The sequence below is a fragment of the Pimephales promelas genome, chromosome 22, assembly GCF_988280905.1.
Source record: "Pimephales promelas chromosome 22, fPimPro1.hap1.1, whole genome shotgun sequence".
Taxonomy (NCBI): domain Eukaryota; kingdom Metazoa; phylum Chordata; class Actinopteri; order Cypriniformes; family Leuciscidae; genus Pimephales; species Pimephales promelas.
This window is the reverse complement of record NC_142790.1, coordinates 12600007-13617506: the sequence shown is the minus strand read 5'-3', so window position 1 is coordinate 13617506 and position 1017500 is coordinate 12600007. Positions and strand designations below refer to the sequence as shown.

Genomic DNA, 1017500 nt, shown 5'->3' with positions numbered 1-1017500 from the left:
GACAACCAAATAAACTTTTTTCTTTGAATAACATGCAACCAGAAACGTATTAGGTAAATAAATTGTATCCAATTTGATTGCGTGGTGATTGTACATAGTAGCTGCTGTAAACAAGCAGGGTCTTAAAATGCTCTGCCACAATGATGCCGAAATACCACCGTGCAAACCAGTGTGCTAACCACCACTTGGCTGTTGTTTTCGCCTCAGAAAACAACAGCCAAGTCCTAAACCAACATTTAAGCCGTTCTTTCAGACCCTTTCCTTTCCGTTCCTATGTTTGTCCGCTTGCCATTCATTCCTAAATAAGCTGTTGTACAAAAGATGGGGCGATATTACGGTGCACAAAAGCACACCATGACCCCTCGTTAGCTAAATGAAAAGACCGGCTTCTGGCTTTTAACTTTTGTATTATGTTGCTGGTCAAACTGACCCATTTTGATTGACCCAGTCTGAAATACAATATAAATTTTTTTTTTTTTTGTCTTGACATATAGTGACTTTCTTATTTAGTGTCAAGAACATGCATGCAACGTGAGAATAACACTGATGTGTTAAGTGTTACTGTAAAGTGTACAGTTTCTATTATGATTTTGATGTTTGCGGGTCAATTTTTGCGGTGCCTGTACGGACCCAATATATATATATATATATATATATATATATATATATATATATATATATAGATTTTTATTTTTTAACTACCCTGTGATAGCAAAAATTAGCTTTTCCACACTTTTTAGTCCTGAAAAATACTTTTTTTTAGACCCACAATTTTTCAGTAATGATACAAATAATAGTATCAGTCAAGTGACTTTTTTTTAAAAAAAATGATATTTTTTTTTTTATAAATCATAAGTTCTGATATTTATTTTTTGAAATATGTGAAAAGTATTTCTATCAAAAAGTTTACTGTTTGTAAGAGATTTTTTGTTGTTTTTCATAGTGTGATTTTTGGGAAATTGTATTGAATGCAATGTGGGTCAATTTGACTGGCTCCATAAAAGTTGTAACAAGAAATCAAACATAATAAAAGGGTTAAAAAAGATAAAGATTCCAGTCAAAGCTGAGGTGAAATGCCTGCAGAACTGACATATAAAGGGGTTATAGGGCCTCATTCTGATCAATGCCTTTTAAGAGTCCTATAATGGCTCCATGAGGGAGTTTCACAGCAGTGTGGGTATGAAGCAAAGCCAGCAGTTAAAAATACTCAGAGACGTTATGAGATGGTGCATGTTTTGCTTTTCGTGAGAATGTTATGCATCTAAAGGAGTCTGGGAAAAAGTCATTGTGGTGTCAGTGACCCCAATGAGTAAGTGGCAACTTCAGACATGCAAACGCCACTTGACAGACTTCTCACCGCACAATACCCATCAAGTAAAATATTAAGGTGAGCGTTAAATCACCGTAATAAACTTACAACAATTACTTGCCATATTTGCCATAAAAGTAGTCAAAATTAGTCATAACAAAAAGAAAGAGGCATTCAGTTTCAGGCAGATTGCTATAACTGTTAAATTGCAGAGGATAAAACACCATAATCGGCATATAAACCATTTCTTAGACATCACTGCATTCACAGAGAAGTTAGATTAGAGGGTTTGCATACTTGAAATGCAAAATGTTGAAAATCCCCCCCCCACACACACACACAAAAAAATCTTACATCAGAAATTCCTGCTCATCTTCAGCCTGGAAGTGATATGTGCGGTTATCTGAAACATATGACAAGTAAAATATGAGCTGTTTGCATGAAGTGGCTTCCACTGATTAAACACCAGAAGATAGTATTAGAGCCATAATTCACAATAATGGTACAATTACACTGGTACAATTAAAAGTGAGTTTGGCGATTTTCTTTCAAGATTCGGTATGGTAAAGTAAACAAACACATTATCGTAAGCTGCCAAATCACTCGTGGTTTCCCACAAGAATCTCTTCTTGACTCACGGGAAATGAGGTCGAAGCACTTTCTGTCCTCACCGCTGGGCTTGACCTGACATGTGAGCAGGTTGAGTTTGACAGGCTGCCTGTTTGACTGAAACAAAAAGTGACAAAAGGAGAAATGCATGTTTCACTACTTCATATTCCTGCTATAACGTCCAAACAGCATCAAAAAGGTTTAACTCACAAGCTACTTCGGGTCTACAGCCTAAAGAAGTTTTACAAGCAAGTGTTTGTCAGTCTGTCTGGGGTACATTCAGTATAGAAAGTGTTTCTGCACACCATCAGCACTATTTTTTTATTATTTTTTGTATTTTATGTGCTAGATTAGGAAATCTCATGTTTCGCAGCATCTCGTACCACATATACTAAGTGCATAGATTAAAAAAAAAAAGTACTTGGACATAACTTTTAAAGGGATTCTCCACTTTTTTTGAAAATAGGCTCATTTTACTTCTCCCCCAGAGTTAAACAGTTGGGTTTTACCATTTTCGAATCCATTCAGCCGATTTTCTGATATTTAGAAGAATATCAGTAACCAGACCGTTTCTGGTCTCATTGACTTCCATAGTACTAGTTAAGTCAATGAGACCAGAAACTGTCTGGTTACTGATATTCTTCTAAATATCAGAAAATCGGCTGAATGGATTCGAAAATGGTAAAAACCCAACTGTTTAACTCTGGGGGAGTTGTAAAATGAGCCTATTTCTAAAAAAAATGAAGTATCCCTTTAAGGTTTGTCATTATGGGAAACCTAATACAGGCTCAATCGCACAGAGTTGTGCATACTGGCTATTGACTGATCAAAAGTGTTGAAAAAAAAAACGCAACGCATATATGTTACACAGGGGTGTAAAGTAACGAATTACAAATACTCACGTTACTGTAATTAAGTAGTTTTTTTCAGAAATTTTACTTTTTTGAGTAAGTTTAAAATTGTGTAATTTTACTTTTACTTGAGTACATTTTAAGTGATGTATCGGTACTTTTTCTCCGCTATTTTCCTTCTGTTTGTGGCCGTTACTCGTTACACGCTTGTTTTAATTTTATTTTTATCCATCAACGTGATTGGATCGAGTAATAGGTCTCGTGACTGTCATCAATTCAAATTAAGCATAGAAAACTTACCGCCTACTGCTGTTACTCGTGACTGCTGTGGATGTGCATTCATCACGCATCGATTCAATCCAGATATCAGCGTCTGCCTCTAATATGCTAAGGTATATTTCACATTTCTGCTTAATGTGATATTTATATAGGCTGGCCTGTCTACATGGCCTAACGTTTGGTCTGAGGTTGGGGGAATTGCGAGACCGGTTCATAATGCGGTGAATTCCCGCTCCCATTACTTCACAATCACAGGATTGACGCGCGTCACGATCTGTGCACGTCACGTCTCGCGCTCGCCATGCCGCCAGATTCAGAATCAGTGCACCATGTCATTAACTTGAACTGCATTACTTAATAAGAAATTAGCACAGCTCGATAATAAACAGCGTTTTTTATTGATCCATTATATTCATTTGGCAAGTGCACTTGCGCAAAAACATTTTTCATGCTGAACTTTTTTTGTGTGTGGATGCTGCTGATAAAACAGTTTCGCCGAGACTTCAGAGACAAAGTGTATTTGTTTCTTTTGTAAAAGTTTCCTGGATATAACTTCCCTATTTAATGCACAGTTTTCCTTACAAATTATATTATCAGCATTACAATGCGAGTAAATGTAGCCGTGTAAAATGTAAGGGATGATGCCACCCTTCTAGAACAATGCATTTACGTTTAAATTGTAACATATTTAATAGCATGGAATAAAAGTGTGTAATTAGCGTTAGCTCACTATCTTAGCCTTTTTCAGTGCATTAGTTGAGGTAATATGATAATATTAGTGATTCTCATTTATCAAAACACTAACATTGGTACCATTATGGAGAGAAATTGGGTATTTTTTTTATTTTATTTAACCCATCTCTTGGTGTGTGATGCTGAACTATCATATGAGTTTCTAAAGGTTTTTGAATTATTTGCACAGTTATGAATATTGATATTTTATGTGCAACAATAACATGCTCAGGCCCAGTGGCTTTTCGCCTAATTTTAAATGCTTTTTCCCCCAAATAATATGATTTAAATGGTGATGAGTGTACTGATTTGATGCATTTTAAAAAGATGGATAATAGATATTCTTCAATCTTTCTTACAAAGAACAAAATATAATGTGAATTCCAGGATGTGCATTTTTTTTTTTAATTTATAAATTGTAGTGCACAGTGTTTATTATAAGGGGTAGAATCTGCACCTCAGTACTCACTACTCACTACTCTTGAGTACTTTTAAATAAGCTACTTTTTTACTCTTACTCAAGTAGTTTTTTGGACAAGTACTTTTTACTCTACTCACACTACATTTTTTGGAATGTAATGGTACTTTTATTTGAGTATGTTTTTTTTCAGTACTCTTTCCACCACTGGTGTTACATGACAATGGCCGAGTCCAGTACAGACAGACTGTAATGCACATGTCTTGATTTGATTATGAAATGTGAGACACAGGGCATCGCATCATGAGTGAATAAAAATCATGTGAGAAAAGAAAATTGATGACATACAGTACGACGCGAAGTTTGAGAGCATGACCTTAGACTGAGAATGCTGCTTGTTCAGTGAAATTGTGGTCATATTTACAGTTACTCTGGAAAATTTTGAAGGCAAAAATGCACTCATTTCAATAGGAATCCCTGCAAAAGGGAGTTTCATGTAAAGGCGAAAAAGTTCCCCCCACAGTTTTGGTAACGCAAATTTGCTTCTTGGTTCGAAAGTGACTTCTGTGTGACCTGTGCTTCATGTATTACTACACTACTGACAATGCACTTTTATTGTCTGAGAAATGTAGGGAAGCGCGGGGCACACAGGTTGTGTTTACGATATTTTTATCTTGCTGCCAGAAGACGGTCTCCCGCGAATTTGCAGAAAGTTTTGATAATATTTCGTGAAGATACTGGACAAAGAGTGTTTTGACACCATGAAAGTAAATTGTTTCATCATAGGGTTTTTTTTTCGGTTTCTGAGTTGGGTGTATACGTTTCCAAATCTAACTTTATATTGCCTTAATCACTGTCTTCTTGGCTCAAACAATCACCATTTTGAAACATGTCAGCAATTCCTAGCAATTGTTAGCTAGGCTTAAAATATGTAATACACAGCAGGGTTAGTTGTAACACAGTGTTACAAACAAGCCGCCAAGTGTACAATGATAATCAAATGAAAACAGGGAGCCACACAACTTTTCAGGTTTGAGTATACATTTATACATTTAACTTTGTTGGACTTTCACAAACAATGTTGGAATTTAAAATGTTTAAAATGTAGTTTACTATGCATTGATCACTTGTTTACTTATTAAAAATATGGCCTGTTTTTAATTTTAATGCAATAAACCCTTAAAATTATTATTTTCAGCTCATTTGTATTATTATTAATAATAATAATTGTACATGCAGCTGCCACACACAAATCTAATTTAATTGCAATTACAATATTTTATGATTTTATTTATTATTATTTATTGCAAAACTATGCAGCCCTTTTCTATATCTCTATCCATGATATTGATCCATAACAAAAGGATGATTGGATGAGGGATGGATGTATGGATATCTACCTATACAGATGCACAAACAATATCAAACTAGGCTTGCCGCGATAGACGGTGTTGACGGTGTTACCGGTTTTAAGCCCCATCACCGGTGACATCACTTTCCCACCGTGACACCGCGATGTCTTGACTTTTTTTTTTAAAGTATTCGTTTTTGCTAAAATATTTATTTGAATTAATTAAAAATAATAATTTTCAATTATTTAGTTCTGAAGAGAGCATTATAATTAAAAATGAATTGCGCAACGCGTGCCGTCACGTCACAGATCAGCAAGCATCAGGATTCCATTTAGCACGTGTGGAGACGAGAACGAGTCAAATTACAGAAAAGCAAGATAATGGCGGAAGATTTGGTGTCAAAACGCAATACAAAAGCGCCTGTTTGGCAATATTTTGGCCAATATATGAAGAGCTCTTTTCCAAAACGCTATAAATCTATTTCAATAGTTTTCAGGAAAACTACATTTTTTACCTAGACCCACACATTTTGTGAATATTCAAATTATCCTGTTTAAATGTTTTATTGGTTCAGTCTGAACATTTTGAACAATAATTATTAAATCAAACAACAATATTGTTAATGATAATTTAAAAGTTAATTTTATTTTTTTCCAAAACGCTATAAATCGAAATAAACCTCAAACAAATAGTACCAATTTCAACATATGCATGAAAAAAACAAATTATTAATACCAATTTCAACATATGCATGAAAAAAACGAATTATTAAAAATGATCAATATATGATAACGATATTCAAAAAAGGGATGGGCACCCCTCCAGCACATGCACACACACACACAGGCTACATAACATGTGAGCAAAGCGGAGCAGCATGACGCTTAAATATAAGTTAACAAAAAAACAAAATAAACATTTCACATTTGTTTTTAATAATATTACATTACTTATTTTTATTATTTCATCTATGTTGAGTAGGCTATGAAAAGGGAACCGCATGAGATGAGTAAGATAGGATCAAAATTCAAAAGCTGCCCAATATCGGAAAATATTTGGAGTGCGTCAGACATGATTTTGACCACTTATTAAGTTTTGTTTTGTAGAAAGCTTGTAAATTTCGTTTCATATAAATTGTATCTTCATTTTAATAAATGTTTCATCGACAAATTGACTGGATTAATACATTAGAAGTAAATATCAGACAATATGATCAGGACACAGAGGCGCGCAGGTGAACCGGAGCGCGTCTCATATTATGAACCGAAACACCGCGGTGCTTGCCTCACACAGGCCTGAGAACTAAGCTACAGAAAGCTTTAAATATCTACTTTTAAACAAAACAATTAAAAACTAAAATAAATTGGCAACTCTCTGCGTATGTAGGCTAATTCGAAGTATGCGTTTCTCTATGCGCGTTCACTGCGAAGATGGCGAGTAAGCATCATCAACTTTATCTTTGTTGCTGACACTGACAGAAAACACTAGTTTATTAATAAACAATTCAAATGTTTCATGCATAATCATTACTTTTGCCGGTTCTTTGTGGCAAGCTTTATGCATACGTTGAGATGCGGAATATGCAATTAAAAACGCTCATATGGTTTCTCTCCCATTTAATTAAATCAATATATGTGATTACTGATAATAAAAATGGCTTAAATGATCTACTACTAGTCGACTAGAAAACTAGGACTCATTTTGAGGAATGAATGAACATAATAAACCTCTGTTCAGAGTGCCGCCGTGCTGGATTGTGTAGAGCGCTCATTGAATTTGAGGATTTATCGTGTTTAGGCTAAAAACAGGGCTGGCGCTTATCGTGGTTTGGAAAGAAACTGTATCTTGCAGTACATTTTAAACAAGGAAATATAGCGATTCGGCATGAAACGTTGATAGAGCAGTGAAAGGGTTCTGTCCGCAGCAGAATGACACGACAAACTCATTTTTTTTAAAAATGTCGTTTAACGCGTTTTGGAAAAGAGCTCTTCATATATTAATGTTAATAAATGCCAATTTATAGTGTTTTACTTTTTTTAGAGTGCTGTCATTTATGTATGCTAGGCTTTTTAAGTTTTTATTTTATATTCGTCTCTTTTTATTTGGTTTTATCGTATTTAAACTTTGTTTAATTTATTTAGGCCTATTTTGTTTTCTTATTCGTTAATAAACGTTTTATTTTTTTTTGGGCCCACAGTTTGCCGATTTTCACTTTTTTCAGCCTATGCATGGGGTTATTTTTATTCGTTCGTTATGCTAATAAAAGTTCTGTCTATATTTTATTCGTTTATTATTCTAATAAAAGTGCTGTCTAAATAAAAGTTTATTGTCAGCGAGTTGTTTTTTTTTTTTTTTTTTTTTTTTTTTTCATTCCAGCAATTGACGCTGAATTGCAATTGACGCTTATTTCGAAAGTGAAAGTATGTCATTTATGTAGGCTAAGGTCCGTTTTGAAGTTTTTATTTTATATTCGTCTCTTTTTAATTGGTTTTATCTCATTTAAACTTTGTGTAATTTATTTAGGCCTATTTTATTTTCTTATTCGTTAATAAACGTTTTATGGTTCTTATTTGTTTGGGCCCACATTTTGCCGATTTTCACTTTTTTCAGCCTATGCATGGGGTTATTTTTATTCGTTCGTTATGCTAATAAAAGTCTATAAATAAAAGTTTTATTATCAGCGAGTTGGTTTTTTTTGTCCCTTCAAGCAATTGACGCTTATTTCGAAAGTGAAAGTATAACGCGCACGCATTTAAAAGCTATTTAACCCCCCCGCCCTGCCCTCCACGGTGACACCGGGATTACCGGTGTTGTCACACGTCGATTAACCGGTGGGAAATTTTCCTCACCGCGGCAACCCTATATCAAACTATACAAATAAAATAGTACTGAAATATGTGTGTTACACACAAGTGTTACAACTAACCCCTCTGTTTGTTACAATTAACCCCGCATATGGGGTAAGTTGAGACATTTGCACGTCTGTCACTTTCAGTGCAACTGTACGAAAATGGTAGGTCCTAGAAAAAAAACTTTAAGTGTTCATTTGTAGCAGAGATGTGTACGTAAAAAAATTCATCTAACCTAATTATTTTTTAATTAATTGAGCCAAAAGCAAAATGTGTTAGGTTGTGCAAAATTTTGATAATGCAACTGCTGCTGTGTCCAAGACAGTAAAAGGCTTAGCACACCACATTTAACATAAAGTGAATGAAAATGGTAACACATTTGATAAAGTGGTCAAAACTCCTTTTCCCAGTGGGCTGTTAAAGATATCTGGGTTGTTATGGAAACATTCAACAAAAGTTCAGAAATCTGATGAAGTCTTTCCACTATAAATGTTTGACCTCTGTTTAATAGGCTGATTATAGGATGACATGGTTTATAGTGAACAGAGTAAATCACATGTGTCTGAGTTACTCACAGTGGCATGAGAGATGGTGAGAATCCCTCCTTTAACTGAGCACTTCCTCCTCTGCCACACCTTCCTCAACCTACAACACAATTATAATTCTTAACACTACTTATAGCAGACAGCAGGAGCTCATATCGACCAAAAAGCTCTTATAATTGAGGGTGTGTGTGTGTGTACCCATCACTCTTCTTCATTAGATAGCCTTTCTTCTCACAGCCAAACTCTTTGTTTCCCTGCAGCTGGTGCATACTGTAGCCACCCTGCTTGCTCTGAGAGTCCTGCTCGAGTACAAACACACACACACACGTGCTTTAAATAGCTATATGTAGACACCAATCCAAACGGATTCTGTATAAACTGCATTTTTGTAAAAGATGTGAACAGATCTTAAATGTTTTTCACCAGATTTGCAACCTTTTAAAAACATCAGCTTTATCAACCACGCACACAATGATCTCCGTCACAAACACACATCATGCTGTACATGCTGAACACTTACTCTTCTAGACTTCAATCCACACAGGAAGCGGTTGAGAGAGAAACAGGAGAGGGTGTGAAAAGCATGTGTCGGTACTATTGAAACGTAAATACACTAAAGTAATGCTAACTAACAAATCAGCTGCTCCTATGACATGTAAACCGTAATTACATGCACATTTGCTATCATGACAATGTGTTAACAACAAGCTAACTACCTATTAATAGTCATTTATTTACTGAAACATGATCAGAGTCAGCACCACTTCTCCGAGCAACCAGTGGGGCACAACACTGGTTACCAGCAAGCCCCATTTCATACTGGCTACCAGCATGGTACAGCACTGGGTACTCCCTCTCACACTCTACCCTGTACAGGTCGAGCATTAGGGAGGGTTATATATTCGACTCACAGATTCAATCCATCATATAGTTTCATGCCACCGAACATAGATTATTCTAAATATGAAGTATATATACTCTGGAAAACCATATGTAAATGTAATCATCACTATTGAAACTGTTTAATCCCAAACAAGTCACTTGGTTGGCTTTCACAAACTAGTTTGAGCGATTAATTGAGAATTTGCATTGGTCCTAAGATAGAGCCCTGAGGCACACCACACAACACCATACACCTACCTCCTTTTGTTCCAGCTGTAGAGAGGATTTAATGAGATCCCTTAGTGCAGTGAGCTGTTTTTTCTCTTCATCTTGTGTTTGTTTTATCTAAATCACACAAAAGAAAAAAAAGAACTTGTTACACACGTACCCACACGCCATTATGGTTGCAGGAAAAACAATGATATTGTAAAGTACTGAATTATTTTACTTCATAATCCAGTTTTATTATTCTCATGCCGAGAATCAATTTTTATTATATTATTATTATATTTTTAATTATAAAGTCCAGCAAGATAAAAATATTAGTCAATGCACAATTATTTTTATTTAAGCAACAATCTTAGGAATATATATATGTGTGCAAATATTAATTGTGATTAATCGCATCAAAAAATAAAAGTTTATATTTACATAGTGTGTATGTGTGTGTGTGTGTGTGTGTGTGTGCTGTGTATAATTATTTTGTGTGTGTATATATATATATATATACACATACACACACACATATGCATACATGTATATATTTAAGAAATATTTGCACGTAAATACTGTATATATAGAAAAACATAATCTATATTATATATAAATATTTTTTATATGAATAACACATTTTATTAAAATATATACATGCATGTGTGTGTATTTATATATACAAAATAATTATACACAGCACACAGAAATTTATAATATAAGCACAAACTTTTATTTTGGATGCGATTAATTGTTTGCACAGCTCTAAATATATATATATATATATATATATATATATATAATTGTGCACAACACAATAAGAGAAACAAGCGAGTATACGATTGCAATATAGTTTTATATTACTACACATTTAAAACAAATATCACAATGTGACCCAGATATTGTATTGCCAGATTCCATCCATAACAAACCAAGCTAAATGTTTTTTACCCAATCAAATAGATTTAGGATAAAGTAATGTGAGGTACATACGTTGTAAAGATCAGCTGCTAATTTCTCAATATACTGCTTCAGCTTATCTGCTGTCTTCAAGCCATCTTGGAAAAAGCTGATAAAAAAAACAACAACACCACAATTAATACATTTTTTTTTATATTGCAACCAGCAATCATTAAAGACAATATTCTGGCAATACAGTCATGGTCAAAATCAATGGCACCCCTGGTAAATATGACGAAAACTGGCTGTAAAAAATAATTCTGCATTGTTTATCCTTTTGATCTTCCATTCAAAAATTGGCAAAATTCTAACCTTTCATTGAAGTAAAATCACACTATGAAATAAATGTTTTTCTCCAAAACACTCGGGCCATAATTATTGCCACTCTGTTACTAAAAACTTTTTGCAACCTCCTTTTGCCAAGATAACAGATCTGAGTCTCCCCCTATAATGCCTGATGAGTTTGGAGAACACCTGACCAGAGATCAGAGACCATTCCTCCATACAGACTCTCTCCAGATCCTGCAGATTCCCAGATCCATGTTGGTGCTTCATCTCTTTAGTTCACTCCACTCATCAGGTCAGGGTCTGGGACGGTCATGGCAGAAGCTTCATTTTGTGCTCCGTAACTAATTTTTGTGTTGATTTTGATTTTTGTTTTGGATCGTTGTCCTGATGGAAGATCCAACCACGGCCCATTATAAGATTTCTAGCAGAAGGCGTCAGGTTTTTATTTTTTATCTCTTTGTATTTGATAGAATCCATAATACCATGTATCTGAACAAGATGTCCAGGACCTCCAGCAAATAAATAGGCCCACAACATATAAGATCCAGCATTATATTTAACCGTAGGCATGAGGTACTCTTCATCCCTGTTTGCACCAAACACATCTGCTGGGTTTGCTGCCAAAAAGCCCCTTTTTTAGTTTCATCTGACCACAGAACCCTGTGCCGTTTGAAGATCCAGTCGTGTCTGACACCTGAATATGCTGGAGTTTGTTTTTGGAGGAGCGAGGAGCATTTTTTTTTTTTTTTTTAGGTTTTCTGACCCCAAGACTCAACTAATCTCTGCAATTCTCCATCTGTGATCCTTGAAGAGTCTTTAGACACTCAAACTTTCATCCTCACCGTCCATTAAGGCAAAATAGACACACGTCCTCTTCCTGGCAGAATCATAACATCTTTAGTTGATTATAACTTCTTAATTATTGCCCTGATGGTCAAAATGGGGATTTTCAATTCTTTAGCTATTTTCTTACATCCACTTTCTATTTTGTGAAGCTCAACAATCTTTTGATGCACATCAGAACCATGTTCTTTGGTTTTATTCATTGTGATGGATGATTCAGGGAATTTGACCTTTGTGCTTCCTCATATTTAAACTCCTTGAAACAAGAAGTCATGGCTGGACAATTTCATGTTCCTAATCCAAAAAATTAAATATTAATGGGAATGTACTTCAGAGATATTTTTCTCATAAAAAATTCTAGGGGTGCCAACAATTATGGCCAGAGTGTTTTGGAGAAAAACATTTATTTCATAGTGTGATTTAACCCCACTTTCAATTCTTTTGCTTCAATGAAAGGTTAGAATTTTGCCAATTTTTTGAATGGAAGATCAAAAGGATAAACAATGCAGAATTATTTTTTTACAGCCTGTTTTCATCATATTTACCAGGGGTGCCATTAATTTTGACCATGACTGTATAGTGAGGGGAAATTATAAACAATTCCACAGTCTATACAACACAGAAACTTGCAAACGTCAAGGAGAGATGGAGTTAATTAGTGAAACTAACTTTGAAACATCCAAAGCTTTGAAATAAGCAAAAACATGCCGTTTTTGAGTAACTGTGGTGGAAATGTCCAATTTTAAATATTGGCAGGGGACTAATATAGTGCCAACACAAACAAATTGCCAAGAGTGTGAGTCAAATTGGATGAGTCATTGGTTCAGACACTGCGGCCACACGTTCTGCTATAAAGACCCATCTGATATTTATGTATGAGATTTAAGCATGATTCTGCATTTAAGGGACCTTGGGTTATTTTATCAAAGTAATAAAGAAGTGTAGAGAACTAAGCAAAGTATGGATAATGCCTTCACTATAACTTCATTAAAACATTTAAATTGCGATTAAGTTAACGTCCACTTTAGACATTCTACTAACTAAAAGTAACTTTGCAACTACTAACCCTTATACCTAACCCAACACTAACCTAACAGTCTACTAATACTCTAATGAGAGTTTGTTGACATGTAGTTGCAAAGTTACTTATAGTTAGTAGAATGCCTTTAGTGGACCATAAAAATAAAGTGTAACAAAAAAAAAAAGTTTTTGTTTGACACATGTCGGTTACTTTTAAAAGAAAATAGAACCTTTTTTTTAAAGTTAATTGTCTATTAAAAGGTCATTTCCCTTAATTTACTGCTAAACGGGTGCTCCACTAGAGACGTTATTGCTTTTGATAAAGCATAAAACACATTGAAACTGTTAAAACAGCATTAAAATTTACAGGAATAAAAATATTTACTTAATCGCAAACATTAACATCGTCTTAATAATGACCCATGAAAGTCTTGAAGTTCAAGGGAAAGGTTTCTCACAGGTTTCTGCTGATGCATCTATAGGTCAAATACAACAATAGCTCAGAATAACCTTAACCTTTAGAGTGAGAGGGGGAAAAAAAAAGGTGCAACATTTTCAGTTCTTTCTTTCAGATCATAACTTTTTTCCAGACCTTCAGGTCAGTGATACTTGCAAGGCTACATGGATCAATAACACTTTCGGTTAACAATTTCCTCACATGTCCCGTACACATTTATTGTGACAGTTCTACAAACTAAATGTATGATGGATGGACTTAAAGGGATAGTTCACTTTGAAATTAATTTTTGGTATGTTTTAGCTCACTTCAAGGGCATCCAAGATGTAGGTGTCTTTGTTTCCACAGTATTTTCAATTTTGATATTTTTAGGTCAAACCGTTCTTGTCTGTCAGTCATGCAATGGAGGTCTATCGGGTCCACCTCAAAGAGCATGCAGAGAGAAGTCCAAATTAAACATGATTTAATGACTCGTAAATGTAAGTACACACTGATGGCCTAAGACACGAAACGAGCGGTTTGTGTGAGAAAACGAACAGTATTTATATCGTTTTTACCTCTTGTAACCACAGTCACGTCCAAGTGATCTGAGGGCGAGGCGCTTCTCTCTGTGCAAGCGCGCCGGAAAGCACCGGAAGTAATCTCTCGCGCGTGTATGTCACTCATTTTTTACACAGAGATTTCGGAAATGTTACTGTGAAGATCTAAACATATTTAGATATAACGGAAATTGCAATGGAAGACGATTTCGATATATCAACAGACAACGTTGATTTTTTTTTCGCAACCACGCAAGAGATCACTTCCGGCGCTTTCCGGCTCTTGCGCAGACCGAAGCGCCCCTGCCTTTAGATCACTTGGACGTGACTGTGATTACAAGAGGTAAAAACTATATAAATACTGTTTGTTTTCTCCCACAAACCGCTCGTTTCGTGTCTTAGGCCATCAATGTGTACTTACATTTACGAGTCATTAAATCATGTTTAATTTGGACTTCTCTGTGCATGTTCTTTGAGGTGGACCCCCTAAACCTGCATTATATGACTGACAGACAAGAACGGTTTGACCTAAAAATACCAAAATTGAAAATACTGTGGAAACAAAGACACCTACATCTTGGATGCCCTTGAGGTAAACTAAAACATATCAAAAATTAATTTCAAAGTGAACTATCCCTTTAAGGGATTTTTTGGACTACTTATTTACAGGGGTTGGACAATGAAACTGAAACACTGGCCAATGTTGGAGGTTTCACATCTATATGCCTGGCGGCCAATCTTCAGAGTGAAGCACGGGTGGATCAGTGATGGTTTGAGCTCCAATATCATGACAATCCTGATTGTATTTGATGGACACGACACTGCCGAGGACTACCAAACCCTTCTGGAGGATCATGAGCACCTGATGCTCAAACCGTGCATCAGCATGATCATGCACCAACACACATAGCAAGACTTGTGACAGAAGGGTTTGATGAAGATGAAAGTGACGTTGAACATGCACAGTCACCAGATCAAAATATTATTGAGGTGTTTTGGAGGAGCGAGTCCACCAGCATCATATAGTGACCTGGACACTGTTCTGGAAGAGGAACGGCTCATAATCCCTCTGGTCACCGTGAAGGACTTCTATCTGTCATTCCCAAGATGAATTGGTGTTGTATTTGGATGCAAAATCAGTTTCATTGTCCAACCCCTGTAGTATACTGATATCGCAAATATCTGTCAAGGAAAAACACATCTGCACACAAAAAATGTCACTTACTTGCATTGCGCGTAGTAATACTTGATCAAGTTCTGAAGAAGGTCAACCCCTTTTTTGGTCTTTATTTCATTCACTTTGATAAGGTACTGCAGAAACAGACAGAATTTGATAACACAGTTCAGTATCCCAAAAGTAGAACCAACAGATATTCAAGGATTTTGAACGCTTAAGTGATTTGAAATATTATTTGAAATACATGACAAATCTACAAGCGTCATTCTGAGGGCACATATTGAGATGTAAATATTTGATTGAACGATTATGGATAACCGGTCTTATTTCCTTACAGTATTTCAGTAGCAACTAAAAAGGGACAAAATTCTTATCTTACAAATCTGAAACGAACACAGTGACAAACCAATCCCACAAAACAAATGAATTAAACATCCTCGTAATCCGGTTTATCCCAGAAGGGTAAATTCCAGAACATTTTGCAAAGTCATGCCAGCTAACAATTTTTTGGCTATGCTCAGAAACGTAATCCATCCTGTTTGGTATCATGGGATGAAATGCCACACATTCTGCTCATTTTAGAGCGAGTGATTTTATTTGTGCACAACCTCTGAGTCACAGTCATTCCATACACAATGTGAGTCATACAACAGTACAAACAGTTTCCTAATTAAATCAGAGTGTGTGCTTCTCTTTGTTATATATAACGCACGTAGTAGGGATCTGTATGTGTTTGCTAAAGTTGTCATGAGTTTGCTATTTCCTTTGATGCTTCCTGTATCTGAATGAGTCATCTCGCTGCATTTTGAATTATTTATTGCTTTCATACTTGGATTTTCATTTGTAACCACCAAGAAAGGACAACAAGAAACAACCAAAAACAGAAGACTTCAAAATTATGAAAAAGTCAGGACAATCATAAATTATGTCATTGATTTTCAGTACTATGCAAATGCCTCTTTTACATTAGTGCTTAATTTATAAGTAGTAGAGATTGTATTATGTGATTTGGTCCAGGAGCATTTTGAAAAGCAACCCAACAAACCCTTGATGCACAATTAAATGAATTCAAGATGCAATTCTAAATGACAAACCCAATTCATTAACATGTTAAATAACCCACAGCTATCCTCCCTAATGAAATTATGAATCCATAAAACAAGCTATCGCAGTCTGAGTCATCTGCTCAAATGCTGAGGGAATCATTAAACTGATAGATAAACAGGCCATTTTCACTAAAATGGCAGCATTACAAACTCCTGATTTATATTAGGAAAACCAAACACAACAGCTAGTGATGTGACAACTAATACAGCAACTGGTAACAGTCAAAGATCCCTGACTGTAACCGTCCCACAGGTGGGACGCTTGCCATTATATTTTTAAAACAATAATATCTAAGAAAAAATCTTAAGTAATATTGACAAACTATATATCATTTGAAAGCTTACAATCTCTAGTTTCCATATTTGGTTACTGATTCGCAAAATGAATTACAGAGGAGCCATAATTTATCAATTTGCAACAAGAATATTTTCATACTCCTAAGGCATGTTCAGACCTTTATTTTGAAATAGTGATGAACATGAAAAATCATGGAAAAAAAGGTAGAAACCTCTGTTTGTTTTCATGCCAAGAGTTCAAAAGATTGCATCCATTCAATTACTGTATGTTAGAAAAAAAGGTCTGAAAATGTTTTAAATATAAAGAAAAAATAATAAATTCACCATTTGTGATGTGGCAATGAGCTATAACGCACATACGTGTTATTTGTATGTGTTTCTTAAAGGTTGAATTCATATCAAAAACTGTCAAACTTCCCATACTGCTTCTGAATAGGATCTCTACTTCATAAATTGTATGAAAATTGTGGAAATGATGGACCAGATCACTCAAAACACATTAATGGAGTCTGGTTGTGACCTAGTAAAAAAGTTTTGTACTGCGCCGAAACAAAATCTTTCTGAAAGCTCATTTTTGAGATATCAACCTAAATGTGGCTAGATTTTTGGCTTTGATTTTTCTGCAGTTTTAGAGTTGCCCAGGTTTTGAAAATATGTATTTTATATAAAATATGAATAATATTTTTTTTCATTGTACATTTCCATAAACTCAAAGTTCTATAACTTTTTTTTCTGTTTCATTTTCTTAATTTATTTCACTTCTACAAAAATCTGCCAAATGTCTTCTTTAAAACGAGACCAATCTTGCGTCTACATTCCAAAAGCATTCTTGAAATACAACCATTTAAGTTCGAAAATTTGCATTTCCGTGTTTATTCAAAAAAAGGGGGGGGGGGGGACATCTGATTGGCTGCATCCATGGTTTTATGAATGCTAATATTATTAAAGGGATAGTTCACTTTGAAATTAATTTTTGGTATGTTTTAGCTTACCTCAAGGGCATCCAAGATGTAGGTGTCTTTGTTTCTGCAGTAGTTTCAATTTTGATATTTTTAGGTCAATAAAGTCATTAAATCCTGTTTAATATTAAAACATCCCGTTTAATTCTCTGTGCATGGTGGTGACCATAGACCTGCATTATATGACTGACAGACAAGAACAGTTTGACCTAAAAATATAAAAATTTAAAATACTGTGGAAACAAAGACACCTACATCTTGGATGCCCTTGAGGTAAACTAAAACATATCAAAAATTAATTTCAAAGTGAACTATCCCTTTAACAGAACCTGTGGTCTCATGCTAATGAAAATTGCTGTATAGTCAGATCTGTACATTATCAGTAAAAAGTGTTTGGGGTTGTGGGAGCACTAGTGGAAAATATGATATGGCATGTATAGCATGTTTCTGCTAAAAAAAAAGGACAAGTTGAGTGCACTACAGACCTCACACATCTGTAGTTGGAAGAGCCTCCGTTCTTTCTCCATCTCCTCTGCGATCTCAGCACCAGTGATCTCTGTTCGGATCATCCCGTGCTGCTTGGCGTGCTCACGTTTTTCCTTCTCGATTTTTGTACTGAAAGATCGAAATAAATGTGTATATTTAGCACAAATTCATCTGAGTTGGCTGGCAATTAGAGTGCTGTGTTTATTTCACATTAATCTCACACCTGCGGGGGAGAAAATGATCTCGCTCATGCTTTTTGATGATGCAGTTAAATTACTGATAATTGCAACAGCCCACAGACAAAGTAATCGGTCTGAATGGACAAATGTGACACACTAGCTCGGTGGTTTTCAATCCTGATCCTGGGTGCGTCTCAATCAGTTCCCCAGTTTAATGATCAGGGAGGCGGCCATTTTAAGTGCTGTCTCAATCGCAAAATCATTCCAGTGTACTGAACATTAACGGAAGTTCGAAACATAAATCACATGAGCCAACTCTCTACACAATGACACACGATAGATGTTCTTTAAAATACACACCATTATTTAATTATATTTCAGCTTACATCACTAGTTCAATATTTCCCTCTCAAATCACTGGTACAATATTTCCCTCTCAAATGTACTTGAGTAAAGTCATGAGTACTCCCCAAAATTGATACTCGAGTAAAGTACAGATCCCTCAAAATTGTACTTAAGTACTTTATTCAAGTAAATTTACTCTGTTACTGTCCGGCTCTGGTCATCCTACAGATGATGTGTCCTACCTAGAACACTAGACACAGCTAGTGTTTCAGATAAATACACAGTGGTGGGTCCCCAGGATTGAAAAAAATTATTAGCTAACATTCATTGAGCAAACTTACAACTTTGTTTCGTAGTCCTTCCAAGCCTTGTCAAATGGTTTTTTCAGGTCCTGAAAAAAAGGGAAAAAACACCCACACACACACACACACACACACACAAAAAAAACAAAAAAAAACTAATGAGCCAAATGCAGTAGCTAGAGTGCGTCATTTTCATAACAAAGTGTTTTCCAGCACTGAGGTAAACAGCACATTAGGACCACAACAGCCTCATTACGTAATTGTTTTGATAAATATCTAAAGCACTAACAGTAGATATGACTATTTCAATTACTTGTGGTAACTGACAGATCCATTAGTGGGTTCTGATTGGCTACTGGTGCAGTAGACAGATGTCTGATCTTCTGATAGACAAGGCATCAAAAATAGCTACACTTAAAGGAGAACTCCGGCGCAAAATGAACCTTTGGTCTAATAAAACATCGGTACCAAGTCAATCGTTCTCTGAGATTTGTTTTCATGATAATCGAATGTAAAGAGTTTTATCTCTAAAAACTGTTTAGCGTATAATGCTAGTAATGGGGGCATTTACCAAATAAAAAGAAATCACTAGTTTATACCACTAACAAGGCTCAAAATAGCCCCACACTAACACAGTAACATAATGAGGGCCAAAATGAAGCATTGAGAACATTGTAAGAGTACAGACCGTTTAATAAGAAGATATTTTATAAAGACTGTTCAGTTCGTGTATACAGACAGGAGCCATCTTTGAAAATAGTCTCGATAAGTCGATCCCCGAACGCCGTTCATACAGTTCAGAAGTTCGCTGAACTTCATACAGTTCAGCTCACTCAGCACGACATTCGTGATTTGACTTGTCGTGACTGTTTTCCAAGATGGCTCCTGTCTGTATACACGAAGTGGACTGACTTTATAAAATATCTTATTAAACGGTCTGTACTCTTACAAAGTTCTCAATGCTTCGGTTTGCATGTATGGACCCTCATTATGTTACTGCGCTAGTGTGGGGCTATTTTGAGCCTTGTTATGGGTATAAACTAGCTATTTCTTTTTACGTATTAAATGCCCCCATTACTAGCGTTATACGCTAAACAGTTTTTAGAGATAAAACTCTTTACATTCGATTATCATGAAAACAAATATCATCGATATTTTATTAGAACAAATGTTCACCCAAACATGAAATTTAAGTCAATGAAGAAAATTTTTAAATATTCCATGTGACAACAAGTATAGTAATTGGTTACAAGTATAAGTTTATCAAGCGACGAGAATACTTTTTATGCGAAAAAACAAACCAAAATAACGACTTTATTTGACCATTCCTTTTCTTTCTTGTAGGCCTGAGACAAAAGTTCAAGAGATTTCCATGACGCGTGCACGAGAATTGCGATCTCCTTCAACTACTTCAGTTCAGTTCTCGCGCACGCGTCGTGGAAATCTCTTGAACTCTCGTCTCAGGCCTCCAAGGAAGAAAAGAAATAGTCGAATAAAGTCGTTATTTTGGTTTGTTTTTTCGCACAAAAAGTATTCTCATCGCTTGACACTTTAAAACCTTTAAGTTCACTACATAAGAACTGCAGTGGGCTAGTCTACTTTTGATGTAATACAACTATTTACTAGAACAGAGCTCAGGTGCTTTTACAGGTCTACAACATCTTTTAAAGGGTTAGTTCACCCAAAAATGAAAATTCTGTCAGTATTTACTCACCCTCATGTTGTTCCGAACCTCTATGCGTTTATTTGTTCTGCTGAACACAAAGGAAGATATTTGGAAGAATGTTTTAATCAAACAGATCTCATTCCCCATGGCAGTCAATGGGGAATGAGATCTGTTTGATTAAAACATTCTTCCAAATATCTTCCTTTGTGTTCAGCAGAACAAATAAACACATAGTGGTTTGGAACAACATGAGGGTGAGTAAATATTGACAGAATTTTCATTTTTGGGTGAACTAACCCTTTAAGATGTTATTTATGTTTCTGGGTTGGTATCCAAGTGCAATTGGCGGACGAGAAGAGTTGTTATGCATCTCCATTTCTATTTAGACTCTGCAGGTCTGACGTTCTATGAGACATGGTCTGAAATAAATATTTCTCACCCCCTTCACGCCTTTCAGGTCGCCTTTCAACAGAGAGTCCAGAGTGAAGATCACATTATGACTCAGATTCTGGAGCTGCAGGAACAGACGGTGAAACAGAGCAGAGACTGCGTTAATTCGATACATGACACTTAGCACAGCATAAGCACAGCACAGAAGAAATAAGAGAAAACAGATCAAATACAGCCATCCACACAAAGAGCCTGTTGAGAGAGAGATGAAACCGTATCAGGATGAGCAGAACAGCATTGTCATCCGATACTCCGGGACAGATCTTTTAAATTAATCAACATTAATGTTTCAGACCCAAGAGGCCCGATAGTTTGGATTCAAGTAACAAGATGAGACACACTGACGTACTACACTGTCTTATAAGAGCTTAAGATAATGATAATAATGATAGATTAAGGACCAAGAAAGAAAGACGATCGAAAGCAGATAACTGATATATTGTGCATCCCTAAGAAATAGGCCTGATATTGATTTATGACAATTGTTTATATTATGGCTGACAACCTTAATGACAATCCCTATTATAAATATACATCATTTTGTCTGTTTTTCAACAAATACCATTCAACAGAGAGTAAAACATTACAATATAAAGCAGGGATCTTCAAATAGCAGACCGCAGTTCCGGACCCTGGTTTGGTTCCAACCGAGACATCATGACAGTGCACTATTTGAACTTTTCTACGGTTTAAAGTGTGAAGCGTGTCAAAACAATGAGGCTGTTCACACCACAAGGCCAAACGCTTTAAGACGTTTTATCGTTTTATGGTATATTTGATGGATATTTTTATCTAGAACCAAACCTGCTTCGTTCTAGGCCTTTCTTTTCTGATGTACGCCTTGCTTCTCTCTCCGGCTAAAGAGCCAGAAACACGGTAAAGAGAAAAATAAAAATAACAGCCTTTTCCCTTCATATAAAGGCTAATATACTGTAACTCCATCCATTAAAAAAAAAAAAAAAAAAAAAAAAAAGTTTTTTGACTAGATTTTTTTTTTCATCTACATAAAGCATTATTAATAATCAGCACATTAAGAGCCTTTCATAATAAACAATGTAATAATAGGTATAAATAAATCAAATTATTAGTGTATAGTGTCTTTTATGGCCTTCCTTGTCACATGGCCTTCAGTGCCCTTCATTGGTATAATAATAATAACAGCCTGATAAAACATCTGGTCTTACTCTTCAATATTCATATCCAATTGAGCTAAACTGATTAATTTTATTAATTATTATTATTTTTTATTACTACTTAGATGCCACTGCTTTGGCTCTTCGGGCGGGATTTTGATTGTTTATTTTTTTATTTTTTTTTCCTTTCACAAAGTACATCTGCTGCCCAGATTTTATCATTTAAAAATATATTACATTAAATATTAAACTTATATTTTACATGTATAAGATTCAAAAAAAAAAAAAAAACTGCCTTGACCTTGTTTCTGAAGGAAATATAGAGACCAGACTTCTTGGAACTTAATCAAATACCCCTGATATATAGAGTATAAAAGATGGATAACTGTTTAGTGCTTTTGTTCGAAATGGAAAATGTTGTTTTGTTTATTATTGGCAAAATTAGATGTCAAATATAAAAAAGCTGAAACTGCTTCTGTATATTGCGTATATGAGAAGTTATGGACACTTTTTGACATATTGCCATATGCTTGGATGACAATTTAGTATTTTATTTATATTAAATGAAACTATATTAAATCATTTATATTAAATGATAATGCTAGTGGCAAATGAACACCCATTTAAAAGAGACACTGCCCCACAGAAAGGCTGGTTAACAAACCAACATAGAGCAGTCTTCATTGAAGTTCTTCATCATTTCATACAAACGTGAAGCTTTCATAAATAAGGTTTGTTGTGATCGGGAGATAAACCACAACATAGTACTTCTATTCACTTCCTCACTATTCTTCATTCTCTAAATGGATGCCCTTGTTTCAGAGTGATAAATACCTCAGCTTAGTGCCAAAACAGTCTAAAAGCACCGCAGCCAGACAACAAAGTGTCTCTTTTGAGAGAGAGAGATGAGATAGCAGAACACCAAAAGAATTCATTCTGCAGTTTAACTCTGTTTCATATAGATAAGTTATTGAAAGCTGAACTATTTTAAGTTTGAATGTGTATTTCAAGCCTCAGTTGCAGGAAAAAACCAATTAGCCACACAGCACAATGCCAATAGTTCCATGGTTTAGCAGACGCAGTGTGAATGCTGATAACCAGATGTGTGTGTATTGGTCCATCAGCGTTCCTGTGAGGCTATGGTCCTCGGGAGGGTGTTGTGGAAATGGAGAGGATATACTGATGACACAGGAACCAAAGGAAATGAATCAGGGAAATGTTAATGCTGTTGTCAGGAGAGGATGACAGCGAGACCGAAAATACACACACAGGAAACCGTACGTTAGTACACTGGACTGGTGGAAAATCATGTACACATTCCATACAAAAGTTAACCAAATTACTAAGATACCACACTGTGGTAGCGTGGTATAAGATGCCTCTTTTATTTTTCAAATACAGGACATTTTGCAGTATTTTGTCTTAATGTATTATGATTTCATTGGTTGTTAAATGGTCATGATGATAATGAGAAAGCAAGGGGGCGATATAGGGAGTGGGGGGAAAATTCGTACAGCACTGTATCGCAATATTTTGTGTGGGGAGATTGTATAGATACATAGATGCCAAGTATCTATCGTTTCAGGGCCTGCATTTTGACTTTGAATTTTACAAAAATCTCTATGCTTATAATGGGGGAAATAATTAAAATTTAAAATCTTTCTTTCAGACTGTAATTTCAAGGCACACTATGTAATTTTTAGCCACTAGAAGTCATTTACTCAAACAATGCCTTGATTTATCATAATCATGGAAGTTGTTGTCTTCACCACTGGAGGAGAATACGACAAGACTCGGGCAGAAATCATATTCATGGGTGACTGGCAATGTATTAAATATTTACAATATAAATTTAAGATTTAACGTTATGAAAGCCGCTGGAGCGGAACGAGGCAGCTGGAGCGATTGCTAATGAGAGATGTAAGTGTGCTTTGAGCACTTGTCAGATGGTTAAGCCTAGTTCACACTACATGATATTAAGCCCGATTTGCAAATCGTTGAGCTCGCCGACAGGTCAGGGTGTTATTGCGTGCAAATCTGAGTGTGTTTGGTGTCAGTCAGAAGATCATGTTTTTATTTTATCAGGCAGTGATGGAGAGTGTCATCAGGTATGGGATGACGGCGTGGTTTGGCAGTCTCTCCACACAGTCCAAATCAAAGTTGCAGCGCCTGGTAGAGACTGCTATGAAGGTGATGGGGAGAACGCTCTCCCTTCAGTCCATCTATGAACAGTCTGTACTCAGGCCGGCGCGGAGAGTACTGTCGGACCCATCCCACATCTTTCATACGGAGTAGAGCCAGACCGATATATCGGCAGGCATATATTATCGGCCGATATTGGGCATTTTACAAACTATCGGTATCGGCAGTTGTAATGGCCGATAAATGAATATTTCAAAAATAAAATAAAAACGGACGAAACACGCTTGAACCATGTCATGAGTGTTGGAGTTGTAAAGTTTGTGCACTAGAGGGCACTCTACACTGTCCCTGTTGGCAACACTCATTGAGTTGGTCACGAGACATGCATTGCTTGAATAACAATTAAAAGAACATCCCCATCAGTTCTCTTAACTCAAATAAACATGACAAAATTTGTGACTATGATGTCCAGTTTTGCTGCTGTTAAATGAGCCGAGAGTGAAGCGGAATTAGCTAGTAATAGTTACGTTATGTTGCTACAGTGTAGTTGACTGACTGTCCTTGTAACTTTTGACAATGTGACTGAAGTTACGCATCATCTCACCTGGGCCTGTTATATTGAAAATGTATTACAATTTGCAGTATGACGTTATCCATTGTTAAATTATGGCTCATCATAGACTAGCTAACCACAAAGCTAGATAATGCCACTGTCATCAATCTGTTTTGTTGTGACAATAAAAGAAACGTTTCTTTTTAAAATGCATTATCATATTATTTTAGTTAAAACTCATGAATGACTAGAAATAACTAATGTTAGGGAAATCTGTTAATGTTTTGTTGCGCGTTTCTGAAAAAAAAAAATAGGCCGATATATATCGAAATATCGGATTTTAAAACGAACAAATATTTGTATCGGTATCGGCCTTCAAAATCCTTTACCGGTCGGGCTCTAATACGGATTATGAGCTCTTGCCTTCTGGCAGAAGGTTTAGAATTCCAAAAACCAAATTGAACCGTTTCAAATAGAGCCAGACCGATATATCGGCAGGTCGATATTATCGGCCGATATTAGGCATTTTACAAACTATCGGTATCGGCAGTTATAACGGCCGATAAATGAATATTTCAAAAATAAAATAAAAATGAATCAAACACGCTTCAACCATGTCATGTTGGAGTTGTATAAGTTTGTCCACCAGGGGGCACTCTATACCATCCCTGGCCTGTTGGCAACACTCGTTTATAACGCGCAACACATTCTAGCTAAGCACAAAGCTAGCTAATGACACCATCATCAATGGAATTTAATGAGCTTTGTTAATTAATTACTGAGCTTTGGTTCCTCCTCTGTTCTGTTGCGACAATAAAAGAAACAAGTTTCTTTTTAAAATGCATTATCATATTATTTTTATTAAAACTCATACATAACTGCAAATAACTAATGTTAGGAAAATCTGTTAATGTTTTGTTGTGCGTTCCTGAAAAAAATAAAATAAAAAATGTCGGCCGATATATCGGATTTTAAAACCAACAAATATTTGTATCGTATCGGCCTTCAGAATCCTTTATCGGTCGGGCTCTAGTTTCAAATACTCTTTCATACCCAACTCCATCAAAATTTTAAATCAAAATTTTTAGATCTGTACGGGGAGGAATGAGAAGTGTGCAATAACTTGGTATTCTGCTTGTTGTTTTAGTATTGTATGATATTTTAAATTATTTATTCATTTTTATTTTATTTTCTATAAGATGCGTCATGAGTTGTGTATGTAGCTTACATGTACGTCTTTAGCTGGTATTTGTTTTGCTATGTGTATTTATTGTTTCTAATGGCAGCTACTACTTTGCACCACGCACTTTGAGTCCATGACAAATTTCCCCAAGGGGACAATAAAGTTTATTTTATTCTATTCTATCCTTTTCTATTCTTCTATTAGTAAGCCTGAGCGCGCTGGGGCGGGCACGTAACTTACATTCGCAGCCTGGCTGAATATGAGTATTCATGTGCGGAGGTTCGGTGACAGTAAAGCCTAGTTCACACTACGTGATTTTAAGCCCGATTTAAGCCCGATTTGCAAATCGTTGAGTCGCCGACAAGTCAGGGTGTTATCGCGTGCAAATCGCGGGCGATTAGCGGACGATTAACGCTCGCCAATCCGTTAGTGCGAAAGAGCCAACATTGCATCAAAGACACCTCGCAGACACCTCGCAGACAGGTCACCGAGCTCAGAAAAATATTTAGCATGCTAGATATTTCGAGCAGTCGCGCGACTCAATCTCAGTGATGTCATGAGTACAGCCAATCATAGCAACGCATGGGTTGAGGACACCAGGTAAATCTTACTTTTTCTTTTTTGCATTTTTTTTCTCAGAGCAGATCGTCGAGCAAACAGTGTGCAGCACTAGTTTCTGTCTGACGTCCATATTCGCGTGTTGTGTTCTTCTCTGCAGTTTCGCGTCATTTCTGGTTCGTTTTATTGCGTGGTTTTTCGTTACAAAACATGGTTTCTAGACCAGATAGAATCGTGTTGTTGTCAACTCGTTATTTGTTTGATTATTTTCAGGATTTAGACCGTACTATAGTACTGAAACAGCTCTCATTGAGTCACAAATGATATGCTCTTATCATCCGATCGTGGTTGTATCTCTATGTAGTGCGTTGTCAACTCGTGTAGTGAGTCACCTCCTGTTGTGGATCAATCACGTTGTGTTGTGTGGTGTGAACAGCTAAACAACTTGAACACTCATGATTTCACTGAGAGCAAGTCATGTAGTGTGAACTGCACAGTTCAGCCTGACATTTTAAAATCATGTAGTGTGAACTAGGCTTAACAGCTGGCTGTTTTGAATGAGACGACCTGGTTACTGTGAATGGGGAGCGCTTTATGAACATTCAGTGACGCGCGAGCAGCGCCGGGGACAGTGTCTTACGGGAACGTGACTTACACACATAACCTGACTTATACGAGGTTGAACTGGCCGTGTGACAGAGCGGGCATAAGATGGACACGAGCGCGAGTTCGCGGGCGAATTTAGTAACATATTGATCCATATACTGTATAAGGCTCTCTGGATTATAAGGCGCACTGCGGTTTTTTGAGAAAATTAAAGGCTTTTAAGTGCGGCTTTTAAGTGCGGCTTATAGCGCGGAAAATACGGTAATAATGCAGCCGGACGAAATGAAAAGCCGGACGGACGGTGCAGGACAGTGAAAATGAAAATTGATGTTAAGACGAAAAACCATGAATTTCCTCTTTTTCCCAGCAGCTGTGCAGTGCTGGAACACTGAGCCTCCGCTCACACAGATACGACTTCCCTTCCGCAGAGCTCGCCAGCATTCACACAGTGATTTAGGAATGTGTGTGTTTGTGTGCGTGTGAGGGGTGAAAAGGAGACGCGCTGTAGCTACTGCAACTCCTACACTCGAAATTTATGGCTCTATCTCCACATTTCTGCCAGGAGGAGAGATCAGGATAGATTACAAAAGCCCCTCTTACTCACACACATTCACTAGACACACGATTTTCACACATCTCTGAACACATCCGCCTGACACCAACGCAGAAAACTCTAAAGCCTATCTAGAAGGACACACACTTTAAGCTCTTTAACACTTTCCCAGAGGCTGATTCACTCTAAGGGATCTAGTGTGCTGTAAAGCCTTAAATCCGTCCCTACATTGGGCTTCAACATAAACCAAAACAATCTTTTTTTTAATTTCTATGATCTAGTACCATAGAAAAAAAACCTGCTTTTAAGTGCATTGAGTCTTGGATGTCCTTTCATTGTGGTTTAAAGATCTGTTGTTCACGTAGAAGACTCACCAGGTTCTTGAGGAGTGTGGAAAGCTCTTTAGTCAGAGTAGAGAACTTAACAAAGGCTGTGCCCAAATCTGGATTTTCCCGACTGATGAAGTTACTGCCAAACTTATCCAACGCTTGGGCGTACATCTCCTCATTTTGAATGTGATCTGACAAAAAAACACAAATGAACACAAACAATCATGTGGTATTGTTTATGAATGTCATGCATCTGAAGAGTACACATCCTCGCCCAGATGTTGTCGGGTTCCTTAAAGACAGCTTGAAATCATTTCATTCCTACAGTAGGAATAATTCCCTGGTGTTAATGGATATCATTTATGAGTGGAATGTTTGGTTTCATTAAACTGCAATAACTTTCTGCACCTCGGAATCAACTTATCTGCTTATGTAACCAAGAACAGGTTTCTTGGGCATGCTGTGAAATTTGCCTTTTCTATTTTCAGAAGTATTTCCAGATTAATCAGACAAATAAATCGCATTGTGCTATAACAATCTAAATTAATACATTGTATTATACTGTTCAAAAGTTTGGATCAGTAAGATTTTTATTTTAAAAGCCTTTATGTATAATATATTATAAAGGTATTCATAATGACCTTAAAGATATCCATGTCATTCTTTCTTCAATTGAAAAGAAATTACTGTTATTAATACATTTTTGATGAAAACATTCCAGTATTTTTCTCCATATAATGCACTTTACTGGTAACCAAACTGTTCAAGGTCCAAAAGACAGTTTCAGTACAAACTGCAAACTGTTCAAAGGGCTTTAAACGATTCCAGACGAGGAATAAGGGTCTTATCAAGCGAAACGATCGCTCATTTAATAAATAAATAACAAAGTTTTATAAGCTCAAATGCTCGCCTTGCTCTGTTCTGTGACGCACGTTCGTGACTCTCCTGTTCGAACTCGTTCATCAAAATGAACAAATCTTGGTTCATTCAATGAATGAATTGACACGGAAAAAGATTCATTGATTTTGATGAACAAGTTCGAACATGAGAGTCACGAACACGCATCACAGAACAGAGCAAGGCGAGCATTTGAGCTTATAAAACTTAAAACTTTATTATTTTTTTTTTTTTAAATGAGCGATCGCTTCGCTTGAAAATACTTTTATTCAGCGTCTGGTGTCGTTTAAAGCCCTTTGAACAGTTTGCAGTCTGTACTAAGAGTGTCTTTTGGACCTTGAACCGTTTGGTTCCCAGTAAAGTGCATTATATGGAGAAAAATTAAGGGTGCTCCGATTGATCGGTCGCCGATCACAATCGGCTGACAATTGATTGGGATGTGTGATCGGTGGTCTCTATAAAGGCCGATCCAGAAAAGCTGATCAGATGACGCAAAACTCGCGAGATAATTTTTTATGCCCTGGTAAAAATGACTTCAGCAGTCTGGCAATTCTACAAGGTGTGTGAAAAAGTAATTCACTAGCAATCCATCTGCATGTGGATTGCTGATCCAAGTGCGCTGAACTGTGCAGAATCTCATATGGTCCGTTGTTTACGGAAGAAACACAAACACGAACCATTTTCTTCTCTTCAATATGTACATGTAGCCTACTGTTCGCCCTCACCTTATCACCTTATTCACATCTCTCCAGTGCACTTGGATCGGCGTTCGTAAATCGACTGGTAGAGACTATTTTTCAAAGATGGCTTCTCCCTGTATTCGCGAAGTTGACTGTGTGTATAAAATATCTTCTTATTAAACTGTATGGACACTGACAAAGTTCTCATTGCTTCGGTTTGAATGTAGGGACCCTTATTATGCTAGTGTGTTAGTGTGGGGCTATTTTGAGCCTTGTTAGTGGTAATAACAAGGGATTTTTATTTGTCATTACTCTATGCCCTATATACTAGCATTATAGGCTAAACTGTTTTTAGAGATAAAACTATTTACATTCGGCAATCATGAAAACAAATCTCAGATAACGGTTGACTAGGTAACAATGTGTAATTAGACCAAAGGTCTATTTTGCGCCGGAGTTCTACTTTAATCTGTTTAAAATAATTCAGCAATGGTTCTTGCAAACATATTTTTTTTAACAAAATATTGACGCTTAAGAAGTAAGCATCTTTCTCTATCTCTCTGTTCATCTCTAAATGCCCACAAAATCTAAACACTAAACATCCCAGAAAAAAGCATAGTTATAAAAATATACAGACATGGAATTTGTTAGTTTTGTATTTTTTGTTGCTGTGCACTTTACTACCTGTGGTCCTTTTTTGTTGCAGTTTTTAGTTTAACGTGGTCTAAAGCTAAATTCAAAGACTCAGACGCTCTGTCTTTTATTTATTTTATTTTATTTTATATTCTACAGGAAAGTTGTATGTCAAGTCCTAAGCTGCTCCCAATAACCAAGCACAAGCTGCAAAGATAATATGCTGGACATGTTGCTTGCAAATAAATACACAGGTGTAAATTCATGATACATTGTCTTCTCTTAAATGTAATACTTAATGTACATTGTTGTTAAATATATTTTAATAATAATACTACATGACAAATAGAAGGCTTCAAATAGACCCTGTAATCGGTGATCGGCCCCAAAAATCCTGATCGGAGCACCCCCAAGAAAAATGCTGGAATGTTTTCATCAAAAACCTTAATTTCTTTTCAACTGAAGAAAGAAAGACATGGACATCTTGGATGACATGGGGGTGAGTAAATTATCAGCAAACGTTTTTTTTTTTTTTTTTTTTTAAGTGAACTACTCCTTTAATAATGCATTAAATCTTTTCATAAATTGTAACCAAAGTTAAAATGCATTTTAATATTTCCAGATTCCTTGTTACATCTGACATTGGAATAATGTCATGTGTATACTTTATAAAGGTGTGTTTAATAAATCGGCAAGTGAATTATAACTGGTATTACAAATTATTCATGAGACCATCAATGCATTATAAGCAAAAAAGGCATTAAAATACATTTGAAAAAAGTGTTTATGTTTTTGAAAACAGCCTCGTTCACCAAGGCCTTTATTTGATCAAATACACTAATACAGAACAATATAAAAACAGTAATATTGTGAAATATTATTAAAATATTAATTATATTTTAAAATGTTATTTATCCCTGTGATGGCAAAGCAGAATTTTCAGCATCATTACTCCACTCTTCAGTGTCACATGATCCTTCAGAAATTATTCTAATATACTGATTTGGTGCTCAATAAAAATATTTTATTATTATCAATGTTGAAAACAATTGTGCTGCTTAATATTTTTGTGGAAACCATGATAAATGGTTATATGATATGATTCTTTGACCTTAACAGAAGCATTTATTTGAAACAGAGTCAATTTTTGTGTGTGTGTGTGTGTGTGTGTGTGTGTGTGTGTGTGTGTGTGTGTGTGTGTGTGTGTGTGAGAGAGAGAGACAGAGAGAGAGAAATATCCATACACAGTACACCTGATATATATTTTTATGTAATATGTATACGTGTATATATACACACCTGAACGCGGCAAGTATCAGTACATTATGTGTGTGTGAGAGAAGTATGTGGGTGTATGTGGGGGTGGATAAAATTAGCTGGCATGTTGTCCGCCAGGAACATGTTGATCATGCTAACTGTGATCCAGCCATTTGTTTTAACAGTCTTACAAGCAGATTTATCTACAATGCCTGTAAAATATAAGTCACTATGATTTCATTTGATTCATATGATTTTTTATTTGTATAAAATCATTGCCAAAATCACAATTTGTGTGTGTGCGTCGTTGTGTACATACCTTGGCCGGAGTTATAAATGGCTTTGACTGACTTCTTAACCTTCAGCAATGAGCATCTGTCCTGATCCAAAGCCTATGGACAAAAAGAAAAGAGATAGGATCACTGAAGCTGTGCATTTGTGATGTGACCTAACAGGAATGTTACATTAGAAACTATAAATAAAATGTAATAAATAATCCACTTAGAAAACCTTAACAAACTCTGTTTGTGCTGTAATAAGAAGACTGCCCAGAAAGGTGGCATACTGACCCCATATCATTGCTTTCAACCACTTAACTGTGGAACAATAAATCAAGCAAACAAAAGTATTGATTTATTCAGGGCAATTTTTCCTTGCAGATGTAAAAAAACAGTTCGAGGCACAAGATGCTTTATACACGAGTGTGTGAAACACATAGTACTAGATTCATGTATATTTCATGCTATGCTGTTTTCACTATTTTTTCCCTCAAAAGAAAATGAACAAGTAAACCAGAAATTATTCAAAATCACTAACTAATCAAGTTAGTGTTTCTATCGTCATCACCGGCGGCCATCTTGTCACAGGCAAGCTGATGTAAGATGAGTGATCAGCACGAACACAAACACTCTAATCTCGTTGAAATCTTGACGGATTTACAAATGGTTTGGTTTCTTACCAACGTTATTAACGTGGCAAAAATTCTGGATGATTATTTATTTATACACTTATTATTCATAAGTATGCAGTGTCATAACTACATCTCTGACGTTTATAACAAACCAAACCGTTTGAAAATCGGTAGAAAATTGAGCAAGTTCTGGTTAAAGTACATGCACTATTAAAACACAATGTTACGAGTCAGCAAGCTGCCTGTGACAAGATGGCCGCCAGGTGCAGACGTCGACCTCCATTGGCCAGCAGCGTGGATGAGATGTGTAGCCTTTATTGAGGATATGTATGATATTGCCTGCTATTGCTTCTGGATTCCTGATTCGATTGGATTCAGACTCACAAACTCTGAATTCGATTCAATTCGGATATGAATTGTTCAGATAGGTCATACTTCAATTATAATGTTTATTTTGCTTGCATATGAACAAATAATTCCCTCAGCCAATGCTTTAAATTATACAGGGAGCTTTCTAACTTGGTAAGAATCTAAAAATATGGAATTGAAAATCAGATTAGGAAGGGCAGGATATTTTCAGGTATAAGTCACTGACTGCTTTATGAATCTTGGACAAAATAATTTATTTAAATATCAATACAGTGTTTTTAAAGAATCAGTAGCCTGACTTCGTCAAACTCATATTCTTGTCGGAATATGAGTCTGAAACTGCTCCGTAGGGCTTTGATTATGAGGCGTGTCTTAACCGAACCAGGAGAAAAAAAAAAACTCTGCACTCAATTGGATAGTCTGTAAACCTACAACCAATCAGAGCAACGCAGTAAGTCAACTACTTTGCATACAGTTGTCAACTACAGAACTTACTTATTTTAGAAGTTAAATAACGAGTGTTGCTTCTTTTACTTGGTCCTCCATGAGTGCGACCAAAGGAGAAACCACAACGACCACAGGCTTTTCATTACGTCCCATCTTCTTAGCGACTGTCAGAGCCAGCTGATAAGTTACACTTTTCCAGAATCATGTAGGAAGGACGGCAAAAATATCTTTCCGATCAACAAATGCCTTGATAGCAGTTTTCTGTTTGTCTATTAAAATGAATGCGCTGTCGATTTATTTTACAACAGACGCAACAGCGGAATCTATACATCTCAACTCTCCAGCTGCAGTCATCTCTGAAGGAAACCAGTTAAGGCAATCTTTGATAACGTAATGATTACGTCCTTGCAGATCATCTGTCCATCATCGTATAAAGCCAGCCCTGGCAATTTGATTCGCCCGAACGTTTTTTTTTTTTGCCTGATAACAATTACTCCTTAATGGATCGAGTCCAGACCGAACTTCCCGACCAAAAAATGTTGTGGGCGGAGTTCGGGCTGGCATCCAGGCTAGAGAATCAGTACAGAATTGGCAAACATATTATTGCGATATTTTAGCGTGTCAATATTTTTAGGGCTGTCAACTTTAGTCGTTTAGTCGACTAATCGGTCGATGCCGTCTTGGTCGACTGATATTCTTATTGGTCGACCAGTTGCATTTTTTTTTACCAATAGAAAGAATTTTTCAATGATTTACTCCTTGATATTTATTACTTTATAAGCAGTTCCCTTTTAACGGCTATATCATGCTGACTCAATAGATTGTGTTTTCTTATTACGTTTTCGTTTTTATTTGTACACTTGACGCATTTGAAAATAGCCTAAATAATGCAACAAAACGAAAAAAAACCTATACGCGGTCCTACAGCCTATTATTAGGATTGTTTTTAGGCTAATTGGGTTTTTTTGTGTGTTGTTTTAAAACGCCTTGATCGTCAGGGCGAAGGTTAACCTAAAGCTTTGAAAGTAAAAAAGAATATAAAGCCTGTATAAACGAGAGCTTTTGTTGGGATTTTTCATTATGTGGCAGATAGCAGTTATATTTTTTGCAGCGTGTGGTGTGATCAGGTGCGCGATTGTGACTGTTACTATAGACCTAGGACAGAGCTCTTCACTTTTTGCAGTTAAAAAAAAAATCACTTAATTTTCAAAGAATTGTATTATTATTATAGTTTTATTTATTCGTGATGCTTTTTCGTTGTTGTTTTATAAATGCTCAATGACAATTGTTTAAAAAATGTTTATTCAAAACATCACTTTTTTTTATTATTTTTTTTTTTTAGTCGACTAATCGTTGCGCAGGACAAGACTTTGGTCGACTAAGGATTTCTTTGGTTGACTACAGCCCTAAATATTTTCTTACACCCCTAATTGCCGTTTCGCTTCCAACACGCGCTTTATGCAAGCAGACACAGTCAGCAGACTGGGCAATCTGACCAATCAGAGCAGAGTAATCTCTCAAAAAGGAGGAGTTTAGAGGATTCAAACCGTTCCAGACAATGCTGCAGTGTATATTATGAAAAAAAAGTTATTTTTTTAACCTTCCTAGATGCATGTAAGTCGATGAAATCATTCCATCAATGAAAGTAACCTAATATTGTTCATTTAAAAATTCGATGTTCAACAATATAATTTTCCAAACTATACTGGAGGGCTACTCTTCTAATTGTATAATGGTATTATATATAGTCCTGCTACTTCTGAAAAATTCTTTAGTGACATTTCAATGTATGGTTTCTAGAGATAAAACAAACAATGCCAAAAAGGCAGATGACATTTCTTGACCACAGAATGTTTAGTTGACCACAAAGTTTAAACTGTAAAAAGGTCAAATTCACTGATGTCAAAGTTCACTGGTGAAAGCTGCCATGTTTCCTACTAACACTCTTATCCCGTTAACACAGAGCAGGCATTTCCTTCCCAAACTCGAAATAAGTGCACAAACCCAACCCAAACCTGTCAACATACTGTCTCACACAACCACTAACCCGACCTGCAGTTCTGCCCGTAATTTTACATATCTCTTGCAGAATGAGCAAGATGTTAATAATTCTAACAAAATAAGAGGGATCATGATAACTAACTGCATGTTATTTTTATTTAATACTGTCCTAAATAAGCTTTCGATAGACGTTTCCATATAGTCCATAATTGTGCACAAATTAACCAGTTCAAAAGTTTACTCCCTAGAATCTCAATACTGTGCTTTATTACCTGGATGATTAACTATTGTTTTCATGTCTTGTGATAGTTGTTCAGTCCCTTGTTTGTCCTAATCTGATAAGGTAAACAATATATATATATATATATTTAAGGGCATGTAAACTTTGATATTTTTCAATAAAAGATATTGTCTTTATAGTTTATAGTATAGTATTGTTTTTTAATATTGTTTTTATTTGTATTTTATTTTTATTACGTTTTTTTTTTTTTTTTTTTTTTTTTTTACATTATTACATTGTTTTCCTCTTTGTAATTATTTTCATTTTACTCTATATTTGTAAAGTTTAATACTGGTTTAATATCAGAATTCCTAATTCAAATTGAAATCATAAAATTAAAGTCTAAAATTCTCATTTTTTCTGCATACAAATGGGTTTAAATTGGGATAAAATCTACAAAGGACTTTCCCCCCAGTACAGACATTCCTAAATAAAGACCATGGTAGGGCCCTTTGAAATCATAATTGTGTGATATTTCTTACAAAATGTTTTAATAAATTGATTTAAGTACATTCTACAGTACAATAGTAATATATTAGTCAATTTCTTCACGTTAAACTGAACTTTGGTGGGTTGTAGTGAAGTTTTTTGGTTTCTATGTGAATTTGACAATCATTTTAATCAAATTAAATGCTGAAATGATTGTGAAGTGACTCTTAGAACAGCTCTAAAAAAAAAAATCATACAGTGAAACGGCAGATGCAAAAAACTCCACAAGCGTCACGTCATGTGTGCTTTAGTATGAGTAGATAAAACTGCAACGCTCATTCACACAGAGACATGCAGACTTCAGATTTTCAATATTTCAATATATAAATATTTTTTATACTGGACCTAAATATGGAGACGAGTCCACATTGTACTGGATTCTCTCCATGTATTCCAAATCGTGGAAATCCCAGGTCTCTTCTCTGGAAGTCCACCAAGTTTGCTTCAAAGCCTGTCCCACTCCACCCAGAGAAAATGTCCCTATACATATTTAACATCTCATTCAACAATGGAAGCAAACCTCCCCTGACAGAAAAAATGTAGGAATGTGACAAAGAAAGCAAACAATGTATTTAGCATCCAAGATATACGACACTGAATTATCGTTTATTTTGCCACTACTTTGGCAAACGAACATCCATTTCAAAAGAACACAAGAAAAACATCCAAGTTACTGCCAAATCCTCTGAGCTGCGTGCGTTATGGGCGTATTCGACACAGATTTTATGAAGAATCACTCGCATTCCAGCCTCAGAGTTTCAGGCCTGATGCATCTATGTAAGCTCAAAATATAGGAGGAAAAAAACTAAACAGGCATGATCTTTGTGCCACGGGTACAAAAGAGCTATAATTTTCCATGCATAATGGAAATATTTGATCTTTCAGTAACACCACTTTGTGTCTAATGCAACACACAATGAGCATTCATCCATGCATCACTCTTTAAATAGTTAAACTCTTTTTCATCTATTGCTTTTACTGTCATAGACCAGAGAAGTACACATCTCATCACGGCTCTTAGGATAGCATGAATGTATTGACCAATCAGACAACAAATCCATTCTTTCCATTTTATAATAGTATTTTTGGATGCATTAGGAAAAGATAAGACAAGAGTGAGAACTTGTATCCAAGGAGATGGGTATGCTGGTACTAAAAGACCACTGACCACATCCACTCTAAAAACAGAGGTGAAATTATAGTGTGTGAACTTTGATGGTTTCAGATGGATACGAGGTGACCGGCAGATTTTTCACTGGTTAAACTGGTTTGTATTTTTTTAGATATCTCTAAATTTGACTCCAATTTATCCCTGAAGAATCATGCATAGAAACAACTGGAGAAATTGCACTTGCAACTAGAGTTGTCAAAATAAAATTACAAAATTCCCTTTGCTACTGAAATTTCGTGATAATTGATAAAAATTTTAACCCTCTGGGGACTACGGCCTTTTTGGTCTGTTTTCTCTATTTTTACATTTGGGCTTACAAACAGAGATGTATAAAGTACTAGAAACCCGGACTTGAGTAAAAGTACAAGTGCTCTGTCAAAAAAGTGACTTGAGTAGAAGCTGAAGTGCTCTTTAAGCACCACACTTAAGTAGAAGTACTAAAGTATTCAACATTTTTTGTACTTAAGTATTGCAAGTAGTTTATTTTAAAATTCAAGTATTAAATTCATCAAAAATATCTACTGAAGTAAAAGTAGAAGTATGAGAAAAAAACAATACTCTAGTAGAGTACAGATTCAGCATTTTAGTACTTAAGTACAGTACTTAAGTAGTTCTACTTCATTACTATACATCTCTGCTTATTAACTACATGTAATGGAGATGGAACACTATGTGTTTGGTATCTATGGATTCAGAAGACCCTAAGCTAACATAAGCAGGCATGTAATGTATTTATAAAGGAAGTATGAGTGAAAAATGTACAATATACTAGAGAATTTCAAAAACGGAAATTCGATTTTTGTCATTTATTTCTGAAAATCACACATCACACAACAACAGTTAACAGTTTTCGAACTAAAAATATATTTGTCAAAGCTTTTGCTTGAGAGACATTTGTAATTGTTAAATAAAATGTAAAGAACAATAAAAAAATAAAAAAAATCGAACTTTATTTACAAATATTCCCAGGCGAATTTTCTAAGCAATGCTTTCTCCTCGTCACTCTCCAGTAATTGTTCCAGAGCCTGTTCCACTGTAAATTGTTTACTACTTGCCATTATAAAAGTGCTAAAAAATAAATAATGCTATAATTGTGTGTGTATATATATATATATATATATATATATATATATATATATATGTATATATATATTCTTCTGTCTCTCTCTCTCATTTAAATCTCAGCACGCTCTCACTCCATAAAAGGCTACAGAGACCTCCGATTTGCTAGAATACGTTGTGGTAACCATCCCCTGATTGGGTAAGAAAAATATTTCTCCATCGGCAATTTTTCCATTGGTTGTTGCTCGTGAATCTGCCAAACAACATCGATTTCATTGGCCTTTGACGGTGTATACACAAGCCAGGAAAGTTATCACCGTTTTCAGCAGAATCTGAGGAGGACGGCAAAAAAAGACCACACCTCTCTATCATGAATGGTTTTTAAGATAAGTACACATTTGTAAAAGTATGTCATTTTAGGCGGTACCGCCCAATCCGTCCCCAGAGGGTTAATACTACAGCAAAAAAAATGTATGCACTATTTAACAATACTCCTTTTAGTTGGCCATAGGTACTATTTGCATGTTGGCAATGATGGCATGACAAAGAGAAGAATTGAAAATATTAAAAATCTGCAACACCACAAAAACAGACTTGGCTTCCATGACTGAAACTCCATTTTGTGAGATTATCTCACAAAATGGTCTATACCTTTTGGAGTTTCAGTCATGGATGATAGTAGAACTTTCCTGTAAACAACACTGGTCTAGAAGCACTTCCTGTTTCTGTTTTTTAACACTATATAGACGTTGGGATAAAGTACAACCAACAGAACATATACAACTGAATCAAAAAGTTAAACAGACATCTTTAAGATATTTTCTTTACATTTGAAATAAAGAAACCATTTACCAAACTGAAACAGGAAGTGTTTCTGGACAAGTGTTGTTTATGTCTTGCAAAATGGTCTATATTTCAGATGAGTGGAACAGCCATTGAAGGAACGAGTTTGATTAAACACCAAATCACACACAAAGCTTCATTCTACATGATCTATTACTTTAGACGCATGCGAAATACAAAAGAAATGGATAAACGAATATTGTACAGCAGAAGTACATAAATGCAAATAAAAAGTTACCAATAAATGTATATACATTCCTTTCACAGTGAATATTACTGTAAATAATAATCAAAAATAAAATAAAAATCTCACTGCTTCCCGAGAAACAAGCATGACTAGCAACCTGCAACTTCAGAACTTCAGAATAATGCCATTATAAACCGTTTCTCAAAACCTGCGGTTTCGGCTACATTGTTAAACCACTAAATGTAGAGTGCAAAAATATAACTGTAGGCTACTCTTCTGACCAAGTGACCTACATTTTCTTAAAATGTTTTGATTATGTATTCCTACACATACACATACAAATTAACATAATAGGATGTAACCATTGAGAAATAAACCAAATTATCTGGCACATTGGTGATATGAAAGATTCATGGTGTGAAACACATAAGATCAATTGGTTTCATTGCTTAGAAAGCTACAACAGCAAGCGGGATAAGTCTCTAGGGGCCACATGAATGATCCTCCATGGGAGCTTGCTATAATAGACTGTGCATTGCTTGCTTAAAGAGGAGGTTGGCGCTTCTGGACTCTGTGGTGAAGCCTCAAGGCAAGTGACAACAGTCACCACTAGCGTCTCCACCCAGATGCTAAATCCAGCACAAGGCTGACACAGAACGACCTCAGGCTGAACCTCCTCCTCCTTCATACCGAGAGCCATGCTAATGCTAGCGGACACTGTTTACGCCCCAAGCATTAGCAAACCTGCAGACGATTTAACAGCATCGCCGAACCAAACATAATGCTAACAAGCTATCTAACAACACTGAAAAGACTGAGAGGGAACAAATCAATACTATTAACATCATTTACTTTCCATGTCACTGACAGGCTTTCTGTGTTTTCACTGTTCTTAGCCTTCTGTTAAAAATGTAGCTTTTTAATGAAACATAGGCTGACTACATTAAGTTTTGATGAAACAAGAATGCATGAAGCTAGAATAAAATTTGATTTATTTACTTATATCAAAGGAATGAGTCTCTGCTTTAAAAAATGAATATTGCATGTTCAGATATTCATACAACAAAATGTATGGTTGGCCATGACATTTTTGGGAAAATTATCAAAAATGCTGGCAACTAAAAAACACTACTGGGGAAAGAGTTATTATTAATCAATACCTTACTGTTTTAATGTTCAGTATAAACACTCACCTAAAGAATTATTAGGAACACTTGTTCAATTTCTCATTAATGCTATTGTCATCACAAATACCAATCACATGGCAGGTGCTTCAATGCATTTAGGGGTGGGTCAAGACAATCTCCTGAACTCCAAACTAAAAGTCAGAATGGGAAAGAAAAGTGATTTAAGCAATTTGGAGTGTGGCATGGTTGTTGGTGCCAAACGAGCCAGTCTGGGTATTTCACAATTTTCACTCACAACCATTTCTAGGGTTTACAAAGAATGGTGTGAAATGGGAAAAACATCCAGTATGCGGCAGTACTGTGGGCGAAAATGCCTTGTTGATGCTAGAGGTCAGAGGAGAATGGGCCGACTGATTCAAGCTGATAGAAGAGCAACTTTGACTGAAATACCACTCAAAAAAAAGCAAAGCATTTGTGAAGCCACAACACAACCTTGAGGCGGATGGGCTACAACAGCAGAAGACCCCACCGGGTCCCACTCATCTCCACTACAAATAGGAAAAAGAGGCTACAATTTGCAAGAGCTCACCAAAATTGGACAGTTGAAGACTGGAAAAATGTTTCCTGGTCTGATGAGTCTCCATTTCTATTGAGACATGCAGATGGTAGAGTCAGAATTTGGCGTAAACCGAATGAGAACATGGATCCATCATGCCTTGTTACCACTGTGCAGACTGGTGGTGGTGGTGTAATGGTGCGGGGGATGTTTTCTTGGCACTCTTTAGGCCCCTTAGTGCCAATTGGGCATCATTTAAATGGCACGGCCAACCTGAGCATTGTTTCTGACCATGTCCATCCCTTTATGGCCACCATGTCCCCATCCTCTGATGGCTACTTCCAGCAGGATAATGTACCATGTCACAAAGCTCGAATCATTTCAAATTGGTTTCTTGAACATGACAATGAGTTCACTGTACTAAAATGGCCCCACAGTCACCAGATCTCAACCCAATAGAGCCTCTGTGGGATGTGGTGGAACGGGAGCTTCGTGCCCTGGATGTGCATCCCACAAATCTCCAACAACTGCAAGATGCTATCCTATCAATATGGGCCAAGATTTTTAAAGAATGCTTTCAGCACCTTGTTGAATCAATGCCACGTAGAATTAAGGCAGTCATGAAGGTGACAGTATTAGTGTGGTGTTCATAATAATCCTTTAGGTAAGTGTACTTATATTCTCATATGCAGAGTTCATAGTCCAGTTGAGTTGTATTATTATTGTTATTATTATTATTAAAAAGTCCCTGCAGCAGGTAATATGCCTTGTTTCCCATTTAAATCGTTGGCTAAGTGATATCATTTTAGTTAAACTCCTCATCAACCTTACTGTGAAACACCATGTTAAGTTCAGTAGCAGTAATTTGTTCAGTAAAATGTAAAACTAAACTGGCAACAAGGAACAGTAGATGAGCGGCACTCAGCAGGTGTCAAAATGAAATGTCAGTCTTCTTGATTTCCCTGCTGTATTCATCAAGTGTTTACACGTTCCTCTTTTGAATTGGGGATGATGAAGATGCTTTAGACTTCACACTCTCAGCTCTCCATTAGCCTCTTTAAAAAAAGAGCACACTTTGATTTTTACTGACTTTCTGAAATATATGCAAAGTGGTTCTTACCACTGTAAAACTTTCTTCACCAATGCTACAAGATGAAAGCAACACCTCAAATGAGTCTGCTTGGATATAATCAAATAAACAAATGTTTGCTTGTTTCTAGCAGGCAATGGCTTTAAAGGAATAGTTCACTTCAAAATGAAAATTTCAACGAGTTGTTTCAAACCTGTATGAATTTCTTTCTTCTGATGAACACAAAAAAAGATATTTTCAATAATGTTGGTAACCAAACAGTGAATGAGTGGATTTTTTTTTCCGACTATGGAAGTCAACGAGGTCCACCAACTGTCTAGTTACCGAAATTATTCAAAATATCTTTCTTTGTGTTCAGCAGAAGAAAGAAATTATTACAGGTTTGAAACAACTTGAGGGTTAGTAAATGATGACAGATTGTCATTTTGAAGCGAACTATTCCTTTAATTCATCCAGTCGCAAGTTGCATCTGGCTGGCGCAGTCCAGGATGGGTCACGGACGACGCTCAGGCTGATCCTCAAGGCCAAACATTCTGACCTTCTTTTCCTCGCTAAGAATGCCTGAATCTGGATTATGTTCCTCATGGATAGAGTTCCCATCTGCAGATCTGTCTGGCTCATGTGGTGGCAGTTATAATCAGATGCGCACAGACAAACACAGCTGTTCGGCTAACACCACTGCAGGATGTATGTCACACAAGTATTTTAACGGAGAGGATGGATTATGCCGCCCCACACGCCAACCCCGGTGTCTCAGCCTTAGCAACAGCCGTATGCCATCTCTGCACAAAATAACAACTTACATGTTGACATGTAGATGATTATACAAAGACATTCATTTTGGGGTGAAATTATGCCTTTAAGGACAAATAAGTATTCGCATATGAGTGGTACAAAGCATTCGTAAACACGTCAAATCCCAACTGAGCATTACATGCATTAAGCAGAAAGAGATAAACATGTCTGACTTTTAATGTTGGTCTATCTCTCTTTCCTTTAAACCGCTGGCAAGGCATCAAAAGCTTACATGACCTAGCATGACATCTGGCATTTTCCGCAGATGATAACTTGGGATGGTGGATCTAATTTGAGTGCTGACAGAATGACAGAAAATGGGTACTGAGGAAGAGGAGACCTTTAGGAGGAGCAATATGTGGTGTAGCTATTTCTGAACTGGCTGTTGAATCACCATCTGACTTGAATTTGTGCTGATGTCTTATTAACAGCTGGACTCAAGGTATCATCATCTCCATCCAACACCGCTGCAAAACCGAAAGAAAAAAAACACTACGTTTCTCTTTATAAACAGTGTATTTTCCGCAACATGACGATAAACTCAAAAAGTATGAATTCATTAAAGGGACACAAGAGTTAAACAGTTGGGTTTTACCATTTTCGAATCCATTCAGCCGATTTTCGGATATTTAGAAGAATATCAGTAACTTCCTGGTCACATTGACTTCCATAGTACATATTTTTTTCCTACTATGGAAGTCAATGGGACCAGAAACTGTCTGGTTACTGATATTCTTCTAAATATTCGAAAATCGGCTGAATGGATTCGAAAATAGCAAAACTCAACTGTTTAACTCTGGGGGTGTTGTAAAATGAGCCTATTTCCCAAAAAAAGTGGAGTATCCCTTTAAACTACCTTTGGACATTAAATATTAGGGGTGCACGATTCAGAAAATGTCACGATTCGATTCGATACCGATTTTTTGTCTCGAGATTCGATTCAAAATCGATTCAAAAACGATTCTCGATTCAAAAAACGATTCGCAGGTCTATATAAATGTAGTTTACTTTTTCCTATGTGATTGATTGCAGTAGCCTAGATGATTATTTAAAAGAAAAGTTTGATATTACTTTATACAGTATGTCTTCATACAAAAATAAAAACTTTTGCAACTAAAAAGTGTGAAGTGCCAAGCTTTGGACAGCTTTTAAATACATTTAATTCAAGTTTAAAATAAAACTTAAATAAAAAGCTTTTACATTTAGCTTTAAAGTGCTGTAGTCAGATCAAACAATCAATTATGCTAAATGTGGTTTAAGGAGTAGGTCTACTTCAGCTACCAGGTTGACTGTTGAAATGTGAACTCGACTGGGCACATTGAACTTCCTAAAAATATATACTAATTTCATAGAACCCTTGCGAAAATATTTTAAATAGATTTAAAAAAGCCACCGCTACTGGTAACATCTATGGTTAGATTGATTTGTTTAGATCCAGTGAAGTCGTTCATAGGCGCGTAATTCGCGGGTATCTCCAGTTAACTAGCAGAACATTCATTTAGTTCGCTATTAAATAAGAGACCTGTTGTTTTTGAAATCAAGCTGAGCGCTTGTGTCCGCTGCGATCAGTGTCATGGATACAGTGTTCTCTGTGGCTCGCGCAGTCTTCTCTCTGACGCGCGCTTCAATCTATCGCCGTTGTGGAGACTCCGGTGAAATCTCAAAATAAAATGCACACAAACGTGATGAACATATTCGGTTTTGATGAGAGAGAGAAAAAACTATACGAGTGCGGTTTAGAACCCGTCACCTCTGACACGCTTGGCAAAAGATAACAGAACTCAAACATAAGATCTGCGGATCGATGCATTTATTTACGGGTTGAGCAGAGTGGCTGCACAGTTTGACCAGCGGGTGGCAAGAACTTGCAATAACTATTTATCAGACCGGCCCTCGCAGCCTCGAAACCATAGAAACACTACCGGACCACCGGTAAAAGTCCCAACTCACCCGATTGCCACTCCGCCCCTGTACGCCATTAAAAATATAACCTATATATATTAATCGATTTTTGGAATTCTATGAATCGATTCTGAATCGGTAAAGATTGAATCGCGATTCAAATGTGAATCGATTTTTTTGCACACCCCTATTAAATATCTCAGTATGGTTTCAGATGGTCAAATGGTCATCTAGTTATCCAACAGTTGACTATTAGGGGTGGTAGTGGCGCAGTGGATAAGACACGTGCCTTTGTTGTAAGAGACCAGGGTTCGAATCCACTGCGAGACACCAGTGTGTCCCTGAGCAAAACACTTAACCCCTAGTTGCTGGGCGTGCGACCACTGACATATATAGCAATTGTAAGTCACTTTGGATTAGAGCGTCAGCTAAATGAATAAATGTAAATGTATTAAAGGGGCACTTGGCAACTCTAGTTATTTCTTTGCTGATTTCCACTTTTGTTGTTGCATGTGTTCTCATCAGTGCCCCCTACAGTTTTACAGTGTATATTTCACAACACTGTCATAAAGAAACTCACTTGCGGCGCCTTCCTCCCGCTTTCTACCGCTGCTCATATCCTTCTGTTATTATCGGAGCCGGCCAACTCTATCGCGTGGAGCTGTGTCTACTGAGTGGGTAATACATCATACACAGTATCATAGAATAATGTCGAATTGCGATAAAGCAGTTTGTGTTTCTCGCCTGTTCTCGCTTCTCACGAGACTTCTATTTCCAACTTACCGGGATGTTAGTCCTCATGTTGCAAGGTTGGTTTTCCGCCTGGGAACGCTAGGGGGAGCGGGGAAAGTCACCATTCACTCCAGAACAGGTTATTGAACAATTAAAATGATTTCTAAACAGTTTATTAAGTTGAAATAATTGCCAAGTGCCCCTTTAAATTACCTAGTTTAGTGAGATTCTTATTTTCTTATCTTTAAAAGGTACACTTATGTAACGTTTGGCCCCCTGGTGGACAAAAAAAATAAATAAATAAAGCTGCATGCACTTTGTGGAAGAACATTGTTTTAGTTGTGCTTCGGCTCTTGTGTGACTGTGTGGATGAATATGGTTATCCTACTGCTCATAAAACATTCACTACTAGGCTTAAGGCCGTGTGTCCACCAAAGCGTTTTTAGCCAGCTGAAAACGCTAGACGCTCTGCTGAAGACACCGTGTTGTGGGCGCTTGAGAGCGTTTTGGCAGCGCAGCGTTTTTTCCGTTGAGACGTTTCGTTGCTATGATGCAGAATATCCGCAGCAGTTTGAATGTTGTGACAGGTGGTCGGTGTGGTATTAGTCCCGCCCCTCCTCCACTGTGATTGGACGGCTGAGTAAAAAGTGACAGTGATGAGCGGTGCGTTTTATCCAAAGTTGAACATTTTTCAACTCCCAGCGACCAGTAAAAACGCTGGGCGCTTCAGCGTGAAAAAAACGTTCAGCGCCTCGGTACGCTCATGGCGTTTAAAAAACGCGGCGCTCCCATTGAAAACAATTGAAAACATACGCCAGGCGCGTGGAAAAACGGCCTAAGAGATATAAACATTTTAGATGGAAAGGATCTTAAGCTGATAGCTTAAGATGTTACTATGGCTATACCCATAATGAAATGACCCTTTGCAATAGATAATGCATTACAACTTAGAGAGCAACATATGGCAACAACTTAGTTAAATAATATCCCATAATCACCTATTGAGTAATAAAAATGGTATCTCTGAGTCGCATTAACAACTTTTCAAATCCTTTAGTTCTCTTCATCACCGAAAAGCCAAGCAAATGTTACTTTTTGTTTTATTACAAGCTCTGTAAAGCTCATCATCGACCTTTCTCGTGTTGAAAACTATGCAATAACCTATGCAACTCCCACACCATACAATACACCTTCGTCAAAGTAGACGAAGCAACTTATCTTTACTCACATATGAACAGACACACACGGGCGAGCGACGGATGTATGCTATACATTTCCTGTGAAAACCATTGTCAGGTCTAAAACACAAGCTCTTATAATAGCTTTACCATAGCGAATTAGGGTAAGACAAAAACACATTTTGGAAGGATTGATGATGTATTGCACTGCTACTTTAAAGGGGATGAATTCATGATGATAAAAACAAAAAAACAGGGTTTAGACAACTGACCAAATTAACCAGACACTTTAAGATTTAGATAACCAACAGAATCCATTTTAAAAATTTGTAGTGAGAAGACAACTTCTATGATTGATATCATCAATTTGGCCATATTTGTTGTGACATACTGTAATTAGCGAATCCCTTTGGATTTATCAATGTTCTGGGTTTCTTTTGAGCTTCCAAATTACAAAATGTGCATTTACGTCCTTGTTTTTGCTGTGTGTTCACATCACTAGGGAATTCCTGCAATAGTGCCAAAATTAAAACAGGAAATGAGAAAACTCTATATCATCAGTTCTCTCTTGGCATGCGGGGATGACGAAGACTACATGCACTAAAATAAAGCACTTTGATGAACGCAGTACACTCTCAAGTCATCAATAATTCAGCCCTTCACATCTGTCCCTGTGGTCAGAACTGAAGTCATGTTAGGTAAGAGGCTGGAAATAGCACGCTACCGCCTCGTCACCAAAGCGAGTGCGTGCCTCAAAAACAAATCCTGAGGTACGCACTAGAAGTGGAGGGAAAGAGAGAGAAAATGATAGGGAAGAAATGGCTGTTCTTAAAATAATTCACTTCATTGACAGCGCGTCAGGAACATGTAAACCGTACCCACTTTATTCTAGCCAAGCTGAAAAATAATGAGCACTTACAAGACACTAAAATAGCAGCGCATTAAACATTCAGACTGGGGATTTGCCAGGAAACAAACACAATCAAACATTGAACAACATTAAGGAGACATGCCCAAATGAAACATGCATGTCTTTGTCAGTTCAGTATTGCAGATTTCAAAATAGCTCAGAATGCAGAACGTTTAATCAAAAACATTTGAAGTAAGAAATCTCATGAAGATTCAACACTGGCTGACTTTATGCAACTCCATGGAATAAGGCCACATTTTTTTTTTTCCAAGTGTAAAGAAAGTACTTAAGGTGACATGTCAATCTTTTTAGAAATATTAATAAAACCAGACCTACCAGAATACTTAAAGGGTTAAAAGTAGAAATAAATACTGTATGCGTAGGCGTTTAGGTTTGATGTTTACTTTTCTATATCAGATAAATGAGAAGAGCCTTGTCTAAATGCATTTACATAACCAAATGAGATAACAACTGCCAAATGTAACACCATGTCTGCATTGACATGCTTTCTAGGTTACCTATAGCTAAAGGACTTTCTCGTATTTTACTACCAAAATAGTCTATGTCCACTTCCTATGAGAAACTAAGATCAACTAAGAAACACTATCACCTTTTATTTGGGTTCATGCATTCTCTCTCTGCACCAAGTGGGTTAAATGGCATCTGCAAACCCTTTTATGTTCATGATGTGACATGTATTTGTGGGTGAACGTGGATATTTAAAAAGTGGGCATTGCAAATAATACCATGATACCATTTTCTTGATTAATTCATTTTTTGAGGGCTATTTTTAGTTTTTATACAGTTAGAAAACAGTTCTGCACCAAATGGATTGCACATACTAAGACCAAAAATCTTTATTTAAAAAGTTGATATATACTACCATTCAAAAGTCTGGAGTATTTAACTAAATGAATTAATGGATTTACCAAGGATGCATTAAATTGATCAAGCGTAACAGTTTAACATTTCTACTCATCAAAAATAAATAAATAAATAAAATTTATATATATATATATATATATATATATATATATATATATATATTTATTAGGGCTGGGCAACGATTAATCGAGATTAATCGCATCCAAAATAAAAGTTTGTGTTTTCATAATATATGTGTGTGTGTGTGCTGTCTATAATTATTTTGTATATAAAAATTTATACACGTGCATGTATATATTTAAGAAAAATGTGTTATTAATATATAAAATATTAACATTTATATTTAATATAAATTATGTATAAACATATATACAGTACATTCATGCAAATATTTCTTAAATATATACATGCATGTGTGTGTATTTATATAAACAAATAATTATACACACACTACACATATATATTATGTAAACACAAAACTTTTATTTTGGATGCGATTAATCGCGATTAATCGTTGCCCAGCCCTAATATATATATATATATATATATATATATATATATATATATATATTAGGGGTGGCACGGTTCACAAAACCCACGGTTCGGTTTGTATCACGGTTTTAGGGTCACGGTTTTCGGTTCTGTACGGTTCTTGTTATTTTTTCCTTTAATCTTTAACACTCCAGAAATGTACTTCAGCATGTGATATATAGCTTAATTATCCACACTTTAGGATACAGCATTAAAAAAATATATATTATATTCATGCAATCATGCACAAACTGAATTTCACTCTTTGACTTTAAGCACATTTTTGGACTATCTCAGAGGAAAGCTAGGTGAGATTTAGACACAGCAAGAGAGAAAGAAATTGACATGCTTTTTGTTTATTTGGCAAAAAAAAAAGGAGAATGTGTATCACTATCTCTACAAGAACTTGTGCATTTTTATCACATAAATCTTATTTACACAAAGAAATTAACTTTCATGTATCAACTGCTAACTTTTGTAGCTCTTACCAAAATTCTATATTTTAAAAGAAAAAGAGAGGAACTCTTAAAACACTGTCTTTTAAATGTCAATATACATGAAACCTCATTGCCTATAGATAATTTAGCTATAGCAATAGCAAAGGCCATAAACATAAAGTGAAATTTAAGTTCAACCTCAACACAAAAACAGTACTATCAACAATGCTTCTATTCCCAAAATGTGAGGGTACTTTTTCCACTTAAAATTAAAGTGCAGGGTTTGGAAACGTATGACTGAAGCTCTTATCTATACATAAAGTGCCACTGTAGTTAAATTAAAATATCATAACATGAAATCCAAAATGTTCCCACACACCGGACTTATACCATAGACTTATACGACGCTGGCGCATCCTCCAACTCCCTCATCTCTCCCACTTTCCATTTCTCCGCGTGCCGTGACCTGCAGCGCTCCATACTCCACTTTTACTGGCTTGTTTATTAACTTGAACCGGCGTTGCACAGAGCGATCGGTAATGACATCAAATACCGCGAAAGTGATGAATGCATACGGAGCCGACTCGCGCTAGACTGATGTTATTCACCGATCGCTCTGTGCAGTCGAACAAGCTTATGTCGCGCGAAAAGAAAACACACGTCACATACGGGCTTGAGGTTACATTGGGCATGCGTCGAACCGTGAGACGCACACACGCTCCGAACCGAGACAAGCGAACCGAACGGTTCGGGTGTTTTTTCATGTACCGTGCCACCCCTAATATATATATATATATATATATATATATATAATCATTGTAATATGACGACAAACAAAAGGAATGTTTTTTGAGCACCAAATCGACATATTACAATGATTTCTGAAGGATCATGTGACACTGAAAACTAGAGTAATGGTAAATGAATAATAAAATAATAAATTAAATTTGGAATAATAATTATTTTGAAGTGTAATATGATTTTACAGCCTTAGTGAACATGAGACTTTTTTTAATAAACATTTATAGTTACAATCTTACTGACCCCAAACTTTTGAACCACCATGTAGGTCATTTTTGATGTCATGTAGGGCTTGAACAAAAAACTAAGTTAAAAAAAAAATAATAATAATAATAATAAAAAACCCTTCACTTAAACTTAACTTAACTTGAATCCATGAGGAAAAGTAAAGAACAGAAAATGGTTTCCTATCAGACAACAATGCCCCACTGTGTTTTAATACAGGGAGTGGGCTTCTTTCTTTCATCAGTCACACACATGATAGAGGCTGTTGGCTTTCATGACAATGCGGCTCTGGCATGGCTAGAGGATTCAGTCCCGTTCTGGAATGCTATGACGAGCATGTGGTGTGGGATGACACAGACTTGAGGGAGTTGTTGAGTTGCGCGGTTGCCTGGGCGATAGAGAAGACCATCTGTAAGGCGGCTGACACAGACATACTGCGTCACTCCCAAACCACGGGCACACACACACACACACACTTCAGCTCTAAACATTAGGGAAGTTTGGTGTTAGCAAGATCCTTCAGACAGTATTACTAGTGCATAATGGTGTCACATTCAATGAATATTACATGAATAATACAACAAACAAAAATAAAATGTTTTTTTTTTCTTTTTTACGCATGTGAGGAGATTTTTGCTATCTATCCATTGCTTGTTATCTAACTATCCCTTTTTAAAGTCAATGCAAAAAAAAAAAAACCTGCCACACACTGCACCTTATTTTGTCGAATGTTAGTCTTTTACCATAATTTAGTTTTCATGACCATTTACATCCCTCTTTCTGACCGCAGGTTGTTTTTGTTACTATACCTTAAGTATAAATTACCTCTTATGATTGGATGATTTCCGTGCAAAACAAACAAGAAGCTCATGAGTTGTCTTGGTGTGGCAATTCCTTTTGAATTAAATTAAGGTAGCACACAGAACGCAGAATAGCAATTGAAAGACCTTTGCATTTTGTTGGTTTGTTTGTATCGAAAATTGTCCCACCAGTTAATTGTCATGTGGGTGGTGATGGCATAGAGTAGGGATGGGCGATATATATCGTTACCGCGATAGAAAACGTACAGTTTAGAGTGCACGTTCGCAACGGGGAAAGCATGAAGTTACTTGATAACAACATTTCATAGGCTATATCAATATCATTATGAGAAATAACCTTAAATAATGTATAGTTATCTGAATATTTCCTTCTCTTATATATAGTTACTTTTTAAACATGAAAATCTCATTCAGCATGAATGAACATCCTTCTTGTTAAAACGAATGTATAATCCTATTTCTGAGGCAAAATTACTAAATATGCAGCACGAGTTATATATTTGTTTAACTCCAAACAATTGCCTACTGAACCAGTTGATAAAATCTTCCTTTGATTCGATCCGTGATTACAACTTCACTCTCAAATTAATCGATCACATTTTGTTGATGTAAAAGACGCGCGCGTGCACATGCATTGAGAGGGAGCGCGCGGTGTTCGACGCACTGTTATAAGGTGTGTATAATTTAAACTACGTAGTCAACACTAACAGTAGCTGCGGTTTGGTTTTCATTTTGCTGCTCTCCTTCTTGTCACTTCTGAACTGACGGGTTGCCAGATAAAACAAAAAGAGCAAAACAAGCCCGTTAAAACAACAGTGTGTGCAGTCTCCGGTTGTGCAGGAATACCCTTCTCTGTTAAAAACGCAGTATAATAAGCACATGTGGTAAAAAATATTATAATTATATATATATTATAATTATATTATAAACTGATTGATGAAGTAAAGCAATGCATGAGATTGAAAAATTATTTAAAGTTGAAATGCACCTATGAGTTGTATTTAATATCAATCTGTTGTGGGAAGTATATCAAAAAATGAATGAGTGTTTTTTGTTTACTATATTTTGATAATATTAAAATAGGGTGGATGGATGGGCGGGTGGGTGGGTGGATGGATGGGCGGGTGGGTGGGTGGATGGATGGATGGATGGATGGATGGATGGATGGATGGATGGGTGGGTGGGTGGATGGGTGGATGGATGGGTGGATGGAAGGGTGGATGGATGGATGGATGGATGGATGGATGGATGGGTGGGTGGGTGGATGGGTGGGTGGATGGATGGATGGAATTGGGTGGATTTCAAGTCAAACCACAAAATTGATATGAAGGACAAGAGGATTCAGTGGAAAACCAAAATACATACTGCCCAAATGACAAAAATAATCAAACCAAAATAATCAAAATTGATACAGACTTTCAGCATAAGGAAGAAACATATTTTCTGATGTTTAGGCCATAATAAATCAGCAGTCCTCTGCAATAATCACAAAGAATTTCTAATTTACTTCCACTGTACAGATGTTTCAGATTGCGAAAGCTGAAAATAACAAGCATCGCTAATATTGCTCATACTTACGCCCGTTTCACACATACTCCGTTTACAGTGCGTATGCGGTGAGTGTTGCGGTGCGTATCCGGTACAGGAGCCAAACGCGCTAAAGTGCTTTCACATATGCTGCGTTTGCAGTGCGTGAGCTGTACCACAAACACTCGCTATTTTTATTTCAAAATCAGAAGTTATGAAACAGCAATAGGGTGACCAGTGACCAACAGTCCTGTTATCAGTCCTGTGTTCACGTCCTGTCCTGCCGTTTTTTATAAAGTGATGTCCTGGTTTTCAAAAATAAATAAATAAATAAACGCTTTACAGCAAAATATAGGAGATGAGCAAACAAGGAGGATGAGGAAGAAAAACAGGATAAAGAGGAAGAAAACTAGCTTGTTTTTGTACGTTTGTGAGAGGTATTTTTGTTCAATTTGAAGGTATTTCTTTTAGTTAATTAATATTTATATATTTATTTTTCTAATACAGAAGGGACATTATTTTTTATTCATTATTTCATTCATTATTTTTTAAACCTGTCATTATAAAACATATTGAGTATCCTCTGAGAAGCCTAGGCTATCTGAATTTGGGTCTTAATATAACAATTTTCTATCCACAGAGGGGGCATAGCCTATTTTAATTGTATTGAAATTAATAAGGCATCTTTGAGTAAACTTCGAGTATCATTTGTTTTCTAGGCCATGTGTCCTGGTTTTTGGTAATCAAAATATGTTCTCCATATGCAGCAACTTTTATTAAAAAAAAAAAAATGTTTTGCCAGCTTTGCGATTCTCTTTACAAACTTGAATGGACGCATGCTCGTTTAAACACAATTTAAACAACAAATGCATACAATTCATTCCTTATATATTAAGAAGTAATGTCTTAAAGTAAAAATATGAAACAATTAAATACATTTATGGAGAGGTTACTACATTTTATTGAATTAAATGCATTTATGGTGAAACTACTACATTTCGAGGTCAATCGGAGTTCGTTTTGACCACGAACCGTGCGCTGTCACTTTATTTCTGCGTTTGCAGCACAGCAGAAATAGACTCGGTACGGAAACGATCTCTGCACTGCTGTATACGCACTGCAACTGGAACGGACCGACGGACTGCATCCGCGTGCAGTGTGAAAGCTCTAACCTGTTAACATGGGTACGGAAAAAAATACGGACCGCATACGCACTGCAAACGGAGTATGTGTGAAACGGGCGTTAGGGTATATAGACCATTTTGCAAGACATAAACAACACTGGTCCAGAAGCACTTCCTGTTTCAGTTTTTTAACACTACATAAAAGCTGGGATAAAATACAACCAACAGAACATACAAAACTGAATCGAAAAGTTAAACATCTTTAAGATGGTATCTTTACATGTGAAATAAAGAAAACAGTTACAAACTGAAACAGGGAGTGTTTCTGGACCAGTGTTGTTTACATCTTGCAAAATGGTCTATAGGGTATTTGCTTAAATAATTGTGTATCGTTTAATTTGTACAACAGACATGAATGATACCTCAAAAACTGTATTTTGAGATAGTCTTTTGATATAAGCTAGAAACGCTCCAGCAACTGCTCTGACAACCATTTAAAACACAGTAGCACTGCACAAATAGTTCAGCACAAGTAATCATCACTCACATTTTCTTCTGAAAGCATAAAATCTAGTTGGCTGCAGCGTCTATGCCAAAATAAATAGATGAAATCATTTGTCAGAGGTCAAATAAAAGTAATGAAGCTCAAACAAATACACCATGCACATTAAACCACATCAGTTGCTCTCGTCTCAGGGTGTGTGAAATCCCCTCTCTCCATCACACACACAGGGGTCTGTTTCTCTCCAGCATGTAGTATTGGCAGAGGCCATGGACAGACCAGAGCACAGCAGTGAAATCTGGACAGCCGCCATGAACCACTCATCACCGGCGGACCGCCTGCCACCCCGACGGCCCTTCAGACCTGTGCATCTGTAGGGGGGTGTGCGAGGAATCCACAGGTTTTTCTTGGTGCACAGCCTTCCTGCTGATGCTTTCAGAAGGCTACGGTTCACATGAACATTTGTAGCTTTCACATGCTGGGACATTGTGGCTATTTTTCACCCTCATTACATTGTGAGTTCTGGCCTGGACGTCACACAGGCTTTTACAAGATTGTGGGATGAGCGAGTGCCTACATGGACAACATTTCCGTGACCCGTTGAGTTCTGTGGTTTTATAATGTGAACTCGGAGGTCAAAACCAATGATTCACTGCTGGGGGATTTCATTCAGTCTGTTTACTCGTGGCCACAATTTGAGCACAAGGCAAAGGTCAAAGGGTATGAAAGCAAGACAAGAACGTAAGACAAGAAAATGATTGTGCGTATAAAGGCCTGGATTTTAATTTCCATGTGATTAATTTGATCATTTAGATTACATGCATGAATCTACAGTACAAATATATGAATAATGTTACTGTTTTTGTAGCCTACTTGGAATGAGGCAAAAGAGTTGACTAGTTTTTGATGACAAAAACTATAACAAAAATATACTGACCTTCTTGTGAACGAATAAGAATGAGACGAATGGATGGTTAGTGGATGGCTGCTTGACTTTGCATTTAGATAACGTACTGATCTACCTGCCAGATTAAAGGGTTAGTTCACCCAAAAATGAAAATTAAGTCATTAATTACTCACCCCCATGCTGTACCAACCCCGTAAGACCTTCGTTCGTCTTCGGAACTCAAATGAAGATATTTTTGATTAAATTTGAGAGCCGAATCACTACCACATAGACTGCTTAAGGGACTGGCTCTTGACGGCCCAGAAAGTCAATGAAGAAAATGTTTAAATATCCCATGTGACTACAGTGGCTCAGCTATAAGTTTATCAAGCGACGAGAATACTTTTTGTGCGAAAAAACAAACAAAAATAACGACTTTATTCGACTATTCCTTTTCTTCCTTGTTGGCCTGAAATGAGACTTCCTTAGATTTTGTGCGCATGCACAACAAGACTTCCTTAGATTTTCACGAAGCATGCGCGAGAACTGAACTGAAGTAGTTGAAGGAGATCGCAATTCTCGCGCATGCGTCGTGGAAATCTAAGTCTCGTTTCAGGCCAACAAGGAAGAAAAGGAATAGTCGAATAAAGTCGTTATTTTTGTTTGTTTTTTCGCACAAAAAGTATTCTCGTCGCTTGATAAACTTATAGCTGAGCCACTGTAGTCACATGGGATATTTAAACATTTTCTTCATTGACTTTCTGGGCCGTCAAGAGCCAGTCCCTTAGGCAGTCTATGTGGTAGTGATTCGGCTCTCAAATTTAATCAAAAATATCTTCATTTGTGTTCCGAAGACGAACGAAGGTCTTACGGGGTTGGTACAGCATGGGGGTGAGTAATTAATGACTTAATTTTCATTTTTGGGTGAACTAACCCTTTAATAGCATACACTTGCTGTTGATGTACGTCTCATAAAACATTTTTTAAATGTCCACATCTTTGAGAAAGAGAAAAACAGACACATGGACACAACACATCTGATGTCAAGGAAAACGAGACCATTGTAAACGGTGAAGAGCGACAATCTCCAGGAAACAAAGAAATGTTCTATTATTACTAGATTATAATAATAGAAAAGACTAGATTATTGTAATGCGACAGCGGAATCTGTACATCTCAATTCTCCAGCTGCAGTCATCTCTGAAGGAAACCAGTTAAGCGCTCTTTGATAACGTGATGATTACGTCCCTGCAGATCATCTGTCCATCATCGTACAAAGCCAGCCCTGGCAATTTGATTGGCCCGAACATTTTTTTGCTTGATCATAATTACTCCTCAATGGATCGAGTCCAGACCGAACTTCCCGACCAAAAAAATGTTGTTCGGGCTGGCATCCAGGCTAGATATTTATACATTTAGAAGAATAAAACAATTGCGTTGACTAAAGACAAACTTAAATGGTGTTTAGTTCAAAAGATTGACTAAAAATAAATAAAATTTGCTGTCAAAATGAACTGATTATGATGTTATATAACCTTTTTACAGCACGTTCATGAACACTGGTCTATGCTGTCTGTCTAAAAACATTCTGCAAACTGGAAAGTGGAAAATTACAATGTAAAGTTACACTTTAATAATCCCTGTAATGCTGATTTGACAACATTTATAAGGTTACATATAACATTAACACAAAGTAGCAAAATCCTGAACACAGGACTAGTGGGAGAAGGGTAAAAGAAAAGACAATGACACTGGGACATTAAAATCACAGATTACATGCTAAAATAATAGCATGATTTTAATCAAAACATCATAATTTTAATCAAAACAAGGGCTAAAGTCGCAGTATTATTGTCCAATGCCCCATAATGAACTTAAAAACCACACACACACACACACACACACACACACACACATATATATATATATATATAATTCAGGAAGTGTATTGTGCAGTATGTACTGCGTGTAGAGAGAGAAACTCAAAGAGGGGAAACACACTCAAAGTGGGTGTGCCAAGTCAGACTCTATTTACACTCATGACATCATGTCCTGCCAGGAAAAGAGGCAGGTTTGCCAGCGGATTATTTAAAGCGTGTTTTATCGCATCATCTTGTGTAGTCTCTCTCTTTTGTTGGGAAAACTACAATAGCAGGCAGCAGACTGATCGGAGATACAGACGGTTATAAAAAGGCTGTGTTGAGCCGTAACAATATAACAACAATTTGTGATTAAATGAAATAGAGAGGTTTAACAAGCCATGTAATTGTGATCCGATCAGATCTCGTCATGGCTCATTTACCGATAAAAAGTCAATGTAAAAAAAAGGCTTACCTGATGTCACCTAATACCTGACAGTGCATAAAGGCTAGCAATAGAAAGCTAGCTTTGAAATCATAAGATCCCACCTTCGCTTCAGAGGTCAGATGTGGAAAGCAGATTTTAATTTTTGAGTGAACTATCCCTTAAACCATTTTAACCGATCTCCTAATATGACATTACAAGCTCATCAGGAGACCTTTATTACATTATATTTTATGATAGTTTGTAATTGCTTCGCTCTTCTGGGAAATGGACACTTTAAAGTGAATTAGATAAATGATCCATCTTTCATTAGAGTGCAGGACTGGGTGTCCTGTAACTATTAATCTGTCATTTGAATTCACAGGCTCTTCCAAGCTCATGGAAATACATTTTTGTGTAATACTGCCAATTTATAAGTTCTATGATGTTATCTACTCTAGGATCATATTACCAAGTCATCATATAGTACAGTACGGTAGAGACCTGGCTGAAGTAGTGGAGGTGCTAATGGTTCCCATGTGGGCCTGTTCCAGCCCTCAGGTTACACCATTAAAAATTCACTCTGTACCTCTGCATAATTTACCCTGTCAACACACAAGAGAATGACTCTGCTGAAAAAGAGACAGCTGTCCCTATAAGAGAGAGATTGCAACTGCATTTAAGAATACTGTCAGGAGGAAAAGCCATTGTAAAAGTGCTGGAGTAAAGTTCTAACCCGAGTTAGCAAGAGAGTGAGAGAGAGAAATAGTAGAAATACTCCCACATAAATTACATTTTCTACATCTGTGTTTCTCAACTCTGCATTTAACTGAACAGATTCGGACTCGGAGTTATTGCAATGGTTATATGATCTCAGATCTCAGCTTCAGCTCGGATAGTGAGGAGCTCCTGGTCTCAATCCTGGGTTGTGTTTGCGTTAGGGCTGGGCGATATGGCCAAAAAAAATTATCACGATAATTTTTTTTATATCAGTCGATATCGATAATTATCACGATATATGTCAAATATTTATTTTTTTCAAGTTTAAAGGCAGATTTTTGCAACAAAGTTGTATAAACCAGAGTGTTAATTGTGTTTTTAAACTACTCTTTAAATTTATGTTCACTAACAAAAACAGTAACATCGTTTTTTTTCCCCTTTTTTTTTCTTATGTAACAACCACATTTTTATTTGGTAAAAAGTAATATTCTGACTGTTTGAGTTGCATTCAAATTAACCATTGGTCATTCAGTATCATGCATTTAGATCATGATAACCACAGATAAAACCAGGTAACGTTATAGCCTATAACTTAGCTCCTCACTAACATGGCATAACTTTGTTTTCTGTATTATTTGAATGAAAAACAATAGCCTGACAGCTAAATACATTATTAAATACTGTACTTATATTCCATTAGTCATAATACATTGTCAACATTAATAATATTATACAATTCAATATGTATATCCCACATTTCATGGTGCAGTTAATATTACTAACCTTACAGTAAATCCATGGTAGGCTAAATGGATTCAGTATCAATTCAGATTCTGACTGTATCGTTGCACGCAGTGTTTCTCCTTTTTGTCAGCGGTGTTTAATCTGCCTTTAAACTGGTTTAAACTTGACATTTGTGTTCTTCGCTGAACTCAAGTGCTTCTCACTGGATCTCGTGAGCAAAACGATCAGAGGCGCGTCTGTGTGAGCTCGCGCTCCGCTCAATGCACTGCCGTTTGGACTTTGAGCCAAGCGGATAAATGCTCCGTGTGGCGCGCGCGGTTTAAATGAGTTTCGTTCCGCTTTTTTGACGCATAAATATTATCGAACATTTATCGACCTCTTGATATCGTTTTATCGAGGAAAATTATATCGCGATAATTATCGTTATCGTTTTATCGCCCAGCCCTAGTTTGCGTTCACACTAACAAAGTCTCATCCCAAGAAGTCATATAACTGACGTCTTGGGACGTCTTTTGACCATACGTCAACGCTTTACCTTTAACGTCGGCTAGGTGACGGGGTAGGTTTAGGGGTAGGTTTAGGTCTGGGGTAGGGTAAGGATCCGATAACGTCATCTAACCGACGTTTAAGGGTACCCTAAAAAGGAGGATGCTTTCTGGCAATTTCCCGGCTATTTCCCGGGATCAACGCGCTGTGTGAAAGGGGCTCATGTCTCACCTGTGTTTTTTGGTTGTTGACAATGTATTATAAAAGGTACAAGATTTTAGTAGGTATATCAGTTAATAAAATGTGTTTTTTTTTTTTTTTTACTGTAACATTAAATCCGTAAACCCTAACCTTAGAACAGAACTTTGATCATGACTAATGATTAGAGGACCATCATTTTAATAGTGCTGTAGCGGCGCGTCGATGACGTCGATGATTCGACGTCAAAATTGCGTCGACGTCATATTTTTGCATCGACGCTTCTTTATTTATTTCTTTTTTGCATGTTCCCGGGGGTACAGCTTGCCACACACACGTGGGAGACCGAAACATTGCAGAATAGAGGACGAAGACAACTAGAAGTGAATGTGCTATCCATTAAATGAATCACACACAGCTAAACAAACCCTTAAGAAAAAAAATTGCAATTTAGACGCGCAAACTGGGTGCCGGTGTGGTGAGACGTACAAGCTCGGGCAGATTCGGCTTGAAGTCGTTCCCGGACGCGGCGCCGGGCGCGTTGTTACAAAAAAAGGCATACACACAGCCAGCCACAGTCTTCCTGGTCTTGCGCACCCAACGGGTCATTTTTGCCGTGCGCACATTCGCGCTCGTGCGGACGTGTCGAGTATAAACCAGGCTTTAACTCCGTCTCAGCACGCGCTCTGATCAGTAGGTGAACTCCGCCTCCGACTCCGTTTCCCTCCTCAGCTGATATTAATATGTAAACATTCTCTATGATAAAAAAATGTTTGTAAAAAATATTTTAATAACACGGTTTTGGCGGTTGTAGAGTTATGATGGTGTTCAAATACATAACATTAGACTAACGTTAGCCAGCTTATAGTATCTTGATTCAGTATGCTAGTATTTATTTGAGATATTGTTTTTTTATTAATTGAGCAGCAGAAAAAAATATTCTTTATATTAGTCGTCCAATTAGTCATTAGATTAGTCGACTAATCGATAAAATAATCGCCCAACTAATCGTTTAGTTAATAATCGTTTACCCCAGCCCTACATTTTAAAAAGTTAAACGAAAATTCTTTATTAACTGTCAAAAAAGTTGATGCACAAACCTCACACTGCCTTTTTTAACTTATAAAGATGCCTACGGGCAAACACAAACCTCAGTGACGAGTTCATCATGTAAATGCCTTCTAAATCTCAACATTATTCATCGCTTTTATAGGTTCAAGTCCACAATACTGGATGAAAGCTGGAATTCCGCCTGGTCTTTACAGGGTCAGAGGCTATAAATTAGAGCCACAATGAACTAACATCTGCTCGGTTTAAACAGAGCTAACATTACACTACACAAAGCTACAATGGCCCCAAAACAGTTCGTTTCATTTCACGTTGTGTCGAGAATGAATTCTTGAAAATGAGCTCAATCCCGGAGGACTGGCTTATTGTTCGAGACAGAACCTTTTCTTACAGACAGCAAAAAGAGCATGTCATGTGATCTCTTGGCCTTCCACACTCCAATTCTGGGGCAGCTACAGTCACCAACGCCCCGTGCACATGGCGGCCCCCTGAATCTAACAGATGGTTTTCGTTTAGGCTGTGGCCTGCCGAGCTAGGAGGCAACCAGCCAGAGAGGTGATTCATCAAGTGGACTTTTCCTCATTACGATAAAAAACGCAGCCTGTTGCATGGGTAAACAAAACCGATGCTGAGAGAGGGCAACAACATACTGTAGAGGAAAATTAGGCATTTAATCCAGAATGTCAATGTTTTATGCACACACACAGACAGGGCAACTGTGTTGATGTGAAGATGTGATCCATTACACGAGAGCATGACGACACTGTAAAAGCAGAGCACATCTTGTAAGAGAGAACTTGGTGTCGGCACTAAGAGAAAATGAAACGGGGCACTTGGGACATGATAATTGGGCATAAATGACCTGAATGACAGTTTTGCCAGAATGTAATACAACCCATATGGTTTTAAGCGAAAGTATGAGGAATGTTGAAGCCTACAGCATTAAAATGAACCACGGTGAAAACGTTTGCCTAAACTGTAACAATAGAGCCAGTTGTGCTGTAGTGCAATACAAGATCGTCTCTTAAGTCCACACTTTGGGAAAGTAATGCTAAACTGTAGAGTAGATTTTGACTGAGAATTTGAGAAGTAGGGCAGGACGATATTAGAAAAAACTGACACTGTGATTTTAATTTAAAAAAAAATAATTATATATATATATATATATATATATTAGGGGTGGCACGGTTCACGAAACCGACGGTTCGGTTTGTATCACGGTTTTAGGGTCACGGTTTTCGGTTCTGGACGGTTCTTGTTATTTTTTCTTTTAATCTTTAACACTCCAGAAATGTACTTCAGCATGTGATATATAGCTTAGATTTTGACACAGCAAGAGAGAAGACATTGACATGCTTTTCGTTAATTTGGCAAAAAAATTAGAATGTGTATCACTATGTCTACAAGAACTTGTGCATTTTTATCACACAAATCTTATTTACACAAAGAAATTAACTTGCATTTATCAACTGCCAACTTTTGTTGCTCTTACAAAAATTATATCTTTTAAAAGAAAAAAAGAGGAACTCTTAAAACACTGTCTTTTATGAATAATTCAATATACATGAAACCTCATTGCCTATAATTAGCTATAGCAATAGCAAAGGCCATAAACATAAAGTGAAACATAAGTTCAACCACAACACAAAAGACAGTATCAACAATGCTTCTATTCCCAGAGAGTGAGGGTACTTTTCTTCACTTGAAATTAAAGTGCAGGATTTGGAAACATTTGACTGAAGCTCTTATCTAAACATAAAGTGCCACTTTAGCGTTATATTAAAATATCATAACATGTTCCCACACACCGGACTTATACCATGGCATAGACTCATACGACGCTGGCGCATCCTCCAACTCCCTCATCTCTCCCACTTTCCATTTCTCCGCGTGCCGTGACCTGCAGCGCTCCATACTCCACTTTTACTGGCTTGTTTACTAACTTGAACCGGCGCTGCACAGAGCGATCGGTAATGACATCAAATACCGCGAAAGTGATGAATGCATACGGAGCCGTCGCTCTCGCGCTAGTTTGATGTTATTCACCGGTCGCTCTGTGCAGCGCCGGTGTTCTGACATTCCATCCTACCCGTCAGATTGTCCTACCAAGGCTTACTGCGCATGCGCACATCAATAATACGTCATTTTTTGTCACGCTGAACAACACGCCCATAATATTTTACTACTTGCGCGAGATCTTCTTCATCTGAGGTAAGTTTTTCACTATTTTTGTCAATTATTACTATACAAAGATATATAGCAGTAATGAGAACTGTTTACTCTCACATTCATACAAAGCAAATTCATATTAGCATTTTTTTCATGAAAACATTAACGTAAAATCATTCTACTCGTTTATTTCATACTGGTAGGACAATCTGATGAGGCATTTTGCACTGTAAAATCATACTACTCGTTTATTTCATACTGGTAGCACAATCTGATGAGGTAACGTTACTTTGCACTGTAAAATCACCGTAACATGGCCTAATAAGAAAATTCGGCAAAGTTACACAGAAATATTTTATGTAACTTAGTCACAGACGCGAAGCAGAAACGCTCAGTAGGATTTTACGACGAGGTAGGATGAACCGATAGATATGGCTATAATTTTGCGCTACGGTAGGAAAATCTGACAAGGTAGGACAGATCGACAGAACACCGGTCCGAGTCGAACAAGCTTATGTCGCGCGAAAAGAAAACACACGTCGCATACGGGCACGAGACTACATTGCGCATGCGCCGTCGAACCGTGAGACGCACACACGCTCCGAACCGAGACAAGCGAACCGAACGGTTCGGGTGTTTTTTCATGTACCGTGCCACCCCTAATATATATATATATATTATATTGCGATATGAAAAATATTTTCAAATATTATATTGCGACATTTCACCAGATGATTTGAATAGCTCTATTTGTAAAGAATTAATCATTATAGAATGATTGGAGTGGTTTTGTAGGGTAGCGCATCTGCATAGAAAATAAGAAACTAACTACAAGCATAGATAAATCCAATAAAACAAAGATACGAATGAAATAATCAGTGCATTATGGTTTTCAGGTAAATTTAACTGTATTCAGGTACAGATATTGAATAATCAAATAGCACTGCAAAGTCTCGAATAAATGAGAATCTGCAGATATTAGCTGTGGTATAAGGCTTACATTATGCATGGATCCAATTTAATGATACACATTAGTTTTCTTTCTCAATTCATAACAACACAACCAACTGTGCTAACGAGGCAGGAATTTTGACTTAATTTGCGTCAAAAAACAGAGAGCAAGTTCCAGTCTTCTTGTGCTTGATGTTTAAAATCCGTGAACAAGTCCTGAAAACTGAAACCAAAGCATTTCGATCGGCTTCACTTTTCTCAGTAATTTGATTATTTCTTCTTATTTTATTACTGACAGTCTGTAACATTTAAAATGTGTTATCATTAGGCTAGTATTTTTTGGTGTCATAACTTTATTAAGGCTGCACGGATCAAAAACAACTAAAACAATTTTATTAAAACAACAATTTTTAAAAACAACTAAAACTACTAGTCCTATTTTATTTTATTTATTTATTACTTTTTTTGTGGTGGAGCCAGTGAAAATTTGAACATCTGGCCCAACCAGGGGTGCGTTTCCCGAAAGCATCGTTAGCCAACTATGGTCGCAAGTTCCGTCGTTATCAGCATAGTTCAACGAGTCGGTGTTTCCCGAAACCATCGTTCCAACGAACATTCGCAAACAGCATCGCAAAGTTGTGTGGTTTGAACGACAGCTCTTGACCTGTGGTTAGAGGCATCGTTTCTATATCGCATTTCATTTGGACGTAATAAATCCTTGTATTGAGCAAAATAATCAAGCTGACATTCAGTACAACCGGTGCCTTTTATTTAGAATACATACAAATGGAATTTACGTCTTTTAGTTTGTCAAAAGATTTTAAGTAACGTGTTTGAAGAGTGCGCATGTGCGAACGTGCTCTACTATGTGAGAACGAGCCAAATATTGAGTCTGGTAATAAAGCAAAACAACTGAGAACAATTAGAAATAGTCCTCAGATGACATGTCTGTAATTTACATAAAACAAATCTACCGTTAATTGGATCTCAAACAGTTTCATTAAAAGTAGTTATTATTCCACCACGTGCGAAACCAACGTGGTTGAACGATACTTTGCGACAGTGGGTTTCGGGAAACAGTCATGACTAGCTAGTTGATTTTTCCAACGATGCATCATACTATGGTAGTGATGCAGCAAACTACGTCGTTGTACGGGAAACGCACCCCAGGCCAGTAGCAAAAAATCCTTAGCGTTAAGCCCTGTACATACTTGCGTAAGTATGTTCCAGGTCTTAGGCACTTAAAATACTTTAAACTATAAACTAAACATGAAGAATCGCGATGTTAGTATATCAACTAAATATCATGGTACTGCATACCAGCTAATAAGTTCATTGTGTCCAAGGGCTTTACAAATGCTCTACTAGCTACCAATACTCTTCTGCAAAACCTACATTTCGCATTAGTAACAGATGTGTTGTGCTGATGTCTGCCAGTACCGAGTGTGCAGCAGATGTCAGTGGGATAACCATTAGTTTGGACCGAAATTAACCCACGTGAATATTTTTCCACTCGCACTGACCAAAGAAACCAAGCCATGTTTACATTTCAGGAAACAGAGACAAAACATCCCAGTGAGTGAGAAAGTAAAGACAGAGCAGCGTGAACTTCAGTAACACACAATGAGACACTCTCACTGAGGAGTCTAATGTTCAATTGTCTCGCAGTGGAGACAGGAAATGCAGCTTGTACAACTCTCGAATCCAACTGTTGCCTTTTGCTGTAACCTTTTGACACATGATGAGAAGGGACAAAGATGGCGTGAGTCCGAGAGGCCTCCCCGTAGTGCATGAATGCCTGTGTTGATTAGTGTCCAGCCACTTTTATGTGACCTGACCGAGTGTGTGTTTATATCCCATAAAGAGAGGCCGTGAGTCATTCAACTAAATCTGTCTGCTCTGACTGAAACCATTACAACACTATGTATAACTTTACACCAAGATGCGGTTAGGCTAGTGCGTCGCAGGACATGCAGGCTCAATCTGGATGAGGAAAAGATTATCGCCAGATATCGCCTATATACTCCTCCACACTCCCACTCTCTCCTCTTCCTCTCAAATTCCACATTCTGTTTGCCACATTCACACTGCAGCTAAACCAGATGTCACTCCTATTTTGAATGCTATAGACTAGGGGTTTTCAATTGCTTCTGTGCCAGGGACCACCATTCTGACTTACAAGTAAAGGCCAATTTATACTTCTGCGTCGAGGGTACGCCGTAATGTGCGGCGTTGGCTACGCACGTAGGCGACGCCGTTATGAGCATTTATACTTCTGCGTTCAGGTCTTGTTGCTCTGCAGTACTGCTCCGAAACGCTAGTTGGCGGCGGAGAGTTTTAATGTTCCACTGTGTTTAGATTCCTCGCGGCTAGTGTACTACAAGCAATAGCGATTGAAAGAGAGTGGATCATGTTGGAGTTGGAGCTTATTGAGGTGGAAAAACAGTTCACTTTAGTGAAATTACTAAAAATGAAAGGCAGAAATGAGAGAAAACGTCGGAGGAGATGGTACGTGTGGAAATCATAGACAGTGATGGAAATGCGTGAGAAGATACGTGCGGAAATGCGTAGGAGGAAATGCGATGCTACCAAGCCGACCAATCACCGATCTTGCGGTCCGCGTCGTCGCGACGTGTAGTTACATTTTTGAGGAGGTGCACGTCAGGCGACGGCGAAGGGTACGCGCAATGGGACGCGTCTGTGCGTATGCTACGCCGTACCTACTGCGCGCACCCTACGCAGAAGTATAAATTGGCCTTAATCGGCGGCCCACTATTGTGTGTGTGTGTGTGTGTGTGTGTGTGTGGTTGGGGCTTCTTACATTTTAGTGGGATTTCTGGACTTCCACACAGTCTGTCTATTCGTGCTGATATAGTGGTACATAGCGACAACCTCATATCATTCTCTGCTTGCAGCCTTGCCCTGTACTTGTTCTTTAGATATGCCAGTTTGGAAAAAAACACTCTCACAGAGGTATGTAGTTGGAAAGGGTAAAAGACACCTCACTGCTTTTACTGTAAGCTCTGGAAATACTGTCTGGCAACTTATCCAGAACTTCACAAGGGGTTGTGTCTCATACATATGCCTCCTGGTAGAGTCTGTGGACAACTCTACGGGCTGATCCTCTTCTACAGTGGCTAAGCTTGACCCTGCTGCTGCATCACCACTGAATGGGAGCAGGATCCATTTGCTGTCACAGCGCCACTCATCAGAATCATTGAAGTACTTTCGAATTGAAGCACAAGCTTCCTCAAATGCTCACACGCAATGTCTTTAAATGTCAGTGCTGTCAGAATATTCCTCAACTGAAGGGAACATAGCCAAGTTACCACTCTCCACTCTTTCTATCCATCTTGACATTTTTTTAACAAATGCCTCTAGTTTTTCATAGAGCTGCAGGATGTTTAAAGGGTTAGTTCACCCAAAAATGAAAATTCTGTCACCCTCATGTTGTTCCAACCCCGTAAGACCTCCGTTCATCTTCGGAACACAAATTAAGATATTTAAGATATTAAGATCGCTCCTGCATACAGTCCATAGGCTTCTTGAGGGACTGGCTCTTGCTGTCCTCGAAAAGTCATTCACGAGTTCACACTCACTAATGATCAGAGAATAAAAATAGTTATGCGTATTTGGCGTGCTGTCCGGGGGGAGGGCTCCGAGCTCGGAAATTGGGCCCGAACCCAGAGTACTCCCCCCGTATCTCTGTTTAGGAAGATAATTAGGCAAGTGTGAGGAGATGGGGTGGTGGAGGGATGCTGAGAACAGTCGAGGAATAAGGGTGAGTCAACTGTGTGTTTTTATAGGCTTTACTTGTGCTGATTGAGTGAACCAGTTGATTACTGATTGCTGACAGCTGGCTGACTTGATTGTTTGATCATTAGAACGTGATCCTCCCGAAACTTGTTAATAAAACATCGATTAAAGACATCGTTAAAATAGTCCAAGTGACTACAGGGGCTCAATCTTAAGTTTATCAAACGACGAGAACACTTTTGTGCGCAAAAAAACAACAAAAATAACTACTTTATTTAAACTATTCGTTTATTTCTCCCTCTGCGCGAGTCAGGTTACTAGTTTAATAGCGTAAGCTTCTGTTATTGTACGTCACACGCATCACACACACATGACCAGCGTCGGCCAATAGTGAGCCTACGTGTGACGTAGCTCTACGCAATCACACTACGTTAACTGACTTACAGGCTCATGGAGAAGGAAGTGAATAGTTTAAATAAAGTCGTTATTTTTGTTGTTTTTTTGCGCACAAAAGTGTTCTCGTCGTTTGATAAACTTAAGATTGAGCCCCTGTAGTCACTTGAACTATTTTAACGATGTCTTTAATGACTTTTCGATGCCAGCAAGAGCCAGTCCCTCAAGAAGCCTATGGACTGTATGCAGGAGTGATCTTAATATCTTAAGTATCTTAATTTGTGTTCCGAAGATGAACGAAGGTCTTACGGGGTTGGAACAACATGAGGGTGAGTAAATACTGACAGAATTTTCATTTTTGGGTGAACTAACCCTTTAAATCTCTCCCTTGCATTGAATTTTCGACTTGTTAAGCTCTGCAAAAACATTGGTGAGATATAGAGCCCGACCGATAAAGGGTTTTGAAGGCCGATACGATAAAAAAAAATATTTTTGGGTTTTAAAATCCGATATATTATATATCGGCAAATATATATATATATATATATATTTTTTTATTATTAAATATTGTTGGATTTCACACAGGTGTAAAAGAAAAGCTAACTTTTCTGCACAAGATATGTTTGATACTTTTTCTCTATGTCTAAATGTTCACTCCTTGCAAGTATAACTTACATTTTACAATGTAGGGACTGTAACTAGAGATATGCAAGTTATAAATACAGTAATCATTACTTTATTTAGGCAGAAAAAGTTCATTGTGGTTTCCAAGCTCATTAATGTTAACGTTAGCAGTCTTACACTGATAATAGTGGTATTATCAGCTTTGTGGTTAGCTAATCTACGATGAGCCATAATTTAGCAATAGATAACATCATACTGCAAATTGTAAAACATACATTTTCAATACAACAGGCCAAGGAGAGATGATTGAAGCGTGTTTCATCCATTTTTATTTTATTTTTTAAGTATTCATTTATCGGCCATAATAACTGCCGATACCAATATTTTGGAAAATGCCTAATATCGGCCGGCCGATATATCGGTCTGGCTCTAGTGAGATACGCAAGAAGCCTTGACATAGGGATGCAAACAGGCATGTATTTAAGGCTTTTCTATTTATCAGGTTTACGGTTAGTGATGCGCTGAAATAAAAATTCTCGGCCGAAACCAAAAATGTCTTCTTTTCAAAACTTATCCTAATTAGTATAAGTTAGGGCTATCAGTTAAATGCGTTAACGCAAACCCATTTAAACTGCGTTTTTTTGGGGGTTTTTTTTTATCATGCATTAACTCTTTCCCCGCCAGCGTTTTAAAAAAAAGTTGCCAGCCACCGCCAGGGTTTTTGACGATTTTCGCTAAATTTGAATGCCCCGCTGAATATTTTCTTCCATGAATATATGAAGATGATATATATAAAAATAAAGATCTGAGCCTCTGCTTTTAGGCAAAAAAAAAACGTTTTTATTTTATCTTCATTTGTTCTTTTTTTATTGCCTCTTGAACAGAGGTAGGTTTTGTCAAAAACACAACATTTTGGACAAAAAACTGAGAAAAGGGTATTTTTATCAAACAAGTGCATTTAAAAGCAGAATACATTCAGATGTTGTTTCCTTCATATATAAAACTTTCCAAAATAAATTAAAAACATAAAATAAATGTAAAATATATCAAATTTCCCAGGATGTAAGGGAAATGTAACTTTTGCAATAAAACTTCTGCCTCTGCCTCTCTGTGTTCTACCTGTAAATAATGAATAATTGGAATTACAATAAACAGGCCTAGACACACACACACACACACACACACACACACACACACACACACACACACACAAATACATATTACAATGTGGTAAATGTGCACAAAGAGAGAAATAATTTGACAATTACACCTTCATATTTAGACAGTCACACATAAATGCCTGCACACACACATAAATATTATAGTGTTATAATATTATACGATCTATCTGCGGCACGTCCATGGCTAGTTTCTGTGACAACATGTGCATCTCTCTCACTGACTACTTCGTCCCGATCAGATTCAGAATTATCAAATAAAGAGTGATCGGACTCCGAGTCCATTAACCTCCAGTACTTCAGCCATATACCTCTGCATTGTCTGTCTGATACATTCTCACTACTCCACTGTTTGAGACGATTGCAATCTGTTTCTCTGATCAAAGAGTTGCGAACTCATTCAGGACATGCGCGCGGGTCTTCCTTACCGTATACCACCTAAAACACGGATACCCGGACAATTCCGTGTTTGGCGCAGATGCGTTTTTTCATTAAACCCGGAAAATTCCGTGTTTGGCGGGGAAAGAGTTAACAACCTTTTTGGATTAATTTTGCATTAACAACCTTTTTTTTTATTTCCAAAGGATTAACAACCTTTTTGGAAGTACGTAGTGTAGGAACCGTCGTGACGTTTCCTACGCTACGTCCTACCTCGTATGCCGACTTCCATCACCCGTGAATGTGCGTCGATCGTTGCCCGAAGTCAGATATTTTCATTTATAAAGTTTTAAATATGTATATTTTTACGACAATACCGCACGGATTACCCTCAGAAGGCCTTCGTTTATCCCACTGGAGCCGGATTGGACTTTTGTGAAGGATGTATGCACATTTTGGGACTTGAAGGAGCTGGACCCCATTTCTACACATTATATCCACTGAAGGGTCTAAGACATTTTCTAAAATAACTGAAAATGTGTTCGTCTGAAACAAGATTGACATATGCATCTCGAATGGCTTGAGGGTGAGTAATGTGTTAAATATCATTTTTGGTCGAACTATCCCTTTAAGAACAAAAGTTGCTCAGCTTTTAGACAGGAAAGACGGTTCCTCTTCTCATTAAGAAGCTGCACTGAATAGTTTCTAACTGTCTGTGCTGGTGCTTGGGGCAGATAAATAAATACCTGCATGCAATCCGTGCACACAATGGAAAGCGGCCTTTGTTTGCGCGCCAATACAGTACGTCTCTATTGTTGTGCAGCTGCCCTTGGTCCAACAACGCAACGAATCGCGATGTTTTCCTGTAAAATTTTGTCACCAATATACTGTTACACGATGTGTGTTATCTTTCTCAGATAATTAGGTTCCAAAACTGACTGTGTTTAACTGGATACTCACCAAGACAGGCATTTTGACATAATTTAGTGTGTATTTGACAGTTTAACCACAGTAAGCCACTCATTTTGGTACTTTTGTGCGCTGCACTTATACAGATCAGTAGTGCACACGTTTTCTGTGAGAGCCAAACCTGCGGGACTTAGTCAAATTATGAGCAACACAAGCACTATTGAACGGACCGAATGAGACAAGTGAGTGAGAGGAGGCGGGTGTGTGTCACTTCACCGTTGAAGCGAAGAAAGAATGCGCAGCTGACGTTATTGCCTGTGCCGTTGGCAACTAAATGGACAAGCTTGGAATCAGAAAGACGTGAGATTGACCAGTCGGTTACCGGTGAGGGCCAGTCACGCCGATTTCAATCTCGCCAATTTCGTACCTGGTCGGTCGACAATTATCCCTCACCATCGGCTGTTTTTAAATCACTTGGCAAGTGTCTGTCCAACGACAGTGCATTGCAGATATTTGCTTTCATCAGCCAACACACATAGGTGCATTCCTAATGTGCATTAATAACATTCTGTTAACTCAGTTGTGTCCACCAATATCTATCAGTCCTTCTGAATCCTGCATTTGTTTTTCTGTTTTTGCTGTTTCCTCTCTCTTGCCTGCAGTCGGTTGGCTCTGGCTAAGGCTTTGGGTTTGATGGCACTGAATAGATCATTGCTGTGAGGACTGTGTGTTGCGTAATAGAGCAAAGCATCAGACCAAGCTGGAAGCTTTCAGCACACATCCCCCCTCCTTGCGTCTGTAACATCAGCACACTTCATGGACACACACCACCACATAAACACAATGCCAGGGATGCGATAGGCAACACAGCAGATTCCAAATGTACCACAGCACTTGACACACAATTGCCTCAATTAATGATAAGATGACAATGTATGCAAGGTAAACAATGTTTAATGTTCACACAATGTCATTGATTAGACTGATACAGATTCAAATCGTAAGCCACGAGGGATAATTGAGAAAAAAACTTTGAATATTAATCTATTCAATAACATGACAAACTCTAATTTGCAGCTCGGATCCATCTGGAATTTCATCATCTCCAATTTCAACATTAAGGGCTTGGGATACACACTGATCCGATGAATATACCGGTAGGCATTGCCTTTTAAATGAAAGATAAGACTGATGTGTCTGAATCCTATCAAAAAAATTCTTATCCATTGGAATCTAATCATGTTCCTAATTTAATCCTTTTGCTTTTGACACCACAGGTATGATTTTAAAGAAAGCATGCATTTTGAGACTGCAGGGTTTATCTTGGGTCAAAAATGGTGTTCAGTAGTGGCGGACAAACACGGCCATCCAATACAAAAAACCCAACACATCAACTGCGAAACCAGTACTGACAATAAATCCTAAATAAATGCAAAGAAACAATTTGTAATATTAACTTAAAAAATAATAACTGTCAGGACAGATCCTAAACCAAAGTGCTTATAACTATTTTAAATTTCAAAATCTGTAAATGTATAGTGTCACGGAGGTCAGCTAGTAGTTGCTTTGCAAGTAAACCTCACTCCTCTGATCTCAATAGGTGCTCTAGCGACAGACGGAGACCCGGGTTCGAGGCCCGCTTGGAGCGGGTCGAGTAGAACCCAGGTGGAGAGGTTGCATTGGTGCCGTGACCCGGATTAGAGTGAGGTTTAGGGGGGTGGGTGTAACAGAGTCCTGCTAGTAGTTGCTGTGCAAGTAAACCTCACTCCTCTGACTCAATAGGTGCTCTAGCGACAGACGGAGACCCGGGTTTGAGGCCCACTTGGAGCGGGTCGCGTAGAACCCGGGTGGAGAGGTTACATTGGTACCATGACCCGGATTAGAGTGAGGTTTAGGGGGGTGAGTGTAACGGAGTCCAGCTACTAGTTGCTGTGCAAGTAAACCTCACTCCTCTGATCTCAATAGGTGCTCTAGCGACAGACGGAGACCCGGGTTCGAGGCCCGCTTGGAGCGAGTCGAGTAGAACCCGGGTGGAGAGGTTACATTAGTGCCGTGACCCGGATTACAGTGAGGTTTAGGGGGGTGAGTGTAACGGAGTCCTGCTAGTAGTTGCTGTGCAAGTAAACCTCACTCCTCTGATCTCAATAGGTGCTCTAGTGACAGACGGAGACCTGGGTTCGAGGCCCGCTTGGAGCGGGTCGCGTAGAACCCAGGTGGAGAGGTTACATTAGTGCCGTGACCCGGATTAAAGTGAGGTTTAGGGGGGTGAGTGTAACGGAGTCCTGCTAGTAGTTGCTGTGCAAGTAAACCTCACTCCTCTGATCTCAATAGGTGCTCTAGCGACAGACGGAGACCTGGGTTCGAGGCCCGCTTGGAGCGAGTCGAGTAGAACCCGGGTGGAGAGGTTACATTGGTGCCGTGACCCAGATTAGAGTGAGGTTTAGGGGGGTGAGTGTAACGGAGTCCTGCTAGTAGTTGCTGTGCAAGTAAACCTCACTCCTCTGATCTCAATAGGTGCTCTAGCGACAGACGGAGACCCGGGTTCGAGGCCCACTTGGAGCGGGTCGCGTAGAACCCGGGTGGAGAGGTTACATTGGTGCCGTGACCCGGATTACAGTAAGGTTTAGGGGGCTGAGTGTAACAGAGTCCAGCTAGTAGTTGCTGTGCAAGGTAACCTCACTCCTCTGATCTCATTCTCAACAGGTGCTCCAGCGACAGACGGAGACCCGGGTTCGAGGTCCGCTTGGAGCAGGTCGAGTAGGACCCGGGTTGGAGAGGTTACATATGTAAAAAGTGAAAGTCACTAAGTGCCTGATTTGAAAATGTATTAATAAAATGAACAACAAATTAACATTACAATTACAATACAGAAAAAAGTGCCTAGTCTGTTATTTTACATTTACACTCCAAGACTTAAAGCATGCACAGATCATTTGACAGACATTAGCATGAGATTGTTTTGTTTCCTACCATTGGTTCAATTGGTTTCAATCGCGCATTCAAATATGTAATTGTCAATCCAGAACTTTGCCATGAAAAATATATAGTATACACAAAACGCGACTAAAGATCACTGCCATTAAAATCATTTAAAATCGTTCAAGTACGTCACACATCTTTTACCAGCACTTCAAAACTCAAATATTATTATATATAAATGTTATTTTTAACGTGATGACCAAAACATTACTTTTTCATCATTTAAAGATTACCCACATTTATAAAACTAAGTTTCAAGATGTAGGACAACTCGCACTTATTTAAAATAATAATAATAATAATAATAATAATAATAAATACATTTAAAATTTTTATAATTTTAAGATCTGGCATTTCTTTCTTTTTGCTGTATTTAAAACGTACCGAACCGTGACACCACTGTGTCGTATCGAACCAGACCATGAATTTTGTGAACCGTTACACCCCTCATAATCAATGAATGAAGTGATCTATGCAATGAATCTTTCATTGATGATGTGTTACAAGCTACTTTTTTGATTATAATAAGTAAAGATTGAAACCTACGCTAGACAAAGTCTGCTTTTTTGAGAGTTGTTGAGCGGATTCGGACTAACTTAAGCACATTTGATTGTGTTTACATGTTCAACAGATATGTCTGTGATTGGCTTCTCAAAGCTCAATGCAGCAAAAACACAATGTAAATTGAAACCTTTGACGCTCTTCACCTTTCACACAAACACACGAGGGAGCGTTTTAAAGCAGCCGGCTATCAGCAGGTACTGGTACAGCAGAACCGCAGGTTCAAATAAATCAAATAAACCTGGTGGGACAAAGATTCATTTTGTCAGCAGTAAAAATATTTTCAGTGGAGAAAAAAAAACCCTGTAGTGGCTTTATGTTGTTGAAGATGGTCATCTCTACTTACTTTAAAGGGGAAGTGGTAATTAAAGTAGTATTTCATCACTATGTTCAAGAACAGCTTCCTGTCTTTCGCATATGCAGAAGTGGTACAATTGCATGCTGCTAAAAGTTATAAAGATGCCATGATGGTTCTAGTGTGAAATTTGTTGAAACATTATCCACCCTCTTAAAACCCACATATATGGTCAATATTTTAGATGGTTTGCATGGCCCAAATCTTGTCTAGAATAAACAGGCAGAATGCCTTTTGCGATCAGAGCAGGTGTTCGAAAAAAAATCTGACTCAATAGGCTATTTTAAGCAAACCTATGCCAAACAAACACATAACTAAGAAAGAATGCACCCAAGTAAACTTTTCCTGCTTTTAAATTACAGAACGTCACAAAATGAGATCTTATGAGTAAGAGATGTCTTCTGAAAAGGGAGTAGCTCATGAATCTCAACAAAACCTCAAGCATTTTAAAGTGATTCATGCACAAAAACATGCTCTCAGGAGCCTTTTACCATAAATTAAACTTAACCATTCTATACCTCAGTTGCTTGTTATGGATCGCAAAAACATCCATATCCATCCAATGTATGACTCTCAAAGCTGGCATAGACTTTAAACTGTTGTACTCCCAATGAATCATCGGTGGAATCAGAAGCCAGACCAGCTGGCTGAACAAAACTGCATCCCACACTGCAGACTGTTGCTCTGCCTCTCAGATTTCATATGCACTGAAAATATGCAACATATTAATGAACTATGATGTCCCAATGTAAAGCAATGCATGCATGTACAAATGCAAAACACCATTGCAACCAGATTAAAACAAAACAAGATTAACTGGCACCATGCTCCAATATAAAGAGATGCAAAGTACTAAAGTAAAAAGATGCAGTAATGGCAATGCAATAATATGCAAATGCCCTTAAAGTACCAAAGACAAAATGTACGCAATATGTACAATGTAAACAGATGCAATGTGCTAATGCAAAGCGCTACAATACATTGATGCAAACTCAAAGAAACACAGTAAACACATGAAATGGACCAATTCAAAATAGAAAAAGTTATTAAATGCAATGAACATGTAAACAAATGCAAATAAAGACAGATCCGATTTAGTAATGCACCAAACACGCAGCTGACAAATGCAAGATGCAATGAACAGATGTAAAAGACAAATGTAAACAGTAGTGCACTAATAATAACTAATTGTATGTACTTATGCACTCCGAGCAAAAAAAAAAAATGTATTAACGCAATGTATTAGGCTAGTAAATAAATGCAAAGCACAAACAGATGCACACACAAAATACTGCGATGTATTTATAAACGTAAAGAGGTCCTAATATAAACAGACACTGTACCAGTGTAAACAAATGCAATCCACTAAGCACGAGAAAAGCAGTTTCGTACCTCCTCCAACACGCCGACTGTATTCCTGCAGCTCTGCAAGCGGGTGGTGAAGCTGGATGTAGTGGGAGAGTTGTAATCCTCTGTTGTTTCCGACAGAAACTCCGACACTGATATTTGATCTGGCATCCTAGAGCGTGGGTTTGTCCAGAGAATAGATAGAAATGGGTGTTCAGACCACCGAAAGCATTAAAAGGAGAAAAACAAACGAACTTCCGAGGCCGTAGAGATGTTGAGCTAACGGTGCGCGAGAGATGTCTAACTGCAGCAGCACGCACGCACAGAACAAACTAACGTTACTAGCACGCGCTATGCGATTCTCTCTCCGAAAAACACAACGACCTGTATATATTTGGGTTCAGTCGCTCCCCCAGGGACTGGGATAGCACGCTGTCTCACCCCTTACCCCTCGAACATGAAGCTCGGAGTTGATCGGAGTTGTTTAGTTGCGATTCCAACAGCACGCGCCGTGAAATGATGCCCACATAACGTTCCCCCGCGTGATGTTTACGACAAACACTGCTGTTTTAAACAAGCGTCGGATTATGTTGCAGTGCATAGGTGTCAGTGAATGCATTCATACTCCGCTGTTGCCTGATCGCTCTCTGCACTCAGATCGTGTGAAACGCGCAACGCGGAGTGTGTGTGACATCCGCGCGCGCACACACACTCACACTCGCGCGCTCTGCTCTACATTCGCCCACCCACCCCTCTGCGCATGCTTCGACTCTCGCTACCCACACAGCCAGGCTCCGTGGGCAGGAGTCCAGTGGTTGGCATCATGTAGGTTATAAATGTTATTAAAGTGCACATAGCTAGACTTTTGTGGGGAAAACTCTTGATCAAATGTCACTAGAAGTTAAACGGATGCTTCACCCAAACAATGAAAAAAACAAACAAAAAAAAAAAACCTGTATGAGTTTCTTTCTTCTGCTGAACAGAAGAATGTTGGTACGCTGTAAAAAACATATTTTCATGATTTGTAATCACAACATTTTTTTCTTTTGTCAAATCAACTTAGATCATTGATTTAGTTCAGATAACATAATATTTCGAGTTTCTGATGATTAAATTTATCTCCTTCATTGTATTAACTCAATTTTTCCATTCCAATGAACTTAAAATTTTAAGGCAACCAGGTTACTTTTTTTTTTTTTAAGTTAAACCAACAATATTTTTTAGGGTGCCCAAACAGTTGACGGTAGCAATTTACTTTCTAGCAGGAAAAAAAAAAAAACTATGGAAGTCAGTTGTAAACTGCTTGGTTTCCAACATTCTTCAAAGTATCTTATTTTGTGTTCAGCAGAAGAAAGACATTTATGCAGGTTTGGGACAACTTAAGGGTGAATAAAAGATGACAGAATATTTATATTGGGGTCAACTATCCCTTTTTAGACATTTTTATGCCGCATTTTGTATTGTCAAAGTAACATTCTTAAAAAGAATCTAAATAGCATTTGCTTCTAAAGTGGCAAGTTGGTTTTCTAGTCAAGTCTGTAGAAATTGGTTTTAATTAGATATAAATACACTAAAAAAGTGAATGGAATCCTGGTTCAGATATTTACTCTAAAAGGTAGCTAATTTTAGTCATAGTCATTCAAGAGTCAGGCATAGCTCATTTTCTGCATATTAAATACAACCTGTAACACTATTGCAGAAATTAGAATAAATTAAGTTTTCCAGTTTTATTTTTCAAAATTTCCCCCATTTATAACAGAAAATGACTTTGATTTAGGCCTACAGTATCTTACCGTACGATATGACTGAAACATTACTGTAGAATCTTTGTGGAAATGGAATAAATGTGTTTATAGTATTAGTTTTGTTATAAATCATTAATTTGAGCTTTATTTTTTGTATGTTTACATATGTATTGTGAATGTGAATGAAGTGTGACTTCTACAGGTCAAATGGTGAAATGCATGTAAAGTTAACTATCCCTTTTTTAGACATTTTTATACCGCATTTTATATTTTATATCGTTAAAAGTAACATTCTTAAAAAGAATCTAAATAGCTAAAACATTTGCTTCGAAACTGGCAAATTGGTTTTCTAGAGTCAAGTCTGTAGAAATTGGTTTTAATTAGATGTAAATACACTAAAAAAAATGAATGGAATCCTTTAGATATCCACACTAAAAGTTAGCCTATAAACACTGTGACACTATTACAGAAACTAGAATAAATTAAGTTTTCCAGTTTTATTTTTCAAATTTTCACCCATTTACTTTGTTTTATGACAGAAAATGACTTTGATTTAGGCCTACAGTATCTTACCGTACGATATGATTGTAACAGTACTGTAGAATCTTTTGGAAATGGAATAAATGTGTAAGTAGTATTAGTTTTGTTATAAATCATTAATTTGAGCTTTAGTTTATGTATGTTTACATATTTATCCAGTATTGTGAATGTAACAAGTGTGACTTACAGGTCAAATGGTGAAATGCATGTAAAGTTTACTTGATGAATTGTAATTTTGACACATTACTGTAAAAAAACGGACAGTTATCACACATTTTATCAATATATTTAGTGTTAAGTCATTTGACCACTAATATATCTAAAAGCAGAACTCCTTACCGGTTCCATATTGGTTCCTTCGAGGAAAAACTGAGACGAGAGGATGATGATCTCATGACTTCAGCTTGTAGCTTTAATGGGGGAAAAACACAGATCATAATGGATGAGCTCTTTCTTTACAGACCTATCTTTACTTACATTCCTAACCTTATAGGCCTAAAACAAATAAATCCAACTTGACTCACAAGAAAGTTATATTTTTCATAATTTGCTCTGCTCTAGATTTTTGAACTTAAACTTAATTTATGAAAACCTTTTGCATGTAAAGTAGCCTACATGTAAAGTACAATAATACATGTAACCTTAACAGAAATATGCTACTCACCAAGATTAATCCCTGAGTTCTGCTGCCATGCTCTCTTCAGTGAGTTTAGTGGGTGTTGGGATATTATCCTCGGAGAGGAAGGGAGAAGCGACCATGTGTGCTGAAAAATAGCATGTTACAATGGCTACAGGATCCAGAACCTAATGACTCAGGAACTACGGAAATCCAGGAGACCTGGGACAGGATATGTGAGATCTGTGTAAACATGTGCCTTCTCAAGTGAAGTACCCTCACGCTCACGCAGAGTGATATACCACACATGTGTTGGATGGGGCACAGGGTCATGCTTGACTCTTTGTAGAATAACAATATTAGATTCAGTATTTGTTCAGCATTTCAGTTCAGATTGTGCACTTAAAACTGAACTGACACATTTCTACCATAGAGTTTTTTTAAATATACTTTACTTATGCGCAGTTGGCCTTCATGAAGATCATGAAGATAAATCCCATTGTGATTCAATACACATCACATACCTATTATATTATTTTCTCCAATGAAGTCACACTACACTGGTATTTTTCCATTCTGTATCATGTGTCATTTTCCTGTTTTTTTTTTTTTTTTTTTTTTTTTTTTTTAGAGGGTTACAAATTTGTGACCAGTCAGAAAGAATTATTTATAAAGCCAAGATGATAACACATCTAAAGAGGAACTGCTGAGGCTGAGGGGTTCCTGGAACCTGTAATTTTCCGACAGTTTTATTGGGAAGGACCATAGTTAAAAGTAAATGTTTTGTCTGTGCTGACTCAGACGGGATAGGGGACGGGGTGGGGAACTGGGGGTCGAGAGGAGGTTGTCTCTGGGTATTTTCTCTGAGCTTGGCAGTTATGTAGGCTAACTATTCATCAAATAAGTAAATATTTGGTCATTAAAATATTGATTTGAGTCTAAATTATTAGATTTTTTTTTTCATTTTACCTCTCTATAGCAGTTGGCAGTTTAAAAAAAATGTAAGATTAAAATTGTCTTTGTTTTTAAATGTCTCGAGTGAACACAATTGGGAGAGAGAGAGAGAGAGAGAGAGAGAGAGAGAGAGAGAGAGAGAGAGAGAGAGAGAGAGAGAACACAAAGGTTTTGCAAGCGAAATCAGTTTCTCTGCGATACGCAAACGTTTTGCAAGCTAAGTCAAAAGCACCAAAATATAATTTTTCCATCCATCTTATAATTTTCCATGACCAGCCCCCATTTGCCAATTGAGAGATTTGTGTTGATATCTAGATATCAAAATATTCTTCCCAGCAAACACAGAACGTTCCCGAATGGTTCACGAGCCAAACAAGAACGTTATAGGAACGTTCCATGTAGGTTATTTCAGCCCGATCTCATGAAAGCTCGTATCTATAGCACGAATGTCATTTCTCGTGGCATTTATAAGCCAAAAACAGTTGTTTGCTTGTATAAGACCACGTACGCGTTTGACCAGCAGGCCTACGCGTTTTTCGCGTGCATATGATACGCATTACGCAGTTTTTGGCGTACTATAGCCTACGCACGAACTCCCCACCCCTCCCCCCTAAACCTACACCAGGGTTTTTTAGTTCATCTTTCTATCCACTTATTTATGATATCCACAATAATTACAATACACTGCTATTCCATCAAACACTGCTGAGATTAATCAATACACTGCAGAGAGAGACAGTTATGTGTAGAGTGTATGCATTGATTTCAATACAGTGGAGTGGAAAATGTTTCCGTAATTTTAGAGGTCCTAATCCTAATGGACTATAGATTTGTCTTGCTGTTCTACAGGGGTCTAGTTTACAAATGATCTTTGTTTACAGCATATGGCATACGGTCACAATACACACAAAGTCTGAAGTGAAGTCGCAGACTTCAGTAGTTTGTCCTCTTCGTTTTTACGGACATATTATTTCACGTTTTGTATTTATTTTAACATTTTGATAATTAATATCGCCACCTTGTGGTTGTAAGTGGTATAGATAAAAAAAACACACATTTAAATTTCTGTGATGTAAGATGATGGAAATAGGTCCTTTTGAAAATAATAAAAGAAAATTCAACCTGTAAAACAGTTTAAAAGCTGTTTAAACAATCATAACATTTTTTTTTTTATTTAATTCCATATTGTATTCCATATTGACTTCTCATTCATGAATGCACAAAAGTTTTAACGGTTTGAATGTTACCATGTCTTATCTCCTAATTACTTAATTCACCACATTTTTATTAATTACATTTTTTTTTATTCTTCGAAATGTAACATTTTTCAAGAAATGTAGCAAAAACAGTCTGATGCAAGAAAAGATATATTATCAATATGTATGAGAAATTTTGTTTACACTTTACAATAAGGTTCATTAGTTAACATTAATTAATGTATATAACTAACCATGAGCAACCCATTGAAACAGTATTTTTAATCTTTGTTAAGGCTAGTTAATAAAATATTCAGCTGTTCATTATTTGTTCATGTTAGTTCACAGTGCATTAAATGTTAACAAATACAACTTTTGATTTTCATGTTTTGTTTATGAAATTATGAGTTATATGTATTATGAAATTAACATTAACAAAGATTAACAAAAAAATGCTGTAGAAGTACAGTTCATTATTAGCTAAAGACAAGTTAACTAAAGTGTTAGGCTATGAAGAAATTGTATATGAATATATCATTAGATGAAATTTATAAGAAAATATAAAATGAGAATTACCATAATGAAAGTAATTAAATTATTTTAGAACTTACAACTCATGAATGCTCAAAACAGTCAAATTTATTGAAACCTACATATTATTTTCTAAAAAAATATATTATTTTTACTTAAAAAAAGAAAAAATGGTTAAACTATTTTGAATCTCCTTTTTACACTGCAATGGATTATTAATAGGTGGCAGCAAAGTGAAATGTGGACTTTTGTTCTACAATCACATTACGACATTAATTTTGTTTTTTTTTAAACAAAAAAAAATAAATGTGTATTTTTTTTTTTAATTATAAATGTGTGTATTTTTTTTTTTTTTAAATTCAGAATTACAGTGCGTGTATGCATGATTATAAACAAAATGCAGCCAAAATGAAAGTGAAAGTGTATGAAAGAGGGTCAATGTACATAAGTAATCTATAATCTAACTAATATAAAATCTAAGTAATCAAATCTAACTAATATACAAAAAAAAAAAAAAAAAAAGCAGCAGCAGTAAACTTCCATGTGTAAAGCCCAAGTTTAATTTCGGGTCAAAATTGACACGAACGCAAAAAGTGTAACAATTTAAATTGTTTATTTAACAGTTTAAATTGTTAAATCTGAAAAAATAAAATAAAAATCAGAAAAAATAAATGTGTATTTTGACAATGCTAAATTCAAAGGAATAATTTAGTTAAATCTGTTGAGGTCAAAAGTGAACCATGAAGTATTTGATGGCATGTTAGCATTATATACTCATTAATGATAAAAAAATGTCACATAAACATCTGGGAAGGATTTTTTTTTTTTTATGGCTGTCAGAAAGGTCAACATATCTAAAAAAAAAAGGAATGCATTCATAAAAATCATTAAGTCAATCAAGTTCCATAAGAATTCATAAATTCCAAAATAAACACAGTGATGAAATTCATTCAAAGTGCTTATAACAAAACAGTTAAGCAGCAACAGTTTCAGGAGGAAACCATTTGTAAAAGACATTTAATCGACAGAATGTAATAGAAAAAAAAGAACTTAGAAAGATTTTTTTAAGAAAGCATCATAGCAATCCTAAAACATCACAGCAATCCTAAATCAATCAGTAACTTCAGCGTGATGAAAATATTTCATAAATAATAAAATCAGCAATAATGATATTATTAGAAAATGATATCATTATAAAACATCCATAAATATACATTGGATAAGGATTGGGGACGTACTATATCTAAAACACCTAAACAGCTATGATGTGAAATAAAATAAAAACCGTGATTGGTTTTTGACCATTAAGAAATCAATAACTGTCACCAACGTAACTAACCCATGCTATAATGACTAGAGTCCAATCTCTGATATTAGTGCATTCATTGAGGCACTTTACAAGCAATTAAGTGCAAATAATTTATGAGTGTGGAGTGTTTCTGATCTACTAGACATCATTACTGTACCTCAATTTTCTCTGCGTCACATATAATAATTTATAAGAACATGGTCACCCATAAGTCAGTGTGTAACTATAGTAGTGATATACTTTTAATCAGTATTGTACTACTGGTTTACTCACACAAATTTGTCTTTTGATGATTTTGTGCTGCGTCTTATCCGTTATATATTCAGGTTGAGAAGAATAAGCTAAAAAGGGACAATTGCTTACTATAAACCCTATAACCTGAAGCTGCTTGGACTGTTGGACTGATATGTGGGTATTTGACTAATAATTTAGACACTATTAAGTGCAGTGGAACTGAGGTAATGAATTCAGCAGTACTGGAACTGTTCACACAGCATTAGTCACTAAATCCTTCAACCAAACCTGCAGAGATAGAAAAAGAAAGACATTACATCATTCAAATGCTATACTGTATCATGCAAAAAAAAGATAATGACACTAACAGTTTTCGAGATTGTAACAAACAACAGCATGACTTTGTCTATGACATGATGTAAGAGAAAATTAATTCAAGCTTTAAAGCAACACCAAGTGACTTTTCCTCTGCGTTCGCCCTACAGGTTGGAAACAGAATTGTCCATTATCGCTGTCGTAAATAATTTAGCTTACCGCATCCTACTGTTGCACACACGCACATGCTCTCTGTTTATCCAGCACCGGCTTTGGAATCATGATGACAATTCAAAAGCTACCCCGGCTGCTAAGTATCTATACATGTAGTTGTAGCAGGGAAGGAAATTAACTTTTTTGTGGCTGATTTCAAAATCTACCAGCCACTCAATGTTTTTACCAGCCACTTTCTTGTTTTTAACCTACAATGTGTAACTGCATGTGAAAAATATTACTACAAGATCTACAATACTTAACCAGTTTATTTAATCTCAAGTCTCAATGAAATACTGACATTTTCTCTTTCTCTCTTATACACACACAAACCATGAACTGATATACATTTCGTTAAATTAGTAGGGCAGATTAAACAAAAAACTGAACCGATGCTAAACCGCACTCTATGCAGTTCCTCCAGGATTTCACGATTTTTTTGTGTGATTTTTGCGATCAAAATGACTGATTTTGTGGTGGTAATTTCCAGAAATTTGTGAAAAAATGTGCGATTTATATATAACATTTACCATAACAGTATTCAGTCCTTCCAGAAAAACGAGAAGAGTTTTTTTGTGATTGTTACGCGCAAAAATGTATTGATTACGCGGCCCGTTTTCTTTAAAAATGCGATGGAATATGCAGGATATTTATGCAATTTTATGCAATGAAACTGCAGGAATTTCCAAAAATTGTGGTTTGATGAAAAAGAGAAAAAAAAGTGATTCCCCCAACATCCTGTTCTCACTAGGCTAATGTAAGAGTCATTTCTTATTACTTCCTTTGATAAGCAAGCATACTACATCAAAGAAAGTGCTGGGAATATTTAATTTCTCATCTTGTTTTATTTCAGACTGTAACGAGTGTAAATAAGGTGTGGCCCCTTTAAGAGATGCGCGCTCCCTGTTGAACTCTCTGCAGTGTTATATATGCGCCTCGAACACCCCATGTGTGCGGGTAATTTCTCTTTGATGCTACTTCTTTTATCTTATGTTGTTTATTAAGCAACGATGTGACGGTAGAACGTGTGACAGACAGTTATACGAGTTCGATTTGTCTGTCTGGCGTCGCGTAATTGCGTCACTTCATAACGTTCCCATGGAAACAGAGGGAAATGGCTGCTCTTGTGTGACGCAAACGCAACATTTTCAACTTTCTGCTAATATACATGTCTTTTTTTGCAATGAAAATGCGAGGATTATGAAATTATGCAAACCCCGCATATTTTGCACGGAAATTGGCAATTTATGCGGCGAAAGTGCACGCGTATTTGAAAAAATGCGGCCATATGCGGACTTTGACTGATTTTGCATTGAATTCAACGATCGCATAATCGCGTTTTTCTGGACGGACTGTCTATGCTGGAGGTTGCTCTCTCTGCGAGAGAACCGTAAAACGTCAAATAATAGCCAAGTCCCAAATAGTCGCCTGTCTCTTTTACACGCCTGGTGTGGCGACAGGTTTGGGTAAATAAAGGCCTGTCTCAAATACAAGGCGGTGAAGTTCGCCGATTTGGGAAAATAAAAGCCCGGGCTATTATTTGAAGTTTTACGATATGCCTGTTCGGTTTTGTTTACATCATGCGCTCGCGGCTAGCTCCCACCTCTCGCGCTCAAGCCTCGACGGAAGAAGCGCACGAGTAGATGTTCGCGCAGCTAGCTCTTTATGACACAAGAGAGCTACCCGCCCTAAAAATACACCATGCGCTTGCGGCTAGCCCCCCCCTTTGGATGGCAAACCGCCTCATCGAGCCTCGACGGAAGAAGCGCACTGGTGTTGAAGCTATGCCTCCTCTAAAAGTGTCTGCCGTCCGGGTGAAACAGTTTGTTATTTTTATTTACCCACCACGACCACGGTGGCCGGTAGGTGAAGTGAGTTTACTCGCCACACCGAAAAATCACCGGTATTTGGCTGGTGGCGGGTGCTAATTTCCATCCCTGAGTTGTAGTCTACTGTCGAGTATGCGCCACCTATCAGCAATTGTAATGCTTGCCGTAAAGCAAGTCAGATTTGTAGTTTTCTTAGGACTCATTTGGACTACAGAAACGCGACTTAATCTGGCAATCTTACATATCGTGGATATATCAGATACAGGACCACAAAGCGATGGCATAAGTATATTTCACCATGTCACGACTTGAAGAACTATTATTGCGCAAGTCTCTGAGTTTTTGCAGAACTATGCCCCCTCTGGCGACAAGTGAAACTGTAACCAGAGGTATACAAGCTTGCACAAGGTGTTCATAACCAAAGGAGCATCAGCCGCACACATCTTTTGATACAGTCATAATGTCTTCAGAGGTCATAAAGTTATACATCTGCAAATCATTTTAAAAATATGAAAGGAAAGGCATTTGAGTAAATTACACACTTATGTGTGTGTGAGGGGAAAACGGGGATAGTAGAAAAATTCAGTTTGTTTCTATTTATCTCCATGTTAAACTGTTTTACTTGCTTACTGTATCCACTTATGATTGTATTATTATGGAAACATGTTAATGAACAATATAAGTTATTACTTTGTGTAGGATCCCGTTTGAGCCCTAGAGCAGACCGGAGATCTCTCCATTTGTTGAAAGCTTCCCGATGTTGATTCGTCTTATTCCGACGCCTGGCACGAGACAGAAGTTTTATTTTCTTTGTCTTACGTGGAGTTTGCGCTGGGGTTTGGAACAAACTACAAGCCGGTCTCTTTGAATCCATCTTCTACTTTTGTCGAAAGTTGACTAAAGTTTTGTCGCTCGAGTTGTCTTCGCTGATACGGAGAACGGCGGCGAATACACAAACCTGCCAGATATAGCCAGGTGATCGCGAACGCGCATGACGTCACGCCCAGTCTCAAATTCCGTCCCGAATCCCTCTTATTTATTTTACTGTACAGGATTATAGAGGCGATCGCAGTGATCAGCGAAGGGGTAATTCAGCCCATCCGGCAATTGTTTAAAGTCCCCGTGAAATCAAAATTGAACCTATTTACTTTGTTAGCGCATATTACTAGTCTTGTGGTGAACAATTAATCCGTGCAAGTGAATATACATTAAAAAAAAATGTTTTACCTTTGTAATCTTTAATCAAAATCTGAAAAGTTACTTTCGGTCTGGAACGGTTTCTTTTTCTGATGACGTAGGTTTCACAGTTTGGGTGGGGAAACGCGTAACCACTCCCCTCAAACCGTTAGTTTGCTATGAGCGAGAGATGGAGAGGAGGAGCGCTAGAGTAAAACCCTGCCCTCTGTTCAATATTCCGTTTCACTTGGAAATACGTCACAGCACTGGAGAAAAATCGTTTGCAACTTCCGGTTCACGGGGACTTAAGCATGTATCGGTTAGAAAAATTGGTATTTTTAACATGAAATGTTGCGCAATGCACCTTTAAGGTAAAAAATCTCACTTAGTGTTGCTTTAATTAGAACAAAGGTTCAGGAGACGTAAATAATCTATGCAATAAGAAGAAAAAAATCCTTCAATGCTGTTTTGTATTTTATATTCTATGACAGACATGCACTCACTCTGATCCACGTCCATGGCCCGCAGCGAGTTGCAGGAGCCGTTCTGTTTGGGTCTAGCGCCAAGCTCCCTGTTCTCTTTCACCGAATTGGTGTTCAGACTCGGAGTTTGACTTTGTGTTTTAGTTTCATCTGCCTTCATGATGAAGTAACCACCTTCTTCAGCTACAATCTTCTCAACCTTCTCCATCAGCTGAGGCAGCTGCAGGTGCTCGCCAAAAATATAGTTATTGATGACGTGGTACCTCTTCTTGCACTTGTCCACCACCCACTGAAGGTCACGACCTTCTCTTCGTATATGCCTTTCTATGGACTTGTCCTTCAAAATCTCTGCCCAGGTGAACACCACCAAGGTTTGCTTCCACACGTCTTCTCCGAACAGCGCCAAATTCTCCTCTATACGAGCCCGGTCCGTTTCGGTGAACATGCCCACCGGTATGACCAGCAGGAATGCGTGGGGTCCAGGTGCGCACATACTTACACTTCGGAGCATCTCCTGCTGATAGTCTGCCGGTGTGGTCTGGGCTGAAAACCAGCCGGGAGTGTCTATTATTGTTACTTTGCGCCGATCCACCTCGGTTTCGCGTTTCACTGAGAATTCGGCAGCACGCTCCAGACGAAACTCTTCACGCCCCAGGATGGTGTTGCCGGTGAGGCTTTTCCCCGGCCACCTCCAGCCCAGCAGGATCAGACGGAGCTCGGGGAGACGGTTAGCCTCACGGGCGGCTGCCGCCAACCGCTTCTCTTCCTCAGGGTCGAGTTGGTTATCAGCTGTTAGGGAACCAATATATTATTATTATGAGGGTCAAAAATGGCACCCTGGAAAATTAGAGGTTGGTAAGACTATTTTAAGACAATAAAAATGTTCAGCTTTTAAAAGTGTTTTAATGCATATTGATAACTTTTTTTCTTTGTTACAAATGTATTTCTTTTATATGGAAGCTTGTTTCGGCCATAGAATGAAAAAAAGGTAATTACGACTTTTTAATCTCATAATTCTGACTTTTTTTCTTTCTTGCATTTGTGAGTTTACATCTCAGTTATTCTCAGAATTGCGAGACATAAACTCCCAATTGCAAGTTATAGTCAGAATTATGAGATATAAACTAGAATTTCGGTCTTTATAACTCACAATTCTGAGAAAGTCATAATTGAGAGATGTAAACTCGCAAATGCATGAAAAAAAGTTGTGAGATAAAGTTCCAATTATCTTTTAAAACGTTTTATTCTGTGGTGGAAACAAGCTTCCATGAATGACTGCCAATACATTCTTCAGAATTTCAGAAAAAAAGTCATACAGGTTATCAAAGGCATGAAGATGAAACAAGAATTTTACCTTTATGAAGTTTTTTTTTAAAGTTAGATGAACTATCAATTAAAAAGGTATTTACTAAAACTTTGATTGCAAGAAATGTCATAATTGGGAGATAAAGTCAAAATTACCTTTTAATTTTTTATTCATAATTTTATGAGATTGTGGTACTCACCAAGGCTACATTTACTTAAAAAATACAGTAAAGACAATTAGGCTATATTGTGAAATATTATTGCAATTTAAAATACCTGTTTTCACTTTTATATACAGTATATATATACATTTATAATATATATTTACTCCTGTGATGACAAAGCTGAATTTGTCAGCAGCAATTCCTCCAGTCTTCAGTGTGACATGATCCTTCAAAAATTATTCTAGTAGAATGATGATTTGGTGCTCAATAATCATTTATTTTCATTATAAAAGTTACTTTCAGGATTCTTTAATGAAATAATAATAAATAAAACACTTGTTTTTAACTTACTGACCCCAAACTTCTGAACAACAATGTAGGTTAATATTTTAATATCGCTTAATATTTTAATCATTATGTAGCCTATAATATATTGGAAGACTTTTGGATATAATATAATGTAAACTGGGAAAACACAAAACATACGTCAAACAAGCATTGCCCAGTATGGATTTTCCCAGTGATGTTTATCTGAAAAGTGATATTATGACATCTTGTTTCTCCTTCAGACTTGAGCAAGGAGGAAATAATGACCAAGACCAATATTAATCTAAACAGCCAAACAACATTCATATTAAAGCAAAACACTTAAGTTATTCTAATAAAATTCGCTATTTGGAGATTGCATTTAACTTTTATACAGTCTTACACCGAAAGAACTAAAAGGTGTGTCTAGTCTACATAAGTCACTGTAAATGACTCTTTAAAGCATATATTTCGTTGATAAAGAAACTTCTTTCACATGTAACTACTTTTCACGTGTTTTTCGCCATGTGAGAGGATCTGTTGTGACTTTAGTCCACCTGTGAACGTCATATACCTGTCTAAATGGGCAGCGGAAACAGTGAGACGTGTCACATTCACCCGAAACACACACCGGTCACAGTAGTGCGCACAAAGCCAAATTAAGTATGAATCTTGCGTTATAAGCATTGTTCAACAGTATATTTTAAAACAACTTACCAGTTGAATTTGGTCCATTTGAGCTCATGACGATGCCGGGTTTGTAAACTTTAGTCGTGTCGTAATCCGGGAGAAAAGCGCGATTTCCTGCTTGCTTCTTGAAGGGCGCGGGAGGGAGATGTCTACATACATTCGTGAACAAGTCATTGATTCGGATCTTTTCAATGAATCGGTTGAACCATAGTTCACGGTTTTTGGTCAAGATGTTGCGAACAAAATATGTTAAATAGGCTTATCGCTTGAATGTGTAACTGTTATCAACACAGATATTTTCAACACAGAGGTGGACATGGCAGTATTTCTTTCAATTTGTTTAAAATAAATTATTTTAGGTTTTTTTTAGCGTAATCATGGCCGAACTGAACTAGCACATGCGGCATTAATTTAAATATTACAGTAAATATTATTTACTGTAGCATTTAAGCGACCACGTAATCGCGTAATTAAAAGTTTATTCAAAAGAACCGATTCAGAACAAGCCTGGCGCAAGGGTTCAGAACATAGAAATGTACACGTAGCACACATATGACAGTACCAGACACGTCGGTGCGCCCGCCATCTTGGAACGGTCTACGTGTCCTCAATCACAAGAATCATGCCACATTACTCAGCTTCTGGTTACCGCCGATTATTAATTCCCAAAGCAATTGATTATCTTTCATAGGTGAGAAGGTGTTGGATTGTTTTTTATATGTATTGACTTATTAAGGATTTTACAGCTTATGATTTTACGTTTACAGTAACTTTTAAACGTCGTGTTACTGTTAACTGACGACTCCATCTCATTGTATTGTGTCAGTTTTGTAAAACCATCGGCCTGAACTATCCATTAATCGGCTTTGACCGTTCCAATATGGCGGATGGCTTAGATATGCCTATGTAAACAGCCGCTGAGGCATCTATAGTTTAACAAGCTCTGTTATTTTTCAAAACCAACATACTACTATGGTTAAAATAATTACTAGAAACACTTTCGTATTTTCCGCAAGATATTTTAATCAAAACCAAGACTTTATAATATTGAATAAAACATTATAAAATCACTCTTAATGTATTTGACATGCAATACATTTGATATTTGAAGGTTTTTTTTCATACAAACCCCAGTATTTAACATTTATATTTCAATATCATTTTAATCATTTAATCATAAATTGCTACTATTTACACCAAGTTGCCAGCAAAGTAATCCTTCATCTTAAAGATCAACACATAAAAAAACATTTTTTTTTTAATACAATATACCAATTTTAAGATTGATTTATTTACTTTTTTTCTTTCTTTCAAAAAGCTCTTGCAATTCTTTGCAGGATGTAGATCTAAAAATGAAAGTGAATGTAAAGTAGAAAGGAGAATGAGCATTTGTGTGTGCACTGCTGCTTATGAAGCCCAGGCAGCCAACCTCTTCATATCATGATCATCCTCCGCTCTCTTCTTGGAGGCTGAAAGAATGAAATTATAGGCATTTCAATAAAACACAGACTGTAGGGCCTGACTGTAAATACTAAATGTGTTGGTGTCATTGCATACTTACTTGCATGGCGGCTTGGTCTTGTGCTAGGCAGTTTGGTTGGTACACTTGGTAATCTGGCCATATTCTTCATACTTTCTTCAAGTTCTTCCTGTTCCAACTCTGCCAGCTCAGCCAACAATTCATCCTGTAAAAACATAAAAATGAGTACAATTGATTAAAACAATGAATCAAGTTCTGCGTTTTTACATAAATTATCTTGAAAATTCTGAAATACGTACTGATCATATTTGAGTTTACTTTTTTTTTAATGAATTTCTCTGATAAAAATGAATTGAATGAATGAATGAAGTGCCTTAAATAGATTTAACGATAAACATTAACACACACAGGGTAGAGGAGAATGACAGTCAACTACCTTGAATATTAATTAAGCGTTTTGGGCATAAACATATAAATTAGAATAGTGATTCAAACATTTCATTCAAATAAATAAATGTCCATACTGATCTTATTCATCGCGTATATTTAACAACTTCTGCTTTGTAAGATCAGCTTGGGTTGGAATAAAACTTAATGTTCCATTGAGTTCTATTGAGAAAATCTTTACACAGTAATCATCAGATTATCTCTTCTCCTGTCTCTGAAAATGTCCAGATTTTTAAATCATCTTGAGGACACTCATTTTAAGTGCAGTTTAGTCAACTAGGTGACTACAGCACATTGAAAAATACATAACGGGAAATAAATGAGTTGTACTATTTCAAAATGGAAGTCACAAAGCTCAGTACAAGTAGTCCATTAATTCCTCTTTTTTATTTGTAATTAGTGATGGGGAATTTCCAAAAGAGTCAATTCTCTCAAAGACTCCAAATAGCCCTACTGTTAAAATCAGCTCATGGTTTCTCAATAGCAGAGATATATGAACTAAATTAATAAAATTAACAAAAATGGACTATCACTTCACTTACTTAAAGGGATAGTTCATTTTGAAATTAATTTTTGATATGTTTTAGCTTACCTCAAGGGCATCCAAGATGTAGGTGTCTTTGTTTACACAGTATTTTAATTTTTGATATTTTTAGGTCAAACCGTTCTTGAGGGTGTGGGCGCTTTCTGGCCGTGGTTACAAGAGGTAAAAACGATATAAATACTGTTCGTTTTCTCACACAAACCGCTCATTTCGTGTCTTAGGCCATCAATGTGTACTTACATTTACGAGTCATTAAATCATGTTTAATTTGGACTTGTCTGTGCATGCTCTTTGACGTGGACCCCATAGACCTCCATTATATGATTGATAGACAAGAACGGTTTGACCTAAAAATATCAAAACTGTAAATACTGTAGAAACAAAAACACCTACATCTTGGATGCCCTTGAGGTAAGCTAAAACATATCAAAAAATAATTTCAAAGTGAACTATCCCTTTAAGCTGAACTATGGCGCTATTTTCTTTTAGATCTGCTGTACAGTCAGAACAAACTTTGTTGCATTATTTTCCTGCTATCTCTGTAAAGCTGCTTTTAAATAATCTGTATTGTAAAAAAGTGCAATATAAATTAAGGTGACTTGACAAACTACATGTAGCTTACTTTAGAAAAAAACAGTCAGAGTACATTTAGATTGTAATTATACATATCTCTATGCCATCTTTGTAGTTTAATTAATGTTATATTAATGCAATAAATATTATTTTGGCTTTCCATGACTAATCTAATTTGTGTTCATATCATTTAACTAATCATAAATCATTAAAAACTCACTTCAAGAATAAACATCAATACATGTATATTATTGTATGCATTTCTGTATGTATTGTATTCATTTTTAGTATCTTGAACTCTCTTACTAGGGATTAATTGCATCCAAAATAAAAGTTTGTGTTTACATAATATGTGTGTGTAGTGTGTATAATTAATTTGTACATATAAATACACAAACATGAATGTATACATTTAAGAAATATTTGCATTTACATCCTTTATATATATTTATACATAATAAATATTATATATACAAATAAGTATTTGATATATTAATAACAAATTTTTCTTAAATATATACATGCATGTGTGTTTATTTATATTTATTTTGGATGTGATTAATTGCGATTAATCGTTGCCCATCCCTATCTCTTACCCAAGCAGCTTTTTGCACCTAAAGGTACATTTAAATGACAATGATGTACTAAAAACGGAAAGGTTTTCCTTCGCGTTTTTCTTGTACAGGCAACAACATCGTCAAAATGATCGGATGACAAAACGGCTAAAAAATAAATAAATAAAATTCTGTATTCTGCATGCCAGGTCAGTAGTTGACGATGATACTTTAGAAATAAACAACTAAACGCCTATAGACGTAAAGTAATACGCATGATGTCACCGTTTTTCACAAATTCGTTTTTGTTGTTCACACTGAGACGATAGCGGTATTGTTTTCAAAAACTTGTACTTTGTAACCCGTTTTCAAAAGCTTGCATTTTCAGGCCCCAAAATGCAGGGTTCATGCAAATGAACAGGTTTCAACCTATTTTTAGTTGGAAATGGTGTTGTGTAAACAGCCCTTAAAGGGATAGTTCACCCAAAAATGAAAATACTGCCAGTATTTACTCACGCTCATGTTGTTCCAACCCCGTAAGACCTTCGTTCATCTTCGGAACACAAAATAAGATATTTTTCATGAAATCTGAGAGCTGGATCACTCCTCCATACTACTCCATAGGCTTTTTGAGGGATTGAAACATAGTTGCCGGCCTCGAAAAGTTACTAAAGACATCGTTAAAATAGTATTCTCATTGCTTGATGAAGTTAAGATTGAGCCACTGTAGTCACTTGGCCTATTTTAACAAAGTCTTTAATAACTTTTCGAGGCCGGCAAGTTTCAATCCCTCAAGAAGCCTATGGACTAGTATGCAGGAGTGATCCAGCTCCCAGATTTCATCAAATATATCTTAATTTGTGTTCCGAAGATGAACGAAGGTCTTACGGGGTTGGAACAACATGAGGGTGAGTAAATACTGACAGAATTTTCATTTTTGGGTGAACTAACCCTTTAAATGGGTCATCGGAAGCAAAATTTACTTTTATATGGTGTTTGCATATAAATGTGTCTTTGCACCATACAATGAAAAAAAAAATGTAATCCGCAACAAGTGTAAACGCTCAATAATCAGGCTGTTTGGATTTATGATGTCGTAATGCTCATGCTCCGCCCACGACCACTGACAGCCTGTCCCGTATTAGCATATTTCTGACACCCCCCATGGAAGAGAGGATAAGATTCATATCCTCTAAATCATCAAAAATATGATTTAGTGTATAAAAAACGACTACAATCGTGTATTTCTGACCCTGTTTTGATGTGAAGTAAATTGATTCGAGGAGTCAATTCTGTCGACTTGTATGGTTAGAGTTGAGAGTTGGAGTTTAACATCCCTATTTGTAATACATACCTCATCAAACTGATCACCAAAAGGTTTTGAGATGGCATCACTGATCTCCTGAGCTACTTCCTGTTGTTCTGTAATGTCCTGCATGAGGGAGTCAATGTTATCCAGATCTCTGAAAGTGAGAGAAACAGAATGATTGATTATTTGATGACATTTGCTAACAACTGTTCAATCCACTGGTCTCAATTATAGATGTATGCAACAGTCATTTATCGGCATTATACAAAATATTTTACTACAGATATCTGTAGTTTTGTAGTATTGATCAATCAAAATCATGTATTCCTGAGAACCATGTAATAAGCAATGATATGTTTTTTTTTTTTTTTTGTGAATAACTGAGTGTAAAATACAGCAATAGGCGCATTCAGGTTGTCGTAATTACCATAATTATGAAATATCAGAGCTCATAATTACAAATTTTCAGATTACTCCTACTTGTACCATGTGATTGCTGCACCACTGCAGATTAATTTAGGTATTGACAGTGTTGCCATAGAAATGCATAATTCCCAGTCCGAGGAAATGGACAGCTCTGAATAGAACGTCACATGTTGCCATCTCGATATTACGGTAATTACGACATGGCGTGAATGCAGCGCATGATGAAACGTACATGTTCTGGTGAACTCCTTTGATGGCTTTAGCTGCGTAACCCATGTTCTTCAGAACCTCTGTGTTTGTGGTGGCATTCTCAAGGGCCTCTCGCTGGAACTCAATAGTGGACAGGGTCCCGTCGATCTGAGTCAGCTGTTGCTCGAAACGTTTCTTCCTCTTCAGAGCCTGAAGTGCAGCTGAAGAAAACATTTTTTCAGTGTGGTCATAATCATCAGATATTTCACTGAAGAAGTACACTTCATTCAAATGATATTTTCCCTCATTTTTAGAGATTCATTCTGTTAATCATACATTAATGTGCATCCTACAACATGTAACGCATGTTAATAATGTGATCAACTGCATTTTATGTAGCATACTAGCACTTATGTGTTAGTATACTAGCATACTAGCACTTAAACAGAGGAATACAATGTGCCTCTGTTTAAGCTGTATACCTGCGTGAAGAAAAATTGGAAGACATATTAGTTTAACCTGTTCTTTTTCGAGAGAAAAGCAAACAAAAGAAACTGGCAACAACTGGGTAATGACATTGATAGGCTACACATCATTTCGAGTTAATGGTATCTCTCAATTGGATTAAATCAACAACAAAAGGAAACTAAAGAAACTGAATTTCTTGAGAACAACAAAAATGTGGTTTTTTTTTTTAATTATTTTTTTTTTTTTTAGAAAGAATGGATAATTTACACAAGAATGGATAATTTAGTTTACCTAAAACATGTGAGAAGAAAGTAAAATTATTGTTTGACTTCACATGACCAGGCACTCTTTAGACATTTTTTTTTAATCTTTAAAATTAATGCTCAAAGTATTTGAGTAAATGTAATTAGTTACTGTACTTAAGTATCTTGCTGGCTACTTTTACTGAATATCAAAGATATTCACAACTTTTACTCTCAACTTGACTACATGTTTCTATACTACAGTATATTTGTATTACTCGTTACATTTTGCAGTTTATTTCTGCTATAAAGTAGCGATATCATCATCTATAGGGCATTGAAGGTGCTATAACTTATGCGCAAAGCTTACTTACCAAAACTTGTCAAGGCTACTTTACATAAATGCGAGTGCATAAGCAGGTAGTTGCTAAATCACAGGCATTTCATATAATTTTATTTACACGTTATGTAGAAGCTTTTTGAAGGATATTGGTATACTATGCCCATTTTGAGCACTTAAGCTCATCTTTGAGCGTATTCAGAACAAGTAAAATACTTAAGAACTGTTATTAAAATCTTAAGCTAGTCCTAGATTCAAATGCATGTTTGAGCTGTTTTAACTGAAAGCAACTTGCACTGATATCTTAAAATGTCAGTGGGAATGTTTTGTCTTAAATGGATAGTTCACTTTTTGATATGTTTTAGCTTACCTCAAGGGCATCCAAGATGTAGGTGTCTTTGTTTCCACAGTATTTTCAATTTTGATATTTTTAGGTCAAACCGTTCTTGTCTGTCAGTCATATAATGGAGGTCTATGGGGTCCACCTCAAAGAGCATGCACAGAGAAGTCCAAATTAAACATGATTTAATGACTCGTAAATGTAAATACACATTGATGGCCTAAGACACGAAACGAGCGGTTTGTGTGAGAAAACAAACAGTATTTATATAGTTTTTACCTCTTGTAATCACAGTCACGTCCAAGTACTCTGAGGGCGCTTCTGTCTGTGCAAGCGCGCCGGCAAGCCCCGTAAGTAATCTCTCGCACGTGTACGTCCCTCATTGTTTACACAGAGATTTTGGAAGTTTTACCTATCACTGTGAAGATCTAAACATATTTAGATATACAGGAAATCGCAATGGAAGACGATTACGATATATCAACAGACAACTTTGAATTTTTTTCACAACCAAATTTAGATCACTTTCAGCACTTTATGGCGCTTGCGCAGACTGAAGCGTTACCCTCAGATAACTTGGACGTCGCTGTGGTTACAAGAGGTAAAAACGATATAAATACTGTTTGTTTTCTCACACAAACGTTTCGAGTCTTAGGCCATCAATGTGTACTTACATTTACGAGTCATTAAATCATGTTTAATTTGGACTTCTCTGTGCATGCTCTTTGAGGTGGACCCCATAGACCTCCATTATATGACTGACAGACAAGACGGTTTGACCTAAAAACATCAAAATTGTAAATACTGTGGAAACAAAGACACCTACATCTTCGATGCCCTTGAGGTAAACTAAAACATACCAAAAATTAATTTCAAAGTGAACTATCCCTTTAAGATGCACACTCACAGTAATGTTATAAAAGCTACTTAAGTGTCCTAATTTAACTATCAGTACGCTATCAGTACCCAGTACTCCTAATTTAACCTCTATCAGTACTTTTACTCAAGTATAGTTACTTTTCAGGTACTCTTTACACCTGGCTCCACCTGTGATGCCTGGGTGTAAACTACATGCTGTAGTAATGCACAACTGTAAATGAGACGTGTCCAAATGCCTGTTTTAGGAGGAACAGCTGGGCGTCACTCCACATAAACAAAAGCCATGTTTCTCCGACATGTTTCAGTGGGGTGTTGTTACACTTCAAAAGACAAATTATGTAACTGACAGTTTTCTCATAATCATTTAGTTTAATACAAAACAGCAAAACAAAAGGTCTTGGAGAATTTTTATTATTATTTGAAGTGCTGTACTGTGACCTCTTTTTAAAATAAACTATGAATATACATCATAAAAATATGAATAACATGTTTAAAACTTTCATATCTAAATGAAATGTGGAATAAACCATTAATTGTGTACTTAAGTGAAATTAAAAAAAAAAAAAAACCTTCACATTTCTGGTGTCAGCAGTTGTTATTGTGTCATTTCCGCCACACACAAACGTTTGTTGTGTGGCCTACTGGTTTATGCAGACAACAAGATATTGACTGAGATAAATATGATCAAAGGAAAATATATTACTTATATAATAATTGTATTAAGCAATGTAATTTTATCAAGGCTACGCAAAATATTAACCCAGCACGACAAACGAGGCGGCTTTTTTATTCCAAATGTCATTTCCATCGCTGTCATAAACTTTCAAGGGTACTAAAATATACAAATGACATAATAATAAGACTATAATGTAAAGACCACAAAAGTCCCATTCTACATACCTCTTTTGTTTTTTGTTCCATTCTTTTTGGCAATGGTGAGCTCCTGCTCGATTCTGCTCTCCAGGTATTGCTGTTTTTTCGTTAACATGGCCTCGGTCTCTCTCAGTTTGTTGATGGCCTCCTGTGGTGATGCACCCGACCGGGACCGGTGCTTAGATCTAGAACTGGATCCAGAACTAGAACTGGGTCTGGAGCTGGACGAGCTTGATGAGCTCACTTTAAAAATCTTTGAAATTTTACTCATTTTTTTCCCCCGAAGGTATGCTATTGCTTGTAATTCTCTAGTTAAAGATCCAACGTGCTTGAAATTACAATTCTTAGAAGGATCGCGAGAGATCCTGCTTTTCTGCTTTTCAGATTCAATTCAAAACACCAACCTAACTCTTCCTGAAATTCAACACCTGAGCGCAGGTAATTGCTCAACAATAGTCTCTGAAGACACGCCCATTGAATAGAATTAGCAGACAGAATGAAGTCACACAATGGGCGGGGCAAAAGGTAGCGCGATTATTAGGCTTGTTTGAGATGAGCAAATTCTGCGCAGAATCGATCACCGGTGATCAGCGCGAGATGCATGCCGGTTAGAAATGTGTCCGAGAACGGTCCGCCTGGCTCTGATGTCATGCCGACGTATGTCAAAAAACTCTCGCGAGCGCAAGGCGGAAGGGTCGGATTCTGCAGTCGCGCGCAGTTGCTCTCCACCGACTGCGCTGATCAAAAGCATGATGGGAAACGACTTGCTGACGACACAGCTTAATGCTCATTGGTTTAAACAACAGTGATGAAGGTAAATTCCATATTCATTAAGCTAAATTCTCCAAATCAAGGCCATGTTTTATTTATTTATTGTTTTCAAATTGAAACTGATCTATATTGTGAATCTCTTAAACGGGTTAAAAATAAGAAAGCTATAGTCAGTAACTCAAATATACTAGGCCTACTCTAAAATGTTCAAGTGAAAAATAGCTCTCATTTTATAGATGATGAAGTTTGTAAGTCTGTCTATTTAAGCTAAGCTTATTTTGATTGATTGATTTATTTTATTATTAATTTTATTCTGATGTTTATGTATTTGTCGCTGTATAATAGGCCTATTTGTTTCACGAATTGTGGTGCTTGTAGGTAGGCTATGTTTGTAACTTGCATTCTAATAAAAAAGTAAAATAAATAAAAATAAAAGAACACCAGATGAATTGTTCTCTTTTAAAATGTTTGATTTTAAAACTGATATCATGTTTTATGTGTATACATAGGCTATGGGTGAATAAACTATCTGACAGTGCCATATGGGTTATATTTCATTTTTGTTAAAACAATAGGCTATATAAAAACACGTCTGTATTAAAGAAAAAAAAAAGATTGATAAACCATAGGCTATTTGGAATGTAATTAAATAACAAGTAGTTTGGTTTTTATTTACATTTTATTTATTTTTATATAAAAGCAACAGAACTCACATCCAGTTTATTAGCAACACGTGCACGAGCGTGAATCCCGTTAATCCCGCGATATCCGCCTTTGATCTCACAGGTGTCTGATTCACTGCGAGAACCCTAGATCTGTCCGGCTTGATTGCGCTTTTTTCACTCCTCCCCTCACTGCAGCCGCCTACTCTCGACTACATTGCAGGCGAGGCGAGGCGCATCTCAAACAAGCCTATTGCCTTTCACTGCTTTAGGTAGGAAATAATAATTTTGAGTGGGCTGTTTCCTCAATGGACACTGGTGTAATCCAGTCGAATGACACAGTAGACTTTTCTAGTCAAAATAAACCGGATGTAGTCAGTTTTCTGATATTCTTTAAGTTTATTCCATTATTTAATATTCTGGTGGTATCTAGATTAATCAAATAAAACCTGACCTTTATCATTGCCATTTAATTAACATTTAATGAAATCAACAGTTTCAAGTTGTCACATTTATTTAGACAACAAATCATTTCTATAAAAATGGAACATTTAACTTCATATTTATAATATGAACATATTAATAATTTTCATTAACTTCCATTGTAATGGACAGGAACATTAAAGTATTTCAGAAATGTTATTTTATATAATAAAAGTCCCTTCAAGTCTTCCTCAAAATATTCCTTAAATGTTTTACAGTTTATATTTCATATTAAAATAGCAAAAGATTTGAAGGTTACCTTGATCTCAGTGGTTTTCTCACAGCATACTGCCTTGTTCATTAATATTATTATTATTTCCTTGTATTGCCTTATGGGCTCTATGCACGACGGTATTTCCGGTGAAGGTGTAAGGATGCTCGATAACTTCCGCCGATCATAGAGTCCAATGCAATAGCGAGAATTTATATTGAATTTTATACTCCATGGTTATAATAAAGAAACGTTGGTCACAAAAACAGATAAAACAGACACCCCTCGTTGTGTTTATGCTTCTTTTTAAAATTATATTAAATAAACATAACTGTATATAAAATTACATCTAAACGTATGTACGTTTCGTTTCAAAGACGGGAGGACAGTAAATATTGAAGACTCTGCCATAATCCCGTTTTCTCCGGTTTTCCTCCGCTTTAATCTACACAACCGGAAATAGACGAGCATCCCTGCGTCAAATGCGGAACTTATGCGTGCATATACTAGTTAAAGACACAGCAGTGAGACCAAACAAGATGTATGAAACATAGATTTGTATAGGTCATAGTCTTGCTAAAGCTCTCGATTTACCGGTCAATCTACGTTCCTACTCTCACATATACGGTCATGAGCTTTGGGTCATAACCGAAAGGACAAGATCCCGGATACAGGCGGCCGAAATGAGCTTTCTCCGCAGGGTGGCTGGGCGATCCCTAGGGTGAGAAGCTCGGTCACTCGGGAGGAGCTCAGAGTCGAGCCGCTGCTCCTCCACATCGAGAGGGGTCAGCTGAGGTGGCTCGGGCATCTGTTCCGGATACCTCCTGGACGCCTCCCCGGGGACTTCAAGAGATGATCTTCATAAAATATGATGAACTAAAAATCTGACCAGGAGTGCATTTGTTAACTGTGTACAATGGATGAACACAAAAACCATGATACGGTAACGGGCGCGGAGATACAATAAATGAATTTTGAAAAATACTGGTTCATGCTGTATAGCTGAAGATTGTGGTTTTTCAACAGAAGATTGATTCTGAAAGAGACTCAAAGCAGATTTTATGATGAGAGAATCCATCCAGGAGCTTCAGGAGCTGACACAGGCTGTGGACTCTCATTGAGTGGAACAACAGCTAACAGACAGAAGAGCAGTTTTAGACTCAGTGTGAGCAGCAATATGAGGTGATTTGTTATGTGTCCTTACAGCACTGGCCTCAGTGGAGGAAAGTGAGTGGATATTTACTGAGCCGATCCGCTCACAGCTGATCAGAGATCAGGAAGAGGCTGCGGTGAGTCAAGCTGAAGGACGCTTGAAGCAACAGGAGCAGGAGATTGATGATCTGAGGAGGAAAGACACTGGGCTGGAGCAGATTTCACAGACACACACACACAATAACTAATTTTAGGAAGCTTCTTTGGTGCATGTCTCACTAGATATGCTTTTCTATTGAAGTATATATCCAAAAAAAAACTAAATCTCTAAATATATGTTCATAAATATTTATTTCTATAAATTATGCCATAAATATACAGCCTAATATACAGCAGGTGTATAGGCTATACAGCTTGACAGCAGGTGTCATAATGAAAGCTTCCTTTTTGGATAAATGAAATGGAACCTATTTTATTGATTTAAAATGGATGTGTGAAGCGCTCCTACTGGAGTAAAAACTTTTTAAAAGGCTGAATAACTTGTAATTTTATGACTTTGGCAACGAAAGCCCACGCATAGCCCACTGCATACCCCTAAACCTAACCCTTCTCATAATTATCCCTAAAATCAGAGGGAATTGATAGGTCAATAACATGTAGAAGCACCTAACTCTGGTTGTAAGCCTAAACTTGACATAAAATAAACTTGCCCCTCAAACTTGACTGGTTGATGGGAATGTTGTTCCAGGATTAACAAAGATGTTGTTGATGCAGGAACATGTTGCACTTGGTGAAATCAGTCATGTCATAGAAGGAAGGAGTCATAGAAGTTGAGAGAAGCACTGGCATTGAGTGAGCAGCGCCCTCTACTGTTTGTCTTTTAACAAGATGAGAGATTTGTTCAGGTAAATTTGGCATATTTGGCAATTGACACTATATAGTAGAATAAAAGTATATGTGTAAGTTCACAGCACAGACCTTGGCTAATTATTAGTAGGCTAGTTTTATTAGTAATTTTTAGTGTGAAGATGAAAAAGTCAATAGACCAAAAATATCTGATAGTGAAAGACAATGGCCAAACATAAAAATCAGATCAGTCTTCATAAAGATGTGAAAATAAATAATGAAAATAGTAAAAACAGAAAACTTTATAAAGAATTTGCAAATAAATAAATAATTTAACATCATGATTGAGTGGCAGATGATGACAATTTCCTTCATGCAGCACCACATATAAAACACATACTGTACATACATACACACATACATATTCTATTTGCTTTAAAAGCTTTCAGTGCTTTGAGCTAGATGTGGAAAACATTTTTTTTTTCTTTTCTTGATATGTTTTATATTGATAATTGTGGTTTATTTAAAACCTAGGGTATTTCCCATGAACCTGTCTATTGTAAAGAAAGATCTAAAGATTTAAGGAAATTAGAAATTGCTAAAAAACAAAACAAATAAACAGATTTTTACATGAATGACTCAAAGGCAGCACAAATTAGACGCCTGAAATGGACACGTTGCTAACATTTTCCTAACTGTCACCCGCCGCTCAATAGGCCTGATTCAAAATCTCCATAACAGAGGCGATATGAGATCAAAACATACTTACTTCTTCGCTTGTCTCTGCACTCAGATTTCAGTTTTTCTTCTGTAGCAGCTGTCTGAAAAACAACTAATATTAATATGAAGAAAAATAAAAGAGTTATATATGCACGGCAATAAGGTTGAACTACTATAAACACCAATCAACACACACTACCATTATTGGTCAGCTCAAGTCAAAGTAACTTTGTTCATAAAATGTGTATTTTTCCCCCCAAACTTTTCAAAGAAAGATCATTTACATAATGAAGTCAAATTTTTCAGGAAATCAGAAATAAAGACACAGCTTTATTTTACAAATAAAAATAATGTTAATGTTGTACATGTTATAATGGCTAATTATGTTGTTGTTTTTTTTGCAGACGCATTGGACAATGTTTTGTATTTGTTTTAAGACAAACAAATGTCTCCACGTAGATTTTAAAAAGATTTATTAAGATTAAAAATCTAAACAGTGAACTTCTTTATTTATGCAAACAGCAACTTAAACTTACCAGTAACTTCTGAGGCAGCATCTTCATCTCTTCAGTCTGCTTCGACTTCGACTTGAAAAGCCTCTCCATCTCCTCTGAATCTCCATCTCCTCTCCATCTCCATCTTCTCTGCATCTCCATCTCCTCTGCATCTCCATCTCCTCTGAATCTCCATCTCCTCTCCATCTACATCTTCTCTGCATCTCCATCTCCTCTGAATCTCCATCTCCATCTTCCCTGAATCTCCATTTTAAGAGATTTGAGAAGATACTTAACCTGCCGATGGTCATCTCCTCTGAATCTCCATCTCCTCTGCATTTCCATCTCCTCTCCATCTCCATCTTCTCTGCATCTCCATCTCCTCTGCATCTCCATCTCCTCTGAATCTCCATCTCCTCTCCATCTCCATCTTCTCTGCATCTTCATCTCCTCTGAATCTCCATCTCCATCTTCCCTGAATCTCCATTTTAAGAGATTTGAGAAGATACTTAACCTGCCGATGGTCATCTCCTCTAAATCTCCATCTCCTCTGCATTTCCATCATCTCCTCTGAATCTCCATCTCCTCTGCATTTCCATCTCCTCTGCCTCTCCATCTCCTCTGCATCTCCATCTCCTCTGAATCTCCTCTGCATCTCCATCTCCTCTGAATCTCCATCTCCTCTCCATCTCCATCTTCTCTGCATCTCCATCTCCTCTGAATCTCCATCTCCTCTGCATCTTCATCTCCTCTGAATCTCCATCTCCATCTTCCCTGAATCTCCATTTTAAGAGATTTGAGAAGATACTTAACCTGCCGATGGTCATCTCCTCTGAATCTCCATCTCCTCTGCATTTCCATCTCCTCTGCCTCTCCATCTCCTCTCCATCTCCATCTTAAGAGATTTGACAAGATACTTAGCCTGCCGATGGTCATATCCTCTGAATCTCCATCTCCTCTGCATCTTCATCTCCTCTGAATCTCCATCTTCCCTGAATATCCATCTTAAGAGATTTGACAAGATACTTAGCCTGCCGATGGTCATCTCCTCTGAATCTCCATTTCCTCTGAATCTCCATCTCCTCTGCATCTGCATCTCCTCTGCATCTCCTTTCCATCTCCATCTCTTCTGCATCTACATCTTCTCTGCATCTCCATCTTCTCTGCATGTCCATCTCCTCTGCATCTCCATCTCTTCAGCATCTCCATCTTCTCTGCATCTCCATCTCTTCTGCATCTCCATCTCCTTTCCATCTCCATCTCCTCTGCATCTCAATCTCCTTTCCATCTCCATCTCCTTTCCATCTCCATCTCCTCTGCATCTCCATCTTCTCTGCATCTCCATCTTCTCTGCATCTCCATCTCCTCTGCATCTCCATCTCTTCAGCATCTCCATCTTCTCTGCATCTCCATCTCCTTTCCATCTCCATCTCCTCTGCATCTCAATCTCCTTTCCATCTCCATCTCCTTTCCATCTTCATCTCCTCTGCATCTACATCTTCTCTGCATCTCCATCTTCTCTGCATCTCCATCTCCTCTGCATCTCCATCTCTTCTGCATCTCAATCTTCTTTCCATCTCCATCTCCTCTGCATCTCCATCTCCTCTGCATCTCCATATCTTCTGCATCTCCATCTCTTCTGCATCTCCATCTCCTTTCCATCTCCATCTCCATCTTCTCTGCATCTCCATCTCTTCTGCATCTCCATCTTCTCTGCATCTCCATCTCCTCTGCATCTCCATCTCTTCTGCATCTCCATCTCCTCTCCATCTCCATCTCCATCTTCTCTGCATCTCCATCTCTTCTGCATCTCCATCTCCTCTGCATCTCCATCTCCTCTGCATCTCCATCTCTTCTGCATCTCCATCTCCTTTCCATCTCCATCTCCATCTCCATCTCTTCTGCATCTCCATCTCTTCTGCATCTCCATCTCTTCTGCATCTCCATCTCCTCTGCATCTCAATCTCCTTTCCATCTCCATCTCCTCTGCATCTCCATCTCCTTTCCATCTCCATCTCCTCTGCATCTCCATCTCCTTTCCATCTCCATCTCCTCTGCATCTCCATCTCCTCTGCATCTCCATCTCCTCTGCATCTCCATCTCCTTTCCATCTCCATCTCCTCTGCATCTCCATCTCTTCTGCATCTCCATCTCCTTTCCATCTCCATCTCCTCTGCATCTCCATCTCCAGCTACTAGACTGAGATCTTCTGCCAGAAACATCAGGTCAATCTGCTCTTGTCCAGAATCAGGTGGTTTGTCTTCGTCTGGCATCTCAGCTGAGACCTGTCCTCTATGGGTGACCCTACCAGTAGTTGTGAAGTACCAGAGGCGTAGCTCTCAGCATCACTGATGCACACAAGCCCTCACAGCACGTCAAGCTGCAAACCGAGTGAGGGACCCTAACCTACCCTAACCAACAACAACAACTGCTTAAAACCAACCGCAAATCAACCAACCGCTCTAAACTTTCTGACAACGACATCAAAGCATGAACAACTACTCAGAAAAGTCCAGCAACCGTAAAACAACACGCTGACAACCGCACAAAAATCCTTCAAACAATGCCAACACACAGGAAACCGCCCAAAACAACCCGACGCCTACCGAGCAAAGCACCTAGAACAACCCGTGAACCGCATCACGCACCGCATCAACGCATTGACAATGAGCAAAAACATCCGAACAACCGCACAACACAACAAAACACCTCAAGAAAATAAAACTTACTCATAAAACTGTAAACTGTACAAAATAAAACTTACTCATAAAACTCTAAACTTACTCTATAGTAACTATTTACATTCAGTGGTCCCGCTGTGTGATACTCCAGGCTCCATGTGACACTGTGATGACTCAGTGTCTGGGCCTCTTTCTTCGGGGTTCCTCAGGCAGGGGCTCTTCGCTGATGTCCACGTGGAACCGAGGAGCGAGGCGTCTGCCGGGTGTGGAGAAGCTCTCTGTGATCAGGACACGTCCGTCAGTCTGCTCCATCTCCTCCTCTGAAGGGCAGTTGAGTGTCTCCCACAGTCGCTGCTCAAGGCTGTAGGGACGCCGCCGACCACTGGATGTCTTCAGCATGGCCTCCACCACAGAGCGGTAGATGTCCTGGTAGGCTTCTATGCTGTGGCCGTGGATGGTGACTGGATCATCCTCCTGACAGGCGTCCACTGAAGACACTGAGACGGCCGGACAGATGTCGGGAAGGACAGCGACGGCCGGACAGATGTCGGGAAGGACAGCGACGGCCGGACAGATGTCGGGAAGGAGAGCGACGGCCGGACAGATGTCGGGAAGGAGAGCGACGGCTGGACAGATGTCGGGAAGGCCAGCGACGGATCTTCTTGACCAATGCAGCTCCATGATAGTGGATCAAGTACAACTTACAAAGACTGGACAAATCACTAAGACTTACCAATTTCGTAAGTTGTGAAGAGCTTGATCGAGTTGTGAAGAGTTTAATTGAGTTGTGAGAGCTTGCAGCAAGTGTGTTCAGGCTTCAAGGCTTCAGAAAGAGTTGTGATGATTTCAAAAATAAACACAAGCTACTGGACTGACAGAGTGCTGAGGATGATTTAAATGTAAACAACAGTTGATATCAGCAGAAGTCAGCTAGAACTCTATGTTACATGTGTTGTATAATTCTCCAATTATCATTTTCATCTTCATTTATTCCTCTATGTATATATATATACACATATTTGTTAAGGCCAGCATCACTGTTAGGAACTGGGTTCATGAATGAATCTCTGTTGAAATTCATCTTTAAAGTGAACACACCATTCATCCATCGACTCAATTCTTTTGTTCACTAAAGTGTCTTATTTTTGAAGAGCTCAACTGCTTTGGTGGCTTTTCCTTCCTCCACAGAATAGAGCACAAGCCAGTTTTATTGGAGTGCGGCCTGTGAAGAAGCATTTGGTTGGTTGTGAATCTATTAAATAACTCTGGAATCTGATTAAATCCAGTTGGAGAATGAATATTCAGATGCACATACATATAGTTTTTTACATTCTTATTTGTTTTAGTTTTCATCCTTTTCTTGTTATTTTTCTAGCTCTGTAAATGTCCAATAGCTGACCAAATAAAATAATATAAGTTAATACAAGTTAATATAATAATTCATAATATCGAGGGCTGCAACTAACGATAATTCATTAATCTGTTGATTATTCCTTCACATAATCTGATAAAAACACAGATTTTATTCTATATTTTTTTATAGATTTTTTTATTCCACATCTAGCTCAAAGCACAAAAAGTTTTTAAAGTAAATAGAATATGTATGCGTGTATGTATGTAAAGAATGTGTTTTTTATGTGTATGTATTAGTTTAATGCAAATTCTTTATAAAGTTTTCTATTTTTAATATTTTCATTACCTTATGAAGACTGATCTGCATTTGACATTGTCCTTCACAAACAGATATTTTGGATCGATTGACCTTTTCATCTTCACACTAATAATTACTAATAATTAAATTTCCTGCTTGTCTTTTAATCCACCAGCTGTTGTGTAAGCCAAGGTCTGTGCTGTGAACTTACACACATACTTTTATTCTACTATATAGTGTCAATTGCCAAATATGAGAATTTACCTGATCAAATCTCTCATCTTGTTAAAAGACAAACAGTAGAGGGCGCTGCTCACTCAATGCCAGGTCTTCTCTCAACTTCTGTGACTCCTTCCTTCTATGACATGACTGATTTCACCAAGTGCAACATGTTCCTGCATCAACAACATCTTTGTTAATCCTGGAACAACATTCCCATCAACCAGTCAAGTTTGAGGGACAAGTTTAGGCTTACAACCAGAGTTAGGTGCTTCTACATGTTATTCACCTATCAATTCCCTCTGGTTTTAGGGATAATTATGGGAAGGGTTAGGTTTAGGGGTATGCATTGGGCTAGGACTACATTTTCAGACAGAAATGATGAAAAATCCAGTTTGAGCAGGCGCAATTCAAAAGTGCTGATACGAGTCATATGACATCTGAAATTATGTGAGCAATACACTTTACTTAACATAAAGCTCCTGCACAGTTAGAAAAATAGCAATATTATATAGAAAAATGTAAGGAGATTTTTAACCAATGCAGTGTATGCTGACCCTTTTAATGCATGCTATTGCTAATAAAGTTGACCTGTATCAAAAATCAGAAGAAGAAAAACATTATGATCCTTCATGTGAGAACACCACTCAAATGTAAAAAATTAATGAAATGTCAACAATGCGCGAGTACATCATAAAGCCACTTTCCATACCGTGTTTTGTTTTACCTTACACTAAACCACAATGGTGAGCCTATAATAGTTATAGGCTGGGCCCGATAGAGCACGATTTTTTCTTTTCTACTTTAAAAATTTTTGGATTCGACAAAAGTTTTTGTTCAGTGATCAAAATGTTTTATATTGATATTTACAGTTATGTCTCCTTAAACCCAGGACTAACACCTAGAATAAATATAACTTGCGGAATAAGGCAAGGGTGTCCAATTAGTCCCAAGTTGTTTATTTTATGTACACAACTAGCATATCTGATATTAAATCATCAAAATTTTCAGGGAATATTTTTTTTTTTTTGATAACAAATTTCGCCTCAGTCAGTTTGCAGATGACACCGTCTTCTATAGTGTCCTCATAAAGCAGGCTTTTGTCAAACACACACCGATTCTTCAGTCAAGTCAAACATCAAGAACATCCTATGATGATGATGTCGTCATAAATCAGGTGTAAGTCACACACTAACTCTGACACATATGAACATTACCTTGGGTAACATTAAGCTTTAAAATGATCCAACAAATTAAAAATAGTTAATGTAAAGTTTCCATACCGTGCATCACTTGGCCATTCAGGATCACATCCACAGGGATAGTCTTCATCCTGCAGGTCGGGTTCATTTGGTTGACCAAGGGAACCGTCATCTCAGGCTGATCGACACTAAACAAATGACAGTTCAACCTTCTGTGATTCCTGTTACACATTAAAAAACAATATCAGTGCTGAAAATCTAGTACCATCAAATATCATATTCTTTGTGATCACCAATTATCTATTAGTTTAATAGCCAATTGACATGTCCACTGCCACATTCTGAATTATGTAATTTAGGCCCTGTAATGCACTCGTGTGCTTATACTCAGTGTGTAATGTGTGTGTCCACACAAAGAAACACAGACAACAGAGCAAACATAGAGCACAATGTAAATATCACAGAAAGATGTCTATGAAGGAAATTTATATAATTATCAGAATATTAATGAAATTAAATAGTCATGCTATTTTTTTTTCACACACATCGCTGGGAAGTTTGTAATTTAATCAGTTATGGCAAAGGCAAAAGAAGTAAAACGAGGAGCATATTACTAATGTTAACTGGGAAGAGAGAGAGAATTGAATCGAGTAATCTTCCATGTGTTACTGTGCTTGAACAGACAAATTCACACAAAATTATGTCAAAATGAAACAGTCGGTTATGTCTTAAATGAACGTAAACAGTTCAAAATAAAACACGTGTATGTTGGTGATGCTCATATGTAAATTGCGTAAGCTTTCATCAATTTCATCAATTACATCGAAAAAGTTCTACCCTCACCACAAAGAAATCAGGACTGAAGTGGTTAAAGGGGTGATGAGCTTTTGACATCTAAGAGGTCATCATATTATAAGAATATCCTGTAAGTTTCAGAACTGAAAACGTCCTTGTTAGTCCAATAAAGCTTTTATTGACACCAGGCTCAGCAATTGACTCATTTTTAAAAAAAGTGGGAAACTATGACGTCAAAGAGGATAAAACACTGTCCACCCCCACAGAAGAAGATCAACGCCTACTTCAACACGACCGGTTTAGCCCCGCCCACAGATTCGCGCATTACACGCACAGCTAAATAACATAGGCCTGGCTACCTCAAAATGACAAACCGGATCGAGCTACCGAGCATTTCAAAATATTGTGCAGCGCCTGGTTGTGGAAGAAGACAGTCGCTGCATAAGCTTCCTCTGGATTCCAATAGGACTGCATGGATAAACTTTATTTTTAATGACGTTCCAGCTGATGAGGGTAAGACATTGTCCGTCTGTTCGCTTCATTTCACTAAGGATTGATTTGTAAACAAGACTGGATTTGCAGACCGATTAAGCGTAAAGAACGGTGCTGTGCCGTCTATATTGGATCTAACAGGAATTGTGCAACACACGGACTCTGGGTCAAACATGTATGGTCGAATCATTCCGGTTGCCATTTTACAACATTGGACGTTTTCAAAACGATTTCCCCCAAGTGCATCGATGGGTGAGTTGAAACTCATTATAATATGCAAAACTGTTATCCACTCACAGCAGTGGGCGTTTACTTCCAAGTCTTCAGTGCGAGACGCCCGTAAAAACCGATCGTTTCTGAGCTGGGCTTAAAACTAGGGTAGAAAATAACCTATTACTTATTCATTTTGATGTTTTCATCATCATAAATTGACCTCAGCTCAGACAACAAAAAAATAAAATGTAAAAAGCCAGTTCATGACCCCTTTAAAAGTGGCAAAAGATGGATTAAAACAGCAGGTGTAAACAGGAATGTGTGTCCCTCATCCACTTGTGATCGAATCTGGGCTATAAGTACAAACTTACATAGGCATCAAACACAAGTACATACCATCGAGTTTTCCATTGTAATGAAACTCGTCATTATGAGATGCTCTTTGCCTTCCCTCTCATTCTTCTTCTTTTCTTAGTCTCCTCCATATTCAAGCAGGAAATCTCCCAACTGAACACTCCTCTCCCTACACAACAACAGAGAAGAAACACCATCACTGTAAATAACATATCATGTACATGACACAGCTTTATTAAACACATTAATTTCACTTAAACTTAACTCTATCAAACCATTTGCCTCACCTTTAAAATCATTGATGAATTTGTCTTTGTTCTGAAGTGAAAACTACGCCTCATTCAGTGGCTTGGGCTCTCTCACTGTAACCAGTGTCTGCTGTCATAAAAGACCCTCATTAATACTCAATATTGCATTTCATTTGACATATTCAGCAGGTTAAACATTAAGACTGACAGTTCTATTGGTACAGAGATTATACGTAATTACATGCAGGAGGAATAAGAGCACATCTTGACTAATCTCTTTAAAGCCAGCAGAACTGCAGTAACGTTAGCATCTCTGGATACTGTAACGTTACTTGGGAAACCCCTCCCCTTCACAGACTGTAGTCATGACATCTCCTTATTCTGATCATGGCTAGCTTATTTGATGTTAGAATTACAATTATATTGCAAACTAAAACTAGTTAAATTGTCAAACATCTCATATTCCCTTCTGACAGTCTGTAAACAGAATGGCGATCACTGCGAGGCCGTTAGCATCGTTAGCATCAGGCGCTAGCGGCTTCATGACAGTAAACCGAGCACGAGCAGCAAAGAGCTTACAAGACACGTACAAACAAGACAAACTGACCTACAAGCGATTAAACAGCAGTAAATCATACCTTTCCAGTAATAACGTTAGTGACTTTAAACAGGTCCAAATCACAGGTGTCTTCGAAGCTGCAGTTTCCACCCGGTCCAAACAGGAAATAGACGCTAAACTCTGATTATGGATTATAATAAACGAGACTGTAAAATAATAATACCATTATGTATGTAAATAGCCATAATATGATATAGTCTAAGCAGTTAACAGTGTGGTTAGGGTCGCGTTTCTTCATTAAACTGATTTATAACAGCTTTCAAACTATTTTCATTATATGATATTTAAAGATTACTTTTCATTGCAGGGTCACTCTGCATTTATATATTTTTTTTGACAATTGATAAATTATAAACAATAATGTTTAAATAGTTAATAAACTGCATTAACCACTTGTATGAGGCAATCATCAGTGGTCTGACAAAATCCGAAATTATGAGGACTTCCAGCGGTCACAGCCACTCACAAGCTGCGATTTCATACACAAGTGTGAATATTCATGAGGATGTGCAGTACCCCAGGCACTGTCTCGAAACACACGTTTTACCTATGCGTTTTACACAAAATCATGTAAATGTGAACTATGGGTACTTGTGGAAAAATTTGGATTTGAGCTCCCTCTATGTATAGAAGCACTTCTACACTGTTAGAATTATGAGGACACCGGTCATGTCCCCATAATTCAAAATGTGTTGTGTGTATTCATATGAAATGTCCTCGTAAATCACAAACACACATTGAGTCCATTAACGTTAGATTCAACATACCCAAATCTTCACAGTCCTATACATTGTCCTGGGTAGAAATTTCAACTACGTTAAGCAGTTTTGATATGCTGTTCAATGTTGATGATCACGTTATTTTACATGCTTACAAATGCCATCGCTTGTTTCTGTTTCTTCTTCACTTGTGTTTTGATCAGGAGATTCAGTACTCTTTCAGAAGATGCGTAATAACGCCCCCTACCGTATAACAGTGAAAACACGGAAAGCCGGACATGTCAGTGATTGCAGGGAATATGATAACTCAATTTAAAACCAACAAAATATCAATGTCAGCTGTTTTAAGATATGGTCCTGAAATTAAATTTTAGTCACTCGACATTAGAAGAACCTGTAGGCTATCAAAGAGCAACGTCTCACAGTGGCCTGCTGGGTATAACTAGCACTAGCAGTCTTTGAGATGCTGCAACGCCAGCTTTTCCAGCATCCCTTCAGCACCTCATTTATTCCTTTATTCTAATACAATTAGATTAAAATTACCTCATTCTTTCCAATCCCGTAGTCTGAGGGGTTAATTAGGTCAGATCTTGAGCCGATGTTGTCATGATGTTGGGACCGACCCCCTTCAAGCAAGCCAAATTTCTTTACCATCATTTATCAGGACTGGATGGGCAGGTTTAACTCGTGAAGCTTAGATTTGTTTTTAACACAGTAGTTTACATGCACACTGTGCTGTATTCATAAGTGAATATTCAGTGAATAAACGTACCCTGTGTGTGTGGCGTGGGTGGAATAGTGGAGTTGTAGCGTTGGTGCTGACAGCCAGGCGCTGAGGAATTTCTCATGGTAATGATCCTCAGTGTAGAGAGGGCCTTTAATTGGGTGAATATGTCATAAGGCCTCACAGTTAATCATAGCAAATAGAGGATGGCTGAGAGGAAGTTTGGGTCGTTTGGGAAATGGTGAAGAATGTAGGCTGTTATATAGTTGGGCTTTAGCAATGCGTGCCATATGTAATTGGTGACTGAGTTTTGTAGATAACTGGATGTTTCTCATTTATGTGATGGAAGCAAGAGCTTTTTGAAGCCTTTAATGCCTCTTAGATGATAAAGAGTGCCATTTTATTTACACTAGCAGCATAGACGTAACACTGTAAGCCTGTATGGTCAATAATGACTAGGGATGCACCGATATGAACATTTTGGCCGATACCGATAACCGATAACCGATAATTCTTTACGTTTGAAAGCCGATAACCGATATATCGGCCGATAAATCTAAATCCAATTTTTATATAATTTTTAAAAGCCTGATTGCAAATCAGTAATCATTGTAATGTTCTCATTATAATTTCATGTAGCCGATATGACAGCACATTTTGCACTTAACTATATTTTCCTTTTTGATTCCAATCATATTTCAAGCAATTAAAATCAATCATGTTGAACAGTGCGCATCTTAAGTGTCTCAGGTGTCAAGTTGAAGGAAATAATTTATTATTTATCAGCTTTAATATATCAGCCAAATTTTATTATCGGGCCGATAACGATAACATAAAAATGAGCAAATATACCGATATGGTGGCCGATATATCGTGCACCCCTAATAATGACTCATTTAGATGAGATTTTATTTGAAAGAATTATGAATAAAATCAAGAAGGCATAATTGACATGCAATTGCGTCTTACATTTAACTACAAAAATAATAATAATAAAAAAATACTTTTGCTCATGAGTATTAATAAGGCCTAATATAACCTTCACCCAAATAACCAATTTTTTAAGACAATCACCTGAGCCATAAATGTCATGTGACTAATTAATCTGAATATGATTCTGATTGGCTGATGGAACCACTAGAAAACAGTCGCAAATCCTTTAGAAGCAATTGAGTGTCAAAATATTACAGTTTTCTCCAGAACAAAGTGTCTCACTGGTAATATTCTGTATCTGCTTTAATGACATTTAAAATACTGTTTAGTCAGAATACATGGCTACTTTTTCCATGCAGTACACTCTTAGAAGAAAGGGTTCTATATATGTAGCATAGGGTTCTTTACTCAACTCCAAATGACATTTTATGCTGAAAAAGGTTCTATAATGACAAGAAAGAACCCGTTTGGCACAAAGGTTCTTTATAGGCTATTATTCATTCATATATTACATTATTCTGCAATATTTTGTAGTTGTAATTAAATTATTGTTTATTAAACTTAATATCACATTTTAATCATGCTGATTTTTGGAGAAGAAAATCTGAAATGGCACTCTTCGTGGTATATTGATTAACTACATAAAATTATATAAATATATACATTTTCTAACCACCATATCTTGAATTTTGATATAGAAAATTTTAGGGGTTCCAAATACGTAACGCTTTAGAAATTTTCTTCTGAGAGTGAAAGATAGATATCTAGCAGTAGGAGCTAACTGCTGAAACAAACCAGCTAAATCCTGAAATGTTAGGTATGAATAACGAATTTACTGACAGACAATTGGTAATTGAACAGTTGGCTCTGCAAGTTAAATCTTTAAAGTTAAAAAGTTATAATCTTGGCTCATGAATTTTGGTGGAAGTTTACCAAGGTACGTCAGCATGACCTAATTCATATTCATGACCTTAGCCTAGTAGGATTTGTCACATCGCCTGCGGAACACCTTGATGAGTCACGAATTGTCCTAATACAAATGCGTGGCCTGCTGTATGCTGCCTAGGGGAATGAAAAGCTTGTGTGGGTGTCTTGTGCTGGATTTATCTTCTGAGCACAGCCAGAGCTAGCAGGGATTTAGCTATACCCCTGAGCTCTTTGGGCATTAGACCACCCACTGTGACTGTCAAAAAAGACATTCAAAAGCTGTTCTAGATAATTTATGATGATAAGACATCCAAACATTTAAATAGTTTGAATGTGCAATGCTTTTATTTTATAAAAAAACGAATATGTGACTAATTTTTACAACCACCAGCAATAATACATCTCTGGATAATAGACAGAAGCTTAATGCAATTCTTTATTAATGAAATGCTCACGAATTAGCTCCGAAGACTGCAGGGTTTTTGTGTTTCTACATTGGAAACTGGAGGCCACACATGTCAGTGGATGATGCAGTCAACACGTGGCTGCATTATGTCCTGAAACATCTAGATAAAACAGTTCGGTTCGGCTTTCAATATCCTAGCACTCCTCCGGACTAAATTAACCCAGCTCTCTTTCCTAGCTCATACTTGCTGTTACCTGTCAGTCAGGAAGCTGGTGATCCATGACAGGTAGGCAACAGCTAGTAAGAATTGGGAAAAATCCCGTCTAAGACCTGCACAATCAGCACTGGTGCCACCTAGGAAAAAGCTGTCACTGGGGCGGTACCTTTTCAAAAGGTACACTTTTGTACCTAAAGGGTGCATACTGGTACATTAAAGGAGAACTCCGGCGCAAAATGAACCTTTGGTCTAATAAAACATTGGTACCTTGTCAACTGTTCTCTGAGATTTGTTTTCATGATAATCGAATGTAAAGAGTTTTATCTGTAAAGTGTATAACGCTAGTAATGGGGGCATTTAATAAGTAAAAAGAAATCGCTACTTTATACCAATAATAAGGCTCAAAATAGCCCCACACTAACACAGTAACATAATGAGGGTCCCTACAAAGTTCTCAATGATTCGTTTTGCATGTAGGGACCCTCATTATGTTACTGTGTTAGTGTGGGGCTATTTTGAGCCTTATTATTGATATAAAGTAGCGATTTCTTTTTACTTATTAAATGCCCCCATTACTGGCGTTATACGCTAAACAGTTTTTACAGATAAAACTCTTTACATTCAATTATCATGAAAACAAATCTCAGAGAACGATTGACCAGGTACTAATTTTATTAGACCAAAGGTTCATTTTGCGCCGGAGTTCTCCTTTAAAGCTACAAATTAGACCCTCCTAAAATTGTACATATTAGGTACACGTACCACTTTTGTACCTTTTTTTTTCCTGAGAGTGTAACCGAACTCATGAATGCGTCTCTATTGCATGCATTGTATTTATTGTGCAATTTATACACAAAAATGTGTTTTTTTTTTGTTGGTTTATCGGTGTATAGGGTACATGCGTATTACACACCAGTGCATGCGTACCATATGTACACGAAAACTGTGTAGCCTATATGCACGTAAAAAAAAAAAAAATTCCTGTGTGAATTGCACAATAAATACAATGCTAGCTACAGAGACTAATTGAGATCAGGCTGGCTCCTCCCACTGCTCACGAAGGAGGACTGCATAGATGACTGACTGCATCATTATATAAAACAAACAATTAAACAAATAAATAACCAAGCAGCTCAAGCTAAATTTGAAAGTATAGAACATGATTTTAAAAAAACGCACACTACATTTGATATTTATGAGTTGAAACAAGTGAGATATCACCTTTGTTAAAAACACTAATAATAACAGTGTCTACTGTGGATTTGACATCCTCTGTCATCTCTTATATTCTTATTTAATTCTATAATACCATGTGGAATATAATATCTAATTTAACCCTGAAAATAAAATTAGAATTCAAATCTAAAACATGAATGACTTTGTAAAATCTAAATAAATGTACTTTGTACAAATTGAAGATTCATTCAGATTTAATTTGATGCTCTTTGGAACACTCTGAAGTCATGCTGGAGAACATGATCATCAGGTTTAGTTGATGAAGATATTTGGAGATTTCGAAATACTAACCTAATTCATCTACTTCCCTACTGGTTTTGGGAATGAGGAAGTGAGTCATAACACAGGCCAGAATCAAACCTGTGTCTCCCACTCATCCTCTCTGGAGCATGTGTGCGAAACGCGAAGTCACGGTTATGACATCACTAACATTTTAATTGAATATACTAAAAATAACAGGCTCCTCATATTTTATGACACATATGAAACATTTACGAAATATGAAATGACCTCTGCATGTAAACAGATGTGATACAGTGAATCTGAAACTACATTCTTCTCCATTTCTGCCAGTGAAGAGAGAAGCCAGTCTCACTATATTGATTGGCCGTTCGTTCCACTGACAGAGTGCTCTTGAAAAGAGAAATCAATGCTAAAGTGATTTGTTTATACTCTTTTAGTATGCTTTTACCTTACATTACAGCTCATCAGGACTCACAATCCAAAGAGTTTACAGCGACCTTAGGTCATTAAACCTTTAGTATCGAAGGATGGATGAAGCTTGGGCTATAGTGTTTGTTGGAAGGAGAGGAAAAATGTTACAGTAGCCAAATAGACTTCAGTTTGGTCACCCCATTATCTTCCCCCGTTAATATGTAATTATGCACTTACACAGTTTTTGTAGTATTTTTTAGTGGTGTTTTAACTGAAGAAAATGCTTTAAAGGCCCACTGAAGTGGAATGCGCAGAGTTGTTTGATGTGTTGGCGTAATTTCCCCTGAAACAGGAAGCTAAGGTGGGACATATTGAATGGCTCCTCCTCCTTTATAGCCAATAACGTTTAGTTTACCTCGCAGACTGCAAGTAATACTTGACAGCACCATGGAAGCAAATCCGAGCGCTGATGATACGTTGGATTCTATAGTAAAGGTGTAAATAAATACTAGCCATTTCTTTCTTAACCAACGTTGGTTGTATTGGAAAATGTAAATAAAACTTGAGCGTTTGAGCAACCGAACACACATCTCCAACCTATATTGTTCATATACGTTTCAACGGTCACTTTGGCTTGGTGGCATTTACAGCAGAGGGACGGGACGGGCCTTTTTAACAAACACTCATACAGTTTTGAGGGGGGAGGAAAGGCTAATGTATTAATTTTGATTAGAGATCATAAGAGTACATGATATTTTTATTTTTATTTTTTTAAATGAAGTGCACATATAAATCATTTATAATAAACACTACATTACATGTAAAAAGAAGATTTATCAAATTTGATTTCATGCCGACTTTAAGCATTGAGTGTTTCTTTTGTGCGTAAGTGGGCCTGGGAGAATTGTGCTATAAAGCTTAAGGCCCCGATATTGAAAAACGAATTGGTGTGTAAATTTCAGAACAAAATCAGGCAAAAGCAAAAGTTCAGTTGGAGTTTGTTTTGGCAGTTTGAAATAGCTTGCAAAAGCAAACTTCCTGGTTGAACAGAAATCAAGTATTTGCACCACATGCAAAAGGCAGTTGGCTGGACTGATCTTCAGCAGCTTGGCTATTGACAGAAATATGAGGAAGAACCCGATATCATCTTATCCACTTTCCCCATACTGAGCACCAATTGATCCCTGTCAGAAAGACTACAGCATCTCCATAAAAGCTTTTCCGGAGCTGAGCCAAACGTGCATATGAATATCCTAAAGTGGTTACAATGTAGAAGGCTTTAAAAGGCTTTCTTTAAGTTTAAAGTAAACAAACCTTGCAGAGAACTAAGACTGCCAGGATACAAATTTACTTTGAGAATAGGCCATGACCACTTAACTGGAGCCTTTGTGGGGAGATCAGTCATTATTGATGAAAGCAAAAATGCTGACAAGGCAAAACCAACCAAGATATTTTTGCAAATGCAACAAATTTGAACCACTGTAGGCTATGATGCAATTATCATGGCTCTGTACGGAACTGTTTTAAAGGTTTCATCAATGGCCCTGTTTACACCTGGAATTAATATGAGTTTTGGTCAACCCCTTGGCCCATGTAACTCTGTTTTAAGGGCCAAGGGGTACACTCGAAAACAAGGGATAGGGCCAAGGGGTGAATTGGGAATGAGCCCAAGTATCTCATCACACACCTCTTTAACGTTAATTTTGGTGATCTCCAACTGGTGAAGTCGAACATCATTAGTGAATAATAATCTTAGAGAATTTACAATTAGCAGAAACTGTCTGGTTACTGATATTCTTCTAAATATCAGAAAATCGACTGAATGGATTTGAAAACAGTAAAACTCAACTGTTTAACTCTGGGGGAGTGGTAAAATGAGCCCAAAAAAAGTGGAGTATCCCTTTAACATAATGACGACAGAAAGACGACGGATCACTGCTACTTGAAAACAAAAAATGGCTGCTGCTGCTGCTGGTGAACTGTGCCGGGAGGTTGATGTGTTGGAAGCGGCAATGCTTTCCCTGAAGGATGTCAGAGCGAAGACACTTTTTCCTATTAAATGTAGCTACTAGCTCTACCTGTGCGAAAACATGGACTTTTCATTTCCCCTTCAACAAATACATGCTAACTTACATGGTGTTGACGAGACGGGCAGATGATGGCAGCCAGACATCGTGAACATTGTTTCTACGTGCAGTTTGTTAACATATAAAATAAGACGTCGTCTTTTTATCTGGTGCTAATAAACTTCACTAAGTTAGCATTAGCTAGTTCATGCTTACAGCTGTTCGCGGTCAAAACACTGTGGTGTAAACAGTTTGATGTCGGCATATTCACAGCCCAGAGCTTGTTAAACTAAAGCCAACCAACCCCATGACGTCACATGTTAGAATACTGCACAATGGCGGCGTAAGATATAACGTTTTTCTTTTTTTTCTTTTATATGTTTACATCTGTCATGTTTTCTTATATAATTGTTGATTATAGTGGAAATCCATCTTGTAAATCATGTAAACTTGATTGACTGCTTCATTTCCCCTTTAAAATTGCTATCATAGTGCTGCATTTGATACTATTGACCACAACATTCTTTTAAATAGTCTAAAAAATTATGTTGCCATTAGTGGAATTGTATTAGCATGGTTTAAATCATACTTATCTGACCATTGTAGCAGTAAATGAGGAGATGTCTTATTGATCACAAGTTCACTAGAAAATATACAGTTATGAAATCTTGATTCAACATTATAAGGTCAAAAAATAAATAAAGAGAGAAAGATTGTTCACAATAATGGCAACTTTAAATGTGTGAGTGAATCCTCAAAATGATTGCTCAGGGTGTGAACAAAAATGTATTGAAATTCCGACAATTTAAAAAAAACATAACCAGTGAAAAATGTGTTATCATTTTTCAACATTCAGCCAACACAAAACTACTTTTTGTAGAAATATTTATTGCAGAGGAGGTATTTTTATGTACATGCTATCACAATATTACACAATATAAATCTACCAAATATCTCCATATGTGTATGCTATAAGCTTGTCATAGAGCATTTAATATAACAAGCACATAATACAGTGGGTAGGGTACAGTTTCACTCACTATACAACTTGTAACAGTCCAAAAAAGATCAAAGATTCTTTTTAAAGTTCTATCAAGGGCAGTGAAACATCAGTCTTACTAATTTCTCATTATCATGCAGAAGCAACGAGAGTTAGAGCTAAGACAATACCGCGTTAAGTAGTAGGAGTGTTCCCCCTACACATGACGCGCGGGGCCCAAGTAAACGAGCTAAATAACCAAAACCAATTCATAAATAGATAAATATTCACTTTTGTAAACTCCAAAAACTGAACTAAACATTGCACTAAGACAATGTAATAGGCAAGGTTACCATTAACATTAACAGGTCATGAGCTGAGTGCTTACATCATACTACATAGAAATAAACCTGCTGATGAGTAAAACTTGTAAACTAGAGGGATGCACTACGATACAACAACCATTCCCAGAAACATTCTCTATGTAACAAAGTTGGTCAATTTTACACATCCATCTAGGCATACATTAAGAACGGACTCTGGAGAGTGTATTATTCTTACCAGAGCATGAGATGACTCGACAGTTTAGGAGCAGTCTATAGGTTGCTGAAAGATCCCTTTAGTGTACCTAGAAATCCATGAGCACATATCCAGAAATTCTAAATTATAAGCAGATTATATCAATTTTGGAAGGTGGTGATACTCTCTTGATTGCTGCTTTGTAGTCGATAAAATACTACCTGGGTCATTCTTACTCCGCTGTACAGTTTGTATAAAATATTAAACTCACAATGTTTAAAGATGGAAATCATATTAGATGAATTTTACTTTGAATTAATTTAGTTTTAATTCATTTTTGGAAATAACACATTAACCATGAAAGTATTATGCAAGTATTAAACACATTTCTCCTTACAAAGAACCTTTTTTGACACAAAAGGCTCTTAAAGAATTGAGTCAAACCCTAGGGATGCACCGATATGAACATTTTGGCCGATACCCATAACCGATAATTCTTTATGTTTGAAAGCCGATAACCGATATATCGGCCGATAAATCTAAATCCAATTTTTATATGATTTTTGAAAGCCTGATTGCAAATCAGTAATCATTGTAATGTTCTCATTATAATTTCATGTAACCGATATGACAGCACATTTTGCACTTAACTATATTTTCCTTTTTGATTCCAATCATATTTCAAGCAATTAAGATCAATCATGTTGAACAGTGCACATCTTAAGTGTCTCAGGTGTCAAGTGTTGAAGGAAATAATTCATTATTTATCAGTTTTAATATATCAGCCAAATTTTATTATCGGGCCGATAACGATAACATAAAAATGAGCAGATATCGGCCGATACCGATATGGTGGCCGATATATCGTGCACCCCACAAGAAACCCATTTGACCTTAAATTCTTTAATGATAATTAATCATGTCAAGCTTGACAGGAGCATATTTCTGAAAGTCTGGTTAAAGACTTAAAAGTAGTGCAGAACAGGAATGACCCACTGTGTTAATATAACTTGGGAAGATACCCAGAGATCATTGGTAAATTTACCCCACTTAGAGAGATGGGAGTGTGACATCATTTGATTCTTTCACAGAATGTTAAGAATGATATATTTAGGTACATTTTCTTTTTTTTTCTTTTTACCTCTTTGGTTCATGTAACATATATACATGGTATGACCTTTTCTTCTGTATTCTTGCTAACTCATAGTGTGCACATACAAAACACAAGAACCTGTCAATACATTAAAAAAACATTTAGTTACTGCAGGATTGGGTCAAAACCATTTGCAATTGCAATATGTCAACATTTATATGAATATTTCATTACTGGGCATCTTACTGTACAGCAGTTCATGCCTCATGTGTTGTGACACCATTACCTTGACATCATTACTGATTACCAAAGACCATGTGTGAAGGCATACAAGATATGGTAACATTCCAACAATAATTTAGATAGATTGTTGAATTCACATCAGTTGTCTCTGGGGATGTTTCAAAACTTTCTTCTAAGAAATCTATGCAATTTCAAATAAATAAATAAGTAACAATATAGTAAAAGCTAAATCTTTATTTGTAAACTGATGTAATCACCCCCAAAAAATGTTAAAGATACCAGACACATGATAAAGAAATTGATGCTTAATTGGGTCAGAATTTTATATGAGTTTGCTAAGTGTTCTAATTGTAATTTTGACAAAAGGAAAGACATTATAGAGGCAGAAACCATACTGATTGTGCCCTACGCTGAGAGAAATTATTTCTATGGTCCCATGAACTCAGTAGTGGACTTTTCCCCAAGCATACCCCATTCAAAAAAGCATTTACAATTTTGCAACATTGCTAATATAGAAAAAACTTAACTTCATTTCTTTTCAAAAATAAGATGCTGATTTTCATCAAGTGTTTCAATAAACATGTATGGGCTATGACAAAGGTTTCACATCTCCCAATACAAAGTAAGACTGGACTATTTAAATAGGCACATTCAGGATAATATATCAGCAAATTTGGAAGCATTGGAAATGTTTATGTTTTATTATTTTTTTACTAGCTTTCTTTCTAGTCAAGAAATCTTAAAAAAAAAAAAAATGTTGCAAATGTGCACATATGATCTCACTGCGGAACGGCATAAAACATCAAGGCCAAAAAGACAAAAAAAGGGAAAATGTGAATGGAGTTATATCCAGTTTACATCTGTCTTTCTTCTTTACTAAAGTGCTACAGGCTAATTTCTAGCAGCCATATTCGGCTCACTGTACAAATGTAGTGGTACTCTATTATGCTGTTGAGGTTTGAGTTCTTAGATTTATTGGATTTCACCGCTATCTTTGGCAAAAATGTTTTACTCAAACCAAACGAGAATGTATGAATCAAATCAAAACAAGGAAATGGATCAGAGTTACTCCATGACACTTCATGCATGGTCCACACCCACAGGAAGTTGTACAATCTTTTATGGAAGCCACAGTCAAGGAGGGGCTACAGATGCAGCTGTTATGAGGGTTCAAATGTATACATGTGGTGAGTATAGGCATCTTGTTTACATTGCACATAAAGAGTTGCATAATTGTAAACTACCGTTTCTATTTAAAGGTTCAACCAATACTTTAGAATCTGGAATGCCTGGTGAGTTGTTGCATTTTTGTATTTTTGTATTTTTATTCCAAAAAAAAAAAAAAAAACACAAAGGGAAAACAAAGGGTTGAAGAGAAAGGCAGCTTGTGCGACTTGTTGATTTTCTTCTCCAAATCACCAAAAAAGTTTATATTCTATGGTGTATTTATGAAAGAAAAAGCACATATAATGGGAACTAACTAATGGTTAATTCAGGTAAAGTGTCATGCTTTTTTTGTTGATGCTTGGTCGTCAAATTCCCAAGGACAGACATCTGCCATTTTAACACTACTAGTAACTCTGCCTTTGGAATTTGAACTTATCTGTTTGCTAGTAGATGAACTGGTGCTCCTGTTGACTTCTTTACCAGTTGCGGCATCTTCAAAATCCCAAGGGCATACGTCTGCTTGCTTGCCTTTTGCTAATGCAACATTTGGGCTTTTTTGTTTTTCCATTGAGACAATTTCCTGACTTCTCTCAACATCCCATGGACAAACCTCACCCTGTGTGGACTGGCTGACAGGTCTTTCTTTTGTCTTGCCAGAGGTGAACCTGTATTTTGTGTTTGATTTCTTTTTATCATCATCTGGATCCTTTGTGTTCTCTCTTTCCTTCTCTAATATTCTGACAGGGGAAGCTCCCTTCTTTATAGCAGGGGTCTCCTTTGTTTTAGAAACCTGAGGGGAACAAGGGGTCTTTTCAGAGATTGGACCCGAGGCAGTCTCATAGTCCCACGGACACACTTCTGCACTAGGGGGCGGCTGCAGTGAGCGGCCTGTGGATTTAGTAGGCTCGGGGAGAACACTCTTTACTTTGCCCTCTGTAGGTGTATTGCCCTTGACTTCAGTAGGCGAGGAGCTTATTTTGCCTTTGATTTCAGCTGATGTGGTGCCCTTTTTTGGTCTGCTCTTATCAGGGGAGCAAGCTGAATCCTTTGGCTTGCTTGACACTTCCTCAAAGTCCCATGGACAGACGTCAGCTTTTAGAACTTTGGGGACCTCACCGGAAGCCTGGGGTTGGGGTATGGCAGGCTTACCAGTGGAGTTAGGTTTCGACACCATTGCCGTACTGTGGTCCATATTTCCTTCCTCCCATGGACATATGTCTGTTCTATCTGCAAGTTTCTGGTTTGGATGCCTGGCCATAGAGGGTGACTGCTCTGTGCCTTTTTGCTTTTGCGACTTTGTCGCTTTGTTGCTACTTCCATGGACTGTGGTGGTCTGCTCAGGGGCAATGGACACGTGTTTATGGACCTTGTTTTCGGAGGGAGTCGGCAAGTCCTCCAGTTCCCAAGGGCACACCTCTGAAAGATCGTACAGATCTTTCCCCTTGCCTGCTTCTGAGCAAATAGAGGGCTGGCTTCCGCTCATTTGTGGCTTCATTATACCGGTTTTGGCAGCTGTCTGCTTGTACTCCACTGATTGGCTGACAATCATCTTTGGATAACCCTCCTTTTCTTCAGCTTCAGCTGAGGTCTTGACATCCTTGTTGTGTTGATTAGCTTTCTTCGTTGAGTCTTCCACTGCTTGCGCCTTTCCCGTTAGACCAAGTGTTTTCTCTTTGGCACTGGCGATAACGCTTAGAGATTTCTGCAGCATGGATGTTCTAGGGTGAATAGGTTTCTTATCAGCTGTCAGGTTGTGAGCGCTAGCTGACTTGCACACCAAGGGAACTGACTCTGTTGACTCACTGGCTGCATCAATCTTCTCAGAGGACTTTTTGGCAAGCTTCTTTCCCATTAGGGTTTCAAGGAGGGAGCCTTCTGTGGTCGCGACTTCCATCTTGTCTGTCATTGAACTGCTGGAATCCTCACTGTGGTCTCGAACATGGTCATAACTGCTGTGGGACTTTTTAAGGGAGAACACTTTGCTCTTCAAGGATTCGTCTTTGGCAGGCTTAACAGACTGTGAGGGGTCAAAAGGGTTCTTTCTCAGGACACAGATGCTGTTGCGGGTACTCCCATGTTCACCCAGTTCCTTGTCCTCACGGCTACACTGACGACCCATTGACTCTGGAATCTCAGTTATGCGGCGCATGAGAGAGCGGCCTAGGCCCTTTTTGGAGCTGCGCTTCTTCTGCAGGTGAGGATTGTTGGCCAGCATCTTTTTCCTCTTATATATCTCCAGCTGGGAGTAGAGTTTCTTCAGCTCTTCCTGTAGATTTAAAGACAAAACGGCCATTCATTCACAAAAGAGGTCTACATGTGGAAATTTTAAAAATAAAATGATTCTAGTTACACTGAAGCAGACGCTCTATTGCACAGAAAACATGCAGAAGTCATTTTTTGCAACTACAGACAGTGCCTCGAAGACGTTAGACCAAACCAACATGCGGTTTTACACTAATTAAAGACAGGACAGTCTGGGACAGTGTCAAATATGAAAATTTTGTGTTTTATTGTTAGGTCTGAAACAGCCTCTGAAGAACTTCAAAGCATTTATAACAGCCATGTCAAAGTCAATCAACAATATTATACCAAGTGCGGAGCTTTATCCTATTAGCAAAGTTTCCTTCCTATGAACTAAATTTGGGTCTTCTGTGAGAGACTTCTTCAGCTCTAACAAACAAACAAAAACCTCTGCTCACGTTGGTACGTTTTTCCCAAAGACTGTCGCAAGACCTTACGCCACAGCCATTAATAGAACTTAGCTGGCCCATTTCCTCTGGTGTCTGCAATAAAAAACTGCCATGGCTCAGTATCTTCATCGGATATAGGACAAGGGGTCAAAAGTTATTTGCAGATTATGAAATTTTAGTTAATTACTAAGGCAGGAGATAGTGTCGAGAGGAAAAAGAAGCAGGAAAGAAAACAGGGCACCTACCCGAATATCCTCTGGATCCAGACTGTGCTCACTCCAGGCAGACGTGATGCTGCTATTCAGGTATGACCCAGACCGCCCCATGTCCAATTCATCTTCATAGGCCTCTGTAGCAATGTCATCCCTTAGATGTGTACCCGCAAACAAGAACTGTGGAAAAGGCATGGCTATTTAAGAAATTCTGTAAAATTGGATTTTAGCCAACAAATAATCAAAAATTATGGCTCATTGGTGGGTTTACCTTTGGCACAAGCAGTAACCCCAAAGTGACAGTCACTGTCAAGTGTGTATGAGCAAAGAATAGCATTAGCATCCAATCTGGGTGCAGCTCAGGGGCTAGAGTGAACCTGTGGGAGGATTTACAGAAAAAAATTATAATCACCTTGGCAAAAGGCAGAACAAAATAAAACCATTACAATTTCTTAACAATACAAATTTGGGTACTTCCCAAAACAATTCAATTCGGCTCGTGGCTGAAACTGTGAAAAATCTGCGTAAGATGAGATATTCCTATGTTTCCAGGGCCCTGTGTTACCCAGATTTAAATGGCATATAATGAGCACAAGACAAAGAGTCCTATGTTACCAAGGTTGGGGTTAAGGTAACTAAATAAGAGAGTGAATATGCAGAATCAGAATGTATCTTTCTCTTCGCTTTTGAGTGGTAAGTGTGCATCATAGAAGTGACTCTGGTCACATTCAGAAATGCTTATTCAGACCAACTTCTAATAAATAAACATACCAACCATACTAACAAAATAAATAAACATACTGATGCGATTGTAATTGAATCATGACACTTCAAAATATGGTATCGCCATAGCCATCGTGAGTGATAGGAAAAATGTTAAAAAACGTTGTCCAGCTTTGAAGCAGCATCTATTGCAACAAGTTTTCCTCACTCTTCTCCCTCACAGACATTGGAAGAATTTTTTTTTTAATCAGAATGCAGACTGCACTCACAACAAGCAAATCGGTGAGGACACTCGTTTAAACATCATACACACCAGGACATTTTACTGAACATCACATTTTTGACATTAGCCTATTGATACTGCTTGCAGTCGTATCCCAAGGGACCGGTCTACGGGCCATAAATTAAGCCTTAAAATCAAAGGGTTTTTGAGCTGTTTATACTGTCATATGGAATAAAAGAGCCTGCACAGGGACAGGAAGCAGAAATGAAGAAAAAAACAACAACAACAACAACAAAACAGAATACCTTACACAACACCGAAGGTGGACTTGTGCTAAGGAGTTGAGAGTGCAAATTCTTTTTGATGCACACTGCAAGTGTCACAATATGATGTCACACACTGCGAGTATGTTTTAAAATCAACAATTCCACAAATAAAAAGCACCTAATAGCCCACTAAGAGATTATTACAAATACATTACTAAATGCTAAAAAATAGTAAATCTAAATAAACAACAATTTGGGTTGCATTTATAATGCTGTGAAAAGTGTCAACAGTTAACTCTGACTGCTGGTTAGCATGTAGCTAAGCTAGCATGTTGGTACTTTATACTCTAGGATTCTCTTAGTTGACAACTTGAAATATTTCAGCGAGATGCATCTGTATCGTACCAACACTGTTTCTACTTTTTTTACTAAATAAAACGTATCAGTTACCTAACCTCGGTTTTCTCTAGAAGAGAGAACGAGTATTACGTAAGTTTAGCTTTCGCTATTCGAAAGATTCATCTTTTCGAGATATTGAAGCCAAAAAATGTCCTTAATGGGAACTGCAGCAGCCTACCACTGAGCCCGATGTGACATCACGTCCAATGAAGGGCGCTTGCGCCTTCACAGCGTCATAGCCTGCCAGTATGGGCGTGGCTTAGCATATATAAGCAGGGCTCGAAGGCTTTTTCTCTGGTTTTCATCGACTGAAGCGAAAATTGCTCATGACAAGTCACACAATACAAGTTACACAATACTCGTTCCCTCTTCTAGAGAGAACCAAGGTTCCATTAGGTAACCGATACGTTCTAATACGAGAGGTTCTCTCGTATTGCGTAAGTTTAGCTTATGCTACGGGAATCCAGCACTTGGCGGCGCTGGTATATAGACGAATCCGACGAGCGTTCTGTGTAGGCTGCCATCTTGTGGCGACGCCATTACTGAGCTGTTACACCAGCATAGACATATGCACCGGTATGTAAACAAACCTCAGTGATAACGCACCCTCGATGACAGCTACAGCCAGGCAGACTTGTTGGGTTGATGATGTTAGACAGTGGCCTCCAGTCACAGATGAAGGTACAAACGATCTTACAGACTATTTATGAAAATAGCTTGGCAAGCTAGCTAGGCTAACGTTTGCTAACGAGGAAACTATAAAAAGATCTGTCCATTTGGCAACAATAAATAAATAAATAAATGAAATCAAATAAACAAATTCATGTTTTTCATTTGTGTCCATTATTTATCTCATTTTCACATTGCAACGGGCAAGGGTAAGGTAGCATTACAGCTAGAAAGTATACATAATATCGACCAATTAGTGTTTTTAAACCATGGAAAGAGGTCAATATAACAGCAGGAAAACAATTATGTCACATAACGTTACATTTAGCTCAGGAAAGCCATTTAATGACCATAGCATGTTAATTGAATAGAAAAAATAGCAAGAGAGGGAATTTTGCTGATCTCTATATCACATATTTATTATATATTTTTTTTACTTATGTCATTAAATAATTGTTATTATACGCGAATGTCTGCGTCTTGTACTCGCCCAGGAAACCTGTGTAAACCGTACGGCACCAGCCAGGGGCAGTCGACCCGGGGTATTCACAATGTTTTCTCTTCAAAATTGAAACTTTACTGCCACCATTGAAACAATTAACGGAAACTGTTTACTCACTCGACATTATACAAGGGGTAACGTTGTAACGTTAGTGAGAGTCGTAAATCGCGGGCTGTTAATTCCAGTGGACACAAGTTGCAACTAAAAAAATAGGAGGCAATGGCACAACACTACCCAGCAACAGCTCAGTAATGGCGCCCGCTTACTTCCGGTAGTTTCGCCGGATTCGTCTATAGCACATACCTATTAGTGCAGCTCAACCAGAAGAGCTAGGACACGTGAGAGTAGCCTGTGCACGATCATATTTGAACAGAACGTACATCTCACTTAAACTGCCCGAAGTTTTGCCTGCAGAGCGGGAACTTCTAGGTTATAAAACCTGACAAAGGTGGATGGGGAGGCCCAGCCCGCCGCCACACATATGTCGTGAATAGAAATTCCGCTGGACCAGAATAGAAATTCCACTGGACCATGCCCACGATGAGGCCATGCCAGTGAACTGAGCCCAGGGGCATTGCAGACCTTTTGACGTGTAAGCAACAGCTATAGTGTCCACAATCCATCTGGACAGGTTTTGTTTTGAGGCAGCAAGACCCCTGGTGCGCCCACCAAATGAAACGAAATGCTGGTCCGGACACCTGAAAGGGGCTGAGCATGCAGTGTAAACCCTCAGCACCCTGACTGGGCAGAGGAGATTAACATTGCTCTCGCTATTGGATGATGTCAGTGCCGACAGAGAAACGATAAAGGAGTGCCAATCACTTTAGGGACATAGCCATGTCTAGGTTTGAGGATGATTTTCGAGTCATTTGGCCCGAACTCAAGACAAGCAACGCTGACGAACAACGCGTGTAAGTCTCCCACATGTTTAACTGATGACAGAGCTGTCAGAAAAACGGTTTTGAGTGACAAGTTATTTAACTCCATGGAATCTAGTGGTTCAAAGGGAAAAGCTTTCAGGGCCTCGAGGACCAACGAAAGATCCCACATAGGAACCGACAGGGGCGCGGAAGGTTCATCCTTCTGGCTCCTCTAAGGGAGCGGATGACAAGCTCGTTTCTCTAGCGCGAAAGCCCTGGTAGTTAGTGCGAGCATATAAGAGAGCGTCATCACAATTTTAGTGTGTCAGCGTTTGTTTGCAGGTGAGCGTGTTATTTAACAGGCTACTTGCTGCAATATTGACATTTACAGCCGCTCGAACTAGGAGGAGCTGAGAAATGTTTGAGAAATGGAGGTTGGTCCGGCTGCATAAAATGATCTGTTGCGAGAGCCGGGATTGCACACGGGTCTCTGGCTTTGTGTTTCGCCACTGAGCCACAGTGCGTCACAGTTATGTCATATAACAGGCTCATTGCTGCAGTATTGACATTACCAGCCACTCGAACTAAGAGGAGCTGAGAAATGTTTGAGAAAATGGGGGTTAGTCCGGCCTCGGCGAGACTAACACACTACTCCTCATTTCGCGGTGACGCATGTGCAGGGGCGGGGTAGCTTTCTTGTAATGTAAAGAAAGCTAGCCGCGGTTAGAACAGCTGTCAGCGGCGCGACCCCATTCAGAAATGACAGCAGTGTGGCTCGTGAGTGGTCAGCTGTGCGTCTGCCAGGGGAGGCGGAAAAGGCGAGAGCGAAGCTTGAGGGAGGGAGTCCGTCGAGAGCGTTGCGGTGGCCACAGGCTCCGGAGGCCTTTGAGAACGGCGCTTTGTTTGCACGGTCCTGCAGGGCGGATACGTGGCCCGATAGCGTAGCTCACACGGATGGCTGAAGGTAGCGAAGACGGCCGGCTTCTTCAGGTGCTGTCCTAAGCTGGCTTGTCGCTTTCTTGGCGGCGGCGGCTTAATTCTAGATCCAGCGATGCGTAGAGCTTCGCTGAAGAGATGAAAATCAGAGAAACATCCTCCGAGCCCTGCTTATATATGCTAAGCCACGCCCATACTGGCGGGCTATGATGCTGTGAAGGCGCGAGCACCCCCTTCATTGGACGTGATGTCACATCGGGTTCAGTGGAAGGCTGCTGGGAGACTATGAGCATGCTAGACAGCCTGCTCTAGGTCTGCTAGCTCCTGCACTGCATTGACAATCAATACAAAATTAAGGATAATTTTTTGGCTTCAATATCTCGAAAAGATGAATCTTTCCGGTAGCGTAAGCTAAACTTCCGCAATACGAGAGAACCTCTCGTAAGAGAAAGAGAATATTTCCTTCAGCTTTGTCTGCCATCTTTAGTGAAAACAATTGAAATTTGAAACTGCAATGACCACTATGGCTCAACAACGTCAGAGCTTGTCCACATATAGCAGATTTATATTTAGATTTATGCTGTGTTTTTCTCTGCATAGCTATTTTTTCCCCCAGGTTTATCTGTGCTGGGAGACTGTCTTCACCTGGGACTATGTTTGCAGCTCTGTTGACTTCAGGTCTTTTAACTTGGTTGGAAATTGATGGTCCCTCTGAGATGACTGATACTGAATATGGACATGTCTGTACATGTGAAGAAAATAAAAGTTTTCCTCTTACATCACCTTCTGAGATTGCTGAGGTGAAGTGTGTGTATGCTAAAAACTGTGTGTGTATGCTGAAAGCACTGGCTGCCACAATACACTAATTAACGTTTATGATGAAAGGACATGGGTGCTGTTACACAAGAATGCAGATACTTAACTAACACTATCCCATGGCTCTGTACTACGATTAATTACTGTAGAAAAAGTGGAGAAAGCATCAAGCAACGCAACACTTCTACAAATCACATGACCTGCCTTTGAAGTCAACCGCCTTTATCTTGTGTAAAAGTTCAAGCTAAGTCCCTGCCTGAATGAGTGCCTCATTACCACTGGAGTTATTCATTCACTCCACAGTCCTAAACTGATTTTTTAGAAGGCAGTGGCGGTCCGTCGGACAAGAGAGATTTTCCTTAAGATGAATTCAAAATGATTGATTCTAGAGAAGAATAACAGCATTTAAACTATAATATCATACTATTATAGTAAACTGAACAATCAGAGTGGATATTCATTTGCACTTTATTTCAATGGTCCATTTTAGACATTCTACTAACTGTAAGTATTTTTGCAAGTATTTTTGTCATCTAACTCTTATTAGAGAGTACCATTTCAAGTACCGTTCAGGATCGATCAATCCTGCTTAGCTTCAGTGGGAATTCAGGCAAGAGCTGCTCACAGAGATTAACTTAAACAGTGGATCTCATTCATAAAACATTCGTAAATATACGAGCAAATATGAGAGTGATTTGCGCGTAAAGAGACCTTCCCAAAAACTCTTCTGATGATTCACAAATATTTCGTAAACGTCAGATGTGATAGTGAAATGTGTCTGTGTTAATGAATTCCAACCAGTCGTAAACGGGATGCGCGTGCACGTTCATTCTCAATTACCATAAATCCCGCCCATTATATCCGACTGACATCTCTATATATTCATATAATAACGTGAATGCGAATGAAAACGAAAGATTTCTCGGATGCAGAAATTGAAGTTTTATTATCAGAAGTTCATTCAAAACGCCACATTTTATTTTCATAGTGGCCTATCAGGTCCTAAAAAAAAGGAAGCTTGGCAGCATAGATGTATTTAATGGAGTTTCATCTGTTAATCGAACAGTCTCAGAAGTTAGAAGAAAATGGTTTGACATTAAGCTTGACAGCAAAAAACGAATTGATTCACTTCGGAAAAATCGTCTTCAAACTGGAGAAGGACCACCATCGATCATTAGATCTGCTATTACTGGCTCTCATAATAAAAGTAAAAAGAAAAACCGTATGTAACTGTATTAAATATTTTTTTCAAAATGCTGCTTTAAAATGTACTCGATTAAGGTGAATTAAAATGCAGCCTTATTAATAAGCAAAACGTTCGGATGTTAAGCGCACCATTCACGCGTGGCTGGGAGCAGGTGTTATTTCTTGCGTACCAACTAACATTTGGAAAATACGAACATTTGAATGAATCCGAAAATTTACGCCAGAACCACTTTACACACGATTTACACAAAAATTCGTTCTGCTCGTGTTTCATGAATGAGACCCAATGTGTTGAGATCACAAGCATCCCATGCAAGGGACGATCTATCAAAACACAACATATGATATGCAGCAGAGTTTTTTTTCAGCTGGGAGTCCATATACCAACACCATCTGGCTTTTAGTCTAGTGTATTCAAGTGAAGGCAAGTGCGAGAGATATTGACTTAAAGGGGACCTATTGTGCAAAATTTACTTTTATATCATTTTTGACCATAATTATATGCCCACACTGTGTGTACACAATCACCCCAATATGGTAAAAATCCATCCAGTCCATTTATTATTTTCCACATAAATCTGAAACAGTGCCTCAAAATAAGCCGTTAAGGAATGTGCTCCCAATGTGATGCCACGACTGGCGACAAAACCTTCCCTATTAGATTAGCTTCTCCACTTAAGTAAGCTGTACACTGTCCGTCATGTTTATCCTACGCTATCTCACGACCAATTCGTACAAATTCGTACGAGTGATTAAAAAGTGGCTAATTCGTACTAATTCGTACGACCTCACTCGTACGAATTTGTACGATTTGTCCAAACCCACGTGATGGGTAGGTTTAGGGGCGGGGTCAGGGGTAGGTCATTCGTACGAATTAATACGGATTCGTAAAATATGTACGATTTAGCAAAAACGTACTAATTCGTACGAGTGAGAACCACCTCGTAAAATTCGTACGAATTCTCGTGAGATCGGGTTGGTTTATCTCCTCCCCAGAGCAATTAACAGCAGCATTCAAGTAAGAAATGTATTCTTAGTAAAGCTACTAAAAATTGTATAATAGTTACTTTATATTACGCTGCTGTTAATTTAATACACAGATCTAATATATATATATATGCACAATAACCAACCAACGTTTATGTGTGAACTCAGTGTGTTTTTGACACAACTTTCTGTGTATATAACAGTTTAAGCTCAATAAGATGGGAAAGAGAACTTAGGGCCAATCCCAATTCTACCCCTTACCCCTTCACTTTCCCCTTCCCCTCCGTTTTGCGCGTCCACGTGAAGGGGTAGGGCTGTCCCAATTCTCTTTTGGTTGGAGGGGGAGGGCTAGGGTGAAGGGCCAGATAGCCCTTCAAACGAAGATTTTTCGGGAGCACACTTCAAACGAAGGGGTATGAGAAGTGTCACTGCTAACCCAGGCTGGCTGCCCAAGCGACAAAGGAGACCCATAAATTTAAGTATTTGTGGCTTTAATAAGTATTATAACGACAAATAATGATTTGCTTTATGTTACATTCAATATTGTGTTCATATTTACGGTCAGTTTCTTCACAGAAACGTTTGTAAAAAAAAAAAAAAAAAAATCGCTAAAATTACTGTAGTTTGCTAACGATAGTCCCGCAACATATTTTCGTCGTCTCCGTTGTTTCCTGCGAACTTCACAAGATGCAAGAAAATAGCTGTAACCCACGCGACTGAGATAACAGCAGCTGTCGACGGGATCTTGGAAGTTGTGATAAACATCGGCGCATCTCCTGTGACGTAGGCGCTAGCGACGACTTATAATGACGTTTAACGGAGGCGTAGTGGTGTCCCATTTCTTAGGGGAATATTTTCACCCCTACGCATTGCCACTCTGTTTCAAGGGTCAAGGGGAAGGCAAAGGGGTAGGGCTAGGGGAAGGGGAAGGGGTAAGGGGTAGAATTGGGATTGGCCCTTAGTTTAAAAGTGTACTCACAGTAGGCGATCTGAACCGTATTATTTTAAGGGCGCGTCTGAATCCACTTTTGCTTGTTCAACGACAGGAAAAATGGTTGGCATACTTAGCGCATGGTCTAAAAGGATGGTCCCTATTCTCTCAATAAGTAATCGATGTGTTTTGGGCGTAACGTATCAGCTCAGGGTCGAGGTTAAAACGCATAAGCAGACCATCTACGGGACAAGCCGGATTCCACCATATCTTTATGTACACAATATTAATATTTTACATTGTTATCCAGTTATTTTTATTATTTGGCTAGTTTGTGTGCTGCTGGGCATGTGTGTAATAAGCAGAGTGTACGCACATTGTGGACCCGCTTATAGGCACACATTACTATCGCACTCTTTAAAAATAAAAATAAATAGTGCCATTGACTTTAGACCAAGTTTTTGTTGGTCAATGGCACAGTATATTTCAGTTGCCTCAAAATAGCAATTTTCCAACATTGTTGGCTTGTTTTTTTTTCTAACAGCATTTTTTTTTTGCACAAATGGGTGCAAATGTATTTGCTATTTAAATAACGTGGCGCAGGACATGCATAGAGCTAAATGATAAATGCATAGAGCTAAAACTGGCAAAAAAAAAACACTTGCGTCGGGCTTGATAGTGCTCGTAGTGTGAGCACACCCGGTAACACTTTAGAATACGGTTCCGTCGTTAATGAATAACTACACAAGAACTAATGAGTAACACAATATTAACAATCTAGTAACTATTATTAACTAACAAGAAACTCTGATTAACGAACTAGTAAGTAATAGCGCACAGACGAAAGTGGTAGTTCACTATTAAGTAATCAATAACTACTATTTTTTAATACTTCCCAGAGAACTACTGAAAAAGTTTATTAATAATCTATTAACTACTATTAACTAAAAGAAACTCTTATTAACGAATTAGTAAGTAATAGCTCACAGATGAAAGTGTTACTAGATACTTCTGTGGCAATTACTAATTATTTGGATCTGTATTATGAAGTGAAGATCATTGGAACTAACTAGTAATTACTCAAGTGTTACTACATGATCTAGTCATGATTTGTGCAAATGTTTGAGGTTTTTGGTGAACTTTAGTAACTTTTAGAAAATGTCTTTAGTAACACTTGAGTCATTACTAGTTAGTTCCAATGATCTTCACTTTATAATACGGATCCAAATAATTAGTAAGTAATAGCTCATAGATGAAAGTGTTACTAGATACTTCTGTGGGAATTACTAATTATTTGGATCCGTATTATAAAGTGAAGATCATTGGAACTAACTAGTAATTACTCAAGTGTTACTACATGATCTAGTCATGATTTGTGCAAATGTTTGAGATTTTTTGGTGAACTTTAGTAACTTTTAGAAAATGTCTTTAGTAACACTTGAGTAATTACTAGTTAGTTCCAATGATCTTCACTTTATAATACGAATCCAAATAATTAGTAATTCCCACAGAAGTATCTAGTAACACTTTCATCTGTGAGCTATTACTTACTAATTCGTTAATAAGAGTTTCTTTTAGTTAATAGTAGTTACTAGATTATTAATAAACTTTTTCAGTAGTTCTCTGGGAAGTATTAAAAAAATAGTAGTTATTGATTACTTAATAGTGAACTACCACTTTCGTCTGTGCGCTATTACTTACTAGTTTGTTAATCAGAGTTTCTTGTTAGTTAATAATAGTTACTAGATTGTTAATATTGTGTTACTCATTAGTTCTTGTGTAGTTATTCATTAACGAAGGAACCGTATTCTAAAGTGTTACCGTACACCCTAATACTCACAGGACGAGCCGTCTGACAGACAGCTTTCTGTGTGCGTGCTTCGGATGTGTGTGCTCAGAAAACCACATATCAGAAGTTAAAATGGTTTGACTTCAAATGATGATGAAGAACTGCAATGTTCCATGAGTGTGATCGCATTAGTTTGAGGATAGACCACAAGCTGTAAAGGCACATCACTACCCTGGATAGGGGGCAGGGAGCAGCAGTTCATTTGCATTTAAAAATACACGCACAAAACATGCTTTCACTCAAAAATGGGCATTTACAACGTGGTACGATAAATTATCTGCGGGCTATTTTGAGCTAAAACTTCGCTGACACATTCTGGGGACACCTGAGAGACTTATATTACATCTTGTAAAAAGGAGCACACTAGGTCCCTTTTAATCATGATAAGACATTTATGAGGAGGGAAAGGAGGAAGTCACTCACCTTAAAATGTGGAATATGAAAGAGAGGATGAGCTCATTGTGCACTGCGATGGCCATGTAGCGAGGCTCATGAAACGCTGAGGGGACGGTCCTCACAGCAAAACAAAGATACACACCCCACAGAAGGAACAGGAATTCAGCTGTTTGTGAGAGATAGTAAGGAGTTAAAACCCAAATGACTAGTACCTAGGACATACCAGTCACCAGATCAACCAGAGAATGATGTGGATGTCAATACCTTTCTGTTACAAACCAATATAGCGCTAAATTGAAAATACCAGAAAGATAGAGAAAAAGACATTCAATGAATGCAATAAAAGATTTCTAGATTGCTTGTATTCCCTGGAGACTGCTTGACAGACAATTACAAATGAAGCTGTGGAAGGTAGTCCAAAGATTTTAAAGTTCCCCATCCCCTATTGGCATACCCTAAACAATGTCATTCAGTCAGCTGGCCTGACATCAATAAACATGTGTTCCCCCAGTGAAAATCTGTCATCATCAATGTGATGTTTACTGATCCAGGTGTTAGATCGGGCACATTCTAATTTGCCATGCTTGAGAAAAATACATCAGGATAAACATTTGTGTTGAATTCGATTTGTCACAGCCTGGCTGATGCTTCCTGTGAGCTCCGCTATATGTCTGCAATTAGTGCCAAGCCAGACTTGATTAATCACTTCCTTGGCTTGTATTTCAAACATAATGGCCTGCAATGGTCTACCACGATTGCAATGTCCGGATTAGCATGCTACCAGATTACTCTTACAATTTAGGCAATGCCACTTAGATGCACTTCATTTGTCAGGACCCAGTATCTAAGAGGAACAGATTCTAGTTTTGTCTTCACTTACTGAAAACTCAAGCACAAAATACTTATAATCAAGTCATTCGATTATAATAAGTCATTTTTGTTTCATCAAAGATGATCACAGATGTTACAGATTACAAGCTATTTAAAGGTTGAAAGGTTCTTTAAAAAAGAACTACACTTGAGCACACTTTTATAAAGAGTCTGGAATGGAAGTTTTGAGTGCTTTTTGACCCACTTTAGAACATATTAAATGTAATATTGAATAACAAAATATAGTTAAAATAATTCACATGTTTTTTTTTTTAATTAGTCAAATAAGCATCCTTCTATAAAGCATGACAAAAGTACACTTAAAACTACACTGTGTGATTTTTACCCCCATCTATCGGTGAAAAGGTGATCATCCAGTGAATATTAGTTTCTGTTCCTCTCAATTCCGATTTCGTTTTAACTCCTTCGGTGGCCAATGTAGTCCAAGATTAACATGGCTTCCAGTTCGACCTCGTCCATGAGTGTTAACTCAAACGTAAACGCGAAATTAACGGGTATGTCCCTCTTTGGCTAATGTACTTTCAAGATGGAGGGGCAAATGGCGACCGACATTAGAACCCCTTACCCGTATGTATTTTCAATGGCATATTATTAGGGCTGCAACAACTAATCGATAAAATCGATTATAATCGATTATGAAAATCGTTGTCAACGAATGTCATTATCGATTAGTTGGTCTGATTACGTCACGGGGATTGTTTACATGGAACATGCGCTTCTTACATGCGCTTCATGAGGCGCACATGCAGTCTCTCTCCCTCGCCGCTCTTGTATCGCGCGCGCTACACCGACTGTTTGAACGGAGCACATTATCTTCTGTCTCGCGCGCGCAACACGGACGGTTTGGAGCACATTATCTTCTGTCTCGCATGCACGCTCTTGATTCCGTGAGTTTGAACTAATTTGCGGGCATCAGGAAACCGCTATCAATATGCAGCATACACGAAAATCATTCACCTTTCGGTAAATTCGCCGTTTTAAAACCAAAATAGGTGACCTGCGTTAATCGTGTATACTTTATGAAGCCATACTATAGTATAATGTGACAAGAGATAGAAATGTATATTTAAGTCATTAAATTCAAGTTAACCTAAGCTTTTCCCTCCACTGCGGCTGTCAGTCATTCTCTATTCGGTGTTCAAACAGCGCGTCGCGTTACAACAGTTAACATGATGAAACTCTTTCCAAGATGATTCAATGTTGTTATTATTATAATTGATCCGTAGATAAAGGTCTATGATGGTTTTTCTATCTTGCTAGACTTTTATTGCTGTAACTTAATCACTTTCTACTGAGTGTCTGTTAGATCACAACACTATAGTAGAGTCGGCGCAGTATAATTGTTCTTCACGTGCACAGTAGCCTAACTGAAATTTAAAACTGTTAAAAGAAAAGGCTTAATAAACTATTGCATATAGATACTGTATAATACACAGTCAGTATGTCTTTCTCTTTCCTTGGTGCTTTTAACTTTAATGCGGCGGACACTGAAGAGCTGCGCGCCGCCCTGTGACTCCGTGTTGCTTCAAGCGCATCATTCAGCGCTCGCGATGCGCATAAGCACTTTGTGCAATTCTTTCATGATCATGTCATAATACTTTTGCGCAATGAAAGCTTATTAATAGCCTTTCTTGTTCTGTCCTATCTATTATATTTTGCTTCCTCACTAAACAGCTGTGCTTTACATTTAAAACAGTTGTGCATATGATTTTAAAGATGTTTTTCATGAATGTATAACAATACAAAGAGCAATGTGTACATTTTACCAGAGTTAGTGCTACACTTATTTTCTCTTATTTGTTCCCCACTAAGGAATGTTTTTTTCACTAAATGTTCAGATTTTATAAAATTATTGTGCACTTGTGATATTTCTAGGCTAAGTTTTGCTGAGTTATCCACTAATCTAGTTTACAATAGCATTTTTGTCATAGGTTATGGTCATACATTTTTTTTATTTGTTGTTTTTCTTTATAATGAAGTTGTCTGTATTAAGTAGATTGTTTAACACACAAAAGAGTGTGGTTTTTAGGGTTTTATTTTGTTATATTAATCAAAAAAAGGAATATAATTTTTTTATCCGATTAATCGATTAATCGAAAAAATAATCGTCCGATTAATCGATTATCAAAATAATCGTTAGTTGCAGCCCTACATATTATACACTCACGAGAATTTATTACTTGAAGGAAGTAAATGTACATTAATGAGCACATATGTTTTTGAAAGAACTAAGTGTTTTTAGCTAAAAATAAACTAAAAGAGTTACACAGTGTAGCTTTAAGTGCCCTTTTATTTGATATTTTATTATATATTTTGAATGTTTGAAGTAAACTATAAGTGCACATTTCTACGGAGCCCCTAAAGGGACCTTTGCAAAAATAAAAATATAAAGACTTTCACGTGTGCATGAGAAACTTTTGCGTGCGTACAGCATTTATAGTGTTTCTTGTTATTTTTTTACTTTCTAATAAATTCTACTGAACATTCTAGTAAACATTTGCTTTTTGTGTTCCATGCAAAAAATTAGAGCAGCTCGAGTTTGAATGATGCCATAAGTTGAATTTTTCCTTTAAATAGTGCCTTGAAGATATTCTCTCTACTTTCTTTCTTTAAACAAGTATCCATTTTTGGGAACATTTCATCCAGACTCTTTGATTCTGTTTGATAATATATTCAAGCTGGTGCTCATTAAAATGCCAAATAGTCATAAAGGAAGCTCTTAGGTAACAGTTTCACTCACCCACAGCAATCATGTAGTCCCAGCGGTCCAGCAGACACATGCTGAACTGCAGCCTATCAGTGGTGAAGCCCACAGTGATGAGAGCGAGATGTCGGTTTGGATTCTGACAAACAGCGGCGGTCCAGGCTATTGCGAACCATAACACAATCAGCAGGATTATACACAGTAGACGTAACACCCTCCAGCTGGTCATGTAGGGGATCCGTTGGGCTGTACGTGACAGGAACACCTTGAGAACCCTGGAAAACAATAAAAACAACCATTGTATCCAAGGCCATTGTAACAGTATATGAAACGGGGTCAATCGCCAGTTGGCTGGTAAGATTTTGTAAAATTCCAACAATGTTGTGAAAACAAACACAAACGTGAGTGCCGCTGCATCTCAGACAGTGCGCAAATACTGAATTGAGCTCTTTTTCACGTCTTCTTGCACTTAAACGGTCAAACTCACAAAGTTTCAAAAATGCCCATCTTAACGAGTATATGAGTAAACATAGTCGGTTATGTCTTGAGTGAACATTAACAGTAGAGAAAGATGTGTACTGGTATCAGTGTATTGGATCCGTGAAGTAGGTCTTAAAGTCCCTGTGAAATCAAAATTGAACCTATTTACTTTGTTAGCGCATATTACTAGTCTTGTGGTGAACAATTAATCAGTGCAAGTGAATATATATTAAAAAAATGTTTTACCTTAGTAATCTTTAATCAAAATCTGAAAAGTTACTTCCGGTCTGGAACGGTTTCTTTTTCTGATGACGTAGGTTTCACAGTTTGGGTGGGGAAACGCTTAACCACTCCCCTCAAACCGTTAGTTTGCTATGAGCGAGAGATGGAGAGGAGGAGCGCTAGAGTAAAACCCTGCCCTCTGTTCAATATTCCGTTTCACTTGGAAATACGTCACAGCACTGGAGAAAAATCGTTGGCAACTTCCGGTTCACGCGGACTTTAAAGTGACAGCAGCCTAATATGTCTGCTATATTAATCAACAACAAAGAACCAAGAAAAAAATCATTCACTGCTTTTGACTGAATAACTTTTGTACCTTTAATAAGGATTAATCTACCTGAAAACTACTGTTCCTTGTCTTTAATATACTGTATATATATATATATATATATATATATATATATATATACACAGTATATTAAAGACTTAACCTAACTATATATATATATTTAAATGTATAGTTAGGTTAGTAGTTTGAGTTGTGGTATCAACATTTAGAATAGAGAATTGTGAATTTTCACTGGTATCTAAATTTTTGGTGTCATAACTGCCTGTTTTTGCAAAAAAACTGTTTCATGGCTGGTAAAAAAAATATTTATGGCTGGTAAATTTTCTTTACCATTGGCAGGTGAGGCAAAAAGTGAATATTACGCCCTGATTGTGTCATTATCACCCCAATATTGGAACTGATGTGGACCTAAAATAGCACCTTGTAGAAGTGTACAATTGTTGACATTTATTAAAGTCTGCATTTGTAAAGCATTTTACTTCCATAATATGGTGTAATTTCGAGTGAACATGATATTCAAAATGATTGATTGAATAGGAAATGTGGCCGTCCGAGAGGAAAGTTATTATTATTTTATTATTATTATTATTTAAAAAAAAAACGTTTGTTAAAGTTTTAAAATAACTGATAAAATCATGAATGTGTATTACGAAAGCTAAGGTAAATTTGAATTTTACTAGGCATATTAATAATTATTTTTCTGGAAAAATTTTACAAGAAGCTTAATAAGTTGATATTAGTTAATGTATTAACTAACAATGAACAATACATTTGTTAGAATATTTATTATCTTTGTTAATGTTAGTTAATAAAAATCAGCTGTTCATTGTACTGTATGTTCATGTCAGTTCACTGTGCATTAACTAATGTTAACAAATACAACATGCACTGACCTAAAGGATTATTAGGAACACCATAATACTGTGTTTGACCCCCTTTCCCCTTCAGGACTGCCTTAATTCTACGTGGCATTGATTCAACAAGGTGCTGAAAGCATTCTTTAGAAATGTTGACCCATATTGATAGGATAGCATCTTGCAGTTGATGGAGATTTGTGGGATGCACATCCAGGGCACGAAGCTCCCATTCCACCACATCCCAAAGATGCTCTATTGGGTTGAGATCTGGTGACTGTGGGGGCCATTTTAGTACAGTGAACTCATTGTCATGTTCAAGAAACCAATTTGAAATGATTCGAGCTTTGGGACATGGTGCATTATCCTGCAGGAAGTAGCCATCAGAGGATGAGTACATGGTGGCCATAAAGGGATGGACATGGTAAGAAACAATGCCCAGGTAGGCCGTGGCATTTAAACGATGCCCAATTGGCACTAAGGGGCCTAAAGTGTGCCAAGAAAACATCCCCCACACCATTACACCACCACCACCAGCCTGCACAGTGGTAACAAGGCATGATGGATCCATGTTCTCATTCTGTTTACACCAAATTCTGACTCTACCATCTGAATGTCTCAACAGAAATCGAGACTCATCAGACTGATGTCTGATGTCTTAAATACGAATGCCATTATGTCATTTCCAGCGCTGTCAAGCCCACATTATCTTCTGTAAATGTTCCTAAAGATCCTCCACTTATCCTCCTTCCTCCATTGTTCATTTTCAGCTTTTGTTGTCCAAACCAATTAAATGCAACACACAGTGGTTATATTGTCCTATGCACCTCCTGTTAAAAAAAAAACATTTAGCTGTGTAGTTTCACGATGTAGTGAATCTTTTTTTTTTTTTTTTTTTTTTTTTTAAAGTACTTTACCCCTGACTTTACTAGCCGTGGAACAAGCAGCTCTGGCACTTTACAGGACGTTTACTTTAATGGAAAATTAGGGATAATACAAACATTAACTGTGCTTAAAAGGGTATCACAATTAAATCAGGAGAGGCTAATGCTGCAAGGTCATACAGGAAACGAAGTCCATGTAAGAGTAAGAAAAAGTGCATTATAGAGCCACTCTAGATATACTGACCTTCTTTATAGCATCTTAAGTCTTTATGGAATAATAGTCTGTATTGAATCTGAACTTGTTATGAAATAATAGTGATGACAAAGCTAAAGTATAATGTTTATTTAATGAGTATTTTCAAAAGAACAAGCAATACATGCTTCTAGATATATCATGTACCCTTGTGAAAAAGTACACTTTAGCACACTTTTAAAACAGAAATAATTTTATCACAGAAATAAAACTTTAAAGTGCCTCATAATGCTTTTTCGAATACTACCTTTCATGCAGAAAATACACAAATAAAGTTGTTGTTTAAAAGAAAGAGAAAAATTTGGTGTTGTCGTCATGGTGAGAAGATGCCGTTTCCTGAGTTGCAAATCCACTTTTGGATGAGGACACGAATTGATATAAAATCGACACCATAGTTACAATCAGGATCACTGCGTGTCCATGTGGAGACACTTAAATGCATTTTAATAATTACAATTAAATAAAAATATACAATAGTTAAAATTATATTAAGTGCAGTTAGCTGATTTTTAGCTGTTTGACCCCTGAAATAGGACTTTATACTGTACTGACAAGCGTTTATGATTGGCTAAAATATGTATTATTGTGAAGTAATTCAGGACACTATATGTAAAAAGAATAACAAACTACATTTACAATTGTAATCAAGAAATTTGTGATTTATCTGCAAGTATAGTTTTTCTAAATTATACTTTTAAGAATTGAAGTACATTAGAAATACACATCCAGTACAACTGAGGGCACTTCTTTTTCACAAGTTCTGGAGGGTCAGAATATTTAAATTAAATAACAGTGTGCATCAAAAAATAAACTGCTCTATTTGGAAAATTGTCGGGAGTCTAGTTTAAATATATATTTTATGAAAAAATTAGGGCTGTGAAACGATTAATCGCGATTAATCACATCCAAAATTAAAGTTTGTTTACATAATATATGTGTGTGTAGTGTGTACAATTATTTTGTATATATAAATACACACATATGCATGTATATATTTAAGAAAAATGTGTTATTAATATATCAAATATTTATATTTTTGTATAATATTATTTTTTTTTTACAAATGTATATATATAAAGTATATACGTATGCAAATATTTCTTAAATATATACATGCATGTGTGTGTATTTATATATACAAAATAATTATACACACTACACACACATATATTATGTAAACACAAACCTTTATTTTGGATGCGATTAATCGCGATTAATCATTTCACAGCCCTAGAAAAAATATATTGTTTTAATAATATTGACAAATTATATAATTATTCCAAACAGAAATTCATGTTGAATATGTCAAAAATGTTAAGTTGCTTTAATCAATATTATTATTTTTGGATTAGCACTAATTGCAGCCCATGAGGAACAGATGAATTCTTGTTAACTGTTCAGACTCTCTACAGCCTAGCCTTTGACTCTTTCGCCCGCTATCCAATCTGCTACCAAAAACCTGTCCAGCCTTGGTGTTTTTTTCAGTGTTGATTCTGAAATGGCAAAGATCTCAGCAGGATCCACCTCATCTGCCATATTAGGAAAGTACAAGTTGTGACATTTAATAACATTGTGGGGTGGTGAGTCATCCAGAATGTGTGTTTGTCTGAGCAGCATATCTATTTCTCAGAGGCACCAATCTCAAAACTCTCAGAGATTACAATGTGTCATTCTCCGCTCACAGAATGTAAGTCGTTCTCAATATCTCATTCTAGCCATTCCTAGGATGAAGATTTGTATCAATCAAGATAATTATTACTAAGACTGTGACCAAAATAATAACAACACAAGTACCTGAAGAGTTTGAGGGTGACCGTTCCATAGACCGTGGCAAACCCGAGCAGACGAACCCATCGCAGCAGGATACAGCGGAAAACACTCGGCTGGAAGTACAGAATCACCACCTGGAAAACAATATGCAAGCACTCAAATGGAATATGCATTCATTTTAATAACTAGGTGTCTATTTATTCAGACAAGGAAATGTTTGCTACAAGATCCCCGTGGTTTTGTCCTTGACTGATGGTTACAGGATAAAAAAAGTTAAATAAATTAGATAAAAAAATAGCTAAAAGCACAAAATGGAACTTGGAAATGGAAAAAAAAAACGAAAACATAAATGTCGATCACACTTTAGGGTTCAATTCTCACTATTAACTAACTATTAACTACAACTTTTCCCTCAATAAACTCCTAATTACGGCTTATCAATGGTTTATTAGTTGTTAAGTTTAGGTATTGGGCAGGAACTAGGGATGTGTATGTGGGACATGTTACCAACACTAAAACATACCATGAAACTGTTATATAATGTCTATCTAACTTGATAAAAACATTTATATTCTGCCTTTCAGCTGATAAAAATGATTTGTTCTTTAGTCCCTTCCATAAAAAAATCTTTTTTCCCCAAAAAAGTCATTTAAATTCAGCATCACTGAGCCCAAAGGCAGCACGAATCATGTATACAAAAATTTTAGAAACAGTTCTGACCAAGTCCAACAAAAATCCAACAAAAAAACAATGAACAAATAAAATATAAAACAACATGAAATTAGATAGACAGTCTTATATATTAAGAATATATTAAAAACCAAAACCAAAAACGTTCAAATTTTTAGAAAGGATGTGAATTAAAACAACCTCTGCAGGTTAAACAACAGATAAATTCTTTGTTTTCCGACAGGGAACATATATGAAACGAATCACTGGTCCACATTTTGATTGACAGCCATCACAACCAACGAGTGACCGTGTTTACTTATGACGAAGTGCTGCAAACTACGCAGCAAAACTAATAAGTAGAATGCTTTCTTAAAAAGGCAAAATAACGCATGCATGTTTTCTTAATATGATATTAAAAACTAATAGACTGATGAAAATGTGGGACATTTCCTCAATATGCGACGTGCGGGACAAGAGGTGAAGTGCTGAGCGGGATGGGTGGTCACCCTAGTACCATGAGTGTTCGCTCTTGGGTTTGAGCACGCGCAAGACCATGAGCGCTCTTGTGAAAATTTGGTTGCATTCTGAAACATCACCGATAGAGGCCACTAAAAAATACATATAGCACCTTTAAGATTCGGATTATACACAAGTGCACACTCAACACCATTAAGTGCACTTTTTCACAAGGGGGAGATTTTCAGATATTTTTTTTGTGCCTTGAAAAATTACTTTCTTAAAATTATATAAGAATAATCGCAATCACGCATTACAGAGACCGGTTCAATATGTTGGGATAGAATAAAGTATTTTAAATATTCAAATTAATTACATGTATGTGTGCTGATTAAATAATTGCTGTTGTTAACAAATATCACTATTTGCTGAAAAAAAATCCCCAAATTAAGAAAATAAAAATAAATTGTGGCATGATGAAACACTGTTGTGACTGTTGTGTCACATCACGCTATGTTTTCAGCATCTCGCGTCATGAGTGCCACATTGTTAAGACGCTGATGTCTTGAGACCACTGCATTGTGTTCAATTCTGTTTTATAGCGGTATTTTTTCAATTCAATTATTTTATTAATTTCTTTTTACACTGATTACACTAAAATTACATGCGGAATATACACACCCTGATTTTAACACTGAAAAACACACACAACATATTTACTGTCTAATTTGTGCAAGGAACCATTCTGTCAACAGGGTTTTTTAATGGGGACACATGAAAGTGCATAAATCAGAAACTCGCTATTCATTTCTCTGCTCATCACCTACATCAAGCCTCCAACCTACAAAAAAAAAAATACAAATAATCTCTTTGATGTGACTGTGATGTGCACTTTCATTGATCTATACATCCATCATCCTTATCTGCCACCGTTCTCTAAACAAACCCGTCAAGGAATCTAACAGAGAATTCCAACACATCACAGCGCTTCCGATGCATCCACAGAGAGAAAGAGAGAGAGACACTAAAGGTGAACTGTAATTGAAGCAGAATTTCACAGCTGTGCCGCCAGAAACCCCCCTCTGTCCCCCGCGCGCTGGCCTCCGCTCAATCTCTCTATGTGCAAACAGCCATGCGACGACGCTCTGTTAACAACAGTCTGCTCACTTCTCAGGAAGCTCTATTATTAAATTGATTATGGAAAAATGATTCAGAGCAGATGAATTGCTCCAGCACAGACTCTTCTGTCATAATTAAGTTTAGAAAAACGAATGACAGAGTCTAAGATACATCCGTAGGGGGCTCACGCAGACCCTCACAGTTCCCTCACACACACGCTCTTCTTAAAGGATGGCATGAGCAAATAGTGAAGTTACACATCATCATAAATGTATTTCTGCTATTTAAATTCAACATGAGATGCAGTTCGGCATTTGCAACTCATTGTAAGAAAAATGGCGGGACTTAATTTTATCCTGTGAAAAGTTGTTTCATTTTGATGAAAGATCATCTAAAAGCCCTAAACATACAATAAACGCAACATTAAAAAAATAGAAATAATGATATTTTTGTGATTTGTAAAGACACGTGGATGCAGGTTTACAGAGATAAATTTGAAAATGTCAGGTGTATATAAGCTTATTTTGTAACAGAAAACACATGATAAAAACTCATCTTGTGTTTTTAGTCTGGCTTTGAGTGGTTTGTCATTTTGAATCCTTCAGTTACATTCATTCATTTGCCCTTACGTTGACAAGTGTTTTTTTTTTTTAAATAGACAATATAATATATAAAACCACAAGAATACCTTTTATCAGACTTAAAAGAAAATATATGGCATTATGTTTCAAAGCATTGTGTCATTGTGTCTGCATGTCTTTTACTTGCATTTACACACGTCACCAGCAGATGTCACCTGTGTTTTGAGCGCTTTGACACAGTGAATCATGTTGTAAAGTAAATGGTTGAAGTGATTCATAGTTGGTTTCCTGTGTCAAAAAGCTTTGTTTCTTCCATCACAATAGCTCCTACTCAATTGTGAGAACTACGGCTTCTTTTTCTTTAACTTAACGGGATGGTTTACCCAAATATGAAAATATTCTGTGTATACGACTTTCTTCTTTCAGCCAAACACTCCATCGGAGTCCATCGGAGTTATATTACAAAATATCCTGGCTCTTCCAAGCTTGATAATGGAAGTGAATAGCAACTGAGATTTTGAGGCCCAAAAAGCACATTCATCCATCATAAAGATTGTACATGACAGAATCCAACAAAGTCTGTTACTATAATACCGGTAATGATGTACTGGTGCTCGTTGTTTGTGTGTATGCTATGTATTTTTTTTCCCCTCTGGGCTTGCCGTAGATAGAAATGGTTCAATTACTGCACAAAACATACCGTAAATAATCATGCAAACATACTTTTATCTTGCTCTGTCATTTTCTCGGCACCAATGGATACGTTCTTTTTTGTGACATGGCTTAAAGGGATACTGTTAAATGTATTGCACCCTTATACATTGTATTACGGTACCCAACTACCCGTATTGTTCTATTTGAAGATATACGGTTATGTACGTGATGACGTTACGTTCTTTTTTTACGTCTCATGCTTCTGAATTGAGAAAAACATGTGAACTGATCGTTGATGTTCAAGTGATGCTTGCTAATAAAATCCTGCAAGAGGATAAACAGCACTTAACGTTTCGTTTGTTTTCCCTGAACAAGAGTGAGGGTGAATGCGCACTCGGATGCTCAACAGGTTATGGGCCCAGGAACGGAAACAAATGAGCGTGAGTAAAGACAGACGCGACGTATTACGCGTTCTATGAAGCTAAAGAAGCAGCTAAATAAAGTGTCCTAGGAAGAAAAATCGGAGGGAAAATGGCAAACAGAGCGGTAGGAATCCTAGCAAATCAATCTTTGTTTGATGGATCCGAAGATAAATATGATCTTTGGGAAACGAGATTCTTAAGTTGTTTACACACTCTAAAGTTAAAAGAGACCATTTTGCATGAGCCCACTGGTGCTGACGCGGAACAGCTAGCCGAAGACAGACGGAAGAATGCTGATTGTTATGCTGAACTTGTAAGACTGATAGATGATAAAAGCCTATCACTGATAAGACATGAAGCTGCTGACGATGGCAGGAAAGCCCTTAAAATACTGAAAGAGCATTATTCGGGGAAAAGCAAGCCACGGATAATAAATATGTACACATCGTTAACTCAACTGCACATGGCGGACAACGAGAGTGTTACTGACTACTTGATAAGAGCAGAAAACATCATCACAGCACTGAGAGATGCAGGAGAAGCCATGAGTGATGGATTAACCATAGCAATGATTCTCCGTGGATTACCAGATATTTTCAAACCGCTAGCCGTCCACATAACACAGAATGAGGACGACGTTACGTTCACAGATTTTAAGAGAAGACTGCGAATCTACGAAGAGGCGGAGAAAATGAAAGGAATTGAATCCACAGATAATGTGATGAAGACACAGACAAGACAAGGAAAAGCTCCACTCAGGTACCACACAAAAGAAAGAAAAGAGGAAGACACTAATGTGACGTGTTACAAATGTGGAATAAAGGGACACAGAGCGAGAAAGTGTTACAAGAGAGTGTGGTGCAGTCATTGTAAAAATAGTACACACGCGGAGTTCCTGTGCAAGAAAAAGGGTAACCAAGATGGCGTCAGAAAGGTGACAGACGAATATGTTAATGACCAAGATCATCTCTTCAAAGCTGAACACTCAGAATATGAAAAACCACAGAACAAAGTGAAGATGAAAGGCATCATGGTAGACGCAGGAGCGACGTCACACATTGTGAGCGACATCACAAAATTCAGAAGTTTTGATAGCTCATTTCAACCAGAGACTCATTCAGTAGAATTAGCCGACGGTACGAAGTGCAGTGGAATGGCGCAACAAAGAGGAACTGCAGTGATTTATCTCATAGATGATGCTGGAAAGCAGCACACTGCACAGCTACGGGACGCACTATACATGCCTTCATACCCACATGACATTTTCTCGGTAGCTAGAGCAACAAATGGAAGAGCAACAGTCATTTTCAAAAAGGGAGACAGCCACTTGATTACCAAAGACGGAAGCAGGTTTGATATACATGAAAGTGGAAACTTGTACTATTTACCAACACTAGAAGAGGGCGTTGACCAGTGCAAAGTGTGTCATGATTTACAAACCTGGCATGAAATTTTGGGACATTGTAATCATGAAGATGTACTAAAGCTACAAGGTGTAGTAAGAGGCATGGAGATAAAAGGAAACAAAATGAGACCGGAACAGTTATGTGAAGTGTGTACAAAAGGAAAATTCACGCAGACCAGAAACCGGGAGCCAGACAGAAAAGCAAAGAAACCTCTGGAACTGATTCACACGGATCTGGCCGGCCCCATGCCAACACCGAGCAAAGAAGGACACAGATATGTACAGTCGTTTACAGATGACTATTCAGGTACAATGTTCGTGTACTTCCTGAAAACTAAAGGTGACACAATACAAGCTACTGAGAAGTTTTTAGCTGACATTGCACCTTTTGGAGAAACCAAGTGTATCCGTTCAGATAACGGCACTGAATTCATGAGTCGAGATTTCCAATCGCTGTTGACAAGGAGTAAGATCAGACATGAAACATCTGCACCTTATTCGCCGCATCAGAATGGCACAGCGGAGAGAGGATGGAGAACACTTTTTGATATGAGCAGATGCTTACTGATAGAGAGCGAATTGCCAGATGAGTTGTGGAACTACGCAATGCAAACATCAGCCTATGTGAGAAATAGGTGTTACAGCAGACGTACAAAGAAAACACCATATGAGTTATTCACAGGGAAAAAGCCAGATGTTTCGAAAATGCAGAAATTTGGATCAATATGTTTTGCTTACAAACAAGAGAAGAGCAAACTGGACTCAAGATGCGAACAAGGTGTTTTTATAGGCTACGACAAGAACAGCCCCGCCTATCTTGTATACTACCCTAACACCGCAAAAGTTCAAAAACACAGATTGGTGAAGTTCACGACACAGACAACCAGTGAAAGAGAAAAACGAACATCTGAAACACACACAAGGTATGAAAACTTGGTTTCAAATACCTTCAGCAGTGAAATCAGTGCCGCCGATAATGTGGAGGATGAACCAGATCATGGTGGTCAAAGTGATGTTTCAGAGACTTTACCTGAACAGGATGCTCCCAATCAGTCAGGTAGAGCAACAGAATCCGAGACCAGAAAGAATCCCCCAAGAACCAAGAAGAAGCCAGCTTACCTTCAAGATTTTGAAACGGAGGATGCTGAAGACAAATTGCAAACATGCATAGATTTTTGCTACAGGGCAGTATGTGATATACCTCAAACCTACCAGGATGCCGTAACATCAACAAAATCCAAGCAATGGAAGGATGCTATGGACAAAGAAATGCGATCATTGAAAGAGAACAAGACCTTCACACTCACCAAACTACCACCAGGAAAACAACCAGTCGGAGGAAGATGGGTCTACGCACTTAAGAGAGACATTGACGGATCTGAAAAGTACAAGGCAAGATTTGTGGCGAAAGGATACAGTCAGAAACAAGGGACTGACTATGATGAGACATTCTCCCCAACAGCTGACATGACAAGTGTGAGAATAGTTTTGCAGAAAGCAGCACAAGAAAACCTAATCCTGCACCAAATGGATGTCGAGACAGCTTACTTGCATGCCCCTATAGATCATGAAATCTATATGGAACAACCTGAGGGTTATGAGCAAAAATCTGAAAAAGATGGAAAATTAGTATGCATGCTAAAGAAATCTCTCTATGGGCTCAAGCAATCTGGTAGGAACTGGAACGCTTTGTTGCATATATGTTTGACTGAGAACGGTTTCACACAGAACCCAGCTGACAATTGCGTGTACACTAAAGAAAAGACAGATGAGAAAGTAATCCTGATAGTATGGGTGGATGATTTAATCCTAGCTGCTAACAGTGAAAGTGTTCTGGAAAGTGTAAAAGAAATGCTCACAAAAAGGTTCAAAATGAAAGACATGGGAAGGTTGAGACACTTCCTGGGAATAGATTTTGAACAAGCAGAGGGTCTAGTTAAAATGTCACAGGAAAGATATGTGAGAAGAATACTAGATCGTTTCAACATGCAGAACTGTAAACCAAGGGAAACCCCATGTGAACCAAGACTTGATTTTACAGAAAATGCAGAAAAAATGAAAGAGCCAAAGATGTTCAGGGAGGCAGTAGGAAGTTTGATATACTTGTCCACCTGTACTAGACCAGACCTGAGTTTTGTTGTCAGTAAATTGTCTCAGTATTTTGCTGAACCATCAGAACAGCACTGGAACACAGTTAAACATGTGTTCAGGTACCTTAAAGGTACAGCAGAACAGCAACTATGCTTCAGGAGAAATGACACAGAGAGTCTAGGTCTGAGAGTGTATAGTGACGCTGACTGGGCATCTGACACAAAAGACAGACGTAGTACTTCAGGGTACTGTGTTAATCTGAGTGAAGAAAGCTCTTTGATCTCATGGAAAACCAGAAAACAACCGACAGTAGCGTTATCTACTTGCGAAGCAGAGTACATGTCTTTAGCATCAGCCATGCAGGAATGTATCTACCTAGAACAGTTGCTTAAGGGTATGGACACATACAAATATGCACAAACAAAGGTGTTCGAAGACAACCAAGGTACCATTGCACTAGCCAGAAACCCAGTCTGTAGGCAAAGGTGCAAGCACATTGATATCAAATACCATTTCATAAGAGAAATTGTAAATGATGGCAAGGTTATCTTGGAATATTGTCCTACAGAGACAATGGTTGCTGACGTAATGACAAAGCCAGCCACCAAGCAGAAGTTAAAGAGGTTTAGTCGGGATATGTTTGGAGTTTAAAAGTGTAAAAATGTTTGTATACATTCAATTAATGTAAAGGAGAAAATTTTATTTGGTGTTTAATTTGATGTTATAAAAATACAATGGGCTAAGAGTGAGTGGGGGTGTTAAATGTATTGCACCCTTATACATTGTATTACGGTACCCAACTACCCGTATTGTTCTATTTGAAGATATACGGTTATGTACGTGATGACGTTACGTTCTTTTTTTACGTCTCATGCTTCTGAATTGAGAAAAACATGTGAACTGATCGTTGATGTTCAAGTGATGCTTGCTAATAAAATCCTGCAAGAGGATAAACAGCACTTAACGTTTCGTTTGTTTTCCCTGAACAAGAGTGAGGGTGAATGCGCACTCGGATGCTCAACAGATACTCCACTTTTTTTTGGAAATATGCTCATTTTACAACTCCTCCAGAGTTAAACTGTTGAGTTATACCTTTTTTGAATCCATTCAGGTGATCTCCGGTTCTGGCGGTACCACTTTTAGCATAGCTTAGCATACATCAGGGAAGTTGACATGACCATTAGCATTTCTCCCAAAAAAATGACCAAAGTGTTTTGATATTTTTCCTATTTAAAACTTGACTCTTTTATAGTTACATCATGCACTAAGACAGACGGAAAATGTAAAGTTGCGATTTTCTAGGCTGATATGACTAGGAACTATACTCTCATTCACAGAGGTGAGACCAATTGTTTTGCAAGTCACAAGTAAGTCTCGAGTCTTTGCATTCAATTCCCAAATCAAGTCCAGAGTCAAGACAGACAAGTCCAAGTCAAGTTGCAAGTCCTCGAGTTTAAGCTTCAAGTCTTAAACAAGTCATTAGTGCTTTTTGCACAAATTACTGTCTCAGTGTTAATTACTATATGAAATGTATACTAATTTATATCAGGAAGGCTTTTAAAATATGATATGATATAATAATTTATAGTATTATCATATTTATTCAAACTTAGTGGATGTTGATTGGTTGGTTGTCTGATTGGTTGAATGTGAAGAGTTAGCCTGGATGCCAGCCCGAACTCCGCCCACAACATTTTTTGGTCGGGAAGTTCGGTCTGGACTCGATCCATTGAGGAGTAATTATGATCAGGCAAAAAATGAACGGGCCAATCAAATTGCCAGGGCGGGCTTTATACGATGATGGACAGATGATCTGCAGGAACGTAATCATCACGTTATCAAAGAGCGCTTGTCAAAGATGACTGCAGCTGGAGAATTGAGATGTATAGATTCCGCTGTCACGTCTTTTGTAAAATAAATCGACAGCACATTCAATTTAATAGAAAAATAGAGAACTGCAATCAAGGCATTTGTCGATCGGAAAGATATTTTTGGCGTCCTTCCTACATGATTCGGGAAAAGTGTAACTTATCAGCTGGCTCTGACGGTCGTTAAGAAGATGGGACGTAATGAAAAGCCTGTGGTCGTTGTGGTTTCTCCTTTAATCGCACTCATGGAGAAGTAAGTAAAAGAAGCAACACTCGTTATTTAACTTCTAAAATAAATAAAGTAGGCTACGTTCTGTATTTGAAAACTGCGCTATGCAAAGGAGTTGACTTACTGCGTTGGTCTGATTGGTTGTAGGTCTACCGACTATCCAATTGAGTGCAGAGCCTTTTTTTCCCCCTGGTTCGGTTACGACACGCTTCATAATCAAAGCCTAATAGAGCGGTTTCAGACTCATATTCTCTCTTGAATATGAGTATGACGAAGTCAGGCTAGGGAAGAGTGGCAATGCATAAAAAAATAAATAAATAAAAGTAACTGTTCATTGGGAAAATTAATCGTAATTTGCTACACATTAAGTTTTAAATATTGAGTCTCTGGTTAAATTATTTTGTTAACACGATAGTAATTGTACTAGAACTTTCCTATTTCCATGGCAACGTATCAAGCATCACGCGACACTTTTTGGGGCTACGTGCCTGTCATTTACAAAACGTAACGTAAATCCATCCATTTCTCCCGAAAGACATGAAAGTGAGTGGCTGGTGTACAGGGAGAAGACTTTATAGTTACCTATAGGCTAAAATGTGCGTTTGTTGTGGGGAAAAAATACATTTGAAAGGTTTATTATTTCCGCTTACTTAGACCAGTGTTTCCCAACCCTGTTCCTGGCGGCACACCAACACTGCGTGTTTTCTTTGTCTCCCTAATCAAGCACACCTGACTCAACCCATCAGCTCATAATCAGGTGGGTTAATGAGCTGATGGGTTGAATCGGGTGTGTTTGATTAGGGAGACAAAGAAAACACGCAGTGTTGGTGTGCCGCCAGGAACAGGGTTGGGAAACGCTGACTTAGACATCAGTGTTTTTTTTTTTTCTCAAATTATAAATGGTTCGCTAGTACTTGTGTATTTAAATGCCAGAAAAAGAAAAGAAAACATTATTTTTTTGAAAACTGTCTGAACGTGTGATAATAAATGACAACTGACACGCGCTCCTGAACGCACTCTATCACATGCTCTCTGGCTCAGTGCCAAACGTGCGAAAGCAGCGCTAATCGGCGCTGTGATCATGTGTCAATGATACAGTGCTATACTACAGTCAGTGATTATTACAACTCTGATCTGTGGTTTTAGAAGGTAGATCAAGTCTTTCCAAGTCACAGGACACAAGTCCGAGTCAAGTCGCGAGTCATTGTTGTCAAAGTCTAAGTCGAGTCGCAAGTCATCTTTGAATGTCAAGTCGAGTCGCAAGTCATCAAATTTGGGACTCGAATCCAAGTCAAGTCCGAGTCATGCGACTCGAGTCCACAACCCTGCTCATTCCCGCGTAATCAAGAAACTTCACTGCCATACCATGAGTGCAGCAGGCGTAATATTATGACGCAGCGCCTGAAAATAGTGCCCAGCTTCCAACGTGACCAGGACTAAGTTTGTATAGTCATCGCGCCTGCTGCACTCATGGTACGGCAGTGAAGTAATGATTATTACGCAGGAATGAGAGTATAGTTCCCTGCATATCAGCCTAGAAAATCACAACTTCACATTTTCCGTCTGTCTTAGTGCACAATGTAACTACAGAAGAGTCAAGTTTTAAATAGGAAAAATATCTAAACTCTTTGGTAATTTTTTTGGGAGAAATGCTAATGGTCTTGTGCACTTCACTGATGTATGCTAAGCTATGCTAAAAGTGGTACCGCCAGAACCGGAGATCGGCTGAATGGATTCAAAAAAGGTAAAACTCAACAGTTTAATTTTGGGGAGTTGTAAAATGAGGGTATTTCCGAAAAAAGTGGAGGTAACATTACCGTGTGTCCGCAACTATGTGCAGTTGCGCACAAATTGTCTATGCAAGTGTGACGTGTCTAGATTATGCGCATGAGACGCTGGCAGACACAGCAGCATTTGTAGGGAGGTATATTGATCATGAAATCAGAATTTTCTTGTCTTTAATTATTCATTCATTCATAGTAATTCATTAATGTATGTCACAAATAAAATTACTCGATTGGGGGGCCCCCTGGTGGCCAAGGGGCCCCAAGCAGCCGCTTAGTTCGCTTATGCCTCGGGCCGGCCCTGGGTCCCATGGAAGTGTTAATGTTATGAGAGTATTAAAATACGGGTTATTTTACAGAAAAATACTAAAACGGGAAGACAGCGGGAAAAGAGCTCAAATACGTGAGAAACCTGGAAAAAAACGGGAGGGTTAACAGCTAACATTACTAACTAATGTTACAGTTTTGAAACATATGGTTAAAAGTACATGTGTGAATGGTTACTAAACTAGCAGCTAAGTGGAGCGCATCTTAAAGTCACCTTTGTCCGGATTACTGTGCTCCCTGTCCCACAAAACGTTAAAAGTGCCGATTTTGTCCACATACCGGTCCCTGGTTTCCTCATTTAACATATCCTGGTAAATTCCACATCCTTTTAAGGATTGTACAACTTTTTTTCTTTTCTTCCTCCCATCTCAACACATTCTCATCCCAAGACGTCATCTAACTGACACTTTTGACCATACGTCAACATCCGATGTTTTAGGGTACCCTTTAACGATCCTATGGTGTCATCTAACTTACGCTTTTTTAGCGTCAGTTAGATGACGTGGGTAGGTTTAGGTCTGGGGTAGGGTTAGGGTTAGACAGGGTCATCTAACTGACGTTAAAGGGTACCCTAAACTGTCGGATGTTGACGTATGGTCAAAAGCGTCAGTTAGATGACGTCTTGGGATGGGAACGGGCTGCCCAACTCTGCTGCTTCTCCTTGTTTGACTTGCTGTATGTTCACATTCGCGAAGCATGGCGGCCACGCCATGTATTGACATCATGACGCCCAAGCCCTATCACTATACAAGCGCAAGCCATCTTTTGTGTAAAAAAAAAAAACCTATTGTCAGAATTTATTGAAGACGAGCAGTGAAAAATTAGAGCTGAAAAGACGTGGATACTAGGATTATTTTTGCATATGCATTTGTAGGAGTTTCCCTTTCAATCGCTAAATGAATGGGAGGAGAGTATTTCAATGAATCATGCAAGGTGATTTGCTAAGGTGTCTTTGCTAGTCAATTAACTGGTATTTGCACCATTATTTAACGTCCCCCAAAAAGCATATCTTAAACCAGAGGCTACTTTGCTCTGTTCTCAGTAGATTGTGTTGCATTCGTTTTTAATGAAAATGATACGGCTGTGTCAGTGTTCTATAATTTACGCGTCGTCAGTTGACCACGCACAGACATTTTCACTCCCAACGCCATTTTATTCGGAATTGCATTCTCAAATCTAAATCTAGCCCATAGTTTGCTGATGATGCTTTCAGGAAACAGTTTATGGACCCCATTGACTTCCATAGTATTTTTTTTTTCCTACTATGGAAGCCAATGGTTTTGGTTACTGATATTTTTCAAAAATATCTTCCATATTGTGTTCAGCAGAAGAAATAAATTCATACAGGTTTGAAACAACTTGAGGGTAAGTAAATGTTGACATAATTAATTTTTTAAGTGAACCTTTCCTTTAAGACAAGGCCAAACATATGGCCAAAAGGGGTGTTTCATTAAGGCACGGTAGCAAAAAGGGTCAGAGAGAGGGTAAAAAGGGATGTGAAAAGCTAAACTCAGATAATTGTAATGACCCCTTTAAATGCACTTTTACTGTCCAGGGGGGCAGGAATGTGTTGTTTCAAAGATGTAGTGCCTGTGTGTGTGTAAGTTGTGCTTGTCAGGGGAGCATCCAGTCGGCCAGCTCTTAATTAGAACTGGGAGTACCACACGCCTCCAGCAGAACTCTCAACAGTTTTAACCAGTCGCTGACAAACCATGCAAAACTAACACTCTACACCTTCTCATAAATATCCCATGCAGAGTAAACAGCACTACTTTCAAGGATTACTTCATTGTCAGCACAATATTCATCTCAACTAAATTGACATCACTGTTGAACGATATGAAACCTGTACTCTGTCAGGAGTAGTGTACTACAGGAGTGACTAGAACTGCAACGTATCAAAGGCCTTTAATGTGTCAGGACACAATTCATTACATAACACGAGTGCACTGCATCTCAGCGTTATTGCAAAAGCATTAACTGTCATCATCTATTCAGTTTCCTTTTTCAGGTCAAGTAATGTAAAGTAACAGTTTGAAGAGAAACTTGCTGAGCAAGTGAAAGTGAGTTAAACTGTCAATGGGTAACCAGAATAACATAGCCGATAGTGACGCAGAAATTTAAAGGTAACTATGTTAATAATAATAATAATAATAATTCGTTACATTTATATAGCGCTTTTCTGGACACTCAAAGCGCTTCACATAGAGGGGGGGATCTCCTCAACCACCACCAATGTGCAGCATCCACCTGGATGATGCGACGGCAGCCATATTGCGCCAGAACGCTCACCACACACCAGCTTACTGGTGGAGAGGAGACAGTGATGAAGCCAATTGGTGTATATGGGGATGATTAGGAGGCCATGATGGACAGAGGCCACTGGGCAAATTTGGCCAGGATGCCGGGGTTACACCCCTACTCTTTCGAAAGACATCCTGGGATTTTTTATGACCACAGAGAGTCAGGACCTCGGTTTAACGTCTCATCCGAAGGACGGTGCTCTTTGACAGCATAGTGTCTCCATCACTACACTGGGGTGTTAGGACCCACACAGACCACAGGGTGAGCACCCCCCGTATGTTGCCCCCCCTCACCAATGAAGTCATAATCTGCCATACCAATGAAAGGAAGCACGTTAAATCTGTTAAAATGTGTTATTTACAAATCATGCACTATGTTACAGTTTTTTTCGATTGCTAAACGACAATGAGCACAACTGGAGCTAAATGTGCAAAACTCTAACCACAGTCTGCATTACCAACAGTCACCTGAGCACAACTCTTAACACACGGCTCAAAACAGGCTCAGTGTGCACAACACTATGCACAACCCTCACTGAGATAACACACACTGTCACTCAGAACACACTGAGAGGAAAAACAGTAGCATCAAACACCAATGCAGAAAATCCAAACTTTTCATCTTTACAGTTTCAAAAATGTCACACTTGATACAAAGTAATATTTTCTTCAAAGAAAACAGTGACATTCTTTCATTTGATATATTTACATTTTTAGAACATAACAATTGAAAATTAGCAGTTTGCTTCAATAGTCTGTAGTAATTTACAGAATTACAGTAATGAGAAAAAAAGGTAGAAACTAAAAGTACATACTGTGATACTGTAACCCTCCCTCCCCAGACAGCAAACTGACATTGAATCAACGTGGAAACGACGTCTCTCATGACATCGAAACAACGTTGATTTTGCTCATTGAATTACAGTAACGTTGAACCAACGTCAGACGCGGCATTCTTCAAAGCTAAATGAAAATCGAAAATTGGTTTGCTTTCGTAACGTTGAAACAATGTTGATTTCAAGTTGATTTTCCGTTAGTTTTGAAAGAATGACACGTCTGACGTTGGTTCAACATTACTGTAATTCAATGAGCAAAACAATGTCAGATCAACGTTGTTTCGATGTCATGTTTCCACGTTGATTCAATGTCAGTTTGCTATCTGGGTCTCTCAAGCATTAGGCCACAAGTTTTCAGCCTTTCAGCTGAAATAGTTTGAACATCAGCAGTGTGTGAAAGGCACAAGGCTGAAATTTATTCTGTTTTGAATGAGTGGTTCACAGTTTTGACAGCAGTGTGTTAGCATTTGAACAAAGTGCTGTAAATCCACAGTGTTGTGCAGGTTGTGGTTAAAGTCATGGGATAAGTGTGTAGAGTTTTGAAAACTGTGTTCAAGCACTGAAAAACGATCTAGAGTTTGGTCAACATGAACTGCTGCTGTGCAGACTGGAGTTAGAGTTTTGCACATGTAGCTCCAGTTGTGCTCCACTGTGGTTTAGCAATCGAAAAAAACTGTAAAAGTGTTTTGGGGTTAAAACATATTGTAAAATAATATCTTTATCTTCCCCTGTAAATTAATCATAATTTGTGTGAAAAGGAGTTTTACTGCCTTTAGTGTTTATTTAAAGGGATAGTTCACCCAAAAAGGAAAGTTCTGTCATCATTTACTCACCAAGTTGTTCTTTCTTGCTGAACACATAAGAATATATTTTGAATGACTTCCATAGTATTTTTTTTTCAATGCTAATGGGTCCCGTCAACTATTTGATTTCTGACATTCTTCAAAATATCTTCTTTTGTGTTCAGCAGAAGACAGAAACTCACACACGTTACAAACAACTTGAGGGTGAGTAAATGATGACAGAATTTTCATTTTTGGGTGAAGTATCCCTTTAAGTTGGAAACTACAGTTGTATATAGGTTCGTTTTTGTATTGATCCATCATCCAAGTGTTGTTTGCCAACTTTTTCATGATGCTCCATATTCAGAAGTTCCACTTATTTGATGGACTGCTCACAGCATACTATATAATGGCATACTATATTGTGAATTTGGATATGTGAAGCAGTTATTTGCCATTTAAACCAGTTTTGTGTAAAAATGCCTTAGTATTTTGCATCATCCAGATTGAAATTACTTCTCATTTATTTGTCACATTGGAAATTGAAGGTTAAACAAAACACAGTGCACTGTGGGATACATTAGTGAATTTAGCTCTGGTATATTAAACAGCACATTTGCAAAAATTGCAAATATTATCCATACACAGGCAACAGTACACTCAGTATCAAGTAAAATAAGTACAGTGATACGCCATTCTGAACATATCCATCATCCCTTGCATGCCACTCACTCCTAAGATGAACCATCTGCATAATGGACTCACATTGATGACCAGTTGAAAGCTGATCCACACGTACAACAGCCAAAGATCAATGAGAATGAATGTAACCTGACCTGTGTGTGCGTGTGTTGGCACCAGAGCCCCATCCAAAACATGAAAGACAAAGAAGAACAAACATCTGAGGCTGCGTAATTATCAGTGTGTTGCAGATGTGCTGTGACCCCCCCTTACGGGACCATTCGTGCTAATCCGATTAGCAGAGGCATTAATGGTCGTCCCATAGTAGAGGAAAAAAAAAGGCACGTGGTTGTTTTGGCTCACTAGCTCTGAGTCAGACGAGGGACGTGGCGAACTCTGGAGGGGGGGAAGCTAAGAGAAGGCATTGGAAGTCAACGTTGCCCAGATTGGTGATGCGAGACTGCATTTTGCAGGATGCAGGAAAGTCTCACCGCACTCGGAGCGTAACAAAACACACATGCTACAAGTGGCTGACTCCTTAGAGGGCTCGAGAACACAAACAAAACGCAGTTGCCGTGGCGTGAGACGACAGAAAGCCAGACGGTAACCAGGTTGAGAAAAAAAAAACACTGAAGCAAATCCTGAGTAATTATTTTAGTGCGCCTATATCGATAAATATTCATATTTTTCAGCCTCTTCGCAATATTCAATCTTGCCTTAAATATGCTTACTCTGAAATGGCTTAAAATTGTGATTTTTTTTTTCAATCAAAGGATTTGATCCAAATAGTTATTGCCAAGTTGACTTAACTATTCCACCAGCATTTTTGATGATGTTCACAAAAGTTTCATGGCCCCCAGAATATTTTGTTGTATGAATATCTGAACTTGCAATATTTCAGACCTCATATTTTAAACCAAAAAAAAAAAAAAAAAATATTCTAGCTTCATGCATTCTTTTTTTATCAACATTTGAATGTGGGTAAGTTTCATAAAATAGCAACATTTTGAGCAGAAAATTATTGGATATTCTGGGGGCCATGAAACTTTTGTGAACATCATCAAAAATGCTGGTGGAATAGTTATCGCACAATAACAGGATAATTTTATTTAGCAAAATATCTCACCATCACTGATGCGTCCCGGTTGCATTCAGTCACCATATGTTTGGTCTAAAACGCAACTGCTCTCCTGTTTTGCCACAGGACAGCAAATGTAAGTACATTATCTGTCATCTTTGCAGTACTTTACTATGAAGAATAGCACATATTACGTAACATGAAAGTAACATATTTTAGCAATAGTGTAAAAATTAGGGTTGGGTATTGAGACAAATTTCACAATTCGATTCGATTTCGATTCACAAGCTTGCAATTCGATTCGATTTCGATTACGATTCGATTCGTTTCAATATCGATTATTTTGGATATCAGTTACAAAAAATGGCAATTTTTCTCAAGGGAATCAAATTTCGTAACTAATGCTGTAAAGTATGGGAGTCTAGTTGTAGCCTACTAGGCTTCATTAGTCTAATATGAAGGTAATAATGAACTGTTTTGTAGCTATACAAACACTTAAATTACACTTTTATTTTTATAATAAGAAGATTATATGAAATATAAACATTTAAATGGTGGCTGTCATAAAAAACTTGCCATATTTATTCAAATATGCATTAAATATTGAAGAACACTAACGAGTGTGGACTAACAAGTTTATGTGGGTTTTCTGAGGTAAATATGACGATGACATTGGTTACAAGCTGTTTAACTGACGTCTTTCCACGGTTGAAACGCTGATTGAGCGAATCAATGTGACATGATACGGATTTTGATAAGTTGTACTCTATCTTTTAACACACTTTCAGATGCTCATTCATGTTTATTTGGCGCTGTGACTGGTATTATTAACCCGGAAGTGAGATCAGCGCGGCTGCTTCTCCTGAGCTGCGCTAGAGCGATCTCACGCCACAGCGCCAAAACGGCAAAACGCTATTTATGTTTTTGAATTTCTAAAGAAAATGGACGTAATTTGAAAATTGAGACTTTGTTTCATATCAATAGTAACAAGGGACAAAGATTATTGCGATTTGTTGGATGCACGCAGCCGCGATACAATGATCCATTCATTCAAATGAAACAGGATGACTAATCGATTTCTGAGATTTAAGAATCGATATCGGTTTGTAAAAATGAGAATCGATTAATATCGAGAAATCGATATTTATTACCCAGCCCTAGTAAAAATGAATAACACATAACAGGCACAATACCGATAAACATGAATATCTATTGGTACTACATGGATCACATGACTAAACTTACGCCATCGTTCTGAAATACCTCCGGTTTCACTGTCCACACTACAACGCGAAAACGGCGGTTTCAAATTTATCCACTTTGGAGAGCGTTTTCCAAACGATACGTTTTTGTTGACTTAAAATGCCGTCTCAGTGTGGACGGAAGGCCAAAACGGAGAGAAAAATATACGTTTTCAAATGAAAACGCATTAGTGTGGACATGGCCTCAGTTATCTTTCAGAAAATGCATTATAGCGCCCCCTACCATTATAACAGTGAAAACATGGAAAGCTGTGAAATTATGAAAATTTCCGTCAATGGCACGGAAAGAGAGGATTAAAAATATTCCAGGCACACAAAGAAGAATTGCATATTTTACATCACCATCAAAATTATAACATTGTTATTATTATTATTATTAAATATTGAATATAATTATACTAGACCTCCAATACTAATCACCCAGCACCTATTGTAATACCTTACAAACTAGCATTTTACAAAAACATCATTTAAAAAACAACAACAATTTTGACTTGAAGGGGTTTAGCTGAATGTCAGGGCAGCCCGGAACAAAAAAAGGGGAGAGTGAGACAGCTCTGACATTTCCACAGTTTGCCTGCAGCACTTACGTCCGCTCTAAATATTAGTGATGAGAGGAACTTAATCACGACACCTTGCCTCTTCCCAGAAAAACAGAATCTTTTCGAGAGAGACAGAGGCACAGAGGAGCAGCTGACGCATGTCTTGTCTTTGGGGAGTTGGCAGAGCTTTAATTCATCACAGAAACATGCTGTCAGGTCACACCTGCTGCACAGCACACACATGCACCGTCAGCATTCACCAACTCATTCCATGTTACTGCACATTCATGAATCAATACATCTAAACAGGTTCAACAAAAAACTACATTACTTGACAGCGTCCTTGTTACACAGCGCATGTAGTTACTGTTGTAATAACAATAAAAGCCCTATTTGCCCTATAGTAAGTACATGTCATTAATTCAATGTTAAATACAGTGTAACCAAACTACGCTTATAGTTTCTTGCATCACAGTGAGTAAAATTTTATTTTAGTGTCCTTTATAAACATCTTACATGTACTTATATATTAGTAAGAGTAAATTATGCATAATTACAAGCAATTATCCTTAAATCAAAGTCTAACCATCATTATAAGTACATATTGTTAAGTAAAATTACTCCTTATATATTTGTATAATAACACTGTAACGGTCACTTTAAAATAAAGGGTTAAGGCCCTTTGAGTCCGAAATTTTCGCACGTTAAAACATAAATACGACAGTGTCAGTCATGCTTGCACACTGTCTCCGAAACTTACTTCCATCTTAAAAAAACAATTTAATCGGGTTAGATTTTCTGCATTTTTTCGCATTCGAAGCAAGCAGTTTGAATGGTGTTTGAATTATGTTTTGACAATTTAGAGCCACTGAATCACAAATACGAAATAACGCATACGTGTGCAAGGGCCTTTACTCTTTTTTAAGGTGTCTTTGTTACACTGTAATTATAAATTTAAATACTTAAAGGTCCTATATGTAACTTTCCTTATAAAATTAATCCTTTTTTTATTGCCTGTGCTGTGTTTGAAGGGGTTGTAATGACACATTGCAATGATCCACTTTTCGGGTTTTGCTATTACCTCTGAAGGCCAAAATTCATATTTATATGCGAGGTCTCCGGGTCGGATTTCCAGCGAAATCCTTCGGATGTGACGTGCATGCGCGCTCCCGAGCCTCTCTAACCTACAGTCTATGCGACCCATAGACAGTAAAAGAAATGGACACAGTAACCCCATTGATTTCAACATGCGACCAACGGCACTTCAGCTGACGACACGGAGTCTGATAACTCCCCAAAACGTCCTGCCTCCAGCACAACACAGACTCCAACACAAACTCCACAAAAATTTAAAAAACAAAAAAGTTTTATCTGCTAAAGCTCGTCAGGCAAAACGTGAATCTGATCGACTCCGGACGCAAACGCGGATCAACATCGGCAACATATTAGTACAACATTAGTCTTGTAAACTTTGGTTCCGACCACATTAGTTTGCAAGCAAAATAGAGGAGGTTGATCAATTTAATTTGATAAGAGGCCGCGCAACACTATTTATTGGCAAGATGTTCGTGCTAGAACACTTTTTTCAGCGGGAATGCAAATTATAATAGCACTTAACAAAAATTATAATAGCACTTAATGAACACAAAAGCCACACCACACAAATGGCTTTTAATTTGTTAATTTCATTAGCAAACATGTCACTATAATTGTTAAGTTATTTCCATCGATCAATTTTCTGCAAAAATAACGATCGACATGCTTGTTTGCTTTGCGGCCCCTTTAAATACAGTTTTAAAAAAAAACCACGCATTCAATCTATGTCAGAGCATCAGAGCATCCACTAATCTTTCCACAGCGTCCCTGGCAGGGCGGCGAGAGAGAATTTTGCCACTCTTGCTGGCGGCAGTGTGAACGTACGGTTACCAGTGGGTATTGCTATTGCACCTTCTATATGTAAATTCCCTCTGTTATGAATGGCTGATCAAAAGCTTAGGTGTGGCCAAAATCAGCCCGTTCTCATCCCAAGACGTCATCTAACTGACACTTTTGACCATACGTCAACATTCGACGCTTTAGGGTACCCTTTAACGTCACTTAGATGACGCTATCTAACCCTAACCCTACCCCAGACCTAAACCTACCTACGTCATCTAACTGACGCTAAAGGTACAGCGTCAGTTGGATGACACCCTAGGATCGTCATCAAACCGACGTTAAAGGTAAAGCGTCAGTTGGATGACGCCCCAGGATCGTCATCTAACTGACGTTAAAAGGTACCCTAAAACGTCGGATGTTGACGTATGGTCAAAAGCGTCAGTTAGATGACGTATTGGGATGAGAATGTGTTGCCAAAATCATCTCACAATGTAAGCAATTTTATGTCACAATAATTAAATTAAACCACAATTATGACGCGAAATAGAAAATTGCTTCAATTTGTATATTGGAATATGTTATAAGTAGGGTTGGGTATCGTTCGAATTTGAATGATTCTGATTCCGATTCCGATTCCTTGTTTCGATTCCGGTTCCTAACGATTCTCGATTCCGATTCTTTTAAGAGGCAGGGTCAAAAAAGTTTAGATAACCTTGCTAACCAATGGTATTTCTGAAGGAAATAATCCTTTCTGAAGGAAATACTCCTTCTGTCACTAATACTCCTTTTGTCACAAATTTAGCATTTTGCCGAGATTTCGTTATTTTTAGAAAAGTGAAGCCACACTTTGGACCACCGACGTAAGCTCATGTTCGACTCGCGCGGTTATGCCAACACTTCCGGAAAACGCTTCTTCTTTGGTGTTGTTCAGCGGTTTCTTCTTCCGCTCGGCGGACTGTGAATATCGAAACTAGGAATCGAAATTTTTTTTTTTTTTTGACCCACCTCCACCCCCCCTCTTCGGAGGACAACTTTATCTATATACATATATACATACATACACACACACCTACACATATATATATATATATACAGGGCAGATACAGAAGCTTTTTTTTTCGAAATCGAAATTTTACTAGAATCGAAATTTTAACTTTTGAACGATTCCGGGAAAAATTAAAAGTTAGTCTCGGTTCCAATCGATACTCGATTCTCGATACCCAACCCTAGTTATAAGCATATGACGGTATATGTTATAAGCAAGACATAACTATTATATGACATCATTGCAATCACTTTAGAATGTCCCTTAAAAACATGCACGCACGCACACACACACACACAAACACACGCACACATGAGGGTTACATCAGCAAGCCAGAGCAAATGCCAGTTCTCTTGTTTTAAAACTCTCCATTAATAATCAATGCTAAGTGCTGGGAATCATGGTGAATGTCCTGCTTGTTCAGGAAGATGAGTGTGGGTCATATGAGTGAAAGATTGCATTGTACTTTACACAAAATTTCTATGGAGGCTTATAGCAACACCTTGATTAGGCAATAAGGCCATCTTATTAATATAGTCACAGCATGGCATTTCTTCTCACAATATAGCATGGTCCCAAGAGCCTTATTTTTTATCATATGTGGTTACAATACATATAAAACATAAAAAAGTAAAGACTATGCTTTCATTACAATAAGTCTTTTTCACCCCATGAAATGAAAAAAATAAAATAAAAATAAAAATAATAATTTTACAGACAACTAATGAGTGTGATAATGAGTTATGATCAGTTTGCTTAACAACATTTTTAATGAAATACCTCTAGAGATTTTTAAGATATTTTTTTTACCAACTTAAGTAGAAAAGTATTATAACATTTGATAATTACGTCTACTGTCTTTCTAATTTGGTTAATGTATTTTGGTGAAATGTACTGAAGTGATTTCCACTGAAAATGTATTCACACAGTACAGTTCAAATTACCTTTGCACGTGATTTAGTTTGTTAATCAACGCATCAAAAAAGTGTACTTTAAAAATGCTTTCTAGTGATTTAAAATGTACTTTAACAGAAGAGGTGAACATTTTCGGTCATATTCATGAAGGTGAATAAATGAAGAGCTTCTATGCTTGACAATAGTACAACTACTACTAATAACAGTATTACTACTAAATAGCCCTTTTACAGTTTCTGCAGTATTCAAAAAATGTGTATAACGGCACTGTGCTGAGCACAAAAACACTTTATTAGGATCCAATTCTCACTTTTAATTAACTATTAACTATACATTTTGAATTAATAGTTAGTAGTGGTCATATTCATGAAGGTGAATAAATGAAGAGAGAATTTCCGGTTGAGCTATATACCTTTAAAAACAGGAAAATAAAGACCTATTTCCCCGGTGAAACTGTGTGAGGTTCTGTCATGCTGTCTGGCTCATCTGTGTCTATGGCACTACCCTCTGGAGTGTAAACCTGAGAACAGAGTGTTCCTCATCCCTCACGCAACATCCACACAAAACCACACACTGCTCTTCAAAGCTCGCATGGGCATTCACTCACACACACTTCATTACACCCCTTCAGGGGCTCCATCCACTCACAAGCCAACACCAAAAAAAAAAAAAAGCATTTATTATTTACCTTTACATAATAGTCCTGGTAGATTTATCCTAATGCCTCCCGCTTGCATTTCTTTTCCTTTTTTTTGTTGTTGTTGCTAGTTTCATCCCCCTGCAGCTCCCTTTTTCTTTGTCATTTTCAAAGAAGGTGCCCCATTACGTAACGCGTCGTTTTCTCTGTGCATCTTCGAGTCTTTGTGTTAGACGAGGAGAAAGAAGCAGAGTAGGAGTGGACCTGCCAAAGAGTGTTTGAACACATGCTTTGCCCCATACAAGCCCAACCTTGGTGTGCCAAGGCAGAGATTGATAACACTGCAGTCAATCACGTCGGCCGAGCAATTCACACAGCCGACACCATCAGACTCATGTGGCGGAATTCAGAGAAACCCTATTAGTGCTGTCAGTCAAAACTCAAACAAACAGCCGCGTGATTGGCAGAGGAACACAGGAAACACAGAGAGTGGCAGACAGGAAGTGTAGCCTACATCATGCAGGCAGCAGTAAAGAGATAGTCTATGCTTGACAATAGTACAACTACTACTAATAACAGTATTACTACTAAATAGCCCTTTTACAGTTTCTGCAGTATTCAAAAAATGTGTATAACGGCACTGTGCTGAGCACAAAAACACTTTATTAGGATCCAATTCTCACTTTTAATTAACTATTAACTATACATTTTGAATTAATAGTTAGTAGTGGTAAGTTTAGGTATTGGGGAAGGTTGATACATTATGGTCATGCAGAATAAGGCATTAATCTGTGCTTTATAAGTAAGCAATAAGGTACGAAAGTACCTTAACGGCCGAAGGGCGTTGCTAGGCACGGCGCAAAGCGGAGTATGTATAAAAAAAACTTTCATGAAGTAAAATCACTAAAATCCTTCCTTCCGCTAGAAAAAAATAGTCTCTGACCGTGAACAGCAACAATGTGTAATATGCATGAAAGCTCAAATAAAAACAACATAGGAACTGCAGTGTTGCACAGTGATGAATAGAATTGTTGGGTGAAGCGGTCATAGCTGTGTTTTATCATGAATAAAACACAGCTATTGACCAATCAGAATCAAGGATTGGAACTAACCGTTTTATAAGTACTATAAAGAGTCAATATCCAAGCAATATGCATGCTAATAAGCAAGTAGCAATATATATATTATATAAGGGCTGTCAAATGATTAATCGCGATTAATCGCATCCAAAATAAAAGTTTGTGTTTACATAATTTATTTTGTATATATATATATATATATATATATATATATATATTACACACACACATGTATGTATATTTAGGAAAAAAACATTTTTTTTTACAGTATATACATGAAAATATTTCTTAAACATATACAAGCATGTATATATATATATATATATACACACACACAAAATAATTATACACAGTGCACCCACATATATTATGTAAACACAAACTTTTATTTTGGATGCGATTAATCATTTGACAGCTCTAATATACAGTATATATATATATATATATATATATTAGGGGTGGCACGGTTCACAAAACCCACGGTTCGGTTTGTATCACGGTTTTAGGGTCACGGTTTTCGGTTCTGTACGGTTCTTGTTATTTTTTCTTTTAATCTTTAACACTCCAGAAATGTACTTCAGCATGTGATATATAGCTTAATTATCCACACTTTAGGATACAGTATTAAAAAAATATATATTATATTCATGCAATCATGCACAAACTGAATTTGACTCTTTGACTTTAAGCACATTTTTGGACATTCTCAGAGGAAAGCTAGGTGAGATTTAGATACAGCAAGAGAGAAGAAATTGACATGCTTTTTGTTTATTTGGCAAAAAAAGGAGAATGTGTATCACTATCTCCACAAGAACTTGTGCATTTTTATCACATAAATCTTATTTACACAAAGAAATTAACTTTCATGTATCAACTGCTAACTTTTGTAGCTCTTACCAAAATTCTATCTTTTAAAAGAAAAAGAGAGGAACTCTTAAAACACTGTCTTTTAAATGTCAATATACATGAAACCTCATTGCCTATAGATAATTTAGATATAGCAATAGCAAAGGCCATAAACATAAAGTGAAATTTAAGTTCAACCTCAACACAAAAACAGTACTATCAACAATGCTTCTAGTCCCAAAATGTGAGGGTACTTTTTTCCACTTAAAATTAAAGTGCAGGGTTTGGAAACGTATGACTGAAGCTCTTATCTATACATAAAGTGCCACTGTAGTTAAATTAAAATATCATAACATGAAATCCAAAATGTTCCCACACACTGGACTTATACCATAGACTTATACGACGCTGGCGCATCCTCCAACTCCCTCATCTCTCCCACTTGCCATTTCTCCGCGTGCCGTGACCTGCAGCGCTCCATACTCCACTTTTACTGGCTTGTTTATTAACTTGAACCGGCGCTGCACAGAGCGATCGGTAATGACATCAAATACCGCGAAAGTGATGAATGCATACGGAGCCGACTCGCGCTAGACTGATGTTATTCACCGATCGCTCTGTGCAGCGCCGGTCCACGGCGAACAAGCTTATGTCGCGCGAAAAGAAAACACACGTCACATACGGGCACATTGCGCATGCGTCGAACCGTGAGACGCACACACGCTCCGAACCGAGACAAGCGAACCGAACGGTTCGGGTGTTTTTTCATGTACCGTGCCACCCCTAATATATATATATATATATATATATATACAGTATATATATATATATATATATATATATATATATATACCTGTATATACACAGTATATTAATATACACACACTGTATGTTATAATAAATTTGATTCTAAAAACCAAGGAAATTTATTTCACAAAAATTGTTGATACACAAGTACCATCCCATTTAACATATACACATAAATTATCAGAATATTACTAATATTGATTAATTTACAGTATGAGGTGAGGCTATTAAATAGCAATCCCAAACTAGTTTTTGTTAATTCAATAAATATAGCAAGTTGGTATGCCACCACAGTCATTTAAAATATCCAAAATAACACAAATTTAAAATAATAAGTGGTATTTTACCATGATTTATATGTACTATACTATACTAGACTATTCTAATATGAACTGTTAATGAAACATATGGACACTCCTGATTAATAACCTCATCCCAGTGTGAAAATCCTTCACAGCTAACACATACCAGTTATGTAATTTACAGGTACTTTTTGGTAATTTCACGACTTGACAACATTACTACGATGTTGCATGCTCCTAATTTATTTAGCTCTTTATGTATAGTGAAGTGCAACTGAAGAGTAAGCGTTACGAGGCGAGCAGAGTTCAAGATCGGACAGGACAGGAAAGTGTTATTTTGTAACAAGTTAATAATATAACTGGCATCGATAGAGACTGGAACGGTTAGGCAAAGAGAACGGTTTGGCCCGACTACAGTTCTGTACTGAGTTCTAACAGTTTCATGATTGAAAGCTGGGTAGTGTTATGCTGAGATAGCATGACTCAATCTTTCAAGCTCTCGCCTCATCAAGGCAGCACTTTCACAATGTGCTTTAATAAAGAACTTCCGTTTCCGTGGAGCGGTGTGGCTCCAACAGCTGGGCTGTGAAAGCCGGAGCAGATGAGATGACGTCCGTAGCCCTCTATGCAGCTGAATGCTGTTATTTATTACAGTCATGCATGATCATTAGCTGGCGTGTTCCTCATCTCCACCCTCACACCAATCTCCAGGCACTTGATTACAAAGGCTACGGATCACGGATAGCTCAAACTGACGTTAAATGATTCCATGCAAATGTTGAGACATGATTCAGAAGCTCCACCATCTCTCATTTGCAATTTAGCAACTGAGATTTTTCTTTTGCAATTTTTCAACAGATTAATGTCATAATCACTGTATAATTTGAATTGTTAGATACAGAGTCTCCAACCATTTGATTCTATTTAAATTGTTTAATCCTAGCTACATTTTAAGCAAAGGTTGTTTTCATGTTATAAAAACAAAATGTCTCAAAAAAGGTCATTTGTACCTCCAATGGTTAAAAAGAAAAGTCATGGGATGAGTGATAAGTTTGGTTAAGTCCCTAAACCACACAGTGTACAATATGGGTGCTTAAATGAACTAAAAACTGTATTTTATTATCAGTAGACACGCATTAAGATTTTTTTTACGATTTGTTTGTTTCTCCAAAGCTTGAATGATAAAGCTGACTTAGACAGAGATCGATTGGGCAAACAGCTCAAGGTCAGTACATCTGACCATTTGCTTATTGATCCTGGATTAGTTTTCTTGGAAACCAACATATATTCCAAGAAATGGCCTTATGTTCTTGATGGCATGGTGAGAAGTGTGAGTATTAAGGCAGAATTAATAATGCAAAAGGTTCTTGTCCTTGAGACAAGCAGAAGAAACATCATAAACATTCTAGCCAATCCATTAAATCAATCATTAGGTATATTCTGGTGCACTGTAGATGCCTTCAAAGGTCTTATATTGAGTGATCTAATGCCTATTTCCAAGCAGTGACCTTATGCTGTCCATCCTTGACTCCTGGGAAGCTTCCATGCTCTCATATACCAGAAGGACAAATGCAGGATTAGAAGGAGTGAGCACCTTTCCCCAAACACCATAAATAATTGAGCGCTAGCAGAGGTCATTTCTGGAGCAGGTCTAATTAAGGACGGAGGTGGAGCGTAGAGTCTGTGTGGTTTCTGGTCCATGAAGGATAGAACATCACCTCACCGGGTGCTTTTTATGTGTTAGTCAAGACATGCTTGTGCAATAGCTTGCTGTAGGTTTGACCACAAGTGCACAGTGAGAAAAGTTCGGCCTACACAATTGGCTATATTTGCATGTCTTTGGTGGTTTGTATATCTAATGATAAATACAAAATTCTGTCATTGAAAACTCGGACTGCTTGCAATCATATTGTTCTCAATACAGCACCGATAATGGATTCCTGCTGAATCAGCTTGCTGCTCAACTTTTAAACACTTGGCCAGTGTCTACATAGCAGTCCCCAGCTCCACCTGTATAGATCTGCTATGGGTAATTCATGTATGCTTTTGTACAGCAGCAGCAGCAGATCTTACTTACTGCTGTGCTGTATTGACAGTAGCAATACGTGCTGTGTATTGACAGTAGCAACCTGAAGGGTCGTCTCCGCCCTGGTCGCCTTCCCAGCCATCTCCGCTCTGGCCGCCCGAAGTATCGTTTCTGCCCTGGTCGCCTACACACTGTCTCCGCCCTGGCCCCCCGAAGGGTCGTCTCTGTATGTACTTTTGTCATATCCTGTCCCCTTCACTGTTGGAGAGGTGGAGAAGGATGTTATCACATCCATCATGCAGACTGAGCCCACGTTGCTGATCCCGTCCAGCCCAGAACCAGAACTTCACGTCAGCCCTGTCGAGCCTGAGCTGCTTCACGTCAGTCTAGCCGAGCCTGAGCTGCTTCACGTCAGTCTAGCCGAGCCTGAGATTCTCCACGTCACGCCAACCATCAAGCCAGTCATCGGATCGGTCTATGACCATCCAGGATTAATTTCCAGTGTCGCAGATTTCCCACTGATGTCAGTGCGGAGGGTCAAGAAGACAGTTGTTCCAGGGCCCCATCAGCTAGAGCCTGTCCAGCCAGAGCCTATCCAGCCTCGTCACGTCTCGGAGCTTCCAGGGCCTCGTCACATCTCATTAGAGCCTCCAGAGCCTTGTCACATCACGTCAGCCACGCCGATCCTGTGCTTCACGTCACCTCTGCCGACCCAAGAGACCGTTCACGTTACTTCTGCCGACGCAGAGACCGTTTATGTCAACTCTGCCGAACCAGTGTCTCCGGAGAAGATGGCCGAGCCAGTGACTCCGGACAAGATGGCCGAGCCAGTGTCTCCAGACAAGATGGCCGAGCCAGTGTCTCTTCCTGAGTCGGTGTTTATATCTGTTCCTGTTGCCGTGCTGGTGTCTGTTCCTGAGCCGATGTCTGTTGCTGTTCCCGAGCCAGTTCCTGAGCCGGTGTCTGTTCCTGTTCCAGAGCCAGTTCCTGAGCCGGTGTCTGTTCCTGTTCCAGAGCCAGTTCCTGAGCCGGTGTCTGTTCCTGTTCCAGAGCCAGTTTCTGAGCCAATGTCTGTTCCTGTTCCAGAGCCAGTTCCTGAGCCGGTGTCTGTTCCTGTTCCAGAGCCAGTTCCTGAGCCGGTGTCTGTTCCTGTTCCAGAGCCAGTTCCTGAGCCGGTGTCTGTTCCTGTTCCAGAGCCAGTTCCTGAGCCGGTGTCTGTTCCTGTTCCAGAGCCAGTTCCTGAGCCGGTGTCTGTTCCTGTTCCAGAGCCAGTTCCTGAGCCGGTGTCTGTTCCTGTTCCAGAGCCAGTTCCTGAGCCGGTGTCTGTTCCTGTTCCAGAGCCAGTTCCTGAGCCAGTGTCTGTTCCTGTTCCAGAGCCAGTTCCTGAGCCGGTGTCTGTTCCTGTTCCAGAGCCAGTTCCTGAGCCGGTGTCTGTTCCTGTTCCAGAGCCAGTTCCTGAGCCAGTGTCTGTTCCTGTTCCAGAGCCAGTTCCTGAGCCGGTGTCTGTTCCTGTTCCAGAGCCAGTTCTTGAGCCAGTGTCTGTTCCTGTTCCAGAGCCAGTTCCTGAGCCGGTGTCTGTTCCTGTTCCAGAGCCAGTTCTTGAGCCAGTGTCTGTTCCTGTTCCAGAGCCAGTTCCTGAGCCGGTGTCTGTTCCTGTTCCAGAGCCAGTTCCTGAGCCAGTGTCTGTTCCTGTTCCAGAGCCAGTTCCTGAGCCGGTGTCTGTTCCTGTTCCAGAGCCAGTTCCTGAGCCGGTGTCTGTTCCTGTTCCAGAGCCAGTTCCTGAGCCAATGTCTGTTCCTGTTCCAGAGTCAGTTCCTGAGCCGGTGTCTGTTCCTGTTCCAGAGCCAGTTCCTGAGCTGGTGACTGTTCTTGTTCCAGAGCCAGTTCCTGAGCCGGTGTCTGTTCCTGTTCCAGAGCCAGTTCCTAAGCCGGTGTCTGTTCCTGTTCCAGAGCCAGTTCCTAAGCCGGTGTCTGTTCCTGCTCCTGAGCTGCCCGAGGGGTGTTCAACGCTGTGGCCGCCCAAGGGGTCTCCACTGCCCTGGCCGCCAGAGGGGTTTTGACCGCAGTGGTCCCACAAACTATTTGGTCTGCCCTGGCAACCTGAAGCGTCATCTCTGCCCTGGTTGCCTTCACAGCCATCTCCGCTCTGGCCGCCCGAAGTGTCGTCTCTGCCCTGGTCGCCTACACACCGTCTCCGCCCGAAGGGTTGTCTCCATGTGTACTTTTGTCATTTCCTGTCTTGTGCTAAGTCTTGTAGTCCTATGTAATTTTTCATGTTGATTAGTCTTCCCAGGTGTGTCTTGTTTCCTTATTTCCTAGTTAAGCTTGTTTGCCCCTGTGTATTTATAGCCCTTGTGTTTCACTTGTTACTTTGTTGTACATGTATGGTTGCTTCTAGTTCTGTCCTTCTCATGGTTTTATCTTTTTGTCCTTGGAGTTCTTTAATATTTGTTCTTTGTGTTATTTCATTAAAAACCCTGCTGATAGATCCTCACCTTCACCTGGTTTCTCCAGCAACGTTACAGTTACGAGACATAAGAGAGCCAATGCCATTTCACTATCAAAACTGACGTAACGCCTTTTTTGGGCAGCAACTTTTGAATGTGTGCATAGGATGTACAGCAGATGGAGATGGGAATCTCTTTTGAGCCTGTTCTTCACACAAATCAATCACTTGGACTTGGAACACTTTGAATATTTGTTATTTTTGAATAAATTAATCCTGTAGTCATATCTACCTGTTACATACTTTGTTTTATATTATCTATATACAAATGGGTTTAGGTTTAGGGGTGGGGTTCAAAAGTGTCTCAATAGTGTAAATAAAAAGTATTATGGTAGCTAATTAAATTGAGAATCACAACCCTACATTTCATAATATGGCAAATTATAATCCAATTTATAATTTATAATTCATCATGATGATAACATTCCCATGTCCAACGCATCTGTCTATGACGCCACATGTTTCTCATTGACACCTACCACTAAAGGTACCCCCCACCTTTAGCGTCTTAATTTTGACACGGAAGGCACTTGACAGTGCTTCAGTTTTTTACACCTTGGGAGTGAGAATGGGTTGGAAACATAGACAGTAAAAGAAATGGACACAGCAACCCCTTTGATTTAAATGGAGAAGACTGAAGCCTGATTATTGAACTTCCTGTCTGAGCGACTGCGCAGGCTCAAACTGAGTGTGATGACAGTCTGACATTTGAAAATCTTCCAGTAGCTGTGCCAAGACAATCTGAATCACCTAATTGCTCAAAAACATTGTTGAAATATTTTGTCCCGTTGCTATTTATGGGCTTCTACCTTGCCTTTGTGCCTTCATGTCCCGTGAAGGGTTATGATGCAATTTTTAGCCTATTTTTACAAAAACGGCTTCTACAGTGCCGTAATGTAAGATACAAAGTAATGGAGCATTTTATACATTGTTGTGTTTGTTTATAAATAAATAATCGACAAATTAAGTCTCTGGATGCCTCAGATGTAGTTATTCGGTGTCAAAGTGACGCCAAAATAAATGGGAGTCAATGGGATGCTAACAGCAGGTGTAGTTCTGCTACAATGGCGGCTCCCGCGAGGCTTCAACTTCCGGCTGATGGATTACCTCCTTGGTTGGAAATAATTGGTAATGCTAGCGGATAGCTTTCTCCAGGTAATATAGCTCATTGGTTGGAGTGATGAACATTGAGAAGGTACTGTAAAAAGGAAAGTTGTTTCAGAGGTAGAGCAATTTATTGATTAATTTTTATCTTTCAAAATAAGATCAGGAGTCTTGTATTATGAAAATAAATGTTGTTTTAAATGAGGAAAGTAAATGTGAAAGTAAATAGTGAATTCTTGGAAAAGTTTACAAAGAGGGTAACTACTTTAGCAAGATACGATTGAAAGTAAGATACGCAAGAAAAGATTGTCTGTGGTTCAAGTAGAAAGCAATTTTACAGCCATAACAACAGCTTTTCTGAGAGGTGAGAGGTGCTGGTCTTTTTTTAGTCCTACATAACATTAACCTGATTGGTGATAATGTGAACAGGCATCTTTGGGGTGATTTCGTCATCTATTTTCATTCTTTCACAACTGGTCTTTTCTCTCCTCTCATCCCATTTGGCTTGTAATCTGTAAGAATGTCTATGTCTGTGTGGACATGTCTGGTTTAGGTGTGGGGGGAGTTGGTTTCTCTTCCCTACATGTGGGGGCAAGAACGGGTGGTAATAGCTTGTGCTGTGCCCCTCGAGTCTTGTGGCGTGTGAATTACATTTAGTTTGGCCTCCATGGAGTCAAGAACTCTCTCTCAATCAAAACCGTGCACTGTTCCCTTCCCCGTCATCACCAAATCCACTGAGATATTTCTGATAACATTAGGTTAATAGGTATGTGACCTGTGCTTTGTGCAGGAAAGAGAAAAAAAGAGATGAGAAATACACCAAGAGACATGTCTGTGTCAGACTTTTGAGCATCAGCATTAAGTTCAGTTTACACTACATCTTATTTTGGCAAAAAACACATGTTAGCCAGGAAGTGCCTGCCTGAAAGATCTGATACAAAGACGGGCTTTACATATATAAATATGGAGCATGTTACTATGATTAGGAGAAAGTGCAACACACAATATGAAAGAATAAGCCCCTGCATTCTAAATAAGGGCCAATCACTGATTGGCAAAGTCATTGCACCACTGCAGCTGCCATTAGAAATGCCGGTTTCAGTAGAAACAGTCCATGTTCTAAGACACGTGCTTAGAATTTTTTTTGAAAAAATTCATTTTTTTGTCATTATTTGAGTTGACAGATTTCATTGGTAATTTAAAATATGAAATTTAGTAATAAGCTTGGTGAATAGCTTTGGATAATTTAATGTTTACCCATTCGAAGAGATGGGAGTTGTACTTGCATGAATGAAATAGCTGCCTGAGAGGCATTTCAATGATGGCCGTCAAGAGAAATGACTTCCCTTCAAGGGACTTTGCCTGATATAACACAACAACATGAGCAGTCTTCTGGCGAAGACTCTGAGGCACTGCCCCCTTCGGGTGTGGTGGCGTCAGTGGATCCTGACCCGGAAATGGCTGCTATGCTCGAACGGGCGGCCGCGAATGTCGGGCTTGCGTGGAACCCTCCACCGGGTCCCGAACCTTTGCGGCTGGATGATTGGGTTCGCGGAGCGGGTCGTGCAGCTGCCCCACGGTCTGCTCCAGTCCCTTTCTTCCCCGAAGTGCATGAGGAGTTGAGGAAGTCTTGGTCGGCGCCTCTGGCGCTCAGACGGAGGTAACCTCGCTCCTCCTTCCTCACCACCCTGGATAGCGGGACGGCCAATGGGTACGAGGGAATCCCCCCAGTGGAGCGGTCTGTCGCGATGCATCTGTGTCCTGCGCCTGTAGGTTTTCCTCTGGGCTGACCAGGGATGCCTACAGTTCGTGTGGGGACGCCACCTCCGCCCTGCACGCCATGGCGCTTTTGCAAGTACACCAGGCGAAGGCGCTTCATGACGTGCAGGCGGGGGGTCCCGACCCTGCTCTGCTGCAGGAGCTGCGTGTGACGATGGACTTTGCTCTCCGAGCGACGAAAGTCACCGCACGTTTTCTGGATCGGGCGATGTCCACGTTGGTGGTCCAGGAGCGCTACCTAAGCCCACGGGCTCTCTCTGCCGTCTGCCCCCAGTGGAAGCAGGTCCCTGGCGAACTTCACGCCCAGACCCCGCTTCCAGTGGCTACATTGCCACTGGAGCCGGGTCAGTGCCTTCTACCTCGCTGCCCCTCCGCGGGTACGCCGGTGGTTCGGGTGGGCTCGTTGGGTCGGTACCTGGAAGCCTGGCTAGCGCTTCCGGGTCTGTCCCGATGGCTCATCCGCACCATTCGGTTCGGCTATGCAATTCAGTTTGCACGCCTCCCTCCCAGGTTCAGGGGCGTTCACTTCACCCTTGTGCGGTCAGTGGACGCCCCTATCCTGCGGAAAGAGATCGATGTCCTGCTGGCGAAGGATGCGATCAAGCCGGTCCCTCCTGCCGAGATGAGGTCCGGGTTTCACAGCCCCTACTTCATTTTACCCAAGAAAGGCGGTGGGTTACGGGCAATCCTGGACCTGCGAGTTTTGAATCGGGCCCTGCACAAACTCCCGTTCAAGATGCTCACGCAGAAGCGCATTTCCGAGTGCTTCCGTCCCCATGATTGGTTTTCAGCGATCGACCTGAAGGACGCGTACTTTCACGTATCGATTCTTCCTCGACACAGACCGTTCCTACAGTTTGCGTTCGAGGGTCGAGCGTATCAGTACAAGGTCCTACCCTTTGGGCTGGGCCCTGTCGGCCCGCATCTTCACGAAAGTCGCGGAGGCGGCCATTGTTCCCATTATCTTGACGATTGGCTCATTCTGGCTCACTCGCGAGAGGTGTTGTGCGATCACAGGGACATGGTGCTACAGCACCTCAGCCGGTTGGGACTTCAGGTCAACTGGGACAAGTGCAAACTTTGCCCCGTGCAGAGGATCTCTTATCTCGGTATCGAGTTGGACCCGGTCGCCAAGATGGCGCGCCTCACGGAGGAACGCGTCCAGTCAGTGCTCACCTGCCTCAGGTCCTTTCGAGGCAGGACAGCGGTTCCACTGAAACTATTTTAGAGGCTCCTGGGGCATATGGCAGCCGCAGCCGCAGTAACACTGCTCGGCTTGTTACATATGAGACCGCTCCAGCACTGGCTTCACGATTGAGTCCCGAGGTGGGCGTGGCAGAGTGGCACGTTCAGGGTCAAAGTAACCCCGCACTGTCGCAAAACCTTCTCCCCATGGTCGGATCCTGCGTTTCTTCGGGCCGGAGTGCCCTTAGTCCAGGTTTCCAGGCATGCTGTGGTTTTCACGGATGCCTCTGCCATGGGGTGGGGGGCCACGTACAAAGGGCATGCAGTCTCGGGTCTGTGGACAGGGCCCCAACTGCATTGGCATATCAACTGCCTGGAGTTGCAAGCAGTATGCTTGGCTTTGTGCCGCCTCAGGCGGTTTCTCAAAGACAAGCACGTACTGGTCCGTACGGACAGCACTGCGAATGTTGCGTATATCAACCGCCAAAGTGGTCTACGCTCTCCAAAGTCCTCCGTTTGAGCCTTTGCTGACAGTAGAGCTGAATATCCTGTCCATTAAGACAGTGCTCCTGTTGGCATTGGCCTCTTTCAAGAGGGTTGGGGATCTGCAGGCTTTCTCAGTCGACGAATCGTGGCAGACCCAGCCCTAGCTTTTCTCTGTCCAGTACGCGCCCTGCAGGTTTACATTGACAGAACGCAAAGCTTCAGGACCTCAGACCAGCTCTTTGTCTGTTACGGAGGCCAGCAGAAGGGGAAGGCTGTCTCCAAGCAGAGGTTAGCCCACTGGTTAGTGGATGCTATCACCCGAGCGTATGAAGCTACGGGTGAGCCTTGTCCTCCCAGGTTGTGTGCTCACTCCACGAGAGGTGTTGCCGCCTCCTGGGCTTTGGCTCAAGGCGCCTCGCTGACAGACATCTGTAGAGCTGCAGGCTGGGCGACACCGAAAACGTTCGCTAGATTCTATAGCCTATGTGTGGAACCTGTTTCTTCCCGAGTACTCACTACGGCAAGTGGTGCGAGGGAATAGGTTGTCGGCTTGCTACGCCACTCCGTGCCTCAGCCGGATAGGTGCGTCTTCTGCTCCGTTGGCGCCCTACGTCGGTTAGCCTCGGGAGTTCCTCCATGACCCCTCCGGTGCCTGACGTGGCGGACCGCCAGGCGCCAGGTCTACTACCTCTAAGGGAGTTGTTGTGTAGACTGGGTCCAGTGGTCTCTTCTGTGACCCATTATGCCACGTGCAGTCAAGCCGTGTCTTCCCCTTGACAGACTCGTTCTGTTGTCCCTGTTGTGTACGCTCCCATTTTCCCTTGGATTGGGACTACCTCAGGGACTGCCATATGTTTCACTATCCCCCTGGGCTAGTACATATGTGTATTCCAGGCCTTCATCAGACGGCTGGCTTCCGCAGCGTTCCCTTCCCCTTCTTCAGGTTGGGCACGCTTTCCCAGTGTTATCCAATGTCCACTGATTGGGTCTTGAGGAACAGCAGTGTGACTTCCTGGCTAGCTACCATTATTTCTGAAACTGCGTGGGTAGCGTCGCTGGGTGCTGGAAGGGGCCAGCACCATGGCGTTTTATAAGGGATCCCAATTCGTCAGGGAACTACCCAACCACACGTTGGAGTTCCCAGGACGAAAGGGAACGTCTCGGTTACGTATGTAACCCTCGTTCCCTGAGTACAGGAAACGGAGACGTGTCGTCCCTTCGCCATGTTATTGAACCTTCGCGGAGGGCTGGACTCTGTTCGGCTCCTCAGCGAGAAGCGTCTATACAATGTTTGCTTCCGTTTTTATATCCACGCTTGTAGGCGGCTCGCGGAATGCAAAGATTGCATGCCAATGGTTATTGGCTCGTCTATCAGAGGTAATCAGGCTCCCTAGCGTGATCCCAATTCGTCAGGGAACTCCCCGACGACACGTCTCCGTTCCCTGTACTCAGGGAATGAGGGTTACATTCGTAACCGAGACGTTTTGCATATTATAATGGGTTTCCACTCACTCGTCGGTGCACATGGGGGAAATTGTTTTGAAAACGTCCAATGTTGTAAAAAGGCAACCGGAATGATTCGCCCTCAACATGTTCGACCCAGAGTCCGTGTGTTACACCATTCCTGTTGGATCCAAAATAGAAGGCACAGCACCATTCTTTAATGTTCTTTAATGTCTGCAAATCTAGTCTTGTTTACAAAACAATCCTCATTGAAATGAAGCGAACAGACGGACAATGTTTTACCCCCATCAGCTGGAACGTCATTAAAAATAAAGTTTAACCATGCATCCCTATTGGAATCCAGAGGAAGCTTGTGCAGCGACTGTCATCTTCCACAACCAAGCACAGCACAATATTTTGTATTGCTCTGTAGCTCGATACGGTTTGTCATCATGAGGCAGGCCTATATTATTTAGCTATGCGTGTAATGCGCGAATCAGTGGGCGGGGCTAAACCAGCCGTGCTGAAGTAGGCGTTGATCTTCTTCTGCGGGGGTGGTGTTTTATCCTCTTTGACGTCATAGTTCCCCACTTTGAAAAACAATTTGTTTGCTGAACCTGGTGTCAATAAAAGCTTTTATTGGACTAACAAGGATACAGGATATTCTTATTATACGATGACCTCTTAGATGTCAAAAGCTCAAGGAAAATTAGATTTCTCAGTTCATCGCCCCTTTAATGGCAATACGTGAAAAGCCATTATGGTCCTCTGTAACATAAGGCGGAAGATTGGTTCAAGATTTTGATGCCAGGTACACAGACTGGAGAACGGCGGGCATTCTCTGATCCACTTAATCCATGGAAAGGCAGTGACTTGGACCGACTCAAAGCATAAGGCCACACTCCACCCTGTGCCAGTCAAAACGCACAAGAACACAGCAGTGTTTTTCATTAGCCACCCGATGGGCCGGGTACCAGGGTCAGGATGGCAGCAGACCATTTGGGCATAGAGGTGAAAGAAGAGGACAACTGGAGAGGGCAGAGGGAAAAAAGGTGGAACAGAAAGCAGGCCTAAGATGAAGATTGTATATGGAACTCAGGCTTACACAGATGGAGGGTGGAAATGCTCAGCATGGAGAGAAGGTGTGTAAGACGTATGAAGGAATCACTTCCCTTGAGTTAAATAAGAGAGATGCTTGAATTTTAGAGAGATCTGTAGTTGGTCCCCCCAGGATTTCACGACGAGGAGTATTAAACTAGTTCCAGCCTCACAGAAAAAAGGGGGTGATTACCTATGAATTTGTGCGATGTGAATAAGGGGTTGTAAATTTAAAAATGCATTACTTTACTCATTATTAGTATACTTTACTCTGTATACTTTATACTTTACTTTTATACTGTATACATTACTCATCAAAAGTAATCTGATTACCTAACTCGCGTTACTTGTAATACGTTAACCCCAACACTAAAAAATGACATGCGTCAGATATATAGTAGAAAGAGAATCTGTGTATGCCTCATAAATTCACTGACACAGGTGCCCTCTGACTTCTGTGTGGACAGGGATGAACAAGCAACCAGGAAAGCATGTGTGTGTGTGTGTGCATGTAATTCAGTTTCTTCTTTCTCTCGCTCCACATCCCCCGCCTTACTCTAGACACCGCCAAGTGAAGTTATTGCATGTGACACGCTCAGCAGTAGGAGAGGGTTGCGAGCTGAAAAAATTGCATTACTCAACAAAGCAGAATGCCAGGAGAACAAGATGAGATACATCTCTGCTTCTTGATAACACTGGAATTATTTAAAGTACGAGGGGGAGAAGGAGTGGATAATATTTTCCAGTCTATATTTAGATTGGGAGCAATTGCAGCAGAGCAGACAGGCGGAGCTTCTATCTGCTTCAGATGAGCTACACGGTGGGCCGTGAGCAGGCAGATCTATCCGTCTCTGAGCTTCAGATTAAACCACAAACTGAATCAGAGGGAAAACGGCAATTCTAAAAGAACAGACACATTCTCATAGGCTGCATGTACACTGCAAGACCTAATGCATAGATACAATATTTTGATACCTAGCTGATTTTAAATCCTGTCTGATTATATTAACTTTGAACTAGGGCTGTCAATCAATTTAAATATTAAATCACTATATTAATACAGTTGCTTTTTAAGAGCAGACAACATCATATTATTTGAAATTATTGGGATCACCAGTTTGAGTGGATGATTCTAAAGGCAGAATATATGTGCATATCCACAAAAAGACACTGAACCGAGGTTGTAAAGAGAGCATACCAACCTTGATTTGGTGGATAAAAAAACGGAACATTAACTACTTCACTGTTATTAGTTTTGGTAAACTTAAACCATATAAAACATTTGCGTTACTTGAAATAAAATATAAGTTAGCTGATATAGGGCTGTGCAGTTCAACTCGACATCCACCCCATGGCCGAGTACTATCGGTGGCTTACAAAAGGAATTAAATATTACATCACAAACATGGAAATATTCAGATTCGTGTAGGATGAGAAAGGTACATGAGGCCATAAATTCAAACCATTTGTCAGCATAATGTTTATCGATCTGGTCAATCGATTTTCACAGAATTTAACAATATTCCAGGAGTTTTTCCACTGGACTTTTGCATCCTTAGGACAATGGGGACGGAGCCTATGGTAGTGAAGCTCTGAGCACAGATGGCGAGCAGATGGAACTAGGAACTGGTAACTAACCAAGTGGAGCCGTATGTCTGATGGTCCAAGGTGAAGCCAAAGGAGGGAGGAGCCAAAGAGTCAGGGTGATCCAATCGACTTGTAGGACTGGATGACGGAAGGTCAAAGTTGAATCCACACCACAGAGGGGAGGTCGAGCAGGAGTCAAGGAGTTGACAGGAAACAGCGGAGATAGGGCTAAGGGACTGGCTGATTTTGAAAGAGGACACAGGAGAGGGAAGCTGGATGGGAACTCTGGAGACTTCGAGCTGGATGAAACCAGTGGGAACACAGGAGATACTGAGGTGGGCTGAACCAGTGGGGAGGCTGGGAATTCTGAGCTGGGCAGAACCAAAGGGGACAGGAGTCCAGCAACTGCTCACCCACAACGGTGGTAGGGTGAAAGGGTCCTATCTATCAACCAAGAAGTCCACGTGTACTCACATGGCAGACGATGTTGCCGGCTCACACACCTGGTCAGACATCTTTGCAAAGCTCAGGCTCTGGGGGCGATGGGTTGCTCCAACCTATTCTCCAGCGTGGGCTCATGTATCACTGCAGGCTCTAGCGTTCATTCCATGCAGTTTGGTGATGGCTGGCTTGCTGGGCTTTGGGTTACAGGTTGTGATGAGCAACACTGCTAAATCCATATTTAAATATACTCAGTGTGAGGGTAACGTATTCTGTACATCCACTGGATGTAATGATGCACAAAAAGTTGAGGAATCAAACGATTATTTGAGGAATCAAATCAAATTATTATCTTCAATAATAATTCCAACCGAAACACGTTGGAGAACTTAAGGAAAAAAACAACAACCATGCTACAATAATAGATACAGGACAAGAAAAGTAAGGAAAACTCAGGATTTAAATGCAAGGGGAGTAATGAGGATACTAATTAAACAACAAGTGAACAAAATCAGTAACTATGGGAACAAATTAGTAAAGCAATTACAGAGAGCATATCCTTAGTAGCATTTTCGGGCGTTTTTGTTCCTTTTCACACCACACTGATTGCTCTGGTCTGAATCAGTTGATGAGTTGATGAAACGAACCAAAATGTAGTCACGTGACAACATCCACATCACTAGTTGGCCAGATGTGTCTTGAACGTATTCCCATAACTGCACTTCGATCGGTCAGAATTAACGTGCGGGAAAATTCCACAGATCTATGAAAACCCCTTCCCCTGTGCTGTTTGCTAAACAAAGTGAAGATTTTGCTGTTCTTCGAGTTTTTGAAAGTTGGGTCCTAATATTGTCATGAGACCAAATTTCTATGAGGATCCGCACCTCCTCACAACTCCAAGTTTGACCGTGTAAACTCTCAACAAACGTTAGTCCTCATCCCATAATTCACAGTGCAGCGGACTACGGCAGCTGGTGTAGTCCAAAAATGCGCAGTTCTTTGTCAATTGGGTCTGTCCGAGCTCGGATCACGTTCTCACCACAAACGAACCACTCCAGAGTTTGTTTGAAAGCGAAACCAGACCAACTTTTCGAGGAGGTCTCGGTACACTTGTTTGGCACACTTTTGGTACACACTCGAGTGCGAATGCTGCATTCAGGCCAGCCCAAACGAACCACACCAAGGGGGACAACGAACTCTAGTGTGATTCAACCTAACTAAATGTGGCAAGTGTGAAAGCACCCTAAGTGACCAGATAATAGATACCAATTAGATTCAGATTCACATTTGCAAGTAGCCCAAATCAAGAAAATCTAATCCTATGCCTTATTTGACCACAACAAATTCTAAACCAAAGCCAGATGTCTGTGAAAACAAAGTTAACAAAAAAAAAATGTCCTCGAGCAAATCTCACAAGTCAATTTCACACCAAAATCAAAGGAACAAAATAAGAAATTCCATTTTGCATAAAGAAAATTAAGATTATGCAAAATAACACACAGACATTTGATATAGGCCTTGATACTCACGGTGAAGGTTTTTTTTTCCGCTTTCGATTGTTAAAAAGCAAGCAGATTTACAGTATTAAACATTAAAAATGTGTCAGTGTCTCTTTAATTAGAATTACAACTTCAGTTTCTACTATAAAGTGACTCTCCATTGTATTCACTTGAGGATGTCTGACCTCGATGGACAGAACAGAAGAAATGAACCGGAAAATATTTCCTCCTCAAAGAAGGCGGAGTCTCAGAGCCACACTTACCTATTACATCATCACCATGGACTAATGGTAGGTCGACGGTGCTTACCAGCCAGGGGGAAACTTTATGGAAGGAGCTTTGCCAAGCTGGTTCGAACTCCCGAAACGAACACAAACTTTTGTTCGAAATGAAGTCACACTAGTTTGGGGATACGGGCGTTATGGTCACATAAAGAGTGTTTAAATGGCTAAAATGGTCCTCCACCATCATTCCAGAATTATCTCAAAGATTATTACTTTCCAGGACCTTGCATGTGCTAAGCCTCTAAATCAGTTCATTTTAATTGCATTTACCCTTCCATGTTAAGACATGCCCACAGCTTCCAGTGAATGCCACTAAACTGCAATTACTGTGAGCCAAACAGCTCTGCTGAATAAAGCCAACTAAATCAATACTTAATCGATACATGGGCAGCAGATTGTCCAACAGTGAAATACCTCGGCTAGTATATCTATTTGATCCTAAATTGCTTCAGTGCATCCTGCACCATGTGAACATCTATTTAGTATTGTAATATCATATATTAAAAAAAAAAAAAAAAAAAATGACTTTTGCTGTATTTTAGAAAGTTCCCGGACCAAAACAAGCTAAGCTCTAACAAAATCTGTGGCTTCAGTGTATGCAATATTGATGTGCTTCCTGTGGATTGATTTTTCTCCATGCATCAAACCTTTTTTCATATTCTTAAAAAATAGATTATACATAAATCACCAGATTTAACAGCATTCAGAAGTCCATAGAGCTGAACTCTAATTGATCCCGCTACATTTCTTTAATGCTTAAATTAGTGCCATTAAAAAGGCATTCTCCTCCTAATTGCTACATTACATTGCAGTACAAGTCTAAGAATATTAGTCACCAAAGCGCCATTAATTTTAACACTCCTAAAGTAATACATAGTAAAAATGACTGCAGTCATTAAAGCTTACCGGAAAGTACAGGAGGAGTGCTCCAAACATGATGGCCTCTAGCAGGATGAGTCCTGACGCTCTGATACTCTGAAACACATCAAAAAGAACATCACATTGGAAAACTTCTCTCCTTAAACTATTCTTTTGCAAGAAATGGGTCAGTGGAAACCTTCCATTTGTGACTACTTTATAACTTATCTCTTTGCGCACAAATGCATTCTCCTTGGACTATTTTAATGTGTTCACAGGGGTTGATTCATCTTTGTTCTCTTCAGACTAATGCCTTGCCCTGGAATAAACGTGCTCTGTTTCACAAAGACGTTCACAACTTGATTTTTTTTGTTGTTGAAATTTTCCAAAGAATATTATATAGGTGTTTGCTATGAAAAAGTGCTTGCTTAAATACTTTTAGTAGCCACAGTCATGCACAGTGTTCTGGGTGGTTGCTCAAAACATTCCACCCCCAAGTTTAATTTATATTTTGGTAAATAAAACAAAATAAATTGTTACTCATGATACTGTAAAGTAGTATCATATTTCAATGGAAAGATATTTTTACCATTAGTTATGTGAAGATAAACTTAAATTCATGGCATTTCAACACTACTTCTTCTCAGATATTTGAAAGCTATTATTCGCCTTTTAAGTCTGACGTTGTGCGATACCATATCCGAGTTCAAATGCTCCATCAGATCCCAAAAGCAAAACTCATACGCTCATAAATGCACATCCTGATTTTGCAGAGTTAGACGCACATTCATGGTTCAACATATTTTGACAACATTCCTGTTCCAAAATTTAATGCCAACCATATTCCTACCCCTAAACCTACCCATAAGTTACACCTAAAATCAGTGGGAAATGATAGGTGAATAACACTGATGTAGAAGGACCTACAGTAACCTGGATTGTAAGCCTAAACTTGACATAAACTTTAAACGTATTCCTCAGAGTCAGATCTGATTGGTTGATTGGAATTTTGTTCCAGAATTAAGGAACATGTTGTTCTTGTACTTCATGAAATCAGGTTCTGCCTCATAAAAAGAGGTTGTAAAAGTATTCTCACTTGAAACAGAGTCGAGGCTCCCAGAAACAGCATACTTAACAAGCGGATTGGATCATTGAGGGTAAATATTATTTTTACGACCAAGCTTACGACCTAGTAGCTACTTTCTACCTTAAGAACAAATGGTGCAACCCGATAAAGTAAAGAGTTAGAATAAAACTAGCTAGAAGGTACTACATGTGGAGGAATTTATATTATCCAATAAAGCTAAAAAAAAAAAAAAGAAGAATTCTCTAAAAGTGCGGCATGTCTATTTAGTTTGTCCGGCTGGCTCAAGCATGTCTCCTTTCAAGCTGAGAAAATGAGAATTCCATTAAGAGGCAACAGGTGAGCTGTCAACTCCTTTCTGAAATCAAACGGCCAATAGAAAGCACTTGACAGTGCAGGCTGAAACAGAACAAAATTTCTAATCCTAACTCTGTCGCTTTCATTTAGACTTCTCCAGCATTTATGGATCGCTTTCAGGCAGCGCCCAGACGGAGCATGCTTCCAGAGTAAATTAAAATGCTGGCACTATCAAAACTGAGTGCCCTACATATCGACAGCCTAAACGGCGCCTCACTGCAGGGATTAATGAACCTTCCTCGCAGTCAGTGTGAATCCAGTCCACTATTACTCAGACCATAGACTGCACGTCTCCTCAACCTGAGACAGTAGCATGTGCGGTGTGGCTACTGAAAAACTCTGCGTATATGCCAATGGTGTGTGTAATAAGTAGCCGACTGCCGAATCTGTGCACTAATCTACAGACTCCTCCTGAGAGGGAAAAATAATAATCATTTTAATGAATCTAATTAACAGGGAGACAATCCAAAGACTGGGCTTGCAATTAAAGGAAGGTCAGTGTTAAAGTACAGGTTGGACTGAACCATGTTGGCATATGCCATAAGTGACAGAAATCATTAAAGGAACAGTTCAGTGAAAAATTCAAATTGTCATTAATTATTTACTCATGTCGTTCCAAACTAGTCATACTTTCATTCATATTCAAAACAAATGAAGATATTTTTGATGCAACCTGAGCGATTTCTGTTCCCCCCATTGAGTCGACCAAAGCTTTTTCAACCTTTAAAGTTCATAAAGACATTGTAAAAGTGATCTTTTGAAGAGACACAGTCACTTAATACAGTGTGATACATATTCACATATAAACATTGATCATCACATAAAAATGGTAAACTTTGCTTGCTTGACATGCGAGAACGAATGAGGTTTATTCTTGTGCGTCAAGCTAGTATGTTTAAACATCCGTTTACCATATTTAATGAGCTCTGTATGTGTGAAAATTAAAGCCAACAGTAAAAATATCTTCATCCGTGTTTCGAGGATGAATGAAATACTTAGGGCCTGTTCACATATCGCGTCTTTTGTCGTTATTTCAAATGTAGGTGCACGGTCATAATAGAAGCGACGCGGTACGTCGCACTCGTTTTTTCCAAACGCCGTGCCGCATCGAGATAAAAACATCTCAACTTTTAAAAATGCCGCAAGCGGACCTTAAGCGCACAGTAGGTCACGTGACAAGAACCAACCGGAGCGCAACCACCCTAGCGCTTTGGAAAAAAGAAAATGCGGCACGCCCAGCGTTTTCTACGCGTTTTAGACGCTATATGTGAATCCAGCCTTATGGGTTCGGAACGACATGAGGGTGAGTAAATGATGACAGAATTTCCAGGTTTGTCAATTACCCAAGTTAGTTTGCAACAAATAACACGTCTTTCTCCTTCCTCTGTAATTCCTTTGTAAATTTAGTCTCTCTCTTTCCTTTCTAATGGTGTAATCCATTAATTTAATCAACTGGAAACTCCATTCTCTCTGTCCTTTATCAACATTATTTGTCTCAACTTGTCTATGCACTAAATATCTCTTTAATTAACCATAATACAGGCTTAAAATACACCGTTTCTTATCCCCTAGACATGCTGTCTTGAATTTTTAAGTATAATCAAACTGCAAAGTGAGAACCTGCCGTGATTGCGCTTTTGTTGTCAAACTGAATTTAATTACTGATAGAGAACAGTTTACATTCTGAAAACTCAGATGGAAGCAAAGATGTAGTTGTAACATGATGATGAAAGCGATGCGCAATTTTGATTATACTTGCGTTTTTTGACTTTTTTTGTAATAATGTATCTACTTTCTAATTTAACAAGGAATAAAATATGACCTAACAGGTAAGATACTGTACGCTCAGAGTACAAGTGACTAATTGTAATGTAACTCAGCATGAAAACACCCCGGTGTCAATAAGAACAGGATGTGCTTCATGGAAACAGTTGCCATCTTAATTAGCTCCCTCCGGCAGCACATGCTTACCTTGTTCCTGCGGAAATGGTAGAGCAGCACCATACTGATGAAATCCACCAGCATGCACAAGCCCTGGAAGGAAAGCACCGCCATACGCAGGGCGCCATCACCCCGGGCCACGCAGGGCGTGTTGTCCTTGCAGAAATCACAGCCTTCCTGGCAGGGCAGACAGTGGCTGGAACTTTCTGGAACATCCCTGTAATGTGGTAAACTCTCCATGCCCTTCACACCAGCTTTCCCTAAAATAAATAATTGAATGATGTTACATGATGTTCGTTCACTCTAAAAAATATTGGGTTCTCAAGACTAAATCCTGGATTGAGCCTTTTGGCTCTCACTTGTTATTTTTTCAGGGTTTGGGTAGTTTTTGTGTAACCCAGAGCCTGGGTCAGATGTAACAACCCAGTGTTTGGGTAGTTTTTGTGAGATCCTGGGTCAGATAGAACCACCCAGGGGTTGAGTTATTGATCGCAGGCTTTTTATGGAGTCGGTCACAGCATATACTGGCCTAAAGGATTATTAGGAACACCATACTAATACTGTGTTTGACCCCCTTTCCCCTTCAGAACTGCTTTAATTCTACGTGGCATTGATTCAACAAGGTGCTGAAAGCATTCTTTAGAAATGTTGGCCCATATTGATAGGATAGCATGTTGCAGTTGATGGAGATTTGTGGGATGCACATCCAGGTCACAAAGCTCCCGTTCCACCACATCCCAAAGATGCTCTATTGGGTTGAGATCTGGTGACTGTGGGGGCCATTTTAGTACAGTGAACTCATTGTTATGTTCAAGAAACCAATTTGAAATGATTCAAGCTTTGGGACATGGTGCATTATCCTGCTGGAAGTAGCCATCAGAGGATGGATACATGGTGGCCATAAAGGGATGGACATGGTCAGAAACAATGCTCAGGTAGGCCGTGGAATTTAAACAATGTCCAATTGGCACTAAGGGGCCTAAAGTGTGCCAAGAAAACATCCCCCACACCATTACACCACCACCACCAGCCTGCACAGTGGTAACAAGGCATGATGGATCCATGTTCTCATTCTGTTTACGCCAAATTCTGACTCTACCATCTGAATGTCTTGACAGAAATCGAGACTCATCAGACCAGACAGTCTTCAACCGTCCAATTTTGGTGAACTCTTGCAAATTGTAGCCTCTGTTTCATATTTGTAGTGGACATGAGTGGTACCCGGTGGGGTCTTCTGCTGTTGTAGCCCATCCGCCTCAAGGTTGTGTGTGTTGTGGCTTCACAAATGCTTTGCTGCATACCTCGGTTGTAACAAGTGGTTATTTCAGTCAAAGTTGCTCTTCTATCAGCTTGAATCAGTCGGCCCATTCTCCTCTGACCTCTAGCATCAACAAGGCATTTTCGCCCACAGGACTGCCGCATACTGGATGTTTTTCCCTTTTCACACCATTCTTTGTAAATCCTAGACATGGTTGTGCGTGAAAATCCAAGTAACTGAGCAGATTGTGAAATACTCAGACCGGCCAGTATGACACCAACAACCAAGCCACGCTCTTTCCCATTCTGACATTCAGTTTGGAGTTCAGGAGGTTGCCTTGACAAGGACCACACCCCTAAATGCATTGAAGCAACTGCCATGTGATTGGTTGATTAGATAATTGGATTAATGAGAAATTGAACAGTCAGGTGTTCCTAATAATCATTTAGGTGAGTGTATTTCAGCTAGGAGTGAAACACAGGGTGGTGGTCTGAAGTTAGAAGTTCCCCCACTGAACATGATACAAGTTCCGGCACGAGATCCAGCACCGTTACGGTGGAAATGGGACAGAGACTGGTCGATTACACTTGAATTGCTTCTAAATGTTTAATTTTCACTTCCAATATTTATTAAACAAGCTTAAATGTATGCAATAAGTATTCAAAATAATATAAAATATGCTATACTGTAAAAAAATGATAAAAAAATAAATAAAGGAATGATCATGCAAACCAGTGGTTGTGTTTAGTTTTTTTAATTAGAGGATCTGTAAATATTACTTCATGTATGAAGTTAAAAAAAAGTGCTATAGTAAAAATGAATCAACCAAATATGCTGGGTTAAATAAGAATCCCAATTTGCTAGGTAAAATCAACCCAACATGTCTTCTGGCCAATATTTACCCATCGCTTGGGTTGAAAACAACCTAAATTGGATTTAATTGTTTAATTAACTCTGCACTTATTTTCAATCTCTGTATCTTACAATTTTTGCATTTGCATATGATCACACCAATAAAAAAAGCATGAACAATCATGAAAAGTAGCAGCACAGACATGACATTTAAAGCGATCCAGCCCAACCTATCCTCCAGTCATTGGTGGTCTCATCAGTAGGCAATTCACACTGTTTCATGCGCTAGCCAGGGTGGATGGGTGTGTACACACCATCTGGGCCTTCACTTTGATGCGCCAGTTGTTTCTGCCTTAGTTACACATATCACATCTTTTCATCATTCATCAATAGTTTGCATTTTTCTTAAAATCTAACCATAACCCACGGTATCACAAGAAACAATAGAATCAAAATATAAAAATTATAACAAATGCCACTTTAGCTGATTTATGGCTGTGATTACCCACATTGCAAGCTAAACAACAATAATAATACATTAAGTTGACACCAAACAATGGGATTTTGAAGTTGAAGTGAGTAATGTTGCTCCTGGAGGGTCAAGGTCCTATTGATCAACAACATACCAGTATTGAAATTTCAAGTAATCCTGAACACTTGGGAGCTGGTGTGTTTAATTAGGGTTGTAGTTTAACTCTTAAAGACAGTGGCCCTCCAGGAGAAGGACTGGACACCACTGCAATTAGTTTAATGTGAAGAGACAACTTTAAATGGGACATCAAACATCATTCTTTGGTGTGGTTAAAAAAAGATTGTGCTAAAAAAACAGGACAATTTTGCACTCTAAAACACAGTATTCTGAAATACTGCAGATTAAACACGTTTTACGGATGTGCATGACATCATCGTTTTCACTAATTCATGTTTTTTTTTTTTCTTGCACAGAGACCATTTTTTTCAAAAACCAGGATTATAAAGGCCAGACATGAGACATTAACATTACTTAATCAGAAAACTACTCAGCAGATAAAAGAGAAATAGACAGAACACAGCCGACTTCTCCCAGGAACACACTTATCGGAGATCATTGAAGGATAGCCAGTGCTATGACAGATGCAGGACCTGTGGTGATGTCTGTCTGCCTCTCTACCTCTTTGCATAGTTGGGAAGGATTATACAATCTGTTCTTCAAACAGATGCAACTTTATAACTTTTACCAAAACCTCAAATTATAGCACAACTTTTCAGTGTTTTAGGCCAATTTGATTGGCCAATTATACATTGTTGTGTTCAGTGAGATGTAAAAGAGTGCCATGTGCTGGGGCCCCTTCTGAGGGCCTGATACTGCTGAATATGTTTCGCTTTCTGCCAGTCTCCTTTACACATGAGTGTGTTTGTGAGTTTTGGAGTGCTCACTTTGGGAGAACTCTAGACTGACAGAGGTTTTTGTTCAGAGAGCTAATTAATTAAACATAAGGGGTGTGGTCATGGTGCTCCAATAAGATGAGAGGGAAAGCAGGTATGCTAAGTGCTCAAAAAATCCTTTGTGTGCATGTCTGAGAGGGTGAATACAATATTTATGCAAGACATTGCATCTGCACAGTGGGTCCACACTGAAAACGTGGGATTTGAAATCTAATTTAAACATGAAAACGAAAACGGAATGTTTTGAATCATTTTAGTCATTAAACATGAAATACTAAACACACATACTTTTTAGATATTCATACTTTTTAAAAATATTAAAAACATGTATTAAATTACAAAAATGTAAAATAGAAGCAGTTTTATAAGTAGAAATCTACACCCCACTGTGTATTTGACTAAATAGGCCTATGTGTAAACTATAAGCATATGAACAGTAACACATTTCTAATTCTGTCCATGAGTATATTATATTATACAAAACATCTACAACGTGAAATGTAATGAAGATTTTCAGAAATCCCATTTATTGACTCATAACATTTTATCATAGTACTTACTTTTTTTCAAGCCATTGACTTCAACTCTGCTTGGATGATAAAAGCCGTTTTTGCAGTGACATTTATACTTGTCCAGCACAAATCCATGACCCGGGATGGGCAAACACTGGAAAATAAAGAGAAAATGGAAATATCAAAACTACTGTACACAAGGTAATACAACTGGAAAAAATAGCATTGTAAAATTCCACATACTTATGCATGGATGTTTGTGCAAGAATAAATATTAAAAAAAATTTTGTAGAACCATCTCTGAAAAGATTTCCTGAGTTGTCTAAATTGTTCTGGATGAAAAAAGCTTGTGATTTTGCTTTATAAGTCTTTTGTTTTGGTGGTTTTTCAAAGTATAAGAATACTTAAGTATACATAAGTATAAGACAAGTATAATAAAAAAAATCTGGGGAATAAAAATATATTTTCAAAGCAATGTATAAAAGGTTGCGTGATTTTAAACCTTAAACACATGGTCAAAACAATGGATCTGTCCAGCCCGTTCTTATCCCAAGACGTCATATAACTGACGCTTTTGACCATGCGTCAACATCCGACAATTAGCGTACCCTTTAACGTCAGTTAGATGACGCTATCTAATCCTAACTTTACCCCAGACCTAAACCTACCCGCGTCATCTAACTGACGCTAAAGGTAAAGCGTCAGTTGGATGACGCCCTAGGATCGTCATCAAACTGACGTTAAAGGGTACCCTAAAACGTTGGATTTTGACGTATGGTCAAAAGCGTCAGTTAGATGACACCCTAGGATCATTAAAGAGTACCCTAAAACGCTGGATGTTGACGTATGGTCAAAAGCGTCAGTTAGATGACGTCTTGGGAAGAGAATGTGTTGATCTGTGTGTCTGTCTGCAGTAATGCAAGAAATGCTAATATTTTCCATTTACAATAAAACTACCTAAGTTTGTACAATTATTATAGAATATATATGTCAGTTTACAGTGGCTTCATAAATTAAATAAAAACATTAAAAAAAACACCTGATGTGCATTAATTGTTCATCATTTGCAAAAGAAAAAAAATTCAGTGACCTTTATAGTCAGTAGAATGTCAAATGTTTGAAGACCATCAAAATAAAGTGTTTGCAGATATTAAGCAGACATTCTACTAATACTCTAATGATTGGTAGTTGACATTTACAGTAGTTGCAAAGTTACTTACAGTTAGTAAAATGTCTAAAGCGGACAATTACTGGGCGTATGGTTCTGTTTCAAAACCTAATTATCTGTCAAGAATCAAGATGGACAGCATTTTAAAGCTCTCCTGCACCATTAGCTTAGCATCATGCTAACATCAAGAACTTGTAAACGCTAGTGAATATTCTTGTTGCCTGTCTGACCCTATCGTTTGCCTGGACTGTTACTTGTTTGCTGCCTGCCCTGATCCTTTGCCCGGTTATGACGTTGATTATTGTGCTGCCTTTGACACTGTTGTTTATACTGTTGATAAGACCCAAACCTGCATATACTGTGAACTTGCTGTTCAATAAACCGCAAATGGATCCCACTCAAAAGTCCTTGTCACAATACTATTGGAATCAAATGTCTCTTGTTCAGTTTGTGTGCTGCACAGAGTTGCACAGTATGTAGAGCATTCTAAATTTGTATGTTTTATTTATTTATTTATTTATTATTATTGTTGTAATTTTTTCAGTTATGATGGTGTATGGAAGCTACTTCTGAAAGCAGTACACAGCAACGCAGATAGGATCTTGAAATGAGAACAAAATGAGAACTGTATTGCTTAATAATAGGATCTTCACAGTTTCTTCTTTGTCAATAAAGACAAAAGACTAACTTTCTACTAATAGCAAAGAGCCACTAGGGAGGCTGGGCTGCCGACTCTAGAGCTGCAAGCTTTGTTTCTGCTTTCAGCAGGTTCAATATTGAGCAATGCAAGTTTGATCTATAATATCCTGCGTCCTCTGATATATAATATTCAAACAAGGACAGTTTTGGCACAGATCACCCTGCATGATGTGTCAAGATATAGTATCTGAATTAAAGACAGGCTCATTTGCTGAATTCAAAAAGAAAATTAATTTAGTATCTCCTCAGTATTTCAGGCCTGATGCCCGGTACACATTGTATGAATTTGAAAGAAGACTAATTGTGGCGATTTCTGTGTTCGTGGCTTCTAAACGGTGGTTCTACGTCGTTTCAGTGAGAGAGGTTCAAAGACGGCCATTCCCAGATAGCAAACTGACATTGAATCAACGTGGAAATATGACATCGAAACAACGTTGATCTGACATTGTTTTGCTCATCGAATTAACGTTGAACCAACGTCAGACGTCATATTCTTTCAAAACTAACGGAAAATCAACTTGAAATCAACGCGTTGTTTCAACGTTATGAAAGCAAACCAATTTTCGATTTTCATTTAGCTTTGAAGAATGCCGCGTCTGACGTTGGTTCAACGTTAATTCGATGAGCAAAATCAACGTTGTTTCAATGTCATGAGAGACGTCGTTTCCACGTTGATTCAATGTCAGTTTGCTGTCTGGGTTGTCACTGTCATGAGACCAAACATAGCCTGCGATAACTTTCTGACTGTCAGAAATTTAGCATGATCTTCTCACGTGTTTGCTGCTACAACCTACGTCTACTGACTAGCAAATAAAAAAACGCGACATTAATTGGTGTATTGATCAAAGCGACATGACGCTAGGCTACTACGTACCTTAAAGGGATAGTTCACTTTGAAATTAATTTTTGATATGTTTTAGCTTACCTCAAGGGCATCCAAGATGTAGGTGTCTTTGTTTCCACAGTATTTTCAATTTTGACATTTTTTGTTTAAAACGTTCTTGTCTGTCAGTCATATAATGCAGGTTTAGGGGGTCCACCTCAAAGAGCATGCACAGAGAAGTCCAAATTAAACATGATTTAATGACTCGTGAATGTAAGTACACATTGATGGCCTAAGATCTGATTCAGATCAGTTCGACGGCTGTTAACAAGAGGTAAAAACTATATAAATACTGTTCGTTTTCTCACACAAACCGCTCGTTTCGTGTCTTAGGCCATCAGTGTGTACTTGCATACCCGAGTCATTAAATCATGTTTAATTTTGACTTTTCTGTGCATGCTCTTTGAGGTGGACCCCCTAAACCTGCATTATAGGACTGACAGACAACAACGGTTTGACCGAAAAATATCAAAATTGAAAATACTGTGGAAACAAAGACACCTACATCTTGGATGCCCTTGAGGTAAGCTAAAACATATCAAAAATTAAATTCAAACTGAACTATCCCTTTAAATTCCATCTGCAAAGTTGGCCTCTTTTCCCTAGCCATGACTGCGTCCATTTTCTTCTCTTTCCCTTACTCCTGTTTTTCCAGTGCACATAAAATTGCCAAAGTCCGATTCATCTTGCTCTATTTGTTTACCACTAGTGCATGCTGATGATGTTTTATTCTTCTATACAAACTTGCGTTGTAGCCTACGATTTAATAGGTGTCATCATCGTACGGTCTACATGCATGTCGTACAGTGTGATTTGTAATGATTTTATAGGATTGCCGGAATCGCAGTCTGTTGCAGGATGAGTGTTTCATGACTGCAGTCCAGGGCCTAAAGCAGACATGTTGACCCCTGCTCAATACCGATCCACTCCAGCACACACTTGACAAGCTATGGAGGGCCAAAGCCTTCATATTTGAGCAGAGCAGCATCGACATCAGCCTTAATGAAGCACAGAACGGTAGAACATTTACAAAAATCCATCTTTAGAGAGAAGAGGGCTCCATTTATGTATTTCATGCTTCTATAGGATCAGGGTTTGAAGACAGATAGCCACTGGAGCAAGGTCAGAGTGCATTATGGGCTCATGGCCTAACTATATACATTTTAAGTCATTTGCATTGTTTTAAAGAGGCTACATTGGCAGCAACACTTAAATTTGTGTTGGTTGGCACACTCTAGCATAAAAGAGTGCTTTAATGACCCAAGTACACTGAGTACACAGTAAACAGAAGGAGGTAATCTGTTTATGTTGAAGCACAGAGAGAGTTATTTGGCCCAAAGTCTCATTCTATTTTTGGCTTTCTGTGAACCTGGAATCTCTTATTAAAGCTTGATCATAAAAAAAAAAAACTATGAAGTATACTTACTCTATGTTAATTAAATTATTCCTGTGATGAAAAAAATATGTTCAGCACCATTAACCCAATCTTCAATGTCACATGATTCTTCAGAAACCATTCTAATACCCTGATTTGGTGCTAAAGGAAAATTTCTTCTTATTATTGATAATGTAAAATTAACAGCCATTATATGATATAGAAATCTTGGTGACACTTTAGATTATGGTCCAATGGGCTCTATGCACGGGTGAATTTCCAGGGAAGGTCTAAGTATGCTGGATTACTTCCGCCGATCATAGAGTCCAATGCAATACCGAGAATTTACATTGGATTTTATACTCTATGGCTATACTAAAGAAACGTTAGTTACAAAAACAGAGAAAACAGACACCCCTCGTTGTGTTTATGCTTCTTTTTTAAATTATATTACATAAACATATATACATATATATATATATATATATATATATATATATATATATATATATATAAAATATTACATCTAAACGTATTAAAGTTTCGTTTTAAAGAAGACTCTGCCATAATCCCGTTTTCCTCGGTTTTTCTTCGCTTTAAATCTCCCCAACCGTAAACTGAAGAGCATCCTTGCGTCAAATGCGGAACTTATGCATGCATATTGCCCATTCCCACTATTAACTAACTATTAACTAATACATTTACTTCAATCAATAAACTCCTAATTGCTGCTTATTAATAGTTAGTAAGGTAGTTGTTAAGTTTAGGTATTGGGGGTGTAGGGATGTAGAATATGGTCATGCAAAATAAGGCACTGCACTGATATGTGCTTTATAAGTATTAATAAAAAGCCAATATCCTAGTAATATGCATGCAAATAAATAACTATGTCATTGTGAGAATTGGACCCTAAACTGAAGTGTTACCGAAATGTCTTTACTGTCAATTAAAAGTGTAACTTCACAGTTTATCAACTGATTTTTTATTGTTAATTTCAGAACTGTTACCATGACAAAAAAACAAACAAATATTCTGATTTTTTTTTTTTCCTTCAGAAAAGTTTTTCAGATTTCCCATAACGCCAATCACTCCATATTAAGCTATGATTCTTCGCAGCCTAGCCACTGCCTATAACGTCACTCTTTGAATTCTTGCACCCAGGGACAATACAAATCAATACCATTATGGTGAAAAGTTTACTAATTAGTATTTCCTAATAATGCCTGTATGATTTCGGCAATCCTATAAGATCCTTACAAATCACACTGTATGACTGAATGATGTATCCAATAAACTTGGCTATGACATTTATGTAGACTGTATGATGATGGCACATACTGAATCATAGGCTACAACGCAAGTTAATTTAGAATAATAAATGTCATCAGCATGCGCTAGTGGAAAACAAATAGAGCTAGATGAATTGCACCTTGGCAATTGTGTTTTTTATGTGTGCTGAAAAAAAAGAGGAGTAAGCGAAAGAGGAGAATACGGACAGGGTCATGGCTAGGGAAAAGAGGCCAACTTGTCATACCAATTTTGAAAATGGAGCTTGAGGTAAGTTGTTTTAAGTTTAAGTGTCATATTGCGATATGCTGCCTATTTCATGTTGCATTTCATGAGAAAAATATCACAAGCTATCTTTGGTCAAAAGACCATAAAAACAGCCGTCTTTGAACCTCTCTCACTGTATGACGTAGGACCACCGTTTAGTGGCCACGACCACAGAAATCGCCATGATTTGTCATGTTGGGAACGGGGAAGTCCAAAATCATACAATGTGTAAAAAGCAAGGTTGTATACGAATCTGGTCAAGTGTATCCAAGTGTAGCAAAGTATCCATAATGCCTTAAATTGATACTTAGGTAAAACTTTTTTACACGTTAATGCATGCATAAACATTTAAGCACATATTCATGGTTACAGGTTTTACTAAATTAGGCTATATTACACAATAAGCTGAAGTGGTAAATACCACAAAACAATATAAAAGCAGTTGTAAATATTTATGAGGACACACTGATAAAAATGATTTTGTGGTGAAGTAAATACTACAGAAAAAAAACAATTTAATTTACTTGAAAAAGGTTAGTTCAGGCAAGAATTTAAATAAGTAAATTCTATAGTAGAACTAAATTGTGTAGAAATGAAAGCATAAATATCAACATTATAAAATTAAGTAAAATTACTCAACTTTTCTGATACTATTGTTCCCATCATGCACTGGGCCATGAATAATTAATGAGGTTGATTTTTCACTGTTTTCCAGCTGTATTTACACTATTTTATCATTACTTGCTCACTGACAAAGACATTTGGAGTTCATTTTCTACTTAAAATACTATCAAATGTTACCGTCATTGTGTGTTGTCTACCAAGTATTGAGGTCTGCATTCACACATGCTATATCAAAAGTGAAGACATGATGAGAAACACTGCAAGTAATGATTACTTAAACAGTGTGATCTAATTCAATGTTATATTGTATGAACGAAATGTTGTATTAAGAAAAATTCAATTAAATAGAATAGATATTACTTAATCTTCAATTAGCCAAATAAAAATTACTTTCACTTAACTTAGTTAAGTATAGGTTACTTAATTATATGTGTGAAATTTTCTTTAAAAAAATATCAGTGCAAAAACTTGCCTTGAAAAAATGAAGTAAATTTTACTTATTGTTTTTTTACAGTGCACAATACTGATAATAAGGTGTTTTTATAAGGCATTATCTTCATGATGCATTAAATATACAGGTTTCAATAAACTCAAACCAAATATCACATATTGGGAGACTCAAAATAAAACAAAATTATTAACCACTAATCTGAATATGTTTTTTTTTTTATTACTCCGCTCTATCAATTTTAGTTTACATTCATTCTCCATTTAGCCATCACATTGTGAACTGACACTTCCATCCTTAGCCAAGCTGAGATCAAGCGTATGTTGACTTACATTAAAGAGATAGCAACACTCCCAATATTATTCATTGTGTACTCCGGGCACTGACCCCTTGAGCTTTCAGTCAATTCCAGCAATAAAAGCTTCAGGAATCACACAACTGATAACAGCTTCTGCCTGAAATGAGAGAAACAGACTCTGGCCCATGCTGAGAGGAAGGGACAGGGTCTTCTGATAGAGCACATGCTGACGGCGGGTATTGAGCAGGTGAAAGCTTCAGCTGGGAACACTCTATCCTAATTAAAGCCAGACAGACACATCGTCGACACAGACACTGGCAGATCTACGCCGCTGGGAGTACACAGGATGATTTCAGTGGCTCTACACACCTTCACGCTATTCACTTTTAATCAGAGAGAGAAAGTTAGAAAGACTAGGGATGTAGGGATTGGCTTAGATAAAGGAACTCTGTCTCCACTGATATCCATACACAAAACTGAAGAAAGCATCCATCTTTTCCATCCAAAAACAGGTTTGGAACCTGTGTGCAATAATGACAACATATTCAGTGTTTATGATTATAAATGGATGGTGGCTATGATGGTATTGGTAATTACTTGTCCCACCTCTAACCCAACCCGTTAAACACTATATTCCCACTATTAAATGCCCATTGGCAGCTGATATATGATGGGAAAAGATAAAAAAAATGAGTTTGGAAAAAGGCAGGATCATGATGATCATGAGGATGAAACATCAGTGGAGGTGGTGTATTGGTTGAGGTGTTTGCTGGGACTTGCGGTATTCAAAATGGACCTCCTGGCATAACAGTGCGATGCCCGCTATTAAAAACCTCTAGCTCTGAGTGTGAGCGGTGTCATGGGCCAATTATCCTGTCACACAGACACACACTCACTGACTGACAGCTGCCACAACTGTGCCTTTGACATTCACAAAAAGACTGAGAGACAATGAGAGAGACAGGGAGAGCATGAGAGAAACAGGTGGACGCCTGGGGTCACTGAGATTTATGGCTTGACAAATTAGATCAATTCCACCACTGCACGCTGTGAGTCACTGTGGTAGAGATACGTTGTTAATCTGTTAGTTGCGGCACTGCCGATGTCATAGCAAACATTTTGTTTTTGCTGTTTCGGATGACACAAAAGAGCATCAGCCTATTTGTATCAGCAGCCTGTGTTCTGGAAGTCTATTTTCCATTCATGAATGACATTTCAGAACATTATTCCAAACTAACCTGCTGTGAGATTAATTAAATTATATCACTTGATATGGAACATGTTTTTAGAAATCAGAACAAATCCCAAAGATAAAAGAAGTTAGCTATACTTTGTGCAAAGACCAAGTGTAAATGCTTTCCGAAACGCTTTAGAGATGGATTTAAATCCGATCACTCAAACCACTTAAAGTCCCTGTAAAGGCAATTCTACAAAAAAATAAAATAAAATAAACGCATTATAAATGTTACAAATGTATTGCTAGAACATATTACAAAGACCGCGAACTGTGAAGTACTGAATAGTGGAGTTAGACCGTTAAACAGTTTTTCACCATTGCTATTTTCCGGATTTTTTGGGGCGGGGCCAAAACAGGGCTCGATGACGCACTGGAGCCACTGAGCTCCTGGACACGCCCCTACTTGATGACGTACTGAGGCCCCCACCCCCCCCCAACAATAGAACACATTTGCATCAGTTCGGCGCTTAATCGCGAGTTACCGTCAGTACTATTAGTTACTACAGCCTACAGTTTCCTAGCTAGCTATGCCTTCGACATGGAAATGCATAGGCTACTACCTAGATGTGATCATGTACAAAACAGATCGGTGTCTTTATTTAAATTTCCTAAAAACGATCACATCAAGAAGAGGTGGATTCATTTTGTGGAGAGCCAACCTTGATGGAGAGCTGAGGATCACCGCCTCTGTAGTGATCATTTTACACGGGGTAGTTTTATAAACTTTCGCCTAAGACAACTGGGATTCACTGATAATCCGCTGTTAAGGCGGGCATACACTGTGCGATGTCTGTGCAATTTCAGCAAGGTACCTACTCACACTGAACGAGTAAATCGCATGCGATGCAAAGCCAAAGTTCAGGATTTATGTGCTCACACTGTACGGTCCGATCGTCGAGCTGCGACTTCACTGCTCACACTATACGTGTAATATCTGCGACAACCCCCTGGATTGCGCCTATTTACGTGTATGTATCCAGAGATATTGTCAAAACAAGCATCTGCTATCAGTATCAAGATGATTTAGTATTTTCAATTTATGCATTTAATTATTATTATTATAATATTATCATTATTAGGGGAGGCCTATAGGCTAATTTTACTATTAAATTGATCCGATATTATAATTAATTTGCCACGCAATATTTTCACAGCACCAACGTGCTGTGAGGATAATAAAATATTAATCTTACTCCTCATTAAAAATTGTCTAAAACATTTAGGTCGATTACAATGAATTATATACATATAAAATAACTATTAACAGTCTATAATATGTCCGAACATTGCCATTATTAATCATCAATGAAAATTAAAAACAGGTTTATTTCAAAAACATTGTTTGACAAAATAATAAAAGAGGTGTTGCATATCAGGTGGCTTGAAGACGGTGGGTAATATTATCCATTTTGCAACACGAACTGGAGGTAAGCAACAGTAATTTGTAGCTCGTTTTTATTTTAATTTTATTTTTGCTGCAGATGAAATGGTTAACCTTCTGTTTTCACGCAGGTGCAGTGAGGGAAAAAACACCGAGTTTAGGGCAATCGGTTCGTAGCTTTGCTTCAACTGTGCGATATAGTCACGAGGAGCGACCAAAATTTCTGACATGCCAGAAATTCATCCGACCATCCGATTGTCGATCGTGAGAGGTTAATCGCCTCTCGTTTCTCCCTGTCCACTGCACGAACACTGCACGACAAACGACGCACGACAAAGCTGAAAATCGGTCCGACACGAAAATGAGTCGCACGAGTCAGAATTCGGCTCAAAATCGGAAGAAAATCGCACAGTGTATGCCCGCCTTTACTGGTGATTGGTAAATGGGGCCGAACCAACTATCTCCCGCCTCAGCCTTCATCCTCCCGTCCCGAAAGCAGTTTCACCTAATATCACCGTCGTCGGCAGCTTTCCCGTGAGTGGGCGTGGTTTCAGCGCAGCCACTGGACACGCCCCCAGCGTTTGAGAGCAGCTCATTTTTTGCTTATTTTATGTACTTGCCGGCTTGTTTTATCATTCAAATTTGGCTGGGTGGCTAATAACACTTTTTTCTGTGGTGTGACAAACTCAGAACGCATACTTAATTTTGACTTTACAGGGACTTTAAAGAAAATAAAAAAAACATGTCATAGCATGTTATAAGCTATATGACAAGTTATAGCCAGATATGACTATAACTTAGTTACTATAATTTAGTGAGTCTAAAATATCTTAGTGCTGTTTGGAGCCAGATCAGCCACACTTACACTTACCGCAATACATTTACAAAGCAAAATTCATAAATTCGCAGAAGGTTCACATTTACAAAATCCTATTTGTAAATTCAAAACACAATTCATAAATACACAAGTAAAAGCATAAATATTTCCTCAAATGCACACACAAATGCATATCTTACCTAAATACATTTTAAATGTTTACATCACCCATTTATGATGTTACATGTTTTATGGATTGTTGAATCTGCATTCACAAATCGTCACATGTGCGTGGACCGCTTTGAATTTGTGAGACCATCCTGACAGTTTAGGATTCATAAATATCTTTTTTAAAAGAATATTTTTTTTAGCCAACTGCAGTGAGCTTTTAATCCACCAATCAAAATGCTCCTTACTGAACAGGCTCAAGAAGCTCAACGTTGCGCGTACTGTGCATTGTTTCAAGATCATTTGAATAGCTACTCTTTTTTTTAAGCACCTGATTACAATTTCTACAAAATCACATTATGATTTATATCGTTTGCACAAAAAACAGTGACCCAGTTATCCTGCTGTCTTATAGGTCTAAACCAAAGTTGCACATACCTATTCAGATCAAACTGTAATGATATTAAATTAAATTTAGTAGATGTTTGATTTAATAACAACAAATATGTAATGTGTTCTGTTGTTGTTGTTAGTAGTAGTAATATCACATTCGCAGTAACTTTTGATCAAGCATTTAAACAGCTACCATCATCGAACACACACAGCGGAGAGATTTGAGCACGGAGGAATCAACGAGTAAAGTCGTTTTTTTTATCTGATGGCATTTTCTTAACGAAGTGTACAGTTTGCAGTGTTGCAAAGTTGTCTCTCCATGGCCACGCCAGCTTTCTTAAAATTCATTAATATTATTATGACTGGTGTTTGTTGGAAAACTTTAGTAATCACAGGACGAATGGGCGATAAACAATCAATAAAACAACGATTTTGATGATAAATTGTCAAATAATTTTAAAAACGGTTTGTAGTCAGTGGGTTCTAAATTACCTTTGTGACCATTTGATGCCACAGATTATCATGAAGAATTATTTTATGCAGTAACACTTGAGTCATTACCAAACCCAATTACAAAAACCTCAAAAACGTACAATGACTTCAGTCAATATTAGGGAATTATCATGCTGTTCACTTTAGAATACTGTTTCAAATAATTAGTATTTGGTAATAATTGAGGCAATAGTGGTTTGCTACCATGATCTTTACTCTAGAATCAATTACACTTATGCATTACTCACATTAATTAATTACTGGACTTCCACATTCAACTGAGCGCTATTACATAATTCTTTAACCAGAGTATATTATCTGTTAGTAGTAACTAGAATATCAATATTGCTTTACTGATTTGTTCCTGTGCAGTTATTCATTAATGACAGAACAATTTTCTAAAGTGTTACCGCATGCGATTGACACTCCCGTAAATTACTGGACTATGTGTGTACAGAACGGGATTAAACAATAAAAGGTGAACTGACAAGGTATGCGTGACCAAAGTGTTTTGTGAATCAGATGGTCCAGGTAATTAAACATTTTATAAATATAAGGTATTTAAATTCATTTGATAATTTTTTCCTTTTATTTGGAATTTCAATGATGAAAGCGAAAAGAACAATCAATATAAATGAATAAATCTGACATTATATATCACAAAATGACTAATAAAAGTGAATATAATATTATAAAAATGGATAGTCTCACAGGAAAAGCCACATTAGCTATATAATTACTATGAGTTTTAGTGTGACTGCACTTCAGTTAAAGTCAAAAATAAGTTATTTATTTTTGGTATGTTGAGTATAAGCTCTGAAAGGAACTGAAAAGAATATTGTTCCTGAACTGAACCGAACATGACGTCTAGAGTGAAAATGAACTAAGTTTCATTATCTATGCCTCCATTTATTATCCCCATTGCAGGTTGCTTTAATTAGCTTTACATTGTTTGTTTGAACATTTTTATGCTCTCTCACAGGCATAATTTGGAGAACATGGCAGCATAAGCAAACAGCTCTACCTCAAATTGGCCAGGGAGTAGAGAAACAATAACGCTGTGGTGTAGTTCTATTTTTGTGACGGTCTAAAACAGCAGGAGGGCCTTTGAAAGTGCTGCTAAACATAGAACAGCAGCACACAGCCCATCACTCCTGCGTCTGCGCGCGGGCCGACAGAATCCAAGAACAGAGTAAAGCAGACACGTGCACTGGGACTGGGACGGAGCGGTTGGCCAGCCTGTGGGGTCAAACGAGAGACGATGTGCCCTGAGATCTGGCCTCAGACCAGCTATTAAGCTGTGCTGGAGCTAATGTGTGTCCTCGGGTGGGTTCTACACCAGCTGAGGGAGAGAATAAAAAAACTAAAACAAATCCATCTGCTCCATATGCTGATGTCTAGCAGTTTCCAGGTTGATATTATAAACAAAAGGTGCATCGCAGCAGGAAATAGACCTCCGGGTGTCTTTCTATAGCTTCCCCAGTCGGAGCAGTATGCAGTATGTGCTCATCAAGTCTCTGCGGTGTAGAGGTGTGTATTATTTTCAATATTTTCTCCTATTCATAGATGCCACCTACGTCACTCAAAATAGAACGCCACCATATTTGCGACCGATCTTGCCCGGTATGGCCGCCCAAACTGCCTCTTTGAATGAGAGAGAGATATCTGGAGGAAATTTCAATTTTAGGCTCTGATCCTTATTTGTTTCACCCAGTTTTCTTTTTTCCATTATTATCTGCCCCAGACTTGCCCAATTTGAACTTCCATGATATTTAAAGGTTCTCTAAGCGATGTGGGGTCAAAACATTTTTTGTCACATACATCAAACGTCTCCTCAGTATCGGCTAGCTGCCTGTCCCCTAAACACACTGTAAAAAAAACGCGGTCTCTGTAGACACCACAGGCTTCAAAAACGGCAACAAAAACAATCATGTCTTACCCGGACCACGAAACCTAACAAACAGTGTTCCAGCCAATCACTGGCAAGAAGTATTTGAGGGTGGGTCTGGGGGGTTAGTGCGCGTGCACATGAAGGGTGTGTGTGTGTGTGTGTGTGTGTGTGTGTGTGCAGGGGCGAAAATTTCATCAAAATGTTGGGGGGGGACAATAAACATAACAATTCTCAAGAGCAAATTTTGAAGGGGACCCCAATAATACGGGCAAAAAAATACAGAGGAAAGCCTTACTACTATTATTAGTGTAGCATGGAGACCATTTCATTATACTTCTTAAAATTTCTTTCTGGTTTAAGCCAGCGGCAAATCTTTTTACATACTCTCCTCACGCAGCGCAGCGATTTCATTTCATTTATTGACTAATTCTTTAACTATATTAAATGATATAAACCAACTAAATCACAGTGAAAGCGTTAGAATCTAAATGCACAGCGCACCCGGACTTTCTCATCAGTGTATGGCCAGCAATATTGTAATGTTTAATGACATGAAGATAGTGTCTGTTATTATTGTACTGTACAATTAAATACAATCGTTAAAATAATTTAAATTGTATATAAAACGTAATGTAAATGGCGCTCTGTGGCGCAGCAGGGTTTTGAACACGGTCCTGAGCCGTTGCTGGGCGCCGCGGACAGACGCCGAACGGCGCCGCCGGTGTGTGTACACTCATAGAGAATAATGTGTTCGAATTTTAAAGACGTGGCGCTGCGCGACGCGCCGCTACGCTTCTCGTCCGGTGTGCGACCTACTTTACTGGAGTTCCACAACTATTCAAACACTATGTTTTTCTCTCCCGCCACCGGAATGTGTGTGTCTGAGGTAAAAGGGACGGAGGCGGTGGACCAACGCACTGTGAGGCAAGGGAGGGGGGTCTCAAAATGTTTAGAACGCTTTTTTTGTAATTGCCCCGTTTGCATTTGTGTTATTTTATTTCTTAATTATTTTAAGAATATATCATTACATTATTTACAATACACATATTTTAATGTTTTTTTTTTTGGGGGGGGGGGCAACCCTCAGATAGGGGGGGTCCTGACCCCCCCGACCCCCCCGCGATTTCCGCCTATGTGTGTGTGTGAAGGAGAGAGAAGCATTAGAGGGAAGTTTGAAAAATGGCCGAAACACGACGAAAGAGACGTCGCTCTGAGGAGTCGGATAAAGAATGTGCAAAGTTCCGAATTTACATCGGTAGCAAAGCTTTTGAACGATGGCGAGAACTCCGGCGGCAGAAGGGCTTCCAGTCTGACATTCAGGTTCCTCTGTTTTTGCTGGACAGGTGGGTAACGTTAAATTGTTTTTTTCTTCTAAATTGACGCTTATGTTCGCCAAACCCACACAAGAATTAGCTAGAAATGCACGTTCACAATTATTTCAGGAAGGACGGAAGGGAGGGGGAGGAGATGAGATGCGGAGGAGGGAGGGTCTAGCTAGCCTCCGATTTGTTTGAGAATATTCCGAACGTCAACACCCAGGATCGCTCAGAGAACCTTTAAGTTATATATCTCTTGTGCATAACCCCTCCCCATACAGTGGGGATCGCTGGAAGAGTACCGATCGCTTTCAAGAGTACCGATGCATCTCAATATGCTGCGGCTGGAGTAAAAGACGTAAAAGTGCGGCACCTGGCCACCAAGGATTTATATTTAATCATGGGGAATGTAATAGGTATTTTTTTTTTATTAAAATGTAGGATTTTGGTGGTTGTTTGCTCTGACTAGGTAGTGTTGTTAGCTTGTTAAGTGGCTAACAGCTGGTAGCTTGCCAGTATTTGTCCATTCAGACACGAAACAGAGCTCTAATACATTACTCGCACACTATGGCTGCATGATTCGGCTCGGGTATGTGCGCAACAGAAAGATGAGACATGATACAATGAGACATGCAGCTCTTCTCTTCGAATGACAGCTAACTACTTCTTTCTTCTATCCTTTTCTTTTGGTAAAATGCCAGTTCGGGGTTCCTCTTTCAGCCAACTGCACAAGATATTGCAGGCATTACTGAGACCGTTGGTCGTAAAAAGGTGGCAGCGCAAAGCAACAGTGACGTCATGTGACCCAAACGAATAGCTTAATATGCAGAGACAGCTCTATGTAAGTCATTTGTTGGTTGATTCCCATGATAAGTGTAAACACTTTATCCTTGTGGTCCTTTCACAATATCTTGATCAGCCCAGGTCTCCTAAAACAGGTTTACATACATCAAAGGTACGTAAAAAAAAACCTCTTTAATGTTATCATAATATACATTGTACATCACCTCAGTTCTCAAAGAGAACTAAAAACCCTTCTTTCTTCGAGCCTGCTCTGCTCTGATTGGTCAAATGGCCCAGTCTGATGTAATTGGTCTACCGCTTACAGAGCGTGTCGGAAACTCTGGAGGTAGAAATCTAAAGCTCTCTACATTTGCTCTAAAAATTCCTCTAAATCAGCATTAACAAGTGTATGTCAATCAACAAACCAATGTGCAACTATATTTCTAATTGACTGAAGTGCACATCTGGGAACTAGCCTGGTTAAAACCAGACCATTCTCAGTTTGTAACTGAGTTATGGTCTGGCAAAGCTTCATAGACAAATCATTTCCAGAGGGGCGTCACCAACGGACGTAGCTCGGATGTCTCTGGGCGCAAATGGATAGACCTAAAACCAATCAGAGCGCTGAAGGAGATGACGTATGCAGAGCGACATTTGTCTAGTTGAATAAACAGCCCGTTCTCATCCTTTAGCATCACATAAAACGCTATATGACAAAAGGGCGCTATACTACGCACATGGCACCCTTTATCGTTAATATAACACGCAAACCCAAGACGTCATAAATCCTTTAGCGTGAATATGACAAGCAGACCCTACCCCACACCTAAACTTAGCCCTAACAGTGCGTGTTATATTACGATAACGGGTGCCATGTGCGTAGTATAGTGCCGTTTTGTCATATAGCGTTCTATATGACGCTAAAGGATGCGAATGCGTTGGAATAAACGAGCAGACAACCTGATTAGCTACTTGGGTAACACTTTATTTCGATAGTCCACTTTAGACATTCTACTAACTGTAAGTACATTTTCAACTACATATCAACTAACTGTCATTAGAGTATTAGTAGACTGTCAGCTTAATATCTGCTAACACTTTATTTTGTTGGTCCCCCAACAGACATTAAAATGACTATACTGTAAGTAACTTGGCGACTACAAGTAAACTTATTCTCCTAACCCAAAGCCTAACACCTAACCATAACCTAACAGTCTACTAGAATTTAATAATACTTTAATGAGAGTTAGTTGACATGTAGTTGAAAAGTTATTTATAATTAGTATAATGTCTAAAAGCAGAGGTGGGGGACTCGAGTCACATGACTTGACTCGAGTCTGACTCGAGTCACAATTTTCAAGACTTGTGACTTGCTTGATTAAAGTACAAAAATGACTTGACTTGACTTTGACTTGAGAACAAGTTACTTGAGACTTGACTTGACTTGAAGTGGAAGACTCGACAATGACTTGAACATATAATAAACAAACAGCAATACAGTTAATTAAAATATATATTATGACGTCAGCATCAATATATCGGCATCTGTGCCTTTACGCTGCTCAATTCAAACCGCGCCAAACGGAAGTTCCGGGAGTCTCACGCATATTGATAGCGTCTCCCTGATGCCCGCAAATGAGTTAAAATCTCCCGGAATCTAGAGCGAGATACTGCGCGTATAACATACATAGCGTGCGGCGTGTGCACGGCAGAGATATGGGAAGCCAAACAAACCAAAAGTGGGACGAGACAGCGGGGCTTTACAGAGCTCGTGCCGCGCAGACATGTCATCTGCACGGTTCAATGATCCGAGCCGCGCAGCCGATTCGTCAGCGCAGCGCGGACGTGTTTCCTAGCGACACTCAATAGTCAGCGCTGTACTGACCAATTTAAAGCAACGCAAACCATATGCTACATACTACATGCAAATAAATGTACAATAAAGAAACCCCTCCTTCCTTACAAAGAATTGTTCTCTACTGAAGTTTAGGAGTTAATTATGGAGAATTCCATAATTAAAACAATCATTTGTTAATATTTATGTAAATTTAATATATAATATACATAATATTATTTAATATGTAATATTTATTAAATATAAAATATGTTAATATAACATATTACCATTTTTATTTTATATTTATTTTAAACATATTTTAAATATGTTAATATAACATATATTAACCCCCCCCCCCCCCCTAACATTACATTCATTGAGATATACCTCCCTGAAATGAATTCTTGTAGGTTGGGATGTCTGTATATGCAGCATAGATATATACACGGCTGTGCAGCTGCAAATGCGTTTTACATATAGGTTTCAGTAAATCGAGGAAAAGGAGTTTCCGAAGACATTTGTTGGCTATAATAAGAAAAACTACTGAATTAAAAAAAAAATGCGTTTTATATTCTCATACATTTCATACATTTTATATTTTACATTTATATAAGATATAAGATATCATACATTTCATACATTTTAGACCGTTTCAATTAAATTGAATTAGACAGATTGGATTATACATCTTAGAATCGATACATCTTAGACTCTGAACGTTTTGTGTAAACAACACAATTTTATTTTATTTTCAGATATTAATGTAGCACAGATATGCATATGATTAATATAGCAAATGTAAGATACATAATATATGTATAAAAGTTCATCTTTTCTGTGCAAAAATAAATATGTATCGAAAAAATGTACCTCTATTTATTTTAGTAGTGTGACTTGACTTTACTTGAAACTTATCAGGACTTGACTTGACTTGCTTAGGGTGAACCCTTGACTTGACTTGACTTGCTTGATTTATCTGAACTGCGACTTGAGACTTGACTCGAGACTTGATGGTTAAGACTTGAGACTTGCTTGGACTTGACCATGTGTGACTTGTCCCCACCTCTGTCTAAAAGTGACTATCGAAATAAAGTGTAACCGCTACTTGCTCTACGTTTATTTAAAATTAACAGCAAAACAACTATAAGTGAATGTACTTTCCATTATATAAATCATACACAGTAAACAAAACCTTAACAAAAAAACTTTGCAATTTAGACACGCAAACTGCGTGCCTGTATGGTGAGACCTTACTGTCTATGGGTGAGACGTACATGCTCGGTCAGATTCGGCTTAAAGTCGATCATCTTCGGACACGGCGCCGCTACAAAAAAGCCGTGCACACAGCCAAGGGGAATTGGGTCAGTCTTGCTCACCGAAATTATCATTTTTGCCGCGCACCTTCGCGCTCGTGCGGACGTGTCGAGTTAACACAGTCTCATCCCAAAAAGTCATATAACTGACGTCTTGGGACGTCTTTTGACCATACGTCAATATCCGCCTTTTTAGGGCCCCCTTAAATGTCGGTAGATGGCGATCCCGGGCCGTCATACAACTGACGCTTTACCTTTAACGTCAGTTAGGTGACGGGGTAGGTTTAGGGTTAGGTTTAGGTCTGGGGTAGAGTTAGGATCCCATAACCTCATCTACCAACGTTTAAGGGGGCCCTAAAAAGGCGAATATTGACGTATGGTCAAAAGATGTCCCAAAACGTCAGTTATATGACGTCTTGGGATGAGACCGGGTTGGTCGAGTATAAACAAGGCTTTAGTCCGTGTCAGCGCGCGCTCTGATCGGTAAAAGTGCACAGACTTCTCCCTAATCATCTTCAGTCTCTGAAGCACCACTAACTCGGCCTCCGTTTCCCTCGTAAGCTGCTATTAGTATTTAAACATTCTCTATGATAAAAAATGTTTGTGAAAAAATACTTCAATAACATGGTTTTGGCGGTTCTATTGACGGTGTTCAACTATAACCGTCATACCCCTTTGTAAATGTACAAAATCTGCTTCACCGTCGCTGTGCTGTCGTCATCATGTAATCCCGCCCCAACGTTTCTGATTGGTGCCACGATTTCGACGGACTGGAAATGGGCTAGAATGAGCTCTTTGCCAGACTAACTTTTAGAGCAAATCTAAATTTGCCGGAAGTTGGGTTTTCCCAGGCATCGTTATCTGTATCAATAACTGCGCATATATTAGCCGAGTACTAACGTGATTGACTGACATAACATTAAAGTTTGTAAAACAAATCTTGCTCCATCCTTTATCATTATTCAAAGTGCTAAGAACGACAGACAATCTGCATTGATTGACACAGTATTAGGTAATAGGGTTCTATCACTTCAGTCTAGTTTATTTCTTGGTTTTGTGACAGAGCCCTGACGCTTCTGTATTGTCTTGTTTTTGTGTGAGTGCGCGGTTTTGAGCGTGCTCAAGCTGTGCGCCCTCTTGTCGGCGTTCCTTGTTTCGTGTTTGGCACTCATGTCTATCTTGGTTTTGCATTGACCTTGCAGAGATTTGAGAAGCAATCGTCAAAGGTTAAACTGCTGTTGTATTGCTGTGGTGATTTTAACCACTGACTGCAAATGTGTTACTCTGTTATGTATGAATGTTACAGAGGTGAGACTGGAATTACTGATGACACGGTTTGGCAATTCAGAATCGATTATTTTTTGGGGGGAGACATGACTAGGGATGAGCGAGTACAGCATTATCTGTATCTGTATCTGTATCTGTTAACCATATGAATTATCTGTATCTGTATCTGTACTCGGACTGGGCGGGGCCTAAACCCGGAAGTGGGTCGGGTAGTCTTGAAATGGGCGGGGCTTTAACCGGTATGTTATTTTAAGCATGCAATTGATATGGGTTGATCTGAAATTGCTATATTTTTTGCTGATAAGAAATAAAACTATTTACATGACAGCATCAGCATTGAGCTTCAGATCAATAGTTTTGATCATGATAACAAACGAACTACAAAACAAGTTTTGCAACAATGAATACAACACAAGTGGCTGCAATTATAAAGTAAAATGTAATGAACAAGAGTTTTCATCTCAACTACGGCTGGGTGATATGGGCCAAAAGTCATATCCCGATATATTTAGGCTGAATTTCGATGTACAAAATATATCCCGATATTTTTTCTGCAAACTGAGAGCAAATGTTCAGTCAAAGCCAAATATGACATGTCACAAGTAGTTTTATTGAAACTTGAACATTTGCCAAACCAAATGAATAAATAATAAACAGGTTTCTTCACCTTAGGGCTGCATGATTATGACAAAAATCTTCATTGCAGATTATTCCCTTGGAATTGTAATTGTGATTTATTAATTGGTTTATTTATTTTGTTAATACAACGTTGGTATGAGCCATTACAGTCATTTAAAAAAATATAAAAAATAACACAAAGAAAAATAGGGGCATTAAGGGGTTAATATAGAAACGACAGTTACTATGGTGAATAGTGAATACACAATACTAACAAGAACTGTTTATGAAACATGGAAACTGCTCTGGTGAATAGAATGAAAATCATAACTGCATTGCTTTTATTTCGTGTAATTTACAACGTAACGGTGTTGCATGCTCGTATAGCCTAGTTTCTTTTGCACTTTATATACAGCGGCGATCCAGCGCGCGCCACCGCATTTGCGCGTGCAATTGAGTGTGCGTTACGACTAACGTTACAGTATAACGGGTGACAGGACAGAAAGTCCGTTTTGCTGAGGTGAAAGACTTTATTTCATAACATAACATGCTTTAATCAAGCACGCAAAGTGGAAAAGGAGTGGCTGGGGCGCGGGGAGCAGTGCAGAGAGCTCTGGATCAGCACTCAGCAGCTTGCTTGGAGCATGGATCACAGCGCAAACCTGAATAGCCTATATCGATATGCAATATGGTTTAATTACATATCACATTTAAAAATATATATATTCTTTATATTGATATATCGCTCAGCCTTAATCTCAACCTAATTGTTTTTTTTTTTTTTTTATCCGAGCACAGATATTGACTCGAATTACTCGTATAATATTCGTACTCGACAAAAGTGCTTTATCCGTACCGGATACTCGTTTCAGCCGAGTATCCGGCTCAACTCTAGACATGACTATTTATCGTGCACTTTGATATTTAAAACTTTGCAGACCTTTCTTACATTCACAAACAGTTATATTACACTCTACATGAAAGCTAATATATGAAAACATAATAGGGGCACTGTTTTTTTTATCCCCATAGCAGATTGCTTTAATTAACTGTACACTGTTACAGAATTGAGGACTCTCTGTGCACTTAATATTATATTAGTACACTATGTCAAAGTTCTGTGTTCAGAATTTCTTGTGTTTCCGTTCAATTTAGTTCCCTGTTTTACCCCTTGTTAGTTTCCATAGTTTGAGATTAGTTTCATCAATGTCTTGTTTAGTTCTCGAACTCCTAGTTATTTGTAGTTCATTGTGTGTAGTTTTCATCTAAAGTTCAGTGTGGTTAGTGATATTCTTCCCTTGTATTTAGTCCCTGTGTTTATTAAAGTTCTTCTCTTGGATTTTCTGCACAATCTGCATGACTAACTGCAAGTTCACGTTTAATGCAATTAAGTGCACTTCTTTTTAACAAATGTTCACATGACTTGCCTTTTTATTGCTCGGTTTTTGTGCTCTGTCACCTTTAAGATTTGTGCCCTGTGTTATAAATGTCTAAAATCATAGCATCTAAAAAAAAAAAGATGTAAAGCAGACATTGATGTGTTGTTGCAGAGGCGGTAAAATGCAAATATCTATCATAGCGTGAAATCACAATGTGGAGGAAGTGGAAAATGAGTCGTTTCAGCAGCTTGGTTTCAACAAATGCTCTTTTTTGTAGTACAATTACCTCTTATATAAAATATATAAGAAAATTTGATTAATGTCAAGACCTCTTTAAGAAAAAGTTAAGGAGTCAAAATAATTGTCTGTGATAATCGACTGCATGCGATAACCAAGGGTATTCCTTAAAGACCAACTCTTGTGTTTTGTCTTAATTAAAATTCTGCCTCAATGTCACCTGATGACGTGCTTAAAAAAGAAAGTATATTTCCAGCCACATGTATTTAAGTTGTCAAATCATTTCCCAGTTAAATTATAGTCAGATTCATTCTCTATGCACCCAATTAAAGCAAGCACTGCTACACAGACACGTCTGGAGGCTACACTTTAACAAAGACACATCCTCTGCCCATCTGACAAACATCATTAGGCAGAAATAGCCCGTCTTCTTTAATTGCAGCATCAGGCCGCAGCTGATGACCCTGTATTTGGGTTTTGAGGGGGTGAGTATTTCACTGACAAACGCAATTAATTGTTCAGGATTATTATCAGGTCAGAGCATAATGTCAGAGAGATTTCATTAAATCAATACCGAAATGAGGCAGGCCTAATATACTAAGTGTGTAGCCCAGAAATTGTCCAGAATGTATTGTAACAACCAATCAAGTACATTATTTTGGGGGGCAATTTTATTTATGCAAAATAAAGGAATATCTATATCCAACAAATAATTATTGGAACGCAGCATATGCGTTCCCATCATTAATGATAATACTTAACAGCATAATTATGGACCCTTAAAATAAAATGCTACCCAAATGAAATTAACACGAACAAAGATAATAAATGCTTTAGAAGTATTGTTCGTTCATGTAGTTAATTAACTTTAACAAATGGAACCTTGTTTAGTAAAGTGTTACTTTACTAAAGTGTTCCCATACTTAAGCATCATTTATCAGGATAGGATATGTCAGAAATGTAACAAAACCCATCTTGAGTGTGTTCAAAATATCCAAAGACCTTGTCTAGGGTTCACTTGATGTGTCTCATGATTACACTGGGCCATATGGGAACTCCCGGATGGATTATGGCGTGATGTTTGCAGTGCTGGAAGCCTCCCGTGGGGATGGAGGAGATCAGGCTATTTTTACAATCAGACCTGCAGCTGACACTCACGCTAACAGCAGATCTCACATCACATACAGTACACATTTCACATGAAAGCCAATATGTCAATGCCTGATTCTTCAGTACACTTGTTAATACGGTTGTAGGATGATATAAAATCTCAGAATTTTAAAGCTTGTGATCTTAATATTTATGCATGATTTGAACACAGCCATAGTCTTCCAGGTGACTGCCACCTTGTTAAAGGTGAAGGAGAGAATCTTCGGGGGAATGATTGGAAAATCCTGCTATGCTCATCTTGCATGGTCTGACCTTCTGTCACACTCAGGCTTGGAGGCAATGACCAGGGGCCGTATTCACGAAGAATTTTATCTTACCACTAGGAGTACTCCTAAATCGCACTAAAATATTTTAGCTAGGATTTTTTTCTTAAAAGTTATTCACAACGCCTTTCAGACCTACTCTTAGTAAGGAAAAAACGACAACTCTATTATCATGCACGAGCTTCCTCGCAATGATCACGGTGATTGGTTGTTAGATGACAGGGCCATCATGCGGAACATAACACAGCAACAAATCATGGAATTACGACATCTAAATATGTCTGTGTCCTACACAAAATAATAATAAGAAAAAAAAGTATCGTCATCGAAATGCATAGGCTATATAATGACATGTTTGTGCAGGCCCCAGTGAAGTGTAATTCTACAAAGGCAGAGAGAGAAATGTCATGAATGAAATTATTCAAGGTATTCTGCAGTGTTCACTTATCGCGTCTTTTGCACGCTCAAGTTCGTTATTTTAAATGTAGGCACGCGATATGCGCACCCGTTTTTTATAAGCGCATCCGTATGGAGCGCACCGTAGGTCACGTGACAAGAACCAACTGGAGCGCAACCGCCCTAGCGCTTTGGAAAAAGAAAAACACGGCGACTTGTGTTTTTAGGGGCTATATGTGAATGGTGCCTGATACCCTAATGAAAACCACCACTTGGCTAATAATGAAAAAACGACACTTGCATTAACCCTTGCTTGGTTAATTGACATTCTTTTAGCCTAACTAGACTACTTAAAGCAAGTAAATGTTGCTCCCATAGAAGTAATGTAAAAGTTGAATGACGGTGGATTATGAACTCGCCAAAATGGAAAAGAACGCCCAACTGGACGCAGGATCAGTTACTGCTGCTGACCCAGTTGGTGCTAGAAAAAAAAAGAAAAAAATCATAATAAAAGTGAAATTCGGCACTGGGATTTTAAGCAAAACTAAGCGTGAGACATGGAGGATTTGTGGTAATACTTTACAATACGGGTGCATTGATATGCATTAATTCATACTCAACTAATGCAAAGATAATCATGAGTTAATGTAGAACTCATGAAGAACTAAACCATTAATTAATGATTACTGCATCAGCAACTAATAAAGAGTCTATATGAGTAATAGATTAAGTAATACAAGAATTGCTATTCATTCAATGTCTCATTGTGTATTAATTATTTAATAACATATTTTATTAACTAATAGTGTAAATTAATGTGTTAATTACCACAATTAGTCAAAGCTATGCACTTTAACTTCCAGTTGTCTGCTTTAATTAATCATTAGCTAATGATTTGCAAAGGTATCATTATGTTATGACTTTACTTGTTGGGGCACATCATTATTAACTAGTCATTTAGTAATTTGCACGTGAATTTGCACTAACAATGAAGTAATTAATTACCTATTAATGCATATTAGTGTACCTGTCATATTATCTGGAAGTTGAAATACAAGGCTTTGGCTCATTCTGGTAATTAACGTATTAACACTATTAGTTAAAAAATGAATTAATTCACAATTACATATTTAATTAATAACAATTAATGTATGAACTAATATATTAACCTTACAGACTCTTAATTAGTTCCTAATGTGGTAATTATTAATGAATAGCTTAAATAATAATTAGTTACACATTAATTCATTAGTATCTGTGCATTAATTAAACAAACCAGATTTGTTTGCAGATCAATGCAGCATTCCCGCTTGTGTCGCAGACCCCGGATGAATGCGAGCGGCGGTGTGCGCTACAATCCTACTTTTAGGGCTAAAATGCATCATGAATTACTCTTAGGGTGTATTCACACCAGGAAAGTCCGATAGTTCACTTGCTTTGGTCCGGACCAAATAAATTATTATTTTTTTTTTTTGGTACGGTTCGCTTTCACACTGCTCTTTTTGCAAGTGAACCAAAATTTGTAAACCAAACCACACGTGTGCTAAGGTCGTCCATTCATTGGACAAGGATTCTCAAGGGAAATCAGGAAGTGCAAAAAAGGCTCAGCATGGAGATATTTCCATATATTTCATACTGCAATATTTGTTCTTTTACTAATTTTGTGTTAATTCTGTACAAACGCAATATGAAGAAACTAATGAGTATCATATGATACAATATCATCTATACGAAGTTGTAATTCGGATTTTGAGAAGACGACGAGTGTAACGTTTGAGTGGCTCTATAAACGCGGGGAAATACGACAACTCTCGTCTCTCGTGCATCTTTTCATTCGACCACCTTTTGTTTTGTTTTTTTATCTCTGGGCAACATCTCAACTTTGCGTTGCAAGTGGCACTGCACAGAAGACGGAGAAGGTATAAAGTTTTCATTCATAGAGAAGGGCTATGTTCACTCATTAAAATAATGAGATTCTTATTGTGTACTAACAAGTGCTGTCAATGTTAACACTTGCGATGAAGTTTGTCCAGTTTAACGTAAATTAACGCATCATCATCCTTGTACTGTAACTATCCTTACATTAATAATAATAATAATAATTCATTACATTTATATAGAATTTTTCTCGGCACTCGCTTTAAGGGGGAAACTCGTCAACCACCACCAAAAGGTGGTGAACTGCAAATGCTTTATGAACTGCAAATGATATTTTTTTTGCATCTTTGCGCGATTAGACATTCACACACGACGCGCAGAAAGACGTGCAGAAAGACGCGCAATATTCTCTTTCGACGCAGTGCTTTCTTGCAATTGGGTCGGTTCATGTTCACACCATAAACGAACCGTACCAGAGTTCGTTTGGAACCGTACCGAGACCACCTCTTCAGCTGGGTCTCGGTTCGGTTGTTTGGTCCGCACCCGAGTTCGATTGCTGTATTCACACCTGCCCAAAAGGTCCACACCAAGGGGGCAAACGAACTAGTGTTCGATTCAATCGAACCAAACAAGGCAGGTGTGAATACACCCTTAGTGAAAAAAATTAGGACTCCCATTATTTTTAGGAGTTGCTCCTAAATTCGCCAGTTAGGAGCTACTTTTAGCCTTAAAATTCTTTGTGAATACGGCCCCAGATCTCAGGTAAAACTCAAACAGGTAGGTTTATTTCCAGATATGGAGGTAACACAATGTTGGGACGATGGGTGACTGGAAGACCACTTGGATGACAGGATGATTGGAGATTGAGGTAACAGCTAGGTAGATAGCAAGGTAGTCAGCAACATAAAACAGTAGAGTAGCCTACAGCATTAGACAAGTTTAGACAATGACTGACTGGGGGAGTGTGTTCTCTATATAGTTCTGGTGGTGAGGGCTGTGGGGTGTGTGGTTAGGTGCCAGGGAAGAGGATGGGAAATGCAATCCATGACAGATTTATAATACCAAAAAGTTTCATGAGCACCAAATCAGCATATTAAATGAAGGTGATAAATAAATTGCAAAAAGTGGGTATATCGACAATCTGCTCCATTGGGTCATGAACCATTACTTTTCAGAAAATGGGGATAGTTTGATCAAACATGATGCAGGCCTTCTGAAGCGAAGCGATGCATTCGTGTAAGAAAAATATCCATATTTAAAACTTTATTGACTAAAATATCTAGGTTCCGGTAGACGCCAAAAGAGTAACACTTGACGATGTATGACGTAGGATGTAGGAGTAGCGTAAGCTTTGACGCCTTTCGCGGTTCAAACAAATAGGGCTGGGCAACAAACTGAAGCTCCTCCGACATTTCTCTTAAAAAATTGTACGAATTCTACTTCATGACTGGTGTTTTGTTTTGCTCCATCCTCAGTGCTTCCGCATTCATCAATGCGCCATACGTCAGGTCAAGGGGTAGTCTTTCGCCTTAAATCGATGCGCACTGCCGTCTGTCGTAAGCTATTTATTTTAGTCGATTAAATTTTAATTATGGATAAATTTCTTAAACAAATGCATCACTTCACTTCAAAAGGCCTTTATTAACCCCCCAGAGCAAGTGGATTGCTTTTTATCATGGATGGATGCACTTTGATGGACTAAAAATACAGCCGATCACTGCCATTATAAGGCTTGGATGAGCTAGGACATTTTTAATACAACTCTGATTCTATTCGTCTGAAAGAAGAATGTCATATACATCTAGGATGGCTTGAGTGTGTGAGTAAATCATGGGCTAATTTTAATTTTTTGGATGAATTATTCCTTTAAATTCATCCCCACTCTGTCTTGTTGTATCTCTGGAAGCTTTTGTATTTATATATTTAGCTTACTAACACTGCTAAAGCAGAGCTCTCCTCTTGCACGTGATGTTACCTCATGCTGTGAGGTGACATCGTTTCCCATCCTAGAGGGTTCAAGAGGATGTCACTAGAGGATTCTTCTTACATCTCTCCTCTCCGAACCTCTCTCCCTTGATCGTGTGTTAACTCACTGAGCTGGTTGTGCAATAAAACCCCAGTTTACCTTGACAGCCTCGAAACAAATTCACAATACAAGAATCAATAAGAAACGACATTAGTTTTGCATTACTGTATTTGATTGTCTATTATAAATGAGGCCATACTACATGATAGTTTCAATGAATATTGGATCTAATGTATGTCAATATATAGCCTAAAGGTAAAAAAAAAATCAATGTTATTAATAATTAATAATAGTATTTTTGTTTAGCATTTAGCTGAAGTTCAGCTAAACCCAATAAGTGGATCATTAAAATGTGTGATTACAACCCCTTCACACACAGGCAATACAAAAAAGGATTCATTTTAGAAGAAAAGTTACATATAGCACCTTTTATTGCTATTAACGTGCAATTAAGTGGTTGGATTACATTTCATTTCAACAGTCCACTTTAGAAATTCTACTAAGTAATTTTCTAGCTTCATATCAACTAACTCTTAAAGTATGAGTAGAATTGACATACTTTCAAAGTTAATTATAGTTAGCAGAATGTCTACAGTAGACTCAAACTAATGCGTTACCTAATTTTTATATTTCGTCACTTTTCCTAATCTTTCCTAATCTTACCCTTATAAGAAATTATTTCTAATGATTTCCTAATGGGTATTAATACAATTTCAACTTCTATTATTTTTATTACACATCTTCCATGGATCTTAGAGTCTCTTCCCAGGAAATTAGAGGGAGAAAATTTAATTTTCACAAATCTTGCTTTTGGGTTTTAAAAATTACCATTATTATTTTTACACATCGACCATCCCATTGATTCGAGCAAAAAACTACAGAATATAATTTATATTATGGAATTAATATTGGTAAAATTAATACAAATAATTAAACCTTTTAAGCTGAATATATTTAAAATCTAAAAGTGTAAAAAAAAGGGTCTCATGCACTATTTATTGATCATAGGAATAATCTGTATCCCACTTCCCAATCTTTGAGGGCAGAAAAACTGTCTATTCTTGTGGGTGGTCAAGTAGATAGCAGCAATCAGATTTAAACAGCATTAGTCAATTACATGCTGTTCTGTTGACACCTATTTTAATACGGCCGGGGCAGCTGCTGCCGGTGCTGTCGAGCAGATGAAGTCTCTCTCTCCTCTATGAAGATGAATGGCCTGAGCACTCGCCGAGGACACTGTCGTTCACCATTACAGCCAGTCAGCCACACAGCCAGTGAAATGAGGAAGAGAGGGGGAAATGAAGCTCGCTAAGTGGGGCTCAGTCAAACAAACTGAAGCCCTGAGCAAACAAACATGTTTATCCTCAGCCATTTTCTAGCGGCTCATTACATCCGAGTCTCTAGCAGATCTGAGGATGGGACGGGAACATCACAGCATGCTGACATGCCGTGAGGTAACGGCAATCGCACACAGCAGATGATACAACTGCTTAAAGTTGAAGTGTGTAATTTTACACCACTAGGAGCACAAACCACTTGTGTTAGGAGGTAGAAAGTACCAGGACAGAGTTGACAAAGCAGGGGACTGCCAAGGTGGAGCTGACAGAGCAGGGGATCACCAAGGCGGAGCCGGCAGAGCAGGGGACCACTAAGGTGGAGCCGACAGAGCAGGGTCCACCAAGGCGGAGCCAACAGAGCAGGGTCCATCAAGGCAGAGCACAACAGAGCAGGATCCACCAAGGCAGAGTCGATGGAGCAGGGGACCACCAAGGTGGAGTTGACAGAGCAGGGGATCACCAAGGAGGAGCTGACAAAGCAGGGGATCACCAAGGAGAAGCTGACGAAGCAGGGGATCACCAAGGCGGAGCCGACAGAGCATGGGACCACTAAGGTGGAGCCGACAGAGCAGGGTCCACCAAGGCAGAGTCGATGGAGCAGGGGACCACCAAGGTGTAGCTGACAGAGCAGGGGACCACCAAGGCGGAGCCGACAGAGCAGGGTCCATCAAGGCAGAGCATGACAGAGCAAGATCCACCAAGGCGGAATCGATGGAGCAGGGGACCACCAAGGCGGAGCCGTTGGAGCAGGGGACCTCCAAGGTAGAGCTGACTGAGCAGGGGACAATCAAGGTGGAGCCGATGGAGCAGGGTACTACAAAGGCAGAGCAAAAGACCACCAAGGCAGGGTCGGAGGAGCTGTAGACCATGGCAAGGCCAAGTCATAGAGCCTAGAATGTTCAGGTCTGACCTCTGTCATTTTAACACAGCATATACGGGCCACAAAGAGTTCTCCATAGCCATAACAGTGAGCTCAAAGAGTCCAGAGACGGCCTCTATGGTGTGACAGGGAGCACAAAACGACCAAAGATCGCCTCCTTGCCCATGACCGGGAACATACAGAGATGACAAGAAAAGACTGAAAAGACAAGGAAAGTCTGGCTTGACTGCCATGACATGAAGAGTCTCTGGTGTGATAGTGGAAGTGGGTTCTTTCTCTATATGTCAATGGCATGTGAGTGGCGATCTAAGTCCTTCATGGTGAAGGAGGATCCACTAAAACAAGAGCTAGATCCATGTACTGTGCCAGATTCCAGCTGGAATCTCCCCCTTGCATCAGTCGGCTCAGCTGATGTCGTAGTCCAATTCACTTCGAAAACAGTCCATTATAACAGTTACCTCCTCCCAAGATATATATAATTTTAGTTGGTATAGGGTCTAACATACAACATTGTCGATTTAGATGATTTAACAAGTTCGCAAAATTCTTCTTCTCCTATAGCAACAAATAAATAAACATTTTCGCCCACAGGACTGCCGCATACTGGATGTTTTTCCCTTTTCACACCATTCTTTGTAAACCCCAGAATTGGTCGTGCGTGAAAATCCCAGTAACTGAGCAGATGGTGCATGACGGTCCGGTCTGAGTATTTCACAAACAACCATCCCACACTCAAAATTGCTTAAATCACCTTTCTTTCCCATTCTAACATTCAGTTTGGAGTTCAGGAGATTGTCTTGACCAGGACCACACCCCAGGACCACACCCCAAGAAACTTAGCAATTCACAAAATTAACGGAATGTATTAGCCGACATAAAATATTGGATGACTAGTGAATGACTTTCTACTACTAAATTCTGGAAAAAAAAAGAGATTCTAATTATTGGACATAAAACTTATATTACCTACAATACTGTCTAACACATGACGGCTGCTCTGTTGAGTCTTTGTTGTCAGTTAGGAACCTTGGTGTGTTCTTTGATACCAATCTGTTATTTAAAAACCACATGTCTAGTATCTGTAAAACTGCATTTTTCCATCTTAAAAATACATCTAAATTACGCCATATGCTCTCATTGACAAATGCGGAACAATTAGTTAATGCGTTCATAAGCTCAAGGCTAGATTATTGTAAATCTCTATTAGTTGGTTGCCCTACAAGCTAAATAAACAAACTACAGCTAGTTCAAAACACTGCAGCTTGAGTTCTTACCAGAACCAGGAAGTATGACCATATTAGCGTGGTTCTATCAACAATGCAATGACTGCCTATTAAACATTGTATAAATTTCAAAATATTACTGATTTCTGACAAAGCACTAAATGGTTTAGCTCTGCAGTACTTGAGCGAGCCCTTAACGCATTATAGTCCTTCACGTCTATTGCGATCTTAAAGTTCCGGCCAGTTGATAGCGCCTAGAATATCGACTTCTGGCTGTAGATCCTATTCGCACCAAAACTTTGGAACAGTCTTCCAAACATTGGGTCTCATTTATGACACACGAGCAGAACGAATTTGTGTGTAAATCGTGTGTAAAGTGGTTCTGGCATAAATTTTCGGATTCATTAAAATGTTTGTATTTTCCAAATATATATATATGAAGAGTTCAGATGCAAAAGCCTCTAAATGCCATTTGAAATTTTCTTTTTTAATGATGATTTTTATCAAATTTGTATATTTAAGTTCAGTAATTTCACTTAAATAACAATTAATAGGTAATTATCATTGCCATTTAAGTGAAATCACTGAACTTAAATATACAAGCTTGATAAAAATTATCATTCTAGAAGAAAATTTCAAATGGCACTTAGAGGCTTTTGCATCTGAATTCTTCATATATATATATATATATATATATATATATATACACACACACACACACACACACACACACTTTTAAATACTTTTGAATTGCAGTGTATACACTACAATTCAAAAGTATTTAAAAGTGTGTATAAATATATATACAGTATATATGTATATATATATATATATATATATATAAGCACATCTCACATTGAGTCAAAATATATATTATATATTTTGACTCAAAGTGAGATGTGCTTCAGATAAGCTGAAGAAACTCAGGATTTGCTATGTGGAAGTTATCTGGCAGCACATGCTACAAGCAGTGTGGGAGTGCGTCCCACGGATGGGTAAAAGTGGATTGTGTGCCAGCCGAGTGATCAGTCACACTCAAAACTCATGCTCTCAGTGTGAGCAGTGTGTGCCTGTGTCGGGCTGAACAGGGACTGACGCTTGCTGGTGTTTCCACTGATTGTCACCATAAGCTTTAGCACATGCTCTTACAAATAAACTGAAATACAGTACGTCTGATTTCTATTGCTTTTTATCATCCATATTGACATCACATTCTGTAGGATTTTGATTGTGACTGTAAGATTTTCTTTTTTTTAAGCCATTCAAGTCAACAAAGAAACTACTTTCTACAAGAACAAGAATCAGAACCTAGACCTGAATAAAATCTAAAACAAAATACAAAAAAAATTAAAAATAATAATAATGAATTGACTAGAATAAATTCGCCTAATAATTTGATTGATCTGGAGCTGTTTTGCAAGGAAGAGTGGGAAAAAAGAAAAATCAAGATGTTAAAGCACATACAGCAAACATCTCCTCACTATCCACCAGCTACCTGTCCCCTGAACACACTGTTAAAAAACGCAGTCTCTGTAGACACCCCAGGCTCCACAAACGACAACAAAAACAAACTGGGCCAACCCACACCACGAAACATAACAGTGTTCCAGCAAATAACAGTTAAGAAGGATTTGGGAGTTGAGTTTAGTGCGCAGATGAGGAGGAGGGAGGGTCTACCTAGCCTCCATTTTGTTTGACAGTACCTCAAACTATTTGTTAAAGTCGACATGAAAACGGAAGTTGCAATAGTCTTTTCTTCCTTGTTGTGATCTACATCCGAGTAAAATGGCTTCTAAAATTGGAGAAAAGGTAGGGCGGGACTACATTTTGTCCATCGGGAATTGATTGGACCATTGGATGGTTGTGTTTGCTACTGTGATCTCATGTAAGTGACAGTTCGCTCCGTCCTCATGCAAGAGTTTTTTTTTAGATTTTATCATTTATTTTGAAAGATTATGAGGGCACATGAATTTAAAAAAGAAAGAAAAAGATGTGCACGGATAAATCATTTATAAGAAATATTGCAATTTTCCATTAAAAAAAACGTGCACAAAAAAAAAAAAAATTCGCTGTATGGACTTAAATATAACATATGCTTAAAGGATTAGTTCACTTTTGAAAAAAACTTTTGCTGATAATTTACTCACCCCCATGTCATCCAAGATGTCCATGTCTTTCTTTCCTCAGTCGAAAAGAAATTTAGGTTTTTGATGAAAACATTCCAGGATTTTTCTCCATATAATGGACTTCAATGGGAACCGGATGGTTCAAGGTCCAAAATACAGTTAATAACTGTTTCAGATGCAGCTTCAAATGTCTTTAAACGATATCAGACGATGAATAAGGGTCTTATCATGCGAAACGATCGGTTATTTCAAAACTTATTCCAAAAATGTAACTTTTCTAAGGACAAATGCTAGCCTTGCTCTATTCTGTAAGGCTCGTTTGCAACGTCACGTATTACGTAATTACGTTCAAAAGGTCACGGGCGACGTAGCCGAAAGTACAGACTCAGTGTTTACAAGTTGAACGCATAGGTTGAACGTGCAAACTAGCTCAAACACCGTTTACAAAAAAAGGAATTAAAAGGAAAAACAACGATGTCGGACGATTTTGATTCTGTACTTCCGGCTACGTCGCCCGTGACCTTTTGAACGTAATTACGTATTACGTGACGTTACAAACGCGCCTCAGAGAATATAGCAAGGCTAGCATTTGTCCAAAGAAAAGTTACATTTTTGGAATAAGTTTTGAAATAACCGATCGTTTCGCATGATAAGACCCTTATTCATCGTCTGGTGTCGTTTAAAGACATTTGAAGCTGCATCTGAAGCTGTTATTAACACTATATTTTGGACCTTGAACCATCCGGTTCCCATTGAAGTTCATTATATGGAGAAAAATCCTGGAATGTTTTCATCAAAAACCTAAATTTCTTTTCGACTGAGGAAAGAAAGACATGGACATCTTGGATGACATGGGGGTGAGTAAATTATCAGCAAAAGTTTTTTCAAAAGTGAACTAATCCTTTAAAAGTCTATTTTTGGATCATTATTGCAGTGATTGGCAACAGTTCTTCTAACCCTATTGGAAATAACCTCAAAACATTTATTTACATCAAGAGTTGCATCAATTTTATGTCAAGATCTTATATCGATAATGCAAGAGTCCAGAACTCAGTAAAGTCTCCTCCACCACATCCCAAAGACTTTCATGAATTTAAAGTCTGGAGTCAGAGGTGCCAATTAATGTGTAAAAATTATTCTTCATGCTCCCTCCCATCCATTCTTTCACAATTTGAGCCTGATGAATCTTGACATTTTCATCCTGGAATTTGGCCATGATGCGTCTTCCTACTTGGTTGTTTAAGAAATGAAAAGCTACAAACTCCATCAATTAGGGTTAGAAGAACTTTTGCCAAAAATATAATATTCTAGAAACATAATAGTCACTGCAAGAATGATACAACTATAAACTCTTACATATTTGCCTATTTAAATATAAGCAGTGACAGGTAATGCAGTGTATAATCTACAGTAATACATCACTTATCTGAGGCTTTTTGGTAACTATTAGCATATTCAATTTGTAAATGCCACATTTTTTTTTTTTTTTTTTTTTTTACTATTAATTTTTGGACTGCGACCACATAGAATAGCTCACGATCTGACTAATTCATTTACACAAGAGGAAACTGCTCCAATCAGTCACCAAAAAAAATTTGCACAGCTATTGAATGGTATTGCTGGCCTGGTGCCACACATCGTGATAGAATTGATTGTCATATATTGAGTGTTGCAGCAGTAGTTTTGCCATGACCAAATCAATGTGATTAATGAGTCTTTCCGGTTCTGACTCTGTGTCCATTGCAAGCATTCCCTCATGGGTGCTTTATAAATGGAGCTGTATACGCTATGCAACAGTCAGTAATTCTGTCATATCAGCATCCTATTCATTTACACAGTCTATAAATAGAAACATTATGACAACAAATTGAAAGAGGGGATCAGTTTATCATGAATGAACCAGAAACTGGCATGATACTTTATGAACACTGCGGCAGGCGGACCATGCCAAGGCAACTTGTGAAATAATGACTATGGACACAAGTGGAAAAGGAACAGAGTGAAATCAGAAAGGAGAACAATTAAAAGTGCTTGCTTGGTAATCATTACACTATCATCAATAGTTCTCACAGTGATTTGAACAATAACCTGAAACAAAAATATTAATCTTCAATGTGTAACTCATTCTCTTTGTTTGTGCTCCAGACTTGAATTTCAGTTTTCACTAGCAGAAAAAAAAAAAAAAAATGGCAGGTTAGCAGAAATAGTAATGAGGCTTTATTATGCCCTTTTTCAGAGTCTTGATTTTGTTTTTGGGGTCTACTAGAATATGTTTTCATGCATGAATGGTCAAAAAACATCTTTTTCTCAGATATTTTACATTGTTGCAGCATCTCTCTTCCCTGTCAGTAAAGGTCTGTTTACCGGTAGTTCCATTCTCTATGAAACCCCTCCTTCTGAAAAGCGCAATGTGCTCTGATTGGTCAGCTGGACCAGTGTATTGTGATTGGTCAACCGCTTTTAAACCGCTTGAAATGTCATGCCTCTTACCATAACCATGAGTTTCAATGCTCTACTAACTCAATTTAACCAGGCCTAACCACCTTTATTTTACGTATGCCTTGGGTGGGAATTATTAAAATGAAGGATATTGTGACCTGTGCATTCCTGGAAGAAAACTCAAGACTTCAAATGGACCCTTTTCACATTTCTGGGGTTCTCGGAAGTGGAAGTCGTCATAGACATCTACATTAATCTGGAAAAAAATTCATTTTAAAACGCTCTCTGGTCACACTAGCGTTTTCCAAATGTTTCTTGTCCAAAATAAAAAAAAGTTGGAAAACACAAAATTCACTCATGTGTAAACTCTCATAATGACTCACTGAGATCATACAGACGGACCATGACATTTTAAAGTTATCATACAATTCTTCATGCCAGGATAATTTCATTTAGCAAAATATCTCACCATTCACTACTAAACCATCCACCAAAAGGGTCCATCAAGGCTTTTCAGGGAGTTCAGAAACAGTGTTTACTGATATAGAGAATAACTCCCTTTGAAGGGAATTAGGTTGATTTGTGAAGAGTGAATTGTCTCTTTGCAGACCTTTTTCATTCTCAAACAGCAACCTTACACAATTTTGAAAGTTGAAAATGTAAAAAAGCTCAATAGACCTTATTCAGAGCAGCGCCATGACCGGTATGAAAGTGAGGCTGTGAGGGATAGACTTACCGTGTTTCCAATGGCATCCGCTATAAAAAGTGGCTAGATTACTTACAATTTTCCAAAGCTTACATTGTCTGGATATTTTTGTCAACTGACATTTCTTGGAAAGATATTTTTTAGTGTTTCATGAGCAGAACAATCCGAAAACACATTAAATAACAGTACAGCCCATTGAAGAGATGCAAGTCTATCCCTCACAGCCTCGCTTTCATTCTAATTAAAAATCAAAGATGGCGCTGCCGTGAATAAGGCACATAGGTCCTCTTTAAATTTCTATACTATTGCATTTAATTAATGAAAAATAAAGCTCTAAAAAGTTAAACCCCATCATTTTAATTGCACGTAAAATGAAACATGGTCTCTTAGACCTTGTCCACTCTAATATGTTTTCATTTTAAAACGCATCTTTTCCTCTCCGTTTTGGCCTTTCGTCCACATTGAGATGGTGTTTTAGTCAACAAAGACGGAGCTGTTTGAAAACGTTGTTTAGATGTTTCAATGTGGATGAGCAACTTTTGGAAAATACTTGAAAATGAAACTCATATTGTTCTGAATGGGGACAAGTGCAATGCTCAATATGGCAGAATAAGGGCCGCCTTCTAAATTAGAGCCAATCGCCGATTGGTAAACTCATCGTGTCACTGTAGCTGCCGTCAGACGCGTGCTTCCACTGCATATGCGCATTAGCTTGATCCAACCAGAAAAATTTTGGGTAACACTTTATTTTACGACCCGCAAACAACTGTGTAAGTACACCGAAATTACAGTGTACGTTTCTGTAATTATAGTGTACTTCCGTGTAAGTATAAGGGAACAATATGTTAAGTTTGGGGTAATAAAGGGGTAACAAGCAGATACCTGCAAATAACTTCGTAAGTAGGCTACACTGAAATTACGGTGTATATTTCTGTAATTATGGTGTACTTCAGTGTTGGTATAAGGGAACAATATGTTAAGTTTGGGGTAAGGGGGTAACAAGCAGATGTACAAGCAAATTATTTAATTAGTTAAAAAATAACAGGTACCTATACTGTTAATATATTCCAGGCAAAGTTTGTACATCTGTTTTTTATAAAATGTATCACATTTCTGGCAAAACATGTTCAGGATAATTTTGACATCTGTGGGTTGAAAATTAAACATATATAAATATATAAATGTATTGGCTTTTCTTACTAGATGACTAGAAAAGTCAAAATAATTTGTTTCTGGTATGATTTTAATTTAGACCGTAACATGTGGTAATTAGTACTTACCTTATCCCATTGAATTGCAATGACACTTAAATGTCAGGGCAAATATACTGTGTAATTAAAACGTTTTTTTTTGTTTTTTGTTTTTTGTTGTTGTTTTGTTTTCTTGATAACAGTACCTTTCTCTCTAATTACAGTGCAAAAAGTGTTGTTTCGTTTTGCTACATAGTAAGTAGCATTTGTTACCCCCTTGTTCTGCGTAGTTACAGGGCAAGTGTAACTCCTGCGGGCTGTAAATTAAAGTGGTGCTTGTTACCCCTTTATTACCCCAAACTTAAAATATTGTTCCCTTATACTTAGACGGAAGTACACTATAATTACAGAAACGTACACCGTAATTTCGGTGTACTTACACAGTTGTTCGCGGGTCGTAAAATAAAGTGTTACCAAATTTTGTTTTCTGACATGATTCAAGCGTTTAGAAAACAACATTTATGAGACAATTGTCAGATTTTATTGGGGATTTCAACTATGAAATTGAATCGAAAGCTTGGCGAACAGTTTCTGAGAATTTGATGTTTTCCCATTCAAAAAGAAAGGAGCTGCACTTGCATGCCCAAAAGGCGTTTCAAAGATGGCCACTGAGTGAAATTACTTGTCTTAAAGGGACTTTGGTAAAGCCCACAGCAACCACCACCACAAACGCCTCATGTTATTGTGGAGAAAAATATAGCACGGACAAGCACCAATCACATTTTTCGTTTATTTTGACAGTTCCTTTCAAAAAGCACCCATATTCCTGCCTCACAAGATTTTCTTCCCACTCGTCCTTTATAAATTTGCAAACTTAATCTGTGCTTCTATTTTTAGAGCAGAATTGTCTAAGGGAGAGTAGTTTACTCATAAAAGTCTATACTGTGAGGTTAGTAAAGAATATCAGGCCTGCAGAGACACAAGGTTATAAACGATGGCTCTCTTTAATGGCACTTCCTCTGAGCTTCTCTATGCCTCGTTTCCTCATTAGTACTGCAGCCTATCGAAACCATACATCCCTGTCATACAGCGAGCACACAAAAAAAAGAGCTCAATGGATATTTCATTTCACACTTTTTTTCTTTAACACAACCTAGAGAGAGACATAAATGGAAGGAAAAGTAATTACTCCACTGGTGGATGTATTTCTAAATATCAAACTTCATAGGGGGTTCAAACGCACAATCTCATCTGTTAAGTCAGTGCCTTAAAGTTACAATAACAGCAGCGTATGATCAATGCAAAACCAGCAGGTGTGTGACTCACCAGGAAAAGATCAATTCAAAGTGCCGCTGAAAATAGCATGGCTATTTAACCAATCTCCAAATAGAAAACCTGTCTTTCAGTCATGTATGTCTGTGTGTGTTTGGCACTTTCTGCTTTTCTACAGACTATTAATACCCTGATGGATATTTTTCTGTCTTGTCTAATTTTGGCCTTATTGTATGAATAACTGTACGGATATTCCGTTTACTCTTGTCTGGTTGGGTGTACAACACAGGAAAAAAACAAAAATGCCACAAGATTTTTACATTTTTTGAAGATTTCTGCTTCTCCTTTTTCTTGACATGAGAAATCTAACTTGGCTTGATCTTTTGACATAGAAGACGTTTTTGTAAAAAAAAAAAAAAATACGTCCTCCACAATTTAAAAAAATTTATTTAATGTACATTTATTTATTCAAGCACCAAAAACAGTTTGGGTATTGACGTCACACAGGCAAATGCATTTGCATATTCCTAAAATTGATTGAAACTGAACTCCTGGTCATCATAGTCTATACTGGTCACTCTACTGGCTCACGCTGTGTTTTTTTTATAATACAACCATAGTTTTGCATTGCTACATAATTAGGATGTTCCCTCTCATTTTGGTCAAGTTCGACGTAGTCGAATGTACCGTACTGGGGTGCGTTTCCCATACAATGACGTAGTTTGCTGCTTCACTACCATAGTCCGATGCATCGTTGGAGAAATCAACTAGCTAGTCGCGACTGTTTCCTGAAACCCATTGTCGCAAAGTATTGTTCATCAACCACGTTGGTTTCGCATGTGGTAGAATAATAATTACTTTTACTGTTTGAGATCCAATTAACGCTAGATTTTTTTTCTATAAATTACAAACATGTAATCTGAGGAATATCAGATATCGTACTCAATATCTGGCTCGTTCTTACATAGTAGAGCACGTTCGCACATGCGCACTCTTCAAACATGTTACTTTAAATCTTTTGGCAAACTAAAAGACGTAAATTACATTTGTATTTATTCTAAATAAAAGGCACCAGTTGTACTGAATGTCAACTTGCTTATTTTGCTCAATACAAGGATTTATTACTTCCAAATGTGTTGCAATATAGAAACGATGCCTCTGACCACAGGTCGAGAGCTGTCGTTCAAACCATACAAATTTGCGAAACTGTTTGCGAATGTTCGATGGAACGATGGTTTCGGGAAACAGCGACTCGTTGAACTATGCTGACAATGACGGAACTTGCGACCATAGTTGGCTAACGATGCTTTCGGGAAACGCCCCTCAGATTGGGATCACGCTTAGGGAGCCTGTCATATTTGAGTATTGATAAACTGAGCCATTGCACATTGGTGTCAGAGATTTGCATCTTGCGCTCCGCCCCGCAGCACGGGTATAAACACGGAAGCGGATGCACGCACCATTTGTCTTTCGCTTCGTAGCAGATCGGTCTTCATGTCGATGTGTCTGAAGAGTGTTGATTCGTTCAACGAGCGAGTGTGTTGGTGCTTCTTCTGGAAGGTTCTCCTGGTGCTGGCGGTTCTACAGCGCGAGTGCAACAGTGATCGCAAGCTTTTGAGCTGCCAACCACTGTTTTAACATAATTCTCTTTGTGTTGTTTGTTTGACGGCTGGTTAGAGGGCAAAGAAGTGAGTGCTTCACTGGTACAGGCTGCACCAACCCTTGTCAGTGTTGCCACGGTCATGCCTAAAGAAAGAGCAACATGTATACATCTTCGTATACGTCTTTTTCAAGACACCATTTGACTCGTGGTTTTCTGGATGTGCTTGTTCCCTGTCCCCAGTTGACGGTCCCAATAGATGCATCACGTGTTTGGGCATACAGCACGCTGAAGCAGCTTTTGTGGACGGTTCATGTTCTCATTGCAGGAACATGACACCAACTCGGGGTTAAGATCAAGACATCTTCATCCATGAAGGTGGATTCCCCATTGCCGTGCACTGCTCTAGCGCCCCATCTGGCCCACCCCAGAAGAGAGCTACTGTGCCGTGTGGGATGGGTGAACTGAGGATCACAGTGAGGGCATCCCCACCCGGTAACCGGTCCCTTTTCCCCTTACTGTCACACCGCAGCCAGTGGAGCTCCCTACTGAACGTGCTGGTGCCTCTGTAGTGGACCAACCAGTTGTGTCGTTCAGGGCTCCTCCTGAGGACAGGATGTCTTTCGCCGCATCGGAAGGGGAGCTGGACTCTGGAGATGACGACTTGGCCATGCTACCTCCTTCTGGGGGAGTAGCATTGCCCGAGCCGGATCTAGAAATGTCAGCTATGCTGAAACGGGCCGCCGAGACGGTCAGGCTTGCGTGGAACGCTCCACCATGTCTCGAACCGTCTCGGTTAGATGTTTGGTTTCTCGGGGCTGGCCGTGCTGGTCCTTAGCATGCCACCCCAGTACCATTCTTTCCTGAAGTGCATGAGGAGGTTACAAGGTCGTGGACGACAAGTTTTTCTTTAGAAACCAACTTAGTACCTCCTCCCCTCACAACAATTGACGGAGGAAAGGTGAAGGGTAATGAAGCTGTCCCTCCAGTCTGTCTAGATATAGCTGTGAATGGTGGCCCCTTCCTCTTGGAAGGGTGATGCACATCTCCCCCTAAGGCCTGTAAGTTCTCGTCTATTCTCACGGGCATGGCTTACAAAGCCTCAGGGCAAGCTGTTTCCTCCAGTGTATCATGGAGTTGCTGCAGATCCATTAGGCCAAACACTCATGGACCGCACCTCATGGCTCCTCATGACTCATGGCTCCGCTCCACCATGTCTCGAACCGTCTCGGTTGGATGTTTGGTTTCTTGGGGCTGGCCGTGCTGGTCCTTAGCACGCCACCCCAGTACCATTCCTTCCTGAAGTGCATGAGGAGGTTACAAGGTCATGGACGACAAATTTTTCTTTCTGCAGGCTCCTCATGACTCATCGCTCCGCACCTCAACCGACCTTGGTCTCTGGGGCAAGAAGGTTGCGGCTCACGTGATTGTTCTGGCGATGTACACTCTAGTGTTCCAGTAGTGCCATCTCTGGCTCAACCTGGCCGATATGAGGGAGACCGACAAGTCTTGGTTCCTGGACTCCCCAATTTCCCAGACTGGGCTCTTCGACGACGTGGTCTGTGGTGCCTCTGGTCCTCCTGGCCCGGTTCGTGGAAGCCTGGAAAGTGCTTGCCAACCGGTCCAGCTGGCTCCTACGCACCATCAGACTCGACTAAAAAATTCAGTTCGGCTGATGTCAGCCTAAGTCAAGCGGTGTTCGTCACACTTCGGTGTTGAGCGAACGTTCCCCTGTCATACGTGTGGCGATTGTAGTCCTACTGGCGAGGATGCGATAGAGCCGGTCCTTCCAGACGATATTAAGACTGGATTCTACAGCCCGTACTTTATTATACCCTAAAAAGGCGGTGGGTTACGGCCAAATGTTGGACCTGCGGGTCTTAAAATCAGGCCCTTTACAAGTGTCCGTTCAAGATGCTAATGCAGAAACGCATTTTCGAATGCATCCGTCCCCAAGATTGGTTTGCACCTTCACACAGTAGTGTATGATGCTATCAACACCAAGGTCATGGGTTTGATTTCCAGGAAATGGAAGAATTACAGAAATACATATACCTTGAGTGCAATGTAAGATGCTTCGGATAAAAGCGTCTGACAAATGCACAAATGTAACATGTAAACATTGAGTTCCGAGTGTTTTTTGGGGCCACCATCAAGTCTTTTTATGGGATGTTTTCCACCCATCATCAACCAAACAAACAAACTCTATCTGATTTCTTAAATAGCCTACGAAGAGTAATAGCCTAGATATCCTTAATTAGCTGCATGATTTAATTTATGTTATTATTATGTGAGTAGCACAAAAAACTACACATCAAAGCTTAATACTCAAGGTTAGAGTTTGTTCCGTTCACTAAGGCTATAAATTAGCAATAAAAATAGCGATGCTTGTCTTACGTAAGCTAGTATGATGTTTTAGCATGCAAAACCAGACCTTGAACCACAATGGCTAAATGCAGTATCGGATTACACATTCCGGAAGTCTTTGCTAATGATATTCTTGGTCTGCTGAAGTAGGAAATCTCTGGTTTGGCGTAAACAGGATCAGTGGCATGTGGGCTGTAGTTTCAGCGTCAGACATCTGAGATAATGAGAACGTATTACAGCTTTTTGCATACGTTGGGCTCTCTGGTACAAAGCAGCTATATCTCATTACAACAAAACTCCTGATTGAAATGCAGTTTTGAGCTCTATTTATAGTCCGCATCACTGTCACCAGACCTGTGCTACGAGGGGAAGATGCAAGCTATTACGACGACAGAGGTCACAATTCAATTGCATAAAGTGAAGATGCTGTGTCGCTATGTGTGGTACGCTCAACTGTTTCTCGCACACGCACACTGTGCAGTGTCCATCAGGAGGCCGAGCACACAAAGAGCTTTCTCAATTATTCAGTGCACCCAGTGCAATCTATTACATCACATCCATTATGAAGGAGCCAGACCTTAAAAATCTATTCTCTTTATAACTGCAATCCTCCAAGCATCAGGTTAACAGGATTAAGACACCTCAAAATCATTCACTGTTGATCCAGAAGGTCAAAGATATATATAAAAAATGTTTTTTGTTATTCAAAATAACAGCAGGATGAACACCATGAATCAACGGCTGAAACCAGAGTTTAAGATGGCATGCTGAATGATTGTGATTTTTTTGACTGCTGTAAGAGGTCCTGGAGAGTTCAAATTGTTTATGTTATGCAGTGAACCAGAGATATTAAAGGAATAGTTTATCCAAAAATGAATATTCTAACATCATGTATGCATCTTATGATGCAACTAACACCAAACACAAAGCAACAAAGTCTGCAAATAATGCCTAACAAGTCTGAAAGTTTTAGGACAGGGATGTCCAAACCTACTCCTAGAAGGCCACTGTCCTGCAAAGTTTAGCTCCAACTTGCCTCAACACACCTGCCTGGAAGTTTCTATTATACATAAAACAATCTTGATTAGCTGGTTCGGGTGTGTTTAATTGGGTTGGAGAAAATCGCTGCAGGACAGTGGCGCTGTAGGAAGCAGGATTGGATCATCCTTGTTTTAGGAGAGTATTAACAGCGACATGAGAGAATTAATGGCTTTTAGGATTAATTGCATTGACACCATTATTATTTTTCACTCTTATTAGCTGTTTAAAAGCTATCTTATATCATATACGAAGATTTGGAAGTTGTGTGGACTACTTGTACCAACAGCCCTATTTTTGAATAATATAATATAATATAATAATAGCGACTTATTTTAAAGTACTTTTATAGTGTGTGTTTTTTCTTAAAAAATAAAACAAAAAGGTATTATAGTTTAAATTTATATTAAATGTACCAATTTTTGATCCACTTAAATAGGGCTTAAATACATCTTCATATGTCATTTCATAATTACTTCTATTGTTTTTAAAGAAATGTACTGCTTTCTATGGATGTAATTTATATTTATATATATATATACATATATATATACATATATATATATATATATATATATATATATATATATAATTATTATATCATATAATGACAATTGTGCATACCAATATCAAATGAATGTCAAATGACACACTACAGTTAAAATTATTACTTTTACAGTACACATGCTTTATGTTAGTAAACGCATCAAAAAGTTGCTTCTTTAAAAAGTAAAGTACTTTAAAGTAAAACCATTTTAGAAAGTGCACTTTTTGTTAAAATAAAGTCATGAAAGTGTACTCTCTTTAAACTTAAGTGGTATTTCATGGCATTAAAATTATATTGTCAATATTATACTTTTAAGATTAGAAGCACACAGCAAGTGCACATTTAATACAATCAAGAGGACTTTCTTTCACAAGGGCTGTGACATCAACTCTTCCTTTAACATTATATACTTATCGTTTCAAGCCACTAAGTGTGGACTGATCACCTGGAATGTTTCAAATAAGCTAAATCTTTTGAATTGTGTCACTGAAGCAAGAGCTTGAAGATGGACTCACCTCCATTGTGGTGAGGTTGCACCTGTGTGTTCCAGCAAACCATCCATCTGCAGAGCACTGATCAATATCCACATCCTGCAAGCTGATGTCCACACGCACAACACCCCTATATGATATTACAGAGCACAAAAGAGAAAGACAAATTAATCTATTGTTAGCCGTAAAAAAAAAAAAAAACCCTGAGATTTTCTTTCAACATTTAAGTAAAATGTTAGCGCTTTAATTGTAGACTTTTTCTGCACACATGTAGAATTAATTCTACAAGAACTCTTCAGCTTTGAGCATAGACTACTAATCTGAAAAGTCATTAATTGACATTTGACAAGCCTTTTAGAACAAAGACATGAAGCCACAGTTCATGATTTGAATATAGTTAACAGCCAATCCAGATTTGTGTCTACATGGGCCAAATACAACTTTGCTGTTTCTGTATTGACTTTTTTACATAGTAAACAATGAATCATCAATAAGCTTGTCAATACACTATTCATCACTGTAGTCTTCCTGGGAAAACTTTTGTACTCTCATCAGCACTCATAAAGTAAGAAAAGGACTTCAAAATCTCCAGCCACATACAATGAATAACAGGCTCTGTAATAACAGATACCCATTAGAGGAGAATGATCTTGGTATTCTAATCCTGAACAAACAACCACTAAAGTACAATAAAAAGAGTTAATATTCCTTTGGGCTGATGTGGAAGGCTTTTTAAGGCGCGTTGGCATACATCCCAAGCAATGGACTTATTCAGTACAGCCTGATAAAAGAGGCTTTAATGTTTATGGCTTCATCGTTTGGCTGAATGGAGCTTTGAGATGAGAACTCAAAGAATGAAGTTGACTGACGTTGAATAATCATTTTTGATGGCATCTCTGTTCAGCATGTTTATTTTTATTTCTCTTCACAGCTGTCTGCACCAGCTTCCTCACATCTGCTGTCAACTTGCTGGAACATTTAGAACAGGATTGAGAGAAACCTCATTACAAAGCACAGATGCCCATGCAATCTAAAGGACTCCTCACACCGACATAAATTCGGTTCGATTTCCAGATGCGTTTTGTCTGTTCAGGTGGGCTGAATACAAATTCAGCTCACTTCGCGACAGTAGGTGCCACCTAAATACAGGGGTATACAGTGTAATTTCTTTTATATTGTTATCTGGCTCAATCAGACAATGATGGGCAGAGTTAGCGTAAATAGCCTCTGCCAACAAGGCAGGCTATTTGTATTGCACATGGTGTAATGCTACCTTCACATGCAATCAGAATTATCCTAAATATGAGTTTCAAAGCCACTGGGATGCTCTGGAATAATTTTGATACCCAATTTCCCGAGATGGGCAGGCCACAAACCTTAAACATGCCGGAGGTGAGAATGATTGCGGTTGTGACTGGTATTCTTTATCCGATTTTTCCACAACAGCTACATCGCCTTATCTTGTCATTAAAGTTGTACCTTCACAGAAAAAAAAAAAAAAAAAACGTTCACAGCCCCTTTGACAACTGGACCCTGAAGTCACTGTTCTGGATCGGGGCTAATTACCATTACCTATTAGACCTCCCAGACCCCTCTGGATTGAATTGGATGGAAGCTATCATCCAGTGTCTGAAGAGTGTCTACCCACGGCCCAGAATGCTGCCAGACCCAGCCCCCTCTTCACCACCATTGACCCCAGAGAAAACGCTGAGGTCTCGTTGTGCGTATTGCACCATAACCTCATCTCTTGTCCTCCCTCCATCACTCCCTCATCTCTGCAACTATGACACGAGGTCGCGCCTACTCTTATCTGGACTTAATGTGCATTCCAGGCAACCTGTAACCTCTGTTTTTCCAACCTTATAACATTTTGAAAGTGCACTGGAACGGCAGTCAAACCCGTGATTTCCCACCCGTGAACTCGTACTAGATCGATGTACTCCCAGTTACAAGCTCTGACATCACGTAGCCCGCAAAACCATACAAAACAACAATGGCAGCCCCCACGGATGCAGTGTTTCTGCAGGCGGTACACGTTTCTGCAATGGACACGTTTTCAGTCCATTGAGTGCAAGGAAAAATTAATACCAAATACATTTCCAAATATACAAATAAAGTAACAGCTTATCTTGTCTTATGTGCCATTTTTTCCTCCTAATTTTCTCTAATAAGCACCTTTGGCGACAGAAATTATTACAAATGCGCTAAGCCCCGCAAGGTCCGCCATGCTGGTTTGTTTACATCTAAGTTAGCCACCACAATTCCTTGCGCTCAGGTAGTTTGGCGTGACTGGCCTGGAATGCTACAAAGTCGTGAGTCGTGGTTTGAAGTCATGATTGACGTGCTTAAAAACCTGCCTGGAACGCAGACTTATTCATCTTTAGTTTAACTTTAATGGACTTTAAGTTAGTTTTAATTCATCACATGCGTTCCTTTGTTTGATTTCAGTAACCATGGACCCGAATCATCATCACATCATTGACGAATCATCGACTCATCATTCATTTCAATACCATGACCATCAAGTATTGAAGTTCTTCCCTGTGAACCTTCAGATGTCGGTTGACGTTTGCGTGTTGTGTTTCATGCATGCTCTGTTATCCGTTCCTGATTTTATCGTATTATTGTATTATCAAAATCACTTCGTTATTGGATCGATTGTACCATCCTCACCTTGTGACGGGTGTCCTTCGTGATTCCTGTTCTTTCCGACAACAAAGCAAACAAAGTATGCAATGATCTTTGCAATGAGTTTGATACAATTAAAATAGTTACAAATTTGGATTCTGGATCATTATACCATGACAAGGAAGCTTCACATTATTGAAAAAAAAAATCAATAATGTAACTTTTAACTAACATCTCATCGTCTCATCCCAAGACGTCAACTAACTGACGCTTTTGACCATACGTCAACATCCGACGTTTAACGTCAGTTAGATGACGATCCTGCGGCGTCATCCAACTGACGCTTTACCTTTAACGCCAGTTAGATGACGTGGGTAGGTTTAGGTCTGGGGTAGGGTTAGGATTACATCATCTAACTGATGTTAAAGGGTGCCCTAAAACGGCAGATGTTGACGTATGGTCAAAAGCGCCAGTTAGATGACGTCTTGGGATGAGACTGCGCTGTTTTAACACATTCAGTTGACTATAATTAACGTTGCACCTACAGGTCTACTAACTCTCACTAAAGTGTTTGTAGAGTATTAGTAGACTGGTAGGGTTAGGGATAGAATACGTTGATATAGTTGCAAAGTTACTTATAGTCAGTATAATATCTGTTGGAGGAGCATCTCAATAAGGTGTCCGCAGATATTAAGCAGACAGTTTACTAATACTTTAATGAGAGTTAGTTGACATCTAGTTGCAAAGTTACTTATAGTCAGTATAATATCTGTTGGAGGAGCATCTCAATAAGGTGTCCGCAGATATTAAGCAGACAGTCTACTAATACTTTAATGAGAGTTAGTTGACATCTAGTTGCAAATTAGTTACTTATAGTCAGTATAATATCTGTTGGAGGTTCATCTCAATAAGGTGTCAGCAGATATTAAGCAGACAGTCTACTAATACTTTAATGAGAGTTAGTTGACATCTAGTTGCAAAGTTACTTATAGTTAACAGAATGTTCAAAAAGGGACCATCAAAATAAGGTGTTACCAAAAAAAAAAAAAATACTGGTTGAAAATATATTAATTTAAGATAACAAATTGCAGTATGTATATAACAAATCTTACTTTTCTAATTGATGATCTCTAGACAAGGTTGTCAGTATTTGGAACTGGGCCAAGGGGGAGGTATCACATTTGTTAATCAGGAAAAGACGACGTGTCATTATTATACTTGCATTAATTTTAGTTTAAAAAACAATGTCTTTCAGGAGGAAGAGAGTAACGGTAGTCCTGAATCTACAGTAAAGCGCATTATCACATATGCTTGTGTTTTGGTTCTGATGGCTGAAGTGGCCGCGGAGTGCATTACCGCCCTCGCTCCCTATTATGATGTCATCACCCAGTTACCTTAAAAAAGCATGCTACTTTTAAAGAAACCTCATTAAATATTATTTTAATGCATTTTAAGACAGAATTGTTTAAATGTATTGAGCACTTTAATTTAAATATTAATTGGTTGTGGTGGTTAACCTGCAATTTACATTTTAAGGAAGTAGGCCAAAGTCAATATACTGTATAGTATCCGATTCCTCTAGACTTAATTTTTCTTTTCTACTCCAGGTAAAAAATCATTATGAGATATACTGTTGTGAACGCATGGTCCTGGAGGCATGCAAATATTTATCAGAAAACACTGAGGAGATGGACTGCCTGAGGTAACAGGGATCTGTCTGATTCTTTCTTCCAGTGTATCGGTTCCCTGTATTTTTCTCTATTTTCAGACAAGGTGCAGTCATGGAACAGACTCTGCTCATCTTAATTGAAGCCTTGGCCAAGCAAGTGTGCTAATTTTAGCGGCCGTGTTCAAATGCCACATCCTTCATCCAAGGTCAAATAGAATCTATGGGCTGTGTATTGCCATTAATAACTCGTAAGACAGAAAGTGAATTGGCAACAGTGCCATCATTTTGTCTTGATGATGAAAAGCCTGATGATAACTGTGATTAGTGTAAATTGACTGTAATTATTGTGGCAGACTTTGTGAGATTAGCTTGTATTTTAGTCTTCCCTGAGATTGAAATGAGATGTGGAGAAGCTGACAAAAGCTGTTGAAAATGTCTTGCATCTTAATCAATGATGTTTAACCAATACATCTTTGTCTGTTGTATTATTGTAGTCTATATGCATTATACTGTATATACATGATTGTCAAAATCTTCTCTAACCTCTCAGAGTACATTAGCTTGCTGGACTAATACATTATAGAGTAAGTATGCATAGGAGTGTGTTAAGATGACTTTTTTGTCTTGCTTTCTGTGAAATAAGTACAAAATAGGACTTGAAAAACAAATGCATTTGTATCTTTTTAAACAAATTTGTATATGGTTGTAAATGATTTAATATACTTTATTTATTATGTTAATTATATTTATTTGCTTTTTTGGCAATTTTGGATATGTCTAAATAGTTTGAAACCATGATTTGTGATTATTTTCTAGCAATAAGCATCACGTTAACTTCAAGTAAATAAAAACAATATTTACACATATTCGTGAATTGGTTGGTTGCAAGTAACAATGTTGCAAATGAAACCAAAATTAAACTTTTCTTCAGCATGATTAGCAAGTTTAGGACCATAATTTGATTAATAGGCATTGATACATTTATACTTGCCATAAAACAAACAAAATAAGTTGTATCTTTGATCTGGATACCTCTGGTGTCAGGGTTAAATACGATATTTACAATGATACAATTAAAATTTGTGTTTTGTGCCTTTATTTACATAATGGGACACCAATTTGAACCAACATTTGTGGAAAGTGCCTTTCATTAGCAAAGTTTCGGTCTCATGATGTATATATATGGTATATGCCTGTGAAGGTCATTAGACCGAAACGTTGCTAATAAATATATATTTTTTGATAGAATGCGGGACCAACAAGTTAGTTACACAACTATTTTTTCCGCAAAATCAATTATTAAAAAAACACTTATTCTTTTCATCAAGCAACATCATCGTTGTTGGTAGTAGGGGTAGGCAATATGCCAGCTGACAAGATTGACCGATTAGATTAGACTATGGTCTCTATTGCGGTTACGTATAAGCTTGTTTCCGCCATGGAATAAAACAATTTAAAAGATAATTGCAACTATAAAAAGTTATAAAGACCAATTCTGAGGAAAATAGACTGATTTTATAACTCACAATTGCAAATAACGCAATACTGACTTTGCAACTCGAAATTGCAACTCGCAATCGGAAGTTTATATCACACAATTTTGACTTTATAACTCACAATTGCAAGTTTAAATCACACAATTACAACTTTATAACTCGTAATTGCAAGTTTATGCAATTCTGCAATTCATAACTTGCAATTGCGAGAAAAAAGTCAGAATTGTGAGGTAAACAATCTTCCATAGTTACACTCTTTGCAACTATCCCCGCCTTTGCAACTATCCTCGTAAACACAGTCGTTTATGTCTTAAGTGAAACAGTTGAGAATGAAAATGAATGTGAATCAAAATATTGGATCTGTGCATTCGGTCTTAAAGTGACAGCAGCCTAAAACCTGTTGTCGTCTTTGTCATTTATGTTAATCAAACAACAAATGAGAGAAAATCTCTCACTTCTCTTAACTGGATCACTTTTGTAACTTTAATAAGAGTTGTATATTCGTAAAAAAAAAACAAAAAAACAACAACGTATATTTCATTTACACTGTGAAGACTATACAGTGTTTTTTTTATATACATTTGATTATGTTATACAATTTGTGAAAAATGTCTAGTTCTTGAGGTTTTTCAGGTAGGTCTATTTAAAGGACAACTCCGGCGCAAAATGAACCTTTGGTCTAATTACACATTGTTACCTATTCAACCGTTATCTGAGATTTGTTTTCATGATTGTCGAATGTAAAAAGTTTTATCTCTAAAAACAGTTTAGCCTATAATGCTAGTATAACGCTAGTATATAGGGCATAGAGTAATGACAAATAAAAATCGTTTGTTTACCACTAACAAGGCTCAAAATAGCCCCACACTAACACGATAGCATAATAAGGGTCCCTATATTCAAACTGAAGCATTGAGAACTTTGTCAGTGTCCAAACAGCTTAATAAGAAGATATTTTATACACACAGTCAACTTATAACTTATAATACAGGAAGAAGCCATCTTTGAAAAATAGTCTCTACCAGTCGATCTACGAACGCCGATCCAAGTGCACTGAACTGTGCAGAATCTCATATGGTCCGTTGTTTCCAGAAGAAACACAAAAACCAAACCATTTTCTTCTCTTCAATATGTACACGTAGCCTACTGTTCGCGCTCACCTTATCACCTTATTCACATCTCACCAGCGCACTTGGATCGGTGTTCGTAGATCGACTGGTAGAGACTATTTTTCAAAGATTTTGCGCCGGAGTTGTCCTTTAAGTTGTGTTCTTTGTTCTAGTTGTTTTCCTACATGCTTCTAATTACTTTCTTTGCTCTTATTTTATGATTTTTTTTGTTTGTTTTAGTCAAACTACTATTCGTTTTTTGTAATACTGAAAATGGTGACAAGAATTTTAACGGTATCAAACAATTTGATAGCATAAAAACTTTATTTTAAGCAACAGTAACTATATTGTTATTTATATTGTTTGTCTTCAAATACAGTTTCTCATATCGTGATAAAAGCTTTTGGCCATATGGCCCACCCCGAGTGGCAAATGTTAGTCAAAAGATCTGTGCAATCAATGTAATTGCATTGAGTGATTAGCATTGTGATGCCTGTCATAGGATGCAGTGCTGTTAATCAGAGCTCTTTTCTGAGGAATATTTTGGGCAAAGAACTGCAAAATGACACTGTTGCATTCCATTAAAAAAGTCCAAATGTTCCATTGATCGATACTTTGAAAATGCAAAATGTGTCACCAGCCACTTTTTAACTTAAATCTCAAAAAGCCGGCCAGCCCTTGTGAAAAAAAGTACAAAGTCTTTAGCATTCTTTTAAAAAGAGTACTAATTATGGAAATTGTATACTTCAATGATTTTATTGATCTGACTAAAGCTTTTATTGATCTACTAAAGCTGTTGTACGAGAACTGAGAGCTGTATGATGACATCTTTTTTTTTTCTTTTTTATAGATAAAATGAACTAAGTTAAAAATTGATGATCTTTACACTGGAACTGAATGAATACTGAACTGACTTCAGCTGAACAACAGCCAAAATGCACCATTTTCATGTTTATCAATATCAAGCTGCTTTGAAACGATCTGTATATTGTAAAAGCACTACGTAAATAAAAGTGACTTATGGACTTGTGGAATGCGTAGCAGATGTGGGCCGGATCTAGGTCGACACTATGCTGCTGTCTGGGATATGCTATAACAAATTTCCTCAATTTTCCAAATAAGAACCTGAGTGTTATTTTATCTTTAAGGAAGTTGTCAGCATTATATATTATGAAATAGCGCGGATGAAATACTGAAGCGAATCACATAAATTAGCTTGTAACGGAACAAAGGCTGAAGAAACAGTGTTTGTTGATGGGGATGGGTAATGGCGATGGGGTAAGGGGCGGTGCAGACTGAAATGTGAGGGCACAAAGAGATGCCGTCACTGCGCTCGCTGACATTAAAGATCGCTGGGCTGTCTGCTTTGATAACTGCCGACAGTACTCGATGGAGTGACCCCGGTGTCACAGAGGAGACCACATCATCCAACGGAGGCCTTGAGTCACATTAGCAAAAATTCGTCCTGTCAACCTAATGCCTTTCCCTCACATTTCCCTCATTTTGTTTCCTTAAAATAGAAGCACAACATGACATTGAGATCATACTAAAACATAATGCTCCAGTGCACTTGATTTATTAAGAGGATGCTTTTAAGGCCGTCTGCCATTCAATAGACGCGTGCCTTGAAGCTAGCTGAGGTTCTGTCGCCGCCTGAACAAATACTAAAAATTACTCTACGCTTCATCCATCCATATTTCATGAAGTCCAAGGCAGTATGACAGTTTGCTCTTTAGAGAGGATGCATAGCAGTCTTCTGTTTCATTGTGCAGGTTTTGTTGGCTAATTGAATTTTATCTAACTGTCTTCCTTTCTTTTTGGACTACATTAGCATAACAGCGCTCGTGGCGAGATCGAGCTTCGCACTGGATGAAAAGAGGTGACATCTGTCTCCATGAGTATTCTTTTTAATGAGCCCCCCCCCCCCCCTTTTTTTTTTATACCAAACTGAAATTGAATTCAAATAGAGCAGAAGAGCAAGAAACCATGTTCACTCTAATTTCAGCTAACAAAGGAACTGGATGGATTTCTCCCAAAGGGCTGAATTTGAGGTCAGGAAGGACATCACTATTGATAGTAGCCATTTCCAATGCATTCACGTCCGCTATGTTCTGAATGGAATAGAATACTAGAATACAGCTGAATGAACACTGCACAGCATACTGCATATCTCAGAATGTGACTTGAGTGATGAAGATTTTGAAAGCCCCCCCTGTGGTGAAAATCAAGCTTTTAATGTTGTTTGTGTGTGGTGTTTTTAATATGCTTTAAGACAAACCATGTGCAAATTCATAAGTCAACACCATTGCCGAGTATTTTCTCCTTCAAACTTTCCTGTAGCACAAAGAGTAGAACGGTCGTGGGTTCGATTCCCAGGGAAAGCAAGAACTGATAAGAATGTAAATGTACCTTGAAATGCAATAAGTGCTTTGGATAAAAGTGTCTGCCAAATGAGTACATTTAAAACTGCGGTGAACCAAAAACACGGTTTGAAATCGCTGGCGTTTCTGACGACACAAACTACCTTGTAACCAATCAGGTCAACTACTAAGATGAAGGCGGGCCTAATTTGCATATTCATGACACTGCAATTACTAAATGAGGCAAGGGTGTAGAGTTAGCTATTTTAAGATATGAAGACATTTTTTTCTAAGGAAAAAAACTTTGAAATTATGTCATTTATTTTGGTGATCAAAGGTGAGTTTTAAGGGATAAAATGATCGACTACAGGGAGACTTTAATGTTTTTGAAAGAATTGTCTTATGCTCACCAAACTTGCATCTATTAGATGGAAAATGCCGTAAAACAGTAATATTTTAAATAGTAAAATATTAGTATTTAAAATAAGTAAATACTAAGTAAATACTAGAAGTAATAACAGAAATAATAGAAGTAATAAAACAGAAATAACTCTCAGAAAAAAACTTTTGTACCTAAAGGGTGCATATTGGTACCAATATGCACCCTTTAGGTACAAAAGTGTACCTTTTGAAAAGGTACCTCCACAGTGACAGCTTTTGTACCTTTTTTTTCTGAGCAATTTAAAACAACTGTTTTCAATTTTAATATATTTTAAAATGTAATTTATTCCTGTGATGCAAGTGATCATCACTACTCCATTCTTCAGTGTCATATATATATATATATATATATATATATATATATATGAAGTAATATTTTTATTCAGCAAGGACACATTAAAGGTGGCATATGTAATAATTGAGGTAACAATATACGAAAAATGAGCTACACGCATCAAAAGAATGAGAAGAAATAAGTGCAAAGATGTCATTAAAAAACTGACAAGTTATAGTGCTGCCGAGATATTAACCTGAATTAGCATGCTAAATTACTAGCCCCGGCCCGGCAGGTATCGTAATACCAGTTCCGGCCATGGGAGGCGGTATGCGGACGGGCAACGTTAGCACCAGCCAAACTGCAATAGACGAGTGAGTCGCGCTCGCGCCGGCCGGCTTGTGTGTACTTGAACCTGATGTCAGTCGTGTGGAAATACAGCCAATTACTACATTTCAGTTCAGGGAAGAGTTCAAAAAATGATTGGTCGACATTATGCATGAGGAATACATTTTGGTAAGTTGTAGCATACTGTATCTTTCACCAGTGTTCGTGTTCTTTTTCAAGCTAGTAGAGACGATCGGTTCACGTGCGCTAGGGATCTGTAGTGTAACATGTACAAGCGCCAAAACGGTATTTATTCTTTGAATTGCGTAATATAATTGACAGAATCTGAGAGCTTAACTAACCTGCTTGCTAAGTGTCAATTGCGTGTGTCTCACGGTGAATTCACGGCGCTAGCTTGATCAACATCAGCGAATGCTGTCTGTCAAATTAATTCACTAACAATAAAAGTGTAATATGAACAAAACGAATACCATAAACTTCAAATAATTGCCCAAGCTTTTATTTTCCCATACCGTCGAAATGCACCAGCTTGTTTTTGAGATCTATGAGGCGGTCTTCATCATTTAGTGTTGAGATTCATAGTGTTTAGTTTAGTTCACTCTAGTGTTTAGTTCATTGAGTCTCTGATCTCTAAAAATCTCCAAATGTTCCACGTGAAACTGCGGTCTTCCAACCTTTTACTATCATGTCAAATGATTTGAATAACATGCGCGATGGTAGGAGCACAAGTCATTTTTTGGAGGTATACTGCCCCCATCTGTTATGGAATATGGAGTAGGATTTGATTTATGATGTTATATGGCACCTTTAAACTGATTCAAGTGACAGTGAAGACATTTATAATGTCACAAAAGATTTATGTTTCAAATAAATGCTGTTCTTTTGGTACTTTCTATATCATAGAATCCTAAAAAAAAGAAATGCGTTAATGAGAAATAAATTACATTTTAAAATAAATTTAACTAGAAAACATAAAATTTGTCAATATTGCCTTATTTTACTGTATTTTCAATTAAATAAATGCAGCCTTGGTAAACATAAGTAAACATAATACTTCTTTCAAAAACATTTAACATGTTAACTATTTCAAACGTTTGACCCCTGGTGTATATATTATATTTAATAAGATAATGTTAAATTTCTAATATTATAAAATTAAACAAAATGCTAATTATATATTAACTTTTTGATCAAGTAATGAGTAATAGATGTTACTTAAAATAGATGTTACATGGGATAATAATACATAATAATTTGTATACCATTCAAACTTTATTATTCCCTAACCCTAAACCCCCACAAGCCCAAGGATTTTGGATATTACAATCTTTGTGGGTAATGTAACATTACATTACCCACAAAGATTGTAATATCCAAAATCCTTGGGCTTGTGGGGGTTTAGGGTTTAGGGCATATTCAGGCATTCCTATAGGGAATGCCTGAATATGTCAATATATATTCTCAACTGCAAAATGTCATTCTAATGCCAATTGAAATGCCTCAGTGTTTTTGAGTCCTCTGTAATGACAAGTATGAACATGGTGTTACAGAATAGGCACTGGCTCTTTAAGACTACCATGTCAGTAGTAATTGGCCTATTCCAACGTCAGCCTCCCTTGGGCTCTTGGCAGGGGCTTGTAGGGCAGAGGACCTACAGCCCATGTGGGTTATAATAGGACATTGTGGATCTGTGTATCCCCAGAGACCCCAGGCAGACCGGACTACCTTAATAGAGTTCACTTTTCTCTCCAGCCAACCCTTACTCACACCTGACAAAGGAGAAACGACCTAGAAGGAGAGTTACTTAAATACTAAAATACAATGAAAGCACACTAAATAGCCACATGTATGGAAACACTGGTCTAATGAACAAGTTTGACTTTTCCAATTATTCTGTGGAGACATATCTTTATGTTATGCCATACACTGAGATTTTGGAGAATTGACAGTTTCGGAACAGTAGCTACACAAATCAAAATCAAATAGGACATTTTAGGGTAAAATCATTAAATAAATGCCCAGCTACATAAAACGGCAGCATCTGAGAGAGAATAGCATAGCCTTTAAAATACTGACAATCACTGTTGCTCATTATGAGTTAAGTGAAAAAACATTTTTTTTTTCATCCTCTAGAATCTAGAATGATCTGCCACTGCTTTCCATTGTGTAATGAACCCTTCACATTTGATAATCAGACCCAGACCCTTTAGCTAACCTTGCTTTGTCATATAATGTTACTTTTTTAAAAGATGGATCATTTTTGTATGTGGCGCTACATGATTCCATCTTGGTAGACAAAGGTTTTTTTAAATATTGACATCTAAATACTTTCCCCTAAGAAATTGATAATAATAATGCCAAACTACTTTTGTTATTTCATTCTTTAAATTGAGATTTTTTTTATTCAAAATAATATCAGGACAGTTTTGTTTTTACTTTATGCATCCAAAACATATCGAAATAAAATATATTTCAGAACTTACAAATATGAAGATGTGTATTCAAATCACTATGTGTACGAATTTTTTATGCATTTTTAATACATTGATAAAGTGAGAGAAAAAGGAAATGATTATCACGTTGATTCTTGCGCTAAGCAACCACCCAAAACCCTGACATGCTAAAAACAAACATTCAGACCTCTGTAGCAACAACATAGCAACACCCTGGCAACTAGCCACAACACTTTGGCATTGTGGCGGTGAGCACATCTTTCATATTTTATCAACAAACTATTTACCATTCATCACATGTGTGATCTACATGTCCATTACCTCAAGCTACACCAGATAATGGAAGTTGTCAAAGTGAAGAAAGACTCAACTAGATGCAATTAACTTTTCATCTGATGGCCTGCATGTCTCACTTCATAAATATCAAGAAGTCTGCCATGATAAAAAGTCTAAGTCAAAAATTCCGACACACGACATTAATCTAAAAATGTCTCAAATGTATGAGAGGTGCCTCTAGTTGCTGTAGTACATCTTTCATTATTTATTCATTATCGTATTGACTGAAAGGCATCCTGAGAGAGAGGGCTTGAGACAATGCACCGGAGAACACCCCTTCGCCTCTCCATTGCCCCTTTTTAAATATGTTTAGGGGAAAAAAAGTGGGCCTAAAGATAACAGGATGGATCTACCTTAATGTTATGGCCAGCAAGTGTTTCGGAATTCATTACCCTGGGGTTACGAGTCATCATAAGACAAAGCCCTGGCCAAATATCGACCTGCGCAGAGAGGTTACAAATTACAGCATAACTACTGAACAAACCCAGAGAGACACTGGCTTCCGCTGGCTTTCCTCATTTAGACGATAGACTGAAGAATTTGAAGATGGCAGATGTAACTGCTAACATCATTTTGCTACAAATTGAGCTTGGTTCCTGTACTGATACATGCCGCAGTCCAACTATGAAGTAAAATGCATTGAAATCCTAAATGATCAGCCTGAAAAAAAGTCCATGTGGGATTAATTAGCAAACCGGAAAACAGCCCTGTTCCTGTGCTCTGAGCTCTGGTGTTACCGGTGCCCCTTAACACATCTTTGAACAGAGTCGAGGATCCTTGTACACAACATCTCCACCAAGTTAGCCTGATCAATCCAAACATCTCCAATGACCGTGGTTGCACATTGAGAAGTGAGCTGATTGTTCAGGGGCCAAGGGGTTTCTTGCTATGCAACCAGGGTTATTTTTAGAAGCACTCTCTACACCTGATGGCTTAGGCTACCATTCTAACCACCAACATCTTTGACATAAAATACTAAAATGTGAACAATAAAAAGAGTTAGTTACAGCAACTGGTAAAGTTATAATTTTGTAATAGTGGACATATGACACATCTCTGATAGATGTCAGAATATGCACACTGAATCATGTTTTCTGTGAACGAGTTTTTAAACAATAGTATTGTGAACCATGCTATAGGTACAAATACACTTTGAAATGATTCTAATAATGGTTTGAATGGATAGTTCACCCAAAAATTACGTTATTAATTACAGTACTCACCCTCATGTCGCTTCAAACCCGCACGACATTTGAGCTTTTTGTCCCTCCATTGACATTCTACGCAACTAGAAGCTATACTTGAGCTTCGAAACGTTTGTAAAACTAATCCATATTAATTGCGTGGTTAAGTCCAAATTTTCTGAAGAGACTATCGCTTTATATGATGAACAGATTGAATTTAGGCTTTTATGAACATTGATCATTGAAAATAAACAGGCCCGAAAATAAACCTCTTGCGGAAGCTGAAATGTGCTGAGAATAAACATCATGTCACGCGAACATGCTCGAGCTTGTTTACCTCAACTGATGTGTGAGTTGATCAATGTTTATACGTGAATAAAAACCTAAATCTGTTCATCATATAAAGTGATTGAAAATTTGGACCATACTGCTCATTTCATATGGATTAGTTCTGATCTCTTTATGAACGTTTTGTAACATCAAATGTCAGCCGCTTAGATGTCTATGAAGGGACAGAAAGCTATCAGATTTCATTAAAACGATTATCATTAGTGATCCAAAGATGAACGAAAGTCTTCAGAACAACATGAGGGTGAGTAATTAATGACAGAACTTTCATTTTTGGGTGAACTATTCTTTCCAAAAACAAGAAAAAAAGACTAATGCTATATTTATATTAACAGATTATGTGTGGAAACGGCACTGCATCGTGTAATACTTATAAACACAAGTACATCCATTGTTAAATGTTAACAAAGTTACCTGAAGTCTGGATTCCGGTTGGGTTTGAGGCCATAGAAGCCAGCAGACAGTGTCAAGAGCCATGTGGGAATGAAATTCCCATTCTCACACTCTAAATACGGAGCTGACCAGTGAATCTGAGTTTTGTCGGTAATATAACTTTCTCCATTGCGCACAGACGCGTCAAAAGAGGCAAAATCTTGACTCAGCACACGTTTTTGGAGATGGGTCTTCTTTTTATTTTTATGCTCATGGTACCACTCTGTATCTGTCGTTCTGTTTTTCAACATATGGTGGGCAGTGCTGGATAAATCCTGGAGAATGATCTCTCCACCTGCCCGTGTGGCCTGAAGGTAAACAGGTGGCCCGTCTGGAGGGAACTCGGCGCTCAAGGTGATCACTGCTCGATGGATCTTGAGGTCTCCCTCAAGGATACTCCTGACCAGAGCGTGGTACCACTCCATATCGCGTCTGGGGCTCTGATCTCTGGACCTGTTCGTTTGCAGGATCATGTTGAGGAAGTTTGTGGCGTGAAGGACCGTCTCCAGGACGCTGCGCATGGAGTGATTCGCGTCTCCGCGCGTCCTTCCCCGCAACACCCCCAGCTCATATCTCCTGGAGCAGTTGGCGTGCTTTAAGGTGGAGGAATCCCCCGTGTGCAGAAACGCAGTCACCACTCGGGGTACCTGCTCCTCAATCTTCTGCGCTAAACCCGAATGGGGCTTCCGGAGGTCCGCTTGCCCGTTGCTGTGCGTATTATAAATTAGCAGCTTTCCTTTTAGGTCCCAATCCTGTTCCGCATGTCTATAATTTGATCCTATAACAAATCCGACTTGCAAGAGTAACGATATCCAGATTATGGCCATATCCCTCAATCCCGCTCTTTTACCTCACCAGCTTCAGTTCACCAATTCTGATGCGAGAAATCACAGCTGGAATGGATCAAATCAGCACAGCATTTTCACCTGTGGATTTCCACGCATTTCTACCACTTGATTGCCGGCCTGAAGACATTTATTGTATTGGTAATCCCTTTTCCCTAAGGTGCATTGCTGTTGTTTGTGTAAGTGATGTTGTTTTGGTCTTGTATCTTCTTGAATGAGCGCAGCAGATGTGTAGGATCTCCGATGCTCACCTCCCAATATGATGCTGGACCACAACAGACGTGATCGAATGAGAGAAAAAAATCCTTTTTTTCGGAGGTAGGGAGTCAGTACTTCACACTTGGATGACAAACACACTCCGCCCTCTTTCCTTTACTCCAGTCTTAAAGCATGAGAACGGCAGAACCCATTTGCCACAACATCTAGTGATGCCCGATTCGCGAAGGGATCGTTTATTGAACCTGTTCGGATGTCGGATGTGTCGGGTTGCGAAGCGGCTGCATTGAATTACACTGTTCTAAAGAACCGATTCGGGGAAATGAGTCGGACTTCCCAACACTACTAACGTCCCGTCTTCTTCATCACCTTATAGGGTTTGGGAAAGTGCCCTTGATTGGTGTATGGCCATTTCTGCTGTCAGTCATTTGACGGAGGGCGTGTTTGTAAAACTAAAGGAGCTATCCAGTGCTGAAAGGGGAAAAAAAAGCAGGCACCCATTGTAAAACCACGATAAATCATATTAAGGTTTCAGGTTTCGGCAGAAATAGATGCTCGATGGGCAGGATCACATTTATAAAGGCTCTTCTATAAATGTCAACTCAAAGCGGTTTGAAAGACGCATTGCAATGAGACAAGCGTTGCTAGGTTATTTAATTATGAGCTCGTATTGGGAGGAAACAATAAAAACGGAACGTCGTGGTTGTTCATCACAATAAACAGAACGCGTTCTTGTTTTCCGTCTGCGCTGTTTTTTAATTGTTTGTCAATGACATGCGTCTGACGTCTTTCGCCGTTGTCTGTTAGCCTATTTCTATGCTTGTCTCGTTAAGACGCCCTCAACTGTTCAAAACGTGCTTTAAACCTCTGCGTTCGGTTTCATTCAGTTGCGTTACGCGTCTTTGGTAGCGTCGCGTCTCGTTGTAGCGTCTCACGCGAAGAGAGTCGCTTTTATTTATGCCGGGTCTTGAGATACTTGCGTGATTTCACATCACGTTGCGTTCCGTCTGCGCTTTATAATTTGGTCTTTGTATACATGCGTCAGACGGACCTTTGCGTCGCGTCTTGTTTTTACTTACAGCGCTGCGGTTTAAGACGCTGTATCAAGTTTTAAAGTTTCAAAACGCGTATGCGCTACGTTGCGTAAAAGCAAGAATGCGTCCTGTGTTGTTTTATATTCAAGCCAATGCTGTAATACCCCTCAAGCATTTATTCTTGAATTAAACATCTACAAGCTGAACAAAGCTGTTTGCTTCTAGGAGACATCCAGTGCGCAGCACTGCTTGTCGCTCACTGGGGGGAATACTGCAGTGAAGCGAACAGCACAGGATGAATGCGTGCGATTGCGTGAGGATGTGGATCATGGTGCAATATGAGTCATCATCGCCGCACGAGCGCTTAATCCAGATCTGTAAACAATGAGATGTTTAGAGCGGAATCTAAACTCGTGCGTCAGGGGCGCAAATGACTCAAGCGTCTAAAGGAACTGAAATGTCACACATATATAGCTATATAAAAACAATCGGTGATGCCATCACTGATTGCAGAGGTAGGCTACATGGGTCGAGCTTACCAAAGCTCCTAGAAATTCATGACTGAATCATATGAGCATAAATGGACATGTGCACATTAAACAAGATGACGATAATTTGGCGATGTTATAATATAGCCTGATCATACAGTACACTTATGTTATGAATTAGGAGACAGGGGATTGTGGTCATGTGGGAACTTGTCACAAGGGATATAGTAATTACACGTTTTTAGGTCGAAAGTCTTACAACATGCTTTATTTCTTTGGCAGTGTCATTAGATTATGGTTCTGAACACCTACATCACATTATTATAATTCGAAACAAAATGTGCAATATCATCTTACACTAAAAGAAACTGTAAAACTTCTAAGCTGTTGGGTAAATAAAGATTATATGCACTTGTTGTTTGAACATAAATGAACTATGTGGAAAGGTTCTCCTTATTTTTATTTCAAACTATTTGTTTGGTGTCTGTATTTTTGTATTAGCTGTTTGGTAATCAAATGTTTTGTATTTCATCATTTTAAATTCAGACTAAAAGCCAAACATCCCATAATATCCAATAAAACATATTTAAAATTCAGAGAGTACTTTTTAGATTATATTTCATATGACAACTTACTTCTTATGTGTGGAAGCATGTCTGTGTGTGTGTGTGTGTGTGTGTGTGTGTGTGTGTGTATATATATATGTCTATATTGTTTCCTGGCAATAATAGTGGGAATATTAATTGGATTTTTCTATATAAAAGCAAACAACCTTTAGTAACCTTTAAAAGTAAACCTACACCATGAAATATTCATTAAAGTAAAATGTGTGTTTGCATATTGGCTTGCAAATGCCTTTCAAATTTCTTGTATTGTTACAGATGTAGACTGTAGATTAAACAAGATGACGATAATCTGGCGATGTTATAATATAGCCTGATCATATAGTACACTTATGTTATGAATTAGGAGACAGGGGATTGTGGTCATGTGGGAACTTGTCACAAGGGATATAGTAATTACACGTTTTTAGGTCGAAAGTCTTACAACATGCGTTATTTCTTTGGCATTATTATAATTCGAAACAAAATGTGCAATATCATCTTACACTAAAAGAATATGTTCATATTCTGTTCAAAGAATAATCATTTGTTATTAACACTATGTTAATAACAAATGATTTTCAGGGGCTGTTTTGTGACCTGCTCAATAGTGGTGCTGTTGTTCAAAACTCGAGTGTCTGAGTCTCCCTTTCCCTTTGTTTCTTTGTCTTTTTTCAGGAGTTTATGGAATGTTATTCATATGCAGGCAGGAGGCAGGGAGAAGACAGGTGAGACCAGGGGTGACTGGAGAGTGTAGCCACTGGAGGGTTGTGTCAGACCCAGAACCTGATTACATATATTTGGCAGCCATGCTGGTAATGGACATATCCATTTGTGTAACATCTGCTTAATAAACAGTTTATATAATTGATTAAATGTGTACATTTTTAAACACATTTTTGAACTAAATATCCCATTTACTCACATCCCTCACAGCCCCATCAGTAAGGATCCAGTACCCCTTCAAGATACACCTTCAGGAGAGGCTGAGAGAACGGCCATCTCTAGGTCCAAAGGCAGACACAAAAGCTCAATGGCACCAGGTTTTAAATAAAACAGAAGAAAGTTTATTTTAAAAAATTGTGGGACATAAATACACAGAGGCTTCTCACAAGGGGAAAAGGCCAAAATTAAAAGACAACCTCCATTACCCGACTCCCAATCAAAACACTTGCGAAAACGGGTTCAAAAACAAAAATCATCCACCTCCCTAAAAATGATACCACAATTAAATGGTCAAGTTAACAAGTCAACTTAATGTCTCACATACACAAGAGTTTGCTGAAGCACACACAGCTTTTCAATTTTTACCTGACACTATAGGCAAAGCAACATACACAACAAGATAAACAACAATCACTAGGACCAGAAGATGATCAATGTGGAAAGCCTCAGTCTTTCTCCTCTGCCTAGAGTTCTCTGGGGCTGATTCCGAAATTACCCCCCATTCCCTCAAATAGGGTATTTGAGGGGACAGCCATTTGTAGTGGTGTCCGATACCATTGTGGACATTATTGAGTGCACTCATTCTATCCCGTATTGCACCACAATAATGGCAGTCCACATTCACTCGCTTGTTTTCATTCACTCCTTCAAGTGAACTTTATTAGTGGACTAACATAGAGAACAGTGATTGAGGGGTGTCCAAACTCAGTCCTGGAGGGCCACTGTCCTGCAGAGTTTAGATCCAACTTGCCTCAACACACCTGCTTGTAAGGTTTTAGCATGCCTAATGACCTTCAACAGCTAATCAAGACCTTGATTGGTTGTTTCAGGTGTGTTTAGTTGGGGTTGGACCGAAACTCTGCAGGACAGTGGCCCTCCCGAACTGAGTTTGGACACCCCTTATAGGATTCAGGCTATGTTTACACGGAAACGATTCTGAAGAGAAAACGCAAAAGTGGCGTTGCGTCATCACTTTTTATTCTGCGTTTAGACGAGCGTTTTGTGTGGGAAATCCGCGTGCAAATGGTGACGCAAAAGTGTGTGAAATTCAATGTCGTATGCATACTAGGAGTGCATACTACAACAACACCAAGTCCACACGCCTGTGTACAACCTTCACTGTCGAGCAGACTTTGGCGTTTTTACCGTTTACACGGGAACGCGGCGGAGGAGCGTTTTTAAGATTTTCACTCTGGAGGGTGGTTTCACTTTTTTGCGTTTTCAAGCCTCAAAAACGCTGTCGCCGTGTAAACGAAAGGCACATCCGATAAAATATTTTTACGTTTTCACCCGCGAGTGTTCTCGTGTAAACAGGGCCTCAGCCTGGGTTTCTTTGTACTCCACCTAACGACCTGGGACTGGAATCAGGTGGAACTCATGATCTCGTCAAGTGCACCGTAGGAGGAGCAACAGTTACAAACTCATTCCAAAGGGAGTTATTCTCAATATCAATGCTCCCTGTTTCTGAAGTCCCTCAAACGCCTTGATTGTAGTCTTGAGGTTTCTTCTGGGAACAAATATCTCAAAATGTTCTTCATTTAAATAATTCCTGCCCAAGGCATACGCAAAATAAGGGACGAGGCCTGGTTGAGTTAGCGTTAGAAGTTTGTTGAAACTTGTGGCTATAGGGGTGTGACATTTCTGAAACACTCTCAAAGGAATTGGCCATTAACAACACACTGATCCAACGAACCAATCAGAGCAGACTGCGCTTTTCTATCCTATTCTTTTCTATTCATTTTCTATCCTAGTTTTGAGCCTAGCTCAAAATCCTCGGTTTTTGTGGGCGTCTCCCATTGAAGACTTGGAAGTAAACGCCCACTGTTGTGTGTGGATAACAGTTTTGCATATTGTAATGAGTTTCAACTTACTTGTCAGTGCATGTGGGGGAAATTGTTTTGAAAACTTCCAATGTTGAAAAATTGTAACTGGAATGATTCGCCCATACATGTTCGACCCAGAGTCCGATCCCGAATCACAGGGCAATGAACCAACAACACCTCAAATACAACGGATACTTCAGCCTGTGACAGCGTGGTAAGCTATTGTTAATTGTTTATGCTACTTCTAATGTATCTTATTGCTCGGTAGCTCGATCCGGTTTGTCATCACGTGGTAGGCCTATGTTATTTAGCTATGCATGTTATAACATTCCCAGCTTCTTTGCACTTGTCAAGCTATATTTCAAAAGGGGGTAACTGTGTGCAATGCTCAATTGGGCTCAGATGAAAATATCTAAAATAAACTCTTCCACAAACAAGCGCAGTGTTTCTTTCTTCATAGTTAAAGCTTTACTCATTCATTATCCCACATACCTGAAATGTCACAAAACATACACCTGTATACAGAGATCAATTGAGTAGTTTCAGTCATGCACACAAGTATATGCATATGGGTGAATCGAAATGTCTAACACAGTCCTCTGATGTTCACAATGTCCAATAGCTCAGAAGATGAAAGAAAGAAAGATCTGTAGTTTCAACATAGGTGCAAAGGTGGGTTGTGACAACATAGGAGGTTATCCAATGCTTACTTGTTTGGTGAGTTAGTCTACTAATCAAACGAATCAGAAAAGTACTTCAGTAGTATAAGCATAGTGTTTGGTCAGGACCGCTTAGCAGTATCCAAGCAATTGCTACATCCCAAACCAATCCTCTACAAGAAAAACATCAACACATCAATTACACTAAATAGATTCACCATCAGTTCACCCAAACAATCAAACTTATGTTTGAGCAGGAAACAAACAGTTTCTCAAACAGGATTGGAAAATAGTTAATAAAAAAACATGAGGCAGCATCAAACAGACTTTAATCTCACTTACTCTACTGCTTTCTGTTTTATCCCATTTAATTTGCCCTCTTTCATCCCTCTAGTGGCTAGGAAGAAAATAGCACCCACAATTGTAATGAAAGAAACCATGTAACAGGCGGTGACTGTTACATATCCGTCCCCTCATGTTAGCACTGTTCCTATATTGCCAAAATAAGGTTTCAAATCTTGTACATGGAAAGAATCTACCTGCTCTCGCTGTTTAATAAATGATATTGAGTAGTTAACAGGGCCAAGACATTTAACCACTTTAGCAGAACCTTTCCATTTGGCAGCCAGTTTAGCCATAAAACCGTCATCAGCACGTGACAGAGGATGTGTACGAACCCACACTAAGTCTCCCATTTGAAAGTGAGTTTGTCTCCTCCGAAGATTATAGTACTTGCGTTGTTTACTCTGGGCCCTCTCAACATTCCTTTGTAAATGATACAGTCCGAATCATTTCTTCTGACTTCTCGAGGATAGGGTAGGCCAGATTGTTTGGGTCAAGGGGTCTCAGAATAGCTCTCACCAGAGGTCCCTAAGTACTAAGTAAGCCCCATCTGGTGAAAATTTCTTCCACCAGAATACATGAAATATGCGGAGCTTTAGCCACTCTTAATGGAAACAATTTCACCCATTTTGAGCAGCAGTCCCCTACTACGAGGAGATGTTCGTTCTGCTTCTGACTTCTTGGGAACGGCCCCATGAGGTCAAAACCCAGCATATGCCCAGGTTCCACTACCGGGGTCGACTGCATATGGCCAGCCAATTTTGAAACCGTCGGTTTGTACTTTTGACATACCTGGCATTCCTTGCAATGCTTCCATACATCAGGCCGTATCGTTGGCCAGTAGCATACATCCACTAGTCTCAACAACGTCTTGAGTCTGCTGAGATGTCCACTTAATGGATTGTCATGAGTATATTTCAGAAATTCAGCTCTTAAAGAAGTAGGAATGACTGATTGATTGCTTGATTGAAAACTTTATTGAACAACAATCAACATGAAGTGTTCAAAAGGATAAAAACACAAGAAAGCCCAAGGGCTTGTTTCCATTGTGGTCCTTCAGACCAGTTGAAGTTTTTCTCCATCTGGTCCTTGAGATAGACTTCGGAAAAGAAAACCATTCTTCGTAACATAAGCTGCTTTCTGACCAAGTAGTTATAGGAACTGTCCACTTCCAAACAGTTGTAAGAACTACTCTCCCCCAAACTCGGTTTTACTGCTTGCGTTCGCACTGGCCAAGTGGCTATAGGAACTGGTAGGACGCAAGCACGGCGACGGTCTTACAACAAACCAGCATGGAGGAGGATATTGCAATGTTCCTAGTTCCTGTTCGCCTTGCCGGGACCTTAATAACAGAGAACGAACGGCTGCGTTTAAAGATTATGCTTGAGTTCTGTACAGAGAAACACAGAAGACGAAGGCTCCAGCGTAATATGATATTAAGTAATATGATGGACGAAGATAAAAGAGCAGAGCGCAGGAGGCAAACAAAACGACGGGTAAGTTAGGTATTATTAGCAATCAGCTGGTTGAATGCGTTATGTTTATCTTAATCTTCGTTGTAATGTTTTTCAAAAACACACAGCGTATGGCAGACAGCGTGCTACAAGTTCCGTGTTGACAGTAGGCATGACTTTTAAGTTGTTGAACCAATCAACGTAGACCTAGGGAAAGGGAACAAAAAAAAAGTCCTCGCTCTAGACTAGGTACTGAAAGAGTTATAGGAACTACGGTCTGAGGAACTAAAAAAATCCCCAATTAGGCCGGTCGGAACACGAGAAAAAAAGGGTTATAGGAACGTTAGGTTCTAGGAACTGCAAAAGTCCCTCCAGTCGGAAAGCGGCTATAGTGTATATGATTAGGGTCCGTAACAGCGGTTGATTGTACTTCAGCCATAAGATCTTGAATTTCTGCTTCCTCTTGTTGGGCTTTGGCAATATCGGACCATTCAATGGGAAAAGTTGTGAAGGCATTTGAAGAATCCTTAGGTTTTGACGGAGTGAGTAGATGGAGTAATGAGGATTCAGTGAAACTACGGGAAAGGGTGTCTGCAACAATATTACATTGTCCTTTTCTGTACTTGACAGTGAAATCAAACTTTTGCAGACGAATGCCCCAGCGTATCAATCGAGATGAAGGTTTTGGATGGTTGAAGACCCATGTAAAAGCCGCATGATCTGTGATCACTTCAAATGGTCGTCCCTCTAGGTAAGGTCTCCATTTTTCCACTGCCCATACCACAGCACAACATTCCTTGTCCGAAACGGAGTATGACTTCTCAGCTCCTCTTAAAAGACGTGAAGCACAGGCCACTACATGTTCCACTCCCTCAATGTCCTGGGTCAGGACAGCTCTGACTCCAAATCGCTCGCATCGGTCTGAACTTTGAATGGTTTACTCAAGTCAGGGGCAATGTGGATTGGTGCGCTAATCAACTCACCCTTAATCAACTCAAAGGAATTGTGACATTCTTCTGTCCACATCCAAGTAGCTCCTTTCTTTTTAAATGCATGCAATGCTGCAACCTTCTCTGAGAAATTTGGAACAAATCTGTGGTACCAACCTGCCATACCCAGAAATCATTGCACTTCCTTCAGAGACTTTGGTACAGGAAAATGGTTAATAGCATTGACCTTGTCTTGATCAGTTTTTATTCCTTTAACGGAAATCACGTCCAAAAAATTTCAATGACTTCTGCATCAGGTTGCATTTTTGAAGATTTTAAAAGTTAAACCTGCCTTGTGCAAGCACTGGAACACTTCTCTCAACTGGATAAGATGCTCTTGCTCAGATTGCGGGTACACTACAATATCGTCAATGTACACAAAACAGTTTTTTTCCTTTCTGCTCCTTCAATACAAACTCCGTAAGGCGTTGGAATGAGGCTGCCGAGTTTTTAAGGTCAAAAGGTAATTGTAAAAATTCATATAGTCCTGATTGTGTCACAAACGCAGTTTATGAATGCTGTCAAGGTCCATCTCCACTTGCCAATATCCACTTTTAAGATCGAGGGTACTGAAACATGCCGCTCTGTGCATTGACTCAAGGATGCCATGGATCTGAGGCATAGGATACCCATCTAGATATGTCTTGGCGTTGAGCCCTCTGAAATCAATACAAAATCTTTGGCCACCATCTTTCTTTGGGACTAATACTACAGGAGCAGCCCAAGGAGAAAATGAAGTACGGATGATCTTCTTATCCACCATCGACTTTATGTCCTGATCAATGAAGGCTTGTTATTCTTGTGACAAACAGTAAGCTCTCTTACGAACAGGTACCTTGTTGGTAGTGATGATACGATGTTTAACTACCTTGGCATGTCCCATTTCACTTGTGCAGACAGTCGGCCATTCTTGGAGTATATTATGAAGTTGTGACTGGTATAGGGAATTTGTATCAGCGTTGGTGACCAGCTGTTGAATAGTGCCTGGTTTCTGTAATTTCGTCTCGAATAGGTAATGCACTTAACAGTGACAGCAATGCTTCGTTAGCAGGAGGAGTCAAGAATGAAAATGTTTCTTCTTGATAATCACTGGTAGCAAAGTATACAGAGCATTACCAATATCCAAGTTAATTCTAGTGACTACCAGGAAATCCAAACCTAGCACCATGGGTATTGTTAGATCCTCATCTTTCATTACAAACAGTTCAACTTCATACCTTCATACCTCCACACTCCCATTGCAGGCAATACTTGACCATTGGCTTGACTGAAAGTTTGCCCACGGCTTGATTTTAGCTGTTCTTGATGTCCCAGCTGTCTCCAACATGACTCCTGTATCAGAGTTAGGGAGCTTCCAGTATCCACCAGAGCTTGCAAGTATCTTCCTCTGACCAAGAGGGGTAACGTCAGAGTCTTTAAGTGAGATTCTCTTTTCAAAGGTTGCAGAATGCGGGATGAAGAAGGGTTTGATTTGGGAAGAGAATCTCGTTCAAATGGGGACTTTCTCTTCTGGGTCTCGGCATTAACCTGGCTCCAATATGGTTTCCCTTCCTCAAAATCTCTCTCAATTTGTGTACCAGTTCGCACCAACTCACTCACTTCCATCACAGTTCCTCTCAATAAACTGGCAAGTCTGGGGTTACAATTTCTCAAAATGCCCTGAACAATCTCTCTTTCCATCATCTCTTTCTTCCATCTTAGACAAAGGACTCGGTAGTGATAAGAAAAATCACAAATGGATTCTACTGAACCTTGTTTCCTTTCTAAAAGATGTTTTGTGGCCTCTGCTTCATAATCATCTCTAAGGAAATCATGCAAAAATTCTTGCTTAAATTGTTCCCATGTAATCACATGTCTTTTCTCCGCCAACCACCAGTCCTTAGCCGTACCCTTTAGTACTGAAGTAAGGGAGGCTAGAATTTCGGAATCACTGAGAGGTCTAATAGCAAAATACTCCTCACATCGTTCTACGAAAGAGAAAGGATCATCAGAATCAAATTGTGGAAATTCAGGTTTTACAGGCGGACGATAGAATACATCATTAAAATTGTCTGGTAGGGTGGAAATTTGGAGAGGTCTTCCATGGTAATCTGATCTAGTCAATGGATGACCAACTGGAGTAGACATTACATGAGCATAACTTTTAAGTTTGACCTCAATTTGAGCATCTCTTCTCTTCAGACAATCGACATTCCCAAATCTTGAAAGCTTAACTCCATGCTCTGCTTAACTCTCCCACATTCCCTTTCAATTTTGTTATTGATTTTTTCCTCCAAGTACTTACACTGGTTGCTAAACTTAGCTTGTGATCAACATAGACTTAACTTTTGCAGGCAAGTTTTTACCTCACTCTCTAGAACTCACTTTCTCAGACTAACTCGCTCTGTCAGTCCATGATTAAACTGGTCTGTGAGATATAAAACAGGAAGTGCATCATCTGGAGGAGGAGGAGGAAGATGAATGTCAGTTTTATCACTGCATTCATTATCATTGTCTGAATCCAGATACAGTTCACTAAAATTGTTTATAAGATCTCTTAGGGGAGGTGGGTCTCTTCTATTCAGAAATGAACCAGCTGTGAAATCAACAGGGGGTTCGTACTCATCCTCTGCACCATGAGATGCTATAGACATTTCTATTACCCAATGCAAGCCTCAAACCATGAACCTTTCACATTAATATGCAACACAATGTCCCCGTACGGGCCACCAATCTATAACATTCCCAGCTTCTTTGCACTGGTCAAGCTACATTTCAAAAGGGGGCAACTGTGTGCAATGCTCAATTGGGCTCAGATGAAAATATCTAAAACAAACTCTACCACAAACAAGCGCAGTGTTTCTTTCTTCATATAGTCAAAGCTTTACTCATTCATTATCCCACATACCCGAAATGTCACAGAACATACACCTGTATACAGAGATCAATTGAGTAGTTTCAGTCATGCACAAGTATATGCATATGGGTGAATCGAAATGTCTAACACAGTCCTCTGATGTTCACAATGTCCAATAGCTCAGAAGATGAAAAATGTCAGGGTTACCTTTAGTTTGAACATAGGTGCAAAGGTGGGTTGTAACGACAAAGGAGGTTGTCCAATGCTTAGTTGTTTAGTGAGTTGTTAGTCTCATCAAACGAATCAGAAAAGTACTTCAGTAGTATAAGCATAGTGTTTGGTCAGCACCACTTAGCAGTATCCACAGTTGATGAGCAATTGGTACATCCCAAACCAATCCTCTACAAGAAAAACATCAACACATCAATTACACTAATAGATTCACCGTCAGTTCACCCAAACATTTCACACAAACAATCAAACTTACGTTTTAGCAGGAAACAAACAGTTTCTCAAACAGGATTGGAAAATAGTTAGTAAACAACCATGACTTCAATCTCACTTACTCTACTGCTTCCTGTTTTATCCCATATAATGTGCCCTCTTTCATCCCTCTAGTGGCTAGGAAGAAAATAGCACCCACAATTGTAATGAAAGAAACCCTGTGACAGGCAGTGACTGTTACAGTGGAAAGTGCGAATCGGTGGGTGGGGCTAATGGCCGTGTTGAAGTAGGCGTTGATCTTCGTTTGCTGATCCTGGTGTCAAATGCTTTTATTGGACTAACACGGAATTTTTCAGTTCCGAAACTTACAGGATATTCTTATAATATGATGACTTCTTAGATGTCAAAAGCTCAAGGAAAATTTGATTTCTCAGTTCATCACCCCTTTAATAACCTGTCCAAATACCCACATTTGTGGTCTTTGCACTTCACCACTTGTCTACTTACATGATGTATTTATTTGGCCCAAGTGTTCAAATGGCAGAATGGCAGATATACTTTTGTTTACCTGATGGGATACACTTATAGTTTGCAAGTACACACAAAATGCAAGTATTTACAGAGCTTTTATTATTTTCAATACTTTGCATTTTAAAATAAACTTCTAAATGTCTGTTCAGTAGTCGCTAAGTGACATAAGACACAGTTTTAATTGTGATGTTTCTAATTAAGTGATAAAAAGGACTTGCAAATGTTGTACAAAATACACATTCCCTACTCATCTTTGCACCAATAAAATGTGCAAAACTTTATGTTGTATTACCAAATTGGCGAGCGCAACTTGCTTTTAAAGGGAATGGGAGATGAGACTTCAGATTGATTGGTTTATTGCATGTTACGTCCAAAACACACCCATTACTCATTAAGAGAATAGGGAGGGGCAACCCTTTTAGACAATGCGCCATGCGTGCAGACCATTTTTCCCGTTGTTAAAGGGATACTTCAGGATTTAGCATTAAGCTTTGTATTAGTAGAAAACCTGTAGTACCCCTGAGATGAGAGATTTATGTATTTTTTCTCTGGAAAAAATCCTCAGATTACGTAAACATAGTCATTTTGCGTCATCTGAGGATTTTTTGGCCAGAGGCTAAAGACTACAGTCAGTGGTAGGGGCTGTCCCGCATGTTCTCAACCCAGAGGGTGTAATCACACTCACACAATGTACACATGAAGAGTTCAGATGCAAAAGCCTCTAAATGCCATTTGAAATTTTCTTCTTTAATGATGATTTTTATCAAACTTGTATATTTAAGTTCAGTAATTTCACTTAAATGGCAATGATAATTACCTATTAATTGTTATTTAAGTGAAATTACTGAACTTAAATATACAAGTTTGATAAAAATCATCATTAAAGAAGAAAATTTCAAATGGCATTTAGAGGCTTTTGCATCTGAACTCTTCACATAGCGTCAGCCATCTTTTTTGAAAGCTAAGCTATCAGGCTCTTGTTCTGTGGAGAAAGCTGAGTAGTAGGGGTTACCATCCTCTTTTTCCCAGACCATCGATGTCCAGGATTCAGCTTTTGTTTTCTGTTGTCGCCATTCATTGTTTACATGTACCACCTTTTGTTTCAATCTTACTGAATTCATTCCGATTGGTGAATTTGAATGTAGTGTTTACATGAATGCTAAACAAGTGATTGGTTGATGTGCGTTTTAAAGTTGCTAAGAAAATTCCCACTCCTCCGTGAGAGATACGAGACCGGTGCGTATCACAGCTGTCGCTCATCGGTAATCACGCCACCGGCCTCGCGTCGTTCTCCCGTGGCCCTCACTCGTCCTGCTCGCCATAGTATATGTAATGAATATAGAACGCAAAAGCTGAATCCCGGACATTTTGGGCAATCTTGAAACACATTTTTGGGCAGACTCATCACGGAGACTTGTTTGCAGCGAAGCAAGTGCATTCTGAGAGTTGTTGTCTTTCGTCCATTTAAGCCAAAAATACATTTTCTGGCTTTTCTCAGTCTAAAGCTCCAAATTCAAAAATAATTTCACATTTCTTCTACATAAATGACCCATTTTAAATACACATTCATCTTTCCAGAGGTGAAGTATCCCTTTAAACTAGCCCTGCGCTTAAGACCATGTGCTTAGATCTTTAAAATAGGGCCCTTGGACTTTTCTGTCAGTAAAAGTCAAGGACACTGAAGTGCAATTTTAAGTATATATCTGAGAAGTACATAAAGAATATTTCTTACAGCTACACAAAAATAGGCTGAAATTATGCTTTCTTATTTTTAGTTTAAAAGTTGCTGTTGGCAAGGAAAAGAGAGAGTGCCCAGCGGACATAGCTAAAAGGCAGATGCAGTAGCTGCCTTTTTATAGTCACACCTTCTAAAGCAATCACTCGCTCTATTGATAAAGAGTTAACATTGGTTATCACACTCTATAAACTTCCAACAGTTACATTATCTTTATTGTGTGTGATGCTAAAGTACATTCAACTTTCATTCACACCAATGGCCTGGGTTATACAATTATTTTCTCCAAATTCTATAATTTAAAATAAATTCCTTGTGGAAATTGAACAAGAAAAATAATCCAGATTCATACTCTATAAAATCTGAGAATAATCTATGCACTGAACAATCTAAACACTGCCGGTTAAATTCACAAAACATGCATGGTTTTGTAACATGACCTGATTCACATTCACCTTTTTCGTTTAAAACTGAATATTTTTAGCACCACTCTCAGGACATTTCACATTGAAACACATTGAAACTGTAGGATGACAATACAAATGGGTTTTATACTTCATGTTGCTTTTATTTACGTAAAATACACATAATATATACACAGTATTTATTTATATATATATATATATATATATATATATATATATATATATATATATACACAATGGGGCTGTTGAATGCTTGATTCTGATTGGTTGACAAACGTTCTAAGGTATGCAATTATTTTCAGAGAAACTCACAGCTAAAGTAGTTCCAGGCAGGTCTTGACCACATTACAGTTCCATATCAATTTTAAAGGTCTTTACAGCCTACATAACTAAAACCTACAATGACACTGACCGATAGTCAACAATAGGATACCAAACGACAAATTTTGCTGCAAAATTACGTTTTATTATGTATTGTGCATTTATTGGTTAATTACAGAACAACACGTATCACGTTTTCAGCGCTGCTCTGACGATTTTATCGTTTGATGCAATTTCATTTTGAATAATCGTGCAGAAATTAATACACTTCACACTGTAACAAAAGAAAATAGATTTCTCTGCTAAATGAGCCTGATAAGAACATGTAACCTGTGTATTACAGAGAAATTAAAGAATTCAGACGTTTTTTTATGTAATAGAAAAACTCACTTGCTATGGACAGTCCGGATCACTGCACCAAACTGAACGCATCTTATTTGGAATACAATATATTTGGGTTCTTTGTGTTTTCACAGTTTGTCTACACCCATGGAAATTGTCTTTAGTAAAAGCATAGTTTTCATATGCCATGCTTTTGTTTTCAAGCATAATGACTTTTGGAATAACTTCAGGCATAGTCATTTTCTTCTTAGCGTTACTTGAATTGCATGACAGTAGGGTCAGAAACACCGGGATGAAGATGATGCTGTGAGCCAAACCAAAAAGCATAACGAGGAACATGATCTTAAAGAAGACCCTGAAGATGTGGTTCTTGGATGCAGCTAAAACACACACACCTATTATTGTTGAGGCTGCTCCTTGGAGAACTGGGTAGCCCAGAGAAAACAATGCATCAATCACCCTCTCATTGGCAGTTGATTTTTTGCTAGAAACAAACGCATATGAAATATGTGCAGAGAAGTCAACAGAGAAGCCAATACACACCATCAAGATGATCATGGAAATGGAATCTAGGTTGACACCCCATAATGCCATGAAACCAGTGACGCCAGTGATGACCGAGCCAATCGAGAACGTGACCCACAGGGAACAGAACGGGTTTGGGATTAATAACAAGGAAACAACCAACATGACAGATGTGGTGAAACCAACATTCTGAATGGTGCTGGAAACTATCACAGAGTATTGATCCAAGTAGATGAACAATGGGTGGAACACCAGTAGTTTAGTTGCATTACAATTTTGAGCTTTGTCTCTGAGTTCATGAAACATCATTATCTCCATACTGGAGTTAGAGATATCCAAAGTCTGGACAAAAAATCTCGAAGCATTGATTTTGCCTTCTGTGACATTGATGAAGCATAAACTCTGGATAGAGCATTAAAAAAGAGGATAAATTCCCCATGAAGGCGTTTTCGTTGTCTAGATTTAGGCTTTTGTTTTCAGCATATTGTAAGTAAACGTCTAACCAGGAGACGGACAGATTTCGGTTAACAAATTTCAAGTTGTGGAGTTTCTCCATGCAGTGGTTTAGTGCGAATCTGCTGTTTTTATTCCAGTATGGAAACTCTTCGGCCACTACCACCATGACATTTGGACCGTACCTGGAGAAGAATTTCCTGTCATCATCATAATAATTTACAACATATGAATCATCGGCTGCAAGGTCCTTCATATCAATGCCCTGCTGCAAACGAAGACATCCATAAATACCTCCAGACAAATAACCTGCATACAAAAACATCACACAGACTTTAATCCAAGGCTTAGTTATGAATGGACCATAATAGGACTTAAAGAAGTGTGTTATGGGCTGCTGTTTCTCAGCACCGGTCTCTTGGTCATAGTCTCCTCCTACACAGCAGAGGCGATACGCCGAAGACTTTCCTTTAGGGGTCTGTGTTGGGACTTTGCAGCAGGTCAGCCAGTGTCTGTTACTCTGCTCTCTCCTGCCGTTTAGGGCTAGAAAACCTCCAAAGAAGAAGATGTTATAGATGTAACAGAAAATAATGGATGTGCTGGTGTACAAGCAGAAGGACTGAACTGAGCGAAATTCACTCATGAGTCCTATGTAGAAGCCGAGTACGTCAGTCAATGAAGTGATAGTTATAGACATGGCTGCTTCTTTGAAGGTTTCTGCCATTCTTTTCTCCACTGGATCCTTCACTTTCGTCTGTTGCCAGTTAGAAATCATGATGAACGTGTCATTAACACCAATGCCTATGAGAAAAGCTCAGTCTTTATAAACTAACTCTTAACCTAGGAGTGAAAAATATCTAATATAAAATCAACACATTTATTTAAACAGTCCAAACAGTTGATGAGCCCCATTCACTTCCATAGTGTAAAAAGGTGTTAAATACCCGTAAAGTTTGTTGTTCTCCTTGTATGTTAAAGTCTTTTATTTTTTATTGTCATTTACGGATTAGTTTTAAAGACAGGAAAAAAGATGTACTGGAGTCATCAACAGGTGGCACTATGTTTGTTGCGTACGATACGATGCGCATGTGCTCTTGACTCAGATTTTTGGTGAGACGCGCATTCTCTGGAAATTGTAGAGGATTTGAGGTCATCCATGGGTAAATGCAATGCTTTGTGGATGCATACAGTGGGGCCAAAAAGTATTTAGTCAGCCACTGATTGTGCAAGTTCTCCTACTTAGAATCATGAGAGAGGTCTGTAATTTTCATCATAGGTACACTTCAACTATGAAAAATCCAGGAAATCACATTGTAGGATTTTTAAAGAATTTATTTGTAAATTATGGTGGAAAAAAAGTATTTGGTCAATATCAAAAGTTCAACTCAATACTTTGTAACATATCATTTGTTGGCGATGACAGAGGTCAAACGTTTCCTGGTCTTCAGCAGGTTTGCACACACTGTAACTGATATTTTGGCCCATTCCTCCATGCAGATCTCCTCTAAAGCAGTGATGTTTCGGGGCAACACAGACTTTCAACTCCCTCCACAAATTTTCTATGGGGTTGAGGTCTGGAGACTGGCTAGGCCACTCCAGGACCTTGAAATGCTTTTTACGGAGCCACTCCTTTGTTGCCCGGGCAGTGTGTTTGGGATCATTGTCATGCTGGAAGATCCAGCCACGTTTCATCTTCAAGGCTCTCACTGATGGAAGGAGGTTTTGGCTTAAAATCTCACAATACATGGCCCTGTTCATTCTTCCCTCAAACGGATCAGTTTTCCTGTCTCCTTTGCAGAAAAACAGCCCCAAAGCATGATGTTTCCTCCCCCATGCTTCACAGTATGGTGTTCTTGGGATACAACTCTACATTCTTCTTCCTTCAAACACAACGAGTAGAGTTTTTTACAGCCCATTCTCACCCCCAAGGTGTCACTTAACTGACGCCTTGGGAAGCATTTGGACATGCTTCAATATCTGACGCTTTAGGCGCCCTTTAGCGTCAGTTAGATGACGCCCTAGGATCGCGTGTACCCTACCCCCACCCCACACCTAAACCTAACCGCGTCCTCTAACTGACGCTTTCCTTTAGCCTCAGTTAGATGACGCCGTAGGATCGCGTCATGTAAGTGACGCTAAAGGGCGCCTAAAACGTCAAATATTGAAGCATGGTCAAAGGTGACGCCTTGGGGTGAGAATGCGTTGTTTTTTACCAAAAAGTTCTATATTTGTTTCATCTGACCACATGATATTCTCCCAATCCTCTCCTGGATCATCCATATGCTCGCTGGCAAACTTAAAGGACAACTCCGGCGCAAAATGAACCTTTGGTCTAATTAGTACTCAAATGAACCCTTGGTCTAACTAGTACTAGTACTCAGATAGGCGTTCGTAGATCGACTGGTAGAGACTATTTTTCAAAGATGGCTTCTTCCTGTATTTGCAAAGTTGACTGTGTGTATAAAATATCTTCTTATTAAACTGTATGGACACTGACAAAGTTCTCAATGCTTCGGTTTGTATGTAGGGACCCTTATTATGCTATCATGTTAGTGTGGGGCTATTTTGAGCCTTGTTAGTGGTAATAACAAGCGATTTTTATTTGTCATTTCTCTATGCCCTATATACTAGCGTTATAGTAGCATTAAAGGCTAAACTGTTTTTAGAGATAAATCTTTTTACATTCGACAATCATGAAAACAAATCTCAGATAACGGTTGAATAGGTAACAATGTGTAATTAGACCAAAGGTTCATTTTGCGCCAGAGTTGTCCTTTAAGCAGGGGGACACACCTGGCACTGGAGGATTTGAGTCCCTCTCGGTGTAGTGTGTTACTCATGGTAGCCTTTGTTACTTTGGTCCCAGCTCTCTCCAGGTCATTCATCAGGTCCCTCGATGTAGTTCTGGGATTTTTGCTCACCGTTCTCATTATCATTTTGACCCCACGGGATGAGATCTTGCGTGGAGCCCCAGATCGAGGGAGATTATCAGTGGTCTTGTATGTCCTCCATTTTCTTACAATTGCTCCCATAGTTGATTTTTTCACACCAAGCTGCTTGCCTATTGTATATTCACTCTTCCCAGCCTGGTGCAGGTCTACAGTTTTCTTCCTGGTGTCCTTCGACAGCTCTTTGGTCTTGGCCATGGTTGAGTTTGGAGTGTGACTGTTTGAGGCTGTGGACAGTCTTTTATACCAACGCATTCTCACCCCAAGGCGTCACCTTTGACCATGCTTCAATATTTGACGTTTTAGGCGCCCTTTAGCGTCAGTTAGATGACGCGGTTAGGTTTAAGTCTGGGGTGGGGGTAGGGTTACACGCGATCCTAGGGCTTCATCTAACTGACACTAAAGGGCAACTAAAGCGTCAGATATTGAAGCATGGTCAAAATGCGTTCAAACAGGTGTCAATAATACAGGTAACGAGTGGAGGACAGAAGAGCTTCTTAAAGAAGAAGTTACAGGTCTGCGAGAGCCAGAAATCTTGCTGGTTTGTGGGTGACCAAATACTTATTTTCCACCATAATTTACAAATAAATTCTTTAAAAATCCTACAATGTGATTTCCTGGATTTTTTTTCTCATTTTGTCTCTCATAGTTGAAGTGTACCTATGATGAAAATTACAGACCTCTCTCATGATTCTAAGTAGGAAAACTGCACAATCAGTGGCTGACTAAATACTTTTTGGCCCCACTGTATTTTGTTGTTTGTGTCTGCTCTTTTCTGTTTCTTTTGTGAATATTTAAAACTGGACTGTTTTTTTTTAATTAATTAAATTGATAAACCACATTTGAAAATACGTCGTTTTTATTCTACATCATTAAATGAATAAACTTAAAGTAGAAAGAACCCCCTAATGTGGTCCTGGTGTTAAATCCAAATCTCCGGTCACTATAGTATGAAAAATAAATAAATAAATGGAAGTCAATTGGACCCATCAACTGTTTGGTTACAAACATTTTGATACCATGACAAACATCATCCAGGTTTGTAACAATTCAAGGGTGAGTAAATTATGACAGAATTTTAATTTTGGGGGTAACTATCCCTTTAAAATGATGAGTTGGACTACTTTTAGATTGGAAAAGAGCAGCATGAACATTCTGTTAAACATTTCATTTTGTGTTAATCAAACACACAACAAAGATATACATTTGTTTGTTTCTTTTGCAGTTCATACACTTAATCTAATTAAATGGAAGAAGTTTTATGCATGGACACACACTTACCCAGAATCAGGAAAGGGGAATTAGCCACTGTTATTACGAACGGCACTTTAAAATAGAGCATCAGACCAAAGCTGGAGACCACAGCCAGACCCACAGACAGAACCCCAATGCAAGAGACCCAGAACTTGTTCCTCACATTATCGAGACTGAAATAAATTCAAACCACTTGTAATTAGCAGTCAATTAAATAACTGGAAATATAATTAAAAAATGCAGTAAATGGTAAATACAAACCAGTGTATGATAACAAATAACATTTTGCATTCTCAAGCAGCATAACAAACCGATTTTGTACAGCTAAAATAACTAGCTAAAGTGGGTGAGACCGAAAGACTCCTTACAAGTTATACTAGCCAAGTATAAGATCCTCTTACGCTAAGGATAAAATAGACAGACAATTATTTAAATTCTCTAAATTATATATACAATGAGGATCCAGAGTCATGAGCCTACTAGTGAAACATTTTCTTTTTTGTATAAAAATATACACCATCATTCAAATGTTTGGTGTCAGTTATTAAGTTCATGCTAACCAACGCTGTACTTATCATACTGTTTGGGTGATGTCCCCTGGGTAGCCACTAGAGGTCTTTTTCCCCCCACAGGTGTCAGTCACTATAGGACTACAATCCCCACCACCCTTGTTGGACTCATTATTTATTATCACACTCCACTGTTCCCACTCACCTTGTTAATGTCTATTTATACCCTGTCTGTTTAATCACTTTCTCTGGAATCCTTGTATTTTGTCATGTGCTTCCCAGAGTCTGACTTGGTTTGGTTAAGTGATTATTTCTTGTTTTTGGACTGCTTTCATAGACTTTGATCTTTTGCTGTTCCTGGATTTATGATTTACTGATTCCCCATTAATCTGCATTTGGACTATCACCCTTTTGTGTGCGTGCCGCCCGTAACAGTTCTACAAGCTGTAAAGTTGCTAAATTTGTGTCATGATTTGTAATCACGACATTTTTTCTTTTGTCAAATCAACTTCAATAATTGATATAGTTCACATAACATAATATTTTGAGTTTCTGATGATTAAATCAATCTCCTTCATTGAATTAACTCCTTTTTTCCATTTCAATGAACTTAAAGTTTTAAGACAGCCATGTTACTTAATTTAAGTTAAACCAACAATATGTTTAAAGTCTATTGTATTTTAATTACATTTAAAATAGATTTCTGCAACGATTAATGTAAACCTTTTTACTTCGATCAATTGAATACATCCTTGCTGAAGAAAATGATTAATTCTTTAAAAACAACTTTCTACTTTTATTAAGAATGTATAGACCTGTGAACATACAAATTAAAATTTTATGATCAGATAAGGATGGACGGACTTTTTTTTTTTTTCCATATATTCTATAGATCTATAAATAGTACTATATGCTTATTCCCCATGTGTGGCATGGTAAACTTTACATTATGAGGGAAAAATGTCCAAAGATTTTGGATATTGCCATCCTTGTGGGGACATGTTTTGTCCCCATGAGGAAAACTGCTCATAAATCACACATGATATTTTTTGAAAATGTAAAAATGAAGAATGTTAATGGTAAATGTTAGGGGGGCATAATTACACTTTGTAGAGTATAAAAATCATTATATCTGTGGAATGTCACCATAAAACATGAAAAAGTGTCTGTGTGATATCTGTTTCTTACCGCATACAAGATAACACTGAGAAGGAGATTGCAAGTGAGTAAGTTATTGAAAACAGAGGAATGCCATCTTTTGTGTGCTTCTCTATCTCCTCTTGTCTGGACTTTGAGGTAAAACGAGACTCCTGCAGCAGATTGAGAAAGTTATCTTGCATACAGTTTGCATAAAGCACTGTAGGTTTATTCTGTTACTGTCCATCTGATTACAGCACCTACAGTACAGACGGCATGAATCAACACCTTTACATGGTCACGTACCTTGGGTCCTCTGCTGGGCGTTTCTTTGAACACAGCATTTTGGAACTGTTGAAGCCATTGAGAGGCTCCAGGCTTATCCTGCAAGAAGTAGAAAAGTCTGATGGCATGTGCCTTCTGGATCACACCATCCCTCTCTTCAACACCTCCTACTGTAGAGCCAAGAAAAACATTTTCCCCTTCCCACTTATGTATTGGAAAGGATAAATTGATGCATTTATGTTCGATAATGTCCAATATGGGATTTGAGACACATTTCCCATTTACTCTTGCACAAATATGTTTGAAGCTTATTTGAGTTTCATTGACATTGACAGAGAGATTATGTACTACTTTGTCAAGATCACTGATTTCCTCAAACAGCTCATCCGTTAGAATGTTTTCTTCCTCAACGGAATATATTAACACTGCGTAGTTCCCTTCAGCATAGAGTCTTTGACTTGAAAACAACGAATCGTTATTTGGAAACATTTCTTTCACAAAATATCTGGCTTGCTTTGAAGGTCCGTTGATAGGCGTGAATTGATTCTCGACGTCATTGTCCTTGTAGTCTTTGAGAAAAAGCAGTCCTCCTCCCAGAGCAGTGGACACTATCAGAGGAAAGACAAAGAACCAAACCGGATGAGAACCAACCAGGTGGCCGAGTTTCTCAAAAGCCTTAGAAATAGGCTTCTCAATGCAGTCTGTACGATAATATGCCATAGTCTTATATTAGACTGAAATATAACATCTGATCTTATTGTTTTTATTAGTCCACCTGTTTGTTTAAGCCCACCCAGTTTCTTTAAGGAAGAGGATAATTCCAGGCAGCAGGCATTGTTGTTGTTGTTGTTGTCAAGTTTCCACGTGCCAATTGCTTTGGCCCGGGTCTAGTCAAAGTCCAGGACCGTTTTTAGTCCCAGTCAGTCCCTGTGTGCGCATGTGCCTCACAAAGCGCATGTAAGGAATCAATGTTAGTGGGGTCAGTGGGGGACAGTTTTATCTCTACTACTCCCAAACTGAATTAATCAGAAATTACTTTGCAAGTTCCTTGCTTAGGGCAAGTTCCTGAATATCACTTCCTAACAGCAAGTACTTTGCAAGTTACTTGCTGTTAGGAAATGATATTCAGCTTGCTACATTTTTAATGATTACAGTTAAAACAGTTTGGAAAGGAGTAAAAGGAGAAGTTCACTTTAAAAAAAACAAAAAAAACTTTTGCTTATAATTTACTCACCCCCATGTAATCCAAGATATCCATGTCTTTTTTTCTTCAGTCGAAAAGAAATTAAGGTTTTTGATGAAAACGTTCCAGGATTTTTCTCCATATAATGCACTTTACTGGTAACCAAACGGTTCATGGTCCAAAAGACAGTTTTAAGACAGTAAGACAGGGCTTTAAACAATTCCATGCGATGAATAAGGGTCTTATCAAGCGAAATGATCACTCATTGGAAAAAAAAAACAAAGTTTAAGTTTTATAAGCTCAAATGGTTGCCTTGCTCTGTCCTGTGATGCGCGTTCTTGACTCTTCTGTTCGAACTCATTTATCAAAATGAACTAATCTTTTTTTCGCGTCATTTGGTTCATTCAACGACCCAAAATGGATGAATTGATTCGAATCATCATCATTAATTTGATGGCGGATCCAGAAAACTTCAAACGACAATCACCAGTGACAACAGATTCACCCGTTGTAAAATGAAAAAGACTTTGGACTGAGAGTTTGGAAAAAGAGACTGCAACCGGATCCACTCAAAAACAAGGATAAATATCGGAAGGGCATTAAATGTAGTGTTGCAATGCTGATGTTGTTAACATTAACAATTTTACAACAAAGTATAATTTGATAATTGATAATTCCGTGAATGACTGCAACAGATTTGTTGCAGTCATTGCTGCAACAAACATCACTGCTGAATGATTCCGAACAGAGATGGCTGTCAAGTGGATGAAGGACGAACCCAATAACAGAGAGAAAGTAACTCAAAACAGGGATTTATTAATGACAAAAACAGAAAATAAAACCCACGAGGGGGCAAAACTGGACTGGGGGAGAGTATACTAAGGCCTTGTTTACACTGCATGGTTCAAGTGACCCAAATTTTCTCAGATCGGATTCAGGCCTCACTCAAATGTGGTAATAAATCGGATATGAATCTGATGCGTGCATTTGCTTGTGCCATGTAAGCAGACAAATCGGATATTCCCCAGTAAATGCGAGTTGTACGTCATTAAAAAAGTGCACGATGGAAAACAAAGGATACACACAGTGGATCAATGTTGAGATTTCATGTCTTTTGAGTGTGTGGGGTGAAGAGTTCAGGCAAAAAGGCAGGGCTGTTACAGAAATAAATCTGTATTTGAAGACATTTCACGAGATATGGGGAGGCATGGTTTTAAGCGCTCGTGGCTATAGTGCCAACAAGGGCTCTCCTCTTTTTTTCTCTGTCATACAAGACCAATGTTTTGATGACTTTTGAAAATATCGTGGAAAGAAAAACACTGTAATTTTATACGCATCTACATCCATTGCATTTCGTCTACATTTGGTAGTTTCAGCAGTGTATAGTGTAAATGCAAAAATCGGATGCGGGTCACTTTTAAAAGATTTTAAAAGCAGTCTAAAATTCCCGGCCACTATAGTATGATTTCACTTTTAAAAGTGGCTCGTTAAAAAAATCGGATATAGTCAGAAAATCGGATTTGGGCATCAAGACCTGCAGTGTAAATGCAGCCTTAGACTAAGAAACGATGACAAAATAAGACTCTGACTTGACAGTAAACAAACTCACAAGTCCCATAAAACAGTTTCAGACAAAATACTCAAAGGGATAAACTTGCAATGTTAGACAATGTATCGACACAAAACAGAAGACATGAGGGGATTAAATAGGGAGCAAACAAATCAGGAACACAGGTGAAAATGATGGTCTAATAATTACAACAAGGGGGCTGGGTTAGGTGACAAGACAACACAAGCACACAGCCCAAACAAATGGCCATGTGCTTACACATAAAACATGGGTCTGCCATGATCCTGCCACAAGACTAGGAAAAATCAAGGAGATGATGGCAGAATCATGACAGATGGCGACAATGAGGAAAAGCTGCAGACTGCAGCTTTAATATTTTGCATGGTCCTGCAAAAGAAACAATATATGAAGGAATCAGAATGCGTGAAAAAGTTGCAGAATGGAGCCGCAAACAGAATGCTAATTGCATATTACTATGATATCAAGAAGTGTTCAATTTGTGTCAAATCTTTTAGGTGGTTCCCCTTGATTGCATAATATTTTAAATATAGAAATCATTAAAGTGGGGGTTTACTGCTTTTTTTCTTTGCATGATTCTGTTTATGGGGTGCAATATAACATGTATTCGTGTTTTTTTCTTTTTTAAAAAGTCTTATTTTTCATAAACTTCACCTTTATTGTAAGTCTATGAAACCACTCCCTCACAAACACGTAGTGGGCTCAGATTGGTTAGTTTGGGCGGGTGTGTTGTGATTGGCTAAACTGTCGCTCACGTTGTCCAGAAGGTTAACGCCCATCACCTTTACGGGCAAAACATGCCTGCGCTCCAGTCCAGATGTGAATAATGGTGTCGAACTGCAGTATCAGTTTGAGGCAAAATCAGACCGAGAAAGCGGCGATGAAGAGAGGCAACCAGAAACTAACCACACACGGCTCTTACTAAACGTTTCTGAACGATAATTTGCTACTTTTTTTTAACTTCATACACGTTTGTTTAACACAATAGCATCTGACTGGCAACAATAGCAACTGACTGGCTACTACTGTTAAACACAAACAGCGTTGACATTAGTTTACGTTCTTGATCAAATCGAAAATAACATCATAAAGCATATATACATGAAAAATACGTTTAAAACATTAGTACTTATACAAAATTCAGGTCCATAATGTTTGTATGCGTTTGTCGTAGACACAAAATAGCGTAACTAACCTAGTGGCTATAAAGCCAGCGCTGGCATTTGATAAAACTAAAACACAAGGCTACGTCTGGAATTATACATGCAAATACATTTAAAATGATAAAGTCTTAGCCTACTTACAGGTTGTGGCCCAACAACGGCTGCCTCTGGTTTTAAAGTTGGAACTGCTTCATGTTTTAGTAACAGTTTCTTGTTGAATCCGGTGTTGAATTCGTGGAGATTCTGGAAGCTGTCTTCTGTAAAATGCACAGCACAGAGAGCTAAATTACGATCATCATTTTCAGGAACATAATCTAACATAAATTGTATCCATTGTTGACGAAGTACAGCGTCCGTGGGAAGCTCGAACACAGAAGACTGACAGCTGGATGAACATAACACACTCGACGAGCCGCAGAAATGTGGCCATGCCCTTTTTTTGTGCATTTTCCAGAGGGAGGGTTGATGCAAATGTGTGGGTTAGTGACGTTTAAAACCCAGCTGTAGTCCCAATCGAGTTGTTTTTGTTGGCAATAAACTTCCCCAGATAACAAACTGACATTGAATCAACGTGGAAATATGACATCGAAACAACATTGATCTGACATTGTTTTGCTCATCGAATTAACGTTGAACCAACGTCAGACGCGTCATTCTTTCAAAACTAACGGAAAATCAACTTGAAATCAACGCGTTGTTTCAACGTTATGAAAGCAAACCAATTTTCGATTTTCATTTAGCTTTGAAGAATGCCGCGTCTGACGTTGGTTCAACGTTAATTCGATGAGCAAAATCAACATTGTTTCAATGTCATGAGAGACGTCGTTTCCACGTTGATTCAATGTCAGTTTGCTGTCTGGGTCCTGATTTTTAAAAGATGATATCTCTGCTTTCACTAAACTTTCAGCGCTGCAACTTTGCAGATACTGTTCATGCAGCAACAGCAACATTACACACTATTTAAAATCAAAAAAGTGAAATCGCAATCAACCCCCCCCCTTTACATTATGTTTTTACATATTAAACCAAACACACCCACGCTCCCTTTATAGTGCGGCTGACTTTGATTACATCTACATTAATCAGAGATACATTTGAAAGCGGTATTTTCGTTTAAAAATCTCTGTCCACACTAGCATTTTCTTTTTTGTACTTGTTTTTTGTAACTTTTGGAAAATGCCTGAAAACGCTAAATTCACCTTACTGCGCAATGTGCGCATACGTAAAAAGTGTGTAAAGTAACATATTTAACAGTGAGCAGATGACAGGAACAATACAGGTATAAACATATATTGGTATAATGTAGGTCACATGACTACAATGCTTTTAAATAGCCTATTCGAAAACGGCGTTTTCAAATTTATCCAAAAAGCAAAAAGCTTTATTTATTTCAAAAAGCTTTGTTTTCATTAATAAAAAACGATGTCTCAGTGTGGACGGTAGGCCAAAACGGAGTGAAAAAGGAGCGTTTTCAAATGAAAATGAATTAGTGTGGACATGGCCTGAGCTTACTCACGCAAAAACTGTTATTATCAATGAATCTAAATACACACTGTATAACATCAAATCAAATATGCAATTTATAAATATTCCCTCTGTTACTCTCATAGAACAGGCCTACTCTCTTCTTCTAACCCATTCCAAAATTTTTTTATCCCTGCATGGTTGAGTGCTGCTGTGACGGCTAGTGGAAAGAGCCGTTCCAGCTTTTAACCGGGCCGTAGTTTTGAGCCTTCCAGGCCCCTGTCACTCAGCTGTCAGTCCAGGCTTATATAGGCCCTCAGAGAAAAGTCTCATATCATATTTCACACACAACCTGCTCAGGGTCAGGGATTTCTCAGATGCAATGTGAGAAATTGACTCTTTATCAAGGAGAACGAAAAAAAAAAAGGAGTTAAAAACAGCACACAATATAGCCTTAAAACCATTCCAGGCAGTACATCTTTGATGCTATTTTGAGGGGTATTTAATTCTCAGTGCAATCGTTTAGTAATAGACACGATGGAGAGATGTTTCATCAATTGCTATATAAAGACTCTCTGTCGTTCATTCATTTTTGTAAGTGAATGCTGGAACTACCATGCCATATATATATTGAAATGTTTGGAATGGCATAAAGATTTTCATTTTTGTATGATTTTTCATTTTTGTATGAACTATTTTGTGTGTGATTGGTTTACAAAATAAAATGTAAAAAAAAGGTTGGTAACACTTTATAATAACTGCACGCTATTAATCATTAGTTAAGCATGAGTAAACCGTTAATTCATCATTTATAAAACATAATATGCAGTTTATAAATATAGCTATACATGCTTTTTCTTGATTTATAAGCATATCTATAATGCGTTTAATGATTGTATTTTCATACTTTGTTAATGATCAATTAATAATTTATAAATGAAGTATAGCATTATTTACAAACCAGTTGTTTAAGAGTTGTCAGTCATTCATAAGATCACTTAGAAAGTGTAAGTAAATGTAGTAAATACAGGTAGTTATAAAGCATTTAGTAGTGGTCAGATAACTATTTTTGTGACCTAATCTAAAGTGAGGACTATTCATGCTTTGTAAAGCATTTATAAAGGTGATTTAAAGACTCTTCAATCTTCTAAACAGTAAAATGTAACAAACACAACGCAGTGATACAGAACATGGAAATATTTAACAGCCTTTAAAAATGCTTTACAAGGCATGACTAGTCCTCACTTTAGATGAGCTCTCGAACATAGTTAACTGACCATTACTAAATGCTTTATAACTACCCAAATTAACCCTTAATTACAGCATTAATACATGTTAATAAAGCATTTATTAACACATTAAGTAACCATCACTATATGTCTGAATAATAAGATGTATGAATGTACATTTAAATAGTTTATTAATCATTAACTTACTCGCTCTAAGTAATCGTATGAACCACTGAAAACTCTTAAATAACTGGTTCATAAAAAATGCAATTCTTCATTTAGAAATGATAAATTGATCATTAATAAAGGATGAAAATACATTTATTAAACAAATTATAGATATGCTTTTAAATCAAGAAGAAAGCATTTATAGCTGTATTTATGAACTGCTTATTAATGTCTATTAATGCTTTATGAATGATGAATTAATGGTTTACTCATGCTTAACTAATGATTATTAGCGTGTAGTTATTATAAAATGTTACCAAAAGGTTTAAAGGGGTGATGAACTGAGAAATCAAATTTTCCTTGAGCTTTTGACATCCAAGAGGTCATCATATTATAAGAATATCCTGTAAGTTTCAGAACTGAAAAAGTCCTTGTTAGTCCAATAAAAGCTTTTATTTACACCAGCCTCTGAAAACGTCTCGTTTTTAAAAGTGGGAAACTATGACGTCGAAGGGGTTAAAACACCACCCCCGTAGAAGAAGATCAACACCTACTTCAACACGGCCGGTTTAGCCCCGCCCACCGATTCGCGCATTACACGCATAGCTAAGTAGCCTAACATACATGCCTACCTCGTGATGACAAACCGGATCGATATAATGAGCAATACAGAATATTGTGTGCAGTGCCTGGTTGTGGAAGAAGGCAGTCGCTGCATAAGCTTCCTCTGGATTCCAATAGGACTGCATGGATAAACTTTATTTTTAATGACGTTCCAGCTGATGAGGCTAAAACATCGTCGTCTGTTCGCTTCATTTCACTGAGGATTGATTTGTAAACAAGACTGGATTTGCAGACCGATTAAGAGTAAATTGTGCAACACACGCGGACTCTTGGTTGAACATGTATGGGCGAATCCGGTTGCCATTTGACAACATTGGACGTTTTCCCCCACGAGCACCGACGGGTGAGTTAAACTCATTATAATATGCAAAACTGTTCTCCACTCACAGCAGTGGGCGTTTATTTCCAAGTCTTCAGTGCGACACGCCCATAAAAACCGACCGTTTTTCAGGAAGGCTCACAACTTGGGTACAAAATAGCCTATTGCTTATTCATTTTGATGTTTTTGAATGCAAAAACCAAGCGAACGTCTTAAGTTGACCTCAGACAACAATATAGGCTAATAAAATTTTAAAAGCCAGTTCATGACCCCTTTAAGAGAAACTTTATAGGCCCGGATAACAATGAAAATATTTCCAGTCATGTCCAGCCTAGGTTCTGCAGTTTGAACTTTAATCCCACAGGTCCACATTAAAGAGCTGGAGACAGACTGGCACCTGCAATTATCCCTGTTCATCCAGCCATGGACCTATTTCCCTATTACACAGGGAAACACACACACACACACACACATCTGCCACTAAAGGCTGATTATTATGACTAGCAGACCTTTACAAACAAACACACAAACAGATTTTCATTCCCATGCAACCCTCATATACAAGAACAGCCTCTTAAACAATGTCATGCATCGTTTAATTATTCATACCAACATATCGCTAAAGTTCCCTGCATTTTACTTACAATGCTAAAACTTCAGTGCCCTTAAAAACCCTGTCAGGACACATTGTCAGAAAATGACTGGTTAAAGAATTGCTGAATAACTACTGCTATATTTGTATAAGATTAACAAGAGGGCACCAAGACTTCCTCTTGTTTAAAAACAAAACAAAAACAAAAACATGAATCTGGCGTTATTTTAACAGCTAATATTGCTGTAATAAGCAGTCCTGAGATCTATGAAAGCCCCTTTCCTGTAGGCACACAACTGCTGAGTTAGCAACCGGGTTCATATCTCTTTCCAGTCCCTGCTGGGCCGAAGGAGCTGGTTCATTCATTATAACATTCATTCAGTAAAGGTAGATGCATTACATTTATTAAAAATAATGCTATTGGACATCTACTTCCTTCTTCTAAGTTACAGCATGAACACGAGCTTCACGCACTCAAGTGCTTTGTTGTCAGAAAGAATAGGAATCACAGAGGAGTTTATATACTTATGTGTTGTGTATTTCTTGGGAAAATCTTATTAAAGCCAATTTGCATTAAAAATACTTAATTTTGAATAAAATGTAGCGTTCCATTCTTTGACTACCAAACTTTGACCACGCTATAATACTTTGTAGAATTTCTGTCAAATACATGCTATTTTTACTGTGTATATATATATACATATAAAATGTAAATACGAAAAAAAAAAATGAATAAAGAATACCAATCACAGCAGCAATCATTCTCCCCTCTTCCATGTTTAAAGTTCTTGGCCTTTGACAATTAGCACACAGTTAGGATTGGCGGTGTGGTTCTGTTTTGCCTAGCATGGATAAGAGAAGAGAGAGCAGCAATAAGCCTTAAGGAAAACAGAACAGAACCAACATGAATGTATTGCAGATATCATTAATTCAAGATTTTAAAGTATAACTTAAATTAAAGAATCAAATTGCCAAATCCTCACTGGACGAGAGGTTGAGTTGGGGATGGAGGAGGGTTATTCGCTCCTGAGAAACGCAATAGCTGCTAATAATACTGAAGGAGCTGATATATGTATACAGTGATAGGCGTCACATCTCTATAGGTAGCTATCTATCAGTTCTTATCTTACCTATTCACATTTTTATGTAAACAGCATTGCCTACACTAACAAATGTATCTATTCCTGCCGATGCTGCAGCACTTGATGATACCAGATGAAAGGGGCCCAATATATACCTTTATATCATGTTCCAATGAAATAAAGAAAATCACAGGTTTGGATTTGGAATAAAATAGGGGTGAATAAATTATGCAAATATTCACGTTTTGCATAGTTATACTATAAAGGCTTGTTTCAACAACATAATTAGTTTTTACTTCCCTTTACTGGCTCAAGCAGGTCCAGGAGTCCCATCAGATTCAAGCAAATGCATGCCCTTCATGCTTCAAGTATCAGGCCTTGTACAAATCTATAAACATTTACTGGAGATGGAAAATCATAATATTTAAGCATGGCCTTGCTTTTATTAATTCTTGTTAACAGCACGAGTCACTTACACAGTTCAAGAAGACGAACTTGCATTCAAAATCCATACAGAGCAAAATTAAATTAGCACTGCTTTCTGCACGCATATGATCTGCTATTTATTAAAAATTTGATATGTTAATGAAACAGTTTGTATTTTGAAAGAACAACCTACTGTACCATGAGCTCAAAAGTGGCTATGGGATTTGTTATTATGATCAGTGTGCTTCATAATCCATGCCCACGCTTGCGCAAACAGATTTACAAACTGTGCTCATGATTTGTGGCTGTCACTCATTTATAATATGATATAATATAATATAATATAATATAATATAATATAATATAATATAATATAATATAATATAAATGGTTGTCATAGAAATGCATGATCTATACTGTATTGATGTTTTCCAATAGAAAAAAAATGTACTGGGGTAAAATGTATTTTGTATTGAAAGTACACCAACTCCTGTGAATAAAAGGATGTATGGCAAAACTGTAAGAAAGGATTGAGAAAGCTTTGGATTGAAAAATCAAACGTATGGTGAACAAATCTGAGAGCACGAATTGGAAATTCATGGGTAACGTTTATTAATCCGTGGGTGTGATCTGATAAAGTGATAGTTCACCCAAAAATGAAAATTAAGTCATTACTCACCCCCATGCTGTACCAACCCCGTAAGACCTTCGTTCGTCTTCGGAACACAAATGAAGATATTTTTGGATTAAATTTGTGAGGTGGATCAGTGCTACATAGGCTGCCTGAGGGATTGAAACTTGACGGCCCAGAAAGTCAATGAAAAAAATGTTTAAATATTCCATGTGACAACAGTGGCTCAAGTATAAGTTTATCAAGCGACGAGAATACTTTTTGTGTGAAAAAAAAAATTATAGCTGCAAGTAGCGATGGGCGGGCCCTCGCACCTGTAGCACGTCCATATTCTGGAGCTCAGCCGGTGCGGCTGTGAATTTGCTACGCATCCAAATCACCCAAAATCGACGTAAAATTCAAAATGGACGACTTCCTGTTGGGTTTAGGGCATTGCTCCAAGAGGCTTTTTTGTACGTCTGGACATGATCCATGTGCCCCAGAAATTCCGTACATGTAGGTAAAACGTGTGGTGGGGGCTGCTTCGTTAAAGGTCACTTCCTGTTGCCAGCAGGTGGCGCTATGACTGTGGGTGAATGTCGGCATGTAGATTTGTTCAGGGCGGGACTGTGTGAATGTGTAAAATTTCGTGCAGATCTGGGCATTTACAGCCAAGCTACTACAACTTCCTGTTTCATGGCAAATCATCGATGCCACGGACACGCCCATTGACGAAAACGCGCAGATAGCACAGCTTTACATCGTCAATGCCTTTAGAAGGCGCAGCAGCAATTTGAAGCCGATCCGACTAAATCCCTAGGAGGACTTCGTTAAAGTACGGAGTGTGTAAATCGTCCCAAATCGTTCGCCAAATTCAAAATGGCGGACTTCCTGTTGAGTTTAGGGTATGGGTTCTTGAGGCTTTTTTGTGCGTCTTGATATGATACACGTCCCCACCAAATTTTGTGCATGTAGGTTGAACGTGGACGAGGGGCTAATTTTTTCCAATTTTTTAGGTGGCGCTAGCGAGCCATTTTGTCACGCCCATCCGTGAAACCCACAAAATACGAAATTTTTCATCAGTCCTGACATGTGTGCCAAATTTGGTGAGTTTTTGAGCATGTTGCGGCCGCGAAAATGGCGCTTACTTTGCAGAAAAAAGAAAAGAAAGAATAATCCTAACAGTTTCAATAGGGTCCTCGCACTGTTAGTGCTCGGGCCCTAATAACAACTTTATTCGACTATTCCTCTTCTTCCTTCTGGGCCTGAGACGAGAGTTCAAGAGATTTCCACTACACATGCGTGAGAACTGCATTCTACTTCGACTACTTCAGTTCAGTTCTCGCGCATGCGTTGTGGAAATCTCTAATAATAATCTGATGCTGTTGAGGCTAAATCTAAAGTCTAACATGCACGTCTTAATTCTGTTCAGGTGGGGAAGAGAAGGTTATGCTTTTGCTGAGGATCAGAGGCACATGTAGCTAATGCTGTCAACTGTCTGGCTGCAACATGCAGGAAGTGAAAAAAGATTGGACATTATGCTATTCGTTGCCAAGCCCAAAATCCCAAATTTTGGTGGTTGGATGTTTGTCAGTGAACGTTTCTACATGACTACTCAGTCCATACGTGAACAAAAGGGACACCACTTAGGGTCTGCACTGCATTTGAGGATTGAAAACAATCAAGTCCTGCCTCCTAATGCCATTCTTGTGCTTGTTGTGCAAGTCTTTCAAACCGCATAAAGCTGGACAAAACAGTCAAAAGGAAGAAATTAGAAGAAAGACGATGTGCGTTGACCTCAGAGAGCCAAATAAAGCAGTGGTCATGGACTCTTTTCCATTGCCACACATGGTTGAACTACTCTCTGCTCTAAGGTTCTACTGATTTTTCTACCATCGACCTGATTAATGGTTACTACTAAATGCCACTGCGGGACAGGGCAGTTGTGAAATCACAGCCTTAATTACTCACTGTTCAGTTTTGTTGTGCTTCTTACGGATTGGCTTCAGCACCAGCGGCATTTCAGAAGAGGATGACCATCATCCTGGCTGGCTTGTCAAGTGTTGAAAATTACCTGGTCGACATTTTCATCTATGGACACAACATGTCTATGCATGACAAAGCACTTACAGCGGTCTTACAACGACTTCAGGCAAGGCTGTTCTTAGGTTATATTATTTCATCTGAGGTTCTTCTTTCTGATGAATCACATGTAAAAGCCATTCATAATGTCCCTGCTGATTATCAGTCACATTTGCCCTTACCTGTTGATGATGTTGATGAAGAGTTTGTTGCTTTTCTATCTGCCGATGTTGATGCTGCATGTGCTTCTTGTCCTGCTCTAACCAAACTTCATACACAGATTTCTAATGGTGTTATGGAGGTAAGAGAACCAGACAGCAGGTGCGGAGAAATACTATAACTTTAATTGAGAGAGCTTGCCAGAGACTTCGATAACCAACAGAAAAGATTCTCAATGGGATACTAAGAGAGACTAGCAGTAGAATAATGTTCAAAATAAAGTCTCGGCTTGTAGATAACAAAAACAGCTGTCAGCCCAGAAGAAACGAGATGTATAGATGAAAGCTCCCTATGACGGGGAAGTGGAGCGGGCTGGCGTTTCCCAAGGGAGAGTTGAGGCAAGCGGCAATGCTCCGGCACAGTTTAGATCTCTTTACATTAGTCAGCTCCCGACACGACAGGACTGCGACATGACAGGAGACATAAGGATTAGATGGCTCTTAGTACACACGAGAAAATGCAACACTCAGCCAAAGACAGGTTGAGAGAAAGGGGAAGAAATAGAAACACTAATCAGGAGAAAAGGATTCAGGTGAAGAGGGCAGAGAGCCATGACTAGTAAACGAGAGACAGCTGAGGGGGGAAACGAGGATAACGAGGAGGTGTGTGCAAAAGTGAGGAGTGAGGAAATTCGTTCCTCACAGCGGAGATGATTTGGAAGTTTAAGCTAGACTGCGACAGGACAGATAATCTTAGACACACGAAAAGGCCCAATAAAACGAGGGGCAAGCTTGCAAGAGACTGATTGAATAGGTAGATTAGCAGTCAATACTGTAGATTAGCAGTCAATAGTACTTTCTGCCCTCAGACATACCTGGGGCGTTTGACGCGACAACGATTTTTTGACGCAAACGATCGGGATCGACAAAGAGCGGCTCTAACTCTCATCCAGGAGCGCTTGCAGCATTGAACGAACTTCTGAACAGAAGGAATGAGATCGCAAGAGATCGTAAAATCCGGCCGACAGTCTGATTGGCCCGTTCGGGTTGACCATTTGTCTGAGGGTGGAAGCCATTTGTCTAAAGGTTACCTAACACGACATCAGAGGGGAGTCCGTGGAGCTTGAAAACATGCTCGATGATGATCTTGGCAGTCTCTTTGGCAGAGGGGAGCTTAGGAAGAGGGACAAAATGAGCAGCCTTAGAAAAACGGTCTATTATGGTCAAAATAATGGTGTTGTCTGATGACGTGGGGAGACCAGTAATAAAATCAAGCACGAAATGAGACCAGGGTCATGAAGGAATAGGTAAAGGTCTCAAGAGTCCGGCCGGAGAAGTGTTGCTGGTCTTAGTCTGGGCGCACATTTAGAACAAGAGGCCCAAACCAACGTGTATCTCGTTCACAAGTGGGCCACGAAAAACACTGGTGAACGGATGCTAAGGTGCCCCTAACGCTGGGATGGGCAGCGAGTTTCGATGAGTGAGCTCACTGAAGAACAGCTTGATGTGCAGAAGCAGGTGCAAAAAGTAGATTACTTGGACACGACCACAGGGGAACAGCTCAAGAAAAAGCACATCTAACAAGTTTCTCAATACCCCAGACAACTGCGCCAAAAACTCACCTCAGGGACAATTGGGGTGTGAGGATTAACAGCTTCCGAGGGACCAAAGAGGTGAGACAGCGCATCAGGCTTTAAATTCTTAGTTCCCAGACGAAAAGAAATCGTAAAGTCAAAACAAGTAAAAAATAAAGCCCAACACACCTGATAAGCATTTAACCTTTTAGCCGACCGGATATATTCGATAAACAGAACGGAAGCACCCTCTAACCACTGATGCCATTCCTCTAGGGCAAGACAAAGAGCGAGTAGTTCGCGGTTTCCCACATCATAAATGCGCCCAGAGGGAGACAACTTGTGTGAGAAAAACGCGCAGGGATGGGATGGACCTAGGAAAGGACACCCGCCAAGGACACCCAATTCAGACACGTCAACCTCAACGATAAATTGTCTGGTGATGTCAGGGAATAACAGGGTGGGAGCTGAAGTGAACAAGGACTTTAGACGATCAAAAGCGCTCTGGGCGGGCACTGACCATAGAAATTGGGTCTTGGAAGATGTTAACTCAGTCAAGGGAGCGACTATCTGACTGAAGTTACAAATAAAGCGGCGGTGAAAATTAGCAAAACCGAGAAAGCTCTGAAGAGCGGTACGAGAATCTGGAACAGGCCAATCTGTGACTGCCCTCACTTTGTTAGGATCCATACTAACCCCGTCTGGCGAAATTACCCAAAAAAGGAAAGTAATTGAGCGTGGAACTTGCACTTCTCTGGCTTAACGAATAACTTATTCTCGAGAAGAAGCTGAAGAACGTGGTGGACATGCTGGAAGTGCACCAGGGGAGAGGGAGAAAAAATAAGAATGTTGTCAAGGTAAACGAACACAAAAACATTAAGCATGTCTTGAAGAACATCATTGACCAATGCCTGAAAGATTGCTGGGGCGTTGACCAACCCGAACTGAAGAGCGCGATATTCAAAGTGCCCAAGGGGCGTATTAAACAGAATAATGTTCAAAATAAAGTATCAACTTGTAGATAACAAAAACAGCTCTCAGCCCAGAAGAAACTAGATGTATGAAAGCTCTGTATGACGGGGAAGTGGAGCGGGCTGGCGTTTCCCGAGGGAGAGTTGAGGCAAGTGGCGATTCTCCCGCACAGTTTTACATTCAACTGTGCAATCTGTTACAATCTCTTTACATTTGTCAGCTCTCGACACGACAGGACTAAGACATGACAGGAGACATAAGGATTAGATGCTCTTAGTACACATCAGCCAAAGACAGGTTGAGAAAGAGGGGAAGAAATATGAACGCTAATCAGGAGAAAAGGATTCAGGTGAAGAGGGCAGAGAGCCATGACTAGTAAACGAGAGACAGCTGAAGGGGAAAACGAGGATAACAAGGAGGTGTGTGTAAAAGTGAGGAAATACCGAAATGTGTGAACGAGAGTGAGAGAAAGAAACAGGATCATGACAAATGGTTGGCCTTTTTCACCCAAGGGACTGAAAGGTGTGTTTTTTCTTTATTACAAGCTGTTAAGGACAACTTTGTGTTCTGAGGCTCGCGGCTGATTACACCTGCTCCTCTTCAACCTATGGTCTCCATATTGCAAAAATGACATCAAAGAGAGGGGAGAACCAAACAACCCCTTCGTGATCTCTGTTCCATCCAGGGATGGATCCTCAGGTTCGTGATACTGTCCGGTTTTTCCATGTGTGTCAGCTCAAAGACAAATCTGTCACATCCTGCTCCTCTCCAGCCAGTGGCGCTGCATGATGGACCATGGCAGAAAGTGGCTGTGGAAATAGTCAGGTCATTTGACACTGCTGCATCCAACTGCAGGGTTGCTATTGCATTAACTGACTATTATAGCACATAGCCTGAGGTCGCCTTTACTGCCACTACAGATTCTGTGGTTTTGTTTCAGACAGTCACCATGGAAATCCATTGAGTATAGTTACGGATAGAGGTGTTCAGTTTATGTCTGCTGCTTTCACTGCTTTTCTGTAAGGTAGGAATATTCGTCACCATCGTTCCTTTCTCTACTACCCGGCAGCTTTTGGTGCTGTAGAGAGGTTCAACCGTGTGCTCAATTTCTACATCTGCTCCTGTGCACACGTTAACTGACATGGCTGTTTGCCGAAGGGTTATGTAGCTGCAACACAACATGAAAAAGTACACAGATGCTCGTGGGGTGCTCACACTCCTTGTTTCAGGATAGAGTGAGGGGTACGGAATGTTCCTAAGAGACAAAAATTTAACTAATCCTCTCACGCTTCCCATCTCTCTGCATTTCCAATAACTGAGAACACTGCTCACTTACAGTAGATCTGATGTGCTGCTCTGGATCTTATGTATGGATGTGTCTGCATTGTCCATTCAACTCTAAAAGGGGGGAAATGTAGTGTTCATAAGTGAATTAGCTGTGTTAGACTCAAATCAGAACTGTTGAAGTGCTGAGTAACAGCCCATTCTCATCCCATGGCGTCATCTAACTGGCACCTTGGGGAGCATTTTGACCATGCTTCAATATCTGACGTGTCTAACCCTTACCCTAGCCCAGACCTAAACCTACCCGCGTCATCTAACTGACGCTTTACCTTTAGCGTCAGTTAGATGACGCCCAATGATCGCGTCATGTAACTGGGTGCCTAAAGCGTCAGATATTGAAGAATGGTCAAAATTGTCAGTTAGATGATGCCTTGGGATGGGAATGCGTTGCGAGTAAACAAGATGGATAAAGTTTGCTACTCCTGTATTGAGTGCTTCACTCCTGACAGATACCACACAGATGGACAGGATATGACACACATAGTTCTTATTAAATTGTTGTCTATTTTACCCCATCACCAATACAAATGATTTAGCCTAGAATTAAAGAATGCAGTTAAGACAGGTTAATGTATTCAACTTAACAATACACAATAGTTGTTAACAGAATTGGGAGCTTGTTCTGTTCTTGTGTTTATAAAAAGAGGGATGAGCCACAAAACTGTGGGATTGTGAAAGCGTGAAAAACCGAAGGTACGGTGTACAAATCTGAGAGTACAGACTGGAAATTCGTGGGCACGGTTTATTTATCCGTGGGTGTGACTGTGATCTGTTAAGCCGAGAGAACAATTTAAGAATCTGTGAGTATGGTTTATAAACTGAGGGAACAAATTGCAAAACTGTGGCAACGGATTTGCTGGTCTTGTTTTAGTTTCTCCTAAAGGTGACTACCCAGGCTCCGTATGATCGTTTTTCTAATGAAAGATTTTTTACAGCCCTTCCTGTAGGCCATTCTGCTCTGAAACAGAACCAATTCCTTCTTTTCAAGCACTTATGATCGCACAATGCCCTCTTCTGTTCAGAGGAAGAACACGATTTGGTTACGTTATTTTCATGGTCACCTTTAGACATTCTGTTAATTATAGGTTGCACCTACTGTACATGTCAACTAACTGTCATTAGAGTATTAGTAGACTAGACGGTTAAGGGTATGCTTAGGGTTGGTAGAATAAGTTGCAAAGAATATCTGTTGGGGAAAAATCAAAATAAAGTGTTAGTAGGTTGAGCCATCAAGTTAATAGACAAAGTTATCATAGTCTACCAAATGAATGGGGACCTTCAAAATAAAGTGTTACCCAACATTTAGCACTTTGTTAAAATGTTTAATTAAAAATTAAGCAAGCATTTACTCTACCAGTCAAGAGTTTTGTTCTCTTGTTAAAAACTCTTCATCTTCACTCACTTTAGCTGATGAAACCCTAATTCATGTATAAATCACATCACGCCAGGACTATTGCAATATTTCTTGGTCTTCCCAAGTACGTATTGCAAGATTACAGTATGTTCAAAACTGCAGCGAGAAACGCTTCCTTTCACAGTCCAGTTACCCATGTAAATACCATGTACTTATTTTAGTAACTACAATTACTGGGTAATAACTAGTACTAACCCTGAACCTACCCCTGTTCCACGTACTTACCTTATATTAGCCAGTACTTTCTAGGTAATTACACTGTAAGTATTGTACTGTAAAAGGAAGCGTTACCTTCTCACCTCTACTAGGCGTTCTGCTCAAATTTCGCCTCTGCTTCACAAACTTCACTAGCTACCTGTAGCATCACGTATCCACTTTAAGGTATTGCTTCTAACGTTCAAAGCATTAAATGGTCTTGCTCCACAATATTTGACTGACCTACTCCACCCTTACCATCCTACACGGTGTCTCAGATCAACTGAACTTGGTTTACTGTCCATCCCTCGTTTCCGGGTGTCTACTGTAGGTGGAAGGTCTTTCAGTACTAATGCTCCTCAACTAATGTGCTACCTCTTACACTACGTAAAACCTCATCTGTGGCTACATTCAAGACCCAGTTAAAAACATAAAACAAATAAATAAATAAATAATAATAAAAAAAGAGTTTGGACACACTTGTCTGAACTTATGTTTCTCATGATCTTGATGATATTATGATTGCATCAATCTTTTGGCTTATGCGGAGATGCTTGAATTTAGTTTAGTAGAATATTGTACATATACTAATGAACTTCTTTACAAACCTAAAACAATAAAGTGAAATTGGAACAAATATATTTAGGGAAATAATAATAACACCAACAGTAATGAAGACTAGGACTGTGTCCAAACTGAGTGACAGCGAGACCTAAAGTCTACATTACATTAACTACCAATGACAATGAGAAGACGCTGACAAAGATAATTTATTTCCAGTGTTTTTGTTTTCTTTGCAGTTGGGAGTCACACATATGAATATTCAGAGGTAAGATGAAATCTGCAAACATAAGTATGAGGTCATGCATACTCTTCCGAGGAATCACATGCTGGCTACACTGGTCAGCTCGGACAAAATATGTGACTTTTTAACAAAGGTAACATACACAAAGAAATATAGACATTTAAGTTATTGCCTCAATAATAGACCAGGGTAAAGACATATCCAGTGGCAAAGCACGGAATGACTTTAGACTATGACGGATGAAGCAGTGGAAGCGCAGGGTCTGCTTTTGCATTGTTTTGTATAAAAATTTATTTTTCTTCTTATTTTTTTTTCTGATAAAATTCAGTCATTCATTCACAATACACATTCCATATTAACAAACAACAAAATTAAGAAATGGCACCTTTCCTGTCACCAGAACCAGTTGAGAGGCACTTTTTTTGTAAAAAACAAAACTAAAAACAATTCCTTGTAATTTCACCACTTATTTGCTGTCAGTTTGTAGTTTGCATTTAAAATGGTTAAACATGACAACACAAGTAAGCCTGGTACTGCTACGGATGTTCAGTCTCTGGCGCTTTCGGTTTAGCACTTACTTTAATCCTGTAGAAATATAAAAATATTTCATTCTTCTTCCACATTTATGTCTGGCTGTTATGATGCACTGTAAAAGGGGTTTCCACAGCACACAGCACAGAAAACAGCCCATATCAGGGCTAACCTTCAGAATAAAAAAACAAAAAACAAAATACTTCAAGTACAGACATTATTTACATTATTTCACTATTGAAAACTGCAAGAAGCAATTTACGTGTTAGTCAATATAACGGCAAGCATATTACATTCTTCATACGAGTAACATCAGGAGTTTTCTTTTTTTGTCTTAATCTTGGACAAGATGCCTTTTCTTTTCCTTTGATATCAGTATCCTTCAGTAACAGTTTCGCAAATGCATGTCTGTCCAAAAATTGTGCTGTCGCAGCAGCAAAGGCTGTTGGTAAACATTGGTATTGTACAGCCTCTGAATATCAGGCCACTTCACCATCATGCATATATTACTAGCTTTCAAGAAAAGATCTCCAGTACTGATCCAAAAAAAAAAAAGAAGTTGAGTCAGTTAACTCAAAATTGTTAAAATTACTCCAGTTACTTTTTTATAAGCCTATACATATAGATATATACAATTTATATTTCTAATATATATTCATATTTATAGATACTTTGTTTTTTTTTTAAAAAAGGATTGGGGGGGGGGGGGGGGGGGGTTGGTGGGCGCTGAAAAACAAAGGTGGAGTAACCTTAGCTCTAAGTACATTCATTCATTTTTAAGGCCTGATCACACCTAAGCGCATGTTTGGCATGAAAATGTATTGAAAATCTTGTGTTTTGCCTTTTTTATACCAATACATAAAAATGGCAATGGTTAAATGCAAATGTAATCTGACAGTAGGGGGTGCTTATAGAAAAGCAGAAATACGCCAGTGACCCAGGTACAAAAAAAGCTGCGCAACTATCAGAATCTGACACCCGCTTGTCACGAGGAAAAAAATTCAAACAGTATTTACATGATTTTAAACAGCCATATTTGTATTTGCTATGATGCTTACCAAACAGGGACAAGAAACCTGCTTTTGGATTCTTCCTCTGCTATTTACAGCAGTTCAGCAAAATAGTCTTTGTAAGCACCAATCTAAAAGCCGCGGCTCTAGAAATGTGACCAAAAGCGCAAATCTTAATGGTTGGCCAGTTTTCTTTGAGGTGCAGTTGAAAAGAGATTAGAACCGCATGTAAGACTTCTGTCACACTGACAGCATGCAAATGTTCACATCGGTCTGAACAGATGCAATAACAGTTTGTGTCAGTCTGAACAGAATCTGTTTATGCAAATGAAAATGTTTATCGCGCCCAATTTCCACACCAAACATTCATCTTGGTTTGAACAGGCCTTTACACACACATTATGACGCACTTACACGCATGCAGATGATTCTTTTCTTTTAAAGGTATTGGTAGAATCGGGAGCGCACCACTTGGGCTCCGGACAATTTCTGTGGATGAGCATCAGCTCCAGAATTCAGGCTGTTTTTGGATTTGCCCTTTGAAGTGCCTCCGTTTACTTGTTCAGAGCTGGATTGGGGACATGGAGAGGCAGAAGGAGTCAGTTGCTCAGCACTTTGCACACCTGCATGGGTATCTCCCGCTTCTGTTGTACGTATCCCAACTTGACCTTCCAGCTCTCGACTGGTTCGACGATGCTCACAAGCGATCCAGTCCCGGATAGACAAGTCCTGTGAGTCGCACTTGGGTTTAAGGCGCTCCACAGCGGACAATTCGGCACCTTGGTCAACCCCACCCTGTTCCCTCCAGTCATGAATGACATCTAGTTCAGCAAAATCCCGCTGGCCACCCAACGTATGGCGCCGCCGGATGCTCTTCTTCTTACTACGCGTCTCTGTAGAGCGGGCTTTCTGCGTGCCAACACCGAACATATCATCAGCGGAGGCGCGTAGACGGAACTTGAGTCTCTCTGTGATTTTAAGATGCCATGCTGGCTCAACTCTGTCCGACTCAGTTCGCAATGGGGCACTCAGGCTGCTGGTGGAACGGCCTCTCTTCATCACTTCCAGAACTCGAGACAGTCTGTTTGATTCATTCTTGCTGACCCCGCCACCAGCTCCTGCCTCCACAGATGAATCGCTGTCCGTCTTTTGGCGCAGGGATCGCCTCCTAGACAGAGAGTCACATTCTATCAGTTTATGGGAGGGCAGCAAGCGGCAAGCTAGTTTGGGCGTGTTGTTTCCACTATCTTCCGTGGTTGGTATGTCTAGTCTGGCGATGCCAGGGGTAAACATTGGGAAGTCACTCTCGCTGTCCGTTTCCATTGGTCGTCCCTCACTGATGAGCTCACTGCGCTCGTCATCCGCCTCGTCTCCTCCCCGGCTTTCAGTCACAGACTGCACCTCTGGGCTCAGTGTGATGGATTCTATTCCCGTCAGGAAGGTGGTTGAGGAAGTGGTTGAGTAGTCTGAGGTAATAGAGCTCACCTCTGCAGTCACTGAAGCCCCCCCATAAACTAGCAATTGCTCAGGGGCCGGGGGTGTCGTTGTGCCCCATTTCCGAGGTCTGGTTCTGGGACCGGAGGGTCCAGAGCTCATGGTGCCCAAGTCTGAGGTGGTCTCATCTAACTGCGAAGAACGATCCGAGAGGGATGATTTGGGAGGACCAGAGGTGCGGCGGATGACACCGGGTGAACATGAGAGCTTGGGCAAGGGGGAGAGAGTTGAAGAGGGTTTGTCTTTCATAAAGAAAGAGTTCCTCTGCTCCTTCTTGTTCTTTGGGGTGGACTCTGCATTTATGCCGTTGTCTCCTATAAGTGATTTTCCGCATGGGCTGGAGCTGCCTCCATCCTCCTCCTGGCTTTGGTGATTCTGCTTTTGAGTTGGGTTATCCTTCTTGGTGAAGACAATATCAAGGTCGTCATCAGAGCTGCTGGGTTGCAGCTTCTCCTTGTGCTTCTTTCGTTTGCGGTTGGCCGCAGCAAAGATGGAGGAGACTCGTGGCTGAAGGAACTCGCGGCTGCAGTGGTCCTTCCCTGATCCCCAGGAGCCCTGGACACAAAGAGAAAGAAAGAGTGACAGATTCAGTCACAAGGAAAACAAAACAACCTTGTAATCCAATGAGCCATAAAGCACTGAGGCCTAGCGAGAAAACATTGAATAAAAAGCCCAACCGCTGCCCTTGCAGGTGGCTAAACCCAGAGTACTCCACCTGCTTCTCTGATAGCAGGACAAATCAGAGGTTGAAGGACTGAACATAGAAAGAAACATTAGAGACAGTTACAGAACTCCAAATGAGGCTTCTTTTTCAGAAAAGCCACATAGCATAAGCAGCACCCGCAACACCAACAGCAATGACATATGGAAAAAGCTGCATGGGTTGCATTTGAAAATAAAGCTGGAGCCAGATGACAGAAAAGGGAATGGGAATCAGAATCCATTTAACGGTTCTTCTAGTACTTCTGAGGAAGCATCAAATATATGATTCTAACTAAACTGTACAATATACTGTGTTTTTTGTTTTTAATATTATATTAGTTTTTTGTTTAGTAAAACTAATAATTTTGGACCAGATTTTTTTTTTTTTTTTTAGCTTTTTAAAGGGTTAGTTCACCCAAAAATTTAAATTATTTTAGTATTTAGTCACCCTCATGTTGTTCCAACCCTGTAAGACCTTCGTTCATCTTCGGAACACGAATTAAGATATTTTTGATGAAATCTGAGAGCTGGATCACTCCTCCATACTAGTCCATAGGCTTCTTGAGGGATTGAAACTTGCTGGCCTTGAAAAGTTATTAAAGACATCGTTAAAATAGTCCAAGTGACTACAGTGTCTCAATCTTAACTTAATCAAGTGACGAGAACACATTTTGTGCATAAAAACAAACATAAATAACATCTTTATTTCAACTATTAATTTTCTTCTCTTTGGGCCTCTTGTCAGTTAAACGTCACAAGTAGGCTCACTATTGGCCGACGCTGGTCATGTGTGTGATGCGTGTGACGTACAGATCGCCCAGAGAGAAGGAAATGAATAGTGTAAATAAAGTCGTTTTTTTTTTTGCGCACAAAAAGTGTTCTTGTCGTTTGATAAAGTTAAAATTGACCCACTGTAGTCACTTGGACTATTTTTAGGATGTCTTTAATAACTTTTTGAGGCCGGCAAGTTTCAATCCCTCAAGAAGCCTATGGACTAGTATGGAGGAATGAGACAGCTCTCAGATTTAATCAAAAATATCTTAATTTCAATAATTTGTGTTCCAAAGATGAATGAAGGTCTTACGGGGTTGGAACAACATGAGGGTGAGTAAATACTGACAGAATTTTCATTTTTGGGTGAACTATCCATTTAAATGTAGTTTATTACAAGTCTATGTCCAATGTTTATCTTCATATTAAAAAATACATACAAAATATTGTCAAATGGACAACTTAAAGGACAAGTTTGGTATTTTACACTTAGTAAGTGATTGTTGTGTGAGCATATCAGTGAACACCCCTGACCACTCGGTGAGTTTCAGAAACCGAAAATACTCGGGCCAGCAGGATGTGTCCAAATTTCAATAAACCATTCCATTTCATCAGAAACAATCTTAAAACAGGTCTTTAAGTGTAAAATACCAAACTTTTCCTTTAAAATAGCAAAAATACTTGTTTGACAAAGTGATGACTTCATTCAGTAAATGACAGTGAATATGCTGTTTTAGATTAGTTTGAGAGACTGATTCATTAAATAGAATGTTATGCGTCAGACATTCAATAACTGTAAACTTAGCTGAACGTCATGAAGATAATTCAGTTGTTACTTCGGTTAATACTTTTCTAAAAAATGGTTCTTGATTCCCACCCCTAGGCAGAAATGCATAATGCACATTCTAGCAATAATTAATTTCCCCGTTACACTGAATGCAGTGCATGTTCAAAGCATGACATGATGGCCTCTGATCCATCTGTCCAATGTCTTTAAGATGGCAACTGGCTCTCGGGTGCTACAGTGGGAGTCGTGGAGCGTGTCACCCTGGTGCAAGAACAACACTCACCCATTATACCAGATTTATCAGAAAAGTAGCCACAGTCCAAGAATCAAACTCACCTTAGACTTAGCGGAGTCACTGGTTGGTGAATCTGTAGAGTAAAAATAAATATAACACATGGTTAGTGGCTTGTCCATGTCCTCATACTGATCTCAAACATACTGATATACAGAGATGAGTAGAGAAACATATGCATTAAGAAAGGTTGTGCATGACGAGGAGAGCTTGGCAAACAAGGAAAGAAAGGTATGGTGAGCAGGCGTGCATGCAGACAAACAAACAAACAAATGAGCGATGTTTTGTTGAAACGCTCAGATTTATATTCACCAGTAAGGAGCAATCTTTCACGAGTAGGACCATCCAGCAAACACAAACAATATAGTAACATGAATCTGGCACGAAATGATTTTTTTTTGGTTGCAAAAGAGATGAACTTGATGAACATCTTTATGAAGGAATAAGTGCAACTAATAGGATGCATGGAAAGTGACACAACACCACCGAGTACAGATTAAATGATAACGGTCTTGCAGAAAGTGTCAGTGACGGATGTTTATTATATGATCTATATGAACATTGATTCTGACATACTGAGATATACAGTTATACAGAGATATAGATTTAATATCTCAATGATCAGAAGAAACCGGACAAAATGTTAATTCTATCAGTCAGTATTTACTCACCCTCATGTTGTTCCAACCCCGTAAGACCTTCGTTCATCTTCGGAACACAAATTAAGATATTTAAGATATTAAGATCGCTCCTGCATACAGTCCATAGGCTTCTTGAGGGACTGGCTCTTGCTGTCCTCGAAAAGTCATTAAAGACATCGTTAAAATAGTCCAAGTGACTACAGGGGCTCAATCTTAAGTTTATCAAACGACGAGAACACTTTTGTGCGCAAAAAAACAACAAAAATAACGACTTTATTTCAACTATTCGTTTATTTCTCCCTCTGCGCGAGTCAGGTTATTAGTTTAATAGCGTAAGCTTCTGTTATTGTACGTCACACGCATCACACACACATGACCAGCGTCGGCCAATAGTGAGCCTACGTGTGACGTAGCTCTACGCAATCACACTACGTTAACTGACTTACAGGCTCATGGAGAAGGAAGTGAATAGTTGAAATAAAGTCGTTATTTTTGTTGTTTTTTTGCGCACAAAAGTGTTCTCGTTGTTTGATAAACTTAAGATTGAGCCCCTGTAGTCACTTGGACTATTTTAACGATGTCTTTAATGACTTTTCGGGGACAGCAAGAGCCAGTCCCTCAAGAAGCCTATGGACTGTATGCAGGAGCGATCTTAATATCTTAAATATCTTAATTTGTGTTCCGAAGATGAACGAAGGTCTTACGGGGTTGGAACAACATGAGGGTGAGTAAATACTGACAGAATTTTCATTTTTGGGTGAACTAACCCTTTAAGTAGAAGACAACTATAATTCAAACAAGTAATCAATAGAAGTTAAACAATCAATTATCACAGAAAATAATTTTGACTCATCTCTAAGTAAAAACGCATTACCAGTAACCCTATAAACATTAAAATACACACGTAAATGTATACTTAATATAGACCTGAATTAAACTTCTTCTGCTATATACATAAAATACTGTATATGTATATTAAACCTACTGTACATCTTGGTCATGTTAACAGGTATAATGACACATAACCAAGTTTTTTTTCTGTATATAACAGTAATCAAACCGATAAAGGCTCATTTAGACTTGAATAACAAATAATAGCTGCAACAAATATACAAGTTTCACATACTTTTAAACCATTCTCTCTTAGACTTCCATTCTAAGTGCATTAGAGTACAATTTTACAGACAAGTCAAACTTATTTTCTGCATGTCTCAGATGCTGTCCACACAGCTTAACTTACTTTGAGCCGGGAATATTTCTTTAAGTGGATAATTTTGCATTTCACCGATTAAATCTACAACCCTTTACACTCAAGTACTATGTGCATGATGCAGAAATGATTAAAAACGCTCATCTACATTAATTGAGGCGATAGACAAGGGGGGATGGATGTGTAAATGCTGGTTCTGGTTTAATGTGTGCTGTCGTGACCGCAATGAAGACGAGACACTCACGGCATGAACCAAGGTAAGAAGTGACAGGGGTCAGAGAGGGGCTAGCTATGCAGAAAAGATGACACTATGGGAAGACAGAATGCCAGCAAGGAAAAGTTAAAACAATTGATTCGCTTTCCCATTTCATTTTCCATGGCAAAGACTAGACATTTTTGGAGGCTTATTTCTTCTGTGTCCAGCCGAGCCCCCCTGAACACCCCTTGGTGGTGACAAATGGTATGACCGAGTGATATTCAGAGCCGAGTAGCATTACCATGCTGTCTCTCCGTTTGGCCAGCGTTCAGAGAGAGAGAGAGAGAGATAGAGAGATAGAGAGGGGCGAGAGACGGCGAAGAGCCTTTGAGACAGCAGCACTGCTCTACGCCAGGTAAACTCACAGACCACTCACGCCCCACAGAACCCAACACTTCTGATGCGCTTCCCCTTTGCACTTTTTTGCTCAGTCGCCCACTTCATAAAATGCGAGGGTGTCGGCAGACTAGGCAGCTACACTGCGGGCAACAGTCCTCCCTCTTCCTACAGTTCCAGCTTCCCATCACGGACCCTACCGAGTCCATCAGTGACATCACGGTGTGATAGACTCCGCCCACTTGGCCTGTGTCAAGATCAGTATGTGTGAATGCTGGGAAAGCCTTTAGGACACGCGACAGAGTGGCACTAGGGACAGAGGGATCAGAGATTGACAAGCGTGCTCTGCGGTTTGGCCTTAGCTGTTAGTTTGTTCTCTCTTGGAGAAAGAACATGACGTGTTAATGCAGAAGTCAGCAGAGTTACAGAGATGGCCCAGTGGAGTTTGGAAATGTAGAAAAAGAGACATACACACTAAATGGTTGAATTTCACGGAAATGGGCGTATTTCTCACAAAATTAAAAAGGGGGGAAAAAATTGGTATTTTGCATATAGTAGCCTATTCAGAGACAATTGGCTTTATGCATGGCTGCACTACTTCCTGAGCTTCAGCCAGCTCCTTGTTTCCTGTCTGCCATTATTGGCCAAACTTGATTAATTCAGGTGTGTCTGATTATTGTTGCCATGACTACTGAGGTCAGGCACACCTGAATTAATCAATTTGGCCAATAATGGCAGACAGGAAACAAGAAGCTGGCTGAAGTTCAGGAAGTAGTGCAGCTATAAAGCCAATTAAGGTTGTTTTACATTTTCTTAACATTTTCTTCCAAAATTCCCATTAACAGTAATGCTTCTGAATATTCTTAAATGCCAGGGATGCAAAACAATCTCAAATGTTATTTTTAAGTGAAACATGACAGTTTTTGACATGTTTTGTGAGATTCACAAAACAAACGGAAATAAGTCAGAAAGTTTCCAAAATTGACAAATTAAATCAGGTAAAGGATGGAGAGTAAACAAATCATAACCAAATAATTCAAGCTCGCACCAAGCAAGCTAATGTAGGCAAAACATTTATAAAATGTTGCCTAACAAACTCACACAGGCATTGTAATTAAGCCATAGCACAGCTTTTGTTAAAAACATAAGAGAAGCTGCTTCTGTTCTCAGAAAAGCATAGCAGTTTTTATCAAGAAAGTTTAAATGTATTATTGTAACCGTTTTGTTATAGTTATACTGTGCAGCAGGGTGTAAAAGCTGAACCCGTGGCAGAGAGGGTCCAAACAAGGGCACATGTTACCTGACACTTCCCCGGGAGTGGTGCCGGTTCGGCCGATGTTGGTCAGCAGGTGGTCGATGTTAGGCACAGGCTGAGACTCCACAGCACTCTCCTCCTGGACTGTAGTCTGAGCAGACACACAGAAAGAACAATTCACTAAAGAGTTGCAATAACATAGACAAAGTAATGAAAGCACAAGTAGAAACTAGTTTTTAACATTTTTGGAAGAAAATGTGAGTGTTTCGTTCACCCATGATCTAGGGAGTTTTGATCTAGGTGATTTTTAGTGTATAAGATCTTGGTGGATGCTAGGTGCTACTTGCTCAAAACAGCACATTCAGAGATACACTCCAAATATAAGAGATACACTCCAAACATAATTTCCACTGAAGCTAAGGCAGGACATATTGAACGGCTCCTCCCCCTTTTCAAATAGCCAACGTTTAGTTTAGACAGAGTGTAAACAAATCGTACTTGACAGCACCATGGAAGCGAATCTGAGCTCTGATGATACGCTGGATTCAATAGTAAAGGTGTGAATAAATTCTAGCCATTTGATTCTTAACCAATTGGAAAACGAAATAAAACTCAAGCGTTTGAGCAACCGGACACATATCTCCAGCACATATTGCTCTGTGACCTGTCAAAGGTTGCTTTGGCCAAGTGGTATTTATAGCATGGGGGTGGGATGCTTTAGATTCTAGAGAGCATTTGATTGGACAGAAGATGTGGTGAAAAGCTGAGGTTCCCAGTTAAATTTTAGCGGAAGTGAATAAATTTGATAGAAAATAAGTAAATAAATGTGATACATTTTAGCGGAAGTACTTCTGCGTCGAACTCCTGCTGTAGCCACGTCGTAGGCTGTGTGTAGCGCGCGTACCCCGACATGCACCTCTCCAAAAATGTAACAACGCGTCAATTCTACGCAGACCGCAAACGCTGTGATTGGTCTACTAGAACCCCTCTCTCGGGTTTCACATTCTCCCTCTGCATGTGTAAATGCATGTCAACGTGGACCACGATGCAGAAGTATAAATGAAAACCAATGAGTAGCCTACAGCGTAGAGGCTTCGGCGTAGGTCTGACACACAAGTATAAATAAGCCTTTAGTTTTGAATGCTTATATTTTTTTCATTGTTTTAGAAAACACAAGCTTATTCAAAACCTTAAGGCTAACATATTCATACTAAAAGGTAAAGAACGTACATTTAGATTTTTAAGGGGGCCTTTAAGAGTTACTTTGGTTTAGCGGTTTGCTCAAATCCATTTTCCACTGCGAGGGCTAACAACGTGTTGGGTGAGGCCAATAGCCTCGGACCTTGAGCCGCAAGGCCAAAACCAAGCTATGTTTCCACTGTAAGACCAGTAGCCTTACTGGGCTACCCTAAAACCAAATACACAATTATAAGCATAATATGCTTTGTCCAAGTTCTTCAAGCAGTCTCAGGTATTTTCTATTATCAAATGTGTATTTATATTATGGCAATGGATAAGTAGCTTTTAGGACCGCAAATATATTTTTGCCCCATACTGTGATCAGAATCCCCTTCGGATCATAATCCGAAGGTATTTCACATTCTTGCTGGTGTCTGAAAAGTGAGTTTTGAGCTGAAAATTGTTTTAAATGCCTTTAATGTTGAGGTTAGCTGCTATCCTGATATGAAAACATTCGAAATGATCATTGGTGTTGACTCTTAAACTCTGCCTCTGTTCATGACCACTCCTCAAGTCCCTATTGGCTCACTTTGGTATTCGGTGGGCCAAAAATCTCAGACCGTTGTCCCCAATGAAGCACCGCCGAGGCCCGATCAAGCCCTGGAAGTGACAGTGGAAATGCGACTTGCCCAAGCACGCACTAGCATATTCGTTTTTGGCCCGACAGTGAAAAAACAGCTCATGATTCCTACCTTAGCAAACACATCTAAAAAAGGATTACGAAAAAACAAACTAATAAAACAAATAGTGGAATAAAGAAAGCATCTGTACTAATACACACCGTAGGCTCCTTATCACCCTCCTCAGTGAAGAACCAGTCGTACTGCAAGAGAAAACACCAGACTTCATTCAGAAATGTTTCACCATGACATCTAAAAGTTACTTTCTTTTCACATGAGAAGAATGAAGAACTCACATGCTGAATGAGCGTTTCTACAATCTTGTATTGGTCTGGCATGTGTGTCACCATGTGAGTCATATTGTCTTCAGATGTTCTCACAAGTGTTGGGCCGAAGACAATGGCCAGATTACGTGGCTCCATCTGACACAATGATAAATGAGCAAAATGAGACATTTCCTTATACTGTATATGAAAAACAAAGAGAGTGTTCATGTGGATTCTTGTTCCGTATCTGTCATGGTCTTAATGTGTATGATGTACAGTAACTCTAAAAATGACTTTCCTTGTTGGTTGTCGTAACCAAGCCCTTTTAATTTTCAGCAATCAACTTTTGAATATCTTTTACCTTTACCTTACCTTTAAAAAAAGAGCTTGAAATTAAATATCTCCATCACTGAAAATCTGTAAGAAAGCTTGAAATGTCTCGAGGGCCCTGCATTATGTGTTCTTTTCCATTCTGTATTTGAACGGAAGAACGCATTCTGTGAATATCCCAAAATTGTTTTACCTTGTTTTTTTCGGAATTATCAGCCACAGTTTTGAGATGTGCCGAGAGGAACTTCAGTGTTTCATAATGATGATCAGGCAACTCGTGCAGCTGAAGAATGAGAGGTTTATTCAGAGAGATTATTACCACTGAAAACAAATTTTGTTATTGAGGCAAACTGCTGCTTACCAGTCTCTTGAGCACTTTGAGTCTCTCTACAGGATCCTCTATTCTGTTGGCATCAATAAAGTCTGCATACCTATCTATAGAGACCAGATCATGAAGGAACATTATTTCAGCCATGTCAGGTGTTGAAGTCGCATGCCTATTTCACTTACAACCACTAGATGGCAAACTATACAATTAATGTTGAGCAAGAGAAAATATATATCAATACAAAATGAGTCATAAAGATCCTCAAGCAAGGGAATTCCCACAAAGACTTACCGTTAGTGAAGAGGGGTTCAGGAAGTTTCCTGAAGAAGGATTTGAGTAAACTGCTGATCACATTCAAGTCCTTCCATTTCTGTCCAAGTATAGAGAATGTATTAAAAAAAAGAAGAATAGGAGGAAGAAGGACGTCCAGCAAAAAGCTGAGAAAATGTACACTTACATCGTCCTGAATATCAATGTCCCCCATGCCCTTGTGATTGAGCTCTTCTTGCATGATGGAGATGGCAGAATTATTTCCTGGCACTCTGTAAATGCCTGTGTATTCCAGTCCTCGCTCTTCCACCAGGTTACAGCACACTTCAACTATCAGAGGAACAAACTAAAACACACAAAGTTCAGTCAAATACCTGCAAGCCAATATAAACCCCCGAGACAGCACGCCATATGAGAGTGTGCTGCTTACATAGACAAATATGACTCCAAAATCAGCAGTATGAAAAACATATCAGTTTCCAAATGCAATTATGTTCATCCCACACACTTAAGTAAACAATTACTCTTTAAACATTATTAAACGCCTACAGCTAAAAACATCACAACGGTAGAGAGCTCACTCCCCTTTGTGGAAAAAAAGTATTTCATTGTACTGAATGTGCACTTGAAGTGTATTTCAAACTTTATATATATATATATATATACATATATGAAGAGTTCAGATGCAAAAGCCTCTAAATGGCATTTGAAATTTTCTTCTAGAATGATAATTTTTATCAAGCTTGTTTATTTAAGTTCAGTGATTTCACTTAAATGGCAATGATAATTACCTATTAATTGTTATTTAAGTGAAATTACTGAACTTAAATATACAAGTTTGATAAAAATCATCATTAAAGAAGAAAATTTCAAATGGCATTTAGAGGCTTTTGCATCTGAACTCTTCATATATATATATATATATATATATATATATATATTAGGGCTGTGCAAAAGTTAATTGCGATTAATCGCATCCAAAATAAAAGTCTGTTTTACATAATATATTTGAGTGTGCTGTATATAATTATTTTGTATATATAAATACCTATGCATGCATGTATATATTTAAGAATTATTTGCGCTTAAATTCTGTATATATATAAAAATACATAATCTATATTATATAAATATAAATATTTTATATAGGAATAACACATTTTCTTAAACATATACATGCATGTGTGTGTATTTATATATACAAAATAATTATATACAGCACACACAAATATACTATGTAAACACAGACTTTTATTTTGGATGCGATTAATCGCAATTAACTTTTGCACAGCCCTAATATATATATATATATATATATATATATATATATATATATATATATAACTGTACTTGCAGATATTATATTAATGAAATTAAAGCTCACTTAAGTGTACTTTAAGAGAATACACTTGTTAAATGGCAAACAGTTAAGTACATTTTCAAAAATTGCACTCTCTAATAATGTCAAATTTAACGTTTTACTCGGAAGTGTATTTTAAATCATTATTCATTTGTCACAATTAAAAAAAAAAAGTATTTGATGTGTTGACCAAAATACTAAAGCACATGTAAAGTGCTTGATTTTAACAGTAGCGTTTTTCTATATTGCATTTCAAGGTAATTTTAAAAGTAGTAAATTGCTCATTGTAATGTCAAAAAAAAAAAAAAAAAAATGTAATTAAAGTATATTTTAGTTTACCATAAATGCTTATCAGTACATTTGGCAGTACTTTAACGATATTTCAGTGGCAATATATTTCTAAAATTGCATATAAAGTTGTACTTAAGTGAGTCAAAAATGCTGTCTAAAATTCAGCTAATGGCATTTAATATAAATTTAAACTATAATCTAAATTTACTTGCAATTAACATGCATTTAAGGAAAGTTTTCAAAACATTATATTCAGTTCATATTTAAGTATATTCATTTAAAGTATATTATTATAGTATGCTAAAGAGTACTTCTTTTTCACAAAGGACAGTTTTAGTCATTGCCATCAACAATGATTTAAAAAAAAAATTGTGGTCTTACTCTGTTGTTCTGAGCAGGAGGACAGTCATCTAGTCTTACTCCAAACGTGACTCCTGGAGACGGTTTCCTCTCAAATGGCTTTCTCATCAGTCCAGGGATGCCCTTCCTCCATGTGCCCTTATCCTTGGGTGGGCTGGTTTCATCTATTTACAGACAACCATAATAATGATATGTTAAAGAAACATAAGTACTTCAAACCTAGGAAGCCGTCTACCCAGCTCTCTCTATACACCTTCTAAGGCCGCATCCTACCCGAAAAGGAAACTCATAACGGACTGATTTGCAATGCTCTACAAAGACAGCAACGCTGTGCGCACAACACAAATAGCAGCAATCAACACCACTAATCAAGACCTTAAAGGGAGGGTAGGCAATTGTGGAGAGCATAGCAATCCCGTATGAAAACCAAATATATTTCCCTATATATGAATGATCAATATATTAAATGGTTCAACGGTATGTTTGAAAAAATATCATATATTACAATATATTGAATAATACATAAGGGATTGCAGCTTTATATTTATATTGCTACTTCACAAATATGTGACAATATACTGTATTTACTATGTAATTTTATATTCAGTAATACACTTCATAATACATGGATGCATATGTGATGCATGTGTAATATATTTTAGATATACTATTTACTCATGCACCATGAACACACATTTATAGAGAAATATATAATGTAATATATTTTTTTTAATTATTTACATTATAATGTTTCATATTTTCAAGCTAGTTAACAAAAGCACAATCACACCTCACTCTCTAGAACATTCTCATTCACGGTAGTCCTCAGATGTAAGTCGCTTTGGATAAAAGCGTCTGCTAAATGACTAAATGTAAATGTTTAGCCAAGAGACTATCACTGCGCAGAGGAGGAGAGCATAGCCATTACTTTTAAAATATAGTAATTGATCATTATAGTCTTAATGCTGCTCGATCAATCGTCAACCGAACCACAGGGTCTACTCTAGAGCATAATCATAACCCCAAAAACTAAGACATACCAGAAAACCTTTAAAATTCCAAAATAATAGAACATTAAAAACCAACAGATCTCCCCTATATTAATATTGAGCAAAACACATGAAATAAAAATGTACTCTCCTTTAACAGTTGGGAACTAGAAATCTGTTGTAACTCATTCTGTGAATGTGTGTGTGTCTGTATATATGTGCGAAGATAAATTAACATTTATATGGGAACATGTATGTGCAATATGTACACAATAAAGGATACCGCTTTGTGAATATTACATGTAATGCTTTTTTTGTCTTCATTTATACAAATTTTATATGTATAATATATAGCCATACATTGTCAATATTGCAGTATATTGAAAAATACACTACAGTAGCTTCCCATATATGGAAATGTATTATGTGCTAATGCATATCACATTATATTTTTCAGTATATTCCCATATATTTTTGTTCCATAAGGGAGAGCGAGCTAGCTTTGAAAGCATGAGATACCACACTTCCTTCAGAGTGTCTCCAAAGCCACACGTCCTTCAAAACACATGAACACACAGCAGAGTCTGCAAAGCGTCACGAGGCGAGAGACGCTCTTAAACTACTTCATGTTTCAAACCACATAACATTACAATAATAATTTACATAAGCAACTTAAACAGCTCTTGCTTGTACCACTTGACTGCTGCAGATTATTTTCAGTATTGATAGTGTTGACATAGAAACTCATAAATTTGAATAGCTCCAGGTACATCACGGGTTGCCATCTCGTATAGTTACGACATGGCACGAACGCAGCACAAGCTTGTTGCTTTGGTTCAGGAGGAACTATAAAAGGCGGCTGCTGTTTGTGGAGCTTGGTGACTGTCGGTCTACAACTCTACAAAGACTTACAGAACACACTGATGACGTACAGTATAATGTCTGCACCAGCAGGGTGGAGATATGGAAATACATATGTTGACAAGCAGATACGCATCATTGAATTTAGTCGGATTGGATGACCCTTTAAAGTTGCAGCAAGCAATTTCTAAGAAAATGTTGATATTTGAAAATCAAGCCAAACAAACACACCCCTCCCTTCATTGGAAGAGTGGATGTCTCTTTATCAAATCTGAAGCGAAGCAAAAAAATAAAATAAAGTGAATATGATGAACAAACTACAAATGAACATACAGTACACAAGAGTATATACAAGCAAGAGATAATTGTTAGTCGTCACTCGTCAGCAGCACACTAGCTCCAGACAAACAACTGTCCTGTTACTATAGCTAACATCACAACAACAGCATATCTTGGTTCTGTGAAACATGGTCTGTCCAGCACTGGAAAGATTTCTAATATTAACGCAGGTCCTAAATCAGAACTCTTCTTTTTCCCGTGATTTCACTCTGACTGTTTCTCTTTTGTAATGTCTCTCAGCTATCACTCTTTCTACAGTGTTTCTTTAAATCTCTCTTCCCCTATCATGAGTGTATATGCTCCCTACTGCTGATTGACTACAAGTGTGTTGTGGTGCTCGGTCCGATCCACTTTCAACAAAGTTTCTCAGAAATCGCTAACTACACCTTTAACACACATAAGTACTGGACAACATTTTTATTGATACTTAAAAGTAGGGGTGTGCGATATGACTCCACGATCTGCTTTTGAAGAAATATCGTAGTATCGTGTTACAGTGCATTCTATCAGTTCAGTTCTGGCGCCTACGTCTCTCAACTGTACAACGCGACGTAGCCTACACATGATCACACGTTAATGAATAGGTACGAGACACTGCAATTCACTAAAGTTCATTATTTGCATAAGCCTTGCCGGTTAATCAGTTAATTCACGCGCTGATGCGCTGTTCTAACGTGCACTTTCCTGACCGCATAACCCCCGACGCTCACAGGCACTAGAAGCCTGTCAAACAGCGCCTGAATACTGGACTAAGTTATCTTTCGAGTCTTATTATGCTAATACTGTTAAATACACACAATGTTTACATAAACAGGCTATGTCTAAAGTGAAAGCAAACATTTGAGAGAATATCTGGTGTAATATGCGTCTATATTAAACGCGTCGCGTGCTGGTCTAAAAGCGACAGGAATAAATAGTACTGCCGCTTGTCCTTAAAGGGACAGTTCACACACACAAAAAAAAAAAAATTAAAAAAAAAAAAAAAATCCATCATTATTTACTCACTCTAATGTTGTTCCAAACCTGTATTAATTTCTTTCTTGTGCTGAACACAAAAGACAATTTTTTTTTAATGTGGGTAACCAAACAGTTGCTGGTCCCCATTAACTTCCAGGAGAGAACCTATAAAAAACTATAGGGGGACCAGCAACTGTTCGGTTACCCACATTATTCAAAATAACTTTTATTTTCAACAGAAGAAAGAAACTTATTTGGGTTAAAAACATCTTGAGAGAGTAAATTAAGACAATTTTCATTTTTGAGGGAACTATCCCTTTAGTGTTAATAAAAAAAAAAATAAAAAAAAAACACAAGGAGAAAATCACTCACTGACTGAGAACTTTAATATAGCTTTAATAAGAATCGATTTATTCAGTGAAGTCTATGTAGTGTTTTAATTTCATATTTGTTCATTTAATTACTTCAATGCTACTGCTAAATACACCTACTGCATCTGAAAAAATAAAGCACTATTTATTTAATATGAATATTAATTTGTGTAATGTTTATCTTCTCTTATTTATTTATTTTTTTCATTACAGCCACTTGCAAAATATTAAAACCAACTTGAAAAAGAATCGTGATAAAAAATCGTGATCGTGATTTTCCTAAAAAAATCGTGTTTATGATATTTTTTCCATATCGCCCACCCCTACTTAAAAGTACTGAATACAATACAAAGAATCCCGAGTTAATGCTCTTGATGCTGTTACCTTTGTGCATGGCTTTTCTGTCGTGGTCCTTGTTTGGCGAGTGAGGACTTGTGGCTTTATTCTCGCCCTTACCACCCAGTAATGTCTGCCTGATGGACTGACGGGAGGCCTTGGGCGAGGGTTCTGTCTTACTGCTGGGAGGACTGCAACACACATAATCCGAATCAAGATCTAGATAAGGAAGAAGTCTTCCAAAAATTTGATGGAAATTCTTCCTGCTTACCTCATCAGAGTGTTGTACTCCTTTATTTTCCGGTTGATGAGGTCTGTGCTAGTAACAGTCGCATTCTACAAAAGGAAAAAGGAAACAGAGAGAAGGGAGACAAAAGTGAGTGGATGAAATGTAAGAGTGGAATCCCCAAACACACCAGAGGGCTTTTGGATATCCCTGTGCTATTAGAAGACGACACCATATTGTGGAGATGCCATTTTTCCTCAAGAGTTACTATTTCTTACAAAAAAAAGCCCTAGGTTATGTTCAGCTATTGTAAAAAGTACCTTTAAATAGGGCCTTTTTCCATGATTCATAAGAAAGTTCAAAACACCCACCATATCAATATCAGTACTAGACTTGAAAAGATTTACCCTGTACCACTCACGTCACTAAACGAAAATGCGAAAATAAAAAAAAAGTTTCCCGTCAGCCTTTGTTACCCTTTGGATTTAGATTAAGCTATATTGTTTTTATAGTGTTGTCTAGCCCACTTCGGCACAAAGGCAAGCATCTTACAACTTCCAAGCATCCAAGTCAGTCTTACAGGGATAGTTCACTTTGAAATTGTTTTTTGATATGTTTTAGCTTACCTCAAGGGCATCCAAGATGTAGGTGTCTTTGTTTCCGCAGTAGTTTCAATTTTGATATTTTTACCCCATATTGTAACCACAGCCACAAAGCGCCCCGCCCTCAGATCACGTGGACGTGGCCGTGGTTACAAGAGGTAAAAACGATATAAATACTGTTCGTTTTCTCACACAAACCGCTCGTTTCGTGTCTTAGGCCATCAACGTGTACTTACATTTACGAGTCATTAAATCATGTTTAATTTGGACTTCTCTGTGCATGCTCTTTGAGGTGGTGACCATAGACCTTCATTATATGACTGACAGACCAGAACGGTTTGACCTAAAAATATCAAAATTTAAACCACTGAAACAAAACAAAACAAAGACACCTACATCTTGGATACCCTAGAGATAAGCTAAAACATAACAAAAATTTATTAAAGTGAACTATCCCTTAACATAATTGGGATAGTAAAGATGTAAGTGAGTCAGACACTGTATGAATTCTGAAGTTACCAATTGAATGCCTGGTATTGCTCCTTTATAAATATGAATCGAAATTGTATTTGTATTTGAAGGAAAAAGTGCTGATCATTCACCTCTTCATCCAAGTTGCTGTTCTCTTGAATGACTCGGATCCAGGACAGCATTTCCTCTCGATCCTCCGCCTGGAACAGGTATTCACAGTCTGACGTCGTCAGCCGGAGGACGTTCTTCCGCTTTGTGTCACTGTACGAGATGTCAATGAGACAGGCTTTGATGCTGATCGCCAGAGGCTCGTCTTCGATCGGGGAGTTGGCGTTGGTTTGTCCGTCCCTCTTGTCTTTGTACAGGTAGAGGCAGTGGCCACGGAGCACAGCGTAGATCTGCTTCCATGACCGTATGCCGCTGCCAACGCGCTGTAGGAAAGATAACAGAATTATGAAAATATGATTGGATTAACTGAGCCAAGTTAAAATAGCAAATATACACAAGCTGTTTGTCAACTATAAACAGCCTACATTTTAATTCAAGTTATGAATGGGTTTATTTGATAGTTCAAAGTTCAAATGACAATCACCAGTGACAACAAGAGATTCACCCGATGTAAAATGCAAAAGACTTCGGACTTTGAGGTGGCTATAGAAAAAAAGAGACTACAAAAGGGCCCATTTGAAAACAAGAATAATATCGGAAAGGCATTAAATGTAGTCACGCATTGTTGATGTTGTTAACATGAACAATTCGAGAACAAAGTATAATTTGCACGGTTTGACATGTCAAAGCGATCAAATGATTTAATCAGTGCGATTTACAGCCGCACATTCTCCTCAAACCTTGGATCCATCCGTGCTGTGCCATGCCGAGGCGCAACCCACGTAAAGTTGAAAATTCCACGAATAACTGCAATTGCAAATTTTAAACAGAGATGGCGTCAAAAATGACGGTTTCGGGTTTCAGTCTAGTGCATCCTGAATTGTTTTTTTTTTAATCCAGAATTTTAATTTTGGTGCATCCCTAATTGTGCTTATAATTAATAATATAATTTTATCATATACCTGATGCTGCTGTATTTTACACCCTTAATTGTGGTAAAGTCGCTATACAACAGTCTTATTGTTGGCTTATTGTTTAAATGTACCACATATTGTACATGTTTTAACCTTTATACCTGTCTGAGTGGTATAAAATACGATCTCATAAGACAAGATCTCTCGCACTACAGTACTTTGGCCAACATTAAATGTTTCTGAAAGCCTGCCAGCCATTCACATTCAAACTCGTTTCAACACGTTTACAATATGTTTGACAAGGACTTCTACAGCATCACAGACCAGCATGATCTGCCGACACTTTCATTCAGTACAGGGAACAAGAGAAAACATGATTGGTGTTTAATGGTGTCTTACCTTGCCCTTATCTGAGTTCAGCTGCCGGAAATGAAGCGGACCCTCCTTGGTTGCATCAGTGAAGACATCTGAAGTAGAGTCTCTCCTAGAGCCAGAGTCCTCAGAGGACCTGTCAACAGCCTGAAATACACCAAATGCGCAATTCACATTCTTTGACAGCTGCCACTGAAATGAGGACCACTGAGCTCAATCGTCTAATTGAAATGGACATCAGATTATTAGATGACAAGCAATTTTTTTTTTTACATTTTAAATAAAAATAATTACATATGTTGATTAATTAATCAATATCCAATGTGGATGGTTCTACAGTCATTCTGTGCTAACAGGTGGGACTATCAAAAACATAAATGTGACACTTTAAACTTACACTTCTCTCATAAAAAAACCAATTAAATTGTCAGATTTTAAGCCCTATCATGCACCCGGAACAATGCAAGTGTTTTTTCTAGTTGCAGCCCGACACAGTTTTCATTTTCATTTTCATGTTCACATTTTCACGTCCTGCGCCACATTGTTTATTCGCCCATCTATTCGCCCATGGGCGTGCTGGTATTCAGGTGCATTGTTGGAGATCAGGTGCCAACTTGACATAACTTTATCTAAGGTGTAAACTAATCATAATGCAGTTAGTGTGAGTCTTAGTCATATATTATCTCTCTATTACAGCAGTCTCACCTTTCTAAGGCCCTTGAATCCATGGGTGTGTTTAATAGACCGCCTGTACAAACACAATAAACACAGAGGTCATATAATGCAAGAAACTATAAATGGAAGAAGGTTGATTTTTCATCATTGTGGTCACTGTACTAATTTGGTTTTAAGTAGTGACTGTAAACTTACCCTCTTCCTTCTTCTCTGTAATTATCCAAGCCCTCATCGAAGGATCTGGAGCGCTCTGTTTTAGCTCCAGAATCAGATTCCAGAATTGTGAGACGTAAAGAATCTAGTTTGGAGATATAGGTGAATTCATAGTTAAAAAAGAGACACAATTCTGATGTCACTGAGATATTGTATGTGTTGGCAGAGATGGTCCTCACCCTGGTCATGGGAAAGCTGTCGACGTATTACGGGAGAAGGGGAAGTTGGACTGGGTGGGATGGTGGTGATGATAGGCATGCTGGAAATCACGGCAGATGCAGGAATGTGTGTTGTGTCATGGTCATTACTGGAGCTTGACGGCTCATCTGATGACAACAGACATGAGACACTCATAAGATCTTTTATCTTTGTAGTGCATTGCATGGAGTAATGAAGTCCAATAGACACAACAGAATCAGACAGTCAAGAGGAAAGTCGCTTACTCATACAGCAAGCAATCATTAAATGATAAGACTCCCACACCTTTTTATACACAGACAGACGATATAAAAACAATAGAGCAGACGGGTTGCATCACTGGGGGGAAAAAAAAGTAAATTTTTAACCACATGACTTTAATTCCCTGTAGTTTTAGGTCCTAGCAACTAGCTCTCTCTGCAGTCTCTGTGTAATACACTAATACAATTTATGATGGAACAATTAGGTGTGTTTATTTGGTTCTGAAAAAAAAAAAAAAGCGATAAGTTTACAGTCTACCAAACCCAACACAGTCAACCAAATTAAACAAACTCAACCATAGTCACAGTGTTTTAAATAATACACAAAACCAATCGCAAAACAAACCCACACCAAAGTGTATCAAATTAACTTTAAAAAAAGTCTACTAGGGCTGCCCCTGACTACATTTTTTTCTGACTACATTAGTCAACTAATTGCATGTTTAGCCTATATTAATTTAATCACCTAAATATTACTGGGTGCAGAAGCCCACACAAGCACATGCATAAAGCTTTCCGCAAAGGACTGGCAAAAGTAATGGTTATAAATGTGGAGGAAAAAGTATCAAGGAGACATTTTAATTGTTTATTAATACTAGTGTTTTCTGTGTCAGTGTCGGCTGCAAAGATGAAGTTGACGATGCTGACTCGACATCACAGTACAGTCAACATGCCTAAATAGAGACAAAATGACCTTTCATATCACATGGATTACATAATTATGGATAACATAATCAGAGTACTTGTTTTCGAATTGTTTCTTTTAAAACTCAACATGTGTAGCTTTCTATATATATATATATATATATATATATATACTGTATATATATGTATTTCTTATGTCTGTGAGGCAAGTAGCCATGTATGCTGACTTTCGGTTAATTGTTGTGACACGCTCCAGTTCACAGAGACGGTTTGGAATTATGTATTACTCTTATCTGTATGAAAAAAAAAATTAAGTTTAAAAAATGCAAGTGATCAAGTCAGTGCTTCAATGTCATGTGAGTAAAGCACGCTTATACTTCACACTGTATAAAAAAGTTGCCGTCTTAAATTTTTAAGTACAATCAACTTTGTTTAAGTCATTTCAACTTATATTACTTTAAACTGACTTGAATTGCTTAACTTTTGAAGAGTTAAAGAAATGTAAAAACATATGCTGTCATAACACATGGATATGCACCTAATAATAGCACACATTTATCTAGGTTAACAGTTAGAGTTAAGTTACTTTCATGTTCCAAATGATAAATCACATTTGAGGTAGATGGATGATAGAGGAACATTTGGATCTCCTGACCAAAACACACTGTAAAACACATTATACCAAATCAAACAGAAAAAACCCATTGTTTTGAAAGTGATTAGATTTCAGGAACTAATCAAAAAATAGAAATATTTGAGCTAGTTTCCACTGGTATGTTCCATTACATTGTCATATCACTTTACTGCCCTCTTGTTTGTTTGAGTTTTGATGAGCTATAGGGGGAGTAGGAAAGTGTCAGGGAATGGCAGTGGAAGTGGCTGCCCTGGGTGGAATGTGTCAGTATGTCACATTATCTGTGTCCCTGTGGACTATGATGTCATGTCCTATCACTGTACTGGTGTACATTACAATTTGGAGTTGCTCCCAGGGACTGACCCATGCACTTCACAAACACACTGAACTAGTTGCGTACATATCAAAGCCCATGACACATTCTATAATTAAACGTGCAGGCTGGTGGAGTATGGAACTGTATCTTGAGAAGCACAACCATTTGTGATGACCAATCAACAAATTCTACTGTCTTCATGTTGGACATACCTGAGGAATCTGTAGCCCCTTTTCCACCAAAGCATTTTTACCCCTTTTCCACCCAAAAAAGAACTGGTTCGGAACTGGTGCTGGTTCAAAGTTGGTTCGGTGTTGGTTCAACTTGCGAACCGCTTCAGAACCTGTTTGTTTTTCCACTGACTAGAGCGCCCAGTGAACGACGTCATTACGTCACTGTGCACGTCGCTAGAAACGCTCGCAAGTACATTATTTTGGGATTATCTCTAACTCGTGTACCAAGAAAACTTTAAAAACAATTGAAATATGTAAGTCTTTTAATCTTTTCGTTTGGTAATCTTTTCCGATAAGTTATGTACCCCTGTCTTGTGTCTTTTTTATTTCCATTTATTTGTTCTATATCGAGACAGTTTTCTTCTTTGCCTTATGTTTAAAATAAAAAAAAAATTAATAAATAAAACCGCTTTCGTGTTTTTGCAGTTTCTCCTGGCTTTGCGATGGTCAGAAAATATGTTTAGAACACATCTAAACCCGCCCCATCCCCCGACGTAAACATGACGTGCCAAAAGAACGGTTCTAGTCCAGCAAAGAGTTGGTGCCGCTTTGGAACCAGTTTTCCCGGCCGCGAACCGGTTCTTTGGCTGTCGAAACAAAGAACTGGTTCACGCGCAGGCACCGGCTCCGAACTGGCTCTCAAAATGCTTTGGTGAAAAAGGGGCTTTTGAGAACCGGTTCGGAGCCGGTTGGGGCGGGTTAAGATGCGTTCTAAACATCTTTTCTGACCATCGCAAAGCCAGGAGAAACATTGGCAGAAACACAATGGAGTCTGCCTTTGTAATTGTTATGCTTGAAGTTAGCGCAAGCGTTTTTTATTTAAACATAAGCAAAGAAGAAAACAGTCACGATATAAAACAAATAAATGTAAAGAAAAAAAAGACACAAGACAGGGGTACATAACTTATCAGAAATGATTACATATCAAACGAAAAGATTAAAAGACTTACATATTTCAATTGTTTTTACAGCCTTCTTGGTACATGAGTTAGAGATAATCCCATAGTAATATTGTACTTGCAAGCGTTTCTAGCGACGTAATGACGTCGTTCCCTGGGAGCTCTAGTCAGTGGAAAAACAAACAGGTTCTGAACGGGTTCGCAAGTTGAACTAACTCCGAACCAACTTTGAACCAGCACCAGTTCCAAAGCAGTTCTTTTTGGGTGGAAAAGGGGGTGTCTGTAATGCCTAGAAATTGGCCAATATAGTGAGGATGACCAATGACTTGAAATACACCTCCTCTCTCTCTCTCTCTCTCTCTCTCTCTCTGAATTTAAGGTGGTTCTTAAAGATTGGGAATCAGTTGATGATGCAAACTTAAACTTATTGAAAGTTATGGGGATTTGGCTTTTTTTGGTATTGAGAAAATTTTTTTATATCATATATGTGTGAAGTCTGTACATCTTGGGCAATTGAAACAAAGACTGGACACTAAATGGAGGACTGTGCTTTCTATTCCTGATGAGGTATATCCATATTGGAGATTATTGTACAAACCTCCAAGAGATGTGGAGACCTTCAGTGGAGGGTATTGCATTGTATTATTGCCTCAAATTCTTTTGTTTCAAAGCTTAATGAGACTGTTTTACCGATATGTCCTTTTTGCAATGCAATTGACACTGTTTTTCATATGTTTTGTGAGTGTCTTAGACTTTGTTCATTGTTTGAATTGTTGGGTGAAATCATTGTAAAATTGGGTTTTTCGTTTACCAATAGTCTATTTATATTGGGTTGCCGATACAGGAAGTCTTGGCAACAACAGTGTACACTTGCCAATTTTTTAATAGGACAAGCTAAACTAGCAATTTTTAAGACGCATCAGTGCAAAAATGCTGGAGAGGATGTAAGCATGGTGTCTCTTTTTAAGTCTTTGGTGAAGTCAAGAGTGATCATTGAATATACCTATTATCGTAACACCAATAATATCTCTTATTTTGAATGGAGATGGGGGGTTGGAGCAGTTCTGGTGACTATAAGTGAATCAGGGAATTTGGTTTTTAATTGGTGATTTTTGTTTTGTTTTTTATTTATTGGATATTTTTTGTTTTGTTTAGTTTATTCTTGTAAATTAAAGAGTGTTTAAAAGTCTCTCTCTCTCTCTCTCTCTCTCTCTCTCTCACACACACACACACACACACACACACACACACACACACACACACACACACACACACACACACACACACACACACACAGTACCAGACCTCTAACTACTCATCACTCCTCTCTGCCAACTTTGTTTACATTGAGTTGAGCTGTTCATCCTGCTGTTATTACGGTTAACATCATAAAACCTCACTGTTGTACACCACTTGATCTAAAGCTCTCTATGCAAAGCCTGGCCCATTGAGAACGAAGAAACAGTGTGGCCTTTTGTAGGATTTATCTGAGCAATAAAAAAGCAAATTCATCAAGACCTGCTCTAGTGTGGCAGCACAGTGGACTAGACAATGACAGCCTTGTGTAAAAAGTAGGGAGATTAAGTTCAGATGTTTAGTTAGATGTTAAGCTCTGAATAATATAAAACAGTGAATGTTGAGACAAAGTCTTTTCCCTGAGTCCCATCAGCTGCTTAATATTATAAACAGAGATACAGCAGGGACACATGTTCTGAGAGAATCACTTTGCTAAACACACTACTAACACAACATTTTACTTATACGAAAATTAAGCATGCAAACAGCCAAAATAGATGCAACTGGCATATGCAAACCCCCTTGACTATATAAACGTATACATTTTTATATGAATTTGAAAGATGCTGGAACTACAGGACTAAAAGTATTTGAAGTAAAGTAACAAAAAATGTATTAAAATCATGTTAACCTTTTCAAAAATCAGACAGACAGAACAGTTGCTATAGCAACAGAATGTGTGGTTATATTGTATAGTTGAAAAAGCCTCTCACCAATGAAGGGAATGGAGTCCAGTGAGTCATCAAGGTTGCTTGAAAAGGAGGTTTTACACTGGTCTCCTAGTTTCCTCATGTGCATTTTGCGTGGGGTATTGTTAGGCAGCCAGCATGTGTTGGAGACTGCAGGTGGTTCAGCCACTCCCTCTGTCTCATTCACCGCCAGAATGTAGGAAGTGTGGCGGATGGGTTGAGATCCAGACTTCTCCCTCCGAACAACTACTACAGTAGCGTTTGGACCCTCGATGCCTTCCACCACCTTCTCATTGGGAGTTTGTGGTTCTATGTACCCAGGCTGCTGAGGAACCGTTCCATTACTGTTCAGTAACTGGTCAGGCTTGGATCCACCTTGCTTTGTTCTATTGGGTTTAGTGACGGCAGAACAAGAAGAAGAGCGATGTCCACGGGCTACCTCTCTGACAGGCTCCTGAAGGCTGTCAGCCCGCCCCCTTGGCTGTAACTGCTTTGCATTGTGGGGCATGTGGTAGGCAGTGAGCTGTGTTCTTTGGTCTTTGATGGGGCCTGTGTTGGAACTACCAGTGATGTGGCCTTGTATTGAGGCCAGGGCAGAAGCTATATATGAAGCAGCAGCAGTGGAAGGGTCTGAGACATTTTTCACAGGTAGTGAGGGTCTGTTTATGGAAGGTGCAGATGTGTTACCCAGGCTTTCAGCTCTGGAGGAAAGCAATGAATCTGTACCTCTGCTAAAGTGAGGGGTGATAGGCAACCCTGGGTAACTGCCACCTCGTCTGTCTGGGCTAAATACACCCTGTGTTCTGTGAGGCACCATGCGTAAGGAAGAAGACTGCCGGCATGCTCTTGCCTCATCCCCTCTGTGCATGAGTAACCAATCCTCTGTCTCAGTTCTGCAGCAAGCCTGCCTGTCCAACATGGATGTCGCATTTTCATTCTGTCTGCCCAGATAGTCACAAGAATATGCTCGCGGTTTCAGCACACCTGTGGGGGCCGACGGGAGGGCATCCTGGGAAGCACTGCGGGGCCAATTCCGTGCAAGAGCAGTCTGTTCTGAACCACCAAGCATCTCATGAGAAGAACTACGCAAAGGCTGCACAGTAGATACCTGGTAACTCCGATCATGTGAGGCGCTCCTCCGCCTCAACTGTGATCCAGAAAAGCCTCGTGACGGCGTAGCTGTTGTTGACGCGCTCTTCGGCTTGCTGTATTCGCCTGTACTGGATGGGGATGCAGCTCGTAGACTGTCCAGGCGTTCCTGAATAGTCCGGGAGCCATACATGTAGAGTCGTTTGTTGTCAATGTACTCTTTGTAGGTGGTGTAGTTCCTCCAGTCAATATTCTGATGGGGAGAGCAGGGGGAAGGGGTGGCTGGTGGAGGAGATGGTGTGTAAGGGGTGGGAGAGGTGGCCGATGGGAAGGCTTCTGCTGTTGTGGTCAAGGTATGTCTGTGGGAAGATACAGGCTTCCTGTCTATGCAAGTCTGTGCTGTTTTGTCAGAGAACCCAGTGGGCTCCGCAGTTCTGTTGGGTTTGTGCGGTGATTGTGCTGCTGCCCCAGTTGGAGATGAAGTGACTGGAGCTCTGGACCTGTTAAAGCTTGGGTCTGTTGAAACCGCATTCTGATTCTCCTCCATCCTGTGGCAGGGACCAGCCCAGGCCACATGGGAAGATTGATCTGTAGTTTCAGGTGACGCTACCATTGTCCTAACGTTCTCATTAAATACACGCACAACAGTTTGGGTCTTGGGGACCTGAGAGGTTTGAGATGGGATAAGGGGAGATACAGGTATATCAAAGCGGCAGCCTATGTCAGGCTTGTGGCATCGATTTGCTCCTTGTCTGGTTCCACATGATGCCTCGGCAGAGCATGATGGCTCTGACACCTGTGCCATGGCCAAGGCATTGGTTTCTATCCGTGGGTAACATATTGGGGGCGGTTCGGGGATGTTCTGGGCATTTCCACTGTATGCCTCATTTCCTTTGAGGTACGCATCTTGAGAATAGGCCTGAAAAGAATGGAAATTTTATTCAATATAAAGAATGAGTAACATTACATGCACTAATCAAATACTGAAATGCAAAATAGATTAATTGCAAACAGAGTTAATGTATCAAACGTAAAAAAAAAAATGTTACTACTTTACTATTTATCTAGTAAATACAGAGGGGAGGTTGACCCCATGTCTTTCTCTAAAGTTCAAATGCATCCCAGGAAAAGAGAGAGAGGGGGAAAGGTCATGTAGCCAGGCTCAAAAGCCTTAACCTCAAGGAGGGATTAGGTATCAGAGGCTTACCTACCTTTAGCTGAGGAGAGAGAGCAGTGCGTAGACAAGAGGAAAAAGCGAGAGGAGGGCAGCCTTTCACCGAGCACTCAACAGACACTAGTAGCTGCTCTGTTATCATCTTACAAAGTCAACAGCCAACTAAAATCCTTAAGGTCAAAATACTACATAACATTCTGCTCAGGATATTACTCAATTTACAATGCGTCTTCTTATCGCAGGTCAATATATATAGCCGTCTCAGTGTGCATATGACAGAGCTCAGGCATTAATGAGAGTAAAGACGTGATAGCTGGACTTTTGACTCTACACCTGAAGTGTCGAGTTACACAGACATGTCCCTCCCTCTCTCTCTTCCTCTGTCTGCTCCGCCTCTTCTATGGAAATAAAGATGACTCAGAAGCCAACAAATTTTAGGGTGCAACCTCATGGCAGTGGAATAAATTAGGAGAAAAACGTGTTTTGTGATTGAACAAGCATATACTGTACCCAAGCTTGCAGTTCTTAAGATAGGTAAAGACTGGATTTTAACAGACATTACAACCAGAAAAGGGCAAAATTACATAACAGAAGAGAGGTAGCAAGTGACAGGTTTAGCTCCTTCTTACCAGAGCTGTGATATCCCTGGAGAACTGCAGCCGGAAGGTAAGATTGACAGCGGGAAAAACAAAGGAAGAAAGAACAGGAAAAAGAGCAATTGTGAGGGAAGATGACAAGAGGTCTACAGGTACACCAGAAGCAATCAGCCCCTATTCCAGACAGTGCTACTGTCATTCTAGTGCAGGATAAAGCATGCTATAAATACACAGTGCAGCAGAAAGAGAGAGAGAGAGAGAGAGAGAGAGAGGGAGAGAGAGGGAGAGAGAGAGAGAGAGAGAGAGAGAGAGAGACTACTGGAGGCCTGCCAGTCCAACACCAGAGATGAATCAGACAGAGGAGGACACACTTGAGATCAGAGGGGGACAACTGCTGCTCTTTCCAGAAGTGTTACTGCGGCTTTAAACCAAATAAAACTTTTACAAAAACTCACACTCAGGCTGCATTCCCTAGTGAGCATTTCTTAAAAGAACCACTTTTTAATAATCGTAAGAACTTTTTTTCTACAATAAATAACTTTTTGTAATGGAAAGGTACCATGGATGTCAAAGGTTCTTTATGGAACCATCAATGCCCAAAAAGTAGCTTTATTTTAAGAGTGCTGTGACTGTCCGCACAATTCTGTTCTTTTCAAATGGCAGCTTCATTAATAAGGTAGTCCACAAGTGGTCAGCCAAGACTCATTGCTTTCTATACCGGGAAGTTATTTTGTCTCTCAAATGTGACTTCTACGACCACTTTCACATTGGGTTTCAAGGGGATGTCTGTCACTATATCAATAAAAACATGTATAAAACTGCTAGAAATTATATTCTAATGATTTTCTCAAACAAAAAAGTGAAGTTAGTATCCAATATTTTTGACAAAGTACACATTATCTGGCAACATGGATTTAAATGTAGCTAAAGTAGCGCAATGGAAGAAAAAATGAATTGCATCTACAAATAAGGCAAGCAAATGGATGGACATACATTTAAATCTATGCCTGCTACGAGTTTGTCCTTTACGAGTTTGTCCTTTTTGTGAGCTTGTCCTGTGTTAGTTTCACAGTCAAAATAGGCACTTTGCAAGGTGCTGCTTTGGATCTGATCAGCTGACTACTTTGCATACAGTACTTGCCGTTCCCTGAAGTCCATTAGATATCTTCTGCCAACGATTCCCAAGCACACACGGTAATATGATCCTTTTTTTTCTACCTCTACTCGACCTAAACCCATTCTTTGTGTTTTAAAGCTACACTGTGTGATTTTTACCCCCATCTAGCAGTAAAACGGTATATGACCATCCAGTGAATATTAGTTTCTGTTCCTCTCAATTCTGATTTCGTTTTAACTCCTACGGTGGCCAATGTAGTCCAAGATTAGCATGGCTTCCAGTTCGACCTCGTCCATGAGTGTTAACTCAAACATAAACGCGAAAGGTGAAGCTTGAATTAATGGGTGTCCCTCTTTGGCTAATGTATTTTCAAGATGGAGGGGCATTAGAACCCCGACATTAGAACCCCTTAACCGTATGTATTTTCAATGGCATATTATACACTCACGAGAATACTTTATTACTTGAACGAAGTAAATATACATTAATGAGCACATATATTTTTGAAAGAACTAACTGTTTTTAGCTAAGAATAAACTAAAAGAGTTACACAGTGTAGCTTTAAGCTTGTCATCAGCATAATTTAAGGCAATTTTAGACTACAGCTTTTACCATAAATGTATGTGGTAGAAAGCATGCCAAGGCTCAAACTGTGATTGTAAATCAGGGTCATTCCACCAAATATTGATCTCTGAACTCTTCCCAAGTTAAAGCATTAGTATTGTGTTGTTTGATAAAGGGAATAATTGACAATGGGCTTTTATTAGAAAATAATGCACACCCAGGGTGGTAATACGGCCATATTTTTCAATAACTCAATGGCCAACAGTCAATTATTCTGTTTATATACTATGGTTACCACACCTCAAAACATTGTTCCGATTATGTATTTTAAGACATTTGTCAGTTTTTTTCTCCTTAAAACGCTTTTGTGTGTAGGCCTAATTTCTTACACATCTAATCCCATGTAGCTTCTAAATTGATTTGGGTTATGGTTATTTGGTCCCACTTTATATTAAGTGGCTTTAAGGACTATGTACTTACATTGAACAATAAGTACAATGTATTATTGTGTTCCTGTTGTATTGTAAAACACTTTTGCTGCTATTGAGATGTAATACGGGTAAGGTTAGGGACAGGTGTGGTGGTATGGGTCGGTTTAAGGGTAGGTTAAGGTGTGAGGGGAGGGTCAACTGTGTAATTACTAATGTAATTACATAAAGTAATTATGGCTGTAATTACATGCTGGAATTTTAAAATATAAGTACAATGTAAAAACATGTAAGTACACAATAAGTCCATTGTAACAAACTATTAATTTCAATGTAAGTACATAGTACTAAAAGCCACTTAATATAAAGTGGGACCGGTTATTTTTCTGTTGTACTCTGTAAGGACATTTGAAAAAACTAAAATCATTTGGCAAAGTGATGTGGAACTATAATGTGAAGATAATGTGTGGAACTTAGAACGTTCGTCAACCAATCAGATTCAAGCATCCGCACCGTTGTATAAAAAATTAATATAAATGTGTTTTCTTTGAGGTATTCAATGTATTTTGAGGCTTTTGATGACCAAAGAAGACTGAAAAGTTTATGAGGGTTGATAAAATATAAGCAATATTCCTAATCTTGGATTACGATTAGAGCCAGACCGATATATCGGCAGGCCGATATTATCGGCCGATATTAGGCATTTTCCGAATTATCGGTATCGGCAGTTATAATGGCCGATAAATGAATATTTTGTATCATATTTTGATAATGAATATTTTAACAAAATTTGTGACTATCATGTCCAGTTTTGCTGCTGTTAAATAAGCCGAGAATGAAGCGGAATTAGCTAGTAATAGTTACATAATGTTGTTACAGTGTAGTCATTTTAACTTTTGACAATGTGACTGAAGTATTTCTTTAATAGCACGTGACAGTTATAGCGATGAGACGCATCATCTCTCCTTGGCCTGTTATATTGAAAATGTATGTTTTACAATTTGTTGCGTGTTTCTGAAATAATAATTAAGAAAAAATATCGGCCGATATATCGGATTTTAAAAACCAATACATATTTGTATCGGACTTCAAAATCCTTTACCGGTCGGGCTCGAATTATGATTGTTTTTGTTGTTTTTTTATGAAAAAAAGGCATTAAATTACTAATCTAAAAGTAACAATCATAAATATGTTTAATCTAATAAAAGAATGTGTGATATGATATCCTTCTCTACTGGAATCAATTGTGAGTTAATATATTCTCACGAGTAGCGTTATTGGTATGTGGTACAGATTTGTTGAGTGTATGCAGGGTTTCAAATCAGTCACTTATGAGGAACATAGCTGCCTTAGAGGGAAGATCCCTATGCAGACAGTAGAACACTGTAGATTTTGGAAGAGAACTTGTTGCTAGAACTGCTTCCTGTTAGCTGAAATAACAAGCATGACTGTCATTCCTAAGTCTTAAACTCTAGTTTGGATGGACTCATTACTGTCAAATCAAAAAGTGCCCGAGGGCTCCACAGTGGAAGATAAGTTTATGTGGCTGGCATGTAACAGCCTGAGATTTGGAGTTTCATCTGGAATGTGCACAGATATGAGGTTGGCATTACGTCCCTTGTTCTGAGGAAAACCTCATTATAGCTGAATTCAAAATAAGCACACACACACAGGCGCCATCACGCTTCTCTGCTCCGCTGGATCACTGAACTCTGCCTGGAAAAGCATCTTCACCTACGCAAACTGGTGCCATCTGTCTCCACTGCTCTGCTTACCTTCCAATTTCCTTTAAGCAAATTCCTTTTGTTTAAGTAATTTCATCATTTTTTTTCACCCAAAAAACTTCAAAAGCCACATCTTTTGACCACAACACAATGTTAAACTTAAAAGGACATTACTGGCCACAAATTAAAAATAATAATAATTCTCTCAAATAAGAATTCAGACAAGTTTAACCGATCATGGTTAACTACCCAATACAAAGGCAAATAAAGCCTGAGGATTAATCTGTTTGCGGAAGAAATTATGATTTTTTTTGAATGTGTGACAAGTAAACCCATGAGAAATTAAACCTACCAGCTGTAAAATGTCTTCATCTTTTGGCATTACACAGAGCTCCAGAGATGTGTCACTGCAAAGAAACATTTTGAAAAAATAAACTGAAAATAATATTTCAGACGAATTCATGAATACAGTCATGAGTACAGTGTTTTTTTATGATATTCAAGAACAAGGAAGAACTGCTGTGTTTTTACCAAATAAAATTACGCAATAAAGAGCATATTCATTAAACTTCCTCAAGGATTAAGAGATTTATTTGGAAGACTTAGCAGGAACAGATAATCAACCCACAAAATGAGCAAAAAGGGTGCATATGGATACAGAGCAGCACGTATTCCTGGATTAAGTATCTTATAAAATTTTATTTACGTTAAAATCAAAACCTACAACTAGTTACTAAGTCAAGATCCTTACCTATGAGGCTAACATAGACTCACTTTATTCCAGACACTTGACCTTTTCTCGCAAATTCTATAAATAAAAACTTTCAGGTTATGGTATATATATATATATATATATGTATATATCATATATATCCATGTAATCTTTGCCTCCTTCTCTTTCGATTCCGACCATATGTTTCAAGAGCCAGTCGTTTCAAAGAAATCAATGCGAGTTTCTAATGTACACCATTGACTATTCAGAAAATGACGAGGGGAAGGTTTTCCGGTACGAGAAAAAAAGGATGAGGGAAGGATACCTCCATAGAAAACGGCTCTTAAAACACGATCACCCACCAGAAAATGACGAAAAAAACATTCTTAAGGTCTTCTAAAATAATTATGAGCTACAATTTGCAAATATTTGTACTTTAAGGGTTTAAAAAAAATTAAATAATAAAAATTCTTAAATATAATGTTAGAATTTAATGCTCAAATGAGCAATTGTCAATTAAAAGAGTGTATAGATGCTTATACAACATAGTTATAAAGATTAATATGATTACTTTACCAACTTATAGTTGTTAAAATGTATGTGTTTTATATTAGAAATGACTCCTCCTTAACTGTCTGAAACACAGCGAGTGGAAATTTTCACCGTGAGTCCTCGTGGTAATCCGGACACTGCGTCTCCTGGCAGTTTTTTCAAGATTTCTCTAAAATGACTAGTCCAAAATGTGTCAATCAAACTTTGAAACGTGTGGAAGGCACGTCCCCAGAGACAGACGAGCCAATCAGGTTTATCTTTCAGCGGGTTGATATCTTACAAGACGTTTTACTGTGCAAAGTGTCCGGAAATACAGTGAGTCTACATTACACCACCCCTCAGGGGCTGGAACAAGCAGAGCAAGTTGCAACATTACCTGTTCTGGATAAGGGCGATTACTTGGGAATACGTCTTCCCAATGATGCTTTCTCCGTTGACTTTTACAATGCGATCCCCTGTGGGAAGGAGAAACAGGAAGAGAACCAGAAGTAATAGTTCAGTTATTTTAAAAATACGTTTTTTTTTTGTTGTTTTTTTTTTTGTTGTTTTTTGTTTGTTTTGAAATCACAGATTTGGACAGGAATTCAGAACCCTGGAGTAAGTATGTTTGTTCAGATATGTTGACCGTTGTGTGCTGAAGATGAGATTCACAGGAAACCAACCAGAGTGAGCCAGCAGCGAGATATTGTGGATAATTGTGGGAACATGTGTTCTGGACCCTCCCAAAAGTCTGTCCACTGAGACCAACATAGTAATAACTTCTCAATGTTTATTTGGGTCCAGACTGATCACACTTACATAACACTTCAGCTGCTTATGAATAAGTCCTGCCAATGCATTTTGGATGCTGGCTGATGGTATATGACCTCTTGTCTGGTTGACCTCCAACTGTTTAGTAGTGATGCCTTCATGCATCAGTTAACCACAGATTTGTGTCTAAAGGGGGCTGACAAGCAGAATGTGTGGTCTATCTGTGCTATTTTTATATTTGCTGGTATATACAGTATGTGTCAGATGGATGTATTTCGTGAGCTTAGAATTATAAGGTTCTATCTCCGTTTAGGGTAGTTCTGAGATATTGAGCATCAAAGTTTTTACATCCCAGCTGGCAATACTGTTATGTATAGGGTTGGGTATCGTTTGAATTTGAACGATTCTGATTCCGATTCCGATTCCTTGTTTCGATTCCGGTTTCTAACGATTCTCGATTCCGATTCTTTTAGGAGGCAGGGTCAAAAAAGTTTAGCTAACCTTGCTAACCAACGGTCTTTCTGAAGGAAATACTCCTTCTGTAAAAATACTCCTTTTGTCACAAATTTTGCATTTTGCCGAGATTTCGTTATTTTTAGAAAAGCGAAGCCACACTTTGGGATCGCCGACGTAAGGTACTCATGTTCGACTCGCGTGGTTATGCCAACACTTCCGGTAGACGCTTCTTCGTTGGTGTTGTTCAGCAGTTTCTTCTTCCGCTCGGCGGACTGTGAATATCGAAACTAGGAATCGAAATTTTAACTTTTGAACGATTCCGGGAAAAACGAAAAGCTAGTCTCGGTTCCAATCGATACTCGATTCTCGATACCCAACCCTAGTTATGTAGTATATTTTTTTTTACAAAAATAACACCACACAGGCATTAATAAACACCTAATGGATCAGATTATGTCAAAAACTCAATTTCGACCAAAAGTGGAGATAGAACCTTTTAATTCTAAGCTCACGATTTGGATTTTAGAAACGTGCCCTATTATGCTATTTTAAAGGTTCCTAATTTTGTTTTCGAGGTCTCCTACAACAGTTTTACATGCATCTAAGGTAAAAAAAAAAAAGTAATACATAATATAAATTGCAGAATCGACTCTTTTCTCATAGTGTCTGAAACGGTTTGATAAAGGATGCCGTCTCTCTAAACCCCTCCTTTCTGAGAGCCTACTCTGCTCAGATTGGTCAGATGACCTAGTCTGTTGTAAATGATCGGAAACGAAAAGCCCACTACCATATCTGTATTTCAGCTCCAGAGGCTTCCTCAGCACTGGATACACAGTGATAGTAACAACGTCCGTTTTACCGAATCAATTCAAGCTTGAGTCCTCATTCTTTGGAAGTGAATACAAAGCGGATTTGTTTTCGTAGTGAAGAAAACGGTATCTTCTCCACATGTCAACAACAAAAACCAAACTCAGACCTCAGTAAAGACTACAGTGTTTGAGGCCGGGTCAAAGTAGACATTGTTCGTAAGAAGCTAATGAAGACCATAGGCTGGCATTATGCATATTTGTTACAAACCTTTGCAGGTTCAAGCAGGATATAAGCTGGAATTACTGATGACTCGTTTCAGCGGGTTCAGAATTGGTACTTTCTTTTGGGAGACATTTATCTCTAAAAACCTTTTACATTTACACACAGCTATATTATAAACTACATGAAAGGTAATATCAGAAAAAGCATAATAGGGGGACTTTAAGACGGTAAGGTGTCAAAATACACCAGTACTGATTATAACTGTGATATTTAAAACAAATAAACATTGATATCAGCTTAATACTACACATACATTCATATCACAAATAATCCAGCAACTATCTGGTTGACATTCCAATTTAGTTAGTGGCAGCTGCGCACATTAACGCTGGTTGGTCACAATATTTAGCTCGGCTTCTGTAACCGAGCTTCGGCTCCTCCCTATAGTTGTATTTTGAGAATGTGATTCATTGGCCAAAAAAAAAAAATCTGACTGATATCATCATTTAGATTTTTTCCCCAGAATTTCTATAGATATTGTGATAAAAACTTTATTGTGAATTCTTTTGGCCAAGATAATCATCTAGTGAAAATCTGATGTTACGCTACGCCTACAACAATCAAATGTGAGCATTAAAACATGTCTCGAGACTTGTGCAAGAACCAGTACCTGTGCAGAGTCCAGCTCCATGTGCGGGGCCGTCCTCTTTCACCTGCTTGACAAAGATGGTGTCCATTGGCTCCAGTCTGTTCCGCTGTCTCCCTGATGGCACGAGACAAAAAGCAACAGTCACTTGAGAATCATCAAAACAAAAAAGTAAGCAGGGAAGGTTCACAAAAAGGTGGAATATCTAATAAAACCTTGTCAAGCCTTGGTCATGTCCTCTCTTTTTCTCGTGCATTTTCCAAATGAAATCGGTAATATCGCACAGATTTATAATGCACAACGAGACAGCATGTTAATCTACTGTGCTCTAGTCATGCTCACTGAATCCTCTGTGGCAATCTCTCATAATCTGATCTGAGTAAAGCATAAGATAATATAAGATATGCGCATGCCTACGTGTGAGAGTGTGTGTATGCACATATTTGACGGGGCTAGATCATGCCGAGAGCCGCATGCCTGTAGGGATATGTGTGCTGTCTGAAGCACTAAATGATGACTGAACGCCTACATTATGACACACTGCACTGATTAGTATGCAATATCTAATATAGACGCTATACACCATATTGTGAGTCGTAAACATTTACCAGCTAACTCGTCTGTTACTTTTGGACATTTTGTCCAAAAAAGAATCTTACTCCATTCTACATAGAAACGGGATAACAAAGCCTTTGAAAAAGGGCATCTTCTCTGGGACAACTGCGACAAACTAACGTATAGAATTATTAGCTTGCTTAGACCAACAATGAATCTGAATGTTTTCATCATTTTCTATGATGGAGGAAAATCTGTATAATTCTTTGGAATGTATTTTTTTTAAATAAATTTACAGTATAAAATAATCAACGCATTCTCATCCTTTAGCGTCATATAGATGGCGCTATGACAAAACGGCACTATACTACGCATATGGCACCCGTTATCGTTAATAACACGCGGTGTGATGGGTAAGTTTAGGTGTGGGGTAGGGTAGGGTAGTCTAATATTACGCTAAAGGATTTATGATGCCTTGGATTTGCATGTTATATTAACAATAAAGGGTGCCATGTGCGTAGTATAGCGCCGTTTTGTCATATAGCGTTCTATGTGACGCTAAAGGATGAGAACGGGCTGAAAATAATACACTTCTATTAAAAATATTAATTTATTTTACGTCTGTAAAATTACAATACTAAGATTTAAGGCTGTCTTCATTTATTTTGACAGAACTCATTCTTTTAAATTGATGGAAAAACACAGGAAGCCCTTAAAGTCAAAATAAATCAAAATCAAAATCAATACTAAGGTATTTATTATTAAATTATTTATCTATTCACATCATTGTTTTAAAAAAATGTTTTTTAATTCATGTGTCCACATAAACTTTAATCAAAATAACTTGCAATGACATCGCTTCTCTTTTCCAATGACTTGTTTGCCGGTCCAAGGGCGTGACAACCCGACGACCAATAGCAAACACTGAGTATTTATTATGTTAAATCACAGCTTTTAGGCTTTGATACATTCACAATATCTGATTTATTTCCATTAATCGTGCAGCCCTAGTGGAATATGTTTACCACAGCTTACTAACCAAATGAACACCAAGCAAACACCCAAGGGGCAAGAGATGTGTAGCTTTGCAAATGTCTGCTGTTCAAACTCTGCAGAGAGGCAGATTATGTGCTGACCTACATGTAGTTTGGGATCAGAAAGATTCAATCCACACCAACATAGTACAAAGTGCTCTGCAGAAATGATGAAATGATGTTTGCACTGATGCATCTTACTTGTGCTTGCACTAACATATAGCCACACAAAAACTCAGTGTTTAATGTTGTTACACTGATGTGTGGTGTCAGGCTCCCTCTACAAGCACATGAGGTATTGCAGAAGATTTTCACCATGTACTGAATTATGTAACACCTTACTGGCCACATATAATACTGAGCATGCTCTGGCTCTGACATACTGAACATCTGAGTGTGTATGTACATATATTCGTTTCTGACTATAACTTATTTTTTCTAGTTTTTCAATTCTACAAAATGAATGTTTAAGTGTCAAATCAATAGTATTTATATACTGTAGCAATTTATAAAATACAGTCTAATCTAAATGAAATAAATGCTACTGCTGCAATAGTTTCAGTCTCAGCTTCAAATATGTCACTATGCCACTAATGAGAAAGCCAAAAGAAACAGTGGCAGGAAACCAAAATGAACTTACAGATAATACAACATTAATTAAAGTGTACTTAAAGAGTACACTTTTATGACTATAGATATACGTTTAAAGGGTGCAATTTGTAATGTCAGTTTTAGTTTTATTTAAAGTACATTTTAAATCATTATGTTTTAAATTCCCACTGTCAATAATCGCATCCCATAAAACTCACCTCTGATCACCAAAATTACACATTTAAATGTTGTTGTTTTTTTCCCATTCATGCTTTAAAATAGCTTGAATGTAACTCTACACTCATGCCTCATTTAGTGTATGTGGTTCTATGAACATGCAAATTAGCCCCGCCTCCACTCACTCACACCAGCTTAGAGATCCACTCGTTGATGATCACACATTGACCTGATTGGTTACAAGGTAGTTCGTGATGTCAGAAACACCAGCGATTTCAAACCATGTTTGTCTTTGGTTCACCGCAAATATTCAGCAATGGTGTCGACTCATGAATTTGCACATGGTTTGTCTTAAAGCATATTAAAAACACCACAGACATATAAACTAATTTATAAGCTTGATTTTCTTTAATAATTTAATTTAATAATCTTTTGTCATCTTTAAAGAAGTACAATTATTTTGATATACTGACTAACAAACTAAAGCACAAGCATACACTTTAACCATATTCAATAGAACAATAGCATTTATTTTTAAATGACATATTTAGAAGTGAAGAAGTATAAAGTCTTACTTAAGTGAAGTTTATAAACTTTTTGGAAATATGCTGAGTGTACTTCTGAGTGTATCACTACTGTTTATAGGGGTGATGAACCGAGAAATCAATTTTTTCTTGAGCTTTTGGCATCTAAGAGGTCATCATATTATAAGAACATCCTGTAAGTTTCAGAACTGAAAACGTCATTGTTAGTCCAATAAAAGCTTTTATTGACACCAGGCTCAGCAAACGACTCGTTTTTCAAAGTGGGGAACTATGACGACAAAGAGGATAAAACACCACCCCCGCAGAAGAAGATCTAACGACCGGTTTAGCCCCGCCCACCAATTCGCACATTACACGCATAGCTAAATAACAAAGATGCCTGGCGAATCATTCCGGTTGCCATTTTACAACATTGGACGTTTTCAAAACAATTTCCCCCACGTACACCAAAGAGGTGAGTTGAAAAACTCATTATAATATGCAAAACTGTTCTCCACTCACAGCATTGGGAGTTTACTTACAAGTCTTCAGTGCGAGATGCCCATAAAAACCGAACATTTTTCAGCTAGGCTCAAAACTAGCGTACAAAATAGCCTATTACTTATTCATTTTTAAGTTTTTGAATGCAAAAACCAAGCAAACGTCATAAGTTGACCTCAGACAACAATATAACAAGATTTAAAAAGCCAGTTCATGACCCCTTTAATTTGGAAAAGCTCAAAGGTCAGAAAGCAGGATTCCCTCAGCCAAAGAGCTTATCTAAGAAGTCAGGTAGAGAAGTTGTGGTATGAACAAAATCTTTTCTCAATAAATTGCCACAAGGATGAAAACATCATGTGGGCCAAAAAAAGCCTTTTTAACTGAGTAGCCCTGGATACTGAACATTAATCCATATCCTGTAGAGGGCAGTCATTCATAGAGTATGTGCAATTGAAGGCTCTAGTAATGGGACACCACCAATGGCTCAGTACCAGACCAGGAGGTTAATATTTTATTCCATTACATATGAATTGTGATCCAATCTGATTACTATTGGCATCTCTTGAGAGGCTTTGTTTAATATGATATGGCTCATCCTCATCTATCGAATCAGGCTGCCAAGACTAGACTTTTATTGGCTGTGCTTTACTGAGAGGTGAATGCTCCAAAGGATATCCCACTGATACAGTTACACTATTACAGCCATCGACTAACGGGCAGTGAACGTTAATCACGATATCTGTGTAATGGTCATTTCAAAGGTACTTAAACCTGCAACGCATTTTCATCTTTCTGGAGCTTGACAACCACTTCCTCATTCACTTTTGTTGCACGGTAAAGTGCAGCATGAACATTCTACTTCGTATTTCATGGTACAGTGAATAAATTATGATTTTCTGAATTAATTTTAAAGTGTCTTTACAGAGTCAAACGGCTGCAACTCCAGTCCGATGCGAATGTGTCCACATGTGCGATGATGTTTCACACTATAGCCTCTGTGCCAAATTCTCTGCCGTCCCTCGGGTGACACATTCAAACATGCTAGAGGGCAGAGGAGGGCATGCTGAAAACCGTCTTTGTGTGGACAGGTTTGTGTTGCCCCCTCAGCGTCTGGAATCTCTTTTGTTAGTCTGTGTGAGTGTGTATGAGCTCAATAAGGAATAAGGAACAATTCTCCCACAACAAACACACTGCTTTTACTGGCCATTTGCTTCTCCCTAGATTATAGTATAAAACTAAAAGCCCCAAAGTGCAGTTCACACCCCAGTGTTCTCGTCTACAGAGCTCTTTCTTCTTTCAGCGTGAGGTGTACAGTAAATGACTGATGCTTTAACTTGAACCACACTCACCCTCAAAACCCAGCCAGTTTCAACACACAATATGAATTATTGTGAGAAATCGAAGTCTGATCTGCTGTAAGCTTTCGGAACTCAAACCGCAACCTGTGTTGAACGAGTGTCAGGGAGTTTTCAGGGTACACGGTGCTCTAGGGTTTGTGTGGAGAAAATGAGTTCAACCCAAAACCAGGCTCTGTGGGAACTGCCGTATACCCAATGTATACCCAACTCTGCTCTACTGTAAATAGACCCTGATATGATCACAGTGAAGTTCTTCATTCTTAGCTCGGGGTTAAAAAAAATAAATAAATCACCAACAGCAACAAAACACCTTTGCTTTAGCCTGAAATAGTTCCACATGACATCACATGCATTCGTTGTTTGGAATAATTCGGTTTTTACATGTTTTTGAAAGAAGTGTCTTCTGTTCACTAAGGCTGCATTTATTAAATACAGTACAAACAGCAATACTGTGTGATTATTACAATTAAAAATAACTGTTATTACTATTATCCATGTTGAAAACTGTTCTTGCTGCTTGATATTATTGTGGAAAACATAAAACATTTTTTCAGGATTCTTTGATAAACAGTACGTTCAAAAGAATAGCATTTATTTAAAAATCTTTTGTACAGTAGTATTCTAAATGTATTTTTGTCACTTTGAAAGAATTTAATAATCCTTGGTGAAATTAAGTATTAATTTAGTTTCTTTTACCGTAGTTAGTTACCTCCAAAACTTTTAAAAGGCAGTGAATCATGGTTTCCACAAAATATTAAGCAGCGCAACAGTTTTCAACATCAAAACTAATAAGGATTGTTTCCTGAGCAACACATCGGCATATTGCTTGCAATAATTTCTGAAGGATCACGTGACACTGAAGACTGGAGTAAAAACTCAGGAAAACATTACATTTCAAATATTTAAATAGGAAACAGTTTATTTTAAATTGTATATAAATAAATGTGTATGTACAATTACAATTAACTAGTTGCTTATTATCATATTCTACATCCCTTAATCCACCCAATAGCTAAACTTAACAACTAACTTACAAACTATTAATAAACAGTAATTAGGAATTTATTGTGGAAAAATTTGTAGTTAAAGTTACAATAGGCAGGACTTTTGCAGTAAAATATCCAAAAACCACTAGGCCAATGTTATACATTTTGTTTAGTTGATTGCTTACAATATCTCAAATGTTTCCAACTATTTGAAAACCATGAGAAAATTGCGATTTTTAACCAAGGAAACGGGGCGTTTGAGCAGGGGCGAGGAGTCGCCAGTCAATGACGTCATATCCGCGCTACCATAGATATCTATATAAAGGCTAGATGTCTCACAGCGGAGTATTTATCGTGATGACCGGCGGCCATCTCGTCACAGACAGGCTTTCTGGCGGGCTCTGTGGTATCTGATGTAAGAAATACTCTTATCTCGTTGAAATCTTGACGGATTTACAAACGGTTTGGTTTCTTACAAACGTTATTATTAACGTGGCAATAATTCTGGATGATTATTTATTTATACACCTATTATTCATAAGTATGAAGTATCATAACCACATCTCTGCCGTTTATAACAAACCAGACCGTTTGAAAATCGGTAGAAAATTGAGCAAGTTACGGTGATTTAAAAAGTACATGCACCATTAAAACAATGTTACCAGTGAGCGAGCTGCCTGTGACAAGATGGCCGCCAGGTGCTGACGTCGATCTCCATTGGCCAGCAGCATGGACGAGATATCTAGCCTTTATATAGATATCTATGCGCGTTACCCCCGGTTTCTGCCAGGTTTGACGTCGTACTGCAATAGTAACCATGGCGGCAGATGTGGACAACTAGGTCGGTTATTCCCGTTATGCGTGCTCAACAGCGTGAGCATCCCTAGCAGGGTGTTGTTCAAACATTATGGACCATGGCAAGCAGACTTTGAGACAAAAAGAGGACTAAAACGTAGATTAACATCTTTGGAGATGCAGAGAGCTCCACATCCGCGAATAACTTTGACTTGACAGAAATGCAAGTGCTGCATTTTACTTGAGCAAATCAAAGTATATAAAACTAATCAATGTTATAGTTCAACATGATGAAAAGTTAGAATATGATCTGTAGTTTATTCTCTAATGTTAATCTAGCTTAGTCTCATACAGCCAACAAACAACCTAATAACATTTAACACACACACAAATGCCGTTTAGTGTGATAGTGAAACTGTTAGTACAAGTAAAGCAGCGCTGCATTACCTTAAGTTTAATTCCTCTAATAAACTGACCTGTGTAAGAAAATTCAGCGTGTAGTTCGCTAAAATTAAGTGTCCTTATCCTTTTATACCCGTGGGACTCGCGTTGTGTGTGGCGCTGGTATACGTCTAACAATCGCGCCCTGCTTCATACTACATGTTAAAAACATCAATGTATTCACTCATCCATAAAAGATCCATCAGCTTGACGACAAGATCCAATGCGGAATATACATCATTAATATACGTCTTTGTTATGGTAAGAGTTTAGCGACCCCTGGTGGCGAAAAAAAAAAAAAAACTTCCATATTGTACCTTTAATAGTGATAATTGGACCCTAATCTAAAGTGCACAGAAACTTCCCTCAAAAAAATTAAAAATGTAATTATTCCAAACGTTGAACGGTAGTGACCGGGGTCTTTAGCCTGAGACATTCAGTGAAATAACTTTTGCATACAAAAAATCAAGTTAAATCTTTATAATATCACCATCTCCAATTTGATTGGCTGATTGCACCGATTTGATACAATGAGCTGTGCCAAACTCTGCTCCATATTCTTTTCTCGAGTATTTTCCACTCTCTCTCTTTGACCTAATCTTTCCTCTTTCTTTTTTTTTTCCGTCTCTGTGTGTGTTATTTTGGCTAAAGTCTCTCGTGCGCAGCTGGCCCTCCTGTTGTTTTGTGTTGGATAATGTTGTTTGGCAGCGGTTGGGAGGACGCCCATTCCCTTGATTCCCCTCAACATTACACAGCAGGGCCAAATTCCTGCACAACACAGCACTGACTCTCTCTTTCTATCTCTCACTCTCAGACAGAGGAGGGAGGGAGAGAGGGAATGAATAAGGAATTGGACTTGGTATGCTGCACAAGTGTAAAATAAAGTCATGAATGCCCATCTTTCATCTGACTGACAGAAACTATTGTGAACAGAAAACTAAACTACTTTGCAAACCGTGATAGTATTATAACAACTCAGATGATCCATGAACTTATATGAAAACTATTTGAAATGTAATTCCCTAATATACACATATGTGTTTCATTCAGTCTATTCTAAATGGCTGGTAATTTTATTTGAAATCCAGTATAAAAACCAAACACATCCAATATATTTAACACAAAACATCTGGGTAATACATCAATCCATTACAGAGATCACTAGTGACCAGTCATGTCTGGCATTAGCTTTACAGTTTTTCCAACGGTGATACCAATATCTAGAGAGCATGGGAATAGACAAATATATAAGCCAAGTTTGGATATTTTGAGATTATCTGCATTTATTTCCACATTAAATAAAGCAGTTTAATAGGTTTCTGAGGCTTAATGTGTTTCAATAGTTTTTGCTATGATATTGAAACTAGTACAGAGAATGGTGAAACGTTACTGGCATACCAACTACTAAAATGTTGGTATGATAACACTAGAACACAATATCTAGCAATAAAAATGGTTCTTTTAAACAAGAGTCAAAAGATTTCAAATCATTTTGAAAAAAAAAAAAAAAAAACATCTTTTATCTAATATTCAGTCCCTCCAGAAAAACGCGATTATGCGATCGCTGAATTCAATGCAAAATCAGCCAAAGTCCGCATATTTATGCGGGGGCCGCATTTTTTCAAATACACCGCACTTTCGCCGCATAAATTGCCGATTTCCGTGCAAAATATGCGGGGTTTGCATAATTTCATAATCCTCGCATTTTCGTTGCAAAAAAGTCACATTTATCTTTGCAGAAAGTTGAAAAATGTTGCGTTTGCTTCACACAAGAGCAGCCATTTCCCCCTGTTTCCATGGGAACGTTATGAAGTGACACAATTACGCGACGCCAGACAGACTCACGGAGGCGATTGACATCTCACAAATCGAACTCGTATAACTGTCTGTCACACGTTCTACTGTCACATCGTTACTTAATAAACAACATAAGATAAAAGAAGTAGCATCAAACAGAAATTACCCGCACACATGGGTTGTTCGAGGCGCACATATAACACTGCAGAGAGTTCAACAGGGAGCGCGCAGCCCTTAAAGGGGCCACACCTTATTTACACTCGTTACAGTCTGAAATAAAACAAGATGAGAAATTAAATATTCCCAGCACTTTCTATGATGTAGTATGCTTGCTTATCAAAGGAAGTAATAAGAAATGACTCTTACATTAGCCTAGTGAGAACAGGATGTTGGGGGAATCACTTTTTTTCTCTTTTTCATCAAACCGCAATTTTTGCAAGTTCCCTCAATTTTTGCAAATTCCTGCAATTTCATCGCATAAAATTGCATAAATATAAATATATATTCCATCGCATTTTTTAAGAAAACGGGCCATGTAATCAATCAATTTTTGCCCGCAACAATCACAAAAAAACTCCGCGTTTTTCTGGAAGGACTGAATACTATTATGGTAAATGTTATATATAAATCGCAAATTTTTTCACCAATTTTTGGAAATTACCACCACAAAATCAGTCATTTTGATCGCAAAAATCACAAAAAAAAAAATCGTGAAATCCTGGAGGGACTGAATATTAAATGTTTTAAGTGGATAGTTCATCCAAAAATGAAAATGGCATCATCATTTACTATTGGTCACTCTTAATGTCCGTCTGTGGAATTTGCAAATATTTAACCAATGAAAGTGTTAAAATAGCTTGTGGCTTAACCCCGTAACCACATTGGATCCTCAAACTGTCGGTGAAGACTCATAATTCCACCGTCGTCTTTCGTGAATGAAGTACCACACATTTTGAACCATCACTGCTTGTTTGCAAAGCAACAATTACAATTCGATTCAGGGGTTATGATGTGAAAAAAATAATTACACACACATACATATATATTAGGGCTGTCAAATGATTATTCGTGATTAATCACATCCAAAATAAAAGTATTTGTTTACATTAAATGTGGGTGCACTGTGAATAATTATTTTATTTATATATAAATACACACACGTGCTTGTTTAATAAATATTTCATGTATATACTGTATATAGATTTATATATAATTTATATTATATATAAATAATATTTTTTTCATAAATATACATGGATGTGTGTGTATTTATATATATATATACAAAATAATTATGTAATGTAAACACAAACTTTTCTTTTGGATGTGATTAATCGTGATTAATCATTTGACAGCCCAAATATACTGTATATATATATATATATATATATATATATATATATATATATATATATTGGGGTTTTTTGGGGTGGGTGTATACTTACATATACATATGTATGTCTCATACATCTATTATTTAAACACAAACTTTTGTTAGATCCAAATTAATCACGATTATGGGATACAGTATTCCACATACTTTGTACTGCTGTATAATCCTGCATACTGCACACAATATACATAATACACATTGCAAAAAAAAAAAAAAAAAAAGTACAAGTATGGTATTACAACACTACACTGGACCTGTACATCTGTAATCATCAGGTGCAGAAATATAGCGGAGGTTGGGGACAGCTGCCAAACTTTTGTAAAACAGGAGAGCCAAAAGCACATTGTTTTTGGGAACCCAGAGCTCTCTTATTTACGAGCGTTCTCCATATCTTCTGCAGTCAGGCAGCACAAGTGTAATAAAGCAGCGGAGACACTAGAGTTGGTGTCTGGAGTGCATCCAAACCGAGTCTGGCCCCTGCGCGCAAGGTGGGGATTTACTGGTCCTCCAAGAATCATGCAAAATTCTATTTGCTTGTGCTTCTGCTCCAATCCCTGTCCTCATGAACAACACCCAAAACATTGGCAAGAAAACAAAATGAAATGAAAAATATCTGGCATGTATTTTTATAGAAAAGAAAAAACCAATATTTGAACAGATGTTGACTTTTTTTTTATTTTTACTGCATATTTTTCAACTGTAGCAAAGTCTTAAAGCACAACACAATGGGGATCATTTCCTACGAATGATCTGTGACGGCTGATATGTTTATTTGCATTGTTTTAAAGTGCCGCTTTTTCTTAAATGTTTCTTATTTTGTTTTGAAGGTCTCATATAATAGGTTTACATGGTTTAATTTTCTCATAATATATATTGCATCTTTTCTCACAGTGTAAGACTAACATGACACCTTCATAATCATGACATGACATATGTTATGAATATGAAAGAAGTTTTATGCATGTATGCAACAACTGTCATTAAGTGTCATTCGCTCAGTTATGACATTTTAATGCGAATATGACATTGTTTGAGATGTTTCTGTTGTGACACCTCGACATAAACCAATACATCATAACCTGTCAGTGTCTTTGTCATGACAACATGACATTACTAAGACAGCACAACCTGTCATAAATATGACATAGCAGATTAATTATCAAACTTAACAAACCACCTAGCTTTATGGGTTAACATTACATTACACAGTCAGGTGGTCGGTTTTGACATTGGCTGTCATGAGGCCAATATAACATTTTTACGACAAATTCAATTAGTTCCACTGTATTTGAGGTCATGACACAGTTATAATGGCCTCATGACAGTCAATGTCAAAGCCAACCACATGACAGTTTAACTTCATTTTATGTCAAGCTGTCATGACAAAGACACTGACAGGTTATCATGTTATGGTTTATGTCAAGATGTCATAACAAAGACATCTTAAACAATGTCTTATTTGCATTTTAAAATGTTATAATTGAGCGAATGACATTTAATGAAAGTTGTCATAAACATGCATAAACCTTACTTCATATTCATAACATATGTCATGTCATGGTTATGAAGGTGTCATGTTAGTCTTATGCACACCCCTTCAAGTAAAGTGTACCCCGTTTCCTTATGGAACTTGGAAATTGGTTTAACATCGGATTCTTAACTTTCATAATCATCTTTTGGGTCTGAAGAGTTTTCAGAGTGCATAATTTGTGGTTGGTTAGGACTAGGGCTGTCGCGGTTATGGAATTTCCCTTGCGGTAATGTTGAGTGGCTCAATAGCGCGATATGCGGTATTACCGCCATTTATTTAAATAATTATATGTTTTTGTTGCTATATAAATAATGTTTACGATGTGGAAAAAAACGAGGACATTTTCAGTAACCAATGTAACCGAAACTAAACAGCGTCTACAGTATGCGCATTGAAAGACTTTCACTCAGCGCGCATATTGTTATGACAACGGACTTTGAGCGAGTCATTGAACCGTTCATTCAACGAACACGTTTAAAAAAGCTGATTCAACAAGATGTTATTTATTTTTAACTTTGAGATTCAACTTTTCAAGGCTCAGCTGAGCAGCAATGCGTCGCATAGGCAACGCTGAAGCTGATGCTTCACTTATTAGAGACCCATTGATTCAATGCGTGACTCACTGATTTTATTTCGGCTTCCTTGTGTTGTGGGATGCTGACCAGAGCTGCTGCTGACGCGGATTTATGGGAAAATACCCGTGAAGAGAACGTTAAAATGATGATGCGACAAATTTTTCGCTTCCCTTTGACACGACAAGCTTTTCACGACTTTAAAGACAGACGCAGGTAATTGCACGCGCAGCGCGTGACGCGCTCTGCCGATCTCTTTCATTCACTGTCTGTGTGAAGCCTGTAGGCTACACATCACCATGATAAACAGTCTTGTTATCGTTATGAACTTGTTTAACATTCAATACACATGCATTAAGTTCAAAACAAGAAGGGTAACGTTATAGCCTTATAAAAAAAAAAAAAAAAAAAAAAACGTGAATATCGCGGTTGCTGCGGTTACGTGCTATCCTCTGCGGTTGACTTGTCAGAAGCGCGGTACTACAATATTGCGGTTACCGCGACAGCCCTAGTTAGGACAAAATATTTGATTTGAATTCTGATTAACATTTTTATTTATAAAGAGTTCTGATGCAAAAGTCTCGAAGCACCATCTGAAATTTTCTTCAAGAATGATCATTTTTGTTAAGCTTGTATATTTAAGTTTAGTTATTTCACTTAAATGACAATGAAAATTACATATTAATTGTCATTTAAGTGAAATAAATGAACTTTAATACACAAGCTTAATAAAAATGATCATTCAAGAAAAAAAATTAAAATAACACCTTTGCATCTGAACTCTTCATATTACTTTATAATTATGAATTACATTTTAAATTAAACAAAATTAGCGTTTTATGTCACATCTGGAGATAGTTTTTCAATAAACCTGTTTACAACCAGCTTTGTGTGGGTGGTTATAGTGTCCTGTTAACTGAAATTTCTGAATTTGTTGCATTCTATAATGAAACGCAGTGTTTGCACGGAAAAAACAAAACAAAACAAAAATGACAAAACAGTTTAGTAAAAATGGTGCAATATGTGAATTCTCCCTCAGCTCAACACCTTACACATATCGTTTAAGGATGAGAGGAATGATGGAAAGTGAGTAAAATATATTCTGGGCTGTACAGCTTTAAAGCAAAAGTCAACAAACAAACACAAACATTGTGTCATTCTTTCAAACATATTTTAAAGGCTGTAAGAGAGCTGATCTCATAAAGCTGTTTATACACAGCTAAAACTGGACGATATCCAACCATTCCACCCAGATTGTCTGCACGTGGAGTGCAGATCCCCATCCACACACATGCCTGTGGCTTCTTCTGCATACATACATTACACAAATAAACATCCTAATTACTGTGAGGAAACATCTAGTCCTATGTAATGATAAGAAGCAAAAGAGGAAGAAAACATCCTAGTTTGTCTTGTTAGGTGACATGATGTAGAAACCCACATTTCTCTGAGGTATTTCTGTGGTTGTTTGTTCATATGTCAGCAGACTAAGATAATAAAAAATAAAAAAAATAAAAAACTCCCACAGGCAGATGAGCCCGAATGCTTGATTCAAAACTTGATTTCACTCATTGCATTCTGAAAAGTGTTAGCCAGGATGTAAGTTACAATCTGACATTTAAAGTAATAGATCACCAAACAATTAATACTGTCATCATTTTCTAACTCTCAGTTCAATCTAAACCAGAGATAAAACAAAACATTTGCCTTCTTTCTTCTGTAGACCACACAAAATGAGTTAACATATAAACATAAATTAAATAAATAAATAAAGATTTAACAGTTTTGTTCCTATTAGGGCTGCACAATTAATCAAATTTGTAATCGCGATTACAATTATGGATGCCACAATTAGGTAATCGTTCAAAGCCACAATTATAAAAATTCCACTTACATTATTCTGTGTGCTTAAAATGTGTTTTTTTACAGCTTATCTTAAGGGTTTTTTCCCCATTGTTTTAATTGTAGTTAGTGTAACATTATAATTATAATAGCATTAAAGCAACACTATCTAACATTGTTTACTTAAAATAATGTTTCCAAAATCTTATCAGTGGTTCATCAAGTCGTAACAGGGTGAAAGGCACTTCTGCCGTCGCCTGACGGGGTCTGTATCACTTTTACTGCCACTATGTAACTTCGGGGTTCGGGTAGGAACCCGACCACAAAAAGAACTACAAAATTCGACTGCTTTACATCAAGCACTATAATAGTCATTATTTCGTTTTTCTTTGTTTCTGATGTCGCAATACATCATCCTTTCATGAAATCATGTAACATACTCTACCTTGTCTGTGGACATCGTTCATTCTAAAGCCGGTGCTGGATAAACAGCAAGCGTGCATGCGACGGTAGGCTAAATTATTTACGACAGCGGCAATGGACAATTTCGTTTCCAACCAGTAGGGCGACCAAAGAGGAAAAGTTACTTGGTGTTACTTTAAACCATAGAAAGGAATTGAAAGTTTTTATTTTGATAACAATTTGCATGCAGTCACTTCGAACAATGGCATAAAGCTGTTCAAAACACCATTCAATGTACAGTAAATTGTGATAATCGTAATTAAATAATCGCAACTATAATTTCAAGGCAATAATCGACAATTATGATTTTTGTCATAATCGTGCAGCCCTAGTTCCTATAGTGTGTGGAGTGCCACGATGTGACCAAGACAGCACGCCACACACTAACAGATTCCATTCACAAGCAACCAGAGTCCTGACTAGTGACGTAACTTGCAAATTCTTAATCACTGTCCATCATTTTGCGACAAATTGTTGATAGAGAAAATGTTCGCACAATATTTTAAACCATAAAGGCAAGCCAGTAGATATCACACAAGCATTGTGTAAACTTTGTTCAAGGGTTATGGTGATGAAGAAGTCTCAAACCCTACTTACTAAAGAAAGTAAAAACTTTAGAGTAAACAAACATGGCGGAGGACAGACAAGAAGAAATAGCAATAATTGGACTGACCGCTTTATAGAGAAAATGCGGGAAAACAGAAAAGTCGTGTTATGGTAGCCTAGAAATCTAGACGCACCCTAGTGGCAGCAAAAATTATTTTGCAGCCAGTGTGGTCTAGCAACTCTTCATAGACATTTTAGCTGGAAAAACCAAACTCTGGTCAAGCCAATCACATCGTGTATAGAGTTGGCGGGCGGGCTTAACATAATGACGACAGAGTTGCGACGGTTCACTGCTACTTGAAAACAAAGAATAGCTGCTGCTGCTGGCGAACAGCGGTCTTCGATTCGGCTTTGACCGCTACTCTGGATAATTTGAACTTAAGCTTTTCTTTGAAAATAGAACAAAGAACGGCACTTTAGTCATTTTTTTTTTTTTTTTAAGATGTGTTCTGAGTTTTGCCGACTGGATACGGTACAAGTTTAATATCAACTTGCTCCGCTGGTGGGATATCGCATAGGACTCAGTCGTTAGCTTCTTCATTGCTCTGATTGGTTGTAGCGCTATCCAATTGCGTGCACAGAGAGTTTAAAAGACAACCGTTTATCACGCCCCTCGGATTGAGCCTACATCATCTTGCTGTAGGTCTGGCATGCCAGGCTAGCGTTATGGTTCTGTCTTGCTTGCTTTCTGATTGGGAACCGTTTAGTTCAATGTGAGGATATACACGTAGAGCACATGCGAGAGTGTCCTCGGGTTTGTTCCCTCCACACAACAGGAGTTCTGATTGTAAATATTCAACACGTGAAGATCAGTGCAGCCCAGACGTTCTTCAGAGCAGATTCAATCACTCTTAACACAACTCACACCACAGGAAAATCTAACAAGATAATCAGGTATGGGCCCAACATTTTTTAAATGGTGACCACGATTGGGCCCAAAACTTTTAAAATGACGGCCGCGAGACGACAAGCAGCTGTACGGGTCCAGTGGACAATGGAGATGGAGGAATGGCTGGTGGAAATGTGGAAACAACACGACTGCCTTTATAATCTCTCATCATATAATGTCTACACCAAGTTGCCGTGACACAATATCCATTTTGTTTACATCTGTTTCCCTGTGAGATCCCTTGAGGTACTAAATCTGGCATGATTATCTTAAGATTATGTTGTAGTGTGTCATGGTTTTCAAATTTTGCAGTGTGTGTAGGTTTGAGATTTAACTCTCCTTGTGTGCGTGATGTAACCAGATTTCACCATCCATTAAGATTTAAAAACTCTTGTAGTCTGAGCCCAGCTTTAAGATACAAATCACTATAATAAAGAAAGGCATTGAAGTTTATAGAAACCAGAATATAATAGAGACTCGTTTGGGTTCTTTTGACATGGGCCAGAAATCATCTAAAAACAAGCTAGCAATGTTATAGCTAGCTCACTCTGAAGTATGAAGAGTATTATTGCCCTTTAGCAGAGTAATACAAGCTGCCAAATTAAGGCGTGTGTTACACATGCGGGTAGCATTTCCTTAACACTACAATAAATCTGTGTGTGTGTGTGTCTGTGTGAGTGAAAGTCTCAAGTTTCAACCCCCCGTCCCCTTACAGAACTCTCTGGAATGCACCATTTAGGAATGGTTACGAGAAATTTCTGCTGCTAAATTTCCTGCAGGAAAAGCTCTTTACAAAATATTTAACTGAAAGGCAGATCAATTCACTCCAGCTGTTCTGGGGAACATCCCTACACTTCCGTCAGCTGTAAGTGGACATCAACATATCTTTAGCTCTGCCTGTAAATGGGCTGTAATTGGTGCCTTAACTACTAAAGACAATTTAGCATGTAGGAATTACTTGAATTGTGAATTAGTTTCCTATTTGGGCATACAGAACTTGACTGTAATCAAATCCCAAATGCCTATTTTCTTCTATATACCTACATAATAAAAATGTTAAGGGCACAAATGATGATCATTGAAACATTTAGTTGCCATCCTTTTATACAGAAAAATCTTGAAGGTTAAAAGAGTCCTAAAGCTGGAATGCCATATTGTCCAATCAGCTACTATTATAACTGTTAATATATCTCTATTACAGTCAAGTTCTTTGAGACCATGCAGGACTACATACTGACCTCATACTAAAGGGTTTCTATGTCAGGGAGACATGTTGAAGTGAGTGTGTGTGCAGTAACAATTACAAATACGTGCGGCAGATGAAAGCCAGAGTGTTTTCCTGTTGTCATAATGGGTGCGTATCAGACGTGATTTGGATATGAATGAGGGGAAATCTGACAAACACTGCAGAGATGTGAGAGAGATTGTGCTTGCTTTGACCAAAGCAAGTCAAAGACATGGATAAACTACTAAAAAAAAAAAGACATATTCTCACAATCTACAAAAAAAAACCATGGACATTAACATCTTGTTTTCCTGACATGTATATGAACCTGATTTCAATACTGTAGAAATACATAAAGCAAAGCCTGTGAACCCTTTATCTGATACAATATTACAAATAAAATCTAGGTAGATCCAAATCCAGTTGATCACTTAGATCGATGTTATACTTCATCATATCGCCCAGCCCTACAACTTAGTAAAGTACTAAGGCTTTATAGACATACAATTATGACTTTCTGCTTGGAAAGAGCAATACAAATAAATTCAACATGACTTGACGCTTGGGCATATTTAATTGATGAGTTGTCAATACAATCTATAACCTAGGGTATAATTTTACCCCAAAAATCAATATATCTGACACAAAATAGTAACTGCCGATCCACGTTCACGTTCTGGGAATTGGTATTTGGGAATGGGCATTTGGTAGTCTGTAAAAAAAGACAGCTCAGATTTCTTGTTGAATCTATTTGTACAGTCATTCACACAGCTCTATACCATTTTAGATGCGTTTTGTGTGTTTTTCACAGTATTCAAGCTGAACACCAACTCCCGCCTCCTGTGACATCATGTGCATCTATACTGGATCCCTACTCTTGTAAACCTCACGGCTACTGATAATTATTTTGCTGCTTTTCTGCTGAAAAAAAAAAAAAAAACTATGTATGATTTCTAACTCCACAAACCTTCATGGCACTCTTCTTAAGTAACCAAACACCAGCCCACAGCTGATAAACCGCCAAAGAGCATGCTGCACTGCCAGCTGGGAGTTTTCCTGCCCCGGGAGCGTGCATTAAAGATTCCCAGCAATTCACATGGTGCAAGGTCAGACAAAGGCCACTTAAGATAACACCTCACTCTCATGACAGACACATACAGAACTGAAGATCTGAGAATTACGAGTGAACCCACGGTATACGCAATGTACGATTTTGAGCTGTCCCAGACGAAAGATGACCAACTGTAGTATTCTGTGGTCGTGGCTCCTATACGGTGGTCCTACGTAGTACAGTGAGAGAGGTTCAAAGACAGCTGATGCGACCAAAGATAGGCTGCGATAAAAAGTTTCAAAAATGTAACATGATCTTCTCACAGTGTGTTTGCTGCTACGAGTCGACCTACGTCTACTGACTAGCCAATAAAAATGCAACATGAAATGGCATATCGATCAACGTGACATGATGCTATTAAACTACTTACTTCAAGCTCCATTTGTAAAATTGGCCTCTTTCACTCCATATTCTCCTCTTTCGCTTTCTCCTTTTCTTCAGTGCGCATAAAAACCCCAATTGCCAAAGTGCCATTCATCTTACTCTTAGGGATGTCCCGATACCACTTTTTCACTTCCGATACCGATACCGATGCCGCACCTTTGGCTTTTGCCGATACCGATATTAGTCCGATATTTTTTTTTTCGGGGTCCGACGTGCCGTATACGGCCCACAGGGTGGTTTATAGGTTTAACTTTGTGAAAGACAAAACAAAACAAACACAAAAGTAAACATAATACATATCTTTGGAAAGCTGAGAAACTCGTGATTCGAACGACGTAAACCATTTTAAGATACAATCAACACAGCGGGCACAATCTGTCTCTTTGTCAGACCACCAACAGCCAAAACAAACCAACACAAACTGGAAGAAACTCACCAATTAGCCATCTGTTAGTCCACATTCCAACAAAAATGGTTTGGTTTCACTGTAAAGCGTCCATACAATCCAATTTGAAGAAGTTTTTAGTCCAAAACAATTGTATATATGAATAAACATCCATGGAATGTAAATAGTAGCATTTCGCGTTAGCCGACAGCGCTATCACAACTTCGACGCACATGCTACGTTCACACCGGACGCGAATAGGGCGTCAGGCGCGAATGATTTCAATGTTAAGTCAATGCAAGAAAAATTCCTGCGGCGCGAATGAGGCGTGGAGCGCGGCGCGGAAGACGCGAATACGCCTCATTCGCGCGTCAAGTTGGCGCGAATTGAGCGTTGTGCATTCACGCGTTTGACGCGAATTCGCGTCTGCCGCCCGAGTTGAAAAATCTGAACTTTGGCGTGAATTCGCGCCGCGTTAACCAATCAGGAGCCTAGCTGCTTGCTCACGTGGTGAAGTGTCTGGATGCTTCAATAAATTATTTTGTTAATATGACTAAATGCATGGTGGGATTATGCACAACAAAGCAAATGTTTCATCACTTAAAACATTATTTCTATATGGAGACATGTTCATTTTGTATTGAATGTTATTCATTCCATATCTAGAAATAGTATTATGTTGTAAAGACAGACATCCCAAGTCTCCCGGAAGTTCCGGGAGTCTCCCGCATATTGATAGCGTCTCCCTGATGCCCGCAAATTAGTTCAAATCTCCCGGAATCTAGAGCGAGACATACTGCGCGCATAACATACATAGCGCGCTATATCAACATATGTGCATACATTCGTGTCTGGACGTGAGAGAGAGAAAAAAATCACAGGACAGGTTAATAACTTTTGAAGGCTGGCTCTATTTATTATCAAAACAAAAATAAATGACAGCTAGATTAGATGGATGAGGGGCCGGGCGAGGGTGATCCTCGCTCAGATGCGGGACAACAGGTCATCAAACTGGGCGCGTGACAGGCGGAAGTACCGCTGACAGCGGCCGTCATCCAGCGCAGCTCCTGGAGCGAGCAAATGGTGAAACTCGCCAAACGGTTCGGCTCCGAAGGGTCCGGTGGACACAAATATACGGCGACGATGATCCCCACGCCGCTGTTCTGCTATCCAGAGTAAATACAGAGCGGTAACTCTCTTGATGAATGCTCGGTCGACATAAAAACAATGACCGCCAACGGATTTTGATTCTGACGCGCGTCACGCGCGTAAATTTCGCTTCAAACTTTACGCGCGCCAGTTTCGCTCTCTCTTTGAGTGACAGTTTATCTATCCAGTTGCAATAGAGAATGAAATGACGCTATTTTCTGATAGCCAATGAATTTCTGAAAAGACTGAAATGCAGCTTTTGTGGAATCATCCGATTACATTAAGGCCGTTACATAGTCAACGCATCGGTACGCATACGCGTCCGCAAGGCTATGCATCGCTACGCTTTGGCCGCCATTATGCGTCGATGCGTAGCCAAATGTGTCGTCCTAGTTTTTGATACGCGACGCACTGATGCGCGCAATACTATGCGTATCGGTGGGGGCGACATTGCAAGAATTGTACATTAATTCAAATATATCATGTTAACAGAAGTAGAAGGTTTGAATACAATGGCGGGCGAGGAAGAAAAATTATACAAGCTTATACGCGTTCATCCGCATTTATACGACAGTTCATCACAATTAGTACACTCAAATAAAATTGCGTTGGAAAATGCCTGGAGAGAGGTTGCAATCGCGATGGGAAAGACGGGTGAAAATGGACTGGAAAAGTGCCCGTGACAAATTTACCAGCCTGGTTATATGAATTAATGGTTTATGGATATGAATTAATGAATTAAAATACCAAATTAGTTAAAATGTGTAATGGTTTTTACAAAGTTAAATAATACCAAATTATAAAAAAAATGTGTAATGGTTTTCACATAATACCAAATAAGTTAAAATGTGTAAAGTGTTAAATAATAATAAAAAACTCAAGCTTCAAATCAAACTTTTATCAATTTATTTGTCAGTGCCACCCAATCGTAGCACACTGTACTGGTGGGGAAACACGCCAGCATCTGATAAAAAGTAATCAGCCAGCTGCTCCCTGACAAGTGCCGCTCCCCGGGAGGGTCTGCTGCTGCCGACCGAAAACCGTGGTCCGTCGACCATGTTCTGGTCCCCCACAACGTGCTGCCTCCACTCTCCAGGCTGGACCTCTCCGGTGTCAGACTTCGCATCCACAAAGCCGGCGGGCATGTATCTGGCACGTTCAGTGGATGCCAGAAAGTTGTGGAGAGCCACGCACGCCTTCACGAGCTTCACCGCTTTTTCAGGTTTGCAGTGAAAAATCTACTACCCCCTGTTGCGTGACCGGTGTATTGCATTTTACGCATCGCCCGTGACGCTTGCGTCTGCTTTTACACTATGAAAGGGAGCGCGTCGCTCGCGTCACTCGCGTTGCTTGCTCGCGTAGCTCGCGTTGACTATGTAACGGCCCTAAGAATCCGTGCGCAAAAGCGAGAGTGATTCTCTGCGCGCGTGCGCTTAAACACAACAATCATCACGTGACAGGCTGCGCCGCTGCGCTTAAACACAACAATCATCACGTGACAACCTGCGCCGCTAAACTGGATATCGCTCATATTTTTTTCTCCCCTCCGATCTCCGATCTAGCGTTCTGGGCCGGTATCGGCGCGATACCGATGCCGTGGATCGGATCGGGACATCCCTACTTACTCTATTTATTTACCACTAGTGCATGCTGATGTTTTATTCTTCAATACTAACTTGCGTTGTAGCCTAATTCAGTATGTCATCATCATACAGTCTACATAAATTTTGTTCCCACCCAAGTTTATTAGATACAGTACATGTTGTACAGTGTGATTTATAATGATCTTATAAGATTGCAGAAACTGCACAGTCTGTAGCATGCATTAGAGAAAAGCCTTAAAAAAACAAATGCAGTGAATGTGGATCACAGACCAGTTAAACTCACCTCTGCTGCTATTGTCTTCATCCTGAAAGAGAGAGAAGATGAAAGAGGGTTAATACTCAGATATTTCAAGAACGTTCATGAAATCAAGAGCTGTGTGGGATCAAAGTTTTGTTGCCATATTTTTGCCAGACATAGGGATTAATGTGAATCACATGTTTGCTAACAGTAATCTGTAACTGTGCGTTCACACCGGACGCGAATAGCGTGTCAAATTCGCGTCTACCGCGTCTAGTTTGACGCTTGACAACTTTGTGTTAATTTGCGCGTCAAGAGTGAAACTGACGCGAAAGTTTGAGGCGAAATTTACGTGCGTCATAATCAAAACCCGTTGGCGGCCATTTTTTTGTTATTTGCCTGTATTTGCTCTGGAGAGCTAAAACAGCGGCGTGGGGATCATTGTTGCCGAATTTTGCCGCTTTTCCACTGCATAGTACGGTATGGTTCGGCGCAGTACGCTTCGACTCGGAGCGGAACAGTTCGGTTCCCTTTGCGTTTCCACTGCAGTAGTACCCCTTCAAAGTGTGTGGGACTGATCGTTATTTGCGCGCACCTCTACTGCCATGACATCATCTTAAAAGCGCCACATTTTCAAACCCACAACACAGGAACAATGGAGACTATCGAGGGGATGGTGTTCCTGATTCTCGGTATGTGGTTGTTTTTAACTGCTAGACGGAAAAATGTGTTTAAAATGAGGCTGATGGCAGCAAAACAAAAATACTGCTAAAAAAGTGTCTCGTGTCGCAAATCCAGTGACGCTAGTAGTGACGCTGGTAGTGACGATTCTGTCTGACCAATCAGTGATCTGCAGTGTTTCACGTCACATTTTAGTACCGGTACGGTACGCTTGGAACCTCAACAGACCAGGTACCATTTAAAGCGACCTGAAGCGAACCGTACTGTACCGTACCATGCAGTGGAAAAGCACCACAAGTGAGCCGTACCGAACCGAACCGTACCGTACTATGCAGTGGAAAAGCGCCTTTTGTGTCCACTGGACCCGAACCAGAGACGAACCGTTTGGCGAGTTTCACCATTTGCTCGCTCCAGGAGCTGCGCCTGGATGACTGCAAGTCCGCGCCCAGTTTGATGACCTGTTGTCCCCCATCAGAGCGAGGATCACCCTCGCCCTCATCCATCTAATTTGTCATTTATTTTTGTTTTGATGATAAATAGAGCCAGCCTCCAAAAGTTATTAACCTGTCCTGTGATTTTTTTCTCTCTCTCACATCCAGACAATGCACATGTATGTTGGTTGTCTTTATATATCATATAATATTTCATATAATCTAGATATGGAATAAATAACATTCAATACAAAATGAACATGTCTTGTACATTGAAATAAAGTTTTAAGTGACTTCACCACATGAGCAAGCAGCAGGCTCCTGATTGGTTAACGTGGCGCGGATTGATGCCAAAGTTCAGATTTTTCAATTTTCGCGTCAAACGCACGAGTGCACAAATAGCACTAACTAAATCATTCGCGCGTTAACGAGCTTAATGCGCCAGATACTCAATTCGCTTCATTCGTGTGCAGTGTTTTTTTTGTTCAATCTCAATAAATCATATGCACCGTCTCAGAACGAGCTGTTCTGAGATTCAGCTCTTTGTGACGTAGAAAGTGAGCAAGGGGTTTGATTGACAGTGTGGTTGTGTGGCATAGACCCCACCCTCGGTGATCTGTGTACACACCATCCTTCATTGTTTCAACGACAGCCGGTAATGTCTCTTGGAAACATAAATGTTCTGTCGTGGCTTAATCCTTTTGTTGTGGCTTAAAAGTTAATCCTCAAGTGTGGATCGTCGTCTACTGTTTGCGATCCACCATCACCTCCAGTAACAGTAAGTATATTTTATGATTTTTGAGCAAATAGTATTTTCAGTCGATGTCTATGGAAGCCAATTCAACAACAAAAGAGTCTAAAGTTGTTGTCGTCGTAGGATGTCTGTGTAGGCTATATAATTTAAACCTTGTTTGTATAGTGTGTAACCACACACTATACAAACACTATACCCTTTTTCTTCAAGATATTGTATTAAAAACTGCATAACTTATATGTTCTTGTTCTGTAAGTTAGCCATCTCCTCACATTTGCCACAGAAGCACCTGTATGACAAGCTAAACATGACGCTACAGGTCCCTCGCATAAATGTAATTTCGCTTGTGCGTAGCAAACTTTATCACAGTATGTGTATGTAGTTTAAAAAAATTGCACCAGCATTAGTGTTTGTGTGTGTCTGTGTGTGTGTGTTCCACATCCATAATTGCAAATGGGACGTGATTACAACTCAATAAGTACATAAATGCATCAAATAACCATACCGAGACGTACAGGTCCATTCTCATTTGTGTTTAGTCTGCCGGAGTTTCTTCGTCATCTGGGTCTGATCAGAGACTATTTATATATTCCGATTCAAACATACGCTGAATGGCATTCAAAACAGCAGTTTCTCTCACTCTCTCCGTACCGACTGCCATAGGTATCAAGTTACGCCCTCATCCAAAGGCAGGGCGGGGATATGCAGCTCATTTGCATTTAAGGTGGTATACACACGAAACAGCTCATTTTTAATCAGGGCCCAAAATGACATTTTCAAATGGTTATAATAAATTAACTATGGACACCCGAGACCAATATTACATCTTGTAGAAAGATACATAATTAGGTGCCATTTAATCTTTAAAAGCCCTAAAAAAACCCACAAAGCAGCACTAAGGTGTTGTGAGTCCTGTAGATGCCCCCCTCTTCCCCCCGCCTAAGATGCAAACGTCATAAATGATCCTATTAATGTATGCAGACGAGCACTAAAAGTAAGCATATACTGTAATCTTAAGCACACACTGTACTGGAGAGGGAGAAAAGAGACTCTGAAGCTGATTTACGCTTAGGAAACAAACTGACAAAACCGATCGACCCAATGATCTGGGTAACTTTACGCGTGTGTTTTCTGTGAACTGACCTTGAGAGAAGACTGCACGGCTGACTCCGGCGGGTACACGATGAAGTGACGGAGTGTAAAACCAAAGCCATGAGAGGTGCGGCGTAGGTGCAATGTTTTAGGCCCTGGCCATGAGAAGGGCTCCTCTTCAGCAGCCGGAGACAAAGCTGATGCCTCGCTGCGCTCACAACCATCCTTCTGTTTGGCCTGAGAAAGAGAACAAAATACTAATACTTAGTCATTCACATACTTTTATTCAATGGCAACACATGTTTTAATGAAACAATCCACATAGATGACATTATGGTAATGTTTTTGGCACCTATATCTCTACACTCAATTATTGCAGCTACCAGATCAGATATTTAACCATTCAATAACAAAAATATGATGATATATACATTTTAGCCAGTAGGATAAGAGTCACAAAAAACACCCTAAGGAGAACAAACCTTTGAGTAATATGACTTTTGAGTTTCAAAGCCTATAGTGGCCTTTGTGACAATGTCCCCATGTGACAACACTCATTCTGTTTTCCTCATTTATAAATGGTTCTGTCATTTATTTTGCCACATGTGCAGCATAATAAAGTTGACAATGCAAGCAAGTTTTAAAAGAGTTTGACCCAAAACTGACATGGCACTCTTTACTCATTACACAAAGCACTCTCTGTCCCAGTGCAGCAGCAAACACGTTTGCCTTTTTAACCTGGCACATCAGCACTCACACACAGACTCTTGGTGTTCCAACTGATTTTAATAGGCACTGAACTGTATTATGATCACGATATGCAGATAAACTAGTACTTATGAGCAGACCATGAGACCCAGGACACAATCTACCATTGAAGAAGTTCATCAAAGTTCATTGAAGCTGAAGCGGAACTACCGTCAACACAGAACTGCACAAATAATATGTTCTGAAAAACATTTAAATGCATTTATTTTGGCCTAATATCTGTATGCATTATCAAAGTCCCTTTAAAAGAAGTCATTTCACTTGGCGGCCATCTTTGAAATGCATCTCAGGCATGAAAGTGCATCTCTTTGAATGGGGAAACATCAAATTCTCCAACACTGTTCGCCAAGCTTATGATTAAATTTCATATTTGAAATCACCAATGAAATCTTATGACAAATGTCTCAAATTATGTTTCTAAACAGTCGAATCATGACAGAAAACAACATTTTCAGCTGGATCAAGCTAATGTGCACGTGCAGTGGAAGCGTCTGACTGTTTCTATAGGAACCGGAGCTTCTAACGGCGGCTGCAGTGACGCAATGATTTTACCAATCGCCGATTGGCTCTTATTTAGAAGGCGGGACTTCAAAATCATGAGGCCGTGTGTCCACCAAAGCGTTTTTAGCCAGCTGAAAAAGCTAGACGCTCTGCTGAAGATGCCGTGCTTTGGGCGTTTTGGCAGCGCAGCGTTTTTTACATTGAGACGTTTCGTTGCTATGATACGAAATATCAGCAGCAGTTTGAATGTTGACAGTTGGTCGGTGTGGTACTAGTCCCGCCCCTCCTCCACTGTGATTGGATGTCTGGGTAAAAAGTGACAGTGATGAGCCCTGCGTTTTATCCAAATTTGAACATTTTTCAACTCCCAACGACCAGTAAAAACGGCGGGTGCTCGGTGCTTCAGCATATAAAAAAAACGCTCAGCGCCTCGTTACGCTCATGGCGTTTAAAAAACGCGGCGCTCCCATTGAAAACAATTGAAAACATACGCTAGGCGCGTGGAAAAACGCTTTGGTGGACACACGGCTTAAGAGTGACCCATCTTTTGTTATTTTGTAGTCTTTGGCATTATGTATGTCATGCTAATTATATTACTGCATCATTAGCTTAGCAACATGCTGTGTTTTACATTAGGCATGTTGTTAGATGATTAAATTTTGCCTTTGAAAGCAGCTGTCTATTCAGGGCAGGTTCACACAGAACACATTTTTGCTGTTAAAAACATGAAGTACACAAACGTGATTGGGCTAGTTTTGGTCGTGATTGGGTGGGTTTTAAATATCAATCGGGCTATTCAAAAGCAATTGGTCTGGTTTTGTTACGCAACCCCAGACACATGTCAGTGCAATGGGAAAAAAATCCTGCAAGCTGAAGATACATTTTTTAAAAGCTTAACTTCTTTTAACTAGAGCACCGTGTGTTTAGAATGTCATGTGATACGCAAGATGCTGCAAAAGATACAAGCTCGATGGTTGATGATATACGTCACACATTTACTATGAAAATCGGAAAAGTAGTACAGTGGAATGGGAAAATGTGTGAACGTGTGATCTGTGTGATATTAGACAGCAAGGCAGCTCACTAGCTTTTGGAACAGAGTTTTTCGGTTTCCAAACAGTCATTCATTCGCTATCTGAAAACAATGGGTTTCTCTTAAGGGCAGGAGGTATTGCAACAGAGTATCCTGTGAGTGTTTATAAAGCATCGCTGACATGAATTTTACACATCTCAAATATCGAATGAAGGTCACACAGAAAATGCTGTGACTCAACCGAGACATTTCTTTCCATGTGACCAATGACCAACACATATGTACATGCACATCACGACAACACTAATGTCCTTCTGGCAGGGGGAGGTGGTAACTCACATTAGCATTTGGGCCGGTGACGTCAGTATCCTCGAAGGAAAAGTTTGACATTTAGGCTACATTATAAAGTAATGGCAGTAGAATCTCATTCCTCCACAGGGTGTGTGACTGTGGTAGGCTCTGACAACACCACATTGACTCCGGGTCACTCTGACTGCCAAACAGACCAGACTGTGGTCTAGCACTGCAGGAGATGGATGTATTATAAGGGAATGGATGTATTTTAGCTTGTGGTTGGGCTCAGGTACAGACAGCTGTGGATGTCTCTAGAGTCTGGGCTGGGCTTTTACACAACTGAGCCTGAACATGACTTCACCAGAGGGAATTAAATTACGTACATTTAGTGTTGGACAAAGTCCACTGCAAACTCTTACAAAGACATGAGGGAAGTTCGGAAAGGCATTCTAGCATACTACTAGTCCCATACCATTTCTGTGTAGTATGCAGGATGCATCCTGTGAATAGGATGGCACATTTTTTTTGATGATTTTTAAAGTCCCCGTGTGGAGAAAATGTTGTTTATGTGGTGTTTCATAATGTTCATAAGTCAACACCATTGCTGAGTATTTATAAAACTGCAGTTAATCAGCATGTTTCTGTTTCTGACGTCACAAACTACCTTTTACATCAATGTGTCGGCGGGATTTAGCATATCCTTAACAGCAGACTAGCAGAGGAGTCTCAAGAGATGCCAGGTTATTTAGCAATATAGACCTTATGCACCAGAGCAACGTGGGCACCGTCATCTTTAGAATATTGTCTTTTTGAACTTCAGTTTTTGCGGTCGCTCTGTATATTTCTATGGCATCGCTGTCGAGGAGTAATTAGCTGGTGAAGTGGATTTACTTATTGTAGAGTTAACAAAAGTTATCATGAGCATTGTAATGTTTATCATAAGCATTGTAAAGCAGATGTCTTAAAGCTACAATACCTAAGATTTAGATGCCGCTAGAGGGTGCTACATTCAAAACAACAACAACGGCTTTGCTTGATGACGACGTGGAGGAACGCGGAATGATGGGAACTGTTGTTTTCAACTCCACCGTGGATAAATCAGTCAGACAGGAATCGAAAATTAGTTGTCATGGATGAGGTAAAGTTTGATTTCTATAAATGTTGTGTTTAATGACATGCTTGTTTTTCATTAAACTGAAATAACCGCAAGAGAAGTCAGGTTTAAAAGTAAATTAGTTATCACAGATGTTACTGTACGAGTCACTGGACGAAGCTATGGTGGAGAGGGTTTGAAGGGGCAGGTCTCTTGCAAGGAGTTGACGTGGCCGGTCCTCCTTTTTGGTAACTTTATAAAAATAAAAAATCAATTTAATGTACATTTGACACATCTTTTCATGTCGTGTACACATTATTATCTATAAGTGTACACATACCGGCGGCGCCATTCGGCGTCTGTTCGCGGCGCCCAATAACGCCTCAGGACCGTGTTCAAAATCCATTTACGTAGTTTTGTATAAAATTTTAATTATTTTTGTCTCAAATCGTTGCAAATGGATCCTGACTTCGCCCTATGCTGCAATATGCATTTAGTTTTGCATTCATTTACAGAAATCAGCTGCTTGAATGACAATTGCTGATGTTATTAGATTTTTCAGGTGAGATTCTCAATTCATTCAGTTAACGGATGCTCTGAGGTAAAATTTTCAGAATGCAGACTCAGCAACGATTGTATTTAATTGTACAGTACAATCATAACATAGAACAGACATTATCTTCATTTCCTGTCATTAAACATTACAATATTGCTGGACATACACTGATGAGAGAGTGCGGGTCCGGTGTTCGATACTGTGGAGTTGTCCTAAACGTGGCGCGGCGCTTCTCGTCTGGTGTGCGACCCCCTTTACAGCCAACAGTTCACATTACGAGAATAAATGAAAAGAATAATTGTGCTCCATTCCATAACAAATGCGTGAAACAAGCTGACGTTTGTTGCTTGATAGACGCTAACGCACAACTACAACTACCGCATTTGTCCAGGACTACACATAGTACGAGCGTAAACCGAGGTAACGTGGATATGACGCGATTGACTCGCGACTCCCAGCTCACCCCTGCTCACATGCCCCGTTTCCTTGGTTAAAATCTCAATTTTCTCGCGATTTAAACATTGTTTGAAACATTTGGAATATTGTAAGTTGTCATCTTAACTAAATATATAACACTGGCCTTGTGATTTTGGGATATTTTAATGTAAAAAATCTTAGGTATTCCACCTTTAACAAATGTCGAATTTTTTTTACGAGCAGTTCATTCATACCTGTGCAAGATCGCTGTGAAAATACAGACCGGAAGTCAAAAGACAAAGAGCGCAGGGCTGAAAAGGGGCGGGGCTACATAAGGTCTATAGCGGCTGTATGATGTATATTATGAATGTATGATTAATGTATGATGATGTATGATGCCTTTCTCCACTGACGTTATGACTTGTTCTGATGATTGTTAGAAGGCAGCTGTCTGAGTCTGAGATGCAAACGGGAACATGGTTTGTGTAACAACACATTATTAGCTGTTTGATAACAGCCTAGTCAAGCAAAAGGCTAATCATATTAATTACCGTTATGTGTCCGACGCAGTAAACAGCAATATCTTTGTGCATCGGGCGTTTACTAGAGTAAGCTGGCCGAGTGAGCTGGCGTGAGTGGAGCCGGGGATTATTAGCATATTCATGAATCCGCATACTAAATGAAGTGTTGCATTCAAGCTACAGTATATTAAGGCATGAATACGATTCATAGGGGGAAAAAAAGTTTAAATGTGTCATTTTGGTGATCGAATAAGAGTTTTAAGGGATTCAATTATTTTTTACTACAGGGGGACTTTAACATTTCCTTCTTTAAAACTATTTGGTCGCACTGCCAAACAGTGAGAAGGATATCTGAATTAAAAATACAAAATGACAACATTATAGGCTGTGATAGCTAAGTAAAATGAACACTAGACACAACTTTCTATATTAAAAACACAACATAGTGAGCTCCCGCAACAATATTATTGCTGGATAATACTGTTTCACATGCAGTTTTATAAAATAGTAGCATACAGTATACTGCACAGTATGCATGCAGTACACTAGCATTCTATTTACTATTACAAGGAGCTAAGGCGATTTCTCTGAGGAGGCAAGGGAGACTCCTCAAAAACTGTATAAGAAAACAAATATTACAAAATATGACATTAAAACGTGTATAAATTACTAGTTTTCCTGAAGTGACAAAGTCCAACAGTGGCCCCAGTTGTTGAAGTTACAATGCAATAGAGCGACTCTCTTGCCTCCTCTGAGGTCATTGAGTTCACAATATAAATCCCACCTCTCATTTTGTGTAAATAAATAAAGGTGTTATGGGAAGGCTACTTAAAATGTAAGTAAACAACTCACCCACTAGATATTACCGCTTTAGGTCATACAACATGAAATGATTTGAAAACGTTATCTATGATGGTTTTTTAAGTGAGCAATCAGTTTGGTGAAATTAAAGGTAGTCTCTACTGTATGTCTGTGACCATCATGACATGCAATGTTTACTGAGCTTTGACTTATTGAACATTGGATAGCAAATAAAATATAGGTGAATTCAGCTTGATTGGTCCACTTTTTGCCATTGAGATGACTGGGGAAAAGTCTCCCAATCAACCTGAATTCACCTCTACAGTTATTATTGTAAAATGTAAAAATGATGAGAAATGAGAAACTCAATTTCAGAACTTTCTGGCATCATTCCATATGATCATAATGCTGTGTGAAGGATTCTCTTTCCCGTCTTTACTCTGCTTCATATGCTAATGGTACCTTGACTCATACACGTGGTTTTCCAACAACGCCCACTATAACAGCACAACTTTCCTCTGCCTTTCATTTTTCATTTCCCTACCATTAGCCAGTCAGAGTCTTTGTGGTGGGCACACAACCCTGTTTCCAATGCTAAATTTAACCTGTTAAATTATACAGCTGGAAAAAGCTCTCATCTGAATTGGCGGAAAAGGCCAGGAGACGTGAATGGCTGCCCTGTGTGAGAGTCCTTCACACCAGAAACAGCATCATACAAACCATCCAGTCCATCAAACAGCATGAATAATACACACAATCCCATTGGTCCTTAGTCAAATACAAGAACGAGTTACATAACAACCACATTTCATTATCAAGGCAAGTACATTTGTTTGTTTTTTAAAGGCACCAGTTACTTTAAACTTTAAAGAGTGGTGTGTGTCTAATGGTTTTCAGAAATTTGATTTGAAATCACATTCATATGTTCTATTGCCAAACAAGTTGACAAACTGCTAATTCCGCCAATATATGTATCAGCCCATCTAATCTACTGCTATTTTTTTGCTTATCTAGAAAACAATAAAATTAAATTGACATTCATAAGATATCCAAACAAGGTCTCAAAATCATATTTGACAATTATACCTAAATCTAATCTCACTATGAACCCAAACTTTTCTCATCTAATTCTTCAAACACTAAATGATTTAAGGAACTATCCACATTCATTTTATAGCTTTATTCCTCTACTGTCAACGACTGTCTCAACTGTGTCCATTTTCACTTCTCTAATGACATGTAAGGAGAAACATCTGAGACGAAGCTAATAGTTAAATAAAAAAAAAATGAAATCCATTTTATGGAAGTTCTCAGCTGTAATAGAGCAACCTCTAAGCAATAACATTTTCTTGCCAAATGCTGTCATGACGAAATACACAAATATTCATGTGCGTCCCGTAGTTATGGCAAGCGTGAGTCACTCTTGAGCCACAGTGGAGTCTTAAACGTCTAACAAAAACGTCTCTCTTTCTCGAACACATACTTTTCCAAAGATAAATACAGAAACAACTCAATCACAACCCTGTTCTCTAGATGAAACCATCATCCACTGGGTTTGGGTTTAAAAACGTGAGCTAGTACCCAATCAAAAGTCCGTTCAATCCCAAGTTTCCTCTTTAGGGACCGTTGCTTGCATAGGAACAATAACTGAAACGTGAAACCAGGGCACGTACACACACAGTTGTCTTGCTGTGAAAAATATGTTACATGTTCGCTCAATGTAGGAGACCTAACCAACCATCCTGGATGTGAATGACGCACAAAGCATTCTTGAGAGCCATCTCCTCCATCTGCCCCCCTCAGCCCCGAGTAACTCAATACACCACTGGGAGCCTCTGTCTATGTGAAAGCCCTTCATCCCTTAAATGCAGGACCCGACTGTCACTATGAACCCATCTTCTTCTTTTTAGTTCTGCTGCTCTTAAACTACTGTACAGCAGATCCAGAGATCCTTACCAAAGCCCGCATGCAGTTCCTCGGAGTCGTCTTCTTTAATCTGCGCCAAGAGACATCTTTTTGGGCCTCCCGGAGTCCCAGTTCCACGTCCCCCCAGTATGCCCTGGCCAGGAGCTGGAACCAAAGGCAGGAAGTGTCCGATAAACAGCCGTCTACCCCTGTCAGACAATCCCAGGCACAGGTACACCCTGCCACATCCATCTGATCTGAGCCGTCCTTCCCGGGCAGAACGCAGCCGGTACACGCCCCATTCCTCTGAGTGAGCATGGCAAACCCTGCTGGTCCTTGCTATTGCTGCTTTCCTCTGCTGATCTTCAGATGATGTGATTCTTTCTCGCTCTTTGCGATCCCTCCCTCCCTCCCTCTCTCTCTCTCTCTCTCTCTCTCTCAGAGTGGGAAGGCAGAGTGCACATACAGTACATGAGGTTTCTTCTATTGAGACACGGAGCATGTCGGGGAGAGAGGGAACCAGGGAAAGAGACCGTCAGAGTGCAACCCAGCATGCACTGGACGAGATAGCTTTCTCTTCTCACTTAACATGTCCCTTATTTGTTTGTTCTCCATTGCTCATTGCAAAGCTACTCTACTGCCCATCCCAAACCCAAATCTCTTGAAGTAAAAGTTTCATGCACCATGTAATCACAATGCAAAGACCATTTACTAGTGATGTTTGCTAAGGCTAGCAATACATTACTTTATCAAAATGATTGTTAGTCATCTAAAGGGCCTTAAAGGAATAGTTCACCCAAACAGGAAATTAAAGCCATCATTTACTCCCCCCATTGTTGTTGGTATGCCAGGGATAGGCAACATCGGTACTGGATTAGCACCAACCCCAATCAAACACACCTTAATAAGCTAATCAATGTCTTCAGGATCACTAAAGCTACTTGCAGGTGAGTTTTTTTTTTTTTTTTTCAGAGATGGAGCTAAACTCTGCAGGAAAATGGCACTCCAGTTCCACTCATCCATACTCGTCCATATAAAGGCAGTGAATCGTTACCAGCATCAGGCTTTTTAAATAAGATGCTACATCATCACATACCCCATGGAACTTGCGAGTACCATTCTGAAAATGACAAATGGGACACCCTACGATCTCATGGACTTAACAGACACGCACACACGCCAGCCACCATTGTAAGTCCACAAGATCGTAAGTGAATATGAAGTGTGCCATTTGAGATAGGGCCATAGAAGTCAATGTTGTGACCTTTCTACAAAATCCCTTTTATGGACAGTTATCCAGCTTTCGCAACATGCAGATAGAAATGTTTTGACTCTATAAACGACACAATTGAGAATATATTCTTCAAGCTACCACAGCAATTTTTATAAGAATTTACAATATAATCGGCAAATACTTTATATAAATGAATATATATTTTTGCATAATTCCATAACAAGATCACAAAAGGTGGTTATTTTAAACACTCAACTTATGTAGTGGCTTTGGAAGAAAAATATGACATTAATGGCACAAATTGTTGCATTTCCTTTTGATGCTATGCAAAGATAACATGCTGTTGCCAGGAGCGATACATCCACCTGATTATATAATCCAAGCTGGAATGGCTCTTCTTTGGAATAGCATTTGATACAAATGCAAAGAGTGTGAAGTTAGAGGTTTAATCAAAGAAATAATAAGGCCTTTTTATTCACACTGTTTCAATTGTCTTAAGCTTAATAAATTGCATGCCGCCATCATAAGTACAGCAGATATCTCGAATATCATTTGGATGTCAAACCTGTGAGGGTCACTGGTCCCAAACCCTGAGTACCCCCAACTGTACACCTTTTGAATGTCTCTCATATCTGAAACCCATTTTGTGCAAACGCCCATTTGTTTTGGGGTCTCTACCAATGAGCTGATGAGTTGAATCAGGTGTGTATGTTTAAGGCAACAAAGGCTGCATACGAAATAGTCACTATTTAAAAAGTGAAGTCCAAAACAATGGACCTGCCTACCTATAATGCACTGTGAGGGTCGCAAAAAATGAACTTCCGCTTAATGCCAGAAGATGGCGCCCACAGCAGAATCATGCAGGTGCAAGTTATACAGTAGGTACTCAATGACCAGGGTTTGGAACCACTGAGATAGAAAGTAATAAGTGGTTACGAAACACTAAATTAAAGAGCACTTATTATGGTAGTGCAAAAAATGTTGAACAGTACCTTTCCTTTAGTGTGTTATAGCTGCATGTACATGCAAATTATGTAAAAAACTAAAAGTTGGGTAGGTCTAAGTCAAGGGTAGGCAAGTTGGGTCCTAGAGAGCCGCTGTCCGGCAGAATTTAGTTCCAACCCTAATCAAACACACCCGAACAATCTAATCAATGTCTTCAGGATTACTAAGGCTATAGACCATTTTGCAAGATGTAAACAAAACTGGTCCAGAAGCACTTCCTGTTTCAGTTTTTAACACTACATAAAAGCTGGGATAAAATACAACCAACAGAACATATAAAACTGAATCAAAAAGTTAAACATCTTTAAGATTTTTTCTTTACATGTGAAATAAATAAAACAGTTACAAACTGAAACAGAAAGTGTTTCTGGACCAGTGTTGTTTACATCTTGCAAAATGGTCTATCGGCAGGTGAGATCTCTTTCAGTGTTGGAGCCAAACTCTGCAGGACAGCAGCTCTCTAGGACCCAACTTGCCTACCCCTGGCCTAAGTGGTATCTCTATGTCAATGAGAGCGCTTCCCTTCTGCTTCTGCAGCAAGGGGAAAAAACATTGAATGGACTTTCAATACCAACGCCATAGTTATCATTGATATAACACTGTTTACAGCTGCTCATGAAGCCTCAGGAGCTTAAACCCAATCATAGTTTGGAATGACATAGGGGTGAGTAAATAATAACCACATTTCACTTTTGGGAGAACTATCCCTTTAAATCAGAGCCTGCTTTTCTACAAACCACAGGATCATGTCTAAAAGAGTAGAGCATCTCTCTATTCATCACCTCCTTTAGTGTTATGAAATATGAGCACACAGTAGCATGAGAACGACTCATGTGACCTCCAGCACACAGACCTGCAGTAGACGCTCACACAGCTGCTTTATTTTAAGACCTGCTCTAAACAGTGACCGGTCCTGACGAGATAAAACTCCAACAAGTGCACTGATAGACCTAAAGCATCTTAGCATCCCAACATAAAAACCAAAATCACAAACAAAACATCTATATAAAGCTGCACTTCCTCTGAGAATCAATAATTCACTCCTTAAATCTCATGCACAAACACGTCTTGCCATATCCCACAAGCATGTCCTGGGCTATTTTTTACACAGAGATGTACACAGAGAGCTTTCAGAAATGTGAAAACAGGAAACCAATGAAGGCATGCTCATCTTCATTCCTCTACACTGGCATGGCATCTCATTACCACACACATTCCTTTAGACGCACACAAGCGCTCACCCACACTATTGCGTTCGGAAAACACATCACAAAAATAACCCGCCATCTGAGGCATCCTTGTTGATGAGGATCATGGGGAGACTGAACTCAAAGGGGACACTGTGTGATCCCTGCTGAATATACCAGCCAAAAAAAGAAGGCTACGGTATTGGCTGGTGTTCGTTCCCAATGGGTTTCGCTCCAAAAAAAAAAAAAAAAAACAGTTCAAGTATATGCGTTTAAAAAGAAAGCGGCCAAAGTTCAAAATGCATGTGGGTGACTTTAAGAATAGGCTAAGAACACTTTTGGACGAGTAAAAGTTCCTGTCATTTATGACACATCATAAGAAATCCTCAAATAAAAACATATTCCAGCTGGCTGAAGTCATACAGTGTATTTTAATGGAGGTTATTTGATTTAAGTAAGGAGGGAGCAACACCCTGCTGCCATGGAAACAAACACGCCATCACACCGTGTTAGACTTCATGTGATGTAATAAGACTTATAAAACGGTTAGTTCCAATCCTTGATTCTGATTATTCACGATAAAACACGGCTATGACCGCTTCACCCAACAGTTCTATTTGTCACTGCGCAACACTGCAGTTCCAATGGTGTTTTTATTTGAGCTTTCATGCATATTACACATTGAAACGTTGTTGCTGGTCACAGTCAGGGACTATTTTTTTTTTCTAGCGGAAGGAAGGCTTTTAGTGGTTTTACTTTATTTAAGTTGCACTAATAATTTTTGTTTTGTTTTTTTTACTTTAAAGGTGCCCTAGAATTTGAAATTGAATTTATTTTGGCATAGTTAAATAACAAGAGTTCAGTACATGGACATGACAGAGTCTCAAACACCATTGTTTTCTCCTTCTTACTTAAAAAAAAAAATAGGCGAATCTCCACATAACACCGACTGTGACGCAACAATCGGTATCATTAATATGTAGGACTCCAAACATTTGCATATGCCAGCCTATGTTCAATGACAGGCGGAAGTGCGCAGGCGCAGGAACAGTTGCTCAGTGTTTGGATGTACACATGAACACATAAGTATTTTTTAGTTCCTTCTTCCGAGCCTCTGAAGAAGCAATGGGTTAATTTTATTTTCTCTAGAAATTTCCAAACATTTCACCGACGACTGTTTCCTCAACTTGAGCCAAGAGCTGGCCTCAGATCGAGCTAACAACACTTTCTGATACTGTTGTTCAAGTTCAGACAGGTAATCTTTCTCTCAAAATCGTTCAATACTGTTTCAGTAAGTCAAGCCAGTGACTAAAAATCATCTTCACATCGTTTCTTTTTGTAGGATGAAAAAAAAAATTTATTTAAATTGTGAATAAATTATATACAGAAAGCGATCAAAGAACAATCTTTCCACACAGCGCGAGCTTATCTGGACACTTGCCAAACTCGTTATGATTCAATGACGCATGTTACACTGCACAACGAAGCTCTTACTGTACATGATCATTTCTGCATTGGTGAAAGCATTAGAAACAGCGTTGCAATGATAAGATCTTAATCCTCGCCATCAAAATACTGTCCTCTGCTTGCTCAATGCTCATCACAGCAATATTTTATTTGATGGGAATAGATCTAAATACTTCGAAAACTTCTCACGATTCGTTACTCTCGATAGCTGTGATAGTAAAAACGTGTAATAGCTGTAGTAAAATTATTCGAGCGAGTTCCACGTGTAATACAGCTATTTCATATGCAAGCATGTCAGCCAATCACATCAGAGGGCGATTACACTGAATCCCATAGCAGACACACCCCTTCAAACGGAGCGTTCAAAGCAGAGGCTAAAATCAGGCTAGGAAAAATGCCTTTTATTTCTAAATTAAGACTATTTTTGATCTAAAAAAACATACTAACATTATAAGGGCAACCCAGGAAACATTATAAAATAATTACAAAAATAAAATAAATAAAAATTCTAGGGCACCTTGAATATTTTTATTGTGTGTGGTAACCGTTTCATAAAAGCAATAAGGTACTCGAGGCAAGTGCTGTATCGTGAATAGAACTTGACCTGCCATTTCTGCAAATGAAGCTAAATATAGTTTAAGTTTTAGCGCCATGTCACGTCGATCAATACACCATTTCATGTTGCATTTTTAATTGCTAGTCAGCACAAAGCAGCAAACACACAGTGAGAAGACATGATCGCAAGCTATCTAAGATTGCAAGACCGGGACAATGGCTGTTTTTGAACCTCTCTCACTGGACCACCGTTTAGGAGCCACCACCACAGAAATCACCATGATTGGTCATCTTTCATCTGGGACAGCCCAAAATTAAAGGGATAGTTCACCCAAAAATGAAAATTATGTCATCATTTTACACACCCTCATGCCAACCCTTTTGTTCATATTCAAAACACAAATGAATACCACATACAATATGGTAGGCCTAATCAGAAGGCCACCAAAGCTAACCAAACCTGGCCAGGAGGTGAATGATATCTAGTGTATTTCAACAATTAAAAGGATAAAAGCATGTTTGCTCACTATTTCAAAGGTTCACAAGCATGCACTTCAAACACACCACAATGCACTGAGAATCTTTTGAAATCCAGAGGGTTAAAGCCTTGTGGCATCACAGGTGTGTCACTTCAATAGACCTGTTGACCTTTCAGCGTATTGACTGACATGTCGTTCCAAAGCCCTTTGCCTTTTTTCTTCCATATGGAGAAGAAGATGTTATTAGCAGGTTCAAGCTGCTCTTTTACATACAATCAAAGCACACAGTGACCAACACCAAAAATCACCATAAACGTTTCCCATACAACTTGGGCACTATGTTCCAGAAAAAAAAAGTGTTCTCTGTTACACTAAAACTAGTGGTTTACACTTTATTTCGATAGAAATTGATCGCCTGGTATGGATTTGAGCTTTAAACAACTACATTCTAGCTTGAAAAACTCTTAAAACTACATTTCGTGACACAATAACACTAGTATTACATTTCAACTGTATATAATTGAAAAAAATTACGCTTTTAGTAGTATTACATTTCAACTGTATTAAAAACAATTGCGCTTCTTATGTTCTCATTCCCCTTGTAACACCCGCAAGTCACGATTCTCCGTCAACCAATCAACGTTCTGCTCCACCCTTTACGTACCGTACCACTATGCTAGGTACCCCAACGGAGGTACTGTACCATACCGTACCACTCAATGGAAACGAGCCATTATAGTTAGTAGAAATGTCTGTTGAGGGATCAACAGAACAAAAAGTTAACAGATATTCTACTAATACTCTAATGGTAGCTATTTGGCATGTAGTTGCAAAGTTAGCCAAACTTTAGTTAGGAGAATATCTAAAGTGGACTATCGAAATTAAGTGTTACCAACTTGATGTCTTCTGTAATAGATGCTAGTAGCACAAACCCGAGCCAATTTGAAAGTAGAGGTTACGGCAGAGCAGCTGACAGCTCTGAACTAGATCATCCTCAGACAGCAGTGTTTCATTAAAACTCTTCCACTAGCAGGTGAGCGTTCTAACCACAAAATCACAGCCTGTAAAATTAACAGCAGCTTAAACATCCCTCTGAGCTATTGTCTGCCCGCTACCTTTATAAACCAGTAGCAGACTTTCTCGACTATGTCCTGAAAACATATAAAAGACAGTAATGTAACATTACAAAATGAACTAGAGCCATATCCATGAACTTTTGGCAGCCGTAGGAATGGCTTTTCTGATCAGCTGAACGTAGCAGTGGGCACAAACTAAAAAAAGTACCATCATTAATGTACCACAGTACCGTTTTTAGAAAACAGGGTTTCTTTTGGTTTCACATTTTTATGTCTGACTGTGGTCTCTTAACACCCTCAAGTCACAGCTGAGGACAGCTTTGCCAGGGAATTGTGGGTAAATGCATTAGCAGACTCCAGGCCAAGCAGAACATGCTGTAACCATGGCCAGGCAGGAGCATTGTTTGGGTTTTACCCCTTTATTGCTAGGCAAACTAAAAACCAAATTAAGTGCTAAAGAGGGCGTCCTAAGGGGGAAAAGTGAGCCAGTTTGTGGATTTGGACGTTCTGTGAGTTGTGGACCAAGAGCCAAACATAAACACGGGCGTTTACTTTACCTCAATTGACAACAAGTGAAAAAATAGTCACAGTAAGTAGGGATGCATAATCAAAGGGTGCGAAGTAATTAAATAAATATATGTCCTGCGCATGTTTCAGAGTGAAGCGGGGCAATGTGTTCTTACAAATAAACAGCTCAATATCTGCCAGTGTTTGCAGTGTCAGAGTGGAGTTTCGGTCACTTTACTGTGCATAATTTGGCAATGCAACATCTGCAAACAATCCCATACTTGTAATAAGCGCTTATGAAAAGAAAGTGCTCCCTGCAATTTTTCGTCACAATAAAAAGTTTGATGTAAAATATATTTTTTTAATTGAAATTATTTTTACTATTATAATATTTTTTTTTTTATCAAATACTCAATTTTAGAGTGAAATATAACAGTAATATTTCTTATTTTCATTTGATTTAGTATTTAGGTAACTTTCTATTTAATAATAATAGCAATGATTATTATTATTATTAGTAGTAGTAGTAGTAGTTGTAATATTATTATTAGTAGTAATAGTAGTCTCGTTGTTATTATTAAATTATAATTTTCCGATGCAATATTTGCAACAAGATAGTTTGTGACTCTCCTGTTCGAACTCATTCATGAAAATGAATGAATCTTTTCCCGAATTCTTTCATTTCGTTCATTGAATGAACCAAATGGCACGAAAAAAGATTCGTTCATTTTGATGAAAGAGTGTGAACAGGAGAGTCACGAACGTGCATCACAGAACACAGCAAGGCGAGCATTTGAGCTTATAAAACTTAAACTTTTTTATTTATTTTTTTAAATAAGCGATTTCGCTTGATAAGACACGTATTCATTGTCTGGAATCGTTTAAAGCCCTTTGAGCAGTTTGCAGTTTGCACTAAAACTGTTTTGGACCTTTACTTTGGACCAGTAAAGTGCATTATATGGACAAAATCCTGGAATGTTTTCATCAAAAACCTTAATTTCTTTTTTTTGACTAAAGAAAGAAAGACATGGACATCTTTGATGACACGGGGGAGAGTAAGTTATCAGCAAAAGTTTTTTTTTTTTTTTAAGTGAACTAATCCTTTAAGTATGGAAGCTTGTTTCTGCCATTGAATGAAAACTATAAAAGGTAATTGCGACTTTTTTTCTCACAATTGTGAGTTTACTTGTTGCAATTCTGACATTATTTCTCAGAATTGCGAGATGGAAAGTCAGAATTGTGAGATATAAAGTCAGAATTGCGTGATATTAAGTCGCAATTGCGAGATATAAAGTCAGAATTGCGTGATATAAAGTCGCAAGTGCGAGATATAAAGTCAGAATTGCGTGATATAAAGTCAGAATTGCGAGATATGAAGTCAGAATTGCAAGTTATAAAGTCAGAATTACAAGATATAAAGTCAGAATTGCGAGATATGAAGTCAGAATTGCGAGTTATAAAGTCAGAATTGCGAGATATGAAGTCAGAATTGCGAGTTATAATGTCAGAATTGCGAGATATAAAGTCGCAATTGCGTGTTATAAAGTCAGAAATGCATGATATAAAGTCAGAATTGTGAGATTTAAACTATTCGGGGGGGGGGGAAAGTTAGTCTATTTTTCCCCTTAGAATTGGCCTAATAAGTCGCAATTGCGAGTTTATATCTCACAATTCTGAGAAAAGATGTCAGAATTTCGACATATAAACTTGCAATCATGTGTTATAAAGTCAGAATTGCGAGATGTAAACTCGCAATTGTGAAAAAAAAAGTCACACTTCTGTCTTTTTTTCTCAGAATTGCGACTTTATATCACGCAATTCTGACTTTATATCTCGCAATTCTGACTTTATAACACACAATTCTGACTTTATAACTCGCAATTGCGACTTTATATGATGCAATTCTGAGAAATAAAGTCAGAATTGTGAGATATAAACTCGCAATTGTGAGAAAAAAAAGTCAGAATTGTGAGAAAAAAAGTCAGAATTGTGAGATAAAAAGTCACAATTATTTATTATATTTTTTTATTCAGTGGCGGAAACAAGCTTCCATATTTATAAGGAATTCCATATTCATATTTATTTAAGAGACTTAAGAAAGTTGCTCTGTCGACTGCAAGAAAAACTGGAGTGCGTAATAAATGAACTGAAACTCGTAAAGGCTACTCGCCTCACAGACATGAGAAATAGGCATTTAAAACGCTTAAAATGTCTTTTTTTAAAAGAACCAATTCAAATACGCTCTAATTTTTTATAATCCAAAGAAAGGTGCATTTTTTTCATTATACTGCAGAGATGACGAGTCAGCAACATTAACTTTTCAGCCAACACTATTTCAGAAAAAACTAGTTTATTAAACCATTAAAATGTCTCTTTGCTATTTTTTCCCCGACACATTCGTAACCATGTGGCAAAATTTTCCAGTGTTTTGCGTCTGCTTGAGTGCAAGGCACATATACTAACTTGTAAAGCATATTCATATTTCTTGCAAAATTAAATATTACTCTGATATTTAATTAAATGTTTTAATTTAAAATATGAAGCTTTAGTCATACAAGTAAATCTTTACAAACGCTTGAGGTTTACTTATTCAAATCCTGGTGCCTAAGATTTATTGGCCGATTATTAAGGTGGATTTGTGTGACAGAAGGAACAAGACAAAAGGGATGGAGTGGATCGGCAGCGAGAGATTAGAGCCACAAGAAGACCACAAAGGAGCCTGAGGAACCCTAGGCATTCATACCAGAGCGAGGCAGAGGAAAGATTAAGCTCTATTCAAGAGGCCCAAGACTCATAGAGAGGGCAAATTTAATCCGGGCAGACTGCATCTGGACTCACTGAGGTATGTCTTACAGTAACAAAAGCTTCCTTAATGGAGGCTACGGGAAGAAAAATCACACGAGACCCTTCATATAACCCCCTTACCATATGGAGTTCAGTATTATACCAGCTTCACCCAAAAATCCTTGCCTCCTGAACTGGTGTCACTGGCACACTCCAGTATGCTACAAAGGAAGTGAGATAGCACAAACAGACGAGCCATTATGTGTAATAGTGACTCGTATTACTTATTTCCGAGGTAGGCAGTTGTGGGAAAGTCATTCCCAAGGGTAGAAGTATATTGTGACATTTCTGCTCATGAGAAAAGCCATTCTAAACTGTTTGTGTGGCTGAAATATGGCAAATAACAGGCAGTAAGTGTTACGTTAGCCTAACACTGAGCTTGACTGAACTGAGAAGGTTTAGTCACACTGGTTTTCCCCATCCATACGGGGAAAAGAAACATTCTGGTCTACTGACCAAACATCAACATAATCTGTTGAGGAGTCAATGAGAAAAAAAAAAAAAATTCCTTGCACTGGAAACCACGTAATAAAACAAAACACTATGATACGTTTTTTTAAAATCAAATGTGAGTCACATTTCAACCGCATTTTAGAGAAGTTTTGGTGTGTGTGTGTGTGGCCTGGTAAACCCTAGTCTCAGCCTCAGTTGTCACACCCATGGACTGTTGGCTGAACATCTTATACATATGACACACTTTTCTGGAAACACTTCAGCAGTTTCATCTGATTGGATGAATTCTACAGGATGTCCGGGTGACGTGTGTGTCTTGTTCTTTATTGGTTGCGTGACACTAAAACCCCTTGTGGGAGAAGAAAGCCATTGTGTTCAGGATGAGCATCAACTAAACGCTTGATTTTCAAAAGTATGAAGTTCGCGGCTCCATTGTTGCATTAAACTTGCACAACGTTCTTGAATGAACAATTTATTAGATGCACGCCAGTAGAGCTGTCAACTTTAGTCGTTTAGTCGACTCATCAGTCGATGCAGTCTTGGTCGACTGACATTCTTATTGGTCGACCAGTTGCAATTGACCCTTCGCTAAGCCACGCCCGAAAACCGCCAATGGCCAATCATGTCTTAGCAACCGTAACTATGCGCGGGAGGTCTGGCAAGCTTTCGAACGAGGGAAACATGCTGAAGCAGTGTGCGTATGGATTGTGCAAATCTGATACCGATATACTAAAAGTTTGGACGGGGGAGAGGAATTGTTTTCCTTCCAGAAAATCTAAAAAGCCAAGGGGAGAAATGATTGGCGTGATCTAGCATCTATGTGCGAGACCTATTCACAACTACTGGTAAATGTGCACATGCTTAACAAAAACACTTATAGACCTTTTTCACAAAAACCGGAAATACGTAATCGTTGTGGAGTTCCCGTCAACTGTTAACACATCAGAAAAACCTACCCTGGGAGGAGAAAATTGATCAGAGAGTCTTCAAAACTTCGAAAAAATGTAAACTTGTCATGGTCCAGTTGTTGATGACTTTGTAAAATGCTGTGGTGATGCTTGTCTGCAGCTGATGTATCTAAGACCAAAGATATGACTATTGATTTCAGAACTGAAGCTCATTCTTCCCAATATACGTTCATTAAAGGTAAGAAGGTGGAATGTGTGGAAAGTTATTAATATTTAGGGAGTATTATTTACAATAAACTGCATTTTGATGTGAATACCAGAAAGAAGTCTGTCAGTTTTATTCAACAGTTATTCTCTAGGAGTAATGAATTTTTTGCACTGCTCTTGCTATAGAACGATCAAAGATGAAGAACAATTTATACAAATATTAATTTATCCCTTGTACACTCAGATTGTTAAATACTCAGAATGGTATATATTAATATTTTAAATTTATATGTAGCCCACTGTTGTGTGTTCTTATTTATCTTGTTTTATATTGTGGTGTATATTTGTATGTGCTTATTCCGCTGGATACAATTATCTTAATAAAGTTGAGCATGAACTAACGTTACTTCAAAATACACAAATCATAAAACATAAAAAATAAACATAAACAATGACGGCTTAGTGAATGGTGACATGAGAGAAGTACAGAAGATCACAGGATCAATAACATCCCGCCAGATTGCCTGAATCCATTTCCGTCGAACTTCATCGACAGGGAACTGACGAGGGAAGGAATGAAAACGACAGGTATGGCTGCTTTTGGGAATAACAAAAAAGATCTGTACGCAACAACTCTCACTAGTTGCCTGCGGCGCTATCTGTTATGAATGGAGCGAAAGAAGATTACCACGACAATTGCGTATTTCCGGTCCCAAATACGGAAGTTTTGAGAAAGGTCTATTTCTTGGAAATATTGACGGTTCTTTGGTCATAATGATAATGTAAAATAAGACGATTAAAGAGACTAGACAAAGGCTCACTGACATACTTTAAAATATATTTCAGCATTTTATTAATCGACGTCCTACTAACGTTACCCCTTACTAAGTAACTTTACCCAATCCGATCGCGGCTCTCCCGGTATTAGTGTTATTCCACAAGATTTATTGATAAGCTGTTTGATTTATAATTATTAATATTATTTTCACATACCCTGCTGTGTATGAATAGCTGTTCCTCAATGTGTGTGTTTCCCATTTGAACGGTCAGCGTATGAGGCGCTGCTGCTAGCGCTGGGACTATAACGTTAGGCTTTAACTTCAATTTTTAAGAAATTATTCTCTAATCGGTTGCATATAATGTCATGAATATATCCCTTGAATGCATACTGTAGTCCCTTTTGTCTTGCTCTCTCAGATATTTCACTTGTTCACCGAAAATTACTAATTATCTCATTGGGAATGTCTGACACCGGTGCATCCACACTATAATCGATGGGCCAGCCGCGAAAGCTTGACAGGCGTAGCAACAGTAACTAGGGAGGGCGGGGCTTAGCGAAGGGTCAATTTATTTATGTTTTTTTTTTTTTACCAATAGAAAGATTTCAATGATTTACTCCTTGATAATTATTCCTTTATAAGCAGTTATTTATTACTGTATTCTAAATATAATTAGGCTTTGTTTTATCCTCAACTTTAAATGCTTTAATTTAGGCTATTTTTGTAACTGCGCCACAGTTTAGCGCACCACACAAAAACACTCGGGAACCGCACCTGTGGCTGGCTACGCTGCTGCTTTACGCTCAGTAAGGGATGCGGTATTCAGTCAGTTAGAACGCTGCTTGTTTTGGCTTTAGTTGACAAAATGTCCAAGAAATCGAAATCTTTTGTCCGGCTGCATTTTAAAACAAAGACGACAAGATTGTGGAGGGAGGCGATCGCGTTGCTCCATTATGAGCCCGCACACTGCACGCCTATATTTGAAATCGAACTTGAGCGCGCAAAAGACGTGAGCAGCCCTTTTAATAGCTATATCATGCTGACTCAATAGATTGTGTTTTCTTAATATGTTTTCATTTTTATTTGTACACTTGACACATTTGAAAATAGCCTAAATAATGCAACAAAACATAAATAAACCTATATGCCTTCTAAAATACAGCCAATTATAATTCGGATTGTTTTTAGGCTATTTGTTTTTTTTGTGTGTGTGTGTGTGTTTGTTTAAAACGCCTTGATCGGCTGGACAAAAGTTAACCCATAGCTTTGTAAGTAAAGAAGAATATAAAGCCTGTATAAACGAGAGCAGTTTATAATAATAATTAATAGCAGACTTGGCAGTTATTTTTTTGTAGCGTGTGGTGTGATCAGGTGCGCGACTGCATAGACCTAGGACAGTGCTCCTCACTTTTTGCAGTTAAAAAAAATCACTTAATTTTCAAAGAATTGTATTATTATTATTATAATAGTTTTATTTATTTGTGATGTTTTTTCGTTGTTGTTTTATAAATGGTCTATGACAATTGTTTAACAAATGTTCAATCAAAACATAACGTTTTTTTTAGTCGACTAATCGTTGCGCAGGACAAGACTTTGGTCGACTAAATTTGGTTGACTACAGCCCTACACGCCAGTCTGTTATAGTAAGGACACCAACATTATATTGCCAGCCACGCCCCTAAACCTGACGGGAAACAAAAACCAGCCAGTCTGAAGGTCTGGCTACACTCTACTAGGTAAACCCTACATTATGGGGACAAAATGTGCCCACAAAGATGGCAATATCCGAAATCCCTGTCCTTGTGGGGACATTTTTTTGGTCCGCATGAGGAAAATAGTTTATAAAGGCATATTAAGTAAAATGAAAATGAAAAATGCAAGTTTTCTGTGATGGGTAGGTTTAGTGATATAATACAGTTTGTATAAAAACATTATGTCTATGGAAAGTCCCCATAAAACATGAAAACACAGCATGTGGATGTGCGCTTGTGTGTGTGTTTAACATCACTAGACACCACAAAAAAAAGCTAAGCTACACACTGCAGTTTCATAACTCATTAACTCTATACATGTGTTTGCATGAGAATAGTGTGAAATCACTCACAATAAAAGGCCACTAAAGAGAGTACACTTTCATGACTGTTTCTTAACACACTTAAGTACACTTTGATTTAATTACAAACTGTGGGACAAGTAGACATTATCCAATATATGGTAATACGATACGTCAGGATAATGAAAATGCAAGGTATAGTTATCATGGGCGCTTCGAAATACCATTCGAAATACCAAATTCCATATTCCGATTTATTTCAAGTTTAGAATCCACTTTAAGAATAATAGTTAAGTAGCATTACATCATATAAGGACTATTATTTTACACCTGGACCAAGAGATATAGAGAAGATTCCTAGATCCCTATTAAACATCAACAAAGGGGCCAAGGCCCGATGGTGCGGGTGCAGGGTCTGAGGTGTGGTAGCTGTTACTCAGTGAAGGGCCCTGCCATTGTCCCCACGGGTCCCCAGACACTTACAGACAAATGCTGCTGTCAATCACACACCCTTTCATGCGTTTAACAGCAGCTGCTCCCATGCAGAAAAGAAGGCAAAATATGTTTGTGACAAAGAAAGAGTGTGGCGATAATCTGAATATTTGCATTCAGACAGATTCTGCCTGAGGGATTGAACCCAATCAGACAAACAAAACCAATGAAAAATTAAAGGGCAGTGAATGGAATACCAAAAAAAAAAAGAAAATTAAAAACATATATGGTGCATATAGACCATTTCACAAGATGTAAACAACACTGGTCCAGAAGCACTTCCTGTTTCAGTTTTTTAACACTACATAAAAGTTGGGATAAAATACAACCAACAGAACATTTAAAACTGAATCAAAAAGTTAAACAAACATCTTTAAGATGTTTTCTTTACATGTGAAATAAAGAAAACAGTTACAAACTGAAACAGGAAGTGCTTCTGGACCAGTGTTGTTTACATCTTGTGAAATGGTCTATACATAACATTCCTTCTGAACCATATTTTACAATAAATTCGATTTTATGCAATGGTTTATAATTAACAATTTTATTTAGAATGAAATATTTTTCATTACATCTAAGTAAAGCTTTTAAGTAAAATTTTTACTTTAAAATACATTTCAAATCATTGTTTTAAATAATCTTTAAAGTACACTTATTTTGACGTGCATGCCGTTTTAACCCTGTACGGCTTTAATTTTTCAATGGGAATAAAATTATATATTTTTTAATCATTTTCAGAAATCTTCTACCATAGTATTGTTCATGAGCACAACTATATGCATTTATGGGTGATATAGAATTGAAATAATGCAGTAATTTCGTTTTGAATTCCTACTCCAGAGACACAGCATTCAGAAACAGACTTATCATTCATAAACCCCCCTGATTCATGCACAAACAGGCAGAGACAAACACTTGGAAATATAAGGAACATGTGAAGGTATGTGTGGTGTGTCTAATGATTCAAGCGTTCCAGTGGGCTGAAAGAGGTCTCAGATTAATGTACAGCAGCACTGGAAAAAAAACCTCACACAAACAGGGCCGTACAGCAGCAGGGCCAGAGCACATATCTCTGAGCATTTACTCAAAAATAAATAGTCTGACATCACTTAATTGTTACATTTAAATGTACTCACCCTAAAGTTCTGCCAAACTTGTATGAATCTCTTTCTTCAATTCAATAGAAATAGATATTTTGCTGAATGTTCAAGCTGCTCTCTTCAATACAATGAAACTGAACAGGGAATGGGCTTGTCAACCTCCAAAAGTTACCAAAAGGCACCAGTAGTGGTCTATGTGAATTGCGCTGTATTCCAAATTTTCTCTTAAAAGTCTTTGAGTGAGGAAAAAGTCAAAAATTTAAAGGGATAGTTTACCCCAAACTGAAAGCTGTCGTAATTTACCCCCTCTCATGCCGTTTCAAACCTGTATGACTTACTTTCTTCTGTGGAAAATAAAAAATATATATTTTGAGAACAGTGCTATTATTGACATCTAAATGTAAAACTATTAAAAATCATTTTCATTAATTGATATAAAGCTGAAATAATAAAAAATAAAATAAAATCATAAAAAAATGACAGAAGCACAAAACAAAATTACTTAAAGTGTTAGTTCACCCAAAAATGAAAATTAAGGGACTGGCTCTTGACGGCCTATAAAGTCATTAAAGAAAAGGTTTAAATATTCCATGTGCCTACAGCGGCTCAATTATAAGTTTATCAAGCGACGAGAATACTTTTTGTGCGAAAAAAACATAAATAACGACTTAATTCGACTATTCCATTACTTCCTTATGGGCGCATGCGCGAGAACTGAGACGGGGACGTTCTCATTCGTCTTTTTCTTGTTACCGGCTGCTCACCGCTTAGGAGTTTTACCGCCACCTACCGTATAAAATGATGATCCATATATAAAGGCGCTCCTGATTATAAGGAACACTGTCGTTTTTTGAGAAGATTAAAGGCTTTTAAGTGCACCTTATAGTGCGGAAAATACGCAAATTGAAAAGCGTATGTACAGCGCGCATCTTCCTCTGCTTGTAAACAGAAAGTTTTGCGCTTCCAGCTATATCAGCACATCATCTTATACGGTAGGGGGGCGGTAAAACTCCTAAGCGGTGAGCAGCCGGTAACAAGAAGTAGACGAATGAGAACGTCCTCGTCTCAGTTCTCGCGCATGCGCCCATAAGGAAGTAATGGAATAGTGGAATAAAATCGTTATTTATGTTTTTTTCGCACAAAAAGTAGTCTCGTCGCTTGATAAACTTATAACCGCTATATTATATATTATAGCCGCTGTAGGCCCATCGAATATTTAAACCTTTTCTTTAATGACTTTTTGGGCCGTCAAGAGCCAGTCTCTTAGGCAGTCTATGTAGGACTGATCCAGCTCTCAGATTCAATCAAAAATATCTTTATTTGTGTTCCAAAGATGAACGAAGGTCTTACGGGGTTGGTACAGCATGGGGGTGAGTAATTAATGACTTAATTTTCATTTTTGGGTGAACTAACCCTTTAAACAATGATTAAAATGAAAACGAATAAGAATAAAAAAGTTCAAAATATTGATAAATACTATAATAGTATAATACTAAAATAAGACTAAAAATGTTTAAGGCATTTATGAAACAGAATTTAAAGAATTCAGCAAAAAAAAAAAAAAAAAAAAAACTATTTCTTACTAGTGTTTGGATGAAAAAAAAAATATGGGTTTGGAACAACATGAGGATACAGAAAGAAATGGATCACTTAAAAATGAAAATTCTTTAATTTAAATGGCCGCACTACGCATAGCCTTACAGATGTAAACATTGAGAGACAGTCACAGCAATTGCTTTTAAAAGTTAAATTCAGTTAAATGACACTTGATTTTCCAAATGCATTTCCAAGGTCAGTTGTAAGACAGTGATGTAACCATCTTACTCAAGGGACACTAACTAGAGAGCTATTGAACAACATTGCACAGACCCTCCACAGCTTTTTAGGAAACAGAAATCCACCATAAACTTGCCTGAAACTGCCATTAGAAATTGACTTGCCATTGGACTTTCTGAACTTTATTAGTAGAATTGAAACATAACATATGAATGGAGCGTTCTCAGATAATATCACGCACACACAACCGTAGCTGAGTCCTGTCACTCTTGTTATCAACTGCGTCTCCGATGTCTATTGCTATGAGTGGTGAAATATTCACAACCTGGATCCCAAATTCATTAGTCCCTTAAAAGACATGCTTAAATCTAAAAATACCCCGCCTACACATGAAAGATTCAGATCGATATGACTCCCGAGAGCATCTAATATGAGCGTGAGCTCGGGTCTTTCTCGCCATTGGTTGGTCTCTCGGTTGACATCAACATTTGGATGGAAAGAGTTTCCAGCATGATGACTTCATATCGAAAGAGCAGAGTGGCTGGGGTTATACTGGAGAAAACAAGACTTTGGCCAGTTCAGTTGTTTTTACGAGCAGTTGCTGTGGGGCTTTGGTGGAGTTTGCAGGACGATAGTCCTGACTGTTGGAAACAGGATCTTCTAAAGATTTCTGGAGCCGTTAGTATGACAGCAGCGGCCCACACCCTTAAAGCTGAACACAGAGCCATAAATTAGAGGGGGATTTTTAAACAAGAAAGAAAAAGAAAATCAACAGAGATGGGGGGAGGGACATGATCACATAAATTGAGTGATTTTCAACTATCCACAGCATCTGCAAGTGAATCGCATGCGCAGAAAAACTGGTGTTGTCCTCATTAATAGGCTCAGGGCCCCGGCACATGGAAGAACACTGCGTCTCCGCCGATTCACTCAACTCACGATACGATACGATTCCGGTTTCACGATACGATTTTCTCACGATTTTTTTTAACATTTTTAAGATTTAAGACAAATTATAAATGAAAAAGTGTCTATTTCATTATTTCTCAAGTTTAATTTTAAAATATATTTGTCAAATAATAAAACTACATTGAAAAAAATATTCTCTTCAAGGTTGTTTCTCTATTAACCTCCTCACCTCCTTCCTGTCTGGTCAAGAGGCTGGACACTGGTACCTTCGCACACTAAGTAAAAGACTGTAAAATTAGTAGGCCTATCACATTGACAGGCGTTTTACATTGTAATAAAGGAAAGATTTTAATTTTGTCATAATTTGTATCATTAAACTAGAAAGAGTTAAAAAAACAGAACACATTAAGCTAAATATGCCATAACCATGAACAAATTATTTAAAAAATAAATAAATCCATGTACACATTTAGAGAAAGAGATAAAATAAATACAACACATTGTTGCCATGGAAACACTGACGCACCTTGTGATCTCCGTAGCTCTCACACTTGTCGTATTAATGACTTTTACATGAAAACGGAAGGTGATGTGATTATTATCAGTCTACGAAGAGTCAAAATGCCGCCACAGCTCCGATTTGAATGAGTCGACATATACACTTGCCATCGCCATGTGTTTGACAGCGTGTGCACAAAGTCTATGGCGCGAGCGGAGCAAACCAAGCGTTTTCAGTTCATTACTATGAGTGCTCACACAAGCTCAAGTTCCTTAGGAATGAAGTGAAAACACTCGCTAGGTTCGCGCCAGTATGTGCTCGCTGCTATTGTGCCTGTAAAGCGAGGTTCACAGCTTCACAGTAGGCTATTCAGTAAACACCCCTGCTGTTTAAAACGTGTATCGCGATTCGTTCAACATTTCAACCGACTTAATAATAAATTAATAATAATAATAATAATTTGTTACATTTATATAGCGCTTTTCTGGACACTCAAAGCGCTTCACATAGAGGGGGGGATCTCCTCAACCACCACCAATGTGCAGCATCCACCTGGATGATGGGACGGCAGCCATATTGCGCCAGAACGCTCACCACACACCAGCTTTCTGGTGGAGAGGAGACAGTGATGAAGCCAATTGGTGTATATGGGGATGATTAGGAGGCCATGATGGACAGAGGCCACTGGGCAAATTTGGCCAGGATGCCGGGGTTACACCCCTACTCTTACGAAAGACATCCTGGGATTTTTTATGACCACAGAGAGTCAGGACCTCGGTTTAACGTCTCATCCGAAGGACGGTGCTCTTTGACAGCATAGTGTCCCCATCACTATACTGGGGCGTTAGGACCCACACAGACCACAGGGTGAGCACCCCCTGCTGGCCTCACTAACACCTCTTCCAGCAGCGACCTGGCTTTCTCAGAAGGTCTCCCATCCAGGTACTAACCAGGCTCAGCCCTGCTTAGCTTCAGTGGGCAACCAGTCTTGGGCTACAGGGTGATATGGCTGCTGGCAAAGAATGGTCACAGATTTTTATCGATGTTCAACCGGTTGCGAGTGAATCGTTACATCCCTAATTAAACTATATGGTATCCTGGGGGAAAAGCCATGTGATATCTGTGAGAAACAAAAATTTTAATTATTTACTAGCAATAATGTTTTTAATTCCAGTGGTACTGGTGAGATTTCCGCAGGAGATTCGAGCATGTGTTTGCGTCATTACGTCACATCTGTACACAGAAGGAGTCTCAGCTAGAAGGCTACATTGTGTGTGAGGATGTTGGAGATGTTTCTAGCCTTTTCTCACAGCACTTGATATAATTAAACTTATTAATTTGATTGGTGGATCCAGAAAGTTTCAAATGACTAGAGATTCACCTAAAATGGAAAAGACTTTGGACTGAGAGTTTGGAAAAAAGAGACTGCAACCGGATCCATGCGAAAACAAGGATAAATATCCGAAGGGCTTTAAATGTAGTGACGCAATGCTGATGTTGTTAACATTAACAATTTGAGAACAAAGTATAATTTGCACGGTTTTGTCGTGATATGATAAACGATCGTTAGATTTAATCAGCGCAATTTTTTCGGTTATTTGGTCAAAACAAAAGAGGATGTTTAATACTTGTTCAGATTACATTTTAGGGTGAAAAATTCTTGTGTTGGTCATACTTCCAAAAAGAATAATCTGCGATTCTGAATGCCAGTATCCACACCAGTGCAACAACTGACAGCCACACATTCTCCTCAAAACATTTGCTGTGCCATGCCGAAGTACAACTCACGTAAAGTTGATAATTCCGTGAATGGCTGCAATTGCAGATTTCGAACAGAGATGGTGACAAAGAGGAAAAACTGCGGACTGCAGCTTTAAATGAATAAAAATGACAAACATTGTCACATTTATCATCAGGCACATGTCCAACACCTGTGCTCTCCACTTGCCTCCTTGTTGGTTCTGAAGATACGAGAGTTCCTGTGATCTTAGAGACCACAAAAGGGTGATATCACCATCTAAAATATATCAGGGTTCTCTAAGGACAGTGGAGGGGGCTCTAGGGGAAATCCTATCTCTGAACAAGCCCATCTGTCCTAACACTGGCCTTACGAGCTGTATGTCCAACTGTCTCCTCTGAGGCATTCCTCCAGAATTGAGTAGAGATCCCAAGCAGGATTTGCTTTGATTTATTGTCTGCTGTGTTGTAGTGCTGTAATCAGTCGTTTTGCATAATGTCTGTTCTCAGCTGAATCCCTTGTGGAAAGCCAGAGGCTAGATTTTACCACGAATATAGGGTTAAGGTCAGGTCAGGAGACTCGGGAAGAAAAAGAGGTGAGAAGACGCAAGGCTGGAAAAATGGACCTTAATGTGGAGTAGTTTCGAAGTTTCACAAAACAGAGAGATAAAGACTTAAAACTATTACTAGGATGTTAGATAAATTAAACTTATGATGATAAACCTTGATAACACCTTGATGGTTGAAAAAAAATAATACTGACAGTGAATTAAAAACAAAAACTCTCAGAATTCATTCAAATAGGCAATGAATAGGTTCCAGATTTACTAACAGCTTGCGCCAGCGCAAACCCTCTTTTGGCATAAAAAAACCTACTCTCAGGATTTACTAAAGACACGCAGTGAAAGATTAATGCCGAAAAGGCGTGGACACAGTTAATTTTGCGGCTGATCTTATGCATTTGTAGGAGTTTTCCTTTCAGGTGCAAAATTTATGGGAAAAGAGTATTTAAATGAATCATGCAAGGTGATTTACTAAGGTTTGCACTCAATGTACTGGTGTTTGTGCCATTATTTAGCGCCCAAAAAAGCACATAAAAAAGCACCATATGCTATAGATTGCGTTGGTCATTATGGAAATGATCGGACTGTGTCTGTGTTCTTTAAATTGCGGAGTCGTCTGTAGATCACACACAGAACTTTCCATTCCCATCGGCACTGTTTTGGAATTGCACTATCACGCTAATTTGCCCTGTTTAGTAAATCTGCTCCTAGATGGCCAATAGGGGTATAGACAGTGAACCTCATGTGATCAGCCACATGACACAGCTGGATACATTTTAAGTTGTAATGTTTAAAAATAGTTCAACCAACTCTACGTTCTATCTAGCAATTTTGAACAGGAACACATCTTTAAAGGCAAACACACATTAAATAGACGTTTGGGCATCTTGCGTGAGCTATCGAGGAGGTAGAACACACAAAAGCATGCAAGTTCAGTGGTGGTCAGTAGTGCTCCTGAAGGGCCACCATCCAGCAGAGTTTAACCCCAACCCCAATAAAACACAACTGAACCAGCTAATCAAGGTTTCCAGGATAACAAGAAACTTCCAGGCCGATATATATTGGGGCAACTTGGAGCTAAACTTCGCATGATGCTGATAAAGGACTTCAGGAGCTGGAATGGACATTCCGGAGTAAGTTCTTGGTGAAATCCACCACTGTGACAGCACTGTGTTAATATTCGAAAGGGGAATACCAAGGAACAAGGAATCTGGACATAGTTTACTTTTCCACTTTGGCTTTTCAATATGTTTCACATTGCTCAAAAAGGTCTGCAGACGTATGTAGCGTTTGTCAAAACACAGGGTCTCTCTGTGGTGCTGTTCCTGATTTGTTTTTAAGTTATGCAATCAGGACCAGAGCCATATGAAGCTTAGAACAGGCCATTAAACCCTCCACACCTCCATCCCAGCAGCACAACAGCTTTAGAAAACCCTTCACCATGAGCTCTGCTGCTGGGATAGACTCACACAACACCATACGTTACAGATTATAGTTATAGATTATTGAATGATTTCACATAACATTATGTAGTTTTAAGCACAGAGTTACCAAGCATCATTCAAATGACTGCATGTTAGCATGTGTCTTCTTGACTGAAGCAAAGATTTAGAAATGTGTTTTCTGGATTTAATGTAACATATGTTCAGTTCCTTTATTTCCCTTTTGAAACAGTAATGGTGTTGTGTAATAAAACAAGAGGCATTTAAAATAGCAGAGAATGTCTGGGGGAGTGAGAGAATGACAGCGCATGTTGAAAGAGGAGGCCACACGCTGGCTGAAAACATTACTCACCTGGGTACAAATAAACAAGGAATTTCTCTAATTTTCTGTCTGCTTGTGGAAAAGCACTGCTTCCACATAACTTAATTTTCTTAGCTTTGGCATTTAATCAATATTTCATTCATCTACTGCTGTCAAATATATAATCTAACCTGCACTTTGCCTGACACTTAGCAGTCTGGAGATAACCAAGACTTGATGAATCGATCAATCGGTCAATCCCCAGTAGGGACCAGAATCAACAAAGCTTACTTTAGGATCTCAACCTCTCACACAGGCTGATCTTGTTAAATCCAGTTCTTTGGGCACCACAGGAGTATCATCAATCTCCTTCAGTTGTGTAGTAGAGAAAAGACAGTGATGTTTGGCACATGCATTTAGCCGGAAAACAACGAGGCGGTTTGCATTGTATTAGAAACAGAATTTTTGAATGTCTACACATGAAAGACCAATTTATTGGTTTCGACGACTTTGTGAGCCAACATTTGGCCATTTGACAAAGCATTGACAACTTTTCCCATTTGCATATTTTTAATAAAACACTGTTTAATATGTTTATTTAGCTGTTTTGAATTATGGGGACAGTTGACTAAAGCTATTAGAGACATCATCGACTTCTTTCAGGGTAGACTAACTAAGGCGAGGACAACTCTTGGTTCAGGAGCAGTCCCAGATTGATGGCCAGATGGCCCCACCAGCTAAGACCACCATCAGCCAAGGTGGGGGGTTTGTTAAGCTTGAGTGACTGATTAAGAATCCGCCTTTAATCTGGACACAGGCAAGAGTGAATCAGTGTGGGCACTGGACAAAGCCCATGCTTCCATCATGGACACAGATCAGTTGGTCTTTATTTTTATCAATATTAAGATAGTTATGAAGAGGTTTGAAAAATAGGGCTAGTGGAACAAGGTAAAACTATCATGAAATAAGAAAAAAATAATGTATTAGTGACTATGATATTGCAGGTGCATTTAGATACATAATTGTCCTGTTTAAAGGTATTTAAAAATATGTTAGAGGTCAGAGTTTTATGGATTAGATCATTGTAAAACGTTTAAGATTTTCTCGGCCCAAATGCTGCCCTATGCCCTGTGATCATTGTCTGAGCCAACACTTTGGTGACATGCCAGATAGGCTGTCAGATAGTTGTCCTGGGGAGTCCATACCAGAAAAGGCTTGGCAAAAGGACTAATCAAGGGTGAACAGGGGGCACTCATGATCACCCTTCTAAATTTTTTTAATCCATGTCCACATTAAGTACATCATTTGAGACAGGGCCAAAGATGAAACGAGCCACTGTGGACAAACTGTCTAATAGGAACAGATGGACACAGGTCAAGGACCATGGTGATGCACTGTCCTGATGTATGAAGTCTGTCTGTAGGAACAGAGAGTTTGCCTCATTGGCAGTGAGTACAGATCATGCTGTACATTTTTGTCTGAACAACAAGCGAAGGTGGAGAAACTGAATAAAGACAGGACACACTAAAATACAGCTCCCTAAAATCTCATCTCCAGCCTCCCCCTGAGCTTGGCAGCAAGCATGTGCCTTAAAGTTTGAGGCTTTAAAAAAATTAATCAATCCTTTAAGCCTTTTAAAAGGAACTGGAATTTATCCGAAGGTTCCATGATGAAATCCTGATAGACAGAGTATGTTGCTCTGTGTAACATAAGCCCTCAGAAGAGGCCAAACACAAAGACTCAAATGGTTCAACTACAGTAACCAGGTAACCTGCAAAACACTGCCCAAGCTTACATTGTGAAAAACAACTCCAGAGTTCTGTATGAGCAATTCAGGAAATTACATAATAAAGAAAAACCTACAATGACAATCTACAAAAGGGCAGTAGCAGATTTATTTTCTTGAGAAGGCTCAGATCCATCAATGTATAAATACTTTGCTTGTTCTTTCAGTCTGTTCAGTCTATACTTTAGTGTGCTGGTGTGCTTGGAGATGCCAACCGGCTAAATAAACTCATTAGGAATGTAGGTTCTGTCATTTGAGTGGATCCTCCGGAGTTTGTTTCTGAGAGAAGAATGATGTCCAAACTGCTGAACATCATGGACAACATGTCAAACCCACTCCCTGACATGATTGTTGGATTGAGGAGCCTGTTCAGTAGAAGGCATGTCTTGCTTTGGTGCTAAAGGCAGTCAGCCATGCCTATTGCCATGAAACAGTACAATTCTTCCATTCCATGCAGTGGCATTATGGACTTGAACTTGAATGTGAACTTTGGTCTCTTTAAGGGCCTCTTTAAACAGACCAAAAGTCTTGACTCTTGACCGAACATGACTCAGCAAGTTTCCAGTGGCAAGTCATTTTTCAAACACTTTGTGGGGGTAGCAAATTTCAGACCAAAGACATTTCAATGTGTGCGTAACATACAGTAACAAAAATAGAGGCCTCGTTTCTTATTGTGGGTGGCTTGTTGCAATCACATATCCAATGATAGTATGACTAAAAAAAAAATCTTTTTTCTGACTTTTGGAGTATCTCGAGGTCTGACTGGTTAGCTTTCGGTCAGCATGTGGTCCAGACTAGAGAACTAGGGGTGTCACGATTCTCCAAATCCTCGATTCGATAACATTTTCGATTCTAAGATTTGTTCGATTCGATCCGATTCTCAATTTTTAGCAGTCAGCCAATCAGGATACTCTCTGTCTTACATGCACTTCATGCGGCACAAACTCAAGGTCTCTCGCTCTCTCCCACCAGGCAATATGGTTTGGAGCTCAGTTTTTTCTCTCTCGGCATGCACGCTCGCTCTTGCTCACTCTAGATTCCAGGAGATTTTGGGGCCGTTTACACCTGGCCATTTCATGCGTTTTCTGTGATCGGATAGCTATCCAATCGCGAAAAGACCAGGTGTAAATGCCCCCCGAAACGCATTCAAGACGGATTTGAATCCGATCGCTCAAACCACATTGGGAGGTGGTCTGGGCCGCATTCGCAGACGAAACTGCACAAGTGTATGCTTCTGGTTGTTGAAACCACATATGTAAATTTTACTACTCCCAAAATTGATATATGTCATGTTATTTTAGTCAGATATGACGACGCTACTATGACGCACATCACCTTAGATGAGCAGCTAAGCGTCTATCAAGTCAACGCGCCGCAATCTATCGCAAATCAAAGTGAACATAAGTCGCAGACGCTTAACACTACCATCTTCATTAAAAGTATTAAGTAAAGAAACGAAATGATCTTACCAGGGCTGTAGTTGCGCTCTCTCTTATTGCTGTCTTTCTTGATTTTGAAATTAGCCGTTGATCAATGAAATTCGGCTCATATCTGTTGATTTCGGTGACGTGCTTTTTAGCGCGTGAATTGAAGATCGGATTTATATTCGTTTTGCAAAAACACATTTATTAAGTGACCAGGTGTAAATGGAATCGTTTTGATAAATGAGATAGCTATCCGATCTGAGAAAAGGCATGAAATGGCCAGGTGTAAACACTCCCTTTAACTCATTAGCATGCATCAGGGAGCCGCTATCAATATGCAGGAGACTCCCGGAACTTCCGCGAGACTTGGGATGTCTGCAAGCTGTGGCTTTTTTGAAGTGCAAATGTTGTCAACATAACTCACTGGAAATCCAAAAAAACTTACACACCTGTGACTTCAATGAAAGAGGAGCATCAACGATTCCATTTTTTAATTCAAAGTTCGAGATTGTGAATTCATTTCGATCGAGAACTAAAGTGAAACTATGGCTTCGGAAGTGCACAGTGTCAGTGATACCTGAGACCAATGATATAAATATCCCCAAGATTACAGTACCTACCGAGTACTGAAATGAAATTGAAAAAAAATGTATTGATCACGCCATGCAGGACAGTGTAGGAGTAGTTTGCTAGAGGCAGATCTCTTGCAGAGGGACCTGTCCACTCTGTTGCTAATATGACATTAAGACCATGGGACGTTACACTTTGACATGTATGTATTTGACATATTGTTATGTTGTTTGCAGTAATGGGAGAACATGCTATATGACAGTGATTAGCATTTAGGCACCGATTATCATAACAATGAAATTTCATCATCATCACCTCAATGACCTAAAGAGTTCTCAAAACTGAACTGAGAAAACAGACCGGTCTAAGACAAACTCTCCCTTTCTTGACAGTCCTCAGGCCTGATCTCAGCGGAGGGTGAAGTCATAAGGAGAAGAGGGTCGGGCCTAGAGAAATATGTTCGCTATTAGAGTTTAGGGTCCCACCCCCCCTTCCTCCGCTGTCCCACCCAAACCTAAAGCAGCTGGGCCGCCTCGTGACCAACATGATTAAAAGCAGTTGGGGCCCTTGGTGAGATATGCACAGTGGAATGTAGTGACTGGATATGTGTGTGTGTGTACTGTGAGCTTAAAGTGATCCGTCAGGAAAACCAGAGGACGTACATTCCCACACCTGCATCACACCTGATGCATGTCATTACCTCCATTCTGTAATACCCCATAAACAGCCGAATGAAAAGCTAAACATATTGTTTTTCTACCTGGAGAGTTATGTTAATCTTTTAAGGGTGCTCAAAAGTCATGAGACCACCAGGTTGATTTTAGGAAACACTCTTCACACAGCTCCGACCACATCAGAGTAACAGGAAATGAGGAACAATAATGCTGTTTGGATGAGATAATACAAATGGTGCCTTTACACACACACACAGACCAAACCACTTGACTTTTACCTACTCCCTGATGACCCCATACAGCCAATAACCGCTTTTAAAACCACTAATTCAGGAAAGAATTCAGGGAGGAATATACCGTGGTATACATGTGAGGGGGAGCCATCCAGCCTTTACAGGGGAGTCACCAAGACACACCGCATTAGTAATATTTGCCAAGGCAAATATCACAATTACTATTGCTTATGGTTGGGTATTTGAAAACCCTATAACCCTACAGCCCAGATATACGTATAATTCAGTTCTTGCTATGGTACGTGTACACTGTGCATTACATAAATCTCATCCACAGCATAGTACGCAAGTACTGTACGCTAGGAAATGCTAATTTATTTGTCCACAAGTTGGTAACACAGGCTCAATGTCAAGAAACTGATGAGGATGGAACAACAACAAACTACTCAGGATGGCAACCAAAATAGATGTGTGCGTTGATGAGTGCTTGTGCAAGATACTCATAACTCTAATTTAAATGAGTAAGACGTAACTTAAAACAGTGCAGATACTCAACAACAATGATTAAACTAGTATACGTTGAGCACCTATGTTTGCGAACGCTATCAAACAGAGTATTCTTTGAAAGGCTATTCGTTCAGCTGTATGCATGAAGTTTACTTTAGGGCTGCAACAACTAATCGATAAAATCGATTATAATCGATTATGAAAATCGTTGTCAACGAATGTCATTATCGATTAGTTGGTCTGATTACGTCACGGGGATTGTTTACATGCTACATGCGCTTCTTACGTGCGCTTCATGAGGCACACACGCAGTCTCTCTCCCTCGCCGGTCTGTGCGCAACACGGACGGTTTGGAGCACATTATCTTCTGTCTCGCATGCGCATTCTTGATTCCGTGAGTTTGAACTAATTTGCGGGCATCAGGAAACCGCTATCAATATGCAGCATACACGAAAATCATTCACCTTTCGGCAAATTCGCCGTTTTGAAACCAAAATAGGTGACCTGCGTTAATCGTGTATACTTTATGAAGCCATAGTGTAGTATAATGTGAGATAGAAATGTATATTTAAGTCATTACATTCAAGTTAACGTAAGCTTTTCCCTCCACTGCGGCTGTCAGTCATTCTCTATTCGGTGTTCAAACAGCGCGTCGCGTTACAACAGTTAACATGATGAAACTCTTTCCAAGATGATTCAATGTTATTATTATAATTGATCCGTAGATAAAGGTCTATGGTTTCGTAATATAATGACTATCTTGCTAGACTTTTATTGCTGTAAATTTAATCACTTTCTACTGAGTGTCTGTTAGATCACAACACTAGAGTAGAGTCGGCACACTATAATTGTTCTTCACGTGCACAGTAGCCTAACTGAAATTTAAAACTGTTAAAAGAAAAGGCTGAATAAACTATTGCAAAGATACTGTATAATACACAGTCAATATTGCTTCCTTACTAAACAGCTGTGCATCTGATTTTTACGATGTTTTTCATGAATGTTGTATAACAACAATACAAAGAGCAATGTGTAACGTTTTACCAGAGATAGTGCTACACTTATTGTCTCTTATTTTTTCCCCACTAAGGAATGTTTTTTTCACTAAATGTTCAGATTTTATAAAATTTTTGTGCACTTGTGATTTTTCTAGGCTAAGTTTTTCTGAGTTATCCACTAATCTAGTTTACAATAGCATTTTTGTCATAGGTTATAGTCATATATATTTTTTTTATTTGTTGTTTTTCTATATAATGAAGTTGTCTGTATTAAGAAGATTGTTTAACACACAAAAGAGTGTGGTTTTTAGGGTTTTAGGGTTTTATTTAGTTATAATAAACAAAAAAATGAAATAAATTTTTTATCCGATTAATCGATTAATCGAAAAAATAATCGTCCGATTAATCGATTATCAAAATAATCGTTAGTTGCAGCCCTAGTTTACTTCATAGGTTTTTGAGTGCTGAGAGATTTTTCTTCAGAGAACATACAAATCTGGATCTCATAACAATAATCAATAGACAACTATGGATCTCATAACATTAATACATTCCAATATTAATCTACTAAGCACTTTTGGGAAAGATGTGGTTATTGTGAGGTCAAATTAAATCTTAGAGCTTGACATGGCTGTGACGCAGTGGTTCACAAATGTGCTTCAGAAATTGAAACATTTGGCTCAAGTGGGTGATGCAGGTTCAATCCTGAATTCCCCTCTCCAGACAAATAAGTTCATGATGCTCTCTACTAAGTTTGTCAAGTAGAAAGAGGCATAAGGCCAAGAATAAAACAACGTCATTTCTACGTCATTGCACATGCGCAGGCCTTTCCAGGTGTTTTATGTCCTCTCGATCGGATTAGAATTAGCTTTAAACCACCCCTTATAATCTTTGGCCAATTTAATCAAAATGTAAGGTTACATGTGACTTTGTTATTACGATTGTTCTACTACTCCAATTAACTTTGGATTATTAGGGTCCATGTAAACGCAGCTAATGTCTTCTGAAAATAAACAATGTAGGGAAAAATACTACTATAAACCACCATTGAATTTAAATAGGAATTACATGAATTCAACACAGATAATGCATTCTGGGAAAAAAAGGTGCTTTTCCAGCCAGCTCCAAAAGTTAATCTATCCATAATTCTCTCTGCATGTGTAAGGGCATGTGTCAGACTTCAGACTTCAATGTTTTTATAATCAAAACCTTAAAACATATTTTGTCTTACATTTCTAGGCTAGTTAAAAATTACAAATATATTAATTTCTTTGAATTTAAAATTTGAATGGCAGTTTTGCATCCTGTTTGCTACCTCAACTGACATCATAAAAAAAAAGAAATTAAACAAGAATAGATAAAGTGCAAAACGGCCAGTTAAGAGTGCAAGATCAGCAGGTTTGGAACCAATGAACATAGAAGTAGTGATTTACTACAGAACAGGCAGGGTGAGACACACTGCAGGCCCAAGGTAGCCAAATAACACAACAGGACGTGCCGCATGACAGCTGACCTGCCAGCCCACTGTCATAATACTCCCAGCACAGCAGCGACCGTTATGAGGGACATGCTCAGACGTGACCGTACTGGCATTAGTGCAGACGCCATTGTGTCAGTTGGCTTATTCTGTGTAAATAGATGCCACTGCATTGTTTGCCCTCCTGTGCAGTCAAGCCAGTACACACACACACTACGGCGGACGTTTGGCAGCGGCCTCAGAAACTCTGACTGTAGCTCCATTCTGAGCTCTGCGGGTCTCTCGGCCGATGACCACACCCCAGTCCAGCTGGACCCAATAAAGATGCTATTATACACTCCTACATTTGATCTGTCTATCTTTATATGGTTATCTCTCTCTCTGATAATACTTTCTTCCTCTATATCAACTTTCATTTCTCTCTCTCTCTATTACAGTACATTGCTGTTCCTTGTCTCTCTCTGTGTGTGTGTGTGTTGTTAGGGAGGGTCAAACGGCTCACAGACAGGAAATACTCCAGCTCTGAGAACTCATCTCTGGCATGCATGTGCTCTCTCAAATGAAAGCAGCGTAGATCACTCACTAACATATGGATGAGGTCTGCTAACTGCGCTCGAACCAAAAGCACGCTATCAATAGGATCAATACAAGATCACCAAGCAATTGACACATTTTCAATGAGCCATAAAGATAGTGTTTTTGAAACAAAACCAGCTTCATATTTTGCATAGAGAGCACTTTGATGTGTTCAACAAACTTCAGCACACATGTTAAATGAACAGCAGCTTTATTGCTGAGAGATTCACTGGGAGCATAACAGACACCCAAGCAAAAGCATGCAATCTATAAAACATAAGTAGTCTTGCTCAGAGAAAGTACCATGGTATTACCATAAACCTATTGAGCTATTCCGTGTCAAATCAACCGAATTTTGGAAAATTCTCTGGCCCCGATGAATGATGAAAGCCAAAATATTAAATGTCATGGATGAACATTTATTGTGTAATCCACTATTTTGCAGAGGGGGGTCAAAGTGAAAATAGAAAATTTTCACATAAGTCTGGGCGGTATGACGACATCGTTACCTTGGTATAAAATGTTGTGTACCGCGGTATGTAATAACACTACAGTATTGACACTTCAGAGTGTTGACATGCATGAACGAGAATGCAAAAAGGGGTACCTGCGGGAATTTGGGACATGCTCGATGTTAAAAAGTGAAAAACAACTCAATGAATTTTTGAACTTGGTGCCCTCTTGACTGAGAAAATAACCGAAGGGCGCATTTGTATGTAAGACAACAACTCCCACAATGCACCACATTGCACAGCTCCGCAAGCCACACCCACTAATCCGGAACTGTGCACACATCAGAGAAATCACTCGTCCGTCTACAAGGCTCAAGTTAGCTGTCACCAGAGTTTGAATTTAATTTCACTCAAAATTTCTAGTTAGTTGGCTGTGGCGGGCAGGACGATCGAGGGCGAGGGACGTAAGAGGACGGCGCGAGGCCGGTGGCGTAAGTGATAATGAAAGACACCTGTGCGGCATTGTATTTGTCCTATTGTTTGAAATTTGCTTCTTTTTTTCTTATTTTTCTATTTTTCTTAAAAGGTTAGTTCACCCAAAAATGAAAATTCTGTCAGTATTTACTCACCCTCATGTTGTTCCAACCTCCGTAAGACCTTCGTTCATCTTCGGAACACAAATTAAGATATTTAAGATATTAAGATCACTCCTGCATACTAGTCCATAGGCTTCTTGAGGGAATAACTTGCTGTCCTCGAAAAGTCATTAAAGACATCGTTAAAATAGTCCAAGTGACTACAGGGGCTCAATCTTAAGTTTATCAAACGATGAGAAAAAAACAACAAAAATAACGACTTTATTTCAACTATTCGTTTATTTCTCCCTCTGCGCGAGTCAGGTTACTAGTTTAATAGCGTAAGCTTCTGTTATTGTACGTCACACGCATCACACACACATGACCAGCGTCGGCCAATAGTGAGCCTACGTGTGACGTAGCTTTACGCAATCACACTACGTTAACTGACTACAGGCCCATAGAGAAGGAAGTGAATAGTTGAAATAAAGTCGTTATTTTTGTTTGTTTTTGCGCACAAAATGTATTCTCGTCGTTTGATAAAGTTAAAATTGAGCCACTGTAGTCACTTGGACTATTTTAATGATGTCTTTGATGACTTTTCGATGCCAGCAAGAGTCATTCCCTCAAGAAGCCTATGGACTAGTATGGAGGAGCGATCTTAATATATTAAATATCTTAATTTGTGTTCTGAAGATGAACGAAGGTCTTACGGGGTTGGAACAACATGAGGGTGAGTAAATACTGACAGAATTTTCATTTTTGGGTGAACTAACCCTTTAACATAAACAAGGTAAAATAACATAAAATAATTATACCGTGATATAGGCTAAACTAACACTGGACTTTGCATTGTTGCAGCACACACGATTATACACATTATCTGGTTAATAGTGATTCTTCGCCTCATACGCCCTTTCCTTGTTTGTTATATGTCGCTTTGTCCTGTTTTTGTGCTATTGTTGATCTCACTTAATCCGTCTATTATGCATATTATCCAACAATTACAATAAGTGGGACTGGATTTTGCATCGCCTGCAGCACAAACAAGTATACTCTCTTTTCCTGGTTACTAGTGATTCTCCGCCTCATAAAACTTCTTTTTTTTCTTGGTTGATATCTGCCGCCGTGCCCTGTTTACAAAATATGCAGTAATGCTTTACTTGAAGAGGTATGCATAAGACTAACATGACACCTTCATAATCATGACATGGCATTTCATATCAACTTTTATTAAGTGTCATTCGCTCAGTTATGACATTTTTAATGCAAATATGACATTGTTTGAGATGTCTTTATGACACCTTGACATAAACCAATACATAACCTGTCAGTGTCTTCCAGTACTTTCACTGTGGACTAATGGCCTAAAGTAATTTTGTTGCATCACTGCAATGACCAAATAAATTAATTATTATTATTATATATCATAAAAATAGCATCCCTGTATAACGGTACTGCTACAATAATTTTTTGCAAGTGTTCTGCCGTGTGGTTTCCCTCCACTGCAGGTCGAGTGGGTGGAGTTACAGCGATGTATCACTGCTGCTCTGATTCTCTGGTCTTCATGCAGCATTCTACACTACTATGCACTGTTGCCATGGTAACCGTCTCCTCTTTGACCTGTGGTTGTGATGTTTACATTAAGAGAGAGTGATCTAATATATTTAAATGAATGTGTGTGTTTCGTAAGTGGATGGGGGCGGGGTTTGAGGAACACAGTCATGAAACAATCCCTCCCACCCTAACCCTGTCCCTCTGATGCCTCATCTAGCTTCGCCTCCTCCTGCCTGCATTGCACCAAAAGACCTGTGTCGTTTCACAGGAGACGTCTCACATACTCTCTCTCTTGTTTCACATTCAGAGCGTGTTAAACCCTGGATAACAGCACACAGCAGAGGAACACACACTCATGAGAGACAGAATACAAGTGCATTTCCACCATTAACGCCACTCGAAAAGAGAGACAGATCGAATGGCTAATGCGTTTGATCTGCCTAGTGTGTTTTTGATAAAGGCATACCAGTGTCACAATTGGACATGTACCATGATATTCTTTGTAAATCCCAATAAATATTTAATAAATATGAGCATATATCTGTACAACTACATTCGTTCTGTCTGCACATGTTCTTGTTAGTCCTAATGAGTTAAATCTTCCTCCACCTGTGCCATTCATCTTGTGTATTTACACCCTTTTCTGTTCTATACTTTGTCGGTTATAGTTGAATGTTATGCTTGTCTGCATGTTTGTCACCAGTAAACTCTTTGTGAACTATCTAGTCTTCAGTATCTTCTTTCATCAGCATTCTGTGACAATATCAGTAGTTCATAACTGTTTTAAGTATGCTGTGTCGCAATAGAGGATTTTATAACACAGCCCTAGTGACATAAAAAACTGGTACCATCACGGTACCATCACAGTGCGTTTTTGTGTTTATAGAAGGTATTTTTGGAGGCAGAGGTTTCATGTTATTATAGTACCGGCAAAAATATGGAGAGAATATTTGTGCTGCATTAGCACATTGATTTTCACAGCATATGATAATGTACTGTGCTGTGTAGTGTCAATGTGAGTACAAGCATCAGAACCAATTAACTGCACAGACACATCCATACAGAAAACATGAATCAGATGTCGCCTACAGTCACACTATATTACACAGTAGGAGCGCCAACTGCTGCATGCCCGAATGGAAAGTACTGTTGCTCAAACAATTCTTTTTATTTTGATCAAATCAGTTTTATTTCCACTAAAATGCAAGATCAGTAGGGTCAAAAACAAAACTAAATTGCTGAGTATTCTATTCTATTGGAAAAAAATGTGTACATAAATGCATACAGGTTTGGAAAGACAAATTTGTTGATTACTTACAAATAATAAATACCACATGCACAGTTCAATGCCCACTTGAAGTTGCCCACTTCAAAGTTTAGAAGTGCATACATTTACAGAATCCAATTAGGGCATTAGCCATTCTATTATTAAACAGAACAGTTGAACTACATCACTATCAAAATAAAAGTCCCACTTACGACACTTTTCAGCCAAAAAGAAAAACATTTTTTACTATTGCCGATAATTAAAAAATGCCAAATATCATCGGTCAACCGTAAACGTTTACATTTACATTTATTCATTTAGCTGACGCATTTATCCAAAGCGACTTACAATTGCTATACATGTTAGAGGTCGCACGCCTCTGGAGAAACTAGGGGTTAAGTGTCTTGCTCAGGGACACATTGGTGTCTCACAGTGGATTTGAACCCGGGTCTCTCACACCAAAGGCAAGTGTCTTATCCACTGCGCCATCACCACCCAAATTTAAACTCATTTGTATAATGTTAAACAAACTGCTCAACTTTGTTGCATTGCAAACAGACAATAGCTATGTTTGCATCCACCTATTTTATGCATATTTTAGGATATCGCATAAAAAACTGTTGGATGGATACGCCAAGGTGTGTATAAATTCTAGAAATGTGCAAAAAAAAAACGTATCGGATACAATTTTATCAGATAAGAAAACATGCGCATAAACTACACAATTTAACCCAATAAATTCCTCAATGCGCATCAAAACAAATCATGTGACGGCATAACTGAACTAACCAGCAGACTGATCTTTTTGCACAGCATCTGAAATGCTTTTTTAGTTGTTTTTTGAAATCTCAGAGCCAAAGTCTGTCATCAAAGTGGTTTGGAATAATTACCTTCCAGAACTTTCTTACATGACTACATTCCCAAAAAGCAGGTATCTTCCTCCAAAAGTCTTACATTTCATGCGAAGTCTACATTTCGTCTGCCCCCTCTGACACGCAAGTCATTTATTATATGAATATTTGTGGCTTCTCCTACTTTTCTTAGTGATATTTAGCACCAGTTTATCAGGAAGTGACGATTTTGTTCTATCGACTCAATGGACTGAAATGCTGATTTATTCGCAAATGTTTTATGCAATATTCCCATTTTGCGTACAATTTAAATTCGAAACAAATGATCTAGCATGTCACCTTAGATCCACAACTCTCAATGAAATGGAATGACATCAAATGACTTTGTTGCTTCCTTAGTAGTACAATACAGATAAGTCAGTCGATCTAAGCATGTTAATTCAAATAACCATTAAACCAATTATTTCTCTGTACATTACAGGTTGAGCAGTTTCTTTATGCATATTAAAGGATTAGTTCACTTTTGAAAAAACTTTTGCTGATGATTTACTCACCCCCATGTCATCCAAGATGTCCATGTCTTTCTTTCCTCAGTCGAAAAGAAATTTAGGTTTTTGATGAAAACATTCCAGGATTTTTCTCCATATAATGGACTTCAATGGGAACCGGATGGTTCAAGTATCAAAAGACGGTTAATAACTGTTTCAGATGCAGCTTCAAATGTCTTTAAACGACACCAGACGATGAATAAGGGTCTTATCATGCAAAACGATCGGTTATTTCAAAACTTATTCCAAAAATGTAACTTTTCTAAGGACAAATGCTAGCCTTGCTATATTCTCTGAGGCGCGTTTGTAACGTCACGTAATACGTAATTACGTTCAAAAGGTCACGGGCGACGTAGCCGGAAGTACAGAATCAAAATCGTCCGACATCGTTGTTTTTCCTTTTAATTCCTTTTTTTGTAAACGGTGTTTGAGCTAGTTTGCATGTTCAACCTATGCGTTCAACTTGTAAACACTGACTCTGTACTTTCGGCTACGTCGCCCGTGACCTTTTGAACGTAATTACGTAATACGTGACGTTGCAAACGCGCCTCACAGAATATAGCAAGGCTAGCATTTGTCCTTATAAAAGTTACATTTTTGGAATAAGCATTGAAATAACCGATCGTTTCGCATGATAAGACCCTTATTCATCGTCTGGTGTCGTTTAAAGACATTTGAAGCTGCATCTGAAACTGTTATTAACACTCTCTTTTGGACCTGAACCATCCGGTTCCCATTGAAGTCCATTATATGGAGAAAAATCCTGGAATGTTTTCATCAAAAACCTAAATTTCTTTTCGACTGAGGAAAGAAAGACATGGACATCTTGGATGACATGGGGGTGAGTAGATTATCAGCAAAAGTTTTTTCAAAAGTGAACTAATCCTTTAAGCACACACAGACACAGATAGTCGTAAATCTCGTACCCTCATGCAGGAAGTGACACAAAAAGCAGCGGGTCCGACAGGCATAAAATGAGTCTGATATAAAGTGACCTCTGTACAGTGTCAAATACTGGCAACCAAACCAATGTGTTTAAGCCAAAAGCTGCCCTTTTCCACTGCAGCTGATCTGGAGGTTTTATGATTCCCTTTCTCATATCAATGGAGATCATTGTGTGGTCCTGATCTGAATTCCTTTTTGTAAACGAGAGCACAGGGCACGTTACAGCAGCAGAGACACTTCTCTCACTCTTCCCAGGCATCAGGGTGAACTAAATGGATTGTGAATTCTCTCCTGGGAGTGGGTGGAGTGAAATTATGTCAGAAAATGTTGGTTATCCATGCACAATCTGCCTTTGATATCGTAATCCCTCTCATGTTTCTTCCTCACACAGATTTCTATCAGTTTTCTTTGAGTGGACACTGCTAGCGGGTTTTTCCGGTTTTCCCATCACAGATCATGTGATGGGGCCTTGTAAGAATTAGTCTCAAAAAGCCATTCACAGTAATTTTGCTGTTTTTTTTTATTTATTTTTTTATTTTTTTATGTGGCATGGCATTAACATTAGCCGCTTTCCGACCGAGTAGTTACAGGAACTTATTATAACTTAGTTATAGGAACTGTCCACTTCTTAACAGTTCTAAGAACTACTCTCCCCCAAACTCGGTTTTGCTGCTTGCGTCCGCACTAGCCAAGTGGCAATAGAAACTGGTAGGCAACTGCTATTGCAATGTTCCTGGTTCCTGTTCTGCCTTGCTGGGACCTTAATAACGGAGAACGAACGGCAGCGTTTAAAGATTATGCTTGAGTTCTGTACAGAGAAACACAGAAGACGAAGGCTCCAACGTAATATGATATTAAGTAATATGATGGAAGAAGATAAAAGAGCAGAGCGCAGGAGGCAAACAAAACGACGGGTAAGTTTAGCTATTATTAGCAATTAGCTGGTATGTTTGCGTTATGTTTGTCTTAATCCTCGTTGTAATGTTTTGCAAAAACACACCGCGTATGGCAGACAGCGCGCTACAAGTTACGTGTTGACAGTGGGCATGGCTTATAAGTTCAACCAATCAACGTAGACCTAGGGAAAGGGAACTAAATAAGTCCTCGCTCTAGACTAGGTACTGAAAGAGTTATAGAGCATTTCACAAGATGTAAACAACACTGGTCCAGAAGCACTTCCTGTTTCAGTTTTTTAACACTACATAAAAGCTGGGATAAAATACAACCAACAGAACATTTAAAACTGAATCAAAAAGTTAAACAAACATCTTTAAGATGTTTTCTTTACATGTGAAATAAAGAAAACAGTTACAAACTGAAACAGGAAGTGCTTCTGGACCAGTGTTGTTTACATCTTGTGAAATGGTCTATAGGAACTACGGTCTGAGGAACTAAAAAAAAATCCCCAATTTAGTCTGGTCAGAACACGAGAAAAAAAGGGTTATAGGAAACGTTAGGTTCTAGGAACTGCAAAAGTCCCTCCGGTCTGAAAGCGGCTATAGGCTAAAGCTAATGCAATAAATTTGCAAACAAAAAATATGCAGGAGGTGTCAGAATATGTATTCTCAGAAAGATTCAGTACTATGAACCTTCAAATCAAACTTTACAGAATCCAATGATTAACTTTCTTTGGAGGCACTGATGGTAGGGGGTGATATACCGATTGTATCTGTCTGATATTGCACTCATAAAACACTCCAATCCCAAAATCAATACTGGTCATGATTAATTGTTAAAAGATCGCAATCTCGATTCAAACACCCACGCTATTTCAAGGATTCACCTATTTGATTTGACATTGTCTATTAAACCCCAAATATGCCACAGAGAATATGATTATCATGTATAGCAAACAGCTTCACAAACCGTCTTTTCAACCACACAGTATTGTTATTTATGTTACAAATACAAAATTATCAAGTACTGGGATAACATTTTATGGTAACACTTTACAATAAGGTTCATTAGTTAACATTAGTTAATGTATTATTAACTAACATGAACTAATAATGAGTAATACATTTGTTACTGTATTTGTTCATCTTTGTTAAAGGAGAACTCCGGCGAACAATGAACCTTTGGTCTAATAAAACATCGGTACATAGTCAACCATTCTCTGAGATTTGTTTTCATGATAACCGAATGTAAAGAGTTTTATCGCTAAAAACTGTTTAGCGTATAACGCTAGTAATGGGGGCATTGACTAAGTAAAAAGAAACCGCTAGTTTATACCACTAACAAGGCTCACAAATAGCCCCACACTAACGCAGTAACATAATGAGGGTCCATACATGCAAAACGAAGCATTGAGAACTTTGTAAGTGTACAGACCGTTTAATAAGAAGTTACTTTATGAAGACAATTCACTTCGTGTACATACAGACAGGAGCCATCTTAAAAAAATAGTCTCGATAAGTCTATCCCCGAACGCCACTCATACAGTTCAGAAGTTTGCTGAACTTCATACAGTTCAGATCAATCAGCACGACGTTCGTGGTTTGACTTATCGAGACTATTTTTTAAGATGGCTCCTGTCTGTATACGCGAAGTGAACTGTCTAGCGATTTCTCTTTACTTAGTCAATGCCCCCATTGCTAGCATTATACGCTAAACAGTTTTTAGAGATAAAACTCTTTACATTCGATTATCATGAAAACAAATCTCAGAGAACAGTTGACTATGTACCGATGTTTTATTAGACCAAAGGTTTATTGTTCACCGGAGTTCTCCTTTAACGTTACACTGTAAAAATAATCCTGTGAAAGAACAGTAAACTACTGGCAGCTGTGGTTGCCAGCATCATACCATAAAAATACGGTAAAAATAGTTGATCCCAGTACTATGTGAATCAGTCTGTGAACGGGCCTGAAGCATGAGTGATCTCAAAAGGACAGAAGGTGAAGCCCATAGGCAGTATCATTAGAACAGACATACAGCCCCAGTGAAAGTAAACCAGCTCAGTCTGGAGTCTTTCTCTAATGCTTTAATTCCCTTCAGATCTTGTTCACAACCCTTCACATGCTCTATACGTTACTTCGGGGTGTATTGTCAGGGCGGGTGTGATGCGAGCGTGAGCTGGGGCCACAGTTACACAAAGAGTGGGGCCCCTCACCCTCAGCGGAGCAGGTGGGCCAATTAGAGTCCCCTGGGCTTCCACAGATGCTCCCAAAGACCAATATAATTGGGATCTTCACTGCTGGGCTGCTATGAATTATTAATACGTTTATGAGGGATGTTATCGGTCGTCATAATGATGAGACTAGCTGACATGCTCATTTAACCACAATGAACTGAGTTAAGACAAAAAAAACAACACAACGGGACACTCTTCTAACAGATTTTACCCCTTCTGGAAGGTTAAGGATTTGCCCAGCGTGGGCCGGTCATTTTTTCCAACCGATGACCAGGTGCTGGAGTGTGAATGCTGAATATCATACGGCAGCCTTAGCACAAAGACTGTGTTCATGGCTCCAAACAGAAGCCCATCAGTCCTACATGCATGCAAACAGTTTCAGCGGAGCTAAAATTAAATTAGTTCAAGGGGCGAAGCAAAGCACTGCTGAGTTAGAGACGGCACAGCACGACCCGCAACTCAGATCACAGAGAAAGACAGAGCTGGACAATGATTACAGTCTCTCACTTGTCTGTCTCTGAACTGTGTGCCAAATGAGCTTTGAAAAGAAGCCAGAGATATATGCACACACACAAACTCATACAAGAAAGCTGCACCAATTGTGTGCTAGGGTTGGGTTTTGCAGTTTACCAGCATCAAAGAAGGAAAGGAACCAAAATATAAAACAACACCAACCATAATGTTTCAAATTTTAGTACTAAATGAAATGTGATGCTATTTAGGGATGTGAAAAGTGTTGTCATTGATTATAGTTACTAAGATAATAGGCTAAGTGTTACAGAAGTAGTCTTGTATTTCATCTTTCAGAAGACACAGACACAACAGAAGAAAATGGAACACTTTACATTAAGAAGCACTGACTATTCTCTTTAGATTATTTAGTTGGCATTGATAACAATAAATAATTGTAATTTATTGAAAGCCTCAATATTTCAGATTTTGTTTTTATTTAACTCTTTCCCCGCCAAACACGGAATTTTCCGGGTTTAATGAAAAAACGCATCCCAGCCAAACACGGAATTTTCCGGGTATCCGTGTTTTAGGTGGTATACGGTAAGGAAGACCCGCGCGCATGTTCTGAATGAGTGCGCAACTCTTTGATCAGAGAAACAGATTGCAATCGTCTCAAACAGTGGAGTAGTGAGAATGTATCAGACAGACAATGCAGAGGTATATGGCTGAAGTACTGGAGGTTAATGGACTCAGAGTCCGATCACTCTTTATTTGATAATTCTGAATCTGATCGGGACGAAGTAGTCAGTGAGAGAGATGCACATGTTGTCACAGAAAGTTCTAGCCATGGACGTGCCGCAGATAGATCGTATAATATTATGACACTATAATATTTATGTGTGTGTGCAGGCATTTATGTGTGACTGTCTAAATATGAAGGTGTAATTGTCAAATTATTTCTCTCTTTGTGCACATTTACCACATTGTAATATGTATTTGTGTGTGTGTGTGTGTGTCTAGGCCTGTTTATTGTAATTCCAATTATTCATTATTCACAGGTAGAACACAGAGAGGCAGAGGCAGAAGTTTTATTGCAAAAGTTACATTTCCCTTACATCCTGGGAAATTTGATATATTTTACATTTATTTATGTTTTTAATTTATTTTGGAAAGTTTTAGATATGAATGAAACAACATCTGAATGTATTCTGCTTTTAAATGCACTTGTTTGATAAAAATACCCTTTTCTCAGTTTTTTGTCCAAAATGTTGTGTTTTTGACAAAACCTACCTCTGTTCAAGAGGCAATAAAAAAAGAACAAATGAAGATAAAATAAAAACGTTTTTTTTTTTTGCCTAAAAGCAGAGGCTCAGATCTTTATTTTTATATACATCATCTTCATATATTCATGGAAGAAAATATTCAGCGGGGCATTAAAATTTAGCGAAAATCGTCAAAAACCCTGGCGGCGTTTTTTTAAAACGCTGGCGGGGAAAGAGTTAAAAGGTTTCATCATTTCACATTATATATAAACATTCACCTGAATGGAAAATACAGACATAAATAATAAAATAAAATCGACAAACCACTAGAGATCGGTCTAGAGCCAGACCGATATATCGGCCGGCCGATATTAGGCATTTTCCAAAATATCGGTATCGGTAGTTATAATGGCCGATAAATGAATATTTCAAAAATTAAAAACGGACAAAACACGCTTCAATCATCTCTCCTTGGCCTGTTATATTGAAAATGTATGTTTTACAATTTGCAGTATGAAGTTATCTATTGCTAAATTATGGCTCATCATAGACTAGCTAACCACAAAGCTAGCTAATGCCACTATTATCAGTGTAAGACTGCTAACGTTAACATTAATGAGCTTGGAAACCACAATTAACTTTTTCTGCCTATAAAGTAATGATTACTATATCTATAACTGGCATATCTCTAGTTACCATCCCTGCATTGTAAAATGTAAGTTAGACTTGCGAGGAGTGAACATTTAGACCTAGAGAAGAAGTATCAAACGTATCATGTGCATTTACACGTGTGTGAAATCCAGCGACGCCAAGTGTGCGTTGCAGACTATCGGTCTGTATGGATTTAGATTAACATCGCTAAATAGTAGGTTTTAGAAGGCAGGCAGCAACTGATGATTGAAAATGGTTTGATGTAGCTTGATGGAAAGAATTTAAAAAGCAAGCTGATATTGTAATTATAAGGTAGCTTATAAGGCAATGTAGGGACTAATTATTATTTTATTTATCAGAACTTTAATATATTTTGATGTTCCTCTGTTCTGTTGTGACAATAAAAGAAACAAGTTTCTTTTTAAAATGCTTTATCATATATTATTTTAGCTAAAACTCATAACTAACTACAAATAACTATTTTAGGGAAATCTGTTAATGTTTTGTTGCACGTTTCTGAAAAAAATAAATAAATAAAAAACATCGGCCGATATATCGGAATATCGGATCTTAAAACCCAAAAATATTTGTATCGGTATCGGCCTTCAAAATCCTTTATCGGTCGGGCTCTAGATCAGTCACGAGTGCTCTGTGAAATCAGACATCCCCATACAACCAGTTCTGCATTCCCACCCAGCAGGAATACACCAAGTTATTCTTGGTATCAGACAAGCATTTCCATGAGATAAGACAGAAAGGGCTGCCAGGGTCAAAAGGAACTATGAATATCTGCAGAACAATGTGACTCTTTGACTGGAAATACTGTGCATTTTAAAAAGACATGCACACTAAATTGCATTTCATGCATGGAGAAAGGCTGCACAGACCTGACTGTTAAAAACACAGTATAAGTCACATATCCGACTCCATTTGCGACTGATCATGCAGTCCAGAACACTTAGATGAGCCATGGCATTATTCCTGATACAGACGGCAACCCCGGGTCCACCTGTGCTTTTATCGTTTGACTCTCCAGTCGGTCCCTTGGAGCCTGCTCCTGGCACAAAGGTGATAGGGGGTGTGAGGAAGTGAGAGCGTTGCGTCTGAGCCCATCTGTGTGCCCAGCAGGCACTCCATCAGCTAAACGCATCCTTTCCACAGCTCATTAGTGCTGGATTAATAATGTATTCGGACACCAAAACACAAGAAATCCACCCAGACGTCCGCAAGTTCTACCACAATGATCCAAAGAGAGGTCTCCAAATAAGAAAAAGGTGATGATACCAACAAGGAGGCTCAGTATTTAAGAGTAATCGGTCTCTCCCTCTTGTTCGCTCTACCACTCAATCACTCCATCTGTTCGTCTTCTTGCAGTGCTGAGTCAGGTAGCACTGCCGTAGCACTGCAGCAGCACGCTTAACCCCTGGATGGAGGAGACAAGACTGCAAAAGACAAAACACTTCCCGAGGAACTCTAAATCCCATACTGCTTTAAAGAAACACTGTGATGCTCTCACGCATTGCAGAAACAGAAGAATGAGGTTGAAACAAAACTGGGCATTTGCATGTCATAGAACGTGTCACGAGACTATGGCAAGTGTGTGATTATTGAATATCAGTGTTTCAGAACTGAATTGGCTGAACTGTGTCCAACATGCACTACTTGGGGCAATTTTATTATTGACTTGGAAATGTTTGGGAAAGCAAGCATCGCTGTAAATAGTGCTCATACTTATGGTTAGGGTTTCGAATAAACACTGTTTTTATACAGACAAAAAAAAATTGTGAAAAAAATCCCAGAACACAAAAAAAGTATATTTAGAATGAGGGTGCCAATTCATATTCTTTATATAGTATAGTTTTATAGTGTTGTCACGATACCAAAATTATTGTTTCGAATCGATACCGATACCATGTCAAGAATCGCGATTTCGGTACTTTTTCGATACTTTTCCTGAAAAGGAAAGTATTTCTTACAGGGCGTTTCACATGCACCTCCTTTGCGTAGGTCTGTGTTCTTTATAAATAAATCACTGACAAACATGCTCATGCTCTGATTATAATCATATAGCCTATAGATCATTTTAGCTGATTATTTGTATGCTTTATTTTAGCAGCTTGCAAATTATTTATGCTAAATTATTTAGGTGAAAGTTGTAGGCCTAGAGCTAATACAAAAATAAATAAAACATGTCCAGTTAAATAGCAGATAATTAATTTATTTCGCTATTAAATAAGAGATCTAGCGCTAAAATTTGTTGTTGTTTTTTTTTTTTAATCAAGCGGAGCGCTTTTTTTCGCTGCTATGAGTTGCATGGTCTTTTGCGGCTCGAGCATCGTCTTCATTTGGACGCGCGCTTTATTCTATCACCGTTGCAGAGATTGTGTTGCTAAGAACTTGCAAAGTATAACTATCAGACGGGTCCTCTCGGCCTCGAAACACTACCGGCCCACCGGGAAAAGTCCTGAATCTCCGGATTGCCACTAGGGTGCCACTTAGGTATCGTGAGGTTTTTAATTTCCGAGTATCGCAATACTTTTTGAAGTATCGGTGCATCGTGCAACACTAGTGGGGGGGAATTGGGGACATTAACTTGGGCCAGTAAACAACAACCTAGCCACCCAAAACACAATTGAAATCACCAAGCAACTCCTTAACAAATACTTCAAGTATTCTAACTGTGCACTAAGAACCTCTCAGGAGTCAGGACACCCTAGCACAGGGGTGTCTCATCCTGCTCCTGGATGACCAACGTCCATCTAGAGTTTGACACCAAATTTCCCCAACTTACTTGCTTATTGTAAGAGGACCTTGATAAGCTATTTCAGGTGTGTTTAATTGTGTTTGAAGCTAAACTCTGCAGAACCTTTCACATGTACCTAAGCATTGTAGTGGTATAATTCTAGTTCCTTTATCTCTAATGAATCTTAAGTATGTTGCTTCTTAGAAACATATAGAAGCAAATTGCTATGATCAAGGGGAATCTACACATCTGACAGATGTTATGTTAGATGTTATGATACTGTAAACACTATATCTGTGTTATCCAAAGTAGCAAAATGGGGCCAAGGTGAATCTGGCTGGATGTTGCAGATCTTGGCTCAGAAATGCACCAACCACAAAAGGAATCCAACTGTCAGCAGATTGGTTCCACGCATGCAATTTTAATAACATCCAAATGCCAACTGTCAATCAGATGGAAGGAGTTGGCAGCCAGAACCACATCAGAGTCTGAAGCAAAATGAAAGCGGGAGTGCTGAATAGAAGCTGTTTAGAAGGATGGGTTCAGTGGACATGCACTACCATGGAGAGGCTTTTGAGAGAGGCTTTGGGATACTAGGTCAAGCCTGAGCGAGGTAAACCGGAGCAATGCACCAGAGACCGACAACTGTGTTAGGTTATTCTTGGCTCGGCATAACATTTATGCTGGATTGCAATAAAAGGCTGCAGCAACATGAAATTCAAAGCGTAGATGGGGAAGATTACATGAAGATGTGGAGCGGATTGATGAAGCCACACATGAAGGATCTCTTGGCAGGTCAGGGCTACATACACACTCATGTTGTGTGGGTCAGTTGGGTCAAACTCCCAATGTGCAGGCTTGGAATACCAGGGCCTCATATGTAGTGCTGTATAAACACATGCTGGAGAAACACATCATTCTTGTACACTAAAAAAAACTACATCCATTGGGTACAGTGTTTCCTCTGGGCACTGCGAGAACTAACAAAAACATTGAAACATACCCCAAAGTGTTGCAACCTTCTTGGACGTGATATAACAGGCAAAGGAACAACCAAGTAAAGAAACTAAACACAGTTAACCCTGGTCTTGCTGTATTACAAACCATGGACTGATCCCTAAAAATACAAATAAATCAACCCTCACAGTTCTGAACTGTGAATCTCCCCCTTTAACAGTGAATAGATTAGTCTAGGGTTCACAACCTCATATTCGGACTTCTTTCTACCAGCCCAGGGGCCAATCAGATCAAATCAATACCGGTAGTGAAGCTCTGAATGCACACATCAAAAGAACAAATCAATGATTGCCTGAAACATGAAACAACATACATGACGTTGTGTGGGTAGTCAATTCAGGCGTTGGCTGATTTGACACAAACTCATCACATGACTCTTGAGTTCAGACTGAAAATGATTCAAGCGATGAGATACAGCTATTAATGTGTCCTGAGAAGACATAACCACTAACAGCTTACAAACACTACACCACACCATCCTACACTGGCTGAACTTAAAGGGATACTCCACTTTTTTGGGAAATGGGCTCATTTTACCACTCCCCCAGAGTTAAACAGTTGAATTTTACCGTTTTCAAATCCATTCAGCCGATTTTCTGATATTTAGAAGAATATCAGTAACCAGACAGTTTCTGGTCTCATTGACTTCCATAGTAGAAAAAAATATATATATACTATGGAAGTCAATGAGACCAGAAACTATCTAGTTACTGATATTGTTCTAAATATCAAAAAATCGGTTGAATGCATTCGAAAACGGTAAAACCCAACTGTTTGACTCTAGGGGAGTGGTAAAATGAGCCTATTTCCAAAAAAAGTGGAGTACACAGTACACAATGTGGACCATATTTTGTGAAATTCTGCTTATTTTCAGTAGGTGATTGTGACTTGTTTCTAGATCAGCATCTTTTGTTGGTTGTGGTACTGGAACAACATTTCCCCAATCACTCATTGGTCCAGCCCAGAATCTTAAATAAACAAAAAAGTTGTTTCTAAGTAGACTGTTGCACCCGATTCACAGAGTCTGTCAGAGTCTCTGGTGTCAAGTATGCACCAGACAGTCCATGAATAACATTCTTAGACTAAGACTACCCACAACCCTAACCTATAGACATATACACTAGACCTCACCTTGGGGTTCTATGCATGCGTCAAAACCGCCGCCATCTTGGAACAGGGGTCTTGTCATAGGAAGTAGCTAGGTAACGCTGCTATCTCTGCCTTTACTTCGAATTCATTGATGGTGCCAGACTTTTGTGCAGCGTATGATGTTCACGGATGAAATCTGAACTAGGAAGATTGTTTTTAAAAAAAAAAAAAAAAAAAAATATTTCTGGAATCAATGATAAATACATGTCTGACCGTTGGAACAAACCAAAAAAAAACAAGAAAAATCGCATTCATGATGATTTATGGTGATTTTATTTAGACCTGTGTCTACTACATTGACGCTGATGCATTAAATTGGAGGGGCTCGCTTGTTTCAAGATGGCGGCTCTATTGACGCATTCGTTCCAATGAACTGCCGTAGCCAAGGTGAGGTCTAGTGTATATGTCTATGCTAACCCTAAAGCATTAATAACCCCTAAAATCAGTTCAAGCCTGACCCTTGCCCTAAAACAAAAAACCTTTCCCAATTATATCGAATTGGTTGATTAGGATTTTGCTCTACAAACATGCTGGACAAATCAAAGTCAAAATTCAGAAACAAGAGATACAAAGGGTAAAATATTTAATCCATCAGTAGTTCATTCATTCATTATGCATAATTGCTATGAGTTAACACTAACAGGAAAGAGTGAAATTTCCTGCTTCAATCTAAAAGTGTCCATGCAGATGTAAATAACCAACCACACAAAAAGTAATTAATATGTGTGATTAAAATATTTGTGAAACATGCACAGGCAAACTATTCTAATGTATGGTGACGCCTGTGGTCAGGACATGAATACTAAAGCTATGCGGAGAATTCAGATGCTATCAAGATTAAATTCAGCTAACCAAATAAAATCTCATGAAAGTGAAAGTGACCAAGGAATATGGCATCCATTCGCTAACAGGAAGTCTCATTGTTACAGACTGCATTCCATAGATTTTGTGTGGAAAACAATATTGCTAACAAGAGTCTCTTCATTCATATAGAGTGTTGGTTAAGTTAATCAAGGAAGGAAGAAGAAAGAATTACAGCATACTTGCTGACATGGCCCTTTTAATCTACTCTGTATTTTTTTTTTTTACAAATATTTACCATGGAAACCAAGTTTCAAATATTTTTTGAAAATGTAATGTAAGCAGTTGTTACTTTAAGAGGTTACTGTATTTCTACATAAAGTGATTAAAAATTAAAATGACTAAAAATAACTCTAGTTGGTGTTGATTCATATTAAATTATTATTTATTTATACATTTATTTATATTTAAACAAAAAAAAATGTTTTAAATTACAGTATACCATAATTACTAAAGGTTTAGTTCCACTTTTTTATTTAGAGATATATTACCAATAAACTGTACTAAACAGTTTGGTCTATTTTGGTAGAGAATATGATTACCATGCTGAGCTAGTTAAGAGAGAACAATACTGTAAGAATCGCAGTGTGTGTGTGACATCCACTCATGAGCAGTCTCCACTATCCATGCGTTTCACTGCACAGACCAGGTGGCAACAACTTAACACAGATGTGCTCTGGGCATGTGTAATATGCACCAATACTGACTCACTAAACACAACTCCCACTGAGTCCTACTCAATCTACCCATCCAATAAGTGGTAATAAGAGAGAGAGGCATCAGACTTCAGAGTCATTTATACAATAGATTATTGGTTTACTTTCTAAATACAGGCTTACAAAACAAACTACCATCTGATGGCTGCTCATGACAAAATGGAGTTATACTTCAGGAAAGCACAAACTATAGGCTTCCTAAAGTAAACTACAGTGACGGGGATTTCAGATAAAATGAGCATTAAGAATAATTTTCATTTTCCGATCATGGACAAAATGATCACATAATTTGCAGCACCTTTACTTACTCAAGCAGTCCAAAGGCTTGACTGAATGATGATAACTGGGAATCGGATAAGCGGCTGCCATGTATCATCGGGGGAGAAGCCCTTAAATAAGACATTCCTGATGTTTCCCAAAGGAAGACTAGAGCTCTGAGAGGTTTATTGACAGAAATATCCATCTCTAGAGTGGATTCAGGTCAAGAACTGGAACACTGGGTTGAAGGAAATCTATTGGATTAGAGATCAAAGCATCTACTAAATCTTACTATTTCAGATATTAGTGTGCACTAAAGCCCTGCTGAATGAAAAAGACCAGACCAGCAAGACATTTTCAGGCTGGTTTACGCTGAAGACGTGAAGCTAGGTGACTAATAAATTCTGGTAGAAATGCTAGCATACAAACCACAATGGCAGAAAAAAAAAAAATAGGGAACTGCCCTGTGCATATTGCGCTCAGCAGTGATTTTGTGGGCGTTTACGGTAGGGATGCACCGATATGAAAATTTTGGCCGATACCGATAACCAATAATTCTTTAAATTTGAAAGCCGATAACGGATATATCGGCCGATAAACTTAAATCCGAATCTTTATCTAATTTTGAGAGCCTGATTACAAAAACAAAAGTCTCATAATTAAATCCATGTCCATGTTATAGTGTTGTATAGCCGATATGACAGATTTGCGCTGCACATGTTGTACCGAACCGTATTTTCATTTTTTGAAGAGATTTCAATCATATTTCAAGAAATTCAAAAAGATAAACAGTGCTCAACAAGTGTCTCAGCTGAAGGGAATAATACATTATTTATCGGCTTTAATATATCGGCCACATTTTCTTACCAGGCCGATAATGATAACATTAAAAATGAACATACATCGGCCGATACAGATATGCTGGCCGATATATCGTGCATCCCTAGTTTACGGCATTACTTGATTTGCATAATTCCTAAAAACCCGGTGCTAAAACAATGCAAAATGCAAATCAAGTAGTGACAGAGTCTATTTTTAGTGAATCCGCCCCTAAATGTCACACAGTTTTGTGCAGAGCAACGAACAGAGCGTTTCCCAAATATGTTAGAGGGCAAGCCAAAGGCGAGCACACAGAAACACATTCACATGAAAGGGAGAGACTGTATAGACTGAAAACAAGGGTGAATATGCACACACACACACACACATTGACAGCCAGTGTTAAAGAGGCATTTAACACACTCTCTCTCTCTCTCTCTCTCTCTCTTTCTGAACAGATAACAGAAATCAATGCATATGGAAACAAAATGTGCGGGTGGAGGGCTGAAGTGCCAACTGAAAGCTCTGATATGAGACAGAACAGAACAGAAACATCCCCATCAACACTGGATTATGGTTTGGTCCATTGGATTCAATGAGACAACAGTCAGATGTAAAAGATGAGTTTGTGAAGGGCGTCTCCACAACATCTACAATAGGGCTCAATTGCTTAATGATTTGAGCAAACAATTCACAAAAAATCAGGGTTTTGTTAAAGTCAAGTCTATACTCTGATGTATTTCTGAATGAAACAGGATTTTCCCCTCTATACCCACATTTTGTTCAGCAGTAATTGACTGAATCATGAAAAGTGAGTTGTAAATATCAGAATCATGGTTTAGAGTATAAGTAACATAAGAAAATAATAAAAAAAACATTTATAATGTTAAAAAAAGACACATTTTTTTCAGTAGTAATTGACTGAATCATGAAAAGTGAGTTGTAAATATCAGAATCATGGTTTAGAGTATAAGTAACATCAGAAAAGAAAGAAAAAAACACATTTATATAATGTTAAAAAAGATTTCTATTTCAAATAAGCTGCTCTCCTTTGAGATGATGAAAGAATCCTGGGGGGAAAACAGAACTGTTTTCAACATTGATAATAATAAGAAATGTTTCTCAAGCACCAAATCAGCATATTATAATGCTAAGTAATACTGAAAAATCAGCTTTGTCATCACAGAAAAAAAAAATTGTATTAAAAAAATTTAAATATTTAAAATAAAAATAAAAAATAATGCTTTGTTTTGCATTAAACATCTTACAGATCCCAAACTTTTAAATGGTTATGTGGAAGTACATTTGAATTTCTTGCTGACTTCAAGATCAGATTTACTTTGCAACATGCTTTACAAGAGAGAATTCAGAACCTCATCAGGGGAACACCAGAGTATGTGTATGAGAGATAGAGAGTGGAGGTGTAAAAGCGAGGAGCAGCTGGGCTTTAATTACCCTCCATGGTACTGGAGTCCTCACAGGGGGCAGGGCGACCGAGGGAGGGAGACACAAAGAGAGAGAGGCAGACAGGGAGAGACGCCCTCATTAGACTTGGAGAACTAGACGGGACAGAATAACGGGCCCACCTGAGACCATCAGGATGGGGGGGGGGGACTGTCTATTATGTCAGCAGAGACTGGAGCAGGTATAGAGTCAAGCACCTGTCCATGTTCTACAAAAAGGCACTGATATGCATGTACCCTAATTGCACTTACTCTTTATGTGTGTCTTGGGGGTGATGGTATTGAGATTGAGAACACTGGTTTAACTCATGATGATAAATGGCAAGTGGAGGATTTCAGTGTGTTAATGAATTAAACAAGCTTCATCGCAGACAGGAATACAACTGGACCCAACAATTAACCATGAGGGACACCGAATGTGTGGATAATGGATCACATCACTCTTTCATGAATATAAACAAAGCAATTACACACCGTAGTATTTAGTTTTGCCAGTGGCACTATATATGACGAGACAGATCTGCTACTGCATTTAATTTTCTTTACTCAGCAAAGGAAAAATGGTGGCAAAAACTATAGCCATGATAATATGTTTTTTCAATGTTCTCTGAACGTTTTGAAACAATTAGTAACATTTAAAAATGTTAAATTGTAAATCTTCAAACCGTTTCAAGTAAAAATGTTCCACGATGTATAATGTCTTTGTGCTAACTTTTTGAGAACATTACTAAATTCCAGATAGCTTTGTACGAATGTTTCATTAATGTTACTGGAAGAATGTTTGTTCATAACTTAAAGGGGTCATGAACTGGCTTTTTAAATTTTATTTTATCTTTGTCTGAAGTCAGTTTAAGACGTTCGCTTGGTTTTTGCATTCAAAATCATCAAAATGAATAACAGTAATAGGCTATTTTCTACCCTAGTTTTGAGCCTAGCTGAAAAACGCTCGTTTTTTATGGGCGTCTCACACTAAAGACTTGGAAGTAAACATCCACTGCTGTAAGTGGATTAGTTTTGCATATTATAATGATTTTCAACTCACCCGTCGGTTCACTTGGGGAAAATTGTTTTAAAAAAGGTCCAATGTTGTAAAATGACAACCGGAATTATTCGCCCATACATGTTCGACCCAAAGTCTGTGTGTTGCACCATTCCTGTCGGATCCAATATAGACGGCACAGCAGCGTTCTTTACTCTTAATCGGTCTGCAAATCCAGTCTTGTTTACAAATCAATCCTCAGTGAAATCAAGCGAACAGACAGACAATGTTTTACCCTCATCAGCTGGAACATCATTAAAAATAAAGTTTATCCATGCATCCCTATTGGAATCCAGAGGAAGCTCATGCAGCGACTGCCTTCTTCCACAACCAGGCACTGCACAATATTTTCTATTGCTCGGTAGCTCGATCCGGTTTGTCATCACAAGGTAGGCCTATGTTATTTAGCTATGCGTGTAATGCGCGAATCGGTGGGCGGAGCTAAACCAGCCATGTTGAAGTAGGATTGATTTTATCCTGCAGGGGTGGTGTTTTATCCTCTTTGACGTCATAGTTCCCCACTTTGAAAAACGAGTCGTTTGTTGAGCCTGGTGTCAATAAAAGCTTTTATTGGACTAACAAGGACGTTTTCAATTCGGAAACTTACAGGATATTCTTATAATATGATGACCTCTTAGATGCCAAAAGCTCAAGGAAAATTTGATTTCTCAGTTCATCACCCCTTTAAACAAAAACCTTTCTACAACATTAGGTGGATGGCTACCTAGTGCCTACCTAGACCAAATGTTAAAGGCAGCAATGTTGTGTTGCCATTGCCAACATGAAGCTGAAAAAGTATGAGACTTCTAATTGAGTTTTTTTTTTCTTTCTTTCTTTTTTTTTTTTTTACAAAAGACAGCACTGCAATGCGGCAATCCCAGAATCCACTGCAATGTAAAGAAATGTTGATTATGCAAACAAAATAGCTCAATGTACTTATTTCACTTATACACCAAGTTTATTTATTTATTATTTTAGAGTATGGCGACGTTAGCTTAGCATCATGCTAATGTCAATCTGTAATTGTGAAGTCAAGACTCCAATGTGATTCACAATATCTGCATGTTGAAAGGAGTCGCTGCTATGTAGAGGTGTTAAACTCAGTCACTTGTGAGTTTCCAGAATGTTTAGGATGCTGCCATAGATACAAGGTAGCTTTAAACAGCAAGGCAGATCAGTAGGTTTTGAAACAGAGCTACGGTCTGTATATCACAGAAATATAACAATTTATAATAACATATTATTTGTATTGAAGTAAATCACACTGTTTAAAATGTAATCCCCAACTATATTGGGCTAGTGGTAGTGCAATGATGCTTACTGAAGCCCAGATGCTGTTAGTTTAATGCACTTCTTTATGAGTCTGCAGGGGACATTTCACACACCTGCTGAGAACTTCAGTTACTGTTTAACTTTATAACTAGGTAGCAGTGAGGATCGAGCACTGGACTGAGACAACCACTTCCCAAAAAAACTTTGCCACACCATCGTAATTAGTTATTAAGAGGAAAGTGCTCGTGAACAAAGTACAACCTAATGTCAGTTGTATGTTTTTCTCTCTCTTTTTTTGCATTTAAAAACACAAGACGCATGGGAGAAGGATTAAAAATATTCAAAGAATATATTTTTAAAAGGGTCGTATGATGCTAATGTGTTCTGCGTTAATGGCCTCTTAAAGGGATGGTTCGCCCAAAAATGAAAATTCTTGATAAAAGCGAAAAATTCAATCTGTTCATCATATAAAGTTAACAAATCTTTTTAGAAAATGTAAACTAAACCGCTCAAATCATATAGATTACTTTAACGATCTCTTTAGGAACTTTTTGAAGCGCCAAGCGGTAGCTGTGTAGCTGAATATAGATAGAAAGCTCTCAGATTTCAACAAAAAAGATCTTCATTTGTGTTAAGAAGATGAATGAAAGTCTTACGTGTTTGGAATGACATGACTGAGGCTGAGTAATTAATTTTTTTTTTTTTTGGTGTACTATCCCTTTAAGAGTTTCAATATGATTAAAAAAATAAGCCTATGGTAAACACTTTAAACTTCAGACAAAATTAATGATGCGTTTTCATCAAAAAGCTGAATGCAAACAAAATATAACATGCAAAAAAGCACTGTTATTTTAAAGAAATGCGTTCCTTCAAAAAGCCATTTATCCCTCAAAATAGTGCACTGTTTCTTTAAAAACATGTACTACACGTAACTTGCACTGATCCTTCAAAGTAATGTTCTGTTCCTCACAAGTAAACAATTTATTTCAACAACTAGCAGCTTAAGAAACAAACACACACAGATTATAAATAACCGAATCCCCTTTGACACATACTGAGTGATCTGTCGACATGTTTGAAAACTACTGAGCCCACCGACCTTCTAGACCCTGAGCCTACTCTGTAAGGCGATTATATACACACGCACACACTGGTTTTTGCCATTACTTGGTTAATCCAAGCATGCATTTGGCAGAACTGTGTTATATTCTTCTGACATGCGGTGTTACATCATCACTGAGAGCCTGACTGCATGTCAGAGGACACGCACAATCCTACATCGCTCTAGTATTCTGAAGAGTGATATTATGCATTTGCAGCCATACAACATTACTGAGATTAGATAAGTAAGGGCCGTGCTTGCCAAATAAAACAAATAGGCTACTTCATTTAATGATCGCAGCCTCAAAATAAACAGTCAGCGGCGGTTTCCAGGAAAATAATGTTATGAGTTACGTGTTATGAGGCCACAACAAATATGTGTCTGACTAAGGCACTTGTCCCATCTTGAGCTGCAGAAGGTGTAGGCCTTACTGTCACTTTTATCGTGTTCTCACTCTCTTAAAACAATGAAATTAGGACTATTTACCTCGCAAACTGATGATGCTGCAGGATTTTTCTTGTCATCATGGTGCGTTGACGCAGCCCAACACGTTGCCATTATTTCATTTCAGAGCACAAAGGCAGAGGTCCTCTGGAGCCCAACATTGAGATGAGAGAAATCAAAGTGCTATAATCCCAATGATCTAATCCACACCGTCCGATCTCTTCATTCCCGCCCAATGTGAAGTCCTGCGGCCAAAGAGAGGTTACATGAGAGGACACAATGCAGGACAAATACAGAATGATGACTAAGATGATTGTCTCCTGTCAAATAGATGGTCTATCCAGGTCAACAGCCACCAACAGACCTTCCTAAAGCCCACATATGCTGTATCAATATAGTAAACAGAGTAGAGCACAACAGACAGACTTGAATGTGTTCTCATTCTCTTAGCTGGCACTTTTTCCAATGGTTTTTACCAATAGATATAACAGGATTAAATATGATGAAATATGAAAACATACAGTATAGTATAGAGCAGGGTAGATATAACGTTAAAACTTGTTTGCTTAGTAAAAATACGAGATAATCTGATATTGCCAGAATATATTGTTGAGAAGATAAAGCAGAATTATGTTTAATTAAAAAAAAAATCAACATTAAAAAATGTTGGTTTAACTTTATAATAAGTTATCTGGTTGCCTTAATTTTATTTAAATACAATAAAAAATCGAGTTAATACAATAAAGGAGATTGGTTTAATAAATAGAAAATCAAAAAATATGGTTATCTGAAACACATTAATCATCAGTTGTTTTCACAAAAGGTAAAAAGTTGTGATAAATAATGATCATTTTTTAATCAGTTTTACAGTGTAACGTTACAGTTTACCAGCGAAAGCTTGTCATCTGACACACTGCCCTAACTACCATCTCATTTCGAGTCTAGTCCTCTGCACACCATGTGTTTCTATGGAGAGATCTGTGGTAGCTATTTGAGACTAATTTAGTAGAGTGGGTCCTGTTCCCGATTTAACACCATGCTGTCATGATATGAAAATCGACTGTTTGAAAACATGCAGGATGTTTGATAACAGTCGTGTGTACTATCAATCCGTAGATTAATGTGGATTGTAAACAATCATAAAACCATCATCTCGATCTGAATGTCCTCCGTTCATCCAATCATCATCTTCACTTTCCTTTGTGTTTCCAAATTTCTTACATGACAACAGTACACAACAATAGTAGCCTAAGAGAGAGGGGTCAGTAACACCTACCTGTTCCAGTTATTAGATGACCATGAATCAAAATGCATCGTTTCTCTGCCAAACACGCGAATAATATCCAAATATCCGATGCGTTGAAAACGATTTTCAATCTATCGACAAAAGATTATTTACAGCACTCCAGAGCCAAATAAGCAGCTTCATAATGAAAGAAAAACGCACAGAAATCACCGAATCTAGCTGATACGGACGCGAAGAATGACTAGCGTTTAAAACGCAGCGCACGTATCAACGATTTGAACGCGAACATTTTGATCTCGCTTTCTTCCAGTTGGCGGCGCGACAGTTACTAGTGATGTCCGATTCGCGAACGAGTCGTTTTTGAATCGGTTCCTTTTATTAATCCTTTTGAATCTTGGAAGTTGTAGAGACTTTACCATGGTAACTACAGTATGCGCCAGAATACCAGTCTACAACAAAACGGTAAATTAGCAACAACATATTAAATAAATTAAAAATAACAGAGATGATTTTGAGGTTTGATGATTTTTCAACAGTTGCCTAACAATGAATGTAATGTAAATAAATATGATTTCCATAGTCCCTAGCTAAATTTGCCAGGGGGTGACATGAATAACATAGCACTTGACACAACCTTTATCGCCCAATCCATAGTGTCACTCAATAGTATGCTATGTCTATTATGCATAATTTAAATATTTTTTTAGTTCAAAAAGAAACCGTAAAATATCTCACGGAGACCTCTTCTAGCAATACTTCTAAGTTTTGATTCAAATGATTTGGTGAATCTGTTCCCTTGAGTATGCCCATTGACACGAATCGTTTGAACGAACCGATTCGCTTAAAGACTCGGACTTCCCAAAGCCAAATACATTTGCTACTTTGACTGGCGTTCAGTTACTCCAACGCCCCGCCCCCTCTGACTGCTCGCCGGCCTGTTGCCCAATAACATGCGATATTCAAATATGCTTGTCGACTTCAACCAACCGGATTTGTTCTTACATAAGAGGTACATGCGTATGTATTTTTCTCTGCTCAATTGCTTACAGTCACTATTAATGCGGATTTTGAGTGCTTGTTTAATTCACTAGTGGCTCAGAAACCTGTTTTTAAAGCCTGATTTGCAATTGTGTTATGTCCTACTGCCAGCAGTAAATATTTGAGAGATATTATCAATATCATGCTGTAAACAAGTTATTCTCTTGAAAATTGTTTTTGGAGTCAATTGACATTTCCAGAAAGTCACATTATCTTTTTTTTTCTGTTGGATTTACTTAAAAAAGGATCAGATTCTCTTCCAAGAGTTAAGTCCAAACACCAGTTCTCAGCATTTTATATAATCATGATTAAACAAATCCAGTTCTTCAGAGCAACGAAGGCCGTTTCACTGGCAAGAATGTTTTCTACGCCTGAAAACCTGACATTGTAATAGTTATATTTACCAGGGATTGATTTATATGCATTTTTAGTGATATAACTAAAAATATTTACTCACTCCATTCCTAAATAATTTGTACACATTTGGGATAACCACCTGGCCATGTAGAATATCTGTAAATTGAAAAAGAAAGAAAAAAGTCAGCTTTCAGTACTATTATAGCCTGACAACATTTCTAACATTCCAACAGCATCTTTCTTGGTTTAAAGAGCATTTCCTTTCTCAAACTCCATTATCGTGACACAGAGTATGGATGCAGTGTGGAGCTTTAGGACAAAGGCAATGGAGGGCAGTGTTTTGTTTGCTTCTTTCCACCACAATGCATCAGGAACAATAGGACAACTCTTGTGACCCATTCTGAAATAAAAGGCTGCTGAATCTCAAAGAGCAGCTTTTCTCCTATTGTTCCGAGGCCTGCTGCACCATTGACCAAAACAATGTAAGGTTTACTAGCATTTGGTTAGATATCCTAGTTGATGAAACAACATCAGCAACCTTACTTTTACTACTAATATTGATCAAGTGAATAATTGAAGTTTTCGCCTATTTATTTCCGCACTTTGGTACTTGACCGGCTAGTTACATTATGGCTCACTAATAACAGAATTGACTCTTATTTTTTAAAGCCAGATGTTTCCACAGGTTTACTGAGTAAAATGTATTGATTAAGGGAACATTGACATGACGACGATGTACTAAAAATAGAAGTTTTTCCTTTGCATTAATGAAATGTTTCATGTACAGATTACAATGTTGCCAAAATGATCCTTGTTCATACCAACCCGGTCTCATCCCAAGACGTCATATAACTGACGTTTTGGGACGTCTTTTGACCATACGTCAATATTCGCCTTTTTAGGCCCCCCTTAAACGTCGGTAGATGAGGTTATGGGATCCTAACTGTACCCCATACCTAAACCTAACCCGTCACCTAACCGACGTTAAAGGTAAAGCGTCAGTTGTATGACGGCCCGGGATCGCCATCTACCGACGTTTAAGGGGGCCCTAAAAAGGCGGATATTGACGTATGGTCAAAATACGCCCCAAGACATCAGTTATATGACTTTTTGGGATGAGACTGTGCTATTCATACAAATGCAAGAAAATTGCTAAACACTCTGTATTATGCTGCCAGGCCATAGTTGGCGATGTCACTTACTTTGTAAAGAAACACTATGCACATATACACTCACCTAAAGGATTATTAGGAACACCATACGAATACTGTGTTTGACTCCCTTTCACCTTCAGAACTGCCTTAATTCTACGTGGCATTGATTCAACAAGGTGCTGATAGCAATGTTCAATGTTGGCCCATATTGATAGGATAGCATCTTGGAGTTGATGGAGATTTGTGGGATGCACATCCAGGGCACGAAGCTCCCATTCCACCACATCCCAAAGATGCTCTATTGGGTTGAGATCTGGTGACTGTGGGGGCCATTTTAGTACAGTGAACTCATGTTCATGTTCAAGAAACCAATTTGAAATGATTCAAGCTTTGTGACATGATGCATTATCCTGCTGGAAGTAGCCATCAGAGGATGGGTACATGGTGGCCATAAAGGGATGGACATGGTCATAAACAATGCTCAGGTAGGCCGTGGCATTTAAACGATGCCCAATTGGCACTAAGGGGCCTAAAGTATGCCAAGAAAACATCCCCCACACCATTACACCACCACCGCCAGCCTGCACAGAGGTAACAAGGCATGATGGATCCATGTTCTCATTCTGTTTACGCCAAATTCTGACTCTACCATCTGAATGTCTCAACAGAAATCGAAACTCATCAGACCAGGCAACATTTTTCCAGTCTTCAACTGTCCAATTTTGGTGAGCTCTTGCAAATTGTAGCCTCTTTTTCCTATTTGTAGTGGAGATGAGTGATACCCGGTGGGGTCTTCTGCTGTTGTAGCCCATCCGCCTCAAGGTTGTGCATTGTGTGGCTTCACAAATGCTTTGCTGCATACCTCGGTTGTAACGAGTGGTTATTTCAGTCAAAGTTGCTCTTCTATCAGCTTGAATCAGTCGGCCCATTCTCCTCTGACCTCCAGCATCAACAAGGCATTTTCGCCCACAGGACTGCCGCATACTGGATGTTTTTCCCTTTTCACACCATTCTTTGTAAACCCAAGAAATGGTTGTGCATGAAAACTCCAGTAACTGCAGATTGTGAAATACTCAGACCGGCCCGTCTGGCACCAACAACCATACCATGCTCAAAATTGCTTAAATCACCTTTCTTTCCCATTCTAACATTCAGTTTGGAGTTCAGGAGATTGTCTTGACCAGGACCACACCCCTAAATGCATTGAAGCAACTGCCATGTGATTGGTTGATTTAGATAATTGCATTAATGAGAAATTGAACAGGTGTTCCTAATAATCACGCATGTCACAGCTTTCACAAATTATTGTTTTTGCAGTTTACACAGAGACATTTTCCACAGAGACATTTTCCACTTTGTAACACGGTTTCAAATGTTTGCGTTTTTAGGCCCCCCAAAACGCCGTTATCTTGCAAACGAATGGGCAAATGCATTTTTAGTTGAAAACGGTGTCGTGGAAATGGCCCCAATGTGTGCGCTGCAGTTTTGTCGTCTGCTGCTTCATATGCTCAAGCTATTTAAAACAGGATGGATTCTGATTGGCTGTCAATGTTTTTATCATTCATCAGCTGGAAAAAAATCGGTATTGTTATAGCTGGTGTGTGGACCCTGCTATTATTTTATATATAGAACAATTTTTATTGTAATCGTTATATATATTGTCCATTATCAACATCACATTATATTTACAAGTCATTTTGGTCAACCATTACAAATCCAAACCATTAGCACACTGTTGAGAAATGCAACAGTACTCTGTCCCATGCCATACAGCAGGTGAAGGTGCAGTTTTTCATTATTGTGTATTTTTTACCATGTTCCTCTGTTGATGTTGTACCTCAGAGACCCAGCATGAGAAACTCACCCGTCTTTTTCTGTCATTCAGCGGATCTTGTTTTAGACTGATGGGAGAGAGGCTGCCAGGTTCCCACAGAGGTGTGGAGCGTTTATCGGCTAGGTAAGTTAACCGTTCCTAAATGCTGATGCTTGATAAGAGCGAGAGAGTCACAGTCAAGCCAACAAAGAGTTACTTTGTCAATTCTGTCACATAGAACCAAAATGCCTCTTTATTCAGGGGGACAAGAGGTGGTTTTCCCTCCTGTAATCTGTAGCTATACATCAGATACTCTATCTGGAACTAAGAGAGCTCTGTTCGTTCTTCTCTTACAAGGGGGCATTTAGCCCATAACACCTATACTGAGGCCTGTATGGATGTATTGTATAGAATAGCAACATGATACATTAAACATTGTGTGCTTAAGATTTGACTTAGTCAAATCTTTTTTTTTATCTGCACTAACCTGGACGTTAAATCCTTTTTTTTAAAAAAATCTACAATCCTATCCCATTGTACTGTTTCTGTGTGTGTGTGTGTACCCATCTAGCACTTTTCCATTTCGCATGTGCTTCCATGTTCTATTGACTTTCAGATGTCATCAGGAATCGTGTTTAATCCCAATCCAAGCGTGACTAAGCCTCAAAAATGTCAAATCAATGCTATTTTCAGAAAAAAATAGAATTTTTATCTATCTGTCTGTCCGTCCATCCCATCCATCCATTCACCCATCCATCTGTCTGTGTCTATTGGCCGGTCACTCCTTTCCCTTCAGCCTGACCCATGATTATTGCGCACTCTCTGTCGAGTTGACTTTTGTTAGTCTGTTGTGCAAATACCGACTCTAGTTGTATTTAATAGTGTCTTTCATTGACGTGAACTTACATTTGGAAGTAAACAACATACATTGCTTTCATCAGACCATTTAATGGGATCTTCAATCACAAATAAGTATCACAAACTTTTGTAAGACAAATAACAATGCACTATCTTCATGCTTTGTTATGAACCACTGACTGATTTAATGAAATAAAGTGTTTTGTGTCTCCAGTGCAGTGTTGCATTCTCCAGTCATGAGGTGCAGTAACTGATGGCAGATGGCGGCTGTTGGCATTTGTACCCGGCTGGCGCCCAGACTGAGTCATGGAAAGCTTGGTGTGAGGCACAAACAGCTCTCAATCGACACTTTAAACCAACCATGTAGGACAATATCACAACCAGACTCAGAAATCACACAAAAGGTACTTTTTTTTATAGTGGATACTAGTGCAAATAGTTTCAGATTTAGTGTAATGTGTAACCAGCCTTTTTTTTTTTTTTTGCTACATATTACATGAATTAATGAGCCAGACTTTTCAAGCAGATTGCCTGTAATACAGCAGATCCAAAACAGATGAGCAGATTTTTTTTCTTTTTTTGGGATTCTCAGAGAACATCAGCTTTGAGTTCTGTATTAGCAGTAAATTTTCAGTGCATTCATTGCTTGTCTGAGATGTGAGATAACCACAGCAGGTTGTAAAGAAAATCAAACCCTCATGTTGGTTTTATCTGGTTGTAGACTGACATAGACTGCAAAGAGGTCAAACCCCAGGCCAGACGCTGGGAAAATAACATGATCCAACATTCAATATAAATTTGTAATAAATCATTTTGATTCAGGGCTGTTCAGATGTTCTTCATTTTGCCTCTTCATAGTGTTCAAATACATGTTAATTTTCCCTTCTGGAAGCCAATAAAAAAGTTCTTTCCTCTTTTCTTTTCTTTTCTATCCATCCACCCATCCATCCATCCATGTCTTCTGTAGAAAACATAGCATTGTGCTAATTCATGTTAGAAACATGTTAGTAACGTTCTAAAAAATGCTGACAAAGTGTTAAATTATGTTATAAACATGCTAGCAATGTGGCAAAACATGTTAGCAACATTCAAACATTAGGCTAATTTATGTTAGAAACATGTTAGTAACGTTCTAAAAATGCTGACAAAGTGTTAAATCATGTTATAAACATGCTAGCAATGTGGCAAAACATGCTAACAGCATTCAAACATAGCATTGGGCTAATTCGTGTTAGAAACATGTTAGTAACATTCTAAAAAATGCTGACAAAGTGTTAAATCATGTTATAAACATGCTAGCAATGTGGCAAAACATGTTAGCAACATTCAAACATAGCATTAGGCTAATTTATGTTAGAAACATGTTAGTAACGTTTTAAAAATGCTGACAAAGTGTTAAATCATGTTATAAACATGCTAGCAATGTGGCAAAACATGCTAACAGCATTCAAACATAGCATTGGGCTAATTCGTGTTAGAAACATGTTAGTAACATTCTAAAAAATGCTGACAAAGTGTTAAATCATGTTGTAAACATGCTAGCAATGTGGAAAAACATGCTAGCAGCATTCAAACATAACATTGTGCTAATCCATGTTAGAAACATGTTAGTAACGTTCTAAAAATGCTGACAAAGTGTTAAATCATGTTATAAACATGCTAGCAATGTGGCAAAACATGCTAGCAGCATTCAAACATGGGCTTATTTGTGTTAGAAACATGTTAGTAACATTCTAAAAAATGCTGACAAAGTGTTAAATCATGTTGTAAACATGCTAGCAATGTGGAAAAACATGCTAGCAGCATTCAAACATAGCATTGTGCTAATTCATGTTAGAAACATGTTAGTAACGTTCTAAAAATGCTGACAAAAGTGTTAAAACGTTATAAACATGCTAGCAACATTCAAACATAGCATTGTGCTAATTCATGTTAGAAACATGTTAGTAACGTTCTAAAAAATGTTGACAAAGTGTTAAATCATGTTATAAACATGCTAGCAATGTGCCAAAACATGCTAGCAACATTCACCATAGCATTGTGCTAATTCATGTAAGAAACATGTTAGTAACGTTCAAAAAAATGCTGACAAAGTGTTAAATCATGTTATAAACATGCTAGCAATGTGCCAAAACATGCTAGCAACATTCTTCGCTTTGTCTGAAATCGAATACTTCCCTGCTATATTGTGTGCGAAAAACAGTATGCCAAAAGTGTATCATGTCCGAATATATAAAAACAGTAGGTAAAGTACTCGGACCTACTACTTCCACCGAGATTCTAAAGAGTCCATTCGATGAATGGACGTGAAGCGACGCAACTGACTCTGGTAGGTCACATGAGAGTAACATGTCAGATGAGAGTAACATGTCACATGAGAGTAACATGTCGTCCACAATTCATTCATACTACCCATATTCATACTACATAGAATGTACTTTTTCAATGGTTGCAAAGTAAATTAAAATTCAGATGTAGTACTAACTCTGACCGTATATGCGATTTCAGACACAGCACATATCTCTGTAATGTCTCAAACACAAGAAATATGTCCTATATAGTAAACATCAGGACTCTTCTTGTCACGGATTGGCCACCACTATCACCCAGCGATCACAATCACCAGAGTATTAACTACAGACACCTGCACCTCATCATCACTCTGCTACATAAGCACACATCACGCACCTCTCATTGTCCGGGCTCGTTCATACGAAGGGGACTCATAGACCCCGTTTACACCTGGTATTAAAATGCGATCTGTATCCAGATAAGTTATCCGGATAATAAGTACTGATTCCATTTACACCTGGCCACATAAATGTGTTTTTGCAAAACGGATATAAATCCGATCTTCACCTCCGGCGTTATATGCAGATTTATTGGATTGCACGCCACCAAAAGCAACAGATCTGAGCGGCATTTTATTGATCATCAGCTAATTTCCAAATCAGAGACATCAATAAGAGAGAGTGGCAACAGGCCTGGTAAGATAATTTCGTTTCTTTACTTGAAGATGTGTTAACTGCGTCTGTGACTTACTTTCACTTTTATTTGCGATGTTTGCACGTTGAATAGACGCTCAGCTGCTCATCTGCGGTGATGCGTGTCGCATCTGACTAGGCTATAACATGACATATAGCCTATATAACACGCTCTCACTCGTTTATTTTTTAGCATTTTTGGGAGGAGTAAAATATGCATATGTGGTTTCAACAACCAGATTGCGTTTACACCTAGTAAAGATCCGGACACAATGCGAGCCAGACTACCTCCAGATGTGGTCAGGCAGATCCGATCACGATCCGATCACAACGCGTTTACACCTTGCATTAACATGCGTTTTTTATTATCCGGATAACTTATCTGGATACAGATCGCATTTTAATACCAGGTGTAAACGGGGTCATAGTGCTTCCACTCAAGTCCACTCAATAAACAATCCATAAATATCCCTGATATCTACTCTTCTTTCCAAGACGTCTTCTGCCCCAAGAGAGCTTCCCAGCTACCACCTCATCGGCCATGAGACTGCGCCATTGACCTGATTCCAAATACTCCTTTGCCCAGAGGTAAGATCTACCTGTTGTCACTGCCAGAGACCAAGGCCATGGAGGAGTATATACAGGAAGCTCTCAGTCAAGGGTATATTCGGCATTCTACATCTCCCGCAGCATCCAGCTCCTTTTCCTTAGCCAAGAAGGATGGAGGGCTGCGGCCATACATTGATTATCGGACACTAAACCAGGGTACTGTCAAGTTCAAATATCCCCTTCCTCTTGTTCCTGCTGCCCTCGAACAACTTCGCTCTGCTACCATCTTTACAAAGTTGGACCTCTGCAGTGCTTACAACCTGGTGAGAATACGAGAAGGGGATGAATGGAAGACCGCGTTCGTGACACCTACAGGTCACTATGAATATCTTGTGATCCCCTATGATCTGGTCAACGCTCCTTCCGTGTTCAAGAACTTCATACATGAGGTCCTCCGGGAGTTTCTGGATCAGTTCGTGGTTGTCTATATTGATGACATTCTCATCTATTCCCGGAGTGAGGCCGAACATCGTCACCATGTTGCAGAGGTCCTCCACACCCTCAGAGCTCATCACCTTTTCCTGAAGCCAGAGAAGTGTTCCTTTCATCTTCCTTCTGTACAGTTCTTGGATTACCTCATTGACCGTCAGGGGGTTCGTATGGATGAGAAAAAGGTTACTGCCGTAACTACCTAGGCAGAACCCACAACAATTAAGGAACTCCAGAGATTTCTTGGATTCGCCAACTTCTACAGACGCTCGTTCATCCGAAGCGGACTCATAGTGCTTCTTTCACGAGTTTCACTGATCAACTTATCCTGTTTCCTTACCAGATTTCGGAGCCGATTCAAGTCTGTCCTGATCATCTCATCTGTGGTGTTTGAGCCGTAAGCCATACAGTCAAGTCAAGTGATCTCTGAACCAATTCAAGTCTGTCCTGATCGTCTCATCTGTGGTGTTTGAGCCGTAAGCCATTCATTCCAGTCAAGTGGTGCACGCCGAACTATTTCTACCAACGGAGTGCATCTCTTCTGGAAATCCCTCACTGCCGTTTCTTCTAAGGAACCATCCATTTATCATTCACGGACTGCCTTCAAGTATTATCCATTTCTGATCTCTGCTGTTTAATAAAAGAATTAATCTCTACAACTTACCTTGTTGTCCGTCTGCTTCCGTAACACTTCTAGAGGCAAGACAAAAAGTCAAGACAATCAATGTATTTTCAAGGCATTTTATTTAAGTATTATCATCTGTAACATTTGAATTTTCACAATGCAAAATTAAAATTGCTATTCATTTTATATAGCTATAACCTACTGTCCAATTTTGGGATTGGATAAAGCTCCTGCCTCCCTACAACCCGAAAACATAGAATGTCCTCAGTGGCATGGATGGTCTCACAAACAAATGTCTTCTAAAGAGAACAAAATGGGCAGCTGGGCTCTTAAACTGATACAGCATACAAAATGGAACAGAGTAAGTCTGTTTTACACATCATATCACGTTAGCATTGCGATGTGACTTTACTCAATTAATGCAAAACACATTATATAATATTTCAAACATAATTCAGCATGTCAGTGACAGATATCAGATCTCTGATTTGAGAACACAGTAATCTTGTGTCACAATGAGTTTTTCATCCGTTATGGTAATATAAATGTCCATTCCTCTTGAAGGGAGTTTTGTCACACTTTATATTTCTGTTTCCCTGTCTCACTGATGACGCAGATGTGCTGTGAAGGGGAAGACATTGCTTACGTGAGTCAAAAAAAAAAACACACAAAAAAACAGAAAATAGTAATAATGTGTAAACTGCTTTCTGCAGTGTGACAGATAGATGTTTTCCATCACATTTATAGCTTCAGAAGGGGCTTGAACACATGATGCGTGAGGCTGATTAGAGTTTTCTAGGAAAGATGAATGCTGTGCTGCATGCCAGATTTCATTTGGATGTTCACCAAGTCCTGTTCAACACTCAGTGATGACATTCATGCTGCAGGTTCAGAGATTCATCTCTTATGTAACGCTGCATGATGAGCTTTAAGCTGGGGAGGCCTTTTTATGCAGCTTTAAAGAGTTAGCTCACTCAGAACCGAAAATCCTGTCATTAATTACTCACCCTCATGTCGTTCCAAACCAGTAAGACTTTTGTTCATTTTCAGAACACAAATGATGATATTTTTTATTAAATCTGAGAACTTTCAATCCCTCTATAGAGACCAACACAACTACCACTTTGATGCTTCAAAACGTTCATAAAGAGATCATAAAAGTAATCTATATGAATTGAGCGGTTTAGGCAACATTTTCTGAAGAGACTTGTTCACTTTATATGATGAATAGATTTATTTTTGGCTTTTATTTACTCAAATGAATGAAAGAATTTTTATTTTTGGGTGAACCACATCCCTTTTACAACATCAAGAGGCTGTTCAAGCAGAACACATTTTTCCATTTTATGATCGATTTAAATTATGAACAGATTTAATTGCTTTTGTTCACTTATGATCAGCAAACATGAACAGAAGCTCAATCGAACCTGCTTGACACGCGAGAACAAGCCTCTTGTGGAAGCTCAAATGTGCTGCGTAACACGAGAATGATCCTCACTGGTTCTTGTGGAAGCTCAAACATGCCCTGTAACATGAGAATGATCCTCATTGGTTCTTTTGGAAGCTCAAACATGCTTCGTAACACGAGAATGATCCTCATTGGTTCTTGTGGAAGCTCAAACATGCCCCATAACACGAGAATGAACCTCATTGGTTCTTGTGGAAGCTCAAAGTTGCTGCGTAACATGAGAATGATCCTCAATGGTTCTTGTGGAAGCTCAAACATGCTGGGTAACATGAGAATGAACCTCATTGGTTCTTGTGGAAGCTCAAACGTGCTCTGTAACACGAGAATGAACCTCATTGGTTCTTGTGGAAGCTCAAACATGCCCCATAACACGAGAATGAACCTCATTGGTTCTTGTGGAAGCTCAAATTTGCTCCGTAACATGAGAATGAACCTCATTGGTTCTTGTGGAAGCTCAAACGTGCTCCGTAACACGAGAATGATCCTCATTGGTTCTTGTGGGAGCTCAAAGTTGCTCCGTAACATGAGAATGAACCTCAAAGTTGCTCCGTAACATGAGAATGAACCTCATTGGTTCTTGTGGAAGCTCAAACATGCCCCGTAACACAAGAATGATCCTCATTGGTTCCTGTGGAAGCTCAAACGTGCTCCGTAACACGAGAATGATCCTCTTTGGTTCTTGTGGAAGCTCAAATGTGCTCCGTAACACGAGAATGATCCTCATTGGTTCTTGTGGAAGCTCAAACGTGCTCTGTAACACGAGAATGATCCTCATTGGTTCTTGTGGAAGCTCAAACGGGCTCCGTAACACGAGAATGATCCTCATTGGTTCTTGTGGAAGCTCAAACGTGCTCCGTGACACGAGAATGATCCTTATTGGTTCTTGTGGAAGCTCAAACGTACTCTGTAACACGAGAATGAACCTCATTGGTTCTTGTGGAAGCTCAAATTTGCTGCGTAACACGAGAATGATCCTTATTGGTTCTTGTGGAAGCTCAAACGGGCTCCGTAACACGAGAATGATCCTCATTGGTTCTTGTGGAAGCTCAAACGTGCTCCGTAACACGAGAATGATCCTCATTGGTTCTTGTGGAAGCTCAAATGTGCTCTGTAACACGAGAATGAACCTCATTGGTTCTTGTGGAAGCTCAAATTTGCTGCGTAACACGAGAATGATCTTTATTGGTTCTTGTGGAAGCTCAAACGGGCTCCGTAACACGAGAATGAACCTCATTGGTTCTTGTGGAAGCTCAAACGTGCTCTGTAACATGATAATGAACCTCATTGGTTCTTGTGGAAGCTCAAATTTGCTGCGTAACACGAGAATGATCCTTATTGGTTCTTGTGGAAGCTCAAACGGGCTCCGTAACACGAGAATGATCCTCATTGGTTCTTGTGGAAGCTCAAACGTGCTCTTTAACACGAGAATGAACCTCATTGGTTCTTGTGGAAGCTCAAACGGGTTCCGTAACACAAGAATGAACCTCATTGGTTCTTGTGGAAGCTCAAATTTGCTGCGTATAGACACACCAAAACAACTACCACTTTGATGCTTCAAAAACTTCATAAAGAGATCATAAAAGTAATCTATATGAATTGAGCGGTTTATCAAGATACTTGTTCACTTTATATCCTTTCATTCAAAGATGGATGAAAGTCTTACAGGATTGGAACGGTAGGAGATGACATGAAACTAATGACAGAATTTTCCTGTTGCTCTAAAGATAAGTTGATTGTATAAAAAAAATTGTTTGCACCACCATAAGGCGCCTAATATTCATACATTTTAGTACTTTGGTTTCAAAGTCAAAGTCAGTTCGATTCATCTTCAAAAGGTCATGAAATTTAACAAAAATGGTCGTAATCTTACATTGAGGTCCCTGAAGTACTCATTGTAGTCCAGAGCGTAACCCACCACAAATAGATTGGGAATGACAAATCCAACATCTGTAGAGAAAAAAACAAGTAATCGGTGTTCACGAATTACAGCCGTGTTCAGATAATCATATTGTGATTAATTAAGGCCCATTTCCGCAGGGCAGAAGTATGTTTGAGCATCCTTGAGCACCCACAGTCAGGGAGCTCTGCCGCCCCGTGAGGAACCCTCTTAACCAGCAACCTGAGGGAAGAGACACAGGAACACATTAACACCCTTAAACTCCATTAGATAAAAACTATTAAAATGTCAGGTCTGCCCCTCTTCTTCAGCTTGATTTGATCTCAGGCCACGCATCCTCTAAGTTTCCATCATGGTGTTTTAAAATGAGGCACATTTATGTAGTTTTACACACGTGTACACACTGGTCACAGATACAGACACAAAGATGTACCTTTAATTCACCTTTGGCTAAGCCACGCCCTAGAATGTAGATTGACCAATCACAGCGAACTCCCACAGAGGTCCGACACTTTTTCACAGCGCTCCATTGACTTTCAACACAGGCGTCTCATATTTTTGATCTCGGCAGGCTATTACCGTTGTAGTTTTATCCAAAATATGGTTAAACGTTGTGCCTCGGGCATTTGTAATACAGATACGCGTTTCCCAGAGAGGTTGGAGGGGGGTGTCCGTTTTTTCCCTTCCCAAAACCGAAGTAAAATCCTAACAAGTGTCGTCTTTGGATTAAGCTGTGTGGACGTCCTCAGTCAGCTAAACCCCGCAAAGATCATCAAGCACATCTTTTTTTTACTTCTAAACTTACTGTGAGTGTGAAGTTATACTAGTTAGACCATTTTATAATGTTTTAGTTTATGATTTCGGTTCTCATACCGGTTGTTGATACGTTAGCACATGCTGCTAATAAATACAACGTTATACTCGTGTAGTCCGTTTGCTTTGTAATAACGATTATAGAAGTGAATAGAGACCTACCCAGCTTTGCATGAATAGTGTTGCTCCCTGATATTGTTAGTCCCAGCCTTCGTCTCGATTAGTAGGAAGTGCGGTGGACTGTGACCGGGAACGTTATACTTTTGCCTCTATTTTGGATGCCTTGTTGTTTCTTGCATTTCACCTGTATGTCTTGAAAATGTTTGATATCATTTCAGCAGGATGAGCTGTTACAGCATAAGCCATGCAGAGCACAGATGAAGTTTGACGGATGTAGCAACAGTAACTAAAGGGGGCGGGCTTAGCCAAAGGTGAATTTCCCAAAGCTGAATGCTCACTAAAATCCTCACACAGCCATCATGTTTTCAGCTCATTTCAAGTTTGATTTTGGCGTGACATAAAGTGGTGATATTTAAGTGGCTGATTTATCCCCTACAGTTGGGAAACAGTATTGTTTTCTACTATGTCGTAAAATCTGTCATGGTTACACCAGGGAATACACGCGTGCATTTGTTGACAAACGATACCCCCGAAACTTCTCACATCTTGGGCAGACTCCAGTGTTATGTGTGAGATGTCTTCATCCCAGGTACATTGGCATATATTTCAGCATGTCTTATGAATATAGTTTCATGGGCTTTATTTTTTTTTTAAACGCCAAAAGATCGCGTAGCTCACATTTACAAGCCAGCATCTTTATAGTAACGTTAGCCTATTGGCTTTTGTTTTACATAATGGATATGCTAATTCAATTCAATGTTTATGTGGTAGATAATAGCCATATCGTCAATATTATAATATCAAGCAACAAATTTGAAAAAGTTACGTTTTTGTGGAGTAGTATTGCGAATTAATGTTTTTTAAATTGTATTAGTATAAAAAAAATCACCTGTTCGCTCATTTGGGCGTACCCTATGGATGAGTGGCGCCAGCGAGCTAACTCTGGACCAATATTCATTTGATCCTCATACAGCCTTTTATTTTGCCACTCTCCCATTTTCTCTTTCTACTGTCCTCCGACAAAACCTTTGGCTTCTTGGTTTTACTTGCTGCCTCAGCCATGACAACATACAGAGGTAAAAAAAAAAAAACGCTCGTTGGGCTCTTGCGTCGGAATTTGAGGAAGTGGGGGAAGTGATGCCGTAAATTAGCTGAATTTTGTAGTTCTTTTTGTGCTCAGGTTCCTACCCGCTCACCGAAGTTACAGTGTGCCAGTAAAAGCGATACAGACACTGTCAGGCTATGGCAGACCTGTCATTCAACCTATTGTAAGTCGATGTACCATCTCAAGGATTTGGGAAAAATATTATAAAGGTTGAAAAACTTACATAGTGCTGCTTTAACGCCATCCTTGTCTGTATTCAGGCCAATTCCAGAATCAAAAGGCGGGGTTTTTCACACAAACCAATCATAACTGATCATATCCAATCATCGCATGATGGAAGCATTGCCTCCTCTCACATGACTTTCCCCCATTCCTTCTCAATTACCTCCCACTAAACTCAGCGCACACTTTAGGGGGTCTGTTAAAAGTCAAAGGGCTCAAGGGCACTTTATTCCCAAATGTTTTCAATATTCCAATTTTGTGCATATGTTAAATTCACAACTTTAGATAGAAACATAGCTATTGCCTTAATGTAGTTCCCCTTCTCACCCTGCAACTTTAACCATTTTGGACTGGAAAGTCTCCACGTGCTGTAGAAGGGCTGTCATTGTCTTTCCTGTGTCCACTATTGCCTGTAGGGAAATGAATACTGTTGTGCTTTCTCGTGTTAAGCTGGATACAGTGTCCGTGGAGGCGTGAAGAGAAGCACACAACAAAGAGAGTCCGTTCAGGAACTTTACTGAACTTATTCAGACACAACTTTACATCAACTGTGTTTGTATGCTCTTGCCCAGCGCCGATGGGTTATATTCGACCATCTGCACCGGAGCCTGCGAGCATACTGACGCTAAACGTAAACAAGCAGTGAATTAATCCCTACGTAATGACGCAACAACATCTGATTGGCTAATAAGAACACATTACGTATACATGTAAAATAACTGTAACAAACTATGTATTTATTTAACTAACACTATAACACCACTCCCCTTTTTTTTTAGCTCTGCAGAGTCCCTTCTGCATCTCTTGAGGGGAACAATTAACTTTTTGTTGTCTTCTATTTCCTTTGTTAGTCCATATAACGACTTGGGGCTCGAACAAGTCGCCCCCGTTTTGTCTTCATCCCCTCTTTTCCACAGGGATTAGGGTCACAGTTAGAATCCGTTACAAGAAGGGTCCGAGGCTCTTCCGGCACAGTGCTGGCAGAGGATGAAGGGTTTGGTGCTTCTGCCCCTGTGGCAACAGGTACCTGAGCACTTCTTGGAATCAGTGAGCCTTCCTCGATGCAGGTGTATTTGTGTCGCAGACGCTGCATCCAGGCAGGTATGTGGTCACTTAGATAGGGTTGTAAGCGATCATGATGCAGTACTTTCTCACTTCGTCTGTCCCTGACTCGGTAGAGCACTGGTCCAAGGCGTGCTGTGACGACCAAAGGCCCTTGCCATGGGGGTTGGAGTTTTGGACTGTAGCCCTTTCTCCTGCTACTGACCCTCACTGACACAAGATCACCTACTTGATAGGACTTCTCTCTGGCTCGTAAGTCATAGACCTTTTTCTGGCGAGTCTGAGCGGTGCGCAAGTTCTGACGCGCTACCTGATGAGCCTGCTGCAGATTAGCTTGCAGTTCTTGGACAAACTCAGGTGTACTTTTAGCTCCCCTGGTAACCTCAGCCGTCCTTAGCCAGATGTCATGTGGCTGGAAAACATCTCGCCCCAGCATCAGCTGATTTGGTGTGAAACCCGTTGCTGAATGTACAGTGCTCCTGTATGCTGCAGTGAGTAAGGGAAGATGTTCATCCCAATTCCGTTGACTTTGGTCCACATAACACCGTATCATCTGCAAGAGCGTTCTATTGAATCTTTCCACTTGCCCGTTCGAGGCCGGATGATAAGGTGTGGTCCGGGTCTTGGTTACTTGTAACAGGCGACAAACCTCCATGAACAGCGAACTCTCAAAGTTCCGTCCTTGGTCAGTGTGAATCTCAAGGGGAGCCCCAAAACGTGAGATGAAATCAAACACCAATCTCTTTGCTGTTGTCTCAGCTCCTTGTTCGGGGACAGGAAATGCCTCTACCCAGCGAGTAAACTGATCAATTATAACGAGGATGTACCTGTTGCCTGACTTGGATTCTGGAAATGGTCCTAGGATATCAAGGTGGAGTCGGTCCATAGGTGCTCCAGCCTGGTAGCTCTGGAGCTTGGCCCTCCCCATGGGACTTGTTGTCTTACAGGAACTACACTGTAGGCACTTCTTGACGAAAAGGCGTACATCGTTCCCCATATTGTACCATTGGTAACACCTGCGGAGCCGCATAAGCGTCTTTTCCTCCCCTGAATGACCTGCTTGAGCTGGATTGTGACAGGATTGGAGAACCTCATTTTTCAGGGAAACAGGAACAAGTAAACGCAGAGATGACATACCTCCATTTAAATCATCCCACCGGTAATAGAGGACCCCATCTCGCATCTCTACTTGAGACCAACACAGCCAGTATTTGCGAACTGCTGGGCTATGCATCATGACCTCTTCCTTAGCAGGCAAATAGCCATCAGACATCCATTTATGGAGAACTGAAAGGTCTGGGTCAGCTAACTGTTCTTCCCTGAGACTTTGCGAACTCATCGGTTGCAGCCAGTTTGAGGAAGGACCTGGGTTGTCATCACCTACTTCATCTACATCACTGGGAGTGTTAGCGCAACTATCCTCATTCTGACGGTCAAGGGAGTGTGTGCGTCTCACCGCCAAGGGAATGACATCATCGACATCTTCCTCGAATCTGGCCCATTGATGGTGGAGCTTCCGGCAGAAGCGACAGCCCTTGCATGGCAAGCTATCTAGCTCTCTTCCTGCTTGATAACAGTCACAAGGTTCTTCATTCAGAGTCATTCGAGACAGAGCATCAGCGTTGGAATGATATGTACCTGGCCTATGCTCGATGATGAAATTGTACTGACTGAGTTCTTCAAGCCACCTAGCCAGTTGGCCCTCTGGTCTCTTAAACCTGTATAGCCACGTTAGACTGCTGTGATCCGTCCTGAGTAAGAAGTTAGACCCCAGCAAATAATGGCGGAACTGTCTTGTGAACCTGACAACTGCTAGAAGTTCCTTACGTGTGACACAGTACCTCTGGTGAGCTGGTGTGAGTAGACAGCTGGCAAATGAGATAACTTTCTCTTCCCCCCACTGCAACTGTGAGAGAACTGCTCCAATGCTCTGGTTGGACGCATCAGTGTCCAGGACAAACTGTCCAGATGTAATTGGGAACACCAAAATGGGTGCAGTTGTGAGGCTCCTTTTAAGATGTTCAAAGGCCTTTTTCTGCTCCTCTTCCCAGAAGAAGGAACTCCCTTTCTTGAGCAGCATCGTCAAGGGTGTGGTGATTTCAGCAAACTTGGCAACAAACCTCCTGTAATAGTTGCACAAACCGAGGAAAGACTGGAGTTCCTGGACACTGGTTGGGGTCTTCCAGTTCCTAACGTCATCAATGAGGGCTGGATTGGTCTTAATTCCTTCGCCACTCACAACGTGACCAAGAAACAGGACCTCATCTCTTAGCAGGTGGCATTTCGAGGGTTTCAGCTTTAGTCCATATTCCTGCAACCTCTGAAAAACCTCTGCAAGCCGCTCCATACACTGTTCCACATCTTCACCGAAAATGATTATGTCATCAAGGTAGATCAGTAAGGTGTCCCACTGCAACCCTCGTAGAACCAACTCCATGGCCCTCTGGAATGTGCTGGGTGCGTTACACAACCCAAATGGCATTCTGGTGTACTCATATAGCCCATACCTCGTCACAAAAGCAGTCTTGGATCTGTCTTTTCTATTCATTTCAATCTGCCAATATCCTGACTGAAGGTCAAGTGTTGAGAATGTCTTTGCACCACCCAGCACATCCAGGCATTCCTCTATTTTTGGTAGGGGATATGCGTCCTTTATGGTAAGATCATTAAGCTGGCGATAATCTACGCACCAGCGGACCCCCCCATCCTTTTTTCTTACAAGGACAATAGGGGAAGCCCATTCTGAGCTTGAGGGGACAACGATACCTGAATCCAGCATTTTCTTGAGATGTGTTTCCTCCTCATTCCAAAACCCTAAAGGGGTACGTCGTACTGGTTGTCGAACAGGCTTAGACACTCCTGTGTCTATGCTGTGCTGCAAAGCAGAGAACTTCCCAAGGTCATCATCAGTTGCCGCAAAGACTGTTTGATATTCACTCAGCAGAGCTACTAACATCACTTGTTGCTGCTCAGTAAGGGTTTCACTCGCGCTAGTGAACAACTGTCTGAGGTGCTCAGGAAGGTCTAGAGCGTTTGGTGAAGACACCCTTCTTATGTGATGCTCACCAGGAGGCTCATTGGCAGGATATTGTGTCGTTGAGTTCCTGTCTTTTGCATACAATGTAGCATCACCTGGAACCATGTGCGCTATCTCTCCCTCCTCCTGAGCGTCTGGATATGCTTCGATAAGCACACCCAAACAGACTCCCCGTAATAAGGGCCTACTGGAAGCTGTGACATTGCATAGCCTGACTGGGATCCTCCGTTCCATGTTAATCATGATGCTGCCTGACGACACTCCATCAGCCAGGGTAACGGGCTCTAGAACAGCCGGGAGTTCTGGGTTTGGGTCGTCTACCACACCCCACACTAAACATTCACACTCCGGCGGCACAGTGACATCTCTCTCCAACATCACTCTCGAAATGGCATAGTCTGGGCCCTTGCCTTCGGATATATAGGCTGGCATGAGTTCAGAGCCCATAAAGACTTTACCAGAGGCATGTATGGTGAAATCAGCAGCTTTTAAGAAATCTAAACCCAAGAGCAAGGCATCGCGAATTGGTGCAATGCAAACTGTCCACTCCAACACCTTTGAGCCAATTCTGAATTCCACTGCCACTCCACCTGTTGCTGACATCTCCCTTCCAGTTTCTGCATTTCGGAGACACACATTTTTCAGTCCTGAAGGCGATTTGGCAGGTAATTTGCTGTACGTCTCTTCAGACATTATCGTAGCCTCAGCACCCGTGTCTATAACAGCATTAACTGGTATGCCATCGACAGTCAGTGAAATCATTAAACTGGGCCCTCGACTCTCAGCTCTGCTCACATGTACAATAGACGGACTCTGCTCTGCATGTTCAGAGTGACTTTGATTTGAGGGCTCCATTTTGGCAACATTATTTGTAGGGGGACTTGCAGATGGACTGGGGGACCGTGAGCAGTTTCGTTTGAAATGTCCCTCCTCCCCACACTGAAAGCATGGCCCGCTAGAAGTTCTGGTGGGGCTGGTATTTTGATGTCTGTATCTGCTTGACTTGAAAGGGGTCTGAGCTGCACGTCCTCTTTCTGACTGAACTGCCTTACTGGAATTTATTTGTTGAGTGGGTCTTACGGTAGAAGGAAGAACAACAGAAGAGGAAGGAGGCAGGCGGGCTATGGCTAATTGCAGCTTATCAACTTTATCAATGAGTGTTTGTAACTGGTGCTGTGTAACATAACCAGGCTGTGACTGCACTCTACGTGACTGTAAGGCAGGTGCCTCCTCATCAGAGTCCATGTCTTGATCAGCCCAGGATACTCGACGTGTCCTCCCCTTCAGATCAAAGTCTCGTCCGAGTGTGGCTTTGAAATTGTGTTCATAAGATGATACTAGCCGTTGTGCCTCATCCAGCGATACAGGGTCACGGTTCATAACCTCGTATGCCACTTTCTGGTTGCGCAGCCCTTTGAGAAAAGCATCAGCAGCAATTTGTTCCCTGAGCTCAGTGTCAACTCCAGGATAAGCTAAAATGACCAGCCTGTGAACCTCCTCTGCGAACTCTGAAACAGTTTCTTTAGACTGGCGCAGTTCTCCAAGTCTCCTCCGTGCTGTGGTGGGAGGTTCTTTCTGGCCAAATCGGAAAGCCAGCTGTTCTTTCAAAAGAAAGTAATCTTCACGTATGTGTTCGGGTAATGAGCACAGATATCTGACAGCAGCTCCCCGTAGACATTCATGGAGCTTATCCACTCTCTCTACTGCACTCCATCTGTAAATGACAGCTCTGCGCTCAAAAGGAATAATGAAGGAGTCCCAGTCATCCTTACCATCGTAAGTGTCAAGTTTAGCTTTAGGTCCATCTGAAGCTCTACCACGAGGGGTTGGGTGGTGATGGGTGGGCGCTGCAGCATTTAAAGGTGTGTGCGTGTTTTGACCCAAGTTGAAAGAGCCATTATAATGGCTGGGTACCTGTGCACGGCTTCTAGGTCTTACATCAGGGCCAGGTGTGGAGGAAGTTGGACTAATTGGGCTACGTACGTGTCTATCAATGACTGCGAGCTCTGCAGCAAAAAGCTGTTCCGCATCTGAAGGCCCTGTAGCATCTCCATCTGTCATAAGGGTTCTATCAGGGGCAGCTGCAAATGAGGAAGAGTCATCATGTTGGTGGGGACCACGTGTTACCTTACTGGCATGGGGCCGCTGCGTAAGGGCAGACAAACTAGCCTCTGTTGCTTCCAATCTTTGTAGCAAAGGTGAAATGGCATGTTGAAGTTGCTTATTTTGTTGTGACAGCACAGCCTGTAGCCATTGTGGGGGGTCTGGAACAGCTGATGCTCCAAGGTGGACCTCTGGCTCACCCTCATCCATGTTGTAGTACAATTTAGCTTTAAATGTTTTTTTTTTTTTTCTCTTTTTTTTTCTTCTCACTGATGATAAAGTTCTGTTGTTTTCAAGGCTCAGCTTTATGCAGAAGCTTATATTCCATTAATGTCTTTTCTTTTTATTGTTTTAGTATAGTTTTAATACTGAATACTGAAATTATGTGGTTTGTGAACTTCAATATAGATTTGCAGGGCTGTTTATGTCGAATCTGTGAATGTTTAGAAGTTTCTGTGAAAATTGGCAGGCAGCCAACAGCAGCGCTAGATTTGGCAGACTGCCAGCTCCACGCTTCTCCGATGGGGGAAGGGAAACTCCGTGCAGCACGTGAAATGGTGGTCAACGCGACGACCAAACGTGGTCAAACAGTCTTTAATACTACTCCACAACAGCGTTTGGCATTGATTATAATGTCCATCAATTTACAAAGGATGCCCCAGCAGTTCACAACACTCACAGTTCACTGATGACGGTCAATCACGCTCAGCTTCTGACACCACTTGTTGTGCTTTCTCGTGTTAAGCTGGATACAGTGTCCGTGGAGGCGTGAAGAGAAGCACACAACAAAGAGAGTCCGTTCAGGAACTTTACTGAACTTATTCAGACACAACTTTACATCAACTGTGTTTGTATGCTCTTGCCCAGCGCCGATGGGTTATATTCGACCATCTGCACCGGAGCCTGCGAGCATACTGACGCTAAACGTAAACAAGCAGTGAATTAATCCCTACGTAATGACGCAACAACATCTGATTGGCTAATAAGAACACATTACGTATACATGTAAAATAACTGTAACAAACTATGTATTTATTTAACTAACACTATAACAATACATATAAGATTACACTGTAATGGAGATATAGTGCTACATGCCTTGCTGTCTCATTCGTATTTTGTCTTCCTGTGGAGTTTTGCAGGTGCAGATTCCATGTGGATTTGCTCATAAGTGTTTGACTTTGATCTGAAATTCTCTACATAGAGCTTTTTGTCAAGCAAAAAATATCATTCTTCATTTACAGCACACAAGAAAAACTTGCAATTGATTTCAAAAGAGTTTGATTTTAGTATGTAACTAAGCTAACAATGCAATACACAAATCGTTTGGTGAAATGTTTTTGAAATACACTTCTTATGCTCACCAAGGCTACATTTATTAGATGAAAAATACAGGAAAACAGAAATATTATGAAATATGTACTGTCTTCTATTTTAATGTATTTTAAAATGTAATTTATTTCTGTGATGCAAAGCTGAATTTTCAGCACCATTAATCCAGTCTTCAGTGTCACATGATCCTTCGGAAATCATTCTAATATGTTGATTTGCTGCTCAAGAAAGATTTCTGTTTATTATCAATGTTGAAAACAGTTCAAATCTGCTTAATAATCTTAATCTTTACTATCACCATTGTTCGATTGAATGCATCCTAGTATTCATTTCTTTAAAAAGCTTTTTGAAGGGTATTGTGTAGCACATGTATGATTAAAAAAAAAGACAAAAAAAGTTAAACTATACACTCTCAGAGAAAAAGGTACAAAAGCTGTCACTGGGGTGGTACCTTTTCAAAAGGTACACTTTTGTACCTAAAGGGTGCATATTGGTACCTTCATGGTCATTATGGTACCAATATGCACTCTTACAAAAGCTTGAAAAGGTACCGCCCCAGTGACAGCTTTTGTACCTTTTTTTCTGAGAGTGTAGAATACTTTAATTTTCATTAACTAAAATTCTTTTTTAAGTATTTAGCTTTACATTGTCCTCCATCTAGGACTGCATTGCATGCTGCTTTAGAATTTGGGAGCAGAGTTTTGCTGCTTGCTGTTTAGCACAGCCTTCACCCCTAGAGAACAGCTATGATGCCTGAAATTGTGTCTAGCACAAGACTTTTAATGAGAGTTAAGTAACATAAAAAAAACATCCCCAAAGTTATGGAAATAATGATCAACAGCACTGTTATTCAATGCAGCAGCACATGGAGTGATCAACATGGGTGATTTCCTTGGAAAACGTGTGGTGTGAAATCTGATCTGAAAGGAAAATACCTTTCTACTACATTGTTTTCCGGACAAATCCCAGACTACCCTGCACAAATGTCCATAACAAACTTTGTTTGCTTCTCTCTTGCGTTTTATTTCAGTTATATATTTATGTGTGTCTGCATAATTTGCTAAACCCACAGTGAAAAGCACAATCTTACCTCCACAATCAAGACATTCTGTGTGGCATATGAGAGGAAAAAGAGAGAGAGAATTTAGAAAATCCAAAAGATTTAAAACAACATCCAAAAACATCAGAAACAACAAGAGAGGATCTGGATGTTATCACTATAGAAAATACACACTGTGAGTGTTTGGTAGAATATTTTAAGTAGATCTGATCCCAAGCAAAGCCACATAATATGGCAATGGCATTCTATTCTTTTATTATATTATACTTTAATATAAAACATTGACCGTTTAATTTAGTCCTATTTTGGGCCATTTATTAATTTTTAAGTTATCTTTTTTCCAATCATAAGAACTTCATGGATTGTGTAATTTCTTAGATGAACCGAACGCCTCTTCACAAAGCCTGCCTTTATTTGAACAAATAATGCAATATTGTGAAATAATATTCCAAATTCAAACATCTGTTTTCTATTTGAATATATTTTAAAATGTAATTTATTCCTGGGATTCAAAGCTGAATTTTCAGCATATTGTCACATGATCCTTCAGAAATCATTCTGATATGCTGATTTGCTGCTCAAGAAATATTTCTTATTCTCAATGTTGAAAACATTTGTGCTGCTTGATATTTTTGCGGAAACCATGCAATTTGTTTCAGGATTATTTGATGAACAGACCCTTTAAAATAACAGCATTCATTTAATATAGGAATCTTACTGAACCCAAACTTGTAATTGATAGTGTAAATGCATTCTAGACAAGATAATGACAGATGACAGATTACTGGTTATGAATATAATCAATAACAGTCATTTGCTCACTATGCCTGAAATCTCTATCTCGGACACATCTGTAATAATAAAGCAACTCTGGATAGTGTACAATGCCTAGAAGGGAGTGAATACAATTCTTGTGGATTTGTCATAAGAAGTGACCCATTTGCCTTGAGAACAGCCTCAGTCCTGCTTTGGAAGGCTGGATAATATTGCACCATTCATTAAAGGAGTAGTTCACAAAAAAAAAAAAAATTGCTGATAATTTACTCACCCCCATGTCATCCAAGATGTCCATGTCTTTCTTTCTTCAGTCGAAAAGAAATTAAGGTTTTTGATGAAAACATTCCCGGATTTTTCTCCACATAATGGACTTCACTGGGAACCAAATGGTTCAAGCTCCAAATGAGAGTTTCAGTGCAGCTTCAAAGGGCTTTAAACGACACCAGACGATGAATAAGGGTCTTATCTAGCGAAACGATCGGTCATTTTAAAAATAAATAAAAAAGTTTAAGTTTTATAAGAACAAATGCTTGACTTGCTCTGTTCTGTGATGAGCGTTCGTGACTCTCCTGTTCCATCAAAATGAACAAATCTTTTTTCGAGTCATGACTCGAAGGGTCCTAGATAGGACCATTTTTCATCATCTGGTGTCATTTAAAGCCCTTTGAACAGTTTGCACTGAAACTCTCATTTGGACCTTGAACCGTTTGGTTCCCAATGAAGTCCATTATATGGAGAAAATCCTGGAATGCTTTAATCAAAAACCTTAATATTTTTTCAACTGAAGAAAGAAAGACATGGACATCTTGGATGGCATGGGGGTGAGTAAACTATCAGCAAAAGTTTTTTGTTTTTGTTTTTTTTAAGTGAACTACTCCTTTAAGGATACAGTTTGCAATGCATGATAGAGTTGGGAATCTATTTGTAGTTCTGTGCACCAGAATGTCTCAATAATGGATCATGTGGAGGACTGATGAGGCCAAGAAAGGCACTTGATGCTTGTAAAAAAATGTTTTTGAGTTTTTTAAGAGTTTGACTAGTTTTATGTTGTCATGATTGTGCTAGAAATATATGTTCTGCACAGGATGTGTTCTGCTCTCATTTTTGTGGTCAAATTATGATTACCACAGGATCTATGATTACCTCAGGATCTATCACTGAATAGATCCTGTCAAGTCTCATGTCAAATAATACCTAAAAATACAATTGAAAAAAAATATTACAAAAGGATCTATATCTTGACTCCATTTCTTGAATTTTAGAAGCCATTACTCCAGTCTTCAGTGTCACATGATCCTTCAGAAAACTGCTTCATATTTTTTGCAACAATAATCCTTTTCAATAATCTTTAAACAAGTCTTGGTAGTTCAGAAATGTCTGAGTCGTATAAGGTCTCAGAACTCTGGATATAACTATGAGGTTTGTTGTTGAAAACCTCTGACATATGAATACCAGCCCTAGAATCTGTATGTAATTTCTTACTAAACTTGCTAAACCTATGCTAATAAAGCCCATGTTCACGCATTTTGACTAATAAGCAAACATGTGCAATACCTTTCCTTTCAGCATGGAGAGGTCATCTGGTCCAATAATGTGCAGATCTTCAGTGGACTGGTCATTCTGAAAAAGACACAGAGACAGATGTTAAAAGCCCCCTTCTGTGGCCCTGTCAGCACATATGATCTTACAGTCTCCATAGACATGTCAGACAGAAGCTGCTTTTGTCTGCTGAGACAATTGGGTTGCGTCCTCTTCTCAGGGTCAAGTTGAACCTTTGTGAAGGGGTGAAGTGGCTCTTCTGTGCTTGAGAAGAACGTTCTGGCTTGGTCATGTTCAGACAGGAAGCGGGACCACGATGGACTGGAGGCTCCTTAGGGGCCCATGAGTTACAGCAAAACACAGACTGTGAAGACCCACCCAACCATGACAGAACAACTTGACCTTTACTGTATCCTTAGATTGGATCAATAACTGATAAACATAAACTGGGATAAAATACCAGTATAGTACTAAAACACATTTGATTAATGTAGTAGTACATTTGGATTTCTCTATCATGGTAGAAAAAATGTCATTGTGTGGACATTTTTGCCAGGCCAATCAAATAATGAGTCAAGAAGTTGACGTTAAAATGTCTGACACACACACTCTCTCTCTAACCCTACCCCTAAACATACCAATTATACAAAACTTTATGCATTTTTATAAAAACTTTAATTATTTTTATACCATATTTACAAATGAGGACGTCCCTAAAGGAAGCTTTTTGGAGATTTTGGTCTCTTCTGGGTACAAATTTGTCCCCAAAAAATATAGCTAAGTAGGCAAACAAACAAACACACACACACAGAAATCAAGAATTGGTCCTAATCTCTATGGTATAGGTCTACAGTTTGGCAATTGTAGTAATATCGTACATTGTTGTACATCATCCAGGTATTGAGGCAGCTACATTCATCCAATGTCATACTGTGCACAATATAAGGCTACTTCCTTAAAGGACTCCAGACATTAGACAAATATCAGTCTACGTTTTATTTTTAATATTAGGGAAAAGACTCACATTCATGCGTGACAAAAAAATAGGAGGCAAAATATATTTTTTGTAATTCTGTTAATTACACTGCGCAAATCGGATGAGGAAGGGTTGGCTCTCCAGTCTCCATAGAACTTAAAATATTCATTTTATTTTAGTTTTCGTGTTCGCATTTATGAGGAAAAAACAATTGTATAGACGCGACCGCTCTGAACTGGCACTAAAAGACTACTTTAAAACTTTCACATAGTCTGTTGCCTTTAAGAAGTAAAAGCAGACAATACACTGTAATACAACTGTAATACAAGCCTCACTGAACATGTAACGAGTAAAATATTACTGAAAATTGATTAGTAATGCCTTAAACTACTGCGTTACAGCAAAAAGTAATATGTTACTGTAATGTGTTAGTTTTGTAATGCGTTACTCCCAACACTGATAAAGTATTGAATACAATAGAAATAGTAGAGTAGCATGGAAATATGCTATTCTGAGCACATATCTTTCTGAATAACATGTGCACAGCATTAGAGCGCCCTCTGCTGACTACAGCTGATGACGGCCACTTTAACTCGGTTACAAAGCATTTACATAAATGATTGGCAGAGATAGAAGGTTACACTAAATGCCAACAGCATTGTAAGTAATAGTTAGATGCTATTTGCACTAAGTGTAAAAAGTGTTAGATGCTATTTATACTTATAGTGCAAATAGTGACAAATACTAACAAATATTTTGCACGTCAGTGTATTGTAGTACACCGTAAAACAGCCTAATAACAGTTGATATGCCTAATAACAGTTTATATGCTTATATTGATTAAAATCATAAATAAATGTTGCCTTAGGACCATACTTGTTTCTGTCCCTATATGGCTCTCCTCTAATCTCCTCTAAACCTGCTAATCAGTAAAGGTGTACTGTAAGGTTCAGGAAAGGATGGCTGTATATGATAATACTTTGAAAGGCTATGTACACATTCTTTGGACTTAAAGGGTTAGTTCACCCAAAAATGAAAATTCTGTCAGTTACTCACCCTCATGTTGTTCCAACTCCGTAAGACCTTCGTTCATCTTCGGAACACAAATTAAGATATTTTTTTATTAAATCTGAGAGCTGGATCACTCCTGCACACTAGTCCATAGGCTTCTTTAGGGATTGAAACATACTGGTCTCGAAAAGTTATTAAAGACTTTGTTAAAATAGTCCAAGTGACTTCAGTGGCTTAATCTTAAGTTTATCAAACAACGAGAAAACTTTTTGTGCACAAAAAACAACAAAAATAACGACTTTATTTCAACGATTCATTTACTTCTCTCTCTGCCTCGAGTCAGGTTATTAGTTTAATAACGTAAGCTTCTGTTATTGTACGTCACACGCATCCAGGCTTGGGAGGGTAACTTTAAAATGTATTCTGATACAGTTACAAATGACTTCATAAAAAACATACTCCAACATAATCCAAGTACCAGAATATGAAAGTAATGTAACCGATTATTTTTGGATTACTTAAAGGACAGATATTATATAAAAAAACAAACAAAAAAAACTTTTACTTATTAAAAATTTCACATCCCTGAAATATATATTTTTTTTTATAGAGACATCTAGTGGCTACAGTATGATTTTACAGATTTTTTTTGTACTATGTAGGCTACACGGAAATAATAAAAACACAACATTTAAACATCTTACACAATCTACATATTAGTTTAATTTAAAATAGGAAATAAACTGTTGATTAATGTGATTTAATTAACTTTTTGAGGACGGCAAGTTTCAATTCCTCAAGAAGAGCCTATATGGACTAGTATGCAGGAGTGATCCAGCTCTCAGATTTCATCAACAATATCTTAATTTGTGTTCCGAAGATGAACGAATTCCAAAGTGCCGTTGTCGCAGAGTCTCGTTCCCTTCTCAGGGAACTAGGGTTACAGTTAACCTGAAATGTTTTTTTTTTTTTTTTTTTTACCTGCTTCAACCAGTCAATGGTGGGTGGAGATAGTTTAAATAGCCTTTGCTAACAAGATGGGCTATTTGCTACTAATTTTGTTGTGTAGGCCTATTCATTTTTTTTTCCAGTTTGGTAAGTTTGGTCATTTCTGGGTGTAAACATTAAATGGATGTGGATATAAGGGGTGTATAAACTATGGTTTTTATCAGTAAAAAAAGTGTAGATCAGGTAAGATGTGCTATAAAAGGTATGCACTGAGAAACATGATAGAGCACTCTGCTATAGTTTTAGCTATTATGCATATTATGCTTCTCCTCACCAGATAGCTCTTAAAACGGATGAACTCTACTCTGGTGGTCAGTCTTCTGTTGGCGCTGCGACTCTGAGCTTTGATTGACTCCACCAGGTCAGAACAGAACTTGTATCCTCCCTTCAGAACACAGAGAACCATCATGTCATGATCCCCGATGTCTTCAAGGATGTCTCTGGCCAGACACTCGATCCTACAAATCACATTAGATCACAATGTTAGGAACTGTGTATGTGAAGGCCATGTGATTTCATAAATTAAATTTAATGGTCACATGAACCAAAGTTGTAGATCAACCCAAATTACTTTGGAATGTGATTGTGAAGCAGAAAGCACAAGGCTAAACAAAATGTGTTTTACATGTTCATACTAATTTACTCTCTTACTTTATATCAGGAAAACACAGATATTTAAAAGCACTTAGCAATAGTGTTTTTGGTTTTCAATACAAAATACCAAAATAATTAGTAGATAGAAGTAGTTTTAAATTACAATATCTCGTTAAAATCCAACTTGTTTCTCAAACATTTTGCCTAAGTTTTCAGCTCCTCAGATTTTTCTCCTGAGAAAAAGATCATAGTGATTTCCGTTTTACACAACTATAGTTTCAGAAACTTTCTCCACAAAGTCTCAAACTGAGCTCAAATTTGCCTAGATCTATTGTTTGCCAAGTCAGATATCTCAATATGAACTCAAATTTATTATAAAATTTGACCAAATGACCAATCTGATCTGAAGTTGTGTAGTTTATCACTCAATTCACATTGAACATCAATTTTCACATTTTATGATATGAGTCCAGCAGTGTGTTTACCTGTTCATAATGACTCCATGAGGGATGTACACACACTCCAGATCACCCTGGTAATGCTTAGGATAATTAAACAGCTCCAAACTGTAACCTGACCACCCGTCTTTAATCTATATCAACAGTCAATTAATAGTATAAAGCAGAATAGTACGGTTTACTGTAAATAGAAATGAAAACATGAAAAAAGAAGAAAATAAATACTGCAGGGATGCAAAATAAACAAGTTGTCTTATCATTTCAGTTGCAATTGTAATAAATAAAATTCAGCATGTCAGGAATATTTACCACAACGCCTGGTTCTTTTCTCTGGACATCTGCCATGTTCGTGGTGTGCAAAAGTGCATTAAACTGAAGCTTCCTGAGAGAGGACGAGATGTTTGGGCGCACCCACTTTACGTCACTAAACACAGTGGGATATGCGTTGTACATGTTTTCATGATCAAATATGGCAATACTTTCTTTTTTTAAGACATGCATAGTTTAGTTAAAAAAATATCTCTAATGGCTTTTATGAATGGAGATGTGTTATTTCACATGAGTCATATTAGATGGTTTAACTCGTCATGTTGAACATAACAGGAGAACTATAGCCTACATCAGCACAAAAGAGCCTACTTTCTCCTCAGACGGTCACAGATAATCTTTACAAACAACTGTCAGCGAGTGTAATGTTTGTAATGAAAATAACTTACCATAACATTGTAACAAAACAACATCTAAATACCAGACGAGAAGGAGTGGTATTTTCTCTAATATCAGAAAATAACACTCCTATAGCCTCCTGTAAATACAACATTAATATAGCTCGATTATATGAATTGAACATTTTTAGACACAACGTTGTCAATTTTGATTTTTTGCTCTATTTTGCCAACAAAAAATAGTTCCAAACAGCAGAATTGTTGCGTTTCCCAGCAACACACAGCGGGGTTTTGTTCTTCAATGATTCACCGTTTTTGAGCGAATCAGGTGAGTCAATGATTCAATTGCCCATTCATAATTTCAATGAACACTTGATTCTTTTTTTTTTTTTTTTTTTTCACTTGATTCTTTCATGAACTTGAAGTTATTTCCGCCACCTAGTGGCACATTTAGTTTCATAATAGTCTATTTTCTTTCCCCCCAGCATTTCATATTTATATTCAAAATGATATTTTAAGGATTCATTTTGTAAAATTATTTAGGTAATTTTAATTGCTGTGTAAATGAATTTTGATAAATGGTAAGATGTATTGGTATAACAATACAATACTATAGCGTTAAATAGTGTAATTAAACAAATGATGATCAACAATATGTTCGGTAACTTTACTTTTTATAAATAAGTATAAGAGGGGTGCCCTTTTTCCGCTTCAGCAACTCCAAAATGTATGTGCACGGCCCTGATGTACAGTATCTTAAGAAAGTAAACAGAGATCTTTTTCGTTTCGCGTCAACTTTAAAGGGATGAAATTGCTCAGAGACCATTCAGGTTATCTAAAATGATCTTTATTGCACTCAGATCTATTGCTGTAAAACTTTACAGAAGCCTTTCAAACTAATATTGAAGGACCAGAAGAGGAGGAGCAGAGTTTCAAATGTTTCAAAACTAGCTAACATCCCGCTCAGTTATTAGCAATGTAGATGGTTTTGTGTCGTTCCACCAGGTCAATATCTCTCTCCAGCTGCTTCATCTCCTGCTCCAGATGCTCCTTCCTGTGTTTTTTGGGAGCTGTGTCTGTGACAACAGAGAGGCCCTGATACTGATGATGAAGGTCATCCCAGTTCTTCTTCAGAGCCTGCCAAAAGTCATCAATTCATCAGACATATCTTGTAATATAAAAACCATTGTATAATTATTAAATACTACCGTACAGCAATCAAGTAAAATGTTTTAAAGAAATTGACACTTTCATTCAGCAAGAACACATTGATCAAAAATGACAGCAAAACATTTAGAATGTTACAAAAAAAAAAAAAAAAGGTAAAACTTTCCCTTCACCCATAAATTATGTCTTGTAATGCATATGGTCACATGAATAATTGTGACCGGAGTTATACTTTTCTATTCATTGTTACACCTTTAAAAAGTACAATGCATTAAAAAAAATGTAACAAGGAATGTGCAAATATGTAATGTATTTTAACTTTGGTTAAAATTATTTCAGAAAATATATGAAAAAAAAAAAATATATATATAATGCATTATAATGTACATTATGAATACCCTTATAATGCATTATCTGTAAAGGCTTTAAGTAAATTGTAACCAAAAATAAGTTTTCAAAATAAATGCTGTTCTTTTGAACATTCTATTTTGATAAAAAGTATCACAGTTTCCACAAAATTATTAAGCAGCACATTCAACATTGAAAAAAAAGAAGAAATTGAGCACCAAATCAGCATATTAGAATGATTTCTGAAGGGTCATGTGTCAATAAAGACCGGAGTAATAATGTTGACAATTAATTAAATAAATAATATTTTAAAATATGTTAAACTATAAAGTCAATCAAAATGTTTTGTCTGTATTTTAGATCAAATAATTGCAACCTTGGTGAGGATAAGAGACTTCTATCAAAAACGTTTTAAATATCTTACTGACCCCAAACCTTTGAACGGTAGTGTACTGTACATGCTGTCTCTATAATCTCACATTAAGCGAGAGACTAACATGGAATATTTGTAATTTAAAGTATTCATTACACTTCAGGACCATTTAAAGGGATCCTTCACCTCCGGAAAGATGAATGTGTATTCAAAATGGGTCATTTATCTAGAAATAATGTGTTGTTTTTGAATTTGGAGCTTCCTAGACTGAGAAAAGCCAGAAAATGTGTTTTTTTTTTTTTTTTTTTTTTTGTGGATAAAAGACAAAAACTCCCAGAATGCACTTGTTTCACTGCCCTAGAAGGCCACGCCTACTGGTAACAGACCGCAGTGGTTAAACAACAAGTCTAGGCTACTAGTGAGTCTCCATGATGAGTCTGCCCGGGATTTCGAGATAGCCCAAAATGTCCGAGATTCGGCTTTTGCGTTCTACAGTCGCATTCATCTTGTTTACTGTGGCGAGCAGGACGATTGAGGGCCGTGGAAGAACGACGCGAGGCCGGTGGCGTGATTACCGATGAGCAAAACCTGTGTGACGCACCGGTCTCGTATCTCTCACGGAGGAGCGCAAATTTTCTTAGCAATGTTAAAACGCACATCACATACTCCAATCAGAATGAATTCAGTTAGATTGAAACAAAAGGTGTGCATGCAAACAATAAATGGCGCCTGCAGAAAGCAAAAGCTGAATCCCGGACATTTTGTACAATCTCAATGTGAAAATCTGTCCGGGAAAAAGAGGATGGTGACCCCTACGAATCAGCTTTCTCCACAGAACAAGAGCCTGCTAGCTTTGCTTCCAAAAAAGATGGCTGACACTATGTGTACATTCTGTAGTCCCGTTTCCACCGCAGGAACTTTCCCCAGGAACTAGGAACTTTGGGGTGGTACTCGGTGTGTTTACACCGCAGGAACCACGGTCTAAATGAAGTTCTGGGTAAAAATCAAAATTTTTTTTACAAAAAGTATTTTTGTTTTGCTGCCATCAGCCTCATTTTAAACACATTTTTCCGTCTAGCAGTTAAAAACAACCACTACCGAGAATCAAGAACACCATCCCCTCGATAGTCTCTCCATTGTTCCTGTGTTGTGGGTTTGAAAATGTGGCGCTTTTAAGATGATGTCATGGCAGTAGAGGCGCGCGCAAATAACGATCAGTCCCACACACTTTGAAGGGGTACTACTGCAGTGGAAACGCAAAGCGAACCGAACTGTTCCGCGCCGAGTCGAAGCGTACTGGGCCGAACCATACCGTACTATGCAGTGGAAAAGCGCCTATAGTTCCTGGTAATTGTGGTGGAAACGCGGCTTGTGAGTGAGATCCCACCCTCGATGGGTGGGTTGAGAACATGCGGGACAGCGCCTACTACTGACTGTAGTCTTTAGCCTCTGGCCAAAAAATCCTCAGATGACGTAAAATGACAATTTTTGTGTCAACGGAGGATTTTTTTCCTGACAAAAAATACATAAATCTCAGGGGGATATGAGGGTGGAAAGCATGGTAATTCGAAAATACTAAAGGTTTTCTACTAATACGAAGCTTAATTCTAAATCCTGAAGTATCCCTTTACTGTAAGTAATCTGCAGAAGATTAAACATGATGAAAAATCTTAAAAAGACATGGTGACCAGTCATAAAAATGTATATATTTTCCCTTATAAAATCATTTACATTCGAGCTTAAAATCTTAAAATGCAAGTCATGTTTATTTTGTTTACTTTGAATCAGATGTTTTAATCAAACACAACTTACAAACTGAGGGACAACTACAGTACAAACACAAGCAATTGCTTATCAGATGGAAGACGTACATCATTTTATCAATAATCCTGTGAAATTTCTATTTTAAAATCATTATTTTGAAATTTGTCATGCCTGCCCAGGGAGGTGGACATTTGTTGCTATAACCTGGCCCAAGAAATATTCTCTAGTTTAACAAGTTTAATGTTTATTTGAGCATTGTCCCTGTTTCAAATAAAACAATTTCCATTCCATCCCATTAGGAGATTTACTGCTAGTTCAGAAGCACAAAGACTTCCACCAGAACACAGGCTATAAACAATTAGAGATTGTTTCATTCAGAGTACATTTGTATTTGTTTACCTGTAGGATATTTTGTCGTTCTTCACCAGAGAGCTGTTTCATGGCTCCTTCTCTCATACGCTCCTTGACATAGTTGTCATATTCCTCTTGTGCTTTCCTGACTTCCTGTCTGCGCTGAAGGAGGTACTCTGGAGTTTGGCCATAGTCCTGAGAACAACAATAACATGTTGAACATGTTATTTTGCAGTATGGGGTGCTGGGTAGAATACTTAAAAATTGTAGTAGATTACTGATTTTGAATTATGATCAGAAAAAAAAGAGAAAAAGAGCGAGATATTGATATAAAAATACAAAAAGAAAGAAAGTAGAATGCATTCTTAGTTATCAACAACATGAAGTGCATTAAAGGGATAGTTCACCCCAAAATGAAAATTCTGTCAGTAATTACTCCAACCCTGTAAGACTTTCGTTCATCTTCGGAACACAAATTAAGATATTTTTGATTAAATCTGAGAGCTCCTCCATTGACTTCTATGGTATTGAAACTTGCTGGCCCACAAAAATGAGTAAAAACAACGTTTAAAATAGTCCAAGTGACTACAGTGGCTTCTTGTGCATAAAAAAACTAAACAAAACTTTATTCAACTATTAATTTTCTTCTCTGTGGGCCTCTGAGTGAGTTCACGTAGTGTAACAGCGCAGCGCTTCTGGGTTGTACATCACACGCATCACACACATGACCAGCATAGGCCAATAGTGAGCCTTCGTTCTGACGTTCAACCCAGAAGCGCTCCACATATTACGGCAGGGTTTGTGATGGAACTCAAGGGGGTCTGTGAGTTTAATGAAGAGCTAATAAATCATTAAAATGAAAATAAATCATTTTTATAATAAAAAATGTGTTTAAAAGACAACAGGCTTCCAAAGACATCGTACAATTAGATATGCAAAGTTGCAATGTTGAGAAAACACTAAAAAGTGAAATGATTTCTGTAAATCCTGTCATGAAATCCAGTACTTTGTGGCCTCTCAATGTCCATGTAATTATATCCACCTAGTGGCTGGTCTGTGTGTGCATTTTCACACAACTAGAAGACTTTCTGAATGTATGTAGGCCTAGGTGATATGCTTTTATAGAAAGGATTAGTGAGCATCAATATATAATGAATGATTTACTACCATTGTGTGAACAGTATGTAATCAATAAAAAGTTACATGTAGTCTGATTGCGAGTATTTTAAAAGTCATTTTGCTATCTGATATAATCCATATTGAATGTAATCAGTTGCTACCCATCACCGACAGTGTGTATACTGTGCACAGTACAACTGAAACATGAAACTCACTTTCACATCAATCTCCTCACCTTCTTCTTTATGAATTTCGGGATGAGACCAGAGTTCTCCAGCGGCTGTTTGTCCCCCTTCTTGGTGTCAGCATACACTGGCTGCACTTTCTTTGGGAGTGCCATGATGTTCTCAATGGCGTTGACTTTAATAAAGTTCTTGTTGGAGTGGAGACCCATGAGCGGCTTCTCTGTTCTTGCAGGTACTGGTGGTTTACCACGTTGCTCATCATCTTCATATTTAAATGGTTTCTCTGAAATAAATCAATCCAAGCAAATAAATCAATCCAAGTAAATAAATCATCCAAGCAAAGCTTTAGTGGTCCACGCATAAAACTGGCATTATGATTGCAATTAAAAGATATCTATCTGTATTTAAAAAGGTCAATATAATATAACGGATGCTCAAAATGTCTTAAACAGAAGGACATGAAGGACATGTACTCTCAGGGAGTTTAGGTTCCTTGGAGTGTTTCTGTAGATACTTTGTTGCCAACGGTACGTCCACTTTTGCTGGTCCCATTGTTTTATTGGGGGATTTGTTCACCTCTTTCTCCAGCTTCACCTGCTCTCTGAACTTTGACATGTACCTGGAAATTATAATGATATTAATGAATGAAGTTTTCCTATTAATTTTTTCCACACTAGGCCAATCCTACATACTGGAAAAAATTATATGGTCAATCATCACCTTTTTTTATAATTTAAACAAGATTCAACCTTTAAAAAAAATCAGTTTAATGTAATTTAAGTTTAAGTATAATTTAAGCATAAATGTAATTTATGTTTTTTATGCTTTTTTTTTTTTTTGGTTGTTCTTTTTTTGTTTGTTTTGTTTCTTAACAGTGTATTGACAACCGGTCTTAACAGGATTCACATTACATAATGTTAACTTAACTTACACATTAAAAGAATTAAAGCAAGAACAACAATTAACTTTACAAATATTTTACCATTTAAATAGAACAGTAAGCTTTCCATTATGAGACCTGGTGAGAATTGTACTTAATTGTAACAATGTGAGAAAATGGTGTTGTAAATAAAATTATTTTTGAAATAAGAAAAGATAATTAGAAAAAAAGATAGAACACTTAGCTATAATATTAGCTGGTATTAATTTGATCTTAAAGCTGAAACTGTAACGTTACCTGGGCGCTTTCATGGCTTTTTCTTCCTCTCGGGGAATAAGGTTATAGATGCTCTCTGCAGGATAGATGACGTTGCTCATGATGTCTGAGAGACAAAAATGAGAGGAAAAAGAAGGTCCCGCTTCACACTGTTTTATGAGCATAAAATGGCTGGTGTTATTTAACAAACGTCTCTATGACAACTGCCAAACACCATTAAACAGATTCCCCTTGTTTTACTTTCTCCCGCATTAAATTCACAATAGATTCTTATAGTTTCAGTTGTTTAAACGTCCAAGTTTAACAAACCTTACAAAAAACGTGTAAAAGATTTGTTTTAGTAATAATGATTTGAAAATGACGGTACTATTGAGAGCGTGTGGCAAATGCTATGTACGGCTCAGAACGTAAACGGAAATTGTCCTTTTACTTTTGCCGTACTGACGTGTTTGTTTACATGGCCCACGCAATGCGCGCACGTGAAAGTGAGATTACATGCTGTTAGCAGGCTGTTAGTCAGATAAACGTTGTGCTTTAGGTAAACCTTAATTTTTGTACTCTACATATTTCCAAATATTTGTGTAAATCTATATTATGCGTAATCATGTACTCCTATCAGAAAACATTAACTGCGCACCTAATATTCTGCGGATAGACAGGCTTATATAGACATTGTAATAGCCTAGTAATAAGTACAGTTTGTAATTATGTTTCTCTGTATTTTAAGGTACATGTCATATTTTAAAATATATTCCAGATAATTGCCACACATAGTCTAGTCTTCATTAAAGTCATGTAATCGCTTGAAACTTGAAAAACTAAATTCTTTTTTTCTCCCAAGAACTCGTTTCATGTTCATGTCCAGCCAAATAATGAAAACATAAAAAAAATAATAAAAAAACAATAACATTTTTCTTTGATTACTAAAAGCTAAATGTTATGTGAACTTTTATGTGAGATTTAAATTGCACTCCACATCAGTGCTTGAAGTTGGCAGGAAATGAAAATTCCTGCAATCTATTTTCTAAATGCCTGTTTCTCTTATTGCGAACTCTTTATCCATGCATATGCTGTTTTTTTGACCTCGTAATCTTTTAATACAAATATAATTTGATTATACAGTGAAACGCTAGACTCTCTGGTGATGTAGCTACTGCACGCCAGACTTCTCCAATAATTTAGTCTAATTAAACCACCCCTGCAAGCCCACATTTCGAAATTCAGTGAGTCGAACCAAGTCCCTGCCCTACTTTTATTCCTTTTTAATAATTTGTTACACTAAGATATCAAAATGTAGAAAAAGATCTGTCAATATTTCCATTTCATTGTAACTTTTAAGGTCCTGTTCTAAACTGCACACTTTATGTACATCTGCGGTGTTCCACAAGACTGCAGGGTGTCTCATTTGTCATTTTAGGTTTCAGAAGGGTGCTCAAAAGCCAGTGCCAAGTCCGCACTGAGGCGAGCTACAAAGCAGACTTCCACCCGACAAACAAAGCAGTGTTGTCGTGAAATTGTGGAAATGGAAAAAGACAGTGAAGGCTTAGTGTTAGGCTATGTGTTTATTAACACAAATCATTAAATAGATTAAACCAATACAATATCACTCTTGTAAAATTATGTTTGAGCTGTTTTAACTAAAAGCAACTTGCACTGACATATATTAAAATATGTTAGTGCCATTGTTTTGTCTCAAGACGCACACCAGTCATGTTTTTTCTAGGACACATTTATTAAAGCTACTCAAATGCTCTAATTGAACTGAGGCCTAATCCTGGTCTAGTCGAAGCTCTGTCTGTGAAACCAGGCCTAAACATTAGACTTTGTATTTTAGCAAATGCTCTACAATCTTACTATCATATCTACTGACATGATTTTAATGCCATAACATATTTCTGCTTCCTAGATTATATGATCTTTTTTTCCAAGATGATCCCTGCAAGTTTCGGCCAGCTGTTGGCTAAAGTGAGCAAGCAGAGGACTCACCTGCTATTTGCTCCTTCATACTTCGCTACAGCACGGCTATCACATCAAAACTCTAAACCGCATGAAAGAAACATTCTCCTGATGGGTCCTCCCGGTGCAGGGAAGACCTGCGTAGGGCGTATTGTGGGCCACAGGCTAGGTATGCCTGTCATTGATATAGATGACGATGTTCTCGAAAGGATGTGGGGAATGAGTGTGGCAGACAAGCTCTCTGAAATCGGTGGTGATGATTTTATTGAAGAAGAAGGTAAAGCAGTGTGTAGATTTGAAGCCACAGGAAGTGTCATCTCTCTGACCGGCTCCAATCCCCTGCATTCGGACGCCATGCGGCACCTGAAGCGCACTGGACTGGCCGTGTACCTGGATGTGGACACAGAAGATATCATGCAGAGACTCTCTCGAATGAAGGTGAACAGGATTGTGGGTCAGGATGCTGGGGTTTCTATGAGAGAGATATTACATTACAGGAAGCAGTTTTATGAGAAATGGCTAGATGCGAGAGTCCTTTGTGGGACAGGAGACTCCGTAGAGGACGTGGCTGATAAAGTCCTGAGGACTCTGCTCAGATATGAGGATTCAGAATCAGAGATGTTTGTTTCAACGAGGAGCCAAATGGCAAGTGACCCCAAGTTCTTCAGTGATGTCGTCATAGAGGGTATTGCACCAGATGGAGGGCTTTATGTACCAAAAAGAGGTTTCCCCAAATTAGAACCTTCCGAATGGTTGCGAATATCCAGCATGCCATATGCCACAAGAGCTGTGGCCATACTGGAAAACTGTATCCATCCTTTGGACGTGTCCCCTGTAGAATTGAGCCAAATGGTGTGTCGCGCTTACGGCCAGAACTTCGCCGATCAGTCGGTTGCGCCTCTAAAGCACCTCACTGGTCATCAGTATCTTCTAGAACTCTTTCACGGCCCAACTGCCTCTTTTAAAGACCTGGCACTGCAGTTGATGCCTCAGCTGTTTGCCCACTGCCTGCCACAGATGTGCAACTACCTGATTCTAGTGGCCACATCTGGAGATACCGGAAGCGCGGTGCTGAACGGCTTCAGAAATCTTAAAGACATTGACCGGGAGAGGATCGGCGTGCTTGTGTTTTTCCCTGAGAACGGAGTGAGTGAAATTCAGAAGGTACAGATGACAGGATTTCAAGAGGGCAATGCCAAGTCCATCAGCGTCCTGTCCGATTTTGACTTCTGCCAGAGGAGCATTAAACAAATGTTTGGGGACTCAAGCTTGATCGGACATTTAGCCGTGGAATATGCCACGGTTCTCAGCACCGCTAACTCGATAAACTGGGCCCGACTGCTTCCTCAGGTGGTCTATCACTGCTCGGCGTACTTGGACCTGCTTAGAAATGGCACGCTGACTTTTGGAGACCCCATTGACGTGTGCATCCCTACCGGAAACTTTGGCAATGCCATGTCAGCCCTGTATGCCAAACAAATGGGAATCCCCATACGGAAGGTGATCTGCGCATCCAATCATAACCGCATCATATCCGACTTCATCGCTAGCGGCGAGTTTGATCTCCGAAACCGGAAACTGCAGGTTTCAAACTCTCCTGCTATTGATATCCTGAAGTCTTCCAACCTTGAGAGGTTCATCCATCACGCTTCCGGTGGAGATGGAAGTCTTGTCAGAGATCTGTTTTTGAATCTAGAAAGAGATGACATCTTTAAAGTGTCCGAGACTTTACGGCAGAAGATAAATCTGGAAGTTCAAGCTGGTTGGTGCTCTGAAGAAGACTGTTTGAGGGCCATACGGGAGGTGCACGCGACAACAGGCTTCATAATGGACACTCACACGGCGGTTGGGAAAGTAGTCGCCGATCGTATACATGACAAAACCTGCCCGCTTGTCATATGCTCCACTGCACACCACGGGAAGTTTGCTCCGGCTGTCTTAAAGGCCCTTCAGTGTCAAGATATCCCACCGGATCCTGTTGAGCAGTTGGATAAACTCTGCGGCATTGGAGGCCGAGAGCAGATGCATGATGCTCTGCTGAAGTGCATGGGAAACAGAGGATATAATCCACATAAAGTATGTCAGGCTGACTATAACAAGCTCACAGATGAAGTTGAAACTATGATACAAGACTCATTTCTGAGAGTCCAGTGAGACCTGCAATACCTGGATGTGTCCACTTGATGGCAAAGTCTGTCAAGAAACGCCAAACTTTGTAGTGCCATCCAATCTGAACACAAGGTGACTAATGTATAATCAAATGCTTAGATATTGTCCAAATGTTTTTCATGTAAGTCCGTAATCTAGTCTTAATTGTACTTTATAACCTCTCAGATGTTTTATTCATTTAGTGTTGATAACTTTATTAAAAAAGCCTGGTTGATAGTTGCTAAATTTCTAGCAACAGCCTACCATAATGAAATATTACTTTGTGGAATTTTATTAATAAAAATAATTTATTGATCATTGTTTTTTTTTTGTTTTTTTAAAATCTGATTGCTGTTGTTGCGATGTCTAGCAAATAAATAAACTGACAAGGCAAAGTTTTTCCCTCTTGAAGAGATTGTTAATCATCATTCACTCAAGCTCATGTTATATATATATATATATATATATATATATATGGAAATGGAATATTTGCCCAATCTTGTCCGATATAAGATAATCGCTCAACTGTCAGTGGTCATCACTGTCCAATTCTCCTTTTCATGATGGATCATACATTTTTCAATAAGAGCCAGATCTGGACTGGATCTGGACTGGAGGCAGGCACATCCCATCTATGGTGTCTAGAAACCACTCAGTTTTAGTATGTGGAGAATGAGGCCTGGCATTGTCTAGATTCCCAGGAAAGATGTCGTCTTGATGACAGTTTATGTCCCTGTAAAATCCCAATATATGCCTCCATGTCAGTGATACCTTCCGACAAATGCAAGTCACTCATACAGCTTGCACTGATGCCCCCGCAATACCAGAATAGATGTTTGATTTTGCACCTGTCGCTGATGAAATCTGGTTGGTCCCTTTCGTCTTTGGGACAGAGAACTCAATGTCTGTTTTTCCCCAAAACAATCTGAAACATTGCACACATTTCCACTGTCTTTTTTTAGACCATCTGAGATTTCTCTGGATTCCATAAATCTTGGTGATAGGGATGGTGATGGCGCAGTGGATAAGACACATGCCTTTGGTGTGAGAGACCTGGGTTTGAATCCACTGTGAGACACCAATGTGTCCCTGAGCAAGACACAGAGGGCGTGCGACCTCTGACATTTTATAGCAATTGTAAGTCGCTTTGGATAAAAGCGTCATGCTAAAATAATAAATGTCAATGTAATATCTCTGCACAATATTATATGGCAGATGGTGAAAAAACATAAATTCTTTACAATCTTGCATTGAGAAATGTGCTTTTTGAATTGTTTGACAATTCTCTCATGATATTTGGCAGAGCCATGACTCATCTTTGCTGGCAAAGACCGAGAAGCTCCGTTTTCACCCAAATATGATACCAATTCACATAGTCACTGTGGACTGTTTCAAAAGAGCGAATAAGCTGACAGATCCAGTGACAAAGGTGTGTTGAATCGATCACAGGCAAACATATAGATCGGCTGAGTGTTTTATTTAAACCGTTTATGACATTTCTCAGATAAAAAACAAACCAAAACACCTTCCAAGACATTTATTTACATAAACTTAGTGTTCGCCGTCTTAAGGTCACGCGTGTAAATGCACTCGTTCACTTAATTCACAAGAAAGCAGGACATCAACATTGAAGGCTTTCAGTTTATTTTGGTTACTTACATATTCATCCTCTTTTCTCCAAGTGAGGAAAACAAATCATAATAAAAGTGATGATAAAATAGTTTGTATTCTGAGAGGTGCCACAATATGACTGTTCTTGCTGAGTCGGAAACAGCAATCCCATCAAACTCTTGGTCCCATTTGAATTTTTTTTTCAACCGTGACCTCCGCCGCTGTGCTCGACACAGGAGAACAAAACACCTTCAAATGCTTTATGTACAAGAAACACTCAGATATTCAGAGACTTAAATGATATTTGAGTAACATTTATACATCAAGCAGACAAGACCGAGATCTCACTCACAAAACTACCGGAAATGAAATGCGAGTTTGAACATTCAAGCCGTCAAAAATACTATGCAGATATTTGACCGTTTTTAAAAAATACCTTTCGAGTTTCAAATAGTTTTTCGACATGCACCGTGAATGCATCAAGATTAAACATGAACACTTCATCCACACAAAACTCAATTCATCCTCAAGAGCTTTAATAGGAAAAAGTCACAACCAATAACTGTTCATATACAGTACTGTGCAAAACATACGTGAATGGAATAATATAAATGCCAACTGGAGTGAGTTGGCCACTGCTGTAATGTGAAACATTTGCACAATACTGTATTTAAAGGGATACTCCACTTTTTTTGGAAATAGGCTCATTTTAAAACTCCCCCAGAGTTAAACAGTTGAGTTTTACCGTTTTCGAATGTATTCAGACGATTTTCTGATATTTAGAAGAATATCAGTAACCAGACAGTTTCTGGTTTCATTGACTTCCATAGTAGGAATAGAATATACTATGGAAGTCAATAAGGCCAGAAACTGTCTGGTTACTGACATTCTTCTAAATATCAGAAAAACGGCTGAATGGATTCGAAAATGGTTACACTCAACTGTTTAACTCTGGGGGAGTTGTAAAATGAGCCTATTTCCAAAAAAAAAAAAAGTGGAGTATCCCTTTAATGAGTTGAAGGGACAGATATTATCATCATTTACTCAACCCTTATTGCAAACCTGTATGACACGTCTATGAAACACTGAAGGCTTGATTCCATTCAACTCATTGAAAGAATAGCATGAGTGTTCTGCTAAACATGTCTTGTTCTACTGAAGAAAGTCAGTCACACAGGTTCACTGTCAGAAAAAAAGGTACGAAAGCCGTCACTGGGGTGGTACCTTTTCAAAAAGGTACACTTTCGTACCAAAAGGGTGCATATTCTACCATGAAGGTACCAATGTGCACCCTTTAGGTACAAAAGTGTACCATGAAGGTACCAATGTGCACCCTTTAGGTACAAAAGTGTACCTTTTCAAAAGGTACCGCCCCAGTGACAGCTTTCATACCTTTTTTTTCTGACAGTGTTTGGATGAACACGAGGGTCGAGTCAATGTCAGAATTTTCATTATCCCTTTCACACAAAAGTGTTTCCTATCCTACTTAATATACTTTTTATGTACAGATTTGTTTTGGCCATGAATCAGCAAATGTTCTACAAAGTGTCTGTAAACCCTCAGAGGGGCTTTAGTTTAATACTGAGGTAATGTTGAAATCATACATTTTAATTTCATGCTCCATTACTCGATTCTTAAAGTGGATGGAAAACCGTTGCGTATTGTTGACGGTAAAACAACATCAGCTCAAACATGCGCAAGTAAAAATAACAGCGCTCTCGTGATGCTATTACAGTCAATAACAGATTTGCGTGATGGCCACGTAATGCGAGCGGATTTAAGTTAATCAAACGTAAGCCTTGAATGACTGGTGATATTCACAAGGAGGCTCTTCGAACCTCCGTAATAAGGCACAGTGACTAAATCAACATAGAGTGCTTTCTCCAGCACTGACAGACCATCACTTCAAGAAAACACACGCTGAGAAGTGGGATCAACAGTCTTGTACAACTGTCAAGGTCTGTGAGGATAATGAGAATCGTTTTCGCTCCCCTTCTGCTTGATGAAGTTTCTGCGATGAATAAACACCATCTAAAATACACACTCGAGGCTACAAGATTTCCAAGACTCGGACACGCTTGAAAACACTGAAAACTAGTTTTATCGATATCCAAGTGAATGTTTTTCATGTGCGACTTTACATTGCAACACCAGACATGAGCACAACTGGACATGAGAAGACCTTTTGAACCACAAATGACACATTCTCCTGACAACAACACCCCTTTTGCCTAAAACACAAAATATCGATTTGAATCAAACACCGAATGACCCCCCCTGCGAGTCCCACAGCTCTCTGGGATTCAAAGGCCAAACATGCTTGGCGGTCAGTTCATATCGCAGCATCTCATCTGTCAACCTGATGGACAGACCAGAGACTCCTAACACGTTCAGAAGCTCATAACTGGCCTGCTGGGGAGAGCGAGACGATGTGGCGCCAGCCAGATGCCACGGTCGAGGGTTGATGATAGACGGTGAGGAGCACCTGAAGGGGAGCGGAGGCAGGAACACGAGGCAGGGCGGTCTCGGAGTCAGCATGCTACACTGGGAGGGGACTGAAAACTGGTGGCTTCAAATCTATGGGTTGCATATTATGTGGCAAAAGGAGCTGGCTTTGTGCTTGGACGTTGTGGAACAGGTGGACTAACCCTCCTCTTCGCTTTCCTCCTCCAGCGCCTCCTCGAACACTTGATCCGGGAGCCGGAAGCACTCCTCGAAGAAGTTGACCAGCGACTGGCTGAGGTGCTGCCGCGTTCCCTCGTTGTGAATGAAGTGTCCTTCGTCTGGGTAGATCTAAAAAAAGGACACAACGACAAGGGTTTGAGCTCAATATCACAAAAACTCTGAATACGAATAATAATAAAAAAAGGTCTTGGAAATGTTTTTCGACCTTGTCTTTATGTTTTATTCTATGCTATTTTTTAATCCTGTAAAGCCAGACAAATGGCATGCTACTGGTTGGTGCAGTTGGTGATATATTCAGTATATGTTAAAAAAGTACATTGAAATCCTGATAGCTTAAAGCCTAAAAATCAATTAGATTTATTAAAGGTATAGCAGACTACTTAAAGTAGTAAAAAAAAAAAGAACTTTTGCTGATAATTTACTCTGAAATTAAGAAATTAAGGTTTTTGATGGAAACATTCCAGGATTTTTCTCCATATAATGGACTTCAATGGGAACCAAACGGTTCAAGGTCCAAAAGACAGTTTCAGTGCAAACTGTTCAAGGGGCTTTAAACGATTCAAGATGATGAATACGGTTCTTATCAAGCGAAACGATCGCTCATTTAAAAAAAAATAACAAAGCTTAAGTTTTATAAGCTCAAATGGTCGCCTTGCTCTGTTCTGTGATGTGCGTTCGTGACTCTCCTGTTCGAACTCATTTATCAAAATGAATGAATCTTTTTCCCAGTCAATTGACACAAAAAAAGATTTGTTCATTTTGAGGAACGAGTTCGAACAGGAGAGTCACGAACGCACATCACAGAACAGAGCAAGGTGACCATTTGAGCTAATAAAAACTTTATAATATAAATAAACTTTGTTATTATTTTTTTTTTAAATGAGTCATCGTTCCGCTTGATAAGACGCTTATTTATCGTCTGGAATCGTTTAAAGCCCTTTAAACAGTTTGCAGTTTGCACTGAAACTGTCTTTTGGACCATGAACCGTTTGGTTCCCATTGAGGTCCATTATATGGAGAAAAATCCTGGAATGTTTTCATCAAAAACCTTCATTTCTTTTCGACTGAAAAAAGAAACCCATGGATACCTTGGATGATGGGGTTGAGTAAATTATCAGCAAAAGTTTTTTTTTTTTAAAGTGAACTACTCCTTTAATAAAAAGCATAAAAAATATTAGTTGTTACTCTTTATCTCCCAATAATAATCTTAGATATAGATATAATGCAGTGCAATGATTTAGAGATGCACAAATAAACAAGTAAAGATTTGTGGTACAAAATGCATACTGAACCGTGGGTTTCAACCAAGTGTGAAAACAACTGAGCAACATCCAAAAACGTCCACTGCGATGATCATACAACCTTTATTATGATTGTGTGTGTGGTGGCCCGACCCTACATAATAGATCATAAATTGAGAAGAACAGCTTGACACAGTGACGATCACACATGTTCTGATGAATATCTTCCCTAATTAATTCCACAGTCATTCACCAGCCAGCAATTAATAGCAAATCTATTAGGGAGCAGAAAGCAAAAAGGAAATCTCCTAGTGTGGGAATATAATGGGATTATTCAGCATGTTAGCGCGTGGCTCATGAGAGTGGCCTGTATAATCTGTTTAAATGAGCTGCATGCATTGAGTGCGTCTAATCCTTCTGCTGGCAGCAGTGCTGGATGATCACAGGGCTCAGTATCCAGTCACCACAGAACTAACAGGCACCTTTGGTGAACATCGTCACAGATGAGGGTGTGCAGCTGGCTTCCAGAAACGAAAACCTCATTCATTTACCAGAAAAACTGATTTTTAAAAATCGTGTATACCTTTTTTAATGGCAGTCCTGTCATCGGCTCTGAGGTTGCGTGTTTTCAAATTCATTGTAGAAAAAAAAAAGTTTAATTGACTAATTTCCTGTGAAAAACTACAATACCCATAATCTTGAATAGAAATCCACCAATTACAGAAGTCGCTGAGCCACACACTCCCTAAAGCACTGTGAGTGATATGATTGACTGACTGACAATTTGCAAATATATTTATTTTTTACATACTTCAATATTTTTGTTGTATGACTTCATTTACAGTGTTTTATCGGATGGCAACTTTGTCTTTTCATATGCGTTTTTTTTTTTCTTTTTCTCTTTAAGAGCTGGTTGGTTTGGTTAATTTAGAATATTTCAAGAAGCATATTGGTAACTCTTTATAATATGGTCTCATGTGTTAACATTAGTTAATGCATTAGCTAGAGCTGCTTTAGTAATTGTTAAAAGATCCCGATCTCTATACAAACACCCACACAATCCCATTCCTAAACGACAACAATTATTAAACCTAAGGAAAGAGTCAGAGAAAGCAGATATCAAGTATGTGAAACTGTCTTTTCAGCCGCACCCAGTATGGGATGGTATCATAATTTCTGTGTTACAAATATTAATATTTTTACAGAACTGGGCAACATTTTTATAGTTCGGACATAAATAGTGATGTCTAAGGAAGTGATAAAAATACAGTAAATCACATTTAGAAGCTAACGTGGTGCTTCAAATAACAAATTACATCGTTACACCAGTAGGTGGCGACAAGTGACTGTTGTCATTCATTCAGGAGATATGAAAAAAAAACCAAAAACATCCAGATTCATCCAGTTATGAAAAAGTATTGTGAGTCATTGAATCATTCATTCCAATCATTAAAAAAAAAAAAAAAAAAAATCGGATTAATTAAACACTTTAAATAGACTGCAACAATAGCTGGGTTTCAGTCACGTGATTATGATGACGCGCGGAATTCGAGCATTTTCCCATTCGGCTCCTCCCGACCGCAGATATAGGTTTGAAAGTGAGTTTTTCGACCAATTTCTTGTATTTTACCCCCTTATGAACAACAACTTTTGGTACACGATAAAACTCCTTGTGGTTTGATTGATTCAAGTAACCATAAATGACTCAAAACACAGGTATTTTGAGTTTAGTGCTTTCTAAATACAGCAAATCACTTATTGCCGTCCATTTGTATTTCGCGCCATGGCAACGCAGTGGTGTGACGTCATAAGAAAACAAGCAATTAACATTTTGTCAGAACCTCTACTCTAGTAAATTACATTATTTTGTTTAGTTGTCTGTTCAGAATCGTAGAAGAATCATGATGAAACAAAAGAATTGTGATTCTCAATTTATTCAGAACAGTGCAGCTCTAGCATTAGCTGATGCTAGCTGACAATGGGTAATATATCTTTAAATAATTTATTAATCTTCCTTAAATCCAATTGTTTATTATTATTTTTCCATGTTAGTTCAAAGTCCATTAACACGTGTTAACAAATATAACTTTGGATTTTAAAAATGTTTAGTAAATGTTGAAATTATCATTAGATGAATAAATGCTGTAGAAGTATATTAACTAATATGTTAACTATTCTTTGCAAATGAAACCCTTTAACATGTTTAAGGTGCGGAAAATGAATGAATATAGTAGATCTTCTAGGGCTAATCACTAACAAAATAATTATTCTGGACATTGATTATTCATAGCAATGCATGTTTTGCGGAAATAGTTTTTGGAGATTAAAACATTTTGGGAATTTTTACTTGCCCTCGCATACGGTCTAGTTGCAAAAGTCGAAATATTTCAACACACCCAAAGCTGAAATTGTATTGTGTACATGTATAACCTCAGCCAGTGAAAATGTGTCTTCAGCCCCTGTTGTGAACTTTATATCCCAAAAGTAAATCTGCACAATGACTCTTACCTGAAGAGTGTAATTTGCTCTCTCGCTGATTAGCCTGGAGATGAATTTGGCTGTGTGTTGAAAATGAACTTTTTCTAAAAGGTAAATGAAATCTGTGTCAGTTGACAGTATCCCATCCTTTACAAAGACATAGGAGAAGTGTAAAAGAAAATGCACCATCTGCTGTTGGGTGTATGATTAAAAACTTTTTATCGATGAACTGGGACGCTCTGTATGCAAGGTTGGCCATCTGTGGAAACATTAAAGAGCACACTATAAGTGTTGTCAGTAATGGTGAATACAAAATCCAGCTTATAATTCAAGGAAATGTACCTCGTATGCTCTCCGATCTGGCTTGGGAGGCCCGAGATATCTCTCTGAGAAAGCTGAAGCTGAAAGCAGGAAATAAGAACAGTATCAGTCAGCAGTGACATTTGTCTCTGGCAGAGTTCATTTCCGAGCGTTTCCTTTGATAAAAATCACTGCACAGCCATTTCACAATACACGCCGATGCGGCTGGTGAGTTATGAGCCGATTTCTGTGCTGTTGCCGCTGTGAGATGTGAGGTATTGTTTATGATGAACACACACATGCTCCATTTTTCATCCCCCTGTTCCTCTAGAGTTCTTTGAGAGCTTCAGTCCTCCTACAGGCCCTGCTCTCAGAATACAGATGACACGCGCAGACAGGGAGCTGCAGGAATGGATGATGAATTGGACACTCCTCCTTTGGAGACGTTCCAACAGGGTGCGTTTATGCGCATGCACTTTTTGTTTTATTGTTGGTGATATCTTACATCACATCTCAATGTTTTTTGCAGCATCTTGGATCATTTAAATAGTGTTCTTCCACAGTGCATCAATGTCAGTTTTACAACAGCAGAACAATCAGAAGAAGCATTTTAATGATATTGCCCATTTCTGATATCACACCTACATCTATTTTGGGGCCAAATTTACTAAAACAGGACAAATTAGCATGACTAGCATAGTTCTGCACGTGATCTACCAACGCAATCTAGCAATTAGCATCTGTTAACATATGACATAATAGTCAGAAAACGCTTTTAATGGAAGAGTTTATTAAAGGGATAGTTCACTTTGAAATTAATTTTTGGTATGTTTTAGCTTACCTCAAGGGCATCCAATATGTAGGTGTCTTTGTTTCCGCAGTAGTTTCAATTTTGATATTTTTAAGTCAAACTGTTCTTGTCTATCAGTCATATAATGAAGGTCTATGGTCACCACCTCAAAGAGCATGCACAGATAAGTCCAAATTAAACATGATTTAATGACTCGTAAATGTAAGTACACATTGATGGCCTAAGACACGAAACGAGCGGTTTGTGTGACAAAACGAACAGTTACCACAGCCACAAAGCACCCACGCCCTCAGATCACTTGGACGTGGCTGTGGTTACAAGAGGTAAAAACGATATAAATACTGTTCGTTTTCTCACTCAAACCGCTCGTTTCGTGTCTTAGGCCATCAGTGTGTACTTACATTTACAAGTCATAAAATCATGTTTATTTGGACTTTCTCTGTGCATGCTCTTTGAGGTGGTGACCATAGACCTGCATTATATGACTGACAGACAAGAACGGTTTGACCAAAACATATCAAAATTGAATCTACTGCGGAAACAAAGACACCTACATCTTGGATGCCCTTGAGGTAAACTAAAACATACCAAAAATGTATTTTAAAGTGAACTATCCCTTTAAACCTCTGGATAAAATCCATCAGACTTTTAAAAGCATCATGCTTTTTTGGGGTCCCAGACAACAGATCCCAGATCTGGCCCAAAACTGGTACATGAGGAATCCATATGCGCCTATCATTATGAGGAAATTCCATAGGCATAATGGTTTTTAAATAGTAACCCCACTACTAAACCTATATCACAGAAAACTTTCTACATTTTTTACATTTGTTTAGTATGCTTTTTAAGCCATTTTGATTACAAGGACTCATAAATGTCCTCATAAACCATGTTTACGCAGTGATACCGGTGTGAAAAAGCACACACAAACAAACACACACAACCCCTACCATATAGCGCAAAGTCTGTGATGGGCGAGAGCACTGCAGCACACTTGAGCATGGAGTCCTCAGAGCTGAGCAGAAGGCTGGTGATGTAACCCCCATACACCTGAAACACAAGACACTCAACTCAAGAGCTCTGAGATCGCACTCTCATTACGAGTTACTGAAGTTTCTGATAATGTCTGTGCTCATTAAAGTGAGGCAGAAATTCAGCCTTTGAACATGCATTATATAATCCAGCGAAAAAAATCAATCTTTCGAGGAAAGAAATAGGCATTGGAAAAAACGAAGATGTAGCCAAAAATGGTAGATGGTCTCATTTAAGTTCTTCTTACTGCATGAAACCAATTTGTTCTGCTCTTCTTCAGGACTGAAGTTAGCGAGAGGAAGAGTTTATGTGACATGCTGAAAGAAATACAGGCTCTGTAGACTCTCTCGTCATCACAACTGCTGTTGGATGAGTCACACTTTTAAGTGAACCCTCAATGGTCGCAGACAATGTTCCAAAACCTAGTGAGCTGCCTATTTAGATATTTTAAGTCGTCAATCAAGGCAGCAAAATGCTATTCAATCGTGAAAAGACCAAGTGTGAATGCCCACTGAAATGCTTTAAATCCAATCACTTGAGACACATTCCAAATGAAACTGGACAAGTGTACAGTAAATGCATTTAGTTGTTGAAGCATATGTACATTTTACAAAATGATCAAAAATAATCATGTGAGAGCATGTTATACTGGCTCACAGTAGCTGGATATGACAGCGCTACTGCAAAACACATTGCCACGGATATGGCCCACCACATCTGTGGCATTTCAGCCCGGTCTCATCCCAAGGCGTCATATACTGACGCTTTTGACATTTCGTCTACATCCAACGCACATGGCACCCTTTAGCGTCAATATGAGACGCAGATATATATGGGCCAGAAGGACCCTAACCCTACCCCAGACCTAAACCTACCATAACCGAACAAAGCTCTGTGCGTGTTATATTTTGACGCTAAAGGGTGCCATGTGCGTTGGATTTAGACAAAATTTCAAAAGTGTCACTATATGACGCCCTAGGATGAGAATGCATTAGGCATTTATGTGGCCAAGAGTAAATGAAACAGTTTTAACAAATCAGACAGCAATCTGTAATCAGTAAAAGTATGTTGTGACAAGTGTACAGTAAATAGGCCCATTCAATTCCCTTTCAGTTAGAATGCTGCCTTAAAGGTCCCCTATTATACCCCTTTTCACAAGATGTAAAATAAGTCTCTGATGTCCCCAGAATGTGTATGTGAAGTTTCAGCTCAAAATACCCAAAAGATCATTTTTTTACAGCATGTTTAAATTGTCATTTTTGGGGCTCAGAGAAACAAGCGGTATAAAGTGTGTGCCCTTTAAATGCAAATAAGCTGCTGCTGCCTGCACAGGGGGCGGAGCTTCAAGTCTCTCAGGACAATTTCATCTCACGAAATGATGATAATATCAGAAACTCTCAGTAAAGGTGTTCATTTCGAGTCGGACAATAATGCCTACAGAGTCAGAGTGCTGTATAGAGATGGAACAGGTATAGTTTAGTAGTTTAATTACTGTTATTATAACGTATTTGTCAACTGCTTGTATGTATATATAATTTATTAATAGCCTACAAGTCTGAATGATGATCAAACATATACTGATGAGTTTAATAAAGTTTATTGTACATCACACAAAAGATGAAGCATCAGTTTTACTTCAGAAAATCACCTTAAAGGGATAGTTCACTTTGAAATTAATTTTTGATATGTTTTAGCTTACCTCAAGGGCATCCAAGATGTAGGTGTCTTTGTTTCCACAGTATTTTCAACATTTTTTACATTTTTCAGTCAAACCGTTGTTGTCTATCAGTCATACACTGGAGCCTAAGGGGGTCCAACAAAAAGCATGCACAGAGAAGTCTAAATTAAACATGATTTAATGACTCGTAAATGTAAGTACACATTGATGGCCTAAGACACGAAACGAGCGGTTTTTGTGAGAAAACGAACAGTATTTATATTGTTTTTACCTCTTGTAATCATAGCCATGACAAAATGATCTGACGGCACGGGCGCTTCGGTCTGCGCATGCGCTGGAAGTGATCGCTTGCACGCCTACGTCACTCTTTGTTTCTACAGAGATTTCGGAAGTTTTACCTTTCACTAAAAATATTTAGATATACGGGAAACCGCAATGGAATACGATTTCGGTATATCTAAATATGTTTAGTAAAAGGTAAAACATCTCTGTGTAAATATTGAGTGACGTCACACGCAAGCGATCACTTCCGGCGTAATATTGAACTGATTCAGTTCGGTTCAGTTGGACATTGCAAAACTGATTCAGATCACTTGGACGTCACTGTGATTACACGAGGTAAAAACGATATAAATACTGTTCGTTTTCTCACACAAACCGCTTGTTTCGTGTCTTAGGCCATCAATGTGTACTTACATTTACGAGTCATTAAATCATGTTTAATTTTGACTTCTCTGTGCATGCTTTTTGTTGGACCCCCTTAGGCTCCAGTGTATGACTGATAGACAACAACGGTTTGACTAAAAAAATGTAAAAAATGTTAAAAAAACTGTGGAAACAAAGACACCTACATCTTGGATGCCCTTGAGGTAAGCTAAAACATATCAAGAATTAATTTCAAAGTGAACTATCCCTTTAAGAGCAGAGTAAACACAGTAAATTATAAGACGTGCACAAGTTGAGGGAGCATTCCTGTGGGCGGATGTTAGTCAAAAAACGGTTCTACTGACGTCATTAAAAAAGGAAGTAGAGGGATGTAGTCCAAACGGACCGTTCGATGAAGGCTACTTCTGTTAAATATCTCGCTTGGCATTGAACTTTGAGCTTTATAATTTTACAGATATTATTTACACTATAACAACAACATTGCACACTAGCTAAACTTTGAAACATGGGATTACGAAGAACGGGACCTTTAAGAGACAGCGAAGAACAGATAAGATGTTTGTACAGATCTTAAAAATGTACTTTCTGTATGCATGTGCGTGTGAGAGAGGCTGGACAGATAATAACAGTAAAATGCAGTATGTATTTACCTGCCCAAAAGCTCCAATTCTAGTCTTGTCAATATATGGCTCCTGCATCATAACACTGCCAGAGACAAAAGACAAAATGTTTAACGGTCTGCCACTGTAGCAGTGGCGGTTCTACTTTGAATTACACCCAGGGCGAGACCCCCTTCGTGCCCGGTTCGCCCGTGCCTAGAACCGCTACTGCACTGTAGGACCTTCTCACATACTGAATAGTCAGTGTCAATCATTTCACTGAGTTTTTGGGCCCTATTTTAACGATCTGAAACGCAAGTGTCAAAGCGCAAGTAACTTTGTGGGCGGGTCCGGCGGGATAAATGACTCTTGCGCCTGGCGCAAATCTAAAAGGGGTTGGTCGTAAGTAGCTTCATTATTCATAGGTGTAGTTTGGGCATAACGTGAAATAAACCAATCCGAGCGCCATCCAACATACCCTTTAAGAACAGGAGCGCATGTTGCATGACGGATTGTTATTATAATGGCGGGTTTACCAGGCGCGCGCCAGGAGCGTTCACAGCCGATGAGACTGACGTTCTTGTTAGGGCAGTGAAAGACAGAGAAGTGACGTTGTATGGGGATGGGAGAAACCCTCGTACATCAGCGTCGGTTAAACATTATATACGTATGTTTCTTGCCACTATTGGGCAAACAGGTCTGATCCTTTAGTAGCCTACAATTAGCCTTAAAAAATGGGTAATTTGGTTATTTCATCTTCGTGTAAACCACAATGATTTCCCTCATGTGTTAATATTTTTCCTTGTTATAATGTATGATTTGCAAAAAATAAAAACTGCTGCATCTGTGTTGATGAGAGAATCAGTGTATGCACGTTGTGCACCCGCTACATTATGGCCAAGCATGCGCGCTTAAAATAGCATTATGAACAACGCGCAACGCGCCACTGACTTTAGACCAGTTTTTTTCTGGTCAGTGGCGCAATTGTTTTCTGGAAGTGTAAATTACCACCAGGTAATGTTTGCGCTGAAACACGCCTCCTTTTTACGCCGATCCGCCCAGGGAGCGCAAGTTCATTTCCTAGTTTACCGACGTGCGTCTTTTGAGGGAAAAATCTCACTTTGCGTGCGTGCAAAGTAGGAATGACACATACGTTTATGTATAAAGTAATTTGCGCCGGGTGCAAGATGGAGCCCTTTAAGTCAGGCCATGGTATAAATGGAGCCCGTTCTCATCCCAAAGCGCCATATCGGACGCTTTTGCAAAAGCGTAAATATCCAACGCACATGGCACCCTTTAACGTGAAATGAGACGCAGATATATTTGGGCAGATGGCGCCCCCTAGTGGTCTAACCCTTACCCCACACCATACCTAAACTTAACCATTAACCGAAGCGTCTCATTAGGCGTTAAAGGGTGCCATGTGCGTTGGATATTTACGCTTTTGCAAAAGCGTCCTATATGGCGCTTTGGGATGAGAACGCGTTGATAAATGACGTGTAAATGACTGAAGATCTGCCACGCGGTTAAGGAGATGCAGTACATTCGCGCAGCTGTGTGTTGGCACTGATGGATGTTCACTGTGTGTAGGGCACAGATGGCTGCACAACTACCTGAGGACATCCAGCTGGTCTTTCTCCTCGAACATTCCCAGCCTGCGTTGCACCTTATGGAGCAAGTTAGTCCCCTGGAAGCCACTTCCACGACCGTCAAAGCGGACCGCAACCACCCCAAAACTGCTGACCAGCACTGACGCCCAGTCAATGTGGAACTGCTCTGAGACTGACTGACTGCCTGGAGTCCCATCTCTGAGAGAGACAGAAAAAAAGACAAAGCATTTAGGTTCGCATTTAATTTGTGCTTGGTCAAACTGGCTGTTTCAATTAAATAAGCTGCCTATCAAGGAAACATGTATAGCTACGGCATGTTCTGGAATGTTCCAAGTGAAAAAAATGCAAACTGGAAGAAAAAAAAATGTGACTAAAGTAAACTTACTTTCATGAGTTATTTACTTGCTTTGATTATAATTTTAACTGTTTATTTTATATTATTATACTGAGAGAGATAGAAAAAAAGACAAAGCATTTAGGTTAGCATTTAATTTGTGCTTGGTTTCAATTTAGTAAGCTGCCTATCTAGGAAACATGTATGGCAATGATAGCTTCTGTATGTTATGGAATGTTCCAAGTGAAAAAAATGCAAACTGGAAGAAAAAAAAATGCAACTGAACTGTTTATTTTATAATATTATATACAATTTTATTTTATTTTATAAAACATAATCCTGACAAATGTGCAATTACAACTATATTTAAATACATAACATACAAGTTTCAGTAGAAATGACTGTAGAGCATATTTTATGTGAGATTATAAAGAGTTTACCATAAATGCTTGTCAGTACATTCGACATACTAGGGGTGTAACTATATATTGTGTTACAATATATCACAATACAAATCGTGACAATGTGTATTGTGTATAGTTCATCCAAACTAAAATAAAAAAAAAAAATACTGTGTGAGTAAAAAATTCAAGTTTTCAGAGTTTTAGTGTCAATACTTCATTACACTCCTATATATATTATTGAATATGTTTGCAAGATGTAAACAACACTGGTCCAGAAACACTTCCTGTTTCAGTTTGTAACTGTTTTCTTTATTTCACATGTAAAGAAAAAATCTTAAAGATGTTTAACTTTTTGATTCAGTTTTACATGTTCTGTTGGTTGTATTTTATCCCAGCTTTTATGTAGTGTTAAAAAACTGAAACAGGAAGTGCTTCTGGACCAGTTTTGTTTACATCTTGCAAAATGGTCTAAATGTCTTATTTTACCAGTAAAAAGTGGCCAACATTATTTGAAATATATGTGGTCAGTTACAGAGAGCAAAATCTGCATTTTCAGCTTCAGAATCATGAACATTTTTTAATATTAAATGGTGTCACCATTGTCCTGTGCATTGGGTCAGGCTTATTCATTTACACCCACAATGTAAAACCAGATTTAGCATTTGAATCAACAGTACATTTTTCATTAACCTTTTACCATGTCTTGGAATATCGCAATAATATTGTGAGTTCAGTATCGCGACATTTATCGAATCGTGACATGAGGGTATCGTTCCTCCACCCCTATGGCATACACTGTAATACATTTTCAATGACAATAGATGTAATTATGAAATTACATAAAAAGATACTTAAATCCTATTTAAGTGTGTTAAAAAAGCACGCTTGTTAATCAAGCGTAGCATCAGTCCTGGCAGGTCACGTTAGTCAAGCTTGCATCACCTGATCCACGTCTACCAATAGGAATACGACGCCTATCACTGCATACATATATCAGCTCCTTCAGTATTATCAGCAGCTCGTCAATCCAAACTGTATGCTAATGGGCTTTATGCACAGCTGCACTACTTCCTGGACTTCAGCCAGCTCCTTGTTTCCTGTCTGCCATTATTGGGCAAAATTGATTAATTCAGGTGTGTTTGATTATTGTTGCCGTGACTACTGAGGTCAAGCACACCTGAATTAATCAATATGTCCAATAATGGCAGACAGGAAACAGGGAGCTGGCTGAAATTCAGGAAGTAGTGAAGCTGTGCATAAAGCCAATCGTATTTGACGATAGTGGCCTTGACAGAACTAAAGATCAGCTAATTACATTTAATATATATTTAAACTATCACACATTTTCATTCGATTGCATTTAATATGAAAACATTACATTACTTCTATAATAATCAGTTTTTCACAAAGGTAGTTAGGCAGCTCACTGGGTTTTAAGACACAGTCACTAAGTATATTGACTACAGTCCTAACACACCATCTACGGTTCCTGCACTGGCGTCTCTTTAGAGAGCACAGGTGATTGTGTACCGCGGTATGCATGATGTGTGCGGCGGGTGGGTTAATTGAAGGCCGGCTTCAGGTGAACTCATTTGTGGTGTAATTACAGTGGCTGACAGTGTACGGCTGAAAAGACAAGATTAATAGCACAGACTCAAGTCCATTTCAGAGTTGCACTCTTCCTCTTGATGAGACCTGAAGCGCAGTGCAGGAGAGGAACTGCTGTTTGTGTGTTAATAGGATGACCTGCACCACACACTTTAAAGGCCTCATATCATGGGAAACAGGATTTGCTCTGTGATATAATAGACCCTACTGTACTACAGGCAAATTATAAAGTTCAGGATTTAAAGCTTCTTTCCCGAACCTTTTATTTAAACTTAATTGCTAAATGAAAGAGTGTAGAAATTGTCTCAATAATGAGCGCTTTAACATTTGACTGCTTCATTTACATATTAATGACACCTATTTGGTATTCAGCAACTTGGCATGACGTTGTTATTCCTTTGATGCAAGTGGTTGAGAATTATTGATTGTATTGGCCTATTAAGATGCAGATAAATATAATTTTATAAAATATTTACTAAAATCGGTAAAATACATAGCATAACTGTTATGTTCTAATGCTGTTTTGGTTTCGTTTTCATTCTTTTCGTAAGTTTCCGTGGTTATTCATAAGTTCCTCACCTGTTTTTAGTTCTGTTGATTACTCTTATTTCCTCTGTTCATTGTTCGTTCTCGTTTGCGTTTAGGGGGTAGTGTTTTTCTGTGATAGTATTGTTAAATGAAGTGTTTCTGTTAGATTTTTCTCATCGTTGTGCACTTTATACAGCCACCCGTTATGACATAATTTAAAATATATTTGTTAAATTTTTTGTTCTCCACATTTTTTTTTTACATTTTAATTTTGTTTTTATTTTTTATAATTATTTTATAAATTTTTTTATTTAATTTATTCATATTTATTAAAACATTTACAAGGCTGTTGGAATAATTTGGAGCTGATATTTGGTGAACTCATCATTTATCTTAACCAACCCGTTCGTATTTTTATTTCATTCTTTTAATAAAAAGGAAATAAAAAGGAGCAAAAAGAAGATAAACTTATAATATCTGCCCCTTATCAACATAAATCAAATACAATTCCAGAGATATAATTGAAAATCATAATTGAAAATAAGCAAATATTGGCATTTACAGTATATTGGTCACTATTTTTTAGTCAATAGTAAAAGAGGTAATTTACATACAGAAATGTGAAGAAACAGTGGAAAACTGGGTAAATTAGTAACTAAATTAGGTTTTATGTGCAATAAACCTTGACTAACATTATAAGTGGGACTCAGGTTGGAAAATAGCATGCAAGTGAAGGGTTGATAATGAGTTTTTGTAATGAGGGATTTAACCATGGAAGTTCGGGAGAGTTCAGAGAAACTGTTAGGACACTGACACATTTTACATATCAAATGTGCGTTGGTTATGTAGAAAGACATAGGGCCTATAAAGAAAAGAAAATGTTTCATGAAATTGCCATTTACTCACATGAGGAGCAGAAGTGGGTAGTGTGAGGTTTCTATGAAGCCTGCAGGTTTCAGGATCTGCATGCTGAGTCCTGTGTATGACAATGAGAGACATCCATCTGCATCTATATTATATTATTATCCCTCTTAAATCATTTTGGAGCAGTTAAAAACCAGCAGTTTTGGTTAACATACTGTAATCCTCTATGTTTATCTCTGTGTATTCCACTCTCGGCATCTGCAGCGAGTTCAGCGTTCTATTCAAGCGCAGATTCAATTCGATGTCACGCACCTCTGCAGGGAGAAACAAAAAAAACAATAATTTTATGATTAAAAAACAGCTCCCCCCAGCTCCAAACCTCCTAAACCGGTATGGTTTTCTTTATTTAGCCAAATATTCATGCTTCTTACACTCCACAATCTTGCCCTCTATCATAAATCCTAAAACATATTCAAACTTTGCATCAACAACCAACATTTTGCATTGCGCATATGACCCAGGTCTACAGTATATATGAGAGCAAATTAGATTTATAAGGTATGGCATGGGAACAATTTTCTGTAAATAATGACTTTGAATTGTGGTCTGTTACTCTTAAGGAATATTCCAGGCTCCAGTATTATGTTGATTATCTCAAATACATTTAGGCTTCTTTCCTTTTCTTTAAAAAATCTAAAATGTTGCATGCTTGGAGGCACTTTCAATTGAAAGTAAATGGGGCCAATTTGAAAACAATTTGTAAAATACTCACTGTTAAAATAGAATTGCAACCGACTGTAATCAATGCAAGTGTTTAAAGGGATAGTTCACTTTGAAATACATTTTTGATATGTTTTAGCTTACCTCAAGGGCATCCAAGATGTAGGTGTCTTTGTTTCCACAGTATTTTCAATTTTTACATTTTTCCGTCCACCTCAAAGAGCATGCACAGAGAAGTCAAAATTAAATATGATTTTATGATCATATTTAGATATACAGGAAATCACAGACGATTTCGATATATCTAAATATGTTTAGTGAAAGGACGCGGTTCAATTCGGTTCAGTTGGACATCTGATTCAGATCAGTTCGACATAGCTGTTAACAAGAGGTAAAAACTTTATAAATACTGTTCGTTTTCTCACACAAACCGCTCGTTTCGTGTCTTAGGCCATCAGTGTGTACTTACATTCACAAGTCATTAAAATCATATTTAATTTTGACTTCTCTGTGCATGCTCTTTGAGGTAGACCCCCTAAACCTGCATTATATGACTGACAGACAACAACGGTTTGACCGAAAAATATCAAAAATGAAAATACTGTGAAAACAAAGACACCTACATCTTGGATGCCCTTGAGGTAAGCTAAAACATATCAAAAATTAATTTTAAAGTGAACTCCCTTTAACCCTAATTTCAGTGTAAAACATTTTCTGTGCACACACTGTATAGCCAATTACAACATTGTTACCAATACAGCAGCTGAAAATCCTAAAATGTAAAAATGTAAAATGCAAATAATAGCTCAAATAATAAAACAACACAACGTTTAACACATACTATTTACATTTATTTACATTTACAAATCCTCCAAAAATGTGTCATTGACTTCCATTGTAAGAGGCTAAATTCTTCAAAAGCACTTACTAACTTGTACTGAAAATGTTTATTTCTGAAATATAAATATTTCTTTAAAGAAAATAATGAAAATAATATTTCTTTAAAGTTAAAATATGCCTATACTGAAGTCAACTTTTATGGTGTTTTGTTTATGTCTTAATAAGAAAAAGCAGCGTGAACATTCTGCTAAACACCTCTTTACAGATGAAGAGTTCAGATGCAAAAGCCTCTAAATGCCATTTGAAATTTTCTTCTTTAATGATGATTTTTTATCAAACTTGTATATTTAAGTTCAGTAATTTCACTTAAATGGCAATGACAATTACCTATTAATTGTTATTTAAGTGAAATAACTGAACATAAATATACAAGTTTGATAAAAATCATCATTAAAGAAGAAAATTTCGAATGGCATTTAGATGCTTTTGCATCTGAACTCTTTGTGTTGAATGCATTATATTATAATCGCATTACTGAATAAATGTAATTTTAGGGAGAATTATTCCTTTAAGAGCTTTTAAACAAATCAAGGAAAAATCTATTGTTTATCTCAAACTAAGTATCTGCAAACACAAAACCTCCTCAAACATGCCGAAACGAGCAGCTAATTGCTCCGGGACAGAAAGGAGAAACAGTTGCAGGATAAACAGTTGTAGATGTTCAGAGGTTGTGAGAGGCCGAGAGCAGCTGGCTTTTCTGATAGAGAGGGACTAAAATGAGCAGATATCATGTGTGCGGCTGTAAACACAGAGACCTTCCATTCTGCGCAGCAGCGATAGAGCCCTGGAAGTGCACGAAACAATTAAGAGCACATTGTGGTGGAGGGTTTCATTTTAAGACTGGCTTATCAGCGCCTGCTCAGACTTAAGCCCAGGAAAGCACACTTGCTCCCACTGCACCAGTGCCATTGGCATAGCTGCACATTTAAAAAAAAAAACCCCACACACACACACACAGACAAAGAAAAGCCCCAGCAATGATTTGTACGTAAACATGGAGAAAGATCCGTATGAGTTGTGTGTAAGTCATCTGACTTTGACCTTGGTGTCATATATCATTTATTGAAATAATCCAGCAGTGAAGGGGATGGAGGAAAAAAAAAAATCAAAATGACAGAGCAAGAACTTTAGATGAACTTGCAAACAAACAGTGTTCATAAACATTCTACACACACACAGATGTGAGCGCTGTGAAATGACTTCTGTGATGGACCGTCACACTGAATCACGCGCTTGTTGTGATATCTGTGGGCTTACAGGATATAATATACATAACACAATTACCAGCCTCTTACACAGAGAGGTCATAGTTTATGGAAGTAATGGTGTGTCTGGCAATAATCCAATCATCTGTGAGTGCTCTCTGTGTGCCAGCGCAAGCGTGTGTATGGAGACTCAATCACATCGTGGCATATGGTAGGCCTGGGAGGAGCTCTGCTCGTCAATTGACATGCTGTGGGAATATAGTGCAATGAGTGTGTGTGTGTGTGAGAGAGAGAATGTGTGGCTGTGTAAAGGTTGGTAATGAGAGCATTTTCCTGAACTTCTCACTTCTTTTGAGTGCTTAAAGGTGAAGTACGTGAGATTTTTTTTTTTTTTTTTTTTAAATGTTTAAGTACATTCTCTTGACCCATTTTATTGTTCATGGACTACCATTAGGATGACATTTATTGATTTATCTTCCGCAAAAGTGCAAACACTGAGCCCCTGCAGGCACCATCAAAACATTGAAAGCGGTCTACTCAGATTTGTCAAGAGTCTCCCACAAAGGGATTTTAGCCATGACAACTCTCGGAGTGAATACATTACATTTCAGCCAGCATTTATAGCATAGGGCATGAAGTATATATAGGCTTGATGTTAGAAATTTTTCATGCTTGTTCAAATTACTTGAGCTTAAGCAACACAATTTTCCAAACTTAATTTGATTGTGTTCAATCTGCTTAAATATATGTAAAATTTAAGTTTACTTAATCTGTTTGTGTTGGATTACATGAATGATTTGCATTTACTGAAACTGGATGGTGTGCTAGGTATGAGCAAAACGTTCGGATGTCAAGCGCACCATTTACGCGTGGCTGGGAGCAGGTGTAGATTTCTTGCGTACCAACTAACATATGGAAAATACAAACATTTTAATGAATCCGAATTTTTTTTTTAAAATTTACTTCAGAACCACTTTACACACGATTTACACACAAATTCGTTCTGCTTGTGTTTCATGAATGAGACCCAATGTGTTGACGACATTCAATCAAATCAAATCAATTCAAGTCAAATGGCAGGTGCATGTCCCTACAGATCAGATCACACACACACATCAGACCACACACACACACACTGCTGGATACTCACTCTGTCTGTCGTAGGTGCTGTAAACTGCCACATACGGAACTCCAGGACCTGACACCACACAAACACAATCAATAAATAATGATACAAGACAATCATTGCTTTTTATCATTCTAACAAATGCTTTTTTGAAAGTTTTTAAATCAGTAATTCTCCAATAGGGGGCTATAACCATTGTGTTATTGTGGTATTTATTTTTATGTATTTTTGTTGCATGTTGTTTTGTGTTTTTGACATTTTATTTTGGTTTTTAAAAACACAAGTTTAAGTTTTTTTTATGTTGCTTATTTAGTTTTCGTTATTTCAGTATTTTAAATAAATGTTGCCTTGACAACTAAAGCTAATTTTTTTTAAATATCTATTTAATTTTATTTTATTTCAAGCACTTACAAAGTTTTTCAATGTCTTTAGTTAATGATAATAACCCTGTTTGTGTCTCACAGAATAATTCTTTCATATCTGAATACAGTAGGCCTATACTTGTATCACAACTGTTGACTTTGATGACCAATTTGAAATTATTATCAGTGGGGTTTATTTGAATAAACCCAAACCTATAAAGTATTAAACTTCAGCACGTAACACATTCAGCAGTGCAATTTTACTGTGTATATACACACTAATATAGTGTAATTTAATTAATATGCATTTTTATATTGGTGTAATCGAAATCGTTTTGTTCAGTTTGGATACAAGCTAATTACATTCCACATAAAAATAGACACCAGATTTTAAATTTGAAAAAAAAAAAAAAATAAAAAAAAAAATACATACCAACTTTTATAAAAGATGATGCATTTTATAAAAAATAAATCACAATAAACTTTAAGGTCTTTTTAAACGAGAATGTTCCCATATGTCTTTATAGTAAAATAATAATAATAACAAATTAAATATTAACTACATTTTGTTTAATGTATCTTTAATTTTATAGTAAAATTACTATTACTTTCATACTATAGTTAACTTAGCCTTTTTTGTGATGAAATAAGTTAACATTAACATTTGGCTAGTGTCTATATATATATATATATATATATATATATATATATATTAATCATTATATATGGTTTTTATAATAAATAAACATTCTAATATGAGTGAGTGTATATTCTTATTTTTGGGAAAATATGGAAATAATGGGAAGTCACACAATAATGGCAGGTCACGTTAGTCAACTCGCATCAGCTGATCCACATCTACCAATAGGAATACGACGCCAATCACTACATATATCAGCTCCTTCAGTATTATCAGCAGCTATTGCGTTTCTCAGGAGCGAATAACCCTCCCCCATCCCCAACTCAACCTCTCGTCCAGTCAGTATTTGGCAATTTGATTCTCCTTGAATCAGAATAAATTCTCGAATTAAGTTATACTTTAAAATCTTGAATTAATGATATCTGCAATACATTCATGTTGGTTCTGTTCTGTTTTCCCTAAGGGTTATTGCTGCCATCTCTGCCAGTTCTCAACCAGAACAGAACCACACCGCCAATCCAAACCGTATGCTAATTGTCAATCGTATTTGACGATAGTGGTCCTGACAGAAATATATATCAATGTATGATCTAACTTTCGATTTCTACTTGTCTACCTACTAAATCTAGACATTCTACTAACTCACACTCTAACCTAACAGTCAACTAATACTCTATGAGACATATAGTTGCAAAGTTACTTATAGTTAGCAGAGTGTCTAAAGCTGACCATCGAAATAAAAGTGTAACCAAAAACCTAAACAATTTTTAAAAGTAATAGTCAATGGTGCATGATTATGTACTGTACATGTTCAGCTGTACATGTTAGCAAACACTCAACAACAGTTAATTCATTATTTTGTTTTAAAAGACTGCTGTGTAACTAAACTGAAAAAGGTGCATAAAATCTTCTGTTAACGAGCATCTGCGAAGAAGCTTTTATGAGTGCCACAACAACACTGATCATAAACACGTCATTGCTCAAGGAGTTCGCTCATGACAGTTCAATATATGACCATAGCAGCATTCAGACCTTCCAGACTGCCTACCGAACAATTCAGCTGTTATACAAACAAGCCTTGCAAATAATCAATGCACTTTGCAGCATGGAACCTTCACAGCTGAACAATAACACTGTGCTCTCTGACAATGAGTCCACTCTCACCGTCTCCATCCCTTTCTTTATTTCCTATTCTGAAGCACTGAATGATGACACACTGAACACGGATGCATAAAGCTTATCAGAAGATGATAGAACATCCAGCCAAATCGACATTCAACTCACAAGTGTTTAATGAAAATGTGTCTGGGTTGTGGTGAGGTCAAAGAGGATTTTAAAGTATATATATATATATATATATATATATATATATATAAAACAAAAAAAACGTAAACCCTATTTTCTACAATACTAATTACGGTAACACTATTTTGATAGTCCACTTTAGACATTTTAAGACCTATGAGTAACTTTGCAACTACATGTCAAATAACTCTCATTAGAGTATTAATAGTCTGCTTACAGTTTTTCTCGATTGTTTACACACATTTTCTGAAAGAATGCCTCATATTCTCAGAACTCTACACACAAATCTAAAAACACTCACACAATTGGCAAAACCCCTCAATTCTCCTGCAAAATGAAACTTTACATTCGAAACAATGTTATTTCTTCTCAAAATGTTATTTTGTTTTCAAATGACACACACAAACCATCATATGAATAGACATTTATAAGAACCAGTTGAACACTGATGTGCTCAATGTAAAACACTATGATCAATGGAAAACACTTCTTCTCCATTCATCATAATGACTTAGGCCTTTTTTGTTCAGTGTTACACTTACTACAGACATTACATACATAAGTGTGTTGTAAAATATTCGAGAATATAGTTTTTTATACCCAGAACACACAAATACACGGTAACAAATATATTTTATTTTTCCCACAAAATCAATGGGAGATAGATCCCACATTTTGTACAAGTACAACCCCACCAACACAAAGTTGCACATAGAGTGGTCTACATGCAAAACAATAGAATTTTTTATGCTGTTACAGTAAAAAAAGAAATAAAAAAATATCTATGCTGCATCCTCTCTTTGATTTTGGTATTTTATGCTAAAGCTTTATGCTGTAAAACTGTGTCAAATGTGTTTGCCCATGTGACGAGTCAGTGTGAATATTTGAATGGCAGTGTGTTCCTCATGAAAACAAGAGATTTTCTGCATGAAAATTGTGCCAAATGCAGAGAATTGTGTGTAGTGTTTTAAAAAAACGTGCATTTTAGAACTGCAATTTGAGTGTAAAGCAGGAATTGTGCTTGTAGTTCAGCAGAATTGGTTCAGGGAGTTGGTGAATGAGTTACGTGTTGTGGTCATTGTGTCTCAAGTACCAGAAAATGTGTGTAAACAATCGAGAAAAACTGTAATATCCGTTAACTCTTTATTTTGATTCTCCTCCAACTAACTATAAGTAACTCAATTTATTCTACAAACGCGAACACTAACACCTAACCGTAACCTAAGAGTCTACAACTGTCTACTAATAATCTGATGAGAGTTAGTTGATGTGTAGTTGTAAAGTGCAAAGTTACTTATAGAAGAATGTTTAAAGTGGACTATCGAAATACATGACATACTGAGATCAAAAGAGATGTCTACCTTTACAGTTGAGCAGAAAGTAGTCCATGCTGGGACTGAAGGAGCCACTGACATACCCACAGATGTCAGTGAAATCACAGGACAGACAGCGGCGGTTGAAGGAGCCCACTGTGTCTGCGCTGGAACAACCACAGACACATTAACACTGTCAGCGAGAACAAGCCTGCGACAGCATCAACCAAGACTTGCATATATGTGCCATATGTACCTGTAGAGATGTCTTCTTTTAGGGTCATCCTCAGTACTGAGGAAATATCTATTCAGACAAAAAATATATGATATCAAAGCATAGTACATATTAGACTTTGTATAATCTATACATTGAAGCTATATGCTTGTAAAACAAGAGTACACTTTATACAATACAATTGCAAAATGTATGTAATGTTTTTGGGCACGCATTTGCATGTATAATTATAAAATAAACTGTATTATAGTTTAAATGTGTGTTAAATGCAATTAGCTGAACTTTATAGTGCTTTTTGACTCACTGAAGTAGGATTTAAGTACTTTTTTGTATGCTTCATAATTACCTTTATAGTTTGCTTTATATTCATAATTACTTCTATTGTCTTTAAAGTGTGCTACCAAATGTACTGACAAGTATATATTGTATACTAAATGTCATTTCTATTGAATGTTGAGGCCATAAAGGAACATGGTGATGGAAAAACAATATGAGATGGAGAGAAAAAAAAAATATATGTCAATGCTTTTGTGTTCTCTCTCAATTGTTTTAAGTTCCCTCAAGAAACTTTCCGCTCCCAAAACGTTTTCCTCTTTTGGTGAGCAAGCTTGTACGATTCGAAACAAAAGCTAAGCTGCACTTCTCTTGTTTATTGCCCATTTAAGATTAATCGATTGTTGTATTCCTCGCTTTGGATAAAGCATCTGCTAAATGAATTAGTGCTGTCGAGTGATTAATCGCGATTAATCACATCTAACGTAAAAGTCTGTGTCTCCATTATATATGTGTGTATATTCTAAAATGTATATATATACTGTATATTGTATATTCTCTGTGTGTATATACTGTACACACACACACACTTATACATATATATATATAAATAAATATATACTGTGCATATGTACATATACATACGTAATTAACACATTGATGTATATAAATGTAATAATCTATATACACACGCATATATTGTGTAAACTCAAACCTTTGTTTTACATTGCGATTAATCGCAATTAATCGAGTTGACGGCACTAAAATGAATAAATGTAAATGCAAACGCAAAGTTTATTGGGGGAACGTAAATGTTTTGTGAGCAAACACACGTTTTGAAATATAACTTTCCTCCCATGTCATATTTTGTTTCCACCACTATGTCCCTTTCGGGGTTCCATGTATTTAAATAAATTTGTAATTCGACATCTGTAACAATAAAATTGCACTTTAGTACAACTTTACTTTAGTAGATCGCTACAGTTAACACTTTAGTTAAATTTATAATGAAATACTTTACATGTGTTTTACAATGTTAATCAACCCAGCAAAGTAAGTATACGTCTTAAAAGCATGACAAAAGCATGATAAAAAACACATTTTTCGTGTGTAACGATTTCCATACATCCCATAATAATTACTACTTAGCCTAAATATGTTGATTCTTACTGACTAATAAATCTACTGACTAATAAATCATTGATGTTAAGTGTGTGGTGTTGGATTCGCTCACATTAATTGGCTGTCCTCATCATATGCCAGAACCCGCGTGACGTCCCAGTCTCCTGATGTGATCGACTGTAGAGAATCTGTGCTGCTGTTGGGCTTCATGAACAAAAACAAATTAAACAGACATCAGTCATACTGAATGGAACTCGAGATGGCGAATAATACAATGTTATTAATGTGTTGTCATTAAAAGAGACGTAGAACATGTCTAAAGGAATTAAGTAATTAATCAATTAAATGCTGTCAACAGTAAAAACGTGATTAGTTTAAAGATATCACAAAACCCACTGCCAATGCACTTTTTCACTGAATATTGTATAAAAAGGAATCTCTGTATATTATTTGTATATTCATTATTGTGTCCCAGTGTGACAGGGAGGGTATCCGACGTAAAACCTGTGCCAAATCATGTGTGTGTGAAGCGAACCCTGAAAATGCATGGAGATAGATAACGCTAAGAAAGATATGAAATGTCTGTATATTCAGCTCTTGTGGACTGTAAACACACAGAAGTTTGCAAAAGCCCAAAAGGTCAAAGAAAACTCTAAATGAAAACATGTTTCTATACGCTATAGGAAGCTGTGCAGCAAAATCAAGGTCAGTGAAAGATTCATTCTGCCTCATGTTTACATGTTGGGTCCAGCCTGAGGACTTGGAGGACTTGATGCGGACAAAGGAGAAAACTCTCTAGTGTTCCAGATGCAGCTTTGAAAACACTGTCCACACCTCGCTCTTCCTCCTCATTCACCTAACTCCCTCTCAGACTGTTTCCATCCATCGTTGCTATAAAAAAAAAACACTCTAAAATGGCTTATATTTTGTACAGTTGTTTTGATCATATCATTAGAAACAAGTGCGAACCATTCTGAGCCTGTGTTGTAGTTTGACTTTTGCCACATGTGTTTACCATTTTGTAACTGAAGTGCATCAAAGTGCAAAATGTGTTTTAGTGAGTGAGAATGTGTTTAGTGTTTTTGCAAAAATGAGCATGAGATTTGCAAATGGTGTCTAACTGCCTGAACTTGTTTAATGTTTTTCAGACAGGGTGATTTATTCAACAAATAGGTTTTGGGCCTTTGACAATTTCGTACAGAGAATGGGATTTAGTTTCAGAGCCTAAAATGTCCTCCTTATTATAAACAAAGCATTTAATAAAGCTCCCAAAAACAGTTCGTTTGGATACTTTGAGATGTCACACATGATGTCATATTTGTACCTCCAGAGCAAGACATTGAAAAATAGTTTTACATCATCACACCATAGGCCCCGCCCGCTGGTGTTCAGTCGCTTCGCATCAAAAGCAAATAGTCATTATAATTAAAGAGATAGTTCACTTTGAAATTAATTTTTGATATGTTTTAGCTTACCTCAAGGGCATCCAAGATGTAGGTGTCTTTGTTTCCACAGTATTTTCAATTTGGACATTTTTCAGTCAAACCGTTGTTGTCTATCAGTCATACACTGGAGGATAAGGGGGTCCACCAAAAAGCATGCACAGACAAGTCAAAGTTAAACATGATTTAATGACTCGTAAATTTAAGTACACATTGATGGCCTAAGACACGAAACGAGCGGTTTGAGTGAGAAAACGAACAGTATTTATATCGTTTTTACCTCGTGTAATCACAGTGACGTCCAAGTGATCTGAATCAGTTGTGCAATGTCCAACTGAACCGAACTGAATCAGTTCAATGTTACGCCGGAAGTGATCGCTTGCGTGTGACGTCACTCAATATTTACACAGAGATTTCTGAAGTTTTACCTTTTACTAAACATATTTAGATATACCGAAATCGTCGTCCATTGCGGTTTCCCGTATATCTAAATATGTTTAGTGAAAGGTAAAACTTCCGAAATCTCTGACGTCTCTGGCAAGCGATCACTTCCAGTGCATGCGCAGACCGAAGCGCCCGTGCCGTCAGATCATTTTGTCATGGTTATGATTACAAGAGGTAAAACGATATAAATACTGTTCGTTTTCTCACACAAACCGCTCGTTTCGTGTCTTAGGCCATCAATGTGTACTTACATGTACGAGTCATTAAATCATGTTTAATTTTGACTTCTCTGTGCATCCTCTTTGAGGTGAACCGATCGAGGACCCTCTTCACCTCCAGTGTATGACTGATAGACAACAACGGTTTGACCAAAAAATGTCAAAATTGAAAATGCTGTGGAAACAAAGACACCTACATCTAGGATGCCCTTGAGGTAAGTTAAAACATATCAAAAATTAATTTCAAAGTGAACTATCTCTTTAATGACACTGTCTACACTGGATACAGTATACAGATGAAAAAAGTTTGAAAAGCCCTGCTTTAACCAGTGCAGTCTCATCCCAAGACATCATACAACTGACGCACATGACCATACGTCAACATCCTCCGTTTTAGGGTACCCTTTAACGTCGTTAGATGACGCTATCTAATCCTAACCCTACCCCAGACCTAAACCTACCTACGCCCCAGGATCGTCATCAAACTGACGTTAAAGGGTACCCTAAAACGTTGGATGTTGACGTATGGTCAAAAGCGTCAGTTAGATGACGTCTTGGGATGAGACTGTGTTACTTTAACACACTTTGCTGAAGTTTGTACCTGTGAGATGGACATGGAGATGTGGAAGAACTTCCCTCGTCCTCCCTGTGGGATTGCTCTGGTGAAGAACAGCCTCAGACCGTCTTTAGAGAACAGCGGCTCTTCATTCTGTTTGGGAAATGATCATTACAGTCACACCAGCACCATTATTACTGTCATTAGGTGATGTTTTCCACCCATGGTAGTGTTTCGTCATTTGGTTTGCTCTGCAGAGTTTCATAATTACTGAATTATAAGACCCACTGGAGCAATAGAGAATGCGTCCGCAGCACAGAGCGGTCGTATATCTCCAAACAACACCAAAAATGTTAAAACCATAACGACATATATTAGAATGTGAATTATTATGTTGATGCAGTGCATATGTAATAGTGCGTCTGAGCCCTCAGGCCTATTTCTGCAGGAGCCACACAATCCTTTATTCGTGTTATTGCAAAACATTTCATGCGACCACTTTCTCCCTCTGGTGAAAAAACAGACATGAAAAACTAATCAGGAAAAACAATATCAGCTCAAGCACGGTACTGTGGGGAATATGATAAGACAAACAACATCAAACGTTCCTGACTATTCAAAGCTGTTATCATTGACAAACACTGACGTGGCACATCCCATCATTTCTTCCCCTTGTCTATCTAGGCAGAGGAAGTTAATTCTCACCTGTCTGTGCAGCCACCCCTCACTTTCATCCTCATGTTTCTGAAGAAAAAGCAAACAAAAAACTTGCAGTAAAATATTACAAGTGTGCAGAATCGAGTTTCTGACTCATTTAGCCAAATTCAACTAAATGACTCATCTTTTCATTTTTAATTAAGTATTAACTAGCAATCAACAATACAGTGACATGGTTAACTTCTGCGTTTAAAGGGCTGTTCATGTGAATTCATGTCATTGGTTTAAAAAGAAAAGAAATAATCAACCTATGCTGTGAAACAGACACTTAAATGGAAAATATTTAAAGGGTTAGTTCACCCAAAAATGAAAATTAAGTCATTAATTACTCACCCCCATGCTGTTCCAACCCCGTAAGACCTTCGTTCATCTTCGGAACACAAATAAAGATATTTTTGATTGAATATGAGAGCTGGATCAGCTGGAAGCGCAAAACTTTCTGTTTATAAGCAGAGGAAGATGCGCGCTGTACATACGCTTTTCAATTAGCGTATTTTCCGCATACAAGGTGCACTTAAAAGCCTTTAATCTTCTCAAAAAACGACAGTGTTCCTTATAATCCGGAGCGCCTTATTTATGGATCATCATCTTATACGGTAGGTGGCGGTAATACTCCTAAGCGGTGAGCAGCCGGTAACAAAAAGTAGTCGAAGGAGAAGAAGGTCCTCGTCTCAGTTCTTGCGCATGCGCCCATAAGGAAGTAATAGAATAGTCGAATTAAGTCGTTATTTATGTTTTTTTCGCGTAAAAAGTAGTCTCGTCGCTTGATAAACTTATAATTGAGCCGCTGTAGGCACATGGAATATTTAAACCTTTTCTTTAATGACTTTATGGGCCGTCAAGAGCCAGTCCCTTAGGCAGTCTATCTAGGACTGATCCAGCTCTCAGATTCAATCAAAAATATCTTTATTTGTTTTCCGAAGATGAACGAAGGTCTTACGGGGTTGGTACAGCATGGGGGTGAGTAATTAATGACTTAATTTTTAACTTAACTTCATTTTTGGGTGAACTAACCCTTTAAAATAAATACAGGCATACCTTGGTGCAGACACCCGTTGTGGCCACACAGAGGGTCAGGATGGAGATATTCTGGGCTCGGTTCAACCAGTTTACTGCCAGTTTCGTACTTGTGGCCCACTTCACCATAGTCACATAGTATTCCCTGTAATATATACAAGAAATAAGCAGCAATGTCTTCTGGCAGAAAGACTGAATCCAATCCGTAGACCATGACCAAATCTTTCAAAGGTTTTCATTCCCATCGTTCACAGCTATACAAAATTCTCAGCCCTTTATTGGATATTTGGGCTAATAGAGTGCCGAAGTTATGACGTCACTTTGTAGGACAACTCGGATGTTAGCTGCGCATGGGTTCCCATTTTCCGCATAGACTTTTGGAAAATCGAAATCTGTGTTCAACAAAGAGTTGTGATTCTTACACGTTTTGTCTATCAAGATAATCTTTACAAGTCAATCCAAAATTTATACATTTTGAAGCCTATATAAAGTTTTTAAAAACACAATCAGATAATAAAGTTTAAAAAACCACAAACAGGTTATAACAACGATCCTAGGGTGTCATCCAAATGACGCTTTACCTTTAGATGACGCGGGTAGGTTTAGGTCTGGGGTAGGGTTAGGATTAGATAGCATCATCTAACTGACGTTAAAGGGTACCCTAAGACGTCGGATGTTGACGTATGGTCAAAAGCGTCAGTTACATGACGTCTTGTGAAGAGGACGGCTATACAACTTCGGCACTCTATTTGATGATACTTTCAGCTAGGGATGCATAATATATCAGTATAACATTGGTTACAGGCTTTTTTTATTTTCTCTATTTTCTAAATTTCATATAAACAAATTTTTAATACAATAAATTCATAATATTTATTTACATATTAATCTTTAGCAAAACTCAAAATGAATATCCATTTTTTTAATAATGTTTAATAAAATGTTTCGTATCTATAAATGTATAAATTCACTTTTAGCAGAATTTTAATGTCATCCATTTATCGGTTCTTGGCCATAACCAAAAATTATAACACTTTAGTTTAGGGTCCTATTCTCACTATTAAGTAGTTGCTTATTAGCATACATATTCCTAGGATACTTGCTATTTTTTAGTACTTATAAAGCACATAGTAATACCTTTTTCTGCATGACCATATTCTACATCTCGTAATCTTACCAAATACCTAAATGTATACCTTACTAACTATTGATAAGCAGTAATTAGAAATGTATTAATGCAAAAGTCGTAGTTAATAGTGAGAATTGGACCTTAATCTTAAGTGTGACCCAAAATATCACCCTAAGGGCACATGGAGATGGAAAAATAATACTAACAATTTTATTTCAATGCTTTTGCATTCGCTTGGAAAACTTTTGAGCTCTCTCACAAAAGTGTTACTTTCCCTAGAGAAAATTTGGAAAATCTTTTCTCCAATTTTCCTCCAACCTCATATTATTCCCATCACAAAAGTTTTGGTCCTGAAAGCAAAGTTTTGAGAGAGAACGCAAAGATTCTCACGCAAAGCATTCAAATCTCATCCCCCCCCCCCCCCCCCAACAACATCCATTGTAAATTTCCCTACAATGAAGATTTGGAAAGTAAATGAATGCATCAGCCCACCCTATTCTTTGGTCCTCTGGTCTTCTCATCTCAATAGTGTGCAGTGGGCCATTGAGATTCACCACATACAGAGAAATGACGGGGTTTTCCTCCCCTGCCTGGAAGAAAAACATTCAAGTATAGCACATGTGAATCTTCACCACTACCCCTTATGTTTACAGTAATGCAAAAAGTCTTTACCTTAGGGTAATGGTACTGTCTCGCCGTAGGGTAGACAGAGCCGGTGAACATGGGGATCTCCATTTTTGGCACCAGCGTGTCATTGATGGTTGCGTACGCGAGCCTGGCCCCATCCGGAGACCACCAGTGTGCGATGTGAGACTTAAAGATCTCCGCTGCACAAGAAAGATTCAGGAGTTTCTCTCAGTCATATTTCACTGTGGTTCAATCACTCGAATAATTGCAAGAATAGTAAAGAGTAATCATCCATGACACAGCATCTCTCAGGTCTTATTCCAGCTACACCTACACACACACACACACACACACACACACACACAGAGATTTCCCATCTTCATTCGGATATGGTTGATGCACCTGACGCGGTTAAGAGCATTTCTCCGTGACCACCTGTTTCTATATGAATCTTTGCACAGACACAGCGAGGAAGGTTCTGGCCCATAAATCACAGGGCGGACTGTAATCTCAGTGGGGCCGGTGTGTGTGTGTGTGTGTGAGAGAGAGAGAATCGGCCTTCTCCATCAAGTGCCCCTTCTCTTCTACAATATCAGGGAAAAAAGCAATTTCTGGACTTCACCAAAAGCAGCGGAAATAGGGTCTGACCCCTCTTTCTGTGCTCCAATAGGCAGGAAGCGTCATGTTCAGCACAGTTGTGCTCACTTAATCACCTACAGAGAGAGTGAGTGAACAAATCTGTTCAGAGAGCTTATGTTGGCATCTGATGATTTTTACAGTTTTTTTAGTTAGCTTATGGTTTTAAATTTTAGATCCATTTTTTTTGTTTTGAATGAATTAATTAGTATATTAATATAATTTACTCTACTGATAAAGAAAGACTGGCCTGAACGTTTTTCGTTTTTCGAACGTTATTATTATTTTTTTACAGTTCAAATGCAAAAGCCTCTAAGTGCCATTTGAAATTTTCTTCTAAAATGATCATTTTTATCAAGCTCATATATTTAAGTTCAGTAATTTCACTTAAATGACAATGAAGATTACCTATGAATTGCCATTTAAGTGAAATTACTGAACTTAAATACACAAGCTTGATAAAAATTATCATTCTAGAAGAAAATTTCAAATGGCACTTAGAGGCTTTTGCAACTGAACTCTTCGTATACACTCTAAAAAATGCTGGGTTATTTTAACCCAATTTAGGGTCAAATATGGACAAACTCAAACATTGGGTAAAAAATGCAATTCAAAAATGTAACCCAAAGGCTGGGTTTGTCCATATTTGACCCAAAATTGGGTTAAAACAACCCAGCATTTTTTAGAGTGTACTTTTATTAATCAAGGATACATTAAATGTGACAAATGGTTACACAAGGTTTATATTTCAAATAAATGCAGTTATTTTGAACTTTCTAGTCAAAGAAAACTATAGTTTCCACGCAAAATATTAAGCACAACTGTTTTCAACATTGATAATAATCAGAAATGTTTTTTTGAGGAGCAAATCAGCATATTAGAATGATTTCTGAAGGAGCATGTGACACTGAAGACTAGGGTTGGGTATCGAGAATCGAGTATCGATTGGAACCGAGACTAACTTTTCGTTTTTCCCGGAATCGTTCAAAAGTTAAAATTTCGATTCCTAGTTTCGATATTCACAGTCCGCCAAGCGGAAGAGGAAACCGCTGAACAACACCAACGTAGAAGCGTCTACCGGAAGTGTTGGCATAACCACGCGAGTCGAACATTAGTAGCTTACGTCAGCGGTCCAAAGTGTGGCTTCACTTTTCTAAAAATAACGAAATCTCGACAAAATGCAAAATTTGTGACAAAAGGAGTATTTGTGACAGGAGTATTTCCTTCAGAAAGGATTATTTCCCTCAGAAAGACCGTTGGTTAGCAAGGTTAGCTAAACTTTTTTGACCCTGCCTCTTAAAAGAATCGGAATCGAGAATCGTTAGGAACCGGAATCGAAACAAGGAATCGGAATCAGAATCAGAATCGTTCAAATTCAAACGATACCCAACCCTACTGAAGAGTGGAAATTCAGCTTTGCATGACAGAAATAAACGGCATTCTAAATTCTATTAAAACAGAAAACAGTTATTTTGAATTTTAATATTTTACAGTATTGCTGTTTTTACTGTATTTTTGATCAAATAAACGCAGCCTTTGCGAGACTTCTTTCAAAAACATTCATATAAAATAAATTACACTCTAAAAATTGCTGCGTTATTTTAACCCAACTTTGGGTCAAATATGGACAAATTGGATTAAATTTTTTTAATTTAAATTTTTAACCCAACCTTTGGGTTTGTTCATATTTTACCTAAAGTTGGGTTAAAACAACCCAGCATTTTTAGAGTGTAAGATCATATTTATTAATATATTAATGTTATTTATTTAAAACAACGTAAAATAATGTATATTAATAATATTGGCACGTAAGTTTTGTGGTCCCTCCATTGTGTTTTTGGTCCTAGTTTTCCTCAGTCTGTTTGTTCAGTCATTACATTCAACTGTGTCCTATTAATTATCTCATCAGCTTCCTTAATTGTTCTAATCATTATTCTCCCTGTTTTTTTCAGTTGCTGTCCATTCTCGTCAATGTTAAAGTGTGTATGTCTGCTTCCCTGAGTTCTCCTGTTCGGATTAAAGGCTCTTTTATTTGAATCTTCGTCTTCATGCAGTTCTTTCCAGCAGCACCCATGACAAATACAATAATTTGAACAAGGTTTTCTAGGTTTTGAGTTTGAGTTCTGATTTTGATTTCTGAAGTGAATCTGATTTTTTACAAATGTATACAGTGTAACGATTTAAAAGTCTTACATTTTAAGTTGTTCAAAAATAACTCTTTGTACTTGACATTTTATATACTTGATATATATAGGCCTAAGTTGTGGATTTTGCAAACTGTATTCGTTTGTATCAGACATTTGGGAAATATGATTTGTTTTAATATTATATACTAAGTTTGTGAGTTTACTCTCATCTGCTCATTTCATCTGTGTGCTTTAATGTTGGCTTGTTCAAAAACCTTAAATGTCGCCTTTTCAGTCAGTTAAAATGGATGCTTCCATTTGGTTGGCCTTATTCACCCTTTACTGCCAATGATATCCCATAATCCTGTGTGTTTCAAGTCTTCTTGGTCCGTATACAACAGCTTTGAAAATTGAAGCTTGGACAATTTGATTTACATTTTTGGGTGAACTAGCGCTTGAAATGCCAATGAGGACAAGTTTTTAATAACACATTTGAATGCCAAGAGACCGTGGACCTTTCTAGAGGAAGTGCCTGTGAGTATCATGGGAAGTTTACAATGAATCTGATCATTAAAGAGATGCTGACCCATGGATGAACCAAAGCAAGACATCTCTGTACAAAACAGCAAAAAACAGCTCTCATTAGACATAAGGTGTCAGAAACCCTGCATCTTTCTCTCATTCTAGTTTTCTGTGTGTATGTCTGTGCCCTTTATTCTGCCAAACACACACACACTCTCAGTAGTGAGCCAGGAAGCTTGTTGGGCTGTTGATTGCTCACACAGGGAGGTTTAATAGCAGAGCTGAATGACAGATGAAACACGAGTGTGTGTTTTGAGAGCTGGATGACAGTAAAGTCGCGTCCAGCAGCACACATACAGTCCTCTTACACTTGTCATTTAATCAGAGGAAACAGCTGTAGGTGAATGAGCTGAAGCTTTACTGTTCAGGCTGAGCCTTTCCATCATCTTTTTTTTCATTCCAAAAACCAACAAAACATTTGACGTGCCCTTGTGTACAGGCTATTCCAAATAGGGCCAAAAACTCAGCAGCATTACACATATAATTCATGGAAAGGCAATCCCACAATGCATCGTGAAACATTCTCATGACAATTTTTACTTCATTTCTCGTAATTCAGACTTTTATTGCAACACACATTTCTAAGTTTATCAGTGTTGGGAGTAACGCATTACAAAAGTAATACATTACAGTAACATATTACTTTTTGCTGTAACGCAGTAGTGTAAGGCATTACTAATCAATTTTCAGTAATATTTTACTCGTTACATGTTCAGTGAGGCTTGTATTACAGTTGTATTACAGTGTATTGTCTGCTTTTACTTCTTAAAGGCAACAGACTATGTGAAAGTTTTAAAGTAGTCTTTTAGTGCCAGTTCAGAGCGGTCGCGTCTATACAATTGTTTTTTCCTCATAAATGCGAACACGAAAACTAAAATAAAATGAATATTTTAAGTTCTATGGAGACTGGAGAGCCAACCCTTCCTCATCCGATTTGCGCAGTGTAATTAACAGAATTACAAAAAATATATTTTGCCTCCTATTTTTTTTGTCACGCATTAATTTGTGTCTTTTCCCTAATATTAAAAACAAAACATAGACTGATATTTGTCTAATGTCTGGAGTCCTTTAAGGAAATAGCCTATATACGTTTCAATACATGTATTTTCTGAGAATTTTTATTTCAAGTTTTGACTGCAAATGTCATGTCCCTAATGCTGGACTTCCCCAATTTTAAATAATTTATCCTCAACTAGTTTTGTGGTGTAGGTCTACGTATTTTATAATGTTAACTTCAAATAATACTAATTTTAAGATAAGGCAGCATTGGATCTGGACGGTAAGGAGAATAACGCTGGGAGTTGGAAGAGGTGTGTCGCGATTCTGTAGGTTCGTGGATCTGAGTCGTGTGGCAAATCGCGATTTCGGTTTCATATTGCATATCGTTACAGCCCAAAAGTTAAGTACTACTTAGTTATTTTGGTGAAAGTAACTCAAAAGTAATACATGAGTAATGTAATGCATTACAATTCAGAGACAATCTTAATATTGTAAGGTAATGAATTACTTTTAAATAACAGTAACAAGTAATACCTAATGTATTACAGTTTGGAAGTAACTTGCACAACACTGAAGTTTATAGACTATTTTCCTCAAAATTCTGATTTTTTTTTATCTTGCAATTCAGACCTCAGATAAGATAAGAACCTAAAACATGCACTGTAAAAAAATATTGATGGTTTAACTTAAAAAAGTAAGTAACCTGGTTGCCTTAAAATTTTAAGTTAATTGAACTGGAAAAAGTGAGTTAATACAATGAAGAAGATTAATTTAACCATCAGAAACTCAAAATGATATGCTATCTGAACTAAATAAATTATTTAAGTTGATTTGACAAAAGAAAAAAATGTTGTGATTACTACACTGTAAAAAATATTGTTGGTTTAACTTAAAAAAGTAAGTAATTTGGGTTGCCTTAAAATTTTAAGTTGATTGAACTGAAAAAAGTGAGTTAATACAATGAAGTAGATTAATTTAACCATCAGAAACTCAAAATAATAAGTTATCTCAACTAAACAGATTATTATAAAGTTGATTGGACAAAAGAAAATATGTTGTGATAACAAATCTTGAAAATATTTTTTACAATGTGGTTTAAGGCAAAAACTACTGTATGTTTGATGATGAATTCAATGGATGATATGGATAATGGTATTAATTAAACAAAACAAAACAAAACAAAACAAAAAACGATTTGTCCGAAAAAGCTCGAGAATCTTCAAGTGTTATGAATTCCCACTCGGAAAAGCAAGGAAGCAAATCTGGCAATGGGTTAAACCCTATGGCAACGGAATATAAACCTGGACAAGGGAAATCAGTTCAACAAAGTGTTTGTTTATTACCACCCGTCCAAATAGTTGATGTGCGACCTAAGACAAGTCGGAGATTCGGAATTAACATTGCTACAAGTCAACAGTATTCTGTTAATAAAACAATGACTGACAATAGCTGCACAGGGAACATCACAGCATCCAACTTCTCAATTAAAGGACAAGCGTCTGTATATTATGATGCCACTGGTCAGAATACATCTGATGGTATTCTTAACATCATAACCAAAATAAAATCACAACTGGCTTGCTTCAACATAAGCATTCAATGTCATTGCCACCAAGAAATATTCCCATATTTGATGGAGATTCACTTCAATACAGAACATTTATAAAAGCTTTTGAACAAGGTGTGGAAGAAAAGGCCAGATTGACCAGATTGTTTGTACTATTTAGAGCAATATACAGCCAAGAGATCTGGTACGTACAGTAGTTGTTAACACATGGCTCCTGAGCGTGGTTACACAGAAGCTAAGAATGTTTTATAGTAACACTTTGGCAATGAACATAAAATTGCTACTGCTTATATTGAAAAGGCTCTCGCCTGGAACCCTGTGAAGTCTGAGGATGTGAAATCACTGCAAGCTTATGCGTTGTTCTTGTGTGGCTGTTGCAATATAATGGGGGAGCTCCAGCACATGCAAGAAATGGATATGCCTGTAAACATCTGAAGTGTTATTTCCAAATTGCCATTCAAGCTGAGGGATCAGTGGAGAGTAACAGCTTACGACACAATGGAAACAGGTAAACGTCAAGCTTGTTTTGTTGATCTGGTCACATTCATAGAACGTCATGTCCAAATTCTTTCTAACCCTTTGTTTGGTGATATTCGTCATTTAGTGTCCCTGGAATGAAGACATTGACAAAATTTAAGTCACAGCCCAAGGAAAGAATGAAGGGAAATACCTTTGCTATTACAGCAGAAAATACATAGTACATAGACTCATTTTCAGGATCTAGGAGTCCAAAATTAGACTCAGGGAAGGCTGACAAGGATGATTGCCTATGTTGTTCTAATAATCACTCATTGGAGGAGTGTGATCTCTTCAATTCAATGAAGCACAAGGAAAAGATAGATTTTCTTATGAAAAAGAGAGTTTGCATTGCATGCTTGTGTACTGGACACATGAGCAAGGATTGTAAAGGACGCCTGAATTTCAAAGTTTGTCATCAAACTCACCCGACAATGCTTCATATCAAAAGCCAGCAGCTGTGAAATCATCGTCATGTGACAAGTTAGTTTATTCCAAAACATGTGGGCATACAGTGGTCGGTAATGACCGATGTGCTTTGTGCTCCCAGTACAAGTTAAATCCATCAAATGAAACAATGCATTCACCCCCAAGGCGTCACCTAACTGACATTTTGACCATGCTTCAATATCTGAGGCGCCCTTTAGCGTCAGTTAGATGACGCCCTAGGATCGCGTGTAACCCTACCCCAGACCTAAACCTACCCGCGTCATCTAACTGATGCTTTTCCTTTAGCGTCAGTTAGATGACGCTGTAGGATCGCGTCATGTAACTGATGCTAAAGGGCGCCTAAAGAGTCAAATATTGAAGCATGGTCAAAGGTGACGCCTTGGGGTGAGAATGCGTTGAAATAGGCCTATGTCAGATAAACAGGTCACATTTCAGTCCAGACAGTTCCAGGTCCTTTCGAATCCATTCAGCCGATTTCTGATATTTTGAAGAATATCAGTAACCAGACAGTTTCTGGTCCCATTGAGTTCCATGGGAAAAAAATATATACTATGGAAGTCAATGGGACCAGAAACTCTCTGGTTACTGATTTTCTTCTAAATATCAGAAAATCCAATGGGCCTACAATGGTGTGTGGAAACAAAGTGTCTCGTTTTGACACTGTCTACAAGGAGCAGAGGAAGCCATCATTTGTTATTGCCAGCAAAATAAATTTTGTGAGGAAATTTCTGCTCTTTCATCTGGGAAAGTGTCAATGAATCGGCAAAGTCATATTTATCGGTTGGATCCATTTTTGGACCATGAAGAGTTGGAGGAAGAGTTGAGTAAAGCAGCTATACTTGAAGAGGTCAAGCATCCACTTATACTTGTATACTTAAAGATCAGCATACTTCTATGCGCATTCTGAAACATGTGCATGAAGTTCTGGGTCATGGTGGGCGAAGCCATACGTTATCCATAGTTAGGAGGAAATTTTGGATTACTAACTCCCACTCAGCTGTCCAAAAGATCATTTCTGGGTGTGGGTTTTGTAGACGCCATAATAGAGCAGTTGATAAAAAAAAAAGAGGCAGATCTTCCACAGAATACTTCCCGATCTACCACCATTTACCAAACACCGAAATAGATTCCTTCGGACAATGCAAGTAAAGAAAGGAAGAGTAATTTGTAAAAGATACAGAGCAGTGTTCACCTGTATGGCAAGTAGGGCAATTTATAAGTTCACTGCAAACAGATGGATGTATTAATGCATTATGCCGTTTCATTAGCAGAAGAGGACAAGTGGTATATTTAAGATCAGATAATGGTATTTACTAGCCTGGCATGCCAGACCTACATCAAGATGTTAGGTCTGGAAACTCTTCATTGACACGGCTCAATCCGAGGGGCGGGATAAACGGTTGTCTTTCAAATTCTCTCTGCACGCAATTGGATAGCGCTAAAGCCAATCAGAGCAACGAAGAAGGTGACGTACTCAGCGGAGCAAGTTGACATATATTAAACTTTTACCGCATCCAGTCCAGCTGTCAACATTGAACATTGAAAATAAGAGAGATTTCCCAGAATCCATCCCCAAAATAAGGGATTTTTTTTGTTTTTTTACACGACCCACAAACTTTAAAAATAAAACACTAATCATTAAAAGTCAAAAGAGTTTATAACTATGTGTGAGAGAGAAAGAGACAGTATGTGTGTGTTTTTGTGTGTATGAGAGAGAAAGAGACAGTGTGTCATTAAAAAAAACAATATCATAGAGAATGTTTAAATACTAATATCAGCTTACGAGGGAAACGGAGGCGGAGTAGTGGTGCTTCGGGGTGCTGGGGATGATTCGGGAGAGGTCCGTGCACCTATACCGATCAGAGCGCCGCTGACACAGAGTAAAGCCTTTATACTCGACGACACAGCACGAGTGGGCAAAAATGACAAGTTGATCGTTTCGCCACAGCTTTTTTGTAACAGCGTGTGCGGCGCCGGCCGCAACCGAGGATGAACGACTTCAAACCGAATATGTCCGAGCTTGCTCTGACCGGCTCAAGTCTGTCGTCATTAAGTTTAGCCCGCCCGCCGACTCTATACACGATGTGATTGGCCCTACCAGAGTTGAGTTTTTCCAGCTCAAACGCCTATGGAGAGTTGCTAGACCACACTTTGCTGCAAAATAATTTTTGCTGAAGCTAGGGTGCGTCTAGATTTCTAGGCTAGGTATTTACTTTATTGGAGCACAAAGTGAATTAAAGGAGGCTCTTGCTACGTTAAATCATGATAAAATTCAAGGAATATTGTCACAGGTTGGAATTCATTGGAGCTTTAATCCACCAGTAGGTTCGCACCATGGTGGTATATGGGAAAGAATGATACGTTTTGTAAAAAGTGTTTTCAGTTGTGTTCTACATTAACAAAATTTAGATGTTTTTCTGTGAAGTAGAATCCATTTTGAATGATCGACCAATTATCAAACTATCAGACGATACTAATGATCTGGAGTCTCTCATGCCTCTTAAAAGGGGAACCAGCTTTACCACTTGGTGTGTTTGAACCTCATGACCAATATGTGAGAAGACGATGAAGACAGGTGCAATAGCTTTCAGATTTGTTCAGGAAAAGATGGCTACAGGAGTACATGCCTTTGCTTCAAGAGAGACAAAAGTGAAATCAGTCCGTTTGTTTGAGACATTGTGGTGATTATGGACTAATCAGCTCCTTGAGGTTCCTGGGTTCTTGGCAAGGTCATAGTGGTGTGTTCTGTGAGAGTGCAGACTAAAACCAGTATAATTGAAAGACCAATAAAAAAAACTTTGTCTATTACATAAAGTGTAAATAACACTGTTTTGTAAAGGTGTCTGGTCATGTTTTTGGCTCCTTCTTTTTCATTGTATTTAATTGTTAGGTTTGTTTACCGTTAACAGTTAGGGGTCGGTATGTAGGAGCCAAAATGTGTTTATAAAGATGATGTCTTAATTTCATTTTGACCATTGAGTGGCGATGTGAACATTATAGAGATATCAGTGTAAATAGGTGGCCTTCCTTATGCTGTAGGGAAGAGTTTTGACCCGGTCCCGCAACAGCGAAACGGTAAAGTACGGTAAATTCTCTTTAACAAGTAAATGATGTATTGTGGAGCCAATAAAGCCGTCGATGTATGAATGAGTGTGTGAATGGGTGAATGTGAGGCAAATGTAAAGTGCTTTGGTGGCCATTAGGTCTATGAAAGCGCTATATAAATGCAGTCCATTTACCATTTTACCATTTTTACCAATAAACTGCGTATGGATGAAACTTATGGATAAAAGAAACAATGTAACACCAAAGCAGGAAAATGAGTCAACCTAATTACTCCAGGACCAAACAACTCAGTAGCTTGTAAGTATTAGATTTAGCTCCTACATTTACCTTTTATTTAATTATTTGTATTCTGTGGCAGAAACTGGTTTCCAAGAAAAAAGTAATTGGTTATGGTTATTTGGTTATATAAATGTGTTATTATAACTTTATACATCTATGAATTGTAAGTATCGAGCCATTATCATGCTAACATCAGGTGTGTGTGTGAACAAAATAAGTTTGATGAGCTGCTACCCATGAAATGCATTTATAATCAGTCTCTTATGATGTCCAGGTTTGTTAAGAACGATGCTTTATGTCTATCACATCACAAGTTTTGCCATAAATTTCACTATAAAAAAGGTAATCAGTGCATTCAATGCATCCTTTGTCGAGCTGAAAAACAACTACATGATGTAATTTGTTCAAAGAGAAAACTGTTGAACGATTTTTTCATTAATCACAGCCTTTTCTCTTTGAGTGTGACTAGTCCTCAGGAAGACGTGTAGACAATAAGGAAGCAGCTGACTAGGTTTTAAAGCTGCTGCCTGTTTACCATAGACATGGTTCTCACATTTTCTAGCCTAAATATCCACAGGCAATCTACATAGAGATCATGTGTTAGAACATGTCCTCTTCAGAGTCATCTTCAGTCATCTCCTGCTTCACATTGATCATACTGCATCAATGAGAGATCAATCCAAAATGCTCACTGTTCACATTACTCATGTCTTTCTATGTCTGTATGCAGCACATTTCTAAGTTTCTCATTTAAATTCAAATAAGGCCTAACAAACGTGACTTTAGCATTGTTCATCACCTTCACTGGATTCATCAGGATAATAACAGGCTCCTAACAAACCATTAGCAACTTAATTAGCTGGAGTTCATTGAGAAGATAATTCAATGAGGATGAAGGTCTGTAGAGGTCTGATCAGCTCCACTAGCACATGCTAACACAATCACTCAACTAAAGCCATTTGTCATTAAGAACACCAGGCTACTGCATGTTATTGATGCAGTGGTGTTCTTCCACTACATAACAACTTGCAACCTGCCAAACATGGATGCATAATCGAAACTAGTGGGCAGGTGGTCTAACAACTAAATGGATAGTTTTTGTCATTAGATATTGTCATTAATTACTCATTTTCATCTTCAGAACACAAATCAATATCTTTTTGATGAAGACAGCTACACAACAGACACTTTGACGCTTCAAACAGCTCAAAAAGAGATAAAACTAATCCATATTAATTGAGCATTTTAGTTCGCTGATCAAGGTTTATATGTGATAAAAAGCTTAAATTCAATCTGTTCATTAAATAAAGTGATCGAGTCTCTTCAGTCCTTGAATTTGGACTAAACCATAGTTTTACAATATCTCTGAACGTTTTGAAGAGTCAAAATGTTGGTTGCTTAGCTGTCAAAAAGATCTTGTTCTGAAGATGAATGAAAGTCGACACAAGGATTAGTAATCCATGACCGAATTTTCATTTTTGGATGAACTAACCCTTTAATTTGCCAATCTCTGTATAAGTAAGCATTTTATGGTTATATGGCAGTTATGTTTGGTTTTGGGTCATGCCCACTTGACACCAGTCACATGTGTTTCTAAGGGGACCTATTTCTGTACCCCAAACCAGTCATTTATATAGTTGAATTAGTTGTTATTTTTAAATGTTCAGATTTTATTTTCATTTTTATTATGTGTCATTTTAATAGTTTTTTAATTTGAATGTTTCTATTTTATTTTGCAATTTATTTTATTTTTAAGTTGAGTAATTTTAGTACTTAATTTTGTTTTAAAAAATTTGGCCATCTAATATTTTTATTTTATTTAAGCCTTCTTTCAATTTCAAACATTTTTTGTATAGTTTTATTGTAATTTAACAATAAAAACAGTTGAGAATGGTAACTCAGCATGGAACTGAAGTTTGTGATCTTTATTCAACTAATGTAGGGTGTATATTGTTCATGGGAAATTGATTTGGTTTGCTATTGGTCGATCTCATGTGAGTGACAAATTGTCCCGCCCTCGTGCCAGTAAACATATCAAATAAGAGAAGAGATGTTGGGGAAGTTATTTTGATGCAGTATATTTGGGCATAACAAAATATGTAACGGATAAATTAATAAATACTGCAATATTCCATAATTGAATGGATTGAATTACTCATCCATTGTTTGAGAAAAAGATGTCTGTCAACAAAACAGAAAAAAAAAGTAAAAAAAAAATGGATTTTTATTTTTTGTAGAGCACCAGCTATTACATGTCAAAAACACAAAGTACTCCTGCTGTTACTGTCGACAGGAGTACTTACACAGTCAGTGTGAAACAGGTGATTAGTCAACTATCCCGACCCATCCCGAGAGCCAGACTCATCCTCAGTTTTATCTCAAGAGCATCATTAACACTTCTGTGAGGAACACTGATAGAGCATAAGAGAGGTGATACATCAGAGGATATTGTCAGAGTGCTAATCATTTCTGTGGAATGCTAAAATATCTGTGATTATGCTTTCTTGCGATATAGTGGTAAAACACATTGGCCTCATTAGCAGCTAATCTAAAGGACTTTTACACTTTTAGACGGCGCAATACTACTATCTTCACTACATTTTTCAGTAGCATGTTTTCAAATTAGTGCATTAGTTACAAGCTAATTTTATTGAGGGGCAAAAGCTACTTCACATGTTTTAAAATCAAAATGAATACCTTTTTTCATGTATGTTGGGACATTCATTTTGTGATTTTGTGTGTGTGTCTGTATGACATTTTATCTTTTTTGTATCAAATTTAATAAATCTGTCTGTTAATTGTATCTAATGACTAAAAATTAGGTTGTTTTATAGTCTTATTACTGTACTTACATACCAAAGTCCAAAAGTAATGTCGGTATGATTTTTTTTTAAGTTTTTGAAAAAAAAGTATATTATGCATTTTTAAATATATCCATTTTGGAAACAGTTATGCTGGTCAATATTTTTGTGGAAACCAATATAATTTTTTTTTTCAGGACTTATTGATGAGTAGAAGTTAATTTTTATTTGAAAGAGAAATCAGTTGTAACATTATAAATGTCTTTATTGTCTCTTTTGGTGTGTCATTGCTAAATAAAAGTGTTAATTTCCTTTTAGAAAAAATAAAATAAAATATACCCTAAACATTTGAACAGTAGTCCATATTAAAGAAGATAAGTCCCCTTATATAGATTTAATGTAACCTAGGTAGTTACTTCTTGAACTGTAGGAAACTGTTTGTAAACTGGTTAACAAAAGCATTGCATATAAGGAACATGAACATTTCCAGCAGAACAAACAGGACAGGAAAATGTTATAAGAAAAGGGTTGTATATGAAACACTGAAACATGGAAACAGAAATTACAGTTTCCTTCCTCTTTCAAACAATATAAGTCAGTTGTGTAGCTCACTTCAACAGGGGGCAGTACAGAGCCTTAGTAAGAGATTGCAGTCTAAAACACTGTAATGACACTTCAGGATATGACTGCACATAAACTGCACAAACGCTCTAATCAGATTAATGATCTGGGGATGGTGGGGAACATGGCTAACTGATTAAACTAGTTATCAGAAAAACAAGAAGCAGCATATGATAGTGTGTCCTCAAAACCAGCCCCTGAGATTCCTGAATAATAAATAAGTCATTTGACAAAAGAGAGATGATCTTATGTACATTAAACCTGAATAAAAATCACTTTATGTTAAGCATCACAGACTGTTCAAGCAAACCACACAACGTCATATGAGGACAGCCAAAGGGAACACTGTCCACGGCTGAGAGCAAAACCATAGAAAGTTTGGCTTTCTTAACCCTAGAATGCATGAAGCAAAACAACCTACACGGATACATAAAATGGGTCAAAATGACCCGTATTGTTCAAACTGTTGAAATTCGAAATCATGGCAGAAGTAGTAGGTCATCCAATTCAGATATACTACACATTTCACATATTGTTTTTCACCTTCTGTATTCAGACACAGGGTTGGTGTATGAGGCAAATTCTTGTCTCAGAGCAAAGACACTATATATATATATATATATATATATATATATATATATACATAGAGAGAGAGAGAGAGAGAGAGAGAGAGAGAGAGAGAGAGAGAGAAAGAGAGAGAGAGAGAGAGAGAGAAAGAGAGAGAGAGAGAAAGTGTAGAGTCAAAATTCCATAGAAAAATGCCCTTTACGCATTCTAGGGTTGACACATGTCCACTGCTTTAGAGTGAGCAGCATTTTCAAGCTGAATGGCAGGCTTGTATGAGGGATTGTGGGATTGTTAGTAGTGCAGAGCAATTGGTGAGGGCATCTAAATGTCGGAAACTGCTGAATTGTATGAAAAAGAAAGGCAAAAAGTGCTGGAGTGAAGCATACCCTAGTGAGGTGTAGGGAGGTTTGTCATAAGCATTTCAAAATCTGTCAGCACTCGGCAGTGCAGGAGGTTCTGCCAGATTTAGTGCTGAAAAATCATATCAGTATAGGGAAAGTGGCCCTATTAAGCCCACAAAAAATCCTACATATGATAAATATCAGAAACCTTCTTCAATAAGGTAAATATTAAATGAAAGTTGAACCATAGAAACGCTCATGTTTTGTCATAAACAAACTAAATTAAGTTTATGGAAAGGTTCATTGTGTGCTTAGTGGGCTTATTAGGGAAAACATGTTGACATTGAAGCAGTTCCTTCAAAACCCACTAGAGAAAGAAATATAACTACTGGATTATAAATACAAACAGATGATTACGTTTGTTTTCATTGTATGTGGATGGCAACAGTTTTTATACATTTTCAATGTCATGCACTAGCAGCAGATACATATGAAATCAATCCTTTCAAATACAGAACCCTGTGTTTTATGTTTCAGCACTTTAATGTTGATATTTTCTTGTCTTGCTGTGCCTGTGTTCTCCTCCTGTGGTTTGTTTAGTGATAGTCTTATTATTGGGAGATTGGGTCCCTGGCTCTACCATTGGAGAAAGCATAACAGCTAACGTGGATCACATGTGCCTTGATAACCACATTAAAGCCTAGATCTGTGGATTGAGCTGTGCAACAGTCAATCCCTGTTTGTGGATGCCATAGAAATGAATGAGAAGTGCCGTAAACTGAATCATACCTGCCGCGCAATTGTCCATGTCTCTTATCGAATTTTTAAGAACAAACAAGTTGAAGATTAGCGAACAGTCGATTCATTAAATGATAAACCGTTTTCACACAAAAAGAGTTTATTCAGCATAGTGAAGACTCTCCTCCATTGACATCCATTAAAAAATAGGCCTCTGGTCTCTTTCCCTGTATACCACGTGCAGAAATGTAACAAGCAAAGCATTTTCATTAAATGGTTATAATCATAATGATCATTATCATAATGTACTTTAAATATCAATAATGTCAGGAAGATATCAGCTCTGCTGTTGTTCATTAATACCAGTAATGATGTTGTATAGGGATGTGAACGGTTAATCAATTATCGATTAATGAATTAATCGATAATTTGCATCCTTAATGTTGTACAATGAGGACATTGTAATGTTTTTGGATAATTGCCATCTGCCCCTGGTTTGGATTATCTCAGTTTGAAATACTTTTAAAAATCTAAATTTAAACGGATCAACGGATTTAAAAAAACAGATCTTATATAACAGTAAAGCTTTTGGGTCTCACTTTATATTAAGTATGAAACAAATTGTTAGGTACAATGTACAATGTTATTCAATATGTGGAAGGACATCATTTCCTGTGAAACAGAAAGACAGGGTGGGACATATCTAGCAGCTCCTCTACTTTTGTAAAATAGCGAATAGTGTAAAGTATTTTTTGTGATAAAAGGCCAGAGCAGTTGAGCTCGTTAAGTCACATTTGACAGCCACAGTCTAATCAGTTCCCCTTTTAGATTTAATATGAAACCGTTACTAAAGCAAAACAGCGAGCATAATCATGCTGAGGATGTGTAGTTTCTAAAGTAAGCAATTTATGTTGGTGCGTGGCATCGGTGTTATCTCTTCTACTCATCAGTGCTGTTTCTAATGCCGAGTCTGTTTCATCCTGATCTCCTCCATATTGCTCAGTTTAAAAGACAACATTCTGAACAAAATTGAAATGGATCTGAGACGTTTTCTAGTATATGTGATAAGCGGATATTATCAGCTCTGTGCTATAGTGTCTCTGGACTGGTTGCATGACACTGATAATAATGATAATAATAATACATTTTATTTATATTGCGCTTTTCTTGTACTCAAAGTGCTACCAGTACAGTACAAATGTAAATACATTCATAAAAAAAAAAAAAAAACAAAAAAAAAAAACAAGCAATATAATAAAATATGCATCTATTGTCACCAATTAAGACACAAACACCTTCTTTAAAAAGATGGGTTTTTAACTGTTTCTTAAAACTCGTTAATGTTGTAGCATTCCTAACAGTTAAAGGAAGTGCATTCCACAACCTGGGGGGCTGCCACATAGAAAGCTCTTTCACCCATCATTTTCAGTCTGCTAGAAGGCTGTTTAAGTAGAAAAGAGTTGGCGGAGCAGAGAGATCAAGAGGGCATATTTTAAATCACACACACACACACACACACACACACACACACACATTAAGATAATGATTCTGCGTTCACAACAAAAATAACGACTTTATTTCAACTATTCACACTATTTTAACGATGTCTTTAATGACTTTTCGAGGACAGCAAGAGCCAGTCCCTCAAGAAGCCTATGGACTGTATGCAGGAGCGATCTTAATATCTTAAATATCTTAATTTGTGTTCCGAAGATGAACGAAGGTCTTAGGGGTTGGAACAACATGAGGGTGAGTAAATACTGACAGAATTTTCATTTTTGGGTGAACTAACCCTTTAAGAGCTAATGCACGGATTCTGCGTTCATTATATTGGCATGCGTTTTATACTTATTAAAGACAAAATCGACTATGTTTAAAGTATACTCATGAAGACCGACATTGACACAGTTTTGCGTGTTAAAGCAATATAATCTGTGAAAAATAACTTTTTTATGAAACTGATTTTTTATGAATGTGCTCATAGTCATCCCAGAGAGCGCGTGAGCACTGATAGTTTAAAATTGCTTGAATGTTAAACTGGTAAGACGTTTAACGTTTTAACATAAAAAAAAAAAACGTGCAAATGGTAAACTTCATTCATGATGCACTGCTGGCCCGATGGTGCAAGTGAATATTCCGTCATGTCCCGACTCCTGAACGCGAGTGTGTATTATGGCGGCAGCTATTAACGCTTGCCTTCCACAACACATTCTGAGAGAAGAGAAGACGCGGCACCGCTGCACACTCACGCTGTTTGTGAAATTGCGTCCGGCAGATAGTTATTAAAAGAATGATTTGATTTTATAATCTGTGTGGATTACGATAGCGGGAATATCCCGCATTATAAATGGGAGACCTGTGGGAATGATTAGAATTTTGAACACCGAAATTCGAGCCCTGGTCTTATGCATGACATTATCAAGAGTCAAGACAGTAATTTTGGGTTATTATTTGTTGATCTAAAAGCAAAAATTGTCACAACACCCAGGATTTTTAAGTAGTAGCTAGTAAGATAGTAACTATAGTAACAGCATCAGAAGACGCACTCCGTTGTAATGACACTTGGTCGGTTAATTTACGTAGGCGTTTTCTAAGTTAACGTTACCCTAATAAGCTAGTAATAAATGAACACACATACAAAAATGTTGGACTCGGTCGAGACCAAAAGCCATATTTGGCAAGACCAGTGGCCGAGGCCGAGACAAGTCCGAGTCCGAATACCAGCGAGTCCGAGACATGTCCGAGAACATAGAAAAACGGTCACAAGACCGGACTCGAGTACTACAGCCCTGCTATGAGATTCTTGCAGGGTTCACTTCATGATCTTCTCTGCCACAGCTAGAACTATACATGCAGTTCACTGATTATTCAGAGGTAATTAAAACTCCACATTGCTTATGCAGACTGATTGAGGTAATTAATATCCTCTCGGCAAAGTGATGAACTACTCAAAGAAAGCATACTTTGTAACAACAATGCAACAATCTACATTCTTGATCTCCAAATTACAGAGAGGAGATTGTGTAGGGGTGAGGTTGATTAGAACACTTTCCTCATAATAACTTTCAGCTACTTTCAAATCACATTAAGCAGATGAACACTGTGGATCGTTCAACTTTTTAATGCAAATCCATACAGCTGGAGGAATTAAACTGCTCTTGCAATGATGGATATTGGTTGTTTTAGTCTTTTTGGGTTGGCATGAGTAATCTGAATTAACATACATTAACCTTTCCTAAGCACATCAGGGAACTCTGTATCCAGAAGGGTCCACAAGACATAAACTCCATCGCCAATGAATGCACAGCCACCTGTTCTCCTCCACACACAGAACAGACTCCAGATTTGTATTCAACAGCCTCAGACTGCACCAAAGCTTGACGATTCATTGAGGATCTGCGGATGAACTGAACTGCACACAAACAATGACTGACCATAAACCCATGGACAAGAAGTCAAGGACCAGTGTTGGGAGTAACGCATTACAAAAGTAATACATTACAGTAACATATTACTTTTTGCTGTAACGAAGTAGTGTAAGGCATTACTAATCAATTTTCAGTAATACTTTACTCGTTACATGTTCAGTGAGGCTTGTATTACAGTTGTATTACAGTGAATTGTCTGCTTTTACTTCTTAAAGGCAACAGACTATGTGAAAGTTTTAAAGCAGTCTTTTAGTGCCAGTTCAGAGCGGTCGCGTCTGTAACATTGTTTTTTCCTCATAAATGCGAACACGAAAACTAAAATAAAATAAATATTTTAAGTTCTATGGAGACTGGAGAGCCAACCCTTCCTCATCCGATTTGCGCAGTGTAATTAACAGAATTACAAAAAATCGATTTTGCCTCCTATTTTTTTGTCACGCATGAATGTGTGTCTTTTCCCTAATATTAAAAATAAAACATAGACTGATATTTGTCTAATGTCTGGAGTCCTTTTTAGGAAATAGCCTATATACGTTTCAATACATGTATTTTCTGAGAATGTTTATTTCAAGTTTTGACTGCAAATGTCATCATGTCCATAATGCTGGACTTCCCCAATTTTAAATAATTTATCCTCAACTAGTTTTGTGGTGTAGGTCTACGTATTTTATAATGTTAACTTCAAATAATACTAATAGCCTAATTTAAAGATAAGGCAGCATTGGATCTGGACGGTAAGGAGAATAACACTGGAGTTAGAAGAGGTGTGTCGTGATTCTGTAGGTTCGTTGATCTGAGTCGTGTGGCGAATCGCGATTTCGGTTTCATATTGCATATCGTTACAGCCCAAAAGTTAAGTTCTACTTAGTTATTTTGGTGAAAGTAACTCAAAAGTAATACATGAGTAATGTAACGCATTACAATTCTGAGACAGTAATATTGTAAGGTAATGAATTACTTTTAAATAACAGTAACAAGTAATACCTAATGTATTACAGTTTGGAAGTAACTTGCACAACACTGTCAAGGACTAATCGACTGTATTTATGCATCATGTTTTGTACTGTATTACACAATGCATTGTTGGCTAGAACGAAGCAATACACACAGTAAAAATGAATATGCTTTATCTAATCAGTAAAATTGTGGCAACAGATTACAAGCAAAACAAATTAGAATTGAGTAATAATTAATCCAATTATTCCTTAAAAGTTAACCATTTAAAATGAGTAACGTTGACACCAAAAAAATTAAACAAAAATATCTGAATAACAGACAGACGTCAAAGATTAATTAAGAACTCTTTATTTTAAGTTGCCAACATTGAACACACCTGATGTTAACACGCAGAATCACTGAAGGAGAAAACCTTCATTTTAAAACAAACCTAAAACAAACACTGATCACCACAATGGTGACTGAAATGTACGGGGAGTGTACGTTTTACTCATTTTAAATGGTTAACTTTTAGTTCACCTAAAAATGAAAATTATGTCATTAATGACTCACCCTTATGTCGTTCCAAGCCAGTAAGACCTCCGTTCATTCTCTTCCGGTTCTGTTGTCATTGCTCGTTCACGATTCCAATGACGCTGCTGACGTCTTAACTTGTGCACCCGAGCTTCGTTTACAGTCTGATGGAGACGCGCGCTGTATTCAAACTTTTCTACATTGTTTGTATTTTGGTATTGCAATATTTTTTAAAAATGGTTCGTAAGTGTGCATCTCACGGATGTCCTAATCGTCCTAATCGGGCCGAAAGATAACCCATCAGCGGCGTCAAAATTGGAATCGTAAACGAGCAATGACAACAGAACCGGAAGAGAATACAATGCTGAATAAAAAGTCGTTGTTTTTGCTATGTTTGGACCAAAAAGTATTTTCGATCTTCGAAAAGGTCTTACGGGCTTGGAACGACATGAGGGTGAGTCATTAATGACATCATTTTCATTTTTGGGTGAACTAACCCTTTAAACACTGTAGTTGTATCTGAAGCATGGAACATTTTAAGTTGTCGACATGCAATGCACTTTACATGCTTCCAAAAATGTAACTTTTCTAAGGACAAATGCAAGCCTTGCTCTATTCTCTGAGGCGCGTTTGTAACGTCACATTTTACGTAATTACGTTCAAAAGGTCACGGGCGACGTAGCCGGAGGTACAGAATCAAAATCGTCCGACATCGTTGTTTTTCCTTTTAATTCCTTTTTTGTAAACGGTGTTTGAGTTAGTTTGCACGTTCAACCTATGCGTTCAACTTGTAAACACGGACTCTGTACTTTCGGCTACGTCGCCCGTGACCTTTTGAACGTAATTACGTAATACGTGACGTTGCAAACGCGCCTCACAGAATATAGCAAGGCTAGCATTTGTCCTTAGAAAAGTTACATTTTTGGAATAAGTTTTGAAATAACCGATCGTTTCGCATGATAAGACCCTTATTCATCGTCTGATATCGTTTAAAGACATTTGAACCTGCATCTGAAACAGTTATAAACCGTCTTTTGATACTTGAACCATCCGGTTCCCATTGAAGTCCATTATATGGAGAAAAATCCTGGAATGTTTTCATCAAAAACCTAAATTTCTTTTCGACTGAGGAAAGAAAGACATGGACATCTTGGATGACATGGGGGTGAGTAGATTATCAGCAAAAGTTTTTTCAAAAGTGAACTAATCCTTTAAAAGATCTAAAAAGGTTGATAAAAGCGACATTTCAGCATCTATCCAATCGTACTAAAAAGTATGTTTTCTATCTTTGCAAAAAACGTAAAATACCTACGTATTAACAATGAGACCAGGCTGGAAGAACGGTTCGTAAAGGGACACCGGCCAGGAACCCGCAGCAGAACTCTGTCTGTGGAAAATATAGGTACCTGTAGGCTGTTTAGGGTTGCCAAGCTACTTGGCAAATTAATATAGAATTCAAATGACATTACAGGTGTTTGATTATTGAGTTTTTAAAAATGGCTTCAAATATGAATCATCCAATCAGGAAGATGCATGTGCTGCAAAATCAATATCTAAAAACTAAAGAATGCAAATACTGTAGATGAATGAGAAGGATAAATAATTCATACTGTGAATCGAAGCAGAGCGAATGAGATCAGGAGCAACAGAAATAGGCCAGGATAAGTCTCTGCACTCTTTAAAACATTCAACCCCTTCAATAAATAAAAAGTGTCAATTTTGAGACCTTCAGCACCTCATAAACTCATGGCAAGGGTCAGTTGCTGCAATATGAGCTCAGATTAAAGTTTAAATGGGAGACTCACATCTCACAGGGTGAAAATCCACAACCACAGAGTCCTGTCCAAGATAGCGGTGCATTCAGGGAGATTATTGGCTATTGATTCTTTGACAATGCGTAGAAAACCATCTTTCACCATTGAAGGGTGAGAGAGGACCAGTCCTGCGACGTTGTTTTATTATGTTTTACAGAGCAGTCGGCAGAAAGGCCACTGCTGCTCGTCTCTTTTTGTTGTTTCTATTTATTTTGTGAGCAAAGTTTGTTGACCATTTGCTGGTTCTCGCCTCCTTTTTCCCTGATCTTGAATTTGGGTACAATACCCAATATTCTCTACATGCAAAGAGGCTATGTTCACCTTAGTTGTCAAGTTTTTTCTATGGGTTTGGTCAGGCCAGTACTTGTCCTGACAAAGCCTTATCTAAAATCACGTTTAGCTTTGCAAGGCATAAAAAACATATGTACATGTTTTATCTTTCATACCTTCATAGAGCCAGTCGCTCAGGCCGTTGAAAATCACACCCTCTTTCCCAGTAGAAACAAGACGGATGGATCTGTTCTCCACAGTGGCCCGGTAGTAGATGTTATTCTCAAATATAAAAATCTGGAGAAATGGATAGAAACACAAACACATTGCAATCAAAATTTGATGGATAGGCTAGGAGGGCTTGGTGATGAAATTTACAGTGTGCATGGAGAACTTTAAAGGGGTTATAGTTTTTATTATTACACCCCTCCAGAGACAATCTTTTTTTATTTTGCTGTGCCTTTAAGAAATGCCCGCTTTGCAGGCGAAACAGTACTTTTTTTCACACATGCTGCAGGGTTGCTCTTGTGTTAAATATAGTTGTTAACGGCAAATTCAGTGCCATATATTATTATTATTATTACTTTTAAGTGGGCCACTCAATCTGTTGAGTTCAGACTAAAATAATCAGGAATGCTGTTAAAAATCTTGTTCTAACATCAGGATTATTCGCAAGGATCCACAGGGCAACAGCTTTGGTCAACCATTGCAAATTGAAATGTGAGCACTTCTGCTTTTTGTGACTAATCATACTTATCTTGCTTTATCTTGACTTTGCAGGCCAAGTGTCTGATAACCAAACAGACATTTTTATGTACGTAACAAAGTTTTTGAGTCGTTTTTGCATTTAAGTCTAAACTCTTTTTTGGACAGGGGAGGTTTTCAGTTCTGAAAGTTAATGATTTCATAGTACAGTTTGACTGAGAAAGCTCATGCAAGCCCTGTCCCAAATGGCGCACTTCATATGCACTTTCGGTTTTGTGGACTTACAATGGCTGCCACGTCCACTTGTCCGTTAAGTCTCAGACTCAGATGAAAGCCATTTAAGGTGCCATTTATGACAGGGCCCAGATTAAAAGGTCTTTCCATGTAACTTTCAGGCTTTTACACAAAGTGAAATTTTTCTTTGGGATTAAGGCTCAATCCCAATGGGCTCTATGCACGGCGGTATTTCCGGTGAAGGTGTAAGGATGCTCGATAACTTCCGCCGATCGTAGAGTCCAATGCAATACAGAGAATTTATATTGAATTTTATACTCCATGGTTTTACTAAAGAAACGTTAGTCACAAAAACAGATAAAACAGACACCCCTCGTTGTGTTTATGCTTCTTTTTAAAATTATATTAAATAAACATAACTATATATAAAATTACATCTAAACGTATGTACGTTTCGTTTCAATGACGGGAGGACAGTAAATTTTGAAGACTCTGCCATAGTCCCGTTTTCCTCGGTTTTCCTCCGCTTTAATCTCCACAACCGGAAATTGACGAGTATCCTTGCGTCAAATGCAGAACTTATGCGTGCATATAGCCCATTCACCCCTTGGCCCTACCCCTTGTTTTAGAGTGTACCCCTTGGCCCTCAAATCAGAGTTACAAGGGCCAAGGGGTTGAAATATTTCCCTACGAAAAGGGTACAACCCTTTATGAACCCGATACGCCATCAGTCGTTGGCGATGGCTCTGCCGTTACAGTTATTTTACAAGATTTCTCCATGACAACGACTGACAATCAGCACAGCTGCTCTTAACTTTGAGGAAACATGATGATTATAACATTCCTTCCTCGAAATGTATGTCTTTTCTGATTCGGAAAATTTACTATGCCATTTCTTAATTTAAACGACTATTTATTATAAGAGTAAATAAAGTGCTTGGTGGAATCATCTGGCACTAAATTTAAATGTTTAACCGTTTGCGAAGCCATCTCGCCGGTGATTTGCGATGCATTCCGTGAATTTTCTCTTAGCCCTCCGTTTGGAGTGTGCCTCTGAAAAATCTCCGTTTCGAGGGCTACGTAGCCCTACCCCTTCACCCTACCACTCGATCTCAACAAGAATCGAGACACCCTACCCCTACACGTGAATGCGCAAAACGTAGGGGTAGAGCCAAGGGGTGAATTGGGATTGAGCCTTAGTGTCAGTATCCAAGCTAAGATCATTTCTTGAGCATTCAGAAGTCACCTGATGGCTTAATTTAAACAACCTCCACAGAACCATCTTTAAAATAACCTCTGCTCTCAGGAAACAAAAAGAAACATATTCCATGATTAAGATAAGAGGGTCCTGAGGGAAGATGGCAGGACATTTTGACTTTTAAAAGGAAAACCTTCCATGAGAGAACACTCCTTAAGCAGATCAAATCCAAGAGCCTTCACACGTTTAAAATTTTGGACCAGCAGCAAGAATGAGTATAATGACAACATTTGAAAATGATTTACTGTATTTTAACCAAATTAAATTTAAAGAAAAATCTGATATAGCAATAATTTCATTTACTTATTTTTTGGCATACAACTTTTTGTTGTATATCTCTTCACACTAAACTATTCAAAAAGAAATAGTTTTCCCCGAAAAGGTCAGGTCAATTTGTCTCTCAGACATACTTTGCCTGAACCCAACATGTCAGTGTTTGGCTTGCACAACCTCTGTAGAAATTAAAGTGCAAATTGCCCAATGTTTTTTCAGCTAACCCGACAGTTCTCTGAGAAATCCATATCCCCAGATAGGAATGTCTGTGACTGCAGTATTGCATTTTTTCCCCAGCGCTTCTCATTTACTTTGACCTTCATCGAACACTGTAATTAAAGCTAATTTTCTTGTTGTGCTTCCAAGTGCAACTTCATTACATATTTAGATCTTTCCACTAATGTTATGGCCAAAATATCAGTTAGTGGTTCCATTACTGTAGTCAATTCATAAATTTATTCATTTAATGATAAAAATATATAAAATGAATTAAGTTTAGTTTATTTCAATGGGTGTACATCACATGTAGAGGTATTTTGGGGTTGAAACTACTAATACATATACAGAAAGATTTGAAAGGCTGTTCAAAAACACTCTAATAACCCGAATGAAGTCATTTATTTAGGGGTTTTGTGTGAAAACTGACCTCTAATGCCAATTAACAATAACCATACACATGCAGACTTTTAACGCCCTCAAGGTTCAAACGCCTTGCACCTAGTTAAATCTATTTTACACAGATAAAATGGATAGAGTAAAAATTTGGCACCCAGACCAGGTCAATACTCTTGAATTTATTACAATGTCAACATTATGTGTGGGTGCTTGTAAACCCACTGTTGGCTGTAGAAATGGATCTAGGTCCCATCAGATTTTTACGTGATGTGAATCCATTTTTTGTTTCTATCATACTGTTGCAAGCTGACCCAACTCAAATCAATGGAAACAGTCCAATTTGATCATGAACAGCTTGATGCTGTTTTTATGTGATGTTTTACAGGGAGTTCATGTACTGCACTGAGTGTTAGGGGTGTTGATAACATATCAGACTATTGACAGTGAACTAGCTCAGGAGAAGCATTGATTTGTAATCCCCTCTTAAACACACCACAGCCACTTCAGGCTGCACTGGATGACACACACTGATTTATTCGGGCATGTTCGAGCAGTAAACAAAGCAAACTCAGAGTATCTCTGTAAGACAATGTACTGTAAGATTTTTTCAATGAAAATGTAAACAATTTAAAACCAACATAAAAAGGTGTTTTCTGAGTTTCATGCATGCTTAATTGTATTTAATATCTTTGTAGTGTATTTCAACTTCTTTTTCCTTAACTTTCTTCTCTCGCAAAATTTCACTTTCATCTAGTATATTTATTACAAGTGATAGCAAATATTTTTGAGGGGTATGAAGCACCTGATAAACATGCTCACTTGTGATTCATTGGCTTGGGTTTGGTCTAATAATCAGACATGAATAATAATAATAATAAAAAAATCTAAAATTTCTCCACACCTCCCTCTGTGATCATATATAATCACGTCCTGCAGCGGTCTGATTAAGTGACAAGACTCATTAAACTCAGTGATTTACTGTCGCACAGCAGTTCTAAGTAAACATCAAATGTAAGTTATATATAATATCAGCTGCTGACTTTTTTATATGCTATTGTCTGAATAATGAGGAGCTGTATAAATGTTTTTTATAAATAATTATTTACAGAGAAAGAGTTTTAGATTATATTTTCCATGTTGTTTCTAGCATGAATTTATGGAGACGTAACACAAATAGATGATGAAGTCCTAATTTTAATATTGATCCTACTGTTTTGGTATAATTATTTTAAATATATAGTAATTAGAAATTAGGATGCTGATATATATTTTAAGAGTTTGGACTGTTTTCAAAACGAGTACATTTCCTGTGATGAAAGTATCTGATTAAATAAAAGTAGGGCAGTCTGAGAGCCGCGAGAACGGCTGAGAGCCGTGAGGCTGGTGATGCGATTGCTAATGAGCACTACAATGCCTTGTGTCCATCACGGAGGAGCTACAGGAGGATAAAAAAGGAGTGACGACAGTGAAGGATGAGATAGGACCAGGCCTGAACTATTTACAATGTGATCATGGATGGAGTTGCACGATAAACTACGTCATTGCGACAACACATCTCATCACGATACGCACTTTACGGCATTAGTCCTGCATTTTGTTCACACAGAAAGCTTTACTGGACTGATCCCAGCAATGTTACTAAGTCCCTATTCCAGGATCGGTCCCGTGATCAATCCCAGGACGCGTTCACACAGAAGGCACTCTAGCAATTGTATGGCAATTATCTGGAACCAACGCTCTGTGTGAAAGGGTCTTCAGAAAAAAGTACAAAAGCCAGGGCCTTTTAAAAGGTACACTTTGTGCCTAAATAGTGCATATTAGTACTTCAAAGGTACATATTGTACCAAAAGTGGGTAGTGTCCGAGTGATAGCTTTTTTTTTTTCTGACAGTGTATAATACATAGACGTGTAATAGTGTATAGACGGCTTGAATTCATTTTTAATGTTGGTTTCAAAACACTATAAATTGGAGCTGTATGGTAGTGTGAAAGTCTCAAGGTAACTTTAAAAATAATACAAGAGACACAGTGTGAATATTATAAAAGCAAGCAATCTCTATAAACATCTGTGATGCAAACACATCTCCATTTCATCCATTAAATGTTTCTCCATCGAATGGAAAGAAATGGCTTTCTGATATTGACAATAAAACCAGAGCAAACAATAATGAAAAGCGATCTTGAAAGATTATTCTGCCAAGCCAATGAAAATGTGAATTCCATGAATATATAATGACCTGGCTTAATTTCCATTCAAGGTGTTTTGAAATGACAGCTCATCTGTCCTGAAAAAAAAAAAGTTGAGATTCTCAAAACAAGTCTTCACTTACAGAGAAGAGACGGAGTCTTAACATACAGAACGGTTTTGTGTTTGAGGCGAGTGTTTTATGATCCACATGTTTAAATATGCATGTTGAGATGCATTGCATAATGCCACGTTTGGCGTGCACACATCTAGGACACAGCGCTGAAAGACAGAATGTCCTAATTATTTTGTATCACACACACTCATAAAGTCGCTGAGATCTGTCGAGCTGGTGAGCTCTCCTACATGTGGAATCATAAATTCAGTCAAGAGTCTTTTGTGTGTCTGAGTGTGCCATAAACCGATTATTTCCATGAACAGAGAGAGGAAGAGGTAGAGTCTTATGATTGACTTTTGCTGTTGGATTTTGCCCCCTTTTCGGGAATCTTATGTGATAGAAGTGGCCGCAGATTGGGGTTGTCACCCAGGGATTCTAGGATTTCATTCTCTGGGGAGCCTAGCCCTCAGTGAGAATGTGTAGCAAGAGACCATTGCCTCTTTAAACGACATCACCACATTAATATAGTAAGTCAATACCGGCACTTTGTACCAAATCAAATTGTACCAAATCAACACAAACATTTAATAAATTATATAATTATCAGTCTTTCAGGAGAGCAGAACAGTTCAAATCGGTACGTATTTACTTATGTTCACTATACCTTCACTTTAAACTGTTTTTATTTTAAACATTTTGTGTGTTTTTCTCTAAAAGATGCAAAAAGAGAACTCAGTTCAGTAAATGCAAGAGGCGGCTTTCTGTGTGTGCGCTTCAGGTGTGAGAGACGATCTATCACATGAAGTGCATGTGAGTTCCTCATTGAGTTCTCATTCACATCGTCTCGCGCTTGAATGGCTTGAAATTACTTGAGTGTTAAACTAGCAAGACTTAAAAATACGTGAAAATGGTGATTGTAGTTTTAGGGAGGGGGGATCATTTCAATAATTGATATTAAAACCAGTGACATTTCACAGTACTTAATATCAAATTCAATGCCACAACAATCTTCTAAGCACCTAAAGTTTGGCAAAATAACAAATATCTAAAATTATGTAATTAATTAAGTTTCATGTTCTTGGGAATTTAAGAATTAGTAGATTTGATTCAAAAACAGTCAAAAACAATTTAAAAACAGATTGAATGTCATTTTTTGGTCAAAATTGGGTTTTCAATAAATTATTATTCTTGTTTATCATCTCTGAATTATCTTGGGGAAATTCACTAGTTTAGTGCAGAAAAAAAAAGATTTATACTGCCCATTTCAATATTAATCTTTATTGAAAATGGATCATATACTGTATGTAGTCAAAATGTAAAATAATTTTTGAATTTGGTGCCCTCTTGACCGAGAAAAGAAAATAACCGAGGGGCGCATTTTCATGCAAGACAACAACTCCCACAATGCACCACATTGCACAGCTCCGCAAGCCACACCCACTAATCCAGAACAGCGCACACATCAGATAAATCACTCTTCCGTCCACAAGGCTAACGTTAGCTGTCACGAGAGTTTGAAATTCATTTCACACAAAATTTCTAGTTAGTTGGCTGCAGGCGAGCAGGACAATCGAGGGCGAGGGACGTAAGAGGACGACGCGAGGCCGGTGGCGTGAGTGATAATGAAAGATAATGTCACATTATAAAGTGATAATGTCACTCACGGAGGAGCAAAAGCATAAAATGAGGAGCGACGTCATACTAGAATTATATATGTAATCCATACATTCTATCATACTTCCTATCTCCACAGCGCTTGTTAGCTTAGCTTCCAAACAAGATGGCTGATATATTGATTCAGTATCTGCAATACCCACTGTATCTGATTCAGTACCCACTGATCTGTAATAGGCCTGTAGGGTGAGTGGGTCCCACACCCTTGAATAATAATGAGCTAATGTTTGTAGTCTGTACACATTTTAATGAAATATGACTTCCTGCTTATTATGACGCAAAATTATGATTTTTATGTCATAATAAGCAGGCAGTAAAACACTTAAATCCTTATTTCTCCCATCTAAGGGGAAAAGAAGGGAATAAACCATGACCATTTAGAAATATGACTGGGTTTCTAAAGATACAAAGCTTAATGCAAATGGGTGATGTGTCTCTTTAAGAACATGCTCAGCGGAGCAGAGGGGTAAAAAACAACAAAATCACCCATTTAGCTCTCCTTCTCATAACACTACAAAGACAGTTTCGCCAATCAAAATAAACCACATAGCAGAATAAAGGTCCCGCCAGTCCTGTGTAAACTTCAACGGCATGCAAGTTTTTTTTATTTTTTTTGTATTCAGCGTTATTGTGTGGTGTGATGCGGAGCACAAGAGAACAAAAAAGTCTGAAGCTGCTCGCTTAAAAGATCTTGCTCGCCTCTCAATCGTTCAATTCGTCCAGCTTGACAAGACTACAGATGTCACAGATTTGGCCAATTTATTGGTTTATGTCAGATACTGTATGAAAATGATGGTTCAGCTCAGTAGGACTTTATGTTCTGTCAGTCACTTGAGACCAGAACAGCAGAGCACATATTCTAGGCAGGGGCGCAACTATCCAGTTTCAGTTGCTGCATACCCCTCTGCATTTCAGAGGGGTATGCAGCAACAATTTTAGCGCCCCCCCCCCAAAAAAAAAAATAAATAAAAAAAATGGAAAAATAAATGTAATGTAAGTGTGCTGTGTAATAAGTGAGTAGGAAGAAATGAGAGCTAACAGAAAAAATAAGTGGAAAATTGTCGTTTATTAACACAATTAAACTATAGCTACTCCACCTTGCTGAACCCCCCTAAGAAAACTATAAGCTCCATTGGAACAGCAATACCAGTGTTTCTCACAGGATTTTAGGTAAAACTGTGGTAGGTGGACCTCTGTTTCTCTAGGGGGGTTCGGGGGCATGGTCCCCCGTAAGAATTTTTTTTGTTCTGTAATGTTAAATTCAGCAGTCTGGTGCACTTTGAGAGTTCAAAATTAAAAGCTCCAACCCATATTCAGGGTGCAAATTAAACAAAGAAAAAATTGAACCTCTTTTAGTTAGTGTCTGTCTACATTACACTACTACATAATAATAGTTATAATATTAATCCCATGATAGTAATAGCCATAAAGGCTATTGTAAAACAAATGCACAGAAAAATAAAGGAAACTTTCATAATTAGTTTTGCACTAATTTATGTACTTGAAAGATATAAGCGCATAATGACATGTTTCATGGGCCAGTGTGTCAGAAAAAAAAAACTAAAGCTGACTTTTTTTTGACCAATGCATTACACCAGCACAGCGCCGCAAATTAAGTAAAAAACAAACAACAAACAAATGGGCCGCCGATGTATGAGTTTTGTGGGCCGTTAAGACAAATAAATTAAAAAAGGATGAAATGTATTGTCTGAAAAGCACGTCGGCCCAGCGGGAATCTCCCGGTAGTCCCGATGGCCACCGAGATATAGATAGCCTACATGCCTGGATGTCACACTTTAAATCCAACCTGTTGGCTTTCAGCAATGCATGCAGTTATTTAGCTGCTGTCGCATCAATTGACATGCCATCTCCTTTTCTCTCTTTCTTTTTCTATTTTTAGCCCCACAGCATTTTGTTTTATCCATCTTTTTCGACGACAACTCACTACTCGTACCTACTCGCTCAGCGCTCACGGCGCCCCCGTCCGCTCGCGATATTACCCGCCCCCCTTCTCCATGAGGGCGCCTACTCTAGCCTGGCTGTTAGTCCTCTAAAATTTTATATAACATTGAAGGAATGCAGAAATGATTTAGAAACGCACAACGGCAGCTACATATAGAAATACAATATAGCCTATAAATAATTTATTTTTTTATTTTTTTTTTACCATCGCTTTGGCGCCCCCCATTGCGCTGCGCCCCTATGCGCCGCATATAGCGCATACCCACTTTTTGCGCCACTGATTCTAGGTACTGGACGAGTTTTTATCCAAGAGAATGGACTGGACTGGAAAAAGTGTGTGGAAGTGTGCACAGATGGCCCGAGGGCTATGACAGGTCGTCACAGTGGAGTTGCAGCTCGCATCCGAGAGGTAGCACCTGAGATGCGCTGGACTCTCTGCAGCATCCATTGTGATGTGCTGGATTAATTCCTTCATTAAGGCCAGACCGATGAATTCTCACTTATTTAAGGTGCGTTCCATTCGACAGGGTCCCTACGCAGTGTTCACTGCTCCCTACTCCCTGAACACGGTATATCAGTTGAAGTGGACTTCACTGACTTCCTGTGAAGTGATGTACCAATGTTCCCTTATTCCCTATGCCGTTTGCAGTGCCCTTCGAACTGAAAATGTTCGTTCCCTTTGAATTGGAATCTCACTTAAGATGGCGAAATACCCTGTGAAGTCCACTTCGCAGTCCACTTACGGTCGAATGGAACGCACCTTTAGTGTGCTCTGCGAGGAAATGGGCAGTGAACATGTCCAACTCTTACTTCATACTGAAGTAAGGTGGCTTTCAAGAGGAAAGGTGCTTTCAAGGCTTTTCGAATTGCACAAAGAGGTCCAGATGTTCTTACAGATTTTTGAGGAGACTGTATGGCTAAGTCAGCTAAAACTTGTCTAACATTTTTTAACCTTTAAACAAACTGAATTTGGGACTACAGGGAATCTCTATCAATGTATTTGACGTGTAGTACAAAATCAATGCTCTGCTTAAAAAGTTGGAGCTAATTGAAATCAAATTCAAGACAGGGGATGTTTCAGCTTTCCTTGCTTTGGAGAGTTTTCTTTCTGACAATGACCTGACGCATGATGGCGGAGTCAGGGAGAACATCACTGCACACCTTGTGTCGCTCAGACAACAGTTTCTTAATTATTTCCCTGTGATGCCTGAAGCTGAAGCTAGGAGCTGGATGAGAAACCCTTTCAGCATCAACACCTCTCAAATGACTTTAGAGGACTTAACTATTGGTGAGCAGGAGAGTTTAATAGAGTTGTCTTGTGACGAAACATTGAAGGCAGCTTTCAGAAAGAAAACATTGTTGGACTTTTGGATAAAGCAGCACAGTGAATACCCTGTGCTTTCCGACAAGGGTATGCGTTTTCTCCTTCCTTTTGTGACCACATATCTTTGCGAGAAAGGCTTCTCTTCACTTGTTGTAATAAAAACGAAGTATAGAAGCAGAGTGGATTGTGAGTCAAACGTGAGACTGAAGCTGACCTCCATTGACCCAGACATCTCAGGATTGTGTTCACAGAGACATTTACACCCATCACATTAAAGGGATATTCCACATGTTATTCCCTTAAAGAAGTAGTTCACTTAAAAAAACAAAACAACTTTTGCTGATAATTTACTCACCCCCATGTCATCCAAGATGTCCATGCCTTTCTTTGTTCAATCGAAAATAAATGAAGGTTTTTGATGAAACCATTCCAGGATTTTCTCCATATAATGGACTTCACTGGGAACCAAACCATTCAAGGTCCAAATGAGAGTTTCAGTGCAGCTTTAAATGACACCAGACAATGAATAAGGGGCTGAATAAGGGTCGGTTACAGTTTAAGATGGGTTTTCGCCTGGAAGTCTCTATAGAAATCTGGCACCCTATTGTACGAAGTTAAACTGAGAGAGTGTGTGTTCACAAACACAAGAATGAACGAGTTCATCAGGCAGTACTACAATACGTTCAGTTCACGTTCGCCCCAAAATATGAACGAGTTCATGAACGAGTTCATTCATTGAACACATTCAGGCACAACACTGGTGGCAACAGTAGCGTGCTGAATTGTCAAGTAATGCCTGGGTCTCGAGGATATAGAGCAACCAACCTTTTTTTTGGTTTTTTTTTTTTTGAGCAAGCATTGATTATGCGTGACACGGTCTCAATTTGTGGGACACATGAATTGGGCTTCAAAAGCTGTGGTCACCAGCCCAGAGACATAAGAGCTACAGGGGAGGACCTTCCGAAAAACAGCCGCCTGCTTGGCTGCTTCCTGTAACCTCTCGAAGACTGAATTTACAGTGTCGCCGAAGAGGCCAGAAGGTGACAGAGGCACATCCATAAGAAAACGATTGTCCTTTTCTTTTATATTACTCAGATAGAGCCACAGGTGCCTCTCAGTGGCCACGAGTGCTGCCATAGAGCGACCAATGGATTTAGCCATCTCCTTGGAGGCCCTAAGAGATAAATCTGTGGCTTGACGTAGAAGCCAGCACGTCTCTGTTTTGGGCAGGCTTTATAGTTTCCTGGTTCATGATGTCACCTGCCTCTGACATTACGTCACACCATTAGACTGATTTTACATATGCTTCAATACGTCATTACATGAAGCGTTCCCTAAGCGTCAATCGACGCAGTGCGAGTTCCCTTGAAAGGGAATCAGCTTTTCAATCAGGAATGAATTCAATTTTAATATACATATTTAATATACATTTTAACTTGTTACCAACACATGGATGCCGACGCACCATGTTGATGCGAATCGTTCTTTGTTTAAATAGTTCAGATTAGATTTAATATTATTACCTTGACAAACTAATCATCATTAAAAAGATATAAGACTCAAGTTTCTGTGTTTGACCACTTTTTTCCTTCTGATTAAACTTATAGTAACAGTTATATATTAATTTGTGTCAGGAGTTATGTAATGAAAAAGTCAATTCCTTTGATATGAATTATGAGTGTCAGCCGCTCCCATTCAAAAAAAAAAAATGTCTTGTGCAGTCATCATGAAAGCGCTTGACCAAAAACGTCCCTCAGGGATTTTTGCTAAACAATTTGCACATTTGGATAAATATTGATAGATTCTCATAGATTTACGTCAGATTTCTATAGAGGAATAATATTTATTGAATTTGTTTTCAATGCATACAGGCAGCCTGAGGGTGCCCTATGCACATTCAGGGCTCTATTTTAACGTTCTGAAACGCAAGTGTCAAAGCGCAAAGCGCAAGTAACTTTGTGGGCGGGTCCCGGCGCTGTTGCTATTTTCCCAGCGGGATAAATGACTCTTGCACCTGGGGCAAATCTAAAAGGGGTTGGTCTGAAGTAGCTTCATTATTCATAGGTGTGGTTTGGGCGTAACGTGAAATAAACCAATCAGAGCGCCATCCAACATACCCTTTAAGAACAGGTGTGCATGTTGCATGACGGATTGTTATTATAACGGCGGGTATAACGAGCGTTCACAGCCGATGAGACCGACGTTCTTGTCAGGGCAGTTAAAAGACACAGAAGTGACGTTGTATGGGGATGGGAGAAACCCTCGCACATCAGCGTCGGTTAAACATTCAGGGCCCTATTTTGACGATCTGAAACGCAAGTGTCAAATTGCAAAGCACAAGTAACTTTGTGGGCGGATCCCGGTGCTGTTGCTAGGTTCATTATTCATAGGTGTGGTTTGGGCGTAATGGAAATAAACCAATGAGAGCGTCATATCACATTCCCTTTAAGAGCGTGAAGAAGGAGGTGCACTTGTTCCATGGCGCGAAATGAGTCGGAAGTTGCAACGTTCCATTATATAATATGGGCTGATTATGTGGAAAAACAATGAAATAACAAAACAAAAAAACAAAAATTAAACAGACATTCAAAGGTTTCGTAGTCCATATAATTGAGTAAAGGTATTTAAATGACGATTAAAGCTTTACTAAATTCGCTGAAATAAACATTGCTCTTCTCAACTCCCCTCGTCACCACAGAGCATTTCCCGGGTATCCCCTGAATGTATCTTTACAACCATTCAAGGTATGACTTTGACTAAGATATCATTTGAAAGCATTTGAAGTGATGAGACAAATGCATGGATGACAGTTTCAGCATATTTGAGAGTGATAAAGCTGGGGAATTCGACACTGGTGAAAGAACACACAGTTTGTGATAAAATTAATCTGAGCCTGAAAAGAGAGAGAGGAGTCAGAAATAATACCTACATTTTTAACAGTACTTGATGGTTTTATGTGAATACCAACATTCTCACAGGTGAAATCAGTAGAAATATTGCTAGTGAGTGACGGAGTTCCTGTTAAAAATGATCTTTTGTCCATGTTGAGTTTCAGAAAATTTCAATTAAGCCCATCTTTTATTTCATGCACACAGGCAGAGATTTTGTTGGTTTTGGCAGATAGAGCAGGTGTACAGATACAGAGTAAAAGTGATAATTTAAAGCCATGATGGTGTAGGATTCCAGAGGAAATATGTCAATTATAAATAATACTGGCCCGAGAACAGAACCCTGGGGGACATCTTGTTTGAGGGGGACAGTAGGTATACTAGAAAATCCTGTACTGAAATGTAGAATTGTCGTTCTGAGACATTGGAAGAAAACCAAGTAAGAGCAGCACCAGAAATACCCACATCCAAGAGGTGTGAATATGCAATTCATGAGAGAAGGTTTCGAAGGTAGAGCTGAGGTAGAGTAACAGAAGTATAGAAAGAGAACTAGAGTCACCTGAAAGTTGTAGTTCATTCACTACTTTTGTAAATAAAAGACTTCTACTTTTATTTAATCCTGCTTCAGCCAAACAGCGACAAGTGTAAATTATTCAATGTATTATTCTCCCTTGATTCTGGAAATCAATTATTCTTTGACGATGGAAAATGCGACAATCGGAGTGAAGAAGAGACTGTTTAATTCATACCTTTATAGTTCGACCTTTATTTAAACAGGTCACGTGTTGTGTTTGTCAAGTCAGTAACAGTCAGTGTGAAACAGCAGTTTATGAATACCCAGGATTAACTGTTAACCCCGGGTATAGTATGATCAGTGTGAAACATGAATAAATATAACCCAGGATTATATTTAGAATGACCCAGGTGAACTATTTCAATAAGAAAACCCATATTATTAATATTTGTAGTGTAATGCAATAAAACAATGGCTTGAAGCATTCAAGTTTATCTTACTGAAGTAGTTTGTTCTTCAAAGAAATTATTCAGATAAACAGTTATTAAGAAATGCACTTAGAGCAGTGAGAGATTTTCTCTTTTGGGTCAATATTGTTGTTTGATTAATATTCTCATCATAATAGACAGCAGCAGGTCTATTATGCTGCATTTACACAGTGCACAAGATCTGGTATTTTGACATAAATATGTGGGGGGGGGGGTTACCGCATGTTTACACTCATACCGCATACCACATGTTTACACTCACTGAAGACAAACCAAGTGTGTTTACACCAGTGCCTTTTGCCAAGATGAGAAGAAGTAGATCTGAATGTTTACAAGTGCATTACCATGATGCGTAGCCATTATTCTCAGAGCACACATGCAAATTTGCAAGTGAGCGCTTGACTGAAGCTGTCTGTCAGTCACATTTCAAATTGAGTTGGCACTTAAAGGTGGAATACCTAAGATTTAGATGCCGCTAGAGGGCGCTACATTCAAAACAACACCACCGGCTTTGCTTGATGAAGACGTGGAGAAACGCGGAATTATGGGAACTGTTGTTTTCAACTCCACCGTGGATAAATCAGTCAGACGGGAATCGAAAATTAGTTGTCATGGATGAGGTAAAGTTCGATTTCTATAAATGTTGCGTTTAATGACATGCTTGTTTTTCATTAAACTGAAACAACCGCAAGAAAAGTCAGGTTTAAAAGTAAATTAGTTTTCACAGATGTTACTGGACGAGTCACTGGACGAAGTGACTTATTTTTGTCTCAAATCGTTGCTAATGGATCCTGACTTTGCCCTATGCTGCAATATGCATTTAGTTTTGCATTCATTTACAGAAATCAGCTGCTTGAATAACAATAGCTGATGTTATTAGATTTTTCAGGTGAGATTCTCAATTCATTCAGTGAACGGATGCTCTGAGGTAAAGTTTTCAGAATGCAAACTCAGCAACGATTGTATTTAATTGTACAGTACAATCATAACATAGAACAGACATTATCTTCATTTCATGTCATTAAACATAACTAAATTTTTTGGCCATACACTGATGAGAAAGTGCGCGTCCGGTGTGCGATAACGTTACTGTGGAGTTGTCCTAAACGTGGCGCGGCGCTTCTCGTCTGGTGTGCGACCCCCTTTACAGCCAACAGTTCACATTCTGAGAATAAATGAAAAGAATATATGTGCTCCATTCCATAACAAATGCGGGAAACAAGCTGACGTTTGTTGCTTGATAGACGCTAACGCACAACTACAACTTCCGCATTTGTCCAGGACTACACGTAGTACGAGCGGAAACCGAGGTAACGTGGATATGACGCGATTGACTGGCGACTCCCAGCTCACCCCTGCTCACACGCCGTTTCCTTGGTTAAAATCTCAATTTTCTCACGATTTAAACATTGTTTGAAACATTTGGAATATTGTAAGTTGTCATCTTAACTAAATATATAACACTGGCCTTGTGATTTTGGGATATTTTAATGCAAAAATCTTAGGTATTCCACCTTTAAACTACTGATACCAAAGACTTTAGATAAACAAAGACGGTATTACTATTAATGGGTGAAATAAGCCATTAATATCAACATTCAAATAAAAGAGCTAATCGCTAATTGACCTATGGCTAAGCCACCTCCCCTCCACTCAATCGGACAAACAGTCAACATTCGGCTCTATGGCAGCTTTCACAGTAGGAGACATTCCACAGGAGGAAATAGATGATTTTTGGAGACAGAAATATTATATATCATCTCAAAATCACTGAAAGGGACAAAAACTATGCATTGGAGGGTTATGTTAATAATTTTATTGTTGAGAAGGCCTATGAAAAGCTTCAGCTCCAGGCAAAAAAGTACAGGTCGCAGTGTAAGCGTGATAAACCGCATATCGTTGCCATCACCATCTCAGACAACAAGATAAAGAAGCACAACATTGCTAACATTTGTTATCTCGGTTATTTACAGATACGTTAATGAAGCTACAGTAAGTGGCATGATCTAGAAGCTAATGTTGACGTTTTCTAAAGTGTGGCTAACGTTAGCCTAGCGTTACGTTAGAGATGTTAAAGATAACGTTCAAATACGTGGTTAACTTAGAACAGATGTCGACATCCTTGTTTAATTTATCCATGTTTAGGTGGTGTTGTGGTCTTCCGCATTAACTTAATCCAGAGCAGACACTTATCTCAGGTGAGATGTGCTTGGGAAAGGGTAAAAATACACACCGTCGCCCAGCCTCGCGGCATACCTTTGTCGGAGTTGCATGTACACCATGCACACCTTTTAATCATTTTAACATTAAAATGACAAGAAAAAAAAAAACATATAAAAAGAATGAAAACTGACTAACTGCAATGCATTTCAATCAACGTGGAAGCAGAGAATGTCTTTGGCTCATCGCATTTGGGGGCGTGGCTTAGCCATAGGTCAATCTGTGAAGTCATTGCGTCACTGCCGCTGCCATTAGAAGCTTTGGTTGGTATAGAAATAGTCAATGTTCTGAGACACACACTTAGGACACACTTTTTGACAGTTGATGGCAGATTTCATTGGAATTTCAAATATTTACAACACTATTAACAGTAATCAACTATTTCAGTTAGCGACTCGGCAGTCCATATATTATCACATATATTTAGTCCAGTGCAGTGGTTATTTTTAGGTTGAAATAATTAGGTGATTTTTCTAACACAACAACAAATTAACGTTATAGCAGTTAAAATAAGTTGCTAATTAACCAGGCTTTTTTTGCCCATATAACTTGAGACAGGGAAGTTCAAGGATTTAATTAATTATATTACTCTCTACATTAAGTGTGACAGGTAAGAAAAAAAGTGATGAGTTCATAACATTCTAATAACGTTAGACCGTTTCCCAGGAGGTACACATAACGTTACATACCAAATTGAGTTATCAATGGAATAAATTAATTCAGCAAATAAATGTAATAAGATCATTTTCACTTTGTGGCATATCTATATAAATCATTATTATGGTTTATATGGCTAGGACCAGGGATGTAGTGGAGGCTAAACGCACGTAAACAGCGTTTACGCACCTCCCAATATTCGGAAATAGCGTTTACCCACCTCCAAAGTGCGTTTATCCACCTCTCAATTGCTTTTATCCACCTCTAAATATCCTGTAGTTCCTAAGACATTTTAAATTAAGCTTATGTCTTTTCAGTTTCATATTAGGTCAGGTTGTTAAACCTAAGACAAACTCTTTCATATTGAGCTGCATTAGTGTCAGTGTTGTTGACTATTACTGACGGTAAAGTTGCACTGTTGACGCTTGCGCAGAAATCTACACAAATGAGCACAGCACACACACACACACACACACTCAGCTAACAACATACTGCCTAAAAAATGTGGAGTTTTTATATTTTTAATATATGTTAAGCAACCTCAATTACGTTTCCTGGACACCATCACGATTGAAAATGTGACATTGATTTCCTACAACAGTTCAATAAACAGTTCAAATTAAATCACTTACATTTTAGATGCAATATTGGCTGTTTTTGTTCTGTTTCACCAGCGAAAATAGTTCCAAACAAAAATCACAGCAGAACCACGGCGCATGTCACAGAAACACTCAACCTGTTTTCATTACTGAATTATTCAGCATCTTGAACGAATCGATTGAGTCAAAGATTCAATGACCCAAACATCTGTCTCGTTCTTGAATGAATCAGTCGTTTGAACGAATCGTTTGAATGAATTAATCAATGACTATGGACCATACAAAACTTTGGTTTTGGAAAATAAAATTGACCCATTGTTTCCTTCAGAGGCTCGGATGAAGGAACTAAAAATACTTTTGTGTTCATTTGTACATTCGAACACTGATCAACTGCCATGCTTCGCTCGTTTGCAAGCCATGATATCTCTTGAGGAAAAACTCAAAATCAAATTTCATTGGCGAGCCAAATTCTCTGGGCGAGCAAAGCAGAGAAAGGGGAAGTTACCTTTCCTTCGTATGACGTCATACAGGGAAGATTCAAGATCAGCCCGTCTGAGCTTTCATTTTCTCAAAGACAGAAAAAGATAGCCAAAGCTCGGTTTACACCAACTGAAATTTCTAGCCACTGGGGGACCATATACAGGCTAGGGGGACTCATATTAATGTTAAAAAAAAAACTAAGAAAGTGAAAATTTCATGGGACCTCAAAGTTAGCAGGTGCATTTGCCACTATTGGACCATTTACCTGTCAAGGTCTTTGGGAAAACGTCAAAAGACAAGATTTGTACAGTTTTTGCAGTTTATTGCCGAACACTGTGTTCTTTTATTCCACTTGGACTTCATTGTCAATCTATTTGCTTCTGTGTAACTGTTACGGGGCATATTAACTGTTGGAACTGCCCATCTCCCCCCAAAATGGCGGCCGCGCTACCGAAGCGCCACCTAGTGGCTGTTACCAAAAAAGCATCAGAGTTTTGCCTCTTGTTCTTCTATACTCTTTGGCTGCAAAGACAACATTTCTCATTTTCTTTTTACTGTCATATTTACTGTATATTATATTTTATTTAAGCTTTATTTCAATTAACAAAAACACTTTTAATGCTTTTATGTCTAGTTAGGGATAATAACCCTGCTTTTTAACCGTAAATTTAAGGTCAGTCAGTAAAACCTTAAAATTTGCCATGGTAAAGTTTTGGCAACTACAGCTTTTTACAGTAAATGAGATTACAGTGTGGGAAATGTCATGTTTACCAGCTGCTGGCCTCGCGGTCCCCATCCTGCATACTGCAGGTGAGCGTTTCGCACTTCTGGAGGGTTCAGGATCCACGTTTCCCTGTGAAAGAGAAGCAAAGACATTACTAGATGGTGGTGGGATAACAAGTGGGCTAGTTGACCATCCTGACCCAGACAAACTGACAGCCAATCAGTCAAACATTCAGAGAACAGAGAACACTTCCTCTATGTGGTGCAGTGGAGCGTGTGCCAACAGATATTGATTTCATCGCAGTGTACAACACAGCCCAACACAACAGCGCAGCGAATAAAGCACCACAAGGGAATTCCAGTGGCAGGAAATCTAACAGTGATAGTATATCCCAGTGCGCTGTTAAATCCGGCTGGAGCAGCGGCCCAGCGCTGTGTCAGCATCTGTTCCATCCGACAGAGCTCATAAATATAGATGCTTTATTCTGAGGCTTGTTATAAAGGCACTGTGCAACGCAGGCCCAAAAATTACAGGTGACACGAGCTGTATGTCTCTGTGCTAATCACAGGAGAGATGTGTTGGAATGACCACATGGTAGCAGTATGGAAAGATTCAGTCCTCTGAGTGGCTTTGACATATGAATTGAGCAGCAGAAAGCTGCATCGATGTTTTCCTCGGTTGTAAAATGACAAATGGATTCTGTAAACTAATGCGACTGTTATATGAGCTCAGCAACTTACGGAGTTTCCAGGCTGCAAATGATGTAGTCCGCAGTGAAGGAGTGCTCGTAAACCTGAGAGTTTGAACAACACAAAGACAAACAGAGAGAAATGAAATTGTTGGAGAACAGCACTTATTTGCACTAAAAGTGCCAAAAAAGTTCTGTAGCAATAACATGTGAGAGGCTATGCATTAAAGTGATTTACCACAGTTAAAGGGAACGTAAAGAAGGAAGATTTTCTTTTCCATAGTAATATAAAACGCCCCTCGAATGCCTGAACAGCTATGGTGAATGGGTAATGCTTCCTTTTACAGTGCAGTACTTACAGGGTACTTACAGTGTACTTACCTAGAAAGTACTGGCTAATATAAGGTAAGTACATGGAACAGGGGTAGGTTTAGGGGTAGGTTCAGGGTTAGCACTAGTTATTAGTTACTAAAATAAGTAGTATTTACATGGGTAACTGGACTGTAAAAGGAAGCGTTACCGGTGAATGTAAATGTAGGAAATTAGGAAACTAGCAAGAAATTACTGAGGTATGTTGCCTTTGAGCAACGTACTTAACCCCATTTTGCTCTCTGGGTGCCACAGCATAATGCCTGCCCACTGCTCTGAGTGTGTCATGCTTTGCAGTGTGTGTGTGTTCATTACTCACTACTCCTGATGTGTGTGCACTTGGCCTTCACATGTTACTTTCAATTATTAGAATTACATTACACAAGTAGAATTTCAGTATTAAATATGAATACTGTTTTCCTGAGCAAAACTCCCTGGCGCAAATCACTGGATCTATCAATTCATTAAAAAAAAAAAAAAAAAACCCTTAAAAATACAATAAAGATTGAATGACTTAAACATTTCGATTGAATACAATACAGAATATACTGCTATTTCTATTATATATATACAAAGTATATATATATATATATATATATATATATATAAACTGTTTATACTATTCAAATTTAAACTGTTGATAATTCATGATATCTGTTAAAATTATATATATATATATATATATATATATATATATATATACACATATATATATATATACATACACGTAAATTTAAACATTTCTATTGAATACAATACAGAATATATTGCTATTTCTAATATATATATACGTATATATATATATATATATATATATATTTAAACTGTTAATGCTATTTAAATTTAAACTGTTGATAATTCATGATATCTGTTAAAATTATATATATATATATATATATATATATATATATATAAAGTAGGGCTGTGCAAAAATTAATTGCGATTAATCGCATCCAAAATAAAAGTCTGTGTTTACATAATAAATTTGTGTGTGCTGTATATAATTATTTTGTATATATAAATACACATACATGCATGTATATATTTAAGAAAATGTGTTATTCATATATAAAATATTTATATTTACATAATATAGATTATGTATTTATTTATATATACAGAATTTAAGCGCAAATAATTCTTAAATATATACATCATGCATGCATAGGTATTTATATATACAAAATAATTATATACAGCACACACAAATATATTATGTAAACACAGACTTTTATTTTGGATGCGATTAATCGCAATTAATTTTTGCACAGCCCTAATATAAAGTATATATACAGTATACATATATATATATATATATATATATATATATATATATATTAAAATGTGATTTTTACTTTTTACATTATATTATAAAATAAAATAATTCCATTGAGCATGCTTTAATTAAAAAAATTGTCAAAAATCATACAAATATTCTTCCAAACCATATACAAACCAAAAAATGCAAAGGCTAGAGATTTCAATGAATTTTAAAGCTTTAAAAAATTGTATTGTGGTTTGGAGCAGAATTATGGACGCATGGTTCCGTCGACATTTGATAAAATCTTTGACGACTAAATAACTCTTCCACAAAAACATTATCCTCTCTGTAAGCTGCAGCATCTTGGTGCAGTAATATACAGTAATTCGACTGATGTGTGGTCACAATCAGATTTCAGAGGCAGAACTATCTAATTTAATAAAACGCTAATCCACCCTTGTTAAAGAAGGCAGGAACGCTGTTGTTTCCCTCTGAGGACAGTGTCAACATCTGTCTGTGAGGCAGAGGGCTGACCGCAGCATATGCTCACCGCTGACATGAGCTTGACACGTGTGCTGTAGCAGAGCTGTTAATACTGTCAAAGATTAACATTCAACACCTGTACTCGCCATCAGCCTCTGTCTTACAGATGCTGAGAGATGGAGAGCTGCTTTGTGAAGGGCACTCAGCACCATGACAGAGTTTGAGAATGAGGGGCGTTATGAATGTGTGTGTGTGTGCGTCTGCGTAGGCAATGACAGCTGGGGGACGAGGTTGTCATCCATCAAGGTGATGTTGAGACGGGCACTGAATAACAAAATAGAGGCAGCGCTCACGCTCTTTCCTTTGGCTCACTCTTTCTTGTCATGTGTGTGTGTGAAGTGCTCTGGTGTCACTGTCCCAGTGCTAGAACACCTTCTCCTCCGTCTCCTCAGCTCTGTAACAACAGCTGCCCTGATCAAGCTAACTCATCACCTGCTGCTCAGACCTTCAGTGTTTGTGCTTTCAACATTTGTTTTCTCACTAAAACTTTAGGTGCAAAACCAAGTCTACATAAAAGAAGTGGGGGGTGTGTTTCCTGTACAACGACGTTACTCGATGCTTCACTACCATTGTATGAGAACGCATTCTCATCCTAGGGCGTCATATAGTGACACTTTTGAAATTTCGTCTAAATCCAACGCACATGGCACACTTTAGCGTCAATATAACACGCACAGAGCTTTGTTTGGTTATGGGAAGGTTTAGGTCCGGGGTAGGGTTAGGGTTAGACCACTAGGAGGCGCATTTTGGCCCATATCTGCGTCTCATATTGACGCTAAAGGGTGCCATGTTCGTTGTATGTAGACGGAATGTCAAAGGCGTCAGTATATGACGCCTTGGGATGAGAACGGGCTGCGTATGATGCATCGTTGAAGAAATCAACTAGATAGTCACGACTGTTTCCCGAAACCATAGTGTTGCTAAGTGGTCGTTCAACCACGTTGGTTTATGACGTCACGCACGTCGTGGAGTAATATCTTATTTTATTGAAACTGTTTGAGATTCGATTAATGCTAGATGTTTTGATAAAAATCACAGACATCTGAGGAATATTTCAAATTTTTCTCAGTTATTTTGCTTTATTTCCAGATTCAATCATAGACTCTTTCTAGTAGAGTCATGCAATATAGAAACTATGCTTAATACTAAATACTAAAATACTAAAATATATTTTATATTTATTTAAAATATTTTTTTAAAAAGTACAGTTTTAAAGAGACAAAACTATAAAAGACAGTGATAACACAATCTGGGTAAAAAAATAATCAGAAAATATCTTATAGATAAAAAAGTGCAATAAAGTTAATATTAATGAAAAAGAATATTAGTTATTATTCAAATTATTAAAAAAAGACTTTTTATTTTTAAATATTAAAATTAGATGTTCAAATTTAAAGATACAAAACGATGAAGGAAATTTTACCAAATTTATGAAAGTGAACCACAATAAAAAAAAAATATTAATAATAAAACAAATACAATATTTTATTTTAAAAAATACAAATAAAATGCACAGTTAGTTTTAAATTTGAAAATGACCAAATTTATGAAAGTGAACTGCTATTGATACAACATTATCTGTGAACATAGTATAATCCATTCCTGAGTACAATATTTCCTGTCGACTATGACTTTTCCATCTAATCGGTTAAAGGTGGGCTAATTTATGCTCAATACAATTGTAAGCTGTTGAAATCATTTAGAAACTGAACAACATATACATTTCCATTATAGTTTCACTTAATTTCTAAACCTGAAAATGATAGTTCACTAAAAATCCATTATTTTTAGGATTTCTGTAACTTTGGGGATTCTTTTTGGGGCATATCCTTTAGAATTGTTACATAGCAAGCAACACCTGCGGCTAATTCCCACACTCTCAGAAAAAAAAAGATACAAAAGCCGTCACTGGGGCTGTACCTTTTCAAAAGGAAAAACTTTTGTCCATTTTAGGTACCAATATGTATATTTTAGGTGCTAATATGGACATTTAGGTGCTAATATGTACATTTTAAGTACTATTATGTACATTTTAGGTGCTAATATGGACAATTACGAGCTAATATGTACATTTTAGGAGCTAATATGTACATTTTAGGTGCTAATATGGACATTTTAGGTGCTCATATGGACATTTTAGGTGCTATTATGTACATTTTAGGTGCTAATATGGACATTTTAGGTGCTATTATGTACATTTTAGGAGCTAATATGGACATTTTAGGTGCTGTTATGTACATTTCAGGTGCTAGTATGTACATTTTAGGTGCTAATATGGACATTTTAGGTGCTAATATGTATATTTCAAGTGCTAATATGTATATTTCAAGTGCTAATATGTACATTTTAGGTGCTAATATGGACATTTAGGTGCTATTATGTATACATTTTAGGTGCTATTATGTACATTTTAGGTACCAATATGCACCCTTTAGGTACTTTTGAAAAGGTACAGCCCCAGTGACAGCTTTTGTACCTTTTTCTCTGAGAGTGCACAATCACCCTGTGGTTTAGAGACACACTGTATATGAAAAAAAGAGGTTGATGGTGGAATAGAAGTTGAGTTCAGCTTCAGATCGAGTGTGGAAACAGACCCTGTCCTTCTTTTCCTCGGCTGGCAGTGGGTGTGTCTGTGTGTGTGTGTGTGCGCGCTCGGTTTCTATCACTCCAGCCAATCACTCCAGTGGAGTGTGGCAGCCCTTTCGCATCATGCAATGATTACTTTCCTCTCAACACACACATACAACACCCAAATAAACACAGGCCTCACCGGCTGCACATTGTAGGCCAGCAGAACCAGTCTCATATCCGGGGAAACCTCATATTTGCTGGCTTTGTACATTTCCTGGAAAGTGAACAGAGAAAAGGTGTATGAGACTTTTAGCAAGCATAGTTTCATTACCATATTCCTTAAATGTCTGGGATAGATTGAAATGCACAGACAGAGAGAGCGTGGCATTAATCAGAGCTGCAACTCTTTGATTCTGAACAAACATCATGTTCTTTGTTGCCTCCGCTGCTTTGCATCCTGCCAGACCCACTTTAACGATCTGAGGCTGTTAATGAGCTGCACAGAACATTGCTCTAATGATGGATGCTTTCAGCTCTATTACAAACAATATAAGTGTCAGCACAATGATCTGCTGTATGACATGGTGGAGTGATTTATACTGCAGAGCAGGGTTGTAAAGGTATGAGATTTCCACGGTATGATAACCGTCTCAGAAAATATCACATTAAACAATCAGTCATTATTATAATCAGTTAAAATGACCGTTAATTGAATAAAATGGTCCATTTTTTTTGTTGAACAAATGCTTTATTATACACACTTGAAAACATTGGTTTGTTTTGTTCATTCAAATTTTCATAATCAAGAACTTGATTTTAATAATTTAATAATTGATTATGGATTACATTTTAAACTTTTTCTCCATTAATAATTTCTAAAACTTTTTAAGAATAATGGAGTCCTATGAAATCTACTTATTTCAGAAAATTTAGATTTTTCTTTTTATGATTTAATACAAATATATTATCAATTGAATGCATACAACTAACTATATAACTGTTTTAAAATGCAATCAAATATAAATTTAACAACTTTTATCCTTTTATTTTTTTGGCAAAGTGCTGCATAACTAAATTATATATATATATATATATATATATATATATTCTTTAAATAATGTTTAAATAAATTTGTCACGGGTAGTTTTTTTTCTGAACAAAGTACACGACAACAAAAATCCAGGAAACTAAGTCTTTAAATTAAGTCTTTAATTTAAAAGTTCTGAGGAAAACAAATTTCAGGACTAGACAAAGCTAAGACGGCAAGAGCGCTGACTGAGAGTATAAATACTAGAACAAATAAGGGAACTTAAGCTAATTAATTGGACCAGTGTAATGAATCAAACGGATCCAGACAAGGAAAACTAAGTCCAATGACAGAGCACACAGCTAAACAGGACAGTACCAAAAACACAATGAAACAAAGTAAAAACACAGCATTCAAGTTACATTCAAATAATGCCACACGCAATAATGTGCATATTATGTCATCACATTAAATATTGGATTTAAATTGGCTAATATTTAGAGTTCTGAAGTGCTGGAAAAAGTGTCATGCACTTGAAAGTCCTTGAAAAGTTTGCATGAACCCTAAAATGACTAATGTATAAACATTCAATTATTTCTGCCACAGTACCATGGTTACAGTTAGCGTTACAACATTAAATCCATGACGGATGGAAGAGATTTGTGGACTGACAAGCTTTCTATAATGTTTCTCCTAGTTTCCACATCAGCGCTGTTTGATCTGATATCTATGGTTTGTAACAGAGAATTCTGTGCTAAATGTGAACGCTTCTCACTATATCTTGCAGGGACTTTTATTAATACTGAGCAAAATTCAGTTAGCAAAATGCAGTGGTGGAATGTAACGAAGTACAAATACTTTGTTACTTTACTTAAATACATTTTTCAAGTATGTTTATGTGGTGAGGGGGGCGTGGTTGGCACGCTGTCTGCACGGAGAGATGAGTCAAGGGGCTGTGCGGTGAGTAAGTGGATCAAGGACAATTGATAACACCTGTGTCTGATTCCAGTGATTGGTGTGGGGAGATGGTTAAAGCCAGCACAGTGGGAGAAGAACGGGGAGAGAGAAAGGACTGGGACTTGTGCAGCGACCAAGAGGAAAGAGTGCTGGAGAAAGCAAGGAGAGCTGAATCAGCGTGGAAAGAGTTTGATTGAAGTTGTGCTGTGCTGTAGAGAAACTACGGTGAACGCGCTTTGTGCGCGCCTTTTGTTTTGTTTGATTCTGAGTTAATAAAGTCTGTACAAGTCCCAGTATCGCCGACCCTGTCTCCTTCTTCCTGTACATCTACTAAGAACTGTATTAGACTGGTGCCGAAACCCGGGAAGAAGGAGTCTGCCGCCGCCATGCAGAGCTCGTCAGGATCGCCATTTGCGGAAATCATTCAGTCACTCGCGGCTCTTCAGCGCGACCAACATCAAGCCCTGCTGAGCATGAAGGAAGAACAGGATCAGCGCTTCCAGGCGCTGCTCCAAGGCCAGCAGGAAGACCGCGAGTTGTTCCGGAGCTGCCTCGGCCGGGAGATTCCGGCCACTCCCCCACCAGCATCAGCCTCGGCCACACCATTGACCCTCGGGAAGATGGGTCCACAGGACGACCCGGAGGCGTTCCTGGACCTTTTCGAGAGGTCGGCCGAGGCCCGGGAGTGGCCCAAAGAAGACTGGCCGTTGCGTCTCATCCCGCTGTTGTCCGGTGAGTCGCAGATCGCCGCCCACCAACTGCCAGTCTCGAATCTCCTGGTCTACGACGACCTAAAGCGCGCCATCATTCAGCGGGTCGGCCGAACCGCCGAACAGCACCGACAACGCTTTAGGTCCCTGACCTTAGAAGAGGCCGGCCGGCCCTTCGTGATGGCGCAACAGCTCCGGGACTCCTGCCGCAAATGGCTGATGGCCGAGGGTAGCGACGTCGAGAAGATAATCGATCAAGTGGTGCTGGAGCAGTTCGTGGGGAAGCTTCCAAAGAGAACTGCCCAATGGGTCCAGTGCCACCGCCCGACGTCGCTGGACCAGGCCATCCAACTGGCGGAGGATCACATGGTGGCGTGCTCGGGGGTCGGCGAATCCCTCCCATCGGTCTCTCTCTCTCCCTCTCTCTCTCTCTCTTCTAAACCTCTCCCCGCTCCCAGGTCTCGAGGGGGCCTGGTGCCCCGCCCAGCGCCGCGGTGGAAGTCTGGCTGGCCGACGGATAGCGGTTCCGCGGGGAGAACGGGTCCGCGAGGGCCGACCGCGGGGGACACCTCCACCCTGGTTCCGGGGACAGCCCTCTCCCCACGTCAATCCCTTGGCCCCCTTCCCTCCGCTGGGGCAGCGGTAAAGCCTGGGCCGGCTTGTTGGCGCTGTGGGGACCCGGACCACTTTATTGACCGGTGTCCAGTGATGGAGGTGGGGACCCTGGTCCGGATCCCCGACGCGCCAACGGCCGCCCCCGATCAAGCTGGCCTGTACCAGATACCCGTGAGTATAAAGGGGGGTACTTATCAGGCTTTGGTGGATTCGGGTTGTAACCAGACCTCTATTCATCAAAGCCTGATTCGATCCGGGGCATTGGATAAAAGCCGCGTGGTTAGGGTTCGGTGTGTGCACGGGGTGGTGGAGAGTTATCCCTTAATGTCCGTCGCGGTTCTATTTCGGGGACAAAAACATAGTGTGGAGGTGGCAGTTAACCCGCGCCTCCAGCATCCGCTGATTTTGGGAACTGATTGGCCAGGTTTTGCGAAACTATTGGGGATTTTATGTGCGGATGCCTCTTGGGAAACGAAGCAGCGGGGGAAGACAGCGGTGGTGCAGGTGGGGGATGCTGTACCGGGACCTCTGGGTGCTGCTGCAGGGGAAGAGAGAGCTTTAGAGAGAAATCTACTCTATGAGCGCGATGATTTTCCCCTGGAGCAGTCCCAGGATGAAACGCTCAAACATGCGTTTGGTTCGGTCCGTTCCATCGACGGACAGCTACTACACCCGGACCAACCGCTCTCGTACCCCTATTTTTGCGTGATTAAAGATCGGTTGTATCGGGTGACCCAAGACGCCCAGACAAAGGAAGATACAACCCAGTTGTTAGTACCAAGGAGCCGCCGGGAAATGCTTTTCCAGGCGGCTCATTGTAATCCGATGGCCGGACATTTAGGGCAACGGGCGACACTAAACCGTCTCATGGCCCGATTCTTCTGGCCGGGCATTCACGAGAATGTGCGCAGGTGGTGCGCGTCTTGTCGTGAATGCCAGTTGGTGAATCCACCGGCCAGTCCAAAAGCACCCTTGTGCCCCCTTCCACTGATGCAGGTCCCCTTCGAACGAATTGGTATGGACCTCGTCGGGCCATTAGAACGGTCAGCACGCGGGCATCGTTTTGCGTTAGTCTTGGTGGATTACGCAACACGATATCCGGAGGCAGTTCCGCTCCGCAACATCTCGGCTAAGAGTGTGGCAAGCGCGCTGTTCTCATTAATCTCCCGGGTGGGGATCCCTAAGGAGATCCTCACCGATCAAGGCACGGCGTTTATGTCACGGACGGTTCGCGAACTGTATGAATTACTGGGCATTAAATCGATTCGTACCAGCGTCTATCACCCACAAACGGATGGTCTGGTCGAACGTTTTAATCGCACGTTAAAAACCATGATTCGTAAGTTCGTTCACGAAGACGCCAAAAATTGGGACAAGTGGCTGGAACCCCTATTGTTTGCTGTACGCGAGGTCCCCCAAGCCTCCACGGGGTTTTCCCCCTTCGAGCTTCTCTTCGGTCGTCAGCCTCGTGGGGTGTTAGACGTGCTGAGGGAGACTTGGGAGGACGGACCGTCTGCTAGTAAGAACGAAATTCAGTATGTCCTGGACCTGAGAACAAAACTCCACACCCTGGGGCGGCTATCATTGGAGAATTTGTTACAGGCTCAGAACAGACAGAAACAGCAGTACAATAGGGGGGCTAGACTCCGACAATTTTCACCGGGAGATAAAGTGCTTGTATTACTCCCCACGTCCAGCTCGAAATTACTTGCAAAGTGGCAAGGGCCCTTTGAGGTCACACGGCGAGTCGGGGATCTCAACTATGAGGTAATTCGAACAGACAGGGGCGGGGGACGTCAGACGTACCACCTCAACCTACTAAAAAAGTGGGTTGAGGCGGAGGCAGTGATGCTGGCGACGGTGGTGAGTGGGGAGGAGGACCTCGGGCCAGAGGCGAGGGTTAAATCTCAGTCCTTCTCTCTGGCTCCATCTGGTGACCATCTCTCGCCCTCACAGCTCACTGATATTAAAAGGGTACAAGCGGAGTTTTCTGACGTGTTCTCGCCCCTGCCTGGTCGAACGAATCTCATTCAGCACCACGTTGAGACAGATCCGGGGGTCGTTGTGCGTTGCCGTCCGTATCGATTACCTGAACACAAGAAGAAAACGGTTCAGGCCGAATTAGAAACCATGCTGGACATGGGGGTAATAGAAGAGTCCAACAGTGACTGGGCCAGCCCGATAGTTTTAGTTCCAAAACCTGACGGCTCGGTTCGATTCTGTGTGGACTATAGAAAGGTGAACGCGGTGTCCAAATTCGATGCTTATCCAATGCCGAGGATTGACGAATTGCTTGATCGGCTTGGCTCTGCTCGCTTTTATTCGACGCTGGACTTAACAAAGGGGTATTGGCAGATCCCCTTATCTCCAATGTCCAAAGAAAAGACAGCTTTTACCACGCCGTTCGGGTTACACCAATTCGTCACGCTTCCGTTCGGGTTGTTCGGGGCACCGGCGACTTTTCAGCGTTTGATGGACAGAATCCTCCGGCCGCATGCTGCGTATGCCGCGGCGTATCTGGATGACATTATCATCTATAGCAATGATTGGCAGCGGCATATGCAGTATTTGCGTGCTGTCCTGAAAACGCTGAGAAGGGCCGGGCTCACGGCGAACCCGAAGAAGTGTGCAATTGGGCGGGTAGAAGTAAGGTATCTGGGCTTCCACTTGGGTCACGGGCAGGTGCGTCCCCAAATTGATAAGACAGCAGCGGTTGCAACCTGTCCGAGTCCTAAGACCAAAAAGGAGGTTAGACAGTTCCTGGGGCTAGCGGGATACTATAGACGATTTGTGCCTAATTATTCGGACCTCGCTAGCCCGCTGACTGATCTAACTAAAAAGGGCGCTCCAGATACGGTCCAGTGGACGGAGCAGTGCCAGCAGGCTTTTACCCGGATAAAGGCTGCTCTGTGCGGGGGACCGCTTTTACATGCTCCTGACTTTTCTCTCCCTTTTATCCTGCAGACAGATGCGTCGGACAAGGGCTTGGGCGCGGTCCTGTCCCAGGAGGTGGAGGGGGAGGAACGGCCGGTGCTGTACATCAGTCGGAAGCTCTCTAAGAGAGAGACGATGTACAGCACCATTGAGAAGGAGTGTTTGGCCATCCGCTGGGCTGTCCTCACCCTCCGCTACTACCTCCTGGGACGGGAGTTCACCCTGTGTTCGGACCACGCTCCCTTGCAGTGGCTCCACCGCATGAAAGATACCAACGCGCGGATCACCCGTTGGTATCTGGCGTTACAACCTTTTAAGTTTCAGGTGGTCCACAGGCCGGGGGCGCAGATGGCTGTGGCCGACTTCCTCTCCAGGAGGGGGGGGGGGGGCTGCAGGCCGGACGGTTCCCCGGCCTGAGTCGGGCGGTGGGGGTATGTGGTGAGGGGGGCGTGGTTGGCACGCTGTCTGCACGGAGAGATGAGTCAAGGGGCTGTGCGGTGAGTAAGTGGATCAAGGACAATTGATAACACCTGTGTCTGATTCCAGTGATTGGTGTGGGGAGATGGTTAAAGCCAGCACAGTGGGAGAAGAACGGGGAGAGAGAAAGGACTGGGACTTGTGCAGCGACCAAGAGGAAAGAGTGCTGGAGAAAGCAAGGAGAGCTGAATCAGCGTGGAAAGAGTTTGATTGAAGTTGTGCTGTGCTGTAGAGAAACTACGGTGAACGCGCTTTGTGCGCGCCTTTTGTTTTGTTTGATTCTGAGTTAATAAAGTCTGTACAAGTCCCAGTATCGCCGACCCTGTCTCCTTCTTCCTGTACATCTACTAAGAACTGTATTACAGTTTACTTTACTTAAGTAGAATAAATGCATACTTTTTACTTTTACTTCGTTATATTTTGCAGCAATTATTGTACTTTCTACTCCACGACATTTCTACAACTTCTGTTACATTTTCATTACATTTTCTGATCAGTTTTCCGCTGCCAAAACGTAATCTGACGTTTGGTTGCCATTGATTGGTTGCCATATCAACCCGGTCACACTAAATGCGTCTCGCACGCAGTGCGTTTATTGTGCAATTTATACGCGAAAATTTGTTTTTTTTCGTGCATAGGAAACGCACCTTGTGTAATATACGTTTGGTTAGGATTATGGCAAACCAAGAGGTTCAGAATTAAACCATAAAGTAATCGTGTTTATTGCCAAACATAGTTAATAACATATAGTAAGGATAAGCATGATGTGTATATTGCCTATGCTTGTTTCAGAAATGGTGACAACAATTTTTTTTCCATAATTATTGAACATCATTATAGGAGTATTAGGTTGAATGAGTTAGAATTAAATGTTTTATTAATCATTAGAAAATAGACATTAAGAGACTAAATTGTTATGCAAGTACTTTTAATTTTAATACTTAACGTACAGTTAAAATCGGGTACTTTTTTACTTTTTACTTAAGTATGGTTGTTATTGTGTTACTTCTACTTTTACTAAAGTAAAAATGTATCTGGTTATTTGTACTTTTACTTAAGTACTGAGATTCAGAACTTCCTCCACCACTGGCAAAATGTGACCATTTGGATTCCCGATATAATAAACTAATATATATGTAATTATACTTTTTTTTAATTTATGCAAGGCAATCACATTATGACATTATTAAGTGTGACATAATACTTTTTTGGGTAACACTTTAGAATATGGTTCCTTTGTTAATGAACAACAGTGAGTAACACAATATTAACAATCTATTAACTATTATTTACAAACACGAAACTCTGATTATGAATTAGTAAGTAATAGCGCACAGATGAAAGTGTTACTAGATACTTCTGTGGGAATTACTAATTATTTGGATTCATATTATAAAGTGAAGATCATTGGAACTAACTAGCAATGACTCAAGTGTTAATGATCTAGTCATGATTTGTGCAACCAAACAAGTCATTTCAAGCGTTTGAGCTTTTTTGCGTGAACTTTAGTATACTTTTAGAAAATTTCTTTAGTAACACTTGAGTCATTACTAGTTAGTTCCAATGGTCTTCACTTCATAATACAGATCCAAATAATTAGTAATTCCCACAGAAGTATCTAGTAACACTTTCATCTGTGAGCTATTACTTACTAATTCGTTAATAAGAGTTTCTTTTAATTAATGGTAGTTACTAGATTGTTAATACACCTTTTCAGTAGTTCTCTGGGAAGCATTCAAAACATAGTAGTTATTGATTAGTTAATAGTGAAGTACCACTTTCATCTGTGGCCTATTACTTACTAGTTTGTTAATCGGAGTTTCTTGTTAGTTAATAATAGTTACTAGATTGTTAATATTGTGTTACTCATTAGTTCTAGTGTAGTTATTCATTAACGTGTTACCCTTTTTTGGAGTCACCTTAATGAATCATGCACAGTAACATTTATAAAGCAGTTAAACACAGTTTTGATTTGAATGTCATTAAAGGTTTTCACAATTTTTGAAGAAAGAGGTGGAGAATTAGATGGAGGACAAGGAGGTTAGATACTTACAAACTTCCTGTTTGTCACCAGTATTGTGCTTTCATTGGTCTCCATGTTAAAGCGGACCACATCACCTTCACGGGTACGATACAGAAGCTCATTACCTAAAGGGAGAGAATATGAGTTAGTTATTTCAAAAAAAAAATAGTTAGTTGTGAAATTGTGTGAGCCCTGACAGTTCTAATCAGGTTGCTTTAGATCGTCTCTCACTTGAGCTCTGTCAATAATCTAGTCATAAACGTGTCCCTCAATGCTCTCTGGCTGTACCAGGGGGGGCTGATAGTTGAAAAGGAATGATACAACTTTTCATTTTTGGCTTTCCACATGTGACGATGACTTTGGCAAGGACATCAGCAAAAAGCTCTTTGAGAGGTCTGGAATGTCGCACACAGCCCTCAGTGAGAAGAACGCAAAGTGAACAAACAGCCCCATTCCCAGTTTTAATTGCGGATTAGGGGAATGGTACGCAAAGGCTTTTTTTTTTTTTATCTTGCTTGCATAACTAATCGGTGATAAGAGATGACACAATTACCATCACAATCACGTTATAGCTAAAGTGGAAGGCGTTCTAATGGGTCAGATTGCTACTTGCTTAATACTTTAATATATTAGGTAAATATTGTAGTATGGACATAAAACATGAGTTGTTTTGATGAATAATAATAGCCTAAAGAATGTCTTTTTTTTTCTGTTAATGGTTATTGTATTCCTCTGAATGTTAAATTTGCTCAATTTATGGTGATTGTTGGAAGAAAGGTGCCCTTCGCTTTGGTATTTCCATGCCTGAAATTGAATGGCTAGCTGATAAGATGCCAGAACAATAATTTGTCTGCTTGACAAATTCCATCCTTTCTCACTTTTCCTCTGACCTGATGTCGGGCCGTACATTTCAGACCAGAACCTCATCAAGCGTCCTCTTCCCCTCTGCTCTCATTCATCTCTCACACTCTATCCATCACACATTCAGACAGGTGTGCTCTAAACACACTTCTCCACACATCAATCATTCTTCGGAACTCCTCTAAGATCATCCCAGTCTTTTAACTCGCGCAATGCAGCGCCAAGCTCACAAGTGTTTTTTGCTAGTTTCAGCCTGACACGATTGACCTTTCGCCGGCCAATCCCCCAAAACGGCCATTGTCCAATCACACATCATAGCAATTACTCATTACTATGTGAGCAGGTCCGTCAAACATTAAAGGGATACTCCACTTTTGTTTTGGAAATAGGCTCATTTTACAACTCCCCCACAGTTAGACTGTTGAGTTTTACCGTTTTTGAACCCATTCAGCCGATTCTGGTGGTACCACTTTTAGCATAGCTTAAAGGGTTAGTTCACCCAAAAATGAAAATTCTGTCAGTATTTACTCACCCTCATGTTGTTCCAACCCCGTAAGACCTTCGTTCATCTTCGGAACACAAATTAAGATATTTAAGATATTAAGATCGCTCCTGCATACAGTCCATAGGCTTCTTGAGGGACTGGCTCTTGCTGTCCTCGAAAAGTCATTAAAGACATCGTTAAAATAGTCCAAGTGACTACAGGGGCTCAATCTTAAGTTTATCAAACGACGACAACACTTTTGTGCGCAAAAAAACAACAAAAATAACGACTTTATTTCAACTATTCGTTTATTTCTCCCTCTGCGCGAGTCAGGTTACTAGTTTAATAGCGTAAGCTTCTGTTATTGTACGTCACACGCATCACACACACGTGACCAGCGTCGGCCAATAGTGAGCATACAAGTGACGTAGCTCTACGCAATCACACTACGTTAACTGACTTACAGGCTCATGGAGAAGGAAGTGAATAGTTGAAATAAAGTCGTTATTTTTGTTGTTTTTTTGCGCACAAAAGTGTTCTCGTCGTTTGATAAACTTAAGATTGAGCCCCTGTAGTCACTTGGACTATTTTAACGATGTCTTTAATGACTTTTCGGGGACAGCAAGAGCCAGTCCCTCAAGAAGCCTATGGACTGTATGCAGGAGCGATCTTAATATCTTAAATATCTTAATTTGTGTTCCGAAGATGAACGAAGGTCTTACGGGGTTGAAACAACATGAGGGTGAGTAAATACTGACAGAATTTTCATTTTTGGGTGAACTAACCCTTTAACATATATCATTGAAGTGCACAAGACCATTAGCATTTCTCCCAAAAAAATTACCAAAGTGTTTCGATATTTTTCCTATTTAAAACTTGACTCTTCTGTAGTTACATCGTGCACTAAGACAGACGGAAAATGTAAAGTTGTGTGTTTTTCTAGGCTGATATGCAGGGAACTATACTCTCATTCCTGCATAATAGTCAAGACACTTCACTGCCGTACCATGAGTGCAGCAGGCGCGATGACTACACAAACTTAGTCCTGGTCACGTTGGAAGCTGGGCACTATTTTCAGGCGCTGCGTCATAACATTACGCCTGCTGCACTCCTGGTACGACAGTAAAGTTTCTTGATTACGCAGGAATGAGAGTATAGTTCCTAGTCATATCAGCCTAGAAAATCGCAACTTTACAGTTTCCGTCTGTCTTAGTGCACGATGTAACTACAGAAGGGTCAAGTTTTAAATAGGAAAAATATCGAAACACTTTGGTCATTTTTTGGGGGAGAAATGCTAATGGTCATGTCAACTTCCCTGATGTATGCTAAGCTATGCTAAAAGTGGTACCGCCAGAACCGGAGACTCAACAGTTTAACTCTGGGGGAGTTGTAAAATTAGCCTATTTTTTAAAAAAAAGTGGAATATCCCTTTTAACTCCAAGCAAAATGGTGAAGGGGTGCGCCCACAGCGTTTGTAAATCGGATTGTCTGGAGCAGTTGTGTTTTTTTTCCGTTTCCAAAGCCGAAAACACAACATGAGCGGTAGGGGTGGGAATCTCTAGGCACCTCACAATTCAATTCGATTACGATTCAGAAGGCTGCGATTCGATGCTAAATCGATTATCTGAATCTTTTTTGTATGTGTGTGTGTGTGTGTGACTATAAATACTTTGCTTTAAAAGTAAAAAGCAATGACCCATAAAGAATTAACATACAATATATGAAGAGTTCAGATGCAAAAGCCTCTAAATGCCATTTGAAATTTTCTTCTTTAATGATGATTTTTATCAAGCTTGTATATTTAAGTTCAGTGATTTCACTTAAATGGCAATGATAATTACCTATTAATTGTTATTTAAGTGAAATTACTGAACTTAAATATACAAGTTTGATAAAAATCATCATTAAAGAAGAAAATTTCAAATGGCATTTAGAGGCTTTTGCATCTGAACTCTTCATATGTTATTAACATTGCAAAGAACCAACAGGAAATGTGTGCCTGCACTAGCAGCATACTTGTAGTAAATTAATAATATAACAACGTCCGGAACAGCCGAGTGTTTTTCCTCCTCTGGGTGGAAACGCGTCACATGGCTTCTCATATTTGTCATGTTTCCGAAATATTTTAGTTTTATTCTACAAAGCTTACAACTAGTGCTCTTGACTGCCCAGCTCCTTTCCCCCTTCAACTGCAGAAGACAAAATATTTCTACACAAGGGTGTTTGGATATCACGCGCCATCACGTCTCTGTTACCGAGATGGTCCGGCCACTGCACTTCCGCTTCAGAGTTCCGTCTTTTGCGTTCCTTCAATATTACGTTATTATAAATATGTCAAAAACATTTTTTTTTTGAAAATCGATTTTTGACATTTGTGATTCGATTCAGATTCGTCCACGTCCGCATCGTGATGCATCTAAGAATAATTTTTCCCCCACCCCTAATGAGCGGTGCCTACAATGGATAAAACAGTGTGGACGGCCCCACTCCCAGTTAAATGTGTCGAACATGGTTAACTCGCATGCAGCGTGCGTGAGACTGAGACGCTAAGATTAGTCAAAGAAACATGGAGAAAGCAGATCAAGAGGATCCCCAAAGGAATTAGGCCTACGTTTTCTGAAGGGTTGTTGTTAACATGATATTCTCAGGGGAAAATGAGCAGCAGTCAACTAGCAGTGCAGCACCTGTACACCACAGTTTAGAGGAGTGCACGTTTACAAAGGGGAAAGCATGAAGCTTACTTGAGAACATCAGTTCATAGATCAATATCGTAACGAATAGAAATAAACTTAAAAAATGTATGGTTATCTGCATCTTTCCGTCTCTTATGTATACTGTAGTTACTTTTTAAAAATGAACTCAACAGAAATTTGAGAAAAGGTGATATAACAGAGGTATTTTATTTATTCTCATTGGTAAATTTGTTCATTTGTTAAAAGGAAGGGATAACATATTGTATTTCAACATTCGGCTACGTCACTAGCATGGTAAGCTACTCCGTTACCTACCCATACTAGCAGACAGTGTTGGGAGTAACGCATTACAAAAGTAATACATTACAGTAACATATTACTTTTTGCTGTAACGCAGTAGTGTAAGGCATTACTAATCAATTTTCAGTAATATTTTACTCGTTACATGTTCAGTGAGGCTTGTATTACAGTTGTATTACAGTGTATTGTCTGCTTTTACTTCTTAAAGGCAACAGACTATGAAAGTTTTAAAGCAGTCTTTTAGTGCCAGTTCAGAGCGGTCGCGTCTGTAACATTGTTTTTTTCCCTCATAAATGCGAACACGAAAACTAAAATAAAATGAATATTTTAAGGTTCTATGGAGACTGGAGAGCCAACCCTTCCTCATCCGATTTGCGCAGTGTAATTAACAGAATTACAAAAAAAATATTTTACCTCCTATTTTTTTGTCACGCATGAATGTGTGTCTTTTCCCTAATATTAAAAATAAAACATAGATATTTGTCTAATGTCTGGAGTCCTTTAAGGAAGTAGCCTATATACGTTTCAATACATGTATTTTCTGAGAATTTTTATTTCAAGTTTTGACTGCAAATGTCATGTCCATGCAGGACTTCCCCAATTTTAAATAATTTATCCTCAACTAGTTTTGTGTAGGTCTACGTATTTTATAATGTTAACTTCAAATAATAGTAATAGCCTAATTTTAGATAAGGCAGCATTGGATATGGACGGTAAGGAAAATAACGCTGGAGTTGGAAGAGCTGTGTCGCGATTCTGTAGGTTCGTGGATCTGAGTCGTGTGGCGAATCGCGATTTCGGTTTCATATTGCTTATCGTTACAGCCCAAAAGTTAAGTTCTACTTAGTTTTTTTGATGAAAGTAACTCAAAAGTAATACATGAGTAATGTAACGCATTACAATTCTGGGACAGTAATATTGTAAGGTAATGAATTACTTTTAAATAACAGTAACAAGTAATACCTAATGTATTACAGTTTGGAAGTAACTTGCACAACACTGCTAGCAGAGCAGCTCTGGGAGGGGGTGGGAGGGGGGGGGGGGCACACCATATGTGTGTTCATATGTATATATAATGTCTGCATCACATGTTTTATTTAGCCAAGTTACAAGTTCAACGCATTACGTTACTCGAATCCTTGATATTCGGCTGAGGGGAAAAGATCCCTGATGTATAGTTCACTGTACAGGATGGGATCGGAATCCTATTCTTCCTTCCCAATGTCCTCTCACACATAGAGTAAACTGCCAGTACGCTGTTAACCTAAACAGACTGAGAAAAGTATAAGTTAGCCTAGCCCATTCGCCAAATAGAAAATGCATTGGCGCCAATGGGCGTGCTCATCTGAAAACAATGTGTGTTCTGGCACATTGTAGGTGTGTTGCTATTTTGAGAGAACAGAAATAGACAGCACAAATATATACTGTATATATATATATATATACTGTATATATATATATATATATATATATATATATATATATATGAAGAGTTCAGATGCAAAAGCCTCTAAATGCCATTTGAAATTTTCTTCTTTAATGATGATTTTTATCAAACTTTTATATTTAAGTTCAGTAATTTCACTTAAATAACAATTAATAGGTAATTATCATTGCCATTTAAGTGAAATCACTGAACTTAAATATACAAGCTTGATAAAAATCATCATTAAAGAAGAAAATTTCAAATGGCATTTAGAGGCTTTTGCATCTGAACTCTTCATATATACATACATACATATATTAGGGCTGTCAGTTTAACGCGTTATTAACGGCGTTAACGCAAACCCATTTTAAAGGCGTTACATTTTTTTATCGCGCGATTAACGGTCTTTTTGTCCTAGCAAACTTTGTAGTTTTTTCACATGCTTTTGCAACAGGACGCGGCATGCGTCCTGATCCATTTCGGCATCTCACGCTCGTCATCCACTCAAAGCCGGCTCACAAGCCGAAACGTACGTTTGCGGCGTGCCTGTTGTTTTGTTTACGGTCTAGATCCGCTTGCGCTTTGGTCGAAGAAGCAACAAAACGTCCAGCGCAGCGCGAGGACATTTTGTGCCGCACACACTTGTTTCGGGTTGCGAGCCGGCCTAATAGTAACGTTACGTTTTGAGTGGATGACGAGCGTGAGACGCCGAAATGGATGCCCCAAGATTCTGAATGGAAAGTTTACTTTTAAAAAGTTGCCAAATTGTCCCATTGACAAGACCAAGTGATCTGTGTGTTTTGTCGTTGTGAACTGAGCTATCATCATCGCAGCACGTCCAGTCTGAAACATCACTTGATGATGGCCAAGCAAACACACACACACACACAGATGATGCGAATTCTCCACCCCCTCGTCAATATCAGGACCTCGTCAGTATTTCTTTCACCCTTTTATTGATAGACAGTGTTACATTGTGTGAGAGATTATTTATATATGTTAGTGTGAAATTGAACACTATTCCAATGTTATTTTCAATAATAATAATAATAATAATAATAATAAAACATTTGCACTAAACAAGCCGATCCACTTTTACATGTTGATAAGAGAATTAAAATGAGAAAAAAAATAATGTAACAAAAATAAATCAAAAAACATTTAGAATAGATAAAAATGTGCGATTAATCGCGAGTTAACTATGACATTAATGCGATTAATCGCGATTAAATATTTTAATCGTTTGACAGCACTAATATATATATATATATATATATATATAGTTTATTTAAAGAGTGCGTTAGTAATGTGGGGGTGAAACATTAGTAAACGTTAGTAAATAGGCAGGTCCACAATGTGCGTACGTACACAGCTGTACACAGACATGACAAACATTTCAAATAAAATGATTACAATGTAAAAAGATTATTATTATGTACAATAAAGATATGGAATGTCATGTAAATAACGACTGAAGCGATTTTGACATTCATCTCAAGTTTTCCACTTTTAAATAATATAACTTGCATTTCAATACAGAAACCTTGGTGGATATTTCACCATCCCAGATCTAAAGGCGGGGAATACACCGCATACATTTTAAATTTTGAACTGACTTTAAAAGACTAGGCATATAAGCTTGCTGACTTCATAATCACGATCACACAGCTATTCAAGTCGTTCCAACCACAACAAACTCATACAGAAACAGGCACATCGCAGCTAGAAGACATAACAGATGAAAACAAACACATATGCACAAGAACTGACTGCAGTACTGTAGTTGTTGTCGAGAGTCTTGAGAACAAAAATAGCCAAGCGGCAAGTGCATGTAGATGCGCAACGAGATATCCGTTATAAAACTGGTTCAAATTATCTCAAGTTTGATATCCTTAGACTGAGCCTCCCCGAACTCTCTCCAGATCAGTTGAATCGCCTGGGGTTGAGTCGTCAAGAGCACGGCTTGTGACAGCTCGTCGGCCACACGGTTCAGCACACCGGGGACATACATTTTTAAAGGAATAGTGTAGCCTATTCTATCCTTATTGTAGATTATTATAGTATTTGCATTGAATCGTGATGGTATTCTTGCATTTGTTTGCACACTGAATTGTTACAGGTCACAACTATTCATATCACTGCAACAGTTGACTTCTTTACATAGAGCAAAGACTAAAGTCACCTAAACCTTCAAAAATATTATTTTGCTGCCTCGCAAACTCTTGTATTTCCTTTGGGAAATGCAAATCTAGCTCAAATTGATATTTCCCTTGATTCCGTCTGTCATCTTGGATGAAAGTTTTCGCATTTTGTCTTATACATAAAAGGCTACAACAAGCAACACTGCCCTAATTTTTTTTGGGAAAAATAAATAAATTATAAGGCTGCACTATTTTGGTGTCTGCGGTTTGGAACAGCCATCACATAAACTTGTTTCCTAGGTGGGAGGTTTACTATTCCATGTGTCATTTCATATGCTCTCTGTTTCCTCAGGTCTGTTTTTGCAATGAAGAACTTTCTCTTCACCAACTTTCCCTTTTCCTGTCAGTAAAAATCGTGATCTCTGAATCCCCTGGCCTCTGCAAACCCAGTGCCTCTCCAGGTTCTCTATTTTTGATGGAGGTGAACAATAGGAACTGGCACAAAGCACTTCCTGCAGTGGAGCCTGGGGTCACTCACTCAAACACAGCACTCACCTTCACTCAGCTTCTTTGTTCTTCAGGGCATAATTCACTAACTCACTCACCTTGGCTTTCTTTTGTTTTTCGTTGCCCTTCTTGTCCTCTCTTACACACCCCTAAGCATGATTCCTTTTATCTCTCTTTACCCTGCTCTTTCTTTATCAGTCCTTTCTGTCTCAATTTGTTCCAGGACAAGGTTTTGTCTCTGATCTGAGCTTTCCCACACCTGACAGCAGGACTTTATATCTGTCTGTCTGCCTGATACATGACATACACTATACTGTATGTTTAATTGTTATAATTACTCATTTCATTTCAAGAGATCCATATGCATTGGTAGCAGTATGCTGCTGTATGCCAATCCATATACATCAGTATGTAACATATGCCAATATTGCTACTGATTTTTTTATGGATTTTTTTTTTTTCAATTTCTGTGGATGAAATTAGTAATTATAACAATTAACCATACAGTATGATTGAGAACCATCTTTTTTTATTATTATTTAAAGGGGTGGTTGATTGTGATTATGATTACTTTTCTAACTTTAGTTAGTGTGTTGCTGTTTGAGCATCGGTGATACTGGCCTTCTGTCATAGTAAAGAGAGGCCATTAAGCAAAATATTTAAAATATAGCTTCTTTATGTTGTTTCTACATTTAAATGTGAAATTATACAGTATAACATATACTTATAATTAACATGTTAATGTTAGGTGTGAACAATCGCGATAATTACAGAAAATGTGTGATTAATTAGTTCCTTTTTAATTGATTACCAACACTAATTTAAATTCATGAGAGTTTATTTTTTTTAATTAATTAATTAAAAAAAAATCTTTTTAAGTTTAATTTAAAATGACATTAAATAACATTTCAGATTACCATAAAAGCTTGTCAGGCCATTCAGCAGTACACTTTAATTCTTATTTCAAAGACAATATGAAATTGCAAAAAACATTACGATCCGGTTTGACTTTTATGTTGAAATGTATTCTCTGTTTCTATGCTACCTTCCTGTGTTTCACGCATTCTCATCCCAAGGCATCATCTAACAGAAAATTTTGACCATGCTTCAACATCCGACGCTTTAAGCACCCTTTAGCGTCAGTTACATGACGTGATCCTAGGGCGTCATCTAACTGACGCTTTCAGTTAGATGACGCAAGTAGGTTTAGGTCTGGGGTGTAAGGGCCGTTACATAGTCAACGCGAGCTACGCGAGAAAGCAACGCGAGTGACGCGCTTCCTTTCATAGTGTTAAAGCAGACGCAAGCGTCACGGGCGATGCGTAAAATGCAATACACCGGGCACGCAACAGAGGGTAGTAGATTTTTCACTGCAAACCTGAAAAAGCGGTGAAGCTCGATCGTGAAGGCGTGTGTGGCTCTCCACAACTTTCTGGCATCCACTGAACGTGCCAGATACATGCCCGCCACCTTTGTGGATGCGACGCCTGACACCGGAGAGGTCCAGCCTGGAGAGTGGAGTGGAGGCAGCACGTTGTTGGGGACCAGAACATGGTCGACGGACCACGGTTTTCGGTCGGCAGCAGCAGACCCTCCCGGAGAGCGGCACTTGTAAGGGAGCAGCTGGCTGATTACTTTTTATCAGATGCTGGCGTGTTTCCCCACCAATACAGTGTGCTACGATTGGGTGGCAATGACAAATAAATTGATAAAAGTTGGATTTGAAGCATGAGTTTTTTATTATTATTTAACACTTTACACATTTTAACTTATTTGGTATTATGTGAAAACCATTACACATTTTTTATTATTTGGTATTATTTAAATTATGTAAAAACCATTACACATTTTAACTAATTTGGTATTTTAATTCATTAATTCATATCCATAAATCATTAATTCATATAACCAGGCTGGTAAATTTGTCACGGGCACTTTTCCAGTCCGTTTTCACCTGATTCTGTCTTTCCCATCGCGATTGCAACCTCTCTCCAGGCATTTTCCAACGCAATTTTATTTGAGTGTACTAATTGTGATGAACTGTCGTATAAATGCGGATGATATTAAATGCTGGTATAAGCTCGTATAATTATTCCTCCTCGCACGCCATTGTATTCAAACCTTCTTCTTCTGTTAACATGATATATTTGAATTAATGTACAATTCTTACAATGTCGCCCCCACCGATAACGCATAGTATTGCGTGCATCAGTGCGTCGCGTATCAAAAACTAGGACGACACATTTGGCTACGCACCGACGCATAATGGCGGCCAAAGCGTAGCGATGCATAGCCATGCGGACGCGTATGCGTACCGATGCGTTGACTATGTAACGGCCCTAAGGGTTAGGCGCGATCTGCGTCATCTACCTGACGCTAAAGTGTCGGATATTGAAGCATGGTCGTACGTGAGTAGGCTATCTTCAATTTTATTTAGCGAATCGTAGTAGCCTACTCGTTTGATTTTTTTTTTTTAATCAAACTACTTTAGCTCATTTATACAACATATGAATAGTCCATTTAATATTTGTAAAGATAGTTTGAGATTTGAGCCGTTAATGTATGTTTTTTCGCCCTCTTCCCCCCGAAAATATTTTGATAGCTAACGTTAGCCTTTGGCCTTGGACTTTTTGTAGATATGCTGCAGTTATTTTCACTGCCCATTCTGTGCAGTTTTAATTGCATTTATAAAATTTTTCGAACAGCAGAAGGCGCTGTCTCGAAAAACGAGGGGTCTGAGAATGCGGGACTCTGGGTGGGGGACTGTAGATGCAGGCTCCAAGTCTCTAGCTTCATAATATTGGGTGTGTTTGGCTTTAGTTTATCCTTTTTCTTGAATTAGTTACTATGGTAACTGTCATTAGACACACCTGCAATCAATTATCTTTCATTTCCTCATGTTAGTCGTTGACAACAAATTTGCACTGGAAAAAATCATGTATCTCACATTTTCTCACGTCTTTTTTATGACTCGAATTGACAACTGGCTACTTGATTTACTTGTTAATTTTGGTTTTGTGCATTTGTGTGGATTTCATGAAAATTGGTCGAATCACTATCTCATTTATTCAAAAGTAAATTGATTGTAGAACACATCTTGCACTTCCGATAGATAACTGGAAGTGTTTACAAAACTCAAAATAGATCTGTATTCAGCTGCAGGGTGAAAGGTCTTTCAGAATCCATGCTCCGAAACGTCACGACACAAAGACACTAGAGTGAGATTACTACAGAGATGGTGAAGCATGTTCACCTGTTGATTTCCTCCTCTTACTCTATACATGCTCATCACAACACACAAACTTCTCTGAATCACAGCTAATTATTTTCCCCACTCTCTCGTAACTTCAGCTTAGCATGCTTTATTCTCAGAGAGCAGTTGTGTTAAAGGCTGCTGATTCTGTAAATAATGGAGGTATATGAGTGATTATAACCTGTTAATAACCTGAACAAAATAAGGACATGTGTACCCTATTCAGATTTTCAAAATAACGCACCTGAGATTAAAAAAAAAAAAGAACTACGCTCCATTTTAGATGTGAACACATCTCACACTTTCCATTTGCTGTGTTTTAAATCCACTTTAAACTTTAGGTGCCCTCTGGCTAAGGACAGCTATTAAAAGCAATGCAATTTTAAATTATTCAAAATGCTTTCAGAATAAAGGCGATCGGTGATCCTGGTGTCACATCGAACTGGAATTAATGTAAATCAAATCACTGAACCTGAAAGTATTGCATTTTCACGGCTTTTCTGACATGGTGAAACATTGGTAGTATTAAACAATGTAACTAACGTGCTATTTGCATCTGGTATTTAGTACAATTATATTATTTTGGTCTCTGTGTAATAACAAACAATAATAATAACAATACATTTTTTCGGTAACACTTTATTTTACAGTGTCATTGCTACATATGTTACATGTAGTTACTATAGTACTAACTATAAATTATGCATAATTACATGTAACTAAACCTAAACCCTAATCCTAACCCTTAAGTAAGTACATGTAGTTACTTAACATTACTCAGTACTTAAATGTATAATTACAGTGTAATGCTACGTTTACACCGGACGCGAATCGCGCGTCAAATTCGCGCCTGACGCGTCTAGTTTGACGCTTGACCACTTTGTGTTAATTCGCGTGTAAAGAGCGAAACTGGCGCGCGTAAAAACAAAAGTTTGAAGCGAAATTTATGCGCGTCAGAATCGAAATCCGTTGGCGGCCATTGTTTTTATGTCGACCGAGCATTCATCAAGAGAGTTACCGCTCTGTATTTACTCTGGAGAGCAGAACAGCGGCGTGGGGATCATCGTCGCTGTATATTTGTGTCCACCGGACCCTTCGGGGTCGAACCGTTTGGCGAGTTTCACCATTTGCTAGCTCCAGGAGCTGCGCTGGATGACGGCCACTGTCAGCGGTACTTCCGCCTGTCCCGCATCCAGTTTGATGACATGTTGTACCGCATCGGAGCGAGGATCCTCGCCCTCATCCCCCTAATCTAGCCTTCAAAAGTTATTAACCTGTCCTGTGATTTTTTTCTCTCTCTCATGTCCAGACACGAATTTATGCACATATGTTGATTGTCTTTACAACATAATACTATTTCGTATAATATAGCTATGGAATGAATAACATTCAATAGAAAATGAACATGTCTCGTATATAGAAATAATGTTTTAAGTGATAAAACATTTGCTTTGTTGTGCATAATCCCACCATGCATTTAGTCATATTAACAAAATAATTTACTGAAGCATCCAGACACTTCACCACGTGAGCAAGCAGCTAGGCTCCTGATTGGTTAACGCGGCGCGAATTCACGCCAAAGTTCAGATTTTTCAACTTGGGCGGCAGACGCGAATTCGCATCAAATGCGTGAATGCACAAATGGCACTAACTGAATCATTCGCGCGTAACGCGCCAGATGCTCAATTCGCGCGAACTTGACGCGCGAATGAGGCGTATTCGCATCTTCCGCGGCGTGCTCCACGCCTCATTCGCACCGCAGGAATTTTTCACGCGCGTAAAGCGTCTTTGCATTGACTTAACATTGAAATCATTCGCGCCTGACGCGCTATTTGCATCCGGTATGAACGTAGCATATAACAATGACACCTTAAAATAAAGTGTAACCCATTTTTCTGTTATGTTTTTTGTTTAAAGTGTTCTTGTTACAGTGTAGTTATACATTTAAGTACTGGGTAATAATAATTAATTACAGGTAATTACTATATGGTTAGGATTAGGGTTAGTTGCATGTAATACAGTAAGCATAATTTACAGTATGCATGTTACAGTATGCATTACATGTAACAAAGGCACTGTAAAATAAAGTGTTACCAAGTTTCCTTTGTTAAATATGAGTATCTTATATTCATTCGGTTCACGTGACGTCACTGTAGCTTTGAGCCACCATCTTTGCGACCGACGGTCTCATTAATGCCTGCAATATGTTGTGGAGTTGCTGCAACAACAGCCAAAAGAGGAACCCTGAACTGGTATTTTATTCTATACCAAAGGAAAGAGAGAAGACAAAATCATTTATTTAAAAGACTTGAAGTCTCATGTTGCTGGTTTGTGGTTAGTTATATTTTTATTATAGCCTAGCTACTCTCAGTGGCCAATATACAAACAGATATCGACAGATAACGTTTTTTTCTTCATTTTATTTGTTGGATCTGTTTAAATGCACTTTATCATGGTAAGTTATTAGATTTGGTGTTCTTTTGAACATAACTGTCTGTCTGCCTGTTAATATACCTACCTAAATCTAATAAATATTTTTTTCTGAAGTTCATATTGTCTTCGTCACATGTGCTTTAGATGTTGTTTTGTGTAAGTAATGTTAGCTCTGCAGGCGATCTCAGCCTTGAAATGCATACAGGACTAACGTTAGTTCTTCCAAAAATGATAATTCTGCCGTCATTTAACTACTTACCTTCATGTGTAAATCCTTAAGTTTACTTGAAGAAGTAAAGAAGTTAAGTTTACTGGAAGACAAAGGCACATTTTTGAATATGTAGCCTAATGGGAGACTCATCTTGTCGATGTAATGAAAGTGAATGAGTAACATTAGCCTACTGGGAGCTGTCACGCAAAAAATAATAATAATAAAATACAAACAACACAATAAAAGTGATCTAATGACGCGTCCGTTATATTAATATCGTTATTTATTAATATGATAGCTTTATGTGATGAAAAAACTGCAATTTAAGTCGTTATATTATAATCACTGAAGAGCTTTACCTCATTATAGCTTTTAATCGCAGCCAAATCATTCAAAAAGATTTGACTCGAAAGACTCGTTTCGATAGTTGTGATTATTAAACCTTCTCTGTAACTTAACATCTGTTCTTTCGGACAGATATGGCAGTCTTTTATGATATTTGACTGATGTATCTGACTGTGCTGATGCAGGTGTCTCAGCTGTTCGGATTAGAAAGATTCATTCATGCCAGCCGAACTGCTGCAGAAGATTCATTCATGACATCGCCTCGACTCTCATTAATACGTGTGATAGCTTTATGACTTATGTATTTCTATATCATGAAAGGCCAATTGGGCCAAGCCTGGGGGAGATAATAATGGACTAAAGAAAACTGGGGGTAACAAATAAGGATCGGAGCCTAAAATTGAAATTTTCTCCAGATATCTGTCTCTCTCTCTCATTCAAATAGGCAGTTTGGGCGGCCGTACCGGGCGAGTCGGTCGCAAATATGGCGGCGTTCTATTTGTAGTGACGTAGGTGGCATCTATGAATACCTGATGTATGAAATCAAATTAAATATATAGATATAAAAATTTGAATATTTCATTGCCTTTAAAGGGGCTTTTGCACCGGGTAGTTCTATGGACTTAGTTCTAGCCACCGGGGTGGTTCCCCGAGAACTAATAGTTCCCTTAGGAACATTTTCCTGGTCGCATTCACACAGCCAGTAGGAACTCTGAAGTGAAGTAAGCCACAATTGTTGTTGTGAACTGAGAACGCCCAGTCAGAGCCTGAGAACACAGTGCTCGCATTCTCCGTGTTCACTTGTTTACGATCTCTCTAACAGTCCTGTCTAAAACGTTATTAAATGTTATAGACCCCTTTTCAGTTAGTAAACATGGTGACATTTTTTTTGGGGGGGGCGGAGCTTAGGTGGAGGCAGAACGATCCTTCTGGCCGCTTCCCTAACGTTAGTTTGGAAGTTGTCAACTTGTTTTTTAACAATGACTGGAGAAAATTTGATTTCATCTCATTCTGTAAAGTCACTCGGTGTCCAAGACCGTGATTGTTATTTGCAAAAGTTATTTGATTGTTATTTGCATTTTATCGGACGGAACCAGAATGGCTGACCCATAAAATTCAATTCAAATTTATTTTTGTATAGCGCTTTTCACAATACATATTGTTTCAAAGCAGCTTTACAGAAAGTGTACATGGAAAAATATATTTAGTTAATCATGTAAAAAGCTCACTCAATGCATGGACGATCTGACAAGATTAACGTTAACGCTACCTCCGGTTGAGTGGCCTTACTTCTACACCGATATGATGAATGGTCATTTACAAGACTTGTGTGGTAAGATCCTCAGTTCTGCCTAGCCAGCGCAGAGAAGACGACAATGTAAAGAGTGACATTACGGTGCAATTTTAATGATGTGAATATTTTCTAGAAATAAAAATTGGCATAATGTAACTGTGACGTTGGCTCAAAAGGGGTCTATACAAAAGGCGCGTTTCCACCACCAGCGCAGTCTCATCCCAAAGCGTCATATAACTGACGTCTTGGGACGTCTTTTGACCATACATCAACATCCACCTTTTTAGGGTACCCTTAAACGTCGGTTAGATGACGTTATCGGATCCTAACCCTACCCCAGACCTAAACCTACCCCGTCACCTAACCGAAGTTAAAGGTAAAGCGTCACTTGTTTGACGGCCCGGGATAGTCATGTAACCGACGTTTAAGGGTACCCGAAAAAGGCGGATGTTGACGTATGGTCAAAAGACGTCCCAAGACTTCAGTTATATGACTTCTTGGGATGAGACTGTGTTACCACCACAGAAACTTTCCCCAGGATCTAGGACTTCGGGGTGGTAATCTGTGTGTTTCCACCACAGGAACCAGGGTCTAAAGGAAACTCCTGGTAAAAAAATCTCCCTTAGAAAATCCCAGTTTGTGAGGTAGTACTTTTTCTTGGATACTCAACATGCTGATTGGCTGAATTCATGTAGAATTTTGATTGGTTGACTATATGCAGCATTTTATTCCATCCACCATTTTTAAAAAGAGTTGTCTGCTATTCGAATCAACAATGGAGTTAAAAAAATACGACCGATGGAACGACAATGAGGTTCAGGCTTTATTACGCTTAAATTCAGAAGATGAAATTCAGCGAGAACTCTAAAGTAGCGCACAGTCCTACGTCACTGGACTAATTTGCCTAATCTTCACAGTACTTTAGACCTCGATGAAAAAGCAGACAGTGACAGTTCTGGGAGAAAAAAAAAAGTTCCTGAAAAAATTTTTTCTGGGTAATTTCGGTGGAAACGCGGCTAGAGAAAGACAATAAATGAAAATGCATTAGCATATGCCATGTGGTTGATGTCCAGTGTTGTTAGCTGATCAGAAATACATAATCATGTTTGGCTTGGTCTCCTCAAAGTTGCATTAGATTCTCTCCTTAGCATAAAGGTTAAGAGGCCAATCTATCAAGTTTTCCATGTTCATTGAGTTAGTTTCTGGAGTAAATATTTAGGCTATAATCTGTGTGTTTACACAGCTTTTTAAAAAGATGGTGGGTGTTGGTGTTTCGTGTGCGTACACTAACGTCACTGGTAGTTCCTATAGTGCTGGTTTAAACCCTACTTTGAAGTAGGAATTAAATTAGTTCATCCAAAAATCGTTCCTACTTCCTGTGGTTCAAACACGCCAAAATCCGGGTACTTCCGTCAATACATCTTGAAACTATAAGAAGGTTCCTCCAATCCCCTTATGATGTAATTGCATCTTGTGAAACAAATCCAACAAATCAAGACAGTGAGAGAGAACAAAATCCAAAGCTCAGTGTGCTGTGTCAAATTGATTGATCTGTGGTTTTTATTTGATCTGGTCTTTTTGTGAGATAATGTGATTGCTAATTGACACATACTGTACCATGTTTACTGTTATTTACTTGTCCATTTTATTAATAAGGCTTTTATTAATTTAATTTATCTGTCACATTCTAAATGCAGCAGTCAGTTTATTAAAAAAAAGAGAAATATCAACAATGAGAAAGCAACGCAACAGTGTGCTTATGCACAGCCAACAGCAGACAATGAGCAAACTGAACTACTACTTTCTATCAGGCTTTTTGAATGGCAACCACATTTACTTACAGATGTGTGTCTCCAAACCCCGTTCAAACAACAACAAGAGTAGTGTCTCGAAAAACTGTCTGTATGAAAGTGCAACAGGAGTCAAGCCCGTATTCTAATTCCAGTAAAAATATAGACAGTGACCAAAGTAATGTCAAAGATAGTGACGTCCATACAACTGAAAAGTCATATTACTTTTGAGTCCAATCGAGCCGCGAGTTCATCCATGAAATCTTCTTTAAGCTTTTATATTTGGGTGGATAGCAGAGCGTTTTTATTGCAAGTAGAACACAAAACTGACAGGGACAACTCTCAGTTACTGGATCTAAAACCTTCAAAAACAATCTCCGTCACTCTAAGTCAGCCTTTCTCAAAGTGGGTGCCGCGACACACTGGGGTGCCCCCTAGCTGTGTCAGGGGTGCCGCCAAAAAATTACGTAGGCTAAAAAAAATGTGGAAAAAAAAACCCCGGAAAAAAAGACAGCTGACATTACATATATAAATATATTTGAATTTACATTCTTCTTTTTAAACATATGAACATATTAATAAAATTGTAAATTCATTTTAGATAAACATATAAAATTAATCATAAAAAAATCCGTCTCACAAGACCGAAGCAAGACACACACAACTTGACGCAAGTGACGCAATCCATAGCAACGCGTTATAGCAACACCTCAGACTGACAGAAACGTAAAAATAAACGTGAATTTAGGCCACTTTAGTTACAGCATTATGGATCGTTTTTTGAAAAGAAAATCCCCACAAGAGCCGGGGATTTTTATTTTATTTTATCTGCATCCTGCACTTCATTTGAGTTCTCCTGGTCTGGATTTGTTATTGGGTTCTTGTATTGGGCGGTCCACCTCTTACGGTTTTATGGCATTTGTGTCTCTGATTAATTATTTTGTGAATTACTTTGCAAACCTGTGTTTTTAAAGGTGCTATAAAGTTTTTATTATTATTGTTATTTACAGTTCATATTATGCTCTGTTCATTACTGTTCTGTCTAACTAAACAAGACATTTGCATTTAAATTTGGGTTATGCAGTGTTTTTAAATTATATTTTACACTGGGCTGCCTTGAGATTTTATGCACTTTTGAAAGGTGCCCTGACTGAAAAAAGTTTGAGAAAGGCTGCTCTAAGTTACCGAAACCACACATGAAAACCCGCCACACACGGGGTAGGCATTCTTGCACAGATAATTAGTTGTCCAGTCCGGTTCCGTTCACACAGCACGGGATTTCCGAGATTGTGGTTGTGAGTCCTGAAAATGTATACAGTATAAATTTGTTATAGAATGCTGTTGTCACTCTTGAACTGAACTGTATGTGTAAACATAACCGTATTATGGACTTAAATACAGGACTGACAACCATTTTCTTCTGCTGAGTGAATGAATGTGGCCTATCCACAAGTTTCCCACGCCCCATGAGGCCTTGCGTCAAAAGTGGGCGCGACTTCCGGTTCGAAGTAAACAAAGCGCGACTTGACATGCTTGACACTCGTTCATTCAACAGTTGACAGTCATTCAAGTTATAGCGATCCAAACTAGCTAACGATGTGGGAACACAACCTCAACGAAATTAAAAAGGGTGAAATAACAGTACCTTTACCCTCCGCAATAGTTGATTGGGAGTATTATAATAACATTAATAATCAATACTCATCAAGGCATGGTGACAGACAGTTGTGTGAGCTGACAAACAATTAAAATAAAAAATACACACTTAGTCATTGTGCTTTGGAGTTTATTCAAAATTATAAATGAATGTGCTGCTTGAAGACATTAACTGGCACATTTGGTATTCTGTCAACTCAGGCTTTGATCCTGAATGTAGGTGTAACATCAGTAGTGAACAGCCAAACACATGCTGATAGAGTTTATAGAATATTAAGAATTTAAACAAATATACACAGGAAGATTCGCCGTCTTTTGGGATGTGATGGAAACTACAGTCGATCAGAGACGGGCTCTGGCAGGATCACTCTGATTTCGTTTTCAGCTTATGTTCAAAACAATCACGTTTAAGCTACTGAATTAGTTTAGTCCGGTTATACATACAACCGCGAACAGCACATGTTGTCCCTGAGCTTCGTAACGACATCTCTCATAAAGATTTGCGTCTTTAAATAGTATAATAATTCTCCAAAAAACAGCTAGCCTGTCCGCTAACTAACACACAAAATACCATTGGAATGCTACTTCCGCCGCCATAACGGAAGTTTCATCCACTTTATTTTTTACAGGAGCGCCCCTCGGAAACTTGTGGATATACTGAGTGAACTCAATGAACAAAACAAGGATCAGGTGTGTGCAATCTACTTAAAAAGTAGAGGTTGACATACTATGCTCGTCCAATCATAGCTTCGGTCTGAATGCAATGATACAATGTCCTTCCTGTCTAGTGTTCTTCTTACACATCACATGCATTTACTATAGTAATAACTATAAATTATGCGTAATTATATGCAACTAACCCTAAACCGAGCCCTAATCCCTTACTCTATACTTTGCAGTTAGTACTTAAAAGTAAAATTACATAGTAAAAACAACAATAAAGTGCATCCAAATATTATATAAAAACATATGTTACTCCTAATTCAGTATTTTTAGCATTATACAGTATAAAATGTCAGTTGATGCATGACTCATAGATACTTCAAAGTCTAATCCTCACTGGAAAACAAGCTTTAAACATTTTGGGTCCGGTCCAGATGTCGTGCTTCACTGGTTTGGTTCATCATTACAAAAGCATCATGAGCACAATTTGCATATAGGGAAAATTATGGATAGCGGGCTTTTAATTACTGAAGTTGGATGCAGATATATTGAGCGTTGTGACATTTAATTATTTATTAATTTAGTATTGATGCCTGAGGTTTAAATCGTGTACACTTTTTCTTTGGAATAACATGTACTGATTAATCGAAGAAAATAAGACGAGAAAATATTGAAATAAAGTGAAATAACCACTCATGATTGATTTGACTGAAATGAACCAAATCTGACTACAACATCTGACCTCACTAAGGCATTACCCCACGCATACCTGAATCAGTGTAAATCACATCTTCAGCCTCTTGAGATGCACCATTGTCACTTCACATATCCTGATCTCAGCCGCGTATCCTTAGGGAATGCCTGCCACATTCCCCTTCCTTCTCAAAAGCAGACAAACTGTAATATAACAGAACCACCAATGCCTCCTGCCTGCCTTGAATGGCTGTTTTCTCTATGATTTATAGTTATCAGCAATGCTGATCAAGGTCGACCGTACAGCTCATTTTTCACCACCTGCTGTCGGAACCCAGAGAGCGAGCCAGCTAACCACAGGGAAGCGTGCCCCGAGCAGCCACATTAAAGAACATGATGCTTTATTATACAGCCATGGCTGTCCATCATAAAGCTGAAAACACACATACAGTACACACAATGGTCAGATATACAAGATCATCCACACAGATGCTTGCAAACCCAACAAGAAAGCCAGTGTTTGAGTGAATGGGGTAATCATGTCAAACTAAAGTTTATTATGCATTCAAAACTGAAAATGTAAGTGTTATCACTCACTAGCAGTGTTGGGCAAGTTACTTTTAAAAAGTGATTAGTTACAGTTACTAGTTACTTCTTCCAAAAAGTAACTAAATTAGTAACTCAGTTACAAATTTTAAAAAGTAATTAGTTACTTAAGAAAGTAACTATTGCGTTACTTTCAAGTAAAATTACATTTTAAATGCTCAAATGTGACCCCACCTCTACCCCATATTTAACGGAACTTAAAACACATGTGCATGTTCAATTATTTATGAAAAATTTGAATTTTATAATGAAATTGACACTTACAATACATTAACAGAAACATGAAACATTGTACACACATCTAAAAAAAATGTTGCTGTGGGACAAAGTGAGACTAGCCTCCAATCAAATGCCATGTATGTAGATATTATGTTTATATAGTGGATCAATGCAAATAACAGAATAGATGTTTTGGAACTTTTGATATTCATTGCCCCTCAACAGGCCACAACTGGGCAGAATTAGATTAAGTTTGTTAAGCTGTTGAGTTATATGTTCTCATTAACTATATTATTTTATGTTTCTTACTGTTATTTTGTTTTTACTTTATGCTATTTACTGTTACTAAAAATGTGCAAGAGTTCATTGTGTGCATGTGTGAACAAATGGGGACTTATTTTGACTCAACTTGTGTTCCTTCCTTGAGATGAATGTCATGCTGCTGCTCCCTCGCTCACTGATGTTATGGCAGCGCATTGAGGCGAAAACTAACAAATAAATAACACTGAGAAATTGTATCTGGATTGTTCTTTAGAGGATGGATGATCGCAACATATTGTGCATTGACATGACAGACGGAAATGAAAACTTAACATAAGCAATACCATTTAGAGAAGGCTACTTTTGGATTATTTGGGCTCGTCGGCAAACCTGTCTCTCGTTGACTGACTGGCTTGTGTTATTCCTTGTGTCCGTTATTCCTGTCCGACTATGCGTTATGATGGGTCGTTCGCAATTCATGAGCGTTAGCCGATAGTGAAGATGGGTCGTTCGCGGAGGAGCGTAGGTGATGATGGATCGATTCGTTCGCGAATGAGCTTTTGATGGGTCGTTCGCGATTTGCGAATGAGCCGACTCTTTTATTTGAACGTCGGGAGCTGGCTCGCATATCTGAAGAGCCGACTCTATTTTTACAAATTTAGCCTGTAGAAATTAAATAATTATATAATAAAAAGTGAAATATTATTAATAGTCAAAGTCATTTAAAGAGCCGTTTGTTAGCCAAAAGAGCCGGCTCTTTTCAGAGCTGAGTCAAAAGAGCCGAATGCTCATCACTACTATGCGTGCTTTAGAACACCCGCCCAACTCTACCTCTGATTGGCTTACAGTGACTGTTTACTCTACCTCAGCCAATCGTCAGCATTTATGCGCTTGTCTCGTGCTCAATGGAAGAACAGTAAAAAAGTGTGCCTCTCGCTCAGAGATCTAGTTGGTCTGATGAAAAAAAAAACAGCTTCATCATTTGTTATAGTAACGGGACGCATTTTTGGCAGTAACGGTAACGGCGTTGTTAAGATGAGAAGAGTAATTAATTAGATTACTCGTTACTGAAAAAAGTAATGCCGTTAGTAACGGCGTTATTTTATAACGCCGTTATTCCCATCACTGCTCACTAGTAGGGTAATTGTGTAAAGTTACCTGTCATTTTGCTCCTATGTTGTCATCTACTGGTTATAGTGGTAATCTCATTATGGAAAAATTCACTTTTACATGGTGTTTGAACATAAATGTGTGTTGGCAGTGTGAGCAAAACCACCCTAGAATGATAAAATCCACCCAGTGTTTTTTTTATCTCAATAAATCATATGAACTGTCTCAGAACGAGCTGTTCTAAGATTCAGCGCTTTGTGACCTAGAATTGAGCAAGGGGTTTGATTGACAGTGTGGTTGTGGCATAGACCCCGGTAATGTCTCATTGGAAACATAAGTGTTCTGTTGTGGGATGGGATGTAACAATGACATACATAGTAGTTTTCACTTATTTCCGACATCAGAGCCACCGAAAACACAGTGGATGTTTTGTATTTTGGAAGTTTAAGTGGCGCCTTTCCTTCGTAAATAAGTTTATGTCTTGCTTCTGGCTTGCTGTTATTACCTCAGTGGCGAATTCAAATGTTTTCTTTACCGGATCTCTTAGCGCGGTGTGGTAACAGTGTTGCCTGATCGTGATCGGCTCGCGCTGCACAGATGTTGCTGGTCCGAACTGATAAACGATCCGTGAAGCACATAATGAGTAGCGCAGTTTCGTTCTGCTTTCATTACGCTTGCCATTTGATGTTGCGCAACGTTGTGTTGGCCGCGTCAGCGCGAATTTTGCCGGCAGGAAAAATGGTCCAAGCAATCGTTCGGTTTGTATGCGTACCGAACCGGAAGCCTCGAACCGAAACGGTTCAATACGAATACATGTACCGTTACACCCCTAGTTCAAAACATTATAAAAAAAATAGGGTCTGGGGTCCAATCCCAAATGTGCAACATAGACGAATGACCCTGCTTACGCAGACCTTGGCAATTGAGTATAAAAGAGTATCAGCATTTAAACATGAAAACACAGTTTAAATTGCTGGTATTTTTCAGATATCATCATAGTGATTATGTGAGCAATAATACATCTCTGATCTATCTTACTCATTTGGAGTAATAATAATAATACATTTATTTGATCTAGCACCTTAAAAGGTTACTTTCTCAAGGTGAGAGTACAGTGAGTCGATTCATTCATTTACCATAATTATTATTTTTGGAACAGATAAGGGGTTGAAAAGACAGCCTAACTAATGCTTAACTGTGGTATTTTTGTAATCCGGCCTAAAATTATAATTTAACAGGAGCTAATATAAAATATTATATTATTTTAACACCAGTTATTACATATATTGTGAATACATCTATTGATGAGAGTATCTTCCCCAGTGTCTTCAAAACAGCAGTTATAACTCCAATTTATAGATCTGGAAGCAAAAATGAAATGAGCAACTACAGGTCAGTTAGTATATTGCCTAGCATCTAAAATTCTTGAGAAAGCCACCAGAGAGCAGCTAACCGATCACGTAGACTGTAATAATTTGTTACACTCGATGCAGTTCGGTTTTAGATGAAATCATTCCACCTACGCAGCCTGCTGCTATCTAATGGAAAACATAAAGGCCAACTTGGACAGTGGGGGCACGTGGGTGCCGTGTTTCTGGACTAGCAAAAAGACTTTGACACGGTAAACCACCGTCTCATCCTGTCTAAGCTCTCTAAGTATAATCTGTCCATGGAGACATTGCATTGGATACAATCATATCTCACAAATTGGATGCAATGTGTGAAGATAAAAAACAAAACAAAAAAAAAAACGTATTGTCCTCTCTGAAGTCTGGTAGAACTGCAGTCCCGCAAGGATCAATTCTGGGACCCTTGTTGTTCAGTATTTACATTAATGATATTCCGGCTGTGTGCAAGGGCATAGATATCGTCGTGTACATGGGAGGGATATGGAGCAAGTAGCCATTAAATTGTCCTCAGCCATGGACAAAATAAGTAATTGGCTTAAATCTTCCTGTTTAACATTGGATATTGAAAAAAAAAACCTGTTGGAATGTATTTCGCTAAGTCCAATAAAGTTAAAGGTATGCCTAACATCTATTTTAATGGACAAAAAATTAACATTGTGACAAAAAAAAAAATATTTAGGTGTCAATTTGGACCAAACTTTAAGTTTTAAAAAACATATTAGAAGAATGTCCAACTGTTAAATATACTATGTAGGAACTGCCAGGCGACTAGGCGACCAAACACTTCTTTGACGCTCAAGTCGGCGGCGGTGTGAATGTACAGTAACTCCAGGTCCCTGATATGACCGATCAAAGCTACGAGCTTTACAAAATTAAAGATACCTTAAAGGGTATTTGTTTATAGAGCAGGAAAACTAATTGTGCTACTGAATTAATTTTCATAAACTCTATAAATTAATTGAGCTAATTCATTTTACCTGTTTTGAAAAATGTGGTCCGTGTAATTAAAGGAGAACTCCGGCGAACAATGAACCTTTGGTCTAATAAAACATTGGTACATAGTCAACCGTTCTCTGAGATTTGTTTTCAGGATAATCGAATGTAAAGAGTTTTATCTCTAAAAACTGTTTAGCGTAACAGCTTAGGCATTGACTAAGTAAAAAGAAATTGCTAGTTTATACCACTAACAAGGCTCAAAATAGCCCCACACTAACACAGTAACATAATGAGGCTCCATACATGCAAAACGAAGCATTGAGAACTTTGTAAGTGTACAGACCGTTTAATAAGAAGATACTTTATGAAGACAGTTCTCGATAAGTCAAACCACGAATGTCGTGCTGAGTGATCTGAACTGTATGAAGTTCAGCGAACTTCTGAACTGTATGAACGGCATTCGGGGATCGACTTATCGAGACTATTTTTTAAGATGGCTCCTGTCTGTATACGCGAAGTGAACTGTCTTCATAAAGTATCTTCTTATTAAACGGTCTGTACACTTACAAAGTTCTCAATGCTTTGTTTTGAATGTATGGACCCTCATTATGTTATTGCGTTAGTGTGGGGCTATTTTGAGCCTTGTTAGTGGTATAAAATAGCGATTTCTTTTTACTTAGTCAATGCCCCCATTACTAGCATTATACGCTAAACAGTTTTTAGAGATAAAACTCTTTACATTCGATTATCATGAAAACAAATCTCAGAGAACGGTTGACTATGTACCGATGTTTTATTAGACCAAAGGTTCATTGTTCGCCGGAGTTCTCCTTTAATTCCCATCAACGTGTGGTTAATTGCAGGGATACACATGCATGCATGCTGGTAAAATGACATATCATCCCTTATCGGGAGATTTATTAACATGTAAGACTGGTCTGATCCAACCCTGTATGAATAATTATTAATTATCAATTATTAATTATGATATGCAAATTCCCCATGAATCAGACCTGCCCATGAGTTGTTACAACTATCTTCATCTTTAGACACATTAGGAATAGTTTGACAACTGAAGCATCTTTCATGTATTTTAATGCCATGATCTCTTCACACATCACCTACTGTTTGTCCTGTTTGTCTCAGGCCAACGAGACCACACTTAAACCGCTCAGGGGTGCGTTTCCCGAAAGCATCATTATAGCCAACTAATTCTGACTTTTTATCTCGCAATTCTGACTTTATATCTCGCAATTCTGACTTTATATCTCACAATTCTGACTTCATAACTCGCAATTGTGACTTTACAACTCGCAATTGCGACTTCATATCTCGCAATTCTGACTTTATATCTCGCAATTTTGACTTTATATCTCACAATTCTGACTTCATAACTCGCAATTGTGACTTTACAACTCGCAATTGCGACTTTATATCATGCAATTCTGACTTATCTCGCAATTCTAAAAAATAAAGTCAGAATTGCAAGATATAAACTCGCAATTGTGAGAAAAAAGTCAGAATTGTGAGATAAAAAGTCACAATTATTTATTTTATTTTTATATTCAGTGGCGCAAACAAGCTTCCATAGATTTAAACCTCTCAATGTAGGTTAAACAAACACACTGTGACAAACACACACACACACATACATTCTCACACCCAGTCTTCAAATTACTCAGCCGTGATTCACAGGATATATAAACCTCAAGGATATTTGATCAGGGCTTCTTTCTTAACCTCTGTACACCGACCTGATACAATTAACAACCCCCATAATTCTCATGCAGCCAATACAATGTGAAACTCCATGTTTTACAAGTCAATCACTCTGCTGTACAAATATTAGGCGGGTGCCTGCTGAATTGATCTTTTATAGCAGTCCAGCTTGTCCTTTGAAGCAGGGTAATTGTTGCATGGAAATGCAACAATAAAGACACGTTTATTGATGTATGCATCAACTGCATGACTGAAACAGAAGGTGTGAGGCTAATCTAATTAAGAGCTGATTGAGAGCCGGGGTCACCTCCCACACACACACACAGAGAACGAGATTTATCATGAAAATGCATGCTGACAGTTGCATCACACACTTCATATAAATATTACCCTACGTCTATCACCACATCATCTATTATCTGCTTTGTCTGTTTCTCTTACACCCATTACACTTTAGTTCAAGTTGAGCATTTGCATGATTTTTTCGCAGATGTAGGTTGTAATTATAACTTTATGTTGTGTATACTTTGTCTGATTAATTTGATATGTGCATAGGATGTTTTTGGGTGAGGAAATATATACACGCACACATATTAAGTAAATTCGCCCATTTTTGATTTCATATTGAATTAGACTTATTTATAATCATTTGTTTCTTAGAAATATTGGGGATTATTTTCAACAAGCCTATTGCATTGGATTCCAGGATAGCATTCTACATGAAAAATATGTGCAATCCCACCTGATGCATAAAAATACTGTCAAGCTAGACAGCTCACTAGATTTTGATAGCTTATATGCTTCCTCTTATAAATAAATATTTTTTGGTTGGGTTTAGTCATGTTGATAAATACGCCTGGATTCGATCATTTAAAAAAATATATATATATATTTAACCAACACCATCATTTGAATTCTGTACATATCCCACAACACAGGGCAGTAGCTTGCTTGCTGCTAACTTCAGCAAATCATACGGAAGAAGTCGATGATTCCCATCAAGGTTAAAGGACATTTACTCCACAAATCATACTCTTGTTTGCTCAGAAGCGTTCAGCGAATCTCTACACGCTCGGCATACGGCAGGCTCCGCGCGGCTGCTTAGACTAAGGACACAGGGGTGGGCCATTAAAATGGAACCAGATGGTTTAGGCCACAGCAGGCATTAGCTCAGTTTAATTTCTCGTTGCGAGTGTTGAGGTGTCGATTATATATCTGTTTGATTTAGACCCCTAGCTAGAGAGGCAGATCAATGGGCTCCACTAATTATGCAATTATATAGCTGCTTTAGTACAATCATAATAGGGGCAGGCAGACAGAATCAAAATGAGAGAGTCTATTACAGCCAAAGCGGGACAGAGGACAAAACAGAGATGATGAACGCTGAATGACAGTCACTTAGTGCAAGATGATTCATGATGGCAAAGATCCAGGTCTTTACCCAAAAATGAAAATGCAGTCATCATCTACTCTCTATCGTGTCATTCCACACCCATAAGACTTTCCGTTAATCTTCGAAACACAAATTAATCATTATTCACGCATCATTTTGCCCGAATATTGAAAGTATATGTAATTTCAGCCCATTCTCATCCCAAGGGGTCATATACTGATGCTTTTGACAACGCGTATACATCCAATGCACATGGCACCCTTTAGCATCAATATGAGACACAGATATATATGGGTCAGAAGGCGCCTCCTAGAGGTCTAACCCTAACCTGGACCAAACCCTAACCATAACTTAAAGGGATAGTTCACTTTGAAATTAATTTTTGATATGTTTTAGCTTACCTCAAGGTTTTTGTTTCCACAGTATTTTCAATTTTGACATTTTTCAGTCAAACCGTTGTTGTCTATCAGTCATACACTGGAGGCTAAGGGGGTCCACCAAAAAGCATGCACAGACAAGTCAAAATTAAACATGATTTAATGACTCGTAAATGTAAGTACACATTGATGGCCTAAGACACGAAACGAGCAGTTTTTGTGAGAAAACGAACAGTATTTATATCGTTTTTACCTCGTGTAATCACAGTGACGTCCAAGTGATCTGAATCAGTTTTGCAATGTCCAAATGAACCAAACTGAATCAGTTCAATGTTACGCCGGAAGTGATCGCTTACGTGTGACGTCACTCAATATTTACACGGAGATTTCGGAAGTTTTACCTTTTACTAAACATATTTAGATATACCGAAATTGTCTTCCATTGCGGTTTCCCGTATATCTAAATATGTTTAGTGAAAGGTAAAACTTCCGAAATCTCTGTATAAACAAAGAGTGACGTAGGCGTGCAAGCGATCACTTCCGGCGCATGCGCAGACCGAAGCGCCCGTGCCGTCAGATCATTTTGTCATGGCTATGATTACAAGAGGTAAAAACGATATAAATACGGTTCGTTTTCTCACAAAAACCGCTCGTTTCGTGTCTTAGGCCATCAATGTGTACTTACATTTACGAGTCATTAAATCATGTTTAATTTAGACTTCTCTGTGCATGCTTTTTGTTGGACCCCCTTAGGCTCCAGTGTATGACTGATAGACAACAACGGTTTGACTGAAAAAATGTCAGAATTGAAAATACTGTGGAAACAAAGACACCTACATCTTGGATGCCCTTGAGGTAAGCTAAAACATATCAAAAATTAATTTCAAAGTGAACTATCCCTTTAAGTGCGTTATATTGACGCTAAAAGGGTGTCATGTGCGTTGGATGTATATGCGTTGTCAAAAGCGTCACTATATGACGCCCTAGGATGAGAATGCGTTGGTAATTGCTTCAAAAACAAATCCATATGAATTGTGCAGTCTTTTATTAGAGAAACGATAACTTTATATGTTGACATTTATTTTATGCTTTTATTGACATATAAACATTGGGGTGGGGGAAAAATCGATTCTTAGATGCATTGCGATGCTGACGTGGACAAAAACTGTCAAAAATTGATTTTCTAAAAAAACATATTTTCTAATAATGTAATGTTGACGGAATGTAAAAGCCTCCAGAACTCTGAAGAGCGGAAGTGGAGCGTCCGGACACTACAGTCTGTGGAGATGCATGGTGGCGTGAAATCCGAACGGCTCTCTCTTTGTTAAAAGCTAACGTATGGAAAATTGCCATCATTTCATTGTGGCCATTTTGTATTTTTTGTATAAGCTGTTTTTGATTGTGGTATACAGCAACAATTTCAAGTCATAAGTCTTAGATTTTTTATTATTTATTTTATCAATTATTCAGAATATGTGTAAGTCCACAAGCATTATTTTGGTATAAGAGCTGCTGATACGCAATTCTATATTTTTGTATGAAAGCTGTTTTTATTCTTGTGATTCTATTTTTTTTTTAGTCTGAAGGATTATATTGCTTACTTGCATATAACAGGAGGATATTGGATTCCAAAAAAAAAAACATGATGTAAAAATATTACAAACATTTTAATTTGCATAATAAACATTAACAAAAGTCAATGGGTTTGGAGCGGCATGACGGTGAATAAGCGATGACAATTTTCATTTTTGGGTAAACTAACCATTCCAGAGAGAACTCAAGGGTTTGTATTTTCTGGATTGGATGTGATCCTGTTTCTTCATGTTAACTTTTAAGCCAATAAAGAAATTAGAGTGTTACATTGAGCTTTACTACTAGAGTGGTTCTGAAAGCACTGGATTTCTGTGATGGAAGCAAGTGGTCGATGGACGGAGAAGCCCGAGGGAGAGAAAGGCTTTGCCTTTGTAAATAAATTACCTGTATCATGGATTCATTTATAGATTAATTCAGTATGAGCTGCATCAGCTGTGACATTCTGACTATGATTCATGAGTTGTAGAAACTGCTTTGGGGGGAAAAAAAATATTAAGGGAAAACAAATTCTGGACCAACTCTGAATTAAAAAATTCAATTTCTGTCCTGTCCTTGAAAATCAAGTTATAGCTAATGTTCTAGACAGGAACTAAGGACCCCATTTTCTGCGAATCAGCCCAACTAAGTGCTTCTGACACTTTAACGAAGATCAAATAATCAGCCAATGATGGCCAAAGCAGTGCTCTTTGCTTTCTTTAATTGGCTGTGGCAGGGCAGGTCTTTACATAAATTCATGAATTCACTGAAGGTGAGTCATGGGAAGTGTGTAATCATGTTAAAATGGTGACAAACCATGGTTGGAGTCCACATTTCCTACTCTTGAAAAATGTTAATCCAAGGGCAACAAAATATTCAAAATGGACAAATACAGTATATATTGCAATATATTTGAAAACACATTTATATAAATATCAATTTCAATAAGTTTTAGTTACTCAGTCTTCATATACTATTGTTTATTGTTAAAACATATATCTTAAAAAAATGCATTTACCCTTCAAAATTTTTTAAATTTGAAAAATATATTGCATTAACCCATGCTGTTTACAACATAAATGTAGCATATTTTGAATATATTATACATAGGAATGCTGTTCATGTTAATACAATACGCTTACTTTAAATGGTGAGGAACGTGTTAAGCCTCTTTCACTTGATCATCTGTCTGAGACTCTTCTAGAATGGGGCCGCAGGTGTTTTTTGAACTTGAAGTGTTGTTTTGAAGTGTTTATCCACTCCAAACAGTCTGCATTCAATGACTAAACCCCTGTGTGTAGATCTCACACTGTTTGCAGCGTGAATCCAGAGAAATTAGCTGTTTTAACTAGTGTAACGACCTGTGCAATTGTGTCATAACTGGCCTTTAAAAATAAAGACTCTATGGGAATTTAACATAGGGGTGTTCTGACTTTTGCCCCCTGTATTTTAAGGAAGAACATTTATTTATTTACGATACATTATTCATTCACAAAGAAAATTGGTGTCCTTAAAGGTTGGATTCCTGTCATATTGCTTTCCATTGGCTGTGGAGGTGAACTCCCATGACTCCACGCTCATTCACGGGGTCATCAAGCTACGCCTTTGTTATTTTATTTTATTTTTTTTACCTACATACTGTGCATTCAATGAGTGAAAACAAGAAAGAACAATATTTGAAATTTTAAAGCTCATTATTGAAACAAACAAAGAGGCAGAGGTTCCTCATTACCTTTCAACTCATTTCCTTCCGACAGATCTGTTTACCTTTGCTGGACTGACATGAACAATAATGAGCAAAAATGATGCTGTGAAAAATGGGCAGAGCATCAATCAATACGAGAGCAGAGACATTGTGCCATAATTTCCAGCTAAATTACTCTACCCGCTTGCTAGGCAGTGAACTGCGCTTTGTTATGTTATGAATCAAAGCCAGATGAGATGAATGACCGTGAGCGTGGAGTTAATGTTCCTGTGTGAGAGTGATGAGGGTGATGCTGATGCCTCCATATAGCTGCAATGCAGGAACATGAACAAAATTGTAATGAAAGAAATGATCAACAGTCTGGTTTAAAAATGCCACAGCATCTACATAACTGAGATACATAGCTTTTGTTGACTTAACAGTACAGATAAAACTGCTGTTTTGATCATCTTGCATCGCTGTTTTGATCATCTTGACTATGTAGCAGCCAAAGTAATGCTTAAAGAAATTGACAATTGTGTCATCATTTACCCTCATGTCTTTTCGGAGGGGGACATGTGGCAAAATTGTTTATTGATTGGATGGAGGCAGATCAAGTTAAAAATAAGTGATTATGTAAAAAAAAAAAAAAAAGTATATATTTCTTACTTTTTTGACTTACGTATACATTTATGGATTAATTGCTCACAAGCTCAGTAGCATGCAAGGTGTATCTTAAAGGATTAGTTCACTTTAAAAAAACAAAAACAAACTTTTGCTGATAATTTACTCACCCCCATGTCATCCAAGATGTCCATGTCTTTCTTTCTTCAGTCGAAAAGAAATTATTGTTTTTGATGAAAACATTACAGGATTTTTCTCCATATACGTAATAGTCTTTAATAGACCCCAACCGTTTCAAGGTCCAAATGACAGTTAAAAATTAAAAGTAAATAACAAAGTTTAAGTTTTATAAGTACAAATGGTCGCCTTGCTCTGTTCTGTGGTGCGCGTTCGTGACTCTCCTGTTCGAACTCGTTTATAAAAATTAACGAATCTTTTGTTGAGTCATTTCGCTCATTGAATGAACCAAATGACTCGAAAAAAGATTCGTTCATTTTGTTCATTCGTTCTTTCACCAGATAAGACCCTTGTTCATCCTCTAGTGTCGTTTAAAGCCCTTTAAAGCTGCACTGAAACGGTCATTTGGACCTTGAAATGGTTGGGGTCCATTGAAGTCCATTATATGGAGAAAAATCCTGTAATGTTTTCATCAAAAACTTTCATTTCTTTTCGACTGAAGAAAGAAAGACATGGACAACTTGGATGGCAATGGGGTGAGTAAATTATCAGCAAAAGTTTTTTTTTTTTTAAGTGAACTTAAAAATCCTTCAAATAGCAAAAACATTTGACAGTTATACTTGCTCCCAAGAGCCTCCCTTCCTTTCTATGACACATGAAACAAATACTTATACAATACAGGATAAAGCCGAAAGAGCCATTCTGTACTGCGATGTCCATGCAACATGCAAAGAAAATGAAATCATTCAAACTATAATCTCACATAGCCATATCTATAGTCCATAGTCTCACATAGCCTACTTTATAATCAAACGTGTAATTTCAATTACCTCATCTGTTGACATGTCAAACATATCCACATCGCTATGATCAGATGCTTTCTTAACTGCTGGGGTTTTCTCACAACCGTTATCTATGTTGTGGGTTTGTTTTGTTAAGGTTTCAACAAATATTCATCTAAACATCCCTCTCAGCAGTGTGGAAATGAAAACGAACTTTGCTGTGAGTATATTGGGGCCTTGAATCACGTTCAGTCTTTTTTACATTACATTACAAAACAATACGTAGCAGGTTGCAGTTCACTTAGCGGCCAATAAGTGAATATGCTAATAACACGGTTTTGTGAATTTCCCATAAAGACCCTTTAATAATAAATTAATATAAAAAAAAACATAAACAAACAACTTCAGCAATCGCATGCCATTTGTGTGTGCAATATGGATTTGAATGAACGGTTTGTGGCTAAGATTACAGCTTTCTGAGATTTGAGCATGGAGATGCTCGCTTCCATATCTGCACAGCCCAAAGCAGCTGATTAGAGGAGACAGCTTAATAAAGCTCAAACCAAATCAGACTGCTTGATTAATCTACGCGCTGATAAACGTCTTCCTCTTTTTGCATTAAACCATCCATTTGTATGAGGAATAGACATCACAATCCAGACACATATCCACAAAGATTTAATCACCCTCATTCTGACTTCATTCAGAATTGTAGAATTGCCCCAAAAACTATTTAAAAACCTTCAGACCCACTTAAAAAAGGCTGATTGGTTATTTCATTAGATATACAATATCAAAGCAGGTCATCTGAGCTTAAATGCTGCTGAATTTTTTCACATAATTTTACTTTTCTAAGCCATTTTTGTAATAGAAGTGGTTATATGCATGTAATGCATTTAAAATAAAATTAAAGTTGAGTCCGGTGGAAAGGTGACCAATGATGAAGGACATATTTGGCGTAGGTGTAATGTAAGCTTATGCTGATGTCTAAGCTGATGAGCCTAATGGGTCAGAGGTCACCCTTCCATCGAACTCAACATTCTCGTGAACGTGTGTATGGCTGCTGCCGGAAACTAGTGATTATAGTTTTAAATATAGATATTATTCTTACAAAAACCCATCATTTTGCGTCAGATGGTATTTATTTACTTACTGGAGTTATATGGATTACTTTTATAATGGATGAATGTGTTTTTTTGGAGCTTCAAAAACTCTATTTAATGCCATTAGAAAGCTGGGAGGAGCCAGGATAGTATTTAATATAACTCAGATTGCGTTCAGGTGAAAATAAGAAAGTCATATTAACCATGGATAGCTTGAGGGGGAATAAATTACAGGGCTCTACAGTCTACCACATCAGTCGCATTTGCGACTGAAAATTACTTTAGGAGCACCGGTGTGACTGACTTGATCAGGCCCAGTTCTATGGGGGTGCACCTTCATTGAAACTAATAAGAACATATTGGCAAAAACAGATTTTGCAAACGCGCTAATGCGTATTTGTGTTTTGCACTCTGGAGAGCGTGATAAGAGAATGTGTTTTTGCAGTGTTGAGCAATTTAGCCATCACAGACATATCTGTTGATTTCTTGAGACACAATGGTCAATCAGAAGTGTTTTAAGATCCACTCAGCGCTAAAACGCTGGAGTTTGTTCAGTGCTGAGTTATGCAAGCTCAAAGTACAGACACAACGTAAATAAGAGATTTATTATTCAGTCTAGACAACGTCCTTGATTATAAGGGAAGTTTGTGAGATTTTGACCCTCAGGTTTACATCAGGCACAATACCAATGTTAAAGTCAACTTTAAATAGAAACAGGTAATCACCTTAATTGGGTCCACACACAAAAACATGAGACAAATGAATCAATGATCCGATGACCCATTCATTAACAGTCGCTTCCTTTTTTCCTGAATGAATCACCCATTTGAACGAATCGATTGAATTCAGTCACGAAAACAGTTGCTCCGTACTGGCGGTTTTAGTTTATTTTTTTCATTTCATATTTCTATATTCAAAACCTTCAGTTTAAAACAATAATCTCATAACATTATTATCATGAATTTAAATGCATTCACTTCTGAGCCATTAAACAGTCTGTAAATATAACTATAATGCAAATACTGTATGAAGCCGAAAGAGCAAATATGAATTTTGTTGATAATGATTTCATTTGATTGGTAACTTATTCTTCCTGATTGTGTATTAATATTTTAACTCAATTTATAAATGTATGAATTTGACATAAAATATGTCACATTTAATAAGGTTAGAAAAAAATACCCCAACAAGTCATTTTAAGGAGTCAAATATTGCTTTGTAATGGGAAGAATGATTTCAGTCATTGATCAGAAAGTACTCAACTCAACTTTTGACTGTGCTATTTTTTTAATACAGGAGCACAGATGCCACCCCCACCAAATTGTGGGTGAACAAACTCTTTTTGACCCAAACACAAAAGTTATGTTTATTAACCACTAGAGCAACAAAAGTTACTGACTGAATCTTTAAATTTTATAATTTTTCACACTTTTACATTTCTATTTTAAAGTATTTTTTAAGGGTTTGAAGACAAACAATGCCATTTCTCTTCAAGTATCCTTGCCGATGATTGAATGACTAACATTTCACAATGGCAAAGTGTCACAATCCTTTGAAACCTATGCTTTGCTTTAAATGTTTTGCTTTAAATCCACACCGACGCTTATTTTAAAATGGATTCCACTTGTTATGAAGCAATTATGAAGCAGTGACTTGTTAAAATTCTATTTAGTTCAGTATACAATCTTGATTCTTTTGATAAATTTGATAAATGATAAATGTATGACTGAAAAAAATGTGGAATTCGTTTTACCTTGAAGAGGAAATTAGTAATGTGCAATGCTGTATTCTGCTGCCTCTCTGAATTGATTATGTGCTAAATGAGAATCATAATACATTTGTGACTCAATGCTCAGATAATCTCTGCAATCTTATTAGATACTGGACATCTAATGGAAGAACGGCGCTAGAGGAAATCAAATGTCTGCTGATGAAAGCACTTACTGCTGATCCACTTAGCGTCCGGGTCGTGAACTTTGAAGTCTTTCTTGAAGATTTCTTCCACTGACACCTTTCCCTTAAAGGCCAGGCTATCGTCCTCACCTATAGGGAGAAAAATAAAACACAAAAGCCTTTTTAGACCTCGAAATTTATTTATTCGCCTTCACTCCTGCACAGTGCATGACAAAAACTCTCCGTTTTTCAGGTTAACGGGAGGCAAACTGTATCTGCATTGGACTGGATTGCCTGGTGAATTTTCCTGAAGTGATAGTCTCTCTTCGCTAATGCAACTGTAGCTCTTGGGCCTGATGTGAAAACCACAGTGCTCTCTTAACGCAGATCTGCAAAAGTTTCGACTGTTCCAGCCTCCAGCAGCGCCTGGGGTCATTATCTCCACCGAACCGCTGTGCTCAAGGCCCAAAGATCGCCTCCATCAGGCCACCTCTGTTTGACATTACCTCTCATTTGTTCAGCACACGGTACGACTGCACCAACTTTCCACTGGTAGTTGAAAAGCATTTTAAATCACACGCATTGAGAAGGAATTTGCCGGCAGCGCTTTGCATTAAATGACAGCCCCATAAGGTGAGAATGAACACCAGAATGTATTCAGTGTGTTTGACAGAGAGAGCGGGGAAGAATCTATCAGCTCACGCGCACTTCATCTCGCTCCGACTAATATCACGCTGTCACTTTGACTCGTGTACGTGTGCAGGTTGGAGCGTGGGCTGGGTGCAATTCTCCAGCGCCACAGAGGAGGGGGAGAAAAGGGAGGACATGGAAATAAACACAATCAGGCATCCCTCCAGGCTCTGCTTTAGACCAATTGAATGTTTCATTATTAAAATGGGCTTTGTGCATTTACAGCTGATGCCAGCACTAACCTGATTTATTTAGTCATAATTCCGCACATCAGATATAATCACAGAGTTCTTTCGTCTAGCATATGACTCATTTCATATGCATTGGAAGATGCAGGAAAGGCAGTATCTGATTTGTACCATTTTGCTGTCAGGATGAGCAGGATTATGCATCCTAAATAGGAAGACCGCAGAAGAGCAAACATCAGAAAGCCTCAGAAATATACTGTTTGGGACCAACTTAGGTAATATTTCGTCTTAAATTGCCTTGTGGACTATACTCTGGTCCACTTTTCGGATTATTCTGCCACCTATTTGGAAGTAAGGGGCTGTATAATTGATTTGTCAAGCACCCATCCATAGATTAATTTCATTTGTGATATTTTAGAGTGGATAAATGTGCATTTGTACATAATTGAGAGTAGAATGCACAGATTGAGGATATCATTTCAACAGGTTTCCCAAATGACCAATGAATATTACTGGATGCAGCGTTAACAAATATAGATAAAACACTGAAAAAAAAAAAAAATCACGGTTATTTCCAGGTTTTCAATGGCCATGGGAACCTAATAGTCTCAACAAAGATTTGAAGCCATAAGCCTAGAAACCTTTAGATAATCCAGTGTCTAACTCTAAGAAACAGTTGGAGCTGCAGCAGAAGGAAGTACATTGCACCAAGGCTGCACGGTTAATCGAATTTTAATTGCGATCACGATTTTGGCTTCCCACGATCAAATTCGTGGGATCGAGCGGTATTTCAGCCTGTTCTCATCCTTTAGCGTCATATGTGACGCTATATGACAAAAAGGCGAAATACTACGCACATTGCACCCTTTATTGTTAATATAACACGCGAACCCAAGGCGTCATAAATCCGTTAGCGTTAATATGAGACTACCCTAGGCAACCCACACCTTAACCTACCCATCACAGTGTGTGTTTTATTAACAATAACGGGTGCCATGTGCGTAGTATTTGGCCGTTTTGTCATATAGCGTCACATATGATGCTAAAGGATGAGAATGAAAGAATATTTAACCTTCTAGGGACCAAAAACGCCTCCCCGTGTTTTGATCATTTTTTTTTTTTTTTTTTACATAGCTGCAACTTAGACTTAAAATACTATTTTAGTATGTGTTTTGTGGCCTTATTTCTGAAACTTTCATTTTTAGTTTTTACAAATTTTTTTTTTTTTATTATTTTTTTTATTTAGCACAAGATAAAACAGACAGATATAAAAAAAAAGAAACAATACATACGGATTGTGCATAAGAGGCAAGAAACCCCAAAGGGCTTATAATAACGCCTCTCCTTTTGACTTTTCAATTCATATACACCAGACTATTATAATAAATAACAACAATCCTCACAACAACAACAACGGACAATTAAAAGAAACACACATACAGAAATTTCAACAGTCACACAAATGTTTTTTCATACTTGCCTTAAATACTGAACAATAACCACGCATAAACAATATTCTCTCAAAAATACAAACATGTATGCATGTTGCTCATATATTATGGTAGCCCTGTTTCTGCTAAATATAGTGTAATTTCACCTGTGCCATTAATATGTTTATAAGCAACTGAAAAAAGTAGTAATGCCAGGACATGTCAGAACATCTCAATGACCCCAAAAACACTTTGGTCCTCAGAGGGTTAAAATGTGTCGTTCCGTTCACAGAAGGTTTTTTTTTTTTTTTTTTTTTTTTGCAAAGCCAATCTATCGCTCTCTAAACCACTGTCTGATCACGTGCCTCCATGTGCCCCAGTGCGCGCGAGCGACAGTGCGCGAAAGAGATGAAGAGCGCGCTCGAAAGTGCGCAAGAGATACTGAGTGTGTCTGCGCACCAGCGATACCGAGAGTGTCTGCGTGCGAGAGAGACCGAGTGTGTCTGCTTGCGAGCAACAGCCCGCGAGAGATACCGATTGTGTTTGCGCACGAGAGAGAACGAGTAACATTGCGCGTGAGGGACCGAGTGTGAGCATTAGTAAATTGCATTAATGAATTGGGACATACTACATAGTAATATATAATTACTATATCAGAGTAGGCCTAGGCCTACTACAAACGTCTTGTTTTGAACTATTGTTTAATAAATAGAAATAATTAAATCACATATACTTTCATATAGAGGATTAAATAGATTCAATTTATACAGTGAGATTTCACAACTATCACTGACATTGTACCACAACATTTTACATTTCTTAAGCGTCAAATAACAATGACTCTGAATTTCATCCCTTAATCGAACTTCCATGCATAGTTCTGCCTTGACATGTTCTCATTTGGTTATGGGATATTTGTTTTTTGGCTGGTACAACCTGTATCAGAAATTGCATAAAATCCAGGCAATCTGATAGAAGCCAAGTTTTTTTTGGTGCAATATTCATCACGCTGTCCATAAGCGGTCCATGAAGCCTGCGGCTGATACTAGAAAACATTTAAACGTGAGCAGAAAAATTTACATAAAAAGTGGATAAACCTACATATTACATAAACAGCAATATATTAGGCAAACAAGATAGAATAATCCCGGTCAATGTGTACAGTCATGTGAAATTCAAAGAGTGACAACAAAAGAAATATATCAGGCGTGTATTCAAGTTTTATGCCCTGCTGGTGTGTCTATGTTAGAGCTGATGCATGGTGCAAAGAGGAGAAATGAGCCCAGCTGGAAGCTTCTCCGCCTGGCTGCTTGCTATAGAGAGACTGCAGCATGCCTGGACACTGTTAAAGCTGAGCTGCCCACTATTGCAGATAAATTAATATTCATCACTGTAAACACACATTTACTAAGTTGGGTAAGTTCACCCAAAAATGAAAATTCTGTCAGTAATGACTCACCCTCATGTTGTTCCAAGCCCTTAAAGGGGTGGTATAATGCTCTTTTTACAAGATGTAAAATAAATCTCTGATGTCCCCAGAGTGTGTATGTGAAGTTTTAGCTCAAAATAGGGCTGTCGCGGTTATGGAATATCCCTTGCGGTAATGTTGTGTGGCTCAACAGAGCGATATTCTGTATTACCGCCATTTATATATTTATTTCATTTATATGTATTTGTTGCTATATAAATAAAGTTTACGATGTGGACAAAAACGAGGACATTTTCAGTAACCAATGTAACCGAAACTAAACAGCGTCTATAAGCGCATTGAAAGGCTTTCACTCAGCGCGCATATTGTTATGACAACAGACTTTGAGTGAGTCATTAAACCGTTCATTCAACAAACACATTCAAAAAAGCTGATTCATTAAAATAGATATAATGAAACAAAGATGTTAATTATTTTTAACTTTGAGTTCCACTTTTCAAGGCTCAGCTGAGCAGCAATGTGTCGCATGGGCAACGCTGAAGCTGATGCTTCACTTATTAGAGATTAGAGACCAATATGGCATTGATTCAGTGTAGGGGTGTGAGATATGACGATTTTTAATCGTGGACTATTAAAATGTCTCCACGATCTGCTTTTGAAGAAATATCGTAGTATCGTGTTACAGTGCATTCTATCAGTTCAGTTCTGGCGCCTCCGTCTCTCAACTGTACAACGCGACGTAGAACACATGATCACACGTTAATGAATAGGTACGGGACACTGCAATTCACAAAAGTTCATTATTTGCATAAGCCTTGCCGGTTAAACATTTAATTCACGCGCTGATGCGCTGTTCTAACGTGCACTTTCCTGACCGCATAGCCCCCGACGCTCACAGGCACTAGAAGTCTGTCAAACAGCGCCTGAATACTGGACTAAGTTATCTCTCGAGTCTTATTAAGCTAATACTGTTAAATACACACAATGTTTACATAAACAGGCTATGTCTAAAGTGAAAGCAAACATTTGAGAGAATATCTGGTGTAATATGTGTCTATTATTAAACGCGCCGCGTGCTGGTCTAAAAGCAACAGGAATAAATAGTACTGCCGCTTGTCCTTAAAGGGATAGTTCACAAAAAAAAAAAAAAAAAAAAAAAAAATCCGTCATTATTTACTCACTCTAATGTTGTTCCAAACCTGTATTAATTTCTTTCTTGTGCTGAACACTAAAGACAATTTTTTTTAATGTGGGTAACCAAACAGTTGCTGGTCCCCATTAACTTCCAGGAGAGAACCTATAAAAAAAAAACTATAGGGGGACCAGCAACTGTTCGGTTACCCACATTTTTCAAAATAACTTTTATTTTCCAAAGAAGAAAGAAACTTATTCGGGTTTAAAACATCTTGAGAGAGTAAATTAAGACAATTTTCATTTTTGAGGGAACTATCCCTTTAGTGTTAATAAAACAAACAAAAAAAACACAAGGAGAAAATCATTCAACGACTGAGAACTTTAATATATCTTTAATAAGAATCAATTTATTCAGTGAAGTCTATGTAGTGTTTTAATTTCATATTTGTTCATTTAATTACTTCAATGCTACTGCTAAATACACCTACTGCATCTGAAAAAATAAAGCACTATTTATTTAATATGAATATTAATTTGTGTAATGTTTATCTTGTCTTATTTTTTTAATAACAAAGAAAATAATGACAAAGATTTTTATCTTCGCCACTGGCCTAAATGTGTGGCTTTCTTTTTTCTTTTGTTACCCAAGTCTCAAACTCAAACATTAGTTTGGCTGTAATGAACAGCCACTTGCAAAATATTAAAACCAACTTGAAAAAGAATCGTGATAAAAAATCGTGATCGTGATTTTCCTATAAAAATCGTGATATGACATTTTTTCCATATCGCCCACCCCTAATCCAGTGCTTGACTCGCTGATTTTATTTCCCCGCGGCTTCCTCGTGCTGTGGGATGCTGACCAGCACTGCTGCTGACACGGATTTATGAGAAATACCCGTGACGTGAACGTTTCAACAAATATTTCGCTTTCCTTTGACACAACAACCTTTTCACGACTTCAAAGACAGACACAGGTAATCGCACGCGCTCTGCCGATCTCTCTCATTCACTGTCTGTGTGAAGCCACTGTAGGCTACACATCACCATGATAAACAGTCTTGTTATCTCTATGAACTTGTTTACCATTCAATACACATGCATGAAGTTCGAAACAAGAAGGGTATAGCCTTATAAAAAAAAGAACGTGAATATCGCGGTTGCTGCGGTTACGTGCTATCCTCTGCGGTTGACTTGTCAGAGGCGCGGTACTACAATATTGCGGTTATCGTGACAGCCCTAGCTCAAAACACCCCACAGATATTTTTTACAGCATGTCACTTTATGAAGGTGAGCAAAAACACACTGTTTTGTGTCTGGCCTTTTAAATGCAAATAAGCTGCAGCTCCCGAAACAGTGGGCGGAGCTTCAAGAGTGTGTGTGTTGGCTCGGATTACCTCACGCAGACACACACTAAAATGTCAGAAACTGGTGTGCATTTTATGTTTAAACCGGAGTCAGACAAAGATGGAGAGACTAAGAAGAAGTGACAACGTGTAGAATGCAACAGGACATCTTTAAATGGTAGAATAACAGTGCAGCGCTTCTGGGTTGTCCGTCAGAACGTAGGCTCACTATTGGCTGACGCTGGTCATGCGTGTTGCGTGTGATGCTGGCCAATAGTGAGCCTACATTCTGATGTACAATCCAGAAGCGCTACACTGTTACACGGCGTGAACTTAAATCAGTACTGACAGAATTTTCATTTTTGGGTGAACTAATGCTGCGTTCAAGTCATCTCGTATAGATCGTAATTACGAGTTGAACGCACTTGAACGCCACCACAATGTCGTAAATACCAGTGGGGAGCTCGGGATTTTCTTTAAGCTCCGATCTGTACGAGTTGGGGGCGTGTCAGTGAGAAACGTTCATTCAACGTCTGTTGACGGTAAATTTTAATTGAATTTCAATGTTTACATTTCTGACATTGTAAGGCTTTTTCATTTATAAAGCAAGCTCTCTGCACAAAATATGATATCATTGTAATATACATATTATACCTAATGATAGAGTTTACAAAAACGTGACGCGCATTCTTTGTACTTAATTTTTTTATTAGCAGAGTTAACAAACCTTGCTGTATTTTCCTGTAATTAATTAAAAGTAGGTACACTGCCATTTTGCTCCGACGAAACTGACTTGAACGCACCTCACGTCGTAAACACGACTTCCCACCTCGTCCGTACGAACTCCCCAGGAGGACTTGAACGCAGCATAACCCTATAAGCTGGCTTTGGAAGACTCGGAATATGGTGCACAAAAGTGCGGATAAACATTCATGGTGCTCACGCATGGAGTTCACACAGTATCAGATTTAGATAGGTCCTGTCTGACTGATACCCGATCCTTCAACAATTCCAGAATTGGAGCCGATACCGATACGGAATATCGGATTGATGCTTGATTAGTGTATAGTACGCTATTTCACAGATATCCTGCATCAGGGGAAATTTGTTTTTGGCTTTCCATGAAAGTGGTGTTAGTGTGAGAAAATGATTTTATGGATGCCTTTGGATAATATTAGAGTACGGTGAAGAACCTCTCCCAGAAATTCACTTCCAAGAAAATGTCGAAAATAAGGAACATGTAACTGAACAAATAAGAAAATGAGGACAATTACATGCATTAATTAAAGAGCAGCAAGAGATTTTATAAGCCGCAGAAATGGGAGATGATCTCCACTTCAAAGTGAGAAAGGCTGAATGAAAGGAACTTTTGTTTTTTAAGAAGATTACAGTGTTATCTGTAAGACTGTAGGTCTAACGTACTGCTGATTTCATATGTTTGACCGACATGTGGATCTTTCTTGTCAGCCCTTCGGCCCAAAGTTAATGAAACAGTTAAAAGGAAATGAAGACCTTCCGGTTCAGTGTATGATTCATTATTTTTCTTAATATATGCTGCTTTGTTGATGTGGAGCAGAAGAAGAGAGTGTAATTTTTATCAGTTGCTGATGTGAAAATGCAATGTGAATGCTGAGAAAGGAACGTTATTAAAGGCCATCTGTATTTTTGATGCATTGACAATGTTTTCATGGAATCTTGTGGTTTAAAAGATGTGCACAAAGGATTGTTAATGTACTCTGACTTTGTTGGTATTCATGAGAGAGGCTGGTGTAAATTACTCAATTCACTGCTGTCAGCTTAGATACCAGCAAGATATTTAAAAGGCGTTTAAAATAACTTTTTTGGGGATGGGGGGGAGAATTACTCTGGCAATATAACTGAAAAAATTCTGGAGAGTTGGGAGGTGACTTGGCTGATCTCTACACAGAAAAAAAGTGCAATTTCTGTAACAACAGGAAAGAGAAGAGAAAATAACTCTGGGAAGGTTATCTGACAGACCCCCCCACTATGGTGCCACGGAGCGCAATGGTTCCTGAGAGATTTATGCGGAGTCCTTCACGGAGAAATAAGAGTTTCCATCACTAACCCTCTGAGGAATGGGCTTCTCTTACATGTCCAATTAGCTGTCATTGTGTCAGTCAAGCTTCAGTCTTCAGTGAAAAGTGTTTTCTCTAAAAAAAATAATAATAATGAAGCTGAGATAAAAGAAGGCCTGACCCAGTTTTCCAGTCAAAGCACTGATCGAGCCCCATAATATCAACCAATCCGTTAGATGAAAGAGAGGACAAGTCACAGTGAGACATGAGCAGAGATTGAGAGGGAAAAAAACGGACAAGAGGAAATCCAGAGGAACATCATTGATGGAGTGTGGTGGGGTGTCAGGAGTGTTTTGTACCTGGCAGTGTGGATAACACTGAACTGTTCATCAACGGGGCATAGGGGAGGAGGATGAACTGACAGGGCTCTATTACTAAGACCTCCTCCTGGGACTCCCCAGAAGGGCAATGTTTTTAAAGTTGAAATTTTCTTCAGAAAAAAAAGGTATGAGGTTATAGATTTACAACATAAATATATATACAATAAATAAATTCTATCTATCTATCTATCTATCTATCTATCTATCTATCTATCTATCTATCTATCTATCTATCTATCTATCTATCTATCTATCTATCTATCTATCTATCTATCTATCTATCTATCTATCTATCCATCTATCCATCCATCCATCCATCCATCCATCCATCCATCCATCCATCCATCCATCCATCCATCCATCCATCTATCTATCTATCTATCTATCTATCTATCTATCTGTCTATGTTCATTTATGCCATCAATACTTGGTCAGCGCTCCTTTAGCACGAATTACTGCATCAATGCTGCGTGGCATTTGAGACCATCAGCCTGGGGTTCTGCTGACATTTTTGAAGCCCAGGTTGCTTTGAAAGCAGCTTTCAGGTCATCTATATTGTCGGGTCGGTGGTGTTTCTCAACTTCCTCTTGACAATACCCTATAGATTCTCTATGGGATTCAGGTCAGTCGAGTGGCTGGACAATCAAGCACATTGGCCATAGTATTGTGGCGAACAAATATGTCAGTAGTTATTTTGGCACTGTTGGCAAGTGCTAAATCTTGCTGGAAAAGGAAATCGGCATGTCCATGAAGCTTGTCAACAGATGGAAGCATGAAGTACTCTAAAATCTCCTGGTGGACGACTGAGTTGATTTAGGATTTGATGAAACGCAGTGGACCAACACCAGCAGATGACATGGCACACCGAATTATCACTGACTGTGTAAACTTCACACTGGACTTCAAGCAAGTTGGATTCACTCTTCCTCCAGACTCTGGTACCTTGATTACCAAATGAAATGCAAAATTTACTTTTATCTAAAAATAGGACTTTGGACCACTGAGCTACAGTCAAGCTATTTTTTTTTCTTTTTCTCAATAGCCCTTTTTCTTTTTAAGATGCTGCCATTGTCTCTAGTTCAGGAGTGGCTTGGTAATAGAAATGTGACTAGTTGAAGCCCATTTCCAGAAGAATGGTGTGCGTGCTGGCTCTTGATGCACTGACTCCAGCTTCAGTCCACTCCTTGCGAAGCTCTTCCATGTTCTTGAATCAGCTTCGCTTGACAATCTTCTTATGACTGCAGTCATCCCTGATGTTTGTGCACCTTTTCCTGCCACACTTTTTCCTTCCAGTCAAATTTCCATGAACATGCTTCAATCAACACCCTTTCAGCCATGAAATGTTGTGGTGTCAAAGATCGTTTTCTGGACAACTGTCAAGTCAGCAGACTTTCCCATGATTGTGATTGAGACGAGAGTACTGAACTAAACAGAGAGATACCCGGTATTTATAGACCATTTCACAAGATGTAAACAACACTGGTCCAGAAGCACTTCCTGTTTTAGTTTTTTAACACTACATAAAAGCTGGGATAAAATACAACCAACAGAACATTTAAAACTGAATCAAAAAGTTAAACAAACATCTTTAAGATGCTTTCTTTACATGTGAAATAAAGAAAACAGTTACAAACTGAAACAGGAAGTGCTTCTGGACCAGTCTTGTTTACATCTTGTGAAATTGTCTATAATAAATCAGCATTTTCACAACAATTATAAAGAGTCTGTGAGCTACAGAACTGTACATTTGGCCTCTAGTTCATAAACGCCAGAGGAGAACTGGCCCCCAGTTCTGATGGAGTTGGATCTGATGGAGTTTTAGGACACCATCGGGTCACTTGATGGAGTTTTTCGGTTCCTTGCCACTTTTGCCTTTGGCTTGCTCAGTTGGGGATATTCAAATTAAATGACCCATCATACCATTGATCAGCTCTACCAAACTTGATTGTCTTTTCATGAATAAAAAAAACACTGTTATGTTGTCTTGATTGATACCGTGAAGCAGCTTTGATACAATCTGTATTGTGAAAAGTGCTATATAAATATATTTGACTTGACTTGACTTGACTAGAACTTAATTGTACTTGCACTTATTGTTTGCACTTAATAAGACTAAGAGAAAACTGTTATTTGTTTGTGTTATTTATACTCTTTTTTATTATATGTTCAATTTGAGGAAATTAGTTTAATTATGAGGTCACACACAGCCTCAATCAGATGTTCTGGGAGCTCATAAAAGTACAGTACGGTCTGAAGTTGACTCATGAAAATCTTGTGTGGAGTGTGGAGAGAACAACCAGCACTGTATTTCCAGTTGTTTCCCTCGCATGCACTAAATGGATGTCTGACAATTTCAGTGCTTTTTCTCCGTCCATGCAATAGATGCAAACCCTTGAATGAGCGTGGATTTCTATTGCATTTACTTGAACCTCTGGGGTAATATCTTTGGTTTAACCCATCAGAGAAATTGAGAGGCTGCCAAAATCAGATTGTAAAATGGACAAAGGCTCTTTACGAACTTGATGTGCGATGCCGTGCTGACTGACATGTATGTGCATGAATCACTGTCACACGCACAAGCTCAGAGCAATATTGTAAGTAACTGTCTGAATGATAATACATTTTTAACTAGCAGAATAATAATGCATCACAATACACATAGTTGACTGCTTGTATGTTGTGAGAAATGTTTGTGATCTGTGTTATGTACTGTTGTATACTTGCTCTTAACTAATTGCCCCTTGTGGGATTAATAAAGTTGATCAAAAAAGTAAAGTAAATAGTCTGACTTTTAGTTACGTCTTTTAACTATTACAATATTTTGAAGGGCAGAAACTTTAACTATTGGCTTCAATTCTTCAATCAGCTGTCACTTCAGCACGAGGGCAGTAGAATATAGCATTAGGACCACACCTCCATCCATGTCCCGCCTCTTTGCCCATTTTATTTTATCCGGTAGTGACGAGAGGTGAAGCGCTGCCAGAGCCCGTCTAACGGAGAGCCTTGGCCCTTCCTATTAGCCCTGTTGTGTATCATCCTGGTTGCAGTTCCATTAGAATTCGACTGGAGGTGATCGCGGGCGAGAGCAGAATGAATGGGAGTCTATGGGGCTAAACGGCTAAAAGTGTCTCTTTCACCTGCTTGTCGTTAAATTACCATAGATTTTATTGTTGATTCCACAAGTTCAATATAGATTATAGGCCAAAAGTGGAATGAACGAGTACTTATGTCCTTTTGATTTCTTACAGGTTAGGCCGTTGTTGGCCGGAACACGCTAGCATTCTGCTATTGTGTGACGTCATCACATTTTTGAACGGATTTTTAGAACAGATAAGTGAACTTAAAAATGCAATGTATTATCTTAGCCTTCCCTTTTGAATGCAACTTTCAAATTACTTGACAAAAAATTACATCCTGAGAAAAGTGGATTTCTGGGGGTGAAACCCCATTGACTCCCATTCATTCTGCACTCGACCGCGAGCGCCCCCGCATGGACAGAGACGTGTTACTGCAGCCGGTCCAGAACCCGGAAATAACCAGCCAGTGCCAATTCTCTTCAATTAGACATTCTCTGGCGCTGCCAAGATGGCGACGACCGGCCAGCTACTTTACTCTTCAAAAACGCTCTCCTACGGGTGACGTTACGGATACTAGGGCTGTCAACTTTAGTCGTTTAGTCGACTAATCGGTCGATGCCGTCTTGGTCGACTGACATTCTTATTGGTCGACCAGTTGCATTTTTTTTTTTTACCAATAGAAAGAATTTTTCAATGATTTACTCCTTGATATTTATTCATTTATAAGCAGTTATTTATTACTGTATTCTAAATATAATTAGCCTATGTTTTGTCCCCAACTTTAAAATGCTTTAAGTTAGGCTATTTTTGTAACTGCGCCACAGTTTAGCGCACACACATAATACACTCGGGAACCGCACGTGTGGCTGGCTGCGCTGCTGCTTCGCGCTCGGTAAGGGATGCTGTATTCATTCAGTTAGAACGCTGCTTGTTTTGGCTTTAGTCGACAAAATGTCCAGGAAATCGAAATCTTTTGTCTGGCTGCATTTTAAAACAAAGACGACAAGACTGTGGAGGGAGGCGATCGCGTTGCTCCATTATGAGCGCGCAAGTCGCGCGCCTACATTTGAAATCGAACTTGAGCGCGCAAAAGACGTGAGCAGTCTTTTAACGGCTATATCATGCTGACTCAATAGATTGTGTTTTCTTAATGTTTTAGTTTTTATTTGTACACTTGACGCATTTGAAAATAGCCTAAATAATGCAAAAAAACGAAAATAAACCTATACGCGGTCCTACAGCCTATTATTAGGATTGTTTTAGTTATTTGGGTTTTTTGTGTGTTGTTTAAAAGCCTTGATCGTCAGGACGAAAGTTAACCCATAGCTTTGAAAGTAAAGAAGAATATAAAGCCTGTATAAACGAGAGCTTTTGTTGGGATTTTTCATTATGTGGCAGATAGCAGTTATATTTTTTTGCAGCGTGTGGTGTGGTCAGGTGCGCGATTGTGACCTAGGACAGAGCTCTTCACTTTTTGCAGTTAAAAAAATCACTTAATTTTCAAAGAATTGTATTATTATTATAGTTTTATTTATTTGTGATGTTTTTCGTTGTTGTTTTATAAATGCTCTCTGACAATTGTTTAAAAAATGTTTAATCAAAACATCACGTTTTTTTTTTTTTTTTTTTTTTTTAGTCGACTAATCGTTGCGCAGGACTCGACTTTGGTCGACTAAGGATTTCTTTGGTTGAATACAGCCCTAACGGATACTACGTCCATATTTTTTTACAGTCTATGGTCTCAACAGAAATAAAGACTCATCATACCAAGCAACATTTATCCTGTCTTCAACTGTCCAATTTTGGTGAGCTCTTGCAAATTGTAGCCTCTTTTTCCTATTTGTAGTGGAGATGAGTGGTACCCGGTGGGGTCTTCTGCTGTTGTAGCCCATCCGCCTCAAGGTTGTGCATGTTGTGGCTTGACAAATGCTTTGCTGCATACCTCGGTTGTAACAAGTGGTTATTTACATTTAGCTGACGCTTTTTCATCCAAAGCGACTTACAATTGCTATATATGTCAGGTCGCACGCCTCTGGAGCAACTAGGGGTTAAGTGTCTTGCTCAGGGAGACATTGGTGACTCACAGTGGATATCGAAACCGGGTCCCTCACACCAAAGGCATGTGTCTTATCCACTGCACCATCACCACCCCATTCATATTTCAGTCAAAGTTGGCCTATTCTCCTCTGTCCTCTAGCATTAACAAGGCATTTTCGCCCACAGGACTGCCACATATTGGATTTTCCGGCCCGCTTGGCACCAACAACCTCAAAATAGCTTAAATCACCTTTCTTTCCCATTCTGACATTCAGTTTGGAGTTCAGGAGATTGTCTTGACCAGAAAATTGACAAAAAGTACACACCATAAATCAACATACTAACCAAATATTCACATTTCTACTAATTTCCATTTCACATAATAGATGCAGAAATGACAATGCCTTTGCGCGCTGATTTAACGTTACAACCTCTTGTCTTATAAAAGCAACCAGTGTCATTGCTTTTTGATTTATTAACATGTCAACACATACTCTATGCTTGAGGCTAAGATTGTGTTTAACTAGCGTATTGCGTTTAAACTGTGAATTGCCCGCACTGTCAGCAAATGGTGGGTTTGGCCTTTTTCGCCACAAAAACCTCACTCTGAATCATCTTCCGACTGTGACACTGTACTATGGCTGCAATGTTTCAAATGGCTCATGGTTCAGTTTGTATCGGTTCACGGTTTCGGCATGATTCGGTATGGGCTATGTTCAGGGGAACAAAGACTACTGTCAAATAAAATAAAGAAAATATGAACAAATATTCTAACCACAAGCAAAAGCACAAATAAATACAATAGAGCAAAGATCCTAATAAAATAAACTATGCTTTTCCAGCCCGTTCTCATCCTTTAACGTCATATAGAACGCTATATGCAAAAACGGCGCTATACTACGCACATGGCACCCTTTATCGTTAATATAACACGCGAACCCAAGACGTCATAAATCCTTTAGCGTGAATATGACACGCACACCCTACCCCACACCTAAACTTAGCCGGCGCGTGTTATATTACCGAGAACGGGTGCCATGTGCGTAGTATAGCGCCGTTTTTGCATATAGCGTTCTATATGACGTTAAAGGATGAGAATGCGTTAGCTTTTCAGTTAGGTCTAACATTAGTTTTCAGGTACAGAAATTCAATAAAATAATCAAATGTAAAATAACGTTGCATATTTGACCATACAAATTAGAGATTAATACTTATTAAAGTTACAAAAGCTATTCAATTCAGAGCTTATTCAGTAGGCCTACACCGATACTGTGAGTGTCTTTCTTGACCATTTAAGTTCACTGAAGGCATAACAGACTATGTCTGCTAGGATACTCATCAAGACGGACATGTTGACATACTTTTTGTGTGAGTTTGTCCATTACAAGTGCAAGACTTGAAAGAGAACCCAATATTTGCGCGGTGTCTGAGATGAGAAGCCTACACATAAACATATGCACGTACAGACACACACGCACAAATCTTCTAGATGCGAGTTCCCTTTCGCGTCTTGTACTGGAATGTTTACATTGGCAAAACTTAAATGATTTTAGTTTAAACACTGATGGTAACGTCTGCAATTCAGGTCTCGTCTGCGCTCGATCGCTATCAACTACCGGGTGATGTCATGTTCGAGCATTTGGCACTCACATTGAACAGTGTTCACAAAGAGTAATCATTTTGTTCACGTTTTTTTTTTTTTTTAATCGCTGTTGTAATGTATTATTTGGGAAGCCAGCAAGTGAATTTAACTGGCACACTAGCCGCTGGTCGGAAAAACAAGTCAATAGTTCGCTTGCTCATGATTGCTCAGACCCTATGGCTTAGACGCACAGCATATATATATATATATATATATATATATATATATATATATATATATATTCAGGAGCCCTCAAAAATCCGGAGAAACAACTCGAAGCAAAGCCAGCCTTGGTGGAGATGCCAACTAAATTGACTGTTTAACGCGTAATGTCATGGAACTTTTGATGAATGAATAAAAAGCCGTTCAGTACACTTGAAATCAAATTGTGATATAGACAAGTGAGTGTGAATATTAAACCACAAAAAAGACTACTTAAATACGAATCCTGCATGTTCTGTGTGAATGAATGGTGAAGACCACAGCACTTTCATTTACCACACACACACACACTGAAGCATGTGTGACGCTTGCGCTGTTTTTTGCCTAAACAAGTACACAAATGCATGAACTTCATTTCCAGACTCTAGATCTGCTTTGAAAGCAACTTTGTGAGCATTTAACCACTTAATTTGAGCAAAATTATCGTCATGTCATAACGTCCATGTTTTCATTTTAACAGTAAAGCTCATTGTGCAGCACGTTTGACGTTTGTGATTAAAATAAATTAAAATATGTCTTAATGTCTTATTTTATGTCAAACTTTGTTAAACTCACCATCTACTCATCAACATTTTGAGACAACTTATCATGATCCAATCAATTACTGATACATAAAATCCCACTCTACGTGTTTTTGTCATTAAACATTCGATTTGACTCTGAAATGTCTCATTGCGTATAAGTAAAATGGGTTGCAAATTGTGTCACGTTGACGTCAAGAATAGGATTATTTGCAATGTGCCTTGTTTAAATCAGATGCACTTATGTAAGTGACCTGGTTTAAAAGCAGAAGTGTGTAGAGATCTTTGAGACCTGTCCAATGTCCTGTCCTGCAGTTTTGGAGTGACATCAGCACTCAAGCTAGAAATGCCACCTGCTCGGTCCCTACGGCCTGTGCTCATTCTCTCTGCTCTATTAGCCTGACTGCCTGACAGACCTGAAGTGAAAGACTGCAGGCAGACGAGGTGTCCAAATGGACAGAAGAGGATGTAACAACACGCACATACTTGTATATGTGGTTTACAGGAACTCTTTTTATACTGTGCAAACTACACTAAGCCCAACCCCTAAACCTTCCCATCACAGAAAACATTCTGCATGCATGTTGTATAGCCATGTCATTACACACATTTGTGTCCTAATAAACCATAAACCATATATATAAGAGCACACACACATTATCAAAAGCAAAAAAAAACAAAAAAAACAAAAAAAAACAATCAGTGTCTCATCTTAATCTGTCCCGTTAAAATATTTTACACTGAGCTTATTATTAGAGAAATATGTAAATATATGCAATAACACAAAACTACTCAATTAGTTTCTCAAAGACTGAATCTGCTAGTTTAATGTAGGCCAACCAGCATTCACAGAACACTATTTAAAGCACGACTGGGAGATTTTAATGGCTTTCAGAGAGCAAGGGAATGCAGAGATTTACATTGCCCAGTAACAGGCTTCACTGGACACGTATAAACTGCACTTATATATGGTACTTCCTCCACTGCTGAGAGCTTAATCCTGTTCTTTACTGTTTGGATGCCTCTTTTAGTGCTATTTCGTTGGCAGAGAGGTTTTTTCTTTTTTTTTTAATTACAGTAACAAAATTATTTAGAAAGCATTAAAGGAGACCCCATAATAATTTAATATAGATTTACAATAATAACAATAATTTATATTTAATTATTAATGTCATATATGGTGATTATCCAACGCTATCTCACGACCAATTTGTACGAATCCGTACGAGTGATTAAAAAGTGGCTAATTCGTACTAATTCCTATGACCTCACTCATACAAATTCGTACAATTTGTCTAAACCCACGTGATAACAATAAATGATGTTTTTATTATATGATAATATTAATATTTTTTTAATATGATAGTTTCATTATAAATATGTTGATTGTCAACGCTATCTTACGACCAATTTGTACGAATCCGTACGAGTGATTAAAAAGTGGCTAATTCGTACTAATTCATACGACCTCACTCATACAAATTTGTACAATTTGTCTAAACCCACGTGATAACAATAAATTATGTTTTTATTATATGATATTATTAATATTTTTAATATGATAGTTTCATTATAAATATGGTGATTTTCAACGCTATCTCATGACCAATTTGTACGAATTTGTACGAGTAATTAAAAAGTGGCTAATTCGTACTAATTCATACGACCTCACTCATACAAATTTGTACAATTTGTCTAAACCCATGTGATAACAATAAATGATGTTTTTATTATATGATATTATTAATATTTTTTTAATATGATAGTTTCATTATAAATATGGTGATTATCAACGCTATCTCACGACCAATTTGTACGAATTCGTACGAGTGATTAAAAAGTGGCTAATTCATACTAATTCATACGACCTCACTTGTATGAATTCGTACAATTTGTCTAAACCCACGTGATGGGTAGGTTTAGGGGCGGGGTCAGGGGTAGTTCATTCGTACAAATTCCTACGAATTGGCCAACTCGTAAAATATGTACGATTTAGCAAAAACCATACTAATTTGTACGAGTGAGGTCGTACAAAGTGTTAGAAATTAGCCACCTTGTAAAATTCGTACGAATTTCCATGAGATCGAGTTGGATTATCTCTAAGGTGGACACCCAACTTATTATATGATATTTACCATCTTAATCTTACCATGTCATGTCAGCAAACGGAAAAGTCAGCCAGCTATTTATTATTTAAGTAATTTATTATGTTACTAATTGTGTACATCCTAACTGCAAGGGCACCTTTTACCCCAAATACCAACTTTTACAAATTCTTCTGTTATTGAAAAACTTAAATTACCCTGAACAAAACTAAAAAATCATTAAGAAGGCATTTGTCTCAAAATATAAATAATAATTTTGACGATTCTAATTTGCTACTTAAATCTACAAAAAAACAAAACAAAAAAAAACATAAAATGTTAAATCAAATTGGCGCAGAATCAACTTTTTGCTGCTGCCCGTGATCGTGTCAAGGATCAGAAAATGTCCATGTGCATCTTGAAAAGCGGATGTTTTGGAAAGTGCTGTGACAAGTTTTTGTGCCTTCTAATAGTTTGGAGGAAAATAAAATCAAAGCCGTCTTTTACCCCGGCGCGTCTTTAGTCCTGTTGCACCCTACAACTTGAATTACTGTTCCTGGGGATTGATAAGTCAAGTAATAGTATTACTTTTAAAATTATTAATTGAGTACCAAAACTGTTTGTGACCAATTCATTTGAGTCTGAAGTCTATTACTACATACTTTATTTTTATGTTGTTTAGCCGCATTGAATGTGTCCAGAACCTTCTATGTTTTTATTTTGTTTGCATGGTCATGTTACATATGTGAAACCAGTCCCAATTGAAACTTCCAAGTACATGCCAATATGTTTTGGAAAACATTCAAGGTGTTCTGGCAGGATGCAGTAAGATGAAAGGCTGTGTCTGTAATAGGATTGTATAACACTTGAAACATTCTGGTTTGTTAACAGTATTGCGCGTGTGTGTGTGTGTGTGTGTGCGAGCGTGCTATGGCCTAGAGGCTCGTGGCCCGGGCCCTTTGCTCCCAGGCTGCTCACCTGGAGTAAGCAGAATGACAGAGGTGACGATCAGAGAGCAGATGACCAGAATAACAAGCAGTGCAATCGCTATTCCCTTCCAGTTCCTCTGCGGAGGGTTACTTCCCACCAGCTCCTACAGAAAGAGACGCACAAAGAGAGAGAAAGCATGTGAGTTGATGCATGCAAATGGGATGTTTGTCAAGGACAGATGTGTGCCAGTAAGCAGCACCTCCTGGGAAACTGCTGTTGGCCTAAAACAAATTCTGCCAATGTCTGTGTAAAAGTGTCATTTAGTGTGACATACACTATTGTTCAAAAGTTTGGGGCTGGTAAGAAAATATTATGCTCATCAAAGCTGCATTTATTTGATTAAAATCTTTTCTATTTTAATATAATAAAAGGTAATTTATTCATTAAATGGAATAACTTCAGTCTTCAGTGTCACATGATCCACCAGAATTCATTCTGAGATGCTGATTTGTTGTTCCTGAAACACTTATTATTATTATATATAATACAATAATAAATTATTATTATTTTTTGTAACCAATAAAAGTCTTTACTGTCACTTTTGATTAATGTAATGCATCTTAGCCAAATAAAATAATTAATTTCTTACAGAAAAAAACTAAATAAATAAAAAACATACTGACCCCAAACTTTTGAACATTTGACTTTTTTTCTCTTCATCCAGCAACAGAGGGAGATTTATTGGTGAAATACAGTATGACATTCTGAAAAGCTTGCAGGCGTTTTAGGAAAAACTGTGTGAAGGAAAGCAAAGCAATGTTTTTTCTCCAAATTTGAGATTAATTAATTGATGTTAAGCAAAAACAGAACAAATTTTCTCAATTAATATTTAGCAGTAGCTCTAACTGAAACAAATTTGATCAGTTGTTGGAAGTTCCTCCACATGAAAACATCATTTGAAGCTTAAGAGGAGCTATTTCAAACTGGAGATTAATCAAGTGTGAATGACAGATTAAACTCTGTTTAAAAATAAAACGCACAGAACAGACCCGCTCATACAGACGCCAACAAAACACAAGATTCACAACAAGCGGGCAGTTAGTAGACACAGAGCATTTGGACTTCAAGCAGAATGCATGCTAATAGAGTTGAAAGTAGCATGCGGCTGTGGCCTGTGTTCCAGCGGCTGACATTTTTATTGGACTCAACTCAGACTAATGAAGTGGAAGTCTAGTGGCGAGGGCGGCATTAAACTCTTTAAGGCCTGAGCTGTTAGTGACCTTGTTCCTGTCCTAATTGAAAAGCGCGCCAGACATCATTAGCCTGGAGATAACAGTAGCCAGAGCCTGTTTACCGGGACACCCATTACAAGGACTCATTAAAGTCCCTTTCTCTCTCTCTCTCTCTCTCTCTCTCTGTTTCTCTCTAGGGTCACACAGACAGACTCTTCCTTTCCGGTATGCAGACAGAGCCACTGAGTCTCATGTGAATAGAGACACAGCATTACAGCACTAACCACCACCAGCAACCTTCACCCTGCCCTACTTCACATATGCAATCCTAACGACAATAGCTGCGTTTCCATTACCCATTAATTTGCGCAAATTGAAATACGCTCAATTTCGCAAAAACTCAAGTTTATCGCAAAAAAGTTTTTACGCTCGCATGAGGAGGTTTTTCAGGCAATTCAAAAAAGGAATTTTTCACAAAACTGCAATGGAAATGGGTTTTACGCATGTACAGTCACCTGACTTAGAAGACGGAGTGTGTTTTGGGGTCTGTGTCCGCAAATAAAATAATAATTATCATCATTAGCCTATTAGGCTACAAATGTAGAAGACACTTTTATCCAAAAAAGGAACAAGGTAATTCGTCATATTTCATTCATAGTTCAGGTTGGACAACAATAATAATAATAATAGGGCTAAGATTATCGCAAATACACGATTTTGACCACGGGCGCGCCGTGAACACTTGCATTTTCCTATCAACAGTGGAATCAACTTAAAATACTCTATCATTTCTGGTTATACATTAATGTTGTGCTTTTGTAAAATAAAATAAAACAATCAGGCACGCTTTCATTGTCTTCGTGAACTGGAGCGCGAGAACTGAAACAATAGCCTTTGTAGACTAAAGCTTTAAATATCCACTTTAAACAGAACAAATTCGAATCGGAAGCTAATACTTTCTGATTATGTAATCCGTATGAAAGGTGCCGTTCTCTCTAAAGGTGCATCCGGAGATGGAGATAGTTTTTAGCTTGTTATTTTTTCAGACGCATTTATAATAACTCGCCTATACACCACTGCGGGAAAAATCATTTCCAGGTTTTAATTTGGCCTTAGAAATACAGTAAAATCTACATTTTTTCCCATATTAATTTGTGAATATTTTAAACGTTTTTAAAGGGGGCAAAAAGTCATAAACAACTATCTGAAAATTCGTTGATATATTTATAGCGCAGGATTGGTGTGGTCAAACTAAAATGTTGGTGTTCAACTTTTCGTTTTAAAAATATAACAACCGTTCATTTTTCGTTTAGCAATGAACGTTTGGACATAATAAGAGACAGAGTTCTTTATTAAATTCATTTAAAAAAGAAACAACAATTACAGGAATATAACCTATTGGACTCTAAACCTCAAAGAAATGCCATCAAGACCTCGAGGGAGAAACACCAAAAAACTCTGTGTCTTTCCCTGCCATTAATGCTTGGATAACAAACCACGTCTCCTCTGTTAATCATAATAATGTGCGGTGCATGGCTGTGATATAGTTTATAAACCTACCAACGTCCGTTGCCATGATTTTTTGAATGATTTATCAAGTGAGGGGAAAAAGATGTTTTAGTCGCATCGGTTAATGGAAACACCATCATTTCGCAATTAGTTTTTTATCGACATTTGGAAAATATTGCAAAAGTTTTGTGCAAATCTGTAATGGATGAGTCTGATTGATGCTTACATGTGCACACACAAAAGCACCTAAATGGCAGGTGCATGCCAAAGTATAGGCTGATTATTTTTGTTTTGATTTGCTTTTTCTGTTGTAAATATATTGAGTCAACAGATAAATGGCACCACAATCGGTATCTGAAAAAATAGCACCCAAAACCATAGGTAGTTAATATTATCATGCTCAAGTCAGATGCATTACAGAAATGGTTGACACATACAATTTTAAGTTAAATTGTAAAATATGATAATATTGGATTAGGAAGTAAACCAGATTTGGAAATCTGTGGGAATCTCTGCACAATAAATTTGAGAGAAATACATTATTAATAGTTCTAATAACAACTGGGATGTGTGATGTACACTCTCGGGCAAAAGAAAAAAAAGACAATCACAAAATGTAAGCAGAATTTAACGCACTACTTAAAAAGCCATTGCTGTCTCAGAAAGCCATCAAAGACAGAATGAATGGAACAGTGGAAGTTGTGTGTGTGTAGTGATGAATCACAATCAAAACACGAAGCAATGGTTCTCAAACCTCCCTGCACATGTTGTATGTCATCCTCATGTATCACACCTGATTCAAGGAGCTCATTAGTAGAGACAGCAAGACCAGAAATGGGTGTTTCAAATATAGGGAGACATACAAAATGTGCAGGGGCTGGTGGTCCTCCAGGACAGGTATGAGAAACACTGCTGAATAATATAATAATAATACATGTGTCTCTAACCCAGTGAAGCATGGAGGAAGAGTAGGGAGCCTTTTAGCTGCTGGTGTTGGTGGGATGCTTCACTGTAAAAAGTAATTTAATGCTTTGGAATACAGGAGAATATTGCAGAATGGCTTGCTTCCCAAAAATGAAACGTTTTTATCAAACGGGGAATGATCAGATGTTATTTTTAAACAAGAAAATCCTCCTGCCAAAATTGCAAAGACAACCAAGAAGTGGCTTGAGAACGAGTCCATCACGCTAATGTCCCGATTTGAACTACGTCTTATTCACGGCAACGCCATCTTTGATTTTTAATGAGAATGAAAGCGAGGCTGTGAGGGATAGACTTTTAGGATAGACTGTTATTTAATATGTTTTTGGATTGTTCTGCTCATGAAACACTGGAAAAATATCTTTCAAAGAAATGTCAGTAGACAAAAAATTCCAGACAATGTAAGCTGTGGAAAATTGTAAGTAATCTAGCCGCTTTATTCGGCTATCCCTCACAGCCTCACTTTCATACCCGTCATGGCGCTTCTCTGAATAAGGTCTATAGCGAATATTTTGTCTCACATTAAACTCAAACAAACTAGGATATTTATGAACTGTTTGAAGCCATCAACATTGAGTGGAGCAACACTGACTCTTCTTCCCGCAATAAGATGTCTAAAAGTTTACCCACATTTACCTGGAGCTTGTAACATTTTAAGAAAACAAGTGTGAAGGCTATTCCATGCTACGTTACTTTATCTACAGTATTTGTCTCAGTTTAGCCAATTTCCTGACTATTTGTGATATTTACAATTGAACATTTTTCTTAGGACTGGTTAACACAGAATGCGTTTTTGCTTTAGAAATGTGAAAAGCAGGTCAGTGGGACAGAAAAAAAAAGCTCTAGAGAGGCATGAAGTTTGACAGAAGTGTCAAACTTCTTTTAATTTGAGCGTCACATTTTTAGAATGACGTGTCACACTGAAAAAGATTAAAGACATCAGGTTAAAGGAGAACTCCGGTAAATTTTAACACTGAGCTCGTTTTTTGTACATTTGGACTGCTGTCAGTACAGTCAAAAACGCCAAAAATTGGTGTTGCCTATGTCCGTGTTATAGTCTTTTTAAAATTCGGACCCTGTTGACTTCAATGGGGCATGTTTTAAACCTGCTTTTAGCCTCTTAACATTCTTGATTTGTCATTACAAGTGCACAGCCATATGAGTAGTGTTATTAAGAGTGACCACGGTCAATCTGACTGCAGTAGATTTGAAGATATGAATAAAATTGATGTTAATTCAGCCAGCTCACATATCTCTATTTGCTTCCTGTTTTCGGTCGAAGCCCACAGTAGTCAATCTCATGCGCGTGATCATTCGGATGAACTATCCATTTGAGCTGATATTCTCAGAACACCACACAGTGGTAGGTTTGAGATGATATTCGCCAATGATCACGTGCCTGAACACGACAATCGACTACTCTGGACTTCAACCGAAAAAAGGAAGCAAAAAGAGGTATGTGAGCTGGCTGAATTAACATAATTTTTATTCATATATTTCACATCTACTGCAGTCAGATTGACCGTGGTTACTCTAAATAACACGACTCACATGGCTGTGCACTTGCAATGACAAATCAAGGATGTTAAGAGCCTAAAAGCAGGTTTAGAACATGCCCCATTGAAGTCAACAGGGTGAATTTTAAATAGAGGTGTAGGCAACACCGATTTTTGTCATGTTTGTCTGTACTGAGTCTGACAGCCCTCCAAATGTACAAAAAATGAGCTCAATGTTAAAATTTACTGGAGTTCTTCTTTAAAGACATCCATCTAGCACGTTTACCTTGAAAAACAATAGAAAAGTAGCATAGTGGGATGGAAAAAATGCATTCTGTGTGAACAGTCCCTTAGAAAAAAACAATGCTTCAACCTGTTACGACAAATATTAAATTGACTGCAGTAAATATACATTGGTAATCTGTATCACCACTGGTTATAAAATAAATAACTAAATAATCGAAGCGAAGGTGACTGTGGTGAGCAGGGCGAGGCCGGGGGCTGTGAGAGAACGGCAGCGAGGCTGGTGGCGTGATTGATGATGAGCGACGACAGTGAATATCGAGAGAGGCCAGGCCTGGACGAGAAGAGCCACGCCCCTCACGGATGACTGCGGTCACATATAATAAAACACAACATGAAATCCAGGCCTGTTCCTCTCTTGATCTTCACTGTCATAAAATAAAATGCATTTTAAATTTATATTAAATTCAGTGTTGGGAAAGTTCATTTTCTACATGAACTAGTTCAAAGTTCAGTTGACACATTTTAAAATGAACTAGTTCATTCATAGTTCTTTTTTTCCATGTAGCGAGCTTTTTTATTGCCACAGCCCATATACAACCACAGACAACAATAATTTTATCGACGAGCAAAGTTTGCACAGAAATGTAAGATTTTTCGGTAACACTTTACAATACGGGTGCACTAATATACATTAATTCATGCTTAACTCATACACAGATAATCATGAGTTAATGTAGAACTCATGAAGAACTAAACCATTAATTAATGATTACGGCATCAGCAACTAATAAAGAGTCTATATGATTAATAGATTAAGTAAGACATGAATTGCTATTAATTCAATGTGTCATTGTGTATTAATCACTTAATAACATATTTTATTAACTAATAGTGTAAATGAATGTGTTAATTACCACAATGAGTCAAAGCTATGCACTTCAACTTCCAGTTGTCTGCTTTGATTAATCATTAGCTAATGATTTGCAAAGGTATCATTATGTTATGACTTTACTTGTTGGGGCACACCATTATTAACTAGTCATTTAGCAGTTGTAGTAATTTGCACATGAATTTGCACTAACAATGAAGTAATTAATCATGTATTAATGCATATTAGTGTACCTGTCATATTTTCGGTAAGTTGAAATACAAGGCTTTGGCTCATTCTGGTAATTAACATATTAATTAACACTATTAGTTAAAAAAATGAGTTATTATGGAATTAAACCAAAATTACAAATTTAATGAATAACAATTCATGTATGAACTAATACATTAACCTTACAGGCTCTTAATTAGTTCCTAATGTGGTAATCATTAATGAATAGCTTAAATAATCATTAGTCACACATTAATTCAGTATTATCTGTGCATTAGTTAAGCATGAATTAATGCTTATTAGTGCACATGTATTGTAAAGTGTTACCGATTTTTCCCATCCTCCCCAATCTCATCATGAAATCCGTTTAAATGATCATACGACGCCTCCTCGCTCGCTGCTTTGTCGACGGCGGCCGCGGTGCAACGCTGGGTTGCCAGATTGGGTGTTTTTACGCTACATATTAAGGCCTTTACATGTGTTTTAGCTCTATAGAAATCTGGCACCCTATTGTACAAAGTTAAACTGAGAGAGTGTGAGTTCACAGACACCAGAATGAACGCGTTGACAGTAACATTCATCAGGCAGTAATTACAGTACGTTCAGTTCACGTTCACCCAAAATATGAACACGTTCATGAACTATCTATCGTTCATTGAACGCGTTCAGGCACAACACTGATTAAAATCAATTGGTCACTTGCAAAATAGAGCACACTTTATGCTGAATGTGGCCCAAACAAGCTTTGTTCTGACTAGAACTGCAGCAAAGTCCTGCAATACAGTAATGGCCCACACCTGGGCTCTCACAAGACAAACACACAAGCAAGGGACAACCCAGATCTATGACATCCATCCTGGGCCATTATCATAATGACTGTGCCATTACAGCAGCTTAGTAAACACACCACACACCTGTTTATGACAAGCCCTCTGCCTTCCATTAAACCACCACAACACTTTCCTACCAGGAGAGCTATTATACTTTATAATGGCTGCTGTTCAGAACAACATCATCATTTTATATATATATATATATTTTTACCAGCAACTCAAAATAATGCAACAAACCCACGGTGACCACTAACTATAGTGTGCTTTCATATGTACAACACAAAAACACATGCACACATCCAGATGATAATCTACTGCCATGTTGTGTGCACATAGAGAAAGGATACAGAAAAAACAAGTTTAAAAAAAAAGAAAAGAAAAAAGAGAGAGAGAAAGTGTTTTGGCAGGTGTGAAATGAATACAGATCTGTTGATAACAACAGAGAGAGCGCAGTACTCCAGCTTTCATTCACTGATTGGGGGAGACTACAGCTTACAAAGCCAATGAAAAAAAAAAAAAAAAACCCCACACACACTTGAAAAGACACACTACAGCCTGAGTGCAGCTCGGAAAAACAATGGGAACAGACAGACAGGAGGGAGGATGTGAGGTGACTGTACAAGCTGCATTTCTATCTTTGACATATAGGTACTTTACAGATACTGTATGTGCGTCCTGAATTACACATCACTGCAAAAGCTCGAGTTCTAGTTTATAAACAGCTGGTGGTGGAAATTAATGAAAAAAGTGGGGCTGTGCGATATTGACAAGAAGTTACATAAAGTGTGTTTGTGCTGTTACCTTGGCAGGTTTAAGACTGCTGTGATAAGCTGACCCCAAACACTTTTGAGATTCTTCATATTCTGTGTGGTGGTCAGTTTGCAGCAATAACAGAATATTTTTTTTCAATAAGTTTAAATAGACTTTTACCTTTAATGTGCATTTTTACCTTTATAAACGCATTTTTTTAAAAACCTAAATGTGTCTGGTTCTAACATTTAATCAATACATTTAGCCTAATTAGTATGAGAAACAATAGGGCTATTATCAATCAAATTAAATCAGTATCAACAAAACCTGGAAAACTTGCATTGGTGCATTGCGACTGTTTAATGCAGCTCAGATGGGACATGGATGCATTAAACCAGCAGTTACAAATAATGTTTTGATGTTTTAAACATAAAACATTGAATACTGATATTAGAAATGATAAAAAAAAAAATGAAAATATATTTTAAATGTGAAATTAAAACCACCAATAGGTGGCAGCAAGTCACTGTTAATGAGCAAGTCATTGAGTTTCAACTGAACGGCTGATTCATTCAGGAACAAAGCATTTGTCTTAATGAGTAAGTCATTGAATAATGTATCCAAATGATTAGTTAATTCAGTAACGAAAAACACTGCTGCGTGTTGCTCAGAGACGCAAAAAAGTCCTGTGGTTTTTGATTGGAGCTATTTTCATAGACGAATTAGAGCAAACACAAGAAATATTGCAAGTCACTTAACAATAACTTCTTTTTATTGAACTGTTATATACAATTAATATTACATTTGTAATTACGCTGATATTTGGAGTAAAAAAATGGCACTTATTCATATGATATTAACTATTTAAATCGATTATCTTTAACATTGAGGGCATTCTAAATGCATTTTTATAGACTCAATTACACAGTGAAAGCATGCACTAAATGTGCAAGCGCACTAACCCTTATCACATAGTGTATGTGTGCACTCTAGATGTGTTTTAGTAAAGTGAGGGACATACTCGATATCAGATCGCGCATTGTTAAAACAACAATCAGGATATCATTATAGACAATATGTATTGCGAACCACTATATAAAAAAAAAAAAGTATCTTCACTGTAAATAAACATATTAGGTTGGTGCATAAAATGTGACATTAACTTGACATCATCGTCAGAACAAGCTAGGGCTTGGCGACATCATGCATAATAACACAGTTCAATATTCAAATTGTTCACTTATTGGTGGCACGCACCGAACAAAAAACACAATATTTACAAGTCCACTAAGCATGCTTGAATCAGTAGCAAGCTATCATTTGCTTTCATTGAGATTCAAGGCAGAGCAAGGAGAAGTGTGTTATATAGAGGACATTTGCATTGCTAATCTCCATTGTCTGATGTGATCTTTCAAGTCTTCTGCTTTGTTACATCGTAGTTCAAGACCGATATTGGCATCTTTTTTGACTGGTGATTTCAGTGATGAACACCTATATTTCAAACCTGCAGAAGGTTTTCAAAAAGTCTAAGCCTGAGACATCCACAAACTGCCCACATGTTCTTCATGGAGCACCTGTTACATATAGCAGACAAAAATGGCAAGAGTTTTCTCAAAAGCATTGCCCAGTGTGGAGTGTGTTTGCTGTACAACGATAACTCACTTAACCACAGCAGCATTACATGGATTTACCTGTCAAAAAATCTCTTTGATTCAACAATATAGGACTGTCATTAACGATATCACATGCAGGAGTAAGCACTTATGCTAGTTTATAAAAAAAAAAAATACATAAAAAGATTATCACGTAAAAATGTAGCATGGCATACACTTTACTCTCATATACAGGGGTTGGACAATGAAACTGAAACACTGGCCAATGTTGGAGGTTTCACATCTATATGCCTGGCGGCCAATCTTCAGAGTGAAGCACGGGTGGATCAGTGATGGTTTGAGCTCCAATATCATGACAATCCTGATTGTATTTGATGGACACGACACTGCCGAGGACTACCAAACCCTTCTGGAGGATCATGAGCACCTGATGCTCAAACCGTGTATCAGCATGATCATGCACCAACACACACAGCAAGACTTGTGACCGAAGGGTTTGATGAAGATGAAAGTGACGTTGAACATCTCCCATGGTCTGACAGTCACCAGATCTGAATATTATTGAGGTGTTTTGGAGGAGCGAGTCCACCAGCATCATATAGTGACCTGGACACTGTTCTGGAAGAGGAACGGCTCATAATCCCTCTGGTCACTGTGAAGGACTTCTATCTGTCAATTGGTGCTGTATTTGGATGCAAAATGAGGCCCTCACCTAACAAATTATTGTGTAGTAAAACCAGGTGTTTCAGTTTTTTTGTCCAACCCCTGTACATGCAGTTCATTCAGTCAGCAGATTTCTTCCACAACGCAATTTGTCTGAAACGCTGCTGTAACAACCATGGCATCTTATGACTTCTTCCATGTTTTTGTTCCCAGTCAGTTGTTTCATTTGATGATAGGCCTGTCACACTTCCTACTTCTGGAATGCAGAGTAGGGATACAGAACCTCCGGTCAACAGTATTTCTCGATAAGGATTTAGATTATCAGCCCTAATGTCTAAACCATCCGAGGTAGACTGACCACGAGCTATGAGATTGTGAAACAAAGGTTTTTGTTCCTGTTGAAGCTATAAGTGCACATGGAATCAACCTTGTTTTAAGAAAAAAAACATGTTTTATCCATAATTTTATGAAAAAACTACACTACCCAAAATCCTAAAAATAGCAGCAACGTCTGCTGATTGGTCTAACTTGCTGTTACCATAGAAATGTTTACCTTACTGGCGAACAGCTAAAGCTACCCGCAGCTTTGTTGTAGTGTACCGGGTTGCTCTGCATCAGGATGTAGACAGCCATAACATAGCTTTCACGCTTTCCCACTAGAGAGTTTTCATTTACCATCCAAACCACATCGTCATATGTGACTTCAGGCAGGTTGCGGAGAGATTTGGTCCAGCGGTATCTATCGGGCTCCACCATTGTAAAAAGCTAACCGGAAGAGCCGTATCCCTACTAAAAGACGTACTTCCGGTCTTGAATTTTTTCGTGACATGGGCCTATTCATTGTGAGTCTACAATGTAAGTAAATTTAACAAGAAACTATGCTTCTAACCACAGGTAGAGAGCCATAGTTCCAACCAAAGAAGTTCGCAATGCTATTTGTGAAAGTTCGTTGGAACTATGACTTCAGGTATAGGTTTCATTCAGAACAATCTTATGCCAAGTAATCAAGTCAATTCACTTTTGGCTAAGCCCCGCCCCCTTAGTTACTGTTGCTACATCCGTCAAACTTCATCTGCGCTCTGCATGGCTTATGCTGTAACAGCTCTTCCTGCTGAATGCTATCAAACTTGTATAAAGCAGCAAATAAAGTGTCCGATAGAAGTAGACATAAGGGGCTGCAATATGCGTTCGAAGGCCATTTTCAAGACATACAGGTGAAACGCAAGAAACAACAAGGCATCCAAATAGAGGAAAAAGCATAACGTTACCGGTCACAGTCAAAAAATTAACCACCGCATTTCCTACTAATCTAGACGGAGGCTGGGACTAACAATTTCAGGGAGCAACACTGTTCATGCAAAGCTGGGTAGGTCTCTATTCACTTCTATAATCGTTATAACAAAGCAAACGGACTACACGGGTATAACGTTGTATTTATTAACAGCGTGTGCTAGCGTATCAACAACCGGTATGAGAACCGAAATCATAAACTAAAACATTATAAAACCGTTTACACTCACAGTAAGGTTAGAAGTAAAAAAAGATGTGCTTGTTGATCTTTGCGGGGTTTAACTGACTGAGGAAGTCCATACAGGAGGACGTTTAATCCAAAAGACGACACTTTTCAGGATTTTACTTCGGTTTTGGGAAGAAAAAAAAACGGACACCCCCCTCCAACCTCTCTGGGAACGCGTATCTGTAGTACAAGTGCCCGAGGCACAACGTTTAACCATATTTTGGATAAAACTACGACGGTAATAGCCTGCCGAGACCAAAAGTATGAGACGCCTGTGTTGAAAGTCAATGGAGCGCTGTGAAAAAGTGTCTGACCTCTGTGGGAGCTCGTTCTTGGCTGCGCTGTGATTGGTCGATCTACATTCTAGGGCGTGGCTTAGCCAAAGGTGAATTGACCTAACTGTTAAATTTTGCCAAGTCACATGTCTATCAACTTGGTAAATTCACAAGAATTCAACTGAAGTGTGGGTACAGGTGTGTGTTCAGTATACTTTGAACAAGGTTCATCCAATCAGGTTTTAGAGCTGGAATTATCAGATTAATAAGGCTTCCTTCAACAAGGTACAAATAACAGTGAAGTTTGTGAAATGTCAAAATAAAAGGAAGTAGGGTTCCTGAGACCTTTCATTAAAGCAGTTAATGCCATCACATGATACACAAACACATGGCACGGCACGGAGCAATAATACATTAGTCGAAAATTATCACTCCTGGAGCATGACACCTGCTGTGCACTTGTATCTTTAATGTGCAGAAAAGCTTTCAGTCAATGCTTCCCTAAGAGCAGGGAGTTCAGCACAGTGGTAAGTGTTCTTCCATCACACTGAGTGAGAGGAAGGCATAAATGTGAGACTGCCCATGTCCCTTTACCTTTACTCAGCTTGGAAGCTTCTCATCAGCAGGACTAACTTTGAGTCTAACACTTCCTGTGATTCCCTGCTCTGAAAGACAAATGAATTTGATAGTGTTGCAGTATCAGGCTTCTATATCGGCCTGTGCCGATACACTAAGTCACAGCAGAATCAGTGATGTTTTCGTCAGTGATGACGATAACCAAATGATTTCGTTAACGCACCGTTTTTTTATGACGATAACGCGACGATGACTAACTAAAAATAGCTCTGAGGTGACTAAAACATGACGAGACGTTTTCAAGTTTTCGTTGACGAGACGGAACGAAAATGATTAAAAGTCTGACGTTCACAATGCATGTAATTTATGCCTGTTTTGTGTGAAATCGGTCTGTATGGAGCTAAAAATAAGTATCAGCAATGCTGCCGTTTCCTATCGCGTGCGCCCAGCACCGGCCGCTGCGCGCGCACCAGATTCCACACAACAACAACAACAACACAGGGTTTAATGGTAGTTTTTGTACCAAGTCAAGTCAGTAGAGTCGGACAAAAACTGGGATAAAACCTGTTGGAAAGCATATTTTGCAGCGATGTTTGTGTGAGCATATCAGTGAACATCCCTGACCACTCGGTGAGTTTGACATCTTTGTAAACGAATGTTTAATGCGTTTTATGAATGATTGTGTGGGTGCCAACACACAAACCTAAAATTCTCGGGACAACAGCTTTGAAATTGTCCAAATTTCAATCTTAACCGTTCTATTTCATCAGAAACGATCTTAAAACAGGGCTTTAAGTGTAAAATACCGAACTAACCAAGACCAAATACAGTGTTTATTCTGGGATTGTCTTATTCATTTTTATGTTCAAAACACTCCAAGTGTCATGTTTGTTTCATACTTTATATTCAAGTATGCATTCTTTGGTCAATGCACCTCAGTATTAGATATTTATTTTATTATTTGGTTTCAGAATGTTTGCAACTTTGCAGTTTGCACAAGTTAAAGATAGACTAGGTTATATACATTATGTTTGTGTTTACAAAAAATGTGCATCTTATTGTTGCATACACGTTGTTCAGTGCACTTTAGCAATTTCTCAAATAAAGCCACAATTGCCAAAGTAAGAATGTTTTTATTCTTGGCTTTTTTGGAGTAAAACAGTGATTTCACTGTTACCACTTTATCTGTGTACAATGTTCTAGTAGCTCAACGTTTTTGCTGTTTAAACTTTAAACCATTCCTTTATTCATGTATTACTGTGATAACTGGTGAAAATAGCTTTTAATATTCAGGGTAAAACTATAACTTGAAATATGGGGAATATGGGAATGGCAATAAATATGGCAATGGCAGCACTGCATCTCCATCAATGAGAAAGTCTAGTTTATTATGCAAAGGTTGTAAGGTTAGCTTGTTTTATGAACTGCAACACTTGCTAAATCTGTCAAACCTAAGCCCATTTCCACTACTTTTTAAATTAATTTGTTAAAGACTACTTTTTTTTACTAAAATTGATTAAACTTGACTAAAACCTTTTGGTGTTTTCGTCGACTAAAACTTGACTAAAACATTTTGTGTTTTCGTCGACTAAAACTTGACTAAAACTATTACGTTTATAAGTGACTAAAATGTGACTAAAACTTAAAAGCATTTGTCCAAAAGACTAAGACTAAGACTAAAACTAAAAGGGCTGCCAAAAACAACACTGAGCAGAATCACTGGAAATACTTTCTGAGTGATTGCGACTTTATATCACAAATCAATATCGTTATCACGATATCACGCTGATCGATATCATATGTCGATATATATCAAAAGTCTCACAATATTTATGCGATATTTTGTTTATGATGCATCCGGTCCTGCAGTACGTGCACTGTTGCATCGCCCCTGAATCATTTCCTGATTCTCCTTCTCCATAAACAACATGGAATCAAGGAGAGGGTTAACTTTTCAAGCTACAGATTTCCCACATTGGTCAGAAAGAACATGGAAGCCACTTTGTTTTTCTCAATATGACTGTAGAGTCGCTACTCGTTCCAAAGCTAATCGCCGTCACTCTCTCACTTCTCCCTTGCTCTACACCACACAGTCCCCACACATACACACTTGCCGGCTCGACGCACACACCAGCGCACAAATATAAACATCAGGCCACATGGCAACTTCATTCATTTTCACACACATATACTTTTATCAAAATCCGATCTTCAATTCCTGTGCTATATCAAAGTCCTTTCCTCATTTCGTTTATTTACTTGTAATGAAGATAATTGTGTGTGAAGAGTCTGCAACTTTCACTTTGATTTGCGATAGTTTGCGCGTTGGCTTGATGAAGAGATTCTCAGCTGCTCATCTGTGGTGATGCGTGTTGCAGTTGCGCGCGTCGTCATATCTGGCCATAACATGACATGTAACCTGTAACACGTTCTCATTTTTAGTGTTTATGAGAGGAGTAATTTTTACATATGTGGTTTCAACATCGAGATGCATTTACACTTGACCAGTTTCGTCTGGAATGCTCTTGCCTTTACGGCAACAATTTCAACTGTTATCACATCTTCCAAAAACCGCAAAACAGGGATGTGGGCTGTCTGTTTATTTCAATAACATTTACACATTTTGTGTAGCTTTAAAGAGCCTGTATTTAGCCTGATGGTGGACTGTCACTCAGAAGACACACTTGTTATTGTAGACTAATATCCTCCTGAGGCCCAGAATGTTTATTTATTTTTTTTCTTCTTCATGTAATCACATTGTTAAGAGCATAAGAGACAAATAAATAGTCAGTTGAAATAAAACTTATGTTGTAAGAAAACTTTTTTTATTTATTAATCTTTTTTGATGCGTTTTCCCGTAACTTTTGTAGTTTTACATATGTCAAAAAATATCGAAATTAATACCGATATTGTGATATTTATTATCGATATCGCAATATCACCTTTTTGTCAATATTGAGCACCCAATCTAGCAATTCGGACTTTATAACTCCAATTGCAAGTTTATATCTCGCAATTCAGACTTAACTGGCAGTTGCAAGTTTATATTACGCACGTACTTCTTTTTTTATTCAGTGGTGGAAACAAGCTTCCATAGTTTATGTAGTTGTTTCCCCTACCATTGTTTTGAGGAGGCGGCTAAAAAAAATGTTTATAAATGTTGTATAAGTTTAATAATTGTATAAGTTTCATGATTTCAATTAATTGAAATTAATTTCAAAAACATTGTACACCATCCATAATGCGACACTAGTAGTTTTGGGGGGTCTACCACCCACCCCTGAAAAAAAATCTTAGGGGAAACACTGTTATGATTATGATAATAAATTAAAATAAGATAACAAATACCAGTTTGCAATATAAAGCAGCATAACTGTTTTGGTGTAGGTAACTTATGTTAAAACTAAGGTGGATAGCAGGGTCAAATCAGAATTCCCTAAGCTTTAGTATACTACGGATTTTATTATTATTAACATGAGCTCTTTGGTTTTATGGAGCCATTAAAAAGTCTTCCTGAATGACAAATGTATGTGCCGAGTGAAATTTACATGCCAGATCCTTCTGTAAGAGAGAACAATGGGGTTTTCCACTAGCTGTTGAACAAAACAAGCTTCGATCGTCTATGTACGTGATACATAATACAGAAATTTCACACTTCACAGAGGCCGATTCAGAATTCATAATCGACCTGCATCAGACAGCGAGTAAGAAAAAGAAAGACAGAAAAGAAGGAGGAGAGAAGAAGCTCCCAATTCCCCAGCCTGCACAGCTCTAAATGCATTACTGCTGTGCTCTCTTAGCTCTCAAAGCATTGTTCTGATATGTGTGGCAGGTTGCAATTGCCTGGCAATACCCAATGGAGGAGCCAGGGAGGGCATATGGGGCCATTTGCTAAAAATCACTGCGCCACCTGATTCAAAGAACACAAATGTATCCTTTTAACTGGGAAAAAAGATCCCATCTTTATTTTTATTTGCCATTAAAGAAGGAAACCATGATTTATGACGCATCTCAAAAGTGAGGAAGGGGATTTTCAACCCATTTGCACACACTGGTATACGTCCTCACCTCGTCTTTGTCTCTTAGCCAGCTGAAAGCCTTTTTTATGATTCTAAAATGACCTTAAAGGGGTGAATGGTGGCTTGTTAAGAGCATCTAACCGGGGAGGTGATCTAAAATAGCTTAAAGGTGAACGGAAAGCCCATGATGAGACGTAATATGTAAGAAACAATCAAAACAGTCAAATACAGCATGAGTTCAGTTTAGAACTCATTAGAACTCAGTTTAGAACCACTGTATCAACAGACTACTCAGCCTGATTCTGATAATAAGCCCAATTCTAAATATGTTGTGTGTTATTGTGTCACCATGCCCACCGATGGGCCCACAGTCATTACATATTTAAAACAGTATACTAAACCTAAACTAATCTTGACCAACTATATATGATTTGAAAGCTTACAATCTCTAGTGTGATTATCATAATAAATTACAGAGGAGCCGTAATTTATCAATTTGCAACAAGAATAATTTCATACTTCTAAGGCGTATTCGGACCTTTATTTTGAAAAATCACGTTTGTTTTCTTACCAAGAGTTCAAAAGATAGCATTCAATCAATTTTTTTTTTTTTATAAAAAAGGTCTGAAAGTGTTTTAAATATAAAGAAAAAAAATATAGATTCACCATTTGTGATGTGGCAGCGAGCTACAATGCACATACGTTATTTTTATGCGTTGCTTAGAGGTTTAATTCATATCAAAATCTGCCAAATTTCCAATACTACTTCCGAATAGGATGTCTACTTCATAAATTGTATGAAAATTGTGGAAAAAATGGCTCATATCAATCGAGTCTGGCTGTCACCTGACAAAGTTTGGCATACTATTCCCAAACAAAATCTTTCTGAAAGCTCATTTTTAGGGATATGAACCTAAAATTTGAAACACAACTTGATCAGATTTTTTATCAGATTTTTTTTTTCTGCAGTTTTAGAGTCCAACATGTTTTGAAAATATATATTTTATATAAAAAAAATATAATTATTTTTTTTTACTTTGTAGATTTCCATTAACTCAAAACTTCTATAACGTTTTTTCTGTTTCACTTTCTTAATTTGTTTCACTTCTACAAATATATCTATTTTCTAAAGCATTCTTGAATTACAACCATTTAAGTTCAAAATGTGCATTTCATGTCTATTAAAATAAAGAGGGGGGGGGGCACTTAAGGGGTTAATAGTAACCTGGCAAACTGGCATTTTAGTTACCATTTAATAGTAATTTTTGAGCCGCTGATCCTACCACAACCTTTAAAACTAACGGTAACACTTTAGAATACGGTTCCTTCGTTAATGAATAACTACACAAGAACTAATGAGTAACACAATATTAACAATCTAGTAACTATTATTAACTAACAAGAAACTCTGATTAACGGACAAAGTAATAGCGCACAGACGAAAGTGGTAGTTCACTATTAAGTAATCAATAACTACTATTTTTTAATACTTCCCAGAGAACTACTGAAAAAGTTTATTAACAATCTAGTAACTACTATTAACTAAAATAAATTCTTATTAACGAATTAGTAAGTAATAGCTCACAGATGAAAGTGTTACTAGATACTTCTGTGGGAATTACTAATTATTTGGATTCGTATTATAAAGTGAAGATCATTGGAACTAACTAGTAGTGTTAGTGTTACTAAAGGAATTATCAGTGTTATAAGTGTTACTAAAGACATTTTCTAAAAGTATACTAAAGTTCACCAAAAATCTCAAACGGCTGCACAAATCATGACTAGATCATGTAGTAACACTTGAGTAATTACTAGTTAGTTCCAATGATCTTCGCTTTATAATACGGATCCAAATAATTAGTAAGTAATAGCTCACAGATGAAAGTGGTAATTCATACTTCTGTGGGAGTTGCTAATTATTTGGATCCGTATTATCAAAGTGAAGATCATTGGAACTAACTAGTAATTACTCAAGTGTTACTACATGATCTATTCATGATTTGTGCAGCCGTTTGAGATTTTTGGTGAACTTTAGTATATTTTTAGAAAATGTCTTTAGTAACACTTGAGTAATTACTAGTTAGTTCCAATGATCTTCACTTTATAATACAAATCCAAATAATTAGTAACTCCCACAGAAGTATCTAGTAACACTTTCATCTGTGCGCTATTACTTACTAATTCGTTAATAAGAATTTATTTTAGTTAATAGTAGTTACTCGATTGTTAATAAACTTTTTCAGTAGTTCTGTGAGAAGTATTAAAAAAATAGTAGTTATTGATTACTTAATAGTGAACTACCACTTTCGTCTGTGCGCTATTACTTACTAGTCCGTTAATCAGAGTTTCTTGTTAGTTAATAATAGTTACTAGATTGTTAATATTATGTTACTCATTAGTTCTTGTGTAGTTATTGATTAACGAAGGAACCGTATTCTAAAGTGTTACCAAACTAACCATAACAGTATAAACTAAAGAAAAACGTATCAAACAGGCAAGTGTAATCACAATAATTAATTTATTGCAAAAATGTTAAAAAGTGGTTCCAAAGTCAAGCAAATTAGGATGTGTTGCGTTCGCAGTCCTCATATACAATAGCTGTATATGATGCAGAGAGCTGTTAATCACTGAAAAACATTCCCATACACACAGTGAATGTGGGCCTATCTCATTCAAATGCATTCAAATAACTTCACCTAAAACATGAAATTTCTAAATCCGTGACAAAGCAGATGAGAGCCAATGAGCATTTGATATAACTGGCGTAAAACTTTATCATATAGCTTCTCATGTTGGAGCATTTTTTTCATTTGGTAAGATTGGGGGTTTGACGTTTATGGTTGCAACTAATGATGGAGATTAAGATTCTTGAATAAAAGCTTGAATATGGGTCCTATGTATTCTGAAGATTCTGCGTTTTTTGGCATATTTTATAGTCATTGTTTGATTTAAAGTGTATTGATAAAATGCCTGTTGTGTACTACAGTGAATAAAATAGATATTATGAAGTAATAGTTAACCAAATCAAAACATTTTTATTCATTTACGTTTTTTAAAATGTATTCTTTAACTGTTTTTAAGAGATTTGAGATTGCGCTGAACAGAATGAATTTTGCTAATTCATATTGCTAATACAGAGATTAACCACATCTGTCTGTTTTGTACCACTCTGGGCTGTGTTTCCCAAAAGCATCATAAGCCTAAGTTGATCATAGAGACCATTCGTGGCATTTGTTCTATGATCAACTTAAGCTTAAAATGCTTTTGGGAAACCCAGCCCTGGTCAGCACTCCATCTCTGTTACCAGTTGTTGTTGAGGTAAATTGCAATACAGTCATGTTCTTCAATGGATCAGGCCTTTGAAATGAATGCTTTCTGTTCGATTGTGGAGAATGTGGCAATCCATAAGTGAGGCTCATTACCTTCGGCACAGCAACCTCGCTAGTGAGTATTGAACATAAACGAGCTGAGCAACGCTTGTGTTACACGCCATTATTGATCAATGCACAGCAGGGAGCCAGTTCATCAAGCCCTTCTCACTTTTTTCCAGCCAACTGCGACCAAGCAGAGGAAAAGACAGGTTCAATCTAACATATATAATCGTTAATCTCTACCCATCACTCGGAGTAGAGAAAACTGGAGGTGTGGTGCAGAACCTTAGTTCCCTATGATCTGCAATCATGGTCATGATAAGTAGAATTAACTTTGCTCCATGGTCAATGAACCGGTCATTTACACAAGACAAAAGTAATGCTCAGAGCATGAGTAAATTATAGTGGGTTTCATCAAGGTAAGAGTCCCAGAGAAGGGAACAAACAACACAGATTGATATCCAATAAAGAATCAATGTAAAGCTGCAGAAAAAGAGGAATGATCAAAATAACCCCAGGATATTGAGGACATGATGATCCCTGATTATCAGAGAAAAGGACAAAAAACAGTCCAAAGCATCCATCTAAACTTGCTTCAAACAATTATCATTCTAAATGAATTTGTCTTGCTGTAAGTAACACAAGTGCATGTATCAAGTGTAGTATACTGGAAATAGAATGAGGCATTCATTTACTGCTAGACATTTGTTGCAGTGTAGACAGTACCACTGATTATAATGGCTCCGTGTCACGTGTAGACAGGATGAATTTGCTCATGGTTAATGTGACATAACTGCTTTGATAGCAAGCAGTTTCATAAAGGGAGAGCTGATATTGTCAGGACTGCGTATGTACAGTAACTGCCAAATAAGACATGCTTGGCTTTGCAGGTCCTGGGACAAAGTATCAACATGTCCTGATATGTTTCTTTGTGAATAAGTCATGAGGCTAAGCCCTGCAGTCCTTACAAGGCCCTGTAGGGTTATAGGGCTTCAGGGCACAATTGAAAGACCATCATAGAGCTGCAGGCTAGAGCTGGGTGCTTGGGGTGACATCCAAATGTTGAGCCCCGGGGCAAAGAGATCACAGCAGAGGTCTGAGAGAACATTTTGCCTGCAGCCCAGCCAGTCCACTACCTCTACCTTCAAGAATATACACACTGTAAACTCATACAATGTCTAGAGTCTGTCAGTAGCCATGTTTCCATCCACTTGTCAATCGAATTATCTGAAGTTCGGTTAAAAAACTCATGCGGATAAAGCTGGTGAAAGTGTGTTTCCATCCAATGGCTTTAAAGCGAATACAAACCTGTACGTAATGACGTCACATGCTGTTTTGCGATCAAATTGGTATATCGAAATGATTTGAGACATTTTAAGGTGTTTCCATTCATTTTCGCACTGAATCGAACAACATTCAAGCAAACTTTTGCGAACAAAGTTTTGTTAGACAAAACGGATCGCCCAATCTACCAACAAATAATCAATGTTTCACAAGTTGAAGCCTAATAATGCTTATGTGCCAGCTGAATGTATGCGAGGCTGTTGTTGAAGGGGTTGTATTCGCTATAAAAAACCGCCTCGCTATATATTATCCTGCTTATTACATATAAATCAACCAAATAAATAAATAAATCAATACTTTGACTCAAAATATTGACTTAAAAACGAGTTTATTGATTTAAAAACGAGTATTGCTTCTGAAAATAGTCTGTTCCGTCTCTGAACTGCGTCTATGGCAACGGTGTGTTATACTAGCAGCGCCGAGAAATAACAGACCACAGTCTACATTACAATTCAACCAAGCCACGTAAAAACAAGCAAAACTAACCTAAGAAAACAACGACGCTATAAACATTGCTATGATGATGTCGATGCACGTATGCCCGACGACAGCGGAGGTGACTGTGTTGTGGGAACGACAGCGCTCCATCAGTTCTGGGAGATCGTGGTTCACGGAAACCCTTTGGTTGAAGCATATTTTTGCTTTGTCCACTTACATCTGTCTTTGTTGACATCCGCCATGTGTGCGCAAACAGACTGGCCGGAAATGAACTCGTCTTCTGACGTGTTGCAACCATAAAAGGGCCTAAAACTTAATCGCAATTCATTATTTATTCGGCAAATAACGTTTCCATCAGCTTTTATCGCATTAGCCGTATATCGATCAAGATAAAATCCGATGAGACCGAACGTATTTCATTTGAGTCGATTTTCATGAAATTTCATCGAATTTTACTGTTTCCATAAGGCATTTTTTAATTCGATATCACTTAATTCGGATAAAAACGTGTCGATGGAAACATGGCTAGTGTCGTAGTTGACACCAGCTCATTTGATTCATCCAGGTTAAGTCAAGACACACTAGAAGAGGGTCTGAACAATTAATTTTCTTTGGGGTGAATCGATTCTGATTTCACAGCAGTGTCATGTGAATCTCTGCAGTGCACAAACAGTGTGTTTCAGTGAAACTCAATAGCACAGACCACAAAAAAAAAAAGCATTTTGTAACACAGACCATATGCACAGACCACAAAAAAACATTGCAGTTTTGTAGTGCTGGGTGTTGATAGGTTCGGCTTTGAGTTTGAGTCCAGACCCAGTTCAAATGCTCCGGAGTCCATACAAGACCAATAACATATGGCCTTGGACATTGCCATCAAAAAAAAAAAATGAAAAAAAAAATAAAATAAAATATAGCTGCGAGCAGCGATGAAGGGCCCAAGCCGGTGGCACCGCAACCCCGGTTCCTTAGTTACCTAAAAGCACCAGGGTTGCCATGCCACTGGCTTTGGCCCTTCATCGCGGATCACAGCTATATATATATATATATATATACTGTAGTGTATATATACATATATATATGAAGCCGGTGGCACCGCCACCCTGGTGCCTTTAGGTTTATTGTGCACGACATGCAAAATGTAACCCTGCTTTGACTGATGCAAGCTCTACAGCACAGTTTATAGTAAGAAAGAATATAGTAAGAAAGAAAAGTAAGCTGTTACTCTGAGATGGTTTGGGAAACAAACATTCATCATGTCGCATTGGTTTTAGTTACTTGTCCTCGAACAGAGCCCTAATCCGTTTATATTTCAGTTACACATTCTACATTGATTAAAAAAGAAAAATCAAATGTGTTTTTAATTCATACAGAAATAAAATATTTATAATTCAGCTGAGAATAAAGTTAGTTCAAATTTTAAGAAAAACAAATATATGATCTGAAATATAGCACATTCATTTTTAAATTCATTCAGGTTCAATTACCAAAAATACAATCTTAATTTAATTTAAAGCAAATAATAAATCTAAAATATATGGGTTATATGCATATTTTGTAAAAAAAGAAAAAAAAAGAAAGATATATATCCAAAAACACAAGGCCTTAAACTTTAACAAGGGTGCAACTCTTATCACTACAACAAACATAGTCACACACACAAGTCAAGTCACTTACATTTTAGATGCAATATTGACTTTTTAGATGCAATATTGACTTTTTTCTGTTTCAGCAGAGAAAATAGTTCACAAAGATCACAGCGACCCATCGCGCATCTCAAAGCAATGTGTTTTCTCATTACTGAATGATTCAGCATTTTGAATCCATGACTCGTTCATTAAGACGGTCATCTGGCGTCACCTTATGGTGATTTAGGGTTATGTTTAAAAGTATCGTTCTTTACAGCGATTTTTAATTGACTCCTGTTAAACCAATCTCGTAACATTATTGTGTAACCGATTTAATTTGATCAGCCTTACCTAGGGTAACAGCCCTATAGTGTCTTATTATTCTAAATTATTGAATTTATTGATCAAATTTACTAATGAAAAATGAAGCATACATTTATTAAGACTAGGCTGCCCTGCAGATATTAGGCTACAATATGCAGATTTAAATATACCATTTATCAAATAATCTGTTTATTTTTAGTTTACACATTACATTGTTTAAAAAATAAAAATCAAATGTGACCCGCTCTGGCGAAATGAGTCGGAAGTTGCAACCTTCCATTTTAAGATATGGGCCGATTATGTGGAAAAACCATGAAATAACAAAAATATATATATATATATATATATTTTGCTAATTTCAAAGAACAGACATTCAAAAATAATCTCACAGGGTTTCGTAGTCGAGATAATTGAGTAAAGGTATTTAAATAACGATTAAAGTTGTCAAAGCTTTAAATTCGCTGAAATAAACATTGCTCTTCTCAACTCCCCTCGTCACCTCTGAGCATTTCCCGGGTATCCCCTGAAACGTTGAACTCACTGGAGGCTTCTAACCTAAACTGCGTGAGTATATTTATCTGCAAGAAGAATATAGCCTATGTAAGGCTGTAACGATCGCGACACTCAGATCCACGAACCTGTGTCGCGGTGTGAGAAGACAGAATCACGACACCGACACGTCCCTTCAACTCCCGAAGTTATCCTTCACGTCCAGACCCAATGCTAGCTACAACATCTTTAAATTACTATTAGTATTATTTGAAGTTAACATTATAAAATACGTAGACTTACACCACAAAACTTAAATTATTACTAAATTTTTTAAAATTGGGCAATTTCAGCATTATGGAGGAGATCCAATTCCCAGATAATTAAATATTTTAATAAATTGGCCTATGTGAACCACACTGCACAAACCAAAAGTAATACTTACCGGATGAAGAAGGGTTGACTCTCTCCAGAACATAAAATCTTTATTTTATTTTCCGTGTTCGCATTTATGAGGAAAAACAATCCGAACGTGACCGTTCTCTGGAAGCAGCACTAAAACTTTCACATAGCTTAAACATGCAAGCACAAAGCCTTTCTTTAAAGTAAATTTCGTTTTAAAATAATTATCTTAATTTAAATCAATGTTTCATCAACCAATTACTATTTAATAATAAGAAATAAATTGCAGACAATAGGCTAGGCCTAATCACGACGCGGAGACGCGCGGCACGTGAACTGAAGCTTGTCTCATGAACCGAAAGTCAGCGTATAAGGTATCCTCACAGACATATATATTGAAATGTCTACTTTTAAAGACAACCATTCAAAATGAAAGAAAACAGACTGCTCTCTGCTTATGTGGGCTAATCCGTATGAAAACTGAATTTCTCTCTGACTCCTCTTCAATCTTTCTGATTTTAGAACATTTTTGTAAAAGTGACTTTTTAATTATTTATTTCAAAAAAATTAAAAATAAGTTGAGTTTCAGCCTCGTTAAATTGCATTTATATATGTTAATCTATTTGGTCAAATTAAGCTATATAAAATAAATAGTTTATCCCTTAAAATGCTATGGATTTTGAAAGATATCAAAAAAAAAAAAAAAAAAAACGGGCAAAAAAACTTTAAAAGCGATTTTCTTAGGTTTTCAATTGGAAAAAAAGGGCAGACGACCAGAATTCAAATCTGTATATCTTTACAACCATTCAAGGTATGACCAAGGTATCATTTGAAAGCTTACAGTGTCCTCTTTCCATTAATATCAAAATCTCAATTTTTAAATTTGGGTCACTGTGACTAATTTTGCTGGATCAGGTCGGTCACAAATGTGTTTTTTATTGTAGTATTATTTTATACAGAAATACATTATAATTATATATAATATACAAAATATAACCGTGGGCGCGATTAAACAGTGTTACAATAAAACTCAACATTGTGTTTTTTAAAAATAAATTCAAATAATACAAATCCCGAAATTGCGCTAATTTTAAAATTAAACTAAAACTCATGGCTGCACAAGCATGCATAACTGTGCGCGCCAACAGCGAGGAACCAGCAGAACAGAGTGAACGTTCATTCTGTTTAGTTCAATCCTACTTAATACGAATTTATTTAAAATGCTTGCTCTACTTCACAACATTAATGTCTTGTGCGGATATCTGTATTTTGACTTTCGGTTTTAAGTAAGCGATTTAAAAGTTCCCGAGTCCCAGCGGAGTCACACGTTGATTAACCGGTGGGAATATACACAATAGGCCTAACTGATATTGAACACAAGAGGGCAGTATAGCACTACGTATGACTCAGATTATTTTTTCTTCTTCTGAATTTTACACCCATTCTGGCTGTTTTTGAACGTAAACATAATTCTTAAATGAAAAAAGGGAAAAACTGCTTTAATTATAATATTTGTATAATTTAATTTAGAAACAAATGATGTATAATTACATTTTTAGAAGATATGAGGCTTTTAGTGTTTACTTTTTTGACATTACTTTAATCTTTTGCCAAAGTTGCACATGCCTACTGGCTAATAAATGTGATGTATCTGTCGAGCTATCTGTATCTATCTGTTTCAAGCAATTTCAAGCATGCTAAGAGTCCCAAAAGTATCAAAAATGAATGTTAAAGTTTGATTTGTTGCCACAGCAACAGTATCAAAGATATCAAGAATCCATTCACAGGTCTACATCTGCTGTATTTTTACATTATACAGATGAAGTTTGAAGCAAATCGGTTAAAAATAAGAGGGTGATATCAAAGCATTTTGAAAGTGACACACTTCCTGCTGCCAGTTGGTGGCGCTATAACTTTGACTCACAATAGTCACATCCATGTAATCAGCCTCTTACAGTGAACACACTGCTGAAGTTTCATCAAGATCAGTTAATGTATGCTGAAGTTATAACACACTTCCTGTTTCACGTTTCTCGCCATAATTTTGTTTCCTCGCCACGGCCAAACCGTTCGAGATATCAAAAATCCCCTCGCAAACTTTCATCCTCAATGCCTTGACTTCATGCTGACCGAGTTTCGTGCCGTGTGTTTGAATTCTCTAGGAGGAGTATTGCACATTCCACTGCGAGCGTTTTACAAACAAACCTCAATAGCCGACTTCCTGTTTGGCTGGGGTAAAAAGTAAGAGCGTGAGGTATAGATGAAACGATGAGATCAACATGTGTACCGAGTTTCATATTATTACATGCAAGCGTATTTGATTTATGGACCAAGTGTTCGGACCCCGTTCCAGGGGGCACTGTCTAGCCCCCCTGCCACACCCAGGTACCATCTTCAGCCCGGCTCTGATGGCTGTGGGATCTGACCTGTGTGCAAAGTTTCAAAAGTTTTCAAACCCGTTAAGGGCCCCAAAAGCCACTAAGAGTCTCAAAATCATAAAAAAAAAGAATTTTAAAGTTTGATGCGTTGCCACGGCAACAGTATCAAAGATATCAAGAATCCATTCACAGGTCTTCATCTGCTATGTATTTACATTATATAGATTAAGTTTGAAGCACATCGGGTAAAAATAAAAGGGTGAGTTCAAAGCATTTTGAAAGTGACACACTTCCTGCTACCAGTTGGTGGCGCTATAACTTTGACTCACAATAGTCACATCCATGTGATCGTCCTCTTACAGCGAACACACTGCTGAAGTTTCATCAAGATCAGTTAATGTATGCTGAAGTTATAACACACTTCCTGTTTCACGTTTCTCGCCATAATTTCGTTTCCTCGCCATGGCCAAACCGTTCGAGATATCAAAAATCCCCTCGCAAACTTTCATCGTCAATGCCTCGACTTCATGCTGACCGAGTTTCGTGCCGTGTGTTTGAATTCTCTAGGAGTAGTACTTCAAATTCCATTGCGAGTGTTTTATGAACAACCCTATATAACCGACTTCCTGTTGGGCTGGGGTAAAAAGTAATAGTATGAGGTATATATGAACGATGAGATCAACATGTGAACCGAGTTTCATATTATTACATACAAGCGTGTTTGAGTTATGGACCAAGTTTTCGGACCCTGTTCCAGGGGGCGCTGTCTAGTCCCCCTGCCACGCCCGGGTACCATCTTCAGCCCGGCTCTGATGGCCGCGGGTTCTGACCCGTGTGCTAAGTTTCAAGAGTTTTTGAGCATGTTAAGGGCCCCAAAAGTGCCCGAATAGTCGTATAAATAATAATAATAATAATAATAATAATAAATATAGCTGCGAGCAGCGATGGCGGGCCCAAGCCGGTGGCACCGCAACCCCGGTTCCTTTAGTTACCTAAAGGCACCGGGGTGGCGGTGTCGCAGGCTTTAGCCCTTTCATGATTAAATGAAATGTTAAAACAGCTTGCCATACTCTATCTGTCGTTTCGACTAGTCACAATTACATTACAGATATCTTAAATGATAATACAAACTATTCAAAATGTAATTAAGACTAGTCACTTTTGTCAAAAGGTGGGGTGTTGATATCTACAATGTTAATTCCGGTTAGGCAAACTTAGCTTTTAAATGTTAAAAGGGCTTTCCATATAGGGACGTACAGTAGGCTCAGAGAGAGGCTCACCATATTCAAACCAAAATATCTGACTTCCTCTTGATCCAAACTAATGACTATGAATTAGAAAGTTGTCCGGCTTGAGGAGTAAAATGTATATACCGATTTTTGTAACTGTAGATAAAACTAACAACGCCACTTTTGTCAAAAGGTGGCGCTATTTAGTCCCTGCACCATGCCCGTTTCTGAAACTTTGCACATGTCTACTGGCTAATAAATGTGATGTGTGATGTGATGATTTTCATGCAATTTCAAGCATGCTAAGAGTCTCAAAAGCATCCTAAAATAATTTCAAAGTTTGATGCGTTGCCACGGCAACAGTATCAGATATATCAAGAATCCATTCTCAGGTCTTCATCTGCCATGTATTTACATTATACAGATGAAGTTTGAAGCAAATTGGGTCAAAATACAAGGATGATTTTAAAGCATTTGGAAAGTGACACACTTCCTGCTGCCAGTTGGTGGCGCTATAACTTTGACTCACAATAGTCACATCCATGTGATCGGCCTCTTACAGCGAACACACTGCTGAAGTTTCATCAAGATCAGTTAATGTATGCTGAAGTTATAACACACTTCCTGTTTCACGTTTCTCGCCATAATTTTATTTCCTCGCCACGGCCAAACCGTTCGAGATATCAAAAATCCCCTCGCAAAATTTCATCCTCAGTTTCTTGACTTCATGCTGACCGAGTTTCGTGCCGTGTGTTTGAATTCTCTAGGAGGAGTATTGCAAATTCCATTGTGTGTGTTTTATGAACAACCCTAAATAACCGACTTCATGTCTAGCTGGGGTAAAAGTAAGAGTGTGAGGTATATATGAAACGATGACATCAACATGTGAACCGAGTTTCATATTATTACATGCAAGCGTGTTTGATTTATGGACCAAGTTTTTGGACCCCCTTCCAGGGGGCGCTGTCTAGCCCCCCTGCCACGCCCAGGTACCATCTTCAGCCCGGCCCTGATGGCTGTGGGATCTGACCTGTATGCAAAGTTTCAAGAGTTTTCAAACCCGTTAAGGGCCCCAAAAGCCGCTAAGAGTCTCAAAATCATCAAAAAAAAGAATTTTAAAGTTTGATGCATTGCCACGGCAACAGTATCAAAGATATCAAGAATCCATTCACAGGTCTTCATCTGCTATGTATTTACATTATACAGATGAAGTTTGAGGCAAATCGGGTCAAAATAAAAGGGTGAGTTCAAAGCATTTTGAAAGTGACACACTTCCTGCTACCAGTTGGTGGCGCTATAACTTTGACTCACAATAGTCACATCCATGTGATCGTCCTCTTACAGCGAACAAACTGCTGAAGTTTCATCAAGATCAGTTAATGTATGCTGAAGTTATGACACACTTCCTGTTTCACGTTTCTCGCCATAATTTCGTTTCCTCGCCACGGCCAAACCGTTCGAGATATCAAAAATCCCCTCGCAAACTTTCATCCTCAATGCCTTGACTTCATGCTGACCGAGTTTCGTGCCGTGTGTTTGAATTCTCTAGGAGGAGTATTGCAAATTCCATTGGGAGTGTTTTATGAACAACCCTAAATAACCGACTTCCTGTTGGGCTGGGGTAAAAAGTAATAGTATGAGGTATATATGAACGATGAGATCTATATGTGCACCGAGTTTCATATTATTACATGCAAGCGTGTTTGATTTATGGACCAAGTTTTCGGACTCCGTTCCAGGTGGCGCTGTCTAGCCCCCCTGCCACGCCCGGGTACCATCTTCAGCCCGGCCCTGATGGCCGCGGGTTCTGACCCGTGTGCAAAGTTTCAAGAGTTTTTGAGCATGTTAAGGGCCCTAAAAGTGCCCGAATAGTCGTATAAATAATAATAATAATAATAATAATAATAATAATCCTAAGGAAAACAATAGGGCCTTCGCCCTTTCAGGGCTTGGGCCCTAATAATCCTAAGGAAAACAATAGGGCCTTCGCCCTTTCAGGGCTTGGGCCCTAATAAAAGCACCATGAAAATAGTCCATATGACAAAGTTAATTTTGTTTATTATTCACACAGTCAAACACTTTTTATCTCTTCTAGCCACTAGAAACACAGTGCTTAGCTGATATTAAGAAAGGTGAAAGTGAATGTCCCGCATGCAAATGAAAAGCCTTGGAGAACTAATAAAAACCATTAACTCATTAACTGAAAGCCTAGATAAAAAAGGAATCTGATATTTAATTTTATGGGTGATAGATTGATGAATCATTATAGGAGGTAGTAGGCTACAAGTAATGTGTGTTACCCACACAAGTAATGTGCGTGTAATATATATAGTCAGTTGCTGGAGCTAATGAAGAACATGTGAGACCCTACTGGTGTTGCAGTCAGCAGCTCACTGTAAACAAGATCTTCCTTTTTTGTGGAGTGATGCTGCTAACCAACAGTTTAGCAATGGGCTATGCACGCATAAGTTCCACATTTGACACAAGGCTGCTCTTCAGTTTAAGAAAAACCGAGGAAAACGGGATTATGGCAGAGTCTTCGAAACGAAACTTTAATACGTTTAGATGTAATTTTATATATAGTTATGTCAATTTAATATAATAAACAAAGAAGCATAGACAAAACGAGGGGTGTCTGTTTTGGCAACTAGCGTTTCTTTAGTATAGACCTTATGTAGCCCCGCCCCTTTTCAGCGCTGCGCTCGTTGTCTTTTGACTTCCGGTCTTTATTTTCACAACGATCTTGCATAGGTATGAATGAACTGCTCGTAAAAAAAATTGCCCAGTCAACATGTGTTAAGACATCTGCTTTACGATGCTTATGATAAACATTACAATGCTCATGATAATTTTTGATAACTCCATAGGGGTGTAATAATATATCGTGCCACAATATATCGCAATACAAAAAATGCAACAATACGTATTGTGGATAGTGACAATATGTATTGTGGATAGTCCCCCCAAAATAAAAATGACTGTGTGAGAAAAAAATTCAAGTTTTCAGAGTTTTAGTGTCAATAATACATTAAACTACTATATATAATGTTGAGAACAGTGTTGGGTAAGTTACTCTAAAAAAGTAATTAATTAGTTACTAATTACCTCTTCAACAGTGTAATTAGATTACTGTACTAATGACTCTGTCTAAAACGTATTTAATTACTTTTAATTACTAATTACTTTCAAAATCCCATATCAATCTCAACCAGCTGAATAATACAACGACATGAATCTGTTTTAAGTCTTTCAAATAAATACTATAAAATTGCATGAATTATGGTGGAGAAGGTTACATCATAAAAACATACTTTTTAATATCAGAATACATTTTGATGTTAAACCCACAATTTTTTTGTGTCTGATCTCATGACATGTCACACTTTTTTCATACATATTTTACAATAATTCATACGAATTTGTACGGGTCGTACGATTTAGACTCATACGAAATAATAAAATGCATAAATGCATACGAATCGCTGTGAGATCGGATTGATCTATACACAGTATTTACCTCAATTACATCAGAAGTAACTGCAATTAAATTACAGATAAATGAAGAGTAATCCCTTACTTTACATTTTCAAGGGAAAAGTAATTAAATTACACACTGTAAAAAATTTGGAGTAGGATTTACTTGAAAAAACCTTGCTAAACGATCTCACTCAGAAAATGCTAGTAAATTTACAAAGATTTGCCAAGTAAAAACCTAAACATATTTATCAGTAGCTTTAATTAGAAATCTTTAAGTTAAATTTACTTGGAATGTGGAATTAAGTAAACTTTACAATAAATAAGTAATTTTAACTCGGCTTGTAAAAGGTTGATTAATACCGATTTCCTTTGCCTTTGTATTACACTTCACTAAAACAATTATCTTGAATTTTATTAGTCATTTATAGTATGTTCTTTACTTAGATCATCTAAGTAATATATATATATACATCATGTCAGACTTTAAGCCTTATGTGAATGCAAACACCTCAATACTTGGTAGACAACAATGGTGGTAACATTTGATGGATCGTTTGAATGTGTCGTTTTAAGCAAAAAATTTACTCGAAATGTCACAAAATGGCAATTTACTAATACTGAAAACAAAAATCAATGATAAAACAGTGTAAATACAGCTGGAAACCAGTGAAAAATGAGCCTCATTAATTATTCAAGGTCCAGTGCATGATGGGAACCCCAGTATCAGAAAAGTTGAGTAATTTTTACTTAATTTTATTGAGTTGATATTACACTTTCATTTATACTCGCTTGAAATAAGTACTGATATGGAATTTACTTAGTTTTTTAAATTCTTGCATGAACTAACTTTTTCAAGTAAATTACATTGGGTTTTTTCACTAGTATTTACTTCACCAAAAAATCATTTTTTACAGTAACTAATTACTTAGTAATTAGTTACACCCAACACTGCACTGTAAAAAAAGATACACCAAATCTACTCAATAAAAATGAGGCAACAGATTACAAGCAATATTATTAATTAAATTTCACAAGGTTTGGTATTGAGTAAATATTAATTAAACAAGACTCTTAAAAGTTATCCATTTAAAATGAGTAGATTCGAATAGAAAACAGAACAGAATTAATTATAATCTAAACAAAAATGTTGAGTTAATTTGAGTTAATCAATGCAATTAATTAAATCTAAATATTCCTTTCCTAGAAATAATGGCCCAGAAAGTACAGAACTTAACAAATACTCAAATGACAATTTTATTAACAATTCACTTTTGTGCTTTCAACGCATTGTAGCACATCATTGTACACTGCATTCACAGTCTCATTTCAAGACAAAAGTAGGATCTTGCATTTCAAACCAGACATTTAAAAAGGACATAATACTGACTTCAAACTATTTAGTAAAAACAAAAATAAATGCCATACACGTGTCCATAAACCTGTTTCCATGCTTTTTCACCTCACATAGCCACTAAATTGGGTCAATAAAGATCTTAAAATAAAAATACTCCATAAATACTCCATAAATCCTTAAAGGTCCCGTTCTCCATGTTTTTTTTAAGCTTTGATTGTGTTCATGTTTCGCGTGTAAAAAACACTGTATTTTTCACACAATTTACTTATCTGTATACTGCTGTTTTCACTGTCCAAAAAACGGCCCGATTGACTTACTTGTTCTATGAAGTTTATCATTTTACAGGTATTATTTATGCTCTAACAGCAACATTACACACTAACTAAAGTTTAAAAAATGGAATCGAGAAGAATGGGACCTTTAAAGTGCAATTTGTACAGAGTAAAATACATTTGTACTTTGAACTTACAACAATTGAAATGTCATGACATTCGTGGGAAAAATCACTACTAACTTACAAACATCAATGTGCAATTCTCAAGTAAGACATTGTGTAGCACAAAAGTCTGCACTGCAATACAGTCTCATTTCAAGCCTGAAGTTTGCTCTAGAGGGATTGGACTTTGTTGATCCAGTTCCAAGAAACGTTTTTGGAATACCTCAAAGGTGTACAAAGGTGATAATCGAGATTCAGCGCGTAGGTCAAGCCAAGGAGGACAGAGCAAGGCCGCTGCAATATTTCCAAGTCCTGTGATGACGATTCCAATGTTCTTTGGGTAGTTGCTTGTAGAAGCTTCAGGTTTTGGGGTCAGAGTAATGGCCATTATGAACTGTTCCTTCAAGTTCTCAGTGCCCTGCAACATAAAATTGTAGTGTCTTAGTATAAAACTGTCAGAAGTATATTGCAAGCATATAGCAGAACTAGACAATACATTCATTATGGTTTTCATAGCTTATAAATCTATTTTATTACATTTTATTTTCTCACAGGCCTTGGTCTCAAATTGTTTTCTTCTCTATTTTGATGTTTTTTTCTTTATTTTTTTATGTTTGTTGTAGTCTACAAATGTTCTTCCATTGTAATGAGGGATTTATGGTGTTCCACTACTATTATATCCCTCTCTATAGGCTACAGTATCCATAGACATAATATATACATAGACGCCCTATTGGCCGCTTTGGAACGTTGCTGCGGAATAAACACACACAAAAAATATATTTAATATTTAGCTCTTTGTGCTAAATTTCAGTTTTATTGATCAGTAATAGGCTAGCCATTATAACAGAAGTAGCTTCAGTCAAACATACTGTTAAAATAGCCTAAATATAAAGTTATGAAACTTTACTTTGCCTTCAGCCAAAACTATTTACCAGGGAACCATTAATAGATTAATGAGACCAAAGATAAACACAAATTATACGAATTATATCTCATGTTTAACCTCTTGACTAGAGACATCCGAGCCAGCGGCAACCGTCAGAAGCAGTGGCCGTGGTACGGCTGTTCCAGGCGGGGAGACGAGCGCTGGGCGGGGGCGCAGCAACTCCGAAAACTTCAGATCAAATTTTTAAATAGGCTCTATCTTTATAAACAAACCACATATTTGAGCTTTAAACAACTACATTGTCGACTGAAAAACTATTAAAACTACATTGCGTGACACAATAAGGAGTTTTCTTTTTAAATCAATCAAAGTTCCCAAAAGCGTTGCCATATGGAGTTTAACCGTAGAGACGGAACGGACTATTTTCTTTAGCGGAAGCAATACAATCGTTTTTAAATCAATAAACTCCTTTTTAAATCAGTAAATCGTGTCAAATTATTTATTTATTTAGTAAGTAGCCATGTAATAAGCAGGAAAATATAGAGCAAGGTGGTTGTTTAGCGAATACGACCCCTTCTTCATCTCCGCTTCGCATCGCGGTCATAAATCAGCCTGTCAGGTTTTCTATTTGCCATAGCAACGCCTCGCTCGACATTATCCCTTACATATAACCACTACATGCGTTCTTTTTACTAGTCCAGTGAAAACAAAATAAGTTTTCTTACCTTAGTCAACCAGCTGCAAGATGAGCAAGTGGAAGACGACGAACATTCACCGTCTGTAGGCAGCTTAACGTATCTCTTCCGCCGTGGTGCACTTTGACAGGAAGTGCTTTTGTCTGATTACATTAATTTGAATTCACTCAATATTCTCTCATTTGGAATTAAATTAATAAAAAAGCTTAAGTTTCATTTAACTACAATGGGTGGTTTTTATTCCAAACATTTTTATTTGAATTAAATTAATAAAAATGCTTAAGTTTTAATTAACAATAATGGGTGGTTTTTATTCCAAACATTTTTATTTGAAATTTAATTAAATATTTGCCTCAAAATCAAAAACACAATTATATTGAATACATTTTAACCAAAAACATTAATTCAAATCTACATCACCACAGAATCATTTCTTACAGTGTGGTTGAGAATCATGAAAATTTGTATTTTCCTTGGGTTACAAGCACCAAGTCCAAGCCTATTCATTTAAACCCACAATGTAAAATCAAATTTAGCATTTTAATCAACAGTACATTTTTTGTTAACCTTTTACCATTTGTCTTGGAGTATCGCAATAATATCGTATCGTGAGTTCAGTATCGTGATATGTATCGATTCGTGACATGAGGGTATCGTTACACCCCTATAACTCTACAATAAGTTAATCCTCTTCACCAGCTAATTACTCCGACAGCGATGCCATAGAAATATACAGAGCGACCGCAAAAACGGAAGTTCAAAGACAATATTCTAAAAATGACGGCATCCACGTTTCTCTGGTGCATAAGGTCTATAGCCATGGAGTATAAACACCAACATAAATTCTTGGTATAGAATTGGACGGAAAAAAATCCGTCATCCTTAGACCATCAGTGCATAGAGCCCATTGGAATGGATACACCTGCATGTTAACGAGCAGGAGAAAAAAAATGGGTGGGTGGCTCTTTTCTGTGTGGAGATTTGCATGTTCTTGCATGTTTGGGTATCCTCTGGGTGGAAGTGTCATGCTAAGTTGATGGATGTGGCTGCTGCATTCAACAGGCCTCTTGAATTCAGTGTCACACATTTTGGACTACGCTTGTCATAATGGCTCAGTGGGTAGCACTCTTCTCAAACCAAAAAGGTCCCCAGTTTAAATCCCAGCTGAGCCTTGTAAGGAATCTGCATGTTTTCCCCATGTCTCCATGGGTTTCCTCTGGGTGATTTGGTTTCCTCCTCAAGCCGAAGAGATGCAACATAGGTGATTTGGAGACTGTAAATTGTGCATAGGTGTGAGCGTAAGAATATTTGTGTGTCTGTATGTGTGAGCCCTTCGATGGACCGGCCATCCATCCAGAGTGTTACCCGGTAACAAGCGGTTTGAAGAATGGTTTCAGGTTTAGACATGGCACTTGATAAAGATATCTGATTTGCAGACTTGGTTCATGCTCACATTTCTTTGAGCTGGATAAGGGACTAATCTGCAAATTGATACTCATGCTTTTCTTAATATTCCAGCCATGTCTCCAGTGGTTTCCAGCTAATGTGAAATAGAGTAGGATTTTACTGCTAGACAAACATGTTCTGCATCTGCAATGCAAGCAAAATAAATAAATAAAAAAGACAGTCTGTTCTAAAAAGATGAAAAAAAGCAAAGAAAAATAAGAATCAGTTCATGAGACACACACACTAAATCATTCCTGGCATACTTTTATTCTGCATGGATTGGCTAAGCACAGGAATTGTTTCTGCACCAATAGAGAAGAGAGACTATAGTAGCTTAAACTCTGTCTGAAATAGGGTAAATAACATGTCTGTGCCAGGGTGACCTCCAGACATCCACATACACACACACATAAACATTTCTCATTCATTACACATGGGAAGAATGGAAGAACTGACCCTTCAACTAAGTCAAGCCCCCTTGGTTGCTGTGGCTATAGCTCTCGAGGCCTCTGTTGATAGTGATTATAATTGATAACAATACTGTTCCTGAACAGAACATTGTCTAACCACAACATTTCAGTATATTTCATCACACTTTCAAGAAGAGAGAAACACCTTGGGAGGGAAGGTGTGTAGTCTGTGCCTGACCTTCTCAAAAACATTAACCTGGCCCTCCATCCTCCACCATCCATAAATAAAATAATGCTCTTACAAAAAAAAAAAAAAGTAGTGTGGAATTATCATGATATAAAACTTTGATATGTCCCAATAGTAATGTATGATTCCTGTATTCAATTACCATTATGTTCAACTAGTGGTGCTGATAAACATGTCTGCCCAGCAGTCCAGATGGTTTAAACAGCAATGTGTTAATGTCTAGGGAGATAAAAACTCAACAAGATAGAATCATAATTATTCATAAGAATGTGTGAATATTCATGAAGGCCATTGAAGTGAACTATTTGTAGCTTTTTATACTAGGTAAGGGTTTCATTTTTAGAAATACATTTTCACACACGCACACAAAAACACTATACTCAAGTTAGAGATATACACAATCTACAAGGTCAACTGAGGTGCAAATGAAACATCAGCATGCTATTGCTACTGTATTCATGCACGTTTAACGTCCCAGGAACATTAAGAAATGAAAAGTTACTTTTTTGGTTGTTGTTATATACAGTACCTTCCCTTATTCTCAACTGCATACTTGCCATGGCCTATGAGAAATAAATGGCTTCCATGGAAACAATACAATCTAGGCAACATGGTCCACTATTGAAAAGTTTAGAGTCTGTTTAGAAGTTTAGAAGTCAAGAGGGTAATAATGGCAAAGGCTCAGTTTTCTATGAAATTTACCAGGATAAATTAAGTTCATAAAAAAAAATGCTTACTCTGTACATTGTACTATACATTGTACTTAAGTCATATGGGTTTAGAATGGCAATGAAAGTGAATGGAGAATGTGAGAGTCCAACTTCAGAAAGGGCAAAAGGGAACATATATTGTATTATCAAAAAGTGGTCAATACAACTTGTACACTTTAAAGTCTTCTGAAGCCAATATGATAATGAAATTGTGATGAATTTGTAATTTTTGGTTGAGCTATAACTTTTATACTTCTTTGAGCCTTATTAAATACTAGGGCTAAAAACAACACATTGACATGGTTACATGCAGGTTATGTTCATTCCTACTCCCCCTCAGTCATGTTTCAGACAAAACAAAAACTTTAGAGCAAATACTTATGGCTAGTATGGTAACACTACTTAATACAGTACAAGCCTGCATATTTTCCAGCGCAGTCTCATCCCAAGATGTCATATAACTGACGTCTTGGGACGTCTTTTGACCATACGTCAACATCTGCCTTTTTAGGGTACCCTTAAACGTCGGTTAGATGACGTTATCGGATCCTAAGCCTACCCCAGACCTAAACCTACCCCGTCACCTAACCGACGTTAAAGGTAAAGCGTCAGTTGTATGACGGCCCGATAACGTCATCTAACCGACGTTTAATGGTACCCTAAAAAGGCGGATGTTGACGTATGGTCAAAAGACGTCCCAAGACGTCAGTTATATGACTTCTTGGGATGAGACTGTGTTACATTTTCAGGACTCGCAACCGTATTTATCAAAAATAACCATGTCCATAACATTGCGAAATTTGATCACAATTGACAGCAATTCATCCATCAGATATAAGATAACAACCAAGAAGGACTTTAAATGCTTAACCGAGTGCAGAGAGTACATTTGAGCCGCGCCTCACAGCTTGCACCCACTGCAACGCTGATGGATCTTCGGATGAATGCAATTCATTTTGCTGTCTCCTTGAATAAACTAAACCCGTCATGATTATAGTTCACAGTGTTAGAGACGTGGCGCATAGAAATACTCATGACGAGGAATAACTTGAGAAGACTTCAATCATTAAACACTTAGGAACCAGGAGAAAACCACAACCAAACATTAACGAAAACCGACAATGACTGAGGGAGAACACCGGGTATACATACAGGAGACAAACGCAGGACCGCAACAAGATAATTACACACAGCTGAAGCAAATGAACTAATGAAGATGGTGAACATGGAAACAAAGGAGTGGTGGGAAACTGAACAAATGCAAACAGAAAGTCCAATTACAAACTGACATGTAACACACTGTGGCTTTCACATTATATCATATGGCAGATAACTAGTCATACGGTTCCGTTCATTCAGCGAGGGATTGTCGAGGATGTGGTTGTGTCCTGAAAATGTGCAGGTGTCAATTCAGTTACAAAATGGGGTTGTCACGCTGATACAAAACGCTGTATGAACGCAACCATATTATGGGGCACTGCCATACTAGCCATTAGAATCTGCTCTAGAGTTTTGTGTGAAACATGACAGGGCATTAGAGATGAATATAAAAAGTGTGAACACAATGTAATCGATTACATCATCATGTCATTCCAGCACTGCAGTGGTTGTACACTCTCCTAATGGATTATTAGGAACGCCATACTAATACTGTGTTTGACCCTCCTCAACAAGGAAAGTAATCTTTAGAAATGTTGGCCCATATTGATAGGATAGCATCTTGCAGTTGATGGAGATTTGTGGGATGCACATCTAGGGCACGAAGCTCCCGTTCCAACACATCCCAAAGATGCTCTATTGGGTTGAGATCTGGTGACTGTGGGGGCCATTTTAGTACAGTGAACTCATTGTCATGTTCAAGAAACCAATTTGAAATGACTCAAGCTTTGTGACATGGTGCGTTATCCTGCTGGAAGTAGCCATCAGAGGATGGGTACATGGTGGCCATGAAGGGATTGACAGATGGTCCAGAAACAATGCTCAGGTAGGCCAAGGCATTTAAATTAGGGCTGTCGCGGTAACCGCAATATTGTAGTACCGCACTTCTGACAAGTCAACCGCAGAGGTTTGCACGTAACCGCAGCAACCGCGATATTCACGTTTTTTTTATAAGGCTATACCCTTCTTGTTTTGAACTTAATGCATGTGTATTGAATGTTAAACAAGTTCATAATAATAACAAGACAGTTTATCATGGTGATGTGTAGCCTACAGGCTTCACACAGACAGTGAATGAGAGAGATCGGCAGAGCGCGTGCAATTACCAGCGTCTGTCTTTGAAGTCGTGAAAAGCTTGTCGTGTCAAAGGGAAGCGAAATATTTGTCGCATCATCATTTTAACGTTCTCCACACGGGTATTTTCCCATAAATGCGCGTCAGCAGCAGCGCTAGTCAGCATCCCACAGCATAAAATCAGTGAGTCACGCATTGAATCAATGCTAGTATATGGGTCTCTAATAAGTGAAGCATCAGCCTCAGCGTTGCCCATGCGACGCATTGCTGCTTAGCTGAGCCTTGAAAAGTTGAACCTCAAGGTTAAAAAAAATTAACATCTTGTTTCTTTACATCTCTTTTAATGAATCAGCTTTTTTTAAACATGTTCGTTGAATGAACGACTCGCTCAAAGTCCGTTGTCATAACAATATGCGTGCTGAGTGAAAGTCTTTCAATGCGCATATTATATACTGTAGACGCTGTTTAGTTTCGGTTACATTGGTAACTGAAAATGTCCTCGTTTTTGTCCACATCGTAAACTTTATTTCTATAGCAACAAATACATATAAATTAAATAAATAAATAAATGGCGGTAATACCGCATATCGCGCTATTGAGCCACTCAACATTACCGCAAGGAAAATTCCATAACCGCGACAGCCATAATTTAAATGATGCCCAATTGGCACTAACCAGCTAAAGTCTGCCAATAAAAATCCCCCACACCATTACACCACCACCACCAGCCTGCACAGTGGTAACAAGGCATGATGGATCCATGTTCTCATTCTGTTTACGCCAAATTCTGACTCTACCATCTGAATGTCTCAACAGAAATCGAGACTCATCAGACCAGGCAACATTTTTCCAGTCTTCAACTGTCCAATTTTGGTGAGCTCTTGCAAATTTTAGCCTCTTTTTCCTATTTGTAGTGGAGATGAGTGGTACCCAGTGGGGTCTTCTGCTGTTGTAGCCCATAAATATTTTGCTGCATACCTCGTTTTCAACGAGTGGTTATTTCAGTCAAAGTTGCTCTTCTATCAGCTTGAATCAGTCGGCCCATTCTCCTCTGACCTCCAGCATCAACAAGGCATTTTCACCCACAGGACTGCCGCATACTGGATGTTTTTCCCTTTTCACACCATTCTTAGTAAACCCTAGAAAATCCCAGGGACTGAGCAGATTGTGAAATACTCAGACCGGCCCATCTGGCACCAACAACTGTGCCACAATCAAAATCGTTTAAATTTAGGTTGCTTTCCCATTCTGACGTTCAGTTTGGAGTTCAGGAGATTGTCTTGACCAGGACCACACCTCTAAATGCATTGGAGCAACTGCCATGTGATTGGTTGATTAGATAATTGAATTAATGAGAAACTGAACAGGTGTTCCTAATAATCCTTTAGGTGAGTGTATATGCTGTAATGTAACTGTATATGCTGTAACTGAGGCATAGTGACCTTGCTGAGGAAATGTATTTAACAATGGATTGAGCCTTTTTATTAAAATACCCCATAAAACCACTCAGACACAAGAAACAAACAACTTAGAGCAAGGCTCCAAATAACAGTGAGGGATAATCTTATGATGTTTTATCGATCCCCTGCAATTTCTTGGGATGATGCTCAGGGCCTAGATAAATTTCAAGATCTCGTTTTTGAAAGCAATCTTGTTGCTGTTCTGCGCTTGAAGGGAGATAATAAAATAGTCTTTTCTCCATTCCATGTATTCATTTTTTCTTTCTTCTTTTGCTTTTTTTCATGGCAACCACGCTAGGACCAAACTCATTTATCATGTAACCACTTTACACACATTAACCATGCAATGTATGCTCCCCACACTGCTCACTTAATGCACATTATGAAATCAGAATCAACATGCATGAACCAGCGGCTGATTTAGAAACAAATCATTCACACAAACACCACAGATTCTACACAGCAGCTGTCAGTCCTGTTTGGAGTGATGAATATGGTTCTGCAATGTATGAAAACATATGACCTTAACTGGAGACGTGTGCAGTTTTGCTGTACACTTTTTCTACTATTAACTGTGACATATCGGAGCCCATTCCTAAGAGTTAAAAATAAAATATGTGAAGAAAAATAAAATTTTAAATAAGATATTAAGTCATACTTGTGAGATATAAGGTCTTCACTACAATAAATAAAGTTGCAGTTGCGAGATGTGAGAAACAAAGTAGCAATTACGAGAAACAACCTCACAATCTCACAAGAACACAATAAAAATACAATAGATAACCCCCTTAAAGCTAATTCTAAATTTTAATGGTCATGTCAGTCATAGTCCTGATTGCCTACACAATGCTAAAAAAAAAATATGTTTTTCAAAACCAAAAACCAAAACTAATATTTATGGAAGCTTGTTTCCGCCACTGAATAAAAAAATAAAATAAATAATTGGGACTTTTTATCTCACAATTCTGACTTTTTTTCTCACAGTTGCGAGTTTATATCTCGCAATTCTGACTTGCGTAAAATTGCGTAATATAAAGTCGCAATTGCGAGTTATAAAGTCAGAATTGCGAGTTATAAAGTCAGAATTGTGTGTTATAAAGTCAGAATTGTGTGTTATAAAGTCAGAATTGCGAGATATAAAGTTGAAATTCTGAGAAAAAAAGACAGAAGTGCGACTTTTTATCTCACAATTCTGACTTTTTTTTCTCACAATTGCGAGTTTACATCTCGCAATTCTGACTTTATAACATAATTGCGAGTTTATATGTCGAAATTCTGACTTCTTTTCTCAGAATTGTGAGATATAAACTCGCAATTGCGACTTATCAGGCCAATTCTAAAGGGAAAAAAAAGACTAACCCCCCCCCCCCCCCACAGAATAGTTTAAATCCCACAATTCTGACTTTATATCATGCATTTCTGACTTTATAACACGCAATTGCGACTTTATATCTCACAATTCTGACTTTATATCTTGCAATTCTGACTTTATAACTCTCAATTCTGACTTCATATCTCGCAATTCTGACTTTATATCTTGTAATTCTGACTTTATATCACGCAATTCCGAATTTATATCACGCAATTCTGAATTTATATCACGCAATTCTGACTTTATATCACGCAATTCTAACTTTATATCTCGCAATTCTGACTTTCCATCATCAGAATTGCGAGAAGTAAACTCACAATTGTGAGAAAAAAAGTCAGAATTGTGAGATAAAAAGTCGCAATTACCTTTTATAGTTTTCATTCTATGGCGGAGACAAGCTTCCATAAATATTGGTAGCCTATATTGAATATTGGCAAAAATCCATGTGAGCATCCCTACTGAACAAAACTTTAACTAAGACAAAAGTGAAACAAAACCAAATCAAAACACTCCATATACATACTGTTTTGTTTATTTTAAAATTAGCCAAACTTCAAACCAACTAGACGGGATGATTGGAAGCACAGGAGAGAATGAAACTGAGTGCCGAGATTGAGGCAAACATAAATAAACAAGCCGTAAAAATGGTTGTGTGACTCATAGGCAGTGCTAGGAGGCATTAGTCACAGTAACGGCACAGCCCGAGCAGGGGTGGCTGATGGAGTTCCCTCTAAAAACAGCCCTACTGATGACAGACGGCCACTGTGAGAATCTACCCACCATCTACAAATCCCCATTCGTTCGGTTTCTTTGACACACGTAAAGGTTGAATCCACTTTATGAGGATTTAGTGAGCTGCGGGAAAAGAAAAAAGAAGTATTCACTGAGCAGAGAGACGCAATCCTGCAGCTTATTTTCAGACAATTGCAGAGCAAAGAAAAATGTATGCTATGGAAAAGGTATCTACTTGGGTTGAAATTTATACGAGGGGTTAGGGTGAGTGGTGGTTGCGTGCCGCTGTGATGGAAGGAGAGGTAGGCCTGCAAACATGACGGATAAGACAGGAAGAAGAGAGCTAATGAGCTCTGCCCAGAAGATGGAGAAAAAGAAACTCTCGCTGAGAAGTTTGGATGTCTGCAAGGAAGAAACCGCCGCTTTCAGAGCATTTGAAGTGGAATTTAGGACAAAACCTCAAGGCCTTCATCTTCTCAAACACAGATACACACAGATGCAGATACACACAACACACACAGAAACAGAAAAGAAAGCATTTTTTTTTGGACTTCGCTGTAAGGCTCGTCTTTCTCTTTGATCAGAAATAAGCTGTGGCTTTGCAGGCAGCCTCTGTTTTGTCCCTAAAGCGATACTGTCATCTCAGCGAGACACAGAGACCTGCACAGGCTAAAGGTTATCAGAAAGACAGAATGGGAAATCAGGTGGATTTCCAGAAAACATACCAGTATATCCCTTTCCCACCTTGGCTACCAGTAAACACACACATAAAAGAAAAGAATGAGATGTGAAATGGCACCTCCAGTAAAATTTTAATGGGGTGGCCCAGAGGGGTACAGTAAAAATATTCAGGTGGCACACTAAAACGTACACAGAAAAGAAAAAATCTGCCATTGTTATTTTAAGGATCTATTTCTACTTTGTCTAACTAATTAATATAACTTTTATTTGACCTAATTTGTTAAGGTAGATACAGTCCACATACGTACATATACACAATCAATTTTTATTTTGACCTGGATGATATCAATTGTAGATGCTGCAACCGCGAGAAGCACATTATTTAAATTATCTGAAAAAAATAAGATTTGTAGCATGCACTGTACTGTAAAATTCATTTATATTTCATTATCCCCACGTAAACACATTTCCACCACCTTGAATCCTTTAATTATAAACCAAATTTAACACTTCTATTTCATATATCTCCATACAGAAAGGAAATAAAATGTGTTGTATCCATATTTGCTTGTGAGTTTTGCCCTTTTCAAGTTCAAAGCGATTCACCCACGAACATACACAAGCCGTTGTAGCAAGCAGGGGGGCGAGTGCTGTGAGAATGGAGTGAATGCTAATGAGATTCACCAGCACAACACATAGGTCTCGAGTCCTTCATGGGAGCTCTGGACGGATAAAATGAGGAGTGACTACACTAAAGGATGAGAAAAGAACCAGACCTGGACATTATGTTGTTCATTTATTATGTATATTAAATAAAAGGTCCATGAGGGGCTGGTGCTTTACTTTACTTTTGTTGTTTGTTGATTTTAGGATTAAACTACATTGATCATTTGCTGGTTTCCACCTCCTTCTTCCCTTAAAACAAACCTTATTACAGTGGTGCCGAAACCCGGAAAGAAGTAGGAATACGCTGTCAAAAAGCCCTCACTGCTATGGAAATCTATCAAACTCGCTGCCATCTGACTGGATTGTGGAGAGGCGGCTTCCATCCGAGAAGGGGTGGAGGAGTCTGGCCCATTTGACTGAGGCCGGAGCCTATTGCCGTCCTCCATGATGAGGAGGAGCAGCGAACAGGGTACTTGCTGCAGAGTGCCCAAAACTGACGGAGCCGTCCACCAGGGGGCGGAAGAGTCAGAGGGCTGTCCACTGAGGGAATTACAACACCACCGCCAGCCCTCACAGAGGAGTTCCCCCAGCTGGTGTAGGACCGAATGGCAGTCTCTTGGAGGTCCTCCTCCCTTCAAAGGGGATGTGACAAGAAGGACGGGGCTGAGAGCCATTGACCGGTGGCGAGAGTGCTTAAGAGCATACATTTTTTTAGGGGGAAAATATTTTACTAAATGTACTTCTAGGGCTGTTAAAGTTAAAAACGTTAAAGTTGAAAGACACGGTAACAACATTTATTAAAGGATTAGTTCACTTTTGAAAAAACTTTTGCTGATAATTTACTCACCCCCATGTCATCCAAGATGTCCATGTCTTTCTTTCCTCAGTCGAAAAGAAATTTAGGTTTTTGATGAAAACATTCCAGGATTTTTCTCCATATAATGGACTTCAATGGGAACCGGATGGTTCAAGTATCAAAAGACGGTTTATAACTGTTTCAGATGCAGCTTCAAATGTCTTGACGATGACGATGAATAAGGGTCTTATCATGCAAAACGATCGGTTATTTCAAAACTTATTCCAAAAATGTAACTTTTCTAAGGACAAATGCTAGCCTTGCTATATTCTCTGAGGCGCGTTTGTAACATCACGTAATACGTAATTACGTTCAAAAGGTCACGGGCGACGTAGCCGGAAGTACAGAATCAAAATCGTCCGACATCGTTGTTTTTCCTTTTAATTCCTTTTTTTGTAAACGGTGTTTGAGTTAGTTTGCACGTTCAACCTATGCGTTCAACTTGTAAACACTGAGTCTGTACTTTCGGCTACGTCGCCCGTGACCTTTTGAACGTAATTACGTAATACGTGACGTTGCAAACGCGCCTCACAGAATATAGCAAGGCTAGCACTTGTCCTTATAAAAGTTACATTTTTGGAATAAGTTTTGAAATAACCGATCGTTTCGCATGATAAGACCCTTATTCATCGTCTGGTGTCGTTTAAAGACATTTGAAGCAGCATCTGAAACAGTTATTAACCGTCTTTTGATACTTGAACCATCCGGTTCCCATTGAAGTCCATTATATGGAGAAAAATCCTGGAATGTTTTCATCAAAAACCTAAATTTCTTTTCGATTGAGGAAAGAAAGACATGGACATCTTGGATGACATGGGGGTGAGTAAATTATCAGCAAAAGTTTTTTCAAAAGTGAACTAATCCTTTAAAGCTGCAGTCTGCAGTTGTTCCTCTTTGTCGCCATCTCTGTTCGAAATCTGCAATTGCAGTCATTTGCAGAATTATCAACTTTACATGAGTTGTACTTCGACACAGCACAGTGCGGATGAACACAATAGCCGCTTTCCGACCGGAGGGACTTTTGCAGTTCCTAGAACCTAACGTTCCTATAACCCTTTTTTCTCGTGTTCCGACCGGACTAAATTGGGGATTTTTTAGTTCCTCAGACTGTAGTTCCTATAACTATTTCAGTACCTAGTCTAGAGCGAGGAATTTTTTAGTTCCCTTTCCCTAGGTCTACGTTGATTGGTTGAACTTATAAGTCATGCCCACTCTCAACACGGAACTTGTAGCGCGCTGTCTGCCATACGCGGTGTGTTTTTGCAAAACATTACAACGAGGATTAAGACAAACATAACGCATTCAACCAGCTAATTGCTAATAATAGCTAAACTTACCCGTCGTTTTGTTTGCCTCCTGCGCTCTGCTCTTTTATCTTCTTCCATCATATTACTTAATATCATATTACGCTGGAGCCTTCGTCTTCTGTGTTTCTCTGTACAGAACTCAAGCATAATCTTTAAACGCCGCCGTTCGTTCTCCGTTATTAAGGTCCCGGCAAGGCAGAACAGGAACATTGCAATAGCCTCCTCCATGCTGGTTTGTTGTTGTTGTATGTGGCCACGCTACGTCTAGTGATGACGCTATAAAGATCGTCACCGTGCTTGCGTTACCCCTCCTACCAGTTCCTATAGCCACTTGGCCAGTGCGAACGAAAGCAGCAAAACCGAGTTTGGGGGAGAGTAGTTCTTAGAACTGTTTGGAAGTGGACAGTTCCTATAACTAAGTTCCTGTTACTACTTGGTCAGAAAGCGGCTATAGTTTGAAAAGACAGTGTCATTCAGAATCACAGATTATTCTTTTTGGAAGTATGACCAACATAATAATTTTCACTGGAAAATGTCATCTGAACAAGTGAGTAACATCCACTTTTGTTCTGGTTCTGACATTGCAGTAAATCGCGCTGATCAAATCTAACAATCACTTACAAGTTTTCATATCACGCAAAACTGTGCAAATTATACTTTGTTCTCAAATTGTTCATGTTAACAACGTCAGTATTGCGTGACTACATGTAATGTCCTTCCGATATGTATCCTTGTTTTCTCATGGGCCGGTTGCAGTCTCTTTTTTTTTTTTGTAGCCACCACGAAGTCCGAACGAAGTCTTTTGCATTTTACAACAGGTGAATCTCTAGTTGTCACTGGTGATTGTCGTTTTAACCTTTCTGGAACCGCCATCAAATTGATGTTTAATTATATCAAGTGCTGTGAGAAAAGGCTATAAATCTCCACCCCAGCATCCTCACACTCCTCCTTTATGTGTACAGATGTGTGAGTACAGATGCGTGTGTGTACAGATGTGACGTAACGATGCAAAGACATGCTCTAATCTCCCACGGAAATCCACCAGTACAACTGGAATTAAAAACATTATTACAAGCTTACCATTTGAATCGAGCTAAGTCAAGCAGATAATTTTGAACAATGGCTGGTTATGTATTTTCTCAAATGTCTATTTTTAATTTTTAACCCAAAAAGTTTTCTTTTCCGAAAAAAAAAAACAAAAATCTAAAAAAATAGTTTTTAAAAATAGCTTATATAGTGCTTTTTTTATTTTGTTAGGAGTAGCTTGTTACTCAAAAAGCTAAATTAATTCATAAGTCATGCTTTTGTATGCAGTTTATTTCGTCACTTCTTTTAGTTTGTTATTCTGCAACAATGGATTAGACTATTACTGAAAAGCCACAACTACAAGTTCTGTAAGGGGAGAGGGAAAAGGTGAGCGAGTGATCGAGCAGTGAGTATGTGTGAAAAACACTCGCTGACAAGGTTTCCAAATAAGAGTCTGCTGACATGGGTCCCAGCAGCATGACGTGAAAACACCATCTCATTAAAAGCCACACAAATAGACCTGCATGAACACAATTACACATTCAGCAGAGAGTGATGCTCACCAAATATCTTGCTAAGCTTCTCTCTCTCAGAGCTGCTTATCCACCCTTCTTTCTCACTGTGGAGAATAGAAAAATAAGTGGAACCGAGGACACGAAAGCAACAGAGATAATGACCATGTGTTAAAATGCAAACACAAAACACAAAAGTGTGTCACTAACAAGCAGTGTTCAGCATGTTACTTTAAAAAAGTAATTAGTTATAGTTACTAGTTACTTCTCACAACTGAGTTGTGAGATTGAGTAATTGAATTACATCATTAAAAAGTAATCACCTCGGAAAGTAACTGTTAAGTTACTTTTTTAAAAATGTTCAAATACGTCAAACAACTTGATGATTCCAATATTCATTATGTTAAATGAATGGAATGGACACTAAATAGAAAAATATATATTATTATAAAACATTGTACACTGATCAACACGATTTTAATGTTGCTAATATTACTATATTACTACTAATACTACATTTTGCATTTACATTTATTCATTTAGCTGATGCTTTTATCCAAAATGACTTTTGCAATTGCTATATATGTCAGGGGTCGCACGCCTCTGGAGCAACTAGGGGTTAAGTGTCTTGCTCAGTGGCACTTTGGTGTCTCACAGTGGATTCGAACCTGGGTCTCTCACACCAAAGGCTTGTGTTTTATCCACTGCGCCATCATCACTTCTACTATAGTGGAACAATAAAGCAATTTATGGTTTCGAACTTTTAATATTTATTGCACAGACCACAACTGGCCAACAATTAAGTCTAAATATAAATGATGCTTCTTAAAAAAATATCAAAGAGGAACAAATACAGTTTTTTTTATTCGCTTTGGTACTATTTTCACAAGTAAGGTGTACATTTTCAAAACTCTTAGTGCTAATATCACAACAGATCATCAAAAGTGCACTTTTTTCAAACATTTCATCATGTTTTCAACTGTGTTAGTACAATTCACACAATCACAAAGTATCCTTTTCACAACACAAAATAAGTGTTTCATCTACATTATTGTTTCATTCACAGTAACTGCCTTTCATAAAGCTCTTACTATCAAACTTTTGATTTGCATCTCTTTTTGTTCAGTTTAATACTTTTGTCTATTATTTAATCCAACAGATCTTAATGGTTAATCAATTAATCATTTGGTAAACCTATAGATTTTCATTTCAGCAATATACAGTATATGGATTTTGAGAACTACAGAAATAAAATGTGTGTTTGTATGAATATTTAAATTACATGTAACCAGTAACCACACATGATGAATACTCGTTATAGCTAATTTTATTTTTTTATTTTTTCACAATTTTTTTCACAGTCTGACCACAATTGGCCACTATGTACTGTAATGTATGCACTAAATGTTATGTTTTGTTCTTCTTTAGTTACATTTCATTATAGAAAGTATACCTATATTACAATTATATCTGAAAAATAAAAACTATAATTTGCCTAAATGATTGTAGAGGATGTCTTCATTGATCCTTCACTTGATTACATATATGATGGATATTTGGAAATTATAGATTATGTAAATGTTGGGTACTGTAAGTGTATTGCCTAATGTTACAGTAAAACTGTGTAATCTGTCTTTTATAGTACTGTAGCATATTCATTTCAGCACTTCTAAGGCCGATTTGAAACATGTATCTTGCATTGTTTGCTGTTGGATGAATTGATTGTTAAAAGTACTAAACTGAAAGAAGATCATATTGTTGTGTTTCAATGATTAAACCAAATGTTCTCATTACATATTACAATAATCTTGTGTTTGAAATAATGATTATGTGGACTGAAAACATGTGCAACTGACTGAAAGCATTACATCAGGTTTTGAAAGAATGACTAGCTGCGTTACAAGTGTGATCAGTTTGGATTTTTGTACTAAGAGTTTTGAAAATGTACACCTTACTTGTGAAAATAGTACCAAAGCGAATAAAAAAAACTGTAATAATAAAGAATACACATACACTATTTGTAGTGCAAATAAAAAAGATTACAACTTCACAACTGGTAGACATACTGTAACCTACTTGAAGTATTTTCTTCCTTCCAAAAGTTAGAAGTTTAACAAGAAGTGCTTTCAATATAATACTGAACAATACAGAGAACCTACAAAGAACGTCATCATGAGATGTTATTTAAAGGGTAACTAAACCCCTGGTCAGAGCCTGACTCAACCCACTGGCAATATTTGAAAAATGCTGGAAAATATGGGCAGAGCCCAGCGGAGGGAGGGCGTGCACCTGAGACGCATCTCTTTGTATGGAACTTGCCTATGTCACCAACAACCGCTGTGTCGCGTACCACCGCAAACATCCAATAGGAAAATTCAACTGCAGTAGCCACCGTTCAACCTGAAGAGGGCAGCACCAAGACGTTTTTACACCATATATTGTAGAAATAGAACACTTTATAAACAAATGCCAAAAAAGTTACTCGAGTCAATGACTGGTATTAATAAAGATCCATTCTTACAGATCATTAACTAAAAAAAGTTGGTTAAGTGTTTAGTTACTCTTTAAGCCTTATTCTAGGCGTGTTTGCTGCACATGTTCACAACTAGTCAAACAAAGATGTTTTCTGGGAACGATCCCTGCAGGTTATTTTCGGGTTTTATTTTATAACCATGTAAACTAATTAAAATGTTGCAGATAATACTGATAGGCTACAGATTCTTCTAATTCTGAAATGTGCAATTTATCGATAAACAAACTATATAATGCTTAGACACACTCAGTCTCTCTTGCGCAATGTTGCTCGCTCTCTGACACACGCTCATGACGTTCGCTTCGCTTTTGTGCAGTCGAGCGCCTCATAAACACACACACCAGAGAAAAAAAAACAAACTTTGCAGGTCCTATGGCGGAGAGAGAGCCTATTTTGATGAAAAACACATAAGTTCTAAGCTCAATTATAGTAACGACGCATTTTATTGTCAGTAATGGTAACGGCATTGTGACAGATGCTTCACTAAATACACAGTAAAACTTACTGAAGGTAATCACAGCAAACCTTGAGGACAGCAATCCTTGAGAAAATTACGACTAGTAAATTCAAATTAAAGTTCCCATTACTGTATTTTTAAGGAATATCATCCTTAGAAAATCAGAAAGTCATACACAAAAAAATCATACACAAAAAAATAATCCAGAAAAAAAAAAATAAATAAATAAATAAATAAATGGAAATCACTGAATTTGGGAAACAATAAAACATTTTGCATGTACTATTACTATGAACTGGTAATAACTGTAAAGTATGCATAATTACATGCAACGAACAGTAAACCAAGCCCCATGTCTGACCCTAAACCTATAGTAACTTGAGTACATGTTAAATAATTAATATTATTTAGTACTTTCAGTAAAACCTCATAACTCCATCCCGCCTCTGTTGTAAATGAGGTACTGCACACAGTTTGTCAATGCTTGTTTGCAATGCAAGGGTCAATAAGTAACTGGTTCTTTGAAGCAGTACAGCATGTTCTTTACTCAAGAAATCTTTTGTGTAACATTCAAAAAAGCTCAAGAAAAGACTGAGTGCCCACACAGCTGCAGTAAACTGTATAACCTGCAAGTTGATCAAAAGGTAATGCGACATGACTGTTCTAATGATGGAAAAACACATATGTCCAAATTCAAAATTGGCTCGTCAAAAACGTTATAAGTCAATTTAAGCTTGATTTTGGTAAAAAAAAAAAAAAAAAAAAAAGGTTCTCTCATACTGCGTAATATCTTACGCTAGGGGAACACAATGTAAAATGCCGTGCATTCAGGGATTGTGGTCATAACTATGTCATAAATATGACATAGTACATTAATTATCAAACTTAAGAAACCACTTAGCTTTATGAGTTAACATTACATTGAACTGGTGGTTGGTTTTGACATTGGCTGTCATGAGACCATTATAACATTTTAAAGGAACACTCCGACTTTTTGGGACTTTAGCCTATTCACCTTACCCCCCAGAGTTAGATAAGTCCATACATACCTTTTTCATCTCCGTGCGTGCTATAAGTCTGTTTGACGCACCCACCGCTAGCCTAGCTTAGCACAAAGACTGGATGTGAATGGTTGCAGCGTTCATACTAATCCAAATGAGTGGCAAAATAACGCAAACATTTTCCTATTTACATGTTGTGATTTGTATAGTCACAGAATGTACAAATAACAAAGTCAAATGAGACACAGACATCTTTTAACCGTATAAAACCTGGGAACTATTCTCTGAAGGCGAACTGCTACTTTGACAGAGTAATAACCGCATCACCGGAGACACGCCGTGGTGAGGAGCGGAGAGTTCGCTCAGTGTTTGGGTAAAAGAGTCAGCAATTTATAAATAGTAAAATAGTTTACAGTCATGGGTTTTCGCTCTATTGTAAATAGCTGCGACAGTAAACAGGGGAGGTAATACCATGTTTCACAGAATTCCAACTAAAAACGCTGACTGGATGAAGAAATGGCTAACTTACTCTGGATATTTATCCAAACAGACCTAAATAGATTATCAAGGGACATTATGTTTGCTCGGTACATTTCAATGGACGACTATTTTGAAAAAATGGAATTTGCCACAAGGACCATAATGTGCTGAAGGATACGGCCATCCCATCTATAGCACAGACAGGACAGTGGATCACCTGCGGCTGAGGTAAGTGTTCCGTTATGTTTTTAGATGACCTACTGTAACAGTGCCATTAGCCAGATCTGATGTAACGTTAGTGACACTATTATATGATTAGGGCATGAATATGTTTTTATCTTGATGCGGTGCGGACGCGCTTGGAAAAAAAACGAGCGCGTTCACCGCGTTGAACTTGCACCCTGCGCGCGGCGCGCCTAGTAGCCTAAATTTGAAATAACCATGGAAATAACGAACTTGAGCGTGCAAAAGGGTACGATAGGCTGTGAGTTCATTGTGCAAAAACAATATTTGTGCTATTACTTTCCCCGTATTCTATCCTATAGTAATGCAATTATACTGTATATTATATACTGTTGAATACATTTGGTTCAGCTAATAAATTGCATTTAAAATATATTGATTCCTGTAATAATAATTATTTATTCATGTGATATTTATAAATCTGGATGCGTTTTTGGTTGGAAATCAATGAAACATGGTACCTGGTCTCCCCTGTTTATTGTCACAGCTCATACAATAAAGCAAACACCCATGATAAACTATGCTTTTCTATCTAACGTTAGTAATTGCTGACTCTGTTACCCAAACACTGAGCGAACTCTCTGCTCCTCGTCACGGTGCGTCTCAGGTGATGGTTATCACTCTGCCCAAGTAGCAGTGCTTCCCCTTCAGAATTATTTATACGGTTAAAAGATGTCTGTGTCTCATATGGCCTTGATATTTGCACACTCTGTGACTATACAAACCACAACATGTAAATAGGAAAACGTTTGCGTTATTTTGTCACTCATTTGGATTAGTATGAAAGCTGCAACCATTCACATCCAGTCTTTGTGCTAAGCTAGGCTAGCGGTGGGTGCGTCAAACAGACTTATAGCACGCACGGAGATGAAAAAGGTATGTATGGACTTATCTAACTCTGGGGGGTAAGGTGAATAGGCTAAAGTCCCAAAAAGTCGGAGTGTTCCTTTAATGACAATTTCAATTTGTACCACTGTAGTTGAGGTCAAGATTCATGACAGTTATAATGGCCAAACGACAGCATGACAGTTTAATGTAATGTTAACTCGTAAAGCTAATTGGTTTCTTAAGTTTGATAATTAATCTGTTATGTAATATTTATGACCTATTTATGACAGATTATGATGTATAGATATGAAGGTGTCATGTCAGTCTTATGCACACCCCTTCAAGTAAAGTGTCTCCTATAAAGCTACAATATCAACTTTGGCAGCAAAGTGTGTTTCATTATTTGTAAAAAAAAAATGTTGTTTTTTTTTTTTCATTTCCTGAAAATGTACATTTTTGGAGATACAAGGTTTCCACCCCACAGTAATAGTATGAAATGAAAATCGTGATCATTATCAATATTTAATGATTTAAGAAAAAAAAGTTGATATTTTTATTTAGAAGGGTGAACATTGCTTTTAAGTAGATGATGGCCTAAATCTAAAAGAGAGAGTTTGAATATTGCTAAAATGAGATTGGCTATTCGATCCATTTGAGTGCTCAGTTTAATAATGTGAGCCAGTGGGTGAAACCTTCCAGACAGGCAGAAATTCTTTTCGCACCATGTCTTCCTCAAAAAAAGATGTATTTTTTATTAATTTGTATGAGTAATTCACATTAAACTGAAAGAGCAGAGGCTGAAAATGAATGCTAGATTGCCATCCAATTTAATGTCTGACGGCACATCAATCAAATATTTTTATTTCACAGAGGCAATATCTGGCAGAGGCAATCGATTGCTTTCTATGGAAGGGATGTTTCGTTGATGAACATTAGGCAGAGGTATGATGGTGATATTTAGACAGCGCACTGTACATTCCTATTACAGAAAGGACACAAAATAGTGAGAAATTACTTGAGATATTGTATCCATTACATCCTCATCTAGCGCCCCCCGTCTCTCTTATCTGACCGTCTGCCTGTCGGCGTCTGTAGGGATGACAGCCACACAGGCGGCGGTAATGTGATTTTCCCCTCGCTTGCAGTTAATTTTACATTGATTAATGTGTTTTGAGAAGGCAGTAATAGTATTTGGAAGATATTCAGCCTGGGTGACTTGCAAGCAAGATTACAACAGCAGATAACATTTCAGCTATGTAGTGCGAACACACTGCGAAGTAACTGTGTTATGGTTCGGCTCTGGAGTTCCAGCAGGTGTGCGAGCGCTTTTTAACTTCATTACCTAAAAGGGCATCAAAAAAGTCTTGGTGTGTTTCACTTCCTCTCTTTTTGACAGTAAAGCAGTTATATGTTGTAGCTGATTGGGTTGTGGCAAACGGCCAGATGAATATTGGATTAAGGTCCCATTCAAACTCTCTCACACAACTCCTCTGACCCCTATTCGTCAATGACGGGGCCGAGGGATAAAAGCAAAGGGCCATGGGTGGAACAGGGAAATGTTACAATGACAAACAATGCAGTCCTCCTACACCACGGTTCCTTTTATGTATTTATTTTTTTTTTTAAATGTGAGCTTATGGGATGAAAATTATCTTGAAATGGCAACAGAGGGCAAGACACCCTGTGACGTTTGAAGACTTTTCAAAAGGAAATAGCATGGAGCCATTTCTTCACAGAAGACTGGGCCAGTTGCCATTTCTCAAAAAATAAAAACAACCTCATGAGTTAAATTTTCTTAAAATTAAGTTTGCCAGTATTAAAAAGCAAGCATGTTTGGGTTATTGTCCCCATAAGATTGTTGTTGTTTTTATTGCTTTGAATTCACTAAGCATTAGCTGTATGAAACATTTTTATTTATTTATTTATTTAATTAATTAATTTATTTATCGCTCTGCCAGTGGAGAATCAGTCTCTGTACAGACAAAGAAGAATTCAAGTTCACATGCCAGGAGACAAAAAGAGTGTCAAAGATGAAAAATAAGCATAAACATCTACAGTATACGGCATAGATCCCGAGCAGTGATGCCAAATTAGTTTTCTGTGTGTTGGACAGGTCAGGGAATTCATTGATGTGTTGGCCACTCTTTAAAACTCACTGGTATCAGTTATCCTGCCCCATGTTTCACACTAGCTGCATTTCCATTACCCTTCAATTTGCGCAAATTGAAATTGCGAAATGAAAATACGTTCAATGGAAACATGTCAATTTCGCAAAAACTCCCGTTTATCGAAAAAAAAGTTTTTACGCTCGCATGAGGAGGTTTTTCAGGCAATTCGAAAAGGATTTTTTCGCAAAACTGCAATGGAAACGGATTTTGCGCATTTACAGTCACCTGACTTAGAAGAAGGAGTGCGTTTTAGGTCCGTGTCCGCAAATATTAATAATTATCATTAACCTATTATAACATTTATTAGGCTACATATGTAGAAGACGCTTTTATCCAAAAAAGGTACAAAGCAATTCGTCACATCTCATTCATAGTACAGGTTGGACAATAATAATAATAGGGCTAAGATTATCACAAATAAACACTCGATTTTGTCCAATATCCAAGAGTGTGTGCGGAGTTTGGAGCACGCACTGGATGGCAGACAGATGCGGGCGCGCCGTGAACACTTTCATTTTCCCATCAACAGTGGAATCAACTTTAAATACTCTATCATTTCTGTTTATACAGAAAATTATAATACATTATTCGCAACTTCTTTTATTTGCGTAATGTAACAATAACAAGAAAATGTTGTGCTTTTGTAAAATAACATAAAACAATCAGGCGCGTTTTATGATCTTTGTGAACTGGAGCGCGAGAACTGAACAATAGCCTTTATAGACTAAAACTTTAAATATCCACTTTAAAAAGAACAAATTCGAATCGTAAACTAATACCTTCTGATTATGTAATCCATATGAAAGGTGCCGTTCTCTCTAAAGGTGCATCCGGAGATTATGTTTTTAGCTCGCTATTTTTTTTAGACGCATTTATAATAACTCACCTATAGCCTACTATGTTCTAATTTGGCCTTAGAAAATCAGTAAAATCTAATTTTTTTGCCATATTAATTTGTGAATATTTTAAATGTTTTAAAGGGGACAAAAAGTCATAAACAAATATCTGAAATTTCGTTGAGATGTATATAGCGCAGCATTGGTGTGGTCAAACTAAAATGTTGGTGTTCAACTTTGCGTTTTAAAAATACAACAACCGTTCATTTTTCGTTTTGCAACGACCGTTTGGGCATAATACGAGATAGAGTTTTTATTAAATTCGTTTAAAAAAAAAAGAAACAATAATTACAGGAATAGCCTCTCTAAACCTCAAAGAAATACCATCAAGACATCGAAGCAGAAATGTGGGAGACACACCAGGAACTCCGTGTCTTTCCCTGCCATTAATGCTTGGATAACACACCACGTCTCCTTTCATTAATAATAATAATGTGCAGTGCATAGCTGTGATATAGGTTATAAACCAACGTCCGTTGCCATGATTTTTTGAATGACTTATCGCGAGAGGGAAAAAAAAAAAGACGTTTTAGTCATTTCGCAATAGTTTTTTATCGACATTTGACAAATATCGCAAAGGTTTTGTGCAAATCTGTAATGGAAATACGCCTACTGTTCATACTTAAGTAATTCTCTAATAAATGACACTTTCACTTCAACAGGGCACTGTCTGGAATTGAACCGTTTCCTTCAGACACTAAAAGTAACTAGCAAATGTACAAAGCACATGAATGAGGTAAGCACTGTTTTGTTTAGGACTGGATGTCTGTTGCTAATTAGCTTTCTGAATTAATCGAGAGTTTGTAACATATAGACACAAAAGCCAACCTCTTTTAAAAATGATGTAACGTTGCTTAGTCCACAGTTTAAGTTGGCTGTAAACTGGGCTTAAAGGTGCTAATCTAGGGTTAAGCAAAGTGTAAAAGGTCTTTAAGAGAGATGTAACAGGAATTTAAAAAGCAACCTGTAAATCTAATCTGCTTTTCCAGCCAATATAAAGGACAAGGTAATGGAGCAAACTGTCTGGGCTAAAGTCTCCTTACCTAGTCATTACTGCAAAAGATGCATGCTTGGTTTTTAACCTTCAGGATTTATGCACTGCAAAATCAAAACTCCATCCGAGTGAATCCCGGGAGTAATAAAATACTTGATGGAATGCTGTTTTATAAGCAGCTAAGGACGTCAACAGGCTAAAGCTTTACACAGCTCAGTAAAACCATATGCAATTTTGTCGTCTCTCTGTAGAGGTGCTAAAAAAACAACAAATCCTCCTAAAAAAGACTGTAATGCAGTCATCGATTTTACCAACTACAGAGTCAACCACCTGTTCATATATTACCTTACCGTAATACTGATGTAGTACTGTATTGGATATTAGGTCTATGTGATTAAAGGGATAGTTCACCCATTTGCATTAAACTTTGAATCAAAAGAAACCCATTCATATGTTTGAATGGTTGTGAATTATTCCCTCATTTTTCCCTGAGACGGGATAAATAAGATTTTCAGTGTTGCAGTTTCTGCTCATAATGATGTAAAAATTGTCATTTTGCGTCATTCTAAGCAGAAAGTCCCATGTCTTTGTACAGGGGCTAAGGCTACAAACACTCGTTCCTCATTTTCCCAGGGGGTGGGACCCACTCACCCTACAGACCTATTACAGGTCAGTGGGTGGGATCTCACTTGCAGACACTAAAAACAATATCCTCCATCTCGCTTGGAAGCTAAGCTAACAGGCGCAGTGGAGCCAGATGTGAAGTTACGACAATGGCCAAATGTAGCTACTCAATATGATATGGCAGAAGAGGATTTGTTTAAATGTACAGTTTGGTGTTGTTTTGTTTTTAAAAGATGTCCTCATACAATAAATGCATTAATAAAAATCGGATATTTATCATTAAAGATATAGATTTGGAAACTAGTGGTCAAAATGAGCACTTGTGGCAGTTCTAGTATGGAATTCTGGCACTTCTTAGAACTACAACAAACGGATGGTAGGAACTACACGACAAGCCTCCCAGGTTAGTGACATCACTAACACTAAAATGTACATAAACCCCGCCCCTGGGAACATTATTTATAGATTATCATGACAAAATATGCTAATCAATGACACATAAGCTACATAAATTCATCAACTAACCATTCAGAAATTCAGTTGTCACTTCTTGAGTCACTCCATCTTTGTCTGACTCCGGTTTGAACATAAAAGGTTAAAACTTTTTTAAATTTTCAGGACAAAACCTCTTGAAGCTCTGCCGTCTGTGCCGGGAGCAGCAGCTCATTTGCATTTAAAGAGACAGACACAAAAAAAAAATGGTGCGTTTTTGCTCACCCTCAAAAAGTGACAATTTTAACATATAAAGCTAAAACTTCACACTCTGGGGACATCAGAGACTTATTTTACATCTTGTGAAAATGGCATTATAGGACCCACGCTGCAGTGATCTGTCACGCTACATTAAACACTTTATTTTTTTACATTTTTGTTATAAACGACATAATTGGAAATCTAAAACATTATTTAATATCAAAAGCAACAAAGCACAAATCTTATTTATATTTATTGGATGGGAGGCGAGCTACAATGTTCCACTCATTCATCACCTGAAAACAAGATAGACAAATCGATTCTTGGGATTTGAAAATCGAGAGTTTAAAATATAAAAATCGAGAAATCAATATTTTTTATTTTTACCCAGTACAGTGATATTTATAAAGAAATTACTCATATTTAGTTTTGGTCATATCACCCACTTATAATCATGTTAAATATTGGATGGATGGGAGGCGAGATACAATGTTCCATTCATTCATCAACTGAAAACAGGATAGACTATACTCGATTCTTGGATTTAAGAATCAATATTGGTTCATAAAAATGAGAATTGATTAAAACAGAGAAATATATATTTACCCAGCACTATACAGTGTTATTTATAAAGCAATTACTCATATTAAGTTTTGGTTAAACCGCCCACTAAAAATCATGTTAAATAAACATGAATTATCAATATTGACCACAATCATCATGGGAAGGGGCATCACGGGTTACAAAATGTGGCCTTGCAGCGCCATGTTAATGCATTTGACAACTTGCAGTTTAATAAAACTTGCAGGAAATAATTAGTGGCTTGGCTATGGCAACCCTGATCTACTGGACCAATTGCATACGACCTTACAGACGCCTTGAGGACGTGTCCACATAAAAAGGGTATCACACGCCTTTATAATGGGTGTCATTGAATAACAGCTGGAGCTTTTTTTGTGCAGTTCAAAAATGGGACTTTCTGGTACAAGTGTAAATTGCCAGCGGCTGGTGCTAAGCATGTTACACCTGCTGAGATGACGCAGGGTAGCACTTATCACAATGACCTGCAGTGCAGCCAACGGCACGAGACTTGGCTAGAATGCGTGAAGGAGAGGGAAAGTGAGCAAGAATACAAGTAAAAGAGAAAGGGGGAAGACAACATTGTGCTCATGAGACAGGCATAATCTCTACCCCTGGCACATTATGACTCCAGCTCTAACACAGCAACTTTAAAACCCACCTAAGGGCTGGCTTATTTGATCTCAACAAGCAGCACAAAAAAAATCGATCCAGCTCCAAGTATAATCCTCGCCACGTCCATAAAGTCAGACACTTACTTTCCCTCCTTTATAAGCAACCTTGCCTCAATAAAAAACATGCTCGATTTCCAATCGCTCAACAATGGGTCAGCTTTGGGGTGGTGGCTATCAAGGGAGCGATGTGCTGGCGAACAGAGAGTCGTTTATTCATTTTTAATCATCCCTAAGTAAACAACCCCTCATTGAAAATACAAAGAGGGAACAGGGAGTGTCTCCAAATCAGATCTTCTAATGCAACCTTGATCAGTTTCAGCCAAATATAGGCCATGCCATCTAATTCCCCAGCCTGGTTATGTAGTCATAATTGGGGGTTTATTGATTTCCAGCCTGTCTTCATGGCTGAGGTGACCTTTTGTCTGAGAATAATTGCTCTATTAGAGGCTTTATAGAGGCTCCTGTTGGGGAGCCTCACACTATTTTCTGACATAAGAATAACGGGCAGATATGAGGTGACCCTCTTTGATCTGACAGGCTGCTATATTCTTCCCAGTATTAAATCAGTTTGCGCAAAGAGAGAAAGATGGGAAATGAAAGGTAGGGTGGCAGAACGACAGAACTTCCTATTGATAGCTTGGATGTTTAGTCACCATGATGATTGCACAGGAAATGTGTGCTTTACCGTATATAGGGTCACTGAAGTATTGCAAATCTACAGAATGTAGTGGATTATGGACAGGGGTTCACCTGAGTGCACGTATATGTAATCAAACGGCCATTTAGACAAAGCCGTTTAGAATTTAAACTGAGCAGAATGAGAAGGCTTTAGGGGGATTCTGTCCTGGCCTTGTAGCTTAAATAATCTTCAGCTTTGGATTCCTCTGTTTTGGCTCTTTTATCTCTACTTAAACCATTGTTGGTCATGCCTCTTTTAGGGACAAATTAAAAGCTCACTATTATTGTTTATACTGATTAGAGTGCCACTATTTTCAATAAAACATTTATCCTGAAAAAATACTACTTTAGAGTAGATCATTCATTAGCCTAATATATATATATATATATATATATATATATATATATTTATATTTTGATTTTATATTTAAATATTAATTTGTTACCGTATGTGAACTGACAGTGCACTATCACTGGGGTCAGTAAGATTTATGCTTTAATGTTTAATGTACTTTAATGTTTTTGAAAGAAGATTTGAAAGTGCGTTTATTTGATCAAAATTACAATAATTGTTACACTTTATTTTGATAGCCCACTTTAGACATTCTACTAACTATAAGTAACTTTGCAAGTACATTTACATTTATTTATTTAGCTGACGCTTTTTATCCAAAGCGACTTACAATTGCTATATATGTCAGGGGTCGCACGCTTCTGGAGCAACTAGGGGTTAAAGTGTCTTGCTCTGGGACACATTGGTGTCTCGCAATTAATTCGAACCCGGGTCTCTCACACCAAAGGCATGTGTCTTATCCACTGTGCCATCACCAGCCCAGCCAACTACATGTCAACTAACTTGTCAACTAGTGGAAAATTAGTTAGGGATGCGCAGAATATTGGGCTTTTGAACGGGGTTCGGTTTCTGCCGAAATGTAGAATTTTTTTCCACCGAACTGAAGCCTAGGCTTGCACTACGTCGTCATAACGTCACTGTTTATTACGGCAAGGTGTTTACATTAAGCTTGTTCGACTTAAACCGGCGCCGGTTCAAGTCGAACAAGACTGCAGTCTATTTTTTTTAGTCTATAAGTATAAAGCATTGTCAGGAAGAAAAATAGGGTTAGCTCACAGCTAAAGTTATTGCAGAGTAGAGATGCGCGGATGGGCTATTATTTCATCCGTAACCGCATCACAAAACTCATAATCCGTCCGCCATCGATCCGCACCAACGTTTTTGACCAATTTTCAAAACCGCACCCACCCGCCATCCGCTGATTGGGCGATGCAAGGAGCTGCTGCGAGACTAGTAAGTTTTCAGAATATCAGCAGTGAACTCAGTCTCTGATTGGCACACAGGGACAAAAATAAATAAATTAAACGCACTTCGGCAAACCTGGCTGAGGCGAGGGGGGCGTGATTTTGCGATGTCTGTAGCGGGAGAGAAAGGACGGAGCCGCGCGGTGAGTAAGTGAGTCAAGTGCAGATGATGTACACCTGTGTCTGATTGCAAAAATTGCCGTGGAGAGACCGCATATAACCGGCGGAAATGAGAGAGCGAGAGAGAGAGTTGGATTGGGACTTTGCACGCGGCTACTGCAACCGAGACTGAGAAGCAAGTGTTGGATCGTGTGTTTTGTTTATGGTGGCGAATGCGCTACTGTGCGCCTCGTTTCATTTTGTTTTTCTGAATAAACGCGAGTCCCAGTCACGCTGACCCTGTCTTCTTCCTTCCACACACACTGAACCTCTTCATACTAACCTTATTTGATAGGCTACTGTACAATATTTTCATTATAGCCTAATAGAAAACGCATTGTGGCACATAATTTGGTTCAACCGCCTGCCACCCGCCCGAATTTAATTACAATATTTTAACTGCCAACAGCGCTTCTCTATTGCAGAGTCCAGACAGATTCATGGAGGCGATTGGCATCTCATAACTGGTACTTTAGCCCCCAATTGACTCTTCCATCCACAGCGTTACAAAATAAGATAAAAATGAGCATCAACAAGAAATAACCTGCATACATGAGGTGTTCGAGGGGCACGGCACATACAATACAAACTGCAGACAGTTCAACAGGGAGGGCGCAGCTCTGAAAGGGGCCACCTCTTATTTCCACTTGTTACAGTAGATGGACCGTTCGAATTCAGTAGGTGTGAGAAAGTGAAAATGGAACTTGTGAGCAGAAAAAAAGTGTTGTTTGGCAGTACTTTCAGTAAAAAGAAGACAACTCAAGTCGAGCTACATGTTCAATTTGTAATGCCGATTTGTCTTGTGGTGGCAAGGACTCTAAACAATAAACAATATGCCGCTGTTAAAATGCATAATGTTGCTTATTCTTGTGTTTTCTTTCTTTTTTACAGTTAAAATAAAATAAAATAAAAAATCTACATAGTTTAATTCATGTGTTTACTGTGTTAATGGACTGAGGTTAAGAGCACTGATGGGCAGTAACACGTTAGAAGTAACACGTTACTGAAATCCAATTACTTTTTTTCTAGTAACGAGTAAAGTAAGGGATTACAATTGAAAAAACAGTAATTAGATTACCGTTACTTCCCTGTAAACAGCCTGCGTTACTGCGTTAGTTAGCCGTGATTTTGTTTAGTCAGACTGTCTCGTGACATGAGTCGTGTGTGAATAAAAATGATGTATGAGTGCCGCGTCATCAGTGAGAGACGACTAGAGCGCGGGAGAGAGCAGCAGAGCTGCCAAATCTCACACAAGCTCACACGACACACCCCTGATTTCTCGCGCTGAAGTGTCAATCCCGTCGGTCAAATGCCTGAAAGATGAGTTTATCTATAAATCTAAACGTTGAGCCACATTTGTGATTGACTAGTTATACCGCAAATTAGTTAAAATCTCCCGGAATCTAGAACGATCGTGCATGCGAGACTGTGTTCCAAAGTCCAAACATTGTAGCGCGCACACGACGAGGAGAGCTAGAGAGAGACTTGCGTACAATGCAGAGAGCATCCTGATCTGGAAACAGGAACCCCGTTGGAGAATGTCAAAATTCTACCTCAAATCTGAGCAAGCATGTCACGAGACAGTCTCACACGATTGACTAAAGCAGCAAGCCGGTACAGGTATGTGAAACTTACTGAAAAAACCCTGAACCCCCGTCTGACATGACCACTGCGACTACATGCTGATGGGATATACTGTATAACCACTGTTTAACTCTGAAAAAAAAAAAAAAAAAAAAAAATTGAAACCAAAATACGGCATGCAACAGCATTTTCAGTTTTTTTGATCAACTAATCAATTACTCCTCTCTGCACTTTACTGTTAAAAGACTTAAGTGTTAATAATTTGTAGTCAGGAGCGACTTTCATGATTTTATTGCTGTATTTTTACATCTATTCAAATGAAGGATTTTACAAAATATATTTATTTTATATGCTGGAATATGTAGAAATTTAAGTTAACAGAAGAAGGGCTGTCTTTATTTCATTAAAATATGGTGGAATGTGCAGAAAATAGGTTTAAATGTTCAACAATTTTCTTCTAGTCTGAGACTGTTGCATTTAATTTAATTTTTGCTTGATGCAATGTGCATAAAGTTAAAATATTGAAACAAATAAAACAAGTTTAAAAAAGAGAATGTTTAATTTGATTACATTTTAGATGATGGAATATGCAGAAAGAATAGAATTAGGCTGAAAGCTTTAGCGTATTCAGGTCGTGCATCATGTTTTTGAAAAGTAACTTAGTAAAGTAACTAGTAAAGTAACTAATTACTTTTGAAAATAAGTAATCAGTAAAGTAATTGGATATCAGTAACTAATCAGTAACTAATTACTATTTCCAAGTAACTTCACCAACACTGGTTGAGAGTAGGATAAGTTATTCGGTTTCAAATCATGCATAAATCATTCCAATAAGCTGATTTGCTTTCAAGGGAACTCAGGCTGCGAAGAGTGACTCTGAGGAAACTCTTGGCGTGATGATGTCTTGAAGCACATGTAAAATCAGTCCAATGGTGTGGCGTCAGAGGCGGGTGATGCACGATCAGTTCTCAAGGGCGCTGGCTATGAGCACTGTGATGTGCTTCCATTACGGACATTCCGATCCCGCCTGACGTTTTTTTAGCGAGGACGCTCAGGCTCGTGTTCCCCAAGGCTCAGGTCCCGCTGCTGCTGAGGCAGAGCAAAGGCTTCAGACTTGGGGTTCACAAATGGATGTGTAAGTGGGGTTAGAGACAGGCTTAGCCTTATCTCTGCCTTCATCTGACAGATCCATTGCCTTCTCTCAGGGTTTGGAACCATGCATTGCGGTTACTTCAGCCCCGATTGAGGCACAGACACTACAGCTATCTAGTTCAGAGAAATTAGATGTTGTTAAAGTCGAATCGGGATATACTGGGAATTGCTTTACCCAGTTGCTTTTAAGGAGCTAGTTGAGGTTGGAATGAAAGTGGTCAAAAGATTAACCCTCTGGGGTCTAAGGTGTTTTTGGGGTCCTTGAGATGTTTTGACATGCCCTAACATTTGTGTTTATTTCAGTTGCTTATAAACATATTAATGGGACAGGTGAAATAACACTGATTTAGCACAAACGGGGCTACCATAATATGTGAGCAACATGTATGTACATGTTTGTATTTTTGGGAGAATATTGTTTATGCATGTTTATTGAAAACAAAATTGAAGTTTCTGAAATAAGGACACAAAACAAATACTAAATATCTGTCCACAAGACTAATGGAAGTTGTCGCCTAGAGTTTTTTTTCTTCAAAATGATCTAAAAATCATCCTGCCTAATCATTCACATTAAACAATAGATTTGTTTAATTGTGGAAAACATTTGTTTGTTTGGAAAGACAATATGCGTGGATGGTCTATGGCAGCCCTGGTGGCCACTGAGAGACATGTTCCTGTCCAAGGGCCCCGTCCTGTGAGCTTCTTGTTGTCACAAAATACTAATGACAGATACCTCCCTTACGGCTGGGGAGCGATCCTATAAGGACGCTCGACTCAGGGTCTATGGGGGGACCATTATCTCTCCTGGCATATCAATTGCCTACAGATGTTGGCTGTATTTCTTGCCCTCAGGAATATCCTTCCAGACACCAGGGGCCTTGCGATATAAATCACCACGGGGCCTTGCGTTCGTGTCCGTTATGCAAACTGGCACCCCAAATCCTCTGGAGGCTCAACCCCAAGGTGGTGGAGCAGATATGGAGGGTGTTCAGCCAGGCACAAGTGGATCTGTTTGCATCTCGAGAGACGTCTCACTGTCCACTCTGTTTCTCCCTCACGGATCCGGCTTTGCTCGGACAGGACACAAGGCGTTCCCTTAGCGTCAATCGACACAGCGTCTCATTCCCTCTTCAGGAAACCGAGGTTACAGTCGTAACCGAGGCATTTGGTGCCCAAGCAGCCCGTTCTCATCGCAAGGCGTCATCTAACTGACGCTTTTGACAATGAGACAACATCCGAAGCACATGGCACACTTTAGCGTCAATATGAGACACAGATATATATGGGCCAGAAGGCGCCTCCTAGTGGTCTAACCCTAACCCTACCCAGACCTAAACCTACCCATAACGGAAGCATCTAATCTATACAAAATAGTTATAGAAAACTACAGAAAAATCAGTGAAAAATAAAATAGAAATAAATCTCTCTCTCTTGTATTTCTCTTTCACACTCACATATGTTTTTGGCCAGGGCTCACTTGTAAATGGGATATTTATCTCAATGTGATTATTTCCCTAGTTAAATAAAGGTTAAATAAAAATAAAAAATATAGTACAGGACCTGAGTGGAACTGAGATGCTTTTAGTTCCCAGTGAACCTCCACATAAGACTTATATCCTAAAACAATATACACAGATATTTGGTTCAATAATTAAACACAAAGATAAAACATACTTTCTTCCACTATCACCTCAATTCATCATTTATTCTGGTCTAAAAGCATTTCAAAACAAAGGCACAAGAAGTCAGAAAATATTTTAAAAAATGGAAAAATACTGGCTCCCTCATGTGAAATGTTCACAACTGGCAGTTCAGGAATGCAAAAGGTACATTTTTAATCAGTGTAACATATTCCATTCATTCAAAAGGCATAAAAAAAAAAACTTAGTAGCTGTAGTGAAGTCTGAACCTTATTTGAACTGTGTTGGTGTCCTGAAGGGAGGAGATACTGTTATAGGTGACATTACAACCTTCACTGGATATGAAAATTGTAATACATCATAAAAAAAATAAATAAAAAAATCCTAAGATAGACGTGTAACTGTGACCCCAAGTTCCAATCTCTGCCTCACAGATAGCGGTGTGGTGTTTGAAGTGTGTCAATGAATATGCATATTTTTGGGCCTTTAAAATTCTCCCTATTCAAGATTCAGATGTGGCATGCAAGTCAAAGCCGAGAGCAAACTGCCACTCACTACTCATGATATTTTTCACCCTTAACGCTGTCTGGGGTGAGATGTGACAGTGAAATCTCTTATTAGTCAGCAGAATGAGCTCAATACGCTGAGAAAGAGACAGTCATTTAAAAGGGAATAAATCTATTGCTTTATCATTTCAAACATCTTTTTTGTGAAATGCTTCATTTGAAAGTTTTGACCCCATTAACTTTCTTTAAAATAAAACCCACTTAAGGGCTGTCTACACGACACCGTTTTCAACTAAAATGTTTTGGTTCTTAATTTTCACAACAACAGAGTTTCACCCGTTTTAAAAACGGGTTTCATATCTTGAACCCAGCGCAATTGACTTTGTACACAGACACATTATCATTCCTATTTTTTTGCAGTTCCAGAAAACAATTCCGCAACTGACCAAGAAAAACCTGGTCTAAAGTCAGTGGCATATTATTCAGATGTTATTTAAGGGCGCATGCTTGGCTATAATGTAACGTGTGCAACAACGCACATACACTTTGTTTTTCGCATCTACACAGACGCGGCATTTACCATTTTTTGCAAATCATACATTATTACAAGGAAAAATATTAACCTGTTTGAACTCATTCATCAAAATGAACAAATCTTTTTTTCGAGTCATTTGGTTCATTCAACGAACAAAATGAACGGAATGACTCAAAAAAGATTTGTTCATTTTGATGAACGAGTTCGAACAGGAGAGTCACAAACACGCATCACAGAACACAGCAAGGCAAGCATTTGTTCTTATAAAGCTTTAACTTTTTTATTTCATTTTTAAATGACCGATCGTTTCGCCAGATAAGACCCTTGTTCATCGTCTAGTGTCGTTTAAAGCCTTTTGAAGCTGCACTGAAATGGCCATTTGGACCTTGAAACGGTTGGGGTCCACTGAAGTCCATTACATGGAAAAAAAATCCTGTAATATTTTTTTTTTATCAAAAACATTAATTTCTTTTCGACTGAAGAAGGAAAGACATGGACATCTTGGATGACATGGGGGTGAGTAAATTATCAGCAATTTCTTTTTTTTTTTTTTTAAAGTGAACTAATCCTTTTAAGACATTCAAGCAGAACAGTGTCAGGGCTCATGCATAGACTTAATATTTTCAGTCCATATTTTTATGCCACGTACAGACAAAATGTTGCCAGAACATTGTTCAATAGTGAGCCAGCTGTATTATATCCAAACAACCAACGACTCTACTCCTATAATTCCAAATTCCTTGTTTCACAACTCAAAGGACCGATTTAGCTGAGAAATACAGCATAAGTACATAATTTTCGCCCACACCTCTCCCACTTTCAGGGTAGAACATGCATTGTTTGTGCGAGTATAAAGAAGTAATGGGACATATTCCATGTTTCTTTCAGAAAAAAAAAAAAAAAAAATACGATTTTCCTTATTGACAAAGCTGTGCTTTTAAGCCTCTCTGAGCAACGGCTCTTCATTGGTGTGTAAGTCCTCCATAGGCACTTATTGGCTTTGAAGAAACATTTCAGTCTTGGACTACAACCAAACTATATAGCTGCAAGCTCAATCGTAATTCTAGCATCTCTGATCGGTCATTCCAAAATCTTCTTTACAGACTGTCACTGAATAGAATATGACATAAAAGCAGCATGATTATAAATTTGACTACTTAGAATATAGAAAAGAGACATGTTTAATCTCCATTCCGTAATCCACCTGCATTTGACATTAGCCTGAGGAGCTTGCAAACCAAATTACAAACTCATGAGTTCATTACTGTATAGCCAAGGAAATTATAGGACAGTGAAAGCGAGGGGCGACCCCTCTGGCCAGCAGCAGGGAGACAGACTAAGCTCAATTAGAATGATTATTAGTCATAACGAGGCAACCAAATGCACATAGGACACAGCGGTCTGGATCAAACAGCTTCACGCCAATGGCTGCTGGATCTACTTATGAAATTTCAAACAACATTTACACGGTTTGATTGCTGGGCTATGGCTCATATGCTTTGCGTTCTAAACATCTCACACTGTTTTCCAGTATCAAGTTATTTTGAAAGCAACAGCTACATGACACAATACAATCAAAACACATTTGCTTAAAGTTCAAATAAAACTTTGTTCGCAAACTGTACATTCACTGAATATTAAATGATAAAAAAAAAGACGGGGATGGGCTGAAAATGTAACATTGTGTCTACACCACATGTGAGCGGCGCAATGCAACAAAACACAATAGAACCCATTATAATCAGTGATGCTGTCTACACTGGAAGCGGCACGACAAATCCCGGACAGTAAACTAGTGCTCGTTCTATTCGTGACGTACTTCAACGTACTTCTGACATGAAGAACAAATGACAAACAAATTTGCCTCAGTCACTTTGTCGCGTCTAGTGTAAACAGACTAAAGTGTACAAGGTGTGAGGATTTATAACAGCCCAAACGGAAAAGATTTAGAGGCAGAGCACATTTTTATGAAAAATTATGAAGACAAAACATTTATTCTCATTGCATGTGCTCATAAATTATGCAAAATAAGAGCAGGAACTTGTATTAAGAAAGTAAAGGGGTTCAATTTGTAACTAAGCAGAATAAGAATTTTGGACCAATGAGATTTTTTTTTTACAGTGAACTCACTGAGACTCATCTAAAGACACAGTGTGGTAAGGTTAACATTTTATAAAATGATGTTACTGTATCCGTCTCTCAACTATTCATATATAGTTACTTGAAATGCAGAGATTACATTTAGATGTTAAAGTTTTGTTTTTGCTCTTTTATATCAGAATTTTGTACGTATTTTCGGCCAAATGTAACTTTTTAGAAGAAAAAAAATCTTTTGCAAGTAGTTCTGCATTAAGATTTTTCAAAAGAATTTAATATATGGAATTAACTCTTTCCCCGCCAAACACGGAATTTACGGTTATTTGTGGTTATCTGTGCTTATATAAAATAGACAAGCTTATTTGATGTCTATTTTATAGTGAAAACTTTATAATCTAATTCGTCAGTAACAGTACGCTACTCATCTGTGCGTTCGTTCGTTCGTCTTTTTGGTTTTACAGATCAGAAAAAAAAAATCAGTTTCAGTAGTTAAGAATAAATGACTTACATCAGCTGCAGCCTTGTGCTCCTCGAAATTAAACAGGTAACTGAGGTCAATTTTCCAGGATTATTTACAAGGTAAAGGTTAGATTTGTGATAAACTGGATGTTTTATCCAGCTGATGTGGGCGTTTTCATGGCTTGCCTCAACATTAGCGTTTGAATAGCACGTGCTTTCAGTGGGCGGGGTCACATTAACCCGTCATACGCTATAATTAGGTGAAAGGAAAAAGACTGACATCTCTCTTTTCATACAGATTACATCAACTGAGAATAGTTGCTTTTTTATATAAATTACTTAATTGTAATGAAGAGAATTTCTGCTTCATAAAGAGAAATCTTTCGTGTCTCTGTGACAAGTATTTACTGAGTTACAGTGCATTTTTTTGGACACATTTCAGAAAGATTTTTGCGGAGACAGAGTAAGCTGAAAGCGCACCCTGTTTTATTTATGTTACAAAAACACAAGGTTTTGATGTTAATAAGAGTGTACACAAAAAAGAAGTCCATCTATAGTTTATAATATTTTTTTATCATTATATGAACATTAATGACAGAGTATTTTAAGTGTATGTTGCAGCTATGTGAGAGAGAAAAAAAAAAAAACAACGATCAAAACGCAGGGGCAAGTTTTTGGTCCTCAGGGGGTTAAGTGTCATTCGCTCAGTTATGACATTTTTAATGCAAATATGACATTGTTTAAAATGTCTTTGTTATGACACCTTGACATAAACCAATACATCATAACCTGTCAGTGTCTTTGTCATGACAACTTGATATTACTAAGACAACACAACCTGTCATAAATATGTCATAAACATGATTTACTTAAGAAACAACCTAGCTTTATTGGTTAACATTACATTAAACTGTCAGGTGGTTGGTTTTGACATTGACCGTCATGAAGGCATAATAACTTTTTAATGACAAATTCAATTAGTACCACTGTAGTTGAGGTCACGTGAATGGCCTCATGACAGCCAATGTCAAAACCAATCACAAGACAGTTTAACGTAATTTTTTGTCAAGTTGTTATGACAAAGACACTGACGGGTTATGAAGTATTGGTTTATGTCAAGATGTCATAACAAAGACAATGTCATATTTGCATTCAAAATGTCATTATTGAGCAAAAGAAACTTAATGACAGTTGTCATAAACATGCATAAACCCTAGTTCATATTCAAGACATGCGTCATGTCATGGTCATGAAGGTGTCATGTCAGTCTTATGCACACCCCTCAAGTAAAATGTTACCTTTTACTCTTATGTAAGGGTTAATTCAAAAAGAATACATGAAACTAATATATTTTGATATATTGCCTGTTCAGATATTAATTACAACAAAATATTCTGGGGGCCATGGAACTTTTGTGATTTTTTTTTTTTTTTATGCTGGTGGGGAAAGAGTTAACTAAAATCTGTTAAGATGGCAAAATCTCAAGTTCATAAACCATTTGGACAACAGGAATAATTATGGTCTCATAAAGACACTTTGGTTTTTGGTATTCAAAATAAGAATTTATTAAATCACATACTGGGGGAAAAAACTCAACTAAACATAGCTGCACTAATGTTGGTGCAGTGATAAACTAAAAATATATGTCTACAATTAACGTAAATTAATTTTGTGTAAAAACTTGCCTTACCAAAAAACTTGCTGTACCATTTTTTTTTCTTTCTATTTTCTATTGGACGGACATTTTTCGCCACCTGAGCAAAAATATTCTATATACCTGTATCTGTACAGCTGCACAGTACCTGTAAACTACAATCAAATGGATTTCCTCTGCATGGCATTTTATTATTTTCTGCTCGGCCGTGGCTTTAGAAGTGCGGCCGGGACATCAGAGGTCGCGGCCGTGCAAGCGCGCAGCCTTGATAAACATTGGTTTGTACTTATTCACTTTGTTCATTTTACTTAACTTAGTTGAGTAAGAGTCTAAACACAAACTGGTTACTTAATTTCTGAACTTGAGAACTAATCACATTCTGCTCATGTGTAGTGAGCAGAGAAGGCATTTTTAGTTAATTTGGAGGCAGTGGGAGGTTTGACAGTCTTGCACAGCCAAAAGTTGCCTGCCAAGATGTGGTTTGATGTGGATTCAAGGCAAAGGCTGAGGATATGACCAGCCAATGGGCTCAACTTCACAGACAGGAAACGGACAGCAGGAGAGTGAAATCTTACTGACAGAAAAAAAAAGGGAAAAATAAAATTAATTCTATTATCATCTTCAGCTTTTGTCATGATCATTTGGGATCTCCTTAGAATTATTGGTGACATAGCCAAAAAAAGATTAAATCTCAAATTCTTTTTACCATCTGATCTTCAGAATCTTTTTATGTATGAATTTGCTCTGAAATGGTCCAGGGTTTAGACCAATTTATTTTTTCAGAATGTTAAAGATTAATGGTAGTTAATATAGTTTTGAAAAATCATTTTAAAAATAAAATACTATTTTTACACTATTTTACACTACATTGTTTTACATTAGACCGAGTCATTTTTAAGCTCAAAGTCCAATACAACAATACGTAATAAACAGCTATGTTTACTTGTTATTTTTGCAGTTTGAACTGAACATTTATACACTACTGCTTGATTTGGTATCTGCTATAAATCAGTACAAATACATGATAGATATGTGTGCATGAACAACTGCAGTGGCCATAAATTACAGCAATTTCTGTGAATATACCAAAGCTTTATATCTGACCAATGAATTCAGGTTACATCTCAAATTTCACTATGAGATTGAACTCAGTCAGAGTGCTGTGGTGAAATGAAAGTGCAGGTTGATAATCTGTGAAAGCATGATGATGATGATGATGATGATGATCAGTGGACCCTCGTTCTGTTCAACACAAAGCTATAGCAAGGGCATGATTCTTATTTATACGGGCCCCTTGAGACCATATCCCCCATCATGATTCTGCTGCAAACAACCACTATAAGAATCTGATGGGAACACAGAAAGGGCCATTTGGGTATTAAAAATGGATACAACGACTTATTCAGTGCTCAAAGTGTGGAATTGCTACATATATTTCCCCTATTATAGAGAGAATAAGATCAATAGTTCTCATTTTGCTCATTTCCTCCTAGTCTGCTGAGGAAAATATTACCGTAAAGTTGCTCTTGTATTATATCTATGGTGGAAAAATCTTTTTGAATTCCTTTCTACTGCATCAACTTTATATTTTGAAGACATGGATCCCAATTCCATTCCAGTTATACAATTATATCACTCACCGCAGAGTGAATACTATTAAATGGATAATTCCAGCTGTAAAATTCAATAGGATAAGTCATGTTCAAAGCCATTATGCACACCTGCGGAAACAAACACATCAAATTCTACAGTACATTAAAACATCAAGTTGCTTTGAGCATCACATGCCCCAATGATTAATACCCACAGACACAAATGTAATTGAAGAAGCATGTGTGAGCAAACAGACTTCCTAAAGTGACAATATCTAAGGTTTTGCACTCTCCTCCCACCATTAATTCTATCTCCAAGGTAGGGCTGGGCGATATATCGAATATGTACGATGTATCGTTATATTTTTTGAAACGATATGGAATGAGGCAATACCGTTTATATCGATACAGTAGTTTGATATGAGCACATCTGAAAAATAGCGGAGGTTGCAGTGTGAGCTGCTGCAGTGAAAGTAGCTAGGCTACGTAGTACAATTTGTCCTAAACATGACACAAGCTTATATTAATTGCGTCAAAATCACTTTAATATAGTTAACAAGTTTAAGGCAGCTTGCCGCCCTGTCAAATGCTCTGACAGACACTGTTGCTGACTGACAGATATACTTGCGCTGTTTAATGCGTTTGAGATGTGGTGCTTTCCTCAGTGCTTAACTTACATTTCACATATTCTCCATCTGTAAATGTTAGAAAGTAAAGCAAATATGTCCATTTCACAACAAATATGTCCATGTCAGAAGAGGACGAGCTTCTGCAAGTGAATCTCCGCTAAAATTCATGCTTCCTTGAACGAGCGCCGGCGCGCGCATGCGCGTGAATAGTACTACGTAGTACGCAATAATTCTGACTAAAATAAACATATTGCTAAAATATTTGTTGTTGGAGAAAATAAATGTGCCATATGTGGAATTTTAAACCTACAAGTATATATTTTTAATGAAAGTGAAAGTGATTATAATGGGGTAATCAAATGCAGGCTAATATAATTAGTTTGTGCTTTTGTTTTTGTTTTTATTTTCATTTTTAGTTTAGCTTTTAGTCAATATAAAAACAAAAGCTTTTTGCACATAATATATTGCATAGCCTATATTATATTTGTTTCCATATCCTTCAATATCAACATTGTTTGTAGGATATCATTGGGCCGAATGTGAATATACTGTATATGTATATATATATTAGGGGTGGCACGGTACATGAAAAAACACCCGAACCGTTCGGTTCGCTTGTCTCGGTTCGGAGCGTGTGTGCGTCTCACGGTTCGACGCATGCGCAATGTAACCTCGTGCCCGTATGTGACGTGTGTTTTCTTTTCGCGCGACATAAGCTTGTTCGACTTGGACCGGCGCTGCACAGAGCGACCGTTGAATAACATCAAACTAGAGCGGGAACGACGGCTCCGTCACTCACTTTCGCGGTATTTGATGTCATTACCGATCGCTCTGTGCAGCGCCGGTTCAAGTTAGTAAACAAGCCAGTAAAAGTGGAGTATGGAGCGCTGCAGATCACGGCACGCGGAGAAATGGCAAGTGGGAGAGATGAGGGAGTTGGAGGATGCGCCAGCGTCCGATAAGTCTATAAGTCCGGTGTGTGGGGACATTTTTGATTTCATGTTATGGTATTTTAATATAACGTTACAGTGGCACTTTATGTTTAGATAAGAGCTTCAGTCAAATGTTTCCAAATCCTGCACTTTAATTTAAACTGAAAAAAGGTACCCTCACTTTTTAGGAATAGAAGCATTGTTGATACTGTTTTTTGTGTTGAGGTTGAACTTTTCACTTTATGTTTATGGCCTTTGCTATTTCTATAGCCTAATTATAGGCAATAAGGTTTCATGTATATTGACTTATTCATAAAAGACAGTGTAGTTCCTCTTTTTTTCTTTTAAAAGATAGAATTTTTGTAAGAGCTACAAAAGTTGTCAGTTCATAAATGCAAGTTAATTTCTTTGTGTAAATAAGATTTGTGTGATAAAAATGCACAAGTTCTTGTAGAGATAGTGATACACATTCTCCTTTTTTTTTGCCAAATAAACGAAAAGCATGTCAATTTCTTATCTCTTGCTGTATCTAAATCTCACCTAGCTTTCCTCTGAGATAGTCCCAAAATGTGCTTAAAGTCAAAGAGTCAAATTCAGTTTGTGCATGATTGCATGAATATAATTTTTTTATACTGTATCCTAAAGTGTGGATAATTAAGCTATATATCACATGCTGAAGTACATTTCTGAAGTGTTAAAGATTAAAAGAAAAAATAACAAGAACCGTACAGAACCGAAAACCGTGACACTAAAACCGTGATACAAACCGAACCGTCGGTTTCGTGAACCGTGCCACCCCTAATATATATATATATATATATATATATATATTTAATATAAAGATTTTCTTTATCTAAATAGAAAACGTAGAAAGTACCGAGATATATATCGTATATCGCCATTTGACCAAAAAATATCGAGATATGATTTTTTGGCCATATCGCCCAGCCCTACTCCAAGGTCAAACATATTTTCTCTTTTTCACTCAAATTTCAGTCTTCATGTAATGGATTGGCATTTAGCATGAATGCATGGATGTGCAGTGAACAGATTGTTGAAAGATTCCCTTAAGCATCAAACTTCATTAATGCGGCACATTTATTTACATAAATAAATAAATAAATTTACATAAAAAAAAACAATAATAAATCTATAATCCTTTTCTAAGAGTAAAAAATACAGCTAAGGGACCATAAATATTAGGGGTGTCGAAATTAATCGTTTCTACGAGGACAATTCCGTATGGGTTCAGTAATAGACCATAACCGATTATAATGTGCTGATGCTTTTCTGACGTCATGTGTCATGTGTCACGTATGTGCTTTGTTGCGGTGGAATACAATGGCAGAGGGAGGCGAGACGCGAGTGCAAGTAATTAAAAATGGTCCAACTATTTTGAAAGCCTAAATCTGGGCACATTTGGGCTTTTATGAACAACCTGGTAAGCATGACCTGTGTGCTGAGTGCGCTCATGTCATGCACAAATGGAATATGCAAGAGGTAATAACACTTGATAAACCACGTTAGCCGTTTTCACCCCGAGATGTTAACGCCTGGCAGATTCTGACTGATTTAGAGTAAGAATCCGCAGCCAAATACAAATCATCCATCCAAACCAATTATTTTCTCCGATGGAACTATCTGCACCCGATGGTCAAATTACAATTCTGTGTTGTTGCGTGTGATTATAAATGGATGACCGTCACCTTCAACAGCGGACTCGGCGACGGTAGATGCACGCATCTCTAATGGTAACATACCAAACATTTCTTTAAAACACAATTGATTTGACAGAATGTCATTTTCTTAATGGGATAAACAGGATTTACTCCCTTGAAACTTGAACTGGAATATCACTGTTTCTGTCACTGCGACTTCTCGAACAGGCGAACACGTACACACAAACACGCGTGCGCACAAGACTTTTTAACTAAATTTTTAAATTGAGGAATGGAGTTGCATTGTGATATCGAATTGAACTGAATTGATGACATGATAATCGTAATCAAACCAAACTGTGAGACCAGTGTAGGTTTAGAACCCTAATAAATATGTGACGTTTTTTTAACTTCTGAATGGGTGGATCTGAATAATTAAATAAATACTGTTAAAAAATTATCACAACAACAGTGGTTCCCAACAGTGGTCAGTCGAGAACGTCAGACGTAGTCATGGTCGACTGAATGGGACCACGCCAGGGAGCCATCTTCAAGTACTATTGAGCCAATGGAATTGACCCTTTGCAAAGACCCACCCCACTTAGTTACTGTCGCTATGTCCGACAAGCTACGCCGCTCTCACACGCACACCACGTTTTCAAGCAGTGAAAAATACATTGCGGAGCAGAGAGAAGACTGACAAGACGCTGACAAACAGGACAGACCAGGTTACTTTTCGGATACTTTTGATATTAAACATATTAAACAAAGTCTCATCTTTCAAATTGCGTCATTTCAAAAATAAATAAATAATTAAACAATAAATACCATTTTGTGGCTCTTTAATGTGTCGTGACAGATCGCTGTAGAGCATCAGTTAAAGCTGCTCATGATCCAATCATCTCTTCCTTCTAGTTCATTTATAGCCTCAAATAAACATGAATGAACAAAAGAATGAATGTTGTTTTAGCCGCGGAAAGGCGTCAATACACTCCATTTTTCAAGTTCAAATCCTCCCATGTCAATCTTCTGTCTCTCCTGACTGCTTTGTCGGACAAAATGGCGAATGGCGAAGTATGATTTGTCAAATTACCTGTCAATCAAACTTCACGCGAAGGGTCAATTTAACATGGGACTTGCATCGCACACTCCACTTCCGGTATAAATACGGAAGTGGATGCACACACTAGTTGCTTTTTTTACTTCGGAGCTGATCGTTTGATGTCTCTGAAGAGTGCTGTTGTTTACAACGAGCAAGTGAGTCGGTGTTCTTCTGGAAGACTTTACCAGTACTGGTGGTTTCTACAGCGTGAGTGCAAAGGTGATTGCGAGCTTTGAGCTCTCAACTGCTGTTTTAACAGCAACAAATTTCTAATTTCTAAAAGTGTAAAGGTTAGTGCTTCACTGTTTTTTAGTTCACTGTTCAGTATTGCCGTGGTCATTCCCCTGTGTGCTCCGGCACTGGTGATGGGTCCAATTTTCCTGAAAGAGCAACAGTGCATTTGCGTCTTTTTCAAGATGTCATTCCACCTATGCATTTCTGGATGTGGTCGTCCTCTGTTCCTCTCTGACAGCCACAACTGTTACATCACGTGTCTGGGCTTAAAGCACACTGAAGCAGCTTTTGGGGACGGTTCATGTTCCCATTGCGGGAATAGGACCGTCGCAGTGTTGAGATCGAGACTCACCACGTATTTTTTAAAATTTATATATATATATATATATATATATATATATATATATATGAAGAGTTCAGATGCAAAAGCCTCTAAGTGCCATTTGAAATTTTCTTCTAAAATGATCATTTTTATCAAGCTTGTATATTTAAGTTCAGTAATTTCACTTAAATGGCAATGAAGATTACCTAATTGTCATTTAAGTGAAAGTACTAAACTTAAATATACAAGCTTGATAAAAATGATCATTTTAGAAGAAAATTTCAAATGGCATTTAGAGGCTTTTGCATCTGAACTCTTCATATATATATATATATATATATATTATTTTTGGCAAAATAATATTAATAATAATAATAATAATAATAATTGTATATTCAATTGTTTATGTACAAACATCTGTTAATAATTAAATGTAAATATTTAGGTTAAATAACTAATAAAATCATCATAATATGTCCAAAAAAAGTATCAAATGTGTTCTTTCTTCAGCTTTTCTTCAAAAAAAACTGCTCCCATGATACTGTGTGAGCTGAAATACGCTCACCCTTCCAATAAAACACTCTCCTCTGTCCAAAAATCTAAAACTACACACCACACACACTATTAGAAATGTAAGAAAACTGCCATCTGATTTGGCAGCCAACAAAGATATGAAATGAGCAAAGAAGATGGTGATGAGAGAGACAGAAAGAGAGGAATCCAGTATTTATCTCATCTAAGCTTTGCAGCTTTGCCTGTCTGGTAAAAAAAAAAAAGTAACTGCTGTTGGGTAGAGGGCAATGCCCATGATGCATTGCGCTGATGGCCAGATTTCAATCTATTGTCTCATCAAGGTGTAGAATTCACAGGCTCTTTTGATCATAACTGCGGCTGGGACAAAAATCCCTCAAAAGAGTGTGTGCTTTACAATCCTCTCTCTTATCGTTGATCTGTGGACACTGCAAAGCAAAACAGACAAAAAAATAAAAAATCCTGATAATTTCCACCAAATGTCCCTTGAAAGCCTTAATTATCTCCATCTGTGCCATTTCAGGGATGTTTTGCTGAGGCCATGAACGTACAGGAAAATGAATCTGAAGAAGCTTTGTGTTACACATGCACAAAGGAATAGTAAATCCAATCATCTTAAAGGAATAGTCAAGGTTCAGCATCAGGTTAGTAATCAATAAACGACATCTGTGTCATTCTGTTGATTATCACTGGAAATAATTTCAACAAATCCCTTAGTTGTAAAAATACACAAAGCACTTTAAGCAGAGGTCTAAGAGGAAAATTAGTAGGGTTTAAACATAGGATTGTACAGCTCAGCTAGTTTATTTGCTAAAGCACTTCTCGGATATTGATGAAGATGCCTACGATGTGATGTCACACTTCATTTAAAACTATTTTTGTATACGTGTGCAGTTATATGACCTCATTTTAACTCAGATTGAATGTAATTTATACTTCAAATGATTAAAAATCATTTGTGAGATTGCAGAACTGCCAAAAGGTCATAAGCGGAGTGTGTGTAAGAAAGCTTAGCCTTCCTGGCAACGACTTGAGACTAGCAGTGGAATTTTCTCGCTAGAATCACTGCCTGCTGCTGTTTTTGGTTGCTTTTATAAGGAAAAGCTGCCCATTACTGCTGATCTAGGATCAATTTTCTGAATAATAATAATATGTGTATATTAAATGTATTGTTAGTCCAAAAAATACAAAGCAGGTAAATCCACGTTTTTCATGTTTTATTTCAAATATGATGATAACTAAAACTCTGAAATATGTTTTAAGACAATGTCATTTGACTTTAGAGAAGACTTTAAAATGTCAACTGATATTTATTCACATCTTTTAAGTATCCATTCATAGTATTGTCTACTGTGGTGCAAACTGCCCTATCCAGTTTCATTCTCCCCTGCACACATTCACACCTTCCAGGCTAGGATATGGCTCTAATTATTATTCTTTTGTATATTTACTGACAACTTACTATTCAAACTGTTTTAATTCCTATTTTCTTTGATCAAATTTCTCACTTCACCTTCCTTGATTTTGTATCAAATGCCCTTCTAAAAAAAGAAACATTCCAATGATCTTTATTTTCCATAAAACACAATCACTCCTTGTGCATCCCACATTGGATTGTAGTAGCCATTGGAAGTAGCCATCAGATGATGGGTACATGGTGGCCATAAAGGGATGGACATGGTCAGAAACAATGCTCAGGTAGGTCGTGGCATTTAAACGATGCCCAATTGGCACTAAGGGGCCTAAAGTGTGCCAAGAAAACATCCCCCACACCATTACACCACCACCACCAGCCTGCACAGTGGTAACAAGACATGATCGATCCATGTCCTCATTCTGTTTATACCAAATTCTGACTCTACCATCTGAATGTCTCAACAGAAATGGAGACTCATCAGACCAGGCAACATTTTTCCAGTCTTCAACTGTCCAATTTTGGTGAGCTTTTGTAAATTGTAGCCTCTTTTTCCTATTTGTAGTGGACATGAGTGATACCCGGTGGGGTCTTCTGCAGTTGTAGCCCATCCGCCTCAAGGTTGCGTGTTGCGGCTTCACAAATGCTTTGCTGCATACCTCGGTTGTAACGAGTGGTTATTTCAGTCAAAGTTGCTCTTCTATCAGCTTCAATCTGACCTCTAACATCAACAAGACATTTTCACCCACAGGACTGCCGCATACTGGATGTTTTTCCCTTTTCACACCATTCTTTGTAAACCCTAGAAATGGCTGTGCGTGAAAATCTCAGGAACTGAGCAGATTGTGAAATACTCAGACCGGCCCGTCTGGCACCAAAAACCATACCATGCTCAAAATTGCTTAAATCACATTCTGACATTCAGTTTGGTGTTCAGGAGATTGTCTTGACCAGGACCACACCCCCAAATGCATTGAAGCAACTGCCATGTAAGTGGTGGATTAGATAATTGTATTAATAAGAAATTAAACAGGTGTTCCTAATAATCCTTTAGGTGCAGTATACTTAAAACTTTAAATGAATTAAAACTTTAAAAAATTAAAATGAAATATATAATATAATATAAATAAATATATATATAATATAAGATATATAAATCATACTCAAATAATAACAGTTGCATAGTACGTGAATTACTGTACTGTACTGTTTTTGAAATAACTGGCAATAAACAACTTCACAGATGCTGTCAATACAGCCAAGCTTGCATTAAAGCCATATGCAGATATGAGAGAAAGTCTATAAAAGCCTAAACATTTTTGAGTGATAGATAAAGAACGTTTGTGTAAATATATCAGCTCTCTGAGGACAGTGGATCTGTCTTGAGTCAACATATGGGCTCTAATGTTGAGCCTCACTCTGAAGGGCAGGAGCTACCCCAGGAGAGAGGGCACACACACCCTGCCAAACACACGTCCCACTGTCTGCTCCTTCTGTTCATTACAGGACAGCCTGACAGTAACAGAGCTTGCAAGAAACCCTTAGTCATCCATACATGTTATTTTACACCTTCTACCTCAGTTTACAGCAAGGAAGGTCAAAGTAGTAAAACATAGCATGCATGAAGATGGTGGTTGAGGAGTGATTGTAAAGTTTTTTGGGTGTACAGTAGTACATGTGAAAACAAAGTGCTATATAAATGCCTCATTCATTCATTCAAGATATTCTAGACTCGCATCCACAGCGCCAGAAGACCTTAATACAATATAGTATTGAAAAATATCCGCAAAACTAAACTGAGGTCTGTCATGCAAAGTTGTACTCTCTTGGTTTATGCAATCCAATTATCCAATTACGCCCTTGAGGGAAGCTGGCATTTTGAAATAAATGCCATCTAAATGAACCAACAGCTCCTGTATAACTACACAGCCTGTTGATTGTCATTATTTAAACACACATTTAAACACACATTCTGGTGACATTTTAGCAGCCAGTACAATTGAGATGGCATGCCACATTAATTGCTAGGGAGGCACCAATCAGGATTTTTACAACTAATGCGAATACATTTATTTTATTATTATTATATTTGAGGAGCTCTACCATATCCAGCTAAATGCAAGCTCTCTGCTTATGGCCACTGTTAACTTAATCAAAGTAATACTAATAAAGGAATTGAAATATGCTTTCCCCTTCCTTCCCCCATCCTTCACTGCTTTGATTTAAAAAAAAAAAAAAAAATTGTGGAGGCAGGTGACAGTGCTTTCACGCTGGGCTCGTTTACTGCGGTCCGAGCCCGAACGCGTTTGTCCCCAGCGCCCCCGAACCCTGGTGCGTTTGCGCGCATCTTACGCACAGCGCATGATACAAAACAGAACACGGGTCAATATATATATATATATTATTTTTTTTTTTTTTTTGCTATTGAACAACACAGGTGTATGGAAGCTTATGTGTAGCATTATTCAATTTGAAATGTAATATGCAAAATGACAATGCAATATGTAAAATGGCATTGCATTTTGTATTTAAATTTACATTTTGCATTACCTGTCACGGGGTGGGTGCAGGCAGAAGAACAGGCGTATTCCAAAGAGCTCCAATACAAAGGTTTAATATAAATAATCCGAAGACAGGCGGGCAGAACACAGAGTAACATTCACATTGACCAACAAAGACAGAATGAAACAGAGGGAACTAAATACACAGAGGAATCAGGCCTAATGAGGTGCAAACAGGTGAAACAGATAAAACAGGACGCTGAACGGGAGGCTGATGAGGGAGTGAGTTCAGGTGTGCAGACGAGAGGATCATGGGAAGTGTAGTGCAGGAGACGCAGACAGGATGGTGCAGGCGCAGACTGTGACATTACCATTCTAGCAACGTTTGGTGCAAAATGAAAATGAAATGACATCATTTACATTTGCCATTTCATACAATAGTTTTAATATGCATATTGAAACGCTTTATAAGTGCCAAAATTAAAATGAAAATGCAGTACAGAAATGATTAGATATGTGTAACATGTTCAAGCAAAAACTGTGGCAAAATCATCATTCAAATGCTATTTTTATTAATTGCATTTACACTCACAGTCAAGACACCCGCGATTGCATTTTCATGAAATGCCCCGCAATGGATGTAGCAAAATTCATGTGCACTTTGAAAATGCATTCTGAGCCGTTCACGCCCCCTCCTGGCCTGTCAATCACTGCATCGAGGCGGGGCTCGGCAACAATAGGTAAACATAGCATATGGCTATGTTACGTGTTTTGAGCTGTTGAAAAAATTGCTGCGGCAGAGCTAATACGAGCGTTAAATCAATTAGCAGATAAAGTTAGGGCCCTATGATTTCCGGGATAACGAAATCACGGACGGAATCGCGGAATTGGCCAATTAACGCAGAATCTAGTGTTAATGCAGAATTTCGTGGATTTTTACATATTTGGTTTGAAATTCAGACCAGGGGAAGCAAATCTGGGCGACACAAACCCCTCAACCTGTCATTTCAGCTGACTTATGTGACTTATGCAGTGTTTCCCACACTTTGACTAGTTCGCCGCCACATACTGCGTTTCGGTTTTATCACTATTTAAAACACGCAGCGTATTCTTTCAGTTGTATTTCCCAGCTCTCCCTCCGTCTCTCTCTCACTCACGCGCCTCTCTCACACGCGTCTCTCTCACACACACACACAACGTGCACACCGCGTCTGTCTATGAGGCGCCGGACTGGACAAAAGCGAAGCGAACTCCATGAGAGACAGAGTGTGAGTTTATTTAAACTTATATAAACGAATATAATTTATATTACTGGACAGTTTAAAGCTCATAACCATATTTTTTTTGTTACTTGAAGAGTGCAGTGTTATGTTGCATCATGCAGTATTTGTCCTGAAAAGGCTCCTGAGTAAATGTCTGTATTACCTCAATAAATTTAAGGTCATTCCTAATCTATTTTTATTTTTTAATACATTTTAATCTTTAACTTTAAAAGCATACTATTTTTACAACTAAAATAACAGTCAAGGGTAAAAAAAAGAAAACCTAATTCCCAAAAATTAAAAGGGAAAAAATGGAATTTGGGAAAAAATAAAACGGAATTTGGGAAAAAATAAAACGGATTTCATAGGGCCCTATAAAGTGGAGCGTGGACAGAGAAAAGGTAGTATTTCCGAAGATTATTACGCGTATGTAGGTGATAGAACGCGTACGTTGTTGGAACGTCTGGGAGAATTTTCTGCCTTATCAGACGCAGACACCAGTTTGGCTGCTGACCTCTTAAAGGTGGTGGAAGAACAGTTGTATTGGGATAGGCCTATAGGGGAGTGGGGTGACCACCTGTGGAGATCCCTGGCGAGGCCATAGAGATGTATGGGTTAAAAGTTAAAGATATCACGGCCGGCCTTGTATGGAGTTAGTCCATGGACGTTACTTCGCCGAATGCAGCAGTGTGGACTGAAGTAAACAACAACATAAACATATTTTAATATACGCGTAATAATCTTCCTTGTCTTGTATGAGAGTAACAAGAGCAAAAATCACACTCAGTCAAATTTGATGTGCGATTAATTACATCAATTAATCGGCATGTAATTAATTAGATTAAAAATTGTAATCGCTTGACAGCCCTTGTATGTACACAATAAGGAAAATGTATCAAATGATTAATAAATATCATAAACATAGCAGTTAAAGACAACTAATATGAAGTGGGCATAAATATTGTTAAATACACCTAATATAAAGTGGGACTAAATGTAATTATTCTATTCAAATCTTCATTTCCTGCCTTTTTGTTTGGTTCTTGGTACCATTTGTTCCTCTCTTTTTTTAAGGTTAATAACCAGAACACTCAGTGAGGGAAAGCATGTGCGAGACTGAACAGCTGCAGCTGTTAATGCCGTTTGTGTTTAAAAATCACATCAGTGGTGACGTGAAAGTTATATAGAAGCAGTAAAGTGCTTGTGTCTTCAAGATGCAATTGGTATATGTGATTGGTAAAGGGTAAAGACTACAGATTGAGAACATTCGAGTAATTTGCTGATTCCGATCAGTGGCCATTGAATCGGAATACCCCCATTAATTGCCTACAACCTAATTAAAGAGAAATTATTTTTGGTATGTTTTAGCTTACCTCAAAGGACATCCAAGATGTAGGTGTCTTTGTTTCAAATAAATTTGGATATTTTTAGGTCAAACCGTTCTTGTCTGTCAGCCATATAATGCAGGTCTATGGTCACCACCTCAAAGAGCATGCACAGAGAAGTCCAAATTAAACATGATTTAATGACTCGTAAATGTAAGTACACATTGATGGCCTAAGACACGAAACGAGCGGTTTGTGTGAGAAAACGAACAGTATTTATATCGTTTTTACCTCTTATTTCCACAGATCACTTGGATGTGCCTGTGGTTGTGTACTTACATTTGCGAGTCATTAAATCATGTTTAATTTGGACTTCTCTGTGCATGCTCTTTGAGGTGGTGTCCAAAGTGAACTATCCCTTTTAGTGTTAAAGTTACTTACATTATTGACCTGTGACATTCTATAAATCATTCTATATAACTTAATTATATATATTTCTGCTGCATATAAAATGTTATGGTGCGGTCACATTATCAAAATTTTGTAGGCAAATATGTCTATTGTAAACAGGGTAGCGATGTATTAAGCACACACATAAGTCACTTTCAAACAAAGCAGGTTTCTGTTAGGCTATACATTCACATTGCAAACCTTAGTGCCCAATTCTATTTGCCTTTTCACATTTTTGTTATGTGGGAAATATCAGATTCAGGTGTAAACAGGTCCCAGTCCTGAACTGACCGGCATGTGCAAAAGAACAATAACAAAGATGGCCATGGTCAAGTCAGCAATGACACATTCATTTGTAAGGTGATGTGCCATGGAAGCCAGCAAATTTGTGGCTAAGCAATGATGATGCAGATGAGGATGAGGAGAAAGAGAGCAAAGTTATTCTCCTACAGTTTTCCCTAAAGTTTTGCCTGACTTTCGTAAGGTTGGTCTGGACCATTCGTAAGCTCTCTCTTAGTGTTGTTTGAGCTCAAGACACTAGTTGCCGCCACTGTGCAGCAGTCTTTAGAAACTTTCACACATTTTCAAAACTATTTCACCTTTTTTCAAAACTCAACACACAATTCCCAAAACTTCACACACAAAATGCAAAATGCCTCACATCTCCTTCAAAAATGTAACTGCATTCAAAATGCCATAAACACATGTCAGAATGAAGCATTTCCATCAAATGCCAAACACTTATTAGTGCGTTTTTTTGATACACCATGTAAACATTGTTTTGTTTTTTTTCTAAATCTAAAGCTCTTTGGTCCTCCATACGCTTATATCAATGCAATGTTCTACAGTGAAAGTAGTCTTCTGAGATCAGTAACAAGTATACAGACAGTATGCACCAATGCAATGTAGAAACAGAAAATGTTCGTTAGGCCAAACATTACTGTTGTATACACTATACAACAAAACCATAAACATATGTAAACCAAAAGTATATTCTTTATAATACAGTAAAGGACACAATTGTTGTCCATTGTTGGCATCTATTGTTCAAAACAGGTAATCCGACCTTTGACCTATTATAGGCTTATACTACAGTAAAGCAGAGATTGGTTAGTGATCAGTAAAACAATTAGAGTTTGCACATATGAGGAGTGTTTGTGTGACTTGATGAATAATTGTAGCATGTTGATTGATGTGTTTGGAAAAGAAAAGCAAGTTAATTCCTGCTAGATGTTTTGTGTTTTAGTCAAAGGCTGAGAAATAGCTTATTTATATGGTTTTAGAGATTTGGTGTGTAGGTTTGCACTTTGAGTGAGAGGTTTCAGGGCTGGAGTGAGACTCATTTTACCCACATGACCACTTTAGTTCCCCACTGACTATACAGTAAAATAATAGAATTAAAACCTCAGTATATAAGTCTGCAATAGTGCACTCTACTGTACAACCTTGTAATTCATTGTATTTTGCAAAAATATAATTTTCTATTAAGTGCAAAATCAGTACACAGGGTTTTATAACTACAGAGGTCCCAAAAGTGATCTTGGGTTCGGGGGCATATTATTTTTCCACAGTAATTGTCAAAGAACTTGGGATATGTAGGCTATATTTGTGTTAAATAGGAATCCATTGCAATAAAGTTATTCTCATTCTGGGCACAGTATGCAATAGGCTATTGCTTTACCTCTCCATCTCCTTCTCTCGTTCTTCTTCTCTCAGTCTCTTTATCTTTACCTGTAAACATCCCCTACCTGAAGCTGAGCTTTGATAGATGTTTAGTTTTGCCACTTGCATCTCGTAAACTTTGCATTGGGATTCCCGCGAGGCTCGTGCTTCTGTGAACATTCTGCTTTGATCGTCATCACAAACATTTTGACATATCACAATTTGATAATTTAATTAATAGTCTCTATTTTACTGATAACTTAAACAAAGTTAAAATAAATGTAACTCGAATAATTTGAGGATTTTTTAAATTTGCATAGAACGTTATCTTTCTTAACGCCGTAATAAACCTTCGCGTGAAGTGGAAAATCGATTCCTGAGCAATCGATGCCAACTAATTCAGCACCTTTACTTGGGACAGCGCCTTTGTAACGTCAAACGTAAGTGACACTTTGGGGAACACACTTAGGAACATAGACAACTTCGGTAAGATATTTTTTTTTAGTCTTCTTAGCTCGCTAAGAGTGTCGTTATCGGGGAACCGGGCCCAGATTGCATGTGATTTGTTATGTTCACACTGTAATGAAAAAAGAAAAAAAACTTGAATGATTCATTGACAATAAAAAATAAACAGTCACTTGTCACCACCTACTGGTGTAATTTTGTAACGATACAGTCGTTTTTTGATGCGCCAAGTTACTTTCAAAAGGTGATTTGCTCTTTATGAATCACTACCATAGACATCAGTGTTTATATCTTAAGTGTAAACTTTTATCCTAGTTTTCTCTGTGATCATCAGAATATTTGTAACAGAAATAGCCATACGGTGTTGAAAAGACTGCTTGTGAAGCTGTTTCGTACTTATATGCTTTCTCTGGGTCAGCGGCTGTGTGAACAGTTATTTAAATGTTCTGGTGTGATTAGGCACAGGAGAATAGCGAAATATTTGAATCGAGATCACAATCTTTTAAGCATCTCTAATTTGTACAATTATTATACTGTATAAATCATGTGAAAACAAATGATAACATCTAATGACAAACGTGCATTTATGAAATCTTTCCAAATGAAGTTAAAATGTTACCAGCTGCCTTTTAAATAAAATTATACAAAAGATGTAAATTTTCACAAATTCCTATGATTGCTCGTCATTTAAATTAACTATCAACTTATCGATTAATCGTCAGCCCTAATACTGCAATATGGTATAGCCAAAAGCACGACAGCAAATGCTGCTTAAAACACCACGTTCTCAATGCTTTTTAATATAAATAAAAGGCTAGTAGCTGTAGGATTGTAAAAATGTTTTCATGTGATTGATAATTTTATTAAATGACTTATTTAATAACTAATATAATGACTAATACATCATTACCACTGCTTCAGATGTGTGCTTGTCAGAATGTATACGCTCTTCCCAGAACAAGGCGCTGAAAACAGCAACTAAACCCAATGAATTCACAATTCACATGTTATTTAATATGACAGTCCCGATCATTAGTTGTGCATTGCTGTTTGAGCTGTGCGCACTGAATAAACACCTCCAAACTGGAGAACTTGGGCGTTATTTAACTCAAAGAAACATATCCTAAATTAGATAAATCATATATCGGCAATTAATCGATCGCTAATTAATCGTTAACATCCCTGTACAAAACTATTATGAATTTCTACACACTGCATGGAACACAGCAAAAAAAAAAATAGTTTATACACCCACATTTGTTTTTCCGATTGATATAAAACAGAGACTGGCCTAAACCCATCACTTCTGGACACCAGCAACACTCGGCTGTTTGCTCATAAAAACTCATAAAAAGACATTTTTCAGAGATTTCGAAAAATCTGCCTGTCACCTCAAAGTGACGCACAATAATAATCTTATTTCACCCTACCATTTGCACCACCGCCCACTGGCAGCTGGCATTTGTCTTATGAGTGATGGTGATTTTGAGGGTTTATGAATTTAAGGAAATAAATGGTCACTCACACACAGCACAAGCAGGTCAGGGGCTTGTTCAGCTGTTTGTGTGCATCCCATCGAATCAGTGCACCATAGTACGTGTTTGTATGTGTGCGTATCTCCTCTTGGCCTAGAGTGTGATTTGCCACACATCACTAGATAATTGGATCTATCTTCTGGCAACAGACAAGCATGTGGGTGTATGAATTAATGTGTTTATGTTAATGTATGTTCATATGTACACAGCATATCTATATTCTCTACTGTAGGTCTGTGTACTATTCTTCAAATAATCATGATAATAATAATAATAATGTAGTCTGAGGTGTGGCCTGCATGTAGATGGCAGTAAAAGTGACGAAAGGTTTCTCTTTCATTCTTGTTCATGGTTTTGCCAAACTAGCCACGACATCACAAAGCAGCACATTTTGCTCCTCATCTGCATAAAAATCCACCATGAACATCCTGACGTTAAATTTTAAAAACAGACATGACAAATCGCTCTAATTAAAACCATAAAGCACGCCTTCTGGTGAAGCATTACCTAAATCGTGAAAGTTCTGTTCTCTATTTTCTTCTTCTATAGGGCTTTCCTGTAGCTCAAACAATGTTGGCGCTTCCAACGCTAAGGTCATGGGTTTGATTCCCAGGGAAAGCAATAACTGAAAAGAATGTTTACCTTGAAATGCAATGCAAGTCATTTTGGATAAACCATCTGCCAAATGCAAAAATGTATTTTATGTTACAGTGCATTGCATAAGAGCACAATAAAGGCTGTGTTTCCCAAAAGCACTGCTAGGCATTATCTGCACCTAGACCAACATTTGTTTTTGCAGCAATATGAAACAGAGCTGACTTAAATTCATCCATTCTGGACACCAGCACCACTCAACTGTATGCTCATCTAAACTCATTAGACATTTTGGCTGAGATTTAGAAAAATCGGCCTGTCACCTCAAAGTGACACACTACTGTAATCTGATTTCCTACCATTGGAACCACCGCCCACTGGCAGCTTGCATTTGTCTTGTGAGTGATGGTGATTTTGCAGGTTTATGATTTAAGATAAATGGTCACTTGCATATGGCACAAACGGGTCAGGGGGGTCATACTGTTGTGCAACATTGTTGGAACTATGATGTCTGGCAACACAAACTCTCTCAGGCGCTCAGTTAAATAAAAGGGCTAATCTTTTTACTTGCATAAATGAACAATTTCATTCTACATCTGTTAGAATGTGAGAGAATGAAAGTCCAGTTTTTTGAAAAGCGTGCATGGGTTAAGCAGCAGGTTACGTTGTTGTATGGGAAACGTGTCTCTGATTGGTTGTTTTGTGACCGCACATTTTTTGCATTCACTGTGGACAGACAAATGTCGTACCCGTAACACATACACAGGAAACAGTTCAAGAAAAAAAAAATATATGACTGTGTCAGCATGTTGAGGTCTCTATGTGAGATTGCTCAAAGGCAACATTGATGAATGGTTAAAGATTTTGCTGCAGCATCACTCCACTACTCTTAAAAAAAAACACACAAGGCTACATTAGCTTTCTCCATTTATCTTCAGAATACTATTCCTTCTCCATTAAATGGAACTGCAAACCAAAATAAAAAATATGGCAGTATGAAAACCATATATTATGAATTACATTATGTTAGACAGTCAATTCTGTATTCTGAACTAATTAAAGGTCAGATAATCAAATTGGTCACATATCAATATCTGCTGAGAAAGGAAGGTTGAAGAAATGGAAGACAATTAAAAAACAACAAAAAAAATACACCGCAGAGGTCAATATATTGTTTGTTTTACTTTTGACTCATTACACGCAAGTCGATCACAGTTATGAAATTTAAAATTCGAGATATTCAATCTTTCTAATATGGAAAACGGGAAATATTCTTGTTTTCAACCTGCACTACTTTCTAATTGCTGGTCTATGTACACATAAAGATTCACATTTCGGCTGTTTTATCATGACTAATTGTTTATCAGCATTTAGTGACATGAGTTTTAAGACCCTGTGTCAACTTAAAAGGGGTTCAAGCTGCATTCCATCGGTTTTCGAATTAAATAATATCTGCAGAGTCACACAGCACATGAAGGGTATACTTCAAGCTTAAATTGCTCAAATGTTAGAAAAGTCCCTTATTACAGAATGCATGTGCAGATGTATATTTAAACGTATACATGTAGGGTAGATGGAAATCTCAACTTTATTCTTTGGGTGATTATTGCCTTTGGGAAATAGTGAAAGAACAGAAGATCTACCGTTCCTATAGTCAAAGTTTGCCTGCCCTTGACGTGTTCACCTGCCCCCTCTCTGGCGTCTCTAGCGGGACTCCCACCTTTCACACTGCTTTTCCTGCACTGCACTTTGTTCCAGTCAGGATTGCCCGTGGCTGTTTCTGTACCTGCTTCCACTCTTACTCTTGAAATCGAGCACAGACATTCACTGTTGGGTTAGTCAAGCCAATTTTTTTTAAAAAGAGAGAGAAGTAATGTGATTTAAGCTGTTTACTCATAGAAAGGGGAGTTCATTATAATTTATTAATTTCAAGAATATATGTGTTAAAAATGTTTTCTATGATCATCATATTATTTGGTCATTACGATTTTTATTACTGTGAGAAAAAGTTATGTTTTGAAAGAAGGCAGTCAATGAGATGCATAGCATAAGTTCTATGCTACAAATGAAAAAAAAAAAACAAATCTGGCAAAAGGAAGCAAAACAATGATATTTGTAAAGGTCATTTAATGTCTGGTTGCCTTTATCAGTTAACTTGGTGTCAAGATAAAATATATAACTTTAACAATCTTTGTTAGACTTACAAGCTTTTGTCAGCTTATTAGACTTAATATGTGCACGCAATATGGATTTCCAGCAGACTGAAGCTAATAACTTGAAAACGGTAGCGCAGTCACCATCACTGGTAAAGAAAACTACGGCATTGAAGACAAAAGGGTCAAAAATATATCGTCCGTCAATATTTCTGATGTGTTCATAAACCATTTAAAACAATTCGTGAGATTGAACTGCTACTTTCTGTTAGTTTTCTGAATCAACTCACATTTATTAACTAAAGGAATTTACCTCTTAAAATTAATATCTCTGTCCAGTAAAAAAAAAAAAAAAAAAAATCACTTCAGTACCTGATCTTGCTGTTGAGCCGCTTTGGTCGATACATTTGACTCCTTTGCTGTGGTCATTATAACAAATTACCACAGAGAGCAAGACACATTCAGTTTGACGATACTGCTGGCGGTTACACAGAGGAGAGAAGATGCTGAAGGAGAAACGGTAGAAATGCAGCAAAATCCCAGTGAGACGCAAGAATTGATCTTTACAGTCGTTCTTCGGAAGATTGGTGCGCCACGGTTGCTAAATTAGACTGCGAAAGAGAGAGAGAAAGAGAGAAGAAGAGGAAAAGAGGACACAGAGAGACCACCGATCACAGCTTGGTTACTGACACCGGTCGACTGCGAGCACACGAGCTTCTCTCATCTCCCTTCACGCGCTTGCCGCCTTTTCACCCCCCCGCCCCGCCGCCTCTGAGCACGAGGCGCACACGCGCGCGCCTGCCGCCTTTTCACCTTCTAAGCGAGAAAACGAAATAAAAGGTGGCAGCTGTGTACGTTGAAGGCTACGTGTGTTTTGTACATTTTGACAGTATTGTTCGTATATGAAAGTCATTATGTTACAGAAATGCGTGATTTGGCACTGCAGAAAGTGCGCAAAGAGCGCTTCCTTTAAGCACGTAAGCTGTCACTTTTAGTTAGGCCTAATCGGCGATCTCACAAAGTTTCTTTAAAATAAATGAAGGTGACTGCACAATGAATCTCTTGATTATAATGTCTATACTTTATTATAATGGTAGGATTTGCGAGTAAACTCTCACAAAAAACTCTGCGTTTTACCAGTTCAACATCTCTGACCATTCGCATTCAAGAAATCAACAGAAATGTCTGTGATTGGCTGTAATGCAAAATAGAAACCTTTTATGCTGTGTTGCTAGTTCGTGTGGTTTTGAATTTGATTGTGAGGGTATAAACTGTTTGGGAGGGTGGACAAAATTTGGACTTCAGTTGTGTTAGTTCAGTGTTTTTCAGAAATCTAAGGGCCCACTTTACTTAAAGGTTACTAGAGCACAAATCTGTAAAAGTGGCAATGGGAGTGGTAAATTCAGCATAATTCTGCTTGTGATCTGATGATGTGCAAATTAAGAACACAGGTGCAGCCGGATCATTTCCATAATGACCAATGGAATCTACCAAGAGGAGTGCAAATCAGCATTTGGTTTAAGACAGGCTTTTTGGGGGGTGTTAAATAACTCGGTATGGTACAGCGTTGCCATATGGCAACAATTAATTTCTACTAATGTCCTTGTTATTCAGTAAAAAAAAAAAATACAATACATTGCACTTTGGGAATTAAAAAAAGGCAGGCCTAAAGGTAGCCAATGATGTGTTGTTTTTAAGTCACATGGCACTTGAATACCCCCCTTTCCCATTGTCACCCTCATATGGAAGACACCTGTTGAAATGCTCCAGAAATTGCTCTATTAACCTCATTTCTAAACATCTCTTCTCAAGGGGGATTTTTTTCAGCATATTTGATAAGTAAAGTATATATTTTTATTCACAAATCAACTCTTGTCTAACTTAGTTTTACTGTAAATTGAGGAAATATAAATGTTTCCATATGGCAACGCTGTAACACTGTGGAAAAATTGGTATGCTGCCATATGGCAATGCTGTACCATAGTAGAATTGCAGTAATGTATATTTCCCCATTGGGATTTTTACGGAGAGTAGCATCAACAATATGATTGCAGTTATTTATTAATTTGAATTGTTTATAGTATAGCTAGTTGTATTTATATATATAAATAACAAATAGATATTTTTTTTTCAGAAAATGAATACAGCAATATTTAACAGAAAGTAGGAAGAGTGCAGAGTTAGCTCATGATGAGAGCGATTATGAGTTAGCCAAAAATATCAATCTTTTTTCAATTTTTCAATTGTGTACCATTTCATTGGCAACATTTTTCTAAGTACCCCAACATTTTTTTTTGTATGATTGAAGCTATTTCGTGCAATACAAACCTATTTGAAAAAAATATTTCATGGTTAGAACATAATTCGTACCATGGAGGAAAAGTGGCACAAATACCAAATTGATGAGAGCAAACTTTGTAAATCATAAATATTCTCCTCCCATGCATTTTGCGTTGAACTCCCACAAATTCATATGCAATACGGTCAGCCGCAAAAATAACTTATCCACGAATTTTCAGCGCAAATTTTTCACTGTCTTCAGTAAATCCTCCTACATTTTTTAACACCAAAAGAGGTTTGGCGCTGGCGCAAGCAGTTCGTAAATCTGGCCCTAGATCTTATAGGCTAATTTTTTGATAAACAAAATTTGATGCACGCACTTTTGGCCAATCAGCTAGACGTGATCATTCTCGAGTGACGTTTATTTAGCGTGAAAACTTGTAGCTGTAAATTCAAGTGATAGCCATGCCAACGTTGCATAAATATACAGTAAGTTGTATCTACATTATGAGCGAGTTGCCTAGCTTGCAAAATGTTGGATTACACCTGTGGTGGGAGATGACTAGAAAATAGAATATGGAACGAATCCTGTCCTGATCAGGACATCTGCAGCTTAAACCGGCTCTCTAGAGCGGACACAGATATGCACTGGATCGTTTGTCAACCGGTTTCACCAATATATATATATATATATATATATATATATATATATATATATATATATATATAATATTATAATACACATACAGAGAAAACTGATCCTAGGCCAGCAGTTATGGGCAGCTTTTCCATCTTAGAGAACTTTTAATCATCCTAACAACAAACGTAATGGAGTGCAACAGAGCAGCTTCAAGAATATCAAATACAATGCAGTGAATCTCTTATTTTCATCTGTTTATTTGCTAAAACAAATGTTCATATTTGCAAAAAAGAATGTTTATGAAATTAAATGAAAATTCAGTCAGCGGAGGCTTGTGCAGTGTTTCCCCAGGTTTGATCGGCCCAAATTTAAGACCTTTTTAAGACCTTTTTAAGACCACTTTAATGAAAATTAAGACCTACATCGCACCCATTATGTAGCCGTAAAACACCAGATCAAATCCCAATAATGACTATTACTGATGAATGTTTTAATTAAAAATACATTTATTATAAATACAATTTATAATGTATTTATAATTTATAATTATATATATATTTTTTTTTTGTAAATTTGAAATAGGGTAGACTATTTAGTCAAGAGCAGTGAGTAATTTATTTGTCCTTGACAATTGGTATTTGGTTAACATGAAAACACAGTAGCAGGTTTATTAAAGTGCTGCCCCTTTAAGACTGAACACACGGCCCTATTTGAACATGGCTAACTGCCTTCACTTGAGATGTAACTAACTTTTGTTTACTAGGATACTCGCCAAGACGGCCGTTTTTACATAATTTTGTCTGAATTTGTCCGTACAAGTGCAAGACAATTTTCAGAAACGTTATTCACGCGCTGGTTTGCGCGGGCGCGCGCTTTGGATGTTTGCGTTCATGGAACTACTTGACCTGCACACGTTCGGCAATAATGTAGGGAACCACTTGTTCTACATAAATCAGGTAACAGGTCATGTTACTTACATATTATACGACTTAGTTTTCATCCAAATAACATGTGCTGAGAGAACGATCAGGATTCAACAGAAGTGCGCGCGCGATCTCTCTCCCCCTCTCTCTCAGCAGTTAACGTTAATAATAAGCTAGATGATTCGTTTTAATTTTCTTTGCCATTGACATCCGACTGAACTACAAACATTCCACGGATGTCTGTTTGAAGGGATGTGCTCGACCAGCTCGCGCGTCTGTACTGCTGCGTGTTCAATCCACTGCGCGTTTCAGTGCTCGCGCACCACAGCTAAGTTATGTTACTATATTGCATTTAATATTCCACTAATAAGACACATTTACTTCATAGACAGCCTTATTTTTTTGGAAGAAAATGGAAACTCGTATATTAAGGCGGTGATAAAAAATTTAAGTCAAATTGCATTGCATTTCCTACCATTTATTACCTTTCAAGGACCGTAATTTTGGTAGCCTAGATTCTATTTACTACCTTTTACTACCGCGCGGAAACCCTGTTATAATATAGTATAATGAAATTTAAGACCTTCGTTAAAAAAATTAAGACTTGGACAACGGAATTTAAGACTTTTTAAGGCCTTAATTTAGAAACATGAAATTTAAGACCTTTTTAAGACATTTAAGACTCCGCGGCTACCCTGTTGTGGTGTAAGCAGGCGAAAGAAAGCCTTCCCCAACCTTACACATGCTCCCCCCTATGCATTAACTTAATCTGTAGTTATTTTGCACATTCATACTGTGCCACAGTGTCTCCATTTTTTTTTCTTCAACTGTAATTTCTGTCAAGGGATTAAGTATCCTATGTCCTTCACGTCCAGCACACACACCGACGGTGACACCTTAAACCACTTACAAGTAGCTTTGAGAGTAGCTCAACTGCTTTCATATAAATGTAGGTGTTAACTGTAAGAACTCGAGGCCTTTAAAGTCACATTAAAATGTCAAACTATGACAGCACGACATAGGTTAAAACAACAGCACATGCTACGAAATTTTTTATCTGTGCTTTGAATAAATTTACCACAGTAGCATGGGTGATATTTGAAAGTGTGCGAGAAAGAGCCGATTGTTTGTGTAAAGTGAGTGTTTGTTGTGTGCTTGTTTGTGTTTGAGATTAATCAGTCTTACTGTGTTTAAGTATATGGACAGTGTGTTTCATGGTGAAGCGCACCACTGTGATCAGAGCGGATTGATCGCTGCTCCATCTCCGCAAGCGCTTACATTCACTTTAATTGTGGATGGCTCTATTTTAGAATTTTAAACAAAAGTGTAAAACAAATTGGGTGGGATATTTGATGCTAATTTAACTTTTGATCCTCATGTCCAGATCACTGTCAACACATATTTTTTTTTTCATCTAGAAACATTGCCAGACTACGTTGTGTTGTCATTTCCTATGTTGTCATTTCCAGTGACTGAAAAGTTAATTACTTTACTGGCTGGGGTTTCAAAAGCTACTCTAAGCAAATTACAGTTTGTTAAAAATACTGCCACCAGAATCCTGACAAGACAAGGGATCATATCACTCCTATTTTGGAATCTTTACACTGCATGGCTCCCTGTCAGATTTCATGTTGATTTTTAAAATTGTCATGCTTACCTACGTATAAGGTGGTACCTAATGGTACCCATGGTCTGGCTCCTCAATATTTGTCAGAACTCTTAATCCCCTACATCCCAATGTATTATCTCTGTTCCTCTGACCCTGGTCTTTAACTGTCCCGCCAACTCATCTAAGATGATAGGGTGATAGGGCTCCAAAACTATGGAAATCTTTGCCCTCTGAGATTAGGCAAGCAGAATCTCTTGAGGTTTTTTTGTATCCTTTCCCTCAAAACATACTTTTTTAGTGTATCTTTTATTTGTTTCTCATCCTGCAATCCAAATGACTGGAAAAGTCATGCAAGTTGGTCATATAATGTAGGAAACCTAAAAGCATAATAAAGACCATTTAACCAGGAGCAAGCCATATACTCTACCAAATACTGATGATTATTAAGTCATAAAGGAGACACATGTTCAAATGCCTTGTTTATTCTCTAATTCCCGAAACTTATATGGTCCATTTTTATTGATAAAAACGGTTAAGTCAAATGTTTTGCGTCTAACTAATTTAGTTAAATTCAGAACAATGCAGGGTGACTAGTTAGGCGCCATTCTAAATGTTAATTAATTCTCTTTTTATTCCTCCTCAAGGTCTCTGATGTTCTACTTCTTGAACATGCTTTGCCTTCTCTTTTAATTAAGGGCAAGGCAAAGTGTTTTCTTTTCACCACGCAGGCAAATTATTCTGGAATACCCAAAGGCATCAGGGGTCATATGATTCCAAAACCAAAACTCAGAGCGTGGATTTGCTCATATCCTTCAAGCGGGGAGCTCTGTGTTCAGGAACGCTGAGGGAAATGGCAGTGCCATTTGGTGCCATCTCTTAATTAATACGCGTAAGGCGCTTTATCGTTATCCCCTGCCGGCGGAGGACAAGAGAGAAGCCCATATGTGCCCAACCGCATACTGAGCAACACAAACTCAACTGCCCGTCCATCAGCATTAAGAAGGGGCTGGTACTTGACACGTATTTTGAGTTCAATAGCAGGGAGTTCAATGTCAACACACTGTCCCTCTTAACATCTGTTATTCAAATGTAGCTCGAGAGGAAAAGGACACATAATTTTGTCATTCGAGATGAGTGGCTTGCAGCTCGTGAAGCCGAGCAGGCTGATCAACCCCCCCCCCCCCCCATGAGCTCACATTCACTGTGCCAAAATTCAACGGTTTTGCCATCCAAGTTCTGCTCTACTACTTGTCCTTCAAATCAACTCTTATTTTTCATCAACTCTGTGATGGGTGAAATGAAAGATCTCTTCTCAGCAAATCAATCACCTCCAAGCTAATGGCATTCGTTTTGGTCACAGTCGCCAGTAGCATGCTGAAGGATACAGCCACTCTCCTAGCCACATAATAGATGTTATTATGCTGCGGTAGGGCCCGGGCAGTGTATACACAGCCTTATTGGTAATACTGACAAATAACTATTCAGAAAATGATAGATGACCTTGGTTGGCAGGTCTTTAAATACACATTTTGCAGAGCATTACAGATGAACTGGCTGACAAAGGCAGACAGGAAGGAAGTACTCCCTAGCCTAATTACTAAACTCCAGTGCCAATCGAAATGGTTCGCATAGTTTTAATGAACCCTTTGATGCATATCCAATACAGCGGATGAACCATTAAAAGCCATTTTAACCACTAGGTGTGCATTTCCAAAAGAGTCATTAGGAAACTACAGCATGATTGCAAATTCTGTTGTAAGTAACTAACATTGTTCAATCATTCTTTGTTTCAGATGTAACCCTTATGTCGCAACAACGTAACTCGTAGTGACTATGAAAGGGAATTAGTTCAAACGAACATTCACAAACTTGGTTGATTGGTCACTACATTCAAGAGATAACCAACACTGCTCACCACAAACACATAGTGAATAGAAATGTTTGATGTTTTCCAGAGCGCAAACAAAAATACGCACTGGAGCGTTTACCGAATCTGTTTTTTTCAATGTTATATTACAGTATTAACTGAGGATGCTCTTGCTTTCGTTTGAGCACTTTCAAGGACCTGCCTGTATAATTTGCTCTTCCTCTTTTTCTTCTGAACCAGTTTCTAGTTCAAACATGTATGGCTGAATTAAACCAATATTTCCACTTGCCATTGTGAAGCATTTACTGCAGTTGACCAAGTAGATCAGGTAGTCTGAGCTGGGGATATTGAGTGAAGGCGAGGACTAATTTGCATATTCATGAGTCTGCATTGACTAAATGAATGCAAGGGTGTAGAGTTACTTGCTATTTTAAAGCAAAAATAACTTTTTTTCAAAGAAAAAAAAAATCTTTAAATATGTCATTTTGATTATCAAATATGAGTTTTAAGGGATACAATTATTCACTGCAGTAGAGTTGTACTGAAATTTAAAAAAGCCACAAGAGTGCGCAGTTTCCAACAATAACAAAGTCGTAGGTTGATGATGCAGTGATGAGCTGAATCATGGGACTTGCTGTCAAGCTGATGGATCTAATAATGTTTATGGATGAGTGCAATTTTTTTAGAGTGGTATGAAGCAGGTCGCGATTGCTAAAGAGACAGATATCACATGTGAGTCCCGCGGATATAAAAAAATAAGGACATTTAATTGTACCGAACTACTCGCAAGTGCTGGATTACTCACACAGATCCGTTTATTAGACTAATTAAACTTGTTAGGAAACGTAGCGTTGCTTCACTTAGTCTAACGTTACATTATCACACTAAACAGCATTTAAATGTGTTGAAAGTTATAATGTTACACTACATGTTAGTTCATTTGCTATACAAAACTAGCAGTAAGCTATACCAATATTAGAATAACATACTGAACATATTCTAATATTTCATCATGTTGAGCTAACGTTATACAACATTGATTTGTTTTCTGTACATTTCCTCACCTGTCTAATAAAGCTGTCAAGTCATGATTCGTGAAGCTCTGTCAAGTCCAAATAAGTCGTGGAGGAGGAGCTCTCGCCATCTCAAAAACGCCACGCTGATACTGATCCTCATTTTAGTTCTCCTTTTTTTTCCCAAGGTCTGCTTGCCATGGTCTATGTTTGAAGGAAACAAGAACGGCGTACCGCTAAACGTTACGCAATACACAGTTGTCCATGTCTGTCGCCATTGTTACGTCATGGCTATGGCAGTATGAACGGAAACAGAGGAAAGCACGGATATTACCTAATTGACAGGCACCATTTTTTTTTTGGGACGGCCACTTACCGTAAAACTTCACATAATAGCCGAGTCCCAAATAGACGTCTGTCTCTTTTTCATGCCTGGTGTGGCTAGAGCTCAAACAGAGGCCGGGTCTGTTTTTTAGTTTCGGGTTGTTAATCTTTTAAAACTGTGAAATCGTCCGCTTTTAGGCGGCCGTCAAAGCAAATTTTGGTCCCGCCAAAGCCTATTTTCATCTGTGAGTGATGTAGAAGATAGGGAGAGAGAGAGAGAGAGAGCGAGAGAGAGAGATAGAGAGAGAGAGAGAGAGAGAGAAAGAGAAAGGGGGGGAGAGAGAGAGAGAGAGAGAGAGAGAACCCAGGCTGTGCGCGCACACTCTCACGTCTTCAAAGAACATAAGCGCTGTCTTGCTCTGTCTCCCTCGCGCATTAATCAAATAAATTGACACGATAGTAAAAGGTTGGAAGACCGCAGTTTCACGTGGATCATTTGGAGATTTTTTAGAGATTAGAGACTCAATGAACAACATCTCAACACTAAATTATAAATCTCACATAGACGCCTATCTCAAATACAACCCAGTGCAGTTCGACGATTTGGGAAAATAAAAGCCCGAGCTATTATTTGAAGTTTTACGGTATTTAAAATTGGAATTTCTCTGAAATAAAAAAAAAAATCTTTGGAGACTTTTGGGATATTGTAAGTACAATATATCTGTCATGATGTGGTTTTGTGTCTTGTCAATTCGTTATCAGTTGTTCCCTGTCTAGTATTTATCCCAGGAGTTTCTTATTTCTCACGCCACCTTGTTATCTTGTCTAGCTCGTTTGTCCTGGATTATTTAAGCCCTGTGTTTCTGTCCTGTCTTGGTTGGTTGTTGAATTTATGTATGTTACGTTGGTGCTTTTATGATTCTGAGTCTTGTTCTAGTCTATGTACCCTGTTCCTGAGTTTGTTTAATAAAGCTACACTGCATCTGGACCCAGCCTCAGCACTATTTCTCCGCACAGCGTCACAATATCACACACTGTGCAATTGATTTTTGGATATTTTATTACAAATTTCTTACATATTGTACCTTTAAACATCTCTGATTGGCTACTGTGTTGACACACTTAACATACAGTATGTCTCTGACTGTGATCAACGCTTCAAAAACATGTTGTCTTTGACGCTCTTCATTGAGCGCTTACACAGATACAAATGAACGTTTGAAAGCAGCGTCTATCAGTGGATCTGTCTTTCAGTGGATATATTAGGGATCTGCCGATAGATGCCTGCTTTAAAACGCTCCCGTGTGCATCTACTTTATGCAAGCGTTTGGGGAAGAGCATCAAAGATGTCATTGCTGATCATTGTATAGCCAATAACCGACATGTTGAGCACATCAACACAATGTCCAAACAGAGGTGTTAAGAATCCGTTGGTGCTTTTTTTGCAAACTTTAGACTGCAGGGGGACTTTAAAAAAATCTTCAAAATCTTATTTTGGATTTACAGAAAAAAACGGAAAAGAAAAAAACATAGAAGCATACAGGTTTAATTAAAAACTGTTTTAGGTGAACTTTAATAAGGGCGTCAACTTTTCAAGCTTGCTGCTCATACAAATGGTGCCTGATTTGTATGAGCACTTTAGGCTAATGAAGAACATGCACCAGAAACTGAAAGATTCAATTAAAGAACAGGGAGGGGTTGGTGAAGTTAAGTTCAGTAAATGTGTGAAAGCGTTTTGAGTGAGCCCTGATTAATTCCCCCAGCTACACAGTCTAGCATTTAACTCGTATTTCAGGAAATTGATAGCCAGCTCTCTTTATTGCGTATATGTTCACTGGGACTTTCATCAAGTAAGAGGCCATGAAACAACAGCAAGGCCATGGTCAAACAGGCAATTACATTACACCCTCGGGAAAATCACTTCTAGATATAATTGTTATCTCTTTTAAGAGAACTCCTGACACCGAAAGGTTGCTGAGGTTGAAATCCTGCAATAGTTAAAAAGAGAAACTTTTGGCTTTTTTTTCTCCTTTGCAGCTTCTGAAGAGCAGCAGACTGAGTGGTAATCCGGGCTCTGAGCTTAGATAGTACTGTCGTTCCTTTGTTGGCTCTTAAACGTAAGATTTTAATTGAGATTTTTAAAGATCTAGCCTTTTGAAATCCTACCCCTAAATCCACCAAACAACCCAGAGCTTTCCAGATAAAGGCAAATCTGCTGTTGATTTCAAAGTCTGAGGTTTCTTCTTCCTCACAGTTAAGTCAACTGTCATCCTCGGTGCCTCATAAAGTAAAAAAAAAAAAAGCAAAATGTTAGAAAAAGAGCTACATTCATTTAGGAGGAGCCTTAAAACTTTGATCCAGTCTATAGAGTGGCATCCATTGACCTCATACTGTAAATACGCAAATAAGAACATTAACCCAGGGTTAAGAAATGGTTCAAATCTTGATACTGACTTAAACTAAAATGTGAAGGGATGTATATCAAATATTTATACAACAGTTAGTTCAAGTCCTCGGATTTGATAGCTGACAGTTAACAGTCAAACAGCACTTTTTTTTTACTGTTTGTTTCATTCTGCTTGTCTGTGTTTGGCAGTTCCTGTCAAATCTGTGAATTTAGTGATGGGGATTTGCAATGACACTTTGAGCAGGTTACATTGTTACTGTTAAGCTTTAGTTTGACTATCTGTTCAATCTGATAACAACATTGTGACTTAAATGTAATTTACTGCTCTTTTTTAAACAGTTTTAACATTTAACTTTAAGTGTAATTGCCACAAGTGTTTTATCGGAAATTGCAAATCTATGACATTTCAGCAAAATATAGTACTGTAACTCACTAAAAACATTAAAATCATGATTAAAACCCCAATTATTGTGTATGGAAATTGGCCAGTGCCATCAAAAAGTTAATTTGTCATTGTGTGAGTCAAAATGTCAGTCAACCAAAGCTTTCTTATACAAATTGATTTGTATTCTACTTTTTTGTTGACACTGACTGCTTACTATATTAAACAAGCATGTGAGTTTTTTTCTAGATTAATGCTATTGTGCATCGCACTGAGCTTTTACAGTGAAAATACACAGGATAAAAATACATTGGCATATTTACAGTACATTTATTTGTGTAGCATTCTTACATGGTAACACTTTACTTGAAGGGGTGTGCATAAGACTGACATGACACATTCATAACCATGACATGACATATGTCTTGAATATGAAGTAAGGTTTATGCATGTTTATGACAACTGTATCTTTCACTAAATAATAACATTTTGAAAGCAAATATGACATCGTTTAAGATGTCTTTGTTATGGCATCTTGACATTAACCAATACATCATAACCTGTCAGTGTCTTTGTCATGACAACTTGACATAAAATTAGGTTAAACTGTCAGGTGGTTGGTTTTGACATTGGCTGTCATGAGGCCGTATTAACTGCATCATGAATATTTTCCGTGACCTTAAAATGTTATATTGGCCTCATGACAGCCAATGTCAAAACCAACCACCTGACTGTTTAAAGTAATGTTAACTAATAAAGCTAAGTGGTCTCTTAAGTTTGATAATCTGCTATGTCATGTTTATGACAGGTTGTGTTGTCTTAGGCCCCGTCCACACTACTGCGTTTTCGTTTAAAAACGGAGACCTTTTGCTACGTTTGCACCTCCCGTCCACACTAAAACGGGAAAAACGAAGACCTAAAACGGAGAAGTTTAGAAACGCTACAGCTGCGTTTTGCGTTTTGAATCTCCGGAGTGCGTTTTAGTGTGGACGAGACAAAACCATACAAAACGGAAAACTTTAGAAACGCTGGCGCAGAGGCTGACGCTTGGCTCTATGATTGGGTGTTATCAGTCATGACGCATCCTTCCCTGATTCGTCATTCACTGTTTACACCGGCACGCGCATGCCCAGTGTTGGTGAATGGTCACGTAATCTGCGTTTTCAGTCGTTTTAATGTGGACGGAGATCGTTTCTAATACGCAGATAAAACGCTGGTGTGGACGGAGATCGTATTAGTTTTAATTCTCCGTTTTTAAACAAAAACGCAGTAGTGTGGACGGGGCCTTAGTAATGTCATGTTGTCATGACAAAGACACTGACAGGTTATGATGTATTGGTTTATGTCAAGGTGTCATGACAAAGACATCTCAAACAATGTCATATTTGCATTAAAAATGACATAACTGAGCGAATGACACTTAATGACAGTTGTCATAAACATGCATAAAACTTCCTTCATATTCATAACATATGTCATGTGAGATATTGAGATATCGATATTGAGAAAGGGGTTGACCAATCACAATACACTGGTCCAGCTGACCAATCAGAGCACATTTTTCAATTTTCAGAAGGACGGGCTTCATAGAGACAAGAACTAAACAGAGCACAACAAACAGACTGGGAAGACCGTAACAATGTAAAATATGTGACATCTCGTTAGAGAATTGAGCCAAAGCGACGTCTTTTAGAAAAACTAACTTCTGCTTTTATTATTAAATTGCATAAAAGTCAAATGAAATTCACAATTGTGCTGTTGGTGTGAATATCAGCATAGCTTAATTACCTGTGACACCCAGCCTGTGGATGAATGAATCACAGCTGTGCTCATAGAACAACAACACATTGCTTATGTGATATTGCTTAATTATTTTTTTATTATTAGGGGATCAAGCTGTTTGTTTCAAATGCCATGACTGGGGGGAAAAAAAAGCCATTCAAAAAAAAAAAAAGATAATCAAGCTCAATAGAAAATCGACAATTTCTAAGATATATCACCCAGCCATAGTGTGAACATCCCCTTTATTCACTCACAATTTTTTACGAAGACAAAGTGGAGCTAGTGTGTTTACTGACACACACGTCTGTGGGGAAAATAAAGTTTAAAATGGCTTTCCAAATCATATTTCTCGCTGGTCTTACAAAAAGCTCCACACCGCTTCGAGGTGCCAAAGCAATCGCTCACTGTTACATTAGCTCTAATGTCAAAGTCTTCAGCTCAGCAAACCACCGGCACCAAGATTACCCAAGAGACCAGAGCCCTGCGCACTGAAACACAGACCTGATCGCTTCAGCTGGTCGCGACACAGAAAAGCGCAACACCGCTCCCCTTTAAAGCCATTAACACCACACAACAAACAGAATGAGTCGCACAGAAATGGTTGCAGCCCTGCAGTGTTGGAATCAGAGGAGATTAACCGCTCTCTCCTTCTATAAGGCTCCAGCTGGGGTTGGATGTAAAGAACATCAGCACTGCTCATTGTCACTGATTTATTTTTCACAGGAGGAAAACAAACTTCAACCGCCACAGTTGCATAGAAAACTAACACATACCACATGTCATCCTGTGTCAACAAAAATCATGCCACAAATGTACATAAAGTTGTAACATCTAGCATTCATATAGTTCACCAGGGTTATTATATATCAATTATGAAAAGTGCCCCTTCCATGCTTATTTTTAAAATATTTAATGAGATAATTGAGCACTTCGCTCCAACTCTAATAGGTCAGACAAACAAGTTATTTACTATTATTTAAATAAAAATGATAATAATAATTATTTATTCATATTTTTTCCCCTGTCTGCTGTGTGTTATGTGACATCCCAATAGTTCCAGTGACCAGCACCAAATCTATAGACCCCTTTTCAGTTGGTAAACACGGTGACGTTTATAGTGGGTGGAGCTTCGGTGGAGGCAGAACGATCCCTCTGGCCGCTTCACTAACGCTATAGCAAGTATTGTTAGCATGTTTTTTAACAATGACTGGAGAAAATCCGATTTTATTTTAATGTGTAAGGTCACTCAGTGTCCGGGACCGCGATTGTTATTTCCAAAAGTTATTTTTAATGGACGGAACCAGATTGGCCGACCCGTAGCCGACAACACGGTCACTCAATGCATGGACGATCTGACAGGTTTAACGTTACGTTACCTCGGTTGAGTGGCCTGACTTCTACACCTACCTTACAGAGAAACCGATCGTAAAGAGAAACTGAGGGTATATACATTTTTAGATGCCTATATGGTCCTGTACAAGACTTGTGTGTACGATCCACAGTTCTGCCGAGCGAGCGCAGAGACGACGACAATGTAAAGAGTGACATTACGGTGCAATTTTAACGATGTGAATATTTTCTAGAAATAAAAATTCCAGATGCAGCATATCATTTTTTCATTGATACTTGCACCAAACAACACAATAAGATGATATTTAATAATAATAAAAGTAATTTAAGCTCCTTAATATGTAGCCGAATCTGTGCTGGTTTGTATTGGCCGCCTCCAGTTTTCACTTTGTTTTGCCTCCAGCTCGCCGTGACGTAACTGTGACGTCTGCGCAAAAGGGGTCTACACAGCAGGTTTTGCAAAAACAAAAAGAAATTCACTGATTTTTACCCAAAATCAGCACAGAAAATGCATGAAATCCCTGCAAATGTCGGTCTTGGCCTACACATCAGTAACACACCAGCAACTTCATTTATCCAGAGATGTTTTTGTTGTTGTTTTAGGTTTTTTTTATTCATCACATTATGCTGCAAAATGATCTCACAGTCCAACCAGCTTTATCCAACACGAGCAGAACCATACCCTCCATTTATCATACACAGACAGTTTAGAAATGTATTTGTGCATATGCATCAGTTTTTTCAGGAGCATTTGCACACAAAAAAAGCCACATTGTTTATGCGTGTGTGTGTGTGTGTGTGTGTGTTGGGGCTGATCCGTCACGCTGCAAAACACTGCTCCACACTCCAGCAAGGCAGCAAATAATGGGCAAATGGGTATATCAGTCCTGTGAGCGCCAAGCCATGAAATCTGTCGAATGGGTGTTCCTATGAAAGCAGCAGTGTTACGCACACACACAATTAGGAAAGAGACTGTGTAAAGACAGGGTTCCCCAACCTTTCTCAGGCCATGAACCAATTGTTGGATAGAGAAAGGAGCAGAGATCGTTGTATGACATACAAAAATTGTTTTTAATTATATATATATATATATATATATATGCTTACTGTTAAGAGCCATTGTAACTCATGCCTGCATTATATGGAATATAATGCTGACTGAAATAATTTCTTACTAATTTTAGGGTGCTGATTTAAAAAAAATATATATATATATATATATATTTTTGATATTTTTAAAAATATATTACATTTTTTTTAATAAAAATATTTAAATATATATTTATAAAAATATTTTTTTGATTTTTTTGATTTTTAATACATTTTCCATTCTCACAAAATAAGATGTGGATTATAGCATTTTTGCTTTCGAAAACGGTCAATAAGTTTTGTATTATCCCTTAATCACTAGAAAATCACTGCCACAAAGACATTATTCCTATATATTTATCCCAAGACGTCATATAACTGACGTCTTGGGACGTCTTTTGACCATACGTCAACATCCGCCGTTTTAGGGTACCCTTAAAAGTCGGTTAGATGACGTTATCGGATCCTAACCCTACCCCAGACCTAAACCTACCCCGTCACCTAACTGACGTTAAAGGTAAAGCGTCAGTTGTATGACGTCCCAGGATCGTCATATAACTGACGTTAAAGGGTACCCTAAAACGGCGGATGTTGACGTATGGTCAAAAGACGTCAGTTAGATGACGTCTTGGGATGAGACTGTGTTAATTTATCTGAGCCAGGTGAGAATCATTTTTAGCCATTTTTTTGTTTTGTTTTTTTGCCAATTCTCACTTATGACATTGTATGCCTAATCCTGATTTCAAGGTTTGTATTGACCCAGATGGGTGTTTTTTTTTTTTTTCTACTACATCTGTGGATATTTTTTTACTTCATTCAAAGAGTGACAGAAACTACAGATTTTTATATAAAAAAGCTTAATTATTTACAAATTTGTGTTCATTTACATTTCTTTGACTTTAAATCAACTATTTGAACATATTTTTCCACTCCTTTGCAGATTGTAAGTTAAATTATACATTTTGAATACTTGTTTTTTCCCAACCGAAACCTTTGACTGCTTTTAGTGCATTCAAGCTAATACATATAATTTAAAAAATCGTTATCCTTATTTTATGTGAAAAAAAGACTTTTTATTTTATGTATTTATTTATTTTATTTTTTTACTCAGCATCATATTCAGTTATATTCAGCCTTTTTTTAAATCAGCATTTTATTTTTTTCAAGGTGCAGGACTGTGTAATAATCAGTTATACATGCTAATGTCTCACTTAGATGGATTTCACATTTTTAACTTTAAGCATTTATATTACTTTTGTTTTTGTTTCAAGCATATTTTAAATAAGTTTGAGATCAAAACAATAATTAGCAGACTTCTAGTATTGATACGATCTTGCAAGTCGTGGACACCTAATATGTGTGTATTTAGAGTGTGTACTTGTCTTTGTATCGGACTGAAGTGTTAAATTGAACATATACTGTACATGTATTAGTTTAAGGCACAGCTGTCTGGCAGGTTTCAGTGTCACACCAGAGTCCCCCTCCTGCTAGTAATTAGTCCCCCCATAAAGAGCAATCTGAAAGACCCCAGCTAATGAAACCACAACTAGTGGCCATCTCTCCATTCAAATCTTTCGCTCCATGAAAAGAAATAAGGCTTGATATGATTTCACCCCTACTCAGGATAGTCATTAAAGAATTGTTGTCATGACAACTAAGTGCATATGCACCAGCGCGAGAGAAAGCATTTGTCTGTGAGCATATTGTGCATTTCACTTTTAGTTTGGCTGGTAGTTTAGGGTCCATTTAACATCATCACAAACAGAGCTCAGATGAAAACATGCCAATATCTTGATCAAACTAGGTATAACAAAATATCAGCCAGTATTATAAATGGATTCTTTTTGTTTGTTTGGGGATAAGTTGCTTGCCTGGATAAAGCAAACCAGCATTTTGCTAGTATAGTTTTGATGGATGAGGATTGCACAAGGTAAAGATGATTGCGGTGATGTACAACAGTTGTACAGTAGGGTACAATGGGGCTAAAGGTGAAAGGTGCAATATTGACTTTTATTATACTTCAAACCACTAGTTGGCGCAAAAATTCACATCACCACTTTTCTTATCAATCGCTTGCCCGCATGTAGAAATTGTTTGGATCCTTTATGTGATTGTTGAAAGCAACGCAAAGTTGATTCTGCACTAATTTGATCTAATATTTTATGATTTTTTTATTTTATTTTTTATTTTACTTTTTTTACCTATTTTTGTTCTAGCAACTGGTAATAATCGGTAATAGAAGAAATAAGTAAATGTACTGGGTAAAAACAAACAAACAAACAAACAAACAAAAACCATCCCTGCTGTTGGGGTTAAACAGCTGGCTGACTTTTTCAATTGTTAACATGACATGGTAATATTCTGATTGTAAATATCATATATGTGACCCTGAACCACAAAACCAGTCACATGGGTATTTTTTTTTTTAATTGAGATGTATACGTCATAAGAAATTCAATTGATGTATGTTTTATTAGTATAGGATCATATTTGACAGATATACAACTATTTGAATATCTGGAATCTGAGGGTGGAAAAAAAATCGAAACATTGAGGAAATCGCCTTTAAAGTTGTCAATTTATGTTCACGATTTTGCTGCATTCACTCACAAAAATACATGTTTTATATATTTACGGTAGGAAATTTACTAAATATCTTCATGGAACATGATCTTTACTTAATATCATAATAATATTTGGCATAAAATAAAAATCGATAATTTTGTCCCATACAATGTATTGTTGGCTATTGCCTCAAATATACCGACTTGACTTGTGACTGGTTTTGTGATCCAGGGTCACATATTAAGTTGGGTGTCCACCTTAAATAATCACCATATGATTAATGAAACTGTCATATTTAAAAATATATGAATCATTTCATATGATAAAATACTATATTTCCTATTACTTATTTAAAGCTGTATTAAATTATTTTTTTAATGCTTTTTAGAAACCTAATTTTTTTTCAAAGTTATGCTTCTATATTTTTAAAATGAACATATTTTAATGACAGTACACTTATTAAACAAAAATAACTTATTTTATTTATCAAAATAAACAGAAAATAGTACAAACTTTGCTAAAGTGATTGTTTTAAAGAAGTATTAACTTAAATATCATTCAAAGCCTTTTACCTGTGTGTGGCCCACCTTGCCACCTCGTACATTTATGTGATTTTTAACAAGACTAACCATTTTTATTGTTTATTTTCACATGAAATATGTTGCTCCATCACTGTTCAATAAAAACTATGCCAAGGTGTGCCTCCAAACGGGCATGTTAGAATGTAACCTCATATCATGCTTGATATCAAAATGATCATTGTTTAGCATCTTACACATCCCATCTCCTCATATAGGCTCCATTGTATGCTTGTTATATTAATTCAGAATATGAAGGGACACAAACTGCCAACCCACTCTGATCATGCAAATGAGTCAGCTTCAAAACAAAGGAAGTTTTCCCGCTTGAAAATTGAACTTTTCTTATTTGTCAAGTTTGTCTTCACTCAACCCTGAAGAATTGCAACTTCACCAGTATCAAATTACTGAACCATCAAGACTTTGTTCTAGGACAGCATCCAGAAGCTTATTCAACAGCCAAGGCATTGCAAGTATTCTGCATTTAACTAACTAAACAGAGGTTTAGTGTAAGCTGTCCCCTTCTTAACAAGGTTCTTTGAACCAAGAAACTAACGGTTCTATTCAGGTGGTTAACTGATTCTTTTCATAACGGTCTCTGTTTCAGTTTCATTCGCTTTCACATTCCATTTTACCTGATTTATGCACAGACATATTTCAGTACATTGATGTTGTTTCCAAACACATTCAGGGTAATGTTGATCAGTAATTCTGAATGGATCCGTAAACTGTAGTAGCAATAAGCAGTCAGGTCATTGCGGTTCGTTGAGAGTTTTTTTTTCTTTATGTGTTACACTGTACACACTGTATGATGTTTTTTTTTGTACACTGTTATTTATGTAATTGTTTTTTTCATGGGTGCTTTGATGTGCATAAATTTAGTAATTATACGAACTCATACAATTTGGTTATTTTGTGTCCTTTTGAGAGTCTCCAATTGTCCTTTTTTTTTGGGAAGACGCCTAAATTTACCTCAAACAAATCTTGCAGAAAATACAGTTTTCCAAAGTAAACCATCAATCTGATGGTTTACTTTATATATAGCTAATTATGATAAAAAAAAGATCATGTTAAACAAAATAAATTGTGTATGCTTAATTTCATGATAAGTGTGCGATTAATCGTGATAAATCGCAAAAAAAAAGGTGTGATTAATCGCGTTTACATTTTTTGTTTATCTATTGACAGCCCTAACATATATAATTTAGAACAGGCCAAATTCATTTTACATTATAACAAGGTTAAGAACAAACTCATGTAAACGTGTTGTGAGTTAGGTGGACATGAACAATACACAAAATCATTTTTGAATTAGAACCATTGTTGCCTTGCACAAACAGACAGACAGGCAGATAGACATATGCTCTCTAGCTGTGAGCACCATACACCAAACACTTTTTCTGGACAATATCCAATGACTAGGGATGGATGGATAGACAGATAGATATAGAATGACTCAGATCAGAGAAGAGCATATGATGAGAGACAGGAGGAGACCTCATTTGTGTCCATGCAAAAACACTCATTATCCTCCTTCTCCAGCCGAGCCATCAAACGTGATTAGTTCTGCTGTCTTCATTCAACACGTCAGCCTGTTATTCCTGCTCAGAAGCGAGGTACAACACAAATGAGCTTATTATTACAGCAGTGCTAATCTTTTCCCTCAATGTAGAAAGAAAAGCCCTTCACATTGCTAGTTAATGTTTAAAGGTAGATGACTATTTGTGACAGTAAATTAGGTATTCATATGTGCCAAACCACTGTCTCAGACATTGAGCTCTCATGCCAGTTTACAAATGCGGTGCATGTAAAACTTCGTACCCATCAACGTCTTAATAGCCTTTAAGATCTTCATACAATTCAATATTAGTATTAGAATAGTAAAGTATTTACAGTGTTTTGCAAGCTTGGAAAATGTAGTGAGGTAAGCTAGCAGTCACTCTATATTAAATGAAGCTTCACTACACTGAAGCTACCCCCCTGGAATGTAACGAGCTAATCTACAGTGGGGAAAATAATTAGTTGATCCCCTGCTGCTTTGTGTAAGTTTGCCTACTTAAAAAGAAATGAAGGGTCTATAATTTGTATGGTAAGTTTATTTTAGATAGAGACAGATATATGAACCAAAGAATCCAGAAAAAAAAAACACATTATTTAAAGGTTATAAATGAGTGAAATATGTATTTGATCCCCAAGCAAAACATAATTTAGTTCTTGGTAGAGAAACCCTTGTTGGCAAGCACAGAGGTAAGACACTTCTTATAGGTGGTCTTGTAGTTTGTCATTTATTTGTCGTAGGTCATTTCTTTGTAAGCGGGCAAACTTACAAAATCAGCAGGGGATCAAATAATTATTTTCTCCACTTTATAGCAACATGGCAAATGTAGTTTACTAGGCCTACATATAGGCTATTTTTTATATTGATCCAACTTTTCCAAGGTAATGCTCTCTAACTTACCTAAACTACCTTAGCAGTATTTCCAATTTGAGCTTGAGCTTCAGAAATGTAGTTTGTATGGATGCTACCGCAGTACTTGATCATCAAAAGAGCTTTGCAACTGAAAAGCTATTTGTTTCAGAAAAATGCAACGCTACCACCACACTATTGAGAAATGTAGTTAAAGTAATGTTACAACAATTACTCCCGAAGACTGAGTATATATTCAAACTTGTGTGGGTGTGTGTAACATTTATTTATTTATTTATTTATTTATTTATTTCAGGAACATCATTGAAGATGTGTCAAATAGCATCCTAGGATGTATCTTTTATCACTTAGACTGGCTTAGCCAGTGACACTCAAATAGACTGGGTGAGAACCAAGATTAAGTCAGTGACAACTGGAGAGTCAGTTGAAAGTTTCAACAAGAACAGGGGTTCAACAGGAACAGGGCAGGAAGGGGTAGTAGTAGGACAGACCTAATAATGATGACGGCAGCAAACGAATTATCGACAAAGGCAATGGGGAGACGCATTTGCAGGAAGGTCTGTAAAAATGAGCACAGCCTCAAGATTCATCAGGCATGAATGAAATGCTTGCCACAGGAGGCTGCAGCGCAGTGCACATGATTTACTCCTGGGGAGACGAGGGGGTAGCCCGGCCTGGAGTAGCCCCAAAAATCTCAGAACCTCTATGCACAAAGTCCCCCCAATTTCCACGCCCTTCAGCAAATCCACATAAAAGTGGCTCCAGTCAGATGAGGATGTTAGCCTAGAAATCTAGACGCACCCTAGCGGCAGGAAATTTTTTCTTTTGCAGCCAGGGTGGTCTAGCAACACTCTGTTGGCTTTCGAGCTGGAAATACTAAACTCTAGTCCAAAGTCTCGGCCAATCACAACGTGTATTGAGTGTTGAGACTGTTCCCTGCTACTTGAAAACAAGGGGGTAATACATCAGCCGGAAGTTGAAGCTGCCTCCGTGGGCCGCCATTGTAGCAGGCTATCCCATTGACTCCCATTCATTTTGGCGTCACTTTGACAGCGAATAACTTTACATCTGAGGCGTCCAAAGACTCCATTTATCCATCATTTATTTCTAAAGAAACACGACAATGTATAAAAGGCTTCATTACTTTGTATGTTACGTTATGGCCCCGTAGAAGCCGTTCTTGTAAAAATAGGCTAAAAATTGCGTCATAACCACTCGACTGTCCGTCGCACAGTAGAGAAATTACCGTATAGACAGGAGGAGAAGCTCGCACAGCCTCGCAGGCAATCTTTTACTGTCTAAAGTCAGCCCATGGCATAGATAGAAGCAAAATGACAAAATAATTAATCAGAATACTTACCAAAAGTTGCTCCAGGTCAGGCTTCGCCGTCTCTGTGCACGATTAAAATTTGATATTTACAACAGTCAGTTTGGTCATGAGACATCTACATCATCAAGCTCAGTTTGAGCCTGCGCAGAACTCTTGGCTATCAGGAAGTCAGTGCCCAAGTCAGTGCCCATGTTGCCCATGTCAGTGCCCATGTTGAAATCAACGGGGTCGCTGTGTCCATTTGTTTTACTGTCTATGCTTAAAAACAAAGAATGGCTGCTGCTGCTGGAAACAGCGGCCTTTCAAATCGGCTTTGGCTGCGACGCTGGAGGACTTGGAGTTAAGCTTTTCTTTGAGAAAAGAACAAAAAACGGCACAAGTCATTCTTAAAAAATGAAGATGTGTTGGTAGTTTTTCCGACCAGATACGGCAAAAGTTTAATCTATCAACTAGCTCTGCTGCCCCGTGGGAAAACACTCTGGTTGGTTGTAGCGCTATCCTATTGCATGCAGAGGGAATTTGAAAGACAACTGTTTATCCCGCCCCTTGGATTGAGCTCTGCAAATGGTGAGTTCCCAGACCCAACATCTTGATGTGGGTCTGGCTTGCCAGACTAATGAGGATGTAGCTAGGATCATGTAAATAGACAACTTCAAACAATGACTACCATCATTGTCAGCTATTTGACAAAGAGGTTCGGAGTTGAAGAGGTTAAAACTAGCAGAGCGAACTACACTATGAATCGAAGGACAGATAAGATCCACCAGCTGAGGAAAGAGCTTTGTGTGCTGACCAAAAAGTTCAAGCCAGCTACTGAGGATAAGAAACTACTACTGGTCGAGCTTCGTAATATCATATTGACTCTTCAGTGAGCAAAATGCTACAGGACTAGAGGAAGAGAGAGAGAGCCAGGAAGCTGAGTGCTTTTGTGTCTCAAGCATTTCAATTCACAAAGAAGCTGTTAGTGGCAGAAGCGGAGTGGTCATCTGGCCTGGTCTAATTGTTTTATCTAGAAGAATGACATACCTCAATACAGAAAGGAGGCATCCTTGGTATGGAAGGGGGTCTGGAACACACAGGAGTCGTCACCTAGATTGTAAGGGAGGCACGCAAAGGGAAAGGAAACCTCATTGCACTTCAGCTTGATCTTGCCAATGCCTATGGTTCTATACCCCATAAGTTGGTTAACGCTACCATGTGCCTTGCAAGAAATGACATCAAACTGACATCGGCTGAAGAAGGGGATTATAACTGGTTGAACCAACTCAGTTATTATATTTACCCTTGCCATGAATATGGTGGTTAAGGGAGCTGAAGGGAGTGCAGAGGTCCTCTGTCCAAGTCAGTCATTTGGCAGGTACCTATCAAAGCCTTTATGGAGGATCTCACAATCACTACATCATCAGGTTGTTCTTGGACAACTTGGAAAAGCTCATCACCTGGGCAAGAATGAACTTCAAACCTACGAAATACTGTGTGACTTAGTGATGGTACTGCAACTCAGGCTACCACCAAGGAGCTTGGGACTTTGTCAAATCATTTAACAAGTTTGGACTTCCTGCCAGGTTTAATGCTTGGATTTACCAGTATGGGATTTTGCCTCTGCCCTCTGGTCCTTGTTTGTATATTAAGTAATCTTGCCAACAGTAGAGACTAAAGATCAGCACATACATCTGCAGATGGCTGGGCTTGTTACATAGCCTAAGTAGTGCAGCATTGTTTGGAAAGGGCAAAAAAACTCCATCTCCTGATTAGCAGCCTTTATAATAATAATACATTACATTTATATAGTGCCTTTCTGGACACTCAAAGCACTTCACATAGAGGGGGGAATCTCCTCAACCACCACCAATGTGCAGCATACACCTGGATGATGCGACGGCAGCCATATTGCTCCAGAACGCCCACCACACACCAGCTTACTGGTGGAGAGGAGACAGAGTGATGAAGCCTATTAGTATGTATATATGGGGATGATTAGGAGGCCATGATGGACAGAGGCCACTGGGCAAATTTGGCCAGGATGCCGGGTTTACACCCCTACTCTTTTGAAAGACATCCTGGGACTTCTTGTGACCACAGAGAGTCAGGGCTTCGGTTTAACGTCTCATCCGAAGGAGGTTGCTCTTTTGACAGTGCTTCTCACAGCCTTGATAAAGTGTTCAGGGTGTCTCATCTGAGAGTCAATACTTTATCGGCACTCAATGTATACTAGAGTGGCATCAGCTGGTATCATGGTCAAGACAGATAGGATGTGGAGAGCTCAGGAAGACTTGGAAAGGGGAGAATCCTGACTTAGGTACTGTGGCGAGGGGGGCGGGCAGGGTTGGGTGCCATAACACAGCCACGCTATGATAAGGCCTGCAATAAGGGAAGATCCTGGATAAAGTGCAGGCAGGTGTAGAGGAAGAACAGATTAACAAGGTATTAAGCATGTGGCAAACAAGGTGCTTGGACAAGATGGAAGGTAATACTGCAGAGGAAGATCTCATGGCATGTTATCTGGCAGGCAGAACACCAGCGAATTATGTTTATGGTCCAAGCTATGTACAATGTCATTCCCAGCCCAGCAAATCTCCACAACTAGAGAATAAACAATTCTACAGCATGTTCGCTGAGCCATGGAAGAGGCTCTCTCAAGCGCTTACTCATTTGCTGTCCAGTAGAGCTGGGGGAAGGACGCTACAGCTGGCGACATGACCAGGTTCTGAAGGCAGTTTCAGAGGCTATCCCCAAATTTGTGAAAACCCACAGGCAGAACACATCATCTTTGTAAGGGCAGGTAAGCAGTTAGAGTAATAGCCCAAACACCATCAGGAATGCTGAATTCTGCATCAGCTTGGGATCTCTGAGTTAGCTTGGGGAGGCAGCTAAAGTTCCCGAATTACATCATGGCATATAAGTTGAAGCCAGATATGGCATTATCATCGCCTTCGTCCAAGCTGGTTCTCCTAATAGAACTAACAGTTCTAACAGTTCGAATGGAAGAGGCAAATGAGAAATATATATATCAAATATCAAGAGCTGGTGGAGCAGTATCTATGGAAAGGCTGGAAGGAATGCTGCGAGCCCATTGAAATTGTGTGCAGAGGGTTTGCTAGCCACTCACTGTGCAAAGTCCTAACTAAGTTGGGCATTATCAGGCAGCATATATGCCTTTGTCTTGGTACAAGATGGAAGCCTCTAAGCAGTGTCTTCAGCCAAGCTGCCCCTGCCCTGGCCCCCTGAAGTGTTGCATCTTCCCCGAGCCCCTGAACTGTCGGCACCTCCCTGGCCCTCTTCACACTCCAAGGATCTGGCCCTCCATTCCTCCCCCTGTTCCATCTCTGCTCCATGTCCCTCCTTGACTGTTTTAGGAGCTTCTGGAAGCCATGGTCCCTTAAACTTGTGGTTGCATATGGATTCTCTCTCTCCACTTCGTCCCTGCCTATACGTTACAATAATATGTTGAGATACACCAGAAGTCCCCGGATGGTCAACTATTTCCGACATATTTCCATACACACTATAATGGCTAATATTGCCCACAACCCATTGTGTTGTGGAGGAGGAAAACTACAAAAAGCTACAAAACATGGCAAATGTGTGTGACCAACAGTTAAGTAGAGAGGTTTATATAAAAGGGTTTGATTGAATAATAATCAACATTTAAGCTGTTAAAAAAATAATATTTATTATATTTATTTAATGTTATCCATGTTATATTTCATCTGCAAAAACAATGTGAACTTTAATAAAGATTCGTTTGACTATTCATTTTTAAATGCATCATTATGCATTAATATGAGAAGAGTCTCTGAAAGACCCATGACTGGCAGATCAACGTGCTTTTCTTTCCGATATAGCAGGAAATTAAATTAAATGAAATGTGGAGGATGTAAACTGTAACAAGAAGATAGACATGCCAATTTACGGTGACAGGATGCATGTAACTAAGCCTCAGAGAGCAGCCATTAAAGATTATATTATAATATGATAATATTATATTATAATATGACGTAATAGTGTGTCCCAAAGTTTGTCCGCTGTTCTGCTAAACACTCAAAAGTATATACTTTTTATTCACAAAGAGTACATACTTTTAGGGTGTAGTATAAGTAGGCAAAATGGGATGCAGCATATGACATTCAAAGTAATCGTTTATAAAACTTGAAATAAGTTAATTTGGTAACTATATTGCAATCAAAAAGATTACAACTTTATGGTTCGGAGGTCAGTTCTAAAAGGCTAAATCTGGCAATATCTTACAGTATATTCGAAAAACAGAGCTATGTATTATTTAAATGCACATTTGGTTTTCTTTTTAGTCTTTCAGCCTGTTGCCATTTTCAAATTTCAACATGACATTTTGTATCTGTGTTTGTTTGGAACAGGAAAGCAGATTGAATCTTTTTTGTCAGAACAGATTTAAGCAAAGAGCATGTGCAGTTGACATTTAACAAGATAGACCATCTATATGCTTTTTTTCAGCATATTTCTTATTGTGTGTAAATATATGTAATGTAAACATAAACAGATCCAACAACTGATGAATAAACTGAACAAATTTTACAGACACTTGGTGAACAGAAATGGAATAATAAGTTTCTGAACATAGCAGGGGTCATAGACTTTTCAAATCTGGTGTGGTTACTGGCTGCTTAAAGTACGCTCTGGCTTTTTGCTCTGGCCACATCTGTAGTGATCATGGCTTCATGCAGCAGGTCCATGGAATGTTCACACAGGTGATCAGGGACTCTAGGAATCTTTTTTTTCAGACTCACTAGAAAGTAGGGGTGTAGCGGTACATGTATTCGTATTGAACCGTTTCGGTTCGAGGCTTCCGGTTCGGTACGCATACAAACCGAACGATTGCTTGGACCATTTTTCTTGCCGGCAAAATTCGTGCTGACGCGGCCAACACAACGTTGCGCAACATCAAATGGCAAGCGTAATGAATGCAAAACGAAACTGCGCTACTCATTATGCTCTTCTCATGGATCGTTTATCAGTTCGGACCAGCAACATCTGTGCAGCGCGAGCCGATCTCCATCAAGCAACACTGTTACCACACCGCGCTAAGAGATCCGGTAAAGAAAACATTTGAATTCGCCACTGAGGTAATAACATCGCTGCGAGATCTAGTGAGATGCATTCACATTTCTCCGTTATTAACCATAGATCTCTATTAGATCAAACAGCGCTGTCATGGAAACCAGGAGAAACATTGTGCCGTGAATGAACTAGTACTTTACGTCCACAGACCAGCAACATTCACCATGGATTTAATATAGTAACACTAACTGTAACCAGTTTGGCTGGAATGGTGAAATGCTTTCAAGTACTTCACACATCTTTTTCCAGCACTTCAAAATTCAAATATTATATAAAGAAATATATATTTAAATGTTATTTTTAATGTGATGACCAAAACATTATTTGTTCATCCTTCAAAGATGACCCCTATTTATAAACCTGAAAGTTTCAAGATCTAGGAAAACTCACACTTATTTAAAAATATTTTTTCTTTAAACAAAAAGGAAATTTCTCTGGCATTTCTTTCTTTTTGCTGTATCGAAAACGTACCGAACCGTGACTTTAAAACCGAGGTACGTACCGAACTGTGATTTTTGTGTACCGTTACACCCCTACTAGAAAGGTCTCTTTTTAGTGTCCCTATTTCCTAATTTTGTTTTGGAGGTCTCCTACAAAAGGTTTACATGCATCAAAGGTAAAAAAAAACAAAAAAACTTTAATTTTCTTATAATATACACAGTCCATCTCCTTATTTCTCAAAGACTCAAAAATGACTCATCCGAAGATTCAGTCTCTCTAATTCCCTCCTTTCCTGCTCTGCTCTGATTGGTCAGATGGCACAGTCAGTTATAATTGGTCTACTGATTACGGAGCATTTGGAAACAAAACACCCATAACCATAACTGAATTCCAATGGAGGCTTAAGCTCAGCAATTGTACAAAGAAAGTCACGATGGTGTCGATTTTCACATATCAATTCGAAAGCAAGTCCGATAATTAAACATTTCAACAACTAGTTATCCAACCCATACCTACATCGCAAGAACAACTTGAGCAGATCATTTCTCCGTTATAAGTTTTTACTCAGTTTAAAAATGTTGCAACTGCAAATCTTCTACATCAGCATTGAACAATGTTTGTCCATCAACACAGCAATGTGTATATTTCTAATTGACGTGCACATGTGGGAACTGTATCATTAACTGCATCAATGGCAGTGCATACGTTAGCTGAGCATTAACGTAAATGACTGATGTCACATTAAAGTTTGTAAAAAAATATCTTGCTCCTTTATCATGTAACAGTTCCAGAGGGTTTTCACTGTTACTGGCTGACTATAGCTGTTTTGAAGTTTTCTTTCTGGTCACCAAGGGGCAACTCCCTCAGGTAAGAGGTTTAGAATACCCATATGAAAAGGAATGGGTGATTTGGCTTTTAAGCCATGTGGTGGCTCAATTGGGTCACTCTTGTAAATTAAGAGGGGTTTTGAGTTGAGACTCAACTTTTATGCCTCTTATGGTAACTCATTGAGGAACAGTGTGTTTGCAATGCTCAGTGTAGACCATATATATTTCCTCAATTGGGTTTGTTTGGTGTGCTAGCCGGAATCATTGAATTCAGCACGGACGCAACCCCGCCATCAAAACTTCTTTGGTTGGTTTAACTTGGTGGATTATATCTTTCTTTTTTCCAACTTTGCTTTGGGACTACATTGAGCATTGCAAATTCATTACTCACACATTATTATTTTATGATTTGGTGTTTACATTTTTTTTTTAACTGAACTATAATATCAAAGGACTATTGGACTTGGTTTTGAGTGATTGTAAAGTATTATTGCTTTATAACATTGTGATAAATTATTTTGATATTCCCTTTGAGCTGGTGTTTGGCAATTATTTTTTGGATGTGGTTCCCCCCTTATTATTTTTTTTTGTGTGTGTTTCATTTTGTCTTGGAAATCAGACGAGTGTTACAATCATTACTCACAATAAGAACGACAGACAATCTGCATTGACTGACATAGTTTTAGGTAACAGTGCCCCACAGCTGATTAGCAGAAATGTTTCAGTAAGACAGTAATAAAATGAGTTAGCCGGTTCACCGGAGACCTACACAACATAAAACACAAAACCACATATTTTGAACACTCGACAGAAAATGTAGCCTCAATAATTTATCATACTTATAGGCTGTGATTCAGAGGAGCAAGTTGGTCCAAAAAAAAACTGGGTACCGTCCCATCTTTAATGGATAAGCCTTTTGCAAATTGACATTGTGGAGATTTGGAAAACAATCGTCAATGTTATACTGCTGTTGTATCACTGTAGTTATTTTAACAATTGACTTCACGTCCTCATCATTTGGAAGTATATACAAAATGAGGTAACAATTTCCAATGCATGTGCACTAATATGCATTAATTCATGCTGAACTCATGCACAGATAATCACGTGTTAATGTATGACTCATGAAGAACTTAATTGATTAATGATTAATGACTACTATATCCGCAACCAAAAAAGAGTCTATATGATTAATAGATTAATGAGAAGCACGCTTGGGTTTTAAAATGTGTTAGCTGAAGACCAAAGTTTGGTTTGGAGGCAAAAAGTGCACCAAGCACAATGTTCTCTCACCATTCCTGATTTCTCACATGCATTCATTGCCTTCGGCTTGGTCTTGCGGCTGTCAGACCCGAAACAAAAGCTCCAGCTCTCCGTATGTTTTCCATTGCCTCTCGTCACATTCATATGTAAATCGTGACCTTATTTTGACCATTAGATCGAAAGATCTGTAAAAGCCCATACATTTACCAACCCAGACCCTCCCATTGAGGAAATCCGGACAGAAGTGGCTAAAAGCGGACAAAAGAGACGGTTTAAATGGGAATTTGTCTATCTTGTCTAGCTGTGATCTGATCGACCGAAATGCATCTTAATACCAGGTGAAAACAGGGCCTTACAGACAAAAAAAAGAAAAGAAAAAAGAAAACCAAAATGTGCTCTTCCTTCAGCAAAGGATTGCATTTAAATAATGAGCGGCATCATTTAATGATGCAGTGCAAATGACATACAAACCTCAACAATGGTGACAACAGACACAACTTTACAAAAATAAGCTGCTAAAAGTGACAACAAACAAAAACAGCACAGACATAATCCACTGGTAATATAACAAAAGCATCATGTAATTATTTCATACTGGGTGTCATCTGTAGAAATACAACATAGCTACTGTACAAACACAGATAATCATTTTAATTCTACAGCACAATTATATTAAATGGCTTCCATGGCCAATTTAACAGAATAAATATAAGAAGATCCATTAAATCATTTGAGTGTACAACTAGTACTGTAAAATCACAATGAAAGGTTAGTGTATAGAGCCAGGATTACAAATTCACACTAAAATGTGGATTAGAGAGAATTCCTAGAAACCTTTTCCTATGTTGATTTTAGTGTGTGATTGTTTGCTTGAAACACAAATACAACAAATGGCTTATTACTTTTGTTTCACACTATCCTGTCCCCAAATCGCTGATGTAAATGTGTGAGTTTATGCCTCTGCTCAGCTGTGATGAGATGAACACCAGCTGGAGATTACATTCCTTTAACAGAGAGTTTTCTGTCTTCCCTTCTGTCATCCGCTCTCTTGTTCTGCTGGAGTTTGTACAGTATGGAACATTATTGGCATTAACCTCAAACACACAGTTTACACTACTTATGCTACACATTTAGTGAATGAACAGAAGCCTAAAATGTTACATAAAAAGTTACATAAACAGCTAATACTTAAAACCGAAGATGCTGCATCATACAAGGACTTGTTCCTAAAATCCTTTTTGGATTCCTTTATGGCTGCTGGAATCAACTATCCACGTCCTCCAGCACCACCTGCCTAGATCTGCTATGGGGATATTATGGGCCTGGTCTAAAGTCAATGGCGCAATATTTTTTATTTTATTTTTTTTAGTTAAAGCTGCTGTCCATAACTTTTTTTTTTAGTTAAAAATAATCCAAAATAATTATTTAAAAAACATTCTGCTAGTGGTCAAAACTATCTGCTTGCCATAGCTAGATTCAAAACGGTTAACTTATAATAATGATTTTAATTCCAGTGGTACTGGTGGGTTTCCGAGGAGATATTCGAGCATGTCTTTGCGTCAATAAATCACACCCGTACACATAAAGAAGGAGCCGGCTATACTGCGCGCGAGGAGATGTAGAGATGTATGGGCTTTTCTCGCAGCACTTTACATAATTAAACTTATGTCATGCAGAAAGATCCAAACAACAATCATCAGTGTCAACTGGAGATTCAGCAGTTGTAAAACCCAAAAGACTTCATACTTCGGATTTAAGGTGGCTAGAGAAAGAGAAAGAAACTGTCTCATATTAACAAAAGGATTTAAACATCGCGGGGCTTTTGGAAAAGTGTGTGAACTCCGTGTTTTAAAAGGGTTCAAAACGGAAGAAGAGACGGCTTTTTTTCTGCTGAACAAGTAAGACATTTCAATAGTCCAATCGTGTAACAGTGCGTTTTCTTAATTCACACAGTTACGTAGTTTCCTTTGTTGTGCCTTTCTCGTTTTGCTATTATGGAGAATATGAATTCTGAACTACACAGGTAACCATAAAACACATTAAATTTAAGATCAGTCACGCAATGCTGATGTTGTTGACATGAACAATTTGAGAACAAAGTAGGCTATAATTTGCACGGTTTCTGTAAATCGCGTTGATTAAATCTAACTAAGCTTATCATGTCGAATGCTTTTTCCCCCTTAGTTGATCAGAACAAATTTGGATGTCACTTGTTCAGAAGACATTTTCCGGATTCTTATGTTGGTCAAACTTTCAAAAAGTGAATCTGACCATTTTTCCCGTAAAAGTGGATTCAGATGTGCCCTAAGTGCACTTGCGCCCCGAGCTTTAAACCATTGCACTTACATCTATAAAATAGGGCCCTGTGTGTGTGTGTGTGTCTATTTCTGCAGCAGAATGTCTTACATGCTCACAGCAGCACGTCTTGGCAGAAGACTTCATACTTGTTCTGCTGCTGCTTTAGCAGCAAGATCAAAATGCTTAACAAGCTACTTTAGTATTAGTATTGTAATGATTGAAATGACAATCCACATTACATAAAAAGTTCTATACATAGTTATTTATATGAGAAGAAAAAAACTTAAAATGTTCACTTATTGTGCCAGGGCACCTTTAAATCTAACAAGAAAATGAAAATGAAAAATCGTAGCTTAATTTGTCAGCTAGTGATTGTCATGCTTTTCCACTACATGGAACAAAAACAGCTTTGAACTTTTGATAATAACTAGTGGTGAGAATTTTGAATAAAAATAATGGTGGCACGTTCCCTAGTCGGAACAGGCATAACACTTCTGAGTTTTAAAATGGTTATGAAGATACACCTGAAAAGGAGAACTAAAAACACAAAGGTGACTGTACAAAGTCAGTGAGGGGAGTCTGCATGGAAAACAATAAATATCATCAGAGGACAATGAAGCAAGCATGTGGCAGGGAAAATGGGTCAGCGCAACAGGAACAGGCAAGAAAATAGCTGTCAGTTCAGCAGTACACCAATAACTCACACCATCAGCTCTAACAAGCATGCGGGAGGTGAGCGTTACAGTCCACTGGCTGCAGAGAGGTTCTGGAGGCCACCATTACCAATGCATCAAACACACATGCAAGCAGGAAAGAGCCAGACACTATTCTGGCATCTGTTCAAACATGTCCTTGACTCAATTCCCTTCAGTTTACAGTACATGCAACCGCATGAGAAGTCAAACTCTGAATAATACAAAAAATAAAATAAAAAAAGCCCCAAAACATGACTGACTCAAATATATTTGCAGTACAGACATTTTTATTTTCAAGCTGAAAATAGCCATGACTAATCTGAGTACCAAAGGTATTACTTTTCATCCCTAGACTCATAATTTAGTTTGTAAAAAGAAAATGAACTGTAAATCTCTGCAATATTATACTATTGCAATGCACTTACAATGGAAGACTATGGGGTAAATCCATCCAAAAATGTAGCTTTGTTACCACTTAACTGTCACCGTCCCACAGGTGGGACGTTTGCCACTATATTTTTAAAACAATAATATCTTAGTAAATACCTTAAATAATATTGACAAACTATATATCATTTGAAAGCTTACAATCTCTAGTTTCCATATTTGGTGACTGATTTTCAAAATATATTACAGAGGAGCCATAATTTATCAATATAAAACAAGAATATTTTCATACTCATAAGGCGTGTTCAGACCTCTATTTTAAAATAGCAGTAAACATGAAAAATCATGAAAAAATGGTAGATACCTCAGTTTGTTTTCATGCCAAAAGTTCAAAAGATAGAATCCATTCAATTATTTTGGAAAAAAAAGGTCTGAAAAGTTTGAAATATCAAGGAAAAAATAATAAACTCACCATTTGTGACGTGGCAGCTAGCTATGACTTACATGCGTGTTCTTTGTATGTGTTTCTTAGAGGTTCAATTCATATCAAAATCTGCCAAACTTCCCATACTACTCCTGAATAGGATCTCTACTTCAGAAATTGTATGAAAATTGTGAAAATAATGGTTCATATCACTCAAAACACGAATGGAAATGCAGGCGCCCTTATATGGGCAGTAATGGAGTCTGATTGTGCCCTAGTGAAAAAGTTTGGTACTGCGCTCAAACAAAATCTTACTGAAAGCTCATTTTTTGAGATATCAACCTAAAATTTGAAACACAACTTGTTCAGATTTTTGGCTTTGATTTTTCTGCCATTTTAGAGTAGCCCAGGTTTTGAAAATATATATTTTATGTAAAATATGAATAATTAATATTTTTGCATTGTACATTTCCATAAACTCAAACCTCTATAACTTTTTTTCTGTTTCACTTTCTTAATTTATTTCACTTCTACAAAAATCTGCCAAATGTCTTCTTTAAAACAAGACCAATCATATGTCTATATTCCCAAGCATTCCTGAATTACAACCATTTAAGTTCAAAATGTGCATTTTCATGTCTATTCAAAAAAGGGGGGGTGACAGTTAACAGGTTAAAGCACATAGATTAATTATCCAGTATTTTTATTTTATTTTATTTTATTTATTTTTTTAGGCTGTACAGAGTGTCTATTTACAATTTATGCAAAAAAAAAAAAAAAAATCTATTTGCATTTACTACACTCTAAAAAATGCTGGGTTGTTTTAACCCAATTTTGGGTCAAATATGGACAAACCCAAAATGTTGGGTTAAAAATGTAATGTAAAAATTTAACCCAACGGCTGGGTTAGTCCATATTTGACCCAAAGTTGGGTTAAAACAACCCAGCATTTTTTAGAGTGTACACATAGTCTCTGCAATAAAGGTCTAAAAGTACAAATTGTTCTTTTAGCAGAACTAGGTGGATGAACATTTCGTTCTAGGTTCATAATCTTCTGAGGCATTGTGGAAGAAAAATCTATGGATGGATTATACTTCATTTAAATTTTATAAACTCCATATTACTTTATGGTTCGCTACATCACAGCACTTCTGGCATCCTTGTGCATGTCATACAAAAGTTTCCATAATTACACCTTTAAATGGTCAAGACAAATTGAAATATTGGATATAACATTACACAGACATAGTTAATACATCTAGGGTAGTGAGTGCATAGATTTATTTATTTAATTTTTTTTGTTTATTGCGTTTCATCCACATTGCATCCTAAATCCAGCCTTGTCTCATTGTTAATACGTATGCATTTTACGTTTTTGCAAACATAGAAAACGTACTTTTTAGTACGTTTGGATAGATGCTGAAACATATAATATAGACGTATTTGCAACATTTAAACGTAATATTATTACATTTTTACAGCTACAAAACGTTAACTATTTACATATATTCTATATCACAAAGATATCTGTATAATTTCCCTTTTTACCATTTTATAGATAAATGTAAGATCCTGTAACCCTAATCCCAAACCTAAACATACCCATTTTATACATAATATAAAAAAGGATGAAACGTAATGGACAGATGTGTTGGGAAATGGCAGTTTTATTAACAATATAGCATTAAAATATATTTTGAGCCACCAATCCTACCCCTACCCTTAAAACTACGTAACAAACTACAATTATGAAGAAAAACATAACTAACAGACAAGTATAATCACAATAATTTTATTTATAGTGAAAATGTCAAAACCGATACCAAAAGCCGTTCACATGATGAAGCGTTGCAGTCGCAGTCCTCTCTGGCAGTATTGTAATAGTTTTGTATGAAGTACAGAGCAGAAATTAACTTGCTAATAAATGAAAATCTTAATCCGACTTCGGTTCGCGCTTCTCCATTTCAAATGAACTAAACCAACCGTCACAGTCCATGTCGCAAACTGTGACGAAGCAGGGAAGAGCCAATGAACGTTTGATATCACTGCCGTAAAACACTATGTAACGCTTCTCAAGGGCGAAATTTTTGAATTTGAATTCATCACCAGCGCGGGATATGACATGTACGGTCGATGCTGCTGAGAATGGAGATGAAGATCACGACTGGATAAAAGGCTGAATTAGGAGTTGTTTCTTGCAAACAACTATGGATTCTAACGATTTGGATTACATCAAACTAATAAAATTGATGTCTTGTGTGAATTGTTGTTGTGTTTTATAGGAGAAAACACTTTATGTGTCTCAAGGTAAATAAACTATATTACAAAATGGTTAAACGAGTAACATTAAGTTTTATAGTCTATTGTTTAACATCATGCAGGCAAAAAGAGCAAAATGTTAATATTTATGAGTATTATATCTATAAATGCGACCGAAAACTTAATTAATAAGACAGTGGCATGCAATAGAGTCAAAACATAATGTTACGATATTAATAATATCCATAAATTGTGATACCTACAAATGTGTACGTCGGTGGATTTGTTCATACGTAAATATTTTACGTTTTTGTGATGTCAATACGTAAATAGTTTACGTTTTAGTACTGTAAATACGTCAGTATTATACGTTTCTCCGCATATAAAACGTAATTAAATGTACGTATGATAGAACGACACTCATGAGATCACATTGCCTAAATCAGTTTCAGTGAAAATGTGTAACATGTGACTTCTCTCTGCAGCATGGGATCAACTTCACAAACTGAAAGCATTAAACAAAGCAGAATATTTGAAGCACTTAAGTAGATAGAAGGTACCTTCATTCAATAACACGCCATCATAACGTCACCTCCTACTGGCTAGCCCCACTAAAGACTTTGAAAAGTGCCAGAGAGGAGCTTCAACCCCCAAATTATCATACATGCATTTTAAATTCCAGATAAGCTTCTGCCTCGGCATATTCTTTTGTACACGGAGAAGCCGGGATATTAAAAGGTGAGATTGCCGGCGGGGAAAGACTCTGAAGAGAACGTAATAAAATAACTCATTAAAAGTCTTCGTCTCATATGGTTAGAGATAAGCAGAGGGATAAGCAGGCGAAATTCACAGAGACAAATCAAAAGAACATACTTCTGCAATTCAAATGTAGCTCTCCCGTTCACCCTTTATCGGAAACCGTGGGTATCTGGGAGCAGGAGTTTTTAATTGAGCTCCGATTTAATGCCACTAACTACTGTAAAAATGAGGCCAAAACCACGGAGGATGGGCATAAGGCTTTCTTCGCTTCTCAGCGTCATGCCGCAGTCTCCAGAAACTGGTGCATGAGACTATTTCAGCTCACCAATTCACTGTGCCAAATTGACTGTCTGCCCAATAATAGCTGACTAATACGTCATGCACAATGATGAACACATCAAACAACCAGCCAAAAACAAAACCCTCTACAAAGTGCACTTAACTCATTGCCAAGCCCCTACAGACAGCACTTTCCACGAATCAAGTTTGCAGCGTAATTGCGGCCGAGGCAGGTAGCTGAGAGGGAAAATAGGGCAGAGACAGAGAGATAGAATGGATATGCGGAAAAAAAAAAAAAAACGAGCGAGAGGGAAGTAAGTGCGACGAGACAGCCAGTAGATTTGGGGTGAGAGATGTGTGTGCAGGTAAATTTGCGCTGATGGTAATTGCCGTACAGCTGTCTGATTTAGCTGCGAAATGGCCTGCCGTGTCCCGCAGCTGGGAGGGCGGAGAGCCAGGTGAAGCTAATGGAACAGCAGTCTGATTGCATTGAGCTGTCCAGTCCCTGGGCTCCATGAGAGAATGAGCGCCCGGCCAGGCACACAAACACTTGACCTTTGCGGACATCTTGGGGCGAGTCACTAACTGCAGAAGACGCTCGGCTGGCACGGAACATATTTGGCCAGATCATCTGTTCGATTTTGTTGTTGATACGTTAAATATTTATGCAGGCAGTCAAGAAAGGTTAAAGCAATTAAATGCAGATGACCACCACATATCTTAACCTCTCACAAACACATAAGCTCTGATTCAACCCCTACTGAGCTGCCTAGACAACATTTTAAAGTCAATATGAAATCGAGACTCGATTTACTTTCTTAATAATAGTCCCTGGCGTTATTGTGAATGTTCAATCAGTGCTTTATAACCTGCTGTGCCTCTGAAATGAAATTACTTTCTTTTTTGGGGGGATACCATCACGCACGGGTATCATCAACTCATTCAGGGGGGTCCAATCCTGTTCTTAGAGGGGATAGTCACACCACACACAGATTTAGGTCAGGTTTCATTTTGGTATGGAAAACCCTACATTTTACAATCCAATTTAAATTCTGTTCAATGAAGTCACACCTGAATATTCTCACTGAACATTTTTCTTATTGAAAATTTCGTAGTATATCACATTAGTGAAGTGAAATACTTCTGATATGAGGACTGTCCAAAAAGTTAGGCAGCAAAATTATGCTATTTAATGTCTTAAAACACCAAAAATACATATTTAATTTGTTTCCCATGTGTTCATTTGTTAAATAAGTTTGGTTATAGTAAAAGTATGTAAAAGTACAGATTAAAAATAGATTGATTTAATTATAAACCCATTGAACTTAGAAATAAATACATAAAATGAAACATTATAAATTTTAGGTTAGATTAGAAACATGTTGAAAAACCATTGCCTTGGTATCAGAGTATAGATAATATGGTGAATGGCAGGGTTAAAAGTGAAGGATGAAAAAAAAAAGAGTTTGGTGTCTACCGCCAAAAAGAAAAGTCATTTCTGACGTAACGAAAGCTATAACATTTTGTTGAAAGATTTTCATGAAAGGAATCGTTCACAATAAGACCAGGACAGCGTATACAGAAGAGAAAAAAGAAAAAAAAGATTGTGTTCATGTCAACTTTAACGCTTTCATTCCAAGCATAGTTAAAGCTACAGAACTTCTATCCATGCTAGATGGAGAAATTAGACATACGGAAACCCAATTGAATCAGAGTTTTATTAATCTGTATGAGTGTGCATATACAGTACTGAGAAACATTACTGAGTAATCAACAAGCCAGCACTATCAGCTGAAGACAGCTGTGTACATGACAGGCCCGTGGCAACAGAGTTCTCCATCTCTACTCGTCAGTGTGGTTCTACACACTACAAATTACAGCAAATCAGTCCCCTTGGGCAAAGCCAACACTGAGCCACTGCTGTTTGTCTTAAATCCAAATGAATACATAACACACTGAATATTAAATCGGTCGATAAATCTTCCAGTGGGACTGAATGTGTTGCAGTTTATGAGTGGATCAGTTTTGATACAGTCACCTACCCCAGAACACAATTCCACCTCTCTCACGCACGGCAGAGTGTGGTGAATGTAGATAAGGCCACAAATATAATCTACTAACTACATAAACAGACGTAAATGCTTGGCCAACATGCAATCCTATACTTACATGTTTATACTTTTTGTTGTTCTTTTGGCACTTTTGTGGTGACAAACTTTGGTACTCAAGGGAGAAATAGAGTTACCTTTAAATGTCAAACAAAAACGTGTGAAAGCATAATTAAACATTTGCATAGGGTGCAGGCTAATTATCTAGCAGTGTGCGCTGAGTGGTTAGCTTGAAATACGTTAGCGTGGTCCAGTTAGCCCCTGGTGGTACTTTTTTTTTTAACCTTTATAGTTTGAAAAGTCCATTAAGGAAAATCTTGATAGTACAGGACAATATATGAGTATGCACAATGCTAGTATCATGTGCTGCATTGATACCACAAATATAATACAATAATATAACACAGGGTTTACAAATATACCGCGTGAAACGTCAAATTATGAGTACCAAGGAATTATGGTTAATCTTGGGTAAAGTATGAAGCCTGTTTTATGCTTCTGCGTCGAATCGATGGCGTACCCCCGCAGACCCCTATCCGTCGGCGCGAACCCCTCTCCGACCCCTCCGCCGTAGCTCGACGTGCACCTCCAAAAATTTGTAACTACGCGTCGAGGCGACGCAGACAGCAAGGGCTTTGATTGGTCAGATTATACATCAATTCAGGAGCGTAGCTTTTCCGATTCCCCCTCCCGCTATTAGCGCTATTTTTAACATTTGCACCCTCGTTCTGATAATTATAATACTCTTATAAAGAAAGTAAATAAAGAATTAAACGAAAAATAAACTGTTTTATGTCATTGTTAATATATATGTCTATATTCTTTTCTTTCTTTTTTGCTCGCAATAAACTTCAATCAATCAATAAATCGACGTTTGTTTTGAAACACAGTTTGTTGTTTATTTTCAATACAATGTTCACGGTTACATCATTGATAATATAGTACTAACCAAGTCTGCCACGGGACACATTATATCCTGGCATAGCACAGTTCCATGTGGAGACTGAAAAAAATCCTTCAAGTCATTCCGAACAGCTATCGTTATGGCAGCTCGGGTGGAACCTTTATTTTACTGTCTATGGGTGGAACGGGCCCTGGACATCCGTGTTGATTCTGTGGGGATAAAGTTTGTGTCGCCTCGTTATTCAACGTCGATAAGCTCCAGCTGACAGCTGCAAAAATAACATTCTCTCTCTTTCGCTCGCGGCGCACGGAACCAAAGAGATTCGCGAACCCCCCTAGCGTTCTGGCGGCGAAATGCACCGCGATGCACCACAACCTCACGGAGAAGCATAAAACGGCCACGACGCCGTAGTGGTGACGACGTAGCTACGCCGTGGAGTTGACGCAGAAGCATAATGAGGCCTTGAGTAGTGTGAAACATGAAACAAGATAACCCAGGATTACAATTACACAGGGTTTAGAATAACCCAGGGTTAAATATTTAAATATTAAGGGTGAAAAGCCCTAATCTGGAATCAAAAATCGTAAAAAAAATCTAAAATCTCGGGTCCTAAAAACTGTACCCGACCCGAATCGACCCGAATCACTACTTACCCGAACGCGACTTCTATAAATTATTTGTTTTTTAAAGAAAAACCCGACCCGAGACAGACCCGATAAAATTAGACCCGAGTCCGACCTGACGCCATTTCCTTTAGAACCCGACTGGACCCGAACGTAAACAGCATTTACATTGTTATGTTATTGTTATTAATTTTTCTGATTTTCAATCAAATTCTCCCAGTCATTGACTTTTACTAAAATTATGTTGTTGTTACAAAGTTGTTTAGATAAAATTTTATTAAAAACAGGGCATTAGAACCACAATAGCAGGTCAAATTGGACATTCTGAATCAAATCTTAATATGGTATTGCAGTCAACACATTTAACTGCAACAGTTTTTGTCTTTCCTTATCAACAATGATCAGAAAAAGTTGCCCACACCAGTGATGACCTTGGTTGTTTCTGTTCTACATCTTCGTTTTCCCTAACTTTTATCGCAATGGCTGTTATCGCCTGAGTAAACAAATGCGGAGGCAGCCGTGCTTACTGTATGCTCATAGCCCATTGCACGTAAAAGTGCGGATTCGCTCTCTCACTTAAAGAAAAGTCAGAGAACGGGGTCAAGTTGTTTTAAATACTGTAATTTTGTTAAAAACCCAACATTGTTTAAATTAATTTGGGTCTTCTCGGGTCCATTTGGAAAAGGCATATTTATTTTAAATTAGGCCACTAATACCGAACCCGACCAGTGTCTGAGACAGTCGTTGGAATTTTGGACCTCTCGGGTTGGACCTGGGGTTTTCTGATCCAAGTGGACCCGTGAAGACCTCTACTGTAGGGGTCCGACGCCAACAGACCAACTGCAATTGAGATGATTGAGAATGCTAATCATTAGCTTTACTTCAGACTTCCTTGACTAAAAGTCTCTATAGTCCAACTTGCAGCAATTCTTGCAAAGAGATCAAAATTTTGCATTATGAATTGTGTCCTGACACATTTCGGTATGCAGCAACACATGAAATTGAGCTTGTGAAGCTGAGAGATGTTTGGGTTCACGTACTTGCATAGAGATTCAGGCCTGCTAGCAGCAAGTGATGAAAAAGAGCTATGGGTTCACTTTTAATACCTGTCATCTCTCTCGGTAATATCATATTCATTTAAATCCATGGAACAAAAACACTACTCATTTTCTGTCTGGAACTAAAAAAGAAAACCAATTAAAGCAGTGCGTTTGAGCCTCAAAAGCGCACAGAGAAAGAATGTTCCTGATTGTTCCAGAGATGTCAACTTCCGACTCATGTAATTATGAAACGACCATTAAACATCTGCAAGGCAGCAATCAAGAAAATTACCCTCTCTGCAATTAAAGTGGATGTATAAGACAGCATGACACTCTGATGGGATGAAATTTAGTCTGGTCCGCAGTCTTTCATCTTCCTGTTCATGCAGTGCTCCCTCTGTACAGTTGCTTTGATTAGAGTGTCTGTGTTAAAGCAGGTGAGGGATATGCTACTGCACTGATACATAATGCAGGAGTAAACAGGTACCTGTGAGATACACACTGGTCAGGAAGCAAGATTCATTCAGCTTTTTCGAATTATACAGTAATTCACAGTGGTTCATTTAGTGATCATCAGCAATTTTACAAGAAAACAAAGTGGAAACAAAAGCCTAAAAACCAATGAACTTTGACTATTGAACTGTTTTACCTGAAGCTTTATCACTCGATTCATAGGCTACAGTCATGCTATCAGTCCAAATCTGATTATTTGTGTATCCGATTGGAATCTGATCTAAAATGGTTGATTGTCCACACTGTGTATGCCAACTGTATCCCAATCCGATTTGTCTAAAATTTCTTGTTAGTATGACATGTGGACTTACTGTAAATAGCCAACATGATTTGCACAATGGATGTGCAACATGGTTACTACAGTTCTGAGAAACAGTCGTGACAAGCTAGTTAAGTACTGTAAAAAAATTTGGTTGGTTTAACTTAAAAAAGTAAGGCTTAAAATTTTGCCTTAAAATTTTAAGTTCATTAAACTGTGGACTTGTGACAGAAGGGTTTGATGAAGATGAAAGTGACGTTGAACATCTCCCATGGTCTGCACAGTCACCAGATCTGAATATTATTGAGGTGTTTTGGAGGAGCGAGTCCACCAGCATCATATAGTGACCTGGACACTGTTCTGGAAGGACGGAACGGCTCATAATCCCTCTGGTGACTGTGAAGGACTTCTATCTGTCAATTGGTGCTGTATTTGGATGCAAAATGAGGCCCTCACCATTCTAACAAATTATTGTGTTGTAAAACCAAGTGTTTCAGTTTCATTGTCTAACCCCTGAATATATTAAGTGATAAATAGCTCTCAGTGCTATGTAGAATACTAACAAATAAAAGTCAGTTACTAATCTAAGATTATATGGCGATAATTGTAATTTCTAATGTAACTCAATATAACACAGTCTCATCCCAAATCGTCATATAACTGACGTTTTGGGACGTCTTTTGACCATACGTCAATATCCGCCTTTTTAGGGCCCCCTTAAACGTCGGTAGATGGCGATCCCGGGCCGTCATACAACTGACGCTTTACCTTTAACGTCAGTTAGGTGACGGGTTAGGTTTAGGGTTAAGTTTAGGTATGGGGTAGAGTTAGGATCCCATAACCTCATCTACCGACGTTTAAGGGGGCCCTAACAAGGCGAATATTGACGTATGGTCAAAAGACGTCCCAAAACGTCAGTTATATGACGATTTGGGATGAGACCGGGTTGCTCAATATATTGCTTGCTAGATAATATAATCTTTTGATTACTTTTAGATTACTTTTCCACATTGATTTGAATAGGATAATCTTGTACCAAATTTATATAAAAATACAACAAGAAAGAAAATACATTCCGTTTTTGTTATCAACTACATGGAGTGCAATGAACACCACATTACGCATCGGTTTCACAAACTGGGGTTCGTGAAGGCCCTCCAGGGGCGTGTATTGTAAACTGATAACGCAAATAATGAATTAAATAATACAAATCTTAAACATTTTTAAATAGAATGATAAAAATAAAACATTTTAACACGTCCTGTAAATAAACAAAAGATATGACCATCTGACCATTAACGGACATGAGAGAACTGCAAACATGCAAATGTGTTGCAAATTATTGACTTAATTATTATCTTATTAACTTCTTATTATTTCAAGTAAAATATTAATTTGAAGAGATGCTGATAAAAATAGTTTTGGAATCCCTTCATAACATGTACATACTCAAACTGGGGACTAGAATGTTTCAAGCTTATGTGTGAAAGGGTTAAAGTTGGTGGATTCTGATTGGCTATCATTCTGTTTGTGAAAAATTGTATAGCTCATAAACTAGATATAGATCGTTCTGAAAGTATTTCCAATGACATTTATTCTCTTTTTTGAAGTTGTTATAGTTGCGGTTTGGACTTATTCTCATATCGTTATTGTGACCATTATAAATAGTCATTAGCTATCTTTCTGGGTGTGAACGGCCCTTAATTGACCTTGCCACAGTCAATGGGGTTTTTATTTTTCTACATGTTGGACACTTAAAACAGCCGGGAGGTCCACTGTTCTGTACAGTTCAGCTCCAACCATGATGTTTACCCTTCACATTATCCATATTTAGTTTCTAGATTGATCATATGATGATAGACCCATAATTAATCAGATCTATTTAAACACTCAGCATGTTTCTCTAAGAAGGTTTTAATTACACAAGTGAATCCTTCAAAGGCATAACTGTAAATAACTGATTACTATAGCAAATTGGTTATTTACTCTTTCAGTGCGCCGGGAAACCGCATTTGAAGATGCTGGGATTGAGACGTAGAGCGAAACTCTGATGTTTTATTTATTTAAACTGTAATTCCAACATAATTGCGGTGGCAGATTCGCCTTGTTTTCCTTTTCATAGTGGCAAATACAATCTACAGGCTAATTTTCCAGAGAGGCCTTTTATATTTGAATCAAATATTTATGTAGTAATAACCCAGATGACAAAGGGCTCTGTCTTTGAGAGGAGCTCAAATAGCACATTAGTGTTTCTAGACATCTCTTTATGGAACTGTGACCCAACATGGGCAGAACAGCTACAGAACAAGACTTTTAACATGACAGTGACTATTTCAAACCCAATGCTTCTTATAACAAGGCCCACATCGAATCTGCACATAAGTCATTCCAAAGTATGACTTTCTTTCTGTTGTGCAGAACATAAAGACATCTGATGAATGTTGGTAACCAAACCGTCTTGGATTCCTTAAGACACCCACACACTACAAGATAATCAGGCCAAACTCTCCTCTTCCAACAATCCTAGGTAAAGTCCTGATAATCTTGATGGTTCTATACATTATCTTAACAGATTTTCCTGTGGTGTGAGGTGTGTTAAGAGTGATTAAATCTGCTCGGAAGAACGTCGGGGCTGCGCCGAACTCAAACATGTTGACTATTTACGATACAAGCACGCAGACACGCTGTAGATTGTCAAGTGAAACAAAATGATACCCAATCAGAAAGTGATCTGACAGAAGATGGAGGCATTACAAGACTTCATCCAAACTGTTTTCTTTGTTTTGTAAATTTTCTGTAAAAAACAGTCCAAATTCTATTATCCCCATTTCCTCTTGAGAAATGGAGATTCTCTACGTCTGTGTTCAGAATAAAATACACAGCAGTATACACCTAAGTACTACCTAGTTTTTTTTGTTGTTTTTTTTAAAGAGTGTCAATACAAAAAACCAAAGACTTTATATACAGAAAGACAGTTCACATCTATTACTTATGAATGTGAGATTGTGCAACACATAATATGGCGGAATATGTCCAGCCTTATAAAGAAATTAGCCAATTGGTTTTTGGTAGTCATCACGTCACTGCAGCTGCCGTTAGAAGCTCCGGTTCCTATAGAAAGCACATTTAGGACTGCATATGCAAATTATCTTTTTTTTTTGTTTTTTTTGTCACGATTTAAGCTCCTGGATTTAGATACAAAATGTATTGCATTGCCAATTTTGAATAAAAAAAAAAACAGTTTTGGAGAATTTGATGTTTTCCCATTCAAAGAGATACAGTTGCACTTGCATGCCTGAGAGCCGTCTCAAAGATGTTCGCGGAGTAAAATGACTTCTCTTAAAGAGACTTTGACATTGCAACCAATTATCATCATCTCATAAAAAATAAAATACTTTAGGGGAGCGTGGGGCACAACCTAATGCGGGGTTAATTGTAACACGGACCTTTTATGTACTTACTCAGGGTCACGCAGGTTGTGTTTATGCTATTTTTCAATTGCTGCCAGAAGACGGTCTCCCGTTTGATAATATTCTGTGAAGAAACTGGACAAAGCATGTTTTGACACCATGCAAGTACATTTTTTCGGTTTCTGAGTTGGGTGTATACATTTCCAAATCTAACTTTATAATGCCTTAATCACCGTCTTGTTGGCCCAAACATAGCACTTATGTTATAAAATATGTAATATGTAATACACAGCGGGGTTAGTTGTAGCACAGTGTTACAAATAAGCCGCCAAATGTACAATGACAATCAAATGAAAACAGGGAGCCACACAGCTTTTCAGGTTTGAGTATTATTTGTATATTTAACTTTGTTAGACTTTCACAAACAATGTTGGAATTTAAAATGTTTAAAATTTAGTTTACTATGCATTGATCACTCGGCCTGTTTTTAATGCAATTAAAATGGCAGGTCCTAGAAAAAAAAAAAGAAAAAAAACTTTAAGTGTTCATTTGTAGCAGAGATGTATGTTGCGTGTAAAAAAAAAAAATCTAACCTAATTATTTTTTAATTAATTGAGCCAAAACAAAAATGCGTTAGGTTGTGCCCCACTCTCCCTTACATCTGTAATCCAAATTTGACTAAAAATGTCGTAACCTTTGGCAATCCGGTTATATACGGGGCTAAAAATCAAGGCTGACATTACTTGTGGATCATACTGAGAATGGAAGGTGAAGCCAAACGCATTGCTTTGTGGAATACAGAATCAGAGTTTTGTAGCAGATCTCATGAATTTTCTATTGAGAGATTCTGCTAGTAGTGTCCTTCAGTGTCCTCACAGGAAGTGGTTTGGAATTGTGCATGTGAACGAGTGTCCAGGTCTGGCCCATGCACAGTGGGGAGCGAGGTGAGGTGAGCAAGGGTCAGAGAAAAACACGTTGAGGCCGCTGACTCGGCAGCCGATAAGAATATAATTACTGCTGGACGGACAGCTGTGCAGAGATGTTGACGAGGTAGAAGTGACGATAAGCGCTTCATGCCTGTTCGGGGAAGAATAAACGATATGCTTCTGATAAACAGCTGTGCCAAGCACAGGCTTTTCTTTGATGATAACAGACGCGCTGCTCAGTTGTTCAGCTTTTACATGATACCCATCACTGATATGAGTGTAGATCTTTTCTACATCCATATTTCTACACCCAGATAGATAGTCAGCAGGAACAAAGCAAGCTGGGCTTGTGTTTGCCAATCAGGTATTGCGTTTAGCCTGTTTCTTTATGAGCGACCAACACAGAGGTCATGTTGCCATGTTATTTTTGTCTCAAAACACAACACAACATACCATAACAAAGCAACTACCCGGAAAACCCTAGAAAACACTCCAAAAATCATGGCAACTGCCTTGCAATGCACTATTAAACACTCAGAACATGGTTGCAACCACCTTCACAACCACCTAGAACACCCTAACAACCAATTAGACTGTACATATAAACTCTCTAACACGTTAAAGGATTAGTTTACTTTACAGAAATACAATTTCCTGATAATTTAGCCCTTTGAAGCTGCATTGAAACTGCAATTTTGACCTTTAAATCGCTGAACCCAATTGGAGTACATTATATGGAGAAAAACGCTGGAATGCTCTCCTCAAAAACCATAATTTCATTTCGACTGGAGAAAGAAAGACATGAACGTCTTGGCTGACGTGGTGTCAATAAGTGAACTAATCCTTTAAATGTATAATTCAACCCACAACATTTAATTCTACCACTATTTACTTTATGTGCGACATGAGGGTGAGTAAGTAATGAGAGAATGTTTCATTTTTGGGTGAACTATCCTTTTAACCACAGTGAAACAACATAGGAAAACAATTCAGATCAAGGTTTTTTGCACATGGTCACTCACAATTTTTCATAGAACTTAATGTTGTTGTTCGTCGGGTTTTATTGCGAACTCAAGGACTTATCCAAGATTGTCTACATTCAGATATTGAAAGGATTTAGAGATTTAGCAATTGGATTTAGAGACCTCTCAGTCTCTGAGAATCCCAGCTGTTTCTTTCAATGTTCTCTTATGTGGATACTTGGATATAAACAATATACTCCAAATCCGTCTTGCTCCCTTTTGAGAGGTGCGGACCATCTTTTTAAAGCATCATCATTTCACTTGCCAGATAAAAAAACAAGAGGGGTGGTATGACTCCTGTATGAAGGGAAACTAATCAATTTTGGACACTTGAAGTCCAATTATGCATATTTCTCTGAAGCATCTGCCTCTGAATATATTTGTGTTGTGGTGTCTCTGCAAAAGTGTTTCATAGTATGCATGGAGCTTTAGACCCTGAATAGATGAGAATATTTGAGAAAAAACATTGGTTGCATTCATATTTGTCACACTCGTACATTCCTTGCCCAGATCGTGGTGTAAAGCCATGCAGGTTGATTCAGAAAGTATTAGGATATTTTCGCAGAATTGCTCTGGTGTTGTTTTGAGCAAACGTTTATTTTGTTTGTGTGAATTTGTTGTGTTGGCCTCTTTCCTAAAGTTGTGCTGTGATGGAGTGGCTATATGGATATGAGGGCATGTTATTTTTCATAGAAGTTTTATTACCTTGTTAAAGTGTAGAATTTACTAGTTTTCAGTGGATTTAGTATGTCATATTTAATCTGGGATAAGCAAGTCTGAGATTAACAAAAATGGACAATTGTGTGATGTTGTGTCACCCTCAGACACCTAGTACTCACATTGATGTTCGTTGATTTTTTTTATCTATTTTTTTATTTTTTTAAAGAAATTATATGAAAGTGCAGATTCATGGAAACGAATCACTGGTGCAATTAGGTATTATGCCTATTAAAATTAGGTATTGTGCTGCAATTCATGGCAAAGTTTTGCATAGAGATTGCAAAGTTGATGGATTTTGTGTGTTTCACTTATAATTGAGTAAATGAGATATCCACATTCAGAAAATGAAAGCTTTAGCAAAAGTTCTGCCAGGAAGACCTTTAAGCAATCAATTCCTACGCCACTGATTACATTAACACTATCCAATGTCCTAATACTTGCTGTATAAAAGATCGGCACTTAGTTACACATGTTTGAGTTTGCAGATCCTGACACAACAATTACCTCCACCCTGTCCCACCACCACCAGGATGGTCCTGTCCATACCTCCCCGGGGGCTTTCTGCGCACATGCCTTCATCTTTAGGCAGAAAATGCAGATCCGCTACCTTCGGATTATGAACTACGGATGGGGCCAACGCAAAATAACTTTCTAAATAATTGCTTGCTGGGCTGTCAATAAATGAATGCTTTGTGCATTACCCGAGTCTTTCTGTTAGAACTGAATATTCTGCTTTGTTTCAAGTCTTGTGTGTGAAATAATCAGTGTTCATTCATTTTAGATGAACAGAAATACACACATTAGCTAATTTCTTCACAATTGTTGGTATAAACACACAGAGACTATTGTGCCAATGTTTGAAAGAGCAAAAATCAAGTGCTTGCAATTAGACTATAATGTTTTAAAATGATCATCAGATTACAGTTGCATATTATGTTATGTTGATTGCATATTATTCATACAATGGCAGTAAATTGTTTATAATGTTAGCGATTGTCTCCAATTAATCTTTTCTATCTTTCTTATTTTTTCATTCAAAAAAAGTCTAGTTATATACTTTCAAGATTTTTCACCACAGGAATTTACAGATGTCATCTAACTTTTAAGGAGTATTTTCTCAACATTGGAAAAATCTAAACCACTCCTGACAATCTTTTTTTTTTTTTAATTTTTAATCATCACTCAGTAAGTCATTAAACCTTGTACTGTCACTTTGTGTCTTTAGAAGTCCGTCTTAAAGTGACATCATTTTAGAATATATTACCATATTATTTCCATGGCCATGCGTCAAGCTTGTCACAATAAACAGAACGTTATCATGCGTTCATATAAACTACAATATTTGACATTCTTGGTGTCATTTCTTTATCATGAAAACTTTATGGGTCCTATCTTATAGCTGTCACAATGCGCGACACAAGTGTTTTTTTTGCCATTTTCATAATTTTCACGTCCTGCGCCATATTGTTTAAATAGCAAATACATTTGCGCACATCTGTTTACCCATGGCGTGCTGGTCTGAAAATGAGGTGTGTTCAAGCTAGTTGCTATTTTGAGCCAACTGAAATAGACTGTCCAACCAACAAAAACCTTGCCTAAAGTCAATGGCAATATTTTTTTGTTATTTAAAGAGCATGTTAGTAATGTGCTGGGGCACAACATGCGTACACTGCTTATTACACACACAGGGATGAGTAGCAGCACACAAACATGCCAAATATTGAAAATAAAAGGATTACAATGTAAAATATTAATATTGTGTAGATAAAGATATGGTAGAATCAGGCTTGTCCCAGATGGTCTGCTTGTGCGCTTTAACCTCGCACATGAACAGATTTGTTTCCTCTCTGGAGAAGCGTTCAGTCTTTCCGCTTGCAAATTCCGTCAAGTAAATAGCAATCCGCCATGACGCATGAGTGCAGCTGGCTTTTAAAAGAATGGGAGATGAGACTCTGATTGGTTTATTTCACGTTACGCCCCAAAGCACACCCATTACACATTAAGAAAATAGGGACAACCTAGTTATAGACCATGCGCCGACCATTTTTCTCGTTGTGAAACTAGCAAAAGTGTATTCAGACATCCCCTAACTGCACTTGCGCCACACACTTTAGACCATGCGCTTGGATCATTAAAATAGGTGGCAAACCAAAATTCAAGGCCCTATTGAAAAATCTTTTCAGGCAAAAAAAAAAAAAATAGCACAACCAAGTACATAAATTGGCAGGGGAGAAAAAAAGAAAAGCCATTTTCACTCTTAAAAAATATATTAGGACACGGTGATCCCATCTGAAACTTTGAAACGGTTGAGGGATTGATTTCCAAGAATAAACCCATCAGCCTTTCCACTGAGTGGCCACATTAACCAAGTGTGGTGACTGTTCTAACTTACACTAAGAGTTATCAGAGGTGTTAAGGCCTTTGGGGGACATTCTGTAATAGGCCTCTGCACAGGTGGCAAAATCTCGTTTAGATGACATCTTCTGTCCATCATCGTCACCCACCCCTCCTTCCAGGCCTGAAAAACCAAACAGGCATTAAACTCTCACAGCACAAAGCCTTCATCAGGCTCGATTTCCTTTATCGAGAGAGTGGTCTTTGGAGAGCATAGGCAGCTTTTACAAAAGGCTTTTGACAAACAAAAAAAGCAGATTGAAAAGGCAGGATGAGAAGAAAAGAAGAGAACTGTGCTGGCGGAAAGGAAGAGAAAGAGAGAAAGGCAACTGTAATGTTTCAGGAGGTGTGATAAAAAAAAAAACTGAACAAAAAAACAAACTGCCACAACTACCGACAATTACAGAGGCCGACCATGCATGAAACGCATTATCTGAAGCAGAGAGAAAAGATATAGAACAGCTGTCTTCAGTCTGGGGTTCTGTGGTCACCGCACTGAATTTACACATCAAGAAACCGCAAGATGGGGGAAAGAAAATGGAAAAAGTCACGGCAGAGTCATTACTCACCAAAGCGGTTGAATGCGAGTCAAACGAATATGTGTAGGTCTGTAATAAACAGGTTAGATGCAGCCACCCTGCAGTGAGTCTTAGGGGCATTGGTCCTCACCGTTTCACTCCATTTGACAGTTTAAGTGACTAGCCAAGAATATGCTGACAGAACAGGCTACTGATGAATACGGGTCAGCGGCTGAGCCAAAGAGCGGTTGAATAAAAGGTGTCAAATATTTTAGTGTTTTAGAACTGCACAGATTCACAAAGTGTCACTATGCTCTCAAGATGTTTCTCTTGCTTTCATTTTGTATGATTCCATAATTCGCCCAATGTCTTCGCCGCCTATGCTTTTCAAATGAGCTTTTTAATTTACATTTAATATTATCAAAATACCTGCACTGTAAAAAGACTCATCCTTATGTCATTCCAAACCCATAAGACTTTCATTCATTTTTTTTAAATACAAATGAAGATTTTTTTAGCCACACCTGAAAGATTTCTATCCCTCCATTGAAAGTCCATTTAACCAAAATTTCCACAATTCCAAAAAGTTTAGAGAAACATCATAAAATGAATCCAGATGAATCAAAGTCTTTTGAAGAGACACTGAAGAGACTCAACTATGCTTGCTTGACCTTCTAGTTTGTCCGTTTGCCATGTTTATTCTGCCATCTTACTTTTGTGATTTTGAAGCATCAACGAGATATTGACTTTCAATAGTGTGAAAGAAATCTCTAAGGTTCAATTAATTTGTGTTTTAAAGATGTTAAGGGTTTGAGTAAAGACATGAGTAAATCGGAACAGATTTTCCATTTTTGGGAAAACTATCCCTTTTAATGGTAATGTGCAAGTTGCAATATGCGTGTTGCAAAGGGATGTAATAAATCTAAAGAGAAACCAAACTAATGCAATTGTTGGGGAAAAGTACTAAAAGACTAATCATTGGAATAGTTAAGAAACCAGAATTAAGTCTTGTTTAGAGAATAATTATGATCTGTATGCAGTACTAGATATCAAACGATATTGTAGTTTTAGCTACATCTGTTTTCTTCATCTTGTTTGGCTGGTTAGCTTTAGTAATTCAAATTTTGGGGTTCATTTTTGCTTGTAGATGACATAACATCACCATTATGCTTCATCAACAGATTGCCATTCAAACTCCCTCTGCTTCACTGGTTACTTCTTGTGTGTGAGACATTTACTTCTTGTGTGTGAGACTTGTGTGTGAGACATTGAGATAAAGTATTGCCAGTCTACCTGCCTTACTGAGCGTTCTCTTCCCATAGAGCATGCTCTGCCCAGCGATGCTGTTCACGACCACAGTACGACCGTAGATACCTGCCAATCTCTTGATTCAGTTTTTCCACTTGACCGTTGGACTGAGGATGATATCCTGAGGTTAAGCTGACATTGATGTACAGCTGTCTGCAGAAGCCTCCATACTTGCGAGGTGAAATGTTTTCCTCTCTCTGAAAGAATATCTTCAGGTATGCCATAAACTGCTGGTATGTTTTAAACATGTTGAAAAAGTGCTTGAGTAGTTTCCATGGCAGTGGGGAGGCCCTTCATAGGTATTAGATGGCAGGACTTTGAGAAGCGGCCAATGATAACTAGGACTGTTGTGAATTCAGTTGATGGAGGTAGATTGGTGACAAAGTCAACTGAAAGGTGTGACCAAGGTCATGGGGAATGGGCAAAGGTTGTAACAAACCAGAGGGTAATTGTTTGGGTGTTTTGGACTGGGCAGAGTAAGCGCAGAACACTTTAAAACATTCATCCACTGGTATCACCCCATTTCAATTACAATGCGTGCTTGGATATCAACCCCCGTATGTTCCCGTGGTCAGGAGAACCATCTATGGTACAGTACCTGCAGTCGATGACTGGATACATCGTAGCAAGAAGGTGTGGAACCTCATGTACTTCTGCAAAGGGCTGTCAAGAACCAGGAGGTCCAGGCCAATACACAACGTCACCCACATCCTCCCTACCAACCTGGACAAAGGGTCTGGCTCTCCACACGGGACCTCAAGTAGCGGCTACCAAGCAAGAAACTAAGCCCAAGGTATGTAGGCCCATTTAAAATAATAAGATGGATAAATGAGGTCACAAATCATTTGGAGCTTCCAGCTAACTATCGTGTCTCCGCATCCTTCCATGTTTCCCTCCTCAAACCGGCCCACCCGGGTGCTGACCCCAACATTCAGAACCAGGAGCCACCTCCAACGCTGGACATTGATGGATCCCCTGCTTATGCAGTAAAGGAGTTGTTGGACTCAAGAAGGGGGGGGGGGGGTCAACTTCAATATTTGGTGGAATGGGAGGGGTACGGGCCTGAAGAGAGATCTCGGGTAGTCACCCATGACTTAACAAAGACTTTCATCGAGCTAGACCCCATCTTCCAGCACCACGACCACAGGGATCGCCAGCAAAGGGAGCCATCTCCCGAGTACTGACTGTGTGCCACTCCCTCAGCTTCACTGGTTACTTCCTGTTTGTGAGACATTTAAGCATGGCCTGGCTAACAGGCCATCGCAAAGTATTGCCAGTCTACTTGCCTTACTGAGCATTTTCTTGTCATTGTCTTGTTTCTCTCGTGTGACCATTGCCAGCTTTGTTCTGTTTTTGCCTCTTGGATTATCCCCTTTGCTCTGTTGTTTGGATTGGACTGACTCATTGTGTCTTACCTCTGCCTGCCTTTAAGTTTATGGTATCAGCCTGCTGATTCTTGATTTGTTTGCTGTGGATTTTAATAAAAGACTGCAAATGGATTCAGCCTCGGCTTCCGCCTTGTTACAATCATAAGAATCCACAAAATGTTATTATTTGAGATGATTTACCAGTTACGATTTTTTTTTTGAGGGCCCTTGTGTGAAATAGACTCCCCCCTGTCTAATAAAAAAATCAGTCTTGTGGCATAATAATTAATAATTCGTTACATTTATATAACGCTTTTCTGGACACTCAAAGCGCTTCACATAGAAGGGGGGATCTCCTCAACCACCAACCAATGTGCAGCATCCACCTGGATGATGCGACGGCAGCCATAGTGCGCCAGAACGCTCACCACACACCAGCTTACTGGTGGAGAGGAGACAGTGATGAAGCCAATTGGTGTATATGGGGATGATTAGGAGGCCATGATGGACAGAGGCCACTGGGCAAATTTGGCCAGGATGCCGGGGTTACACCCCTGCTCTTACGAAAGACATCCTGGGACTTTTTATGACCACAGAGAGTCAGGACCTCGGTTTAACGTCTCATCCGAAGGACGGTGCTCTTTTTGACAGCATAGTGTCCCCATCACTTTGCTGGGGCATTAGGACCCACACAGACCACAGGGTGAGCACCCCCTGCTGGCCACACTAACACCTCTACCAGCAGCAACCTGGCTTTCTCAGAAGGTCTCCCATCCAGGTACTAACCAGGCTCAGCCCTGCTTAGCTTTAATGGGCAACCAGTCTTGGGCTACAGGGTGATATGGCTGCTGGCTGGAGGCATGTCCAAGTAAAGCTCAAACAAAAAGCTCAACAATGTTTTTTTGGTTCATTAAGCAAAGATGGCAGTCTTCAGTTTATTTACTTATGAGCCAAGCAGGAAGGGTGAGGTGAACGGGGAGGATGGATAGACCTTGGTATAAATACTTTATAGGTTCCTCTAAAACAAGGTCAAAAAACAGCAACTAAGAGACGTTTTGTGCATGGGATAATGTAACTAAAATAAGGTTTTCGTTGTAAGATTGGGCTGATTTGAACTAAAAAGTATTTTACTGACTGAACATTGAGTCCTTAACCAATTCAAGAGTCAGGGTCACGTCCTGGGCTTCTGTCCAGCACGGATAGATGAGAGGTGTCATGGTCTGGCTGACATAGCCGTTCTGGTCATTCAGGGAGGGGATATTTAGTGTTGTTCACAAGCAGAAACATCTGCTGCTGCCTTGACACAAATGAGGGTCAAAAACAATTCGCATTCGACACATTCAGTGCCTATTACTTCTTATCTGAAAAAAAAAAAAACGCACACACACCACATCTCTTTTGACTGACAGCTTGGTGTGTCACACGGAAGACACCCAAGCTGACACCTCCCTAAATTATGTGAGACTACCGTTTCCACAGCAACCTCACGTCTTATTCGGTTTTATCTACATACAGGTTGGAAAACAGGTAATTGGTAGACAGAAAACCATCTTCCCAAAAAAAAAAATAATGTCTTTTACAGACCAAGGCAAGCAATACCACATGATGAGTGAACATGAAAGATAGAAAGACAACAGATGGGTGGAAGAAAAGTCAGCAGGGACTAATAGAGGTTGTGTGAGGTGGCATGGGGACACTGGACTGCAATGGTATGCATTAGACTAGTGAAATGTTGGTGCTGAAGAACTTTGCTTGAACAATATGGACCCCCAATCCACTGGACAATATAAAGGGAAGCATCAAGCTACATCACTACACCCACATCTGGCGGTTTTGCTCAAGTTCCGACCATTTCAATAGTAATATCATGTGTCACACATTTCAAAACTGACTACGCTGAGAAAGTAAAATGTCTTAGTTTTAGAACTAAGTTTCAGTAGTCATGTCAAAGCGTTAACTAAATCAGCATACTCTCATCAGAAAAAAAAAAAATTCAAGAATTAGATGCTTTGTTTTCAAACAAAACGTAAAGAAACTTGTTCATGTTTTTATCCCCAGCAGGGTGGATTATTGTAATGGCCTTCACAATGGCCTTCCTAAAAAGACCATAAGACAATTGCAGCTCACACAGAATTCAGCTGCCAGGATTCTGAGCAGGACCAGAAAATATGAACATATCACACCAGCCCTCAGGTCTTTACACTGGCTCCCAGTTACATTTAGGATTGATTTTAAAGTATTATTAAATCATTCAGTGGGTTAGGACCTCAATATATTGCAGATAAGCTCACTGAATAATATATAAACCAAACAGATCACTCAGATCATTAGGATCACATCAGATAAAAATATGAAGGGTTCAATAGCTTTTGGCTATTATGCCAGCCGCAGCTTGAACCAGCTTCCAGAAGAGACCAGGGGCTGGTTGCACCAGCTGTGCGCAAGTTACAACTTACCCTAGTTTTGGCGTAAATGGGCACTAAGTTACAACTTACGCACTAAATATTTTTTATGTTGCACCTTTAAACTTAGTTCAAACATAACTCTACATTCCAATTACTCCTACATTCCATTTATGGCAGCCTCCGATCGGGAGTAAAGGTTGGAATAAAATATCAGACAGACTGAACTGCATTAATAAGCTCTTCTTTTACCTGACAAACTTCAATTGTTTAGACATATGATAATGCCAACGCATTCTCAACCTAGGGCGTCTTATAGTGAAACTTTTGAAATTTCGTCTAAATCCAACGCACATGGCACCCTTTAGCGTCAATATAACAACGCACAGAGCTTTGTTCGGGTATGGTAGGTTTAGGTCTGGGGTAGGTTTAGGGTTACACCACTAAGAGGCGCCTTCTGGCCCACATATATCTGCGTCTCATATTGACGCTAAAGGGTGCCATGTGCGTTGGATGTAGACGAAATGTCAAAAGCTTCAGTATATGACGCCTTGGGATGAGAACGGGCTGGATAATGCTGACATGTACACTCGCATACAATTTAAGAGAGAACATTATGTGAAAAGATTACTTTTTAACAGGAACCCGTCCTAAACAGCGCTGCTGTGTGCATCAGTCCATGTTGTGCATGTCAAATATCAATCATAATCAATATGTTTTTTGTATCAATATTTATTTATTGATCCTTATTTCAAATACAGTTTCTGAATTTTATTTAACATATATATATATATATATATATATATATATATAAACTTATGTTATTAATGATCAAGTATCGTATTAAATGGATCTTATGTTTACCATTAGTAAGGTTAGGCAAAAGAAGCTCGAATGAAGGATAAACTGAAATTCACAGCATTTCAACACAACTTCTGTTGTTTTGACTGAACTGCTTTAATTGCTTTAATACTGCTTTAATGCTGCTCTGACTGGAATAGATTTTGAAGGAGAGTGGGTTGGGAGCGTCGTTAAGGGTAACTGCAGCAGACAGTGTGCTCTGTGGGGACCCCGCTGGACATTACTAGTGTAGCACCACCCCAGCAAACTACGTCCAGTGGCACCGTAAACCGGCTCAATCTCTTTCAACTCAGATAGGGGTATTACTTTATTTTATTTTTTATTCTAACCTGGTTTAATTATTCTTATTTATTTTGATTATTTGAATTCCTTCCATGTAAAGCACTTTGAATTACCATTGTGTATGAAATGTACTATATAAATAAACTTGCCTTGCCTATTACAAAGAAGCAGCACATTTAATTATCTAATAGAAACACATATACTCCAATAATGTTTTATTTTATTTTTTTTACCACTTTATTTACAACGTTTTTACAGTATACTGGGCTGCTTACATGATGTATCATTTTACATGGTTAGTGGCAGCAATCTAATAATCTAGTGCTAATTAGTTACTGCGATTAATATTTTCTGATGAACTATGCTATGCTAAAAAAAATCTTTTGGCTAGCATTTTGTTATTAGTTGTGATTAATCATGATTACTTACAGAAAGATGTGATTAATTAGTTTTTGTTTTATTATTTATTGAGTGATACCAATACATGCACATTTAATAGTGGAGAAAGAACCTCTTTATGGGCTTTTTATTTGTAATGATTCATTTTGGGTTTCGAGAAAAATCAAGTCACTCGCAGTCCCTGCATGGTGATATTTAATCATTGTAGACAATGAGAAAATGATCACCAACAAGTGAAACAGCATGAGAGAAATGTTCATGAGAACACCAAAAGTTGTTCACTCAAATATTTTTTTTCACCAAGATCATTTGTTCTCTCTTTATCTCTCACTTTCTCTCTCTCTCTCTGTGTGTGTGTGTGTTTTTTCATATAGGTCATATACAGTAATGTAACATTAAGTCAACGGCATTAATAAACATGCTGAAAAGTGATTATGCCTGTTGATAGCATGCCAAAAAAGGAAATACTGTACGAATTGGCATGTCATGCATAAGCCATTTCATGAGATCAGTCTGTTAGTAAACTGGTTACGTGTAAGTTTCTTATAGTCAGTATAATCTCTGTTGAGGGAGCATCACAATAAAGTGTCAAGTTTCCTTCAGAAATCATTCTAATATGCTGATTTAGTGTTTAAACATGGTTTTATTTATTTATTTATTTCAAATTGTTTATTATTTTCCCATTTTGGTTGAAACCTTGATATTTTTTTTTCATGATTCTTTGATGGATAGAACATTAGCTATTGCTGTTGATTGTTGAAAATATTACAAATGCCTTAAATGACACGTTCTGTCAATGCAATGTGTCCTTGCCGAATGAAAATTCTAATTTATTTAAAAAAGAAAAGAAATACTGACTCCCAAACTCTTACTACCTTCTTAGCGACCTCATGAAATCATTCTTTTGTGGAACTGGTTTGCAATGCTTCATGTGGAGGCCAAAGCAATGCACAGCACGTTTAAGATGTGTTGAACCCATTAGTCACGTGCCATTACTCTTACATAAAAGTTTTAGAATAGATTTTATTTTGAGTATATGAATCTATTCAAGCTCTGTATTCCAGCTGAACAGTTGGGTTTTGTAATGAGCCCTGTGGGAATTCTAAGCTAATTCCTTGTTTCATTGGCAATATCAAGAATCAGGATCCAGATCCCTGCGGGCCAGGCGCACGAATGACCCAGTGAATCACATTTTTGAAGGTTATTTCAACCTGGAGCCTTTGGAACTTTTTCAAAGGACTTCAAATGACTTTAAATCTAATTTCCTCTCACATTATGAGGTCAAAATGACTATAGAGTTACAAAATCAAGGTCGTGCTGCTGAAGGGACAGTTCCTGCATGGATAGATGTGTGCGAAAAAGAATAAGACCATTAAGGGAGGGAACGTTTATGACCTTAACAACTGAGTTATATGATTATGGAGTCTGATCGCGACACTTGTGAGGTTAGGCTAGCAATACATCGTGAGGAAGGGACAGCGGGAGAAAAAGAGACGTTACTGGAGACGAGTCAGGAGGCCGGGAGAGATTATAAGGGAGGTGGACAGAGCAATCTTGTATCAATATTGTAGTTTTCATCCAAGAGATAAGAGGCTAAGATGAGGTCTTGGTTAATTCAGAGTAAGAGTCTGAGAGATCTGGCTTTTTCTTGAGCTTAAATTACGGTATGTTGCATTAATTAATTGCATTCATTAAAAGATTTCATACTTGGAGCGCTTACAATAAATCAGAAAATGCCATTAATAGATTCATGGATCAATGAAAAATGTACATGTATTAAATATTTGTATTTATATTGAGTTCTTAGGATTTAGTATCTAATTGTCACGATGCTGCGTGAGGCAAGTTCCAAAGAGTTCACAAAGGCTAGCAAGTCCAAATAACAGTAGATTTATTCCAGAAGACGAAGGGAGCACGCACACATCAGAGCAATACAAACAATACCGGACCCCAGACAGAGCACAAGCAGGAACTAAATACACAGAGATAATTAACAAATGACTAACAGCTGTGATGAAGGTGATTGGTGTCCATGGTGACTGATCAGTGGCAGGAAACTCAGACAGGGAAACACAAATGAGGAGTGAAACTGTGACACTAATAGAGTTCTCATTATTTTATAGTTTTTTTTTTTCTGGACAGTTGTAAGACACTCAATATTCTTGACTTTAGATTCCTAAAAATATCAAAATTTCAATTAAATAAAATAAGCATTTTTATCTTTTATATATTAACTATTTCCCCGCCAGCATTTTTTTTATTTACTTGTCAGCCAGTGCTAGCATTTTTGATCATTTTCATAAAACTTTCATGGCTCCCAGAATTTTTTGTTGTATCTGTATCTGAACATACAATATATCAAAATAAAGAACAGAGCATCTGCTTAAAAGCAACAAAACAACAACAATAACATTTTATTCTAGCTTCATGCATCAACATTTTAATGTTGGTAAGTAAATAAAATAAAAAATAGCAACATTTTGAAAAAAAAAAAAAGCTGAGAAATTAGCATTTTTGTCAAAGACTATGTCTGGATAGGATTCAGAACGATGATCAAAACATAGATTGAGGCAACGTCTACATTAATCCAGAAACATTTGAAAACGGCATTTTCGTTTAAAAACGCTCACCATCCACACTAGCGTTTTCAGGCGTTTTCCGACATTTCAGTGTGGATGAGAAACTTTTGGAAAATGGCTGAACATGTTAAATTCACCTTACTGCGCATGTGTAAAACATGCATAATTGACACAGACTAGGTTTAGGGTCTTTGCAGGACTGTGATATGACGTGTGCACAAGATACATGAATGTAGACATGAATATCTATTTATATCTATTTATATCCTTTTTAAATGTATTCACTTTGGATAGTGTTTTCGAAAAAACATTGTTTTCATCAATAAAAATGCCAACTCAGTGTGGACGGAAGCCCAAAACATGAAGAGAAAAACATGCGTTTTCAAATGAACTGATAGTCAACAACCCCAAAATTTACAAACCCCTTGGTTTGACACTTCATTCGGTAACATTAAGCAGTTTTGATTCATATACTGTTGAATATTTGATGTGCGTAAGCGATGCTTTGAACGCTTGTTTCTGCTTCTTCTTTTCCTGTGTTTTAATTGGGAGATTCTGTACGTCTTTCAGACGATATGCGGCCTGTACTGTATAACAGTGTCAAAACTGTCAATGGCAGTGAAAGAGTGAAATGTGGTTACAGTATGAATTGCATTTTTATTGTATTTTAGAATAAATGAATAGATTTTGAAAAAAAAAAATGCGTCACATTATTGACATTCATTTCAAAAGGAAGGGTTCATAAAATGTAGAACAAAATTGTAAAGACTCAGGCACTGGTGGACCCATCAGAATGTTCACAAAGGCAAATCCAATTGTTCTGTCTGGAATCCTTTTCTATCTAATCAGATTTGATTTCAAACTGACCTGGCTCTCTCCACACCTTTAAAACAGATCTAACACATTCCTATCCATCAAAAACAGAGTGATCTCTAGTGTGTAAGTCATTTTGCTTATGTACCTGTCAGTGTGCTGGGCGGCCTGCAAGCTTGACAATTTGACAATAAAAGCTGGTCAGCCTAAAATGTGTTTCCAAAAACAACAAAATAAATGGAGAGTGAACAGCAGGGAAAAAAAAAGGTGAGTTTGCTCAAAGTCCAATTTCAATAACTGTGATTTTTTTTTATTCACAAAAGGAGCTAATTCCACATTTCAATTTTATAGCAAGTTATTTTATGTTTGAATTGCTCAAAAAGACTTCTATTTAAGTTTATTTTGAGCTGAAACACATCTTTAGTAGCACAATGATTGCACAAGGGTACAATCATTGCTATAAATATAAATAGGCATTTACAGATGAACGAAGCAGAGGTTGTGGTTGGTAATAGCTACAGGCTTTACATTTGCATCACTACGACATAACATCTGCTGTGATTAACCTCCTGCATTCACTGCTGTAAACAATTAGCCTGATTAACCACATTTAACCAACAAGCTGTTAAACAACCCAAGAACGACGCATGAACAGACAAGCAGTAATTCAGCATGTAAGCCGTTTAGTCCCTGAATCGAATCTCTTCGACTGACACGCTCAAACTAAAAGACAGGAAAAAAGCAGCACTTACCTTCCAGAACTTTTTGGCATTCTCTACCCTGGACCGTTTGCGCGGGAGCGATACTAGCCTTGTAGAAGACACATGGTCAAAAATCATGTTGAAGGCTAGAGGACTTGCACAGAATATATGGGCTGCGCACCGTGAGAATGCTTTATATGGCTCCCAGAAGCCCTTCCAATTATCAAACACTCATAAACAATAAGAATCCAGCCCATCTGAGCAGGCTATCCCATTACACGCTAATGGAAGAGCAGACGGAGCTGCCGTCTAGTCTGGCGAGCATGTATACAGAGGACGGAACAAGACAACGGATACGAGATCTCCAACTATAAGAGCTTTCCTTCCTGAAAAACATAATAGTTTCTCACCGGGGCCCTCACCTTAATGTGGGTTATCACTTTAATGAGTTTAGCGTGCTGGCTAATGTGATTAGAGATTACGATCACAGCAGAAATGTGAGCCTAGGTGCTGATATTAGCATAGGCCTCCAGTGGCACTCAATATCTCATTTAAAGAGCAAATGTAAGAGCACAAGAGATAAAAGCTAAAGAGGTTACAGAGCAGAGAGTGCATGCACACACACACAAACACGCGTACAAGCATACAATATTTACTAATGTTTTCACACCAGAGCGTTAATGGCAGACGTCTGATGTCAGATCACCAGTAAACTGCATTTCAGCTTGGAAACTGTGGTCTGGGGTGCACAACTTTATTTTAAGGTAATGTAGTAACATTATACTTACTCAAATAGGGTTAGGGTAGGATTAGGATTTGTTGTATGGGTCATTTGCATGTAATTATGCAAAATTTACTGTTATTACTATGGGAAGTACATGTAACATATGTAACAAGGACACTGTAAAATAAAGTGTTACCGGGTTAGGTTTAGGGGTAGTTACTTGTAAATGCATCATTTAAGTACATGTACCATGTGTCACCTTTCTCACCACTTTATTTGAAGGGGTGTGCATAAGACTGACATGACACTTTCATAACCATGACATGACAAATATCATGAATATGAAGGAGGTTTCATGCATGCAAGTGTCATTCACTCAATTATGACATTTTGAATGCAAATATGACATTGTTTGAGATGTATTTGTTATGACGCCTAAATGTTATGACATGTACATTCACATTTATTCATTTAGCTGACGCTTTTATTCAAAATGACTTACAATTGCTATACTGTAGTTCACACGCCTCAGGAGCAACTAAAGTGTCTTGCTCAGGGACACATTGGTGTCTCACAGTGGATTCGAACCCGGGTCTCTCACACCAAAGGCATGTGTCTTATCCACTGCGCCATCACCACCCCTAAACCCATATAAACCATTACTTTATAGCCTGTCAGTGTCTTGTCATGACAACTTGACATTACTAAGACAACACAACCTGTCATAAATATGTCATAAACATGACATAGCAGATGAATTATTTAAGAAACATTACATTACATTAAACTGTCAGGTGGTTGGTTTTGACATTGGCTTTCATGAGGCCACAATAACTGTGTCTTGAATATTTTTCGTGACCTCAACTACAGTGGTCCTAAATTAATTTGTCATTAAAAAGTTATAATGGCTTCATGACAGTCAATGTCAAAACCAACCACCAGACAGTTTAATGTAATGTTAACCCATAAAGCTAGGTGGTTTCTTAAGTTTGATAATTAATCTGCTATGTCATGTTTATGACATATTCATGACAATTTATGTTGTCTTAGTAATGCCAAGTTGTCATGACAAAGACACTTACAGGTTATGATGTATTGGTTTATGTCAAGTTGTCATAACAAATACATCTCAAACAATGTCATATTTGCATTCAAAATGTCATCATTGAGCGAATGACACTTAATAACAGTTGTCATAAACATGCATAAACCCTACTTCATATTCATGACATGTGTCGTGTCATGTCATGGTAATGAAAGTGTCATGTCAGTCTTACACCCCTTCAAGTAAATTGTTACCATAAAGTGTTACCCAATGTGGACTTGAGTCTGATTCAAAATTGGTATGGATGCAATCTAGCATAAATTGCAAATGAACCACAACTGATGCGTTTCCTCAAGTATAGTGCTTTTGACAAACAGCAAATGTAGTTATTTGCTGAAATTGCCAACTTCCTCCATAGCTATCAAATCTCATTTGCACCCGTGATCAAGCCGAATAAGACGATTTGATGCCAATGATCACGTCTCATCATTGACATTAAACATAGTGGATGCATCTTGAAAGGCCATATCTCATTTAAATGAGATCGAAGACCTATCATATGGCTTCAGAACAACTGGAATATAGATTAGAAATCATATGGATCCTTTTGTGGCGCCGCTTATGAAACTCTTTAGCACCAGTCACCATTATAAATAAACACTTGAAAAAAAAAATCTTTCTTTGTAAGGGCATAAAGGTGAACACATTTCATTTTTTTTTTTTTTTTTTTTTTTTGTGTCAACTGCCACATTAAGTTTTGGCAGTAAATCCAAAAAATGGGGTCCCCTTCAGTAGAAATTGCTTCCTCGGTAGAAATTGCTCAGCGATATGACCAAAAATCACTACTTGCTTATATCCACAGATTGTTGATTGGATGGAGGCTGATTTGAATGTGAGCTTAAGTTGAATTTAAGAAAGCAGCATGGTTTAAGCAGATGGTATGTTTGGAGAAGTCTGCAATATGTCACCAGAGAGATGTCTGGTGAATCTGATTAAGAATTACAAGGTCAAAAATAGAAAATAAAAATGAAACAAGCGCAAGGATGCATTTAGAAAATTGATAGGGTGAATTTCCATTCCATGCCAGATTTAAAAAGGTCACTTCACTGTAGCTTATCTCTATTATGAGTAGTTTGTAGATTGTGTTTCAAAGTAGTTTTCCCAACAGTATGTTTACATGTACTTTAAAAGTTGGAGAAAATAATCTTTTTGAAAAGGTCAAATAAACTCTTTAGTCATTATTTTTGATAGGTTGGCTTTGTTCAGCATGAACACTCGCTAATCAGACAATAACAGGCCTCGGTGTTGTGTAAAATTTCCAAAAGACAAAGGTGACACGTGACATGTAGACCTATTTACTGATTCAGATACTCTGTTCTAATGTGAAAGAGTCCTGCAGGGGAGTAAAATCAAATATTGGTTCACAGCTGAAGTCTGATTTTTCTTGTTCTCACTATGTATGGCTCCCACTCAGCCAGTCATTTCATTTAAAAAAGATGAAACTGCACTGTGACCCTCGGGTTAAACTCACCAACACTCTCTTTTGCTCTATGTCGGAATGCATCAGTCCTCATGTTAATAAGCCCAATTTTGGTTCCTCTCCATTGCCTCCTAGAGCTAAGACAAAGAGGGCTTCCAGTCCCCGCTCTAGCCCAGGCCTGCTGGGCTCTTGAGGGCGAGGTTAAGTGATGGCAGGCACATCACACACATTCAGAACAAAGCCTACTCAGGAGACCCTTATAGCGGCTAATCATAAAGACCCATGTAGCCTGTTGAATTAGCATTAACCTCCCCCGCTTCAACACTTCAGCTTTTATCTGTTGATCATAAACGCTCTAAATATCCTCTCCAGCACCATGAGTGACACCCCACGGGCGTGATTCAGCCTTAGATGTGGGAGTTGTTTTATTTCAGGGACTGAAAAGCACTTGATTATTATTCACCTATGTAAACTGGATGAGCCAAATAGAGCAGCATCTACAATGACCACAGTAAATTAATCAGACATTCAGATTCTGTTTTTAGTCGCCCAAGGATCCTTGAGTCATCTGAGGTGTGAAGAACCCGGATGAGGGAGAGAGCCTCAGCGCTTACTGAGAGCGTCACAACTCTAAAACACCTGCTAATGGATCAAATACAACAAGAACAGACGCCAACAGAGACTTGCACTGTGGAGACCAAACACCTGGTGAGGGAGTGATATACAGTAGATCATTGCTACTTAACTGGTGGGTTATGATCCAAAAAATGTACAATAAACAAGTAGAAAATCCTTGAGAGTTAAATTTCAATATACAATTTAAAGGACTAGATCATTGAGAATGGAAAGTGTGCCAAGAGAGCAGCTCTGTTTTAGTCCCTAGCAGGCTGGGTACATTTTTAGAACGTATTTGGCATCATAACACTAAAAAAGTACCATGAATACCAGAATACCATAGTACTATGATAATTTTGTTTATGTGACCTGATCCAGCAAAATGAGTCACGGTGACCCAAATTTAAAAATTGAGATTTTGGTATTAATGGAAAGAGGACACCATAAGTGTTCAAATGATATCTTAGTCAAAGTCAGACCTTGAATGGCTGCCCTTTTTTCCAATTGAAAACCTGAGAAAATCGCTTTTAAAGTTTTTTTTTTTCTTTGTTTGTTTGATATCTTTCAAAATCCATGGCATTTTGAGGGACAAACAATTTATTTTAAAGCTTAATTTGACCAAACACATTAATATATATATATATATATATATATATATATATATATAAATGCGATTTAATCAGGCTGAAGCTCAAAATATTTTTAAATTTTTTGGAATAAATAATTCAAAAGGCACTTTTACAAAAATGTTATAAAATCAGAAAGATTGAATGAAGGTGCCAGAGAGAAATTCACTTTTCATACGGATTAGCCCACATAAGCATAGAACAGTCTGTTTTCTTTCATTTTGAATGGTTCTGTTTAAAAGTAGACATTTCAATATATATATATTTGTCAGATCTGTGAGGCAAGTGATACCTTACACGCTGACTTTCGGTTCATTTATGAAACGAGCTTCAGTTCACGCGGCGCCGCCTCCATGTCGCAATTAGCCTATTCATTGTCTGCAATATTTCCTTCTTATTATTAAATCCTGGTAATTGGTTGATGAAACATTTATTTAAATTAGGATACAATTATTACAAAACAAAATTTACTTTAAAGAAAGGCTTTGTGCTTGCTTTATGTTTAGGCTCTGTGAAAGTTTTAGTGCCGCTTCCAGAGAATAGTCACGTCCGTATCATTGACATTTTTTCCTCATAAATGCAAACACGGAAAATAAAATAAAATGAAGATTTTAAGTTCTGGGTAGAGTCAACCCTTCTTCATCCGGTGGGTTGGATTACTTTTGGTTAGTGCAATGTAATTCACATAGGCCTATTTATTAAAAGATTTAATTATCTGGGCATTTTTGACTACAAACGTCACCTCCATAATGCTGAAATTGCCCAATTTTAAACAATTTAGTAATAATTTAACTAGTTTTGTGGTGTAGGTCGTATTTTATCATTTTAACTTCAAATAATACTAATAGTAATTTAAAGATATTGGGTCTGGACGTGAAGGATATCTCCGGGAGTTGGAGAGGTGTGTCGTGATTCTGTCTTCTCACACCGCGACAGGTTCGTGGATCTGAGTGTCACGATCGTTACAGCCTTAAATGTATTCTTCTTGCAGATAAATATACTCACACAGCTTAGGTTAGAAGCCTCCAGTGAGTTCAACACTTTGAGTTCAACGTTTCAGGGGATACCCGGGAAATTCTCAGAAGTGACGAGGGGAGTTGAGAAGAGCAATGTTTATTTCAGCGAATTTAGTAAAGTTTTTAATCGTCATTTAAATACCTTTACTCAATTATCTGGACTACGAAACTTTGGGAGATTATTTTTGGATGTCTGTTCTTTGAAATTAGCACAAAAAAATTATTATTTCATTGTTTTTCAAATGATTTACAAAATAATATCAGTTTAATTTAATTCACATTTCAGTGAGAAATAATAATAAGCTGAAAATACAATAAAGCCAACATAAAAACCACAGTGTGGCGCTGTGAGGTAGTGCCCACCCATTGAAAATAAATGCCCCCCTGCTAAACGCGGTCTGAAGCCGGCTCTGTGACCATCTGAACTGGATCTAGTTTTCGAGTCTCTATTCTCGCTGCTTGCCTGCTTGGACTTGTCTTTCCGTTCTGTCTATCAGCCTGATCTTGACTGTGAGTTTGGATATCACCGATAATGTCTGCCCCTTGTTTGATCTCCCAGTTCGTCTGACCTCAACTCTCACCTCACTACTGGATATTATTTGCTGATGGACTGATCTGGATTTTGACCTCAGCAGGTTTGACATTTCTTCTACGAATTGCCCAGAGTTGGTTCTAGAGCTCAGCGGCTCATGCTGTTTTATATTTGTGTAGTAATAAAATGAAGTTGAGCATTTTTTCTGCTTTTGGGTCTTTCCTTTCAGAGAATGAAACAAGAACAGTATAATTGTGGAAGAAGTACTCCTGACATGAAACCTTTATGGATAAGCCAGTCCCATAAACTCATTTCTATTAGCTGAAAATTCTCATTCAAGACTGTGGATGCAATCAAGGACATTTTGAAATACTGAAACATATTAAGAAAATAGGCCTATCTTGCCTTTGATATTTTTGTCCACTGTTGTTCAACTCTACCACTTGAAGTCCCGCTGTGCAGACCGATCATTGAATGAGCGATTTGAAAGCAAACAGAACATAATTTAAGGAAATTATGACATGACATGAATGCAGCATAACAAGACAAAAAACTGAGGAAGGCTTAACCCTCTGATGGTCTTCCTTTATGAGTCACGTCCTGGGCCTTCCCAAAATGAAACTTCTTCCTTCCCAGTAAAAACAATGCAATTTATTTTTGTTCTATAATATTTAATATTTATTCTTTTTAATTTAGTATTTTGAAACAATTTGATTGAATTTATTAATATGTATGCAATATTTATGGTCTATTTTTTTCAATGGATATATATATATATATATATATATTTTTTTTTTTTATTAATGCAGTATTTTTTGTTTAATATAGAGTCCAGGCCTTCAGAAAAAAAATATATTTTTGAAGAAAATTACAGTAGCACCATCTGATTACAGTATAGAGAAAAAGCGAAAATATATAACATTTTCTATATATATTATATATTTTTCTCTATACTGTATAGAGTATAATATTATAATATTATACTCTATACAGTATAGAGAAAAATATATAATTGAAACAATCTCAAAAACTATTTCTTATTAAAAAAATTGTGAGTTTTTGTGTTTTTGCCAATTTCCCATTCATTCATTTTAGAGCAAAGACCAAAATCGTGACTAATCTTTTTACGACCACATAGCATGCTCGGATTATGAACTCAATTTTTTGTGTGTTCACATACCTAATGCCAGAAATGTCACCAAGTTTCGTAACATTCCGATGAAGCTGTGATTTTTAAAAATTCAAAACAAATTATTTGTAGTCTGAATTTATTAGTGTGTATGTGAATAAAAGTGTGTTTGTATGTGTGTGTGTGGGTGGGTGTAAAGTTTTTGCACTCTTGATGTTTTAGAGTGTCACCCCTTTACTGCGGTATACTTCTTTTAAGAATCGTGGCCAATTTGCAGTGGTGAATTTAGCAAATTGGGGGCCCAAGGCGAAGGTAGTATTCCCCCCCGTACGATTAATATATCACTAACCCTAACATGTAACTTTCCACTTTATAACTTCCTAAAGTGTCACATTAAATCAGAAAAACAGGTCCAGGAGATTACTGCACCTTTCCATTAGGTGGATCTGGCAACATGGAGGCTGCAATCTCGCCCTCACTCACAACGCGCTCTCAACAAGCCCTGTTCACTGCACTAGCTTCTCGCTGCCTGCAACATGAATTGCATTGCAAACACCCATATGAAGTGGTTTAAACGGCTGATTTAGAGAGCTTGACATTTTATTTTTGAATGTAAAAAAATGACAGAGGTCCGGACTTCGGTGACTTCATAGCTGGCTACGGCCATGGACTTCTAACATATTGTCAGCATTGTTGTCATTGTCAGCGGGCATCACAAAAAAGTTTGTTACCTTCTGTAATTTTACAAAAAACGTCATGCTTTTTCAGCACCGCTTGGGTAGCTGTAGCTTTGCTTCATTTTTACTCTGTCTACTACTCGGTCTGTCATTTCTTTTTCTCTTCAGTTTTTTGGGCGCATTTCAGCCTTGTCACTTTCGCACACAGAATAATGGAATAGTCCAATGTAGTGAGGTGAGGTGGGGGGGGGGGCCCTTCTGTCTGCGACACTAATGATTTGATGCATTTTTTAGAAATACATAATTTGCGAAAAGGAAAAAAACAAACAACTTAAGCATAATTTAATGGGGCATTTTGGGGTAGCTCGGGGCCCAAGGCAATTGCCGAACTTTGCCTAATGGTTAAGTCCGTCCCTGCCGGAATTTTTGTTTTTTTTGTAAATTTCCCATTCATTTCCTATGGGTCGGTCATTTCTGACCGAAGACCACGAGTAGGGCTGCAACTAACGACTATTTTAATAGTCGACTAGTCACCGACTATTGAAACGATTAGTCGACTAATCGGATAATCATTACATTTTTCTAAAATTTAGCATGAATTGCTTTAATTCTGTGGAAAATGATAGTAAACACAAGAAAGAAGGGGGTACTTCAATGAAAAATGCATATTTTATTGAACTTTGCTGCTGATAGGCCGATTCATACTAAAAGTAAATAAAAAAAAGCCCTATCTAAAACCAATTAGGCAGAGTGCTTGGTCAGTATAGACATAAATATATAAATAGAGAAACTCTATCATTTTTATAAAGGCCAGGCACATTTGTTTTACAAGACAAAAATAAATTAAAATCAAGTAAACATTTTCTTCCTGTAGCTAAACCAGGGGCAGGTACATTAGCAGCAATAAAACAGTAAACAAAAATATTAAATGAGTCGGAAAAAAAAAAACTGGCGACAATTCGACACTGAAATTCATTGTCGACTATTTCTATTATCGATTTTTGTCGACAACGTCTTAACCACGAGTGTGACTATTTGTTTTATGACCACTTAGCATGCTCGGATCATGACCTCAATTTTTTTTTATTCACATACCAAATGCCAAAAAAGTCACCAAGTATCATAACTTTCCGTTGAAGCTGCGATTTTCAATAATTCAAAACAGAAAATTATTCGGTCAGAAGTGACCGAGAACCATCAGAGGGTTAAATGCACATATAATGTTGATTAATGAAAGAGGCTTTATGTGAGAACTAATTAGGGAGAATGACAACTAATGAAAGAACTAGAACTCAGGCAAAATAGACAATGAAGACCAAGACTAGAAACTAAACATGACCATGACACCATAATTGTGTGTACTGACACATTTACCCCCTAAAAAGCAAGTTACTGAAGATGCCTACAGACTATAAAGCAGCTTACAAAGGTTTATAGCAGAGCCAGCATGTCCACTACCCACTCACACAATCAGAAAACACAGAGAGGTGTGGGAGAGAGATCAGGAGGGTTATTTCCTGAAAGGACGGCAAAGCGACAAGTCTAAGTTGCTGTGTGCAATGTAAGCACAGTATCTGTAGTGTCATTAATGACTTGTCTGTCTTTATTTACTCAGCTGTCAGGTCAGAGGTGAAGAGGACAAATACAGTCTATGTGCTTTAACTCTACACCCAGATTTACACTCTCTAACCTTCCTGATCCCATCCATAGAAGCATTGCTGATGCAAGCATTAGCGTCTGACGCCCTGGTGCTAGTTTCTGACACCCTGTCAATGGCTGCTGTCGAGAGAAGGGTCATGGTGAGCTGGGAATATGTATTCCTCATTTACAAATTTTGACACTCATGCATGCCAGCAACACAGGTCCCAGGGTGTCTGTCAGATTACACTTTCCCTAACACACAATCCAGTTCCCCAGGGCTGAGTGTATGGATTTTACACTCCTCAGTGCTCAGTGTGTAAACAAGTCATTTCGAGGTGATATGAGTGCTTTTTTTTTTTTTTTTTTTACTTGTCTTGCTGATGCAAAAGCTCACTGTAATTTCCGAGAAGGTGAGGGTGATTGACTGAACAAGCTTCATTAACATAGCAAACACAAGAAACTCGGCGTAAGCACAGTGAACTCAGACACTCCGGCTTGTAAATAAATAGAGCAATAAACCACAGAGGTCAAAGTCTTTCGCAATAATTACAAGAGAAGCTAAAGTTGCAGGTGTGCCAATTTAGCAAAGACAATTTTGGTGCAAAATATGGTTTACTGGTATAGTGCTGTCCCATGTGTATTTAACACATTATCATTCCTTTTTTAGAAAATAAGCCTCTTTTTATCCAAACAAGGTTCATTATAAATTACGCAATTTATACCGTGTGCTAAGCAGACATATTCTTGCGACTTTATGCCAGGTAGCCCATCCACACTAAAATCTCATTAGACTTACATACTGCCTCCCTTATGTATATTAAATGACAACTCAAAAAAATTTATTTTAGCTCTTTGTTCAATTTCATTAATTAAAATGAGCATATACGACACAATCCTTCATAGAAGTGATTCAAGCTTAATTTCATTAAATCTTTTAAAAATTTGGTTTACCAATTTTTTTTTAATTGAGTCAACATGAATATTTTTCGTTCGTCTTAAACGGATGTCACTCAAAAAATGAATTTTGGCCTCTTGTTAAAATAATGAATTAAAATAAGCAAAAGTAACATGATTGTTTAATATTGTCACAACTTAATTTAATTGTGTTCAATCAACCGAATTCATTTGTGTGAAATCTACGTACATGAATCATTGTTGTTGACATCTAACTGGGCAGTGGATCTGTAGTTCCCAGCATGCTTTGGAAGGGACTGCATTAAGAGGATCAATGTATGGAAGTGTAAAGTGTTATTTTATGTGTTTTTCAGTAAATGGAAAGATGTTGTTAGTTAATGTTAGTGTTTTATGTTCAGTTATGTTAGAAACTTAGAGTACTTTCTGTAATGTTTTTTGAATTTTGTGGTTACCATTATGCAGAAGAGTGGTGACTGTGTTTAGCTCAGTATTGTGTTCAGACTCAATATTACACTATATTTGCTTTAAACCTCCTGTTCAGGCTGTGGGTACTCAGTATGCACTATGCATAACCTCACTCGCAGTCCTGCACAAGTAATATAATATTATTATGTAAAAAAAATTGTTTAATTCAATTGAACACTAGAAATGTCTATCATTAGAAGAGACAATAGAGTCAAAATAACTAAAATTATAATATTGGTGAATTAAGGCAGGACAAAACTAAATGTAGTTAACCTGACAAAACTTTATCTAGCAGGAATGACTAAATTAATTTAAATTCATACAACAAGATTACAACAAATTATTTCAAACTAATTTGAATTTGTTGGAAAAATGTAATTCAATTGCGTGGAAAACCTTTCCTTAATTTAATTAAGTTCGTTCAACAGATTATTTTTTTTTTGAGTATGTCGAATCCCCCCAAATTCCACAAGGAAAACCATATAACCTGGTTAAGTATTATGGAAGTCACATAAATACAAGCATTCTGCAGCTGCAGTGCAGGAACTGTTCTAATTGGCTGTATTTTGTGATTTTCTTACATCACAGCCAATTTCAAGAGCAAATAACAAATGGCTTGTCGCTGGGAATCGTATCATGTCTTGCCTGGCTAGAACACATTGCAACAATTTGAGATGTTTGCCAAAGCTGGTGTTAAACATATTTCTATTAAATTAATTAACTTTATTTGCATTTTTAAGATACTGTTCAAAGGTTTGGGGTTAGGTATATATTTTATCTTTATGAAAAAAAAAATTAAAACTTTTAATCAGCATCTGCCACATTGGGCCAGGCAGACTAGTGGTGTTTGGTTCCTGGAAGAATTGTTCTTTTCTCAGATAGGGGTATTACTTTATTTTATTTTTACTCTTAACTGTTTTTATGGTAACACTTTACAATAAGGTTCGTTAGTTAACATTAGTTAACTACATTAGTTAATATGAAATAATAATGAATAGCACATATACAGCATTTGTTAATCTGTTAATGTTATTTTCAACATTTACTAATACTTGATTAAAATCTTGTTAACATTAGTTAATGCACCGTGAACTAACATGAACAAACAATGAACAGCTGTATTTTCATGAACTAACATTAACAAAGATGAACAAATGCAGTAACAAATGTATTGCTCATGGTTAGTGCATGTTAGTAAATACATTAACTAATGTTAACTAATGAACCTTATTGTAAAGTGTTACCGTTTTTATTTATATTGATTGCATTTACTGAGTTAGTTTTAATTATTTACTGTATTTTATTTTTATTATTATGATTTTTTTTATTCCAAACTGTTTTAATTATTCTGATTTCTTTTGATTATTTTAATTTCTTCCACGTAAAGCACTTTGAATTGCCATTGTGTATGAAATGTGCTATATAAATAAACTTGCCTTGCCTTTTGAGCCTGTTTATACACTCTTAGAAGAAAAGGTTCTATATAGAATCTTAAAAGGTTCTATCAGCGCTACATATCTGGAACCCCTAAAATGTTCTATATAGAACCCCTTTTTAAGGATTCAATAAAAAGAACCCTTTAGGGTTCTTTGTAACCAGGAAAAAGGTTCGAAATGGAACCTTTTGGGTTCATTCATCATCATTTGTTTTGTCCTTTCCGGATAAAATATTTCATATTATTGACAAACATCACGACCCTAAAATGTATTTATGAATACATGTGAATGATCACAAAATTCAAGATATGGAGGTTAGAAAATGTATATATTTATATCATTTTATGTAGTTGATCAATATCACACGAAGAGTGCCATTTCAGTTTTTTCTCCTCCAAAAATCAGCATGATTAAAATGTGATATTAAGTTACTACAACAGTTTAATAAACAATCATTTAATTACAACTACAAAATGTTGCAGAATAATGCAATATATGAATGAATAATAGCCTGTAAAGAACCTTTGTGCCAAAAGGGTTATTATTTCTTGTCATTATAGAACATTTTTAGCATAAAAGGTTCTTTGGAGTTGAGTAAAGAACCCTATGCTTCATATATAGAACCCCATGAACCCTTTTTTCTAAGAGTGTAGGAAGTAACTGGTCGAGTGGGTTTACTAATTGAACTGAATCAAACTTAATTTCCAGGTTGATGATGCAAGATGCACAGCCGAAGTAGCACGTCCAACTCAAAATGAACCAAATGAAGCGGTTCAACCAACTATCGAAGTTTGCAGAGGATTACAAGTGTGAGTGTGATGAGTGAGTTGATGATACTATGCAAGCCTGAGGCACGTACTGGAAATGTGCTTATTAAGACTAGTGTTATTAAATAACATTTAATTAAAACCTGCGAAAACCTCTCTGTTGAGAGATGTAAATAATTAGTTTTATATTGCATGTAAATTATATTTGAAGTTGTCAAGCAGTTTATTAGACTGGTTTATTCTTCAGAACACATCTGCCTTGTGCATCAATGTCTGTAATGCTTGAACCAGGCAGTTTCGTGGAAATTTTTGCCGATTACTCAAAGAATCGGACTTTACATTACTAAGGCAAAAGAAGATGATGGAAATGCGGGGAGAGGTGGATCTTAATATCAGCCGTGAAAATGTATTAATAAACAATACAAAGAAGATAATCCAAAATACAGACATCGCAGAAGTACAAAGAGTAACAGCTTTAGCTTAAAGGGTTAGTTCACCCAAAAATGAAAATTAAGTCATTAATTACTTACCCCCATGCTGTACCAACCCCGTAAGACCTTCGTTCATCTTCGGAACACAAATGAAGATATTTTTGATTAAATTTGAGAGCTGTATAACTACCACATAGACTGCCTAAGGGACTGGCTCTTGACGGCCCAGAAAGTCAATGAAGAAAATGTTTAAATATCCCATGTGACTACTGTGGCTCAACTATAAGTTTATCAAGCGACGAGAATACTTTTTGTGCGAAAAACGAGACTTCCTTAGATTTTCACGACGCATGTGCGAGAACTGAACTGAGGTAGTTGAAGGAGATCACAATTCTCGCGCATGCGTCGTGAAAATCTAAGGAAGTCTCGTTTCAGGCCAACAATGAAGAAAAGGAATAGTCGAATAAAGTCGTTATTTTTGTTTGCTTTTTCGCACAAAAAGTATTCTCGTCGCTTGATAAACTTAAAGCTGAGCCACGGTAGTCACATGGGATATTTAAACATTTTATTCATTGACTTTCTGGGCCGTCAAGAGCCAGTCCCTTAGGCAGCCAATGTGGTAGTTATACAGCTCTCAAATTTAATCAAAAATATCTTAATTTGTGTTCCGAAGATGAACGAAGGTCTTACGGGGTTGGTACAGCATGCGGGTGAGTAATTAATGACTTAATTTTCATTTTTGGGTGAACTAACCCTTTAAACTCAAAAACAATACAGGACATTGAACTGAACCAAACTCAGGAGTTGCACAAGACTAAATGACAACCAGAACCCAGTGTGCAATATAATTAGAAACCATGACAGCAAATGAAGAGCGCGAACATGGGGCACAAAGGAAACAGAACACAGGGAAATGTGATTCAAACTAAAACTCCATGAAACAGAATGTAAACCTATCACAACTGTTTGACATGTTTCTGAACACCAAAACAGCATGTTACAAAGATTTCTGAAGGATCATGAAGGATCAACTCAGATTTGCTATCACAAGAATATAAAGTACATATTACAATAGACACAATTATTTTAAATTATAATGATATTTCACTACTGTATTTTGGGGGGAAATAAACATTAAAAAAAATCTTACTGACCCTGACCTTTCGTACGGTACATTTTCAGATGTATTATATTTTTTAGAACCCTTGGGTCTCATGGTTGAAACATGAACAGAACATATTTCTGTGTAAGTTGGTCGTAAACCAATTCTGAGGTAAACTGTAGCATTGAATTGACATGAAGTGAAAGGTATCCTATGTTTAATACAATCCTATAATGCATTGCTAATTTGTTTCAATTGTTGTAAAAACCATTCTTAGGCAAATTGTGGCACGGTTTTACAAATGATTTACACAACATTTGTTCTGCTCATGTTTCATGAATGAGACCCCTTGTGTTTTAAAAAAAAAACATTGAGTTCCTGTTCAGAAATGTGTCTGCCTCTCGTTGTTTTCTGGTATTGTTTCGGTGCATTTCCATGCAGAGAGGAAAATTGTTTTGTGCAAACTGTAAGCAACCTCAAACTTGTTAGCATTATGCTTAATCGTATAATCCCTGTAGTGAATCATGTGAAATCAATGCTATTAACAGTTCATAATTCATTCTTAACAAAGGAATCCCCCCCTTAGTGTCAATTTATTCAACCTTAAATAGATTCAGTGCTGTTTTCTTTTGCTTCACTGCATGTATTCGATGTACACAACAACTTTGCACTGATTTTAAAATAGCTCTAGCTATAGCTTTTTGCAAAACTATATATTGCTTTTGTTCACACAACTTTCAACTCAGCTAGAATGAGATCGGCTTTGCAATTTAATATCTCAGAAATAAGCCTGTCATGGCATATAGCAGACAAATATGATCCCCTTTATGCCCACCTATATTCTCTCCACTGCATATATATCTCATCATTTCATTTTCACAGACATTATTCAAGATATACAGATGTCAGTGAACTCTGCAAAAGCAATAATGTCTGGCTGTCATACATCAAGGTAAAGCCTTCAGAGCGGAAAACATTGACACAACGCAAATAGCCAACGCAGCAGTCGACCCCGCTTCTGGAAAAGCGAACGACAACAAGGAGAACAAGTAGTAAGTCAGGTTTTGTAATGGATTTTTTTTTTTTTTTTTTTAGAAAAACACAATAGAAAAAGAGGAGAAGAGCAGATGGAGTAGGCAAAAGAACAAAGGATCAGTTGAGAGATCCTCCACTGGTCCACATACAGTACATTAGAAGTCAGGAAGATCAGTCTTAAGCTGAGATATATAAAGCTTGTTGTGTCCTGACCTTAGTCTTGAATTGCAAACAGACAGGACAGGGATGAACCAGTAGTGTAGCAACAGCTAATGGCCTAGGCCGTCTTATTTACATGTTTCCCATGGCTGATTTCAAACTTATTGGTTATGTTGACGTTTTGGACGTAGCCTACGAAGTCATTTTCTATGTGAGTGAGAGTTCATTAACATCTACTTCAACTTTCCACAAGGAGACAGCGAGTGAATCGACACCTGAGGCTTCCCATTTCCAGGACACTCATATTTCATCACTGGACATCCATGATATGAATTTGCACAATGACAAATGATTTTGTCTCATTATAACAGCTGAATCAACTTGTCATTTGCGGGCATCCAGATAAGAGTAAGACATCAAAACTCTTTTCAAAACTCAATTTGAAACTGTAAAAGGTCTATTTTTATTTGTGTACACTCACAATACAAACAAAACATTGTGCTTTTGTAAAATAAAGCCGCCGTCCTGACGTAGAACCCGGAAGCGCTCCAATGTGTTTACAAAGAGAACAGCGTCAGAGATGGACAAGATAGAGAAGAAATTGTTGAATAAAGTAGTTATTTTTGTGCTTTTTGGGGGACAAAAATATTTGTGTCACTTCATAACATTAACACCATGTCCTAACTACACGCGAAGTGATAAAATTCCAGCGACAGCAAGTGTGTCTGTCCACACTAGACGCGGCGCGACTGTGAGATGCCACACATTCAGAACAGCGTGTGAGCAGAGTCTCTTTGTGAAAGCGCACTGTTGGCCCGCACTTGCATTGGAAATGGGTAAGAACATAATCAAATCAAGAAATAACATTATTAAAAATCAAAACATTAACAAAATATACTCATTGACTAATTTTGTTATGAAGTACAGTCATATGTTTGCATAGAATTCATTTTGAACGCTATATTACACGCTTTCAAAATCTGAGGTAAATTATCCGTTATCGCTTGTGTCACAGTGACCTATTTTTAACTAAAAATAAAATAATGTGTACTCATAACCAGTGTAATTTCTTCATTCTGTCAGCCGCGACGTCGCAGAAACAGGAACCGTTTCTAAATTAGAAACTTCGCGTGTTGCCGTCGCGTCTGGTTAGGACAAAAACTCTGTTTAACATGGAAAAGATACCTTTTATCGCGTGTCGCGGCGCGTGTAGTTAGGACACGGTGTTAGGTTGACTTTTTTAACAATGTCTTTACTACCTTTCTGGGCCTTGAAAATGGTAATAATGTTGCGGATTTCATCAAAAAGATCATATTGGTCATATGGGCAGTGTTGTGCCTGAACACGTTCAATGATTGCGTTCATATTTTGGGTGAACGTGAACTGAACGTACTGTATTACTGCCTTTTGAACGATACTGTGAACGCATTCATTCTGGTGTACACACTCTCTCAGTTTAACTTCGTACAAAAGGGTGCCAGATTTCTATAGAGCCTTCCAGACGAAAACCCGGCTAAAACACATGTAAACAAGTCTTAATATGTAGCGAAAAAAACACCCAATCTGGCAACACAAGACACCAGTGTCGCACCGCGGCCGCCGTCGACAAAGCAGCGAGTGAGGAGGTGTCGTAATTTCATTTAAACGATTTTATGACAAGGTGGGTGAGGAGGATGGGAAAAATCTTACATTATGCAAACTTTGCCTGTCCATAAAATAATTGTTGTCTGTGGTTGCATTATGGGCTGTGGCAATAATAAAAAAAAAACCCTCGCAACATTTGGAAAAAAAAAAGAGCTATGAATTAATGAACTAGTTAATTTTTTGAGGTATGAACTATGAACTGAACTAGTTCATTTTAAAATGTGTGAACTAAACTTTAAAATAGTTATAGTAGATATACATGTAAAATAGTCATGTAGAAAGTGAAATTTCCCAACACTGCATATGCATGAAGTAGTGATGCGCGGCGGGTCGACTCGTAACCATAAATGATTTTGATTATAAATGATTAGTTTATGATAACTCCATGTATGTTGCTTGCAATTTCCAACCTATTTATTAAATATTTGGGAATATCTATTTTCATATTTTATTAGGTTATTTGATAAGGTTACAATACGAATGCCATAGCAACGTAACTTGCGTGAGGTTCCGCCAGCCTCAACAACAACAACGGAGAAATGTAAGTGAAGATGGAAGACGAGGTGCGGGAGAAATTTAGGTCGGAAATTTACATGATTAAAAGAAAAAAAGGTCAGGCTGCTAAATCTAATGTTTGGGAGCGGTTCTCAGAAGGAGTTGCAGCAGAAGAGTAATATCGGCTACCTGTAATGCTACTCGCCACAAAACGGGCACGTCCAGCGTGTCAAGACATATTTGTGGGGGGTCTAAGAAATAAAAAATGGTTTAGCCTATTAGATGAATATAAACGCTGCTTTGCAAATGTTGAAAATGTTTATTAATATGACCTGATTTATGGTTTATATTCATAATCGTCTGTTGTTGGCAGTTTACAGGGCGATGTTTCCAAGCACTTAAAGGCTGTTTTCATTTACATTACAATGCCTAGTAGCTACTGTTTCTATTTAACAGTTGCGGGTGCGGGGCGGTTTTGTAAAAATAGAGACAGTGGTGCGGTGTAGGCTGGGGCGGGCCAAATAATTTCATAAAAGCAGGTTGGAAAAATATTTTTAAATATTTTTTTTTGTTTTTTTTGATGATGCAAATAAATATGCTACAATGAAACATGACATAATTATAAGTATTTGTACAGGCACATGGGGTCAAACAGATTTTTTATTTATTTATTTATTTATTTTTTATTACTTTCTGCTTGTCAAAGAATCCGGAAGAAAAATGTGTTGCAGTTTCTAAGAAAATATTGAAGCAACGCTGTTTTCAAAAAATGTTTCTTAAGCACCAAACCAACATACTAAAAGGATTTTTGAAGGATTATGTGGCACCGGAGTAATGATGCTGAAATATTATCTTAACCATCACAAGAATACATTACATTTAAAAATATATTTAAACAGAAAACGTTTATATTAAATCATAATAATATTTTACAATCTTACTGTTTTTACTGTTTTTTCATCAAGTAAAGTCAGCCTTGGAGAGCATGAGAGACTGACCCCATACTTAGGCTGCATTGCTGGTCTTATCTAGCTTAAGCTTGTCTCCCAGGCTGACCAGCTGAAAAGTGCCTAAAATTCCCACAAACCAGAACCCCAGACTGGTTTAATCTTTAATTCAATAGATCCTAACAAGCAGAAAGCAGTGAAACACTTTATGATGGTTCAGTAGACCTCTGCTTCAACTGTGCATATCAAACCTGCTTATGCGATTGTTTTAATGAGCTCTCAACCTTGACAGAAACGCAACCTGACAGAGATAATATATGCTGGTCTTTGTTTTAAAGCACAACAGGTGAATTCGCATTTAAAAGCACCTGTGTGGGCTATCATGCACTTATTCATTGTTCCAGACTTTTCTCTCCACATTGTTTTAAATTGGGCACCTGCACAGACTTTTCAAGGACATTCTCTGAGTTATTCAGGGAGGATTACAGCAACACTGACAGAGAGAAATTGAGACATTAGGAGGCGTAAAGTCAGGTTGACCATTGAATGGGGAAAAAAATGGAAAGGAAAACTCCAAGTTGTTTAAACAGGACAAAAGGACATTGTTCTGCAGAGAGAGCGAAGGTGTGGGGATGGGGACACAAGAAAGGACAAAGGATAGCTAAGTCAAAGAGAACAACAGAAAAAAATACTGTTGGATGGAGAGAGAGCACAAGCCCTGCTGAAGACTGTGAGTCCAATTAGAGCTGAAAAATCCAGCAGCACAGGTGAATCTAACAAGATTATTCTGTTTGAGTTAGAGGAACCTGTCCAATTAGTCCACAGCTCTGTGCTTGTGTATGAGTGAGGGTTTGTTTCGAACCGCTCACTGCACTATCACTGGACAGTGGCAAACCAGGAGATGATCAATTACTGGCCCCTGCATCTGCGGTCATGATCTGTCTCAAGCACGCTGCTTTATGACACATCAGACACCAGCAGCAGGTCGTGATACTATACAGCTGTGTGGCCAGAAGCTGTCTCTCTGTTATGGTCTCTTTATCACTTTTGCCTCTACCCATGTGGATGCGGCAGGAATTGGACGGCACTTCCACATCATCTGCTGCACCTCAGATGGCTGGAGCTGATGTGTGTATATATTAGTGTTGTCAAAAAACTCGGTACCAAGTCGGTACTAAAAAAAAAAAAATGTTACGGTACCAGCTTTTCTAGGTACCGAATACCAGGTTAATCCAGTTCTGTTCTAGACGCGATGTCTGAAAGGTGCACAGTTGCGTCCTCTTCATAACGCTGATATGCTCTCTCTCTCTGAATCCACTTGTTGACACGAAAGGAGGAAAGAGCCACATATGGAAATATTTTGGATTAGGCTAATGTCACGTTGCCATAAGAGGCCGATTACATGCAAATTCGCAATTTCAAATATAGGCGCGAGGCAAGCGCGCTCATAATAAAAACTCATTGCATAGCAACGACAGACGCCGCGTGAGAGCAAGCGCTTTGGAAAGAATAAGCATGCGCAAAAATATAACAAAAAAAAAAACACGCGCGATATGTGAACGGCCTCTAAAGTGCTTTCGGGGTAGTTTTACGAGTACATGAGCACAGTAGTATCCAACCGACACCAGAGTACTGGTGTTAGTATCGATGCATCCCTATTTATGTCATTTAATGTCAATGCCAGTTCTAGGCGTATTCTTGCCTTTATAACTCAGCAGGTTTAAAAAGCCTTTTCAAAATGAAATATGAATGCAGTTTTAGATTAAATAAAAGTACAGTCAAATCAAATAAAACATGTTTTTTTCTCCTGTAGCCTATAGTTTGGTAATGCTACAATAAGATACCATTTATCAACATTAGCTACTTCACATCAACACATTGAGTGAACAATATATTTTTACAACATTAATTAATGTTTGTAAATGTTATTTAATAGAAACACTTGATTGTTCATATTTGTTCACTTCATTCATTGTGCATTAAATAAATGTTAACGGATTAGAATTTTACAAACAACTTTAAAAATGTGTTAGTGTATACTTTAGTGTATACTATTGTTTATTTTAGGTCATTTTATCTAATTTTTTTCTAAAGTGTTTATAATACAAATGTACAGTTTCCATACTTGTAACCGTGATAAACACTTAAATATATGTAAATTTAAACTAAGCTTTGGTACCGAAATTGGTACAGAGAACCGTGAATTTTTACTGGTATTGGTACCGAATACTGAAATTTTGGTACCGTGACAACACTAGTATATATATATATATATATATATATATATATATATATACAGTGTTGTAATTTAATTACTTTTCCCTTGAACATGTAAAGTAAGGGATTACTCTTAATTTATCTGTAATTTAATTACAGTTACTTTTGATGTAATTAAGGTAAATACTGTGTATAGATCAAGCCCATCTCACAGCGATCCGTATGCATTTTATGAGTTGTCTAAATCGTACGACCCGTACAAATTCGTATGAATTATTGTAAAATATGTATGAAAAAAGTGTGAAATGTCATGAGATCAGACTTAAAATAATAGTGGGTTTAACATCAAAATGTATTGTCTGATGCTAAAAAGTATGTTTTTATAATGTTGGTCAGTTTAAGGATAATTCATGCAATTTTATAGTGTTTATTTGAAAGAATTAAAACAGATTCATGTCTATCGTATTATCCCTGTACCCATTTGGATTTGATTTATATTTGATTTGATTTTTAATTCAAACAGGTACATCCCTGTACCTGTTTGGATTTGAATAAATGTAAAAAGTAAAAATATGATGTTATAAAATCTAATGTAAGTGCCTGACACAAATAATGGCCACTGAAAGTTGGCAGTAAATAAAGTTTATTTTATAGGTATGTTTGAATATATTATCATTCATCCTTGCAGCAATAATGGTAGTAAGATCAATATATTTTGGAATAGGCTGAAATTCCCAGTGGAAATTGCTAATCATTTTGTGTCCATGCTCAGTATTTAGTAAATAAAGAACTAAAATCTGCTAACAGCATAAACAATGAAACGTCATTCTCCCTTTTCTTATAGATTGCAGAGAAGGAAGTATAGGAAGAAAGAATAAGCGGGACTGAGACGACCAAAGACAGGCACAAAATTGGGTTCCCGAGCCAACTGCTATTATATGCCCCGAGCTTGAAAGCAGCCCACCAGAGGGGTCCAGACACATGGGGCTGCTAAAAGCATCATCTGACCAACGCAAGAATTAAGAACCCCCAGGTCAGGTACTGAACACCAATATGCAGCAAAGTTTGAGAAGGAAGGTAAGATTTACACTTAGTTCAGTATTTGCAGTATCTGCCTGAATTTATTTTATTTTTCTTTAGAAACACCACCAAAGAACATTATGACGATCCCAGATGGTGAGAGAGCTTTAGAGTCGTGCAGAGGAAAAAAGCCCAACACCACCTGTCTAAATCTGATTTATGAGAGAACAAATAAGGGCATGTGTTTGGAGGGAAAGCTGCAGCATATTGTGGAAGTATAATGTTTGAAATGTTTTTTTGTTTTTTTTTTATAACTGGGTTGTCTGCCTCATTTAATTTTAACAAGCAAGTGATAAACATCCAACAATCACGAATTTTGGTTCAGTACCTGTCACTGACTATTAACATACAACTGTTACAAAGATAATTAATTTTCTTATTAGTTTACGGTATATTCATATTAACATAGTCTTTTTGCACATTAGTTATAGCTATAAACAGATTTTGATGGAGACCTACTCTCATTAGTCTGAGCATGGTCACGGTGTGTAATAGAAAGTAGCAACATTATAAACAGCAGATTTTTGGATATTCTGTATGTCCTTTATCCGTCAAAGCCTAAAAGCATGGCTTTAGTAAAATGCTGGCTTTCATTTTTTTCGTCAACAGGTTCCGCATAATTGTTTTATGTTAAACAAACATAATTTGTCCATGTAACTTCAACATAATGGAATTAAGTCATTTTAAGCGACCCTATCAAAGTAGTCTCAAAGCGATTTTTTTAAACGGCTTCCTGACAGAATTCAGGTATTTTTTATATTCATTCATCCAATAATATTTAAATTATAGACTACAGCTATATTTGCTAGCAGTAGCACATATTGGCATCTTGACTGCTAAGATTATCCTGCTCATTCAACCAAACAGATAAAATAATTAAATCAGTCCACAGCCAAACAAAATGCTTCACTCTTCTTCTCCACAATGGTAACCCACAATCCAATTTAAATGATTTTAATAATCCAAATGTTTAAACATTAAACACAATTACACACAATCAAGTCTTCCCCTTTTCTCATTTTCTCAAAAAAAAAAAAAAAAAACCCAAACAAACATAAAATAACACTTCATTTGAACATTTATTCTCTCTCAATTCAACCATAATGCAAAGCATGCTGGAAACCATCCAGTTTCAGTTAATGCAACACAAATCAATCATGTAATTTGTATATATATTTCAGCAGATTGAACACAATCAAATTAAGTTCAGGCAAAATGGCAGTTGACTCGCACTATACTGCCACCCTCGGGATGTAAGAATTTTTTACTTAAATAAATGGTTTGTGTTTAGGCAATGGGTTAGGAATTTATACTGTTAAATTAAGACACAATTATATAGACCTTAAAGGGTTAGTTCACCCAAAAATGAAAATTCTGTCAGTAGTTACTCACCCCCATGTTGTTCCAACCCCGTAAGACCTTCGTTCATCTTCGGAACACGAATTAAGATATTTTTTTTTTATTAAATCTGAGAGCTGGATCACTCCTCCATACTAGTCCATAGGCTTCTTTAGGGATTGAAACTTGCTGGCCTCGAAAAGTTATTAAAGACATCGTTAAAATAGTCCAAGTGACTAAAGTGGCTCAATCTTAACTTTATACTGTGTAACTACTAAAAACAACAAAAATAGTGACTTTATTTCAACTATTCATTTACTTCTCTCCCTGCCTCGAGTCAGGTTATTAGTTTAATAACGTAAGCTTCTGTTATTGTACGTCACACGCATCACACACACATCACCAGCGTCGGCCAATAGTGAGCATACAAGTGACGTAGCTCTACGCTATCGCACTACATTAACTGACTAGAGGCTCATAGAGAAGGAAGTGAATAGTTGAAATAAAGTCATTATTTTTGTTTGTTTTTGCGCACAAGAAGTATTCTTGTCGCTTGATAAAGTTAAGATTGAGCCACTGAAGTCACTTGGACTATTTTAACGATGTCTTTAATAACTTTTCGAGGCCAGCAAGTTGCAACCCCTCAAGAAGCCTATGCATAGTATGGAGGAGTGATCCAGCTCTCAGATTTCATCAAAAAATATCTTAATTCGTGTTCTGAAGATGAACGAAGGTCTTACAGGGTTTGGAACAACATGAGGGTGAGTAAATACTGACAGAATTTTCATTTTTGGGTGAACTAACCCTTTAAAGGTGCAATGTATAAAAAAGATGAGTATCTATTAACAGAAATGCAATATGACATCCATAACTATGTTTTCAGTGGTGTATAAAGAACTTACTTAATTAACCGTAATGTTTTTATTACCTTAGAATGAGACATTAATAGCTCCATAACCGCGGGAATCCCCTTCTATGAAGGTCGCCATGTTGTGACGTCATATTCCTACCGTAGCCGAACGCGAACAAACAGTGCATCAGAACGCGTTTCATCACTACCTTGAAAGAGAAGTAGCGGAAAGCTGGAAGCTAGCCTTACACTCCGTGAGTAGTGACTTTTCCCTTGTGAGTGGTGTAAAATATGTAGTTGGGATTGTTTCATGTAACTTAGTTCTCCCTCGCTGTGTTATGGGTTTGTTATGTTGGGGATAGATGTGCTGTTACGTTCGTGAGACAGCTGATGATTAGTATTCATGTCATTGACCGTAAAACAGTATGTTACAGGAATCACTAACCCGTCGATAGAAACTTTTAGATCACTAAAGTTGATCACGAAGAGTTTTCAAAACAGAGAAAAAAGCCTATTGTGTGTAGTAAATAGTATCTATGGGATGCGGAGATGACATGATTGTAACAGCGCGCGCACTTCCGACCTTTGGACTCATGCGATGCGGACGCGTCCCAGCTCAGCCACAGTAACAGCTCATATTAGCCAGCTAAACTATTACTACCCTGTTAGAAAAAATATATAGCTGCTCCCTCGCTGTATTATGGGTTTGCTACAGTATGTGTGGAGAAATGTGCTGCTGGTTACGTTTGTGAGACAATCAGCTGATTACTATTATTATATTAAATTATATATTAAAACCCTTGATCCTCACCTGATCCTCAACTTTCAAATATTGTCATTTAAGTAATTTAAACATTACCGTTTTCAAGTTCATGTCCACCGACTGACAGCTTTGTTGTCGGACAAAGTTGCGTATTCGGCGTTATGATTGGCCAGGCCGTCTGTCAATCAAACCATGGTAAATTGAAACGTCAGGTTTTAATTTGATATGACAAATATATTTATTCTATATTTAACTTGTGAACGACCGACCTGCTGCTGCACGTAGGCCTATGGATGATTGCTGCCTGTGCCTTATTAGAATAGGCTATACATCAACCAATAAATCGCCTTTACTCTTCTCTTCATTCTAATCTAGTCTATTCTTAAAACACAGCGTCATCATCGACCCCACAAACTTTCGGTAAGTTTGAATATTAACTTGATGGATGTATAATTTTGCTTTTTGTGTTTGATTAAACTCTATATTCGCCTAAAGGACTGGCGATAATATATCCGGTAGAAATATTTAAATTTTGCTGCGCCATCATGATGTAAGTTTATCATTTAAACGCGTTTTTAAACGTTGTGGTTTGGATACAAAATTACAAATTATTTCAAACTGCTCTGGCACAGTGAGCAGCGGGAGAATTTATTTTGTAAATGCTGGTTTTGAGACCAAGGTGAACCATAGACTGTGGTGAACTTGAGACGGTTTTGCACAGCGCACTTGAATCCGACTCTGAGGTCTCAAAGTGACAGACGCTGCTAATAAAGCTGCTGTCGCCATGTGTGTCAATAATGTTAATCAAACATCAGAAAGAAAGTAATTTACTGCATTTGACTGAATTACTTTTGCAAAATTAACAAGAATGAATGTTGAATTTATAGTGAAAACCATGTATTGTATATTTGATTACTTTATATAATATTATTCAGTGCTTTAAGTTTTTCATAGGTCGATTTATTGTGCCTTTGTTCTATTTTAATTTGTGACTCTTGTCATCAGTAAGCTTGAGATTATTTTCTTAAGCTACTATTATTTTTTGGTGATATTGAAATTGGTCACAATAATTATGAAATTTTAGTCAATACATTTTGATATGATAAAAAAATCATGTTAAAAGTAACATAACTTAACTGTGAAGTATATCATAGATGGATAAAATGACTCGTAGGCTATAATAATATAACATTTAGCTCATGTAGTTGGTGACCTAAAGTGGTGGGGGGGCCCTGCAGTAACTCATAGCCCCGGGGCCCAGTGAGCTCTTAATACGGCCCTGCACCTGACTATGGCTTTGTAAACAGTATCCATGATGTGGTTTATAATGGACTGTGGTACAGAAACAGTGACAATGTTACACACTCTTGGCTTACTCTGGCTATTCTCTGCTGTCTCAGCCGACGAGATGTTTGTCCCGTTTTAGCAACCGTAGCTTCTTCGAAAGGGAGGGGTGAGCAGTGGGCTGAGCCCTTAGTGCAAACCTGGTGCAAACTCGCAACCGAACCACTAGATGTCGCTAAAAATCACACATTGCTCCTTTAAGATATATATATGAAAAAATTCAAGTCAAAAAACACAATTAAATATATTCAACACATTCTCATCATTTAGCGTCATATGCGACGACGGCGAAAAACTATGCACATGGCACCTGTTATCGTTAATATAACACACTCTGTGATGGTTAGGTTTAGGTGTGGGGTAGAGTAGGGTAGTCTCATATTAATGCTAAAGGATTTTTGATGCCTTGGGTTTGCGTTTTATATTAACGATAAAGGGTGCCATGTGCGTAGTATTTCGCCGTTTTGTCACATAGCGTAACATATGATGGTAAAGGATGAGAACGGGCTGATATATTATGTTAAGTGCACAACTTTCCTCACTATTATTTTTTTGAGTGTACAACCTTAAGATCAACCCTCTCCTGGACAACTCTTCAGTTTAAGCTTGATGTTTTGTTTTTTCCAGTGGCTGGAGCAGTACAGTCTCTAGTGGTTCACATTGAGAACTACAACAGACAGAGCTCAGAATCACCTCAGAAAAAGAACAGCACACAGGATAAGACTTGTCAATGATATATCTGACGAATACATACTTGAGCTTGAATGACAGCAAAGACGCCCCTCTCTAAGAAACCCGTTTCAACTCTGAGTTTTTCAAAGGCTCTTTGGAGACACAGTGCTTTCATTGATTCATCAAGTTGATTAGCTTTCAAATCCATATGTTACAGGACACTGAAGCCTCCAGCTGTCACTATAGCTCAAAGCAATGTTCTTGATTTGGAGAGTGCATGTAAAAACGCTGCGAAGACATTAAACAAGGTCACGAGTGATGTGAAAGACACCTTGAAGAGATCAGAGCAGGGCAAGTGCAAAACGTCATATTTTAGATCTAATTGATGGGTTGTCATAAGTAAAAGATCTTCAGCAATTTTCAAAAGACAATATTAATATTAATACCAGACCCTGATCGTAAGCATTTGTTGGGAGGCGTTCACATGGGACATGTTAAAACAAAGCTAGATGGAGTGCAATGAAATATAACCGAATACAAGGCTTCAAGATGCATTTATAAATGTCGGTATGTTTTTAATTTGACATGGTGTTTAAAAAAAAAACGCTCATGGCTTGAGCCACTAATAAAAGCTGAGACGAGAAGACATAACGGCCAAAATGTCTTTAACTGGAAGTACTTGAAAATGTATTGTTGAAGATGAAGAATGTTTTTAAGTGGTTCTGTATGAGAGGGTTTTAATGTGCTGAGAATGCTGAACACTAAAACATGGCGCTAAAACACTTTCTGAGAAGTTGCTTTTCTAAACTCATCCCCTCTAAAGCACCGCTGCTAAAAAATAATGACTAGTGGACCATTTTGCCCATCTCTTAGAGTAGGTGAATCATCAAACCTACGGTGAGAAGAACAAAAACAAGACTTTAGCTTTTAGACATCTCTCTAGGGGGTCTCGCTATAGTCGCCTCAAAGCCATGAAAATAGGCCATTTGAAACAACATCAGAAAAAAAAAACACAAATTAATCTAAAAAGATTACATGCTTCTTCTTTCAAACTGCTTTTATGTCTTATAAAACAGTATCTTAGCCAAGGGATGAATACAAAATGCACTTGTGAGTCTACAAATGTGGCTGTTGATGCTTTACGATTCTCCCTACTGCAGTTTTTTATTCTTTCCCCAATTTCCATAAAACAGAAAGCGTCATAAATTATTACTAAATAAGCACTTTGGCTTTAAAGTAAATGCCACACTGTCTTTCACAGTGCCGTAGAGGGAATTAGAGAGAGGGAGAGAGATGTATTGTTCTCTTTACCTTTTGTTCTTGCTGAGAAAAACATATTTCTATTGGTCAGACCATTCAGAAACCCCACATGTATAGTGTTCACTGTATCATTCTGTACAAAACAAATAAGATCGAAAGCAAATATATGCTATTCATCACATTTTGGTTGATTATAAAATCTGGAAATGTGGATAGACTCCAGTTTAACACATATAGGATTCAACAAATCTCACATTTTTGAGTTCGACTTGTGCTGTGAAGTTTATTTTTTGACACGCACGGGAATGACATCAGAAGACACCTGCGCATGTGCACATCTGAGAGGGGATTATAGATCAGAGATCAGAGAATGGATGCATGCTGTGCAGGAGGGAGAGCCGTATCTTGCAACAGTGAGTTTGGTGACGGTGAACACAGACGGTGATGAATCTGTTTTAGAGAAAGATGAAGTTATTAACGTCTGCCATCTGTTTGTACCGCTGTCAAAAGTCAATGAGACCCAAATTGAATCCTTAAAGCCGTCTGCTAAACTCAAAATCCTCTAATAAGCCATGCCAGGTGTCACTCACCCTTAAATTTCTAACATTTTGGTCCCTGTACAAATGCAGTATGGGTAAACATATTTTGAGTGCAAAGCACAAACTTAACCTTCTCAATTTGCATAAAGAAAAACATCGTTTTTAAGGTGGCTAAGGTGGCTAGATGTTATTCATATGTTAGTACCCTGCAATTACTTTGATTTAAATTGGGACTGCCGTATAAAAACTATTGAATGTTCATAAACATGAATATTCAGTACTATTCCAAAGAATCCCAAAGAAACATTGTATTACCAATGCAAGTTTTGGTTTGCAATGACAGTACAGCACTGACAGTACTATCATTGTCTTCAATTGTTTCTGAAAGTATATTATTATAAAAATATATTCTAAGAATGTATACTGTAATATGAATTTAAATTATTATTAATAATTATTACAACATATGATGGCAAAAAAACAATTAGTGCTTTATAGATGAAGGTGAAGCAATGAAACTGTGTATGAACAACCAGCAAATGCAAATGATGAGAAACTTATACATAGTCATATACTGTAATGCTTAGATCCAATTATGATGAAGGTGAAGATAGTATAACACAAAGTAGTATATATATATATATATATATATATATATATATATATATATATATACATACATATACATACGTATATATATACTGTATATATATATATATGAAGAGTTCAGATGCAAAAGCCTCTAAGTGCCATTTGAAATTTTGTTCTAGAATGACCATTTTTATCAAGCTTGTGTATTTAAGTTCAGTGATTTCACTTAAATGACAATAATATGTAATCTTTATTGCCACTTAAGTGAAATTACTGAACTTAAATATACAGGCTTGATAAAAATGATAATTTTAGAAGAAAATTTCAAATGGCACTTAGAGGCTTTTGCATCTGAACTCTTCATATATATATATATATATGAAGAGTTCAGAAGCAAAAGCCTCTAAATGCCATTTGAAATTTTCTTCTTTAATGATGATTTTTATCAAGCTTGTATATTTAAGTTCAGTGATTTCACTTAAATGGCAATGATAATTACATATTAATTGTTATTTAAGTGAAATTACTGAACTTAAATATACAGAGATAGATAGATAGATAGATAGATAGATAGATAGATAGATAGATAGATAGATAGATAGATAGATAGATAGATAGATAGATAGATAGATAGATAGATAGATAGATAGATAGATAGATAGATAGATAGATAGATAGATAGATAGATAGATAGATAGATAGATAGATAGATAGATAGATTCTCTTATTCTCTTAATATAAAATGTCATCACAGTCTTGAAGAGGGCAAAAAGTTATAATTTTTGCCAACAAAAAAAAACAAACATGATTATTAAAAAAAAAAAATTATTATATCTTAGTTAAGAAATTTCTTAACTAAATTCTCAATTTGAAAATATTATTATAAAATATGAATATATAAAATATATAAAATAATATATAAAATATTTGTAATATTACAATAATATACAACAACATTTACATGAAAAACAAACAAACAAAAAAATTCACCGCTCTTAATTGGTTTCTTTGTTTTTATTATTGACTGTTTACTTGAATAATTGCTTGGTAAAGCAATTTTCACTTGAGTGTCAATTATATGAAAGCTGCATGCCACTTTTTTAATATAGTTTGTTGGTACTTATAAGTAAAGTTACTAAAAAGTAATGTTTTCAGTAGATTATTATTTGCTAGTATTGTGTATCTCTAGTGCTACAAAAATCCAGGTACACTGACAAATTGTTTTAACACTAAAATAAAGAAGATAAAACAAAGCAAACATCACCCCATTAGTGTTGTTTCTCTTTTTTAGCTTTCATAATTTAAAGAGCCCCTATCATAGCATTTGAAATGTTCCTATTTTTGTTTTAGGAGTTCACAAAAACAGTTTAACATGCATGCAAGGATAAAAAACACTTTATTTGTCTTATAATATGCATTTATTTTTAACTGATTTGCTCACCGACTCCCAAATGATTCGTACGACTCATTTTTCCAAACCACTCCTTTGCGTGACGCTAATCGGCGGTGATTGGTCAAATGACCCAGTTATTGTTTGTTAGCCCAACGCATAAACATATTGATAAAGCACTGCAGAACTACAAGACGCTCTATTCTTTATGACAACTCCAATAACAGCGACAAACATTTTGACATTGGAGACCTAGAAGCTGCGCTGAGCGTAACTTACACACACATACTTATTCAATAAGTATGTGTGTGCGCGCCTTCCCTCCTCGCGCCCCGACGCTACAAAACCGTTCAAAACCCATAAAAGCAACAATTATTAATAATACTTACAGGTTTTGATTCGAAGGAGGAAGCTGATCCATATACACTGGGTAAGTAAGTTACTGAGCCCTCCTTCAGGAACAACCGCTTGCGAATCCACATTTGAATTCATTTATGTTTTTGAACGATTTGTCATTAAAATGATGAGAACACAATCGGGCTGTACTGTTGTGGTATCGTTGCAAATATGAACTCTAACCACCGATTCTTCACATGCTCGTCCCTGGTAAATGAAAACAAAGTGGCTGAACTATCTTTGCATTGTAGAACACAGCGTCTTCTCGACATGATGCTATGATGAAGTATTTGAATGTGTAGACTTCAAGTTTACACTTCCGTCTGCACGCGCAGTAACTGGGCGCGGCCAATGACCTCTCTACGTCACGATGTAACAGCTAATGACTCATTTCAAAAACAATTAATTTCATAGACTCAGAGTCGACTCTCACTTTTCTATATCTCACTATATACGGTGCACTTTCAGATATAAATCTTTGCAGGATGTTTTCATTCCCTTAGAGCTATATTCCACACCATATGAACAGTCATTTCCAAAAATCCATGATAGGGGCTCTTTAATTTCTGATATTCTAGTATTACCTCACCACCTTTCAAAGAGCCTAACAATATATTACACAACTCATCTACAGCTGCTGACTCAAATCAGCTGAGCGGTGACATGTGTAACATAACTGTCTGTCTACCATTTACAGAGTTCCAGGCGTGAAAAAAAACACTGCACCCAGTCGAAGAGGACTTTCTGCTCCAATGCTCAGCATCTGCAGGCCTGAGCCGGGTTAAAAGCAAAGACGTGTGCGGTTTATATATGAGAAGCTGATTTCCCTTAAACTTTATATGCTTCAGATGAATAAAGCATATAGCAGCTCCCTGCCCCACTGACTGCATAATTCACAGCATAATTCAAGTCAACTGACTAAATTCCTAAGCTACTGTATAAACTACAAAACGTTATGGTGGAAGAGAGGCCCTGCCAGTAATAAAATGCAAAGTGTTTGGCTAGTCAGGACGCCTGCCTGTGAAATCTATCCATATGTGATAAATGCACAGTCACACTTTATATTAGGCGTCTTTAACTATTATTTACACAAATAAAATAATTGTTAGGTTTCAATGTACACAAGGGGGGATACGAGTTGGTTTAGGTTAGGGATAAGGTTGCTGATGTGATTAGGTTGTAAGGAAAGGTAAGTTGTAAGGAAAAGGTAAACTGTGTAATTATAGCTGTAAAATATATATTTCAAATATATATTTTAAATAAATTTGTTAAAAAAAATGTATGCTACTAAGTACACACTCTTTTGGGATTGATAAGCATATTTAAATGTCACATATTATCTGAATGCACTGATTGACATAGCCTTGCAATGGATGGGACGACCAAAATACAGTAGATCTGTGAGTATTTTAAGTATAAATGATTAATAGACTTGCCACTTGATCTAGTACATGTTAAAGGTGATATATTATGGCCCTTTTCACAATATGTAATATAAATATATGGTGTCACCAGAATGTGTCTGTGAAATGTCAGCTCAAAATAGCCCCCAGATCATTTATTATAGCTTGTAGAGCAAAAATGCACCGTTTTTTGTATGTCCCTTTAAATGCAAATGAGCTGCTGCTCCCTGCCTCCGTTCAAAAGATGGCCGATCCTTTAGACAAACTTTAGATACTCCGGCAATAATAAAACACACAAATCTCGCCCAAAATCATAGAAATAACCAGTATAGGAGTGCTGCCTTACAGAGAAACCCAGGATGAGGTTGCAACTTTTAGACTGAACCTAGACATTTCTGAATGGTTAATGGATAAATGTATGTAGTTGTCGTGGAGTTATTCATCTTATCGACATAGTTCCCTGAGGTCTTTATAAGACAACATGTTTTAACATTTTTTGGTCAAATAGTGTTCTGTGCTCATCTGTGCAGCCAACGACAGAAAAGTTTGCATGCTTTGCCATTGTTAGAAGTGATTACACTGTTGTTGCTTGCGAAAAACAAATGTTGGGTGCAAACTGTAACTTCCTCAGACAGATGAGGAAGATGTAATGTCCAATACGAAGGTTTATTAACAACAGATCCAACAGAAAGGCAAACGGATAGCAGCACACACTTAATATAGACAATAACGGACACTGAACTGAAACGGAACTGAACATATATACAGGTGTTAGTGATTGTGACTGATCCGTGTTTTACGTGGTATACGGTAAGGAAGACCCGCGTGCATATTCTGAAAGAGAACGCAACTCTTTGATCAAAGAAACAGATTGCAATCGTCTCAAATGTGAAGTGGAGTAGTGAGAATGTAGCTCAAAATAGACAATGCAGAGGTATACGGCTGATCAAGTACTGGAGGTGTTGATGGACTCGGAGTCCGATCACTCTTTATTTGATAATTCTGAATCTGTTCGGGACGAAAAATGTAAATGTGAGCGTGTAATGGCCACATTGTTTCTAGTTTGTGCACATTTACCACATTGTAATATGCATATAAGTGTGTGTGTGTGTGTGTGTGTGTCTATGTCTGTTTATTGAAAGTAATTCCAAATATTCATATAATTATTTACAGGTAGAAGTAGAACACAGCGAGGCAGCGAGGTTCGGATGCGTCAAGTACATCAACATGGTGCTGCTGGTGACCAAACAAGGGTCACTTTGATCCGTCCAGCTGAAGATGCTGAACCTGATAATTCTGAGTGGCATGAAATGAACTGGCAGCCAAAAAAACATTCCCTTCATTGAGAATCCTGGGCCTATCGGTGATGCTGCTTAAGGAGACCTCGTTCTACTGCAAAAGTTGTGGTGTCCCCTTACATCCTGGGAAATGTTACTCCGTGTACCACTCAAAAGCTAATTACAGTGCCTAAATTTGATATATTTTACATTTACTTATGTTTTTAATTTATTTTGGAAAGTTTTATATATGAAGGAAACAACATCTGAATGTATTCTGCTTGAAAATGCACATAAAAAATGCCTTTTTCTCAGTTTTTTTGTCCAAAATGTTGTTTTTTTACAAAACCTACCTCCGTTCAGGTGGCAATAAAAAAAGTTTTTTGTTTTTTTTTTGCCTAAAAGCAAAGTCTTTTTTGATATATAGAATCTTCATATATTTATGAAAGAAAATATCCAGCGGGGCATTAAAGTTTAGCGAAAATCGTCAAAAACCCTGGCGGTGGCTGGCAACTTTTTTTAAAAAACGCTAAAATAAAACTGTATACAAATTAAATGAAGATGCAGGTTTATGCTGTAATTGTTAGACTGTCAGCACACTAAACCCTTTTCAAAGAACAATGCATGGAAGAATGTGAGGAAGGAAAATTAATACAAAGTAACATTTTCAAAATTATAATAGCGCAATGTTGCAATGCTGATACATCTTAAACACCGTCCATTCGTTTTTACAAGTGATGACTCCAGACGCGGCATTAGCGTTTTTGACTTTTCTCCCATTTATTTTAGCCTAATTATTTGGTGAATATCTGCCTGTTACTCCAATGAAGGGCTTTAGTGCTCATGCATGCCTCATTGAAAATTATTGGAATCTAGTGAATGTGACACTAAATCAACTTTACAAGGCCATAATGCTGACTAGTCATTCAGACACGTCTAGTAGCTTTATAAAATATGTAACTTTGTTGATCACACTGGTCTTTGATCGTTTTATATTGTCATATATCTTTACTTATTCATGTACGTCAGTAGTGCTTGACAGTTAAAACATCATTTATGACTTGTAACTATATCTGCAATCACAAGGGTAGAAATTTCCAATTTTGTGTCCAACAGCGTTTGAACAGTGATCTATTGTCTGGGAAACTCCTGTCTAATTCTGTCTTTATTGGCAAACAAAACCCAGAGCTGTGCCAGCTGTCGTTCATTTGCGTTTATTCGCAACATCTCACTCTGGCTCCGAATCACCCATCCCACGATACAACAGCTGCTCTACAGGGCCTGCCACTCTCCAGCATCCTAATGTCTCTATTATTCTATTCATCTCCTACATTAGTGCTGTGATTTCTCTCCAACCCTCCTGTATGTGAGAACTCAGACCTGGTTGTGGAAGGCAGGCAGCTCAGATCTTTACAGGAACATTCACACTGTGTCTCACCGATGCCTAGGTTAGACCAGGCGGAAGCCAGGGCCTCTCAAAGAACCTTTTAAACAGTTGGAGCACTTTTGTGCATATTTCAATTCAAGATGTGAGTCGGTCTCATTAAGCACACACAATCCAGTTTAGCCAGAGGTTTCAAACTAGGGACCCCTCTGGGGCTACAAGAGGGTTATAGGGAGTCTGGGAATTTGAGAGACAGGGAAGTAAATTATTGAGCTGCTGTAATGAGTCCATAAACCTGGAAATGAGTTAGCACATATTTTAAAAGGGTTTTTGGTTAAATAAGGTCTGTCTGAAATGAGGTCTGTGGTGAACAGAAGATCAAGATATTTTCATGTTTTAATATACAATATGGAAATACATCAGTAATGCTGTTCAATTGACAAGCATTTACTTGTGTTAAAAAGGCAATTGATGACAAGTGGCCAAATGGGACTACACAGGTTGTTGGGAACATTAAACATCGTCACACCAAACGTCTACTCATTTATTTACTAAGTCGCTTTCATAGCCTTATTACAGTTATTTTAGTCAGTAGTTTATAATTGCAAACTACTCCAACTCAAATTTTCTGACTTGTGGATTTTCTAGTAAGACTGAGAAAGGTGTCATTGCCATTGAACTTAATATTTTTACTTGTAACTAGGATTCAAAATGTATTAAAAAAATGTTAATTTGTGAATATTTTTTGATGAACAAACGTGCAAGAATCAAAAAGCAGAGTGATATTAAATTTCCGGGTTAGGCCAATAAACTACAGTATATATATACAGTGTATATATATATATATATATATATATATATATATATATATATACACTCACCTAAAGGATTATTAAGAATGCAATTATCTAATCAACCGGCAGTCCTGTAGGTGAAAATGCCTTGTTGATGCTAGAGGTCAGAGGAGAATGAGCCGACTGATTCAGGCTGATAGAAGAGCAACTTTGACTGAAATAACCACGTGTTACAACCGAGGTATGCAGCAAAGCATTTGTGAAGCCACAACACGCACAACCTTGAGGCGGATGGGCTACAACCACTCATCTCCACTACAAATAGGAAATAGAGGCTACAATTTGCAAGAGCTCACCAAAATTGAACAGTTGAAGACTGGAAAAATGTTGCCTGTTCTGATGAGTCTCGATTTCTGTTGAGACATTCAGATGGTAGAGTCAGAATTTGGTGTAAACAGAATGAGAACATGGATCTATCATGCCTTGTTAACACTGTGCAGGCTGGTGGTGGTGGTGTAATGGTGTGGGGGATGTTTTCTTGGCACATTTTAGGCCCCTTAATGCCAAATGGGCATTGTTTAAATGCCACGGCCTACCTGAGCATTGTTTCTGACCATGTCCATCCCTTTATGGCCACCATGTACCCATCCTCTGATGGCTACTTTCAGCAGGATAATGCACCATGTCACAAAGCTCTAATTATTTCAAATTGGTTTCTTGAACATGAAAATGACAATGAGTTCACTGTACTAAAATGGCCCCCACAGTCACCAGATCTCAACCCAATAGAGCATCTTTGGGATGTGGTGGAACGGGAGCTTCGTGCCCTGGATGTGCATCCCACGAATCTCCATCAACTGCAAGATGCTATCCTATCAATATGGGCCAAAATTTCTAAAGAAAATGCTTTCAGAACCTTGTTGAATCAATGCCACGCAGAATTAAAGCAGTTTGAAGGGGAAAGGGGGTCAAACACAGTATTAATATGATGTTCCTAATAATCCTTTATGTAGGTGTATATTAACAATGTAGATACTATATATAATATATTAAATATTAATTAACTATAATAGTTTGCAAATCATTTGTAAGTAGTTACGTATTACAAATTGTTACCTTATTTTTCTTTATTTATTAATTAGGATATAAGTTAACTTTCCTATGTCATTCAGTATAAGGTAGCTGGTCATGTGTCATTGGGTGTTTTTGACACCAATCTAATCTTCAATCTACTTGTGTTAAAGGAGCATGGTTTGTGATGTTAAGATACCAGCAGCTCACATTCAGCCACATTTGTTTCACTAATGAGGACATTAAAATTCTTTCTGGGTAAAATACTGCAAACTAGGGTCAGTGTTTAACCCAGAGCTTAATGTAATGTCAAAATTAGCCTCAGGGGAAACTGAATTATGCAATTCTGACAGTGGCTTAATTTGCTCAGCATAAGTTTTGAAACGTTTTGCCACAGACTCCCAAATATGATGGTCTTCTTGTGACGGAGCTCCTTTCTACGAGTGGTTATTTCAGTCAAAGTTGCTCTTATCAGCTTGAATTAGTTGGCCCATTCTCCTCTGACCTCTAACATCAACATTTTCCGCATACTGGATGTTTTTTCCCTTTTCACACCATTCTTTGTAAACCCTAGAAATGGTTTTGCATGAAAACCCCAGTAACTGAGCAGACTGTGAAATACTCAGACCGGCCAGTCGGGCACCAACAACCATACCACGCTCAAAATTGCTTAAATCACCTTTCTTTCCCATTCTGACATAGCAGGAGTTCAGGAGATTGTCTTGGCCAGGACCACACCCCTAAATGCATTGAAGCAACTGCTAAGTGATTGGTTGATTAGATAATTGCATTAATGAGAAATTGAACAGGTGTTCCTAATAATCCTTTAGGTGAGTGTGTGTGTGTGTGTATATATATGAAGAGTTCAGATAAAAAAGCTAATTGAAATTTTCTTCTAAAATGATCATTTTTATCAAGCTTGTATATTTAAGTTCAGTAATATACAAGCTTGATAAAAATGGTCATTTTAGAAGAAAATTTCAAATGGCACTTAGAGGCGTTTGCATCTGAACTCTTCATATATATATATATATATATATATATATATATATATATATATATACTATAATGCTAAGTTAATGTTAACTGCAGGTCACAAATCATTTTTAGTAAGAGTGATGGGCAGAATGCAGAGTTGCGTTAAACAATATTTCCCTACCATACTCAGTATTTTTTTTAACTTACATTTATTTTTTTAAATAATCAATTACACCTTTTTTGGGAACACCTGAGCATATAAAGCCAAGCTGTGACGTACAGTAAAATCTTTCTTACAATTCCACTTCACACTGAAACAATACAGTGTGCAAAAACATTAAGCTGACTGATGAAATCTGATGTTCAGATATCCAGCCTAAAGGAAGAAAAACATGAAAAAGAAAAAGACCCTTTGAGTGATGCAATCTGTGAGGATAGCCGCCTTGACTGCTGTGACCTGCGCAGCGTGCCGCTCATGAGGCTTTACACAACCTGACAGAAGAATGACCCGTCTCATCCGACATTCAAATGTCTGAACCCTAAAAAAAACATCAACATTTACATTCATAAAATCGGACTAATTGACTATTTAGCATTTTTATTGCTGCTTTGCATTTTCATTCATTTGAATATAAAGATTAAAAGGACGGCATTCAGTGAATTCAGAAGTACTTCCTTTAGTGCGAGTCAATGGGTTTTTTCCAACCCACACTCATTTGAAAAAACATGCCTGTGGCGGTGCTTCAGTAACGTGACATTACATTGCCTCATGCTCGTTTTTCAACACTTTCAAAGTGAAATGTCCAGTGAGTGGCTATAAAAGCGTGTTCGGTTTTATCCGCAAGACCGCAACAGATGAACATGAATCTGGCAATGTTTTATTAGGCTGGTTAGTTCGGAAGTGAAATGTCTGGTGAGTGGCACTGAGGTTAATGCTCCATCTCATTTGAAAATAATGTCTTTACACCAAACCCTACCCAAAACACAGTTTGTTTTTGGGCCGATTCAGCATGTTGAATTGGCGTCGGTGAGAGAGATAACTATTATTTGCTGTTCAGCAAGTCAGTGTACGAGAATAAATGCGAAAGGGATCTTCCCTGAGCATCCGAATGCACAAATATTTTCATAATAATATGTGCCGACTGGAATGAAGAAAGTGATCAGCGTGATTGATATTCAACATGGTAAGCAAGCGCTGCTTTGTTTATGGTTTTTGAATCTGCAGTCCTTTTTAAATGATGAAAATAGACTATTAATACCAGCTGATATAGACAGATATTTACTCACACGCAGGCGAAGAACGCAACCTTTAGTGTGTGGTTTAGTGAGCGTAGCTTTTTGGCGAACAACAGGCGACAACAGAGTTCTTTGACGTCGACTTGGTGTATCCCGGGCTTTACTAGGCATAAACTTTCTGGGAGGTGTATTGAAGCAAGTTGGAGTTAAACTTTGCAGGACAGTGGTTGGTTTGGAGGCATAAGGAGAAATCTATTAGCTTACAAATTATGCACTATGGTAAAAGTGTTTTGAGGTCATTACAGTATTGTGCTAGGAAGTGCACAAAAATAAGTGCTTATTAATTAATATTCTGACCCTGTAAAAGAAATAGAAGTTGTTGTGAAGGTGTTTTACTGCATCAGTTTTGCAAAAAAAAAAAATGTAGGTAGCGGTCTTTTTTTACAATGTTGGATTCTGTGCCTGTTTTAACATCCATCAAGTGAAATTTTAACAACATACACAGTTTGAGAAAATCCTTAAATGAGTTATGAACTGACTTTGCAGAACGGTTAGTTCAAATAGCATTTGTGACGCTTGCAAACACCCTTAACAGATTCAACACTTTCTGCATTCTGCTTGTATCCTCATATTTTGTTATAATTCTGCTGCTTTAATTGCCTTGCTTGGAAATTAAGTCCCAATGGAGTTTAGCAGAACTAGACTGGTGCAGTCCTACTTTCAAGAGACATAGAGAGAGACCTGGCAACATCCTAAACGAAAAATAATCTTCATCAACAATACAAAGTTAAAGTGACCGTGTAAAAATCACAGCAGCACCAAATGTCTTTGACATGCTGTATGTATGCAGCCGTAACCACATGGGGCAGGAGAATAAAGATGTGAAGATGACAGCGGCACACAAACACATCCAAACACACCTCATCTGCATTCAAAGCCTGAGGTGTGTGTGTTTAACTGTGTACGCAGCGAGAAAGATTTCTCGCAGAGGAAAGTTTGATGAGATTTTAATCAAAAATCTCTTCATGCAGAGACTTAGCGTTTGAGATTAAGGCGCCAAAGCCATCGCATGGTGTATTGACAAAATGGGATTTTTGCACAACAAAAGCTGGAGCTCAAGTCGCATAAGGACATAATTAATCGCTTTAAATGCATTGCATTTTTTTTTTACATCCACGCTAATTCCACCACGTAAGCCACCCGCGGCCAATAGCCTAAATCAATAGACTTCCATTAGCCTCAGCTGGACATTTTCAGTCACGTATTAAAGGCGTGTTGACGTTATGAAAGGCCGTGCTTTAGAGGCCGGTGTACTTGTCCTCGATTAGACCAACGAGAGGTGAGGTGAAGCAAACAGAAAGTAAAAATAAATAAATAAATAAAGTAAAGGTTCTGCTCAATGAAGAGAGATTCAAAAGGTTTCCGAGTAATATTCACAAACGTGCTTAGTTTAAATGGCAGCTTTCTAAGGCAGTAGGGTTAGAATGAGTAATTAAGGTCAGGTTATTCAATTATAGGCATGGCATTGAGAAACTCACTTCGATTCCCTCAAACAACTGAATGATCTGTCCTACTGAGAGACAGACATACTCAATATTTATTTATTTATTTGCTTGTTTATGTGGGATTGTTAGTAGTACATCTAAATGATGTTGCAGGTCGGACTTGAACCTGAGTACTACATCTTTGCATGAGTATGTGTGCTAACAACTTTGCCACAATTACAATAGACAATAAATTGAATAGATGGGATAATCTAATTTCCATGTCTAGCCTATTGCAATCTTTTTGTAAATAAATAATTAATAACATATAGTAATTAGCAGCGTTTCTGGAAAGGGAGTATCAACACAAAAAAAAGCAAGAAACATAATTGCTAATTGCAAAGACAAAAAAAAAAAATGAAATAGTTTTACATTATTTAGACAGGTTAATTAAAAGTCAAATCCAACCCAGCACTTTATAAACCACCAACAATTAGCTCCCACATCTCTTAAGGGTGAAATCTTTTGAGAGAGTTTAGAGAAATAAATGTTGCACTAAAATATTTCAAAAATGCCCATTAAAATCAGGGCAATGCAGCAGTACCATGGACAGCCACAGATCACGGTGCAATTTAAGCACCATGGACACCTCTGGGTCACAAAATAGGTGATGTGATTCAGCACCAAGAACACACTGCCTTTTCTTTTACACAGAGCTGTCCATGGTGCTGAATCACATCACCTATTCTGTGATCCACATCATGGACAGCCCCGGATCACAGAATGGGTTGTGCGGTTCAGCACCATGGACAGCTCTGGGTCACAGAATAGGTGGTGTGATTCACTACCATGGACATCTCTGGATGGTAAAATAGGTGGTGTGATTCAGCACCATGGACAAAAACACAGACCTCTTAAAAGCATGTTGTGACACATCACATTAATTATGATAGAATAATATGCCAACTAGGACAGGGCGATTGCTTGATAAGTGAAAGCAGCACTCGCTGTTATGATAACTACACAGTAAAATATGAATACTGTTCAATTTGAAGGTTTGCTGTGGTTTTAGTTGGTTTGGTGGATCGCACGGCATGGGCGAGCCAGTGTTCAGCAACCAAACCAGGGTTACATTTCCAAAAAGCATTGTTAGCCAACTATGGTCACAAAATTCATTAATACCAAGGGGGTAATCCATCGACCGGAAGTTGAAGCCGGCCGGGTGCCGCCATCTCGTAGCAGAACTTCACTTGAGTTAGCATTTCTATTGACTCCCATTCATTTTGGCGTCACTTTGACAGCGAATAATTTTCCAGCTGAGGTGTTTGAAGACTCCATTTGTCTATTATTTATTTCTAAAGAAACACGACAATGTATAAAATGCTCCATTATCTTGTAGCTTGTTATGCCCCCGTAGAAGCAGTTTTTTTGTGAAAGTAGGCTAACGATGTGTCATAACCACGCGACTCTCTGTCACACAGTAGAGATTACCGTATGGACAGGAGGAGAAGCTTGCGCGCAATTGGGGAAACGTGGAAGAAAAATGACAAAATAATTAATCAGAATACTTAGCAAAAGTTTCTCCTGCTCCTAGCTCATGGACAGCTCCTATTCACACTCTCCGCCTCTGCAAGTTTCTGAAGGGAATGATTCAGATTTCTCATGCCACAGCCACTAGAAGACAGACGGGTTGCTCACGTCACTTCTACGTCGTCAAGCTCTGTTTGAGTCGGTTTGAGTCTGCGCATCAGGTCTGAGTCTGCGCTAAAAATGGGCTTCACTTGTCTCAATTGAGTTCCAATGAGATGGCTCTGTCCACTTCTTATACTATCTATGGTTAATACCAGCATAGTTCAACGATTCTGTGTTTCCTGAAACCACAGCTCCAACGAACATTTGCAAACGGCAAACTATGGCTCTTGACATGTGGTTAGAACCATAGTTTATTGTTAGTACAACATGTTTTGTGTTAATATTAATGTCTTGCAGTGGTGAAGGAAGTACTGAATCTCAGTACTTAAGTAAAAGTACAAATATCCAGATAAATATTTACTTTAGTAAAAGTAACACAATGACAACCATACTTAAGTAAAAAGTAAAAAGTACCTGATTTTAAATGTACTTTAAGTATTAAAAGTACAAATATTTTGGAATATTTGGTAATTTATTCTCTTAATGTCTATTTTGTAATGATTAATGAAACATTTAATTCTAGCTCATTCAACCTAATACTCCTATAATGATGTTCAATAATGATGGAAAAAAAATGTTGTCACCATTTCTGAAACAAGCTTGCAATTAGGCAATATACACAGCATGCTTGTCCTTACTATATGTTAATAACTATTTTTTGGCATTAAACGCGATTCATTTATGGTGTTATTCTGAACCTCTTGGCTTGCCATAATCCTAACCAAACGTATATTACACACGGTGCGTTTCCTATGCACGTAAAAACAAATTTTCAGGTATAAATTTCACGATAAACACACTGCTTGCGAGACGCATTTAGTGTGACCGGGTTGATATATTTATGGCAACCAAACGTCACTGGTGAGACAAACGTGCAACGGACGGATGGTCAGATTACGTTTTGGCAGGGGAAAACTGATCAGAAAATGTAATGAAAATGTAACAGAAGTTGTAGAAATGTCGTGGAGTAGAAAGTATAATAATTGCTGCAAAATGTAATGAAGTAAAAGTAAAAAGTATGCACAAAGTATTTGTACTTCGTTACATTCCACCACTGATGTCTTGTGATGCTTACATATATTTGTGTCACTTACACATATATCATGCTCTCGATAGAAGTAAAGCAAGCAACATGCTTCATTCTAAATATATAAAATTCCATTCTACTTCTTTAGTGTGTCAAGAGAATTAAAGCATTGTTTTTGAAGAGGGCACATGTGCATACCTGCTCAAGTATGCCAAGGGAACCCAGGAGTGATGTAAGAGGTCATTTGCAAATTAATGCAATACAACATTTGAAGTTAAAGCAAATCAAGGGAGAAAAAAATAGCGAAGTAGTCTTCAGTTGCCATGTTTCTTATTTTAATCTGACATTAATTTGATCCGGAACAGATTAATTAGACGTTATTAATCCACCACCTGTGTGGTGTCATTAACTACACTATCAGTCAAAAGTTTTGAATCAGTAACATTTTTATGTTTTTAAAATAAGTATCTTCTGCTCACCAAGTAAAGTTTAATTATTCCTTTGATCAAAGCTGAGTTTTCAGCATCATTACCTACTTCAGTCTTCATCATCATCAAATCATTATAATATGATGAATTGATGCTCAAGAAATATTTCTCATTATTATAAATTTACATTTTTAATTTGGGGTCAGTACAATTTTTCTTCTTTTTTTGGGGGGTTGGGGGGGGGGGTTAATAGTTAATAGTTAAATTAATAGTTTTATTCATCAAGGATGAATTAAATTGATCAAAAGTTACAGTACATACATTTATATATGTTAAAACAGATTATATTTAAAATAAATACTGTTCTTTTGAACTTTCTATTCAACAAAGAATCCTGAAAAAAAAAAATTGCACAACTGTTTTCAACATTGATAATAATAATTAATGTTTTTTTGAGGATCAAATCGGCATATTAGGATGATTTCTGAATGAATCGGATCATGAGACACTGAAGACTGGAGTAATGATGCTGAAAATTCTGCTTTGATAAAAGGAATAAATTACATTTTAAAATATATTAAAATAGAGAGCAGTTATTTATTTATTTATCAATATTATTATTTCTTTAACAATATTATTTTTTTAATCAAATAAATGCAGCCCTGGTGAGCAGAATAGACTTGTTAATAAATAAATAATAATAAAAAAACTTTTGACTGGTAGTGTACTTTATATTATTAAACCAACGTGGTTTGAAAAACAGATGATTTCAGGAAAAAGTTGTGACTAGCTAGTTAGTTTCTCCAACGTATGGGACATGTACCCCAGCTCAGCCAGACCAGTGGAAACCAGAAACACAGAAGATTTTTCAGCAAGGATGTTAAGACACAAATACTTGGGAAAAATCTGGGACAACAAAAGGTCTCAACTGTGAAACTGACATTCTGTGGGACATCATATATGTTGCACCTTTAGCTATTTTTAGAAGAGAATTGTCCTCTTGAAAACAACCCCACAGGAAACAGTCTTCTAATAATAGCGACAAGATTTTATGTAGCCCTGGTTGGGACGCATCGTTAAAAGGACACAAGAACTTGTACAGACTATTTAGAATGCCAGCTAGAGCATGTAAAGAGATACACAAAACTGTGAAATCAAGCGTTGGTAATTACAGTAGTTTTAGCATTTCACTGCACTCCTCATTAATGAATAGAAATGATTGGATGGCAACTGCTGGTGACACTGACTGTTTCTCAAGTAGGACTGCAATCATGGTCAATGGCTTAAAGCCAAACACATCACAAAATGCATTAAAACTTTTAACAGACTATAAAAGAGGCTGTCATTAAAAGCCAAGAGGGCATAACCTTGTTGCTAAGTTACAATAATTGATATATATATATATATATTTATGTATTTTGCTAATAAGATATACTGCCATGTGTCTTTATGACAACAGGATTATTTAGAGGGTTTTTTTGTTTGTTTGTTTGTTTGTTTTTCATTTACATTAGTGTCTAAGCACAGGTTATTGTTATTCAAGATGAAATTGCACCTGTCATTAAATACGAAGACACATTTTGATTTTTCTTCCTAATATTATTTTCCGTTTTGTCTGTTTCTGACATTGATATGTCGCCCCAAGGAGTTCTGGATAAATCAAAATTAATTAAAAAAAAAAAAATTGTTGAGATGTGTGAGTTGTGACAGTTTGGTGTCAATGACATCAGTGATGATCAGACTATCATTCTTGCAATTTGTTTCAAATTATTTCTAACAATGCAGTTCCTAATAAAATTACTGCTTGCAAGGTACATTTGTATCAAAATATTTAACTCATTTAGCACATGGAAGGTGTTAGACCAAGGGCCAGATTTACTAACAGCTTGTGTCAGTACTATCAGCATCTACTAAAGAGATGCTTTGAAAACTTTGCACTTAAGAGGCGTGGAGACAGATATTTTTGTCTGACCTTATTACATATGTATATGTAGGAGTTTCCCTTTCAGGCACAAAATTTATGGGAGAAGAGTTTTAAATGAAAAATTAAAACCAATGTAATTTACATGAAAAAGTTAGTTAAGGCAAGAATTAATAACTAAGTAAATTCTATTAGTACTCAATTCAAGCGTGCAGAAATGAAAGCGTAAATATAAACGTTATAAAATTAAGAAAAATTACTCAACTTTTCTGATACTGGTGTTCCCATTATGCACTGGGTCTTGAATAATTAATGAGGCTGATTTTTCACTGTTTTCCATCTGTATTTACACTACATCGTTGCTTTGGTGTTAGGATTAGTAACTTGCCATTTTGTGACATTTGGGGTTAATTTTCAACTCAAAATGACACATTCAAACACAAAAATGATCCATCAAATGTTAAAGTCATTATGTATTGTCAAGTATTGAGGTGATATATACTTTGATATGTAGTTGTCTAATGTATTTTTTACTTACATGTTTCTGAGGAAAGCATATGTGTTTAAAAAACAAGAAAGTTTAATTTAATGTTATATTGTTTGAGTGAAATCAATATAACCTTTTCTATATGCCTTATAACCTATCAATATAACCTATCAATATGTACCTTTTACTACAACTTTTACTAAGTTTTTCTTTGTTACTTTTACTTAACTTAGATAAACAGACTTGATTCCACATATCAAATCTACTTCATTTTTATTTGGCAAGTTTTCACACATATTTTTAAAGTAAATTTACTTATTGTGTTTTTTTTTTTGTTTTTTTTTTGTTTTTTGGGGGGGGGGGGGGGTTGGGGGGTCCTTATAAGGTTTGTTCAATTTACTGGTTTTATTGACCGGCCCAAAAAAAGCATGTCTTAAACATAGACTGTAAAAAATATGGAAAAAGCATCTGTGACGTCACCCATAGACTTTCTGAAGAACGGTTTGATGCTATTTATGGGGGGGTATGGGCGGCGCCATACTGGAAAATCTTAGGAAATATCACAGCCGATACGTCACATTCACTCGTCGCAGCCCGTTATCAGCTGTCAATCAAAGTTAACCACCATTATTTGTCATACATTTTATATCTAAATATGATCTAAACTAACGAGTTAGAAAAAAAATTCACCCCCCTCACAGTTGTCAGGCACACGGGACATATTGAAGATTACAATAAAAGTCCATGGGACCAAACATATGAATTTAGGCTGTGAAAACGGATATTTTAACATGACGTCTATGGCTTTTTGCTCCCTTTTGGGACCGGCCTCTAGCGGATTTGAGATGTATTGCAGTTTTTCGCACTTCATCTTTCAGATTAGAATGTTGCCGCTTGGTCTTAAACCATAATGATCCGGCTGTGTCTGTGTTCTTTAACTGTATGTGTCGCCAGTAGATCACTGAACTTTCCAGTCCCACCTGCGGTTTCTTGGAATTGCGCTCTCACGCTACAGTAATCTGCCCTGTTTGTGTTTAGTAAGTCAGGCCCATAATGTGAGTCCCATGGCCATATGGACATGAGTCCCAGGCCCATGACTAGCGACGCTTATCTTCCTAGAAAATCGTTTGTACAGCAAAGCCATTAGGAAATATCACAAGATATGCTCTTATCAATTGTTCAGTGTGCTATAGGAACGCTGATGTTGACAAAATGATCTTTAAGCCCTCACACTCCACACACAGAAAGAGCCGATGAAAATCCAAGGGGAAAAAAGTCAAACAAGCAGATCGATAAGATTTAAATTCAGAGACTGAGATCCGAGGTGATGCGACAAACATTTCACATGAAGACTTGAGTGAGAATCTCACATGTCCATTCCCTTTGTTCACTTTCATCCACTGAGTTTATTTAACCTCAAAAAACTACAGAAGATGGGGACGAATGTCTCTATGCCAAAAACAAGGACTGAGCGGATAGACCCAATGACCTTATTCAGGATGATTTCTCATGTGAATAGTGCTGATAGAGACTATTATGAATGAATCAGAATCAATGCCATCATACTACAAAAGAGTGAATTTCTGCAATTGTGCATCCATCTTAACTGTGTATTTCCATGCTTTTACACTGATCACAGGAAATACTAGAGTGCCTCCAAGTGGCCAGATAAACCTCAGCAGAGTCACTTACACAACTAGACACCTAAAGTACCAGTGAAAACTGTAATGTATGATTCTTGTGATCTTTAAAACTTTTGTTCTAAAAACTAAACCCCCATATTCCATTGAGACAGACTTTACTGTGGTCGGAAAGATGTCTGTGTAAAGTAATAATAGTAATTAAAAAATGAACCTCTTATTTTCCTTCCAGCTGTTTTAATCTGCTCCACTGTCCAATTTAAAACTCAGAAGGTAGCTTTTGTTCACGCTTTACCCCTCTGTTGTATAACAAACTAGACATACAGATATACGAATAATATTAATGTCACTTATTATTCATGTATTCATGTTTCGAAACTGGGGTCTCTGAGATCAAAAACAAACTTTATTTTGACAAACTTCAAAAAATGTATTTTGTCTATAAAAAAAACATTGTCTATAATCAGTTCTCATAAAATTGAAAAAGAAAAAAAGTGTCATGTTAAATATTGGCCACATATAAACATTGGCAACCCTTTAGAATCAGGTCGAATTTGCATTTGCATTCGAATTTGCATAAACTAACAACAAGCAGTAACGTTTTAAAGAATTTCTTAATCTTTGTTAGTCAGAGTGCATTAACTAATGTTTAGTAAAATGTTGATATAAGTAATGTGATTAATAACAAATGCTGTAGAAGTGCTGTTTATTTTAAGTTCATGCTAACGGCCGTTTCACACATACTCCGTTTGCAGTGCGTATGTGGTGCGTATTTTTTTTCCGTACCCATGTTAAAGTCCCTGTAAAGGCAATTCTACAAAAAAGTTCTAAACACATTATAAATGTTAATATGTATTGCTAAAACATATTACAAAGACTGTGAACTGTGAAGTACTGAAATGTGGAGTTAGACCGTTAAACAGTTTTTCACCATTGCAATTTTACGGATTGTTTGGGCGGGGCTAAAACAGGGCTCGATAACGCACTGGAGCCCATGAGCTCCTGGACACCCCCCTATTTGATGACGCACAGAGTCAGATCTCTGATCTCTTCCGGTATCTTCATTTAAATTCCCTAAAAACGAACACATCAAGAAGAGGTTTTTAGAGAGCCAACCTTGATGAAGAAGAGCTGAGGATCACCGCCAACACCCGCCTCTGTAGTGATCGTTTTACACTGGATAGTTTTATAAACTTTCCTCAGAGACAACTGGGATTCACTGATAATCCACTGTTACTGGTGAACGGGGCTGAAACAAACGACTATCTCCCGCCTCAGTGTTCATCCTCCCGTCGCGAAAGCAGTTTCACCTAATATCACCGTCGACAGCTTTCCCACTAGTGGGCGTGGTTTCAGCGCAACCAGCGGACACACCCCCAGCGTTTGAGAGCAGAGATAACTGCTCATTTTTTCAAGATTTTATAGCTTATTTTATGTACTTGCCGGCTTTTTATATAATTCAAATTTGGCTGGGTGGCTAATAACACATTTTTCTGTGGTGTGACAAACTCAGAACACATACTTAATTTTGACTTTACAGGGACTTTAACAGGTTAGAGCTTTCACACTGTTAGTTAGGGTGCAGTCCGTCGGTTTGTTCCAGGTGATATCTGTTCAAAATCTGCAATTGCAATCATTTGCTGAATTATTAACTCTACGTGAGTTGTACTTCGACGCAGTACAGTGTGGATGAACACAATGTTTTGAGGAGACTGTGAGGCTGTCAGTCACCGCGCCGGATACTGGCATTCAGAATCACAGATTATTCTTTTTGGAAGTATGACCAACATAAAAATTTTGACCGGAAAATGTCATCTGAGTAAGAAACATCCACCTTTGTTCTGGTTCTAACATTGCAGTAAATCGCCCTGATTAAATCTAACAATCGCTTATAAGTTATCATATCATGCAAAGCCGTGAAAATTCTACTTGGTTCTCAAATTGTTCATGTTAACAACGTAAGCATTGCGTGACATGTAATGTCCTTCCAATACGTATCCTTGTTTTCGCATGGGTCCGGTTGCAGTCTCTTTTTTTTTCTGTAAGTTAGCCACTCTGTGGTCCGAACAAAGTCTTTTGCATTTTACAGCGGGTGAATATGTTGATTGTCGTTTGAATCTTTCTGGATCCGCCATCAAATTAATGAGTTTAATTATATCAAGTGCTGTGAGAAAAGGCTATAAGTCTCCACCCCCAACATCCTCACACTCAATATAGCCTACTAGCCAAAACTTCTTCTTTATGTGTACAGATGTGTGTGTGTACAGATGTGACGTAATGATGCAAAGACATGCTCGAATCTCCTGTGGAAATCCACCAGTACCACTGGAATTAAAAACATTATTACAAGCTTACTGTTTTGAATAGAGCTAAGGCAAGCAAATAGTTTTCAACACTGGCTGGTTATGTATTATGTATTTTCTCAAATATGTATTTTGGATCATCCCCATCCAAAAAAAAAAAAAAAAAAAAAAAACAAGCTACGGATTGCGGCTTTAAGTAATATAGTTAACTAATGTTAAGAAAATAAACCTTATTGTAAAGTGTTTCTTTAATTTAAAATTATTTTTTTAGACAGATAAATTGTGACTATTACATTCGTATTTTATTATTAATACTTAAAAAAAAAAAAAAGATGACTTAATTATTCAGAATTAGAAGTGTGTCCAAATCTATACTGTGTTATCGGGTTTCATTAGGTTAAAACAAACGCTTGGCAGCAGAAATAATGAAAATGCCTCACAAGCACATAATGGCAAGTTAGGCATTAAAACCATCTGATTTTAAAATTAATATATAATTTTTCCAAAATAATCAGTTTAGCTACTTTTTTTACAAAGTGTACCATGGCACAGTTATAATGCTGATGATGTGTCATTTTCTATCACTCACAAAACACAGTAGCAAACATATAAAACATATGGTATTACCATGTCCAAAAAAAAAAAAAAACATGGTAATGTTTGAATGATTTTATTACAGTAGTTTGCAATAATGCAAAATGTTTAAAATGAATCACTGTTGCGTGTACACACACATACACACACGACCTCAGGCGGTCTGTAAGAGGAGTAAGGACATCTGCTCCATCAAACATAATCAGTTTCTGGGAGATTTGCATATTCAGAAACACCTGCAGGGATGAAGTATGCATTTGTAAACGTGTTAAAAACATTGAACCGGCCCAAAATTGAAGCAGGTTATAAAAGTAACAGCGGTGTGCCAGACTGACTTCCAACAAGAAACACAAAAACAATAAGACACAAACAACCAATTTATTTTCATCCAAAAAAAATGTTCACGTGTAATAGCCCGTACATTATGTTTACCGCTGACGGTTTCATTTTCAGGGTTTGTAAAGAGTGAAATTGGTTATTCCTGTTTCCTGTCTGTTTGAGATCAACTTCACAGATCCGGGGATTCATTTTAGCAATGTTGCCTGTTCGCGAAAAACGTGAAGAAAAAACCTTTCTGTTTTTAATGTGTAAATGTAACCTGAGTCAGAGGGCTTTTACAGATATTAGACCTCCTTGGGTGGATCATATTGATAGTTAAAGGTAGTGGTGCACGATATATCGTCCGCCTATATAACATTGGCCGATATGGTAATTTTTTTAAACATCAGTATCGTTCTGATGTCAAACTAGGGCCGATGTGAATAGGCCGATAATCATTCACGTGAAGTGTGTGTAGATGTGAGGGTGGGTTTTGTTTGTTTTTGCACGAGCGCATACATTACAAGCACAAGTCCTGTCATTTTAAACATCAAGAGCAAGAAGACTGGTACTTGCACACTGTTTTCTGTCAGCCATAGGTGTATTTTTGTCCCACCAAAGCCTTATTTGAGCGGGGAGTGATATAGATGAGTGATGTATATGACTGACTGCTGCGCTTGTTTAACTGAGAGAATGAGCAGAGAGGTGTGAAAGCCCCGGTCGCGTGCGCACTCACCGTCTTCAACTGTCTTGCTCTCTCTTCCTCCCTCGCGCATATTAATGGATTGAGCTGACTGAATATCTTTGAGAATACACGATGGTAAAAGGTCGGATGGTAGTTCAGTTTTTCTGGCGGTACGTGTCCTAAATTGCCTGGATAATCACACAATGTGTGCCGTGGTCTGTTAATGACACGTCCGATTCACAAACTAATGACTCCTTTGAACCGATTCACTTTAATGAATGGTTAAAACAACTGATCTGTCCAACACTGAACTCAAGAGACATAAATCAGAAACCCTTTACAATAAGGTTACATTTATTAAAGTCTAGTTAACTACATTTATTCAGTCATTCTAGAATGATTCTTTATTTTCCAAAAAGAGCTTCAAGCAGAAAAAAAAAAAATTGTCAATGATAAATTGTGAATGACCAAACAGTTGATGGACTGCGTTGACTTCCATAGTATGGAAAGAAAAATAAAAATACCATGGAAGGCAATGGGGTCCATCAACTGTTTGGTTACCCATACTCTTCAAAATATCTTCTTTTGTGTTCAGCAGAAGAAATAATGAATTCAAGTTTACGAACAACTTGAGGGTGAGTAAATGATAATAGAATTTAAAAAATAGGGTGAACTACCCATTTAATGGAGATGTGCTTTATTCATCCACTAAACATCATTAAAAAAAATAAAAAAAATAATACAAAACATTATTAAAAGTCATTGTTCAAAAGGTCTCAGAAAGATAATTTAGCAGCAGAGTGCAGATGCTAATTGATTTACTATTTAGATATCTAATGCAATGAAATACAGGCATTTTTAAGCATCCAAATGCTTAGTGAGGCCACTGTATATCAATTGCAGCAAGTATACTTTTAAAACTTTTTCTGAAAAAAGGAATCAACACTGTCATCTAGTGGATATATAAGTTGTCCTTAATTTGCCAGCAAACTTTATATCCTTACAATCCTCTAATGCCACTTTCCTTTAACTGCTGCCAAAAGTCTGTGCCTAAGCTTTATAAATGAGGTGGTTGAGGAAAACAAGATAGTCAGTGGCTGTTTTACTCCTTGTTTTGAGAGCCAATCATCTCCATCTCACCACCCGGCTTGATCTGCCCGTTCTTGTTGGATTCATCAATCCATATCAGACAGTTCTCTCTAGCGTAATAGGCATTAAAGTTGCCCTCCTAATATGACAGATGCTCTCTGGCGGTGAGTACCATACACCAAACACTTTTTCTGGACTATATCCAGTGATGATTGATTGATTGATTGATTGATTGATTGATTGATAGATAGATAGATAGATAGATAGATAGATAGATAGATAGATAGATAGATAGATAGATAGATAGATAGATAGATAGATAGATAGATAGATAGATAGATAGATAGATAGATAGATAGATAGATAGATAGATAGATAGATAGAACGATAGATAGATAGATAGAACGATAGATAGATAGAACGACAGACAGACAGACAGACAGATAGACAGATAGATAGATGGATAGATGGATAGATGGATAGATAGATAGATAGATAGATATCGTTTTGATAAATCAGATAGCTATCCGATCTGAGAAAACGCATGAAGTGGCCAGGTCTGACACTTCTTTCCTGTTGTGCTGATTTGGACTGAGTAAATTATGTCATATTTGTATGACCTGTTCCTTAAAAAGTGACTTATTCAACTCAAAAATGTGCTTAATTAACATTCTTGGGAAGGGTTTTGAGGGCACGTGTGGATGAGTCAGTTCATCATTGATGTTGAATGTAAAGATTAAGAACAGCGACAGAAGAAGGAAGTTGCTTGACCTTGTTGATGAAGGGCATGAACTGGAGAGTGGAGAGAGACCGTATGGAATGGCTGGAGAGCAGGAGAGATCACAAGAATTCATTCCTTTGACATTTCTAAGCCACAATACTTTGATATACCACAGCCTTCATATGTCCAAGATCAATATGGCCATTACCTGGATATTTCACATTTCTGTACTTCACAACAAAGGGACAAACTGAATTAGTCCAGACAATCCTCTCTATAACCCAACTGAGGTAAAGAAGACAGTGTTGGCTTGTAGCAGATGGCTGCCTCACTCTTCTTCAAAATATTCTGAACTATTATGTTGGAGCGATACGGCCAAAGGGAAATACCACGGTATGGTCATTTTATATGGTTATTTCCTGTCCTTTAATTCCAATTCAGATTATGCTGATATAGAATACAAGAGCACTGTGACGTTTCACTGTCTGTATCATTTTGCTTTGTGTTTGTTGTGTAAGTTCCAAAGTATGTGAGCGTTAGTTTACTATTATGATGCTATAATAAAATTGTTTTCTGGAATTTCAACAAAGAATGGTTTATAGTATATAGTACATATGATACCGCCTATATATTTCAGTGAATTAAAAACTTTACAAATTACATATTAAAGTAGTAAAACCAATTTGATTTGTCTAAGACACATTCCACTCTGCCTTACTTTACTATAATTTGTGTTTCTTAAACGTAAACCACACAGTTTCAATGGTGTAGCAGTAAAATAGTGTATATACCAATGCAGTTCCCTGCCTTAGGTTGTGTGAGTGTGTGTGTATTTTGGCTCCGATGGAGACCCAACTGAATGACAGGGAGAGATTGAGGCTGCTGGAGCTTGACCGTGTTTGTCTAAAATCCAAACGGTGAAATTAATAGGCCCTGTTATTCTCATCCACCCCTCCACCCCTCTGTTCTAGCCTGTCAGAGAAAGACACACGCTCTGAGTGACAGCTCCATGCACCCAATCCTTCCCCTCTGATCGACATTCAGGGAAAAAACAAATATTGTTCTGCTTTTGTCATGTAGAATGGGATTCTCAAATATGCAGCCAGTATGTAGGGCAAATGGAAACCCAATCCTATTAGAAACACATGAGATACAGTCCCATGTAAACACGAAGGAAGGAAGGAAGGAAGGAAGGAAGGAAGGAAGGAAGGAAGGAAGGGAGGGAGGGAGGGAGGGAGGGAAGGAGGGAAGGAAGGAAGGAAGGAAGGAAGGAAGGAAGGAAGGAAGGAAGGAAGGAAGGAAGGAAGGAAGGAAGGAAGGAAGGAAGGAAGGAAGGAAGGAAGGAAGGAATTGATTGATATCATGGTACTTCCCAAATATCTATTCAATAATAATGCTGACGGACGGACAGAGTGATTAGATGGATTATTATCATTGTTAAAGGTACAATATGCAGGATTTTTGCAGTAAATTATTCAAAAACCGCTAGGCCAATGTTATATATTTTGTTTAGTTAATTACTTACAATATCCCAAATGTTTCCAACTATTTGTAAATCGTGAGAAAATTGCGATTTTTAACCAAGGAAATGGGGCGTGTGAGCAGGGGTGAGGAGTCGCCAGTCAACGATGTCATATCCGCGTTACCCCCGATTTCCGCCAGGTTTGACCTCGTACTGCAATAGTAACCATGGCGACAGATGTGGACAACTAGGTCGGTTATTCCCGTTATGCGTGCTCAACAGCGTGAGCGTCCCTAGCAGGGTTTTGTTCAAGCATTATGGACCATGGCAAGCAGACTTTGAGACAAAAAGAGGACTAAAACGAAGATCAACATCTTTCGAGATGCCGAGAGCTCCACGTCTGTGACTAACTTTGATTTGACAGAGACGCGAGTGCTGCATTTTACTTGAGCAAATCAATGTATATAAAACTAATCAATGTTATGTAGTTCAACATGATGAAAAGTTACAATATGATTTGTATGTTATTCTAATGTTGATCTAGCTTAGTCTCATACAGCCAACAAACAACCTAATAACATTTAACACACACACAAATGCCGTTTAGTGTGATAGTGAAACTGTTAGAACGAGTGAAGCAGTGCTGCGTTACCTCAAGTTTAATTCCTCTAATAAACTGACCTGTGAGTAATTCAGCGTGTAGTTCAGTAGAATTAAATGTCCTTATTATTTTATACCTGTGGGACTCGAGTTGTGTGTGGCGCTGGTATACGTCTAGCAATCGCGCCCTGCTTCATACTACAGTCATGTTAAAAACATCAATGTATTCACTCATCCATAAAAGATCCATCAGCTTGACGACAAGATCCATAATTCCGCTTAATGTGGAATATACACCATTAATATACGCCTTTGTTATTGTAAGAGATTAGCGACCCCTGGTGGTGAAACAATCTTACATATTGTACCTTTAATATTTAACCACTTAATAACGGCCGCCCCCGGTACCGGGGGCAACGGGGCTTAGCGCCTTTTATGTCCTTTCACTTCAAAGAGTGTAAGCGCAACCTAACTATGCCGCATATCCCCATAATCAGACAGAACTCCGCTAAAAAATGATGCTATTCATTTTCGCCAAAACAAAACACACATCAAACACGAAGCAATTGAGTAATTTTATTGTAAAACACACTGTCTGTCTGAAACACGTTGATGACAGTAGTCACAGCACTTCTAATCTCTCTGATGTTGATCTATGAAGGCAAACGACCACTCAAATGATTCAGGAGGCTCCACAGAATCCAACAGTCTAACTCACATCACTGTACGACAAAAACTCACGAAGTAAACAGTCAGTGAACAACAACAAAAAAAACTTTTATTTACACATTTACCACTATGAATTGTGTCTTCGATTGCTGTCTTGAGATAAAAAATGTGTACAATGCCATATCAACTGTGTTTGCGATTACTCCGATGCCTCTGTGTCACTTTGAGATGATTCCGGACAGTCTGCAACTATGTCCTGCTGTGGAAACAGACTGCGCATGAGGAGTGGGGTGAAACTTGCTAGTCTTACGCAATGCGTGTGTCGGCTCCTGGTTGGCTAGTGGTGTTGTTTGCGCGGATTTTGCGAAATGCCATCGATTCTATTGGTTCTGACGATAAGAAAGAGGTGTCAATCATCCAAATTGACCAATCGGTTGCCGAGATATGGATGCGCGTAGGACGTTTGCCTTCATGACGCAGCGCGCACAGCCAATAGAAAGGATCGCTCTGCGGATAAATAGTAGTAGCGCGCAGCTGATCGCACACCGGAATTCACTGATTGCACTCGTGGATTATAATATTGACTATTGAGCCATTCCTTTTCGTTTCTCGGAGAAATAATGGCACAGAGAAAATGGGAGAAGAAGATGTCGGCCGCCGAAGCACTGGCAATGATTCAAGCGGACTTAGAAGCTCCAGTCAGTGCCATTGACTCTTCATCTGAGGATGAAGATCTGTTTGTTGCTGAGGGCATTTCTGATCCTGATTATAAACTGCCGACATCCGAAAGGTATGTGAAATACGTTTTGTTATAATTTACTTCTCGTGTTTGGTATCAAAGTACAGAGCTGTTTCACTGTTATTTGTGTAAAATGACCGTTTTTCTAGTTAGCTTTCTAGCTTCCCTACAATGAATGGATCATAGACTGTAAAAAATATGGACAAAGCGTCTGAATACACAAACTCAAACTGGCTTTTTTGCTTACTTTCTTTGTTCAAAGATGTTTACTACACACTCAAAGTGGATTGTTTGTTTGCTTACTTTCTAAGTCCAAACATGTTTACCACACACTCAAACTGGATTGTTTGTTTACTTTCCCAGTACAAACAAAATGTACTAGTGTTTACAGTTACTGTGGGTTATTTCTCTAAACTTCTATAAACATTTCTAGGCATTTCAGTTAGTCAGTGGGTTATGTTACTACAGTTTTCTGTAACAGTGAATCATTTCTGTTCAAATACAGTGTCAGTGTGAATATATCTTTATAGTTTTTCTTTCTCCTTTGTTTCACAGTGATGATGAAGATTATGAGGGGCCTTCATCTTCTGCTACCTCTGCACCAGCCCACCCCCCCCAGCCAAGGCCATCAACACCTCTGCCCCAGCCACGCCGCACCACCCCCCGACGCGCTTCTGCACCACAGCTACAGGCAAGGCCATCAACACCTCAACCACAGCCATCAAGCACATCCCCCACCTCATCTGATTCTGATGTGCCTCAAGAAAGCCGTCCAAAAAGAAAGGGGAAAGCACTACAGAAGTCAGCTAGACCTAAGCGTGGTCGGAGTAGGTCTGCCACTTCAAGAGACCAAGAGCAGCCGTGGCACAACAGAGAGGAGAAGGACAACAAACCTGACCCACCCAGATTCATGCCAGCCAGGACCCCAGGCCCCACCTTTGATACAACAGCATCATGGTCTCCCCTCACACTGTTCCAGCTTTTTTTTAGTGCATCTGTGGTCAGGACAATAATTGACAATACAAATTTCAATGCTGCGAAGCGACTACAGGCTGGCATGAAGTTTGTGTGGAAGGCGCTGACGGCACAGGAATTTTATGTTTTCATGGCCATCATAATTTATACAGGCCTCGTTCAGGTGCATCTCAGATCTGACTACTGGCGGAAGGCGTGGCCATATAACTTCCACTTCCCAAGTGAAAAGATGTCACGGGACCGCTTCGAAGCCATCTTGTGGTCCCTGCATTTGAGTAACCCAGAAGAAGACGAGGAGAATGAGCGGAAGAGGAGCACGGATCAGTACGACAGGCTTTTCAAGATCAAGCCTCTCTACACTGAGATGGTGACTGCCTGCCAAGCAAACTTCCACCCGAATAAAAACATTTGCATCGACGAGAGGATGGTCGCGTCCAAGGCCCGCAGCAGCATGAAACAGTATATGAAGGACAAACCAACAAAGTGGGGTTACAAACTCTTTGTTCTGGCTGATGCAGCAACTGCGTACACATGGAATTTTTTTGTGTATGCCGGCAAGAGTGTGGACACCACAGGCCATGGTCTCAGCTACAGTTCAGTCATGGACCTTTTGCCATTTCCACTGCTTGGTGGGGGCTATAATTTGTTCGTAGATAATTTTTATACTAGCCCTGCCCTGTTTCTGGACTTGTACACGAAACACATTGGTTGTTGTGGGACCATCAGGCAAAATCGTATTGGGTTTCCACACATCACACAAAACGACCTCCACAAAAAGGCTGCCCGGGGAGATATGCGCTGGATAAGAGATGGCAAACTTCTCTTTGTGAAGTGGATGGATACCCGGGAGGTGACCATGTGCTCCACTATCCATGAGGCTTTTAGTGGACACACTGTCAAGAGGAAGGTGAAAGAGGCTGGTGTGTGGAAAACCAAGTACATCCCTATTCCAGACGCTGTGGTGGACTACAACAAGAACATGGGTGGTGTTGATGTATCTGATGCCTTGATAGGCTATTACACTGTGCACCACAAGACAATGAAGTGGTACAAGACTTTCTTTTACCATTTTATTGACATCGCTGTGGTGAACAGTTTCCTTCTGCACAAGGAGTTGTTCAAGATGAGGAACGAGCCCACACTCACGAAGCCTCTCACACAGAAAACCTTCAGAGAGAGGTTGGCTGCAGAAATGTTGAGCTTTGCTGAGGCCTCAGCAGCTCCACCTCCTCCACCACCACCACCACAGCCCACCTGCATGCCTATGTATTATGGGGGTGATGCCACACAAGCACGGCGGTACTGCAGGAGATGCCAGGAGGCTGGCATCCAAAGAGTAAAAACCCCCATTTATTGCCGGAAGTGTCAGGTCCCTCTGTGCCTTACTTCAAAGAAAAACTGTTTCCAGGAGTGGCATGACAGCCATTAGTGGTATTAGGAGAACAGATCTAGCTATTGCTAGTGTTTTTTTTTTTTGTGTGTGTCTTTTTTTTCACCAGTTTATTTATACTGAGTTTTGTTGTTTTCAGTTTGTTTTGAATAAATCTGCTCCATTTGGAGTCAAACTTTATTCCTTTCGTATGTCTTTTTTGCATGGGAAACTATAATGAGGTCTGGTTGATTTTTCAAAACAAAGCCAAAACTTTTGTTTTTAGATGGAATAAATAGCTATAGTGACATGTAAGTGAAATCAAACGAGTTTTACAGTTTGGTACCTGAGAAATTTCAAATGGCACAGATTGTGTCAAATTGTGCCCAAATGAGCTCCAAAAATTTGGAGAGTTCGCCTAGATATGCCTCTAATATATCATGTATAACTCTGCTATACTAGACTCTTATGACCTCAAACTTTGAGCAGATGATGTTGAGATATTATTTTTTTGTTTTCTACAGTTTTTAGGCTTTGAACAGCATTATACCTAGGGGATTTTCCCTATAAAATGTGGTGTTTCTTTAGGTGAGAAATACATATTTTATTTATGCTGTTTTCCATCTGATATTATTCTTCAATAATAAAAGATAGACTTTTACTTACAATGTATTTATATCCCTTAGGTTCTGATCTATCCAACGATACCAGAATCATGTATGTGGGTCTTACGGTTGAAAAGTTATACCTGTTTGTTTTAGGGGATACTATTTTTAGCCTTTTTTTTTTTTTTTCAAATCAGGGGGCAGGGCTTAACAGGTTAAAGTCTTAAAATCATTGTATTACCATGGAAATTAAAAAAAAAACTCAATTTATAAAACAAGCCACTACTTTTTGGCACTTTCTTGGTTGTGAAAGAAAAAGAGTGTAAAATAACAGGGCTGTTGTATTTGGTGGTCGGTGTGTGTTGTGATATCTAGCTGTGTATGAGTGTTTGTGTGCAACCCTTCATTGCTGCAGGACTCGACACATCAGTCAAGATTCTGCCAAACTCCTTTATTACTTGAGTTTCTAAAGCTGCCAGCTATACTGGACACAGCAAAAGTTCACTATTATTATTTAGACCTCCACATGAAAGGGGAATAAGAACAAAGCAAGAGCTGCCACAGAGAGAAAGGGGCAGTGAAAGGTCTATGAACTGTAGCTATAGTAGTTTGGAGCAACAAACTCACATATCAACCAAGCCGATCTCAAGAAAACGCAACTACGTTTATATCCTCATTCATATGAAAATGTATAAGAAACAAATCTGAGTATGAAAGTCCACCCCTAACTCAACCCTTAAACTTAAACCTCAGTGAGGCTTAAGATATAACACTGAGAGTGTGTTATATAGACTGATAGCAATGAAATAAAAATTTCATCACAAATACGGTATCAGTATATTGTATTCCATACTATATAGCTGGGCAGCTTACAACTTATCAAGTTCTCACGGGTGCTCAAATGTTCTCTGCATGCATCTTTTGCAGAAAACACAAACCCATAATGCCCTGTTAAGAGAATTGACCATTTGAGAGTACAGTAGACATCATGGAAAGGTGGAAAAAACAAACAAACAAAAAACAATGGTAACAAATGAAAGAAAAAAAAAGCTGACATTCAAAGAATAAAGAGAAAAAATGTTGTATTTTATCCTTTGGATGTCAGAATTGGAATGGTCAATTCATTTTTAAAGACGTCGTCGTCTAAGATAAACGCAGATGTTTATGGTTGCAAGCCATTCAGTGAACATACTGGGATGATGAATAAAGCATGAATTTGATGTAAACAATATATCTTCACAATATTCACCCCTATGCAGTTATGAATTACAGCATGAGATAATATTCGAACATAACATTTTACCTAGTCTAGATAGTAGTAACATTTCTAGTGTTTTGTCATAACAACAAAAAACAGTTAATACAACGCATTCTCATCCTAGGGCGTCATATAGTGACGCTTTTGACAATGCGTATACATCCAACGCACATTGCACCCTTTAGTGTCATTATAACACGCTTCGGTTATGGGTAGGTTTAGGTCTGGGGTAGGGTTAGGGTTAGACCACTAGGAGGCGCCTTTTGGCCCATATATATCTGCGTCTCATATTAACGCTAAAGGGTGCCACGTGCATTGGATTTATACGCATTGTCAAAAGCGTCAGTATATGACGCCTTGGGATGAGAACGGGCTGGTTAATAACCTACTAAGTTCTAACCCAGATATGATGTGGTTCACCAATACTGTGGTTCGTATATAGTTTTTGGACTTGTTTAATAGCCCACATCTTGTATAGCTTAATTTTGTATCCTTGCTGCTGGCTGGGCAGTACCTCGGTCAAAAATACACAAAAATGCAATGTTCTGAACATGACCGCAAAGTAGAAATATTTATGCATCAACAAATTTTGGTTACACTTTATTTCAATGGTCCACTTTAGACATCACACTATAATTAACCTTGCAACTACATGTCAACTAACTCTCATTAGACTCACTCATCTCAGTGAGGATGCTACAAGACAGTTCACTAGGTTTTGGAACATAGCCATAGTGTGATGAAAATAAAGTACTTTAAAAAATAAATCTGCTGCAGAATTTCCACAGTCGTCCATTACAATCCTGCCCTGAATGGTAGCCGGGGAAATGTAATTACGGACAACCCTTTTTGAAAACCTGCGGTGAGGCAGACATGCTTAAACTACTGATTATAACAACAATCCAGCGTTTAGAAGATTATACCTAAAAACAGCATTTAAATTTGTTGCAGTGGAGACCTTATTCCGATAGCAAAGATCAAGTTAAAGAGTACCTATCATGGATTTTTGAAAATGACTGTTCATACAGTGTGAAATATAGCTCTAAGGGAATGAAAACATCCTGCAAAGATTTATATCTGAAAGTGCACCGTATATAAAGTTATTGTCTTTCAAAAGTGAGAGTCGACTCCGAGTCTATGAATTGTTTTTGAAACGAGTCATTAGCTGTTACATCGTGACGTAGAGAAGTCATTGGCCGCTCCCAACAACTGCGTGTGCAGACTTGAAGTGACGTCTAGAACACATTCAAATACTTCAGCTAAATCGCATCATGTCGAGAAGACGCTGTGTTCTACAATGCAAAGATAGTTCAGTCACTTTCCATTGTCCAGGGACGAGCATGTGAAGAATCAGTGGTCAGAGTTCATATTTGCAACGAGTAATATTTGCAATCCAGTGTATATGGATCAGGTTCGTCCTCCTCCGAATCACAATCTGTAAGTAATATTAATAATGTTTGCTGTTATGTTTTCTGTAGCATTTGCAATATAGTTATATTGTGTTGTGTACACTCCGCGCAGCTTCTAAGCGGGGTAAAGTTAGTTTTGTTTTTGATATTCACCAGACATTCATTGAAAAATGACAATTACCTCCTAAACGACTTAGCCAAATATGACTTTGCTCTATATAATAAGCACTGCCCTCAAAAGCCCCCGCAATGTGAGTTTCGCGGGGAAAGCTTGTTGTTGACGGAGACGCGAGTAAGGGACCGTGTGGAAAGTGCACTTTTTCTGACACGTTTGTTCAAACAATACAATTTTCAACACTTGACAAGCTATAATGCTGGTTTATGGACGTTCAGTTGCCGACAGTCTCTGCCTACGGTTTACCAATAACAACTCACGGGGTCATTTGACCAATCGCCGCAGATTCGCGTCACTCAAAGGAGGTGTTTGGGAAAATGAATCGTCGAACATTTGGGAGTCGTTGAGCAAATCAGTTAAAAATAAATGCATATTATAAGACAAAAAAGTGTTTTTTTTTTATCCTTGCATGCACGTTAAACTGTTTTTGGGAACTCCTAAAACAAAAATAGGAACATTTTAAATGCTATGATATTACACCGAACAGCTATTTTTCATTTTTTATTTTTTTTTTCATTTCATATTCAGCCTGCTGAGAGGTAAAGTTGAATTAGTGACAGGACAGCAACAGGCTGCAAGTCAGTATTAATTTCTTTGAGCGGAATAATGTCTTGAAGGGCAAAGGAATCTTCCTTAAAGACGAATGGCATCGTTCCGAGAAAGTCTTGTAGTCTTTTTTCACATCTCTGACACTGTATTTGACACCATCTGTCATCTTTCATTGATGAAACATAGAAAATTCTATATATTTATTTATTTTATCCTCTAGGAATTTACAGGACTTTTTATTTTATTTTGAAGGTCGTTCTATTGGCTTGTATTCACACAGAACCAAACTGCAGACCTCATCTCTCTTACCTTCAGAAAAAAAAAGAAAAGAAAGAAAGAAAAAAGGTAATGTATCATATATTTGGAGGCTGGGATTGATGCTGAATACGTTTTGAGACCCATGAACATCTTTCATAAAGAAGCATGACTCCATTGAGCGAGTACAGGTGAGAGATGGGATGGAATAGGCGGCATTAACTGGAAAATGAAACGTCTCAAGCTAAAGGACTAATGTTTCCACAGCACAAGTTTGATAGGAAATTCAATACTTCATATAAAAGCTGCCACGTCAATATGTCCAAGCCCAGAAATAAAACATTTACACCACATCTCTTCATTTCAAAATCCAAGTGTACCCAAAGAATGACCTTCAATAGTTTCCAATTTTCCCAAAAAAGATGAATTGATGACATTTACATAAGATTCAGAAAAATTATAGCAATTCCTTGGCATATTGATAGTGACTTGAACAAAACAGCAGTGCCACAAATACTCAAAAAAAAAAAAATATAATAATAATAACTTGCTTATTCACCATGTCCCGAGTGACCCAAACCAAACATTAGTTTAATTTAATTTAATTTGTAGCGTCTGAAAATATATGACTTTTTTTGTGATTAAATAGACCTCATCTTGAACACATTCGTTTTGAGACAAGCATCACAAAGCACTGCAAATAACACATACACGCCACCACACACACTCTTTACAACTCCAGGATGCTTCCATTAACATGAAGAGAGCTTTTCCGTCCAAAACACTGAGGTACAGAGCAACAGACAAATATTTTACAAGCTTTAGCAATTCAGAGGCTCAGAGTGATTTTCTGTTCGGGGGGCAGATCTCATAATAACCTCACTTATAAGAACAGCACAGCACGATTCCTCTCAGACTTCAGTATTAAATGATTCATCCATTGTCACCGGATGTCTTTCCAAAATTCTAATTAGATATACAGCCCTTGGTAAAGATTGGGTCTCTCTAGAGAGGTAACACACCACAGCCCATCACTGAAAGTTTCTTACCATGTTAGAAGAGGCAGCCGTATCGATCTGTTGGGTGGCAATTAAGACAGACATGATTGAGATGCCTGTTTCTCTGCCCGTCTCCTGCTGCTGTCTTTCTATCTTTCACTTCAAGTCTTCAGGAAGTCCGTTGGGGTACGGAGGGAGGGGTTCTATATGCGACTCTGACTCGGGACCCCACGCCAGCTCACTACAAGACACTCTCCAACAAATCAATCGCCTAGTGGCACAACAAGAAGAAAGTCTATCTATCCCAGTTTCATACTCTATGGCTGTCTCGCTCTCCTTCTCATGCTTTCTCGCTTTCTCTCTGTCCTTTTGACTACATCACCCCCTTCTATTCCCACCCCCATCCAGTCACTGAACATGCCTCTTCATGGATTCATGCAACATGAATTCAAAACTAACCGACTCTATTTACTTTCCTACAGTAATACAAGCTCCTGTTTTTACTGAGCAAGCATCTTTTGCACATGACACAGCCCTCAAGTTAAAGAAGTAAAAAAATAAATAAATAAATAATTAAAAAAAACACATCTAGACCTAGTTCCACTGACCTGTTTTTAACTGTTCTGTGTGAACCCGCCCTAAAACACACGCTTATGACAACATGCACATTGGCTGTTTTTCATAATTTGAGCGTTTAGAAACAAAATTTATGAGACAGTTGTTGTTAGATTTCATTGGTGATTTCAAATATGAAATTTCATCTTTGAATCAGCTTTGGAAAATTTGAGGTTTCTCCATTCAAAGAGAAAGGAGCTGTTCTTGCATGACTAAAACAGCTGTCTGAGAGGCGTTTCAAAGATGGATGCTGAGTGAATTGACTTGCCTTAAAGGCACACTATGCAAGAATTGTACCGTAGCTTCAAAGTCATGTTGGTGGTAAATAAACACATAGGGCAAATCATGCTGGTAGTAAAGCTTTGGGGAATGCCGCTGGAAAAAGCACCCCCAACAAATCGCATGCTTTATCGTCGGAAAAACTAGGAAAATGAAAAGATAATCTGACCGCATGAGCACGAGTCCCACTCGGTCAGGATTTTCCATAGATGGGGCTTTTCACTCGTTGGCGCGAGCTAAAAAACTGCACCGGATGCAGACCTGGCGATCTTGTTGACGGACTATTAACTAAATATTTCTAAGTTTGTGTGCATTTTATTGTGTGATTTCATCGGAACAAATAAAGGGAGTCCGCAACTGCGTGCATAGGGTGACCAGATGTCCAGAAAAATTCGGGACAGTCCCAAAATCTAAGCTGTTGTCCCGAATCTGGCCCTACATTGATAGATGTCGTTGACATGGCTGGTGGTGTACCAGAAATACAACATGCCGTTTTTTAGTGGCAAACTAAAGACTAATAACAGACTGTTGATCTTTGAAAAAAAATAAAAATACATGTTTGGTTCAGGTTTGATATTCATTATCTTTTATTATAGGCTATGTAGTTTATTATCATAGTAGGCCTACCCATAAACACCCTCTAGATCTCTTATTTAAAGGCACAATATGCAAGATTTCTACCTTAATGTAACAGTTTCAAAGGAGTATCAGCCATTTAGTGCAGAGACGCTCTGCGTGAGCGGTTTTATGACAGTAATGTTAAATACAAGTACTCCACAGCGACTCTAGGGGTTGCTGTTTGACAAAAACGGAATTCCTGCATCGTGTGCTTTTAAACGGACTTTGGGATCGCCCAACACTTTTTGGCATATGTGGAGAGTTCACTCAAAAGTTCGTGGAGGCAATGTTTTAAAAGGTTTAATATTAATTAATCTGTATCACTGAGAAAATCCCACATTACAGATGTAAAAGGGGTGGCAAATGCCATTTCACCTTGACTCATCTCTGTTATTTTGATGGCTCAGTGGTTCAGCTACACCAAAGACTGTATATATACCAATATTTACCAAGAGGGTTCACTCATATTACTTGGAATAGCAAAAAAAAAAGAGGCTGCAGTGCCTGTTAGAAGCTCTAGTTCATATAGAGACTGTTAGTTTCTTAAGACTCTGGAGTTCTAAGGATTGAACATGTGCATTGGCAGGACAACCCAAAACATATGGTTTAACGCTATTTGGGCTCAAGAAACAACATTTTTGACATTTCAATTTTGAATTGTTGATTTAAAATATGTCATTGAAATGTTTGGCAATCAGTTTTTGAGGCTTCAGCATTTCCCCATTCCCCATTCAAGTAGAAAGGAGTTGGTCTGGAAAGAGCTGCCGGAGGCATTATGTTCAGCAAATGAACTGACTTTATTTAAAAGGGACTTTGGGTATACTGCAATTTCAGTGTTCAGAAAGCTGTAGGATTCTGCAACACCCAAACAAAAACGCATCAGGCAATCAGGAACTTTCAAGCACTGAAAAGTAGTGAATTGCTTTCCACAATCCCATCCTGATACTGCTTGAGTGTCCGGGTTGCTGGAATATTTCCATCCATTCCACTAACATGAAATCAATCTGTTCAGTCGTTGTGAGGCTGGTCATCTTTATGTGGCACGCCATACCTGCTCCGCTGAATGGCACTGGTGCCATCGAAGCCAAACACTGGTTTATTTGTGTACAGCCAAAGTGTTACAAAGACAGATCAAATGATTTCTTTCCTCAAAGCTGTTAAGCTGACAATTGTAGCGATCCAGAGTTTCAGCGCCATGGCAGAACAAAACCTGGTCAAAGGGAACGAGTTTTGGAAAACTGACAATGAGATGTGTCTGTTCCTGTCAGAATCAATTCAAAACAACAAACACAGCCCTCACTCAGAAGACATGGAGAGGGGCTGCTCAAAGACATGAGCTTCAGGATAGAGCCTGCAAGAGAGAAAAATCATGGACATCTTCAAGACAGCAATGAGATTGCATGGAGACTTCCACTGAAACCTTCTACTTGAGTTATGACCTTTTATTTGTCATAAAAAGGTCAAATTATCAAATTGTATTTTTTTTTTGTTGGGTCAAACATGACTGATTTAGCAGACAAATTAATTAAAAAACAAACTAAATCACAGAAGAAGTGTTTTTTTTCATTAATTAATTGAGCAAGACAAAAAAATGCTTCACATTATTGAATCTTAAAATAATGCTCAAATATGAACTGAAACATTCAGAGCTCTGAATATAAACTCATTATAAAATGAAATGGAGCATTTCTAATCAAATTTTTACATTTAATTTCAAATTATCTAGGATGCTAAAAATGCATAGCTTTATATTTGTATGTTTCAACAAATATATTTTTAATTTGAGTCTATTTTTATTTGACCAAAGGTGTTTGAGGAGATACACCTTTGGATGCTATATATAATGAAACATAACAGAAAACTCAATTAAGTCTCATCTAACTCCAGTAATAAAATTCTACTCTGAATGAACCTCTAAGGGAACATTGTCTTAGGCGAACATATGATTGGTTAGTCGTAAATCAATTATGATGCTGAGGGACATGAGCTGAGGTTATGGATCCATCAGAAAGACCGGTCCACACTTTCACACCACAAACTCCCAGCAGGTTCAACTGACAGAGGTGCAGAGTAAGCATTTTTCACTGCCAAACGCACACACACACACACAAGCCAGAGTCTCGCAAACAATTACCTATCCGCTCAAGTCTGACATGAAGAAGCAATGATAAATCATTGCAGCATACATTGGCATGCAGTTAAGCATACAGCCTATTACACACTATACATGCTGTATAATGCCTTTCCAATTTTAAAAATATGTCAAACAATGCAGCGTGAAACGAAAAGTATCAAATAGTACTATGCTACATGGTGTTATTACCTTGCATGGTGTCAAATTATTGTTTTAGAAATATGGAAATTTGTACTTGCATCTTGCAAGCCACATTTGTGTAAAAATGTGTTTGGTGGTCTGATGAAATAAGGAGATAGCCTGTTAACAATCCTTTTTATCCCCATCACCTATTCTAGTAATCAAAAATAAAATTGGCCTATATCATTCAAAAGCTTAAACAACCCAAATTCATCCTGTAACAAACGTTTTGAAATTGGACATTGCATTCCTATTGAAATGGTACTTTAAAACATTTTAACAGGTGACATTTTTGTCATATCAACTTCAAAATTTCTTACACAACTTGGCTATGCATGTGGTTTTGATTTTCGGAAAAAAAATAGTACAAATTATTTTGTATAGTTGTATGCAATAATGTTTATTTCAGTATGCTCAAAACGCAGGATGGCAGTAAACACATTAAAGGAGTAGTTCACTTTTAAAAAAAAAAAAAAAAAAAAAACTTTTGCTGATAATTTACTCACCCCCATATTATCCAAGATGTCCATGTCTTTCTTTCTTGAGTCGAAAAGAAATTAAGGTTTTTGATGAAAACACATTCTAGGATTTTTCTCCATATAATGCACTTTACTTACTTTAACAAATCTTTTTTTGAGTAATTTGGTTCATTCAACGAACAAAATGAACGAATTGACTCGGAAAAATATTTGTTCATTTTGATGAACGAGTTCGAACAGGAGAGTCACGAACGTGCATCACAGAACAGAGCAAGGCGAGCATTTGAGCTTATAAAACTTAAACTTTGTTATTTTTTTATTTTTTTTAATGACTGATCGTTTCTCTTGATAAGACCCTTATTCATCGTCTGGAATTGTTTAAAGCCCTTTGAACAGTTTGCGGTTTGCACTGAAACTGTCTTTTGGACCATGAACCGTTTGGTTACCAGTAAAGTGCATCGTATGGAGAAAAATCCTGGAATGTTTTTATCAAAAACCTTAATTTCTTTTCGACTGAAGAAAGAAAGACATGGACATCTTGGATGACACAGGGGTGAGTAAAGTGGACTACTCCTTTAAGTATGAGGCACGAGGGGAAACTAATCCAATGGATTTGAGATTGAGATCCATTGACATTGAAGGAGGGACCTGAGCCTGAGCCAAGTCTACACACAAGGCTATTACAATAGCATGGTTTCATTTGACAACCACCTACAAACCAACTCAAACATCCTAGCAACCACCTAGAAAATATTTAGCAACCCCACAGTACACCTTAGAAACTGTATCTTAACTCTGTGCAGAATCCACAATGCATTTTACTATTTCAACACTGGTATGTAATCTGCCATTCTGAATATTCCCCATGACTCCTCTCTAAATAATAAAAGTCAGTTTCTATCACACGTTGTTTGCTTTTCATAATGTAATAAAAAACAACTGAATCAAAGCAATGGATGTAGCAATGAGGGGTTCTTGCAGGCTGAGAATGCCGACTCCAAAATGAGACAATTCAAGAGTCCCCCATGATGAGTTTATTTCATTATTGAACAATGCCTCCCCAATTCCCCACTTCATGAAGGAGGGATGAATTAAAAAATGAACAGGCTCCCAAAAGCCTGCAATACTGCTGTCACCTAGCTGAGATTTGCCTCAAGCTAAATAAAATGAGTGTGTATCCATCACTCCACATCAGTTCAGAGTACTCGACATAGACCAGAGACATCTCAGTGATGAAAACAGAGAGGGCTGAAATTCATGCAAATTGTGTTTGTTTATTCCATCGATTTGCTGTTTTGGGTTTGTTTGTTTTTTTTGTAAAATGTTGTCATGAAGGGAAACAGACGTACATTTTAAATGGATGACTGTCACGTTTGCACGGATGTACTATATGTGTTGTCTTGAAATATATCATGCCCACAAATATTATTTAGATTATGCATAAATCATTTAAATGATCTTTAATTGTTTAAATAAATTGTTAGTCTGTGACATTGTTCACAGAACAATGAACAGTAGAATACTATTTTCTTATTTGCATGTCTGAAGAGAAATGTATCCAACTTTATAATTAGAAATGTCCAAAAAAATCATTTAAATTACAATTTTAATGGCACACTGACTGGCCATTTTTCAACATAAAACGAGTCATTAACTCGTAACTCAGTGATTGAAAGGAGCAATAATTCTTGCTGACCCATTCGAGTAAATCAGATGAACATTCAACATATTCAGTTTCATAACTTAATTCCTACATCTGCCACTACCTGTCCTGGGATTCTGTAGGTCAGTGGATAAACACAGTCCAGTGGGAACATTTTGAACATTAAGTTTAAAAAGGTTAACAATGCCTTATAATACAATTTGACTTTTTTTTAAAGAATATTGGAGCATTGATTATACATTATTTATGTATAATTAACTTCCCCTTCTCCTTGCAGTGGCATCTCTTCTTTTCTCTTATGACATGTATTTTGGAGTGAGGGCAGGACAACCTGTCACTCACATGAGGTCTAACCATCCAATCAATTTCCTATAGAGCATCACAGTCCCGCCCACAGCCCGAGAGAGCGCTGGTACCGGAAGTAAATTTCCCATTCATTTCTCCCATTGACATTTTGTAAAATCAATATCTAAAGAGTATTAGATCATGTCTGAGGATGACCTGCTACGGCTGAACTCATAAGCATACAACATATCATTTCGAGTGAAAAAACGAAGAGAAAATCCCAAAAAAGTCAAAGGTACAAGCCTGTGTACATATTTTCATTTCCGAGCAAAGGAACTAGTCCTCCCATAAACCACCGCGACTCACTGAAGTCGTCTGAAAGCCGCCGTGAAAGAGCCTTTTGAGTGACTTCCAAAGCTGACGACGGCCGTGTGAACTTTTTCCTCCAGTGAATTTATATTGTGAATGTGCAGGAAAACTCCTTTTCCTCGATTTACTGAAGCCTATGCACATGCTAAAACATTGAGCATCTGGCTCGCTCATTGGCTGTGTTGCGGCTACTGTATATCCAATGGCGCGGGGTCGTCTCTGAGGTGCGACCAATGAACTTAGCTCTACGTCATTACGGGATCTTCAGTCTTCACGTACCTTCGCGGGGTTTCAGACACGTGACACAACTTCCACCAATCAGATGCATCACTGTGGGATTGTTCAGTATTGTGGGTAATGAAGTACTTATCCAGTACATCACGAATAAAAGGGATTTGTCTTAAAACAAGGTTAGTGCCCCATGATCTTTTGGCGTTTATATGAGCATATACAATCACTTAGTACAGCCGTAGATGGTTTTAAGTCTACCATGTATGGTTACATTTTTATGGCTTATATCCCAAATGTCAATGGCGAAATTGTATTGATTTTTTACTTCCGGCACCGGCTGTGGGCGTGACTGTGATGCTCTATTGACAGAATCCAATTCCGTCCTACATTTTTTTCTTTGTTTGAGAAGCAGTTTTACTTGGATGTATGTCACACAGAGAAGAAAAGACTATCTCAACTTCCGTTTAATGCCCACTTTTAAATGGGTGGTTGACTATGATTTCATTAACTTCAGTTAGTGTGTAATGTTGCTGTTTGAGCATAACCAACATCTGCAAAGTTAAAGTTCAAAGCAAAATAAGATATTTGCTTTTCAAAGAAATAGTTTTTTTAAGGACTACAACACATAGTAGGGACTACACAACATTCCTCCCTGGTTAGTGACATCACCAACCCTAAAATTTACATAAACCCCACCCTCGTGTCGAGTCTGCTCAAGCTGTCACATCCATCTTTTCACATTTTCACATGCCTTACAGTAACACCGATGCATTAGCATGTCACTCTGTAGGCACCTCACAATAGTTCCCACACAAGCGATTTTATAGATTATCAGAATATGCTAATCAAAGGTTGTCACTTCTTGAGTCTCTCCATCATTGTCCGACTACAATTTAAACATAAAAGGAAGAACGGTTTCTGACATTTTAGTGCTTGTCTACGTGAGGTAATCAAATCTACTAACACATAAGCTCTTGAAGCCCTCTGTCCCAGGAGCAGCAGCTCATTTGCATTTAAAGGGACACACACAAAGAGACGCGTTTTTAAAGACCCTCACAAAGGGACAACTTTAACATGCTGTAAAAAAAAAATAGCTGTGGGGTATTTTGAGCTAAAACTTCACATAAACATTTTGTAAAAAGGGGCATTATACCATCCCTTTAATAAATATTATCTTTTCCATTTTGCCTGATATAACTTTTGATATTTAATAAACCAATACTGTTGTTATACATTAATAGACTGCAACATTTATTTTCAGTTTTGGTAGTGATTACACTGAAATGAAAAAATGAGCTGGTGCAGCTGTGAAAAAGCAATACATCAGAGTGTGAGTCTGTCTGCTCTGCTGTTGCCTTCACCCACTGATAACAATTGCCATAAGTGCTCAACATAGCGTATTCAAAATTAACAAATTGCATGACTGGATCGCTACTCATTATAATACAAAAAAAAAAAAACCAGCATGAAAACTCCCACTCACAATTAGAGGACCTTCTTCAGAACGTTTCCCTTTTCAAGCGCTGTTTATACAGTAAGGGCAAAATATGCTGAAATGTGCATATCTGTTAAAAGCTTTTGTCAACTTTCAGAAGTATGGATGTCAGCAATTTCTAAAAAAAAAATAATGGTTAATTCATTGCTCTGCAATTACATATCACAAGATAGTTGTTTTTATAGATTTTTTATTTCATTTATTTTTATTAAAGATAAAAACAGAATGGAAATTACAAATACAGCATAACAAAGATGCAAGATGGAATACTTTTAAGTACCACACTGCGGACACTTTTGTGGTCTGTGCCGAGTGCCGACTTGTGCATATGATCTGATTTTTACTGCTATGTCTCTGGATGAAGGTTCGCGTGACACTCCTGTGAAAATAGGCTTTAATCACACCAAAGGAAACCATATTGATTGATGATGTTTTTTCCATATAAAGTTGCGAATTTAACTTTGAATGTCACATTAAACATATGAGGAATAAGCACCATTTCCATCCAATGTGTTCAAGAGAAATTGGCACAAAATATCTGTAGTAAAAATGGAAGTTGCTGCAAACGGGAAGCCAATGTGGCTCTTTTTTCCCAACATCATAAATGACATGCGTCTTACAGCATGCAGACGAAATGCAATAAATGCTGTCATGTTATCTTGGATTCAGATACTAGGTGTTTGGGAATGCAGTCATATGAGGGAATTAAAACAAACCATTTTGATGACAGACTTTTGGTCAGAAATCAATTTCAGAATGGTCAAACCAACATTTGAGATGCTGTGCAATGAAATTAGTCTGCTGGTTAATCCAGTTATCCAATCACATTCACTGTTGAGGCAAATTGCATTGAGGGATTTATTTGGTAAATGTGTTTTCATTTTATATTTTTTGGTGCACATTTTTAGAATTTATGCACATCTTGTTGCTTCCATCAGTTTTTTTTTTGTTTTTGTTTTTTTTTGTTTTTTTGCGCAATATCCCTTGAAGTGCACAGGTGGATGGAAATGGATCCTCTTCTTTTACGCGACTTAATGCATGTTGATTTTGCATTGTGTTGTGCTTAGGAATGCTAATGATTAAAATAAAAACGATTATTTGTCGATAATTTAATCGCTAAAAATTTTTCATCATGTTACGTCCAAGGACGTTTATTTTTGCGAAGTACATGGTACTGTGATCTGTGTGTTTTTCTTTGTTGTTTTGGTGTCTCCTGCTCTCCTTTGGCTCCCCCCACTTTTTCACTCGGGCAGGTAGCTGATTACGTCTCCAGCTGAACCTGTTAATCAACCAGGAGGGACGCAGCATAAAAGCCAGCAGTACTATCACTGGCCCGGTTGTTGAGAGCTGTTGTGTTCCTGTGCAACACTGCCTCTTGTTGTTTTTGCCTAAAGAATTGTTGTTTTATTGCAGCTTATTGTTAATTTACTGGAGCCACTTTCTGTTGTTTATTTGTGAGACGCCCCAGTCTATATCGTTTTGCTTTATCATTTAAGCTGTTATTTATCTGATTATTTGCTTTGTTTATTGTCTGGGAACTGTAGGGAGGTGGGCGCCAATTTTGTTTTGCTATCCCCTGTTTTCTACTGGTTTGTGGTCAGGAAGGGAGACCGTGTACGTTTCTGTTATTTATTTGTATTTTCTTTAAGATGTTTAGTATGAAATTGACTCCCCCAGGCAGATTAAACTTTTATTTGTTATTTTGGCATTGCCCCCTCCTGAAGTCTTTGTTTCCTTCACAATTTGCTGTAAGGAAATTGTTGTTAACTTGAATAAAATTGTTGAAGAGAACTTTCCTGTTGTGGTGCCGTGGCAGGGCTCTGACTATTGCTCTTTAAAATCAAACTTTGCTACTTTCTGACCCCTAGACATACTTAGGGGTAACCTATTTGGGGGCTCGTCCGGGATCTTCGAATTCCATTATTTAAAGTTAAGGGTTGTTCTCTACAAAGTTATTTGTTGTTGAACTTATGCTTTGGGGTAAGGGCAGACTGCATAAATTGAAATGGAATTTGATCTATTGGCCTTCATACTTGCTCCAACTACTGAAGTTTTAAATTAGTGCAGGAAAAAAAGATTTTTGTTAATTGCGGATCTCTCTAATGTTACTGTGCCCAGAGATGCTGCCAAGCAAGTGATTAAGAAGGAACTGTATAATGGGTTGGTGATAGGGCTGGGCGATATGGCTGAAAACTGTATCACGATATCAGTGTTTCAATCCGGTCGATATCGATAATTATTGATTTTTTTTTATGACCCATTTAAAATAAGGACCAGGAGAAAAATAATATATTACATTTAAACAGTAACCTACCTCTGATTATAATCCGAATTAACCAGAAATGTCAACACAACCATGGACAACTCAAATAATTAAAATTTAAACATAAGTCTAAATTCACAATCAGACCTGCAAACTCCTCAGAGTAATAAAGGTGGCAGTGGCGCAGTGCAGCAGGACGTGGGTGGTGGGGGTTGTGGTCATACAGTAGGTGGACAACCAGAATGTCGTTTACCGCCGCGGCAAGTGCCGCGGTAAATCTACCGCGGCAAAAATAAACCAGCAGTATTTCAAAGTCGGTGGCGAAATGACCACCAGGTGGCGCAAAGGGACATTTAGCGAAAGCAAAACGTAGGTAGCCTACATTTTAAATGGAATATAGCTTTAACTAGAATATAAACTTTTAGGCTATAGGAGAACATTTTATTAATCAAAAGTTAAAATAGGCATATCTATATCTATCATAGTCAGCGAAAATATTTAAAGTGCTGTACGTGTTCCCTTGATTTTTATGTGATTGTAATATGCAAATGAAACATTTCTGAGCGTGAAATCAGCATAATTATCAAAAATCTTTGTGTGCCAACCCGAAAGTTTGTTTCTTACACATGCACTGTATCATAAGAAGTCAGGGCAGAGCACCCGGCTAACGATAAGCCTAGCTAACGTTACAGGGATATTCCACCATTTTGGGAATTAAGCTAATTTTCAACCTCCCCTAAATCCAGAAGCATGAGACAATGATATGGCGCAACCAAACTGACACCGTTACATTGCCTGTTAGCATGTCACTCCCTACTAGGTTACCAGAGAGTGAGTGCCTTTGCAACCAATCCTCCTTCGCAACCTGTGGTTTCTTCCGACGAAGAAAAAAAAATATCGAACACATTTTTTATTGAAACGATCACGTGTCTATCGCGATCCATATCGTTATCGTTTTATCGCCCAGCCCTAGTTGGTGAGTACGGGCATTTTACCTGCTGAATCCCCAATAGATGTGTTAGAGGAAAAGGTAGTAGAGGGAGAAACTTTAACTTCAGTTTTACCCCTTTCCGCTGAATCTGATGATGGCAGTTAAGTTAAAAGAGCTTGACTTGGAGCTAAAAAGACACGAGCACGATATTAAAGTAGTACAACTCCAGAAGCACAGCGTGACATTTAAGCTAAAAAATCTTCAATTAGTTCCCCCTTCCACGCTTGAGAGCTCCCTCTTCACCACGTTTGAAAGTTCACCTTCACGATCCAACACAGTCAGCGATGATGATCAAGTAGGCGATACCCAGCCGAACGTTTTGAGGTGTGTAAAGCTAGTACTACCTTTAAGAGAAGCTGAGGTAGATTGTTCCTTCACCACTTTTGAAGGTATTGCAGCAAAGTTAGGATGGCCAAAAGACACGAGCGTGAAGGTGCGCGCGAAAAAAATGAGTATAAATATAAACACCTCGTCCGTTTGGGGAGGTGCGCTCGCAGTCTGCAGAGACTCGAGCTCACGCGCTGAAGTGCAAGGCGAAAGTGTAAACAAGGCTTGACGGTCACCATGCAGGTTGCGGTCGCGTCTGACCCCAGATCATGTCATCAACATGCTTATCTTTCTCAACAAAAGTCAGTAGACTGGAGCAGAAGTTGTATGCGAGTTATTTTTTATGAAGCTTTAAGTAGCCTAGCCTAATTGATTGTCAGGTAGGCTAAGCTCTCTCACCCTTTCTCGACTCCGTGCCTTGATTGAGTTACATTTTGACAAAACCTGTCAGATCTAAATGTTATTATGTTTTTGGTTAAGTTATTTTTATTATTACTTATTATTTTGGAACAAACGAGGGTCTTACGAGGGCCAACTTGCGTTCAGTTGCGTTAAAACACTGCCGCGCATATCTTCGAATTTAGCCTAACCAAATGCCCAGTTTAACAAGTTGATCATCTTGTAATAAAGATCTAATCGAGGAAAAACACTTTATTGTTGTATTTTCATTGCATTTTTAATTTATAAAAAGTGAAATATAATAAATTTGAATATAAAAATATTATTGATTAATCGATAGTCGATCGTTAATTCTTCCGACGATCGACTAAGAAAATTTAATCGAATGCCCATCCCTAGTTCAGAGCGTATGAATTGGTTCCTGAAGCCTACTGTCAGCGCTTTCGAAAACCAGTCTGTATCTGGTGTGACCACCATGTGCCTCATGCAGTGCAACACATCTCCTTCGCATAGAGTTAACCCTCTTGAGACCGACGGCATCGTCGACGACGCCACACGTCACCTCCGATAAATGTTTGCATAACTCGATGACAGATTTATCGATTTTCTTACCGTTTTTTCCAGCAGAAAGCTAACAAGCTAGCCATCACGGGGGTGTCTTTGGTGTCTTTCTAGCCTTTACAGAAGGTTTTCTATTCAGCCTGGAACTTGTGCATCCTTTTCAGAGGTTTTCAGCAATCGCGTATATCGCATATATCAAACTTTGATACTCTTGAAGTCCATAATTTATAAATATTCCCTCATTTTTGCCGCTAGCTCGATGCTAGCTGCCATTTTGGATATCGCATGATGTTTTCACGCGATGATTTTTGACCAATTACAGGCTGATCCGTCGTAAACATTGGTGTGTGTCATTACGCATGAACCTGCACTGATATAAGCACTGATATAGTGGAGAGAGATAGAGACGCGCGAGAACACAGAGAAAAATTTATGTAAATAAAGCGCTGGCCTTTTTTGATGCCATGCAGGATTATGGATTTTCAGGAGAACAGAGCTTTTTGACAGATGAGGAACTACAGTATATTACCAGGATAGACTCAGCTGAAGTGCCATTTACATAATACATAAAAAGTATTATAGTAGAATAAAAGTGGTATAAAAGTATAAAAAGAACACAATAAATAAAAGAATAAATAAAATAGAAATGCAAAGCCTGTGATGTGGCCCTCTGTGTGATTGCTGATAGGAACTCTTTTGAGGCTTGGCACCAGTGAATTTCATGAGGCCCAAAACGCCTGGAATTCTTTTGGAAAAATGTCAATAGTTTTTGTTCTGTACAAGCTATAATGTTTCTTCCTGTGCTCCAGAACTCTAAAGACATGAACAAACTGTTTTCCAGAGGAAATTTGCTTTTATTTATTTGTGTGATTTCAAAAAATATTTGAGTTATTCAATTTCCGATTTATTTTTTCATTTGTCTTTATGGTCCCATAACTTATTTTACATTCAGGTGACATCAATGCAACACAAATATGCTGAAAGTTCAATTTGTCCTGAAAAAAAAGAGGTGTGTCAATTGTCTGTGCACCAAAGAGTTGATGTTTTACAAGCTTTTTTAGTAAATAACACCAGACAGAAAATTAATTGTAAAAAACCCTTAGGTCTCAGGTTGTTGATTATGGCCTGTGGAATGTTGGTCCAACATTGCATATGCCATTCTATTGCACATGAAAAAAAAAAACTAGCAAAAGCAACAGTTTGAGCAGAAAAAAACAAAAGCTAAAAAAAAAATCAGTGGCCACAAACATTTTATTTGATAATATGCCTTTAATAACTGAAAAACATCAAGCACTGTTTACTTCATTGGTGTCTTTGTTTCTTTGTTCTTTATTTTTGAGTATGGAATGATGATTACTTGAATAATTATTTTAGAACATGAAACAGTGTTTACTTTATTGAGAAATACGTGAAAGATACATGCTATTGTCTGAATATTTAATATATTATTTTTATTTATTTTTTTAAGCACAATTATTTTTAAATATTCACTTTTTTAAAGGGTACATATCATGCTTTTAAATCATTCATTTTTACATATAAATCATACCGTTGTGGTCTATATAAAACATAACTGCAATGCTTGGGTCTGAATTCCTCATTATTATAGCTCCACAAGCCCCTTTTCTGATGTGCGTCTTTGAGCGACCCGTTTTAATGCGTCCCCTTTAAATAAACAGGAGATGCGTCATACCCCGCCGGCTCACCAGGTCGATGAGTTCACGGTCAGTTCAACTCCCCACGTTCGGCCATTATTGTAGTTTGATTAGAGATATACGATTATATACGATACCTTCAAAGAACATTTTTATTCACACGTTAATAAAATGTCAACAACAGAAGACTTGTCCATCAAGCCTTACATATTCGAGCCATAGCGAGTGAGTTGATAAAGACGACGACGAACCTGCAGAACAACTTCTTCATATGGATATATTGGTATGTGAGTTAACTGTTTTGTGTTATTAGTGAAAGTCGACTATTTCTCTTGTTAAAACAAGCACACTGACAAGATAAACGACTACGGTCTAATCTTACCACAAACAATCTGTATTGATAATATGATACGTTTAGAAAAGCATCAGAAAACAACGCAGCTAAATGACCATTGATGAAACTCAAGAACAATAATACTGCAGACGTGTAACGTTACTTCAAAACAAAAACAAAGAAAGACAAAGGTACTGCTAAACCATGACCACCATGTGTTTTAAGAAAGTAAAGTACTTTATTTTTATTAACTATATTCACAGCTTATCGAAATGCTCTGTTCGTCGTCTCTAAAGATAGAAGGAATTTACCTCTCATTCAGACGAAGTCAATCGGCAAACCCTTCTGTATACTGGCGGAGGTTGTTGAAGTGCTTCAGGTCACTAACGTACATCCAACAACCGAACATTTTGACTTGCCCTCTCGTAACTTCTGCATCATTGAGCTCGGGACTACAAAATCGGAGCGAGAAATAATAATGGCGGATTGCTCGAAGTGTTGGACCTGTAGTCAATGTCCTTATTTGGCAGTTCCGCTGCAAATACGGTGACGTGATCGAAAAATCTAAACAGGTTGAAAAATATGACAAAAACAGAATATAAAGATATAAACGAATCACCTGAAGAGAATAATTTCATCTTTTCTGTACTTATAAACACTCCAAATATACAACAAAATGCATTTAAGGGCTAAAAAAGTGGATTTTGCATGATATGTCCCCTTTAAATAAGGGAGTGTGCTTGAATATATTTTAATTTGTCTGTTTTATTGTATTAATTTTAAGAATGGGAATCTGAAATTTAATTGGTACTGGTATTGATTATTGCAATGTTGGACAACCTATTTAGAAGTGCACTTGCATATAGCCACCATTTAAACAAAAATATCAGACATTGATTGTGACCCATTATGCAAAAAAATAAATAAATAAATAATGCTCAAGTTTTTTCTAATTTCATTCTGCAGCAGCAAACGAGTCTGTATACAGATTTGTGGTGTTTAATAACTTAACATTCGGCGACCGACTGAACTATTTAGATAAGTGATGTGCGTGTTTTGAACACCCACAAGCTTTCTGTGCCAAATTGTCCTATTCCTCATAATAAAAGAACGCCTTATGGTGCTTGACTCTGATATTTATTGTGTGTGTTATTAATAGGACTGCAAGCGTATCAGGAGAAACAAGAATAAAAATTGATATGGAAAAAAAAAGGGTTACAGCGCATGATTGACACGTCTTAAGTATCTATTTACTGAACGTCCATGGGTGTGTGTGTAAAACAACACACTCATACTAGAGCATAATAATGTTTATCTCTCTTTGGCTTGATATCAAATAGGGCCCCTATTTGCATATAAATGAACGATTGTCCTCTGCCGTTCATTTATCAAAGTATTTCATGAAAAAAAACACACTTTCATAGGCCTGTCAAAAGAGGTGAAAGGTTTATAAATAATAAATAATGAATGGACTAAATGTTTCAATACAGGCCTCAGTTTATGTGGAAAGAGCTAAATGGCTCATGTTGCGGAGTTTATAGGGTAATAAATAATGATGTATGTATTTCACTGATTACTGCGCCCATCTTAAACTGATATAGATGTATTTAAAGTGTCATATTATCCATTTTGTAGCATTTTATTTTTCTACATCTTACATATACTGTTCTACCAGGTTCTTTCACTAGAAATAGTCATAATTTATTGTTCATGTCCTTTCCAGGAAGTTAACTACGCCACTAGGGGGCCCAGCTGTTCTGATTAGTCGATTTTTTGACGTGTTAATTTCATCAGGAGGAAAGCACTAATTGCTAATGGGGGTGTTTTCAAAGCACCCCTGTTTCACAGGTAACAGCTAGGGCTGGGTAATAAATATCGATTTCTCGATATTAATCGATTCTCATTTTTACGAACCGATATCGATTCTTAAGTCTCAAGAATCGATTAGTCATCCTGTTTCATTTGAATGAATGGGACATTGTATCGTGGCTGCGCGCATCCAAAAAAATCGCAATAATCTTTGTCCTTTGTTACTATTGATATGAAACAAAGTCTCAATTTTCAAATTACGTCCATTTTATTTAGAAATTCAAAAACATGAATAGAGTTTTGGCGCTGTGGCGTGAGATCGCTCTGGCGCAGCTCAAGAGAAGCAGCAGCGCTGATCTCTCTTCCGGGTTAATAATACCAGTCACAGCGCGAAATAAACATGAATGAGCATCTGAAAGTGTGTTAAAAGATAGAGTACATTATACAAATCCGTATCATGTCGCATTGATTCGCTCAATCAGCGTTTCAACCGTGGAAAGGCGTCAGTTAAACAGCTTGTAATCAATTTCATCGTCATATTTACCTCAGAAAACCCACATAAACTCGTTAGTCAGCTAGAGAAAATAACTGTAGAGAGGAGCATTTTGTTAAATATATACACCATATTACATATGTATTATAATCTTAATGTTCTTAAATATGTAATGCATATTTGAATAAATCTGGCAAGTTTTTATGACAGCCACCATTTAATCTTCTTATTATAAAAATAAATAAAAGTGTAATTTAAGTGATTCATTCATTATTACCTTCATATTAGGCTAATGAACCCTAGTAGGCTACAACTAGACTCCCACAGTTTACAGCATTAGTTAAGAGATTTGATTCCCTTGAGAAAAATTGGCATTTATTGTAACTGATATCCAAAACAATCGATATTGAATCGAATCGAATCGTAATCGAAATCGAATTGCAAGCTTGTGAATCGAAATCGAATCGAATTGTGAAATTTGTCTCAATACCCAGCCCTAGTAACAGCCTGTCTTCAGAACACCCCCCTAGTTTTCACTTTTTTGGATTAGCCCAACCCACTGGAGACAGATTGAAGAAAGTACTAGAAGGCCTTGGTCTGGTGGCTTGCTGAATATTAATTTAATTAGCGTTTAATTTACTGTTAGTCCTCCTTTACCATGTGAAAGACATCAACATGATTTTAAGCCAGATTTGCAAATCTTTGAGCTCGCCGTCAAGTCAGTTATCGCGTGCAAACCGCAGGGGATTAGCGGGCAATGAACGCTCGCAAATCTGTTATATGAAAGAGCCAACAACGCATCAAAGACCCTCGCAGACGCCTCACAGACCCAGAAAAATATCTAGCATGCTAGATATCCAGAGCTGTCGCACGACTCAACCTCAATGATGTCACGAGCTACAGCCAATCGACGGTATTGCACAATTGCGGTGTGTGTGTTTTGAGCCAGTAAAAAAAAAGTTAATGATCTCCATACAGGTGATGATTATCCACTTATCATTATTTAATCTACCCACAAACTAAATTTACACTTTATTCAACAGATTTCAATGTAATACCTTTTAAACATTTAAAACATCTATCCGTGTTTCAGCCGCAAAGGTTCAGTCTGTCTCTGTGGGAGGACATGCTCGCACCCCACCTAGGACGGCACTGACAGTCGCAACCATGTGAGTTTGACAATTAACCATCCACTAACTTGTGATACTGTACACCTAATCTTTTAGTGCATGAACAGTCTGGTTTGTTATTATTAACTTTCACTGTAAAGAAAAAAGCTGTTTGGTAATGTTGCATTCCGCGAAACATCTCCTTTTCACTCTTGGAAAGAAAAGGTTCAATTCGTTGAGATGGAAAGGGTTTCCGATTAATCACATCCAAAATAAAAGTTTGTGTTTATATAATATATTTGTGTGTACTGCGTATAAATATTTTGTATATATAAATACACACACATGGATGTATTTAAACATCTTTATTTTATCTGCCAAAAAGCTTCTAAATAAGGAGAAATGTCTCAAATGATAGCATAAAACTTTTTTCTAGTTATAAAGTATGTATACAAGCTGTTTAATTAATAACATTTTAATTAAAATGCAATCCATAAAGTTACCATGGAACCCCTAAAAGTTTCTATAATTGAAGCACCCTGCAGAACGCTTAGTTCACCCAAAAATATGGGTATATGGGTAACCAAACAGTCGATGGACCCCACTGACTTCCATGGAGCCCATCAATTTGTTGGTTTCTTACATTCTTCAAAATATCTTCTTTATGTTCAGCAAAATAAAGAAATTCATAAAGGTTTGGAACAACTTGAGGCTGAGTAAATGACATCATTTTCATGATGATGGGTGAACTATGATTTAATAATGTCTTGCATGTTCTCTTGCCCTTCAAAGCATTGACTTACATAATGTATGTGATGTGTTTATTAAACCTGATGTAACGCCTCCCTAAAGACTCTGCCGCCACTAGCAGAGGGGTTGTGAATCAGCATCTGTAAGCAGTACCTGACCGGTATCACTAGCCTTAGGGAAACAAAGCACAAACGTACAAATGAGAAAATGAGAGGCCACTGAATAACTGAATAATAGGCCAGTATAAGTAACCACCCTGACAAATCTAGCAGCCACCAAGCATGCTAAATTACAAGCACCATAGCAAATTAATTACAACACCCTGACATCACCCTACAGAATGGAAATGTAGCAGTGGGTTTTGTAGGGAAGCATCAATCACATTTTACCAAAAAAAAAAAAAATGAAGGATGGATGTTTTAAATATATTCAGCCCATCACAGTTGCATATTTCTTTGGTAATTCATAGTTATTATGCTTATTAATTTAATAGTTAATAGATTTAGTAAAACCCAGCAGATATAAAATATTATCTTTCAAGTATTGTAGACCACGACAAATTTCTACAACTCACTTTATTTCTCAGGTATTGGTTGAACTGGTTTTACTAATTAAGACTGAGATTTCAAAATGGACATTAAATGTAATACAATTGTTTATTAGGCAAAAGTTAAAACAACAACAAAAATGCTTCAAATGTATTGATTTTTTCTGCAACTTTTGATTTATGGTTTACATGAATTTTGTGGTTTGTTTCACAAACTTTATGTACATAAAACTTGCTTCATTCTCAGACAGATGAAAGCGATGAAAGCAAGATGTTTGTGAGATGCTGGTTCATTAACTGCTCAGTGAAGCCATTAACTATAAACAGATGATTTGTTTTGATGAGCTCAAATCATGTAGCTTTCTTTTAAAAACCTTAACTGGCTATTTTTACAGTGGAAGTGTTTGGTTCCTAAATGGCTACACAACTAACTACACATTTTGGTCGACACAAACCATGTTTATCCTTACTACAAATCTTTATTTAATGTTGAATTGATTTTTAAAGGGCGAAGGCATGTCACTCAACCTATGATGGTATCTTCCTAATTTAACTAATTTCTACCAACTGACACATGAATTTCCATCAAAATACTAGAGTTTGATTTGACGCACAAAGGGCTCTATTATAACGATCTAAGTACATGGTCTGCAAGCAGACTATCTACGGGACAAGCCGGATTCCACCATATCTTTGTGTAAAAAATAATAATCTTTTACATTGTAATCCTTTATTTTTTATATATATTTGGCTAGTTCATGTGCTTCTTTGTGCGCTTCTTTGTTCTGTGTGTGTGTGATAAGCAGAGTGTATTGTGGATCGCCTATAGGCGCATATTACCAATGCGCCCTTTGAATAATAATAAAAAAATAATAATATTGCACCATTGACTTTAAACCAGTCTCTTTCAGTTGCCTCAAAATATCAACCAGTTGATATTCAATCAATTTTAAGAACACACCTTGTTTTCAGACAAGCACACCTATGAGCGAACAAATGGGCTATTTAAACAACTTGGCACAGGACGAGAAAATGATAACTGCGTCAGGCTGAAACTAGCAAAAAACATTAGCGTCGCACGTATGATAGGGCCCACAGCATTTGGCGTCAACAACGAAAAATATGGGAAGCGTTTTCACCTTTATTTTGATATCCTAACTATGCACGATTATTTCAGCATCAGAACAGATCTGTGAGGCATTTTTGAGTCAGGACCCACCAGGTCGAAACCACTGATGTAAAGGCTCAGTGACCACGTGAACCAAAACTGTAAAACAGCAAAACGCTAAGCTCATCTCCCCTGTAACAAATAGAGATGGACTTGAGAGGAACAGCGAGGAGCGCCACTCATGCGGAGCTGCTTTCCCTACGGACTGAGACGCCAAATGTTTTTCTGCACTGATTGGATCCTCCAGGCCAGTCTCACTCCCCTGAGCTCACAGAACGACAGAGCGAAATGACTGTCTCTCATGGCACACATGGCTGGGGCTGAGATGGGGTATTTGAAGAGACATCCTCCTGGATAAAAGCCCACTTCAGTTACAGCCTCATCCATCCGGACGTGGGCAGTGTTCATAAACAGCTGCCATTTCTCTCACCAGACAAGCACTCACAGGGGCCAAAGTGGCCCCGACCCCCACAGACACAAACAGCTCAGCTGTGTTTACTTGACTCTGTGCAGGTGCCCATGTAAAGCATAACCTGTTGTTATTGTATTTCAACTCCCCCGTCCACTGGCAGTGATCCGCTGTAGAAAAGGTGTTTCATTTTCACATGTGTAACCCTGCTGATCCGACCGATATCTGTTTTTCTGAGTGTGATAATGTAAAAGATCTACAGTTAAGATAATCTTACAGCTTATTTCACACCGCTTGATTGGAGATAAGATTTCCAACCTCTCTCTTCTTTTATAGTGTATTTTGTAGGTACATAACAAAGAGCTTCCTTTTGACCATTGTTAAAAGAAGACTAGAAAAGGACATATCTAGAAACCATAACAGACTAGGTCTTGATTTTTTATTTTTTTTTTTGACTTGGGCCACTAAACAACTACCTACCACCAAACAAGGACACCCTAGCAACTGCACAGAAATCAGTTGACAATGAATCAGAAAAACAACCTGGCAGCCAGTAAATGAATAAGTAAGTACATATTTATTTAATGTAGAATTTCCTATGGCAAAATAAACAACTACGTCTAGTTATTTTGCTGCTCTACTTTATTATTCAGACATCTTCCACAGTATAGTCACTAGGGGTGCACGATTCAGAAAATGTCACGATTCGATTCGATACCGATTTTTTGTCTCGAGATTCGATTCAAAATCGATTTTCGATTCAAAAACGATTCTCGATTCAAAAAACGATTCGCAGGTCTACATAAATGTAGTTTACTTTTTCCTATGTGATTGATTGCAGTAGACATAATTTAAAAGAAAAGTTTGATATTACTTTATGTCTTCATACAAAAATAAAAACTTTTGCAACTAAAAAGTGCGAAGTGCCAAGCTTTGGCCAGCTTTTAAATACATTTAATTCAAGTTTAAAATAAAACTGGTAACACTTTACAATAATGTTCATTATTTAACATTAGTTAATGTATTTACTAACATGCACTAACCATGAGCAATACATTTGTTACTGCATTTGTTCATCTTTGTTAATGTTAGTTCATGAAAATACAGCTGTTCATTGTTTGTTCATGTTAGTTCAGGGTGCATTAACTAATGTTAACAAGATTTTAATCAAGTATTAGTAAATGTTGAAAATAACATTAACAAAGATTAACAAATGCTGTATATGTGCTATTCATTATTAGTTCATATTAACTAATGTAGTTAACTAATGTTAACTAACGAACCTTATTGTAAAGTGTTACCATAAAACTTAAATAAAAAGCTTTTACATTTAGCTTTAAAGTGCTATAGTCAGATCAAACAAACAATTATGCTAAATGTGGTTTAAGGAGTAGGCCTACTTCAGCTACCAGGTTGACTGTTGAAATGTGAACTCGACTGGGCACATTGAACTTCCTAAAAATATATACTAATTTCATAGAACCCTTGCGAAAATATTTTAAATAGATTTAAAAAAGCCACCGCTACTGGTAACATCTATGGTTAGATTGATTTGTTTACATCCAGTGAAGTCGTTTATAGGCGCGTAATTTGCGGGTATCTCCAGTTAACTAGCAGAGCATTCATTTAGTTCGCTATTAAATAAGAGACCTGTTGTTTTTGAAATCAAGCTGAGCGCTCGTGTCCGCTGCAATCAGTGTCATGGATACAGTGTTCTCTGTGGCTCACGCAGTCTTCTCTTGGACGCGCGCTTCAATCTATCGCCGTTGTGGAGACTCCGGTGAAATCACAAAATAAAATGCACACAAACGTGATGAACGTATTCGGTTTTGATGAGAGAGAGAAAAAACTATACGAGTGCGGTTTAGAACCCGTCACCTCTGACACGCTTGGCAAAAGATCTACAGAACTCAAACATAAGATCTGCGGATCGATGCATTTATTTACGGGTTGAGCAGAGTGGCTGCACAGTTTGACCAGCGGGCGGCAAGAACTTGCAATGACTATTTATCAGACCGGCCCTCGCAGCCTCGAAACCATAGAAACACTACCGGACCACCGGTAAAAGTCCCGACTTACCCGATTGCCACTCCGCCCCTGCACGCCATTAAAAAATATAGCCTACGAATCGATTTTTGGAATTCTATGAATCGATTCTGAATCGGTAAAGATTGAATCGCGATTCAAATGTGAATCGATTTTTTTGCACACCCCTAATAGTCACACTTTGAGCGAGTCACACTGAAAGACTTTGAAATGTTCTTCTTTTATTTATGCACTTAATACTTGTGCCCACCATGGTGGTCATGGTGGCCGTGGTACTGTATGCTTGGGCCCATCAAATTCAAATTTGATTATAGAAGAACTCCAGCTGAGTTTTTTTTTTTCTCTCAGTTTTGTTGAGCCCATGCCCATTTCCTGTTCTCAACTGACAAAAGTGGAGCTTCTGTGTCGTCTTCTGCTGTAGCTCATCCACTTTAAGGTTTGATGTGTTTGCCTTTCTGTCAGCTTAAACCAGTCTGCAAATTCTCCTCTGACCTCCTTACAGCACTGAAGCTAAATGAATGTTTTTCGCCATTCAGTTATACCTGAATAACCCAAACAACCTCAGTCACTATGGCTTAATATATAGACAGGCAGCGAAGAAAAAGAAAAAAAAAACATATCAGACTAAACCCGATTTTCTTGTTAAATGGACTGCATTTATATAGCGCCTTCACAGACCCAATGGCCACCAAAGCGCTTTACATTTTTACCACGAATTCACCCATTCATACATTGGCAGGGGTGTCAGCCATACAAGGCGCCATCCAGCTCATCGGGAGTAACTGGGGTTAGGCGTCTTGCTCATGGACACCTCGACACTTGGTCAGGTGGAAGCAGGGTTTGAACCACTAACCTTCCGATTTGAAGACAACCTACATGAATCACTCAGCCACTGCCATCCCACATACTTGTACAAGTATTAGCAGTGAAAACCCACCCAAACCAAATCCATATGCTTGCAACCAAAGTTTTGCATTTAGATTGTTCCATCATTGGGGATGTGTATAAAACGTACTGCATAAAGCGCATCAGTTTCTCATCTAAATTCACTCATTCACACTCACATTTGACAGTTATTCATTACATATTAAATAATAAATCAGTTTGCAGTTTCAGGAAACAGCATAATGCATAAACACTGTTTTACCTACAAATGTTTCTAATGGCAGTGAAGAAGCTCCTAACGTTACTCCTACTCGTAAAACTACCGCACCCGAGTCCACTTTAGGGGCCGTTCACATATTGTGTTTTTCGCGTGCAAATTCGTTATTTCAATTGTTTTTTCAAGATGAAAACATCGTAACTTCTCATCTCAACAGGCCATATGACAATAACCAACTCATCAGCTTCAACCTTTCCGTAACAACATTGAAACGAATTTTCGGCCGAACAGCCGATCATAGCTGTACTGTACTAGTAGTAGTAGTAAAGCAAATGCAAGGGCTAGAAATCAATTAATTCTTTGCTGATACGTCCTCGTCCTCATGGAGAGCACGCTTTCTCCTTTACAAAAGCGCTTGCTCTGCCGTGGCGTCTGTCCTTGCTATGCAATAATGAACAGAGGTGTCCTGGCGCACCTATGTTTGAAATAACGAACTTGAATAATGAATGTGAACGACCTCTTATGCAGTAACGTGCAGTGAAATCTTGTCATGAGTAGGCTGTGAACTATCAATGTGGCATTTTCAAAGGGGCGTAATTTGCGTGTGGGACATGTCCCCACCACTTTTTGCTAGGGTCGATATTGTCCCCACCACTTTTTAAAACCTCTCGCGGCATGGATGTAGCTACCAATAGAAATAAATAAAATATCCCCTGCTGGCAGAGAATTCAATTCGTTCGTTTGTTAAATAAGAGGCGATCTAGCTCTGAAATACGTTGTTTTTAAAATCAAGTGATCAAAGAAGTTCTCGTTCCCGCTGCGATCGGTGGCGCGGTAACAGTGTATCTCGTGGCTCGCGCAGTCTTATGCACATGTGCTTCAATCCGTTTTGGAGACTATTTGTTCATTTCGGTGAAATGACAAAACAAAAATGCACACAAACTTGTCCCTACATAGTCGGTTTTGATGAAGAAAAAAAAACTATACGAGTGTGGATTAGAACCCAGAACCTCTGACATGCTCTGCAAAAGTCCCGAAGGATAAAAGGATATTGGAAGTACACAACTGCAGGAAATATCACACGGTGCAAGTGATTTTTTGATATTTTATTACAAAATTCCTACATATTGTACCTTTACCAAGCAGGTGTACCTAAAAAGGTGGCCACTGAGTGTATTATTTTCCAAAGAGAGGCTACAGGGCACTATATGAGAATGCTAGTTCCATCCCTAATTAAATGTCTCACCTGTCAGAAGTACAGAGGAAAGAGCAAGCTGGTCATTGATAAGGAGGTAAAAAGTAGACCAGTCCATTACCATATCCAGTGTCTTTGAAAACTAAATGTTACATGTTCACATTTGTATTCATTTAGATATCTGAAAAACCAGTAAAATGTCAATGGAAATGTTTCCAACACAGCATTATCTGACACAATCCACAGTGTGGATAAACTGCATTGTGCAGTGTGTTAAAAAGCAATGTACAATGTAAATACTTTAAGTGTTATTGTAATATTGTATATTTATTTTACTTGCTATTATGTGTTTTGTATAATAATGTTTCTTCAATACTGTATGTAAACATAATCATTTTATAATCAGCCAATTTGTAGACAATTGAAACCATAAAATTCACAATTCATTTACTAAAAATATTAAAATGCACTATGCAATACTGTGTATACTCCAAAAGGCTTTTGTTAATCCAAAGAATGTAACTATGTTTGATTTAAATAATGTAGTTCTGTTTGTGCATTAAAATTAAAACTCATGTGTTGACAAAATTAGAAAAAGTAATATTTAAAATGTACACAGCTCAATTTAAATGATTGTATTGCAGTTGTGATGCTTCTGCAGTAATGCAAAATTTGCACGTGTGCAAATGGAAAGCATGTTCAACTCTCATCCTGCAGCTCTCTTTAGACCACTATTTTGTGGGAATCCAATCACACAGAATTCACTGTGCAACAACAGGACAAAAGAATCCCCATTATAAATAAAATTGGAGTAGAAGTAATATGAGTAGATATAATTCCGAGATTTAATATAGAAGAACCAAGATTCGATTAAATCAGCAGATTGGGATACATTCAAAAATATATGTGAAGAAACATTTAAGGAGTTAAATGGGTCAACAAAATCAGTGGACTTGTGTGTAAAACTGCAGAAGAAGTGATAGGAAAAAGCAAAGGTAATAAGAAAAATAGCAGTACCAAGGTGATAAGATAAATAGATAAAGTAAAGTAAGAAATACTTTTTTTCATTTACAAAAGAGCTCAGGAAAATGTTAGGAAAATGGTTAGAATAGCTAAAATAAGTCACTGTAAATAATGTTATATTACTGTAAATGTGAGAACAATTGATATGTGTAATAATATTCCTGGTTTTGTACAGTATTTTGTGTACATTAATCTGTAATTATACCATGGTCTGGGTGAATACTCGATTCTGATTGGCTGCAGGGTGTCCGTTAAAAAGTGATAGAGGACACCTAGTAAAGTAGTTCTGGTGAAACTGCCCGTTTACCATTCGAAATGACTAAATAAATGCGCTGCCTACAACAGCTGTGAGTAACCATAGCAACAGGCAGTCAAACGTCAAAGTATCCGTTAACAATTTGCTCTATCAAAACAAACATCTAACGTTAGTTAGATATTACATAGCCTACTAATACAACAATGAGCGACTTCGTTATTTCTTTTAACATTTATGGAGAATATGACAACTTTGACAACTGGGATGCTGCTGAAGAAATAAAAATGTAAATAAAACGGAGAAACGTCGCAAAGAAAATTACACCGCTGCTGCTCTGAATGAGACCCTGCGGGAGTTTTACGCAGCAGTCCAGACAACCAAGGCAGGAGGAGAGTGCAGCGTTTCAAGCCTAAGAAGCCTGTTTGATTAATTGTTTTATGTGTAATTAAAAAAAATAAAAATAACTATGCCTACCTTTGTGTTTCATGAAAAACAAAAAATGCATTTTTGAACCTGAAGGGTTCTACAAGCTGAGCGGACTATAAATATCTCCGGTTGCTAAATAAACCAGGTGAGTTATTATTTGTAAAAACTTGATTTAGCCTAATTAAAATATAAACTAGCAGCTAATGTTTTATTTGGCAAGTGACCATGGTATAAGCGGGTTAATGCCCTTCAAGGTGTCCATTGTCAGGTTTTAATGGACTTCGGCGGAGGCAACCGTCCTCCACTGCGCGTCGGCTGGTTCACGCCTCGCCGTCGTCCATTAAAACCTGACAATGGACACCTCGTCGGGCATTAACCCTTACATAGGCAACTGTAGTTTTTTAGTTTTTTTAGCTAAGCAATAAACTGCTAAAATATGTCAGCATCACGTTACTAGTCACTCAAAATACTGTATGCTAAGGGCATCATTATAATCTATTGTAAAATTACAGTAGCAATAAAAAGGAAGATTATGCAACTGACTATGGCAAGCCGTATGAGTGTAAATGAGCGTCACCTGCACGCGACACTGGCCTCAAGTATCATGGAGGAGCTTCGGAAGGATAAAAGTCAAGGCCAGGCCTGGGACATTTGTGTTGTGTTTTACTATGTTTATATGAGTCAGTTGTCCATGAGGAGCTGCAACACATTACTTTCATTTTGTTGTTTGTTCATTTTATGAATCATATTCAAAGATTATTCAACTGATTATGGAATGCCACACTAAAGTGATTGAAGCCCTGTTTGTTTGAATAAAATCATGAGTGATGTTTTGTTTTTTATGTTTTTTTTTTTATATACAACCTGAGATCAATATGGAAGGATGTTCGCAAACTGCTGAGGATTTAGATTTTCAGTGTCTAAAACACTGGTAAAATGCTTCTCAAGAAATAAATAAATAACTTAAAATAACTTAAATAATTAAAGTTAAATTAAAAATCTATAATCATATGTTAGAGCAGGCTCAGAAAATTGGTAATCAGCTCAGACTCATTTTCTGTGTTAGCAAAGCCTTCACATTACATGATTTTAAAACGTCGGGCTGAACTGAGTGGTTCACACCATATGACTTGATTTCTGTGAAATCAGGAGTATTCAAGTTGTTGAGCTGTTCAACACAACGTGATTGATCCACAACAAGATGTAACGCATTACACGAGTTGGCAACTCACGATTTGTCCCCAAACGATTCTAGTCTGCACTTCATTAGTGGCAGGTTTAGTCAGCTTTTCGTTGCAAACCCTACAATGTTCAGAAACACATTAGTTGTTTTCTCATTAGGATGAAGACTTGTTTTGTTTGCAGCTGCTGTGACTAAAATCAGTATTCCATATTTATTGCTGATTTCTGAACACTCAATAGGGACGGCATGACAGACTAGAAAATGCAATCGTTTTATTGCCATCTCTGCACTTTTATACACTTTTTCAATCATAACTTCAGAGGCCAGAGCTGAGAAAGCAAGATGAAGCAGAAATGCATATAGGGCAAATCAGCCCATTAAGTGGTATGAGTGAAACAGTGTTAAGAAATATGATTTGATGCCGTAAAATATCAAATATACCAGTGATTTTCAACCAGAAGGTCAGAACCCAAGGGGCCCTCAGCACACTTCTAAAGGGTCTGCAAGATGGCTTAAATGATGTATCATTCAAAAGAGTTTATACATATATATATATATATATATATATATATATATATATATATATATATATATATATATATATTAGTGCCAGACCGATATATCGGCAGGCCGATATTATCGGCCGATATTAGATATTTTCCAAACTATCGGTATCAGCAGTTATAATGGCCGATAAATGAATATTTCAAAAATAAAATAAAAACAGACGAAACGCGCTTGAACCATGTCAGGAGAGTTGGAGTTGTATAGTTTGTCCACCAGAGGGCACTCTACAACGTCCCTGTTGGCAACACTTGTTGAGTTGGTCACGATACATACATTGCTTGAATAGCAATTAAAAGATCATCCCCATCAGTTCTCTTAACTCAAATAAGCATGACAAAACTGGACATGATAGTCATAAATTTTGCTGCTGTTAAATAAGCCGAGAGTGAAGCGGAATTAGCTAGTAATAGTTACGTTGCGTTGTTACAGTGTAGTTGACTGACTGTCCTTTTAACTTTTGACAATGTGACTGATACATTTCTTTAATAGCGCGTGACAGTTATAGCAATGAGACGTATCATTTCTCCTTGGCCTGTTATATTGAAAATGTATGTTTTACAATTTGCAGTATGACGTAATCCATTGCTAAATTATGGCTTATCATAGACTAGCTAACCATAAAGCTAGCTAATGCCACTATTCTGTTCTGACAATAAAAGAAACAAGTTTCTTTTTAAAATGCATTATCATATTATTTTAGTTAAAACTCATAAACAACTACAAATAACTAAAGTTAGGGAAATCCATTAATTTTTTGTTGCGCGTTTCCGAAAAAAAAAATATATATCGGCCGATATATCGGAATATCGGATTTTAAAACCAAAAAATATTTGTATATCGGTATCGGCCTTCAAAATCCTTTATCGGTCGGGCTCTAATATATATATATATATATATATATATATATATATAGCTTTAGGCTGACAGTTTAAACTGAACTTTTGACTTCTTCACTGACTTATTAATTCATGGCCACAAAATCAAATTTTACCCCTGCATGTCATGTGTGGTGCTCCATATACATTTTGAGTAAAAAATTATTTAAACAACCTTATATAACTAAACACTGAAACGACTGGAAAGCTTATGTAAATTCATTGGTCGTTGTGTTCCTGATTGAAGAAGACTCACTTTTTTCCGTAGCCTACTCCACATAGACATGAAGAGTGAAGATCCAAATGCAGCTTTATTTGAGGGTAGTCCAAAATCGTAGTCATTACAGCAGGGAAGGGGTCAAAACACATATAAACCATCCAAAAACCAAGGCCAATGCAGGTAACTCAGGAAAGCAGGTAACTCAGGAGAGCAGGTAACTCAGGAGAGCAGGTAACTCAGGAGAGCAGGTAACTCAGGAAAGCAGGTAACTCCGGAAAGCAAGTAACTCCGGAGAGCAGGTAACTCCGGAGAGCAGGTGACTCAGGAGAGCAGGTGACTCAGGAGAGCAGGTGACTCAGGAGAGCAGGTGACTCAGGAGAGCAGGTGACTCAGGAGAGCAGGTGACTCAGGAGAGCAGGTAACTCAGGAAAGCAGGTAACTCAGGAGAGCAGGTAACTCAGGAGAGGGTAGTCCAAAATTGTAGTCATTACAGCAGGCAAAGGGTCAAAACACATATAAACCATCCAAAAACCAAGGCCAATGCAGGTAACTCAGGAGAGCAGGTAACTCAGGAGAGCAGGTGACTCGGGAGAGCAGGTAACTCGGGAGAGCAGGTAACTCAGGAGAGCAGGTGACTCAGGAGAGCAGGTAACTCAGGAGAGCAGGTGACTCAGGAAAGCAGGTGACTCAGGAAAGCAGGTGACTCAGGAGAGCAGGTAACTCGGGAGAGTAGGTAACTCAGGAAAGCAGGTAACTCAGGAGAGCAGGTAACTCAGGAGAGCAGGTAACTCAGGAGAGCAGGTGACTCAGGAAAGCAGGTAACTCAGGAGAGCAGGTAACTCAGGAGAGCAGGTAACTCAGGAGAGCAGGTAACTCAGGAGAGGGTAATCCAAAATTGTAGTCCTTACAGCAGGTAAAGGGTCAAAACACATATAAACCATCCAAAAACCAAGGCCAATGCAGGTAACTCAGGAAAGCAGGTAACTCAGGAGAGCAGGTAACTCAGGGGAGCAGGTAACTCAGGAGAGCAGGTAACTCAGGAGAGCAGGTGACTCAGGAGAGCAGGTGACTCAGGAAAGCAGGTGACTCAGGAAAGCAGGTGACTCAGGAGAGCAGGTAACTCAGGAGAGTAGGTAACTCAGGAGAGCAGGTAACTCAGGAGAGCAGGTAACTCAGGAGAGGGTAGTCCAAAATTTTAGTCCTTACAGCAGGTAAAGGGTCAAAACACATATAAACCATCCAAAAACCAAGGCCAATGCAGGTAACTCAGGAAAGCAGGTAACTCAGGAGAGCAGGTAACTCAGGGGAGCAAGTAACTCAGGAGAGCAGGTAAATCCAGGAAACTGAGGGTTCAGAAATGCAGTGGTAACATACAAGTCTTCACAAAGAATGACTGACTGGCACATGGCTTTTATAAGGTTAGTCAACAGGCTAATGACATACAGCTGTCAGAAATCAAGGATTATGAGTCCGAGAAAAGGATTACTGGTAATGAAGTCTTTGATGGAATGACAAAAGTGTGTGATGGAGTGCCCCCTGGTGGCTCTCAAGGGTAGACAGGAAGTTCCTGTACGACTTTTGCGGTCGTGTTGAAGAAGGCTGAATTCTCAAGGACGACCTCCGTGGTCGTATCAAGTAACACAAGAAACTCTGGAATTACCCTTGTGTTCGTATCAAGGCAGAGTGAAAACTCTAGGCCAGGAGGGGTTTCTAGAGCAGCTCAGGGACAAGAGCAGACTGAACTCTGGCACTGGAGCAATCACTGGACTCTGGTCAGAAGCTGGAGCCATCTCATGGGTTGGAATGGGTTTCACGGGTTGAAGAGCAACATGCAAACCAAGCACACACAATAGCCATCGCCGTAACAGGGAGTACAGTTGACAGTGGGACCATCTCTGAGACCCCCAGGCTTGACATTACCGCAGAGATGCCAACTGCATGCACAAGTGTCCTCCAAGCTAAATAAGTCTCAAACGCCTAGGGCACACCTTAATGGCTTCATGCTCGATGTTCATGACGTTCTGGCGTGGCGGCCATGTTGACTGAAGGCTTTGGTGTAGCAGCCATGTTGTGATCAGGCTCTGGTGCGGCTGCCATGTTGTGGACCGGATGGGAAGGTAATGGAAACACAGGACTAGCAACCATTATAACTGGACATGCTGGTGGCCATCGGAAATTGATATACGTGGGCTTGATATCAAGGGCAATCCAGCTGGTGATCATGACAACTTTGTGACACTTCTGTAATTACGGTTTTGTGTAATTGTATAATTATTTTATTTAATAATTATTCAATAGATTGCACTCTTCTGTGAAAAAAAAGTGGTTTTGCCATTATAGCAGATGCATAAGAAATATCTTAGTCTTTGAAAATTGTCTAGGACAATGAGGGACCTTGTAGTACAAAGAGTGAGAAAACTCACAACTTGCCAAACCAGTTAGGGTTATGAAAGCTTTGTAAAATGTAATTGCTAATACACAGAGCAGAAAGCATCAGCAATGCAATAGCTAAAATCTTTTAAATTGCAATTCAAGGCCAAGTAGCCCCAATGTTTGATACTAGAAATTCCCCTACACAATGTCATCCTCCTTAACAACCGTTTCATTTGCATTCATGGGAGGGGCTTGGACAACCACATTAGCTCTGAATTAGAAATAACCATTAGCAAGAGATCATCATCGCATCCAATTTGCCATCGAAAAATAGAGCCACTATACGCAATAGCCTATGAAGACCTAATGAGCCACATCAAACTCTATTAGCCCTAATGGCAATGTGTCATTTTGTTTTAGAACTAAAAGATGACTGGATTTCCTGCTACTGAGCACAGAATAATTGAAAGCTGAACTGAAGTTTGTTAAAAAAAAAATGTCCGTGTGAGATGAACGGTGCTATGTGTTATAATAGCATCTGTCAGCAAACACTAGCAACAAAGGCGAGTGCTAGACAAAGATCACAAACACACTTGAAGGAAATGCAGACAGTGGGCGAAGACCAAGAGCAAAGAGGCAGTGAGGTGAGTGATCTTGCTCAGGGAACAGCAGGACAGATCTGGTAAGTGTGACAGCATTTGAGCAGGTTAAAGCTGATCTTTAAAAGTGAGGAGAGCAGAAGGTCACGTAGCTCTGACAGCTCGGCCTCAGCAGTCTGATGTTTGATTAAATGGCGCGTTGACCTTTCAGAAGACTCTGGGGTTGGATATGTCTTTACCCGCAGGCTACAGTCAAGCTCTTTTAACAGTGAACATATCTATCAATCAGAAAGGGCTTCACCGCACATCAAGTGCTAAATTCAATGTCCCAATGTGATATATGAAATACTGTGATGAGAAGTATTTTATACAGAGGAAGATGTTACACATTTTAGAAAAATAAAGAAATCTGAAAATTCAACAGTGTCCTTCAGATGTGGAAAACTAACAGACTTCAGATACTGACTGACATGGACAGCTCAAATCTGACTCACTAATATGGTTTCCATGCAATTTCTGGTGTTCACTGTGCACAGGTTTTTATACTGCCTGGAAAAATCATGGAGAATGAGGTGCAATAACTAATTGCTGGATTTTAAGAGTTTTGTTGAGTAAACAGGATATATTTAAAAAGTGCTTAGATCACTTTTTTTTTTTTTTTTTTTTTTTTTAACAAATATGATAGTCATTTCTAAAAAAATAAAGGAACCTTTATCCTAACTTGTCATGTGTAAAAATATACGTATACAATGCGAGAAAAATAATGGGTTAGACATTCTAAGGACAACATGTTGTAAAAATTAAAGCTTCAGTCTGTAACTTTTTTGGGTTACAAATTATCCAAAATAAATGTTTGAGCAAGTACATAACAAGCCAGTGTTGAAAACCATCTGCTTGCCTTAGCTCGATTCAAAACGGTAAGCTTGTAATGTTTTTAATTCCAGTGGTACTGGTGGATTTCCATGGGAGATTCAAGCATGTCTTTGTGTCATTACAGTACATCACACCTGTACACATAAAGAAGGAGTCTCGGCTAGTCAGCTATATTGCAAGTGAGGATGTTGGAGGTGGAGATTTATAGCCTTTTCTCACAGAACTTCATATAATTAAACTTATTAAGTCGATGGCGGATCCAGAAAGGTCCAAATGACAATCACAAGTGACAAATAGAGATTCACAATGCATAAGAATAAATGTAAAAGACTTTGGATTGAGAGTTTGGAAAAAGAGACTGCAACCGGGCATGTGGACACAAGGATAAATATCTGAAGGGCTTTAAATGTAGTCACGCAATGCTGATGTTGTTAACATTAACAATTTGAGAACAAAGTATAATGGTTTGAGATCACATGATAAACGATCGATAGATTTAATCAGCACATTTTACTGCAATATTTTTTTTCATTTAGTTGCTCAGAAGTACAGAAGTGGATGTTACCAATTTGTTCAGGTGACATTTTAGAGTGAAAATTCTTATTCTGGTCATACTTCCAAAAAGAATAATCTGTGATTCTGAATCAGTGTTGTAGTACTCGAGACTCGGACTCGTCTCGGACTCGGTCTCGAGACCATATTTTAATGGTCTTGGTCTTGTCATGGACTCGTGTCCATTTGGACTCGGAATTGACTCGTACTCGAACATTTTTTTTTTTAGGACTCGGAATTATTCCCGAGTCCACTCGAGTTCAATTCAAAATATTTTTCATGATTATTAATGTATGTTAATAAAATATTTCTTTAAATTGATTGACACGCCCAGTGATTGGTGATTTTCTAGTGCGCAACTGCACATGAAAAATTGTAATAAAATTACTTTTAACACCACCTACTATGTGGCCTTTTTACCCTAAACTGATCATATTTTTTAAACTCTAAGTAAATTCAGTAAAAAAACAAAAAAAAAGGATTTCTCTAAGTAAATAAAAGTAAATTAGGTAATCAACCCTCACTGGTCTCGGTCTCGACTCGGACTCGACCGTCTCTAGTCTCGGACTCGACTCTCTATGGACTCGGTCTTGACTCGGACTCGACTCTCTCTGGTCTCGGTGTCGACTCGGACTCGAGTGAGGTGGTCTCGACTACAACACTGTTCTGAATGCCAGTATCCACACCGGCACGGTGACTGACAGCCACACACTCTCCTCAAACATTTGATTCATCCGCGCTGTGCTGCGCCGAGGTACAACTCACGTAAAGTTGATAATTCTACGAATAGCTGCAATTGCAGATTTCGAACTGAGATGGCGTCAAAGAGGAAAAACTGCAGACTGCAGCTTTAAATAATATCCAAAATGAAAAAATTAATAATTGACTTTTGTGTTGTCATTGTACTTCAACCAAAATAAATAATTAAAATATAATCCATAAAACAATTCATTTGTATTGTATTATAAGCAGATCTTTTTTTCCTACAAACCATTAGCGTACTGTTAAATATATTATAAACATCCCCAAAAATGTTCAGTTCAATTCAATTTACTTACAGTGCACTTTTACACTAAACTATTTGCTAAAATGAATTAAATTAAATAAAAATTAAAAAATCATCATTATTTATTTTCTGATGTTAAACTTACTAATCCCTGCAATCTAAGTTTTTATATGTACTATAGGATAGTATAAATGGGGTGAGTCTGTTACTAGACTTGGTTTAATTGTTTGACTCTACAATACCACCATAAGTACTCGTAACTGCGTTTTTATGCAGATTCTTCTATGCTTCTCCTGGGTGTTCAAATGAGTTAAGAAAACAGCAACAAATGAATCAAACAAACGTTCAAACAATGAGTAAGTTCCATTGCAGTTCAGTCACTGTACAACAGAAAAATGAATCTCCATCAAAAACAAAAAGCCACTACAGAGGAACATTTGGTGCCTTTCTAAAACCACTCCCACTTGTCAAGTGCCAGCTTTGTGCATTCTCCAACACTGCCATTTCCCATGAAACTCTGAGAGCCAAAAGAGAGACAGTACTCATCTCCCAAAACCTGCTTCCTGTATGAAGAAACCTAATTAATAGGTGTGCCAGAGGCTCATCGACTGCCAGGGAGCATCTGCCCAAACGGTTGGATTTGGAAAGGCGGATCGAGACGCCACAGCCTGCCATTAGGCAAGCATCAGTGGCTCAATGTGCAACGAGCACTTTAGGTGAGTGCAGCCGCTCACAGACGCCATGCTATGGCCCAATATGGCCTGCGCTTTACAGTACACACTTCCTGTGCTCAGATCCCTCGCCAAAGCAGATTTCAAACAGAGATGCTTTCGACATCAATCAGTCAAAGCATGCATAAACAGTCGCTGTCGCCCCTATATGGCTTTTACAAATATTTCTTTCAAATAAAACCCTTTGAAAGTGTTTTAAGGTCAATACCTGAGCTCGCTCGGGCAGCAGTTGAGATATTGCATGCCTGACGAGTCTGACAAACAGAACAGAAGACATTTGGAAGTCATGACTCTCACCTTTACCCCCCTTTCCTTATTATGTGCATATGATTGGCAAGGCATTAGATCTCTCCAGCACTCTGGAGGGGGCCCAGTGCCAATTGAAATGTAGCACACATTCAGGCTTCAATCATACAGGTGAATATGAAACAACTGACTGCTTCAGCAGAGAGGACCTATCTCACCTCTCTCCACTGATCCATAATGTGCCCTCTGCGATCATTTAGTCCCATCTCTCCATTGACCATTCTTGGTTAAATGAGATGCGTTAAAATAGTTTAACCCAACATTGCCAATTTTGACATTGTTTACTCACCCACGTGACATTTCAAAACCATTTAGTTTTTAGTTGTTTCTTTTTCTCAGTTGAAAAAAAAATGTAGCTCTTTTCATAGAATAGTGTCACTATCCTCACAAAATAAAGACAAAAATATGCCAACAGAAATACAAAGTTCAATCATGAAACTTTAGTTTGTTTGTTAGTTTGTTTTTTTGTTTGTTTTTTTTTTTTTTTTTTGTTTTTTCTCAGGTTAATTCAATCTGCTAACAATTACATCGTTGTCTACATAGTGCAGCAGATCGGCTGTTTTTTTTTCATCAGTAGTGAATTTTCATGCTGCTCAACATTCAAAAACTTGCCAGCAATTGCTATTAGATGTCTGCAGCACGCTTTCAGAAAGCATCTGATATCAACATCTTAGATAAGAGAACACTCTTTTACTCCATATCTTGGTGCATTTTGCGTGGTCTGCTATTAATTAACTAGGCACCATATATAGCGGTCTTGCTTTCGATGCAGAAGTGAATTATTAAGCATAAAAGCAGTAGCGTTTCCGCAGTTCTGTTTACATAGCAGCAAGCGGTATTTCCTGTCATTCATTTATTGTGCCTTTTTTATTAACGGCTTTTTTACTCATTAAAATAAGAGTATAAGGGTTATGTCAATAAAATTATCAAATGACTTAAATTCAGGTTGTCGCTGGGTTTTCTTATCTCCATTAGCTTGCATTGTGATTTATATTGTTAATGTGAACACATTTAAAGAGTGCACGTTTCTAGAGCTACGTCATTTGGCGCGGTAGCCCAGGCACACAGTCATAGCAGGCCACTTGGGGGTACGATGATGTTCATCCATGTGTGGATATATGCATGTCTACCGATGCTTGTTTAAGCACGCATATAATGGCTTGTATTGTCCATTTATCGTCTATCCTACTCTGAGAGTTGTCATGACGGAAATGTAAAGTTCTGCCATGAAATTCGAAGATGGCACAAGCTGATAGTTCCTTAACACAATCTGCTAGCAATTAAGTCATTGTCTACATAGTGCAGCTGATTGGTTGAATTTGCATCAGCAGCCAATGAGCTTGCTGCTCAACATCCAAATACTTTGCAGTATTTGCTGTTAAAAGTCTGCAGCGTGCATTCGGAAACCCTCCAACTTCCCCAGCTCCACCTGTATAGATTTGCTATACAGGTAATTACATATGTTATATGTGTAGCAGCATGTCTGTGAATGTGCATGTATTGGCAGTAGCAAGTCTCTGTACTTGCACTGTGCAGCAATAATCAACAGCAGTAGCAGTATAGCAGCTCTATTCCACCAAGACCAAATACATTAATATTGCCATGTCCATTACCATGCTAATCTCTCCAAGAGTTGACAGATTAATAAATTGATAAATTAATGAGGGTCCACCCCTAAACCTCATCAAGGCGTATACAAAATATATCATAGAAATTCACCATCAATTTGCTAAAACTTAAAATAGTAAACTAAATTAAACTATTTGCTCTACTATCATGCTCTATATTCCAACTCTTCTTAAGTTTTGTGTAAGGAAAAGCCACAAATTTAACCTTCACTTCTTGTTTTTTGCCCCAGAATCTATTAATTAAAAATACATTAAAATGCACTTTACACATAAAGTGACCTAAATACACATCTTCGATGAGCATGTAATCATATCTGAATACTAATTTTCAGTTCCCTTTTGATAGGGAACTCGAACTGTGTCGAATGACGCTTTGGGGAACGCCTCAGGCGTGATAGGTGAAATCAATCAAATCACGACAATCACATTGACCGGCGACAGCCTGTGAATCATTAATTTGAATGAATAACATGCAAGCTGGAAGTATAAAAGGGCGCCTTGCAAACATGACAATAACCTTTTCGTTTTCAGGGACTGTTTTGTCTGCAATGGCTTTGAAAATCAAGTTATTATAAAAAGCTTTCAGAAGTGTGCAGACCCGTGCTCAAGATATCTGAAGCCGGGTGACACACACAAACTGTGCGTTTTTCTGTCTGGGAAGGAAAAGCGAGGGAACTGCCTGTACAAATTGTGAGCGTTTTTCTTTGTGAAGGCTCTGCTCTCAACTGTCCCTTCTTGGAAGTGAGTCCCAACATTGTGGGACATACTTTATAGCCACTACCAGATAGCTAGCCATATTAGCCCTCCTGTGGCTGGACCCAATAATTATTCTGGGGTAGTATGGTTCCCAACAGTGTACACTCTAAAAAATGATAGGTTGTTTTAACCCAAATTTGGGTCAAGTATGGACAAACCCAAATGTTGGGTTAAAAATGTTATTTAAACATTTAACCCAATGGCTGAGTTTGTCCATATTTGACCCAAAGATGGGTTAAAACAACCCAGCATTTTTTAGAGTGTACTTTTGTTGCAGTATTGACTTGCTATCAGCTAGTAGGCCCATCCAGGTCCCAGCTGGCTGGCCTTAGCAGGCCGCCTTGGAACTATCAGTGAGTTCCCTCATGCTGTGACTATTAGGCAGTACGCACCATCCAGGCCTCCCTGAAGATGAGCTCCTGCAGACTGTGGTTATCAGGTAGCAGGCCTCACCAGGCCTCCCTGAAGGTGAGTTCCCCACATACTGTGGTTATCAGGTAGTAGGCCTCTCCAGGCCTCCCTGAAGGTGAGTTCCCCACATACTGTGGTTATCAGGTAGTAGGCCCCATCCAGGCCTCCCTGAATGGGACCTGTCAGGTAGTAGGCCTCACCAGGTCTCCCTGTAGGTGAGTTCCCCAAATACTGTGGTTATCAGTTGGTTGTCCTCACCAGGCCACCCTCTGAGTGGTTTCCTAGTGGTGCTGCGTTCAGGAAGCTAGTGGCCTCTTGCTATCATTTCAGCTGGCCTTAGCAGGCAGCTGTTGAAAGCGAGCTGGCGCCTTGGCTAGACCTAAGTGTTCATTCTCTGCTACTGGTTCCCTCCCGGAACCTCTTTTTCTGCCTACAGTCTGGTTTGCCTGCCAGGCGGACAATGTGCTCCCCTCACTGAGGGTCACTATGAGCAGGCGGACTCCTGAGTCTGGTTAGACGGTTGTAAGCCTCTCGTGAGGCCAGTTAGATCAGCCTTTAGGCCTTCACAGGCATCCTGAGTGTTTTGAAACACAAACACAGGGTAAATCCGTGGATCGAGTAAAGAAACTTCCCTCGCTGGCAAGTGTTGGAAAGCACTATGATGAGTCATACTCTCCAGAATATCTTGTCTCTGAGATCCAGGCCGAATGGTTCACTGCCTGCTTTGCAGTCCCTCGGGTTGGATGCCTTACCTAAAGGCATGTGTCCAGAGGCTCTGAATACGGACAGACAGGAAGTGGCCAGACAAAGTGTCTATGTAACTGACGCCAGGTCAGGCCAACCTGGTGCCATTTCGGGGTGAGTACATTCCGCTGAATAGTGATTGGCAAGGGTTCCTTCGGGTTCCCCAGTCACATTCCCTAGAATGGACCCCTTCTAATTGGAAGCTGTGGTTCCAGGCCCAGGTAGGCCTTTCATTTAACCATGTTTATGGAGGGTTTTCCTGCAAGGCTTATAGCTTGGGCTATGACCGTAGGGAATGCTGTCACTGACAGCCTAGTGTGACCTGAGGATAAGTGGTTCTAGCATTTAATTTGAATTTGCTGGTTCTGACAGTTGTCACTGCCACCTGGCATGCACTCCCCTTAGCATGGCGTTGAGGGTATATCATTCCCCAGAGCATCATTCGACGCAGTTTGAGTTCCCTTTCGAAAGGGAACATCTCAGGTTATGACTATGTTCACTGAGAAAAAGGAACAAGTCATTGTGTCTCCTTGCCATACCTTAGGGCCTGCCTGCCAACCAAACAGTCCCTTCAGATGAAAGGATATTGTCATGTTTTCAAGGCGCCCTTTTATATTCCCAGGTCGCATGTTAATCATTCACATTAATGATTCACAGGCTGTCGCCATTTAATGTGATTGCCATGATTTGATTGTGATTTCAGACACCTGTCACGCCTGAGGTGTCTCATGCCCTGTTATCAGGGAACATAGGTTACAGTCGTAACCTGAGACATTTTTATGAGGGGCATAGAGTGAAAAAATGTCAGGGTGCTCATGGCGATCATAATGAAGAAAATGTCTCATTAAAAGGAAATATTATGTGCTGTGGAAAAAAACCATAGAGGTTTAAAATTGCATGAAGGTGAGAAAAAGAAGTCGGAATTTTCAAATTTTCAGCATACCGTGAACTAAAAACCCTTTAAATTTGGATTTTTGAAACATTTAAAAGCAATAATTAACATGCAATATTAATTGCTCCAATGTTAATTTGTAAAATAAATTGCGCCTTTTTTCCATTCAAGAAAAAAATGTCCCAATGTTTCAGCAATACTTTTAGAACACTTTTAGACCAGTCCTAACAGACCATTTTTGTTAAACGGTCATTTTGTTTCATGGCCAAGTCCCTGACCATGCTCTGAACATGGATGAAACACACCCCAGGGAACCTTTATGGGACTGGACTTCAAAGCCAGGACATCAATCTTGTGTATGCGACCCTCGACAAGGGCCTAATTTTCATTTCCATTATCTTTTTAAGCCTTTTGAGTGAATTCCTTAAGCAACAACAGACACTAAATGGCAACGTGGCTGAAATGCAAGACGCTGCCATGCATTTATAAGTTAATTTAGATGTAGTGAGTGCTCCCATGATAAAGCGCTCTCATAATGGCCGGGGAATATTCTGTTCAGGGTCTAACAGGTGTTATTTAATTTTCTGTCTGACTGCCATGCAAGATCTCATTAAAATGCTATCCTGAAAGAATGAGGACTTATAGAGACAAACGGTATATGCAAACAATCATGTTGTATGGTCTGTTAAAGTTGAATGTTATTGCTAAAATCAAGTCATTTTAGTGCTTGCAAGCCAGCACTAGGGCTGGGCGATATGGCCAAAAAATCATATCTCGATATTTTTTGGTCAAATGGCGATATACGATATATATCTCGGTACTTTCTACGTTTTCTATTTAGATAAAGAAAATCTTTATATTAAAATATATATATATATATATATATATATACAGTATATTCACATTCGGCCCAATGATATCCTACAAACAATGTTGATATTGAAGGATATGGAAACAAATATAATATAGGCTATGCAATATATTATGTGCAAAAAGCTTTTGTTTTTATATTGACTAAAAGCTAAACTAAAAATGAAAATAAAAACAAAAACAAAAGCACAAACTAATTATATTAGCCTGCATTTGATTACCCCATTATAATCACTTTCACTTTCATTAAAAATATATACTTGTAGGTTTAAAATTCCACAAATGGCACATTTATTTTCTCCAACAACAAATATTTTAGCAATATGTTTATTTTAGTCAGAATTATTGCGTACTACGTAGTACTATTCACGCGCATGCGCGCGCCGGCGCTCGTTCAAGGAAGCATGCATTTTAGCGGAGATTCACTTGCAGAAGCTCGTCCTCTTCTGACATGGACATATTTGTTGTGAAATGGACATATTTGCTTTACTTTCTAACATTTACAGATGGAGAATATGTGAAATGTAAGTTGAGCACTGAGGAAAGCACCACATCTCAAACGCATTAAACAGCGCAAGTATCTGTCAGTCAGCAACAGTGAGCATTTGACAGGGCGGCAAGCTGCCTTAAACTTGTTAACTATATCAAAGTGATTTTGACGCAATTAATATAAGCTTGTGTCATGTTTAGGACAAATTGTACTACGTAGCCTAGCTACTTTCACTGCAGCAGCTCACACTGCAACCTCCGCTATTTTTCAGATGTGCTCATATCAAACTACTGTATCGATATAAACGGTATTGCCTCATTCCATATCATTTCAAAAAATATAACGATACATCGTACATATTCGATATATCGCCCAGCCCTAGCCAGCACTGCATTGAAATTACTCCAATTATTTGTATTTTGTTTTCCTGAATTCATTTAGCTTAAACTGCTTACCATAGAGTCCCCATTCAAACGTTGTTATGTAGATCATTTGATCTCTCAGCATACTGAGAAATGATTAGGGTAAATGAAAAATATGTCTCCAAGAGAAAGAAAAAATATTCTAAAACTGAAGTTTAAAGCACAATGTGACACTTTAAACTTTAGTTAAAAAGGTTGGTTTCGTATGGTTTTAAAAAATATTTATACCATGATCAAGAAAAATTTAAATGTAAAGAGCCAAAAACTATTGCCTTACAAGTACTTACAGTGTATACATCTTAAAAATTATTATTTTTTAATTAAATATATTTTATTATTTATAAGTTAATAACTATATAAGTTAATAAATGTACATTAAAAAAATGGCATTATATAACCTAAACTAACCTTAACCTGTAATAAAAAAAAAATCTAATTATGTAATATTTGAAGAACTACTCATGAAAATATGTCTTATTCTTATAAATAATAATACAAGATTATGCCAAGACTACTTGAGACTACTACCTATGTGTTTATTTTCTCACGAAAAGTGGGTCTGGTGCAACATTTCATTTATAAAAGCTAAAACCCAAGGCTAAAGCCTAAACTTATAAAGTTTTGTAGCTGCCTTGCAAACACTATTTGCTTTAGGACATGCTAGTCACAGCCCTAAAACGCATTGTGGTGCTTCAAATCTAAATGAAATACTTTGGTTTTCTTTGCATTTCAAAGTTGAGAAAAGGTGTAGAGCAGTACCTGATTTTGTGTAATGGGAATTGATTGGATAATGAAAATAATCAGTGCATTCCAGAATGGAGCAAGGTGGTTGGAAGGGAGCGGTTGACAATGAGATGAGCAAGTTATTAAAATCTGATCAAAGATTGCAAAGACCCTTTTTTAAAAAAAAATAAATAAATAATAATAATAATAATTTGCACCCATAAATCACAATGTGTCTAAGAACATGTACCAAGAAAGTAAATGGGGTCAGTTTTGATTTCCCATTGCCTTAACTCAAACAGCTCTCGGAAAACCTGTTAAAAGCTTGAAAACGTTTTTGCTCAGTATGACTACCCACAATGCCTAGCTCTGGGGGAGACACAAATGAAGAGTTCCATTAAAAGATTTCACAGAGAGACTTTCCCAGAAGTTCCCTCACTCACAGAGACAAAATGGTGTGTATGAAAAATGGTGTGAATCAGCTGGCTGAAAAGTCTCTCTCTCTCTCTCTCTCAATTGCATGCTGGGTGGGCGGAGCGTGTTGAGTGTGGATGTGAGTGCTAGCCGACTGTGGCTGGTAAGAGTGCTTTTTTTTTTTCGCTTTTGTGAGAATAGTCTGCTTCGTTTGTAGAACAAAAGAGAGAAATTGTAAAGGAAGATCTGAGACTGAATGACTGTGAATTGAACATAGAAGTTGAATCTACTTTCAAAACTCTAATTAAAGGAAGAAAGAGTCAAAACGATAAAATCAGTAAACTGTTCCCAACTGTTTCTGTAAACTGTTTCTGCTTGTTCCCAAAATGAAGCAGTAAATGTGTTGTACAAACCTGAAGACATTAGTGTTTTTCTTCAGGAAACAAAAGGGCTAAACAGCATGCAGATTGAAGATAATTTTCCTAATCGTGCACAATTTGTGAAAGACACCAGATATTTGATAAAGAAAGTGGCTTTCTCAGATCTTGAAGTGTACTGTTTATGAAAGTTTGTAAAAAAGTAAAAACAAAAAAAAAACCGATCGAGTCAGGATATTTGTAAAAATACAGGAAACGCACAGTGATCAAAGAAATGAGGTGGACAAGAAAATAGAATGGGGAGGACAACTTTTTCTTAGTAATAAATCCTCTATTAGTGGAGGCGTTGCAATTTTATTTACTAAAAATATGACTCCAGTATCTTATGAATTTGTTGAAATTGAAAACGGTTATTTTTTTGAAAGTTATCGAAAAATGTGAATTAATTGTTATTTTTATTTTATTTAATATATTTATGCTCCTAATAGTGGAGTGGAAAGAGTTTTGTTTTAAAATTTTCTCAAAAGGCCTAAATACAGCTCTTTTTTTAGGTTTAGGTGGAGATTTTAATTTTACTGAGAATGAAAATAATAGACCGAAATCATGTACTGTATAACCACATGTTGCATCTCAAAGAATTATCAAGCAACTCGTTTAAACTTTTCATCTCTGTGATATTTGGAGAAATAAAAATGAATAAATGAAATAAATTAATTAATTAATGAAATTTAAGACAACGCACATGGGTTCCTTGTAAAGATAATTAATTGTCTGTGGCACGTCTTGGTCGGTTTTACAGCTTTAAGCACCAGTTCAATATTTTTAAATCTTGTCAAATGAATCCTTTAGAATTTTCAGACCACAGTGTGGTTCTTTGTTCTGTATAAATGAGCTACAGTATGTGAAGTCAAGCAGCGTTGGCATTCATGACAATTATCTTTGCTTCATGACAAAATTTTAAAGATTATTTTACCTTTTTCAGGGATGTTTTTAAACAACAAAAGCATGTATATAGCTATTTAAAACAATGGTGGGATTGTGGGAAAATACACATGAAAAACTTTTGCCAATAATACACTCTTAATGTTACAAGAAACCTAACTCGATCATTGAATATTTTAGAGATAATTGATTTGTATAGAGTTTATCTGAATCTACAGGCAAAAAAAATAACATATTGAAGTTCTGACATGTAATGTTAACCAATAAAGCTACAGTAGGTGGTTTCTTAAGTTTGATAATTAATCGGCTATATCATATTTATGACAGGTTGCGTTGTATTAGTAATGTCAAGTTGTCATGACTAAGACACTGACAGATTATGATGAAGACATCTCAAATAATGTCATATTTGCATTAAAAATGGCATAACTAAGCAAATGACACTTAATGACAGTTGCCACAAATGTGCATAAAACGTCCTTAACTTATGTCATGTCATGATTATGAAGGTGTCATGTTAGTCTTATGCACACCCCTTCAAGTAAAGTCTTACCCAACAAATTGTTAATGATTTTAAAAATATTTCCATAACTGGGAAGGAATGGCAGACAGAGTAACGGGACGTATGAAAAATGAAAATGGCTGCTTCCTCGGTTGTCTTTTAAGAGGCACACCCTCATTATCAACAATCTTGTGGCTTCTTCCCTCTGGCATAGACTTGCATGTGTTGACCCTCCTGTTGGGCTCCTACCAAAAACTGTGAACTGTTTTTGGGACATTTTGCATTGAATCCCTCAAAGTGATTTGTTTCTGGCTAAAGAAGATAGAGGCAAAGGTGCATTTGGAAAGTAGATGTCCAGATCATCTTCAGAAATGTATGCTGGGATCTGAAAGACTGGTATGGACACCAGTGGCTCAATGCATTTTATGCAGCATTAGTGGACTCAGCCTGGACAATGTATTGTTTTTAATGGACTCTAAAAAATTTGATTTTAGAGGAGTTCCTGCTTTCTATCGAAGTCTCTTTAAAATATGGAGTCTGTTTAAGCCTCAATAGATGGAACTATTAATGTCCCAGTACTGGCTCCTGGACTAGCCCATTATGTGTGGAGCACGTCTCGATGTATCTAGGGACGAAATATCGGGTCTTAAAGTTTTGTTGTACATAACAAGTGGATCTCTACAGTTTAAACACATTACAAATAATGCAGGTCCTGATTTTAAAGATGTAGAAGCAGTTTAAGCCTTTTTAAAAGGTCAAATCTGCATGATACATTAAACACTGTTTAGATAAACGCCAGGGGGCTTTGAATGTACAAGAGCACATTTTACTTGATGCGTATAATAAGAAATATATATATCCAGACTGCAAAGATTTCTTTCCAGATATAAGTATTGTACCTGATCTTATTCCATTTAATGATATAATCTATTGTTAAAAAACACCATTGATGTGCAAATTGACTTCTTTGAAGGGAAAGCATTGAACAGAAGTAGAGTGATGAATATAAAATGGTTAAAGAATAGAAGTGATACTGAATGGAGAGACACATTAGAGATTACTGAAACTACAAAACAGTGTGAAGGATTCATACAAACCTATCCCTAAAAGAGTTGGAGGATCTTCAATGGAGGATACTCCATGGGGCTATAGCAGTTAATACTTTTGTGGCAATGTTGAACCCAAATGTAAGTGAGAATTGACCTTTTTTGCAATTAAAGGGAGACTGTGTTTTATTGTTTTATGTTTTTTTAACACACTTTCTTTTTTGTTTATCCTTCTAGAGCTTCTTTTTGAATATTATGAGGTATGTTTTACAAAACAGAAGGTTATTATTGGTTGTATGTATACTATTAATGTCAGTTGCTCAATTTAATTGTTGGTTTTGCAAAATTAGCCATGTACTGTATATAACTAGGAGAAATAAAATTGAACAGAAAGGAAAACAAGAAGTTATATCGGTCAGCTTAAAAAAAAGTAAAATCACGACTTGTAATCGAGTTTAATTATTTTTTTTTTAAATATAAAATATTTTTTGAAATGTGGTGCTGTGACAGTGTGCTGTGTTCACTAATGAACTGGTTATTTCGGAAGTGTTGATGTGAGATTTTTTTTTATTAGATTGAAAAATGTGCGACTTGTTTTTGTGAATGTTTTTATAGTCATTTGTGCAATAAAAAAGGATTGTCAAAATTCTCTTTCTCTCTCTCTCTCTCTCTCTCTCTCTCTCTCTCTCTCTCTCTCTCTCTCTCTCTCGAGATAGAAAGTTAGAGAAGAGGAATTGCACAGTGGCTTTCAACTTCTTTCTACTGAGATGCCTATGCAGGGACCAAAAGACGGAGCGTGAGAGAAGAGATGACAGGCTGACGCGTTGATTCGGGAGAAAGTGTCATCACATTAGTGAGCATCACAATGCACTTTTCAGAAATTCTGCACGCATGTTTCAAGAAGTTCTTTGCCGTTTGAATCAGCAATAGTTGCAATTGGTTCAAATCAAGTATAAATTAACTTTCTGAAGGACGTGGTTTTCATTAGCACAAATCAAAAGACAAAGAAGTCAGAAACAAGGGGGAGGAGGATAAATACCACATATCCCATGGTTCTCTAGCATCTCATCTGCTACTGGGAAGATGAACAGCGATATCCGTGATCAAGGTTTTTGGCTTACAAAGGCATTATTTGAATGCCAACTGAAGGTTAATAAGGAAAATACCAGTGAAAGCTGCCAGTAACAGACGGACACAAAGAATGGTTAGTGTGACAATGCGAATGTTGTTGTCAATGTGATGGAGCGTGTTGGAATGTAATTCTTTTCTTATTACACAGTTGCATGCAATACTTGAATGTGACAATGTAAGTCAATCATGGTATTCTGTGGTCATATAATGTTGTTGTTTAATGTGTCTCGTATCACTTTGTGCGCTCTATCTTCGCACATAAAATTTGCATTCAAATCTTTCACGTCCATGTATTTATTTTTGTGTTAAAGGGACAATGTGTAGTTTATGTATTTTATTATTTAAAATCAATATTTTTATTAATAAATATGTCCTCAATGGTGTACAAATACCTCTGCCAATTATCTGACTTATCCTCATAAACCAAGAATTTATTATCTTTATATACATAGGACAGGTAGGTCCATGTAGTTCCGCCATCTTGAAAAACTATAATAGCAGAGAGGTATAAAAAAGTACTAGGCCAACGATTTCAAAAGAGACGCTGAAGTTGCCAGCTTTCTTCTCGACAGGTTAGTCAATGTTACAGTGTGTTACAAGCTTTTTTTCATTGTTTGGTTGTGTACTTTATTTTATAGACAGATGAACATGTATAGTTAAAAGTTGATGATGATATCTAACAATGCACGTACTTAATAAAATACTGTATATACGACTAAAGAAGACATACTTATTACAATAGTTCATGTTTTTCACAGTCAGTAATTCATACTGTAATTCGTTTGTTCATTGTGTCCGTTGTTTCAAGAAACAAGAAACCTGTTAAACCGAAGGAACACTTGACGAAGTGCTATTATAAGTAGGGATGGGTACCGAAACCCGGTATTAAACGGGCCCCGGTGCTGAATTTTGAAAGACCGCTGTATCGATAAGCTCGGACATTATCGGTTCTGCTGTCGGTACTGGAGTAATTATTTATCATTCCTATAAAGACGTTATCTTGAACATGTTTATATCGCCAGCCTTTTCTATATATAAACTATATTTTAAAGCAGAACTAAGTAACTTTTTTTACCTTAACTGAACAGCTTTGGAGTCATTGTAATGTTAATATTACTGATTTCGTGTTGAATGGTGATCATCTCGCACCCCCCTGGTGCCTGTGAGCCGCAAAACCACCCTTGCAACTTTGGGCCGGCGGCTCGCCGGCCTCAGTGTTAGGAAGTATCGTGAGATTTCAGGTCTCGCGAGGTAACGAATTGCTTTACGGCACTATACGCGCACACGCATGCGTACACTCCGGCCATCCAGGAGCCGGCTAGCTATAAGAAAAAGGTAACGCTAGATATTGAATTCTTCAAGTTTTCGTGATGGCTGATGTAAAAGAAGAAGAAGACAGCTCGGAAGTGTTTATCAGAAAAACAAAGAAGAGAAAACGGACCGGCTTTTTCAGAATAGAGAGAACTGAAAGAAACCGAAGCCTGCAAAACCGATGCTGACCTGGCCTTCTTGCTGTTGCACTTGTAAGTATCTTTATAATAAACTGTGTTTAATGTTTGTATTTCTTGTAATTGTGACCTCGGGAGTCGGGATGTTTGCTATTGTCTGTTTTTTTTATTATTATGCTCGCTGTCTGTTACCGGCTTACTAGTACGTTAGATACTGTAACTTAGATGTTAGCATTTTCATTAGCAAACAAACTTGCTTGTTTTCTGTAAGTAAGTGTTTTGTCCGTTCCTCTATCAGGGTTTATTTGTGTTTCTCAGATCGCCTATAAATCGATATGAAATTATACAAATTATGCATTAGTTTAGCTTGTCGTCAGCCTCAGAATTAGTAACGTTATACTGTGCTGCTGACTTGATAATGCATAAACCGACACGAGAGCTGCTAGCTAATAATGCAACTTTTTTATATTTATTTACCCACATTTACACAAACAGAACTATAAGTAAACGATAAATTGCATTGCAACTTCACACATGCAACTCCATCTGTGCTATTTTGACCTTGTCTATAAATGATATGTTAATAAAAGACATTTTCTTTTTCCCTTTTAGCTACAAGCGTTGGCAAGTGTTATCAACTCCGAGGCACCCCAGACCACCAGTAGTACCACCGGTCTCAAGCTTCAATAATAAAATAAACAAACTTGTAATAAACAAATTAAACGTGTTTGACTTTCTTTGGTCAATCGTTACGATAGACAACTCGGATCACCAGAAAAATGATGAATGTAACGTAACATGTATTTTGATAATGCATAATCAAAGTAGCTATAGCTGTTGGCTAAACTAAAAATAAATAAATAGCGGAAATATTTCTTATAGTATTATTGATTTTTAACCATAATGTTACTGATAACGTTTGGTAACACAATAAAAATATACACTATCTCAACATTTGAATAATATTGTTTTGAGAATCATACCTCAGTGGATATGGCTCGGGCGTCAGTTTGGTTTGAAATGTGCTGGGGACAGAGACGCATTCGGAAGGGCATTTTCAAAAGTGCTGGGTAACGCATTCATTCTTTTTTCTCTTTCGATAGGTAATGTTTTGAACGACGATGTCCATAGCTTCCTGATGCACATAAATAAAAATGAGCACAATACAGTGATGGTCCGGCCAGAGGTTCCGCACTCGAATAGTTTTTATTTCCCCCTCATCAAAACCAATAATGTTTATCAGTGGTTGAATTGATATAATGTTTATCAGTGGTTTTATATGTTTTGATGAGTGGGGAAAAATATACGAGAGAGGAATTAGAAACCATGAGAAAAAGGGACACGTTTGTGTGCATTTTGATTTGTGATTTCACCGGAAAGAATCTCCGCAACGGATTGAAGCGCGTTTCTGAGAGAAGCCAACACATTTCAGTGCTAGATCGCCTGTTATTTAACAAACAAATGAAACGAATGCTGTTAACTGGAGATGTTTTATTTGCATTGGTACATCTGTGCCGCGAGATGTTTCAAAAGTGGTGGGGACAAAATCCGTTTGTTCGCCGGCTTCTCTGAAAACAAATGCACATGGCCTGCCTGAACGAGATGGGAGGGGGAGTTGACAACGAGTTTACGACAGTTTTCTCATATATATATACTCCGAAACTGTAGGGGGAGCTCGAGAGAGAAACCTGCGAGAAAACAGCAAAGAAGTTTCCAGTCTTACTGAGCGCTACTTTAATTAAACCATTTGTCTGTGATGCAAATTTGAAATTCGCAGTTCAGCAGAGAGAGAGAGAAGAGAGAGAGAGAGCGATCTCTCACGCAAAGCCACAGCACGCGCAACACGACAGCCCTGCTTAATGAGTGACAATGACGACAGAACTAAACATTCAACGTGGTTACACTTTAGATGTGGGATATTATTCTAATATATTTTGTATTTCGGCTTCCAAAGATTATAAAAAGAAGATATTTGAGATAAAACCGTTAAAAAACAAGACGCATGATCTGTCCAGCTTAACTTCCTTTACTTCACAGCACTGCGGAGCGCTGTCAGTTCTTCCTAAAACCCAAACGTACCGTCAGAATCAGCACGATCGGCGGAAACGATCGGATCTGCAACGAGACAAGAAGAGTAGCCTATACTTTGGGCTTTGTGTGTCCTCCTTAACTATCAAATATACATACAAATGTCAAAATGACCAGCTCTGAGATTCGCTTAAACACAGTTTATTCACTTAAACACAATTATGTCTTAAATGGACGTAAATAATAGGGAGAAATTGATGGTGCTTCAGTTACCGGTTACCGATTAGATTTGCTCTCGGTCTTAAAGGGGCAGCAGTCTAATAGCCTAAACCTGCTGACGATTCAGCCATTAATGCAAATCAAACAACAAAACAGCTTTTGAATAAGTAACTTTAGATTTAATAAGCATTAATCTATCTATGATAAACTAGTGCTACTTTATATTTGATTACTAAATTAGGTTTCTTTTCAGACAGAAACAATTACCTGAAAAGATATGTTAGTACACCTTCCTGAAATTAAAGCACTTTTGTATATAATTTGTATATTTGATTGATTTTATTCTTGTGTTTGTACTTGTTTTTTTTTTCTTATGTGTCCTTTTTTTATATAAAACAAAAAAGCCTGCACATTGCTGCATAACAAAAATATATTTTTCTTCGTTTTGCTTTTTCTATTTTACATTTCAAAATATAGAGTTTAATTATGTTCTTAATTCTTAAAAAAAAAAAAAAAACCACCAAAAAGAACCGATAAGAATACCGTTAAAGTACCGGATCGATAAGCGGTATCGGTAAGAGTAGTAATACCGATAAAACCTTAACGATACCCATCCCTAATTATAAGACATCCTGTCATAGCTTTTTGGTATATAAGGGCTACCGTAGATGCAACGGCCATTTAAAAAAGCGATGCGCTGAAGAGCACAATTTGTCTGAATGCAAAATACATTTTCACCACTAGATGGGAGAAATTCCTACACATAGTCCCTTTAACATGTAATAAGTAGGATAATGTACAGTCAGTCGGTTATTATTGCAAAAAAAATAAAAATACATTCATGTAACACGTTAGGCTTAAAAATAACATTATCTAGTAACAATGTTTCAGAATGTGTGGGGTCTCTCTCCTGTACATATCACTCAATACCCACATCTCATTGGCACATTTAGCGCTTTACTCTGCTGTCACTCACCATCGTCCCTCCTGACTGAGATACAGCCGGATCTGGTGGCTCCTGCATTGGGCCGTGGAGATTACACATAATAAGCACCTCCAGCTTTATCATTCAGTGGGCATAGGCCAGACAATGAAACACAATTACACTCAATGGTATGAGTGAGTGGTAGAGGGGAGCTTATGACAGCAGATTCCTAATGAGTATAGCAGAGGGAAATCATCATTAATGCTGCTCACAAGGCAATTTCTTCATCATGCAGCTGAACTCCACCCCCTCCACTTTCTCCATGTTAACACAACACCCAAAAACGTGCAACCAAACATACTTGAATCAAAGGAGTTCAAGTTTTCTACAGTATAGGGATAACTCAGACTAGCCACACCTTTGAGAAAAAGAAGTGTGCATAATTGTTTTTTAACGTGCACAATTAGTTTATACTTCAAATCTTAAAAGTATATTTTAAAAGCTGTACTTACCATTAATGGCTTAATATTATGTAATATTCATGAAAAAAGGCCATACTTAGAGTACATTTGCATGACTATGTTTTTACAAAGAACACATTAACCCTCCTAATGCATTAAAAACCTGTATACACCTTTTGCATTCCCAGGTGGAACGCAAGCTTATAAAAGAGTCTTAACTTCATATTTTTTTCAACTAAAACCATTGTATCTAATCAGTAACTTCTCATTAAGGACTGAATGCAAAAAAGTTTAAACATTTTGAATGCTGCGTGCACATGCCATCACCTAATTTACCCACTTTTTATTCATCAAAAAAGAAGCAATTTATTTTTATGAGAAATCTTGAATCTTGTACTTTTCTTTCTTTATTTTTTTTTTTAAACTGCAATGAGCTTGAATCTCTTTATCATGCTGCAATTGTTCATTATTAGGTGGCAAAGTGACATTTTCTTTTCTTTTCCAAATCCTATTTCTTTTTTTTTTAGACTATTGGATTAAATACATTTGCTCTGCAAACATATAAAGACATTCATTTGTTTGTCATTTTATTTCAATTTCAGAATCATCTTGCATGCACGGACATGTTTATAAACCAAAGCCCCAGTGGGATGTGAGTGTCTAACTTATAGATCTTTTAAAGAATGTGTAAAGCACAAACGACCCGAATGCAAAAGGTGCATAATTTAGTTGAAATGGTTATATCTCTTACTAAATAAATAAAAATAAAAAAATTGTGTATTTTTAGAGTCTAAACACACTTACACAAATCTTAAAACGATGGATTTAAAAAAAAAATTATGTATCTCTTCTGTGTCAAAACGGAACAAATGTCAAATTAAGTTTTACACTTACTGTATGCATGCACACTTATTTTGATGTGTTAACTAACATAGTACAGCACAAGAACTGAACATAACTATGCAATATTACATTTATCCTAAAGTTAATTTATTGTAAATGTACTAAATTGCAACTCCATGATTGTGTAATTACAAACATACTTAAATACATACATTTAATTTTAAATAGAAATGAAAGCATGCTAAAATGTACTTATTTTTCATAAGAACAAGCCTGAACAAATTCTTCATCATCCTGATTTGTACTGCATTATTTCACGTTTCTCTATTGTTCTTGTGTGTAATAAATTAATAATATATAGCTAAATGACTATCACTTGACGAATTTCAAGTGCAACAACATTTCTATTTCCTAGTGTACTCTTTATGTCTTCACACACCTTAGCTGCCTGCCAAATTTGCATCACTGTAGGCTTCATATAATAATTGAAAATAATGAAAATTACATAAAATAGCAGGCTTATATAATGGTTATTTTTGAATGATATAAACTAGAATAAAACAGACAGAAATTTCCTCAGTATTATGTCTATTAAATCACATTAGACATCTTTTTTTAAGCAGTAAGAGGAGGCCTGTGGAAAATCACAGTAGCAATTAATTATCAGTATTATACATTATATAATGTGCAGTCACATGTTTTATATCTGCTGGCTGGCTGTGCCATAAAAATAACTTGATGCTTAATAAATCTTATTTTGAGTTGAATGATTAACTTTTAATAAATTATTGTTTATTTTCTTAATCCACACCAGATGTTGTGAAACAAAGGACTACAACCTAAAATTGTATAACCAGTACAATCAGTGGCATCCATAACCGTATATGCATTACCACTAAATACCAAGTGGCAAGAGGAATTCATTTTAGCAAAGCCTCAAGCCATTTGAATCAATTATAATGTATTACTAGTATCAGCTCATCTAATCTGTGTGTGAACAAAGGCATAGGGTGAGGCAAAAGGCATGATGAAATATTCATCTATTGTAAACTCATTATTTTGCTCGCAGACTGGCCCACAGTTGTCTTGGTGAGTGGTGATGGATGGCTTTGGACCGGAGTGCCATTGGAACAGACAGAAATGTGCGGCATGGGGAAAGAAATGCCTTTATATGAGCAGGATTCTGTACATGGCACATCATCCATCCAATCCGAATTGCTCAAGCAGAAGAGCAAAGACACCACTCGGAGCAAAAATACATCTTCCCAAGTTAGCCTTTAACATGAAAAACACTTTAAAAGTTCATGTTTTTAAAACAATGTGTGTTGATGATAAATATATTCATGAGAGGTGATGATACAACTTTACATAATATGTTTCAGAGTCATTGAAACAATAGAATAGACACATAAATATAAATCACAAATGAGATCTCAGTTGATTCGCTTAGACAGCAATGATTTTCAGATCAATCAAAAGTAAGAGATCTCAGCATGAACAGCACGTTTTCATCGAAATCTTTCAAGACCAAGTAAAAAGTTCTGCAATCCAAATTAATTGTATACAGCTTTATAACAATCGACTTTTAATTCCTATTTTTAAGAGTAACATCTGAGACAAAGTTGATTGAAATGAAACACAGCTGAAAACTCACTTAGATCTCCTGAAAGAGCAACATCTGAGAAATACTTGTTAAAAGAACCGCTTCCTTTTAACTTTGAGCCAACTTTCAGCCAAAAACGTCATGCTTTTAATCTCAATCTCTTCATATTCAAATTAAGTAAAGCTTGCAAAATATGCAAATATGTATGCATCACTATGGCGTGCAATAGCAGCACAATATTTCTCAACGAAACTTTCAGCATTTGAAATAGTAACTGGTTTTGAAACTGTTGAAGTTTATATGTATGTGTGTGTGTGTGTGTATATATATATATATATATATATATATATGCCTTTAGCAAATGCTTTCTTGTCTCTAATACAAGAATCTATGCACCTCCTCATCAACTCTGTTTGCTACTTTAGTTTGATGTTATGGCTTTAAACATGTTTTTGCCTATTTTCTACGCCCATACGGTCATGATGTCAGCTGAAATTATAAGTTTTTTTTTTTTTTTCAAAGGCAGAGGAAGTAATTCTGGCGAATTATTTTTTTATTTTTTTATTTGGAATAATGTGGGCACATATTTATTCTGTCAGTGTTTGCAATGTTACAGATCATGTAAATGGTGCAGAGTGAAAGTGGAGCGGGCAATGGAGCTGTGTGATTTTGCCTGGAGCAAAGAGTGGATTTTTGAAAGTCAAACTGTTAGTGTTTGCACTAGCTCCAGGAACGCTCTGAGCAGGGGTTCTCACTATTGAGAGCAGAGTGGGAAATGTAAAATCTGGAGTGACATTGAGTTCAACTCACTTTCTGTGTTCTTGGCCAGCCCATTCTCACTCCCAAGGCGTCACCAAACTGACGCCTTGGAAAGCATATGACCATGCTTCAATATCTGACGCTTTAGGCGCCCTTTAGCGTCAGTTAGACGACGCCCTAGGATCGCATGTACCCTACCCCCACCCCATACCTAAACCTAACCGCGTCCTCTAACTGACGCTTTCCTTTAGCGTCAGTTAGATGACGCCGTAGGATCGCGTCATGTAAGTGACGTTAAAGGGCGCCTAAAACGTCAAATATTGAAGCATGGTCAAAGGTGACACCTTGGGGTGAGAATGTGTTGTCTTGGCCGGCTTGGCAAAAAACAAAGTTTGATGCTTTGGCTTTAATTGGAACAGTTGTATTGGTTGAGAAAAAAAAACAAAAAACACCTACAGTCAAATCACAGCTGTGTTATTGCTATTAAAGGAGCAGTTCACTTTTGAAAAAAAAAAACTTTTGCTACTCACCCCCATGTCATCCATGATGTCCATGTCTTTCTTTCTTCAGTTGAAAAGAAATGAAGGTTTTTGATGAAAACATTCCAGGATTTTTCTCCTAATGGACTTCAGAGGGAACCAAACGGTTCAAGGTCCAAAAGACACTTTCAGTACAAACTGCAAACTGTTCAAAGGGCTTTAAACGATTCCAGACAACGAATAAGGGTCTTATCAAGCAAAACGATTGCTCATTTAAAAAATAAATAACAAAGTTTAAGTTTTATAAGTTCAAATGCTCGCTTTGCTCTGTTCTGTGATGCACATTTGTGACTCTCCTGTTCGAAATGAATCTTTTTCCGAGTCAATACGTTTGTTTCGTTCGTTGAATGAACCAAATGACCCGGAAAAAGATTTGTTCATTTTGATAAACGAGTTCGAACAGGAGAGTCACAAACGTGCGTCACAAAAGGCGAGCATTTGAGCTTATAAAACTTAAACTTTGTTTTTTATTTATTAAATGAGTGATTGTTTCGCTTGATAAGACCCTTATTCATCGTCTGGAATCGTTTAAAGTCCTCTGAACAGTTTGAAGTTCGTACTGAAAGTGTTATTTGGACCTTGAACCGTTTGGTTCCCATTAAAGTCCATTATATGGAGAAAAATCCTGGAATGTTTTCATCAAAAACCTTCATTTCTTTTCGACTGAAGAAAGAAAGACATGGACATCTTGGATGACATGGGGGTGAGTAAATTATCAGCAAAAGTTTTTTTTCAAAAGTGAACTACTCCTTTAAAGGTGCCATCTGGAACTAAAAATCAAAAAATATTCCATATTCCATAACAGATGGGGGCAGTATACCTCCAGAAAATGTGTTGTGCCGCTGCCGCACGCACTCATGTCTTCAAACAACACAAACGAGCGCTGTTTTGCTCTCTTTCTCCGCATATTATTCAAATCATTTGACACGATAGTAAAAGGTTGGAAGACCGCAGTTTCACGTGGAGCATTTGGAGATTTTTAGAGATCAGAGACTAAATGAACAACATCAACACTAAATGATGAAGACCGACTCATAGACGCCTGTCTCAAAAACAAGCTGTTGCATTTCGACGATATGGGAAAATAAAAGCCTGCAGGCTATTATTTTAAGTTTACGGTATTCGTTTTGTTCATATTACACTTTTATTGTTAGTTTGAATTAATTTGACTGACAGTATTCGCTGCTGCCAGCTCTCACGAATTCACCGTGAGACACATGCAATTAACACTTAGCAAGCAGGTTAGTTAAGCTCTCCGATTCTGTCAATTTTATTATGAAATTCAAACAATACACCACCGATCCCTAGCGCACGTGAACCGATCATCTCTACTAGCTAATGGAAAAAGAACCTGAACACTGTTGAAAGATACAGTATGCTACAACTTACCAAAATGTATTCCTCATGCATAATGTCAACCAATCATTTTTTGAACTCTTCCCTGAACTGAAATGTAGTATTGGGCTGTATTTCCACACGACTGACAGCAGGTTTAAGTACACACACAAGCCGGCGCGAGCGCGACTCACTCGTGTAGTGCAGTTTGGCTGGTGGTAACGTTGCCCGGCCGCATACCGTCTCCCATGGCCGGAACTGGTATTACGACACCTGCCGGGCCGGGGCTAGTAATTTAGCATGCTAATTTAGGTTTATATCTCGGCAGCACTATAACTTGTCAGTTTTTTAATAACATCATTGCACTTATTTCTTCTCATTCTTTTGATGCGTGTAGCTCATTTTTTGGATATTTTTACCTCAATTATTACATATGGCACCTTTAAGTTACTGCTTAATTCATTACTAAACTTTCCCACATGAAATAATGTGGGAAAGGTTTTATTTCATAAACATATATTTTTGAGTGGGCTCATATAGCCTGCAATGATGTGGAATGGTTTTGATTGGAATTAGAAGGATGAAAACGCTTTGAGATGCTAAGAAAGTAAGGACTCAAAATATGACTTTTATGACTGCTAACAATGTTAGAAAGGGTAAAAATCTCTCTGAGAGCAAATGACTGTGTGTTCATGCATGAAAGTCTGACGGTCGTGGAATATAACTTGATATTTACGTGTGCGTGTACCTCTTTAAATTGCATGCAGCATTGCATTGAGAAAAACATTACAGATGATGGATTCCAGCAGGCCTAATGAAACGCTGCGGATGCCAGATCTAGCTTTGAGAAACGACGACCCACTTAAAGGTCACTATAAATCACGGACCTCTTTCCCTGCTTGTGTGCTGCCCTCGTCCAGCGGGCCAACCCCAATCAAATAAACTGCTCCGTGGATCCAGGGCGCTTGCAAGCCTGCATTTACCAGCATTAACATGGCGCTTTATCTGGGCTTGAAGACAGACAACCCTGTTCTTTAACTGACACAGACATGTCACATGCATCAGTCACACTGGTTATCTTTCAATCAATCCCAGATCAGGTGTTACAAGCTGCATGATACACACACACACAAACATGTTCTATTTAGCTATGTCAATATGCCAACTCGCTCCTCTTTGCCACTAAGTAGCCAAAGTTCCCATAAGGCCACTGTAATGCTTCAATTACAGTAATCAAAGCAAAGTATGTTTGTTCTACATGGGGAAAATAACTCAGCCAATCGGACTCCAAAGACAAACGACCTGTGGATATACGACCACAAAGGCACTCTTGACTCTGAAGGGAATAACGGACACTCAAACCATATCAATTCATGCTTGAAATCATATTTTGTCTGTGCTTTACACCAAGAAGGCATACTGTACCCATTAGCATTCACATTCATCTCAATGACATTTGCTTTGATGGCACACGCAGTACGCAATTTACTACTATCTTTGCTCATCTGGAGGAAAATTGCATCATGACTAGATAAAAAAATGCACAAAAAAAAGAATTCATCCCATTAACTTTATGGAGTCGACAGTCCTTCAGTCAAGGAATATAATCTAAACTGTTTTTTTGTTAAGCAAATTTACATATAATTTTATTCCTCGCACTTATTAAACTATTTCTTAGTATTTTAGAGTATGTAAATAACTTCCCATGTCAATATAAAATTCATTGAAATCTACTAATCAAAGTTATCCAAAAAATCTGTTCATCAATCAGTGAATAAAGTTGAGGCTTATTATTCAGTCGGTTTGTATCTTTAACCATCACCACTGATCAGACATCTCTTTAGATCAAGCTTAGGGTCTTTGTCTGAGAACACAGTGTAGGTTTGAGAAATTCAACCATCTCGAACTCATGAGCATAACAAAAGCAGACAGGTTGTCAGATAGGTACATGGCTCAAACTGACATTTCTCATGGTTTGCTGGACAAGGATCTTGTTCCTACATGAAGGATAGAATTGTGCATCTAGTAGTAAAAGTCACTGCATGAAAAGTGGGATTTTCGTCAGTAAGCGGCACTGTAGATTGTCGTGGAAGTTCAGGTTTACGACTGCACACGGCAATTTACAGGTAACACTCAAAACTGCTGTGAATTGCCGGAAATTGACGTGGGCCTTGCTTGGCAGTTGTCCCCCCATTGTCCCCCCTTCTCCTAAATCTAGAGGAGGCTTTGACATGTAAATGAAAATGCTGTGAGCTATACACATGCAAATAAGGGTAGGGGAGTTTCACCCCAGGTAACATTTTTCTGAAAGGTATAACTTCATTCTAAGACAAGATCAGGCTCAGTATAACCTAATTGCTGTGTTTTTTTTTTGTTTTTTGTTTTTTTAACATTGCACATAATGCACAACAATTACAACAATAACATGACATCCAAAAAGATAACAATCAACAAATAATAATTTCACAATAAATAAGAAACAAATAAAAATAGGACAGAATTGAACAAATGAAATAAAAACAGGAAAGGGACTATCTCTATTGTGTATAATATTATGATTTAAGAGAAAGTTAGAAACCAGTAATTTGTACTATTTAAAGAAAATTAGCTTCAATTAGCTTCAATATTCTTTAGCAAATACAATTGTATCACTACATTTTTATCGATACATTTGAGAGACAGAATATACTGAAAACTAAAAATTAGACCAAAAAAAAAAAAAAAACTTCAAACAAGGTTTAGAATTATTCATTTTACTCTTATAAATATGAAATTTTCCTAATAAAATTATAAGATTCATCATAACATTTACGGAAGCAGTTTTCAAAATATATGATAACATCTTTGATGTTAATTCACAGTTATAAACAGATGTTTTTTGTTTTTGTTTTTTACAATTTTTTTGACTGGTTTATTTAATTTAAGTAACCTAATAAAGTTATTTATTTATGCATATATGTATTTTTACATTTCATGGTAGCCTATTTAGGTATATCCACCTTATTCCTAATTTAAAATGAACTAACAGCAGCAGAAAAGTCAAAGGACAGCCGACGACAGCCTTTCAACCTGAGTCAAAAACCAGTGAACGTAACTCTGATTGGCTGAGGCAGCATATCGTCATAATCCAACCTGTAACGTCAGCCACTCTGATTGGCTGAGGCAACGTGCCAGGCATGTGGCGTGTTTTTTTAAGCAGAAAGTAACTACACAGATATTCAGCCTGCTTCGCCGTCATGATCGCTGGGGAACCCATCTTTTCCTCTAAATTGAAGGTAAGTTCGTCCAGCTTAGTGAATTCTATGTCCATGTCTACTTATAGTTTTTGGTAGTTTAGCGTTTTTGTCTTAAACTTCACAAATCGGCTGTGATTACTGCCGCGAATGTCCAAGGGTGTTAACCTAACGGAACAGTTTTTTGTTTTGCGTTAGCTTGCTGCTCTTAATTCTTTTTTTGTTTCATTTCAATTTGAACAAATTTGGGACACTAAACTGTACGTTGGGTTGCACGTTGTTATCTGGCTGCAAGTTAGCTACCATTCTTTGATAGTAATCAAACTAACTCATTTACTCTGAATATCGTCAGAAATTATGAAAAAATAATAAGTGCCAGGGTCCTAAAACAAAGCGCGTAATGTGCTTGTATGCTCTAGTGTAGGCTATCCTTGTTTGTAAAATTGCATCACTTTGTGTGATGAGTGAAATCTTCAGATGTTTGTGATTTGTTTTGTCTCTCAGGGGCTGTTAGGAGTGAGGTGTCCTTCGCTGATGGGAGAAAAAACACCTAAATAAGGTAACGTTACGTGTTGTGATCTCATCCTCTTTTCTTTTGAACAGACCCCAGTCAAATAAAAAGTAAAACTAAACTAATTTGGATTAACGTCTGTGTTTATAGATGACTTTGAGCGTGAGACAGTGGTGAAAACGCCAAAGAGAACTGGAACATGGCATGTTATATTCAGTTATAAATGTTTGACCAAGTTTTTAAATATCTTATAAATCTGTTCAGTTTCATCATTTGATAATAACTTTTAAAACACATTTTTTTGTGGTATAGATGCAGTGACTGAGACTGGGAGATGCAGTGACTGAAACCTGGTGGTAAGTGTTGATCTATTGGCAGTGGAGAAGACACTTTTAATAGACACCTTCTCTCTTGTGAGCTAGCAAACTTTGTTATTCTAATTAGAGCATTGTAAACATCACCAAATGTGTTCGTTTATTTCAGTGTTCCAGAAAAAGGTCCTGAAACTACTGGTCGACATCCGCCATCGCCTGAAGGAAACCAGGTAGTGGATGCAGAAGAAACATATTTTTGCTTACAAATGTGGGGACTTGGGGCAGATTGCCTTTGCATACATCTAAATCATTTGTCTTTTTCAACTTTGCAGAAGGGGTCATGAAATTCGGTTCCACAGCCACTGAGGTGTATGTACATCAAGGTGAACCTCAAGCACGCGTCGCAAAGACTTGGATTCACTTCGCCCTGATGAGCCAAGCCTACAGGACTTGAATTAAGAGTTTTAAAGGGATAGTTCACTTTGAAATTATTTTTTGAAATGTTTTGGCTTACGTCAAGGGCATCAGTCAGTCATATAATGGAAGTCTATGGGGATCTCTTAAAAGAGCATGCACAGAGAAGTACAAATTAAACATGATTTAATGAATCATAACTGTAAGTACACCTTGATGGCTTAAGATACGAGACGAGCGGTTTGTGTGAGAAAATGAACAGTGTGTGTGTGTGTGTATATATATATATATGATCTGCGCATGCGGTGGAAACCGCCAGAAGCGATCTTGCACTGGTACGTCACTCATTGTTTACACAGATTTCGGAAGTTTTACTGTGAAGATCTAAACATATTAAGATGTATTGCATTTTGTGTATATCTATATATATATATATATATATATATACACACACACACACACACACACACATTTATACAATATAAATACTGTTCGTTTTCTTTCCCAAAACGCTCATTTCGTGTCTTAGTCAATCATTGTGTACTTAATTTATGAGTCATTAAATCATGTTTAATTTGGTCTTCTTTGTGCATGCTCTTTGAGGTGGTGACCATAGACCTGCATTATATGACTGACAGACAACAACAGTTTGACCTAAAAATATCAAAATTGAAAATACTGTGGAAACAAAACCACCTGCATCTTGGATGCCCTTGAGATAAGATAAAACATATCAAAAATTTATTTCAAAGTGAACCATACCTTTAAATTACATCCTTATTATTCGTTCATAATTCTGGCTCCACTGTACATTGTGTTTGATATATCTGGTGCCCAATTCTGATGCCATTCAGGGCAATTTATTTTTGAATAGAGATGCAATATATTATTGATTTATTTGTATAACTGTAGTGCTGTATGTATGTATGTTGTCCCATGTTTCCAGAGGGTGGAGGACATGTTTTCTGTGCTTTGAAAGATGTTCTCCTATGCTGTGTACATAGTTTTGTGTTTGTTCTAATAAAGCTATTTCTTTGAATAAACAGTATGTGGCAAATGTTCCTTTCCTCAATAAATTCATGTCCTTGATGGTAATAATAATTTAGTCCATAGGATAACAATGACATGAATAAACAACATAATAGCATATCATATGAATATGAATATATATATATATGATTATTATTATTATAATTTTATGTCGGCTGACCAATAGTAACAGATCTGCCAACCAATCACGAGTGATTTTCTTGTTTAAATGTAGTGAATTTCAACCAATACTGAGTGAGGAAATTCAAGCCATTCTCTGGCAAGGCGCGCGCAGTGCTGCTATTCATATGCTAATTAGGGCCATTCACACCTCCGCGAGCGCTGCATGCATACGTCATGGTTCGTTTCCGTCAATATGTGGCACAGTGGAACGCGACGTTCACAGTCTGTAAATTGTCGTTAACTGCCGAAAATTAGGGAGATTTCCGGCAGTTTACGGGGACGAAAATCCCACTTTTCATGCAGTGAGTGCATTAGTGGAGGACACTCTTTAAAATGATGTGTTTTAGCCTACAATAAAACAGCATTTTCTCTCAATTAACAGTACGCTTACAAACATGACACCAAGTATTTATTTTAGCCCATATTCCTGTTTGTATATTGTAAGTTTGGGCACTTTCAGACTACATTTCTGTAAATATTCTTTTTCATTTTAAAGAGGGCAAATACTTCCATTTCTCTGGCATGGTTGCAGAGTTAAGTTATTCCAGTCTTTGGTATCAGATCAGTCTCAGTTTCAAGAATAAAGCCTGGCGGACCTCAGTCTCTGCAGGTCAGTGACACATCGAAGTTGGCGCTGCAATATCCCAATATTCCACTGTGCTTTGGGTGCAATCAAATTTTAATGAATTCTCTCTCATCTGAACTCTGGACACTAAAGGTCACCTCTGCGTTTAATGCAGGCTAAAGCCCTAACATAAATACAATCCCAGGTGTACTGCTTCACTTGACTTGAAACATGTTTAAATGTCTATCCTGCAACAACTATTACACTTTTCAATCATTTCTTATCTACTTAATGCAGGCTGCAGAATCACTTGCCATTATTATAAATAATAACAAAAAATAAAAATAGTCTATAAGTTCTTGTAGCTCAGAGCACCAGCAATAAGAAAAGCACCAGTATAAGAAATAAGAAAAAAACAGCACCAGTATAAGAAATATTAGAAGCAGCACTGAGAAAACCTACAACGGTATAATGATACTACAACAATAACTTGACATACTCTAAATGGTGCCATGCTTAATCCTATTTGTTTTTATAGTTTTTTGTTTTATAAAAATGGCTATAGCCTATGTGCCAATACTGTGATTTTTTTCTTGGCACACTAACATGTGCTAGCCTCTTTACCAAGTTGTTACTATGTTTTGAAATGTAAAAACAAATTTAGATTTGTTTAATGTCTTTTTTAACAAGGCAATATGTTTTTGTTATTTGAACATCAATATCAAGTTTATTTGACACTACTCTGATAATAACGTGTTTTGAATAATGGCGTGTTTGTTGTTATTTTAATAACTTGATTGGTTGAATTCAGTCATAAAATATGATGGTATTCGTTGAAGCACCTTGAAGTACCACTTGGAAGGTATTATTGATAAATTAATCATTAGATATCATCAGTCATGTTAGGATATCTTATATAAGGACCACGGTACTTTTTTGTTAAGGAGTGCAAAGTAGTAAACACTGCTCATTGATTTCCGCGCGAGGAAGAAAAACAAAACAAACAACGCCAAACAATAAAATCTATTATAAACAGAAAGTCACTTTCAGGAGCCTATCTCATCTGAAACACACACATCTGATAATAAATGGGTTCCGCTTACCATCATATTCCCCTGCATTTTGGCCGTTTCGATTAAATTCTTCTCCTTCATTTTGTGTCTTCGGTGTGATGTATGTCTGTGTCTCGGCTGGTTCCGCCCGGTCCGGTTCTTCTTTCTCAGCACCCTGTTGAGCGCTCCGACACTAAACTGCCTCTACAGTCATTCGCCGTCGGCTGTTATAGACGCCAGTAGCGGACGTTAGTTCTCAGCAAGCCTCCACTGTGGCGCAGGACGGTTATTTGGTCGTTTGAGAGAGGGGTGAGCCAGCGAGCGAGTGATGGTTTCTATCGCTCTCCGTGAACTCGACGCGAGCAAAGAGTGAAGCTGCACATGACAATCCCGCTGCTGTGAGAGGAACACACGCCTCGCGCCTGTTACGGGATATATTGCCTTAACTTTACTGTTGAGATCATTAAAATATCTGAATGAAAATTAATCGATGTATCACAAAAACAAAAATACATATTTGAAATTACAAAATTATTTGAAAATACAACATGTTATTTGAAATAAAATAGCAATTACAATAGCAACTTTATTTATAGTGCAATTAAAACAACACAAGTGACGAAAAAAAGAACAAAAAAAAGAAAAAAAACCTCACAGAACATCGACATCTTGTTCAGAAACTGAGGGTCTTGTTTTTACTGACTTTTCATTTTAATTGTTGAATAATATGTCTGTGTGGTTTAAACTAGTGTAAGCACTCTAAAGGACAGACTAACTGTCATAATCTCAAATCTCATTCAAACATTATTCAGGTCAAAAACGTTTTGCATAAAAGGCATAAAAAGGAGAAATCAAAGGATTCACAAGCCATTTTATTTCTGAGATCCCTGTTCACAACACCAGCAGTCATAGAATGAAAGTCTCTGGTCATGATCCAAAGTGGCCATTGTGTTGTTGCCAAACCTTTCAAGATCAAGTAAAACCTCTTTTGCATGGAGGATTTACTTGCATATAGAGCTTTATTATTAATAGCGGATGCCAATATTTCAACCCGATCTCATGAGAATTTATAAGTGTTGTACAAGCTTAATGAATTTGTGAAGTGATGCATGACTTGGTTTACTCAAACCAGAAAATGTATCTATTTTATGAGGTGGGGATTTTGAAATTACACAATGCGATTTGTAAAGAAAATACATAGCATAACGTTAGAAGAAAAAAAAATTGTAAGCATCCACCGCTAACCCCACCCCCTAAACCTATAACTGTAAGGCATAAGAAAACTGTACAAAAACTTATGAATCAGATCATGCAAATTTGCCATCAATTTGCCAAAATGTCAAATACTTATAAATTGCAACTTTATGGTAATGTACACTAAAGCGCCTATAGGCCAATGCTGAGAATTCAACACATAGGCTACTTACACTATTATAAATTGCAGTTAGACAAAATGTATAAAGGCTTGTGTAAGTGTATACTTCAGGTCAGTTTCACTGTATTCTTTATAGAGGACAGGCAACTTTCTAAGCAAAGAAAATCTTCCCATTACAAACAGGCTTTAAGGTGGTTACAATCAATTACTACAGCAAAATTTTGCTAAGTAGGAGTTTTTCCGGTCCAACGGCTGCACAGTCAGCCGTGCTGGGTCAGAAACTGGGCCACCTGCTCAAAAGTACAACCTGTAAAGCTGAAGTGTGTAATTTCTGGGCCACTAGCATCACCGTATTGCAAAAATAACCAGTTTTCAAACAGTCGGGTGTGTTAGATTAAAGAGACATCTAAAATCCGCAGTAATTTAAAGTGCAAATTTAAACACAGCAGTCTAAATATGAATTTAAAGGATAATTAACATTCTTTGTAGGGCGAGCAGACACGTACTGTATGAAAATGAGCCATTGGCCATTTGTACTGCAATGAATTGCAGACTGAACATAAGGAGCGATAAAACAAAATATAAGGGAAAAACAGCTTGGAGGACGTATCCTGAATAAATATTTTGTTGTTAACAAGGCTATTATGCTAATTTAAGAATTGAGGGACACAATCAATACATGGCAACATTGTGAAATGACTCCCACAAGGACATTAATTAAGTCTGCATACACAAAATAGGGTTCGCTACATGGTTGGTTGGGGAGAAGGGCGATGATGGTGAGAACGAAGGGCGTCATTTTAAAATGTTTTACTAAATCTCATGGTTACAAGCAAAAGTTGACTTTTCCTTGCAAAGGTTTATTCTGCAACAAAGCATGTTGAATCCACCTGGAATTTATGATCTTGCAAGATTATTGTGGTAAGTGGGATAATAGTACATTAATTTCTGTGTCTATGAGTTGCGTCAACATTAAAAGCCACATTCAATTGAATTCTCCTCTTTCTTGGTTTGGATCAAAGCAGAAAGTGTTTGCTGTAATTCACATCATATTTTAAATGTTTTGGTCATAATTGAATCAAATTAATAATAATAAAAAATTTAAAAAAAAAATGTTCCAGTTGTATTGTTAGCACTCTCCTCAACAAGCTGTACAGTTTAAGGTATAATGTCTGTAGCACAAAACATCTTAATGAATCAGCCAATCTCATTAGAAAAACGTACCTGTGGCATTTTTTCCAAACACAAAATATGTTGTGTTGTGCAAGTTTCGCGGAGGTTTCAATGAAATGTCCAGTGAGTGGCGCTAAAAGCAATGGTGTTTATTTTTTTCCGGAACAGATGAACGTGAATATAGCAATTTTTTATTACGTTGGAGTTATCACCACAATTCTGAATTGAAATGTCCTCTGAGTGGCGCAAAAAGTGCAAAATTTCTGCCACTGGAACATTTAAGTTCATGGGTATAATTATCGGATCTATGTATTTAATCACGTGAAAATTCTCACCACTAACAACATATATTAGATCTCATTAAATGACAAATTTAACACAATGTACTAGGCTATTGTATACTATGTAACACATCAAGCCATGTCACGCTCTGCGTGAGTGGTATTTACGACAGTAACGTTAAATACAAGTACTCAACAGCGACACTAGGGGTCGCTGTTTGACAAAAACGGAATTCCTGCAAGGTGTCCCTTTAATTCATAATCAGCACCTGTAATCATAATTTTGTGTGAAAATGATTAATGCCAAGTTCAGACTGCATGATTTTCAAAGTAGTCGGGTCACTGTTCTTTTCACACTGCATGACTATCTTGGCTAGCATTCAGTCGCTGCTGTGTTCACATTGCACAATGGATCAGCGACAGAAGGTTTCACACTGCATGACTTTACAATAGGAAAAACCGCCGACAACTCTGTCTAGCATGCTGCGCGCAAACTACGTTTCACAACAAACACACGTGAGATGTGACAAGGAAACAACGTGACACCACACGTGCAAGACCAGAGTTCTCACGTGAGACTTTTTTTCTTTTTCGACCCAGTTGTGGTACAGCTCAGAAGAAACGTCAAACAGACACGGGTGCTTCTGCCAAGTTTCTACTAATTTTTCTTACATTTCTTGTGTCCAAAAATAGACAGAGAAGAAGCCTTTTTTCTGAAACAATGCCATGCATGTTGATATGTGATCTATAACTCCTCCCCGAACTCCCCGCTGCTCTGTATCTTGCTCTCTCATTGGCTGTCGGTAATCGGCGATGTAGTTTTCAGTCAGAACACGTTTCATACAGCAGGATTTTGAACGATTCTCTCAGATCGCGTCTTTGCTCATTCACACTGCTTTATTGTCACTCGTGTGAACGAGCGCCGATTTGCCTGTGATTTCGGGTATTGGTCGGCGATTTCTCAAAACCTGTCGGCGAGCCAAAATGTTTTACTGCCTCTAGTGTTCATTTATGTTGGAAACTGCAGTGATATGTACATATTGGTACATATTTTGTGTTTGGCAAAAATGTTGCCACAGATAAGTTTTTCCAATAAGCCTGTGTTGGACTAAATTAAAAGCAACACATTCATTTACAGACTTTACCAAGGCACCATTAAACCCATTATTCACAAAAATTAAGCCATGTAATGCCGGGCTCGAACTACAGGAGTTTATAATTCTTAACCGATAGTGAAACCTGGTTGCATTACGCACATAAGAAGAATCTTCACAGATTTGTGTCTTTCAAATTTCAAACCTGCACCTACAGTACTACAGAATTTGAAAATTGTAGCACATCACACACTAAAAGATTTTCTTAAGATAATAATGCCAGATTTAGCACCTCACATGATCTCACAGGGAAATGGATGTAAACAAAATGGATACCGTGTCGCGTAAACTTGCTGTAGAAATTATACTGTATGTTTCCACATTTCGACCAGCCGTTCCTCCACCTCCGGACATGTAGCAGCTTTAAACGTTCGCCATTTCAAAAGTTCCACTTCCGTCTCTTTTTAGACTTGACTCTCATTGGCTAGTGTGTAGATCAGTCATAAATCGGCCTGAAACCCCTGTAGTCTGAGCATGGCTTAACACCATTGTATTTCCAACTCCAAATGTTTCTATTCATTAAATATTTCCTAAAAGCTTATATGACTTGGTTCATAGCACATGCACTTATACACACGTGTGATGCGCATAAAGATAAAGCACTTCGACAAGCACAGTCAACATTAGAATTCCAGTCATATGAGCGCTCAGAATTGATGGCTGTCTCTGCACTGTTGATTAACCGGCTCATGTGTAACGTCTTGCGGGGTTCTTCAGGAGTACTTTGTAAGTAGAACGAGGGTAATTTAGAAGAGTCAGTAGCGCTGACCTTTCGTGCCGTGCCCTGTCAGACGTAGACAATTACTTCAGTTAATGAAGACAGGTCCAGACGAATTGTGCCCAAATGTGTAGAACGAACGTGACATCATAATAGTGCTCAAATATGAGGTCGGCTGATTTCCTAACAAGTGCTTTACTCTTATTTGAACATATTGGATCCCTGCCAGACATATTTTGCACTCTTTAAAACTGAACTGCAAGACGAAACATGAAGAGTTAAACACTATGCATTGAAACTAATAACTATTCTGTGAAACTATTCAAAGTCCATGCCCTATTTATGATTTAATGAGTGAAAGAACGAATAAGTCTTAAGCAATTACCAGTCTTTTAAGACACCGCCTGTTCCTCTGAAAGCAAAGCACTCAGCATATCTGAATATTAATGGTGTTTCCTGGGAACAGCAGACATATGCCATAAACGCATATTAAATCCATCATTTTAACCTGCTTTGCTGGGGAGATGAATGATGAGGTGAACTTCCAGAGCAGATGTTTTTCTACCTCATGGGCCAGGCTGACAGGAGAGAAGAACTTAAGGAAATGTTCCAGAAAAGTTGCCCACCCCAGAGCGGAGTCAGAACGGATGGCAGGGGAGGTCGTAAGGTGCTGCACGCTGGGTGAGGAAAGATACAGCAGCTGTAGAGCTCATACAACAGCATTTGTTTCGCATTGCTAAACAGGTTTATATTTAAACTCACTTTTAACCAAGGATAATGCCAAGAGAATACATTTTCATTCAGTTCAATGGCATTTTCTTGGCTGACGTGTCGAATTGATTAAAAGTGACAGTTGACAGTAATATTTCTTAAGCATCAAATCAATCCATTTTATTCTGCTCTAAACAATGCGCGCAGCCATGACGACAACTCCGGTTGTCAACTTCCGGTTCTAGTCTGGTCTATGCTTTTTTGCCATGTGTTTTAGATTGTGTCATCCTCACATCGCTAAACTAAATCGAAAAAACATTCATCAAATGTGATCTGATCATGTTATTTTTTATTAAATCACAGATAAAAACAAAATGAACGTTTTTCATAACATCCAAAGGATAGGCTAGCTGATTCATGACTGCACGATCTCCCTAATCCAGCACGGACATCCGACAGTTTCTATCACCCCGACTGCTGCAGAATAACAGGACTATAAGGTTAGGCTGGTTAGCCCTTTACTGTCTACCTCTGCTTTCAAAGATGCATAGTCTATATTTTTCTCAGGCCTGTGAGGTTAGCGTTACGCCGAGTTTCATTCATGAGACCAAAGTCCAGTTTGCGTGCTGTCGCCTCCGTCATGATCTACTGTTTACTATACTTCTTATTTATTAAAACCAGTCAATTGGTTGATGAAACATTGATTTAAATTAAATCATCCAGAGTCGCGGGCAAAGCCGAATCGAACGACCGCTGTTCGCCAGCAGCAGCAGCCATTCTTTGTTTTCAAGTAGTGAACCGTCTAAACTCTGTCGTCATTATGTTAAGCCCGCCAGCCGACTCTATACACGATGTGATTGGCTTGACTAGAGTTTGTTTTTTCCAGCTCGAAAGTCAACAGAGAGTTGCTAGACTACACTGGCTGCAGCCGTTAGGGGAAGTCTATATTTCTAGGCTGCTTGTTTGCCCCTGTGTATATTTAGCCCTTGTGTTTCACTTGTTCCATTGTCAGTTGTAATGGTTGGTTCTGGTTCTGTTCCTTTGTTCCTTGAGTTCTTTGTTCTCTGTTCAATGTGTTGTTTTATTAAAAACACCTCCATTCAGATACTCGCGTTCTCCTGCATTCTCCGGCTCATTACGCTGGGGGACCCACTGTCCTTCTGAGTTTAGATCTAAATCTAATCAAAAACACCTGAACCAGCAAATCAAGCTCCTCAGCATCACAGACATATTAATACTATATAGGCGGCCTCACTTTGGCCCTCTGCTGCGATGCTTCAACAAGTCTGCGATATTGAACTGGGCAAGACTGCTCTATAAACAAATACAATTAAACGAGAAGCTGTTTTTTTCTAGACGAAAAGCACAAAAACTTCAACATTTCTCAACTGATTCCAGTAGTTTATATTCTGTGTGGGGTATGAAAAAGGTTCTGTCTCCGGTTATTAAAATCTAGTTAGACCTTGAAAAGTATTCATTGCCATAAGGAATTGTAAGAACTCACTCTTAGATTTTTCTTGGTCAATAATTGTATAAACATCCCGAATGTACATGAAATGTGTATAAAGCTTTTCATTGCAAAATTAATTTCTCTGTCTTCAACACCATCACTTTAGCTTTTTCACTTACACCTCCAGGTCACAACACAGCTTGTTTACTTTGAATTATACTGAAAAAGCTAATAATGAAACACTAAAAACTAAAAAGTTTTAAATCTGCAAAATCATTTTAAATGCTACATGTGGATTTAGGCAAAATTATAATAAATAATATGGGAAAAAAATGTGTTTATTTTTAGATTTGCTATAGATTAGGCTTAATAGTGTATTACAATTATTATTTTAAACATTAACTTTAAATGATAAGCATTAGATGACAACAAAGACAATGTAAAAAAGAGGAAATAAGTATGCACACTAACATACCAAAAATTGCAAGAGAAATATCTACTGTCAATAATTTAGTTTATAAATTAAATAAAAGTTTGAGGTCAGGAAGATTTTTTTTTAAATATTTAAAATATTTTTATGCACACTAAGGCTGCATTTATTTGATCAGCCATTACTATCGTCACATGACCTTTCAGAAATAATTCTAATATATCCACCTTATAGGCTATGTGCACCATAGATATCTACATAAAGGCTAGATGTCTCACGGCGGAGTATTTATCGTCATCACCGACGGCCATCTTGTCACAGACAGGCTTTCTGGCGGGCTCTGTGGTATCTGATGTAAGAAATACTTTTATCTCGTTGAAATCTTGACGGATTTACGAACGGTTTGGTTTCTTACAAACGTTATTAACGTGGCTATAATTCTGGATGATTATTTATTAATACACTTATTATTCATAAGTATGCAGTATCATAACTACACCTCTGCCATTTATAACAAACCAGACCGTTTGAAAATCTGTTGAAAATTGAGCAAGTTATGGTGATTTAAAAAGTACATGCACCATTAAAACAATGTTACCAGTGACCGAGCTGCCTGTGACAAGATGGCCGCCAGGTGCTGACGTCGACCCCCATTGGCCAGCAGCGCGGACGAGATATCTAGCCTTTATATAGATATCTATGATGTGCACAGGTGTAGTTTCAACTTCCGCTTTTGTCAGAGGTCAGCATATCAGTTTCCGGTCTACGACTGTTCATCTGCATCCGCTAATAAACAAACAAGATGGGTGCTTCTGTTGTACGAAAAAAAAAGAGTTCTTAAACACATCTAACGTCCGTTTCACACCCGTTTGCAGTGTGTGTTGCGGTGCAGGAGCAACGCGTGCTGTTAGTGCTTTCACATATTATGATGCGTTTGCAGTGAATAACTGATCCGCGGCTGTAAGTTACCACAAACACATACTTACTCTTTTTTTTTTTTTTTTTTTTTTTGCGCGTCGCCCAAAATGTTTATTTTGTGCAGCCACTGCGCACGAAGGTTGGTGTTTATCAGGAAGCTCAAATGGCTGTTAGCGACTTGAAACAGAGCAAAGTGCTACACAGCTGACTCCTAACGCACCACGTTAACAGGTTAGGGCTTTCACTTTTCACTGGTGTCGTACATGTAACAGCAGCACAGCGATCGTTTCCACACCCAGTCTATTTCTGCTGTAGGCCTAATGCAAACGCTGGTGATCAAAGTGATAAAGATTGACGTGAAAATGTAGTCATTTCACCATGAATGCGTTTAATTAAATAAAATGTAGTAATCTCACCATAAATGCACATTTAATTAAGGAAAAATACAATTTACTTCAACAAGGCGACAGAATGAACAACTCGTCTCAATCGTGGAGGTGGAAAAACAAGTTTTTTCTGACATACAAGATCTATTGTTTTAAAATTGAAATGCAAAAGAAAAGGCAAGTCGGCTGCTTTTGTCAATATCAAGTTTTAATTTAAATTATTTGCGATTTTAATATAGTAAATATTTGACCACTTGCTTGAGCAACTTATATGTAATGCATGGAATAATAGCCCTAACTTAAGTTGTTTAAATTGTGTTTTTAAATAAAAATAAAAAATATGTGTTTGTGGTACAGCCGTGGATCAGTTATTCACTGCAAACGCATCATGTGAAAGCACTAACAGCACGCGTTGCTTCTGCACTGTAACACACACTGCAAACGGGTGTGAAACTGACGTTAGATCCACCTACAGTTCTAAGGCCACGTTTACACAAAGCCGGGTATTTAGCAAAACGAATATTTTCCCCCTCTCCATTTTCAAACAGAACATCCTTCACACACCTGCATAAATACGCCGTTGAGCACCATCATAACTATCCCAAACCTATTGGCGGCAGTGTAGGGGTTAAGGATAAAGCCATGCAAGCCAATCAGAATCCTCAGAATCGACAAGAGAGAACCTAAAATGCCGTTTCTCCCAGTTCACACGGCAACACATACCCGGCGTTTTCAGAAATCTCCACTTTGCCCGGAGTTTTTTGAAATAATCGTTTTCTGTCATAAAAACTGCGTTTTCGTGTAAATGAGAGGGCAAAAGGCAGAGAAATATCTGCGTTTTCCCATCGTGTAATCGGGGCCTAAGAAACTTAGATGTGTTTAAGAACTCTTTTTTCGTACAACAGCAGAGGATGCGGATGAACAGTCGCAGACCGGAAACTGATATGCCGACTTCTGACAAAAGCGGAAGTTCGAAACTACGTTTGTGCACATAGCCTATTGTGTGCCCCTTCTATTTCCCATGATGCATTGCGGTTTCAACTGACTAAACGGTTTTCCACTTCCTGTTGAAGTAGTTTACACAGAATGCTAGCACTCAAGTCCAGACCACTCATCTATATACAATGATATATTATATAGATCGGTGGTCCAGACATTAGAAAAATATGCGTTATATATTCACGGACATGACCATTATGAAAGCGACTTTAAAACTTTCACAAAGATTTTAAAGAGAAACCACAAAGAAACCTTTCTTTAAAGTGAATTATTCGTTTTTTATTAATTGAATCTTAAAGGTGCAGTGTGGGATTTTTAGCGACATCTAGCGGTTCGGTTGCGAGTTTGCACCAGGTTTGCACTAAGGACTCAGCCCACTGCTCACCCCTCCCTTTCGAAGAAGCTACGGTTGCTAAAACGAGACAAACATCTCGTCGGCTGAGACAGCAGAGAATAGCCAGAGAAAGCCATTGTCAGATGACGTAAGCCATTGTAAGAGTGTGTAGTAAGCCATTGTAAGAGTGTGTAACATTGTCACTGTGTCTGTACCACAGTCCATTATAAACCACATCATGGAAACAGTTTACAAAGCCATAGTCAGGTGAGGATAGAGGGTTTTAATATATAATTAAAGGGGGGGGGGTAATGTTGCTGTTGGTGCATGAACAGTATCTGCAAAGTTGCAGCGCCGAAAGTTCAGTGTAAGCAGAGATATCGTCTTTTAAAAATCAGGAAGTATATTGCCTACAAAAACAACTCGATTGGGACAACAGCTGGGTCTTAGACATCACTAACCCACACATTTGCATCAACCCCTCCCTCCGGAAAATGCAAGAAAGGGCGTGTGCATACTGTATTTCGTCGAGTGTGTTGTGTTCACCCAGCTGTCAGGTCTTCTGTGATCGAGCTTCCCACGGACGCTGTACTTCGTCAACAATGGATACAATTTAAGTTTGATTATGTTCCTGAAAATGACGATCGTAATTTAGCTCTCTGTGCTGCGCATTTTATGGAAGACAGCTTCCAGAATCTCCACGAATTCAACACCGGATTCAACAAGAAACTGTTACTAAAACATGAAGCAGTTCCAACTTTAAAACCAGAGGCAGCAGTTGTTGGGCCCAGGCCCGGCTGCAGGATGAAATGACTGAGGGGGCATGTGAAATTGTTAAGGGGGCTTAACTTTATACCATCAATGAACAATCAATATACACACCTCGCTTTGGAACAACAGATTTTTAAATGCAGTGCTCCATAACACACTCCATATGCAACCACGTAATAAAAAGATAAGCCAGCATAATTTTTTATTCATATATGAACTCTTTCATGCTTTAGTTTAAAATATTCTGACTTACTCCCCAGAGTGAGTTTTAATTTTCAGAACGTTCCCCCTTAATGTTTCCATGGCTACGCGTCATATTTGTCACGTGCCACCATAGCCACAATAATGAATGACAGAATGTGTATCACTTTTATTTCGTTTTTCCTTTTTTATTTAAAATATTCACAAACTTGCTTACCATGTCATCAACTATCTGATATTGCGATTGTCAAAAATGTGTAAGTGAGTGTGGTTGGTCGTTTAAAACCTTTATAAATAATCTTGATCTTCATCTATAACGCGAGATGGACGACACGTTTATTTGCGCCGCAGTTCAGAGAGTCCTGTCGGTCATCATCAGTTTCTCCCGAAATATATGTAAGAAAGTGGCCGGAGAAATGTGAGAAGAATAAAGTAAACTTTATTGTCATTTCCACTATGTTTGTCTGATATGAATAACACACGTTGGCAAATTATATTTGAATAGATTGTTATTGCTGCTTCCACAGACATCCGTGTGTATTTTACTCCAAATGTACTGTTTTACTAATGCTTAAGTGAATTTCAATGTCTGAAACCTAAAATAAAACATTATGAGGTTGAAACACTGCATAGTTTTGATAGCCTATATGACAGCGCTGTCCGTCTCTGGCCAACCAAAGCGCAAATCTGGTAGTGATGTCACGTCACTGAACATTATACATCCCATATGGGACTGTACCGCTCTAAAGGTTAAACATTTCATTTGTAACCATGAATACAAAAATTAAACTGAGGGGGCACAAATCAGATCTGAGGAGGCAATGCCCCCTTTTGCCCCCACATGGCGCCGGGCCTGGTTGGACCACAACCTGTAAGTAGGCTAAGACTTCATCATTTCAAATGTATTTGCATGTATAATTCCAGACGTAGCCTTGTGTTTTTACATAAAAAAAAATAAAAAAATAATTCCAGGCGACGTTTATCCCGCCCTTAGTATTGAGCCCTGTCAATGGTGAGTTCTCAGACCTAACATCCCGATGTACGTCTGGCATGCCAGACTAGAAAACAAGCTTAACAAGGCAACAATGAAACGAGAGGAAGACTAATCAACATGAAAAACTACAATGAACTCCAGACATGCCACTAGGACAGGAAATACAACAAAAGTCCAGACTAGACATGGGGAATATGACAGCCAGGAGCAGGGTTTAAGACCTTTGGCTTACATCTAACATTACATCAACCATGTAGGGCTCCTACTGTTACAAAAGAAAGCCTCTCTGTATCGGTTAAAAAAAAAAATCATAGCAATCTGATCTTTTTTATGTTTATACAGACCAACAGAAAACAATAGTGCATTGCATCAAAGGGATTTTTTTAATACGTAAGAAATGGTGGGGACACAATGAAATTATGTTTTTAGATATGAAATTAAAGCCAGCCACCAGTAGGTGGTAGCAAGTTACTGTCTTAATTAATGAGTGAATCTCTGAATAATTTAAGTCGTGCAAATGTACCAATTTATCCAAGAATAAAGCAATTGACTGATTACTTTATGAATAGATCATTGAATACGATCTGTTCAAAAAGTGGATTCATTCAAAAACTCAACACTACTGTGTATTGCTTCTGGTGTGGATTTGTTTGGAACTATTTTTGTTGGTGGAATGGCAAAAAAAAAAAGAAATTTAGTGTGTCTAAAATGTACAGTAAGTCACTAAGGCTTGCTTTCACAGACAGGGCTCAGATTAAACTAGCATTAGTTCAAATAGAACATTTAAAGGGTGATGAACTGAGAAATCAAATTTTCCTTGAGCTTTTGACTAAGAGTTCATGAATAGCCTGTAAGTTTCAGAACTGAAAACGTCCTTGTTAGTCCAATAAAAGCTTTTGTTGACACCAGCCCCAGCAAACGACTCGTTTTTCAAAGTGGGGAACTATGACGTCAAAGGAGATAAAACACCACCCCCTGCAGGAGAAGATCAATGCCTGCTTCAACATGGCAGTTTAGCCCCGCCCACCGATTCGCGCATTACACGCATAGATAAATAACATAAGCCTACCTTGTGATGACAAACCAGGAGTGAAACTCATTATAATATGCAAAACTGTTATCCACTCACAGCAGTGGGTGTTTACTTCCAAGTCTTCAATGCCAGACGCCCATAAAAAACTAGGGTAGAAAAAAGCCTATTACTATTATTCATTTTGATGGGTTTTTTATAGGGCTGTGCAAAAGTTAATTGCGATTAATCGCATCCAAAATAAAAGTCTGTGTTTACATAATATATTTGTGTGTGCTGTATATAATTATTTTGTATATATATAAATACCTATGCATGCATGTATATATTTAAGAATTATTTGCGGTTAAATTCTGTATATATTTATAAATACATAATCTATATTATATAAATATAAATATTTTATATATGAATAACATATTTTCTTAAATATATACATGCATGTGTGTGTATTTATATATACAAAATAATCATATACAGCACACACAAATATATTATGTAAACAGAGACTTTTATTTTGGATGCGATTAATCGTAATTAACTTTTGCACAGCCCTAGTTTTTTAATGTAAAAACCAAGCGAACGTCATAAGTTGACCTCAGGCAACAATATACAAAAATTTTAAAAGCCAGTTCATGACCCCTTAAATTAGCTTTTATAAACCTGCCTTAGAAAAAAAAAACACTGGTGTGCATCTTGAGACAAAACAATGTCACTGACATATTTTAAGATATGCATAATATCAGTTTAAACAGATCAAACATTAATTTTATTCTGGGACTAGACTTAAGCCTTGTCAGACAAAAACCCTGGTTAAATATAATTTATTGTGTCTTCAGAATGATCAAAACATAGAACGCGTGGTATAACTCTTTTTCTTCACATTTCCATTGTTTCTCTGTAATGTCAGGCAGTTTTGATTTATATGCTGTTGAATGTTTGGTGCTCATGTTAGCTAAAACTATCCACTACTTTTGGTTTATGCATATTTTTTCTTCCCTTGATGCTGGACTCTTTCAGTAGATACGTAATAGCTCCCAGTAAAGACATGGAATGCCGGAATAACATGCCAATGGCGGGTAAGCGTTTTGTAATAAATGACAGAAAATCAATGGCAAGGAAAGAGTTAAGAAAAGTCATGATATTGGCTGCCTTCAGATGTTCTATTAACATGACACTCTCTCACCCGATCCAGACAGCTGGTCTAGGATTAAACCTCATATCCCCACCTGAAAGATGTAGTGCAGGAGAGAATATGCTTTATGGGCTGTTACTGGGGAGATATACAGCTCATAACTGATCCTCAAGGTGGTTTCTGGGGCGACTGAAAAGAGCATCAATCAATTCGTGTAATCTCATGGACAGTGCTTTGCGAATGCAAATTGTTGTCACCTTTACCAATGCTTCTCCAAGCACCACACTTATTTCAAAGGTCTTGTAAATAATTAAGAATCCATCCAGATGTAGGTGTCGAGGGTGAAGCAGGCTCTTTAAAAAGGCTTTCTAAGACAAATCTGCCAAAACAGCAATAAGTTAAGACTCCACGTTTAATATAACTAATTTTGATTTTATATGCTGTTTTTGCAATGACTTCAAGGTAATTGGTGTCAACAAGGTGTTGAATGTATGAAATCAAGTTAAAAACTTTCTCTCAAATTTAGACTAAGATGGTATTTAAAGGAGTAGTAGGATTTCTCTCCATATAATGGACTTTACTGGGCACCAAACGGTTCAAGGTCCAAAAGACACTGTCAGTACAAACCGCAAACTGTTCAAAGGGCTTTAAACGATTCCAGACGATGAATAAGGGTCTTATCAAGTGAAACCATCGCTCATTTAAAAAATAAATAACAAAGTTTAAGTTTTATACGCTCAAATGGTCGCCTTGCTCTGTTCTGTAACGAACGTTTTTGACTCTTCTTTTCGAACTCGTTCATCAAAATGAACAACTCTTTTTCCGAGTCAATATGTTAATTTTATTCGTTGAATGAACCAAATGACACGAAAAAGAAAAGTTCATTTTGATGAACGAAATCGAACAGGAGAGTCATGAACGTGCATCCTAGAATGTTTTCATCAAAAACCTTAATTTATTTTCGACTGAAGAAAGAATGACATGGATATCTTGGATGACATGGGGGTGAGTAAATTATCAGCAAAAGTATTTTTTTTAAAAAGTGAACTACTCATTTAATACCTGGAAAAACTATTTGCATTCCTTTTCTTCTCTAAAGGTCTGGGCATACTTTTTTCTGCATTCCACTCAGTCTCGTGCACATTCCTGTCCACACAACTTTCATGAATGCCAGCTAGTAAAATGCTGTGCAGGTAAACCTTGTTATCTTAGCCTCAAGAGGTGTGCTAACGACCTTTAGCATGCCTGGAAACGCCGGCTGGAATCCCAAGATTGGAGGGAGGTTTAGGGGGGTGGGTGTAACGGAGGTCAGCTAGCAAAGAGCCTCACTCTCCTGGCCTCAAGAGACATGTTAGAGGCTGCAGAACTGGAAGGGTAACACTGGTGCCGTGACCCGGATTGGAATGAGGATTTTATATATATATATATATATATATATATATATATATATATATATATATATATATATATATTATTATTATTATTACAACTACAATTAATTACAATAATATATATATATACAATTAATTACAATAATATATATATATATATATATATATATATATATATATTAATTACAACTTCAGTGCAAGAACACTGTTTTCAATTATCTGAAAATTATCCATTCATGCCACGTGACTAAGCACAATGTATCACAATGTTTTGTTTTCATATTGAACATTATATTCTGCATTTTGTTTTATTTCAAAACTATTTCAGTAAAATGTTTTTTTACCTGAAAAGTGTGCTTGTGCTCAGTCTTTAAAAAAAAAAAAAAACACTTTTACCTAATGTAATGACCAAAACTGTCTGGGGTGACTGTATATTTCTAACGCACAACTAAAACACAAACAGAAGACATTTATAGTCAAAAGAAGTTTGACGATTTCACTGACATAGACTGATCAATGAATAAAATTACAAACACAGCATATATTCTGCAAACCCCCAAGATCTGTGGTGACATAGATAAAATGCCTCTTCACTTTTGATAGTGTCAATTGCTCTGGAGCGAACACCTGTCTCATTATTCTCCAGATGACAAAGCTCTCTTTGTGTATTATGTAATTCTTCACTAGTTATGCGTTAACTAAATCAAGGCATTGACAACCAACACTGCAAGGTCTAACACCTGCTCATTATAACATTTAAACCCACCACAGAATACTCTTTTCTACACACATTGTTTATGTATGTAGTTACTTACTTATTTGATAACAAACAATTATGTCATTTAATCAGTTTATCTGGAATGCTAGCTTAATTGTGTTTGCTCTGCTTCCGTTCATTTTTCAATGCTTTTGTTGAACTATATTGTAAGTGAAAAGTTCAAACAAAGTAATATAGCAATAATTAAGGATAAGATCAATAAAAGGAACAAAAATAGGAAAGGAAACACTTAACTATCAAATATTATAGCTCAAAACAGAAATAGAAAATAATAGTAGTAACTCATGGTTACTAGCAAAAATTTAAAAAAAAATAAACAAGATGGAAAGAAGAAATGAAATGGGCATTATTGTAACTGCTTGTGCTCATATCCAGCAACATTCAAAGGAAATGGTCTCCTTACCTTATTTTGATTTTAATATCAAAATAATTGACTCAGGATAGTGAACTTATTCACAATATTTAATAGATTTAACTGTTTAGTGTAAAACACAAATTTCATATCAGAATTTCAGCTATTCATCTCTATTACATTTTAAATGCAAAACTGACAAAGAATATATTATGATGCTTACATTACATACTATCTCTATCAAACTCATTAGTTAACCTCTAGAAGGTTTTTAAAAAAAAAAAATGTAAATAATGTGACTAAATGTAAATAATGCCATGTATAAAACAGTAATTTGACAATTTGCAGACTGATATTTAACCCTGTAACCCCAAAATATCAAAACTGTAAGATGTTTAGTACTACTTAAACATTGGTTACAAAAATACATTCAGCCCATGAAACATTTTTTTTTTTTTTGCAGCGGCAGTTTATGACATACAGATATTTGATTGGAATGTTGTAAAAATGTGGTAAAAATAGTAGAAATTCTAATAAAATGCAAATGAATAAATCATCAATAAAGAGTGAGGCCATTCCTGAATAGGCCATTAATAATTCCACGTTGACCACAAGGTTGAACTTTACTTTTAGAGTATAGCCCCTTAAGAGTTTAGAGTTTATCCGTTTATGCTTTTGTAACCACACAGACGATCCTTGGAGCAATCATTCATAATGAATGTCAGTGAGTGATTCAAAAACATCTGATTGGGATGATTCTACACCCATAAAACCATTTTTATGTTCCATTGCATGGCATTCCCTGTCACATCCAAACGACTGCTCATTTGCACTCTTGTACGACATGAGTGAGGTTTAAGTGTGGTTCATACTCAACAAATCATTTCTTTTAACGGCCATGGCCATGTGGGTTGTCTCGGCACACACAGCAGGTTATTTGCCAGCCATTTTCAAATAGTCAATAAAACACTCAGCTGCAGTTATAGGAAGATGGCAACACTGTGCATTTCAATGAAAGGATTCCTATTCCAAACACTAAGCTGAGGAAGCACTTTGGGAATGATATTTGAGGTAAGACCAGGGGGACTGTACTATGGGAATACTGTCCAAATACTGTCCAAATATTTAAGGACAATATGTTAAATGCATCTGATATTCCTACTGTGAACAGGTCAAAGGGACTGTTACTGAGGCATAATGCATTCAGTGTGCCTGTTCAGACTGCCTTATGTGCTGTGTGAGTGCATTTGATTCGTTAAAAGTTTCACTTTGAGAACTTTCTCGAACGGTAGGGTGTATTGTGACTGGCTATATTTATTAGAAGATGGAAGGTTTTCTAAGCCTTATCTCTTGTTCATCAGTCACTTCAAATCCAGGTCGGCTTTGAGGTTCCACAAAAAAGGATCTTTGATGGGTTTTCTTTTTTTTTAAACTAAATCAAAAAATAGGATGATTAAAGACTTGAAACCGGTTCTTAGACTAATTAGATAATAAGGCTCTACCTAGTTGTTTGAACCAAAGGAAACGTTAAAGGGGTCATAAGATATTTCCTGGGGTGCACTTATGATGTTAATATGATATTTACATAAAAATTGTCATAATTTAGAAATAAAAGGCATTTTTCCTATCTTGATTGTAGCCCTTTTTGAAAGGGCTTGTCTGCTGTAAAACTTCAATGTAAATGCCCACTGCTGATTGGCTAACATCTTTGCATGAAATAGCTATGTGGAACTCTCTCGAAAACTTTTAGCACATTTTAATATTAATATTAATGAAAAGTGTTGATTATAGCATTATATTTAAATCCTAAATTGGACATCCATGCTGTTTTTGTTAATATTATTTGAGCTTTTTACACAATTGATCATTGTCAACTGCTTTATGCTTTAGCTGGCATGAATCTCAGATGACCGCTTTGGCTCAGTGTAAGGAGCTGTCTGAGTAACAGAGAGCAAAAGGTGAAGTGGGGCTCCTGTGTGTCTAAATCCTGTCCAATTTCATCTGGTGTTCCTCAGGGGGGACTTCTATCCCCTCTGCTTTTGTCATCTCCATAAATTCTCTATAAATTTTTGTCTCTTGGATTCTCGCCTGCCTCCTTTAGTAATTCCGGTGAAATATGCAGATTATTTAAAAATCACTGAATCTTTAAATGGATCCTTACCAAGGTTAACTCAGAAGGTCTTAAATTCAGGAGTTTCCACCTTTAAACTGCTTGGAGATCAAATTTCTTCTGATCGGTCATGGGACGCCCACATTAACTACATGATTTCTAGGTGCGTCCTAGAATCCACTAGCCTGGCATGCCAGACCTCCAGACCTACATCTCATCATTGACAGGGCTCAATCCGAGGGGCGGGATAAACAGCGGAGCAAGTTCTTTCTTTATGAGCCTCTAGTCAGTTACTGTAATAAGCCTGATGTATTTCAAGTTTTTCTGTGCAGCTGTTTGACTCCACCTGTTTTTTGTTTAATTTTATTTTTTTTAAGGCTGTCTTGAGTATGTGTTATGTTTGATACATTTCAGGATTTTGTTCTTCAATATTCTGCCTTCTCAAACTCAAATTAACCTAGCCACATTTACAGCATCATATTTACTGTAGATCGTGGCATGAAAGGTTGCAGCGATGAGCATGACAGACATGAATGCAGTGATCTCGTCATTGTAGCTCGATTTCTGCACTCTCGCGAATGCTTTCATCATAACTAACAGTGCAAACATAATGTAAATGAGAGATTTGTTGATTATAACGGGAGTTTTGGCGAGAGTCCAAATAAACTATTGCTGTTTGATTGACAGCTCCAGCGATTGTAAAGGGAGTGTTCTTCGATCGCTTTCTATATATAATTTAATCACAGTTTTAATTACAGATTATTTTCATCTTACTATTTTCATCACTGGTTTGATTTACTGACACAGACTGCAATCAAAGATTTTGAAAAAAAAAAAAAAACCCTGCTGAAATTACTGGTCACTTGTGATTTTGATTAGACGTACAGATAATCAGTACATATCAAACAATCTGTAACAAAGCAATTGTGACACAGTAAAAACTTTTTTTTTTACCACATAAGTTCAGTCGCGGCGTTTCACAAAAACCTAGAGTATGGCATCTGGCATAACGTTACATAGAACAACGACATTACCGAACGATATACCTCACATTAACAAAATGCAATGCACTGTTAACTTGTAACGCGTTGTGTCAGGAGGGAAAGAAAATAGGGATAGCTCACAGCTTGTTAGACCAGACAGATACAGCATTCTCTGAAATGGAATATTAAATCCATTCATGAATTTTGTAAAGCTGCTCACACCCACAAAAAAAAAAAAAAAAAAAAAAAAAACGTTGTTACGTGTTTTTTTCCCCCCTTATAATCAGAGAAGTCGGCGTTTAGACCAAGAGCAGCGCAGCGCTCATTACTTCATTATCACGTGTTTTGCCTTCGGATTTATTATCAAATTAATATTATAACAATTTTTTAGCAACCTTATTGCACTGAAGTATAGCAAGAGTATAAAAAATCACAAAAGTCTCATGTCGGACTCGTTTATATGAAAGGAATTTCATAATTAAAAAAATAAGCCCAGCTTTCACAGTGGGAAACCGCGTTTAATTACTCCAGCAGCATTTAATGTAAACTGCATTTATGACAAACAAAGAACTAAACAAATGTATATACTATAGGCCTACACTGTCTATTAATAAATGCATGCACGTTTTCATCATAGTCAGTAGCTAAAAGATTTTCATCTGCTTTTGTTCTGACGCTGACGCTGCGGAGAAGCCGGTTGGCCGGTTTCGTGTGACTTTTAAAAGTGACGACTGACTGAGCGATCATGAAACACATTTTTTCATGATCTAATTTAGGATTATGAAAGGATCAGGATCATTTAGGATCATTTAGGAATTTAGGGAGTTCAAAAAGCCCTCCTAACGAGCATAAGCCCCCCTGCATAAGTTGCGCCATTCCGAAAGCACAGCATTTTTTTTTTTTTTAGTCTTTCTACAAATCCAGCATCAAGTTGTCCAGTGACAGTGTTTTTCCACAACCTGACATTGCATATTTTGCACTCTTAAAAGGCATGGGTGGTCAATCCAGTGTTAGTGTCTGTCACATATGCTATTTACTAGTTCATAATCAGTGGGCGGGGCTACACTGGTAACAATGTAGGCGTTGATCATCTTCTACCTTCCTTCTTTCAGCTATCTATTACGTCATAAATGGGAACATTCATAAATCATTATATGGGCTTGGTTTCAATAAAAGCTGTTTTCAGTTCTGAAACTTATAAGATATTTGTAAAGTATGATGACGTCTTGCATGTCAAAAGCTCAAGGAAAATTTGATTTCTCACTTCATGACCCTTTTAGAATAATTACACCAAGAAGGACAAATATTAAATAAGAAACTTTAGATATAGGTCCTGTTTCCATTATATAATTACTGATTTCTTCATTAGCATTTGTGTCTATTTGCTAGGTACAGAGCAATAATATTGCATTTTTTGAAATTACTTTAGCATTTTAGAAGAGTCTGTACTCCATGTAAACATCTGAGTGCTTCATGTTTTGACAAACTGCAGTAAGCATTTTAAAGAAATTAAATATTTTTATTTAAAAGTTTAAAAACTGTCTGTACCTCTAAATGTGACTTGTAGCCCTGCAGTGAGTTCCTCTCCTTGAGCTCGAGTCAACTTGAGTGTGCGAAATCACTGGCAGACGGACTGTCATGACCTCTGCGTTTAGTGGAGACGGCCGTTTACTCAGAGGGCAGAGAGATCTGTGACTCATAGCACTCCTGCTGTCAATCACCTTCACATTGAAAACACTACAAAATCAAATTAAAACCACAAAAAATGACAAGTGTATAGATACTGTAGATGAACAGGCAAATAGATAGAGATGGATGGATGGATGGATGGATGGATGGATGGATGGATGGATGGATGGATGGATGGATGGATGGATGGATGGATGGATGGATGGATGGATGGATGGATGGATAGATGGATAGATGGATAGATGGATAGATGGATAGATGGATAGATGGATAGATGGATAGATGGATAGATAGATAGATAGATAGATAGATAGATAGATAGATAGATAGATAGATATTACAGTAGTGCTAGAGCTAAACCACATCAACTGATCAAATAGTTTGGAGATCTGCTGTTGCAGCAGAATCTGCCCACACAATAAATCACATCGTCCGTCTAGTGGTTTAACGACAACATTGTCCCAGCGGCGGTCTACCACAGCAGTGATGCTACTCATCCGCTCCTCTCTGCTCTTTCCCATGAATAAGTATCACCTCCATCACCCTCTCTCCCGAGCAGCAATCTGCATTAGCTTACAAAAGTGTCACTAATCACTATTAATATGAGGCAGAGGTGGAGAAACGCAGGGCAGGAATTCATTAGGCAGAGTTTATGCAGCCGATCCGCTGGGTTTGAGGCCTCAATCAGTCGTGTTTGTCAGCCTGTGGTGACGGCAGTGAATTGGTGTGTGAGACAGCAACATGCTTTCCTCTGTCTGAGTCAAAGCCAGAGAGACCAGCCTGGTCCTGGCTTGCCCAATATTCTTCTAAATGACCATTATAGCCATTAGTTAATCTTGAGAATTAAAAGTGTAGTTCACCCAAAATAGAAACTTCAGTCATCACTTACTCACCCTCATGTTGTTCCTTCTTTTTTTTCATCTCAGGCCAGGACATAAAAGAAGATATACAATCACCTAAAGGATTATCAGGAACAACTGTTCAATTTTTCATTAATGCAGTTATCTAATCAACCAATGGCAGTTGCTTTAGGGGTGTGGTCCTGGTCAAGGCAATCTCCTGAACTTCAAACTGAACGTCAGAATGGGAAAGAAAGGTGATTTAAGCAATTTTGAGAGTGGTATGGTTGTTGGTGCCAGACGGACTGGACTGAGTATTTCACAATCTGCTCAGTTACTGGGATTTTCACGCACAACCATTTCTAGGGTTTACAAAGAATGGCGTGAAAAGGGAAAAACATCCAGTATGCGGCTAGAGGTCAGAGGAGAATGGGCCGACTAATTCAAGCTGATAGAAGAGCAACTTTTATTGAAATTACCACTCGTTACAACCGAGGTATGCAGCAAAGCATTTGTGAAGCCACAACACACAAAACCTTGAGGTGGATGGGATACAACAGCAGAAGACGCCACCTAATTGCATTAGGTTGATAATCTCCACTACAAATGTGAAAAAGAGGCTACAATTTGCAAGAGCTCACCAAAATTCAACTGTTAAAGACTGGAAAAATGTTGTCTGGTCTGATGAGTCTCGATTTCTATTGATACATTCAGTTGGCAGAGTCAGAATTTGGTGTAAACAGAATGAGAACATGGATCCATCATGCCTTGTTGCCACTGTGCAGGCTGGTGGTGGTGTTTTATTGGCACACTTTAGGCCCCCTAGTGCCAATTGGGCATTGTTTAAATGCCACGGCCAACCTGAGCATTGTTTCTGACCATGTCCATCCCTTTATGGCCACCATGTACTCATCCTCTAATGGCTACTTCCAGCAGGACATGCTTGAACATGACCATGAGTTCACTGTACTAAAATGGCCCCCACAGTCACCAGATCTCAACCCAATAGAGCATCTTTGGGATGTGGTGGAACAGGAGCTTCGTGCCCTGGATGTGCATCCCACAAATCTGCATCAACTGCAAGATGCTATCCTATCAATTTGGGCGAACATTGAACATTGCTATCAGCACCTTGTTGGATCAATGCCACGTAGAATTAAGGCAGTTCTGAAGGCGAAAGGGGATCAAACACAGTATTAGTATGGTGTTTCTAATAATCCTTTAGGTGAGTGTATATAAATAATAATAATTCTTCCATCACAGTTGTTTGTTGTTGTTTTGGACCCCACTCACTTTCATTGTATGGACAAAATCAACAAAAACATTTTTCCAAATATGGTGAACCCTTTGAATAAATGTGCCTACTGAAGATTTAATTAAAAAAAAAAAAACATGGACACCACTGGGAACTTGATCCTTTTGCTTGAATTTGAAATTGGATTTAAGACCTTTTAATTATAATCTCATTCATATTCCATGTCATCAAGTAATTTAGAATACTAGACTATTAATAGTGTAGTTATATCATTCCATTAACATTTGATTCTTATGCATAAATAATATGATACCGAGAAATGGTTCATTTGCATTTGTTTGAACTGTTGGGTGCTTGACATATGCAAATGTACAAAACAAAATATGTTTTAACTTGCTCTATGAGACTATTACAGTTGCAGATTTTCTAAACTAAAAATGAAAATGAAATGAATACATTTCACATTCACGTTTTTTAAATGTACGCTTTTAAATACACCAATACTCTTCTTCATGATCTCAACTAACAGATTCTACAAAAAAGTGGAAATCACCAATTTTGTGAAAAAAATAAAAAACAAAACGCTTCTTTTTCATTTTGCCCGTAAGTTGTGCTGCCGAATCGTGTCACTGGTTTCCGTGTCGGGTCACATATTATTTTTAGCTAATTTATAGCAAATCTGTAGTAGTTGTTTCACCTGCATTGCAAAGGGACATCTGGGTAGAAATACAGTAGAAGCCATGCAACAAAATGCCCTGTTCCTCACCACTTATCATAGTTGTGATTGATAAGGACAAACATGTAATTGATAAGGACAAAGATATAGCTTTTATCGCTTGTCACTTCATCAGGTCACGTCTGGCTAGAACACAGCGTTAGTTGACATGCAGAAAGTTGCTTGGCTAATTAAGTGTCTGAGCTTGTGATTATAAATGGTCTTCTCTGTCTCTTGCTGTGTCTCTATACTCAAGGTCTAATTCCCATAGTTATCTGTGACTGTGCCTTAGTGTCTTTCCAGTCTCTGGTGAACTGATTCTTAAGGGTCTCGTTTACCATTGCCCTGCACAATTTCACGAGTGAAATCCAGTCATTTCAATAGGAATCATCATGTTTGAGTTTGGCTTGGGGGCTAAAAAGGTTTCCCACGCAGATTTTGTTCAAGTTCACTCCAGCATACACCGCTTTTTATTAGGTTTAATAAAAGCATAAAGTAAAAATTTAGCAATGAACACAGGCATGGACACAGTTATTTTCATGGTGGACCTTATTGGTTATGCATTTGTTGCAAGGTGCTTGCCTTTCAGACGCAAAATGTATGGGAGGAGAATATTTAAATAAAAATCATGCAACATGAATGATTTACTACGGTTTGCAGTAGTTTTTTTTTTTTACATGTATTAAATGTATTAAAAAAAGTTTTAAAACAAAAATATAGCTTTTACTAACATATTTTCTGAAATATTTTTTAAAGGCATGACTCAGTCAGCTTTACTGAGCATTGCATTAGGTTGATAACGTGGTTTCCCCTCTCCAGCCATTGAAAAAAAGACTTAGTTAATGAGAATGAAAACACTTCAAAAGCAATAATTAGGCACATTGCAAACAATAAATTAAGTACTCCACCCCACCGCAGACTGCTCTCTAAAATCAATGCTTATTTCAATAAGTTGTGCTATGGAACCTCCAGTGATAACTATAGATTGGAGCAGACTGAGTAATGAATTAACGCTCGATAGCTGGCACGTTTGAATGAACTCACTGCTGCGCTGTTGGATAATCTTGCCACTGTAATTATGGGATACACTTCAATGCAAAACACAGCGTGACTACCATCACCTCTGAGCCCGGGTCAAGTCCCTACTTTCAGTTGAGGTTAGTAGATTAGTTGTGCACAATCAAAAGATTAAAAATAAATTAGATAAGAATAGATTTTTCCTCGTTTTTAATTTTTTTTTTAATTACAAAATTAGCCTTAAAAAGAAAATACCAAAAGTACAACACAGTTTCTTTTATTGACTGCAGAACGTTTCCAATTAACAATAACCAATATATGAGTCTATATCAGTGAAGAGTAATTCATGTTTTCATCCTATCTCAAAATAAAGAGGTAAAATTAAACATGCATTATTTAATAATCATTTTGCAATGAAGAGAGGATAAAAGCGTCTATCCACTCTAACTTTGATGGTCCACCATAAACTTCAATGAGCTTATTAATGGTGTTTGCAAAGCTATTTGTCATGGGTCATGTCTTTGTATTCATTGCTGTTGTTGTTTTGTAGGCATGGCTGACTTGTTCAGCATCTATAGCAATTTATCAGGGATCCCCCGCAGGGACCCCAGCCTAAGATCGCGCTAAAGCCCGAGCCTGCAAAGTCTTCCTAGCTGTTCAAGGGAGGAAAAGACGGTTAAGCCCTGCTGCGGCCGGGCTGCCGTCGCCCCGTGGACTAGTTTATTTCCCACGATCTGAAAGACGCTTACTATCAGATTCAGATAATACCCCGTCACAGGCCATTCTTGAGATTCCTTCAAGACGGTCTTCAACGGTCAGGTATATCAGTACACCTTCCTGCCATTCGGCCTGTCTTTAGCACCCCGTACATTCACGAAGGATAGGCTCTCGCTCCCCTAAGGGGTCAGGGCATGCAAATTTTGAACTATTTGGACGATTGGCTGATTCTAGCACAATCAGAGGATGAACTTATTTCTCACAAAGCGTTGCTTCTCAGCCACCTGGACAGCCTGGGTGTCACGGTCAACTGGACCAAGAGCTCGCTACTGAGACCCCTTCTTGCCGCCTCAAAACATAGCCTGTCCAGATGGATAGTGGGCGCTACCGCAGCATGGCCGGTGATAATTCAGTTCAATTCAATACATTTGATTGTCCCTTATGGGGAAATTATCTGGTGCCCACATACACTGACCAAAAACAAACCAATCCATGAACTTTATAAATAAAAAGAACAAAATACATAAGATGTATTGGTATAAACCACAACTGCGTTGTGTTACGCAGTTTCTATCTATTGTTCTGGCGATTCACCTGTTGCTGTCGAATTCAGTCCTCTCACTGAGCCCGGGAAGCCATGCATCGGCCACCGCTACAACATATGGGATTTTACGTTACACCCGGGACCAACTCTGGCAACTAAGGGATCTGCACAGCGGAAACTTCCCAGTCGATCTGCCTGAGGAGTGTACACGGACATCCACAGCACCGAGGAAAAGAGGCCGGCGTGGGGGTGTTCGGCGTAGAGTTCGTGCACGGGGGTGCAAGCCACCTCTACCTACGGTCATTCTGGCTAACACCCGCTCCTTGGTGAAGCAACTTACGGAGCTACGAAACGCTGTGAGGTACCTCTCAGAGTATCGGGAAAGTTGTCTGCTGTGCTTTACGGAAACATGGCTTAAAGACACGACTGATAACTCAACACTCAGGATCACAGGGTTTAGCGACCCGATTAGACTGGACCGTGATGTACAGGTAACCGGCAAAAGTATGGGTGGGGGAGTATGTGTTTATATTAATGAGGGATGGTGTGGGAATTACACCGTCAGAGACTCTCATTGCTCGGAGGACATTGAGCTATTGTCGCTCTCGGTAAGACCTTACTATCTACCTAGGGAATTTGGTCAGGTGTTTGTCACTGTGGTATATATTCATCCCCGCGCTAATACTAAGGTCGCGGCAAATAGGATATATGACACAATGGCTAAATTAGAAGACATGGCACCTGATGCGCCGAAGTTTGTTCTCGGAAATTTCAATGGATGCTCAATTAAAAGCGTGTTGCCCAATTATTATCAATACGTCAAGTGCCCGACAAGGAGGGAAAAGACACTCGATCTATGCTTTGGGAACATTAAAGACGCTTATAAGGGCTATGCAAAACCGCCCCTTGGAGACTCAGATCACAACGCAATCCAGCTCGTCCCGCAGTATAAACAAAAGCTCAAAACCAGCAAACCCGAGATAAAGACAGTCAAACAGTGGACTGATGAGTCTGTTGAACGCCTTAGAGGCTCTTTTGACTGTACTGTGTGGGACATTTTCACGAACACTTGTAAGAACTTGGAAGAGTTGACTTCAGTGGTGACTGACTATATTCGTTTCTGTGTGGACTGTATAATCCCAGAAAAAACTTTTAGAGTTTTTCCAAATGACAAACCTTGGGTAAACAAAGAATTAAAAGTCGCACTGCAAAGGAAAAGAGTAGCTTTTGAACAGGGAGACAGGCTAAAAATGAAAGCAATTCAGAAGGAGATTAGACAGATAACAACTAGTTGCAAACAGAAATATAAACTGCAGATTGAGGCGAGAATGAGGGGGAATAACCTGAAACATGTCTGGCAAGGTATGTATACAATGATAGGGAAGGCAGAGAAGAAAAGGCATATAGATGTGTAGATTTAAAAAAACTTCTTTTGCTTTCCCCATGAAAAGAGACACCAGTGATTCTGCCAAGAGATCTCTCGAATTTATTTATAATATTTATAAGACATAGGAGGAAGAGAAACAGAGGTCTTCATTCTGCATCGTTACCATCTCTTCCTACTTTTTGAACAAAGGGTCTCAGTCTTTATACCACTGACCAAGAAAAAAAACTGCATCACCATAGTAACACATACCTTACCACAAGAACATATGGTTTCCATTTACTATGGAATGTATATCCATCCCTGGTGGAAACTATACACAACATAAACTTTCTGTCTCACTCCAACATACATTCTCTCACACAGTTTAACTTATCACAAAGTCTCCTAAAGTCTCTCTCTCTCCTACATCTTCAAAACATTATAATCACAAAATGCAAAGATTACAAATGATAATGTGTGTATACATGTAATAAAACAGATACATATTATGAATATTAATACAAAATAATAATAGTACTAAAAACAACATTAAATGAAGAGATTTTGAATCTTCAGTCCCTCCTCTGGAACTACGACAGTCAGTTCCACACCATCATCCCCAGGTGGCCAGCCTATTGAAGTGATAGTGCTGAGGAGAAATAGTAGACCAAGACATAGACATAGAAGACAAAATAATTGAAACAGAAAAGAAAAGAAATAACAAACAAAAACCCAACCCATGTTATGTCCCCGTATGCTATGTGTCATTTAACATCTATGTGTAAGCATTTAAAATGAACCCCAATCATCTAAGAAAAGAAAAACTAAAAAAGTCTTCTGCCCGTGCCTGGACTCATTAATTAATTAACTCGTTAATTAATTAACTCCCCCAGTTCCGAGCCAAAATAAGAAATTAAAATAAACGTTGATGTTAAAGGGTCCTATCCCTTGGGGTTGTAAATCAGTAAGCGGGTGTTCATTGTTTGTGAGGTTGTGTTTTGTATGTAGTGTAAAACATAAAATCTCCTATTTCACACCATATTTCCCATTCTCGGTTCTATCCATTTTGTCTTTTATCAAGAATAACTTACAACCATCTCTAATTAATGTCAATGAACTTGATTCCTGAAATGGAAACAGAAAAACAATTAATCATCACTTTTCCCAGTATTTAAAAAAAATAATTCTTAAATTTGCTCAATCTTAAACCATAGGCCATCATCATTTTGTTATTCACTAAGCAAGGTTTAACTTGTAACCAATGATACCATCTATCTGTTCCTACACCCTTCCCTTTACAACATGCTTGACAATAACAAAACTGCCTAACTCAGGAATGTGTGGAATATCAGTAGTGGTGTGTTTTCATCCCATTGCTGTTGAATTCACTTTCTATTATTGTCTTTGGTAATTTTGTCCAGCATTGTGAAATAGCATCTTAATTTCTCTTGAAACAAAGTAGAGTCTCCTCCTGTTTCTGCAGGTGGCATAACATCAGGAAGTAGAACCATTGCTCTTCCAGTAATCAGTTACACATAATTCCTTCAATGAGCTGACGAACTTGTGCTTCAGTCCACGTCCTCCCTTGAGAAGTTTCATCATGAGTTTTCACAATGACTTGTTTAAAAGATGGACCTTGACCTTCTGCTCCACCTCCTTTAGCCCAACAGTCTTTTCGTAAGTGTCCATGCTTTCCACAGTTGCTGCAAATCTTCAACCACCTCTCTATGTCCATGTTATATTGAACTGTCGCCACTCCTCTTTGGTTTGGCTTGTTTCCTTCTTCCAGGTTTGATCTCATCGCCATCTCTAGACGGCCAGCCCATTGCATAATTTGGTCATATGTTTCGCCTGGATTGACTCCAAGTGATAAGGCTTGTTGGTATTTAGAGCTAAAGCCATCCACAAGTGTGTCAGTGAATTGTACATCATCTCTGTCAGGTTGTTTCTTTGCACAGAGAACCCATCTCTCATAAGCGTTCCACTTACGCAGAGCATATTCATCTGGAGATTCATCATCCTTTTGCTTAATCAATGTAACTGAAGTGAATGGAATTTTACCACTTCCCAAGATTTCTTGGATTTCTTTTCGAAATTCGTCTAATGTTTGCCAAAGACCCAGGTGTCTTTCCTGGCCATCAACCCCAAAGTCTACCCATTGGGCTGATGTTATCACTGCTGGCAAGCGTTCCCATCGGTCTCTTGGGATTTTAGCTTTCACAATGGTGTGAATGTCTTTTAGTGTCATTTGATGTGCTTCAACCAGAGAGTCTAATTCTCGCCAAAACTCTGTGTTTGGATCTTGTCTCTTCAGAGGAGGCAAGGCTGAGAGAATGGCTTGTCGTTCTCCCGGAGTAAACGGTCTTTCTTCGGTCATCATCTCAGGTTGCGACTCTTCCCTTTTAATCACAGGTGAAGAAAATTCAGGACCAATCTTGTCAACTGTGGTCATGTCGTCATCCCTTGTCTCGTCACCCCAGTCAGATCCATAATTATGAGCCGGTGTACATCTCATCATGTCTCTGCTTGGCTGGGCTGATTTAGATCTTGTTATTATTGGAGCTGCTTGTGCAGATGCAATATACATTTTGTCAACTGGACCTCCGTTTGATCTTGAAGCTTGAGGCTGCGTCAGAGGTTTAGATGAACTTGTGTATTGCTCAGGCAAAGGTGGATAAATTGGTTTGTAAGGTGGAGGCGTTACTGTTGTCGCGGATTTCACTGGTGCTTGTGAATATTTCCTTTCAGCTTCAGTTATTATATTTGTCCAATCTGGATCAAATAAATCATCACTGGTTGTGTTTTCCTTCTCTGGACATGTGATGATTTACTATGTATGTATGTGCGTCTATGTTCAGAAACTGCAGCCTATGTGATGCGTCTGTGTGTGTGCTCAGAGCTGCAGGCTGTCTGTATATGTGTGTGTAAGTATGTGTGTGTGCTCAGAGCTGCAGGCTGTCTGTATATGTATGTGTGTGTAGGGCTCCCTGCCTCTCTCCCTCACCAACTGGATGTGTGTGTGTGAAGGTACAGGCAATTCTGAAGGGAGGGGCTGCTTCGCTCTCTTTCTCCCTCACTCACAGAACAAAAGAAAAATTTAAAGAAAAGTTAACTCTAATGCTTTTCAGTATTTTAGTTTTCTTTTTAAAACTCAAAATGTTTCCTTTTTTTTTTCTTTTCAAATATTTTGGATTTTATCTCAGATTAATTTCTTTGGTATTTATTTTTTCCTTAAAGTTAACTCGGATCAGTCTCCTCAAATATTTGAACAGCTTTACGGTCAGGTTCAGAATGCCCACGATCCTAGCTAGTTACAAGGGCGCCTTTTATACTTGTATAACTCTAGCGTGTTACAATGTTTTAGGGATTACTCTGCCATCATTTTTAAAACAGTCCCGCCACATTTAACCGCTTTGGTCAATCAAGTATCGCTCGTGTTAAACTTCCCTCGTCTCCTACTGAGAACGAATCTTCGGTGTGCTGGATGTTTTAGGGATTACTCTGCCTTCTTTAAACAGTCCCGCCACTATCCAACCACGTCGCAGTTATAACCAAGCAAATTTTACCAGCTTAACCGTTTTACAGCTAATTCCAAATTTCTGACTAGATGGTCTTTTTTCTAAAAAAGATCCACCTCTATCCCAGCATTTCAAATATTATTTGAGGTTTACTTTTCAGAGAACCTAAATAAGCCAAATTCAATTCAAATGACTTAATTTTTATTCATTTTGGTATTTATATTTTACTATGTCTTATATTCATTGGCAAAACAACTGGTACCTAAAATCAAACAGTTCTTTCAGCAGTTTCAGTCACTGTCTCTAATCATCAGGCAGACTTAGAACTTTTTATAAAGCAAAAAGTCTTACCTGCAATGATTGAGACGAATGCCTGGACATGCATCCTGTTCGTGACGCCAAATTGTAGATTTAAAAAAACTTCTTTTGCTTTCCCCATGAAAAGAGACACCAGTGATTCTGCCAAGAGATCTCTCGAATTTATTTATAATATTTATAAGACATAGGAGGAAGAGAAACAGAGGTCTTCATTCTGCATCGTTACCATCTCTTCCTACTTTTTGAACAAAGGGTCTCAGTCTTTATACCACTGACCAAGAAAAAAAACTGCATCACCATAGTAACACATACCTTACCACAAGAACATATGGTTTCCATTTACTATGGAATGTATATCCATCCCTGGTGGAAACTATACACAACATAAACTTTCTGTCTCACTCCAACATACATTCTCTCACACAGTTTAACTTATCACAAAGTCTCCTAAAGTCTCTCTCTCTCCTACATCTTCAAAACATTATAATCACAAAATGCAAAGATTACAAATGATAATGTGTGTATACATGTAATAAAACAGATACATATTATGAATATTAATACAAAATAATAATAGTACTAAAAACAACATTAAATGAAGAGATTTTGAATCTTCAGATGCTAATGGAGATGATCAAGCATTTGCAGATGAATTGAATGATTTTTATGCACGATTTGAAACATCAGATTTTCTCATGGAGCGTGATACCATTAGACAGCAGTTACAGTCTGGTACCCCCCCGACTATTACAGTAGATGAGGTACGTAGAGTTTTTAACAAAATTGATTCTAAAAAAGCTCCAGGCCCTGACCAAATAAGTGGAAGGGTTCTGCAGAAGTGTAGTGAACAACTTAGCCTAATCTTCTGCCAGCTTTTTCAAGAGTCATTAGACACACACTACATTCCTAAAGCCTGGAAGTCCTCGCTCATTGTACCAGTACCCAAGGTAGCAAGACCAGCTGATTTAAATGATTATCGTCCCGTTGCCCTTACATCAATAGTGATGAAGAGCCTAGAAAAAATTGTTTTGAGACAGATTCTAAATGATGTGCAATGTAATATCGACCCTTTACAGTTTGCCTATAGGAATAAGCGTAGTACAGATGACGCACTTCTGTATATGCTTCATAATATCTATCGCCATCTGGATAAGCCCAAACGATATGCCCGGGTTCTCTTTATAGATTTCTCCTCTGCCTTTAATACCATCAGGCCTCACATTATGATGGAGAGGCTGGGGCAGTTAGGGGTAAATCCTAATATAATCAGGTGGGTTGAGTCCTTTCTGACGGAGAGAACACCGTGTGTCAGGGTAAATGAAGTTGTGTCTTCTCAGATTATGACCAACACAGGATCCCCACAAGGCAGTGTCCTCTCACCAGTATTGTTCACTCTTTACACCAACGAGTGTAGAAGTAATACATCTGAGCATCTCACAATAAAATTTGCAGATGATACTGCAATAGTGGGGTTAATACAGAACTGTGATGAGACCAATTATAGGGCCTGGGTGAATTCATTCACAGACTGGTGCAGGTCCAGCTGTCTTCTTCTAAACATAAACAAAACAAAGGAAATTATAATAGATTATAGAACTGGGAGCCAGCCACACCAGTGCTTGGTTATAGATGGAGAGGATGTGGCTATTGTTGCAGAGCACAAGTACTTAGGCACAATAATAGATCATAAGTTGCAGTGGAATAGTAATACCGACACCATCTATAAAAAGGGGCTGCAGAGACTGTACTTTATGCGGAGACTGAGACAGTTTAGAGTGGACAGAGATATGATGTTACTTTTTTATCACTCATCTGTGGAGAGCATGCTACTTTTCTGTTGCGTTGCATGGTATTTCTCTTTGTCAGTGACCAACAAAAATAGATTGAGCAAGATAGTTAACCTGGCCAGTAAGGTTGCGGGGCATAAACTAGACAGTATGGCTATTACCTGTGAAAGAAGAGTGTTGAAGAAAGGTATAGCTATTAATAAAGATACGTCACATCCCTTATACCGGGCATACGAGCTGTTGCCATCAGGGAGAAGGTTTAGGTTACCTTATTTCCAGACAAATCGAGCCAGTAAATCATTTATCCCAACTAGCATCACTCTGATGAACAAGAATTTACCTGTAGGACTGCACTTTACATAGCACTATCTAGCACTTTAAATAGCACTAATAGCACTTTAATTAGGTTTCTTTGAGTCTTTTGTCCTGATATTTGTAGGGGTGTGGTGGGGATGAGGGAGGGGGGTGGTTGGGGTGAGGGAATGTTGTATCCTGTCATGTAAAAAATTGTCTTTGTATATATGTATCAGGCGTGCTGTAGGTGCAGAACAATTTTCCGTGAGGATAAATAAATAACTATACTACTAAACATACATTGTTTAAGCATTGATATTAACAATCATTCTGCAACATTTCTAATACAGACATTAATGATTCCTCAAATTGTGCAGCTTGATGATGTCATTTGATGCATTACTTTAAAAAAATATATAATGGGTGTAGAAATCCCATTGACTTACACTGAAGGACAGACTTGAGCCATATCTATAAGCCAGAATATCACAGAGCCTTAAAGGTAGGCTCTCAACCACTCAAAACAGCCTGGCAACTGCATGACAAAATGCTAACAACCACTCAGGAATACATTATCAAGGCAAATAGCAGAGCAAAACAAAACATTTATTTAAAAAAACCCAAATCTAGGTATATTTTAGTCAGAGTGAAAACCAAAAGAGATGGAAGTTAAGAGGCTTCCATCTCTGATTGTCACAAGTGGCTATATTAATAAAGTGCATGATAAAGAACTCAAACAAAGAAAAGTCAATCCAATAATCCACAGTGGGATACACAGAAGATCATAGGGAGCAACACAACCACATAAATAACAAAAACACAGAAGAATGAACCTACAGAAATTAAGGTTTAAATCACATGGGTAAACAAGGAAACTAAATGAAAAACAACTCAATTAGTGACTAACAGGCAAACACTATGACACAAGGACAACATACAAATGGTAGGGAACAGGAACAGGACAGAACCAAACCAAAACACAATGAACTAACATAACTGAACATAAGACTGATAAAAAACAGTTTTAGAAAGAATGGGAAAATCCAAATCAATTCTGTTTTACACAGTCTATTTAATGAGTCATCTCACTTAAACCAAGCATCTAGTAGAAAACAAGGAAATTTCTGGGTGTAATTTTGCTTAGGAACTATCCAGCACTTCAGCACCAGGACTCAGCAGCACTATGGATAGCGCCATACAAAAAAAAAAAAAAAAAAAACATAACTGTATAGCATTAAAAAAGGAACTGTAGGAAATGCAAATGGTATTTGCCCTTGCAAATTCACTGTCACAATGCCCGAGTGTTGCTGTATGGTTGCTAGGTTGTTCTGGACGGTTACTAGGTGATTATTTTCAGTTACTAAGAGTCAAACCTTAAGTCTCTATTTTCTAGTCTCCTCTGTCAAGGATAGTAGTTTGAAAGCCTGTTTTATTGATATATATCTCTGAATTTGAAAAGCCTCTGAACATGCCACGTGAATTGAGGTAACATTCAAGTATAATTATTACACCTTTACTCTGTGAAAACCACAAACTCTTCCACAAGCCAGTAGCCACCACTTTCCGTTTATCATGTAAGCAGTGAAGCACTAATGCTTCCAATCTCTGAATGCAATCAAGAAAATATTACATACAGTCTCATGGTGAATATACAACTCTTGTGAACTTGCCTCCAGGTAAAACTGAGAATGAAATGGACTGTGTGTCTTTCCAGGGAGAATAAAGGAGGAACCACTCAGGTTTACAACCGCAATCTTTTAACAGATGTTGGGAAAGTCATGGGAGACTCAGATTTCCTCAAGCAGGTGTTCTTTAGTGCTCGTTTTAAAAGTTTTGGGAAAGTTTGGAGTGCACTCGGGGCCACTTCTTCCTCACCACAGCGGGTGTTGTGTCTTATTTTCAGAGGAAATTGTCTAGACATAATTACTGAACACAGTATGACAGCAAAGATACCCTCTCCTATACACACTCCTGTTATGCTGATTTGTTGGGATGCTTGTCCTTTCCTCCGACAGCATAAACATGTTCCTCCTCAACCCTATTTTAAAGGCAAGCTTAGCTATATAGCTCAATATATGCACAGTCATGCACAATGTTTACTTCAGCGAACGGCTGTAATTCAGCCTTCACATAATCAAATAAGAATCTACATCTCTTTATGTGAGTTTTTATGTACATCGGACTCAATTGATGACATACACTCACAGCCATTTTCTTATTAAACTGTCACATCCGATAAGCAAAATCAGCATATACTGCAAAACCATGTCTTAAATGTACAGTACCAAACCTTTCCCTATATGAATGTATTACAATAGGGACCTCTAGTGGTTAACTGCTGCTACAGCTTGCCAGCAGGGGCAAAGAAAAAAAATTGTGCAAGCTAGTATTAACCAAAGTGCAGAATAGCATATTGTTTTCCACCTTTTGATGAATGAGATTCCACAACTTTTCAGGTTGTTTCCTGGATAAAAGTTTTAAAAATCAATTCAGTGTACTCAAAAATAGCTATTTTTGACTGATGACATATTTTAAAATATACATGGAATCTTTGGGGAAAATATTAATTAAATAATTTGTTTTTTTTTAATGACTTTTCCAACCTGAAAAATCACACACATAATATTTCCAGGTTTCACGAATCCCTGCACTAATCAAAATATAGATAACATAAAAAATTAAAAAAACACACAGTATGAAAAATGAACCCAATAAATTGACCCAGACCTTAATGCAAACAGTATAAAAATTCTGCCTTTTTCACACATGGCTGGCCACCAATCATTTCTTCTTCTTGCCTTACTAAAACAGGCAAACCTCATGGGAGAGCCAAAGGTCCTGTCCCAAACGGCACTCGCATGTATCTGAACAGCAGTCAATATTGTAACATATAGGCTCTACCATCATTTAGCAAAACTCCAGAAACTAGCCAGAAATATACCTTCTGTATATAAAATTCACTGCAGTTTCCAGCTAAAATGAACAATACTGGCAGTAAAACAATGATTTATTTACACATTATTGGGGTGATTCCATGAAATCAAATGATCGGTTCTAAAGTTGGTTTAACAACAAAAAAAATTGAAATTTAAAAAACTTATTCTTACTATAGATCATATGCAACAATATAATACCAAGTAAAAGCCAATAAAATATAATTTTAAATAATTAAAATCACATATTAGATTATTGATTATCAAAGACTTATTTTTTTGCACACTATATGATATGACCTCAAATTAGCTTTACCATAGTGAATGTTTTGTAAACTAATAGCCAAAGTTTTGACATTTCCTTCACATAACTAGCTCCACATGTAGCTTTTCTGTGGCTTTACTGATGTAATAAACTTTCTCAATAGCTGTATCTGGTACAGTATTGCACTTGTGATGTGGAGCGCTTGGGATTGAGTCTGAATAAAAGAGCTGAAAGAATTGTGGAAGTAAGATAAAATGACATGGTTGCCTCAGCAAAAGCATTTTTATCTCATGTTTGACTTTGATATTGGTTAGGTTTAGGGTATGTTTGAGTGTGGGTGCATAAAACAATTTCATGTTAATCTTATTTACTATATAGAGCAGTATTGCATCCTTCATATCTTTAGATTTATCTGATTTATAAAAGACCTGTACCGATTCTTTCCGAAAACAGTCGAGATCCTGGAAGCGCGCCGTGGGCGGAGCTAAAGAGTCACGAGCACGGAGTGGTTTTAGAATAAACTAAAGGAAATTTATGGAGGAGAGGCTAAACAAATGTATTTAAACACACACAATACATCATCACATTATCCCTGGATAACTTTTGATTCACTATACGATGATATGTACTTGCGCACTGCCAACAAAACAGACATTTTACAGACATTTTATGCAGTTTAACCACCTGTGGTTCTGACTTATGACCGGAATGTTTTTTTGTTTTTTTGACCGGGATGTTTGATTTTTACAGTTTCAAGCATGCAAATCCAGCGTTGAACTGGGCCTTGTTGCTGGTGTTGTGCCGAAATTTCATGCTAAATTACTAGCCACGGGCCGACAGGTGTCATAATACCAGTTTCGGCCATGGGAGGCGGTATCCGGGCAACATAACCACCAGCCAAACTGCAATACACGAATAACTCAAACGGCTTGTGGGCGTATTTGAACCTGATGTCACTCGTGTGGAAAGTACAGCCCACTACTACATACAAATTGACAGAATCTGAAAGCTGAGATTTTTTATATCATAACTAACCTGCTCTGTCTAGTCTGTCGGTCTCTGTGTCCTCTTTGCTTTGCAAAATTGATGTGTGACGTGATAGCGTGTGAAAGGTGTCAGTTGCGCGTGAATTCGTGAGAGTTGGCAGCTCTAAATGGCGCTAGCTTGGTCAAAATCAGCGAATGCTGTCTTATTAATGTATTGCTGTATTGTAATGCTGTATTAATATAATTGAAACTAACAATAAAAATGTAATATGAACATGGGGCTGGGGGAATCGGTAAAGGTCCACGAGCCAGGACTCGAACTTCTTATTCAAACTTGAATTTTAAATACAATAAAGATTTTTTTTTATATACTAGGGAGTACAATATTCTCTATGCATGAATCCAGCTTTTCCTTTATAAAGATGCTGCGGTCTAGTGTCATGACATGTCTTCTACAGAACAATTTGTCAAACTCCTCTTGAGCCTCATTTAAGTGGAAACACAACCCACACAATGTGACACTCTCCACATCTGTCCACAGTATACACTTAATCGTCCAAGGGTTCAGAGATAATACAGGTTTCCCCTCATACCTCTATGTCCCTGCCATTGTCACACCTTGTCATGAAGATAATAAGAACATGATGTGTGTCCTACCTTAGGGACAAAACTGATGGTGTTGTCCATACATATACCTCATTACACTGTGAGGAACAGTGGCCAAGGCTGCCATCAGCCAATGGACACAATGGTCTTGGCAGTTTCAGCCATAAACATTCCTGTAGACCTCAGGTAGAAGAAGTCTAGAACTTGATTTTAGGCAGTACAAAGGCTGAGCAACTGTAAGGCCAACAAAACAACAACAGTCAATTATTCACTCAGCTAAATAACTACCTATCTACTGCACATATTCAAAACCCATCATACAGTCGGCTAAACAGAAGTGTCTGTCAGCAGAGGATCTTTTTAATTGCTTTACAAAAGCATTCAGTGAGCATATCCATTAAAACACTTTCAATTTTTTCAAAAAATTAGCAAAAAATCCATACATCTACATCTATTTTTTTCAAAACTTAATTAAATAAATAATCTAATAATTTAGCTGAATTGATATATGTACATTTCTGCAAGAATATTCAATATCTAAAAAATGTAATAAAACTGTCTTGTGAAAAAGAAGTATGATTAACTGAATTAAATGTGAACTTTAAATCTTAAAAAGTATAAAAAGTGCTAGCATTTCATATATTACTGAAATAAAACACACCTGTATATAACACCTGTATATAAAGTTTACTTAAACTTTACACTTTGCTACACTTAATTCACGAGAAGATTACACGGAGAAGATAATTCTATTCAAAAACCTTTTTTCAAAAGTTTGCGTTTTCAGGCCCACAAAACTAGCCTGGTCCCACCAGACTCTCGTAAATTTCATTTGTACAAGCATTGACTTCCTTGAAGGCAAGTTACTCTGTTGAAGTGCAAAACTATTGGATCTGCCATAAACAAATCGTTAACATTTGGTCGTGACGTATGACGACTCAAACTAGTGCACGACATCAACGTCATCGTTCTCAGCCACTTCCTTTGTTCGCAGATTGGACCGGTACAAGAGAAAACCAAAAAATACAGCACAATCCCAGACGTAGTCCTGAAGGAAAATGAAAATTGAGTGGAAGTACTACCCCAAAACAATACTTTCGTGAAAATGAGCGGCAAAAAAACACAAGACGTTTTCTGCTCATAGTTGAAAATAGTGTCCTGTAAACATCCCCATAGAGTTAATATATTTAAATGTACTAAACTTCAATAAGTTGCAATAGGAATGGCATTTTAGTTTAGCTTGTCAGTACATTCAGCAGTACACGTTAACCATTCAAAGATAATAATTATGACATTGATAATAAAGATGTTGATTAAGGATAAGTATTCATGCATTTGCCACTATCAGACAAACAATGACCAAAAATGATGTGCATGACAGGACAGTAAGTAGAAAGCCCCTGTTCTACAAGTAGAATATCCCGCCAAAAGTTTTCCAGAGACTATGTGATTTAAAGCTGCAATACCTAAGATTTAGATGCCGCTAGAGGGCGCTACATTCAAAACAACAACAATGGCTTTGCTTGATGACGACGTGGAGGAACGCGGAATGATGGGAACTGTTGTTTTCAACGCCACCGTGGATAAATCAGTCAGACGGGAATCGAAAATTAGTTGTCATGGATGAGGTAAAGTTCGATTTCTATAAACGTTGCGTTTAATGACATGCTTGTTTTTCATTAAACTGAAATAACCGCGCAAGAAAAGTCAGGTTTAAAAGTAAATTAGTTATCACAGATGTTACTGGACGAGTCACTGGACGAAGCTATGGTGGAGAGGGTTTGAAGGGGCAGGTCTCTTGCAAGGAGTTGACGTGGCTGGTCCTCCTTGGTAACTTTATAAAAATAAAAAATCAATTTAATGTACATTTGACACATCTTTTTAATGTCGTGTAAGTATTCAACCACAGCTACAGTTTCACAAAATTAACGTTAAGGGGGTCGCACACCGGACGAGAAGCTGCAGCGCCGCGTCGCACCACATAATTATTCGAACACATTATTATCTATAAGTGTATACATACTGGCGGCGCCATTCGGCGTCTGTCCGCGGCGCCCAGCAACGCCTCAGGACCCTGTTCAAAATCCTGCTGCGCCACAGAGCACCATTTACACAGTTTTATACAAAATTTTAATTATTTCTGTCTCAAACCGTTGCTAATGGATCCTGACTTTGCCCTATGCTGCAATATGCATTTAGTTTTGCAGTGATTTACAGAAATTAGCTGCTTGAATGACAATTGCTGATGTTATTATTAGATTTTTCAGGTGAGATTCTCAATTCATTCAGTTAACGGATGCTCTGAGGTAAAATTTTCAGAATGCAGACTCAGCAACGATTGTATTTAATTGTACAGTACAATCATAACATAGAACAGACATTATCTTCATTTCCTGTCATTAAACATTACAATATTGCTGGCCATACACTGATGAGAAAGTGCACGTCCGGTGTGCGATGCTGTGGAGTTGTCCTAAACGTGGCGCGGGGCTTCTCGTCTGGTGTGCGACCCCCTTTACAGCCAACAGTTCACATTCCGAGAATAAATGAAAAGAATAATTGTGCTCCATTCCATAACAAATGCGCGAAACAAGCTGACGTTTGTTTGACGCGAAACAAGCTGTCGTTTGATAGACGCTAACGCACAACTACCGCATTTGTCCAGGACTACACGTAGTAAGAGCGGAAACCGAGGTAAGCGGATATGACGCGATTGACTCGCGACTCCCAGCTCACCCCTGCTCACACGTCCCGTTTCCTTGGTTAAAATCTCAATTTTCTCGCGATTTAAACATTGTTTGAAACATATGGAATATTGTGAGTTAATATCTTTACTAAATGTATAAGACTGGCCTTGTGATTTTGGGATATTTTAATGCAAAAATCTTAGGTATTCCACCTTTAATCAGACAACTGTAATAATGTTTTGCAAGAATAATTCAAAAATAGTACTTTTTTTTTATTTAAATGAAAAATGCTTTCTCCCAAAACGGTATGAATGTAAATGAATGCTACATGGCTGCCACTGGACCAGGACGTTTACCATCTTTGATGGAACAATGAACTCTACATTGTGTTTTGAAGCACAAAATAAAGTTACAGAAAGACAACTAGGTCTACCACTGAATGGTAAAAGCAGAACAAGCGAAGTGGTAGTCAAGGTCCTGACCGAAACCCAATAGAAGTATTATGGAAGGATCTGAATAGCAGTTTGTGCTAGGAAAACACTCAACATCATTGAGTTCAAGTAATATTGAAGGGAGCATTCAAGCTGATGTTCAGGACTGATTCATGTTTGGTTGCAGTTATTTCTTGCTCAGGGAGATCACAGCACACCACAAAATGAAATACTTATAGAAGATGATTCTACTGAGGCTATGTTTACACGGAAACGATTCTGAAGAGAAAACGCAAAAGTGACGTTGCGTTATCACTTTTTATTTTTCGTTTAGACGTTTTGAAATTCAATGTAGTATGCACTTCATGCGACTAGGTGGCAATGTGGAGCAATGCCACACAACAACACCAAGTCCGTGCGCCTGCATACAACCTTCAATGACAAGCAGACTTTAGCGTTTTTTACCATTTACACAGGAAGGTGGCGGTGGAGCATTTTTAAGATTTCCACTCAGTAGGGTGGTTTCGCTTTTTTGTATTTTTTGCGTCACATCCGATAAAATATTTTTACGTTTTCACCCGCAAGTGTTCTCGTGTAAACAGGGCTTAAGGCCCCATCCATACTACTGCGTTTTCGTTTAAAAACGGAGACCTTTTGCTACGTTTGCACCTACTGTCCAGACTAAAACGGAAAAAACGAAGACCTAAAATTAGTTACGTTTAGAAACGCTGCAGCTCCGTTTTGCGTTTGGAATCTCCGAAGGGGCGTTTTAGTGAAGACGGGACTTTAGAAACGCTGACGCAGAGGCTCACGCTCGGCTCTATCATTGGGTGATTCGTCAGCCACCGTCTGGTGTGGATAGAGATCATATTCATTTTAATTCTCCGTTTTTAAACGAAAACGCAGTAGTGTGGACGGGGCCTAATAAGACTTAAGTCATTTTCACACCAACACAAATGTTCAGTAAAAAAAAAGGTGTAATGTTAAACATTTAAATTTTAAATAATTCACGTGGGGTCAATGCAACAATTCTTTTTACATCCAATATATTTTATATTGCACTGCAGGAAACTGAACATTTGATCTCAATATTGGTCAAATACATGCATAAAATATAAACAGAATTTTTAAAAAATCCTAACAGTACTATACATCTGGCAGTCTCTCCTTTTTTTAGAGAAAGTATTTTAACTTCAAAAAAGCCGCTTTAATTGAGTCATTTTCCTACTGTTAATTATATTTTGACTTCAGCCAAAATGTCATGTTTACCTGCTAACTGTCTCTCCCAGTTGTCATTATCATATCATTGGCTGAGAAAATGTCACAACCACAAACACACATAATTGTAATTTGATCCAAATGAAACATGACAGTTCCACTCTCAGAATCAGACAGGCATCTCTCAGCAGTGCAGACTTCACTCTCCTTCAATCAGTGACCTTTCAGAGCATATGCAAAGCAAGAGTGGCATGTATGCAAATTAATAAGCAATTTTGGGGACTGCAGCAATAAATAAACCATTTAAATAAATTATTTCAGCTTCATGATACTAAATCTGTTTGGGGAACCAGCTCTAGTATTAATACGTGTTGTTTGAGGGTGTTTAGCAATTCTGTGATGAGCATCGATGATACCAGAAAGAGTAGCCAGAGCAGGAAAGATCAAGATCAATATAAACATCTCTTACTCTGCATTGCAGTGCACATAACAGAAATTCTGTTTTAACTAGAACAGCGATCATTGGTGGGGGTCCATCAATCAATAAGAATGAATGAAAGATGAGAATGTCTAACAAATGTGGGATCCAAGAAAATTCACTTCAATCACACAGCATCCAGTTGCATCATGAAACCAAATGTATTGTCAGTAAAGATCTGGGATTGCTAAGAGAACAGACTGAAATCCCAAAGCACTGATGCTCTTTTGGGGAACTCCAGCAGAAAATTCAGATAGCCTGAGGGGAAACTGTGTGTATATACTGCACATACAACATTCCATATACAACACTCTGTTTGTGTATTATTTGCTATCAAACTCCAGAAGAAAAAAAAACCCTATATGCACATTACAGCCTCCCTATCTACAAACATTAACTTTGAGAGCAATCCCCTCTATGAACCTTCGTTGTATATCACTCTGGTGGCTACTAAAGCTCGTACTTCGTTTGGACGCCTCTCCTTCCAGTTCTCTGCTGCCAATGATTGGAATACACTTCAAAAATCTTTGAAACTTGAATCCACTGTCCCATTAATCACTTTTAAATCATTGTAAGCAAATTTACTGTCGGACCATTGTACATGCTAACCTGATCTGTGCACTTGATCTACGGATCTGTATTAATCTTCTATGTTAATTGAGTATTACTTTGTCTTGTAATTTTATGTGTAAAACTTATGTTTTTGTACCTCGACGCTTTTTTGGCCAGGTCACCATTGTAAATGAGAATGTGTTCTCAATGTGCTCACCTGGTTAAATAAAGGTTTTATTATTATTATTATACAGGAGCAGGAGTTACAACTGTGAGGTGCAGATGTGCTGTATGTTCTGGGCTTCTGTGTAGCTGTTAACAGCGATTCCTTCTTACCCTGGTATGGTGAAGACCATCCATTCCTTGTCTCTATTTTACTGTAGACTGTGCTGTGACTGTGAATGATACTGAATGAAATTATGTGTTGTACTCCATTGTATATTTAAAACATGTCTGATATACAGAAGTCAAATAATTAAATAGTTCAACCAAAAGAAACTTCTTTTTGCTCCAAACTCATATGCTTTTTTTCCCCTTATGGAACAAAGAGACATTGTCCATACAATGGTTCATATTGATTACAGCTAAGATAAAATATTTGCGGATTAGGCTACGTGCTGCGTAACTCTTGAGAATAAAACTCATTGGTTCTTGCTGAAGCTCAAACGTGATGCATAACACAAGATAATTAACCTCATTGGTTCTTGATGAAGCTCAAACATACAGTGAACACATGAGAATGAAGCTTATTGGTTCTTGCTGAAGCTCAAACGTGATGCATAACACAAGATAATTAACCTCATTGGATCTTGCAGAAGCTCAAACGTGATGCGTAACACAAGAATGAGCCTCATTGGTTCTTGCTGAAGCTCAAACGTGCTGCGTAACATGAGAATGAACCTTATTGGTTCTTGCTGAAGCTCAAACGTGCTGCGTAACATGAGAATGAACCTTATTGGTTCTTGCTGAAGCTCAAACGTGCTGCGTAACATGAGAATGAACCTTATTGGTTCTTGCTGAAGCTCAAACGTGCTGCGTAACAAATGAGAATGAACCTTATTGGAACTCTCACACGTCAAGCGAAAATGCTTGAGCTTCCGTTAATCATATAAAATGACCGAGTCTCTTCAGAAAATTTGAAAATATTTGTTGTGAGATGTATGCATGGTTTAAATTGTTGTAGGAAAGTTGAGTGAGTAGGTGGTAGGGGAGCACAGGGCAAACCTAACACGGGGTTAAATGTAACACGGACCTTTTACAAAGTTAGTCAGGATCAAGCAGGTTGTCTGTCCGCTCTTTTTCTCTCACTGCCAGAAGACCGTCTACCGCGAATTTGTGGAAAGTTTTGATGATATTTCGTGAAGATAGTGGACAAAGAGTGTTTTGACACCATGCAAGTACATTTTTTTCGGTTTCTGAGTTGGGTGTATACGTTTCCAAATCTAACTTTATATTGCCTTAATCACTGTCTTGTCAGCTCAAACATACAGTAGCACTGTTTTGAAACATGACAGCAATTCCTAGCAACTGTTAGCTGGGCTTAAAATATGTAATACACAGCAGTTAGTTGTAACACAGTGTTACAAACAAGCCACCAAGTGTACAATGATAATCAAATGAAAACAGGGAGCCACACAACTTTTCAGGTTTGAGTATTATTTAAACATTTAACTTTGTTGGTCTTTCACAAACAATGTTGGAATTTAAAATGCTTAAATTTTAGTTTACAATGCATTCATCACTTGTTTATTTATTAAACATATGGTCTGTTTTTAAAGCAAATATGTTTGATTTTGATTTTAAGTTCATTTGTATTATTATTACTGTTATTATTAATAATAATTTTACATGCAGCAGCCACACACAAATTGCAATTACAATTTGTATGGTTTAATTTATTGCAAAACTGTGCAGCCCTTTCCTATATCTCTATCCATGATATTGATCCATAGAAGGATGATTAGATGAGGGAGGGATGTATGGATATCTACCTATACAGATGCACAAACAATATCAAACTATACAAATAAAATAGTACTGAATGATGTGTGTTACACACAAGTGTTACAACTAACCCCTCTGTCTGTTACAATTAACCCTGCAGATGGGGTAAGTTGTAATATTTGCACTTCTGTCACTTTCAGTGTAAAAGTACAAAAATGGTAGGCCTAGAATTTGTAGCAGAGATGTGTATGTTGCTTGTGTAAAAAAAGCTGAACCTAACTTTTTTTTTTTAACAATTGAGCCAAACCCAGAATGTGTGTTAGGTTGTGCCCCGCTCTCCCCAATATTTTAAGCATTGTATATTTCCGCATATTTGTCCATAAAAGCACTTTCAGTGTAACTGTAGGTGAGTTTGAGCCAACATCTTATTTGTTACCAGGATACAGCTTCAACAATTGTCCACATTGAAATGTGACTGTCAACATTCAAAACAACTGTCGGTCCATGCATCCATAGAATAGCTTTTAGTGTGTATCGCACATTTCATCTTTTTTCAAATGAAAGTATAGTTATCCGCGACTTACTTTTCCTCCTTTTGAGCATCTTCTGTAAGTGTTTGTGGCTCCTGCAGTTTGATTCATTTTCGACAACTGGAACATAAGAGGAAAAAAAATCAACAAACATCCCATTTCACACCAACATGACCCGTCGCGTCTGTAACTTGACGCGAAGGGTCAAAACCAGAACGCTGCAGTTAACGCTAGTTATTTTGTTTTTTTATACAAATGAAAAGCATCTCGCTGTTTTTATAACGTCTAGTGTTGGCGCATCAAGTAAACATAGCCTAGTTTTAAAACACATTTTGGGAAGCCTGCGTTATATTGAGCAGCGTCCGATTTTTTTGAACGCAAACGCGTCCCTTGTGAAACTATCTTCGCTTCAAAAGCGCACAGAAGCGTTCTAGTTTACGCGTTCAGACACGCACAACTACAGCGTATTAGAATAAGAAACAGCGTTACCTGTGTGTTCAGTCTTCTTTGAATGCCTTTTAAGTCTCGAGGATTTTAATTCAAACACTCCCCCTGGATATTCCCACTGATAATCAAACACAGTCTAGAGAAAGTGTATCAAGTCAGTTGTTTCCGCAAACCAAAGGAGGCGAATGAAACTAAAACGAGTGTTGTCCTTTATTGTTAAATCCTCAAAAATCGTTCGATAAGGAGTTATTATATGTCAAAGTGACTTCAGAAGACGGTGTGCTCATAAATCAGATGTGGATGAAGCAGAAGGTTTTCCTGCACATGGCTTTGAGAGATTGCTGGAGTTATTTGCTCTCCTCGTGCGCTCCTTCAGAGAGGAGGAAACCACCAATTAAAACATTGCATGAATCCCCTTACATACGTATGCATCTTTGAAGAATATTCATATAATGTAAGTAGTATTCCATAGGAATGCAATTGATGTGGTTCATTTGATTTTTACAATGATTTAATACAATAATGTTCTGAATGACACAATATTTGATCGGACAAAAATGGAATCTGCTTCAAATTTGTTTAGAATCATCTATTTTTTTCCCACTATGCGATGTAAACTAAACAAGATGGTTTGGTGTAAAACTTATTTATTTTGATAAGGCATTGGAGCTCGTATATGGTCTAATTGATATAAGCAAGTTTATCTTTGTAATCTTTTATTGAAATAGCCACTTGTTCACTTGTTCTGCCCCATGACTTTTCATATGATATAGCTATATATATATATATATATATATATATATATATATATATATATGTTAAGTTTTGCTGGTAATAATGAACCTGTTAGATTAAATGAACCCCTTCAGGGAGATGCGGCTAGGTCTTTGACCAATCAATAGTAACTGTTTGACTAAATTAAATATGTTTCACACAACATAAAACCACCACCACAACCATTAAACTTTCATTCAGCCTTCTTTCTTATATGTAGCAATTAATTACATCAAGCTTACCTTTTTTTCCTTTAGGTTTTCATTTAATCTGGAAATATGTCACATTATGAAAGTAAAATGGGTTGTAAATGCCATATTGTGATGATTGTATTCCCTCCAAACCTTTATGAAGTTCTATGATCTCCAAAACATAAAAATCCTACAACAACATGTTTTTTTTATTTTATTTTATTTTATTTTATTTTTTTATAAGAGACGTTCACAAGTCCAGATACATACAGTATGATCTTTGAATGGTAGAGGAAACAAACATTGATATGAACTGTGTAGGGCTGAAGTAAGTGGTGGCTTGGCTTCCTCTAATGCGGATTGGATGGATGAAATGGAAAAAAAAAACAGCTTTGCCCATGACCTATTGACACTAAGTTGTATGTAAAAATGCACATCATTGTTGAATAACAATTCAGTTTGAAACATCCAGCTAAGCAAATTCAAAACTTCAAAAGGAATACCAAGACTAGCTTCAAAAAATGAATGCTTTGTACTTTGGCACCCCGATTCTGTGGGCTTAGCACCGAATTCTATCATCTACAGTTCAGTTTGACTTCTAAAGCCATATCGATCCCAATGCTTATGATGTTTGTGTGTGTGTAGTTTAGTGTACATCAGCAGGTGCACAAAGGATCAGATTAATCAAACTGCAGGGTAAATCTATCCCCTTATCACAGACCAGGAAGTGTTTGGCTCTCAATCGGTTCTGCTACATTTAAGGGCAAAACATGGTGAGCCTGTCCATCTTAGATAACTGATGGCGATATCGTGACAAGTATGATGTGCTAAGCCATGAAAAATGGCAAAACTACAAAACTGCTATCAATCTTTCATTGCTAAGAATACTTGGGTGAGTTGAATCTGACATTTTCTATATACCTCAGAAGATTGAGGTATTAAGAATCTCAAATTGTATATAGTATTATTGTCAATAAAATATGATGGATGGAAATTATTTAAGGTATGTCTGTAGGATGTGTAATCTGATTGTTTTGTCTCTTGTCTTCATTTCAAAATATGACACTTGGAAAACACTTGTAAATTTAAAGTCACCCTTAAATTTGATTTTTTACATTTTTTATTGGAATATGGTGGTATTTATTATAAATGATTTATCCTTGAACATAATTTATTTTTATTTATGTGCCTTCGTAATATTTAATACAAATATCTTCCCCTGCTTCTCTTCTCTTCTCTTCTCTTCTCTTCTCTTCTCTTCTCTTCTCTGATATGTTTAGAGTGAGGGCAGGGAAACCTGTCAATCACATGAGATCGCAGTAATAGCAAACCACAATTATCCAACCATCTAATCAATTCCTAATGGACATGTGTTACCAATTCTAGCCCAACATTTGTCAAAAAAAGGGAAGAAAAGACTATCGCAGTGTCATAAACTATAGATACAGTATATACAGTGTTGGGAAAAATTATGTTTAAAAGTAATGCATTACAATATTGTGTTACTCCCTAAAAACTGTGTTACTTAGTTACTTGGTTACTACTGGAAAGTAAAAAGTATCTGTGATGTTTCTTTGTGTTTTTTTTTTTTGTCTTTTCACCTGATCTGGGCTAGCTTGATTGTTGAAAAAAAAAAAAAAGTTCTGTCTTTGGCAAATGTATAGGCCCTGTCACACCAAAAGTGAAATTAATAAACCTCATGCCAATGGAAGTGCAAATTCACACCTGTACAGTAGAGGGCGCTGCTCAAACAATCCTTTCAGCAGTGCTGCTATTATGGACTCCATACCCTCAACTAGGGCCCTGTCCCAAATGGCACACTCCGGTCTTGTGGACTTCCACACTCTGGTGACGTCATGTAGTGTAGACTATAGGGCCCTTAGCGTGAGTCCGCGAGGGCGCATTGCGGGGTATTTTTGGGACAGACTCGATAGTCACGCCGGAAACAGGAAATCGTTCCTCATGCCTGTGAAAGCCTTATCCCTCTCCATATAGAGCTGAATTAACTTAAAGGTCATCTCATCAGTCCCTTTATTAGAAAAATATCACTAATATCATTACAAAAAATCAATGCAATGAAAACAGGATTTATTTTATTTTCCCAAATCTTATGTCCATGTGAGCCACACAGCCTGCTTTTATAGTTATATAATTGTATATGCCACCTGGGCGTTAGAATAGATGTCATGGTTATGTAAATGATAAATACAGTTAATACATGATGTTAAATTTTAACACACAATGAAAATGAGTTTAAGAAAAATGTATAGGTTTCAATATTCATACTTTTTTATGACGCCATGACATTCGGTTCTATTTATGTAATGAATCATAATGCAATCGTATTATTTAATGCGCTATTATTATGTTTGAGATATCAATCTCTGGATGGTAATGTTTGTATAAATTGTAAGTAACAACTGGTAAAATGAAATCTCAACATGGGTTCTGAAAATTAGACATTTTACCTTAAGAAATCAGATGTTACTTCTTAAAATATACAGTAGACTGTTGTACTGTACACTGTATGTTAGTGCATTAGTAAATCTTTGACCGTCTATACACTCACCAAAAGGATTATTAGGAACACCTGTTCAATTTCTCATTAATGCAATTATCTAATCAACCAATCACATAGCAGTTGCTTCAATGAATTTAGGGGTGTGGTCCTGGTCAAGACAATCTCCTGAACTCCACACTGAATGTCAGAATGGGGAAAAAAAGGTGATTTATGCAATTCTGAGCGTGGCATGGTTGTTGGTGCCAGACGGGCTGGTCTGAGTATTTCACAATCTGCTCAGTTTCTGGGATTTTCACACACAACCATTTCTAAGGTTTACAAAGAATGGTGTGAAAAGGGAAAACTTCAAGTATGCGGCAGTCCTGTAGGCGAAAATACCTTGTTGATGCTAGAGGACAGAGGAGAACTGATTCAAGCTGATAAGAAATAACCTGAAAATTTTAACTAAAATAACCACTCGTTACAATCGAGGTATGCAGAAAAGCATTTGTGAAGCCAAAACACGCACAACCTTTAGGCGGATGGGCTACAACAGCAGAAGACCCCACCGGGTACCACTCATCTCCACTACAAATAAAGAAAAGAGGCTACAATTAGCAAGAGCACACCAAAATTGGACCATAGAAGACTGGAAAAATGTTGCCTGGTCTGATGAGTCTCGATTTCTGTTGAGACATTCAGATGGTAGAGTCAGAATTTGGTGTAAACAGAATGAGAACAGAGATCCATCATGCCTTGTTACCACTGTGCAGGCTGGTGGTGGTGGTGTAATGGTGTGGGGGATGTTTTCTTGGCACACTTTAGGCCCCTTAGTGCCAATTGGGCATTGTTTAAATTCCACGCCCTACCAGCAGCATTGCTTCTGACCATGTCCATCCCTTTATGGCCACCATGTACCCATCCTCTGATGGCTACTTCCAGCAGGATAATGCACCATGTCACAAAGCTCGAATCATTTCAAATTGGTTTCTTGAACATGACAATGAGTTCACTGTACTAAAATGGCCCCCACAGTCACCAGATCTCAACCCAATAGAGCATCTTTGGGATGTGGTGGAACGGGAGCTTCGTGCTTTGTTGCATCCCACAAATCTCCATCAACTGCAAGATGCTATCCTATCAATATGGGCCAACATTTCTAAAGAATGCTTTCAGCACTTCTGTTGAATCAATGCCACGCAGAATTGAGGCAGTTCTGAAGGCGAAAGGGGGTCAAACACAATATTAGTATTGTGTTCTTAAAAATCCTTTAGGTGAGTGTGTATTTTACATATAGAACGTGTGTTAATACGGTTGGCCTTAAAGTAAACATGAAATCAAAACAACCCTATTATTTAATTTTTGTGAATGAAAAACTGGTGAATGTTACTTCGAAAGGGGGGATTTTTTTGTCATCCTTCAACAAAAAGTAACTTGCACTACGTACCTCTAAAATTGTTTTTCTTTTAGATGTCTTAGACATCGACAGTTCAATCAGTACAGCAGATTATAGAGTAGCCTATATATTGTAAGATCTAACATCTAATTTTTTTGATACAATGTATTTCTTTCCCACAGCATTATTATTCAAATAGAAGCATTTGAAACTAGTTTCTGAGCACACACACACACACACACACACAAGTCTCATTGGTCAAGGAACACTCATATAAGATACTTCACATGCTTTGCTGGTTCTTTTAATTGAACAATTAATTTCAGTTGAACACCATTTGCTTTTCTATTATTCAACCCTACAAACTTACTCCCAACAACATCCAGTGTTAAATATTACCATGAAACGATGCAGAGTAGCTTATGGAAGATTTACGGGGGGAAGCAAAACAAGTCCCACTCAATGGACTTTTTGGAATTCATGTGTAGAATTAAGCGGTGAATATAAATTGTGAGAGTTTCCCGAAAGTGCTGAATCAGTAACCCTGAGAGTGTGATTTGCCAACCTTTAGTTAAGCAGGTCCTCTGAGATTTTTTGTCTGTACACTACTTTCCCAATTTGAGATTGTAAATGTGAGTCTGGAATGCATGCAGTGACAAGATTATATATTTGGGGATTAGTAATTGTATATAATCTAATTTATCTGGTCTCCTTGTTTGTGGTCCCCTAAATCCAGTAAATGCAGAGAATACAATGATTTGTCCACAACAAATGCATTTGATTTTATAATATAAAATATTCCTACAGAAGTGTACACAGTCTCTCAGATCCGTTGGTCTGAATCTTCCTTTCAGTTTGCATGAATGCACCAGTAAATATCCATTTCTGTCCTTTATCCATTTTTGAAGGTGTTTAACTTTAAAGGGTCACTGTAAAGTCATCATGAATCAAAACCTTGAGTTTGTCACAGTCACTAGCTCAGTCACCAACTCTGTAACCTGTCTGCACTACACTTCCCAGCATCCTTTCTGGTCCCCACCTCCCCTTAGTGAGCCATCACTACACCTACTGCTGATCATCACCAGATATTGTTTTCCTGCACTCCCTCATCAACACAGCCTATATCGACCAGCATCACCCTCACATCAGTGTCTGTTCTCATCAACATTGCTGCTATGAATGTAACTACTACATAAACAGACTTCTTACCTGAACACTCACCCGAGATCATCAAGTCTCCTGTCTTCTGTCTGTCTCCTGTCCGTCATCCCGATCCAGATCTCCAGTCATCGTGTTCATCCTTTACCTGCACAGAGAATCCATTTCAGTCATCACCAATAGTCTCCATCAATATTCGTCAAGTTACCGTCTCTGTTGTCCCATCACTCTGCTCAATAAACACTGTTTTCACCTTACCATCTGTCTGTTCCCTTCTGTGTTTGTGAAAGAAGACCAGACCACAAGGAAGCACAGGATTCATTTTAAAAGAGGAACAGGCATTTGTCGATCCAATGGAGTCCAGAGTAATTTTCGTTCCTGGTTCGGTTGAAACATGGCCCATAATCACATCCCAATGGAGCAGTATCAGACTCACATTCTGACTAGATTCTGAGTATGAAACCATCAAGCTAAGGTAATGAGGTTTCCTTTCGAAAGGGAACTCGCACTGCCTCCTTAGACACTTTTGGGGAACACATCAGCGTGACTAGTATCTGAAGCACTTGTAAAATTACGGCAGTCATATTGGCCGGCGACAGACTGTGACGTCACTACTAGTGTGACCAGGAAATATATATAGGGTGCCTAGAGAACGTGTCATCCTCTTTTCATCTTCTAGGACTGTTTGTTTGAAGCACGCTGTTCAATACCACCTTGTGAAAGCAAACATTTCAAACAGTGTGCTGATCCATGTTCTTTATATTTGACACCCGATGATGCACATAACAGGCCCTATTTTAACGATCTAAAACGCAAGTGTAAAGCGCAAGTAAATTTCTCGGCGGATCTCGGCGCTTGACGCAAATGACTCTTGCGCTTGACGCAAATCTAAAAGGGTTCGGTCTGAAGTAGCTTTAGGTGTGGTTTGGGCGTAACGGAAACAAACCAATAAGAGCGTCATATCACATTCCCTTTAAGAGAATGATGAACGAGGTGCGCTTGCTCCATGGCGCAATACTATTATCCACAAGTTTCCGAGGGGCTGTAAAAAATAAAGTGGGTGAAACTTCCGGTGATGCGGCGGAAGTAGCATTCCAATGGTATTTTGTGTGCTAGTTAGCGAAGAGGCTAGCTGTTTTTCGGAGAATTATTTTACTATTTAAAGACCCAAATCTTTATGAGAGATGTCGTTACGGAGCTCAGGGACAACATGTGCTGTTCGCGGTTGTATGTATAACCGGACTAAACTAATTCAGTGGCTTAAACGTGATTGTTTTGAACATAAGCTGAAAACGAAATCTGAGTGATCCTGCCAATGACTGTAGTTTCCATCACCTCCCAAAAGATGACGAATCTCCCTGTGTACATTTGTTTAAATTATTAATATTCTATAAACTCTATCAGCATGTGTTTGGCTCGCACAACTGTCTGTCACCATGCCTTGATGAGTATTGATTATTAATAATGTTATAATAATACTCCCAACCAAATAACTGCGGAGTGTAAAGGTACTGTTATTTCACCCTTTTTAATTTCGTTGAGGCTGTGTTCCCACATCGTTAGCTAGTTTGGATCGCTATAACTTGAATGACTGTCAACAGTTGATTAAACGAGTGTCAAGCATGTCAAGTCGCGCTTTGTTTACTTCGAACCGGAAGTCGCGCCCACTTTTGACGCAAGGCCTCATGGGGCGTAGGAAACTTGTGGATAGCGGCGCATTTACCAGGCGCGCTTCACAATCGGTTCACAGCCGAGGAGATCGATGTTCTCGTCAGGGCCGTAAAAGAAAGAGAATTGACATCGGGGATGGGACGAACCCACCCAAATTAGCTTTGGTTAAACATGCATATAATAATTTGGCTAAATGTGTAAGCTTTATGCCTATTTTTCCCATCGTCATGGACACAACAATGATTTCCCTCGTGATTAAATCATCTACAGTGTATGCGCATTGTTCACACTCTGTATTATGGCCAAGCATGCACGCTTAAAATAGCATTTGAATGTACACGCAACGTGCCACTGACTTTAGACTAGTTTTTTTTTTGGTCAGTGTTCTGGAACTGGAAAATAGCACCAGGGATTATTTGAGGAACATGCCTCCTTTTTTTGCACTGAACCACCCAGGGAGCGCAAGTTCATTCCATAGTTTGCCGGCGTGCGTCTGTGGAGGGAAAAGTCCGCTTTGCACGGGTGCAAAATACAAATGATACATGTGTCGTATACAAAGTCAATGGCGCTGGGTGCAAGATAGGGCCTGATTTGTGCGTTCTCTTTTTGGGGTGAAGAGCACAAACTCAGTTCTTGAGGAAGCTGTTTGTGTGCACTGTGACCGAGATAATGGGGCTCACAGTTGGAGCTCCCTGAAGCATATGAGAGAGGTGTCAATCTCTCACACGCTTCTGATGAGAGGGTGCTGCTGGATGAGGATGCATTGTCTCTTGCACCCTCTGGTTCAGCGGACAGTGCTCTGCTGGCACCATGCTATAAGAAGAGCGGGAGATGGCTGTTTAGGGCGAAGAAGGCAAGACATCTGAGCCCTCGCAGCCACGTATGATGTGCTGTTGGACTTCATGGTGTTGTGGGAGCATGCTAGGGAAGAGACAGTTTGTGGAAGTTTGTTATCTCCACATCGAGATCGAGAAGGCATGGAAGAAACCAGTTCAGCTTGCATCCATTATGTGTGATGTGCTGTTGGGCGTTATGGAACACGCTTCAGACAGACTTCAGCTGTCGTGGGAGCGTGTTAGGAAAGAGACCATTCGCGGTGGATTGTCGTCTTCCCACCAAGATTGAGAAGGCATGGAAGAACCCATATTCAGCCAGCATCCACTGACATGCATTGGGATGCGTGAACGTGGATAAGTGTCGATTCCCCCAATCTTTGAAACGTTGGCCAACAATCTCTCGGCTGGAGTGGCATCGACCCTTAAAGCCCCGGCCCTGACAACAAAGCTGCAGCAGGTCAGGCTGATGCTTCCCTGCACACCATGGCAGTGCTTCAAGCTTATCAGGCTGATTTGCTAAAGGACTTGTACCAAGGTCAGTGTCTTTCCACTGAAGCGGTTGCCAAGCTGCGTCGCACTACAGACTTGGCTCTCCAGGCCATCAAACAAACTGCAGCCATGGTTGGCAGATCAATGGCGGTGATGGTGGCAATGGAGAGGCATCTGTGGGTGAACCTGGCAGACATAGCAGGACTGGTTGGCCAACTAATCTTAACTTCAACTCAGAGTTAACACTTTCCTAACTCCCAAGAAAAATACTGATGGGACGGTTGAAACCAGGGCTCAGATGGTCAGACGCAGTTTTCATAGCACTATTGTATCTAGTTTGAAGAAACTGGCACTTCGTGACTCTACCTCAGGCATTAAAAGGGGGAAATGATTATTGGGGAGGCATGATCACATACTTGTATATTTTACAATATTGATTAAAATGATGACACGAGTTGTGGTCTCACAAATTAATTTAGATGAGATTAGATCAGATTAGATAGTCTATTCCCAGCAAACAAATTTAGGTTCTGGGAACTGTAGTTTTTGGTTCCCAGAACGTTCCTAGAATTTACCCTTAAGGTTAAGGGAACGTTCCCAGAACATTCTCCTTACGTTATAAAAATGGAACCTTGTTTGGTTCCCAAAAAAATAACCTCATGGGACCATTCGGTAACGTTAGGGGAACATTCTGTGTTTGCTGGGATTCTATTGATTCCAGATTGATTCCACTCTTGTATGTCACCGAAGCTTTGTTTGGTTACATGCTTTTTCTGCTCTGTGGCGATTTGTTAGATATAGTGGAGAAAACTAGTCTGACCACCGGATGTCACTAATGTGGAGTAACAAACTCCAAAACCACCAACAACAGGTTTCCTGAGGAAGGCCAAGGTAAATTGCCACCAGCAGTTTCTAAATAAGCAATTGTAAGAAATAAACAGACTCTGCGCTCATCCAATTGGTAACTATGCACAGAAAAAAAGAGAGAAAACAGGGCTGAATCCAAAATCACCGAAAAAATAGGGTGCTATTTGAGGGGACATCCATTTGTGGTGGGGTCCAAAACCATAGTGGACATTCTTGAGTGGACTTATTCATTCCCACATTGCACTGCAACAACCAAAGTGTACAACCTATGTACAATGAATGGCTATCCAAATCCGCTCACTTGTTTTTTTTTAATATCTCCTTCAAGTGAATAGCAAGAGTGGGCTAATGTAGGGAATAGTGAATGAGCTTTTAGGGAACAATTTCAGAGTAACAGAGATTTTATTTCTGGAATCTGAATCTTGTACTCTTTTTCTGTGATCTCATGCGAGTGACAAGTACTCCCGCCCTAGTGCCAAAATGCACGTCATCAGAGAATAGATGTTGCAAGATTCAGGGGAAGTTATTTTGATGCAACAACATGTCAACTTATTCTATCCCTAACCCTACCAGTCAACTAATTCTCTACTAACACTCTAGTGAAAGTTAGTAGAGATGTAGATGCAACGTTACTTACAGTATAGTCAACTGAATGTGTTAAAGGGTTAGTTCACCCAAAAATGAAAATTAAGTCATTAATTACTCACCCCCATGCTGTACCAACCCCGTAAGACCTTCGTTCATCTTCGGAACACAAATAAAGATATTTTTGATTGAATCTGAGGGCTGGATCACTCTTCCATAGACAGCCTGAGGGACTGCCTCTTGACGGCCCAGAAAGTCATTAAAAGAAAAGGTTTAAATATTCCATGTGCCTACAGTGGCTCAACTATAACTTTATCAAGCGACGAGACTACTTTTTGTGCGAAAAAAAAAACGTAAATAACGACTTTATTCGACTTTCCATTACTTCCTTATGGGCGCATGCGCGAGAACTGAGACGAGACCGTTCTTCTTCGACTACTTTTTGTTACCGGCTGCTCACCGCTTAGGAGTTTTACCGCCCCCTACCGTATAAGATGACGTACTGATATAGCTGGAGGCGCAAAACGTTCTGTTTACAAGCAGTACGTCATCTTATACGGTATGTGACTCTGTGTGTACAGGAGAGATGCTTGCTTCCGAACAGATGGGCGGTGATCTCCTCAACCTGCATCTCTTAATAAGGAGCTTACTCATTGATTCAAGAACAGATGTTGGAGAATTCCTTGAGCAAGCTGTTGTGTGGGCACGTCTCACAACCTTTAAAATGCCAATTAATCTTCAGCCATTTGTAAGACTGAGGCCTAGGAAACCTCTTGTCCCACGAGCACATCAAAGTGTATGTTTTTGTGCACTGTGTGTGTCACATACACATAAAGCAAGAGTGAGAAAAGAAATAGATAGATTTTAATGGTTTCGCGGTTACACAAATCTGACATTAGCAAAGATTGTTCAACATTTGACAGTTTGACAGATAAATGTAAGAGGATTCAACAACCCATCAGTAAAAATACACACGAGACTGACTCTCTTAGAAATTAACAATATATTTATTGTTCAACAAAATCATATTTTTTTCTTCCAGAAATTAAATGGAGAGATGTTTTTAATGATAAATGATCACAGTAACAGTATTTTTTTAAAGCGTATTAAATACAGTAGGTTATCTAATTTTTCATAATGCTTCACATCAAGTCAATGCAATAGGCAACCAGTCACTTTTTACCAGAAATATACCAAAATAAATCAACTTTAAATGGGACCTATTATGCTTTTTCACTTTTTCAAGTGTGCTTTTCGGGCATAAAAAAGATCTACAAAGTTACAAACCTCAAAGTCCACTCCAAGGGGAGATACTGTATTTTATTTAACAGAATCCCCTTTCCAATAACCACAATGAACTTCCCGTTTGGACTACGCATTTTTTCTGGGTTTTGTAAAGTCCTCATTTCAATAATATCCTCCCACAGAATACAAGGTGCAAGGTCTGGATGAGCTGCATGTCAGTGAGACGCTGTTTTGTACAACCTGTTTCCAAAACTCATTTGTTTGACCTTCCAAAGGCTGACGTGGGTTTAAAATTTATTTATTTGTTAGTGAACATTTTAATTCCAACTTTTATCTGTGTGAACTGCACATTTGATGGAGAACAGCTTCCAGATCCACGTTGCAGGCTAGGCACAGAAGGCTGAAGGGAGAATCTGTTGTTTGTGAATCACAACTTATAAGTTTGCCTTATTATTATGCGTTCTGTATTAACAGTTCCAATTATAAGTTTTATGTTGTTGCTACGATTTAAACAAACCTGGGTAACGCTTCCTTTTACAGTACGGTACTTGCAGTATACTTACAGTGTACTTACCTAGAAAGTACTGGCTAATATAAGGTAAGTACATGGAACAGGGGTAGGTTTAGGGGTAGGTTCAGGGTTAGTACTAGTTATTACCCAGTAATTGTAGTTACTAAAATAAGTAGTACATAGTATTTACATGGGTAACCCAAACCTGCTAGCCAATTTTAGTGTTGATATAGTATTTACTGTAAGCTCTCGCTTTTGTAAAACTGTTCACCGCCCCTCAAGAAAATGAATATATTTAGTGATTGATTATGGTTTGTAGTTACAGTTACTAACAAATAACTCTGGACTCCATTAAGTCTCTAAGCAATGAAAGAGTAATCTCTGAGTAATCATTTTCCTCTGAGTGTCATTCCCATATCGAAATAAGAAGATTTACTTGTGAGATTACCTGGGTTTTTTTTCTCTCTCTGGAGAATTATCAGAAATTTCTACTTTCTACTTGATCTCATTGCTATTTAGGAGCTGATCATTGCGGGTAAATATTATCTCAAAATGAACAATTATTAGAAAGCATCAATTGCATGACTCTGGAGGTGGTTTGAGTATGGGTTGTTCTTGGGTTGTTTAAGGGGCGTCTGAGATCACTTGCTTTGTTCACATACAGTATACACGCTGAACCGCTCCGAGGGCGTTCGGAGGACTCAAACAAACTGGGTGTGACAACCTTAATTTCCAAAATTAAATATGTAATATACAAAACAGTGTTCAAACAGGTAATACACGATAATCAAAGATGGCAAAGCAACGTTTTTAAGAATTTAAGAGTGCAGGATAATAAAGGTGCAAATTTGTGTGAATTATTAAAGTGAATTATCTAAAGCACATGGTTGCTGTTTGATAAAATCATTATTCTGTGTCCTCACAACATGATGAGAGATGTTACATGTAGAAACATGCTTCCCTGATCAGAATCTCTGTAATGCACGTGTTTGCTTGCGTTTTGTAATGTGAAAGAATCTATATAATTGACTTCAAAATCTTCCCAACTAATAAAATAATGTTTGCTATGGGGCCTGGGAATCTTGTGATTTTATGGAAATTGTTCTAATAATATAAACCAAAGAATCTCATATCTCCCCTGTCATGTCCTCACAGCTGGGTGAAATATTATCCAAATGTGAATCAGGCATAAATTAGAAATGGGGGTTGGGGGTGAGGAGCAGCGGGGAAATAGTTTTCCTCTTTTTGTGGAAAAAGATTTGATGTGGAATTGGAGCCTTCAGACGACAAACGCAAGCATGTGCAAATGAGTCAGACTCATTGTGATCGTGTCAGCGGCCGCATAACAGCTCAGTCACATGCAATAAAAGTAAAGCATGACATACGAACGCACAATTCCATTTGAAGCTTATTTAAATAACAAAAAAAGAAATTCAGTATTAATTGCATTTCAAAGTACATCCGTGATGATCACTCATGAACACCTCTGAAGGCTAAAAATACATCTGAGAGGTTTATGATTCACTGTATAAGCAAAATATTTGATGCAATTCGATTGACTTATTTTTTTCCAACCCTGTACTAGCAAGGTACCTAATGTCAGGATAGCACACTGTAAAAAAATATTTGATTTGTGATCATAACATTTTTTTTTTTGTCAAATCAACTTAGATAATTTATGTAGTTCAGATAACATAATATTTTGAGTTTCTGATGATTACCAAGAATATTTTTTTACTGTGCAGATTAGAGAGAGAGATGGATAAGTGCTTTATTTGAACAAAAAATATCTTATGTGAGTATTGATAACATAACGATGATCAATGCGGGCATTAAAGGGTTAGTTCACCCAAAAATTTAAATTATGTCATTAATGACTCAATGACTCGTCCCAAGCCCGTAAGACCTCCGATCATCTTCGGAACACAGTTTAATATATTTTAGATTTAGTCTGAGAGTTTTCTGTCCCTCCATTGAAAATGTATGTACGGTATACTGTCCTTGTCCAGAAAGGAAATAAAGACATCATCAAAGAAATCCATGTGACATCAGTGGGTTAGTTAGAATGTTTTGAAGCATCGAACATACTTTTTGTCCCAAAAATAACAAAAACTACGACTTTATTCAGCATTGTATTGTCTTTCGGTTCTGTTGTCAATCGGCATTCACAAGTCCGGAGTGACGCTGCTGACGTGTATCTGATGTGTCCGTGTATTCGGGTTCAAATAAATATGGCTGGGGAAAAAAAATGCAAGTCTTCCTCTGTGTTGAAATCCTTAGACATGTTTGCGAAGATTGTTTTGTTTACAATGTGCATCTCCCTCATACTGTGAACGAAGCTCGGATGCACCAGATTACACGTCAGCAGCGTTTTACATCAGCAGCCTCACTGAACGTGGATTGACGATAGGGTTGCCGCGGTGAGGAAAATTTCCCACCGGTTAATCGACGTGTGACAACACCGGTAATCCCGGTGTCACCGTGGAGGGCAGGGCGGGGGGGTTAAATAGCTTTTAAATGCGTGCGCGTTATACTTTCACTTTCGAAATAAGCGTCAATTGCTTGAATGGACAAAAAAAACAACTCGCTGATAATAAAACTTTTATTTATAGACTTTTATTAGCATAACGAACGAATAAAAATAACCCCATGCATAGGCTGAAAAAAGTGAAAATCGGCAAAATGTGGGCCCAAACAAATAAGAACCATAAAACGTTTATTAACGAATAAGAAAATAAAATAGGCCTAAAGAAATTACACAAAGTTTAAATGAGATAAAACCAATTAAAAAGAGACGAATATAAAATAAAAACTTCAAAACGGACCTTAGCCTACATAAATGACATACTTTCACTTTCGAAATAAGCGTCAATTGCAATTCAGCGTCAATTGCTGAAATGGACAAAAAAAAAACAACTCGCTGACAATAAACTTTTATTTAGACAGCACTTTTATTAGAATAATAAACGAATAAAATATAGACAGAACTTTTATTAGCATAACGAACGAATAAAAATAACCCCATGCATAGGCTGAAAAAAGTGAAAATCGGCAAACTGTGGGCCCAAAAAAAATAAAACGTTTATTAACGAATAAGAAAACAAAATAGGCCTAAATAAATTAAACAAAGTTTAAATAAGATAAAACCAAATAAAAAGAGACGAATATAAAATAAAAACTTTAAAAAGGACCTTAGCCTACATAAATGACAGCACTCTAAAAAAAAGTAAAACACTATAAATTGGCATTTATTAACATTAATATATATTGGCCAAAATATTGCCAAACAGGCGCTTTTGCATTGCGTTTTGACACCAAATCTTCCGCCATTATCTTGCTTTTCTGTAATTTGACTCGTTCTCGTCTCCACACGTGCTAAATGGAATCCTGATGCTTGCTGATCTGTGACGGCACGCGTTGCGCAGTTCATTTTTAATTATAATGCTCTCTTCAGAACTAAATAATTGAAAATTATTATTTTTAATTCATTCAAATAAATATTTTAGCAAAAATGAATACTTTAAAAAAAAAAGTCAAGACATCGCGGTGTCACGGTGGGAAAGTGATGTCACCGGTGATGGGGCTTAAAACCGGTAACACCGTCAACACCGTCTATCGCGGCAAGCCTAATTGACGACAGAACCGGAAGTCACTACAATGCTGAATAAAGTCATAGTTTTTGTTATTTTTGGACCAAAATTTATTTTCGATGCTTCAAAACATTCTAACTAACCCACTGATGTCACATGGACTACTTTGATGATGTTTTTCTAACCTTTCTGGACAAGGATAGTATACCGAAAATACATATTCAATGGAATAACAGAAAACTCTCGGACTAAATCTAAAATATATTAAACTGTGTTCAGAAGATGAATGGAGGTCTTGTGGGCTTGGGACAACACGAGGGTGAGTCATTAATGACATAATTTTCATTTTTGGGTGAACTAACCCTTTAAAATGAAGTTCTTAAGATTGCCAAGTGAAAATAGTGATAGTGACTTCAACAGCTGAGGAAAATACTCACATACATATTTTAGTTGCGGTTTAGAAGGCTGAATAGTAATTAAAGTCTTTCTCTTACAGGTCTTGAGGAAATGCTGGAGAAAAGCAACAGACGCAGGAGCACAGGTACAGGAACTTAGGAATCACAGGAAGTAATATTTGCAGGCAAAGGCTGGGCCACAATCTTATAAGATTTCGGTAACACTTTATTTTACGACCCGCAAACAACTGTGTAAGTACGCTGAAATTACGGTGTACATTTCTGTAATTATAGTGTACTTCCGTGTAAGTATAAGGGAACAATATGTTAAGTTTTGTGTAATAAAGGGGTAACAAACACCACTTTAATTTACAGCCCGCAGGAGTTACACTTACCCTTTAACTACACAGAACAAGGGGGTAACAAAGCAACTTACTATGTAGCAATACGAAACAACACTATTTGCACTGTTATTGCAGAGAAAGGTACTGTTATAAAAAATCGTTTTAATTACACAGTATATTTGCACTTACATTTGAGTGTAATTCAATGGTATAAGGTAAGTACTAATTACCACATGGTACTGTCTAAATTAAAATCATAGCACAAACAAATTATTTTGACTTTAAGTAATAACATTAAGTAATCTAGTAAGAAAAGCCAATAAATTTAATTTTTATATATAATGTCAAAATTACCCTGTAACATTGCACAAGAACATATTTTGCCAGAAATGTGATACACTTTATAAACAACAGACGTACAATTTTTGCCTGGAATATATTAACAGAATAGGTAACTATAGGTAACAGAATTTTTAACTAATTAAATAATTTGCTTGTATACCTGCTTGTTACCCCAAACTTAACATATTGTTCCCTTATACTTACACGGAAGTACACTATAATTACAGAAATGTACACCGTAATTTCAGTGTACTTACAAAGTTATTTGCAGGGTGTATATCTGTTTGTTACCCCTTTATTACCCCAAACTTAACATATTGTTCCCTTGTACTTACACGGAAGTACACTATAATTACAGAAACGTACAGTACACCGTAATTTTAGTGTACTTACAAAGTTATTTGCAGGGTGTATATCTGTTTGTTACCCCTTTATTACCCCAAACTTAACATATTGTTCCCTCATACTTACACGGAAGTACACTATAATTACAGAAACGTACACCGTAATTTTAGTGTACTTACACAGTTGTTTGCGGGTCGTAAAATAAAGTGTTACCATGATTTCTAAAATGTGAGAGAGCACAAACAGATAAGAAATCATAGATTTTACAGTTTTGTTCTAGTGTGTGGAGTGCCCAGGAAAGCACACCACACACAAACAGATTCCATTCACAAACAACCATAGTCCCACCTGTGACTTTAAAGTAAACAAACATGGCAGATGACCGGCGAGAAGAAATGGCAAAAAAGACAAATGTTTAAATGAAGTTATAGAGATGGTGTGAACATGGACTTTACATTTTACAACGTGAGCTGGAGGTGAGTCTTCCGTCAGTTCGCTTTCTAATTAGGTATAGTTTAGTTTCACTTGCTAATCTCCAGAGAGTGTGTGCGTTTGTCCTCAGGGTTCCCCCCACAGAACAGGATTTCTGATATTTACAATTTGTTATTGAATTCACACCACAGGAAAATCTAATAAAATAATCTGAACCCTAACGTCACAATAGTGACCGTAAAAAAAACAAAACAAAACAAAAAAGCTTCATTTCTAAGGCTATAAAAATGTTACTGAATAATCTATCAATGCATTTCCAGCAGATATTGAAATAAAAAAAGGGTCTCAATGAAATATGTGCAGTGTCGCATGTTTACTGTAAATAGTCACATGACCAGAGTTGTTTATTTCCTGTTTGTGCCAAGAGAAGAGGATGGCAGCAAGAAAGCTCCCAAAGAAAAGATTAGTAAAGTATGTTAACATAAAGATAGGACAAAGATTTTTGGTACATATCATGTTAAAGGTGTCTAGTATTGATATATGCATTTGTTAAAATTACTCAACTTTGTTTAATGTGTTCATAGAACTCATAAACATGTCAACGGCAACAATAGTGACCGCTGGGTTAACACTTTGTATCTAAATGCCAATACACTATACCTGACTTTCAACCTAATTTTACATACAGATACATACACAGAAACACACACACTCACACTCGCACATCACACACACACCACTCACGCCACACACAGACACACCTCACACAACTGCACACCACTCAACACACCCCACACACTCACATCACACACCCCACACGCACACCTAACACCCCACATGCACGCACACCGGTTTTGCGGTGCATTGTGGGATTTTTTGGAGAGTGAACATTTCAGTGCACTGGAAGGATTCTGTGATTGAGACAGCCTTTAAAATTGCCTACTCCTTGATCAGAGCCCTAACTACTGAACAAGGGAGCTGATCCAGATGCACTCAATGAGTGTGTTTGAGGTGTGTATTTATATGCCAGAGGTGGTGTGTGCTGATGAGGTGCAGATGCAGGTAATAACTGAATGAGTGCTGGTGAGGAACAGGAGGGATTATGGGAAATGTATTTTGTTAAGGTTAGAGGGCTATATATATATATATATATATATATATATATATAGTTTCTACAAAGAGACTTTGGAGTGAAACGGAAAACATACAAAAATAGATATAAGGGATGCCCAGGATAACGATCAGTTAAACAGCTGAGCTGTCATTAACCCCAGAATGATTGGAAAAACGTATTCCAGGGTGTCTTGTTATAAAACATTTATTATAAGCCAATGAAATGTGCATTTCCTCCAATACCTGCATGAAGGCAAATATTTATCTGTGGTGCTATGGAGTATGTCTCAGCTGAAAGCCCATTTTCAGAAAGCTTTGGAGAGGAGTGCCACCCACTCTCTCTTTTAATCAATCAGTCTCTTTTAAAGGCTTTGATGTATTGTAGAAAGCCTGCCCTGCACTTTACACAGAGCAGTGGCTGTTGAGTCCTACTGCTGCACTGGATCCACTCTCTCTTGAACCAGAGAGGAGCTCTGTGGGACCATTTTGCTCTTTAAAGTCCCCGTGAAATCAAAATTGAACCTATTTACTTTGTTAGCGCATAGTCTTGTGGTGAACAATTAATCCGTGCAAGTGAATATATATTAAAAAAATGTTTTACCTTAGTAATCTTTAATCAAAATCTGAAAAGTTACTTCCGGTCTGGAACGGTTTCTTTTTCTGATGACGTAGGTTTCACAGTTTGGGTGGGGAAACGCTTAACCACTCCCCTCAAACCGTTAGTTTGCTATGAGCGAGAGATGGAGAGGAGGAGCGCTAGAGTAAAACCCTGCCCTCTGTTCAATATTCCGTTTCACTTGGAAATACGTCACAGCACTGGAGAAAAATCGTTTGCAACTTCCGGTTCACGGGGACTTTAAGTTATCCTGAATCCAGACACTTTTTCAGCAAGACCTTTCTAGAATAGCCATTTTATTGTATTTTGTGTCCTTACAAAGAAATGATTTGGTGAAATTAAATTATGTTTTTCACTTAAAATTAGTTGATTCGATTTTTTTTTTTTTTGCTTAAAAAATATATACTGAAATTCAGTCGATCCTAGACTAAAATAAAATTATCATGTTTGAATCAAATTATATAACAATATAGCTCCTTGCAGGTCCACCCACCACATTTTGCCGTGTAGAATACTACAGTTTTCAGTTATATGCTAATAATAATAATATGCTAATATATGGTTCTTTTCCAAGCAAGATCATAAACCATTATTGTTTATTTTAGGACACTTTTTCCTGTGGTTAACTCAGGATAAGAATGCAAAAATGAGAAAGATTTGTTTATATTTAGCGTAATGGTCTAAGTATAATTAAAGGATTAGTTCACTTTTGAAAAAACTTTTGAAAAGTTGAGAAAAAAATGTACTCACCCCCATGTCATCCAAGATGTCCATGTCTTTCTTTCCTCAGTCGAAAAGAAATTAAAGGGTTAGTTCACCCAAAAATGAAAATTAAGTCATTAATTACTCACCCCCATGCTGTTCCAACCCCGTAAGACCTTCGTTCATCTTCGGAACACAAATAAAGATATTTTTGATTGAATCTGAGAGCTAGATCAGTCCTACATAGACTGCCTAAGGGACTGGCTCTTGACGGCCCATAAAGTCATTAAAGAAAAGGTTTAAATATTCCATGTGCCTACAGCGGCTCAATTATAAGTTTATCAAGCGACGAGACTACTAACATAAATAACGACTTTATTCCACTATTCCATTACTTCCTTATGGGCGCATGCGCGAGAACTGAGACGAGGACGTTCTCATTCGCCTACTTCTTGTTACCGGCTGCTCACCGCTTAGGAGTTTTACCGCCCCCTACACGTTGTAAGCTGTTGTGAGACCGGTTGGATGTACTGCCATATTCTCTGAAACGCCTTTGGAGGCAGCTTATGGTAGAGAAATGAACATTCAATTCACGGGCAACAGCTCTGGTGGACATTCCTACAGTCAGTGTGCCAATTCCACGCTCCCTCAAAACTTGCGACATCTGTGGCATTGTGCTGTGTGATAAAACTGCGCATTTTAGAGTGGCCTTTTATTGTGGCCAGCCTAATGCACACCTATGCAATAATCATGCTGTCTAATCAGCATCTTGGTATGCCACGCCTATGAGGTGGATGGATTATCTCGGAAAAGGAGAAGTGCTCACTAACACAGATTTGTGAATAATACTTGAGAGAAATAGGCCTTTTGTGGACATAGGAAAAAGTCTTAGATTTGAGTTCAGCTCGTGAAAAATGAGGGCAAAAACAAAAGTGTTGCGTTTATAATTTTGTTCAGTGTAGTAAGAGTAGAATGATAGGATCCGATTTTGAACACATCCCATCCATCCACCCACATTCCTTGTCTTATTGTGAACAATTCATTGATGCAATACATCATTTTTTTTTTTATCAAAATGCAACACTCTAAAAACTTTGCTCAGTGTCCAGTTTAAAAAAAAAAATCTAATAATTTCAAAATCATACTCTGTTTCATCAGAGTGTGGAAATACAAAAGATTGTGAACAAGGTTTCTTGATGAGTTTAAGACACAAACTTGTATGTAATCTTATGGAATGCAATGCTTCTCTGTTTACTTATTGAGGTTACACTGACAACACATTCTCATCCCAAGACGTCATCTAACTGACGCTTTTGACCATACGTCAACATCCGACGCTTTAACGTCAGGTAAAGCGTCAGTTAAATGACGCCCTAGGATAGCGTCATCTAACTGATGCAAAAGGGTGCCCTAAAGCGTCGGATGTTGACGTATGGTCAAAAGCGTCAGTTAGATGACGTCTTGGGATGAGAACGGGTTAAAAGTTTTACAATTTAATTTTTAATGCTTGGAACACTCCACTAAAACATAGTTATGCCTGATTATGTAAGTGTTTCAAATTATAATCTCATTTAATGCATTTATGCATATGTGCAAAAACATCAAATCATCCCCATAACCAAAACATAACTCTCTGGTGGGCAGTGCACCTTCAAGAATAGACTTCCATTTGCATTCGTTAAAAGGCTCCCATCCCTCCCCACTGGCTGCTTGTGGCATACAAACACAAACGGAGCATTAATCAGAATTCTCCATGGAGAGTACGATTGCGGATGTTTCCATCTTCACCAAGGAACAGGGAAAAGCAGAGTTCACGCTGACTCAGAGGCTCCCAGACTGGATTGGCTTTTCCTAGCATCAGCCACTGTTAGCGTTCACTCTGGACTTCCTGCTGTGCGAGCAGACCTGGCTTCACTCTGAAGACCTGAAAAGGAAGATATTTTTAGTGAATTGAGGAAAAGTTAAGAACATGAAACATGCTTTGATTTGCTATTCTACTTTAGTTTTGCACTCAAAAGGTTTTTGCATGCAATGTTTTATCGTTGCATATCCCGTTTCACCTGGAAATTTTTCTATGAAGGTAAAGAATCGCATGCGCAGGGTAAGATTTGTGAAAGAGTACATAAGATTGCAAGCGTAAAATAAATTTGCATGTGCAAAGGAGGATTTGAGGATCAGTTTATTATTATTTTTTACACAAAGTTTGATTTTACGCAATTCATACGTTTTGCAGTTCCTGCTTCTGTTATTTTTGCCTGCAGATTGCTGCTCACAGGCTTGCAATGATTTTGGCCGCATTTGTGCGCAAAAAAAAACGTGCCAAAAGTGTAAACGCGGAAAAATGAAAGTCTGAAAAATATAGATCTTTTGCGTTAGCATGAAGCTGCAGCTTCAAAATACATGAATTACACTTACGAATAACAGTTAAATGCTGCAAATATTTTTTTTCTTACACTTGAAGGGCAATTTACACCTTTACAAATCTTCCTTTGCGCATGGAAATTTATTTTACGCTTGCAATCTTATGTACTCTTTCACAAATCTTACCCTGCGCATGCAATTCTTGTCATTATTTTACCTTCATATATTTCACATTGCAAAAGTAAAACGTGTTGTGAACATTTCCATATTTTTACACTAATGAAAGTAATTTTTAAGTCAGATCAGGTAGAAATATCTGACTCTATATGTCCTCTGGTGTCGAAGAAATATGATCAATACTACCTATTATGGACTCTTATTTTGATATTCTGTTTTGTTTCCTTTAGTTCCTGTTTCCCCCCTCTGTTTTGTTTAGTTTTCCTGGGTTACTGAATATGTACTCATTTCTTTCTATAGTAATTTTAAGCTGCAGGCCTTAACTTTCGCAGAATTGCATGCGTCTTCCGGAAGAACATTGTAGCTGGAGCTACTTATCTCTGTTTATGTCTATGACGAGTAACGCAGGTACTGGGCAATTTTGAACACAAAAAAAGTTACGGACTGCAGCTTTAATATTTACACTTGTCTTTCATTATGTCTGACTTGTATTTAGTCCCCATTATGATCATTCCCTTGTCGGTTATCGTTTATGGTTTATGTAGTTAGCATTTCTCATATGTTGTTCTATATGTTGTTATGCATCGTTAATAAAAACTATATATTGTCCATCTACTGCCTGTAATCTTCTACTTCTTTGTACCTGTGGACTACTGTTACAGAAGAACTGACTGACAAAATATGGACTTACCAACCAACACGTTTTCACAACTCGTCACATATTGAAGCTTGGTCAGGACCCCACGCCGTCACTTTTTAACGCGTAGGATACCCCCTTAGCTTAATTTTCATCATGCGCATGGTACTCCATTGATTTCAATGAGAACCTTTGGCGTCATACACAGATGATTTGGGCATGGGAATGTAATCGCCATGGTGAAATTATATATTGGGTTATGAGTGTGATTCTCAATTTATTTATGCTATTTAGAAAAGTTTTAACACGTAACCCAATCTACCCCTTAACCATTTGAGGCTATGTTTACACAGACACGATTCTGAAGAGAAAACGCAAAAGTGGCGTTGCGTTATCACTTTTTATTCTGCGTTTAGACGAGCGGTGGGAAATCCGTGTGCATGTAGTATGCACTCCAGGCGGCTAGGTGGCAATGTGGAGCACTGCCACACAACAACAGCAAGTCTGCGCACCTGCGTACAACCTTCACTGTCAAGCAGACTTGCATTTTTACAGTTTGCATGGGAATGCGGCGGTGGAGCGTTTTTAAGATTTCCACTCTGGAGTGTGGTTTCACTTTTTTTGCGTTTTTAAGCCCCCAAAATGCTGTCGCCGTGTAAACGAACACAGGCACATCCGATAAAATATTTTTACGTTTTAACCCGCGAGCTTTCTCGTGTAAACAGGGCCTGAATATTATATGATATAAAACACATAATATAACAGGCAGATACGACTACAGGCCAAGTGTTCTGCCTTACACGTCACTCTGCCTCCACCATGACCCACCACCCCTTTGGCTCCACCAGGCTCCTCTTTCCTTCCCTACTGAATTCAGGTTGATAAGGACACTTTTCACAGTCATCTCAATGTGAATTAACTATAGTTCCCCTCCATCCCTATCCATCCATTCAGGTGTTTGCTCAGCCCCTGCTGTCCTCTTCAGGACTTGCCAGCATACCTCAAGACCAGGACAGGGCCTATGCCAAATAACTTTGTGATTGGACTATAGCATGGATATATAAACCAACAGCTTTCCAGCCAGCACACAAACCCTTAAATGGCTACTGATGTCTGACAATGGAAAGTCATTTGAAATGCATAGAAATCTACGCTGTGGTGGAGAGTGTCTGCGGTAGTTGATATCATTTTAGATTAGTACACTGTCAGGGTGAAATTCACATGACTGTTGGACTCCCCAAAATTTCCTTCCCAGGGGCCAGATGGATATAGTGATCCCAATCGCGTACCAATATTAAACAGTTAATATTTCATTACTTCCAACCTGCATTACAATCATTTTTTTTCACACCCCACTACTCAGGGATGTGAGTCTAAGACGAAAGATTCATTCAGATCTACTGTACTACATTCACTCCAGAAATGCAGAGGTGTTTCTATACTGATTCAGCATTTACTTTCAGGGAGGATATTAAAGTTGCATCAGTGTAAATGACATGTCAGTGCTTCAGGAGCACAAGGAAAATTTACTTAAATTCATGAGACCTTGGAACTGTTAATGCAACATCCCTCCACACCCAATAACATGAAGTGAAGACTAGTGTTGAAAACAACACTTTTTTTTTACAGTGTTGTCTATTTTCAACTTATTTGTGTTTTTATTTCAGTTACTGCCAAAATTAATGCGCAACAGCTTTAAAATGGCTCCGTTTTTATTAACAATAATGACAACCTAGGGTTACATTTTATTTCAATAGTCCACTTTAGACATTACTAACTATACAGTAAGTAACTTTTTAACTACATGTCAACTAACTCTCATTAGAGTATTAGTAGACTGTTTGTAGACGGTTGGGTTATGGTTAGGCGTTAGGTTCGCATTAGTAGAATAACTTGCAAAGTTACTTATAGTCCAGACTGATCTCATGAAATAGCGTGTGTATGACACGCCAATTCGTATTTCCATTTTTGGCGTGCTATCAAGACGCATAATCGCCTTTCAGCGTGTTTATGAACGCCATTGACTTAACGTTATATAAATATATGACTTACCTCAACCCCGTCCCTAAACCTAACCATCACTGGGGTTAATGGCATTTATGACTGTTCCCTTACCATCCTAGGAAAGAAAAAGATATGACTTACCTCAACCCCATCCCTAAACTTAACCGTCACTGGAGTTAATGGCATTTATGACTAGAGATTTGACTGCGTGTACAGACACGCGGAATGACGCGAACGTTAATGGCGTAGACATATACGCATACACGCGGATAGCTCAAAATGCGTAGAGATAACACGCCACCTGGCGCGAAAGTGGCGTATATGTTTACGCAAAAGTCATGATGTCATGTTGTATAGTCAGTACAATGCCTGTTGGGAGGGGGGAGGGGCATCATGATAAACTGTTAATGATATTAAGTATGCAGTCTACTAATACTCTTAATGGCCTGTAGTTGACATATAGTTGCAAAGTTACTTATAGTGAGTGTCTAAAGTGGAATATTGAAATAAAGTGTTATCTAAAACAAACAACCATGAACAGTTAAAGGGATAGTTCACACAAAAATGAAAATTAAGTCATTAATTACTCACCCCCATGCTGTACCAACCCCGTAAGACCTTCGTTCATCTTCGCAACACAAATGAAGATATTTTTGATTAAATTTGAGAGGTGGATCACTGCTACATAGGCTGCCTAAAGGATTGAAACTTGACGGCCCAGAAAGTCATTGAAGAAAATGTTTAAATATTCCATGTGACTACAGAGGCTCAAATATAAGCTTATCAAGCGGCAAGAATACTTTTTTTATTTCCGCACAAAAAGTATTCTCGCCGTAAACATTTTCTTCAATGACTTTCTGGGCCGTCAAGTTTCAATCCCTTAGGAGCCTGTGTAGCAGTGATCCACCTCTCAAATTTAATAAAAAAATATCTTCATTTGTGTTGCGAAGATAACCGATGGTCTTATGGGGTTGGTACAGCATAGGGGTGAGTAATTAATGACTTAATTTTCATTTTTGGGTGAACTAACCCTTTAAGCAACTGTCTAGCAATAAGGCCAGCATTAGCCTACCTCAAATCTCTCCTCAAAATGCCTGATTATTCAACATGAGACCTAAATAACCTTAACACTTTTTTAAACTTGTCTTGCTAATATGTATTCTTCATCTAAAGCATAAAGTACAAAATAAGTATTCTGGTGATTCACCAGACCCTTATGAAAGCATTATATTAACCCTCTGGCATTTCCTTCCCTCAATTTCCCTCACTGTGGTAAGACTGTTGGTTCATTATTATTATTATATATCTTATGAAAAGTATTCAAACTAAGTCCTTCCTTCACAGTCACTGCATGTCCTAAAAATAAATCAGAGAGCTCTGCACACTTCTCAAGCACTGGAAGTGGCTCTCTGTGACAGAAGAGCTTATTTGAAAACTTCTTTGATGAGCCATAGCATTTCAGCCCACTTGCATAAATTACATAAAAAATGGCTGAGATATTCACAAGCCCAACTTTGTTATCTTATCAGACTGCTCTTTGAAATGCCTCTTGTGGTATGTATTATTTGCACAATATTCAAACATAATATTTAAAGATGCAACACCCTATTTCTACGCTTGCTTGTGAAATATAATTGTGAAAAAGGTGTTCATAGACGTTCATTGGCAGATGTAATTAGCAGCAGCAATGGAGGCAGTATCTTATTGCAGCAGTCTTTTATTAAAAGAAATCAAAACCTTGCAAAGATTCTCAAGAGTATGAATTGGAACACAACAACTGAATTAATGCAACAACAAGAACTAACAAAGAACGAGATGGGTTTAAATAGACCGTAAGAGCAAATTAACAAGACACAACTGAATTGAACTAACAAATAATTAGAAACTACAGAAACAAACAAGGGGGTGGAAGACAGAACTGTTAACTAATTAACAGAATAATCAAGCACAGAAGAGAGCAGAAATCAAAACAAACTGACAATGTGACACATGCAGGTAACTATAATAATATAAGTCAAATATGTAGGTCCAAAATAAGTGCATTGTATCAAATGATTAATGTAAATGTTAGTACATGGTACAGTGGCCGAGAGAGTTCAACGGGCTGCGACTGAAGAAAACACATGCAAATAGAAAGTAAAAGTTCAGAACACCACCAAATACATAAACGTGCTGCAAATAGAACAGAACACAACGGAAATGTTTCCAGGGGACCCCAATAAGTGACGAACCCAACTGGGACGTGCTTAGGCCCTGTTCCAATACTACGCCCTAAGCCATTTGAAGTCCGCACCAAGAAAAAAAGTGATGGAATTTTTTTTTTTTTTGCATTTCTTATCTTCTTATGTCGCTATAGTAACCACACTCAATGTATTTTTTTCAACACATCCCATTATTTTTAAAATATCGGCCTCTACCAAATGGTTGAGATGTCACTTAATGGTAATAAATGGTACCGGAATTCATACACATACTTTGCCATACTTTTTCATTGCCCATCATAATTTATGATCAAAACCTTTTCTAGTCTTGACAAAACACATTTGCAAAACAAATCTGGTATTATGCCAAAACAAAATCTCATGAGAACTTGAGAATGAGAATGAGAATTTGGAACACAACTTGGTTAGATATATGGCTTTGATTTTGTAGTAATTTTGTAGAAAAAAAATATTTTCTAAAATATATATTTTATATAAAAGAAAAAATATTTAGTACAGTATATTTTATTTAATGTAAATGTAATAACTTTTTCATACTTTTATTTTTTGGAAGTGCTTTTACCTCAGCAATAATCTGCTGAGTGTTTTCTTTAAAACAAGACTACACTTAGGTCTTTAGTCCAAAGCATACTTGAATTACAACCAAGTTTTAATAGTGCATTGTAATGTCCATTCTCAAAAAGGGGGGTGACAGTTAACCGTTATGTGCCAATTCAACCATTTGGTTGAGAATATTTTTGAAAAATTAATAAAAAATATATGTTTTTTCATAGCACCAAGTAACATAATTTTGTGTTACAAAATACACAGTGTAATGTGTAAAAAAAATGATGCTTAGCTTCCAAAATTTTACCAAAAACAGTTCACATGGCTTGGGGGATTTATTTGTTTCTAACATCCATGTTAGAAGTGTTGTGGCAAGTGCTGTTAATTGACACTGTAAAATCTAGTGGATTTTTTTTTTTTTTTTTTTTGGCATAATATACCTCAACTAGATGATAGAGATGGCTCAATCAGTTTGAGTTAAGTTATGTACTCCTCTCAATAAAATATAGTGACTCAAAATGTGCTCAACCGTTTGGTTGAGAAGTCAGTTAAAGGGCTAAGGCCTTCCTCTTCACTTGTTGAAAGTGCATTTAGCGGAGAAAATGTGCAAGGGCCTGAAGCTGTGAAGAGCAAAAATGAAACAGTTTTGCACACGTCACAATCTTTGTCACTTTTGTTGTGATCAGCAAACACCGTTAATTTGGCTAATGTGCGTGCTGCTTATAATAGCTGTAACATGACGCAATCCTTTGAACGAAAAAATGTATATCTTTTATTACTCTTAGCAAACAACCTTTCTGTTAATGTTATTAATATTAAAACAGATTTGGCTAAGATAAATTGTGATTGAGGTTTACCTGAGCTTATTCTGCCTTACTGCATTCACAGCGATTCGAAATGCAATTTTAATTATGTTATTATGGAAATTGATATATGAAATTCTTCCCATCATACATGAAAAAAATATATGACATGTTTTTGATATATTATATATAGGCTATGTATTAAAATAGTCTTACATAGGCTATATGAAATGACACAACCCTGTCTCTTTTTGATAAATTTTATTTTTATTGATCAATAATAGCCATTATTAACGTATAAGTAGCCTAAAAAGGATAAGAAGCTATATAAGTCAAGAAATAAAGCAAGTTAAAGGAGCTGTATGTAAGATTTTTCCAGTTTCAAATTACTGTAGAGCAGTGTATCCCCTTCCCCTCCCCCCTGACTCAAGTTTGCCATAGTCTGCAGTTTCCCATATTTTTTTATCCCACACGTTTGTAGCTGCAGGTGTGGTAACTAGAGCAGAGCTGGCAACCCGAATGCTGCAACACTACCGACTTTGTGATTGGTAGATCGGTGGAGGGTGGAGCATCAGACCAAAACACAACATGACTGCTGCAATTTCTGCAATTTCACTTTTTAAATGACCGATTATATATCCTGACCGGACTACTGTTGTCAGTAACATGAGTATTTGAAATTAACATGATTTCTTAATGTGTAGTGACATTTAGTGACATTCGTATAGGGCCATTTTATGATTATTTGAAATAAATTTCTTACATACAGCTCCTTTAAAAGATTCAGTCAAACATAAGTCAACAGGCTAACGTTACAATGCTACAATTAAATAGCCTAAATATATAAAGTTGTGAAACTTCACTTTTCCCCTCAGCCAAAATGATTTGCCAGGGAACAAGTCATAGATATATGAGACCAAAGATCACCCGTTAGATATACCTACGCTATCTCACGACCAATTCGTACAAATTCGACGAATGATTAAAAAGTGTCCAATTCGTACTAATTCGTATGACCTCCCTCGTACGAATTCGTACGATTTGTCTAAACCCACGTGATGGGTAGGTTTAGGGGCGAGGTAAGGGGTAGGTCATTCGTACGAATTCATACGAATTGGCCAATTCGCAAAATATGTAAGATTTAGCAAAATCGTACTAATTCGTACGAGGGAGGGCGTATGAATTGTTACGAAATAGCCACTTTTTAATCATTGTCGAATTCTTACGATTTGGTCGTGAGATCGGGTTGGATATGCACAAGCCGATTTATATCTCATGTTTAACCACTAGACACAGAGCCTGCGGGAAACGTCAGAATGACTAGCCAAGGTAAGGCTGTTCCAGGCGGGGTACATGAGCGCTGAGCGCCCGATCACCTGGAACTCTGAAAACGTCAGATAATTTTTTAAATAGGCGCTGTATCTTTATAAATAAACCACAGATTTGAGCTTTAAACAACTATATTCTCTACTGAAAAACTCTTAAAACTACATTTTGTGACTCAATAACACCAAATAAATAAATAAACAAGTAAATAAATTTACTGAATAAATTTCGCAGCCTTGAAAAACACTTCACCACACTGGCTTCCTTTATCTTTGGAGTATCCTCTCCCAAACAGCACCATAGCAACTGTTCTTCCCCATTGGTTAGCTGTTCGAAACGTCACAGCACTACGAGGTTTCTAGGGTAATATCCCATAGGAAAGTGAGGTCTGATGTGCACTTGCGAAAGGGGTGCATTAAGTGCCCATATGATCACCCCTGGAGGATCGGGACACCCTATCGTCTTGTACCCCTTAGCGAGAATGCATATTAAGGGGCTCAAGGCGCAAGTGCAGATATTGGGACAGGGCCTTATTGCTGTGCCCAACTCCCTTCGAAGGGCGGACTTTTGGAGTGAGCAGGACACCTGTGTGCCATTATGTTGGCATTTGGAATGCACTTGGTGAAGGGAGTAACGAAAGACAACATGATGTCCTCATTATTTTCACCTAGTCCCCATGATAATGCAGCACGGTGTCCGTCAGCTGAATGGCTGTTCTTACGACAGAAATGTCTCATTATTACAGTTAACATAACATAACTGTTGCAAATAAATACAAAAAAGTTTTTAAAATATGTGTTATATATCTGTGTGTGAGAGTCTCAACTTTTAAAACTTGCCATCTCCTCTTTGGACCCTGCATTACCTAACATTTCTAATTAAACTTTAAAAATAACATGACAAAATTTGTGTAACAGATGTTTAGATTGATATCTTACCCTCATGTTACTGTAAAAAAAAAAAAAAAAAACTTCAAAATTTGTTATAACAACATTTTTTTCTTTTGTCATATCAACTTAAATCATTTATTTAGTTCAGATAACTTATTATTAAGTTAAATTATTATAAACTTATTAGTTTCTGATGATTAAATCAATCTCCTTCATTGTATTAACTCACTTTTTCCAGTTAAATCAACTTAAAATTTTAAGGCAACCAGGTTACTTTTTTTAAGTTAAACCAACAATATTTTTTTACACTGTATATATATTTTTTATATAATTTTATTTTTCAGCTCATTATTAACTCTTCTCATTTGTATTCTGATGACATTGAACATATTGTATGCAAAGTTATATGTCATAAACATGTCATCTCTGTATGTTTTGCAAAAAAAAAAAATAATAATAAATATTGTGCTATCCCAGCCGGGTTCGTCACTTATCGGTGTCCCTGGAAACATTTCTTTTGTGATGTGTGTTGTGAACTATTTGTTTTGTGTTTTTCTATTTGCATGCATGTGTTTTCTTCAGTTGCAGCCATCTTTGAAAAATAGTCTCTACCAGTCGATCTACGAACGCCGATCCATGTGCACTGGTGAGATGTGAATAAGGTGATAAGGTGCGCGCGAACAGTAGGCTACATGTACATATTGAAGAGAAGAAAACAGTTCGTGTTTGTGTTTCTTCCGGAAACAACGGACCATATGAGATTCTGCACAGTTCAGCGCACTTGGATCGGCTTTTGTAGATCGACTGGTAGAGACTATTTTTCAAAGATGGCTTCTTCCTGTATTCGCGAAGTTGACTGTGTGTTTAAAATATCTTCTTATTAAACTGTTTGGACACTGACAAAGTTCTCAATGTTTGAATGTAGGGACCCTTATTATGCTACCGTGTTTGTGTGGGGCTATTTTGAGCCTTGTTAGTGGTAATAACAAGCGATTTTTATTTGTCATTACTCTATGCCCTATATACTAGCATTATACTAGCGTTATAGGCTAAACTGTTTTTAGAGATAAAACTATTTACATTCAGCAATCATGAAAACAAATCTCAGATAACGGTTGACTAGGTAACAATGTGTAATTAGACCAAAGGTTCATTTTGCGCCGGAGTTGTCCTTTAACTGCAAAACCTGTTAGACAAAAGTAGACCTATTTGAACTAAAAAATACTTTTGATTGTTCAATTTAAGAAATCTGAATACAAGTAAATAGAAAAGCTGCATGAGAAACATTTATTCTGTTGCTGAAAGTTAAATGTTGAAAAAAATTTTTTTACAGCTTTATTTACATGATATGAAAATCTGGTTAACAGTGTTTTAATTTGTGTTTGTGTGTATGGTAATAAAATAAATATGAAGGCGATGGAGAAACTGCTAAAACTGACAAAAAGAGAGAAAGTGAGTCTGTGCGCTGAGAAACTAATTTCACCCTCTGTCACTCGTTTAATCAAAAAGAGCGCATTGTATTTCATGCATCTCATTTCTTTGATGGAACTTTGACTTTTTGTTCTTCTAAAAACGCAAGTCAACAAATAATTCCCATGCGGCTCTGCAAGTGAAACAGCTCTTAAGTGAATACATCAGGAATATCTACAGCAGACAATGAAGATCCTCCAGGCCAGTCTTTCCCCTATCTCTCTCTCTCCTTTCATCCTCTTCCTCCTCTTCCTCTTATCTACCCACTTTAAAGGTTCAGCAGTTTTTGGATGTGATATTGATGAGAAATCACATCAGGGTGTCATCACTACTGTAACGCTGATGGATGACCGTGGGAATGCGGTGGAGGAGGGGTTAAATTATACAACAACCAGTGGGTGATGAATGACCATAGTCCGCATCATTGCAGTTTCTCCACTGCTTAAGCAGAAACAAATGCTGATGACAGAAGAAATGAGAGCTCCTCTGTTTGAGCCACACATCTCACACCGCATGTGTATTGCTAATCATTTATGTACTCAAATTACACAAACATCAAACATTTGGATGCATCTAACTTGTTTTCCATATTATAATAGTAAAGAACACAAAATAAATGCAATCAATTTATTAAAGAAAATCGAAACGTATTTATTATATAGATTTATTATTTATCTAACTAACATCAAGAATTTAAAGGGATTTTATGGATACTTAAGATACAAGAATTTAAAGGGATATTTCACCTCTGGAAAGATGAATGTGTATTTAAACTGGGTCATTTATGTAGAAAAAATGTGAAATGATTTTTGAATTTGGAGCTTTCTAGACTGAGGAAAGTCAGAAAACGTATTTTTTGCTTATGTGGATGAAAGACAACAACTCCCAGAATGCACTTGCTTCGCTGACTTAGGAGACCATAGCCGTTTCTCAATACCAAGTACGCAGACTTCGGACTTGCGTCCTTGGTAGTTCAGACTTGCAAATTCGACTCCGGAGAACGAACTCCCGAGGATGCGAGGACGCAAGTCCGGTTCTTCTGCAAATGGAACAGAGCGTACTTGATCGCGTCACTCAGCACACTCTACTCTATATTTTAGGCAACAATAAAACGAAATTTGCTACAACTCTGCATCTTTTCATCAACAATAAAACGAAATATGTTATAAAACACCCCTCTGACTCTTCATTAACAAAAAACAACATAGCCTGTTAGCCATGGCCATGTGGTTCAGGCAACGCGATTCTCTTCACTGCATATATTTATAACAAAATGAACATGATCTTTTTGTTTTCATTTTAAAAATATGAAACATTGGATTTTTATTGACATTTATCAAACAGAGACAGGGTTATGTCATTTTATTTTATTGTTCATATAGTGAAGATAATATAAAAAAAAGTTGTTGAAGTTAAATAGCCATGAAACCTTAAAAACAATTTTTTTTTTTTTTGCGCCATGGAACAAACTATAGTTTAATGAGACCAAAGATAGACTTATACACAAGACGAATTATACGTCAAGGTTTATCCACTAGACTAGAGAGATCAGAGCCGGCGGCAAACGTCAGAAGCACTTTACAGATAGGCGCTATCTTTATAAATAAACTACAGATTTGAGATTTAAACAACCACATTCTCGCCTGAAACACTCTTAAAATTACATTTCATGACTCAATAACAGTAGTATTTTGATATTTCGCGGATTTTCTCCTCTCCTATTGACGCTTGCTGGTTGGTGCGAGGTGCATTCTGGGTTACCTAACTCAAGTCCACACAAGTCACCTCTCGATGCATCCTCGGTAAACGGGGCGGATCAAGAACACATCCGGGGATTTGAAGTGGACTTGGCTAGATGCGAACTTTGAATTGGAACAGTACTTCGGCAGCGACTGATGACGTTTCACAAGTCCACAAGAACACAAGTACAGACAAGTACGCATATTGAGAAACGGCCCATGACTACAGGTAACAGAGTGCAGTAAACAACAAGTCTAGGCTACTAGTGAGTCTCTGTGATGAGTCTGCCCTGCCTCTGTGATTTTGATATCGCCCAAAATGTCTGGGATACGGCTTTTGCGTTCTACAGTCGCCATTCATTATGTTTACTGTGGTGAGCAGGACGAGGTTAGGGCTGCGGGAGAACAACGCGAGGCCAGTGGCGTGATTACCGATGAGCGACACCTGTGAGACGCACGGTCTGTTAAGCACAATAAACGGGAAACATCAGAGAATCGGGGTCACCTTAAAGGGGCAAAATAACTTAGAAATGCATCTAAAGCCTGCAAACGGGTACTTGCATTGGTTTTGGACCAATACAAGTCCAGCAGCAGTAGATTCTTGAGATTCTTGATGATTTTTCATGAGTGCGCCGAAGAGTTTGTTTGGAAGAGAAAATAGAAAAAGAAATCTACTCTTGGTCCGGTATTCTGTCACGTGTGGCTGTAACGAAGCACATGACTAAATAGACTGAGAACTCAAACAGTCATTAAAGGGCACCTATTATGGCATTTAAAATGTTCCTAATATTGTTCTGGGAGTCCCCAACAACAGTTTTACATGAATGCAATGACAAAAAACACTTTTGTTGTCTTATAATATGCATTTTTACCTGATTTGCTATCCGACTCCCAAATGATTCGTACAACGACTAATTTTTCCAAACCACTCCTTTGCGTGACGCTAATCGGCGGTGATTGGTCAGATGACAGACCCAGTCAGTTATTGTTTGTTAGCATAACGCATAAACATATTGATAAAGCACTGCAGTAGTGTTGTCACGATACCAAAATTACTGTTTCGATACCGATACCAAGTCAAGTATTGCGATTTCGATACTTTTTCAATACTTTTCCTGAAAAGGAAAGTATTTCTTACAAGGCGTTTCATATGCACCTCCTTTGCATAGGTCTGTGCTCTTTAATGCTGTAATAACCTAATATAAATAAATCACTGACGTGCACATGCTCTGATTATAATAATATAGCCGATAGATCATTTTGCTGATGTTTTGTATCCTTTATTTTAGCAGCTTGCAAATTATTTATGCTATCTATGAAAGTTGGGGGGAAAGTTGTACACCTAATACAAAAATAAATGAAACATCTCCAGTTAACTAGCAGATAATTAATTTAGTTTGCTATTAGATAAGAGATCTAGGGCTAAAATCTGTTTTTTTTTTTTTTTTTTTTTAAATCAAGCACCGCTCTTTTTCGCTGCTATCAGTTGGATACTGCGGCTCGCGCCCGACGCTACAAAACCCATAAAAGCAACAATTATTAATAATACTTACAGGCTGTGATTCAGAGGAGGAAGCTGATCCATATATACTGGGTACTGAGACCTCCTTCAGGAACAACCGCTTGCGAATCCACATTTGAATTAATTTATGTTTTTGAACGATTCGTCATTAAAATGATGAGAACACAATCGGGCTATACTGTTGTGGTATCGTTGCAAATATGAACTCTAACCACCGATTCTTCACATGCTCGTGCCTGGTAAATGAAAACAAAGTGGCTGAACTATCTTTGCATTGTAGAACACAGCGTCTTCTCGACATGATGCTATTCAGCTAAAGTATTTGTGTTCTAGACTACAAGTTTACACTTCCGTCTGCGCGCGCAGTAACTGGGCGCAGCCAATATGCTTATGTTTCGTATCTATGCCACTACGAAACAGCTAATGACTCGTTTCAAAACAATTCATTTCATAGACTCAGAGTCGACTCTCACTTTTGAAAGACAATAACTTTATATATGGTGCACTTTCAGATATAAATCTTTGCAGGATGTTTTCATTCCCTTAGAGCTATATTCCACACCACATGAACAGTCATTTTCAAAAATCCATGATTGGGGCTCTTTAATAAAATTAAAAAAAGAAATATTCAGGAGATCACAGGAGAATAAATAACACAACCACATTAACTTATGAGACCGAACACTGAGCAGAAAGAACTCAAATACAGCTGAGAACATAATCAAGAGGAACAGAAACAGTTGTGTGGAAACTAATTTACAGCCAGCTAGGGAAGCTAGACTGTAACAGTAAGACTTTAACAGTAGCCTATATTAAGATAATGAGAAGCAAAAATTGAGTCAACTGTCCAAACTTTTAACTGTAAGTTTATACAGACCATATCCATACTGCAGTCTATGAAAATCTTGTCAACACTTTGCAATAAGGTTCATTAGTTTATTTTAGTTGATGTATTAACTCTCAAACTAATAATGAGAAATACATTTGTTACAGTAGGCCTATTTAGTAATCTTTGTTAATGATAGTTAATAAAAATACAGCTATTCATTGTTTATAGTTCACACATTGCTATACTGTTAACAAATACAACCTTTAATTTCAACATTTACAAATACAAATGACTGGGTTTCTAAAGATACAAAGCTTAATGCAAATGGGTGAAGTGTCCCTTTAATGAGCAAGACCTAAAAGGGGTGAACATTTGACATAATGTCAAATGGGACAGTATAACTACAATGTTAATTTTTTTTCTTTTTTTGCTGAGCCCTAGCTGTGAGACCTCAATCTAAATTACATTCCCTCACTGGTGTGACATCACACCCTGCACCACATGTTGGTGGGGCCAACATTAAACAGAAAGACTAATTTGCCAGTGCTTATGAGTGTCATGTACTCTCCATCTGCCCATCTTTAAAAGTCCAGTCATCTAGTCAGAAGTTACATTTCCCAGCGTCCCTCCTGTCCCTCACCTGCCCTCACTCGGCCATCACCACACCTATTCCCCATCAGCACTCCAATATGGACCCGTGTAAAAGCACACACCTAACAATCACTCCTTTTCTGGTATCAAATGTGGTTTACAGAGTCCTTACTTACTCAATAGTAATCTCCCTATACTCAAGTGAAGTGGTCTCGTTGTGTTACTCCAAAAATCTCCCTGTGACACTCCAGCCATCTCCAGTTATACTCAGTCTGAAGGATCCTACTCACCTGTCTACTCTACTCACAAAGAAGTGTGTGCTCGCCTGCTTGATATGGGAGTGTAATTTACGTTGTAGAACAAAAATATAATTATCACCGATTGATGTTTACCACAGACCTTATTTTACCCCAAAATCGTCAAAACCACATTATAAAACTCCATTGGAAAATCTTGAGGGAATCACATGTGAATTAGTCTTCCAGATATTGACGTCATGACAGCAGTATACATTGGAAAACAACATTAGCTTTAGATAGATTCATCAAACTGTCATAGCTGAAATATTGCACAAACCTTTGATGGAAACATGAATTTGATGCATCAAATATTTTACAACAGCAGTAACTTATTTGTTAATATCATGTTTCTATTTTCAATATGATGTTGTTTTTGTTTAATCCCATCCATCCAGATTATGTTTGAACAGCATGATGGGGACATTGCTTAAATGTTTTGCTCATTAAAAAAAATAATTGCAATAGTGAGCAATTGTGTATTCTCTAAATTGCTGGCTCCCAAATGCTTTATTTTGTGGAACGTTTAATTTACCACAAAAATGTTCATGGACTAGCTGGGAATTTCTGAAATAAAACAACTCAAATCTGAAAATATACGTATATATATGAAAATATGATAGTAACACAGATTTTTTTGTACTGGTTTTGTTGCAGAAGTTAATGTTTCCATCAAAGGTTTGTGAAGTATAGCTTACAATTTAAAAGACTATGGGTCAGTGCAATTAATGTTTTTAAAGCATTTTTTTTCAGTTAAATGTTTTCAGTGACCTACTTTTACCTCAATTACATGTGTTAAGTGAAATTTGTGAGGAAAGAATGGTAATACTTTATTTTAGGTGTCCCTAAATAAATTACATCAATCCAAACTCTTTATTTATATAAAATGAGGAAGCAAATGAGCAATAAGGCAGGTAGCTGAGTGATTAAGATGGCGAAAGGAGGAATAGCAGTCACTGATGAGTAATGAATTAACGTTCCTTTTTCTCTTTGTCGGGTGATCACACAGAGACTGGAGGAGAAAGAGGAACTGGAGACCGGGAACAGGAACATGGAGGTATGTATGCTTCAGGTAAGCAATAATCTAAATTAATTCAATGTGTGTTTTTGTGTCCTTAAAACTGAGATAATGGGTGACAGCTGATGGTGATCAGTACTCAGGTGATAGAGATGGGTGGGACTGAGTGAGGGCTGAGCAGAAGGAGGGATGATGGGAAATGTAGTGTTTGATGGTGACTGAGCTGGTGACCGTGACAAGATAAAGACACTTTGGTGGGCAAGACATTGCCAATTGGGGGGCAGCAAAACATTCACTGTATGCATGAATTGTGGTCAGATTTATAAACAAAGGTAAAAAAGTTGAACACAAACAAACATCGACAAAACAAACATAGTCTTACTAATGATGACCAGAAAAAAATGAAATTTTAATTACATCAAATTATATCAAAGTAAAAACTTGTGCAATAAACATGCTTGGTCTATCCTAGTCAAAACCAAATTAACCTCTGGCTAATCAATTAAGTTTATACACAGTTTATCCACAAGTTTCCTACGCCCCATGAGGCCTTGCATCAAAAGTGGGCGCGACTTCCGGTTTGAAGTAAACAAAGCGCGACTTGACATACTTCACACTCGTTCATTCAACAGTTGACAGTCATTCAAGTTATAGCGATCCAAACTAGCTAACGATGTGGGAACACAACCTCAACGAAATTAAAAAGGGTGAAATAACAGTACCTTTACCCTCCGCAGTAGTTGATTGGGAGTATTATAATAACATTATTAATAATCAATACTCATCAAGGCATGGTGACAGACAGTTGTACGAGCTGACAAACAATTAAAATAAAAAATACACACTTAGTCATTGTGCTTTGGAGTTTATTCAAAATTATAAATTAATGTGCTGCTTGAATACATTAACTGGCACATTTGGTATTCTGTCAACACAGGCTTTGATCCTGAGTTTAGGTGTAACATCAGTAGCGAACAGCCAAACACATGCTGATAGAGATTATAGAATATTAAGATATTAAACAAATGTACACAGGATGATTCGTTGTCTTTTGGGAGGTTGATGGAAACTTCAGTCGTTGGTAGGATCACTGTGATTTCGTTTTCAGCTTATGTTCAAAACAATCACGTTTAAGCCACTGAATTAGTTTAGTCCGGTTATACATACAACCGCGAACAGCACATGTTGTCCCTGAGCTCCGTAACGACATCTCTCATAAAGATTTGCGTCTTTAAATAGTAAAATAATTCTCCGAAAAACAGCTAGCCTCTTCGCTAACTAACACACAAAATACCATTGGAATGCTACTTCCGCCGCGTCACCGGAAGTTTCACCCACTTTATTTTTTACATGAGCGCCCCTCGGAAACTTGTGGATACTCCTCCATTTTGCTGCCACTTGAAAAAAGTGCATCTATCAGTGGCGGCTGCTGGTCTTTCAAAGAGGGGAAGCTCTTTTTTCTTCTTCTTTTTTTTTAAAACTCGACTGTCAGGTGTGGGGATGGTGAAAAGAGAGAGGACTCGATGCAGAGTTGATGGGCTTTATTTTATTGATTAAAAAAAAAAAAACAAACAAGGGGAATAAATTGGGAGCAAAAAAGGCAGGTAACGAGGGAGGACAGGTGGGGCAAAATAACTAATAATCAGGAAACAAGATGGGAGTCGACACAATGACAGGAAAGCACATATGGCACAACAAACACATGACAAGCACAAGCCATGTGCTCATACCAAACATGACAAAAACACCTGACCAATATAAAAAATTTCAAAAGCAATTGTGCTCACACAAAATGAGACCTGAAGAACGATGAGAACACTCATAAGACACGTGTTCACACAGAACATGACAACATGAAAGCACACAGCTAGTTTAAAACACAAGCTGTGTGCTACACAGCACAAGACAAAACATGACATGAAAGCACGCGGCCGATGTAAACACAAACCATGTGCCACACAACACACAACACACTGAACAGAGCGAACACGACAAGACAGAACGCTAACGTTACGCATGAGTACGACCATAAGGTCATCCTGTGCACTCACAACCGAAAACAAACACGCGGAGAATGCATGTCCGAATCCCAACACAAAACTGAAACCAAACTAGACAGATGTGCCGTGATTCAAACACCACGCCCGCACATGTAACAACAAGACACCTGACATCAACGGAAGAAATGTGGGAATTAGGTTGAACTGTGAAATATCTGATGGAAATTGCAAATACTAAGAAATATGTAGTTCGTCTTTCGAGTAAAACACACACAAAATTCGCGACGAGACTGAGCACGAAGTCTTTAAACTAGCTTCCGCGTCAGCGATTTTTTAATTGGGTGAAATCGCTGTCAATCAAAAGAAGATGCAATCCTCCAATCATCACGCGGACGCCCGGACGCCAGGCCAGCCCACTTCCCTATTCACCCCAGAGACGCCCGGCGTCCGTGGGCGGGACATAATTGCAGCATTTATCCAATGACCGTCTAGTTACCCAAACCTTAGTTACCCAACACTTTTTTAAAGGTAAATACACTGTAGGTACACGTTATTGCGCATGCTGTTAAATAAAGTGCAACCAAATCATTTATACTTTTACAAATGCAAAACATTAAATGTGTAATCCTTCAAAGAAAAGCAATTGAAAGCAACAGAGTTGCTGGTTCAAATCTTTAGTGAAGTACACTCTAAAAAAGAGTGTTTTAACCCAATTTTGGGTCAAATGTGGACAAACTCAAACATTGGGTTAAAAATGTAACCCAATGGGTTTGTCCATATTTAACTCAAAATTGGGTTAAAACAACCCAGCATTTTTAAGAGTGTAATAGTGATAGTAAAGGTGCTTGACGATGCTTCAATTTTAGACATCCTGGGAGTGGTAGCTTTGGAAAGTTTGATTAATTCTAGTGAATCAGTTCTTGTTAAACAAACCTCTCTCTCATACGTAGCTTTGAAAACTCTGATTCAAAAACTCTCAATTGTTTTGTTTTTTTTTTGTCTCAGAAAGCCATGACTGATTAAATTCTAAATCATACAATTGCATAAATGCACATAGCCAAAAAGACATTGCCCTTAAGTGGGTTCATTGCAATCTACTTATCTAAGTATCTTATAATGTAGCTACTTTTTCAAAGCAGTAACTTGAAGTTCAGCTACTCCAAATGGCGCAATTTTCCATGAGAAAATGAGAGCCAATGCCAATTAACTATCAAAGCTGAGGTAACATCTGTGTATGAAGCAATGGGGTGCACTGTACGCAGTGTTGGGAGTAACGCATTACAAAAGTAATACATTACAGTAACATATTACTTTTTGCTGTAACGCAGTAGTGTAAGGCATTACTAATCAATTTTCAGTAATATTTTACTCGTTACATGTTCAGTCAGGCTTGTATTACAGTTGTATTACAGTGTATTTTACTTCTCAAGGCAACAGACTATGTGAAAGTTTTAAAGCAGTCTTTTTGTGCCAGTTTAGAGCGGTCGCGTCTGTAACATTGTTTTTCCCTCATAAATGCGAACACGAAAACTAAAATGCCAACCCCTCCTCATCCGATTTGCGCAGTGTAATTAACAGAATTACAAAATATATATTTTGCCTCCTATTTTTTTTTTGTCACGCATGAATGTGTGTCTTTTCCCTAATATTAAAAATAAAACATAGACTGATATTTGTCTAATGTCTAATGTCTGTCCTTTAAGGAAATAGCCTATATACGTTTCAATACATGTATTTTCTGAAAATTTTTATTTCAAGTTTTGACTGCAAATGTCATGTCCATAATGCTGGACTTCCCCAATTTTAAATAATTTATCCTCAACTAGTTTTGTGGTGTAGGTCTACGTATTTTATAATGTTAACTTCAAATACTAATAGCCTAATTTAAAGATAAGGCAGCATTGGATCTGGACGGTAAGGAGAATAACGCTGGAGTTGGAAGAGGTGTGTCGCGATTCTGTAGGTTCGTGGATCTGAGTCGTGTGGCGAATCGCGATTTCCGTTTCATATTGCATATCGTTACAGCCCCAAAGTTAAGTTCTACTTAATTATTTTGGTGAAAGTAACTCAAAAGTAATACATGAGTAATGTAACGCATTACAATTCTGAGACAGTAATATTGTAAGGTAATGAATTACTTTTAAATAACAGTAACAAGTAATACCTAATGTATTACAGTTTGGAAGTAACTTGCACAACACTGACTGTACGTCGAAAAATAAGGATACCCTTTTCATTACAAAGTGACGCTGAGGAGTCCCAACCAAGCCTTAATATTTGTCGAGTTGGGAGTGAGAACGTATATTATACTACGTACAAATATGTGATTATTTTGGGATTGCTATACAGCCTTTGACAAAGCAACTCAGCAGATAGTTCTGTAAGCCTGAAATCCTTCATCCAAGCACATGGATTTTTCAAACACAAGAAGCAGCTCTGCTTTAAGTTCCAATGTGATGGCTCTTTGGTGGCTGCTTGTTTAGTAGACATCTCTAACTCCTCCTAGTCAAGACAGAGCTTCTTTTTCATCACTGGTTGAAAGTTACCAGTTGAAACATGGAACATTTTGATTAAATGGTGAATATATATGGGGATTCTGATGTGTAAATGTGTGATTTATGTATGTCAAGATCATATATTTTACAGATGTCTATTTCCATTGCTGCAGTAGCCAGAAATATGCAAAAAGTTTTGCCTTGTGGCAGAATCATTCCATTGATAGCTTCCAAAACAGATTATCTGCAAGCACTTGGATGTGTTTAAAAGCCACATGCAGCCACACCAACACACCAAGCTACTGTGGGAACAAATCCACATTATGATTGTTTCTACTGTCTTTCAAGTAGATTCTCATACAATGCTTCATTTAATTGTGACTCACTGTGTGAAGTGTGCAAATCCCAAGCTGTCAAACCTCTGCAGTTGCCCACATCTCCTTTTCCTGCCAGCAATGGATTGTTGTTGCTGGCCATTTGCAATACTGTAAATACATATCAGACTATTAATGCTCATCTGACCACAATGGCATTCCCACACTTCTGCATTCCATATACTGTACATCGCCACATTATTGATGTATTCAGCTGCTGCAATGTTGACTTCACATAAAACACCAGGTATGAAAGTGTAGGTTCTCAATAAATCAAATATTGATATATAAACAGTAATGCTAGAAATGTTTTCTCTTTTTTTATTTCCAAAATCATCTTTATTATATAAAAGACTATGCAGTCCTACACCACTGCTGTGTAATCAGAATGATGGAAAGCATTTTTGCATAAAGGATTTTGCACTGAAAACAATGCTGGGTAAGCTTATGTGTGGGAGCACAAGGGACATGTTTGCTCAGGGATCATTTACATTTTTGACATGACCATCTCTAAAAATAATCATGCAGGTGGGCGGCTAAGCTTTCTACGAAATACAGTACAAAGAGACAAGCGGGGCTTTGATGGAAGTGGGAACCCTCTTTTTCATTCGGGACACCTGAAAATTCTTTGAGAGATGCTTTCAATTACTTTCGTTGCATCTGTTTAATACCAAATACCAAACTTACCAAAATATTTTAAAGTTTATGGACATCATCATCTTCTTTAAACCAAATGTCTTCAGACCTGCTCATAGAGACCTAGTACTATCCAGGGGTGCGTTTCCCGAAAGCATCGTTAGTCAGCTATGTTCGTAAGTTCCATTGTTATCAGCAAAGATTATCAGAGTCGGTGTTTCCCGAAACAATCGTTCCAACGAACATTCGGAAACAGCATCGCAAAGTTGTGTGGTTTGAACGACAGCTCTCGACCTGTGGTTAGAGGCATCGTTTCTATATTGCAACACATTGGGATGTAATAAATACTTATCTTGAGCAAAATAAGCAAGCTGACATTCAGTACCACCGGTGCCTTTTATTTAAAATACATACAAATGTAATTTACATCTTTTAGTTTTTCAAAAGATTTAAAGTACCGTGTTTGAAGAGTTTGTAAGAACGAGCCAAATAATGACTCTGGTAATAAAGCAAAATTACTGAGAACAACTAGAAATAGTCCCCAGATGACATGTCTGTAATTTATATTAAAAAAATCGAGCATTAATTGGATTTCAAATAGTTTCATTGAAAGAAGTTATTACTCCACCATGTGCGAAACCAACGTGGTTGAACGATACTTTGTGACAATGGGTTTCGGGAAACAGTCGTGACTAGCTAGTTGATTTCTCCAACGATGCAACGTACTATGGCAGTGAAGCAGTGAACTACGCAACGTTACGAACCCTTTGTCGCAAAGTATCGTTCAACCATGTTGGTCTCGCACGTGGTGGAGTAACTACTTTTATTGAAACTGTTTGAGATCCAATTAACGCTAGAATTGTTAATATAAATTACAGACATGTCATCTAAGGACTATTTCTAATTGTTCTCAGTTATATTATTACCAGACTCAATATTTGGCTCGTTCTAACCACAGGTCGAGAGCTGTCATTCAAACCACACAACTTTGCGATGCTGTTTGCGAATGTTCGTTGGAACAATGGTTTCTGGAAACACCGACTCGTTGAACCATGCTGATAACGACGGAACTTGCGACCATACTTGGCTAACGTTGCTTTCAGGAAACGCACCCTTGGAAAGTTTCGCTCCAACCCTAAATCAGCTAATCAAGCTCTTAAGGATCACATTGGTGTGAAAATAAGTTGTACTTTCCCTTGTAAAAATAAATATACTCCAATGTATCTGAAATACATTTATTTTATGCTAAGTATACTACAAATATATTTAGGTACTTATTATAAATATCCTGCAATTAATTGATATACTTCAAATGTGCTTAATTGGAACAACTAATTTTGTACTTAATGCACTTTAGTTATCCGTGTTAAAGGTTCTCTAAGCGATGCTGGGCCAAAACATTTTTTGTCACATACATCAAACGTCTCCTCACTATCGGCTAGCTGCCTGTCCCCTAAACACACTGTAAAAAAACGCGGTCTCTGTAGACACCACAGGCTCCACAAACGGCATCAAAAACAATCATGTCTTACCCGGACCACGAAACCTAACAAACAGTGTTCCAGCCAATCACTGGCAAGAAGTATTTGAGGGTGGGTCTGGGGGGTTAGTGCGCGTGCACATGAAGGGTGTGTGTGTGAAGGAGAGAGAAGCATAAGAGGGAAGTTTGAAAAATTACCGACACACGACCAAAGAGACGTCGTTCTGAGGAACAAATTAAAAAGAAGAAGGAGTCGGATAAAGAATGTGCGAAGTTCCGAATTTACATCGGTAGCAAAGCTTTTGAACGATGGCGAGAACTCCGGCGGCAGAAGGGCTTCCAGTCCGACATTCAGGTTGCTCTGTTTTTGCTTGACAGGTGGGTAACGTTAAATTGTTTTTATTTCTTCTAAATTGACGCTTATGTTCGCCAAATCCACACAAGGATATAATTAGCTAGAACTATGCACGTTCACAATTATTTCAGGAAGCACGGAAGGGAGGGGGAGGAGATGAGATGCGGAGGAGGGAGGGTCTAGCTCCAATTTGTTTGAAAATATTCGAACGTCAACACCCAGGATCGCTTTGAGAACCTTTAATAGATTTGTGTTAATATACTTAGTATGAACATTTTGGTATAGCTTTTTTAGTACAGTAAATCCTGAATGCGTAAAACTGCACAGTCAAATCAAGTAGTCAGTCAAAGTCAAATCAGTCATAGTAGATGGCAACAAAGTTGACCAGGGTCCAGAGCAGTGCAATAAATCCAGTTTTTATTCCTGGCCTCTATAATGTAGAGTTTTCCCCTGACATTTCCTGAAACTGATTCCTAAGCAGTTTATCAACAGCAGGGTCCAATGACGTAAAATCCTAATGTATTCTTATCACTCCTCTAATAAAGCCGTTTTCTATACTCGTCTCCTGAGCTTCTCTGCCCAAATACAGATGCTAATGTATGTCCGTTAAAAAGAAGTCGGGGTGATATCAAATTTTATTTATTCATGCTTTTAATGCTTTTCCCTAGGGCTTAGATTTGGGCTTCCCGCAGAGTATGTGAACACCACAATAAATTACAGACAGAGGACAAACAAACACATTTTAATGGTTAGTGTTTGTGAGGCACACAGTGCAGTTGAAAACAGCCCTGACTCTCTGTGGGTATCTAAGGTACACATAGGGGGTCTCTGATATGTGCACTCACAGAAGACGAAGGTGTCTTGTTTTTTTTTGTTTTTTTTTTTTTTTTTAGCTGTGAATCGGGCAGAAAAGGATGCTTCTAAGTACAAAAAATACAAGTAAATTCCTCCATCAACATGATTGCCTTTGATTCTCTCTCCCACATGCAGTGAAAGATGCAGTTGTGTTGATTTATTGAGGTCACAAATCTTATAGGAAATATGTCTGTGCCCTTGAAGTAGAGCACTGCCACAACAAAACAAATGCAGTCTCAGGGTATGCAAATGAATATTGAGCCTCATATTTTCCTTTGTGTGCTTCTTATTAAGTCAAGCCTCATTATTACTTTTTATCGTTATGATACAGACCATTTTGCAAGATGTAAACAACACTGGTCCAGAAGCACTTCCTGTTTCAGTTTTTTAACACTACATGAATGCTGGGATAAAATACAACCAACAGAACACATAAAACAGAATCAAAAAGTTAAACAAACATCTTTAAGATGTTTTCTTTACATGTGAAATAAAGAAAACAGTTACAAACTGAAACGGGAAGTGTTTCTGGACCAGTGTTGTTTACATCTTGCAAAATAGTCTATAATTGGTAACACTTTAGAATACGGTTCCTTCGTTGATGAATAACTACACAAAAACTAATGAGTTACACAATATTAACAATCTAGTAACTATTATTAACTAACAAGAAACTCTGATTAATGAACTAGTAATAGCGCACAGACGAAAGTGGTAGTTCACTATTAAGTAATCAATAACTACTTTTTTTTAATACTTCCCAGAGAACTACTGAAAAAGTTTATTAACAATCTAGTAACTACTATTAACTAAAATAAACTCTTATTAACGATTTAGTAAGTAATAGCTCACAGATGAAAGTGTTACTAGATACTTCTGTGGGAATTACTAATTATTTGGATTCGTATTATAAAGTGAAGATCATTGGAACTAACTAGTAATGACTCAAGTGTTACTCAAGACATTTTCTAAAAGTTACTAAAGTTCACCAAAAAATCTCAAACATTTGCACAAATCATGACTAGATCATGTAGCAACATTTGAGTAATTAGTTAGTTCCAATGATCTTCACTTTATAATACAGATCCAAATAATTAGTAATTCCCACAGAAGTATCTAACACTTTCATCTATGAGCTATTACTTACTAATTATTTGGATCCGTATTATAAAGTGAAGATCATTGGAACTAACTAGTAATTACTCAAGTGTTACTAAAGACATTTTCTAAAAGTTACTAAAGTTCACCAAAAATCTCAAACATTTGCACAAATCACGACTAGATCATGTAGTAACACTTGAGTAATTACTAGTTAGTTCCAATGATCTTCACTTTATAATACAAATCAAAATAATTAGTAACTCCCACAGAAGTATCTAGTAACACTTTCATCTATGAGCTATTACTTACTAATTCGTTAATAAGAGTTTCTTTTAGTTAATAGTAGTTACTAGATTATTAATAAATTTTTTTAGTAGTTTTCTGGGAAGTATTAAAAAAATAGTAGTTATTGATTACTTAATAGTGAACTACCACTTTCGTCTGTGCGCTATTACTACTAGTTCGTTAATCAGAGTTTCTTGTTAGTTAATAATAGTTACTAGATTGTTAATATTGTGTTACTCATTAGTTCTTGTGTAGTTATTCATTAACGAAGGAACCGTATTCTAAAGTGTTACCCCCTAATTATTAAACTGTGGTATAACTGGTTCCACACATTTGTGCTTCGGACAAGCCTTTCTATGTGATCAGTCGCATTTTTTGCCGGGAAGATGATAACATTTGCAAAAACAGATTTTTTTTTTCTTATTGTGCATTCAGTCACTTGCATATGCGCTGTTTTCCAGAAAAACAAAATTGTGTCAGGGCAATCATGTATTATGGCATGCTGTATTATGGCTGATGCTAGGCACATAAACTAGTTGCACATTCCTTGTTTTCTTTACTTGGGCAAAATACATATTCAAGGTAAGTATTTTTACTTAGAATTGTAAGGCCATTGTCTTTTTTTTTTTTAAGTCAGGTCAACTAAGAAAAAATGAGAGAGAACACCTAGCACATACCCAAACATTTTGGTGACTAATAAAGCATACCTTACATTTATACAGGCAACGCAGAAATCTAGTTTTCCCTCTCTTGAGGACGGGAATGTTGTGGAAATGGAGTTAAGCATATAACATTTGAGTGTTTTTTCGAGTGCAACCCAAAAGAAAGTCGTTCTACCAATAAAATGAAACAAGCTAGACACATCAATAATCATAATATGCAAGTCCACCTTATGTGTCAGACACACGCACAGTAAACCTGTATTTTCAACCCGATCTCACGGGAATTCGTACGAATTTTACGGGGTGGCTAATTCGTAACAATTCATACGACCTCACTCGTACAAATTAGTACGATTTTGCTAAATCGTACATATTTTACGAATTGGCCAATTCGTATGAATTCGTACGAATGACCTACCCCTGACCCCACCCCTAAACCTAACCATCACGTGGGTTTAGACAAATCATATGAATTCGTACGAGTGAGGTCGTACGAATTAGTATGAATTAGCCACTTTTTAATCACTCGTACGAATTCGTACGAATTGGTCGTGAGATAGGGTAGGTATTTTTCACTCAACTGCGCATAATAGCAGAAAATTAATTAAAAAAAAAACAATATTTACCCACGTTCTGCTTTCTATCATGCGCCGTGCATGTTTGCGATGACGTAAAATGCACGCAAATGCACGAGGGTTCGATAGAATCAAGTTGAGTGTGAAATCAGACCAATGCTGCGGGGGCTGGCCACAATCAACAACCTGATCAAGTCTATGCGAAGGAGATGAGGAAATGATGGTCACACCAGATACTGACTGGTTTCCGTACTCCCGGTTTTCATACAATGGTGTTGTCTGTACACGGAAAACTCAAAGGAAACACTTCTTCGTTTTAAGCATATAGTTGTCGTGTAAAGGTAACCTTAGGCCATGTCCACACTAATACGTTTTCGTTTGAAAACGTATATTTTTCTCTCCGTTTTGGCCTTCCATCCACACTGAGACGGCGTTTTAAGTCAACAAAAACGTATCCTTTGGAAAACGCTCTCCAAAGTGGATAAATTTGAAAACGCCGTTTTCGCGTTGTAGTGTGGACAGTGAAACCGGAGGTATTTCAAAACGATGACGTAAGTTTAGTCATGTGATCCATGTAGTACCAATAGATATTCATGTTTATCGGTATTGTGCCTGTTATGTGTTATTCATTTTTACACTATTGCTAAAATATGTTACTTTCTATGTTACTTAATATGTGCTATTCTTCATAGTACAGTGCTGCAAATGTAACAGATTATGTAGTCTACTCACATTTGCTGTCCTGCGGCAAAACAGGAGAGCAGTTGCGTTTTAGACCAAACATATGGTGACTGAATGCGACCTGGACGCATCCGTGATGGTGTGATATTTTGCTAAATAAAATTATCTTGTTATTGTGCGATGACATTATTATTTATTGTCCCATCTGTATCATCTCAGTGAGCTTTTGTGAAGTTTCACGCATGCGCAGTAAAGTGAATTTAGAAGTTTCTCATCCACACTGAAACGTCGGAAAACACCTGAAAACGCTAGTGTGGACGGAGAGCGTTTTTAAACGAAAACCCCGTTTTCAAATGTATCCGGATTAATGTGCCTTAAGAGAAAAGACCCAATTATTCAACTTAGGCCACAGAAGCATGGACAACCTGTATATATATAATTGTGGCCTTTGGAAGTCTTTTATAGAGTGCGTTCTCCAGTCAGGTGCTGTCTGTGATATGGAAACTGAATGCAATTTTTTTTAATCTGAGAAGCATCTCATTTTCTGGGTTTGGGGGCCAAAATAATGGTGGGAATTTGATGTCATATTTCATACATATTTGCACTATAGCAAAGCAGCTTTCATACGAGAGCACAGTTATGTTTAATCTACCACCCACCCCTTCTGGATTAACCGATTCAGAAAGAATTGCAATTCATTTCGTCATCTCTGGCGAAGGCATGACAAATTTACTTGCTGTTGCTCATCTTGATGTCAGTCATCTCTCTTTAAGACGCTCTGTAGACAGATATAGACATGTCACAATGTGGCTGTATGAAGTGCACAACGAAGGGAATTCAGGAATAAAAACAGTCTTTAATAAATAAATACACAATAAATAATAAAAAAAGAAGATTTGAGACAGCTTTTAACTAGATATTTGAAACTATTATAAACAAATTGGTTTCTGGCCTAACTCGGGTTTGTCTTTTTCCCATTTATGTTTGATTCTACTTCTGTAAAAAGTGTGACTTTGACAGCTCTTTCAAAATGTTTTTTTTTTTATTCAATAAAGATTTCTGACCAAAAAAAAAAAAAAGAATTGTTATCATCATGTCTCATGAGCTATGAAAGAGCAACCACTGAGCAATACAATTATCATTTGAGTTTCTCCAATGACCCCATAGTGTCTGTTTTTAAGTTTTAATGAAACATGAAGTGTAGTTTTTAAAATAATTCCAAAAGAGTTAACAAGGAGACTAAGCCAGAAGCCATATAAACTAACTAGAAAACATAACAGAATTAAAAAGAAACCAAAAGAGAATGAGACCATTGCAGTCGTTCCCTCTCTCTTTACACGAAAACGTTTTCACACTGAAATAAGTCCAACTGAAGAGGGAGGGAGGGAGGGAGGACGAGGGGCTGGCGAATGGCAGGAAACAATAGGAGATAACGGCAGGAGAAACCAGGGGTGATGATGGTGGAAGGACCATGGAAAAGATGAGAGCAGGAAGAGCCTGGTGAGGACCCAGAACACAGCCAGGATGAAGGCCCATGGTGAAGTCAAACAGGGACTTGGAGTTGGAGACAGAGGCGGACCTGCACTGACTAATATCCGAGAGGAAAAATTTTTGTCGCAAAAAAAAAAAAAAACTGAGACCATCGCAGGGGGTAGTCTTGACACAGCCTCTGATGCCACTTCAGGTTTTTGTGTGTATAGGCGCAGGTCCTTCATCTGATCTGTATACGGCCCAGATCCGTCTGACTATGGTAAACCTCCGGATAAAGACTAAAATTAGCGTAGATGCCTTTCTTCTTATGATATAATGCGTATATCAGGGGTTATGAGAAGTGTTCCCGGTTCCGACTGACCTAATTTATGCAGCCTAATAATCATTTTACATAATTTAATCAGTGTTGTAGTCGAGACCACCTCACTCGAGTCCGAGTCGAGACCGAGACCAGAGAGAGTCGAGTCCAAGTCGAGTCCGAGACCAGAGACGGTCGAGTCCGAGTCGAGACCGAGACCAGAGTTTAAAAAATATGATCAGTTTAGGGTAAAAAGGCCACATAGTAGGTGGTGTTAAAAGTAATTTTATTACAATTTGTCATGCGCAGTTGCGCACTAGAAATTCACCAATCACTGAGCATGTCAATCAATTTAAAGAAATATTTTATTAACATACATTAATAATCATGAAAAACTCGAGTGGACTCGGGAATAAGTCCTAGTCCTAAAAAAAAATGTTCGAGTACGAGTCAATTCCGAGTCCAAATGCACACGAGTCCATGACAAGACCAAGACCATTAAAATATGGTCTCGAGACCGAGTCCGAGACGAGTCCGAGTCTCGAGTACTACAACACTGATTTTAATAACAGAAATTAATTATGTGCATGTGTATGCCAGGTTAAAGAGATTTCAGATTTGTTATTAATCTAGATTTAAACGGACAGAGCGTGTCTACCATAGACATAATATATACATAGACGCCCTATTGGCCGCTGGAGCGTACGTCAACGGCGCCGCCATATTGAGGAGATCAACTTTCCCATACCTCTCATACCGGGAATTGAGAAAAATGCCTGTTTTGTGCGCTGCTTGGGGCTGTAAAAATCGCCACACAACTGAAAACAGCTTTCGAGGAAGTACCTTTCACAAGCAAGACTGAACGTTTGTTTTTGGTTGCATTTGGTCATGATTTAATTAGTAAGTAACGTTTAGAGATTAAATACTACTGTTATTGTGTCACGCAATGTAGTTTTAATAGTTTTTCAGTCGACAATGTAGTTGTTTAAAGCTCAAATATGTGGTTTGTTTATAAAGATAGAGCCTATTTAAAAATTTGATCTGAAGTTTTCGGAGTTGCTGCGCCCCCGCCCAGCGCTCGTTTCCCCCGCCTGGAACAGCCGTACCACAAAGAGAGCACAAAGAGCTAAATATTAAATATATTTTTGGTGTGTGTTTATTCTCTAGAAATGTCTTATTCTATTGCTATTATTATAGAATTATTAATAAACTATTATCAATATTTTTACATGTATTCATTACCATTTTATTTGCTGTATGCTATTTGTTTATTTTATTGACTAAACTATTTACTAGTACTTTTCACTTTATAATTTCTATTTGCATTGCACTACAGTTGTACCACAACATATGTATTATCATAAATGATCCATCAGTTATCAATATTATTGCTAAAATCTGGTCAATCACATAAAATGCTTTTTCCACAATGAGCAAACTTAAATATCTCAGTATGGGGATCTTCACCATTCTTATCCAAGAATGTTTTTTTATCCAGAAAAACGCAGCTCGCCCGTTTACTTACATTTAATTACAATGCAGTCTTGACCTCCGCAAAATGGCGGACCCGTTGACGTATCGCAGCAACGTTCCAAAGCGGCCAATAGGGCGTCTATGTATATATTATGTCTATGGTGTCTACCACCACAGCTCCGCAAGCCACTCCCACTAATCCAGAACAGCGCAAACATCAGAGACACTCTTTCGTCTACAAGGCTAACGTTAGCTGCCACCAGAGTTTGAAATTACTTTCACACACAATTTTTAGTTATTTGGCTGTGGCGACCAGGACGAGGCCGAGGGACAGGGACGTGAGAGGACGGCATGAGGCTGGTGGCGTGAGTGATAATGAAAGACTGTGCACTAAGCATGCATAAATTATTTCCAGAACACAAAAATGCAAATGAAAGCAAAATGTGAATTGGATGAAAAGGTTTAGGATTCATATAAGAAGAAACTTCAGAACCAGAAATTGGACTGGATTCATCCATATTGACAAAAAAAGTGCATGTAAACACACCTATTGTGAAATCCAATTATTCTACAAAATATGATAATTGATAATTAATTAATTTAGGTAAAAATCACAGATTTGATAGACTACAGTTATAGGAGTAATGATAGTGTATGTAAACCAGCTCAGATCTAGTGCAGCATAGCTGGGTAATTGTTAGAAACTATCAGATGATTTGTTGCCTAGATACCGTCCCAGTCAGTGTGAACAGTGCGAGTCTGGTTCCCTAAGGAATGTGCTTTACTAATTGCCCCCTACTATATTGAGGGCAGTATTGACATTTTTTTCTATCAATTTAATTTAATCAGGAAGAGAGAATAAAGAAATGAGACTGAAATGCCAGCTCTTCATGCCTGCATGAAGTTTTACCTGGGTTTACAAAAAGAAAAAAAGAAAGAAAGAAAATTAATAATGATAAAAAGAGTTTGGAGTCTGTAAGCCCTTGACCTGATTAATCACTTCAATTCAAAGCTGAATTTCAGCACATCCAGGGCTTAAACATGTCTGTGGTCACTTTATTAGAGACCACATCAAACATCTCACCAAACTCCATGGCCCTGGTGTTAGTACATTTCAGATCAGTGAATCTTTGATGTTGCATTTAAACCAGGCCCTACCTTGAAGTGTTTGTTGGCTTAGATATATCAAATCATGTGAGATACAGTTGCAGAAAAAAGTAAATTTACCTACATTTATGCATAAATTGGACATTTTGATCTGATCTTCAAATATCTCACAATAACAGATAAACACAAACAAATCGCAGACAAACGATGACACGTTTTCATGTTTTTAATAAACAACATGTCAACATTCACAGCACCAGATTTGAAAAGGTGGTAGCAATAACCTTTATTAAATATTTTCTGCAATTGCAGATAAAACCTGCATACACTAATAGTCAAAAATGTTTACCATTCATCTCTATTGTGATTCTACTGACTATAAATAACATTGCAAGTACAAATCAACTTATTCTATAACCCGAGCCCCTACTAACCCTACTGATACTTAACTAATACTCTAATGAAAGTTAGTTGGCATGTAAGTCTATGTTTCTTATCAACAGAATGTTTAAAGGACGGAGATCATCAAAATAAAGTGTAACCCTTTGGATCCAAGTGTTTACATGTTTTGTTTTTCTCTCCCTCCAACTTTTTTCCAAGTCAACACGTTTAAAATGTTACATCAGGTAATTTTAGCTAACATTAACCCATAGTCTGGATGGAAAGTTAAGCAAAGTTAAAGCTATTGTAATGTTATTGTTCTAATTATATTTTTTTTTTGGAAATAATGTACAACATTGATTAATGTGCAATATGTGTAATAAGAAATTAAATGTGATACATTTTAAATTTAAGTTGACTTTAATACTATCTTTGTTTTTATCATGCACACACCCAACTAAAATTCCATAAAAATGTGAGATATAAAATCTCTTTTGACAAATGTCAAGGGAGGAGAAAAACTGCAATAAAGCAGAAAAAGTAGGTAGATATTAAAGGTTGAATGCAAACACGGTATTGAGCTGGCATCACATAAAAGGTTATTTGTTCGATTGTGGTTTGCCTTTTGTTGACATTTCATTCTGAATCCAAAGCGTAATGGGTTTTACGTGGGTGTTGTCGTGTCCTGTTTTTTTAGCACCAAGCAAAAGATTTCATGGATAGACTCAGATAAAGACGTATACAACTACTCTTAAATGTCGAGCCATTGCATTCTAAAAATGTCAAAATAATTGTAAAAATGATCCTGAAGCCCTCTAACATTCTTCAGACAATGCATTTGTCTGTCTAGACATATGCTCTCAGATTCTTATGTATGGATTTTAAAAAAACAACAAAAATGAAATATTAAAATGAATATTAAATATTAACTGAAATGAGTTTTTTCACTAAAATAGGAAATTTAAGTTTATAAGTTTATTGCACATATTAAGCAAAACTCAAACTGAAGGATTTACACCATATCCCGAATGCCCAGCACACTTTGCTTTTGGACAGTAAAAGGAGATTATATTAAATTAAAGTAAAATAAAATAAAAGTTTAACGATGAATCAAGGAATTATTTTTAATTATCTGTCAAAAAAGTTATTTATAATATCTGATTGTGTTGACAAGAAAACATAAATTAAAAGGTGTGCTTTTATATCAACTGCAGTGATGAAGAGTCAAGCTGCCAAGACATGAATAAGTATATGCATTTGAAATACCATTGGTTTTTGTATTCAGATGAATGAACAAGTAATTTAACAAAAATATATTTCTTTTAACTTCCTTTTTTTAAATCACTTGTTCTATACAAAGATTGCACTCTCAGGGCCCTATATAGCCGGCGCAATACAGCGCCAAGCGTGACTCAAATATTTTTTCTAGTTTCAGCCATCCATCTATCCATCAATCTTCCGCTAATCCGGGGCCGGGTTGCGGGGGCAGCAGTCTAAGAAAAGATGCCCAGACTTCTCTCTCCCTAGACACTTCCTCCAGCTCTTCTTGGGAGACACCGAGGCGTTCCCAGCCAGCCGGGAGACATAGTCTCTCCAGCGTGTCCTAGGTCTTCCCCGGGGTCTCCTCCCAGTGGGATGTGCCCAGAACACCTTCCCGGGAAGGCGTCCAGGAGGCATCCGGAACATATTATATGCAAGCCACCTCAGCTGACCCCTCTCGATGTGGAGGAGCAGCGGCTCTACGCTGAGCTCCTCCTGGGTGACTGAGCTTCTCACCCTATCTCTAAGGGATCGCTCAGCCACCCTGCGGAGAAAGCTCATTTCGGCCACCCGTATCCGGGATCTTGTCCTTTCGGTCATGACCCAAAGCTCATGACCATAGGTGAGAGTAGGAACGTAGATTGACCAGTAAATCGAGAGCTTCGCTGTGCGGCTCAGCTCCTTCTTCACCACGACAGGCTGGTACACCGACCGCATTACTGCAGAAGCTGCACCGATCCATCAATCTCCCGTTCCATACTTCAATCACTCGTGAACAAAACCCTTACTTAAACCCTTACTACCCTTACGTAGACACTTGAACTCTTCCGCTTGAGGCAGGATCTCTCCACCCACCTGAAGTGGGAAGTTTCAGCCCGACATACACTGTAAAAAATGATTTTTTGGTTAAGTAAATACTAGTGAAAAAACCCAATGTAATTTACTTGAAAAAGTTAGTTCAGGCAAGAATTTAAAAAACTAAGTAAATTCCATATCAGTACTTATTTCAAGCGAGTATGAATGAAAGTGTAATATCAACTCAATAAAATTAAGTAAAAATTACTCAACTTTTCTGATACTGGGGTTCCCATCATGCACTGGACCTTGAATAATTAATGAGGTTCATTTTTCACTGGTTTCCAGCTGTATTTACACGGTTTTATCATTGATTTTTGTTTTCAGTATTAGTAAATTGCCATTTTGTGACATTTTGAGTAAATTTTTGCTTAAAACGACACATTTAAACACAAAAACGATCCATCAAATGTTACCACCATTGTGTATTGTCTACCAAGTATTGAGGTGTTTGCATTCACATAAGGCTTAAAGTCTGACATGATGTATATATAAATTACTTAGATGATCTAAGTAAAGAACATACAATAAATGACTAATTAAATTCAAGATAATTGTTTTAGTGAAGTGTAATACAAAGGCAAAGGAAATCGGTATTAATCAACCTTTTACAAGCAAGCTGAGTTAAAATTGCTTATTTTTTGTAAAGTTTACTTAATTCCACATTCCAAGTAAATTTAACTTAAAGATTTCTAATTAAAGCTACTGATAAATATGTATAGGTTTTTACTTGCCAAATCTTTGTAAATTTACTAGCATTTTCTGAGTGAGATCGTTTAGCAAGGTTTTTTCAAGTAAATCCTACTCCAAATTTTTTACAGTGTAGTTATCATTTTCACTAATTTATGTGTGCCCCTGGACGTATTGGTCTGAAAACAAGGTGTGTTCGGTAACCTCACGCATGAGCAGATCCGTTTGCGTGCTGTAGAACCATTTAGTTTGCAAGTTCACCATGTAAATAACGAGTCTGCAATGTTGCGAGCGCAACTGGCTTTTAAAGGGAATGGAGATAAGAGTCTGGTTGGTTTATTTCACATTACGCCCAAAACAAACCCATTACTCATTACTCAGAGAATAGGGACAACCCTTTTAGACCATGCACCGGGCGGGACGACCATTTTCCCTGTCGTTAAACTATCAATCTTCCGCTTGATAGTTTACTATCAAGTAGTCATAATTTACTGTCTTTAAACTATCAAGAGTGGATTTGGACACAACCTAACTACACTTGCTAAGGCATGTCCTTTATACTTTAAACCATGCACATAGATTGTTATAATAGTGCTTAGATCATTACATTCGTGTTGTGAACATTCTAGTGATCAACTTTATTAGTGATTAATTTGAATTGTTGCTTTCTTTTCATTGAAAAAAATATTTCACGTAACAAATCTTCGCATAACTCTTTACCATAAAATAAAAATTCTTATACCATGGTCTGGGTGAATACTCGATTCTGATTGGCTGCAGGGTGTCCGTTAAAAAGTGATAGAGGACACCTAGTAAAGTAGTTCTGGTGAAACTGCCTGTTTACCATTCGAAATTAATAAATAAATGCGCTGCCTACAACGGCTGTGAGTAACCATAGCAACAGGCAGTCACATGCTCTATCATCTAACGTTAGATATTATAGCCTAATACAACAATGAGCGACTTCGTGCTATTTCTTTTAACATTTATGGAGAATATGGCAACTTTGACGACTGGTATGCTGCTGAAGAAAGAAAAAATGTAAATAAAACGGAGAAAATTACACCGCTGCTGCTCTGCTCCATTGAACTCTATTGGTAACGACGTAACTTGCGACCATAGTTGGATAACGATGCTTTCGGGAAACGCACCCCTGAATGAGACCCTGCGGGAGTTTTACGCAGCTGTCCAGACAACCAAGGCAGGAGAAGGCTGAACGTTACAGCGTTTCAAGCCTAAGGAGCCTGAGGCAAATTACCCTCTCTTTGATCTGATTAATTTATTGCCCTCTATAACGTTAAGCGCAAATCGCTGGAGATCAGAGCTAATTGTTTTTTTATTGTTGTTTGATTAATTGTTTTATGTGTAATAAAAAAAAAACTATGCCTACCTTTGTGTTTCATGAAAAAAAAAATGCATTTGTGAACCTGAAGGGATACGAGCTAAGCGGACTATATCTCCGGTTGCTAAATAAACAGTCAGGCAGGCAAGGCAAGTTATTATTTGTAAAAACTAGATTTAGCCTAATTAAAATATAAACTAATGTTTTATTTGGCAAGTGACCATGGTATAAGCGGGTTAATGCCCTCCGAGGTGTCCATTGTCAGGTTTTAATGGACTTCGGCGGAGGCAACCGTCCTCCGCTGCGCGTCGGCCGGTTTACGCCTCGCCGTCGTCCATTAAAACCTGACAATGGACACCTCGTTGGGCATTAACCCTTACATACTGACCATGTCAATATAAAGTTGAGAACCGGATCAGTTCAATTCATGAATGAATCATTTTTTTAGTGGACTCTGGCCTGTAGTGTGAGTGTACAGAAACACCAGCACTTCCTGCAGTTCCATCTGCCCTGTTTTTTTCCCCCTCTTCTCTCACTCTATGTCTGTCAATGGCCCTTGAACAGAACCCTGATTTATTCCAAATTTCCAGCTCTGAAATTCTTGCAGATCCCTTGACAGGCACCCACCTTTCAGCACTGCTATATCTGTGGGTGGATAAAAGACTTAATCCAAAATTCCCAATGGTTACGCATGCTATTAGGATGTTAACAGTTGAAGGTGCATCATCCAGAGTCGGATCATCAAACTTCTTGCTTTTAGTGAATCAAGACCTCAGAGAAGATCATTTGGGCTCTAGTTCATAGGTTATGAATGAGATTTAATTCTTTGCCATGTTTTTGTTCCTATGACTATTCTCATAGACGGGCAGTAGACGATGCACAAGCATATTTTCATGGGATTGTGTGGTGTAACCACAAGCAACCGTGTCTTTTAACAATGTGATTTAAAGTTAATCTGATACAAACGAAGAATGGAAAGTATTAGAAAAATCACACCTGAGTTTTGAAGCCTTTTTGATTAAGCAGTTTATGCTATTGAATTCTGGTACCATGCAGTCATAATAATATATTTACGAGATATTTCATAGATGCCAGAGGCTTATCTATATATTGAAAATCAAAATGACATTTTATTTGATAATAAATACCTGTTTATGAAAACCTAAATCCTGTCTCTTAGACTTTGATGGTTAGCAATTTGTAATGCCCGATCTGTGCAATCTCTTCAATAGTTCATGTTATGTGCAATAAAGTTGTATATTCAAAAAAAAAAAAAAAATCTATATCTAATGCTTGGGCCACACCCCAAATGGGACGATTTCTCTTCTTCCGACAATTCTAAATGAATAAGCTTGTTGTTATGCGACAGAGCACGTACACACATGTGCATGCTTAAAAAAATGGTGCTTTATATCTCTTGACAAACTAAAAGAATGACAATTGGTATACGTTTTGAAGCTATGACTCAGTGTCTCTAAAGTGCCCATCACTACAGGCACATAAAGAATAAACAATGTTTTACTCCATCCGTTCTTTATATTTTCCAAACTGCTTATCCTATGTGGGTCTCATGGATGGTGGAGGAGTCATTGCATCATTGCTTCAATCAGTCATTACCCTGGAGATACTAGCAGAGTATACTCAAATTCAGAAAGAGTGAATCAATGCAATAGTAAAATGTACATACTGTATCACAAGCTTTGTTCATTCACAAAAACCCTGTGTATAGTAAATCAAAAGTGGACTTTCATGTTGTCATGCTTTCTCCCAGATGGAATATTTTGAGGCAAACAAATACTGATAAAGTATGCAGTGCTATACCTATTGGATTGCTAAGAATAATTCAAAGTAGTTTTCTTGATCCTGTAGCTAGACCAGTATCCCTTCCCTCTTTAAAAATATGTAATGTAGACCTTTTAGACAGTAAGTGCAACAACAAACGTATTTACAAAGAACTCAAACGTATTATCAATGGTGACTTTCAGTGCTATTTTTTGGGTGATGTTGAAACCTCAGTGAAGGATAAAGCTTTTACATGCTATATGGCATACCCAGTTGCTCCGAAGGTCAAGGAGACTCATTACAAAATTATGTTTAAGGTTTACCCAGTAAATGATTTTATGCAGAAACGATTTAATTTCGAGGTGGAACCTTGTGGCTTTTGTTCTTCTTGTCCTGAAACACTCGATCATCTTTTCTTTTATTGTCAGATTACTTCGAAATTTTGGTTTGATATACATAGCTGGCTGTCAGTTAAAATGGAGACGGTTCCTCCTATAGCCCTGCAAGATGTGCTCTTTTTTAAGTGTGATTTAAACTTACACTTCATTGATGTTGTAAATTTTGTTTTATTAATGGGTAAATATCATATCCATACTTGTAAATGGAAAAAATGTAAGCCCTCCTTTAGTATATTTCTATGTGATTTTACTCAAATGTTTCAGAGCTTCAAATATTTCAAAAAAACGTAATAGAAAGTTTGAAACCTTATGTCACTCTTTATCAAAATATTTACTTTTTTAGTATTTTAATTCCTTTCATGTATACTGGCTATGTGATCGTTTTGACCCTTGACCCTTGCTCCTTTTTTTTTCTTCTTCTTCTTTCTAAATCCATACTCTGTATTGATCTAAATGGAAGTGTCTTACAGTTTTTGTATGTTCCCTGCCTTGTTCTGTACATAATGCAAATAAATATAAAAAATAAATTAAAAAAAAAAAAAAAAAAACAATTGTTCAAACTGATTGCACACTGTATTTATCCAATCATGGATGTTGGAACTGTAAATGTGCAAACAAGAACTTTAACTCCGGGTTGAGGAATATACTGTACAGTGTGAAAGGTCAGATTATGAATACCCATGAATCAGTTGTTAACCCAGGTGCATGAGCCGTGTGAAATGTGAAACAAGATAACGCAGAAGCCCGATTTTTGGACTTCCTGTCTAATGTCTGAGCGACTGTGCAGGCTCAAACTGAACGTGACGACAGTCTGACAGTTGAAAATCTTCTGGTAGCTGTGCCAAGCCAAAACGTTGTTGAATTTTTTTTGTCCTGTTGTTTTTATGGACTCTCTATCAATGGGATTCTCCCATAGACAGTAAAAGGCTTCTCCCTCAACTGCCTCCATGTACCCCCGATTGCCTTATAGACAGTAAAAGATTGCCTGCGAGCTTGTCCTCCTGTCTATATGGTAATGTCTCTATTGTGCGAGACATGGTTGACAGGTCTTGCAACAAATCAGCAAACAAGAACAGGCCCATAAAAATAAAAATAAAACTACATAATAGAACTACATAAATAGAAATGCTGTATGCTGAAAATAAGACATTGAGAAAACAAGTGTGACCCACACCTGCTCACGTTTCATAACTTTCTAAACTCTAAGCTTAAAACAACAACTCCAAAAATGCTTGTGTCACCGGACAAGGTGGGGACAAAGCCCAGTAGCCCACCACCGTACCAACCACTCTGAGGAGCTACACCGAGGAAACACCACAAGGCCGGACACAAGATGAGGTAAATGAGTTGTCTTTATTAAATATTAAAGGAGCTGTATGTAAGATTTTTCCAAAACTGGTACTGCAATCAGTTTCAAATTTCTGTAGAGCGGTGTATTCCCTACCCCTCCCCCCTGACTCAAGGTTGCCAGATAGGCTGCAGGATCCAACATTTTTTTTATCCCACACGTTTGTAGCTGCAGCTGTGGTAACTAGAGCAGAGCTGGCAACCCGAATGCTGCAACAATACTGACTTTGTGATTGGTAGATCGGTGGAGGGTGGAGCATCAGACCAAAACACAACATGACAGTTGAGGGCCAGACTACTGTTGTCAGTGATATAAGTATTTGAAATGAACATGATTTCTTAATGTCTAGTGACATATCAGGTCCATTTTATGATTATTTGAAATAAATTTCTTACATACAGCTCCTTTAAAACATACTTAAAATAGCAACGGCATGAAAGAATAAACTCTTTCTATTCCTCCAAGCGACCAAGAAACTCCGGCTGCTCAACACCCAAGGGTCTTTGGATGAAGGTCTATCTCTATTTCCTCAGAACAGACTAAGATGATCTTCAGGTGAGTAACTCAAAACTATGTGAGTGACTGGCATTCTCTACTCCCTCCGGACAGCAGTGAGGCTCAAAAGCTCGGACTAAGAGGATCTTCAGGTGAGTGGCTCAGAGCAGCGTAAGTGACGGGCTTTCTCTACTCCCTCAAGACAGCGGTGGGGCTCAGGAGCGCAAACTAAGAGGATCTTCAGGTAAGTAACCCGGAACAGCAGGAGGAGCTGGCTTGCTCTGCCTCTGCAGGACAGTGATGAACAGTATAAAAGAGTCTTCAGGTAAGTAACTCGAAGCAACGGCAGTGATGAGCGCTGGAAATGCCTGAGGTGGAGGGTCTTTGGAAGCTCAGGAGGTGACGATCTTCGAAGTCGGTGAACTCAAGGCAGCGTGAGTGACTGGTTTTCTCTGTTTCTTCAATATGGTAATAGTGCTCGAAATACCTGAGGTGGAGGGCCTTTGGAACCACCAGGAAGCTCAGGAGGTGGCAATCTTCGAAGTTGGTTAACAGCGTGAGCGACTGGTTTTCTCTCTCTCTTCAATATGGAAGTTGGTCGGCACCTGCACACATCTATACACACAGTCAATTGGTAGAACTTCTACCCCACCCCACACAGGGCTGGATGATCCCAGGGAAGATTGGGGCGAAGGGAATATTTCAATCTTCCTCACACTTGTGTATTCATCAATCCCTCTACAATTCCACATGTGAACACTTCAACTCGTAAGCACTGCAATTCCACAAATACCTCACAGTGGGTTTAAGCCTTCACTCTCTTTGACCTAGATCATTCCACCAACAGCTCATATTCAGACAGGAAGGGGGATGTGACAATAAGATGACTGCATGGAGATTTATTCGAGAAAACGAACATGCCTTCCCATCACTAACTTCAACCTCACGAAAGAGAGAAACAACAAACAGGTACGGGCCCTCAAATACATCACAATGCCTCCATGAACTCAGACGCGATGTTTGTAAGACAATTTACAATTAGGTACTTGACTTCTTCACAGATCTTCACACTCACGATGACAATCTTCTCCCCCTATGCGCTGAATTTTGGTTCCGGCTTCGTCAACCGGTGACATCTGTAATAAGTTGACAAAACGGGACACCTCCATCGACTGTGCTTTAGTTAAAAATGCTGAACACATCGCAGTTCTGTACACAATGACTTAGGGGACCCACTCCTGCATTCAAAAATGCAGTTGTCACTCCTGGAACTTTACAGTGTGTACGTGTGTAAATGTCTCAACACAGGCCTGAATACCATATGTATATTCAGGTTTACAGCTATAAGAATATATTCTATGATTTGATTTCAAACAGGACATTACAATATATACATATATACATTACATGATATACTTTTTATTGTATTATCAGAAATAGCTGTCCTCTCAACAGTGCTTCTATCCCTTTATACCTTCTACCTTCAGTGTTTGCTGCACACTGATTTTCTTTTGAATAATTGATTCTCCTCTCCTATTAGTTGGCTTCCCGTCTTCAAGGTGAGTTATTCTGTCACTCCCCGTCCCTCAACGAATCCTTCACGAGTCTCTAATGGCTCCCCTGAGACTTCTAATGGGAGTTTAGATGAGCTGCTATTTCCACATTCATTCATCCTCTTTCTTATGGAAACTTAAGTCCAGTTTTTCATCACAGAACATGAATCTGCCACAGTCCTTTTGCATTTCTGGTATGGAAGGAAGGATAGTGGACAGGTTATGCTGGATTTGAACATCAGTCCATAATATGGAAATGATCTGCTCATTGGCCATCTGTTGTACTTTAGTAAATCTGTAGTTTAGTTTCTGCCATCGACTTGAATTATTGATAACTTTCTAAATTGAGGCAGTTAATGAAATGCAAAACAGTATTAATGATGAGAACTAAAGAATACAGCAAAATCTTATGTGATAAACAAACTGCATAATGCGATAACAGTTTCACGTCACTGAAAAGACAAAAGTGACATTTGGCCGCGTTTACTAAACACAAGTTTACACTATAATTAGGTCTGTATGCATAAATACTTTTTTCATGGGTTCTTGGTTTTTAAAAGTAAGAAACCCCGACTATTTGATGAGGCACATCTGAAATGAATGCTACCACACTAATACATCAGCATCCAGCAACAGTGGTAGCTCATTAAATATATGCTTTTTGTGTCTCTTGTGATTTAAAGATAGATTCAAACTCGACCAATGAAGATGACCGATTTTTTTAGCACACTCTAAAGCAATATCGAATTGCCTGCTAAGAAATCAAAAGCAGTCATTCTCATGTCAAGACAAACATAATTATTCATCTTTAATGGTTTTCTCGGACATTCTCAATAGCTTTCTGGAAGGGACAGCGTTCCCAGATGCCTTTGCAAACAGATGCATTGGGGAGCCGAGATAATTACCAGACATTCATCAGGATAAACTTCCATGAATCTCCACTCAGTGGGCACATATCCATTAAGCCTTGAATTAATGGATATGATATGTGTTTGGGATAGGTGAATAAATGAATGAATGATCAGTGAAACAAAGAAAAGACATTTCGGGCCCTGTTTTAACGATCTGAAGCGCAAGTATCAAGTGCGAAGCGCAAGTAAATTTGTGAGCGGGTTTTGGGCCGGATTTTACTGGCCGGATAAATGACTCTTGTGCCTGACACAAGTTTAAAAGGGGTTGGTCTGAAATAGCTTCATTATTCATAGGTGTGGTTTGGGCGTAATGTGAAATAAACCAATCTACCAGGCGCACGCAAGGAGCGGTTCACAACCGAGAAGACCGACGTTCTTGTCAGGACAGTGAAAGACAGAAGCGTCTGTGGAGGGAAAAGCCTGCTTTGCGTGGGAATAGGAATGATAAATGTGTCAGTGTGCAAAGTCATTTGCTCCAGGTGCAAGATAGGGCCCTACATGTGTGTCAAACCAAATTAGGTTCCCTTTCGTTATCACTCCGAGTTCCGTTGGATGATGACGAATGGGGTTTCTCTTAGAAAGCCTATCGACTTTGAGTATACAAAACGAGCCAATGGCAATAATAATGCCATGGGTCTGCGGAATTTGCTTAGTGTATCTCCGCCTTGTCAGTATAAAGGAGGACGCCGGCAACATGCAGCTATGTTTTCGCCTTGTAACCAAGAGTGTCTCTTCACTCCAAAGCCATTTCTGACATCGCTCTAAGAGACAAGCCACTCTCTCCAGTGTTGGTGTGACAGCGATCTGCAGCGAGTTCACATTGCCTGCTGGTCTGTGCAGTGATCTGCCAGTGAGTATGTTTCTCTGTGCTCGCTTCAACATCACAGAGTTTTTTTATGGACCAGTTTGGGGACGCACAAATAGATCTGTTTGCCTCTCACGACTCGACCCATTGTGACCTGTATTATTCCCTGACCGAGGGCACGCTCGGCACGGATGCACTGGCGCACCGCAAATATGCATTTCCCCCAGTGAACCTTCTTGCGCAGAACCTGCGCAAGGTCAGGGAGCACAAGGAGCAGGTCATTCTGGTCGCGCCATACTGGCCCATCCGGACCTGGTTCTATGAACTTTTACTCCTCGCGACAGCACCTCCTTGCCCGATTCCTCTGAGGAAGGACCTCCTTTCTCAGGGACGGGGCACCCTATGGCACCCTCGTCCCGATCTTTAGAACCTCCACGAGTGGCTCCTGGATGGGACAAGGCAGGATTGTGTACCCTACCACCGGTGGTGGTGGCTACCATCACTTCCGCTAGAGCGTCGTCCACGAGACACGTCTATATGTTGAAGTGGAATCTCTTCATCAACTGGTGCTCTTCTCACCGAGAAGACCCCCTCATGTTCGGGTCAGTGTTGTGCTTTCCTTCCTTCAAGATAGGTTGGAGCAAAGGCTGTCTCCCTCCACCCTCAAAGTCTATGTTGCCGCTACTGCCGCACACCATGACCCAGTTGAAGGTAAGTCTGTGGGGAAGCCCAACCTGATTGTCAGGTTCCCAATAGGAGCGAGGAGACTGCATCTCCTGTGGGCGGGTCTTGGGCGATGTTGCTATTTTAGGCTGGTCTTGCTAACAGACATCTGCAGAGCTGCAGGCCGAGTGGAGCCTGTGTCCTCTCATGTACTCGCTTCAACCAGCTAGTACCGGACCCGCTCAGGTGTCTTCGCTTGCTCGCCATTCCACTCTACGTCTGGATATGTGCGATATTTTCCTCAGGTGAGCTTCCCCGAAAGCCTTGAGTTCCTCCAGCAATACTGACGTCGGCGCCAGTGTCTATTACCTGCGGCTGCCTCCCATGGGTGGTGATGGCGCAGTGGATGAGACACATGCCTTTGGTGTGAGAGACCCGGGTTCGAATCCACTGTGAGCCACAAAGACCCCATTTACACCTGGTATTAAAATGAGATCTGTTTCCAGATAAGTTATCCGGATAATAAGTGTTCTGATCTTACCGATTCCATTTACACCTGGCCACATAAATGTGTTTTTGCAAAACGGATATAAATCCAATCTTCAACTCCCGCGTTATATGCAGATTTAATGGATTGCACGCCACCAAAAGCAACAGATATGAGCTGCATTTTATTGATCATCAGCTTATTTCCAAATCAAAGACATCAATAAGAGAGAGTGGCAACAGCCCTGGTAAGATCATTTCGTTTCTTTACTTGAAGATGATTGTGTGTTAAGCGTCTGTGACTTACTTTCACTTTTATTTGAGATGTTTGCACGTTGGCTTAATGAATAGACGCTCAGCTGCTCATCTGCGGTTATGCGTGTCGCAGTAGCGCCGTCATATCTGACTATAACATGACATATAGCCTATATAACATGCTCTCACTCATTTATTTTTTAGCATTTTTGGGAGGAGTAAAATATACATATGTGGTTTCAACAACCAGATTGCGTTTACACCTAGTAAAGATCAGAACACAATGCAAGCCAGACTACCTCCAGATGTGGTCAGGCAGATCCGATCACAATCCGATCACAACGTATTTACACCTTGCATTAACATGCGTTTTTTTATTACCCGGATAACTTATCTGGATACAGATCACATTTTAATACCAGGTGTAAATGGGGTCAAAGTGTCCCTGAGCAAGACACTTAACCCCTAGTTGCTCCAGAGGCGTGCAACCTCTGATATATATAGCAATTGTCAGTTGCTCTGGATAAAAGCGTCAGCTAAATTGATGTAAAAAATAAATGTAAATGTGCATGGTCCCTCCCCTGAGCAACCCCCACATGTGTATCCCCCCCCATGTTTTTTCTTGTTTGATAAACCGTTTCCCCTAGAATGTCCAATGCAGTAGTAAAGTCATTCACAACTTCTGTTTTATGCCAACATTAAAGATGACAGCCACTTCTTAGACAAAATAGTAATAAAAAAAAAAACTTTCTTTTAGGCAAGGAGAAAACAAGATGCTAGAAGTGAGATTGATGAGCTCAATTCTTCATTCTCCTCATTCCCTCCCTGCATCTTTATGCGCCGATGAAGTTGAAAAAAAAAATCAATCCAAAAAGAAGAAAACTAAAAAAAAACAGGTCAAGATCTGCATTCAGGGCTACAGTAAGCGATAAATCCAAGAGCACTTTGAATTTATTCTTTGCCCTCTTTGCGGTCGGGGCTTAGATTCAAATGATCAACTCAGAAAATGTATCACTCCATCCCCTAGTTCAAGCCCTAGGAAGAGAAGCTTTTTGATTTTGCCCAGAGGTGCTCAGAGGCGTTGACTACTGAGATGAAAGCCTTTATTAACTCAGGAAAAAAGAGTGTAAAACTCCTGCGAATTGAATACAAATTCCATTTTAATTTGTTTGTTTGGGGTAATTTAGGCGTTTTATTTGACATATAATGTAATGTTGTCATTTTGCATTATGATGATAGTGCTCACAATTATACAGGAAAAATTACTGTTAAATTTTATGGGCATATTAAGTATTGAAACATTAGAACAAAGAATAGCACAATGAGTTTACAGCCTTCAGCATGGGTTAAACATTTAGATATCCTTTATTGTGTTTTTTTTCTGTTCATGCCCCCCTGGTTAAATCAAGCATCGACTCAAAAGCCTTGTGGATCTGTGACTCCATAATGAAATCTTGCACTCTTGCTCCCAATGGCTCATCTAATGAGATTAACTTGTACCTCAAGGCTACATTTGTCATTATACTTTACACTGTGTTGTAAATTATATATTAATCTGTATATTAAATAATATATACCAGGGATACTCTTTCTGACTCAAAGGCAAATTATTGGGCCAATCAGCCTTTTTGTGAGAATTCAGTCAGCTGGTTCTGTATACACTCCAAACGCTTATAAATATAGTTTTATTGTTCTATGCCGTATAACTTCTGTGCAGTGCAGGTTAAAGTTGCATTTAATTAGTAAATAGGTTAATTTACAAAATGTCAAAAAAGTGATATCTGCACCAAATGACTATTTGATTACTTGCAGTTTAGATTTTCCCCCTGCTTCCCTTAATCTAAACGAACTGGTGCCAGATCACCAAAACCACTGCTGTTTATTGTGTTTTTCTGTCTTCTTTTTTTTTTTGTGGAAAAGTACTGAATACACTAGTGCCTTTTTTCTTTGCCTGAAGATGCTTTGCACATTATGGGAGTAACTTCCATTAGTGACTTCCAATAAACTCTAAAGGTTTGCTCTATGAATGCAATAATAATCTTTTGGAAAACTGCATACAATGAGTAATATTATTCTCCTCATTTTTTAATATTCTTCATCCTTTTTTTTTTAGTTCATCGAACATCAAAAAGAAAACTTAAAAGTAAAAAGTCTTTCATCCGCAATATTATGTGTTATAATCAGTGTTGGGAGTAACGCATTACAAAAGTAATACATTACAGTAACATATTACTTTTTGCTGTAACGCAGTAGTGTAAGGCATTACTAATCAATTTTCAGTAATATTTTACTCGTTACATGTTCAGTCAGGCTTGTATTACAGTTGTATTACAGTGTATTTTACTTCTCAAGGCAACAGACTATGTGAAAGTTTTAAAGCAGTCTTTTTGTGCCAGTTTAGAGCGGTCGCGTCTGTAACATTGTTTTTCCCTCATAAATGCGAACACGAAAACTAAAATGCCAACCCCTCCTCATCCGATTTGCGCAGTGTAATTAACAGAATTACAAAATATATATTTTGCCTCCTATTTTTTTTTTTGTCACGCATGAATGTGTGTCTTTTCCCTAATATTAAAAATAAAACATAGACTGATATTTGTCTAATGTCTAATGTCTGTCCCTTAAGGAAATATATATATATATACGTTTCAATACATGTATTTTCTGAGAATTTTTATTTCAAGTTTTGACTGCAAATGTCATGTCCATAATGCTGGACTTCCCCAATTTTAAATAATTTATCCTCAACTAGTTTTGTGGTGTAGGTCTACGTATTTTATAATGTTAACTTCAAATACTAATAGCCTAATTTAAAGATAAGGCAGCATTGGATCTGGACGGTAAGGAGAATAACGCTGGAGTTGGAAGAGGTGTGTCGCGATTCTGTAGGTTCGTGGA

The 1017500-nt window shown here is 38.0% G+C and overlaps 10 protein-coding genes and 3 long non-coding RNA genes across 27 annotated transcripts in view; 2 read left to right on the top strand and 11 right to left on the bottom strand.

Annotated features, from left to right (window-relative positions):
* The window catches only part of asap1b (ArfGAP with SH3 domain, ankyrin repeat and PH domain 1b), a 107234-nt gene extending 27611 nt beyond the window's left edge, over positions 1 to 79623 (bottom strand). For 4 of the 8 annotated variants that reach the window (XM_089125784.1, XM_089125782.1, XM_039666921.2 and 1 more), the window contains exons 1-15: positions 79471 to 79623; positions 79146 to 79216; positions 76567 to 76693; positions 31954 to 32026; positions 28213 to 28358; positions 21100 to 21174; positions 19034 to 19083; positions 18168 to 18297; positions 15369 to 15454; positions 11030 to 11105; positions 10085 to 10171; positions 9143 to 9243; positions 8975 to 9044; positions 1948 to 2035; positions 1664 to 1712 (exon numbers count right to left, since the gene is read on the bottom strand). In XM_089125784.1, coding sequence (XP_088981910.1) covers positions 1664 to 1712; positions 1948 to 2035; positions 8975 to 9044; positions 9143 to 9243; positions 10085 to 10171; positions 11030 to 11105; positions 15369 to 15454; positions 18168 to 18297; positions 19034 to 19083; positions 21100 to 21174; positions 28213 to 28358; positions 31954 to 32026; positions 76567 to 76693; positions 79146 to 79201 — 1214 coding nt within the window. In that variant the 5' untranslated portion in view covers positions 79202 to 79216; positions 79471 to 79623. Of the gene's footprint in view, positions 1 to 1663; positions 1713 to 1947; positions 2036 to 8974; positions 9045 to 9142; positions 9247 to 10084; positions 10172 to 11029; positions 11106 to 15368; positions 15455 to 18167; positions 18298 to 19033; positions 19084 to 21099; positions 21175 to 28212; positions 28359 to 31953; positions 32027 to 76566; positions 76694 to 76969; positions 77278 to 79145; positions 79217 to 79470 lie in introns of those variants that run through there. The other 4 variants (XM_089125781.1, XM_089125780.1, XM_089125783.1 and 1 more) reach the window with 2 other exon arrangements.
* Positions 79624 to 83638: 4015 nt separating this feature from the next.
* Positions 83639 to 90619, bottom strand: gimapl (GTPase, IMAP family member like). Its single transcript, XM_039666649.2, has 3 exons — positions 90154 to 90619; positions 87683 to 88450; positions 83639 to 83934 (listed from the first exon to the last, which is right to left on the bottom strand). The coding sequence occupies exons 1-3, from the start codon at positions 90179 to 90181 to the stop codon at positions 83909 to 83911; spliced, it is 822 nt and encodes a 273-aa protein (XP_039522583.2). The 5' UTR covers positions 90182 to 90619; the 3' UTR covers positions 83639 to 83908.
* A 650-nt stretch (positions 90620 to 91269) lies between these two features.
* chmp4c (charged multivesicular body protein 4C) lies at positions 91270 to 99203 on the bottom strand. Its single transcript, XM_039666648.2, has 5 exons — positions 98818 to 99203; positions 95692 to 95869; positions 95079 to 95187; positions 91688 to 91811; positions 91270 to 91595 (listed from the first exon to the last, which is right to left on the bottom strand). Exons 1-5 carry the CDS (start codon positions 99059 to 99061, stop codon positions 91534 to 91536), a joined length of 717 nt encoding a protein of 238 aa, XP_039522582.2. The 5' UTR covers positions 99062 to 99203; the 3' UTR covers positions 91270 to 91533.
* Positions 99204 to 101935: 2732 nt separating this feature from the next.
* Positions 101936 to 112695, bottom strand: LOC148969586 (uncharacterized). Its single transcript, XR_016149292.1, has 5 exons — positions 112623 to 112695; positions 112024 to 112114; positions 111779 to 111905; positions 109964 to 110103; positions 101936 to 102257 (listed from the first exon to the last, which is right to left on the bottom strand). It is a non-coding gene; the product is annotated as an uncharacterized LOC148969586 (long non-coding RNA).
* An 8658-nt stretch (positions 112696 to 121353) lies between these two features.
* On the bottom strand, positions 121354 to 269906 carry gpr158a (G protein-coupled receptor 158a). 3 transcript variants are annotated; one of them, XM_089125668.1, is made up of 13 exons: positions 269830 to 269906; positions 269550 to 269743; positions 242056 to 242161; positions 196933 to 197038; positions 192868 to 193097; positions 189504 to 189572; positions 146583 to 146692; positions 141783 to 142021; positions 138179 to 138317; positions 127660 to 127765; positions 127422 to 127568; positions 127186 to 127269; positions 121354 to 126752 (listed from the first exon to the last, which is right to left on the bottom strand). In XM_089125668.1, the coding sequence occupies exons 3-13, from the start codon at positions 242059 to 242061 to the stop codon at positions 124824 to 124826; spliced, it is 3165 nt and encodes a 1054-aa protein (XP_088981794.1). In that variant the 5' UTR covers positions 242062 to 242161; positions 269550 to 269743; positions 269830 to 269906; the 3' UTR covers positions 121354 to 124823. The 3 variants fall into 3 exon arrangements, with proteins under 3 accessions (XP_088981794.1, XP_039522578.2, XP_039522579.2); XM_039666644.2 differs by lacking the exons at positions 269550 to 269743; positions 269830 to 269906 and adding an exon at positions 257092 to 258503; XM_039666645.2 differs by lacking the exons at positions 127186 to 127269; positions 269550 to 269743; positions 269830 to 269906 and adding an exon at positions 257092 to 258502.
* A 2712-nt stretch (positions 269907 to 272618) lies between these two features.
* LOC120475861 (patched domain-containing protein 3) lies at positions 272619 to 281335 on the bottom strand. The gene is given in 5 exon segments (XM_039666646.2): positions 272619 to 274056; positions 274058 to 274919; positions 278348 to 278493; positions 280018 to 280139; positions 280273 to 281335. Coding segments are annotated over 5 exon segments (2694 nt in total). The 5' UTR covers positions 280972 to 281335; the 3' UTR covers positions 272619 to 273191.
* A 17855-nt stretch (positions 281336 to 299190) lies between these two features.
* Positions 299191 to 427990, bottom strand: arhgap21a (Rho GTPase activating protein 21a). 4 transcript variants are annotated; one of them, XM_039666642.2, is made up of 26 exons: positions 427705 to 427990; positions 426471 to 426673; positions 362196 to 362381; positions 359232 to 359253; positions 337061 to 337153; positions 334529 to 334607; positions 333241 to 333295; positions 329089 to 329112; positions 326221 to 328204; positions 321206 to 321352; positions 321009 to 321111; positions 320844 to 320886; positions 320166 to 320285; positions 318876 to 319175; positions 317717 to 317781; positions 317494 to 317636; positions 313614 to 313756; positions 311769 to 311927; positions 311603 to 311681; positions 311345 to 311418; positions 311177 to 311266; positions 310684 to 310809; positions 310549 to 310590; positions 308574 to 308679; positions 304875 to 304906; positions 299191 to 302833 (listed from the first exon to the last, which is right to left on the bottom strand). In XM_039666642.2, exons 2-26 carry the CDS (start codon positions 426540 to 426542, stop codon positions 301223 to 301225), a joined length of 5898 nt encoding a protein of 1965 aa, XP_039522576.2. In that variant the 5' UTR covers positions 426543 to 426673; positions 427705 to 427990; the 3' UTR covers positions 299191 to 301222. The 4 variants fall into 4 exon arrangements, with proteins under 4 accessions (XP_039522576.2, XP_088982001.1, XP_039522574.2 ...); XM_089125875.1 differs by lacking the exons at positions 426471 to 426673; positions 427705 to 427990 and adding an exon at positions 414433 to 414899; XM_039666640.2 differs by lacking the exons at positions 426471 to 426673; positions 427705 to 427990 and adding an exon at positions 370085 to 370400.
* A 9676-nt stretch (positions 427991 to 437666) lies between these two features.
* prtfdc1a (phosphoribosyl transferase domain containing 1a) lies at positions 437667 to 459257 on the bottom strand. The gene is made up of 9 exons (XM_089125682.1): positions 458433 to 459257; positions 458151 to 458257; positions 457346 to 457529; positions 454092 to 454157; positions 451791 to 451808; positions 443494 to 443576; positions 441082 to 441128; positions 440880 to 440956; positions 437667 to 438162 (listed from the first exon to the last, which is right to left on the bottom strand). Exons 1-9 carry the CDS (start codon positions 458622 to 458624, stop codon positions 438115 to 438117), a joined length of 822 nt encoding a protein of 273 aa, XP_088981808.1. The 5' UTR covers positions 458625 to 459257; the 3' UTR covers positions 437667 to 438114.
* A 356-nt stretch (positions 459258 to 459613) lies between these two features.
* enkur (enkurin, TRPC channel interacting protein) lies at positions 459614 to 465655 on the bottom strand. The gene is made up of 5 exons (XM_039666639.2): positions 465273 to 465655; positions 464569 to 464714; positions 464146 to 464378; positions 462840 to 462986; positions 459614 to 459925 (listed from the first exon to the last, which is right to left on the bottom strand). Exons 1-5 carry the CDS (start codon positions 465413 to 465415, stop codon positions 459752 to 459754), a joined length of 843 nt encoding a protein of 280 aa, XP_039522573.2. The 5' UTR covers positions 465416 to 465655; the 3' UTR covers positions 459614 to 459751.
* Positions 465656 to 465701: 46 nt separating this feature from the next.
* thnsl1 (threonine synthase like 1) lies at positions 465702 to 469509 on the top strand. The gene is made up of 2 exons (XM_039666638.2): positions 465702 to 465789; positions 467158 to 469509. Exon 2 carries the CDS (start codon positions 467163 to 467165, stop codon positions 469359 to 469361), a length of 2199 nt encoding a protein of 732 aa, XP_039522572.2. The 5' UTR covers positions 465702 to 465789; positions 467158 to 467162; the 3' UTR covers positions 469362 to 469509.
* Positions 469510 to 473049: 3540 nt separating this feature from the next.
* dpp6a (dipeptidyl peptidase like 6a) lies at positions 473050 to 947318 on the bottom strand. 3 transcript variants are annotated; one of them, XM_039666636.2, is made up of 27 exons: positions 947020 to 947318; positions 946585 to 946650; positions 614322 to 614436; positions 595182 to 595280; positions 558549 to 558643; positions 549975 to 550049; positions 545084 to 545136; positions 544391 to 544472; positions 525603 to 525723; positions 503201 to 503355; positions 503021 to 503118; positions 501421 to 501544; positions 500371 to 500409; positions 499711 to 499818; positions 497118 to 497209; positions 495632 to 495679; positions 495424 to 495542; positions 491780 to 491827; positions 488020 to 488118; positions 487847 to 487916; positions 484070 to 484264; positions 482508 to 482562; positions 479432 to 479531; positions 477713 to 477771; positions 477557 to 477629; positions 477401 to 477474; positions 473050 to 473759 (listed from the first exon to the last, which is right to left on the bottom strand). In XM_039666636.2, exons 2-27 carry the CDS (start codon positions 946639 to 946641, stop codon positions 473610 to 473612), a joined length of 2403 nt encoding a protein of 800 aa, XP_039522570.1. In that variant the 5' UTR covers positions 946642 to 946650; positions 947020 to 947318; the 3' UTR covers positions 473050 to 473609. The 3 variants fall into 3 exon arrangements, with proteins under 3 accessions (XP_039522570.1, XP_039522571.1, XP_039522569.1); XM_039666637.2 differs by lacking the exons at positions 946585 to 946650; positions 947020 to 947318 and adding an exon at positions 900219 to 900539; XM_039666635.2 differs by lacking the exons at positions 946585 to 946650; positions 947020 to 947318 and adding an exon at positions 707877 to 708259.
* On the top strand, positions 895841 to 898383 carry LOC120470725 (uncharacterized). Its single transcript, XR_016149295.1, has 6 exons — positions 895841 to 896141; positions 896604 to 896658; positions 896761 to 896812; positions 896923 to 896966; positions 897094 to 897154; positions 897257 to 898383. It is a non-coding gene; the product is annotated as an uncharacterized LOC120470725 (long non-coding RNA).
* A 21108-nt stretch (positions 947319 to 968426) lies between the features above and the next one.
* Positions 968427 to 1017500, bottom strand: part of LOC148969585 (uncharacterized) — a 104035-nt gene continuing 54961 nt past the window's right edge. Inside the window, exon 3 of the long non-coding RNA XR_016149336.1 lies at positions 968427 to 969003. This is a non-coding gene — a long non-coding RNA (uncharacterized LOC148969585). The remainder of the gene's footprint in view (positions 969004 to 1017500) is intronic.

Coding starts and splice junctions, on each gene's coding strand:
- enkur (XM_039666639.2), bottom strand. CDS start 465,415: ATGCTCATAAAACAGTGTGAAGCGGGACCTTCTTTTTCCTCTCATTTT. Junction 462,987..464,145: donor CGAAATTCATAAAGAAGAAG/GTGAGGAGATTG, acceptor TGTTGTTCTCAG/GACTATGGCCAAACTCCAGA. Junction 459,926..462,839: donor AACGACAAAATATCCTACAG/GTAAACAAATAC, acceptor GACTTTTGGCAG/GCTCTGAAGAAGAACTGGGA.
- gpr158a (XM_039666644.2), bottom strand. CDS start 257,936: ATGGCCATAATCTGGATATCGTTACTCTTGCAAGTCGGATTTGTTATA. Junction 189,573..192,867: donor ACCATTTCCGCAGGAACAAG/GTAAGCATGTGC, acceptor GATGTGTTTCAG/AGTATCAGAGCGTCAGGACT. Junction 146,693..189,503: donor CACTCCTCCTGTACTTTCCG/GTAAGCTTTAAT, acceptor ATTGTTTTCCAG/GTGGTGATTCTGTACTTCCA.
- prtfdc1a (XM_089125682.1), bottom strand. CDS start 458,624: ATGCATGTCTTAAAAAAAGAAAGTATTGCCATATTTGATCATGAAAAC. Junction 454,158..457,345: donor TCCGTTTTAAGAGCTATCTG/GTGAGGAGAAGC, acceptor TGTCTTTTTCAG/AATGACCAGTCCACTGAAGA. Junction 441,129..443,493: donor AAAATGGTTAAAGTTGCAGG/GTGAGAAGGGGA, acceptor CTCTTCCCTCAG/GTTGCTGGTTAAGAGGGTTC.
- gimapl (XM_039666649.2), bottom strand. CDS start 90,181: ATGAGCTCAAATGGACCAAATTCAACTG. Junction 88,451..90,153: donor AAATGGACCAAATTCAACTG/GTAAGTTGTTTT, acceptor GTTCCCTAACAG/CTGATAACCAACTCGACCCT. Junction 83,935..87,682: donor GGCCATGGACGTGGATCAGA/GTGAGTGCATGT, acceptor CTATCTCTGCAG/GTTTGGTTGAAGGATTTAGT.
- chmp4c (XM_039666648.2), bottom strand. CDS start 99,061: ATGAGTAAAATTTCAAAGATTTTTAAAGTGAGCTCATCAAGCTCGTCC. Junction 95,870..98,817: donor TGGAACAAAAAACAAAAGAG/GTATGTAGAATG, acceptor TGTTTTCTTCAG/CTGCACTTCAGGCTCTGAAG. Junction 95,188..95,691: donor AAAGGAGTTCACCAGAACAT/GTACGTTTCATC, acceptor TCTCACTTTCAG/AGATCTGGATAACATTGACT.
- thnsl1 (XM_039666638.2), top strand. CDS start 467,163: ATGATCTTTTTTTCCAAGATGATCCCTGCAAGTTTCGGCCAGCTGTTG.
- arhgap21a (XM_039666640.2), bottom strand. CDS start 370,351: ATGCTCACTCAGAGGAATGGGGCGTGTACCGGCTGCGTTCTGCCCGGG. Junction 362,382..370,084: donor GGAACTGCATGCGGGCTTTG/GTAAGGATCTCT, acceptor TCTCTTTCTCAG/GCCAAACAGAAGGATGGTTG. Junction 308,680..310,548: donor AGGGTGATAAGGAGCCTACG/GTGTGTATTAGT, acceptor GTGTCTGCTCAG/ACTACAGTCCAGGAGGAGAG.
- dpp6a (XM_039666636.2), bottom strand. CDS start 946,641: ATGAATCAAACTGCAGGAGCCACAAACACTTACAGAAGATGCTCAAAA. Junction 545,137..549,974: donor TGGCCTACAATGTGCAGCCG/GTGAGGCCTGTG, acceptor TCAAACTCTCAG/GTTTACGAGCACTCCTTCAC. Junction 473,760..477,400: donor GAGCAAATTACACTCTTCAG/GTAAGAGTCATT, acceptor TCCTTTTTTTAG/ATCTACCCAGACGAAGGACA.